Source organism: Mobula birostris, chromosome 4 (genome assembly GCF_030028105.1).
Source record: "Mobula birostris isolate sMobBir1 chromosome 4, sMobBir1.hap1, whole genome shotgun sequence".
Classification (NCBI taxonomy): Eukaryota; Metazoa; Chordata; class Chondrichthyes; order Myliobatiformes; family Myliobatidae; genus Mobula; species Mobula birostris.
Window position 1 is genome coordinate 25,112,615 of NC_092373.1, and position 1,124,296 is coordinate 26,236,910.

The 1,124,296-nt window shown below is 41.7% G+C and overlaps 5 protein-coding genes and 2 long non-coding RNA genes across 12 annotated transcripts; 2 read left to right on the forward strand and 5 right to left on the reverse strand.

The window, feature by feature from the left end:
• Positions 1 to 2,613: 2,613 nt before the first annotated feature.
• Positions 2,614 to 223,839, reverse strand: dipk2ab (divergent protein kinase domain 2Ab). 2 transcript variants are annotated; one of them, XM_072255016.1, is made up of 5 exons: positions 222,978 to 223,839; positions 181,308 to 181,434; positions 180,564 to 181,097; positions 123,645 to 123,948; positions 2,614 to 4,728 (listed from the first exon to the last, which is right to left on the reverse strand). In XM_072255016.1, the coding sequence occupies exons 3-5, from the start codon at positions 181,014 to 181,016 to the stop codon at positions 4,397 to 4,399; spliced, it is 1,089 nt and encodes a 362-aa protein (XP_072111117.1). In that variant the 5' UTR covers positions 181,017 to 181,097; positions 181,308 to 181,434; positions 222,978 to 223,839; the 3' UTR covers positions 2,614 to 4,396. The 2 variants fall into 2 exon arrangements, with proteins under 2 accessions (XP_072111117.1, XP_072111116.1); XM_072255015.1 differs by having other exon boundaries at positions 180,564 to 181,434.
• A 35,298-nt stretch (positions 223,840 to 259,137) lies between these two features.
• On the forward strand, positions 259,138 to 259,526 carry LOC140195867 (large ribosomal subunit protein P1-like). Its single transcript, XM_072254505.1, has one exon. The coding sequence runs from the start codon at positions 259,191 to 259,193 to the stop codon at positions 259,494 to 259,496; it is 306 nt and encodes a 101-aa protein (XP_072110606.1). The 5' UTR covers positions 259,138 to 259,190; the 3' UTR covers positions 259,497 to 259,526.
• A 48,484-nt stretch (positions 259,527 to 308,010) lies between these two features.
• On the forward strand, positions 308,011 to 882,116 carry LOC140196215 (sodium/hydrogen exchanger 9-like). The gene is made up of 16 exons (XM_072255022.1): positions 308,011 to 308,472; positions 314,602 to 314,804; positions 409,911 to 409,988; positions 416,737 to 416,813; positions 480,237 to 480,352; positions 484,215 to 484,320; positions 508,552 to 508,690; positions 522,225 to 522,330; positions 555,136 to 555,224; positions 631,002 to 631,115; positions 647,567 to 647,678; positions 661,233 to 661,386; positions 773,817 to 773,865; positions 813,445 to 813,527; positions 873,340 to 873,445; positions 881,387 to 882,116. The coding sequence occupies exons 1-16, from the start codon at positions 308,292 to 308,294 to the stop codon at positions 881,603 to 881,605; spliced, it is 1,932 nt and encodes a 643-aa protein (XP_072111123.1). The 5' UTR covers positions 308,011 to 308,291; the 3' UTR covers positions 881,606 to 882,116.
• Positions 747,334 to 796,271, reverse strand: LOC140196217 (uncharacterized). Of its 2 annotated transcripts, none has more exons than XR_011885652.1 (3): positions 796,074 to 796,271; positions 757,934 to 758,162; positions 747,334 to 747,705 (listed from the first exon to the last, which is right to left on the reverse strand). It is a non-coding gene; the product is annotated as an uncharacterized lncRNA (long non-coding RNA). The 2 variants fall into 2 exon arrangements; XR_011885651.1 differs by having other exon boundaries at positions 755,345 to 758,162.
• Positions 880,550 to 950,443, reverse strand: LOC140196216 (uncharacterized). 2 transcript variants are annotated; one of them, XR_011885649.1, is made up of 4 exons: positions 949,583 to 950,443; positions 935,454 to 935,607; positions 882,224 to 882,284; positions 880,550 to 880,797 (listed from the first exon to the last, which is right to left on the reverse strand). It is a non-coding gene; the product is annotated as an uncharacterized lncRNA (long non-coding RNA). The 2 variants fall into 2 exon arrangements; XR_011885650.1 differs by lacking the exons at positions 880,550 to 880,797; positions 882,224 to 882,284 and adding an exon at positions 929,536 to 932,585.
• Positions 945,663 to 949,583, reverse strand: chst2b (carbohydrate (N-acetylglucosamine-6-O) sulfotransferase 2b). The gene has a single exon (XM_072255021.1). It carries the CDS (start codon positions 949,530 to 949,532, stop codon positions 948,267 to 948,269), a length of 1,266 nt encoding a protein of 421 aa, XP_072111122.1. The 5' UTR covers positions 949,533 to 949,583; the 3' UTR covers positions 945,663 to 948,266.
• A 39,701-nt stretch (positions 950,444 to 990,144) lies between the features above and the next one.
• On the reverse strand, positions 990,145 to 1,099,964 carry u2surp (U2 snRNP-associated SURP domain containing). 3 transcript variants are annotated; one of them, XM_072255017.1, is made up of 28 exons: positions 1,099,869 to 1,099,964; positions 1,098,757 to 1,098,824; positions 1,081,952 to 1,082,050; positions 1,080,727 to 1,080,841; positions 1,077,614 to 1,077,732; positions 1,071,589 to 1,071,656; positions 1,070,974 to 1,071,089; positions 1,060,313 to 1,060,345; positions 1,060,144 to 1,060,226; positions 1,057,467 to 1,057,632; positions 1,056,213 to 1,056,421; positions 1,053,980 to 1,054,023; positions 1,030,497 to 1,030,601; positions 1,030,326 to 1,030,392; positions 1,030,079 to 1,030,236; positions 1,029,231 to 1,029,393; positions 1,026,392 to 1,026,471; positions 1,023,539 to 1,023,626; positions 1,022,286 to 1,022,420; positions 1,016,379 to 1,016,435; positions 1,011,544 to 1,011,703; positions 1,010,058 to 1,010,159; positions 1,009,718 to 1,009,784; positions 1,008,849 to 1,009,029; positions 1,008,630 to 1,008,740; positions 1,007,597 to 1,007,730; positions 995,339 to 995,503; positions 990,145 to 990,725 (listed from the first exon to the last, which is right to left on the reverse strand). In XM_072255017.1, the coding sequence occupies exons 3-28, from the start codon at positions 1,082,006 to 1,082,008 to the stop codon at positions 990,587 to 990,589; spliced, it is 2,922 nt and encodes a 973-aa protein (XP_072111118.1). In that variant the 5' UTR covers positions 1,082,009 to 1,082,050; positions 1,098,757 to 1,098,824; positions 1,099,869 to 1,099,964; the 3' UTR covers positions 990,145 to 990,586. The 3 variants fall into 3 exon arrangements, with proteins under 3 accessions (XP_072111118.1, XP_072111119.1, XP_072111120.1); XM_072255018.1 differs by lacking the exon at positions 1,099,869 to 1,099,964 and adding an exon at positions 1,098,913 to 1,098,987; XM_072255019.1 differs by lacking the exon at positions 1,016,379 to 1,016,435.
• Positions 1,099,965 to 1,124,296: the final 24,332 nt, after the last annotated feature.

Here is a 1,124,296-nt window from a genome sequence, read left to right on the forward strand (position 1 = left end):
TTAGTGTCATATACAGAGTATTAGGCAGTCATCCTCCTTTCTCAATTATTGTATAGAAAATTCCAGCTCTCAGTATTGATAAGAAACACTCTCAGGATATGATAGAACCATGCCTAGATTTGGAATAAATCTCTGCACCAACAATATATGGTTCAGCTCTGACAGTGCATAACCCTTGACTGTGCCTACATGATAACATTTCCATTTTCCAAATCATTACAGCAGACATCATCAGCCATCACTGATTGAGATCAACCATTTAATGCAGTTCTATGGAACTCAGTGGGTCAGGCAGCGTCTATGGAAGAAAATGATCAGACAACATTTTGGGTTGAGACCATCCATTTGGTCTTTCAGATCCTCCAGCATCAGTGTCTTGAATCTCCATAAATCAATCTTATGTTGTGTATTCCACTGCCTAGCATGAACTATACTGAAAGAATCTAAATTCATTTTGCCCCCGACAGTATTTCACCACACCAGATAGGAACCTAGATCTCAGGAGTAAAGGGGGAGTTTCAAACTGCAATTCCTGTACTGTAATGGAAAAGTTAATAATTCAAGAGATAAGTTACAATCAGAAGCACTGGAAATTCTCAGCAAGTCAAGCAGCATTCAGTGGAAAGATTACCAGCTATCTCTATCTCTCTCTTCATAGACACTGCCTGACTTGCTGAGGATTTCTAGAACTTTGTTTTTACTTGAAATTTTTGAGTATTTACAAGTTATTTTTTGATTGTCACTAAGTAGACTGAATTAGGCGATGTGATAAGTATCAACTGAATAAAAACTTATGCAATTATAATGTAGAACCATAAGCATCTCATGAAAGGCTTGTAACACTTAAGACATCAGCATATTTTATTAACAGAATTGGACCACTAGGTGGCACATTTCAATTTCAGGGAAATAATGAGCCAGCATCAAAATGTACCAAGTGCCAACATTTCAGCTGCCTCTAGACAGATTTTGCACAAATAGATCTTCAGCTGAGTGTCAACCGGATGTAATCGATTTCATTAAGAAATTAATTTCCTACATTTAGCAAACAACCCTTTATGTTATAAATGTGCTATAGTGTAAGTGACAGTTAACTGCACAGGGAGAACATTAATTCTTGTTTTACTTCTAGAAGTCATGTTACCCTAGTAGTTTTTTTTTTACCTACCCCACGGGCAAAATGTTAAGTAATGGTAATAAGACTAGCCTTAGGAGTTTCCCAAAATAAATGGACAATTGTTCAAAAGGCAAATGCATTTAATATTACAAAGCATGGGAACTTAGCTGACACCTTGCTTGCAATTCTTTGTTAATTCATAGGCTGCTCTGATCAGGATTTGAACCCAACCATAGAATTTATCAGATTTGAGTTGTTCTCTTTACTTCTTTGGCAGTTCTTCAGGGTCAAAGCTTCCATTCTTATGGTTGAAGTGCCTGATAAAGTCACCTTGGGATCCTGCTGCACAGGAGGGAGAACTGATTGACACATACAACAGGAGCGAGTGTGCTCCTTCTGCCATTTTTGGTTAGACAGCTGATTGCTTGGGGTGGCAGGGTGGAGGTATGTCTCTACCAAAGAAGGTGTAAGACGCTCCTTCCCTCTGCTAGCCTGCAGGTCACCCTTGGGCAAGGTGTAGCATCTGCTTAATCCACCCCCCCCCCCCACCGATCGGTGTTACATGAAGCAATGGGAGCAGGTGGATGGTCATATCACACAAGTCCTGGTTATGCATCCACTGATGCCAGGCAGACAACCTCTGAAGGGTATTGATAATGACTGGGGTCACCCATCTTGTAAAGACACTGCCCAGGAGAAGGCAATGATGAACAACTCCTATAGAAAAATTTGCCAAAAACAATCAGGGTCATTAGAAGACCATGATTGCCCAAGTCATATATCAGAGTACATGATGATAATGATGATGAAGAATGATTGCTCCCAAAAAAACTTGGCATTCTTGGTGTACTCTCACAAGTTCCTTCATCATTTCCATTAATGGGCTGGTATGAACAAGAGTTAATCCCCTTGGTGGAAACGATCAAACTTGCAAATTGCATTTATTAAATTAAAAAACACTTGATTTTAAAAGCTCTTTGTTTTAACAATGGAAGATAACATAATATTGGAAATAATAGGAAATTTAGAATAAGAGCAGAAAACACTGGAAACACTCACACTAAGCAAAATGATTCATCAGATTGGGAGGAGAGAAAATAAATTAGTATCAAGCTGCAGGGACAAAAGACATCCCTTTTATAGGATGAGATCAGGGTTGCTCTGGAGATAAGCTGTAAACCTCTGGTCACAAGCTTAAAGGAGGCAGTTAGGGAGAGAGAACATGGTCACCATGCAGTCATCTTGGCGAGAGCCAATCTATTGAATCAACATGAATCAATAATGATTTGGGTTGTCGGCTTTAGTATCTTATGTTTCCTGGCATCAACTGTTTAAAAACATTCCTGTTATGCACTTTGCTCATTATATTATAGGTATTCTGCAAATTGATGATTGAACACATTTACAGCCACTAGTCTCCACTTAAAATAAGACTGAAAGCTTTAAAAATACTGATTCCAAGGAGAGTAACCACAAATTGTTTTAATAAGTAACAGGTTTTATTATATGAATCCACTTTAAGTTATAAAGACAATTTTGAATGAAAGGCACAGTGAGTCAGACAATTTTGAAAAACCATGGAAACTAAATAAGAACATAGAAAAAATGCGAGGATAGCATTTGTCAGCATTTTACAACCTTCAAATCCCATTCATAACTTCACTGGTTAACTTCATCTTCACTAACAAGTTATGAGTACAGAATAAAAACTACTGTCCATGTGTACATGAAATGGATCATAATTTTATGACTTCAGTGTCTGAGAAGCTTTAAAAAACACTATTGCTTTCTACTGTACTTTGTGATGTTGCAGCATTCAATTCCTTAGAACAAAGCTAACTTATGCTAGTTTTAGACTGAAAAGGATCAGCATGATTTCAAATGGAGATTAAAGCCACAAAATTGCTTTATGGGGAACAGCTCAACATTTATCCAGATTGAACCACAAGCATGAAAGTAGCTGGCAATGGTGTTACTGCTGCACTTCAGCTAATTAGCAGCAAAAGCAGATTTTCCACACCATTTCCACATAAACATTTTTCTCTATAAAGTGGAAATGAATTAATATAGTTAGTTAAACAAAACAGAAAGTGTTCACCATAAACTTTCAAATTACAATACTGTACTAACATGTAATAAACAGCAGAAAGCAACTGTCATCTGTGTCAGCCCAGTAAATCAGTAAAAAATAGAACCAGTTAAGCACATGGCAAATGTAAACTTGTGACCAATAACAAGTCACTGGGAGACCAGTGATAAAAGATGCAATTTTAAAATACAAACGGCTATTGAAAGATGTCCTGTTTTGCTTCTGTTTTTGTTTCCTTCAATAAATAAGTTTCTTCTATCTAGATGAAGGTAATTTTGGAACAACTCTTATTCTTTGGTTTATGCACAAATACTATCTGTCTTCCTGCTTCCTGTAAAAAGAAGCTTGCTTTATTTTATTTACAGAAAAGTCAACTTGGTTCTGTTTTAAGTAACCCCTACAGGTTCTTAAATTATCTTACCTTTTATTTTAAATTTCATTTCTATAAATTAACCTCTGGTCACTATTTCATGCTGAAGGTTGTGTCATGTTATACTTGAAATTAATGTGATTTTTGATTCTCTCCCTATACTTTGTAGAACATTAAATTATTGCTTAATGGTGATGAAGGGATGGCTAAGGTTTGACAGAATACCACAATTCCATGTTTTTCCTCAGTGCTTCAGTTTACAGATGAAAAGTTACATATATGTTCATATACTTTCAAAGTAGTATGAGCAAGTGTATCAAAATCTTGCACATTTTAATGGCAGCACATGTAAGTTATTTTTAATAAACTTTTTTAATGTTTCCTTATTCAAAATATAGAAATGCAAGACAACATCAGTAGGTTTAAGCCTTGAAACAGGCTTTCAATTAAGCAAGGTTTCCTCAGTAAAGGCATCAACCTCCCAATTTTTGATAGCAATGTTATGCTATGTCAATTGCCCTTTGACACATGTGCAATCAATAAACCTTTCAGAGTCTATTATCTCCAGTGACCTGCTGATCTTCACCTACAGGCTGCCAGCAGGTCAATAAAAGCTCAATGCCCTAATCAGATAATCAACCCCACACTTGGGTTTGCAGATATCCATTCAGTTCCCAGCACAATTTATTACCTTGTGCTGCCATATCTGCATAGTTTCATTCAATGTAAATTTACATTCTACACAGGAACCACTCTCACATTTGACTAATTGCAGTCTCAAATCTAGAGTGATATTAAAAAACAATAGATCCCATTTGAGCTACCTTACATTGTTATTCAGCTTTGCAAGGTAATCTCGCAATTCCCTTGCTGCCTGGAATCGACCATATTCTTTCTTTGGGTTGGCACATTCTTCAAGCAAGGCTTCCAGTCTGCCAACTCTGACAATTTCTATAGGAGGATTATGCAAGAGCCCTCCGGAGGTACCACGCCAGATGGCATACCTGGAGAGCAGATTCTGGCAGATAGCATAGTAGTTATGGTCAACTGTAACACGAGAACATAAAATATCCTTTGAAAATGATAGGCAGGCTTCTTTTCCACAATCATCAAACTTGCTCTCGTACCAGACATCCCAATTCTGAGGCTTATCTGTAGGGAATAAAAGTGGATATGTTTGATCAATACTTCAAAAACCTTGCAAATTCATCTGCATCTGCAAATTCAGTTTAAACTTCAGTTAAAAAAGGGAAATAAAACACTATAAACACTACAAAACTAGTTCACACAATCAGAGAGCGAGAGAGTGAGCAAGACTTGGCCCAGTATGCTGACCATTTTTACACTAATCCTACTGTAAAACCATGTAATTCTCCCCACATTCCCATTCTCACATTTCTTGCTGCTAGTCTCTGGTAAATCAGTTAAAAGAGCCTAGTTATTACTTAAACTCTGCCCATATTTAAATTTTGATGGTAACTTTTTAACTGAAATGTTCACATGGATATCTGCCTCATTAAATCCCCAAAATGTGCAGGCAAGACCCATATTTTTTAAAAATGCAGCTTATCAGCATTTTAATGAAAAGTATCTGTTGGAAAGCTGATCCTTTTGGGTCTTTCACTTGAGACATCTCTCTACAGTATAGAGGATATGGACTCAAAATTATGATATTAAACATCTATAATAATAACTTCTTATCTTGGTGGGTCACGACCATAAAGTCAGTGAAGAATTAATAAGTATGCTCAACTGCCTTTAAGCAAAGCTAAATCCCAGCTTCTAAATAATCTGGACTTTGACAATAAAGTGTGGGCAAACATGGTTCGACTTTAATAAGTATCAGGTCTGTTAGAAGAAGAAAGATTATAAATCACAAAACCTGTTGTAGAAAGTATCTCAATTACAAGAGACAGAATCAATAGGATCATTAATTCAATTTGTCTTTATTAAATAAACAAGGGCATCACAAGAGGAAAAAAAATTACATTAGTTAACACCGCATGTAGCCTACAGCCACTTTAACTAATATACAGTCCTGTCCTGGTAGTCACCAGGATTTCAATAGTGACATGGCTCTCAAAAGTTTAAGCTAAATGTAACTTGGGATACTGAAGTGGAAGATGCCAAGAAAAATCCAGATACCACAGTTTTTAGTATTTCATCTACTGTATCTTCTGCATATATTCTACATCTGTTCAGGAATCTAAGGAGATTGGCTGAACAGAACACAGGTTTGATGAATCATCAAGTATTTGTAGTATTAATACCAGGTTTAAGCAAATGAGTGCATAGAATATTAGGAAAAGTACAAAAACAAACCAGATACAAAAAAATTTTAATTTGGTAGTTATAAGTGAAAATCAGTTCATCACCTAGAGAAGACTTCTATCGCTCTTGGATAGGCAGCACATCAGTTATGTATGAACTGTCCAGTTTGGCCGGTGTGCATGACCGGTGGAGTGGGTGGTATAAAAGCAAGATTTTTGGCAAATGCCCAGAATCAATGACTTAATTTTCCTGATGTTCCCAATCTCATAAAGATCCACATTGGTCTGATGAATATGGTAAAGTATAGATTTGATCATTATTAATTTACAAAAATCTTACTTTTATGCTTTCAGTGATATTACCTACTGAAAAGTTGCCAAAACAAATTTTGTGTCCTTTGGGAGACCCAGAGGGAACCACATGGACACAAAGTAGAATATCTATTCCATTGCATGTATGTGAATAAATTACTGAGTTAAGAAATGGCAAGGGTAAGAGGACCCTAATGGCAGTTGTACACAGGCCTCAAACAGCAGCCAGGATGTGGATTACAAATTACAGAAAGAGACAGAAAAGGCATGTCAGAAAGGCAATGCCATGATAATCGTTGGGGATTTTAACATGGAAGTGGATTGGGAAAACCAGGTCAGTATGGGACCTCAAGAGAGAGAACTTGTAGAATGTCTAAGGGATGGCTTGTTAGAACAGCTTGTTATTGGATTGGGTGTTATGCAATGATCCGGAGGTGATAAGAGAGCTTAGGATAAGGAACCCTAAGGAAACAGTGATCACAATATGTTCCAGTTCACTTGAAGGAGAAACTAAATTCCAATGTGTCGGTATTTCAGTGGAATAAAGGAAATTACAATGAATTACAATGGCATGAGAGGGGAACTGGCCAAGGCTCACTGGAAAGGGACACAGGCAGGAAGGACAGCAGAGCAGAAATGGCTGGAGTTTCTGCGAAAAATGAGGGAACTGCAAGATAGGTATATTCCAACTAAGAAGAAATTTTCGAATGGAAGAAGGACACGAGCGTGGCTGACAAGTGGAGTCAGAGCTGAAGTAAAAGCAAAAGCTAGTGGCAAAATAGAGGATTGGGAAGCTTTTAAAAACTTGCAGAAGGAAACTAAGAAGGTTGTTAGGAAGGAAAAGATGAATTATGAAAGGGAACTGGCAACTAATATCAAAGAAGATACTAAAAGTATATACAGGGTAAAAGAGAGTTGAGGGTAGTTATAGGACCAATAGAAAATGATGCTGGAGATATTGTAATGAAAAACACAGAGATGGCAGAGAAAATGAATGCGTATTTTGCATCAGTCTTCACAGTGGAAGACATCTGCAGAGTACCGGACATTCAAGAGTTTCAAGGAAGTGGAGTATGTGCAGTGAAATTTACTACTGAGCAGGTGCTCAGGAAGCTTAATGGTCTGAGGGTGGATAAGTCTCCTGGTCCTGATGGAATGCACCCTCGGGTTCTGAAGGAAGTAGCTGGAGAGCATTTGAATGGACAAAGAAGTGGCAAATGAAACACAATGTTGGAAAGTGTATGGTCATGCACTTTGGTGGAAGAAATAAACAGGTATTATTTTATATTATTTAGATGGAGAGAGAATTCAAAGCGCAGCGATGCAAAGGAACTTGGGAGTCCTTGTGCAGGGAAAAAGCCTCTGACTATCCACACGATCAATGCCTCTCATCATCTTATACACCTCTATCAGGTCACCTCTCACCTTCCGTAGCTCCAAGGAAAAAAGGCCGAGTTCCCTCAACCTATTCTCATAAGGCATGCTCCCCAATCCAGGCAACATCCTTGTAAATCTCCTCTGCACCCTTTCTATGGTTTCCACATCCTTCCTGTAGTGAGGCGACTAGAACTGAGCACAGTACTCCAAGTGGGGTCTGACCCAGGGTCCTATATAGCTGTAACATTACCTCTCGGCTCCTAAATTCAATTCCACAATTGATGAAGGCCAATACACCGTATGCCTTCTTAACCCCAGAGTCAACCTGCGCAGCTGCTTTGAGCATCCTATGGACATGGACCCCAAGATCCCTCTGTTCCTCCACACTGCCAAGAGCCTTACCATTAATACTATATTCTGCCATCATATTTGACCTACCAAAATGAACCACCTCACACTTATCTGGGTGGAACTCCATCTGCCACTTCTCAGCCCAGTTTTGCATCCTATCAATGTCCCGCTGTAACCTCTGACAGCCCTCCACACTATCCACAACACCTCCAACCTTTGTGTCATCAGCAAACTTACTAATCAATCCCTCCACTTCCTCATCCAGGTCATTTATAAAAATCACGAAGAGTAAGGGTCCCAGAACAGATCCCTGAGGCACTCCACTGGTGACCAACCTCCAAGCAGAATATGACCTGTCTACAACCACTCTTTGCCTTCTGTGGGTAAGCCAGTTCTGGATCTACAAAGCAATGTCCCCTTGGATCCCATGCCTCCTTACATTCTCAATAAGCCTCGCATGGGGTACCTTATCAAATGCCTTGCTGAAATCCATATACACTACATCTACTGCTCTTCCTTCATCAATGTGTTTAGTCACATCCTCAAAAAATTCAATCAGGCTCGTAAGGCACAACCTGCCGTTGATAAAGCCCTGCTGGCTATTCCTAATCATATTATACCTCTCCAAATGTTCATAAATTCTGCCTCTCAGGATCTTCTCCATCAACTTACCAACCACTGAGGTAAGACTCACTGGTCTATAATTTCCTGGGCTATCTCTACTCCCTTTCTTGAATAAAGGAACAACATTCGCAACCCTCCAAGCCTCCGGAACCTCTTCCGTCCCCATTGATGATGCAAGGATCATCGCCAGAGGCTCAGCAATCTCCTCCCTTGCCTCCCACAGTAGCCTGCGGTACATCTTATCCGGTCCCGGTGACTTATCCAACTTGATGCTTTCCAAAAGTTCCAGCACATTCTCTTATCTGCACATACTGAAGTAAGGTTTTCATTAAGTACCTCTGCTATTTCCTCCGGTTCCATACACACTTTCCCACTGTCACACTTGATAGGTCCTATTCTTTCATGTCTTATCCTCTTGCTCTTCACATACTTGTAGAATGCCTTGGGATTTTCCTTAATCCTGCCCACCAAGGCCTTCTCATGATCCCTTCTGGCTCTCCCGATTTCCTTCTTAAGCTCCTTCCTGTTAGCCTTCAGGAGAATGACGGGGGAATCTCATAGAAACATTCCGAATGTTAAAAGGCATGAACAGATTAGATATGGCAAAGTTATTTCCCATGGTAGGAGAGTCAAGGACAAGAGGACACGACTTCAAGATTGAAGGACGTCCAATTAAGACAGAGATGCAGAGAAATTACTTTAGTCAGAGGGTGGTAAATCTATGGAATTTGTTGCCATGGGCAGCTGTGGAGGCCAAGTCATTGGGTGCATTTAAGGCAGAGATAGATAGGTTCTTGATTAGCCAGGGCATCAAAGGGTGTGGGGAGAAGGCAGGGGAGTTGGGATTGATGGCCTACTTCTGCTCCTATATCATTATACAAGGATTGCTCAGCAGAGATAGACCACAAAGAAAAGATGGAGGATAGGGGCAGAACAATATTCAGTTGTACATTGTTTGTATTTAAAGATTCACTTTGATCAATGCAGCAATGGATCTTCGGGCATGCAGAATACTACTGAGAGAATTAGAAATGGAATATAAGCAATGATTACAGTACTGGAAGACATTGACATTCAGCTGTCTTAGAGAATACATAAAATGGATGAAACAATAAATGAAGAGTACAAAGGTTGAAAGATAAACTTGTGAGAAGATAGGCATGAGGATAATTTTGAAAAAAAGAGGGACAGTTGTAGAGCAAAAAGGTAATCAGCAATAATGGAGTATTATTAATAGGAAAGATATCTGAATGCTCAGGTATTAAGTGGGGAGAGATCGAGGCCATAGAAGCAGACAACATGAAAGGGTTTAAAGACTATATGGCAATAGATTAAAAAATGATTTATTGCTATATAATCTTAAAACTTTCACTTTAATATGAAATCACTTTCAGATAATTTTTCTATGCAATTGTAGATAGTGTGGAGTGGTTGCATAGCACTCAATTTACTTAAGTAGCACTGAGAGTCTTTCATGCTTAGTTTAATGAACAGAACAACATACCAGCATGGAATACCCCTCCATTTCCCCCCCAGTTAACAAAGATTCTAACAAACATCTTCAGTAATTTTCTGGAACAGTCCACTGTCCCCGCAGGCTTCAAGGCAGTCGCCATCATCCCAGTGCCCAAGACAGTAATCTGCCTCAACGACTACCATACAGTGTCATTAACTTCAACAATAATGAAGTGCTTCGAGTGGCTGGTTATGTATTACAGTAAATTCCATCTTCCTGCTACACTGAACCCTTTCCGGTTTGTTTATTGCTCATTCGGTCCACTGGCCAGTACTCTCCACTCTATTCTGTCCCACCTGGAAAGTGGTGTCCCATATGTCAGCCTGCATTGCCAGGAAGCTGTTTATCAACTTCAGCTCGGCATTTATAGCTGTCCCCCGCTTTTCGAAGGTTCACTTTACGAAACCTCACTGTTACGAAAGACCTAAATTAGTACCGTTTTCACTTTCAGAAGGTGCTTTCACTGTTACGAAAAAAAAGTCAGCGTGCAATAAAAAATCAGCGTGCGATAAAAGGCAGCGCGCGCCCCGAGCAGCCGCTCTCCCCAGATTCGGAACGGCATTGCTTTAACACGAGCCTGTGAGCAGTCGTTTGCAAGATGAGTTCTATGGTATCGGAAAAGCCTGAAAGAGCTTGGAAGGGTGTTACACAGCGTAAAACTAGACATAATTAAGCGTTTTGATCGCAGTGAACACAGTAAGGACAATGTGAGTTTGGCTTGTGGAAGCTGACGAACATGATGTTGAAGAGGTTTTGGCATCCCATGATCAAGAACTGACAGATGAAGAGCTGATGCAATTGGAAGAAAAAAGGATAACAATTGAAACCGAATGAGTAATGATAAAGTACGACTTTAATTTTGAAAGGGTACGTCGGTTTAGGGGATATTTGCAGGATGGTTTGAGTCCTTATTAAAGAACTGTGTGATAGAAAAATGCATGAGGCTCAGCAGTCAAGCAAGCCTTCGACATCAGCCACAGCAGATGACGAACCTCGACCTTCGACATCGAGGCGGGCAGAGATAGAAGACGAGCTGCCTGCTCTAATGGAAACAGACGATGACGAGATGACACCCCAGTGTCCCACCACCCCAACCCCCAGGCCACAGACAGATACCGATTCGCAGAGAATGCAACGGTAGCCGGGAGGCACACAGCACATCTTTAAGATAAAAGCCGAAATAAACATGCTAATTAATTAGGTGTCCGACACGTAAATGTCAGCCCAGATCAAAGGCGACGCAGTCGGCAATCGGCACTGATCTGGGCCAACAATTACGTGTCAGGCAGCACCTAATTAATTAGCATGTTTGTTTCCGCTTTTATCTTAAAGATGCGCTGTGTGCCCCCCGGCTACCGCTGGACCCCTGCGTGCTTCGTGGCAATGTATCGCTTGGCGGCCTGGAGGGTGGGGGCCACTGCACCACCCAAACTCCGACTCAGCCTAACATACCATCATCCCTGTGCTTGGCGCTGTCTTCCCGATTCCTGTAAGTGATAATTGGCAGAATTGCATGAAAAGAACACCTCTCCAACTGTTAAGTACGAGGGTGGATCGATCATGCTTTCGGCTTGTGTTGTAGCCAGTGGCACGGGGAACATTTCACTGGTAGAGGGAAGAATTAATTCAATTAAATACCAGCAAATTCTGGAAGCAAACATCACACTGTCTGTAAAAAAGCCGAAGATGAAAAGAGGATGGCTTCTACAACGGGATAATGATTCTAAACACACCTCAAAATCCACAATGGACTACCTCAAGAGGCGCAAGCTGAAGATTTTGCCATGGTCCCTCACAGTCCCCTGACCTAAACGTCATCGAAAATCTGTGGATAGACTTCAAAAGAGCAGTGCATGCAAGACGGCCCAAGAATCTCACAGCACGAGAAGCCTTTTGCAAGGAAGGATGGGCGAAAATCCACCAAACAAGAGTTGAAAGGCTCTTAGCTGGCTACAAAAAGCGTTTACAAGCTGTGATACTTGCCAAAGGTGGTGTTACTAAGTACTGACCATGCAGGGTGCCCAAACTTTTGCTTCAGGCCTTTTTCCCTTTTTGTTATTTTGAAACTGTAAAAGATGGAAATAAAAAAGTAATCTTGCTTAAAACATTAAAGAAATGTGTCATCTTTAAATTTATGCCTTTTGGAAATCAGGTCATCTTTTACTCGCTTAGCTATTCACAGTAACAGAAATTTTGACCAGGGGTGCCCAAACTTTTGCATGCTACTGTATTTTTTTTTAAATGATATAGCTTTAAAAGTTTAAATGAGAAATATAAGAAAGATTTACAATCATAAAAGTTAAAGTAAGTGAATATAAGGTGCTACAAATTTTTAAATCCATGAGAATAGCAGAAATAGAGATTTACTGAAGGGAGCTGAAAAATCTCTCCAATCACTAATACGTTAAAAGTGTAAATTTAGATCAGGGTCCTCAGGATGTCTGTTGCTCTACAGGCTAAATATCAGTCAAGAGTCTGATTATTCATTTTCAGTGATCTAAGTTCAGAATAAATTAAATATCACTTTATTGAAATATGTATTTTCTTTCTATTGCATAACTGAAATCGAGAAAAAAATTAGTGTTACATTAATGTAGGAACATTGATACAAAACCCAATTTAATTTCATAATCACTGACTGACAAAATAATTGAGTAAATTAGACCAGATGGTTTTTAGTTAAATTACTGTGCAGAATATTAAAGAGTTAGCTTTGCCAGTTGCTGTTGAAAGCATTCTTCAGGTTTTAGTGCACTGCACGCTAAGGGCGACTTCCTTACAGGCATATTAAAACTTAAAATTATGAAAATTCTTCAATGTTGATTAACTAGTCAGAAGACTTAGTGCCTAAATTACATGCAGTAAGGAAAAAAAATCATGATTTCACCCAGATACACATTAGTCTGATGTCTTACCTATTGCTAGGCTGATCCACTCTAAAGTTTAACAGGTATTGTTTAAAGGAAAATTCCAATTTGCTAACCCAGTCTAGAAATGTTTATAAATGTTGATAAATCAGACTTCTAAAACCTGTATGCCATTTCAAAATATTACTCGAGAAAACTTCTAACTTTAGAGATTTCTCAAATTTAGCTGATGTATTTTAGCTTCCTACTATAAATTTTTTAGAGCAACTTTAACATAAAACAGCAAGCAAATTCCTTACTTTCAATGTTCCCATAAAGTGAAAATGTTGACAGAATTAATAAAAACATCAAGTTTAGAAGCCTTGGTCACGATGTGAGGTATTGTATACATACCAAGGAATAGGCACTCCTATTCCAGGTACCTTATGCTAGGATCAAACACACTGCTTTGCTCTCTACTCTTGTCCTAAAAAGATGCAACAGCCTCACATCAGCTAGCCTCTATTTACTGCACTTGCCTTTATTTCTTTGGTTCCTTCCTTCCACTTACACTTTTTAGTTTCAAGGCAGAGATAGCCAATTGGTGGCAATTTTGTAGTTGCAATCACATGCACACAAGCAGTTGAGACTAGCCAAATACATTTCACAGACAATTGGTTATTTTTCAATTTATATTCGAGGCTAATTTCAGGCACTTTAGAATAGCTATTTGAAGGTTAATTGGGGATACAGCAGTGGGAGCCATTTAATATAGCAACATATAAATCAGGCAATAGATCTCTCAGCACAAAGGATCCTGTGTGGTATACGTTCCTCTCTAGGTTAGTTATAGAGTTGTATAGCATACAAACAGGCTTTTTGGCCCACCATATCTATACTAACCATCATGCTCATCTAAACTAAAACTACTTCCCTGTGTTAAATCCCTATCCTTTTATGCCTTGTTTATTCAATATCAATCCAGATGTTTCTTAAATGTTGTTACTGTTGCCACTTCCTTTCACATTTCATTCCAGATACTAACTACTGTGTGAAAAAATTCACTCCCAAGGTCCACAAATTCTCCCTCTTATCTTAAAACTATGCCCCCTAAGTTTTAGATAACAGACTTGCCATGGGAAACATACTCTGGCTATTGACCCTATGTATGTTTTTAGCATGTCATCTCATATCCTACTTTCCCCAGGAGAAACAGTAAAAACCTATCCAATCTCTCTTTACAACTCAAGGCCCCTCCCCCACCCAATCTGTGCAACGATCTTCAGAATCTTTTCTTTGCCCTCTTTAGACATCCTTTTCTGCAGTGTTGTGACTGAAATGTGACAGTTCTCCAAGCGCTGCCTAACCGATGTTTTGTACAACTAATACGATATACAAACTGTTCAGCATGGATGTCTTCTTCATCATCCTATCCCAAGTGTTGCCACTTTCAAGAAACTAGGTCCTTACACCTCAAAGTCTCTTTGCTCAACAACTCTCCCCAATTCTTAGATTCCTAGTAGAATAAAGCAATGTTAGTTTTTACTAAAATAAAATGCAGATCTGAGGGACATAAAAGCAATGCCAATGTTAGTCATTCAAAATCAATTAGGAATCTCGTAGAAATAGATCGTGAAAAGGTAGTTTTAGCGGAAAACAAAACTACCGTGACTAAACATGATTTGAAACTCAATTTTGTGTTTAAAAGGTATTTGGCTTACATATTACAATGATTATTTAATCCATCTGTACCATTTGTTCATATTTGTATAATCTTTCATTGTGTTCTCCACTATATCTGCACATCTTTATGTTTGTTTGATGAAATAATACGCAAGTGGCTAGCATTACAGTTTTTTTTAGCATGAATTATTTCTGAAAGCAATCATTACATGCGCACTTTGCTGGCTCCATTACTTTTCATGAATTGCACTTAACATCAATAGCTTGCTTGATAAGCAGAGTTTGTAAAATATTTGTAAGGTTGAAAATTACATTTACATTTCAAAATGAGGACATTGTATTTACTGGAAATGATACAAGATTATAAATTAATGAAATGTAAGACTATAGGATTTTAAGACATATGTACACAATTATGTCACTTAGCCCATTGAGTCTGTTCTGCCATACCATCATGGCTGATTTATTATCCCTCTTAACCCCATTCTCCAACCTACACCCCATGACCTTTGACACCCTGATTAACCAAGAATCTATCAACCTCTGCCTTAAATATACCCAATGTCTTGGCCTCCACAGCCATCTGTAGCAATGAATTCCAGATTCACCACCCTCCAGCAAAGGAAAATTTTCCTCATCTCTGTTCTAAATGGATATCCCTCTATTCTGAGGCTGTGCCCTTTGGTCCTAGGTCCCCCCTCTATAGGAAACATCCTCTCTACATCTCATGTGTTAACTCTTTTACTCCTGGGATCATTCACATGAACCTCCTCTGGATCCTCTCCAATGTCAGCACATTTTTTTTCAGATAAGTGCCCCAAAACAGCTTTCAATACTCCAAATGTGGTCTGACCAATGCCTTAAAAACCCTCAGCATTGCATCATTTCTTTTGTATTCTAGTCCTCTCAAAATGAATGCTAACACTGTATTTGCCTTCCTTAACACCAAGTCAACCTACAAGTTAAACCTTTAGGGAATGCTGCATGACGACTTCCGAGTTCCTTTGCACCTCTGATTTTTGAATTTTCTTCCCATTTAGAAAATACCCTTTATTCCTTCTACCAAAGTGCATGACCAGGCACTTTCCCTACATTATCCAATCTCCCAAACTGTCTAAATCCATCTGCAGACACCCTACTTCCTCTTTAGATTGTCCGCAAACCTGACCACAAAGCCGTCATTTCCTTCATCCAAAGCATTGACGTATAATGTGAAAAGCAGTCCCAAAATCAGCCCCTGCTGATCACCACCAGTTACCAGCAGTCAGCCAGGATAGGCCTGTTTTTTTCCCAACCTTTGCTTCCTGCAAAGGGTATGGGGAGAAGGTAGGGGAGTGGGGATGACTGGAGGAGTTGCATCAAAAAGCTGTGTTAAAAAGCCATTCTCTCTCTTGGGACTCAACGCTAACCTGATTTCCCCAATCTATCTGCATATTGAAATCTCCCATAACTATCACAACATTGCCCTCTTTACATGCCTTTTCTATTACCTATTGTAACTTGTAGTCCACATCCTGTAAATAACTCCCTTCAGGATCTTTTTTTACCCTTGCGGTTTCTTAACTCTATCCACAAGGATTCTACCTGTTTTGATCCTATGTCATCTCTTTCTACAGATTTCTGAATCAGAATAAGGGTTATTATCACCGGCATATGTCATGGAATTTGTTAACTTAGTAGCAGCAGTACAGTGTAATACATGATAATATAGAAAAAAAATCAAAGTATACATTGTATATTAAATAGTTAAATGAAAATAGTGCAAAAACAGAAGTAATATAAAAAAAAAGTGAGGTCGTGTTTATCGGTTCAATGTTCATTTAAAAATCTGACGGCAGAGGGGAAGAAGCTGCTCCTGAATCACTGAGTGTGCGCCTTCAGGCTTCTGTACCTCCTTCCTGATGGTAACAACGAGAAGAGGGCATGCCCTGGATGATGGGGGTCCTTAATAATGGACATTGCCTTTCTGAGGTACCGCTCCATGAAGATGTCTTAAATACTATGGAAGCTCGTACTCAAGATGGAGCTGACTAATTTTATAACCTTCTGTAGCTTCTTTCAGTCCTGTGCAGTAGCACCTCTGTATTAGACAGTGATGCAGCCTGTCAGAATGCTCTCCACTGTACATCTATAAAAATTTGAGTGTTTTAGGTGACAAATCAAATATCTTCAAACTCCTCATGACATATAGCCACTGTCTTGCCTTCTTTATAGCTCATTGATATGTTGGGACCAGGTTAGATCTTGACACCCAGGAACTTGAAATTGTTCACTCTCTCCACTTATGATCCTTCTATGAGGATTGGTTGCATTCCCTTTTCTTACTCTTTCTGATTTGACTAAATTTTTTATCAACAGAGCCACCCCACACCCTCTGCTTACCTCCTTATCCTTTCGAAACAATGTGTATCCTTGCATGTTAAGCTCCCAACTATGATCTTCTTTCAGCCACATCATACCTGCTAACCTCTAACTGTGCTACAAGATCATCTATCTTATTCCGTATACTATGTGCATTCAAATACTTCAGTCCTGTATTCATCACTCTTTTCGATTTTGGCTCCTTGATGCACTTTAACTCCCTGACTGCAATTTTGCCTCAAATCCATAAGATATAGGAGCAGAAGTAGGCCACTTGGCCCATTGAGTGTGCTCCGCCATTTTATCACGGCAGATCCATTTGCTATTCAGCCCCAATCTCCTGCTTTCCTCCCATATCCCTTCATGCCCTGACTAATCAAGAATCAACCTCTGCCTTAAACATATCTAATGACGTGGTCAATGACATACACTGTACATACTTCGGTGATAAATTTACTTTGACTTTGAGAAGAAGTAAGAGGACAGCCAGACTGGGAAAGGAGAGGAGGAAATGACGATGCCACATGTTAACAAATCCTGGATAGATAATTACATGATGATGTCTTGTACAGTGCTGGAGAAATGCTGCACTGTCCAAAGTGCCATTCTTTGTCCCAGCCCTCTCAACATAGCAACACCCGTAGTACTAACTGAAGAAGAGCAGTGGGAACCCTTCCCACTGACCCAGGGACAATATTTATCTGTCAAAGAACAAAATTAAAGCAGATAATCTGGTCAATGTCATGTTGGTGTCTGGGAGAGTTTGTTTTCCGTTTATAGTTACCCACATTGAGTCAAAGAGAAGTACAGCACAGAAACAGACCCTTCAGCCCATCAAGTCCATGCTGAAACCATTTAAACTCTCTTTCCTGATCTACTTCCACTGGGATCACAGCCCTCCATATTCTTACTATCTAAGTACCCATTCAAACTTCTCTTTAACACTGATATTTTCCACACTCTTGCAACTCTGAGTGAAGAAGTTTCCCTTCATGTTCCCCTTAAACTTGTACCTTTCACTCTTAAGCCATGATCTCTGGTTGCAGCCCCACGCAACCTCAGTGAAAAAGCCTGTTTGCATTTACTTTATTTATACGCTCACAATTGTGTATACCTCAATGAAACTTCCTTTCAATCTTCAAAGGTTCATTTTATTATCAAAGTATATATGCAGAACACAATTCTGAGATTTGTCCATAAAATACAGAACACCATAGAAGTAGTTGAAAGAAAGACATCAAGCTCACCACCCCCCAACCTCATAATTTTACCTCACCCTCAATCTTCTACATTCTAAAGAATACAGTCCTAACCTATGCAACACACATCAAAGTTGCTGGTGAACACAGCAGGCCAGGCAGCACCTCTACGAAGAGGTACAGTCGACGTTTCGGGCCGAGACCCTTCGTCAGGACTAACTCCTTCAGTTAGTCCTGACGAAGGGTCTTGGCCCGAAACGTCGACTGTACCTCTTCCTAGAGATGCTGCCTGGTCTGCTGCGTTCACCAGCAACTTTGATGTGTGTTGCTTGAATTTCCAGCATCTGCAGAATTCCTCGTGTTTACATAGTCCTAACCTATTCAATCTTTCTTTTTAACTGAGGTCCTCTAGATCTGGCAATATCCTTGTAAATTTTCTCTGTACTCCTCTGAACACTCTCCAATGCCAGCACATCTTTTCTAAGATGAGGGGCCCAAAACCGTTCACAATACTCAAGGTGAGGCCTCACCAGTGCCTTATAAAGCCTCAGCAATACATCCTTACTCTTGTATTCTAGACCTCTTGAAATGAATGCTAATCACCGACTCAACCTGCAAGTTAACCTTTAGGGTGTTCTGCACAAAGACTTTCAAGTGCCTCCGCATCTCAGATTTTTACATTTTCTCCCTGTTTAGAAAATAGTCTGCACATTTATTTCTACTACCAAGGTGCATGACCATGCATTTTCCAACATTATATTTCATTTGTCACTTTCTTGCCCATTCTTCTAATCTGTCTAAGTCCTCCTGCATCCTACCCGTTTCCTCAACACTGCCTACCCTTCCACCAGTCTTCGTATCATCTGCAAACTTGGCAACAAAGCCATCTGTTCCATCACCTAAATCATTTATATATAGCTTAAAAAGAAGTGGCCCCAACACCAACCCCTGTGGGACACCACTAGTCACTGGCAGCCAACCATAAAAGGATCCTTTTATTCCCACTCGTTGCCTCCTACCAATCACCCAATGCTCTAACCATGTTATTAACTTTCCTGTAGTACCATTGGTTCTTAACTTGGTAAACAGTCTCATGTGTGGCACCTTGTCAAAGGCCTTCTGAAAGTCCAAATGTACAACATCCATTGCATCCCTTTAACTATCCTACTTGTAATCTCCTCAAAGAATTCCAACAGCTTTGTCAGGCAGGAGTTTGCCTGAAGGAAACCATGCTGACTTTGTACTATCTTGTCCTGTGTCACCAAGTACTCTATCATCTCATCCTTAACAATTGACTCCAATATCTTCCCAACCACTGAGATCAGGCTAACTGGTCTATAATTTCCTTTCTGCTGCCTTCCTCCTTTCTTAAAGACTGGAGTGACATTTGCAATTTTCCAGTCCTCTGGCATCATGCCAAGTCCAATGATTTTTGAAAGATTATTTCTAATGCCACCATAATCTCTAATGCTACCTCTTTCAGAACCCTAGGGTACAGTTCATCTGGTCTGGGTGACTTGTGTACCTTTAGGTCTTCCAGCTTTTTGAGCACCTTCCCTCTTGTAATAGTAACTGCACCCACTTCTCTTCCTTCACACACACTACAACATCAAGCGTACTGCTCGTAAACATCCCTGACCCTGGCATCTGGGATGCAACATACCATCTGGGTGTCTCTTTCAAATCCAAAGAATCTGCTGTCTGCTCCTTGAATTATGGAATTGCATATTCCAAATTCACTCCTCGTCTCCCACCACCACCCCCCCATCTGAGCCAGAGACCGACTTGGTGCCAGACATCGGGTTACGACAGCTTCCCCTAACAGGTCATTCCCCACTCCCCAACAGTATCCAAAGTGGTATACTTATTATTCAAGGGAACAGACACAGGGGTACTCTGCACTGGCTGCCTATTCCCTGTCCCTCTTTTGTCAGGTACTTGCCTCCTGCAGCTTAGGGGTAACTACATCCCTGTACTTCCTATCTATCATCTCTTCACTTTCTAATATGAGCCAAAGGCCATCCAGCTGCAACTCCAGTTCTTTAACACAGTCTCTAAAGAGCTGTAGCTCAGTGCACTTCGTGCAGATGATTGGGGCGGGGCTGGAGGTCTCCCAAAGTTCCCACATCTCACACACTAACTCTGGACACGTTCTCAGAACATCAACAGAAAAACTAATATCTCTGCTGCAGGCAATGAAATCAAGGAAGAAGAATGTGACATGGCGAGGCATAGAGTTAAAAAGTTGCATGGCACAGAATCAGTCCGTGCGACCCATCATATCAATGCTAACTATCATGTCTATCTACACTATTCCCACTTGTTTGTATTACACTGTACACTGTCATAAGACCAATTTCATGACAATATCAGTGATAATAAACCTGCTTCTGATTAATTTGATAACCATATTTGCCTTCTCATTCAAGTAGCTGTCCAGACTTGATTGTTTTTGCCATCACCAGTATTTCTGGAGCCCATTCCAGATATTAACTATTCTTTGTGTGAAAAATTTGCCCTTTCGATTTCCTTTAGATTTCCCCCCTTTCACTGTAACCCATTACACACTAATTTTGGACAGCCAGATCATGGGAAACAGACTCGGACTACTTACTCTGTTTGTGCCTCTTGTAACTCAATCATGTTATCGCTCATCCTCCTTTGCTCCAAATTTAACCATCCAATCCCTCCAATCCACGCAGCATACTTGTGAATCTCTTCTTCACTCTCTCCAGCCTAGTCATATCCTTCCTGTAGTGTGGTGACCAGAACTGCACACAATGCTCCCAGTGCAACTATTAAAATGGCATCCCAATTGCTGAACTCAATGAAGACGAACGTCAATATCCAAGAAGAGGAAATCTAGTTATCAGCCCAATCCACTACTACAATATCTTGGGGGAAGTGGGGGAAGGGGTGCTTACCATTGATCAGAAACTGAACTAGAGTAACCATATATACTACGTGACCATAACAGCAAGTAAGAGCATAGAAATTCTACAGCAAGAAATTTGCCTCCTAACTCCAAATCTGCAAGGGTCAAGTCAGGATGAGTGCAGCTTCAACACACATGAACTCAACTCCATACAGGACATAGCAGCCTGCTTAATCAGCAAACCATTCATGACCATTCAAAATTCAAAGCTCAAAGTAAAAATTATTATCAGAGTGTAAGCATGTCACCACATACAACCCTGAGATTCTTCTTCTGTGGGCACACTTAGCATTCACTCACTCCACCACCATTGCACAATAGCAACAGTCTATACCATCTGGAGGATGCATTGCAGCAACTTGTCAAGACATCTTGGACAGCACCTTCCAATTCCACAACCTCCACCGGGCCAGGAGAGCAGCAAAAACAAAAGGACCTCCTTCATCTACAACCTGCCCACCAAGCCACACAACGTTCTGACTTGGTAATATATTGCTTTTCTTTCCCTGTTGCTCGGTCAGAGTCCTGCAAAACCATATTAATGGTTATATTCACACCTTAAGGAATGCATCAGTTTAAGAAGGCAAACATGCCATATACAGTGCAACTTGATGCAGTGGCAATTGGTAGAAACTCAGCCCATTCTAATCAAAGCCTATTCACGGTCAAATAACCATCAGGAAATGGTAGGAGAATGATACCACATAATAATGGTATAGCGCAACTGAATAGCACTCCAGCATAACTGGGGAATAAAATATGAACAAATACTTAAAATATTTCTTATTTTAAAAACACGTCAGTTTTTAAGCAAGAAGGAAATGTTTGCTTGACAAATTCATAAAGAATATGGCTAAAACTCCTCGTGTATAATTGATAGGGCAGTATGAAAGGAATAAGTTTACATTCATGATCCATTTCCCCTGCACCTACATTTACAATGGACAGGCAGTGATTGATGCAATTGAGCTGTGCTTGAGAAGCAACAATGTCCTTCCATTGCTGAAATATACTTCCTGTGCACAATTGTTTCCACAATATCCTTCACAGCCAGAATATTTTTCTACATAAACCATTTGAGAAAAGAAGTACTTTTTATTTGCTATAAATGTTTTAATCCTGCACATAATATTGTGAGGAACAAGATTAAGATCATGTCAAATGTTGATTACAAAACAGAACCGTTTTGTTATCAGACAATTACAAGATTTGCTTTGTTTTGGCTCTTTGAAGTTTAAATAAAGATGTCAAAAGCCCTTTCAGCCATATATAATCTCAAAACAAATCGCTTAGGAGTTCCGTAAAAAATATGTAACAGTTCTCATAAGGTTGCCTGCAGTAAAAAGGGCCTAAGGTGTAACCTGACAATAAATGCAAATTTATCACAAGGTTAAACCTGTATACTTATTGATGGAAAAAAATCCAGCAGGTATTGGAAATCTAAAATCAAAACAAAGTTTGAGAAGTACTTAGCAATTCAGGCAGCATTTGTGAGAAGAGAAAGAGTTAAGGCTTCAGGTTGCAGACCCTTTATCAACCACTGTCACTGATAACTGATAAACAAGTGTTCAATCAGCTTTTTATATCATGGACCTCTACCATTAACCAAGGGTTCCACAGACCTCAGCACAGATGATTTCAGATGAAATTCCTGATCAAGTCTAGATGAAGGATGTCAACCCAAAATGTTGGCTGTCCATTTCCCTTCACAGATGCTGTCTGACTTGCTGAGCTCAATATCCTTCAAAGATCAAAGCCCGAAGATTGATTGGAAGTCCGGAAGTCAAGGCCTGATGCCCGAATTCCTGAGTCTGAGAGTCCACTGAGGAAGTCAGAGGTAATGTGTATGAGTCCCTGAGTTAGGGTTTGCAACTTCCTCACTCCCAAATAAGAGACAAGAGTAGCAGTCAAAAACAGGACACTTGTGTTTACCCCGAGAAAGACTACCATGACCATGAAGCCTTGCGCGGGCACCTGTGTGCGCATGCGTGGTGTGTGCATACATGACGTGCGCATGCGTGTACATGCCGATTTTTTTCTACAAATCGTTTCTGGTGATTCTGTTCAGTGAAACTACACCATACATACATTATTTCTACTTTATATAGGCTGTGTATTTTTTTTAGATTATGAGGACACGCAGTCCTCTTTTATTGTCATTTAGTAATGCATGCATTAAGAAATGATACAATATTCCTCCGGTGTGATATCACAGAAACATAGGACAAACCAAGACTGAAAAACTGACAAAATCCACATAATTATAACATATAGTTACAACAGTGCAAACAATACCGTAACTTGATGAAGAACAGGCCGTAAGCACGGTAAAAAAGTTCAAAGTCTCTGGAAAGTCCCACATCTCACGCAGACGGGAGAAGGAAGAAAACTCTCCCTGCATACCCAACCACAGTCCGACTCTGAGTCGTCCAAAAACTTCGAGTTCCGACCAGCCCTCCGACACTGAGCACCGAGCACCATCTCTGCTGAACGCTTCGACCCCAGCCCCAGTCGCCAGCAGCAGGCAAAGCCGAGGATTTTGGGGCCTTCCCTCCGGAGATTCTCGATCGCACAGTAGCAGCGACAGCGAACTGGGCATTTCAGGAATTACTCCAGATGTTCCTCCGTGCTCTCACGGCTGTCTCCATCAAATCAGAATTGTGCACGGCTCCTATTTAACAAATATGATATCATTTCACTGGAGAGGCTGCTTTTACTACATGTTAGTGTTATTTTAGGTTTTATGTGTTATTTGGTATGACTTGGTAGGTTATTTTTTGGGTCTGAGAACGCTCAAAATTTTTTTCCATATAAATTAATGGTAATTGCTTCTCCACTTTATGCCATTTCAGCACGAAAGGTTTCATAGGAATGCTCTACCTTAGCGGAGGAAATATAGCACAAGGGCGGTCCTGTATGGGACAAACCAATTTAGCCCAATATACGGGATGTCCTGGCTAATACGGGACAGTTGGCAACCCTACCCTGAGTCCAATGGAGTTAGAGGACTCTGCTCTGTGGGTGCAAGTAGGCGGTGGATGGATGGGAGGGGTGAAAGGGGCTTGTTTTGCTGCTCTTATTCTGTTGAACATTGTGCGCATAACTACAGTGGTGCCGAAATGTGTGGCAACACTTGCAGGCTGCCCTCAACATATTCTGAAGTTGTGTTCGTTGTTAACACAAATAACTAAATTTTACGGTATGTTTCAATGTGTTTGTGATAAATTATGAATCTTTCTCCAGCAGTTTTTTTTGTACCATATTCTGGCACTAATAGTCTCTTATGTCTCCTGACAAAATTCTTCTGTGACAAAGTGCCTTCAGAAGTGCCAGAGGCATGCTTCAGAGCTATCAATTCCTCTAACTAAGCCTTTCCATTATGAAGACACAAGAGGCGACAAATGCTGGAAACCTGGAGCAACATAGTCAGCCTGACAAATTCAACGGGTCAAGCAGCAGCAATGGAAAGAAAGAAATTGGTGCATTTCTAATTGAAGCCCTACATCGGGATTCATGGTAATTAACAAACCAATAATTAATAAAGGGATCAATCACCTATCATCAACAGAAATACACCAATAATGCATTAAACAATGCTCAAATTGAATTCTGCTAGGACCATTCAGGTTTGGAAGCACTCTCAAGAACTGAATGCTTGCAGAAAACAGTCCCATTTTATAATCCCTTAGATAATGAAGTAATGGTCTAGTCAGTGTCCACACGTAGTATTTCAACAACATTCTCTGTTAGGTCCATCAATGTCAAACAACAGATGTTCTGCAATGGTGCCAGGCAATGACTATCTCCAGCTAGTAGGAGTCTAACCATCTGTCCTGTAGATTCAACAAATTTACCGTGATCAAATTTCCTTTCATCAACGTTCTGGTGGCAATTTAGCATTAATCAGAAGTTAAATGGATCAGCCTCATGAATGTTATGGTTGCATAGACATATCACAAGACAGAAACTCTGCAGCAAAGTACTGAATTGCTGCTAGAAGTGGCAGCCATGCAGTGATGTGGAATGGTCCTCATTTGCTTGGATGAGTGTAGTTCCAATACTATTTAAAATAAAGTGATAAAACAGTCCACTTGATTGTTATTTCCCCTACAACTCCAAAAACTAGGACCTCTATCATCTAGCCAAGACAAGCCTCCCCCGCACCCCCTCAACACACACACACAGGAATATCATTATGCTCCAAGTTACACACCAGTCTGACTGAAACTATGGCTTTTCTTTCATTGCTGTGATATTGATCAGTGCTGTGAAAGTGTCTTTGCCACACACACAGCTGTAGTTGAAAATGTTTCACCTTCCCAATGATATCTAAAGAGAGGAAATAAATATTAGCCGAGACAGCAACACTCACATCTTAAGAATAAATAAGAGAAAAGCACTAAATTCATTTCTTTGTACTTGCAGATGAGAAATGATATAGTTATCATTTTTTTCCACCTTGAAAATTATCACCTCAATACCTAATTGTAGGTTTGGTGATTTCCCAAAACAAAAGCTTCATCAGGCCTAGTTTGGACAGAGGCGGCAATTTCACTGATCATAACATTTCAGGTTATATAAGTTAGCAATACTGTACTAAATTTCTCAATTCATCTCATGCAACACACTTTCTCTAGTGAATATTTTAATCTGAGTTTTTCCCTATGTAGATTTCCAATTTTCACAATAATAATCTATTTTCCCCAAGCTACCAGACTTTTCATCCAATAGCAAATACATTCAAGATTTCAAATCACTGACAGAAATGACACTGAAATAACACCAATTATATTTTAGAAGGAATATCTGACTCCATAAAATAATTATTCTTATGCCTGCTGCCATGTACCCTTGTCAGAAAAGTACATTCAGTTTAAATTTCCGTTTACTCAGCCATCTCAAAATATTTTCTGAACAGTCACTGCACCAAATTGTGACATGTGTGAAAAGAAAATGCCATCCAATCACTGGAGACTTTGTTTTCTAAATGATCTATTGTTCCACATAATTTTCAAAGTGACACAATTTCTAAAAGAAAATGATGTCACTAAATATTCATGTGTATTGATTTTAGTTGGAAAGTGTTACCTAGTTCTATCCATCTCAGGCCAAATGAAGAGCATTCAGTGTAGAGATAGGACTGTAATTTATGGCACTCCTGACTTTTGAATGATTTTGACAACTATATTTCTCATTCCCACAGCAGTCCAATTTTAAAGGTGAGAGGTCAGACGCTTTGGTTCAGTAGTAATGTCTGTAGTTCTGGGTTAGAAGGTTGTGGACTCAAGTCCCACACTTGACATTCAGACGATCTACAGTGATTAAATGAAGTGCCTACACTCTGAAGGTGCCCTCTTTTGGACAAGTTATTAAATCAAGATCCCATTTGCTCTCTCAAGTGACTGCAGAAATCTCTACACTTATAAGAAAAAATCAAGTGATCAGATAATACTTCGCATATAAAACAGATTCTCACCTTGAGTTTCATTTACTGCTTTTTTTGTTTGGTACACAACTAAGCTACTGTTTACATCATTACAACATCGACATTTCAGAAATTCTGCCATGTAGCTTGACGTCATTGAGATGCCACATCAATGAAATCTTTTTCCTTTGTTTTAAGGTTCAGAAGTGATTTCTAATAATTCTTACATGGCTGGCCATAACAATGAAATGGTGATGCTGGGGAATAGAGGGATGATTTCAAACTAACTTTTCATCAATTCATCAGGGCAACATTTCATCTTATGAATCACAATTACTGCTTCAATAACTCTATCATTACATGTGCTACAAGTACAATGGAAAAGTCAGTTGAAGATTAAACTCCCATAGATGAAGGATCAGAAACCGAAGTAGTCAAAGCTTTAACAGGCAGTAGTGACTGGTCTTGTGCCTGCTCTGGATCTCTTTATCGCTAACTGCCAACGGGACATCAACCGTCTCGACTTCACCGCACCTTGTTCCCATTCCAACCTCACTCCTTCGGAACGCTCTGCTCTCCACTCCTTCCGCACTAATCCTAACCTTATTATTAAACCCGCCGATAAGGGGGGTGCTGTTGTAGTCTGGCGTACTGACCTCTACCTTGCCGAGGCACAGCAACAACTCGCGGATACCTCCTCTTATTTACCCCTCGATCGTGGCCCCACTAAGCACCAGGCCATTGTCTCCCACAGAATCACCAGCTTTATCCGCACAGGCGATCTCCCACCCACTGCTACCAACCTTATAGCTCCCACACCTTGCACTTCCCGTTTCTACCTCCTACCCAAGATCCACAAACCTGCCTGTCCTGGCAGACCTATTGTCTCAGCTTGCTCCTGCCCCACCGAACTCGTTTCTGCATACCTCGACACTGTTTTATCCCCCCTTGTTCAATCCCTTCCTCCCTATGTTCGTGACACTTCTCACGCTCTTAAACTTTTCGATGATTTTAAGTTCCCTGACCCCCACCGCTTTATTTTCACCATGGATGTCCAGTCCCTATATACTTCCATCCCCCATCAGGAAGGTTTCAAAGCTCTCCGCTTCCTCCTGGATTCTAGACCTAATCAGTTCCCCTCTACCACCACTCTGCTCCGTCTAGCGGAATTAGTCCTTATTCTTAATAATTTCTCTTTGGCTCCTCCCACTTCCTCCAAACTAAAGGTGTAGCTATGGGCACCCGTATGGGTCCCAGATATGCCTGCCTTTTTGTTGGCTTTGTGGAACAATCTATGTTCCGTACCTATCCTGGTATCTGTCCCCCACTTTTCCTTCGCTACATCGACGACTGCATTGGCGCTGCTTCCTGCATGCATGCTGAGCTCGTTGACTTTATTAACTTTGCCTCCAACTTTCACCCTGCCCTCAAGTTTACCTGGTCCATTTCCGACACCTCTCTCCCCTTTTCTAGATCTTTCTGTCTCTATCTCTGGAGACAGCTTGTCCACTGATGTCTACTATAAGCCTACTGACTCTCACAGCTAGCTGGACTATTCCTCTTCTCACCCTGTCTCTTGCAAAAATGCCATCCCCTTCTCACAATTCCTCCATCTCCACCGCATCTGCTCTCAAGATGAGGCTTTTCATTCCAGGACAAGGGAGATGTCTTCCTGTTTTGGGCTTCCCTTCCTCCACCATCAACTCTGCTCTCAAATGCATCTCCACCATTTCAAGCACATCTGCTCTCACTCCATCCTCCCGCCACCCCACTAGGAATAGGGTTCCCCTGGTCGTCACCTACCACCCCACCAGCCTCCGGGTCCAACATATTATTCTCCGTAACTTCCGCCACCTCCAACGGGATCCCACCACTAAGCACATCTTTCCCTCCCCCACCTCTGCTTTCCACAGGGATTGCTCCCTATGCGACTCCCTTGTCCATTCGTTCCCTCCCATCCCTCCCCACTGATCTCCCTCCTGGCACTTATCCTTGTAAGCGGAACAAGTACCACACATGCCCTTACACTTCCTCCCTTACCACCATTCAGGGTCCCAGACAGTCCTTCCAAGTGAGGCAACACTTCACCTGTGAGTCAGCTGGGGTGATATACTGCGTCCGGTGCTCCCGATGTGGTCTTCTATATATTGGCAAGACCCGACGCAGACTGGGAGACCGCTTTGCTGAACACCTACGCTCTGTCTGCCAGAGAAAGCAGAATCTCCCAGTGGCCACACATTTTAATTCCACATCCCATTCCCATTCTGACATGTCTATCCACGGCCTCCTCTACCGTAAAGATGAAGCCACACTCAGGTTGGAGGAACAACACCTTATATTCCATCTGGGTAGCCTCCAACCTGATGGCATGAACACTGACTTCTCTAACTTCCACTAATGCCCCACCTCTCCCTCGTACACCATCCGTTATTTATTTTTATACACATATTCTTTCTCTCACTCTCCTTTTTCTCCCTCTGTCCCTCTGACTATACCCCTTGCCCATCCTCTGGTTCCCCCCCCCCCCGACTTTGTCTTTCTCCCCGGACCTCCTGTTCCATGATCCTCTCATATCCCCTTTGCCAATCACCTGTCCAGCTCTTGGCTCCATCCCTCCCCCTCTTGTCTTCTCCTATCATTTTGGATCTCCCCCTCCCCCTCCCACTTTCAAATCTCTTACTAACTCTTCCTTCAGTTAGTCCTGATGAAGGGTCTCGGCCTGAAACGTCGACTGTACCTCTTCCTAGAGATGCTGCCTGGCCTGCTGCATTCACCAACAACTTTGATGTGTGTTGCTTTAACAGGCAGTGTCCAGCAGTTCCCAGCTATTTACGACCAGAAATCTCCCAGGTCAGATTCAAGATATAATTGATACACCACAGCCAGTACAACAATGGAGTACCAGAAATAGTCTACGCCTCACAGAATTAGGGAGTGGGAAAAAAAGTTGAATCACATCTCTAATATGACAGGTGGTAAATACATGAAGGTGGTGCGCAAGAACAAAATTGAGCTAAGGTATGATTTCCCTCATGTTGAATGGTCTGCCAGCAATGATCATTCAAGTTTACAAATAAGGATAAATCCTATAGTAGTTCAAGGAGACAGGTTATTAGGGATAGGACATTAAATGATAACGATGTCCATAATCCTGACTGAATTTTTTTGAGGATGTGACTAAACACATTGATGAAGGTAGAGCAGTAGATGTACTGTATATGGATTTCAGCAAGGCATTTGATAAGGTACCCCATGCGAGGCTTATTGAGAAAGTAAGGAAGCATGGGCTCCAAGGGGACCTTGCTTTCTGGATCCAGAATTAGTTGCCCACAGAAGGCAAAGAATGGTTGTAGGTGGGTCAAAATCTGTATGGAGGTCAGTGACCAGTGGTGTGCCTCAGGGATCTGTTCTGGGACCCCTTCTCTTCGTGATTTTTATAAATGACCTGGATGAGGAAGTGGAGGGATGGGTTAGTAAATCTGCTGATGGCACAAAGGTTGGGGGTGTTGTGGATAGTGTGGAGGGCTGTCAGAGACTACAGCAGGATATCAATAGGATGCAAAACTGGGTTGAGAAGTGGCAGATGGAGTTCAACCCAGATAAGTGTGAGGTGGTTCATTTTGGTAGGTCAAATATGACAGCAGAATACAATATTAATGGTAAGACACTTGGCAGTGTGGAGGATCAGAGGGACCTTGGAGTACAAGCCCATAGGACACTCAAAGCTGCAGCATAGATTGACTGTATAGTTAAGAAGGCACAAGGTGCATTGGCCTTCCATCAACTGTGGGATTGAGTTTAAGAGCAGAGAGGAAATGTTGCAGCTTTATAGGACTTGGAGTACTGGGCTCAGTTCTGGTCACCTCACTACAGGATGGATGTGCAAACTATAGAAAGGGTGCAGAGAAGATTCACAAGGAGATTGCCCGGATTGGGGAGCATGCCCTATGAGAATAGGTTGAGTGAACTTGGCCTTTTCTCCTTGGAGCAATGGAGGATGAGAGGTGACCTGATAGAGGTGTATAAGATGATGAGAGGCATTGATCGTGTGGATAGTCAGAGGCTTTTTCCCAGGGCTGAAATGGCTAACTTGAGAGGGCACAGTTTTAAAGTGCATGGAAGTACAAAGTTTGTAGGTACAGTGAAGATGACAGGGGTAGTTTCTTTCACACAGGGGGTGGTGAGTGTGTGGAACGGGCTGCTGGCAATGGTGGTGGAGGTGGATACAATAGGGTCTTCTAAGAGCCTCCTGGATAAGTACATGGAGGTTGGAAAAGTAGAGGGCTATGGGTAACCCTAGGCAATTTCTAAAGTAAGTACATGTTCGGCACAGCATCATGGGCCGAAGGGCCTGTATTGTGCTGTAGGTTTTCTATGTTTCTATATCTTAGAAGTAAAGAAAACAATTGAAGCCTGGCTACTGACAAAGGTTCAGTCAGAGATATTCTATAGCAGCGGTCCCCGACTACTGGACCGCAGACCGGTACCGGGCCGCAAAGCGTGTGCTACCGGGCCGCCAGGAAACGATACAAGTCAGCTGCACCTTTCCTCATTCCCTGTCACGCACTGTTGAACTTGAACATAGGGCTGCCAACTGTCCCGTATTTGCTGGGACATCCCGCATATTGGGCTAAATTGGTTTGTCCCATACGGGACTGCCCTTGTCCCGTATTTCCCCCGCTAAGGTAGAGCGTTCCTATGAAAACTTTTGTGCCGAAATGGCGTAAAGCGAAGAAGCAATTATCATTAATTTATATGGGAAAATTTTTTTAGTGTTCCCAGACCCAAAAAATAACCTACCAAATAACACATAAAACCTAAAATAACTCTAACATATAGTAAAAACAGGAATGATATGATAAATACACAGCCTATATAAAGTAGAAATAATGTATGTACAGAGTAGTCGGGAAGATTAAGCCAAAACCGATATGTGGGGGGGGGAAAAAATCGGCATGTACGCGCATGTCACATATGCGCACATCATGCATGCACACACAGGTGCCCGCGCAAGGCTTCATGGTCATGGTAGTCTTTCTCGGGGTAAACACAAGTGTCCCATCAACATACACAAAAAATGCTGGTGAACGCAGCAGGCCAGGCCAGGCAGCATCTTTAGGAAGAGGTGCAGTCGACGTTTCGGGCCGGGACCCTTCGTCAGGATTTAACTGCTACTTTTGTCCCTTATTTGGGAGTGAGAAAGTTGGCAACCCTAACTGTAAAAGACATGTTGAGGTGAGTTTAACCCTACTTGAACACCTCCCCCCCGCCCTCCCCGGGTCGGCCGGTCTGCAAGAATATTGTCAATATTAAACCGGTCCACGGTGCAAAAAAGGTTGGGGACCCCTGTTCTATAGACATTGCACAAGGCTAGATTTAAAATTTATTGCAACACTCCAAACTTAACTTCTTTTTACAAATGACATACAGCATGCCAGGGCACTTAACAAACATAAAATAATCACAAACAAGAGAAAATCTGAAGATGCTGGAAATCCAAGCAACACACAAAATGCTGGAGGAACTCAGCAGCATGCTGTATTTTACTTCTGAGATATTTGACTACAAAACTTTAAAAAATACTACGAACATTGTTCTAAATGATACACCAGGAAGGACAATGATGATTTTGGTGGTTTATTGAAACTACACAATGCTACCTCAACTTATGTTCACTTATCTCCTAATTCAATGAGTTGCACTTTCCCTTTGAAAATAACGTTCAAAGTAACTTTATGATCAAAGTACATATAATGACACCATATACAACCCTGAGATTTATTTTCTTGCTGGCATTCACAGTAAATACCAAGAATCACAATAAAATCAATGAAAAACCAGATACTACAAAGACAATGCACAAACGACAACAGAACTGTGCAAAAATAAAAAAAGAGAAATAATAGTAATAATTAAAAAAAGCAATATCAAACACATGAGATGAAGAGTCCTTGAAAGGTTGTGGAATCAGTTCAGTGTTGGGGTGAGTGAAGTTGAGCGAAGGCCCACTAGTTCAAGAGCCTGATAACTGTTCCTGAATCTGGTGGTGTGCGACCTGAAGCTCCTGTACCTACTCCTGCTAGCATCAGTGAGAAAAGAGCATGGCCTGGATGGCGGGGGTTCCTGATGATGGATTCTGCTTTCCGGTGACAGTACCCCTTTGAGATGTGCTCAAAGGTGGGAAGGTTTTACCTGTGATAGATTTGGTTGTATCCACTACTTTTTGTAGGCTTTTCTGTTCAAGGGCATTGGTGTTTCCCTATTAGCCATGATGCAACGAATCAGCATACTTTCCTATGTGCACATAGAAGTTTATCAAAGGTTTAGATGTCATGCCGAATCTTCGCAAACTTCTAAGTAAAGGTGCTGACATACCTTCTGCTGGACCCAGGACAAATTCTCTGAAATGACAATGCCAAGGTATTTAAAGTTGCTGACTCTCTCCACCTCTGATCACCTGATGAAGACTGGCTCATGGGCCTCTAGTTTCCACTCTGTAGTCAATAATCAGCTCTTTGGCTTTGCTGACACTGAGTGAGAGGTTGTTGTTGCCGCACCATTTAGATCCCTCCTATATGATGATTAGTCACCACCTCTGATTTGGCCAACGACAGTGGTGTTGTCAGCAAGTTTGCAGTAGATATGGCATTGGAGCTTATAACTCCCAGAGTTATAAGTATAAAGCATGTAGACCAGGTGGCTAAGCACACAGCCTAGTGATGCACCTGTGCTGATGGTGATTATGGAGGAGACGGTGTTGCAAATCCAAACTGACTGGGGTCTGCAAGTGAGTATTGGTACAAGGAACAACCAATCCAATTCAAATCAGTGGCAAGATTTCTTTTTAATGGTTATTAACTTTAGTCTTGATACCTTGATATTTTGATGGCATAATCAGCCAACTGCTGCCAACATGTCAAGGACTATTACCCCAACTTGCTTTTGGAAAGCAGCTCATTGGTCCATCACTTTTGCAGATAATTAAGACTATTCGGGTAGTAATCAGCCAAATGGATTCATCCTCCTTTGTGTTGTTTTTCTCTGTGCTGTCTGCAATGCAGGACTATAGCACAACCTTGTTAAAACATGCAAGGCTAGTTTTACTATACACAGTGCTTTGGGTCTTGTGGTCAATTAAATTTTGCAGGAAGCAACCCTGACACAAAAAAAATGTTTGCCTACAGCAAAGTATATAGGGCATAGGAGTCACTAAGTAAGTTGCAAATAGCTGGGTTTCAATAAAACCTTCATCTGAGTTTACAGTAACACTGCATAGCCCCTTCTTAAAATGTTCTAGCCTTGAATGTAGCAATCAGAATATCTCATATACCAGGAAGAAATGTAATTCTGAACATTAAATGTTAATGATCCTGCCTCTACTTAAGCAACAATACTTAATCCACTATGATTTGTTAGTGTATCACTTTGATCTGTATTTTTCCTCCCTATTCTCATTGACTTCGGATTATGACCCATCTGATGATCTTCTTCGAAACTTTTCCCTCCCCTGCAGAAATGGCTCAACCTAACCATATTTTTGTTCTGTCCGGATACACCTAATATTGCTTCACTTTAGAATAAATTCCTTAACCCGTTCTTTCCATGGGAAATCATTCTGAAGTAGATTAGGGTGATCAAACCTCTAAGTAGCAGGGTTATTGCAACTCCATTGTATATTAGACCAGTGAACTGATTCAAAAAGATAATGTAAATGGAGATCATTGCTTGTGTGTGGAATAAAGTACAAGCAAAAAATATCATTGTAATCAGAAATTAAATGGTATATTTTAATAAATGCAGCTGGCAAATATAACACTTCAAATGCAGAATATTGGTTTAAGTTGATACTTATATAATTTTCCAAAATTTATTATGATTCCAGCTGAACATAGAACAGCAGAACACAATACAGGCCCTTTGGCCCACATTGTTGTGCTAACCTAGCTGCCCTTTTATATGCTGCATTCAGCGGCCACCTTATTAGATATCCATGTACACCTGCTCATTAATGCAAATAACTAATCAGCCAATCATGTGGTAGCAACTCAATGCATAAAAGCATACAGACATGATCAAGTGGATCAGTTGTTGTTCAGACCAAACATCAGAATGCAGAATAAATACGTTCAATCTGATTTTGACTGTGGAATGATTGTTGGTGCCAGACAGGGTGCTTTCAGTATCTAAGAGACTGATGATTTCCTGGGATTTTCATGCACAGCAGTCTTTAAAGCAGGGGTTCCTGACCTGGAACCCATGGACCCCTTGTTTAATGGTATTGGTCCATGGCAGAAAGTTTGGGAACCCCTGCTTTAGATTTCACAGAGAATAGTGCGAAAAACAAACATCATCCAGTGAGTGGCAGTTCTGTGGGTGAAAGTGCCTTGTTAATGAGAGAGGTCATAGGAATATGGCCAGACTTCTTCAAGCTGACAGGAAAGCAACAGTAATAATCACATGTTGCAGCAGTGGTGTGCAGAAGAGCATCTCTGAATGCACAACACATGGAACTGTTACGTGGATGGGCTACAGCACAGAAGAAACATATATTCAGTGGCCACTTTATTATGTACCTTCTGTATATACCAATATCTTAGTATAAAATCATCTAAAAGTGAGCATGCGACTTCTTTAGGAATAAAGAAAACTTTCCATTTATGACAATAGTGATTGGTTACTCTAGGACAGATGTCATTGACTTAATAATAGAATAAAAGGATGAAAGCTATGCTTTACATTTTCCACATAACACAACACTATATAGCCCCAGTTTTGTCAAGCACATGCATGTGTTTGTCTTTTTTTGGCTTTTATATACAGTGCACAAAACTGACTACTTCACATGTAAGGCAGTTTTAACTTAAATGAGATAGTTTTAGTGGCACTTTTGGCATTAGATCTGAAGTTTTGCCATTTACTGACCCAAAATTTGTCACTTTTGTTCTTTGCCAACCATTTATACACCCCGTGATTCTTAATCCTTGTGCCAATGGGAACAGTTTCTCTGTATTCTAACTTGCGTTATTTTTTCTGGAGCAGTGCAGTGGAGGAGACATCTGATAGAAGCTTGTAAAATTATGAGAGACATGGACAGAATAGACAGCTGGTACATTTTTTCCAGGGCTGAAATGCCTGCTACCGGAGGGCATGCATTTAAGGTGAGAGGGGGTACATTCAACAGAAATCTGCAGAGCAAGTTTTTTTTTAGATAGAGAGTGGGAGATACCTGGAATAAGTTGCCTGGGGTGGTAGTGAGGCAAGTATGATAGGGGCATTCAAAAGGCTTGTAAATGAGCACATGATGCGCAGGAAATAAGATAGGCACACTGTGTAGCAGAAAGGGTTACTTTAATTGGATTATTAATTTATTTAGTATAGCACAACATTGTGGGCGGAAGGGCAGTACAGTCCTGTGGTGTACTGTTCTATGCTATACTTACTGAGTCTATGTTCTTCACTGTTTTAAGTACCTCAATCAGATTGCCAAAGTAAGCTTCTCTGTTCCAAGAAGAACCACTCCAGATTTTGGAATACATCCACATAACTCAAAAAACCCTTCCCTGGAATCATATTTGTAAATCCCTTCCTTATCTTAAAACATTCCCATCTTTCTTAAAGCACAGCATTCAGAACATTACTCATTTTTGTAGAACTAGCACTTTAAATCGTTTCATCATGACTTCCATGGTTCCATTTATAAAGTCTAGGATCCCATGATTTTTCCAACACTGTTTCAACCTACTATTAATTAACAAAGCTCCAGATATCTCTACTCATACATGACTTTTAAAATTTTGCCCTTCAGCTTACATCATATCGTCTTTTCTCATTCTTCCCAAAAAGGAATATCTCACATTCCTTAGGATTAAATCTCATTTGCCGTCACCCATCATTCCAATAGCTTAACTAAATTCCTTGAATTTTATTGCTATCCCTTCACAGTTCACTATGCCTCTGAGTTTTGTCATCTTCATTAATCAACAAAACACAAATGAAGTCAAGAAATACAAGGGCAAGGAGATTACAATCAGGCAGGTACTCTCACACCACTTAAGCAGCATCTGGATGAGCATTTGCATTGTCGAACCATAGTTGCCTACAGACTAAGTGCAGGTGAAGGGGATGGGTGTAGGTAGGCAGTCAATGATAAGCAGAGATGTGGTGTGCTGTACTATTGAATGATTCCATGGCAACTAACCCCTAATTCTGACCACCCCCCACCCATTTCCACAATTTTCCCAATCAATGGCTTAAATGTCCACTGACATATCATTCAGGGCTTGTAGGATCCTACTGAGAATCATAACGAAAATGATGCAACACATTTATAAACAAGAATGCACAACTCTCCAAAGGCAGTAATCTGAGCTAAAATGGCATTTTATATGCTTTACTGTTTTTGTTAGTTCACCTATTCTCTTCACACTGATATAAATGCTAAGTTTTTGGGTTTATTCTTTTAATACAGTCATTCCCTACAAACTGGTGCAGAAATTGAGCAACCTGGGCCTTGGCAGTTCACTGTGCTTATGGATACTGGATTTTCTGAGTAACAGACCCCAAAGTGTCAGGATGGGAGAACACACATCATCTACTCTCATCCTGAACACCGGTACACCACAGGGGTGTGTTCTCAGCCCCATCCTCTATTCCCTTTTCACCCATGACTGTTCTACCATCCACTCCACCAACACCATTGTCAAATTTGCTGACGATACCACCCTAATAGGTGTCATATCAGACTGTGATGAGACAGCCTATAGGGAGGAGGTACAGCATTTGACAGAATGGTGTTGTCATAATAACCTGGACTTGAACATCACAAAAACCAAGGAGCTGATAGTAGACTTCAGGAAATCAAAGCGCGTCGAGCACTCTGCTCTGCACATATGCGGGAAAGAGGTGGAGAGAGTAGAGAGTTTCAAGTTCCTCGGCGTCCACATCTCGGCTGACCTCACCTGGACTGCCCATATCTCTTATCAGGTGGGGAAGGCCCAAGAGAGGCTCTACTTCCTAAGGAAGCTAAAGCACGCTCTCCTCCCTCATCACCTGCTGATGAACTTCTATCGGACAACTATAGAGAGCCTCCTGACGTATTGCTGTGCAGAGTGGTTTGCCAGCTGAACAGAACAGGAGGGACTTGCAGCGGGTGGTGAGGGTAGCAGAGCGGGTTATTGGCACAACATTACCCTCCCTCAGAGACATTTATACTGGCAGACTTCAAAAGAAGGCTACTTGTATTTCAAAGGATCCCACTCATCCTGGACATCACCTGTTTTCCCCTCTACCTTCTGGGAAGAGATACAGAGCATTAAGGATGAAAACAAAGAGACTCCTTAACAGCTTCTACCCACAAGCAGTGAAAAGTATAACACCCCCTTCCCTTCTCCTGCCCCCCTCCTAAGACGGCAGCAGCTAAATGCATCACACTTCCAGGAATGGCAGGTGTGCAATAGTCCTACTCCCCCCCCCCCATCCATATATTATTAATTTTGGACTGCACTCCTGAGGTTTTAGAGTTTATTTTATGTATATATTCTTTGTCGTGCTGCAAAACGATGAGCTGCTAAACTGTGTTTCATTGCTCCACAACAATGACAATAAAGACATTCTTATTCTTATTTATTCCTGCCACTCCTTTAGGTTTATTTATTTAGTTTATTTTAATACTCTATTTAAATATTTTATATAAATATTTTCTTTATTTAGTGATAGAGCATGGTATCAAGACCCTTCTAGCCCAATGTTCCTGCTTTGCCCAAATTACACCTATGTGACCACTAACCTAACTCGTTTGTCTTTGGAATGTGGGAGGAAACTGGAGCACCCAGGAAGAAACCCATGCAGTCACAGGGAGAATGTACAAACTCCTTACTAGCAGTGGAGGAATCGAATCCAGGTCACTGCACTGTAATAATGTTACACTAACTACTATGTAATCATGCTGTCATTTTTATTTTACTGTTTTTGTTACTTTGACCATCTCTTCACACTGATAAAATTGCTTAGTTATTGGATTTATTCCTACCACTATGTCTCAAGAAAGGTGCAACATTTACAATTTTCAGGTCCTCACGTACATTTCTTGAATTCCTCTACAACTTAAGGTGCATCCCATTTGAACCAGGTAATTTTTTCCATTTTAAGTTCTACAAGCCTCTCTACTAATGTCTCTTTATCAAATGTTTAGCTTATCAAAATCTTTACTACATCATCTCTTTGCTGTGAATCTAACAACACATTCTTTCTCTGTGAACACTAATGGAAACTATTCATTTAATACCTCTACTATATCTGTGTAAAATTTAAGATAATATGGGGATTTTATTTTTGAAATTATTGTTCAAAGCTTTTAGTAAATTTATCAACTAAATGCCAAATTTTATGGAGATATAAACAATCTGAAGATAATTTACAGTTGGGAAAGGGTTAGTTCAAGTTGTGTAAACAGCAATGGCACTATCCCTCAGAATTAGGAGAACTCTAATAAATCTCAGAAGCATTGCTGGTGAAACATATTTACTCACACAGGAATCCAACTCTCCAAAGGAAATTATACTAGCTGAAATCACCTTTCATATGCATTAAGCTTGCTCGCTATTTTTAATTGATTTAAGTATTTTTATTAATACAGTCACTATCAATGTTTTTACTTCTGTAAGAACTTTTGTAAAGGAGAAAGAATCCTCTTGCTTCTCCCTAATTTCCCTGATGTTGAGAGGAACATAAAATTGTAGATGCTAGCTAGCCTGGAGTCAGACCCCCTACAGATGCAGCTCTGAACCAATAACAGGAAACATTTAGATATTAACACTCCCACTTACTTTCCCCTCTGTTAGTATATAGTTATGTCCAATTTTAATGATAATAAGATTTACGGTTTCTGAAGTGCTTGAACTTGCCGTTGAATTTAGCTTTAGGCTTTTGTCACATGTTATGAGGCAAAAAACATCATAGGTTTCCTGCAATTTGATGTCGGCAGTAGCATTTCATTTTTGGCATTTAGGCAGCATTGTTGTCATTTCTTTTACTACAAAAAGATACAAATATTAATTGGGACTATTAACATTATTGCTCTACTGAATTGCTATATACTGAATGATGCATCATCCTGCTATATTAAAGCCAAAATGAATTTCAAAATGTCGCAAACCCACTGAACTGAAATATTTTATTCATAATAGGCAGTAGCTTTTGTGCATGACTTTATTCCTTACATCCTTCACATACATACATGAGTTAAAATCTTTATGTTACATCTCCGTCTAAATGTGCAATGTGTAATCATGGTAATTTATAATCAGTCAGTCAGTGGGTGCCGTCCCGAATCTGGGGTTGGCGGCTATGCACCTCCATCTTCTTTGATCTTGCGACAGCACCGAGTACAGCCTCTCCTCCAGTTTGTTCTCGCTGGCTGCCTTGGCACCACCCGCCGCCAAACTTGAACCCAAGGCTGTGTCAGCTTCCAACCGCGGCCACTTCTTTGAGCTCGGTCCTTCCTTAGGCGGAGGCCTTGGGCAGGTCCAGGCACACGGTGCAGCGCCCAAGTTCATCATATCTCTTCTAAATAGGTGCATAGCATACGATTCATAACGTGGTGAGGCTTTAATCTCTTCCACAGAAGATGGCCGTTGGCTCACGTGGAGCTCATCCGCCCTTTGTCAGATCTTGTTTTTTTTCAGTCCTGCTGGGTGTCCTCTCACCCTCCTCACCAGACTATAAGTTCGGTGGGGGAGCCGGCCCAAGTCACCGACCACTCGACCACGGCCTAAATACAGCAGTCAATGTAAGATAGAAATACACTCAAATCAGCGTGAGTTAATCAGTCTGACAGTCTGGTGGAAGAAGCTGTCCCAGAGCCTATTGGTCCTGGCTTTTATACTGTGGTGCCATTTCCTGGATGGTAGCAGCTGGAATAGATTGTGGTTGGGGTGACTCAGGTCCCCAACGATCCTTTGGGCCCTTTTTTCACACCTATCTTTGTAAGTGTCCTGAATCATGGAAAGTTCACAACTACAGATCTGCTGGGCTGTCCACACCATTCCCTGCAGAATCTTGGGATTAAGGGAGGTACAGTTCCCATACCAGGCAGTGATGCAGCCAGTCAGGATGTTCTCAATTGTGCCCCTATAGAAAGTTCTTAGGATTTGGGGGCCCACACCAAACTTCCTCATCCATCTGAGGTGAAAGAGGTGCAGTTGGGCCTTTTTCACTACACAGCTGGTGTGTATAAACCACATAAGGTCCTCGGTGATGTGGATGCCAAGGAACTTAAAACTGCTTACCCTCTCAACCCCGGATCCATTGATGACAATAGGGGTTAGCCCATCTCCATTCCTCCAGTAATCCACAAACAGCTCCTTTGTTTTTGCGACATTGAGGGAGACACCACTGTGTCAAAGAGATGACTCCTTCCCTGTAGGCTACCTTGTTATTGTTTGTTATTAGAGCTGTGGGTGGCGACACTGTCATGGGTATACAGGGTGTAAAGGAGGGGACTTTAGTACACAGCCCTGAGGGCCTCCTGTGTTGAGAGTCAGAGGGGTGGAGGTGAGGGAGCCCAGTCATACCACCTGCCAGCGATCTGTTTGCAAGTAATGTCGATTTGACAAGCATTACAGTCTTCTGAAATGTACTATATTATAGATAAAAACAATGTAATAGTTTAAAATAACTTTTGTCCCCCAACTAAATGGATTACACAAGGGTTCCATTCCTGAGAACTATCTGCAAACTGACTTTTCCAGCAATTCATACTAGTGTGCAAAGTTCTCATAATTCTCTTTTCATCAAATATCTCCTATGTTCACCTAAATTGAAGTAACATATACTATATCTAATTGTTAATGAATACCACAAGACATTATTACCATCTTTAAAAAATTCTTTTCAAAAATTATGGGTGAATTAAAGTTGTTTTTCTGAAAGTTGGATTGAGTTTTCCATAAACCAGGAAGCTCCTGTATACAGTACCTGTACAATTTAGTGAGGTTCCATGAAATTATATTAATAGCTAAGTAGTTACTAGAAACATAAAATGGACGATCTTGAAATTCAGCTACAGATTGGCAAATATGACATTGTGACCATCTCTGACATTTGGCTAAAGGATGGCTGCCACTGGGAGCCGAACTTCCAAGGATATATGGTGTATCAGAAAGATAGGTTAGTAGGCAAAGGGGGTGGTGTGGCCCTGTGTATAAGAAATAATATTAAATCATTAAAAAGGGATGACATAGGATCAGAAGGTGTACAGTCTCTATGAGTTGATTTAAGAAATGGCAAAGGTAAAAGGGCCCTAATGGCAATTGTACACAGACCTCCAAACAGCAGCTGGGATGTGGATTACAAATTACAACAGGAGATAGAAAAGGCATGTCAGAAAGGCAACGTCATGATAATTGTTGGAGATTTTAACATCAAAGTGGATTGGGAAAACCAGGTCAGTACTGGACCTCAAGAGAGAGAATTTGTAGAATGACTAAGGGATGGCTTTTTAGAACAGCTTGTTATTGCGCCCACAAGGGATCGGCTGTGCTGGATTGGGTGTTGTGCAATGATCTGGAGGTGATAAGAGATCTTGAGGTTAAGGAACCCTTAGGGAACAGTGATCACAATATGATCGAGTTGAAATTTGAGAGGGAAAAAATAAAATCCAAGGACACCCTTTTAGAACTGAGATGCGGAGAAATTACTTTAGTCAGAGCGTGGTAAATCTGTGGAACTTGTTGCCGTGAGGGGCTGTGGAGGCCAAGTCATTGGGTGTATTTAAGGCAGAGATAAATAGGTTCTTGATTAGCCAGGACATCAAATGGTATGGGATAAAAGCAGGGGAGTGGGAATGACTAGAAGAATTGGATCAGCCCATAATTGAATGGCAGAGCAGACTTAATGGGCTGAATGGCCTACTTCTGCTCCTATATCTTATGGTCTTATAACCATGCTCTTGGACAGGATGTTATTTGAGAACACTGTGTAGTAGGTCTCAAAGCCAAATAAACAAATGAGCCAAAGCATTAGATATGGCCCTTGTGGCTAAATGGATCAGGGGGTATGGAGGGAAGGCAGGTACAGGGTTCTGAGTTGGATGATCAACCATGATCATACTGAATGGCGGTGCAGGCTCGAAGGGCTGAATGGCCTACTTCTGCACCTATTTTCTATGTTAACAATCTATGATTCTGCTGGAAGGTATACATGTAGGAACTCTCACAGGCTATAATTAGTATCTCTTAACATCATTCGAAGAAAAAAGGTGAGGTTTGAGTCCCTGGCCAATACTTCATCCTCAAAAAAATCTCTGAAATAAGATCAGTTGACTACAGCTTCACCCATGTCAGATTAGTCTGGGTGAAATACCACTCCAGAGGTTGACATTTTAATACAGCACTGAGGACTACACTGTCATATATGACATTGATTTTGAATGAGATATTTAACCAAAGCTTTCTCTGGTGGATATAACAGATACCATGAGTGTACAATGAACAGCAGGGGGACTATTCCCATAGTCCTTGCTTATAGTAATAATTCAAAGAAAGCTAATAAAGTATTCAAGTCATTACCATATTACCATATCCAATTTAATTTACTGTTATTGTCATATGTCAACAATGCCCACACTTCAAAAGTAGTCATCAACAAGACTCCCTGTGTCATGAATGGCATAAGGAAATGCAAAACAGTTAAAATATAGGTAAATCAATAAATCATCATATTGGCTGTACACCAGATGATTGTCAAACACACAAGCAAGCAAATTAAAGCAAGCCATTATTTTGAAGTACTTTCAATAAATTTCCAGTTGCAATAAAATCCATATGAAACAAACATTTAGGATGAGTCAGCACTTTCAGAATACATTTGGAAACAAATTACAAAATATCAGATATCAAAAAAATGGGTTTTTCTTTGAATTATTGTTTTAAAGAAACGAACTGCAGGCAACCCTGCCCCCCACCCCAGTATAGCCATTTGGGAAACAGAAATTTGCCCTTACAGAACTGATAAATCGCTACCCAAAGTTTTGAGGTATGAAATAAAGTTTGCTCTCTTGGAAATTAACTGAAAAAAATCAAATAAACAAACACAAATATTATTTCCAACTTCTTGACATGAAGATAATGAAGCATTTCATTATGGAAAATTATGATAAAGATCATTTCCCAGGAATACAACCAGACACTCTCCCAATCTCTCCCACCCCCACCACTTGAACGCAGGGGTTGCTTTCCATGCCAAATTTTAAGCCATCTATTTTATACAATATGAAGATAATTGAGAGATGTCTAATTCTCAGCTCAGCAGCTTAGCTAAGAACAGCACTATAGCAAGTGAAACAAAGACCAGCATTGATGTTTTTCCAGTAGGAACAATTTCGCACTTAGCTCATAGTTATATGGCAGCGGTCCCCAACCACCGGGCCACGAACCGGTACCAGGCCGCAAAGCACGTGCTACCGGGCTGCGAGGAAACGATACGAGTCAGTTGCAGCTTTCCTCATTCCCTGTCACGCACTGTTGAACTTGAACATAGGGTTGCCAACTGTCCCGTATTTGGCGGGACATCCCATATATTGGGCTAAATTGGTTTGTCCCGTATTTCCCCTAAGGTAGAGCGTTCCTATGAAACCTTACGTGCTGAAATGGCGTGAAGCGAAGAAGCAATTACCATTAATTTATATGGGCAAAATTTTTGAGTGTTCCCAGACCCAAAAAATAACCTAACAGATCATACCAAATAACACATAAAACCGAAAATAAATAACACTAACATATAGTAAAAGCAGGAATGATATGATAAATACACAGCATATATAAAGTAGAAATAATGTATGTATAGTTGGGAAAATGAAGGCAAAACCAATTTGTGAGAAAAAATTCGACACGTCACGCATGCGCACACAGGTACCCGCGCAAGGCTTCATGGTCATGTTAGTCCTTCCTGGGGTAAAGTGTCCCGGGATTTGACTGCTACTTCTGTCCCTTATTTGGGAGTGAGAAAGTTGGCAATCCTAACTGTAAAAGACATGTTGAGATGAGCTTAACCCTACTCGAACAACCCGCTCCCCCCCCCCCCCCACCCCCAGCCGGTCTGCAAGAATATTGTCAATATTAAACACCCGGTCCGTGGGCCAAGAAGGGTTGGGGACTCCTGTCATATGGGACTGCTTCAAGTTACCACTGTGACTGTGCATCTGCAAAAACCTGATTTACTCCTGACAGCAACAAGTACTCAACAAGAAACAATTCACAACAATATTAATAAGTTAGCTCCTACAGGGACAGTGAGAAGTCATCCTTCCTACTGTGTTTCAATTTGATTAGAAAATGGAAACATTGTCAAAAGTTTTGCTTTCGATCAATAGTATATTTGAATTTAATCAATATACATTCAAGGTCTCAGCAGCAAAATCTGTGATCTGTCAGCAAAAGCAGATCAATACTGTATAGATTTCAACCAAAGATATAAGAATGAATGAGAAATCAATAGCTTGATAATAGTTAGGGCCAATTGATACTCCCAGAATATGGCATTCAATTATTTTGTAATACTAGCTACAGATGATTGTGAACAACTAATAAAAAGATATTTTGAAATACAGTACAACCATACAAATCGTGTAGTCAATACACATGCAAACATTAATATAGGTATTCAAGCCTGAGATCAAATTCCAACAACCCACTTCTTAGGCTATCAATTTTAACTAATCTGTTAACTTATTTTCTTCAATTGGTTAACTTTTCCATTTAAACTTTTATCTCATACAAACATTATATGGCCTGATCAAAAGTATTCCTAAGTCATGATAAATTGTTATTTAGGATATAATTAAGGTGCCTCTGTTTATGGAATGGGGCAAAGGTAAAATGGAATAAATTTCCATTTTACTTAACTATATTACAGAATTTTTATTATAACAAGGTATTAAGGCCTTAACTGAGTTGAAATCTGTATCATTATTCACATTCATACCTGTGTAAGCATAATCCTAGCCATTATATACTTATTTTAGAGAATGCAGGCAATATTCCCCATCTCCTATCATTCTGACCGATGGAAATTTTGATCTATATACACTACACCAGACAACTAAATTACTGTCAACAATTTACCTACAAATAGAGTACAAATAAAATACATATATACTGTACAGCATATTACTTTAAAAAATATTACTTTAAAACTTGAAACACTTGATTAATAGTAAACACTTTTTCAGAAAGCTACCAACTTTAAAGTTTCTCAGTATGTAACAATTCCTATGGACAATCAAACAACTTCTATTTAAATTGTATAGACTCAAAATGTGCCTCACTAGATATTACACAAATTGCATCCTTGAATCTTCAATTTTGAATATAAACCCAGGTGTTTTATAGAATGAAACTAAGGTGGAATGGAAGGGAAAATAAATGTACAATACCATAAACGTCCAGCACCAGCAAACAATAACCAACATTTTTCTTAGAGACAAAACAAGGTACTGTATTAGCCAGTCTCCAAATCAGGCATTTCAATAATGCAGACATCCCACCCTGCAAAAACTCATTTCAGGGAGGTATCAGCACCATTTCAGGGAGGTAGCACCCCCCCCCCCCCGTCGACCTCCAAGGGTGTATGTAATACCTTGTCTAGTGATTTTGTCTAATCTATAAACCAAGTTGGGTATATGCAGCAAATGTGACATTAAAATATGTGCTTATATTATATTATATTATCATGTTTATTCTATTACAACTTTAAGCAAGTCCACAGGGAGTTTGGCCTCATCACGTAGGACATCAATAGCGTAGCTCCTTAGCAGCCAGCCAGCTAGTTTAAATAACGTTAGCTATACTGTAATGACACCTGTTAAAAACACCTCAACATGTCTTTTACATTTTAACCCACCATGGGCAATAGAAAAGTCACTGTTCCAAACAGTGCAGCGAGCAACACTGTCATTATTTTTGAGGTCGACTGTAAAGCCCGCCACAGAGAAAACTGTTAGGTCTACTTAGCAGGGGTCCCCAATGTTTTTTTGCACCGCAGACCAGTTTAATATTGACAATATTCTTGCGGACCGGCCGGGGGGGGGGCGGGGGGGGGGGTGTTAATCATGACCGTAATATAGGTGGTAAATCAATAGCATCATAACATTTGAGTAACGTTTGGATATTAAACACACAGCGCTTATTTTCCCCGTATGAACATATAAAATCATTGCAACACATCAATATCGCTGAATCAGTGCGAGCCCTGGGTTTGTTTTCCTGCAACAGGACGGTCCCATCGAGGGGTGAGGGGAGACAGCAATACTCGAAGGGGTTTCCTTATGTCCAGTCTATTCCGCAATTTAGTTTTCGTTGCATTCATTGCAGAAAACCCCGCTTCGCAGCGATATGATGTTGGAAATGGAAGCAACGTTTTCAGTGCTTTCATAGCTATCTCAGGATACTTAGCCTTGACTTTGATCCAGAATGCCGGCAGAGATGTTATGTCAAACAAACTTTTCAGCCCGCCGACACTTACAAGCTCGAGGAGTTGATCTCCTTCCCGCGCTGACACGGATGATGCGTGGGTAATGACCTCGCGTTCGTTCAAGTTCAACACTGCGTGACAGGGAATGAGGAAAGATGCAGCTGACTCATATCGTTTCGTATCGCCAAATCATATTGTTTCCTAATGGCCCAGTGGTTGGGGCCCACTCTTAGCACGAAGGGAGACCAATCAGGATGCTCGCTCTCCCTCTCCCTCTCAAAAAAATCTATTTCCGGGATATTGTATATAATTTCCGGGCATCAGGGAGCCACTATCGATATGCGGGAGACTCCCGGATCTTCCGGGAGAGGTGGGATGTCTGATAATGTAACACTACAATGCTGTTATCTGGTTTCAATTTTCCTTAGTTACCAACTATAATGTAATCAAAAAGGTCAACCTACAAGTAACACACACGAAATGCTGGAGGTAGTCAGCAGGCCTGGCAGCATCTACGGAAAAAAATACACTCAATGTTTTGGGCCGAGACCCTTCTTCAGTCCTGCTGGAGGGTCTAGGGCTGAAACATTGACCGTACGTTTTTCCATCCATGCTGCCTGGCCGGCTGAGTTCCTGCCGCAGTTTGTGTGTGTTGCTTGGACTTCCAGCACCTGCAGGTTTTCTCTTGTTTGTGATCAACCTACAAGTGACAGGATCTGCCAAATCTCCATTCATTAACATTCTGAAACATGCTGTCTGCCATCAAAGTGGGACTACCTGATTTCATCCTGTTTAACAGTGAATAGCAACTTCACTGTCTGCGTGAAGAAAATCTTTTGCCTTTTCACATCAGTGTGCAATCAGTACATGTAGCAGAAAAAGGCAGGTTAGAATAAACAATCATATGCCAACAGGCCATTTAAATTGGCGCAGGGCACAAAGATGGTATTATGTTTGTAGTCAAAGTGCTCATGTTCAGCAATCAGCCAATTTAAGCAAAAGAGCAAATGTCATAAAATGACACAAACTACTGTGCAGCAAGAAGTATGGAAGAATGGAAATAACTATATATTTTTAAAAAGACAGAATCAAAAGTAATAACACATTAAAAGGAAGGATTAGGATGATAGAACAAAGAACAAAGCAGGAAATGGTCCCTTGAAAAAGCAGAAAAATAAAAGTAGGATGTACTTAATAATGGGATCATGATATGGTTAAGTCTTAAAAATGAAGATAAGGGGAGGCATTTAAAAACTGAAGGATGTAAAAGGTAAAGTTAAAAATATAAGATTTTAACTGCATATTACAAAGATTTTCCAGAAACTCAGCTGCAAAATATTACAACTTTGCAGCAAATGCAGTGCAGATAGATTGCTGTCAATCCTTACAGTTGCATAGCAAAAGGGAAATTCAAGGGTCAGAGGATGAGTTTTGAATTAGGCTGACCAGTCAGCACACACAAACAGGCCACCTGTTCCCAAGGCAAAGAACTCCACAATTTAATAGACAGCAAGACATGATATGCATAGCAGCTTCGTTTTAAATAAGAAATACTGTAGAACCTTTTTGGGTTATTGCTCTATTGGCTTCCAGACCACACCGACCAGCACCCCTCTCCCTTTCTGGCCATTACATAAAAACTATAAAAGAATTTTGATTTATGATGCACGAGAGAAAATAGAAACTGCACAAAGCAGATATATATAACTGCAAAAAAAATCAAATCTATTAAAAATCTACAAATAAATTAATTAATTGCAGTAAAAACTATTTTCATCAATTTTATAGCGTACAGTAGTCCAACTATCACTACTTCAGTGCTTTTTCACCTTTCGATGAAATGGATGGGCTTGGTGCGATAATATCAGTTTCTCAACATTAGGCTGAATGTCACTCAGATCCCCACGTTCAGTAATTTGTAGCCTTGTTTCGTTGCTTTGAAAGAAGTTGGGCAATGGCATTGAAACCACGTTTTATCCACAGTGTAGGATAGCATTCAGAAACTTATTTCTGCAATGAAAAGCCTTGATATACTTTTTTGAACTTCAGCTTCAGCTCAAAGTCATTTTGTAGAGAGATCAGTTCTCCCTCTATCCTTCCTGTTATTTCCTCATTATAAGCGTTCAGGAATAGATTTATTACCAATCTGGAACTTGGATTGAGAGAAGATCCTGAAATCTTTTTGGCATGTATTTCTGCAGCTGACCCAGTTGGTCACAGAATACTTGAAGATCATTATCTTGTATTCTTTCTTTCTCTTTCAACTGAGTGAGACTCGAAAGTTGGAAAAGGTCACAATGGCCAGTGTTGCACTTAAATAGGGTTAACTTGGACAGAAATATGGAGATGACTGATTCAAGTCAAAGAATTTTATCACAGGTTCAAAAAGTGCACAAAATTGTCTCAGGCAGTTTTCTTTTGAGAGTCATCTGACTTCTGTGTACAACAGCAAGAGTTCAAATTATTCATTATTCTCAGTACAAAGCTCTTGAAATAGCCAAGAATTGAGAGCATAGGGCTTGATTTTATTTACCGCTGTGATTACAGACCAATGATTTGTGCAGCCAATCACTTGGGTATTTTGCAACAAGATGTTGTCTGTGAGTTACACTGTGAATGGTAGATAAGTTAGGTACAGCTTTTTTCAAAGAAATAAACTGTTGTGTCCTGTCATTGATGGTGCCATGTTGGTTAGAAGGATGTCGTTCTCTGAAAAATTGCTCAACTCCTCAAAATATTGATTCCCCTTTCATGCCTGTTCCTAGACCCCTTGCAAATATTAACTCTTGAACCATGCTTTCATCTTTTTATGAAGCAAATACAGTGGCATACAAAAGTTTGGGCACCCTGGTCAAAATTTCTGTTACTGTGAATAGCTAAGCGAGTAAAAGATGACCTGATTTCCAAAAGGCATGAAGTTAAAGATGACACATTTCTTGAATATTTTAGGCAAGAAAACTTTTTTATTTCCATTTTTTACAGTTTCAAAATTACAAAAAAGGAAAAAGGCCTGAAGCAAAAGTTTGGGCACCCTGCATGGTCAGTATTTAGTAATACCCCCTTTTGGCAAGTATCACAACTTGTAAACGCTTTCTGTAGCCAGCTAAGAGTCTTTTAATTCTTGCTTTGGGGGATTTTCACCCATTCTTCCTTGCAAAAGGCTTCTAGTTCTGTGAGATTCTTGGGCCGTCTTGTATGCACTGCTCTTTTGAGGTCTATCCTCAGAGATTTTCGATGATGTTTAGGTCGGGGGACTGTGAGGGTCGAGGCTAAACCTTCAGCATGCGCCTCTTGAGGTAGTCCATTGTGGAATTTGAGGTGTGTTTAGGATCATTATCCTGTTGTAGAACCCATCCTCTTTTCATCTTCAGCTTTTTTACAGATGGTGTAATGTTTGCTTCCAGAATTTGCTGGTATTTAATTGAATTCATTCTTCCCTCTACCAGTGATATGTTCCCCATGCCACTGGCTGCAACACGTCCAAAGCATGATCGATCCACCCTGCCCCCCCACCCCCCCGTGCTTAACAGTTGGACAGGTGTTCTTTTCATGAAATTCTGCACCCTTGTTTCTCCAAACATAGGGCTCATTACAGCCAAAAGGTTCTATTTTAACTTCATCAGTCCACAGGTTTTGTTTCCAAAATGCACCAGGCTTGTTTAGATGTTCCTTTGCAAACTTCTGGTGCTGAATTTCGTGGTGAGGACGCAGGAAAGGTTTTCTTCTGATGACTCTTCCATGAAGGTCATATTTGTGTAGGTGTCACTGCACTGTAGAACAGTGCACCACCACTCCAGAGTCTGTTATATCTTCCTGAAGGTCTTTTGCAGTCAAACAGGAGCTTTGATTTGCCTTTCTAGCGATCCTACGAGCAATTCTCTCGGAAAGTTTTCTTGGTCTTCCAGACCTCAACTTGAACCTCCACCAATCCTGTTAACTGCCATTTCTTAATTACATTACGAACTGAGGAAATGGCTACCATTTGCTATCTTCTCATAGCCTTCTCTTGCTTTGTGAGCATCATTTATTTTAATTTTCAGAGTGCTACGCAGCTGCTTGGAGGAGCCCATGGCTGCTGATTGTTGGGAGAAGGTTTGAGGAGTCAGGGTATTTATAAAGCTTTGAAATTAGCATCACCTGGCCTTTCCTAACGATGACTGTGAACAAGCCATAGCCCGAACAAGCTAATTAAGGTCTAAGACCTTGGTAAAAGTTATCTGATAGCTCGAATCTCTTGGGGTGCCCAAACTTTTGCCTAGCGCTCCTTTTCTTTTTTTTACTCTAAAATTGTACAAAACAAAAATAATATACTAATCTTGCTTAAAATGTTGAAAAGAATGTTTCATCTTTAACTTTATGACTTTTGGAGATCAGTTCATCCTCTACTCACTTAACTATTCAGTGACAGAAATTTTGACCGGGGGTGCCCAAACTTTCGCATGCCACTGTATACCAAGGAGCAAAGATTCATTGCCTGACAAAGTTGACTCATCCGACTGCAAGGCAAATTCTGTTGTCCTAAGTATGTTACAAAATGCTTCTTCCACATTCTCACATACTTCATCTATTCCTCTTTGAATAGAGTTGTTGCTGAGTAGAATTGCTTTAATTATTTGGTCTGGTGATTTATGCAAAACCTTATTCAAATCTCCCTTATTGCTGGCAGAATTAATTCTTCTCCAACTGTATAAGGCTTTCCAGCTTTAGCAATGAGCAATGAACTGTTGTATGAGGCATGTAAACTATCACTGTTGACTGTAAAGTGCTGGCAAACATGTTTTGAAGCGTTTGCTGTTTTAAAAAGTTTTCACAAAATGACTAAAGGTAAGACAAGTTTTTGTTTGCTTTATCAGAGTGGTTTCTCTTCAAATGCTCAAGGAGCCCAGATGGTTTCATTGTCTCATTTGAAAAAAACTTCACAGAGCAGACACCCTGGGTGCTGTTGGTTGATTGGTGCTGGTATAACTCCTTATTTCAGATACTCTTAACACTCCTTTTTCATTTAGTCTGCTTCTGACATTTTTGTTCTGGATTAATGGCCATGGTCAATCACTTACTGTTTAAGTCCAACCTCAAGTGCTGTGAATAATGAAGGGGAAAGTTATGACATCATCATAACTCAGGCAAAACCTGACTCTCTGCCTGAAGGTACATAAAGTGGGGCAGCAATATCTCGGTTGGATCATGGACTAGAGTAATGTGGTCGTAATTAGTTCTTTTACGTTTTCATTTTATTTGAAATACTTGGATATTTTTGTTGGCATCACTTTATGTATATTGTATATTAGTGCATTTCCAAATTTCTGGTTTAATGTTCCACCAACACATGGGGAAAGTGGTGAGGGGGTAGGAAATCATCGTCTGTATAGTATTCTAATTTTCAAAGACTCATTCTTAAGTAATTGAACTTGTCTATATAATTTTGGGGAGGTACATAAGAAATATTGGGAGTACTTGCAGATGTTTTCAAGGGTGGAGAAATAAGTATTTAATAGAAGGATGTGAAAATAAAATATGCTAGGCACACAATTTCCCAGGAGTGACAAGACACCCACTTCCCTAACTATTAGCTCTTTATTTACATGAAACAGATCGCCATGGTTCACAAACCTGGCACCGCTCTGGTCAATGGGGCTTCTAACTACAGTATAAGTGGCAAGTTATCCAAAAGGAGCCTGCATGTACGGCATAGGTACAATCCAAGAGCTTGAATGTTTGTAAATATCTGACATGCATAAAAATTCAACTTTTAACTTTTTTGTATCATAAAATTATTAATATGTTAAAAACATTTCAACATTAAAATAAATCTAAAATATCACAGAAAACACGATTTGTTTAAAGCAATTCACATTAATCTAAATTATCTGAACTCATCTTTCTTCCTTTCAGTCATCTGTACTCCTCGCCGTATTCCACAGAGGAAACGTGGCTGCAGGTCAGTGACATAAGTGCATTTAAGGAAACGGGTTTTAAACTATCAATACCGACTATCTTGTTGGGAAACGTGCAGTCTTGGGTGAATAAAATCGATGATCTCAGAGCTAGGGTACTGAATCAGAGGGACATTAGGACTGCGTGTGTCCTTTGTTTCACTGAATCCTGGTTAACCACTTCCATACCAGATGCAGCAATACAGATTGACGGGTTTACTATACACCGTCAGGACAGATCTATAGAGTCTCTCAAAAGCAGAGGTGGAGGAGTATACCTCATGATCAACTCTTCTTGGTACGCAAATATATCAGTGCTATCCCAATTCTGTTCACCAGACCTGGAATATATTGCAGTTAAGTGCCATCCATTTTATCTACCACAGGAGGTTTCCAGGATCACTTTCGTAGCGGTATACATTCCACTTCATGTCAATATCAATCAGGTTTCAGATGATCTGAGCAACGGGATCAACATGCACGAAACGGTGCACCCTAATGCCTTCACCATCATTTTGGGGGATCTTAACCAGGCCAGTGTGAAAAAATTACTAAGCAATTACCATCAACAGATCACTTGCAAGACCAGAGGAAACAACACACTGGACTATTGCTACACCACCATCAAGAATGCCTAGCGTGCTATTCCACGCCTTCACTTCGGGAACTCTAATCACCTGGCTGTACTTCTACCCCCTGAGCATAGGCAGAGACTAAAGGCTGCAGCACCAGTAGTGAGGGCCAGGGTATGGACAAGACGAGCACGGGAGCACTTACAGGACTGCTTTGAATCAGTGGACTGGACTATATTCAGGGATTCATCTTCAAATCTGGATGAGTATGCTGCAGTTGTTACCGACTTCATTAAAACCTGTGTGGATGAGTGTGTGCCTACGAAGACTTATTGTATATTCCCAAACCAAAAGCCGTGAATGAACCAGGAGGTACGTTGTCTACTGAAGGCTAGATCTGTGGCATTCAAGTCTGGCAACCCAAGTCTGTACCAGAAAACCAGGTATGATTTGTGGAGGGCTATTTCAAGGACGAAAAGACAATTTTGAATGAGGTTGGAGGTGACACAGGATGTACGACAACTCTGGCACGGTTTGCAAGATATTACTCCCTACAAAGCGAAATACAACAGCATGAATGGCAGCGATGTTACATTTCCAGATGAACTTAAGGCTTTCTATGCCTGCTTTGAAAGGGAGAATATAACTAGTACTGTGAAGATCCCTGCTGCACCTGGTGACTCTGTGATCTCTGTCTCAGAGGCCGATGTTAGGCTGTCTTTAAAGAGGGTGAACCCTCTCAAAGCACAAGGTCCCAATGGTGTACCTGGTAAGGCTCTGAAAACTTGTGCCAACCAACTGGCAGGAGTATTCAAGGACATTTTCAACTTCTCACTGCTACGGGTGGAAGTTCCCACTTACTTCCAAAAGGCAACAATTATACCAGTGCCTAAGAATGAGAGCTGCCTTAATGACTATAGCCCGGTAGCCCTCACATCTACAGTGATGAAATGCTTTGAGAGGTTGGTCATGACTAGACTGAACTCCCGCCTCAGCAAGGACCTGGACCAACTGCAATTTGCCTATCGCCACAATAGGACAACAGTAGATGTAATCTCAATGGCTCTTCACACAGCTTTAGATGACCTGGACAATACAAACAGCTATATCAGGATGCTGTTCATAGACTATAGCTCAGCATTTAACACCATCATTCCCACAATCCTGATTGAGAAGTTACAGAACCTGGGCCTCTGTACCTCCCTCTGCAATTGGATTCTCGACTTCCTAATCGAAAGAGCATAATCTGTGTGGATTGGTGATAATATCTCCTCCTTGCTGATGATCAATACTAGTGCACCTCAGAGGTGTGTGCTTAGCCCACTTGTCTACCCTCTCTCTACCCATGATTGTGTGGCTAGGCATAGCTCAAACACCATCTATAAATTTGCTGATGATACAACCATTGTTGGTAAAATCTCAGATGGTGACGAGAGGGCGTACAGGAGCAAGATATGCCAACTAGTGGAATGGTGTCGCAACAACAACCTGGCACGCTATGTCAGTAAGACAAAAGAGCTGATCATGGACTTCAGAAAGGGTAAGACGAAGGAACACCCATCAATCTACACAGAGGGATCAGAATTGGAGAGAGTGAGCAGTTTCAAGTTCCTCGGTGTCAAGATCTCTGAGGACCTAACCTAGTCCCAACATATTGATGCAGTTATAAAGAAGGCAAGACATTGACTATACTTCATTAGGAGTTTGAAGAGATTTGGTATGTCCTAACAAATACACACAAAAACATCTATAGATATACCATGGAGAGCATTCCAACAGGCTGCATCACAGTCTGGTAATGGGGGGGGCTACTGCAGAAGGTTGTAAATTTAGTTGGCTCCATCTTGGGTACTAGTCTACAGAGTACATAAGACATCTTCAAGGTGCATTGTCTCAGAAAGGCAACGTCCATTATTAAGGACCTCCGGCACCCAGGGCATGCCCCTTTCTCACTGTTACTATCAGGTATAGGAGGTACAGAAGCTTAAAGGCACACACTCAGCGATTCAGGAACAGCTCCTTCCCCCCTGCCATCCGATTCCTAAATGGACATTGAACTCGTGAACACTACCTTCCTTCTTATATTATTTCTGTTTATGCACAATTCTTAATCTATTCAATATACATATACTGCAATTTATTTATTTATTTATCTTTTTTTTCCCCTTCGTCTATATTATGCATCACATTAAACTGCTGCTGCTAATTTAACAAATTTCACAACACATTCCGGTGATAATAAGCCTGATTCTGATTTTCTACTGAAATTAATGCTGTCACTGAACATGCACCTGGTCTAATATGGCACTATCGTCAAAGCAGATTTCCAAAAGGTCAGTACTTTGCAACGTAAGAATGATAGGTACAGGAACTCCTAGAAATTCAGTGCTTCCATGTTTATGCACATTCATATTCATTCATGTCCTGAACTTTGTGACAGCTACATAGGAAAATGCCTGTAATTCCACAAAGAGTTCTATCAGAAGTCAGGCAATAGATCTAAAGGGTCTTTGATCTGAAACGTTAATTCTGTTTTCCTTTCCACACATGCTGCCCAAGCTGCTGTGTGTTCTCAACATGATTTTGTCTTTATTTCAGATTTTTGGCATCCTTTTTGATTTTCCATTATGTAATGCTTGTTTTCCCTGAAGAAAATCTGATCTATTCTCAAACACATGCAGTAAAAGATCCAAAAGATCTGGTGCTTCTTCCAAGAACAGAAAAGCATGGAGTTCACACTGCTACAGTTTTAGGAACAGAGTACTGTGCACTACAGAACCATGTAAAGCATTGGAAATAGCCCAGAAAGGATTTATAAAATTAACAGGATGATTGGAAAGATCAGACAATTAAGATGTCTTTCCACTTGTTTCACATGTTAACTCCTGCTTTGGACTATCTGCTGCTGAACTCTCATCGATGCATTTGTTACCAGCCAGGTCAACTATTTCAACACATTCCCAGACATCCTTCAAGTAATCAGCACTTCAACAATTCAGTATTCCCTAATATTGAATGTTTTTAAGCTGCCAAAGCTACAACTTGGTTGTGTTCAACTCAGGCAGAAGTGGTTTCAGGCAGACCACAGGATCTTTTTCACCCAAGCTGATGGTCTCCTATTGGGATCAACCCATGAAATTCTGAAATGAAGACAAAAATATTCAGACCAGGCAGTTGCTGAGGAAAAAGAAATACAATTAAGACTTCAAGTCAATGACCCTTCATCAGAACTCAATTACATCTTCGGATCCTTTTCGCTCAAATGCTTGGCTGCAACATAGAAGTCATAGCGTAGACACACACAAACACAAAATAACAAGGTAAGCCCAAATTGGAATTTCATTGTATATTTATCAAAGCAACATGGGGTCACAATCAAAAGAAAGTAACTCTTCATTACACTAGATCAGAATTAGGCCAGCCGTGATACTCCCATGGCCCTTATCTCAGACTGATATGTAGGATGCATCAAGTCCCTGATACTTCTCCAGATATTTTCTGCTGAATAGTCCAGGGCCAAAGAGAAACTATTTAGTCTACATTACCTTCACTGCAGAACCAAGGACCATAGTATTCAGTTTACAGATGTGATAGCATTGAGCACTTCTGGATACTGTTTAAAATTGACTCATTCACAAAAGCATATGGGAAAATGGGCTCAATGTTCATCACATAAGGTTCCTCTGCCAAGTTGGTCCCAGAGCACAATACTACTTTCTGACAGTAAAATGTTAATGGCACGTCGTAGGGCATGTCCAACAGCTGGGGTGTTATCTTTCAAAAAATAAGTACATCAATTTTGAAATTCATCAATTTTTTTCAGTACCAGTAAATGTAAGTCAATATCAAGACCCTAGCACAAAGCTCATTGCCTACCAGACATCCTACAGCAGGATCCTACCCCCGATAATGACATTCCTGAGATATCACGCATACTGCCACCATAAAATACTTCAAATCCACAAGCTGTATTAATCTACACTAATGAGGCCTCAGAATCAGAATCGATTTTAATATCACAGGCATAAGTCATCAAATGTGTTGTTTCTCAGCAGCAGTACATTGCAACATATAGTAATAAAAACTATAAATTACAGTAAGTATATATATAAAAAAATACTGAGGAAATGTTCATGTGTTGATTGTCCATTCAAATATCTGATGGTGGAGGGGAGAATCTGTTTCTAAAACGTCGAGAGTGCGTCTTCAGCCTCCTCTACCTCCTCCTTGATGGTAGTAATGAGAAGAGGGCATATCCTGGTTGAGTCCTTAATGATGGATGCTACCTTTTTGAAGCATCACCTTTTGAAGTTCCCTGGATGCTGGGAAGGCTAGTACCCTTTTGTCGCTATTTCTGATCCTGTGCAGTGGTCCCTACATACCAGACGGTGATGCAACCAGTTAGAGTGCTCTCTATCGTACATCTATAGAAACCTACAAGCGCATTTGGTGACATACGAGATCTCTTCAAACTCCTAATGAAACTTAGACGTAGTCGTGCCTTCTTTGTAACTGCTTCAATATGTTCGGCCCAGAATGCGTAGATTAACAGATGCTGACACCCAGGAACTTGAAACTGCTCACCTTTTCCATTTCTGATCCCTCAAAGAGGACCTGTGCGTGCTCCCTCGATTTGCCCTTTCTGAAGTCCACAATCAATTCCTTGGTCTTACTTACACAGAGTGTACGGTTGTTGCTGCAACACCACTCAACCAGCTGATCTATCTCACTCCTGTACTCCTCCTCGTCACCATCTAAAATTCTACCAACCATAGATGTATTGTCAGCAAATTTATAAGATGCCGGATGCCGTTTGAGCTGTGCCCAGCCATACAGTTGTGGCTGGGGAGAGTAGAGTAGGGGGTTAAGCACACATCCTAGAAGTGCACCAGAGTTGATGTCAGTGAGGAGATGTTATGTCCAAGCTGCACAGACTTTGGCCTCTCAGTGAAGAAGTCAAGGATCTAGTTGAAAAGGGAGGTACAGAGACCCAGGTATTAGAGCTGTCCTCATCAGTTACTTCAGAAACCATACTGATGAACCTGATAGCCTGGCCGAATAAAACAATTACCACTTAAGACAAGCTTTCGCATTATATTGAAAGTACTTGCCCAGGAACTCTTCTGATCTGAGCTAATAACCGTTTTTAAATATTTTGAACAAATTGAGGGAGGACAGTAAATTAATCCCTCAATTAGTTTAGCAATGCAAAAAGATTGAACATAGTTGAGCTTTGTTCACAGTGCTATTATGCATATTCTATATTCCATTCAGTTCTAGCTTATGAAACTAAAATAGTGATGCATACATTAAAGCAAATGATTTTACATGAACACAGAAAATGCAATGAGGCCCAAATAGATTGTACTTATTGACGTTATCTGTGCTGTTTCAATCTAGGATTCGGAGTCTAGACTGCAAACAGAAGATTGTTTGCTACTGTCACAATTTATACAGTGCAAACTGAAATTCAAATCAAATCTAATTATTATTGAGACGTTTCTCACACCATTTTCCCCTACCATTCAGCAATTCAGCATGCTGAAGCAGGAATCTAGTTGAGGTTTTTTCAGGTGTTCCGAAAACAATGATGAAACAACACTCTCTTTTTCATAGCATCTTCCCATACAACCCCATGAGTTACACAGCTACCCTTTCACCTCCTCACTCTATAGATGTTGAACAACCTGAATATATTTTCCAAGATGAGTAACAAATCACTTGTACCTTCCAACCTGTTTATTATACTATACTTGCTGTTGATCCTGCAGCCTCAGTGTAGATTAATTGAGTGATTTCTCCAGTTGGAGGACAACACTTCCATTTAACCTCTCAACATAACCTGAACTCTGGTCCACTGTCATTTTAATTTTCTTTGTCACTTCCAACCTGAGCTTAGTCCTCAACCTCCAACACAACTCAAATGAGTATAATGTGAAATAGATTTCAGTAATATTATTTCATCAGCAGTCTCAATGCTTTTGGAACTCTGAAACTCAAAATTTGGATTCAAGAATTTCATATGAGCATTTTTAACATTTTGTTTTTATTTCAGATTTCCAGTATTCATCTTCTGTAATATCAATTAATGATTCTGTTGCTCCTGTTTACATCATCCCTAGGGTATTCCTTCTGCTGTCATCAATGATGCCCATACCCGTATCTCCTCCATTTCCCACACTTCGGCTCTCACCCCATCCTCCCGCCACCACAACAGGGACAGAGTTCCCCTTGTCCTCCCTACCATCCCACTAGCCTCCGGATCCAACACATTATCCTACGCAACTTCTGCCACCTTCAACAGGACCCCACCACTAAGCACAGGACCCCACCACTAAGCACATCTTTCCCTCTCCACCCCCTCCGCAGGGATCGGTCCCTCCACAACTCCCTGGTCCACACGTCCCTCCCCACGGATCTCCCACCTGGCACTTATCCCTGTAAGCGCAAGTGCTACACCCGTCCCTACACCTCCTCTCTTGCCACCATTCAGGGCCCCAAACAGTACTTCCAAGTGAGGCAACACTTCACTTGTGAGTCTGTTGAGGTCATCTATTGCATCCGGTGCTCCCGGTGCGGCCTCCTCTACATTGGTGAAACCCGACACAGACTGGGGGACCGCTTCGTCAAGCACCTCCGCTCCGTCTGCCACAACAGACAGGATCTCCCAGTAGCCACCCACTTCAACTCTGCTTCCCACTCCCATTCAGATTATGTCCATACATGGCCTCCTCTACTGCCATGATGAGGCTAAACTCAGGTTGGAGGAGCAACACCTCATATACCATCTAGGTAGTCTCCAGCCCCTTGGTATGAACAGAGAATTCTCCAACTTCTGGTAATTCCCTCCCCCTCCCTTCCCCTATCCCTATGTCACTCTGCCCCCTCCCTCAGCTGCCTACCACCTCCCTCTTCGTTCTGCCTCCTTCTACCACCCATTGTGTTTTCCCCTATTCTTTCTTCACCTTTCCTGCCCATCACCTCCCTGCCTCCCTTCCCCTACCACTTTATCTTGCCCCTTACTGGTTTTTCACCTGGAACCTACCAGCCTTCTCCTTCCCACCCTCCCCCCACTTTCTTTATAGGGCCTCTGCCTCTTCCCCCTACAGTCCTGACGAAGGGTTCCGGCCCGAAACGTCGACCGATCTTTTCCACGGATGCTGCCCGACGCTGAGTTCCTCCAGCGTGTTGTGAGTGTTGCTTTGACCCCAGCACCTGCAGATTATTTTGTGTTTACGATCCCTAGGGTATCTTTACTTGTCCCATTATAACACTTTTGCCATACAAAATTAACCAATTTCTGATTCACTCTCTCCTGCTGGAATGCTATCACATCCTTTTGCTTTCAGTCTTTCCTCAGCACCTGTTTTCACAACCTTTTCTGCGTTTGATTATCAGCTAAAATGCGAATTGTTTCTCACTCCACTGATAGCCCTTGGAATGCTGAGTAGTTTTAGGATTTTGTCTTTTCACTCCTTAACTAATTACGTCCTTAAGTCAAGCCCCACAGGCACCAGAAACAAAAGCTACTGTCTCCAAATCTAGATAAGAACCTCAGATTATGTTACATATTTTGGAGTTTAGAAACTGATCATTATGTGACTGTATACATAGTGCTGCACCTCAAAGTAAACATCACATATCAAATGAAAAAGGTTATAAAGCAGCTGGCCTATTAGCCATGAAAACTGTATCCATAAAGGTTACGAAAGAGCTGACATACTATATATAGCAGGCTCTAGACTTGAGATACCTCAAGGTTTCACAATGCATTTTAAAGACAATTACTTTTGAAGTGTAGTGATTGCTGTTTTATACAACAATGACATTCAACTTCTGTGTGGCAAAATGCTATTAAATGAGATAAATGCAGATTTCCATTTGTAAATTATTGCCAAAGGATTTCAGCATGAGGTAAATATGAAATTGCATTTGTTGCTGGACAATGAAGAAATAGCTTAAAAATTTCGTTGCTGATAACGATAACCCATTTTGACGCGGAAATTTTAAAATTTGAATAGGAACAGTTAACTAATAAAAGCTACAATTCATTTAAAAACAAGAAAGTTGACACTGCATGTTAATTGAATTTGCAAATGTACAGTGATATGAGGAATACAGACAGACACTGTAAAGGACAAATTGGTAAATTTGTTTATTATTGTCACATGTACCCAGGAGTAGTGCAAAACTTGTCTTGTAATTAATTGATCTGTATGAATGGTGCCCGACAGTGCATGAGATAGTACAAGGAAAAACAATAATAGAATGCAGAATGAATCATTTGTATTACAGAGAAAACACAGGCAGACAATAAGGTGCAAGGTCATAACTAGGTAGATCAGAAATCAAGAGTCCATCTTAATATACTAGGGGTCCTTGATGGCTCTTGACTTCACAATCTTCCTTGTTATGACCTTGTGTCTACGCTGCACTTTCTTTGTAGCTGTATCACTTTATCCTGTATTCTGTAATTATTTTACCTTTTACTATCTGAATGCATTGTTGTAATGAATTGATTCAAATGTTATGTAAGACAAGTTTTTCCACTGTACTGAGAGACATGTGACAAAAATACACCAATTTATTGATTTGATCTTTAAAATGCCTGGCCATATTCCTCATATCTCTGTCTATTTGGAAATTCAACGTTCATTCAATGTCACATTTCCTGTTTTCACCTCACACAATCAAACACCGGAATGAAGTTACACCTTAACATATGGCTGAAGAGAAGTGAGGGAAAAAGGGCACCCAAAATCCATGGTAAAATACTCAAAAATACACTTGAAAGGTAGTCACAGGGAAAGACTGAGCTCACTCCTGAAAACTCTGTACTACTGATTCACCTTCTGTACTTTTCACCTCTGCTCACACAAGAATAAACATTTTAAAGCCAAGAAAAACTGGAAGGTACAAAGAAGAAAACAGAAATTGAATGGCGATAAAGAAATTTTAGACTGAAAAAAAATAGAATTGCATCTTTTTTTCATATTCGGTGATTAATCATGAAACACAAGAATTTACATGCAGCATTTATGCTTCTCTGCAATGAGGAAATTAGACAAGGCTCCCTCATCACAAACCATGTTAAGCTCTGAAACTTTTAATTGTATTTGCAATTCTTATGCAATTATCTTACCATGATTGAGATCTCAACAATGTGGAATTCCAGTTTGATTGCACATTTATTTTCTTCTATACAGGATTAACAACTAGAGGCAGCCACTCTCTAACTATAACACAATTTTGTCTGATTTATGTGCAGAATAAATTCAAAACTGCTCTAGAATATTACTCATTGGTTCTATGTTCATCCCTGGAGAGAAGGGTGCGAGTAGAGACCGGGGGTGGGGAGAGGAGGGAGAGATGGGGGGCGGGGGGGGAGATTGAAGTTAGGTTGCTGACAGCATTCCTTCAGCACTTGAATAGCCTAGTTATAGAAGGATATTGACCAAGTGGAGAAAGGTAGGATAAATACAGAAGGGTGCTCACTGATCACTGTGGATGAGTTGGATGGACAAAGTGGCCTGTTTCCATGCTGTACTATTCTCTATCAACGTTCAAAATAAATTTGTTACCAAAGTACATATACGTCACCACATACAACCCAAAGCTCAATTTACTTGCGGACATACTCAAAAAATCTATCATATATAACTATAACAGAATCAACTTGGGCACCAGTGTGCAAAAGGCAACAAACCGTGCAAAAAAAAATAGATAAGCACAAAGGAGGGCAAAGCAAATTCAAGATGGCACTGAACAGCGACTCCCTTGCTTGCAACTTTGGAAACAGCTCTATTTCTATCTTTGATGTGTCTTGTTTTTCCTTTTCAAGGTTCCTTTGAAGACCCTGACCTGGAGTTATACTCTGACTTCGATTCTTTGCAGGAATGGGACCGCCCTTAGGGTCTCACGACCAGCCACTTTTTGATATCCCAAGGACATGACCTGGAAGACTAGCGTGCCTTCAGGGTGTCATATTTTCGTGGCTCTGGAGATGGGCTGATTCAAGACTGGTGCTCCTGACTGAGTTGTCACAGGAGAACATGGAACATCCAGAGCAGTGGGTTAGCTGCCGGCTTTGTGTCCAGAGACCAGAGCCTTGGGGCTGATTCTTTGTGAGCAGAGCTCGGCAAAAGTGATGCAACAGACTTTTACCATCATAAATCAGCAAGTTGTTTGTTATGTCTCCCCTCTCACTGTGAACCAGGGACACCCCTTTTTCCTTTATTAGGGAGAGAGAGCGCCTGTGCTATGTAGAATTACCGGGTGTATGACTAGTCATCGGGGTGCTGCAAGCCTGTGTCTTTATTGATGCTTTGCTGCACACTTGAGTACAAGGTGGATGATGTTGATGCTTTTATTTGCTGGTGGGGGGGGGGTCGTTGCCTTGCTGCAGCTTGTGCATGGGAAGGGGGAGATGGGGAAATGGGAGGGGAGCTTTGAGGTTCTAATATTTAACTGTCATTCATTCTTTCAGGCACTCCTCTGTCTTCCTGGATGTTTGCAAAGAAAATGAATTTCAGGATGTATACTGTATGCATTTCCCGACATTAAATGTACCTATTGAACAATAAATATTGAGAACATTGAAAGTGAGTCCATTAGTTGTGGAAACAACAGGAATTCTGCAGATGCTGGAAATTCAAGCAACACACATCAAAGTTGCTGGTGAACGCAGCAGGCCAGGCAGCATCTCTAGGAAGAGGTACAGTCGATGTTTCAGGCCAAGACCCTTCGTCAGGACATTGGTTGTGGGAACATTTCAATGATGGAGCAGCTGAAGCTAAATTAAGTGATTCCCTTTGGTTAAAGAGCCTGATGGTTGAGGGGTAATAACTGTTGCTGAATCTGGTGGTGTGAGAAATGAGGTTCCTGAACCTTTTTTCTGATGACAGCAGCGAAAAGAGAGCATGTAATGGGAGATGGGGATCCCTGATAATGGATACCACTTTCCTGTGACAGTGCTGGCAATGATCTTTGCATCATCAATGGGGACGGAAGAGGTTCCGGAGGACTGGAGGGTTGCAGATGTAGTTTCTTTATTCAAGAAAGGGAGTAGAGATAGCCCAGGAAATTATAGACCAGTGAGTCTTACTTCAGTGGTTGGTAAGTTGATGGAAAAGATCCTGAGAGGGAGGATTTATGAACACTTGGAGAGGCATAATATGATTAGGAATAGTCAGCATGGCTTTGTCAAAGGCCTTACGAGCCTGATTGAATTTTTTGAGGATGTGACTAAACGCATTGATGAAGAGAGAGCAATAGATGTAGTGTATATGGATTTCAGCAAGGCGTTTGATAAGGTAACCCATGCAAGGTTTATTGAGAAAGTAAGGAAACATGGGATCCAGGGGGAACTTGCTTTGTGGATCCAGAACTGGCTTGCTCACAGAAGACAAAGAGAGGTTGCAGACAGGTCATATTCTGCATGGAGGTCAGTGACCAGTGGTGTGCCTCAGGGATCTGTTCTAGGACCCCTACTCTTCTTGATTTTTATAAATGACCTGGATGAGGAAATGGAGGGATGGGTTAGTAATCTGCTGATGACACAAAGGTGGGAGGTGTTGTGAATAGTGTGGAGGGCTGTCAGAGGTTACAACAGGACATCGATAAGATGCAAAACTGGGGTGAGAAGTGGCAGATGGGGTTCAACCCAGATAAGTGTGAGGTGGTTCATTTTGGTAGGTCAAATGTGATGGCAGAATATAGTATTAAACATAAGATTCTTGGCCGTGTGGAGGATCAGAGAGATCTTGGGGTCTGAGACCATAGGACACTCAAAGCTGCTGCGCAGGTTGACTCTGTGGTTAAGAAGGCATAGGGTGCATTGACCTTCATCAATCGTGGGATTGAGTTTAAGAGCCGAGAGGTAATGTTACAGCTATATAGGACCCTGGTCAGGCCCCACTTGAAGTACTGTACTCAGTTCTGGTCACCTCACTCTAGGAAGGACGTGGAAATTATAGAAAGGGTGCAGAGGAGATTTACAAGGATGTTGCCTGGATTGGGGAGCATGCCTTATGAGAATAGGTTGAGTGAACTCGACCTTTTCTCCTTGAAGCGACGGAGGATGAGAGGTGACTTGATAAGAGGCGTACAAGATAATGAGAGGCATTGATCACGTGGATAGTCAGAGGCTTTTCCCCAGGGCTGAAATGGCTCACATGAGAGGGCACAGTTTTAAGGTGCTTGGAAGTAGGTACAGAGGAGATGTCAGAGGCAAGTTTTTTTACGCAGAGAGGGGTGAGTACGTGGAATGGGCTGCCGGCGACGGTGATGGAGGCTGAAACGATAGGCTCTTTTAAGAGACTCCTGGATGGGTACATGGAGCTTGGAAAAATGGAGGGCTATGGGTAAAGCCTAGGTAGTTCTAAGGTAGGGACATGTTCGGCACAGCTGTGTGGGCTGAAGGGCCTGTATTGTGTTGTATATTTTCTATGTAAAAGTAGCACAGACTCCTCTTACAGAACTGCTAAAATGAAATACCTACAGCATAGTAGTAAAAATCTTAACCAGAGTGTTACACTTACGGTCTTTCTCAGGTCACAAGCCCAAGCCTCCGGATTTCTAGTTCATTAACACAGTCAGAACAATACCTTAACTCTAAACTGTATACTTTTAAAGCAAGAAATGTATCAGCTTTGATATGTGTTATTTTAATGTGAAATAAATTTCTATCTTTGCCCCATTTGCTGGTAACTTAATCTACCTTAGCATGGACTGAAGAAATATACCTGTGCAAACATCATGAGATTGTAGTCCAGGCAAAAGGGAAGCTAAGAACACAGCTTTGGGTTATACTGGGCAATGTGATTCAACAACAGTAAAAGAATTATTGGTCAACTTAAAGGGCAATTGGTAACAGAAGACCCAGTCGGAAACAACGGTGTATGTAATGACCATAGACCAGAGTAATCCAGACTCTGTGACCTCTTCCACCTATCATCTCCCAGCTTCTTAAACTGCAGCTTCTTGTAATTTCTCCTCCCCACCCTCCCTTTTCCCATTCCACATTCTGGTTACCCTCTCACCCTTCTCTTTTCTTCACCCTCCCCTTTGGTTCCATGGTCCATAAAGTAAGAATTTGGAAGGTGATAGATGGAATAGGCTGACAATGAAAGAATCTATCAGGAGACGACAGATTCTTCCCTTTTCAGCCTATTCCACCTAACGCCTTGAAGCTCTTTACTTAATTCACCCCCCCCCACCCCCACCTGGTCTCACCTACTACCTTTCAGGTACTTTACCTCTTCCCCCACCTACTTACTCTGGCTTCTGTCTCTTACCTTTCCATGTCCTAATGATCCAGCCTTATTCTAGCTTCAGCCCAAAACATGTACTGTTTATGCCCCTCCATAGATGCTGCCAGACCTGCTGAGTTCCTCTAGCATTTTGTGTGCGCTGCTCTGTGACAGACATTATTGACAGTCACGAAGGATATGATATAGGATCTGATATGCTGAATAGGATCTGCTCACACTGGCCACTCAAGTTCCCCATTGTCCTCCCACCTGGTTTGGAATAGCAAGTCAAGTTTATTTGCAACTTTGGCCTTCCATAGCAAAGTTCTTTGCAATGTAATCAGGGTACATACGTGGGCTTTAAGAAAATGTACCACAAAACTGCTAAAAGATAAGGGGTGGGAAGTTCAAGCGGGATATTAGGGGAAGGTTTTTTACTCAGAGAGTGGTTGGTGCGTGGAATGCACTGCCTGAGTCAGTGGTGGAGGCAGATACACTAGTGAAGTTTAAGAGACTACTAGACAGGAATATGGAGGAATTTAAGGTGGGGGCTTATATGGGAAGGAGGGTTTGAGGGTCGGCACAACATTGTGGGCCAAAGGGCCTGTACTGTGCTGTACCTTTCTATGTTCTATGTTCTAATCTTTGCTAAGCAAAAGAAAACTACAAATGCTGGATAATCAAAAAAAAAATCAGAAAATATAGTTAGAAAGATCTGTGGAAAAGAAATAGAATTAGTGCATTAGTGATTAAGGTTAAAAAAAAACTTCATCAGAAATTTTATAAAGAAAACCTGATGTTGAAAATTCTAAACTTTTTAAAAAATACTGTACAGAAAACATGGCTTAATCACCAGAGTCTTTTTAGTTATAATTATTTGATATCCTCAGCAGTATTGATAGCATGATTAAATAAGAGTTGCTTGTTTCTGCTTTTAATTTAGTTTAGCACAGTAATTTTTTTCATGTTGTGTTTAAGACAAATCAAAGGTAATAAAAGGACTGGTGTTGAGGTAGAGTTAACTGTGCTGAAGAAGTGGATGCACTTTCCTTACGTTGTCAATGGTGAAATATAAATGGATTGGTACTGCTGTGTATAAATAACCAAATGTTACTTTGTCTTTTTGGATCCAACCAAAGCATATTTAAAGATTTTCATGAAGGAACCTGTAAGGTTGCCTATGTACTTTTCCTTTCAGATAAATTGGTATCAGCAAATAATGCTATATTTCTGGTGACAGCCTAATTTGCTCCTACAAGATATAATTAATATCCACAGCAAGCATATCTAGTGCGAAAAAAAACTTGTGTTACATTGCTTGATGGTCAATATTAAATTAAATGAAAGACTGTACAGAATAATATTACGTTTTGATCTGGTCACACACTAGTTTTCAAATGGATCAATAAGAATTCTAGGAGCCTAACATGCAATCAATTGTATAATACAAATTTCTTTTTCATTCCATCAGTAACTGCATAACAATCAACTGTCAAGGTTGAGTTGAAGAAGCAACAACTTCTTTAATAGTGTTAAGACTTACAAGAATTTGAGAAACTAAGTAATTGACTTAAAAAATATCTGAACTATACAGCATCTGATAGATTTTCAAGTAATATTGTCCTTGAGACATAACATAGAATATTTTTAAAGAAAAATATTACTGCTTTACTGCCTTTATTATAGAACTGAGCTGCCAAATAGCATGAAAACAGCATACTACTATATCATATTAAAGTACCTTCCACTTCTTCATTCATCCATATGTTACAGAAGAAATTAGCTAAATTTACAGTGACAGCCAAGTACAGGAACGTAAAAAGTATCAGCACACTATGCAGGCACAAGTTTCTCAAGATTATCTACAATGAATTATAGTCTTTGCTTCTGATATGCAAAACTTCATCTGCTGTAAACCATGAAATTTCATTATCTCTAAAGTAGAAAGCTTTCCCAATAAATACTGGTTCAAATCACATTCAATATGGCCATCTCCTCTGCTTGTCATCAGGAAGATTCTATACCTGCACAAACTCTGCAATTCTGTGAAGTAAAATGTGCTCCAGGCCTCTGGCACCAAATTCTAACAGCTAATGGCTTCTATTGAGATTGCTCTATACAACTGTGGATGTTAATAAGTGTTTTCTAACAAATATGAATCCATTTCATGTTACATAATGACATTAAAGCATTCTGATATGCTAGTATCACAATCTGTGCTATCCCATAGAATACCTATTGCTTTTGTGGTGTTTCTGGTCCTCTGATCTTAACCAGAAATAGTATGTACCCCACCAAGCATATGCATTGAGGTGCAAAACCTCCTGTTTGTGTGGATGCTGTGTGATGGGTCACCCTGTTACAAATCAGTACCACGAACTAACAGCCAGTACACGATATGCAATTAAACGATTTAGCTTTATAATACTTAATTTGACCAAAGGGTTAGTAAAGTAAAACAAAAAGAAGAGGGCAACACACTAGAGAATCTCCTGTCTGTGCCCCTAACTATTGTGTCTCCTATCACTATCGCTTTGCCTGACTTTACCCTGCTGTGCCACTACCTGGCTGCCTCTGTTGTGCACTGACAGATCTAAAACTCACTCCCAACAAGATTATTTTCAAACAGTTCCTGTCCTCCAACAACATCACTCTCTCACTCGCTAATTCAAGGTTTCCTCTGGGTACTACGGTTTCCTTCCACATTCCAAAGACATACAAATTAGGGTTAGTAAATTGTGAGCATGCTATGTTGGTGCCAGAAGGATAGTGTATTTGCAGACTGCCCCCAGCACATTCTTTGAATGTGTTAGTCATTGATGCAAATGATGCATTTCACTCTGTTTCAAAATACATGTGACAAATAAAGCCAATCAGATTTTAATCAGATCTTAATCAAATCTTAATTAAATCTTAGTTGCCTGGATTGCATATGCAAACTCCAAAATGCAGCTAGATACAATCACTGACCCAAGGTAGGACCCAAAGGTTTTAATTACAAAGGTATTACAGAGATACAACTTAATTATTACAGAATGTTTGACTTCTGTAAGATTTGTGCAAAATACTGCCATGCAGAATTACTGTGCAAAGTACTAATCACAGTTACTCCTACATAGCCATTCAATTACATGAGTAGACAAATGTTCTGCAAATAATCTTAGTTTGGAATTAGAATCAGGTTTAATATCACCCACTTATGTCATGAATTTTTTTGTTTTGTGGCAGCAATACATAGTGATAAAAGCTATAAATAAGTAGTGCACAAAGAGAGGGAAAAAATAGGTATTGTTCATGGGTTCAATGTCCAATCTGAAATCTGATGATGGATAGGAAGAAGCTGTTCCGTAAATGTTGATGTGTGTTGTTAGGTTCCTATACCTTCTCCTTGATGGTAGCAACGGGAAGAGTGATGGGGCCCATGAAAAGGGCATGCTCTGAGTGATGGGGCCCACAACTTTCTGCAGTTCTTTCCAATCCTGTGCAGTGGCCCCTCTATACCAGACAGTGATGCAACCAGTTAGAATTCAACATTATTCCCTGCATACCAGCTGAAAGATTAACATATGGGTGAATTCAGCTGAGAAATAGTGCAGTTACAGAAAGCTGTTTAACGAACCAGATTTTTCTTCTGCGAGACTTTATCCAAAAAACCCAGTTGTGTCACTACTATCTAGCTGGCATCTTTTAATTTACTCATTTGTTTTCTATTTTGTCACTTTACTAAAGTTTAGTAAAATACTAATTTCAAGTTATAAACAAAATATCAATATACTTTTAATTAATATATATTAATATATAAATTAATTGTAAAAATATGGGATTAATGAATAATTTGTGTGCATTGATTGCTGATGTACTGTATGCCTATGAATCCATCAATTATTGAAAATGTATTCATTCAGTTCAAACTTTTATATATTGTTGCAATGGTCAACCATTTTATGTATTTATCTTATTTAGAGATACAGCACAGAATATGCTTTTCTGAAGATATACACCTTCAAGCCACATCACCGAGCAACCCCAGATTTAACCCTAGCCTAATCAGGGAAAAGTTTACAATGACCAATTAACCTACTAACTGCTGAAGAAACCAAAGGATTCAGAGAAAACCCACGCATTCCATAGGGAATGTAAACATTATGTAAACATTGCATCTCCATAACCATTTTGGCAAATTATATACATTTTTATAGTTCTTCAAACATGATGTATCAGGGCAGTTCTTAAAAAAAAATATATAGTATTCTTATCTAAAAATAAGAATACCATAACCCTGAATGCTAAATAATATTCTCTGTACAAGAACTTCAATTTCATTAAAACATATTGCTGAACCGGTATAAAAGTAATCCGTAGAATGTAAAGGTGGGTCAGCCTAATCCCTTGAGATTTTGCATGCTACTAAAGTCCTGTAATACTACATACCAAGTTAAATTATAGTGCTCCCTATGCAGCTTACTTTCTTAAGTACTGAATTGTTCTCAAGGCATTTAATTTACTCATTATTCAGTCATTCTATGATTAATTATTGAGCTGTGCAGATGTTCACAGTAAATAAAAGATAATTGTATTACCATCAGGCCACAAGAACTACAGTACAAGCTTGACAATTAATTCAAATCTTGCATTTCAGCAGATTTTCAAGTACCAGGACTGAAGTGCTTCACAGTCAATTGAAAATCAAATGCAATTTTTTTAAAGGAAGTCAAATTTCCAGAAAAATTCCAAATTTAGAAAACTGAGTGAGATTACATTGCAAATAAAACAGAAAATGCTGGAAGCACCCAGCAGGTGTATCATCTTTGAAAAGAGAAATCAAAAACGCTTCGCATTTCCATCATTAGGAAATTTCAACTTTTTAACCACCTTGCTACTGTCAGGAGACCCCTATGCACATGAACATGAAAGCCCCACATTTATCAGTGTTACTTCTAAGACCCAACTGGGCCCTGATACTGCATTCAATGTGCAAAGAAACTAGGCTGGATATTTTGCCCAACAGTAACATATCATGAAAATCTACACCTGGTGGAGAAAGTGATTCCTCCTTAATTTCAGTGGTGAGACTATGAAGGGCTTCCAATATGGATTCCATTCTTTAAATATTTGCAAATATAATTTTTTTAGCAAAGCTTTACGGTATTGGACTGTTGGTTAAGTCCTTGTTTTTTCTTTATTTTGACAGTTCTAAAACTCAGAGGCATGGATTTGCCAGTTCCTTTTTTTGCAGCTGGGACTTGTTTTGGACACATTAAGAGATGTAAAGTGCCTGCCATAAAATTTTGAGAAACATCAGGGAAGAGACAAAAGTCAGCTTTACCTTATAGCATGGTCTAACCAGAAGCATCATGAAAGAATGACTGGAGCATGAAAGACTCAACAAGATAAAAGATGCCAGTGAAATACACCACAAACTGATCCACAATTTGTATTTATCAAACTTGAAAGAAAAGCAATTCTCACAGGACAGGATAAACAACTAAATAACTTAGCAACAAAAGTACACAATCTTTATGGAGAATCAGCTTCCTACATCACCAAGGAGCCTAATTATTAACATTCTATAGGGAATCAAAACGTTTACTGAAGTTAATTTTGATGTGGAGACCCACTGTAGACTTGACCTTCATCCTAAGGTTGGTTTGAGTACAAAGGTTTTGGGGAAATGCTTGTCTGGTGACACAATAGTATCATAGGGAAAGAAAAGATCTCAAGAGGTTATCAAAGAGCACAGAACACTACAACACTGGACAGGCCATTCAGACCACAATGTTATGTCAAACCTGAAGCCAATTTATACTAAATGTTCTCCTATGTATCGTCCACATCCCTCTATTCCCTCCATATTCACACATCTATCTAAAAGCCTCAAACTCAACAGAATTCCCTGGTTATATTACTATCCAGGTACCTCCCACCCTATGTAAAAAAAAACGGCCCCACATATCACCTTTAAACTTCCCACAACAGCCCCTCCCACCTCAACCTTAAACATATGTCATCTAGTGTTTAACACTTCTACCCTGAAAAAGATTCTGAAAGTCTATGCTATGTATTCCTCAGATAATGTTAAAAACTTCTTTCAGGTCTCCCTTCAGCCTCCAACACTTTTAAGGAGAAAAACCAAGTTTATCTCAAACCCTCTAATCGAGGCAAACTTGCTATTCCACCCACCTACCTTTTCAGCCAAATTATTGATACATATCACAAGCAACAGAAGTCCCATTACCAATCCATGCACGTCATGGACTTCCAGCCAGAATAACAGCCTTCCACCCTAATCTGTTTTTATCTAGGCAAGCTACTTCCAATTCAACTTGCAATTCACCCAGGATCCCATGCGTTATCATCTTCTGAATCAAAGAGACCTTATCAAATGTAGCACTAAATGTCTCACTAAAGTCCAATTAAGAATAGCCACTGCCTTAACCTCATAAGCTGCTTTGTCTTGATCATATTTGTAAGGCATGACCTACTCCACATAAAACCATGCTGACCATCCAAAGCAGGCTAAGCCTTTCCAAATGTAGATAAGTCCTATTCCTTATTATCTTCTCCAGTCACTTCACTAATATGAAGCTCACTGGCCTATAATCGCCTGGATTATCCCTATTTCCTTCCTTAAACAAAGGCACATCACTTGCTACACTCCAGGCATCTAGGAACTCACCTATTTTCATTAAGGACACAAAGATCTTTGTCAAAGCCCCATTTGCTTCTTTCAATATTCTGGAATACATGCCATCAGACCTTAGGGATCATCATAATGCTTTTCAGAAGGAAATCCTACTTTCCAGCACTACCTCCTCAATCTCACAATGTCCCAGCAGATTAACACCTCCACTCTGCCTTCACTGTACTTGAAATCCTCCACCTTAGTAAATACCAACACAAAGTACTCATTTAGTACCCCAGCCACTTGCTCTGACTCCAAGCACAAATCCTCTCCTCTATCCTTGAATGGATCTATCCTTACATTGGTTATCCTCTCTTTCTCAATATACAAGTATAAAATGCTTTGGTATTCTTCTTGATCCTGCTCAGAGGATATTTCATGGGCCCTCCTGGCCTACCTATTTGTTTGCTAGAACACTTTCCTATTATCTTTATATTCCACAATGTCCCAGACTGATTTTAGCTCTCTAAACTCTGTGCATGCTTCCCTTTCTCTTCCCAAATTTAGGACCTCACAGGTCATCCAAGTTTCCCTAACCTTACCATCGTTGGCCTTACTCCTTACTGGAACAAGCAGATCCTTAACTCTGATCACCTGGTCTTTAAACAACTCCAGTATGTAAGACATGGACTTATCCAACAGCAGCTGCTCCTAATCAACACCCTTAGCTCCGGTCTTATCCTGTCATAATTTGTCCTTCCCCTATTTAGTACCTTTCCTACCTTCCCACAAGATCCAGTTTTGTCTTACTCAATTATTTTATAACATACTGCAATGGGTTGAGATCACTATTCCCAAGATGTTCACCCACAATCAGGACTGTCACCTAGCCTGGCTTATTTCCCCAAACCAAGTCTAGTATGTTTTCTCCTCTGGCTGGACTCTACATACTGTTTCAAGAATCCCTCTTGGATGCAATAAAGAAATCCCGCCCCATCTATGCCTCTTATATTAAGGAAATTCCAATCAATACTGGGGAAGTTAAAGTCCTCCACCATGACTACCCTGTTGTTTCTGCACCTTCCCATAATCTGTCTACCTGAAAGCACACACTCAGCGATTCAGGAACAGCTTCTTCACCTCTGCCATCTGATTCCTAAATGGACATTGAATCTTTGGACACTACCTCACTTTTTAAAAATATACAGTATTTCTGTTTTCGCACGTTTTTTAATCTATTCAATATACATAATCAATTTACTTGTTTATTTATTATTGTTATTTTTATTTTATTATTTTTTCTCTCTCTGCTAGATTATGTATTGCATTGAACTGCTGCTGCTAAGTTAACAAATTTCACATCACATGCCGGTGACAGTAAACCTGATTCTGATTCTGATATATGTTCCTCTACCTCTTAGTGCCTTTTATGGGGGTTGGGGGTAGGGGGACTATAGTATAATCCCATCAGAGTAATCGAACCTTTCAGTTTTTGGAGCTCAGGCCAAATTGCTCTATGAATAAGCCCTCCAGTGTGTCCTCTAAGTAATAGAACATAGAACAGTACAGCACAGTACAGGCCCTTTGGCCCACAATGTTGTGCCGACCCTCAAACCCTGCCTCCCATATAACCCCCCACCTTAAATTCCTCCATATACCTGTCTAGTAGTCTCTTAAACTTCACTAGTGTATCTGCCTCCACCACTGACTCAGGCAGTGCATTCCACGCACCAACCACTCTCTGAGTAAAAAACCTTCCTCTAATATCCCCCTTGAACTTCCCACCCCTTACCTTAAAGCCATGTCCTCTTGTATTGAGCAGTGGTGCCCTGGGGAAGAGGCGCTGGCTATCCACTCTATCTATTCCTCTTATTATCTTGTACACCTCTATCATGTCTCCTCTCATTCTCCTTCTCTCCAAAGAGTAAAGCCCTAGCTCCCTTAATCTCTGATCATAATGTATACTCTCTAAACCAGGCAGCATCCTGATAAATCTTCTCTGTACCCTTTCCAATGCTTCCACATCCAAATGCAGTGAAATTCTCTCTTATCATCTCCTCCACCTCTTCTACCTCTCCTCTGTCAATAATGAAATCCAGAAACAATGAGCTATTTGTCCTGTCATTCTCTGTAATGGCGGCAGCATCATTATTTCACATACTGATCCAGGCTCATCCTCCATACCTATAACACCCTTAGCACCGAAATAAACATTTCAGCCCATCAATCCCTCCACGTACTTCCTTTCAGTCTTACCATACTGTGCAAAAGTCTTAGGCACATATACGTATATAGCTAGGGTGCCTATGACTTTTGCACAACACTGTATATTGATTAAAATAGGAATGTGGTTGAGAAACAGAAATAAAGAGTACTTATCTTTGTATTAGCTCAGTAGTATTAAGTGTTATTTGCTAACTGGAAAGACATAATATATGGACACGAGGAAAGCTGCACATGCTGGAAATCCAAAGCAACACAAAATGCTGGAGGAACTCAGCAGGCCAAGCAGCATCTATGGAAAAGAGTGCACAGCTGACATTTCGGGCAGAGACCTTCCATCAGGACATAATATACAATACTTTGCAAAAGTCTTAGACACCGCAGCTATGTACTGTATAAGTGCCGAAGAGTTTTGCTCAGTACTGTGCTTGTCTACCAACTTTCTTGCCATCGACTTTACCACCTGTTGCCTGCTGCTGTGATTCCCATTCCTCTCCCACTCTAATTTAAAAGCTCCTGAATAGCATGAGTAACCTTCCCAGAAAATGTTGGTTTCACTCCAGTTCTGATGCAAAGTGTCTTGTTTCTGGAGGCCCTACCTTTCCTGAAAAAGATCCATAATTCTGAATCTCTCCATATTGCACCAGCTGCTTAGGCAAGTATTGAACTACATTACGTACCTACATATTTCTCACCTAACTAGCACACGCCGTGGGTTATAATCCACACAGTCTAGACATTACAATCCTAGAAACCTGCTTTTAATTTTCTCCATAAAATCCCTTTCAGGACCTCATCCTAGCTCCTGCCGATGTCATTATGCTCCTGCTGATGTCTTTATGCTTATGCTTTTGTAGCTGTGGACCATGACCTCCAGCTGCTCATCTTCCTCTCTCAGAATATCCTGCTATGAGACATCCTGATACTCCCACTAGAAAGGCAACGCACTAACCAGGAGCCTCGACTGCAGCCAAAGATACACCTATCTGAGCCCCTCTTCCCCTCTGTCATCTGATTTCTAAATGGACATTGAAGCTTTGGACACTACTTCACTTTCTTTAATATACAGTATTTATGTTTTTGCGCATTTTAAAAAAATCTATTCAATATACATAATTGATTTACTTGTTTATTTATTATGTTTTATTTTATTTATTTTCTTCCTCTTTTTGCTAGATTATGTATTGCATTGAACTGCTGCTCAGTAACAAATTTCACGTCACATGCCAGTGATAATAAACCTGATTCTGATTCTCTTACTACTGTCCCAAGTTATAAATAAAAAAAAGCAGAAACTCCAAAATTAAAGTAATATCCTACATGTTTTGTATCAAAGATAATCATAGTTAAAGAAGGCTTAGTGATTGATTCTGTGTTGAGTACAGAGAAATTTGCACAATAGAAATAAACCAATTAGCTCAAATTGTATATGCCAGTGTTGATACTCACACATCCTGGTAAAGCTTTACTCTTCCTCCCCAGCCTTCACATCTGCCTATTGTTATTCTGCTCATATATGTTTGTTAGTTCTGCTTAAATACATCAGTACTATCAGCCTGAGCACTTGAAGTTACAATAAGTTTCCTACATTCAATTCTGTCAAATTAAATTCCTTCTGGATAGTTCCTCCAATCTGTTATTGGCTCTCTACCACATTTTTTTTTACTATACTCCCTGAAATCAAGCTGAGATGGTAATGGTTGATCCACCTACTCTTCCATAGATTCATACATCTTGATCAAGCTTCCTTTTCACCTTTCTAGAGAAAAAAAAGATCTATTCATATTCAGTCTTCTCAGATTCTGGCTAGACTGTCATTCCAATACAAAATTTTGCAACTTCCATGCTCCATAAATTGTTTCTTGGTTCCTCCCCCTCCCTCACCACCCAATTTAATAGACATTCAATCATATAAAGCTGATTTTACTCAGGAATGAACCTGGCTTATGTGGTTATACATATTGATGCATTAAACCATGCTGGATTCTTGAAATGCTCCACTCATATTTCATGAATGGTTCTAATTGTCAAATCTTTATGCCATCTTTTATTCAATGCTACTTACGATCCAACTACAGTACATTAGGAGTAATACAAGTAAGATACAGTCCTATAAGCAAGAAAGCTTTCTTTTCCCATCAGCAATTTATTCTGTTTAATGTTGCAATTCTAATTCTACTGACTAATCTAATTCTACCTTTGAAGTCATTTGCAATAAAAGCTTAGATTGAATTTTTATTTTTGACCCAATTTCATGAAAATGGAAAAATCAATAGCTATAACAATCATGAAACTCTTCAACTAATGACCAGCACTTTATTGAAATCATGTTATGAATTTTACATGCAATTTCAGACGCATTCCTACTGGGACTAATTGCGCACATGAAAGAATGAAAGATGTACAAAAAAGGTAATTCTCCCTGAAACCCGATTTCTGATAAAGATATGAGCAACACTGGTATTGCAATATTAGTTGCCCATGCCATGTTACCATGAGGACAGTAAAGTAAATAAGCAGCATAGGATTTAGGCTAGAGTGAGGTTAGAAACTTCCCTTCTCAAAAGGCGTTTATGGCAAGAAAATTATTGCTACATTCTGTCTTTGAAGGTGTCCTCAATGGAAGGTTTGTGCCCGCAATGGAGCTGGCTGAGTTTACAATCCTCTGCAGGTATTTCCAATCCTGTGCAGTAGCACCTCTGTACTAGCCGGTGATGCAACCAGTTAGAATGTTCTCTATAAAATTGCAAAGTTTTCCAATAATAGACAATATTGATCTTATGCTCCATATTTAAAATATACAAACTTCAACTGCATTTTATATTTTGCGCAAGTGGTGCCAGTTTTCTTAATCTGTTTTAAATCCATTTGTAATCTCCAGAAGATCTGACAAGACCATGTTTACCACTAGTCTGTGGTAAAGACTGAGGGTTGCAGTGATTACAATCTTGTGATTCCAGAAATACATCAAGACTAGTGTTATAACTGTATAATAAAAAAAATCTAAATAATAGTTTTCTTTCATGAGAAAAATTATAGAACTATTATTTGTTCAGATATAAAATATTCAAATCTCTCATGCATAAATAGTTCTCTGCCCAACATTTGTCACACAAAGGAAGTATCTTTATTATTCTGATTTTTCACATATTCTTACTTCTTAGTTAATGCCTGGATGCAGTAAAACTATAATGCTTGTTACCCACAGTAGTGAAGCATACTTCGACTCTTTAGTCCAGAATTGAACACTGTCTCGCTTTCTACAGACGCTGACTGAGCTGTTAAATTCCTTCCAGCTATTTCTGTTTTTGTTCTACATTAGATTTCATTGGCCAATACAAGAGGAGCTATTCAGTTAAATAATTCAATGCAATAATATTTTAAATTACTTCAACATGTGAAAATACATGATTATTTAATTACTTGGAGAACCAAATGCCACACCAATTAATGTAGATGGATTCAGTTCATTGTAGATACAGTAGTAAAGGCAAAAATAATGTTCAATTATGATTACATTTTCTGACATGCAATCCTCTACAGTATTTTCTATCCTTGACCCAAATTCCCGAATTTTGTCACAAATTCCAAGAGCCAATTAACATTTAAGACGGTACTGTGTTCTACAGAAAGCAACCTGAAAGTCGTAACTCACTAAATTGATGCTTAAAGTACCATTACTTCCAAATTCTGAAGCCTAGTATCTGAACTTCTGCATTAGCACAAATGTCTCAACTAATTCACATAAAATTATTAGTTACAATTGAGAATTTAACGATCTATTTGAACACACTTAGAAGTTTAATATGTGTAACCCAACAATAAATGTATTTCAAAATTGAGCTAAAATGGGTGCAACCATGAAATGGTTGGGAGGAAACTGGAAAATGCTGATTGGCACAGAGATGGGACATCAGTGTTTAATGAATGAACTCTCAGCAAGTAGAAGATGAGACTGCAATGTTTTCATAGTGATCTGTATAAAACATTTTTTTTACTGAAATAATATACCAATAAAATTCCATACCATTTGAAAAAGATACCAAAAATTAGGCAATAAAGACACAATTTGCCAGAGCACCCCTGTTTACATTTCAAACTCCGTAGTTTAACTTTGCCTTTGAAATCAGTACAGAAAACCAGAAAACTCAGAACCACACAAAGTCTTGATGGAGGTGGCACAAAGGGCAAGAATTTTAAAAGAGTACCGTACAACAGTGATAACTGATTCCAATCTTACAGTACGGATAATTTGAATGTTATCGAACAATACAGCACAGGCCCTTTTGTCCATGCTTTTGTTCTGACTTTTAACCTACTCCAAGATCAATCTAACTCTTCCCTCCCAAATAGCCCTCCATTTTTTTTCATCCATGTGCCCACCTGAGTCACTCAAATGTCTCTAATATATCTGCCACTACAACCACTCTGTGTAAAAAAAAACCTACTCCCGACATCCACCTATACTTTATTCCAATCACTTTAAAATTATGCCTTCTCATGTTAGCCATTTTCTACCTAGGAAAAAAAGCATTGGCTGTTACTCTATCTATGCTTATCATTTTAATACACCATCAAGTCACCTCTCATCCTTCTTTGCTCCAAAGAAAAAAGCCCTCTAGCTAGTTTCATTACATAAAGATTAGCACCATGGTTTAAAAAACATAAATCTCTGCAATAAATCTAAATCTCATGATCTTAATTCTATAAAGCGGCATCCACAGTTTATTCAATACAATTATCTGACTGACTGTGGTAGCCTTTGGCCAAATCTAAACCATTATAGAACCCCTTAATAATGCTTACTTATACCTGCAAAAACAAACAAAAAATCTAATAATAATATAAAATTTTCCAGTTGGGGGAAAATTAACAAGACTGTAAAGAGCTACTGTGAAATGACATAAATTAACGCTAAAGCTGGACAGCATTCTCTGGAATATGCAGTTCAAGAATATTTTCTTCCAACAGTATCCATTTATAAAACCTTACTTGTTCTTCAACCTTCTGATGAACATTAACCTGCTTAAAAAGTTAAGTATATTTTGGAGTATTATACCCAATCGAGACCACTACTTCAAGCAAAATAAAATACGGTGGATACTTGAAACAAAATGGAAAAGACCAAAAATACACAGGCAACACCTTAATAGAAAGAAAAAAAGGTTAACATTTCAGGTCAATGACACATTATTTGGATCAAAAGCAATTTATTTTTAAAACTAGAAAAATAGACAACAGTGTGTTTTCATGGGGAAAAAATATTCATTGTTAAGACTCAATACAACATTGGATGAACTGAAACCCTGACATTTTCAATCCGGTCTGGTGCTTACATCTACCAAACCCTGGCTCGTTCAATGCTCTCGGGCCTGGGCCACGCTGCCTTGCCTCAGCTCACTTTGGATCTGCCGTTTCAAATCTGGTCCAACATTGGCTGAACACTTTGGCTCATTCTTCGCTTTTCGGCCAATATATGCCAAGCCACAATCATCCTGCACCTTCAAGACTTCAATTCAAACCACAGAAAATACCAGGTCGTAAAGACGGTTCAAAAGCTCCCTTCCAAAAGGGAGGTTACAGCCTATTGATTACAGTGATCGTTTTCCAGAAAAGGTGTGATTATTAAGGTAGTTAGTAGTTTTATTTGCTGCCTGCAAAGCATCGCTGTGTTTCACCAACATCATCTTAAACCACAGGGTAATTCTACTGCACAGAAAGTGTGGTGTGGGAATAGGGAGAATGCAGCGTGGAGAACGTTGCTAGAGGAAGGGAAGCCAGAATAGGGAGTTTAATGAGGTTAAATTAGGGATTCACCTTCATAATGGGCATTAAGTTCTCTATAATACATTTTATTTTGTCACTCATCTGTCCAATCAGCAATCAATGCCCTTTTATAAAATCTATTGTTATCTCCTCACAATTAACCACATCTCCAAGTTTGTTGCCATAAACACATTTCGAAATTTTATTCTGCACACATTTCAGAATCAGACGCAGGCTTATTATCACCGGCATGTGACGTGAAATTTGTTAACTTAGCAGCAGCAGTTCAATGCAATACATTATCTAGAAGAGGAAAAAAAACTAAAAATAATAATGATAATAAATAAACAAGTTAATCAATTACAGTATACGTATATTGAATAGATTTTAAAGAAGAGCAAAAAAAACCCCCAGTAATACTGTATATTATAAAAAAGTGAGGTAGTGTCCAAGGGTTCAATGTCCATTTAGGAATCGGACGGCAGAGGTGAAGAAGCTGTTCCTGAATCGCTGAGTATGTATCTTCAGGTTTCTGTACTTCCTACCTGATGGTAACAGTGAGAAAAGGGCATGCCCTGGGTGCTGGAGGTCCTTAATAATAGACACTGCCTTTCCGAGACACCGCTCCCTGAAGATGTCTTGGGTACTTTGTCGGCTAGTACCCAAGATGGAGCTGACTAGATTTACAACCCTCTGCAGCTTCTTCTAGTCCCTTCCCCATACCAGACAGTGATGCAGCCTGTCAGAATGCTCTCCACTGTACAACTATAGACGTTTTTGACTGTATTTGTTGATGTGCCAAATCTTTTCAAACTCCTAATAAAGTATAGCTGCTGTCTTGCCTTCTTTATAGCTACATTGATATGCTGGGACCAGGTTAGATCCTCAAGAGGTCTTGACACCCAGGAACTTGAAGCTGCTCACTCTCTCCACTTCTGATCCCTCTATGAGGACTGGTAGGTGTTCCTTCATCTTGCCCTTCTTGAAGTCCACAATCAACTCTTTCATCTTACTGACATTGAGTGCCAGGTTGTTGCTGCAGCACCACTTTACTAGTTGACATATCTCACTCTTGTACGCCCTCTTGTCAGCACCTGAGATTCTACCATGTACCATGACTTGTAGCATTCACCCAAGTACACCAAAAAAATATAACATCCCCATCACTGGTTTTCTGAGAACAGTACTGTCTACTATCTTCCAATCAAAACAGGCAGTTGTTACAAACTTTAGCAACTGTTTGCTGTTCCTGTATTCCAAGGATCCCAATTTTGCTCTCTACCTTTTCGTGAAAGACTTGAATATTTGCTGACAATGCCTATACACATTTACTTTTTTTCCTTCACTAGCCTTCTGTCAGGTCATCAAAGAAACTAAGCCAGGATTTTGAAATATGAATTATCTTTAACAAATTCACAATGGTGCTCTTATAAATTCAAGTGTCCAGGGTCTATTTAATTTTTCCCCTATTGTTTATGAAAGCATTGGAACATTAACCTTGTCCTATTCTTACCTCTACATCCTCCAGCAACCTAGGACGTATCATGTACAGTTCAAGTGATTTACTTTAAGCATAGATATCCTTTACATTTTCCTCCACTTTTTCTATATATCTCATCTATTACCTCCGTTTTCACTTGACAGAAATATTCAAGCATATTCAAATATTCCGGCCTTATCATCTACTTTACTGCTTCAATGAAATTTTACCTTCTTGGTCCCAAACTCTCTGTTTTATAACTCTTTTGTTAGTTAAATAGCAACAGAAAGTTCTTGGGCTCCCTTTGAAATGTTAACTACTGCCTCTCTTTACATCACTCTCTTTTGCCATTTATTTTTTCTTCATCCGGGTTCCCACTCAAACTGCTTGGTTGAAATGTTCAATACTTTTTGTGTTTCATCATATTCCTTACCTTTCTCATACATTCTTCGCTCTCGGGCCTGGCCCTGCTGCTGATGTAGCGAAAGAAAAGTGGGGGGCAGATACCAGGATAGGCTTGGAACATGGATTGTTCCACAAAGCCAACAAAAAGGCAGGCATAGCTGGGACCCATACGGGTGTCCATGGCTACACCTTTAGTTTGGAGGAAGTGGGAGGAGCCAAAGGAGAAATTATTAAGAATAAGGACTAATTCTGCTAGACAGAGCAGAGTGGTGGTAGAGGGGAACTTGTTAGGTCTAGAATCCAAAAAGAAGCGGAGAGCTTTGAGACCTTCCTGGTGGGGGATGGAAGTATATAGGGACTGGACATCTATGGTGAAAATAAAGCAGTGGGGGCCAGGGAACTTAAAATCATCGAAAAAATTCAGAGCGTGAGAAGTGTCACGAACATAGGTAGGAAGGGATTGAACAAGGGGGGATAAAACAGTGTTGAGGTATGCAGAAATGAGTTTGGGGGGCAGGAGCAAGTTGAGACAATAGGTCTGCCAAGACAGGCAGGTTTGTGGATCTTGGTTAGGAGGTAGAAATGGGAAGTGCGGGGCGTGGGAACTATAAGGTTGGTAGCACTGGATGGGAGATCCCCTGAGCGGGTAAAGTTGGTGATGGTGTGGGAGACAATGGCCTGGTGCTCCTTAGTGGGGTCATGATCGGGGGATAAATAAGAGGAGGTATCCGCGAGTTGTCGCTGCACCTCGGCAAGGTAGATGTCAGTACACCAGACTACAACAGGAAACCCACCTTATCGGCGGGTTTTATAGTAAGGTTAGGATTAGTGCGGAGGGTGTGGAGAGCAGAGCGTTCGGAAGGAGTGAGGTTGGAATGGGAACAAGGTGCAGTGAAGTCGAGACGGTTATTCTCGATTATTCTTGATGATGTGGTTGGCACTCTTCTAAATAGACGTGATATAGTCACCACTGTCCTTTGACTGCAGCAAAGGGTTTTATGGGTGTCTTGAAGTACGTCATTACAATAAGATGTAATTATCTGTTATTGATGGGTGGCAGTTAGATATGTCCAAATCCTGCACATGCTGATGGTGATTAGCAGAATGTGACCCCTTGAAATAGAGCTGCCCTGCCCTTTTGCTCCAGTAGGTGTCGCTGCTGACGCTGACCGTGCGCGTGCGTCGGGCCGTGGCGTCCCGATTTCCATGATGGCAGATCGGCTCTTGGGTTAAAAGGGAGCTTATTGATTTTGGCGAATGAGAAATTTTATATGAATATATAACCCTGAAGTTTGCCTGCATTCTGTAAGTTAGCACATTTTAATTTGATTTAGCCAAAATAAGTGCCACTGTAATGCACCGTTTGCGCTAATTGGAGGTCACAAATAGACAGACAGAGCATGAGAGTTTTAATAGTATATAGATCCACACTCCTGTTCCTTTTACCAAAATGTATTATCAAACATTTCCCAACACTGTATACCATCTGCCACTTTTTTGCCCATCCTTCCAATTGTCTAAGTCCTGCTACAATCACATTGCTTCCTCAGCACTACCTACCTCTCCACCTATCTATTATCCGCAAACTTTGCCACAAAGCCATCGATTCCATTACCTAAATCATTGACAAACAATGTGAAAAGCAGTGGTCCAAGTATTCACCCCTGAGGAACACCACTAGTCATTGGCAGCCAACCAGATAAAGGCTCCCTTTCTTCTCACTTGCTGCCTCGTGCCTATCAGCCATTCCTCTATCCATGCCAGTATCTTTCTTGTAACATCATAGGATTTTATCTTGTTACGCAGCCTCATGTGAGGCTACTTATAAAACGCGTTCTGAAGATTCAAGAAAATGACATTCACTGCCTCTCCTTTGTCCACCCTGCTGGTTACTTCCTCGAAGATTTAACTTTACAGCAACCATGCTGACTTTGACTTATTTTACCATTTGTCTCCAAGTACCCTGAAACCTCATCTTTAACAGAATTCAACGCTTTACACTTTCCCAATCACTGAGATTATGCTAACTGGCCTATAATTTCTTTTCCTTTGCCTTCGTCTCTTTTTAAAGAGTGGACTGACATTTGTAATTTTCCAGTCCTCTGGAATTATGCCAGAATCAAGTGATTCTTGAAGCGTCATGACAAATGCATCAGTAATCTCTTCAGCAACCTTTCTCAGGACTCTGGGATGTAGCCCATCTGGTCCAGGAGACTTATCCACCTTAAGCGCTTTCAGTTTGCCGAGCATTTTTTCCTTTGTAACAGCAATGTCACTCACTCCTGCTCCCTGACACTCACAGACCTCCACCACACTGCTGCTGTCTTCCACAGTGAAGATTGACACAAAGGACTCCTTAAGTTTGTTGGACAGAAGGAACTACAGTCTACAACTAGTGGATTTGATGAATCAAGGACAGGGGAAGCAGACAAACCAATTGTCTTTGTTTCCCCCCATTTTGTGCATTCTGAACCGATTCTTGCTCTGGGATAATTTAACCAGAGCAATTGAATGTGGACACAAGGAACTTCAGATAATGACCATTCTCAGATGAACAGCTACTTATTATGTAAAATGCCAGACCTACCAAATAAGTAATCTGTAATCTCATTAGACTATGACTAGGTCATCTCATTTAAGTGATTGGGACAGTCAGAGTTGAAAGACACAAACACACAAGCATGTGGTGGGCAGACTATAAAACAATGTTGGTTGTAGCCCTGGACTAAACCAGTAAGAAGGTGATCAAGGTAGGTCAGGTGACCTTGAGTCAATGGGATGGAGGTCCTACTGATGAGGAACACTAGAAGAGTCAGATCTCCAAATACGCAGGGGCAAAAACTCTCCAGCAACCAGAGAAAAACCACTGCAGACAAGGGGGACCGCATGGACATGTGGAGATCAGAACCATGAGGAATGTCCGGCCAGCACAGACTCCTTTCCCAGGTAATACTGTTCATGGAAGACCAGGGATTCTAATGGGATGCACACAGGTAGTTAGTTTGTGAACCCACGTGCTTTTTACTTGAGACAATAAAAGTTACCTGTTGGTAAATACAAATTCTCTATGCCTCACTGATCATTATTACAAGGGGTGATTCTTATAACAAGTTCATCTGATATTTCTTTGTCCCCCCAATGCTACCTCACCAGCATCATTTTCCAGCGGTCCAATATCAACTCTCACCTCCCGTTTACTATTTATATAACTGAAAAAAACCTTATATTACAGGCTAGTTTGCCCTCATATTTCATCTTTTCCCTTCTTATACCTTTACTAGTTGCCTATGTGTGGTCAGTGTGTTTTTGATGATGTGTGGTGTTTGGCTTCCACCAAATATAGCGTTCAGTCTGATGGCCATAAAGCTCAATTTTGGTTTCATCAGACCATAGAACCTTCTTCCAGCTAACTTCAGAGTCTTCTACATGCCTCCTGGCAAACTCCAGCTGAGGTTTCATGTGAGTTTCTTTTCAACAATGGCTTTCTCTCCCATAAAAGTGCTACTGCTGAAGCATTGGGGCAACAAGTTGTTGCATGTGCAGTCTCTCCTATCTCAGCCACTGAAGCTTTCAGTGGCCTCCCTCACTAGTGCCTTTCTTGCACAATCACTCAGTTTTTGAGGACGGCCTGTTCTCAGCAGATTTACAGCTGTGTCATATTATTTCCCTTCCTTGATGATTGACTTAACTATACTCCAAGGGATATTCAGAGTCTTGGAAATTTTCTCATATCCATCTCCTGACTTGTGCTTTTCAATAACCTCTTCATGGAGTGACTGAACAGCAGCTGGACCTTCTAGATACGGGTATATTTATACTACAATCAATTAAAACATCATGACTGCACATAGGTCTCCAAAAACAGATATTCAATTAACTAATTATGTGACTTCTAAAAACAAATGGCTGCACCAGTGATGATTTGGTGTATCATATTAAAGGGGGGGGGGGAGAGAAATACTTATGTAATCAATTACTTTGTGATTTATATTTGTAATTCATTTAGATCACTTTGTAGAGATCTGTTTTCACTTTGAAACGAAAGAGACTTTTTCTGTTGACTGTAAACACAAAATAACCTGCAGATGCTGGGGTCAAAGCAACACTCACAACACGCTGGAGGAACTCAGCAGGTCAGGCAGCATCCGTGGAAAAGATAGGTCGACGTTTCGGGCCGGAACTCTTCGTCAGGACTGTCAGTGTCAATAAAGTAGTACAATACATGATACAACATAATATAGTTGTATTATGTAGTATACTATGTATGTGTGTCTGCATGTGTGTGTGTATATGTATACATGTGTGCGCGTGAGTATATGCATAATACACTACATAATAAAACTACTATATAGACATCCACAGCACAGTAAATTTTAAAATATCCCATTCAGGCCAAAAGATTTAATCGTATTTATGATTTTCTACTCTTATGGGGGTTGCAAGGTTGTCAAGCCAAGGAGTGGTAGTGGAGACAAGCTCCCACTACCTAAAAGTGCTCTTCACGGCATGCACCTCAAATAGCCTCTGACAACCAAGTCCAACTCCTGGCCTTCTCGTGTGGCTTAGCCTCTAAGCCCAGCGGAACTGTTTCTACCAACAGAAGGGGTGAAGGTGGGTCCTGGCACCTTAAATCCAGTGCTTCGGATAGATGGAGCTCATCAGTCTAGGAAGGCAGTCCACCTAAGAGAGGGAAAACTCTGCTGCCTTGCGGCCATACCCAATCATGGGAAAGGCTTCAGGAGTAAACAGAGGATAAATCCGGAACTGGAGTCCCTAAGGCTATCCAACATTGCCTTCAACCTCGTTCTGGCAATTCCTTCAACAACACTGGTGCCAAGCTGTATCGGCCCTTGCCCTTCCCTTGGACAACATCGGTGTCGTGGAGAGGGGAGACTTGCTGCACGGGCAACTGCCAGTCTTCCATACAACCTTGCCCAGGCCTGCACCCTGGAGACCTTCCAGGTGCAGATCCATGGTCTCATGAGACTAACAAATGCCACCACCACTCTTGTGAGATAACATCTATCCTGATAGTGGCTGGAGGGGCGGTGGGGGTTGGTGGTGGTGGTGGTGAGTCACTTTGCCTAATAGGAGAGACTTGTGGCTATGAAACAATCTCACATTCTAGTGGATGAGTGGTTGTAGGAGTTGACTCTGGGACTACAGGGAGTTGTTCTGACAGGTCTGGAGACCTCCATCTCCAACAATTGACTCTTTTCTCCTCAACTGATCGATGTGTCATCTCCAGATAACATCAGATGTAATCTCAACTGTGAAGGAGTGTGATCGGCTTCTGTCCTTAATCTTTCCAAGTTTCCACATCTGATTACCTCTGTAGTCTCTATCCAGCGCTGCTTGTCCAGGAATGCCCTTGTTTGAGAAGCGTTCAATTTGTCTCAGCTGTATGTCTTACATACTCTTTCTGAGATTGGGTTTGAGCCCCTCCAAGTGTGAACACAAGGGACAACTCAGGAACAGCATAGTTGGTGAGTTGTTGGCTATTGAGTGCGCTGCATTGCGATATGCAATGAGGAAATTGGTGAGCTCCTGATTCAGTACCAGTGTAATGTTTTCTGCTGTCATTGTTTTTAGTGCATTCTTTAGACTCTGGACATAGCTCTCTACCAAGCCATATGTAGCTGGATGGCATAGTGCAGATGTGGGATCTTTTCTCATTTCCCTTTGGACCATATCTGCCGTAATAGGAGGCATTCCTTTTGTGCTAAGGAGAGTGCATCAAGAGGATAGTTCTTTTCTGTAAATTTTTCGGGTATTTCATTTTCTAAGGGTAAACAGGACAATCCATCAGCATTACTATGATTAGATGTCCTCTTGAATTTGACCTTGTAATTGTGTCCTCCAAGAAAGTGAGCCCATCTCTGTAATTGTGCTCCTGCTATTAGTAAAACACCCTTTAAAGGACTGAAAATTGACACTAGTGATTGATGATCAGTGAATTCTCTCCCATACAAATACTGGCCGAAATGCTTTTTACACCCCAAACCAAACCTGAGATCCTTTGTCAAATTGTGCATAATTTTTCTCTGCAGTGGTAAGGTAACGTGATGCAAAAGCTATGGGGTGTTCACTTCTATCACTCATAACATGTGACAGGACTGCACCTACACTATAAAGCACGGTGTCACAGGAAATCCTCACTGGACGATGAGGATTATTATGTGTGGGTTTAGCGTTTGACATCATCACTTCCTTTGCCTTGTGGAAAGCCACTTCACAATGCTTTGTCCATTGCCATTTCTTCCTAATCTGTAGTAATGAGTTCAAGGGGTGGTGCACAGTTGCCAGGTTTGGTAGGAACCTTTTATAGTAATTGACAAATCCTAAAAAACACAACTGTGACACATCCTTTGGCCTTATGCATCCACTATTGCTTGAATTTTCTCAGCACACTTGTATAATTCTTGTGCATCAATGTTGTGACCACAGTACATAATGCTTGGTTTAAAGAATTTCACACTTGCATTATGCTCTGAGCCCAAAATCTTCCAATGTTTTTAACACTGTCTTGAGATTTTGGAGGTGCTCTTTGTCATCGTTCCGGTAACAATGATGTCATGCAGGTTAGACTGAATGCCTGGGCAACCTTGTAACACCTGGTCCATAACTTTCTGCCAGAGTGCAGATGCAACTCCAAAAATATGCCTATTATAGCGATAAAGCCCTTATGCTGAGAAACACTTCGGACTCTTCTTCTATCTCCATCTGTAGGTAGGCCTCAGCTAGATCCACTTTGCTGAAGTGATTTCCTCCAGAAAAGTTTGCAAAGATATCCTCAATTCTGGGCAGAGGGTATTGGTCTACTTTCAGTACTGGATTGATGGTGACTTTAAAATCACCACAGATCCTAACAGACCCATTCATCTTTGCTACTGGAACCACTGGCATTGCTCATGGGCTCCACTCAGCCTTGGAAAGAATTCCTTCAGCCTCCATGTGTTCCAGCTCACTGGCTATTTTATCACATATGGTACAAGGAACTGAATGGGATTTGTTAAATTTGGGTGTGGCATTTTCACTTAACACTATTTTAACATTGATTTTTGAAGTTTTCCAGTACCATCCTTGAATGCTGCTGTGGCATCATCCTGTACCTTTCTTAATTCGCTTTCAGTTGACTCTATTGCAGAGGATGTGGCATGCAAATAGGGGAGTGATCTCAATGTTCAAGAAGTTCAAAGTAAATTTATTATCAGAGTACATACTTCTCACCATATACAATCCTGAGATTCATTTTCTTGTGAGCATCCTCAATAAATCTAGAACAGAATAACCATAATAGAATCAATGGAAGACCACACCAACATGGGGGCTCAACCAATGTGCAAAAAACAACAAACTGTGCAAATACAAAAAAAGTAGTAATAATAATTAATAACTTTTGATAAAATGAGATGAACTGTCCTTCAAAGTTAGTTCACAGGTTGTGGGAACCTTTCAATGATGGGCAAATAAAGTTGAGTGAAGTTATGCCCTTTAGTTCAAGAGTCTGATAGTTGAAGGATAATAACTTTTCTTGAACCTGGTGGTGAGAGTCCTGAGACTCCTGTACTATCTTCCTCATGGCAGCAGTAAGAAGGGAGCATGATCTGCGTGGTCAGGATCCCTGTAGATGGATGCTGCTTTCCTGCAACAATGCTTCATGAGCATTTACTTAATGGGTGGGGAGTGCGAGGGAGTACTTTACCCATGATGGACTGCATCCACTACTTTTTGTAGGATCTCTAATCATGTTGTAGTTATCCCAGCCACTCACTGTCTCACAATGCTGACCCATCTGTTTTTACCATATACATGTCCAATGTGGCTTGTTAGTTGTATTTCGCTGTTACGAATGTCATTCCTGCATGAAGTTATCTTTTCTCCTGTATAAGTTCTTTGTTGGATATCAGCAGCGTTTAGTTCAGCATCTTTGAAATGCCGTTCAAACTCATTTTGTAAAAGAATGAAACTGCGAGCCAATGTCCAATTCCATCTTAATTAATTTGCCACTCATTTCTGGTGTAAACCATATTGCTTGTGTCCTGTTAGTTTTCACATTGTAAATCTCAAGGCTACGTAGTCCTTTGTCACCCTCAACATTATCAGATTTTTCATCAAAAGTATGAAGGTCAGTGTTCTTTTTGAAACTACAACTTGACTTACCTTTCTTTCTTCCCTGTGCAGTCCACTTATTTATGTCTGCCCGACATGGTCTTGGTATGTGTCCTACGTTGTTGTATTTTCTGCAAGTTTCGCCATTAAACCTGCATTGGAGCCCGTGCCACAATGGTAACACAATTTATTCAGCCAGGTAGGCTTCTGATTATCATCAACCGGAACTCAGTGTTTATGAACCCATGAATTTCATCTGTTTTCTGCCTTTTTTTTAACTGGATGATCTCTATCCCTTGCTGAAGGAGAACATGCTGAATTTTTTTTAAAGCTCTAACGTTTCACTGCTCTTTTTTTAAAACTAACATCTCACTGCTCTTCTTTTTTAAAAAGCTCCCCATTTCACTTGCTACTCCTTTCACTTTAACTCTAACATCTCGCAGCGAGACGTTAGAGTTAAAGAGAAAAGGGCAGCGAGATGTAATGGAGTTACATGAGGAAGTTTTAAATGAACCCAAGACAACTACCTAACTCCAAAACATAAAACTAATCAAAAGAAAAATATGGGGAGTCCAGGGTAACTTGTGTACTTCCGTTTTTTACTTTTAACAAGGCATAAGGCAAGCATTTATGAAGTGGTAGCATGATGAAGTAAGCAATTCACGTACTTTTACATATAACCTGTAATGAATTATGTAAACAAAGAATGCTTAACCATACAATATATTTACAATATTACTCAAACGTTACTTAAATACTAAATACAGAACAGTAACAGGCCATTTTAATTTTTTTTTCCCACCATCTTACAATTGGAAACTCCCTTTTCACAATATGGCTCTAGCTTTTCCATGTCATATCCCTGCTTTATCCATTTATACTCTGCTGACATATAAGCAACTTAAACTTCCTCCCTGATGAACCTAAACTCATGACTGGAGGATCTCCCCTTGTCTTTGGTAGAGAAGTATACAACAACCTCTACTACGCTGTCCTTCATTTACAAGAGTACTCAGTACTCTGCAAAGTACACGTCACCAGGGTGGTACAGAACTGCCGGCAGCTTTCCAATTGAAGGTTTGCCAGAATAAGCAATGAATTCCTTTAATCCTAGGGAACTTTCACACCTATCTTTTTTTTATACTTCTAATAGAGGGATATGGCAATGGTAAAACCCTAATGGCAGTTGTATACAGGTCTCCAAACAGCAGCTGGGATGTAGATTACAAATTACAGCAGGAGATAGAAAAGGTGTGTCAGAAGGGCAATGTCATGATAATCGTTGGGGATTTTAACATCAAAATGGATTGGGAAAACTAGGCCAGTACTGGACCTCAAGAGAGAGAATTTGTAGAATGTCTAAGGGATGGCTTTTTACAACAGCTTGTTGTTGAGCCCACTAGGGGATTGGTTGTGCTGGATTGGGTGTTGTGCAATGATCCAGAAGTGATAAGAGAGCTAAAGGTTAAGGAATCCTTTGGGAACAGTGATCACAATATAATCGAGTTCACTTTGAAAGTTGAGAAGAAGAAACTAAATTCCAATGTGTCAGTATTTCCGTGGAACGAAGGAAATTACAATGACATGAAAGGGGAAACGGGCCAAAGTGATTGGAAAGGGACGCTAGCAGGAAGGACAGCAGAGCAGCAATGGCTGGGGTTTCAGTGAAAAATGAGGGAAGTGCAAGACAGATATATTCCAAATAAGAAGAAATTTTCGAATGGAAGAAGGACACTATCGTGGCTGACAAGTGAAGTCAGAGCCAAAGTAAAAGCAAAAGAGGGCATACAAGGAAGCTAAAGCTGGTGGGAAGATAGAGGATTGGGCAGCTTTTAAAAACTTGCAGAAGTAAACTAAGAAGGTCATTAGAAAGGAAAAGATGAATTATGAAAGGAAGCTGGCAACTAATATCAAAGAGAATACTAAAAGCTTTTTTAAGTATATAAAGGGTAAAAGAGAGTTGAGGGTAGATATAGGACCAATAGAAAATGATGCTGGAGATATTGTAATGAGAGATGCAGAGATAGTAGATGAACTGAATGCATATTTTGCATCAGTCCTCACAGTGGAAGACGTCTGTAGTATACTGGACATTCAAGAATGTCAGGAAAGTGGAGTATGTGCAGTGAAAATAACAACTGAGAAGGTGCTCAGGAAGGTTAATGGTCTAAGGGCGGAAAAACCCCTGGGCCTGATGGACTGCACCCTCAGGTTCTGAAGGAAGTAGCTACAGAGATTGCAGAGGTATTAACAATTATCTTTCACGAATCAATAGATTCTGGCATTGTACCGGATAACTGGAAAATTGCAAATGTTACTCCGCTATTTAAGAAGGGTGGGAGGCGTCAGAAAGGAAACTATAGACCTGCTAGCCTGACATCAGTGGCTGGGAAGTTGTTGGAATCTATTGTTAGCGATGAGATTATGGAGTACCTGGAGGCACATGACAAGATAGGCCAAAGCCAGCATGGTTTCCTGAAAGGAAAATCCTGACTGACTAACCTACTGCAATTTTTTGAGGAAATTACAAGCAGGGTAGACAAAGGAGATGCAGTAGACGTGGTGTACTTGGATTTTTAGAAGGCCTTTGACAAAGTGCCGCACATGAGGCTGCTTAGCAAGATAAGAGCCCATGGAATTACAGGGGCGTTACAAGCATGGGTGGAGCATTGGCTGATCAGCAGAAAACAGAGAGTGGGAATAAAGGGATCCTATTCTGGCTGGCTGCCAGTTACCAGAGGACTTCCATAGGGATCAGTGTTAGGACCGCTGCTTTTTACAACGTAGGTCAATGATGTGGACTAAGGGATTAATGGATTTGATACAAAGGTAGCTGGAGGAGTGGGTAGTGTTGAAGAAACAGAGCGCCTGCAGAGAGACTTAGATAGTTCAAGGGAATGGGCAAAGAAGTGGCAAATGAAATACAATGTTGGGAAGTGTATGGTCATGCACTTTGGTGGAAGAAATAAACAAGCAGACTATTATATAGATGGGGAGAGAATTCAAAGTGCAGAGATGCAAAGGGACTTCGGAGTCCTTGTGCATGATACCTTAAGGGTTAACCTTCAGGTTGAGTCAGTGATGCAGAAGGCAAATGCAATGTTGGCATTCATTTCTGGAGGTATAGAATGTAAGAGCAGGGATGTGATGTTGAGGCTCTATAAGGCACCCGTGAAACCACACTTGGGAGTATTGTGTGCAGTTTTGGGCTCCTTATTTTAGAAACGATATACTGATATTGGAGAGGGTTCAGAGAAGATTCATGAGAATGATTCCAGGAATGAAAGGGTTACCGGATGAGGAACATCTGACAGCTCCTGGGGTGTATTCTCTGAAGTTCAGGAGAATGACGGGGGATCTCATAGAAACATTCCAAATGTTAAAGGGCGTGAACAGATTAGATATGGCGAAGTTATTTCCCATGATAGGGGCGCCTAGGACAAGAGGGCATGACTTCAGGATTGAAGGACGTCCAATTAGAACAGAGATGCTGAGAAATTACTTTAGTCAGAGGATGGTAAATCTGTGGAATTTGACGCCATCAGCGGCTATGGAGGCCAAGTCACTGGGTGCATTTAAGACAGAGATAGATAGATTCTTTAATAGCTAGGGTATCAAAAGGTATGAGGAGAAGGCAGGGAGTTGAGGTGACTGGAAGAACTGGATCAGCCCATGATTGAATGGCAGAGCGGACTCAATGGGCCGAATGGCCTGTCTCTGCTTGTATATCTTACGGTCTTATAAAAATTGGCCAGATTACTAGAGATGTCAAACCTACTTTTTACCTTCCCAAATAAAAATCCAACAGGCTGTACTTCTGCAAAGCTTTAGCCAAGATTTTTGTGCCCAAGACTCTGGAATGGAACCGGAATCTTCAATGTTCTGACACTGGTGAGGACATTGTGCACAAAGCCACTGCTGAATTGCTCTAATAAGGCTTGAAACTAGGATATTGCCAAATGAGATAGCACAAGTTGAGAACTAAGTTCAATTCCACCGCCCCCCCACCCTCACCCCAATCTTTTCTTGAAACTCAGGTCGTATAAATAGGAACAGTATCTTCTGGACTTTCACTATATTTCCTTCATTGCATGCTTTATATTCATTTTAACATAGAAGACCATTCAGTCCAGAATCTATACTACGCTTCAGAAAACACATCCTTTCTATTCGCTGTAATTTATTCTTTCTTGCAAGTTCATCAACAATTATCTCCCCAATTCTCCTTCGACTCACTTACAGACAGTGTTACACCATAGCCAATTTACCTTTGGGATGTGGAAGGAAACCTGAGCAATCAGGGAAATCTAATGCGGCAACGAAACCAACATACACACTCCACATCGACAGCAAAAAGGTCAGATTAAACTCTGGTCACTAGAGTTAAGGTGGCAGTACTACCAGCTACAGCACTATGCTGCTCTTAGGGATCAAGAGACAAGTAAGTTTCCAGCATCTTGTTGAAATTTTGATACGCATCTTAATTGGCATGGATTAGTTGGGCCCTGTTCTCATGCTGCATGACTCTGTAGTCTGACCTGACAATTAAAGAGTCTAATCATAAGTCCAGTTGACTGTATTGTCTATTTTGTTCTACATTATATATGCTTTGCTGATGCATATTAAGCATATTAAGTCTGTTGTGAATCATGTTCAACTGTCAATACTAACAGAACACAGGCATCTACCATATTCATTTTTGCAACCCTTTGCACTTGCCCACTTTTAATAAGACACAGTATCTGTAAAAAGCAGTACACCCCCCCCCCCAGAAGTCTTCATGTTTTGCTGTTTTACAACACTGAATAACAGTGGATTTAATTTAGCTTTTTTGAAAAAAGATTCTTCTATGTCAAAGTGAAAACAAATCTCTACAAAGTGCTCTAAATCAATTACAAATATAAAACACAAAATAATTAATTCAATTAAGTATTCACTCCCCTTTAATCTGTCACACCAAATCATCACAGGTGCAGCCAATAGGTTTTAGAGGTCACACAATTAGTAAAAATGGAGATCTCCTGTATGCAGTCAAGGTATTTCAATTGATTGCAGGAAAAATACATTTGTATCAGGAAGTATCCTGGCACCAGCAGACTACACCATGAAGACAAAAAAACCCTCCATGGAACTCTGTGAAAAGGTTATAGAAAAGCACAAGTCAGGAGATAGATACAAGAAATTTCCAAGTCACTGAATACCCCTTGGAGTACAGTTAAGTCAATCATCACAAAATGTAAGGAATATGGCACAGCTGTAAATCTGCCTAGAGAAGACTGTCCTTAAAAACTGAGTGACTGTGTAGGAAGGGGACCAGTGAGGAAGGCCACCAAGAGACTTACAACAACTCTGGAGGGGTTATAAGCTTCAGTAGCTGAGATGGGAAAGATTGCATGTCCAACAATTGTTGCCTGGGTCCTTCACCAGTCACTGATTTCTGGGAGAGTGGCAAAGAAAAAGCCACTGTTGGAAAAAAAAACTCACATGAAATCTCAGCTGGAGTCTGCCAGAAGGCATGTGGGAGGCTCTGAAGTCAGTTGGAAGGTTCTATGGTCTGATGAAATAGAAATTAAGATTTTCAGCCATGAGGCTGAACGCAATGTTTGGCATTAGCCAAACACTGCACTTCAAAAGCACACCATCCCTACTGTGAAGCATGGTGGTGGCTGCATCATGTTGTGGGGTTGCTTCACTGCAACAGACTCAGGAAGACTTATAAAGGTAGAGAGTAAAATGAATGCAGCAAAATACAGGGATATCCTGGAGGAACACCTGATGCAGTCTGCAAAAGAACTGTGGCTTGGGAGAAGATTTGCGTCCACCAAGACAATGACACCAAGCATAAAGCCAAAGTTACACAGGAATGGCTTAAAAACAACAAAGCTAATGCCCTGGAGTGACCAAGTCAAGTCCAGACCTTAATCCAACTGAGAATTTTTGGCTGAACTTGAAAAGGGCTGTTCACTCACACTCCCCATGCAATCTGACATAGATTGAAGAGTTTTATAAAGAATGGGGAAAATTTACAGTGTCCAGATGTGCAAAGCTGATACCTATCCACACAGACTCAAGGCTTTAATTCCTCTCAAAGGTGCATCTACAAAATACTGACTTGAAGGGGGTGAGTAATTACACAATCGATTATTTTGTGTTTAATAATTCTAACAAATTTAGATCAATTTGTAGAAGTTTGTTTTCACTTTGACACGAAAGAATCTTTTCTACTGATCAGTGTCAAAAAAGCCAAATTAAATCCCTATGGTTCAATATTGTAAAACAATAAAACATGAAAACTTCCAAGAGAGGGTGAATACTTTTTATAGGCATGTACATTGTGGTCCCAAAATCTATTATCACCCCACTCGCACATTTCTCCTATTTTACAAAACTCCTCTAATGAGCATCAATTATCTTCTATCCTTCAGTCAAATTCTTATTGATTCTCAAGTTTCCGCTGAATACTCAGGAGTTTATGCTTAATTATAAGTATTTTAAGAGAAACTTTATCAAAAGTCAATTAAAAGTTTAAAGCTAACGTATGCGAGGCTTTCCAGAGCTGATTTTGATTGCTGTTTCCTCAACCATGACAGCTATTCGAGTAGAAGCTTCCTTTCCTGAAACTTATTGCCTTACTGGAGTCTACAAAAGTTATTAGCATTTGTGATGATTATGCGGAATTATCCTCACATTGAAAATTATAAGGGAAACTACCAGTTATTTGCTAGCATCAGCTATTTTGTAGTCATGCATGAACTTCATCAGTCCCAACTATTTCATTGCCAAGACAGTTTGCATGTTTAAGCATCACTATAAGAATTAAATATCTGATCAAAGCAAGCAGTCCTGAAAGTAGTGCTACCATCTTGTAAGTGAGGAATTAAACTGAGGATTGGTGTCCAGATAGATATGAAGATTTTATGTCACTACCTAAATAACTGTACAAAGCATTATAGAATGCATTTTGCTTAAATCATTCTCCACTAAAATATATTGGAACATTTTGACAAGTTTTTGGTAGATGGTAGAAGAATGTTGCAATCCCTGAATTAAAGTCTGGATTTACTTGTTTGTCATTTCATAAATTGTCATTTCATAAATAGTCATTTTAGAAGGCAAAAAAATACTTATATAAGAAATAATCCATGACAAAGAAACAGCTGGTAACAGCCTGCACAAAGAATTTAGAAGGATTAAAATACTTTGTATTTGATGGAGATTCATTCTTATCGCAAAAGTGAGAACATACAGTATGTGAAAGTTGTGCAATTAAAGACCATTCAGACAATTCAGACAAAAATAGTAGCTATTTTTACCACAGATTTCATAAAATGCAGGGCAAAACCTTTCAGCATATTTAACATGAGTAATAAAATTACTAAGCTACTTGTGGATTAATATAATGCAAATGAGGATTGTGTCATCAAACTATTGCTTTGTTATATTTCAGTGATTCTCTCAAGTTAAATGGCACTGATGAAACACAGGAACAGACTGCGGGTCTAACTCATTAAACACTGAATATATATATCTTTCAACTTTAGAGATTTCCTGATTATTTGTTAGCAATAAATACCACATCATATGGTATAATATTGACATAAATAATAAAGAAATAGTTATTGCCTATATTTAATTAGTTGACCTCAACTAGTCCACTTCATGCAAGCAACGAAGTGCAGGAAAAAGAGTTTACTTAAGTAAATGGCAAACGACATTCGCTCCTGATAGTCATTGCACATGTCCATATACAGGTGTCCCTCGCTTTTCGAACGTTCGCTTTACGAAACCTCGCTGTTACGAAAAAAGGCAGCATGCGTAAAAAGGCAGCATGTGAAAAAGGCAGCGCACGCCCCGAGCAGCCAAGCTCCTCCCCTGGAACTGTATTCTAGCCAGCATTGCTTAAACACGTGCCTGTGAGCAGCCGTTAGCAAGATGAGTTCTGAAGTATCAGAAAAGCCTAAGAGCCCGATTGCGTTGCCTCTGATCTGGGCCAACATTTACGTGCCCGGCGGCACCTAGTTAATTAGCTTGATTATTTCAGCTTTTTTTCTTAAAGATGTGCTGGGTGCGTCCTGGCTACTGCTGCATTCTTCGCGGATCGGTATCGGTTCGCTGCCCGGAGGTTGGGGACCACTGCACCACCCCAACCTCCGACGACTCAGCCTAACACACCATCATCAGTGTGCTCGCTGTCTTCCCGATTCCAGTAAGTGATAGTACACTGTACATACATTATTTCTACTTTATATAGGCTGTGTATTTTTATGTGTTATTTGGTATGATTTGGCAGCTTCATAGCTTAAAGGTTACTGGAGAGAGTGTTTCTGCCAGATTTTTGCTACGGAGAACAGTGCAGCAATAATTGTAGAAAAGTATTTCAACTTTATATAGGCTGTGTATTTATCGTATCATTCCTGCTTTTACTATATGTTACCGTTATTTTAGGTTTTATGTGTTATTTGGCATGATTTGGTAGGTTATTTTTTGGGTCTGCGAACGCTCACAAATTTTTCCCATATAAATAAATGGTAATTGCTTCTGCACTTTACGACATTCCGGCTTATGAACCGTTTCATAGGAATGCTCTACCTTCGGATGGTGGGGGAAACCTGTGCTAGTAACAATTGGGTTGAGGTGTAAGACAACTTTCAGCAATATTCTAACTACAGCTGTGTTATAAAGAAAATGAATGGTAATTCATTGTACCCCTATCTTCACCAATAACTATCTTTTTTAACCTTAATTAGTTTGCAGTTCTCACAAAATTTGAGAACAGCAAAGGGGCATTTGGCATTAATAAAATACCACATTAACCAACTTCAGGACTAAATAAAAATAGTGGAAAGGGATAATTTAATCAATTCATGTGCAGAAAAAGAACTAGAGAGGAAATAAAATGCAACACTGAGATGCAAGATAGAGAGGAAAAAACTGCAAATAAATATAAATCTAACAATTTTTACCCGAGTCTAATTGGCCTTACTTCCTGCTGATAGTTTATAGACACTGTAATCACAGCCAATCCACAAAACTTGGAGGCTGAGGAACACCTGGCAATTTCTTGAGGTTAATGCCAAAAAACTTATCCAACAAGTTACAGGTGATTTGCAATGTACGGGATGCCTTTCTTGCCATTAATTGTCAAATGAATTACACAATAATAGCAATGAAAGACAATAAACTGGAATCCATTTTGAACCACAAAGGCTCTGTAAATGTTGGCAATCTAAAGCAACACACAAAACACTGGAGTAACTCAGCAGGTCAGGGAGCATCGATGGAGAGGGAAAAAAAACAGTTGACTCTTTGGGCAACAGTCTTCACCAGGACACTGTATCACGCCATTTCTGGGCCAATATGAAGTATCTATACAACACAAGTTTGTTTTAATCATATTTGAGGACAAGCAGCATTTAGGGATTGTTTCCAGATATACTGTGCGGTTATTTTAAAGCAACAGGAATTGTTTACCAAGTAAATGCTAGTCTACCGCCTTTCATATTTTGATTCTCATAAATAACTCAGAACTTATCCATCATCTACCTTATTAAAGACAAATTTTCTAAACACAAAGCAAATTCAGAAATCAGAGTTCCAAAGGGACTTGCGAGTCCTTGTGCAGGATTCCTTAAAAACTTAACTGCAGGTTGAGTCTGTGGTGAGACAGGCAAATTCAATGTTAGGATTCATTTCGAGAGGACTAGAATATAAAAGCAAGGATGTAATGCTGAGGCTTTATAAGGCATTGGTCAGACTGCACGGAGTATTGTGAGCAGTTTAGGTGCCTTATAAGACCATAAGATATAGAAGCAGTAGTAGGCCATTCGGCTCAGCGAGTCTGCTCCGCCATTCAATCATGGGCTGATCCAATTCTTCCAGTCATTCCCCACTCCTCTGCTTTCACCCCATATCCTTTGATGCCCTGGCTAATCAAGAACTAAGAAAGGACGTGCTGGTTTGGAAAAAGTCCAGTGGAAATTCACAAGAACAATCTCAAGGATTAAAATGTTAATATATGAGGAGTGTTTATTAGCTCTGGGCCTGTACTCACTGGAGTTCAGAAAAAGAGAGGGGTTCTCATTGAAAATTATCCTACAGTGGATTATCTTGTAGAGGATTATCCTATATAGAGAAATGATCTTATACAGGATTTTTCCTACAGTGGGGCAGTCTAGGACCAGAGGGCACAGCTTCAGAATAGAAGGACGTCCCTTTAACAGAAGTGAGGAAGAATTTTTTTAGCCGGGGCAGTGAACCTGTGGAATTTATTTCCACCAAATGTTGTGGAGGCCAAGTTATTGGGTATATTTAAAGTGGAGGTTGATAGACTCATGATTTGTAAGGGTGTCAAAGGTTACAGGAAGAAGGAAGGAGAATGAGGTTGAGAGGAATAATACGTCAGCTATGATGGAATGGCTCAAATGGGTCAAGTTCTGCTATGTCTTATGGTCTTATCCTTAAGGTGTAGGTTAGAGAGAAGATGGAGCATTTAAGTAAGTAAGCAGGAAGTGCTGTTCAACTACGAAAGTAATGGAACCAGAACAAGCTATGTCAGTATTTGAAAAAGTACATTTGAGAGAGTAACCAGTAAAATTAATATTTGATGGAAGTTCTAAACAAGTTTAGATTTGCAAAGTGGAGTAACTGTAGCTAATTCTTGATATAGGTCAGTCTTGGCTGAACAGATTCTCCCAAATGAAAAGTTCTAGGATCAAGTGCCATTCCACAAACTGAGACATGAAGCAGCTTGGCAATGAAAACGCAGAGTAAATGCTAAGTGTTGAGCTGCTACCTTTCAGATGAGGCCTTAAAATTTCTGTTTGAGATACCTTGTGAAATTAGTATTTGCTGCAACAATTAACATACTTGAAAAGTATTTCATTGGCAGTAAAGAATTAATTCATCCATCTTCATGACAGATAAGATTCCATGTTTTCTATTCAAGTAAAATATATCAAACCGTCTCCAGAGTGCAAGATACAAAATACATCAAAATATACAATACCAAGACTAATCCAATGGTGCTAAAACTCAAAATATATCACATGCCTTTTAACAAACATAATCTGGAGATGCTGACCAACTAAGTACATAGCAAGTATCAAAACATCCAAAACAAATAACAGTGTGTAATATGTAGGACAGCAAATTGTAGAAAAGGCAATTAAGCTTGCAGAAAGATCTCAAAGGATTAATTGTTATGACAGCAACTGGCAAATGGTTCTAATACTGAAGTTACAAATGTCTACACAGGAAAACTCCTATTATGAAAGTACAAAATTTAATCTAGGCACCTGAACTAGTGAATTTAAAATAATTCAGATGTTCTGATTGCTTTGATAATGTAAAAAAATAACAGAATGGAATATGCTTTGAGAGAGGATTTTTTATCAATTTAGGAGTATGGGCGATTCAGTAATCTACTAACTATAAAACTTAATATCCCACAACATGTTCAAGGCTAATAATCTCTTCGCTGGCTTCCAGCTGGGTACAGGTCTCAATTATAACCACCGCTTCAATGATAAACTCTGCCATCTTCATCAGGATGATGCCTTGGCATGTCTAGTCTGGTGGTATTTATACTCTCATTGTCCGTCCCTCCTGATTGGTTTGTCCCTATCCAATCAGGTTTCTGCTCTCCCACCTTGTTTACAATTGAATTCCAGTCCTTACTTACAGTGAGATTTTAGTCTTTTCTAAAGTTCTTTTCCTCTAGCTTTACTTCAATGGCTTCCTTAACCAGGCAGTCCCAAAAGCCATTGGCAACCATTCTTCTCCATCACAATCATAAATTGAATGTTTGGATGTATACTGTTCAGATGATCATGGAACTGTTGGAGAGCCTGGAGTCCATGACACACTACGAAGATGTCATCGATGTATCTGAAGAAGCACTTGGGGCATAAGGGCGATGAATTCAGAGCTCTCTCCTCAAAGTCCCCCATTTAGAAATTAGCAACAGCTAGTGACAAGGGCAATCCCATGGCCATTCCATCCATTTGTTCATAATAGTTCCCCTTATAGAGGAAGTACATCAATGTAAAGGCATGTTCAAAAAGGTCATGGTACCCTTTATCAAACCTTGACCGGAGGAGGACCAAGCTGTCTTCAATGGAAACTCTCATGAACAGGGACACCATGTTGAAACTGACCATTATGTCCTCTGGGTTCAGTTGGATGTGGTTATCATTTGCCTCCCATTCCTGGACATTCTAATACGACGGAAACCAGGCAGTAGCCTCAGACATGGCATGTATTGGAAACCTACTCATTTGGACTTATACCTCAAAAATAACTGCCATCGTTATACCTCCCAATATACAGCAGTTATTTCTACCTTGACTAACCGTGTGAAAACTATTTCAGACCCAGAGAGACTCCTCGAGGAAATAAAATGATTACGCACAATATTCCTTCAGAATGGCGACAAGGTGAAGGAAATCAATCGGGCCCTTAAAAGGACCAACAGAAAAACTAGGAAACCTAACCACGAGGAGGAACTCATCGCTACCTCCTGTCTTCCCTATATTCCCCATGGTTTCTGGAAGGATCGCCAGGATCCTGTAGAAATACCAGATTAATACCATCCACAAACCCGTAAGGAAGCTCAAATCACAGCTTTTGCAGGGTCAAAGATGCCCTGGGATTCAGGTCAGCTGGTGTTTACAGAATTCCCTGTAAATTTGCAGCAGCGTATATATGCCAGACACTGGAAATCTGCATCAAGGAGCACAGAAGGTGTATCTGTTTGGATTACCCAGAGAAATTGGCGGTAGCAGAACATTGCATTTGCAATGGCCATAGGATTGACTTTGACGGCACAAAACTACTGTGCTGTACCAATGGATTTTGAGCCCGTCTGGTAAAGGAAGTCAATGAAATAAAACTAGAGGAAAAGAACTCTAACAAAGACAAAAGTCTCATTGTAAGAAAGAACAGGAATTTGATTGTAAGCAACGTGGGACAGCAGAAACCTGATTGGATGAGGACTAACCAAGCAGGGGGGACAAACTACACGCCCAGGCCTTATCCCTGATGGAGATGGCAAAGTTCAACATCAAAACGTCAGTTATAATCAAAACCTATACCCAGTTGGAAGCACGAAGAGTTTATTCATCATATAGGCCGGAAAGCACTAGATCCTCCTTTATGTTCAAGGCTTTCTAAACCAAACCCACTTTATGAAGAAAATATAGCTGTAAAAGAACTATGTTATCAAAGTTTTTAAGAAATTATCTATAGATTTAATATGCTTAAAGTAGCAAAACAAATTTCCATTTAAGCCTGAATGCTTCTTTACTGGTGCTCCTTAACACTGATTGCTGTTAAATCGGTTGACTGTTATTGGGTCTCCGCACTGATCACAGCACAGAAAATATTTTTATTTCAGATTTTCAACAAATTGTGCAAATACTCAATAAAATGGGCAGTATAGATAAAATAAGTTGTAAAATGCATAAAACAGGACAGGAATAAGAGTGTAGAATGCAGAGGTTACCAAAGTGATATTAGTGCACAGAAAAACTGAATGACAATGGTTACAAAGGAAAAATAACATCTAGAGGATGTATACATCAAAACTGTGCCATGAACACCAACAGCCATTGAATCTAAATAACGCAATGCTGCAGTCAAGACTGGGTTTGGAAGACTCAGAAATGTATACACTGAACTCAACTGCAACCAGTACCACTGAGAAGAGACAAAAACCTTTGCAAGAAGAGAGGAAAACTGAAATGATGAATCAAAAGGCCTCAGTAGTAGTTACAGACTGGACACAGGAGTTCTGCAATATGTTAGGATGCTTAGGGCTCTGGATAGTTGGAAAGAAGGAATTTAAAAAGGATATCTCCAGTATCTGTAAAGGAAAACTCAGCGGGAGGAGAAGGAATTATTGGGAGAAATTGTGAAGTTCACCAGGGTATAATTGAGAAAATAGATTAAGATGGCATAATTGACAGATCCTTCAAGAGGTGGTTGAACTAGTACTGAGCAAAAGGGGATGAATACTTTTGAACTACTGGCATTTCAGTTTTTGAATGTTTAGCTGTTTCATGCTTTACAATTTTGCCTGTTCGTTTTTGCGCTGTACTGTTGGAAAAAAAGAGCATCTGATTCCCAAATCAAAATTCTCAGTTAGATTGATCAAGATCCCTGGTTGTCATACTCATTTTTATGAAAAAAGGGTTGAAGGCTGAATACCTTTACAAGCACTGCAAAACAATAGTTAAACTGCATCTGGAATACCGTGTTGCATTCTGTTTGCTGCATTATCAGAATGCTTTGAACAGAGTACAAAAGAGGTATTCTGCTGCCTAGATTATAAGGCTGGACAAACTTGTGTTCTTGTGTTATATCCTCTAGAACAGTGAAGGCTGGGGGTGGGGGGGGGGGGTTGCAGAGACTTGACAGAGATTTATGAGACTGTGAGACAGAGTAGATAGCCAGCATCTTTTTGCTTTCCAGGGTCGAAATGTGTAACACCAGAGAGCAGGCATTTAAGGTGAGAGGGTCCAAGTTTAAAAACCATGTCCAGGGCAAGTATTTTTTATATAAATGGAGTGGTGGGTGCTTGGAATGCTTCACCAGGGGTCGTGATGCAGGCAAATATACCAGAGGCAGTTACAAAGCTCTTGGATTGGCACATTAAAATCAGGGATATGGACTTTCTGTTGCAGAAGGGATTAATTTAGATAGGTACTTAATTGCTAGGTTAATTAGATTAGCACTGCATTATGTGTTTTACATTTCCATCAATGACTTGGATAACGGAATTGATGACATTGTGGCAAATTTTGCAGATGATACAAAGATACAGTAGCATGCAAGAGTTTGGGCACCCCTGGTCAAAATTTCTGTTACTGTGAATAGCTAAGCAAGTAAAAGATGAAATGATTTCCAAAAGGCATAAAGTTAAAGATGACACATTTCTTTAATATTTTAAGCAAGAAAACTTTTTTATTTCCATCTTTCACAGTTTCAAAATAACAAAAAAGGAAAAGGGCCTGAAGCAAAAGTTTGGGCACCCTGCATGGTCAATACTTAGTAACACCCCCTTTGGCAAGTATCACAGCTTGTAAACGCTTTTTGTAGCCAGCTAAGAGTCTTTCAATTCTTGTTTGGGGGATTTTTGCCCATTCTTCCTTGCAAAAGACTTCTAGTTCTGTGAGATTCTTGGGTCGTCTTGCATGCACTGCTCTTTTGAGGTCTATCCATAGATTCTCGATGACGCTTAGGTCAGGGGACTGTGAGGGCCACGGCAAAACCTTCAGCCTGCGCCTCGAGGTAGTCCATTGTACAAACCCCATTTCCAGAAAAGTTGGGATATTTTCCAAAATGCAATAAAAACAAAAATCTGTGATATGTTAATTTATGTGAACCTTTATTTAACTGACAAAAGTACAAAGAGAAGATTTTCAATAGTTTAACTGACCAACTTAATTGTATTTTGCAAACATACACAAATTTAGAATTTGATAGCTGCAACACACTCAACAAAAGTTGGGACAGAGTTAAAATAAGATTGAAAAGTGCATAGAATATTCAAGTAACACCGGTTTGGAAGACTCCACATTAAGCAGGCTAATTGGTAGCAGGTGAGGTATCATGACTGGGTATAAAAGTAGCGTCCATCAAAGGCTCAGTCTTTGCAAGCAAGGATGGGTCGTGGCTCACCCCTTTGTGCCAAAATTTGTGAGAGAATTGTTAGTCAGTTCAAAAGGAACATTTCTCAACGCAAGATTGCAGAGAATTTAGGCTTTCAATATCTACCGCACATAATATTATGAAAAGATTCAGAGAATTCAGAGACATCTCAGTGCGTAAAGGGCAAGGTCAGAAACCACTGTTGAATGCGCGTGATCTTCAAGCCCTTAGGTGGCACTGCCTAAGAAACCATCATGCTACTGTGACAATTATAGCCACCTGGGCTCGGGAGTACTTCGGAAAACCATTGTCACTCAACACAGTCCGTCGCTGCATCCAGAAATGCAACTTGAAACTGTATTACGCAAGGAGGAAGCCATACATCAACTCTATGCAGAAACGCCGGCGAGTTCTCTGGGCCCGAGCTCATCTCAGATGGACCAAAAGACTCTGGAAGCGTGTGCTGTGGTCAGATGAGTCCACATTTCAGCTAGTTTTCGGAAAAAACGGGTGTCGAGTTCTCCGTGCCAAAGATGAAAACGACCATCCAGATTGTTATCAGCGAAAGGTGCAAAAGCCAGCATCTGTGATGGTATGGGGGTGCATCAGTGCCCACGGCATGGGTGAGTTGCATGTATGTGAAGGTACCATTGACTCTGAGGCGTATGTTAGGATTTTAGAGAGACATATGTTGCCATCAAGGCGACGTCTCTTCCCAGGACGTCCATGCTTATTTCAGCAGGACAATGCCAGACCACATTCTGCACGGGCTACAACAGCGTGGCTTTGTAGACACAGAGTGCGTGTGCTTGACTGGCCTGCTGTCAGTCCAGATCTATCTCCTATTGAAAATGTATGGCGCATCATGAAGAGGAGAATCAGCAACGGAGACCACGGACTGTTGATCAGCTGAAGTCTTATATCACGCAAGAATGGACAAAATTTCCAATTGCAAATCTACTACAATTAGTATCCTCAGTTCCAAAACAACTAAAAAGTGTTATTAAAAGGTGATGTTACACAATGGTAAACATGCCTCTGTCCCAACTTTTGTTGAGTGTGTTGCAGCCATCAAATTCTAAATTTGTGTATGTTTACAAAATACAATTAAGTTGGTCAGTAAAACTATCGAAAATCTTTTCTTTGTATTTTTGTCAGTTAAATAAAGGTTCATGTGAATTAACATATCACAGATTTTTGTTTTTATTCCATTTTGGAAAATATCCCAACTTTTTTGGAAATGGGGTTTGTAGATTTTGAGGTGTGCTTTGGATCATTATCCTGTTATAGAAGCCATCCTCTCTTTACCTTCGGCTTTTTTTTTACAGACAGTGTGATGTTTGCTTCCAGAATTTGCTGGTATTTAATTGAATTAATTCTTCCCTCCACCAGTAAATGTTCCCCATGCCACTGGCTGCAACACAAGCTCAAAGCATGATTGATCCACCCCCGTGCTTAACAGTTAGAGAGGGGTTCTTTTCATGAAATTCTTCACCCTTGTTTCTCCAAACATACCTCTGCTCATGGCGGCCAAAAAGTTCTATTCAAAAGGTTCGAAGGAACATCTTAAACAAGCCTGATGCATTTTGGAAACAAGTCCTGTGGACTGATGAAGTTAAAATATAACTTTTTGGCTGCAATGAACAAAGGTATGTTTGGAGAAAAAAGGGTGCAGAATTTCATGAAAAGAACCCCTCTCCAACTGTTAAGCACAGGGGTGGATCGATCTTGCTTTGGGCTTGTGTTGTAGCCAGTGGCACGGGGAACATTTCACTGGTAGAGGGAAGAATTAATTCAATTAAATACCAGCAAATTCAGGAAGCAAACATCACACTGTCTGTAAAAAAGCCAAAGATGAAAAGAGGATGGCTTCTACAACAGGATAATGATCCTAAGCACACCTCAAAATTCACAATGGACTACCTCAAGAGGCGCAAGCTGAAGGTTTTGCCATGGCCCTCACAGTCCCCTGACTTAAACATCATCGAGAATCTCTGGATAGACCTCAAAAGACCAGTGCATGCAAGACGACCCAAGAATCTCACAAAACTAGAAGCCTTTTGCAAGGAAGAATGAGCAAAAATCCCCCAAACAAGAATTGAAGGACTCTTAGCTGGCTACAAAAAGCGTTTGCAAGCTGTGATACTTGCCAAAGGGGGTATTACTAAGTACTGACCATGCAGGGTGCCCAAACTTTTGCTTCAGGCTCTTTTCCTTTTTTGTTATTTTGAAATTGTAAAAGATGGAAATAAAAAAGTTTTCTTGCTTAAAATATTAAAGAAATGTGTCATCTTTAACTTTATACCTTTTGGAAATCAGTTCATCTTTTACTCGCTTAGCTATTCACAGTAACAAAAATCTTGACCAGGGGTGCCCAAACTTCTGCACGCCACTGTAGGTGGAGAGGCAGGTAGCTTTGAGGAATTAGAGAGGCTACAGAAGGACTTAGACAGATTAGGAGAATGGGTAAAGAAGTGGCAAATGAAAAACAGCATCAAGAAGTGTATGGTCATACACTTTGATAAAATAAATAGAAGGGTAGACTATTTTGTAAATGCAGAAAAAAAATTCAAAAATCTGAGGTGTAAAGGGACTTGGGAATCCTTGTGCAGGTTTCTGTGAGGGTTAATTTGCAGGTTGAGTCTGTGGTGAGGAATAAAAATGCAATCTTAGCATTCATTTCAAGAGGACTGGAATAAAAAAGCAAGATGTAATATTAAGGCTTTGTAAAGCACTGCTGAGGCCTCCCTTGAAGTATTGTAAGCCATTTTGGGTCTGCTATCTAAGAAAGGATGTGCTGACATTGGAAACAGTTCAAAGAAAAATGATTTTTCATAAAAGACTTGTCATACATAGTGTTTGATGGTTCTGGGCTTGTACACACTGAAATTCAGAAGAATGACGGGTGACCTCATTGGAACTTATCGAATGTTGAAAGGTCTCGATAGAGTGAAAGTGGAGAGGGTATTTCCTATGGTGGGGCAGTCAAAGACCAGAAGACACAGCCTCAGAATAGAGGGGTGTGCTTTTAGAAGGGAGATGAGGAGGAATTTCTTTAGAATCAGAATCAGGTTTATTACTGTTACATACCTTGTGGTTATCTTGTGACTGTCTTATGGCCATGAGGCCATTGAGTATCTTGTGAGCATGATGTAATGGTCTTCTGATGGTGGGGTGATGTCATTTTCCCGTGTGAGGTCACATGATGACATGTTCTCAACAGGTATATAAAGGGAAACCCTGTTGTGACGCAGTTAGTTTTAGTTAATCCTTCAGTTACTCCGTTATGCTGCGTATTCGTCTCATGACGCAGTTTCATTTTAAAGTGGAGCTTTACTTTCTATTGTAAGTCTAGTATTGGAGTGCAAAGACCTTATTAAAGTATGGGAAGCTGAAGGATCGAGTAAAGTTGGGGTCGTTCGGCGGTTTAATACAAGATCGATCTTATTGAATCTTCATTCAGAAATAGTGACCTGCATCTGAGATAACCCCTGTAAGAACAGGAAGGGTTTATTTTTGCAGTGTTCATTCGCCAGGATAAGGTCAGTTCCTTTAAGCCATTTTACTGCCTTCGTCGTGAATCTTTCGGAGAATCAGCAGTAAAGTCACGTCTTCGAAGAAATCCATTTGCAGAGAAGTCTCTCCCTACTGACTATGTAAATCACTTGGACTTTCGAATTTACCATTTTAAGAACTGTGTTCGAATTAAGAACTGGCCCAGAGTTGCTGTATAGCAGTTAACTTCCGGTTAAGTTAGTCGTTTGAATTCTTTTCGCTATTGTTGAGCAGAGTTTAATAACTGTTTGTTTGGTTTTTTTTAACCTGACTCAATTCTATATTCATTGTTGCTGGTCAAGTGACATTACCACCAGCACGTGCTGTGAAATTTGTTGACTTAGTGCAGCAGTTCAATGCAATACATAATATAGAAGGAAAAAAACAAAATAAAATAATAAATAAATTACAGTGTACGTATATCGAATAGATTAAAAATCGTGCAAAAAAATCCAGACATAACATATATTAAAAAAGTAAGGGATTGCCCAAGGGTTCAATGTCCAACGTGTTAGCCAGAGATGGTGAATCTGTGGAATTTGTTGCTACAGACAGTTGTGGAGGCCAAATCATTGGGTATATTTAAGACAGAGGTTGATAGATTCTTGACTAGTCAGGCATGAAGGGATAGGGGGAGAAGGCAAGAGATTGGGGCTGAGGGGAAAAATGGATCAATCATCATGAAATGGCAGAACAAACTCAATGCCTCCTCTATCTTATGGTCTGAAGGGCCAGTTCTTGTGTTGTATTGTTCTGGAGTACAGAGAAATGATTGATTTAAAGAAAATGGTGATAAGACTGAATGCAGTAAGTTTGTTCAAGTTAGATCAGGTGTTGTAGTGTAGATCAATAATTAAGTCACTACAGTTTCTAGCATAATTCATCTATAGGGACATATGAAAATAAACAGAGTAAGTTTACTGCTCCACTTAGCTGACTGCAATGTCAAGTGCTTCACAACACGTTCTCCATTGGACTTGGAAGCCCTGGTCGCACCTTTAGATAAATTATAAAACTCAAGACAATTAGGTAAAATAGAATTTAAAATTCTCCTCTGAATCCTTTATCACTCTGGTCCTCATTAATATTGTAAGATATGATCTTTGATCTATCCAGAAACAAATCTTAATCTTGCTTTAGAGGAACTAAATACAGAAAATGTAAAGCAACAAAAATTATAGGTAATGATTTAAAAAGCAATATTTGATTGTGAGGGGATTGATCAGTAATTGGACAGAAAAATGATAGATGAAAATTAATATAGCAAATGAATTAGATAATTCAACACCAAAATTAATTCAAGTCAAAAGAAATCTAAGAGCTTTTGTTGTTCCATGTTCAATAGGCATTAACTGAACCAAGCAGAATGCTGATATATAACCACAATAATGAAATCTTGCTCAAATTGAAAAGCAACAAGTCAGTTCACATGTTATGTACTGGATGTGGCTCTAGGTGCCAAATAAAGGTATTGAACAGATTAAAGAAGAACCACAAAACTCATCTTGAAAATCAGTGATCAGAGTTCCAATGAAAACCCTGAAACATTAGACCACAGTTTTGAAAGAAGAATATATAACGTCATAGTAATGATGATATAGTACATAAAAGGCGAATATGAACTGTGACTACAAATGAAATTGCATCAGAATGACAGTGATCTTAAATGAAAGGCAAAAATACATGATGCAAAAAAATTATAAAGAGTAATCAACACACAGGAGACAAAAGTACATTAGCACAGGCAACAAAATGAAATAATTTAAGAAATGGTAAGACGTTGCAATGGGAAACATGTTATAGTAAATAAGCTACAATAGACAAACTGCTTTTTCCTATCACATTTTTGTGTCTGTTTTCAGATATAAAGATTATTTTCTCATTTCTAAAATTTGAAAGTTATCCCAAACCCCATAAGCAATATCTACTTTGACATCTAAAATTGCCATCATATTTCCCAAGCAGATTCTAGATTCTACAGTGATTCAAGTAACAGGCTTGGCAATGCCTGGGCCATCTAATTCTATGCAAAGCGTCCTTAACAGCACAGAAAATGTTTCAGGGCAAATAAAATAGTGGGAATGTTTCAGGGCTAATGAAATAGTGGGAAAGGGAAAGGATGAACTGATGAAAGAATACAATTGCTGAATTTGTTCATTTCCTAAAGCAGGGAATACTTATTTTCAGTTTCTTTATTCATCCAGGGCTAAAATAATCACATTCAACAGATAATTTTCTATGTCTATAGCATAAATCATGTACGAGATGGAATCTGACAGCAGCATAGTACTTCCTTTTTAAAATTATCAACATCAGTTACCATAAAAACAATGAGATGAGAAATACAACCAGGATCATTTAGCTCTTCAAGGTTAGTCTTCTATCAAGTAAGATCAAGGCTGATCTTCAGTTCAATGCTATATCCCACACCACATCCTTAAGACAGTTCATTGCCCAAAAATCTATCAGCTATTAAGTAAAACACATGAAAAGGAATAATCATCCATATCTCTTTTGGGTACAGAATTCCAATGATTCACAATCCTTTCTCTGTCACCTAATCCAATGGTGGTGAAACTGCAGAACTTACTTTCTAAGAGAGTTGTGAAGGTTCAATTGCTGAGTTTAACTTGACTCTAAACATAACAAAAAATTCAGGGAACACACATCAAAGTTGCTGGTGAACGCAGCAGGCCAGGCAGCATCTCTAGGAAGAGGTACAGTCGACGTTTCAGGCCGAGACCCTTCGTCAGGTTCACCAGCAACTTTGATGTGTGTTGCCTGAATTTCCAGTATCTGCAGAATTCCTGTTGTTTGCGTTTTAAAAAATTCAGGGAATAAGATTCATGAAAGTACTGCTGAAACAAAAGATATGCCATGATCTTACTGAATAGTCAGGGTACAGTGACCAAATGGTCCAATCTTGCTTCAACTTTGTGTTATTTTCCAACAACCACTGGGGTCATCAGCTTACCTCATACAAGCTGAACTTCTTGTCTGCACCACCAGTTCAAAATATAATAAACAGAGGCAATTAAGCCTCTTCTGCCCTGTTAATCCCTCTCCTCACTGTCTCCAAGTACTTCTGTCCTTCACCTTAGAGACCAAAAGTACACACAGCATCCAGACATGCAGCTACGTAAGTCACAGGGCATCTTCTTTACACTAATGCTGTTGTATACAAAGGTCATTGGATGCATTTTCCTTGCTATACCTGAATGTTTATTTTTCATATTTCATGCTTTAACACTCCCAAATTCTTTTGAACCAGTCTGTTCCATCCATTCAAAATACATGCTGTTTTCCTCTAACATTCTACCAAAATAACGAAAAGTGATTATACCATAAGACCATAAGACATAGGAGCAAAATTAGGCCATTTGGTCCATCGAATCTGCTCTGCCAATCATGGCTGATCTTTCTTTCACCTTCTCAGCCTCACTTCCCAGCCTTCTCCCCATAACCTTTGATGTCATGTCCAATCAAGAACCAATCAAGCTCTGTCTTAAATATACCCAACAACCTGGCCTCCATTGCTGCCTGGGGCAATAAATTCCACAAATTCACCACCCTCTGGCTAAAGAAATTTCTCCACACCTCTGTTTTAAATCGATGCCCCTCTATCCTGAGGCTGTGCCCTTGTGCTAGATACCCCCACTACAGGAAAAATCCTTTCCACACCTACTGTCTAGGTCTTTCAATATTCAAAAGGATTCCCTCCTCATCCTCTAAGTTCCAGTGAGTACAGGCCCATTCAAACATTCCTTGAATGATAACCCTTTAATTCCTGGAATCATCCTTGTGAACCTCATGAACCCTCTCCAATGCCAGCACATCTTTTCTTACATGAGCAGCCCAAAACTGTTCATAGTACCCAACACTCAAAGTGAGCCCTCACCAGTGCCTTATAAATCCTCAACATCATATTCCTGCTCTTGTATTCTAGACCTCTTAAGATGAATGCTAACATTGCATTTGCCTTCCTCACCACCGAAGTTAACTTTTAGGGTGCTCTGTACAGGGAGTCCCAAGTCTCTTTGCTTATCAGATTTTTGGATTTTCTCCCTGTTTAGAAACATTGTATTTAATTTGTCACTCTCTTGCCCATTTGCCTAATCTGTTTAAGAGCTTCTGCAGCCTATCAGTTTCTTCAACGCTACCTGCCCCTCCACCAATCTTCATATCAGCTGCAAACTTGGCAAATATGGAAAGTCCAAATATACAACATCCACTGTATCCTCTACATGTAATCTCCTCAAAGATTTCCAACGGGCTCGTCAGGCAAGATTTTCCCTTAAGGAAACAATGCTGACTTTGTCCTATCTTGTCCTGTGTCACCAAGTACTCCATAATTTCATCCTTAACAATTAAACCCAACATCTTCCATAATTTCCTTTCTGCTGTGTTCCTCCTTTCTTAAAGAGTGGGTTGACATTTGCAATTTTCCAGTCCTCTGGTATCATGCCAGAGTCCAATGATTGTTGAAAGATCGTTAGTTGTGGACTTCAGACATGCTAGGAGCCACACTCATGTCCCCATCTACATCAACAGAGCTGTAGTGGACCGTGTATCAAGCTTCAAATTCCTTAGTGTTCCCATTTCCAAGGATCTCACCTGGTCCCTGAACTCTTCTATCCTGATTAAAAAGGCGCAACAGCACCTTTATTTCCTGCAGAGCATCAAGAAAGCTCACCTCAGGCCGGCTGGTGGCGAAAAATGACTGTGTGAGGAGTGGCGCGCCAGTCGCGCTCTCTCTCTCTCTCTCTCTCGCTCCGCGCCTTGTAAAAGCCATGAAAAAGATATCATCACGGACGCACGCACGGACGCGCAGACGTGCATGCACGCAGACACAGACACACATGTACACGCAAAAAAAAAAGCTCACCTCTGTCCCAGGATACTGATGGACTTTTACCGCTGTACCGTTGAGAGCATACTCAGCAACTACATCTCAGTGTGGTATGGCAATTGTCCCGTATCCGATGGCAACACACTCCAGCATGTGATGAAAACTGCCCAGCGGATTACTGGCACCCAATTACCCACCATTGAGAACATCTCCCATAAACACTGCCTGGGCAGGGCAAAAAGCATTATCAAGGATGCATCTCACCCTAACCATGGACTTTTCACCCTCCTCCCATCTAGTAGGCGCTACAGGAGCCTTCGCTCCTGCACCAGCAGGCACAGGAAGAGCTTCTTCCCTGAGGCTGTGACCCTGCTGAACCTCACATCACAGCGCTAGGCAATATTGCATCCATATTGTACTGTCTCAGTACTTTTATATTTGTGTGCTGTAGCACTTACTTTTTATTCACAGTTATTTTGTAAATAACACTATTCTTCGCTTTTCTGGTCAGATGCTGACTGCATTTCATTGGCTTTGTATCTGTACTCGGCACAATGATAATAAAGTTGAATCTAACCTAATCTAATTTAATCTAATGCCTCATCAATCTTTTCCGCTACCTGTTTCAGAACACAAGGGTGCAGTTCATCTGGCCCAGGTGACTTATGTAACCTTATGTCTTTCAGCTTATTGAGCATCTTTCCCTTGTAATAGTAACTGCACTCAATTCTCTTCTCTCACACACTTCAACATATGGCACACTGCTAGTATCTTCCACAGCGAAGGCTGATGCAAATTACTCATTCAGTTCATCTGCCATCTCCGTGGCCCCCGTTATTGTTTCTCCAGCCTCATTTTCAGCAGTCCTATATCCACTCTCATCTCTCTTTTATTTTTTGTATACTTGAGAAAGCTTTTCACTATCCACTTTCATATTGTTTGCTAGCTTACTTTCATGTTCCACCAAACTCTCACACACATACCACTGTTCAACAGGTCTCAACCATAGGATGCAAAACTGGGCTGAGAAGTGGCAGATGGAATTCAACCCAGATATGTGTGAGGTGGCTCATTTTGGTAGGTTAAATATGATGGCAGAATATAGTATTAATGGTAAGACTCTTGTCAGTGTGGAGGATCAGAGGGATCTTGGGGTCTGAGTCCATAGGACACTCAAAACTGCTGCGCAGGTTGACTCTGTGGTTATGGAGGCATACGGTGTATTGGCCTTCATCAACTGTGGGATTGAGTTCAAGAGCCAAGAGGTAATGTTGCAGCTATATAGGACCCTGGTCAGACCCCACTTGGAGTATTGTGCTCAGTTCTGGTCTCCTCACTACAGGAAAGATGTGGAAACGAGAGAAAGGGTGCAAAGGAGACTTACAACAATGTTGCCTGGAATGAGGAGCATGCCTTATGAGAATAGGTTGAGTGAACTTGGCCTTTTCTTCTTGAAGCGAAGGAAGATGAGAGGTGACCTGATAGAGGTGTATAAGATGATGAGAGGCATTGATCGTGTGGATAGTCAGAGGCTTTTTCCCAGGGCTGAAATGACTAACATGAGAGTGCACAGTTTTAAGGTGCTTGGAAGTAGGTACAGAGGAGTTGTCAGGGTAAGTTTTGTTTTTACGCAGAGTGGTGAGTGCGTGGAATGGGCTGCTGGTGAAGGTGGTGGAGGCGGATAAAATGGGGTCTTTTAAGAGGTTCTTGGATAGGTACATGGAGCTTAGAAAAATAGAGGGCTACAGGTGACCCTAGGTAATTTCTGGCCTATATTGTGCTGTAGGTTTTCTATGTTTCTCTTCGTTTCTATGTTTCATATTAAAGACATTTCCAGCCATGGCAGATGTCAGCAAATGCAATACAGGCAAACACTCATTACAACCATTTGAAAAATAAAGATTCAAATTACAGAATTCACTTCCCAAGAATTGAAAACACAAAATAAAATTCAATCTCATGGAATTTTTTCAACTTATTTCTTGACGCAGCTCCACATTACAGAAAATTACAATATAGAATGCTTTCAAGATGTGCACCTTATAACGAGAGATTGGCCTGTATGCAACACTTAATAAAATTGTTCCCTCACTTACAGGATGATGAAAGTATGGATACAATAAAACCTTACTCTAAAACAATTCATGCGTATTTATTCTTATCTTCCTCAGCAGGATAATGGCTATAGTTTCATGAAATGAAGGACAGAAAAATTAATAGTTTGTAATAAAATAATACAACAAATTGACAACATGGCAAGGACATTTTGGCTGCCAGCCTTATTTTAAAAAAAAATGACAAACCATATAATTTGGTGATTTATACAGCAGCCCTTGAAGGTTTACCTGCAATTGTTGAATTTCACTTCAAAGTTCAAAGTATATTTATTATCAAGTACATATATATCACCATTTACAACCCTGAGATTCATTTTCAGTAAATCCAATAACCATAACAGAATCAATAAAAGACTGCACCCAACAGGGCAGGTAGCAGTGTCCAAAAGACAACAAACTGTGAAAATACAAAAGAAAAAAGAAATTGAAAATAAATAATAATTTTATTATTTATGTGCATCATTAATAATTTTAATATACATATTAATTATTATACAGGTTGACCACCACGAATCCAGTGCTAGATTAGTGATTTTGGCAAATCATGGGTGGTTAGGTTAAAGTAAACACTTCAAACCCACTTGATAATCACCACATCCTTGGATAATAAAGAAAAAAGAAACAACAAATGAAAAGCAATTTTTCACAAATTCCTGTACTGGTCTGCCAGAGTCAACTGCACTCAATAGCCACTTCAAAAGCGGGGAGTAATAGTTAGACTTCAAAGAGCATAATATGCCATTGTTCAAGGGTTGAATTAATGACATACAGTTAGGTGGCTAATCCGAAAGCATTATTCTTTACCAAGAGTTCTGCTTTTGGGTGCACAGAGCAGTTATCTAAAATCAGGATCCTCTGTAGTCAGTGTTCATCTTGGAGTACACTGCCAATATAAGGCGGTTTTGTCCGCATTGTAGACCTGCTCAAGACTTAAATTTTTGTTAGAAACTATCTTCGCAAACTCATCAACAAACTCAGCAGCTGCTTTCTTGCCTGTTGACCGTTTTTCACCACACACTGCACAAAACTTTATGTCATGTCACTGCTAGAAATGCTGTAGCCATCCTTCACTATAATCACCCCAGTCCTAATTTTCATGAAATAATTTTGCTTGTTCCTTCACCATCTCTGACAGTTCTACACCTACAACTCTGCTGGTGCAAAGTTTATCAGGTTGTGAAAATCTTCGATCTTTCATTGTTTTCTTTATGCACATCTGTTTTTTGATTCACTGTCAGCAAAGAACTGGAGCAACTTTTCTTTTTGTTTTTTTATATCATAAATTGTGGAAAAGCCAATGTTATACAAGTTGTGTATGCTTTTCAGACACACCACTGTCGAGTTTTTTCAGAACTTCCACCTTATCTTGTATAGATATCATACTGTGTTTGAGCTTTGCACCACAAGAAGCACTTCCTTTATTCAATGAAGACATGACTGGGGCTAGATAAAAATAAATGCAGAATAACATAGAGGAATGACTAGCTTCTTTTAAAGTCTGTGCCAGCAGCTGCTACTGCTAATGACGCCACCAAAACAGTGGCAATAGGTTGGCGGGTTGGCACAATGACATCGGGAATTTGAAAATAGGCTGGTGAAAATTGTGTCCAAATCAGTGGTGGAACCCGATTACTGACTGCCAGATTCAAGGTGGTCGAACTGCATTAAATGTATGACTCTCACCATACATTTAAAAGGTTTTGGCTGAAGCTGAGAAATTCTTGCATTATTCATTGTTGCAATAAATATTTAATCCTCTGGTAAAACCACATGACTCATCTGCAATTGATAACAAGCAAGGCACTTAAGGAAGACTCGAAACTACAATGAAGTAGACCCAAAAGTGAAGTGCAATTGTAAAATATTCAGGCATTTTTTACTACAGTACAAGCATTTTTAAACAACCATGTTTTTTTTAAAAAAAAAGGAAGAGAGTACACAGAATTACAAACCAGATAGCCAGGCATCAGTAGCAGTAGAGGGGAGTGGGAGGGCAGAGAAACCGGAATCCATATAAAGATGCAATGGTAGAGCATTTGGGATACAGTGACAGGATTGGACAAAAGAAGCAGGCACTTATGAAGGGAGGATCATGCGTGACAAATTTACTAGAATTTTTCTGAGCATGTAACTGGCAGGGTGGATGAAGAACAAACCAGTGGGTACAGCGTACTTCAAAAAGGATATTTTAGAAGATCTCACACTGCAAGCTTAGTGGACAAAATTAAAATAGCATTTGGGAATCTGATAGCTGTCATGGCTGATTAGCACACTAAAAACACAAAACCAATCAACAGGTTTTTTTTCCATTTGATAGCCAATGATTAGTAGGGTACCACAAAGTTCGATACTGAGCCAGTTAGTCACCACACATATTACATGAGAGGATGAAATGCAATAACTTCAAGTTTGCAGACAAAGGTGGGAGGAAATATAAACCGAGGAAGAGGATATAGAGAGGTAATAATATAATGTAGACAGATTGAGTGAGAGGGCAAATGGTGGGTACAGTACACTAGATAAGTGTGAGATTATCATTTGAAGGCAAAAAACAGGAAGGTTATCTGAACAGAGAGATTAAGATAGGGATAGATGCAGTGAGACTGGATGCCTTTATGCACTAGTCAATTAAAGCAAGCATGCAGGCACAGCAGATAGTTAAGAAGGCAATCTGAATGCTTGCCTTCAGAGCACAAGGGATGAAATATAGAAAGAAAAATGTATTTGTGCAATTGTGAAGGGCCACACTAACACTACATTAAGTAGTGTGCAGTTTTAATAGCAAAATCGCTATGGGGAGTGTGCAGTGAAGGTTCACCAGACAGACCCTGGGATGCAAAAGATATTCAGGTGATTGGGTTTATTCATTTAGTAGGTGATATGACACCTAATTAGTTTTTGCAAGGACTGAGATAGGGAGTCAGAAGTTCAATATGGGAGAAAGGCAAATCAATTCCATTATGCTCCAGACCATTGTGCCAAACCCACTGTAACAGCACATCCACCATATCAATTAACAGAAATACCTCAAAAATAAATGCAATCAATCTGCATTAGTTTCTAATGGCACATTTCACCAATATCTACTGTTAAGACTTATGGGAATTTTGAAATGGAATACAGTATATGAAACAAGCCAGGAATACAGGATCTGTTTTTTACTTCATAGCATTATTTTCTATTTTGTTGGTAATGTGCATGTTGAGTTGGTATGTAGATATTTGGGTTATATTATTCAAGGTAATTCTCAACAGTAATTTATCCCTTTTCACAGTTCTTAGGGCACGTGATAAGACCTGAAGTCACAAGTACAGAATTAGGCCATTGGGTCCATTGAGTTTGCTCCTACATTTTATGATGGCAGATTTCTTATCCCTCTCAACTTCATTCTCCTGCCTTTTCCCTGGAACCTTTGACAATTTTACTAATCAAAAATTACCAACCTTCACTTTATATATACCCACGGCCTCTACAGCAGTTTGTGGCAATGAATTCCACATATTCTCCACCTTCTGGCTAAAGAAGTCTTCATCTCTGTTCTAAAGGGACACCTCTCTCTTCTGAAGCTGTGCCCTCTAGTGCTAAAATCCCCCAGTCTAGGAAATATCCTTTCCACATTCATCTTATTTAAGCCGTTCAATATTTAATTGGATTCGATGAGATCCCTCTCATTCTTCTAACTCCATTGAGTACAGGGCCAAAACTATTAAATACTCCTCATACGTTAATCCTTTCATTCCCAGAATCAATTTTGTGAACATCCCCTAGACCCTCCACAATACCAACACATCGTTTCTCAGATAAGAGGCCCAAAACTGCTCACAACACTCCAAGTATGGTCTGACTAATGCCTTATAAAGCATCAGCATTACATCCTTGCTTTTATATTTGAGTCCTCTCAAGAAGAATGCTAACATTGTATTTGCCTTCCTTGCCACCAGCTCAACCTGCAAGTTAACCTTTAGGGAATCCTGCATGAGGACTCCCAAGTCTCTTTGCACCTCAGATTTCTGAATTCTCGCTCCCCTTAGAAAATTATTGTATAAAAAATCTTTCCTGTAATACCATGGGCTTTTATCTAGTTTAGCAACCTCATGTGAGGCACCTTGTCAAAGTCCTTCTGGAAATCCAAGTAAACAACATCCACTGACTCTCCTTTGTCTCTCCTGCCTGTTAGTTCCTCAAATAATTCCAACAGATTTGTCAGGCAAATTTCCCCTTAAGAAAACCATGTTTACTTTGGCCTATTTTATTGTGTGCCTCCAGGCAAACCAAAATCTCATTGTTAATAATGGACTCCAACATTTTCACAACCACTGAAGTCAGGCTAACTGGTCTATAATTTCCTTTCTTCTGCCATTTTCAATCTTCCAGTCTTCTGGAACCATTCCAGAATCAAGTGATTCTTGAAAGATCATTACTAATGCCACCACATTCTCTTTAGCTTTCTTTTTCAGAATCCTGGGGTGGAGTCCATCTGGTCCAGGTGACTTATCCACCGTTAGATCTTTCAGCTTCCAAGCATGCCTTCCTTAGTAATAGCAACTACACTCAATTCTGCTCCCTGACCCTCTCAAATTTGTGGCACACTGCAAGTTTTTTTTTCCCCACAGTGAAGACTGATGCAGAATACTCAAAGTTTGTCTGCCATTTTTTTAATCCATTACTACCTCTCCAGCGTCATTTTCCAGTGGTACGATATCCATTCTCTTTTACTCTTTATATATCTGAAAAGACTCCTCTTTTATATTACTGGCTACTTTACCTTCATACTCACCTTCTCTCCTTATTGTCTTTCAGTTTCCTTCAGTTGGTTTTTAAAAGCTTCCCAGCCCTCCAGCTTCCTGCTAATTTTTGCTTTTGCTTTTATGTTGTCTATTAACTTCCCTTGTCAGCCATAGTTGCCTCATTTTCCCTTTAGAATACTTCCTCTTTGGTATGTATCTACTCTTTGCCTTCTGAATTGTTCCCAAAAACACTATCCATTGCTGTTCTGCCATCATCCCTGCTAGTGTCCCCTTCTAATCAACTTTGGGAAGCTCCTCTCTTATGCCTCTGCAGATCTCTTTACTCCACTGTCATACTGATACATTTGATGTTAGCTTCTCCCACTCAAATGAAAGGTGAATTCATTGTTTATAGTCACTGCCTCCTAAGGGTTCCTTTACCTTAAGCTCCCTAATCAAATCTGTTTCATTACACAACACCCAATCTAGAATTGCTTTTTCCATAGTGAGCTCAACCACAAGCTGCTCTTAAAAGGCATTGCGTAGGCATTCTATGAATTCCTTTTCTTGCAATCCAGCAACAACCCACCCAATTTACCTGCATAGTGAAATCTTCCATGACTATCCTAGCATTGCTTTTTTGACAGGCCTTTTCCAACTCCTGTTGTAATTTTATCACACATCCTGGCTACGGTTCAGAGGCCTATATATAATTCCCATTAGGGTCTTCTTACCCTTGTAGTTTCGTAACGGTATCCACAAGGATTCAACATTTTCTGATCCTGTGTCACCTAAGGGTTTGATTTCATTTTTACCAACAGAGCCACCCACCACCTCTGCCTGCCTGCATATCCTTGCTTAAGCTCCCAACTATGAGCTTCTTTCAGCCATGACTAAGTGATGAACACTTCATACCCACCAATCTCAAACTGCGTTACAAGATCAGCTACCGTATGCATTTATATTTAACACCTTCAAGTCCTGTATTTATCACCCTTTTCAATTTTGCCTCATGTTACACTTCATCTCATCCCACTGACTACAATTTTGCCCTATCATTTGCAATGTCCTTCCTCTCAGTCTCACTACACATTGCTTCCACTTTTATACCAAATGCCCCATCCTCAGCCATAACACTCCATTTCCCATTCCCGTGTCAAAATTAGTTTAAACCCTCTCTAGATCTGGAACCCAGCTGCATGAACTATGGGAAAAAAACATTGCATCAAAAGCAAATGAAATCCACACAAACCTTTTACCAGTGGTGAATTAACACTGGAAAAAATGAATGCAAGTCAAAATGCTCCTAGTATACCTGGGGACATGGGTCTTTCTTTTAATTCAACATTAAACACTTGTACCTAATGATAAAAATCTTGTGAGTTATCTTTACTAGAAATCAAGAGGTGCTACCAAAGAACAGAGACAAGAACAAAATACTTACTTTGTTTGATTAACCTTTTGTCTGCCACAATAATGTTTTCAGCATCAATGATGATGACTTTTCCATCCCGAGATCCAACAGCAAAGTTATCAAAGCTGACATCCAGGAGGTAGAGTGCAAACTCAAAATCATTATTCGTGAGTTGCTCAGCAATTTCCAGCAACTGCCAGGCCAAGTCTACTCGTTTTTCCCAAGGTGCATGGTAGAAACTCCAAAGTTCATTGCCTACATAATTTACAGCCACCATTCTCCCACAGGCTCCAAGGTATTTTGCAAAAGGCCATCCTTCATCTGATGGAAAACTCTATGTGAAAAAAAAGGGGAAAAACATGTTCAAGAATCATCTACACAATGAAATTTAGTAATTCATAAAACAGTCGACAAGTCACATAGCTTTGAATACTTTACACTGCAGGGGTTACATATTCAGGGTCTCAGAGTAGATGTGTTTTATGTGAAAAACAAAATCCACGCATTCTTTCAGCTACAACTGGTTCTTAGCCAAAATGCTAAGCTTATTACTTCTGTTCTTTCTATTTACATTTTCCTTTCCAAATATTTCTCAGTTCACTTCAGAAGGAGAATGGTCCAATACATAATTTGGGGTAGGGGAGTTCTTTCAGTTATCTTAAATATTCTGCCCAGCAATAATCCTTGTTCAGAGTTACTAAAACAGATTGTATCATCATTATGCTGTTTACACAAGTTTTCATTTTCACAATTTGGCTCCTGTATTTGCAATACTGTAATACAAAATTCACTGCACCTCATTGGCTGTGAATGTTTCAGGATGCCCTGAAGAGGATATGAAAAGCACTACACAAATGGACATCATCTCTAACATTAATAAACTTAAATCAGTCCTCTTTCATTATCAACTTCCCAGATGGTAGAATCAATTGTACAATACTTATTCAAGGTCTTAAAGGAAGCAATCACTATATTATGAATGTTCTGAACATTCAAAATGGTGATTTAATTTCTGTACCTCAGGCTACTCTCAATCATCAGCAGACTGATAAAAGGCATTGTCAACAGTGTTAGCAAATGACAGCTACTCACCAAAACCTAATCACTGAAGATGCCTCATTAGGGATTAGTTTAGACAATTTGGCTCCAAAAATGCACCAAACAGCTGTATTCCAGAGGGGAGGTAAGAATGACTACCTTTGTTATGAAGAAGACAAGGGAAAATATTCCATTGACTAGAGTACAACTTAGTAGGAAAAAAAAATGGATGATTATAGCTGGAAGTCGCTCATCCCAACTTCAATACATTTAACACAGAAGACCCTAAAGCAATGTCGCAGGCTCAATTGAAGCAGTTTCATCACTAACCTCCTTTCCATCACATGGTTAGAAGTGAGGCTGATCATTCAACTGCATTTGCAACTCCTCAGCAAAGTAAAGCAATCCATGCCTGCTACAGCAAGATCTGGATGGTATTCAGACACGATTATTAAGTCGGAAGTGTACTGGACATTCAATGTCATATTAATTGAATGCCCCAACAACAAAATTCTAAGTGGGTCACATTGACCAAAAACTCAACCAAACTTGCCACATAAATAACATGGTTACATGAGCAATTCAGAAAAAGAATCAGAATCAGGTTTTTTATCATTAACATAAGTCTTAAAATTTGGTGTTTGAAGGCAGCAGTGAAACGCAATACATAAAAAATTACTATAATTTACAGTAAGAAATATAAACATAAATAAGTAGCACAAATAGAGAGCAAAAAGCAAGGTAATGTTTCTGAACCATTCAGAAATCTGATGGCAGAGCTGAAGAAGCTGTTCCGAAAATGTTGAGTGTGTATCTTCAGGCTCCTGTACCTCCTCCCTGAAGGTAATGAGAAGAGGGCATATCCTGGATGGCGAGGATCCTTCGTGATCGATGCCATCTTCTTCAGGCATCACCTATTGAAGGTATCCTTGATGATGGGAAGTATAGTGCCTATGTTGGAGCTGGCTGAGTTTAGAACACTCTTCAGCGATACACTGGCCCCCTCCATACCAGACAAAGATGCAACGAGTTAGAATGCTCTCCATGGTACTTAACAAATCTCCTCAAATTCCTAATGAAATAAACACCTATAAAAAGTATTCACCTTCTTCCCCCTTGGAAGTTTTCATGTTTTATTATTTTACAGGATTGAATCATGGTGGATTTAGTTTTGGCTTTTTTGGCATTGATTAACAGAAAAGACTCTTTTCTGTCAAAGTGAAAACAAATTTCTACAAATTGGTCACAATTTATTAGACTTATTAAACACAAAATAATTAATTGCATTCAAGTCAGTATTTATTTAGTCAGCACCTTTGGCAGCAAGTACAGCCTTGAGTCTATGTGGATAGGTCTCTATCAACTTTGTACATCTGGACACTGCAATTTTTCCCCATTCTTCTTTACAAAACTGCTCAAGCTCAGTCAGATTGCATGGCAATCGTGAGTCGACAACTCTTTTCAAGTTCAGCCACAAATTCTCAATTGGATTGAGGTCTGGACTGTGACTTGCCGACTCCAGGACATTAACTTTGGTGTTTTTAAGCCATTCCTGTGTAGCTTTGGCTTTATGCTTGGTGTCATTGTATTGCTGGAAAACAAATCTTCTCCCAAGTCACAGTTCTCTTGCAGATTGCATCAAGTTTTCCTCCAGGATTTACCCGTATTTTGTTGCATTCATTTTACCCCCTACCTTCACATTCCTTCCAGAGTTTGTTGCAGTGAAGCATCCCCACAACATGATGCAGCCACCACCATGCTTCATGGTAGGGATGGTGTGTTTTTGATGATGTGCAGTGTTTGGCTTGAACCAAACAAAACATTTAGTCTGATGGCCAAAAAGCTAAATTTTGGTTTAGAAACATAGGAAACATACAGCACAATACAGGCCCTTCGGCCCACCAAGCTGTGCCGAACATGTCCTTACCTTAGAATTATCTAGGCTTTACCCATAGCCCTCTATTTTTGTAAGCTCCATGTAGCCATCCAGGACGCTGTGCCCTAGCGGCCTCAATGACTACAGACCGGTGGCATTGACCTCCCACATCATGAAGACCCTGGAGAGACTTGTTCTGGAGCTGCTCCGGCCTATGGTCAGGCCACACTTACATCCCCTCCAGTTCGCCTACCAGCCCAGACTAGGAGTTCAGGATGCCATCGTCTACCTGCTGAACCGTGTCTACACCCACCTGGACAAGCCAGTGAGCACTGTGAGGGTCATGTTTTCTGAATTCTCCAGTGTGTTCAACACCATCCACCCTGCTTTGCTGGGGGAGAAGCTGACAGCGATGCAGGTGGATGCTTCCCTCTTGTCATGGATTCTTGATTACCTGACTGGCAGACCACAGTACATGTGCTTGCAACACTGTGTGTCCGACAAGAGTGATCAGCAGCACTGGGGCTCCACAGGGGACTGACCTGTCTCCCTTTCTCTTTACCATTTACACCTCAGACTTCAACTACTGCACAGAGTCTTGTCATCTTCAGAAGTTTTCGGATGACTCTGCCATAGTTGGATGCATCAGCAAGGGAGATGAGGCTGAGTATAGGGCTACGGTGGGAAACATTGTCACATGGTGTGAGCAGAATTATCTGCAGTTTAATGTGAAAAAGACTAAGGAGCTGGTGGTGGACCTGAGGAGAGCTGAGGTACCGGTGACCCCTGTTTCCATCCAGGGGGTCAGTGTCGACATGGTGGAGGTTTACAAATACCCGGGGATACGAATTGTCAATAAACTGGACTGGTCAAAGAACACTGAGGCTGTCTACAAGAAGGGTCAGAGCCGTCTGTATTTCCTGAGGAGACTGAGGTCCTTTAACATATGCCGGATGATGTTGAGGATGTTCTACGAGTCTGTGGTGGCCAGTGCTATCATATTTGCTGTTGTGTGCTGGAGCAGCAGGCTGAGGGTAGCAGACACCAACAGAATCAACAGACTCATTCGTAAGGCCAGTGATGTTGTGGGGATGGAACTGGACCCTCTCACGGTGGTGTCTGAAAAGAGGATGCTGTCTAAGTTGCATGCCATCTTGGTCAATGTCTCCCATCCACTACATAATGTACTGGGTGGGCACAGGAGTACATTCAGCCAGAGACTCATTCCACCGAGATGCAACACAGAGTGTCATAGGAAGTCATTCCTACCTGTGGCCATCAAACTTTACAATTCCTCCCTTGGAGGGTCAGACACCCTGAGCCAATAGGCTGGTCCTGGACTTATTTCATAATTTATTGGCATAATTTACATATTACTATTTAACTATTGATGGTTCTATTACTATTTATTATTTATGGTGCAACTGTAACGAAAACCAATTTCCCCCGGGTTCAATAAAGTATGACTATGACTATGAATCTCTTAAAAGATGAAGCAACACACATCAAAGTTGTTGGTGAACGCAGCAGGCCAAGCAGCATCTCTAGGAAGAGGTACAGTCGACGTTTCAGGCCAAGACCCTTCAGGACACAGAATTCCTCGTGTTTGCGCTCTTAAAAGACCATATCGTTTCCGCCTCCACCGCCGCCAGTCCATTCCACGTACTCACCACTCTCTTCGTAAAAAACTTACCCCCGACATCTCCTCTGTACCTACTTCCAAGCACCTTAAAACTATGCCCTCTCGTGCTAGTCATTTCAGCCCTGGGGAAAAGCCTCTGACTATCCACACGATCAATGCCTCTAATTATCTTGTGCACCTCTATCAAGTCACCTCTCATCCTCTGTCAAACCACAGAACCTCTTCCAGCTGACTTCAGCCTCCCACATATCTTCTGGCAAACTCTAGCCAAGATTTCATGTGAATTTTTTTTCAACAGTGGCTTTCTCTTTGCCACTCTTCCATAAAGCTGCAGCTGGTAAAGCACCCAGGCAACAGTGTTGTATGTGCAGTCTTTCCCACCTCAGCCACTGAAGCTTGCAACTCCTCCAGAGTTGTCATAGGTCTCTGGTGCCTCCCTCACTAGTCCCCTTCTTACACGGTCATTTTGTTTTTTATGACAGGCTGCTCTAGGCAAATTTAAAGCTATATCATATTCTTTCCATTTCTTAATGATTGACTTAACTGTATGCCAAGGGATATTCAGTGACTTGGAAATTTCTTGTAACCATCTCCTAACTTGTGCTTTGCAATAAACATGGAGTTGCTTGGAACGTTCTTTTGTCTTTGTGGTGTAGTTTTTGCCAGGATACTGACTCACCAGCAGTTGGACCTTCCAGATATAGGTGTATTTTTACTACAATCAATTGAAACACCTTTACTGCACACAGGTGACCTCCATTTAACTAATTACACTGGACAACAAATTCTTCCAACAGTGTCGCTTCCTCAGAATTTTTTTTTGTTTATGTTAGATTGCTTGAAGATGAACACAAATATAATTTCAGACTACTTGTATCACGTAGGAATTTGGAGGAGCAACAAATTAACTTTTATTGAATATAATGTGCTTAATTGCTTAATGGTGCTGATGCTTTGCAATAGTTCAACTAAATTAAAAATATTTTGTTAATGATTTTCATTTGTACTCAGTGTCTGAGGCTTCTCGCTTAAGTGTTAGGTATCCAACAGTAATTCACCAGTATTGATAGATTCCAGTTGCCCTGGTATCTTTTCTCCATGACCACAATGTCCTAGTGAAACCTTTCACCGTGCTTGTCACTAACAGCACCAAGATTTGCAGGGAAGTCATCTAAACAGGAAAGCAGAAAATGAATCTTTAGTGACATGTTGCATTTCATGGTTTTATATGCTTGAACTATGCTTTCAACCAGCTTCATGGAGTTTGGTGCTCTGTCGAAGCCAAGAAAAATTTCAACAACTCCCTTGAATGCCTTCCATGTGATTTTCTCCAGTCCTACTAGAAATTCTTCAAATTGCCTGTCACTGATGACCTGTTTGATGCTTCCCTTAATCTTGGCATCAGTTATTCTGGGAAGCATCTGTCTCAAATATCAAAATCCTTCATAGAAATTTTTGTGCCTGGTGATAGCAAATTCCATCCTTACAGTCCTGAACCCAGTAATTATTACTAAAACCTGTCCTGCCATGTAGCATCTGGCCTGCCTGGACAAGACAGGGAACTTTCCAGCTTACGTTGTGGCCAACATTGTAATTGACTTGAATTATAATTCGAAATGATAAATATAGGAGATTTCAAAATTTTTCGTGATAGGGAAATTTCATTGTGATTTTCATGATCAGCAGCCCCAAATCCATGTACACCCAAAAGTATTCAGGAAGCAAAATCTTTGTTGTCCAGTGTTATGTGACTTCTAAAACCAATTGGTTGCACCAGTGATGATTTAGTGTGCCATACTAAGGGCCGGGGGTGGGGGGGGGGGGGGGTGAATATTTATGCAACCAATTATTTTGTGTTTTATATTTGTAATTAATTTACATCACTTTGTAGAGATCTATTTGCACTGACATGAAAGAGTCTTTTTCTTTTGATCAGCGTCAAAAAAAGCTGAATTAAATCCACTGTGATTCAATATTGTAAAATAATAAAACATGAAATCTTCCAAGGGGAGGTGAATACTTTTTATAGGCACCATGTAACAGCTGGCATGCCTTCTTCATAAAAGCATCAACATGTTGAGCCCAGGATAGATCTTCAGGAACTTAAAGCTGCTCACCCGTTCCACCACAAACCCCTCAATGAGGACTGCTGCATCTTCTCTCAATTTCCCCTTGCTGAAGTCCACATCAATTTTTTGGTCTTTGTGACATTCAGTGCAAGGTTGTTGTTATGATACCATTCAATCTCCTGGTCTATATCACTCCTAGACACTTCCTTGTTGCCATGTCAGATTTTATCCAGAACAGTCATGTCATCTGTGAATATAGTATTTGAGGTATGCTTAGTCGTGTGTGCACAGAGAAATAAAGAACTGGACTAAGCATGCATCACTGACATGTGCCTGGGTTGATTGTCAGTGAGGAGATGTTATTCCTGATCCACACTGGCTGTGGTTTCCTGATAAGGAAGTCAACCATATAGTTGCAGAGGGAGATACAGAGAAACAGGTTTCAAAGCTTGGTGATTAATACAATATTACCAACCTTGAATATTACTCTCCAAACTATTCGCAGTAATGCTGGAAAAAGAGAGATTCTTTGCTTGAAAAATACCCCAAACCATTCAGTGATATGGCATTTCTACCTTATATGTAGTTTCCCAATCTCCTTTTCAGATGCATGCCTAAATAAAAGCTCAGGATAAAACTACTGTACTGAATAAACACTTTAAATTCCAAGCCAACAGCAAGTCTACCTTATTGTGGCATTCCATAGATAACATATAACATTCTTTATCAGATATGAACAATTTATATAGACATTTGATGCAGAACAGAAATGCACAAGAATTTCCATAGTATAACAATTACCATGATCCAACCAAGCACTATGTAACTTCACTCTCAAAATGCTGGAGGAACTCAGCAGGCCAAGGAGCTTCTATGGAAAAAATGTTTCAGGCATGCATGTCTGGTCTTACCCCATCCTCCTGCCACACTACCAGGGATAGGGTTCCTCTTGTCCTCACCTACCTCCCCACCAGCCTCCGTGTCCAACACATAATTCTCCGTAATTTCTGCAACCTCCCACCACCAAATACATATTTTCCTCCCCCCTCCCCACTTTCTACTTTCTGCGAGGATTGCATCCTACGTGACTCCCTTGTCCATTCGTCCTTCCCCACTGATCTGCCTCCTGGCACTTATCCTTGCAAATGGAACAAGTGCTACACCTGCCACTACACCTCCTCCCTCACTACCATTCCACTTCCCATTCCAATATGTCCCTTCATGGCCTCCTCCACTTAGGTTGGAACAACACCTTGTATTCCATTTCAGTAGCCTCCAATCTGATGGCATGAACATCGATTTCTCAAACTTCCAGTAATGCCTTGGCCCCCACCCCCCTTCACCATTTCCCATCCCCTTGTCCCTCCTTAATGTTATCTCATTGCCCGCCCATCGCCTCCTTCTGGTGCTCCTCCCACCTTTTTTTCCTCTCTTCCATGGCCTTCTGTCTCTTTCACCAATCAACTTCCTAGCTCTTTGCTTCATCTCCAAGTTTCATCTATCGCCTGGCGTTTCTCTCTCCCCACCTCCCCCCCACCTTTCAAATCTATTCCTCAATTTTTTTTCTCCAGTCCTGCTGAAAGGTTTTGGCCCAAAATGTCAACTGTACTTGTTTTTCCCCCCATAGATGCTGCCTGGCCTGCTGAGTTCCTCCAGCATTTTATGTATGTTGCTCAGATTTCCAGCATCTGCAGATTTTCTCTTGTGTAACTCCACTCTATCTTCTTTGCTTTTCAAGCTTGGATGTAGTTTAAGGATGCTGAATCATTTAGAAGAGGGAAAGATAAAGTAATTTTCAGATTATACAAAGATTGACCAACTGCGATTGATTCAGGATGATTGATTCACTATCTAAATACGGATTAGATAAATGGAATGCAATCGTTGAAGCAGAACACAATACGGGAATATGGGGGAAAAACAAGTACAGTCAATGTTTTGGGCCAAAACCTGGCACAGAATCTGGCCCTGTGGCTTAGAAAGGTAGGGAAAGGAAGAGGAAGGCAGTAGTGATAGGGAACTCTATAGTTAAGGGGTCAGACAGGTGATTCGGTGGACGCAGGAAAGAAATTCAGATGGTAGTTTGCCTCCCAGGTGCCAGGGTCCAGGATGTTTCAGATCGTGTCCAAGATATCCTGCAGTGGGAGGGAGAACAGCCAGAGGTCGTGGTACATATTGGTACCAATGACATAGGTAGGAAAAGGGAAGAGGTCCTGAAGAAAGAATACAGGGAGTTAGGAAGGAAGTTGAGAAGCAGGACCACAAAGGTAGTAATCTCGGGATTACTGCCTGTGCCACGTGACAGTGAGAATCGGAATAGGATGAGCTGAGGATAAAAGCGTGGCTGATGGATTGGAGCAGGGGGCAGGGATTCAGATTCCAGGATCATTGGGACTGTTTTTGGGGCAGATGTGACCTGTACGAAAAGGACAGGTTGCACTTGAATCCCAGAGGGACCAATATCCTGGCAGGGAGGTTTGCTAAGGCTACTGGGGAGCGTTTAAACTAGAATTGTTGGGGGGTGGGAACCAAACTGAAGAGACTGGGGAAGAGGAGGTTGGCTGACAAATAGAGAAAGCTTGTAAACAGTGTGAGAGGGAGGACAGGCAGGTGATAGAGAAGGGATGCACTCAGACCGAAGTTTCAGATGCGTCTATTTTAACGTAAGGAGTGTTGTGAACAAAGTGGATGAGCTTAGAGCGTGGATCAGTACTTGGAGATGTGATGTGGTGGCCATTACAGAGACCTGGATGGCTCAGGGACAGGAGTGGTTACTTCAAGTGCCAGGTTTTAGATGTTTCAGAAAGGACAGGGAGGGAGGGAAAAGAGGTGGGGCGTGGCACTGTTGATCAGAAATAGTGCTACGGCTGCAGAAAAGGTGGACGCCATGGAGGGATTGTCTACGGAGTCTATGTGGGTGGAGGTTAGGAACAGGAAGGGGTCAATAACTTTACTGAGTGTTTTTATAGGCCGCCCAATAGCAACAGGGATATCAAGGAGCAGATAGGGAAACAGATCCTGGAAAGGTGTAATAATAACAGAGTTGTCATGATGGGAGATTTTAATTTCCCAAATATCGATTGGCATCTCCCTAGAGCAAGAGGGTTAGATGGAGTGGAGTTTGTTAGGTGTGTTCAGGAAGATTTCTTGACACAATATGTAGATAAGTCTACAAGAGGAAAGGTTGTACTTGATTTGGTTTTGGGAAATGAACCTGGTCAGGTGTCAGATCTCTCAGTGGGAGAGCATTTTGGAGATAGTGATCATAATTCTATCTCCTTTACAATAGCATTGGAAAGAGATGGGAACAGACAAGTTAGAAAAGCGTTTAATTGGAGTACGAACATAGAACAGTACAGCACATTACAGGTCCTTCAGCCCACAATGTTGTGCCGACTCTCAAACCCTGCCTCCCATATAACCACCCACCTTAAATTCCTCCATATACCTGTCTAGTAGTCTCTTAAACTTCACTAGTGTATCTGCCTCCACCACTGACTCAGGCAGTGCATTCCACGCACCAACCACTCTCTGAGTAAAAAACCTTCCTCTAATATCCCCCTTGAATGTCCCACCCCTTACCTTAAAGCCATGTCCTCTTGCATTAAGCAGTAAGGGGAAATATGAGGCTATCAGACAGGAAGTTGGAAGCTTAAATTGGAAACAGATGTTCTGAGGGAAAAGTACAGTAGAAATGTGGCAGATGTTCAGGGGATATTTGTGTGGAGTTCTGCATAGGTACGTTCCAATGAGACAGGGAAGTTATGGTAGGGCACAGGAACCGTGGTGTACAAAGGCTGTAATAAATCTAGTCAATAAGAAAAGAAAAGCTTACAAAAGGTTCAGAGAGTTAGGTAATGTTAGAGATCTAGAAGAGTATAAGGCTATTAGGAAGGAGCTTAAGAAGGAAATTAGGAGAGCCAGAAGGGTCCATGAGAAGGCCTTGGTGGGCAGGATTAAGGAAAACCCCAAGGTATTCTACAGGTATGTGAAGAGCAAGAGGATAAGACGTGAAAGAATAGGACCTATCAAGTGTGACAGCAGGAAAGTGTGTATGGAACTGGAGGAAATAACAGAGGCACTTAATGAATACTTTACTTCAGTATTCACTATGGAAAAGGTTCTTGGTGATTGTAGTGATGACTTGCAGCAGACTGAAAAGCTTGAGCATGTATATATTAAGAAAGAGGATGTGCTGGAGCTTTTGGAAAGCATCAAGTTGGATAAGTCGCCGGGACCGGATGAGATGTACCCCAGGCTACTGTGGGAGGTGAGGGAGGAGATTGCTGAGCCTCTGGCAATGATCTTTGCATCATCAATGGGGATGGGAGAGGTTCTGGAGGATTGGAGGGTTGCAGGTGTTGTTCCTTTATTCAAGAAAGGGAGTAGAGATAGCCCAGGAAATTATAGACCAGTGAGTCTGACCTCAGTGGTTGGTAAGCTGATGGAAAAGATCCTGAGAGGCAGGATTTATGAATATTTGGAGAGGTATAATATGATTAGGAATAGTCAGCATGGCTTTGTCACAGGCAGGTCGTTGCTTACGAGCCTGATTGAATTTTTTGAGGATGTGACTAAACACATTAATGAAGGAAGAGCAGTAGATGTAGTGTATATGGATTTCAGCAGGGCATTTGATAAGGTACCCTATACAAGGCTTATTGACAAAGTAAGGAGGCATGGGATCCAAGGGAACATTGCTTTGTGGATCCAGAACTGGCTTGCCCACAGAAGGCAAAAAGTGGCTGTAGATGAGTCATATTCTGCATGGAGGTCGGTCACCAGTGGAGTGCCTCAGGGATCTGTTCTGGGACCCTTACTCTTCGTGATTTTTATAAATGACCTGTACGAGGAAGTGGAGGGATGGGTTAGTAAGCCTGCTGATGACACAAAGGTTGGAGGTGTTGTGGATAGTGTGGAGGGCTGTTAGAGGTTACAGTGGGACAATGATAGGATGGAAAACTGGGCTGAGAAGTGGCAGATGGATTTCAATCCAGATAAGTGTGAGGTGGTTCATTTTGGTAGGTCAAATATGATGGCAGAATATAGTATTAATGGTAAGGCTCTTGGCAGTCTGGAGGATCAGAGGGATCTTGGGGTCTGGGACCTTCATCAATTGTGGAATTGAATTTAGGAGCTGAGAGGTAATGTTGCAGCTATATAGGACCCTGGTCAGACCCCACTTGGAGTACTGTGCTCAGTTCTGGTCGTCTCACTACAGGAAGGATGTGGAAGTCATAGAAAGGGTGCAGAGGAGATTTATAAGGATCACACATAAAAATCTCTGGCGAACGCAGCAGGCCAGGCAGCATCTCTAGGAAGAGGTACTGTCGACATTTCGGGCCGAGACCCTTTGTCAGGACGAACTGAAAGAAAAGATAGTAAGAGATTTGAAAGTGGGAGAGGGAGGGGGAGATCTGAAAGGATGTTGCCTGGATTGGGAGCGTGCCTTATGAAAGCAGGTTGACTGAACTCGGCCTTTTCTCCTTGGAGCGACGGAGGATGAGAGGTGACCTGATGGAGGTGTATAAGATGATGAGAGGCACTGATCGTGTGGCTAGTCAGAGGCTTTTTCCCAGGGCTGAAATGGTTGCCTCAAGAGGACACAGGTTTAAGGTGCTGGGGAGTAGATACAGAGGAGATGTCAGGGGTAAGTTTTTTACTCAGAGAGTGGTGAGTGCGTGGAATGGGCTGCCAGCAACGGTGATGGAGGCGGATACAATAGCGTCTTTTAAGAGACTTTTGGATAGGTACATGGAGCTTAGAAAAATAGAGTGCTATGGGTAAGCCTAGTAATTTCTAAGGTAGGGACATGTTTGGCAGAACTTTGTGGGCCGAAGGGCCTGTATTGTGCTGTAGGTTTTCTATGTTTCTAAATAATGAATAGGTGGATAATCTGTGGTACTGAGAAACAAAGGGACCTTCAACATCAACACATTCCTCATTCTAGATTCAACCTCAATAGGCGATAGGGTGGCTCAACAGATAACTGTTACACAGCTTCAGGGACCCCTGTTCCATCCTGACCTCAGGAGTCGCATAGCATTTAAACATTCTCCATGTGATTATGTGTGTTTTCCTCCCACACAGCTCCCAAAGACATGATGGCAACTTTAAATTCAGTGGTGATAGGAAAAATGGACATGGAAAAGAGAGGAGACTGCAGGAAAATAAATGGGATTTCTCTCAAAATTGGCTTAGATTCAATGGACTTAACGGACCTTCCATATCCTAATAAAAAATAATCTTCTCCACATCCAAATTGACCTTGTGCATTTCAATCAAATCCCCTCTAACTTTCCTAATTTCAGCAAATACAAGCCTTGTCCAGCCTTAAGTGACAACCTGCCTGTTCCAGGTATTTAGTTCAGAAGTGGCCCATAGTTACCAATTTCTTTGCATACTTTCTTAAATTAAATCAATACTGTATATGCTATTCCATAAATGATACTGTAGAGACCATATAACAAGTGCAATTGTCTATTTTTATGTTCAGCTACCTTAGCAATAAACAACATTAACTTTTCTGATTACTCACTGTGTCTGCAAACTAACTGTGACCTACAAAGAGACCTGGATTCCTCTGCCTCTGAGCTCTGGATCTCTCACCATGTACATACTCTGCAACTTCTTATAGTGTTCTGAACAATTCAGTTTATATTTTCAAGTTCTGAAGCAATGCAACTAACTTGACGTCCAAATAACCGACTTTTTAAAATGTCTCCAGATGTCAGCTCAATGGCTCATTACCAACTTACACTATCATGGAAAAATGCCATCAAATTCGATTGTTTAGTCGCGACCACCTGTTCCAACGGTGACAAGTGTGCACAGTCTCCCTGTGACCATGGATGCCCAGTTTTCTCCCACATTACAAAAACATGCACGTTAGTGGTTAACTGGTCCTGTAAATTGACCCTATGCAGGCAAGAAGATAAATTTAGGAGGGGTTGAAGAGAGTAAAAATTACAAAATTTACATCGGATTAGCATAAGTGGGTGGTTGCTAGTTGGCATAACCTTGCTGAGCCGAGAGCTTGCTTCCCATTTCATATGAATCCATGATACGAACTCAATGAATTTTCAGTTTTGTTAATTCCGTTTTTTTTAATCTATATTTGACTTTGCAATTCAGTCAAGTTTTAATTGGTTCAGTCAAGCTTCTTTAATATTTGAAATTATAAGCAAGGAAGGAGCTTAATCTTTAACATGACTGACACAATAAACTTAATATGCATAACTTCTAGCTGGAGGTCAAACAGAAAATTAATAGTACGTTTAAGAACTACATATGAAACACATGCATGATTCACTAAATATTCAAAGGTACAAAATATCCCCATAGAGTAATAAGGCAGTACAACATGAAATCAATTGTGCCTCCCCAAGAAGGCATTTTGTTTTATTCTCAGACTCTCCATTGACAGCATTAAAAAAATTTACAACATTACCTATCATAATTAATATAATTCATCAAATTTATTCCTGGAAATTACCTTATTCATCAGAGTATTGATGACATACAGGATCTAGAGTACTAAACACATTTTAATCTCTTTACGCAAGAAGTGATAAATTCTTCTGGAGACAGTCCAGACGAAGTTCAGCCCTACGCACGTGCATCAAAACTGCTGAAATTGAGAGCTTCTAGTTCATGGGTCTAGACACCACCAATGGCCTAATATGATCCAACCATGTCAATGCCACATCTGATAGAACTCATTAGTGTCTCTGCTTCTCAGCAGGCTAAGTAAATTTCAAGTCCAGTGACCAAAGTTACAAGAGATCCACATACAATTTTTGGAAAGCCAACTCACTGGTGAAGTAGCAATTCTGGACTGAATTTGAATCAACAACGGGTGGAGGACTTTGTCAAATGGTGCAAACTGAATCATTTGCCCCATATCTCAGAAAGGATGCGTTGTCATTGGAGAGAGTCCAGAGGAGACTCATGAGGATGATTCTGGGAATGAAGGGGTTAACATATGAGAAGTGTTTGACAGTTTTGGGCCTGTACTCACTGGAATTGAGAAGAATGCAGGGGGATCTCTTTGAAACCTACCAAATGTTGGAAGGAATAGATAGGATGGATGTGGTGGATGTGGAGATGTTTCCTATAATGGGGGTAACCAGAACTACAGGGCACAGCCTCAAAATTGAGGAGCGACTCTTTAGAATAAAAGGAAGGAGGAACTTTTTTTTAGCCAGAGAGTAGTAAATCTGTGGAATGCTCTGTCACAGGTTGCGGTGAAGGCCAAGTCCATGGGCATATTCAAGGCGGGAACTGATAATTTCCTGATCAGTCGAGGGCATCAAGGGATATGACAAGAAGGTAGGTGTTTTATGGGATCTGGGATCAGCCATGAAGGAATGGTGGAGCAGACTCGATGGGCTGAATGGCCTAATTCTGCTCCCATGTCTTATGGTCTTATTAGTAAGACAAAAGAGATGGTGATGGACTTTAGGATGACTAAGCCTGTATTGTTCCCAGTTACTATTGATGGTGAGGATGTGGTGAGCAACTACAAGTATTTGGGGGTGCACCTGGATGATAGATTTGAATGGAGCACCTACACAGAGGCTGTGTACAAGGGGGGGTGCAGAGTCGCCTCTACTTCCTGAGGTGACTGAGGTCCTTTGTAGTGTTCAGGCCTCTCCTTCAGATGTTCTACCAGTACAATCTTCCATGCAGTGGTGTGCTGGGGCAATGGCATCAACACAGGTGATGCCAACAGTCTCAATAAACTGATTAGAAAGTCTGGCTCTGTTATAGGACTCAAACTGGACACACTGGAGACTGTGGTAGAACAAAGGACCCCAAGGATAATCCTGGAAATTCTAAACAATGTTTCTCACCCTCCCACGAACCAAGTTATGGTAGATTTTATCTCTGGAATTATCTTCTTACAACAGAAATCAGGCTCACCAGTCAGAAGTTCCTTGACCTGTCCTTGCTACTCTTCCTGATCAATGGACCAACATTGGCCACCGTCCAGTCTTCTGCAAATGCACCAGTAGCTAACAAAAAAGCAAATCTCTCTACAAGGGCCTTCACAATTTCTTCCCTGGCTTCCCAATAAGGCCTGGGGTGCACTTGGCCTGGCCCTAAGGATTTGCCCACATGAAAGCACTTCAAGGTTCTAACACCTCCTTCCTCATATTACATGATTCAAAGGATATAGACATTACTTTCATTTATAAGCCATCTACGATATCCTCCTTTGTAAACCTCAAAGAGAAATAGATATTACAAATCTCAGCCATATGCTGTGGTTCCAACATATAGGTACCTCTATATATGTATTGCATGAGGAAATTGTCTTGGACACACCACATATTTTATCATCCATAGGGCCTCTGCACTCTGGCTAGCCCAGTCAATACTGGGAAAATTGAAATCTCCCACAACACTACCATATTATTGTCGCAACTACTTGCAATCTCATGTTCCCATTGACTTCTTGGAGGGTCTATAACATAGCTTTACCAAGATGACCATCCCTTTCTTATTTCTAAATTCTACCCAAATGAGCTTGTTAGATGATTTCTCAAGAATATCCCTTCTGCTGTATTGTATTCCCTTATCAAAAAGGCTAGACCCCTCCACTCCTACCTTCTCCTATCATTGGAATCCTGGAACATTGAGCTGCCAGTTCTGCCCTTCTCTGAGCCATGTTGCTGCAAAGGCTACAACATCCCAGTCCCTACCAACAAGGCACACCCTTCATACATCCATTTTACCTATTAAACTATCTGTAGGTTATGGGAACAAGAAGCAAAAACTAAAAGCCTACACAGAGGCCGTGCACAGGGCCAGAGTTGCCGCTACTTTCTAAGGAGACTGAGGTCCTTCCGAGTATGCAGGCCTCTCCTTCACATATTCTACCAGTCTGTTGTCACCAGTACAATATCAACACGAGTGCTGCCAACAGGCTCAAAAAACTGATTAGAAAGGCTGGTTCTGTTATAGGAATCAAACTGGACACACTGCAGGCTATGGTAAAACAAAGGACTCTACAGAAAATCCTGTAATTCCGGACAAATGTTTCTCACCTTCTACGTACCACCTTGGCTGAACAGAGGAGCACTTTTAGTAATAGACTAAGACAACTGCACTACTCCAAAACGCACTATATGCGGTCATTCTTACCCTCGGCCAAATAGGTTCTATAATGAGTCAACCTATAGCCAGGGAAGTGATGACCCCCTCCTGTTAGACTGTTTGTGGTAACTTGTTTTTTTTTTATTCTTTCTACATCTCTTCTAATATTTACATTTGTGCACTTGAAATGCTACTATGACACTGCAATTTCCTTTGAGATGAATAAAGTATCTATCTATAGACACAGCTCCTCTGTGGAGATTATCGGGGTCTCTCTTCCATGGATTAGAATTATTTATCAGGAGTGCTGCATATGCAGGGCCCTTAGCATTGTCAGTGACCCGCTGACAACTGTCCTACAATCTCTTTGACCACCTACCATTAGGCAGAAACACCATAGCATTAGGTCAAGAATTGTTAGGATAGAAAACAACTTCTTCCCCTAGGCTGTGAGACTACTAAACTCCCTGCCACCACACAAGTCTCAAACACTTGAAGTGCCCAGTTGCACTGTACTGTTTAACTTGTATAATATGTACCTTTTTACTTATTTAAATGTTTGTGGTAACATTACTTTTGTGTTATGTGTGTGAGAGATATATGTACTGTGTTGTACACCTTGGTCTGGAAGAACACTGTCTCATTTGGTAGTATAAGTGTACGGTTGAATGACAATAAACTTGAACATTTAGCTGTTTTGGAAAAAACACAACTTGATTTCTGAATTAATGATTAAACTCTCTAATTTACAAATATCACTCTTTTAATAACATTTTAATCACTTGACTGAATAGTAGATTAGCCTGATAAAAGTACAAGGTCAATATATTCCAAAGTTCACTGAGTAAAAGTATGTATTGTATATGGCTTAAAATCTAACTGAGGAAATCTTTTCTTTAGCTTACCCAATCAAAATTGTAATTTTGATCCCAGATTTATTCACATTTTCTCATTCAGGTATCATAAAACTTTGAGAGAAATCTGTTACAAAAATTACATTAACACATTCGAGGGTGCCAAGAGGCTTATTCTCAAATGTCTTTATGGAAAGTGAAGCTACCTTCACAAAATCACTTCGTGCTGCTATCTATCCCTTTGAATTCTTACTAATACATTGGTAGATTGTATACTTCAACTTGTAAAACTTTTATCACTATTTTCAATCTATTGCTAGTCAGCATTTTAAAAATCACATTAAATCCTTGGATCAATAACAATCATGGCTAAAGTCAGCATAATATGATGTCAAATAACCCACCTTTATTTATCATAGTAAACCCACCACATAATTTTACAAAGGATTTTGAGTAGATCTCATAACAATTGCTAAATTTAAACATGGTACAGAAACAATGGAGATTATGTAGCTCTGATGTTTGTTAGCAATGGACTTCAAGAAAGAAGGAAACAGGCTGGTGGAATGGGCAAAAAGTGACAGTTGACAAAGCTAATAAATGTGAACATTTAGGTGGAAAAATTAAAAGACGATATGAATAGAAGGCAATATAACTTATTTTAATCAATTGACTGAACAGAGGCTTAGCTTGAAAAGACACTTAAAAAAAGTACAATGCCAATTTCATGCTTTTTTCTCATTCTGCCATCAGGAAGGATGTACAGATGCTTGAAGACACACACTCAATGATTCAGGAACAGCTTCTTCCTTCTGCCATCCGATTTCTGAATGGACATTGAACCCATGAACACTAGCTCACTACTTTTTAATTTCTATTTTTTGCACTACTTAATTATATACACTTACTGTAATTCATGTTTACTTTTTACTATTATGTATTACATCGTACTGCTACCTAAAGACAACAAATTCCACGACATATGCTGCTGATATTAAACCTGATTCTGAGTTTGATGTCCACAAAGAACAGTACAAAGATACATGTACTGGGGCGGATAGAGAAAGTGGTGAAAAACAAATCCATGATTGTTAACCAGAGGCAGACAGTATGATTCAGGATTGTTTAATGTCATTTCCAGTACATGAGTGTAAAGGAGAACATAACAACTGTTACTCCAGATCCAATGCAGCATATATAAAAAATACATTAAGATAAAGAACACATAATTAAAAAAATAAATAAGGTGGATTAGTGGGTGAAAGTGTTGATCAGCCTTATTGCTTGGAAAAAGTAATTTTTTTTTAGTCTGGTGGTCCAGGCAGGAATGCTTCGTAGCCTCCTCCCTGATGGGAGTGGGACAAACAATCTATGTGCAGGGTGGCTGGGATTTTTCATGATATTGCTGGCCTTTTTTTGGCACCTTTCTGTCTATATGCCCTTGATGGTGGTTAGGCTAGTGTCAGTGATGAATTGGGAAGTTTTGATACCCATCATAAAACCACCTTGTCTGCCACAGTGCAGTTTCCACACCAAGCAGTGATGCAGCATGTTAGGATGCTCTCTACTGTACATCTGTCAAAGGTTCTGAGTACTGATGTGCAAAGTCCAGCTCTCTTCAGCCTCCTCAGAAATCAGAGTCCTTGGTGAGCTTTCTTTTTCGTGTAGAATGTTTTGTGAGATGTGTATCTGAAGGAGTTTGAAACAGCTTATAGTTTCCACTGCTGTGCTGCTGCTGGAGAAACGGGTGCGAGTGCTGTGAGTTTTTCTTAAGTCAATAACAATTTCCTTTGTCTTGTTGACATCAAGGAAGAGGTCATCTGCCTGGCGCCAGGCCTTGCGGTCTTCCACCTTCTCTTTGTGGGCTGGCTCATTAATGCTGGTGATGAACACCACCATTAGAGTAGAGCATGACAAATGTTATGGCATCTGTTTTTTTAAACTCCTAATAGCAAACACGTTAGTGAGTGTCCACTGTGGCAGAAATGGAGTTTCTGTGTTATAGAATAATAGTCTGTCAGCCCAACTTGTCTATGATGACAAATATGCCCCATCTGTGTTAGTGCCACTTGCCTGCATTTGGCCCAAATCCCCCTAAACCTTTCCTATCCATGTGCCTGTCAAAATATCTTGCAAATGTTATTGCACCTGCATCAACCACTTCCTGTGGCAGCTTGCTCCATAAATCAGCCAAATCATTGTTTTATAAGGGTTTGAATATAGCTGCCATGCCCAGTTAGAAACACATTTTTAGAAAGTTACAAAGGTTTGAGGGTACATTAGCATTCAGGGATGATGAACTTCAGTTATGTGGATGAAATGGAAAAGCATAGGTTGTTCTCCTGCATATAGATGAGCTATAAGGCTGGAACCATTTAAAATCATGAGTACAGACATGACAGATAAAGAGGAAACACTTACTGGTAGAAAGGTCAAGGACTAGAGAATAAAGAATTTCTTAACAATGACTGCAAAACAGCCAATAGTAACCCAAGGAGCAAAGTCTTTTTTTTAAAAAAACATAATGAGTGGCTGTTGTCTATAAAGCATCACTAGGCTTGGTAGAAGAGGGAATTATAGTTCAGGGGAATAGGACTAGCTAGATTGTTCTTGCATGGAGAAGTTACAAACTTGATGGGCAGGATAGCCTTCTTCCATGTATAAAGATTATGAGATTTTGCTAATATTAAAACAACTAAGGAAATTGAATTTTGGTTCCTGATGAAGGGTCTTGGTCCAAAACATTGACTGTTTACTCTTTTCCACAGATGCTGCCTGGCTTGCTGAATTCATCCAGCTTTCTGTGTTGTGTTGCTTGGATTTCATAAACTAAGCTGAACTATCTGACAACAGATAGTCCTGACGAAGGGTCTCGGCCTGAAACGTCGATTGTACCTCTTCCTAGAGACGCTGCCTGGCCTGCTGTGTTCACCAGCAACTTTGAGTTGTGTCGCTTATCTGACAACAGATCTTTGCTGATACAAGGTTCAACATCCACTTATTCATGTGAAGTACTACAGCTTAAGATCTGAACCAGCCATAGAGGGGGAAAATTACTGAGTTTCACATTTGAAGGCATTCTGAATTCAACACATTATTTTGGTTGAAAAACAAACTGCTTGAACTAATACAAATATACACTCGGTGGACACTTTATTAGGTATATCTGAATAACCACTCCGTAATGGAAACATCTAACCAGCCAATCATGTGTCAGCAACTTAATGCATAAAAGTATACAGACCTAGTCAAGAGGTTCAGTTGCTCTTCAGACCAAACATCAGAATGGGGAAAGAAATCTGATCTACGTGACTTTGGCCATCTTTTTTTCTCCAGTCCTACCAAAGGGTCTCGGCTCGAAATGTCGACTATACTCCCCCACCGCCCCCCCACCCCCCATAGATGCTACCTGGCCTGCTGAGCTCCAGCATTTTGTATGTTGCTTGGTCAGGGAATGATTGTTTGTGCCAGATGGGGTGCTTTTAGTATCACAGAAACTGATGATCTCCTGGAATTTTCATGCACAACAGTCTTTAGAATTTGCAGAGAATGGTGTAAAAAAAACAAACAAGAATCATATAGTGAGCGGCAGCTCTGTGGACGAAAATGCCTTGATAATTAGAGAGGTCAGTGGAGAATGGCCAGACTGGTACAAGCTGACAGGAAGGCAACTGTAACTCAAATAACCACGCATTACAACAGTGGAGTGCAGAAGAGCATCTCTGAATACACATGTTGAACCTTGTACTGGATGGGCTACAGCAGAAGACCACACCGGGTTCCACTACTGTACCTAATAAAGTGGCCACTGAGTGTAGATTTTCTATAATACATTTTAGAAATCTAATAATTTATCAGAATATGTGATAGCCAAAATAAATGCCTAAAAAATTTTTAAATACCATAAGACAGTTCATGCATCTCCAAGAGGTACATTGTATTACAGACAAAAGTAATGAAATTAGCAAAAGAAGATGATTAAAATATAAGCCCTCTTATTTTCCTCCTTGGTAAAATGAACAATCGATCTACTCCCCGAACTTGCACTCAATTACAATAATGGGCAAATAAAATCAATGCTTTTGTTTTGAAAACTAGTTAATAAAGTGTTGACTTTAAAATGAAAACTTCTCTTCCAATCTCTGGAATACGTACTACAGTTATCTAAAGCAAAAATTATTCTAAAACTTTAATTAAGACACCCTTTGAAAAGCCTTGTAAATTTGTTTTAATTTTAAAGTTATGGAGGAATGGAAAAGAAATGTGATGTTCATTTAGTTTGAAAATTGTTTGGTCAATTGAGTACTGGTCAGATGTATTGCATGAATGTATAACCAGCCTAGTGACATGAAAAATAGTACTTAAGATTCCACCGCCCCCCCACCAAAAATAATTGCAAATTATTGCCAAGTACATATATCTTGGAATTTTAAACGATGATACTTACAATAAGCACAATATGGTATGCCTGTTTCATGTTACCACTCATTCAAAATGCACACACAACACAGCTGAAGCCAAAAAAGATTCTGATTTCGCTGCAGGAATGGAGCACAATAAGGTCATATCTAAAAATATCTGTTTAAGTTTTAAGAGCAAGGTTGTTTCAGTGTGCAAATGATTAGAGTCACTAAATATTTTAGTGTACAATGTTAGATTTCAAGGTTTAAAATCAGAACAAACAGAAATGAAGCCATTTGGTACTTTACGCCTGTGCTGACTCCATGAAAGAATAAGCCAATTAGTTGCACTCATCTGTTCATTCCCTTATGCCTCTACATTATACTCCTCCTAACATTTAAATTCCTTTCTGAAAACTTCTGCTGAATCTGCACTTCAGCTTAAAACAGCTTACTGCATCAAGAAAACTTTCTAACGCTACCACTGGTTATTTTGCCGCTTAATGCAGAATATGGTTTACACAATCCGCCGTTGCCTATAAGGAGTTTGTATGTTCTCCACATAACTGCATGCATTTCCTCTGGGTGCTTCAGTTTCCTCCCACAATCCAAAGTTGCTTACTTGGTCACAGTAAATTGTCCCGTGATTAGGCTGGGATTAAAGCGGGGGGATTGCTGGGTGGCATGGCTCAAAGGGCCAGAAGGGCCTTCCCACGCGGTATCTCAATAAAATACATAAAAATAAAAACCACAGCATTCCAAAGACCTTGTCCATTAGATATATCCAAAAGTACATTTCCAATGGCACAGTTTCTAATAGGCATTATGGTTGTTCTCTGTGAATATTGATGTTAAACCTGTGCTCTCCTGAAGCATTCAAATATAGAACCAAAAATATAGTGAGAGCAAAGTTACTGTATTTTAAGTGGAACAGGACATTTTAGTCAAGTGTATTATCATTTAACTATGTGTGTATGAAACATTGCTTTGTTTCTATATACATTATTTTGTAATGTACATTGTGGTGGCCCACACACGCGGGACTCGAACCACCATCGGGAGCCGCGGGCAGACACACTGTAGTGCGCTTGGAACTACCCTCTCGGGGCGGACCTGCCGGGGACAGTTTGACGTCACGTCCGCCCCGCGAGTCGCAGGGGCCAATGGGAGGGGAGACTTAAGCACACAATTTTGAATCAGAAAAGGTATTTTGAGTTCAGCTCTCTCTACCTCCATGTGTTTCTTTAGTAGCGCATTTGTGCGCGACTACAATGGTGGCCCTGACGTTCCAGACGGCACCTGGAGCCGGCGACTCAGCAACCAGTCATGAGTTCAAGCAACTCGCACAGCATGGTCTCTCTGAAGCTCCCGACTTTCTGGGCCACTCAGCCCCACGTTTGGTTCGAGCAGGCTGAGGCCCAGTTCAATATCAGAGACATTACAGCCAACGCCATGCGGTACGACTACGTGGACGAGCAGACGGCAGGCCGGATCATCAAATTCCTACACCAGCCACCAGAGGACAGGTACACTAAGCTTAAGGTGCTCCTAATCCGTACCTTCTGACTCTCCCGCTGCGAATGGGCAGCGCAGCTCTTATACACGGACGACCTGGGCGACCGCACGCCATCCGAGCTCATGAATAATATGCTGGCACTCATGGACGGCCATATGCCGTGCCTTGCATTTGAACGCTTGTTCCTCCAGCAAATGCCAGAGGACATTCACCTCCTCTTCGCGAGTGAGGATTTCAGCGACCCATGCAGAGTCGCGGCTAAAGCAGACGCCCTTTGGCAGAGCAAAGCAACGTGGAGCAGCCTCCATTGGCCTAGCCACGATCACCCACCCCAAAGCCCAGGCCCTGCAACCGAAGCCGTTGAGACCCACGGGGGAAAAAGACCGAAGTTCGGAACAATGGTGTTTTTATCACCCAAGATGGGGCTCATGCGCGCCGCTGCCGTCCACCATGTGCTTTTTCAGGAAACGCCGGGACCAGCCGTCACTAATGTCTGGGACCGACACTCTGGGCGGCACTTCCTGGTAGACACCGGGGCCAAAGTCAGCATACTCCCCCCCCGCTTGAACATGGACACTTGTAACGCAGTCCCAGGCCCCGAACTCACCGCTGCAAATGGCACCAGTATTCGGGTGTACGGCCCGTGAACTATCTCACTGCATTTCAGGTCCAGCCGTTTCACCTGGGTCTTTCACATTGGCAGCGGTGTCACAGCCACTACTAGGGGCAGATTTCCTACCAGCCAACTGCCTCCTGGTCGACCTAAAATGCCGGCGGTTGGTCCACGCTGAGACGTTCCAGACTTTCCAGTTCAGAGAAGCCAAGCTACCGGCCCTCCACCTGGATTCCGTGACCCTCTCGGGTAATGAATCTGCCAGGGTGTTGGCAGAATTCCCCTCCATAGTCACCCCACAGTCCTCCACGGCCGACCCCAAGCATGGTGTGCCACACCACATCCCCACGCAAGGACCACCGCAGCACGCCCGAGCTCACAGGCTCCCACCCGACAAGCTCCACCTCGCCAAGGAGCAGTTCCGTAAGATGGAAGAGATGGGAACTTTACGCCGCTCAGACAACCCCTTGGGCATCCCCACTGCACATGGTGCCCAAGTCCGCAGGAGGATAGAGGCCCTGCGGAGACTACAGAACGCTCAACGACGCCACAACCGCCGACAGATACCCGGTACCCCACATCCAGGACTTCACGGCGAACCTGCACGGAGCGACCATCTTCTCAAAAATCGACCTGGTCAGGGGATACCATCAGATCCCAGTGCACCCCAACGATATGCCCAAGACAGCCCTCATCACCCCGTTCGGCTTGTTCGAATTCCTGAGGATGCCCTTCGGTCTCAAAAATGCAACCCAAACTTTCCAAAGGCTCATGGACTCGGTGGGACGCGGCCTGGATTTTGTTTTCATTTACTTGGACGATATCCAGGTGGCCAGCAGTTCGCACCAAGAGCACGTGGCACATTTGCACCAGCTCTGCCAATGCCTGAGCGACCACGGACTGGCAATCAATCCGGCAAAGTACCAGTTTGAGCTGATAGAGATCGACTTCTTGGGCCACAGAGTCAACCGACATGGCGCAGTTCCCCTACCGAACAAGGTCCAGGCCATCCGCTAGTTCCCCAAGCCCAGCACGGTCAAGGGCCTGCAGGAGTTCGTAGGGATGGTTAACTTTTATCATCGGTTTGTGCCGGCGGCAGCACGCATCATGAGACCCTTGTTCAGCCTGATGGCCGACAAGGCCAAAGAAGTGGCATGGGACGAGGAGTCCACGGAGGCGTTCGAGCAGGCCAAGGAGGCGCTGGCAAAGGCCGCCCTCCTAGTGCACCTGAGAGTCGATGTACCCATGGCACTCACAGTCGATGCTTCCGACACAGCAGTCAGTGGAGTCCTGGAACAGCTCGTCGACGACCAGTGGTGACTACTCACTTTCTTCAGCCAGCACGTACGACCACCAGAGGTGAAGTTCAGCGCTTTCGACAGTGAGTTGCTAGCGTTCTACCTGGCTGCCCGGCATTTCTGGTACTTCCTCAAGGGAAGGGAGTTCATCGTATATATGGACCACAAGCCCCTCACCTTCACACTGGCCAAGGTATCAGACCCATGGTCGGCTCGGCAGCAGAGGCACCTGTCCTTTATTTCAGAATTCACCACAGACGTCCACTACATCACAGGGAAGAACAACGTCGTCACCGACACACTGTCTCACCCCTGCCTCCACTCAGTGGGCATATCGTGCTCAGGAATAGACTACGCAGCACTGGCGGAAGCACAACGGTCGGAAACTGAGATCCCGGCTTACCGCACCGTCGTTTCAGAGCTCCAGTTGGAGGACGTCTCCATCGGCACGGCAGCAGATCGACTCCTGTGTGACGTATCTACCAGCAAACCCCAACCGTGGTACCAGCAGCATGGAGGTGCTGGGTGTTCGACACGCTGCACGACCTGGTCCACCCGTCCATCAAGCTGGCAGCAGACAGATTCATCTGGCACGGTTTGCGCAAACAAGTCGGACACTGGGCCAGGACATGCATACACGGCCAGACTGCCAAAGTCCAGCGGCACGAAAAGGCTCCCCTCCAGCAGTTCCAGCCAATGCACAGGAGGTTCCAACACATCCACGTGGATATTGTCAGCCCCCTGCCAGTCTCCCTGGGCACCAGGTATATCTTTACCATGGTAGATAGGTTCATCAGATGGCCGGATGCCGTACTGCTCACAGACATGTCCACTGAGTCCTGCGCCAGGACGCTCACTGCAAACTGGATCGCCAGGTTCGGCCTCCCAACGGACATCACCTCTAACAGAGGGGTGCAGTTCATGTCTGGTTTGTGGACAGCACTGGCACAGCTCCTGGGCACCCAGCTGCATCACACCACAGTGTACCATCCCCAACCCAACAGTTTGGTAGCGCGATTCCACCGGCATCTCAAGTTGGCCCTGATGGCGCGCCTCAGGGGCCCCAACTGGACAGATGAGCTTCCCTGGGTCCTACTGGGCATCTGCACAGCCCACAAGGAGGACCTGGGCACCTCCTCGGCGGAACTGGTCTATGGCGCCCCCTGACGGTCCCAGGTGAGTTCGTACCAGAGGCCCGAGGTTTGGAAGATACGCCAGCAGCGGTGCTAACGAGGCTGCAGGACAAGGTAGGGACCCTGGAACCAGTCCCGACCTCCAGGCATGGTCCCACGCCATCCTTCACCCCTAAAGACCTCTGAGACTGTGAGTATGTTTTTATTCACAGAGGCATGCACAGGTCACCTCTACAGCGGCCGTACAAGGGACCCTTTAAGGTGATCCTGCACAACGGAACCACGTGTGTCGTGGAGGTGGGTGACCGGGAAGAGACTTTTACAGTGGACCGCCTCAAACTGGCACACTTGGACATCGAGCAACCAGTGAGGCCACCCAGACAAGCCACACAGACTGGGGGCTCCACTCCCCCAGTGGACATTCCTGCACCGTGCCGGTGAGGCCGGCCACCCAGACAAGCCATACAGACTGGGGGCTCCACTCCCCCAGTGGACATTCCTGCACCGTGCCGGTGAGGCCCACACGCCACACAGACTGGGGGCTCCACTCCCCCAGTGGACATTTCGGGGGGGGGGGTGGCAGCCCGCACCCACGGGACTTGAACCGCCATCGGGAGCCACGGGCAGACACGCTGTAGCGCGTTTGGAACTACCCACTCGGGGCAGACCTTCCGGGGGCAGTCTAACATCACGACTGCCCCGCGGGCCGCAGGGGCCCATGGGAGGGGAGATTTAAGCACGCGATTTCGAATCACTAAAGGCATTCTGAGTTCAGCTCTCTCTGCCTCCGTGTGTTTCTTTAGTAGCACGTTTGCACTCGACTACAACATAACAAAATAACGTACATAGAAACAACGTTTCACAGAGCCAGGGTGTAAAGCACTGTAGTACACGTAACATATGATAACTTATGAAGGCATAGATAAAATCTAGAAATGAATCCTGCATAAGTAACAAACTAAAGTGCATAAATTAAATATTGTAAGGTACGGAACAGATTAACCAGCAACACTCTGAATACAATGCGGCAGAGAGTTCAGAAGCCTAATGGACTGAAGGAAGAAACTTTTCTCCCCCATCCTAACTGTTCTTGTTTTTAATGCATTGGTGTCTTCTGCCTGATGGAAGAAAAAGTCAAAGGGGATGCTAATCAGATGGGTGGGTTCCATATGCAGCACTCCTAATAAATGTTCCCGATGGATGGTGGGGAGAGCCCAATGATCCTCTCAGCTGTTCTCACAGTCCTTTGTAGGGACTTCCAGTCCAATGCTTGACAGCTCCATTCCAGATGGAGATGCAACTTGCCTGGACACTCTCAATAGTGCTCTTGTAAAACACAGCTAAGATGGGATTGATGGGAAGACTGCCTCAATCTTCTTAGGAAGTGGAGGCATTGCTGTGCCTTCTGGTTCAGGGATTTCATCTTAAATAGCAAGGCGTATGTGATCAAGCACATATAATGAACTACATTTTATTTTCAGGCTAAGTAATTAAATCAGTTTCAGTATCTGGTGATGCACTGAGGTACCTAATACCTGCAGCAGATATTTAGTTTTTCTTAGGAAAGCAATAGGGAATTTTTCAGTTTTCTTTGCTCCAAGGCACAGAAGTACAAACTCCATTTCCAGAAAAGTTGCGATATTTCCAAAATGCAATAAAAACAAAAATCTGTGATACATTAATTCACGTGAACCTTTATTTAACTGACAAATGTACAAAGAAAAGATTTTCAATAGTTTTACTGACCAACTTAATTGTATTTTGTAAATATACACAAATTTAGAATTTGATGGCTGCAACACACTCAACAAAAGTTGGGACAGAGTTAAAATAAGATTAAAAAGTGCACAGAATATTCAAGTAACACCAGTTTGGAAGGCTCCACATTAAGCAGGCTAATTGGTAGCAGGTGAGGTATCATGACTGGGTATAAAAGTAGCGTCCATCAAAGGCTCAGTCTTTGCAAGCAAGGATGGGTTGTGGTTCACCCCTTTGTGCCAAAATTCGTGAGAGAATTGTTAGTCAGTTCAAAAGGAACATTTCTCAATGCAAGATTGCAGAGAATTTAGGTCTTTCAACATCTACAGTACATAATATTGTGAAAAGATTCAGAGAATTCAGAGACATCTCAGTGCGTAAAGGGCAAGGTCAGAAACCACTGTTGAATGTGCGTGATCTTCGAGACCTCAGGCGGCACTGCCTAAGAAACCATCATGCTACTGTGACAATTATAGCAACCTGGGCTCGGGAGTACTTCGGAAAACCATTGTCACTCAACACAGTCCTTCGCTGCATCCAGAAATGCAACTTGAAACTGTATTACGCAAGGAGGAAGCCATACATCTATGCAGAAACGCCGGCGAGTTCTCTGGGCCCGAGCTCATCTCAGATGGACTGAAACATGGACTGTGGAACCGTGTGCTGTGGTCAGATGAGTCCACATTTCAGCTAATTTTCAGAAAAAACAGGTGTCGAGTTCTCCGTGCCAAAGATGAAAACGACCATCCAGATTGTTATCAGCGAAAGGTGCAAAAGCCAGCATCTGTGATGGTATGGGGTGCATCAGTGCCCACGGCCTGGGTGAGTTACATGTATGTGAAGGTACCATTGATTCTGAGGCGTATATTAGGATTTTAGAGAGACATATGTTGCCATCAAGGCCACATCTCTTCCCGGGATGTCCATGCTTATTTCAGCAGGACAATGCCAGACCACATTCTGCACGGGCTACAACAGCGTGGCTTTGTAAACACAGAGTGCATGTGCTTGATTGGCCTGCTACCAGTCCAGATCTATCTCCTATTGAAAATGTATGGCGCATCATGAAGAGGAGAATCAGCAACGGAGACCACGGACTGTTGATCAGCTGAAGTCTTATATCAAGCAAGAATGGACAAAATTTCCAATTGCAAATCTACTACAATTAGTATCCTCAGTTCCAAAATGATTAAAAAGTGTTATTAAAAGGAAAGGTGATGTAACACAATGGTAAACATGCCTCTGTCCAACTTTTGTCTAAGTTTGTGTATGTTTACAAAATACAATTAAGTTGCTCAGTAAAACTATCGAAAATTTTTTCTTTGTACTTTTGTCAGTTAAATAATGGTTCACGTGAATTCACATATCACAGTTTTTTGTTTTTATTGCATTTTGGAAAATATCCCAACTTTTCTGGAAATGGGGTTTGTACTTGATAGTATCATCCATTGCCAGAGAAGCCTCTAGGTAGAATAGCTAAATTATAAACATTCCTTGCAAGTTGAGGTGACGATTCCTATAACTTTGTATGCATGTCAATCTTGCAAATAATTATGTTGAAATCTGTAAATCTGACACAATTAAATGAAATTCTCACATTTGGATAAAATGTACAATTGCCACTGATTGGAAAAAGTAATTTTGCACATTTCAAGCATTTTATAAACATAGTTCTTCCCCTAATTATCGAACAGTTCCCTAATAAATAAATCATCACAAAGGTTTTATCTCTTAACAAAAACTGTTTGCTACAATGAGGAATAGGGAATTCATTTAGAGATCACAGGTACATAAAAGCCAATAATATTTTAGTCTTTTTGATAAATCATTGGGAAAGTGTACCTTAAATAAAGAAGCAATTTAAAATTAGAAAACACTTGAGCATCTGCACTCATCCATTTGGAAATGAGGACTATTCAAAGAATGAATTTTAAGTTTCTATTTGCATATTTAAGCTTGTCAAAACAAGTAGTTTGCTTTTGATTGACCACATCTTACAGGGAGATGACTGATTAACTTGATTTACTTTATCATCCATGTTACTATGTCTATGATTTAAGAGTACCTCTTGCTACATGAATTTTTATGTAACAACTTTCTTTAGGAACTGTTCCTTTCACTCAGGATGAGCTGTTCATTAATGTAATGTGAAAGGTCAGTATCAATAATAAAAACTGAAAATTCAAGAAAAGCTGAAAAGTTAATGACTTAGGACTAAGGATTCAGAAATCAAACATTCTTCAACATGAGGAAAACATGCGTGTATGTGAGAGAATATAGAGAATACCATATGGTAGAAACCAAGAGAAATAAGTGGTGAAGATTTTTAATGCAAACAGTGGTGAAGATCAGAAGGTGCAAATAGAAAGAATGAAATCATAGAAAAAGTAAACAACCAATATTGAAACTGTGCCATGACTAGAAAAGTTATAATATCAAAACTGACGTTCAGCAGCATCTGCAGAGACAGAAAAATATAGTTAGCATTACAAGTTGGTGGTCTTCTACTCAAACTGGCTAATTCGAGTAAGCTTGAATGTTTTATTAAATTGTTCAGAACTTAATGTTCCATTTGGAGGTCTGCAATGAGCAAAATAAGACACATGCTATTCCTCCAGATAATGCTCGAATTTGTCATAGTAGAAGAGATCAAAGATAAGACCATAAGACAAAGGAGCAGAAGTAGCCCATTGAGTCTGCTCCGCCATTTTATCATGAACTGATCCATTTTATCCTATTTAGTCCCACTGCCCTGCCTTCTCACCATAACCTTTGATGCCCTGGCTACTCAGATACCTATCAATCTCTGCCTTAAATACACCCAATGACTTGCCCTCCACTGCTGCCTGTGGCAACAAATTCCATAGATTCACCACCCTCTGACTAAAAAATTTTTTTCGCATTTCTGTTCTGAAAGGGCGCCCTTCAATCCTGAAGTCATGCCCTCTCCTACTAGGCTCCCCCATCATGGGAACAACTTTGCCACATCCACTCTGTCCATGCCTTTTAACATTCGAAATGTTTCTATGAGGTCTCCCCTCATTCTTCTAAACTCCAAGGAATACAGTCACAGAGCGGACAAACGTTCCTCATATGTTAACCCTCTCATTCCCAGAATCATTCTAGTGAATCTTCTCTGTACCCTCTCCAACGTCAGCACATCCTTTCTTAAATAAGGAGACCAAAACTGCCCACAGTACTCCAAGTGAGGTCTCACCAGCGCCTTATAGAGCCTCAACATCACATCCCTGCTCCTATACGCTATTCCTCTAGAAATGAATGCCAACATTGCATTCGCCTTCTTCACTACCGACTCAACCTGGAGGTTAACTTTAAGGGAATCCTGTACGAGGACTCCCAAGTCCCGTTGCATCTCAGAACTTTGAATTCTTTCCCCATTTAAATAAGTCTGCCCGTTTATATTTTCTGCCAAAGTGCATAACCATACACTTTCCAACATCGTACTTCATTTGCCACTTCTCTGCCCATTCTTCCAATCTATCCAAGTCTCTCTGCAGACTCTCCGTTTCCTCAGCACTACCGGCCCCTCCACCTATCTTCGTATCATCAGTAAACTTAGCTACAAAGCCATCTATTCCATAATCCAAATCGTTGATGTACAATGTAAAAAGAAGCGGCCCCAACACTGATCCCTGTGGAACACCACTGATAACCGGCAGCCAACCAGAATAGGATCCCTTTATTCCCACTCTCTGTTTCCTGCCAATCAGCCAACGCTCTATCCACGTATGTAACTTTCCTGTAATTCCATGGGCTCTTATCTTGTTAAGCAGCCTCATGTGTGGCACCTTGTCAAAGGCCTTCTGAAAATCCAAATATACAACATCCACTGCATCTCCCTTGTCTAGCCTACTGGTAATTTCCTCAAAAAATTGTAATAGGTTTGTTAGGCAGGATTTTCCTTTAAGGAACCCATACTGAGTTCTGCCTATCTTGTCATATGCCTCCAGGTACTCTGTAACCTCATCCTTGACAATCGACTCCAACAACTTCCCAACCACCGACGTCAAGCTAACAGGTCTATAATTTCCTTTTTGCTTCCTTGCCCCCTTCTTAAATAGCAGAGTGACATTTGCAATCTTCTAGTCTTCCGGAACCATGCCAGAATCTATCGACTTTTGAAAGATCATCGCTAATGCCTCCGCAATCTCCACAGCTACTTCCTTCAGAGCATGAGGGTGCATTCCATCTGGTCCAGGAGATTTATCGACCTTTAGCCTATTCAGCTTCCTGAGTACTTTCTCTGTCGTAATTGTGACTGCGCACACTTCTCTTCCCTGCCACCCTTGAGTATCCGGTATCCTGTCTTCCTCAGTGAAGACTGATGCAAAATACTTGTTCAGTTCCTCTGCCATCTCCTCATCTCCCATTACAATTTCTCCAGTATCATTTTCTATCGGTCCTATATCTACTCTCACCTGTCTTTTACTCTTTATATACTTGAAAAAGCTTTTAGTATCCTCTTTGATATTATTTGCTAGTTTCCTTTCATAGTTAATCGTTTCTCTCTTAATGACCTTCTTGGTTTCCTTTTGTAAGGTTTTAAAGACTTCCCAATCCTCTGTCTTCCCACTAATTTTTGCTTCCTTGTATGCCCTCTCCTTAGCTTTGATTTCTCTTGTCAACCACAGTTGCATCCTTTTTCCACTCGAAAATTTCTTCTTTTTTGGAATATACCTGTTAGAGCGGAAATAAGTTAAAAATTCAAGTGACAATCAGCTCAGGTTTACCCTTACAAACAAAACAAATGTTTTGTAAAACAATCAAAAATTAACCCCCACCCACTCCCAAGCTGATGAAACTACAGGAATATCCTGATAAAAAGGTCACCCACATCTCACAGTGGCATCTTCCCTTTTGGATCTGCTGTGTCATTCAGATAGTTAAATTCAGATAGATAGATTAGAGCATGTTCAGTGACTGCATTAATTTCAGTAGAAAATCAGAATCAGTTTTATTATCAACAGCGTGTCATGAAATTTGTTAACTAAGCAGCAGCAGTTCAATGCTATATTCAATAATATGGAAAAAACAAAATAATAAAATAAATCAATTACAGTATACATATATTGAATAGATTAAAAATTGTGCAAAAAACAGAAATAATATATTTTTAAAAAGTGAGGTAGTGTTCACTGGTTCAATGTCCATTTAGGAATCGGATGACAGAGGTGAAGAAGCTGCTCCTAAATCGCTGAGTGTGTGCCTTCAGGCTTCTGTACCTGATAGTAATAGTGAGAAAAGGGCATACCCTCGGTACTGAAGGTCCTTAATAATGGATGCTGCCTTTCTGAGACACCACTCCTTGAAGATGTCCTGGGTACTTTGTAGGCTAGTACCCAAGAAGGAGCCAACTAAACTTACAACCCTCTGCAGCTTCTTTTGGTCCTGTGCAGTAGCTCCCACCCCATACCGGACGTGATGCAGCCTGTCAGAATGCTCTCCACAGTACATCTAAATCTCTTCAATCTCCTAATGAAGTATAGCCGGTGTCTTGCCTTCTTTATATTACTGCATCGATAGGTTGGGACCAGGTTAGGTCCTCAGAGATCATGACACCCAGGAACTTAAAACTGCTCACTCTCTCCACCTCTGATCCCTCTATGATGATTGCCATATGTTCCTTCGCCTTACCCTTCCTGAAGTCCACAATCAGCTCTTTCATCTTACTGATGTTGAGTGCCAGGTTGTTGCTGTGACACCACTCCACTAGTTGGCACATCTCACTCCTGTACGCCCTCTCGTCACCATCTGAGATTATACCAACTATGATTGTATCATCAGCAAATTTATAGATGATATTTGAGCTATGCCTAGCCACATAATCATAGGTTTAGAGAGAGTACAGCAGTGGGCTAAGCACACACCCCTGAGGTGCACCAGTGCCGATCATCAGCGAGGAGGAAATATTATCACCAATCTGCAGAGACTGTGGTCTTCCAGTTAGGAAGTCAAGAATCCAATTGAAGAGGGAGGTACAGAGGCAGGTTCTGTAACCTCTCAAACATGATTGTGAGAATGATGGCATTAAATGCTGAGCTATAGTCGATGAACAGCATCCTGACATAGGTGTTTGTATTGTCTAGGTGGTCTAAGTCCATGTGAAGAGTGTGAAGAGCCATTGAGATTGCGCCTGCCATTGTCCTATTGTGGCGATAGGCAAATTGCAATGGGTCCAGGTCCTTGCTGAGGCAGGAGTTCAGTCTAGTCATGACCAACCTCTCAAAGCATTTCATCACCGTAGATGTGAGTGCTACCAGGCAATAGTCATTAAGGCAACTCACATTATTCTTCTTAGGCACTGGTATAATTGTTGCCTTTTTGACGCAAGTGGGAACTTCTGCCCATATCAGTGAGAGATTGAAAATGTCCTTGAATACTCCCGGCAGTCGGTTGGCACAAGTTTTCAGAGCCTTACCAGGTACACCATTGGGACCTTCTGCTTTGCGAGGGTTCACCTTCTTTAAAGACAGCCTAACATCGGCCTCTAAGACAGAGATTACAGGTGCAGCAGGGATCTTCACAGCTGTTCTCTCTTTCAAAGCAGGCATAGGAGGCATTGAGTTCATCTAGTAGTGAAGCATTGCTGCCTTTCATGCTATTGGGTTTCACCTTGTAAGAAGTAATGTCTTGCAAACCCTGCCAGAGTTGTTGTACATCCGATGTCGCACATCCGAAGTCGCCTCCAGCTTCATCCGAAATTGTCTCTTCACCCCTAAAATAGCCCTCCACAAATCATACCTGGATTTCTGGTTCAGGCCTGGGTCGCGTTCATAGATTTAGCCTTCAGCAGACGGCTTTTGGTACACACAATACAAGGTAATATTATCATAAACAAATTTAGAAATAAGCCAGTCAAGTAAAGAAGATACAATAGGGTTTTTTTAAGAGACTCTTGGATAGGTACAAGGAGCTTAGAAAAATAGAGGGCTATGGGTAATCCTACGTAATTTCTAAATCAAGTACATGTTCGGCACAGCATTGTGGGCCAAAGGGCCTGTATTGTCCTGTAGATTTTCTATTTCACTTTTATGACCAAAGTTAAACAGTATACTCTACTGCACTTCATATGTGATGAGACCTGGTTGGTGGCAGAAAGTGGACTTCCATCCTGACAGTCCTAATGCTATAGTACCTTCTGTCTGGTGGTAGGGGTTGGACGGATCGGAGGATTCATTGACAATGCTGGGTGCCCTGTGTTTACAACATCCCTGATAAATATCTCAGATGGGTGGAAGAAAGACCCCCCAATGATCCTCTCAGCAGTCCTTGCCTTCCTTTGTAGGGTTATTCAGTCAGATGGCTTGCAGTTCCTATACCAGACCATGATGCAGCTGGTCAGAACACACACAGTGGTGCGCCTGTAAAATAATTGGTTACAATGAACGGGGGGGGGGGGGGGAGGGAGGGGGAGGGAGCCCCACTTGCCTCAATTTCCTCAGGAAGTGGAGACATTGTGGCTGTGCTTTCTTGCTTTTAGAGACAACAGCATAAAAACAAACACCTTGGTCCCACTAAATCTGCATCAGCCATCTATTTACACAAATCCTATCCTAACCCAAGCAACACACATCAAAGTTGCTGGTGAACACAGCAGGCCAGGCAGCATCTCTAGGAAGAGGTACAGTTGACGTTTCAGGCCGAGACCCTCCCTCTGCAATTGGATCCTCGACTGCTTTTCCCTCTCTATGCCCATGACTGTGTGGCTAGGCTTAGCTTAAATCTCATATACAAATTTGCTGATGATACAATTATTATTGGCAGAATCCCCGATGGAGATGAGAGGGCTTGAAGGGGCGAGACATACCTACTAGTTGAGTGGTGTCGCAGCAGCAACGTTACCCTCAACATCAGTAAGACCAAAGAACTGATTGCAGACTTCAGGAAGGGTAAGACGAAGGAACACAAACTAATCCTCAGAGGGATCAAAAGTGGAAAGAGTGAGCAATTTCAAGTTCAAGGGGGTCTGAGGATTTAACATGATCCCAACATTGATACAGCTGTAAAGTAGGCAAGACAGTGACTATACTTCACTAGAAATTTGAGGAGATTTGGCTTGTCACCTAAAACACTCAAAAACTTCTACAGATGTACTGTAGAAGCATTCTGACAGGCTGCATGTGTCTGGTATGGGGGACTACTGCACAGGATTGAAAGAAGTTGTAAAATTAGTCAGCTCCATCAAGGGCATTAGCCTCTATAGTATCCAAGACATCTTCAAGGAACGGCATCTCAGAAAGGCAGCATCCATTACCAAGGACCCTCAGTAGCCAGGACATGCCCTCGTCTTTGTTGCCATCAGGAAAGAGGTACAGAAGCCCGAAGGCACACACTCAGCAATTCAGGAACAACTTCTTCCCCTCTGCCATCCGATTTCTAAATGACACCCATGAACACTAGCTCACCTTTTTTATTTAATTATTTCTGTTTTTGCACTATTTTCAGTTAAATATTTAATAACTGATTTTTTCCATACTTATGTATTGCATTGTACTGCTGCCGCTAACAAACTTCACAACATATGCCAGCGATATTAAACCTGACTCTGATTGTTAATTTTCCAATGATTGTATCATTCAGAGAAGTTCAAGTTTAGTTCATTGTCATTCAATCATACACATGTATGTTGCCAAACTAAATAATATTCGTCTGGAGCAAAGTGCACAACACAATACACATGACACACACATACATATGAAGTATGTAATATTAGCACAAGTGAATTAACAAATGATAAGGTGCATTTAAAACACAAGTAGCAAATCTCAGAACTCTCAAGCCGCGGTGGCCCCTGGTGGGCATCAGGGCCGGTGTACTCCATCAGGGGTGCCATGGCGTGGCATCCAGGCTGAAGTCAGTCCTACCCTCCAGTGTTTACTCTGTATTATGGTCGACTGTGGATTGATGGCATGAATTTTGGGACTCTTATTGCATGATTGTGATACTATTTGTGCTTGCTATCTTGTATGCGCTTTGTGCTGTGTTTTGCACCTTGACTCCAGAGTAACACTGTCTCATTTGGCTGTATTCATGAATGGTTGAACGACAATTAAATTTGAATTGAATAAGGGCCCTGCGTCTGTAGCACTCCTGATAAATATTTCCAATGGTTGGAAGAGACACTTCAATGATCCACTCAGTAGTACTTGGAATCCTTTGTTCAAACTTGCAGTTAGATGCCTTGCTATTCCTGTAACAGACAGTGATGCAGCTAATCAAGACTCAGTGGTGCTCGTGTAAAATTTGCTTAAAATGGGGCGGGTGAGCAATGGGAACCTCACTCTCCGCAATCGTCACAGGAAGTGGAGACAATGCTGTGCTTTCTTGACCAAAGGGGTATTGGAGGCAGGTGAGTTCATCTGTTACGTGTACTCCCAACTGTATCTTCCAGAACTGCAGTGCTAAGGTCATGGAGGATGCTCATTTCATAGACATCACCTCCATGCAACTGCATCAGAAGTACAGTGAATTAGGATGCAATAAAACAGCTGCAGTGCCATAATACTTCAGTCAACCAGCTGCATTCTTAAGATTTACAATTTTATTCTGAAACATGGATGCTCATGAACAGCAACTCATCACCACCAAAACCCTTTTAGCGTCTGAATGAGCTGTCATTGCACACCATACACAAGCTTTTTTTTGCATTTAGAAAAAATATTGATTTAGACCTGTTGTTAAGGCAACCAAAACCACCAAGGCCAAAGTGAAATGAAATGGAGTTTTCAATCATTTCACAAATCAGAGGTTGGTAAAAGAATGAAGTGGCTGAAGTTCAACTCTAGTAACCATTAATCAAACACTCAACTAGTTATAGTACTCTAAATGAGTATTTTAAGACTAAATGCACAGATGAAAAAAGTGAGCATACCTGGCATACATATACATACAAACAACAAGCATGTTTATTCCAGTGCAAGGTAGAAAGGAAATTATTAATGTTATCATAATAGTTTACTTGCACAATATTGTAGTAAATTTATGTATTGCACTGTACTGCTGCCACAAAAAAAGATTTCATGTGGCTTGTAAATGATAAAACTGATATTAGTCATTGTCATACTTTATTGATCCCAAGGGAAATTGGTTTTCGTTACAGTTGCACCAACCAAGAATAGAGTATAAATATAGCAATATAAAACCATAAATAATTAAATAGCAATATATAAATTATGCCAGGAAATAAGTCCAGGACCAGCCTATTGGCTCAGGGTGTCTGACCCTCCAAGGGAGGAGACGTAAAGTCTGATGGCCACAGGCAGGAATGACTTCCTATGACGCTCTGTGTTGCATCTCGGTGGAATGAGTCTCTGGCTGAATGTACTCCTGTGCCCACCCAGTACATTATGAGGTGGATGGGAGACATTGACCATGATGGCATGCAACTTGGACAGCATCCTCTTTTCAGACACCACCGTCAGAGAGTCCAGTTCCATCCCCACATCACTGGCCTTACGAATGAGTTTGTTGATTCTGTTGGTGTCTGCTACACTCAGCCTGCTGCCCCAGCACACAACAGCAAACATGATAGCACTGGCCACCACAGATTCGTTGAACATCCTCAGCATCGTCCGACAGATGTTAAAGGACCTCAGTCCTTTATAGTCCGTTATAGGTGTACTTTGGACAGAGTGGGAAGGAGGCATGAAGAGAGGTAAATTGTGGTTGAGAAAAGGGAGAGGGGAGGGAGTAGGAAGCACCAGAGAGACATCCTGTAATGATCAATAAACCAATTGTTTGGAATCAAATGACATTGCCTGATGTTTCAAGGCTGGGTGTGTCTGTAACTACTCTACTCTACCCACACTCCCCACCAGCCCATGGCACTCCTTCTCTGCCGCCTGTCCCGCACCCCTCCCCTGGCATTACACCCTCGTTTTCAACATCCTTTGCTCTGACCAGATTTACAAACACTCTCTCTGGTCCACATCGACAAATAGAGTAACATGCAAAATTCTTAGGTTAGAAGCATAAATTTAAATGTAATATCTTGTGTGTTGGTTTATGTTCCTTGGGTATAAATGTTAGTTACAATAGTGAAATAAATGGTTTAAGAAAGGTCTATTACATTTTCCTCCCACTGCCTGGAGTAGACAAGTATGCACTGTGATCTAAATTTAATGATTTCCCTGTCCCTATATCACTTCTGAGAAGGAGCAAAGTATACTAATTCTAGACATATAAATATTTCCTCAAAATATTTAACTTTTTAAAAGTCAGTCGCTCCTTCATCACTTCGGGACTGTAATCTTGAACTATGCTGAAGGAATGCTGGCGATACTTGATCATCCCTTGCCGACGAGCAGTCTGGAGAAGCTGTTCTTTAACGTTAGCATAATGGAAACGAAGAATAATTGGTCACGGTTTGGATACAGCCGATGTCGACTTTGGCCACGATATACGGTGGGCACGGTCAAGTAATGGAGGCTCGTTGGGAAAAACTGAACTGAACATATCCTTTAAAAGTTGAGCAAAGAATATTGAAGGGTCTCCATCCTCCACATGCTCTGGTAGACCAATTATACGTAAGTTCTGTTTTCTCGATCGATTTTCAAGATCGATGGCTTTGGATTTAAAATGTTGCAGTTGTTTAATAGTCGAAGCTAAATTCTGCTCTAAGTTCTCAAATTTTGAATCCACCTTCTGAGATTTAATATCCAGTTCAGAGATCTTACTTCGATGATTTTGAACTTCACAATCCAGGGATTTCAGAGATTCTGTGATTGATTTTAAATCTTCATTAAGGCTTTGACGTTGTTGTTCAAATTTATCAGATAAACTTTCAGATAGATTTTGACGTTGTTCCTCGAACTCTTCCTCTAGAAACTTCATCATAACCTCATAAGATAGCTCCATTTGTTTAGAGTCACCTTTTCTTTTACCTCCGTTCCCGTCAGAATCTTTCCCATCTTTGGCTTTGGATCTTGTACTCATTTCTTTAAATTCCGGAGTTGCAATTTAAGAAAAAAATCAGTAAGATAGAATAAATCTTCTGGTGTGGATAAAAATTGATTAGATCAAGGAGATCATAGGTTAAAAAAGATAATGGGAATGGAGCGAAGCCAGAAGCGACTTCACTCCATGAGCGCTCCCTGCAGAATGTGTGTATATAAATAAAGAACAGATGGGGTATGAGGGGAAGGTGGGGCATTAGCAGAAGTTTGAGAAGTCAATGTTCATGCCATCAGGTTGGAGGCTACCCAGACGGAATATAAGGTGTTGTTCCTCCAACCTGAGTGTGGCTTCATCTTTACAGTAGTGGAGGCTGTGGATAGACATGTCAGAATGGGAATGGGATGTGGAATTAAAATGTGTGGCCACTGGGAGATCCCTCTTTCTCTGGCTGACAGAGCGTAGGCAATCCTTCCAGGTGAGGCGACACTTCACCTGAAAGTCGGCTGGGGTGATATACTGCGTCCAGTGCTCCCGATGTGGCCTTCTATATACTGGCGAGACCCAAAGGAGATTGGGAGATTGTTTCGCTGAACACCTATGCTCTGTCCGCCAGAGAAAGCAGGATCTCCCAGTGGCCACACATTTTAATTCCACATCCCATTCCCATTCTGACATGTCTATCCACAGCCTCCTCTACTGTAAAGATGAAGCAACCTTCATGTGTTGCTCAAAGTTTTCCACCTGCTTATGCCCCTCTAAGGAACTGAGCAGTTTCATTTCAGTATTCTTGCCAGAAGCTTCAAGACATTTGGCTCAGCCAAATATCTAACAAGCTTTTTTTGGGGAAAAAAAAGACTTCATCAACTTACTATTTTTTAATGGATAAAGAATAATAAATGATCCTAAAAAGATCACTGAAAGGTTTGCAAGTAGTAAGGGGGAAAAGTATAACCATTCACACGTGATTTATGTATTCTATACCCATGACATCCATAGTTCAGTAAAAGCTCTCTCCATTTATTAAGTACATGTTTGGAAAACTTTGATTTCAATAGATAATACATTACATTACCAAAGAACACAAGATGAAAGAAGAAATGCAAATAGATCAAACTTCTCAAATATTTTCTCCTGAATTAATCGTATGGTACAAGATGTGTTAGGAAGCAGAACAATAATTAACAAGACAATGTTCTTACAAAGCAAAAGCAATTACAGAATGAAAGCTTTAAAAAATGAATTTTCAAAATAGCAAAATTAACGACACCAAGCGTACACACACAGCACAAAAATAATCTTATCTGTGTCAGCATCATTTATGTGGGATGTCAGACAAAACTTCATTGGAAAATACCAATTCATCTGATTTCACAAGGTAAATATACATTTTGATGACAGTACAAACAAATACATCATTTGGCTGAAATAAGCTCGAGTTGCTGATGATATAATCCATCTTGACGTGACTCATCTAGTGCTCGCCCAACTTTCTGGCTGCTTGCCCACAAATTCAGCTTTATGAGCATTTAACTTCAATTTATTTCAAAGGGTTCAGATAGGTATGGAGCACGATTATTAGGAACCATAGATACAAGGCATTAAACAAAATTCCAAGTAATTTGACCAATTCAGAAATCCTATGAAAGAACATCCTTGAAGCTCTTGGCAGGACAAACATAACTGAAGCAAATTCATGCAGTCCTAATATCAAGTAATTTCATTCCCCCCCACCCCCCCAAGTACATATTCATGAAATTTCCATCCAACTTCTGCTACTTGTAATTCAAGATAAAATTTAATCTTACAAGTTAAAGGTCAACCTTCTTTCCAAGAGCATTCATCATCTGTTAAACTCAGCTTTTGAAATATATTATAGGTGACATAACCAGATACATACTGCTACTTGAGTGTTTCGAGCATTTTCTATTCTCATTTTAGGTTTCTAGCTTCTATACCATTTTGCTCTTATGTCACTTCAAGATCCACTAAGAAAGATTATGTACTAGAGAGATCTGGGTGTGAAGCTACATCATCTATAAAGATAAAAATAGGACTTTTATTCACAATAAAATGTTAAAAAGTTGATTAAAGATTTAGTGATATTATTCCTAGGTCTGATCTTCAAGTAAATATTGCATATTGGACTCTACATATAACTTAGAACTGAATATTTAAGGTCTTCTTTCATAACACTCATTACATTTTTAAAAATACTTCATCGGCTGTAAAGATGATGATAGTGTTATGTACCCCTAGGGTTCATATTTTCTGTGGACTGTCACTTTAAAATGCCAGGAGAACAAGACTGAGTTTTGGACACTGTTTGAGAGGGGCAGAGGGGCAGAGAGTTATTTGATGGACAATCGATGTTATGGTTTCTCTGCAGCTTGTTTTGAATATACAAGGACACGCAGACACACAGTTAGAGTCAAGATGGATTCGGTCAATGAAGACACCAGTGAGTCAGTCGCTGGTTTCAGTAGCCCAAAAGGGGTGAGTTGAGATCGATCCTGAGTATTGATAAATGGCTCTCTCAAGTTTTCTGCAACTAGAACAAGTTTGCAGGAAGAGAAGAGAGGAGAGGTGGGGTAGGTTTGAAACAGAAGAAACCTAGTGAGGAAGAGATCACTGAACTAAGTAGCCTGTGAGGGTGAGTTTGTTTCCATTCGACTACGAAAGTGTGGTTGTCACTTAGTTAATCCACAGGAGTGGGTTCTCTGGTGAGGGGAAAACCTTTGTGAATACCACATGTGTATTTACCCTTTGTCTGAGTGTGGTAGTTCACTGAAGAAAGGCACCCCTGTGGCAAATCACTGTTGGAGTTATTTCGTATGTCGTGGAATTGGATACGTGGCTATCACGTTGTGTGTTTGGGGTAACCTTGTGGAATCTACTGGTGTGTTGACCCTTGGCTGGGTGGTGGTTCCCTTGAAGAGGGTCCCCTTTGTGATAAACTACTGTTGGTGATAATCCATACTTGGACTCTGTTGGAGTATCCTATAGCCACCACTTTGAGTTGTCTTGTAGCTGAATTCGGGTGTGGTACCACTTGTGTTGAAAAGATATTCGTTGAAGATCACTGTCGGTGATACTTTGTGCGTGGAGTGGAACAACTTCGGAGAAAAAACCTACTACTATTGTCATCTTGTATTTCTGTCATGGAATCTGTGGAATATCGACGTAATTGCCTTCTCACAATATTCGCCTCTGGATTACAAACATCTCGCATTAATTAACCTGTGCATCTGAACTGAACTTATCAATTACCACCCAAGTTTGAAGTAGCTAGGGTTTTATATTTCCACACCTATATATGCATAAACTTTGCTAACTTGTTCAATTTATCTGGTTATATATTACTGTATTGCATAGTTACTAATAAAGTAGTGTTAATTAACAGCAAAACAGAGTCCAGGTGTGTTCCCTTTCTGCTGGTTCATTTAACCGGTTACGGGGTACGTAACAATAGGTAGAGTGCAATTGTAAGTTGGCTGCGCCAAGAAATTTGTTAGTTTTGGGCTTCCCCCACAATAGATTAATAAAAGTTATCAAGTAGAAAATGCATTATGTTAAGAATATCAAAGAAATGGAATAAATAAAAATAGTAAAAGTACATGTAATGCCCTGGTTCACATCTGTACTGTTATGAGCAGTCAATTCTACTTTCAGCCTACATGAGTTATTGTTGAAGATAACGGATGATGTGGAATGTGTGCTATCCAATTAGTGGGAGGTTTTCTTGGTGAGGGACATTAAGATTGGTCTTGGGGTTTTATTCGAGAGGAGATGAAGAGAGAAGATGCTGCGGAGAACCGGTCATAGCATATGATCTGGTGGGAGACCCGTTTGTTCGAGATGGATTGCAAGCGACATTTGGAAGGTGGTGTGGGCATTCACACTGCCCGAGGGCCCAGCGTGCGAGTTCAAGATGTGCTCCAACTTGTGCACATTTGACTGTTTAATTAGAATGGGCCCTTTTCTTTTTGCTATTCTTTACGCTATTCTTTACAAACCCTCTAGTTAAGATATTTCATGGCACTAATCCGTAACAGGGTAGCAAATTACACAGCATCCACACAAACCAGGATTTGGGGTGGGACAAGCCATCTCAATCTCACGATTTTGGCGGAACTTGAGCGTGTCTTCCCTAAGCTTACACAGCCAAGGAAACCAAAGTATTTCATACAGGTATGAGGAGGCTGGATATTTATAAGAAAGGAAAAAGAATACCTCAACTGTTCGATGTAGGGTGGGATGAGGCAGGTGTGGAGCATAAACTAAATGTATAGACTAATCAGACCATACTACTCCATTTTCTGTTGTAAATGTAATGGAACAAATACTACTGTAAAGTTTTTAAATACAATCTAGAGTACTGTCTGCCAAGATAACTGCTTTTCAAATACAAAGAACACCAGGTCACATTTCTCAGTTATAAATTAATTGTAAAAGCTGCCAGCTTTCTTTACTTAATTTGCAGTAACTCAACGTGTTAGATAAACACAAAATCAATCTTGTACAATTATTCCTAAAGGTCTCAACTTGCATTGTTAGCACATCACTTTCTCCCAAACTCAGAAAGATTTAAGGTTCAATTGCTCTTCGATCATTTTATAAACATAGCAGGGGAATTAAAACGCAATAATGTGTAAATTAGGATGCCAACATTAAATGCAATAACTGCAAATTATATTTTGCAATCCAAGGAGCAAAAGCTAGAAATTTCAGGTTCAATTTAATAAAAGGAACTTTGTTATAGAATAATTAGGCAGAAAAACTACTGGTCTCTGATAACCTTGGTTATGTCCATCAGATTAAACTATGATAGCGATATACAAAATGTTTACTTTATTGAACAATTTTTAAAGTAGAATTTAAAAATACAAAGTAAAGATAATTACAAAAATGCCAAAAGGTCAATAATTCCAATAGCATGGATCTAAATTACAAGTCAGACGAGTATACCCATCAAGCCAAATACAGTTCAATGGGATGCAAGAGAACAATATTACAAATCACAAAACTAGACAAATCTGATCAACCCTATCAATTAAATGGAGCTTTACTGCTCTTAATGTGGTTAATGCTAATTTGAGATTTAAAGACAGAAGAAATGTATTCTATCTGCTTTAATAGGATTTTTCCTGGTGGATTGGAGGAGGATACTGGTGGGGATGACAGCAGAAGAGAGGTGGCTGAAGTTTCTGGGAATAGTTCACAAAGCGCAGGATAGATGCGTCCCACAGAAGAAGTTGTTCTCAAATGGCAGGGGAAGGCAACCGTGGCTGACAAAGGAAGCTAAGGACTGTATAAAAGCCAAGGAAAGGGCATATAAGGTAGCAAAAGTGAGTGGGAAGTTGGATGATTGGGAAGCTTTGAAAATCTGACAAAAGACAACTAAAAAAAGCTAAAAGAAGGGAAAGGATGAAATATGAGGACAAACTAGCCAATAATATAAAGCAAGATATCAGAAGTTTTTTTTTAGTTATATTGAAGAGTAAGAGGGGGGTGAGAGTTAATATTGGGCCGCTGGAAAATGATGCTGGTAAGGTAGTAATGGGGGACAAACATGGCAGATGAACTTAGATACTTTGCATCAGTCTTCACTGTGGAAGACACTAGCAGCGTGCCAGAGGTACGTGAGTGTGAGGGAACAGGGGTGTGTGCCATTTCCATTACAAAGGAAAAAGTGCTAGGGAAACTCAATGGTCTTAAGGTGGATGAGTCACCTGGACCAGATGGAATACATCACAGAGTGTTGAGAGAGGTTGTTAAAGAGATTACGGATGCATTGGTCATGAAATTCCTTGATTTCTTGAACATTTGATTCGGCATGGTGTCGGAGACTGGAAAATTATAAATGTTACTTCACACTTTAAGAAGGGAGGAAGGTAAAAGAAAGGAAATTATAAGCCAGTTAGCATAACCTCAGTGGTTGGGAAAGTGTTGGAGTCTATTATTAAAGAAGAGGTTTTGGGTATTTGGTGAATAATGATAAATAAGTCAAAGTTGGCATGGTTTCTATACAGGGAAATCTTGCCTGACAAATCTGTTAGAGCTCTTTGAGGAAGTAACAAGCAGGGTGACAAAGGAGAGGTAGTGGATATTATTTACTTGGATTTTCAGAAGGCATTTCATAAGGTGCCACACATGAGGCTGCTTAACAAGATAAGATCTTATGGCATTACAGAAAAGATATTGGGATGGATTGAGGAATGGCTGACAGGCAAGAGGCAACAAGTGGGAATAAGCAACACACACAACATGCTGGGGAACTCAGCAGGTCAGGCAGCATCCGTGGAAACGAACAGTCAACATTTCGGGCCGAGACCCTTCGTCAGTGGGAATAAAGGGGGCCTTTTCTGGTTGGCTGCCAGTGACTAGTAGTGTTCCTCAGGGGTCAGTATTGGGATCGCTACTTTTCACATTGTTTGTCAATGATTTAGATAATGGAATTGATGACTTTGTGGCAAAGTTTGCAGATGATATGAAGATAAGTGGAGGGATAGGCAGTGCTTAGGAAGCAACCTAATTATAGCAGGACAGACAAATTGGAGAATGGGCAAAAAAGTGGCAGATGGAATACAGTGTTGGGAAATGTATGATAATTCATTATGGCAAAAGGAACAATAGTGCAGACTATTATCTAAATGGGGAGAAAGCTCAAACATCAGAGGTACAGAGGAACTTGGGAGTCCTTGTGCAAGACTCCCAGAAGGTTAATCAACAGGTTGAGTCTGTGGTAAAGGTGGCAAATGCAATGTTGGCATTTATTTCAAGGGGAACAGAATATAAAAGTAAGGAGATAATGCCGATTTATAAGACACAAGTCAGGCTGCACTTGGAATATTGTCAACAGTTTTGGGCCCCATATCTCAGACAAGATGCGTTGTCATTGGAAAGTCCAGAGGAGGTTCACAAGGATGATTCCAGGAATGAAGGGAATAACACGAGAGGCGTTTGACAGCTTTAGACCTGCACTCACTGGAATTTAGAAGAATGCGGGGGAATCTCCCTGAAAGGACTAGGTCGGGTGGATGTGAGGACCTTTCCTGTGGTGGGGGTAGCCAGAACTAGAGGACACAGCCTCAAAAATTAGGGGTAACCTTTTAAGAACAGAGGCAAGGAAGAATTTTTTTTAGGCAGAGATTGGTGAATCTGTGGAATGCTGTGACTCAGACTGCAGTAAACACTGGGTCTGTGGGTATATTAAAAGTGGAAGTTGATTGTTTTCTGATCGGTCAGGCCATCAAAGGATACAGGGAGAAGCCAGGTGTTTGGGTTGAGTGGGATCTGGGATCAGCCATGATGGAATAGTAGAGCAGACTTGATGGGCTGAATGGCCTAATTCTGCTTCCATCTCTTATGGACAAGAGGAACTCTATCCCTGGTGGGGTGGCAGAGGATGGAGGGGGGGGCAGACGTGTACAAAATGAAAGAAATGTGGTTGAGGGCAGCACTGATGGTGGAGGAAGGGAAGCCCCTTTCTTTGAAGAAGGATGACATCTTCTTCATTCTGGAATGAAAAGCCTCATCCTGAGAGCAGGTAGCGGAGAGAGAAAAGTATTCATTCTTTTTTATTCCCCAGTTATGCTGGGGTACCATTCAATCAGTACTATTCTGCAACCACCACTGCCTCAAATTTCACAGCATCCAACATGCTTGCATTCTTAAACTGCTGCAGTCCTTAAGGTGAGAGTATAACCATAATGTTGATAGGTTTTGCAGGACTCTGACCGAACAACAAGGGTGGAACAGGAATACATTTCCAAGTCAGAATGGTGTGTGGCTTGGCCATTTCTAGATGGAGGTCCTTTGTTTTTGCTGCTCTCCTCTCCTGGTGGTGGGGATGGAAGGTGGTGTCCAAGATATCTTGGCAAGTTGCTCCAGTGCATTTTGCAGATGGTACAAACTGCTGTCTACTGTGCATTGACATTGCAGTGAGTAAATGGTTGTGAATGGGATGCTGATTAAGCAGGCTGCTATGTCCTGTATGGAGTCGAGTTCATGTGTTGTTGCTGAAGTTGCTCTCATCCCGACTTGACCCTTGTAGATATGGAGTTGGGATGCAAATGTGTGGCTGCAAGATTCCTACTCTCTTACCCCTGCCATTATGGTCACAGCGTATATTATGGTTACTCTGGTTCGGTTTCTGATCAATGATAAGCACCCCCAACCCACCCCCTTCCACCAGGATATTGCTAGTGATGGATTGGGCTTGATAACTAGATTTCCTCTTCTTAGATATTGTCATTTGCCTGTTTCTGAGTTCAACAGTTGGGGTGCCAAGTTAAGAGTTGCACAAAATGCTGATTAGGCTCCAATTGGAGCACTGTGTGCAGTTCTGGTCACCACAGTACAGGAAGGATATGATTAAGCTGGAGAGAGTGCAGAAAAGATTCACAAGGATGCTGCCTGGATTGGAGGGATAGGATGGTTAAGTTTGGAGCAAAGGAAGATGTGTGATAACCTGACTGAGTTACAAGAGGCACAAATAGAGTAAATTGCCTGAGTCTGTTTCCCATGATCTGGCTGTCCAAAATTAGAGGGCATAGGGTTATAGTGACAGGGAGGAAGTTTAAAGGAAATCAATGGGGTAAATTTTTCATACAAAGAATAGTTACTATCTCGAATGAGCTGCCAGAAATACTGGTGATGGCAAAAACAATCAAGTCTGGCTACTTGAATGAGGTCAAAGATGGAATCAGATTTGCTATCACTGACATACGTCGTGAAATTGGTCTATGGCAGTGTACAGTGAAAGACAGACAAGTGGGAATAGTGTAGATAGGTATGGTGGTCAGCACTGGTGTGCTGGGTCGAATGCCCTGATTCTGTGTCATGCAACTTTATAACTCTACGCCTCACCATGTCACATTCCTTGCCGGTAGCAGAGAATAGGCTGCTGTTCCCACCCAAAGCCATATCACCCATACTGCTTCCTGCAGAATTCCATTCCATTCTCTATTTGTCAATCTCTATCATAAATATTTTAGCAAAATCAACTCCTCTGCCCCACCACACTCAAAAAAGATACCTTCAACTTAAATATAGATATCCCTCCCACTTGTTAGTACTAAATTATCTCCATTCACTCCCCCACATTTCTTAACTATTCATGTCAAAACCAGTATAGGATATTTCCTTGTCCTTCACTTCGATTCCACACTTAGATTGTCTACTGACTGTTTCAATCTTTTCGCATTTAGAAGGGACTGTCACTTCAACATTCTGTTCTCATCCATCTTCACCAAAAGTCAACCACCTTCTCACTGTATTTTCCACTGTAAATGCATGAGTTCAAATACCTTAAAGATTTAAAATTAATGATCAGTTTTTGTTGCCTGTCCATCAAAATATTAAAATATACAGTGAAATGCATTGCTTGAGTCAACACAGTCCAAATACATGCTGCAGGCAGCCCACAAGTGTCACCACACTTCTGGCACCAACATAGCATGCTTACAACTTAATATCATTACTAATCACACAATCTGGAATGTGGGAGGAAACCCACAAGGTCACAAGAAGAACATACAAACTCCTCACAGAGTGTGGCAGGAATTGAACCCCAATCACTGGCACTGTTAAGCCTACAAGCATAATACATGAGCTTCTAGACCAGGGGTCGGCAACCTTTTTGCCTCTGTGGGCTGGATCTCGTATTAATGAGCGGACAGTGGGCCAGATAAATGCCATAAAAAACTTGAAATATGGGAATTATCCATTTAAATACATCTAGTTAAGTTTTGCCTCAAATTAACGAATACGCATGCTAGAAAATCATTTGTGCTTAACCAAGGATGCCAATTAGTAATCAAAGAACTCAGTTTAGTTGCAATTTACTTCAATCAAGACATCTTTTGAATTTATTAAAAAGACACAAAGAATCTTTAAACATAAAACGTATGAACATGATGCGTTGAATGGTGGTAAATTAAGTATAATAAAAAAGAAAATTTTAATGCAAACAGTCAATAAATCAATGTGAACCTTGATGCTGTTTGTTACTTGAAAGCTTCTCAATATTGGGTGTCAGACTTGTTGATGCAAGAGCAAGGCATTATCCAGATTTGACGAACTCCCCATCTGTAAAAGGCTTCATCTTTTCTGCAATACGTTTTGAGACTTCGTAGCTGGCACGGGTATTTCCTTCATTTTCACTGCTTTTCTTGGCAAAAAATGATGTTTGTTTTCCAAAACTAGCCTTCATTCGCTCAACTTCATCTTTCCTTGCTTGCACAGTAAACTTGTTAAAATTTCCACTATGGCGGGTCTCGTAATGTCGCATGATATTTGCCACCTTCTTCACAGCAACATTTTCTAGGCAAATGAGACAAACTGGTTTCCCAGCTTGCTCGATGAAGTAGAAATCTAATGTTTAAGTGTCTCGGAAATTTTGGCACTCAGTGTCTACCTTACTGCATTTTGCATTCACTGCCATTGGAATTTTTTTCTTCGATTTTATTTCAAAACGCTAGTTAGTCAACAAGTATCGTAGCACTTGTAAATATCTGGATATTTAGCGTGGATTTCTTGTTAAAACATAGTGACGCTGTTTCTGTTTACAAATTTGAACGATCCCATCGGAAAATCTGCGCGTGCATGGAGAGTATCTAGTACATATTAACAAGGTAGTCCGCCTTCCCGTCATTCGTATCTACCAGTGTTTGGTTTGGAACAAAACGGAACCTGGGGCTAGTGTAACAAGACGCCATGCATGTCCATCAGTGTGGTCCTGTGAAACACTCAGAATAAGGCTCGCGGGCTGGATAAGCATAGTATCCCAATATTTGTTCACGGGCCAAATCTGGCCCACAGGCTGTAGGTTGCTTACCCCTGTTCTAGACATCACTTTAATACAACCTTAGCTACTACACTTTTCTAACAATGCAAAAGAAGAGCACTTTCTTAACTATATAGGGACCTCACGGCATTCTGGTCATCAAATTTAACTATTTCAGATAATCAACAGTTAGTTTAGAATCAAAATCAAGTTTATTACCACTGGCATATTGTATGTCGTAAAATATGTTCTTTTGTAGCAACAGTACAGTGCAAGACATAAAAAGTTATGACAAGCTATAAGATAAAATAATGTATAGAGGAATAGCAAGGTAGTGCTCACAGACCATTCAGAAATGTGATGGTAGAGGGGAAGAAGCTGTTCCTAAAACATTTAATGTGGGTCTTCAGGTTGCTGTACATCCTCCCTGTTGGCTGTAATGAGAAGAGGGCATGTTTTTCATTATAGATTTTGTCCTTCCCATTTATTTCAGATAATTATACTGCTTCTCCCAGGTACAACTCTTCCAGCTAGAGCTTCTGTTAACTTAATATGGGACAATTAACCTTTTTTGCCCTGCACTGTCATCCTTTTTATCAATAATCTCCGATCTCCACTCTATTTCAGACATTGTTCTTCATTCCCCTCACCTTCCTAACAAAAGGGGAGGAGATGATGGCGGCACAACGCAGCATGTGCGGTCGCTCCAAATTGATATTGTACTTGTTAAATAGGGGCGTGCACAATCCTGATTTGATGGAGATGGACGTGAGAAGCGCGGAGGAACATCTGGAGTAATTTCTGAAATGCCTGCTTCGCTGCCACTGCTACTGTGCAATCAAGAATCTCCGGCTCAGCTTTGCCTATTGCCAGGGCCGGGGTCGAAGCGCTCGGTAGAGATGGTGCTCGGTGTCGGAGGCTCGAAGTTTTTGGACGGACTCAAGAGTCGGACTGTGGTCAGGTGCTTCCAGGATGCTGCATTGGCAAGTTTGCGGCACTGGAAGCTCATGGCAGGGAGAGTTTCTCCCTTCAACTGTCTGCGTGAGATGATGGGACTTTCGAGAGACTTTGAGACTTTTTTTTACCGTACCCACGGTCTGCTCTTCATCAAATTACGGTATTGCTTTGCACTGTTGTAACTATATGTTATAATTATGTGGTTTTTGTCCGTTTCTTTTAGTCTTGGTTTGTCTTGTGTTTCTGTGATATCATTCTGGGAGGAACAAATTGTATCATTTCTTAATGCATGCATTACTAAATGACAATAAAAGAGGACTGCGTGTCCTCAATCTAATCTAATCTAAATATGGTCTTTAACATTTCCTGGTCCTGCTGAAAGGCTTTTCCTCTCGAGAAGCAGCAACTTGACCAGAAAGCTTTCAGCATTTTCTGTTTTTAATCCAGTTTTATAGCTGGATAAATACAAAAAATGCTGGATGGTCCTACGGTCATCTAGTATTTTCTGGAGAATATGCTGGAGGACCATTTTCTTCAAGAAATACTGTGGAGAGGTGAGTATTACTTCAACAATATTTTGTTTTTAGTTTCTGCAATGATACAATCACACCAAAATTCAATGCCACTGAACTGAAATCAGGAGAGGAAACTCTTAATAATTATTTCAGTATCACCTGCCACATCAACATATAGCAGTGCAGCACACCAATATTAACGGACAAGAAGCTCACTCATGGCTCATCTTTCTAATCTAGACAACTTATTCTTGACAAAAATTTTGCTTTATTACTATATACCAATTTTTTTTCCCTTTTGATTGAGTGATATCTGTTTAAATGATCTATTGAAAGGACAGTCACCATTTTCAGATTCAACCATCTTACTTAAGTTACCAAAATTAGAAAATAAATCCACATACGTAGTTGTATGTACAATCACAATTTTACAAATGAAAAGTGTTGAATGATTCAAAATGAGATAAGAGTACTAAGATCAGACAAAAAAAAACTCCAGCTGAAACAACTGCACAAAAAGGAAACTAAGTACCCCAGGCAATGGGCTGTCAATGTGGTAAAGCTGTTTCAAAATGACTGGCACAAATGGAGCAAAACTCAAAGCAAACTTCAGTTCTGTCTCCCATTCTACCATACAAAACTTTCCACTATATTTTTTGTCAATTAAAAAAACCTGAGGAACTTCATGACCTGGTATCAACTATACTGTGTCTCCTGGGAAGACTCAAATCAGTGCTTTAGGACCAGTTTCTACTTCCGGTCACACTAGCTAAACTGCCTTCATCTCAAATAGGGTCACCTAGACATAGTCTCTTCAACGTTTTTCAAATGTACACTCATTTCTCATGCAAAAATACTAGCAATAACAGAGATACAAACAAAATCTGTGGAAAGAGAAACAGAATTAAGGTTTCAGATTTTCAGGATATGCACTTTTTGTTTATCATTTCCAGCAACAATCTTCTTTGTGGATTGTCACCTTGTCATGGTGGAGAAGCTTGTGTGATCCTGTGATCCCGAGAGCAATGCTGTCTGGAGCTATGCCTCTGGTAGGGTCATCCATGGCAGTAACGTCAAGGGTGAGGTCCCTGACAAAGAACAATCCAACCAAGACCTCAACGGTGGAACAAGCGGACAAAGTTACTTCGAACTCAATGGCTGTGAAGGCAGATGAAGGGTGCCACAAATCCATCAGCTCCAATCGTCGTGGTTTCCATGCCATTGGAATCAGTTGGTTGATTTGTGAAGTATCGTGTGCTTCTTGGAGTGCAACATCAAGTACACGTTAAACAAATACACACACAGGCATCTTCACTCTGTGGGCCACTTCTTCAGAACGAAGACCATCATCCTCGACCTCGAGGGATAGCCACGATGACGACAGCAACAAAGCATTTTGCATAGGTAAAATTACCTATTGCATTCTTCATGTATCTCACTTTTGCTATACCAGGTTTTATTCCTATTGGTAATTTCTGTCAATCTGGTAATGAGATCTAACAACTGATTTGTTTTTGCTATCTTTTGCTTGGTTTAAAAGAATAATCCAAGCTACTATAAAGATGAAGCCACACTCAGGTTGGAGAAACAACACCTTATATTCCGTCTGGGTAGCCTCCAACCTGATGGCATGAACATCGACTTCTCAAACTTCCAATAATGCCTCACCTCCCCCTCGTACTCCATCCGTTATTTATTTATATACACACGTTCTTTCTCTCTCTCCTTTTTCTCCCTCTGTCCCTCTCACTATACCCCTTGCCCATCCTCTGGGGTCCCCCCCCCCGCCCTTTTCTTTCTCCCTAGGCCTCCTGTTCCATGATCCTCTCATATCCCTTTTGCCAATCAACTGTCCAGCTCTTGGCTCCATTTCTCCCCCTCCTGTCTTCTCCTATCATTTTGGATCTCCCCCTCCCCCTCTCAAATCTCTTCTTTCAGTTAGTCCTGACGAAGGGTCTCGGCCCAAAACGTCGACTGTACCTCTTCCTAGAGATGCTGCCTGGCCTGCTGCATTCACCAGCAACTTTTGTGTGTGTTGCTTGAAAATCCAAGCCTTGTTTTTGCTCTTTTTAAAATTCTGAACTGAACAAACTCACTAAACTGAACAGCTTAATTCCAGACAAAACCAGTGAGAGTGAAAGATGCTTCATCTTTTCATTTAAAATGAAAAGAAAATCATCTGATTACAGAAAAATTAATTCAACTAGATTTTGGTAAAACCAAGATAAAGACATATAAATTAATCAGTGAATATTAATCTGAAAGCTATGTTTAAGACACAACATGCAATAATCTCAGGACAACTCTAAACTATGCTCAAGCTGATTGATATCGGGGGACGTCATGTAATGACGTGGGATTGAGACGTATGGATCCAGCTCTCCCGTAAAAAATCAGCAAAGTACCATTTAAACGAAGTTAATAAATACTTTCCGAAAACTACTTATAAACTTCTCAAGATTATTTTACGATATGCCTCGTAAATCACAACAGTAGTAGTCTGTCGTTATGAAGTTGCCGCGAGACGGGAAAAAAAAAAGGCCTACTGCAGCGATGGATCCTCGGACTCAGGTTGGATCTCCTTCGGAGGAGACACGTTTTATCTCTGGCGTAGAAGAGCAGGGAGCAATGGTGGCGGTAGCTGTCCCTGGGAAGATGATGCCGGAATTGCGCATGCGCAAAGAAGTTGGCATGCGTAAATCGATACAACTCAAACTACAAGACGCCCACTGCAAGCGAAAGTGACTCAAGAGTCAGAATCGGATTCCGCAGAGAACACAGATGAAGAAGAGGAGGAAGAACTGGAAGAGACTAGAAGTAAACGATATGATGGAGACATAACAGAGGCTTTATTGCAAGTAATGACTGAATTAAAAGGAGTAAAAATAGAGATTAGAAACATGAAGCTGAGCTACGATAAAGCTTTAAGACAGGAGAAAATAGATAAGAAACTTCAAAAGTTGGAAAGAACAATGGAACATATCAAGGACAGAGTGGAAAAAACAGAAAATGATATGCTTGTCTGGAAAACAAAGAAATTGACTGTTGGAAAAAGTGGACGTGCTGGAAAATTTTAGCAGACGAAATAATATTAAGATTGTTGGTCTAAAAGAAGGTATAGAGGGAGACAATCCAATAGAATTTTTTCAAAGATGGATCCCAGAAACTTTGCAAATGAAAGACCGATCAATTGAAATTGAGCACATAGAGCTCTAAGACCAAAACCACAAGGTGACCAATATCCACGATCAATTTTAATAAAATGTTTAAGATTTCAAGACAAAGAAAAGATTCTACGAGCCGCTGCTCAAGCTGCCAAGAACAGAAAAGAGCCATTGATGATAGAAGGGACAGGTATATGGAGGAATTTAAGGTGGGGGTTATGTGGGAGGCAGGGTTTGAGGGTCAGCACAACATTGTGGGCCGAAGGGCCTGTACTGTGCTGTACTATTCTATGTTCTATTCACCATTCTTTTCAGCTCCAGGGACCATAGTTCATCTGTCCACAAGGAATCTGCACACCATCAATGGGATCACATATAGTGCTCTGGTCTTTTCCCACATCCTAAAGATATGTTGATAGGTTAATGTAGCTAAGTGGCAAATAAAGGATAAGTTGTAAAAGCAAGGTGTACAATAAGATACAAACAAGATAATATACACTGAGACTGATAAATTAGTTTTTAAAAGACAGCAAGTTCCAGAAATGAAGGAGTTGGCGGAGGCCTCTTACAGAATCAGCACCGAGTGAAAAGGCAGAATTGCTCCTTCCACACTTCAACCACTACTAAAACTTTAGCAAGTCTTTAAAAATGAAAATTTGCTTCTTTAATGTCTACTACATTTGTCAATGCAATGTTATGTTGAACAATAAACAAAAGATACAACATCAAACCACAAAATTTCTATTTGATAGATATAGTATCTTAATGAACTCAAAACTACTAATAGGATTTTAATCTCAAGATAATAAACATTAGTTTACAAATTTGAACTTCTAAGCATTTGATAGCTTCAAAATATCAATACTTTACAAAAAATTATTAAATACCATTACTGCCAACCCTTGGTTGATAGAATTTCATTACAGACTAAAATTAGATTAAAAACAAATCGCCTTGCTTTGGTACATTTTGTGTCCATATGTAAGAAAGATTTACCACACAAACCCAATTTCTTGAATAAATCAACAATGAGTGACTATAAGAGCACTTGTTTTCCTTAATTTATTTTTCTTAATTTTATTAAGATTATTCCATATTAAAAGCAATATTAAAGAGGCAAGAATCACTGCCAAAATTATATCATTGTTTGAACAGGGATTGAGTCACTGACATAATCAGAATCCCTCAACTTAGTTATTACTCCACTCACATACAGAAAAAAAAATTAAAATGACTTAGCAATGATTTTGGAATGATTAGCCAAGCAGTCTGAATCAAATTCTGTCGAAAATTTAAAAAGATACGCATCATACCTGAAGAACTAGGGGCTCTGGGTTAAAAGCCAATGTTAGAAGCAGCTGCATCCGCTCAGAGTCCTTCAAATTCTTCATCAAGAAGCTTCCAGAATCCTTCGTTTCAGCATACCTGCGTACGATTCTGTCTAGGAGTCTTTGCGATGGACAATGCACCAAGTCTGACCATCCTTCCACAATATCTGGAGTTAGTAACCGAACTTCTCCATTTAAACGAGAAAACTGAGTCTTGTATATAGCTTGTGTAACATCACAACGGGGTCGCCCAGTGGCCCGTTTGCAGATCTTTTGATCCATCTCTGTCAGTTCTTGATTAGAACCCAAGCGTTTGAGAACAACACGCCTTGCACCTTCCCTTGGCTCCCCATACTGAGCGAAGTAGACATTTTTCACGTTCAAGAAATCCAGAATTCGTAGGCGACCCCATGTTTCAAATGTGATTTGGCCATTCATAAATTTACGACACCAACTAGTACCAAAGCACGCTGGACATTTGTTGAGACTAATAAAACGACGATCCGCAAGTTCATTCTTCTGAAAGGAGTCAAATAATGTGTGAGTATTCATTAACATGAACACCAACAGGCTCACCACAAAAAGAAACTTAAAGCAGCAGTATAAGCGACCAAGCTTCAGTGTAAATAATCGCCACATGGTTCTGTCTGCATCAACTTTAATGACTCATTAACACTGATGATTCTTTATAAAAAGTCAATGTTGACAAACTATTTTCCCCTTACATACTCAGTTTTATTTTAAATTTGATCAGGTAAACGATCCTAAGAGACCTCTGCTTCCATGGATTCACGCATCTCACATCCTCAAATTCTCAGCATATCTGTCCAAGGAACTTCCTGTTCTGTTGATCAGTCTGAGAAAAAGAAAACAAAACATAATTGCTATAGTACAACTGTTTCAGCTAGAGAAAAAAAATGCAATCATATGTAAATAGCACACAACTTCAAACAAACCTTAAAACAGTTTTTTCATAATTCAGGCTAGAGTTGGCAGGGGGTTGAACGATAATGGTGTGTAAAGTTTGGATAAATATTTTCTAAAAACATGAGATAAATAATAATCCATGACTACAAAAAAAAGCAACAGTAATAAATATATTGTTGGTAGCTGATCAACATACAATATTGTTAATATCAGTTATGTTTTATTAAGGTCTTCTGCTTCAACTCCGCACAATTTTGGGCAATAATATTTAAGAGCTAACTTCTGATGTCTACATTAAAAGATGCCAGTCTATGCTCACTCACATCTCCATGAGAAGGTATATTCTCACACCCCAGAGTAAATGAGTGTATCAATGAGAGAAGGACAGTAGATGTGATTTACAAGAATTTTACCAAGACCTTTAACAAAGTCCCACATGGGACAATAGTTCAAAGGTGAAGACCCACACAACCCCCGGCAAGTTGGCAAATAGAATTCAAAACTGGATCGGTAAAAGGAGACAGAAGATAAGGGTAGTTTTTGAAATCTGATTCCTGTAACTAGTGATGTCCCACAAGGATCAGCACAAGGACCTTTGGTGTATGTAACATACATGAAAGACTTGGATGTGGATGTGGGAGGCACAATCAATAAGTTTATGGCTAACAGAAATATTGGCAGAGTGTAAATAGTTATGGGGGTGGGAGTAATATCAAACTGGAAAGTTATTTTCAACGTGTTAATCAAGTACTAATGAGACATGCACCATGACCAGTGGGGTCCTAGGGGACAGAGGACCTTGGAGTACAAGTTCATAGACCCTTGAAGGTAGCAACACCAAAAAAGTGATTAGGAAGGCTTACGGCATACAAAAAATTAAGTTCCAACTTCATAAAACATAGATTGCCACAGGAATACTGCATGGAGTTCTGGTCACCATGCTCAAGGAAGGAGGATATGACTGGGCAGAGTTCATTGAAGATTCATCAAGATATTGTTATGAGCAGAGACAAATTAAGAGGGTGCATGATTAAAATTAAGAGTAGTGTAGATACAGAAGACCGCCAGAAACTTTTCCTCTTCAAGAGAGATAAAGCTAGAGGACATAAATTTAAGGCAAGGGTGAAGAGATTGAGAAGGGATGTACAAGGATCCTTCACTTAAAGTGACAAGTACGTGGAATGCACAGTCTAAGAGAGTGGTTGAAGCTGGGTCCTTGACATCATTTAAAAAGTGCCAAACTGAGAACTTGAATTGCCTGAACACAGAAAGCGAAAGACCACGGGCTGGTAGATGGGACTAATCATACAAGGTTGAAGTTAGGCTGAATGGCAATTGCAATGTTGCATGATTCCATGACTTGTACTGTACTAACAAAGCTAGAATTTCTCCCTAAATCAGGGGTTCCCATCCTGGGATCCACAGACCCCTCAGTTAATGGTAGAAGTCCATGGCGTTAAAAAAAATTTGGGAACCCCTGTCCGAAACGGAGTGCTAAATTTTTACAGGTGCTATTTTCAGACAAGGAATTAAACCAACTCGGGCACTCCTGCAGGAAAGCGTGAAGAAATGCATATGACTATTTAGAGAAAAAAGTAAGTTTTATTGTCTTTTAGGGAAATTTGCTGTGCATGAAGTAGCTGACATTTGTCATATTGTATCTAAAAGTGCTTCAGCTAAGACATCTTAGTGTTATAATGGAAAGCAAATAAGTATAATTTACTAATTTCTGGTCTCATTTGAATGCTTCAAACATTTGCACAGCATGCAATAACCACAGTGCCTCGAGAATATGATCCTTAATGAAAACCAGAAGGAGAAATCAATGTTCATGCCATCAGGTTGGAGACTAACCAGATGGAGTGAGGTTTTGCTCCTCCACACTGAGGGTGGTCTCATTGTGGCACAAGAGGAGGCCACAGACCGACATGTTGGAATGGGAATAGGAATTAAAATTGTTGGTCAGCAGGGAATTCTGTTTTTGGCAGATGGAGGTGTTCGGCAAACCAGTTCCCCAATTTATGACAGCTCTCGTCAATATAGAGGAGGCCACATTGGGAGTGCCAGATACATATATGACCCCAACAGATTTGCAGGTGAATTGTTGCCTCACCTGGAAGGACTGTTTGGGTCCCTGAATGGAGGTGAAGGAAGTGAACAGGCGGAAGTACCACTTTGGCTGCTTACAGGGATAAGTGCGAGGAATAGATTAGTGGGGGGGGGGGAATGAATGAACAAGGTAGTCACGGAGTAATCCCTATCGAAAGAGTTGGGGGGGGGTAGAAGGGTAAAGATGTGTTTGGTGGTAGGATCAGATTATTTCTTTAAGAATAAGAATATCTTTATTGTCATTGATGTGGAGCAATGAAATACAGTTTAGCAGCTCAACGTTTTACAGCACGACAAGAATATATACATAAGATAAACTCTAAAACCTCAGGAATGCAGTCCAAAATTAATAATATACGGATGGGGGGGGTGGGGGGTAAGACTATTGCACACCTGCCCTTCCTGGAAGTGTGATGCATTTAGCTGCCGCCGTCTTGGGGGAGGGGCAGGAGAAGGGAAGGGGGTGTTATACATTTCACTGCTTGTGGGTAGAAGCTGTTAAGGAGTCTCTTTGTTTTCATCCTTAATGCTCTGTATCTCTTCCCAGAAGGTAGAGGGGAAAACAGGTGATGTCCAGGATGAGTGGGATCCTTTGAAATACAAGCAGCCTTCTTTTGAAGTCTGCCAGTATAAATGTCTCTGAGGGAGGGTAATGTTGTGCCAATAACCCGCTCTGCTACCCTCACCACCCGCTGCAAGTCCTTCCTGTTCTGTTCAGCTGGCAAACCCACACTGCACAGCAATATGTCAGGAGGCTCTCTATAGTTGTCCAACAGAAGTTGATCAGCAGGTGATGAGGGAGCAGAGCGTGCTTTAGCTTCCTGAGGAAGTAGAGTCTCTGTTGGGGATGGTGGAAGTTGCGTTGAATGATGTCTTGTACACAGAGGCTCATGGGGTGGTAGGTTAGGACAAGAGCAACTCTACCCCTGTAAAGATGGCTTGAAGATGGGGTGAGCTTGGATATCCGGGAAATGGAGGAGATGCAGGTAAGGAAACCTACAAGACCTATATTTTATGAGGCAGAGAGAGAAATGGATAAACCATGATGAAATGGCATAGCAGACTATGGGCCTAATAACCTAATTCTGTTCCTATATCTTATGGAAATGTTGACTGTTTATTCATTTCCGTAGATGCTGCCTGACATGCCGAGTTCCTCCAGCATTTTGTTTATATAACAATGCAGTAAAAAAGATTGAGAAAAAGAACTAGGTAACAACATAGCCCTGACTAATACTGGTTAGGATTGAGATTTGATAATGTGGAAGCTTGCATACTGTGATGGAGCAAATGCAAGAGACTATAGACAGTAGGCAACAAAACTGATAGTCCCACCCTAAAGGAGTCAAAGCTTTTAGTGAATTAAAATATGCATCTGCTATTCCACATTGATCTCCACGGTTCATCGCGAGATCTTGGTAAATGTGGACTACTTCTCTTATCTCCAAAACCTTCATTGCTGCTGTCACTATGCCAGCACAACCCTTGGTCCATTGAATGAAAAAGAATTTAAGATCAAGACCACATATCAGACTCAAAATGCATGATTTACTAAGCAGTAGTGATTCCCAACCCTCCTGCATGCTTCTCAAATCTGAATCTAACACAGCAAACTCCTCAAGGCATTAGAGAAAAAACACTAATTCTGGGCCAGCTGGTGGTGCAATGACATCGGCGCAGGACCCAGGAGCGGAGTTTCCTGGGTTCAAAACCAGTCAGGTCTGCTCCCGAGTACACGTTCCATCCGTGCCGGTTTGAGTGTCGAGATCGCAACTCGGAAGGGGAAAATACTGCAAAAATGTTTGTGTGAGGAGTGGCGCGCCATACAGTCTCTTTCTCTCTCTCTCTCCGCACCTTGTAAAAGGCCATGAAAAAGACATCATCACGGACGCACGCACATGCCAAAAAAAAACACACTAATTCTGTGTGTCTACAAACAACCAGATTCATTCAAGGTCAAAAGAAAACAACTTCACTGTCCTCTCCCAGCTCAGAATTCCAAGCACTGAGACCCTGATTATACTCAAGCAGTACATCAGTCAGGTTATACCATTTGCATACATACATGACACCCAATTGCTGAAACAGACAGCATCTCCAAGCTATATTGAGAAGACATTCCTAGACAAACAAGACTGAAGGAAAAGCTCTAAATCTTTTTGGAAACGAGTGCAATAACTCCACTGACTTTGGAATCTCTAGCTTCTAAGTTTAGCAGCAGTGTTCAAGGTGGTATCAAGAACCTTAAATAGGCACATCAGAAGTTCTCAAAAAAACAGGTTGAAAAATAAGTCCCTCCTAGCATGTCGCACCAGTCAAGCCATTCTTGTCTGGCGCCTAGTGTCAGGATTGGTCTCCTTTCGGATTAACCAGGTCACGATATGAACATGAAAAATAAGTTACTTTCTTGAACCAACTGGCAAAAGCTTAATCATTAGATTGGCAACACCAAGGTTACATTGCACTAAAATTAACTGCTTTCATTTGTCCTTTTTTTGTAAATTATGCAAAGTCTGCATAATTTAGGTTTACATTTTCCTTGTGAATATTGCTTCAAGTAGGTTTTTCCATTAGTTCCTTGAGGTTGTTATAGCAGGGGCTGGTGGTGGGGATAAGCTCCCAATACCTATTAAAAGCTCTCAATGGTGTGTGTCTCAAATAGCCTCTGACAACCAAGTGCTGCTCCTGGCCTTCACTTCTGGATTAGCTACTAAGAACTGAACTGTTTCTACTGACAGGAGAAGGGCAATGGTGGGTTACTGATGTCTTAAAACCATTGCTTCAGTAGGATGGGGCTTATCAGCCGTGGTTGGCAGCTCATCCAGAAGGAAAACACTGATCTCAAACCTTAGCTGCCTCGCGGCTACACATACTCATGAGGAAGGCTTGGGAGTAAATCCTGAGGAATCATCTGGAGCTGGAGTCCCTAAAATAGTCCTACATTAAATTCAATGCTTACTGGTATAAACCAGATTAATTAAACCCAAAGATGTAACGTTAGAAAGCTCTACCTGTGGAGGGATGAAAACAAGGTTTATCGATTTTTTTTAAAAAAAGAGAATTTTTTTTAAAATATGCTATGCAAGGAGAGGTATGGCTGATGCAGCACAGACAAGGGGAGAAACACAGCAATGATTAGAAGTATTAAGAGTGGAACTAGTAGTGAATATCTTTATCCTACTAATTTGAAAACCTCGGAGTGAAACCCCTGGAGGAGAGGCAGTAGCAATAAAAGATTTATTGAAGCTACAGCTGTAACACGCAGCAGCTACAGAGACAATATCAGCAGAGACAAATGTCCAAAATCCCTACCGTGTAGTCATGAATTAGTTCTGTAAAATCATCCCAATGGATTTGGTGGAGTTTTTGTACAAGTTTGTGAACTAACTTGCTATGGATGATAAACTATTTCATTCCAATGAACTAAGAAACAAGCTGGCGAGCCACCCAAGTTTCAAAGAATCAGCACGGGAGCGAAATGTGCAATGACGCAGAGGATTTAATACAGTTGGATATATAAGTTCATTTTCAGTGAAATCCAAATTTGATTTTCTGCAAGAACTGATTATTTTTACAAAGACTTTGACAAGTTACTAAACGAGATTTACTTTAAGAGTTGTGACGTTGGAGAATTATTGTGACAGGAGTTAAATTGTGTATATATAATTTTTGAATTTGAATTTAATCTTATAGATATACTGCCTGGAACTGAAACTGAAGTATAATACTTGAGAATAGGAATTATAGTTAGTTTTCTAACTAACTAGGGATAAGTAAAAAGAAAAGTTTAGGTTGTAAACGAGATTTCCTTGTGTTTGCATAACACTAGACCTAATTAGTTAGAGAGATTAGAGTAATAAAGGAATCTCACTGATTCTAATTAAAAAAGAATTTGTTTTGGTTTGACATCCAAGATTTGGAACCTAAACAGAACATTGGAATTTTGAATTGTTCCTGGTCATGTAAATATTTTGCACATACTGCTTTTTTCTTATAAACAAAACCCTTTTTTCCCCAGAAGTGTGGTTTCTGTTCACTGCCTCACTCTGATCTTCTGATAGTACTACACTAGATGCTAGTAGGCTATGTAATTTGATTTTCTCAATGAGTGTGGTGATTAATCACACACGATAAATTGATGCTACACAGGTATTACATGGCAACTCCTGCGACACTACTAGTGCTAAACTATCTGTCTCGTCCATTCCTTTGGATTCATCACCTATGTGGAGGTGGGGCCCTCTACATGGGCAACAGCTTGTTGTACTGGGTTGCATTTCACGTAGACAACTAAAACACAACATCCATGGTCAACATGGTATACATGTATTTCCACAGATGACAACAATCTCAATTGACTTGAAACCTGGTCGAAGTAACAGAAAGTACATAAAAACTCTTAAAATCTCATCATTGAGGAAGAGTATGCAGTTTCAACATTGATCCAATCAATCCCTCAGAACCCATAATACCAAAGAATAAGGTCTCCTCAATCCCAAGTGATAAAATAGGGAAAGAGAAAACTAGGGAAGGGAAAAATGTACTTGTTATGGTCCATGTGGAAATTAATGGTTTTCAATAGGAAGGAGGTGCAGTAATTCTATTCAAGGAGTAGAAGGATCTAAAGTACATAAATAAAAGTAGAGTCATAAAGACAATAATACCCAGATTATTTCCTATGTCCAAGAAAAAGCAGAGAATTGATCTTAAGGCTCCAAAAATTGGAGTGGAAGAAAATGAGTTTAAAGTTATGGATCACTAGCACAAGTACCAAGGAAAGAGGGAGATGCCCATTAGTAAAGGCTTTGCTTAAATTGAACAGGAACTAATGCCCCAGTAGACTGAATAACTAGGGTTGTAAATAAGACATTAAATAGTCTAGATGGGTGCAAAAAGGAAAGAGCTGTTTTAAACATGGATCAAAACTGGAAATTAAATAGGAAAAACAAGGTGATATTGCAGATACTCATAACAGGACATTAAGGAGGGACAGGGCATATAAAGACAAGAGTATACCTTCAATTAGAAAGGCAGCAGGGAAGAATGATTAAAATAAAATTGAAGAATCTTTACCTGGAGCATTCATATTGAGACAAACACTATGGCACAAATGAAAATAAATAGACATAATCTAACAGCCTTTACAAAGGCATAATTCAAAAGTGACTAAGGCAGGATGTGTAACTTATAGCCAGAAGAGAACAGATAAGGGCTTCCCTGTTAAAAGGATGAGAAATTAGCACTAGATAGAAATTGTCTTAGCTTAGTCAAAAATTAGAATCAATTTGAGTGGAGCTAAGAAAACTGAGGGAGTTGCTTGTGGAACCTCTAAGAGAGAGACATGTATTAAAAGTAATACAGCAATCATGAGAATTTATATACTGTATAGACTAGGAAAAACAAATCAGCAATAACTTTGCGGAAGGCAAGTTCATGGAATGTATACAAAATAGCTCTTTACATTTATAAACTGAACAACCAACTAGAGAACAGGCTATTTTAGAGATACAGTACAATGAGAAAAGATTAAATGTTTTAATGATAGAATTTTATTATAAGTATGTGACTTCAAATACAAAAGATGCCCAGTGCCAGTTAGCTATAGCATTGGGTCGACACATCACAAGCACTGGCTAACATTTAACTTAATTTATAACAAACATCTTCCTTTAAGGTAGAATCAGGTTTAATATCACCAGGATATGTTGTGAGATTTGTTGTTTTCACGACATATGTCAGTGATATTAAACCAGATTCTGATTAAGGCAAGAACCTCCAACAAGAAAACTTATCGAATCACAGCAAATGAAGTAACACTGGATCCAGGAAAAGGCTGGTAACTTTACCAAAAATTTCTGACGAGGACAAAGTTACAGGAATGGCTTAGCAAGAAACAAACATATATAGAGCAACACACATAAAAGTTGCTGGTGAACGCAGCAGGCCAGGCAGCATCTCTAGGAAGAGGTGCAGTCGACGTTTCAGGCCGAGACCCTTCGTCAGGATATAGAGAACGGATTACACTAAGTAAAAAGAAAACAGGTCAGAGAAGGTTAACACGGTTCTTTTCTTGGTTGAGACTGGTAAAACAGTGGAGGGAGGAAGAAATCAGGAAACACAAGAATCAGATTTAATATAACCGGCATGTGTCATGAAATTTGTTAACTTAACAGCAGTAAAATGCAATACATGATAAGTAAACAGAAAAAAAGTTACATTAAGTATATATGTGTCTATTAAATAGTTAAGTTAAGTAGTGCAAGATGACAGAAATAAGAAAAAGTAATGAAGTAGGGTTCAATGTCTATTTAGAAATCCGATGGCAGAGGGGAAGAAGCTGTTCCTGAATTGCTGAGAATGTCCCTTCAGGCTTCTGTTCCTCCTTCCTGATGGTAACAGTGTGAAGGCGGCAGGTCCTGAGTGGAGGGGGGTCCTTAATGATGGCCACCACCCTCTGAAGGCACCGCTCCTTTAAGATATCTTGGAAACCATGGTAGAGCTAATTTTATAAGTTTCTGCAACTTATTTCATCCTGTGCAGTAGTAAATCCTACCCGCCCCCCCACCATACTAGACGCTGATGCAGCCAGTCAGAATGCCCTCCATGGTATATTTGCATACGTTTTTGAGTGTTTTAGTGGACAAACCAAAATCTCCTCAAAATCATAATGGAATATAGCCATTGTCACCTTCTTTATAGCTGCATCAATATGTTGCATCTGGGTTAGGTCCTGAAATTGCTCACTTCCTTGATTGAGCAATCGACCAAATATTTTATACTTATCTTTATAGAAGACACTGAAAATCTCCAGGCAATATTCCAGAAGAGGAGGTCTGGAAAAGAATGAGGAGCTGAGAAAAATTAGCTGTAGATTACTTTCTTCTTTAGCAGTACAGCACAGAGTCAGCCTTTTGAGCCACACCACTGCAACAACTCCAACAAAGCCAATTAACTCCAACTGGAAAATTTACAATGACCAACCTCTTTAGACTGAGACTGTGTGAGGAAACCAGAGCAGCCTGGGAAAACCCATGTAATCCACAGGGAGGACGTACAGACCCCTTACAGTTGGCCCTGGAATTGAACACTGAAGTCCGAAACGCGAGCGGTAATAGCGTCATGCTAACCGCAACACTAACTTGGCACTATAAACCAACCAATCCACAAGATCCAAAACCAACATCCCGTGATTTTGGAAAAAAATGTGTTAACGGAAATAAGTGTGTAAGGGTCTCTCAAAATCCACTGTATTCCAGAATATTTGCTACAGATTAGATAACAAATATAGTCACATTATTTTGTGTGAAAATACACAGGTGATTTTCAAATTGAGTGCCGCAGAGATCAGAAGGACCCTGCCATTCAGTCAAGAGGATCATGTGTAATATACTCAAGCTTCCTGATAAAACAAACCTGGATGGAAATACAAGTTGTGAAGATGGGGATATAGACAGCAAGTGAATGAGACAATGACATGGCAGATGAAACACAAAGCTGGAAAATTAAATCTCTTTTTTAAAAAGGTGTCTTCTTATTCAAATGAAATTAAATTGAAAAGACACTTTTTCAGTGGCACCTGGAAAATTCACATGCAAATAAAGCAATTAGGAAGGCACAGAGTATATTATGTTTTATTCCAAGGGAGTTGAAGTACACAATTATATGGGACAGTGCATCTGATATCTGTACAGGTTATTCTCCTTATTCAAAGAGAATAAGATAGAGGAAGTACAGCAAAAGTTCACTGAGGGCAATGTTCTCTATAATTTTTTTTTAAAACATCTGTGCAGACCAACCACTGCTCTGAACAGGAAATATTTTGTTTTAAACAAGGCCTGAAAACTACACACTTTAATTTTTTGTAATATGCATATTATGAATACTTAGAATGAAAATTGAAGTCACATACTTTTGATCTGATTAATAGAAGGATATAATGAAATGCAGTACAAAAATTTTTCACATTTCTTAAACTTTTTCTCTTTATGTCTAATTACAAATCCATTGTATATCAACACAGTCCAGATTAATACAACTTAATCTTTATTAGATCATCCAAACATATCACTTCTAATCTGTTTCTAGATTTACATTTCATTGAATTCATAAAACTGAATCCACGTTTGCAGTCAGCATTAAAAATTTGAGATGTTCCAACGATATAAACAATAACTGAGTTCTTCAAATTCTTCATTTCTCAGCACACAGTTTAATATCAGTGAACTATACGATACAGGAGCAGAATTAGACCATTTGGCCCATTGACTGCTCTTCTATTTCATGATGACTGATCCATTTTAGCTTTCAGTTCCAATCTCCTGCCTTCTCCCTGTATCCCTTCATGCCCTGACCACAAGAATCTATCAACCTTTGCCTCAAATAAACATACCCTCTACAGCTACCAGTGGCAAAGAATTCCATGAATTCACCATTCTCTAGCTAAAGATATTCCTCATCTCCATTCTAAAAGGACACACCTCTACCCTGAGGCTGTATCTTCTGGTCTTAGACTCTCCCACCATGGGAAACATCCTCTCCATATCTACTCTATTGAGGTCTTTTATCAATCAGTTTCAATGAGGTCACCCCTCATTCTTCTGAATTCCAGTGAATGGACAAGATGGTGGCATGACACAGCACGCGCGGCCATTCCGAATGATATCGATTACGTGTAACTAGGGTACGTGCACATTCCAGATTTGATAGAGACAGCTGTGAGAAGCGCAGAGGAACATCTGCAGTAACTTCTGAAATGACTGCTTCGCTGCCGCTGCTACTGTGCGATCGAGAATCTCCGGAGACAAAGGCCCCAAATCCTCGGCTTTGCATATCGCCTGTTGCCAGGGCCGGGGTCGAAGCGCTCGCCAGAGATGGTGCTTGGTTCTCAGTGTCGAAGAGGTGATCCGGAGGCTCAGAGTTTTTCGGACGGACTCGGAGTCAGACGCATCCAGGATGCTGCACCGGCAAGTTGGCAGCGCTGGAGGTTCACCATCTGCATGAGATGATGGGACTTTCCAGAGACTTTGAGACCTTTACGTGCCATGGTCTGTTCTTCTCAAATTACGGTATTGCTTTGCACTGTTGTAACTATATGTCATAATTATGTGGTTTTTGTTAGTTTTTAAGCCGGTTTGTCATGTGTTAGAGAAGTTGATGTTCACGCCATCAGGTTGGAGGCTACCCAGACGGAATATAAGGTGTTGTTCTCTAACTTCCGCTAATGCCCCACCTCCCCCTCGTACCCCATCTGTTACTTATTTTTATACACACATTCTTTCTCTCACTCTCCTTTTTCTCCCTCTGTCCCTCTGAATATAACCCTTGCCCATCCTCTGGGTTCCCTCCCCCCCCGTCTTTCTTCCCGGACCTCCTGTCCCATGATCCTCTCGAATCCCTTTTGCCTATCACCTGTCCAGCTCTTGGCTCCATTCCTCCCCCTCCTGTGTTCTCCTATCATTTTGGATCTCCCCCTCCCCCTCCAACTTTCAAATCCCTTACTCACTCTTCCTTCAGTTAGTCCTGACGAAGGGTCTCGGCCTGAAACGTCGACTGCACCTCTTCCTAGAGATGCTGCCTGGCCTGCTGCGTTCACCAGCAACTTTTGTGTGTGTTGCTTGAATTTCCAGCATCTGCAGAATTCCTGTTGATTGGAAGAGGGGGATTTGACTAAGGTCCAATGCCCAAATAGAAAGGCCAGTAGCGGGTCACGAAAGCGACGAATCAATATTTGGGATTAGCAAGAGCAAATTAAAAGAAGGCAGGGGCAAGCGCAGCAGCCTTTGTCTGAGTGGACAAGAGTCACAGAGGTGAACTTGAGGCTTTAGCTCTTTCAATGAGGAGAGGCTTCAGTCGGAGAAAGCAAAGGAAAGAAAAGCTCAAGGTTAGCTCGTTCTCTTCTTTCTTTAGCTGCTCCACTAGGGCAGTACAGATGCCAGGCAGGAGAGTTGAATGTTCCTCTTGCAGGAAGTCAGGGAGACCTGACAACTGTGAGAAGTGCATCCTACCAGCTTCTAACAATCTGCATTAAGATGCTGGAGCAGGATCATTCAGGACACTGGGGGTGGGGGGGGGGGCAGGTGGAGATAGCTACGGCATACGGAGAGGTAGTTACACCCAAGGTGCAGGACACAGGAGACTAGATGACAGTCAGGAAGAGGAAAGGAGTTAAGGAGCCAGTGCAGAGTACCCCTGTGGTCACCCCTGTCAACAACAGATATATCAATTTGTTACTCTTTTTTGAAGGGGGCACGTTATTTCTTCAAAGAATTCCAACAGATTTATCAGACAAGGTTTTCCTTTGAAAAAACTATGCTGACTATGGCCTATTTTATCATGTGCCTCCAAATACCCTGAAACCACATTCTTAACAATCAACTCCAACATCTTCCCAACCACTGAGGTCAGACTAACTGGCTCTGCCTCTTTCTATTCTTAAAGAGTAGAATGATATTTGCAATTTTCAAGTCTTCTGGAACCATTTCAGAGTCTAGAGATTCTTGAAAGATCTTTACTAATGCCACCACAATCTCTTCAGCCACCTGTTTCAGAACCCTGGAGTGTACACCATCTGGCCCAGGTGAATTATTGACCTTCAGACCAATTTCCCCAAGAACCTTCTCCCTTGGAATGGTTACTTCACACACTTCAGGTGTCCTTACACAGTGAAGATTGATGCAAAATACTTATTCAGTTCGTCCACCACTACTACCTCTCCAGTATTGTTTCCCAGCAGTCCAATATCCACTCACGCCTCTTTTCACTGCAAAAGCATCTGAAGCAGCTTTTGGTATTGTCTTTAATACTATTGCATAGCTTACTTTCATATTCCATCTTTTCTCTCAATGACTTTTTTCAGTTGTCTTGTCTTTTTTTTTAAAAACTTCCCAATCATCTAACTTCCCATTATTTTTTGCTTTATTAAATGCCCTTTTTTTGGCCTTTAGATAGCTTTAACTTCTTGTTAGCCACAGTTGTATCATCTTGCCTTTAGAATACTTCCACTTTGGGGGGGGGATGTGTATGTGTGTGCGCGTGCATATATTATATATATGTACGCACGCGTATATATAAAATATATATCCTGTACCTTCTGAATTGCTTCCAGAATTCCCAGCCATTGCTGCTCTGCCATCAGTCCTCCCTGCCAGTGTTCTTTTCCAACCGATTTTGACCAACTCCTCTCTCATGCCTCTGTAATTCCCTTTATTCTATTGTAATACTGATACATCTGACTTCAGCTTCTCAAATTTCAAGATGAATTTGATCATATTATGATCACTTGCCCCTGAAGGTTCTTCTTCCTTAACCTCTTAATCAACTGCAGTTCACTGCAAAACACCCAATCCAGAATAGTTGAGCTGCTTCAAAATGCCATCTCAGACATTCTAGAAATTGCTCCCTTGGGATCCAGCACCAACTTGATTTTCCTTATCTGCATATTGAAACCCCCATGATGATTGTAACAATGCCCTTATAGCATGCATTTTCTATCTCCCGTTGCAAGTTGGAGGCAACATCCTTGCTACTGTTTACAAATCTGTATATGACTCCTATAGGAGTTTTTAACCATTGCAGTTCCTTAGCTCTATCCAGAATGATTCATCACCTTCCAACCCTCTGTTACCTCTTTCTCATGATTTGATTTCAGTTTTTAGATCTGTCCCTTTTGTACAGATCATATCTTCCCAGGAAAAGAACCCAATGATCCATAAATCTGAACCCAATCCAAGACATCACTAAACCTGGCTTGAGGGAGACAACATACCATTTGGATGTCTCCATCGCGTCCACAGAATCTCATCTCTGCTCCTCTGACCTATCAACATTGCAGGCCTCCTCACTTCTCTTCTGAGCCACAGCACCAGACTCAGTGCCAGGGACCTGGTCATGATGGCTCCCCATGGGTGGTCAACCCCCTCAATAGTATCTAAAATTTTATAGTTATTGAGAGAAACAGCCACAGGTGTACTTTGCACTGGCTGTGTATTTCCCTTCCTGCTGACAATCACCCAGTTACCTGTCTCCTGCAATCAAGGGGTGACTACCTCCCTGCATCTCCTGTCTATCACCTCCTCATTCTCCCATACGAGTCGAAGGTCATCGAGCTGCAGCTCCAATTCCTTTATGTGCTCTCTCAGGAGCTGCAGCCTGATGCACCTGGTGCAGATGTGTTTACCTGAGAGACTGGAGGTCTCCCAGAATTCCCACATCCTACACACAGTACAAATCACTGCTCCTGGAGCCATTCTCACTAAACTACTATGCCGTAACAGATGAAGAATGAATAAGAACAGAAACATACTAGATACTTTACCTCACCCAAGCCTGATGAGCCAAAGCCACTCTAAAACTGGCAGCACTCAAAAGAATTGCCACTCCACTTGCACTCGTTATTTTTATTAGCCCTTTCTAATGAATCCCTCTTGTTGACTGTCACTGCTCAACTCAGAAATTACAGCAAAGTTATGCCTTTTTAAATATTAAAAAGTCTTGTATATCTTCATTGATCCAGTCTTGATTTTCTCAGAAATGGCAAGTTTGAAATCATAGTATTGCTGCGATATTTTTGAGGCAAAGGTTTCATCGTAACTTATAATCATAGCTGAGTTTTTTAAATTAAAAAATTCATTCGTACAACATTCTCTTTTCCAAATTCAAAATAGGTTGCATTTGCAAAAGCAACAGGTTCAAACGCTTGCCATTTTCTTAACCCATATTCAGGGAATCCATTATCCAAGTGATTACACACATGTTGAATGAATTGAATAATAGGCAGTATCAACATCAGAACTTACAGATGCAAACATCATCATTCCAATAAACTGTATCGCTACGATACTATGACTGTACTTTGGTATTTTTTTTGATTTTGCATACTGCAGAGTTTCAGTTGTATTCAAACAACTTTACTGAAGGAACTTACAAAGAGATCCTCTGAACCTCGGTTGAGGATAGTTAACGCTGCTTGATGTTGTGGATAGGTCAAAATCTTCAAGTGTTGCTGACTGGATCATTTCATTAACTTACTCTTTGCAACAATGGACCAAAATTAATTACAGGGTTCTTCACAATTACGTTATGCTAATTTAATTTCAAAATTATATAAAAGAAAATTCCACTTGCACAGCAACACAGCCCACATGCACAGGAGCATTTCACTTACTGCACTGCCATGCATCCGCTCAGCTTAGAAATTACTCTACAGGTAGAAATTACTTTATTTTTCCCTTTCAGGGTTCTTTTGAAGACCCTGACCTGGAGTTAAACGCTGACTATGGTTCTTTGTGGGAATGGGACCCACTCTCAGGTTTCATAACTGGCCGTTGTTGTTTGTCATGGCAAGGGGTCGGCCTAAGAGTCCAGCTCAGATTTGGAAGCCTAGGGGCTCTGCAGACAAGCAGATCGACGGTCGGCGTCACGACAGGAGAGCCATGTGTTATCCGGGAAGTCTGAATATCTGCTGTTGTGTCCCCAGATTTTTGGATACAGAGCTCAAAAAAAGTGACGTGGCGGACTTTTAACATCATAAACCAGCGAGTTGTCTGCCAGGAAAATAGAAACACTTCTTTCTCCCTTATTAGGGTGAGACAGAGACCCTGTGGTATGTCGAATACCAGGTGAAACGCAGACTTTGGGGTAACTGCAAGTCTGTCTTTGCTGTTGCTTTGCTCACGCTTGAGTGCTCGGTGGTGAGTGCCGATGCTTTTTTTTTGCCTTTGAACTGCCCACACATCCTCTTGCAAGATAGATATCATTGGAACATACAAAATTCTCACAGGACTGAACAGGTGAGCTGCAGGAATGGTCTTTCCCCTGGCTGGAGTGCCAGGGACACAACCTCAAAAAGGGTGAAAGAAACAAAAAAAATCTTCACTGAGGGCAGTAAACCTTGGAATTCATACAATATGGCCAAGGAAATTCAGTTACTGAGTAGATTCAAGACCGATCAATAAATTACTAGAAAATGAGAATAGAAATATACATGGTTACTGGGACAAAGTGGCACAAAGGTAATGATCACCCAGATCTTATTGAATGACAGAATGGACAGAAGGGACCAAATGTCCCACTCCTATTTCCTATGCTATTGGGTTTGAAAAATACGCAATTATCCCACCCCTGTATTTTTTCTGGAAAATCTGCTTCTTAATGGGCTAAAATATAAAGTTTGCTTCTGTTGCTCTTTAAACAGCAAATTTCCTCAGTAAACTTCATTATTTACTACAAATTAGCCTTGTCTCACCTTCAATTCACTTTCTGATAAAGTTGAAAATACTCCAAAAGAAATACACATTTCAAATCAATTAAACAACCTCAAAAATGTAGTCATATTCTTCTGAGCAACACAATGAAATATGCATACTGAGAAATGCCATTGCATTTCACTCCCAGGTTCTCTAGTCCTAGTACATGGGCCAGACATTGTATGAAACATTTATGACTGGAACTTTACTTTGAAAAATATTCTCCAGCCAATTTACTGTGTGATTTCTCCACATCACTAGATAAAACACTTAACAAAGATGACATTACTCTGGCAATAGGAATTGCATCAAAAAATCTGTTATTTATTTTACAAAGAATATAGTCAGTTATACAGCACAGAAACAAGCCTTTCAGCCCCACTCATCCATGTGGACTTTGTTACATTCCCAAGCTAGTCCCATTTGCTCAGTTATATCCTTCCAAACCTCTTATCCATGTACTCATCCAGATCTCTTAAATATTCCTGCCTCTACCACCTCCTCTAGTAGCTCATTGCACCACTGTGTGGAAAAAGATTGCCCCTTTGTGCCCATTAAATCTTTCCCCTCACTTTAAATCTGTGCCCTCTGGTTTTAGATACCCCCTCCTCACCTGGGGAAAAAAAAAGGACTAACCATTCACCTCATTTATGTCCCTTGTGATTTCATATTCCACCACAAGATCAGGTTCCTTAAGGTTGTTATAGCTGGGGGAGGTAATGGGCATAAGCTCCCACTACTTATTAAATGGTCATTAGGGTCAGAATGGCAGGCAGTGACTAGTGGGATACCGCAAGGCTCAGTGCTGGGACCCCAGTTGCTTACAATATATATTAATGACTTGGATGAGGGAATTAAATGCAGCATCCCCAGGTTTGTGGATGACACGAAGCTGGGCAGCAGTGTTAGCTATGAGGAGGATGCTAAGAGGATGCAGGGTGACTTGGATAGGTTGGGTGAGTGGGCAAATTCATGGCAGATGCAATTTAATGTGGATAAATATGAAGTTATCCACTTTGGTGGCAAAAATAGGAAAACAGGTTATTATCTGAATGGTGGCCGATTAGGAAAAGGGGAGGTGCAACGAGACCTGGGTGTCATTATACACCAGTCATTGAAAGTGGGCATGCAGGTACAGCAGGCGGTGAAAAAGGCGAATGGTATGCTGGCATTTATAGCGAGAGGATTCGAGTACAGGAGCAGGAAGGTACTACTACAGTTGTACAAGGCTTTGGTGAGACCACACCTGGAGTATTGTGTGCAGTTTTGGTCCCCTAATCTGAGGAAAGACATCCTTGCCATAGAGGGAGTACAAAGAAGGTTCACCAGATTGATTCCTGGGATGGCAGGACTTTCATATGAAGAAAGACTGGATGAACTGGGCTTGTACTCGTTGGAATTTAGAAGATTGAGGGGGGATCTGATTGAAACGTATAAAATCCTAAAGGGATTGGACAGGCTAGATGCAGGAAGATTGTTCCCGATGTTGGGGAAGTCCAGAACGAGGGGTCATAGTTTGAGGATAAAGGGGAAGCCTTTTAGGACCGAGATTAGGAAAAACTTCTTCACACAGAGAGTGGTGAATCTGTGGAATTCTCTGCCACAGGAAACAGTTGAGGTCAGTTCATTGGCTATATTTAAGAGGGAGTTAGATATGGCCCTTGTGGCTACGGGGATCAGGGGGTATGGAGGGAAGGCTGGGGCAGGGTTCTGAGTTGGATGATCAGCCATGATCATAATAAATGGCGGTGCAGGCTCGAAGGGCCGAATGGCCTACTCCTGCACCTATTTTCTATGTTTCTATGGTCCCAATGGCATGTTTCTCAAATAACCACTGATAACTAAGTCCGGCTCCTGGCCTTCACGTACAGCTTAGTTATTAAGCTGGCAGAACTATTTCTACTGATAGGAGCAAAGGTGGGTTAATGGCACCTGAAAACCAGTCACCTTGGGCAGATGGGCCTCATCAGCCATGGTTACCAGTTCATCTAGAAGGAAAACTCTGATCTCAAAACTTCGCCTTACAGCTATACCCACACACACAGAGAAGGCTTCAGGAATAAATCCCAAAGAAAAATTTGGAACTGGAGACCTTAAGCCGGTCCTACATTGAGTTCAATGTTGACTGGCAACTCCTGTGACTCCGATGGTGCCAATCTGTATTGATCCCTGCCATTTTTTTTGGATTCATCAGCTACATGGAGAGGGGGAGCTGGCTACATAGGCAACAGCTTGCTCTCCAAATGGTACTGTCCTGGTCTGCATATTATGTAGACAGCTGGGATGCAGCATCAATGGTCGATCCCAACTAATGGAGGGCCTCAATAAGATCAATCCTCAGCCTCCTACACACCAGCAAATAAAGCCCTAGTCTATTCAGACCCAGTAACAACCTTGTACATCTTTTCTGTACCCTTTCTATCTTATTTGACAGAAAAATAGCCTTTTTGGCCTATTAAGTTTATGACAATATTTGATGCTCTATTCAAGTCTCCTCCCACCTCTCATAATCTAAAAAAAATCTCTCAACATTAAGTTCTACAAATGTCAGAAATCAAAAAGCAATTGCAAGTATATCATTAGTGTAGGACAAATGGTACAAAATACTTTCTATCAGAGGAAGCATTACCCTTATTAATATGCACCTACAGATAGCAACTAAAATAATCATTAGGACAGAAAAGATGAAATATGAAAGCAAGCTAGCAAGCAATATCAAAGTGGATAGTAAAAGCTTTTTCAAGTATGCAAAAAAAAAATAAAAGATGAGATTGGATATAGGACCGCTAAAAAGAGGCTGGAGAAACAATTACAGGGGAGTGGCAGATGAACTCAAGTATTTTGCATCAGTCTTCACTGGGGAAGACACCAGTGTGCCAGATGTTGAAGGGTTTAAGGGAAGAGAAGTGAGTGCTGTTACTAATACAAGGGAGAAGCTGATCAGAAAGCCGAAAGACCCAAGGGTACAGGAGTCACCTGGACCAGATAAACTGCACCCTAGGGTTCTGAAAGAGATAGCAGTAGAGATTGTGGAGGTATTAGTAATGATCTTTTAAAAATCATTGGACTCTGGCATGGTGCCAGAGGACTGGAAAATTGCAAATGTCACTCCACTCTTTATGCCACTTCAGCTTGTGCTGTATATCAGTGAGTTAGATGATGGAATAGATGGTTTTGTTGCCAAATTTTCAGATGATACAAAGATTGTTGGAGGGGCAGGTAGTGTTGAGGAAACAGGTAGGCTGCAGAAGGACTTGGACAGATTAGGAGAATGGGCAAGAAAGTGACAAATGAAATACAATGTTGAAAAATGCATGGTCACGCACTTTGGTAGTAGAAATAAAATGTGCAAACTATTTCGTAAATGAGGAGAATTGCAAAAATCTGAGATGCAAAGGGACTTGGGAGTCCTTGAGCAGAACACCCTAAACGTTAACTTGCAGGTAGAGTCAGTGGTGAGTAAGGCAAATGCAATATTAACATTCACTTTAAGAGGTCACTGGAATTTCGAAGGATGAGGTGGAATTTCATTGAAACCTTTCGAATGTTGGAAGGCCTAGACAGAGTAGATGTGGAAAGGATGTTTCCCATGGTGGGGGAGTCTAGGACAAGAGGGCACAGCCTCAGGATAGAGGGGTATCCATTTACAACAGAATGCAGAGAAATTTCTTCAGCTAGAGGGTGGTGAATTTATGGAATTTATTACCACAGGGAGCTGTGGAGGCCAGGTCATTGGGCGTATTTAAGGCTGAGCTTGATAGGTTTTGGAGTGGACACGGTATCAAAGGTTACGGGACAAGGCGGGGAGTGGGTCTGAGCAGGAAAAAAAGATCAGCAATGATTGAATGGCGGAGCAGACTCGATAGGCCAAATGGCCTAATTTTGCTCCTATATCTTATAGTCCATGGACTTATTTATAATCACTATTGATAATTTAAGTCAATTAACCAAAAGCAGTTAAAGAAACAACCTGCAATTCAAAGTGCTATTGCATTCCTAGAATACAAGGACACTGTTTACATATGCTATCCAGCTCAAGCAGAAATACGAATCCCAGCATTATATTTGATGAAGAGTTCAGTGGATAGATTTAATTTTCCCAACTCCATCTTCTCTTTGCACACCTACTATTTCTCATTAGTTTTCAGACAGGAGATGGTGTGATACAGAAAGAAAAACTGTTACAATGATTAAAGCTAGCTCAGTTTTCAGAAATGCATGGAAAATGTGCCCACCAGCAGCTTTTACAACCCACCTGTCTTTATCCTCAATTACCATTTCTTCTGTTCCCCCAATGACATTACTTTCATCTACTTGCCTATTACTTTTCCTTTTGTCTCTTCCTTAATAGGAATAGCTTCAACAAGAGTCCAAAATCCTTTCAGACACAATTATTTCCCTCTGGTCACTACTCAGCATCCCAAACAAGCTTAGTTCAGTTTGGAACCCACCCACTTCTCTAAAGAACAGTATTCAAGGACTTGGCAGCTAACCTTGATGAGTATGCCTCAGCTGTCACAGACTATATTTGGAAATACACAGAGGACTATGTGTTTCACAAGACGATCTGGGTATTCCCTAACCGGAAAGCTTGGATGAATTACGAGGTCAAGTCCCTTTTGAAGGCTAGGGCTGCGGCTTTTAGGTCCGGGGATACCAGTCACTACACGGAATCCAGGCGTGAACTCCAGAAAGTCATTAAGGGCGCCAAGAGGCAATATCGAGCCAAGTTGGAAGCCCAGGCTAACCAGAGGGATGCCGGTAGACTATGGCAGGGTCTAAATGAGATCACTGGGCGCAAAGAAAGGGCTGGGAATATCAATAACTGTGGCGCTTCTCTTCCTGATGAACTTAACATATTCTACACAAGATTCAAACAGCAGAGGAGCGTCCCACTCCCTCCAGGTGAACCGGACCTGGTGGCATCAAGATTCGTCATCACCGAGGACGTTAGAAGGGCCTTCCTGAAGATAAATCCAAGGAAGGCAACGGGCCCAGATGGTGTCCCGGGACGGGTTCTCCGGGCCTATGCAAGCGAGCTAGCTGGAGTTGCCTTTAAGAAGGCAACGATAATCCCAGTGCTGAAGAAGAGCAAGGTGACATGCCTGAATGACTATTGACCTGTGACCCTGACATCAATTGCTATGAAGTGCTTCGAGAGATTGGTTATGGCACATATCAACTACAGCCTACCGGTCAACCTCGACGCTTTGCAGTTCACCTACCAGAGCAACACGTCAACAGCAGATGTCATCTCTCTGGCCCTACATTTCTCCTTAGAACACCTGGAGAATAAAGACTCCTTTTCATTGACTACAGCTCTGCCTTTAATACCATCATTCCAAATAAACTGATTCCTAAGCTCCGGAACCTGGGCCTTAGCACTCAGATCTGCAGCTGGATCTTCAGCTTCCTCACAGACAGGACCCAGGCTGTAAAAATAGGGGACAAGCTCTCCTCTACAATCATTCTGAGCACTGCTGCCCCACAAGGCTGTGTACTCAGCCCCCTGCTGTACTCACTGTACACCCATGATTGTGCAGCCAAATTTCCATCAAACTCAATAGACAAGTTTGCTGATGACACAATTGTAGGCCATATCTCGGGTAACTATGAGTTTGAGTACAGAGAGGAAATTAAGAACTTGGTGGCATGGTGCGAAGACAATGACCTATCCCTCAATATCAGCAAGACGAAGGAATGTGCTGTTGACTTCAGAAGGAGTAGCGGACTGCACGACCCAATTTACATCAGTGGTGCGCAAGTGGAACAGGTCAAAAGCTTTAAGTCCCTCGGGGTCAATATCACAAATGACCTGACTTGGTCCAACCAAGCAGAGTCCACTACCAAGAAGGCCCACCAGTGCCTTTACTTCCTGAGAAAATTTGGCCTGTCCCCTAAAACCCTCACTAATTTTTATAGATGCACCATAGAAAGCATTCTTCTAGGGTGCATCACAACCTGGTATGGAAGCTGTCCTGTCAAAGACTGGAAGAAGCTGCAGAAGATCGTGAACACAGCCCAGCACATCACACAAACCAATCTTCCGTCCTTAGACTCACTTCACACCGCACGCTGTCAGAGCACTGCTGCCAGGATAATCAAGGACACAATCCACCCAACCAACACACTTTTCGTCCCTCTTCCCTCCGGGAGAAGGCTCAGATGCTTGAAGACACGTATGGCCAGATTTGGGAACAGCTTCTTTCCAACTGTGATAAGACTGCTGAACGGATCCTGACCGTACCCTCCAAATGTCCGGATCTGCCTCTCGGTTTTTTGCTCTACCTTACTTCCCATTTTCTATTTATGATTTATAATTTAAATTTTTAATATTTACTATCGACTTGTACTCCAGGGAGCGGGAAGCGCAGAATCAAATATCGCTGTGATGATTGTACGTTCTAGTATCAATTGTTTGGCGACAATAAAGTATAAAAATTTAAGAGTTTAGAATACACAAGGGGTGATTGATAAGTTTGTGGCCTAGGGTAGAAAGAGTTAATTTTAGAAAACCTAGCACATTTATTTTTCAACATAGTCCCCTCCCACACACTTAGTTCAGCGGTCATGGAGCATACGGATCCCCTCTTTGTAGAAGTCGGCGTCTTGGACTTCCAGGAAGTGGTCCACAGCAGGGGTGGTTGATAAGCTCGTGGCTCAAGGTAGAAGGAGATGAGTTATTAACTTCAACCTTTCTGCATAATCAGAGTTGAACTGCACGTAAATGTAACGAGAGCTGTATAACTCATCTAAAGTCCACTTGTGCGTTAAATTGACACCATAGGTACGGCGTAGCCGCGTACCCTACGCCGTAGCCTGACGTGCACCTCCCCAAAAATGTAACTACGCGTCACAGCCCGCAACAACTGCGATTGGTCCGCTTGGTAGCATCGCATTTCCTCCTATGCTGCAATAGTTTCCCATTGGGCGACTAAAGGGTAGGGGAGGAACCCTGGCTGCAATGCTTTCCATAAAGCTTTACAGACCTCCGAAATTATGGAGGACCCTGTGCTTGACGCCAGTTTGTAGCTAGCTGCTACAGCCTGTTGACTTCCACCTGAAGCTAAAACTCAAATGGTGATTGCCAGTCTCTGAGTATACTGTGCGTACACTGATGCGAAATAAATGGTTGGAGACGATGAACCAAATCATCAAATCTACCTGCCAACATTCGAAAATATTTGAAATGCATTTCCTCATCCATGTCTCTCAGCAGCTGGACAAGCACAGAAAATTCATCCTCCTTCAGTTTCAGTCACCATTGTTTGAAGTTGGAGTTCCTTCGTGTTGAGTTTCAACACAAAGAAACTCAACACAGTGGCATAGAAACCCCACCACCAACTAGCGTTTTGGCAGTGAATTGCAGAGCAATGCAGACACACCAACGCACAAGTATAAATGCTCACAACGGCATAGCCCACTTGCGTAGGCTACGGCGTAAGCTAGTACACACAAGTATAAATCAGCCTTAAGTGTGTAAATGTAGAAGGGGACTATGTTGAAAAACAAAGGTGCTAGGTTTTCTAAAATTGACTCCTTCTACCTTAGGCCACAAACTTATCAATCACCCCTCGTACATATACCACTCTCACTTTGTCTCCCTCTCTCTGAAGCATTAATAATTACAATCATTGTCTCACAGAAAAGAAATTAGAACTAATAATTAGAAATGCTCAAACTATTGATCTGGAGTGTTGAGTTTTAATGTTGGCTATCAGATTTAATTTCTAATATTTAAATAAAATGTGGAATGAAGTTCCAATGATTACATGATCAACAGCCTACTATAAAGACCCACATGGTTCTGAAAAGTTCGTTAAAGGAAAGAAAATCATCTCCATCGGTACTGATCTGTATCCAGCAAGGTTGACTCTCAACTACACTCTACTTCAGTATCACTAGGGATGACCAGTAAATGTCAACTTTGTCAGCAATTCCAAATTCAAATAGCAACAAAGCACAAGTGGGGGAAAAGAAAGCTTAGCAGCACTTGGCTATAAAATATTGCAGAAATCAGTTGACATTTTTCTCCCCCTTTCATTATCTACTTGTCAACTCATGCTTCTGTTGTTTATAATCATGATGTGCATTTTCTGTTCTCTGAACAGACTTCATTTTCAAAGCAAAAGGTAAAATGTTTACTCCATTCCATGCTTAGGTTTTCAAATTTATTCTCTAGATCAAATAATTTTGATAACTGTGCTGAAATTTTAAAAGAATTAAGCTAGAAAGTAAGTGCAGTATCTGCAGAGTATTTGGTACAATAGATAATCTAACTTCAGTTAACAGCATTTGGACATTACATGGATATCTTAAGGGCATAATAAATACAGGGACAAAAGATCATGAAGCCCCTCACAGCTGCTCAGTTGCTTGTCTTATGAAAATCCCAGCATGCCAATCTGATGAATTTTTGTTATACTCCTCCATTGCAAATATATTGTTCCTTGGGTAGGAAGACCAAGCATGTTCACATAACTTCCTTTGTGATCTCACGAGGACTCTCTCTATTTGGAACAAGACTTAGCTTGAACACATCTTTACCTTTCCTAAAGGTGTGCTGAATCAGTATATTAACTACATGAATGGAGTACAAGGATAAACGAGTCAACCAAACACTAACTCATTTTAATCTCTCAGCATTTTAAAAACTTTTCAGTCTTTGTCTTTTGTCCCAGAGAATGCCATGTTCATGTCCTAACCCGTTCTACTAGCCTGTCTCTTCCCTTGAAACCTTTTTGTATCTTCCTTATAGCCCACACTGCCACCTAGCTTTCTGTATTAGAAATATTACCTTGATTCTTTCATCCAAATGATTGATTTAGATTGAGAAGCTGCGACCCCGAACACTAACACGTGCAGTATGCTGCTGGTCCCAGCCCCCCAAAATCATTGAATGGTTAATAAATAGAAAATGATAGAAATCACTAATTCACAACTCATTTATTAACCCCAAATAACTAGTCCTGCTGAAGGGTTCGGCCCAAAACATCGACTGTACTCTTTTCCTAGATGCCGGCTGGCCTGCCAAGTTCCAACTGCAAAAAAAACAAATTTCATGACACGTCAGTGATAAATCTGATTCTTACCCGAATAGTCACTAGTTATACTGGCAGGAGAATTACCTAAACATTACTACTGCAGCTGGCTACAAGTAGATAGGATTGAACAACATCTAACATTAGACCAGGAAAAGTGCATCATTTATGTATGCCACTGCTGAAGAGATCACGGAGAATACCACAATGATACAAATACACAAAATCAACCCAAAGAAAGAGCAGAATTAGAACAAATGTGTGCTGGCAAACCAGCCCATCTGATCAAAGTTATGGGCACCATCCCATTAATCATGCACTTTCAGACAAAACCATAATAAGCTCAGGAAATAGCTATCCACCATAACAGCAACTCAATTTATGTATCAAACTACACATCTGTTTATTATATGCCCTACAAGAATATTTCACAAAATCATGTCACCTCAGTAATAAATCTCTTAAACCCATAAATATTCAGTGTTCAAAAATGCTTCGTTATTATCTACAACTTCCAGACAATTCTGTATGCAATCACTTAAATCCACAAATTCCTTAAGGACATTGAGCTAGAGTACTACAGCATAGAAGCAGACCCTTCAGCCCATCTAGCCCTTGTCAGACTATTAATCTTCAGAGTACAAGTGCAGGTTGATGGGAACATAGCCCCCCCCCCCCATACCCCTCCTACTCATGTACCTTAACAAATTTCTGTTAAATGTTGAATCCAAATCCACATCCACCACTTCTGCTAGCAGCTCGTTCCACACTCACTACCGAGTCAAATTCCCCCTCATGTACCCCTTAAACATTTGACCTTTCACCCTTAACCCATGACCTCCAGTTCTCATCTCACCCAAACCTCAATGGAAAAAGTCTGCATTTACCCATCTATACCCCTCATAATTTTGTATCTTCATTTTCTATCAGATCTCCCCACAATCCGCCAAGCTAATAAAGTCCTAACCTACTTAACCTTTCCTGACTCAGGTTCTCCAGTCCCGGCAAGTATTTGTACACTTCAAGTTCAAGTAGTCTTGATTGTAACTTTGGATTAATAATTGTTTATTGGTTTCAAGGTTTGCTATCCAAAAATACTTAATAATTTAATGAAGGATCAATTTATTCACCCAAAGTTGAACTTCCATGACAAAGGTAACACACAATATTGTCCACCTCGCATGCTACATTGCCACCAAATCAGATAGCCCAGTCCATGGAGGTCAGTATTTAGCTATCCAAGTACAGGAATTAAACACAAACAAGAGGAATTCTGCAGATGCTGGAAATTCAAGCAACACACAACTCTTCCTTCAGTTAGTCCTGACAAAGGGTCTTGGCCTGAAACGTCGATTGTACCTCTTCCTAGAGATGCTGCCTGGCCTGCTGCGTTCACCAGCAACTTTGATGTGTGTTACAGGAATCAAAAGCCAGTTAGCGTAGTTAAATAGCTAATCAAATATTGGCCCATACACCAAGGGAACAAGAATAAAGCTTTCTTCAATCACACTGGATTACCAAATTCAGTTCAGACCCATTCAAACACAACTCAGGGCTAAGACAGATAAATTATGATGCATTACATATCATAGATTGACAGTCCTTTGAATGAACAAAATTATGTAGTGATCCAAATGAAACTTTTAGATTATAACAAGATTTAAATCATAGTTAAATGGACACGAAGTTATCATGTGTGATGGGGGGGTAGTGGAAGGAGAAAAGGCTATACAGCTCCAGATAAATATCAGAAAGCCACTAAAAGTATCAGAAATATGTAATATTCTTTCCCAACAAACTATTGTGACTGCCATACTTAAAATTTAAAAAGCAATACTAATGGACATATTCAACACATACAGTATTTCTAATACCTCTCTCCCTTTTCTTGATACGTCCCCATCTCTGGAGACAAAATGTCAGCTGACATCTTTTATAAACCTACTGATGCCCATGGCTATCTTGACCATGCCTCCTCTCACCCCATCTTCTGTAAAAATGTTATTCCTTTCTCTCAGTTTCTTCACCTCTGCCACATCTGTTCCCAGGATGTGGTTTTTCTTTGCAGGCCATCAGTGATGTCCTCTTTCTTCAAAGGACGGGGTTTCCCTTCCTTTACCACTGACGCTGCCCTCACCCATATTTCCTCCATTTCCCAAACATCCACCCTCAAATGTTCCTGCCACCATAACAGTGACAGAGTTCCTCTTGTCCCTACCTACTACCCCATGAGCCTCTGCATCCAACACAGCACTGTCCGCAACCTTTGCTATCTCCAAAGCGATACTACTACAAAACATCTCTTTACCTCCTCTCCTCTCTCTGCTGCAATCACTCCCTCTGTAATTCCCTTGTCCATCCATTCCGCCCCATATTCCCAGAGGCGGGAGGAGAGAGAGCAGTGCACCGCGCGCGCGCAACCCTGCGGTGAAAATGATATCGTATCCGTTAAATAGGGGCCGTGGACAATTCTGACTTGATGGAGACGGACGTGAAAGCACAGAGGAACATCTGGAGAAATTTCTGAAACACAAGTTTGCTGCTGTTGTTACTGCGCGATATAGAATCTTCCGGAGGGAAGGGCTCAAGATCCCCGGCTTTGCCTGCTGTTGGCGACCAAGATTGAGGTCCAATCATTCGGATAGAGATGGTGCTCAGTACTCGGTATGGGACAGCTGATCGGAGGCTCGAAGTTTTCAGACGACTCAGAGTCAGACTGTGGTCAGGCAGGGAGAGTTTTTCTTCCTTCTCCCGTCTGTGAGAGATGTGGGACATTTGAGAGACTTTGAACTTTTTACTGTGCCATGGACTGTTCTTCATCGGGTTATGGTATTGTTGCACTGTTGTAACTATATGTTATAATTATGTGGTTTTGTTAGTTTTTCCAGTCTTGGTCTGTCCTGTGCTTTGTGATATGACACCGGAGTAAATATTCTATTATTTCTTAATGCATGCATTACTAAATGACAATAAAAGAGGACTGCGTGTCTTCATAATCTAATCTAATCTAATAATCTCCCTCCTGGCACCTATGCCTGCAAGCAGCCACAGTGCTACACCTGCTCATTCACCTCCTTTCTCATCTCCATTCAGGGCCCCAAACAGTCCTTCCAGGTGAGGCAACACTTCACCTGCAAACGTTTCGATCCGTCACCCTTCATCATGACTGGAGAGGCCTGAACATCGGCACAAACATCAATTTATCCGGAAATTTCTACCACCTCTCCCTTCTCTCTCTTACTATTCTGGTTACTCTCCCTCCCCTCACCTGCCCATCACCTCCTCTAGTGCCCTCCTTCCCTTTCTCATCAGATGCTTTCTTCAGTCCTTTAGTTTTTCCTTCCATCTTATTTCATCCACACCCCTCCCCTCACACTTTCCCCTCATTTGGCTTCATCTATCACCATTCTTCACCTGCTAGCTTCTACTTCTTGCCGTTCTCTATTTTCTTATACAGGCTTCGTTCCCCCTTCCTTTCCAGGCCTGATGAGGTGTCTCAGGCCCAAATGTTGACTGCTTATTCTGCTCTATTGATTCATGAGAGTTCTTCCTCATGGTGTTCAATTACAGCTTGCATTAAATATAGTTGACAATCTTGCACAGCTTTTCTTCCATTTGTTTCAAATCATCCATCATTGTCCCTGTACCTAAGAAAACCACAATAGCATGCCTGAACGATTGGCACCCTGTTGCACTCACCTCAATTACAAGGAAATGCTTTGAGAGGCTGGTTAAAGACTACACCTGCAGCATGCTACCACCTACATTATGCCACAGCCTCAGCACTATACACCATCCTCACTCACCTGGAGAAGAGGGATGCATACAGCAGAATGTTGATGGACTGCAGTTCAGCATTCAATGCCATAATTCCCTCCAGACTTAACAGGAAACTCAGAGACCACAGCCTGCACCCCACATTGTGCAGCTGGATCCTAGACTTCCTATCAGATTGCCGACAGGTGGCAAGGATGGGCTGCCTCACCTCAGCCCTTCTGACCCTCAACACAGGTGCTCCCCCAGGGATGTGTTCTGAGTCCCCCTTCTCTACTTCTTTACACCCATGACTGTACTGCATACACAGCTCCAATTTGCTGATCAAATTGCAGATGACACGGCTTTGATTGGCCTTATTTCTAGTGGTAATGAGATAGCCTACAGAGGAGAGGTTGACACACTGAAACAGTGGTGACAGGATAACAACCTCTCTCTCTCAATGTCTGAAAAATAAAAGAACTGATTGTGGACTACAGGAGGAATAGAGACAGGCTTGGCCCGATCAACATCAATGGGTCTGCAGTTGAAAGGGTGAGTAGTTTCAAGTTCCTTGGTACATATACACATCACCGATGATCTCACCTGGCTTTGTGGCAAAAAAAAAGCACAAGCGTCTCCTCCACCTCAGGAACCGGAAGTTTGGTATGGGGCCCCCCAAATACTTAAGACCTTCTACAGGGGCACAATTGAGAGTATACTGACTGGCTGTATCACCACCTGATATGGGAACTGCACCAACCTTGATCGCTGGGCACTGCAGTCAATGGCATGGACAGCCCAGCGTATCTGTGGATATGAACTTCCCCCCTTTGAGGACATTTATAGCAGCAGGTGCAGAAAGGCCTGGAAGTCATTGGGGACACCAGTCACCCCAACCATAAACTGTTTCAGCTGCTTCGGTCTGGCAAATGCTATCGCAGCATTACAGCCAGGACCAACAGACTCCAGGACAGCTTCTTCCACCAGGCCAGACTGATTAATTCACGCTGATACAATTGTATTTCTATGCTATATTGACTGTCTTGGTGTACATACTATTTATTACAAACTATAAATTGCACATTTAGACGGAGACATAGCGGAAAGATTTTTACTCATGTATGTGAGGGATGTAAGAAATAAAGTCAATTCTAAAAGTTAGCTCCACCACAAAATGCCCGACTTGTTCTTTGATCTGCCTGAATTATTACACACAGTTTTTTCCCCAACTGATACCGTGAATCTCCATTACATATTATAAACAGTGCAATTCACACTTTGAAATGGAGCTCAAATTTTTCCAGAGTTTGCATGTTGGAAAAATATCCTTGTTAACAAACAGGGTGTTTTGCTGTGACACCTTAGATAAAGTTTGATGAATATATAAAAAACATTCAATGAGTATAATGATTTACTTGCCTTCAAAATCCAACGGCAGTATTTTTCTCTGCAAAGTTGCTTTACCAATACAGTCACATTCTTGCAACAAGAATTCCCTTGAAACAACTTGCAATTCTGAACCACTTAGTAAAGTTCACTAACATATTAAAAATGCTTCAGTTAGCTGGATTACCATTTTCACAAATCATTAAATGACGTGGATGCAGCAGATCTCAATCCTGGAAAGAAATAGGTGAGTCATTTTCTTAACAGGTAAAAGTCTATTCCTCAACTTCTCGCTTGTGGCCTCCTACACTGTAGTAATGAATCAAACTAACTTATCGTGTCAGGGCATGCTGCAGTTTGATATCCAGTTTTACAACCTCAGGTAACTCTCTTGCTGTCTCTATCAGAACTGATCAATCCATCTGTAATATGTCTTTGTTTTCCTCTCCATGACCTACGGAGCACACCCTACAACTCTGCAATCTTCAAATTTTATATTCTTTTATGTTCATTCTTTCTCTTCCTAGACACTGTTTTCACCACCACATTCTCCCCCCACACAGCCTAATCATCCATTGAAAAGAAGAGCCTAATTTACAGCTTACCCTCTCTGCAACGTATATTAACTTCCTTTTTTAAAAAAAAAAATTCTGATAAAGGATCTTTAACGAGAAACATTGCTTAATCTGGTCAGTGCTGAGCCAGCGTCTGAAGTTCCAGCCTCTGCAGTTTTTTTATAAATTTACCAAACAACATCCTTCAATTTCTAAATGAATATGTTTGACATATGAAATCAACACAAATTCTAAGATAATACTGGCAGTACAATTTTCAATAGCTGGCTTCCAATATTACTCAAAAGAAAATAATCACAGACAAATCAGGACTACCCTAGAACAGTTCACAATTTTTCTGGGGCAATTTTACCACAGTAAAGCCCAAGTCCACAAGAACCATTTGATTTGCATTAATAGCAGTTGATATTCAAGTTCTTCAGCATAAAAAGCTTGGATGTCACCTGCTCAATTTTTCTAATGCAAATTACTTCACCCCTTATTCCTGTAACACATGCATCCTCAAAATACTGTTTTTCATGCAATACTGATGACATGAGCAAACAAAGCTCTATTCAACCATTTTATCTGCTGCATTGTAAAGTTCCGGATGCTTTTGAATTATTCATGCCAATGGCTAAGATCACTTGCAAGAAGTCTTATATTTTTGAACAATGATTATTTAAATTTAACAGACAGCTAATAAATGTTATAACCATTTTCTAACTGACATGCAGAGAAAACACAAAAATGATTAAAATATATCACCTTCAAATTCCAAAACATACTATATAGTATACATCATCTCACACTTCACTCTTTGCTGATGACACCATTGTTATGGGCCGAATCAAAGATGATGATGAATCAGCATATATACAGAAGAGGACTGAAAATCTGGCTGACTGGTGTCATAACAACTACGTCTCACTCAATGTCAACAAGACCAAGGAACAATTACAGACTTCAGTAAAGGGAAACCTGAGGTTCATGAGCCAGTCCCCATCAGAGAAACCGAGGTGGAGAGATTTGGCAACTTTAAATTCCAAGGTGTTACTATTTCAGAGGATCTGTCCTTGACCCATCACACAAGTGCAATTGCAAACAGCACTGCCCTTTACCTCCTTAGGAGACTACAGAGATTCGGCATGACATCTAAAACTTTGACAAACTTCTATAGATGTATGGTGGAAAGTATACTGACTGGCTGTATTACAGCCTGGTTTGGAAACACCAATGCCTCAATGTAAAATCCTACAAAAGGTATTAGCTTCAGCCCAGTACACACTGGGTAAAACCCTCCCAACCACTGAGCACATCTACACAAAATGCTGTCATATGAAAGCAGTACCCATCATCAGAGATCCCCACCACCCAGGTCTCGTTCTCTTCTCGCTGTTGCCATCAGGTAGAAGGTACAAGAGCCTCAAGATTTGCACCACCAAGTTCAAGAACAGTTACTACCATCAGGCTCTTGAATAAAAAGGGATAACTACACTCACTTGTCCCTTTATTGAAATGTTCCTACAACCAGGGATCTCCCTTTAAAGACTATGTCGTGTTATTTATTGCTATTTATTTATATTTGCATTTGCAGTTAGTTGTCTTCTGCTCTCTGATCTTATTTGATCCTTTTATAGTTACTATTCTATAGATTTGCTGAGTATGTCCACAGGAAAATAAATCTCAGAGTTGTATATGGTGACATATGTACTTTGAAAATAAAATTTCCTTTGAACCACCCTTCACTCTGACAGTGCTGAGTGTGGAATGAACTGCCAGCAGCAAAGTTCAGCACAGACTAGATGGGCCAAAGGGCCTGCTTCTGTGCTGCAGTGTTCTATGCCTCTACATAAGCAATTTTCATCCTTTCTTCTTACAACCATCCTTTCATTTACGAATCTTATGCTCAAGACAAATTTACGCATCCAATTCACCATGTTCTCTCAGCCAAAGACGTGCATGTCTTGAGTATCGACAGATCTTAAATGAGCACTCTTACATCGATAAAGATTTGGAGAGGTGCAGATAAAATGGGGATGCACATGACATCTCAAGCTGTTCAAACCTCTAGCTATTAGCAGGGCATGATGAACAAGTACAGCGGAGGAAAAATTTCAAACCAGGCAATTCCCCTTTGATGGAAGAAAAGCTCAAAAATTCTTATTTCATGAAAATTGTGATAAATTAATACATACTGTTCTTCAGTCACTGTCAATTTAAAATTGCCATAAAGAAACAGAGGACAGGGGTTAGAAGTTCCTTAATACGGAGATATGACCCTGTAAATAACAGTGCATACTTTCAAGAAAGCATAGTTAATCATTCAGATAGCTTTGGGAACTGTTCTTGGCAATGAGAGCAGAACTGGGTGTTTTTAAACAAAGTGATAGATTCAAGGTGGCAAGTTGATCTTGCACTATGTACACTGCAGAGAAAGGGGGGTGGGGGGAATTCATTTTACACAGAGAAAATGCAAAATGCTGGAGAACTCAGCAGGTCAGACAGCGTCCATGGAAGTGAACACAAATAGTTGATGTTCGGGCTGAGACCCTTCAAGACTGGCAAGGGGAAAGACAACAGAATAAACTGATTTTATATAGTTTTCCTCCAGAAAGGCCTCAAAATTTTAGATATAGGGACTCTGATAACCAAAAAAAAACAACATACTTAGCAAGTCAGACTACACCTACGGGAAGAGTAACAGTCAACCCTTATCTGTTATGATAACTCTTGCACAGGACCACTGATTAAAGAGTTAAACCAGGTCAGAGGGAGATAAAGACCTGGGCAGAAGGAGTGACCTCAGCATTGCAAGACTGTTTTGAAAACACAGACTGGAATACGTTCAGGGAGGTGACTACCTACAACCATCACATCAACAAATATGTGAGATCTGTGATTGGCTACACAGAGAAATGCAAGGAGGACGTCATTGTTATTAAACACACCTACTGAGGGAAAATCAGAAGCCACAGCTGACAGAAGTCCAGCCACAGCTGAGATCGGGATTCTGCCTTAAGACAGCTCTCAGTTCAGCAACAGCTGCTTTGCTGCGCCATCAGAAAAGCAAAACAGGATTATACACAGAAAATCTACAGCCATTTCTGTGATACCAGAGATATGAGATACATGTGGCAGAGCATTCAGACCATAGCAGATTACAAGTCCACCCTGCACATCAATGAAAACAACACTTCTCTTCCTCATTGGCTGCACGTCTTTACGCTGTATTTTGCTGCCTGGAATGATGTGCCAGACTCCTGACTGCCCATAGCTGATGTGAGGAAAATGCTAACCAAGGTCAACCAACGTAAAATTGCAGAACCTGATAATGTACCTGGTTGGGTGCTGAAGAGCACTTCAGCACAGTTAACAGAATCTTCTCTGGAACAGTCTACTGTCCCCTCGGGCTTCAAGGTGGCCACCATCATCCTGGTGCTCAAGACAGTGACAGTAGCCTGCCTTAATGACTACCATCCATGGCACTGACCTCAACAAAAATGTAGTGCTTTGAAATTACAGATCATACTAAATCCCACCTGCCTGCTACCATTTCCAAATCGACGATCACTCAAATGACGCCACTGAAGATGTCATAGTCTGTGCCCTTCACTCCATCCTGCCCCAGCTGGAAAATGTCAGGATGATGTTTACAGACTTCAGTTTGATATTTAATACAATCACCCTTCAGAAGCTAATGGATAAACTCTTCATGGGACCTCAACACCTCTCTCTGCAAGTGCATCCTGGACTTCTTGACAGAAAGGCCACAGTCAGTCCATGTTGGCAGAAACATTTCTAGCTCCATCACACTGAGCACCAGGGCTGCGTGCTCAGCCTGCTGCTGTTTACGCTGCTGATGCGCGATCCAGTTGAAACCAAATTATGAAGTTCAAAGGTGACACGAACAAAGGTTGGCCTCATCAACAATAATGAGATGGCATACAGAGAAGAGACTGAACCAAAAAGATGATTCTGGAACTTAGGAAGGTGCAGACTGGCCACTCCTCACTACACAAACACGGCTCACCCATGAAGAGATTTGGGAGCACACAAAGCAGGATCTCTTCTGGCCCCTCAACACCACCTCTTGGGTCAAGAAAGCACAGTAGCATCTCCACTTCCTGAGGAGGTTAAAGCAAGTGAGGCTCACCACATCCCTCCCACCCATACGAGCCAATTTTTGCAGGAGCACCATCAAGTGTCTAGAACAGCTGCATCACCTTCTGGTACAGGAATTTTAAGGCATCTGACCGCAAGTCCCTTTAAAAGGATTGCAAGCACTGCTTAGAGGATTATGGGCTCCCTCTTCCACAAGGCACTTAACATTGTCATTGATCCCTCCCATCCATCCAACAATCTCTTTGACACCCTACCATCAGAAAGGAGGTACCACAGCATTAGGACAAGAACTGCAAGGAGGAGAAACAGCTTCTTCCCCCAGGCCAAAACACTATCCAACTCCCTACCACCACCCAGGTCTCATCAAGCATGAAGCACCAGTACCGTTATCTTTTTAAGCTTGTATTGTAACTATGCCTTATTATTTGTTAATTGACTAGTGGTAATATTACTTAATGCGTTACACGCTTATTGTATTGTACATCTTGGTCCGAGGGAACATTGTTTCATTTGGAGGTCTCCATGCGTACAGTTGAATGTCTATAAACCTGAACTGGAAAACATTACAGCTAAGTTATCCACAATAGCACACAGAAAATGCAGGAGGGACTCAGCTGGTCTGATGACATCTATGGAAATGAATAAAGAGTTGCCATTTCAGGCAGCTGCCCTTCTTTAAGACTCGCCCACTGCAAGTTTCCAAAAACATAGCCAGACACCTGCTGCATTAAGTGAAGCCTGTTTAGGAATAAATATTGACCAGGATTCTTCACAACAATTTTATTGCTCTTTGCCAAAGTAGTGCCATAGATTCTCTAACATCAAAGTGGACAGCTGAGATATCGAATTAAACCTGTCATCTGAAAGACCACCTCAACAACCTCTCAGTACTTGGAATGTCATCTTAGATTAGCTTTACGTGGCACCTGAAGTAGCTATTAGTCAGTTACATCCTAACCTGCTTAATATGTATTCTAGTTTACTATCAATAAAAAATTCCAATGAGCAAGATGTCATTATGAAAATTTCAGTCCAGATAAACACTGACTGATTTTGGTAAAGCACCTCATATGGAAATCCCAGTAGATGTGGCACATCATCTTCATCTCCAATTGCACGATTAACATGCTACCTTCAGTTTCTCAGGAGTAATCAGAAAGTAGGCATTTAGGCCCTATATCTCAGAAAGGATGTGTTGTCATTGGAGAGAGCCTAGAGGAGGTTCACAAGGACAATGCTGGGAACACAGGGGTTAACATATGAGGAGCATTTGGCAGTTTTGGGCCTGCACACACTGGAATTTAGAAGAATATGAAACCTACTGAATACTGAAAGGACTAGATAAGATGGATATGGATGTTTCCTGTGATGGGAGTATCCAAAATTAGAGGGCACAGCCTCAAAACTGAAGGGTGACCTTTTAGAACAGAGGTAAGGAGGAATTTTCTTTTAAAACCAGAGAGTAGTGAAACTGTGGAATGCTCTGCCACAGGCTGCAGTGGAGGCCAAGTGTGTGGGTATTTTTAAGGCGGAAGTTGATTGTTTCCTGATCGTTCAGGGCAAAGGATATGGGGAGACCTGAAATGATAGGAGAAGACAGGAGGGGAAGGGATGGAGCAAAGAGCTGGAAAGTTGATAGGCAAAAGGGATACGAGGCTGGAGAAGGAAGAGGATCATGGGATGGGAGGCCTAGAGAGAAAGAAAGGGGGAGGGAAGCCCAGAGGATGGGCAAGGAGTATAGTGAGAGGGTCAGAGGTAGAAAAAGAGAAAAAAATAATAATAATAAATAAATAACGGATGGGGTACGAGGGGGAGGTGGGGCCTTAGCGGAAGTTAGAGAAATCAATGTTCATGCCAACCGGTTGGAGGCTACCCAGACAGAATACAAGGTGTTGTTCCTCCAACCTGAGAGTGGCTTCATCTTGACAGTAGAGGAGGCCGTGGATAGACATACCAGAATGGGAATGGGACATGGAATTAAAATGTGTGGCCACTGGGAGATCCAATATGTCAATCCATGGCCTCCTCTACTGTCAAGATGAAGCCACACTCCGGTTGGAGGAACAACACCTTGTATTCCGTCTGGGTAGCCTCCAACCAGATGGCATGAACACTGACTTCTCTAACTTCCATTAATGCCTCACCTCCCTTTCGTACCCTATCCGTTATTTATTTGTTATTCTTTCCGCTTTTTTCTCCCTCTGTCCCTCTCACTATACTCCTTGCCCATCCTTTGGGCTTCCCCTCCCCCTTTCTTTCTCCCTAGGCCTCGCGTCCCATGATCCTCTCCCTTCTCCAGCCTCGTATCCCTTTTGCCAATCAACTTCCAGCTCTTAGCTCCATCCCTTCCCCTCCTGTCTTCTCCTATCATTTCAGATCTCCCCCTCCCACTTTCAAATCTCTTACTATCTCTTCTTTCATTTAGTCCTGACGAAGGGTCTCAGCCCAAAACGTCGACTGTACCTCTTCCTAGAGCTGCTGCCTGGCCTTCTGCGTTCACCAGCATTTTTTGTGTGTTGCTTGAAATTTCAGCATCTGCAGATTTCCTCATGTTTGCATCCAAGGATATGGCGAGAAGGCAGGTGTATAGAGTTGAGTAGAATCCGGGATTAGCCAAGGTAGAATGGCAGAGCAGACTCAATGAGCTAAATGGTCTAACTCTGCTCCTGTGTCTTATGGTGTTATGTTACTGATGAGACTAACCAGACTGCTGGAATTTGCATGAGAAAAATCAGGCGTATGATGAATCTCAAAACGTACCCAGTTCTTACAGCAGTAAGCTAATGAATAAATGAAACGTTGCTCACGAGGAATGTAAATTGATAGTGAACCAAAAGGCCAAACTTATCAAAACAAGACAGCAGTTCTTATTAAATATGTATTTATCTGCCCTACCATGTAATATTTTCAGGCAAGATGTTTTTCACAATACATTATATCAATCTTTGTGTATACAAGGGCCAAATTAGCCCATCACTTGCCACTAGAACTACAGACACTGTCTACATCTGTAAAACTCATAGCAAAATAATAGGAGCGTCACTGTCTTTAGAAAGATAAAACAATCAACTATAAATTCATTAGCTGCAGACATTTTCAAATACCAAGCAATATATAAAATTCTGCATCTCCCCAGATGACATTATTTTAAAAATAAATCCAAGTGCCAAGCTGATTTTCACATGCACCAAAGCACCAGTAATGACAAAAAATAGGCTCTTGTATGTTCGAAAGCAAAGTGCATCAGTACAAACCCTTAGTCTAAATGCTGTAGAGACCAAACTTTTCTTCTGTTGCTGCTTCAAAGCTTTACAAAATTGTTCTCCACTGCATAAATGCAATAGTATCAAAGTTGAATTTTTAACACTACTTGTCCAGTTAGATATCAGATGATACAGATATGCCCAGGATGAAAGAATTCAAGAACTGTAAACATCAATGCATGAAGGTTAAGAACCTCAGCGATTCAGAAGCCACCAATTATTCTACTGAAGGCAAGAAACAGAATCACAAAGCATTCAAAAGGAAAATAAGAAACACTCATGAAATATTGGTAACATTCAAATAGTTCCAAATGTGTCCAAAAAGCAATTCAACCTCAAGATTAATCTTGCCAATTTATATCAGTCAAATGTAACTGTTACAAATAACCAAAGATAACCCATAATGCTAAACTATTGGAATTTAACAGACATGAGATAATAACCTCCATTACTCAATTTGTCAGTGAACCATATCTAATAATGTTGGACACAATTGGCAAGTCATGCACTAAAACTACAGTCTGAGAACTACTCATCTCCCCCTTCAATTTTGAAGTTTCGATTAAAAGTAATCTGTATAATTACAGGCAATATAACCCACTTTGAACTAGAGCAGTACAATCAGTCATTCCATAGAGATTTGTAATCATTATACAGAGGCAAAATTCTGGAAAGCTTGATTACATCAACAGGCATATATGGTCTCTAAGTATTATCAAAAGAAGATTTTAATTTAATTGTTCAACAATCAGTGGTTTTGCCTTCACATGGTTAGTCACAAGGACTGAAATTCCTTTCCTAAATTTCTCCAGCTCCCTGCCTGTCCTTAAAAATTGACTTCTTGTACAAGATAATGATTACCAATCCTAACATCTGGTTACACAAAAGACTGCATGTGGTCAAATCTGGATTATCAACCTGCTTAAGGAATTCAGTGGGGCTATGGCAGGAAAAGAATGCTCACCATTTTGGTCACAACATTGACCATTCCTTGCCACACCACCATTGCTGCTCAATCTGCTGACTTCCTCCAGAAAACTGTTCATTGCTCAGATAGCTGCTTCCTTACTTTGGTGTCAAACTTTGATTGCAAGTACACCTGTGATGTAGCATTGGACAGTTGACTATGGTTCAGGTACTACAAATATTATAGAAAGTGTAAATCAAATCACCAAACGTTTTAATCAAGAGCTAGAACAGTTCAGAACTCAATAATTAAGAGTAACACACACAAAATGCTGAAGGAACTCACACTTCTAAAGGGTCTCAGCCCAAAACATCTACTGTTCACACTTTTCTATAGATGTTGCCTTACCAGCTCAGTCCCTCCAGCATTGTGTGTGTGTTGCTTGGACTTACAGCATCTGCAATTTTTTGTGTTTGTCATTAATCACAAGCTAACTTTTAAAATAAATATAGAAGCCATTTTCCATCTACCTGATGCAAATAGTTTCTTAAAATTAAAAGATTGTATTGAAAAGCTTTTAAAGCATACTTGTTAAAGCCCTTACAACTCCAAAATATTGAGCTTTTGGAATGGTCACGATATGGGTGAAATTAACAGAAAAGGGCAGTCTTAAGCATTAGTCATATTTCATATTAAGTTTTCCAAACAAGCCAGGAAAAGTTATGACAAGCTATTTATGCTCAAAATCTTCTGACATTTTATGAATGGAAGATTTAAATAAATCACTAAACAAAACTCCAGTCCCCAGTGTCTGACATTAAGTGGCATTAACTACAATTCTGAAGTTTATGAATAAATGTAGAATTAGTTTACATTTTGGCACCCGGCTGGACGGCAAGTTGCTTGGAAAACATTAAGGGTTAATGATTCATTTGTAGTAACACTCAAGTGCTTATTAGGAACACATGCTACCGACAGATTGGGGTACCCACACAGGATATAACTGAAAGATTTTCGCAAAAAGCACTTAACCTACACTGAATGACATTCACCAAGTACCTTGGCGATAAATTTTATTTCAGTGCATTTGCAAATAAACCTCATGAAAATTATGATCTTTTACAATTAATATAAAACAAAAAGCTTAGAAAGCTACTAAATTTAGTCTCAAAACTAGAAGGTACACTCTAAGGGACTTACAATGAGTTAACAGCTTAAGTTGTAATAGGAGTCTGAAGGATTGAAAAAAATTATAACAATGACTTCAAAACTGAAGTAAAAAGCCGATACATACACTAGAAAATATTATGTATCAAAAGACCCAGTACTCTTTTTGGAGAATACTTTTTAAAAAAACTATATAGCTTCAACTAATCCCAAAGGTTAACAAATCGCAATGACCTGAGTGTTCATCAGCATAAAAACTATAAATTAACAAGGCGGTTTAGATTTCTACAAGTTTAACACTTCAATTATTATGTTTAGAAAACAAAATACAGAAAATTCGATCATTGCTGCAACAGCAAAATGTGAAGTCACAGTATGCTTAAATATGTAATTTGTTAATTTGTAGTTTTCCCCAACCAAAAGAATCTGCTTTCCGAACCGGAATGATAATTCAAACTTGTTTTGGTGCCATTGGCCATTGATAGCAATGTCTCCAGTATAGGTGACATCCTGTATGTTGTTTCTGTATGACCGAGTAACAAACATCGTGTACCATAAATGCTGATTTTGGCCAGGACAGAACAACTTGTTCAGCTGTAGTTTGGGACATCGAGACTTCTATCACCTTTTTACACTGCCCAGTAAGAAATAAAACAATGCAGTTGCGTTTTATTTCGATCCCAAAGCGAAGTGATCAAACACGCATTTAAATGTTTAATCAAATCAGTTGCAAAGACAAAAGAGCCAGATCCGAAAAGAAATTCGACGCATGTTCAGAATTAGTACTACACATTAGTATTACAACCCCTAAAAACCCAAATGTACAATCAGCAGCTTGCACTGAATCTGCGCGACTTACAAAACACAATAAATAACCCGAGTTTTCCTACAATTCCGTCACGCACATTGCAATTCACTCACCAAATTAAAATCAGCTCCTGGGATTAAAAAGTAGAACCAATTCCACCATCAAAATGAGGCAGGCATAGCAAGCGAAGAGCTTCTGTAAATGTTTAAAGTTTCAATTCTTGGTCCCAGGGCTTCATCTTAAGCAGAAGAAAGGCAGGAAAACCAGAGGGGGGGGGGAAGAGAGAGGAGAATGTGCGGCTCAGAGTTTGGATGGTGCGCCCTCTCTAGCATTGAGAGAGCACGGAAGCTCTCAGTCCCTCTCACTTCAGAACATCGATGGTGTTTAACTCGATGTGGCTTTGACGATCTCCAGCCACTCATGCGGGCAAGGAGCTGCGCTCGCCTCCCGACAGTGACATTTTTTTTGGAGGGAGAAGGGAGGAATTCACTGCTTTTGACGGGAATGCAAGGAAGAACCCCGCAGCAGCAAACTTTATCGCTCAACCATATTCCAGGCAAAATGGATTAAAACTCTTACTACTTTCTCTCCCTAATCAACTGCCCTAAAACAACCTAATTAATCAGGTTAACACTGGCCGTGCAAGCCACTTCGGGCTTAATATCTGATACACGAACTTTCTGCTTCAGCAGCGGTTGTCCCTTTTTTATTGTTTCGTTTCTTTAAAAACTCCCTTCGGTGTTCCCTTATTTTCTCACTCTTTCTTGGTCTTTCTTTCTCTTGCTGCTCCGGTAGGCAATCTCGTCTGGCCCGAACGAGGAGGGCAAGGGAGAGGGAACCTTAGCTCAAAACAAAATTCTTTAATATAAAAATAAACTTATTCTTCGTAGCTCTTCCCCGGCGCCTCAGCCACAAAGCCGCCGAGCAATAAAGCCGCCCGACGCGAACCCGAACAAGCAGGCACTCGACGCAACCGCTTCTCAACGGAAGCCCAACCTCCCCAGCCGCTCGGCTCCAGCAGCCGGTTGGCCAGGCGCGCATAGGTCACCGCCTCTTCTATTCGCCAGCCCCGCGTCAATCAACTCACTCGGCGACCTATCACCCCGCCTCCTTTTCCCCCCACTACTTCCGTTCCTGCGGAGCCGCAAACTAGTTTCCGGTGGTCTTTTCACAATGCTTAGTACACCTGTTATAATATCTAGTAAAGTTTTACATTTGCATTTTTCCAGGGACTCTGTTTGGAAAGAAAATAAAATGCTGATAAGTAATTAGTACAGAGATGAAGGGGGTGGTTAATTTATTGGCAGAATTTTACAACGTTCCTTGTATGTGGTATGAAACTCCAAGTTTTACTTCAGTTTTTGTTTATAAATTTTGCCTATGTGGTGGGGATTTTTATTAAAGCTCTTGCTGAGGTGGATTTATAATACTTTGTTCCGCGGAAATCCTAAATTGAGGGAATGGGAGGCGGCGCATAAACAGGAAGCGGCGCTCAAATGGGAAACAGCAAGGACTCCCAAGATTGAGGTATTTACCGACACTTATCCACGAAAGGAAAGGGTAGCTCGGCTGTGGGGATGCCTGGTGACCTCCTGGTTGGGGCAGCTGGGCGGCTTGAACCAAGCCAGAACCTTTTTTGTGTGTCTTTTTATCTGAATTAAGGCCTGTAGTTTGTAGTTAGTTGTTAGGACAAGAAAACCGAACACCCTTATTCCTTATTAACTGAGATTTACTGTCCAGTTAAAAGTTGAAATCTAACTGTTGACAGCGATGCCTGGCTGATATTTAAAAAACGTGCAGCAAGTGGGGCAGCATTTGTGGTAAAAAGAAATGGTCAACGTAAAAAGCAACGGGGGAAGCCGCGTTGGAATCAATTTGCAGAGACGGTGGGGGCAGGGTTGGATAGGACAAAGGGAATTCTTCGATAAACTGGGGCCAAGGTTGCCATGGAGATGAGCTGTTGCGGGAACTGTGTGATTATTAATGAGAACGCTAGGAAAGAAAAGGGCTTGTAAAAGCAACACACATAAAAGTTGCTGGTGAACGTAGCAGGCCAGGCAGCATCTCTAGGAAGAGGTGCAGTCGACGTTTCAGGCCGAGACCCTTCGTCAGGACTAACTGAAGGAAGAGTGAGTAAGGGATTTGAGAGGGGGAGATCCAAAATGATAGGAGAAGACAGGAGGGGGAGGGATGGAGCCAAGAGCTGGACAGGTGATTGGCAAAGGGGATATGAGAGCATAATGGGACTGGAGGTCTGGGGAGAAAGACAAGGGGGGGGGAACCCAGAGGATGGGCAAGGGGTATATTCAGAGGGACAGAGGGAGAAAAAGGAGAGTGAGAGAAAGAATGTGAGTATAAAAATAAATAACAGATGGGGTACGAGGGGGAGGTGGGGCATTAGCAGAAGTTAGAGAAGTCGATGTTCATGCCATCAGGTTGAGCTTGTAAAATATTGTGAAAATACAGGTCTGGGCTCTTGGGAACACCCAGCAGACGAAATAGTGTCAGTAAAAAGGGAAAAAACCTGTTTATTTTTAGCTGCCTATAACAGGACCAACCAGTTCCAATGCTAACCAAGTTGCCAGAAGTAAGTTTTCTGAAATAGTTGAATTTGATGTTGAATTCTGAAGGTCACTATGTGCCTAACTGCAAAATGAGATTCTGACACTCAAATTTATGTTAGGCTTTGCTGAAACTGAGGTGAAAGGAGGAGAAAAATTATCCTGAGAATGGAAGGTTGACATTTGATGACTCTGGGCCTGTACTCGCTGGAATTTAGACTGGTGGAAATCTTAATAAAACCTATTGTCTCTTGAAAGGCCTAGATAAAGTGGGTGTGAAGAAGATGTTTCCAAGAGTGGGGGAGTATACAGACTCAGAATTAATTGGGTCTGGAAGCCAAGTCTTTCAGTATACTTAAGCAGAGGTTGGTAGTTTCTTGATTAGTCAGAGTGTCAAAGGTTTTGGGGAGAAGGTAGGGTCAGAGTGTCAAAGGTTTTGGGGAGAAGGTAGGAGAATGGGGTTGAGAGGGGCAATAAATTAGCTAGACATGCACTGAATGGCCTAGTTCTGCTCCTGTGTTATTTGATCGTATGAGTTAAGGTGGGATTGGATGAAGAATTAAAGTGACAGGCAACTGGAAGCTGAGTGTTGCCCTTGCAAAATGAATGAAGACGCTAGGTAAAGTGGTTACCCCAGTCTGCAGTTTGGCTTTTCCGATGTAAAGGCAACTGCATCATGACCCCCAAGTGCAATACTCCAGAACAGGGGTTCCCAACTGTCTTTTATGTCATGAGCCTTGCCATTAACGGAAGGGTCTCATGCATGAGAAAGTGCCATCAAAAGAGGAAATAGAAAAACAGGCCTAGGAGTTGTGACAGGAGCAGTCTCCTGGGAACAGAGGAGAAGTTGTGTAGTTGACTTTTGTGTTTGATTTCACAGAGAAGCCAAATGCAGTTATTGCTTTGATGTGAATTTCCCCCTTTTTTGGTTTATTTCTTTGTCCAAAAAAAAAACACCATTGGAAATGAGATCCACACCTTAATACAACTGACTGACTACCTACCCAACTTCCATGTGGTTTGTGGATCTATGCAGGCATTATTCTGCACTGTATCTAATTAATTAATTGAGATACAGTGTGAAATAGGTCATTCCAGCCTTTCAAGCCCCACTGCCCAGCAATCCCACAATTTAATTTGGGACAATTTACAATGACCAACTAACCTACCAACTGGTACGTCTTTGGACTGAGGAAGGAAACGAGGAAACCCATGTGGTCACAGGGAGAGAATGTTTCGTTGGTATAAACCATCTCAACAAATAAATTTAACAACACACATCAAAGTTGCTGGTGAACGCAGCAGGCCAAGCAGCATCTGTAGGAAGAGGTGCAGTCAAAAAAAAAAGAGATATTTCAGCCCGAGACCCTTCGTCAGGACTAACTGAAGGAAGAGTGAGTAAGGGATTTGAAAGTTGGAGGGGGAGGGGGAGGGGGAGGGGGAGATCCAAAATGATAGGAGAAGACAGGAGGGGGAGGGATAGAGCCAAGAGCTGGGCAGGTGATGGGCAAAAGGGGATACGAGAGGATCATGGGACAGGAGGTCCGGGAAGAAAGACAAGTGGGGGGGACCCAGAGGATGGGCAAGAGGTATATTCAGAGGGACAGAGGGAGAAAAAGGAGAGTGAGAGAAAGAATGTGTGCATAAAAATGAGTAACAGATGGGGTACGAGGGGGAGGTGGGGCCTTAGCGGAAGTTAGAGAAGTCGATGTTCATGCCATCAGGTTGGAGGCTACCCAGACGGAATATAAGGTGTTGTTCCTCCAACCTGAGTGTGGCTTCATCTTTACAGTAGAGGAGGCTGTGGATAGACGTGTCAGAATGGGAATGGGATGTGGAATTAAAATGTGTGGCCACTGGGAGATCCTGCTTTCTCTGGCGGACAGAGCGTAGGTGTTCAGCAAAGTGGTCTCCCAGTCTGTGTCGGGTCTCGCCAATATATAAAAGGCCACATCGGGAGCACCGGATGCAGTATATCACCCCAGTCGACTCACAGGTGAAGTGTTGCCTCACCTGGAAGGACTGTTTGGGGCCCTGAATGGTGGTAAGGGAGGAAGTGTAAGGGCATGTGTAGCACTTGTTCCGGTTACACGGGTAAGTACCAGGAGGGAGATCAGTAGGGAGGGATAAATTTAATATTCCGTCCTCAAAGTACCATTGCCTACAGCTGCCTCTCCAGTGACCTTGGATGCATTGTCACCTCCCAACTGCATACTTATCTTTCTCAGAACCTTTTGTATCTCTCATTGCATTTCTGCTTCTGGCATAGTACTGAAATGCCTCCTTGTCAAAGCCACAGACTACACCCAACACAAGTTAGCAAACATTCAATATTTTTCCTTTCAACAAAAACGTCAACTGTTTATTCCTTTCCATAGATGCTGCCTGACCTGCTGAGTTTCTCCAGCATTTTGTGTGTGTTGGTTGATCTGTATTTCCAGTATCAGCAGAATCTTTTGTTTACTGTTTTTCCTTATGTTTGAGCTGCCTAGAACCTTTGATCAAATCATCTTTGTGTTCAGCGATAGTGAATCACTCACATTAAAATTTCAACCTAGTCCTGTACTGTGAACATGTTTCTTTTCGCCCCGCTTATTTCTTTACATTCTATTGCTCAACATTACATGGAACTGCAGTGCCTCAGTTCTTGTGTGTACACTGATGCAATCCAGCTATAACTCCAACACCATCTTTTTTAAATTGCCATGCTGCCTGTCTAACACTAAGTAAAGGATAAATAATAATATTCTCCAGGCAGCCATTGTCTTTGATCCTTGGACATTTTTTCTGATCTGTGGACTCTATTCCTGTCTCTGGAATGGATCATTTGTAATGCTGATGTTGTTTTTGACCCCCAACATGAGCTTCAAACAATATATCACTACAGATACAAATACCACCCATTTTCATGAAAGTAATACTATCAATTATGCCGGGCCTTTTCCTCAAAATCTTAATTGCATAGATCCTCCTTCATGTTCCCTCCAGACTGACTATTACAATACACACCTGGCAATTCCTCGTTTTACCCTCTGCAAACCTGAGGTTATCCAGAATTTATCATTTGGTCAACTAGCTGCTGGCCTTGTTCCCTTATCCTTGTGCTCATAGACCAATGATGGCATTTGATTATGAACTAGTTTAGCTTTTATGTCTTCATTATTTGCAAATCGTTCTTGGCCTTGTCCTTGTTACTCATGTAGTTAACTATAATCTTTAAGGATATCTGCCCTTAACCAGTTCTGACCTATTGACTATCTCTGAATTTAATCCCTTCACAAATGGAATTCTGCCTTTGGTTATTCTGTTCTGGAACCCCCCTGCCTGAATCTCTGTTTTTCTCTTTGTCCAAATTTTTAGCCGTCCAGCTCAGCTCAGTATTCATTTCATTGCCAATTTTTATTTGAAAATGCTTCTATGAAGCACTTGGTAAAGTTTTGCTTAATACATCAATTAAGTTATTTTGGTTCTGTCAAGGCCTTGTTGGAAGTTGTAGAATTGTATTTTCAACAATGAGCTGAATAAGCTGTTTGTCCTGGGGGAAAAAAAACTTTTTTATGTGTGAGTGATTTCAAAAGTGCATGGATAAAATAATGAGGAATTATTGATACTTCTTTGTAACAGCTTGTGGCATTTTAATTTCTAATCCAAGTTTTCTATCCTAACCTTAGTTCAAATAGTTAGAAAAAAAGTTGGGTTAAAAATGTTTTGGCATGACAAGTTACTCGGCTGGTTGTCATCAGTGTTACTGATCGTCACAGATTTGCGGATGGCACCTGAAAGCATCTAATTTTTGGAAAACGCTGAGCACTTGGAGCTTTTTGTGTAGCTATCTTAGAGGTCTCTGACCCTTTATTAGTGACTACAATGGCTCTTTTTATATATTTAATTTGGTGATCAATTACATTCTCGTCAATAGGGGCAAAAAGGGCAATATTGGGGGGAAAAAAACAAAAACAGGGAAATTGGGAGTGAAAAAGCAAGATAACCTTGAAAACCACGCTAACTAAAAGTAAGAGATTTGTTTCAAACTTGCATGCAGGCATTTAAGAACTTTGAATCTGTAAAATACAGATCCCATGAGCACAAAATCCAAAGTTACACTTTAGTTGTGAGGGAGCTGTTGACTCTTGAGGTGCAATTTTAGGTTGATAGAAAAGATTCCATGACACTCTTTTGAAGAGCTGGGTAATTCTGGGTCCTGAGCATGTGTATAGAGTCATGGTATCCATGCCAACTGAATCTTCTGCCTCGTCCCAACAACATGCACCAGGACTATCTCCTCAAACCCCTCTCATGCATGTACCTATCCATACTTCTCTTAAGTGTTACAACTGAACCCACATCTCCTGCTTCCACTGGCAGCTCTTCCACACTCACACAACTCAGAGTGAAGAAATTTCCCCTTAGATTCTGCTTGAATACAGTGGATTCCAGTTAAATGGGCCACCAGTTAATCGGGATAGCCGTTTATTTGGGACAACTCTTAAAGAACACAGACTAAGTGAGAAACCAGCCGGAATTCCCTTTGTTTTTTTTGGGACACTATGCTACTTAATTGGGGCAGGAGACTCTTGTAGAACAGTTTCTAACTAGCGTCAGATGCATGAACTTGTGTAGCAGTTAGACAATACACTGTGTTTAGAGTGAACAGTTTTTAAAATAGCGCCAGTTGTGTGCACCTGTTTTAAAAAGCATTGATATTTGTCATTGGTAATTGGTGAGAAATAAACAGTTAAACAATACACTGTGCTTAGAGTGAACAGTTTTTAAATAATGCCAGTTGCATGCACCTGTTTTAAAAAACATTGATATTTGTCATTAGTAATTGGCGAGAAATAAGCAGTAAAACAATTCAGAACTGTTTTGCTCACCACAGTTTCAAGCATTCAAGCTTGGAGATGCTAGAATGGTCAGGAGTGAAAATGAAACAATTTCACTACTTCAACTTAGGAACTATGGAGAAATTGAAGGTATCAACAATCATCTTCAAAGTTACAATGAAAATGAAGATTTGGAAGATGCAATTGTCGATAACCTTATATGAAGGTAGTTCATTACCTACACCAGGTGACTGAGCTGGTTTTGTTCATTTACAGTAAATCAAAAGAACACAGCAGCGTACCAGTATATTAGATGAATTCCTCCATCAATAACAATGAAGAACTAATACAGTTTTAGAGTACTGTAGTAGTATAGTGTTCTGATTTGTTCTGTATTTGATTTAACTACATAATTTGTTACTCATTTAAATGGTAGTTTTTCTTTTTAATACCTTTTTTCACTATTTCCATGAAACCGGCTATTTGGGGCAGCCGGTTAATTGGGCCAAAATGTACTGGCCCCAATGAGTCCCTATTAACCGGAATCCTCTGTATTTGACCTTTCACCCAATACCTGTAGCTTTCTGTTCTAGTCTCACCCAACGTGAGGGGGAAAGCCTGCAGGCACTCAGCCTATTTTATTACCCCATCATTGAATCATGTAGATGTACAGCATGGAAATGGGCATTTCGGCCACCAGCCATTTCACTAATCTGACGTTATTCACCTTGCCTGTTCGCAATAGCTTCCCTCCCCACCCCCAACTCTACCACCTCCTCCATACATTACAGACAATTACATGTGGCTAATTAGTGGCTAATTACATGTTTTTGAGATGAGTACCTGGAGGAAACCTGTACATTTTAAGGGAGAATATGGTTATTAGTTTATTATGTGTACAGAGATACAGTGAAAAAGGCTGTATGCATGCCTTCCAGATAGGTCATTCTGTACATGAAGTGCATCAAGGTGTACTTATGTATAGAGTTATAGTATTCTATATCATTTGAGGTAGTACAAAAGGAAAACCATTAACAATGCAGAACATAGTGTTAGTGCTACTGTTACTGAGAAAGTAGTTAAATGAGGTACAAGGGCCACAATGAAATTGACTTAAAGATCAGGAATTCTTTGTAATCCAAATGGTCCATTTAAGAATCTAATAACAGCAGGGTAGAAGTTGTCCCTGATCGTGGTGGTATACATCTTAAAGCTTCTGTATTTTCTGTCCAATGGAAGGGGGGGGGGTGGAGAGAAAAGAGGAGGGTTTTATGAATATGTTGGTTGCTTTTCCAAGGAAGTTGGAAGTGTAGACAGTCAGTGGAAGGGAGGCTGATCTTCATTTTAGACTGCATTCTCTTCACAACTTTCTGCAATTTTTTGAGATCTTAGGAAGAGCAGTTGCTACCAAGATGTTATCCATCCATATAGTCAGTCAGCACCCAAGGTCAGGATTGAATCTGGGTCTCTGGTACTATGAGGCAGGAGTTCTATTAGCTGCATCAATATGCTGCCAGTTAGCATCACTAACTTTAATTAATAATTATTACTTTCAAAGTGATATCTTTTGTCATATCTTCTTCACTGGAACAATAATGTATGTAATTGGACATGAAGGGCTTTGGGTCATACTGAAGTCAGGCTATGATATGAATTTAAGATTTACAAAAAGTGATAACAGTAAAACTACGTCAATAGTGGATTGACACTACGTCTACTCTTGTTGTGAAATCACTTTTGCTGTGGCATTACATTTTATCCAGAAAAACATGAAAGATTTTAAATTAACAATACCTTTTAACTGAAGTACTATCAACCAATCATAAGCCAGGAAAAGATTTTTCAGAATTGATGACAAAAGATTTGCTTGAGGAAATAGATTTTTAGGAGAGAGAGGCGAAGAAGCAGAATGTTTTTGGAAAGAATTGTACTCCTTAGATAGATGAACAGGTGGTTGCCATTAGTGGAGCAATTGGAATTGGATATACCATATTCAAGAACTGTAAAAGTCCAAGGATCTAGATCTAGATTTAGTTTTAGTCTGAGAGATGGTGGATGAATTGTGAGACAGTGGTGGGCATGTGAAAACTGGGCTGAGACATCATCTGAGCAAGAACCAATATTGATGAGATAAAATAGGGCAGTGGCAGGTGCTGTGTATTTAGATAAAATCAAGTGCTAAATTTCAGGCATGATCTAAGGAATGTAACTTGTACATCCTTGTACTTCAATATTATTTTCTGTACTTGTCTATTAATTTTCAACAAAGGTCTTAGAATGCGTGAACCTCATCAGAAGTTGCATGTAAGTCGAACTTGGTATATTATGAAATGATTTGCCTTTAAGGTTGCTGCAACATGCATGCACTGTGGAAGTTTATTTCTTCCTGCTTTTCTAGCTGACGCTGGTAGTTCCAAATTCTTCAAGAGTTCTTAATCCAATTTTGTATGTCTCGTATCAGTCATTGTTCAACAGTTTAATAATTTTGGTGGCAGTTGCAAAGGCTGCAAGATATGTTAGTGCCTCTAATTGCAGGTAATGAGTAGTGTATAACTGCAGGTGAATCGTGAACTAGTGATGACTTCCTCAGGGAATTGATGACTGCTGGAAGTTAATGAATGAAGATTCATGTGAAACCATACTGGATATTTTAAGTTTGCTTCCAAGTGAAAGTTGTATCTTAATAAGAAATTACTAAGGAATCATTGCCAGCAATTTAGAAAAATTATGCATAATTAGGAAGAAGTTTGGAATTGTCATTTATAAGTACTTGGAACCGCTGATACTGAACTGGCCATGGTGAAGCAGCCAATAAGTTATGCTAGTCAACATTACAATAGTGTTATTTAATGAAAGAAAACTGCAGAATTAACTTGACGGATGGTTGGAATTGACTCAGTGAGTTAAGGTCTTGTTTAATTTTCTCTGAAACAAAATACTTCAGGAAAATAAAATGCTTAAAATACCAAGTATATCAAACAACGTCTGTATGGAGAGACACGGTTGATGATTTCAATATGTGACTTATCTGAAATAAGAAAGGTTAATTGTACAGAAGTTAGTTGTTTTTAGGTTGTACAGAAAGTGGTTAGGTTCAGAGAGAACAGGAAGAGATGTTTGAAATCGGATGAAGGTCAGAAGACGTGAAAGACTCAAATGCCAACTGAACAAGATTGGTAAATTTATGCCTGGAGGAGAGGGAACAATGCTTAAATGCCAGAAGTAAAAATAAACCTAATATTTGAAATTTAAGGTGCAAGACTGGAATAGCTGATTATCAAAAATGTTGAATTCAGTGGTGAGTTATGATTGACTAATGTGTCATCTAGTAAGATGCAGTGCTGCTCCCTAAGTTGTGGTTTGTTGGAACAATACGTAACATCAGATCAGATTGAGCGGGTTGGACACTGGCAACTTCATGGTCACTTTTGGACTGAAGAACAAGACTATAGAAGTGCATGTATCATTCTGGTAAATCTGCTGAGTTCCCTGCAAGCCTATTCTATCCTTCCAAAGAAATAGCTTATGGGCTTCCATCCTGCATTGCAATCAGCTTCCAGGGCGGTAAATACTAATCCTTACTCAGTTGCCAGGCTACTATTCTCAAATAGTCTCCTGGTAATCTCTGGATTTGTGCAATTTAAAACTAATAAATACTTCCTACCCAAAAGCTACTTGGAGTGTTGTAAGAAATGTAGTCCTTGGATCTCTGTATCCTTGTATTTCAATTGTGGCCCAAGCAACAAAACTTCTGTCCCCCTTTACTCCAAAATTACATGATTTTCTACAACTGTTCATGAAATTTCAGTCAGCAGTGTATTTGGACCACAATGTTCAACATCAAACAAAAAAAAATCTTCAGTTTTTAGTGAATTACTTCTCTTTTTTCTCCAATGATATTAATTTGCAATTGTTTTATTCATACGCTCCATTCCTTACTGATTTTAAAATTTAATGTTATCATCCATGTTATTTACAATGTCGCCTTTCTTCATGTTAATATTATAGTTGCAGAGAAGGAAAAAAAAAGAGGCAGCAAGGGTCATAATGAATTATGTCAAACAAGCTAGATTGATGAGAACGGCCTCACACAAAATACATGGAGTAGCAAGTACAAAAAGCCAACAGAGTTTAGTTCAGTTGGTGGCGTAGATTCCCAAGCCAGAACACTTTGGGTTAAACTCATACTTTGGTCATTTTACGTGAAGGAATGCTTCTTTATTAAATATGTCATCTTTTGAATTAAATATGTCATCTTTTAAATTGATGCCTCTTTAGCCTTGTAATGGTGTCAAAAAACCCACCCTGTTACCAGCTTCCCCGATCCTATTCAAACCAGCACTTTTGGATTGACTTGGTACAATTAAAACAGAAAAATGAGGTACCATAAGGAAATCTTTCTCTCAGCATGGGTATCCTTGTTTTCTGTATATTCTGAATTCTGGTGGGGCCAGTGATCCAGATGGAGAAAACTTGGTTTCTGCAAGTCCCAAAGCTGCTGTGATGAGGATATTATGTCATGTTCTGCTTTGCTACCAGCTTGAGTCCAGTTTACAGTGGAGATGGCGAGACAGCCCAATACCTGAATATGGCACAGAGGAGGAACACAACATACATATTTTGTGTTAAATTTATGAAGGTAAATAGGGTAAAATCAGACTCTTCCTCTGTATATGGTAGAATGTCATGTGTAATACATGAAATAAAAAAAAAAACAAGATTTGAGCTGAATGATGACTTGATGATGTAGTAACATATAAGTACAGTATTGATAGCCGGAAGTATATTTTCAAGATTAATAGCTGAAATAATTTCTAGGTGGTTCGAGGAAAAACCTAGACTCTTTTCAACATGCTAATTGTGCCTGAGTTTCACTTTCAGGATTGCTGAATAGTATTCTTGATCCTTAATTATACCTGTGATCTCATGAAGGTTTTCAAGGTTATTAAGAAGATTGATAAAAGACAATGAAATGAAATCCATCGTTATGGTGAGGGGGTTAGTACCAAGGAACACAAATAATCAAATGGCGCAAATTAAAAAGTTACATGAAAGAAAGTAAGTCAAATGGCATCTTTCAAAGTCAGGGTAATAGAGTAGTAGAATAAATAACCAGGGAAGGTCATTGATGTGAATAATACAAATGGATATGAGCATCAAATATGTTTTTGTAGAGAAACAGCATTGGTGGTGGAAAGTCTGGAAGATACATATTCTGAGAAAATAGGAAAGCAAGATTGATCTATGTAAAGCAGATCCTCTAATGTCTCCTAGAAATGGGAAGGAATTGCAGACTCAATCACACAATAGCCCATAACTTATGAAAAGTGAGTGGCAGTCAACATGATAACTCAAGTCATTTATTCTGCTCCAGAAAACTTTCAGATTTAAGATGGAGCTCTATTTGTCATCACTCAAGGTGATCAGACTTTAACGTTTGATACCTTTCTTTTTTACGCAATTTTATAATTTTATTAGTGCAAGTCTCCATCACTCATGTTAGCCTGGACGGTTCGTATATGAAGGCTGATAGACTCTGACTCACCCTAACACATTTGGAGACCTTATGTTCAAGGGCTCTTTGAACATTGCTCCACAAATCTTAATGCATTCTGTTGATGTGTCCTGACCCATACTGTATAAATATTTTAAATACTTTTCATAGAAATTATTTTTGGATTTAACACTGTATTTTCAGGAATACATCAAAAAGGGGCAGATTACTCCCATTCTAAAGTGAGTTATTTATATCAAAGTAGCAATAAAAATTGGTCAAACCTTTTCACCTTTGGATTGACTCCCAAGAATCTGTGACATTATTCTATACATATTCCTTTTGTTATTTATTTAAAAATATCTGGACAATGTTGGTTATTTTCAGAGGCTGCTGGTAAGAGGTGGTCGATTTATTAAGCTTGGAATCCTTTCGGTTAAATGAAATTTTTCATTGTGAGCAAGCGATAAAATCCCCAATATATGGCACAATTACTGATCCTGACAACTATCCATTTACATGTTGGTTGAAAAAAAATTGGACCAAGTGACTTGAAATAGGATACACTTTGAATCTTAAAAGTTATGTTTTCAATAATTGGTTTGAAAGAATTGAAGTGATGAGAGAAAATCATTGCAATAATATTATAAAGGCAGAACAGATTTTTTTTTTGTCAGTATACCTATCATTCGGAGAGCCTTTAGCTCTTGTGGAGATGGAAAAAGAGGACTTATCATGTCAGTCTAGCTTACATTCAAATCTGAGTGACAGGATAATGTTGTAACCAGATGCGCTGGTGAATCAATTTATTTCTATTTATTCAGCAGCAGCTATTCTATAATTTATGGTTTTTGTTGTCAGAAGTGATATATAAAAAAAAATAAATCACCACTGCACAATTACGTAATATCAAGACTGGGTGGTTTTATTCAATTGAACAGTCTCGATTCAAATATTGTATATACTCATGTTTATGGTGATAAATTTAGCTTACTAGTTGTGTTGAAAGTAAGGATCATACTTGTTTTATATAATTCATATGTTTTCTGAGGATCCTCTCCTGGCTTAAGAATTTCAGTGGAAACGTTGTCAAGTTTCTCAAGTGTTGCTCTGAGTGGTGAGTAGTTTATCTCCTGATAGCCGTGTGGATGGATAGGCATTGAACAGTTACTAGTGAATATTAAACCCCAGTTCTCGTTGTCATCTCAGTTTAGGTTTGCTTCTTCTCAACAGTGGCACAGGTGATGTCACTGAAAGTCAAATAAGAAATTACTGGCTTTTCTCTTGATTAAGTTTTCTGCCACTTATGCAACACCACTATTAATACTTTCCTGTTATTGTCAGCACATCTTTTGTCCCAGATTATAAAATTGGCTTAAAAAATGTTGATGATGCAAAAGCCTAAATTTAACACCCATTCTGATTCTATTATTTTGTGTATAAATTCTAGGGTAATAAAAGGAATTCTGAACAAGGCTATCCTTCTAAGTGGGCTAGAGATGAGAGGATTGAAATATTCACTAAGTACCATTGATGGCTTTTCCATTGAACTGTTGTTATTGATTAAAAAAAAGGCAAAACATTTAGTGTTGTGCAGTTCCTCATATGAAAGTGGATAGAATTTAAAATTTTGGCAGCATTCAGCCATGACCTTCTGACTTTTCTCTGATTCATGATAAACAATATTGTTATGATATGGGTGTCTGATGAGCGATCTTCTTGTCTCTGTAATTTTTTCACTTAAGACTCCTTAAATGAAACATTTGTCATTGACTCAGATACTGTATCTCAGAAAAGTTGATGCTAGGATATGGATGCAAAACTAAATAAGTTTCAATCACAAGCCAAGTAGATGATGATAATGATATTTTTGTCTGTCCATCTCTGCAGTTACTGCTGACTTCTCTTTAGTTTTTTTTCATTTACTTGGGAATTTGAGATTTTTGTATATTCCTCTACTTGAAACAACTTCTATTACTTCCTTCAGTTCACTAATGTTCAACACCCACCGATCCCCTTCCTCACGATATGCAGTGACTAAAGCTCCCTAATATTGACCTCTGTGTTCTTTAACTTTAAATTCTTCAGATACATTTGTTTCAGTGATTCTCATCAATTCTAACAAGCATTTTTAATTTAATGCTTTCCTTCATGGCATGGGGTCTTCTCAATCACACTACTTTCATGCATATCAAATATTTTCCTATCAGCAATTCCTGTTTACTTTGCATGATACGAACAAGAGAAAATCTGCCGCTGCTGGAAATCAGAGCAACACACACAAAATGCTGGAGGAACTCAGCAGCCAGGCAGCATCTGTGGAAAAAAGTACAGTCGATGTATCGAGCCAAAACCCTTCGCCAGGAGGAATGCTGAGTTCCTCCAGCATTTTGTGCATGTTACCTTGCATGAATCTGCTTAAGACTGAGGTGGCATTCCATTCCATTACAAGCACCATACTTTCTCAAGTACATGCACGGATTGTAAGAAAGATTTTTTTGTTCTTCTCTCACCTCCATCTTCCACTATTGCAATGTTTCTTAGTTTTAGTAACATTGCTGTGTTCAACGTGATGGATTTTTCTTCCCATTAGGCTATCCTGTGCTATGTTTTCCTCCAATCCCATTGATAGATTGAAATCAAGGCATGTTATTAACAAAGACATGAGACATCATTATTAAACGCCTAAAGCTATGAGTTTCTTCAACATTTGATGTGACATGCAATCGTTAGACTTCTATACTCCAAGGTAATCATCACTTAAACAAAGCTTCGTGAACAGACAGCTTAGAATATTATAGCATAGTACAGGTCCTTTGGCCAACAGTGTTGTGCCAACATTTTAATCTACTCGAAAATCAATTGAACCCTTCCTCCCGACATAGCCCTCTATTTTTCTATCATCTATGTGCCTATCTAAGAGTTTCTTAAATGTCCCTTACTGTATCTGCCTCAACCACCACCCTTAGCAGGATGTTCCACATACCCAACACTCTGAGTAAAGAATTTAACCTCTGACGTCCTCCCACCCCCCTTTAATTTCCTCCTATAGCTGGCTGGTGTTGTAGTGGCATCCGCAATGGACTTCAAGGCGAGTAGTCCCAGGTTCGAATCTGGCCAGCTCCTTGCACGCTTTCCATCTATGCCAGGTTGAGCGTCGAGCTAGCAACTGGACCGCATAAAAACAGACCAAAGTGCTAAAGAAATGGTAAAGTTGCCTCCCCCCCCACCCCCGATGCACCACAAGGTGTGGAAAGGAAGAACAACAACCTTAAAAATATGCCTCCTCATATTAACAACTTAAGCCCTTGTTAAATCTTTCTGGCTTTCCACTGATCTTATGGTCTTGTACATCTCTATCAAGTCACCTTGAATTAACTTGAATTTTATTCTTTTCATTATCTTTGTGTTCTATTCTTGTAGATCACACTTAGCTCTCAGAATTGAAATAAAAAGTCTGTTGAAGTAGTTTAAGTTATGTTAGTGGGGTTAGTATTATTGATAAAACTTTGGAGAACAAAAAGTTCAGGATTGTGCTTATGCTCTCATTGTTATCTGCTTTGCACTTTATAATAAAATAATTTTTCATTTGGTGGTGATTGTAGCTGGAATCTGAATGGGATAATTAGATTGCTCGTTCATATGATATTTTTCTATAGTCTTGTCTGCTGCGAACTAAGATACATTATTAAGGGCTTCCTTTGTGTAACTGCTTGGATTAGATTGGGAACAGAAATCTACTCACTCTCAATCAGGTATTATTTCTGAATTTATTGCATAATGGTGGTTATTAATCTTGCCTTCTCAATAGTTATGGCTGAATGCCAATGTTTTACTCTGCTGTCACAAGAAATTCAGTCTACCTATGATGATCATCAATGGATTCGTGCAAAATCTTCATGCAGTAGTTTTGAAAATGTCCGAGCCCTGATGGAATGATTGTAGATTAGCATTCTACTTTTTAGTTGCTACGGGCAATTGGATACACAGAGACCAAAACCCCACATATGAAGTCTTGTAAAATGTATCAGCCAACTTCATTTTCAAGAATAATTAAGCAACAATTATAAGATCTTTTTTCCTAGAGTGATTAATTATTCCCCAATTTCATTACCCCAAGCTCTGTATGTTTTCTCAGACATCAAATACATCATTTTAAATTGCATCCCACTAGTTTTCATTATGCCACAGCTAAATATGTATATCATTTTGCTTCCATCCTGCAGTTATATCGCCTATATGGTTGCAGTGGAGAATAGAAGAGTAATGATTGACTTTGTTTTGGTCGCAAGTGTGGAATTGCTCAGAAACAATTAACGATCTCTGCTGCAATGGGATTGAGGGAAAAAAATCATATAGGATATTTGTGACAGGTTTGTGAAAAGCCCATACCTACCCACAGACACTGAATTAACAGACCCATCAACAAGCAGCCTGTGACTCAAGAACTGCTAGATGAAAGATCTAATTTGAAACAGAAATCGGTGGAGGCAATGGTCAAAGAGGCTTATCTCCAACATTTTGTTTTTGTCACAGAACTAACAGTTCCTGAGCTTTACTCAATTGTAGAAACTGATTGCCAACGATTGCATTTGGACAGTACACAGTGTTGGACATGTTAAGCACAAATGTGAAGAAGAAATCCAGACAACCCAATGTGAGATACTGCTTGAGTCCATGACACATAATCAGGAATAAAATGCTACCTAGAATGACTTTAGATTGTTAAATCCATTTCAAACTATTTACATCATACAACAAACCAGTGTGCTGCACAAGTTATGTACTTATAACTTATTGCCAGACGTATTCATGTTGAGACGGAATTATGGGTGGCTGAGATGCATATACTTGGTGAGTACTCCAAATGGTGTAAGATTCATACATGTGGCACACCTATGATATTTTTTAGTTAATTTATTATTGGCACCATGGTAGCGTATTGGTTAGCACAATGCAGACAAGCCAGAATATTTCCTGCTGCTGCCTGGAAGAAGTTTATACATTCTTCCTGTGACTTCCTGTGGGTGCTGCAATTTCCTCTCACAGTCCAAAGACATACTGGTTGGTACTGGCCTTACGAATGAGTTTGTTGATTCTGAGGGTAGCAGATACCAACAGGATCAACAAACTCATTCATAAAGCCAGTGATATTGTAGGGATGGAACTGGACTCTCTGACGGTGGTGTCTGAAAAGAGGATGCTGTCCAAGTTGCATGCCATCTTGGACAATGTCTCCCATCCACTACATAATGTACTGGGTGGGCACAGGAGTACATTCAGCCAGAGACTCATTCCACTGAGATGCAACACAGAGCGTCATAGGAAGTCATTCCTGCCTGTGGCCATCCAACTTTACAGCTCCTCCCTTGGAGGGTCAGACACCCTGAGCCAATAGGCTGGTCCTGGACTTATTTCCTGGCATAATTTACATATTACTATTTAATTATTTGTGGTTTTATTACTATTACATTATTTATGGTGCAACTGTAACAAAAACCAATTTCCCCCGGGATCAATAAAGTATGACTATGTAAGTTAATTGGTCATTGTAAATTGTCCCATGATTAGGCTAGCATTAAATCAGGGGGGTTACTGTGTAGTGTGGTTCGAAGGGCCGGAAGGGTTGATTCTGTGCTGTATCTCAATAAATAGATAAATAAATCTTCATTGTCCTTAGATGTCCTTCATCATATTAAACTAAAAACAATGCTATAAAAAACTATATCACTATCTGTTAGTGTTGGTTGTCTGTCAATTTCGATGATCATGATTTGTGTTGTGCTGCCCATCGTACGTACGGCTCCTATACTTTATGGTCTTATGGACATCTGGATATTGTGCTGGCTTAGCACACATGATCGCAGGTGGCCCAGGCTCTGACTAGCCTTGCAAATCCTAGCATAGATATCTTTATCCAAGGAGCCATCACTGGAGATGACACTGCCAAGGTATTTAAATTCCTTTACTACTCTCTGTGTTGTGCCTTCAGTGGTGATGGAAGGCAGCACAGCAGCGCATCTAGGAGCAGGTTGAAATAAGGCCTCTGTTTTGTCCAGGTTGATGGTGAGGCCAAACAGATGCAAGGCTTCTGCAAATCTGTCAATAACCAGTAGTAGACTAGACTCCGTTTGGCCCATTAGAGTGCGGTCGACCGCATAGAGTGTTTCGAGTATGACTCTTTTAACCGTCTTTGATTTGGATTTTAGGTGACACAGATCAAACAATGATCCACTGGAAATACACCATGTGTTCAAGGTTCCTGAGGCCGAGTACACATGTGCAAAAGAGGTTGAATAGCATGGGGGCTAACACCCCCCCCCCCATGTTTCACGAAGATCAGCGAACTTGTGTGGGCATCCCAACTTTGACAAGGTTGTCCAGAGCACTTCTCTGTTAACCATGTCAAAGGCCTTGGTTAAATCTTTGAAAACAATGTACGGATCTAGGTTCCGCTTGATACATTTTTCTTGAACCTGGCAGACAGCAAACATCATGTCAATGGTGCTTCTTCCAGGGCGGAACCCATACTGAGACACATTGCAGGTTCTGCCCTGGAAGAAGATCTGATACAAATACAAACAGTACTGCTGCTTTCACCCTTTCTCTGTTAACTTTTTGGATATGAATGTTTAATTGCAAGCATTGATGACCTTTCAAAATGAGGAATCAATAAAAGTATGAGAAAAACAGTCATTAAGCAGATGAGAGGGTAATATCCTGCCTTAGATTGCTTTACAACTCTGGATTCTAATTGAAGGTTTCAGATGCAATTAGTAGTGACCAGGTCATGCTTTTAATCTTGAGAGGGTGACACTTAATATTTAATACTACACTTCAGGTTCAAAGTTAAGTTATGGTTTTGCACTCATTGCTTGTTTTCTGCTTATGCAGTCGTTACTTGTGACATTATCAAAAGTGCAGTAATGACTTTTATTTTGTGTTGTTTCACTAGAAGTATAGGATCATCAGTATTTCAAAACAGAAGATTATCTTTAATTGTATCCATTAGCAAATGATTGTTTAGCTCTTGATTGCATTAATCTGTGCTTGTTTTGAAGCAATGACAGGAGCATTTTCTAGGTCAGTATTAGCTGGATGGGCAGCAGGTGCGTCAAGAGTGCATTGCTGCTTTGCTTTGATGAACAATGCTGTATTTTACTCTTTCACGTCAGCATCTGAATTGAAGCATTTTTCACAGTAAGCTGTCTCGGCTGTCTTTCCTTCCTAATCTATCACCAGTATCCAACAGCATTGGCGACTATGAGTGATTCCAATGTGAGACCCGCGTTCAATCACTGTCTGAGTAGAGTCACACGTTCTCGTTATGACCACTTAGCTTTTCCCCATGTGCTGCAGTTTCCTCCCACATCTCAGGGATATTGAGGTTAATTGGTCACTGTAAATTGCCCCAAATGTGTAGGTGAGTGATAGAATTTGGGAAAGTTTCAGATTTCTGAATGGCCCATGTACACTATTTTGTTATTCCTTTTTGTGTTCAAAGTAAATTTATTACTGAAGTACATATATGTCACTATATGTCACCCCGAGATTCATTTTCTTGCAAGCTTACTCAATAAATCCATAATAGAATAATAACCATAGTAAAATCAGCGAAGGACTGCACCAACTTGGGCATTCAACCAGTCTGCAAAGGGCACAAACTGTGCAAATACAAAATGAAAGAAATAATAATAGATAAATAAGCAACAAGTGGGCTTTTTTTTTGTAATTTGGTATATTGTAATTTTATGTCTTTGCACTTTGTTGATACCACAAAACAACAAATTTACTATCATTTAAGTCAGTGATAATAAATCTGATTCTAAGTTCTGAATGTAAGATGGTTGACGGTCAATGGAAACTGAGTAGGCCAAAAGGCCTACTTCAATGCTGTATCTGTAGATCTCTGATATGTCAATATTGATTTCACATAATAAGTGAGAAAAACTGCTTGTAATTGAGTGGTATTTCTCAAAGGATGTTCAACTCCAGCTATGACAATAAAATTACAATTTTTAGACCTAATAACTGAAATAACTCACTTAAAAGAACCAATACAAATTTTAAATTTGGGCTTCATGCCAACAAAGAGATTTTAAATGTTGGCTCTGGTGTAGAGGTGGGAAATAAATGGAAATTGTTATTTGTTATTATGACATCACGATTGTCTACATCTTTAGCAAGGGGGCATAATGTTAAGGTGATTGGAGGAAGTATGGGGGGGATGTCAGAGGTACATTTTTTTTTAGAAAGATGGTGGTGGGTCCGTGGAACTAGAGATGGTGGAGGCATGGGGGGCATTTAGGAAACTCTTAAATAGGCACATAGATGGTAGAAAAATGAAGGGGTATGTAGGAGGGAAGGACTAGAATTATCTTAGAGTAGATTAAAGGTCAGCACAACTTAGTGGGCCAAAAGGCCTGTACTGTGCTGTAATGTTCCATACTCAATGGTATTTTTTCATTTATCTACAAGATCCTACTGTTGAGTCACCTGGTGGTTTGTAAGAAACCTTGTGCACATCTCAATTTGCTTGTAACATTTTTTCTTTGAAGATCGTTCTTCACTGTTGCTGTCCTAGGCTGACATTTCCTACTGTACTTGTAGCACAATACATGTGCTCATTCAATATCTTGTGACACAGCTCAATAAATCCATTGCATTACCCTACCATGCAGTAACATTAGAATGTCATACATAAATGCAAGAAGTACTGGAACTGTGAAGGTATTTGCAGATCTGAAAGGCAGTCAAACTCATTCACCCAAAAACCTTGAGTAGCTCTCACTGCAGCATAATCCTTCTTAAATCCCAAGGTTCTCCAGGGCCCTGAGTCACCTCTTTATGAAAATATTTCTAAAGTCGGTCCAGTAATGGCCAACTATAAGTTCTCTGCCACGCTTTTTTCCAAAACACTCAGTTTAATGTACATTCCTAGGTCTATCTTTTCCATATGTTTAAAATTCTGTATACCTAGATGAGATCAGATCTCAGACATCTTGGAAGTTCTCAACTCTTTTCTCAGAAGAAGGTTTATTGGCATCTAAAAGGGAAGGGCGAGTTAATAGTTCAAACTCGCCATTTACTCTCAACATTTTGAGCCAAGATGCTTCATCAGGACCAGAAAGAAAGAGGGCAGAAACCAGAATCAAAGAGTAGAGAAGCTGGCAGGTGAGGGAGAAAAAGGGAATGATGTGAGAAGCTAGGAGGTGATAGATGAAAGGTGCAAAAAATTGAAGAAGAAGAAAACTGATAGAAGAGAAAGAGCTGAGGAACCATTGGGAAGTCCTGATGAAAGGTCTTGGCCTCAAACATCAATTATTAACTTCCCTCCATAGATGCTACCTGACCTGCTGAGTTCCTCCATCATTTTGTGTAATGGACTTTAATATTTTGCTTACTTTTCTCTGTCTTTTAAATAACTGAACATCAAATGATATAGTGCAGGAATAGGCCATTCAGCCCAATATGTGCCAACCCCAGTTGTCAGCCCCCACCTCATCTTTTCTATGGACGTCCACCATCCCCCATCTGGAAGGTCTTGAAGCTCTGCTTCTTTCTAAATAAAGATCCAACCGTCCTCTGCACCGACACCCTCTTCTGACCGGCTTCTCTTCTGCTGTGATAGATAGGCCCCTCTCGTATCTCTTCTGTTTCTCGTTCTTCTGTGCTCACGTGGCCTCTCTATGGACTGAACAGAGATAGAGTTCCCCTCAACCTCACCTATCACCCTATGAGCCTCCACATCCAATGTACCATCCTTCATCATTTCCATCCGTTCAGCAAGATTCCACCACTGGCCCTACTTCACCTCATCTCCCTACTTCTTTCTGCCTTTTGCAGGGACCACACTCATCATGACTCCCTAGTCTCTTCATTCCTCCCCACCAGTCCTTCTCTCACCCCGTGGCACTTACCCCTGCCCTCACAGGAGGTGTAATTCTCCTCCTTCACCTCCATCTGGGAACCTAAGCAGCCTTTCCAGCTTAGGCAAAGGGTCACATGCATCTCCTCCGATCTCATCTATTGCATTCACTGCTCGTGATGTTGGCTTCTGGACATCAGGGAGACCACAAATAGACTGGGCGACTACTTCATGGTGGCCATCCTGAACTCCAGTTGCATGCCATTCCAATTCTCCTTCCCATTCTTATGTCCATGTTTGGCCTTCTCTACTGCCAGATGAGGCCCAGTGCAAAATGGAGGAAGACCTCATATTCTGCCTGGTGCTGTACAGCCCAACAACATTAGTATTGAATTTTCCAGTTTTAGGTGACCCTCAAATCCGGTGGCAACACATATCAAAGTTGCTGGTGAACGCAGCAGGCCAGGCAGCATCTGTAGGAAGAGGTGCAGTCGACGTTTCAGGCCGAGACCCTTCGTCAGGACTGCACCTCTTCCTACAGATGCTGCCTGGCCTGCTGCGTTCACCAGCAACTTTGATGTGTGTTGCTTGAATTTCCAGCATCTGCAGAATTCCTGTTGTTTGCACTCAAATCCGGTGGGTTGTTTCTCCCTCCTCCTCTCCTTCCAATCCGATGCGGTAACTTTCTGTTCTAATCTGTTCCACAAAGACAATACCAATTATGTCTGGGTAAAAACAGAGGAAAGAATGATTGGAAGGTCATTCAGCTTACTATCAAGAACTGACAAGAAACCAACATTGTCTTCTCTAAAGGAGCAGCTGACACCATAAACATATATTTAAAATCCATTAAAAAGTGGGCATAGATTTTTGAATAAACTGAAAATCAAAAAATGTTTTTGTGCTGGAAATCTGAAAAGCTTGTATAACATTTTCTAATATAGCAAACACATTCTTCTGTGAAATACCAACTCTGTTCGATACTAAATCTCTGAAGCTTCCTAGTTGGCAAGCAAGAGTGAAACCAATGCCAAGCATTGCTTGATTGAATAAAGCTACTTGCATACTTGGATAACATGCAGTTGAATTTGTAACTCACTATTCACTACCTACCAGAAATCCTATAAAACTTTGATTTTCAGGAAACTGGGAAAGGATAATTAAACTTAATTTCTTCCTATTTAGTAAGAGAAACTCCCACATCCTGGAAATTACAAAGTATTGGAGGAAAGGGAAATTATCTTCAGAAGTCTATTTGTACGTTAATTACTAAAATAGGACTGCTTGACTCCTGACCAACGTTTCAGGATTAGAATTTTCAAGTTACCCGGTCATCTGTCAAATTTATTCGGCTTTGTTTTCTCATTGTGCAGGCTGTTGCTGTGTGGTTTTAAGATTCCTGGGGAATTTGCATTTGCACACTGTATTTTGCTTAATTGCTAATTTTCCCTGCCTGCGTGAAAGCTAACTTTGGAGTGTAGTGTCACACCCTCTTCAACAGCCTTGCACTCAAGATAACCAGAATGAAAGTACTTCATTGCTTCATACTATATGATGACCGAAGCAAACGGGTTTTTAGTGAGTTGTAAAATGCAAGAGGGGAGATTTTATTGCACAGTGAGTTGTAATGATCAGGTATGTATTGATAAAGTGGTGGAACAGGTTTAACGATAAATGTCAAAAGGGGAATAATCAGAATAGGGTTTAATACCACTGGCATATATCGTGAAGTTTGTTGACTTTGCAGTAGCAGTGCAATGCAATACATAATAATAGAAAAAATGTGAATTACAGTAAGTATGTATATTAAATAGTTAAATTAAATATGCAGTGCAAAAATAGAAATTTTAAAAAATAGTAAGGTCGTGTTCACGGGTTCAATGTCCATTCAGAAATCGGGTGGCAGAAGGGAAGAAGCTATTCCTGAATCATTGAGTGTGTGCCTTCAGGCTCCTGTACCACCTTCTTGATGGTAGCAGTAAGAAAAAGGCATAACCTGGGTGATAGGAGTCCTTAATGATGGGTGCCGTCTTTTTGAGGCATCGCTCCTTGAAGATTTCCTGGACACTATGGAACTGACTAAGTTTACAGCTCTCTGCAGTTTACTTCGATCTTGTGCAATAGCCTTCTGGTACCAGGTGGTGATGTATCCAGTTAGAACGCTCTCCACAGAACATCTGCAGAAATTTGTGAATGACTTTAGTGACATACCAAATCTCCTCAAACTCCTAAAGAAATATAGCCACTGTCATGCCTCCTTCATTGATATATTGGGTCCAGGACAGATCCTCAGAGATACTGACACGCAGGAACTTGAAATTGCTCACTTTCCACTCCTGAGCCCTGTACGAGGATTGGTGTGTGTTCTCTCATCTTACCCTTTCAGAATGGATCAAATCTTGACAAAACATGATCAAGCTATGCAGAAGGAATAGGAGTGTAGTGATACACGGCTCTTTTAGATGGCATACAAAAATAGAATAAGCTCACTGAATTTCTTATGGTAAGCTCTTAAAAAATGGACATACTGGAAATCTAAAATAAAATAACAATCACTGGGTGATCCCATGGTTTCAGTATAGAAGAATAGTAAATATTTCTTATTTATAGTCCCTCTCAAAACTGAACAATAGAAAGGAAAATAAACTAGATCAGAAGAATATTTGAAAGACTTTAGAGATTATATGGTCTGCAAACATTTTAGTAGAAAAGCAAAACCCTTCTAAGTACTTTAAGATTGTCTCACCAGAAGGACGTTAGAAGAGCAAAAAATGGCTAAGATAATGCAAATCGCAGAAAGAGCATCAAATGATATAAAAAATTGAAAGACTGAACAATAAGCATTGGCAGGTTTTTCAATTGCAGGCAATAAAATTTACAGCTGTTTTCACCTGATACTGCACTCACATGCAGGAGTATTCAAAGTATTAGGAACAGAAAGCCTCTATTTTTCCTCCTTGCTCAGGAACAGTAAGACAAATTCAGATGCCGCAATAACTGATCCAGCATGGGCTGGGACTTAAACTCCCCAGGGTTACAATACCTTATCAGATCTACTTCAGTCCATGAGAAAGAAAGTAATAGTTAAGAGATGCATATAAATGTACTCACATCAGAATACTGTTGGAAAGATACAACATAAAGAAGCAGCAGTAATTAATGCTTATTATAGTAATTTCTTCATAGTTTGAAGATCAAAAGATATGGGAATTGGATGGGAAAATGAACAGGAATGTGAATCTTTTTGAATGACAGAAAATGTCCAAGGGGTCATATGGACTACTTCTGCTTCAAAATCTTATTTTCTTATTCAAAGTCCAATGTGAATTTATTTTCAAAGTACATATACTACCCTGAGATTCATTTTCTTTTGCGCATTCATAGTAAATACAAAAGAACCACAATAGAACCAATGAAAAACAACACACAAACAGCAACATGCAAACAACCAATAATTAAATAACTACTTATTGCTCCATTGAAACTGAGATGTGAACTAAAGGTCCACGATAAATGGAAATCAACATCGCCCTTTGATTGAATAAGGAAATGTGGCCATTTTGTCATCTTCAAAGTGAGTTTTAGTTTGTGCACAGTCAGCTTTTTCTATGTTGTTCCATTACAGGTGACCTTCTGGGCATCTGGAAGAGTTTATGTACAGATTAAAGGAGGTGCGTTGGAAGCAATCCAAAGCAGTTACAACATGCATTGTGTGTATATGGGTTTTATCGAGCTTTACGGTTTCTTACACAAGGGGCAGGCTTTTGAATTGTGTCAGACAGTTCCATTCTGTGTATTTGCAATTTTTAGTACACCACTCTAAGGTTTTAAACGTTAAACTGCTTAGTTCCATTCCAGCTGACAATTTTTTTATTTTAAAGGTTCAATGACTTAATCTTCTTAAAATAAGCAGAAATTGGCAGTGAAAATTTTCACTGTAAGATGTACTTACATTTAACTGCATTCTCTAATGAACTTTGCAGTGTGTTCTGGTTAATTTTCTGCTAACTTTGATGAGAACTGTTGTCACAGATTTATTTAACCAGTGAAACATGGAACTACAAAGCTTCTAAAGCCAAAACCCAGATTGAAACAGCACTTTGATGATGAAATAAAATTAGGAGAAAAGGCATATTTTGTAAATGGTATGGAACTCAATGAATAAAGTATATTTTTTATTAAATGCTAGAGGTTGAGTTTATTGGATGACTTCACTGAATATTTTATTCCTTATACTCCTACTGTTCAGAGAACAGCAAAGAGGGGAATGGGGCTATCCTGATCTTTTACAGTGCGTCGACCTTGAATTGTGACAGCCCCTTGCCGGTTAATCATGAAGTGGCCTTGTCAGTGAGCATGGAAATCCCCAGAGAGATTTCTGATAGGCTCACCTTCAGGAGAGAAGAAAGAAATATGAGCATTGGTTTCTCATTTATTTGCAGGTCAAGTATGACAATAAAGACTTATTCCCAGTGTCAAAAACACAGCAATACCTGGTACCTTAGATTATCCACATAGTTTATTTACAAAATGCTTGTGAGCAAAAGTGTACTTTTGCACTGATTGGTTTTTGTTGTCCCTGTTTATGTGACAATGCTGTATTTCAATGGAATATGTTATGTGCAAGAATGTAGGGTGTATATAACTGAGAATAGGAGGCAAAATTGAAAGCAAAGTCTTTCAAGATGGATTGCATCTATTCCCTTGCATATAAACGTATGTGAAGGAGCGTAGAAATAGAATTTTTTGCAAAAGCGAATTCATTCTCTTTGTAACACATATCAAAGTTGCTGGTGAACGCAGCAGGCCAGGCAGCATCTGTAGGAAGAGGTGCAGTCGACGTTTCAGGCCGAGACCCTTCGTCAGGACTAACTGAAGGAAGAGTGAGTAAGGGATTTGAAAGTTGGAGGGGGAGGGGGAGATCCTAAATGATAGGAGAAGACAGGAGGGGGAGGGATGGAGCCAAGAGCTGGACAGGTGATAGGCAAAAGGGGATACGAGAGGATCATGGGACAGGAGGTCCGGGAAGAATGACGGGGGGGGGGGGGGGACCCAGAGGATGGGCAAGAGGTATATTCAGAGCGAGAAAAAGGAGAGTGAGAGAAAGAACGTGTGCATAAAAATGAGTAACAGATGGGGTACGAGGGTACCCAGTTGCCAGTTATAATCAGCACATGCCAAATTCACAAAGTGTCTTGTGTTGAGCTCTCTGCCAATATTACTGTGTTTGAGGGGGAAAATTGCTTTGGATTATGTCAGTTTTAATTTCTGTGTCTTTTTTTATGGATGACACTTAATGAACATTTGGCTTAGTAAGAGTTAAGCATTTATTCCCTGCTTGGCAAGAATATCATTCCCTTTGTACCATTTTGAACTCATTTCATTTCATCTCCAAGAAATTGCCGATGGATGCTATATTTTAGTCTTTTTTTTTTGTTCACAGCTCTTTGCCCAGCAGGATTAAAATTGAGGCTGTCAAAGTCATTTCACAGCTGTTAAAGGGAACTTCCAATCCATCAGCCTGGACTTGGTTCAAAGAAAGATCCCAGAGGAAAAGGACGTTGATGTGAGTTACTGTTCCACTCTGTTGCTACTTTAGCTTCCATTACTATTTAGCTGGGAGCTTTATGAAATACCATGAGGAAAATCACACATATTAATTGGTTTGAAGCATTATCCGCATTTAAAAATAATAAGCATTTCTTAGAACAAAAAGATTGTAAATTGAATCTCAATAGCTTGAATAATGTGAATGATACTTGCAACACTACACCTTTATGTTTCTGTATAGGCTTTTCTTGATTTGTAATCATTTGATTTACAAAAATTCCCGATAATGCCATTGAATCTTTCGTGCACATGACTTTAATTTACAAATCTACTTTTTGTTTGCAACAAGTTTCTCCCTACTTTCCACCCACAGAAATACCTTGGACTGAAATACCCATAATGCATTTTGCTGAGCCTTTTCAGTTTACAAAAGTTTGCGTAGCAAAGTGCTTTCCATAAATACATCCCTTTGATAAATTAAAGCAGGGGTAGGCAACCTACGGCCCGCAGGCCAGATCCGGCCTGCGAAGGTATTTTGACCGGCCAGCGAGCAAATATTGGGCTACTATGCTTATCCAGCCCGCGAGCGATTTTTTTTTTTTTTTCTTCTTCTTCCTTATTCTGAGTGTTTCACGCGACCACACTGATGGACATGCATGGCGTCTTGTTACACTGGCTCCAGTTTCCATTTTGTTCCAAACCAAACACTGGTATATACGAATGACGGGAAGGCAGACTACCTTATTAATATGTATTAGATACACTCCATGCACGCGCAGGTTTTCAGATGGAATCGTTCAAATTTGTAAACAGAAACAGCGTCACTGTGTTTTAACAAGAAATCCACGCTAAATATCCAGATTGTTACATGTGATGGCATCATTGTTTGGCAGCATTTATCTGTGTGAGCAATTATTTTCAAAAATGAAGCACACCAAGAACCATTTGAGAACAAGATTGATGCCCATCTGGATAATGTCTTGCTCTTGGCATCAACAAGTCTGACACCCAATATTGAGAAGCTTTCAAGCAACAAACAGCATCAAGGTTCACATTGATTTATCGACTGTTTGCACTAAAATTTTCTTTTTTATTATACTTAATTTGCCAACATTCAATGCATCATGTTCATAGGTGTTATGCTTAAAGATTCTTTGTGTCTTTTTAATAGATTCAAAAGATGCCTTGATTAAAATAAATTGCAACTAAACTGAGTTCTTTGATTACTAATTGGCATACTTGGTTAAGCACAAATGATTTTCTAGCATGCGTTATTCATTAATTTGAGGCAAAACATAACTAGATGTATTTAAATGGATAATTCCCATATTTCAAGTTTTTTATGGCATTTATCTGGCCCACAGAGGCAAAAAGGTTGCCGACCCCTGAATTAAACAATGGCAGTCACACTACTGTAACATTATTACATGTATACATGAGGGAATGATTTTAAATATCTATGTTTTGTTACCAGTTAAAATGATAGTGAATGCATTTTAAACTAATGGATTGCCTTGATTATTGGTCTGTACTTTAGCTCATCACGTATAATTTTTGACCCTGATAAACTTACTTTTAATCAATTAATAACTTATTAATCAGTTAAGTCAGCTAATAATTTATTATTCTGCAACTGATCAGAAATTGAAGGTTAGCGACAGAGCAGGCAAATTTTATAGGATTTTGAATGTGATAGTTATGTGCACCGTGCATGTTACATGTGTGATAAAGTGTGTCTTTGTAATTAGTGTCTTAATTTAAAGCAAATCATAAATTAGGTTCAAAAGCAGATAAGAAAGTTATGAATTCTTAACATTTTGTAACAATGTTGAAATATTTGAATTTCAATTTACACCAGTTAAAAATCAAAATGAATTTTTACATCACACTATTGCATTTCAACTTACTTGGCCTTTTGAGTCTCTGCCAATGACCGGTGAACCCAAAGGTCTTGAGTGGTGCTTAAGAAGAGCACCGTTCACAGGGGTTGTATTGGGAGAGAGCAGAGAACTGAGGGGAACCCACATCACAAGTTATCAAATGTTAGAGTACGTGCAGTGAAATTACAAACTAAACATGTGAAAGAGGTTAGCACCATAAGGCAACAGCAATCTCTGTACATTTAAGCTTAATGAAGTCATTGGCTTAAAGAATTATTCATGAAGTATGTTTAAATTCTGGAACTGTAAATCTGCTACCTCAATGACAAAATAATTAAACTACAGATGAGGAAAGTTGCTGCACTCAGCTCATCTTTCCACATAAACTCATCTATCTGCATGGGATCAGTCCTTCATTATGATACGTCCTTCAATTTTGTAACAGTCATTTTCCTTCTTCAAACAGTGCCTGTACATTTTCGACATGCCATATGTTTGGAGACATCTGTCTGAGCCTTTCTTTGTAAGTTTTTACCAAAGGGAGCACTTGACATCTATTTAGAGAGATAACAAATTAGTTTGCCTTGGAAGGTGATCAATTCTACACATTGATCCAATGTAGGTCCCTGTTTAAGTTTAACATTCTCCAATTAATAGGTAAATTGCGATGATATGGAGGTGAATTCTCATTTGCAGTGAAGATAAGCTACAGAATTGCAAAGTAGTCTGAAAGACATCTATTTGGAAAGTAAAACAAAACTCCACAAACACTTTGTTGAATTAGAAATCTGTCATCAAATTGAAATATTAATTAAAAGAATTACTTGGAGCAAAGACGAGATTCCCAAATTACGTTTTTCTGCTTTCCACTTCAGATTCAGTTTCTCTAGCCTTCCTTATTATCCACTCTCTGAAAGAAAGGACTGCATTCTTTCTTTTTTTAACATTCACTTACAAAAGACTCTTGCAGTGTGGAGGATCAGTGGGATCCTGGGGTCTGAGTCCATAGGACACTCAAAGCTGTTGCACAGGTTGACTCTGTGGTTAAGAAGGCATAGGGTGCATCGGCCTTCATCAACCATGGGATTCAGTTTAAGAGCTGAGAGGTAATGTTACAGCTATATAGGACCCTGGTCAGACCCCACTTGGAGTACTGTGCTCATTTCTGGTCGCCTCACTACAGCAAGGATATGGAAACTATAGAAAGGGTGCAGAGGAGATTTACAACAATGTTGCCTGGATTGGGGAGCATGCCTCATGAGAATAGGTTGAATGAATTCGGCCTTTTTTCCTTGGTGCGATGGAGGATGAGAGGTGACCTGATAGAGGTGTATAAGCTGATGAGAGGCATTGATCGTGTGGATAGTCAGAGGCTTTTTCCCAGGGCTGAAATGTCTAGCACGAGAGGGCACAGTTTTAAGGTGCTTGGAAGTAGGTATAGAGGAGATGTCAGGGATATGTTTTTTACGCAGAGAGTGGTGAATGCATGGAATGGGCTGCCGGCAATGGTGGTGGAGGCAGATACAATAGGGTCTTTTAAGAGACTCCTGGACAAGTACATGGAGCTCAGAAAATAGAGGGCTATGGGTAACCCTCGGTAATTTCCAAGATAAGGACATGTTTGGCACAGCATTGTGGGCTGAAGGGCCTGAATTGTGCTGTAGGTTTCCTATGTTTCTAAAAATAAACTGAGAGGACAATAATAAACTGCATAGAATTGAACTAATAATCTTTAATATCTTAATCACTCCACAGGAATCAATGCTTCTCTTAATTTTTTTTTGGACCTTTGAAACTTCAACTTCCTTCTCTAAAATAGCCTCCTCTTTTGTTTATTCTCTTCCCCGACCTCCAGAATTTTAAATGTGGTCCATCCAAGCTCCAACCTGGCTATTTTCACCATGGCTGTTACCAATAGCCAGCTTTACCTCGATAGAAGAACATCTAACCAGCTTCCTTTTCTCATGTTTGCCAGAATAATGATAGTACCACAGTCATACTGGTACGCAAGCACACAGGTCAGCACAATGGTGCAGCCGCTAACATTATGCTTTATAGTGCCAGCAACTGGGGGTTCAGGTCTGCCACTTTCTGTCAGGAGTTTGTATGCTCTCCCCGTGACTGCATAGGTTTCCTCCGGCTGCTTCAGTTTCTTCCCACGTTCTGAAGATGTACAGGTTTGCAAGGGTTAGTAAGTTGTGGTGACATTTGCGGCCTGCCCACAGCACTTTCTTGGACTGTGTTAGCCGCAAACGGAAATGACGCACTTCACTATGTGTTGCGATGTTTCAATCTACACGTGTCAAATAACACATCTTTAATATTTAATCTTTGTCCCACTGTACTATATATTCATAACTGTATTCCTATTAAGCATAGAATGACTGGGATCATAATATCAATCTTAAGGATTTTTTTTCCAGAACAGTAAATACCAGAAAGCTGGAACAGAATAAACTGCAACTGCAATACCAGAGATCCTGGCTGGAACACCGATAATGTCAAGGTGCACCAACCAGATTAAAACTGTGAAAAGAAATAAAAACAACCAAAAAAATACAAGAAACGCTTACCATATCCAAAGAGGATTGAATGCCTCTTTCAAAAAAGTTTCTCAATTGCTGCTGACAGATTTGGAGATGTGATTGTAATGATGGGATGGAAGTCGATAAGGTAATTTAGGCTAGTGTAAACGATAAGCTGCAGTGTCAGCATGGTTAAACTGCAAGGATCCTGTTCCAGTTGGGATAGAGTCCAAACTCAGGCTGCCAACTATCAGACCAGTAGAGAACAATGTCTTCTAGTCTCTGACCAAATTTGCTTCTCTTGTTTTGCTCAAAATGTACAATGCTTTTAATCAACATATAATAATGGAGGAGCTACTTCCTTTCATTTAAAGATACTAAAAAAATTACTAACACTGCAAATGAACAAAATTTACAGTTAATATGTACAGCATATTACTTTTTAAAGAGCAACATGGGTGGATTTGAAATACCAGTATGTGCAGGCTTGGGAATGATAAGAAACATATGCAGGAAATGTCGTGATTAATATATTGATTTTAAAGGAAATTTTGTTTTGAGTTTTCTAAACAAAATCCTTGTAGTTGATTTAAGTAAGAAAACAGATTTTATCTCCCGCTAATACTCCCTTTTTGTCAGACATATCACTGACTTGTTTTTTTTTCAAACTGAGAGTTATTATACTCACACACAAAATGCTCATGGAACTTAGCAGGTCAGGCAGCATCTATGGAGAATCCGAATGAAGGGTCTCAACCCAAGATGTTGACTGTTTATTCTTCTCCATAGAAGCTGCCTGACACTTTGAGTTCCTCCAGCATTTTGTGTGTGTTTCTCTAGATTTCCAGCATGAAGAAAAGGAAACAAGTGATCATTTAAGTAAAACATTTTAGCTTGCTTACTTATGTATGGAACGTGGGCTTTTATATGTGAGCACTTACAACCCAGAACGAGGTCAGCCACTTTCTTGAACCTTGCAATCAGTGGAATGAGTTTGGGGTGTTAGATTTTGGTGAAGGCAATGTTGTTGAGTAACAAAAATGATTAGTTAAATCCTGTTTTATTGTGGATGATTATGGTTTGGCATATGTATAGAACAAAGATTAAACCCTATTGTTAATCCTAAATCCCTAACCTTTAGCACCAATAAAGACAAAGACATCAGTGCATGGAAGGATCCCAGCTTGCTGGTTCATACACCACTCTGATTTAAGAATATATAGCCTGCCATATGTTTAGGACAAAGGTTAATACTACTAGTAATCCCATCCTGACACCTGCCTATGTGTTGAAGCACACAGATGTAGACTGCTTCATTTTTCTGAGGATATGAGAACAGAATTGAACATTGTTCATTTATCAGTGTACGTTCTCATGTCTGACCTTGTGGTGGAAGGAAGGTCATTGATGGTGGTGACGATGGCTGGACCTACAACACTGCCCTGAGGAATTTCTGCAATGGTGCCTGCGGCTGGGATGATTGACATTCAGCAACCACAGCCAAACACTGTGCAAGTTTTGACTCCACCTAGTGGACTGTTAATGCCAACTGACTTCTCTTTCTCCAAGATTCCTTGATGCCACAACGCAATGAAGTAGTGCCTTGACGTCAAGGGTGGTCACTGACACCTGATCGCTGGAATCCAACTCTTGTCCAATTTTGGATCAAAGCCTTATTGAGTTTTGGAGATGACTGGTCTTGGAATATTGGTCATTATCATTGCTTGAGTAACTTATAGTCTGACAAAATCTAAATGGAATTCTTTAAAATTTTGCTTGTTGTTCTAATTTTGCTGAAATAAGTTTCACTCAGGGATTATCTGTGACTGTGTTGATCGCTAACGGAAATAAAGCATTTCACTATATATTTTGATGTTTCAATATACATGTGACAAATAGCAAATCTTTAATCATTGTCCCACTGTACTATATTTTCATAACTACATTCCCCATAAAGCATAGAAAGACTGGGATCATAATATCAAGCTTGAAACATAAGGATTTTGTTTTCGCCAGAATAGTAAATACCAGAAAGCTGGAACAAAAGAAACTGCAATACCAGAGATCCTGGCCGGATCTACGATAATGTCAAGGTACCCCAACCAGAGTTAAACCGTGAAAAGAAATAAAAACAAAAAAAAGTACAAGAAGCACTTGCCAAATAAACAAAAAAAAGCAGGAAACACTTACCAGATCAGTAAAAAAGCTTCATAGTTGCTGATGACAGAGTTGGAGATGTGACTGTAATGATGGGATGGGAGTAGATAAGTTTCACTCATTTGTTCCCAAGAATTTTGTTTGAGGGAGGAACCAACCACTCAGTTCAAACGCAAACATTTCTTCAGATAGCTACCTAATGAAAGCAACACATACAAAATGCTGGAGGAATTCAGCAGGCCAGGCAGCATCTATTGAAAAGAGTATAGTCAATGTTTTGGGCAGACCCAACCTGAGTGTGGCAACAGCGCAACAGTAGAAGAGGCCATGGATAGAGTTATCGGAATGGGAGTGGGAAGTGGAATTAAAATGGGTGGCCACTGGGAGATTCCACTTTTTCTGCGGACAGACCCAATGTAGATTGGGCAACCGCTTCGCTGAGAACCTACGCTTCATCCGCCAGAAAAAATGGGATCTCCAAGTGGCCACCCATTTTAATTCCATTTCCCATTCCCATTCCCAAATGTCTATCTATAGCCAACTCAGGTTGGAGGAACAGCACCTTATATGCTGTTTGGGTGGCCTCCAACCTGATGGCATGAACATCCATTTCTCAAACTTCCAGTAATGCCCACCACTTCACCATTCCTCATCCCCTTTCCCCTCTCTTACCTTATCTCCTTGCCTGCCCATCGCCTCCCTCTGGTGCTCCTTCCCCCCCTTTTCTTTCTTCCATGGCCTTCTGTCCTCTCCTATTAGATTCCTCCTTCTCCAGCCCATGTATCTCTTTCACCAGTTAGCTTCCCAGCTCTTTACTTCACCCCCTTCCCCTCCCAGTTTCACCTGTCACCTTGTGTTTTTCCCTCCCCTCCCCCAACCTTTTAACTCTCTTGCTCATCTTTCTTTTCTCCAGTCCTGCTGAAGAGTCTTGGGCCAAAATGTCAACTGTCCTCTTTTCCATAAATGCTGCCTGGCCTGCTGAGTTCCTCCAGCATTTTGTGTGAGTTGCTTGGATTTCCAGCATCTGCAGATTTTCTATTGTTAGTGATTGGTCAACCTAATGAAAAATTTTTTTTTAACATAAAACACAATTATTTAATTGACAAAACAGTCACAGAAATGTTTATCAGCTTATTCTTTCTAAGTACGTGAGGGCAATCTGCTCATAATTTTAAAAGTTAACTACCTTGCTGTATGTAAATAACTACCCTTAGTTGATTCGGCAAATGGGGCAGTGAATCAACATGTAAAGCTCAGGCTCCTGTTTGCTTTAGAAGAAAATAACAATCTGAATGAAATGGACAGTGATTTCCTGCAACAGCACAGAATCTTCAAAGTTTCAAAGTAAATTTATTATCAAAGTACATGTATGTCAGCTCTTCCTACCTGACTCTGATCTGAGATGCTCGGTCCTTCGATTGAAGCTAAGGCCAAATCCCAGCTGTCGACTAGCACCATCCAACCCGCCATGGCATCCACATCCGAGCTGGCCTGCATCTACAGCGCTCTCACCCTTCACGACGATGAGGTCACCGTGACTGAGGACAAGCTCAATACCCTCATCGAGACAGCTGGAATTAATGTCGAGCCTTTCTGGCCCAGTCTGTTTGCTGAGGCTTTGGCAAACATTGACATTAATAGTCTGATCTGTAGTGTTGGTGCTGGTGGCGGAGGAGGTGGTGCTGCTCCTGCTGCGGAAGAGAAAAAGGAAGAGAAGAAACAGGAAGAATCTGAGGAGTCTGATGATGACATGGGCTTTGGTCTCTTTGATTAAGTGCCATGAAGTATTTGTTACAAACAAACAAACAAACAAATAAATAAATACCCAAAAAAAGTACATATATGTAAACTATAGGAATTCTGCAGATGCTGGAAATTCAAGCAATGCACATCAAAGTTGCTGGTGAACGCAGCAGGCCAGGCAGCATCTCTAGGAAGAGGTACAGTTGACGTTTCGGGCCAGGCAGGACCTGATGAAGCATCTCGGCCCGAAATGTCGACTGTACCTCTTCTTAGAGATGCTGCCTGGCCTGCTGCGTTCACCAGCAACTTTGATGTGTGTTGCGTGAGTACATATATGTCACCATTTACAACCCTGAGATTCATATTCTTGCAGGCATACTCAATAAATCCAATAATCATAATAGAATCAATGAAAGATTGCAGCAAAAGGTAAGAAATAGCCAGTGAGCAAAAGAAAACAAACTGTGCAAATACAAAAAGTAAGAAAACAATAATAATAAAGAAGCAATAAAGACTAAGAACAGGAGATGAAGAGTCCCAGAAATTGAGTCCATAAGTTGTGAAAACATTTCAGTGATGGGCATGTGAAGTTCAGTGGAGTTTTCCCCTCTGGTTGAAAAGCCTGATGGCCTGATAACTGTTCCTAAACTTGGTGGTGCAACTCCTGAGGCTCCTGTATCTTCTTCCTGATGGCAGCAGCAAGAAGAGAGCATGACCTGGGTAGTGGAGGGCCTGATAATGGATGCTGCTTTCTTCCATGGAGATGTGCTTAACGGTGGGGAGGGCTTTACCAGTGATGGACTGGGCCATATCCACTACTTCTTGCAGGATTGTCCATTTAAGGGTATTGGTGCTTCCATCCCAGGCTGTGATACAGCCAGTCAATATATTCTCCACCACACAACTACAGAACTTTGTCAAAGTTTTAACTGTCATACCAAATCTTCACCAACTCCTAAGGAAGTAGAGGCACTGCCGTGCTTTCTTTGTAGCTGCACTTGCGTGCTGGGTCCAGGACAGATCTTCTGAAATAACACTGAAGAATTTAAAGTTGCTGACTCTCTTCACCTCTGATCCCCAGTGAGGACTGGCACATGGACCTCTGGTTTCCTCCTCCTGAAGTCAATAATCAGCTCCTTGGCCTTGCCGACATTGAGTAAGAGGTTGTTGTTGTGGCACCACTCAGCCAGGTTTTCAATCTCCCTCGTAAAATGCTGATTCATCACTACCTTTGATTCAGCCTACGAAAGGGGTATTGTTTGCAAACTTGAATATGGCATTGGAGCTTTGCTTTGCCACATACTTATATGTAAAAGATTAAAATAAGAAAGAGAAAACGTGTGAAATTAGCCAAACAAGACACACGAAAATAATAGCAGGAGTAGGCCAGTTATTTTGTCAAGGCTACCCTACTATTCAAGATGGTTTTTCATTCACCTGCCCTAGACCTCCATTCTTATGACCATCACTATTTCCAGCGACTTGCCTCCTGAACCCTCTTGGGTAGTAAACCCCAGAGATTCACCACTCCCTGCAAGAAGAAATTTCTACACACATTGGGTATAAATAATTTTCACCTATCTTTTAAATATGTCTGTCCATTTAAGACTTTCACGCTAGTAGCAACATCTAAATATCTACCTTAGATCTTGCCTGTTTTAATAAGATAAACCCTCATTCTTCTGAACTTCTGACTTTTGCTTCAACCTTTTTTTTTGATTGGGAACACTCACCCGATAAATTAACTCAATGAATCTCTTCTGCAGTGCCTCCACTGCTAGTATATCCTTTCTTATAACAAGGGGACCAAACCTTTACAGTACTCCAGGTACAACTTCACCAACACCCCAAACAATTCTATGTTATCCATTTTCAAACTCCACTCCAATCCTGTGCCATTTGCCTTCTTATATACTAGCATAACCTGCACGCTAACATATTGTGCTTCATGCACAAGAAGACCTGTACGCCTCTGCACTGTATTTATTCACATCTTATCTAAACTGATTTGAAGATGTGGAGAAAGAATAACGAAAGAGCTGTAAGGAATTAAATAAAAGAATGAAAGTACAGTGTGAAAAAAACATACTAATAAGAAAATAAAGATGAATCTGCAGGAGGTGTAAATGACATTGCTGGAGGAATTTGAAGTGAATGTTGGAAATCTAAATTAATATGCCCAGAATGGTTATTATCTGAAATTTATCTACTCAATTTTAGGTCGAGGAGGCTGTAATATTTCTCATCAGAAAATGAAATAAGAACGTTGCTGTCTGAGCTGCCCTTCTCCTGCAGTATCTTCCCATTCTTCTTGGTAATCTAATCACAACATGCTTCAATGAAAGATCCTTCAGAAAATCTGTGAGCTAATATGTGTTATAAAATGGTAGCATTGCTGTTCGTTCACCACTGATCCAAAAACAATCCAGTGTATAGTAATTACACTGTTTGCGTGATGGTTGTAAATTATTATTTTTATTAACTGGGGTTTTGTTCTGCAAAATTTCTTGAAGAAAGGAAGAAACTTATGGAAATGTAAGAGAGAACTAGTAGGTGAACTAGGAACAGCAATCTGTTTATCATTTTGGATGTTGTAATATTTTATCTGGAAATTATAGCAACACCTTCAAGAATATAGATTAAAGATCTAAAGATTAGCTTTATTTGTCACATATACATCAAAACATACAGTGAAATGTGTCAAAACGCTTCTGGTGTCAACATAGCAAGCCAACAGCTTACTAACCCAAACTGTAGATCATGGAATGTGGGAGGAAATCAGAGTACCTGGAGGAAACACACATAGCCATGGGGAGAATGTACATACTCCTTACAGACAGTAATGGGATTTGAACTCTAATCAGTGATCGCCGGTGCTATTAAACTATTGCACTAACTGCTATGCTACCGTGCCATCCGGAGGACAGGAATATTCACTTAATTCGATTATATTTATTTATTGAGATACAGCTTGGAACTGGCTCTTCCAGCCCTTCAAACTGCACTGCTCAGCTATCCTCCAATTTAATCCTAGCCTAATCACGGGACAATTTACAATGACCAATTCACCTACCAACCGATACGTATTTGGACTGTGGGAGGAAGCCAGAGCAGCCGGAGGAAACCACGCGGTCATGGGGAGAACGTACAAACTCCTTACGGGCAGCGGTGGGAATTGAACCCGAGTCGCTGGTACTGTAAAGCGTTGTGCTAACCACTACACCCCTGTTGTCACGTGCTATCAAACAAGAGTGAAAAACCTTCGTTTGTGTGCCATCCAGACAGATCATGTCACATCTAAGTACATTGAGGTCGTAAAATGAAACAGAACTCAGTGTTCAAAGAAAGTCCAGTGAAGGTAAACAAATTAACTGCTTAGGCTTTGATAAGGTAGATGGAGAGATCAAATTTATTTTTAGCATGACTACAGAAGACCAAATATTCAATGCAGAATGTCTGACACTCACACACTCTCATAGTTTTGCTATCAGAACCTCTTTCCACTAAGTTATTTCGGTATCTGTACTATGAGTGCTAGAATTTCCAATGAAACTTGAACTTCTTGTTTTCTGGAAGAAAAACACTTGCATATACTGTCAGAAAAATTCACTTGGAAATGTACTTGCCTATTCTTGGATGCCTGCTCGTACAAGTGGATTTGATGTCATTAAATATGTCAATAATGTGTTACAAGCTAAACGGCATCTTAGCATTGAGATTGCTTAAAGCACAAAATTTTGAAATTATAAACCACTTCACAGTTCCCAAAAAGCACGTGTGGGAGGAATCAAAGGTCTAAGTTTAATAGAGAAATGTGAAATGTTTGTTGAGAAGTATTGAGAATACTGTCAGAAACAGGGAAAGCAAAGTGTAATTATAGCAGTTTGTCCCAGTGTTAAGGCTGTAAATGAGGAGGTTACAGTTTTGAGCCCTGTGCTTGGGTTTGAGTACGTAATCTGAATAAACATTGAAGCACATTAATTATGGAGCACTGCATTGGCACATCTTTAAACATAACGTGCATCTATCTATTCAGTTGATAACAAAATAACCAATGACTTGATTCTAACTAGAGTAGGAGAGTTTTAAAAGTGTCCTGACAATCAATTATCCCACAATAGAAACCTCTAAATCGGATTTACTTGCCATTTAACTCATTTGCTTTTTGTAGGGCTCTGTATACAAATTGACTGCAGTATTATATACAAAATAACAATAGCTTCACTTCATAACTGAATTACTTTGCTCTGAGGTACATTGGGGATGTGAAATGTACTACATAGATCTGTGTTCCTTCTGTTTTTCCTAAGCATGGTTCACTGTGTTAAGACAGTTCTCAATGTTCAAAAACCAATCAGCAGCCAGGCAAAATGAGATTGAAGGTGAAATCACTAGGGTTTTATAGGCAATGCTATGGGGACAGAGACAAACCTTAATACATATTGTAATCAACACACACAAAATGCTGGAGGAACCCAGCAGGCCAGGCAGCATCTATGGAAAAGAGTAAACAGTTGACGTTTCAGGCTGAAATCCTTCATCAGGACCTGGCCTGCTGAGTTCCACCAGCATTTTGTGTGTATCACATTAATCTGCTTTGGTTGTGGACTTCAATTGCCATTGAACATTTTAGGCTACTTGTTGGTCAGGCTGGACCAGATAGTATGGAGTCAAGAGAACTTGAGTCAATTTCAGTCCTCCTTACCTGGACTGTTGTTTTTTCTCTCTAACAGGTGACTTAGCTCACAGCCAAGCATTTGCAGTTAATTAGTACCTACAACCTCAATTCAATCTCAGCAACCCAACCTGTGATACTTCATAAATGCAAACTATGATGAAATTCAGAGCTCATACACTGGCAGCTCTTTTTTGTATTGTCAGCATGTCACTAGGCACTGTCTGTAAATAACTGTCCCATGGTATCCCAGAGACCTTCAGCACTGATTTTCGGGAAAAGAACAATTATGGTGTCACCACATGCAGAGGCTATGCTGATGGGGGGAATATTTGCCAGCTGTTATGGTGTGAGTGACATGGATCAAGAATCTTGCCGTGAAGTTTTTTGCTTGTCTCTCTCTCTGGCAAAACATCGTGTAATGATAAGACTGTTCCTCAAGCATTTTGCTAAGAGGGGGATCTGCTTGAAGTCAATTTGTCCACCTCCCTTCTTAATGGTGTCACCTTGCAGGAGTTTACTTCATTTCCAACTTTGGCATTGAAGTCACCCAGGAAGATTTGGTCAGCTCCTTCTGGGAGTTCTTACGAAGTTGAAGTACCTAATAATATATGCAAAAGCAGGAGGAAGGTATATGACCACTTGAACCTGCTGTGCTATTCACCAGATCAGGGCTGACCTACTTTATCACAAGTGTCACGCCCACAATCTATTTCCCTCGATTCCTTTATCATCCAGAAATCGATAAATCTCTCTTATAACTGTAGTCAATGACTTAGCCTCCACAGCCCTCAGGGATAGAGACTTCCAGTGATTCACTCTTTAAGCAAATAAATTTTTCCTTAGTTCAGCCTCAAATACCCACCTTAGTTTGCCTCTCATTCTAGATCCCTTAGCCGGGGGAATCGTCGTTTCCCCCCCCCCACACACACACACACACACACACACACACCTGCTTTGTCAAGCTCTCGGTATTTTGTATGATATTATTGTTCATTCTTCTGAACTAGAAATCTCTCTTCTTGTGACAGGCCCACCATCTCTTTCCTTCTTAAATGGTGGGTCGCGTTTGCCTCTTTCCAAATCCTCAGGAATCATTCCAGAACCTACAAAGTTTTTGAAGCTGATGATTACACCACATATGCTCTCAGTAGCCACCCATTTGAGAAATTGGGAATATTGATCACCAGGTCTTTGGGATTTATCTGTGTTCAGGTTCATTAACTTAATTACTACCATTTCTTTTCCAATACTTTTCATTTCCTTGCTTGCACTAGACCTTTAGGAGTTTTTTTGTGCCTTCTGACATGCAGACAGACATAAATTATTTGTTTAATTCCTTGTATCCCCATTATAAATTTTCCTACCTCTGTCAGTGAAGAACCCACATTTGCCAGTTTTAGTAAAAGCTCTTTCCATTTGTTTCTATGCTTCTTGCCAGTTTATAGTCTTACTTATTTTTCCTTTCAATTTCTTGGCCATCCTTTGCTGAATTTTGAAAACCCCAATCCTTGGCTCAGTGTAGCCTTTGGTAAATTTATAAACCTTTTTGTAGGTTTACTACAATACTTATTTTCTCCTAGGATCTATGTTTGGATTCCTCTGCCTCTAGTTTTTTTTTGTATCTCAAAGATGTACATGGGTTAGAAGTCTACCATAATATTTTAAAGGAAAATCTAGTCTCCTTTAACACTACTATACGCGCTGCAAAATTATTATAGAGAATAGCAGTGATTCAAGAATATAAATAGTTTATTAATCTGTTGAATAGAAGAATACTGTAATTGATTTACTTTAATTATTATTTTATTTTGATTTTTTCCACTATATTATGTATTGCATTGAACTTATGCTGCTAAGTTAACAAATTTCACGAAACATACCGATCTGATTCTGATTCAATTATAAACCAACTGTTGAACCCTGCCCCAACCTATAATGTCCTCAGTCAAGCATCTGCCACAAAATGTGAGGAATTCGCAATTTTTTTAACAACAAAATTACTTCTATTAGGGAGAGTATAGTCACAGATACTGATAACCTCTACAGCCTCATAAAAAGAAGGCAACCATGTCAAAATTTACAAGTATTTCTGATTCAGAACTCCCTAAGATTGTAACAAAGATTAAACCATCTACCTTCTGTATCGACCCTGTACCTACCACACTTTTTAAGGACTCTTTTAATAATGTTTTTAATTTGTTAGAAAAATTATTAATACATCCCTTGAAACTGGAGTTTTTCCAACTGCCTTCAAAATTGCAGCTATTAAACCCCTACTTAAAATGTCAAACATTGATAGTGAGGTGCTAGTTAACTACAGGCCTATGTCAAATCTTCCCTTCCTTGGCAAGGTTCTTGAGAAAGCCATTTTCAACCAACAACAACTTTCTAAATGTGAACAATATTCTACAAAATTTTCAGCCAGGTTTCAGAGCAATCCACAGCATGGAGAAGGCCCTAATCAAAGTTGTCAGCACTAATGTCAACAGGGTCTCAATTCTAATTCTGCTAGATCTAAGTGCTGCCTTTGACACAAATCATCACAACATTCTCCTTGATCACTGTGAGAACTGGGTTGGCTTCTCTGGTAGTGCCCTTAATTGCTTTCGCTCATATATCTTACAGAGAAATTTTTTTGTCTCTGTCTTGGAGACCATTTTCTAAGAGATACAATGTTCCTTTTGATGTTCTTCAGGGAGGCTGCCTTAATCCCCCACTCTGTCCCTTGTACATGTTCCCTTTAGGAGATGTCAATGGAGATCACAAACTTGATTTCCACAGTTAGACAGACAGCACACAATTGTAAACCTTGAATGAGCCTGTTGATGATATCACCCTATCTTCTCCAACTTCTGGTATGGCTGTAATAAAAGGATGAGCAATAATTTCCTAAAACTAAATAAAGGTAAAACTAAAATACAGCTTATTCCAGTTAATTAGGCTATCAATTAACCGGGGCAGCAACTTACGTGGGACAACTCTTAAAGAACAGAAACTAATTGAGAAAATTGCTGGGATTCCCTTCCTTTATTTGGGACACTGTGCTGATTAATTGGGGCAGGTGACCTTTGCTGAACAGGTTCTAACTCGTGTCAGTCACGTGCACTTGTGTGGTCGTTAGAAACTACATCGTGCTTAGAGCACAAGGTTTTTAATAGCATTAGTTAGTGTTTAAAAAGCAGCGATTTTTGTCACTGATAGTTTGCAAGAAATAAGCAGTAAGACAATTCAGAATTCAGTCCTGCTGAAGGGTCTCAGCCCAAAATGTTGACTGTACTTTTTTTCATAGATACTGCCTGGCCTGCTGAGTTCCTCCAGCATTTTGTGTGTGTTGCTTGGATTTCCAGGATCTGCATATTTTCTCTTGTTTGTGGTTGGAACTGTTTGGCTCACTGTGGTTTCAAGCACTCGGGCTTGGGTATGCCAGAAATGGCCAAGAGAGAAAATGGAACTATTTCACTACTGCAACAAGTTAGGAACTATGTAAAATTTGAAAGTATTGTGAATGTTACAATGAAAATGAAGATTTGGGGGGATGCAATCATTTAAAGTGTTGTACAGTACGACGGCAATCCCTTATTTGCTCAGCTGTCTGCTGATTTTGTTCATTTACAGTCAATTAAAAGAACACGGTCTCATGCACTAGATGGATTCCTCCGAAAATAACTATTAAGAATGAGTGCATAGTTTTGTTGTATTGGTAGTGTTCTAATTCGTTCTGTATTTCATTTGAATACATTATGTGTTGCTCTGTTTGTCTTTTTATACCTTTTTAACTATTTCCTTGAAACTTTGCTTAATTGGAGTAGCTGCTTAATTGGGTCAAAATGTACTTGTCCGATGTGTCCTAACTTTCAGTTGGTCCCAAAGCCTAAAGAGAGAAATTTTTTGATGAACTTGGGAACTTGGCTTCCCTTGTAAAATCAGAAGTAACTGGCCTGAGTGCAAATCGTGATTCAGATCTGAATTTTAAATCCCACATAAAGAAAGTGACTGAGCAGTATTTCTACACTTAGGGAATATTGCAGAAGTATATCCGTTTCTGTCACGTAATGATGCTGAAAAACTAATTCAAGCCTTTATATCGAATAGACTTGATTATACTTTATACTTTATTGTCGCCAAACAATTGATACTAGAATGTACAATCATCACAGCGATATTTGATTCTGCGCTTCCCGCTCCCTGGATTACAAATCGATAGTAAATATTGAAAATTTAAGTTATAAATCATAGCCTTACTTGATTGCCGCAAAGCACCTTTTATAGGCCTTCTGAAGCAATCTATTGACAAACTTCACCTTCTTCAGAATGCTGCTGCCTGACTTTTAACTAAAACCAGGATAAGGGTGGATATCACTCCCATACTAACTACTTTGCATTGGCTTCCTGTATCTTTTAGAACTTTAAAGTTCTCTTACTTGTTTTCAAAACTGCCAATGGTATAGAACCAGAGTACGTCACAGAATCGCTTTCATTTTATAATCCTGCTTGAACTCTTGGGTCTTCTTCCATCAGTCTTTTAAATTTAAACACTCTCCCTCAAAAGATAATTGGCAGGACAGCTTTTATGAACTACACTCCTAAACTATGGAACTCAATCCCTAAAACTATAAGGGATGCCGACTCAGTTGACACATTTAAATGATATCTCAAAACCAATTCACTTAACTTTGCTTTTACCTAACTTCTTCTTGTCTTTTCTGTTCATGGTTGCACTTTATCCCATTGTAAAGCACCTTGAACTACATTGTCTGTAAGAAAAGTGCTGTATAAATAAGTTATTATTATTTGTAGCATATCATTTAATATTTTATTAAATGTTAGTTATTGTCAGGCCATTGTCAGAGTTACACGGCACGGAAACAGGACCTTAAGCCCAGATGATCCAGGCTGACCAAGATGCCCCATCCAAGTGAGTCCCATTTAGCACTAACTTTCTAAATCTGTCCAATCCAAGTACTCGTCCAGCTGTCTTTTAAGAGCCATTATTGTACAGGTACCTGCCTCAACCACTCCCTCTCGCAGCTCATTCTAAATAGATACACCCTATCCTCGTTACATGCAAGGGATATGTTCCTCGAAGTTGACGCATAATGTGAATAATTATTTAAATGGAGAAAATAGGGATGTGTTCCGGAGGGCTTCCTAAATATGTTTTATCTGTAATTTATTCACATTTTTATACCAATACAACACAAAAGCAGTACTACAAGACAACGTTTGCATTATATTTAATCAATTTAAGGTAATATTCAATGTAACAAATCATAGAAAATTAACATTCTCTGGTGTACAGTACTCACCAACAGTGGCAGGTGTGTTCGCTCCGGGAGATGAGTGGTTGTTGTTGTGTTGGGCAGCTTTACATGGATAAGGTGGATGGTTGTGGTCGTCAGGATAATATCAAGCACAGCAAGGGGTGAAGGAAGGCTCACAGAACTCTTAGAACTACCGGCAGCAGAAGATTACAGCGATTTGCATAAAATGATGAAGGTTGTTTGCTTGGCAGCATTTTGTTTTAAATTTGCTTGTAGGGAAGAAGGTTGATGGCAGGGAGCGACTGAAATGCTGACTCCGTTCTAAATTCGGGTCCATGTCCATCGCCGTTTGTGCCAAGTGTTCCAACTTCCACCATTCCCTCACTGTTGGTAAACTCCCGGGATTTTCAAAATCGTCTGTTGCTTGCAGCATCTGAGAGATAGTTCACTGTAAAAAAAAATACGCACGCCTTGAATGTGGATCACACCAGTCGAGTGGTTGAATTAGTGATGTTGTGTTAGGCGGCGGGAAACGCACTGTTATGTTACGATGAATGCTGTCCAATTGTTTAGGATGGGCTGGCGCATTGTCAAGCAGCAAAAGGACTTTAAAGGCAAGATTCTGTTCCCATCAGTAGCGTCCCAGAGCTGTGTTACCGTCAGCTGATGCCATGCTGTTTATAATTTCTAACATTTTTCAAGTGTTAAAGTGGTTCTCTGCCTCTCGGCTGACGGCCCAAGACATGACATCGAACGCTTAGGAGGCATAATTAAATATTTCAAGCACAAAATCACTGCACTATAGGTAAAACCAACAAAAGTTTAAGATCGCGCACCCACACCTTGCCAAAACCAATGCGAGAGTGGCGGGAGTGAAATTGTGAGGCGCGCGCACCTGGTATTGGCGGGAAGGCAGTGCTCCTGGCATAACTGTGAATTCTGGAGGCATATAATGAGACGTTGGTAGAAATAGGCTCCTCGCATAACTGTGAATCCGCATAGTCTGAAGACGCATATAACGAGGATAGGGTGTACCACCCTTGATAAAAAAGTTGCCCCTCAAATTCCTATTAAATTTTTCACCTCTGTCCTGATGCCTATGTCCTCTAGTTCTTGATTCCCCAACCTTGGGGGGGGGGGGGGAAACAATTTATACAGTACCGTGCAAACATCTTAGGGACATATATATGGCTAGGGTGCCTAAGACAGTTGCACAGTACTGTATTTGTCAACATGGAGTGGAGGGCAAGCTTGTAAATCTGGCGGGAGCAAAGGATGTTGAGTATGGAGAGGAGTGTGTGACAAGTGGCAGAGAAGGAAGTGCCAGGGGTGCCAATGCTGTTAGGAAGGGAGTTCAAGGATCTTGACCCAGTGAAAATCAAAATAAAAAATCTGCAGATACTAGAAATTTAAAATAAAAAAGGAATTGCTGGAAATACTTAGCAAGTCAGACTGTTTCTGTGGGTAGAATCTGTCCTCTACATTTGTTAGTAATTGCCCAGTCTACATGTAGATTAAAAGCCCCCGTTACACAGTGTATTCCATGTACTATTTTGCAGGATTTGCTTGAAGGGCCGTATATCGCTACCAATTATTTTTGCCCACATTGCTGATAAGCTCCAGTTAATTGATTTTATTGCTAAACCTACCATCTGCTAAGTCACAGTCGTTTCTAATCACTGTACAGATGCCATCCCGTACCCGATTTTCTTTACTCTTTGATGTTCTACCCAAATCTTGAATACCCTGGAACATGCAGATCTGAATTTCAATCATCCACTTTTCATAATCCAAATAGGTTATACTCATTTATGCCTATTTATACTGTTAATTCATCCACTTATGGTAGACGTAGCATGTATTTAAATTTGGCTATTTAATCTTTTTACCATAATGTGACCATTTTTGCTACATGTGTGTTGTTTCCACTGTCTATTTACGTTGCTTACTACATTTCATTCAACTTTGTTTTCCTCTTCTGGCTCTCCTCCAAAGTTCCTAACCCCCTGTCAAACTGGTTTAAACCCTCCTCAAAATCGCAAGTAAACCCCTCTGGCAAGGATTTTGATACTGGTCCTGTTGGGGTGTGCAGATCTTGCCATCTCTAGAAACAATCTCAGAAATGGTAAATGAAGATGCCGGAGTCTGTATGAGGATCTCAGTGGAGGGAAATGGACAGCTGACATTTTGGATCAAGAATGTCTTGACTCAAAACCTTGACCATCCATCTTCCTTCACAGATGCTGCCTGTCTGCCTGAGTTCTTCCAGTAACTAGTCAGAAATGTAAAGTTTTGCACCATCTCTCTAATCAAGCATTCCTTTTCTCCCATCGTCTGTTTCTGTACTTAATAGTATGGGACACAGAGATTACTACCTGTCCTGCTTGGCAACATCCAGGAAGAGGAAGATGCTGTTCCTCTTCCAACTGTAGGAGCTGATCACCTCCTGTCTATTGTGTTGCACTCAGGATAACAAACTCCACACGGCCACTCAACATGTAGCCGTTGTGCACATGGATTATACAAGGTGAGGTCTTCATCCAGTGACAAAAGTATCTCAGATATGCCGTATGGCAAGGACATTGGCACGCATGTGGAGATGGACATGCATGTCGGTGCTTTTCAAATATATGGATACAAATATATACTCAGGTACCGATGCCTGTCCACTCTGTCTTCCTTGTTCCACCCAGTTTCTCTTTCCAGCCATTCTCTGCAAACTCAAGAGTAATTTCACTTTGTTTACCAAATTTAGTGCAACATCTGAAATGAAAATGGATGCTTCACTTCCATTCACTTCCTTGCCTTCATAGTATACCATGAGGAGAACTTACTGAAAACTACAATTGGCACTGCAACTACAATCAGCACTGCACGCAAAGGAAGTACCTGAGAACCGAACTGCTGTTTGTTGTTCGAGTGCAATGACATTGAAAGTGATATGATTTCTCTCTGTTTACCAGATCGCAAGATTGGATCACATCTACAGATTGAGGTCCCTGACCCTGGAGATTTTTTCAGTCTCAAGATTATTTGCATCTGTTTGACATTCCCCTTCCAGCAATGGGGTGTCTGCCTGCCGTGCATGGAGAAAAGCAACAAATGATGTCGGAAGCATAAGACAGCATGATATTCTTGGCATTCTTAAAGAATGCATTTGAAGTTCTTTTCCCTGTAATGTGGAAAAATCCTTATGTAGTACTTCGCTTGCAGAAACATATAGACATTAGCAATCCTGGGAGATAGGAATCCAATGGGTGGCTGTTGTAGTACAGCGTTGCCATGGTTAAAATGTCAAATGCTATGGGACAATATTGCATTGTTCTATTATTTGGCAGTGAATTTCTCTGAACTCTTTCAATCTTCATTATCTTTCCTATAGATAGGTGACCAAACTGCACACAGTACTCCAAATTTGGTCTGACCAACATCTTATACAACTTCAATATAAATCCCATCTCTTGTACTCATACTTTGATATCTGAAGGCCAACATGCCAAAAGTTCTCTTTACAACCCTATGAGGATGCAGATAAATGGCATAAAGCTTATCTCATGGTCAAGTACAACATCCTAGTGGCAAAGATTCTATTTTGGTTCACATCTGCACGGTTGAGGATTCAGCTGGTGGTGTGACAATGCAAAAAAAAAAGTACTGGAGAAATTAAACGAGATCAAAAACTGACAAATTCCTAGTATGTGGTGGGCTGTTACCTGATGTGGTCGTCTTAAAAGACTTGACTGTGGAGCAATATTTCCAGCATCTGCAGATTCTCTTGTGCACAGAGGTACAGTGTTTATGAATTTTCTAGAATTTCTTGGATTCTGCAACAGCTGCTCAGGATGGAGGGTAGCAAATGTGACCCTGTTTTTCAAGGAGGGAAGGAAAAAAAAGAAAGAAAACATTGGGTCAAGCAACGTAACATCTGTACCGAGAAAATGCTGTTAATAGGAACATGAAAACATTTGTTGGTTGAGTCTACTCACAGTGTGATTTAATGTGAAGTTACCCGATAATTAAGTCTGTTCAATGTGGCTTTATAAAATAAAAACCACATTTGGCAAATCTGAATTTTTGGTGGGGTAATCAGCAAGCTATACAGTGCATGCAGTATACTTTACAGGTAATATATTAGCATTGATTAAGATTGGCTAACAGGCTAATGGACAGAAAAGAGAATAATTTTCAGAGCAGTAGATTGTAACTCATGGAATGCTTCAAGGATCACTGCTTAGGTCTCATCCTCAGCAATCAATAACAATGACTTAGATGAAGGGACCAAGTAGAATGTATCTTGCTAAAATCCAGCATCTGCAATTTTTCTTGCTGTGTGGCCTGTGAGTGTTTCCAGCAGTTTTTGTTTTGTTCCAGATTTGCTGCATTGGCTTTTTTTGTGCTCCAAATATTGTAAGCAAGTTTGCTAATGATAGGTACAAAGGTGGAAAAAAATGCAGTGGATACAACAGAATATGCACAGAAAGTTGGCAGATGGAGTGTATTGTAGGGAAGTGTGAAATATGAGGAGGAAGGAAATGTGTGTGTTTCAGATGAGGGGGAGCAGAACAGATGCTGGGAAAGCAAGGAAGCATTTTTGAAGGGCCAACTGTGAAGCACATCAGCTCATAACTAAAAGAGACAAGCAGAGTCCCCTTTCTGCAGCAGCCGTTTTTGGGGTAAGCATTAAGTCCTGAGTCTGAGGCTTTAGCGACACAGTTAGAAAGAGAGATAAGGTCCTGTGTGGTGAATATAGGGATTTAGTTAAGAGATTAAAGAGCAGAACCTCTAGGACAGTAATCTCTGGATTATACCCACTACCACATGCTAGCGAGGATAGGAACAGAAAGGCAGAGCAGGTGAATGCATGGCTGAGGACCTGGTGCATGGGGCAGAGTTTTATATTTCTGGATCATTGCAAATTCATCTGGGGCAGGGGTGACCTGCACAAGAGGGATGGGTTACACGGAAACTGCAGGGGAACTAATAAATACCCTGGCAGGGAGGTTTGCTGCTGCTGCGATCCAGAAGGGTTGAAACTAGTTGACAGGGGGAGGTTGGAACCGGAGCAGCAGGTCTCAGAATGGTGAGACTGGCTGAAGACAAGCTAGATTTCATGAGCAGCAACAATGTAAAGACCAAAAATCAACTTCATTTGCCATATACATTTACTATAAGTGTTTGGAATTTGCTATGGTTGTTGGTGTGACATGCGGTAAAAACAGCTACACTCAACAATTATAAACAATAAAGAATTACATAAAAATATAGTTAGAAGTTAAAGTATGGATATGGAATAAAATTTGCATAAATACCAGCATGTATCTACAATGTAAGCAGCATTATAAACAGTGGTTTAAAATGTTTACAGTGCAGTGTATAACTGAGGTAATAGAGAGGGAGATGGGGAGGGCTAATTAGAATGGTTGATCAGATTAACTGCCTGGGGGAGGGAACTTTTAAGATGTTGTGAAGTATTTCTGTTTTAATAGCCCTGTAGTGCTTTTCCGAAACACAAGCACAGGGAAATCTGCTGATGCTGGGAAATCCAAGGCAAAACACACAAAATTGCTGGAGGAACTCAGCAGGTCAGGCAGCATCTGCATCAGCCTGACCTACTGAGTTCCTCCAGCATTTTGTGTGTTTTGCACTTTCCAGAAGGGAGGTTTTGGAAAGAAGGTAGTTTGCAGTGTGACAGTGTGCATAATGATTTTTTCCCTGCTCACATCTTCGTCCGGGATACACACAAGTCCTGCTGTGATGTTATCCTACAGCCAATGACCTTTCCTGCTGTCTTGACCATAGGCTGTAGTTTTTATGTTTTGTGAGAGGGTGCTGCACCAAACTAGACAGCAATGGCTGATGAGAGGACGCGCTCTATGTTGCACCAGTATGTTCTGGGAAGATGGAATTTTACCAACTGTAACAAGAAGTACATCCTGTGCTGAAGGAAGGATAGGCTGGAGCTAAGGGATATAAATAATGTGACAGATGGATTGGGGTGTGTATATTTCAAAGCAAGGAATATTAAGAGTAATGGTGAGAAATCAGAGCATGGGTAAGTTCTTGGAACTGAAGTTCTGGCAATTACAGAGGTCTGCTGAGAGAGGGACAGGACTTGCTGCTGAATGTTCCAGGGTTTTGATGATTTAGGAGAGATGGAGTTGGAGGTAAAAGAGGCAGAAGGGTTACTTTACTAGTCAGAGACATTATCAGAGCTGCAGTCAGAAGCACAAAAATTGAGGGCTCACTGCACAGGTTGTTTACACAAGCAAAGGATTTCACTGTAAGTTTCAATGTACCTGTGTAAATAAACAAATGTGAATATACAGACAGGTATGGAAAGGGACAAAACCAACATCCTGAGTGACATTAACTGCCCAACAATGGCAAGTTACAGGAAACTTGGATGATGAGAGGGGTATGTAATTTAGAAAAGTATAAATAAGAATATTAAGGTTTAGAAAGCTTGAAGATTGTAATGGAGCCAGAAGGGACAGAGCTAGAAGGGCCTATGATCTGGCAGATAACAGGGGGGAGGATAGGACTGCTGTAGGATAAAGCAGGCAGAGGATGTGGCAATTGCAGTCAGAATTTTGAAAAATATTAGTAAAATATCAGGTATACCTCATATTTTGAAGGCTCTGCCATTTTCAGGCATGTGTCCCTGGAACCACGTTTTTCCACCATTTCAAAATGGTGCCAGGCAGATTATAAACCTGCCAAAACAAACTAGAACCTGCTCAGAAGCATCCATTACACTGGGAAATATTCTGCTTTCAGAACGCGTGCACAGTCAAAAATTTATTAGGTTTCCAAATAGATCTAATTTGAAATTCATATTAATCACATCATCTATTTTATTAAAGGCTAAAAATCAGGAATCTTATGTTTCGCACACTTCTTCATCGGAAGTCAACTGTTGCATTTATTTCCAGGATAATTTGATGTCTGAACATGGATGTCAGCACTCAGGATATACTGGATGAAATCAAGGTTTCTCAGGAGCAAGGTGACAGTGACAACCTGTTTTACTTGTATGTGGCCACTCCCGGTGGAGCACCGAAAGACATTCATAAAAAAATAATAAAGCCTTTTCTGCAGGACCGTGGATGGCAGAAGGTCAGCTACCCTAACACTGGATTCAGGTACGTTTATCATTTGGAGTGATTGCTTGTAGTTATTTATCAAAGCACAGAGCCAAAACCATCATGTGTTCAACCTGACCATTGCTGACATCTCCTCCCTAACCCAAGCTGCAAAAATGATCTTGCATCCCTTTTGTCACTTCCACAAGTTCAATGTTCTGCTGCACTATTACTATTGGGAAGAAAAGCAGAAAATGCTGGGAATACTTGGCAGGCCAGGGAGGGAGACTTAGGGTGGACAGCTGGCTTCAGCCTTTATGGTTTGCTGCCCTGTTCTAGCCAGTACTTTATACTACTCCTCTGGGTGCTCCAGCCAGTTTATGGTGGAAATATAGAACATAGAACAGTACAGGTCCTTCAACCCATGATGTTGTGCTGACCTTTCAGCCTACTTTAGATTAATCAAACCTTTGCCTCCTACATAGCCCTCCATTTTCCTATCATCCATGAGACTATCTAGGATATGTTGGGTGATCAATCACATTTGTAGTGCTTTCGTGTTATGTGTTGAAACTCTGACTAAACACCAAGTTAAACCGGAGCCAATGAAGACAGAGTCGTAGTAAGGTTAGCCATTTACTGTTCACTCTTCCACATTAACATCGTTTGGTGAAGACTGTTGATAAAAAAAATACAAATATATACAGCATCCGTTTCATTCTGGAGACCACGCATGCTCTCTTTTAGCGAGTGTCTCCAGCCGCCCCGAGTAGCGAGCAAGGGGGTCGCGTCAAACCGCCACTGGGGTCGAGCCCACCCCGTGTTTGAAACTGAAAAGCCGGCACGCACGCCGCCCCAACCGCCGCTTCCTTAACAGAAGCCACGTTAATATTTTTACTTCAAATACATTCTTATGAATTTACGGCGTTGCTTCTATAATGTTTCTTTGTGGGTAGAAATGGAGCTCTTCACGATCATGCCGCACGCATGGGACCCACCTTCACACCTTCTCTGAACCGGAAGTTACACATAAGACGCAGCGAAACCGGAGGTGACATCATCACATGCCGCGATATACCATAGAAAATGAATTTACCTTTGTTAGACTGTAACATAATTATCAACCTTTAACTTTAGCTAGAAAGTAGTTACAAAGAAATCATTTAAAGCATAGACCCAACAAAGTCAAATAAATGCCTTAAGGGCAACACAACATTTGTCACAGTGACATGGAATATCAGTGGAGACAATGATCAGAGTTCTTACATTGCAGATGCAAGGGCAGGAGTTTGGTTGGGGAACTGATGCAGCATTTGACCCAAGCGTCAACAGTTTCTTTCCTCCCACACATGCTGCTTGACCGCTTGACCCACTGAGTTCCTCCAGCAGATCAATTGCTCCAGAATCTGTTGTCTCTGTGTCTCTCTAGTTACTCTCAGTCAGCTATGTTGGGTTAGCTGTGTTCTGAGCTGTTACCTGTTCAAAGCTTCCTGGCAACATTCCACTGACTCCTGGGAACCTCTGCCCACGAGGCAGAGGAGGAGCATTCGGGATAGTATTGAGAACCTTAAGGTAATGCATTGGGTGTGCACGGAAAGCCCTGTCTAAGTAGTGAATCTCCCCAGAACGACCCACCCGCCAACCTCTTCAGCAAACTCCTACCCACATTGGCCTCATTAGCTTTCTCAAAGGCCCTATAACTGGAGAGGGAGCAGGTCATCATCACTCTGGGGACACTCTAAGACAGAAACCAAGAATAGGAACAAGAAAAACAGGAGGTGTGATTTGATTAATAGATGTGTTAACAGGACAGAAGAGAAGGCAGGAAATAAGTAGAAAAAGTTCTTTTTGGGGTCTGAGCAGGAGGAAGAGCAAATATTTGGTTGAGTGGGTGAGAGAGGAAGAGGAACTACAGACCAACTGACCTTGATCAATAATCAAATAGTGCACAAGCTCCTTGAACATGTTACTGGAGGTAAGATGGAAGAGATAGGAGGGAGGGATTACTTTGGAAATCTAAGCATGTTTGTGCATGAAAAAATAAGGTTACACAAAATTGTTCCATTTATAATCATTTCCATTTTGTTAATTGCAGTAAGAACCATTGCTTTGTTTCACTTTGATTCCAAGCTTTTGAAGAAGCTAATTAGTGGAACCAATTTCAATCAATATATCAATTTTCTCTTTGTGTTTAATGTATATTCCATCAACTTCCATTGCGTACAATTTTATTGCATACCTCATTAATTCTACAGTGTTCAAAAAGGTTCTGATGGGAAGTAAAGAAGTATAAATCACATCCTGTGTTTCTCAGCACATATCTTTCACAACACAGAAATAGGCCCTTCAGCCCAGATGGTCCATGCTGACCCCAGCCAGTCCTGCATTCAGCCCATAACAATCAAAGCCACTCCACCCCATGTACCTATCCAAATGCACTTCAGTTCTTTGTAGATCTATACAAGTTTATTGCACTAATTTATAATAAAAACTCAAAGCTAATGCTTTGAGATAAGATGTATCTATTATTACTCTGTTCAGCTAGTTGCTTTGAATTAGATCTAAGTAGCAAGATTGTGCATTGAATACCAAAAGAAAGTCACTTCTTGAAACAGGGTCTAAGCATGACAGAATGTATTCCACAGTCTAAATTGTATAACAGCCTAAGCTTAGAGAGATGATGTACAAGATTCCAGCTACTCACTACAAATCAAACCCTATTGTTTCCTGCAGTACCTGGTGCCAGACTGTTTGGCACCAGCCATCTCCAGCTTCTGGCCGGATTTTCTATCTTTTGCTTGAGATGTTATCTGGCTAATATCTTTAAATATAGCCCTGCAATCGGTATGCCTTTCTCTCCTTTCCTGATTTTGTGAATTGGATTTAGAGCTTTTCCAAGATGAATGAATACAGGCTCCCAACGTCTGCATCCCTCACAAAGGTGATCATCCACCAAGTGTAAGGCTAGAAAGGGAACGTAGAAAGGACTCTTAACCACTCAGTGTATGCCAGTTAGCCCTCGCACCGTACCATCTCCAGAATATGCCCACATGATCTTCTTAGCGGGGATGACAGGAAAACATTCAGTGGTGAGAAAAGGGACAGATGCCAATGTCACATTTAATGGCAGCCAGACAACACATGGATCTCCGGCCTAGTGCTGTACAGGGGGTATACTGTCTTCCAAACCTGATTTCCCTGCAAATTGCACATTATCACCACCCTCAGTAACTGAAAATCCTTTTCTTACATCCAGTACCGAGCTGACGTCGAGATGTTTTTGGATTGCCAATCTCAAGGTAGTATATTGTGACATATACATACTTTGATAATAAATTTACTTTGAACCTCAGATTCTAGCGTTTTCACCTGAAACCTAAGTATGAAGAGGAAGTAGCTGCTACTGAAGTTAAAGCTAGAGGAATGAACGAAGCCCAGACGAGGCCTAAATGCCTATCTTGTCTTCCTGGTATCCGTGGAATTGGAGAAGTACTGCTGCCCTCCAGATCCCACACTATATGTTTAACGTTACCTGCCTTTGCATTGCCATCCCTGGTGATTAGGAGATGGACTGATGGACTGAGCCAACAGCCCATCAGGAAACAACCAGCCCGGAACGAGCAATTTGAATGAGGTTAAGTTAGCCTACACCTTATTTCTGTAAAAGACGCAAGTTCTGACCTCAGTCTCCTTTCCATTGTCCACACAGAGTTATAACAAATTTTCCATCTTCTCACTAAGCACTTATCTTATTCTCGTACTCTTGATTGGCCAGCTGAAAGAACGTCATTACATGGGGAACTGTGCAGCCGAAGCCAACAAACTGCAAAGAAGGTCTTCTACTGAGGCTTAAGTTACTGTCTGAAATTTCACCAAATCAACCTGAATCAGTTTTACATGATGCAGACGTAACAACTCGAAGAAGTGAGAGAGTGCCCCTCAAGCATTAAGATCGGTTAAGATTTGGTACCCCCATCCACATTTTTTGCCTGATCTGTAAATCTAAATAGATGGTTGATCCCCGTTTAATAGCCAGTCATTCAGCAGGGTAGAGAATTGCCAAAATTCACAAGGAAAATTCCTAAAGGTTTGATTCCTTTACCGGCGTGTCACTTTATCACAGCGCAGTGTCTTTCTAAGATCTAATGAGTACTTCCATCTAAACCTTTATTCATTCAGTCAGAGGATTGGCAAGCAAACATCATTGCCCTAGGCAATTGCCCCTGAGCTGCTGTGTCACTAGGCCCTTACAGAGGGTAGTCAAAAGTCAACTGCAATGCTGTAGCTTGGAGATAACGTTCAAGGCAGACTAGGGTGGTTGGATTTATCCATTATATGCTGCTGTTTTTCATCATGGCCCTTGGGCGTTACGTTGGAGCAATGAACTCTAATAGGTATTTAACGTTCTTTTAATTCAGTTATGAATTCTATGCTGTGTTAGACTGCTATACATATACTCATAATTTCCAGGATTAAACAACTGAATGACATAGAAATTAACGAGATTGTCAGCAGAAAGAAAAATTATCGTCCAATTCCATAAGAAAACAACATGGAGAGCATTTTTATACACAGCAGAGCACAAATTAACTGATGGAAGTGTAACAAATGTTTCCATTTTCTGCAGGGCTTTGTACTTTTGCCACAAGTCCGGGGGACAGGAGAGAGCTGACGCGGTGAGAGATCGATCAGAGCTGAAAGGCAAATTGGATGAATATAAGGAAATTAATCTTGTTGACTTCAAGGTGCACATGGTGTTGTCTGTGCCAGTAAATTACAATGAAGATTTTGTCGAACTGACCTCCCAACCTGGGTCAATTGAATGGTGAAAGCATAGGACCACTGACAGCTCAGATTGTCTGTTTGCAATGGATCCTGAGAAAGAATTAAAGCTTTATCTGTTTCTGGCAACTCTTTGCACAGCGAATGATGCAGCATTAATTACTTTCACGAACTGCTGCTGAAAAAATGGGAAAATATATATGTACAATACATAACTTTTAGATATTTTTTAAAGTAGCTTCAGTGTATCCAATATAAGGCATGACTGCTTATTTTAATGAAATGCATATTAGTAAGAAAGGGAAGTGTTGGTAAATTTGTTTGATTATTTGTGGGAGCCCTTTGAAAAATTCAGAGTTGGAAATATGTGAAAGAATTAGACTTTGTTAACTGCTACAAGCACCAGAATCAAATGCTTATCTATAATTAAATGTTGAACTATCTTCCAAAATGGCCAATAATTAATGATAATGCTTTATATTTGAACTTAAGGATATAAAGTACCATCCATAAGCATGTGGGAATGTCACTTTAAATATTTGCAGTAAGTTTAGGATTCCTGAGATAAAATTGTCTTCCTCTTAACGACTATGATATTGATCATCTTCTGTTAATGAACAGTTATAGGGAACTCAGTTTATTCTGTTTGACTCCCTTTCTCTACCCAAGTTCCATCAAGTGTAAGGATGGAAGAGCCTGGATTTATAGGTGATCCCTCTGAGCATTGTCCTGACTGAGCTGATAGCCAGCATGACCTGCAGACTGAAATTGATGGAAAGTTACCTACCTACCTGGCAGCCTTTTGGAGGGCGGTCATGTTCAGAGTTTTATGTGTGGGTATTTTCTAACTCATTCGATATTCATACAGTTGCAACCATAAGGGGTGTGCATTATATTAAATATGATAACCTGATAAAATCAATTTAAATTATCCTGAACAAATATTATTTTAAACACATAGAACAATAAATGAACAAACTCTTGAAATATGATTCCTTTTAAGGAATGTGTTCTTAAACTGATGGGATTTTCTGAATGTCACTGTTATATTCTTCATGTGCAATCCAATCTTCTAATTTGGTCAAACTGTGGATTCTGATAAAAATAGTATATATCAAAATGGTTTAAATATAACTTGCTATTGCTTAAAAGAAATAAAATTTAGATATTTAAATGATTTATGTGTCTGCCTTCCATATTTTGTAATACTGCTGGAGCTTAAATTGTTTCCTCCCTGTAACGGTAGTCATGGCCAAGTGGTTAAAGTGGTGGACTAGAAAACGATTGGGGGTTTCCCTGCACAAGTTCATGTCCTGCTGATGACAGAAGCAGCAGGTTCACCAGAGTAACTATTGAGTATCCCCATTATACCTCTTTGGGGTGGCATGGTAGTGTAACAGTTAGCATAATACTGTTGCCGTGCCTGCGATCTGAGTTCAATTCCTGTCACTGTCTGTCAGGAGTCTCTACGTTCTCCCCGTGGCCACGCGAGTTTCTTCCAGGTGCTCCAGTTTCCTCCTACATTCCAAAGATGTGTGGGTTAGTAAATTAATTGGTCACATGCTTGTAATCAGGCAGCACGAGTTTGTGAGTCACAAGGGCCTATTTACCATGCTGTATCTCCAAATAAAATAAATAAAAACTCTCCTAAATCCTGTTTGCCATTTTGTTTACTCAGCATGCCTGGAGTTACAACGCTAGATTGAGATAATTCATCTACCATTCATTTTAAGATATTCATTCTTGTTTTCATGAACCTACTTGCTTTCCAGTAGGTTCCTCTTGCTCTGAAATTCACGCACTCCTCCAAATCTGGTACCTTGTGGGTCCCCAGTTTGAATCACTGTATTGACCCTTAGCTCTAGCCACTGACTAACCGTCTCTGGCTCCCTTCTACTAACCACCTGTACTGTATTGCTTTAGAGCTGTGTGGCAAGCTGCATCCGATATCAATGACACTAATAGGTCCAGTAATGCACAGTCTCAGCTGACCATGTTTAATATGATTGACAGTCCTGGAGGGTTTTGCCCCAAAGCATCTGCTGTTTATTCATCTCCATAGATGCTGTCTGACCTGCTGAGTTCCTCCGCCATTTTGTGTAGTGTTGCTTAATATTTCCAACACTTGCAGAATCTCTTGTGGTTAGTCAATAATTATGGCCTGATGGGAAGAAGTCAATTAAATAAATGTTGCATTAAGAGAAACACAATACTGGTAACAAAGCGTTATCATTCTTACAGATATCTGTAAATCAATTTTGTCCATAATTCAGAAAAACCCACAAAAAAATCACCTGATATGATAACCAGACCTCCACGGTATTGTAATGAATGGCATCAACAGATCATGAGAGCAACAACAAAGAACAATGACTAAAAGTGGAGAGCTGGAGGAAACTACAGCAACATGCACAAAGTACTGGAGGAACTCCACATGTCAGGTAGCATCTATGGAGGGAAATAAATAGTTGAAATTTCAAGCCAAGAGCCTTCATCAGGAATGCAAAGGACAGAAGCCAGAATAAGAGGGGGGGTTCAGTTTCAGTTGCAAATTTATTTATTTATCACATGTACAGTGAAATAGCATTGGCATTAACAACCGACACAACAAAGGCTGTGCTGGGAGCAGTCTGCGAGTGTCGCTACATACCCTTGTACTGAGATTGTTGTTGTTGTTCGTCTCCGTGCCCTGTGGCGCGTCGGGCGATAACCTTACCGTTTCTTTAGGTCTTGTTATTTTACAAGGCCAAGTTGCTAGCTCAATGCTCAACCCAGCACGGACGTAAAGCATGTAAGGTGCCGGCAGGATTGAAATCTGGGAACATTCGCTTCAAAGTCAAGGTGCGGATGCTGCTACACCACCAGCGGGCTATGCACCAAAATAGCTTGCCCACAATGCTCGGTAGAACAACACAGAACACAAGCAACAAAACAACTTAAAACTCATTCCCACCCACCCGCCTACACACAAATAGTTCTCCAATCCAATGTTGGATAGGAGTACAAACCAGCAGGTGATAGGTGAGACCAGGTGAGGGGTAAGGTGTAAGGTAAAAGGGAGGAGATGATGTGTAAAGTTGAGAGTTAAAAGGTGGAAGTGATAAACTGTTGAAGAAGAAGGAAACTGATGGGAGAGGACAGTGGACCATGGAAGAAGAGGTGAGGAACTCCAGATTTGCAGCATCTGCAGAATCTCTTGTGACCAAGAGGCAACTAGTTCTGCCAATTCTAGGAATTAATGTATGTACATATGTTCATACTTTCAAAGCTAATAATATGGGAGCTCATTCACATGTCAGGGTGTCCATGCCATGTGTTTGTAACCCTGTGACAGCCTATACAGCAATTCATCAAGACCACAACTCATCTGCCACATCCTACCCAAACCCCACAGTCCTTCATTCCTTAGTATTCAGAAATCTTGATGAGTTTCCACTGCCCTCAGGGATAGAGTTCAAGAGTTCAGCACCCTCTGAATACATCAAAGTTATAACAATTTTAATGAGGATATTACAGCTGAAGAGAAACAAAGGCACAAATGAATATTGGACTTTATGAGTAGCTAGATTGCTCTGTTGTGCACAATATAGAGCAATTGCAACCTGAAATCTCATTTCATAAATGATGAACAATTCACTGAATATTATTTCCTTTCAATTTTCAAACTAATTTTCAGAAAATTAAAATTAATATAGATTACTAAGGCAGTTCATAAATTTATACCAGGTGTTTGATGACAGACTTATTCCAATATGAGATACAGGGTAAATTCAATAATTGTGTTTGTTTTTAGCTTACGACTGAATATGAACGCCCGTGAATGATCAGCAGTGATGATCATTTCAATCTCTGTAATACATGGAGCACATTTATTGGTGTGTCTACTAGCCCTTTCAAATGTTATCAGCCCAAATTCCTCAATCAACTGAAATTTGAACTTTGCCAAACATGGCAGGAGACTATTGTACTCATCTCTGAGGATGAACACCTGTTTCTGGGGTTGCCCTGTAAGGAATGATGAGACAGACTGAGGGTGCAGTCTCTGCAGTTCAAAAGAACAAGGGGTGATCTCACTTAAACTTAGAAAATTATTTGCTATTCACTTTGACCCTGCTGTCATATTCCTCTCCCTTTCCTGACTCCATTTCTGGAGACAAACTATAAACAGACATTTACTATAAAACCTCTGACTCGCACAGTTACCCAGATCAAACCTCTTCTCATTTTGTCTCCTTTAAGAACACCATCCTTTTTCTATGAAGGTTCTCAGTCATCCAGGTCATTGTTAATCCAGGCAACTGGACTTGATGTGTTGTCTAGAAGCCATTTTGCCACTCATCCAAGAGGCTTCTTCAGTTCTAATCCATGGTGGGTAGTTACAAACTCTGTGAGCTGTTTAAAGGTATAGCAAGCACATGAGGGCTGTTAAAGTTGTAGAAGTAATGAGAGGATCTTATCTTTGCATGAATGAAGGTGTGAATGGTTCTGGAGACGGCTGATAGACGTTGAGAACAATAGACTGGCCTTTTTAGACTGTGCAGTACTTATGAAAGAAAACAGACATCTCGATATTAAAGTTTACAGGAAACCAACCCACACAGATCAGTATCTACGGTTTGACTCTCATCACCTATTCGAACATAAATTGGGTGTTATCACTGTGCTAAGAATGTGCCCACCAACATTACAGCTGAAGACAAGGAGCACAAGTATTTGAGAGGAGCCTTGAAAGCTTGCAACCACCCTGACGGGTTCTTCAAGAAGAGCAACAAAAACCAGCAGAGACATCAGCCCAACAGACAGAGGTAAGGAGCAAAGCAGATGGAAAAACAGTCATCCCACATGTAGCTGGAGTTTCAGAGAAACTCAGAAGGATTTTCAACAAACACCAAATCGCTGTGTTTTTCAAACCTACAAACGTATTCAGACAGAAACTTGTCCACCCCAAGGATCCTACACCCAAACATAAACATAGCAATATTGTATATGTTATTCAGTGCAGTGAGAACTGCACAGATCTGTATATCAGTGAGAGAAAACAACCACTTCACAAACAGATGGCCCAACATAGGAGGGCTAACACCTCAGGTCAGGACTCGGCTGTATATCTACACCTAAAGGACAAGGAACACTCCTTTGATGATAACAATGTGGACATTTTGGACAGGGAGGACAGGTGGTTTAAAAGAGGGTTAAAGAAAACATCTTTGTCAAACTGGAAAACCCATCCCTGAACAGAGAGGGTGGGGCAAGACACCACCTATCAGCTACTTATAATGCCGTCCTAACATTCCTAGCCTGGTGTCTCCACAGCAGTTCTCACCTCTGTTCACACAAAGATTAAACTAATGACCCTCTCATTACCTCTACAACTCTTAATGACCCTCATGTGATTGCTATACTTTTAAACCTTTATACCTGCTATGGCAGATTATTATCTAAATGGAGTCAAGTTAGGAAAAGGGGAAGTACAACGAGATCCAGGTGTTCTTGTACATCAGTCACTGAAAGCAAGCATGCAAGTACAACAGGCAGTGAAGAAAGCTAATGGCATACTGGCCTTCATAACAAGGGGAATTGAGTATAAGAGCACAAAGGTCCTTCTGCAGCTGTACAGGGCCCTGGTGAGACCACACCTGGAGTACTGTGTGCAGTTTTGGTCTCCAAATTTGAGGAAGGACATTCTTGCTATTGAGGGAGTGCAGCGTAGGTTCACAAGGTTAATTCCCAGCATGGCAGGACTGTCATATGTCGAAAGATTGGAGCAACTGGGCTTGTACACTCTGGAATTTAGAAGGTTGAGAGGGGATCTTATTGAAACATATAAGATTATTAAGGGACACGTTGGAGGCAGGAAGCATGTTCCTGCTGATGGGCGAGTCCAGAACCAGAGGCCACAGTTTAAGAATAAGAGGTAGGCCATTTAGAACGGAGTTGAGGAAAAAATTTTTCACCCAGAGAGTGGTGGATATATGGAATGCTCTGCCCCAGAAGGCTGTGGAGGCCAAGTTTCTGGATGCTTTCAAGAAAGAGATGGATAGAGCTCTTAAAGATAGCGGAATCAAAGGTTATGGGGATAAGGCAGGAACTGGATACTGATTGTAGATGATCAGCCATGATCACAGTGAATGGCGGTGCTGGCTCGAAGGGTTGAATTGTCTATCAGACCACAATAGGTGAACTGGCAGACCACAATAGGTGAACTGCACCTATTGTCTATTGTCTATAAGCCAGAAAACAAACCATCATGGATCAGAACTGAAGAACCTTCTCAGACGAGTGGCAAAACATTGTCTAGACAATATAGCAAGTCATGTTGCCTTGAAAAACCATCCTTTACTTTCAATTTCTCTGCTCCCGATCAAGATGAAGTTTTCCTTTCTAGGGCTTCTGAAATAGCTTTCCTTTTTCATCAAGCATATCTTCCCTTTTACTGTAGTTGATGAGCATTCACACATATTTCCTCCGTTTCCTGGACATCTGCTCCCTCCCCAACCATCGACAACTCCCTTCCAGGCAGAACGTAGATAAATCCTCTTAGTCCTCAACCTTCACCCCAGCACCTTCACATCCAGCATATCATTTTTTGCCATATCCTTCGGCTGTACCAGGAACCCTCACCAGTTCTATCTTCCCCTCTCACTCACATTCCTGCAGGAATAAATCCATCTATAACTCAATCCTCACCATCCACTCATAGGTGAGACAATACTTGTCCCTACACCACCTCTCGCACAATCATCCATGGATCTATTGTGTCCTTCCAGGTGAGGCAAAGATGTGTGTCCACCTCATCCATCCTCATGTTTTGTATTCAGTGCTCCCGATGTAGCCTCAGTGAAACCAAGCATAGACTTGGAGGCAGTTTTCTGGAAGAAGGATGAATACTGACATGTCAACAATTCCTCACCCTTGCCCCTCCACACCTCTCCCCCAACAGATACTGCTTGATACCCCCACCCCGAGTTCCTTCAGCAGACTGTAGCACCTTTTTTCCCACTTGGTCAGCCAACAACATGAGAGAGATCTGGAGGGGGATGAGGACCATCACTGGGTTCCAGCAAACTAGCAACAGAGGAGCGGAAGGCAGTGTGGACAGGGCCAATGAACTTAATCTGTTCTTTAACAGATTTGACATTGTGGCCCCTGCCCATCCCCCACATGCACCATCTGTTGTCGCCCCCCCAACCAACACATATTCCACTCTCCCCTCCTACCCTCCTCACAGTCCCCCACCCTGCTCTCATGACTATACCCCTTCCCTACACGAAACCACCACGGTAGGCTTCACAGCTGAACAGGTGAGAAGACAGCTGAAACGTCTCAACCCAAGCAAGGCTGCAGGACCGGATGGTGTCAGTACCAGGGTGCTCAAAGCCCGTACCCCTCAGCTATGTGGAGTACTTCGCCATGTATTCAACCTGAGCCTGAGGCTCCGGAGGGTTCCTGTGCTGTGGAAGACGTCCTGCCTCGTCCCTGTGCCGAAGACGCCACGCCCCCGCGGTCTCAATGACTACAGACCGGTGGCATTGACCTCCCACATCATGAAGACCCTGGAGAGACTTGTTCTGGAGCTGCTCCAGCCTATGGTCAGGCCACACTTACATCCCCTCCAGTTCGCCTACCAGCCCCAACTAGGAGTTGAGGATGCCATCGTCTAACTGTGTCTACGCCCACCTGGACAAGCCAGCGAGCACTGTACGGGTCATGTTTTTTGACTTCTCCAGTGCGTTTAACACCATCCGCCCTGCTCTGCTGGGGGAGAAGCTGAAAGCGATGCAGTTGGATGCTTCCCTGGTGTCATGGATTCTTGATTACTTGACTGGCAGACCACAGTACGTGAGCTTGCAACATTGTGTGTCCGACACAGTGATCAGCAGCACTGGGGCTCCACAGGGGACTGTCTTGTCTCCCTTTCTCATCACCATTTACACCTCGGACTTCAGCTACTGCACAGAGTCTTGTCATCTTCAGAGGTCAGATGACTCTGCCATAGTTGGATGCATCAGCAAGGGAGATGAGGCTGAGTACAGGGCTATGGTAGGAAACCTTGTCACATGGTGTGAACAGAATTATCTGCAGCTTAATGTGAAAAAGACTACGGAGCTGTGGTAGACCTGAGGAGAGCTAAGGTACCGGTGACCCCTGTTTCCATCCAGGGGATCAGTGTGGACATGGTGGAGGATTACAAATACCTGGGGATACGAATTGACAATAAACTGGACTGGTCAAAGAACACTGAGGCTGTCTACAAGAAGGGACAGAGCCGTCTCTATTTCCTGAGGAAACTGAGGTCCTTTAACATCTGCTGGACGATGCTGAGGATGTTCTACGAGTCTGTAGTGGCCAGTGCTATCATGTTTGCTGTTGTGTGCTGGGGCAGCAGGCTGAGGGTAGCAGACACCAACAGAATCAACAAACTCATTCATAAGGCCAGTGATGTTGTGGGGATGGAACTGGACTCTCTGACGGCGGTGTCTGAAAAGAGGATGCTGTCCAAGTTGCATGCCATCTTGGTCAATGTCTCCCATCCACTACATAATGTACTGGGTGGGCACAGGAGTACATTCAGCCAGACACTCATTCCTCCGAGATGCAACACAAAGCGTCATAGGAAGTCATTCCTGCCTGTGGCCATCAAACTTTACAACTCCTCCCTTGGAGGGTCAGACACCCTGAGCCAATAGGCTGGTCCTGGACTTAATTCATAATTTACTGACATAATTTACATATTACTATTTAACTATTTATGGTTCTATTACTATTTATTATTTATGGTGCAACTGTAACAAAAAACAATTTCTCCCAGGATCAATAAAGTATGACTATGACTAACCTGATTGTATGAATGTTGCATTTTCTAATTCCAAGTAACCCACTCCCTCTGTGTTTCATTCCCACTCCTACTGATTCACCTGGTTCCTCTCTCCATTTGTTCACCTTCCCACACTGCCAACTTCCCATCAGCCACACAGCAATTGACCTTGGCTTCTTCTCCTATGACCTACTCTAACTATCCCTGCCCCCATCTTTATCTGCCCATCGTCCCTCCCTTATCTGATTCTACCAATCAATTGCCAGCCTCTGCATTTCCCTGTCCCCTCCCTCACCGGCTTCTATCTGCTCGTCATTCCTCATCCCATGGAGTTCAACCTGTCAACAACCAACTATCATCACATCCCTTCAACTCTTTATAGAAACATAGAAAATAAGTGCAGGAGTAGGCCATTCGGCCCTTCGAGCCTGCACCGTCATTCAGTATGATCATGGCTGCTCATCCAACTCAGAACCCTGTACCTGCCTTCTCTCCATACCCCCTGATCCCTTTAGCCACAAGGGCCATATCTAACTCCCTCTTAAATATAGCCAATGAACTGGCTTCAACTGTTTCCTGTGGCAGAGAATTCCACAGATCCACCACTCTCTGTGTGAAGAAGTTTTTCCTCATCTCGGTCCTAAAAGGCTTCCCCTATATCCTCAGACTGTGACCCCTCGTTTTGGACTTCCCCAACATCGGGAACAATCTTCCTGCATCTAGCCTGTCCAATCCCTTTAGAATTTTCTACATTTCAATAAAATCCCCCTCAATCTTCTAAATTCCAGAGAGTATAAGCCTAGTCGATCCAGTCTTTCATCATATGAAAGTCCTGCCATCCCAGGACTCAATCTGGTGAACCTTCTTTGTACTCCCTTTATGGCAAGAATGTCTTTCCTCAGATTAGGGGACCAAAACTGCACACAATACTCCAGGTATGGTCTCACCAAGGCCTTGTACAACTGCAGTAGTACCTCCCTGCTCCTGTACTCGAATCCTCTTGCTATGAATGCCAGCATACCATTCGCCTTTTTCACCGTCTGCTGTACTTGCATGCCCACTTTCAATGACTGGTGTACAATGACACCCAGGTCTCGTTGCACCTCCCCTTTTCCTAATCGGCCACCATTCGGATAATAATAACTGGCTATCTTCCCTCTACACTCTCAGTCCCAATATAGAGTCATAATCCAAAACATCGAATACCCTTTTGCCTCCACGCCTGTGCCTGGCCTGCTGGGTTTTTCGGGCACATTGTTGTTTTGCCTACAATATTCTTGTGGAGCTCAGTAGTTAGATGCAGACAGGATGTTTCCCCTGACCGAGAAGTTCTAAATAAGGGATCAGTCTCAGAATAAGACAATTTAGGACTGAGAAGAGGGAAAATAACTTCACTTAGAAGCTGGTGAACTCTTGGAATTCTCCATCCCAGAGGGCTGTGGTATTTCAGTCTAATCACAGACTTAAACAAACTGGTACTCCACAACTGCAAGATCAAGGAATTGATTGTGGAAAGGGAAGTTGGGAGAACACACAGCTGTCCTCATTGAGGTATCTTCAGTAGAAAGGGTGAGCAGTTTCAAGTTCCTGGGTGTTCGAAGAAGCATTCTGTATAGAAGAAGCTAAAGAAGCTCTGGATTCCACTTAACTGGGACACATCTGGACAAGTACATTTTGGCCCAGTTAAGCCACTGCCACAGTTAGCTGAAGTTTCATGGAAATAGTTAAAAAGGTATAAAAAAACGACAAACTGACAAATTATATATTTGAACACAATACAGAACAAATTAAAACACTAACAATGCTACTACAGTATTATAAAACTGTTTAGTAGTCTAATTGTTATTGACAGAGGAATTTATCCTGTGTACTCTGCTTTGCATGGGTGTACAGGGAGGGGGAGCACCAGGACAGGGCAGTTCACTTACCTTTGGTCCCCACCAAACACTCAGCTCTCACCTGTGGCCCCAAGTAGTTTGCATTCGACAGCAGCCACTCTCCAGGGCTCTGCTTGACACGCAGGCAAAACCAGGTGAGGGTAGCTGGCAGGCCTCATACGCCCTGTGAAATAGAGACATGCTTGTCCTAGCATGCGAAGTCAGCTCTGGATGAGGTCAACAGTGAGATCCAACAACTAGGAAGGCAGTTCTGTAACACTTTGTGGAGAGCAGAAGGCACAGAGAAGCCATGTTTATCCATTGCAAGCAAGGAAGACCCACCCCAGTTGTGACAACTATTTGTATTATTAGACCTGGACTTCCGAGGTCAAGAGAGTGGAACTGTCCCATGCAATGGCTTTTCCACTTTAAAAATTCCTGCACAGGTTTCACTGTCATTGTTGGATGCCATAGAACCATAGAACACTATAGCACAGAAAACAGGCCATTCGCCCCTTCTAGTCTGTGCTGAAACTTTATTCCAGTAGTCCCATTGACCTGCACCCAGTCCTCCAGACCGCTCCCATCCATGCATCTATCCAATTTATTCTTAAAACTTAAGAGTGAGCCCACATTTACCACATCAGATGGCAGCTCGTTCCACTCTCCCACCAATCTCTGAGTGAAGAAGTTCCCCCTAATTTTCCCCCTAAACCTTTCCCCTTTCACCCTAAAGCTATGTCCTCTCATATTTATCTCTCCTAATCTAAGTAGAAAGAGCCTACTCACATTTGCTCTGTCTATACACCTCATAATTTTGTGAACCTCTATCAAATCTCCCCTCATTCTTCTATGCTCCAAGGAATAAAGTCCTAACCTGTTCAATCTTTCCCTGTAACTCAACTCCTGAAGACCCAACAACATCCTAGTAAATCTTCTCTGTAATCTTTCAATCTTACTGATATCCTTCCTATAATTAGGTGATCAAAACTCCAAATTTGGCCTCACCAATGTCTTATACAACCTCACCATAACATCCTAACTCCTATACTCAATACTTTGATTTACGAATGCCAGGGTGCAAAAAGCCTTCTTTACAACCCTGTCTACCTGTGACGCCACTTTCAGGGAATTATGTATCTGAACTCCCAGATCCTTTTGTTCCTCCTCACTCCTCAGTGCCCTACCATTTACTGTGTATGTCCTACCTTGATTTGTCCTTCCAAAATGCAACACCTCACACTTGTCTGCATTAAATTCCATCTGCTATTTTCTGGCCCATTTTTCCAGTTGGTCCAGATCTCTCTGCAAGCTTTGAAAGCCTTCCTCGCTGTCCACAACACCTCCAATCTTAGTGTCATCAGCAAACTTGCTGATCCAATTTACCACATTATCATCTAGATTCTAGATCATTGATATAGACAACAACAATGGTCCCAGCACAGATCCCTGAGGCACACCACTAGTCACAGGCTAGTCACATAGTCACAGGCAGATGATTGCTTGAGAAGCAATCATCCACTACCACTCTCTGCCTTCTCCCACACAGCCAATTTTGAATCCAGTTTACAACCTTTGCATTGATACCTAGTGTCTGAACCTTCTGAACTAACCTCCCATGTGGGACCTTCCAAGTAGACAACATCCACAGCCTTTCCATCATCTATTTTCTTGATAACCTCCTCGAAAAACTCTAAAGATTCATTAAACATGATCTACCATGCACAAAGCCGTGCTGACTATCCTTAATCAGCCCTTGGCTGTCCAAATACTTGTATATCCGATCTCTCAGAACACTTTCCAATAATTTACCTACTACTGATGTCAGGCTCACTGGCCTGTAATTACCTGGTTTACTTTTGGAGCCTTTTTTAAACAACTGAAGAAAATGAGCTACCCTCCAATCCTCTGGGCACCGCACTCGTGGCTAAGGACATTTTAAATATTTCTGCCAGGGCCCCTGCAATTTCTACACTAGTCTCTCTCAAGGTCCGAGGAAATATCATGTCAGGCCCAGGGGATTTATCTACCTTTATTCACTGTAACGCAGCAAGCACCTCCTCCTCTTTAATCTCTATATGTTCCATGACACTACTGCTTGTTTCCCTTCCTTCCATATACGCTATGCCAGTTTCCTGAGTAAATACTGATGCAAAAAAACTGTTTAAGATCTCCCCATCTCGTGAGGCTCCACACATAGACGACCACTCTGATCTTCCAGGGGACCAGTTTTTTCCCTTACTATCCTTTTACTCTTAATATACTTGTGAAACCCTTCAGGTTCACCTTCACATTATCTGCCAAAGCAACCTCATGTCTTCTTTTTGGCTTCCTGATTTCCTTCTTTAGTATTTTCTGACATTTTCTATACTCTTCAAGTACCTCATTTGTTCTTTGTTGCCTATACCTGCTATACACCTCTCTCTTTTTCTTAACCAATATCCTTTGAAAACCAAGGTTCCCTATGCCTATTAACCTTGCCTTTAATCCAGGCAGGAACATGCAAACTCTCAAAATTTCGCCTTTGAAGGCCTTCCACTTACTGAACACATCCTTGCCAGAAAACAACTTATCCCAATCCACTCCTCCTAGATCCTTTCTCATTTCCACAAAATTGGCGCTTCTCCAATTTACAGCCTCAGCTCGAGGACCAGACCTATCCTTATCCATAATTAACTTGAAACTAATGACATTATGGTCACTGGACCCAAAATGTTCACCTAAACATACTTCTGTCACCTGACCTGTCTGGTTCCCTAATAGGAGATCAAGTATTGCATCCTCGCTCATAGGTACCTCTATATATTTATTTAGAGAACTTTCCTGAACACATTTGACAAACTCCAAGCCATCTAGCCCTTTCACAGTGTGGTAGTCTCAGTCAATATGTAGAAAGTTAAAATCCCCTGCTATTACAACATTCTGTTTCTTACATCGGTCTACTATCTGTCTACAGATTTGCTTCTCCAATTCTCTCTGACTATCGGGCGGTCTATAATACAACCTTATTAGTGTGGTCACACATTTCCCATTCCTCAGCTCCACCCATATGGCCTATGTAGACAAGCCCTCCGGGCTGTCCTGCCTAATCACAGCTGTGATATTTTCCCTGACTAGTAATGCCAGTCCTCCTCCTTTCATCCCTCCCCCACGCTCACGTCTGAAACAACGGAACCCTGGAACATTAAGCTGCCAGCCCTGCCCCTTCTGCAACCAAGTCTCACTAATAGCAATAATGTCGTAATCCCACGTGCCAATCCACACCTTAAGCTCATCTGCCTTACCTACAATACTCCTTGCACTGAAATAGATGCACCTGAGAACATTTCTATCACGTACAAACCTTTGATTTCTGTCTGTACATGCAGTCCTTGCATGACCTTTATCCTCCTTCACCCAACTATCTGCTCTAACACTCTGGTTCCCCTCCCCCTGCAAATCTAGTTTCAACCCCCCATGAGCAGAACAAGCAAACCTTCCCGCAAGGATGTTAGTCCCCCTCCAGTTCAGGTGCAAACCGTCCCGTCGGAACAGGTCCCACCTTCCCTGGAACAAAGCCCAATTGTCCAGAAATATGAAGCCCTCCCTCCTGCACCAACTCCTTAGCCACGTATTTAGCTGCATCATCTTCCTATTTCTAGCCTCACAAGCACGTGGCATGGGTAGCAATCCTGAGATTGCAACCCTGGAGGTCCTGTCCTTCAACTTTGCACCTAACTCCCTAAACTCTCTTAGCAGGACCTCCTCCTCCTTCCTATCCACGTTATTGGTCCCTACATGGACCATGATATCTGGCTGCTCACCCTCCCTCCTGAGAATACCAAGAACTCGATCCGAGATATCGTGGATCCTGGCACCAGGGAGGCAACAGATCATCCGGGATTCTCGATCTCTCCCACAGAACCTCTTATCTGTCCCCCTAACTGTCGAATCCCCTATCACTACTGCTCTCCTTTTTTCCCTCCTTCCCTTCTGAGCTGAGGGTCCAGTCTCGATGCCAGAGATGTGACCACTACAACTTATCCCCGGTTATCCCTGGTAGGTCGTCCCCACCAACTGTATCCAAAACGGTATACTTATTGTTGATGGGAATGGCCACAGTGTTGCTCTACTCTTTCTGTCTGTTCCCCTTCCCTCTCCTGACAGTCACCCAGCTACATGCCTCCTGACTTTTAGGGGTGACTGTCTCCCTGAAACTCCTGTCTATTTCTGCCTCTGCCTCACGAATAATCTGAAGTTCATCCAGCTCCAGCTCCAGTTCCCTAACTCGGTTTGTCAGGAGCTGCAGCTAGATGCACCTTTTACAGGTGTAGTCATCAGGGACAATTGTGCTGTCCCTGACTTCCCACATACTGCATACGGAGCACCCGACTGCCCTAACTGCTGTCTCGATTACCTACTCCTAAGTTAATTAAATTAATTAAAGGAACTTACCCGGCCTTACCTCACTGGGAGCAAGCTCGTCCTCAGCCTCTGCTCGCTGAAGCCTCTCGAGCCAAAGCCTCAAAGCTCCACTCCTACCCTGAGCCACTCACACACTGGCCACTCCTCTTCAGTTACCCCCCTGGATACATAGACAACTAACAGGCTGCTGTGTTCTTTTCATTGTGAATGAACAAAATTAGCACAGACACCTACAAGATAATAGACTGCCTTCAAACAATGCTTTTGATGATCACATCCCCCAAATCATCATTTTCATTGTAACATTCAAGATGATTGTTGATAGCTTTAAATTCTTCGTAGTTCATAACTTGTTGAAGTAGTGAATAGCTTCATTTTCACTACCTGCTATTTCTCTTATCTCCAAGCCTGAATGCTTGAAACCGTAGTGAGCAAAGCAATTCTAAGTTGTCTTACTGCTTATTTCTCACCAATATCAATGACAAATATCACTGTTTTTTTGAACACACATGCAAATGGTGCTATTTAAAAACTATTCACTCTGAGCACAATGTAGTGTCTAACAGCCACACAAGTTCATGCCACTGATGATCGTTAGGAACTATTCAGCAAGAGTCTCCTGTCCCAATTAGGTTGCATAGTGTCCCAAGTAAATGAAGGAAATCCTGGCTATTTTCTTGATTAGTTTTTGTTCTTTAAGACTTTTCCCAAATAAGTGGCTGTCCAGATTACTGATGTCCCAATTAACCGGAATCCACTGTACATATCTACAGTATATCTATCTATATGTACATCTTTCTATACGTGTGTGTGTGTGTGTGTAACTCATAGTATTTTTTTATGTATTGCACTGCCCTGTTGCCACATAGCAACAAATTTAATGATGTCTGTCAGTGATAATAAACCAGATTCTGATTCTGATGGTTTTCTGGATATTAAGAGAATAAAGGAAGATGGGATTTGGGCAGGCAAATGGAACTGAAATAGAAGATTAGTCATGACCTTGATGAATTACTTTATTAAGTTTTTATTATTCCAAATATATTTAATTAATTTGATTTAGAATTCAGAGCTGCTGGGATGGACTTAAGCATTCACATCATTCATCTGGGCATTTGGATTATTGTGTTGCAGTTCCCTTGGCTCCCAGCATAGATTCTTTGCTTCCAGTGTACCTCGCACTTCTCATTGCTTGAAATATGATGTTAGATTGAAAAGGATAGATATATTTTAATGATGAATCTCAAAATTACTGATTTTAAAGATACAAAAATTCTTGTATTATTTTTAAAATAATGAATTTATGAAGTTGTTCATGTTTTGTGTTGTTAGAACGATGACTATTTAGAATATTTTGAGAAATGAGCTTTATTTGTCACGTATGTATCAAAATATCAAAGCATACAGTGAAACACATCACTGTCTCAACAGCCAACACAGTCTGATGATTGTGCAGGGGGGAGGCCGCAAGTGTTACAATGCTTCCAGCATCAACATAGCAAGCCCACAACTCACTTTAGAATGTGGAATGAAGATGAAGCGCCTGGAGGTAGCCCACGTGGTCACAGGGAGAATGTAGAAACCCCTTACAGACAGCAGTGTGAATTGAAACCTGATCAATTATCACTGACACTGTAAAGTTCAAAGTAAATTTATTATCAAGGTACTTAAATGTCAACATATACAACCCTGAGATTCATTTTCTTGTGGGCATACTCAGAAAATCCAATTTACCATAATTAATTCAGTGAAAGACTGCACCATCAGGGTGGACAATCAATGTGCAAAAGACAACAAACTGTGCAAATACAAAAAGAAAAAAAGAGAATAAATAAATAAATAGACAAATCAATCAATCAATAAATTTCAAGATCATGAGATGAAGAGTTCTTGAAAGTGAGTCCAGAAGTTGTGGAAACAGTTCAGTGATGGGGCAAGTGATGTTGAGTGAAGTTATCCACTCTGTTCAAGAGCCTAATGGTTGAGGGGTTATAACTGTTCCTGAAGCTGGTAGTGTGAGTCCTGAGGCACTTGTACCTTCTTCCAAATGGTAGCAGTGAGAAAAGAACATGACCTGGGTGGTGGGGATCCAAATTGATGGTTACTGCTTTCTTGCAACAACGCTCCATGTACAAACGTAGATGTGCTCAATGGTGGGAGGGTTTCACCCATGGTGAACTGGACTGTAGCCAGTACATTTTGTAGAATTTTCCATGCAAGGCCATTGTTGTTTCCATACCAGGCTCTGATGCAGCCCGTCAATATACTCTACATCATGCATCTATTGAAGTTTGACAGAGTTTTAGATGTCATGGTGAATCTTCGCAAACTCCTAAGGAAGTAGAGATACTGCCGTGCTTTCTTCATAATTGCTCTTACATGCTGGGCCCAGGACAGGTCTTCTGAAGTGATAACACCAAGGAATCTTAAGTTGCTGCTCCTTTCCACCTCTGATCCCTGATAAGGACTGGCTCATCCTGAAGTCAATAAGCATCTCCTTGGTCTTGCTGACATTGGGTAACATTGCACGAACTGGTATGCATGGTCACCCTACTACCACTTACTGCAAAGAATACTCTCAATACATTTGTCAGCCTTCGGGCAACTGAGGAAATGGTATTTACATAAGAACATAAGAAATAGGAGCAGGAGTCGGCCATCTGGCTCATTGAGCCTGCTCCACCATTCAATAAGATTATGGCTGATCTGACCATGGACTCATCTCCACCTACTTGACTTTTCCCCATAACCCTTAATTCCCCTACTATCCAAAAATCTATCCAACTTTGTCTTAACTATATTTACTGAGGTAGCCTCCACTGCTTCATTGGACAGAGATTTCCACAGATTCACCACCCTCCGGGAAAAGCAGTTCCTCTTCATATTCATTCTAAATTTACTCCCTGAATCTTGAGGCTATGTCCCCTAGTTCTTGTCTCACCTACCAATGGAAAAGACTTTCCTGCCTCTATCTTATCTATCCCTTTCATAATTTTATGTTTCTATAAGATCTCCTCTTATCTTTCTGAATTCCAGTGAGTACAGACCCAGGTGACTCAATCTCTCCTCATAGTCTAACCCCCTCATCTCTGGAATCAAACTGGTGAACCTCCTCTGCACCGCCTCCAAAGCCATTATATCCTTCCTCAAGTTAGGAGACCAGAACTGCACGCAGTACTCTAGATGCGGCCTTACCAGTACCCCGTACAGCTGCAGCATAACCTCCCTGCTCTTAAATTCAATCCCTCCAGCAATGAAAGCCAACATCCAATTTGCCTCCTTGATAGCCTGCTGCATCTGCAAACCAACCTTTTGTGATTCATGCACAAGCACTCACAAGTTCCTCTGCACAGCAGCATGGTGCAATTTTTTTTACTTTTTTTGAAGATAAGGTCAAGATCCAGCAGAAAACACATGATTTACTGGGGAAGAGTGATCCCTGCACCTTCCAAAGGCTTCTTAGACCTGGATTACCTTCAGCTGACATTTCAGGGCAATGGAAAAATAACCCCAATGTTGTCTTCACAAACTTTTCCAAAGTCAGTGTCTTCTCCCACCCCAGCAGCATGGCCCGAGTTACTTTCAGCTGGTTGATTCCTGGAGCAGACACTTAGTTCTGTCACAGGAGATTTCCAGGCACATGGGAAAAAAAAATCACGTATGTGCTGAGAACTTCCTTGAAGAAATGCAACAGTCTCACTGATGCTGGGGTCCTCTGATACATGATTACACTCAGCATTCAGGATGAGATAGTAAATTAGATTAGGCATTGGCTTTGTGGGAGAAGCCAGAGAGTGGTAGAAGAGGGCTGCCTCTCTGACAGGAGGCCTGTGACTAATGGTATGCCACAGGGATCGGTGCTGGATCCTTTGATGTTTGTCAACTATATTGATGTTCTGGATGATAACGGGGTTAACTGGATTAGCAAATTTGTAGAAGACACCAAGATTGGGGGTGTGGTGGAAGTGAGGAAGGCTATCATGGCTTGCAGAGAGTGCTGCATCAGTTGGAAAAATGGGCTGAAAAATGGAAGAAACACACATCAAAGCCGCTGGTGAACACAGCAGGCCAGGCAGCATCCCTAGGAAGAGGCACAGTCCTGGCAAAGGGTCTCGGCCTGAGGCATCGACTGTGCCTCTTCCTAGGGATGCTGCCTGGCCTGCTGCGTTCACCAGCGGCTTTGCTGTGTGTTGCTTGAGTTTTCAGCATCTGCAGAATTCCTCTTGTTTGCGTTGAAAAATGGAAGATGGAGTTTAATGTAAACAAGTGCGAGGTTTTACACTTCCAATCAGGATAGGCCTTATACAGTGAATGGTAGGGAACTGAGAAGTGTTGTAGAACAAAGGAATCAGGGAACACAGGTCCATAATTTGATGAAAGTGGTGTTACAGGTAGATAAGGTTGCAAAGAAAGCTGTTGGCACATTGTCTTCATAAATCAATGTCTTGAGTACAGAAGATGGGATGTTCAGTTTAAATTACATAAGACATTGGTGAGGCCTAATTTGGAGTATTGTGTGCAGTTTTGGTCACCTACCTATGGGAAATATGTAAACAAGGTTGAAAGAGAACAGAGAAAATTTACAAGGATGTTGCTGTGTCCGGATGACCTGAGTTATATGGAAAGATTGAATAGGTTAGGACTTTATTCCTTGGAAAGTAGAAGATTGAGGAGTGATTTGATAAGAGTTATACAAACTTATAAGAGTTATAGTTAGAGTAAATACAAGCAGGCTTTTTCCAGTGAGGTTGAGTGGGACTACAATCAGAGGTCATGGGTAATGATGAAAGATGCAAAGTTTAAGGGGAACATGAGGAGAAACTTCTTCACTCAGAAGTTGGTGAGAGTGTGAATTGAGCTGCCAGCACAAGTGGTGCATGCAAGATTGCTTTCAACGTTTAAGAGAAGTTTAGATAGTTACATGGACGGGAGGGGTATGGAGCCCCATGGTCCCGGTGCAGGTCAACGGAAGTAGGCAGCTTAAATGGATTCAGCAGGGACTAGATGGGCCGAAGAGTTTGTTTCTGTGCTGTACTTCTCTATGACTCTATGAGCAGTCAAAGTGGAGAAAGCAGCATTTTGAATGGTACTGAGAACCTCAAGGGAGCACAAAGTCCTGGATGAGTGACAACAGTACAATACTGAGAGACAACCCTCTCAGCCACCTTCAGCTTCATACATGAGAAGAGACTGTGCTTGCCACCACAGCCTCACTAGCCACCACTGAACCTACAAAACGGGAGGAGAGGCAAGCATTCCTCCATTCTAAGGGACTTCCTCAGAAGAAGAAGTAAAAAGGAGTTACACAAGATTGATTTGACCACTGAATTTCCATTTGGTTCCTTCCTATGCTTAATGGAGAATTCAGATATCAGAGGAAGTGCTTTATTCTCTGAAGACACAAGATATCCTCCGTTATCTGATCCAAATGACAGTAGCTAGTTCATCAAACTGCACAGTAAGGACATGTGGCCTATTCTACATATGGAGGATCACAGATGATTGGGATCTACCGTAACTAAATGATCACTTGGGACTTCACCTAAAGACAAAGTTAAAACAGTATGTTATTGAAATTCTTAAATTCTTTAATCTCATGTTTATTATATGATAAGTACAATGACTTATGAAGGCCAACGTGCCAAAAGGTTTCTTTATGACCCTATCTACCTGGGACGCCACTTCCAAGGAATTAGGCATTTGTTTTATTATTATTATTATCAAAAGTATTAAGCTAAAAGAAGTGCTATTTCCCCAATTTAATGTAATATTTGTTGATGATTGTCAGGCATGTATGTGCATATAGGGCAGCATTAGGAACTGGTTTGTATTACCTGTCATCACTATTTATGTTGTACTGCAGTTTAGATGATGCTGTACTGCCATTGGGGAAGACTTCCCAATTACTAGCTCTACACTGATTGAGTAGCAGCACAAATATACTGGCATTCAATGTAGAAAATTGTGCCTTGGGCAAGTACCAGCACAGAGAGCAAAATGGAGGACATCAGAGATGACAATAGGAAGTTGACATGATGGATGTGTTGGGGAGCTTGAAAGGTGTGAGTGGATCCAATAATTTGCACTGCATATAGAATGCTTTTAGATTTAGATTATGAGAACACTCAGTCCTCTTTTATTGTCATTTAGAAATGCATACATGCATTAAGAAATGATACAAATGTTTCTCCAGAGTGATATCACAGAAAACAGGACAAACCAAAGACTAACACTGACAGAACCACATAATTATAACATACAGTTACAGCAATGTAAAGCTACAGCAATGCAAAGCAATACCATAATTTGATGAAGAACAAACCATGGGCATGGTAAAAAAAAGTCTCAAAGTCCCTGAGTCGATCGACTCCCGAGTCCCCTGATAGCAGGTGGCAAAAGGGAGAAACTCCCTGCCATAAACCTCCAGGCACCGTCAACTTGCCGATGCCTTGGAAGCAGCCGACCACAGCTGACACTGAGTCCATCCGTCCGAAAACTTCGAGCCTCCGACCAGCCCCTCAGATACAGCCTCCCGAGTGCCATCCTCTGCCAAGTGCCTTCGACCTAGCTCCGGCCGCTGAAGCAAGCAAAGCCGAGGATTCCAGGCCTTCTGCTCCGGAGATTCCGGTTACCACACAGTAGCAGTGGCAGCAAAGCGGGCATCTCAGAAGCTTTCCAGATGCTCCTCCGTACTCTCACGTCCGTCTCCATCAAATCAGAATTGTGCACGGTCCCCTACTTGACAGATTACAGATATCATTCACCAGAGAGGTTGCACGTGCTACCATTTTTTCCTCCTCCAATCGAATGTTTGGAAACGTTAAGAGAGTAAGCAATCTTTTCAGGATCACAAGGGAGGAAGTAGAACAGGAAAGTGTAACCATGCATGAGAATGCAAAGGAAGCACCATTGCTGATGAGAAGCCAGCGGAGGGACCTGCTGAAGAAGGGTGAGACGTGATCTTTCATTACCATACAATATAGAGGAAGATACAAGGCTTGATTTATAAGTGGGATATGCCCTTATAATGTTATACAGTGTGCTTCTATAGGTGGAGAGCCTGCAAAAATGATAATGATGGGTGTTCTTCCCTCCTATGTAGCCCTCAAGTTTTTCTATCATCCTTGTGCCAATCAAACGGTTTCTTAAAAGTCACTAATGTTTCTGTCTCTACCACCACACCTGACAGCGCATTCCCCTCACCCACCACTCCCTGTGTAAAAAAAAATTACTTTCTTCCAACCACTTTAAAATTACGCCCCCTCGTATGAGACATTTCCGCCCTAGAAACAGTCTCTGGCTGTCCACTTAATCTTGTACACCCCTATCATGTCACCTCTCATCCTCCTTTGCTCCAAGTATCAAAATAAATAATTTTGTGATTTCAACAGTCTTAGTAAGACTATAGTAAAGGTCTAGTAAAAGTTTATAATGGCCATCATGGGAGGAAGGTTGAGGCACAGTTCTGTTGGAAATTGGAAAAGGAAGTTAAGTCAAGGTGGTTGCAACTGAGATCATGGTATCCAGTCATGTACAAATATAATGTCTAATTGTAACTCTTGTGGTTATTGGTGAGTTCCTGGCAATTGTGTTAATTCCTTTGTTGACATTTTGTCCATTTGGGTGAGTTGACTAACATGATGATACAGAATGCATAATACATTGCAATCAGTCAAGAGGTTATGTGAAGGCAACAAGACCAGACGTGAGGCATCCCTACTAAAATAATCCACTAGAATTGGGAGTGCCCAGAATAGATATTTCAAAGCTACTATGTGCAATTTCCAGTTCGACTTAAGAGAATGAAGAAATCAAGAGATCAAGTGAATACATAATTGATTGAATTACAGTCATATATTAATGTAAATAGTACTTTCATTATTTTCAGCCTGCAGCAGTGACTGGGTGGCTGACAGTCAAGAACAGAAGCAGTTTGTCGGAAGTAAATAAGATTATGAAAGGCATAAGTTGGGTACAAACCAAAATAAGGCCATAAGACATGAAACATAGGAGTAGAATTAGACCATTCAGTCATGGCCGATCTGTTATCCCTCTCAACCCTCTTCTCCTACCTTCACCCTGTAACCTTTGACGCCCTTACTAATCAACCTGGGCTTTAAATATACCCAATGACTTGGCCTCCACAGCCAAGTATGGCAATAAATTTCACCAATTCATCACCCTCCAGCTAAAAAAAAATCCTCCTCATCTCTGTTCCAAAAGGATGTCCTTCTATTAAGAGGTTCTGCCCTCTTGCCATAGACTCCATCACCGTAGTAAACATTCTCTCCACACCACTCTGTCAAGGTCTTTCAATATTCAACAGGTTCAATGAATCTTTCTTTAAACTCCAGGTACTACAAGCCCAGAGCCATCAAATATTCCTCATATTCCCCTTTCATTCCTGGGATAATTTTTGTGTACCTCCTCTGGCACCTCTCCTTTGCCAGCACATCCTTTCTAGATAAAGGATCCAAAATTGCTCACAATTCTCCAAGTGCGGTCTGATCTGTGCCTTATAAAGCCTCAGCAAATCTTTTTCACACCAGAGAGACATCAAAAACAAGCAGGCATAAGAGATAGAAGTTTTAAGGGGAATTCAAATATGACTTGGACTATTTCAGAACAATACAACAAACCACAATCCCTGAGGGCGTAAACATTATGTAAATATTTACATAATGGTATGCAAATAAATTTAGGCTATGTAAGGGAACTATTGATTATGCCTGGACATAACACAATGCATAATGCAAACATCAACACAAATGAATCCACAGATATTACAGACAGATCTGAAAATCAAAACAAAATTGCTGTAAATCTGAAAACAAAAACATGGTGGGGATTCTCAGTAACCAGGAAATGTCTTTGGAGAAAGACAAAGCTAACATTTTGGGCCATTGACATTCATCAAAACTGTGACCGTGACATTAAGACATTGACATGAAACAGTATATTTGATTGGAAAGATGTAATGAGATATAATGAGTGGTGTGTCATTGGGATGGGACCTGACAGCCCACTTCCATGAGGCACCAACAGAATGGTTATGAAATGTTCCAATGGCACAAAGCTAGACGGGGTGGCATGGCAGTGTAGTGATAGTGTAACACTTCACAGTACCAGCGACCCAAGTACAATCAAGGAGTTTGCATGTTCTCCCTGTGACTGGGTGGCTTTCCTCTGGGTGCTCCGGTTTCCTCCCATAGTCCAAAGACATTCCGGTTGGTAGGTTATGTGGTAATTGTAAACTGTCCATTGATGAGGCTAGGGTTAAATCGGAGGATTGCTGGCTGATGCAACTCGAAGGCCTGGAAGGGCCTGTTCTGTGCTCTATCTTAATCAATCAATCAAGAGATAGATAGATAAGTCAGGCATCATCTATGCAGGAGAATAAACGATTGACATTTCAGGTCCTGTTTGCCTTCTTCAATCCTGACAAAACAAGCTCAGCTTGTCCAGTCTCTCCCCTTGTTAAAGTTCTGCAACCCAGGCTACATTCGGGTCAACTTCTTCACTTCATCCGCAGCAACCAGCACCATTCTATAGTGTGGTGCCCAGAACTGCACACACGTGCAGTCTAACCAGCACTTTACAACCTAACACCCCAAATACTATACTCTATGTCCCACCCTATTTGGGCTTATTCTGGAGGTAGGGTATATAGCAAATATTATTTTCAACAGCAACCAATCTTCAGATTTGAATGTGGATTGCAGATTGAATTTAAAATGCCACTCGGAACAATGGTCTCCCTGGAGCTGCAGACTGGGGCTGATCACCTGAGATATCTGCATTTGCATGAATGCAGCTGGAGAGACGAAGGGGATTAATACTCATTTTGGGTGGTGTGTTGGAAGTGTTGAAAACTATATGTAATTAAAAGAAAGCATTGATGATACACTGCACCTATAGGATTGTCCTACTGTTACCTTAGATCTCTAGCTTATAAACTTGTCATGTAGTATTGGGCCAGGCAAGCCTCTTCTTCCAAGAGTGCCTGGAGAATGAAGCTGCTGCTTGTTTTGATGAATAAAGACATCTAGAGTAGATACATCAGTTTCAGTGTCTCTCTGGTGATATCGTTCACAGCTCGCAACAAAAGGTAAGCATGCCAGATGGGTATCAGACTGTGTTGCTATTTTCAAGGAACAATAGATTTGCAGCCCTTTGCCTCTTTGTTTATCAACATCCTTTAGTGCCCTACCATTTACTGCATGAGGCTGAGGGTAGCAGACACCAACAGAATCAACAAACTCAGTCGTAAGGTCAGTGATGTTGTGGGGATGGAACTGGACTCTCTGACGGTGGTGTCTGAAAAGAGGATGCTGTCCAAGTTGCATGCCATCTTGGACAATGTCTCCCATCCACTACATAATGTATTGGTTGGGCACAGGAGTACATTCAGCCAGAGACTCATTCCACCAAGATGCAACACAGAGCATCATAGGAAGTCATTCCTGCTTGTGGCCATCAAACTTTACAACTCCTCCCTTGGAGGGTCAGACACCCTGAGCCAATAGGCTGGTCCTGGACTTATTTCCTGGCATAATTTACATATTACTATTTAACTATTTATGGTTTTATTACTATTTATTATTTATGGTGCAACTGTAATGAAAACCAATTTCCCCTGGGATCAATAAAGTATGACTACTATGTGTCCTACTCCTGTTTGACTTCAAAAATGATGATCTTGCACTCATTGGAACTTAGTTCCATCTATCAGCACTTCACCCACCTTCCCAACTGATTTCTATTCTGCTTTAGCCCTTTAGCAACCTTCCTCACAGTCCACCACACCACCCACTTTGCAGAGGTCTGCGTTACAGATCGATTAGAGTATTTGAATCATGATTCACAAAAGGTTAGTATCTGGATGCTGCAAGTATTGGAAAAGATAACATAAGTTACTAATTATTGCTAGGGGACGAGAATGCAAAATTAAGTTATAATTCTGTTACGTAAGACATTGGTGGATCCTATCAGAAGCACTCTTACGGTTTTGCGTCCTTACTTCAGATCAGATTTATTCTATGACAACATGGGAACTAAGAATCACTGTTTAAATAAGACGAGTCGCCAGTTTAGGACAAATATGAGGCGAAATTTTATTCCCTGGAGAGCAGAAGCAGAACTATTGAGTATTGTTTGGGCAACAGATATGTGTTCAACGACCTGGTTAAAAAATTACTGGGAATAGGTGATAGCGCAGAAATGACGTTACATTCTCTCAGAAATTACATTATTAAATCGCAGAGCAATAGTAAGCGGCCGAGTGACCCATTCCTGCGTGGGAGTATATCCACAGATGCTGTGTGACTTGCTGAGTATTTCCATCATTTTCTACCTTAAGGCAAATCTGACTCTTGAGTCGGACCCCATAGAATGGTGTTCGGTGAACAGTCATTCGGGGTTAACAATCAGGGACAGCCTGAATGAAAGAGTGAGGAAGGAGTAAATACCTCTTCATTGTTGCGCCTGGAGCCAAAAACTCAGCTGAATGACATTGGGTGGCGCGGCACAGAGCTCTCCGGGAGATGTAGTCCCTATTACTGCCACATTGGCTCGGCAGATGGATGGTGGAACTACAACTCCCATAGAGCAGCGCGGCGGCTGCCGGCTAGCAGAGGATCTAACGGAGTGGATCCCCGGTGAGTGGGTGCTGACACTCCGCCCAATTTCAACCTGCAGTCATTTCTGACAGTTCGCCCAACTCCGGCTGTCTGACCGGCGAACGTCAGCCCAGCATCCTCCCTCGTCGCCAACCGCAGGCCGGTATCAGCGCTGACAATTCGCCCAAAATTCAGCCTGGTCACATCCCTCCGAGTCTGAGCCCGCAATCGACGTAGTTGAATCGCCCAAGCCAAGCCCGGAGAGAACCCCTACCTCCCCCTTCAGCCCAGAGTCTACATCCGTCAAAAATGGTGCCCCGAGCTGGGACGAAGTCCATCTCGGGCCAGAGCGTTGCAGAAAGTCATCGCCAGGATACGGTGCAGCTGCTAATATTCAACTTTTTGCTGATTCTCACCATCTTAACTATTTTTCTATTCAAACATCGGAGAGTTCGCTTTCTGCACGAGACTGGAGGATCAATGTTTTATGGTGAGGGCAGAGTATAAGTTACAGTATCGTATCGGGGGAGGGGGGAGTGGTGTAGCAGAGTGAACCATCTCCATTCTGGGTATTGAGTGGAGATCGATGCTCCAGTTAGTGTGTTAGACAAGAGTTAATGTATTGGTGATCCCCCAGCATGAGGAGTCTTGCAGCCTTGGAATGGCTGGTGCAAACAAGTCCTCCACTAACCTAAATCGTCATGGCTGTCAGCCGTTGGATTACAACAGAGGAAATGACCAAATCAGCGAGATGAGTCCCTTCGTTTCCCTGTCGATGCTCAGGTGCCGTTGCGAACAAGCAGCTCGGGCGCTGCTCACTTACTCCTTCCCGACGCTGCTCTGCTCCGCCACCACGGAGCACATGAGAGACGTGGCGCGCACATGAGCACATACAGTTGCACACCATCGGGGTTCACAGACGAACTGTGTGGGTTTGAAACTAGTTTGTAAAAGTTTCGCTTGGGGTGGAGATCTGAGATTAAAAAAAAAGTTATAAAGCAACATGGGAGAACACAGGAAAAGGTGGTTGACGTTTGAGATTAAGTCAAGTTAGACTTTGTCCACAAGTGCATTAAAATTCTTTGCGGTGGATAGCAAAGAATATGGGTCATAGGCATTACCTGCCCTTGAGTAGGTATTCATTGCTGGATCTTTATTCTCAGATACTTATTTTCTCGTATTGTGACCACAATAAAGAGTCTCTATATGAAGCCGAAGTATAAGCCCTCTCTCCTCCCCTTAGTGCAATATTTGATTGTCTGATATGAGATCTAACCGTGTGTTACTGCATTATGACTTTCCCATTGCTTTGCCAATAGTCACTGATACTGGCGTCATGCCATTTCTCCATCATACCCCAACGTCCTAGATAGCGTGAGGAAGTTAATGAAAAACATTATCTTGCAATGCATGCTTGAAGTTTAAAACCAGTTTCTATGACAAATAATGCCCAAGATAAATATGAATTATTTAGTAATAAATAAGTAAAACAATTTGATTCTAAATTGGTGCAAGGGAGCCAAAGAGAAAAGTATCTATGTGTGTTTCTGCCAGGGGTGGTGATAGTAGAGGCAGATACATTAGGGGCTTGTGAGAATTCTTAAATAGGCACATTGATGATAGGAAAATGTAGGAAGGAAAGGTTAGATTGATGATAGAGTAGGTTATAAGGTGAGCACAACTTTGTGGGCCAAAAGGCTTGTATTGTGCTGTAGTATTCTACATTTTATGTTTCTTTATGAATTAGAGAAGATTCCAAGGCGAAGCCATTTCTGTCAATTAAGGGAGTCACAGAAGGAGAAACTAAATAAAAAGCTTGCATTGGAATTTATGGTTGAAGTATCATCAAACATTCTGTTAATATTAAATAATTCCAGGGTGAATTAAATACCATCACTGGAAAAAATAGTATTAACAAACCAACAAGCCAAAGGCTAATATGTACCCTAGCCCAGATGAAAATCAGCATTACAACATTGGGAATGTATGTAGAGACAGAAGCTTAAGCTTCACCGTGTCCCATTATTTCACTTTATGTGAGCAATTCCTTTAGTTCCGCTGTTGCCCTCTCCTTTGCATTTTCCACCTAGGCTACCTAGATTTCTCTCCCAATTCTGATGAAAATAGGAAAACAGATTATTATCTGAATGGTGGCCGATTAGAAAAAGGGGAGGTGCAACGAGACCTGGGTGTCATTATACACCAGTCATTGAAAGTGGGCATGCAGGTACAGCAGGCGGTGAAAAAGGCGAATGGTATGCTGGCATTTATAGCAACAGGATTCGAGTACAGGAGCAGGGAGGTACTACTGCAGTTGTACAAGGCCTTGGTGAGACCACACCTGGAGTATTGTGTGCAGTTTTGGTCCCCTAATCTGAGGAAAGACATCCTTGCCATAGAGGGAGTACAAAGAAGGTTCACCAGATTGATTCCTGGGATGGCAGGACTTTCATATGAGGAAAGACTGGATGAACTGGGCTTGTACTCGTTGGAATTTAGAAGATTGAGGGGGGATCTGATTGAAACGTATAAAATCCTAAAGGGATTGGACAGGCTAGATGCAGGAAGATTGTTCCCGATGTTGGGGAAGTCCAGAACAAGGGGTCACAGTTTGAGGATAAAGGGGAAGCCTTTTAGGACCGAGATTAGGAAAAAGTTCTTCACACAGAGACTGGTGAATCTGTGGAATTCTCTGCCACAGGAAACAGTTGAGACCAGTTCATTGGCTATATTTAAGAGGGAGTTAGATATGGCCCTTGTGGCTACGGGGATCAGGGGGTATGGAGGGAAGGCTGGGGCAGGGTACTGAGTTGGATGATCAGCCATGATCATAATAAATGGCGATGCAGGCTCAAAGGGCCGAATGGCCTACTCCTGCACCTATTTTCTATGTTTCTATGAAATAACTGTTTCTCTTTCAACTAATACTGTCTGACCTGTTGTTTTTCTTTCTTGTTTTTTCTTTCTTTGGAGGAAGGAAGCAAACACACAGTAACAAGTTTTCTGAAGGAAATAAGAATAGTTGGGAATGTAATCTGCAAAGAGGGTACAAGCTGTTTACAGCGAGGAATTGAAAGGTCAAGGGGGTGGAAAGTAAATTATACTGTGGGAAAATATGAAGTTGTTCATTTTGAAAGGATATTCCCTATGTATTAGCAATCTCCCTTAACAGTATTTAATTCAAAAGGCGAGCATATACACCCACATTCAATCTGGGCTAACCTGCCTTTGATTTTGTTGTAGTGCTTTACCTTGATTTCAAATTGTATTTTTCAGCTTATTAGGTATTTAAGCAATCAGGACTCTAAACTTCAGATATGAGACATCTTAAACAAAAGAAACACTCAGCAGGTCAGACAGTGTCATACAAGTTGAATACTTTTCATCAGAAGAAGCCAGATCTGCCAGAAACTAGAAAGGCTAGTTATCTGAAATTATTGAATTCGATTATTATCCTAAGGGCTTTGTCAGAAGAATAACTCCTGTTGCTTGAGTTTACCGTGGTCTTTTTGGGAACAGTTTAAGTGACCAAAGGTAGAGAGGTAGCACAGAGTCACTCTTGCAGACTGAACAGAGGTGATAAGCAAACCAGTCCCTTGAACTGCAGTTGGTTTCTCTCGTGCAAAAGGAATCTTCTGTTCAAGATGGCGCCAGTGAACGACGATTCCTTGGGCGACATCTTTCAGACAGCAAATCTCTCCAATTATTTCACTTTTTCTACGCCTTCTGCTTGTTCTTTTCGTCTTGTTTATGTTGCGGAAACTGTTGGAGCCTGTGACGTACAGTTTGGAACTCGGTTGAAGGACCTAGCGCAATTCTGCGTCCGGAGAGCTACCTCATAGAGATCAGAGAAGGGAGCCCGAAAAGGACTGAGAACACGAGCTGACTCCTTGAAACGACTGAAGATGGGACACGGGATCATGGTTGACTCCATCTCGGAACGGCGAGGAAGATCGAAGCATTGAAATGTATGTGGAGGCAGATAGCAATGGCTGTCAACGGAGGCCACCAGGGCGACTACAGTCAGCCTGGATTGGTGGTCACTCTTTACGGAATGACAAAGCTTGTGCAGCCGCTCTCCTCGTATGCTGATGAAAAGATGTTTTCGATATTTTGAGATTTATATGATTATTGGACAGTACTTTATATTGGTCTCCTTCAGCTCCTTGGTGTTTTCTTTTTTGTGGCCGATTGGTGGATGGGTGATCTGTTAATTTTTTGTGTATAAGGGGGGTAGTTAGAGGTTTTGATGCTACTGTTGCTATTTTCTTCTACAAGTGAGGGCGTAGGGATTGTTATTGTCGCTGTTCTTTTCTGCGAGTGAGGGGGTTGAAGATTGTTATTGTAACATTTTTTTCTGTGGATGAGGGGACTGGGGATTGTTACTGTTGCTGTTTTTTTCTTTGGGGGAGGGGTGGGGGATTTGATGCTATTGTTGCTGTTTTTTTCTGTGGGTGTGGGAGGTTTTGGGGTCTGCAAATTTTGCTTCTTCTCTTTTTCATCAGTTCCCAAGGTCTTTCTGTATTTCATGGCTATCTGGAGAAGTCAAATATCAGAGTTGTATTGTATATGCATATTTTGACAATAAAATGAACCTTTGATCACATTGTGAGGATTTCACTAAATTGGAAGAGGTACTGTCATTACCTCACTTGGATGGAGCATTTGGGTTCTTCATTTGGGTGATAAGGGAAGAATTACAAAAAAAAACAGGGCCAGTGTTACATGTCCTGTAGTTGTATGGGGAAATGCATGAAAGGGGAAGTGAGCATTAGTGGAGATAGAAGTGTGAATCAGGGAATTGTGGAGGAAATAATTCCTTCAGAATACTGAAAAGGAAGGTTGTATGTCTGGTGTTAGCCAAAACCAACAATTTTTATATATTTTGCTTTGTGTTGACTTCCACCCTGTCATAGGCATCCTGTTTCTCTGCTCTACATTTCACCTTTACCTGCCATTTAAGGCATGTTTGATTACTAATTGTTTCTGGGTCTGGTGAAAGGTCATTGACCTGAAATATTGATATGCTTCTTGCTCCACAGATGTTCCCTGATCCACTGAGTGTTTACTGTATTTTGCCTCTGTCTTAGAATTATAAGTGGTTGAGTGAACATTTGAAAATGTATATCATTTTTTTGCTGTTAAAGATTCTTGTAGACCAGCAATAAACATATCCCACAAATTCCCTCTGAGCCTCTACCTACTGTATTAAAAGTTTTATTTCTGTCCCAAGTTGGTGAACTCTCATCTGAGGGAGATGCTTTCTTTCTTTTGGACCTGACTGGACCTCTCATAATTTTATGCATCTCATTTAAATCTCCCCGCTATCCATGGTTCCAAAAAAATGCCCTGCTTTACATATCTGAGCATACAAATTTCAAAAAGTATAAGGAAGTATCACAACTATATATTCTCCATTAAAGTTATCCTCAAAAATATACTTTGTTCTTCTCTCCCACTTTTCATCTGTCCCACAGATTGTTCTAAAGCTGTGCTTTAATTTAAGTTACAGTATTTATTTCCAATTTCTTAGTTACAGTTTGGAACTGGATATTGTAAAGGAATTGGAGGTATTATAGGGTGAAGCTATAAATGGATTGTAGTAATGTAGCAATAAATGTTGAGTAACTGGGAAGTTTGTGGACACAACAGAAAGTATGAAAACGCCACCATCTAAAAGTTCCAAGTCACACATTTCAAAACTGGTGTTAACTCAGCATGTCAATGTCAAAATGTTGAAACGCGCTGCCCACATTTGGAGAACATTAATCAGACCAAATGCAAAAGTTCAACAAGGCAACTGGTCACCACTTTCTTTTTGGCCATTGCAGGCAGTAATTGCCAGCCATGGCTCATTCCCCCGAACAAGCAAAAGCGCTTGCTAACACAGTAGGTTACCGGCCTGAAGACAGAGTCACGAGAAATTTTACTGAGGCTGGAAATCTTGAGCGGCACACGCACACACAAAATGCTGGAAGAACTCAACAGGTCAGGCAGGATCTTTGGAGGGAAGTTAAGGTTTAAGGATGTTAAGAGATCAGTTTCATGCCATACAATGAAATGCACCACTTTTACATAAACAAGTAACACAGTCCTGGGATGTGCTGGAGGCAACCCTTCTGGCATCAACATTGCAAGCATGCAACTCACTAACTGTGTAACTACATGTCTTTGGAATGTTGGTGGGAACTGGAGCACCCCGAGGAAACCTGCAAGGTTCTTTATTTCCCTCCGACGACGGTGTTCTTCCAGCATTTTGTGTGTGCTGCCCGTAGTCCACCTGGCTCACTAAACTTGAGTAACTAAATGCTAAAAGGAAAGCAATTACTGGATTGGAAGAGGATTGCTTTGAGCTGACACAGACCTGATTGACCAAAATGTGCCCCTTCTATGTCGGAAGCAGAAATGGAAATGCCATGAATTTAACAAGTCATTGAATATTATGATGTAATAGAATTGGTGAACAATTAAATGATTAATGAAGTGCATATGCAGAAGGATTGCTGGTTCCAGCTTTTAATAATTGGGTCCCATTTGTTGCCAATTAGGTCATATACATTTTCCATAGGATAAAATGTGGAAGTATACAAATTAGTTTACTTCTTTTTGATCTACTTAGGCCTGATAATGGGACTGATCCTCCGCTATACCACATCATCCTCTGACCCTGCAAACAGCATTGTGCATAACTGTGTAGATATGACCAACAGTCCTGGCACTTTGCTACTCAACATTACAGACCAAGTGTATGAATACACATACAAGCGGGAGATTGCCAAGCACAATATGAACAGCCAGCAAGGAAGTGAGATTCTTCAGAAGGTAAGGTTTTAATGCAAGGTCCATCACTAAGTTGCAACTTTATGTTTACAGGAGGTATCTGAGAGTGTTTCCTGGTGTGGGTATCAGAGATTGAACTATTACTAAAAATTCAAATGTTGACTGAGCAGCAAAAATTGAACAAGTTTTAGTGATGCAAGTGAATTATACTATGTAAAGATAACAAGCTGTTGGAGGGGACATAAAACTGCAGATGCTGGAATCTGAAGCAAAAAGCAAAAGGCTTAAGGAGCTCAGTGAGTCAGGCAAGATCTGTGGAGGGAAGTGAACAGTAAATATTTTGGCTTGAGACTGTAAAATAGAGGGCAGGTAGCTGGTATATAAGAGGTGAGGAGAAGGTGTGGGGCAAGAAGGGTGATAGCAGATGAAGAAGGGAAATATAGAAAAAAGGACAAATGTTGAGAGGATATAACTGGAGGCAACAAAGTGCTGCAGATGATGGAAAATCTGATAGGAAAGGAAGGGGGCCTAATGCGTGGAACCCAAAAAGGGAGTAAGTATGGACAAGTAAAAATAGAAGGGGGAGCAGATCCTATGGGAGAGGTGATGGCCAGATGGAATGTAGGAAGGAAGGGAAAGAAATGTTGATTGGGGAGCTGGAGGGGTTTTAGGAGGAATGGGGCAGATCAGGAAAGCGGGTGCGGGGGGGATACAGGTTACTTTTATTTAGGGAATTCACCGTTTGTGTTGTTGGATTGTAGACTAATCAAGTGGATTCCTCTAGCTTGTGTTTAGAACATCACCTGGTAATGGAGGAGGCTGAGTGCAGAGATGTTGTCATGGGAATGGGGAGAGGAATGAAAGTGGCTGGCAACAGGGAGCTCCAGAAAGTCATGGAAGACGGGGTGCAGGTGCTTGACAAAGCACTTGGTCTCACCAGTGTAGAGGAGGCCACGTCACGAATACAGAATGTGACAAGCCTGTTTGGAGGAGGTGCTATGAATCTCTGGCAGAGATGCCTATACCCCACCACTTCCTTTATATGGTTCCACTTTTCTACCAAATTCTATCATCTGCAGTCCTTATTGCCACCACCTCTCAACCTTTATCACTTCTCCTGCTCTTCCTTCTGTCTGCTTATCTGCTCACTTGGATCCAATTATCACTTGCCAGCTCTTGCTCGATCCCTTCACCTCACCTCTTTCTGCTGGCTCTCTCTCCTCTTCCTATGAATCCAGATGAAGGGTCTCATCCAGAGATATTGACTGTCCATTTCCCCTCACTGACCCTTCCTGACATGCTGAGTCCCTTGCTGTTTACTCCAGGTTCCAATATTTGCAGTCTGCTGTGTCTCCAGTTATACTGTATCCTTTGTTAGCACATAATCTACTATGCATCGGTATGGGCATTAACGCTTTTTAATGAATACATTTTGTGAGCATGCATATGCCTCTTTGCATATCTTGATGTCCTTCTTTTGCACTTCTGTCAGATTTATGTAGGTTCAAGCTTTCCCCATTAGAATTGTATTACATTTATAATGAGTTTGTTCGTCACTCTGAACCATTTGTGCAGGGATTTCTTACAAATTGTTCAAGAGGATATCAGAACAATGTCCCTTATTAACTGAATTTTCTCTCAATTAAAACTGGGGTTAAAATAGAATTAATTGACACAACATTATTATTCATAACTATATTATCCATTGAATTGTATACTCTGATCTTTAATTGGTCTCTGATCTCTAATGTTTAATTGGAATTCTCACTTTCTCCTTGAAGATATTATTTGAACCTTCTAATTTTGCCTTGGACTGTGATTCAGTGAGTTGAACTTGGATCTGAGCATGTAATATCTGAGGACAAGTCAGAACTATTCAGTCAACAGCACGAATGGGATGTCTTCTGTAGTTCTAATTACGTGACCTCATGTCCTCTCAAACTACGCAAATTTAATACCTTATACATGCTGGTTGAACATAAATCTGGTGTTAGTTCAAAGGTTTAAAGGAGCATTCCTGGTTTTCTAGACACAGAACCTTAATCTTGCTTGGCTTATTTTCATAACTATGACCCTTTAAGTTATGTGTAAAATGCTGGCTAAACCTTCTGGACTTCATCCCATAGATCAAGGCAGAAAACTGACCACAGTATCATGTAAAACTTAACTAGTATCTTCTGCAAAGGCAGGATAGGAAGTTTCAAATTTAATATCTAAGTTGCTGCCGGGAATAGCAGTGGTTGTGAACCATCAAACAGTTAGAAAATTCTAGCAACCACACTGAACTTCTGAAATTGCAAGGGTAAAAGGACCCTGATGGGGGTCATATCCCTCTGAAGGATAGCCAGGATGTTGGCTGTGAATGACAACGGGAGATAGAAAAGGCTTGTAAAAAGAGCAATGTTATGATAGTCATGGGGGACTTCGCTATGCAGGTAGATTGGGAAAATCAGGTTGATGTTGAATCTCGAGAGAGAGAATTTGTAGAATGTCTACATTGTGGCTTTTTAGAGCAGCTTATGGCTGAGCCCAATGGGGATTGGGTATTCTGGATTGGGTGTTGTGTAATTAACCGGTTTTGATTAGGGAGCTCAAGGTAAAGATGCTCTTAGGAGGCAGGGATCAAAATATGATGGATTTTACCCAGCAATTTAAGAGGGAGAAGCTAAAGGTCAGATGTATCATTACAGTTGTACTATTCTATGTTCTATGTTCTATTACGGTGGAGTGAAGGCTGATTTATACTTGTGCGTCAAGCTTGCGCCGTGGCCTACGCAAGTGGGCAACGCCGTTGTGAGCATTTATACTTGTGCATTGGTTTGTCTGCGTTGCTTTGCAATTCGCGCACGTCACACATGTGCACACACCTGCCCGTGCAAGGCTTCATGGTCATGGTAGTCTTTCTCAGGGTAAACATGGTTAAAGCGAGCGTCTTTTTTTGTAAAGGCAAAGTGTGTCCTCCGTAATTTCAGAGGTCTGTAAAGCTTTATGGAAAGCACTGCCGCCAGAGTTCCTTCCCTGCCCTTCAGTTGCCCAATGGGAAGCTATTGCAGCATAGGAGGAAATGTGATGCTACCAAGTTGTTGCAATCTGCGTTGCCGCGACGCATTACATTTTGGGAGAGGTGCGCGTCAGGCTATGGCGTAGGGATCCCCGTAGGCTCTGCATAGGGTTCGCGGCTACGCTGTACCTACGGCGTCAATTTGACGCAGAAGTATAAATCAGCCTTAAGGGGAATTACAGATGCATGAGCGAGGAGCTGGCCAAAGCTGACTAAAAGGGGACACTACGAGGGATGACAGCAAAGTGGAATTTCTAAAAGCAATTCAGAAGGTACAGGATAGATGCATCCCAAATACGAAGTAGTATTCTATAGGCATGATGATGCAACTGTGGCTGACAGAGGAAGTCAAATCGGACATAAAAGCAAAGGAGAAGCCATATAATAGAGCAAAAAATAGTGGGAAGTTAGAGGATAGGGGAGGCTTTTAAAAATGAACAGAAGGCAACTAAAAAAGCCACAGGGGGTGGGGAGGGGAATGAAATAAGAAGATAAACTCGCCAACAATATCAAAGTGGCTACCAACAGTTTTTTTTTCAGATTAAAAAGAGTAAAAGGGAGGCGAAAGTAGATAATGGTCCACTGGAAAATGATGCTGGAGAGTTAGTAATTGAGGTTAAGGAAATAGTGGATGAACTGATTAAGTATTTTGCATCATCCTTCACTGTGGAAGTCGCTAGCAGTATGCTGGAAGTTTGAGGGCTAAAAGGTCTGAATGTAGACCAGACCAGATGGAATATACCTCAGGGTTCTGAAGAACGTAGCTGAAGAAATTGTGGAAACATTAGTAATGAATCTTTCAAGAAACACTTGATTATTGAATGGTTCTGGAAGACTGGAAAATCGCGAGTGTCACTCCACTCTTCAAGAAGCGAAGAAGGCAGAAGAAAGGAAATAATAGCATGAGAAGATCTGCAGATGCTGGAAATCCAAAGCAACGCACACAAAGTGCTGGAGGAACTCAGCAGATCAAGCAGCATCTATGGAGAAGAGTAAACAGTCACCATTTCAGGCCGGGACCCTTCACCAGTCCTGATGCTGCCTGTCCTGTTGAGTTCTTCCAGATTTTGTGTGTTGCAATGGAAATTTATAGGCCAATTAGTCTGACCACAGTGGTTGGGAAGATGTTGGAGTTAATTGTTAATGATGAGCTTTTGGGGTACTTGTTAAAATAGGCCACAATCATCAAGGGAAAATCTTACCTGACAAATAATATTTGAATCCTTTGAGGAAATAACAAGCAGGATAGACAAAAGGAAATCAGTGGACGTTGTGTACTTGGATTTTCAGAAGATCTTTGACAAGGTGCCACACATGAGGCTGCTTAACCGGATAAGAGCCCATGGTATTACATGAAGGATACTAGCATGGTTAGAGCATTGGCTGATTGACAGGTGTCAAAGAGTGGAAATAAATGGAGCCTTTTTAGATTGGCTGTCTGTGACGGGTGGTTTTCCGCCGTGTTGGGACTGTTTCCTTTTACATTGTATGTCAATGGTTTGGGTGACTGAGTTGATGCCTCCGTGGACAAGATTGCAGATGATGCAAAGATAAGTGGAGGAGCAGGTAGAGTTGAGAAAACCAGGTGGTTGCACAAGGACTTGTGCAAATTCAGAGAATGTGCAAAGAAGTGGCAAATGGAATACAGTGTCATGAAGTAGAAAGAATAAAAATATAGAATGTTTTCTAAACGGGGAGAGAATTCAAAAATCTGAGGTGCAAAGGAACTTGGCGTTCCTCATGCAGGATTCCCTAAAGGTTAACTTGCTGGTTGAGTCGGTGGTGAGGATGGTAAATGCAATTTTAGCATTCTTTTTGAGAGGACTAGAATATAAAAGCAAGAATGTAATGTTGAAGCTATATAAGGCACTGGCGAGGCCTCATCTGGAGTATTGTGAGCAGTTTTTTACCCCTTATTTAATATTAGAGAAAGTTCAACAGAAGGATTCTGGAAATGTAAAGCTTATCATATGAGGAGCCATTGATGGCTTTGGGCCTTTACTCACTGGAATTCAGAAGAATGATGGGGGGAGATCTCATTGAAACCTATCGATTGTTGAACGGCCTTGATAGAGTGGATGTGGAGAGGATATTTCTGATGGTGGGGGAGTTCAGGACCAAAGAACACAGCCTCAGAGTAGAGGGGCATTCAGTTATAGTGAAGGTGAGGAGAAGCTTCTTTAGCCATAGGATAGTAAATCAATGGAATTTACCATTGCGGATGACTGTGCAGGCCAGGTCGTTGGGTGTATTTTAGGTGGAAGTTAATAGGATCTTGAATAGTAAAGGAGTTAAAAGTTACGGCGAGTAGATAGGAGAATGGTATTGAGAGTGAAATGGATCAGTCTTGACTCTGTGGGCCAAATGGCTTCATTCGGCTCCTATGTCTTATGGTCTTTAACTGATTTAAGTTCACAACCTTCCATTTTATACATGGCTCCATTTTATTTGCAGCACTGGCATCCATAATACTGCAGATCTGCAGTTTAAGAGGATATCTACCAGTTCCACTATATCGAGATCACATCCAGTTTACTCTCCCCATCTTAGATCCGAACATAAAAGAAATTATATGTATTGCTATTATATGTAAGCTTGCGACTATTATTGAAGGTGATGAAGGACACAGTCCAAAGAAAGATGAGCTTCTCCCAAGTACCCATGTCGCAAGTTTGCATATCATACTAAAATGTTTGTACATTTTTGGACTGTGGGTCTGTACACCACAAGGTGAGGGGAAAAAGAATGAAAAGTCAAAACAACCTATGGCAATTCAGTAATTAAAAGTAACTTGTGGAAATTCCTTGAACTCCAGGAAACTACAGTAAAACAGAACTCCCTAAAAACCACCCATCATTTTTACTTAGCAATATCAGCTTCCTTCAGGAACTTCCAATTTCCTTTTTAAATGTTTGCAGTGAATCTGTAGCCACTGTAGAGTGAAGCTAAAGCTGCTGTAACATCTGAACAAGGAGCCTGTGCTAAAGGTCACAATCCTGGGAAACTGAAAAGCCTCTTGACAGTATCTTATTAGTGGTGTAAGATTCATAGTCTTCCTATCTCTGATTTGACTAATTGAAATAATCTGTACAAATTTTAAAGTTTAATCCTCTCATTATTTTAAATAGCGTTCTCTTGAGGGGATAATGTCTATTTCAGCCTGTAAGAGTAGCTAAGGGTTATTAATCTGTTTGTTTTTCAGAGCTTTTCTATCACCAAACAGATCCCACAGTGTAAGTGAGCCAGAACTGATCACCAAAGCCTTAAGAATGAACTTAATAGTGTTTTTAAAATTTATTTTATATTGCATAATCCAAACTAAACATCCTATTACTGCTTTTGCTTATTCTGTTGTATCTCTGTGCAGGTTGTAAGAATTTAGAAATTAGAATATAGCATTGAAATTTGTCATCTGAGGAAAGAAGTCAGATTCAAAAGTCATGGGAGAAAACAAAGGATCATGATCAGCAAGCATTATGGTGACTGTCACGAGTGAAGCTCAGTACAAGTTTGTAGGCACATGTAAGTGATCAAGGCTTAAATGTAGGGGTCATGAATAAACAGTTTGCAAATGTCAGAGTATTTGCTAGGAGGCCCACCAAAGGAGTGGCTGGGTGGGCATAAACGTGGGCTAAATGGAAGTCAACCTAGAAAAGTAAGGCACATGAACTGGTGGTGGGGTTGAGGTGCAGTGATGGGGAGGAGGGACGTGTGCAGTAAAGATAAGGAACAAGATAACAAATAGTAGGATACTGAGAAATGGCATTATGAAGCTAGCTAGATAAGATGTCTTAGGAAGACATATGGGATATTTGTCTTTATTGATTGAGGCACAGAACACAAGATCAGGGAGAATTGTTTAAAATACAGTTTGAGCAATTCATAGAATTGTGGCACAGCATGACAGAAAGGATCTGATAGCACCAGGCAAGAGAAAGAAGACAGAGGCAAGATTCTGTTAATAAAATTATGAAAAAGCCAGACAGGATGAACACATAAAACCTATCTCCTTTAGCAGAGATGTCATCAAATCCGGAGTGCATATACACTATATGTTTAGCAGACAAAGAGTTTGACGTATGTTGAGGAAATAGATTTCAGCCAATGATTAGTGGGTTTGAACTTTGTTGCCTGAAAGGCAGAAATCCTCATCTTATTTCAACAAGAGACGCTTAAGGAATTACAACTTTCAGGGTTGTGGACCAAGAATGGGAAACAAGATTAACTGCATTTGACCTTCCCTATATGAAATGTGCTAAAAAACCACCTTTCTGTGGTGTAGACTGCTATGATTTTGTTAATGAGGTTTCAATTCATAACCATCTGTTCCTTGATGTTTTACCATCGATTCTACCCATATGCATTTAACTACATCTTGTCACATTATATATCTTTTCAAAAGTTTGAGCCTGTTCACCAAGCACGTGCGGATTAGAGTATTTAGCTTTCTATTTCTCAACAGTTACTAAGCAGCACAGGTTCCCCTGTCTCCTATAAGCCTGTGGATGTCTGTCCTTTATGTCTGTGCCAGAGCTGAGTCCATCACTCCTACTGGGGCACAGGCTGCTGACAACAGGTCACCGGAGTCCTCTGTCCAGGGCCAGTCTTTTAAGTTATCCACAGATGTAGCCCATCTCATGATATCATACGTCTTCTAGGCTACGATCTTTCCTCTGCCAGGGATGAGGTCTTTGGAGCTTCTGTTGGTATTTCTGTAGTTTGAGGTTTTCACAGGATGGGATTGCTAGTCCCATGCAGTTCCCTCCTCTTTTCACAGCCAGCCTTGGGACCTTCCATGGTGGAGTTATGTTGTGCCAGATCATTGATACTCTGGATGGTAACTAACCAAACAAACATCCTTGCTTTTTTTCCATAGATGCTGCCTGGCCTGCTGAGTTCTTCCAGCATTTTGTGCGTGTTGCTTGAACTCTATTTGTAATCTTTTTTTTTCCAGAGGAATTGCAGCTGTTAATAACAATTCTGTATCTCTGAGAATAAAAACAATTTAATTTTCAGTGCAGGAGCGACATTGCAGTTTCCCAGGACCTATTATGTATTTTCACCTAATGAAACACTTAACCAAAAGCTTTCTCAACGTCCAAATGTACTGGGCTAGAATCTACCTGCTCAATACATCAAAAAAAAGTTTTGTGATGCTTAAAAAATGTGAGGAATTTAGCGCATTTTTCTGGGCATCTGGTGCTTATAGAAGACATAGTTTACTCATGAGTGCATTAATACAAGGGGGCTTCATTCTAAGATGATAGAAGAAAAATATAGGGGAGGATGTCAGAGGTAGATTTTTTACACCGAGTGGAGGGTGCATGGAATGTCCTGTAGGGGTGGTGATAGAGGAAGGTTCATTGGGGACTTATCAAGATTCATTAGAGGTTAATGTTAAAAAAAACCCCTTAGACAAGCATATGCTTGATAGGAAAATAGAGGGCTCTGTAGGAGGGAAGGGTTAGATTGACCATAGAATAGGTCAAAAAGTTGGCACAACATCATGGGCTGAAGGGCCTATACTATGCTGTAATGTCCTGTGTTCTGTGTTATGCTACTATTGGGCTAGATTTACATTTCTTTGGTGGTGCTTTTATGACAAGATGTTTGCCTAAATGATGTCAGTGTTAAGGGAACAACACCACCCCGCCCCATTGAGATTTGCAATAAGAGTGGTCTAAAACAACGGTTCTGTCTTCCAGAAGAGCCCTATTTCTGTGAACGTAGATCACAGGGTAAAAGGCTGCAAAGACTGGGATTATATTGTGCGCCAAGAGTTGTCAGAGTCATCCCAGCCTCAGGCCATCACTGCAGGAATGCCTCAGGGCAATGGCCAAAACCCAGCCACTTTCAGCTACTTTGTCAGTAGTGTTCCTGCATCATTAGCATGTATGTTAATAATTGCATGTTTTTTTTCCATTTGCACTCCTTCATCAAATGAAGCAGCCCATGTCTGCACATAACAAGTGCAGACAAAATTGTGTATTAGCTAATAATTAGCAAGCGCATTGTGGATATACTATGTTGGCGCAGGAATGTGTGGTGACACTTGCTGGCTGCCTCCAGCACGTCCTTGTGTAGTGCTGGCTTATTTAGAGATACAGTGCAAAATAGGCCCTTTCAGCCCTTCGCGCCACACAGCCCAGCAATCACCAACAACCTCGATTTAACCCTAGATAATCATGAACAACTTACAATGACCAATTAACCCCCCGGTAAGTTTTTGGAAAGTGTGAGGGAGGGAACTGGAGGACCTGGTGAAAATCCATGCATTCCATGGGGTGAACATACAGACACTCCTTACAGGGAATGCTGGGATTGAACTCCGACGCCCAGATTTGTAATAACGTCACACTAACTGTTACGTTACCATGGCTGTTAACAGAAATGATGCATTTCACTGCATGTTTAAACGGAGGTGTGATAAATAAATGAATCTGAATCTGAAGTAACACCAAACTTCAACACTCAATGGCAGTGGCACTGCCAAGTGACCCACCATCAATATGTAGAGATCATCGTTGACCAGAAGGTGAAGTGCAGCAGCCTCAAAAAAACACCATGACTAGAGGAACAGGTCAGAAGCAGGGGTGGGAGTGTCCTGTCGGAAGTGAGTGATTTTCTGATACTGCGAGGCCTTTTCACCATTGGGCGCAAGGCATGAGTGTGATAGAATGCTCCCCACTTGCCTAGATAGGAGCAGTGCCAGTAACTCCCAAGAAGCTGAACACCGTCCAGGATGAAGTGGGCAACATGATTAGTCCTCAGCCAACCACTCATTCCATCCACCACTGACTCAGAGGGGCAGTTGTGTGCACTATCTATAGAATACACTTCAGGTTACTCGCCGAGGTACCACGAACAGCACTTCCAGAGCCCATGACTCTTCAAGCATGTGCATGGGAATACCATCACCATCCTGACTTGGAAATATATTGTATGGTCAATGATTCTGAATCCAGGAATACTCTCTCACACAGGAGGGCACTTCCACTAGAATTTCTACAACAGTACAAAAAGGTGGCTTACCACCACCTGCCCGGGGCCATTCTGGGATGTGTAATAAATGCTGGTCTTGGTAATGCCACTTGTATTCCAAACATGAATACAGGGAAAAGTAAAGCTGCTCGTGTTTCTAACTCTTAGTTCCAATGACCAGCCGTGAGAACTTGTTGCCATTGCTGGCATTTCCAATGTACTTCTGCTCTCACATGCATTGCGACTTGTGGTGGTAACTGTTCTGCCCATGAAGATAGGAAACTGTAGAGAGTTGTGGACACAACTCATCATATCACAGAAAACAGCCTTGCTTCCCTGTTCTCTGTCTACACTTCTCATTGCCTCAGTACAGCAGCCAGCGTAATTGAAGCTCCCCTCCCATCAGGCAGAAGATGCAAAAGACTGAAAGCCAGGCCCAAGTACAGCTTCCATCCTGCTGGTATAAAACTGTTGAACAATTCTTGCGTATGGTAAGATGAACTCTTGACTTCACAATCTACTTTGTTATAACTTTGCACCTTATTGTCTACCTGCACTGCACTTTCTCCATAACACTAGCACTTTATTCTACATTCTGTTATTGCTTTATCTTGATCTACCTTTAATGTACTTTTGCAGTGAATGGATCTGCAGGTTGACTTGGATGTCTCTGTGGCTCCTTTGAAAAGAGAATGTTCCTCCTGCCAGTAATTTGAACCGCAAGCTAACATGAGGGACTTCCTCTACAGTATTTGAAAGGGAGCTTCTTTCCTGCCCCCTGAAATCTCTTGTAGGCACGTGGAAGTAAATACAACTTTCCAGTGGCTGGGAGAGTGCCTGTGATGCTGTGCATGTGTATGCTGGCTAAGGTGCTTTTTAATAACGTTTAAAGGAATTGATAGATTCTGGCATTGTACCAGGTGACTGAAAAATCGCAAATGTAGCTCTGCTACTTAAGAAGGGTGGGAGGCTGCAGAAGGGAAACTATAGACCTGCTAGCCTGACATCAGTGGTTGGGAAGTTGTTGGAATCGATTGTTAGGGATGAGATTACAGAGTACCTGGAGGCACATGACAAGATAGACCAAAGCCAGCATGGTTTCCTGAAAGGAAAATCCTGCCTTATTAACCTACTGCAAATTTTCTGAGGAAATTACAAGCAGGGTAGACAAAGAAGATGCAGTAGATGTGGTGTATTTAGATTTTCAGTAGGCCTTTGACAAGGTGCCACACATGAGGCTGCTTAGCAAGATAAGTGCCCGTGGAACTACAGAGGGGTTACGAGCATGGGTGGAGCATTGGCTGATCGGCAGAAAACAGAGAGTGGGAATAAAGGGATCCTATTCTGGATGGCTGCCGGTTACCAGTGGAGTTCCACAGGGGTTGGTGCTGTGACCTCTGCTTTTTACAATGTATGTAAATAATGTGGACTATGGGATTAATGGTTTTGTGGCTAAAGGCGGGAGGAGAGAGGCAGCGCACTGCGCGTGTGTGCAGCCCTCTGGTGAAAATGATATCGTATCTGTTAAATAGGGGCCGTGGACAATTCTGATTTGATGGAGAATGGACGTGAAAGCACAAAGGAACATCTGGAGAAATTTCTGTAACGCTTGTTTGCTGCTGTTGTTACTGCGTGGTCAGGAATCTTTCGGAGGGTAGGCCTCAAAATCCCCGACTTTGCCTGCTAGTGGCGACCGAGGTTGAGGTCGAATTGTTCGGACAGAGATGGCGCTCAGTACTCGGTGTCAGAGAGCTGATCGGAGCTCGAAGTTTTTGGATGACTCAGAGTCGGACTGTGGTCGGCATGGCAGGGAGAGTTTTTCTTCCTTCTCCCGTCTGCGTGAGATGTGGGACATTTCAGAGACTTTGAACTTTTACTGTGCTCATGGACTTCTTCATCAAGTTATGGTATTGTTGAACTGTTGTAACTATATGTTATAATTATGTGGTTTTGTCAGTTTTTTCAGTCTTGGTCTGTCCTGTGTTTTGTGACATCACACCGGAGGAAATATTATATCATTTCTTAATGCATGCATTACTAAATGACAATAAAAGAGGAATACGGGTCTTCATAATCTAAAATTTGCCAATGATACAAAGATCGGTGGAGGAACGGGTAGTGTTGAGGAAGCAGAGAGCCTACAGAGAGACTTAGGTAGTTTAGAGGAATGGACAAAGAAGTGGCAAATGAAATACAATGTTGGAAAGTGTATGGTCATGCATTTTGGTGGAAGAAATAAATGGGCAGACTATTATTTAGATGGGGGGACAATTCAAAATGCAGAGATGCAAAGGGACTTGGAAGTTCTTGTGCAGGATACCCTAAAGGTTAATCTCCAGGTTGAGTCGGTTGTGAAGAAGGCGAATGCAATGTTGGCATTCATTTCTGCGGTATAAAATATAGAGCAGGGATGTGATGTTGAGGCTCTATAAGGCACTCGGAGTATTGTGTGCAGTTTTGGGCTCCTTATTTTAGAAAGGATATACTGACTTTGGAGAGGGTTCAGAGAAGATTCACGCGAATAATTCCAGGAATGAAAGGGTTACCATATGAGGAACATCTGGTAGCTCTTGGGCTGTATTCCCTGGAATTCAGGAGAATGAGGGGTGATCTCATTGAAACATTCCAAATGTTGAAAGGCTTGAACAGATTAGATATGACAAAGTTATTTCCCATGGTAGGGGAGTCTAGGACAAGAGGGCATGACTTCAGGATTGAAGGACGTCCATTTAGAACAGTGATGCAGAGAAATTACTTTAATCAGAGGATGGTAAATCTGTGTAATTTGTTGCCATAAGTGGCTGTGGAGACCAAGTCATTAGGTGCAGTTAAGGCAGAGGTAGATAGGTTCTTGATTAACTAGGGCATCAAAGGGTATGGGGAGAAGGCAGGGGAGTGGGGATGAATGGAAGAATTGGATCAGCCCATGATTGAATGGTGGAGCAGACTCAATGGGCTGAATGACCTACTTCTGCTCCTATATCTTATGGTTTTATGGAATGTGATAATGCTGATTATGCAAAAGGATGATGCAAACAGTTGCAATCTAGTGCTCTACTATTGGTGAAATGTATTCAATTGCATCTACTTGCATTTGGTCTCTACTAGATATTCCTCAGATAATCCAGAGTCTCTATATTACTGCAGTCTGGGCAACATGGAAACTTGGGCTGATGTGGCAAACAGTTTTGTCCCATGTCGGTAGCATGAAGTGACCATCACTAATACCTGAGTACACTTTGATGTACCCAGGAAATTTGGTCCCATGAATCCTCCATTCCCAAAAAACTGGATGCCACCATGAACTGCTGAGCAGAAACTCGACTAATTAGCTGTGTAACTGCAAGTCTCATTGTTATACACATTAGGACTGGTGTATTATTGTCACAAGCACTGAGATGCAGTCAAAAGCTCTTGTTTTGCATGCCATCCAGCCAGATCATTCCATACATAAGTATATGAAGGTAGTCAAAAGAAGGCAATGCAGAATGCAGCGCTGCAGTTACAGAGGAACATGGGCAGTGTAGTAGCGTAGATGGGTGGCATGTAGCGGTTAGTGTAACACTTTACAGCACCAGATTTGGGGTTCAATTCACACCACTATCTGTGGGGAGCTTGTATATTCTCCCTGCGAGTACGTGGATTTCCTCTGGGTGCTCGGGTTTCCTCCCACACTCCAAAGTCATGCCGGTTCGTAAGTTGCGGGCGTGGTCCATTGGTGCCAGAAGCATGGTGGCACTTGCATGCTGCCCCCAGCGCATCCTCAGACGATATGGTGGTCATTGATGCAGATGACACACTTCACTGTAAGTTTCAATTAGTTTGATGTACATGTGACGCATAAAGCTAATCTTTAACCTTTAGAGAACGTGCAAATGTTGACAGATGAAATCCAAGGGCTACGATGGGCTAGATTGAGAAATCAAGAATTCATCTTTATTAAGCAGGCGGCAGATGCTTTTGGCTTTCCATGAAGCCTAATGTTTTCCTTGATCCAGTAGTGTACTTCAGCGTTCCTAATGCAGTTACTTACACCTGCAATGTGTAGTGCTTGAAAAATGAAAAACAGTGACTTGCCAAGTGCTCTTTGGCTGTTTTTCCCAAAATTGTGATCTCTTTCAGAGAAAATGATAAGGGAGTCAGGTGCATGGCAACGCAGGCACCTCCAATACCCTTCTCCTCTCTTAGACAGAATTGAAAACATCCTGCCATTTGACATTAGAACAATCACTGAGTGAAAATTGTGGAATTCTCTCCCTTGCAACAGAGTGAAATTACCCAGAATTCATGTTAAATTCCCCTCCCCACCCCCACCGCACCATTACCCTCTAAGGGGTGAAGTACAGATCAGCAATGAATGTCAGCTCTGTCAATGAGATTAATGGCTCAAAAATGAATATGTAAAATGATTACATTCAAAATTTTTTACACGATGGGTCTTTGGAGTAATTATATTAGCATATTCTTTGGTAAGATCTACCAGAGAATCAGCACTTTGTTACTGGCTGATTTCCTTTCCATAAGATGCTGACTTCCACTTGCTAATTTAAAATGTTGTTATTGCAAATCATGTAGGAAATGGTAGGTAAGTAATCCGTCAATTAGCATGGTGGTTTATTTTCACTGCAGACTCTTCCATCAAGCACAAAAGTTTTAGAATAGCTTCACATTATTATCCTAACATGTCTGAGCCTGTATTTTGATGTCTTGAATGTGCAGCGGTGAGTATCAGGTATTTTATTGCATGGATGCCGTGCTCCAATATAAAATGCTTGTAGTTGTGCAGGAAGTTGGCAACACAATATGCAGTGCGTTCATATGTTATGTCAGAGTTGGCAGGGCACACCCATCTTAGCTGTCAGAGCACCGTCTGCTTTAAAATGAATAACCATTTGTCCTTTACCACAGGAAAACTGATAGCTTGAAGTGAAACAAAACCGCACTGTATTATTGAAGTATTTGATAGGCTTCATTGGTAAACACATTACAGAACTGAAATGCTGAAGCTCATGATATTGTGAACGCAATATTCCTTGCAATGTTTTAAAAGAACTAGGTCTTTCCATATAACTGGCTAGAAATCCTTGAGAGATACAAATTTATATTACTTCGTCACTTTCAATACATCTTGATTCCTAAATCTATGTTTCTGTGAAAAGAACATGTGCCAGTTGCTTTTGTGAAAAGGCAGCAGAGGAAAACCAACCTGAAGTCTGGTTGTAATTTTATTTGTATTGCAAAGGGACCGAAGATTCTCCCAGCTGGTTGTCCTTTTGGGGCTTCCTACTCATTTAGGGATGCCATCCCTATGAAGTAACATAAAGAAATGAGTGAGGGCCAAATATCTTCATAGTCGTGATGGATGCCTCAAATCACACCCATACTAGAAAACTACTGTCCGACTGTACGGCAGTACTTTAACTGGAACAGGCAAGCTGGCTGGTGTCAGATGAGGTTGTTGTTGTCCATATGTTAGCATCATAGGGGTACAGTAGGAGACCAGGTCTTTGGCCCACCAAATCTGTGCTAACCATCAACCACCCATTTACTCTAATCCTACATTAATCCCATTTAAATTTTTCCCACATTCCCACAAACCTTTCCCAGATTCTACCAACGCAAGAGGTTCTGCAGATGCTGGAAATCCAGAGTGACATCCACAAAATGCGAATGGAACTCAGCAGATCTGGCAGCATCTATGGACAGGAATAAAGAGTTGACGTTTTGTGTTGAGACCTTTTCTCGGGACTCGAAAGGAAGGGGGCAGAAGCCAGAATAAGAATGTGGGGGGAGGGGAAGAGTACAAGCTGGAAGGTGATAAAGTGAAGCCAGGAGAGTGGAATGGGGCAGGGGGAGGCTGAAGTGAGAAGCTGGGTGCAGACAGGAGGAAAAGGGAAAGAGCTAAAGGAGGAATCTGATAGGAGAGCAGAGTGGACCATGGGAGAAGGGGAAGGAGGAGGAGCACCATGTGCAGGTGTTAGGCGGGTGAAGAGAAGGGATTCTACTGTGCACCTACACAGCAGAGACAACCTAGAGTGACCAGTTAATCTACCGATCCACAAGGCTCTGTAATGTGGGAGGAAACTGGAGCAGTTTATAGAAACCCGCATGGTCACAAGCTCCATGCTGACAACACTGGAGGTCAGGATTGAATCTGGGTACCTGGGAAGTAGCAGCTCCACTAGCTGCATCACTATGATACCTTCTCTCTCTCACCTCTTGTTGTTACTCATATTTCCAACATGGTTTCTCCCTTTTCCCAAGGATACTCAGTACAATTAAGGTTGTAAAATCTTTGTCAGCACCTTTCTTCAAGGGTACTCGTGAGCACTGATTTACCATCGTCTATTGCCAGTGGATTCCAGTTATTGGACTATCGGTTAATTGGGACAGCTGCTCTTAAAGAACAAAAACTAATCGAGAAAGTAGCTGGGATTCCCTTCATCTATTTGGGACTCTATACTGATTAATTGGACAGGAGATTGTTGCTGGTTAGTTTCTAACAAGCACCAGTTGAGTGCACTGATGTGGCATTTGACACGACACCATGCTTAGAATGAAGAGTTTTTAAATAGTGTCAGTTGCATGTAAAAAGCAAAGATTTTTGAGAAATCAGCAGTAAGATAATTCAGAACTGTTTTGCTCACTGTAGTTTCAAGTATTCAGGCTTAGAGATGCCAGAGAAGTTCAGGAGTGAAAATGAAATATTTCTCTACTTCAACAAGTTATGAATAATTTGAAAGTCTCGACAATCATCTTGAATGTTACAATGAAAATGAAGATTTGGAGGGTGCAATTGCCGAAAGTATTGTATGAAGGCAGTCCATTATCTGTAGTAGGTGTCCATGCTGATTTTGTTCATTTACAGATAATAGATGAAATTCCTCTGTTGATAACTATTAGGAACTAATACACAGTAGTAGTATCTAATTTGTTCTGTATGTCATTTAAATACATAATTTATTACTCAGTTAAGTGATAGTTTGTCTTTTTTATACTTTTTAACTACTTCCATGAAACCAGCTAATTAGGGCAGCCACTTAATTAGACCAAAATGTACTGATCCAGATTTGTTTGAATTATCCAGAATCTACTGTATTTAACTTTTATTTAAACTGTTTCCTTAATGTGAAAGTATAATAGATCACCTGTATCTAGGAATTCTAATACTCACCCTTTTCTTCTACTCATCACAGTTTTAATTAAATGGCTCTTGACTCCTAGTGAAGTTCTATTATTTAATATCTATCTATCCATCTGTCTTCTGGTTTCCAAAATCTCACAAGTGAAAACCCACACTCCCAGTGGCCACATTATTAGGAACACCTGTAGACCTGCTTGTTAATGCAAATATCTAATCAACCAATCATGTGGCAGCAACTCAATGCATAAAAGCATGCATACATAATGAAGAGGTGCAGTTGGGGTACAGGGGTTTTTTTTTATAGAATATGACGAATAAACGGGAATAGGATACTAGGATGGTCAAAGATGGGAGGGTGAAGTGTAGGTTTGTATATATGTGTGCGTGTGCGCGCGCACGCACACGATTGGGTGAAGGGATTTAGAATGTATGTCTAGTGCACATTCTGGAGCAGAGGGTGGCGGTAATGCACCATTAAGCTGGATGCCAACTGCCGTAAAACAAGATACAGACAGACAGACAGAAGAGGTGCAGTTGTTGTTCAGATCAAACGTCAAAATGGGGGAAGAAATGTCACTTTGATCATGGAATGATTGTTAGTGGCAGATGGGGTGTTTTGAATATTTCAAAAACTGCTGATCTCCTAGGATTTTTGACACACGACAGTCTCTCAAGTTTACAGAGAATGGGTATGAAAAACACAAAAAAGCATCCAGTGAGTGGCGGTCTGTGGAAGAACGTGCCTTGTAACTGAGAGAGGTCAGAGTAGAATGGCCAGACTGGTTCAAGCTGACAAGCAGGCGACAGTAAGACTAATAGCCATGTGTTACAACAGAGTTGTGAAGAAGAGCATCTCTGAACGCACAACATGTCGAACATAGAACATAGAAATTTACAGCACATTATAGGCCCTTCGGCCTACAATGTTGTGCCGACCATGAAACCTACTCGAGAGACTGCCTAGAGTTTTCCTAGTGCATAGCCCTCTCTTTTTCTAAGCTCCGTGCACCTTGAAGTGGATGGGCAACAGCAGCAGAAGACCATGAATGTACACTCAGTGGCCACTTTATTAGGTACAGGAGCTAACGGAGTATATGTTTCATTATAACATTCATAATTTCATAATGTTTACCGTATTAAACCTTCAATACTTAGCACAGGGAATGCAGACTTCCATCTGAAGTCATGCTCAACTGATGTTATAGTCTAGTAAGTGCCAATCCATAGACAGCAGGCATTGTCATGAAGTCTTTTAACGACTCCTCTGACAGAACAAGGTGTTTGTTGTGAAAAGCTGCAAACATTTTGTCATGATATGCATCTTATTGAAGTTGGCCTTTTACTCTTCCTTCCTTGCCAATCAGGTGTTGGAGTCCATCGGGAAATCAGTTTGTCTCCCTCTGGGATGCAGGCCTGTAACTTTTCAGGATTGGAATAAAAGTCCTCCATCGGCTTATCTGAAGTTTCTGGAAGATGTCACCATTCACAAAATTTGCACTGTCTCTGCAAATTTCTCCAAATTCACTGGAAGGATAAACAAACCAGTGCCCTCTCTGAAAACAGCATGCTCAGCACTTAAATCCTAACCACACATAGATTGCTGCTTAGTACAGGCCAAGTAGTTTACATCCCTGATGGCAGAGTCCTAATGCAGACTCACTTCCCTGAGCTCTGTCATAAGAATAAGTTATAATGCAGACAGTGGACAGAGCCTTCTGGGAAAAACAGACTCTTGGTAATCCCTGGCCCACAATAGCTGAAATTGGAGAAACAGCATTCAGAATGGTATTGAGAACAATCATCAGGAGCCCGCAGAAGTCTGGGTGAAAGGGGCATATCATATCACAAATCACTCACCCATCCTCCCCATTGGAGACCTCCTGAGTCTGTGGTTCCTACATTGGTCTTGTCAGCCATGCCAAAACACTCAAAACTGGAGTGGAAGCATGTCCTCCTTCATCCTGAGCACTCACCCAAGAAGAAGCAGAAGAAACCGCTGATGCCTCCTCCACTGTTTATTTCTATTTACTGTTCTCAACAATTAAATCCAGATAGTCTGGTATCATCCTTCTAATTCATTTTTGCACATTACCTATTCTGCTGTCTAATCTTTGTAAGCCAGGCGTATACAGAGTTCCTGGTGAAGTCTAACCAAACTCTTCGTCAGTTCTCAGTATTCTCAAGAGGGAGGGTAAGCAGCCAGATGTCATGGTTCATGTAGGGACCAATGACGTGGATAGGAAGGAGGAGGAGGTCCTGCAAAGAGAATTTAGGGAGTTAGGTGCAAAGTTGAAGGACATGACCTCCAGGGTTGCAATCTCAGGATTGCTACCCATGCCACGTACTAGTGAGGCTAGAAATAGGAAGATGATGCGGCTAAATACGTGGCTAAGGAGTTGGTGCAGGAGGGAGGGCTTGATGTTTCTGGACAATTGGGCTTTGTTCCAGGGAAGATGGGATCTGTTCTGACGGGACGGGTTGCACCTGAACTGGAGGGGGACAAACATCCTTGTGGGAAGGTTTGCTAGTGCTGCTCCGCGGGGGGCAGGGGGTTTAAACTAGATTTGCAGGGGAGGGGAACCAGAGTGTTAGAGCAGATTCTGAGGTGGAGGAGGATAAAGGTCATGTGAGAACTGCGAGTATAGTGCATGGAGTAAAGGCATATCTAACATATAAAGAGGCTTTGAGGAAACAGAAACAGAATAAAGGGTGTAAAGGTAGTAAGGTAGAAGGGCTAAAGTGCGTGTATTTCAATGCAACAAGCATTCGGAACAAAGGTGATGAACTGAGAGCTTGGATGCATACATGGAATTATGATGTAGTGGCCATTGCAGAGACTTGGCTGGCACCAGGACAGGAATGGATTCTCAATATTCCTGGATTTCAATGCTTTAAAAGGGATAGAGAGGGGGGAAAAGGGGAGGAGGGGTGGCATTACTGGTCAGGGATACCATTACAGCTACAGAAAGGGTGGGTAATGTAGCAGGATTTTCTTTTGAGTCAGTATGGATAGAAGTCAGGAACAGGAAGGGAGCAGTTACTCTACTGGGGGTATTCTATAGGCCCCCTGGTAGCAGCACAGATACTGAGGAGCAGATTGGGAGGCAGATTTTGGAAAGGTGCAAAAATAACAGGGTTGTTATCATGGGTGACTTTAACTTCCCTAATATTGATTGGCACCTGATTAGTTCCAATGGTTTAGACGGGGCAGAGTTTGTTAAGTGTGTCCAGGACGGATTCCTGTCACAGTATGTTGACAAGCCGATGAGGGGGAATGCCACACTAGATCTAGTACTAGGTAATGAACCGGGTCAGGTCACAGATCTCTCAGTGGGTGAGCATCTGGGGGACAGTGACCACCGCTCCCTGGCCTTTAACATTATCATGGAAAAGGATAGAATCAGAGAGGACAGGAAAATTTTTAATTGGGGAAAGGCAAATTATAAGGCTATAAGGCTAGAACTTGCGGGTGTGAATTGGGATGATTTTTTTCAGGGAAATGTACTGTGGACATGTGGTCGATGTTTAGAGATCTCTTGCAGGATGTGAGGGATAAATTTGTCCTCGTGAGGAAGATAAAGAATGGTAGGGTGAAGGAACCAGGGGTGACAAATGAGGTGGAGAATCTAGTCAGGTGGAAGAAGGCAGCATACGTGAGGTTTAGGAAGCAAGGATCAAATGGGTTTATTGAGGAATATAGGGAAGCAAGAAAGAAGTTTAAGAAGGGCTGAGGAGAGAAAGAAGGGGGCATGAGAAGGCCTTGGCGAGTAGGGTAAAGGAAAACCCCAAGACATTCTTCAATTATGTGAAGAACAAAAGGATGACAGGAGTGAAGATAGGACCGATTAGAGATAAAGGTGGGAAGATGTGCCTGGAGGCTGTGGAAGTGAGCGAGGTCCTCAATGAATACTTCTCTTTGGTATTCACCAATGAAAGGGAACTTGATGAGGGTGAGGACAATATGAGTGAGGTTGATGTTCTGAAGCATGTTGATATTAAGGGAGAGGAGGTGTTGGAGTTGTTAAAATACATTAGGACAGATAAGTCCCCGGGGCCTGACGGGATATTCCCCAGGCTGCTCCATGAGGCGAAGGAAGAGATTGCTGAGCCTTTGGCTGGGATCTTTATGTCCTCGTTGTCCACGGGAATGGTACCGGAAAATTGGAGGGAGGCGAATGTTGTCCCCTTGTTCAAAAAAGGTAATAGGGATAGTCTGGGTAATTATAGACCAGTGAGCCTTACGTCTGTGTTGGAAAAGATTCTTAGAGATGGGATCTATGGGCATTTAGAGAATTATGGTCTGATCAGGGACAGTCAGCATGGCTTTGTGAACGGCAGATCATGTCTAACAAGTCTGATAGAGTTCTTTGAGGAGGTGACCAGGCATGAGGGTAGTGCAGTGGATGTGATCTACATGGATTTTAGTAAGGCATTTGACAAGGTTCCACACAGTAGGCTTGTTCAGAAAGTTAGAAGGCATGGGATCCAGGAAAGTTTGGCCAGGTGGATTCAGAATTGGCTTGCCTGCAGAAAGCAGAGGGTCGTGGTGGAGGGATTACATTCGGATTGGAGGGTTGTGACTAGTGGTGTCCCACAAGGATCGGTTCTGGAACCTCAACTTCTTGTGATTTTTATTAATGACCTGGATGTGGGGGTAGAAGGGTGGGTTGGCAAGTTTGCAGACGACACAAAGGTTGGTGGTGTTGTGGATAGTGTAGAGGATTGTCAAAGATTGCAGTGAGACATTGATAGGATGCAGAAGAGGGCTGAGAAGTGGCAGATGGAGTTCAACCCAAAGAAGTGTGAGGTGGTACACTTTGGAAGGACAAACTCCAAGGCAGAGTACAAAGTAAATGGCAGGATACTTGGTAGTGTGGAGAAGCAGAGGGATCTGGGGTTACATGTCCATAGATCCCTGTAAGTTGCCTCACAGGTAGATAGGGTAGTTAAGAAAGCTTATGGGGTGTTAGCTTTCATAAGTCGAGGATAGAGTTCAAGAATCGCGAGGTCAGAGTCAGACTTCAACTATTGCACAGAGTCTTGTCATCTTCAGAAGTTTTCTGATGACTCTGCCATAGTTGGATGCATCAGCAAGGGAGATGAGGCTGAGTACAGGGCTACGGTAGGAAACTTTGTCACATGGTGTGAGCAGAATTATCTGCAGCTTAGTGTGAAAAAGACTAAGGAGCTGGTGGTAGACCTGAGGAGAGCTAAGGTACCAGTGACCCCTGTTTCCATCCAGGGGGTCAGTGTGGACATGGTGGAGGATTACAAGTACCTGGGGATACGAATTGACAATAAACTGGACTGGTCAAAGAACACTGAGGCTGTTTACAAGAAGGGTCAGAGCCGTCTCTATTTCTTGAGGAGACTGAGGTCCTTTAACATCTGCCGGACGATGCTGAGGATGTCCTACAAGTCTGTGGTGGCCAGTGCCATCATGTTTGCTGTTGTGTGCTGGAGCAGCAGGCTGAGGGTAGCAGACACCAACAGAATCAGCAAACTCATTCGTAAGGCTAGTGATGTTGTGGGGATGGAACTGGACTCTCTGACGGTGGTGTCTGAAAAGAGGATGCTGTCCAAGTTGCATGCCATCTTGGACAATGTCTCCCATCCACTACATAATGTACTGGTTGGGCACAGGAGTACATTCAGCCAGAGACTTATTCCACCGAGATGCAACACAGAGCGTCATAGGAAGTCATTCCTGCCTGTGGCCATCAAACTTTACAACTCCTCCCCTGGAGGGTCAGACACACTGAGCCAATAGTCTGGTCCTGGACTTATTTCCTGGCATAATTTACATATTACTATTTAATTATTTATGGTTTTATTACTATTTAATTATTTATGGTGCAACTAACAAAAACCAATTTCCCCTGGGATCAATAAAGTATGACTATGACTATGTAATGATGCAGCTCTATAAAACTCTGGTTAGGCTACACTTGGAGTACTGTGTCCAGTTCTGGTCACCTCACTATAGGAAGGATGTGGAAGGATTGGAAAGGGTACAGAGGAGATTTACCAGGGTGCTGCCTGGTTTAGAGAGTATGCATTATGATCAGAGATTAAGGGAGCTGAGGCTTTGCTCTTTGGAGAGAAGGACGATGAGAGGAGACATGATAGAGGTGTACAAGATATTAAGAGGAATAGATAGAGTGGATAGCCAGCGCCTCTTCCCCAGGGCACCTCTGCTTAATACAAGAGGACATGGCTTTAAGGTAAGGGGTGGGAAGTTCAAGGGGAATATTAGAGGAAGTTTTTTTTTACTCAGAGTGTTTGGTGCGTGGAATGCACTGCCTGAGTCAGTGGTGGAGACAGATACACTAGTGAAATTTAAGAGACTACTAGACAGGTATATGGAGGAATTTAAGGTGGGGGGTTATGTGGGAGGCAGGATTTAAGGGTTGGCTGAACATTGTGGGCTGAAGGGCCTGTACTGTTCTATGTTCTATTAAAATAATTTCTCTGTGATTTAACTCCAGTGGTTTATTGAATTGAATTGATTTTATTACTTACATTGCTCATATACATGAGGAGTAAAAATCTTTACATTACATCTCCGTCTAAATGTGCAATTTATAGTAATTTATAATAAATATTATGTACAACAGGATAGTCAATGTAACATAGAAACACAGTTGAGTCAGCATGATCTAAGCAGTCTGACGATCTGCTGGAGGAAATTGTGTCACAGAGTCTGTTGGTTCTGACTTTCATGCTGTGGTTCTGTATCCCGGATGGTACAGCTGGAACCGTTTGTGGTTGGGGAGACTCGGGTCCCTAATGATCCTTCAGGCCCTTTTTACACACCTGTCTTTGTAAATGTCCTGAATAACGGGAAGTTCACATCTACAGATGCGCTGGGCTGTCCGCACCACTCTCTGCAGAGTCCTACAGTTCCCATACCAGGCAGTGATGCAGCCAGTCAGGATGTCTCAATTGTGCCCCTATAGAAAGTTCTTATGATTTGCGGGCCCTCACCAAACTTCTTCAACTGTCTGAGGTGAAATAGGTGCTGTTGTGCCTTTTTCACCACACAGCTGGTGTGTATAGACCACGTGAGATTTATTTGCACTTTGAATGGCTTGTCCACCATTAAGGATGCCCACTGCCCAATTCTCATTGCTACCATTACAAAGGAGGTTCAGGAGCCTAAAGGCATACACTTAATGATTCAGGAACAGCTTTTTTCCCTCTGCCATCAGATTTCTGAATGGACATTGAACACATGAACACTACCTCACTACTTTTATTATTTATGTTTTTGCACTACTTGTTTAATTTAACTATTTGATATACATGTACTTACTGTAATTCCCAGTTTTTGCCTATATTATCATGTATTGCATTGTAATGCTATTAACAAATTTCATGCTATATGCTGGTGCTATATGGTTTGTGGCCTTGTAGCCTGCCACAACTTGTCAACAATGTAGGCCTTTGTTGTTGTTCATCTTTGTTTTTGTGGCCAAGATACAGAAGTAGATTGCCAGACCTTTCTTTTGCACTGATACTGCTGCTGTCCAGGTTGGGACCCAGCCGGATTCAAACTCGGGACCATTTGGTCCTGGAAGGACAGTGCTGGTGCTACCATACCACTGGCGGGCCCTTTGATTACCCTTTCCAAAATGCTCCCACACACACTAGCTTGCCCAGAGAATCATTTGTCCATTTTAATATCTTCTTGCACTTGCTGCAGCTGTTTGTCTGCTACTAATATTCATATCAATAAAGGGAAGATTGCTTGTTTCTGCCTAAGGTATTCTCTTTTGGAGTAGGTCATTGCTTCAGAAATGCTGACAACAAAAAGTAAATAATTAAATGAGGAGTGACACAGTGTTTTGTTCGTTGCCTTCTCACAGGCTATAAATTACCTTCACATTCACTGAACTGCGTGGCCCTGACTTTAATTTTGCCTTCAGTGCTTCCTATTGAAATAAGCGTCTGGGCCTTGTTCTACAGCCAAAACTGGGTAAGGCTTTCTCGTCACCCAGTTTTTGAGGATTAGTTAGACTGAATGAAACTGTTCCCTTGGTTGGAACTGAGAGCAGAAACACCACTTTTGATCCCCTGCAGTATTCATTCAAAGCATTGGTGAATGAATTACAGGTGTAATGTGATTCCACTCAATACCCTATGGAGGAAGTCATACTTTTAAAAGAAATAGACACTGTATGTCGTGCTGATACTATCAAATTTCTGGTCTTAGTAACAGACCAATATACCTAAATAAACTTGAAAATAGCAGATCCTCCAATACCCAACAAGGGGATGTGCATCCAATTTAGAAGTGGATGACATTGTTTCATTGTTGCTGGTTCTATGTCCTGGTCACCGAGCACCATGCTCCTCCAGCCTTTACCCAGCAGTGCTGGAGATGCTTTTCACCAGGAGGGCTTTCTTGAATCAAGATGACAGCCCACTGCCTCTTTCTTTAGGACCCTCATGGAGGGGTAATAAATACAGATAATATGCAGGTCTTGGAAGGTGAATACTTACGGGGAATGATTCCTTATCAGGACTACATCTTTTCACGTTTGAGTTGCACATTGCATTAGGTATTCTCCTTTCCTCAGTGGTAACTCTCTACTCCTTTTAATCCGAAGAAGAGAATCAAACTCTGGAGGGGAAAACCCATCACCATCATGAAGGATCACACCCACCCTGCTAATGGACTGTTTGTCCCACTCCCGTCAGGGAGGAGGCTACGTACGCAGCAGCTATGCCAGGACCATCACAGTGAAAGACAGTTACTTCACCCAAGCTCTCAATTCCACCCATTAACCCACCCCACTAACCCCGCACCACCACTGCGTACCACTAAATCACATAGCGTCACTTTATGTACAGATAGTCATTCGTGCGAGGCGATGAACTGCTGCCTGCTAGTTCTTGCAGAAACGTGGGTCCTGGACAACAGCCTGTGCACACTCAATCTTCAGGCCACTGCACTCAGGGACTTGGACCATATATTTTTTGTGACTGTCCGTTTTCCTGCAATCTTCGTTATATGAACTTTACACGATATGTGCTGTGTATGACTGTTGGTACTGTGTTATACACCTTGGCCCCAGAGGAACATTGCTTCATTTAGCCGTATTCATGAGTGTGGTTGAATGACAATTAAACCTGAACTTGACAATTGCTTGCACACTGCGTTTTGTAGGATTGCTCTTATATTTATATTTATTGTGTTTTTGGGTTTTTTTTTAATGCTTAATGTGTGTTTTTGTGCTGCATTGGATCCTAGTAACAATAATCTCCTTTTCAGTCGCGTACTGAAGAATGACAATAAACAACCTTGAATCTGGAAAGCACTGTGTTAAATAAAGAGCTTTGCTAAAACACAAATGCTGAAACAAAAACTATTTTATTGTTTTCAGAAGGGATTGTAGGAATAGAGTTCCAGAAGCTGTTAGCTTTCTATCAGAGAATATCGATTTTCCCTCTAATGTTGTAATGAGGGAATGATTCACACAGAGGTGTTTTTCTTTGGTATATTACTTTAGCTTTTTCCACCCACCATGTGAGAGAATTTGTATATTCGTTTTATTACAGTATTATCAAGTGTACAGAGGTGCAGTGAGAAACTTTGTCTTGCATGCCATCCACATGGATCATTTCATCACATCAGTGCACTGAGGTAGTGCAAAGGAAAGCAATAACAGAATGCAGGGTAACGTGTTAGTTACAGAGCAAGTGCAGCGCAGGCAGACTGTTAAGTAGATGGTGAGGTCAAGAGCGTATCTTGTACTAGGGAACCGTTCATTAGTCTTATAACAGTGGGATAGAAGCTCTCCTAAAGCCTGCTGGTGCGTGATTTCAGGAATGACAATGGGATGGAAGCTGTCCTTGAGCCTGGTAGTATGTGCTTTCAGCTTTTGTATCTTCGGTCTAATGCAAGGTTTCCAACATTTTTTATGCCATGGTGCCTTGCTATTAACTTAGGGATCCATGGACCTCAGTTTGGGAAGCCCTGGTCTAATGGGAGAAGGGAGAAGAGAGAAACACTCTGCAGCACATCAAGGATGTGCCAGTAACTTACATTTGATTGCTTACGAGGGGCCTGTTAAACACACAAGTCTTACATAAGTATGCATTCACTCTTGTTCTGAAGTGAATATTGACTATTGGGGAAGGAAATGGAGTGTGAGTCCCTACCTGAAATAGGGCAGGAAGTTCTCTCTAGGCCTTAGACAACACTTATGCATCAACCAGTTCAGCAAACCTGCTTATCTGCTGATTTATCTCATTTCCTAGATGTGATCTGCAAATTACAAAATAACTGGTTGGTGTTGAGATATCTTTGTAGGTGAAAGGTACCCAACAAAAAGTGGCATCTGCATCTTACTTCTTACAAAAAGCGTGCATCTTACATATAATAAAAGAGCAGAAAACTTGCCAGTAAAAGTTCCTGGGGTTGTGGAGTGATTGGCATTGACATTTTGAGTCATCTAGCCTGGAGCTCATGGAATACTGGAGCCTGTGAGCTGAACAGCAGCCGTGACTGTTAATTGTCTTGGTGATGGAGCAGTGCAGTTCCCTCAGGAACTGAAATGTAAGACTGCCTGTGGCCAGAAATGCAGGCTGGTACCCAGCATTGTGCAGCTGTAAATCAGTATTTTTTTGGAATTTGCTCTCTGGCATGAGATAAGATTGGCAGCAGTAGGTTAGATCTGGCGTCTTGGGGAGCTACCTTGTTGTACACTGGGACTTTTTTTTCAGTCGGGGTCTCAGTATTGGCTGACTCAAGACCATTGGGAATGCTTCAGTCACAGTTGGTTCTTGCTCATTAGTGAAACTGAGCTTATCAGCCTTGTACAGTAAAACTTTGATAACACTGGACAGCAAATTTTTTCAAAAGTGTTGTTTCCTCTGAATTTTTTTTTTGTTTATGATAGACTGCTTGAAGAGGAACACAAGTATAATTTCAGACCACTTGTATCACGCAGGAATTTGTAGAAATAACAAATTAACTTTTATTGAATACAATGTGTTTAATTGCATAATGTTGCTGATGCTTTGCAATGGTTCAACTAAGTTAAAAATATTTTGTTAATGATTTTCATTTGTACTCAGTGTCTGAGGCTTCTCGCTTAAGTGTCCAACAACAATTTGCCAGCATTGATGGATTCCAGTTGCCCTGGTATCTTTTCTCCATGACCACAATGTCCTAGTGAAACCTTTCACCTTGCTCGTCACTAATAACACTAAGATTTGCAGAGAAGAAGTCTAAATGGGAATGCAGAAAATGAACCTTTAGTGATATGTTTTATTTCATGGTTTTTTATGCTTGAAGCATGCTTTCAACCAGCTGCATATAGTTTGGTGCTCTGTAGATGCCGAGAAAAATTTCAACAACTTCCTTGAATGCCTTCCATGTGATTTTCTCCGGTCCCACTAGAAATTCTTCAAATTGCCTGTCATTGATGACCTGTTTGATGCTTTCCTTAATCATGGCATCATTTATTCTGGGAAGCATCTGTCTCAAATATCAAAATCCTTCATAGAAATTTTTGTGCCTGGTGATAGCAAATTCCATCCTCACAATCCTGAACCCAATAATTATTACTAAAACCTGTCCTGCCATGTAGCATCCGCCCTGCCTAAGCACACCCAGGCATGCCTGGACGAGATAGGGAACTTTCCAGCTTACATTGTGGCCAACATCTTAATTGACTTGAATTATAAATCGAAATGATAAATACAGGAGATTTCAAAAATTATGCGTGATAGGGAAATTTAATTGTGGTTTTCATGATCAGCAGCCCAAAATCCCTAAGATACACCCAAAAGTATTCAGGAAGCAAAATCTTTGTTGTCCAGTGTAATCCAGCAGGCCTGGACCATAAGAGTGTTGTTCAAGTAGGTTTTCCAGTCTATTTGATGTTACTCCTATTATATCCAAAACACAATGACATTTAATGGTTTTTTTTCCACATTATACAGCAATGTAATTTTTTTCGGAGAACTCTACTTTTAAACGGAGTGGGCATTTTGCTGGCAACTTGGACCCCAGCTGAAGCTGCCAACCTCCCCACATTCCTGATCTCTGGGATGAACCTTCAGGGCCAACTCCAGCTACACGCCCAGTGTATATGTACATACACACTGAGGCTTCAGGCACATTTTGGTCCCTGGCTCTGGTCACGTACTCTACTTGGACTCTGGAGTTCCAGCGCATATTCAAGATTAATGGGTGGACCCGATGACGAACAATCAGGATTTGTGATCAATCGGATGCTGGACTATTGGGTTTTAAATTATTCACTCCACTTAATGTTGTATTTGTCTAATCTTGCATCTTCTGCAACCAAGTTCAAATGATACTTTCTTAGATTGTGATTTAGTATTGGAATGAGAAGCACTACTAGAATCGATAGTTCACACGATGATATTTCTGTTGATTAGACTCTTAGGTACTAAAGGTAAACCACACTATAAAAACCTTTGTAAACCACTCTTGGAATACTGTGTTCAGTTCTGGTTAGTCATAGTCATAATCATAGTCATACTTTATTGATCCCGGGGGAAATAGGTTTTCGTTACAGTTGCGCCATAAATAATTAAATAGTAATATGTAAATTATACCGGGAAATAAGTCCAGGACCAGCCTATTGGCTCAGGGTATCTGACCCTCCAAGGGAGGATTTGTAAAGTTTGATGGCCACAGGCAGGAATGACTTCCTATGACGCTCCGTGTTGCATCTCAGTGGAATGAGTCTCTGGCTGAATGTACTCTTGTGCCCAACTAGTACATTATGTGGTGGATGGGAGACATTGTCCAAGATGGCACTATACTCATTATAGGAAGGATGGGGAAGCTTTAGAGAGGATGTGGAAGAGATTTACCAGGACGTTGCCTGGATCAGAGAGCAGGTCTTGTGAGGGTCGGTTGAGTAAGCTAGGACTTGTCGTTTTGGAGCCAAGGAGGATGGATTGTGACTTGATAGAGGTGTACAAGATAACAGGGGGTATAGATTGAGTGGATAGCAAGAGACTTTTACCCAGGGCAGGATTGGCTAATACGAGGGGGCTTCATTTTTAAGGTAATTGGAGAAAATTATAGCGGGGAGGGGAAATGTCAGAGGTAAGTTTTGTACATAGAAAGTGGTGAGTATGTGAAATGCCCTGCCTGGGGTGGTGGTAGAGTTAAACATATTAGAGATGTTTAAGAAGCTCTTGCATGGGCACCTGGATGAAAGAAAAATGGAGGGCTATATAGGAGGGAAAGGTTAGATTGATCTTAGAATAGATTGAAAGGTCAGCACATCATGGGCTAAAGAGCCTGCTGCATGCTAAGATGTTCTGTCTTCTATATACCTCACCACAGCCCCTGGGGTGTATTGAATGTTTGGTTTTAATCTTGGCGCTCCTTAGTTAGATGGGCCTTACTCATGGTTGCCCGTGATATTGGCAGGTTGGTCGGCCTGTGGAATTTTATAACTAAGCCAGCTCTTGTCTCAGTACTTGTTCTCCCAGCACAGATGTCTAGATAATTATTATTAGTGAGAATTGAGCCTGATGGTTTATTCCTTCTGCTTATGAACCATGGTTATTGGAGGCTAATTGGGGATGTCTTTTGGCTGAGATCAGCTTGCCAGGCATGTGTGCTTGCCGCCATTCTTCTGTGTAGTCCAGTATCTCACAGAGTTATCAGAGAGTCAATGGTTAGGAATACTCTTGGTTATGGTGACTGCCCTATCTGCTGGCAATACATTGTTGGATGTGTTTCACTCACATGGCACTGATCTCCTGAAACAGTTCCTCTCTTGGTATCTTTGCCAGACCACTTGTTCCTCCATATTGAGCATATGCTGCTCATTCTTGTTCTGCAGTAGCTGTAAGTACAACCTTTCCACTCATACCAAGAATCAAAATATCTGCAGATGATGCAAGATAGAAATAAAAACAGGAAATGCTGGAAAAAAATGAGCAGAGCAGGCAGCGTCCTTGCACTGTCAGTGTTTGAGTCTGCCACCCTTCGTCCGAACAAGAAATGCCTGGTCCTGACAAAGGTCATACATCTGAAACTGTTTTTCCTGCACAGATGCTGACTGCTGAGCTTTTCCCACACTTCCTGCTTGTGTTGGCACAATATTGAGACATGCTCATATAAGAGAAAGAGTGATAAAATCAGAATGGATGGGGGGAGAGTTATGGGGATGCTTATCTATGTGTAAGTCTATGGGGAAGCTTAACTGAGATGTGTAACATTATGATGGGATGGGCACAGGTAATAGGAATAATTAGCAGATAGGTAATTACTAGGAAAGTGTAGATATAAAATAAAAGGTATAAGAATTGAGAGCAGGGATTTCTTAAAAATTAAGATTGCTGAAGGGCTGGAAGGTTCTGCTTGTAAAGTTGAATGGCTGAGGTAGAACACTTAAAAGTAGAGTTTATTGTCTTACACACTAGTACATACATTAATTTATCCTTAACTCGCTTTTCGGGAGACATGGAAAAGACAGGCTGAATGACACATTAGGTGTTTATAAACTTATATGATTATGTTAACCCCTGGCATGGACTGTAATTCAAAGTCAATACAGTGCTCTTTGCAGGCATCTGGCTTGCTTCTGTTTATTAAGTCAACACTTCCCGTCTTTATCTTTGATCTGTATCTGTATACCTAGGCATGCACCTGATTTGCTATGGTTGCAGCTCTCAGCGATCTAATCATACACGTTATAACTGCAAATCTGGTAGCATTTAACAAGCAACTTCAGGGTCCTAAATAAAGAATTCTCAATTTGCTCCCCTTGTGATATTAAACAATCCCTTCCCAAATCCAGTAATCAAATGACTGAAAGACCATAAGATATTGGAGCAGAATTAAGCTATTCGGTCCCTTCAGTCTGCTCCGCCATTCAATCATGGCTGGTTTATTATCCCTCTTAAACCCATTCTTGTGCCTTCTCCCCATAATTCTCGACGCCATTGCTAACTAAGAAGCTATCAAACTCGGCTTTAAATATTTCCAATGAGTGTTTGAACTCCACAACTGTCTAGGGTAATGAATTCCACAAATTCATCACCCTCTGGATAATGAAATTCCTCCTCATCATCTCTGTTCTAAGGGACGCCCTTCTAAGGTGGCCTCTCCACCTTCCCCCAACACACAATAGGAAACATTTTCTTCATGTCCACTCTATCCTTGCTTTTTAATATCCGATAGGTTTCAGAAAGATGCCCCTCCCCCCAATCTTCTGTACTCCAGTGAGTACAGGCTCAGAGCCATCAAACACTCCTCTTACATTCACCCTTTCATTCCTGGAATCTCCTCTGGACCCTCTCCAATGCCACCACATCCTTTCTTAGATAAGGGGCCCAAAATTGCTCACAATACCCTAAATGTGGTCTGACCACTGCCTTATAAACCCTGAGCAATGCCTTATAAAGGCTTAATAAATAGACTATGAAATTTCAGTGGGAATATACTTAAGTAGATATTTTCACTGAATAATAATGGCAAAGTTCCTCCAACTTTTTCCACAGTTCGATTATGGTCTCTCATGTCAATTTTTGTCATCTCTTTAGCTGTTATAGCTGGCTTGTGATTTTGTTATCAAGTGACCAACTTACAGGTTAAGAGTTCCATTCCCTTCAAACTAAATTATGAAGCTGGGCAGAGCAAATCTGGTCATTTGTAAACTGGAAGGAGAAGGTAAATGAGTTACATAGTACAAAGATGAAATTGCCAATGCTGACTATGTTATGGTGAGCATTTGATTCAGGTCATTGACTCTATCAAGTCAAGTTTATTGTCATTTGACTATAGACATGCATATAACATAGAAACATAGAGAACCTGCAGCACGATACAGGCCCTTCGGCCCACAAAGCTGTGCCAAACATGTCCTTACCTGAGAAATTACCTAGGGTTATCCATAGCCCTTTATTTTTCTAAACTCCATATACCTGTCTAAGCTCCTGGCCTTCTCGTGTGGCTTAGCATCTAAGCCCGGTGGAACTGTTTCTACTGACAGGAGAAGGGGCAAAGGCGGGTCCTGGCGCCTTAAAACCAGTGCTTCGGGTAGATGGAGCTCGTCAGCCTGGGAAGGCAGTCCATCTTAGACAAGGAAACTCTGATTTCAAACCTCCGCTGCCTTGCGGCCATACCCACTCATGGGAAAGGCTACGGGAGTAAACCCTGAGGACAAATCCGGAGCTGGAGTCCCTAAGGCAGTCTGACGTTGCCTTCAGCCTCGTTCTGGCAACTCCTGCAATGACACTGGTGCCCAGCTGCATTGGCCCTTGCCCTTCCCTTGGACAACATCGGTGTCGTGGAGAGGGGAGACTTGCAGCACGGGCAACTGCCGGTCTTCCATACAACCTTGCCCAGGCCTGCGCCCTGGAGAGGACACTCCAGCGTTGCCTCACTGCGATGGCACAATACAGAAAGCAGCAGTCTACCAGTTATAAGCCTGCGCTCGAATGGCGTAGAGCAAGGCCCCAGGGGTTGCTTTCGATGGAGGCAGAGACCATCACGTCTCACTGGACAGCTACTGCCCGCCTCAAGCTGGGCAGCCCCCAGCCAGTTAGGGGCTGTCCCGCCACAGTCCGCCCGCTCCACTGGGTGCGTGGAGCTTAGGGATACAAGTAGCCCGAACTGCGGACTGTAAACACTGCACCAAGCACAACTAGAAGACAAAGAAAGAAGCCAGCACTCAGACTAGGATGCTGGAATATACAGACCACGACAACTGGTATATCAGATGACTTTCGGGAGATCAGCGACACACGCAAGACAGCAGAGATTAACAATGAACTGTTGAGACTCCAAGTGGACATCGCAACACTCCAAGGGATACGTCTCGCAGAATCGTGAACCCTACGTGAAAGAGACTGTATCTTCTTCTGGCAGGGGAAGGGCTCAGACGAGACCAGAGAGCATGGTGTCTGCTTTGCCGTGAAGAACTCGCTGCTGAAGATGGTAGAGCCTAGCGAGAAAGGGACAGAGCGGATTTTCGCACTTCGACTCCACACATCCAATGGGCCTGTCAACCTTGTCAGCGTCTATGCTCCAACCTTCTACTCTATACAAGACACAAAGGACAAGTTCTACGACCAGCTCTCAATGATGATGCAGGAGATCCCAAGTCAGGAACAGTTGCTGCCACTTGGTGACCTCAACACCAGAGTGGGCGCTGAGCACGACTCCTGGCCAAGCTGCCTGGGGCGGTATGGGATTGGTAGCATGAATGACAACAGGCAATGACTGCTCGAGCTTTGCATGCTCCATGAATTGTGTGTCACCAACACCTACCTCCAGACCAAAGCTCAGCACAAAGTGTCTTGGTGGCATCCCCACTCTAAACGCCGGCACTAGCTAGACCTGATAGTCACAAGATGCCGTCACCTGAGAAACGTGCTCATGTCTCACTCCTTTCAGAGTGCCGACTGCGACACGGATCACTCTCTGGTTTGCTGCAAGATCGGACTTCGGCCGAAGAAGATGCACTGCGCCAAGCAGCGCATTGATGCCAGTAAGACCCAGCACCCAGACAAAGCTGCAGAGTTCATCAGGTCACTGGAGGATGCTCTCCTTGCAGACCCACCGGAAGGAGATGCTCAGCAGAGATGGGACTCTCTCAGGGACACTATCCACAGCACTGCACTCAAGGCCTTTGGGAAGAAATGGGGCAAGACACAGGACTGGTCTGAAGCGAGCTCAAGTAGCTCACGGCTGTCATTGAGGTGAAGCGTGTTGCACTACTAGAGCACAAACGCCATCCCACTCAGGCAATACTGCAAGCGCTAAGGACGGCAAGAAGCAAGGCCCAGGAAACAGCCAGACGCTGTGCAAATGACTACTGGCTACAACTATACGAAAGCATTCAGTCATCATTTGACACAGGCACATCCGTGGAGTGTATGAGGGGATCAAGAAAGCCATCGGGCCAACCCAGAGCAAGACAGCACCATTGAAAACCATAACAGGCGAGACCATCAATGACAAAGGCAAGCAGATGGAGAGATGGGTGGAGCATTACTCTGAACTCTTCTCCAGAGTAAACAGCATCTTGGACAGCGTGCTAGATGCTGTGGAATGCCTGCCTGTCATGGAGGAACTTGATGCATTGCCGACTGTCGAGCTGAGTAAAGCCATCGACAGCCTGCCCGCTGGGAAGGCACCAGGATTGGATGGCATTCCACCAGAGGCCATCAAATGCGCAAAGGGTGTCCTGCTAAACCACCTGCACGAACTACTGTGCCAGTGCTGGACAGAGGGAGCAGTGCTGCAAGACATGAGAGACTGCAACATTGTCACCCTATATAAGAACAAAGGGGACAGAAGCGATTGTAACAACTTCAGGGGAATCTCCTTGCTGAGCATCGTTGGGAAGGTCTTTGCCCGCGTGGTCCTGAACAGATTGCAGAAAATAGCCGAAAGGGTATATCCCGAGTCTCAGTGCGGTTTCAGGTCAGAACGCTCTACAATCGACATGATCTTCTCCTTTCGACAGCTATAAGAGAAATGCAGAGAGCAAAGACAACCACTCTACATCGCTTTCATTGACCTTACGAAGGCCTTCGACCTTGTGAACAGAGACGGCCTGTTCGAAATCCTCGCCAGGATTGGTTGTCCCCCAAGGCTCTTCAGGATAGTTCAGTCATTCCACACAGACATGAAGGGTGTCGTTCAGTTCGACAGCTCTTCTTCGGAGGCCTTCAACATCCACAGTGGTGTGAAGCAGGGCTGTGTGCTTGCCCCCACCCTGTTCACCATCTTCTTCGCAGTCATGCTGAAACACGCCTTTGGAACATTAACTGATGGTGTCTACCTCCACATCAGATCGGATGGGAGGCTGTTCAGACTGTCCCTGCTGAGGGCAAAAACCAAGGTTCTTGAAGTACTCATCAGGGACATGTTGTTTGCAGACGATGCGGCACTGGCAACACACTCTGAAGAGCAACTGCAGCTCCTCATGGACAGCTTCTCAAGAGCCTGCCAGGACTTCAGCTTGACCATCAGCCTGAAGAAGACCAACGTGTTGGGCCAAGGCGTTGAGCACCCCCCTGCCATTACCATCGACAACTACGAGCTGGAGGTAGTTCACAAGTTTACATACCTTGGCTCCACCATCACGGACAGTCTCTCCCTAGACCCCAAGATCAACAGACAGATTGGATGAACAGCCTCAACATTCGCCAGGCTGACAAAGAGAGTCTCGGAGAACAGAAAGCTGACGACGCACACCAAGGTTGCAGTCTACAAGGCCTGCGTCCTCAGCACACTGCTTTACGGCAGCGAGACCTGGAGCCTCTACTCCAGACAAGATCGGCGTCTCAATGCCTTTCACCTTCGCAGCCTGAGATGCATCCTGGACATCACGTGGACTGACCCAGTCACCAACAATGAGGTCCTGGCCTGCGCCCAGATACCCAGCCTCTTCACCCTGCTCCAACAACGCCGTCTCCACTGGCTGGGCTACGTACACCGCATGTCAGACGGGAGGATCCCAAAAGACCTGCTGTACGGGGAACTGGCCTCCGGCAAGAGAGCACAAGGGCAGCCCCATCTTCGTTTCAAAGATGTCTGCAAGAGAGACATGAAGTCACTGAATATGAACGTCGAGAGGTGGGAGGACATCGCAAGCGATCGCTCTCACTGGAGGCTGGAATTACGCAGAGGTCTAAAAAGAGGAGAAGAGAAGCTGAGGCTTGCTGCTGAAGAAAAGCGCACTCATCGGAAAAACAGCACCAAGGCAACATTGGAGGACTGCGCTTTCAGCGCTGCACGAGACTGTCGCTCCTGTGTGGGCATCTACAGACACAACAGACGCTGCTCTACCAACACAGACTGAAGCAAGACTTTCCAGGCGCAGATCCATGGTCTCACGAGACTAACGGATGCCACAACAATATACCTGGCCAGGAGTCTCTTAAAAGACCCTATCGTATCCACCTCCACTACCGTCACTGGCGGCCCATTCCACGCACTCATCACTCTCTGCATAAAAAAACTTACCCCCCACATCTCTGTACCCACCTCCAAGCACCTTAAAACTGTGCCCTCTCGTGCTAGCCATTTCAGTCCTGGGAAAAAAGCCTCTGACTATCCACATGATCAATGCCTCTCATCATCTTATACACCTCTATCAGGTCACCTCTCATCCTCTGTCGCTCCAAGGAAAAAACGCTGAGTTCACTCAACCTATTCTCATAAGGCATGCTCCCCAATCCAGGCAACATCCTTGTAAATCTCCTCTGCACCCTTTCTATGATTTCCACACCCTTCGTGTAGCGAGGTGACCAGAACTGAGCACAGTACTCCAAGTGGGGTCTGACCAGGGTCCTATATAGCTGCAACATTACCTCTCGACTCCTAAACTCAGTCCCATGATTGATGAAGGCCAATGCACCGTATGCTTCCTTAACCACAAAATCAACCTGCGCAGCAGCTTTGAGTGTCCTATGGACTTGGACCCCAAGGTCCCTCTGATCCTCCACACTGCCAAGTGTCTTACCATTAATACTATATTTTGTCATCATATTTGACCTACCAAAATGAACCACCTCACACTTAGCTGGGTTGAACTCCATCTGCCACTTCTCAGCCCAGTTTTGCACCCTATCTATGTCCAGCTGTAACCTCTGACAGCCCTCCACACTATCTACAACAACTCGAAACTTTGTGTCACCAGCAAATTTACTAGCCCATCCCACCACTTCTTCATCCAGGTCATTTATCAAAATCACGAACAGTAGTGGTCCCAGAACAGATCCCTGAGGCACACCACTGGTGACTGACCTCCATGCAGAATATGACCCGTCTACAACCACTCTTTTGCCTTCTGTGGGCAAGACAGTTCTGGATCCACAAAGCAATGTCCCCTTGGATCCCATGCCTCCTTACTTTCTCAATAAGCCTTGCATGCGGTACCTTGTCAAATGCCTTGCTGAAATATTATATATAAACATATAATGCATATAGAAACAAAATAATCTTTCTCCAACCCAGGGTGTAAACACAAAAACTTATGAAGGCAAGGATAAAATCTATAGATGAATCACAGATAAATAACAGTCTAGGTTGCATAAATTAAACATTGTAAGGTACGGAACGGATTGACTGGTGACTCTTCAAATATGATGCAGTAGGGAGTTCAGGAGCCCAACGTCCTGGGAGAAGAAACTGTTTCCCATCCTGACTATTCCTGTTTTTGTGCATTGGTAGAAGGTCAAAGAGGATGCTGGATGGATGGGTGGGATCCTTAATAATATTATATGCCCTGCATACCCAGCGCTCCTGATAAATGTTTGTTATTTTTATGGTGCAAGTGAATGGAAACATGAACTGATATTCCCAGACGGAGTGCCCGGCCGGGTACTGAAAGCATGTGTCGACCAGCTTGCTGAGGTGTTTACAAGTGTATTTAACCTCTCACTGCGACAAGCTGTTGTTCCAAATTGCCTTAAAACCTCCACCATCATCCCAGTGCCCAACAAATCAGCTGTGAAGTGCCTGAGTGACTGTCGCCCTGTAGCGCTGACACCCATAGCCATGAAGAGCTTTGAGAGACTTGTGCTCTCACACATTAAGGCTATAATCCCACCTGATCTGGACAAACACCAGTTTGCCTACCGGGCAAACCGCTCCACAGAGGATACAATCACAACAGCCCTCCATATTGCTCTGACTCACTTAGAGGAACCGAACACTTATGTGAGGATGTTATTTGTGGACTTCAGTTCTGCATCTAACACAGTCATCCCTCATAAACTGGTCAGCAAACTGAACACTCTTGGCCTTGGTTCCTCCCTTTGCTCATGGGTCATGGACTTTCTCACAGACCGACCACAGCTCAGAATTGGTAAGCACCCTCATCTTAAAAATAGGCACCCCGCAGGGCTGTGTGCTGAGTCCTATGCTCTACACACTCTTCACACATGACTGCACCCCCATCTACACCTCCAACTCCATAATTAAATTTGCGGACGATACCACAGTGGTTGGCCTGATCTCGGATGAGGATGAAACAGCCTACAGGCTTGAGGTGGATCATCTGATGGAGTGGTGTAAGTTCAACGACCTGGTCCTTAACACTTCTAAAACAAAAGAGATGATCATTGACTTCAGGAGATCAAAGGACAGAGTACACACCCCCTCCATATACATGGAGAGGTAGTGGAAAGTGTGGAAAACCTGAAGTTCCTTGGAGTTATGTTGTCAAAACAGTTGACATGGACCACCAACACCTCGCTGCTTGTGAAAAAGGCACAATAAAGACTCTTCTTCCTCAGAAAGCTGAAACAGGCCGAACTCCCTCAAAAGCTGTTGCTTAACTTCTACAGAAGCACAACTGAAACCATCCTGACCAACAACACCACAGTGTGGTATGCCAGCTGCACAGCTGCTGAGCGACAAGACCTGCATCGCGTGGTGAAGGCGGCCCAGCGAATTGTCAGGATGGAGCTCCCAGGACTGGACACCATCTATTCCAGCAGACTCAGGAGGAAAGCAATCAGCATAACCAGAGACACCACACACCCCGGCCACTCCCTGTTTGACCCGCTGCCATCCAGCAAAAGCTTCAGGATGCTAAAAGCCAGAACAAACAGACTGAGGAACAGTTTCTATCCCAGAGCTGTGGCCTCCATCACACCACTCCCACAGAAACAATGACTGAAACTGTGAGCACACACATGCACACACAAGGACTCAAATACTTGCACTAATGGCCTTTGTGCATTTCTGTGATATTCTGGTGCTGCTGCAACTTATTTTCTGCCACTTATCTATTTAATACTGTTTTTCCATTACTGTCTTGTTTTATCTACCGCTTTATTTAATTGCCTGAGAGGAAGCCAAACAGAGTTTCATTGTACCTCTGTATAATGACAATAAAGATCATTCAATTCAATATTGGCAGCAGCACCACAGCATTCTGAATGGCATGTTATCCTTAAGGAAACAAAAATTCAGGTAAAACAATAAGATGAGCAAGGGAGAAAGAAAATTGGGGAAATTTGTAATTGAAAGAGAGCAAAATAGAAGATGCAGATTCAGATGAATTTTTTGTCATATACACCAGAGTCCATGAGATTCCCAGCTGTTGTTCCTCAGTATGCATACCAGAAATTCCAGCTGCTGTTGCCCAATTGACGATATCAGCTCTCTTCTTATTCCGACTTTTTGCAACACTTCCTTATTTGTTATTCTGTCCTTCCATATTTTCATCATTCTTCTCAGAAAACACATTTCTGCAGCTTCGAGTCTTCCCTCACTTTGCTTTGATATTGTCCAACATTCACTTCCATATGTTAGTGTGGAATGAGCGTAGCACTGCAACACTCTGAGTTTTGTACCCATAGAGACTATGTTATTCTACAGTATCTTGGTCAAGCTCTCGAACGTGCATTTAGCAATCCCAATCCTCCTTCTAGTTTCAATATCATCCCTACCATCAGAGGTTCCTGTGCTCTCTAATAATAAGCAGAATGCATGGTAATGATAAATACAACAGTGACGGGTGCTTAGGCAATGGAATGGTGCAAAGCCTAGGGGTGCAAACTACAGTGCAAAAAGAAATGCTAACGTAACAGATATAATTAAGAGTTCAAGAACATGGCAGCTGCACCAGGAAAGGGATCGGAAAGAGTTGATCGGTTCAGGAGACTGATAGCGGTGGGGAAGAAGCTGTTCTGGAGAATGGTTGTTTGGGTTTCAGGCTCCGATATCTTCTCCAAGAGGGTAAAGGAGAGAAAATGGAATGACTCGGATGACAGGCTTCCTTCGTGATACAGTTAGCCTTCCTGATGCAGTGCACTGTGAAGATGGACTGGACGGAAGGATATAATGAGCCTGTGATGGACTGGGCAGTGTTTGCTGTTCTCTGATGATCCAGATCAAATCAGTTGCTATTCCAGGCTGAAATGCAACCTGTCACCATACTTACAATAGTGCATCTGTCAAAGTTTGAGAAAGACCTTGTGGATGGCCTGATCTTCTCAGGCACTTAAGAAAGTGCATACACTGAAGTGCCTTCTTTCCTTCTGTGGAGATAAAAATGGAGTCTATTCCTTACATCATGGTCTCTTCATCAGGGGGAAATGTATGTGAGCTGAAAGAGCAAGAAACAGAGAAAAGTGAGAGAAAGATCATGAGTATTCGATATTGTACACAGCAATTTTCATTCCATTCTTCCTTACGTCTTCATCTATTTAAGTAGTTCCAATGCTATTCATCACCTTGAGGAAAAAATCATATCAGCAAATTTTGATATATCATCTAAATTTAGTACTAGTACTTTCCAACATGTAACACATTTGTAGATCTTAAATTTGCAAATCACATTAAATAGAAATTTCACTTTACAGGACTTGCTTTCCTTTCTCCCTCTATTATACACTGACATCTGTCCTGTGTGGTTAAAGCAGTAATTTTGATTTGCTGTGATGCTTTTTAGTCAGGTTGACTGCACTATAATTAATGTCAAACAGACTGTTAGAAAATAGCTAATTTCTAAGTGAACTAAAATCTCCCATATGTTATGTAATTGACGTTACAATTCATTTCACGCTTCCTGCTTGGCTGGAGATGCAATACATAATGCTCTGAACAGAATCAGCAGAAGCTATAATTCAATTCAGTAAAAAAAATCAATGATGAACTGGGAAACTGACCATAGGTATAAGTAGTTCCAGTCACCAAGAGGGGAAAGGATAAAAAAAACTCAGAAATTTATATGAACAGTTCAGTTGAAACATAAAGTGTACACTGTGATGCTGCTACTTACACAAAGCAGGTAAGGCAGCCTCTGGAGAGGGAGGAAAACAGAATTAATGTTTTGAGTTGGAAGCTGATACCAATATGCTTTTTTTTAAAATGGGGGTGCTGCTTGTATCGTTTTGCAAATGTTTGTTTGTTTCCTTGGTTAAAGATTTCCATGCCCAACTGAGTAACTGTTCTGCTGAATGGTTTACTGTTAATGGGCCATTTCACTTTTGTTTGCCAGATCTCCTCCTTCACCCTCTCCCATCTCTGACCTGCCCGTTACCCACTTCCTTTCCTGTGTGTAGAACCTTGCTTCAGTGCAGATGAAGTTTGTGTCGTTCCCTGTCTTTCTGAATCCAATCTTGTGAGGTGAGATCAGCCTAATCAGTACAACTAGAAATGAAATTTTGACCACATGAAGCTGTGTGTGTGTGTGTGAGTGTGTGTGTGTGTGTGTGTGTGAGTGTGTGTGTGTGTGTGTGTGTGTGTGTGTGTGTGTGTGTGTGTGTGTTTTGTCAGTGTTTCCAACAATCTCTTCTGAAAGTTCAAGATTAATTTTGCCTAGGTTAAGTCTTGTCCAGAGTATTGCTGCAGTGGTTTGCAAGGGCTCCTCAAATTGCACCCATTTTTTACCAAAAACAGATGACGTAAATGTTATGACATGTGGTGCAATTTACGAAGAAACTCACAGGAATTCTGTCTTAAATGAAAACAGAAAATACTGGAAATAATTAGTCAGCCAACAAAATTTGTTTTATTTTAGATTTCTGACATGGCATTTTTTTTGCTCATTTCTTAAATGTTAGAGTTGTTATAACTCGGGTTGCTTCGAAGCATGCTCATTTTGATCAAAAACACATCTCTAGCTGTATTTATGTGACTATCGCCAATTCCCACTTTTGCTAGATCAAAAAAGGCTTTTTTTTAAAGTGAAAGAGAAAAGGAAACTTGTGTTCTATTACATAGCTTCACTGAGCTGGTAAGGACCTGATATTCAGAATGGGCTCCTGTGTTATGGTAACCACTCGTGTGCCGTATGTTTCCTCTATGAAAGTTCTAATCCGAGTAGTTCCAGTATTTTACATTTCAATTAAATTTAAATTTCCAGTGATCGAATTTTTAATTGGGAATTTTCTTTCTTTATGAAGCAGTTCTGAAAATAGCTCAACATTATTAAGTGATATCTGCTGATGTTGTTTCTTTATCAGGACTGTAGACTCCATCCCTTTCATAGTGGTATGCTGCTGGAGACGTTTCTCTCTGCTGTTCTGCTACAAATAATCCTTAAAAGCATAGAGGTGATTACTTAAATGAGCAGTAAGTTTCAACTGTGAAATTTCCTTTGAAATATGGGTTAATTTTAAGAAGACAGATTCCAGTTCTATCATAACTAATATGTAAATGAACCTATTATCCTCCTATCCTTGAGAAAAATATATCCGTTCAGCACTATTTTTTGAACCTGCTGCTTGCACTTCAATCATTTGATTCTGCTTTCTTTGCATATGGAGAACCAGGTGAATGCAGCTTATCCAGGAGGACATTGTCATGTCTTCGCATTTAACATTGGTTGCTTAGCATCTGATTCGGTCTCCCCTCCAGCAGCGCTTAATCTCCTGCAGGGACTCAGAGCGTCGAGCAGCATCGGTGAGGAGAAAAGAGCGGTTCAACCCAAAATGTTGATCATCCTACCCCACCACCAGCAGATGCTGCTCGATCTGCAGCGTTCCTCCAGTAGATTGTGTGTTGCTCGAGGTTCCAGCATCTGCCCTCTCTTAGCTCTTTGTCTAATTACAAACTGGTGTTACAGCATGGAAGGAAGTGGAAAAATAATGGTTTCCAAAGGTTCACTTTATTATGCAGTACACAACTCTGAGATTCATCTTCTGCAGATAGCCATGAGACAGAGAAAACCATAGAAGTCATTCACAGAAAAACATCAAAACCCCCCGCACAGTAAAAAACTTACAAATCGTGCAGTAGTAGCAAGACTTCAATCCACCCTCCCCCCCCCACGCAGAGAAACAAATCAGGCGAACTGTGATAACATCAAACCCCAACCTCCACCCCCCACCCGCCCAAATTAGATCACCCAGGTGCTTCCTTGATGCTTTAATCGGTGATTAATGGACACCGAAATGGAGTTGATCATGGGCTTGTGCCCCGTCTCTAAGCTTTGCCAAGAGTCCCGCGCTCATCTCCTGGAATGTTCTCAGAGACAGCAGAGCACTAGATCACTCAGCTGATCTCCAAACTTTGAATCACAGGCTCTAACAGTTCCAGAAACCTATTTAAGATAAAGAGAAGATATGCAAGAGGTGAAATAGACAGTGTTGTGGGCCATCTGGAAGATGCCACCTGAGGAATCATTATTCACTGGTGCCATCTTGACCAGTTATGTAACTGCAGTGTCAATTCTGAGGTCAGCCCCAACAATTGGGAAACTCAGGTTCAAATGTTGTCAGGATAGCAGGTGAATTTAATTATAATTTTATATATAAATATAATTTTAAGGCATCTGTTAGTCTTGCGAGGCCATGGATCTGTGCCTGGAAAGTCTTCGCTCTCCAGGGCGCGGGCCTGGGCAAGGTTGTATGGAAGACCAGCATTGCCCACGCTGCAAGTCTCTCCTTCTCCACAACACTAATATTGTCCAAGGGAAGGGCACTAAGACCCATACAGCTTGGCACCAGTGTTGTCGCAGAGCAATGTGTGATTAAGTGCCTTGCTCAAGGACACAACATGTTACCTCGGCTGGGGCTCAAACTCACGACCTTCAGGTCGCTAGTCCAATGCCTTAACCACTTGGCCATGTGCCCTCAAGATATATAAAGTTCTAATTTATTACTAATGGATGTACAAGTACTGTACAAGCTGAAGTATTTTTGGAATTTATGTTCTTGCCCATTATGGACCATTGAATTCTAAACTGGCAGCAAATTTTTTGACCAATTGGCGCAGTAACGTTTGGGGATGGACAGTAGATGCCATCTTTGTCACTAAGTCTACGAACCAATATAAAACAAACAGCAGTCTGAAATATTATGTCTATTCAGGTGATTTTCTAGCTTTGAGATTTGACAGATTAAACAGTGCCAAGTTTATGATGAATTACTGTAAATGCTGGCATTGATTGGGAATATTAAACGAAGGGTGAGAATTGATTGGAATTTTTCCAAGTGATAACTTAGAAGCTAAGAGAATTGAAGAGGCTCCACTGAAATTATGTTGAATAACATTGGCTCAGATGTTTTAAGAGTGAATCATTTAGAAGAAGTATCAAGGTCCGGGGGTTAATTAATAAAAAATGATCCTTAAATTGGAAAACAATATCTTCTGTACTTCTAAGGTTAACACTAATTACCTGAGAGCTTTGGTTACTATAGAAACCAATCAACAGAGCAGAATGTGATAACTGAGGCTGCGACTGTTTTAAGTAGTGTGATAGTGAAAATATGCACCAATATCAGGCTTCCTTTATCAATCTTTGAATCAGATCTGTGTCTGAGCAGCATGGGGCTGTGACCCTGTGATCCATATGCAACTTCCCCCAACACTGTGCCAATAAATTATTAACATTAACCTTTAGACTCAACCTCTACACTTACCACTGCTTCTCAGTCTCAGTTTGGAACTGGATTCTAGTTTCATTTTGAAATCTGTTCCATGTTTGCCTCGTCTCTGTTAATTAGCAGTGATAATTCATTACTTTTCTTACATTTCTCTTTTTTCAGTGAGACCAAGCCTCAGACTAAATGACTATGTAGGTGGACATGTGGCAATCTGTTGTTGGTATGCCCAGTGGGTCGCTCAATTTAAAAAACGTAGAATATTGAGTAAATAAACCACTGATAATTATGATTCTGACAATTATAATGTACCAGGATTTTTAATTTGTGATGCTTATTTGTTTATTGAGATACAGTGTGGAATAGGCCTTTTGAGCTGCACTGCCCAACAACCCCCTATTTAATCCTCGCCTAATCACAGGATAATTTGCAATGACCGATGAACCTACCAGCCGGTCTGTCTTTAGACTGTGAGAGGAAACTGGAGCACCCAGAGGAAACCGGAGCACCCGGAGGAAACCCACACGGTCATGGGGAGAACGTACAAACTCCTTGCAGGCCGTGGCAAGAATTGAACCCGGGCAGCCTGTACTGTAAAGCATTGTGCTAACCACTACGCTACCGTGCCGTCCATATTACTAACTATTTATTCAGATCTAATTCTAATCTGTGTACCAATATTGTTTGAAAGTAAAAGGCTGATGCCTGATTCCACTCCTATATCAGTTCATCTGCTGCTAGGAGCATCATCTGTACCTGTTTCACCTCATATTACTCTCCTAGTCAGTCTACCGTGTTCGATTAACCAGCTACCTTTGAAGTTCAATGGTGCTATTGTCACTGAGCTCCATGGACCAGAAATGTATTTAGGTCAATCACTTATTGTGGCTCCGAGAGCAGGTCAGATGCTGGGGATCCTCTGACAAGTTCTCCCTTCCTGACACCCCTTCACATTACCAGGAGCATGATGTCACACTCTCCACTCTATTGGATGACAGTAGCTCCAGCAATTTTCAAGAAGCTATATCCAGAATAAAAACACTAAACCTGACATATCAGATTCTGATCTGATTGGCAGACCACTCACCACCCTAAGCATTCATTTCTTTTACCTCCAGCACCGGTGTGTTGCATCAATAAAATGCTTACTAGTCACTTAACTAACCTCCAAGTTCAAAGTAAATTTAAGTACAAATCAGTCTCCATAGACTACCCTTAGGTTCGTTTTCTTGTGGATATTCATAGTAAACAGGAAAAAAAACTGCAGTAGACTCAATGAGAACTGCAGATGACGGAGACAGCTATAACAACTAATGTGCAGGAGACAAAAAAAACTGTATAAATACAAAAAGAAAAGAAAAAATAAACAAGTAATATGTATTGAGAATACAAGTTGTTGAGTCTTTAGAAGTGATTCTATAGGTTACAGAATTAGTTCAGTGTTGGGGTGAGTGAACTTAAGCCTCTGGTTCAAGAGCCTGATGGCTGAGGGGTAGTGATTGTTCCTGAGCCTAGTTGTGTGGGGCTTGAGGCTCTTGTATCTCCTTTCTGATGACAGTAGCGAGGAGAGAGCATGGCCTGGATGGTGGGATTCCTTGATGATGGATGCCGCAGTGCTTCTTGTAAATATCCTCAACGGTGGGGAGGACTTCACCTGTGACGTACTGGAAATTTATATTGGGCAGGAAATGGTGTTGGATAGGCTGTTGGGTCTGAAGGTTGATAAGTCCCCGGGAACTGATGGTCTGCATCCCAGGGTACTTAAGGAGGTGGCTTTAGAAATCATGGACGTATTGGTAATCATTTTCCAATGTTCTATAGATTCAGGATCAGTTCCTGTGGATTGGAGGGTGGCGAATGTTGTCTCTTTCTTCAAGAAGGGAGGAAGAGAGAAAACAGGGAATTATAGACTGGTTAGCCTGACTTTGGTGGTGGGAAAGATGCTGAAGTCAATTATAAAAGATGAAATTATGACACATCTGGATAGCAGTAACAGGATTGGTCCGAGTCAGCATGGATTTACGAAGGGGAAATCGTACTTGACTAATCTTCTGGAATCTTTTGAGGATGTAACTATGAAAATGGACACAGGAGAGCCAGTGGATGTAGTGTACCTGGACTTTCAGAAAGCCTTTGATAAAGTCCCACATAGGAGATTAGTGGGCCAAATTAGGGCACATGGTATTGGGGGCAGAGTACTGACATGGACTGAAAATTGGCTGGCTGACAGAAAATAAAGAGTAGTGATTAATGGGTCCCTTTCGGAATGGCAGGCGATGACCAGTGGGGTACCGCAGGGTTCAGTGCTGGGACCGCAGCTGTTTACAATATATATTAATGATTTAGATGAGGGAATTAAAAGTAACATTAGCAAATTTGCCAATGACAAAAATCTGGGTGGCAGTGTGAAATGTGAGGAGGATGTTATGAGAATGCAGGGTGACTTGGACAGGCTGGATGAGTGGGCAGATGCATGGCAGATGCAGTTTAATGTGGATAAATGTGAGGTTATCTACTTTGTTGTAAGAACAGGAAGGCGGATTATTATCTAAATGGAGTCAAGTTAGGAAAAGGGGAAGCACAATGAGAACTAGGTGCTCTTGTACGTCAGTCACTGAAAGCAAGCATGCAAGTACAGCAGGAAGTGAAGAAAGCTAATGGCATGCTGGCCTTCATAACAAGTGGAATTGAGTATAAGAGCAAAGAGGTCCTTCTGCAGCTGTACAGGGCCCTGGTGAGACCACACCTGGAGTACTGTGTGCAGTTTTGGTCTCCAGATTTGAGGAAGGACATTCTTGCTATTGAGAGAGTGCAGTGTAGGTTCACAAGGTTAATTCCCAGGATGGTGGGACTGTCATATGTCAAAAGGTTGGAGCGACTGGGCCTGTATACTCTGGAATTTAGAAGGCTGAGAGGGGATCTCATTGAAACATATAAGATTATTAAGAGATTGGACACGCTGGAGGCAGGAAGCATGTTCCCGCTGATGGGTGAGTCCAGAAACAGAGGCCACAGTTTAAGAATAAGGGGTAGGCCATTTAGAACTGAGTTGAGGAAAAACTTTTTCACCCAGAGAGTGGTGGATATATGGAATGCTCTGCCCCAGAAGGCTGTGGAGGCCAAGTCTCTGGATGCTTTCAAGAAAGAGATGGATAAAGCTCTTAAAGATAGCGGAATCAAAGGTTATGGGGATAAGGCAGGAACTGGATACTGATTGTGGATGGTCAGCTATGATCACAGTGAATGGCGGTGCTGGCTCGAAGGGCTGAATGGCCTACTCCTGCACCTATTGTCTATTGCCTATATCCATTACATTTTGTAGGCATTTCTGTTCAAGGGCATTGGTGTTTCCTTTCAAGGTCATGATGCAACCAGTCAGTATACTCCCCACAGCACAGTTATAGAAATTTGTTAAAGATTTACATGACATGCCTAATCTGCAGAATCGTTTAAGAAAGTGCAGGTGCTGCTGTGCCTTCTTTGTAATGGAAATTACATGCAGCACCCACTACAGATTCTCTGAAATGATAATGTCAGAGAATTTAAAGTTGCTGACTCTCTCCACCTCTGATCCCCAATGAGGACTGGCTCATGAACCTCTGGTTTCCTTCTCTTGAAGTCAATAATCAGTCCCTTGGTGCTGTTGACATTGAGTAAGAGGTTGCTGTGGCACCACTCAGCTAGATTTTCAATCTCCTTCCGATATGCTGATTTGTCACCAACCTTGAACCCATGTCAGTCCATGGCCTCCTCTACTACCGTGATAAGGCCACACTCAGGTTTATATTCTGTCAGGGTAGCCTTCAACCTGATGGCACAAACATCGATTTCTCAAACTTAGGATAATTACTCCCCACTTAACCATTCCCATTTCCCTCTCTCACCTCATCTTCTTACCTGCCCATCACCTCCCTCGGTGCTCCTCCCCTTCCCTTTCTCTAATGGTCTTCTACCCTATCTTAACAGATTCCCCCTTCTCCAGCTCTTTATCTCTTTCGTCAATTAACTTCCCAGCTCTTTACTTCATCCATCCCCCTCTCCCGGTTTGACCTATCATCCACCACCTTGTTCTTCTTCTCCCTCCCTCACCTTCTTACACTGAGTTCTCATCTTTTTCTTCCAGTCCTGATGAAGGGTCTTGGCCCAAAACATTGACTGTTTAGTCTTTTCTATTGATGCTGCCTGGCCTGCTGATTTCCTCCAGCATTTTGTGTGTGTTGCTTAAATTTCCAGCATCTGCAGATTTTCTCGCCTTTTTGTATCCTCCTCAAAGTTCACATTTCCTTCCAGCTGTGTCTCTGCAAACTTGAATACATTCCATTTCGGTTTTTCATCCAAACAATTGATGTATATTGTGAGTATCTGGGGCCCAGCAAAAGACTGAGTTATTCCCCATCTCCTTTTCCTTTCTATCAACTGACTATCCATGACGTCAGTATGGTAATTACAATTCCATGTGCTTTGTTTTATTTTTGCACACTAACTTTTTATGTAGTTAGTTATTAGAAACATTTTGAATGTCCAAATACATAGTATTGACTGATCCTTCCATACATTTAATACTAGTTACACTGGTGTTTGAACGTTTTTCTGTCATTTATTCTTTGGACATTTTCTTCTGTTTCGTGGATGTCTGTGAAGAGTAAAAATTTCAGGTTGTATACCGTATACATTCTCTGATATTAAATGGAACCATTGAACCATTGAGATTGTTTGAGGATGAATTTCCCTTTATAAACCAGTGCTGAGTTTGTCTAATCCTCTTAATGCATTCCAAGTATTCTGTTTAATACCTTTGATAATAGATTATAGCATTTTCTTCACACTGAGGTTCGGCTAACTAGTCTCTAATTCATTTTTTCTCACTTTTCTTCTAAAAATAGGACTTGCATTATCACCCTCCAATCCGTAGGAACTGTTGCAGAGAATTTTGGAAGGTGACCTTCAATGCATTCACTTTTCCTGGACCACTATGAGAGTAGATGATCAGGTCCTGGGAATTCGTTGGCCTGTAGCCCTGGTGCCAGTGTACATTGAGCAGCAGAGTGCTGCGGCTGCTAGAGACTCTGTCTCACAGTGCTAGTGACCTAGGTTCAGTCCTAACCTTGGGTTATAGGGTGATATGGTAGTGTAGTGGTTAACACAACGCTTTACAGTACAGGCAACCTGAGTTCAATTCCCACCGCTGCCTGTAAGGAGCTTGTATGTTCTCCCTGTGACAATGTGTTTTTTTTTGGGTGCTGCAGTTTCCTCCCACAGTCCAAAGATGTAGCAGCTGGTCAGTTAATTGGTCCCATAATTAGACTAGGGATAAATCGGGGAATGCTGGGTGGTGTGGCTTGAAGGTCCAGAAAGGCCTCCTAAAAATAAAAGTAGTGTCTGCCTGGAGTTTGCATGTTCTTCTTGTAACTGTATGTGATTCTCCAGCTCCTCTGCTTTCCTCTGATCCCAAGGATATTCAGGACATTATATCAAATTGTCCCCCTCCCCCCTCCCTTTATTCGGTGGAGTCTGGGAGCAGTTGATGCAAATTCAGGGCGATTAATAAAAATAAGATAAGATTGGTGTAAGTGGCTGGTTTGATAGTCAGCAGGGTCAAAGGGCCGTTTCTCCATTACATTTCTCTGCAATTATGACTCTATTCTGATTTGCAACAAGCATCTTGGTTTGTATTGCGTAATTAATGCTGCTGTATAAATTGAAGCTTGTTGTCTAGTACATGCACTTTAGTTCTTCTCCACAGATGACAATATCAACTAATTCTGGGTCAGATTTTTCCACACTGAAATCTGGACGTTATTTTCAATTGTGCATTTTGAACTCAGTCCGATACAGAATTTTGCTGGTACATCATTAGCTCCTTTGTAATGAAAATAAAAACAAATTGCTGACTGGGGCTCTGCTAGCCAAGCAGTCCTGTTTGAAGAGCTCATCAGAGGTTGCCTAATTCATATTAAGGAGCACAGTATACTTGGATCGAATGCATAAATTCTGTATGAGGTCTAATTATAAATACACCTCAAGCGATTCACTTCAAATGTAAATTGATGCCAGAATTAGTACACTGCTCTTTGCAACACAAAGAGCTGAGACGTAAATCTTTCCAGGGAGTATACAAACCCCAGTGGTTTTGTAGGAATGGGAAGAAGAATGACTGGTATTTCCTTGGTTCCTTTCATAATCTCAGGACATCCAGAAGAACTTGACAACCAATAAAGCAGATTGGAAGTGTGGTCCTTGTTCTAATGTTATAAACATGTCGGCCAGGTTCTGTACGGTCAGGTCACACAAAGCAATGGAATACTGACCAGATAACCTCCTATTGACAATTATTGATTGAGGGATAAACATTAGACATGGCACTAGGGAGAATTCACTTGTTGTACAAAATAGCGCCATGGCATTTTATAATCTACAGAGAGGTCCTGGTTTCTTGTCAAGTTTGATAGGAGATTTCTCTGATGGTGCAGCATTCTGCAGTGTTGCCCTGTGGTATCGTTTGAATCTTCTCAGGAAAAGGACTTCAAAATAGCATCACACCAAAGCTAATGAGCTCAGTGGGTCAATGGAGTGGGAATTCAGTTCTCTGTCAGTTAGATGAACATTGTAGACACCTGATGTGGCTAGGCCCCCATTACAAATGAATAGGCAGCCCCCCTCCCCCCATGAAATGCTTTGAAATGTTCGTCAGTACATTTGAGCTGAATCTACTGCACTTTTCCTTGTGGGACTCCCGCTAAGGATGCAAGTAAGATTGTCCTGTTTCTTTGGAGCTCAGCAGGTCAGACAGCATCTATGTAGGCAAAGAGATATTCAACATTTCTGGTTTTGGGACCCTGCGTCAGGTCTAAGATTGTGGAGAAGCGATGGATGATTGTAAAGAAGCGATGGACAGTTGTAAAGAAGGTGAAGGGGTGGAAGCTGGGAAGTGATAGGTGGATCCAGGCGGGGAGGAGATAGCAATAGAGAGTGTGAAGTGATTAGTGGAGATATCAAAGGGCTGCAGATACTGAAAGAGAAGAGTAAAACTTGATAAAGGGGATTGCTTGGCAGTGAAGGGAAGGGATTGCTTTTCCCAATTATTGATTCACCAGAGTTGAAATATTTTGAAGAACTGTTCAGATATATTTTTAAAAAGTGATGAACAATATCATTTTTGTTCATATTTTTCATTTTAGTCTATGACATCCTAAGCCAAAATCAAAATTAAGTTCATTGTCATTTGTAAAAAAAATCCAACCTGCCCCAACATCGCAAGCACATATAAGCAGTGTTCACAAGAAAAGCATAAGCCAAGCATAAATAATGCAATATTTTTTACAAGGAGCTATCAGTGCAAGATAACTAAAGTGCTGCTGAACTGGGGTTAATGCTGAACTTAATGGTTGAAGGGAAAAATCTGTTCTTGAACCCAGTGAAGGACCTCAGACTTATCTCTTGCCTGATGATAACTATGAATATGTGGCATGCTGCAGATGCTGGGTGTTATGTGTTGTAACTCCAAAAACTAACTGAAAGAAAAACACATGAGACCGGGATAAATGTGTACTCTTGGTTTTTACTTTAGTGAGGCACACACATACGGCACTCAAATATGTAATGTATTGCTCTCTAGTCATCTTAAATAATATACACAATATGCTATATAATTCTCTTCGGTTGTCCATCAAAATCCAATGACGACGTCCACTCCTTTAATGGTGAGATCTTTGATGACTATACAGTCCTATCCTGGACCCACAAGTTCTATTGCAGGTGGGACATGTATATGTGGTAGGGGTGGCAACCATGACTGCATCTCTCCTGGCTCTCTTCTGCTGTCTTCTGGTTGTTCTTTCCATCTCCAGAATACGAACCCCATCCCTACACAGCTGTCGCCACGTGGTACAGTCAGCAGCAGCATCCTCCAGGTCCTCGGGTCTGATCTTGCACTTCCTTAAAGCATTCTTCATCTGTTCCTTATAGCGCTTCTTTGGCCTTCCAGCTGAGTGTCGACCATGATGTAGCTGGCCGTATAACACTCTGCTGGGTAGCCACATATAATACTATATTGACATCCCCGGCATAGTAACTTTAGAATTGTCTCGTTCAGCCCTAATGATTTAATCACAATGTAGGATTTCTTGCTATTGCGGGATAACATCTTTCCTGTCAGGGGCGGTGGGGGGGGGGGGTGTCGGTGGTTATTCTGCTTGGCAGGTGAGAGTCATAGCAGTGAAACAACCTTTGGTCCTCTGTGGTGGTTGTCGACATTGACTCTGGGATTACAGCAAGTGGTCTGACGGTGGTAACCACCATTGTCTCTAACAATTGACTTCTGCTCTCCTCAGTTGGTCAATGTGTCATCTCCAGATGACACCTGATGCCATCTCCACTGTGTAGGAGAGTGGTCCAGTTCTGTCCTTAAACATTCCAAGTACCCACTTCGGACCATCTGTGTAGTCACTCACCAGGACTGCTTGTCCATGAGTGAAACACCAAACTTCCTTGTTTGAGGAGCCCTCAATTTGTCTCAGCTTTCTGTCCTGCATACTCCTTCTGAGATTGGGTTTGAGGAGATCCAAGTGTGAGTGCAAAGGACAACCCAGGAACAGCAAAACTAGTGAGTTGTTGGTTGTGGAGTGTGCAGCATTGTGATATGCAAGGAGGAAATTGGCAAGCTTCTGATTCAGTGACAGTGTAGTGTGTTCTGTTGACATTGCTCACAGTGCATTCTTTAGACTCTGGACAAACCTTTCCACCAAGCCATTAGTAGCTGGCTGGTACAGTGGTGTAGATATAGTATATCTTATTCCATTCATTTTCAGGAATAACTGCAACTGTTTTGTAACAAACTGTGGTCCATTGTCACCGGCTAGGTGTTCTGGAACACCAGTCCTTGAGAAAAGGCTTCTCAACAAATCAACTGAGTGTGAGGCTCTAGTGGGGGCTATTGGGAATGCTTCTGGCCACTTTGTGATTGCACCCAATACTACCAAGGAATTAGTGCCCATGAATAATCTGGCAAAATACTCTGCCAGGCAATGCAGGTCATTCCCAGGGATGGGAGGTGCTGCTCTTGGCAGCTTCTGGATGTGTTGGCAAGCTGCTCGATCCGCTGATCTGTCCGGCCACCAGACAAAGCTTCAAGCCAACACTTTTATTTGGACCATATCTAGGTGACCAGCATGTAGCTCCTTCAGTACTTTAGCTCTCAGCTTAGACAGTGCAGGTGCAGATGCTACTCCAAAAATAAGACTATTATAGCGATAATGCCCTGAGTGAGTGTTTATGGTGAGAAGCACCTTGGACTGTTCTTCCATCTCCATCTGTAGGTAGGCCTCAGCTAAGTCCTCTTTGCTGAAGTGTTTCCATCCAGAAAGGTTTTCAAAGATATCCTCTATCCTGGGCAGAGGGTATTGATCTACATTTGATACCGGGTTAACAATGACCTTAAAGTCACCACAGATCCTGACAGAGCCTTCTTCTTGGCCACTGAGATCACTGGCATCGCCCTTGGGTTCCTCTCAGCCTTGGAAAGAGTTCCTTCAGCATCCATGTGTTCTAGCTCACTGGCTACTTTATCACGAATGATACAAGGAAACAGATGGGCTTTGTAAAACTTGGGTGTGGTATTTTCATTTAAACTATTTTATCCTTGATATGTTTGAGTTTTTCATTGCCATCCTTGAGCACTGCTGTGGCATCATTCTGTGTCTTTCTTAATTTGTTTACAGTTGACTCTATTGCAGCAGATGTTGGATGGATCACCAATCAAGTTGTATTCATCTCTGCCGAACAATGCTGGCCCTCCTGTTTTATGATATGCAAGCCCACTGTGTCTTGATAATTGTTGTGTTTCACTGTTACGAATGTCATTCCCACAGGAGTTATTAGTATAAGTTCTTAGTTGAATATCTGCAGGCTTCAGTTCAGGATCTTTGAAATGCAATTCAAACTCATTTTGTGGAATGACTGCAACCGCCAAGCCAGTGTCCAATTCCATTTTAATTAATTTGTCATTCACTTGTGCTTGTCAATTTTCAAATGGAACTCTCAAGGCTACTCAGTCCTGTGTCACTCTCATCATTATCAGATTCTTCATTATGCGGATAAACAGTCTGCAGATTTGTGCTTTTTTTGAAGCTGCAAATTGACTTTTTATCTTTTTCTCCTTCCTGTGCAGTCCATTTATTTTTGTCTGCCAGACATGCTGTTTGTATGAGTGCTACTTTGTTGCATCGTCTGCAAGTTTCACCTTTAAACCTGCATTGGTCTGGTGTATGTGAGCCCCTGCCACAATGGTAAAACAATTTGTTTAGCCAGTCAGGTTTCTGTTTAGATGTTACAATTTTGTTCAAATTAGTATTTATTCCTGACTCCATCTCTGACTGCTGTTTCCATTGATACAGAGATTTCAACTGCTGTTTTAAATGTGAGCCGTGCCTCAGCTAGGAGCCATTTTTGAATACCTTCTTGAAAGATTCTGCAAACTAAATAATCTCTCAGTGCATTATTAACCCCATCACTGAACTGACAATGCTTGGATAATTTCTTCAATTTATCTATTTATGATGAAATAGACTCCTTTTCCTTTTGATTCCACGTATGAAACCTAAAGTCTTCTGCAATCAGCAGTGGTTTCGGTTCTAAGTGCTCCTGCATTACGTTCATGCTATCGGCAAAGCTCATTTCGGTTCATTTGGTTAGATCAGTTAAACTTCTAAGAAAACTGTATGCTCTTCCAGCTATTGTACTCAGCTAAACTGGCACTCATTTCTTATCAGATATTCCATTTGCTTTAGAATACTGTTCAACTTACTTACTTTACGTAATCCCATTACCTCTGTTATAATCAAACCCACCTATCTTTCTGATATAGCCAGCCATTTCTGCTTTTTTATTATTACTATTATCATCCAGTACTCACTGTTTATAGTCCTATGAATTCCGTCCATTTTCTGCCATTTCATTTAACTCATCCATCTCTCTCCTCTTCCTGAAGAAAAAATGTGCTGCGCTTCAATAGGTAGGTAGTCATCTTGGGTTGGTTTTAAAACTTACTTGTTGCCACTGTTATGTCTTGTACCTCGATAAACTAACCAAAAGCAAAAGATGGGAGACTGGGATAAATGTGTACTCTTCCTTTTTACTTTAGTAAGGCACTCACATATATGTGGTGGTGTGATGTCGCGTGCCATTCTTGTTTTTCTACGTGTAACCTGTAATTAATTATGTATACAAGGAAAGAATGCTTAATCAAACAATATGTGTACAATATTACTGAAGTATTAACTACACAACACTGGGGAATCTTTGATGATAAATGCTTCCTTGAGGCAGTGCCTCCTGTAGATCCTACCGGTAGTGAGGAGGAACTACAGAGTCCACTATTGTCAGCAGCCTCTTACACTCCTGCACATTAAAATTGCCATACCAGACCATGATGCAACTAGTCAGAAGCACTAATAGAGTATAGGACAACTGTAAGATGTTGCAGTTAAATAGACCTTAAGAATCCTGAGATGTATTAATAGAATAGTAGTTAGAAATTCTAAGTAAAATTATGCTGTGAATGTAATAGCACAGCTGGTTTAGCTGCCACTTCACAGTTTAGCAACTTGGCTTTGATCTTGAATAGCAGTGCTGTATATTTGTACCTTGCATGTTTTCCCTGTGATCATGCTGGTTACCTTCAGGGACTGTGATTTCTTTCCACACCCCAAAGGCATGAAGTTTGGTTGGTTAACTGAATGATATAACTTACCCCTGTTGTGTAGGTGAATGGCAGATGTGGGGAGAGCTGATGGGAAAGTGGGAGAATTATATCGTGTGAATGACTGCTTGATTGCCACTGTGGTCTGAGTGGGCCTATGTTTGTGCTGCATGACACTATATTCAGCAGGCTGAAATCAGCACGAAAGGTCGCTTGTTGGTGAGGCAGCACAAGGTTTAAAAAGAGCTCAAGTGCTTTCGACTCTTTTTGGTGGGCTGAAATCAGTGTGGGGCCAATAACAAGAAGGGAGGTGTAAGCACGGCTGCATTATGGAAGCGGCCATTGTTTGAGTGGGCCAGTGTTTAGAGTGGCCAGGCTTTGGCTCAGCAAGCTTGGGCAAGCACAGACGGAGGTTCTAAGTAAGTATTATTTAGAACATAGAACATAGAATAGTACAGCAGAATACAGGCCCTTCGGCCCACAATGTTGTGCTGACCCTCAAACCCTGCCTCCCTTATAAGCCCCCACCTTAAATTCCTCCATATTCCTGACTAGTAGTCTTTTAAACTTCACTAGTGTATCTGCCTCCACCACTGACTCAGGCAGTGCATTCCACACACCAACCACTCTCTGAGTAAAAAACCTTCCTCTAATATCCCCCTTGAACTTCCCACCCCTTACCTTAAAGCCATGTCCTCTTGTATTGAGCAGTGGTGCCCTGGGGAAGAGGCATTGGCTATCCACTCTATCTATTCCTCTTAATATCTTGTACACCTCTAACATGTCTCCTCTCATCCTCCTCTCCAAAGAGTAAAGCTCTAGCTCCCTTAAACTCTGATCATATTGCATACTCTCTAAACCAGGCAGCATCCTGGTAAATCTCCTCTGTACCCTTTCCAATGCTTCCACATCCCTCCTATAGTGAGGTGACCAGAACTGGACACAGTACTCCAAGTGTGGCCTAACCAGAGTTTTATAGAGCTGCATCATTACATCGCAACACTTAAACTCTATAAATATATATAGACTCTATAAACTCTATATTTTCTGTTTATACATAGTTAGTGCACTGAGAATGGAGTCAGAGGTAGTGGTATATTCCTTGAGTGAGATGTCGGAACTCCAGTCTCCCTGATAACTACGTCTGTATGAGGAGCACTGAGCTGCAGCTCATTTGAGGCTATATTAACGAAATGGAGCTGCAACTTGATGATCTTTGGCTCATATTGGAAAATGAAGAGGTGATGAATAGGAGCTATTGGGAGGTAGTTACCACTAAGTTGCAGGAGGCAGGTGCCTGGGTGACTGTCAGGAGAGGGAAGGAGAATAGTCAGCCAGTGCAGAGTACCCCTGTGTCTGTTCGCCTCATTAATAAATATACTGCTTTGGATTACATTGGAGTGGGTTTGGGGGCGGGGGAACGGCCTACCAGAGGGAAGCCACGGGTTTCTGGCACCGAATCTGGCTTTGTGGCTCAGAAGAGAAGAGCCATGAGGTTGCTTAACAAGATAAGAGTCATGTATTACAAGAAAGGTCGTAGCTTGGATAGAAGATTGGTTGACTGGCAGGAGGCAAAGAGTGGGAATAAAGGGGGCCTTTTGTAGTTGGCTGCCAGTGACTAGTGGTGTGCCGCAGGGGTATGTGTTGGGATTGCCTCTTTTCACAGTATACAGTATATCAATGATTTGGATGAAGGAATTCATGGCTTTCTGGTCAAGTTTATGAACAATATGAAGATATTGCAGGTGGAAAGGCATGTAGTGTTGAAGAAGCAGGGTGTTTGCAGAAGAACTTAGGCAGATTGGGGGAATGAACGAAGTAGTGGCATAAGGAATATAGTGTCGGGAAATGCTTGGTCGTGCACTTTGGCAGACCATTTTGCGTGGACTATTTCCTAAATGGGGAGAAACTTCAAAAATCGGAAGCATAAAAGAACTTGGGAGGATTCATGTAGGTTTTCCAAAGGTTAGCTTGCATTTGTGTTGGTGGTAAGGAAGGCAAATGCAATGTTAGAATTCATTTCAAGAAGACTAGAATACAAAAGCAAGAATGTAATGCTGAGGTTTTATGGGACATTTATCAGACTGCTCTTGGAGTACTGTGAGCAGTTTTGGGCTCTTTATGAAAGGAAAGAGTCCAGGGGACGTTCACAAGACTGATCCTAGGAATGAAAGGATAGCAGGGGAGGGGTGTTTGATGGCTCTGGGCCTGTACTCACTGGAAATTAGAAGAATGAGGGGTGATCTCATTGAAACCTATCGAATATTGAAAGGCCTAGATAGAGTGGATGTGGAGAGGAGGTTTCCAATAGTGGGTGGAGAGGAGGTTTCCAATAGTGGGTGAGACTAGGACCGGAGGACACAGCCTCAGAATTGAAGCACATCCATTTAGAACAGAGATGAGGAGGAATTTATTTAGCCAGATGCTGGTGAATATGCAGAATTCATTGTCATGGATAGTTGTGCAGGCTAGTTCATTGGATATATTTAAGGTGAAGGTTGGTAGGTTCTTGATTAATCTGGGTGTCAAAGGTTATGGGGAGAAAGTAGGAGAATGGGGTTGAAAGGGATAATAATTCAGCCACTGAATTGCAGAACAGACTTGATGGACTGAATGGCCTAATTTGCAGTTATGTCTCATGGTCTTAAATCACTTTGCAATATATTCTGAATGACCAGCAAAAATTATGAGCTGCATAAATATTTAATTCAATAAAAATACAAGATATAAATCTGTATGATGAGTTACATTCATATAGTTGGGGAGGCTTACTGATCGTCAGTTTGAAAGGTTTGGGTGATATTTCTTTACATCTGCACAAAAGAGGTCAAGAAGTGCCAATTATTGCAAAAGCATTACAAAATACCACATCAGATACAGGAGAGAGCTAAGAGTTGGTGTTTTATTTGCCCTGCTATTTAAATAGGCATTTTACTTATCAGCTGTAGTTCTACAAGTTCACCAGCTGAATTTCTAGGTTGGTTACCATGTTTATAACATTTCAAGCTCCGTCCACGTCACACTCCACCCACACCCTGCCTCTTGTTCTCAGAGACGACCCAAGTTGCATGTGGAAACAATCAGTTTCATATTTGAAATGAGCAGTGCATAAAAATTGCCAATGTGTTTGAATTTCTGGAGATTCTTTTGAATTCTTTTGTATTGTCTCTTCCCTTTGTGTGCATTTTTATCATAATGTCGATTTATGAAATTAGGAAAAACAATCAAATTTCTGACTAAGTAGATGATAGATCAGCCATTGGATTTTTAGAGTAAATAAATCTTTAATTTCATTGATATAACCTCTGAATTGTGGTAATTACAGTATTCCAAGAGTAACATTCCAAAAATCTCCTGATTTTCCGTTTTTTTTAATTATTTCTCCAATCCTCAGTCCATTCTAATTCTGTATTTCAGACGAGTTCTACCTTGTATACTGCCTTATTAAATGCCCACAAAAAAATATGGTGCACAATATCTAATGTCTTTTTTTCTATCTATCCCAGAAGCCGCAATACTCATACACATCAGTTTCATTTTATCAAACCCCATTGACTCCGTCTAATCAGACTATGTTTGTTTCAGAATCCACCAGCATACTGCGAACATCTTTCACTGTTCCTTTAAAGCATTTACCTTTTTATTAAGCTCTCATTTCCGGGTAAATTGCCTTCCTATTATCCTTAATTGATGTAGTTCTCTTTAAGCAGTCCCCATGATGCTCATACTAGGAGAAATTGTTATCTGGTGCAAGGGAATTGACCTCTAAGTTGATACTTCCATCCATAACTCTGAATTTATAATGAGAAAATATTGAAAGTTCTGTGGGGTAGTGGAGGGGTGGTTGATCATTAGAGGATTGAAGGCTGAGGTCACACAGCAGAAGTGAATGGAAAGCCTATATCAGTCATTGATGGGATGTGAGATCACTGGCAAGGTCAGTTTTTATAGCCTGTCCATTATTGTCCTCAGGAAGGCGCTACTGAGCCACTTTTTGAACCAGTGTAGTTTTTGTTGTGAAGATATTTCCACCGTACCCTTTGGTAGAAAGTTCCATTGTTTAAACCCAATGAAGATGAATGAACAGCAATATATTTATTTATGTCAGTGCCATTCCCAAATCCCTGCTGCCATTTTCCTCTTATGCGGTAGAGCTTGTTGGTTTGAGTGGTGTTTTCAAAGAACGCTTACCTGTTTGCTGCCTTGCACATTGTGAATGGTTCACAATCTACAATATGTGAGGAGATAATGTTTTGGGTGGTGGTGGGTGGATAACCATCATTCATTTGCTTTGTCCTACACAATACCGAGTATCCTGATTACTGTTAGAACTGCACTCATCCATTGATTTGATTAGTTTCCTTTATGTTGTTATTGCAATCCATCTACAAGGTCCAGGATTTATTATGGTATCAGCTTTCCTTAGATGATAGGAGCAGGTTTTTCTCAAGAAATAGATTGCACATCACCCCTAGAAAGAGGGGATCACTGGGTCCAGTGACCAGTCATTTCATTTTCCATGTCCTTCCCTTTGTGCAGCCTGAACACCACAGGCAGGGTCAACCCAGAATGGTGCAACCTTTTCATTCTTTCTGTCGAGGGAAGTCTGCACCATCTGCTCAGCATCATATCCTTGACAGCAAGATTAGAATGGAATCTACTGCATTGGAGTTTGCAAATGCTGAATTATTACACTGAGCACTAGTGCACGGGTACACAGACCTAGGACCTCTTCTACCTGCTAAGTAACCTGTGTCATTTCTACTGACACGCTGTAGGTTATTCCACCCAAAAGACATGTTGTGGACATGTTATAGTGTTGCCAGAAGCAGGGCAATGCTTGCAGGTTGCCCCCAGTGCATCCATGTGTTGGTCGATGATGCAAACAATGCATTTCACTGCATGTTTTGACATACCTATGTTGTAAGACCATAAGATGTAGGAGCAGAAGTAGGCTAGTCGGCCCATCAAGTCTGCTCTGCCATTCAATCATGGGCTGATCCAATTCTTCCAGTCATCCCCAATCCCCTGCCTTCTCTCCATACACTTTGACGCCCTAGTTAATCAAGAACCTATCTATCTCTGCCTTAAATACACTCAATGACTTGGTCTCCACAGCCACTTATGGCAACAAATTCCACAGATTTTCCATCCTCTGACTAAAGTAATTTCTCGGCATCTCTGTTCTAAGTGGACGTCCTTAATCCTGAAGTCGTGCCCTCTTGTCCTAGACTCCCCTACCATGGGAAATAAATTAGCCGTATCTAATCTTTTCAGGCCTTTTAACATTTGGAATGTTTCTATGAGATCCCACCTCATTCTCCTGAACTCCAGGGAATACAGCCCAAGAGCTGCCAGACGTTCCTCATACAGTAACCCTTTCATTCCTGGAATCATTCTCGTGAATCTTTGAACCCTTTCCAATGTCAGTATATCTTTTCTAAAATAAGGAGCCCAAAACTGCACACAATACTCTAGGTGTGGTCTCACAAGTGCCTTATAGAGCCTCAACATCACATCCCTGCTCTTCTTTCGATACCTCCAGAAGTGAATGCCTACATTGCATTTGCCTTCTTCAGCATCGACTTAACCTGGAGGTTAACCTTTAGGGTATCCTGCACATTCCCTTTGCATTTTGAATTCTCTCCTCACCTAAATAATAGTCTGCCCATTTATTTCGTCCACCAAAGGGCATAACCATACACTTTCCAACATTGTATTTCATTTGCCACTTCTTTCCCCATTCCCCTAAACTATCTAAGTCTCTTTGCAGGCTCTCTGTTTCCTCAACACTACCCGCTCCTCCACCTGTCTTTGTATCATCGGCAAATTTAGCCACAAATCCATTAGTCCCATAGTCCAAATCATTGACATACATTGTAAAAAGCAGCCAGTCTCAACACCGACCCCTGTGGAACTCCATTGATAACCGGCAGCCAGCCAGAATAGGATCCCTTTATTCCTACTGGCTGTTTTCTGCCGATCAGCCAATGGTCCACCCATGCTAGTAACTTCCATGTAATTCCATGGGCTCTTATTTTGCTAAGCAGCCTTATGTGCGGCACCTTGTCAAAGGACTTCTGAACATTCAAGTACACCACATCTACTGCATCTCCTTTGTCTACTCTGCTTGTAGTTTCCTCAAAAAATTGCAATAGGTTCATCAGGCAGGATTTATCTTTCAGGAAACCACGCTGCCTTTGGCCTATCTTATCATATGCCTCCAGGTACTACATAACCTCATCCCTAACAATTCATTCCAGCAACTTCTCAACCACTGATGTCAGGCTAACAGGCTATAGTTCCCTTTCTGCTGCCTCCCACCCTTCTTCAATAGCGGAGTAACATTTGCAATTTTCCAGTCATTCAGTACAAGGCCAGAATCTATCGATTCTTGAAAGATCATTGTTACTGCCTCCACATTCTCTCCAGCTACTTTCTTCAGAACCCAAGGTTGCATTCCATCAGGACCAGGAGATTTATCCACCCTCAGACCATTAAGCTTCCTGAGCACTTTCTCAGTGGTAATTTTCACTGCATAAACTTCACTTCCTTGACACTCTTGAATGTCCGGTATACTGCAGATGTCTTCCACTGTGAAGACTGATGCAAAATACACATTCAGTTCCTCTGCCATCTCTGCGTCTCTTATTACAATATCTCCAGCGTCATTTTCTATTGGTCCCATATCTACTCTCAACTCTCTTTTACCCTTTATATACTTAAAAAAGCTTTCAGTATCTTCTTTGATATTAGTTGTCAGCTTCCTTTCATAATTCATCTTTTCCTTCCTAATGACCTTCTTAGTTTCCTTCTGCAAGTTTTTAAAAGCTTCCCGATCCTCTATCTTCCTACTAGCTTTGGCTTCCTTTGTATGCACTCTCTTTTGCTTTTACTTTAGCTCTGACTTCACTTGTCAGCCACGGTAGTCTCCTTCCATTCGAAAATGTCTCCTTATTTGTAATATATTTGTCTTACACTTCCCTCATTTTTTGCAGAAACGCCAGCCATTGCTGCTCTGCTGTCCTTCCTGCTAGTGTCCCTTTCCAGTCAACTTTGGTCAGTTCCCCCCTCATACCATTGTGCTTGTTCGTCTATCATTGACGTCGATGAGGACCTCCACACCATTATGATGGTGTCGAGACTAGCGCGTGATTTGGATTTAAGTGAGGGAGAGTTGCGCAGCGTCAGCCTCACTCTCTCTTCCCAATTCCCATCTGGATCCAGTGGCAAGACAGAGTCTAGACGGCTGGAGATGGGACTAGGCGCAGCGGATGACCAGGACGTCTTCTGTGTCTTGTCCTGCTCTACACGTTCCATGACGCTTGCAGAGACCACCTTCTTGACCGTTGGACCTTCCATTGGTCTCATTCGCTCAATCCGCCGGAGTCTGCCTTCACATGCTGGGATAGACAACTCCCTATCTCACTGAGGATTTGAGACCCGTCGGCTACCCTCACCTGGTTTAGCCGGCTTGTCGAAGCCGTTGTCCGGGGTGTGGCCGCCGTCACATGCAAACAGCTACGGGGAGCCACAGATGAGAGCTGAGTGCCAGGTGGGGACCAAAGGTGGACTAACCGCCCTGAAAAGGATGCGACATGTTCCCCCACCAGAGGTGCTACCCCTCCCTGACACCCCATACCATTGTAATTTCCTTTATTCCACTGAAATACTGACATATTTGAATTTAGTTTCTCCTTCTCAAATTTGAAGTGAACTTGTTCATATTGTGATCACTGTTTCCTAAGGGTTCCTTAATCTTAAACTCTCTTAATACCTCCGGATCATTGCACAACACCCAATCCAGCACAGCCGATCCCGAATGGGCTCAACAACAAGCTGTTCTAAAAAGCCATCCCTTAGACATTCTACAAGTTCTCTCTCTTGAGGTTCTGTACTGGCCTGGTTTTCCAATCCACTTTCATGTTAAAATGCGCAATGGTTATCATGACATTGCCCTTCTGACACACCTTTTCTATCTCTTGTAATTTGTAATCCAATCCTGGATGCTGTTTGGAGGCTGTATACAACTGCCATTAGGGTCCTTTTACCCTTGCCATTCCTTAACTCAACCCATAAAGACTACACCTTCTATCCTATGCCATCCCTTTCTAATGATTTAAAGTTATTTCTTATACACAGGGCCACACCAACCCCTCTGCCGACTAAACTATCTTTCCAATACACCATATATCCTTGAACGTTCAGCTCCCAATGGCAGCCATCCTTTAGCCAAGTGTCAGAGATGGCCACAACATCATTCTTGCCAATCTGTAGCTGAATTTCAAGATCGTCCATTTTATTTATTATGCTGCGTACATTCAAATATAACACTTCCAGTCAGTATTTGTTGCTTTCTGTTGTAAATCATCTCACTGACTGTGATTATGTCTCATCTGCCTATCCTTCCTTTCAACTCTGTTGCACACTATCTTTGATTTATTTCTGTTTTCCCCTTCCTCAGCCGTATCACTTCGGTTCCCATTCCCCTGCCAAATTAGTTTAAACCCTCCCTAACAGCTCTATTAAACCTGCATGCACAGATATTGGACCCCTTTGGGTTCAGGTGTAACCTGTACTCTTTGTACAGTTCATACCTCCCCAGAAGAGCCCCAATAATCCAGGTACCCGAAGCCCTGCCCCCTACACCAGTCTCTCAGCCACACATTAATATGCCTGATCATGCTATTCTTGCGCTTGTTAGCACGTGGCACAGGCAGCAATCCTGAGATTACTACCCTCGAGGTCCTGCTTTTCAATTCCTACCTAACTCCCTGAATTCTCTCTTCAGGACCTCCTTCCTTTATCTATCTATGTCATTGGTAACAAAGTATACCAAGACTTCTGGCTGTTCACCCTCTCCCTGCAGGATACTCTGCACCTGATCCGAGACATCCCGTACCCTAGCACCTGGGAGGCAACACACCATGCGGGTGTCTCTATCAGGCTGACAGGACCTCCTGTCTGTTCCTCTCACTATGGAATCTGCTATGACTAAGGCATTCCTCATCTTCTTCTCTCCTTTCTGCACCACGGAACCAGGCTGAGTGCCAGAGACCCAATTGCCGTGGTCGTCCTCTGTCAGGTCTCCCCCCCCCCCCCCCCTTAACAGCATCCAAACCGACATAACAATTACTGAAGGGGATGACCACAGCGGTGCTCTCTACTATCTGAGCTCTTCCCTTCCCTTCCCTAACAGTCACCCACTTGTCTAACTCCTGCAGCTTGGAGGTGACTAACTCCTTGTAGCTCCTATCTTTCTCCTGCTCATTTTCCTTTATAAGCTGTAAGTCATCAAGGCGCAGCTCTGGGTTCCTAACACGGTCTCTCAGGAGCTGCATTTCGGTTCACCTGGCGCAGATGTGCCATCTGGGAGACTGGAAGATTCCCAGAATTCCCACATCTGACACCCAGAGCAAAGTACTAACCCTACAGACGTGCTCTCTATTCCTCAAAAAAAAAATGCAAGGGAAGAACTAAGTCCACTTACCCACTTACCTCGCTGAAGCCCGAATGAGCCAAAGCCCTACCACCCTGACGCAGACCACTCCGTCAATGGCTGCTCCGCTAGGCAGTGTCTTCCTGTTATATCTGAACCGTCCCTGCTCTCCAACACACGATTGGTGGTCCGGTGATAGCCGAGTTCCAGCGAAGCTTTCCCCTTTTAAACTTCGCTCCCGGACCTGTGCGCTGCCTCCTCTCTCGTAGCTCTCCAACTCAAGATTGGTGCTCCAGTTATCAATGTGTCAAATAAAGCTAATTTTTTTTAAGTACCAAACAGACCGTGTATCATTAACAAATTTCTAAAATTCGATTGTCATCATTTTCTGCCTTTTGCGCTGTGTTTCACCTGAGATAACCTCTTCCAGGCTGGGAGCAAACAGCACGCCATGCAACTAACTGCCCCTCTTGGTTCGTGGGCTATTAAATTCTAAAGCTTATCATCTCCCAAAGGCCAGTGACAATGAATTACAGCTTAGCACACGAAGGGTTGTTTGAGAAACTAAATGATAGCTTGTCACTTGCAGTGGGACTTCTCTGCAATCCACAGCAACTATATCTCTTCCAGATACAGCACTCCTCTCTCCATTATATTTACCTGTGCTTTTGTGTGCCTGCTGACTTACTGACGAGAACAGGGTTGCTTTAAGATTTTTGGGCCCATATCCTTGTAATATTTAGCCTTTTGGTTATTTTGGCTGAATCAGCGCACAAAGCCATTTACAATTTGTAAAATTTCTGGAAGTGAGTCATGGTGAACAACTTCAAAGTTCAAAGATTCATTTTCCTGTGGGTATACTAAGCAAATCTGTAGAACAGTAACTTTACCGGGATCAATGAAAGATCATCCAGAGTGCAGAAGACTACAAACTGTGTAAATGCAAATATTAATAAATGGCCATTAATAAAAAGAACATGAGATAATGAAATAAAGAATCATTAAAGTGAGATCAACACACATCAAAGTTGCTGGTGAATGCAGCAGACCAGGCAGCATCTCTAGGAAGAGGTACAGTCGACGTTTCGGGCCGAGACCCTTTGTCAGGACTAGGGTCTTGGCCCGAAACGTCGACTGTACCACCTCCTATTAAATTGAGGTCATTGGTTGTAGGAACGTTTCAATGATAGGGCAAGTGAATGTAATTATCTCCTTTTATTCAAGAGTCTGGTGTTTGAGGGGTAGTAACTGCTCTTGAACCTGGTGGTGTAATTTGTTCTTACTTGTTTGTTAATGCGCTTTCATATTTTTGGCTAAATTTGTTCATGTGTGTCCAATATCAGATCTGCATTCTTCCAGCTGCGACTTGTGTTTTATTTGCAAAAAGGCACACACACTCACACTCACATGCGCACACACTCACTCTTGCACTGTCACACTCCCACTCTCTCTCTCACACTCACTCTCGCACACTCACCCTCTCTCTCACACACACTCACACTCACTCTCACACTCCCACACACACTCTCTCTCTCCTCTCTCTCTCTCTCTCTCTCTCTCTCTCTCTCACTCACACTCACACGACTGCACAATGCTGTAGCTCATAGATATGTTGTCTCACAGCTTCAGCAACCCAGGTTTTGGTGCATTCAATACCTTGTGTACTGTCTGTGCAGAGTTTGTACGTTCCTCTGATTTGATGATTGTTTTTCTCAGGGGTGCTTTGGATTCCTCCTGCTTCGCAAGGATGTATTTGTATTGGTAGGATAATTGGACACTGTAGATTGCCCCTAATGTGTGTAGTGAGTGATAGAAGCAGGGTGTGTGAACAGGAAAGGGCGGAGAATAAATTGCGAACAGTGTGGGATTGGTTGAGAGTGGGCTGAAAGGCTGATTTCCGTGCTCTTGTTCTAGCCTGCTCTGTCTCTCATCTCTCGCTTGCTCTATCTCACTCTCGCTCTCTTGCTGTCTCTCTCTCACTCTGTCTCTTGCTCCATCCCTCGCTCTCACTCTCACTCACACCATCTCTTGTTCCAGCTTTCTCACTTGCACCAACTCTTGCTCTTTCTCTTTGGCTTTTTCCATCTCTCACACTTTGGCTATCTCCATGTCTCGCTTGCTCTCTCACACCCACTTTGCATTGACACTGAACTCATATGCACATGTAACTACACAGTCCTTTCATTGCATTGAGTGGAAGATGTCATGTAAGGAGGATGTACTTGTTTCACCACTGAAGATGAAGGTGTGGAATGCTGGAAACACTCAGCAGGTCAGGCAGTATCTGGAGGAACAAGAAATAAGAGTTCACATTTCAGGTCAATGTCATTTGTCAGAACCAGGATGGAGGACTACTGGGTTTGAAGGATCACTCTTTATCCTTATCTTTTATTTTCTCATTTTCAGGATCTCAGCATTATTGAGAACCCCAGCATTTTGTTTCCATCCTTTTTGCTCTGAAGGAGGATGTGGTAAGGCGAGTTCTTCAATCACTGTAACTTTCCCTGTGAAGGTATTCCCAAGAAACTTAAAGTAGCTATAGATGTTGGAAATCTAAATGAAAACCACAAAATGTTGGAAGAATAAGTAGTCAGGCAGCATTGATAGAAAGAGAAACAGAGCAGATGATGTCCTTGAACCCTCTGATGAAAGGTCCTGAATCTGAGACGTTGACAAATTGTCTTTCCACAGCTGCTGCCTTATCCAGCGTTTTCCTTTCTTATTTTCCATTCTACTGAAAGGTATAGAATTCCAGGATCTCATCACAGCAATTTGATGACTCGTCCATGTCAGTTATTGTATCCGGTGCTCCCAGTAGGGCCTCCTCTGCATCGGTGAGACCTGATACGGATTAGGGGACTGCCTTTTGGAGTACTATTGGTCACTTGTCAAGGCAGGATCTTTTGATTGCCAGCCATTGTAATTCCACTTCCCATTCCCAGACCAACATGCCTGACCACAGCCTCCGCTCCTGCCAAGTTGAGGTTAGACACAGATTAGAGGAACAGCTCCTCATGGCATTGCCGGCACCAGCCTACGCACCACTGAGGACATGTACACGAAAAGGTGCTGGAAAATAGCAATCAATATCATGAATGATCCCACCCACCCTGCTCATGGACTGTTTGTCCCATTGCCATCAGGAAGGAGGCTATGTAGTATCCACACTAGGACCACCAAGCTCAAGAATAGTTACTTCCCCAAGTAGTAAGGCTGATCAACACCTTCACCCATTAACCCACCCTCCACATCCCCAACCACCACTACTTATCATTTCCTGTCAGTCACTTTATGTGCAGACACTCCTATACCTAGCATCACTTTATGGGCATACATTCAAACTATGTGCATATGCTATCTTATATATTTATATCTATTGTGTTTTATTTTTGTGTTCTTTTATCTTATTGTGAGCTTTTTCTGCTGCATCATATCTGGAGTAACAATTATTTTGTCCTCCTTTACACTTGTTTGCTGGAAATGACCTTAAACGATCTTGATCCTTGAATCTTGAATCTCATTTTCAGCCTTGGTAGTCTCCAACCATAGGAGGGAAATGGAGAAACCTGCTGAGCTCCTGCAGCATTTTCGCTCCTCCAGCAGTTTGAAGTCTGGCATTACGTTTGCAAGTCAGAGTGCGATGACACTTGTGGAATCTGTAAGTGGTACACATCTGTGCAGTCACATCAACAGTGTGGAACCAGGTTTCTGTTAAAGGTCATAAGTGTTCGTTTTTTTGGTCCTTTTGCTAAATTATTTGTTGAAAGCACAGTTGGTTTCAGAAGGAAGCAAAGGATTTTGAAACTAATTTGATACAAGTTACTGTCTCAGGAGTAAACATGTCTGGGGAAGAAAGCCAATAAGTAGATTTTGTGAAATAAAACCAGCAAATGCTGGAGATGGTGAGCAGGTTAGGTAGCATCTGTTAAATGAGAAATGTGACATTTAAGGTCAGGGATAGCCTCCCTCGTCACAGACTTAAGTAACCATTTTGTTTTACACATTTCTAGAATTAGTGGTAAATGCTTTGATGGATGCTAATCTCAAATTCTTCATTTAATTGAGCACTGCAATATTGTTTCTGTGATCCATCAAAATGTGGAATTGATGAAAAGCCTTTAATCTGAAATTGTAATTGCACATTCCTGTCTGCAACTGTTGCTTTGCTGTTGATTATTTTTCAGCATGTTTTTGTTTTTATTTAACATTTCCAACATTTGCAATTTTTAAATGTAGGAGGTCACAGCACAGTACAAGCCCTTTGGCCCACAATATTGTGCAGATCTTTTAATCTACTCTAAATTAATATAATGATATAACAATTACAGCACGGAAACAGGCCATCTTGGCCTTTCTAGTCCGTGCCGAACTCTTACCCTACCCTAGTCCCACCAACCTGCACTCAGCCCATAACCCTCCATTCCTTTCCTGTCCATATATCTATCCAATTTAACTTTAAACGACAGCATAGAACCTGCCTCAACCACTTCTGCTGGAAGCTCGTTCCACACAGCTACCACTCTCTGAGTAAAGCAGTTCCCCCTCATGTTACCCCAAAACTTTTGTCCTCTAATTCTCAACCCATGCCCTCTTGTTTGAATGTTCCCCACTCTCAATGGAAAAAGTCTAACCACGTCAACGCTATCAATCCCCCTCATAAATTTAAATACCTCTGTCAAGTCCCCCCTCAACCTTCTACGCTCCAAAGAATAAAGACCTAACTTGTTCAACCTTTCTCTGTAACTTAGTTAATTTAATTTAATTAACTTAACTAAATTCAATCTAAACCCTTCCCTCTTACATAGCCCTCCATTTTTCTATCATCTATGTGCCTCCCTAAGATTCTTTTAAATGCTCTTAATGTGTCTGCCTCTATTACCACCTCGGCAGGGTGTTCCACATACCCATCACTCTCTGTATAAAAGAACTTATCTCTGATATCCCCCCCCATACGCTCCTCCAATCACCTAAAAAATTATGCGCCCTCATTTAAGCCATTTCCACCACGGGAAAAAGATTCTGGCTGTCCACTTGATCTATGCCTCTTATCATCTCGTACACCTTTGTCACCCCTCATCTTCCTTCGCTCCAAAGAGAAAAGCCCTAGCTTGCTCAACCTTTGCTCATAAGATATGCAGCCTGGTAAATCTCCTCTGCATCCTCTCTGAAGCTTATAGAGCTGCAACTTTACCTCACTGCTCTTGAACACAGTTCCTCAACCAATGAAGGCCAAAACCCCATATGCCTTCTTAACAACCCTATCAACTTGCATGGCAACTTTGAGGGATCTATGCATGTGGACCCCAGGATCCCTCTGTTCCTCCACACTGCTAAGAATCCTGTTATTAACCCTGTATTCTGCTTTCAAAATTGACTTTCCGAAGTGAATCAGTTCACATTTTTCTGTATTGAACTCTATCTGCCACTTTTCAGCCCAGCTCTACATCCTATCAATGTCCCATTGTAAGCTTTGACAACCTTCTACACTATCTATAACACCATTAAACTTCATGTCATCTATAAACTCAGTAACCCACCTTTCCACTTCCCTATCCAAGTCATTTATAAAAATCACAAACAGCAGAGGTTCCAGAATGATTTATGAAAGAAAGAATGTGCCTTTTCTCTAGACTATCCCCTCAAATAAACTGCTGCAAAATTACTAACCAGACCATAAGACAGAGGAGCAGAATTAGGCTATTCAGCCCATCAAGTCTGCTGCACCATTCCATCATGGCTGATTTATTATCCCTCTTAACCCCATTTTCCTGCATTCTCCCATTGGGGCATCACCAACGCTTTATAAAGTTTGAACATTACATCCTTGTTTTTATATTCTAGCCCTATTGAAATGAATGCTAACATTGTATTTGCCTTCCTCACCTGCAAATTAACCTTTAAGGACTCCCAAGTCCCTTTGCACCCCTTTCATTTCTTCTACAAAAGTGCATAACCATACATTTCCTGACATTATTCCATCTACCATTCCTTTGCCCATTCTCCTAATCTGTCGAAGGCCTTCTGTAGCCTCTCTACTTCCTCAAAACTACCTGTTCCTCTACCTATCTTCATATCATCTGCAAACTTTGCAACAAAGTAATCAATTCCATCATCCAAATCATTTACATTTAACATTAAAAAAATCGGTCCCAACAGAGACTCTGTGGAACACAACTAGTCACCGCCAGCCAACCAGAAAAGGCTCTCTTTATTCCCACTCTTTGCCTCCTGCCAGTCAGCCACTGCTTTATGCATGCTAGCATCTTCCCTGTAATACCATGGGCTTGTCAAAGGCCTTCTGAAAACATCAACCAATTCTCCTTTGTCTCTCCTGCTTGCTATTTCTCAAAGAATTCCAACAGATTTGTCAGGCAAGATTTTCCCTTGAGGAAACCATACCAACTGCATGTTGTACCTAGGTCTCCTTTTTAAAAAAAAAATTCTGGCAAATCCATATAGTACACTATTGATTAAACTTGTGGATCAATACAAAATAGATTCTAGGGTCGAAAACGATGGCTGCTTGTTAAAGGAATAATGTCATTTGAAGAGGGCTGAAATTATTAATGTGCTGACTATAAAATTTAACTGTGTCTTATTTATATAAACAGTTTAGAATTGGGATGATGCAATCTAATCAGATTTGCAGATGATATTGAATTATATTGGGCAGGTGAATCTGATGCAGCAACCTGAAAACTACAGTATATGGATCAGAATCATGTTTAATATCACTATCATATGTCATGAAATTTGTTGCTGTGTGGCAGCAATGCAGTGTAATACATAAAAGTGTATCAATTACATTAAGGAATGTATATATTTTAAAAATTAAGTATGTAGTGCAGAAAGAGAGAAAAATAGTGTAGTAGTGTTTATCTTCTGTTCAAAAATCTGATGGCTGAGGGGAAGAATTTACTGCCCATTACGCCGCTGGCATTTAGGGAAGCAATGAAGGTCCTCCATCTCTGTCTGTCCTTTGTCATCTTCTCTGTTGTGCCCCAGGTATGGTTTAGGGTCCTTATTTCTGCCTCGATGGGATGGTGCCAAGTTGCCTTTGGTCTCCCGCTTCTCCTCCACCCTTCAGGGGTCCGATGAAATGGCTGTTCCTTAACCGTTACGTGTGTGTCTTCAGGCTCCTGTACCTCTTCTGTGATGGTAATAAAAAGAAGAGAGTGCGCTCTGGGTGATGGGGGTCCTTAATGGAGGATGCTGCCCCTTTGATGCATTGTCTCAAAGATGATGGAACAATGGCATGTGAATATAACACAATTGATAATAAATAGACACAAAATGAGACGTGTACAATAAACAGTTCATACTTCATGGTGAAAAACCATCGATGATGAAAATGCTTAAATGGTTGTATAGAATCCAATGGGAACACATTCAGTATTTGAAGAAATGATCAATAATTTGATTAAATACTGACTAGTCTGAGGTCTCATTATCTGTTGTCTTAGTGTCTACGAATCTGTGTGTTTGTGAGGTCAGTCATGCACACTGGGAGTGCTGGTAAACATTGAGTTCCCCGACAAGGCTTTATCATGTGAAATCTTCTTGCCACGACATGGATTGCATTTGATTCCGTGTGCTGGCAGATTATGAAAAATCAATGATTGGTGTATGACCAGAGACCAGAGCTGAGTTTGGGAATGTTGACCATTTATTCCCCTCAATAGATGCTGCTTGACCTGCTGAGTTCCTCCAGCATCTTGTGTGTGTGTGTGTTGTTGTTGTTCAAGATTCCCAGCATCTGCAGAATCACTTGTGTCTCCATGTGGTCAGAGTTATTGGCCAGGACTGTGAATGGAGCCAGAATATGGATAGCTCTCTTGTTTCAAGTACTATGTTTCAACCTTAGTGGCGTTAGTGGTATTCGAGTTATCTTTATTGTCCATCATGGGTATCTGGCTGGCAGGATTGTGTCTCCAACAACAATGTCCTGGAGAAGGCTCAGCTTCCAAGCATTGAAGCCACCTTGCTGCTCAGGCAGCTCCGCTGTCCAAGCCATGTGTCTCGCATGGACATCTCCGGGTTACCGAAAGCAGTACTCTACGAAGAACTATCTCAGGGCAAGAGAGATCGTGGTGCCCCGCGCAAAAGGTACAAAGACCAACTTAGGCAGCAGCCCTCTCAGGCAAATATCAAGATCAACAAGTGGCCACAGCGGGCTTGTGACAGAGACCATTGGAGAACGGAAATCCACAGAACAGCCAAGAATTTAGAATAATCCAAAGAGCAATTGCTGAGGAGAAGACGCAGGAAGAATCTTTATTTCCCAAGAACCCACATCCCAGCTGTTCCTGAGTCCCTACTGATCCAGAGTCTGTAGATCCAGAATTGGCCTCTACAGTCACCAACGATTATGCCAGCACTCTGGAGGACTCTTCTTCACTCCTGATCTTTGCAAGCGAAGAACCAGCCATCATCGTCATCATTATTGTCTGCCCATTAACTACAACAAAAACACTGAAGTTCATTTGTCAGGAAGGTATAATGTATATGTATTAAAGAGCCTGTCTTATGAGGAAAGGCTGAGCAAGCTTTGGAGTGAAAGGTGATGAGAGACTTCTTGATAAAGGCGTATAAGATGATAAAAGGCACAGACAGAACGGTCAGCAGCACACCAGCCCAGGTACCGAGGCACCCAATGCTCCCTCAGCACCTATGCCTCCCCTCCTTGTTCCTCCCCCTCCAGTTCTACACATGGATGAACAACACAGGCTACTACTGACTACACCCCCCTCCTTCCCCTGCGCCTACCATCCACACCTCCATATGCCAACTGCTGTTGTCACCTCCCCCAGCCTCTACTTTCCACCAACTCCCCAGTCATCATGGACTCATCTTCACTACTCAGCTGGTGAGAAGGGTTCTGGGGAAACTCAGCCACAGCAAAGCATTGTGAACGCCAAGGTCCTGAAGGAGAGTGCTGAGCAGCTGAGCGGAGTTCTCCAGCACATTTCCAATCTGAGTCTCAGCCTGGAAAGGGTTCTGACTGTGTGGAAAACATCATTGTAGTCCCAGTACCCAAGAAGGGCCAACGACTACCATGAATGACTACCGTCCAGTGCCCGTGACCTCACGCATCATGAAGACCCTAGAGAGATGGGTCCTGGCTCACCTCCAACCCTGTCCTTAATCAGTCCTCGATCCCCTGCAGTTTGCCTACCAGCAGCACATTGGAGTCAACAATATTGTCATCTACCTGCTGGACAGAGCCTACTCCCATTTGGATAAGACAGGCAGCACTGTGAGGATCATGTTTTTTGATTCCACAAGTGCTTTTACTACCATACAGCTCTCACTGCTGGAGTAAAAGCTCCGTTCAGTGTAGACTGGCACTTCCATTGTATCCTGGATAATGGACTACCTGACTGGCAGACCTCAGTCTGTGTGACCTTAGAGCTGTGTGTCACACAATGCTATAAGCAGCACTGGGGCCTCACAGGGGACTGTATTTGCTCCCTTCCTACTTACTCTGTATACCTTGGACTTTAGATACAACACTGAGTCATGTCATCTGCAGAAATCCTCTGATGACTCAGCAATAGTTGGGTGTATAAAGAGAGGATAGGAGGATGAATACAAGACTTTGTAGACTGGTACAAGCTGAATCATCTGCAGCTCAACATCAGAAGCCCAAGTCTGCACTGCTCCCTGTTACTATTGATGGTGAGCATGTGGATGTGTTGAGGACCTACAAGTACCTGGGGGTGCACGAGGATGACAGACTTGAGTGGAGCACCAAATTAGAGGCTGTATACAATAAGGGCCAGGGTCACCTCTACTTCCTGAGGAGACTGAGGTCCTTTGGAGTATGTAGGCTTCTCCTTCACATGTTCTGTGATTGTCTGTTGTTGCCAGTACAATCTTCTATGCTGGAGCATTGCCATCCACATGGGTGATGCCAACAGGCTCAATAAACTGATTAGAAAGGCTGGCTCTGTTGTAGTAGTCAAACTGGACATATTGGAGCCTGTGGTAGAACAAAGGACCCGCTGCAAAATCCTGGCAATTCTGGAAAATGTTTCTCACCCTCTGCATGCCACCTTGTCTGAACAGAGGTGCTGTTACAGTAATAGACTAAGACAATTCGGCGGGAGGAGAGAGAGCAGCGCGCCGCATGTGCGCAGCCCTCCGGTGAAAAATGATATTGTATCTTTTAAATAGGGGCCATGGACAATTCTGATTTGATGGAGACAGACGTGAAAACACAGAGGAACATCTGGAGAAATTTCTGAAACGCTCGTTCGCTGCTGTCGTTACTGCGTGGTCAGGAATCTTCCGGAGGGAAGGCCTCAAAATCCCCGGCTTTGCCTGCTGTTGGCAACAGAGATTGAGGTTGAATCGTTCGGACAGAGGTGGCGCTCAGTACTTGGTGTTGGAGAGCTGATTCGGAGGCTCGAAGTTTTCAGATGACTCAGAGTCAGATTGTGGTCAGCATGGCAGGAAGAGTTTTTCTTCCTTCTCCCGTCTGCGTGAGATGTGGGACATTTGAGAGACCTTGAACTTTTTACTGTGCTCATGCACTTCTTCATCAAGTTATGGTATTGTTGCATTGTTGTAACTGTATGTTATAATTATGTGGTTTTGTCAGTTTTTTCAGTCCTGGTCTGTCCTGTGTTTTGTGATATCACACCGGAGGAAATATTGTATCATTTCTTAATGCATGCATTACTAAATGACAATAAAAGAGGACTGCATGTCTTCATAATCTAATCTAATTCTGCTGCTTCAAGGAGTACTATATGAGGTCATTCTTATCCTCAGCCATTAGCTCTATAATGAGTCAATCTATAGCTGGGGAAGTGATGACCTTCTCCTATTAGACTGTTACTAACCTCTGTTTACCAGAGCTCTGTTTAAGCTCTGATACCACATCCTGCTATCGCAGACACCCTGTGCAATACTATCATCACTTCTTATTTGGTGTGAATGTGCACCCATTACTGTATACTATTATGGTAATCCTTGCACTACCATCTTATCAGTGTGAATCTGGAAATCATGTAAATCTTGTAATCTTTGACAAATATTGTACATCCTATTTTTAAGGTAACTTTAAAAATTTTTTTTCTTGCTTCTCTTCTAATATTTATATATCTGTGCACTTGTAATGCTACTGTGACACTGTAATTTCCTTTGGGGTCAATAAGGTATCTATCTATTTCTCAGGGCTGCAACAGCAATTTTCCAAGTACAAAAATGAGAACAGTTTTTCTGGAACATGAAAATTTCCGCTTCATTTTAAAGAGATCGTCAGTAATTTTAAAAGAAAATTACTGAGTTCATTGAGAAGGAGGAGTGTTAAAGGTCTGAGGTGTGAGATGGAAGATTGGACTAGACTTGGTGGCTCACAAACTTTGCCTTGGATGGTCCCAAGCCTGGCTGTGAGGGAGGAGGGTTGGACACGGAGCTAGCAACACCGTCCTATAAAAACCCAGAGCTACAGAAACGCCAACAGAAGCTCCTAAGGCCTCATCCCTGGGAGAGGAAGGATACTCCAAGAACATAGAACATGGAACATAGAATAGTACAGCACAGTACAGGCCCTTCAGCCCACAATGTTGTGCCAACCCTCAAACCCTGCTCCCCATATAAGCCCCCACCTTAAATTCCTCCATATACCTGTCTAGTAGTCTCTTAAACTTCACTAGTGTATCTGCCTCCACCACTGACTCAGGCAGTGCATTCCACGCACTAACCACTCTCTGAGTAAAAAACCTTCCTCTAATATCCTCCTTGAACTTCCCACCCCTTACCTTAAAGCCATGTCCTCTTGTTTTGAGCAGTGGTGCCCTGGGGAAGAGGCGCTGGCTATCCACTCTATCTATTCCTCTTATTATCTTGTACACCTCTATCATGTCTCCTGTCATCCTCCTTCTCTCCAAAGAGTAAAGCCCTAGCTCCCTTAATCTCTGATCATAATGCATACCCTCTAAACCAGGCAGCATCCTGGTAAATCTCCTCTGTACCCTTTCCAATGCTTCCACATCCTTCCTATAGTGAGGCGACCAGAACTGGACACAGTACTCCAAGTGTGGCCTAACCAGAGTTGTATAGAGCTGCATCATTACATCGCGACTCTTAAACTCTATCCCTCGACTTATGAAAGCTAACACCCCATATGCTTTCTTAACTACCCTATCCACCTGTGAGGCAACTTTCAGGGATCTGTGGACATGTACCCCCAGATCCCTCTGCTCCTCCACACTACCAAGTATCCTGCCATTTACTTTGTACTCTGCCTTGGAGATTGTCCTTCCGAAGTGTACCACCTCACACTTCTCCGGGTTGAACTCCATCTGCCACTTCTCAGCCCACTTCTGCATTCTATCAATGTCTCTCTGCAATCTTTGACAATCCTCTACACTATCCACAACACCATCAACCTTTGTGTCGTCAGCAAACTTGCCAACCCACCCTTCTACCCCCACATCCAGGTCGTTAATAAAAATCACGAAAAGTAGAGGTCCCAGAACAGATCCTAGTGGGACACCACTAGTCACAATCCTCCAATCTGAATGTACTCCCTCCACCACCACCCTCTGCCTTCTGCAGGCAAGCCAATTCTGAATCCACCTGGCCAAACTTCCCTGGATCCCATGCCTTCTGACTTTCTGAATAAGCCTACCGTGTGGAACCTTGTCAAATGCCTTACTAAAATCCATATAGATCACATTCACTGCCCTACCCTCATCTATATCCCTGGTCACCTCCTCAAAGAACTCTATCAGGCTTGTTAGACACGATCTGCCCTTCACAAAGCCATGCTGACTGTCCCTGATCAGACCATGATTCTCTAAATGCCCAGAGATCCTATCTCTAAGAATCTTTTCCAACAGCTTTCCCACCACAGACGTAAGGCTCACTGGTCTATAATTACCCAGACTATTCCTACTACCTTTTTTGAACAAAGGGACAACATTCGCCTCCCTCCAATCCTCCGGTATCATTCCCGTGGACAACGAGGACATAAAGATCCTAGCTAGAGGCTCAGCAATCTCTTCCCTCGCCTCGTGGAGCAGCCTGGGGAATATTCCGTCAGGCCCCGGGGACTTATCCGTCCTAATGTATTTTAACAAATCCAACACCTCCTCTCCCTTAATATCAACATGCTCCAGAACATTAACCTCACTCATATTGTCCTCACCATCATCAAGTTCCCTCTCACTGGTGAATACTGAAGAGAAGCATTCATTGAGGTCCTCGCTCACTTCCACAGCCTCCAGGCACGTCTTCCCACCTTTATCTCTAATCGGTCCTACCTTCACTCCTGTCATCCTTTTTTTCTTCACATATTTGAAGAATGCCTTGAGGGTTTCCTTTACCCTACTCGCCAAGGCCTTCTCATGCTCCCTTCTTGCTTTTCTCAGCCCCTTCTTAAGCTCCTTTCTTGCTTTCCTATATTCCTCAATAAACCCATCTGATCCCTGCTTCCTAAACCTCATGTATGCTGCCTTCTTCCACCTGACTAGATTTTGCACCTCACTTGTCACCCCTGGTTCCTTCACCCTACCATTCTTTATCTTCCTCACCGGGACAAATTTATCCCTAACATCCTGCAAGAGATCTCTAAACATCGACCACATGTCCATAGTACATTTCCCTGCAAAAACATCATCCCAATTCACAGCCGCAAGTTCTAGCCTTATAGCCTCATAATTTGCCCTTCCCCAATTAAAAATTTTCCTGTCCTCTCTGATTCTATCCTTTTCCATAATAATGCTAAGGCCAGGGAGCGGTGGTCACTGTCCCCCAGATGCTCACCTACTGAGAGATCTGTGACCTGACCCGGTTTATTACCTAGTACTAGATCTAGTATGGCATTCCCCCTAGTTGGCCTCTCCACATACTGTGACAGGAATCCATCCTGGACACACTTAACAAACTCTGCCCCATCTAAACCCTTGGAACTAATCAGGTGCCAATCAATATTAGGGAAGTTAAAGTCACCCATGATAACAACCCTGTTATTTTTGCACCTTTCCGAAATCTGCCTCCCAATCTGCTCCTCTGTATCTCTGATGCTACCAGGGGGCCTATAGAATACCCCCAGTAGAGTAACTGCTCCCTTCCTGTTCCTGACTTCTATCCATACTGACTCAAAAGAGGATCCTGCTACATTACCCACCCTTTCTGTTGCTGTAATAGTATCCCTGACCAGTAATGCCACTCCTCCTCCCCTTTTTCCGCCCTCTCTATCCCTTTTAAAGAACTGAAATCCAGGAATATTGAGGATCCATTCCTGCCCTGGTGCCAGCCAAGTCTCTGTAATGGCCACTACATCATAATTCCATGTATGTATCCAAGCTCTCAGTTCATCACCTTTGTTCCTGATGCTTCTTGCATTGAGGTACACACATTTCAGCCCTTCTACCTTATTGTCTTTACACCGTTTATTCTGCTTCTCTTTCCTCAAAGCCTCTCTATATGTTACATCTGGCTTTACTCCATGTACTTCTTTCACTGCTCTACCGCTCTGGGTCCCATCCTCCTCGTAAATTAGTTTAAACCCTCCCGATAGGCTACACCTCGGAACAACTGTTAGTTTATTTAATAATTGATTGAGATGCAGCGCAGAATAGGCCCTTTGAGCCTCGCCGTCCAACAATCCCCCGATTTATTCCTAGCCTAATCACGAGACAATTTACAATCACAAATTAACCTACTAACCGGTAGGGAGGAAACCGGATCACCCAGAGGAAATCCACATGGTCATGGGCAGAACATATAAACTCCTTACAGGCAGCAGTGGGAATTGAACCCGGGTTTCTGGTACTGTAAAGCGTTGTGCAAACCACCACGCTACTGTGCTGCCCTTTGACTGTGCAACTTGAAGAACTGGCCGAGGACAGGGGAATCTAGCGAGCTCCTGTCAGCGGCCTCTGCCCCAGTAGGGGTGATGGGCTGAGTAGTGATAAGCTGGCAGTTCACATGGAAGAAAACGTTGGCATGGACCTGAATGATCAGCTTCAGAATGCCATATACTTATCAAAACCAGTGACAATTTGGCCTTCATATTTTCTAATACCCTTATAGTTTATGTTTCTAATCTGGTTTGTGGCTTATTGCTATCAAGTTGATTTCCCTGGACTCACAGGGGGAGTCTAAAATGGAGCTTTGAAGTGGAATGTCCTTGAGTGCCTTGGTTAAAATATAAGCCATTTCTGAGCATTTGCTCAAAGAAGAGCACTCTCAGAAGCATGGGCAGTAGATGTGAACAGCATGCAGTTCAAAGCCAGGTTGCTCTTCAAAGAGGAAACATTATTAAAATTTGTGAGGAAACATTTCAAGATGTGCTCTGTGAATCTACAATGATGGTAATTGTGTGTTGTGACAAGAATCAGCAGTGTAGCTGGGCTGACTGTAAAGTAGGGCCTTGGGCCATTCAAAGCTGACCCACAAGCATTTGGGTTCAGCAACCGTCGGTCTTGTAGAAGCACTAACAGGCAGATCTACAGCGAGTCATCCAAAAGGAAAGCATCTGAACTAAAACGAATTCACAATATACCTTTATAAAAAGAAGAATCATAAGGTACTAAAATAAAACTAGTATATCACCAGGAGCAAAGTCATTTTGAATGACTATGACAGATGAGGACCATGCTTATCTGAACAAACGATTAAGTCTATACGATAATGCTTGGGAATACTGCTGTTTTTCTGTTGACTGGTTTATGGGACAATTTGATGAGGTGACACAAGAGAGCGTTTATCTTTATTGCCATGTCATTGAGTTTATTTTGCTTACCAAGGATAGTGAGCAGAAGCATTGTTAACAAGGTAGAAGCTACTTGCAATACCAATATGGCATTGACAATTTCAATGAAGAGGCGATTGTACTAAATTGTCGTACAGATATTGGTTGCATTTTCTCAAATCTTACTTCACAAAAATCATAATATATATTTCAGAACTGCATGTCATCTAGAGATATGCTGTCAAAATTATTGTTAAATCAGAATTACATGATCAAGTAACGTGTACCTGGATTGAGTATATGTAAGAATCCCGTGCATAATGTTCGGCATTCCCTTGAAGCCATATTCTCTTCTGCATCACAAGTCCTGGTGAAGGGTTTTGACCCAAAACACTGACATTGTCTTTTCTCTCTCAGTTGCTACTTTATCCAGAGTTTCTCCAGCAGGCTGTATTGTTGCTCCAGATTCCAGCAACTGCAATCTCTTGTATCTCCACATTCTGTGATCGTTTTAGTCTTTTGATGGGGAACCTTTTGAAAGCCTTTTTGAAACGTCAGATTCAGATTCATTTATTTATCACAGGTACATCAGGACATACAGTGAAATGCATCGTTTGTGTTCAGAACCAACACAGCCTGAGGATGGGGCAGTCTGCATGTGTCACCATGCTTTCTCATACCCCAAGATAGTACATCTTGGGGCCTCCAGCCCCAATGGACCTGCTGTCCCACATACCCAGAGTCTCGGCCACTGAGCCTTGACTTCAGGACTTCCAATCAATCTCCGGGATTTGATCTTCAATATCGACCCCAGGACTTGCTGATGATGGGACCCCAAACTCCAGACTTGGTTGGAGGAGCAACACCTCATATACCATCTAGGTATTCTCCAGCCCCTTGGTATGAATGTAGAATTCTCCAACTTCCGGTAATTCCCTCCCCCTCTATCCCTATGTCACTCTGCCCCCTCCCCCAGCTGCCTATCACCTTCCTCATGGTTCCGCCTCCTTCTACTACCCATTGTGTTTTCCCCTATTCTTTCTTCACCTTTCCTGCCCATCACCTCCCTGCTTCCCCTCCCCCACCCCTTTATCTTTCCCCTTACTGGTTTTTCACCTGGAACCTACCAGCCTTCTCCTTCCCACCGTCCCCCCACCTTCTTTATAGGGCCTCTGCCCCTTCCCTCTTCAGTCCTGACGAAGGGTTCCGGCCCGAAACGTTGACCAATCGTTTCCACGGATGCTGCCCGACCTGCTGAGTTCCTCCAGCATGTTGTGAGTGTTGCTTAAACTCCAGCCTTGAATTCCAGACTCACTGACTTGTGTATTTAAAGGGGTCTCTGACCTTCCTGCCTCCTCCTTCCTGCATGCACCTCTCATCCTGAGATCTGCTAACCTGGGGGAGGGGAGAAATTGCCTGAATTATTTTCTATTCTTCCTTTTACCTGCTTCAGAAATTTAGTGTTGGGCAACCATTTGAAATTTGGGCACAGACAGCTTGCCTCTTACCCTCAGCTGTTCCCATGTCAGTATTTCAGTATTCATCCACAGGGACTATGAGTGCTTTGTTTGTTCTTGCAGTGGGACACATATTCCCTGTATTCTGTTATCTGGTTTTAAATATTTCTCTCTGTTGTTGTACATTGTTGTTTGTTAATTTGTAGTCTGCTTTACCATTCTACTTTCTATGCTGAACCATTCAAAATTGGCTTTTCTTCAGTGTTAATCTGGTTGTCACCATAGTTATGTCCTATATTACCATATTAAAACCTTTTGCTATTACAGTCACTTGCCTATATATTCAAATAGTTGTACGTTCTGGTTCATTATCTGTTACCAAATCCAGTAACAAATCCTCCCATGTTGGCATTTTTATACATTTGGTAAGAATGGAGTCTGTTTCATGTAGTAGGAAATCTTTTCCCTTTACCTACCAGTTCAGCTCAATTAACCTTGTGCTACTTGATATCCCATCTGGTTATTAGTCGACAGTTTTTACTCATTTTCCAAATTGAACTGAGAATTTGTTCTTCTATTTCTCTTGCATTTGTCTGTTGGCGCAATTGACCCTTTATCTCTACTCATTATGATCTGCATAGCTTCTATTTTTCCCTTCCTGTAGCCATGTCCTTTTTGTCTGCTGTCCTAATGTGATTCTAATAAGTACAACACTCCACTCCATTTTATTCTCTCTCTTTTCTAAATAAGCAACATCCTGCAATTTTTTTTTTTGGGAGTCATGACCATTATCTAGAAAATGAAAACAGCAGATATTGGTAATCTGAAACAAAAGCAGAAGATACTGAAAACACTCAGCAAATCGGGCACCATCTGAAAGAAAAACAAATTTAATTGTGCTCCTCTTGGCCAGCGATAGTGGTGTTGTCATCAAAACAAAACACGGCATTGGAGCTGTGCTTAGTCTCATGCTCGTAAGTAGAAAGTGAGTATCATCTGACACCTTTACAACTTCGAATGCAATTCCCCCTTCCTTTAGAGCATTCCCAGGGAATGTTGACCATGTTGTTCTAGGAATGTCTGTCAGTGAATGTCCCTGGAACAACAATGTCTTACAAACCTAGCACTCGTCTGGGACACCAACAAGAAAGTTCAATCATTGCTCTCAGCCTTGTGCCATGTACACAACACAGATTGGTCCCATCCGCCTTAATTTCCCTACAGCCTAGCATCAACCCACTGAAAATCCTGAAGTCTGTAACATCCCTACTGCTCTTGGGATGCTCCCATTCTAAATCCCTTTACGTCAAACATCAGTCCCATCCTGAACCCGCTTCAGCAAACTGTTAGACGATCGCCATCCTTGCACCCTTCCCTGTCTGCAGCCTTAGCACCGATCCAGTCACGCCTGCACTCTGCATCCAGTAGGGTACCAGGCGGCACACTCTCAGTGTTGCAGATACACAAAGCACAGTCGGTTGTACCTGAGACCATTGGTAAGTTCAGCAGGAGTATAGTGAGCGAAGGGAATCATTTGCAGTTTTCCTCTAATGTGTCCTGTAGCTTGTAGCAAAGCTTCTAGACTGATCAATAAAGACTGAAGTGTTGCAATGAAGAAACAAATACTGCACAACATTAGCTCCATACAGTTGACACAGTGTTTTCAAATTGATCTCATAATTGATCCTCCACACAAAGCCTCCAAAGTATTTTTTGTCATTTCCTGAGTTTGCACTTGGACCTGGTATTCTCAGTGTTTGGATAAACCTTTCAGCTAACCCATTCATTGCTGGGTGTTGAGGAACTGACTTGAAATGGCTGATGCCATTTTTCTTCATGAGCATTTGGAATCCTTCTGACACATAATGTGGTCCATTGTCGCTCACAATTTGTTCTGCTAAACTGTTTCTGGCACAGGTTGTCCTCAGAGTGGAGACAGTATTTGCTGAGGTGGTTGACTCCATTGGTATAACCTCCGGCCACTCTGAATGAGCATCCACAGCACTCAGAAACACAGAGCGCATGAATGGCCCTGCAGGGTCAATATGTGCTCTTTGCCTTGGTGAAGACTGCCGCTCCTGGTGCGTAACACTGCCTGGGGGTGCGGGGTGGCATTTTGAACTTTTTGGCACTCCGAACGGCTTTTGGCCAAGTCTTCGATCTGTTTATCTTTTCCTTTCTCAAACACCTTCTGAATAACACTAAGCAGCTGTGACAGCTTCTGGTTAGTGCTACCATTTGGGCTGCAGTTGCCTGTTGATACGACACTGAGAACTTTGATTGAGTACTAGTCTAGTTGAATTTTTCTCAACTATTCACATCAGAAATGTGCTGGCCCTCCATTCTTCAATACGTAAAGCTCCAACTGCTGTATTTGGTCTCGATATGTGACATTTACCTTCAGTTTAACTTTGGGAGACACTTTTTCACCTGTGTAGGTCTTTAACATCACTTTACCATCTCTAATGGTATCTTAGAAAATGGTCTGTGGTAGTTAGTCTCCGGAGTTATGGACAAAGCTGACCCTATATCCAGCTCCATTTTCAGATTTGCACTGAGCATATCTATTGTGATCCATATAGTTTTGTGATCTGCTTCAGTTATACTATGCATGACAGTTCCTCTTTTTCAGACCCTATGTTGTCTGATTCTGTTTTATATTTGGTAACTTTATGCATTTGTTTAGCTTTGTGTTTGAGACTTTTCATTCAGTTGAGTTTTTTGTCTGCCTTGCCTATTATCTCTGTGTGACCTTGTCTGTGGCACTTTCTGCAGACTTTTTCTTTGAACCAACAGCTATTTGCATCATTGGAGGATTTGCAATCGATAACATCTTTGATTTTTTTAATACAATTCAGGGATGTTTTGTGCATTTCACACTCTGTCCTCTTTTTCTGTAGTTCTGCTGCATTCTTTGTTGCAGTCTCTAATGATATTGCAGTGGTCAATGCCCGTTCTAAGGTTGGGTCTCTTTCTGCCAGTAGCCTCTTTTGAGAGCTGTGACTATGCATGCCACATACAAGCCTGTCCCTTAATGCATCAGAAACTCCATCTCTAAGGTCACAGTACAGGGAAAGTTTGCACAGTTCTGCAAAGTATTCAGAAATACATCTTTTGACTGGATCCTTTTGTAAAAGCTACATCTCTCAGCTATTACCAGTGGTTTAGGGCTTAAGTGATTTTGTAAAATTGTAACAATTTTGTCGAACATCTTGCTTGCTGGCTTTGCAGGGGTTACTAAGTTGCGTAAGAGACTGTACGTTCTTGGGTCCATTAAGCTAAGAAGTGCAGGGGCTTTCTTTTGCTCCTCCATGTTGTTAAAGTAAAAGTGACAGATAATAAGAGAATTTAAATTTTAAAAAGACCTCCTGAATGTAAGTACCTGCCTGATGGGCTTTTGCATATTTCCTGGTAATGTAGTTTCTAATAATGGTAGACTCTTCAATTTATTAAGATATAGAAGGAGGCCATTTGGCCCATCTGGACCATGTCTGTTTTAGCAGAGCAATCCCATCAGTCAGTCCTATTCCTCTATTCCCTTGCAGCTTATTCTCTCTCACATGCTCATCAATTCCTCTTATGACATTCACCTACACCAAAGGGAACTTTATCATATCTAATCAAGCTCCTCACATGTCTTTAGGGGAGAGGAAACTGGATGTCGTGAGGAAACCACACAAGTCATGGAGAAGATGTTCAAACTCTATGTGAATAGCACTGGATCAAGCCCAGGTCTCTGTAGCTCTAAGGCTACACTAATCACCGTACCACCTGAAGGATTTCACTAAATGACTTCATGCTCATTAAATTGTCTTTCAGCTGAAAATCCAGGGTGAAAGGTTTGTAATGAGGTAATGGCAACATTTTGACTTGGATTTCCAATCAGAGATGCTCACATAAAATATATAGGTTAATGCCTATTTCCCAATAGTGCACAGTGGAATGCAATTTTAAATATTACCATCATTTACACTGAACGTTGCTGATCTGGTAGCTTCCCTGGGTAACAATGATCATGTTCCATATATTTAGAAGATGGATAGTCCGATAAATCTTAGGATGCTGTCTGTGGCTGATTAAAAGTAGTATTGAATTTTATTATTCTTTGATCATTAGATAAACAAATAATGAAACACACAAATGCTGGAGGAACTCAGCAGGCCAGGCAGCATCTAGGAAAGGACTACAGCTGACATTTTGGACCAAAGGGTCAAGTTTTGGGCCAAGTCCTGTCAAAGGGTTTCAGCCCGAAACGTCGACTGTACTCTTTTTCCTGGATGCTGCCTGGCCCGCTGAGTTCCTCCCACATTTTGTGTGTGTTGCTCGGATTTCCAGCATCTGCAGCTTTTCTCTTGTTTGTGACATACCTGTTTTAAACAACCAGTCCCCTAGGACATGCCCTTTTCCCATTGTTACCATCAGGAAGGAGATACAGAAGCCTGAAGGCACACACTCAACGATGCAGGAACAGCTTCTTCCCCTCTGTCGTCTAAATGGGCATTGAACCCCAGGAACACTACCTCACTACGTTTCTTTATTTCTGTTTTTGTGTACTACTTATTTTAATTTAACTATTTAATAGAAAAAAGAATATATACTTAATTATATATGTAACCCTCGCTTTACCTAGTGGCATGATCGCGGGGTGATATTCCCCTGCCCGGCCAAACCTTAGAACTCTCGTTTGGGCGAATGCTGTGCGATGTGTCCCCTGTTTCAAATCAGTACCCTGTAATGACAAGCCATACACAGATGCGGTTAAATAATTAAGATTTTATAATTCTTACTTGAACTATGGGGTTAGCAGAGAACCAAAATATAAAATAAAATAAAGATGCCAAGTCAGTAAATTTATCAGTTCTGTGCACAAATAAGCCGTTGGAGCTCACGCAATATCCACTTTCCACCATTGGATCTCCTCCGAACTCTGTCGGGTCCCGAGCCCCTGCTCAGGATTCGCTCCACTCACCAGGTCACTGCATCTCTTCGGGTGCGTCTACTCTCTTCTTCCCTGTGGCGCGTTCTCTCCCAAATCCTGCGCAGACAACAGCTTACAGACACACAAGAAAGAATAACATCTATCCAATTGGTTAGCAAATGAATACAACTCCCGTTATCAGTAATTATAACCCAAACATGCTGCTATAGAGATCCCCTTACCTCAGCACTGAACATTACAAAGAAGCCATTTTATTATAACACCACAGAGAAGCCATTTTATTAGCCTTAGCAAGTAATATGAAAGAAAAAAACCCTTACATATACTTAATGTAATTCTGTTTTTATTGTTCTCTTTATCTATCATGTATTTCATTGTACTGCTGCTGTAAAGTTAACGAATTTCACGACATATGCCGGTGATATTAAACCTGATTCTCATTCTCATTCTCCACAGAGAGGAATGAAGCCTTTGCATCTTCATCTTCTGTTACTGTATCTGTCAAGTGTCCTCATTTTTAAAAAATGGGGAGCTTTATGCTGTAGTCTCATTGGATAATAGGAGTTAACTTAATGGGACAAAGGTTTTCATGCTCTTCAGTTTATATGAGGCACCAGTGTAACTGGAGTAAAGAGCTGTACTTTGGCTTTATGCTGAGGAGTTTTCTTGGATCATTCTCATCTTCTGGCTTAGTACTGAGTTTACACTGACTCTGACGCTCTCTAACTTGGGACTTGGTTCATCTGTTTTGAAGAAAGGCTGCATTATGTAACAGGTGTGCTTTACTGCTGGGTGCATTCCCAAAAGATCGGCCTCCTCATTCAGCATCACCCTGTGATGAGAGTTTACTGTGAGGTTGGTGATTAAGGATCAGCTTTGTTTGTTTCGTGTCCTTTGAAACATCAAACCAGTGAAACGTGTTGTTTTGCCTCAAGGACCAACACAATCCAAAGACTGTGCTGGGGGCAGCCCTCAAGTGTTGCCATGCTTCCTGTGCCAGCATAGCATGCCCTCAGCTCGCCAACTCTAATCTGTACATCTTTGGAATGTCAGAGGAAACCGGAGCATCGGTCATGGGGATCATGTACAAACTCCTTACAGACGGCAGAAGGAATTGAACCCCAATTGTGGTCGCTGATGCTGTGAAGCGTTATGCCAACCACCATACTACATTACCAATTTGTTTTCAATCCTTTTTACTGCAAGTTGCACCCTGTCACCTTCAGGCTTCTTGTCGGAGTGGAGTTCATCTACAAGATGAAAGATACGAAGATTCAAAGTATATTTATTATCGAAGTATGTATGCAGTATACAACCCTGAGATTTGTCTTCCCACAGACAGCCACAAATCAAAGAAACCGTGGAACCGGTTCAAAGAAAAACATTGAACCCCCAGCATGCAAAAAAAAGAAGAAATCACACAAATGGCAAAAAAATGAGCGAGAAACACAATATAAATCCTTGAACACAAAAGTCATTGAAACAGTCCAGGAATGTTCAGTTCAATCCAGGGCTGTATCATTTGTTGAATGCAGGCTGCAGAGCAAGTCCACCTTGATCAAAATTGCGCGCAAGAGCAACAAAAAGAAGCAGCCAGAAACACACCAAAACATGAACCACAGTGTCCAATCCATAATCTGTGTCTATTAAATATTGCCAAAGAACACAAGGCTCTGACAATGTCGAGTGAGAAATCAATCGATCGTAAGCACCATCCTCCTGGAGCAGCAGATGAGAGAGAAAGACTAATTACTAGCAGACACCTTCCTCTGGCAACAGCAAACGAGAGGGTGAGAGACAGTCTGGTCAAAAGCAGGCAGACGGTGCTGGACACCTGCTCAACTTCTGCTCTCGCCCTCGTTGATTTCAACCTTCCTCAATGTTTTAATTGGTGAGAAATGGAGTCAGTCATGGGCTTGGGCCAAGTCTCAAGGCTTGTTGGCTTCCAGACTGCACATTTCACTCAAAACCTCACCAAACCTCCCCAGAGACAGCAAAGTGCCAGATCATTCAATTGGCCCATAAACACACCGTTACAATGTAGATTATGGGTTCCAATGGTAGCAGAACAGTCCTTGAAAGAAGAAGTAAAAGAAGTGATTAAAGTAGTTTTGTGAAATGTCTGATGGATGTTGCCTTTGTTGCATCCTCACTGGTACCAACTTCTTCCAGTCAATGGGAAAAGTCCTCAAGCTAAACCACGTTAATTCCAGAACTAGGGTCATACTAACTTCAGTGACTGAACTGAACTACTTGGGTAACAAACCCACAGAGCAGCCATCACTGCCTCTTTCACTGAAGCAAATAAGGATATGCAATTTACACTCACCATCTGTAAGACTAAGGTCCTCCACCAACTTTGCCTGAATTGTGCTTTGTACATCTTTATTGTGAGAGTTACAACGAAGCCCTAGACAATGTGGACTTCTTCCCATTAACTTGCGAGGCACCTCTCAGAGAAGTGGATGCCAATGATAAAATACACCATCACTTTCAGTGCTCTAGTGTAGCGGTTGGTCACTTAAGGGAGAGGATGTTTCGGTCTCAAGACCTCAAATTTGTTGCAGAATATGATCTACCAGCCAGCAGTGATACATGCCTTCCTATGTGCTTCTTCAACTTCAACTACCTCCTGCAGTCACCTCAAGGAATTGGAGAGTGAGCACCAAACCATCTCTGGAAAATGTTGTGAATTCACAGGAGGATAAGTGAACCAGTGTCAGTGACCTGATAGCCACTGAGGCTATAATTGTGTGCAGTTGTCTCCACGCAGCAGGCCATGACACTCACATGCACAACAGCAGACGCTGAAACAGCCACAATTTTCAAAGCTCTACAGAGACATGGGGTTATGTTTGCTGACATTTCGAACAAAAAATAAACTGCTGGTCGAACTCAGTGGGTTAAGCAGTAGACATAGAGGCAAAGGGATTATCGATATTTTAGGATGAGACCCTGTAACACTCTTCCATGCTCTGTCCTGGGAAGGGACAAATGTTATGCTTCAAGGATGTTCACAGAACCTCCTTCCCCTTCTCCTCCATGGAATTCCTGGTCCATGGTGACTCAACATAATGAAGGAACACTTGAACATTATCTCCAAGTGATGTGGGCACAGAACACTGTATAAATGATAGAAGGGGAACACAGCCTGGTGAACTACCAGCCTGTACATTCATCATATCCGCACCACCTGCTGTAAAAATTTGAGAGTCCCAGAATGTCTTCATCAGTATTGGAGACTGCGGAAATTGGCTATCTCCAGTTCTCCCCAAGGGTTTAGATTAAGGAGCTGATGGTCCCATGGCACATGGGGATGTTTTTTGTACTGAAGATCAAGACATCCTGAATCTGAAGAGACCAAAACTGCAAAAACTTGGGGACTTGCAGATAGTAGAGGGTCTGCTTTGGAATAACTTAGCTTTAGTCAGATGAGTAGTGGGATAGATTAGCATGAGAGGCAGGACTTACATATTGCTATCTAGGGAAAAGGGGCTTTAAGGCCATGAGTGCATGGCCAAGGATGAGACTTTAGTGAGCTGTAGAATGAAGATCTGTTGTCTGGGATGAAACATTTACGACTCAGGACATGTACACTGAGAGGCAAAAGTGTGTATGAACATAATAAATACTGTATTATATTGACATTAGTGGAATTACTATACTGGGATAATAGGTTGCAATTAGGTGCCTTTGGATACACTGAGGGGATTTTCGTGATGGCTTTTCAATGTGTATCATAAGTTAATTTGAAAGGAATGTTAAGAAAATAATTTCAGTCTTTGGATGCTTTCTAATCATCCAGAGGATCTTATGCAGCATAAGTGGTGTTATCTTCCCTTTATTATTCCCATTTCGTAATATCCTTTCCTCTCTCCTACTCTCAAAGCAATATCTTCTGGTCAAGATGGCTCTTGCATTCAATGCTCCCTCAGTTGACATCTTCTGTGTAGACCACAAAACAGATTATTTCACTTTTTTTATGTCTGTTTTTCATCCTAAATGTCTCTCTGGAACTGTTAGAGCCTGTGATCTACAGTTTGGAGATTGATTGAGTGATCCAGCACTTTGCTGTCTCCGAAAAGATCCTGGAAAGCGAACACGAGCCTTGAGGTGAAGAAACTCCAAGACAAGACGTGAGCCGATGTTTGACTCCATTTTGCCGATTAAAGCTTCTATTGATTAAAGGGACGAGGAAGGTTGAAACATTGAGGTGAATGCGGGAGGTGAGCGTGGGTTTAGCGGCGACCACCTGCCTTTTGATTGCTGATGGGATCGCTGTGCTGCTGGAGAAAGAGCCTGTGTAACCTATCACTGTGCTCGGTGGTTCAAGCAGTACCTCTCTCTTTCAATGATGTCGGAGGATGTTATCGAGGTTCTGCATTTATGGATTTGGACTCTGGGCTTTTTCAGTCTTATGGTGTGAGCAGAATTATCTGCAGCTTAATGTGAGAAAGACTACGGAGCTGTAGTAGACCTGAGGAGAGCTAAGGTACCGGTGACCCCCGTTTCCATCCAGGGGGTCAGTGTGGACCTGGTGGATGATTACAAATGCCTGGGGATACGAATTGACAATAAACTGGACTGGTCAAAGAACACTGAGGCTGTCTACAAGAAGGGTCAGAGCCGTCTCTATTTCCTGAGGAGACTGAGGTCCTTTAACATATGCCGGACGATGCTGAGGATGTTCTATGAGTCTGTGGTGGCCAGTGCTATCATGTTTGCTGTTGTGTGCTGGGGCAGCAGGCTGAGGGTGGCAGACACCAACAGAATCAACAAACTCATTCGTAAGGCCAGTGACGTTGTGGGGATGGAACTGGACTCTCTGACGGTGGTGTCTGAAAAGAGGATGCTGTCTAAGTTGCATGCCATCTTGGACAATGTCTCCCATCCACTACATAATGTACTGGGTGGGCACAGGAGTACCTTCAGCCAGAGACTCATTCCACCGAGATGCAGCACTGAGCGTCATAGGAAGTCATTCCTGCCTGTGGCCATCAAACTTTACAACTCCTCCCTTGGAGGGTCAGACATCTTGAGCCAATAGGCTGGTCCTGGACTTATTTCATAATTTACTGGCATAATTTACGTATTACTATTTAACTATTTATGGTTCTATTACTATTTATTATTCGTGGAGCAACTGTAATGAAAACCAATTTCCCCCGAGATTAATAAAGTATGACTATGACTATAACTATAACTATAGTTTTTATATTCTGTGTTATCACCCAATCTTTCTCATTGTTCTTTGTGTGGGGGGGAGAGGGAGGTTTGGGGTTTGATGTTCTTGTTACACCTGTATTAGTTTTTTTGTGTGGGGGAGGGGGATTTAGGGATCAATGTTTTTGTTAGTTTTTTGTGTGAAGGAGGGGATTTGGGGATGATCTTCTTGCATTCTATGCTGCGGGGGGGGGGTTAATTATTGTGTTATTGTCCTTTCTGTTGTGTATGGGTGGGTGGGTTTGCTGTTCCTCTTTGAACTGACTTCCATGGTTTTCTTTGTCTCGTGGCTATCTGGAGAAGAGGAATTTCAGAGTTGTATACTGCATGTATACTTTGCTCGTAAACGAACCTTTGAATCTTTGAACCTTTAATCATTGGAAACTCAATGCTGGCATATCTTCAAAAATGGTCTCTTTAGCCAGGCATGTATGAGCCAAGAGAGGGAATGATTCCAGTGCTAATCAATCTATTGCAGGAATACAATGGAAGAAAGTAACAACACAGTATGTGTCAGTGTAAGATAAAGAAGATAAACCTCAGTGGAGAGGTCCAATACTACAGCAGCCAGAACCTCCAAATATGAAGTGTGAAAAATATGTATCCCTCTAAGGTTTTGCAATTTCAGAATTTCCTGCAGATTCCAGAACAGCTCAGCAGTGTTAATGTAGAAGAAATTGGTTGACTTAATTAAGCAGCAGGGAAATGTTAAAGCTGTGCTTTTCTTGTACGTGCCTCTGATCATCACTTGAAAACTTCCTCTTTAATTAACTTCCAGGAGTACATTGTTAGAAAGATGTGAGGTTGAATCACGTTGTGCTATCGTAGGATTGACCAGAATTTAAAGTTTGAAGTATTAGCACTTACGCATGTATAAAGAAGGAGCTTGATGCAATAAATACTACTGGCAAATCTGCTGAGTGGATGTTCCTGCTCATGTAATATTATTTTTGTTGCATTTATATTTTAACGCAAATTATGAGCTTCCACTGCTACAGGATTCCCACTGGCTCAAAAGTCAATGAGGTGTATCTCCTATTAATTGGTTAATTGGATGCTTTCAACACTGTGTAAATCACTAGACATGCTATTCAAAATCTAATTTTCCACTTGGTTCATATGGCACAAGACTATGATTACTCCCCACTGACGATGGGAACCTGAACTGATACATCTTGACCTTGTCCTTTTTTTTCAGGTGACGTTTGATTCAGAAATTTTCTTCAATGTCCTCTTGCCTCCAATAATATTTTTCGCTGGATATAGTCTGAAGAAGGTGAGAATAGTGTCCTTTACTTTCTAAAGAACATTAATATTTATCATTAAAAAGGTTGTCTTAAGTTAATTTTACACATACTGTACATTTACTGCTCTTATAAATCAAAGCACATTTAAAACATCCATTTTGAACTGATGCAGCTGGTATGTAGTGGGTGAAGGGACCCACTGGAATTCCACTGTAATTCCATAAGCGGAACAAGTGCTATACCTGCCCTTACACTTCCTCCCTCACCGCTATTCAGGGCCCCAGACAGTCCTTCCGGGTGAGGCGACACTTCACCTGTGAGTCGGCTGGGGTGATATACTGAGTCCGGTGCTCCCGATGTGGCCTTTTATATATTGGTGAGACCCGACGCAGACTGGGAGACCGCTTTGCTGAACACCTACGCTCTGTCCGCCAGAAGAAGCAGGATCTCCCAGTGGCTGCACATTTTAATTCCACATCCCATTCCCATTCTGATATGTCAATCCATGGCCTCCTCTGCTGTCGAGATGAAGCCACACTCAGGTTAGAGGAACAACACCTTATATTCCGTCTGGGTAGCCTCCAACCTGATGGCATGAACATTGATTTCTCTAACTTCCACTAATGCCCCTCCTCCCCTTCTTACCCCATCCCCTATTTTATTTATTTATTCATTTTTTATTTCCCACCCCCCTTTTTCTCTCTCTCTCCTCCTCTCACAATCGCTCCTTGCCTGCTCTCCATCTTCCTCTGGTGCTCCCCTCCCCCTTTCTTTCTCCCATGTCTCCAGCTTTGTTTCCCTTTAGCCAATCTACTTCCCAGCTCCTAGCTTCATCCCTCCCCCTTCTGTCTTCCTCCTATCATTTCGGATCTCCTCATCCCCCTTTCAAATCTCTCACTATTTCTTCTTTCAGTTAGTCCTGATGAATTGTCGACTATACCGCTTCCTATAGATGCTGCCTGGCCTGCTGTGTTCTACCAGCATTCTGTGTATGTTGCTTGTAATTCCATTGTCTACTGGCTTGGCTGATCACAGCTCATGGCCTTATGTCCTATGCTATGACTGACTAAAACTGAACCACATGGAAGGTGTAATTGGGAAATGTAAGTCTTTATTTACACAGTGGAGGGGAGAGGGAGAGGAAGAATGAATCCAAAATAATCCCACTCTCCTGACGGGATGTTTTATGCTTCAACACAATGATAATAAACGATGACCATTGTTTCAAATGCTGTAATCACCTACTTAACTTTAACGTTTTGAATACAGAATTATAATAATAACACATTCCAACTAGCAGAACCACTTTGAATATTCAATAAACATAAAATAATCTGCAGATGCTGGGGTCAAAGCAACACTCACAACACGCTGGAGGAACTCAGCATGTTGGGCAGCATCCGTGGAAAAGATCAGTCGACGTTTCGGGCCGGAACCGGGTTCTGGCCCGAAACGTCAACCGATCTTTTCCATGGATGCTGCCCGACCTGCTGAGTTCCTCCAGCATGTTTTGAATATTCAATATAGTGTCTGTTCCTAAGGCCTCTGAGTACAAACTGCAGGCACTCAAAATATACCCCTTTTGTTACAGTATTGAAGGATGATGAACATAAAATAATCTGCAGATGCTGGGGTCAAAGCAACACTCATAACACGCTGGAGGGACTCAGCAGGTCGGGCAGCATCCGTGGAAAAGATCGGTCGACGTTTCGGGCCGGGTCCTGATGAAGGGTTCCGGCCCGAAACGTCGACCGATCTTTTCTACGGATGCTGCCTGACCTGCTGAGTTCCTCCATCGTGTAGTGAGTGTCAGTATTGAAGGATGAATGCCTCATGAATATACAACTAATCGGAAGGCTGATTGTCAAAACAAACCTGTCCTGAACTGTGGTTTAAGTGGCAAAGTCACACCTTTAACAATATTCCAACAACAGGATCGTTCAGCTATTGTCTTCCCCTTTGAAGTTTCAATGAGACTGGGAATGTCCCGCACCCAGTGATTGCTTTTACTATCCACAAAGTATCAACTGGAAGTTAAATTGTGTACAGATTTTATTTCCTGAGGACTGGTTCTCATTTTAATTCATCCATAATTATGCTATTCGGCACTGTTCACCCTCCGAATAATGATCGCTAATATCCTAGGCTGTGTAAGGGAGTAACTCAGTGACATTCCTGATTTTAACAAATATCTAGTTGCTCCTGTAGGATATCACTGGGTGCCCTTTATAGAAATGCATCCTGGTTGAAGGACAAGATGAAAGAGGTTATTGCTATCTTCTTAAGGCCCTATCTAATTTGTAATGTTAGTGGAAGTTGTGTTTAATGCAGTATGAGGTATTTTCTATAATGGGCTGTATCAGCCAAACTCCTTCCACTTCCAGGGTCTTTGCTTTCCATCTCAGCCAATCCTTAAGGTAGTCGTCTATCCTAGACTCCAGTATCATCAGGAATTGGAACAATGAATTACACTGGGCCAAGGAGTATTCTCCTACAATAGGTATGGGAGTAAAATATGTGATTTTGTGAAGAACTCTCTGCCCAGTTATCATCAGCATATAACGTGCAGCACCAAGGGCTCCAAAACGCTTGATCACTGCTATACTTCAATTAGGAATGCCTACTGTTCCATGCCTAGACCGCATTTCGGGAAATCTGATCTCTTCGCTATCCTTCCATCTGCATATGTGCAGAGGCAAAGAGGTAAGGACAACAAAGAGGTGATTACGGGAGGCAGAGAAACGATTGTTTAGAGTCGGTGGACTGGACCACGTTCAAGGACTGATCAGAGAGTCTGAATGAATACACCACAGTTGTCACGACTTTTACATATTATAAATAGTCGTAGATGAGTGTATCCCCACAAAATAATTCAGAGTCTTCTAAACTGGAAGCGCTGGATGAAGCATGAGATCTGCAGTCTGCTCTGGGCTTGATCAGTGGTAATCCGGTCTGGCAACCAAGTAAGATACAAGAGGTCCACGTACGATCTCTGGAAAGCCATCTCACATGCAAAGTGGTAATTCCAGACCGAACCTGAATCATTGAAGAATACTCAATAGGTGTGGCAGGGCGTGGATGCAAAGCAAAACCTAGTGACATAGGCTTTACTCCCAGATGAGTGCAATGCCTTCTAAGCTCCTTTTGACTGACAAAATGTGGAGGAACCTTCATGAACTACCAGAGATGCTGATGACCCTGTGATTTCAGTCTCTGAGGCTGATCTGAGAGCAACCTTCAGGAAGGGGAACCCATGAAAAGCTTCTGGCCCAGATGGGTTAGCTGGTCAAGTACTAAAGACCTGTGCTGATCAACTGGCTGGAGTGTTCGCCAATGTCTTTAACCTCTCGCTTCAGCAGTCTGAGGTACCTACCTGCTTCAAGCGGTTTCAATTATAAATGTGCCTAAGAAGAACGTGGTAAACTGTCTTAATGACTATCGTCTCATAGTAGTAACATCCACTGTGTTGAAATGCTTTAAGAGATTGGTGATGAAACATATCAACACCTGCCTGAGAAATGACTTGGATCCATTCCAATTTGCCTACCGTCACAACGGGTCCACAGCGGCTGCCATTTATTTGGCTCTTCACTTAATCCTGGAACAGCTAGTCAGCTCGGCAATCAATACCATCATTCCCTCAAAACTAATCAATAAGCTTCAAGATATTGGCCTCGATACCTCCTTGTGCAATTGGATTCTCAATCTCCACACTTGCATTTGCCAGTCAGTTCAGATTGGCAACAACATCTCCTCCACAACATCCATCAGCACAGATGCACCACAAGACTGTGTGCTTAGTCCTCTGCTCTACTCACCTTACACTTATGACTAATCACAGCTCCAATGCCATATTCAAGCTTGCTAACAATAGTACTGTCATAGGTTGAATCAAAGGTGGTGAAGTGCCAGCATATAGGAGGGAGGTTGAAAATCTGGCTGAGTGATGGTACATCAACAATCTCTTACTCAATGTCAGCAAGACCAAGGAGCCGACTATTGACTTCATTAGGAGGAAACTGGAGGTCCATGATATTGTCTTCATTGGGGAAGGAGGTGGAGAGGGTCAGCAACTTTATATTCCTTGGTGCTATCATTTCAGAGGATCTGTCTTGGGCCCAGCTCGCAAGTGCCATTACAAAGAAAGCATGGCAGTGCCTCTACTTCCTTAAAAGTTTGAAAAGATTCAGCATGACATCTAAAACTTAAATAGACCTCTATAGATGTGTGATGGAGAGTATATTGATGGGTTGAGTCACAGCCTGGTATGGACACATCAATGAATGGAAAATCCTACAAAAGGTAGTGGATACAACCCAGTCCGTCATGGTTAAAGCCCTCCCCATCATTTAGCACATTCACATAGAGCATTGTTGCAAGAAGGATCCCCACCACCCAGGTCATGCTCTCTTCTCACTGCTACCATTAGGAAGGATGTACAGGAGCCACAGGACCCACACCACCCACACCACCAGGTTCAGGAACAGTTATTACCCAACCACCAGGCTATTGAACCAGAGACGATAACCACTCAATTTCTGTCCCCCGTCACTGAGTTGATCCCACAACCTATGGACTCACTTTCAAGGACTCTTCATCTCATGTTCTCGATATTTATTGCTTATTTATTTATCATAATTTTTTTTGTATTTGTACAGTTTGTTGTCTTTTGCACACTGGTTGTGAAAACAAATCTGAGGATTGAATATGGTGACATGCATGTTCTTTGATAATAAATTCAATTTGAATGTTTAACTTGGAACCTTGTAGCAATAAAAAAGTTTGAGAAATGTTTGTGATTTAATCTGTTTTTCCAAAGAAACATGCTTGCTTATTATATTCATTCATCCTGCAATTGAGGTTGAATCTGGATATTCTCTTTTTAATCCCCTCTCCACCCTCCCCTTTGTTGATTTCTCTTTTTCAGTGCAATAGAAGGCTAGTTCCAAGGACAGCAGCAGTAATGTTCTGCCAGGAACATGAACGGATTAAGTTCGGGTTTCATTATCATTTAACCATACATGAATACCCATAAATACAGCCAAATGAAACAGCATTACTCCAGGGCCAAAGTGCAAAACAGACCATCAACAGTCATACACAGCACAAAGCACATGGAGCACACACGCAACCATGCACTCAGTCCAACTTGTCTTCCATGGAGCAAACACTGGAGGGCAGCAGAGCTCCCCCACCATCAGTCTCGTCAATAAGCCAGTGACCCAGGCTTAGGGTATTCTATATTACCAGTGTCCAATAGGGTCTTGTAATCCGAAGAAAGACACTCCAGACAATCTCTCTCTGATGTGCTGCACACTGCCTTTGCCACTGACTCCGAAACCATTCTGTAGCTAGCGACAACAGGCCTCTCCAAGTCCAGCGCCTCCAGCTCCTCCGCTAATGAGCGACTCACTGATGGGTTAAAGCTGCAGTTCTAGAAGTTCTTAATGTCCAGCAGTATCTTACAATCATAAGAAAGACGTTCAGAAACGACAAAAACACCTCAGGCTGGCCATGGAGCAGGCACTCTGTTGCAGCATGCTGCCATCTTACCAGAGGTCTAAGAATTGAGAACAGGAAGTGTGTCATTCGTCAGACCATAAGATGTAGGAACAGAATTAGGCCAGCAGCAAGACTGCTCCAACATTCTATCATGGCTGATTTACTTTTCCTCTCAACCCCATTTTCCTGCCTTCTCATAACCTTTGTGGCGCTTACTAATCAAGAACCTATCAATTTCTGCTTTGAATATACCCAATGACTTGACCACCACAGCTGCCTTTGGCAATGAATTCCACAGAGTCACAATTCTCTGGCTAAACAAATTCCTCCTCGTCTCTGTTTTAAATGGACATCACTCTATTTTGAGACTGTTCCCTCAGGTCCTAGATTCACCCACTATAAGAAACATCCTCTCCACCTCCACTCTATCCAGGCCTTTCAATTAGATCCCCCATCATTTTTTAAAAACTCCAGCAAGTACAGGCCCAGGGGCAAGAAACACTCCTCATATGTTAACTCTTTCATTCCCAGGCTCACTCATAAACCTGCCCTGGCCCCTCTCCAATGCCAATGCATCCATGCTTAGATATGGGGCCAAACACCACTCACAATTCATTTACCTCTGTCCTAACCAGTGTACTCCAGGGAGCGCGAAGCGCAGAATCAAATATCGCTGTGATGATTGTACGCTCTAGTATCAATTGTTTGGCAACAATAAAGTAAAGTATTTCCCATCAAAGGCTCCCCATTGCTGACCGAGACTAACTGGGAAAATATGAACTGGGGAGCCAAGGTAAATATCCGTGCTCTGACTTGTAAATCCTAGTATCATTGGTTGCTAGCATTGTCGATCTGCTAATGCTGCTGAGAATGACTTTGTCTTCTGACCTGATCTGGCTTACAGTTAGGGCAGCTAGCCACTGCGTCATAAAGTCAAATATATTCAGTCCTGATCTTGTGTGGAGTTCACTTGTTCTCTCACTGTAGGTTTCCTGCCACATCCAAAGACATGCAGGTTTGTATGTTAGTTGGCTGCTGCAGTACTCTCTCCAGCGTGTTTGTGCGTTGTAGAATCTGTGGAGAGTAGGTATGAATATGGGGAGGATATAAAATGGGGTTAATGTAAGATGAATGTGAATGGGTGGTTATTGGTCAGTGCAGATTCAGTGGATTGAGGGGCCTCTTTCCATACAATATCTTTTTATGACTGAGTCGATAATACTCCAAAAGAATTCAGAATTGTTACATGCCATCTTTTGATTTTTTTTCCAACAGAGACAATTCTTTCGCAACTTGGGCACAATTCTCACCTACGCATTTATAGGCACTGCAATCTCCTGTATTGTGATTGGGTGAGTAAACTTTGGAGTTTATAAACCTGAGCTTCTCTGAAATTTCAGTGTTGCTGAGGTCCATAATTATTGACTGAAGGATCATGACTAACGTCATTGTGGGTGATGATCTAGGAACAACGGAGCTTTATGTTTTATTTGTCAGTTTTGAGTTACAAAAAACACTGATTATTACAACATTCCAGTAATTGCACTGTTGTGTGGGAGCTATCATAGCATGGTTTAAAAGGACCAGCGGAGTTTAAGCTGGCACGCTCAACCCCCAATTATCAGATGTTTTACTTGTTTTTCACTTTGCATGAAATTGTCCTTGTTTACTCATTTTCTTTGCCTCCTTGCACCGAGATGCACCTGCCTCTGTTTATAATGACACTGTTCAGATCAAAGTTTACCACTGAAGAAATCATTGAGTAGACCACAGCCACTGTTACTTATCCCCACCACAAACTGTGTGTCTCTGATGATGCCCCGCTTCCCAGCAACTAATTGAGACTCCACTATGTTGTTTATCATATTGGACCCCACGTGGTAAGACTGAGATCACAGAACCAGCTCTGTAACCTGGCCTCTGCTCACCCACTGCTGAAACCCCCACCCACTGGTTTCCGGGTTCAAAGTTTCCAGTGCTCCTCTAGCCAGTTTCCCCAGTCCAAAGGGCTTGATCTCATCCAATACCCTGCACCCTGTACCCCAAAAAGCTCTGTAACTTGTTCAGTGATCAGAGTTCCTGATCTCTGAACTAAACTGGTATACAGTCTGGCAACACTTGATTTAAAAACTCTTCGTCCTGTTTACAAATCCTTATTGAACTTCATTCCATACTGTCTCTAAAACCTCCTCCAGACCTCAGATCTCCACCCTCCTCTGCTTTTGGCTTCTCGAACAACACCTGTTTTTATCGTCCTGCCAAAGGGTTTCGGCCCGAAACGTCAACTGTACTCTCTTCCATAGATGCTGTCTGGCCTGCTGAGTTCCTCCGGCTTTTTGTGTGTGTGACTTGTATTTCCAGCATCTGCAGATTTTCTCTTGTTTGTGACCTGTTTTTATTGGTCAATGTCAGCAACTTTCACACAGTTACTCCTTCAATGCCCCAGATGCTGTTTCTTGAATTCAACCTCTTTTAGTGAAGTTTTTTAATATGTTCCAGTATGTGGCTTGGTGCCAAATTTTGTGCGTTACACTCTTGTAATGTTTTTTGGGGGATATTTTATATCATAAAAGATACGTTATAAATGAAAACTGTTTGTATTTTAGGTGTAATCCATATTCTTCGACTGAATGTCTCCACAGTCCCATGTTCCAGTTTCATTTATATGTTTCTTATACGCTCTACTGGGTCCTCTAACTTTAAGGTTAATTTGCAGGTTGAATTGGTGGTGAGGAAGGCAAATGCAACGTTAACATTTATTTCGAGAGGACTGGAATATAAAAGCAAAGATGTAATGCTTAGGTTTATAAGGCATTGGTCAGATGGCACTGAGAGTAATGTGAGCCGTTTTGAGCCCCTTATCTAAGAAATGATCTGCTGGCAGAGGAGAGGGCTCAGGAGACATTCACAAGAATGATCCAGAGAACAAAAGGATTAACACAGGAGCATTTGATGGCTTTGGGCCTGTACTCGCTGGAGTTTAAAAGAATGTGGGGTGGGGAAGAGGAAGAGGGGGAATCTCATTGAAACTTAGCGAATTTTGAAAGGCCTAGATAGAGTAGATGTGGAAAGGATGTTTCCTGTAGTATGGGAGCCTAAGATCAGAGGGCACAGTCTCGGAATAGAAGGATGTCCCTTTCGAGCAGAGATGAGGAAGAATTTCTTTAGCCAGAAGGTGGTGAATCTGTGGAATTCACTACCACAGATGGCTATGGAGGCCAAGTCATTGAGTAAAGTTAAAGTGGAGGTTGATAGGTTTTTTGCTTATTAAGGGCATCATCCAAAGTTACAGGGAGAAGGCAGGGGAGTAAACCAGCTATGATGGAAAGCCCTGCTTCTGCTCCTTTGACTTATGGACATTTACAAGTGTAGCCTGATATGTTACTCCAATTTACTTCCTCACTTTCTGGCACATAAAGCTGTAGTGGTACTGGCTATATTCTGAGAAAAAAGCAACTCCCTGTCTGTTTGTTTGTCTCTGCTTGGCTTGTTTCTGGATGCGGACCTGCCTATATGCACACTGAGTTTATTCTCTTGCCTGTTTGCCCACTGTCTGGTTATCATAGAGCCCAGCTGAAACTGTCGCATTGGGGGATAAACTGCTTGTGGTACTGAGTAATAAATAAAGGGCCCACACATGATGGGACTTGTCCTTTTGTCTGTCTATGTTTAATGGAAGGCAGAATTCAGCTGTGAAAAGCATACTTTGCTTTGTTAACTTTTTGATACTTTTTTCCTCATAATTTCATGTGAGAAACCAGGAAGTAATATGAGGAAAAATTCTGTACATTCAGCTTTCTATAGGGGACGTTTCTGTTGATCGAAAATTTTATTTTTACATTTTGAAAACAGCATTGTTTGTGAATATTTCTGGGTTTACTTGCACTGTAATGCACCTGCCTCTGTTTATGACACAGCTCAGATTAGAGTTCACCATCAAAGGAAACATCAGGATATCATATTGCTACTGGTCCCCATCTCACTCTCTGTTCTGTAGTCTTGATAGAGACCTGTTTTCAAATTGACAACCTGACTTGGGAGGTATGTCACACAGTACTGGGTGGAGTGCACAGCAGAGGTCCAGGGTGTTTGATCCAAACAGACTATGCTCCACTAAGTCTGAATGGTCCATGAGCCACACCTCATTATCCTTCTTCTGCAGTTTTGTTTTGTAACTTGGAGTGATTTTTATGCCTTGCACTGCCCTGCTGCCATGAAACAACAAACTTCATGACATAAGCGAGTGATAATAAACCTGATTCTGCTACATCACAGCATTTGGGGATTTCTTTCCTAAAGAAAGGAATTGTTTACCTGTCTAGTTTTCTCTTTGAAAGAGGCTCAGCTGTCCTTTCCTAGTGTAGTATTGAATTTCATATTCTAATTACTCTCTGAGTGAGTTAATTTCTCTTTAATTCCTGTTTGGATTCAGACTTGCAACTCCTGTCTCTCCATGTGAAATGTATCCTCCACATTGGTTCCATCCAATGTATTCATACTTTTAAAGACAAATATAAGATCACCTTTCTTTTGTGCAGAAGAATGTTTAGAAATCTTTCTTTGTATGTCCTCTATTGTTTATAAGTCCTTTTTCTAAATGATCTCGGAACCAAATGTGTGCACATTTCAACGTCAGGGTGAGTTAGATTAGATTTTTTTTAGATTATGAGGACACGCAGTCCTCTTTTATTGTCATTTTGTAATGCATGCATTAAGAAATGAGTTTTTGGACATGTAAGGGTGAATTGGTTGCAGAGAAATAAGTGGGGGATTAAGAATGAAGAGATTACACTGAGAGGCATAGACTTATTAGGCCAAATGGCCAATGAGCATTAGGAGTCTTTAAAAAAACTCTCGCAGAATGCTGGAGGATCTCAGCAGGTCATGAAGCATCAATGGAAAAGTATAAACAGATGATGTTTTTGGTTGAGACCCTTTAGGACTGAGAAGGAAGGGGGAAGATGCCAGGATAAAAAGGTGGGGAGGGGGGAAAGAGGCTAGCTGGAAGGTGATGGGTGAAGCCAGGTGGATGGGAAAGGTTAAGGACTGCAAAAGAAAGAATCTGATAGACGAGGAGAGTGAACCATAGGAGGAGGGGACCCAGGGGGAGGTGAGAAGAAGTGAAAGGATAGAATGAGGAATGGGGGGGTGCTGTGGAGTTTGCTCACCGGAAGCAGAAATCGATATTCATGGCTTCAGGTTGGAGCGTACCCAGACGGAATATAAGGTGTTGCTGCTCCAGCCTGACATGTTGGTACGAGAATTGGAATTAATATGTTTGGCCACCAGGAAGTCCCACTTGTGTGTCTAAAAATAACTCAACCACCTGTGAATTCTATCAAAATCCTTTAGAAATATTTTGCTTGCTCTGCTGGCCAGTAATGATATTTTAATTATTTACTTTCCTTTATTCCCCAGAGCCATTACCTCACTGAAGCTGGAAGCCACATTTAATTTTATTTCTCCCAAAAGTGTTTCATCTCAAATTCATTTATATTAAACAAGATATAAAAAGTTCTAAATGCTGAAAATCCAAAATTCAAACAGAGAAAGCTGTTAAGTACTCAGCAAGTCAGGCAGCATTTGTGGAGAGAAATAGAACTGGCATTTTGAGTTGAAGACCTTTTCTAAGAATACATTTCTAATAGTTATGTCCAGCATTCTCTGTCAATGTTCATGTTAAGTTTTTTGGTTATTTATATGAGAAACCCACATGTCACATTGCATTTTTTCCTCGCTGTCCTGCTTTGGTTTATCTTCAAATTCTGATCATCACTATCATGCTCCTCCTTCCTCCAGTTTTGGTAATCCTAGTCCCAATCTCTGGTTTCTCTGCTCCTGGTAACTTACAACCCAATCAGACCATTATTCCCTAACCTTTGTTCTGAGTTTATTCTCACAGATATTTTGGCAAATATAAAACATCCACCACGTCGTTCTTTGCACCTTTTCCCACTTCCCCTTCAAAGAGTTCCATCTGTTGATCTAGCAGTGATTGAGCCTTTCAGAATAACTATTTTTTTATTTACAATTTCTGGATACTGCCTCAAGGTACCAATTCCAGTATCACTGCAATCACTGCCTAGCAGTGGGGGTGGGGGGGGGCACAGGGCAAGTAGAGGCAGAGAGTAGCAAAAACGAGAAAATCTGCAGATGCTGGAAATTCAAGCAACACACACAAAATGCTGGTGGAACGCAGCAGGCCAGGCAGCATCTATAGGAAGAAGTACAGTCAATGTTTCGGGTCGAGACCCTTCATCAGGACTAATGGAGAAAAGAGGTAGTCAGAGATTTGAAGGTGGGAGGGGGAGGGGAAGACCTGAAATGGTAGGAGAAGACAAGAAGGGGAGGGATGAAGCCAAGAGCTGGGAAGTTGATTGGCAAAAGGGATACAAGGCTGGAGAATGGGGAGTATCATGGGATGGAAGGCCTTGGAAGAAAGAAAGGGGGAGGGGAGCATCAGGGGAAGATGGAGAACAGGCGAGGAGTTATTGTGAGAAGGAAAGAGAGAAGAAGAAATAACTGGGTGTAAGTGCCACTGGGAGATAATCATTGAGGCAGGTCGCCATGCTTTTCTTGGGCACCTGAAGTGAGAGGTTAAAGATCTTAGTGAACGCACCAGCCAGTTGGTCAGCACAGGTATTCAATACGTGTCCAGCTACCCCATCTGGTCCAGATGCTTTCCATAGACTCACCCTACTGAAGGCAGCCTGCACGTTAGGTTTGAAGACCGAGATCATAGGATCATCGGGGCATGTGGGGGTTCACGATGGTTTCTCCACGGTCTGACAGTCAAAGCAAGCATAGAAGGCATTGAACTCATCTGGAAGTGAAGCCTGGACGTCTCCCATGTTACTTGATTTAATCTTGTCGGAGGATATGCCATTTAAGCCCTGCCACAGCTGTTGAGCATCTGTCATTGATGCAGGTTTTGTCTACAATTCTTACTTCACCTGTGAGATGGCTTTCCAGGGATTATACCTGCATTTCTTGGAGCTTTCTTGGTCTCCAGACTTGAATGCCTCTGATCTAGCCCTCAGAAATTTTCGGATCACATGGTTCAACCTTCTGAGTGGGGAAGACGCTGAATAATTTAGTGGGGACACGCTCATCTACCGTTGTTTTAATAAAGTGCATTACAACCCTAGCGTATTCATTCAGATAGAAACATAGACACATAGAAAACCTACAGCACAATACAGGCTCTTCGGTCCACAAAGCTGTGCCAAACATGTCTTTACCTGAGAAATTACCTAGAGTTACCCATAGCTCTCTATTTTTCTGAGCTCCATATACCTGTCCAGGAATCTCTTAAAAGGCCCTATCGTATCAGCCTCCACCACCGTCACCGGCAGCCCATTCCACACACTTACCACTCTCTGCGTTAAAAACTTATCCCTGACATCTCCTCTGTACCTACTCCCCAGCACCTTAAACCTGTGTCCTCTTGTGGCAGCCATTTCAGCCCTGGGAAAAAGCCTCTGATTATCCACATGATCAATGCCTCTCATCATCTTATACACCTCTATCAGGTCACCTCTCATCCTTTATCGCTCCAAGGAAAAAAGGCCGAGATCATTCACCTATTCTCATAAGGCATGCTTCCCAATCCAGGCAACATCCTTGTAAATCTCCTCTGCACCCTTTCTATGGTTTCCACATCCTTCGTGTAGCGAGGTGACCAGAACTGAGCACAGTACTCCAAGTGGGGTCTGACCAGGGTCCTATATAGCTGTAACATTACCTCTCAGCTCCTAAACTCAATCCCATGACCGATGAAGGCCAATACACCGTACGCCTTCTTAACCACAGAGTCAACCTGAGCAGCAGCTTTGAGTGTCCTATAGACTCTGTCCCCAAGATCCCTTGATCCTCCATACTGCCAAGACTCTTATCATTAATACTATATTCTGTCTTCATATTTGACCTACCAAAATGAACCACCTCACACTTATCTGGGTTGAACCCCATCTGCCACTTCTCAGCCCAGTTTTGCATCCTATCAATGTCCTGCTGTAACCTCTGACAGCCCTCCACACTATCCATAACACCCCCAATCTTTGTGTCATCAGCAAATTTGCTAACCCATCCCTCCACTTCTTCATCCAGGTCACTTATAAAAATCACAAAAAGTAGGGGTTTCAGAACAGATCCCTAAGGCATTCCACTGGTGACCGACCTCCATGCAGATATGGCCTGTCTACAACCACTCTTTGCCTTTGTGGGCAAGCCAGTTCTGGATCCACAAAGCATTGTCTCCTTGGATCCCATGCCTCCCTACTTTCCCGATAAGCCTTGCATGGGGTACCTTATCAAATGCTTTGCAGAAATCCATATATACTACATCTACTGCTCTACCTTCATCAATGTGTTTAGTCACATCCTCAAAAAATTCAATCAGGCTCATAAGGCATGACCTGCCCTAAGCCATGCTGACTATTGCTAATCATGTTATACCTCTCCAAATGTTCATAAATCCTGCCTCTCAGGATCTTCTCTATCAACTTACCAACCACTGAGGTAAGACTCACTGGTCTGTAATTTCCTGGGCTATCTCTACTCCCTTTCTTGAATTATGGAACAACATCTGCAACCCTTCAATCCTCCAGAACCTCTCCCATCCCCATTGATGATGCAAGGATCATCGCCAGAGGCTCAGCAATCTCCTCCCTCACCTCCCACAGTAGCCTGGGCTATATCTTGTCCGGTCCCGGTGACTTATCCAACTTGATGCTTTCCAAATGCTCCTGCACATCTTCTTTCTTAATATCTAGATCTCTAGATGAGTTTTGAATATGGCCTAGTCCACTGACTCAAAGCAATCCTGCCATAGTCTGCTGGCCCCTGTGACCACCTCTTAGTTCGCCTAATCTCTGGAGCCTTGATTTTAGTTTCTGTCTGTTTACAGGTAGGATAAGGAAGCCAAGTGATTGATTTATCAAAATCTTGGGAAAGCAACGGTAGGCACTCCTTATCCTAGTGTAGCAGTGGTGTGGTATGTTGGGACCTCAGGTGCTACAGGTTACAAGGTTATATGCTGGTGATAACTGGGCAGAGTTTTCTTCAAACACACCAAGTTGAAGTCACTGATGATAATTTGAAATGTGTCAGGATGGGCTATTTCTTTTTTTTTCAAGGTGACATCATGCAGTGTCGCAAGTGCTTGATTATAGTTGGCTGCTGGTAGTATATAGACTGTAGTCAGAATCGCAGATGAGAACTTTTAAGGTAAATGGAATGGTTGGCATTTGACCTTAAGGTGTTCCAATTTGGGGAGCATGAGTTCAACAGATCCGCCACGTTGGAGCACCAGCCATAAAACACACACCTCTACCCTTTGCTTTCCCCAAGTCCGCCGTTCAGTCTATTCTGTAAATCGTAAATCCTAGTTCAAAGTTCAAAGTACATTTATTATTGAAGTATGTATACTTTATACAACTTTGAGATTCGTCTCCTTACAGGCAGTCATGAAACAAAGAAACCCAAAAACAAATCTCATATATATAAAAAAGACTGGCTAACGTTTAATGTGCAGAGAATAAAAAACACATCAAATCCATAAGAAAATGAAAGAATAAAATAACCTATAAGCTGAGTAAAGGTGGTGGAGCAGTGATCTTAATAGGCCATACTTCACCTTGGGCCCTGACACCCCGAACTTTTGGACACCTTGGCCTTTTCAATCTGGCCTGGCGTGTAAATCTCCATCTGAACATGGGGTTCTGCAGCTTCGAGCAGTGATCTGAACCGGCCCGTATCTCGACACCCTGACCTTTTCAATCTGGCCCTGCACGTAACTCTCTGTACGTTGGGGCAGATGAGGGTTTATCCGCTGTGGTTGGCAGCTTATCTAACAGAAGGAAAACTCTGATCTCAAATCTCTGCTGCCTTGCAGCTATACTCAGTCGTGGGGAAGACGTCAGGAGTAGACCTCGAGGAAAGATCTGGAGCTGGAGTCCCTAAGGCAGTCCTGCATTGAGTTCAACACTGTCTGGCAACTCCTGCAATGCTGCTGGTGCCAAACTGCATCAGTCTTCGCCATTGCTTTGGACTCATCATCTGCGTGGTGAGGGGGAAATCTGCTTGATGGGCAATAGCTTGCATTCCATATTGCACTGCCCTAGCTTGCATATTATGTAGAGAATTGGGACACAACATCCATGGTTGATCTTGACCAACGGACGGCCTCAAACACAAAAGATTCTGCAGATGCTGAAAATCCAGAGTAAGGCACTTAAAATGCTGGAGGAACTCAGCAGGTCAGGCAGCATCTATGGAAAGGAATTAAGAGTTGACGTTGCAGACCGAGGGTCCTTCATTAAGGCAAGACTCTTTATTCTGAAAGGCTCAAACGCTTTCTGTAATTCATTCTTTGGGTTCTTTAAATTTCTGTTTTGTGGACGTCTGCGAAGAGTAAGAATTTCAAGTTGTTTTATGTAAACATGCTCTAACATTAAAACAAACCACCGAATCAAATTTATTGCTCTGTGACCCTATGACTATCAGGGAGCATCTGTGGAAAGAAAAAGCACTAATATTTCAGGTTGTAGGAACCGTTTTTTTTATATAGGCATCCGTTAGTCTCGTGAGACCATGGATTTGCACCTTGGAAGGTTTCCAGGGCACAAGCCTAGGCAAAGTTGTATGGAAGACTGGCAGTTGCCCATGCTGCAAGTCTCCCCTCTCCACGCCACTGATTTTGTCCAAGGGAAGGGCACTAGGGCCGATACAGCTTGGCACCGGAGTTGTCACAGAGCAATGTGTGGTTAAGCGCCTTGCTCAAGAACACAACACGCTGCCTCAGCTGAGGCTCGAACTAGCGACCTTCAGATCACTAGACTGACGCCCTAACCATCTGGCCATGTGCCAACACTTGTAGGAACCATATACCTGTTTATTGTCTGTGAGTATTGTATTTGTGCTGCACGTCCTCACTCTGGGTTAAGGTAATTTGTCACATGGGTTCAGGCAGCAGGCGATGCTAGATGGCCGTTAAGATAGTCACCTGTCCACCAGCTTGTGGTATAGAGAGGGGGTGAATAGGGAGTGATCGATGTTGACTGATTGCCCTTGTTTGAATTTGATCCAATTATTTTTACATGAAGTGGAGAAAAGTCGAATGATTTTATTGTCAGGTTGTAGTAAAGGATTAAATGTACCTTTTCGACTTGCAATTCAGTTAGTTGGAAACGCGTCACCCAGTGCGATACTTTCTCACTTTGCCTCTCGATGACTTTTACTTTGTTTTCAAGTAGTTGCTATACAGGACAAAGACAATAACTGAGTAAAATCAAGATAGTTGTATGTTGCAGAGATCAGGATGCTGCCTGGATTGGAGTATTGAGCTATAAGGGAAAACTGGACAACCTTGTGTTGGATCACGTAAGCATCACTGGAGGCGGAGGAGATACCTGATTGCAGTTTATATGACTGAGAGGCATTCATTGGGTGGACAGAATTGTTTTCCCAGTGTAGGTGTTTACTAGAGGACATGCACTTAAGGCGAGGTGGAGGGTGGGGTAGGGAAATAGAGTTTAAAGAGGATGTGTGGAGCAAGATTTTTCATGGAAAGTGGTAGATGTCTGGAACAGCCTGCCAGGGGCAGTGGTGACAGCGGATATGATAATGCCACTCAAGAGACTCTTGAATAAATACATGAAGGCATTGGAGGGATATGGATCATGTACTGAGAGTGATTTTAGTGCAACGCTACTACAGCTTAGGGAGTCGGAGCTCAGAGTTCAATTCCGGCGTTCTCAGTAAGCAAGCTTGTACGTCCCTTCCCATGTGTGCCTGCGAGTTTCCTCCGGTTGCTCCGATTTCCTCCCACAGTCCAAAGATGTCATTGCAAATTGTCCTGTGATAGGGCTAGGGTTAAATCGGTGAGTTGCAGGGTGACACCTCTTGAAGGACAGGAAGGGCCTGTTCTATGCTGCATTCCTAAATAAATAATAGAAAACAAAGTGGAGAGTTAATTTAATTCAGTATAATTTGCTGTTGACATTTTAAGTTGATGGGTCTGTCTCTATGCTGTACTATTCTATGCTCTATGAAGTAGTTGAAGGGGGTTTGGAAGGATGAAAATTTTAGATGAATACATTATAAGACTATAAGACATAGGAGCAGAATTGATCCATTCTGCCCAGCTAGTCTGCTCTGCCATTTCATCATGACTGATCCATTTCGATTTCAACCCCATTCTCTTGTCTTCTTCCTGTAAACGTTCAAGCCCTGACCTATCAAGAATTAGTCAACCTCTGCCTTAAATACACCCAGTGACCTGGCCTCCACAGCTGCCTGTGGCAATGAATTCCATTGATTCACCATGCTCTGGCTAAAGAAATTCCTCCTCATCTCCGTTCTAAATAGACGTCCCTCTACTCCGAGGATGTGTCCGCTGGTCCTAGACTCCTCCACTCTCAGAAACATTCACTCCACATCCACTCTATCTCGGCCTTTCAACATTCAATAGGTTCAAAGAGATTTCCTCTGATTCTTCTAAATTGCAGCAAGTACAGGCCCAGAGCCATCAAACGCACCTCATATTATAAATTTTTCATTCCTGGAATAATTTTTGTGATCCCCGTTGGACCCTTTCCAATGTCAGCACATCCCTTCTTAGAAAAGGGACCCAAAACTGCTCACAATATTCCGAGTGAGGCCTTACCAGTACCTGTAAATGCTCAGCATTGCATCCTTGTTTTTACATTCTAATCCTCTCAAAATGAATGCTAACATTGCATCTCCCTTCCTCACCACCAATTCAACCTGCAAGGTAACCTTTATGGAATTCTGCAAGAGGACTCCCAAGACCTTCTGCAACTTGGGTTTTTGGATTTTCTCCCCTTTTATAAAATAGTTTATGCTTTTATTCCTCCAACAAAAGTTCATGAATACTTCCCAACACTGTCCTATTCTGTCTTGTCCTTCTGCAGCCTCCCTGCTTCCTCCAAACTACCTTCTGCTCCACCTTCTGTATCTTCGTATTGTTCACAAACTTAGCTGCAAATCCATCAACTCTGTCATCCAAATCAGTGACGTACAATGTAAAAAGAAGCAGTTCCAAGACCAACCCCTGCGGAACACCACTAGTCACCTGCAGTCAATCAGAAAGAACTATCTATTCCTACTCTTTGCCTCCTGTCAGTCAATGTTCTATCCATGCTTGTAACTTTCCTGTAATACCATGGGCTCTTATCTTGCTGAGCAGCCTCATGTGCGGCACCTTGAGAAGGGCCTTCTAAAAATCCAAGTACATAACATCCACCGATTTTCCTTTGTCTATCCTGCTTGTTATTTCCTCAAAGAATTTCAAAAGTTTTGTCATACAAGATTTTTCCTTAAGGAAACCATGCTGACTTTGACCTTTTTTACCATGGGCCTCAAAATACTCTATAGCCTCAACCTTAACAATTGACTTCAACATCTTCCCAATTACTGAGGTCAGGCTAACTACCTCATCATCTCCTTTCTTCTACCTTCCTCCCATCTCAAAGAGTAGAGTGACATTTCAAATTTCCAGTCCTTTGAAACCATTGTAGAATCTAATATTTCTTGAAAGATTATTACTAATGCCTCTAAATCTCTTCAGCTACTTTTTCAGAACCCTCAGATGCAGTCCATCTGGTCCAGGTGACCTATCTACATTCAGCCTTTACAGCTTCCCGGGCACCTTCTCCCTAGTAACAGCAACTGCACTCACTTCTGTCCCCAGACACTCTTGAACTTCTAGCAAACTTCTAGTGTCTTCTTCTGTGAAGACAGATGCAAAATACTTATTCAGTTCATCTACCATTTCCTTGCTCCTCCCCCCCCCCCCCATTACAACCTCTCCAGCGTCATTTTCCAGTGGTCTGATATCTACTCTCACCTCTCTTTTCCTCTTTATATATCTGAAAAAAACCTTTGGTACCCTCTGATATTATTGGCTAGCTTACCTTCCTATTTCATCTACCACTACCCCCCCCCCCAACCCCGTGGCTTTTTAGTCACCTTCTGATTCTTTTTAAAAGCGTCCCAAACCTCAAACTTCCCACTATATTTTGCTCTATTATATGCGCTCCCTTTTGCTTTTATGTTGGATTTGAATTTCCTTGTTGCCTGTGGTTACGTATCATGCTTTTAGAATACCTCTTCTTCTTTGGGATGTATCTATCCTGTGCCTTCCAAACTGCTCCCATAAACTCCAGCTATTATTGTTCTGTCATCCCTGCTAGGGTCGCCTTCCAATCAACTTTAGCCAGCTTCTGTCTCATGCCCCTGTAATTCCCTATACTCCACTTTAATACTGATGATACATTTAACTTTAGCTTCTCCCTCTCAAATTACAGGATGAATTCTATCAAGTTGTGATCACTGTCCCCGAAGTGTTCCTTTACCTTAAGCTCTCTAATCAAATCCAGTTCATTACACAACATGCAATCCAGAATAGCTGATCCCTACTGGGCCCTACCACGAGCTGCTCTAAAAAGTCATCTTGTCGGCATTCTACAAATTCTGTCTCTTTGGAGACAAAATCAGCACCAACCTGATTTTCCCAATCTACCTGCATATTGAAACCACCCCGCCCCCCACCCCGTTTATCATAACATTGCCCTTTTGACATGAATTTTCTCTCTCCTGTTGTAATTTGTAGCCCACATCCTGGCTACTGTTTGGAAGCCTGTGTGTAATTCCCATCAGGGTAATTTTTGCCCTTGGATTTCCTTAACTCTACCCACAGTGATTCTACATTTACCGATGCTCTGTCATCAATTTTTAAAGATTTGATTTTATTTTTTACCAGCAGAGCCATGCCTCCCCTCTGCCGACCTGCCTGTTCTTTCGATACAATGTGTATCCTTGGATGTTATGTTCCCAACTAAAACCTTCTTTCAGCTACAACTCAGTGACGCCCACAACATCATACCTGCCAATCTCTAACTGCGCTACAAGATCATCTACCATATTCTGTACACTGTATGCATTCAAATATACCACCTTCAGTCCTGTATTTATCGCACTGTTCGATTTTTGTCCCTTGTTACGCTGCATCTCATCCCGCTGACTTGCAATTTTGCCTTGTCATCAGCCTGTCCTTCCTGACAGTCTCGCTACACACTGCCCCTGCTTATATACCAGCTGCCCCATCCTCAGCCCTATCACTCAGTTTCCCATCCCCCTGCCAAATTAGCTTAAATCCTCTCCAACAGCTCCAGCAAGCTTGCCCACAAGGATATTGGTTCCCCTCGGGTTCAGCTATAACTTGTCCCCTTTATTACAGGTCATACCTTCCCCAGAAGAGATTCCAATGATCCAGAAATCTAAAACTCTGACCCCTGCACTAGTTCCTCAGCCATGCATTCATCTACCAAGCCAACCTATTCTTTCCCTCAGTAGCGCGTGGCACAGGCAGTAATCCCAAAATCACTACCCTGGAGGTGCTGTTTTTCAGCTTTCTACCTAGCTCCCTAAATTCCCTCTTCAGGACCTCCTCCCTTTTCCTACCTACATCATTGGTGACCATATGTATCAAGATATCTGGCTGATGATCAAGACATTGCAGGGCACAAGCCTAGGACTGCCAAGTTTATAAAGTGCAGTTAATAACGGTTAGGGAGAGAAGTAATTGAAAAGGGGATATGTAAGACTGTGAAATGTAGGTCAGAGCTGTTGCTGAAACAGAAACCAAAAAGAGAAAGTTGGGAATGAGCAATAAATCAGGTAGTGTCTACAAATAGAAAAAAACAGAATTAATATTGCAGATGGATAGCCTTGTCGTCGGTGAGTCTTTTGCTTTGTAAATCTACGCTGACTGTCCCTGAGTAACTGTACTTTTTCTAAATGAAGGCTTTATACTGTCCTTTAAGATTGATGCCAATAATATGCCCATCACTGGTTTAACTGACTGGGCTGAAATTACTTAGTTTAGCTCTTCATCAATTTTTAAACAATGGTTCAACATGAGTAGCTCTGCAAACCATGACACCACATGTCTAGGCAGGAAGAATTGAACAGTGATGGCCAGAGCTGACAGTTTCTTCCCTTGTTTTTTCTTAAATCACTAGGGTATATTTCACTTGTCCTTTTCAATAATGAGACAGCTCCTTAATCCTTCCACTTTTACAATGTTTATCTCATCCTTTACTTCATATTTACCCTTCTTAATGCCAGGGACTGACATCATATTCCTCTTTTATGAAGATTATCATAAAATATTCTTTAACAGCCTTGGTCAGATCATCCTCTGCCACACGTCTCAGTCTCTATTAGGTCCCACATTTCTTTGTTCATTATGCACTGAAAAATATGTTGCGATATTAATTGATTTCACTTTCCAGGATTGTTTATACCCTCTTTCTGCTTTCCTAATTTTCCTCTTCCATTTATCTCTGTACTTTCCAAATTTGTCTAAGCTTTCTGCTGTACTAAGCTCCTTTTATAACATAAGTTTCCATTTTTTTGCCTTATTCTATTTACTGGTGATCCAGAGCACCCTTGAATTGGTAAACTCAATTTCTGCTCTGGGGGAACATGGTCATTTTGAAGACTTTGAATCTCCTTCCATTTCTCTGAAGCACAGAACTCAGTGTTGGCACTGTGCTTCAGGACTGTGGAGAAAGCTGTGCTGGCATGCACAACACTTTCTGAATGAGACTAAGCTGACTTCCTTGAAGTCTCGGGTGAATATAAAAGATTCCATGACTCTGACTTCATTTGAGAGCAGGGAGATACCCGGTTGATATTTTTTCCTTCATTTGACAAGACAAAAACAGATTATCAGCATATTGTATAATTTTTCTATTGTACTGAGCATTATTATATTCCTATATCTGGGAGATCGCTGTACAAAAGTTGGCTGGTATGTTGCATATGTAGAACAGAGACTGCACACTTCTCACTTTATACCCCTTCCCTCTCATCTAGTTTCACCTATCACCTTTCAGCTTCTACTCCTTTTCCTGCTCCCCACTTTGTTATTCTGGATTCTTCCCCCTTCCTTTCCAGTCCTGATGAAGGGTCTTTCCAGAAACCTCAACTGTTTATTCCTCTCCATAGATGCTGCTTGACTTGCTGAGTTCTTCACTCATTTTGCATGGGTTGCTCTGGGTTTCTAGCATCTGCAGAATCTTGTGCTTATGTACTTGTACTTCATTGCTTTTGGGTCTTCTAGGCTGATTTAAAGCTGTGAAAGTTGCTCTGAAAATGCAAATTTTTCTCAGCATGCACCGGAACAGGATGCTCAGCACTTAGACCAAGTAAAGTTAAAGAGGCGGCCACATACAGTTATTCAGTAAATGTGAGATTTCCTTCCCTGCACACATGAAGACAGAATCCAAAAAGTGAACTGCCACACCCACTTAACAAAGGAACCCCACCTATGCCCCTGATAATTTTATAAATCACCATAGATTTCCCCTGGATGGTAGGATGGAGATATGTCTCTATCAAAGGAGGTGTAAGGTGCTTGCTCCCTCTTCTGGTAGCTTGTAGAAAAGGTGCAGCACCTGCTTAGCCCCCTGATCAGAGTCATGCGAAGCCATGGGTGCAGATGGTGGGTGGTCGTATGAGCAGCTGGTGCGTATCACAAGTTCTTGGTTATGAGACTACCGGCACCAGACAGACAATCTCTCTGAGGAGTATTGATAATAGCTGGGGTCACCCATCTTGTAAAGACACTGCCCAGAAGAAGACAATGGCAAACCACTCTGTCTAAAAATTTACCAAGACCATGATCACCCACGTCATACAACACAGCACATAATGATGATGATGTTCCCTGGCCTTCTATGTATCAGTGAGAATAAATCCACTCTATAACCTCCCTCCTCACAACAACGACCCTCTTTTGCACTTTCTCTGTTGTTACGCATTCTGTAGCATGGTCACCAGATCCGTACATCTTTCTAACCTGCTCGTCTAACTGCTCCCCCTCGTTACTCGAGGTTCAAAATCTCATATCACCTTCCCACTTCAGAATCAGAATCAGTTTACCATCACAGACACGTCATGAGATTCACTGTTTTGCAGTAGCAGTAATGTGCAATAGGTAAAAAAAAATTACTGTAAGTCACCATAAGAAATTTTTAAAAATAGTGCCAAAAGAGAGCAAAAATTCAAAATTTGAACTGGTGATCCAGGATGGAGGCTTACATTTGCCTTCTTAACGGAAACTGGGGATTGTATCCACTGAGCACCACTGCATTAAAGTATACTTCTTGTCACAGCCTCTGATTATTCCATGGCTTTCATCCAGTAAGGAATACGCAGTTACTGTTGTAATGCCGGAGTGCGTGCGGACTTGCTGGAGAACAGCAGATATGTTATCTTTATAATCATATTTTTATTCACATGGACATGGCTTTTCACTGTCAGTGGACAATCAGCTGTCCGGCCTTTGTTCTTTCAACCGCTGGATACTTCTCATTAACATCAAGTAATGTGCACCTAGATTTTCTGATAAATGTCATCACGCTGAAGGGAGATCTGTCTGAAAGATTGTGGTGACAATCCAAGCAGGGTTTCGAGAGGCTTTGACCAAAAACACATGCAACAAACCATTCAGCAGAGGATGTAAAAAAAAAGTCTCATTATGATCAAAAGGCAATTAATATGAAATAACACTGAAAAACAAAGAAACAATGGCTGAAACTGGAAATGTGAAATACTGTCAAAAAATACTAGAAATACTGACAGCACATCATAAAGTCTGAGAGGTTCTGTTATTAGCATTAACTTTGTGCAGGTTTCTACTTCTGACCTATGTCGAACAATTTAAAGCGGGCATTTATCCAACCCATACACTTTTGCAATGTTTGAGGAATCCAGAGCACTATAGGAAACCCAGAGGGTCATGGCGAACTCCCTGAAGACAGCACCGTAGGTCATGATCAAGCCTAGGTCGTCAGAGATGTGAAGCAGAGGCTGTACCAGTTACACCACTGTGCTATTCTCTGTGGAGAAAAACAGACTTAACTTTTTGGTTTTAATGATTTTCATCAGAATTCATAGCTTTCTCTTGCATTGGAGACACAAGAGACTGGAATTGGGGGCAACGAGGGTCTGAGGTCGGGCAGCATCTCCGAGAGGAGAGGAATGGTCAAAGCTTAGGGTCAAAATTCTCCATCAGGACTAGGTCCTGATTCAGGTGCAGGCCGACAATTCCTTTCCTCTTACAGATGTTGCTCAACATGCTAAGGTCATTCAGCAGATTTTTTGCAGCCATCCCTTGCCTTGTCCATCTGCTTCTGCTGTTAACTGTTAATATTTTTGAAGCTCACAGCAGTGTCCTTGGATATGATAAGGTTTGGATCATTTTGGGCCTCTTGAGATGCGTCGGCCTTTACTTCAAGCACTCCGTTAAAAGTAAGGACAGAACTGCCCTTGTGTTTCACCACTGTTGAAGTTGAGTGCAAGAAATAGCTATAATTTTGATGGCTGGTGTGGCCAACTCCAATCAGCTCCTTGCCTCAATTGCCATCCACTGAAGTCATGTAGGAGATGGAGAGATAATGATAATGGATGACATCTGTGGGAAAAGTGGGGAAGCAGAAATTAGAGGAACACAATTGATGGAGAGAGAAGCATAGGTATTATTACAGCAGATGGCTCCAAAGATTTAAGAAATTCAGAAGATCTTGATGCTTCATTTAAAGTTGGGCTTTATTCCATTTATGTTGTAAGAATGTTGTTTTATTTCTGAAGTTGTATTATTAATGCAGATGACTGATATCTCTTTCTAATTGCTAAACTTAGACCAAATCCCAGTCTCTGTCTTTAAAAGTGTTCTTCATTTTAGTTAGACCTCATTCCTGCCGAAGAGTTTCAGCCTGAAACATTGACTGTACTCTTTAACCTAGATGCTGCCTGGCCTGCTGAGTTCCTCCAGCATTTTGTGCGTGTTGCTCAGGGTCAAGGGTGACTTGTTTGTCCTCTGGTATTGTGGGTTGTGAGGTGACGGATGAGGCCCAGGTGGGAATTGCAGATCCATCCACAGGTAGAGCAGGTAGGTGCCCAGGGGAATAGCTTGTGTGGGCTGCTTCTTCTGTTGCTTACACAGGGCTTCTGTTTGTTCCTGATGTGTAGTCAAGATTCTCAATGCCGATTCCAATGCTCCTCCTGCATTCTGAATAGTCATGAGCCAGGTTTGTAGGAGGGGACGCTGCGTTTCGTCAAGGAGGCTTTGAATCATTTCCTTACTCCACTTATGTAATCTCTTCCTGTGACAGAGCGTGAAATAGAGTATCTGTTTTGGAAAGAGTCAAGGATTTGGCATGCACAACATTAACTGTGTTGTCACAGGTGATGGATGAGGCTGTTTGAAGGCTTTCGTGGTAGAATGATGCTTTCTATTTGCTAACGAAAGGGCTGAAATTTTTATCAAAGCTAATACTGGATGTGGACCAGCATCACCGGGGAAGTTGATTGAAGGAAATTAGTGGACATGGCCAGTAGTTAATTAATTGATAAGTAGTTAGTGATTGATAATAGAGACTCGTGTCCTCACAATCTACTGTACCTCATTATGATCTTGCACTTTATCATTTACCTTTACTGCACATTTTTGGTAGCTTTCACGTTTTATTTAGTGCTTTGTTATTGTTTTGCCTTATTCTAGCTAAATGCACTGTGTAATGATCTGATTGGCATGAACAGTATGCAAGACAAGCTTTTAACACTTGTCACCGTACATGGACCAGTAGCAATCCTGATCTGTGTAGAGAAGGGGAATGACAGGTGTGATGAAAGAAGCTGGGGCAGGGTTTAAAATTAAGATCTTCAAGATTGTTTAATGTGATTTTCTGTAGACAAGTGTAAAGGAGAACAAAATAACTGTTACTCCTGGTCTGATGCAGCACAAAAGAACACAAAAGATAAAGCACTTAATAATAATAAAAATCACAAGAAATATAAATACATAAGATAGCTTGTAAATTGATTGTATGACCATAAAGTAACGCTAGACACGAGTGTCTGGACATAAGGTGACTGACAAGGAAATGATGAAATAGTAGTGGTTAGGGGCGTGCAGGGATGGGTTAATGGGTGAAGGTATTGATCAGCCTTACTAGCTGTTGCTCCAAGTGTTGTGTTAGTTTAAAGTAGCAGCCACTTTAGAGAGAAATAGCCCCTTAGACAGTAGCTGTAATGGTAGAGATTCACATTGGGTAGTCGTGCCAGTATCAACTTAAATTGTGCTTGTGTAAATAATGCCCGTCATTTATAACTGAGGTACATGAACTTCGTTTAGAAACTGGCCGCTCTCAGGAATTCTCTGCCCCTGTGGGACAAAAGCAACAGCAGATACATTTTTGAAAGATCAGGGAATTGAGGACAGTAGGGCAGAAGAGGAGGCGAGGCCTGGGCCAGATCAGGCAGGACCGTATTGGATTGTGGGGCACATTTGAAGAGCCAAGTTACCCAGTCCTGCTCCAATGATTTGTAAGAGGCTTGATGCGCAGTTCCGTTGACTTTGGCGCCTGCTACTGAGCTGGCTGTTTGTCAGTAATCCTGGCCAGCTAGAAGTTCCATTATATTCCAAGTCCTGTTATGCAGACCCACACTGGGATTCAGCACAAACCTTTTCTCCAGCAGGATAGCCAGAGAATGGCTTTGCAGCGCTCCCCGGATCCATGTGCCTGTGCAGTGGTTCGCAGGCTGCATGCATTACTGGATTGCCTGTAGCCTTCAGTCTGCGGCTGGGAATTGCACACCGGAGCCTGTGCTCCTGACATATTCCAGCTCCTCTCCTGAATTCAGTGCTCAAACAGAGTCAGCAGCTCAGTACTTGAGTGATGGGCTCAACTTAATAGAGAGCACAGGGTGGCATGTTTCTTGACTCTGCGGTGCTGAACATGACAATCTTTGTGCTTCATCCATGTCTGAAGAATTAATTAGTCTGAATTCCAGTCGGGTTTATTTTTCATGTCGTACTGCAGAATGAACAGAATGGCCCGGAATCTGAGGTTGCTGCTTTTATATCAAAAATGAAAACTGAACAAAATAAAAACACATTCTTCTGACAGTAATTGAAAACAGCTGCCAAAATTACCAACTCCGTGTTTGTGTATTTCAGTCGCAGGGGCAAGCAGCCCAGTCTAAACAAAATGCTATTAATATTTTATCCCAATTAGTTGATTTCTTGTGATTAAAATCAATAACGAAGCACATTAAGGCACTTGAGATACCACAAGGGGCTGGGGAAGAATTTGCTTTTATCCTTCAGTGACAGGGCCGCGTGGTAGTGTGATAAATGAGCCTCGTGCCATCCTCTTGCCTGCATGCTGCCGCACTGCCAGGAGAGCACTGCCACCATTTACCAAGTTCAGAGCCCGACAGGAGGAGGCCAGAGAAACAGCTTTGGGCTTTGAAGTCTGACAGTGGCGGTAACTGAGCATTTCATGTTAATCCTAACAGTGATGTGGCCTGCTATCAAAGAAAGACAGACCACAGTCGAAGGCAGGAACTTTGCCATTGGAAAAGTAGATTTTTTTCCCCAGTAAATTCAGATTGTTTTGCTGCCTTGTTTGCAGCTGATGCTTTGGGTGTCGCACGTTTTGCAGTCAATTTAAGTACTTCATTCACATTCCAGAAAGTGGGCATTTTTTGACCTTTCTTTATTGCCCTGATCTACTAGGCCATTTCAGAGGCCTTTAAGACTGACCCACACGTCAGCCAGTCTGGACAAGATTGTAGTCAACCCAGGCTCACAGACCAGTTGTTCCTGCTTATTTCATGTTTATTAACTGAATTCCAATTCTATAGCTGCTGAAATTTAACTTGAGTCTCGAGAGCAAGAAGTGGAAAGTGCAGCAAACACTCAGCACGTCAATAGACAATAGACAATAGGTGCAGGAGTAGGCCATTTGGCCCTTCGAGCCAGCACCGCCATTCATTGTGATCATGGCTGATCATCCACAATCAGTATCCAGTTCCTGCCTTATCCCCATAACCTTTGATTCCGCTATCTTTAAGAGCTCTATCCATCTCTTTCTTGAAAGCATCCAGAGACTTGGCCTCCACTGCCTTCTGGGGCAGAGCATTCCACATATCCACCACTCTCTGGGTGAAAAAGTTTTTCCTCAACTCCGTTCTAAATGGCCTACCCCTTATTCTTAAACTGTGGCCTCTGGTTCTGGACTCACCCATCAGCGGGAACATGCTTCCTGCCTCCAGCGTGTCCAATCCCTTAATAATCTTACATCCCCTCTCATCGGTTGTAACCCTGGAAAGAGAAACGGAATTAACATTTCATGTCAAAAATCCCCTGGCAGGGAGAGTTGGGGAGTGACAGACAATAGGAATATCTCTGATAGGGCGAGGCCTGGGTTGATATAGTGAGATGCTGTTTACAAAGGTGTCTGGCTGCTAGATTAATGGGAGTGGTGATATAGAGAGACAGGTCTAGGGATGTAAACATGGTGAAATGTAGGTCGGAGTGGGTGCAGCATGCTGAAGCCATCAGGAGGCTGCTGGGAATACCCGGTAAATCAGGCAGTGTTTGTGGAGGTTGAAAAACTAAATTAATATCACAGTGACTTACATATTAATAACTTTTTTCTGCCTTGTCCAAGACTGAAATAAATGGACGTAAACACGAGGAATTCTGCAGATGTTGGAAATTCAAGCTACACACATCAAAGTTGCTGGTGAACACAGCAGGCCAGGCAGCATCTCTAGGAAGAGGTACAGTCGACGTTTCGGGCCAAGACTCTTCATCAGGACTAACTGAAGGAAGAGCTAGTAAGAGATTTGAAAGTGGGAGGGGGAGGGGGAGATCCAAAATGATAGGAGAAGACCGGAGGGGGAGGGATGGAGCCAAGAGCTGGACAGGTGATTGGCAAAGGGGATATGAGAGGATCATGGGATAGGAGGCCCAGGGAGAAGGAAAAGGGGGAGGGGGAGAAAGCCCAGAGGATGGGCAAGGGGTATAGTGAGAGGGACAGAGGGAGAAAAAGGAGAGGGAGGGAAAGAATGTGTGTATATAAATAAATAACGGATGGGTACGGGGGTGGAGGTGGGGCATTAGCGGAAGTTTGAGAAGTCAAATGTTCATGCCATCAGGTTGGAGGCTACCCAGACGGAATATAAGATGTTGTTCCTCCAACACCCCCTTATATTCCGTCTGGGTAGCCTCCAACCTGATGACATGAACATTGACTTCTCTAACTTCCGCTAATGCCCCTCCTCCCCCTCGTACCCCATCCGTTATTTATTTACTTATATACACACATTCTTTTTCTCCCTCTGTCCCTCTGACTATACCCCTTGCCCATCCTCTGGGTTTTCCCCCTCTCCCCCTTTTCCTTCTCCCTGGGCCTCCTGTCCCATGATCCTCTCATATCCCTTTTGCCTATCACCTGTCCAGCTCTTGGCTCCATCCCTCCCCCTCCTGTCTTCTCCTATCATTTTGGATCTCCCCCTCCCCCTCCCACTTTCAAATCTCTTATTAGCTCTTCCTTCAGTTAGTCCTGAGAAGGGTCTCGGCCCGAAACGTCGACTGTACCTGAAATAAATGGAGTCGGTATTTCTGTGTTTGCATTCTCAAACAGCTGCATTCAATTACAATTGGAGGGGATTGAGGGATGGCCAGTGGCGAGGGCAAGATCGGAGACAGGTAGACAGCATCATTAATCTGCCTACCATCACAAGGGTTCTGCAGAGAACACAATCTCACAGGCTCTCCACTGGACTTTGGAGCACTTGGGCAAAAGCAATACCTTTGTCAGATTTATTGTCATTCCCATTCTCTAAGAACAGCACAGTCTGTTGTTGCCAGATACAATCGGAAGCCTGGTATGTATTTCGGGATGATTGTGATCAGAATTTTGTGTTCTTCAAGGTGGATATTCCTGGACATCAGGTGCTTGTTTAGAAACATGCTAAATTTGATGAAATTGTATTGCATCTGAAACAATCAAGATGAAAAGGATAATCCAGCCTGACCCTCAGGCCCATGCCAGTGCATTTTACCCCTTTGTTACAGTCAGACTAGAGAAAGGTATCAGGGGTGCATTTATTAGAGGCTTCTGTGTGCTAAAAGCAGCTGCACCAGTTCCTGCCTGACTGAGCAATTCAGTTATTTATGTCGGATTTTTCTTTAATGCAGATGGTTCTGGGCTGGAGTCCAGGTATTCCTGCGTGACATGGTAACCCGAGGAAACGTTGGCCCAGTTTGTCAGACGTTCTCCGGTTACACGTCTCAGTGTGGATTGCTGTTCTCATTTTCTTACAAAGCGCTGAAGGGAGGCTGCAGCTGACCCTTGCTCCTCCTTGCCCGAGGCGATGTGCAGGGCTGAGCCCTGCGGAGCTTCGCGCAGCCTGATCGCACAGCTGGAGCTCAGTCAGATAGGAGGGCTCGGGTGAAGGTTCTGCATTGGAAGCCTGGCCGCCCACACAGTGGGGCGGTTTAATTGCTTTCAGCTGCATACTGATTAAAGCTGTGAGTGATCACGGGGAGCCTTTCACCTGAGGCCGAAGGTAACGTTTCTGCCAGGCTGCTCAGTGGGTAAAGTTCTTCAATGGCCAAATGAAGGACAAGGGAAGGTAGTTCTGCTCATAGATTATCCGGTGATGTTCAATTAATAGACACAGAGTTATACAGCACAGAAACAGTTCCTTCCACCCACCTCAGCCATGTCGAACAAAGTGCTTACCTAAGTGAATTTCACTTGTCTACGTTTTAACCATACTCCTCTAAATCAGGAGTTCCCAACCATGGACCAATACTATTAAACAAGGGCTCTGTGGACCCCAAGTTGAGAATGCAATCTTTCCTAACCATGTACCTGTGGAAATTACTTATAAGACACCTGTACCGCCTTCTCATTCCATATACTCTGTGTAGAAAAACATGCCCCTCAGATCCTCTTCAAATCTTTCCCCTCTTACCTTAAAGCTATACCTGCTAGTTTTAGACACCCTACCTTGGCAAAAAGACTGTGACAAACTACCCTATCTGTGCCCACTGTAATTTAATAAACCTCTTTAAGGTCACTTCTCAGCTACCTTCGCTCCAGGGGAAAATGTCGTCCCAACCTATCTAATCTCTCTTTATAACTCAATCCCTTCAATGCAATCAACATTCCTGTGAATCTTTACTGCACCCTGTTTTGCTTAAACACATCCTCCCTATAGTGTGGAAAACAAAAACCACACACACAATTCTTCAGCTTCACAGCTCAGATTTACCCATGGCTCTGCACTAGAAGTAACGTGCAAGGCTGAAGACTGTATTGGTGCTACTTTTGGTTTGTTTCAGTCTTGTTTACACATTTTATCTTATGAGTAATGGAAAGTTTTACAAGAAAATGTTTCCAAGCCAATAGCTTATCCAATCCCACCCCCCCCCGCCTCAGTTATCTTGTAGGTCCACCTTCAGATGGCAGAAGCAGAGTGGAATGGAATGTGTATTTCAACAGGGAGAGGAGCAGACAGATTCACAATCTTCACGAACTTAAATTCAAGCAAACCTCATTCAGAGCCAGGTTTAAAACCTCTGACATGTTTTTGTGAAATGCGTTGCTTTGCAGCAGCATTACGGTGTGACACATGAAACATTGTAAATTACAATAAGAAAAATACGTACACCCATTAAAAGTCCTAAAGTTTGCGGATGACACTACTTTAATTGGTCTCAACTAGAATAATGATCTGGCCTGCTGTCAAAGAGCGATGACCGCCTTGCAGAATGGTGTGCTCCTAACAACTTGGAGTTTAATGCTCTCAGGATAGTGGAAATGAGGATTAATTTCTGCTGACGACCCCCTATTCCACCCCCTCCCACTCTGAACCCAGAAATTAATGGTCAGGCTGTGTCGTCAAGTCATGGGGTCTACCATTGCCAACACTTTGAAGTGGGGCAATCACCACTAGGTAACCCCAGCAGAGATTGTTCCTCCTGTGCCAACATAGGAAATTTAACACCTCTGGGTGACTCCTGATGCATCTTTAGCCACTGACATTAAAGGACCTGTTCATCAGCAGAGCGAAGAAAAGAGCTGAAGAAATTACTGCTGATTCCACCCACTCTAGCAGTCACCTGTACAGCAAATTGCTACCAGGGAGGCAGTACAAGTCCTTCGCCAACAGGACTACACGTCAGCTCTGAAACTTCTTTCTTGTAGCTATCTAGCTTCTCAATAAAACTCACTCAGGTGCAATACCCTAACTGTCCCTGTACAACATCTGTTAAATGGTCTTTCCTGTTCTGCTTGTTTTGTTGATAATTATTCAGTCTGTACATACAGTATGTTCACATTTATTTAAGTTTGATCATTGATGTTTGCGTATGTGGTTGTTATGCTAATTGTTGATTGCTCATGGCTGTTTTCACTATTGTTTTGTAAATTGTTGGTTCCTATTGTGTTGTCTGTTCTGGTATTGTCACGTGTTTTATGTTTGGCACTGAACCACAATCAATTCTGGTACATTTCACATACTTGCAATAAAATGATTCTGACTCTGATATTTGTATAAAATTAAATGTTGTGCAAAAATAAAGCAAAATTAGTGAGGTAGTGTTTACGGGTTGGTTCATTGACTGTACAGAAATATGAAGGCAGCTGGGTAGAAGCTCCTAAACTGAGTGGGTGTCTTCAGGTTCCTGTACCCCATCCATGATGGCAGTAATAAGAAGAGATCACATACTGGGTGATGGAGATCCTTAAAGATGGACGCTGCCTATTTGAGGCATCGCTTTTTGAAGATGTTCCCGATGCTGGGGAGGCTAGTGCACACGATGGAGCTGGTTGAGCTTGTAGCTCTCTCAGACATCCCACCTCTCCCGGAAGATCCGGGAGTCTCCCGCATATCGATAGTGGCTCCCTGACACCCGGAAATTATATACAATATCCCGGAAATAGATTTTTTTGAGAGGGAGAGAGAAAGCGAGCATCCTGATTGGTCTCTCTTCGTGCTAAGAGTGGGCCCCAACCACTGGGCCGTGAGGAAACAATATGGTTTGGCAATATGAAACGATATGAGTCAGCTGCATCTTTCCTCATTCCCTGTCACGCAGCGTTGAACTTGAACGAACGCGAGGTCATTACCCACGCATCGTCCGTGTCAGCGCGGGAAGAAGATCAACTCCTCGAGCTTGTAAATGACGGCGGGCTGAAAAGTTTGTTTGATATAACATCTCTGCCGGCATTCTGGATCAAAGTCAAGGCTAAGTATCCTGAGATAGCCACGAAAGCACTGAAAACGTTGCTTCCATTTCCAACATCATATCGCTGCGAAGCGGAGTTTTCTGCAATGAATGCAATGAAAACTAAATTGCAGAATAGACTGGACATAAGGAACCCCCTTCGGGTATCTCCCATCACCCCTCGATGGGACCGTCTTGTTGCAGGAAAACAAGCCCAGGGCTCCCACTGATTCAGCAATATTGGTGTGTTGCAATGATTTTATATGTTCATACGGGGAAAATATGTGCTGTGTGTTTAATATCCAAACGTTACTTAAAATGTTATGATGCTATTGACTTATCACCTATATTCCAGTCGTGATTAACACGCCCCACCCCATGCCCCCCGTCCCCACGGTCGGCCGGTCCGCAAGAATATTGTCAATATTAAACCGGTCTCCGGTGCAAAAAACATTGGGGACCCCTGCTAAGTAGACCTATCAGTTTTCTCTGTGGCGGGCTTTACAGTCGACCTCAAAAATAATGACAGTGTTGCTCGCTGCATTGTTTGCAACAGTGACTCTTCTATTGCCCATAGTGGGTTAAAATGTAAAAGACATGTTGAGGTGAGTTTAATAGGTGTCATTACAGCATAGCTAACGTTATTTAAACTAGCTGGCTGGCTGCTAAGGAGCTACGCTATTGATGTCCTACGTGATGAGGCCAAACTCCCTGTGGACTTGCTTAAAGTTGTAATAGAATAAACATGATAATATAATATAATATAATATAATACAAGTACATATTTTAATGTCGCATTTTCTGCATATACCCAACTTGGTTTACAGATTAGACAAAATCACTAAACAAAGTATTACATACACCCTCGGAGGTCGATGAGCGGGGGGGTGGGGATATGATGTTGCGTGGGGGTGGGGTGGGGTGGGGGTGCTACCTCCCTGAAATGGTGGTGATACCTCCCTGAAATGAGTTTTTGCAGGGTGGGATGTCTGCCCTCTGCGGCCTTTTCCAATCCTGTGCAGTGGCCCCTCCATACCAGACAGTGATGCAACCAGTCAGAGTGCTCTCCACCGTACATCTGTAGAAATTTGCTGCCAGTGTCTTTGGTGACATTGCCAATGTGATGACTGAATCTGCAAAAGGGAAGGGCAGGAGAAACTATTTCTTGTGGAGTGTAGCGATAATTTGGAACTGACTGTAGATGTGATAGAGACGGAGTTAAACCAAGGCTTTCAGCAAGGAATTAGAACAAGAACTTACAGGGCACTGGGAAAGAGCAGCAGAATGGGACTGAGCAGATTTCTCTGCCAGCAGCAACTGCAAAGTAGACAGGCTGAATAGCCAACTATCCCTTCACTCTGGGAAATGCGATGATGCTGACTGGACAATGCAGGTTCTGAGAAGCTGTAGCTCAAGCAGAGCCTGTTTTGGTCTGAATTAGCAACTGATCCAAGCAGAATTTGGGAGCCTCAAACCCACCTAGGATCATAGAGTTTTACAGCTCAGAAACAGGCCCTTCAGCCCATCACATCCCTGTCAACCTTTTTACCCCTGTACACTAATCCCATTTGCCAATATTAGGATCAGATTTTTCTATGCCTTGCCAATTTCAATGCCTGTCTGTGTATCTTTATGGTTAGTAATTGATTCCAGCACCACTTCTGGCGCAAGTTCCAGATATTAACCGGTCTCTGTGGAGGGATGGGGGAGAAAAACTCTCTCTCAGAAACATGAGACAGTCTGCAAATTCTGGAAATCCGAAGCAACATGCGCACACACAAAATGCTGGAGGAACTCCAGGCCAGGCAGCATCCATGAAAAAGAGTAACCAGTCAACATTTTGGACCAAGACCCTTCACCAGAACTGTCCTGGTGAAGGGTCTCGGCCCAAGATGTCGACTGGTTACTCCTTTCCATGGATGCTGCTGGGCCTGCTGAGTTCCTCCAGCATTTTTGTTATGTGATGGGCCTCTCAGGTCCCCTTTAAAGCACCTTCCTCTCACCTTAGATCCATGCATTCTTGTTTTTGAACCCCTACCATGAGAAAAAGATATTGACAAACCACCCAGTGTGTGTGTATATATATATTCATCTCCTCATCTGAGATCCTTCCATCAAGTAACTTCAATCTTGACTTTTCAGCTCTTTGAAGCTCATCTGTGCTTTGTTCAGACCCTCCTGTCTATTCATCTATTCCTGCAGAATCTTTCAACCTTCTTCTGAAATTTCATTTCTAGGACCATCTGACTCTACTGATTCAGGCTCTGAGTGAAGAGGTTTCTCCTACCCCACCCCCACCCTTCTAAATTGATTCCCACCCACCTAATTTGGTAGCATGGTTGGCAGTGTTGATGTCTCACACCTCCTTTGTCCCAGGCTTCTCCTTGGCCTCAGACATAGTCTGTGTGGAATTTGCATGTTCTCTGGTTGACCGCATGTGTGTTTCTCCCAGCTGCTCTAGCTTTCTCCCACCCCGTAAAGCTTAGCAGGTTAATTGGCTGCTGCAACGTGCCTTCATTGTGTAGGGTGATACAATCTGATGAGAATTGATGGGAATGTGGGGAATAGGGAGCAATTTAGTGTAGAATGGGATTGTTTAGTGATGTTTGATACTGACGCCTTTAGAGTCCAAGGGTGCTTCGGAAGTCTAGAATAAGGCACAAATATATTGCTTATAATTGTTTGATTAAGTACTCTAAGAGTGGAAAATAAATGAGAAAGAGTAGCTGAGAAACAAAGGAAAAAGGTAGCCGTGATTGTCTCATACTCAGATGAGATATAAACACAATTTCAGTGATAACAATTAATCTATAAAATCTCCAGATTAAAGTAGCTTGACACCTGCTAGTTGAAAACTAACAAATTTCTGGAAAAGTATGAAGTAACAGTACAGTAGTTGCTGGAAAATTCACTGAATAGTTACATGTATGTAGGTGATTATATAAGAATCCAAGCAAGCAGTGGAAACTTAAACTACAAGAAAAATAATAAATCTGCACCCCAATCCAACAGTGAGACTTCATGGACCGAATGGTCTCCCAAATCATAAGGAAATATGGAATGTCTTTTCTGAATCTGCTCCCTCTGATTATTGATCCACCAAACTTGGGGACTGGTTTCTTCTTCAGCTGCCCGGTTCAGCCATCGTTCAGGGTTCTTCTTTCCAGGAGCACAACCTCAGATTTTCCAGCTTCTGGTTGTCTCCAGTAAATCTCCTTTTTTGCTGGGGTCTGTTGCAAGGCAATCCACCTCCATTCTACACACACAAAAAATGCTGGTGGAACGCAGCAGGCCAGGCAGCATCTGCTTGGCCTGCTGCATTCCACCAGCATTTTTTGTGTGTGTTGCTTGAATTTCCAGCATCTACAGATTTCCTCGTGTCCATCTCCATCCTGCTTGCCCTGACATCAAGATCAATGAAAGTGCAACACTTCCTCCTTGATTTTATGCTCAGTGTGTGAGGATTGAAACAACTAATCTTCCCTTTTCATCATCTCTTCAGACTGCTGTTCCACTATTAAGGATTTGGACACCAAGGCCCGTACATTTCAGAAGGTCCATTCACAGTGAGCAGCCTTTCTAAACTGGTTCTCCTGACGTCCATCACGTTTCTCTGCATTGAGCCTTATCTGCCTAATGATGCCAGTCTGAAACCTGACGCTGCCTTGAACCTATCTATAATGTTTACAATTGTAGTGTCTGCCATAGACTTCATACAGCAGAATCATTCTCCACCTGAATCTAAATAGGGACACCAAAGATTCTGCAGATGCTGGACATTTTGAGAGCACAAACATAAGTCTGAAGCAACTCGGCAGGTCAGGCAGGATTCATAGTAAAATGTGTTCTGTTTTTAATGGATTGGCAATAGGACCAAGGGATGGGAAAAGGAATAAAGTGCTCCAGGATGATCCAAGCATGGCAGGTGACTGAGTTTGTCACTTTGCTGCCCTCATGAAGTATTTGTTTACCCTCTGTCTCCCTACTCACTTCCCAGACTTCAGTTGAGTGGCCAAGCGACCATGTGACTTGTTTTTAAAATGAAGAGCTTCTTTTGATCATTTTTCCAGGCAGGGTCAGTGACAAGGGGGCGTGCTTTTAAGCTGAGAGGGGGGTATATTCAAAGGAGATGTGTTGTGTAATTTTTTTTGCAGGGAGAGTGGTAGGTGCCTGAAATCCACTGCCAGGGTGTTTGTGGATGCGGCAGATATGATGGAGGTGTTTAGGAGGCTCCTGGATAGGCACGTGAATGTTCTAAGGAATGCAGGCACATGGACATTATGTAGGCAGACTAGATTATTTTAATTAAGCATTTAATTACAAGTTTAATTGGTTCGGCAAAGCATTATGTACTGAAGTGCCTTTTCCTGTCCTTTAGTATTCTGTGTTGTAACTGATAGAGTCTGATCATCATTCCCCTTCCCTCTCTGCCTTTGAAGAAGTTGCTGTTGTCTGTTCAGTGCTCATTCACAGGTAGGCTACGCAGGGAATACTAATCCACCAGTGCTGGCGTTTCATCAGACCAAGCTCACCTCCTCCAAGCACAGCATTGTGTGGAAATACAGCCCAGGTGCTGAAGTTTTATAAGACACTAGTCAGGTCATGCTTGGAGTTTTGGGCCCCTTATCTGTTAAAGGATGTATTGTCATTGGAGAGAGGCCAGAGGAGTTTCATGAGGATGATTCCAGGAATGAAGTGGTTAACATATGAGGGGCGCTTGGCAGCTTTGGGTCTGTACTCACTGGAATCTAGAAGAATGTGTGGGGATCTCATTGAAACCTACTGAATGTTTAAAGGACTAGATAAGGTGGATGTGGAGAGGATGTTCCCTCTGGAGAGGGTATCCAGAACTAGAAGGCACAGCCTCAGAATTGAGGGACAATCTTTCAGAACAGAAGTAAGGAGGAATTTTTTTAGCCGAGGAGTAGTGGATCTGTGAATAGCTCTGCCGCAGACTGCGGTGGAGGCCAAGTCCGTGGGTATATTTAAGGCAGAAGTTGATAGCTTCTTGATTGGTTGGACCACCAAGGGATATGGTGAGAGGGCAGGTGTATGGGGATGAATGGGATCAGGGATCAGCCACAATGAAATGGTGGCGCAGGCTTGATGGGCTGAATGGCCTAATTCTGCTGCTACGTCTAATGGTCTTTATGTGAGGTAGAGCAAAGGGATTTTTTACCTCTGTTGATCTGAGATCAATTGTAAACAACGGTTCACAACTTTGGGCTAAGTAACGTATCAAAGCACCATTCTATTTTCTTTAAATAAGTTTTTCCCAAATTCATTCCTGCTGATTTTAGATCTTATAGCAATTGAGGCTGGTAATTGAAAGCTCACTGTTGGCTTTGCCAATTCTTTTCAGAATAGTTTAACTGCTGAGAGCCCCAGTAGCCAGAATACCGTGTGTGTTGTTTCGTTTAAATTGCAGTTCTTTCCCCTCTAATAGAGGGACTCAAGAAGGTAAAATCCTCACTGGAACACATTTCTTTCAATTTCATTTTTTTACCTGTCCGCAGAGTGAATGCAAACCAGCAAGCTTTGCGCCATCAGCTGTGGGTTGGAGTCTCAGGTCAGAGCTGCCATCTTATGGTCAGTGAAGGTACTACAGGGATTCTGAAATACAGAATCAGGTTTATTATTACTGTATGACATATGTTGGGAAACTCATTGTTTTGTGGCAGCAGTACAGTCCAAGATATTTAAAAAATTACTGTACATTGCAATAAAAAATAAAATAAATAGAACAAAAGAGGAATGTAACCAAAAAGATGCTGGAACTTAGCGTGTCAAACAGCATCTAGCAAGGACCCATAACACCTCCTCATTAATTAAGAAGGCAACACAATGTATACATTTTCTTAGGAATTTGAGACATGTCGGGCCCCCACTCTAACACTTCCTCCAGGAACACCATCAACAGTGTCCTGCCTGGCTATACCACTGGGTGGTACAGAAACTGCAAGCTATCAACTCGCAAAAATCGACAGGGGATAATTAGAAACCGCCAAAAAGATCACCCGGGGTCTCCCTTCCACCTATTTGTGACATTTCCTCAGAGAATTGTTCTCAAAGGGCCTGAAACATCGTTAAAGGATCCCTACCACACATCCAACGATCTCTTTGACCCATGACCGTCATGAAGGAGGTACAGGAGCATCAGGACTAGGACCACCAGACTGGGTAACAGCTTCTTCCCTCAGGCTGTGAGGCTAATGAAAACCCTGCCACCACCAAGGTCTCGTCACCAGGACAGCGAGCAGTTCACTGTTTACCTGCGCTGTGCACTTCATGCATTTTGAATTATATTTCATTAACTTATTTGTAGTAATATTTTATTTTATGTTGCATGGGTGAGTGCACTGTGGTCTGGAAGATCGTTGTTTTGTTTGGTTGTATACGTGTGGGCAAGTGGCCAAGTGGTTAAGGCATTGGACTAGCAACCTGAAGGTCGTGAGTTCGAGCCCCAGCCGAGGCAACGTGTTGTGTCCTTGAGCAAGGCGCTTAATCACACATTGCTGTATGGGTCCTAATGCCCTTCCCTTGGACAACATTGGTGTCGTGAAGAGGGGAGACTTGCAGCATGGGCGACTGCCGGTCTTCCATCCAACCTTGCCCAGGCCTGCGCCCTGGAGAGTGAAGACTTTCCAGGCGCAGATCCATGGTCTCACAAGACTAACGGATGCCTTTTATACATGTACATTCAGATGACAGTAAACTAGAACTTGAACTCGAGCATCTCTGGAGGCAAAGGGACGTTCAGCATTTTGGGTTGAAACTGTCCTCAAGGAGCATTGTGAATCACAAGTGGCATGATTAGCAAGTTTGTGGATGATATCAAAATTTCTGGTGTTATGTTATGAAAGGACCTAGATTAACTGGAAACAGGGACAAAGGAATGGCAGATGATATTTAAGTCAGGTGTGGAAAGTGATAGACTTTGGGAAGTTAAACCAGGGCCGGACACGCACAAAGAATCACAGGGCGCTGGGGAGTGTTATGGAACAGAGAGACCCAGGGGTACAAGTACATAGTAGAGGTGCACATTCCTTTATCTGAAATTCTGAAATCCAAAAAGCTCCGAAAACCGAAGTTTTTTTCGCCAACAGCTGACGTCACCCAGGTGTGACGTGGCAGCACTAGCAGAGGCCACCAGACGTCAGTTGTGGCTCAGCACTCGTACTGGTTATACGTGTGTTTGCTGTTCACTGATATTTTGTGTTCACTGTTGACTTTGTGTTTAATTTCACTGTGAAAATGTCAAAAAGAGCTATGGGTAACAATGAGAAAAAGAGAAGGAATCTTCTCTATCAGTAACTCAGAAAGTGGAGTTATTTCAGAAGCTTGATCGTGGTGTGTCTGTGCAGCGTCTTACTGAAGAAAATAATGTTGGAACTACCACTGTATATGATTTAAATAAACAGAAAGACAAGTTACTGAAGTTTTATAGTGACAGTGACGTTCTACATTTATTCCGATAAATCATTTATCATGTGTTTGATTCGGTTCGTTTGAAGCTGTACATTTTTATGTTCTATTGAATGTTTTTGTTGGAAATAAAATTTCTTCTTGCCATTATTCCCTAAACAATACAGTATAACAATTATTTACATAGCATTTACATTGTATTAGGTCTTATAAGTAATCTAGAGATGATTTAAAGTATACAGGAGGATGTGCGTAGGTTTGGTGTGCTGCTGGGCCTTAAAGTCCACCGCACTGAGACAGGTTAAATAAGGGACTTGAGCATACTTTTTTTTGGTATCGGGGGAGGAGGGGATGAAATCCAAAAAATTCTGAATTCCGAAATGCAACTGGCCCAAGGATTTCGGATAAACGATTGTGGACCTGTAGTATTGGCTTCTTATTGTCACGTGTACCAAGATACAGTGAAAAGCTTGCACACTGTTCACACAGATTAAGTCATTACACAGTGCATCGAGGGAGAACCAGATAAAGCAATATCAATGCAGAATGGTGTGAAAGCTACAGAGAAAGTGCAGTGCAGGTAAACAGTAAAGTACAAGATCATAACATAGATAGATTGTGAGATCAAGAGTCCATCTTATTGTACAAGAGGAACTACAAGATTTTGACAACAGTGAGGTAGAAACTGTCCCTTGAGCCTCATGGTGTATGCTTTCAGGCTTTTTGTCTTCTGCCCAATGAGAGGAGGGAGAAGAGAGAATGTCCAGGGAGTTGGTGTCTGAGTATGTTGGCCGCATTACTGAGGCAGCAAAAAGTATAGACAGAGTCTATGGAGAGGAGGCTGTGCTGATCTGTGTCCACAACTCTCTGCGGTTTCTTGCAGTCACATGCTGAGCACTTGTCATATCAAGTTGTTATGCATCCCAGTGGAATGCTTTCTATGGGGAGTAGTGACACAGATAGACAGGGTGTTGAGGAAGGCATATGGTGTGCTTACCTTCGTCAGATAGGGCATTGAGTACGACAGCTGGGACGTAATGTTACGGACGTACAGGATGTTGGTGAGACCACACCTGGAATGTTGCCAGCCGGCCTAGTCACCATTCTGTAGGAAAGATGTGGTTAAGCTCTAGAAGATGCAGAAAAGATGCTCAGACTGCAGGCTTTGTGTCATAATTGGATAGGCTGCAACTGTTTCTCTGGTCTGAAGAAGACTGATTAATTTCATAGAGTTTATGAAATCACGACGAACATAGATAAGGTGGATGGTCACAGGGTTTTTTCCAGAAAGAGACAGTGTGTTAGAAAGATATAAGGCAGACATCCCACCTCTCCCGGATGTTCTGGGAGTCTCCCGCATATTAATAGTGGCTCCCTGATGCCTGCAAATTATATACAATGTCCCAGAAATCAATTTTTTTGAGAGTGAGCAAGCAAGAGAGAGCGAGAGCTAGAGAGAGAGAGCAAATGAGAGCGTGAGAGAGAGCGAGCACGAGAGCAACCACGAGAGAGTGAGCACGAGAGCGACCACAAGAGAGAGAGCGAGCGAGCAGGAGAGCGTGCTAAAAAGAGCAAGCGAGAGAGCGCGCAAGAGACCGAGTACGAGAGCGACCACGAGAGAGAGGGAGAGCGTGAGAAAGAGTGAGAGAGCGAGCATGAGAGAGACCATGAGAGAGAGCGAGAGAACGCACTAGAGAGAGCGAGCGCGCTAGAGAGCAAGAGAGCGCACTAGAGAAAGCGAGTGTGAGAGAGAGCGCTCTAGAGACAGCAAGCGTGAGAGCGACCACGAGAGAGAGAGAGACCGCGAGAGAGCGCGCGCGAGAGCAAGAGAGCGAACGCGACAGAGAGAGAGAGAGAGAGAGAGAGAGAGAGCATGCGCGCCATGGGAGAGTGTTCCAAAAAAAGAAAATATAAAATGTACGTCACCCCAGACTACCCTAAAGTGTACCCCTGCCTAGTAGGGGTCAAAAATAATGACAGTGTTGCTCGCTGCACTGTTTGCAACAGTGACTTTTCTATTGCCCATGGTGGGTTAAGACTGTAAAAGACATGTTGAGGTGAGCTTAACAGGTATCATTCGTTCATTAGCATAGCTAACGTTATTTAAACTAACTGGCTATCTGCTAAGGAGCTACTCTATTGCAGACATCCCAGCTCTCCCGGAAGTTCCGGGAGTCTCCCACAAATTGATGGTACTACCTCCCTGAAATCAGTTTTTGCAGGGTGGGATGTACTGATCGTACTGAATGGCAGTGCAGGCTCGAAGGGCTGAATGACCTACTCCTGCACCTATCTTCTATGTTTCTATGTCTGTATAAGGTGAAAGGGGAATATGTGGCTGAGAGACTGGTGTAGGGGTCAGGGATTCGGATCCCTGGATCACTGGGGCCTCCCCGGGGGAGGTATGACCTGTACAAAAATGACAGGTTACACCTGAACCCAAAGGGGTCCAATATCCTAGCAGGCACATTTAATAGAGCTGTTAGGGAGGGTTTAAATGAATTTGGCAAAGGGATGGGAACTGGAGTGATAGGGCTGAGGAAGGGGAAAATAGAAATAAATTAAAGATGGCGTGCAACAGAGATTATAGAGAGAACAGGCAGGAGATGAGGCTTAATCAAAGCCAGTGGGATGAGTTACAGGGCAATAGAGGCGTGGTGCAGTTAAAACAGAAAGCAACAAATACTGGACTGAGAGTGTTGTATTTGAATGCACGCAGCCTAAGGAATAAAATGGACAAACTTGAAATTTGGCTACAGATTGGCAAATATGACGTTGTGGCCATCTCTGAAACTTGGCTAAAAGATGGCTGCCATTGGGAGCTGAACGTCCAAGGAAAAATAGGTTAGTAGGCAGAGGGGGTGGTGTGGCTGTATGTATAAGAAATAATATTAAACCATTGGAAAGAGATGACATAGGATTGGAAGGTGTAGAGTCTCTATGGGTTGAGAGAAATGGCAAGGGTAAAAGGACCCTAATGGCAGTTGTACACAGCCTCCAAACAGCAGCCAGGATGTGGATTACAAATTACAACAGGAGATCGAAAAGGCGTGTTAGAAAGTCAATGTCATGACGATTGTCGGGGATTTTAACATGAAAGTGGATTGGAAGAACCAGGTCAGTATTGGACCTCAAGAGAGAGAATTTGTAGAATGTCTAAGGGATGGCTTTTTAGAACAGCTTATTGTTGAACTCACTAGGGGATCAGCTGTGCTGGATTGGGTCTTGTGTAATGATCCGGAGGTGATCAGAGAGCTTAACGTTAAGGAACCCTTAGGGAACAGTGATCACAATATGATTGAGTTCACTTTGAAATTTGAGAAGGAAAAATTAAAATCCAATGTGTTGGTATTTCAGTGGAAGAAAGGAAATTACAAGGCATGAGAGGGGAACTGGCTGAAGTTGACCGGAAAGGGACATTTGCAGAAAGGACAGCAGAGAAGCAATGGCTGGAGTTTCTGCGAAAAATATATTCCAAATAAGAAGGGAAGAAGGACACTACCTTGGCTGACAAGTGAAGTCAGAGCCAAAGTAAAAGAAAAAGAGAGTGCATACAAGGAAGCCAGAGCTAGTGGGAAGATAGAGGATTGGGGAACTTTTAAAAACTTGCAGAAGGAAACTAAGAAAGTCATTAGGAAGGAAAAGATGAATTATGAAAGGAAGCTGGCGACTAATATCAAAGAAGATACTAAAAAGATTTTTAAGTATATAAAGGGTAAAAGAGAGTCGGGGGTAGATATAGGACCAATACAAAATGACACTGGAAATATTGTAATGAGAGATGCAGAGATGGCAGAGGAACTGAATAGGTATTTTGCATCAGTTTTCACAGTGGAAGACCTCTGCAGTATACCACCTCTGCAGTATACCGGACATTCAAGAAAGTCAGGGAAGTGAAGTTTGTGCAGTGAAAATTACGACTGAGAAGGTGCTCAGGAAGCTTAATGGTCTGAGGGTGGATAAATCTCCTGGACCTGATGGAATGCACCCTCAGGTTCTGAAGGGAGTAGCTGGAGAGAATGCGGAGGCATTAACAATGATCTTACAAGAATCAATAGATCCTGGCATTGTACAGGATGACTGGAAAATTGCAAATTTTACTCCGCTATTTAAGAAGGCTGAGAGGTAGCAGAAAGGAAGCTTATAGACCTGTTAGCCTGGCATCAGTGGTTGGGAAGTTGTTGGAATCTATTGTTAGCAATGAGATTATGAAGTACCTGGAGGCACATGACAAGATAGGCCAAAGGCAACATGGTTTCCTGAAAGGAAAATCCTGCCTGACAAACCTACTGCAATTCTTTAAGGAAATTACAAGCAGGGTAGACAAAGGAGATGAAGTAGATGTGGTGTACTTGGATTTTCAGAAAGCCTTTGACAAGGTGCCGCACATGAGGCTGCTTAGCAAGATAAGAGCCTGTGGAATTACAGGAAAGTTACAAGAATGGTCGGAGCATTGGCTGGTCAGCAGAGAACAGAGAGTGGGAATAAAGGGATCCTATTCTGGCTGGCTGTCGGTTACCGGTGGAGTTCCACATGGGTCGGTGTTGGGACCGCTGCTTTTTATGATGTATGTCAATGATTTGGACTATGGTATTAATGGATTTGTGGCTAAATTTGCCAATCATACAAAGATAGGTGGAGGAACGGGTAGTGTTGAGGAAACAGAGAGCCTGCAGAGAGACTTAGATAGTTCAGGGAAATGGGCAATGAAATGGCAAATGAAATACAATGTTGGAAAGAGTATGGTCATGCACTTTGGTGGAAGAAATAAATGGGCAGACTATTATTTAGATGGGGAGATAATTCAAAATGCAGAGATGCAAAGGGACTTGGGAGTCCTTGTGCAGGATACCCTAAAGATTAACCTCCAGGCTGAGTCAGTTGTGAAGAAGGCAAATGCAATGCTGGCATTAATTTCTAGAGGTATAGAATTATAAGAGCAGGGATGTGATGTTGAGGCTGTATAAGGCACTCGTGAGACCACACTTGGAGTATTGTGTGCAGTATTGGGCTCCTTATTTTAGAAAGGGTATACTGACATTGGAGAGGGTTCAGAGAAGATTCACGAGAATGATTTCAGGAATGAAAGGGTTACCATATGAAGAATGTCTGGCAGCTCTTGGGCTGTATTCCCTGGAGTTCAGGAGAATGAGGGGGATCTCATAGAAACATTCCGAATGTTAAAAGGCCTGAACAGATTAGATATGACAAAGTTATTTCCCATGGTAGGGGATTCTAGGACAAGAGGGCATGAGTTAAGGATTGAAGGACATCCTTTTAGAACTGAGGTACAGAGAAATTACTTTAATCATTGGGTGGTAAATCTGTGGAATTTGTTGCCATGAGCAGCTGTGGAGGCCAAGTCATTGGGTGTATTTAAGGCAGAGATAGATAGATTCTTGATTAGCCAGGACATCAAAGGGTATGGGGTGAAAGCTGGGGAGTGGGGATGACTAGATCAGCCCATGATTGAATAGTGGAGCAGACTCGATGGGCTGAATGGCCTACTTCTGCTCCTATATCTTATGGTCTTATGGGAAAGACTTAAAGGGACCCGAGAAGCAAGATTTTTACATAGAGTGAAAGTTAATTGAAAAGTATTGCCAAAGGAAGTGGTAAAAGGATGGTAAAAACAACATTTAAAAGACATTTAGACAGGTATATGGATGAGAAATATTAAGAGGGATAAATGTCTGAAAGTGGGATGCATTCAGGCAGGTACCTTGGTAGGCATGGTTGAGTTGGGCCAAAGGGCTTGCTTTTGTATTGCTTAACTCTCGGACTCAGCTTTAATCTTCATATGGCTCACAGTGTTAACTACCAGTGAAACACTGTCAAAGTGTACTTTTGAAGTAAGTTTCCACTTTAACACATCTTAATATATAGAGGGCCCTGTTCAGGAGGGTGCAGTACTGGACATCCTCTAAGGAAATGAGACAGGACAAGTGACTGAAGTGGTAGTCAAGGAGCACTTTGACTCTAGTGACCATAATTCTATTAGTTTCAGAAAAGTGATGGAAAAAAAGATAGGGCAGGTCCAGAAGTTAGAGTCCTGAACTGGAGTAGGGCTAATTTTGAGAGAATTTGACAGGATCCAGCAGAAGGTGATTAGACAAGCCTGTTTGATGGGAAAGGAGCGAGTGGAAGGCTTTTAATAGTGTGAGAGTACAGGAGCAGCATATTGTTTTTGAGCGAAGGGGAAGCCTGGCAGGTTTAGGGAACCTGGGCTGACAAGAGACATTGAGGTTCTGGTCAAGGAAAAGTAGGAAAGGTTTAGGAGGTCACTGATCAAACAAATTCCTTGATAACTAAACTAAAAAGATAAGGGAAGTCTGCAGAAAAAAGAAGTGGGTATGAGATGGATCTGGGAAGTAAAGTTAAGGAAAATCCAAAGAGGTTCTATAGCTATATTTAAAGTAAAAGGTTGGCTAGGGAGAGAGCAAATTCCCTTGGAGATCAGCAGGGCTGCCTGTGTTTTGAGCCCAGGAAATGGGTGGGATTTTTTAATAAATATTTTTCAGTGTTTACTAAGGAGAAAGTTATGGTTACTGATGAAATAAAGGAAACAAGTGGAGATATCTTGGAGAATAATTGTTTAACCAGGAAGGAGGTACTTGTAGCCTTACAGCACTTTAAGGTGGATAACTCTCCAGGGCTTGACTCAGTGCCTCTTAGACTTTGTAGGAAGCTCAGGAGGAAATGGTGGAGGTCCTTATGGAGATATATGCTTCATTGTTAGCCACTAGTGAAATTCCTGAAGACTGGGAGGTCGTTAATGTTGTTCCATTGTTTAAAAACATGTAATAACTGTAAGCTGGTCAATCCAACATCAGTGTGTGGAATGGTACTGGAGGAAATTCTGAAGAACAGCATCTACCAGCATTGGGTTAGAGAGTCTGATTCAGCTTTGTACGTGGGAAGTCATATTTGACAAACTGTTTTTAAAGAAATAAGCTAAAATATAGATGAGAGGAGGGTAGTGGCTGTCATCTATGTGGACTCACTCTATTTCTTTTTCCATAGTTACAGCCTCACCGTCTGAAAAGCTTAAGCATGTTTTGTAAGAAGGCCTTACTTTATCAAAGATTTGATTAGCCTATTGTAGTTACTGGCCTTGCATTCCTCCTTAGAACACCTGGAGAATAAAGACGCATACGTAAGGCTCCTTTTCATTGACTACAGCTCTGCCTTTAATACCATCATTCCAAATAAACTGATTCCTAAGCTCTGGAACCTGGGCCTTAGCACTCAGATCTGCAGCTGGATCTTCAACTTCCTCACAGACAGGACCCAGTCTGTAAAAATAGGGGACAAGCTCTCCTTTACAATCACTCTGAGCACTGGTGCCCCACAAGGCTGTGTACTCAGCCCCCTGCTGTACTCACTGTACATCCATGATTGTGTAGCCAAATTTCCATCAAACTCAATATATAAGTTTGCTGATGACACAACAATTGTAGGCCATATCTTGGGTAATGAGGAGTATGAGTGCAGAGAGGAAATTAAGAACCTGGTGGCATGGTGCGAAGACAATAACCTATCCCTCAACGTCAGCAAGACGAAGGAATTGGTTGTTGAATTCAGAAGGAGTAGCGGACCGCACGACCCAATTTACATCGGTTGTACACAAGTGGAACAGGTCAAAAGCTTTAAGTTCCTCGGGGAAAATATCACAAGTGACCTGACTTGGTCCAACCAAGCAGAGTCCACTGCCAAGAAGGCCCACCAGTGCCTTTACTTCCTGAGAAAACTAAAGAAATTTGGCCTGTCCCCTAAAACCCTCACTAATTTTTATAGATGCACCATAGAGAGCATTCTTCTAGGGTGCATCACAACCTGGTATGGAAGTTGTCCTGTCCAAGACCGAAAGAAGCTGCAGAAGATCGTGAACACGGCGCAGCACATCACACAAACCAATCTTCCATCCATGGACTCACTTTACACCGCACGCTGTCGGAGCAGTGCTGCCAGGATAATCAAGGACACAACCCACCCAGCCAACACACTTTTCGTCCCTCTTCCCTCCGGGAGAAGGCTCAGGAGCTTGAAGACTCGTACAGCCAGATTTGGGAACAGCTTCTTTCCAAGTGTGATAAGACTGCTGAACGGATCCTGACCCAGATCTGGGCCGTACCCTCCAAATATCCAGACCTGCATCTCAGTTTTTTTGCACTACCTTACTTTCCATTTTTATATTTTCTATTTATGATTTATAATTTAAATTTTTAATATTTTTAATATTTACTATCCATTTGTAATCTAGAGAGCGGGAAGCGCAGAATCAAATATCACTATGACGATTGTACGTTCTAGTATCAATTGTTTGGCGACAATAAAGTACAAAGTATAAGTATTTGTACATAGAAAAAAATCAATGACATTTGATGGCTAACTACACTATGCAGAAATAATGATTCCCCATTCAATGCATACACTGATGTGTTGAGCAGATTAGACTGCTGTCAGCATTCATCTGTCTAATTAGTTTACAAAGTCTTGATAACATCAGTATGTTATACTTCACGCTGGCAGGTGTTCTGTTATTTTACCTTTGTATGTGCAGTGGCTGATGGCTGTACTTTCCCGCAGATCACTGTGCCTTTCCATTACATGTCATCTACACATTTGCCTAACTTGGCGTTGTGGTTCAGCATCCAAGATTGCAAAATATAGTAAGAATGAAGCTAACCCTGGTAGATAAAGATTTAGAATCAGAGTCACACGGTGTAAAATAGGTGCTTCTACCCATTGAATCTGTACTGACTACTAGTCTGGCACGAACCTCACAAACTCCCCAAATTCCCATGAGCTCCCTCAGATTCTGCCACTCATCTGCACACAAGGGTCAGTATACAGTGGCCACTCCGTCCGAAGCTGACCCTGGTGGCTAAATTTGTAATGATCAGGTGATAGGTTCCTATCCTCCAGACATTGAAAAGTGCTGCATCACTGTTCCCTCATCGTTGTGGCGTCTACAACCTGCAATTCCCATTGCAGCTGCCCTGCGGGAACCACCTTCTCCACAGGGTCGGCAGCCTCTGAGAGTTGCCACCATCGGCTTCTCGAGGGCAGTAAGTGGTGGCCCTCAAACCCCGGCCCAGATCCCGGTAATTAACCGAGAGAAGAAACCGTAGCTAGAGAAGTAATCCACCCAGGTTCAGCGGAGTTGTCTTGCAACCTCAGCAGGTTACAATGATCGTCACTCTTTATGAATTAGAAGGAAGCCAAGGCTCACTCATTTTACTGACCCATTTGTCATTCACCTTCAAATCTGACACAGTGTGGGAGGGTGTGGCTAACAAGGAAGAGACATGAGCCAATAAATAAAGTTGGGTTTCCGGCATTGTATTTCATTTTGGACAGACAGATAAGGCGGTCACTCAGTCCTTAAAAGAAGTGAAGGAGGAGTAGCAGAGGAAGGACTAGGAGCAGGAACACTAGCCGCTGAACAAAACAAAGTGTCGACCAGGGTTTTTAGAAATAAAACCAATGTCACCTGGTTTTAATTCCAAAAACCATCATGCAGAATAATGTTAATTTCCCCTGCTAATTAATCAGACAATTTGGCCAATGCCAGCTCCCAGCACAGCGTTTCTGGATGTCCCATTCTCTGTCTCCTTATTATCCCTGCACGTCTACAACTCAGTCTCCTTGAGAGACCTGTCAACTTTCCGGAGAGGCTGAAATGAGAGTGCTGCTTCAGAGATTCCAACCTGCCAGGAGTTAGTAGCCTTCCCTCTTACCTTGTGGCCCCCCTCCCCTGCTCCCAGGTGCGCTGGTTTCCTTTACGATCCAAAAGGACATTCTGCTTGTTTGGTTGGTTGGCTGCTGTAAGGTTCCCGTCATTCACGTGTTAGAACATAGAACTCAGTACAGTACAGAAACAGGCCTGTCAATCCGTGATGCCTATGCCAAACATGATGCAGAATTAAATCAAGTTTCTTCTGTCTGTACATAATCATATCCCTCCAATCCCTGAATATCGATGAGCTCCTGTGAGGGAATAGGTTACCAGGAAAGAAATGGGTGAAAGATTAATGGGATAGTTCTGATATAGATAGGCCAAATGGTCTCCTCCTATGCTCTAAGAACATGAGAAAAAGTATCAAGACTGTGCTTTTCTGTTGGACTTCACATGAGGTCCAGTGACGGAGCATGGCGAAAGATGCATCAGTTACCTGTAAACTTTTGACTTCTGCATTCATTAGTGTGTCATTACACATCCAAGACCGAGTGTAGTTTCTTTCAGTGGCTGAAAGGCATTGGCCTCTTAATCCTTGTTCTGGTGAAAGGTGTTGAACCTGAAACATTAACTCTGTTGCCACAGATTCAGCCCGACATGTTTGCAACGATTTCTGTTTTTAACCCTGTCGGCAAGGATATTTGGAGGTTTGAGTTCTTTTGTCCACCAGGTGGTGGTGCTGAGCTGTGACCAGGGCTCTGTCTCCTACAATTTATTTATTATTTATTTACTGAGATACAGTGTGGAATAGGCCATTCTGGCCCTTTGCGCCGCGTCGCGCAGCAGCCCCTGATTTAATCACAGGACAAGTTACAGTGACCAATTGACTTACCGACTGGCATGTCTTTGGACTGCGGGAGGAAATCCACACAGTCACTGGAGAGAAAGTATAAACTCCTTACAGATGGCGGTGGGAATTGAACCCAGTTTACTGGTACTAGAAAGCGTTGAGCTGATCACTACACTACCGTGCTGCCCTGGCATGGTAGCCTCCTTCAGGAGAGAGTGGACATGAGTTTCATGTAGCTCACTGGTAACTGCAGTTTTCTTCAAAATTTTGATCTATCCTGTCTCCTGGCACAAAATGGGGAGCTGAAAATTTTAAAGTAATATTTTAAATCCAAACATTTTGATTTGGATTTCCAGCGTTCCTGTGATATTTCTCAATCACTGAAACAGATCCATACATCAGAGAAGTAGGACCTTCAACCCTACTGAGTTCATGCTGGCAACCAGCTAATCATTTTTCATTACATTAATCCCATTCTCACCACAGTCTCAACAGCTACCACCAGTGTCAACCACTACCATACACACTAGGAGCAACTAATCTACCAACTTGCATGTCTTTCGATCTTCAACAGGAAGGTTTCCTCCTAGATTTTTGCACTCTCCTTTGGGAAAACTTTCATCTGTTCTTCCTGCTGGGACAAAATTAAGGAACTTGCTGATGGAATATCAAAAGGTTAGTCACCCAAGTACTCGGCCAGTGGTGTAGTGGCATCTGCACTGGACTTTGAGGCAACTGGTCTCAGGTTCGAATCCGGCCAGCCCCTTCCACACTTTCCATCCATGCTGGGTTGAGTGTCGAGCAAGCAACTCAGCCTCATAAAAAAAAACAAGTGTTTTTCTCTCCTTTTTGTTCCAATACCTGTTCCACCATGCCATTACTGGGAGCTCATCTTTTGACGTCACAATTGAGCCATTTGATGGGCTGATGATTATTGAGAATGAATTGCATTTATTAGATATCAAAGCTCTTCTTGGTCAAAGTAGAAAGGGGGAACACTGCAGCAAACTGGACTACTGCAAAGGTCTCATATCCCTGCCTCGAATGTAACGGGGCAAATCTTGCTGATAAGAATTGACCACTCAGATGAGAATGGATTCCTTTGATGTATTGAAGGAAGATTCATTAATCCTTGGATGTTGGATTACATGCTGCAGAACCTTGGAGTCCTCATCAGGAGATCGGAGGTGGAGAGGGTCAGCAACTTTGGATTCCTCTGTGTTATCATTTCAGAGGACCTATCCTGCGTCCAAAATGTAAGTGCCATTATGAAGAAAGCACAGCAGCACTTCTATTTTCTTAGAAGTTTGCATGTCATCTAAAGCTTTAATAAACTTCTATAGATGTGTAGTGGAGAGTATGCTGACTGGTTGCATCACAGCCTTTAATCCCACAATTTGCCTTCAGTCATCCTCAGCCTTGTAATGAATTCAGGAGATTTCCATTTGCTGGATATCTTCTATTGCAGGACAGAGCTGGAAACCATGGTTACACAAAATGGTTCTTTTTACATCTCCTCTTCCAAGCTTGTTCAACCTCTTCAACCATAACATGACAGTATTTTGGGGGTCAAAAGCTATATGTTCAAAGTTCAAGAGTTCGAAGTATATTTATTATCAAAGTATATTTCAGCAAACCAAGTACATTTATTATCAAAGAAGGTATAAATTATACAACCTTGAGATTTGCTTGCCAAAAGCAAACAAGAATCTTAAAAGAACCCAATTAAAGAAAAAAAGAATAAAAGTAAAAATAAAAGCCCAACACTTGATGTGTAAGAGAAAGAAAAAATCATGCAAACAATTGAACTGAACAACAGCATCCTGAGTCAAAATTGAGTCCTCAAATCTGAACCACGGAGCAACCCAGACTAGGCCCAAATCCTCACTTTATCAGTGCATCATATTAGCGGGCACGGAGCACAACAACGGACTGTCATGGAAAGCGAGCAAAATTGGCTCTCGCCTCAGACCTCAATACTCTGTTCTTTCAGTCTATTTGGGCCAGTGTTTAAACTGATCAAACAACCGAACAGCAAAAAGCTCTGGTGCCCTGGAGAGTGGAGTGAAAATCGCAGAGACGAAGCAAAATCGACTCTCACCTTTGATCTGGGCCAATGATAAATTATCTAAACAGGGGATCGTACCTCACATTTAGGCTCCACCTGCAGCGAGAGGCCCCAGGCCTAGACCACATCGCCCAGTGACTCACTCCAGGTCCAGAATTCGTCGCCCAGCCCAAAGCTGCTCTCAAGCTCTTCAAATCAACTCGGTGCCCAGAGCGATCTAACCTCACACCAGGTCCAGTCATACAGGCACCAGATCTCCTCTGCCTGACCCCGATTTCTTTCAGTGCCCAGAGTGATCCACTCGGACCCCGGCCAGTTGAACGAGCATCAGAAGTCGGGCCCCAACTTCTACTATGTGCAACCTTGAGGTTCATCTTCTTACAGATATCCACAAACCAAAGAGACAGAAGGCTTTGGATAATCTTGCATAAATCTTGGTTTAAAACATGGATAAATCGTGCTTTGCACCTTCTGTGATCCTATCTCCCAAGCAGCTATAAACAATTAAAACCATTGGTCCTGGCCAGCATCCAGGAATGTTTTTGTTGGGAAAGTGGCATCCGCCTGTCTGTCATGGAAGACAGGCTCATGATACCGTGGTTGTGGAGTGAGAGTTTACAGCCACTTTACCAGAGTGCTGTAGGTTATACTGACCAAAAGGTAATCTTTGTGATTCATTGTAGGAATTTGAATCAGGCTTATTGCTGACAGCTATCATGAAATCCTTTGTTTTTTGTCAAGTTATGAGAAGTTAGTACAAGTTACAGTAACTTACAGTTAATAAATTATAATGTGGCTGAATTCCCAGCCAGTGTGGTGCTAGATGAGAGTTGAGATGTTTGGGTCCCACTGACTGTTCTGAGCTGCATTATTCAAAATGTGTCAGCAAAGCATGTCACTGGAGACGAGCGATATCACAGTTCAGGCGCTATATTTTACAACACTTCCAGACAATTGGATTGCCCTGGAGGTAAGATAAAGATTAAAGATTAGCTTTATTTGTCACATGTAGATCGAAACATATGGTGAAATGGATCGATTGGGTCAATGACCAGCACCGTCCAGGGATGTACTGGGTGCAGCCCCGAGTGTTGCCATGCTTCTGGCTCTCAACATTGCATGCACACAACTTACTAGTCTGCGCGTCTTTGGTACATAGGAAGAATGTGGAGCACCTGGAGAAAACTCACATGGTCACAGGGAAACGTACAAAGTCTTTACAGACCATGGTGGGAATTGAACCTCAATCACTGGTGCTGGAATGCATTACGCTAGCTGCTATGCCACCATTATCATCTACTTCATCCTTGTCAGCCCAGTTCAGGGGTTCCCAGCCTTTTTTATGCTCTGGATCCCATGTTGGGACCCCTTGGCTGGCCCAAGTGGTTATTTCATTATTTATCACTGATAAAATTTGCCTTTTGTCTTTAACTTCAGGAGGTGTTGCCTTAGCAGCATGTTTAAGCGTAGCTATGCTAGTAGTAATTACTTTTAAACCACTAGTTGATATTTTACGTGGCAAGTCACTTACCCTGTCAGTCAAGTGGGGTACAACATAATGCTGAGTGGGAGGCTGGAGGTGAAAGGGAGCTGGGATTGGAGGATGAGGAGGGCTAGAAGGGGAGCTGGCATTGGAGGATGAGGCGGTCTAAAAGAGGATTTGCGATTCGACGATTAGTTGGGCAAGAAGGGCAGCTGGGATTGGAGCCTGAGGTGGGCTAGAAGGCCATACATGAAAGCCAGAAGGTGGACTAGACAGACATTCATTCTCAAGACCTGATAGCTTTTAAAGTTAAAGGATGTCCTGTCTGTGGCAATGTAAACAAAGCATGTCACTGGAGATGGGAGATATCATAGTTCAAGCACTATATTTTAAAATGTTTCCAGACAAATATCCAACAATTGAATTGCCCTGGAGGTAAGCTAAAACTTAAAGATTATTCGTCACATGTACGTCAAGGCATTGAAACTATCATTCAACAGATTGATCGCTTGTTTGGCATCTGAATTCAACACAACTCAGGTTGAGTGGCTGGGTTGTATTGCATTCAATTCGTTGGGACCTCTAATCACATTACATGCTTTCCAGGTCATGGAGTACCTGGACAGCATTTAATTCTTCCTGACCTCCATTCACAAACTCCAGCCTCATCTTTACTATCCCCATTCTGCATGAATTCCTTATACATGGTTCGTTTGCACTTCAATTTACCAGACTAGAGATCCGAATTGTGGACCACCTACCCCACCCCCCCACCCCAAGACAATGCGTTCCAAAACCACCCAGCTGAAGAATTTAAAATAACTCTGCAATGAAAAAGAATAGGTCTCTATGATGGTGTCCCATATCAGGTAATTGAAAACAGACCTAGCAAGAACTCAATGAACATGGTTGGGACTGCAGTAAAAATGTTATGTAGAAAACTATGCAGCAAGACCTCAGCAACAGATTTCTGGGGCGGAGTGTGAAGGTTTGAGGAAACATTAGACAAGGCAAGTTAATGAACATTGAGGAGGAGCTCATGAAGGAGAACGCACAAGAGCCCAATGAGGAAGGGATGGAGGAAGAAGAGTTGGTCAGAATTGGTGGGAGGGTGAAGGAGAGAGAAGAGTTATGATGGAACAAGATCTCAGAAGGAAAAGTACAGCTTGGAGGTGGTGGAATGTCGGTGTCGGGGATGCTGGTCTTTGGGCAATGTTTTGGAGACAGCAATGCCTGTTTCAGCAAGAAGAGCGAAGTTGTTCCTGGAGTGCCATAGAAAGAATAGTGATGTTGTGGCGGAGTGAATCCAGGCCAGGGCTTCACTGCAGGGCTGCCAAGTGTATCGAGTGGAAAAGGACATAGTGAGTCCCTGAGGTGACACTGCAATAGTTTTAGAAAACAGGTGGATGCGAATGTCGGGTGGGGGGGGGGGTGGCATTTGATACGGTAGGAATCATGGTGGGGGAGAAAGCTGTGGCCATGGTAGTGATTGGTCAGTGTAAGTATGTTGCCAGTAACCAGAGGCTCCTGTTATAGGAAAACATGCATGTGATCAAGAGTCCATGAGGAATAAGTAACGAAGAAGTGTTTTGAGAGGTTGGTGATGAAATATATAAAGTTCTGCCTGAGAAGTGATTTGGGTCCATTCCAGCTTGCCCACCGGAGCAACATGTCCACAGCAGATGCCATCTTATTGACTCTTTACTCACCCCTGGAACACCTGGACAGCAACAATGCATTATCCACTATGGCTCAATATTCAATCCCATCATCCCTTCAAAACTAATTAATAAGCTCCTAGACATAGTCCTTGTGCAATAGGATCCTCAATCTCCTCATTGCAGATCCTAGTCAGTTTGGATTGGGAACAATATTTCCTGCACAATCTCTGTCAGCACAGGTGCACCACAAGGCTGTGTGCTTAGCCCCTGCTCTACTCGGTTTACACTTGTGACTGTGTGAGTAAGCACAACTTCAATGCCATATTCAAGTTTGCTGCCGTAGGCCAAATCGAAGGAGGTGACAAATCAGCATATAGGAGGGAGTTTGAAAGTCTGGCTGAGTGGTTCCATAACAACAACTTCTTACTCAATGTCAGCAAGACCAAGGAGTTGACTATTGACTTCAGGAGAAGGAAACCAGAGGTTCATGAGCCAGCGCTCATCAGAGGATCAGAGGTGGAGATAATCAGCAACTTTAAATTCCTCAGTGTTATTATTTTGGAAGGCTTGTCCTGTGCCCAGTATGTAAGAACAATTACAAAGAAAGCACGGCAGTGCCTCTACTTCCTTAGAAGTTTGCAAAGATTTGGCATGACATCTAATACTTTGGCAAACTTCTATAGATGTGTAGTGGAATGTATATTGACTAATTGAATCGCAGCCAGGTATGGAAATTCCTTGAATGGAAAATCCTTTGAAAAGTATTGTATACAGCTCAGTCCATCACAGCTAAAGCTCTCTTCTCTATTGAGCACATCTACACTGTGCGTTGTCGCAGAAGGCAGCATTCATCATCAGGGACCCAACCATCCAGGACGTGCTCTCTTCTTGCTGTTGCCAACAGGAAGAAGATAGTCAGGACTCACACCACCAGGTTTAGACACAGTTAATACCCCTCTACCATCAGGCCCTTGAACCAGAGGGGATAACGTCACTAAACTTCACTTGCCCCATCATTGAAGTGTTCTCACAGCCAATAGACTCACTTTCAAGGGCTCTTCAACTCACGTTCTCAATATTTATTGTTTATTGATTTATTACTATTATTTCTTTCTTTTTGTGTTTTCACAGTTTGTTGTCTATTCCACACTGGTTGAATGCCCAACTTGGTACTATGTTTCATTATTCTGTTATGTCATTATTCTATTATGGAATTATTGAGTATCCCTGCAAGAAAATTAATTTCAGGGTTGTATATGGTGACATATATGTACTTTGATAATAAATTTACTTTGAACTTTTGATCTTTGAAGGGGAGAGCTGGTAAGCTGAGTGGAAGTGTTTTAAATTGTGAAATGGTAGAGGAGGTGGGGCTTGGGGAAAGAGAGGAAAAAAGGTTTTTTTTTAAGAGGGAATGTTACGGGAAGCTCCCATCAATGGTTGAGAGAGCTTGATGACATTCATGAAGGACCATAGTTTGGAGGTCTGCCTTGATTGACAGCTTTGGGTGTCAGCCAGGAATGATGAAGATCTTCCCAAAAAACCGTCCTACTAAAGATTGATGGTGTGTTACAGTGACGCAGAGTGTTACCTGGACAAGCGACGTGCCGATATCAAAAGGCAAAAAACAGCACTGTCACTTCTGGCAGTGAACCAAAAAAAACTTACGTGATTTAAGGTGAAGTGACTAATTCTCATAACAATGACCAAGTTCATAGTAACTTGCCTGCAAACGCTATGGGCACAGGATTTGTCTGCGACTGAACTATTGAGAGTGTAAAGCAAAGCTGCAGGTAAATTGAAAAGAAGTAAACATAGGAAAAAGGTGTGCCCCCTTCCCCATTCCTTAACACCATTGCAGTCTTACACTGCAGAACATTAGTACAGTCTCTGCATTCTGTGACAAACTCAATGACAGCTTTTGCCTACTTCTTTGGAAAATCCACCTTCCTTTGATTGTGTGATTCCAGCACATTGGTGCCATTGCCTCAAAGCTCCAGGGACCCAGGTTCCACCCCGACCTCTGGAGTTTAATCTGCGTGGAATTTGAATGTCCTACCTACCTCTGTCTGGGTGGGTACCCCCACCTCCCCCTCAGCTACTACAGTTTCCTCCCATGATTCAGAGATGTATTAGTTGCAGGATTAACTGTCCACAGTATTGCCGCTTGTGCAAGTGAGTGGTAGAACTTTGGTGTGGAGTGGGGGTGGGAGCTGTCAGGAATCACATACTTCATTAGGAGTTTGAAGCGATTTGTTGTGACCAAAGACTAGCGAATTTCTACAGATGTGCCATGGTGCGTGTTCTGACTGGTTGCACCACTGTCTGGTATGGAGCTCCAATGCACAGGGTCGAAAGAGGCTGCAGAGGACTCAGTCAGCTCCATCATGGACACGTGCCTCTGCACTATTAAGGGCATCTTCAAAAGCCGATGCCTCAAGGTGGTGGCACCCATCATTAAGAACCCTCATCACTTGGGCTTTTCTCATTAATACCAGCAGGGAGGAAGTACTGAATGCCCACACTCAGCATTTTAGGAATACCTTCTTCTCCTCTGCCATCAGATTTCTGAACAGTCCACAAACTCATCAGCACTGTCTTATGATTCCTCTTTCACACTATCTATCTATCTATTTATTTATTTAACTGACTTCCTGCAATTTGTCACATTATGCCTGCATGGTCCTACTGTCACAAAACAAAAAATATCGTGATTTATGACAGTGACATAAACCTAATTCTGATTCTGAATACAATAGGATTAGTGTCAGATTAATGTAAGTGGGTGCCTGATGCTTTACACAGACTTGGTGAGCTGAGGGGAATGTTTCAATGCTAAGTGACTCGGTGACTTGAACGTTTCCTGCTCGACACGATATTCAGCATAGCTCACCTGAGCAACATTGACCCATTTACTATACATTGATGTGAGATGACTACATCCTGAAACAGAAGGTTGTGACCCACTTTGCAACTGTGGTAAGTAACAAATAAAACTGATGGCATTGTGCCCCGAGGGTGTAAATATCAACAAGACGACATAGCTCATAAAGATAAAGTAACAAAGATGTTGGATGATCAGAATCAGAATCAGGTTTATTATCACCGGCATGTGTTGTGAAATTTGTTAACTTCGCAGCAGCAGTTCAATGCAACACATAATATAGAAGAAAAATAAATAAATCAATCAATTACAGTATATATATATTGAATAGATTAAAAGTCGTGCAAAAATAGAAATAATATATATTTAAAAAGTAAGGTAATGTTCATGGGTTCAGTGTCCATTTAGGAATCGGAGGGCAGAGGGGAAGGAGCTGTTCCTGAATCACTGAGTGTGTGCCTTCAGGCTTCTGTACCTCCTACCTGATCGTAACAGTGAGAAAAGGGCATGCCCTGGGTTCTGGGGGCCTTTACTAATGGATGCTACCTTTCTGAGACACCGCTCCTTGAAGTTGTCCTGGGTACTTTGTAGGCTAGTATCCATATAAAGCTGACTAAATATATGACCCTTTGACCCTCTGCAGCTTCTTTCAGTTCTGTGCAGTAGCCCCCCCCCACCCATGATGCAGACTGTCAGAATGCTCTCTGCAGTACATCTGTAGAAGTTTTTGAGTGTTTTTGTTGACATACCAAATCTCTTCAACCTCCTAATGAAGTATAGTCACTGTCTTGCCTTCATAATAGTGTTGGAGTGTTGGAATGAACATTGAACCCTTCAACACTTTTTTTAATATATATTATTTCTTTTTTTTGCACGGTTTTATTATAATTTTTTTTCTTCTATATTATGTGTTGCATTGAACTTCTGCTGCTCAGTTTACAAATTTCATGACACACGTTGGTGATAATAAACCTGATTCTGTTTCTGATGAGTTCAGGGGGTGAACTTCAGGGAAAAGAAACCCACTCCACAATCTCTTCCTGTAACCAAGGTCCTGTAATCCAGGACAATTCTTGTGATCCCCTTTACAGTCCCTCTAGTGCAGTTTCATCCTTTCTGCACTGTGGTGACCAGAACTGGAGGAAGGCCTGAACACTGCCAGAGATAGAGGATCTTTATTGCTGTGCTACAAGCCAGCAGCGTTACAGGCAGTAAGTAAGTAAGAACAGTGATATATTTCCAAGATAAGATATGTGTCTTGGAGGGCAACTTCACGATGGTGATGCTCCTATGCTTTTGCTGTCCTTGTCTTTCTAGATGTTAGAGGTTGTGGGTCTTGAGTATGTTATGGGAGGAGTTATGCTGGGCAGTGTTTATGGACCTATTACAGTGCATACAGCAGATGGTACAAACCCCTACTACAGTATATTGGTGGTGGAGTGAGTGAATTGGTTTATTATTGTCACATGTACCAAGAAAATGGCAGAAAGCTTTCCTTGAAAACTATAACAATGCAGAATAAAGTGTAAAAGCTGCACAGAAAGTGCAGTGCAGTGCAGGTGCAAGATCATAGTGAGGTAGATTATGAAGTCCAGCATCCACTGTATCGATCAAGAATTCCATTTGGATAGGATGCCTTTCAACTAGGCTGCTATGCTCTGTGTAGTGTCCAGCTCCTTGACTGACATTGAAGCTGCAGTCATTCAGGCCCTTAACTTGTGCCTTGTAGATGGTGGATCGACTTTAGAGAGTTGAGGGGGCTGAGTTACTCACTGCAGAATTCCAAGGGTCTGACCTGCTTTTGTGGGCGCATCCTGTGTATGGGTACTTGTGTTCAGTTTCTGGTCAATATGAATGCCCTCAGGATATTGATATTGGGGGTTCAGTGATGGTAATGTCACTGAATTTCAGGGGGAAAAAACTGGATGGTTTCTTCCAGTATTTTGTGTGTGTTGCTGGAATTTCCAGCATCTGCAGATTTTCTCTTGTTTGGATTTTCTCTTCTTGGATATCACCATTTCTTGGCATTTCTGTGGCACGACCATTTATTGCCACTTGTCAGCTCGGACCTAGAGACTGTCCAAGTCTTGCTACATTTGGATGTGGACCGTTTCATTATTTGAGGAATTGTAAATGGTGCTGAATATTATACAATTATCAGTGAGCATCCCTAAATCTAATCATACAAAAGAGGGGCCATGTTGAGGCAGCTGAAGATGGCTGGGCCTGGGACACTACCCTAAGGAATGTCTTGTGGTTGAGATGATTAATCTCCAACCACCTTCCTTTGTGCTGAGTGTGCTTCCAACCAGCAGAAGGTTTCCCCCACCAGTTCTAGTTTAGCTAGGGCTCCTTGAGCCACATTTGACCAAATACTGCCTGGCTGGTTGAGGGCAGTTACTCTTGTTTCACCACCAGAGGTCAGTTTTGCTGTTCATATTCAGACTAAAGGTAAAATATGATCAGAAGTTCAGTGACTTTGATAGAACTCAAAAGGAAGGGGTCAGCAGTTTCAAGTTACCTGTATGTCAACCTCTCTGAAGATCTGTCTTGCGCCTACCATAATGATCTAAATACAAAGAAGGGACGACAGCAGCTTTATTTCATTAGGAGTTTGAGGAGACTTGGTATGGCACCAAAGACTCTCAGAAATTTCTACAGATGATTGTAGAGAGCATACTATCTGCTTGCGTCACCATCTGGTATGGAGGGGCCACTGCATAGGATTGGAAAAAGCTGCGGACAGTTCTAAACTCAGCCAGCTCCATCATGGACACTAGCCTCCCCTGCATTGAGAGGTGCAGAAGGTGATGTCTCACAAAGGCAGCATTGATCATGAAGGACCCCGTCATAAAGTTTAAGGAATGGGGGATTCTCAGCTCCCTGTAAACAATGAATTAAGTACTGACTATGTTTGTGACTGCAGTGTGTTTGAATAATGTCTCACAGCTGCCTTCTTTGGAGCAAGATAAGGGTAAAGTTCGCCCAGATCCACATAAGATGTCTCTGGGCTTTTCGCACCTTTTGATTTTGACAAAGAGCAGTACCTGATGGAAATTAGACAGAACATTCCTTTCTTAATTAAAGCATAAATTTGACGGATGTTCTTATCTTTTTAATTAAGTTGTGGCTCCAGCAAACCAGGTAGGACATTTCTTTCTTTATTTAAGGTGGCTGGAGGGTCTAACAAATTGATTGTACTTTTGTATCAATAGTCCATTGGCTTGACCGGAATGGTTATCAAACTGATTGTTCTTTTGTATGAGTGGCCTTATAACTTCTGACAATTCTGACATCGGGCAGTGAACTTGTAGAACTGCCGGGGAGATGAGAAAGGTTCTCTCCCTGATGTCGGGTCCAAGTTCACTCGCCGGCTGAGCTCGAAGAAATAAACGGGTGAAGAGATAATGATCTTTTTGTGCTGTCGTTATTTGATCCAGTCACGTTTACACCCCGTCACTCAGGACATGCCCTCTTCTCATTGCTACCATTAAGGAAGAGGCGCCGGAGCCTGAAAACACACACTCAACGTTTCAGGAACAGCTTCTTCCCCTCAGCCATCTGATTTCTGAATGGGCATTGAACCCACGGACACCACCCCTCTATTTTTTGTCGTGCGCTTTTTGCGTTACTTATTTAATTTTTATATACACTTATTGCAATCTATGGTTTTAGATAGATAGATAGATAGATATGCTTTATTAATCCCGAGGGAAATTTGGTTTCGTTGCAGCTGCACCAAACAAGAATAGAGCGTAAATATAGCAATACAAAAAACCCCAACAATCAGACAACAAAATGCAAAACTATGCCGGATGGAAAATAAGTCCAGGACCAGTCTGTTGGCTCAGGGTGTCTGACCCTCCATGGGAGCTGCACATTCGAGGGCCACAGTCAGGAACGACCTCCCGTGCCGCCCAGTGTTGTATCACGGTGGAATGTGGCCGAAGTCCAACAGTAAAAAGTTCAATATCCAGTCTGCAAACACATTACTCAATCGTAATATACCCCGGATTGCACCATCCATTGTTAGCCAGAACAGTAAGCACCCCACTCCTTCATGCTTACCGCTCTCGGTGCACTTCCGGTCAGCCGGAACAGTATTACCCACCGAACTCCTCTCCTCCAAAAGTCTCTGTTGTCTCGACCCGGTCCTCTTTCCTCGGCTTTGTGATCCACCTCTGCACCCTCTGTGTGTTTTCCTCTGGATTTCAGCAGGGGTGTCTGCCACTCTGTTCGCTAAGCCGGCCGGTCTTTGCTGGTCCGTGGAATACACAATGCGATCTTGCTTCTGTCCCGCGTGTCGGGATGTAACCATTTCCAGCGCTAAAGAAAACCCAAATAAAACTCTCTCTACCAGCATATTAGAGAGGGTGCAGCTTCGACGTGTTACCGTGAGAAAAAAAATACAAAAAATAATGTAAATTAAAAAGTAAGAAGAAGAAAGTAAAAGAATAGATCGGAACGGCTGTACCAGGCTGCATGCACGACCGGCGCATGTATTGCGCATGTATTATGTATTGCAATGTACTGCAACAACAAATTTCCTGACATATGCCAGTGATATAGAACCTGATTCTGATTCTGAACTGAGCTTTGGTGAGCAGGCTGCTGTAAACAAACCTTTTGATAGCGCTGATGAATATCCCTTCCGTTACTTGCTGATATCTGAGAGTAGACTAATGTGGTTGTAATTGGCTGGGTTGGAATTGTTCTGCTTGTGTGGATAGGACCTAACTTTAGATTATATCACATTAGTTTTATTTGTCACATGTGCATTAAAATATACAGTGAAATAGGTTGTTTGTGTCAATGACCTACACAGTCCGAATATCTGTTGGGGGTAGCCTACAAGTGTTGCTATGCTCCGATGCAAGCATCGCATGGCCAGAATTTATTAACTCTAACCTATACATCTTTGGAATGTGAGATGAAACCAGAGCACCAGGAGGAAACCCAGAGAGGGTGTACAAACTTCTTACAGACAGCAGCAGGAATTGAACCCTGATCACTGATCCCTGGTGCTATAAAGCGTTACGCTAACCGCTACACTACCATGCCACCCTTTCCCACATTGTCAAATAGAGGCCAGTGTTGCCGCTGTATAGGAGCAGCTTGACAGCAAGTTTTCCAGAACTGGCTTGCCCACAGAAGGCAAAGAGTGGCTGTAGACGGGTCATATTCTGCATGGAGGCCGGTGACCAGTGGTGTGCCTCAGGGATCTGTTCTGGGACCCCTTCTCTTCGCGATTTTTACAAATGACCTGGATGAGGATGTGCAGCTATATAAGACCCTGGTTGAATGAACTCGGCCTTTTCTCTTTGGAGCAATATGGGATAAGAGGTGACCTGATAGAGGTGTACAAGATAATGAGAGGCATTAATCGTGTGGATAGTCAGAGGCTTTTTCCCAGGGCTGAAATGGCTAACATGAGAGGGCATAGTTTTAAGGTGCTTGGAAGTAGGTAGAGAGGAGATGTCAAGATTAAGTTTTTTACGCAGAGAGTGGTGAGTACGTGGAATGGACTGTCGGTGGCGGTGGTGGAGGCGGAAATGATCGTGTCTTTTAAGAGACTCCTGGATAGGTACATGGAGCTTAGAGAAATAGAGGGCTATGGGTAAAGCCTAGGTATTTCTAAGATAAGGACATGTTTGGCACGGCTTTGTGGGCCAAAGGGCCTGTATTGTGCTGTAGGTTTTCTATGTTTCTGTGTTTTCTGGAGAGCATGTCTTCATCTGAAGCTCCAACCAATTTACCATCTGATCTACACCCTGTGGTACACCTCCCATCACAGAAGTTCAATCAGAAAAATGTGCTTTCACTCTTGCCCATCATCTCCTATCACTGTCATTTTTAGATCCAGTTACCTGGCTGATCTTCCATCACATGTTCAGTAACGCTCTGGATGAGCCTAGCATATGAGACCTTGTCCAGTGTCTTGCTGATGTCCACAGAAACAACATCTACCACTCTGCTTTCATTAGCATTCTTTATTTTATCCTCAAATCCTAGGTTAAGACACAAAACTAAACTGAAACTAACTGCGTCACAACAGGGTTTCCCTTTATATACCTGTTGAGAACAGGTCATCATGTGACCTCACACTGGTGGGAAAATTACATCATGTGACCACCACAAGACCATTACATCATGCTCATAAGACAGTCACAAGATACCCACGAGGTATGTAACACCCGTATCCCTAAATAATAAATAAATAACACAGTATTAAAGTCCAGAGTTCATATTGGAGTTAAAGTATCGCAGAGTTACATGCATCCTTGGTTCAGTTCGGATATTTACCGGAGAGAAGGAAGGGTTTAGTTTAAGAAGTATCACTAACGCATCCCATCATCCAACTTCCTGTACACTGTTTTCAGCACTTTTCCAATTGAACTGTGTGATGTTGAGGTGCAATGACTGGTTTCAGTGATCTCGCTGACAATGTGAGAGGAATTGTGTATCTCATGGACTGATAATTGAGTGTAATAATATGCATGAGAATATTGCCTGTGGAATTGTAGAATTGCTCGACAAGGCACTGAGCTCATACACACTAAATCAGCTTCTGGAACTCACCTGACTTAACTGTAAGAGTTTCTCTAGATTGTTAGAGTCCCACTTAAGTCATACTTATGTCTCAATGTGTCTTGTTAGAAAGGTTTTTTAAAAAATGGGGTAAGGTTTCTGCCAAGTCATTAAAAACACATTCACCCTCTCAGAATGGATAGGAAGAATGTGTGCCAGTGCTAGGAGGAAACTAGTGAGCCTTTTCAAATTCAGTTATTTATCACATGTACAACAAAACATACAGTGAAATGAGTCATTTGTGATAACAGCCAACACAACCCAAGGATGTGGAGGCAGCCACACATTCCAGTGCCAGCATAGCATGCCCACAGTGTTCAGCAGAACAACACAAATAACAGCAACAAGAGGACAACTGCAACAAAACGACAGCAGCAAAACAAGCCCCTTTCCGCCCACCTACTCACACACCCAACCCCAGGACTGGCCTCCAGTGGGCTCACAAACTCCAACCACAGGATAGGTGGCCTGTGGTCCTCCACCCTCCAGTGGACTCATGAATTTGCAGACATCGGGGCTATGACTTCCTCAGTGGACTCGCAGATTTGCAGACCCAGGGCTTCAGGCTGCAGATCTCCAATCAAACTCTGGGCTTCAATCTTTGGTATTTTTAACATCTGTGTGAGCAACTTCAAATGCTCGCAGCTAGGGCGACAGGAATTCCTAGTGATTCCTCCTGCCTTTGCAATTTTATATTAGAATGTGAATATTATTACTGAAAACCAGAGGGTCTAAGAATTATTCCACCTCCATTATCGTCAGGTCATTCTAATGCTGCATATCAAAGTTGCGCAGAGCTAGAACTACATTTTCAGGTTTTACAGAACAGTGCCATTGGGTTGTCCAGTGCAACCTCGTGCTGACGAAGGGTCTCGGCCCGAACATCGACTGTACCTCTTCCTATAGATGCTGCCTGGCCTGTTGCATTCACCAGCATTTTCATTCGTAAGGCCTGAGATGTTGTGGGGATTCATTCATAAGGCCAGTGATGTTGTGGGGATGGAACTGGACTCTCTCATGGTGGTGTCTGAAAATAGGATGCTGTCTAAGTTGCATGACATCTTGGACAATGTCTCGCATCCACTACATAATGTACTGGGTGGGCACAGGAGTACATTCAGCCAGAGACTCATTCCACCGAGATGCAACACAGAGCATCATAGGAAGTCATTCCTGCCTGTGGCCATCAAACTTTACAAAGACACCCTGAGCCTCCAAGTCCTGGACTTATTTCATAATTTACTGGCATAATTTACATATTACCATTTAACCATTTATGGTTTTATTACTATTTATTATTTATGGTGCAACTGTAACAAAAACCAATTTCCCTCGGGACCAATAAAGTATGACTATGACTATGACTATCTTTTGCGTGTGTTGCTTGAATTTCCAGCATCTGCAGATTTCCTCGTGTTTGCTAGAAGGAACATGTCTTACCATAAAGTGAGGAGAGATATATTTTCCATAAGTCACTAAATCACCCAGAAATATGCACCAAATTGCCCTGTCTTGCATAAATTTGCATCTGCACCAACACTATTGTCTCCTGGATTCGTGTGAACACATTTCATGCTCTCCATTTAGGATATCCACTTCCAGTAACAGCACTTTGATGTGGGGTATAGGTCAATTAGATTTACAGCACTGTAAATTTAGGCACACACACAGGAACAGGCAGGGAATAGAGGGGTACAGAATATGTGCAGGCAGATGGGATTAGTTAGTTTGACATTATGATCAATGCAGAGGAGGTCCGAGTGGCCTGTTCCATGTCTAGTTCTGCAATGACCCTTGGACATTTACCAGCAACAGTCTAATTATCCAATAACCCCCTCAGGTGCCTCATATGATTGCCAATGCAGAGCAGTTTAATGCTGCCCATTACACTGAACTTTGAGGTTGACTTGAGAGGCTAAAGCACAAGATCAATATCCCACAAACCTGTATTGGATTTGAACCCAGCATTGTCCTACTACAACATTGTCCCACATGATTACCCAGCATCATTAAACCAAGCCTGTTCCATATCTTCTGTTAGCTACAGTTGTAAAGAAGTCCCTTATCTTGTTGATACTGGATTATTTCTGTGTTAACAAAAATGAAATTTATCCAAAATTCTGCACATGATCTAATGCTTCTGAAGTTCAATCTCTCCAATGACATTCTATTAAATTTGTTTATGTCCATTAAACATAAGGCAGGATTCAAGCTTGATTCTTTCCTGTTAGGCAGACACCCATAATTAATTACAAAAATTGCTGCTCATTTGTGCAAATCTTTCTGATTGAAGTGTATTCAGCGTATTTGTACTTTAGAGCTCTGTTCTCCAGTTAAAGGATTTTCTGATGGGTTTGGACTTAATCCAGTAGAAACTTATCAGTTTCTGTTTACTTAACCTTTTTTGGTAACTGCATTTAATCAGTTTTTGAGTGCTTTAGAGAGACACTGCAATGGGTTTGGCACTTTGTCATTGCATACTAGTGATTTTCTGCATTCAGCTGAAGGGTGATATAGGATAGATTGCCAGGTTAACTGGACCAGCAATTGGAATACCTGAGTCCAAGAGTTTAGGTCTGGGTATTCTGAGGTGAGTGAGGCTAACCATCTGAGTTGCCAAAGCTTTTACACCAGGCATGGTATGGGTGTTAGATGACCATTGAAAAGAGAGACTGAACAATCAGAAGACCCAACCACTAACCACACCCACCACTCACTATTGTCCACTCTACGGCAGAATATGTGGATCCCAGATCTGCCTCTACAGCCATCTGAGGACCCACCAATAGACAACCCCTTAGAGAACCTTATATTCACCTCAAGTGATCACACTACTACATTGAAATACTCTCCTTGTGATTGGATGGGTTCAGGCCCCACAAGAGGTTCGGCATTATCCTCAAGAGAGCAGCTCTTTTGAGTAATACCTCAACCACTGCTTAAACATTCATTTTCTTCTACTCACCGATGCTATTCTGATAGCACCTCCGAAGTCCCCCACTCAGTGAAAGTTGTCCACACCACCATTTGAACTCTGAATCCAAAATATGACACCGTTTGACCTGGGAGCACAGTTTAAAGGCAGCGTCACTGAGGAGACAGGGGCTGCTTTAATCTACTTACCTTGCTTACCTAGCTATAGGTACAAAGCCACAGGTGGGTGGGCAAGGTAAGTAGTTTCGAGTAGCCTGACCCTGCTCAGTCAGGTCTTCTTTATAGTGTTTATATATGTTAGGAGAATGAGAATCTCAATGAAACCAACCAAATATTGAAAGTTCAAGATAGTGGACAGGGAAAGAGTATATGCAATAGATTGAGAGTCTAGGACCAGAACCTTAGAATAGAAGGATGTCCCTTTAGAACAGATATGAGGAGGAATTTCCTTAACCAAAAGGTGATGAATCTGTGGAATTCATTACCACAGATGGCTGTAGAGGCTAAGTCATTGGATATATTTAAAGTTGAGGTTAATAGGTTCTTGATTAGTGAATGGTTCAAAGGTTATAGGGAGAATGCAGGAAAATGGGAAAAATAAATTAGCCATGATTGACTGATGGATCAGACTCCATGGCCGAATGGCATGATTCCACTCCTACTACTTATGGTCATTTAACCAAGGCCCATGGCCCTCAAGGCCCTTCAACCCTCTAAGCACAAATCCTCCCGTGTTATGTCATAGGCACTAGGTAATATGAACAAAGGATAAATAATACCTTAAAATATCTCTTACAGTGGAAGGTAGTGTACTGTATTCTTATTAGAATATTTTATAAAGCATAAGATTATAGGACATAGGCAAGAGAAAATCCACAGATGCTGGAAGTCCCAGCAACACACATAAAATGCTGGAGGAACTCAGCAGGCCAGGCAGCATCTGTGGAAAAGAGCACAGTTGATGTTTTAGGCTGAGACCCGTTACCAGGACTGCTTGGATTTCCGGTATCTGCAAGATTGTTCTTGTTTGAGAGGTCTCTCAGTATTTCATTGTGCCTTTGTTGTATTTTTCAGGGGCATTATGTATGGGTTTGTCCTGGGGATGATACAGCTGGGACAACTGGGCAAGCTGGACTTTTACTTCACCGACTGCCTATTCTTCGGAGCACTGATTTCAGCCACTGACCCAGGCAAGTAAAGAAGGACAAGACAGATCAGACAATCAGAGACAGTCTTCCCTGTGATAGTAAATTAGATTCAACATTGTCTTAGTGGAAGAAACCAGCGAGTGGCAGTAAATGGTTGCCTGTCAGTGGAGGCCTGTCACTAATGATGTGCTGCAGGGATCAGTACTGCATTCTTTTGTATTTAATTATTATCAAAGACCATAGACCATATTATTTCAGTAATATTTGAGTAAACTTGTAAATATATTGTTTGATTAAGCATTCTTTGTTGAGTATATAATTCATTATGGTTATGCTGTATCTAAAAATATGTGAATTGCATACGTCATGACATTACCACATGATAAGTGTGTGCACCTCGCTTAAAGTAAAAACGAAGTTAGACTCAAATTTCAGACCCTCATGTCTCCCTTTGAATTAGTTTAATGTTTTGAAGTTATAAAACATAACAGCTTTGTTGTTGTTTGTCCTCTATATCAATGATCTGGATGATAATGTAGTAAATGTATCAGCAAATTTGCAGGTGACACCAAGATTGGGGGCAAAATAGACAGCGAGGAACACTGTCAAAGCTTGTAATGGGATCTGAACCAACTTGAAAAAGGGCAAATTAAATTTAATGCCCACAAGTGTGAGTTATTGCACTTTGGGAAGGCAAATCAGGGTAGGACCTAAACAGGAACACAAGTAATTCTGCAGATGCTGGAAATCCAAAGCAACATACACAAAATCATGAAGGAACTCAGCAGGTCAGGCAGCAACAGTGGAAAATGAACAAACAGTTGGCATTTCGGGCCAAGACCCTTCTTCAGGACTGGAAAGGAAGGGGGATGATGCCAGAATGAAAAGGTGGGAGCAGGGGAAGGTGATAGATGAAACCAGGAGGGTGGGAAAGGTAAAGGGGTGGAGAAGAAGGAATCTGATGGGAGGGGAGAGTGAATCATAGGAGAAAGGGAAGGAAGAGAAGCACCAAGAGGAGTTAAACAGGGCAATGAGGAATGCTGTTGAACAAAGGGATTTGGGAATACAGGTCCATAATTCCTTGAAAGTAGCATCACAGGTAGATGCTGTGTGGTTGTAAAGAAAGCTTTTGGTACATTTGGTTTCATAAATCAAGGCAATGAGTGCAGGAGTTGGAATGTTATGTTGAAGTTGTATAAGATGTTGTTGAGGTTTAATTTAGGGTATTGTGTGCAGCTCTGGCTGCCTACCTACAGGAAAGATGTCAATTAGATTGATAGAGTACGGAGAAAATTTACAAGGATGTTGCTGGGACTTGAGGACCTGAGTTATAGGGGAGGTTTGAATGGGTTAGGACTGTATTCCCTGGAGTATAGGAGAATGAGGGGAGATCTGATAGGTGTATACAAAATTATGAGTGATACAGAAAGCACAAATGCTAGCAGGCTTTATCCACTGTGGTTGGATGAGACTAAACTAAATGTCATAGGTTAAGGGTGAAAGGTGACTTATTTAAGGGATGGAAGTTTTTCATTCGGAGGGTGGTGTGAGTGTGAAACAAGTTGCCAGTGGAAGTGGTGGAGATGGGTTAAATTGCAAAACTTAAGAGAGGCTTGGTTAAGTACATGGATAGGAGAGGAAGGGAAAGATATGGTCCAGGTACAGGTCAATGGGACTAGGCAGAATAATAGTTTGGCATGGACTAAATGGGCCGAAGGGCCTGTTTCTGTGCTGTAGTGCTTTGTGACTCTCTATCCATTTCTGTGCATGGATTGTTAACTCAAACAGTACATGCCTATCAGCATTCTGTGCCTGGTCCTCACTGGCTCATCGTGGGACGCTCACTCCCCATGGGAAGGACAGTGTTGTGGGAAGATTCAGAATCTGATATTGTTGTGTAGTTAATGACTTAATTGATTTAAAGCTGTAGAGCCTAGGACCAGAGGGCAGAGCCTCAGAATAGAAGGATATCCCTGTAAAATAGAGAGAAGGAGGAATTTCTTTAGCCAGAAAGTTGTGAATCTGTGGAATTTGTTGCTACACAGGGCCATAGAGGCCAAATCATTGGGAATATTTAAAACAAAGGTTGATAGGTCCTCGATTAGTAAAGGCATCAAAAGTTCGGGGGAGAAGGCAGGAGAAGAGGTTAGAGAGGGAATCAGCCATGATTGAATAGCAGGACAGACTCAGTGGGCTGAATGGCCTTTACCTGTTCCTGTGTTGCGTGGTCTTTCACATTCCATACTGTACCTCCTGAAAGAAATGCTTTCATTTTAGGTTGGCTTATATTTCAGAAATGCTTGAGGACACCCTTCAATGGGAACACTGTATGGATGCATATATTGCAGATGATAATTTGAGTGGGGTTGATTTTCTCGGGGCGGGGGGGGGAGTGCAAGTGATTGAGATTGCAAGTGAGCGATGTGAACTGACCACTGACAGGTCTCCATGTCAGTGAGACAGCAAGTAGAGTGAGGAAATGCAAGGAGGGCCACAAGGATCCACTAAAAATGAGTTGTATTAGTTGGACCGCACAACATACCCACAGCTAGAGCCCAGATTCTGCCAGGGGCAGCCACCCTCCTCGCTCCTCCTTTCCCTGTATAAAGTTCGAATGGTCTCATATCTGGCAACAGCTCTGTGACCATTTAGAGGACATGAGAGGGGAATTTTTAAAGGAGATGTGTGGGACCAGTTGTTTTTAATACACAGAATGGTGGGTGCCAGGGGTAGTGGTGGAAGCAGAATTACTAAATTCGAAAATTAATTTGTAAATTGGTTTATTATTGTCACACTTACCGAGGTACAGAGAAAAGCTTAGTTTTGCATGCCAAACATACGGGTTATTTTGGTACATCGAGGCAGTACAAGGGAACGCAATACCAGAATGCTGATGCGATAATGGTGTTTCAGATGCTGTTGAATGTGCAAGGGGAATGGTGGGATATGGATCATGTGCAGATAGAAGGAATCTAGTTTAATTCAGCATCATGTTCAGTGCAAACATCGGGGGCCAAAGGATCTGTACCTGTGCTCTTCTGCGTTCTGAGTGACTCCAGCATCGAGTCAAGACCATTGCATGGAAGGTAACATTAGAGTAATCTTGCATTGCTGTGTGAGGTCAGCACATTTGTGCACAGGCGCGTACTGCTATTGAGGGGAAGTAATCTTGTTGCACCTTCTCTGAAGCTGTGGTAACAGCCCCAGTTTTCTCAGCTGCCGTGCAGTCTTTGGTAAGGGGACAGAAGAGTGATAGAGATGAGCTGGTGGGATGAGTGACATTGGGGTTGACTATGAAGATTAAATTGAGATTAAGCAGGGATGTTCAACGTTATGTTGAGCTTTCATAAAATAAATAAGTAAATTCATGTTCCCTGGGCAGAAGGGGTAGTCTCCTCTGGATACGGACTTGGTGAAAGGATGGAGAGAAGGTGAGGAAAAATGACTTTAGACAGCAAAATGTTGGCTTTGAAGCATCTGCAGCATTCATTGGAATCTGCCCATAGCTGCAGACCCTCTCCGCTACTGGCTGAGGAGAGAATTAAGTTTTCACGTTAAAAGAATGAGTAAAAAGCAAATGGATTCTCTACTCTATCCCTCGTAGGCTGAATTGTAATGCATACCGAGCTTCTGTATTTACTGCCTGCAGGAATAGTTCTCCTGATGTATTATACTTAATAGTGCCTGTTGGATGCTGCTGCATGTCACCACAGGGTTGCCTAGCAACAGGAGCGGTGCAATGAAATAAAGCTTGCAAGGTTTGTGTTTAAATTACACCCAGGAAGCCTCCAATGTCAGTGATTACCCGGGGGCTAGTCTGGTTTTGGGGTTAATTTCACTAGTTCCACCCTCCCACTATAGTCTGAATAAACGTGGCTTCTCTTTGTTGTTCTTACACATACAGTGACTGTTCTGGCCATTTTCCACGAGCTGGATGTGGATCCACAGCTCTATACGCTGCTCTTTGGGGAGAGTGTTCTGAACGATGCTGTCGCCATAGTCCTGACATAGTAAGTGTTGATATTTCTGAGTGATGTGCTGGGGCGATAATGAGGTGGTGTCTTTCAGGTATTTATTCCTTATGGCCTCCTCCCTTCCCTCACTCCCAGGCCACCATTATTAAGGCTTAAAGCTGCATTTTGCCGATAAGAAAGCTTTGCTACTGAAATAGAAATTCTCCCTGCTAAAAGATTTTTTTTTTGCAGCCTTCCTGTTGAGTGTTGCTGTAACACACTCTCCAATATATCCACACATTACTGTACCTGCGCAAAGGGTTGGATTGCAGAGCCTGAATAATTAGCAGCCGCAGCAAGAAGCCCATGCTAGTGCCTGCTGTTTTCTCTTCCTTTTGATGTTTCTTGTTCTGTCTAATTTGCAAAGTCAGGAGCAATGAGGAAACTGAAGCCTGACGTGAAATCAGAGGATTGTTATAGCATTGAAGGAAGCCATTTAGTACATCCAGTCTATGGTAGAGGAACCCTGTTCCATTCCCTTGCAACAACCTGCTTCAGGAACCCAGCAGGTCAAACAGCATCTGTGGGGTGGGGGGTTAGGGTATGGTGATGATTTGGGTTGAAACTCGGCATCATGATTAATGTTGACAGCTCTTCTCCCCTCACAGATGCTGCTCGACCGCCTGGAGTTCCTCCAGCAGATGGTTTTATTGCTCCAGATTCCAGCTTCTGCAGCCTCTTGAGCCTCCCAGCCCCACCCTGCAGCCCATTAAATGCATGCCGCTCTTAGAGAATCCTATCAGGCCCACCTCCTGCTTGTTTCCCTTTAACCTATTCTCTCTTATATGCCCAACTCAAACCTGACATTCAGCTGCATTAGGGGCAAGTTACAATTGCCAACTAACTTGCTAAGCAGCATGTCTTTGGGATAGAGAAGGAACTTGTAGCAATCAAAGACAATCTGCGCAAAGAGAATGTGCAAGCCCCTCACAGAGACACCATGTGTTCAGGATTGAAACAAGGTCACTAGAGTTGCAGAGCAGCTGTTTTAGCTTTTTAGCTGTTCCAGCTCATATTACATGGTGATTTGTTCTATCTTGTCCCATTTTGAAGACATTCATTGACTCTGATTCCATTACCATCAAGTACGCTGGATTCCTGATCATAATTACAAGAGATTCTGCAGGCACTGGAAATCCAGAGTAACACATAGAAAAATGCTGGAGGGACTCAGCAGGTCAGGCAGCATTTATGGAGAGGAATAAAGAGTCAATGTTTTAGGCCAAGACCCTTCATCAGGACTGGAAGCCTGAATAACAAGGTGATGGAGCCCAAGCTAGAACATGGTAGGTGAAGCCAGGTGAGGGGGAAGGTAGGTGGGATGAAGTGAGAAGGTGAAGAGCTGAAGAAGATGGAACATGATAATAGAGGAGGGTGAACTTTAGGAGAAAGAGAAGGAGGAAGTGTATCAAAGGGAGGTGATAGGCTGGTGAGGAGAAGTTGAAGAGCTAAGAGGGGAGACAGACTGATGAATGGAAGAAAAGGAAAGTGGGAAGAGGAAAAAATTAGTGAAGTTAATTAGTGACATTAATACCATCAGGTTGGAGGTTACCCAAATGGAATATGAGGTGTTGCTCCTCCAACATGAGAGTGGCTTCATCGTGGCAGTAGAGAAGGGCCGTGGATGACATGTCAGAATGGAAATGAGGACTGGAATTAGGTGGTTAACCATGTGGAAATCCTGCTTGTTGTGGATGGAGTGAAGGTTATTGACAAAGTAGTCCCCCAATCTATGTCAGGTCTCACCGATGTAGAGGAGGTCACATCAGGAGCACTGGATACAGTAGATGACCTTAACAGACTTGTTACCGTATCTGGAAGGCCTGTTTAAGGCCATGAATGGTGGCGACAGAGGAGGTGAATGGGCAGGTATAGCATTTCTTCCATTAGTTATGAAAGTAATAGATATAGCTACGTAGTTATGAGAGGAACAGTACCCTAAGAGGAAAGTACAGTGCCTATAAAAAGTATTGACCCTGCCTTGGAAGTTTTAATGCTTTATTGTTTTATAACATTGAATCACAGTGGATTTAATTTGGCTTCTTTGACACTAATCAACAGAAAAAGGCTCTTTAGTGTCAAAGTGAAAACAGATCTCTATAAAGTGATCTAAATTAATCACAAATATAAAACACAAAATAATTGATTTCATAAGCATTCAACCCCCTTCAAGTCAGTATTCAGTAGTTGTACCTTTGGCAAAAATTACAGCCTAGAGTCTGAGTGGATAGGTCTCTATCAGCTTTGCACATCTGGACACTGCCATTTTTCCCCATTCTTCTTTATGTGGATTGTGAGTGAACAGCCCTTTTCAAGTTCAGCCACAAATTCTCAATTGGATTGAGGTCTGGACTCTGACTTGGCCACTCCAGGATATCAACTTTATTGTAGCTTTGGCTTTATGCTTGGGGCCATTGTCTTGCTGGAAAACAAATCTTCTCCCAAGTTGCATTTCTCTTGCAGACTGCGTCAGGTTTTCCTCCAGGATTTCCCTGTATTTTGCTACATTCATTTTACCCTCTACCTTCACAAGCCTTCCAGGGCCTGCTGCAGTGAAGCGTCCCCACAGCATGATGCAGCCACCACCATGTTTCATGGTAGGGATGGTGTGTTTTTGATGATGTGTGGTGTTTGGCTTATGCCAAAGCATTTAGTCTGACGGCCAAAAAGCTCAATTTTGGTTTCATCAGTCTGTAGAACCTTCTTCCAGCTGACTTCAGAGTCTCCCACGTGCCTTCTGGCAAACTCTGTGACTGGTGAAGCACCTGGGCAACAGTTGTTGTATGCGCAGTCTCTCCCATCTCAGCCACAGAAGCTTGTAGCTCCTCCAGAGTTGTCATAGGTCTCTTGGTGGCATCACCCACTAGTCTCCTTCTTGCACAGTCATTCCGTTTTTGAGGATGATCTGTTATAGACAGATTTACAGCTGTGCCGTATTCTGTCCATTTCTTGATGTTTACCTTAACTGTACTCTAAGAGATTCTCAGTGACTTGGAAATTTTCTTGAGTCCATCTCCGTACTTGTGCTTTTCAATAGCCCTTTCGTGGAGTTGTTTGGAGTGTTCCTTTGTCTTCATGGTGTAGATTTTGCCAGGATACTGACTCACCAGCAGTTGGACCTTCCAGGTATAGGTGTATTTTTAATATATGTATGCAATTGAAACATGTTGACTGCACACAAGTCTCCAAAAACAGATCTCCGTTTAAATAATTATGTGACTTCTAAAAACAATTGGCTGCTCCAGTGATGATTTGGTATGTCATATTAAAGGGGGTGAACACTTACGCAATCAATTATTTTGTGTTTTATGTTTATGATTAAGTTAGATCATTTTGTCGAGATATTGATTTGAATTGACTTTATTACTTACATCCTTCATATACATGAGGAGTAAAAGTCTTTACGTTAGGTCTTCGTTCAAATGTGCAATGTGCAATTATAGTAATTTATAATAAATATTATTTACAACAGGATAATCAATATAACATCGAAATACAGGTGTGTCAGCATAAATTTATCAGTCTGATGGCCTGCTGGAAGAAGCTGTTCTGGAGCCTGTTGGTCCTGGCTTTTATGCTGCAGTACCATCTACCGGATGGTAGCAGCTGGAACAGTTTGTGGTTGGGGGTGACTTGGGTCCCCAATGATCCTTCGGGCCCTTTTCACACACCTGTCTTTGTAAATGTCCTGAATAGTGGGAAGTTCACATCTACAGATGCGCTGGGCTGTCCGCACCACTCTGCAGAGTCCTGTGATTGAGGGAAGTACAGTTCCCATACCAGGCAGTGATGCAGCCAGTCAGGATGCTGTCAGTTGTGCCCCTATAAAAAGTTCTTAGAATCTGGGGGGCTATACCAAACTTCTTCAGCCGTCTGAGGTGAAAGAGACACTGTTGTGTTTTTTTTCACCACACAGCCAGTATGTACAGACCACGCGAGATCCTCGGTGATGCTTATGCTGAGGAATTTAAAGCTGTTCACTCCCTCAACCTCAGATCCATTGATATCTATAGGGGTTAGCCTGTCTCCATTCCTCCTGTAATCCACAACCAGCTCCTTTGTTTTTGCAACATTGAGGGAGAGGTTGTTTTCCTGACACCACTGTGTCAGGGTGATGACTTCCACTTTGTAGGCTGCCTCACTATTATTTGAGACTAGGCCGATCACTGCAGTGTCGTCAGCAAATTTAATTAGTAGATTGGAGCTGTGGGCGGCAACACAGTCATGGGTATACAGAGAGTAAAGGAGGGGGCTTAGTACACAGCTTTGAGGGGCATCTGTGTTGAGATTCAGAGGGGCAGAGGTGAGGGAGCCCACTCTTACCACCTGCCGGTGATCTGACAGGAAGTCCAGGATCCAGCTACACAAGGCAGGATGAAGGTCGAGGTCTCTGAGATACGTTTTCACTTTGACACAAAAGAGTCTTTTTCAGTTGATCAGAGTCAAAAAAGCCAAATTAAGTGCACTGTGATTTAATGTTGTAAAACTATTGTTTACATGAAAACCATGAAAAAAAAATTGTAAAACATGAAAACTTCCAAGGGGGGGGTGAATACTTTTTATAGGCACTGTACTTGTTATAGAGGGGTAATGTATCCTGAGCAGTATACTTGTTACTAAGAGGTTCAACAATGTCAAAGTTTCTCATATCTCTGGAAACATGGCAGCTGTCAGGAGCAAGAACAGTTTTTGCGAGGAGATAGCTGCTTGTATGGATTTGTTTATAGGGCACAAGAGGCAGAATTTCTTCCCCCCCCCCCCCAGTTCCTGAAGCTCTCTCATAATTTGACATCTCTATCCTGCTTTTTCCAAAAAGCATTGGGGAAATTTAACATCTTCCTTGGGGCTGAAGATTGGATTTTCAATATCCCAGCTGCTATCAAACCTTCCACTTACTGTCAGAGGTTCTCTATCCAACAGGCTTTCATCTAAGTATATACTCTGTAAAAGGAGGAAAATATCACCTCATGTGTTCCAATCTGAAGTGGTGTTCGTCAGTAAGTGAATGCTAGCACCTATGTTCAGTAATACCACAAGTTATTAGAGGTAAATTGTTACAAAGAGTGGTTTATCTGTTATTTTCCATTTGTGTCCATGATCCTCCTAGGTAAATGATGCCTCCCCTGGGAAATATAGTTTCTTCATTCTGGATGAGTCAGGCATGGGTTACAGCTCTGAAAAATGGAACTTACTGCACAGCTGTAAACACCAAAGGGATTATTAGTCATTTTTAATGTGTCTCTGTTTGTGAAAATGATTGCCTTAAGAAAAATAAGTGAAAGGGATGTGCCTCATATTAAAGAGTGACAGACTGTAGACTGGTACTTGGATCTTGGCACAAACTCAATAGGGGATTGGCATTGAGTTAGAAGCAGAATGACGGGTTCCAGCTCGTATTTGGTAACTACAGTGATTCTCCATGGAATTCAGTTTAACCTCAACCTGCCAATAGGCATGAGCCACAACATCATCCTTTGGAGAAATTTGTATTTAGAAAGCACCTTTCAAACCCAAATTGCCTTCCTTCTAATGGAGCAGTTGTGAAATGTAGTCATTTTTGTAATGTAGAAAATACAGCTCTATATATAGTGAAGAAGCTCTCACAACAATATGATAACGATAGGGTAATCTGCTTCTAAAGCACAGCCACAAGAGTTTCTGTGGATACTGGACATCTTTAGCAACAGCCACAAAATGCTGGAGGAGCTCAGCAGGTCAGGCAGCATCGATGGAAAGGAATAAACAGTCGATGTTTCAGGGTCGACTGTTCCTTTCCAGCCCTCACATCCATGTCCCTATATAAATGTCCCTTAAAATTCCCTAATTTATCTGCCTGTACCACCACCCCAGGAGGCGCATTTTTGGCTTCCCACCACTCTCTGTGTCCTTAACAGTGTCTTGTCTTTTTATATTTGTTCTACCAAGATGCATCACTTTACATTTGGCTGGGTTAAAATCCATCTGCCATTTATCCGCTCATATCTATAAATGATCTATATCCTACTGTCTTCTTTGCCAACCATCTAGACTGTCCACAACACCACCAACCTTCATATTATCTGCAAACTTACTAATGCACCCACCTACATTTTTACCCAGATCATTTATATACATCACAAACAGCCGGAGTTCCAGTACAGTTCCCTGCAGAGCACCGCTAATAACAGACCTCCAGCTAGAAAAAAGTCCCTGCAACCACTACTTCTGTCTTCGATGGGCAAGCCAGTTCTGAATCCAAAAGGCCAATTCACCATGGATCACATACACCTTAATCTTCGCGATGAGTCTCCCATGAGGGACCTTGCCAAATGCCTTACTAAAGTCCATGTAGACAGCATCCATGCTCCACCTTGACCAATCACCTGCTTCATCTTGTCAGTGACATTGAGATGTTTCTGCTGGTGGTAGAATCCCAAACAACAGGACATAGTAACAAGATTCAGCGTGGTCATTGAAACGGAGCTACACAGGAAGAGCTTCCTGCACAGTGTGGAGAATCTCTGGAATTCTGTCCCTTAGACCCCAAGTTTGTTCAGTAATTTCATTCTGCATTTCTGCAATGCCTTGGGGAGCAGGAGTGAAAGTTGGGAGAAGGTACGTTTTAAGGTTTTGATGTCCATTCTCTTCTACCTGTCACAAGATGGCGGCTCCGGTTTCTCCCCACATTCCCAAGATATACAGTTAGGGCTGGTGAGATGTGGGCGTGCTCTGCTGGTGCCAGAAGTGTGGGCTGCCCAGCAGAATCTTCGCTGATTTGAACAAACGGTTCATTTCACATTATGTTTTGATGTTTTAATGTACAGTGCATGTGACAAGTAATACTAATCTCTCTCATCTGTTGTGTATATTTTAGGAGTGGAACATAAAGCCAGCTTTAACCAGGAAGGAATGCATTGTGAGCAAGTTGTTATTGTGTCAGGGATCTCCTGTTTAATAGCTAAAGCCAGCCAATCAGTCAGCAAGTCAATGAAGGCCCCGTCCTGGGAAACATTGTTGGAAATCTTACTGACTCTCAGAAGCTGTTTACTCGCTGCTCTTATTTGCTTCCGCAGTTCGGGAATATTTAAGGGTGGGCAATAAATACATGCATTGTCAATGTGATTCATGTCCCAAGAACGAATGATTTATTTACAAATTTCTGACATTTAGGAATTTACCATCTTTATCAATAAGACATATACTTTGGACTCTGCTTCAAAGATCCAATACCATTGATTTCTAACTCTTAGGATATTTATTTTAGCAGTGTTCCACTCACTCGAAGTAAATAGGTTGTGTCCTCCATTATGGTGAGGCACAGTGTGACACAGGTTAACTCAATCATCTGCACACGTAGAGATTACTGTTGCTGTGGATAAAAATGAGGTCTGTGTTATTATGGCAAAAATTGCCATGGAAACTATCCAGTCCACTGATTTGTAAAGCACTGGTGAATGTAAAAGCATCTGTGAAATATGTGTAACTTTATGAATCATTTTGGGCTGCAGTTAAGAGTTTTTTAATGCTCTGGGACTTTAATCCTTCAAGGTTGCAGTGATTTCTGAGCTGATGGTTTCGATTTTTGTTTCCTTGACAAAGAAAGAGAACACATTTCGTGACAGCAGGGAGAGCACGAAGCCTGACGTAGAGGGTAGTCATGGCTCACTCAAAGCTGTGATTTAGGGACGTTATCTAAGAACTGAATTGAGGCATTTTCATTTTCACACTCGAAAAGCATCCATCTGCCACTCTTGTGTTTCCCTACAGTGTGCTGTAGGCAGTAAAAGCACAAGGATTGCTCCTTATACTGAAGCAATTCAATCTGACTGCTGATTCCTGATGGGTAAATCATAGATATGGACCACCAGGGAAAGAGGATTGTAGGTTTTCTCACTACTAAGTATGAGTTGAGTTGTTCGTCCATTATTGTTGATGAAGACCTCGACACCATTTGATGGTGTCGAGACTAGCGCGTGATTTGGATTTAAGTGAGGGAGAGTTGCGCAGTATCAGCCTCACTCTCTCTTCCCAATTCCCATCTGGATCCAGCGGCAAGACAAGAGTCGAGATGGCCGGAGATGGAACTAGGCACAGTGGATGACCAGGACGTTTTCTGTGTCTCGTCCTGCTCTACGCATTCCACGACGCTTGCAGAGACCACCTTCTTGACCGTTGGACCTTCCATTGGTCTCGTCCACTCAATCCGCCGGAGTCTGTCTTCACGTGCCCTATCTCACCGAGGGTTTGAGACCCGTCGGCTACCCTCACCTGGTTTAGCCGGCTTGTCGAAGCCGTTGCCCAGGGTGTGGCCGCCGTCGCATGCAAACAGCTACGGGGAGCCACAGGTGAGAGCTGAGTGTCAGGTGGGGACCTAAGGTGGACAAACCACCTGAAAAGGATGCGACATGTTCCCCCACCAGAGGTGCTACCTCTTCCTGACACCCCATACACCCCACTATTAATTATAACTACTGAGAGAACACTGGATACCTTACCATTGAAATCGTACCTAAATGAAAGGTCCTAAGCCTAGGCAAGTCATTTCAATGACACAAGGATTCTTCAGATGCTGGAATTCCTGAGCAACACACACAAAATGCAGGAGGAAATCAGCAAGTCAGGCAGCATCCGTGGAGAGGAATAAAATGTAGACGTTTCGGGCCAAGACCCTTCCTCAGACTGGAAAGGAGGGGGGTAGAATGCCAGAACAAGAAGGTGGAGGGAGGGGAAAGGGTACAAACTGGTAGTTGATAAGTGGGACCAAATGAGGGGCAAGGGGATGAATTAAGAAGCTGGAGGGGATAGGTGGACGAGGTAAAGGGCTGAAGCAGAAGGAATCTAATAGGGGAGGACAGTGGACCATGGAGAAAACAGAAGGAGGAGGGGAGGCGAGGAGAAGAGAGGGTTGAGAGGGTAACCGAAATGGGAATGGAAAAACGTGGTGGGGGGGGGGGGGAGAAATTACATCAAGTTAGAGAAATCAGTGTTCATGCCATCAGGTTGGAGGCTAGCCATTCAAAACAGGGGTTATTTCTCCTCCAACCAGAGCTTGGCCTCATCATGAAGTAGAAGAGACCTTGGACAGACATGCCATTTCAAACTAAAGGTTTCTTTAAATTCTCAGTAACTTTACAGTAGATTGGACAAGTGCATGAGAAGTATGATCATACCAATAAAAGTTTTCTTAAGAAACTCTCTGTCATCAAGTTCTATTTCCTGACCTGTACCAATGTCTGCTCACTCATCACCTATCTGTTTACCAATGCACATTAGGTCTCAATAACTCAGTGCCTTCTCTTTCAAATCCTCATTCTGGTTTTCAAATCCCCTTTTGTCTCTGTAATCTTTTATAAATCTGTAGCTTCTCACTCCACATTTCACAAACCTCTGGCTTTTCATGCAGTCTTCTACTTCTGAATCCTATCATTGTTGGCTTCAGCTGGAGTTTTCTCTCTATATGTCTCCACTGCTCCTTTTAGAACATAGAACAGTACAGCACAGTACAGTCCCTTCGGCCCACAATGTTGTACCGACCCTTAAACCCTACCTCCCATATAACCTCCCACCTTAAATTCCTTCATATACCTGTCTGGCAGTCTCTTAAATATAGAACATTCTTTAAGGTAGACCTTTCTTTTAAGGCCTACCTTAAAATCAGCCTCATTAAACAATGCCCCCTGGTATGGAAACACCTATGTCCGTGAATAGAAAAGCTTACAAAAATGTAGTGAATACGGCTGAGGCCATCACAGGAAAACCCCTCCTCCCCATTGTCCACATCTACAAGGAGCACTGCCACAAGAAAGCAACATCCATCAACAAGGACCCCCACCATCCAGGCCACACTCTGTTCTCTCTGCTGTCATCAGAAAGGACGTACAGGTGCCTTAGGTCCCACACCACCAGCTTCAGGAACAGTTATTATCCCTCAACTATCAGGCTCCTGAACCAGTGTAGATAACTTCACTCACCTCAATAATGAACTGTTTCACAACCTATGGACTCACTTTCAAGAACTCTACAATTCATGTTTTCAATATTTATTTATTAATATTATATTTGGTTTTTTTTTGTAAACCAACGTGCAGCCCAGTCTGCACATTGGTTGTTGACCCATCTTTCTGTGTATTTTTTTATTGATTCTATTGTGTTTCTTTGCATCTACTGTGAATGCCTTCAAGAAAATGAATCTCAGGGTAGTATATGGTGACATATTGAAGGTTCAAATGTTAATTTATTATCAAAGTATGCAACTTGAAATTCTTCTTCTCTGGGTAGCCATGAAACTAAGAAGGAAAAGAAAGACAGCATGATCATCAACCTCTAAAATTCCCTCTCCCCATACAAAAGAAACGAACAAAACGAAACAGGAACATCAACCCCCAAATCCCTCCTCCTGCACAAAAAAGCAAACAAAACGGATCAGGCACATTGGCCCCCAAATCTCCCTCCTCGCACAAAAAAAACCAAGAAAGGTTGGGCAAAAAACACAGAATATAAAAAAACTGTAAGTCTGAAAAAAGTCTACAGTCCAAGTCCACATTCAAAACGCAGAAAATCTGGACAATACTCTCCGGGCCCAGCGGCAGACCTTTCCTCCTCCGTAGCAGAGCCATCAAGATAGGCAGACAGCACTCACCCTCCACACTTGCCTCGATGCTTTAATCTCCCTCATCGCTTTAATCAGCGAAATGGAATCAAACAATGGCTTGCGCCCTGTCCTGTAGCCTTCTCACCACAAAGGTCACACACGCTGCCTCTGTCTCCCAGAATCTTCTCTGATACTGCAGAGCGTTGAAGCACCCAAATGATCTCCAAGCTTCCGCATTCACCTTGATGTTTCAATCTCCCTCATCACTTTAATCAGTGAAATGAAGTCGAACACTAGCTTGCAGCCTGCTCGCCATGAGGTTCCCGCACACTGCCTCTGCCTCCCAGAATCCTCTTGGAGACTGCCAAGTGCTGGAACACCTAAACGATCTCCAAACAGCAAATCACAGGCTCCAATGGTTCCAGAGTCACATTCAAGATGAAAAACAAATGTGAAAGATAAAAAAAAGTGAAATATATAGTTTCATGATTAAACAGAAGATGTCGACTGAAGGAGCATTGCACACTGGCACCATCTTGACCGGAAGATCCACATATGCATATTTTGATAATAAATTTACACTGTGCATATTCACACAAGTTGTCCTGCGTGAATATTAACATTTAGTTATTCTATATCTGCTCTATCCATGCAAATCGTTATTGTTTAACTTGAATTGGCTTGCTGTTCAATCAGTTTAAGAAGAATAGCACAGCAGTGAAAACATACAGTGTATAAAAACTCTGCACTCATCTGATGTGATTCGAGGCTACTGATTACATGTTTGAACAGAAAGTTGAAGAGCTGCCTGATGGAAATTGATGTCCTATTACGAAGGTCTGGCTGCCATATCATTATTGACTGCTATTGGCAATCAAATATAAATAGAAATGATCTGAAGGAGAAAGGGGTGGAAGATCTATGTGAAGATTAGATGCACCTTACTCAAACTTTAAGTGAAAATATGCTTCACAGTTTCTGAAAATTATTTGCACAAGCAAGCTCTTGAATATTGCATTAAGATGTAATCACACTGCATTAAGAGTAATGTCTGAGAATATTTTCAACCATACAACTGTGGAAAAATGCTACAACATGAAATAGCTGCTGGAGGCTAGCAAATTTCATACTCACCTCCTCCAATTCTGATTTATTTAGAATACTGGTGGGTTGATTATCACTGACCCCAAACATATTAAACACCTCAATCAACTCTGAGGGCAGTGTTTGTTTTACTTTCCTCCTGTGAATTTCTCTTTGTGACTCAGTCCTTAAAATTGGCTTCCTCCTGCTTAGTGTTTTCTGTATTCTTTTCATAACATCGTTGCTTTCCGAAGTCAAACTCCCAGAAACAATCTGACTGCTACCTTAAAATTGACCATCGAACCTGGAATCGAATTAGTGCAAGGCATTCTTGGGGAACAAACAAGAGAGATTCAAAAATGTATGGCTATATGTACAAATCCCTGTTGAGAAGAATATAGGAAATAGAACCATGAGTAGAATCTTGTAGGTCTTATTAGCCTGAAGGGCCATTTTCCATTGTGTCTCAGTAGGGAGAAGGGCCTGTTTCCATGGTGTGTCTCAGTCTGAAGGGCCTGTTTCCATGGTGTGTCTCAGTCTGAAGGGCCTGTTTCCATGGTGTGTCTCAGTCTGAAAGGCCTGTTTCCATGGTGTGTCTCAGTAGTCTGAAGGGCCTGTTTCCATGGTGTGTCTCAGTCTGAAGGGCCTGTTTCCATGGTGTGTCTCAGTCTGAAGGGCCTGTTTCCATGGTGTGTCTCAGTCTGAAAGGCCTGTTTCCATGGTGTGTCTCAGTAGGGAGAAGGGCCTGTTTCCATGGTTTGTCTCAGTCTGAAAGGCCTGTTTCCATGGTGTGTCTGAGTCTGAAGGGCCTGTTCCCATGGTGTGTCTCAGTCTGAAGGGCCTGTTTCCATGGTGTGTCTCGGTAAGGAGAAGGGCCTGTTTCCATGATGTGTCTCAGTAGGGAGAAGGGCCTGTTTCCATGGTGTCTGTCAGTAGGGAGAAGGGCCTGTTTCCATGGTGTGTCTCAGTCTGAAAGGCCTGTTTCCATGGTGTGTCTCAGTCTGAAGGGCCTGTTTCCATGGTGTGTCTCAGTAGGGAGAAGGGCCTGTTCCCATGGTGTGTCTCAGTCTGAAGGGCCTGTTTCCATGGTGTGTCTCAGTAGGGAGAAGGGCCTGTTCCCATGGTGTGCCTCAGTCTGAAGGGCCTGTTTCCATGGTGTGTCTCAGTAGGGAGAAGGGCCTCTTTCCATGGTGTGTCTCAGTCTGAAGGGCCTGTTTCCATGGTGTGTCTCGGTAAGGAGAATGGCCTGTTTCCATGGTGTGTCTCGGTAAGGAGAGGGGCCTGTTTCCATGGTGTGTCTCAGTAGGGAGAAGGGCCTGTTTCCATGGTGTGTCTCAGTAGGGAGAAGGGCCTGTTTCCATGGTGTGTCTCAGTCTGAAGGGCCTGTTTCCATGGTATCTGTCAGTAGGGAGAAGGGCCTGTTTCCATGGTGTCTCTCAGTAGGGAGAAGGGCCTGTTTCCATGGTGTGTCTCAGTAGAGAGAAGGGCCTGTTTCCATGGTGTGTCTCAGTCTGAAGGGCCTGTTTCCATGGTGTGTTTCTCGTAGACTCTGAGTCATTGAGTTGAAAAACACAGAAAAAAGGCCCTTCACCCCAACTCATCCACACCAACCAAGATGCCAACCTGAGTTAGTCCCATTTGCCTGTATTTGTTCCATATCCCTCTAAACCTTTCCTATTTACAGTACTGTGCAAAAGTCTAGCTAGGATGCCTAAGACTTTGCACATACTGGATTTGTCAACATGGAGCAGAGAGCAAGTTTGTAAACCTGGCAGGAGCAAGGGATGTTGGGAATAGTGGGGGTGGAGTATTGCGGGAGGGGTTGGGACAGGTGGCAGAAAAAGAGTGCCCGGGGTGGGGGGTGGTGCACGTGCAGACACACCCAGCCATGGCTCACCAGGCAATGTCATTTGACTCCAAACAATTGGTTTATTGATCATTACAGAATGTCTCTCCAGTGCTTTCCTCTCCCTCCCCTCTTCCTTCCCCTTTTCTCAACCATGATTCCTGTCTCCCTGCCCCCTTCCCACTCTTATATCAGTATGGGGTTTATCATCGCTCACATATGTCAGTGATTTTTTTTTGTGTGGCAGCAGTACATAAATTTACTACAGAACTGTACAGAACGGGGTTTTAGGCACCCTGTCTATATATATGTGCCTAAGATTTTTGCTCAGTACTGTATTTGTTTAACTTCTCCTCATACAACAAACATATTGTCAAAGGGAAGGAAAATTACTCATGTTTCCAGAACTTTCCACTGTTTCTATGTAATACCTGAGGAGAAATTGCTACTATATCTACATGCTTTGAGGTAATGACGTAGACACAATGTGGGACCTCTTAGGTGGATGAAGATAATATGCATCTTACTCCACCCAGTTTGTATATTAGACTGAAGATAATGCTCGCTCTTTTATTCTCACGACCTTTGTCCTGATGAAGGTCCATGAAACCTTTCAACAGCTGAATATGAACAGTGGATGGAAAGATCTTACTTCACTATCTTTTGATTTTCTAATATCATATGTCAATTGAGGTTTAGCATCTGGATATTTAGTTTTGTTTGCTAATCCTCGTTTTTCCCAGTCTTGTGATTCCTTGTTTAGAGTAACACAGATAAAATGGTCTCATCTGTAGAATCGCTCGTGTTTATGAATATCAAACCTATCCTTGACTAATACTTAGAAAGAATGAATCTCAATGTCTTGATCCAGTTTGCATTCTCTTTTAGCCCACTGTCGCTAGAATCCAGCTAAGTTGTAATCTCATATACAGCTTATCCCAATACAGGTCCTAATGAAGGGTCTTGGACCAAAACATTGACTGCTTATTCCTTTCCATTGGTGCTGCCAGACCCGCTGAGTTCCGCCAGCGTCTGCAGAACCTCCTGTGTTTATATTTACATGCCCGTCTGTGATTTTGATCAAGTGTTCTGCTTCTTCCAAATTTTGCTGTCATTTCCCATTTAAGAGTTAAATTAATGTTTTTAAAAAAATGAGGCAGGCTCTAGGGGAGTTGATGTTTGATGAACTTACGATAAAGGTTAAAGAATAGGATCTGAGAGACATCAGAGGCTTTATTAAAATCTAGGCTGCCAGTTCATTCTCATTAAGTCTGGTATAAATCTGCTCTTGTTGACTTCCTGACACATTTTGCTCATCTCCTCAAATTTTTTCGGATGAGTTAGCTTTGTTTGCATGAAATTAAAGAGTCTGTTAAATTGCCTGCAATGTTTATTGTTGGAAGGGGTGCATTCAGTGCTTCATTCTTTTTATGTCAATTTTGTGTGTTACTCTCACCTCTACCCCTCTGATCCTCAACACAGGAGCTCCCCAGGCCCGTGTCCTGAGCCCCCTCCTCTACTCCCTATATACCCATGACTTGTGTTGCCAGGCACAGCTCCAATCTGGTGATCAAATTTATAGATCACAGGCCTTATAGGCCTAGATAGGCCTAATTTCCAACAATGATGAGAGCACCTACAGAGGAGAGGTCAATACCCTGACACAGTGATGTCAAGAAAACAACCTCTCCCTCCATGTCAAAAAAACAAAGGAGTTGATTGTGGATTACAGGAGGAACAGAGACAGTCTAGCCCCATCAATGGAACTGTAGTTGGGAGGGTGAGTAGTATCAAGTTCCTTGGTGTTTACGTCACCAAGGATCTCACCTGGACTATATATACCGGCTGTGTGGTGAAAGATTCACATCAGTGCTTCTTCCACCTCAGATGGCTGAAGAAGTTTGGCATGGGTCCCCAAATCCTCAAGGCTTTCTACACAGGCACCATTGAGAGCATCCTGACTGGCTGTGTCACCGCCTGGTATGGGAACTGTACTTCCCTCTATCGCAGGGCACTGCAGAGAGCGGTGCGGACAGCTCAGCGCATCTGTGGATGTGAACTGTCCTCTGTTCAGGACATTTACAGCAGCAGGTGTGTAAAAAGGGCCCAGAGGATCAACAGGGACTCCAGTCACCCCAATCACAAACTGTTTTCAGCTGCTTCCATCTGGCAAACAGTACTGCTGGAACAGGACCAATGGACTCCGGGACAGCTTCTTTCACCGAGCCATCAGATTTATCAATACGCGTTGATCTGACTGTACATTGTATCTGACTGGACGCACCATGTATACAAAACAATTATGTATACAATCTTAGTGTTTGGCCAATATTCTCTCACATTTCCCTTTCTTATTGCTTGTACCTTGCCACAGAGATGCAGCATAAAGATTTTTACTCCCTCATGTTGTGAGATACATGTAAGAAATAAAAATTCTAATTCTAATTCTTTGTAAAGGTAGGAAGCAGAATAGCTGTTCAAACAGAGTAAGAACCATGGATGAAATGCTGAGATCACTTGGCATCAACAAAACAGGTGCATTTCCATTTTCAATTCAAGATCTGGACCAAGAACTTCAAAGTGAGAAATAAGCTAAAATTGATGAAGAGCTTTAGAGCAGCTGGCTGATTACCATTACTAAACCAAAATGCTGCCAGTACTAGAAACCTGAAATAAAAGCAGAAATTCCTAGCAAGTCAGGCACTTTTCATTGAGTGAAAGAAAGAGTTGATGTTTCATTACAAATTGTTCTAACAAACTTGAGGCCCTTCCTCAGCCAGGAAATGCTGCTCAACCAGAAACAGGGAGTGATTCTAAAGGGGAACCTATACCTTGGGCTGAAGAAAACTTTTTTTTTTCAGGAAGCCGTTGTTTTGCACAACTCATTTGTTTTGTGAATGAGATTTAAATATCTAAGAGTGTGCAAGTGTCCTTTACAGGTAGCCCAAATAATGGCCTTTGTAATAGGGTGGGCAAAGAACTTTGAAACCACCAGATTCCTCTTGCTTTGAAATTCACCTGGTTAATAATTTATTGAAAGGTACACCCTAACGTTGAAAAGAGATTCCTTGTATTAAATTAGGGTGACTTCTTCAGCTAAGATTTTGCCCAGGGTAATTTCCACTTCACTGTGTTTGAGAATGTACTTAGACTTAACCATCCACTTCATTTATCTTTTTCTCCCTTTTTCAAAGCTGAAGTCCAAGGGCCACACTTTCGTACATCGAATCAGGTCTTAGTTAATTTGCAACATTTTCTCACTGAATCTCCACTTCTTCCACTGCGGAGCTTTAAGTTCCAACCGAGACCTTTCTCTGTGTGTTTGATCCAAACAGTGTCCATGTCTATTATTGCTGAGAGCAGTCAGTTGCACAGTTTTCATTTTACAGGGTAGTAGTTTGTTTCAACGAAATCCACACTCTTTTCTACTGGCATGGATTGTTTCAACTGAGTTCACGTTTGCTGCATTTGAAGGAGGTTTATACTGCCCGAGACAGTCACTTCTGGATTCCGCCAAGCTATTGTGCGCTATTTGGCATTCATAGAACTATATATCAGTCTGTACCACAGCCACTGAATTGTACTGAAATACCTGTGAGTCTACTCAGAAAATTACGAATGAAATCTATTCCACCTAAGTTCACATTCCCAAAATTAGGTACCAGTTTATTCTCCTTGAATCCATATTCATTAAGCTAATATGTCCTCAGTTTCTCTGTGTAGTCACTGAGTTAGTTGGTAATCTGTTCCCCCAATATATACAGATATTGAATCAGTTGGTAGTCATAGAGTTAATTGATTGTTTGTTCCCTGGATGGAACATCGGAGATTTACAAAGATTTAGCACGACATCTAAAACTTTGACAAACTTCTGTATATTGTCTGGTTGCATCACAGCCTGGTATAGAAACATCAATGCCCTTGAATGTAGAATCCTACAAAAAAGTAGGGGAAATGGCCCAACCCTTCCCGACATGAAACACATCTACATGAAGTGTTGTTGCAGGAAAGCAACATCCATCATCAGAGACACCCACCACCCAGATTATGCTCTCTTCTCACTGCTGCCAACAGCAAGAAGGTACAGGGGCCTCAGGACTCACACCACGAGATTCAGGAACAGTTACAACTCCTTAACTATATAACCATATAACAATTACAGCACGGAAACAGGCCATCTCGGCCCTTCTAGTCCATGCCGAACTGTTAGGCTCTTTAGCCAACGGGAGTAACTTCATTTAACTTCACTTTGCACAACCTATGGACTCATTTTCCAGGACTCTTCATCCCATGTTCTCGATATTTATTGCTTATTTATTTATTATTATTATTATTGTTTTTATTTTGTATTTGCACAGTTGTCTTCTCCACATTGGTTGAACGACCAAGTTGGCGTGGTCTTTCATTTATTCTATTATGGTTACTATTCTATCATGAATTTAATGAGTTTGCCAGATTTGTATATGTACTTTGATAATAAAGTTACTTTGAATGTTGGAGCATAACAAGTAAAAGCGGGCATAGCCGTTCTAGTCCTTTCAACCTGTTCCTCTATTCATTAAGATCAAAGTTGATTTTCTACTTCAGCACTATCCCTGCAATGTATGATTCCCTTAATGTCCAAAAATCTATGAAAGTCTGTTTATAATGAACACAATGAATGAAACTTGAAGGCCACTTTAATGGAGAATTCCACCACCTTCTGAATGAAGTCATTTTTCTTCATCTCAGTCTGAAACAAAATACACCAACTCTGAAATTGTGCCTGTTGGCCCTGGACTCTTCAGCCACGAGAAACTTTCTCCCTGCATTCGTTCTTGCAAGTCTTTTCAGAATTCTGTATGTTTAGCTGAGATCTCCCTTGCTCCTAAGTTCTCAGAAATAGCCCTTGTATATTAAGTTTCTCTGCCTCCTTTTTTTAAAAAATATGATCACATTTGCTGCCCTCCAACTGCGGGAGTAGTTCCAGAATCTTTAGAATAGAGTACGCACTATCTCTGAAGCCAGCAGAGATGTATATCAGCATGTCCTTGGGATTTATCAACTTACAAGTTCACTAACATTGCTGGTACATTTTTTTTAACTAGTTCATAGTTCTTTCATTTCTTCATTCCCACTGGATCTTTGATTTTTGTGAAGACAGAAACAAATTGTTCATTCAGTGAGCTAGTGTATTCACAAAGCTGGTATGTTGTCTGTTCCTCCTGAATGTGTTTCTACTGAGCTAGTGGGTAGTTTATTCTCCTTGATCTTGTATTCATTCGGCTGGCTGATTGACCTTTCTATCTGGGTCCACGTTCTGTGAAATGTGCAAATCATTTGCTTGGATATCTTCTTGTTCTTCATCTTTTTCATCTTCTCTTCCTCAGCAGTCCCGTAGGATAACTCGTTTCCACTCCAGTTGTGAGGAATGGAAGATTCCTGTGCCTTGATTCTTTAACTATGGGAAAGCTATTGGACACAAACTATCACATGACCCTGTCAGAGTGAGTTCTTGATCCTGTGGCAAGGAGGAACAAAATGATCAGAGACTTGGGCTGTGCTGCACAGATTTAGCACATATGTAAGATGACATGTCTACACAAAGTGAAATTTGCATTCTGACCACATACAGACAGATGCACATGCTTTTACAACTCTTGCCTATCACCTAATGCTTTTCTTGGCATTAATAAATAGTGAAACTTCATAGCATGAAGATTAAAAGTTGCATTAATGAATTTTCAACTTAACTAATTAAATGCCTTGTTCCTTGAATCTCAGATGTGCAAGAAATAATGGGCTGGAATTTTAAGTAACGTAAAATTCATGCTGAAAGCAAAATGTTTCATTTGTCTACAAGATTTGATGTTTGATTGATGCAAATAGGAACATACATTTTCTCATCAGTGCTTATAAGTTCATAAGATCTGGCAGATTGTAAAGTGGGTATCCAGCCTGCCATCCTGTTCTGCTTTAGAAGTGATTCATTTATGAGGATTGTTTGATGGCTGTGGGCCTGCACTTGCTGGAGTATTTGTAAGTATATATTTACATAAGTATTTATGCTTACTATGGCTTTCACAAGAAAGCTAAGAAAAAGACATAGCTATGACTATATTGTACTTCATTTACAGAAAGACCTGAGATCATTGCACTTTGCCTTGACTGATAAGTGTCTTTTTTCCCAGAATTTATAACCTTGTATAATTTTTAGGGACTGATTAATTTTGTCCTCTTCCTATTTTGATGTCAGTAACTTACTTCCAGCTCCTTTCCTTTGCTGAACCACAGTCTTAGGTAGTTCATGTTTGCTTGACAAGCATTTAAGACCTTTGCCATTCTGTCCTTAAGGTCAGAACAATACATTTGGAGTATTGTGACAGGTTTCAATAGGTACACTTAATGTCAGAGAAATGTATACATTTACGTCTTGAAATCTTGGGCCCCGTATCTAAGAAAGGCTGTGCTGGCATTGCAAAGGTTCCAGAAGAGGTTCGTGAGAATGATCCCAGGAATGAAAGGGTTAATGTTTAAGGACCATTTTAATCGCTCTGGGTCTATACTTACCGGAACTTAGAGGAATGAGGGGGGATCTCATTTAAGCCTACCGAATATACCAGGGGGCGCAGTCTCAGAATAGAAGGACGTCCCTTTAGAACAGGCATGAGGAGCAATTTATTTAGCCAGTGGTGAATCTGTGGAATTCCGTGTCACAGGTGGATGTGGAGGCTGAGTCCTTAGGTTTGTTTAAAGTAGTAGCTAAGAGGTTCTTGGTTAGTAAAGGTGTTAAAGGTTATGTGGAGAAGGCAGGATCTGTCATGATTGAATGGCGGAGCAGACTTGATGGACCAAATGGCCAATCGCTGCTCCTATGTTTTACGGTCTTATTTAGAGTTTATTGCTGATGTGATATACAAATGCAATTCATTAAATATTACAAGTTGATCTCTCTCTTTGGAAAATTTTACTGCCTGCAAAGCTAATTTGTAAAACATGAACCCGTTGAGAACCATCTCATTTAATAAATGGGCTGTTGGCAAGTACTAAAATCTTCAATACAAGACATATGGATTCATAAATAATCCACTGTTTGTCTGTCTGTGCAACTAGTATTTCCAGATTGTATCTTTGATGGAGAAGCTTATGTGACCGTCTTACAAGTGAATCAGGAATGCTGGTGTCTGTCCCATTACTGGATTAGAGTAAGAGTGTTGTATGTTACTGCCCAGTGGTTGCTGGTTAGTCTTTGTGTAGTTTTCATTGGTTCGATTGTATTTCTTTGTTCTGCTGTGAATGCCTGCAAGAAAATGAATCTCGGGGGAGATTTAATAACTGAACTTTGAACTTCGCGTTGCGAACATTTTCAGTAAATATACTTTGCAGGTCTGAAAATTTCCTCTGACTATTGTAAACCAAAAGAGGAAAACATTTACCATGCCCTGACCACATGCGGTTTGTTTCCCCAAATTTAGTGTGATTTAAATAGTTTTTACAGCCGGTTTAGTATGAGTAGATATTGTAAATGAGCTGTGGTATTGATTTCTTTCTGAAGAAATGCAGAAATAAATCACTTTGGCAGAACGATATGTAGTGACATTGATGGCATACCTTTGTAACTTCAGTGTAAGACTTAACAAATTTAACCAGTCATTCCAGGATGAAGTGAATCTGACAGCTGTTCCAGTGGGACCATTTACATTGAAATGTTGAGCACTCAGAAAGCTATTGACAGAAACACAAATTACACATCTATGTGAAAAACAAGGTGCAGATATTTATCCAACCACCTTCTCAGGCATGCACAAAATAAAATATTTATTTTCTCTGGTGAGGAACTTACAACACAAGCTGATCCATGGATGGGATTTGGGAGTTAAGGGGTGGGAATGTTGGGGTGTGGGCTAAGGAAACTGGAAGGGGTCAGATCAGGAAAACAGGCAGCTTAAAAACGTTTTCATAAGGTCAGCTGGAAAATTCATGCTTCTTAAGGTAAAGCCACTCAGACCTGGGATAATGAGCAGAGCTTAGGGAAGGTATGGAAGGATACGGCCCTAGGACAGGCAAATGGGATGAATGTATGTATGTGGCCATAGATGGTTGACACGGATGTAATGGGATTTATGTGGCATCCACTCTTCCCAGTAGTGCACACATTTTAACAGTAACTAGTAACTAGTAACTGCAACTAGTGTTTGGCCCCAGATTTGTAAATAAAATGTCGGGCAAGTCTCCTGGAGACCAAATTATCACTGGCTGTTGGAACGAAGATTTGCATTTGCGCAGTTTGTTGTTCATTGCACCTGCTTATAGCTGCTGTTCCATAGATTTGCTAAGTATACCCACAGAAAAAGAATTTCAGGGTTGTATGTGGTGACATGTATGTACACCGATGCTAAATTTTACTTTGAACTTTGAACCCAGTCGTACTGAAGTCAGGTCATCTTGAGGCAGTCCTTTGACTAATGGCTCCTAATAATTATTTTTCTTCATTGCCAAGTTAACCAATTTTTGGTAGAGAGGATTTGAAAATCAACAACAGACTAAATATACAAATTAGACAGGATGATTGGGAAGAAAAATTATATGAAAATATATTTTTTGGAATAAGAAGGATACTTCAACCCAAATGAATCATATTCCCACTTTTTTGATTTACTCTTTTATTCCAGACTGACCAGTTGCCTTCTGTGGATTTTTACAGTGTATTGTTCCATTGTCCATTACCCTTTTCTAAAAATTATTTTGCCATGGCCTCAAATAATCATAAAGTGAAGCAGCACAGAATCAGGTCTTTCAACCCAGCAAGTCCAAACTGGCCAAAATATCCATCTAAGCTAGTCCCAGTTGTTTGCCTTTTGGTCCATATTCCTCTAAACCAAGGTTCCCAACCTAGGGTCTGTGACATTAAAAAGGTTGGGACCCCTTGCTCTAAACCTTTTTTTTCCTCCATATACCTGTCCAAAGGTCTTTTAAGCATTGCAGTTCTCCATCTTCCTCTGGCAGTCCGTTTCAGTTACCAACCTCGTCTTGCATGAAAAAGTTAACCCTTTAAAACTTCCCCACTTGCTTTAAGTCTGGGTCCTCTAACTTTAGCTTCCCTACCTCTGGAAAATGACTGTCACCATCTACCTTATCTATAGCCCTTATGATTTTATATATCTTGAATAGAATTCCTCAGCTTCTTATACTTGAGGGAAAAAAAATTCCAGCCTATCCAGCCTGTCCTTTTAACTCAGGTCCTCTAGTTTCAGTGACATGCCTCACATGGCGGGGTGACCAGACCACATGCAATACTCCCAATTGTGGTCTCACCACCAACTCGCACAGTTGCAACATGAATTTGTAACCACAGTAGTCAGTGCCCTGGCCAATGAAGGCAAGCATGCCAATGCCATCTTCACCACCCTATCTACCTGTGTCATCTCTTTCAGGGAATTATGCACCTGTACCCCGTGGTCTCTCTGTGGAAGACGGCCTTCACTGATTCTGTGCTTTTTGTTGGAGGCTAATATTTTCTGTGTGGAGATGACCTGATAGATAATTTAAAATTTTCAATAAGATATGTGCCCTTCAGAGGAAAAAATGTCAGGAGACAATTTATAGCTTTGTTCCAGACCTTTGTTCAGTTTATGTGTTATCATAGCTTAAATACAAAATGGAGATATGCAATGAGGAATATTCTTCTGAAGAACTGGCTATGGACATAAAAAGGATTAAGGTTACTGTATGTGTACTTAAACAAGCACCTTATACATATTCAACCTATGGTATGTGTAGGAACTGAGAAATGGAAGCAGAAGTAGGTCATTCCTGTTCTATCTATTCTCATTAGGTTTCAATAGGTACATTTAATGTCAGAGAAATGTATACAATATACATTCTGAAATTCTTTTTTTTTTGCAAACATCCATGAAAACAGAGGAGTGCCTCAAAGAGTGAATGACAGTTAAATGTTAGAACACCAAAGCCTCTTCCAGTTCCCCCCACGCATAAGCAGCAGCAAAGCAACAACCTCCCCTCCCCCACCAGCAAAAAAGCATCTGCACCCTTCACCGAGCACTGAAATGTGCAACAAAGCATCAATAAAAACATAGACTTGCAGCACCCTAAAGACTACTCGTTCACCTGGTGTTCGACATTCTACAGGCTCTCTCTCTCTCTCCCTAATAAGGGAAAAAGAAGTGTCCCTGTTTCACAGCGAAAGGGGAGACATAACAAAACAATTCACTGATTTACAGTGTTAAAAGTCTGTTGCATTGCTTTTTCCGAGCTCTGTGCCCAAAGAACTCGGGTCTCCGGGCACACAGCCAGCAGCCAGCTTGCTGCTCTCGATCTTCTGTGTATTCCCATGACACATCTGGCGGTGGCACCAATCTCAAATCCATCCGCCTCCAGAGCCACGAAAATCCGGCATCATGAAGGCGCGCTAGTCTTCTGGGCTGCGTCCTTGGCATATCCAATAGTGGCAGGTTGTGAGGCCCTGAGAGTGGATCCTATTTCTGCAAAGAACCAAAGTCAGCGTGCAGCTCCAGGTCAGGGTCTTCAAAAGAACCCTGAAAAGGGAAAAAAGAGATATTATAGTTAGAAATAGAGCTGTGTTCGAAGATGCAAGAAAAGGAGTCCCATTAGGCGCCATCATCCTAAGCTCCACCCTCTGTCTTGTAGTAATAATTTGCTTACATTGTGTGTTACTTTGCTCTGTTTCTCTACAGTGGAATACTAACAATTCTTCCTTTCTTTTTACCAGCTCCATATCCATCTACAGCCCAAAGGACAATCCCCACATGTTTGATACTGCTGCTTTTTTTACATCCGTTGGGAACTTTGCCTGGATCTTTGCTGGTTCGTTTGCCATGGGCTCAGCATTTGGCGTTGTCACGGCTCTGATATCCTTTCAGAAAGAGTGCAAAATTTGTATCTGTGTGCAACCGGTCATTCGTTTTCCATTGACACAGGAAATTCTGGAGATGGCGGAAATTCAGAGTAATACACACACAAAATGCTGGAGGAACTCAGCAGGTCAGGACAGGCAGCATCTATGGAGAGGAATGAGCAGTTGATGTTTCAGGCCAAGACCATTCATTAGGACTGGAAGAGAAGGGGGCAGAAGCAAGAATAAGAAGGTGGGGGAGGGGAGGGGAGGGGAAAGGGTACAAGCTGGAATGTGATAGGTGAAACCAGGTGAGGGATTGGGGGTGAAGTGAAAAGCCAGGAAATGATAATTGTAAAAGGCATAGGTCTGAAGAATAGGAAATCTGATAGAAGAGGAGAATGCACCATAGGAGAAAAACCAGGAGGAGGGGCAGCAAAGGAAGGAGAGGGGCTTGTGAGAAGGGAAGGGGTGAGATGGGAACCAGAGAAGGAAATGGAATAAAGGAGAATGGGGAAGGGGAAGAAAATAACCAGACAGAGTATGAGGTATTTCTCCTCCATCTTGAGGGTGCCCTTATCTTGGTAAGAAGGTCATGGACTGAAATGTCAGAATGGGAAAGGGGGGGTGGAATTAAAATGGTTGGCTGCTAAGAAATCCTTCTTGTTGTGGATGGAGCAAAGTATTTTCTCATGCCTTAATTTCAAACTAAAACTCATAGCCAAAGGTCTATTCTGAATGGAGCTCTGTAATTGGTCCCACTTGTACTGATGATCAGTTTGGTTTAAATGACTTTCCGATAAATCTCAGCGCAGTGTACTGTGTATTCAAGAGACTACAAGAATGGAGAAATGCTGCCAAAAATAATATTTTCTAAGTAAGTTTTCAGACACAGGACCATAACAGCAGCAGGACCTTATTGATCTTCTCTTGGTATCAGATTGGTGAGTCTTCTGCATATTTGCTCTGACGGCAAAATGAATCCCTTATATCTTCAAGTGCTGCCTGGTCTTCTAAATATAAACGTCTGTTGATCAATCTATTGAGATGTTCTTTATTTTCAGTCAGAACTTACTGTGGATCTTCTGATCATCTCCCGCATCATCAGAAGTCTTTGATGTAGTGGAGTGGAATGTGTGCTATCCTGTCAATTTAGTTAGAACCAGAAAGAAGTAGTAACCATTACATGGAAAAATCTAGAGAGAAATCAAGGTAAAGCCCATAAAAAAAATTCAGGAATCCAGCAAGGCAATGTGAATTAAAACTGAAAAACTGATGCCAACATTGGTGGTAAAATTTTAAAATATCTTAGAAATTTAAGGCATAAAGAAAGCCATTGCTCATCATGTCCACGGCAGCTGAAGATCAAGTCATTCTAATTCTATCCATGTCTCAGGTTTTGGTCCACAGATGACAGCATATCGAATGGTCACCCAAAAGCTTTTTAAATGTGATGATGTTTCTATCTGTTCCAGGTCAATGAGTTGCTGATACCCATAACTTTTTACTTTAAAATATTATTCATCAACTACCCTCTAATCTAGGGGTTCCCAACCATTTTTTATGCGATGGACCCCTGCCATTAACCAAGAGGTCCTTGGATCCTAGGTTGGGACCCCCTGCTTTAATCCTTTCAACAATCATCAATAATCTTTCTTTCTAGTTATTGGTTACTCTGCAAAAGAAAATAGAGATGCCTGTTGACTCTTTCCAGCTCCATCAATTTTGTATACCTTATATTAATGTCCTGTCTTCCAGAAAATAACTCCAATCTATGCAACCTCTCTTCATTCCTCCAGTTCTGGCAATGTCCTTGTATATCTCTTCAATCCCATCTTACTGACATCACATTTTTCCATAATATGGTAATCAAAATAATACTCTGAAGTCTAGCTGTTGTTCTAAAGATCTCATATGTCTTGATAACACTTAATCTAGTGTATGATTTCCTTCAAAAGCCTTCAGAGATAGGATATGTTCAATAATCCTTCTGTTCTTTTTTACTACTCACATTGATATTCCAAGGCCTTGTTTGATGCGAACAGCTAGTGGAAGGTAGAGATTTTCTCAATTTTAAAGTAATGGGAAAGAATGTATTTATACGGGCACTCTTTCAACACAGTAAGGAGGAAGTAATAGTTAAAGCAAAAACTTCAAAGGCATCCTGATTAAGGAATGTTTACTAGTACAGGGAGAGATGACGTTGATGAATAAAGATAAAATTGCCAGGGTAATTATGTTAAATTTTATAGAAGGCAAGGATCTTGTTGACAGTAGATAAGTACAAAGTGGAGATGCATTGAGATAAGCCAGATGTTTTTGAAATGCAGCATAATGTAAGATGACATAAGTCTGCAAGCTGGTTCTGGGAACATCTGAGGAGCTCATGTAGGCTGCAGCTCTGTGAATTTGTTTTCCAAATGTTTGTGATGTAGTGGATCGTAACCACTGCTGCTTTCTGTGGAAGGAGAGAACTGGCAGCTTCTGCCATGAGCTCCACACCACTTGGTATGAAGGAAGGTAGGCGCTAAGAACATCTGTCCCACTACAAGTTGCAAATGGTGTTACACCAACATTTTCATCTGCCGAGGGGCCAGCTTCTCAAGATGCTGCTGTTGAAGTCAGAACTCAGAGAGTTTACATGATGTGTGGCTTTGACTGTAGTTCTCCTCAGCAACTACACTCTTCATTACTCATTTCCCCCTTACTGGTGATGATGGACCTTAAAGACAGGAGCAGAATTAAGCCATTCAGCCCAGTGAGCCTGTTCCATTATTATATCATGGCTGATTTATTATTCATCTCAGCCCCATTCTTCTGTCTTCTCCACATTACCATTGACTCCCTCAATAATCAAAAACCTATCAACCTTTGCTTTAAATATACCCAAAGACTTGGCCTCCTCAGCCACTTGTGGCAATGAATGCCACAGATACAGATTCATCACCCTCTGGCCCAAGAAATTCCTCCTCATCTCAGTTCTAAATGGACATCCTTCAACTCTGAGACTGTGCTCTCTGGTCCTAGACTCTCTCACTATAGGAAACATCCTCTCCATGTCCACACCATTTTGGCTGTTCAATATTTGATAGGTTTCATTGTGATTCCCTCTTCTAAACTCCAGCAAGTGCAGGCCCAGAGCCATCAAATGTTCCTCACATGTTTACTCTTTTATTCCTGGGATCATTCCAGGGATGATGGAGCAGGAAAGGAAGGGCTGAGAAGCCAAAACGTGAGAAGAACAACAGATTTCAAGAGTCAAATAGATGGAGGTGCAATTTAATCTATTAAAAAAAAACTAGAGCATCCTAATAGGACTCGTACTCTGAGACATTTGAATGTTGGATGCAAAATAATTAAAACCTGTCAATCATTCTTTCATTGATACATCTGCTGATTTATCGTCTGACAGGAATATCCTCTTACATCTTCAGGAACGCTCTACAGTCTGGCTTTTGTTGTGAGGTTTCTTAAATCAATATGTGGACGGTCCAATGAGAGGAGGGGCTATACTGGACCTGGTGTTGAGTAATAAGCCTGGTCGGGTGACTGACCCTTTGGTTGGTGAACAGTTAGGGGACAGTGACCACAACTCCTTAACTTTCAGTATAGCTATACAAGGATAGGTATGGTCTCCAACCTGATGGCGTGCACACTGATTTCTCGAACTTCCAGTAAAGCCCCCCACCACCACCACCACCATCACCATTCCCCATTCCCATTTCCCTCTTTCACCTTATCTCCTCACATCATCTCCCTCTGGTGCTCCTTCCTCCTTTCTTCCATGGCCTTCTGTCCTCTCCTATCAGATCCCCCCTTGTCCAGCCCTGTATCGTTTTCTCCATTCAACTTCCCAGCTCTTCACTTCATCCCCACCTCCCAGTTTCAGCAATCACTTTGTGTTTCTTCTTCCCCTCCCCCCACTTTCTTACACTGACTCCTCATCTTTTTTTCCAGTCCTGATGAAGGGCCTCAGCCCAAAACGTCAACTGTACTCTTTTCCATAAACGTTGCCTGGTCTGCTGAAATCCTCCAGCATTTTGTGTGTGTTGTTTGAATTTCCAGCATCAGCAGATTTTCTCTAGTCTGTGATAGGTATGGTCCTTGCAGGAAAGTTTTATATTGGAGTAGGGCAAATAACAAGGGTATTAGGCAGGAATTAAGAAGAGTTAATTGGGAACACCTTTTCTCTGGCAAGTCCCCATCAGACATGAAGAGGTTGTTTAAAGATCAATTGAACAGGGTACAGGAAAGGTATGTTCCTGTTAGAAGGAAGGACAGGGATGGAAAGATAACAGAATCTTGGATATTCAGAGAGGTGATAAATTTAGTCAAGAAGAAAAAGGAATAGTATGTAAAGCATCAGAGGTTAGGATCAAATGAAGCACATGGACCAAAGAGCTAAATACCGGAGGTGAGGTGAGAGTGATAGTCTTCAAGTCAAGTCACGTCACTTTTTATTGTCATTTCGACCATAACTGCTGGTACAGTACACAGTAACTACGAGACAACATTTTTTCAGGACTGTGGTGCTACGTGAACAATACAAAAACTACACTGAACTACGTAAAACAACACAAAGCTACAGACCTACCCAGAACTGCATAAAGTGCACAAAACAGTGCAGGCACCACAATAGATAATAAACAAGACAATATGCACAATAGAGGGCAGTAGGTTGGTGTCAGTCCAGGCTCTGGGTGTTAAGGAATCTGATGGCTTGGGGGAAGAAACTGTTACATAATCATAATGAGAGCCCGAATGCTTCGGTGCCTTTTGCCAGATGGCAGGAGGGAGAAGAGTTTGTATGAGGGGTGCGTGGGGTCCTTCATAATGCTGTTTGCTTTATGGATGCAGCGTGTGGTGCAGATGTCTGTAATGGTGGGAAGAGAGACCCCAATGATCTTCTCAACTGACCTCACTATCCGCTGCAGGGTCTTGCGAGCCGAGATGGTGCAATTTCTGAACCAGGCAGTGATGCAGCTGCTCAGTATGCTCGCAATACAACTCTGTAGAATGTGGTCACTTTGCAGATTTGACCAAGTAATGCATCAAGGTGCCCAAGCTAAAATGGAGTCAAAGGGAATTAGGGGGAAAACCCTTCACTGGTTGGAATCATACTTGACACAAAGGAAGATGTTTGTGGTGGCTGGGGGTCAATCATTTCAACCTCAGGACATTACTGCAGGAGTTCCTCAGGGAAGTCTCCTAGGAACAACCATCTTCAGTTGCTTCATCAGTGAGCTTCCTTCTGTCATAAGGTCAGAAGTGGAGATGTTTACAGATGACTGTACAATGTTCTGCCCCATTCGTGACTCCTCAGATAGTGAAGCAGTTCATACCCAAGTGCAGCAGGACTTGGACAATATCTAGGCTCGGGCTGACAAGTGGCACGTAACGTTCAAGCCACACAAATGCCAGGCAATGACCATCTGCCACAAGAGAGGCTCTAACCATCATCCCTTGATATTCAGTGGCATCACCATCACCGAATCCCCCTACTATCAACATCCTGGGGTTACCATTGACAGGAAACTGAACTGGTTTAGCCATATAAACACTGTGGCTACCAGACCAGGTCAAAGGCGAGGAACCCAGTGGCATGTAACTTACCTCCTGACTCCCCAGAGCCTCTCCACCATCCACAAGGCTCAGGTCAGGAGTGTAACGGAATACTCTCCACTCCCCTGGATGAGTGCAGCTCCAGCAACACTCAGGAAGCTCGACACCATCCAGTACAAGGCAGCCCATTTGATTGGTACCCCTTCCACAAGCATCTAATCCCTCCACCATCGGCGAGCAGTTGTAGCAGTGAGTACTATCTACAAGATGCACTGCAACAAGACACCAAAGTTCCTAAGGCAGCACCTTCCAGACCCATGGCCAGTACCATCTAGAAGGACAAGAACAGCAGATACCTGGGAACCTCAGCACTTGGAACTCCTCTTCCAAGTCACTCACCATCCTGACTTGGAAACATATCGCCATTCCTTCATTGTCACTGGGTCAAAATCATCAAATTCTCTCTCTAACAGCACCTACACCTCAGGGACTGCAGCGTTTCAAGAATGCAGCTCATCACCACCTTCTGAAGGGCAACAAGGGATGGGCAATAAATGTTAGTTTGGTGGTGATGCCCACATCCCGTAATTGAATAAATAAAAACATGAGTATAAAGAAGCCAAAAATTAATTAGAGAAGGGAATTAGGAAAGTCAGGAGTGGCCATGAAAAGCCCTTGGCAAGTAGGATTAAGGTGAATCCCAAGGCATTCTATACATAATTACAGAGTAAGAGGATAACTCGGGAGAGGGTGGGACCACTGAAGGATAAAGGGGGGAACATTTGCTTGGATGCAGAGGATGTGAGTGAGCTACTTAATGAGTACTCTGCTTTAGTATTTACCAAGGAAGAGGATATGGAATAGCAGGAGATCATTGCTGAGTGTTTAAGTACATAGGGGCATTTAGAGGTCAAGAAGGGTGAAGTGTTGGGCTTCTAAAGAGTATTAAGTGGATAAGTCCCCAGGTCCTGATGAGATTTACCTCAGGTTATTGGAGGAACAAGGGACGAGATTGCTGGGGCCTTCGTCAGTTTCTTCATGACTTCTCTAGCCACAGGCAAGGTCCCAGAGGACTGGTAAGTGGCTAATGTTGTACCTTTATTTAAGAAGGGAACAGGGGAAAATCCTGGGATCTGTAGACTGTTGAGTTGTCAGTTGTAGGGAAATTGCTGGAGAAAACTCTTAGGGATAGCGTAGATGAGCATTTGGAAAGCCATGGCCTAATTAGGGAGAGCCAGCATGGCTTTGTGCTGGGCAGGTCGTGTCTTACCAACTTGATTGAGTTTTTTGACGAGTTGACGAGAGAGACTGATGAGGGTAGGGCAGTGGATGTTGTCTACATGGATTGTTAGTAAGGCATTTGACAAAGTCCCTCATGGGAGGCTCATCCAGAAGATTAAGATGCATGGGCTCCATGGCAAATTGGCTGTTTGGATTCAGAACTGGCTTGCACATAGAAGACAGACGGTAGTGTTTGAAGGGACTTATTTGAGCTGGAGGTCTGTAATTATTGGTATTCTACAGGGAGCTATACTGAGACCTCTGCTGTTTGTGATGTATATAAATGACCTGGATGAAAATGTAGATGGGTGGGTTAGTAAATTTGTGGATGACACAAAGATTGGTGGAGTTGCGGATAGTGTAGAAGACTGGCAAAGAATACAATGTGATATAGATCAGTTGCAGATACAGTATGGGCAGGGAAATGGCAGATGGAGTTTAACCCATGTGAGGGCAAATGCAAGGAGACAGTACACAGTTAAGGACAAGATCCTCAACAATGTTGTTGAGCAGAGAGATCTTGGGATCCAAATTCATAGCTCTTTAAAAGTGGCAATACAGGTTAATAATGTGGTTAAGAAGGCTTATGGAATGCTTGCTTATATTGGTCGAGGAATTGAGTTCGAAAGTGAAGAGGTTATGTTGTAACTTTATAAAACTGGTTAGGCCACATCTAGAGTTTTGTTCTGGTTGCACTATAGGAAGGATGTTGAGGCTTTGGAGAGGGTGCAGAAGAGGTTTACCAGGATGCTACCTAGTTTAGAGGGTATGTGCTATCAGAGAGGCTGGATAAACTTGTGCTGTTTATGCTGGAATGCCAGGGGCTGAGGGGAGATCCAATAGCGGTTTACAAGATTATGAGAGGCATAGATATAGGTCACAGGGAGTATCTGTTTCCCAGGGTTGAAATGTCTAATCCCAGAGGGCATGCATTGAAGGTGCGAGGGAAAAGGTTCAGGGGGGATGTGATGGGTTAAGTTTTTTACTCAGTGGTATATTGAATGCATTGCCTGATATGGTGATAGAGGCTTTTAAGAGACACTTGAGTAGGCGCATGGATATAAAGAAGATGAAGGGATATCAACATTGTGTAGGTAGGTGGGATTATTGTTTGGATGTTTTTGATTTGCTTTTTAACTGGTTAGCACAACATTGTGGGCTGAATGGCCTGTTTTTGTGCTGTACTGTTGTACATTCTATGTTCTGAAATCTATTTTTAAATTGTATTTTCGGCCAATGATGCATATCTTATAAAGAGTGAGTTGGTTCCTAGTAAACTGTAAAGTATTCTCCTGGATTTCTTTCCACTTTTAATGTCAGATGGGAAACACTTTTTACCCTTTTAGTTGGCTGAACTGTTGTTGGATGCCTGCATCTTTTCTTCTCAGCCAAGAGAGGGAGCTAATGACTGTAGCTCTCTAGTTGTGACCTGTGAACCAAAGGATTAAAAAATCCCACTAAATATTTTAATTAAAATGTTGATGTGTCTCAGTTATTACTCCTTTTTTGCATCCTTGTATTATCTCCCCATTTGCCTTTTCTTGTAGCTTGCCCTGTCTCTTTCAGGTCACATTCTCTCTCTCCCTCAATATTATCAACCCTGAATTTCTATTAATTTCTCTCTCCCTGGGTTTGCATTGTTCTTCTTACATTGTCCCATTGAACCCGTCATAATCTCAAGGAACAGTAGCTCATCTTCTGCCAAGGGACATTACGAGCATGGTACTGTACTTGGTCTGACTGTGTGGTGATGTCACCTACAAACAAAGACACAACACTTTTCAAATCCCTCTGCCTCTGTCAAAATGTTGTAAAGGTTGATAGTTCTTAGTGGAAACAAACCTTCAAACATCTGTCCTGATACAAGTTTCTGACCCAAGTGTTGACATTTCCTCTCCCCGCCCCCACCACACAGGTACTGCTTGACCCACTGACTTTCTCCAACAGTTTGTTTGTTGCTCTAGAATCCAGCATCTGACATCTCTTCTCTTCAAACATCTAACCTAGTTCTTTGTTGATTTAATTTATTTCTTGTCCTCTGGTTCCCTCTGAATACATTTTATTGAAATAGCCTGCCTACTTTCTGCACCCAAGGACAAGGTGTTTGTACCATTTTGAAGAGAAGCCTTCTTTAGGATGCAACATTAAGTCAAGGATTATGGGTCAAATGTGGGCAAATGAATAGGCATCTTAATCAGTATGGATGGTTGGACTGAAGGTTCAGAGTAATTCATTCAATGTTGTATTAGTCTGAGTCTTAGACTGTAAGACTGTTTTCTCAGTTGGGCATCAATTGGAAGTTTTCAAGGGGTAAAGGATGAACCCTCCCCCACCCCCATGCCCTGACTTGCATTTATCCCTCAAAAACAAATAGAAAAGGAAAGACAGAAGATGATACAAACAGACAGAGAGGAAGGCACCATTGAGACACGCACTAAAAATAGTGTTGCTTGTGAGAGCATGCACTCGTGACTTCTGTGGGTCTTTAGTGCTCCTTTAGAATAGAATCTCTAATACTCGGACACTGTAGTTTCTCTCTTATTTTAAGCACTTTCTAAAACAGCATTTTCTAAAACTCTGTGCACCGCTAGATTAAAAGAGAGTGCTCTCCAACCTAATTGTGGTAAGCTTTTAAAGCAGGTGATGTTCTAGTCATTATCCTTGGTTTCTCCTCTATGCTATTGTGTGAGAGGATCAAAAGGAGTTAGAGTCTTTTTGTTGAAGCTTACTAAAGGATGCTGTAGTGTTTCTCATTTTAAACAGTGGTTTTCCGACAAAATATCTTTGTACACAGACAACTTTTATTTTGTTCTGTAGTCTTGTGGCACTAGTCTTCAACCATCCTCTATTTATTTACAATCATACTTCGACTTTCCTTTCCAATCCACAGATTTTAAATCAAGGCCTGCATAAAGCCCATTCACCATATGACCATATTTATATACAGTACTGTGCAAAATTCTTAGGCTCATACATATCGCTAGGGTGTGTAAGATCTTTGCTCAGAACTGTACTTATCAATGTGGAGTGGAGAACGAGTTTTTAAGTCTGGCAGGAGCAAAGTGTTTTGGGAATGGCAAGGGTGAAGTGCCGCAAGAGGGGTGTGGGGCAGGTACAGAGGAGTGCCGGGACGGGGGTTGGCAGCACGGGCACAGATACACCCAGCCCTGAGACACCAGGCAAGGTCATTTGATTCCAAGCAATTGATTTATTGATCATTTCAGAATGTCTCTCCTGTGCTTTCTGCTCCCTCCCCTCCCCTTCCCCTTTTCTCAATCTTGATTATCCTCTCCTTGCCCCCTTCTAAGGCTTCTGCACACTTACCTTGCAGGTATTCCTTTCCAACTCAAGAATAAGGTACTCATGATCGCCCAGGCTTAGCAGTCAGCAGTAAAGAGCTGACTGACATAGAAGAAATCTAATGATCGCTGTGCTGTGGCATTACCTTTTTCCAAGTTCCAAGGAATTTCTGGTGTTTGCCAAGATTGACTTTAACTTCAACAGCTAACCACAACGAAGAGTTCTTTCACACAGTAAATCAGGAAGTAAAAAGCACTATTGTTAAAGATGTTACAGAGTGTGTAATCAAGGTTAGAGCATTAAGGTAGAAGCTGATTATCACAGTAAACTGTCTACATAATATAGGTAATTTTAAGTCATGCTGAAATTTTAATTACCTGAGGGAAATCAATTGATTTATGGCCTCCAGGTTTGCAAAGTAGGAGATCTAGAATAATATTAATTTATACCCCAGGCCATAACATTTTTAATTTTGCTTACATCAGATAAAATATATGAATATGTGACATTTATTTCAGATCACTGATTTCTGGAGATTATACTGGGGAAGTTACAGACAGTACAACCGGGGCAGGGTTGGGAAATTGGTTAAACTTACATCACCTTTCAACAGAAATTACTGTCGATTTCAAATCATACAGTAAGATTGAATAGGTTAGGTCTTTATTCGTTGGAACATAGAAGATTGAGAGGATTTGATAGAGATATACAAACTTATGAGGGGTATAGATAGGATAAATGCAACAGGCTTTTTCCACTGAAGTTGGGTGGGACTACAACCAGAGGTCATGGGTTAAGGGTGAAAGGTGAAAAGTTTAAGGGGAACATGAGGGGAAACTTCTTCACTCAGAGGGTCGTAGGAGTGTGGAATGAGTTGACAGCACAAGTGCTGCATGCAAGCTCGATTTCAATGTTTAAGACAAGTTTGGATAGGCACATGGCTGGTAGAAGTATGGAGGGCTATGTTCCCTCGATGGCGGTAGGCAGTTTAAATGATTCAGCACAGACTAGATGGACCAAAGGGCCTGTTCCTTTGCTGTACTTTTCTATAACTAATAATGGCAAACACTGACATTTTCACTATCACTATAAGTGCAGATCCAGGCCATTCTGTGACGATGAGGTGGTGGTGAACAGTTGCCCTATCACTTCCATTACAGTTGTTGATGTAGATCCTGAAAGGCAATAACCTAAGCTCTTAAGGCTTGTAGGATTGCAGAGCAGATTCGATGGTCATGCACCTATGTCTTATCATCTGTGGGATTCAATACAGAATAATTGTTTGGAAAACTCATTGTAACATGAAGAAGGAATCCAGAAATACTTATAAATAGTGGGGCAGATATTCATCCCCTGCCATATACACTAAATGTGCCTGATACTGCTGCATCTTCGCTGAACTACTCTGTGAAATTCAATTACATTGACTTCAATTGAATCAGATTTCACAAAGGAATAGAACATTGGTTGTTGTGTTTTCCATTTAGTGTGTGTGACTGAGGATGAATGTCTACCTTAAAAGTTCTTTAATACAGTTTGATTTTTGTTTTTGAAGAACGGGATTCTTTATACTAGTTTTAAACTCAGTGTACATATAGCTTATTTTCCCTTTGTTTCTTGAGGCTGCGAACTAAACATGTGGAATGTCAATTGAGAAAGAATTGAACAAAAAGATGAAGGGGCTGTGAGAATGGAAGAATTTTTTTCTGAATAACAATGTGACATTTGCTAAGAAAAGATAAAATTCCTGGAAATCAAATACAAAACATAAGTCGAAGGCCAGTCCATTTGGAAACAAGACGGGCATTTGGAGTGTTGTTTGAGAAGAAGTACTTTCTAATTAGAAAGGCTATTCTAATTATGAGAAAACAAGGAAATGAAACACTCAGGAACGTATGGATGTAACTAGTGAATGATATTCTATTCTAGAGCATCTGAGGAAGTTCCTGCAAAATTGTGGGGAACTGCACATAAACACAAGGGATCTTGCAGATGATAGAAATCCAGAGCAATACGCAACACACACACACACACACACACAGAGAAAATGCTGGCAGAATCAGCAGGTCGGGCAGCATCTATGGAAATGAACAGTCGATATTTTGGGCGGAGATCCTTTATCGGGACTGGAAAGGAGGGGGGACAAACCCAGAATAAGAAGATGGGCGGAGAAGGGGAGGACAAGCACTCCACTCCATGCATTGCAGTCTTGAATATGTAGTGGTGCTCAGAGCAGAGACGGTTAAGGAAGACTTGATATGAGGTATTTATCATAATGAAGAGTTTAGGTACAGGAAGTAAATAGGAAATTGGTTCCATTGGCTGAAAGGATAGCAGATAGAGTGCTGAAGTATCACACATGACATGAGAACTCTTTGTAATATATTGCTTGGTAGGCTGATGGTATCAGCTCCAGTTGGAGGCTTCAGAAGAGGAAGAGATTTTAAACTTGAAAGAAAACTGCAGTTATTTTTTTGGAAATGATCATGAAATTGAACAGACTAAATGCTTCTTTCAGAGCTAGCCCCAATGTCATTGGGCCGAACGTCTATCAGCAATAATTGATTCCAATGGCGAACATCAGTTTCTTTTGGAGTTGAGTGATGGGACAGTGGTTTGGTAAGAAGCGACTGGAAGTAGAAAGGTTAAAATTTGTATCTTGACTGTCAGGACTGCGGCAAACATGGTGTAAATGCTGTAGTCTTCACACGGCTGACAAGGAATAAGTTAGCTTGAGTTAGTGTTTTATATATTCTGGTCAATGCTTAATTTTTTCACTATTTTCCCAGCCTGCAGGTTGTTATGAAAGTCATAGGTAAAAAAAGCCTGTGATTCTAATACATGTGTTCTGGAAAGTTCAGCAATGTCTCCGTTTCATTATATGTCTTTAACCCAACCTTCCAAAACCCCTTCAATTTTCGGACCTTAAAACATAAGCCTAGCACCAGATCATCATTTTGAAAAGATTAGAAAACACAGATACTGGAAATCTGAGACAAAGCTTGGAAAGGAAATCTTACACTTGATGCCTGATTTTTTTTTTGGTGTGTGTTTGCGGCAAGGACAGTGGTAGAAGCGCCACAGCTTGTCGTGCTTCCGTCCCAGGACAAGGGTGGGTAAGTCTGACAGTGTTGCTGTTTGCTGCTCATGCATCCTGCTAAATGGGCAACTGGCCTGGTCCAAGTTACATTATCTTCACACTTGGATAGTCTACTGACGTGCAGTGAAGGATTAAGGTGTCTAATTCTACTTGTGTGCGATATTAGTGGATGGCTGCTGTCTGTGGGAATTACCTCAGTTGATGGAGACAATGCCTGGAAAAGGGAGGAAAAGAGAGATTTGGTGAAAAAAGGGAATGGTGCTTATTTTACTTTATCATTCCTTTCCTTAACCCACACTGTGATTACTTAACCAAATTCACCAAACTCTGCGAGTTCCCCATGCTGGAGACTGGGATTTTCTTCTTGCTATCCTGGAGTGCGTTTCTCTCAGCTGAGGCATGTGGACTGACAGGTGAGTGAAAATGTGAATGCATTCTTGTCCTGTCTTTGCAGAAATTCGATGGACCATGAGGGAGAGAAGATTTTTATCATGGCAAATGCTGAGGAAAGCTTGAATAAAAGTTTTACTCAGTGTTGACCATATGTCTATGTAAATTTCCTGCATCTTTTTGCTTAAGGCTCCTAATACAGCTCCAAGTTACCGTATGCTGAATTCCCTTCATCTTTCTTAGAAGTTATATTTGCATGAACTGCTTAATTGCTTTGCTGTTAAATCACATTGTGGTTGTTTGTGGCATTGAGTTAAGTTCAGTCCTTGCCTGCTCTTGCCCTTGCAAGCTTGTTCATTGAGTCCAAAGGTTCGGTAAGTTCCTAAATTAACCATTTGCTGACATTGGCACAGTTGGATGACGGTTTAAATGAGAGCTTTTTTTTTGAGTGGGACAACCATTAAGATGCTTTAATGAGACACGTCTCATTAGCGAGACAGAAGCATGGTAGCATTGTGTATTCCAGGGACCAGCTGATTGAGCTTATGCCGCCCGGTTTAGTGAACAGAGCGGTGGACACCCCTGCTGAAATCTGGAGGAAAACACACAGAGGATGCGAAGGGGGATCACAAGGTCGAGGAAAGAGGACCGGGTCGAGACAACAGAGACTTATGGAGAAGAGGAGTTCGGTGGGTAATAAAATGGACGAGTTCACGGCGCTAGCCAGGCGTCAGAGAACATTTCAGGAGTGCAGTGTTATGTGTTTCACTGGAACGGGGCTGCACGAGGACATACCCGATCAAAACTTCTCCATGGACGGCTTCCAGACCGTTCAGGCTGGCTGGAAGTGCACTGAGAGTGGTAAGCGTAAAGGGGTTGAGTGCTTACTGTTCTGGTTAACAACAGATGGTGGAATCCGGGTCATATTACGATCGAGGAACGTGTTTGTAGACCGAATATTGAACTTTTTGCTGTTGGACTTCGGCCATATTCCACCGAGATACAACACTGGGCGGCACGGGAGGTCATTCCAGCCTGTGGCCATCGAACTTGCAGCTCCTCCCGTGGAGGGTCAGAGACCCTGAGCCAATATGCTGGTCCTGGACTTATTTTCCATCTGGCATAGTTTGCATTTGGTTGTTTGATTGTTTGTAGTTTTTGTAGTGCTATATTTATGCTCTATTCTTGGTTGGTGTGGCTGTAACAAAACCCAATTTCCCTTGGGATCAATAAAGTATATCTATCTATCTATCTATTTATTCAGCAGAGGTATTTAATCAAGGTGCCTTCAGTTTTGAGTGTCCCTTTCCCAAAGAGCATTTCACACACGTGATAAGTGTGCCCCTGTTTCTCTTTGTGGCCAGAGAGAGGTTTCTGAATATCTAACCCCATTCACCAAACAGTGGAGATTTCCAAACAGCCTCTGCCATGATAACTCCTGGGAAGACGAAGCGGTGGGATTTTTGTCTAGGATCTCATTATTTCCATGAACGTACATGAAATGAATGAGAAATGACTGAATGTAGCAATGAACAGGGTGCATCCTTAATTCCTGCTTTTGGCATTGGAAATAGTAATCTTCTGATGATACTACCAACAGCTTCACAGTTTAATGGTGCCTGCAGGAACATTGGTGAAGGTGAATCACTGTGTAGATATGTATAATCAAAGTCCATCTGCCATAGTGTTGTTCACAGAAGTCTGAAAATATAATTGAATACATAAATAAAATATCTGTGACCCTGACCATCTTGGTTCTCCCGTTCTGTAATGCATTCCTTATAAATTGAATTCCAGGTTTTAAAGAGCCTGCCATTTCTATGTCAGCTTTTTGATAAATCAGATTCCAGCCACCCGATCAAAATTCTGGCTCTTGCTATTTAGTTTCTCTTAAATCAGGTTGCAAAGTTTTGCATATCAGAGCTTTGAATGTTGATTTACTTATAATTTGCAGTCACAGCCTCCCTGCATTGTTCCGTTGATAAATCATGTTCCAGATTTGCCGAGGCACCTTTTACCACTCTACCATTCCGGAGGCCCCAAATACAGCAGGCGTTCAGCATCTCTACCACAGTGAAAATGGTCTTCTGTTTCGTTGACTTCCTCTGTCTCAGAGCTTGTATGATTTCTATGGGGACAGATTACATTTCTTTGATCATTCAGATATGAAACTGGAAATAATCAGAATAAAGTCAAGTAACCAAGACTCCAATTATTTAGCCAATCATAGTTCAGGCTTCTGCACTGGCTACTGTGAACTGACTCTGTGACATACAGGCTCACTTTCAAAGACTCTTTGCAACTCATTTTCTCACTGTTATTTTTATTCTCACAGTTTGTCTTCTTTTGAATATTAGTCTTTGTCTGTAGTTTTTCATAAAATTCTATTGTATTTCTTTTTTAAGTTGTAAACACCTACAAGAAAACAGATCTTAAGATAGTATATGGTAAAACACAGCATATAAAACAAAATATCACCACAAGTAAGTTAACAAAATATAATTCAAAGTCTATATAGTGCACCGCACAGGTGCAGTAAACAGCTCACTGTCCAAGTGATGAGATCTTGGTAGTGGCAAAATTTAATTTTGACTTTGACGTTAAAAAATGTCAAATACTGGTCAATCGCCATTTCAAAGAAATACTTTACGCAGAATCCTTTGCAACTTCATAAAATCCCACAGCATTTTCCAATCTATTAGGTAAAGGTATTCAGCCCCCACAACCATTTTCACATTTTACTGTCTCATTTTCTAAAATTAAAATATATTGAAGTAGGTTTTTTTGAGCTAATATACAAATCATTATGTATCATGTCAACTCAAAAGAAAAATTCCAAAATCTGTCAACAATTTCCTAAAAAAGTATGAATCCCCTTTGTAGTTGCTATGCTAACCTTTTTCAGGTGCAATATACAGTATTAATTTACCAACTCACTTGCTGTAGGAAAGTAGAAGGTCACCTGTTTTCAATGAATTCATAAGAATACTGTAAATACCACCCCCCCGGCCCAGTAAGGTCCCACAGTATGATTTTCAACTGACAAAAACAAAATGAAGACAAAAGAGCATTCAAGACAAGACAAGGGAATAATAGAGAAGCACAAATCTGGAGAATGGTACAAGACTATCTCAAAGGCACTAAACTTATGTTGGAACTCTGTGCAGTCCATTGTGAAAAACTGGAAATAAACATGAAACCACAATCACACTGCCTAGGTCAGGCCACCCCTCTAAACCTTGTTCCCAGAGAAGAATGGCACTTGTAAGAGAGGCTATTGTGACGTCGACAGCCTTTCTGAATGAGTTGCAGAAGTCAATGGCTACAACAGGAGATGAAGTTCATGACTCTCTTGCACTAAAAGCATATTTATGAAGCAGTGGCAAGGAATAAACTCTGACTAAAAAAAACATATCCTTGCCCTTAAAGACTTTGTAAAGCATCACTTAGAAGATATTTTAAAGATGTGGAAGAAGGTCTTGTGGTCGGATGAGACTGAAGTGGAAATTTTGGCCTCAACACTAAATGGTACGTGCGGCATAATCAGCAAAGTGACACCATCACTACCGTAAAGAAGTACGGTGGAGGTAACATCTTACTCTGGGGATGTCTTTCAGCAGCAGAGACTGGAAATCTGGTCAGGATTGATGGAAAGATGAATGCTGCTGAATACAGAGAGATCTTGGATAAAAACCTGCTAGCCCCTGCCAGAAAGCTTAAACCGTGGAGGAAGTTCGTCTTTCAGCAGGACAACAACCCAAAGCACACTGCCAGAGCAACCATGGAGTGGTTTCAAACGAAGGGAATTGATGTCCCTGAGTGGCCCCGTCAGAGTCCTGACCTTAACCCAATCGTACATCTCTGGCAAGACTTCAAGATTGCTGTCCACCATGTCTCCCCGACTTTCCTGGCAGAGCTACGACAATTTTGCAAGAAGGAATGTGCAAACCTTGCTTAATCACATTGTGCAAAGCTAATAGAGTCTTACGCTAAAAGTCTATTGGCTGTAATAGCTGCAAGAGGTGATTCAACTCTATCTGAGAAAAGTGGAATGAATACTTTTGAACTGCTGACATTTCAATTTTTTTTCCCAAGTTTTTCACGCTTTACAATTTTCCCTGTTTTTGGGGCTCTACTGTGGAAAAGAGGAGCCTGTGATTCACAAATAGAAATTATCAGTTAAATTGCTCAAAATCCCTGAATGTAATATTCATTTATGTGAACAAAGGGTTGGAGGCTGAACACTTTTACATGTGTCTGTAGACACATATGGAAAAGTAGGCACCCAATTTACATGGTTCGAGCTATGACTGACAGGGAAGGAGTGATGACCTGTTTTAGGAATGTTGGTTGGGGGAAAAGCATTGAACAGAAAGCCCCCTCCCAGCTTCTTACTTCATCCCCCACCCCTTCCCCACCCACCCAGCTCCCCCTTCACCTGGTCTCACCTATCAACTGCCAGCTTGTACTCCTTCCCGACCCCCCACCTTCATATTCTGCCTTTCTCCCCCTTCCTTTCCAGTCCTAATGAATGGACTTGGCCTGAAAGTTCAGCTGTTTATTCCCTGCCATAGATCTGTGACTTGCTGAGTTCCCCGATTGTCTTTACCTGTTTGAAATCTCATTCCAGGGATGGCATCTCTGCCGGTGCAGCACTCCATCTGTGGCACCAGCAGAATGTCAGCATGAGACTCAGAGAGATCTCGTAAGGTGGCAGCGTGCTCAGTGGCAGTGGCCTCTCTGGGTCCAGTGTAATTGTTTGTCCTTTATGTCCTTTGTATGACTGTAAGACTCTGCTGGATATGAAGAACATCAAGTTCTTCAGGTCTACCCCACCAGTGAGTTGCTTGATAGCAGTGAAGCTGGACTTGTTGTGTCTCCTGATGCCTACTTCAGTGATCCAAGGAGAGAGGCGTCGGAGGCCATGCGTGGAGGCAGTGCGCTGTCCAGCAAATGACGCAAGTACTTGGGGCTTTTTTCTTTTGATCTCGAGATCTGTTGGGCATTGGTACAAAGTTACATTTATTATCGAAGTATGTATACATTTTACAAGCTTGAGATTCACCTCCTTACAGGCAGGCACAAAACAAAGAAACCTCACAAGAACCTATTTTAAGAAAAGGACTTTCAAACACCCAATGTGCAGAGGAAGGAAAAACCAAATCATGCAAACAATAAACACAAGCAAACAGTGTTCTGAACTGAAGTCTATAAAGAGAGTCCGTCCACAGACCCTGAGTTCAGGACAGAGCCGTGTAAACTTCATAGAACTGACTTGTCCCTCACCCCCATAGCATGATGCCTTGTCATCCAAACATCAGGCCCTGTTGCTTTGATACACTCTGGGGCCTGGATCCCGCTGCCTCGATTCGGCCTGTGCTCGACCTCTCTGATTTGGCCTGGCACTTAAATTTTTGTCCAAACATCGGGCTTCGTCTCTCTGATATGCTCTGGGGCCTGGTCCCTGCCGCCTCAATTTGGCCTGTACTCAACTTTTTCGATTTGGCCCGGCACCTAAATTGATCAAACCTCAGGTCTTCCTCACTCTTGACAATGGGCCCACTGCCTCGCCTTGCTTCAGTTCTGCTTCATTGAATTGCCTCCAAGTCCAAAGGGAAGTTGCAGGCTATTGTTTGCAATGATCGTTCACTGGCTAGAATGGCTGCTTAGTTCTGGTTGTTGCGTGGATCAGGCCCTCATGCCATGGGATTGCCTGCTGCAGGGGAGGAGATGCCAGAGGCAGAGTGGCTCGGCAGGTTTCTGGGCTGTATTGTGGTCAGACTCCCATCAGTGCTGCCCTCCAGTGTTCACTCCTGGGAAGACGAGCTGGATTACATTCATCTGCGGCTGCACTAATGCATGACGAGGAACTGTTGCATACTTGTTCTTGCAGAAATGTGGCTCTAGGATAATCATCCTATGCACCATCAATCTACAGGCCGTGACACCCAGGGACATGGGGTATTTTAATATCTACTTTGTGACTGTATGTTTTATTGTTATCATAATTATATGCGCTATATGTGTGTCGTGCTATGTGTGACTGTTAGCGCTCTGTTTTGCTTCTATGCCCCAAAGGAACACTTTTATTTGGCTGTACTCCTGAGTATGGTTGAATGACAATTAAATTTGAACTTGAAGCTTGAGAAGCAAACTCTTCAGTCCACTGAAACCACACTGACCATCAAGCACCCATTTACACTTATCTTACATTAATTTTTTTTATTCTTCCCATATACTCATCAACTCTCCCCAAATTTTATCACTCACCTAGAAACTGCGGGCAATTTACACTGACCAATCAACTGCCAAATTGCATGTACCACGAAGTGGGAGAAAACCAAAGTATCTGAAGGAAACCCATATGATCACAGAGTACATGCAGACTTGACACAGAGGACCCATAAGGTCGGGTCAGGTCTCTGATGCTGTGAGACATTGGTTCTCTTGTTCAGCACTGCTGCACTGCCTTCTTTTGATTGACAGTTAATGTGTAAATTGTCACATCAGGTTTTGAATCCGTGATTCTGACTACATTTAAAGAATAGATTCTCAGAACCAAGCCTCTAAAAGCCATAAATTAAGCTTATTTGCCTGTCATCTGAAAAGCTATATTTGTTTTACATTAAAATGTTTAGATAAGTAGCAACGTTTAGGAATCAATGTTGTCTTTGTTAGTTCCCCGCAGAGCAACTGACAAATACACAGTCCTGACCAGCTGCTCCAGTAGTCAGGGCAGTAAGTTTCACTGGAAGACATTTCCATTTAAGTTTGTAAAGAAGATTAAAGTATGCAGAAAATACACAAAAAAAAAGATTTTGTAGATGAATAGCAACACACATCGAAGTTGCTGGTGAACGCAGCAGGCCAGGCAGCATCTCTAGGAAGAGGCGCAGTCGACGTTTCAGGCCGAGACCCTTCGTCAGGACTAACTGAAGGAAGAGTGAGTAAGGGATTTGAAAGTTGGAGGGGGAGGGGGAGATCCAAAATGATAGGAGAAGACAGGAGGGGGAGGGATGGAGCCAAGAGCTGGACAGGTGATAGGCAAAAGGGGATATGAGAGGATCATGGGACAGGAGGTCCGGGAAGAAAGACAAGGGGGGGGGACCCAGAGGATGGGCAAAGAGTATATTCAGAGGGACAGAGGGAGAAAAAGGAGAGTGAGAGAAAGAATGTGTGCATAAAAATAAGTAACAGATGGGGTACGAGGGGAACTCATTTCTGCATACCTCGACACTGTTTTATCACCCCTTGTTCAATCCCTTCCGACCTATGTTCGTGACACTTCTCACGCTCTTAAACTTTTCGATGATTTTAAGTTCCCTGGCCCTCACCGCTTTATTTTCACCATGGATGTCCAGTCCTTATATACTTCCATCCCCCATCAGGAAGGTCTCAAAGCTCTACGCTTCTTTTTGGATTCCAGACCTAATCAGTTCCCCTCTACCACCACTCTGCTCCGTCTAGCGGAATTAGTCCTTACTCTTAATAATTTCTCCTTTGGCTCCTCCCACTTCCTCCAAACTAAAGGTGTAGCTATGGGCACCCGTATGGGTCCTAGCTATGCCTGCCTTTTTGTTGGGTTTGTGGAACAATCTATGTTCCGTGCCTATTCTGGTATCTGTCCCCCACTTTTCCTTCGCTACATCGACGACTGCATTGGCGCTGCTTCCTGCACGCATACAGAACTCGTTGACTTTATTAACTTTGCCTCCAACTTTCACCCTGCCCTCAAGTTTACCTGGTCCATTTCCGACACCTCCCTCCGCTTTCTAGATCTTTCTGATCCTGTCTCTGGAGACAGCTTATCCACTGATGTCTACTATAAGCCTACTGACTCTCACAGCTATCTGGACTATTCCTCTTCTCACCCTGTCTCTTGCAAAAACGCCATCCCCTTCTCGCAATTCCTCCGTCTCCGCTGCATCTGCTCTCAGGATGAGGCTTTTCATTCTAGGACGAGGGAGATGTCTTCATTTTTTAAAGAAAGGGGCTTCCCTTCCTCCACTATCAACTCTGCTCTTAAACGCATCTCCCCCATTTCACGTACATCTGCTCTCCGTCCATCCTCCCGCCACCCCACTAGGAATAGGGTTCCCCTGGTCCTCACCTACCACCCCACCAGCCTCCGGGTGCAACATATTATTCTCCGTAACTTCCGCCACCTCCAACGGGATCCCAACACTAAGCACATCTTTCCCTCCCCCCCTCTCTATGCATTCCGCAGGGATCGCTCCCTACACAACTCCCTTGTCCATTCGTCCCCCCCATCCCTCCCCACTGATCTCCCTCCTGGCACTTATCCGTGTAAGCAGAACAAGTGCTACACATGCCCTTACACTTCCTCCCTTACCACCATTCCGGGCCCCAAACAGTCCTTCCAGGTGAGACAACACCTCACCTGTGAGTCGACTGGGGTGATATACTGCGTCCGGTGCTCCCGATGTGGCCTTTTATATATTGGCGAGACCCGACGCAGACTGGGAGACCGCTTTGCTGAACATCTACGCTCTGTCTGCCAGAGAAAGCAGGATCTCCCAGTGGCCACACATTTTAATTCCACATCCCATTCCCATTCTGACATGTCTATCCACGGCCTCCTCTACTGTAAAGATGAAGCCACACTCAGGTTGGAGGAACAACACCTTATATTCTGTCTGGGTAGCCTCCAACCTGATGGCATGAACATCGACTTCTCCAACTTCCGCTAGGCCCCACCTCCCCCTCGTACCCCATCTGTTACTTATTTTTATGCACACATTCTTTCTCTCACTCTCCTTTTTCTCCCTCTGTCCCTCTGAATATACCTCTTGCCCATCCTCTGGGTCCCCCCCCTCCTTGTCTTTCTTCCCGGACCTCCTGTCCCATGATCCTCTCGTATCCCCTTTTGCCTATCACCTGTCCAGCTCTTGGCTCCATCCCTCCTCCTCCTGTCTTCTCCTATCATATTGGATCTCCCCCTCCCCCTCCAACTTTCAAATCCCTTACTCACTCTTCCTTCAGTTAGTCCTGACGAAGGTTCTCGGCCTGAAACGTCGACTGCACCTCTTCCTAGAGATGCTGCCTGGCCTGCTGCGTTCACCAGCAACTTTGATGTGTGTTGCTTGAATTTCCAGCATCTGCAGAATTCCTGTTGTTTTTGTAGATGAATGATGGATTCAGATGTTTAAATCCAAGGTTTTTGTGTAAGTCAGGAAAGAGGCGCAAAACTTGTTGCTTCACAACAGGTTTTATTAACAGTTGATAGAACAAAAAGAAATTAAAACATTCAGTGAAAGGGGGGAGCTAAGATTAGAGAAGATTAAGATGGTGCTGTTTTGAGTTTAGCTATTTTCTACCCACAGAGATAAGAAAAATTCCATTCAAATCTATAGATAATAATTAATTAATTAGAAAGTACTTATTTGGTACTGCAGTCCAAATTAACCAATAAAAAAAAACACTTAGTCACTTAATGCAGAACAAAGAAGCTTCCAGAATAATACTTTGCATAACCAGCAGATCATATTAAACCATCATGTGCATATTATAGTCAACAGTAATCATAGTAAGCAGTTAGTTGTGTGTGTGTGTGTGTGTTTTTTACACACATACACATATATATACTTCAGCAACCCCTGACAAATCCAATTAACCCTAACCTAATCACGGGACAATTTACCTACCCCATATGTCTTTAGTCTGTGGGGAACCTGGAGAAAATCCTTGCGGAGGACATACATACTCGTTAGAGATAGTGCCAGAATTGAACTCCAAACTCCGGAATGCCCTGAGTTGTAATAGCTTTGCGTTAAACTGCCACGCTACCATGGTGCCCAATTGATAAACTACATAGAAAATGAGAATTAACCAATTGGATTCAACATAGATGAGTATTGAGGCAGAAGATCTGTAAAGTAAATTTGGTGGACTATAGTGGAGTTTATCTTTTTATAGTTGGCATCAGGAGTGAACTTGAGGATTTTGTAGTCATGCAAGTTTGAAGCTTAGTAAAAGACATCAGCAAAGGAGTGAAAATGGAGGATTTGGCCATAGAGCTTAGTTGTGAAGCAAAATTTGATTATTTTATCACTGACACATGCTGTGAAATGTGTTGTTTTGTGGCAGCAGTACAGTGCAATACTTAAAAAGATACTCAAGGTTACAATAGGAAATATAAAAATAGGTAAGTATTGTGAAAATAGGGTGAAGTCGTGAAGTAGCGTTTAAGGATACATTGTCCATTCAGATGAAGAAGTTCTGAACCATATAGTGTGTGCCTTCAGGTCCATATACCTCCTCCTCGATGGTAGTGATATGAAGGCGGTATATTGTGGTAAGGGTCCTTAATGATAGATTCCACCTTCTTGAGGCATCACCTTTTGAAAATGTCCATGATAGTGAGGAAGCTAGTGCCCATGATAGAGCTTGCTGAGTTTATAACCCTCTGCAGCTATTTCCTATCCTGTGCGTTATACACAAGCAGGCCAGCCCCATAGATCCTTCATGCTATATAACAGCACTATGTTGTCAAGGAAAAGATCAAAGGTTTAACAGTACAAGGCTTAGAAATGAGGTTGTTGCCAGTAGATGGATATGTGCATTGCTTCAAATTCATTGATGTGTACAGTAAAGAAGCTTTCTTGGAAGATCATCTGTGTTAAAGGCACAATGACATTGAAAAAGAAATGGAAAACAAGAGAAAATCTGCAGATGCTGGAAATCCAAGCAACACACACAAAATTCTGGCCAGGCAGCATCTATGGAAAAGAGTAAACAGTCAATGTTTTGGGCCAAGACCTTTCATCAGGACTGAAGAAAATAGATGAGACATCAGAGAAAGAAGGTGGAGGGGAAGGGGAGGAAGAAATAAAGGTAGTAGGTGATAGGTGAAACCAGGAGAGGGGGAGGAGTGAAGTAAAGAGCTGGGAAGTTGACTGGTGAATGAGATAAAGGGCTGGAGAAGCGGGAACCTGATAAGAGAGGACAGAACACCATGGAAGAAAGGGAAGGGGGAGGAACACCAGAGGAAGATGATGGGCAGGTAAGGAGATGAGGTGAGAGAGGGAAATGGGAATGAGGAATGGTGTAGGGGGGGAATTACTGGAAGTTTGAGAAATCGACATTTGTGCCATCAGGTTGGAGGCTACCCAGAGGGAATATAAGGTGTTGCTCTTCCAACCTAAGTGTGGCCTCATCACAACAGTAGAGGAGGCCATGGATTGCCATGGGAATGGGAAGTGGAATTAAACTAGGTGGCCACAGGGAGATCATGGTTTTTCTGACGGACGGAGTGTAGGTGTTCAGCAAAGCGGTCTCCCAATCTATGTCAGGTCTCACTGATATACAGAGACTTATCCCTGCAAGCAGAACAAGTATACTGTTTACTCTTTTCCATAGATGCTGCCTGGCCTGCTGAGTTCCTCCAGCATTTTATGTGTGTTGAAAATGAAATGGATCCTGGGTCCCAGAGCAGAGAATGACCCAAGTTTTGGACAATTGAAAAGATCAGGGTATCGGGCTTGGAGGCGAGGGACCAGCTGGCTCAGCTCGCTGCTCTACGCGGTTTACTTGCCTCTGCGCTGAACTGAGGCTGTGGCCTGCTAGTGATGCCCTCCTAAAATGGCTGCAGTGATGACCGGCTTGGTGGCTGTGGACTCACTTTTGTGAACTTCAGTTTTGAATGTTATTTGCTTACTTCTGTTGTTTGCACAATTTGTTTTATTCTTTTGCACATTGGGTGTTTGACAATTTTTTGAAAATGGGTTCTATGGAGTTTCGTAGTTTTGTAGCTGCCTGTAAGGAGATGAGTCTCGAGGTTGTATATAGTATACATACTTCGTTAATCAATATGATTTGAACTTTGAAACCTAAGGGAGTTGATGTCTTTTCTTTCATCAGCGCCTGAATTTAATGGCTGTCTAGAGTAGGTCGATATCAGAGTTGTGTTGTACATGCATACTTTGACAATAAAATGAACCTTTGAATAAGCATAGTCAATACGAATGTTGTATGTATAATAGTGAGATTCAATAGTCCAACTTGAAATCTGAATGAAGAGATTCAACTAGGAAGTCACAAGTGAGGTGAGCTTAGATTTGAATGGTGAAAGTCTGTCAGGAAGAAGCAAGGGAGATTGGTGATGAGGTAGTGTTCAAGTTCGGAGGATTACACGATGGTTACAAGGACAACTGTTGTGATTGGTTGGGAAGGAAAAGAAAAACTGACTTTGTACTTTGTTTATTTTGCTCAGAAAGTAGAGAAGACTGTTTACAGTGTTGGTCACCTGTCAATTAAGTTTTCCAATCCTTTGTTGAAATCAGGTGTTATTTTCAGGGTTTCCTGTTTCCTTTCACAATTGGCCTTCCATGCTCGATAGACATCACATCACCCAGACTTTGAACACTTATATCCTCTCCTGCACCAAATTTATCACCAACACTGTTTGCTGGTCTATCACACCAAACCTGCCCCCACCCCATGTCCTATTTAAGGCGGTCTTGCAGATTAATTGTTGTGCAGGATGAGTTAATCGACTCCCAGTTTATCCACTGATTTATTGCCTACGTTACTGCGGTCACCAGATTTGACAGGCTAACTTGCTAGTTAGTCTTGCAAATGGCAACAACAGTGGAACACTTCCTTTTCATCTCCTGATTAGGACAAAGAAAATGATTTGCAATGATTCTGGCTTCTTCCTCCTTCCTTTCCAGTCCTCATGAAGGAGTTCGGATCAAAACGCCGACTCTTTATCACTTTTCTTGACCACTTTCAGCTGCTTGACCTGCTGAGTTCCTCCAGCATTTTGTGTGTTACTCTCGATTTCCAGAACCTCTTGTGTTTATGACTTGCAATTTGCCTTCTAAATGTTACTTGATTTGATGTCCTCCTTTAGTTAATCTCTGACACAGCCAGGTTGGAGTGCATGCTTCACTCCTCATATATGATGTACAGGTGTCCCCCGCTTTTCGAACGTTCGCTTTACGAAACCTCACTGTTACGAAAGACCTATATTACTACCCTGTTTTGGCTCTCAGAAGGTGTTTTCACTGTTACGAAAAAAAAAGCAGCGTGCTCTCCCCCAGATTCGGAACGGCATTCTCGCCGGCATTGCTTTAACACGAGCCTGTGAGCAGCTGTTTGCAAGATGAGTTCTAAGGTATCGGCAAAGCCTAAAAGAGCTTTTAAGGGTGTTACACTTAGCGTAAAACTAGACATAATTAAGCGTTTCAATCATGGTGAATAAAGTAAGGACAACGTGAGTTTGGCTTGTGGAAGCTGACGAACATGATGTTGAAGAGGTTTTGGCATCTCATGACCAAGAACTGACAGATGAAGAGCTGATGCAATTGGAAGAAAAAAGGATAACAATCAAAACCGAATGAGTAATGATAAAATACGACTTTAATTTTGAAAGGGTACGTTGGTTTAGGGGATATTTGCAGAATGGTTTGAGTCCTTATTAAAGAACTGTGTGATAGAAAAATGCGCGGGGCTCAGCAGTCAAGCAAGCCTTCGACATCAGCCACAGCAGACGACGAACCTCGACCTTCGACATCGAGGCGGGCAGTCATAGGAGAAGATGAGCTGCCTGCTCTAATAGAAGCAGACGACGAGATGACACCCCAGTGTCCCACCACCCCAACCCCCAGGCCACGGACAGATACCAATTCGCGGAGAATGCAACGGTAATCGGGAGGCACACTGCACATATTTAAGAAAAAGGCCGAAATAAACATGCTAATTAATTAGGTGCCGCTGACACGTAATTGTCGGCCCAAATCAGAGACGACACAGTCGGAAATCGGCACTGATCTGGGCCGACAATTACGTGCCGGGCGGCACCTAATTAATTAGCATGTTTGTTTCTGCTTTTTTCTTAAAGATGTGCTGTGTGCGTCCTGGCTACCGCTAGACCCCTGTGTGCTTCACGACAATGTATCGCTGGGCGGCCTGGAGGGTGGGGACCACTGCACCATCCAACCTGTGATGACTCAGTCTAACACACTATCATCAGTGTGCTCGGCGGTGTCTTCCCGATTCCAGTAAGTGATACTACACTGTACATACATTATTTCTACTTTATATAGGCTGTGTATTTGGCAGCTTCATAACTTAAAGGTTACTGGAGAGCGCTTGTGTCGTGTTCTTGCCAACAGCGCTTGCGTGAGATTTTCTGCCAATGGTGCTCGCGTGAGATTTTCGCTACAGAGAACAGTTCAGTAATGATTGTGGAGAAGTATTTCTACTTTATATAGGCTGTGTATTTATCATATCATTCCTGCTTTTACTATAGTTTACTGTTATTTTAGGTTTTATGTGTTATTTGGTATGATTTGGTAGGTTATTTTTGGGTCTGCGAACGCTCACAAAATTTTCCCATATAAATAAATGGTAATTCCTTCTTCACTTTAAGACATTTCAGCTTACGAACCATTTCATAGGAACGCTGTACCTTTGGATGGCGGGGGAAACCTGTATTCACACTCTTGTGGCAAAGTAACTATTATAAGAGTGGGTTTCACCTCAGCCATCTTTGCCTTGCCTGCTTATAACAACAGCTCAGATAAGCCTATGTCTATTTTGAAACTATTTTCCCTTTGCCAATTTAATTGCATGATGAATGTATTCTTGGTCATATGTTATACATTTGGTCTATTGGTTGATTCCTCTGAATTGAACGAAACTACATGTTGAGCAGCTGAAATAACGCGAGTCGTGTTGGCACTAACTGTACCATGCTGCGATTGTCCTTGATAAATGTTATACCATTGGAGACTAAGGTGAATAGACACTAGACTAAAACTTAAGCCTTTCTTCATCAGAATTATCGCAAATTCCACAGCTGAATTAACAAGAACTTCAAAGATTACACCCCAAGTAAGTAACTGCTGGAGTAGAATGAAATCATTACTGAAGTCTAAACATGAGTAGCTGCTAGGCTACATTTCCATTAACAAATTCACATGAATCACACATTTCAGAACTGCAGGCTTGATTTTCGGAAGAAATCTGCTTCCATCTCCTGCTAAATCAAATGAAAGAATTGCTTCAACAAAATGAAACTGCAATGTAGCATTGTTGTTAAATTAGTAAACAAAAACAATCTGCTTAAATCTATAAAAAATAAATGTTCATTCTAAAGCAAAGGAAATTACATCTCTTATTAACAAAGATTATATTTCTATTAAAATTTAACTTGGCAGTAATATAGTTGGTTGTTAGGTTTGAAAATTGGGAGTTCTGAAAGATGAAATAGACAATTTGAAACCTGTCACTATTTTGTAGCAATGCTATTAAATCTTCATTATTTTAGCAGCTACTTTGAAAAGACAATTTTCTGTTGTGTGAAACTCATTTCACCTTGATGAAGAATTTTACTCCTCATTTAATATAAACCTGGAGAGAATCTCTTTACTGTTCTTGCTGTGACTATTTTATTTCTGTGAAAGCTTTTCTGACAGAAAACACTTCCAAGAATTATGTGTAAATAACTAAAAAAAAAGGTGTTTCCTTATTTCTTTCATTCTTCTGCAGATCTGTGACCAGACGAGGTCACTCTGCTTCATAGCAAGCAGCTGCCTCTGCTCTACATTAAGTCACACACACTTAAAGAGAAATTCTGCGGCTTTTACGCTTAGGTATTTAGGGAATCTGCTGCATCGAATTTTAGAATAATCTGTTAAATAGATTGCCTAATGAGTGGTGTTTGCAGAGTAGACCTACATTTCAGAAATAATTAGTTATCTATCACTGAGTGAGCAGTAGTTTATTTTGACCCAATGGGCTTTGCAATTATTCCATCAAAGTAGCAGTCAAGGTTCTAGTCACATATCCTAATTAATGTTTTAAGTTCTTTTCCTTCAGCTTTAGTTTCACAGTTTTGTGAATTGCCAGTTGGAATATCAATAGTTTATATTGAAAGAATTGTTTTAATCCTCTGACCACACTTAACTGTTGTAATGAATGTGACTGAAGCTCTTTTTATCCTAGTTTGGATTTCAGACAAAGGGTTACAATATGACTGGCACTGTTAAAGTTAATTGTTTAGTTAAAGCTTAAATAGGCAACCAAGTTTCACATAACACATTTAAAATACAAAAATTACTGCTGAGGACTATTAGAAATTTTAAAACATGTAATCATTAATATGACATCAAGTCATTGAAGTCTGCATGTTTAATTTAAAATTGTTAGCCTTATTTCCCAATAAACATACATTGTATGTTTATATATACTGTACATTGATTTCAGTTCAGCGTTCAATACCATCATCCCGCAGAGACTAGTGGAGAAACTGTCGCTGCTTGGCCTTAGCACTGCCATGTGTTGCTGGATTCTGGATTTCCTGACAGAGACCACAGTCAATCGGTGTTGGCAGGAACATCTCTGACTCCATCACACTGAGCACTGGATCCCCACAAGGCTGTGTGCTTAGCCCATTGCTGCTTACACTGCTAACACATGACTGTGCAGCCAGATTCAAGGAGAACCTGATCATTAAATTTGCAGATGATACCACAGTGGTGGGGCTCATCAGCAAAAGTGATGAAACAATGTACAGGGAGGAGGTCAAACACCTTGAGAGCTCGTGCAGGGATAACAATAGACAATAGACAATAGGTGCAGGAGTAGGCCATTCGGCCCTTCGAGCCAGCACTGCCATTCACTGTGATCATGGCTGATCATCCACTATCAGTATCCAGTTCCTGTCTTATCCCCATAACCTTTGATTCCGCTATCTTTAAGAGCTCTATCCATCTCTTTCTTGAAAGCATCCAGAGACTTGGCCTCCACAGTCTTCTGGGGCAGAGCATTCCATATATCCACCACTCTCTGGGTGAAAAAGTTGATGCGTAATGTCACCAAAACCAAGGAGATGATCGTCGATTTCAGACGGTCTCAGCCTGAACACACACCCCTCAGCATCGGCGGTTCCACAGTGGAGAGAGTGGAAAACATCAAGTTCCTTGGGGTGCAGATCTCGGACAATCTTACCTGGTCCAGGAACACCACTGGGATTGTGAAACGGGCCCAGCAGAGATTGCACTTTCTGAGGAAGCTTAAACAAGCACCACTCCCCACTAACATCTTAACTACATTCTACAGAGGTGTGGTTGAGAGTGTGCTGACCTTTTGCATCACAACCTGGTACTCCAGCTGCAGTGTCAACAAAAAAGCCTTGCAGAGGGTGGTAAGGGGAGCAGAGAAGGTTATTGGGGTCTCCCTACCATCTGTCCAAGACCTCTTTCAGAGTCGATGCCTCCAGAAGACACGGTACATCATTAAAGACCCCTCACACCCTCTCCATGAACTGTTTGTTCTTCTGCCATCAGGCAAACGTTACAGGAGCATCAAACCTAAAACCACAAGGCTACTAACCAGCTTCCTCCCACAGGCAGTCAGACTGCTAAATAGCTGCTCTACCTGACTCTGCTTTGGACACTTTTAACTTGCACTGGACACTTACAACTGATTTTAACTGACATGTGGCTGTTGTGTTTTACTATTTATTGTTATGTTTATTATTTAGTGTTGCGTTTGTTATGTTATGATCGCACTGCTCCTGGGAAACGCTGTCTCATTCTGCCCTGCAGAGCTGATGTACGGTTAGAATGACAATAAAGTTTTTTGAATCTTGAAGCTTTGAATCGTTTATATAATGTTTGTAAAAATATGTTTGTCAAGTGTTATGTACACATCAGTTGCAAAGAAGAAATTTTGTAGGATGGGATCCTATAACTTATGAAGCTTTCATTATTTTCTACAGTGACCATAACTTTTCATTTCAAATCTGTGTTTCACCCTCACTCTAACCTTGACTTCTGTACCCTTCCAAAAAGTCCAATGTAAACTCAAGGGGCAGCAGCTCCTCTCCCGGATACCAAACTTCCAGGACAAAATCCAAATACAAATACAAAGTAAATTAATTATCAAAGTACATAGAAGATGGCGACGTGACGCAGCTCGCAGCAGCCACTCCGGTGGTGATGTCTGTTATTTGTCAAGTAGGGTGCCATGCACAATCCTGATTTGATGGAGACGGATGTGAGAGCACGGAGGAACATCTGGTGAAACTTCTGAAATGCCTGTTTCGCTGCTGCTACTACTGTGTGGTCCGAAATCTCCGGAGGGGAAGGCCCCGAGTCCTTGGCTTCGCTTGTCGCTCGGCGGCCGGGGCGGGCTCGAAGCGCTCGGCAGAGGATGGTGCTCGGTGCTCGGTGTCGAAGGGCTGGTTGGAGGTTCGAAGTTTTCAGATGGACTCAGAGTCCGCTGCGGTTGGGTGCTTCCAATGGTGCTACATTGGCAAGCTTGTGGTGCTTGGAGGTTCATGGCAGGGACAGTTTCTCCCTTCTACCGTCTGCATGAGATGATGAGGTTATTGGGACTTTGAGACTTTTTTTTTTACCATGTCCATGGTCTGCTCTTTATCAAATTACGGTATTGATTTGCACTGTTGTAACTATATGTTATAATTATGTGGTTTTATCAGTTTTAGTCTTGGTTTGTCCTGTGTTTCTTGTGATATCATTCTGGAGGAACATTGTATCATTTTTTAATGCATGCATTTCTAAATGACAATAAACGAGGACTGAGTGTCCTCATAATCTAATCTAATAATCTAATCTAATCTAATATGCAACTACAGTAACAACAAACCGTGCAAGTGCAAAAGAGAAAACAAAACAATAAATAAGTAACCAATAAATATCCAGAACATGAGATAAAGAGTCCTTCAAAACGAGTCCGTTGGTTGTGGGAACAGTTCAGTGATGAGGCGAGTGAAGTTATCCTTCTCTGATTCAAAAGCCTGATGGTTGAGAGATGATAACTGCTCTTGAACCTGGTGGTGCAAGTCCTAGGGCTCCTGTACCTTCTCCTTGATGGCAGCAGTGAGATGAGAGCATGGCCTGGGTGGTGAGGATCTTTGATGATGGATGCTGCTTTCCTGCGACAGCGCACCAGGGAGATGTGCTCAATGGTGGGGAGGGGTTTACCTACGATGGCCTGGGCTGTAACCACTACATTTTGTAGGCTCTTCCATTAAAGGACATTGGTATCTCCATGCCCGTCTGTCAGTATACCTACCAGCACACAACTATAGAAGTTTGTTAAAGTTTTAGATGCCATGCCAACTCTTAACAAACTTCAAAAGAAGTAGAGCCAGTGCCGTGCTTTCTTCGTAATTGTACTTGCATGGTCGGCCCAGGACAGATCCTCTGAAATGATAACACTGAGGAATTTAAAATTGATGACCCTCTCCAGCTCTGATGCCTTGAGGAGGACTGGCTCATGGATCTCCTCCTGAAGTCAATAATCTGTTCCTTGGTCTTGCAGAGTAAGAGCTTGTTGTTGTAGCACCATTTGGCAAGATTTTCAATCTCCCTCCTATATGCTGATTTGTCAAAACCCTCCATTCAGCCAATGGCAGTGGTGGTGTCAGCAAACTTAGAGTGCTGATAAAAAGTATTCACCCCCCCCCCTTGAATTCTTCCTATTTTATTGTTTTACAACATTGGATCAGACTGGATTTAATTTGGTTTTTATGACACTAATCATCAGAAAAAACTCTTTCATGTCAAAGTGAAACAAATTTTTACAAATTGGTCTAAATTTATTATAATTATTAAACACAAGATAACTGATTGCATAATTACACCCCCTTCAAGTCAGTATTTCATAGATGGACCTTTGGTGGCAATTACAGCTTTGTGCCTGTGTGGATAGGGCTCTATCAGCTTTGTGCATTTGAGCACTGCAATTTTTCCCCATTCTTCTTTACAAAACTGCTCAAGCTACGTCAGATTCCATGGGGATCATGAGTGAACAGCCCTTTTTCAAGTCCAGCCACAAATTCTCAATTGGATTGAGGTCTGGACTCTGACTTGGCCACTCCAGGACATCAACTTTATTGTAGCTTTGACTTTATACTTTGGGGTCATTGTCTTGCTGGAAAGCAAATCTTCTCCCAAGTCGCAGTTCTCTTGCAGACTGTATCAGGTTTTCCGCCTGGATTTCCCTGTCATTTTGCTGCATTCATTTTACCCTCTACCTTCACAAGCCTTCCAGGGCCTGCTGCAGTGAAGCATCCCCACAGCATGATGCAGCCACCACCATGCTTCACAGTAGGAATGGGATGATTTTGATGACCTGTGGAGTTTAGTTTATACCAAACCTAGTCTTTAGTCTGATGGCCAAAAAGCTCAACTTTGGTTTCATCAGACCACAGAACCTTCCAGCTAACTTCCAAGTCTCCCATAGGCCTTCTGGTAAACTCTAGCCAAGATTTCATGTGAGCTTTCTCTTTGCCACTCTCTCATAAAGCTGCGACTGCTGGAGCACAAGAGCAACAGTTGTTGTATGCGCAGTTTCTCCCGTCTCAACCACTGAAGCTTGTAGCTCCTTCAGAGTTGTCATAGGTCTCTTGTAGGTGTCCCTTACTAGTCCTCTTCTTATGCAGTCGCTCAGTTTTTGAGGACGGCCTGCTCTAGGTAGATTTACAGCTGAGTCATATTCTTTCAATTTCTTGATGATTGACTTAACTGTACTCCAAGGGATATTCAGTGACTTGGAAATTTTCTTGTATCTATCTCCTGACTTGTGCTTTTCAGTAACCTTTTTGTGGAGTTGCTTGGAGTGTTCTTTTATCTTCATGGTATAGTTTTTGCCAGAATACTGACTCACCAGCAGTCGGGACCTTCCGGATACAGGTGTATTTTTACTACAATCAATTGAAACAGGTTGACTTCACACAGGTGATTTCCATTTAGCTAATTATGTGACTTCTAAAACCAATTGGCTGCACCAGTGATAATTTTGTGTGTCATATTAAAGGGGATGGATACTTATGCAATCAATTATTTTGTGTTATATTTTTGTAATTCATTTAGATCACTTTACAGAGATCTGCTTTCACTTTGGCACAAAATAGTCTTTTTCTGTTGAACAGTGTCAAAAAAGCTGAATTAAATCCACTGAGATTCAATGTTATAAAACAGTAAAACATGAAATCTTCCGGGGGGGGGGGGTGGAATACTTCTTTTAGACACTGTAAATATAGCATTGAAGCTGTGCTTAGCCTCACACTCTTAAGTACAAAGCAAATAGAGCAGGTAGCTCAGCACAGATCTTTGTGGTGCCCCTGTGCTGATGGAGATTATAGAGGAGAGGTTTTGGCAATCTGAACTGACGGAGGTCTGCAAGTGAGGAAATCGAGGATCCAATTGCACAAGGAGGTATTCAGCCCAAAGTCTAGAAGCTTACTTAATTAGTTTGAGAGGACGATGGTATTGAATGCCAAGCTGTAGACAATAAAGAGCATCCTGATGTATGTATCTTTGCTGTCCAAATGTTCCAGGGTTGAGTGAAAAGAGCCGATGAAATGACATATGCTGTAGACCTGTTGTGCTGGTTGGAAAATTGCAGCGGATCCAAGTCACTTCTATGGCAAGAGTTGATACGCTTTATCACCAGCCGCTCAAAGTACTTCATCAGAGTGGATGTAAGTGCTACTGGACGATGGTCATTGAGGGAGGTGACCACATTCTTCTTAGGCATCAGAATCATATTTACTGTCACTGATTTATATCAAATGAAATTTTCTGTTTTACAGCAGCAGTACAGTCCCAAGACATAAAAATTATAAAAAAACTAAATAGGGCCAAAAAAAAAGAATAACAAGATGGTGTTTGTGGATTTGTGGACCATTCATAAATCTGAATGGCAGAGTGTAAGCTGTTTCTGAATCATTTAGTGTGGGTATTCAGGTCCTAATGGTAGTAAAAAGAAGGCAGTAGGTCCTGAATGGTGAAGGTCCTTACTGATTGATGCCACCTCTTGTAAATGTCCTTGATGGTACTGGCTGAGTATAAAACTCTCTACAGCATCTTGTGACCTTTTCTATTGGAGTCTTCACACAAGGCAACCTTTCAGAATGTTCTTCACCATACATCTGTAGAAATTTCTAAGAGTCTTTGGGGACAAATCTTCTCAAACTCCTAACTAATAGAGTTGCCGGCATTCCTCTTCATGATTATGTCAATGTGTTAAGCCCAGAACCATTTCTCCAAGATGTTGGTACCCAGGAACTTGAAGCTGCTTACCCATTGCACCACTGACCTCTCAGTGAGGACTGGTGTGCTCTCCTTCGTTCCCTTAGCTGACGTCCACAACCAGGTGTTGGGTACTCCTGACTGACTAAGCTAAGAGCAACACACACAAAATGCCGGAGGAACTCAGCAGGCCAGACAGCATCTATGGAAAAAAGTACAGTCAACATTCTGGGCTGACACCCTTCAGCAGGACTGGAGAAAAGAAGATGAGGAGTAGATTTAAAATTTTAGGAACTGGAGGGGGGGAGGAAGATACACAAGGTGAGATATGAAACTGAGAGGTAGAGGATGGATGAAATGAAGAGCTGGGAAGTCCATTGTTGAAAGGGATACAGGACTGGAGAAGGGGGCCTCTGATAGGAGAGGACAGAAGGCCATGGGAGAAAGAAGAGGGGGAGGAGTACCAGAGGGAGGTGATGGGCAGGTAAAGAGATAAGGTGAGAGAGGGAAAGGGGAATGAGGAATGGTGAACGGGTGGGGAGCATTACTGGAAGTTCGAGAAATCGATGTTCATGCTAACAGGTTGGAGGCTGCCCAGATAGAATATAACATTTGCTCCTCCAACCTAAGTGTGTCCTCATCGCAACAGTAGAGAAGGCCGTAGACTGGGAATGGGAAGTGGAATTAAGACCATAAAACCATAAGACATAGTAGCTAAATTAGGCCATTTGGCCTATCGAGTCTGCTTCGTGATTCAATCATGGCTGATCCTTTTTCTCCCCTCCCCGGCCTTCTTCCCGTAACCGTTGATGCCATGGCCAATCAAGAACCTATCAATCTCTGCCTTAAGTACACCCAACAACCTGGCCTCCACAGCTGCCTGTGGTAACAAATTCTACAAATTCACCGCCTCCTAGCTAAAGAAATGAATTCACTTCATTGTTTTAATTGGACGCCTCTGTGTCCTGAGGCAGTGCCCTCTTGTCCTAGACTCCCCCACCATGGGAAACATCCTTTCCACATCTACTCTGTCTAGGCCTTTCAATATTCAAAAGGTTTCAGTGAGATTCCCCCCTCATCCTTCTAAATTTCAGTGAGTACAGATCCATCAAATGTTCCTCGTTTGATAATCCTTTCATTCCCAGAATCATCTCTGTGAACCTCCGCTGTACCATCTCCAATGCTAGCACATCTTTTCCTAGTTGAGGAGCCCAAAATTGTTCAGAATACTCAAAGTGAGGCCTCACCAGTGCCTTATAAAGCCTCAGCATCACATCCCTGCTCTTGTATTCTAGACCTCTTGAAATGAATACTAACATGGCATTTGCCTTCCTCACCACCGACTCAACCTTCAAGTTAACCTTCAGGGTGTTCTGCACAAGGATGTCCAAGTCACTTAGCATTTCAGATTTCTGGATTTTCTCCCTGTTTAGAAAATAGTCTGCACATTTATTTCTACTACCAAAGTGCATGACCATGCATTTTCCAACATTGTATTTCATTTGCCACTTTCCTACCCATTCTCCTAATCTGTCTAAGTCTTTCTGCAGCCTACATGTTTCCTCAACACTACCTGTCCCTCCTCCTATCTTCATATCATCTGCAAACTTGGCAACAAGGCCATCCATTCCATCATCTAAATGATTGATATACAGCATAAAAAGAAGCGGTCCCAGCACTGACCCCTGTGGAACACCTCTAGCCACTGGTAGCCAACCAGAAAAAGATCTTCTTATTCCCACTTGCTGCCTCCTACCAATCAGCCAATGCTCTAACCATGTTTGTAACTTTCCTGTAATACCATGGGCCCTTAACTTGGTAAGCAGACTCATGTATGGCATCTTGTCAAAGGCCTTCTGAAATTCCAAATATACAACGTCCACTGCATCCCCTTTATCTATCCTACTTGACGTTTCCTCAAAGAATTCCAACAGGTTTTTCAGGCAAGATTTCCCCTAAAGGAAACCATGCTGACTTTGACCTATCTTGTCTCGTCTCACCAAGTATTCCATAACCTCATCCTTAATAATTGACACCAACATCTTCCCAACCACTGAGGTCAGGCTAACTGGTCTATAATTTTCTTTCTGCTGCCTTCCTCCTTTCTAAAAGAGTGGAGTGACATTTGCAATTTTCCAGTCCTCTGGCACCATGTCAGAGTCCAATTATTTTTAAAAGATCATTTCAAATCCAGCACAATTTCTAACGCTACCTCTTTCAGAACCCTAGGGCACAGTTCATCTGGTCTGGGTGACTTATGTACCCTTAGGTCTTTCAACTTTCTGAGCAGCTTCTCTCTGTAATAGTAACTGCACTTACTTCACTTCCTTCACATCCTTCATCTGGCACACTGCTAGTGTCTTCCACAGTGGGGACTGATTCAAAATACTCATCTGCCATCTCTTGTCCCCCATGGTTATTTCTCCGGCCTCATTTTCTAGCAGATTCTTATCTCTCTTTTATATTTTACATACTTGAAAAAAACTTTTACTCTCCACTCTGATATTCTTTGCTAGCTTGCTTTCATATTTCATCTTTTTCCTCCTTATGATTCTTTTATGATTCTTTGCAACACTGTGTATCAGACAGAGTGGTCCAGCACTGGGGCTCCACAGGGGACTGTCTTATCTCCCTTTCTCTTCACCATTTACACCTCGGACTTCAACTACTGCACAGAGTCTTGTCATCTTCAGAAGTTTTCTGGTGACTCTGCCATAGTTGGATGCATCAGCAAGGGAGATGAGGCTGAGTACAGGGCTACAGTGGGAAACTTTGTCACATGGTGTGAGCAGAATTATCTGCAGCTTAATGTGAAAAAGACTAAGGAGCTAGTGGTGGACCTGAGGAGGGCTAAGGCACCGGTGACCCCTGTTTCCATCCAGGGGGTCAGTGTGGACATGGTGGAGGATTACAAATACCTGGGGATACGAATTGACAATAAACTGGACTGGTCAAAGAACACTGAGGCTGTCTACAAGAAGGGTCAGAGCTGGCTCTATTTCCTGAGGAGACTGAGGTCCTTTAACATCTGTTGGATAATGCTGAGGATGTTCTATGAGTCTGTGGTGGCCAGTGCTATCATGTTTGCTGTTGTGTGCTGGGGCAACAGGCTGAGGGTAGCAGTCACCAACAGAATCAACAAACTCATTCATAAGGCCAGTGATGTTGTGGGGATGGAACTGGAGTCTCTGACAGTGGTGTCTGAAAAGAGGGTGCTGTCTAAGTTGCATGCCATCTTGGACAATGTCTCCCATCCACTACATAATGTACTGGGTGGGCACAGGAGTACATTCAGCCAGAGACTCATTCCACCGAGATGCAACACTGAGCGTCATAGGAAATCATTCCTGCCTGTGGCTATCAAACTTTACAACTCCTCCCTTGGAGGGTCAGACAGTCTGAGCCAATAGGCTGGCCCTGGACTTATTTCCATCTGGCATAATTTACATATTATTTAATTATTTATGGTTTTATATTTCTATATTTATACTCTATTCTTGGTTGGTGCAACTGTAACGAAACCTAATTTCCCTCAGGATCAATAAAGTATGTCTATCTATCTATCTATTTTAGTTGCTCTGTGTAGGTTTTAAACGCTTCCTAATTCTCTAACTTCCAGATAATTTTTGTTTTGTTGTTTGTCCTCTCTTTTGCCTGTACGATAGCTTTGACTTCCCTTGTCAGCCATGGTTGTACTATTTTGCCATTTGTGTATTTCTTTATTTTTGGAATACATGAGTCCTGCACCTTCCTCATCTTTTTCCCAGAAAGTCTGCTGACATCCCTGCCAGCAGCTCCTTCCAATTTACTTCGTCCAACTCCCTTCTCATACCACTGTAATTTCCTTTACTCCACTGAAATACTGCTACATCAGACTTTACTTTCACCCTATCAAATTTCAAGTTGAACTCAATCATATTGTGATCACTGCCTCCTAAGGGCTCTTTTACCTTAAGCTTCCTAATCACCTCCAGTTCGTTTCGTAACATCCAATCCAGTATAGCTGATCCCCAGTAGGCTGAATGACAAGCTGCTCTAAAAGGCCATCTCATAGGTATTCAACAAACTCACTCTCTTGAGATTCACTCTGAACCTGATTTTCCCAATCGACCTGCATGTTGAAATCTCTGACGACTATCATAATACTGCCTTTTTGGCATGCTTTTTCTATTTCTGTGGTCCACATCCCAGCCACTGTTGGATGGCCTGTATATAACTGCAATCAGGGTCCTTTTACCCTTGCAGTTTCTTAACTCAACCCTTAAGAATTCAATATCTTCCGATCCTATGTCACATCTTTCTACAGATTTGATACTATTCTTTACCAGCAGAGCCACATCACCCCTTCTGCCTACCTTCCTATTCCTCTGATACAACGTATAACCTTGGATATTCAGCACCCAAATACAACCACCTTTCAGCCACAATTCAGTGATGTGCACAACATCATACCTGACAATCTGTAATACTGCAACAAGATCATCCACCCTATTTCTTAAACTCTGTGCATTGAGATATAACACTTTGAGTTCTGTATTTGCTACCCTTTTTGATTCTGTATCCCTAATGCACTGATACTCACCCTGCTAGCTGCAATTTTGTCCTATCATCTGCCTGCCCTTCCTAACAGTCTGACTGCATGCTATCTTTGCTTTTATACCATCCCTCCTATCCTGAGTCCCTTCACTCTAGTTCCCACCCCCCTGCCAAACTAGTTTAAGCCCTCCCCAACAGCTCTAACAAATCAGTCCACAAGAATATTGGTCCCCCTTGGGTTCAGGTGCAACCCATCACTTTTGTACAGGTCATACCTCCCCCAGAAGAGATCCCAATGATCCAAGAACTGAAGCCCTGCCCCCTGCACGAGCTTCTCAGCCACACATTAATCTGCCAAATCATCCTGTTTCTACCCTCACTGAAGTGTGGCACAGGCAGCAATCCAGAAGTTACTACCTTAGAGGGCCTGCTTCTCAGCTTTCTACCTAGCTCCCTAATTTCTCTTTTCAGGGCCTCTTTGCTTTTCCTTCCTCTGTCATTGGTACCAATATGTACCAAGACATCTGGCTACTCTCCCTCCCCCTCCAAAATGCTGTGAATGCGATCTGAGATGTTCCTGACCCTGGCACCTGGGAGGCAACATACAATTCGGGTGTCCCATTCACACCCACAGAACCTCCTGTCTGTTCCCCTGACTATTGAGTCCCCATCACTACTACTGCCCCCTTCTCCCCCTTTCCCTTCTGCACCACGGACCTATGCTCAGTGCCAGTAACCTGGTCTCCATGGCATTTCCCTAGGGGGTCATCCCCCACAACAGTATCCGAAATGGTATACTTATTATTAAGGGGAGTGGCCACAGGGGCCATTCTAGTTTAAACTCTCCCCATTAGCCTTAGCAAACCTCCCTGCCAGGATATTGGCAACACACATCAAAGTTGCTGGTGAACGCAGCAGGCCAGGCAGCATCTCTAGGAAGAGGCACAGTCGACGTTTCAGGCCGAGACCATATTGGTCTCCCTTGGATTCAAGTGCAATCTGTCCTTTTTGTAGAGGTCACGCTCGCCCCAAAAGGGGTCCCAATGATCCAGAAATCTCAATCTCTGCCCCCTGCTCCAATTCCTCAGCCACGCATTTATCCTTCACGTCATTCTATTCCTATACTCACTGTTGCGTGGCACAGGCAGTAATCCAGAGATTACTACCTTGGAGGTCCTGCTTCTCAACTTTTTTCCTAACTCCCTGTAGTCTGTTTTCAGGACCTCCTCCCTTTTCCTACCTATGTTGTTGGTACCAATATGTACCAGGACCTCTGGCTGTTCTCCTTCCCACTTCAAGATATCATGGACGTGATCAGAAACATCCCGGACCCTGACACCTGGGAGGCAAACTACCATCCGTGTTTCTTTCCTGCATCCACAGAATCACCAGTCTGACCACCTAACTATAGAGTCTCCTATTACTGCTGCCTTCTTCCTTTCCCTGCCCTACTGAACCACAGGGCCAGACTCTGTGCCAGAGACAGGGCCACTGTTGCTTCCCCCAGATCGGCTGTCCCCTCAGCCCCAACAGTACTCAAACAAGAGTACTTATTGTTAAGGGGGACAGGCACAAGGGTACTCTCTAGTATCTGACTCTCGCCCTTCCCTCTCCTGATTGTTACCCACTTATTTGTCTCCCAAAAGTTTATTGATAGTTTTGAGAAGTTGGTGTTACCCTCATGGTTCCATTGGTTGTGTGTGCACAGATGAGTAAATAGAGTTAAGAGAATACTAATGGTACTTTACAGATTGTTATGGCAAATTAAGTTGCTTTTAGATTCTTGGAGGATAGCAGCTGGCGGTCTATTCAGAATTTCTGGAATCCCTGTTGAATTGATAAGGAGATGGTGGATATTACCGCCTTCGACACGATTCAGTTGGAAATTTGCTCAATGGAGCACACAGTGGAGTGCTTGCATTATGGATCCTTTCCCGCCATGCCTTCGCAGCCAGTTGCTGTCATAGACTCTGATGTTTTGCAGGGACAAAATCACAATTTATGTTGATAATTTACTATCAGTCAGGGTCAGTTCCAACTGCCTTCATGTCCTGTTTTCAAGCTTCTTTACAGGAATACTGGTGTTGTTTTAGTTCCCGCTGATAATTCTCCAATTGTAAGTCCTTATGTTTCCACCCACCTGTGAATGTGCTCAGAAGGTCCAGCCAGTGAATTATCTGTGTTTGAGCCTGTTGTTGCCCTTGGCAAATTTCCTGTTTGGTGGGGATCCCAAGTGGAGACTCTATTTTGCTATTTAATAATACAGTGGACAATGGAGTTGAAAACCATTTCACCTTTGCCCTAGTTCCTACTTCTCTGTCATGTATAAGAATATTTTGTCCACCAGCATTTTTGATTTTGATCATGAGCTTGGAGTTCGTTCATACTATTTTAATCAGTGTACTGAAGGTGGGAACTGCTCATTTGAGTGACAATTTAATACTCTACTGAAAGGCTGGGACAAGTTAAGCAGCTGAACAACTAACTGTCTCTCAGTAAGGGTGATTAATGGAGATTGTGAAACTTACTGTGTAGTTCCAATCTTTTCTTAATGCTCACAAAGAGAGCAATTGTCTGACCAGCACATTTTTGACTTTAGAATGATAGTCACTTTGCCTTCACATTGAGTAATAACAGATTGAAAGAGCTTCCCATCCAGTATGTAGGCCTACACTACTTACCAAGGCTTAATAACAGAATCCAAGAATATAGGAGGAAGATGTATCCTTGTTTTTCAACACTCTTCTCATCTTCAAAATAGACCCATCAAGCAGAGCAGTACTGTGGAAAATCATATAAGTCTTCATAGTGTTGTTGGCAATTTTTTCTTTCCAGCATTACAAATGACCCAGCACTGCTGATGGTGTCAAATGCTTTGGTGATATACAGTGCAATGGTCGATTTGGTTCTCTGCATTTGTTTTCAACTTGACACAGGGAAAATAGCATGGATATAATTGATCTTCCAGGTCTGACTTGATGTTAGACACAGCTTGCAAGATGCTGAAAGTGCATCAAGATGTTGCTTATATAAGCTTTTCCCACTGAATTGATAGCAAAATACCTCTGCAGTTGTCACCATCACCTTTATCTTTCTTATTTTTCTACTGCATGATGATGTCTGAATACTTTATGGTATCTGACCTTCTTTCCAGCATTTCAGTAACAGTTAATGGAAATGGTGGTAGATTTTCCCACGTTAAAGGGTATTCCTTGGAGTAACGAGGAGTTGTTCCTTTAAATAATCAACAAATAGCTTTGCTTAGCTCATCTACAATGAGCTCTACATCCAACTTCTTTTCAAATGATTAAGTCTATTTGTTACATGTATATCGAAACATAGGAACAGACTGAAATGCTTCCTTTTGCATCAACAACAACACGGTCCGAATATGCGCTGGGGGAAACCCACGATGCTGCCATGCACCTGCGCCAACATAGAATGCCCATAATGGAGAACCCTATTAAGTGTCATGGTGTGGCCACTGGTATTAACTGGACTTTGTCATAAAAGACCTATCTTCAGTATAGATGTCTTGCATATTTCATGATGCTGTCTGTGATACTGGCAAAGCCATTTCATATTGGATCAAGACAATATCTGATTAGTTTAAGATTTAAGATAAGTTAAGCTTTATTTGTCACATGTACATCGATTGAGCACTGTTGGTTGTGTGGAAACTCCACAATAGAAATTTCGGTAAGCTTTACAATCTTTTTGCTCACATTGAAGCTGACACCAAGCAGATGATACCTTGCTACAATATGTTATTTTTGGCTTTGTGGATTGAGCCTGTATCTGGGAGATCTTCAATATTAATACAGAATTCGTAAAGCTCCTGGCTGATCACAGCTGATTGCTGAATCTCTAGAGGCACAGGAGATTCTGCAGATGCTGGAAATTTTGTGCTGCACACATAAGTGCTGAAGGAACTCAGCAGGTCAGGCAGCTCCTTCCTCACCTGTTTTTGCCTAACACCTGCCAGCTTGTACCAGATTGACTAATTTCGCAAAGTCTTTGAAAGCATGCCATGGGTTGAGAGAGAAGTGTGTGATAATCTTCATAGCCCCTATAGATTGCATTTTACCGATGTATTTCTGCAATGATTGTTATTACTGACATCGTTAGTCTCTGTGCATTTGTTCTTGGATGCACTCTGAAGGGCACCCCCCGAACAAATAGTCTACATATTCCTCTGATAAGAGTTGAGAATGGGATGATGGAAAGAGTATGCCCCATGCTACATCTGCACTGAATTCCGTATCAAATTCAGGATATTCAATATTTATGGTTTGTTCTCTTTCTCTAGCAATAGAAAACCAGTACTGTAAAATACTGGCACAATCCAGCAGCCAGCATAATCTAGGCTGGGTAATGGCCATGAATTGTTAGTAATGCCAGCTTCAGAAAATAGCTCAGACTGCTCAGCATATTGACGCTCACTGTTCAATGGCCCGAGCATGTTAATCCATCTATGAGTGGAGAGATTGGTAAGACTGGGGGAAGCTGCAGAAAAGCAAATCAGTTTAAAGTTACAGCTGTACTTCTAAGGAGATTTTCACAATATTTTGATCTTTTAAAATTGTTTGCTTTTCTAAATTAACTTTGGTTGTTTGTTCCACTAATTATTGTTCCAGATAAATTATCTGACTGTAGCAATGGTAGATTTACATCGTCATAGTGCCATTTAATCTGAAAAGTTAACAATGCTTTTCATCTGGTGTAAAGTGATTACAATTTTCTGGCATATTCCTGGAGAATTTATGATAATCTTCTGTGACCGAGGACACTGCTTAGAGATGTTTGAAGTAGAGTTCTCTCTGTGCATTGCAGGTTTTTATTCTTGGTGAGACTCCTTAAAAGACAGTCAACTGAAGCTTTTCTTAACTCTGCCTTCCCCTCTTCCACAGCTGACCTGGCTGTTGACCATGATAATTCCATTCATTGCACTCCCACCCTTTTATTTATGCATACTTTTTCTTAAAATTCTATTGCATTTCTTTTTACTCTATAAATGCCTGCAAGAAAATGAATCTAGGGGCAGTTTGATCATACTTTGATAATAGATTTTCTTTGAACTTTGAACTTTATTCTCCCAACCAGAATATAAATAAGATTTCCCTTGTCCTCAGCTTTCAACTACACTAGCCTCAGCATTCAATGGGTGAACTTCTGCCTTTACTGCCATCTTCAGTATGATCCCTGCCCCCTTCCTTTCAGGATTCCAGAGGGGCTGTTCCCTCCATGGACCCCTGGTTCACTCTTCCGTCTTTAACACTGCTTCACTCTCCTTCTCACACTATTTCCCATACAATAACAGAAGACGCATTCTCTGGACTCCTATCTCTGTATCCAGTGGTGTGGGGAGGGGAAGATACGCCCAGCCCTGAAACACCAGTAAGGTCATTTGTTTCCAAACAATTGAATGTCTTTTTGGTGCTCCTGCACCCTCCCCTCTCCCTTCCCCTTTTCCCAACTGCCATTCCCCTCTCCCTGCCCCCTTCCCACCCTCAGTCCACAATAGATACCCATACCCGAATCAGGTTTGTTATCACTCACATATGTCATGAAATTTGTCTTTTTTGCAGCAACAGCAGCACAGTGCGATACATCAAATAACTGCAGTACTGTACAAGTGTCTTAGGCACCCTAGCTATGTACTGTATATGTACCGAGGGCAGTACTGTATATGTGCCTAGCTATGTACTGTATATGTACCCAGGACAGTACTGTATATGTGCCGAGGACAGTACTGTAATTACATCAAGGTAGTATATATTCTTGTTTCAGGATTGAGAGTTGGCTCACGGGTGTGTTTAGGATTTGAACCAGGCAACTGCTGCAACAACTCCATGTACTTCTGCGGTGGAGTAATGAGGATGCAAATTAAATTGACTCAGTCAAAGCTCCAGCAGTGGACACATTTATCTGTAACTGACACAGGCAACAACTGATCATCGTGTACAGGTCTAAAAACAAGTAATAATCACCGATCCTAGTCAATGTTACAGGCAGCTACCAGTGCATAGTTGACAGCATTATCAATGGTTGTAAACTTCTTTTAAGACTGCTTCAGGGATCCTGGAATAAAAAGACATCATGTTAATGTTCCTTATTTGGGCAGTGTACCAAACGCAATTTCTTTGTAAGAGGTCCTAATGGGAAACAACCTTCTCTTATGATTAACGTTTTAAGGCAAGCTTTTCAGAATCTTGAGACAAAACCTTCACTAAAAGCATGCATTGTTTTTTCTTATTGCAGGAATTGTTGCCGTTCTCTTCTGTGGAATCACTCAGGCTCATTACACCTACAATAATCTTTCTGATGAAGCAAAGATGAGGACAAAGCAGGTAGGAAGAGTGACAGTGCACCTCGGATTGTCGGAGAAGTCAAATCAGAAGATCCTTACAGTTAAAGGCATTTATTGCAACAAAATACTTAAGGCAACAATGAGTTACATTTGGATAATGGCCATCTTTCATGGTTTCAAAGTGCCAACTCCACTGCAACCCAACAGCAACACTTGGCCAACAAATTTATTCCTGACAACCAATTCCAGCTGTTAATTGGCCACCATTCAATAGAGTTGCTCAATCTCCGTTCCAATAACCTCTTCAGCCATATCTGGTGTCCTCTAATTTGACGCAATTCATTTTCTGCTTCAGCTGCAGCTTTTCACTGCTCCTGGCCGGGGCATAGGGAACTTTGGACAGAGGGCAGTCTCACTTCTGATTAACAAAAGAACAAAAGGGAGGACTGGAGCCGGGAGTGGGAGGGAAGGAACCTTCTGGAGAGATGTTTGGGAGCAGAGTGGAAGTGCCTGAGGTTCAGCTCAGTTGAATCTTACATGAGAATGTTAAAGTTGAACAACAATAGGACTGTTTGTCTCAAGACTTAAAAGAGTATGATTGTGTGTGGAATAGGTTCCCCTGTAGAGAGAGCTACCCACTCTTTGATTCTCCTCCTGTCCCCACTTGATCCACCGTCTCCCCTGCCCCATTTAATTTCCTCTCTCCCCCCTGCTCAATCCTCTTTCTTCCCATTCCACGCAATCCCTCCTCTCCCAAAGGACCATAGCACAGAGCAGCCCATCAGGTCTGTTCCGCTATTCTGTCATAGCTGATTTATAACATTCCCTCTCAACCCCATTCTCCAGCCTTCTCTCCATAACCATCGATGCCCTTACTAATCAAGAACCTATCAACCTCCACTTTCCACTTTAAATATACCCAGTGACTTGGCCATCACAGCCGTCTGTGGCAATGAATTCCACAGGTTGACCACCTCCTGGCTAAAGATAAAGCTGTATTTCTGGAGCCTCAGTTCCTATATTGTCATAATCAGCATTTGGCTTGTTATTGTCGCATGTGCAGAGATACAGTAGCACAGTGGCTAGCACAACGCTTTACAGTACCAGCGACGTGGGTTCATTTCCCACTGTAAGGAGTTTGTACGTTCTCCCCATGACTGTGTGGGTTTCCTCCGGGGGTTCTGGTTTCCTCCCACAGTCCAAAAACCGAACCAGTTGGTAGGTTAATTGGTCATTGTAAGTTGTCCTGTCTGATTAAATTGGGGGAATTGCTGGGCGGCGCAGCCTATTCTGATTGTATTTATCAATAAATAGATAAATACAATGACTCCCCCACGTGCCCCCCCTCCGCTCGATACCCTTTCTCCCTCCCCAGCTTGTACTTTTTCTTACTCCCCCTGTTGATCCTCTTTCTCACTGCATAAGATCCTGTTTCTCCTCTTCTTTTCCAAAGCAACACAACTGTCTTTCCCTTCTGCATTCCTGTCCGCCATTCCCCACGCTGCTGTTCACACAGTTCAGTGACAGTAGTCTATCTCACTTCCACCAATGTGCCTGGATAAGTTTTCTCACCCACCTTCCTTCCCCTTACCTGGCACCACCTATCGCCTGCCAGCTAGTGTTCCCCCCTCTCCCTCCACCTGTTTTCACCTGCCTCCTCGTTTCCATTCTTGAGGAGGGGACTTGGCCTTCATCAGGACTGGGAAGGAAGGAAGCAGAGCCAGATGCTCATTCCCCACCATAAGTGCTGCTTGACCTGCTGAGTTTCTCCAGCATTTCGAGTGTTGCCTGGATGCACGATGAAACATGAAACAAACCTCACAGGAGGATTAGAAGTGGAGAGAGTGAGCAGTTTCAAGTTCCTGTGTGTCAAGATCTCCGAGGATCTAACCCGGTCCCAGCATATTGATGCAGCTATAAAGAAGGCAAGTCAGTTGCTATATTTCATGAGGAGTTTGAAGAGGTTTGGTTTGTCACCTAAAACACTCAGAAACATCAATAGATGTACGATAAAGAGCATTCTGACAGGCTGCATCACTGTCTGGTATGGGGTGGCTACTGAACAGGGCCGAAAGAAGCTACAGAAAGTTGTAAAATTAGTTGGCTCCATCTTGGGTACTGTCCTCCGTAGTATCCAAGACATCTTCAAGGAGTTGTGCCTCAGAAAGGTGGCATCCATTATTAAGGACCCTCACGACCCAGGACATGCCCTCTTCTCATTGCTACCATCAGGAAGAAAGTATAGAAGCCAGAAGGCATAAACTCAGCGATTCAGGAACAGCTTCTTCCCCTCTGCCATAGGATTCTTAAATGGACATTGAACCCATAAACACTACATAACATCTTTTTATACATATTTCTGGTTTTGCATTATTTTAATCTAACTATTTAATGTACATATATACCTACATATATTTATTTTTTTCTTTCTGTATTATCGTGTGTTGCATTGTATTGCTACTGCAAAGTTAACAAATTTCAAGACATGTCCCAGTGATAATAAACCTGATGCTGACTCTGATGAGCCCGATACATTGTACTCACTGTAGCTGTGAGATTAATGGTAAGAGAAACACCAAGGGGGTACAGGTTCAGGGAATTTTAAAACAAATATGGTTGTGGGTCATTGGTTGGAAGACAGTCCGGGTGCCACTGGCCACTGTAGCCGTAAAACTGTAGCTAAGCATTAACATCTTTGTCTTACTGTGATCAATCCCACACATTACTGATGCTGCAGACTCCTGTCCCCATACACCAATAGCACAGATTTATTTTGCTGACTCCAGGTTGTAATTCAGCTTATGAATTCCTTTGGATCTGTTTCGGGCCAATAAATTGTGCATGGTTGCCATACCAACAGGCTAGATTTATATTGTTACTGAGAAAAAAAGTTAAATTGGATAAATTCAGGTAAATCCAAGCCATGGTGATATTTCCATTTTCCTCTAATGGCCTTTCAAATTAATGCTGAATTATGGCAAGGTTTATGTTGTTCACTTGCATCCACTTCAAAATAGTTGCACCAACTGCAAGTTTTTTAAACTTCTGACCTTGACAGAGGGGAGAGTTGAATCTGGTTCATCTTTGTAGTATCCCACCACAGCCTGAGAGAGCAGGCAACCTTACAAACACAGTGAATGACCCCTGTTGGGTTAAGATATTAAAACAGTATTTCATACCAATGACAATGCTTTAAAAAATTAATATAGATATTTCTGACAAGGGCAACATTTACTTTCCTTTACCATTCAGCTTTAAGATTGCAGTGGTGGTGGTGGTGAGCAAATTTCTTGGGCAGCAGCTGTCCAGAAGGAGACGAGATGGCACGATTAGCAAGTTGGAGTCACAAGAGACTAGATGCTGGAAACTGGAGGAAAAGTAAAAACATGCTGCTGGAGGAACTCAGCAGCATCTGTAGATTTAGAAGGATAATCAAAATTTCAGGTCAGGACCCTGCATCGGGACTGAGAGTATAAAGTGGGCGGGTTTGGTATCTGGTATAAACAGGTGAGGGGGAAGGGTGAGGCGAGGCAGGAGCTGGGGGAGCAGAGCTTGACGGGCAGATGGCCTGGGTGGGGGAGGGAGGAGTGGGAGGAGGGAGGGGCGAATGTTTCAGGTACTGGGAGAGTGTAGGACCAGAGGGCCTCAGAATAGGAGACTGTTGCTCTAGAACAGAGATGATGAGAAATTTCTTTATCTGGGGGGTGGTGAATCTGTAAGAATCAGTGCCACATTCAGCTGTGGAGGTCAAGTCATTGGGTATCTTTAAAGCACAAGCTGATACGTTCTTGATTAGTTAGGACAAAAGATGTTACGGGAAGAAGGCAAGAGAATGTGTTCAAGAGAAAAAATATATCAGCCATGAGGCAATGGGCCAAATGGCCTAATTCTGCTCATGTGTGTTATTGGTCTAAAGCAACAGGGGGTGAGAAGTGGAGACAATGGAATCTAATAAGGAAGGAAGGAGATGAGTGGAACCAGATACGTGAGGAATGGTGGGAAGATGGGAACAACAGGGGAAGGAAGAGTAGACCCGGTGGTGTGAACGTGTGGGTGGCTGATAGGCAGATAGAAACAGGTGGGGAAGAGGAAAGAAGAGGGGTGTTTGAGAATTCCTAGTTGCATTCATAAAGAAACAAAAGGAAACAGTGAGGGTGCAGGTTACCTGAAATTAGAGCACTATTAGTATTCATGCCATTTGGTTGCAGACTGTCCAGTCAGAAGATGAAATGCTTTCCCTCCGGTTTATATTGGGCCTCGCTCTGTAGCAGTGGAGGCCATGGCATAGGAAGGGGGAGGGAAGTTAAAATGGTGTGCAATTGCAAGATCAAGATGGCCATGTGGACAGAATGCAGGTGCCCAGCAAAGTTTTAAATTTGCAGGTGGCACTAAAATCGATATTATTAGATTATGAGAACACTCAGTCCTCTTTTATTGTCAGTTAGAAATGCATACATGCATTAAGAAATGATACAATGTTTCTCCAGAGTGATATCACAGAAAACAGGACAAACCAAAGACCAACACTGACAGAACCACATAATTATAACATATACTTACAGCAGTGCAATGCAATACCATAATTTGATGAAGAACAAACCATGGGCATGGAAAAAATAGTCTCAAAGTCCCCGAATCGATCGACTTCCGAGTCCCCAATAGCGGCGGCAAAAGGGAGAAACTCCCTGCCATAAACCTCCAGGCACCGTCAACTTGCTGATACCTTGGAAGCAGCCAACCACAGCCGACACTGAGTCCGTCCATCCGAAAACTTCGAGCCTCCGACCAGCCCCTCCGATACAGCCTCCCGAGTGCCATCCTCTGCTATTATAGTGGACAAGGAAGAAGTTGTCTAAGGTTACAACAGGATATATACTGGGAAAATAGGAAAGGAAATAGCTGATGAATTATAACTCAGACAACTACTAAGTGATACTTTTTGGGATATCAAACCAGGTCAGGACACGCACAGTGAGTGGCAGAGCCCTGCGGATTGTTACTGAAAAGTGAGACCTCGTAGTGCAAGTACATAAGTTTGCTGAAGATTTGCCTCTTCCACCTATCACCTCTTAGCTTTTCACAGAATTTCCTTTTGTTCCCTCCCCACCAGCCTTTCCCCTGGACTCACCATTTTACTGGCAGCTTCTGCTCCTCCTCCTGGCTTCTGTCCCCTTCCAGACCTGATGACGACTCTCAGCCTGAAACGTTGACTGTTCCTTTCCTTCCATAGTTGCTGCCAGAGCTGCTGAGTTGCATCAGAATTCTGTGTGTGTTGGGGAGTGACAAATATAGACAGAGTGGTGAACAAGGTGTCTGGTGTGCTTGCTGGTATTCGCTGAGGCTTTGAGTATAGGGGTTGGGCCATGAACAAATCATTGGTTGGGCTGCACTTGGAATGCTGTTTTGGTTACCAGTCTATATGAAAGATGTGTCTATGTTAGGGAAGGTGCAGAAAAAATCTACAGGAATGTTGCCGAGATTCTGAGGAGGCTGAGGGGTGTCCTTAAGAGATTTATAAAAGTACGAGGGGCATAAATAGTCACAGTGATTTTTCCTGAGGTAGGGAATTCTATGACTAAAGGGCATAGGTTTAAGTCAAGAGGGCAAATATATAAAGGGGATCTGCAAAGTGATGAGAGGCATGGATCATGTAGATAGCCAGAGGTTTTTTTCCCCCAGGGATGAAATGGCTAACACAAGGGGGCATTGTTTTAAGGTGCTTGGAAGTAGGTAAAAGCGGAATGTCAGGGTTAAGTTTTTCACACAGTGAGTGGCATGTGCATGGAATGCACTACCAGCAACGGTGGTAGAGGCAGATACAATAGGGTCTTTTAAGAGTCTCTAAGATAGGTACATGGAGCTTAGAAATATAGAGGGCTATGCGCTAGGGAAATTCTAGGCAGTTTCTAGAGTAGGTTGCATAGTCGGCGCAATGTTGTGGACTGAAAGGCCTGTAATGTGTTGTAGATTTCTATGTTCAAATCACAAACACGAGATTCTGCAGATGATCGAAATCAAGAATAACATACAGATTCCTTCTTCTTCATCCTTTTTCCTTTTCCACCGATCACCTCCCAGCTTCTCACTTCACCCCCCCCCCCCCCCCACCACCTGGCTTCACCTGTCACCTTCCAGCTTGTACATCTCCGTCCGACCCCCAGCTTCTTCCCCATTGCTTTCCAGTCTGGATTAAGCGTCTCAGTCTGAAACATCGATTGTTTATTCCTCTCCATAGGTACTGCCAGACCGCTGAGTTCCTCCAGCATTTTGTGTTTGTTACTCTAAAAAACAATTTTTTTTTGCATAGAAGGTGGTGGATATGTGGAATGAGCTGTCAGGGGGTGTGGTTGAGGTGAGGAAAATTGCGCCTTGACAGGAACATCAATTGGAAAGTCTTGAAAGGTTAGTGGCCAAGTGCCCGCAAGTGGGATTAGTGTAGTATCTTTGTTAACATGGATAAGTTTGGCTGAATGGCCCTTTTCAGTACTGTACATTGTTACGGATCTTTGAGGTATAAAGACACGTCGTTCAACACATTTTATGCTGTAAAGTGAAAGCATGATTCAGCTTCAAAAGTTCTTATGTTATTTCAACTTTTTATATTGACGTCTACAAGAATTTGAATGTCATCCATTCGGGTGAAATTCGGCACTGTGTTGTCTGGGTTTCAACGTGCGAGAGTCTTCTCACGTCTGTAGTCACTCAAGGGTCTCGGCCTGAAATGTCGACTGTACTTTTTTCCATAGATGCTGCCTGGCCTGCTGAGTTCCTCCAGCATTTTGTGTGTGTTGCTCAGATTTCCAGCATCTGCAGATTTTCTCTTGTTTGTCTATTGCTGTCAGTTTGTTTCTCCTGCAGAGGCACTGTAGTGCTGTTCTATTTGTAGAAAGTAGTTTTCTGCTATATTCAAAATCAGAATCCAGTTTATTGTCACTGACATAAGTTATGAAAAGCGCTGTTTTGTGGCAGCAGTACTGTGCAGGCAAAACAAGTTACTGTAAGTTACAGTTGTTACGTACCCCGTAACTGGGTTGCCAAACCAGCAGAAATGGATCAATCAGTTGGAGTCTGGATTACTAGATCTAAGAAAGTTTTATTAAAGAAACAAGCAACACAGTAATCGAAAGGATAATAAATGCAACAGTTCAGCAATGATAAACATACATGTGCACAGAATTAAGATAACAGGATCAATCAAGCTCTATCGTTGTCTAGGGGTAAATGACCAATTTCAAAGTGACACAAAGTCCAGTTCAATTTAGTTCAGTTCGCAGTAATCGTTGCCATGGCGATGGACAATGTAGGGGGAAGGAGAGAGAGAGAACAAGAACGAATAATCATTCAAAACGGCTTCCACTCACAGACCTGCGATATTGCTCACAAGCAGCTTTCGGGCGAGTCCTTTGTGATGTCACCTGAGGTCACCGACTGTGACCCCTCCTCCAGATGCGGTCGATCCTCTGCAGTGAACCGGGCACCCAAGCAAGGGTGGACACACACCGGGTTCCCGCTGATCGTACCTTTCCACCCGGTGCGTCTATGGCTTGGTTCTGCACCAGCCTTCCAAACGACTCCCACCGACTTGCGGGGGGGCACCGCTTCCAGGGTCTCGTTACCTCGTGGTGTCGTGTGTGTCCTGCCTCAGCAAACCTGTCCCTTTTATCCCCCTGCTGGGCTATCGCCTGTCCATCACTTCAAACAGTTCAGGGTTCAAAGGGGGAGCCGATCTTGACAATACCCAGACTGATGGCTCCTTCATTAACATCTCCAAATGCTGCTTCATTGTGTTCCTTATCTCTCCCTCCTCTGAGGACAGGTGGCAGACCAACTGCTGATGGTCACTCAGTCTGAGGAACTGACTTATTAACATAACCAGTGATGCATTTATTTATATGTGATAAAAGATTACTCCTATATCACCTCCTTGTCTTGGTGCTATGGAAACTGCATCATTTACTATGTGAGGCAGTTTTGCTGTAGCAGTTTCTGCAGCTTTTAAGGTCAGCACTCACAAAAACACATTTCCCATTAGCTGGGAGTCAGATTGCTTTTGTTACATTTACTTCTACATTTCATGCTGATGTGTCTTTAGACACTGCATATTCAGTAGTGTACACCTTTTCTTTCGAACAACAGCAAAGCAGCATTTCCTTTTCAGTCCTTAAATTGATACCATCAACCCAGAGTAGTACGCCACCCCACCATTTCTCCTAAATTGCTTCTGTTAGTCGTGTTTCTTTCAAATTGCCGGGTTCTGCATCTCTGGCTTCTCCATGAGGCTAAACAAGTCTTCAAACGCAAAGGCAAAGAAGAGTATTTAATCTGCTGAAAATTTCAGACTCAGAGCACCTCTAGTACTGGAGAAAAGAATGAACGATCTGAAAGATTTACAGCCCAGTCAATAGGAGAACTTGTTACTTCAACTGTATGTGTATTCATTCCACTCTCTCACTTTGTCATGGTCAGCAGATCGTGTTTCCCAAACTCTGTCATTAATTCTCCTGGCCAGTGTCCCATCTAGTGAATTGCACAGCGACAGCCAATTGCAGCAAAGTCCAGGAAATAATCAAATTTGACAGATACATCTCTGAGATAACAGTTAAATTACTAGCTCCTTTTATTCATTGGCCCACAATTTTCTGTTAATGTAACACTGAGCCTAATGGTGTTCACTCTTATTTAAGTGGAAATTATTCCAACTACTTCGGACAAGGGGCAGATGCATAGTTTAATGCAATACCCTGTCATTATATCTGCACCTCACTGTCTTCTTTACAACTGAACTCCATTGAACAGACAAAGATCCTGTACGTACATGTTAAAGAAAAGCAGAACATCTTGGAGAAAATTCAAATTAGTCCATTTCAATCCAATAAATGTTAAGTACTTCCAATAACCTCTCTGCCACTCAAAGTGGAGTCTCATTCCTTCATATTTTAATTCAGAATTGAGATATTGAAAATGTTAAATCATTTTGTGCTCTCTCTGCCTTTCAATCCAATCTTCTCTTTCTTGATTCCCTTTCCACACTTGATCTAGTTTGAAATGACCCACTTCATTCTCAATCTATCCGCTGTTAATTTCCCAGTTTTTGAACTGGATTGGTTGTGGAGATGCACAATTGTTTTCATTGTTCGTTCAGATGCTCAGGAGTCAGGTGCCCAGTAACTCTTTCATGGTGACACCACTTACTGCATCTTACAATGCAAAATGCTAATAAGCTTAGATGGGCAAGGGTAAGTATTGATCGCCGCTGTTCATTATCGTTGATAACTTCATTCACCACTGCTCTGAACTGAGTCTTCGACCGACAGACTCACTTTCAAGGACTCATTACAACTCTTGTTCTCAATATTATAGTCGATTTGCACAATTTGTCTTCTTTTGCACATTGGCTGTTTTGCAGTCTTTGTTTATGTATGGTTTTTCCATAAATTATATTCTTTTTTTCCTTGTAAATGCCTGCAGGTAAATTAATCTCAAGGTAGTATATGGTATCACATATGTACTTTGATAATGAATTTACTTGGAGCTTTGATCCTGCTATAGGAAATTATGGCTTGAATTTAAATTTGTTTATTACTGTTACATATTATTGTCATATTGCTTATCAGTACCAAATGCAGTGAAAATTTTACATATGAATGCCACCCCTAGAGATCGTTTCAAAGTGCAAGCACATCTTGGCAGAAACAAAGGGAAAAATGTTCATATAGTTTTACAGTGATGAGAAACTGCAAGTGCAGATAAACAGTGAGGCGCAGTGACAATGACAAGGTAGATTGTCAGTACGAGAGTTTATCTTTAATGTACAAGAGGTCCATTCAAGAGTTTGATAACAGCTCAGTGTGAATTATTTGTTTTTATCATGGCTGCATTCAAATCCTGGACCAAGTAATCCTCCAGTTGCTATATTTAAAAACATGGCCATATTACATTGGGGTTGCATTTATATAGCACTGAGTACGAACAGTCCAGCAGCAAGACTTGCACCTCAGAAATACTGTTGGCCCCTGTTCAATGTTCATCCAACAGCTGCTGATAACTTCTTCCAACCCTTCTGGAATTTCCAGACTGAGGTTATTTTTCTTGTCTGCTGAGATGCAGTCAGTGAGCCATCTGACCCATTTCCTATCTCACTGAGCTATTGTTTTCAGCTACTGCCAGCCACGGCTGTTTCCTTCCAGGGTATAAATATAAAATCCTTTCTCTTCAAAGCTTTTTCCTTCTTAATTCTGTATTTTCCTATTCCAACACACTCCGACCAAGTTTTTGGTTAACTATCCTAACATATCTCTCTGTGGCTTAGTGCCATGTTTTACATGAGAATGTACTTGGGACAATTTGTTAAGTTTCCAATGGTAAGTAAGATGCTCCTGGGGTTTTGTTTTTGCATTTCACTCCCTATGCACTCTTCTGGTTCATTCAGGTTCAGCAGAGTTGCAGATCAGACAGGATTGAAGCAGGTCCTTTGAGCCACGGGGCCTGCACTGGTAAGACCACAAGACATAGGGTCAGAATTAGGCCAATTGGCCCATAGAGTCTGCTCCACCATTCAAACATGGCTGATTTATTATCCCCCTCGTCCCCATTCCCTTGCCTTTGCCCAGTAACTTTTGACACCTTTACTAGTCAAGGACCTATCAACCTTCTAGTTAAGATGGCACTACTGAACTTGTGCAACAGCTCACTGGTAGTTAAAAAGTTAAAAAATCTGACTAAAAACACCTTTACTGAGGTAAACTGTGTTAAATTATCACTGCAGACAGTGAGGAAGCGAGCGATGGCGAGGCAAGTTCAGGGGATGAGCTGAGATGCTGCATTGTAGAATTGATGCAACTGGAAGGAGCCATTCAGAAAGGAGAGGTCGGGGAGGGGGAGTTCCAATGCCCATACAACTGGCCCGGGTGTGAAGTTGGATTGCTCTAGGCACCCATAGGAGAAGTTGGGGCAGAGGAAATTTGATGTTCGGATGCAAGGTTGGATCGTTTTTGGGTGAAAAGCTGATTTGAAGAGCTTGAGAGCGGTTTCGGGCTCGGCGGCAAAATCCGGACCAGGAGCAAGTCGCTGGACGGTGAGGTCCAGGCCCCGAGCCCTTCGCAGTAGCTGGGTCCTAGTGTGGGGTACAATCTGCTGTATGGGCAAATTAAACACCAGCCCAGATCGGAGGCAAGAGCTGATTTCACTTACTCTCCACAATCTTCACTCCTCTCTCCAGGGTGCTGGAGCCTTTTTCTGTCCCGTTGTTTGGTCAATTTTAATGCCAGCCCACATAAACTGACAAGACAGGGTGTCGGGATCCAAGGCGAGAGCTGATTTTGCTCTCTCACTACGATGATCGCTTCTGTTCCAAAGTGCTGAGGCTAAGAAGATTGCTTCGGCTGCTGTGCTCTGTGGCTGCTAAAATAATGAACTGATAAGTGAGGCTTTGGGCCTACTCTCTGCTGCTGCGGGATTCAGATCTGAGGATGCAATTTGGTTTGGAATGTTGTGGTTCGCTTAAATTGTTTGTATGATTTGTGTTTTTTTTCTTCCTTTTGTTGGCCTTTTATTTTTATTTTTTAATCTTTAATTAGTTTCCTTCAGGTTTCTTGCTTTGCGGCTACCTGTAAGCAAACAAATTTCAAGGTTGCATAATTTATACATTTTTTTTATTACTAATTTTTTATTGCAACACCAACAAATTACATTCAATACAGCCAGTTGCCAATTACATTTTGACTGTTTATCCCAACCACCCCCCAACCTTCATCACCATTCCCCCTCCACCCCTCTCTCCCCCATCCCTCTCCCCTCCACCAACCAACTGAATAGTAGTGCATACACAGACAAAGCATTCTTATTTTATACAATAGTAAGATTTTCTAATTTATCTGTGTTGCTCATCTTCCCCTGAATCTGTTGTTGTAAGTTGGTGGTGGAGCCCAGAGTTATCTCCTTCCCACCCCCCCTCCCATCACCCCTCACATTCAACCCTTTACTTTATAACATCTGTGAGTGTCACTTTGCAATGTCAGACACTGAACAATAACCGCCCCCCTCTAGCACCAACAAATTTAGAAAGGCAAAGCAGTTCTCATAGACAATCATATCAAAGAGACAGGAAAAAAAAACTGGACAAACCCGTTAACCTATATAATTAAAACCATTTCCGTCTCAAATATAATATACCACATAATCAAGACCCCAACAGCTCTCTTGCGAGAAACTGTTGCTTTAGTAGACCGTCGCTTAGCGATGGCTCCAGTGACGTCTTATCTGGTGCCCAGGAACGTAAACAAGTCTACAGGAGACATAACCCAAAATGCACATGTACAACTAAAGTCATTCAGAACCAGAACAAACTGCTGTTTTTCAGCTTCATTCTTGATGAAGTATGACATTTGGGTATATTGAATATCATCTTAGAAAGTAAAAGATAAGAAGTATAAATCTAGGCGGATTTATATCACCTTACCATTTTATCCTTGTACTAACAAGTTAATTGAGCCATTACCTTAAAAGTCTGACCTGCAATACTCAGAGTCAAATTGGCCCCTTAATTAACTAAATACAAAAGTGCATCGAATGACTTTCCAATAAAAGAATAACCAGAAAACTTCACATTGGTTGATAAGATTAAAGAAATTGTTAAAAAAATATTCTGCTGCTCCTAATTTGGAGCTTTACAAAAAGAGAGTTGAACTTCAGATTCAACACAGTTTGTTATTAACATCCCTAATTGAAAATCAATTACTTAAATCTAAGAGTCAATCTTATATACATGATGATAAATCGGGTAAGTTACTGGCCAACCAATTAAAAGCTGCTTCGGCTAAACATTAGATTATTAAAGTTCGTAAACGGAATGGTACTTTGACGGTTGATCATGATGAAATTAATAAATCTTTTCAAGAATTCTATACCTCTTTATACCAATCAGAATTTCCTGATGATTCTACCATAATACATGAATTTTTAAGAAAATTGAATATTTGAAAATTACTGCTTAATGAATGTTTAACATTAGATGCACCCATTACGGAAGAAGAAATAAAGAAAGCAATTTCTTCGATGAATTCTGGTAAAGCACCCGGCCTAGATAGGTATACAGTAGAATTCTTTAGATTTTTTCAAGTCTACTTTCTCCTTGGTTATGTAGAATTTTTAAGGATGCCTTATTTGTAGGTAAGTTACCACAATCTTTTTATGAAGCATCTATTTCCTTAATTCCTAAAAAAGATAAAGACCCCACTGAATGTGCATCATATAGACCTCTATCCTTGTTAAGTGTGGACTCCAAAATTGTTTCCAAAATATTAGCAATTAGATTGGAAAATGTATTGCCACAAATTGTTTCTGACGACCAGACAGGATTTATTAAAAATCGTTATTCGTATTTTAATGTTAGGAGGTTGATGAACATTGAATATACTTCTTCATCTAAAACTCCAGAATATGTTATTTCGCTTGATGCCGAGGAGACGTCAATCCTGATGCAAGGTTTTGACCCAAAATATTGATAAATACTTTGGGATTTATTTTTAGTTGAAGGTACTACATAAGTGTTAGGCACATGTATATAGCTAGGGTGCCTAAGACCTTTTGCACAGGACTGCGTTAGTCAATGTGGAGAGGAGAGCGTGTTTGTAAATCTGGCTGGATGTTGAGAATGGTGATGGTGGAGCGCCACGGGAGGGGTGTGGGACCGGTGGCAGACAAGAAGTGACAGGTGTGGGTGCAGACACACCCAGCCTTGAGACAACAGGCAAGGTTATTTCATTCCAAACAATTGGTTTATTGATCATTACACAATGTCTCTGTAGTGCTTCCTGGTCCCTCCCATTTTCCCAACCTTGATTCCACCCTCCCTACCCCCTACCCACAATAAAGACCATAGCAGAATCAGGTTTTTCATCACTCATGCATGTCATGAAATTTGTTCCTTTTTTGCGGCAGCAGTACAGTGCAATACATAAAATTACTGCAGTACTGTGCAAGGGTCTTAGTCACCCTAGCTTACAGAATGCAGGCAAAGTTCAGGGTTAGGTATTTGTATAAGATTGTTCATTCGCCAAAAATTGACAGGCTGGCTTTCACCCGAGACCCGATTGGCCATCATGGAAATCGGGACGCGACAGCCCGACGCATGCGCACGGCCAGCCTCAGCAGCGACACCTACCAGAGCAGAAGGGCAGGGCATCTCTATTTTGAGGGGTCACATTCTGCGAATCACATCAGCATGTGCAGGATTGGGACAGATCTAACTGCCACCCATCAATAACAGATAATTAAATCTTATTGTAATTATGTACTTCGAGACACCCATAAATCCTTTGCTGCAGTCAAAGGACAGCGGTGACTATATCACATCCATTTTGGAAAGCGCCAACCATATCAACAAGAATAATCAGCATCCTTTGGTGTTAGTGCTTCATATCTTCCATCCAGCATTAGGGTTAAAAAAAATGGTCTGCCTAATTATGTCACGTGAAAAGGGAAGGGGGACATTATGGTCAAGAGTTAACGCCAAACGTCATTGGGAAGCGACAAGGAGAGGGAGAAAACAAGAATCGGATGAGGCCAGGGACGCACGACTCCAGGATCAAAAAGTCAGGACAAAAAAAGATGAGAGAAGAAGAGACAGAGGAGGAGAGGCAAGCACTTCTCCAGGATCAGAGACAAAGAACAAACAGCAGAAGAGATGAAGAGACGGGGGATGAAAGGACTGCACATCTCCAGAATGACAACGAAGGCACGAGGGTGGCAGATAAACCAGAAATGATGCTATCAAAAGTGTCCTTCATTAAATGAGGAGGAGCTATATTTGCTTTGCTACGTGTCGTTCTTCTTTAATAAACTGAGGTTTTCTACTTCAGTTTCCAAAGCAAAGCGATACCAATAGCATTCAGGAGAATTTAATGTTCATTCTGGTCACATCAGACTGCACTACCCTTCTCTCAAAGGGTGCCCCAACGGGTCACCCCGTTGTCTAGTGTGTATATATATATATATATATATATATATATGTGTGTGTGTGTGTGTGTGTGTGTGTGTGTGTGTGTGTATATATATATATATGCCTAAGACTTTTGCACAATGCTGTATATTTTACATCAACCCCTGATGTTATTTAGGTTTATAATGGCTTTCACTTGACTCTACAAAGAAGACAGTGTTATCAAGTGCCAAGCTGTATTGTATGTTATTTACAGAGAGACCCGAGCTAGTTGTACATTGACTTGACTGATAATTTCAGCTTGTATAATTTTTAGGGACTGATTAATTTTGTTCTCTTCCTATTTTTATGTATGTAGCTTTCTTCCAGCTGCTTTCCTTTGCTGAACTACAAACTTAAGTCTTTCATCTTTTCCTAACAAACATTTGATGCCTTTGTCATTCTGTCCTTAAAAGTCAGATATTACATTTTGAGTTTGTGAGCAGTTTTATGCCCTATTTATCCAAGAAAGGATGTGCTGATATTGGAGAGAGTCCAGAGGAGATTTACGAAAATGATGCTGGAATGAAAGTGTTAACGTATGAGAAGCTTTTGATGACTCCTGGCCTGTACTTACTGTAGTTTAAAAAAAAATGGGCCGGTGGGGGGGGTCATGCAGAGGATGTTTCCAATAGTTGTGGAATCTAAGACCAGAGGGCACAGCCTCAGACTAGAAGGCCGTCTCTTTAGAACAGAGATGAGGACAAATTTCATTCGCCAAAGGGTGGTAAATCTATAGAATTCATTACCACAGACAGCTATGGAAGCCAAGTCATTGGATATATTTAAAGTGGAGATTGATAGGTTCTTGATTAGTAAGGGTGTCAAAGATTACAGGGAGAAGGCAGGAGAATGGGGTTGAAGTGGCAAATAGATCAGACATGATCAAAATTGCAGACGAGATTCGATGGGCCAAATAGCCTAACTATGCTTTTATGACTTATTGCCTACCACAGCACTCACAGCCAGCAGGTGGGACCAGCGATCGAGACACCAGCTGTGTCAGCACTGAACAGTGCTGTCGCGCTGGCCTCACTAGCTAAGAATGATTGGTGCTTGTTCATCAAACAGTATTGTGGTTAGGCTTTGCTCCTGTCCTACAGAATTGTCAGACTTTCTGTCAAGCAAACAAACAAGACCTATCACCTCCAGTGGTATATTTATTTTTAAAGCAGCTTAATCAATTCCCCTCTCCTATCACCTGTATAAACCTTTCCTTAAAGTACTGGTGCCAACTGGAGAAAAGGTTTATTCTTCCTTGCCGCCATCTGTTCTCTTGTCCTTTGAGTAATGATCAGCAAATGTTGCCAGATCATTGGAAAGCTGATATTGATTCCATTTCTCTTCAAGACTCACATAGTATACTTCCCAGCATGGATCACTGTTAAGCAGTTAAAAGTGCGAACACTTGTCTTATTTTTTCCACCCCTTTTGACCATGTTGAAAGCTTTTCCCAATGCTCATCTGGTTTCATGCAAGCTAACCTCCCAGAAGCAGATTGCATTGCAGATTTTCCTAGTCTGAGTGGCTCAGTCACCAGGAAATTATAGTTACTTTTTTAAATATGACTATTTACTAACTCTAGTATGTTGGATCAATAATTTGATATCACTTTCACATGGGATGGTAAGCTGCAAACTTCATATCATTGTGAAATACATCCTTCTGCAAAGAACGTGTGAAAAAGCATGTTAGAGATGAGAGAGTTCTCTGAGCTAGTTATTTGCAAGCCACAGTTATACGTTCAAGCATCTTGATGTACTGCTGTCAGGAATTGATACTCATCTTACGTGCACTAACAGCTACAGCAGTCAAAACAATAAGCTTCCTGTGCTCAGGGCCACTTTGCTTCACTGAAGAGTGGTGTGATGAACTCTGTCTTAATACTGAAAAAATAGTTTCAAGGCCGTAAGATAGCGGAGCAGAATTAGGCCACTCGGCCCATTGAGTCTGCTCCACCATTCCATCATCTATTATCCCTCTCAACCCCGTTCTCCAGCCTTCTCCTCATCACCCTTATTAATGAAGAAACTATCAACTTCCACTTTAAGTACACTCAATGACTTGGCCTCCCCAGCTGTCTGTGGCAATAAATTCTGCAGATTCACCACCTTTTAGCTAAAGAAATTCCTCAACAACTCTATTTTGTTCATAGCTGTGTTCTCGACACATCCCTGTTGAATATATGAATGTGTAATTCCTGGCATATTTGGCATAAAGGCCTTTATTTCCTGTGGAGCATGAAGAAAGCTCACCTCTGTCCCAGGATACTGACGGACTTTTACCGCTGTACCATTGAGAGCATACTCACCAACTGCATCTCAGTGTGGTGTGGCAATTGTCCTGTATTGGACTGCAAAGCACTCCAGCATGTGGTGAAAACTGCCCAGCGGATTATCGGCACCCAGTTGCCCACCATTGAGAACATCTACCATAAGCGCTGCCTGGGCAGAGTGAAAAGCATTATCAGGGATGCATCTCGCCCTAACCATGGACTTTTTACTCTCCTCCCATCTGGTAGGCGCTACAGGAGCCTCCGTTCCCGCACCAGCAGGCACAGGAAGAGCTTCTTCCCTGAGGCTGTGACACTGCTGAACCTCTCATCACAGCGCTAAGCAGAATTGCACCCATATTGTACTGTCTCAGTACTTTTATATTTGTGTGCTGTAGCACTTTTTTTATCCGCAGTTATTTTGTAAATAATACTATTCTTTGTATTTCTGGTCAGATGCTCAATGCATTTCACTGGTTTTGTATCTGTACTTGGCACAATGACAATAAAGTTGAATCTAATCTAATCGAATTGAGATTCCATTCCCTCTTCACTATTCATTATGCTGCCTCTAAAGCCTACATTCCTTCCAACAATCTCATACTGATTCACTTGAACTCAGAAGTTCCAAGTGATGCTATGTATTCCTTAGAGATTAGGTTTTAAAGAATCAAGGGGCAGCGCCGCATGCCGTAGAATCAGAATCAGGTTTATTATCACCAGCATGTGTCATGAAATTTGTTAACTTAGCAGCAGCAGTACAATGCAATATATGATAATATTGGGGAATAAATAAATCAATCAATTACAGTAAGTATATATATGTATATTAAATAGTTAAATTAAAAATAGTGTAAAAACAGAAATAACAAAAGTGAGGTAGTGTTCATGGGTTCAGTGTCCATTTAGGAATCGAATGGCAGAGGGAAACAAGCTATTCCGGAATTGCTGAGTGCGTGCCTTCAGGCTTCTGTACTTCCTTTCTGGTGATAACAATGAGAAGGGGGCATGTCCTGGGTGATGGGGGTCACCTTTCCGAGACACTGCTCCTTAAAGACATATTGGATACTGTGGGGGTTTGCTACTCCTGTAGGGACAAGTAGATTTTGCGATGTGTGGGAGAGTCACAAACAAGGGAACAGTTACAAAATAAGGGCCAGTCATTTAAAATTAAAATGTGTAAAGATGTGGCACTGTGCAAAAGTCTTAGGCACATATATGTATAGCTAGGGTGTCTCGGAACTTTTGCATAGGACTGTTTATTAGGTCTTTCCTGTTACCAAATAACACTTATACCACTGGGCTAATACAAAGCTAATTATTTCTGTTTACCAACCACCTTCCTATTTTAACCAATATACAGTACTGTGCAAAAGTCTTAGGCACCCTAGCTATATATATGAGCATAAGATTTTTGCACAGTACTGTATCTCCCTCCAAGTGTAGTGAATCTCTGGAATTGTCTGCCCTAGAGGGTGTTGAAGGTCAGATTATGAGGCAGAGATCCAAGGTAGAGATAATTATTTTAAAACTTGAGAACTTGAGAGTTTTTGGGAATCCACATGAGAGGAGCTGAGGCCAGCACTGAACAGACTTGCTTATATCAAGTTCAAGTTCAAGTTTAATTGTCATTCAATCATACACAGGAATATAGCCAAATAAAACAGCATTCCTCTCAGGCCAAGCTGCAAAACACATTACCAATAGTCACACATGGCGCGTATAGCATATAACATTATGATAGCAGAAAAGCATACAGTTTAAAAAATATATTAATATAGCCCAAGTCCCTGAGTGCATTGGCCTGTAGATTGATGGTGCATGGATGTTGTCCTGGAGCCATGCTTCTGCAAAAGCAAGTTGCAGCAGTTCCTCATTTCACGCAACTGCAGCCACAGATGAATGCAATCCAGCTTGACTTCCCAGGAGCAAACCCTGGAGAGCAGCACCAATGGGAGGAGCCAGCTCCCAACCAGCACGGCATCCAGTAGCACATAGCCAGCTCCGGTGTTCCCTTTGCCAGTAACCACAACAGGCGCCTCCGAAGCACGAGGGCCTTGTCCACACAACAACCGAGGCAATGCAGCTCCCCTGCCTTTGTTCTCACCAATGAATCTGCAAATTGGACTCTCGGTATTCTACATTACCTATGTTCAGCAGGATCTTGTAATTACAAGAAAAATATCCAAGCCAATCACTTACGCCGTTTGTTGGATTGTGTGCCACTTGGGTGGCTGAAGCAGACTGCAAAACATTGTGCAACAAGTCCAGCTCCAACGCTGTCCAGCACCTCGCTAGTGACTACATCTGCTGTACTTGATATTTTATATGTCCAGCAGCATATTACAATTGTGAAAAAACACATAAACACATACAGCACATTGTGCTGTACCATTGAGAGCATACTCACCAACTGCACCTCAGTGTGGTATGGCAATTGTCCTGTAGCGGACCGCAAAGCACTCCAGTGTGTGGTGAAAACGGCCCAGCGGATTATCGGCACCCAATTGCCCACCATTGAGAACATCTACCATAGACGCTGTCTGGGCAGGGCAAAAAGCATTATCAAGGATGCATCTCACCCTAACCATGGACTTTTTACTCTCCTCCCATCCGGTAGGCGCTACAGGAGCCTCTGCTCCCGCACCAGCAGGCACAGGAAGAGCTTCTTCCCTGAGGCCGTGACACTGCTGAACCTCTCATCACAGCACTAAGCAGTATTGCACCCATATTGTACTGTCTCAGTGCTTTTATATTTGTGTGCTGTAGTACCTTTTTTATTCGCAGTTATTTTGTAAATAACACTATCCTTAGCATTTCTGGTCAGATGCTAAATGCATTTCATTGGCTTTGTATCTGCACTCGGCACAATGACAATAAAGTTGAATCTAATCTCATCTAATCTAAAAAGACAAACAATTTAACCTTTGTTCGGACCCGAAGAGGCCGCTGCATCTGAGTGACCAGAGTTGGGGGTAGGGCAAGCCTGTGGGGCCTGGTTTCCTGTTTTCTTGTCATCTTGTGCAGTAGATTTCACAGAAGGAAGGTTGAGATGGATAGATTTGAAAGATCTGTGTTATTTCAGTTAGTTGGTTATACAGGAAGGATAAATAGGGCATAACTAGTGCAGTCTGGGAACAAGTGTCAGCAGTGAGGCAGAAGAAATTACACTGCCCAGAACATAATATATCTTCAGTGAGCCAGAGTCAGAATTGATGGGAGTGAAATCCAAGTGAGAGAGGAAATAATTTCAGGCTACAGGAAGATAATTTTGCTGTAAGATTACTTGTGCAGACAGGAGGCTGCACAATCAGACCCAGAGGGAGCAAGATTTCGGGTTCAGGTGAATTGTACTGGATTGGAGGAAGGAATGTTGTATCAGAGGCAGCATAATGCAAGGCAGAGAAGGATTGCTGGGAATTTAACACTGTTGCAGAGTGTAAGTTAAAGTGAACAGTGCAGAATCAAAGATGACAGCAGAGGAAGCCTTGGTTGTTTGTCATATTTTGTGCATTTCATGAATGGCAATGCTGTTCTGATTTTAGCTCTTAGATAAGATAAATGTAAGAACCATTTTTGTTCCCTACATTGGGAGATTGGTAGGTTGAATAACCAGCCAACTTGCTTATGACAGTTTAGTGTTGAGGAAGGAATGTTAGCATGTAGTAGAACTTCCTGCTGGCCTCGGCCCGAAACGTTGACTGTTTATTCATTTCCATAGATGCTGCCTGACCTGCTGAGTTCCTCCAGTATTTATGTGTGTAAATGTTTCCATTGTCTGTGTCTCTCAGAAGACTATATAATCTCTGCCAGTGCTGTAGTTGTTCTTGCACACTCATTGCGTGCCTGTCTGCCCAGACGCAGTTCCCCAGCCCAGAGCTTAAATACCTACTGCCACCACTGAGGTACTGAATGTCTGCTAATTTGTGTGGTTCCAACAGTCCATCAGTCCTCACTGAACCTCAGAATTATTTATTTTGTGACCTCCTCCTCCCACCTTCCTTCCGGTATATTGTCAATTGGGCCAAAATTCAGGGGCCATTGATGTAAGATCAGCTTAGGTTAGGGAGCTCTTCCACCAGTTCCTGTCAAACCACCTCAGCGAGTGTGTACGTACTGGAAAGATGTGGTAGCATTAAATACAATGCAGGAGATTCAGCAAAGCATTGCCTGGAATGGAGGGTTTTACTTCCAATAAGAGATTGGAAAATGGGAGGCAGAGGAGTGACTTCATTAAGGTTTATAAAATAATGAGAGTCATGGATGGGTAAGGGCAGTCTTTTTTCCTGGGGTGGGGGATTGTGAAATTAGAGGGCATATAGTTAAGGAGAGATGGGAGAAGTTTAAAGTAGTATCACAAACGTGAAAAAATCTGTAGATGCTGGAAATCCAAAGCAACGCACGCAAAATGCGGGAGGAATTCAGCAGGTCAGGCAGCATCAGGGCTCCTGATGAAGGGTCTCAGCCCGAAACGTCGACTATTTACGCTTTTCCATAGACGCTGGCTGGCCTGCTGAGTTCCGCCAGCATTCTGTGTCTGAAGTGTAAAGGAGACCTGGAGCGGTACATCTTCACGCAGTGAGTGGTGGTTATCTGGCAGAGGAAGAATCAGAATCACGTTTATTATCACTGGCATGTGTTGTGAAATTTGTTAACTTAGCAGCAGCAGTTCAATGCGATACATAATAAAGAAGGAAAAAAAATCAAAATAAAATAATAATAATAAATAAGTTAATCAATTACAGTATATGTATATTGAATAGATTAAAAATCGTGCAAAAAGCCCAGAAATAATATATATTAAAAAAGTGAGGTAGTGTCCAAGGGTTCAATGTCCATTTAGGAATCGGAGGGCAGAGGGGAAGAAGCTGTTCCTGAATCACTGAGTGTGTGTCTTCAGGCTTCTGTACCTCCTACCTGATGGTAACAGTGAGAAAAGGGCATGCCCTGGGTGCTGGAGGTCCTTAATAATGAATGCTGCCTTTCTGAGACACTGCTCCTTGAAGATGTCTTGGGTACTTTGTAGGCTAGTATCCAAGATGGAGCCAACTAAATTTACAGCCATCTGCAACTTCTTTCGGACCTGTGCAGTAGCCCCTTCCACCCCCCATACCAGACAGTGATGCAGCCTGTCAGAATGCTCTCCACAGTACATCTGTAGAAGTTTTTGAGTGTATTTGTTGACAAACCAAATTCCTTCAAACTCCTAATGAAATATAGCCGCTGTCTTGCCTTCTTTATAACTGCATTGATATATTGGGACCAGGTTAGATCCTCAGAGATCTTGACACCCAGGAACTTCAAACTGCTCACTCTCTCTACTTGTGATCCCTCTATGAGGATTGGTATGTGTTCCTTCATCTTACCCTTCCTGAAGTCCACAATCAGCTCTTTCGTCTTACTGACATTGAGTGCCAGGTTGTTGCTGTGACACCACTCCACTAGTTGGCTTATCTCACTCCTGTATGTCCTCTCGTCAGTACCTGAGATTCTACCAACAATGGGGGTATCATCAGCAAATTTATAGATGGTGTTTGAGCTATGTCTAGCCACATAATCATGGGTATATCGAGAGTAGAGCAGTGGGCTAAGCACACACCCCTGAGGTGCACCAGTATTGATTGTCAGCGAGGAAAAGATGTTATCACCAACCTGCATAGATCATGGTCTTCTGGTAGCAGAGGGAGATAAGCTACAGTGATTAAAAAGGATTCAGACAGCTATGTGCATAGGAAGGGAGTAGAGAGATGTGAGTGTGACAAGGGCAAAAGGAATTGGTGTAGAAAGGCTTTGTGGTCTGCATGGATGGAGTGGGCCGAAGGGTCCATATCTCTGATGTGCAACTCTATTGAAGACTCTCTGAGAATGAAAATGCACTCTTCTGTATTGTCCCATTCAGAATCAGATGTTTGTGGCTTATGGGCTCAACCTTGAAGACACGTCACACAGATGGGTGAAGTGAAGGGTTTGGCATTAGAAAGTGAAGCCTGCAGTGCCGTATATCCATAAGGAAAGCAAAACATGCTGGAGATAATCAGCAGTCAGGCATCACCTGTGGAGAAATAAAAAGCATTAGAGTTTCATAGAGCTGAAAAAGTGAGAAGACAAGCAAGTTTTAAAATGAAAGGAGAGGAGGAGTGGAGCGAAGAAAAGGAATGCCTGTGAAAAGATGGGGGGGCTGACTTGTCAAAGTTGCATAATTGCCTTCCGTGCCTTCCAAGAGAGAGAGCCGGTCGGTTTATTGGAGTGAAGGAGATGAACACAAAAGGAGTGTGGTAAAGAGAAAATGAGACTGTGAAGCACTGAGCATAGCGGTTGCTGAAAATCTGAAATAAAAGAGAGTATTGAAAATATATGAGGTCAAAGGATGAGAGGTCAGAGTAGAACAGGGATAAAGAATTGAAGTGACAGATGACTGGAAACTCAGGGTCATCCTTGTGGGCTGAATGGAGATTTTCAATGAGAGCGGAGTACATTGTGAGCACTGAAAGCAGTACATACTCTGTTCATTGTTGTTTTCATTTGCTCGCCTTTTTCCCTTTTAGCATTGCCTGACAGAGGGCAAAGTCCTCCATTACAGAAGGATCACTCACATATGCATTGCCGCCAGTGTGGTCTCATCACTGTTTGAACTTTGTGTTACCCTAGATTTGTTCAGAGTTGCTTTAAGTGCCTCATTCCAAAGTTTCTTTTAACTTTTCTGATATGTTTGGCATTGATTAAGTTGAAAACAGAGAACTTGTTTGGAGAAGCACTCATGAGCATATAGATATCTCAAATGGCCCATCGAAACTGGAGTTAGAATCAGAATCGTGTTTATCATCAGAATCAGAAACAGGTTTTCATCACTGACACGTCATGAAATTTGTTTTGCAGCAGCAGTATTGTGTAATACAGCAACAAGTTACTATAAGCTACTGTAAGAAATATTAAAAGTAAATCAATAGTATAAGAAAAGAGCAAAATGGTGAAGTAATGCTATTCGTGGGCCATTCAAAGATCAGGTGGCAGAGTGGAAGAAGCTGTCTCTAAGATGTTGAGTGTGTATCTTCAGACTCGTATACTGCCTCCCTGATGGTAGTAATGAGAAAAGGGCATGTCCTGGATGGTGAGAGTGCTTAACGACGGATGCTGCATCGCCTTTTGAATATGTTCTTGATGGTGGAGAAGCTAATGCCCATGATGAAGCTTGCTGAGCGTACAACCCTGGCAGCTTTTGCCAATCCTCTGCATCATTGGCACCTCCATACCAGACTTACTGACATACATCGTGATTTTAGTTATTTTTTGGCAGCAGTATTATGAGTTGAAGTCAACCAATAAATAAATTACGAAGGAGCAATATTGGGGTGGTGTTCATGGCATTAGAAGGGGCACCATTATTTGTGAGATAGTTTTCCCATTTGATTCTGATTGTTTGGTGAATGCAGTGTTCAGGTGTCGGTTTAAGGGTTTTTCTAAGGTTTGTGTTACCGAGTAGTTTCAGACATTGTGGAAGGATTTACTTATCAAGGGAACTGGAATTCTGAGAGTCTTGAGTAGCCTCCGGGGCAACTTTCCAGGATTAGTGATCGGTTTAATCTCTCACTCACCGAAGAGAGTTGCCAACACTTACTCTCATGCTCATGTTCCAAGTTCAAAGTCTTGAAGTAGGAACTCAACCTACAGCTGTTTGGAAATGAAACCGCTACCATCTGAGCAAAGATCTATCGACTTAACAAGAGCAGAATAAGAGCGAAAAGAGCTGAAATCAGAGTAAAATAGTGACTGAAAGAGAAAACTGTAAGGAAGAATGAAAGCCAGACACATTAAGTTTCATTTCCATTTTCCATTCTCCTGAGCCATGGTACATTGTCCGAAGCTGTTTTTTCAGTGAAGTGATGTAGGAGGAGAAAGAGATTTCAGAACACTTGTAAATGTCACTCTTTCTTCACAAAGAATTGCCTATCTCTTAATAATTTTAACCGTATTGACCTTTGCATAATTTGAAGAAGATTCAGGAACCAGAATTCCTTTTTCACATGTACTCTGTGCGAATTGGGCTTTTTAGGACCTACATAAATCATTAAGTTAACTGTGTTCCAAACAGGTTTAAAACAAGCTATCTGCCTGTGTTTCTGGGGCTGAATCTGATAGTGGATTTTCATTGGTACGCACATTCTGTATTCGTTCCCAACCTTTGTTCCAGTATTTTAACTCTGTGACTGGAGGATGGATTATTACCATGCCATGACTGCTGTCTCCTGGCAACTACTGTATCAAAGCATTGTTACTGGAACTGACACCTCTGCACAGCCAACCAGTGTTAATCATACTGAATGTTAGTAAGCAAAAGTGACCAGAAAATTGCCAACAGCCAGGGCCAGTGACTTTTATAAGAAGATTTATAACTTCATAAATATTCCCCATTCGCAGCAACTTCTTTCCCTCCAAGGTGCTCGAAAGCCTTATTACCACCCGTTTCTCTTTTGGGATGGGTTATTGATGGAAATGGTGAAACAGGCTGGTGGAGTGGGCAGATGAAATGAGAAGTGTCATAGTATGGTAGGGTTGGTAAATTGGTTTATTATTGTCAATGCAAGGTACAGTGAAAAACTTATCTTCCATACGGCTCACTTAGATCAATTAATTTCATCATTGCATTGAGGTAAAACAAGGTAAAACAAAGACAGAGACCATAACCCCAGAAGACACAGGAGCAGAATTAGACCACTGGGTCCATCGAGTTCGTTCTGGCATTCCATCATGGCTGATTTGTTAACCCTGTCAATCCCATTCTGCTACCTTCTTCCCATAACTTTTGACGCCCTGATTAATCAAGAACCTATCAACGTCTGCTTTAAATATACTCAATGAATTGGCCTCCACAGCCATCCATGGCAATGAGTTCTACAGATTCATCATCTCTGGCTGTAGAAATTCCTTCTCATCTGTGTTCTAAATGGATATTCCTCTATTCTGAGGCTGTGCTCTCTGGTCCTAGACCCATCCACAATAGGAAGCATCCTCTCCAAATCCACAGTATCTAGGCTTTACAAAATTAAATAGGTTTCAATGAGTTACCCTGTATACTTATAAACTGCAGTGAGTATAAGCCAAAGGTTATCAAATGCTCCTTTTACATTAATCCTTCCATTCGAGGAATCATTCTTGTGAACCTCCTCTGGACTCTCTCCAATGCCAGCTCATCTTTTCTTAGATAAAGGGGCCTAAAACTGCTCACAATACTCCAAGTGCGATCTGGCCAATGCCTTATAGAGCCTCAGTGTCACATACTTACTCTCATATTCTAGTCCTCTTAAAATTAATACTAACATTGCATTTGTCTTCTCTACCACCGACTCAACCTGCAGGTTAACATTTAGGGGATCCTGCAGAAGGACTCCCAAGTCCTTTTGCACCTCAGATTTTTGAATTTTCTGTCTTCTTCGCCTTTATTCCTTACACCAAAGCGCATGACCATACAATTTCCTACACCATATTCCATCTGTCACTTCTTTGCCCATTCTCCCAATCCGCCCAGGTTCTTCTGTGGACTTCCTGCGTCCTCAACACTACCTGACCCTCTACTTACCTTTGTATTGTCTGCAAAATTGGCCAGAAAGCCATCAATTCCATCATCCAAATCATTGACCTATAGCAAGAAAAGAAAGGGCCCAATACTGACTCCTTTGAAACACCACTTGTCACTGGCAACCAACCAGAACAGACCCCCTTTATTCCCACTCTTTGTTTGCCTCCTGCCAATCAGCCAATCTTCTGTCCATTCTAGTATCTTCATCTGCAATACCTTATCAAAGGCCTTCTGAAAATCCAAGTAAACAACATCCACTGACTCTTCTTTGTGTATGCTGTTTGTTATTTCCTCAAAGAATTGCAACAGATTTGTCAGGCAAGATTTCCTCTTAAGGAAACTATGCTGATTTTATCATACGCCTTCAAGTGCCTTGAAACCTCATCCTTAATAATGGGCTCCAATCACTGAAGACAGGCTAAATAGCCTATAATTGCCTTTTTTCTGTCTCCTTTCCTTCTTAAAGAGTGGAGTGACATTTGTAATTTTTTTAGCCCTCCAGAACCATCCAGAATCTAGTGATTCTTGAAAGATCATTACTAATGCCTCCACAATATCTTCATCTACCTCTTTCAGAACTGTGGCTTGTTGTCCTCTTCCATTTCCTGGACATCCGTGCTTGTCCTAACCTACCGCCCCATGAGCCTCCGCATCCAACACATTATTCCCCGCAACTTCCGCCACCTCCAAAGGGAAACTACCACTAAGCATATCTTTACCTCCCACACCCAACTCTTCGCTTTCCACAGGGATCGCTCCCTCCATGGTTTCCTTGTTCATTTGTCCCTCCCCACTGATCTCACTCTCAGCAGTTACCCCTGCAAGTGGCCAAGGTGTCTACACCTGCCCACTCACCTTCTCCCTCATTTCCATTCAGGCCCCCAAAGAATTCTTCAACACTTCACCTGCAAATTTGTTGGGATTGACCATTGTATCCGGTGCTCCTCTACGTTAGTGAGATATTGTATATTGGGGAATCACTTTGTTGAGCACCTCCACTTCATCCACCAAAATTTCCCAATGGCCAAACATTTTAATTCCCATTCCCATTCGCGCTCTAACATGTTGGTTGATGGCCTCCTCTTGTGCAACTGTCCGGATGGAGAAGCAACACTTCATATTCTGTCTAGGCAGCCTCCAACCTGATCTCATGAATATCGATTTCTCCTTCTGGCAAATAAAATTATCTCTCCCCCTTCCCTCTTCTTCTATTCCACACTCTGGCCTCTTACCTCTTCTCACTTGCCTATCACCTCCCCTGGTTCCTCTCCTTCTTCCCTCTCTCCCTTATTACTTTTCCCACGCACCTTTTCCCTTCACCTGTCACCTTCTAGCTATCTTCATTCTCTTCCCTCACCTTTTCCATTCTGGCCTCACCCCACCTTCATTTCCAGTTCTGAAGAGGGGTCTCAGCCTATAACATCGACTGTTTATTGATTTCCATACATGCTGCCTGACCTGCTGAGTTCCTCCAGCATTTTGTGTGTTTTACTTTCAATTTCGAGCATATGCAGAATTTCGTGTGTTTAAGTAGTCCATCTGGTCCAGGTGACTTCAGACCTTTTAGCTTCCCAAGCATCTTCTCCCTAATAATGGCAACTACTCTCATTTCTGCCACCTGACCAATTCGAATTTCTGACATACTAATAATGCCTTCCACAATGAAGAACAATGCAAAATACTTAATGAGTTCATCCACCATTTCCATTACTACCTCTCTATTTTCATTTTCCAGTGGTCCGATATCTATTCTCGTCTCTCTTTTGGTATCTTCTTTTATGCTATTGGCTAGCTTACCTTCATATTTCATTTTTTTCTCTCCTTATGAATTTTTTTAGTTGCCTTCTAATGATTTTTAAAAGCTTCCCAATTGGCTAATGTCCCACTAATTTTTGCTGTATTATCTATTCTCTCTTTTGCTTTTATGCTGCCTTTCACTTCCCTCGTCAGTCACAGTTGTGTCATCCTTCTGTTAGAATACTTCTTCATCTTTGCGATGTACCTAATCTGTAGCTTCGAATTGCCCCCAGAAACTCCAGCGACTGCAGCTCTGCCATGATCCCTGCTAGTGTCCCCTTCCAATCAACTTTGGCAAACTCCTCTCTCATGCCTTTGTAATTCCCTTTACCCACTGTAATACTGATACGTCTGACTTTAGCTTCTGCCTTTCAAACTGCAGAGTGAATTAGATTATATTATGATCACTGTCTCCCAAGGGTTTCTTTCCTCATGCTCCCTAATCAGATCTGGTTCATTGCACAATACCCAATCGAGAATTGTCTCAATAAAGTATTAAAATTACAGAGAAGTGCAGTGCAGGCAGACAATAAGGTGCAAGGTGATTCGAGGCAGATTGTAAGGCCAAGAGTCCATCTTATTGTACTAGGGAACCATTCAAATTCTTTCAACAGTAGGATGGAAATATCCTAGGGTCTGGTGGTATGGCTTTTGTATCTTCTGCCCAGTGAGAAGAAAGGATGTCCAGGGTGGGTGGAGTCTTTGATTAAACTGGCTCCTTTACAACAGGCATCCCACCCTACAAAAACTGATTTCAGGGAGGTAGCACCATCAATTTGCGGGAGACTTCCGGGAGAGGTGGGATGTCTGCAATAGAGTAGCTCCTTAGCAGCTGGCCAGCTAGTTTAAATAAAGTTAGCTATGCTAATGAACAAATGACACCTGTTAAACTCACCTCAACATGTCTTTTACAGTCTTAACCCGCCATGGGCAATAGAAAAGTCACTGTTGCAAACAGTGCAGCGAGCAACACTGTCATTATTTTTAACCCCTATTAGGCAGGGGTACACTTTAGTGTAGTCTGGGGTGACGTACGTTTTATATTTTCTTTTTTTTCTGGAACACTCTGCCATGGAGCACTCTCATGCTCTCTCTCTCTCTCGAAGTCACTCTCGCTTGCTTTCTCTCTCGCTCTCTCGCTTGCTTTCTCTCGCGCTCGCTCGCTTGCTGTCATGCTCTTGCTTTCTCTCTCGCGCTCTTGCTTGCTTTCTCTCTTGCTCTCTCGCTTGCTTGCTCTCGTGCTCTCTCTCTCTCGCTTGCTTGCTCTCGCACTCTCTCTCGCTTGCTCGCTCTCAAAAAAATTGATTTCCGTGATATTGTATATAATTTGCGGGCATCAGGGAGCCACTATTCATATGCGGGAGACTCCCGGAACTTCCGGGAGAGGTGGGATGTCTGTTACAAGAGCAGTTAAAAACGTAGACCAAGTCCATGGAGGAAGGGCTAGTTTTCATGATCTACTGAGAAGTGTCTACAACTCTGCAGTTTCTTGAGACATGGGCAGAGCAAAGATCAGACTGAAAGTTCCAGACTAAAGTATTTGCAAAAGCAGAAACATCTGTGGGTAATATAAACATATACCCACAGATATGAGTATATGCTTATACTTCAAGTCAAAATAGAGTGGCAGAATTAGTTTAAAAAAATCAGCAACTTTCCTCTTCTCCGTGGAGTAAAACACTAAGGCTTCAGAGAACAGAAAGTCAGAAATAAAACTTGCATGTGATTGTACTGCCTCAGGCCTTCAAAAACACAGGCAAAGGATATACACAAGTAGTCACAGAGTAATACACCACAAAGACCACCAAGCAGTAAGCACCGACTTATTTTAATCCTACACTAATCTCATTTTATTCCCTGCACAATAAATCAGCTTCCCTCAGATTCTGCTGTTCATCTACAAACAGAGGCAATTCTTAATGGCTGATTAAGCCACCGTTCTGCATGCTTTTGGGATATGGGATGAAACTGGAGCACTTAGAGCATGGTTTCCCAAACTATTTTTATGCCATGGACCAATACCATTAAGCAAGGGGTCCGTGGACCCCAGATTGGGAACCCCTGACCTAGAGGAAGCACTTGTTGTCCCAGAGAGACACCTAAACACTGCACAGAGCACCCGAGCTCGGGATAGAACCCAGGTCACTAGAGCTGTGAATATGTGTTGTACATGGTCATGAAGAGCTGTTCTAAATCATGGGACATCCAAGAACGGAGCATTATCTCTGGTTCTAGGCAACATACTGCAGGGAAGGTGAGAGAAGAGATTTACTAAAACATTTCCAGGGTTGAAGAACTACAGTTCTGTGGATAGCTTAGAGAAGCTCGAAATGATCTTGAAAAAGAAGGGGTGAAAATAAGATTTGATATTCAAAATCATGAAATGTATAGACATGCCAGATCACAATTGTTGCCTTTTTTGGAGAAATAAAGAACCAAGGGAAACACAATGAAGGTGATTGGTCGAAGTGCCAGAATTGGCATATGGAAATAATCTTTTCATACAGCAAGAAGAATGCTCTGCCAAAGGAATTAATAGAAGTGGATTCATTTGAAGTGAGCTGGATGGGCATCTGAAAGGAAATAATTTGTAGAACTGTGGGGAGAGGTCCTAGCTGATGTGGGCTGTTGTGATAACCTGCTGTCTTCAGTGCTGTTGCCCAACCAACCTCTTCCTTCTCTATGGTTCCCAGTCATTCCACTGCCTTCATCTTCTTTATTGCAGTCCACCTCCATATGCTGATCATTCAAAATTCAATTCCTTCTTATGCATTAGAGAGAACTATACGTGATAGTTTCTTTCACCCACCATTTGATTGTTACATTTTGAATGCTTCAAAACCTCTGGTCTGAGGCTGGTATAGGTCCATCTCCATCTAAACGTTGGTAAGTCTGCAACTATTCAATTTGGTTTGCAACAGATATTTTCTACCTTTCCTAGAGTTACATCCCAAACCCCATTTACTTTCTCAAACTGGGGCCAAAGGTTGTGAGTTTGAAAGGCGAGTTTTAGCCTGCCTGTACCTACCCAATTTTGTTCATAAATTTGACATTACAAACAATTATCCAGAGCAGAAGTCTAAACAGTGAATGGCCTGAATGGAAGGAGTTTTAGTATATTGAACCAGATCCTGTAGGTTAAGTGGGAAACATTGATTTATCTAACAATCTTATTGATTTTTTTGATTTCTGTTTCTTATCTAATTTGGCATTCAGTCCATGATCAGTATTTGCCAGGGCCTTAACTTCATCAGTCAGTCAGAGAGATCTCTCATTTCTCTTTCCACTGTGCATTGATGATAAACTGGGTTATTCTTTGCCCAAGGCAAGCTCCCTTCAGTTTGCTGTTACACGTTCTGTTTCAGCTGTAAGGGAGTACAGAATTGCCTGTGGATGTTGGCACAGAAAAGCCATCTGGAATCCACCCAGATCGTCACAATCACTTTGCCACTTTTTGTTTATCTTTTCCAAGCTTCACGCTGTACCAATTCCAAACACATAAAATACCTACATTTATATAGCACCCTTTGCAATCTCAGCAAATTAAGTACTTTTAAAATGCAGTCGTTACTATAATGTATACTCAGTGGCCACATTATTAGGTACCTTAGTAAAGTAGCTACTGAGTGTATGTTTGAGGTTTTCTGCTGTTGTAGCTTGCCCACTTTAAGGTTCATGTTAAGGGTTCAGAGAAGCTCTTCTGCACTCCATTGTTGAAATGCATGTTTATTTGAATTACTGTAGCTTTCCTGTCAGCTTGAAACAGTCTGGCCATTCTCTCTGACCTCTCTCATTAACAATGCACACAAACAAGCTGCTCACTGGGATTTTTTCACACCATTCTCTGTAAACTCTAGAGACTATTGTGTGTGAAAATCCCTGAAGATCAGCAGTTCCTGAGATACTCAAGCCACCCCGTCTGGCACCAACTATCATTCCATAGTCAAAATCTCTTAGATCATATTTCTTCTGAAGTTTGGTCTCACCAGCAACTGAACCTTTGGACCATGTCTGGATGCTTTTATGCTTTGAGTTGCTGCTACAAGATTGGCTGATTAGTTACGAGGGGTGATTGATAAGTTTGTGGCCTAAGGTAGAAGGAGTCAATTTTAGAAAACCTAGCACATTTATTTTTCAACATAGTCCCCTCCTATATTCACACACTTAGTCCAGTGGTCGTGGAGCATATGGATCTTGGACCTCCAGAAAGTGCCCGCAGCAGGGGTGATTGATAAGTCCAAGATCCATATGCTCCACGACTGCTGGACTAAGTGTGTAGATGTAGGAGGGGACTATGTTGAAAAATAAATGTGCTAGGTTTTCTAACATTGACTCCTTCTACATTAGGGCACAATCTTATCAATCACCCCTCGTATTTGCGTTAATGAGCAGATGTACAGGGTACCTAATAAAGTGCCACTGAGTGTTGGAAATACGACAGGTACTTTACACTTTAAATAATTGACTAGATGTTCTGTCCTTAGTGAGCTTAACATAGAACATAGAACATTACTGCATAGTATGGCCCTTCTTCCCACAATGAAGTGCCGACCTTTTAACCTACTTGAAGATTAATTAACCTTTCCCTTTTACATAGCTCTCCCTTTTTTCTATCATCCATGTGCTTATGTAAGAGTCGCTTAAATGTCCATAATTTATTTGTCCCTACCACCTTGGCTGTGTGTTCCACGCACCCACCATTCTCTGTGTAAAAAAAATACCTCTGATATCCCCCTATTTCGCCAAGATGCTTGGAGTACTCCCCGCTGGTTTTCTCTGAAATACTGCCGTGGAGTAACAAACAGGTTTTGCTATATGAATTAATTGATAATTAATAGAGAGCCTGTGTTTCACCTCTTACTCAGATTATGGTACCTCTGACAGTGCAGTATTCTCTCAGTTTTGCAGTGTATTACCACCTTTACCATCTACCCTTGAACAAATAAATTGTTGTTTGAAATGGTTCAACCATTCAGTGATTCATTCGATCACTCTAATCATTGTCGGTATATATATTTAGTAAAGCTTCCCTCTTTGCCACAGCATGTTGCCTTATTGGAAGAATCACCTTTGAGCTCACACATTTTATGATCTGGTTGACCATAATTCTAATTCACTGTCAGGGTTCAACAGGCTTCCAATATCAAAGCAATTCAAAGCATTAGTTAAGGCAAATGGCAGATTTAAAAGATCTACTGTGATCTTACTGAATGGTGGAGACAAACAGCATTCTCTTGTTTCTGCTCCTTACATTCACATATAAGAAATTAGACATGAAATACTACATTTTATAATTTCAAAATTAAATTTCTCCCAATGACCAGTTGAGTTAAGTAAGATCACAACTAGATTTTACATGAACATGCTAACCTGGACAATACTGCGTGGGGAGGGGGAGGTTTGTAAATTAAATTCCCTCGGATGTGACCTTTGAACTAATCTCTGATCCCAACACCCAAGGACCCAGGTGAACAGAGGATCTTATTGGATGTGCTCCTTCAGTGAATATCACAACCACCAGAAAAACACTTTTAAAGATTTGTGTTTTACATGAAGCTGATCATAAAAATTCCAAATTGAGTAGGAAGCTTTAAGTTGCAGAGTCACTTTGCTGCAGAGGTTTTATAGGGAAGTGTCTGATGATCAAACTGTTTATTGCATCTATAATCCAAACTGCTGTAGTCATGGTAACAATGTGAAGATGTGCTGCATGCAAGGCACTGAGTTACAGTGACAAGAGTCGTTGATACATCTGTTTAAACTACAGTAATCCCTTTCTCTTGGACATATAAAGGAAACAATATTGGACAATATTTCTTCCTGTGCCTTTGATCCAAGCTTACAGTGGAAGATAAGATACAAGATGCTGCAGATGCTTGCATCTGGAATGAAACTCATGAAGTGCTTTAGCAGAGGGGTCAGAGTACACATTAGCTGCAGCCTTACAGAAACCTTGACCCACTGCAATTCCCCTACCACCGAAACGGGTCTACGGCAGGCACCATCTCCTTGACCATACATTCATCACTGGAGAAACGGAAGGCAAAGATACCTACATCAGACCATTGTTTATTGACTGCAGTTCTGCCTTCAATAATATACTTCCAAGCAAACACATCAGCAAACTCTGGACTGTGGGAGTCACCACCTCCCAGGATCCGTGACTTTCTGATCGACAGTTCACAATCAATAAGGATATGCAGCAATACATCCGGCACAATTATTCCAAACACTGGTGCTCCACAGGGTTGCATCCTCAGCTCACTATTCTCCCCCTTTTGTACTCAAGACTGCATGGCCAGATTCTGCTCTGACTCCATCCTCAAGTTTGCAGGTGATATCATTGTAGTTGTCTGTATGTCAAGAAACAAAAAGCTGGAGTACAGGAAGGAGGCGGAGAGCATGGTGCCATGACAACAAAGTTTTCCTCAATATCAGCAAAACAAAAGGGCAGGTCATTGACTTCAGGACTTCAGGAAAGGGGGCAGTGCAGATGCTGCTGTCAACATCAGTGAGGACTAGAGGGTTCGCAGATTCAATTTCCTAGGAGTGAACATCACCAATTGTCTATCCTGCTTCAACCACATTGACACCCTGGCCAAGAAATTTCACCAATGCCTCTACTTCCTCAGGAGGCTAAAGAAATCTGGCATTTCCCCATCAACCCTTACCAATTTTAATCTACAGTACATATCATAGAAAGCACCATGTCTGCATGCATAATGGTTTAGTATGACAACTGTTCTGCACCCGGCCATAAGAAACTGCAAGGAGTTGTGGGCACAGCTCAGCGTGGAAACCAGCTTCTCCTCTATGAACTCTGTCTATACTCCTTGCTGCCTCAGAAGATCATCCAGCATAATCAAAGACTGCACCCGCCCCAGACATTCCCGCTTCTCCCCTCTGCCATGGAGCAGAATATACAAAAGCCGGAAAATATGTACCCTCAGGATCAATGGCATTTTAATCCCCTTGTTGTAAGACTGCTGAATTGTTCTGTAGTATGATAAGATTGATTCATGCCCTCACAATCTACATCATTAGGATCTTGCTCCTTATTGTCTACCTGCACTACATTTTCTCTGTGTATGTTACACTGTGTTCTGCATTCTGTTATTGTTTTACCTTGTTCTACCTCAATACTCTCTGAAATGGTTAGATCTGTATGAACCAATTGCAAAGCAGACTTTTCTCTGTATCTCAGTACATGTGGCAGTAATAAGCACATTCCAATTTTAAAAATAAACAAATTGCTTGAGGAACTCAATGGGTTAAGCTGTATCTTTGGAGGACAAAGAATGGTCAATAGTTTGCATCAAGATTATAATACAGAGTCTCACAGTTCAAGTTGTTGGATTATTTCCTTTGATTACTATCAAACTTTTCTTTAGAGAGTTTCTTGCAGTTGAGTCTGATTTCCTTCTATTCCAGCTCTGTGGTTCTGAGCTGATTGCAGAGTCCTATGTAGATCCCCACTTACTACCATAGATAGGTCAGATGTGGCTTGTTTCATTTGGAATGCCATGTGCTGCTTCCATTATTTGTTGACAGCCTCTGTGTAGTCTGGAAGTTGACACTAAAGTTGTTCTTATGTTGCTAAATCCTCCTCCTCCATTGAGTCACTGGCCAGAAATTCCCATAGGTGCTATCAAGGCAATTTAAGGAACATCCTTGTTGCATTTATCATGTCCTCCTTAAACCTTTTGCGGTGATAGAGCTCAGAGTTGTCTGTTTGTTTTAGAAGTCTGGTGTTAAACATGCAGAGAATATGGGCCACCCACCAGTGCTGGTGAACATGATCAGACCCTTTGTCCTGGGGCTGTTGATCTGAGAGCAGATGGCGATATTGGTGTGCCTCTCCTGTAATGAGTTCAGGTAACTCTGAAACAACTTCTTCCAGTCTTCGCATGTCCCCACATCCGAGAAGGGCTGTGATACACTGATTGACACGTCTCAAGCTGTTATCAGCCTGACTTTGTTCTCAAAGACACTTTCACATTTCTCTATAGTATGTGTGGACTCAAAGTTAGCAATGAAGGTCAAGTACAAGTGAGTGGAGGGGTTAGAATACAGAGCAGTTCATAAGGTGACATTGTGATGGGAGGTCATGTCGAGTACGAGAAAGCTGGCCATGCGTGGGTTGAGATATTTTGGCTTGAAACTTCTCAATGTCTTTTGGAGTTGGACGACTGTCTGTGTGTGTACACAGGGAGGAATGGGGTTTGTTTTGCTACTGCTCTTTTTCTATGTTTTTGTTGTTGCTTGTGTAGTTCTGTGAACATGGCGGGCATGCTGTGTTGGTGCTGGAGGGAATGGCGCCACTTGCAGCCTGTCCCCAGCACATCCTTAGGTTGTGTTGATTGTTGAGGCAAATGGCGCATTTCACCGTATGTTTTGATGTCCGTATGATAAATAAATGAAGCTGAATCTAAAGGCTGCCTACTCAGTCATTTCTGAGGCCCTAGGAGAGATGGGTGCGGTTGGATGGGGAATGGAAGGGCATCATAGTCAGGCCAATGTGAGCCAGAGCTCCTCCACAGCTTCTGTGCTGCCAGATTCTGCACAGTTGTGGAGTGAGACCATCATGACATTCTCATTTCTCACTCTGCAGAGTGAGGGGTGTCACGGTAGCATAGTGGTTAGCACAAAGCTTTACAGTGCCGGTGATCAAGGTTCAATTCCCACCACTGTCTGTGAGGACTTGGTACCTTCTTCCCGTCTGCCGCCTGGGTTTGCATCGGGTCCTCCAGTTTCCCCATGAGTTCCTAGAGGACGTATGGCTTAGGGTTAGTAAATGTTAGGCATGCTGTTGGCACTGGAAGTGTGGTGACACTTGAGGGCTGCCTCCAGCACATCCTCAGATTGTGTTGGTCACTGACGCAAACAACGCATTTCGCTGTCTGTTTTAAGGGACAAACAAAGCTAACCTTTAGTGACATCCTGATAAAGCTACAAAGGCAAATCAGTAGTCTCCCACAGAGCGGATAACTCCAATGCTCTGTTTCGGGCAAGGGGCTTGCAAGAGCAAGCTGGGAGTTTCGAGCCACTCGCTTCCATCGGTCGAGTGAGATCCCATGAAATCTGGGAACTTCAGCCTTTTCTTTCCGTAGGTTCTGTGCATTTCGAATATCTTACAAACAATCTATTTTTGTTATTCACTCATAAGACCATAAAGCATAGGAGCAGAATTAGGCCACTTAGCCCATCACATCTGCTCTACCATTCCATGATCGCTCATATGAGGGTATTATAGGCTATGCTGACCTTGGTGGTTTAAAATCAACCACATTGGTGGGTTTGTAGTCACAAGTGGGCAAGAATGGCCGATCTTCCTTGGATGTTAATGAACGAAATCATGTTTCATGTTCCTCAGATTAGCTCAGCATGCTCTTTGACCACAGGCTTGTTGGCCTGGAAAGTCAAGCTGTCAAAGACTAATCAAAGGTCATTGTGCACCACATCCCTATGTGTGGATCAGTGAAAGGAAATAACAAGTTTCACGGCTGCGCATAACTCCCACGCACTTTTATAATGAGTCCATTTCTACTTTTCAAGCATTGGAGATCTCCCACTGGGGGTTAGTCAGTGAAGTAGGCAGTAGGTACTTGATAGTGGAGATCCGTGATAATTGCAACAGGATAATATTGCATTCTTCTCTCCATATATGTGTAACTGGATGTATTTAGATCTCTATTTCACACGACAGCCCGAGATTCACCTCTTTCTGTATAGTTTACAGATACAGGGGGAGAATAAAGTTATGGACTAGCAGGCAGAACTTTAGACCACAGAATCAGAATCAGAGTCAGTTTTATTATTACTCACACATGTCGTGAAATTTGTTGTTTTGCAACAGCAGTGCAGAATGCATTGAAGATGATTATAGGTTATAATAAGAATTGTAAAAAAAAAGTAGTCCAAAAAGAGAGTAAAATAGTAAGGTAGTGTTCATGGGTTCATGGACCCTTCAGAAATCTGGTGGTGGAAGGGAAGAAGCTGTTCCTAAAACACTGAGTGTGGGTCTTCAGGCTCCTATACTTCCTCCCTGATGGTGGTGATGAGGGCACGTCCCAGGTAGTGATGACCCTTCATGATGGATTCTTCTGGGAGTCTTCTTGAGGCACCAATCATGATGGCTGGTCGGGTTGTGCCTGTGACGGAACTGCCCAAGTATATAATCTTCTGCAACTTCTTGCTATCCTGTGCATTAGAGCCTCATTATAGGTTGCGATGCAACCAGTCAGGATGCTCTCCATCACCCATCTATTAGAAATTTACAGGAATCTTTGGTGACACATCAAATCTCCTTAAACTCTTATCAAAGTAGAGCTGCTGGTACGCATTCTCTGTGATTGCATCTTGGTGTTGGGCCCAAGAAGAATTCTCAGATATGTTGCTGCCCGGGAACTTGAAACTGCTTACCCGTTCCACTGACCCCTCGATGAAGACTAGTGTGTGTTCTTCCAACTTTCTCTTCCTGAAGTCCACAATCAGTTCCTTGATCTTGCTGTCAGTGAGTACAAGATTGTTGTGACACTACTCAACAAGCTGATTTATCTCACTCCTGTATGCCTCCTCTTCACCATCAGAGATTTTACCAACAATGTCTGCAAACTGATAGATGGAGGTTGAACTGCACTTAACCATCCAGTTTTGAGTAGAATAGTGGGCTACGTATGTATTTTGAGGTGCAACTGTGTTGATCGTTAGCGAGGAGGCGATGCTATTACAGAGGAGGTACAGAGGCCTGGGGTTAGAAACTTAGTGCTGAATACTTGGAGGATGATGATATTGATCACTGAGTTGTAATCAATGAACAGCAGTCTGACCTATGTTTTACAGTTGTCTAGGTGCTAAATGCGCAGTGGAGAGCCAGTGAGATCGACCTTTTGTCAGTGGGACCAGGAAGCTGCTCAAGCAGTGGTTAATTCTAGAAATGACCAACCTCTCAAAGCAGTTACCATGGTCGTAACCAAGTTTAAATCCAGGTGATACAATAAATGTAGTATGTGAAAAGAAATAGTGGTATTGGAGACCATGAAATTACTGCATTGGTGTAGAAATCCTTTTGGAAGGGGTTGTCCTTACCTTTGGCTGCTGTGACTGCACGCTAAAATACCTCCTCTCAATGGGAGCAGATAGGGATAGACTGCAATTGTCAACATTACCAGTGGTGTCCATATCCAGTGAATAAATAAAAGAACATCACTTCCAGATTAATGAAACTTGGATACGAAGGCTACAGTTTTAATTCTGACTTATTTGATATGAATGAACTTGAGATTAATTTTACATGCTTAGTTGGAAACAGAGCATTTAATGCTCAGGTATCGTCTTAATCTGACTCCTTGATAAGTCTGGAGATGGCAGATTCTCCAGCTAGTCCATTCAGTAGCTTTTGAATCCAAAGCAATTGAAGCAAGATCTTTTCCAAAGTCCTGACAGTTTATCACAACAGTGGGACTCAGAGCCAAGATGGAAGTATACAGGCTTCTGAAGATATTGTCTTGTGCTGCAAACATAACTGTGACACACATCACCAGACACTGTATCTGAAAGGGAGCCATAGTGTGTTGAATAACATGTTAGCCCATTCTGTGCTAGAAAAAAATGAATTTCGATCAATGCCATTTCCTGTTCTCAGACAGAGTGGACAATGCTGCTTCCATTCCCCATCATACCTTTCCCTCCTCAAGGTCCATTCACAGCTCTTTCCCTCTTTTATGACATTCTATTTTTGAAACTGGGTTAAGCTGTTGATCTGTGTCCACTAATTCCTACCCTGCTTCCTGCACTTCCTTCCACCCTGCTTCTGAAGTCCATTCTCCAGTTTCAGAGGATTCTTCCCCAACAGGACCTTCACTTCTGTCCATGTATTCATGAACTTTTGCTCTCACCCTTGTTCCTCTTTCCCAGGAGCACATTGCATCAATCTCTGCTTATGTCATGCTCTCATTACCAAATACATCATTCCTCCTTCTTCCTCTTTAGCTCGACACTTCTATCCACAATGCCCATTTCAGATGTCCCTGCCTCTTTTGAACTTCCTGTCCAAGCACAGGAGAGGAAACACCTATTATCGCCTCCATTGTTACCTGTTAACAAGCCCTAAACTCACCATTCTAGATACGTAGAATGCAAATTACTTGCACCAGTTTCAATTTGGTACGTCACATTCATGATAAGATGAAGCAATTGCTCACTTGATCACCTCCAATTAATCAACAGGCATTACTGAGCTGCCACTAACCTATCATTTTAACTCAGTGCTTCACTCCCACTCTTTTAACAGCCCTTCTTTGTCCTCCTACGCTATCCTAATGGAGCTCAGCACTTCAGGTCATTGCTGTTGTAGCACAGAACAGTATGGCACAGTTATACAGAAACAATGTCAAGATGAACAGTTTAAATCATAACTACATGCCCAATATTTCTAGAATGCTGCTGTTGGGAAAGTCTATGCTATTTCCTCATTGGGAGCCAAATAGGAACTTTCACAACCCTGTAGAAAACAGGACAAATGTCGCAATGAGGAAACGGTGTTAGAGTAAAAGATAAAGAAGTAAAATCAATTCAAGTGAAGTTAAGAATAGATGTATTTCACTGGATGTTACACAAGACACATTTTTATTTACAATGAACATAAAATATTCTGCAGATGCCGGAAATCTAGAGCAACACGCAATATGCTGGAGGAACTCAGGCAGCATCTATGGAGAGGAATAAACAGTCAAAATTTCGATCTGAGGCTTTTCATCTTTCTCCCAAAACATTGACTGTCTATAGATGCTGCCTGACTCGCAGAGTTCTTCCAGTATTTTGTTTGTGTTGCATTTAACAAATGTTTGTTTAAAACGGATAGGCTCCACGATTCTGGAAATCCAGTGGCATATACTTCCTGCCTTCTGGCATTTGGTTCTGTAAATTTTATATTTCAGCTTTGATATCTTGGCATTGTACTCTAATGAATGTCAAATAGATTTCCCAGCAGAGCACAATGTGCGAAACACAGAGAATCTGTATGAGGAATAGGAAAAGGACTGCTGTCAGCTGGGTGAGTTATCTGCATGTTGTCATGTTACAAGGGATCTCAGTAGAGCCTGCTAGGTGTATTTGTCAACAGAATTCTTGCAGCCTTTGACTATATGTGTCAGCTCTGGCCCAGTCAATAACACTTTTGCCTTTGAGTCAGAAAGTTACAGACTCAAGTTCTAGTCTAGAATAATAAGTGCAGTATCAGCTGTTATCTAAGTGCAATGTTGCACCGTTGGGTATATTATCGTTGACAGACAAAGCCTCTGTCTTCAGATTGAAAAGGTCTCCAAACATCATCCTCAGCACCACAGCCAAAACTTCAGTCAATATCTTCCAATTGTCAGATGATCTGGTCATTGTCAAAGTGCCATTGGCAAGAAATCGTTGTACACAAATCGATTGCCATCCTCATTATTTGACAATAGTGACTGCATTTCAAAAATGTTTCATTAGCTGTAAAGCACTTTGGAACATCCTGAAATATGCTTGGCTTGCGTAGAGTAAAGAGCATGACCAAATTTAACATGGCCTTTCAGGTACTTTTGGGTACTTTTGGATCCTTTGCGCTTTGGAGGATGTATATGGGAAATAAAGTCAAAAAGGACAGAGAAAAGTAAGGAAGAGCCACACAAAAATAACTTAACTAATGAAAGACTGAAGCATTGAGATAGTTGTCTGAACATATTGTATCATAGGGTCATTATCTCCTTTTGAAATTCCTTCTTCTGTTTTCTGTTCAAGTCCCTCTCTTCAGGTAAGTGGACCGGACATTTCTCGGCATAACTCACTAATGTTGGCTTCATTTCCCCATCACATTTTCTGTCTTTGATGATGTAATCAATGTTGCAACGCATTTCAATCACTTAGCAGATGTGGTATCAAAAATTGCAATGTGCTATCATCATAAGTACCCCACAATAAAACAAGAACTACATGAAAAATGAAAGCAGGAAGCAATGCATGAGTTAAAGTAAATCCCAGAGACATTTTATACGCCAGTAAATGTCCCTTGCAATTGATATTAAAAGGAAGTTGGTGTAGATTTCAAGTTTAAGACCTGGATTTGAGCAAATCAGCCAACACAACACCTGTTATACAATAAATGGAGTGCTACTCCGTTGGGGAGACATTGATTGTAGGCCTTGTCTTAAGTCAACAGCCCTCCTGCTTAATTTGAATGCATGCTGGGAGTTGCAGCTGACTTTCCTGTCTGGACTCACGCCACTCAGGTTTCTGCTGATCACTTATTTGTCTGCAGGACCTTGTACCACTCTCGCTGTCTGAGATTCTTGCCGAGTGAGAGGCGTTGCGGAAACGCAGGTCATTTCTCTCGGCAGATTACTCATGAGTGGAGAGCTTGGTGGCAATAAGATGAATAGGATCTTTCGCACTATGAATAAATCCATTTGTGTAGCTTAATCAGAAGGAGCATAGTAAAGGGGCCACTGCTTATTTTCTCGAGAATTTTGTGGTATTTAATAGAGTTGTAGAGCATGAAAAAAAGGCCCTTCAGCCTGTTTTGTCCATTCAGCCAAATTGCCCATCTAAACTAGTCCCATTTGCCCACTTTTGGCCCATAGTACTCCAAACATTTTTTATACATATACTGTCCAGATATCTTTCTCTGTATATATACTTCACTGTAGTTTACCATAGATCTCTGCTTTTCAGAGGATTTGTAGTGTAAGATGAAAAGGAAGCTGAGCAAGTAGCTAACACTGATTTTCCTACAGTTAGGCACCATTTGCTATGTTGAAGAGTCCACGAACTAACAACTCCAACCCAGTCTGTGGACACAGTGATGGCCAGAGCTTGGGGAACACTGACAAAAATGAACTGACAAAAATGAACCACCATCTGTTATGCTCACATGTGCCCCTTACCCCCCCCCAGCTTTCTGTGACCCCTTTTTCCATGCCTCAGGCTGCTACAAAGAAGTGTCTTCCAATTCTCTGACCTACTTCCTGTGAGATGGAGCACAAATGGCATGGCTTCGCCCTGTCCTTGTCTAGCAAGTGCTGTTATCTGAAGATTAAAGCTAAAGGTTAGTCGGTGACCAGTGTTGTGCCTCAGGGATCTGTTCAAGGACCTTTACTCTTCGTGATTTTTATAAATGACCTGGATGAGGAAGTGGAGGGATGGGTTAGTAAGTTTGCTGATGACACAAACGTTGGGGTGTTGTGGATAGTGTGGAGGGCTGTCAGAGGTTACAGCAGGACATTGATAGGATGCAAAAGTGGGCAGATGGGGTTCAACCCAGATAAGTGTGAAGTGGTTCATTTTGGTAGGTCAAATATGATGGCAGAGTATAGCATTAATGATAAGACTCTTGGCAGTGTGGAGGATCAGAGGGATCTTGGGGTCTGAGTCCACAGGACGCTCAAAGCAGCTGTGCAGTTTGACTCTGTGGTTAAGAAGGCATACGGTGTATTGGCCTTCATTAATCATGGAATTGAATTTAGGAGCCGAGAAGTAATATTGCAGCTATATAGGACCCTGGTCACACCCCACTTGGAGTACTGTGCTCATTTCTGGTCGCCTCACTACAGGAAGGATGTGGAAGCCATAGAAAGGGTGCAGAGGAGATTTCCAAGGATGTTGCTGGATTGGGGAGCGTGCCTTATGAAAACAGGTTGAGTGAACTCGGCCTTTTCTCCTTGGAGCAACAGAGGATGAGAGGTGACCTGATAGAAGTTTTATAAGATGATGAGAGGCATTGATTGTGTGGATAGTCAGAGGCTTTTTCCCAGGGCTGAAATGGTTGTCACAAGAGGACATAGGTTTAAGGTGCTGGGGAGTAGATACAGAGGAGATGTCAGGGGTAAGTTTTTTACACAGAGGGTGGTGAGTGCTTGGAATGGGCTGCCGGCAACGGAGGTGGAGGCAGATACGATAGGGTCTTTTAAGAGACTTTTGGATAGGTACATGGAGCTTAGAAAAATAGAGGGCTCTGGGTAAGCCTAGTAATTTCTAAGGTAGAGACATGTTCGGCACAACTTTGAGATCTGAAGGGCTTGTATTTTGCTGTAGGTTTTCTATGTTTCTATTTGTTGCATGTACATCAAAACATACAGTGAAATATGCCATTTGCATCAATGACCAATACAATCCAAGGTTGTGTTGGGGGCAGACTACAAGTGTTGCCAATCACCCAGCCTCAACAAGCACTCTAACCCTAACCCATGGGTCTTTGGGATATGGGAGGAAACTGGAGCACACAGAAGAAACCCATGCATGGGGAAAGTGTACAACTTCTTATGGAAGGACAGTGGTGGGAACTGAACCCTTATCACTGGTGCTGTAAAGCATTGATCTAACCGTTACACTACCAGGTTGCCTGGGAAACATGTTAGGTTTATCACTCTTCCAGTTGAGTTAATTGGGCTAATGATTTCTTAAATGTTATATCTCATAATTTTTTTGTGACTTGAGATGTCGTCTTTGCAGTATGTGGAGAACTCATTAACTGAAGTCCATATTTTTCCTTTCGTTCTTACATAACTTTTTAGCAGCTTTAAAAAGTTATAGCATTGTCAGAACATCTACAGGCAGACTGAATATGTAACCATCCTCTTTTAGTGTAGAAATTCCAGTGTTAATCAGAATCAGGATCAGGTTTAATATCACTGGTATATGCTGTGAAATCAGTTGTTTTGTGACAGCAATACTTTGCAATACATAATAATAAAAAAACTGAAAATTACAGTAAGAAGTATATATAAAAAATTAAATTAAATAAGCCATGGAAAAAGAGAGGAAAAAAAGTGAGGTAGTGTTCATGGATTCATTGTCCATTCAGAAATCTGATGTGGAGTGGAAGAAGTTCTCCCCGAAACAGTGAGTGTGTGATTTCAGGCTCCTGTACCTCCTTCTTGATGGTAGTAATGAGAAGAGGGCATGCTGTGGGTGAGGGGGTCCTTAATGATGAATAATGCCTATTTGAGGCATCATTTTTTGAAAGTTTCTTTGATGTTGGGGAGGCTAATGCCCATGATGAGTTTAAAATTCCTGTAAGCTTTTCCCCATCCTGATGGGGTAGCCCCTCCATACCAGATGGTGATGCAACCAGTTAGAACATAGTATATCTGTAGAAATTTATGTGTATTTGGTGACATATCAAGTCTCTTCTAACTCCTAATGAAATATAGCCACTGTCGTACCTTCTTTGTAATTGCATCAGTATGTCAGGCCCAGTATTGATCTTCAGAGATGTTGACAGGCAGGAACTTGAAACTGCTCACCCCTTCCACTGCTGATCCCTCAATGAGGACAGATGTGTGTTCCCTCAACCTCCCCTTTCTAAAATTCACAACCAATGAGTGGTCTTACTGACAATGAGTGCAAGGTTGGTTGTGCGACACCACTCAACCAGCTGATCTGTCTCGCTACTGTACGCCTCTTTGTCACCTTCTGAAATACTGCCAGTTGTAGTTGTGTCATCGGCAGATTTAATGATGGTGTTTTAGGTGTGCCTGGCCACATAGTCGTGCATGTAGAGAGAGTAGAGCAGTAGGCTAAGCACACATCTTTGAGCTGCGCCAGTGTTGATTGTCAGCGAGGAGGAGATGTTAATTCTGATCTGTATAAACTGTGGTCTCCTGGTGAGGAAATCAAGCGTCCTGTTGCAGAGGGAGGTACAGAGACCCATGTTTGGGAGTTTGTTGATTAGAACTGAGGGTATAATTGTGTTGAACCCTGAGCTGTAATCAATTAACAGCAGCCTGACATAGGTATTACTATTGTCCAGGTGATCTAGGGTCTGGACATGACAGTACTAGGAACAATTTGGGAAAGGTCAGTTTCATAATTTAGTAGCTTCTCTGTAGGTGAGCTAAGTGACACCTGTAGTAAATTACTGCAAAAGTGCGGAAGATTTAATCTGAATAGAGGAAAAATACTGAATCATTCACAACCTATGACACGCATTGTGGTTACTCTTAGTCCAGCAGATCTGTCTTTCTTAACCGCCTCAATATGCCAGTGCTCTCTGAGAAACAATTATACTGAATCATATTCAAAGGTCATCTTGCTTGTCTTCAACAGTAAGAATTTCAATTTGCATCCATTACTTAAAGCGGAATTACACTTTTCTTTAATTCATGGTCAAAAATGACCAAATAAAGACCAGGTACTGACGTCACAAACCTAGTATCCCTTCAAGATTTGCATTATAAAAATCAATGTTGCTTAAAGCTATATGTCATAAAATCAATATTCCTTCAGGGCATTTTGTGCTGCATCTTCAGTTTTTGATGGTAATGGTATTTTAGCACTACAGTGTGAGGCAAATAATTGCAGAGGAAAATTCACTGCTCGATGTATGTTATCAGTTAGAACTGATATTTTTTGTAAAACTGTAATCCAGCTTTGATTTCATGTATGCATTTTCGCTGATTGACATAATCAGATTCCTTCAATAGGACTTATCAGCAGGTATGACCTGTTCTTATCTACAACGTGCCGACCCGTGTTTATTGTCCCACCCTAATTGTACGTGGCCAAGTGGTTAAGGCGTTCGTCGCTAGTTCGAGCCTCAGCTGTGGCAGCGTGTTTGTGTCCTTGAGCAAGGCACTTAACCACACATTGCTCTAATGTCTGTGGGAGGAGTGGCGCCCCACACAGACTTCCAATCTGCGCCTTGTAAGGCATGAAAATGCCCGATGCAGGCCTCTCATGGTCTGAGTCGACGTTCCCTCCCCCCTCCTCCCTCTCCCACCCAATTACCACTGAGCTGATGAGTAATATTCACATACAGTCCAGAATTGGCAAGAACTAAAGAGTTCCTTATCTGAAGGGCTTTACAGTATAGCAGGGTGGTGCAGCTAATAGAGTCACTTCCTCACAGTGTCTGAGATCCAGGATCAATCCTGACTTCAAGTGATGTCCGTGCAGAGTTTGTTTGGTTTTCTCGTGACTGTGTGGGCTTCAGTTTTAATTTAGTTTAGAGATGAAGCACAGGCCCTTCCAGCCCAAGGAGCCCGCACCATCCAATGACACCCTTGTGGTAATGAACCTACTGTCCCATACGTCTTTGGAATGTGGGAGGGAACTGCAGCACCTGGGGGAAACCCACGTGGTCACAGGGAGAACGTACAGACAGCAGCTTCTCCAAGTTCTCTCACATTGCAGAGACGCGTGGGTTGGAAGGTTAATTGGCCACTGTAAATTGCTCCGGGTCTGGAGAGGAGTTGATGGAAATGATAAGAAAGTTAATGTAGCATAGATGGCAGATGATCAGTGTGAATGGCCTAATTTGTTGCTGTATGACAATATGTGTTGGGTTGCTATGATAATTCAGTCATGTTGGTTACTATTAACCATTAGAAAATAAATTTACATAAATTTAAATTCAGCCGCAGCCATGGTGGGATTTGAATTCATGTCTCTCAATCAGTTGTCCAGAACAGTGGCTGATGGCCTGAGAATTTAACCATGATACTTTTATACCTTGCACAGGTTATGCCACATTTGACTTGAGCAATAGTACAATGTGAATTTGGAAACTTAATCTAACAATAATTAGTTTATAAAATAAATTATTCATGCAATACAAAATAAATTTTTCATTTTGTATCATTCTTTACTGCGGAAGACACAAGCAGTGTGTCAGCGAAGAGAAGTGAGTGCAGTTACTATTCCAAGGGGTAAAGTGCTCAAAAGCTGAAAGACCTAAAGGTGCATCAGTCACCCGGACCAGAAGAACTACACTCCAGAGTTCTGAATGAGGTAGCGGTAGAGATTATAGAGGCATTAATAATGATCTTTCAAAAATCATTGGACACTAGCGTGGTTTTGGAGGACTGAAAAATTGCAAATGTCACTCATTCTTTAAGAAAGGAGGGAGGCAGCAGAAAGGAGATTATAGACCGGTTAGCTTGACCTCAGTGGTTGGGAAGATGTCGGGAGTCAATTGTTAAGCATGAGGTCATGTACTGCTTGGTGACACAGGACAAGATAGGACAATGTCAGCATGGTTTCCTTCAGGGAAAATCCTGCCTGACGAAACTATTGGAATTCTTTGAGGAGATTACAAGTAAGATAGATGAAGGGAATTCAGTGGATGTTGTATATTTGGACTTTCAGAAGGCTTTTGCCAAATTGCCATACATAAGGTTGCTTACCAAGTTAAGGCCCATGATATTACGGGAAAGTTACTAGCATGGCTGATTGGTAGGAGGCAGCAAGTGGAAATAAAAGGATCCTTTTCTGGTTGGCTGCCAGTGATTAATGGTGTTCCACAGGGGTCGGTGTTGGGACCACATCTTTTTTTGGATGTATATCAAAGATTTAGATGATGGCTTTGTTGCCAAATTTGTAGATGATACAAAGATAGGTAGTGTTGAGGAAACAGGTAAGCTGCTGAAAGACTTAGACAGATTAGGAGAATGGGCAGGAAAGTGGCAAATGAAATACAATGTAGAAAAATGCATGGTCATGCACTTTGGTAGAAATAAGTGTGCGGACTACTTTCTAAACGGGGAGAAATCCAAAAATTCTGAGATAAAGGGACTTGGAAGTCCTTGTGCAGAACACCCTAAAGGTTAACTTAACAGTTAGAGTCAGTGGTGAGGAAGGCAAACACAATGTTAGCATTCATTTCAAGAGGTCTAGAATACAAGAGCAAGGATGTGATGCTAAGGCTTTTTAAGTCATTAATGAGGCCTCACCTTGAGTATTGTGAACAGTTTTGGGCTCCATATCTACAAAAATATGTGCTGGCATTGGAGAGGATTCAGAGGAGGTTCACAAGGATGATTCCAGGAATGAAAAGGTTATTATATGAGAAACGTTTGATCGCTCTGGGTCTTACTTACTGGAATTCAGAAGGATGAGGGGGAATCTCATTGAAATCTTTCGGATGTTGAAAGGCCCAGTCAGGGTAGATGTGGAAAGGATGTTTCCCATAGTGGGAGAGTCTAGGACAAGAAGGCACAGCCTTAGGACAGAGGGCCATCCATTTAAAACAGAGGTGTGGAGAAATTTCTTTAGCCAGAGGGTGGTGAATTTGTTTAATTTATTACACAGGTAGCTGTGGAGGACAGGTCGTTGGCTGTATTTAAGGCAGAGATTGATAGGTTCTTGATTGGACAAGGTGATGGGGAGAAGGCTGGGCAGTGGGACTGAGGAGGGTTAAAAAGCCTCAGCCATGGTCATGGTGGAGCAGACTCGATGGGCCAAATGGCCTAATTCTGCTCCTATATCTAATGGTCTATACAGTTGAGTTAACATTTTTATGCTTCAGCAGTGTCCACTAAGGACCGCCTCAGGGCATGAAAATACATGATTTCAACTCTTTGACTTTATAATTCTTCATTCAGTATAATACTATCGTTTCATGTTAGTGGCAAACAGAAATTGTGGTCTGCTTGGCACTGAAGAAAACAGTAGTATTAAATTGACAGAAGAGGCTAAATTCAAAGCCGAGTTTATTTTCATGTGCACATCATGCACAGATGCAAAATTACATATAAAAGAACACAATTCTTTTGGGCCAGGGATGTCAAGTCAGGCTGTCAGGCCGAGGATGTTGAATTGGATCACTGAGCCGGAAGATGTCAAGATGGACTTTCGGGCCAGGGATGTCGAGACGGTCATCGGGCCTGGGGATTTGAACCAGGCGGTCGCGCTGCAGGAGAAGCCAAATTGGGTTCAGAAGAACTGACCTGGGTGGAGACCGTGCTGCTCTCTGCGACTCAGAGGCACCGGAATTGGTGCCTTTGAGTTGGCACGAAGGCAGTGTACAGTGAAACTGTGAGGGATTGTCTTGGATGTTTCTTTCGCAATCACAAGACCCTTTTGGAGAGTGATTGCCACAGGCCAGCTTCCCTTGTTTGGTGGGGGTGGGGGCGCGGATAGGCAGTGAGGCAGCAGTGTTGCCTTGGTTGTAGCTAGGACTAGGCCTCAATCCTTTGGTTTGCATCGTAAGATGGCATCCGGGCTCGGTTGGAGCTGCCACCCTCCAGTAGTGGGTTGGGGAACTTACAGGCTGGACTGCCATGACTATCAATTAGTGGAACTTGTTGCTCAGGAGCTTGGTCTGAAAGTGTGTTTTCGTACATGGCTATGTTCTTTTTTTCCTTGTTATTTTGAATGCGCGTGTATGTTTTTGCACCTTGACCCCAGAGAAACATTGTCTCATTCAGCTGTATCCATGTTTGGTTTGAATGACAACCAAACTTGATCTGATTTGATAAGAAGAGAAAAGTTCCTTGCAGTGCAAAGTGCTCAGAGTACTGCTATACTGAAGTTGTGATTGGCGTTGTGCAGACCAGTTCAAGAACCAAATGGTTGAAGGGATGTAGCTGTTCTTGAACCTGGTGATGTGGGACTTCAGGCTTCTGTACCTCCTGTCTGATGGTAGCTGCACATGACCTAGATAATGAGTATCTTTGATGACAGATTTTGCCTTCTTAAGGCGGTGCCTCTTGTAGACACTGTTGTCGGTGGAGAGGGAAATGCCTGTGATTCCATTACTGTGTCCACTACTCTTTACAGCTCTTATGCACATTCAGTTTGCCATACCAGATCATGATGGAACCTGTCAGGCCAATTTCAACAGCACATTTCAGAGCAGACTCAATGGGGGAATGGCCTACTTCTGCTCCTGTATCTTATGGACTAAAGTTCAGTGACCTGCTGAATATTCTTAACCTTCTGAGGAAGTAAAACATTGCATTCCTTCCTTGTGGTTGTATCTAGGTATTGAGCTTATAAGGTTGTAAGGAAAAGCAGTAAGCCTGAGGATTGGGAGCATTTTAGAACTCACCAAAGGAACACCAAGAAACTGATAAAGGAAGGGAAGATGGAATATGACAGTGAACTGACAATCACATAAAAGACTACAAGAGTTTCTATAGGTATGTGAAAAGGAAAAGAGAATGAGAATAAATGAGGGGATCTTACAGACATAAACAAAAGAATTTATAATGGGTAAAAAGGGAATGGCAAAGATATTAAGCAAGTATTTTGATTTTGTTTTTATGGAAAGAGACCCAAAATAAATTCTCTCAGAAATACCAGAGAACCAAGGATCCGGAGAAAGTGAGGAGGAAATAAACATCACTAACAAAATACACTGGAGAAGTTGCTGAGACTGAAAGATGATAAATCCCAAGGATCTGAGAGAGGTGACTGTAGAGCTTATGGTGCATGGATTTCTTGTTTTTTCTTCTGAATAAGTGCTTGTAGTTTGGAGGGTAGAAAATGCAAGTTTAAAAAAGGAGGAAGGCAACTTTAGGAAATGATTGATATTCAAGTAAAATGTCAGTTGTAGGGAAAATGCAGGAATCTACAATGAAGATGTGATTGACCATATACCATACTTGGACCACATATTTGATAAGTTTGATCTCAATAATTATCAAATGTTCTGAAGCATAAGACCATAAGACATAGGAGCAGAATTAGGCCACCTGCCCCATCGAGTCTGCTCCGCCATTCAATCATGGCTGATCCTTTTTTATTCTCCTCCTCAACCCCAGTTCTCAGCCTTCTCCCTGTAACCTTTGGTGCCATGTCTAATCAAGAACCTATCAATCTCTGCCTTTAATACGCCCAGCGACCTGGCCTCCACAGCTGCATGTGGCAACAAATTCCACAAATTCACCACCCTTTGGCTAAAAAAAATTCTCTGCGTCTCGCCTTTGAAAGGGCACCCCTTTATCCTGAGGCTGTGCCTTCTTGTCCTAGACTGTCCCACCATGGGAAATATCCTTTCCACATCTACTCTGTCTCGGCCTTTCAACATTTGAAAGGTTTCAATGAGATCCCCCCTCATCCTTCTGAATTCCAGTGAGTACAGACCCACAGCCATCAGACATTCCTCATATGATAACCATTTTATTCCTGGAATCATCCTTGTGAACCTCCTCTGAACCTTCTCCAATGCCAGCACATCTTTTTGAAGATGAGAGGCCCAAAATTGTTCACAATACTCAAGGTGAAGCCTCACCAGTGCCTTATAAAGCCTCAGCATCACCTCCTTGTTGTTGTATTCTAGACCTCTTGAAATGAATGCTAACATGGCATTTGCCTTCCTCACCACCGACTCATCCTGCAAGTTATCCTTCAGGGTGTTCTGCACAAGGACTCCCAAGTCCCTCTGCATCTCAGATTCCTGGATTTTATCCCCTATGAGAAAATAGTCCGCACATTAATTTTTACTACCAAAGTGCTTGACATTGCTTCTCAGTGTCTCTTTTATGGAGATGCTAAAACATTTACCATTGTAACATTGCCTTCATGATGCAATGTATCTTTCTTGCAAATACATGGTGGGTGCTCAGTAGGGTTGCCAACTGTCCCGTATTAGCCGGGACATCCCGTATATTGGTTTGTCCCATACGGGACCACCCTTGTCCCGTATTTTCCCGCTAAGGTACAGCGTTCCTATGAAAGCTTTCGTGCCGAAATGGCGTAAAGCGAAGAAGCAATTACCAGTAATTTATATGGGAAAAATTTTTGAGCGTTCCCAGACCCAAAAAATAACCTACCAAATCATACCAAATAACACATAAAACCTCAAATAACACTAACATATAGTAAAAGCAGGAATGATATGATAAATACACAGCCTATATTAAGTAGAAATAATGTGTGTACAGTGTAGTTTCACTGAACAGAATCGCCAAAACCAATTTGGAGAAAAAAAATAGGCACGTACACGCATGTGCACACAGGTGCCCGCGCAAGGCGGTCATGGTAGCCTTTCTCAGGGTAAACACAGGTGTCCCATATTTGACTGCTACTTTTGTCCCTTATTTGGGAGTGAGAAAGTTGGCAACCCTAGTGCTCAGTGGAACTCTTTAAAATGATTTTCACTTTGGTTATCAAGGCTGAGAATTGAATTTGCAAGTATTAATCAGAATTAGGATTATTATCTCCGACATATGCCGTGCAATTTGTTGTTTTGCGGCAGCAGTACAGTGACATATGTTTAAAAAATTACTATACATTACAATAAGAAATATATGAAAAGTAAACAAATTGTGCGGCAAGAGAGCAACATAGTGTGGTAATCTGATGCGGAGGGGAAGAACCTGTTCCTAAAACGTTGAATGTGCATCTTCAGACTCCTGTATCTCTTCACTGATAGTTGTAATGAGAAGAGGGCATGTCCTGGATGATGAGGGTCCTTTATGATGGATGCCACCTTCTTGAGGTACTGCCTTTTGAAGATGTCCTTAATGGTGGGACAGTGGTGCCTGTGATGGATCTCACTGAGTCACCATCCCTCTGCAACTTTATTCAATCCTGGGTATTGGGACCTTTGTACCAGACTGTGATACAACCAGCCAGAATAGTACATCTGTAGGAATTTGCTATAGAATCTTTGGTGACATATCAAAACTCCAAATGAAGTAAAGTAGGTTTTTGGCAATAACATAAGCTCTCAGAATGTTCCTCCAAATAATTTGTGGATTGTGGAATTATCTATCAAAATAAGGTACTACAACGTAAAGATTAGTGGCTAAAATGTTACTGAGGTAACATACAATGTAAATGAGCTACTCCAGGTTGCAGCTTTTAATTCTTATTTTTAAACAAAGACCTAGAAATTGTATCAAGACACTGAAATGTGTGCTGAAATAGCAATACATGTGGGATCTGCCTTAGTTTCAGCTGGGGCTCAAGGGAGTGACATGGTGCCCATTCTGTCTTCAAAGTAGGATTCCGTGGCCTTAACTGTATATAATTTCAGAAGTTGCATTCTAATTGCAAATTTAAAGTTCAAACTTAAAATCAAATTTATTATCAAAGTACATATAGGTCACCATATACAACCCTGAGATTTGTTTACTTGTGGGCATACGCAGTAAATCCAAGAAACATAATAGAGTCAATGAAAGACTACACCCGGCAGGATGGGCACACAACCGATGTGCAAAAGACAAGAAACTGTGCAAACACAAAATTAAAAATAATATTCAATAAATATTGAGAACATGAGATGAAGACTCCTTGAAAGTGAGTTTATAGGTTATGGGAACTTTTCAATGATGGGGCAGGTGAAGTTGAGTGAAGCTATTCCCAATGTTTCAAAGGTGTGATGGTTGAGGGGAGTAGCTGTTCCTGAACCTGGTGGAGTGAGTCTTAAGGCTCCTGTACCACGTTCTGATGGCAACAGCAAGAATGACCTGGGCGGTGGGAATCCCTGATGATGGATGCTGCTTTCCTGCAACAGCGTTTTGTATAGGTGTCCTAGATGGTGGGGAGCGCTTTGCCGATGATGGACTGGGCCATATCCACTATTTTTACTTGGATTTTCCATTCAAAGGCATTGGTGTACCCTTACCAGGCTGTGATGCAGCCAGTCAATATATGAGTATTCCCCATGACACATCTATAGAAGTTTGTCGAAGTTTTAGATGTCATGCTGAATCTTCACAAACTCCTAAGGAAGTAGAGGCACTACCGTGCTTTCTTCATAATTGCACTTGCATGCTGGGCCCAGGACAGATCCTCCAAAATAATACCATTGAGGAATTTAAAGTTGTTCAGCATCTCCAATCATGATCCTCTGATGAGATTTGGCTCATGAACCTCTCGCTTCCTTCTCCTGAAGTCAATAATCAGCTCCTTGGTGTTGCTGGCGTTGAGTAGGAGATGGTTGTTATGGCATCACTCATCTATATTTTCAATCTCTCTCGTAAATGCTGATTCATCACCACCTTTGATTCAGCCTCTGACAGTGGTGTCATCTGCTAAGCTGAATATGGCATTGGAGCTGTGCGTACCCACATATTCATAAGTGTCCTAGTGTCCTAACCAGCTTAATAAATTGGAAGACACCATCCCATATTTTTCCTGGAAATCCTCCAAACTAATAGTAATGCTTTTTTTTTACATTTTCCATTTGTTACATACCCCGTAACTGGTTTGCCAAACCAGCAGAAATGGAACACGCATTGGAGTCTGTGATTACTAGGAACTAATAAAGTTTTATTAAAGAAATAAGTAATACAGTACACTAATCGTAAGGATATAATGTGACAGGTTAGCAATGATAATACACACATATACTCAGAACTAGGGTAATAGGAATCAACCAAGCTCTATTGCAGTCTAGGGGTAAAATGATCAGTCTTAACTGAAGCAGAGTTCAGTTCAGTTTAGTGCAGTTCGAAGTAATCGCTGTTGTTGTACCATTGGAGAGAGAGAGAGAGAGAGAGTGAGAGATGCAGTTGGTTTCGGGCAGACCTTTTGATGTCTTCTAATCCCGCTGTGGTCACCGACTGTGACCCCTCCGTTCCGGATACGATTGTTCTTCCGTGGTGAACCCGGTACCCAGGCAAGGACGGACAGACACCCCAACTTCCCACCGATGGTATCTTTACACCCTGTGAGCCTCTGATCGGTTCCCACAAACTGGTCCTCCAAACTCCCACCAACTTGTGCGGGTACACTGCTCTTTCCAGGGTCTCGTGGCATGTCCTGCCTTAGCAAACCTGCTCTTTTTATCCCCCTGCTGGGGTATCATCTGTCCATCAAACTTCAAACAGTTCAGGTTCAAAGCAACCGGTCTGTCAATATCTGAATTGTGTTTCTTTCTTGTTAATCTCTCTCTTCTCTCTTATTAGCATTTTGAATGTTTCTCCATTGTCTTCCGTTATCTCTCTCATTAGCATCATTCGTCCGGTAGCTCTGCTTGGCATCACACATGACACATTTTTGTCACCCTCTCATGGTCCACTGAACTCTCTTATTAGATTCTGCCTTCTACCTCAACCACCTATCCCTTCCCAGTTTCTTATTTCATCTCTGCACTCTCACCCAGCTACCTTCCCCCCACCTGGTCTCACCTATCACCTGCTAACTTGTACTTCTTCCCCAGCACCCCCCAACCCCCACACACCACCTATTCTGGTTTCTTCCCTTCATTCCAGTCCTGATGAAGACTCTTAGCCCGAAACATTGATTGTTTATTCCCCTTCATCAATGATGCCTGATGTGCCAAGTTCTTGCAACATTTTGGGTGTGTTGCCGAAGTTTTCCAGAATATTTTGTGTTCATAATAAAATGCCTTCAGCTTTATGGGTTTTAGCTTCTGCTTACGGTCTTTAAAGAGGGACAGTAGCAAATGTACTTTGGCAGTTCATAAAAATAACATCTGTAAGACCATTTCTCTCTGTGCTCCTTTTGTCATCTCTTCAGAAAATTCAGGAAAGTCAGTCAGGCATGATCAATGGTTTCTAAATCACCTTTAACTCTCTATTCAGCAGAAATGTTCAAGGTACTTGATTAATTTATCCTTAAATTACAGACTTCATTAATTTTCTGGCAGTATTAGACTAACTAATCTAACTAATCTGTAATAGCCTGTTTATCAAGTCTCACCTTTTTTAAATTAGAGATCTAGATCTCTCACTTAAAATCTTCCTGAGTCTGCTGGTTTTTAAACAGCACTGTGAAGAACCCAGTCACAATTTCATGTTCATCTTTATTTGCATATGTACACAGGGTATAAATGCCATGAAAATTAGCTTTTCACAGCAGCACAGTACGTTACAGACATAACAAACATAACTTAGCATAAACTTAAATTAGCATAAATTATACATGCACAACAAAATCAATATACAGTAGCATTTGTGCAAATTGAGAGAAAGAGAAGGAAATATAATCTGAGGTAGTGTTACTTTTTTCAGGTCTGTACAAGAACCTGATGGCAGTGGGGAAGGAGCACATTACTGACCCTTGAGGTGTTGGTCTCCAGGCTCCTTTGCCTCCTGCTTGATGGCAGCATCAAGAAGAGATCATGGCCCAGATGATCAACAAATTTCGTGACAAATACTGGTGATATTAAACTTGATTCCGATTCTAGTGGCCATCTCTGAATATGGATGTCACATTCCTGAGACTGTACCTTTTGTAGATGCCATTGATGGTGTGGAGAGCTGTAACAGGCAATTCCACCAGTCTCCATTCCAGTGCATTCGAGTTTCTGTACAAAGCCATGATACAATCAGTTAGAATGCACAAGCAACACACATAAAAGTTGCTGGTGAACGCAGCAGGACAGGCAGCATCTCTAGGAAGAGGTACAGTCGACGTTTCGGGCCGAGAGACCCTTCGTCAGGACTAACTGAAGGAAGAGTTAGTAAGAGATTTGAAGGTGGGAGGGGGAGGGGGAGATCCAAAATGATAGGAGAAGACAGGAGGGGGAGGGATGGAGCCAAGAGCTGGACAGTTGATTGGCAAAAGGGATATGAGAGGATCATGGAACGGGAGGCCTAGGGAGAAAGAAAGGTGGGGGGGGAAGGCCCAGAGGATGGGCAAGGAGTATAGTGAGAGGGACAGAGGGAGAAAAAGGAGAGAGAGAAAAAGAATGTGTGTATATAGATAAATAACGGATGGGGTACGAGGGGGAGGTGGAGCATTAGCGGAAGTTTGAGAAGTCAATGTTCATGCCATCAGGTTGGAGGCTACCCAGACGGAATATAAGGTGTTGTTCCTCCAACCTGAGTGTGGCTTCATCTTGACAGTAGAGGAGGCCGTGGATAGACATATCAGAATGGGAATGGGACATGGAATTAAAATGTGTGGCCACTGGGAGATCCTGCTTTCTCTGGCGGACAGAACGTAGGTGTTCAGCGAAACAATCTCGCAGTCTGCGTCGGGTCTCGCCAATATATAGAAGGCCACATCAGGAGCACCGGACACAGTATATCACCCCAGCCGACTCACAGGTGAAGTGTTGCCTCACCTGGAAGGACTGTCTGGGGCCCTGAATGGTGGTGAGGGAGGAAGTGTAAGCAGGATCTCCCAGTGGCCACACATTTTAATTCCACGTCCTATTTCCATTCTGATATATCTATCCACGGTCTTCTCTACTGTCAAGATGAAGCCACACTCAGGTTGGAGGAACAATTCCTTATATTCCGTCTGGGTAGCCTCCAACCTGATGGCATGACCATTGACCTCTCAAACTTCTGCTAATGCCCCACCTCCCCCTCATACCCCATCCGTTATTTATCTCTATACACACATTCTTTCTCTCTCTCTCCTTTTTCTCCCTCTGTCCCTCTCACTATACCCCTTGCCCATCCTCTGGGCTTCCCCCCTCCCCCTTTTCTTTCTCCCTAGGCCTCCTGTCCCATGATCCTCTCGTATCCCTTTTGCCAATCAACTGCCCAGCTCTTGGCTCCATCCCTCCCCCTCCTGTCTTCTCCTATCATTTCGGATCTCCCCCTCCCCCTCCAACTTTCAAATCTCTTACTAGCTCTTCTTTCAGTTAGTCCTGACGAAGGTTCTCGGCCCGAAACGTCGACTGTACCTCTTCCTATAGATGCTGCCTGGCCTGCTGTGTTCACCAGCAACTTTGATGTGTGTTGCTTGAAATACCAGCATCTGCAGATTTCCTCGTATTTGAGTTAGAATGCACAAGCAGTTTTCAGCTCCCGTTCAGTACTGGTTGTAGAATGCTTGCATTACTGAACCAGCAGACACCTTAAGTCCAATGGAAAAATTCAAAGTAAATTTATTATCAAAGTACTTATATGTCACCATATACAACCCTGAGATTCATTTTCTTGCAGACATGCTCAGTAAATACTTTATAGAATAATAACCATAGTAGAATCAATGAAAGACCGAGGAAAACTTCCTCAGATTTCCTCAGACTGTCAGATTTGAAAATGTGCTACTGAGTACAAGTACGGTGGCCCTATTGAAGTCAATGGGAGAAACAGTCTTTCCACAGTAAATGGAGCTTTGTATTCTATTTAATTCAGTTAACTTAAATGTTACAAGGCTTAACCAGCACTCAAAGACATTATGAAGGCAGAACCAGCCACAAATGGCTGCACTACTCTTTGGAGCCAGCCTCTCAACAGATCCTGGGGTCGCAATGGATAAAACATCACTGTTGAAGGACCGTGTTCATCAACAGAAGGACCACCATCTGGTACTTAACTTTCTATTCTGAATCTGTCTCCATCTCAAGGGACAAACCAGCCCCACGGGTATCTGCTATAAACTGACTGACCACACCTCCCAGCTGAGGGAGCCTTTGGACACATCTTCATTTCCCACATGTTTGCTCTCACCATCTCCTCACCTTTCACACACCAGCCTCTGTATCAGACATCCCACCCTGCAAAAACTCATTTCAGGGAGGTAGCACCATCAATTTGCGGGAGACTCCCGGAACTTCTGGGAGAGGTGGGATGTTTGCAATAGAGTAGCTCCTTAGCAGCTAGCCAGCTAGTTTAAATAATGTTAGCTATGCTAATGAATGAATGGCACCTGTTAAACTCACCTCAACACGTCTTTTACAGTCTTAACCCACCATGGGCAATAGAAAAGTCACTGTTGCAAACAGTGCAGCGAGCAACACTATCATTATTTTTGACCCCTATTAGGCAGGGGTACATTTTAGGGTAGTCTGGAGTGACGTACGTTTTATATTTTCTTTTTTTGGAACACTCTCCCATGGCACGCTCTCACTCGCTCTCTCTCTCGTGGTTGCTCTCGCACTCGCTCTCTCACGCTCTCGCTTGCTTTCTCTCTCTCACTCGCTCACTGTCAAAAAAATTGATTTCTGTGATATTGTATATAATTTGCGGGCTTCAGGGAGCCACTATTAATATGCGGGAGACTCACGGAACTTCCGGGGGAGGTGGGATGTCTGCTGTATCTTTTCCCATTTCTGCCATCTTCAATGGGATCATGTCATTAGCAGACAATTCTTTCCCTCTCCATCTGTCCCCTTCTGTTTTCTGCAGGGATAGCTTAAAGATTAAAGTTCAAAGTATGTGTACGTCACAGTATACTATCCTGAGACTAATTTTCTTGTAGGCACTCACAGTAGAACACAAAAAAAATAGAATCAATGAAAAACTAGACCAAACAAAGACTAACAAGCAACCAATGTGCAAAAGAAGATAAACTGCAAATGCAAGGGAAAAAAATTAATAAATAAACAAATAAATACTGAGAACATTAGTCACAGAGTCAGAATCAGGTTTAATATCACCGGCATATATCATGAAGTCTGTTGTTTTGTGGCAGCAGTACAGTGCCACACGTAATAAAAAAACTAAAGCTAAATTACAATAAGAAAATATGTATATAAAATAAATTTAAATTAGTTGTGCAAAAAGAAAGCAAAGGGAGAAAAAATAGTGAGGTAGTGTACATGGATTCATTGTCCATTTAGAAATCTGATGGCAGAGGGGAAGAAGCTGTTCCTAAAATGGTGAGTCTACATTTAGGTTCCTGTACATCTTCCTTGATGGTAGAAAAGAGGGCATGTCTTGGGTGATGTGCACCTTTAACACTAGATTGCGATTGAGTGACCTCTCTCCCCCTCGATGATGTCAGTGGATGGGGCTGGAGCAAGGTTTAATTGACGCGGATTGTAAACTTGGAGTCTAAGTCAGTATTTATGATGTGTTCTATTTCTAGTTCTGGTTCTGATCCTTTTTTTTACTACTTTTTGGGCGATTTTTGAAATAGGGTGGCCTGCGGATAATGAATGCTGTGCTGAACTATACTGAAATATGCTTTTTGTGTTTTATATTCTATGTGTTTGCTTGTTTCTTTTGTTGCCATTTGCGCAATGTTTTATTTTCACACTGTATGGCCAGAGGGGTTTGATGTTTGATGTTTTTCTTTGAATGGGTTAGTTCCTTGGTTCTTTGTTTTGTGTTTGTCTTTGGAGAAGATGAATTTCAGGGTTGTATACTACATTGATTATAAATGTTCTTTAAACCTTGAGCCTTTTTGAGGTATTGCCTTTTGAAGATGTCCTCGGTGCTAAGGAGGCTAGTACATGTCATGGAGCTGGTTGAGTTTGCAACTTTCTGCAGCTTTTTCCAATCCTGTGAAGTGGATCCTCAATACCAAACAGTGATGCAACCAGTTAGAATGCACTTGATGGTACATCTATAGAAATTTGCGAATGTCTTTGGTTTGGTTCGTCCATCGTCGTCGATGAAGACCTCGACACCATTAGTCACTTTGAGACTGGATGCGGTGTGTCCGAAGATGACTGATCAGGCAGGCCAATTTGGGCACGGAATGTCCTGGCACATGTTGGGCAGACATGTGTAGGCACTGCAGTTGCTGCGCTGGTGGCTCTGGACTTGCGCAGCTCGCGCTTATGTTGTGCTTCAGCAATGCGCCTTGCTTCGTAAGCTTGACAGCCCTTGTGGATGAGGCCGCGCCAGGTAGGGCGGTTTTGTGCCAGCGTTTCCCAGGAGGTCGTGTCTATGTCAAACGACTTCAGTCTTTGTAACATTTCTTCTGCCTTCCATGTGAGCATCTTCCAGCAGAGAGTTCCCCAAAAAGGAGCTGCTTGGGTATGAGCTCATCTGGCATGCGGATGACATGACCTGCCCACCGGGTCTGTGCTGTCATCAGCAGTGTGTGGACTGATGGTAGACTTGCTCTAGAGAGAGCTTCAGTGTCTGGTACTTTGTCTTGCCATCTGATGCCTCATATTCTGCGAAGACAGGTCATGTGGAAATGTTTGAGCTGCCTTGCATGCCTTCGATACACAGTCCACGCTTCACAGGCATACAGGAGGGTAATGATTACCACAGCTCTGTAGACCTTCAGTTTTGTTGCTGGACTGATTCCTCGATGTTCCCATACAGTGGAGCTCAGTCTACCAAAAGCAGAACTTGCGTTTGCTATTCTGCAGTTAACTTCTGTATCAATAGTCACGGCTCGGGAGACGGTGCTGCCAAGGTAAGTAAACTGATCCACTGCCTGTAGTTTCCGTCCTTTGATTGTGATTTTCAGTTCTGTGTACAGTGCATGAGGAGCTGGCTGGTGCATGACTTCGGTCTTTTTGATGTTGATGGTGAGTCCAAAGTTGTCACAAGCCCTGGAGAATTTGTCCATATTGATGTGCACCTCTGGCTCCGAGCCAGTATACAGGGCGCAGTCATCGGCAAAGAGGAAGTCTCTCAGAACAGTCTCCTTCACTTTGGTAATAGCTTGAAGTCTCCCCAGGTTGAAGAGCTTCCCATCCTCTCTGTACTTGAGGCTGATTCCAGCATCACTGTCCTGGAAGGCATCATTCAGCATGGCACAAAACATCATGCTGGACAGCGTGGGCACGAGCACACAGCCCTGTTTGACACCACTGGCGACTGGGAACAGCCTTAGAGTCTTTGGTAGCATACCCTAAACACCCAATCAAATATAGCTGCTGTCGTGCTTCTTTGTAATTGCATCAATATTTTGGGCCCAGGACAGTTGGCACCCAGGAACTTGAAACTGCTCTCCATATCCACTGCTGATCCCTTGATGAGAACAGGCATGTATTCCCTCGACTTCCACTTCCTGAGGTCCACAATCAATTCCTTGGTCTGGCTGATGTTGAGTGCAAGGTTGTTGTTGCGACATCTCTCAACCAGTTGATCTATCTCACTGCTGTCAACAGAAGAACCAGCTCATTACCTTTATAACTATTTGGCTTTTTTGAAATGTGGTTCCACCACAAGATGGCCAAACTCTGAGCCTTCCATTTCACTAAACTATGCATCTTCAGACCTCAACATCTCTCTGCTCTCCAATCTCACAGCCCCTGACGCTTGCCATTTGTTTGGTAAAACCATGTGTTTGCCTGTTAGAACCCTTTAAACTCAGTACATGAAGTCCACTGTAAATTGGATTGGTTGTGCCAATTGTTTGGGCTCAGTAGGTGGTGCAATGGGAGTCTTGCTGCATTCTAGGATATTGGCAAATGCTCGCTATAAACACACCAGATGTATGTACAGCAGCAAAGATGTATGTTAGTAATTGTGTAGATCTAATGCCAATATTGTTCTTTCGGAGCTCACTGCTGCTCCTGGGATGCCCCATGAGCTTGCTTCGTCTGAACCTCATTCATTGTTTTAGGATCTGGCTAGCCTCCCTCGATTTGCCTTGAGAAGGTAGTTGTGATCCTCCTTCTTGAACTATTGCAGACCTTGGAGTGAAGGAACCCCACAGGGAGGGGGAACTCCCCCTAGCGAAGGGAGTTCCAAAATTTAGACCCAACTACAAGGAAGTAACAGCAATATTTTTCTGAAGCAACACACACAAAATGCTGGAGAAACTTTTCAGTTCAGGCATCATCTATGGAAATAAATAAAGAGTTGAATCAAGTTGGTGCACAGGTAAGAGGAGAAGATGTGAGTAAGGTAGTCCCATCTACCCCAATCTTTATCCTTCTCTGTGGAAGAGATTCCAGGTTTGGGAGGTGATCTTGGAGTGATGCAATTTTGCAGGTGTTACACATTGCAGCTACTGTGCTGCAGTAGAGAAAATTAGTGCTTAAGGTGGTAGCTGTGGTGCCAGTTGTGACTTGTCCTAGATGAGATGGATTGCTCTGGGTTTGTTGTAACTGCGATCCTTAAGGCAAAAGTGGAGTATTGTCAGCAATTTGCCTGATTTTGAGGTTGTAGATGATAGAAAAGCTTTGAGATGACAGAAGTCAAGTTACCTGCAGTGGATTAATCAGCCCCCAAGTTATGTTTGTAGCCACAGAGTTTATGTGGCTGATCCAGCTGAGGATCTAATGCATGGGCGCCCAATGGATGTTGAAGTTGGAGGACTCAGTATGGTAACGACATTGAATGTTAAGCTGGCTGATTAAATTTGCTCCTTTTGAAAATGGATGTTGTTTATCACTTCAATGGCACAACATTTTCTTAGCACATCTCGACACAAACCTGAATGTTCTCTGGAACTTAGTATTCACGGGTATGGATGGGCTTCATTTGCGAAAGAGTTGTGAATGGACCTGAACATTGCTCAAATATCCCCTGTAGGTTTCGCTGTTAATGTTTTCCTTCTCATCAGTGTTTACCTGAAGCAACTTGGGGCAGAAAAGATTGTGAGTCGGAGTCTCAGTCTAGCTAACCTGAGAGCCTGTTATGATTCAAGATTCAAGTTTATTTATCACGTGTGTATCAAAACATACAGTGAGGTGGTCATTTGCATTTGCATATAGCCCGGTGAGAGTTCGGGGAGCTGGGTTATGCACAATTGGTAGCGATTTAAACAGAGAGAGGGGAAATGGATTAAAAATTCTATATGTGAATGCGCGAAGTATCAGAAATAAGGCGGATGAGCTTGAAGCTCAGGTGCGAACGGGTAACTATGATGTTGTTGGGGTAACAGAGACATGGCTGCAGGGGGATCAGACCTGGGAATTGAATGTACAAGGGTATACGTGCTATCGAAGGGACAGAAAGGTGGGCAGAGGGGGTGGGGTGGCCCTGTTGGTGAGGAATGAGATTCAGTCCCTTGCAAGGGGGGGACATAGGATCAGGAGAAGTAGAGTCAGTGTGGATAGAACTGAGGAACAGTAAGGGCAAAAAGACCCTAATAGGTTTATCTACAGGCACCCAAACAGTAGCATGGATATTGGGTGCAGGTTGAATAGGGAGTTAACAATGGCATGTGGCAAAGGAAATGTCGCAGTAGTTATGGGGGATTTCAACATGCAGGTGAACTGGGAAAATCAGGTTGGTACTGGACCCCAGGATAGGGAGTTTGTAGAGTGCCTACGGGATGCATTTTTGGAGCAGCTTGTATGAGAGCCGACCAGGGATAAGGCTATTCTGGATTTAGTGTTGTGCAATGAACAGGATTTGATAAGTGATCTTGAAGTAAAGGAGCCATTAGGAGGTAGTGACCATAATATGATAAGTTTTTATCTGCAAGTTGAGAGGGATAAGGGCAGATCAGAAGTGTCAGTATTGCTGTTGAACAAAGGAGACTATGGAGCCATGAGGGAGGAGCTGGCCAAAGTTGACTGGTCAGATATCCTAGCAGAAAAGGCAGTGGAACAGCAATGGCAGGTATTCTTGGGAATAATGCACAAGGTGCAAAATTAGTTCATCCCCCGGAGAAGGAAGGATTCAAAGGGGGGAAAGTGGCAACAGTGGTTGACAAAGGAAGTCAGAGATAGCATAGCATTAAAAAAGAAGTATAACAGAGCTAAGGTGAGTGGGAAGACAGATGATTGGGAAATTTTTAAGGAGCAACCGAACTAAACTAAAAAGGTTATACGGGGAGAAAAAATGAGGTATGAATGCAAGCTAGCTAGGAATATAAAGGAGGATAGCAAAAGTTTTTTTAGGTATGTGAAGAGAAGGAAGATAGTTAAGAACAATGTTGGGCCCTTGAAGAATGAATTGGGAGAAATTGTTATGGGAAACAGAGAAATGGCAGACGAATTTAATAAGTACTTTGGATCTGTCTTCACTAGGGAAGATGCAAGCAATCTCCCAGATGTATGGATGGGCCAAGGACATAGGGTAACAGAGGAACTGAAACAGATTGACATTAGGAAGGAAACGATGATTAGTAGACTGATGGGACTGAAGGCTAACAAATCCCCAGGTCCAGATGGTCTCCATCCTAGGGTACTAAAGGAGGTGGCTCTGGAAATTGGTGAGCATTTTCCAATGTTCCTTAGATTCAGGATCAGTTCCTGAGGATTGGCGAATGGCTAATGTTATCCCACTTTTTAAGAAAGGAGGGAGGGAGAAAACAGGGAACTATCGCCCTGTTAGCCTAACATCAGTAGTGGGGAAGATGCTAGAGTCCATTATTAAAGATGAAATAGCGGCATATCTTGATAGCAGTGATAGGATTGGGCCGAGCCAGCATGGATTTACCAAGGGCAAATCATGCTTGACTGATCTATTGGAGTTTTTCGAGGATGTAACGAGGAAGATCCAGTGGATGTGGTGTACCTTGACTTTCAGAAGGCATTTGATAAGGTACCACATAGGAGATTGGTGGGTAAAATCAGAGCTCATGGCATTGGGGGGAGGATATTGACATGGATAGAAAACTGGTTGGCAGATAGAAAGCAAAGGGTAGCAGTGAATGAGTGTTTCTCGAAATGGCAGGTGGTGACTAGTGGGGTGCCACAGGGCTCGGTATTGGGACCACAGCTGTTTACGATTTACGTCAATGATTTAGAGGACGGCATTGTGAATAACATCAGCAAGTTTGCTGATGATACTAAGCTGGGTGGCAGTGTGACATGTGATGAGGATGTTAGGAGAATTCAAGGTGACTTGGATAGGCTGGGTGAGTGGGCAGAAACTTGGCAGATGGCGTTTAATGTGAATAAATGTGAGGTTATTCATTTTGGGAGCAAGAACAGGAAGGCAGATTATTATCTGAACGGTGTGGAGTTAGGTAAAGGAGAAATACAAAGAGATCTAGGAGTACTTGTTCGTCAGTCTCTGAAGGTGAATGAGCAAGTGCAGCAGGCAGTGAAGAAGGCTAATGGAATGTTGGCCTTTATTACAAAGGGAATTGAGTACAAAAGCAAGGAAATCCTTTTGCATTTGTACAGGGCCCTAGTGAGACCACACCTGGAGTATTGTGTGCAGTTTTGGTCTCCAGGGTTAAGGAAGGACATCCTGGCTGTGGAGGAGGTGCAGCGTAGGTTCACTAGGTTAATTCCTGGGATGTCTGGACTGTCTTACGCAGAGAGGTTAAAGAGACTGGGCTTGTACACGTTGGAATTAAGGAGATTGAGGGGGGGATCTGATTGAGACATATAAGATTATTAAGGGATTGGACAAGATAGAGGCAGGAAATATGTTCCAGATGCTGGGAGAGTCCAGTACCAGAGAGCATGGTTTAAGAATAAGGGGTAGGTCATTTAGGACAGAGTTGAGGAGGAACTTCTTCTCCCAGAGAGTAGTGGAGGTGTAGAACGCGCTGCCTCAGAAGGCAGTGGAGGCCAATTCTCTGGATGCTTTCAAGAAGGGGCTAGATAGGTATCTTATGGATAGGGGAATCAAGGGTTATGGGGACAAGGCAGGAACCGGGTATTGATAGTAGATGATCAGCCATGATCTCAGAATGGCGGTGCAGCCTTGAAGGGCCGAATGGTCTACTTCTGCACCTATTGTCTATTGTCATTAACAGCCAACAGACCCAAGGGTGTGCTGCAGGCAGCCCACAAGTATTGTCACATATTCCACTGCCAACATGCTCTGAAATGGTGATGTTATAGTCCCCAATTTTTCTCCTTTTTCACTTATCTCCATCTCTGTTGTGGCATTGCCTGATGACTCCCTCAGAGCTTCCAATATCTCACTTCCACTGGCTTCATCCTGTAAAACATTTTCTTCTGCTAGCTGACAGCTTTGTCCAATAACTGAGACTGAAGTGTTAACAAAACAACATCTTATACTGACCTATGTAAGGAGACGTGACAGCAGATGATTAGCTGAAAGGAGCAAATAAAGATTTAGGGAAGGAAATCTGGAGCTTGGGGTTTTGGCAGCTAAAGACACAGTGACAGAGTTATTGAAAACAGTAACTTAAGGAGTGAATGATGAGATCACAGATTTCCTGCAAGTGTTTTAAGTCTGAAGGAGGCAGCAAAAATAGAGGGTATCAGCCAAGGAGGGATTTGGAAATGAGGGAGAAAATCTTAAAATCAAGACTTCACTTGAGTTATATCTATAGAGAATAGGGTGATGGGTGAACAGGAATTGAAATGGAATAGCATCTAACTTCTAGGTGAGTTTAAATTTATGGATATTAATATGGTGGCCATCACTATACAATACTCAAGTGTCTTATTCTTTTTAGTTTGACAGTGGAAGTGAAAATCTGGGGAGGAATGACTCTATGGCACAAGACCAATAACTATGCCTTTGTTGTCCTCCTTCTTTGACTTGTGATGCTGAGTCAGGAGCACTTGGAGGAGATTGCCATGTAACAAGAAAGAGACATGCAAATAAAAGAAATAAGACCAATCTGGAGACTTCCAGAGTGAGGAAGTAGAAGTTTATGACAACCAAGGAGATAAGTGAGAGAGGCCCATAAAATGAACAGCTTTCTGCGTCTGTAGAATCCAACAATTATTAAAGTAAATCCCTCCACTACGTGCAAAAAGACAGAAGTTTCCAAAACCAATGTCTTTAACTTAAATAAGGACAGTTACAAGGTATGAAGGAGGCATTGTCTGGAATGAACTGGAAAAATAGGTAAAGATAAGATCAGTTAATGAGCAGTGATAGTCAATTATATTGCTTCCTTCAGTTAGTCCTGACGAAGGGTCTCGGCCTGAAACGTCGACTGCACCTCTTCCTACAGATGCTGCCTGGCCTGCTGCGTTCACCAGCAACTCTGATGTGTGTTGTGTCAATTATATTTTATACTTTATTGTCGCCAAACAGTAGATACTAGAACGTACAATCATCACAGCGATATTTGATTCTGCCCTTCCCGCTCCCTGGATTACAAATCGATAGTAATTATTAAAAATTTAAATTATAAATCATAAATAGAAAATAGAAAAATGGAAAGTAAGGTAGTGCAAAAAAACCGAGAGGCACGTCCGGATATTTGGAGGGTACAGCCCAGATCGGGGTCAGGATCTATTAAGCAGCTGTTTCATAAAAGCAGAAACTTATACCAACCAAAAAGATGGATCCAATGGAAAAAAATAAATCAAAAATTGGAAAAACCTAGTGGTAGATCAGAGGACTGAGAATATTTCAGGAATCAGCATATGACTGTATGGCTGAGAACAACTCCAAAGCCATGTGCAAGTTTGCTGACCACACCACTGTCGTAGGTGGAATCAAGGGGGTGACGAATCAGCATATAGGAGGGAGATTGAAAATCTGGCTGAATGGTGCCACGACAACAACTTCTTACTCAAAAACACGCAAAAGTCTACAGATGCTAAAAATCCAAAGCAATACACACAAAATGCTGGGGGAACTCAGTAGGCCAGGCAGCATCTATGGAAATGAATAAACAGTCAATACTTGGAGCTGAGACCCTTCTTCAAGACTGAAAAGGAAGGGGCAAGAGGCCAGAGGGGGAGAGGAAGGGCGATAGCAAGAAGGTGATAGGTGAAGACAGGTGGATTGGAATGATAAAGGGCTGGAGAGGAAGGAATCTGATAGGAAAGGAGAGTGTACCATGGGAGAAAGAGAAGAAGAAGGGGCCCAGAGGGAGGTGAAATGTGGATAAGAAGAGGTAAGAGGCCAAAGAGGGAAAAGAAGAAGAGGGGAGGGTGAGGGAACATTTTTTTACTGGAAGGAGAAATTGATATTTATGCCATCAGGTTGGAGGCTATCTAGATGGAATATAAAGTGTTACTCCTCCACCCTGAGTGTGGCTTCATCTTGGCGGAACATGTCGGAATGGGAGTAGGAACCGCTTTTGTTGGATGGAGCGGAGGTGGTTGATGAAGTGGTCCTCCAATTTACGGCAGGTCTCACCAATGTAGAGGAGGACACATCAGGATCATCGGACACAATAGGCAGCCCCAGCAGGTTTGCAGGTGAAGTGTTGCCTCACCTAGAAGGACTGTTTGGGGCCCTCAATAGCAGTGAAAGAGGAGGTGAATGGGCAGATGTAGCACCTAGTCCATTTGCAGGGATAAGAGCCGGAAGGGAGATTAGTGGGGGATGACAAATGGACAAGGAATCAGGGAGGGAGCAATCCCTGTGGAAAGTGGAGACAGAGGGGGAGGTAAAGATATGTTTAGTTGTAGGATCCTTTTGGAAATGGCAGAAGTTGCAGAGGCTGTTAGGTAAGGATAAGAGGAACTCTATCACTGTTAAGGTGGCAGGAAGATAGGGTGAGCATGAATGTCCAGGAAATGGAGGAGATGTGGGTGTGGGCAGCATCAATGGTGGAGGAAGGGAAACCCATTCATTTAAGAAGGAGAGTGTCCTGGAAGGGAAAGCCGTGTCCTGGAAACAGATGTGGCGGAGATGAAGGAGCTGAGAAAAAGAATAACATTTTTACAGAAGATGGGGTGGGAAGAGGTATAGTCAAGATATCTGTGAGATTCGGTTGGTTTATAAAAGGTGTGCGTTAACAGTTTGTCTCCAGAGATAGAGCCAAAGAGATCGAGAAAGGGGAGGGAGGTGTCAGAAATGAACCAAGTGAATCTAAGGGCAAGGTGGAAGTTAACGGCAATGTTGATGAAATTGTTGAGCTCAGCATGGATGCACGAAGCAGTACCCGTGCAGTCATCAATGTAGTGAAAGAAGATTTGAGGGGCATTACCGGGGAAGGCTTGGATCGTGGACTGTTCTGCGTAGCTAATGAAGAGGCAAGCGTGGCTGGGGCCCATGGCTATCCCTAAAGGCTGGAGAAAGTGTGAGGAGCCAAAGGAAAAATTGTTGAGGGTGAGGACCAGTTCTGCCAGATGGTGGAAGGGAAATGGTTGATTCTTTTATTGAGAAAGAAGAAACCTCTGACTCAACATCAACAAGACCAAGAAGCTGATTATTGACTTCAGGAAAAGGAAACCAGAGCCAGTCCATGACCCATTCCTTATCAGGTGATCAGAGGTGGAGAGGGTCAGCAATTTTAAATTCCTTGGTGTTATTATTTCAGAGGACCTGACCTTGGCCCAGCACGCAAGTACAATTACAAAGAAAACACAGCTGCACCTCTGTTTCCTTAGGAGTTTGCAAAGATTTGGCATGACTTTTAAACTTCGACAAACTTCTATAGATATACAGCAGAGGGTATATTGACTGGCTACATCACAGCCTGGTATAGAAACACCATTATCCATCAATGGAAAATCTTACAAAAAGTAGTGGATATGGCCCAGTCCATCACAGGTAAAGACCTTCCCACTACTGAGCACATCTACAGAAAGCGTTGTTGCAGGAAAGCAGCATTCATCAGGGGCCCCCAGCACCCAGGACATGCTCTTTTCTTGCTACTGCCATCAGGAAGAAGGTACAAGAGCCTCAGGACCCGCACCACCAGGTTCAAGAGCAGCCTTCAATCATCAGGCTCTTGAGCCAGAACAGAAAACTCCGTCTAGCGGAATTAGTCCTTACTCTTAATAATTTCTCCTTTGGCTCCTCCCACTTCTTCCAAACTAAAGATGTAGCCGTGGGCACCCGTATGGGTCCCAGCTATACCTGCCTTTTTGTTGGCTTTGTGGAACAATCTATGTTCCAAACCTATTGTGGTATCTGTCCCCCACTTTTCCTTTGCTACATCGATGACTGCATTGGCGCTGCTTCCTGCACGCATGCTGAGCTCGTTGACATCATTAACTTTGCCTCCAACTTTCACCCTGCCCTCAAATTTACCTGGTCCATTTCCGACACCTCCCTCCCCTTTCTTGATCTTTCTGTCTCAATCTCTGGAGACAGCTTATCTACTGATGTCTACTATAAGCCTACTGACTCTCACAGCTATCTGGACTATTCCTCTTCTCACCCTGTCTCTTGCAAAAATGCCATCCCCTTCTCACAATTCCTCCGTCTCCGCCGCATCTGCTCTCAGGATGAGGCTTTTCATTCCAGGATGAGGGAGATATCCTCCTTTTTTAAAGAAAGGGGCTTCCCTTCCTCCATCATCAACTCTGCTCTCAAACGCATCTCCCCCATTTCACGCACATCTGCTCTCACTCCATCCTCCCGCCACCCCACTAGGAATAGGGTTCCCCTGGTTCTCACCTACCACCCCACCAGCCTCTGGGTCCAACATATAATTTTCCATAACTTCCGCCACCTCCAACGGGATCCCAACACTAAGCACATCTTTCCCTCCCCACTCTCTCTGCTTTCCGCAGGGATCGCTCCCTATGCGACTCCCTTGTCCATTCGTTCCCCCCATCACTCCCCACCGATCTCCCTCCTGGCACTTATCCTTGTAAGCTGAACAAGTGCTACATATGCCCTTACACTTCCTCCCTCGCTACCATTCAGAGCCTCAGACAGTCCTTCCAGGTGAGGCGACACTTCACCTGTGAGTCGGCTGGGGTGATATACTGCGTCCGGTGCTCCCGATGTGGCCTTTTATATATTGGCGAGACCCGACGCAGACTGGGAGACCGCTTTGCTGAATACCTACGCTCTGTCCGCCAGAGAAAGCAGGATCTCCCAGTGGCCACACATTTTAATTCCACATCCCATTCCCATTCTGACAATGTCTATCCACGGTCTCCTCTGCTGTAAAGATGAAGCCACACTCAGGTTGGAGGAACAACATCTTATATTCTGTCTGGGTAGTTTCCAACCTGATGGCATGAACATTGACTTCTCTAACTTCCGCTAATGCCCCACCTCCCCTCATACCCCATCCGTTATTTATTTATATACACACATTCTTTTTCCCTCTCTCCTTTTTCTTCCTCTGTCCCCCTCACTATACCCCTTGCCCATCCTCTGGTTTTTCCCCCCTCCCCCTTTTCCTTCTCCCTGGGCCTCCTGTCCCATGATCCTCTCATATCTTTTACTGTCCAACTCTTGGCTCCATCCCTCCCCCTCCTGTCTTCTCCTATCATTTTGGATCTCCCCCTCCCCCTCCCACTTTCAAATCTCTCACTAGCTCTTCCTTCAGTTAGTCCTGACGAAGGGTCTCGGCCCGAAACGTCGACTGGACCTCTTCCTAGAGATGCTGCCTGGCCTGCTGCGTTCACCAGCAACTTTTATGTGTGTTGCTTGAAATTCCAGCATCTGCAGATTTCCTCGTGTTTGCGACAGAAAACTTCTCTCAACTTTACTCACCCCGTCACTGAATTATTTCCACAACCTATGGACTCACTTTCAAGAACTTTTCATCTCATGTTCTCAATATTTGTTGTTTGTTTATTTATTATTATCATTCCTTTCTTTTTATATTTGCAGTTTGTTGTCCTGGTTGAACACCCAAGTTGGTGCGATCTTTCACTGATTCTGTTACGGTTATTATTTTATTATGGATTTATTATGCCTGCAAGAAAATGAATCTCAGGGTTGAATATGGTGACATATAGGTACTTTGATAATAAACTTACCTTGAATTTTGATATGAGAACATAAAAGGTAATTCAAAAGTAGAAAATTGATTATGGGAGTAAACTGTGAAGTGATATCAAAACAAGCAGCATGAGTTTCTGTGGTGTACAAAATGAGAGGGGGTAATTAAGGTAAGTGACGGAACCCTGGAAAGTGTGACTGCAGAATTAATAACAGGAGCCAAGTAAATATTTATTTAAGGCCACACACATAAAAGTTGCTGGTGAACGCAGCAGGCCAGGCAGCATCTCTAGGAAGAGGTGCAGTCGACGTTTCAGGCCGAGACCCTTCGTCAGGCCACTTGCTTTGCAGTGCAGAATACTATTAATACTGCAAGGTTATCAGACTGACTCTTTTCAAATAGAAATCCCTATCATGAGAGATATAATATTAGAGGAACAATGGAACTAAAAGTAGACAAGTCACTGGAATCTAAAGGTCTGTGTCCAAGGGCGTTAAGTAAATGGCTGCGGAAACGGTGTTGCCATTCGTTGAAGTTTTAACAAAACTCGTTGAGTTTCGGCTGAGTACCGAGTGTTTGGAAAAGTGAAGTCAATGCTCAAGAGAAGAAGAAGAAGTCAAGAAGCCAGTTAAATTTAACGTCTGTTGTTAGGAAGAGAATGGAGCCTGCAGTCAAGAAAGAAATAGTCACTTAGAAAAGCTATGTAGAATCAAATTATGTCAATGTTTAATGAAAGGAAAATCATGTTTGACAAATTTTCTAGAGTTGTTTGGGATATAAAAGCAGAATTGATAGAGGGGAAACTGTCAAGAAGACATTCATAAACAGCTAACGCACAAGACAAGGTCTCACAGTATTGGGGGAAGCATGCTAACATGGTTTGAAGACTGCTTATCACATAGATGTCAAAGAGTTAAAATAACTCTGGTCTTTTTAAGACTGGAGAAACAAATGTAGTTAGCTGTCCCAAGGATTATTCTTAGGCCCACACTGATACTGTATTAATTAATGAATAATACTATCTTAATGTAACAGAGTGTAAGATTTTTTAATTTGCTGGGGTTATGAAAATAGCTAGGAGAAACATGCTAGAATGAGTATATTTGAACCCTTGTGGGACGTAAATAGGTTGAATGACCAGGCAAAAACTTTGCAATTGGAGTTTACTTCAGGACAACATGAAGTCTTACATTTTGGTATGCCAAGTCCCAAGGCAAACAATTGTCTAAATGGATATGCTGTAAGTTACAAATGAGTGGAGAACAGAGAGATTTAGGTGTTCTTCTGCACGAGATACAGGAAGTACCGTCACCACCAGGTTCAGGTTCAGTTACCCTATAACTTCACTCACCTCAATTGTGAACTGATTCCACAGTCTACAGATCCACCAGACTCACTTTCAAGGACTTTACAACTCATGTTCTCAATATTATTTGATTTCTTTTTTACTTGTACAATTTAACTCCTTTTGCACATGTCTTTGTTTACATATAGATTTTTGTAAATTATGTTATTTCTTTGTTTTCCTATAAATGTCTGCAAGAAAATGAATTTCAAGGTGGGATATGATAACGCGCATACATACACACACACACGCACACACGGAGTCTATATACATATCTGTGTGACACACACACAAACATTTTGATAATAAATTTCCTTTGACTTTGAAACACACAAGGAGTAATTAACAAGGCCAATGGCACGTTAAACTTAATGGCTTTGGAGTTGGTACTTTAAAAATGGGAACTCATATTACAATTGTAAGTTGTTGATGGTGGGGTAACACTTGGAGTGTTATGTACAGTTCTGATTCTTTTACTTTAGAGAGTGTGTGTTAGAATCAGGAGGCAATTCAGAAGATTACTGGGCTAATTTCTGGAATGATGAAGATGCCATATCATAAAGGACTATGAAAGTCAGACCTGTGTTCTTCAGAGTTTCGAAGAATGAAGGATAATCTTATTTAAAAATACATGATCCTGAGGGGCAATAGGAGGAATGACAAGTTAAATGTTTTCAGAAAGGCAGAGGCTCCCAGCCTTTTATTCTGCCATGAACCACTACCATTAACCAAGGTTGCAAATTCCCGCACTAAGGACATGGAGTTATAAGGTATAGCAGCAATCACATAAACTAAGGTGCACAGGTATTTCTTTTCACAGAAGGTGTTACGTATGTGGTATTCTGTAGCTCAGGGCATTGTGGAGTTAGCACACAGTAGCTACCTCTGTTTAAAGGGGAAGTAAAAACATTTTTGAAAGAATCAGGAATTTTGTGTTATCAGGATCTGGCACAGTACAAGATGAGGCCCGGGGTAGATCACCTGCAAACATAATGAACAGGACAGGACTGAGGAGCCAGTGATCAAGTCCTGTTCCTATTTTCTTGTGTTCCTCCGTCGTTCCTTTTCGTAGATGTAACCAAAATTAATATTTTTATTTTGCAGCTTTTTGAATTCATGAATTTTATGGCTGAGAACTTCATCTTCTGTTACATGGGAGTTGCCCTGTTCACCTACCAGAACCACATCTTCAATGCCCTCTTCATATTTGGAGCCTTTGTATCCTTTGGCTAAACAACATTTTGTTATGGTCTCGTGGTTTTTTTTTAATATTTGGGAAAAATGGAAGTGATTGGTGATCAATTCAACTGCAGTGACATTTAGAACATAGAGTGGTACAGCACAGTAAAATCCTATGGCCCACAGTGTTCAGCTACCCAATCTAGTACTTCTCGCCAGCATAACCCTCCATTTTTCTTTTCATTCATCTGCCGGAATTTGTCTAAAGCTTTTAACAAAATAAGTATGGCTCATTTTGCTTCTTCAAGGTATAAAGCGAATAAGGATGACCATTAAACTTAGAAGTATTAGACTGGTCCAAGAGATAGAAACCATAGAAAAACTACAGCACAGAAACAGGCCTTTTGGCCCTTCTTGGCTGTGCTGAACCATTTTCTGCCTAGTCCCACTGACCTACACACAGACCATATCCCTCCATACACCTCCCATTCATGTATCTGTCCACTTATTCTTAAATGTTAAAAAAGAACCCGCATTTACCACCTCGTCTGGCAGCTCATTCCACACTCCCACCACTCTCTGTGTGAAAAAGCCCCCCCTAATGTTCCCTTTAAACTTTTCCCCCTTCACTGTTAACCCATGTCCTCTGTCTTTTTTTCTCCCCTTGCCTCAGTGGAAAAAGCCTGCTTGCATTCACTCTATCTATACCCATCATAATTTTATATACCTCTATCAAATCTCCCCTCATTCTTCTACGCTCCAGGGAATAAAGTCCTAACCTCTTCAATCTTTCTCTGTAACTGAGTTTCTCAGGTCCTGGCAACATCCTTGTAAACCTTTTCTGCACTCTCTCAACCTTATTAATATCCTTCTTGTAATTTGGTGACCAAAACTGAACACAATACTCCAGATTTGGCCTCACCAATCCCCCATCATGACATTCCAGTTCTTATACTCAATACTTCAATTAATAAAGGCCAATGTGCCAAAAGCTCTCTTTACGACCCTATCTACCTGTGACGCCACTTTTAGGGAATTTTGTATCTGTATTCCCAGATCCCTCTGTTCTACTGCACTCCTCAGTGCCTTACCATTTACCCTGTATGTTCTACGTTGGTTTGTCCTTCCAAAGTGCAATACCTCACACTTGTCTGTATTAAACTCCATCTGCCATTTTTCAGCCCATTTTTCCAGCTGGTCCAAATCCTTCTGCAAGCTTTGAAAATCTTCCTCACTGTCCACTACAACTCCAGTCTTTGTATCATCAGCAAATTTGCTGATCCAATTTACCACATTATCATCCAGATCATTGATATAGATGACAAATAACAATGGACCCAGCACTGATCCCTGTGGCACACCACTAGTCACAGGCCTCCACTCGGAGAAGCAGTCCTCTACTACTACTCTTTGGCTTCTTCCATTGAGCCAATGTCTAATCCAATTTACCACCTCTCCATGTATACCTAGCGACTGAATTTTCCTAACTAACCTCCCATGCGGGACCTTGTCAAAGGCCTTACTGAAGTCCATGTAGACAACGTCCACTGCCTTCCCTTCATCCACTTTCCTGGTAACCTCCTCAAAAAACTCCAATAGATTGGGCAAACGTGACCTACCAGGCACAAAGCCATGTTGACTGTCCCTAATAAGTCCCTGTCTATCCAAATGCTTGTAGATTCTGTCTTTTAGTACTCCCTCCAATAACTTACCCACTACCGACGTCAAACTTACCGGCCTGTAATTTCCCGGATTACTTTTCGATCCTTTTTTAAACAACGGAACAACATGAGCCATTCTCCAATCCTCCGGCACCTCACCCGTAGACACCGACATTTTAAATATATCTGCCAAGGCCCCTGCAATTTCAACACTAGTCTCCTTCAAGGTCCGAGGGAATACCCTGTCAGGTTCTGGGGATTTAACCACTTTAATTTGCCTCAAGATAGCAAGCACTTCCTCCTTTTCAATCTGTACAGTTTCCACGATCTCCCTACTTGTTTCCCTTAATTCCATAGACTTCATGCCAGTTTCTTTAGTAAATACAGACGCAAAAAACCCACTTAGGATCTCCCCCATTTCTTTTGGTTCTGCACATAGCCGACCACCCTGATCTTCTAGAGGACCAATTTTATCCCTTACAATCCTTTTACTCTTAATATACCTGTAAAAGCTCTTTGGATTATCCTTCATTTTGACTGCCAAGGCAATCTCATGTCTTCTTTTAGCCCTCCTGATTTCCTTCTTAAGTATTTTCTTGCACTTTTTATACTCCTCAAGCACCTTATTTACTCCGTTTCCTATACATGTCATACAACTCTCTCTTCTTCTTTATCAGAGTTGCAATATCCCTTGAGAACCAAGGTTCCTTATTCCTATTCACTTTGCCTTTAATCCTGACAGGAACATATAAGCTTTACACTCTCAAAATTTCTCCTTTGAAGGCTTCCCACTTACTGATCACATCCTTGCCAGAGAACAACCTGTCCCAATCCACGTTTTTCATGAAATTCAGAAGCAGTTAATGGAGAGATGGAAGAGACTGAGAAGGAAATGGTCTCCTCAGCTCAGGGAGGACTTGAACCAAGTGAAACCACAAAGACACTAGAATGGGAGCAAAACAACAATAAATTGTATTAATAAATCACATTTTACATGGTAGAACATTTCAATATGTTTCACGGGGGCTTTATCCATTTGACTCATTTGATGGAAAATAACACTGACAGGGAATGGCTGGAATTTCTGGAAGCAATTTGGAAGGCACGGGACATATACTGTACATCCGAAGAGGAAGAAGTATTCTAAAGGAAAGATGACACAACCACGGCTAACAAGAGAGGTCAAAGCAAACATAAAAGCCAAAGAGAGGCATATAATACAACAAAAATTAGTGGGGAGTTAGAGGATTGGGAAGCTTTTAAAAACCAACAGAAGGCAACAAAAAAGTCATTGAGAAGGTAAAGATGGAATATGAAAGTAAGCTGGCCAATAATATTAAAGGGGATACCAAAAGCTTCTTCAGATATATAAAGTGTAAAAGAGAGGCGAGAGTGGATATCGGACCACTGCAGACAATGCTGGAGAGGTAGTAATGGGGGACAATGAACTGAATGAGTATTTTGCATCAGTCCACTATGGAAGACACTATCAGTATGGTGGAAGTTCCAGGTGTCAGGGGTCATGAAGTATGTGAAGTTATCATAACTGGAGAGAAGATTCTTGGGAAACTGAAAGGTCTGAAGGTTGATAAGTCACCTGGACCAGATGGTGTACAACCCAGGGTTCTGAAAGAGGTGCTGAAGAGATTGTGGAGGCATTGGTAATGATCTTCAAGAATCACTAGCTTCTGGAAGACTGGAAAATTATAAGTATCACTCCACTCCTCAGGAAGGGAAAGAAGGCAGAAGAAAGGAAATTATAGGCCAGTTAATCTGACCTCTGGTTGGGAAGATGTTGGAGTCAATTATTAAGGGTGGGGTGTCGAGATACTTAGAAGCACATGATAAAATAGGCTGTAGTCAGCATGGTTTCCTCAAGGGAAAATCTTGCCTAAAAAATCTGTTGGAATTCTTTGAAAAAATATCAAGCAGGATAAACAAAGGAGAATCGGTTGATGTTCTGTACTTGGATTTTCAGAAGGCCTTTGACAAGTTGCCACACATGAAGCTGCTTATCAAGCTACAAGCCCATGGTATTACAGAAATCACTCTAGCATGGATAAGGCAATGGCTGACTGGCAGGAGGCAAAGAGTAGGAATAAAGGGAGACTTTTCTGGTTGGCTGCCGGTGACTAGTGCTGTCCCACACGGGTCTGTGTTGGGACCGATTCTTTTTACATTATATGTCAATGATTTGGATGATAGAATTGATTGTTATGTTGCTATGTTTGCAGACAATATGAAGATAGGTGGAGGGGCAAGCTGTTCTGAGGAAGCAGAGAGGCTACAGAAGGATAGGCAGATTAGAAAAGGCAAAGAAATGGCAAACGGAATACAGTGTCGGGAAGTGTATGGTCATGCACTTTGGTGGATGAAATGAAAGGGTTGACAATTTTCTAAGTGCAGAGAAAATACCAAAAGCTGAGGCACAAAGTGACTTAGAAGTGACTTGTGCAGGATTCCCTAAAGGTTAATTTATAGGTTGAGCCTGTGTGTGGAAGACAAATGCAATGTTAGCATTCATTTCAAGAAGACTGGAATATAAAAGCAAGAATGTAATGTTGAAACTTTATAAAGACCAGTGAGGCCTCGGAGTATTGTGAGCAGTATTGGCACCTTGTCTTAGAAAGGGTGTGCTGAAACTGGAGAGGGTTCAAAGGAGGTTCACAAAAATGATTCCAGGATTGAATGGCTTGTCATATGAAGAGAATTTGATGGCTCTGGGCCTGTATTCACTAGAATTCAGAAGAATGAGGAGTGACCTAATTGAAACCAATTGAATGGTGAAAGGTCTCGATAGAGTGGATGTGGAGAGGATGTTTCTTTTGGTGGGAGAGCCTAAGACCAGAGGACATGCCTCAGAATAGAGCGGCGTCTTTTTAGAATGGAGATGAGGAGGAATTTCTTTAGCCAGAGAGTGGTGAATCTCTGGAATTTTTTGCTACAAGCAGCTGCGGAGGCCACGTCTTTGAGTATATATAAGGCAGAGGTTGATAGATTCTTGAATGGTCAGGGCATGAAGGGATACAGGGGAAAGGCAAGCGATTGGGGCTGAGAGGAAAATTGGATCAGCCACGATGAAATGGCAGAGCAAACTCAAAGGGCCAAATAGCCTAATTCTACACCTATATCTTATGGTCTCTGAGACACACACAACAAAGGAATGAAAACACGCTATCAAATATTTGGTCAAAAAAGTTTACGGAGGACATTATAGCATAGACCAGTAGAGAGTCAGAGAGGTTATGGAGAGAACTTCACAGAAGGGTATCTGACTGTCATGAAAGGTGAAACAATTAAACCATTGTGCACCTGAGATCAGAATGTTGCAATCACTATGTTCATATGTGCTAAAATCCTGATCTCAGAATGACTTTGTAGAGGGGGTGAAAGAAAATTATAGGGAACATCATCAAAAAATATGTTCTTCACTTCATAGCTTAGTTACTGAGAGACATATAATGGATTTTTGACCTTAATTAGGTCAAGGTTTCTTTTTTAGAAAGTCAACATTTCTATTGGCATTACAGAAGCTTCCTATTTCTATGGTCTGTGACTTTGTAATTGCTATGGAGAGCAGAGTTCTAACCTGATTTATGAGGCTCCCTTCATTGTGACTCAAAGATTATTTCTAATTTGACTGCTTCGGTGTAGAGGCCAGGATAACTGGAAGATAATAGTATTTCTTTTTGTCAGTCTTCGTGTACAGTTGCCACAAAGTGAGCAATCCATTGTATCAAAAGCTGTGCAGTTGAACAGTAATTAGATCAGAATGGGGAAATAACAATGCCTGGCTCACTGGATGCATTGTTTAAATCAAATTCCCAGAGCAACATTTCAAAGAGTATATTTTTTAATTAAAACAAATCCACCAGGTCCCTCAATAATTTTGTTTCTTTGTTGGCTAAATTAAGAATTTTTACAGTATGTCCCTTTAGGCCAAGGCTACAGTTATTCCAGCCATTTATCAGGATTTGCATTTTTATATAGTGCTTTATTATATTGTTCCAAAGCATCATAAACTATTGCATATAAACTGATAGCTACATTAATTCAGTACCCTTTATATTGGAGGCACAGTGCAGAACACTTAACATTTGGCAGAGGCAAAGGTACACAAATGCAGAATGATTTTGCAATAGTCCAAATAAATATTTACAGAAAAAAAAATTGTCGGGATCTTTAAACATATTTTTCTTTACTTTTATTGCATAAGTGGAAAACTAAGCTTAAGATGTTCATCTAAAATAGCTAAAATTTGAGGTTGATAATTCTTTAAGATACTTAAATAATAGACTGCAGAATCAGTTAGTTATCCACCCATTATATAGTTCTGTCAAAATTGAGAAGATGGTATCCTCTTCTTTCTTGAGGGAACATAGATGTTCTGTGTCTGTCTTTGGGATTAGAATTGTCGCATTGCTCTGGCAAGCAGTTGGTCAATCAATGGAACAGCTCCCATGAAGTGAAGTGGCTAGTATTGATTAATTCAGATGTGAATAAAATAGATACTTTTCAGGAGTGAATATCTGGAGACTTGGGATGTGAATGATTTAAGACACAACATCTGCTGAGGATGATAAGCTTGTCAAGGCTGAGTGCCTTTGGATCTTTAGTTTCCAAAGCTCTCCATCACCCAGGATTCCCTGCATCATTCCTTAGCCCATTACTGACTAACTGAGAGACATCGATTGCTACAAATAAGTCATCAGTTCCAGCCAAGATGGAAAAAGGAGAACCTTTTGGTATTTCATATTTTTCCATAATGCAGAAACACGTTTTAGCTCATAAGCAAAATCAGCTTTCATGAGCTACATAGCTTTTACTTCAGTTAAGGTTCAGAACTGTTCTAAATTATCTAAATGACTGCATGAGGTACTCTTAAATAATTACATTTTAAATGAATAGGAGTCTTGAAAGAATGTTGATGTTCCAAAAAGTATTTAAAATAAGAAATCTCCTTGATGACATAAAATAAACCAGAGACTGCTTTTAATAAGTTCCATGTTCTTCACATCTCCCTTTAAATGTGAATCGCTTGCAACCGGGCTGTAAGCAACATGAATCTGCCCTTATCATCTTGAAGCAGCGCTGGAGGAATTAGCTTGCAGTCAACACCTATCAATATTCAGCTACTTTAAACATCCAGCTTTTCATCAACTCAAAATCTGTGTTCGGCGTGAATTTGTAGGTGCATCATCTAGTCATGACCACAAAGGATCCAACTGCACAGACGAAAAATTTAGCTTGTGAAGTCAAATGTAAGCACTGTAGCCTACTTTTGAACTTGGACCATTAAGACCAATCATTTTCTTTTGAGTTTGATCTGGGTTTTGAAGTAAGACAAATTGCTAAAACTATTTTCATCAAGTTCCTGCAGATTTCTTTTTGTGGGGAAGTAATGTTTCAGAATAGAGGTGTGGCGTCAAGGAAGAACTTCTTTTTCTCAGAGGATCGTAAATGTCTGGAATTCCATAATCCCGAGACCTTTGGGGGATTGACTTAAACTGAATTTATTTAAATCTTATATCCATCCCACAACGCAAGGGAGTAAAAATCTTTGCGTTATGACTCCGTCGCAATGCTCAGTCATGTGAATTTACAGTCTTGTAGAAAAAAGCTGTCCCGTAGACTGTTGGGCCTGGCTTTAAAGCTGCAGTGCCATTTGCCAGAAGGAAGCAGCTGAAGCAGTTTATGGTTGGGGTGACTGGTGCCCCCGATGATCTTCTGGGCCTTCTTTATGCACCTGCTGCTGTAAGTGTCCTCATTGGAGGGAAGTTCACATCCACAGATACGCTGGGCTGTCCGTACCACTCTCTGCAGTGCCCAGCGATCAAGGTTGGTGCAATTCCCGTACCAGCCAGTGATACAGCCAGTCAAGATTCTCTCTATGGTGAAGGTCTTGAGCACTTGGGGGCTCATGCTGAACTTCTTCAGTCGCCTGAGGTGGAAAAGATGCTGTTGTGCATCTTTTGCCAACACAGTCAGTGTGTACAGTCCAGGTGAGATCTTCGGTGATGTGTATGCCGAGAAACTTGAAACTATTCATGCTCTCAACTGCAGTCCCGTTGATGTTGATTGGGGTAAGCCTGTCTCTGTTCCTCCTGAAATCCACGATCAGCTCTTTTGTTTTCTGGACATTGAGGAAGAGGTTCTTATCTTGGCACCACTGTGTCAAGGTGTTAACCTCTTCTCTGTAGGCTGTCTCGTCACTACTAGAAATAAGGCCAATCAACGTTGATGAACCATTGATTATGTTCCTGGTCAGGGTAGACTGATATTTGTTCTTTCAGGCTGTTAGGGATCGTAGTAAAAAGCCAACAAAGTGGAGAAGCTAAGGTCAGATCAGCTGCAATGGCTCAAAGGTTGATATGGCCCATTCATGATCTAAAACATTATGTTCCAAGTTAATAACAATCCCTCCACTAATCTCCACAGATTTTGTACCCTGAGGTATTTATCCTTACAGTGGTACATTAGCATACTATTGGAAAGTAGTGGCACTGTGAACCCCCAACATTCACCCTAGACGCTGTGGCTCAGACTAAACGCTGGAATATACACTCAGAGGCTACTTTATTAGGTAAAGGATTTGAACCCAGTGTGATCTTCTGCTGCTGCAACCCATCCACTTTAAGGTTTGGAGCTTTCAAAGATGCTCTTCTGTACACCACTGTTGTACACATGTGGATCTTTGAGTTACTGTTGCCTTCCCGTCGACTTGAACAAGTCTCTCATTAACGAGGCGTTTTCAATCACAGAACTGCCACTTAACTGGATTTTATTTTTGTTTTTTGCTCCATTCTCTGTCAACTCTGGAGACTGTTGTGTGTGAAATTCCCAAGAGATCAGCTGGTTCTGAGATACACAAACTACCCCAGGCTACTGTGAGAAGTGAGGGAGGAGATTGCTGAGCCTCTAGCTATGATCTTTGCAACATCAATAGGGATGGGAGAAGTACCAGAGGATTGGAAGGTTGCAAACGTTGTTTCTTTGTTCAAGAAAGGGAGTAGAGAAAACCCAGGAAATTATAGACCATTGCATCTTACTTCAGTGGTGGGCAAGTTGTTAGAGAAGATCTTGAGAGGCAGGATTTATGAGCATTTGGAAGAGACATAATTTGATTAGGGATAGTCAGCATGGCTTTGTCAAGGGCAGGTAATGCCTTACAAACCTGATTGAATTCTTTGAGGATGTAACAAAACACATTGATAAAGGTAGAGCAGTGGATGTAGTGTATATGGATTTCTATAAAGCATTTGATAAGGCTCCCCATGCAAGGCTCATGCAGAAAGTAGTGAGGAATGGGATCCAAGGAGACCTTGCTTTGGGAATCCAGAATTGGCTTGCCCACAAATGGCAATGGTGGTTATGGATGGTTCGTATTCTGCATGAAGGACGGTGATTTTTAATAAATGACCTGGACAAGGAAGTAGAAGGGTGGGTTAGTAAGTTTGCTGATGACGCACAAGTTGGGGATGTTGTGGATAGTCTGGAGGGTTGTCAGAGGTTACAGCATGACATCAATAGAATACAGAACTGGACTGAGAAGTGACAGATGGAGTTCAGTCCAGGTAAGTATTAAGTGGTTCGTTTCGGTAGGTCAACTTTGAAGACGGAATACAATATTAATGGTAAGACTCTTGGCAGTGTGGAGGATCAGCGAGATCTTGGGATCCATATCCATAGGACACTCAAAGCTGCTGTGCAGGTTGACAGTTTTGTTAAGAAGGCATATGGTGTATTGGCATTCATCAACCATGGGATTAAATTCAAGAGCCGTAGTCATGTTACAGCTATATAAGACCTTGGTTAGACCCCACTTGGAGTACTGTATTTAGTTCTGGTCACCTCATTGCAGAAAGGATGTTGATTCTATATAGAGAGTGTAGAGAAGCTTTACAAAGATGTTGCCTGGATTGGAGAGCATGCCTTATGAGAATAGGTTGAGTGAACTTGGCCTTTTCTCCTTGGAGCGACGGAGGATGAGAAAGTGACCTGATAGAGGTGTATAAGATGATGAGAGGCATTGATCGTGTGGATAGCCAGAGGCTTTTTCCCAGGGCTGAAATGGCTAGCATGAGAGGGCACAGTTTTAAGGTGCTTGGAAGATGGTACAAGGGGATGTCAGAGGTAAGTTTTTCACCTAGAGAGTGGTGGGTGCATGGAATGCACTGCCGGCGATAGTGGTAGAGGCTAATACAATAGGGTCTTTTAAGAGTCTCTTAGATAGGTACATGGAGCTTAGAAAAATAGAGGCTTTGCAATAGGGAAATTCTAGGCAGTTTCTGGAGTAGATTACATGATCAGTACAACATTGTGGGCCGAAGGGCCTGTAATGTGCTGTATATTTCTATGTTTATCCCAAATGGCACCAACAATCATTCCATGGTCAAAGTCACTTGGATCTCATCTCATCCCCATTCAGATATTTGGTCTGAACAACAAAACCTCTTGACCATGTCGGCATACTTTTATGCATTCGGTTGCTGCAACATGAATGGCTGTTTAGATGTTTGCATTATTTACATTGGATTTGCAATTAGAATTTGTATTAGGTATTTGCAGGTGCACCCAATAAACTAGCCACTGAGTGTAAGCTCCTCTTATGTGTCTCCTGTCCTGCCTCAGTTGATATTTCTTCATATTGGAAAATATTTGCAAGGAGACTGTAAACAGCATAGAATGTGTCCTGGGTGAACTCTTCCGTCACCTTGATTGAAATGGTCAAGGCTGTACTGCAAATTCTGAGGTTACTGGTTAAATTGGTTGTTAGCAATCAATACTTTTTTATAATTTTCCACTTAAAGATTGGATTATGTGACTGCTCTGTGAGTTAATCAACTGTGTTTAACATGCAAAGTTCAAAGTCTGTCTGCTTCTATTAAGAAAAGCACGGCTAGAAATACTAACCTGACACTTTTAGCCTTTATTTTTGATTTAATGAAGTACCCTTGTTGTTCACTTAAATTACCTCACCATTTATCTCAGTGGGTGGTTCTGTGACTTCATGTCAGAAGCATTGATCGATGAAAGTGTGAAATTTTGACTCCGTGTCTGAATTTGAATATGAACATTGACTTGTTTACAGCAACCCACAGACGTGTGCCAAGAGACAGTGAACTCTACGATTCAACTGAGATAGTGAAAGCTGAAAAAGAAGCCACCAGATTTGCTGGATTTCCAGGCATAAGCCACAGTAGTAGGAAGCGTTTTCACTGTGGTTATCAATATCACAGGCGAACCAGAGGAGATGAAAATAAAAATGCTTTTGTATCCCATTAGTTGCATGGAGGAGAGAATGGTATCCACAAAGCCCTCAAACATATAGCAAGGCATTACAAACATATAGTAGTCTTCCTGGAACTGAAACAATTGACCATCACTGATTAATTATTCCAAAAATATTTAATTAAAAGTACAATAATCTGCCTCTATTTTATTTAAAACCATAAAATATTCAATCTGAAAGGACAGGAAACTTACATCAATATACCTTTTGAATTAAAGGTGACGACTCCTTTCAGATTAATGGGGCCAAGTTATAGAGCATAGAACAGTACAGGCCCTTCAGCCTGTGATGTTATGCCAGCCTTTTAGCCTATGCAAGATCAATCTAACCCTGCCCTCCACTTTCCGTCATCCATGTGGCTATTTAAGTGCCCCTAGTGTATCTGCCTCTACCACCCAGCGCTCTCCATGCCCTCACCATTCTCTGTATAAAAAACTTACTTCCCCCTTTACTCTCTTCAAATCAATTTAAAATTATGGTCCACCGCAGAGCAGCCGGATACAAAGTGTTTCTGGCCTCTTGGCCCAGTAACAGGTAAGTGTTGAATCCAGAAGTGGAGTGAGAAATTACGGGCCTGCATATGCAACCATCAGTGTTGCCTAGTCGTGGAACTCTGGAGAGAGCTGAGCAGTGCATTATATGTAGGCTCTGCTTTTCTATGGGACTGTGGGCTAGTTGCTAAGCACACCTGTATCATTGTTCAGAACCAACGTTTAGTGTAACAAGGGTCAGAAGCCATCTGCGCTTTGGAAGAAAGCCACAATAGGAGATAGTATAGTGACGGTGTTTTAGTTTTTTTAATAAGGTACGGTTAATGTTAGTTTAAATTACAGACTGCTTTCCAGTATCTTAATACGTGACAGGATCTGCAGCAGTCAAGATAAAGGATGAACCTACTTTATCTTTCCCTCACCAATTTGTATATTGGAGATGAGACACAAATTTCTCTCTTCACAACCTACATTGTGTTGTCTGAATGGCCTTCTTGCTAAATGGAATAGACTTGGAATAGGCCTCAGAGTTAAAAAACCGGGCCTCCAACAGATACTCTGGGCCACTGGCCACAGAATTGAATTCTACCAAGATCGGTAGCCACATGGCTGAGTATATCACTTATTCTACTAACGCAATCAGGTAAGGGGACTTACCCTCATTTGGTGAGGAGAACATATGCCAAGAGCAACACCCGACCTAGCCAAGTATTGTGCATGAAAGCCAATGCAAGCAGCGTGCACTAGACAGAGCAAAGCAATCCCCAGGCATAGGGAAGAGAAACAAAGTTCTGTTATTATGCCATCTTTAATATTGAATCATGATAAACAATTAAATAACTAACAAGATGAGGAGGCACCAACAAAATCCCCATCCTCAAAGGTAGTGGAACCCAGCATGCACATGCCAGAGGCAAGGCTGAAATATTTGCAACCATGTTCAGTCAGTTGTGCCAAGTGATTACTGAGGTCAGTTGTGAACCAGTGCAGTTCATTCACATTGTACTGAGAAATGACTAAATGTACAAAGTGAATTATAGAGTGGTAGAGCACTAAGGCAGAGAAACAGGCCCTTTGGCCCATCAGTCTGAGCTGGCCTAGTTTATGCCTAGTCCTGTCTACCTACACCTGATCCAAAGCTCTCCATACCTCTTTCATCCATGTACCAATCCAAACTCCTCTTAAATGTTGCACATCTACCAATTCTCCTGGCAGCTTTACCCACACTTGCACCATCCTCTGCGTGAAGATGCTCCCCTTCAGTATTTCACCTTCCTCCCTTAACTATGACCTCTAGTTGTAATCTCATCCAGTCAGAGGGGGAAAGCCTGCTCGCATTTACTCTATCTATTACCCCTCATAATTTTGTATATAAGATCTACCCTCATTCTCCTGTGTCCAGGAAACAAATTAGGCCAAAAGCCAAAGGAGCAGAAGTCAGCCATTCGGCCCATCGAGTCTGCTCTGCCATTTTATCATGAGCTGACCCATTCTTCCATTTAGTCCCACTCCCCCGCCTTCTCACCATAACCTTCGATCCCCTGGCTACTCAGATATCTATCAATCTCTGCCTTAAATACACCCAATGATTTGGCCTCCACTGCTGCCCGTAGCAACAAATTCCATAGATTCACCACCCTCTGACTAAAAAAATTTCTTCGCATTTCTGTTCTGAATGGGCACCCTTCAATCCTTAAGTCACGTCCTCTCGTACTAGGCTCCCCCATCATGGGAAACAACTTTGCCACATCCACTCTGTCCACGCCTTTCAAAATTCGAAATGTTTCTATGAGGTCTCCCCTCATTCCTAAAATCCTGCAAGATCGGACAACATCTCAACTATTCTATTGAAGATTGAGTCCCTGTACAAGCCTTTCATCCAGTCAGGCTCTTCTAGTAGTGGTACACCCCCATCCTCTGCAACAAAATAGATGTCTATTTTATTATCAATGAGATCCATCAAATAATTCCAATGAGTGGCTCAAAAGTCAACTCTCAAATGTTAGCAAAGAAACGGAAGGAGATCTCAGCAGTATAATCAGATGGTATTTTCTGCTGAATTATCCGCTCACTGATGCTCAGTCTGGGTTCCAGAAGTGAAGTCACATCAAGGCAGGATTTAACCAAGTTATGGCAACAGGGAAGATCCTGGTAAAACTGAAATTAATGGGCAGCAAGGGTATAAAACCTTGCAGGTCTTTTGGCATTTCAAGGGTAGGAAGTTGGATTTTTTTACATCATCCCTAGTTATCATTGCAAGAGTTCCACGAGCCTCCAGGTTAGAGGGGAATATTAGTGGATGGTGATGCCTGTAAATATGGACATTGGTGAGACATAGCCTGATTATAGTCATAGTCATAGTCATACTTTATTGATCCCGGGGGAAATTGGTTTTCGTTACAATTGCACCATAAATAATAAATAGTAATAAAACCATAAATAGTTAAATAGTAATATGTAAATTATGCCAGGAAATAAGTCCAGGACCAGCCTATTGGCTCAGGGTGTCTGACCCTCCAAGGGAGGAGTTGTAAAGTTTGATGGCCACAGGCAGGAATGACTTCCTATGACGCTCTGTGTTGCAACTCGGTGGAATGAGTCTCGGTGGAATAATCTCCATTAAATGGAGATTAATATTTGTGCCACATAAGTGCCAGTAATGATAAAGTGCTCGATAAATAAGTTATTGTTAGTGTCTTCAACAAAAAGAAGTCTATTTTTCCTTGATGTTCAACAAGGTTACCATTGCCAAATTGCTTACCATCAACTGTCTGGTCACCTTTGATTAAAAGCACCTTGGCCAGTTACGTGATTCTGCGGCAACGAGAACAAGTGCACACCATTTCACTCCCTTTGCCTTACTATTGTCAAGAATCTGATGGAATAGTCAGTGCCCACCTGAATTTTCAACGTACTTGTAACACTCAAAAGCTGCCAGGTCAGTGCTTAGTTTGAACATGGTTTTCTAGTCAGAGTATTCCTTCCTTTTATCGCCAACACACCACAGCTGCAGGGTGTATCATTTACAAAATTCACTACATAATCTTGCCAAAAGTTTTTCAGCAGAACCTCTCAGCCTCTTGAGCGCTACCAGCCAGAAAGATAAGGAAGCAGGAGCATTGAAACACCATTCCTTCTAATCTTCACACTATCCTTTCTTGCAAATCTGTTCTTCTTTGCTCATCGACGTAGCAGAATCAGGGGATTCCCTACTATTTAGTAGACAGACTCCAGTGGTTTAAAACAGCACCTCGCCAACTGCATTTAAAGATGGCCAGTGAAATTTAACCATGTTAACATCCAGTAAATAATTAAAGTGCAGAATAGTTCATCCGAGGATAAGCATCATCTGCAGTTTCTCCCAGTACAAGCAGCTTCTGATTTTCAGTCTTCAATTTTGTGAAATGTAACAAAATCTGAAGGCTGATATGGGATCAATTAAAGGGAAAAATGCCCAGATTGTTTTTAGCTTGGCTCATGTTATTAACAACCATGCTGAGATGTTGAGGCCCTCAGGGGCATCTTGGTTAGCTCTTCTTCACATGGAAGAGAAATGATATTTTCCCCTGTTTAACAGATTTGAACTAAGGCTGACTAAGAAAAAAATAAGGAAATAAACAACTCAGCAGAGGAGCCAATGGTATGAAGCTGCTATCCGTGGGATTAGTATTGAGTACTTCTAAATCAGAACTCTACCTAACTGTTTGATACAAGGACATGGACCTGAAGCATTATTATTTTTTTCTCACTCTCTACAACTGCTGCCTGATCTACAGAGAATTTCCAGCACTTATTCATTATAGTTTACTTGCTCTAATCTAAAACTAACTACAGTCATGCATACTGGGAAGAAATATGATGCTAATTATTTTTCACACAAATTAACGCACTTCAAAACTTCTTGGCCTAGAAATCTTCCTGTCCCATTTTCCAGCATTGAAATGATGCTAGCTATCTGTCCTATACTGCTTCAAAGAAAATATGGCTCAGTTTGTTAGCACCAGCTCCAAATAACATTCTATTCTTGAGCAGTAACAAGCTCTAGGAGTCAATATTCCCACGGTGATGGTACGTTCTTTCTCAAAATTCTTAATTTCAGAAAATTGCTTTTAAAGGAAAGTGACAATCTAAACATAAGTTCAGATCCTACTATTGGCAGGAATGGAATTTAAATTCAAGTAATTAAATAAATTTGGAATAAAAAGATAATGTCAGAAAAAGTAACCATGGAAGTTCTACGTTGTAGAAGCACATCTAGTTCACTAATGTCATACAAGGTAAAGAATTCGCTGTCCTTGTCTTCTCTGGCCTGTGAATGATTCCATTCTCACCAATATGTTTGACACTTAACAGTGGTTTTAATTCAATTTGAAACAGGCATCACCTCTGATATTGCCAACAGCATTTGCTTCCTTGATAAATAAAGAAAGTAAAGAATTTTTTAAAACCTACTCAAGCTAATCTTAAACAACAGGAATTCTGCAGATGCTGGAAATTCAAGCAACACACATCAAAGTTGCTGGTGAACGCAGCAGGCCAGGCAGCATCTGTAGGAAGGGATTACTCACTCTTCCTTCAGTTAGTCCTGACGAAGGGTCTCGGCCTGAAACGTCGACTGCACCTCTTCCTACAGATGCTGCCTGGCCTGCTGCGTTCACCAGCAACTTTTATGTGTGTTGCTCAAGCTAATCTTTGCAGGTTTTCCCATTTCCCGATTCCATTAGCTTCCATTTTCTATATCTGTTCCAGTCATTTCTCTTTCCCCAGTTTGTAGAAGAGAATTTAGTGGAATTTCTTTAACATGACTCTTTTTACTGACAATACTGACTCTGATTCCGATTCAGAAGGTAGTGTGGAAGCTTGTCTGAACAATTTCTTGCATTTAGAAAGTTTCTTTAATAAAATGGGGTTCACGGAAGTGTCTGGGCTCTGTGCAATGGGTAATATTTTACAGCATCATGCCATGTAACGTAAAGATCCAAATTCTAATCCAAGCATTCATCAGCTGATGCATTTGCTACTTTCCTTAAGATATTGTGTCAATAGATCGCTATCTTTGTGGCTCGTGCTTGTAATATATACCCTTTGACCTTGCTGCTCAACCTGCGGCGCAAGAGAAGGATTCCATGGAACTTCCAACACATGATGATGTTTTCAGGTAAGTTAGTTCCCTCTCATTGATGATGCCTTCTACTAAATATAAGTTGCAAAAACATGACATGATTAAATAGGAAAAAAGAGGTAAGTTTACCCCTGTAGTAGGTGGTTGAAAGACTAACGATAAAATCTCTGGCAAAAGATGCTCAGAGTATTTGGCTAGAAGTATTTTTACTCAGAGTTATTGTCATAGAGTCAGGGAGTTATGGAATGCCACAATACAGAAACAGGCCTTTTGGTTCATCTAGTCCATGCCCTGCTATTATTCTACCTAGACCCATTGACTTACAGCCAGATGACAGCCCTCCATGCTGTTCCATCCATGTACCTATCAAAATTTCTCTTACCTGTTGAAATTACACCGGCATCCACTACTTCCTCTGGCAGGTCATTCCACACTCTCACCGCCCTCTGAAGAAGTTTCCCCCTCGAGTTCCTCTTAAGCATTTCACCTTTCACTCTTAACCCATGACCTCTAGTTGTAGTCTCACCCAACCTCGGCTGCAAAAGCGTGCTTGCATTAACCCTATCAATTCCCCTCATTATTTTGTATACCTCTATCATATATCCATCCCTTCACTCTCCTGCGCTCCAGGATAAAATCCTAACCTATTCAACCTTTCCCCTTCACTCAGGTTCTCAACTAATGCATCGAAGGAAATAGGCAGTTGAATACCAATAATATTGGAGATTATGTCAGTCATTATGATTTGAAAATCACTTCTTTTAGAGGTGGCAGAAACAGAATAATTCAGTGCCTTCAGCTGGATATTGGATATGCTGTTTAGATAGAATAAATTGTGGGAAGGTGTGGGTTGGGAATGGGAGTAACAGTATTGTGACCATTGGTGGGTGCAGCCCAGTCTATCACAAACAAAGCCCTCCCCACCATTGAGTACTGCCACAAAAAAGCAGCGGCCATCATCAAGGACCCTTGCCGTCCGGGCCATGCCCACTTTTCACTACTATTATCAGGCAGGAGGTACAGAAGCCTTTGGTCCCACGGCAGTAGGTTCAGAAATGATTATTACCCTCAAGCCGTCAGGCTCCAGAGCTGGCATGGGTAATTTAATTCACCACAACTCTGAATTGAATCTCCAACCTACAGGTTCACTTTCTGAGACTCTTTAACAAATCAGTATTATTTTTGTTTGGATCGTTTGCCTTTCTGTGCAGTTTGGTTACTTGTCGGTCTTTGTCTGCTTATGTATAGTTTTTCACAGTGGCAGCTGTGTAGGGATGGGGTTCGTATTCTGGAGATGGAAAGGACAACCAGAAGACAGCAGAAGAGAACCAGGAGAAATGCAGCCATGGTTGCCACCACTACCACATATACATGTCCCACCTGCAATAGAGGTTGTGGGTCCAGGATAGGACTGTATAGTCATCAAAGATCTCATCATTAAAGGAGTGGACATCATTATCAGATTTCGATGGACAACCGAAGAAGAGATAGTTTTTCATAAAATTCTTTCTTGTTCCTGTAAATGCCTGCAAAATTTGAATTTCAGGGTAGTCTATGGTAACATCTATGTACTTCGCTTAAGAAAAAATTTTGAACCTTGAATGTTAAACGACTTGGACCTAGCATAGGCTCAATGGGCCAAATGGCCTTTTTGGGTATCATATTAATACTGGTACTGCTGATATTTTATCTGGTGGTGTCATTGTTCTTCATTAATGTAGGTTGCTATTTATAGAATGTTCTTGGCACCATTTCTTGAAATGAGCTTGATGAAAGAATCCAAAACTTCTTTCCAAAACTAAACTTTAATTTGTATTTATGTATTTGCTCCTGCATTATAGAATCATAGAATTGTACTGGTGAGTCCACTAATCAAAGGGCAAGGTAAAATTTTAATCGAAGTACATACTATCCTGAGATTCATTTTCTTGCAGGTATTCACAGTGGAACAAAGAAATACAATAGATTCAGTGAAAAACTACACAGAAGACTTGACAAACTATGTACCAAAGACACACTGTACAAATAGAACAAAAAACAAATAAGGATAATAAATAACTAGCAAATAAATAATGCCTAGAACATGAGGTGTAGAGTCCTTAAAAATTAGTCCATAGGTTGTGGAATCAGTTCAGTGATGGGGTGAGTGAAGTTATCCACACCGATTCAGCAGCCTGATAGTTGAAGGGTGATAACTGTTCCTGAACCTGTTGGTGTGGGACCTAGAGCTTCTTTACTTCGTCCCCAATGACAGCAATGAGAAGACAGCATGATCTGGGTGGTGGGGGTCCTTAATGATGGGTGCTGCTTTCTTTTGGCAGTGCTCCTTGTAGATGGGTGAGAAGGGCTTTTCCTGTGATATTCACTATTTTGCTAGGCACTACCTTTCGTCGGCCCTTATAATCAGTCTATGTCCACTACTGACACTCCTCTAACTTTGCTTCACCTTTACATGAAAAAGAATTCTTTTAGACTGGAGACACAGGATACTGGAAACTGGGGTGTGACTTTGGACACACTGCTTGACCGCTGAGTTCTTCTAGCAGTTTATTTTTGCTTCCTTTTAAATTATTCATTGTCCAGATCTCTGAAACCCATCACAAATACAGGAGGCTCTGCAGGTGCTGGAAATCCAACGCAGCACTCACAAAATGCTGGAGGATCTCGGCAGGTCAATCAGCCTCTGTGGGAATGAATAAACCATCGATATCTCGGGCCAAGACCTTTCTTCAGGACAGGAAAGGAAAGGAGTGGGGAAGGGGGATAGATAGAAGGTGGTAGGTGAAGCCAGGGGGATAGGAAAGGTATAGGGCTGGAGAGGAAGGAATCTGATAAGAAAGGAGAGTGAACCACGGGAGAAAGGAAAGAAGGAGGGGCATCAGGTGATAGACAGGTGAGAAGTGGTAAGAGGCCAGAGTGGGGAATAGAGGAAGAGGGAAATCATTTTTTACTAGAAGGAGAAGTTGATGTTCATGCCATCAGGTTGGAGCCTACCCAGGTGGAATATAAGGTGTTGTTCCTCCACCCTGAGGGTGGCCTCATCATGGAACAAGAGGAGGCCATGTCAGAACTGGAATAGAAATTGAAATTAAAATGTCTGGCCGTCGGAAAGTTCTACTTTTGCCAATGGAGCGAGGGTGCCCAGAGAGGTGATCCCCAATCTACACTGGGTCTCACCAACTTAGAGGAGGCTGCACTGAGAGCACTAAATACGATAGACAACCCCAGCAGGTTCACAGGTGAAGTGTTGCCTCACCTGGAAGGACTGTTTGGGACCCTGAATGGAGGTGAGGGGGGAGGTGCAGCACTTTGGCTGCTTGCGGGGATGAGGGACAGGTGGAAGATTAGTGGGGAGGGATGAATGGACAAGGGAATCATGGAGGGAGTGATCCCTGCAGAAAGCAGAGAGTCGGCGGGGGGGGGGGGAAGGGAAGTAAAGATGTGTTTGGTAGCAGGATCCCTTTGGAGATGACAGAAGTTGTGGAGAATGATTTGTTGGATGCAGAGGGTTGTGAGAAGGTAAGTAAGGACAAGAGGAACTCTATCCCTACTAAGGCAGTGGGAAGATGTGGTGATATTTAACAAATATCACTTTTATCCTCTACGTGCTCTGGTTAGGCCACATCTAGAGTATTGCTTTAATTGTTGGTTCCACACGTTTCCCACCCCCCCCCCCCCCATTCCAGGAAGCTTTGAATAGGATTTAGAAAAGATTTACCAGGATATTGCTTGAATTAGAGGGTGATTGCTATAAGGTTTGGCAAAGTTGGGTTGTTTTCTTTGGAGTAATAGAAGTTGAGGAGAGACCTGACAAAAATATATAAAATTATGAGGTGGACAGCCGATATCTTTTTCCCAGGATCAGAATACTTAAAATATTTTAAATGAGTGTATGTATTTAAAGTGAGAGGATGAAACTTCAAAGGAGAGTTTTGTACAGAGAATTGTGGGTGCCTGTGACGTGCTGCCAGCCATTGTGGTGGGGACAGATACAACAGAGGTGTTCAACAAGTTCTGAGATAGGCACACGGATACGCAGAGAACAGCAGGATACGGGCCACGTGCAGGCAGAAGGGATTTGTTCAATTAAGCATTATTAGCGTATTTAGTTCAGTACCAAATTGTGGGCTGGAGAGTCTGGTCCTGTGCGGTATTGTTCTGTGTTCTTTTGGGTGTCATAAGTAAAACACAGGAGTTCATATCCTAATTTTTTTGGTTTTCATAGCACACTGTTTGGAAGCAGAGAATTTTGATTCTGTGGATTAAAAACAGGCTCTGCTTTAAACAGCTAAATTAGCATAGACCTGGCACTTGGATCAAATTTAGACCAGATGTAGGTGTAAATCCTGGCAGATGGTACTGTATTCAGATGATTCCCCCAATGAATGGAATACAATCTGGTATTAATGGGGCCTGATTTTTCGTAAGGGTTAAAGTACCATGTAATTATGGCTGATGAACAGCAAAGAGGCTGTCATGTTCATGTTCGGTAATCTGACTGTAGCTAACAGCAAGGTGATTGGCGGAACTGTGAAATCCGGGCACAAAACAGCACACGGGAATTTGAGGGTAGCCGAATTTCTGCAAGTGGATTGCAAAAAAAAAAAAAGGATTCTTTAATGTCATTTCTGCAGTGGGATTGCCAAAGCTCCGGTTAGATTCCAGCCATTGCTTTGGCTCGTTGTCACTGCTCTCACCTCTGAGCCAGAGCTTATTCCGTCAATCCCAGTCCGGAAGTGCAAACACATTTTCCAGAATGACATCCCTGTGTGGTTCAGGGAATGCTGGATTGTTAGTAGTACCATCCTTTGGAAGAGATGCTAAAAGAAGTCTCCTCGGGTGTCTATCAGGTTCAGATTTATTTCTCATGTGTACATTGAAACATACAGGGGAATGCGTTGTTTACCTTAACAACCAACACAAGACCCTTTCTCACTCTCATACATATATAAATACACACACCTCCAGCCCCAGGGCAGTCTGCCACCGGGCCTCCAGTCCTTGGGCTCACAAACTATGGGGTGTGTATCTTTGGACTTTCCGAGCCCTGGACTTCAATCCTCACCTTTGCCCTCCGGACTTCACCAACCTCTGGGTATCAGCCGCTGGATTCGCCAGTCACGGGTTTGACTTCCCAGACCCTCATGGCACTATTTTGAAGATATTTCATCCCACTACCCTAGATAATGTTTATCCCTTCAGCAGTAGGATGAGGTGACTTTGGTCATCATTTTACGTTGCTGTTTGTGGAAGCTTGCAATGCATAAATTAACCACTTTCTGTCTGTGTGGTGAGAAAACCTTTGCGAGGCTCTGTGGAAGATGCCGGGTGGGTGGAGCCACTCAGTCGGTTCAGTAGAGAGCTGATTTGGGTGTGATCGTCCAGATTTCCTCCCCTTATGCTGTAACCTTTCTTCATCTCTATATTTACAAAAGGATGCAGGTCTAGATCTCATGGCTCAGAATGCTGGCATTTACATTCTGTGGTCTCCTCTTCCATGCAGCCAACCTGCCCATCAGAGTACAGCATGGGTTGAGGGTGAAGGTTAGATGAAAGGAAAAATTCAATGTCCTCTCCTGTCCAACTACAGGATATCAGTGGGCTTTGTTCACCTATCCATCCCCTCCAAAATGAGGATGTAACTGAGATTGCAAAGAAAGGGAAAAAAAGTAAACAGAAACATGCCACAAATATAATAAAGATAATCTACTATCGCTATTGTTCTTCTAGGTGGCAATATTAACCTTTACCTTGACAGAATGGGGTGATGCACCATGTATCCTGCCCCAATGTCACACCTCAGCCTCAGCCTCGAAACATGATAAAATTGAGTGACTTGTTTTTTCCTGTTTCCTATGCTAGTCACCCTGTGATGTTGCTGAGTAAGATGAATATTTGCTCATTTTTCTTATTAAGGACAGATTTATACTGCAGGCCAGTGTCCACATGATCTGGGTTTAGACAGCTCAAAATCCTTCCGAATTGGAAAGGTCATTGCAAATGACAAATGAAATGTAGTTTCTGCGGTAAATCGCAATGACTTTGTTACTTATTTTTAAAGGGAAGGGTTGAGGGCAAAGTATGCCACTCACTTGGCGATTATTGGCATGTTCACTACAATCACACATTGTCTTTGAAGGATCTGGAATGAGCTCAGCAGAGGCACATGAGAAGTCCCAAGGAGAAATTCACAGCCTGATTCCCGTCACTGAAATCAATGCTGAATAGCTTGAAGAGAATTGCACTAAAACAGCTATTTGGAAGTTCATTGATTTTTCTTTTACCTCAAGCTATAGATGTTAGCAAACACTATTAATCCCCTGATATGAACTCCTTTGGACAATTACAACTGCCAGTCCCAATAACTGTCAGGCCAGCTTCTTCTGGGCTTTCAGGCTGTTGTCTTCTGGCCCGGTTTCCAACCTGTATTTGGGCTTCCATACTGAAATGATGCCTCTGTTTCCTGGACAGTGTGTACAGATTGCTTGTGAATAGTGGTTACCTTTAATATTCATTAACCCTATAGGGAAAGCCGATCTACATTACTGAAAAACTGGCTAAAGGTTCAGACTTATATAAAAAACCTAATAATGTTATATTTTTATCATACTTAAAAGTTTACAGAACAGAAAGAAGCAGTGCCAAAGAGCTAGTCATCCTAATTTCATGTGTGTTGTTTGAATTTCCAGCACCTGCAGAATTCCTGTTGTTTGCATCCTAATTTCATTCCCACTCTTGGTCCATTTCCTTGTCACCATCGTCATCGTTATGTGCCCTGTTGTATGACGTGGGTGATCGTGCTGTTCCATCTGTCTTTAATCTGAGAAGTTCTAATAAGCTCTTTACAACTTTTGCTTCTCCATCCCTTGATGTAACTCATGAATGTCATGCACTGTCAACCCCAACTTTTTCTTCCATCAGTTTTTCCTGTTGCTGCAAGATGTTCGAGCTTCTCTTTCCTCAGTACGTCTCAGAAATCCAGCTGCCATCTCCTGATTGATGTTACCAGCTCTCTTCTTGTTCCGACATCGCAATACTTCTTCATTTGTTAATATGTCCTGCCACAATATTTTCATCATTCTTCTCAAAAACCATATTGCCTTATATACTCTTTTAAAATGCACTAAGGGTTTCTGCCTTCGCTCTCTTTGGGCACTAAATTCTGGGCTTCCACAACCAAATGAAGAAGATATCTCCTCCTATTCCTTCCAATCTTTCTAACAATTTCTTTAAATCCAAATGCTTGGGTACAGATCGTTCTCTTCAGAGAAATAAGGAAACACACAGTCTCCCCCTCCCCAACCCTCTTATTCTGGCAGTTGCCCGCTTCCTTTCCAGTTCTGATGAAGGATCTCAACCCTAAATCTCCACTGCTTACTCCCCTCCATAGGTGCTGCCTTACTCACTGAGTTCCTCCAGCATTTTGTGTGTGTGTTGCTCCAGCAGTGACAATATCTCTTGTGTTTATAAGAAACAGTCTCAACCTCTTTCACTAAAATTCTCCAGACACAGCATTTTCCTTATAAATCCCTTCTGTGCCTTCCTGTATGTCTTGACTAGAACTATATGGTGTATTCCAAAAGTAATCCAACATTTTAAGCAATTCCAAAATGACTCTTTTGATCTTAAATGTGATATTAGATTAGATTATGAGAACACTCAGTCCTCTTTTTATTGTCATTTAGAAATGCATACATGCATTAAGAAATGAGACAATGTTTCTCCGGAGTGATATCACAGAAAACAGGACAAACCAAAGACTAACACTGACAGAACCACATAATTATAACATATAGTTACAGCAGTGCAAAGCAATACCATAACTTGATGAAGAACAGACCATGGGCACAGTAAAAAACAGTCTCAAGGTCCCGAGTCCCTGATAGCAGGCAGCAAAAGGGAGAAACTCCCTGCCATAAACCTCCAGGCACCGTCAACTTGCCGATGCCTTGGAAGCAGCCATCACTGAGTCCATCTGTCCGAAAACTTCGAGCTTCCGACCAGCATCTCCGATACAGCCTCCCGAGCGCCATCCTCTGCTGAGCGCCTTCGACCTAGCCCTGGCCGCTGAAACAAGCAAAGCCGAGGATTTCGGGGCCTTCTGCTCCGGAGATCCCGGTTACCACACAGTAGCAGCGGCAGCGAAGCGGGCGTTTCAGAAGTTTTCCAGATGTTCCTCCGTGCTCTCACGTCCGTCTCCATCAAATCAGAATTGTTCACGGTCCCCTACTTGACAGATAACAGGTATCATTACCGGAGAGGCCGTGTGCGCTGCCGTCGCACCACCATCTTCTCCCCATTCCCGGGAGATATAGAGGAAACTAACCTATTTGTCCTCTTATCCTCCTTGGAATAGTTTGGGGACATGTGCTGTAAAGTCCCTCTGTTACTCTTTACTACTTCAGCACCCTGTATGTTCCTTGATATTTTTTTTGACCACTCTAAATGCATTAACTCATACTTCAGGATTGATTTCTGTATATGACTTTACCGCTCATCCAATGAGTTCGCCTATTGATGCTTTCTTACTCAACATCATTGACATGACTTATTTTTTAATCACTACAAGTTCTTTAATCACTGGGGACTATTTTTCCCAAATAATTAATAGAATTTCAAAACAAGCACCCAGTCCAGAGCCATGCACTGTTGTTGCAAACAGCTTTGGTAACAAAAATTTGTGCCAATAAGTTAATTTTGTCTTTTACCCTGAACGGCGCTGGTTTCAACTTGGTAGTTGCCTTTGTATTCCATGGGATGTTACTTTAAGTCATAGCTACAGCACAGGCTCTTTGACCACCCATTTGTAGTAACCCTACATTAATCACTGAATAGTCTGTCATGTGGATCCTTTTCAAAGGCCTTTCTAAAAATACATGAAAACTGCATCAGATGCACAGCTGTCATCAATTAAGTCACTTCATCTGCAAAATAAAAGGAATCAAGTTAGTCAGGCCAGTCTACTCTGACATAATTTCTGCTGACTGACATTTTTTCTTCATATTTTAATATATCCATTTCCCTTATGATTCATTGTTCCCCTTTCCTTTCCGGTTGATTGTTTCCCAGACAAAGATGTAATCCAATAAGTTGCACCAGATGAGAAGCTGACACATGAGTGGTTGACCCCCAATAGATTTCTGGTTTCACACTGGAGTTGCATTGTCTGGCTTTTAGATTTTATGCTTGTGGGAAATTGTGTCCCCAAACCAACATGGAAGCTAGTCTGGGATTTCCTGTTTAGTGAAACAAGTGCCTGAAAGTGTGGAAAACCCCAAAACAAAAGAGATAGCTTTAGTGGAGAGAATAGATTAACATTTCATTGGTAAGGAACTGTGTGCTAAAGTGAGAAGGCTGCTCACAACTTTGACATCCTGTTATTACTGATAAGTAATTTGCAGTCCATTCTATTTTTAGAATAAGCTGCTAAGAAGTTCTTTGTATTTTATTCTTACTGTTGATTGGAGAAGGCAAAGGGCCATCTAGCAACTGGGTGTTTTAAATATCAGGTCAAGTGTTCCTGTTAGAATGAAGGACAAGGCTAATAGGAATAGGGAAACCTGATTGATGTGGGATATTGAGGCTGTGGTCAGGAGAGAAAGGGGCATGGGTCAGGTGCAGGCAGCCAGGCTTAAGCAAACCTTGGAAGGTGTATAGGGGTTGCAGGAGTATACTCAAGAAGGAAATCTGAAAAGCAAATAGTGGCATGAGCTAGCTTTGGCAGAGAATATTAAGGAAAACCCAAAAAGATTTTGTAAGCATGTTAAAGTAAAAAGAGAAAATACTAAAGTGAATATATTTGTGTGGAGCAGCAGGAGGTGGGCCAGGTCCATGATGAATATCTCTGCTCTGTTTTTACCATGAAGAAAAACACAAAGACTTTGGACTTGGAGAACTTAATTGAGAGGTCAATCATATGTCTTATGGACTTAAAATGTATGGAAGTAGATAAGTCTCCAGGGCCTGGTCAGGTATATTCATGAACGTTAGATCCCTAATCGAGATACATACATCATGATTAGGGGTGGGTGTGCCTCTGTTTAAGAAGTGCTGCAAAGGGAAAAATAGGTACTATAGTCTAAGGTTCATCCATCATCATCGATGAAGACCTCGGCACCATTAGTAGTTTTTACGAGGTCAAGTTGCTAGCTCGACACTCAATCCAGCACAGATGGAGAGCATGCACAGGAGCCGGCCGGATTCGAACTCGGGACCTTTCACCCTGAAGTCCAGCGCTGATGCCACTACGCCACCAGCCAGCTTGATGATGGTGTCAAGACCAGCACTTGATTTGGATTTATGTGAGGGAGAGTTGCGCAGCATCAGCCTCACTCTGTCTTTCCAATTCCCATCTGGACCCAGTGGCAAGACAAGAGTCGAGATGGCTGGAGATGGGACTAGGTGCAGTGGATGACCAGGACGTCTTCTGTGTCTTGTCGTGCCCTATGGGTTCCACGATGCTTGCAGAGACCACTTCTTGACCGTTGGACGTCTATTGGTCTTGTCCGCTCAATCCGCCGGAGTCTGTCTTCACATGCTGGGATAGACAACTCCCTATCTCACCGAGGACTTGAGATCCATCGGCTACCCTCACCTGGTTTAGCCGGCTTGTCGTGGCCGTTGCCCGGGGTGTGGCTGCTGTCACATGCAAACAGCTACGGGGAGCCACAGGTGAGAGCTGAGTGCCAGGTGGGGACCAAAGGTGGACAAACCCCCTGAAAAGAACGCGACATGTTCCCCCACCAGAGGTGCTACCCCTCCCTGACACCCTGTACATCCCAAAACTTGGAGGAAGGAACTCAGGAACTCAGATTATCTGTCATCAACTTGATGCCTCTGATACATACAGGAGTGTTTACTCCACCCAGCATTCTGAAGTCAATGACAAGCTCCATTCTGCTGACATTGAGGAAGAGGTTGTTCTCTTAACAGCATGCCACGAGACTCTCGATATCTCCTTCCTGTACTCTGTATCAACATTGTTGGAGATCTGACCAACTACAGAGGTGTCAACTTAAATGGACTTAGAGCAGAATTTGGCCACACAGTAAGGAGTTCATAGGGAGTATAATAAGGGGCTGAGAACACAGCTTTGCAGGGCACTGGTGTTGAGGATAATCGTGGCGGAGGTGTTGCTGCCTATCCTTACTGATTGTGGTCAAATTAGATTCAACTTTATTGTCATTGTACCGAGTACAGATACAAAGCCAATGAAATCCATTTAGCATCTGACCAGAAATGCAAAGAATAGTGTTACTTACAAAATAACTGCAAATAAAAAAAGTGCTACAGCACACAAATATAAAAGTACTGAGACAGTACAATACGGATGCAATACTGCTTAGCGCTGTGGTGAGAGGTTCAGCAGTGTCAAATGGTCAAACGCCAAGGATCCATTGCAGAGGGAGATGCTGAGACCTAGATCTAGGAGACTGAGGCTGGGTTTGTTTGGAATTGTGTTGTTGAAAGCAGAACTGTAATTAATAAGTAGGAGTCTGACATAGGTGTCTTTGTTATCCAGATGTTCCAGAGATGAATGAAAGGCAAGGGAGATAGCATCTGCCATGGACTTGTTTCCAGAATAGGGCAATTATAGTTGGTTGAGGTTGTCTTCAGTCAAGTAGTGACCCAAAATCTGCTTCACTGATGCTAGCTGAAGGACAGTTATTGACCAGGATTCTGGGGACAAGTCCCGCTCTTTCTCCAAATAGTGTTATGACATCTTTTACATCAAGTCAAGAGTAGAAAAGAGGACACCGTTTTTGTCTCATCTGAAAAGCAGAACCTCTATCAACATGGGGCAAATAAAATAAGGGTAGTGTAGGATCAGCATAAATGGATAATTAGAGATTGGTGTTGTCTCAGTGGGCTGATTCCATGCCACTTCACTCTTTATCCCATAATCATAGAGTATTTATCACAGAAACAGGCCTCTTGACCCAACCTGTCCATGCGACTGTATGAACTGCACCTTCCAGCACTATTGGTCTGTCAGTCATGGCTGTTGTGGATGAGTTGCTGGATTGAGACTTGAACCAGGAATGTTCTGCCTCAAGACAAGAGCACGCTGCACAGACCGAACACTGAGTGCTGACTCATCAGACTTTATTTATTTTTTAAAATTTAATTTATCAAGAAACAGCGTGGAATAGGCCCTTCGAGCCACATCACCCGGCAACACCCAATTTAATCCTGGCCTAATCACGGGATAATTTACAATGACCAGTTAACGTGCTAACCAGTTTGTCTTTAGACTGTGGGAGGAAACCTGAGCACCCGGAGGCAACCCTCACCATCACAGGAAGAATGTACAAACTCCTTCCAGGCAGTGGCAGGAGGTGAATCTGCGTTGCTGGTACTACAAAGTGTTCTGCTAACCCCTGCGCTACCATAGTCTAAGCCTTTCAGTTGACAAGTACTAATGCCTAATTCATACTAAAGGACAGTGAGTACTTGTCCCTTTTGAAGCTAAGTGTCCTTTTGTTCAAATAAGATTTAGTTTCTCTTGCGAAACGCAGAGTAACACTGACCACTTAAAACAGGGCATGTTCCCATCAGCAACAAGGTTCCCTTAAGTGCACCTTTCAATAATAAGCAATCTGCCAGCAAGTGTTCTGCAAACCCAATATTGTGTTTAAGTGACAATTTTTCCACTCAGAGAAGTACCCAGATCACTAACGGATGAAATTTCTCCCATTTTCAATTTGACATACTCTTCCCTACCCCAGACATCTCTCCATAGCCCTCCCCCCCGCAACCCTTTGATAACTAAATTAATGCACAACAGCGATCAACACCAAAATTTGTTTCTGAGATTTCAAGAATGCATTATAATCTGCTAAATACCTGGTCAAATTCTTAAAATGCTCCAAGTGATGCTGTTCCATCTAGTGACGTGTGATTAATTTGAAAGGAAATTGAGGTCATTTGTCAGGAAATGTTCTGAATTGATGCAAACCTGGGTCTATTTCTGGTGTTCAGTTCAGCTCACTATGTTTTGTTTGAGGAACCAGGAGGTCAGGTGGCAAGACAACACATCCGCTGCTGCTTGAGCAGATAAAACGAAAGAATGAGTTACAGTTTGAATATGTATTCTGCCTAACAAGAGCTCCATAAGACATAGGAGCAGAATTAGGTCAGGCCATTTAGCCCACTGAGTCTGCTCCACAAATCCATCATGGCTGACATACTATCCCTCTCAACCCCATTCGCCTGCCTTCCTCCCATAGCCTTTGATATCCTTACTAATCAAGAAACTTGAACCTTCCCTTTAAATATACCAAATGATATAGCCTCCACAGCTGTCTGTGGTGATTAATTCCTCAGATTCACCACCTTCTAGCTGAAGGAATTCCTCCTCATCTCTGTTCTAAAGGGATGTCCTTGTTTTCTGAGGCTGTGCCCTCTGATCCTTGACTCCCCCAATAGGAAGCATCTTCTCCACATCTACTATGCCCAGGCCTTTCAATATTCGATGGGTGTTATATTTTATTAGATTAGATTCATTGTGTATTTCTGCTGGTAACAAACCTTGCTGCTTATTTGTAATTGCTCTGTGCACCAACATCACAATTGCACCCTTTTGCTCAGGCCTGCGTGGTGCCATTGCGTTTGCCCTGGCTATCCGAGACACCGGCTCCAAACCCAAGCAGATGATGTTCACCACCACCCTGATGATTGTGTTCTTCACCGTCTGGGTGTTTGGAGGGGGAACCACTCAAATGCTGACGTGGCTTCGCATCAGGTGAGTAACCAAGTCCGCCTTTATCAGATGGGGGGAATCGTGTATGAATGAATCAGATTAGCAGCATCCAGAATGAATCTGATTTGGGAAATCATGAATAAGTCAGCCTAGGAAAATCCTGAATGAATCAGTCCATCAGTTCTGAAAACCTGTAGGAACCAGTCAGTATAACTTTCTGAGGTTTCAGGGAGCAGACTTTATAAATGTTACTTTGCCATTAACTTTCTGCAGAATGTGGCTGTGGGTTACATTGCAACACTATCCTGATCACAAACTCGATAGTGATATGGCTGAGATGGATTCTCTTTCCTCAAAAGCATCAGACTAGGCGCTGACCATGAATTGTACTTGTGGTTTCTCCAAGTTAGCAATACACGAGAAGGCTAATGTTACACAGGCGACCAAACGGATATTTCTGCCAGCCAGCCAGGGATTGGCCATATTGAACACGTGCGGTTAGAACAATCATTTAAAGCAGGGAGAAACCCACCATCCGCGTGAGCTCCTCCGTGGGTCAACTACTCATCTTGGGAATCTGCTTAGGTCACAGACCTTACACAGGACAGCCAAGAGTAACTCTGTTGACAACTTCAAGTGGCCTGAAATTTCCACTGATGCTGGACAACGCCAAACATAACAGCGCTGCCTCCATTCTCCAAATAACATGTAAATTAAGCAGATTTGCTACTGGAAAGTGTTACATTGTTATTGAACTTCCTGATAAGACTTGCCCTAGTCTCTGATAATCACGCTGTAAGGCTGTCCAGAGGCATATTTGTAATCTGTGCCAATTTAGCAGTGCGTTATGAAAACTGAAGGAAACAAAGTATAATCGTTCCTAATAATGTTAGAATAGTATTTGGAAAAAGTGATAAATGGGAGAAATGACTATAACCAAATAATAATCTCATTACTGTATATCTTATGTGACACAATGGCCAGTGAGAACAAAACTTGAAGATATTATTTAACCTGCTGTTTGGAGGGAGATAGTTCTTTTTTTCTGTTGTCACTACCATTCACCTTGGATGCTTTGCAATAAAGGTTTATATGGGGCCGATCGATGCAGCATTGTTAGTGCAGTATTACCAAATGTCAATGCAAAGATATTGGAGAATATGAAATGTAAAGGTGTTTAGAGTGCTCATAGATTGTTACACCACAGGAATAGGCCAGTTAGATCATTATGCTAGCACTGAAACCTCTTACTCTCATACCTCTCACCTCCTTGTTTCCTTGGAATGATTGTTTTTCATTGTTGAAAGCAAATGAAGTGCTGCCTTTCAAAATAATTATTTATGACAGACCTCTCCGAGATTTAATAATCTTCTGTGCAAATAAATTTAATCTAACTTCCACTTCAAATTCTATTTGTGATTAAAAATATGATGTTACCCCTTATTGGTTTCGCTACAAAATTCAAAGTAAAGTTATTATCAAAGTACATACACATATGTCACCATATACAACCCTGAGATTAGTTTTCTGTAAGTACTGTGAGCTACCGCCCAGTGAGAAGACAGACAAAACTAACTGTTCTGTGCTGCCAGTTGAACTCCATATAAGGGGGTGATCACTTGTTTCCGTTGTCATAGTTTTTAAAAAGAAACGTCCTCTTTCTTTCAAGCTGGCTCTGGAGTCATATAGCATAGAAAGAAGCCCTTTGGCCCATCCAGTCCTTGTCAATATATTTCTCTGCCTCATCCCATCTAGCTGCACCCGGACCATAGCACTCCATACCCCAAATTTCAACCATTAACTGCAATAATTGATTCCACTGCCTCACAAGCCAATCGATAAACAAATCATCTTGTGCTTCAAATTTCATTCCTATTACTTCCTCCTTGTGCCAACTCATATGTTCTTTATAGAAATTGGGTCCAAACTTGATCAGACAAATCACTGTCAGCAGAAGTTTCTCAGGAATATCCTTAATATATGAATCAGAATGCTGAAGCTTAAAATGCGCATAAGACCAGAGATCCATAATATATAGGAGCAGGATTAGGCCATTTGGCCTATTGAGTTTGCTCCCCCATTCATCATGGCTGATCCAATATTCCTCTCAGCCCCAATCTCCTGCCTTCTCCCCGTATCACTTCATGTCCTGACCAATCAAGGATCTGTCGGCCTCTGCCTTAAATATGCATAAAGACTTGGCCTCCACAGCTGCCTATGGTGAAGAACTCCACAGATTCACCACTCTCTGGCCAAAGAAATTCCTCCTCATCTCTGTTCCAAAGGATGCCCCTCTATTCTGAGGCTGTGTCCTCTGGTCTTAGACTTTCCCACCATAGGAAACATCCTCTCCACATCCACTCTATCAAGGCCTTTCACCATTCGATTGGTTTCAGTTAGGTCACCTTCATTCTTCTGAATTGTAAGCCCATAGCCATCAAACGCTCTTCATATGATAAGCCATTCCGTCCTGGAATCATTTTCGTGAACCTCCTTTGAACGCTCTCCAGTTTCAGCACATCCTTTCTAAGATAAACGGCCCAAACCTGCTCACAATACTCCAAGTGAGGCCTCACCAGTGCTTTATGAAGTTTCAACATTACATCCTCACTCTCATGTTCTGGTCCTCTTAAAATGAATGCTAATATTGCATTTGGCTTCCTCACCACAGACTCAACCTGCAAATTAACCTTTAGGGAATCCTGCACATGGACTCCCAAGTCCCTTATGCCTCAGTTATTTTGTATTTTCTCTCCATTTAGAAAATTGTCAACCCTTTCATCAGCTTCCCACTATTTTTTGTTCTATTACATGCCCTCCCTTTGGCTTTTATGTTGGCTTTGACCTCTCTTGTTATTTCTTTGGGATGTATATATCCTGTGCCTTCCAAATTACTTCCAGAAATTCCAGATACTGTTGCTCTGCCATTATCCCTGCCAGTGTTCTTTTCCAATCAATTCTGACCAACACCTCTCTCATGCCTCTGTAATTCCCATTACCCCACTGTAATACTGATACATCTGACTTCAGCTTCTCCTTCTCAAATTTCTGGGTGAATTCGGTCATATTATGATCACTTCCCCCGAAGGGTTCTTTTATCTTAAGCTCTCTAATCACTCCTGGTTCATTACACAGAACTAAATCCAGAATAGCTGATCCCCTAGTGGGTTCAACCATGGGCTGCTCTAACAAGCCATCGCTTAGGCACTCTAGAAATTCCCCCTCCTGGAATCCAGCACCAACCTGATTTTCCCAATCTACCTGCATATTGAAGTCCCCCATGACTATTGTAACATTGCCCTATTGGCATGCATTTTCTATCTCCCATTGTAATTTGTAGGCCACATCCTTACTACTGTTTGGGTGCTGTATACAGCTCCTATCAGGTTCTTTTTACCCTTGCAGTTCCTTACCTCTATCCACAATGAATCAACACCTTCTGGCCCTGTGTCAGCTCTTTCTAATGATTGATTTCATTTTTTATCAACAGAGCAATGTTGCCCCTTCTGCCTACCGGCTTTCAATGTGTATCCTTGGATATTAAGGTCCCAGCCATAATCTTCTTTCAGCCATGATTCAGTGATGCCTACAACATTATACCTGCTAATCTGCAACTGTGCTGCAAGTTCATCTACCTTATTCCGTATATTGCACACATTCAGCCCTGTATTCACCCTTTTCTATTTTTGTCTGCCCCTTACATTGGAGCTCATCCTGTTGACTACAATTTTGCCCTATCAAAAGCTTCTCCTCTCTACACATTGCATCTGTTTGTAAACCAACTACCTCATCTTCAGCTCTGTTAGCAGCCTTTCCTATGATACTTCTTGCATTGAAATACAGGCAGCTCAGGGGACTAGTTGCACCATGCCCAACCTATTGATTCCTGACTTTGTCTGAGGTCTTACCAATATCCGCCTCCACAACCTCTCCTCCAAGTGTTCTGGCACTCTGGTTCCCATCCCCCTGCAGCTCCAGTTTAAACCCCACCGTGCAGCATTAACAAACCTTCCCGCTAAGATATTAGACACCCTCCAGTTCATTTGCAAGCCGTCCCTTCTGTACAGGTCCCACCTTCCCTGGAAGAGAACCCAATAATCCAAAATTCTTATGCCCTCCCTCCTACACGAACTCGTTAGCCACAGATTAAACTCTATAATCTTGCTAGTTCTGGCCTCACAGGCACATGCCATGGGTAGTAATCCTGAGATCACAACCCTGGAGGTCCTGCCCTTTAACTTAGCACCCATCTCCCTGAACTCCCCACGTAGAACCTTGTCACTCACCCTACCTATGTCATTGGTACCTACATGGACCACAACCTCTAGCAGTTCACCCTCCCACTTAAGAAAGCTGAGAACTCGTTCCGAGAGATCCTGGACCCTGGCACCTGGGAGGCAACGTACCATCTTGTTCTCGCCCACAGAAACTCCAGTCTGTTCCCCTAATTAAAGAATCTCTTATCACCACAGCGTCACTTTTCTCCCTCCTTCCCTTCTGCGTCACAGAGTCAGGCACAGCACCAGAAACCCAACCACTATGACTTTCCTCTGTTAGGTCAAACCCCCGTGCCCCTGCCCCTGCACCCCCCCAACAGTATCCAAAGTGATATACCAGTTGTTGAGGGGGATGGCCACAGGAGTACACTGCACTGGCTCCTTAACTACTTTCCCCTTCCTGACTGTCATCTGGTCTTCTGTGTCCTGCACCTTGGGTGTAACTACCTCTCTACATGTCCTATCTATAACCCCTCAGCCTCCCGAATGATCCGGAGTCCATCCAGTTCTGGCTCCAACTCTGTAACGGGGATTGTTAGAAGCTGCAGCTGGATGCACTTCTCACAGCTGAATCTTCCGGGACACTGGAGGTCTCCCTGCCTTCCCACATCCCGCAAGAGGAGCATTTCACTATCCTGCCTGGTATCTCTACTATCCTAGCTGAGCAGATATAAAGAAGGGAAAACAGGAAAAAAACTTAACTTAGAGCTTTTCTTTTCTTTACCTTCTCTGGATGAAGCCTCTCTTCAAGAGCTAAAGCCTCAAGATCATCACTCTGACTCTGTCCACTCAGATGATGGCTGCTCTTGCTAATCAATGGCAAACGCCGACTGACGGCTGGTCAAAACTCTTTTTCACTGTACCAACCTGGCCAGCTGGTGGCATAGTGCCATCAGCGCCGGACTTTGGAGTGAAGGCTCCCGAGTTCGAATCCAGCCGACTTCCTTGTACGCTTTCCATCCGTGCTGGGTTGAACGTCGAGCTAGCAACTTGGCCTCGTAAAGACAAGAAAGCCTGCTTAAAAAGACGCCGTCATGACGACGTCCGGATGACTCTACTCGGAGTTAAGGGCTTTCTATTTCTATCTATATTCTACTGTACTGACCTGCTGCTACCTTTTGTATTCGGGCAGTGTACTTGATTGAAATCCCAAATACATTTTAATGATGTGACATTAATAATGTTGAACCTTCCAAAGTCTATGGGCATTGGTTTAATAGGCTGAGAAAAAGTAAAATTGTAGAAGGCTATGTGTTTTCATACCATTGCTGCTTTGGAAACAAGGAGGGAATTCCCAGTCAGTCTATTCCTGGCGAGCTGCAACAAACAATCTGCTTGTGGAACTCAGCATGTCGGGCAGCAACTGTGGTGAAAACGTGATATCCTGATGCAAGGTTTTAACAAAACATCGACACTTTCCTCTCCCAGTGTTGCTCGGCTAGGCAATTGCTATTTCACTTGTAATTTAAATGTTTTTTTAAAATACAAACTTAATGTGCCAGCATAGTACAGGAATTGTATTAATGTAACCCTAATGTAACTTCAGATGGGAACATTTTTCATTATCTATAAATCAATTCGGGGTTTTGAAAGATTCTGTATTAAAAATGCCTTTCTTTTCCATGTTAGAAGGTAGGTGACTGCTGGTGTGCTGGCATATGAGTTCAATAAGAAGATTCAGTAAGAATCTAATGAGAGGTATGCTTGAAGACAGTGAAATATGTCAGAAATGGAATTATGTGAAGAATTTTTTACAACAGCGGAGACAGTTATGAGATATGAAGTTGAGGGAGGAATTGACATAACTCATACTAAGACTGTTCATGCAGTGAAGTTCCTTAATCTTCCTTAGTGCCTCCACCAATGAAATTTATGTGTTGTGGATTTTGATTGTCCGTAGTTTCCTGCATCAAGTAGCTACACTTCTGAGGCTATGAGCACATTGATTACATGTAGTGCCTAACTTTGTTAAAATTAATAATCATCTTTAATTTGATAAAAGCATGAACAGAATAAGAACCACAACTACAAACAGTTACTGTACAACATTTGCACAGTTCCGCCAATGCATTTGGCGTTTAGCTCTGGGGATGGCTGTTATGTTAACTGCAAATTTAGCTTGTTCTTTTAAGATTGCTGTATAGCCATGCTGCACAGAACCTCTCTAAATAAGTGCAAGTAAAGATCACTTACAACCTAATAACCTTTGGAGGAAGTTTCTCCAGATTGTTGGTTCCTTACTCGGGAAGATGCCAGGTTTTTTTTCAATGTCAGAATTACAAGGCAAAAATGAATAACTTTATTTCCCTTTGTGTTTATGTTTATGAATCATGTTCAATTATAATTCATTGTTGTTTTATATAATATATTGACGTTTGAAATCTAATCGTATCCTCAAGAGATTGTTTTTAATGCTGGTCTACAAAATGGTGTATTATTTGTCTGAAAACAGCCAACCTTCTTACAGTAAATGAATCCCATTTTAGTACATTAAGGTTTAGCCCCATTATATTAAACATATTCTGCCTATCAGGTGACACAGAGTTACATTGTTAAAAGTCCTGACACTCATTAGCACAATAACCAACTTTTGGATGAGTCATTATTCCCACCCACCGTCCCAGAAAGCCAAAGATATTCCACAGTACTCTATGAAGAATGGCAATGGACTTCTGCCCAGTAACCCAGCCAGTAGTTATCTTTGGCCAGTGGTAATTATCTTGCTTGTACTTTTGTTCACACTGATAAAATTGAGGAATCTCATCAGATCTTTGAGGTTGTAGTGAGTGTAAGAGGTAAGGGGGCAACCAGTGGATGCGATGTATTTGGACTTACAGTCTTTTGAGAAAGTGCCACACAAAAGAGTGTGAAACAAATGGGATTGGGGATCACGTACTACGCTGACAGAGAATTGGGTAGATGGATCAGCCATGATGAAATGTCGAAGCTGCCTTAATGTGCCAAATGGCCTAATTCTGCTTGTATATCCTATGATTTGAGTACCTTCAATACAGATATTATTTGTTTCTTGGGTGTTTGGGGTAAGAAGGATTATGGGGTTACCATAGGAAAAAAAAAGAAATGAAGAGAAGGGTCTTGAATTGCAGAGCAGGCCAGAGAGGCTGAAAGGCGTACTCCTGTATCAGTTTTCTCTGTTCTTGCAAGCGAGTCTACCCTCCACTGAAGTGTGACTTTTTTTTTCATTGTTTGTAGGGTATATTCATTCCACCTATTGGCCCTCCAGTAAGGAGCCATAAAACCTGAAGCACAGAATGTCATCTGTCTGAATATTAGCAATGTGGTTAAGTAACTGGACTAACAGCCAGAGTTCTGGGCTATTGATCCAGAAACCTGAGTTCATTTTAATTTCCACCATTGAAGCTGGGGATCTTAAATTCAAGCAATTAAATAAAATTTGTAATGCCTGAAGCAAGATTGTCTTGGTAACAACGATAAGCACAAACCAGCCACTTTGCAGCAAAGACCTATTTGCTTCACTTACTTCCCTGAGGGGAAGAAATCTGTTATTCTTCTACAATCAGGTCTATTTTCTCTTCTTCTTAGTCTGTTCTCAAGATCCATTCAAGCTCTATAGATTCTGACATGCTTGATGAAGCCAGTACAGACAGGACCAGAGGTGCTTGATAGAAGAACTTGATATATAGAAGATTCCTTCCTCTCTAACCGTTTACCTTTCCTACCCACCTTGCTTCACCTATCACCCTCCAGCGTCCACCTTCCCCTGCCCCTACCTTTTTATTCTGGCATCTTCCCCCTTCCTTTCCAGTCCTGAAGAAGAGTCTCGGCCTGAAACATCGACTGTTTGTTTATTTCCGTGGATGCTGCCTGACCTACTGAGTTCCTCCAGAATTTTGTGCATGTCAGTTGTTTTCTCCACTACGAAGATTAACAAAGCAACAGCACCAAAGTCCTGATGAAGTCTCTCAGCCCAAAACTTCGACTGTTTACTCTCTCCATAGATGGTCTGACCTGCTGAGTTCCTCCAGCAATGTGTGTATTGCTCTGTATTTCCAGCATCTATAGAATCCCTTCTGTTTAATAAATCTTCTCTCTGCACTGTGTTATTCTCAGCCTGTGTATTTTAATTTGTTATAGAACTGATGAGCTAAGTTGGAAATTTCCAGATATGGAGTTCCAGAGCTTATTGATGGCAATCAGCTTTAGCTGAAGGAAACAATGACAGTAAAAGTCGTCCCATTTTAATTTTAAATGGTCATTTACCACTATACAGAATTTGTGTTAGATTGCAATGGAAACAATGGATTAATGAAAAAAAACTGAAGTGTGATGAAACAGATTTTGAATATCCAAATTATAATATTAGCTTGGAGCTAGAGGTAATATTACTATTCAAGAATGCTTCCTGATTAGAGGACATGTGTTACAAGAAGAGACCCTTTTCTTAGACTGCTGGATGCTAAGGGGAGACAAGCTAGAAGTTTATAAGATTATGAGAGGCATACGTAGAGTAGACAGACAGTATCTTTTTCTCAGAGTCATACTGACTGGTACTAGAGGACCTTACATTTCAGGTTGGGGTGGGGTTCTACACTGTTAGGTGCCTGGACTGCACTGACAGGGTAGTATTGGAGACACTTAGGAGGTTCTTAGGCATATGAATGTGCAAAGAATAGAGGCATATGGGCCTTACAAAGGCAGAAGAGTTAGTTTAGCTAAGCATTCAATTACCAGTTTAATTAGTTCAGCATCATGAGCGCAAGAGCCTGTTCATGTGCTGTGCAATTCCATGTTCTATTCATAGAGATACTTTCAAGCTGAAAATACTACTGCATAAAAAAGACAAAGTGCATTTTTAATAAAACACACAGCAATCCCTTTTCCCCTTTAGGCAGCATGCTCATTATTTATAGGCAGCAGTCAACGACCATTTTGTGCAGCAATCCCCTCTCCTTAATGCCAGATCCCTTTCACTCCTAAAGACTGTTCCAGCCTCTGTCTTAATTAACTTTTACTTCACTCTCATGCAGTGTTCTCTTCTACTTTTATTGCACCATTCCCTTTTGCATTCACGTAATATTTCCATATTGTGCACGCAGAATTCTCGACTCCTTTGAAGCAACATTTCTCTGTCCTACTTACACGGCATTCCATTCTCTTTTTATGAAACATTGCACTCTGTTTATGCGACATCACCCATCACATATATCTTAGGCAGCATTCCTAAATCTCCTAGTTCCTTTTTATGAAACATTCCATTCTCTCATACAACATTCCCATCGGTTTCATGTGGATTCCCTTCCCCCTTTTATGTAGTCATTGTCCTTTAATGCAGCATTTTGATTATTTTTACAGCAGTTCGTTCCCCTGTACACAGCATTCCCCACTTCCTATACAGTAATCCCCATTCCTTTCACACTGCATTTTCCTTGATTTCTCCACACCATTACCCTCTTATCTAAATTTCCTCTCTTTTTAGGCAACACTTTAGTTCTCTTTCATATAGCATGCTCTTTCCTATCCCCCTTAAGAAGTATTCTCTTCTCCACTTATAAAGCATCCCAATCCCATTCCCTCTTGCTTTATGCACCATTTCCCTCTCTCATTATGCACCAATCCACTCCTTCTTTATGCACCATTTCCTCTCCTTCAGTCCTCTGTCTCCTTTTTGGAACATTTCCTCTGTTCCTTATGCTGTGGCCTGGACGACTACACCTGCAAGAAGTGCATCCAGCTGCAGCTTCTTTCAGACCGTGTTGAGGAATTGGAGTTGGAACTGGATGAACTCTGGGAGGCTGAGGGGTTGAATGACAGGACATGCAGGGAGGTAGTTACAGTACCCCTGTGGCTATTCTCCACAATAACAGGTATACTGTTGGGCGGGGGGGGAGTTAAGAAATGAACTAGCACATTAGTCAGGTCTCTGGCACTGAGTCTGATATTGTGCCTCAGGAATGAGGAAGAAGTGCGCGGTAATGATAGGGGATTCCATAGTCACAGAAGCAGACAGGAGATTCTGTGGATGTGAAAGCGACAACCGGATGGTATGTTGCCTCCAGGTGCCCCGGTCAGGGATGTTTCGGATCAGGTGCACAGCATTATGAAGGAGGAGAGTGAACAGCTGGAATTTGTGGCACGTATTGGTAGCAATGACATAGGAAAAGGGAGAAGGCACTGAAGACAGAATATAGAGAATGAGGTAGAAAGCTGAAAAGCAGGACCTTCAGGGTAGTAATCTCTGGATTGCTGCCTGTCCCTCACTCCAGTAAAGATAAGAATAGGATGATTTGGCAGATGAATGTATGGCTGAGGAATTGGTGTAGGGGGGCATGGTTTCAGATTTCTGGATCATTGGGATCTCTTCTGGAGAAGGTATGATTAGTACAAAAAGGAAGGGTTACACCTGAACCTGGGGGGCGGGGGGGGGGGTCCAGTATCATTAGGGATAAGTGTGCTAGAGCTAGAGCTGTTGGGGAGGTTTTAAACTAATTTGGCAGAGGAGGAACTGGAGTGAAAGAGCTGAGGATGGGACATAGGAGATACAGTGTGTAGTGAGATTGTGAGGGAGGACAAGCAGAGGATAGGGCAAAATTGCAGTCAGTGGGATGAGTTGAAATGCAACATGGGAGAAAAATTGAAAAGGAGAAGCTAAGATCAGATGTATCAGTATTACAGTGCAGTAAAGGGAGTTACAGAGGCATGAGAGACGAGCTGGCCAAAGTTGATTGAAAGGAAACACTAGCAGGGATAATGGCAGAAAAGCAATGGCTGGAGTTTCTGGGAGCCATGCAGAAGGTGCAGGATAGAAACATCACAAAGAACAAGAAGTACTCTGAATGGAGAATGATGCAACCGTGGCTGATAAGAGAAGTCAAAGCCAATGTAAAAGCCAAAGAGAAGGCTCATATGTAATATAGTAAAAATTAGTGTGAAGTTAGAGTATTGAGAAGCTTTTAAAAACCAACAGAAGGCAATTAAAAAGCCATAACGAAGGAAAACATGAAATATTTAGGTATGCAAGCAAATAATATCAGAAAGGATACCAAAAATTGTTTCAGATGTATCAAGAGTAAAAGAGAGTGGAGAGTGGATATCGGGCTGCTGAAAAATGTTGCTGGAAAGGTAGTAATGGGGAACAAAGGTATGGCGGGCATCGGTCTTCACTGTTGAATACAGAATCAGAATGCCAGAAATTTGAGAGTGTCAGAAGTGAGTGGATTTGCTATTACTAAGGAGAAGGTGCTTGGGAAGCTGAAAGGCTTGAAGTTAGATAAGTCCCCTGGACCAGATGGATAACACCTCAGAGTTCTGAAAGGTAACCGAAGAGATTGTGGAGGCATTGCTAATGATCTCTCAAGAATCACTCGATTCTGGATTGCAAATATCTCTCCACTCTTTAAGAAGAGAAGGAGGCTGAAGAAAGGAAATTATAGGCCAGTTATCCTGACTTCAGTGGTTGGGAGATGATGTTGAAGTCTGTTCAAGATTTTGGGGTACTTGGAGGCACATGGTAAAATATGCCAAAGTCAGCATGGTTTTCCTTCAGGAGAAATCTTGCCTGACAAATCTGTTGGAGTTCTTTGAGGAAATAACAAGCAGGAAAGACAAATGAGAGTCAGTGATTGTTGTATTCTTGGATTTTCAGAAGGCCTTTGACAAGGTGCTCCACATAGGCTGCTTAGCAAGATAAGAGCCCATGGTATTACAGGAAAGACACCAACGTGGATAGAAGATTGGTTGACTGGCAGGAGGCAAAGAGTCATTATAAGGGGGCCTTTCCTGGTTGGCTGCATTCTGCAGAGATCAATGTTAGGACTGCTTCTTTTCAAGATGTATGTCAATGATTTGGATGATGGAATTGATGGCTTTGTGGCCATCTTTGCAGGTGATACAAAGATAGGTGGAGGGGCAGGTAGTGTTGAATAAGCAGGAGTCTGCAGAAGGACAGATGAATTAGGAGATTGGGCAAACAAGTGGCTCATGGAATGTACAGAAGTGTAGGGATGTGTACGGTCATGCACTTTGTAGAAGGAATAAAACATAGACTATTTTCCAAACGGGGAGAAAATTCAAAAAATCAGAGGTGCAAAGGAACTTGGAAGTCCTCGTGCAGGATTCTCTAAAAATTAAATTGCTCGTTGAGTTAGTGGTAAAGAAGGCAAATACAATGTTAGCATTCATTCCGAGAGGACTAGAATATAAAAGCAAGGATGTGATGCTAAGGCTTTATTAGGCATTGGTCAGTCAGAACCTGGAGTATTGTGAACAGTTTTGGGCCCCTTATCTGAGAATGGGGGAAGGGGGAGAGATCACATTGAAACCTATCAAATATTGGGAGGTCTGGATAGAGTGTATGTGGAGAGATTGATTCCTTTATTGGGGGGGGTATAGGAGCAGAGGGCACAGCATCAAAGTGAGGGACATCCATTTAGAACCGCGATGAGAAGGAATGCCTTTAGCCAAAGGTCAGTAAATCTGTGGAATTCATTGGTAATATTTAAAATGGAGGTTGATAGGTTCCTGATTAGTCAGGGAATGAAAGGTTATGGGGAGAAGGCAGGAGAATGGAGTAAAGAGGGATAATGATGGAATGGCAGAGCAGACTTGATAGGCTGAAAGGCCTAATTCTGCTCCAATGTCTTATTTTCCTCTCCTTTTGTGGACCATTCACTCTTTTCCTTGTACAGTATTCCCCTCTCCCTTCATACAGCCTTCATCTTCTTCTTTAATCAGCATTGCCCTAACTGCATCTATTGTCCTGTTATGCAGTTTTCCTTCACTCTGCTGTGCAGCATTCTCCTTTACCTTATGCAGCAAAACCCTTCTCGTATTTATATTCTCTCCCTTTAATGTGCAGTCTCCCCTTCACATTTACTGCTGTTATCACTGTCTGTGAGCAGTTGGATTTTCTAATCCTGAATATATTGGCTCTTTTTTTTAACAATCCTCACACGTTCTGAAATATTTTCTGAGTTTATGAAGATCTTTGATTGTAATAATATTAATTGCACCTTAATGGGACATACAATGAAACTGGTGCTGATTTGTACATGATTAATTCAGCACTGACCAGATTTGGTTACATTAAACACCAGTTAAAGTGTTTCTCCAGTGCTGAGAGGCACCTTATAAGTGATGGAGAGAGTGAGTGGGTTAGTGGGGGTGGATTGGGCCTGCGGTGACCTGACATTTATTACAGTTTCTTAGTAATTTTCATAGCTCTCTGTAATGTTTCTTGTGTTAATCATGCCAGCTTCTTCCCCCTCTCTAATTCATACTCTTGTCCACTCCACACTTGATGTTTTTTTTCCTCAGCTTCCCTTTCTCCATTCATTATCCTTCATTTTGTCAAGGTGTCCAAGTCCTGCTCAACTATTACCTCCCCTGCCAGTTCTTCATTGTTCCCTTTCCCCTGAATGCTTGCCTTTATACTCAACTCCATTTTTACCAATGTGCATCAAATGAAAACATTGTCACCTGTGCCCAAATTGCACTCCGACCACTGCAGCACCCACCCACCCCGGAAGGCCTGCAGAGAGCTCGTGAACTCTGTGTGTTATCTCTCTGGGGATGTGCAGGCACTTACACATCCTCTGAAGAAGAGGGGCATGTCACGAACATGAGAAATTCTGCAGATGCTGAAAATCCAATGTAATACACACAAACTGCTGGAGGAACTCAGCAGGTCAGGCAGCATCTATGAAAATGAATAAAAGCAGTCGACCTATCGGGCCAAGACCTTTCTTCAGTTCTGGAAAGGAATGGGGAAGATACCTGTACCAGAATAAAAAGGTGGGGAGGGGGGAAGGGGGGTAGATGGAAGGTGACAGGTGAAGCCAGGTGGGTAGGAAATGTAAGGGGCTGGAGAGGAAGGTATCTGATTGGAGAGGAGAGTGGACCATAGGAGAAAGGGAAAGAGGAAGACTTTCATGGGGGAGGTGATAGGCAGGGTAGAGCCCAGGGTATGGAATGGAATAAGGGGGGGGGGGGGCGAAAAATAATGTTGTCAGAAGGAGAAATCAATTTTCATGCCATCAGGTTTGAGGCTATCCGGACAGAATATGTGTTGCTCTTTCATCCAGAGGGTGACCTCAATGACAGGAGGCCATATACTGACATGTCTGAACGGGAATGGGTATCAGAATTTAAATATTTAGCCACTGGGCAGTTGCACTTTGGCCGATGGAGTGGAGGTGCTCAATGAAGTGGTCCCACAGTTCACAATGGGTCTCACCAATGTGGAGGAGGCTGCGTCGGGGGCACGAACCACAATAGACAACCCCAGCAGATTTGCAGGTGAAGCGTTGCCTCACCTGAAAGGACAGTTTGGGGCCTGAATGGTGGTGAGGGAGGAGGTGAAAGGGCAGGTGTAGCACTTTGGCAGCTTTCAGGGATAAGTGCAGGGAGGGAGATTAGTGGGGGGGGGAACAAATGGAGAAGGGGATCATGGGGGGGGGGTCACCCCCTGCTGGGTGGAGAGGGGAGGGGAGGTAAAGATATGTTTGGTGATAGGATCCCTTTTGAGATGGCAGAAGTTGCAGAGGATGCTGTGTTGGATTCATGGGCTGGTGGGGTGGTAGGTGACGGCAAGAGGAACTATCACTGTTAAGGCAGCAGGAAGATGGGATGAACGCAGATGTGTAGGGAATGGAGATGCGGGTGAGGGCAGCATCAATGGTGGAAAAAGGGAAACCCCGTTCTTTGGAAAAGGAGGACATTTCTGATGTCTTGGAAAGGAACGCTGCATCCTGGGACCAACATGTCAGAATGGGAATGGGAATCAGAGACAAAGGAACTGAGAAAAGGGATTAGCATTTTTACAGGAGATAGGGTGGGAAGATGCATAGTCAAGATAACCATGGGATTCTGTAGGTACAGTATATAAAAGTTGTCGGTTGACAGTTTGTCTCCAAAGACGGAGACAGAGAGATTGAGAAAGGGGACAGAGGTGTCAGAAATAGACCAAATGAATTTAAGGGCAGGTTGGAAATTGGAGGAAAAGGCAAAGAGAGGCATCTATTTGGTTTGGACTGAACCCTCAATGGCCTGCAACATCAACCTTGGCCAGGTCCAAGCATATCGACAAGGAGGACCCTGACCAACTGACCACTCTGCAATCACTGTCCCTTGCTGCAGCTGACTCTTGAAAGCTGATCCAGTGTAATTTCCCTCCCATATTGTTTTAGCGTAATGCCCAATCCCCACTTCCATTCAACATCAGTGATTGCAGCTTCAGTTGCTTTGCCTCTGCACATTGAAACTCTGCCCAAACCATACACCCTCCTACTATTTTGAAAAAGTTCACCAGACACACCTTTTTCTCCAAGCTACCTTTTAACTCTGTCCATGGAAGGAGGAATTGTTCATTAGTAGTTTCGTCATTGAAGTATCAGGCACAAACTGTGGTGCATTTGGAGCTGCATGATTGGCGCTCCAATGAGCTGGAGAGGACTATACTTTGCACCCTGCAGTGAGCTGAATTTCCCCTGAAAATATTTTCTTTTAATTTCTAAGTAATTGGTTTTGTTAAAAAATATATTCAGCAAATACAAAAGCCGTGTATGGACATCTTTGCATTTATAGTCATTAAGTCTGTGCCTTCATAGTGTTATTGGTTCTATACATTTAGAGTGTCAGAACAATCTGCTCCATTGTCACCTTTGCCACACAGCATTTCAGGGTGAACCTTGACAAATACATTCAGGGTAATCAATAACTTGCTAATTAAAAAAAACATAGCTGAAGTCACAAACACGAGGAAATCTGCAGATACTGGAAATTCAAGCAACACACACAAAAAACGCTGGTGGAAGCAGCCGGCCAGGCAGCATCTGTAGGAAGAGGTACGCTATAGCTGAAGTCTCCCGGTTAAAAAGCAACTCTGGTTCAAAATTCCACCTTGCCGTTAGTAATCTTCACTCCTTAAGCAATATTCCACACCCCTTTCCAGAAGTATCCCTTCTCTTTTTATGGAGTTTTAACTTCCCATTTATGAAAATGTTCTTTGCTCCAATGCTGTTTTAAACCTTTTTAGAAGCCCTTTGCTCCCATTTTCATTCTGTATTCTTGCCTTTATCATGATTTTGTTTTATATGCAATGTCCTTTTTTCTTGTAGTGTGAGGAGTATCATTTTCTCTAAAGGTCACAGCAATATCTATGTGCTTTTGCCAAATGCCCCATTATGTCAGATTAGATCACATAAAGTATTTCACAGTTATCAAGTTTCTTTTGTTAACTTTTATCCTTTAAAAACACATTGTATTCTCAGTTGACTTTCTAAATGGGCGTCAATCCAGCATACCAACAACCCAGTTCAATTAGCAATGAGAAAACATTGGCTGGTAAATAAAATTCAAAAGGAGTGCAGATGCTGAAATTCTGAAATAAAAACAAATACTGGAAGCACTCAGCAGGTCAGCCGGTATCTGTAGAAAAAGAAACAAAGTTTTACGATGAACATCCTTAATCAGAAGTGTAGAAGAGAGGAAAAAACAAGCTTGTAGTTGAGGGAAGGTTAGGAAGAGATGGATGAGACTAATTGTCCTCTGCTATGTTGATATCACAATTACTATTGAAAGCAAATTTCATGACATTTGTCAGTGATAATAAAACTTACTCTGATTCTGTTGTGGTTACCTGTTAATGGGACTGTCTTCCATTCGCCCTGAAATGTTAACTCATTTTCACTTTCCACAGGTGTTGACTGAACTGCTGAGTGCTTCTAGCATTTTCTGTCTTTGTAACTCACATTAACTTTAAAATACTTCACTATTAATTCCACTGAAGACACAGTCTCTCCCTTTGTTGCCACTTTATGTCATTGGCTCTGTTTCTGGGAGGATTTAATTGTTTTTAAAGCCTTTAATGACATGCTGACAAGGGCTTCTATCGTTCAAGATTTGAGATCGTTTATTGTTGTTCATCAGTACACAAGTGTAAAGGAGAACAAAATGAGATACTCCAGATCCAATGCAGCATAAAATAATACATGATAAACATAAAGATCACAATAAATATACATAAGGTTAGCTGATAACATCTATTGATTGTGTGTACATAAAGTGACGCTGGGTACAGGAATACCTGGCAGCAGGCGACTCTTAACAGGAAGTGGTAAAGTAGTGGTGATGGGATAGCTTAATGGGTGCAGATCAGCCTGACGACTTGGGGAAAGTAACTGTTTTTTAGTCTGGTGGTCCTGGTGTGGATGCCATGTAGGTAGCCTGTTCCCTAATGGGAGTGGAATAAGTAGTTCTTCCTCTCTCCTCTCTCTGTCCCCCCCCTCTCTCTCCCCTCTCTCTCTCTCCCTCTCCCCCCTCTCTCTCTCCCCTTTCTCTCTCTGTCCCTTCTCTCTCTGCCCCTCACCCCCTCTCCCCTCTCCCCTCTCCTCTCTCTCTCTCTCCCCCCTCTCTCTGCCTTCTCTCTCTCTCCCCTCCCCTCTTCCCTCCTCTCTCTTCTCTCTCTCTTTTTTTTTGAAATTGCTGAGCACGTCCACTGTGTCTGGTATGCACCTCATTGCACATTCTCCCATAGTGCTGCCAACCTCTCCTGTGCTGGCAGTTAAGTGGCAGACTGATACACGAAATGGTTCTCAGCATTATTGAGTTTGACTGTAGAGAACGTCATGCAGTTTCCATCCACTCTTATATTTGACCTTATCACTTTCTCCACGGTCTCCTATTCGCAAACATTAGAGAACCTTGTGGGTTCCCCAGTAATGATAACCCTGAGCGGGGGGAATTACATGATTCACCAGTTTTATTTGTAATTCTTCGCTATGCTGACATTTGCCCTTCCAGAAATATTACTTATCAGGCGGTTGTGTGGACAGACCTAGAGTTATGAGCAGGTCTTCAATTACCTGCACTGCGTTTATTTGAACCTTTTCCTGCTCTGTGTTTGACTGGAAGCTTTTTGTTTTCCAACTTCTATTAGTGCTAACATGTAGTATTTACATTGGTCAAAGTCAGTTATGCTGTAACAGGACAACTTTGTGGCAGGAGCAAATCACAAGTCATTTAATGGTGGTCTTCAGGCACACAATTCATTATCTGAAAATAATGTTCTCATTCTTTTCCACCTTAACCTGAGAGCTGTGAGAGCTGTTGCAATTAATCTCAGTGGTCAATTACGGTGCATCGCAAAGAGGAAGACAAGCCAGGGTTATTTGTTCCAGAAGGAAGGCTTGATTCCTGGATCACTGCATAGCTTTGACAGTTTGCCGAAAGAAATGCCACATTTCTGATACAGGAGACTCCAGGTGCTGAAAAGTTTACAATAGTTTAAGAGAGAAAGTGATGGAAACTCAGCAAATCCAATTGCATGAAAGATTAGGTTAGATTAGCTTTATTTGTCCACTGTACTTCAAACCATATAGTGAAATGCATTGTTTGCATCAACATCCAACAATATCCAAGATGTGCTGGGTGCAGCCCGCAAGTGTCACTATATATGCAGGGGCCAACATAGCATGCCCCAGGACAAGAATCATGCAGTGAAGCCTATTCCCACTCAGTTTTTTTCTAATCCAATAAGGTGGCAATATAATAGAACTGGGCAGTAGTCACATCATAAAGAAGCACTGGCTTTATGCAGAAATCTTTAGCTGCTGGTCATCTGTTCTTCATCTCAAATGAATGTCAGGCATAGAGACAAAATTTAAACAAATCTGGGAAATTTGGGGATAAATCAGACTCTGCCACTAATCAGCAAGTCATTTGTCTTAATGGTTTCGTAATGATTTTTAATCACATCTGATCATTTTTTTAATGTTCATTTGGTAAAAATTCAATTCATTCTATTGTTTAGCAATTTCCAGCTTCTCATGTAAATCCATCTTCATGCAGCTCTTTCTCCTATCGTGTTGCTCAGCAGTTATTTCTTAAGGATAGCAGTAAGTATTCATTGCATGAATGCCCCCACCATTCACAAGCAGAATATTATCCATGACTGGTTTAATGTGGCATGAAGATTGTTTCTAATTTCTTTCAACCTAGATAGAGCTTTTCATTAAAAGATCCAGTCCTGAAATGAACTACAAAAGTGCCATTACGTGCACAAATGACTGCATCTGTTTATTTGTGAAATAGCCTGGTTCTAACAGTGTGATATAAGGACAGATAGATAACTTGACATTGTCATTTTGATTCGGAAAATCCATCTCATACAGTTCAGTGCATTCAAGATGGGTTACTGAATTGCTTCTTTTGGTTTTGATGATGTGGCCATTGCCAAGATTATTCAGTATATTGTGTCTGCTAGACATAGCAAGTCACTTTTTAAAAAATTAAGTGGCTATTATAATGAGAGATAGCTAACCTGTTCTTGTTTTGTCTTTTATTAGTGTTCTTTTGACGCAGTTTGATACCGATCAGATTTATGTTGGGCTTGATTTAACCTTGATGTGACTTCCTTTCACTGTCTGCCTTTAATCTTCCCTCCTCCTTGTGACAGCTGTGGCACATTTTCCTTCATTTACATTTACTGGGCTGGGACTAGCTGACCGTTGCATGGGATTCTGTGAGCGTTTTGCTTTGTTTAGCTGGCTTGCTTAACAAGCATAGCCCCGTTATGAATAACAAGCAATTCAAAAAGCCACAACTGAACCAGAGATTTCCTCCCATTCTATGCTTGCTAACCTAAATGCTTTGAAATATGTTAACTGTTTACAGATAATAGAGTTTACATCTGTATGTACGGCAAGAATTAACACTAAACCAAACATTGGAGATTAATTTTAAGTAGCATTTTTCTTTTGCACATGGAAGTTTAAAATGACAGCACAATATTACATTTGGTTATGTATACAGCCTTGCAAAATTTTGTGAAGAACAGGTAAATTTTGCACAAATGCTTCTTTTAAATTAGCAGCAACACAAAATACTGAACACTTAAGGGTATTAATTAATTTATTTATTTTGTGCATTGGTTGTTTGCTGTCTTTTATGTATTTAAAGTGATTAAAGTCTGTCCATCAGGCCGGTGCTTATGCCGGTTTCCATAGCGTGAAGCGACTGAGAGTATGAGACTACCCCCCCCCCCCCACCCGCCGGGTAGGACACCAGTCTATCATGCAGTTAACACCCAGCATTTTTGCTGGTACCCATTCTCAGCTGGGTAGACTGGAGCATCGTGTAGTTAAGTGCCTTGCTCAAGGACACACATGCTACCCCGGCCGAGGCTCGAACCCACGACCTTCAGATCGCTAGTCCAACGCCCTAACCACTTGGCCACGCAACACACTTTGCTTATGTATAGTTTTCATAAATTCTATTGTATTTCTTTATTTTCCTGCAAATGCATGCAGTTAGCTATGTTCATTTGTCTGTTCATTTTTTTAAATCAATAACGATTGTAGATAATTTGAATTAAGTAAGTCTGGAAGAAAAACCTAATATCAGTAATAGTCAATGTAAAATTTTGGGAAAAATTGCAATCACGTATAATTAAGCTCAATTGGAGGGAAACCTGTCTTGTTAGTCAGTCTGGTCTTTATGTGATCCTGGATCCACCGACAAGGTTTACTCTTACCTGCTATCTGAAATGGTAGGAAGACTCTGGGTTGTAGATGCAGTTAGGGATGGCAACAAACATCCTTGCTGCTGACAATTGCATGTGAACAAATAAGCTGAGAGGAAAGAAGTAGGGGAAGTGATCATTGATATGAAACATTAACCTTATTTAACAGATACTGCTGAATATTGTTTTCAAATATACAACTTTGAGAGTTTTCATTATTTTGTGGTCAACAATTGTTTTTTGTGGGACACCATGGCAGCGTAGTGGTTAGTGCGATGATATTACAGCTCGGGGCAGCAGAGTTCAATTCCGGCATCCTCTGTAAGCAAATTTTTTGTTCTTTCCCATGTGCGCGTGTTTCCTCCAGATTCTTCGGTTTCCCTCCACAGTCCAAAGACGTACAGTTTAGTAGGTTAATTGGTCATTGTAAATCCTGTGATTAGGCTAGTGTTGGATAGGTGGTCGCTGGGCAGCACAGCTCGAAGGGCTGAAGGGCCTGTTCCACATTGTACCTCTAAATAAATAAATAATTTTATGTTGATTTTTTTTTAAAAATAGTTACTTCACAGCTGTAAGATTGGGGTTTGATTCCCATTGCTGCCTGCAAGGAGTTTGTCCATCCACCCTGTGAACGCAGAGGTTTCCTCTGTATACTTTGGTTTCCGCCCACTTTCCAAAGTAGTACAGGTTAGAGTTAGTTAGTTGGGGGCATGCTATATTGGTGCTGGAAGTGTAGCAATACTAGTGGGCTGCCCTCAGCATATCCTCGCTGATTTGATTTGATGCAAAGTGATGCATTTCACAGTATGTTTCAATGTTCTGATGTACACGTGACAAATAAAGCTAATCTTTCATATCTAACTTTAATACAAGGGACAAACTGCGGTTGGAACTGAACAAGTCAGTCCACATCCATTGAGGGAAATGAATAATTGAAATTTTGGGTTGAGACCCTTCATTTGGACTCAGATAACACCCATCATGTGTTGTGGTGGAGGGATGAGTATTTAGGATGGTGAATGGGCCACTGATCACATCGGCCACTGTCCTGAAAGCTGTTGAGCTTCTTAACTGTTAGAGCTGCCCTTACACTGGAAGTAGAACAATTTCATCACACTCCTAACTTGTGCTTTGTAAATATTGAAAAGGGTTTGGAATGTCCAGGGTGGGTAAATCACTCATTATAGGATGCCTCAGCTTTGACTTGTTCTTATAGCCAGAGTACTTATGTAGATCATAAACTTAGGCTGTGGATAGGGTGACCCCCCCCCACACAGGATGTTGATGGGGCGACACAGATGTTTAGAGGTTTAAGTGGTTTGACTCTGTTCTTATTGGAGATAGTTTTCATCTGGTGCTTTTGTGGCATGCCTCAGTGTTATTTAAGTCTTGCTGACTGCAGTAACGGACATTTTCATTCACTGTGGAGTTGTAAATGGAATGCCACCTGCATATTATGTGCACAGTTCTCACATAGTTATAATATTTTTGTTATATATCGTAAAACAAACCACAAGCTCTCTTCCCTGCACCTTAGCTTTTCCTCAGACTACTGAATGTGTTGGAGGGCACTTTCCCCTACTTTGCCTCTGCCTTGTATTGTGATTCCCTTTCCAGTGGCTCCAGCTTATTTCACGAGCCTGGAGAGCTCCTTTAGATGAAACATAATGGCTTCTCCAAGTAGTTAAGAAAGAAAGTCCTCACTTGTCAACTGAAACAGAAAGTGCTGGAAATGTTCAGCATGCCAAGCGGAATCTGTGGAGAAAGAGAAATGTCACAGCATTTTAGGTTGATGGTATCTCACGATGACTGGGAAAACTTGGGAGATAAGAAAGCGGGTCCAGATACATCAACACTCACACCCTCCTACAAATGTGCATCTTATATCATCCTAACATGCTGCATTATTGTGTGGTAGGGAAACTGCACTGCAGCGGACTGGAAGGTTCTACGATGGGTAGTTAAAACTGCCCAACATATTCCCTGCACCGCACCAGCTTACCCACCATGAAAGAGATATGTACAGGAAAGTGCTGGAGAAAGGCCAGTAATATTTTGAAGGATCCCATCCACACTGCTTATTGACTGGGAGGAGAGGATGTGGCATTCACACCAGCAACACTAGACTCAATAACAATTACTTCTCCCAAGCCATCAGGCTGATCAACACCTCCACCCATTAACCCAGTCCACACCACCACCACCACTACTACATACACATCACCGAGTGTCATTTTATGTATATGCAATCAGGCTAAGTGTATAACATTGTGTTTTATAGGATTTCTTTTATATTTATTGTGATCCTTTTCGTTTTGTTTTATTGTGTTCTTCAAAGTTCGAAGTAAATTTATTATCAAAGTCACCATTTAGGGCCCTGAGATTCATTTTCTTGCAAGCATACTCAATAAATCCATAGAATAATAACCAATATAAAATCAATGAAAGATTGCTCCAACTTGGCAGTTCAACCAATGTGCAAAAGACAACAAACTGTGCAAATACAAAAATTTAAAAAAATAATAATAATAAATAGGCAATAAATATTGAGAACGTGAGATGAAGAGTCCTTGAAGGTGGGAACATTTCAATGATTGGGCAAGTGAAGTTGGGTAAAGTTATCCCCTTAGGTTCAAGAGTCTGGTGGTTGAGGGGTATTAACTGTTCCTGAATCTGGTGGTGTGAGTCCGGACGCTCTTGTACCTTCTTCCTGATTGTAACAGCAAGAAAAGAGTGTGTCCCGGGCTATGGGCATCCCTGATGATGGATGCTGCTTTCCTGCAACAGGGTTTCACGTGGGTGCGCTCAGTGGTAGGGAGGGCTTTACCTGCGATGGACTGGGCCATGATGGATGCTTATTGTGCTTTCAGTTTTATGTCTTTATATTCTGTGTTTCTGCCCATTCTTTCTCGTTGCCATTTACGCAGTTTTTGTTTTTTTTTTGCGTGGGTGGGGTTTGGGGTATGACGTTCTTGTTGCCATTTGTGCAGTTTTTTTTGTGCATGGGGATTGATGCTTTTCTTTGAACAACCACCATGGTGTTCTTTGTTTCAAGGTTGTCTGGAGAAGACGAATCTCAGAGTTGTATACTGCATACATACTTTGATATAAATGTACCTCGAACATTTTTATGCTTCATCGGATCCGGAGTAGCGATCATCTTGACCTCCTCTACACTCATGTACTGAAGAATGACAATAAAGAATCTTGAATCCTGAAAATATCAGAAATGTTATATGAGGAGAGGAGATGCAAAAGAAAATAATGATGTAATGGGACAAGTTCAGTAGAGAATGATGTGTAGGTGGTATCAATGTGAGTAGTGGGACTATTACCTGAAACTGTTGAACTCCGTGTTGATATTTCAACTTGGATGATGAGGTGTTGAGCCTCAAAGTCCACTGGAACAGTGTAGGAAGGTGAAGCAGTAAGGTCAGAGGCCATTGGAACAGTGTAGGAAGTTGAAACAGGAAGGTCCGATCTGGAGAGGGAATTAAGTCTCTCCCTCTTTGTGCCAAGGGTTAAAAAATAATTGCTCAGAGGAGAGCAATTAATGGTCATCAAAGTTGAATTACTGTATTAATTTAATGTAGTCTCACAATTTATGTTAATAGTATTCCTACTTTGCAGTAGGTGAGTGGGGCTCTTTGAGGAATGTTCGATAGGGTGGATCATGCAGGTAGCAGAATTATAATCACCACTGAACTTCATTTATAAATTTGGCTGGGTTCCACGTTCACAGTTTCAAGATATATATGTCAGCTTGCACCCTGTAGCAGGCCTAAAACAAAAAGGTTCAAGACAATCATTCACTAACCATGCAGCTGTTGGTTTTTCATGACCAAGCTGCCAAGCTTCAAAACAAAATGCAATTAAAATTCAGTTTCATAATGAACTCTTTGAAACATAACAGCTTAGGTCCAACTCCCTGCTAACCTTCTTTCTCACGTGGTCTTAAACAGCCATAAAATTGTGGTAACACTACTGCATCTCAGATAATTGAAAAAAAAAGTCTTTCATTTCTTTATCAATTTTCACATCCCAAAGCTTGATTCAAGCAAGGAATATTTTTAAAGTTTTGCCTCAGTTGTAATGTTTGAGTGTTGAATGTATGAATTGAATCCTGCTCCCAATATTTTAACACCATTAAACAAGCAAACTGAACAGATTATAAGGAGTACAGTAGGCACACAAAACAGTACTGACTATTGGTGTGCTCACCCAGATGAATTTCTGTCTCGGGTATTTTATGACATAGAATGATGCAGTACAGGTATAGGTCCTCCCGTTGAAAAGGTAATTATTTTAGTGACCTTTGTTGCCAGTGGACAAGGCTCCACATCATCGGCCCAGGCATCAGAATTCACCCTTCATTTTATTGTGCGGGATGGATTTTATGTGGTAGCGTAGCAGTCAGCAGTAGCTGTAAGATCAAGCTTTGATTCTGAAAGGAGTTCGTATGTTCTCTCCTTGGGTTTCCTCTGGGTGTTCCAGTTTTCTCCCATATTCAAAGACCTATGGTTAGGGTTAGTGAGTTCTGAGCTTGCCGTGTGGGCACCGGAAATGTGGCAACCATTGCAGGCTGTCTAGCACAACTTTTGATGATTTGTTTTGATGCAGCATTTCACTGTATGTTTCTATGTATGTGTGACAAATAAAGCTAATCTTTATCTTTTGCCTTAAGGTCTCTGACACACCCATTCCCTGTCATGTGAGTGGGCTTATCTCTATCACATTCTCAGCATGCCTACGTCTCAGCGTAATAACATAATGTTTATCTGCAACCCTCATCCCCTTGGGGGAACAAAGGCTGCTCGCACGGTGGAATGCCAGTTTCAAGTTCCCCTGCATCCTGCACTTGGAAATCGTGCTGAAACTTCATTATCACTGGGTCACAATCCTGGAGGCTCTGACCCACCAGCACAGTACAGGCACCTTCTCATGGACCGCACTGGTTCAAGAGGGGGCTCACCACCTCTTTTCTGTGGGATAAATAGATAATAGGATTAGGTACTAAAATTTGACTTTGCCAGCAAGGTCTCTATCCTATCAATGAAGATAGCTTGGGTGGAATTAATTCAAATTACACTTAAGCAGGCAGTGGGGAAGGAGGAATTGAGGTGACAAGGCAGCAACAAAAGTTCACAGTGAAGGAGAAGGTGCCTCAGGAACAAGGAGACAGAACACAATGTAAAAAAAGGACACAGACCACTCTACTTCATGACTAGGACGAGTGTTGGAAGGGGACATGGGCTATCCATGCAGACTGCCCAGAGAATGCCTGAATAGCTTAAGATCCTACCAGTAAGGTTCCTACCAATAAGGTGTGACCATAGCCATAACTAATAACTATGTTCCTGCCTTTCCTGTCCAACTTGATGCTGAGTTTCTAGGAGAGCATCAAATTTGACAGAAAAGGGAGGAATATAATTGAAGCAGGATAGTTCCAAAGCATACAAGAAGGAAGCAGGAGCCCATTCAGCTCACTGCAGCTACCCTGTTATTTAATGTAATATTTTACCTCAGTACCATGATGCTGCAGAACCCCATAATCTTTGATTCTCTTAATATGGAAGATCTATTGATCTCTGTCCTAGATGTGCAAAGTGACTACTCCTCCCTCCACAGCATAATTGGTAGAGTTCTAAAGATTCACTACCAGTGGACTGAAGAAATTTTTTTCCTGGTGTAACTGATTGCTGACTCTTTACTTTGAGGCAACTATCCTTGGTTATTGACACAACAGCAGGACAATCTTCAGGCCTGCCCTTGGCTGAGGGGAACAAATGTCACATTTTTGTTTCAAATTTAATTTTATTGTTGTCGTAGGCATAGATACACAAAGGATAAGTGTCAAGAAAATTAGCTTTTTCCAACATTTAAGATGAAGACAAACATGGGTTAACATAAATATTCATAAATTATACATCACTTAAACATATGCAAAATAAACAACAAAGTAAGCATAATGAGAGAGTGATTCAAAGTTCAAAGTAAAGTTTATTATCAGAGTATATATTGTCACTACATACAATCGGGAGATTATTTTTTACTGCAGGCATTCTCAGCAAATTTATAGAATGGTAGCTGTAAACAAGATCAATGAAAGAGCAAGAGTATAGCAGACAACAAACTATACAAATGTAAGTAAATAGCAATAAATAATGAGAGCGTGCTATAACAAGATAGAGGTCCTTAAAGTGAGATTATAGGTCATCTCTCTCAATAAATGAATGTAGTTCTCCTCTTTTGTTCAAAAGCCTGATGGTTGAGGGGTAGTAATTGTTCTTGAACCTGGTTGTGTGAGTCCTGAGGCACCTGTACCTTCTACCTGATGGCAGCAGTGAGAAAAGAGCATGGCCTGGTTGGTGAGGATCTTTGAGGATGGATGCTGCTTTCCTTCGACCGCATTTCATGTAGATGTGCTCTATTGTTGGGAGGCCTTTACCCGTGATGTACTGGGCTGAATTCACTACCTTTTGTAGGATTTTCCCCTCGAAGGCATTTTGAACACCAATGCCTTTGAGCAGAAAATTCTACATAAGGCAGTGGATAATTGGGTTATTAAAGATATAGTCCAATATATTAAAGATATAGTCCAATTTGTCAGTCTTTATATATAGTTTCTCATAAATTCTATTGTATTTTTTATTTCTTTGTTAATGCCTGGAAGAAAATGAATCACAAACTAGTATATGGTCACATATACATACTTTGATAATAAATTTTATTTTGACTTCGACTTTAATATACTTTACTGATGATGTTAAACAATGTGGATGTATGAGTACCAAGGGGAATGTAAAGAGGCTTCAGGGAGAAGCTCAGTGAATGGGCGAGAAAGTGGCAAATGGAATGTAATGTGAAAAAATGTAAGGTCATCCTCATTGATACCCGAAACAGAAAAGCAAATCATTTAGAAAATGGTGAGAGATTCAATGATATTGATGTGCAAAAGGACCCAGGATTATAAACTAAAAACCAACTTGCCAGTGCACCAGCAATTAAGCATAATTTGAAAACGGCCGTTTTTATTATGATTACAGAAAAAGAAGAAATCATGACTGCATTTCTATAGGGTCTTGATGATAGCTCTTCATACTATGAAAATATGTACTTGTAATGGATAGAATACAACAAAGAATCACTGGACTGGTTCAAGGTTCTGGGTTTCCCACATGATGAGGGTTTGCGTAGGCTAAGCCACTATTTGTTAGAATTTAGAAGAATGAGAGGGTATCTCATTGAAACTCACAACATTCTCAAAGGGCTGATTGCAGGGAAGACGTTTCCCTGCCTGAGAAGCCAAGGTCCAGGAGCCATAGTCTCAGGATAACAGAGAAGCCGCACATAGGACTAAGATAAAGAAAAACTTTCTTTACTCGATTGGTGACAAATATTTGAAATTCCCTACTCAGGAGGCTCAGTGATTGAAGACATTCAAAGCTGAGTTTGATATATTTCTGGATATTAAGCGGCTCGAAAGATGTGGATGTAGTCAGCTGACAGGTGCCTTCTTTGTCCGTTTCTCATATTCCCTGTCTAACTCCTCAGGCATAGTGTAATTTTTGATGGGATCACCTTTCCTTCTTCTAAACTCAGGAACCATTGTGGCCTGCTTAATCTCTCCTGCACCAGCAGCCAGGAATCAATTAGAGTTCCTACAGCATTACAACACAGAGGCAGACCCTTCGGCCCATCTAGTCCATACTGATCTTGGTGCCCACCCAGGTAGTCCCAATTTCCTACATTCAGTTCATACCCCTTCAGCTCCTCCACTCCATGTTCCTATCCAAGTGCTTCTTAAAGGAGTCTATCTGCCTCACCACTCATTCCGTATACTCACTGCTTTGCACAAGAATTGGTTGAACCTTTGCTGCACTCTCTCAATTATGGATATAATTGAGTCAATGCCGCCCTAGGTTCAGATACTTCTGCACCTAGAGTCTCCTTCTGTACATACAATCAGCCTTTGTATATTAGTGAATCTTATGTATGTACAGCCGCACTCAATAGTTACTTGTTCATTGTACTCTACAGGATTCTTTTATATTCAAGTTTATTGTGTTTTTATGCTTATTGAATTTTTTATGCCGCACTGGATCCAGATTAACAATCACTTTGTTTTCCTTTACTTGTGTACTGAAGAACGACAGTAAACAATCTTAAAGTCCAAAGTGCATTTATTATCAAAGTATGTAAACTATATACAACCTTGGGATTCATCTCCTTACAGGCAGCCACAAAACAAAGAAACCTAACAGAACCAATTAAAAAAGAAGAACATGAAACACCCGGTGTGGGAAAAAAAGGACAAATCATGTTAACAATCAGAAGTAAGCAAATAACATTCAGAACTGAAGTTCACAAAGCCAGTCATTACTGCATCCGGTCCAGGAACCTTTTAGTTGCAGGCCACAGTCTCAGTTCAGTGCACAGACGAGTAAACCCCGCCGAGCAGCAAGCTGAATGCCACCTGCCCCTCGCCTCTGGCCCAGCCCTGAAATCGGCCAAGCCTCGGCTCGTTCCTCACACTCTTCTGCTTCTATAAGCACTTGGGCTTGGGCCCTGCCACCTTGATTCAGCACATCCCAACCTTTCCAATCTGGCCCAGCACTTAAATTGGTCAAACAACAGGTGGCTCTCAGGCCCAAGCCTCGCCACCTCGACTCTGCCTTATCTCACATCTGCCACTTTGAATAGGCACCAAATCTACTCCAGCAATGGCCATACATTGTCTCGTTCTTCGCTCTCGGGCTGGGGCCACACCACCTCAATTCAGCCCGAACACGCCACATCACAACTGTTCTGCACCTTTGAGACTTCAGTTCATACCAAAAAAATGATAAGTTGTGCAGGTGGTTCAAAAGCTCAGCTCCAAAACTTAAGTTACAGGGTATTCATTGCACTGATCGTTTTCCAGAAAAAAAGTGTGATTAGTAAAGTAGTTAGTAGTTTTGTTTGCTGCCAGTAAGTCATCACTGTGTTTCACAAGTGCCATCTTAAACCTACAGCAATCTTGAATATACTTCCTTTCATAGGGAGACCAGAATTGTACACGATACTTTAGGTGCATTGTCATCTCCACCCTGTGTATAAGTCATAATGACAACAACAACTTGCATTTACAATGCACATTTAACACTGGGGCTCCTCAGAGGAACATAATCAGTTAAAAATCCCCAGCCTGCAAGAAATACAGACCAGAGCCCCTCCTCCACAAATAGTGCTAAAGCTGTGGTCTGAGTTATCAGGCCTCTTTGATGCTGTCAAATGTGAAATTATATGCTGAGGTAGTGTCCTGTGTTGTCAGACTGACGTCTTTTGAAGTTCTCCCTTTGCTTTGAATTGCAGCCGCTTGTTCATCAAGACTTTGAAACTAAAAGCTGACTGACTTGAGCTGTTACTCTCAGCTGAGAACTTTTTAACATTGGTTCTTTGTAGAGAACAATAAATACTTGCTCTTTAATGAAGTTTAGTCCTGCCAGTTGGGCAGATATCAGGGAAATGTCAACTGAGAGACAGGGAAGATTTATTCTAAGGGTTCAACCTTCTGCAGGCAAATATAAAACCAGTCTTTTACTACCTGTTGAACTACTTTCTACGTTTATGCTTTCTCCAAATATAAAGCACAGTTTCAATGCAAAGAATAAGCCCCACAGTGCAAGTTGTCAGCGCTCCAGTAGAGGGAAGCGAGGAATTACATGTCAACCTTCACTAATCCGACTACCTGTAATCCGGTTCCTTCGATAATCCGCCACTCATTATGCTTAATGTGATCCTTCTGTAATTCGGCATTTTCGCTAATCCAGCGCTCCTCAGGTCCCAATGGTGCCGGATTAGTAAAGGCCAACCTGTAATTTGATGTTTTACCAAAGTGACAGCGATTTGTCTGCTAACCAGAATTTCCCATTCCAAGGACAATGGGCTTTTGTCATTACCAAGTCTATTAATACAAACTTCTTTATGATGAGGAACCTCAGCGTACAGAAACTCCCACGTTGTTTGTGAGGGAATTGAAAATACAACATGTTGATCTGTGATAATTCTGCTTTTGCCAAGCTCACTGCCACTCACGTCTTATGTCTGAGTCTGACGGCCAATAGGTTGAACTTTCCCTTTATTACTGGGAGATATCCCATTCCTTTTGGTAACTGTGACAGTTCTGTCAGGGTAAATCATACAGTGAACCTTCACACATTGGTGTACTGTCTTTGTTGAAGCTCTTTAGTTCACTACACTCCAATCATAGAGTCATACAGCTGATTGGCCCACTGAGTCTGTGCTGAACATCACTCACCCATTTTTACTTTAAACCTTTTGAATCCTTTGCTCTCCTCACATTCCCATCAAGGAAGCAGCATCGATCATCAAGAGCACCCACCATCTAGGCGTTGTTATCTTCCCGCTACCACCGCCAGACATGAGGCATGGGAGCCTTAGGTCCCACACCACCAGGTTCAGGAACAGATATTACCCTTCAGTCTTCAAGTTCATGAACCAGTGTGGGTAACTTCACTCACCTCAACTCTGAGCTGATTCTACAACCTACAACCTAACACTATAACTCATGTTCTCTGTGGGGTTTTTTTGCATGGTTTGACTTCTTTAGCACATTTGTTGCTTGTCTGTCTTTGCTTATCTCCGGGTGCCCCCCCCCCCCCACCATCTTTCTTCCCGGACCTCCTGTCCCATGATCCTCTCGTATCCCCTTTTGCCAATCACCTGTCCAGCTCTTGGCTCCATCCCTCCCCCTCCTGTCTTCTCCTATCATTTTGGATCTCCCCCTCCCCCTCCAACTTTCAAATCTCTTACTAACTCTTCCTTCAGTTAGTCCTGACGAAGGGTCTCGGCCTGAAACGTCGACTGTACCTCTTCCTAGAGATGCTGCCTGGCCTGCTGCGTTCACCAGCAACTTTGATGTGTGTTACTTGAATTTCCAGCATCTGCAGAATTCCTGTTGTTCACCAGGTTCAACAACAGTTATCACCTGACAACCATCAGGCTCCTGAACCACTGTGGATAACTACACTCATCTCAACACTGAACTGATTCCACAAACTAGGGACTCACTTTAAAGGACCCTGCAACTCCTGTTCTCAATATTTTAATTTTATTTTTATTTTTATTTGGAGGGGGTTTTTGTATGGCGCAGTTTATCTTCTGCACGTTGATTGTTTGTCACTGTTTGGTTGTGTGTAGTTATCTTCATTGATTCCATTGTATTTCTGTGTATCTAATGAGAAACCCCCCAAGAAAATGAATCTCAGGGTAGCATATGGTGATGTATATGTAAAAGCAGAAAGGGTTAGGAGAGGATTAGTGTAAAAGATGATGCATGGAATTGATGGGCCGAAGGACTAGTTTAGGAGATGGATCTCCATAAACTTATTTACTGAATCACATCCTGTCGTCACACACGTTCATGAAATATTTCCGGAGTTTAATTGTGGTTTCAAAGTGTTAAAATGATAGCTGAAGTGTAATCTTACAGAAGAGGGTGAACTAGGAGGATCTGGATGCTCGGACTAGTTGCAAACTCTTTACAGGTCTGGTGTATAGTTGAAATAAACTCAAAGTAGGTTGGCATTAAGGTAGCAGCTCTTATTCTGTTCAAAGCTTATGTTCACGGTTGTTTGAGTCACCAAGCGATTTTTTGAAGCTGTTGTTGAGGTTAGTGTGTTTGTGTGTGTGATGAATAGTCAAAAAAGGGACATAATGACATGTTTAGTGAAGTGGCAATGCCAACATTCTGTAAATCTGGCACTGCAAGCCTTCCCATTTTATTCTCTATTTTTCTAACACTAATGAATATTTCAAAACATCACACTAAATTAGTTTTCCCTGCAACACATGGTGGCGTACCACATCATGATGTGGGGGCAGCGATGTGCTTTCTCAGAGGGCTGAAACTTTACTGACAGCAAACTCATCTCTAATTGATAGCAGCTCTAAACGAGATATGGGCAATGCAAAAAGTTACGATAATTCAGCTTAAATGAAGGAAGTCTCCACATTGAAGAAACCCTCCACCACGTTGTGTGGCTCTACCACCATTCTGAACGGGATAGACTTCAATCAGATCTAGCAGCCCAAGACCGGGATCTATGAGGTGCTGTGGGCTATCAGCAGCAGCAGAATTGTACTCAAGTACAATCTGTAACCTCATGGCCCACATCCTGTCCCATTCTGACATTACCGCCAGACCAAGGGATCAACCCTGGTTCAATGAAGCATGCAGGAGGGCATGCCGAGAATAACACCAGGCATACCTCAGTGTGAGACGTCACCTTGGTGAAGCCACAAGAAAGGACTACTTGGATGCCAAAAACCAGAAGCAGCAAGTAACAGACAGAGCTGAGTGGTCCCACGACCAACGGATCAGATCTAAACTCTGTAGTCCTGTCACATCCAGCCACGAATTCTGATGGACATCTCGCTGGAGCAGGCAGCTCCACAAATATCTCCATCCTCAATGATAGGGGAGCCCAGCACACTTGTGAAGAAGATTAGACTTAGGCATCTGCAACCACCTTCAGTCAGAAGTGCCGAGTAGGTGATCCAGCTTGGCCTCCTCCAGAAGTCCCTAGCATCTCAGATGTCAGTATGCAGCCAATCCGATTCACTCCACGTGATATCAAGAAACAGCTGAAAGCACTGGATACTGCGAAGGCTATGTGCCGAGACAAAATCCCGGCAATATTCTTGAAGGCTTATGCTCCAGAACTTGCCATGCCACTAGCCAAGCTGTTCCAGTACGGCTACAACACCAGCACCTACCCGGCAATGTGGAAAATTGCCCAGGTATGTCCTGGACACAAGAAACAGGGCAAGTCCAACCCAGCCAATTGGCTCTCTATTAGCCTATTCTCAATCATCAGCAAGTAATGGAAGGGGTCACCAACAGTGCTATCATGCAGCACCTACTTGGTAATATAACCTGCCTGTGGATACCCAGTTTGGGTTCCATCAAGGCCACTCAACATCTGACATCATCACCTCCTTGGTCCAAGCATGGACCAAAGAGTTAAATACCAGAGGTGAGGTGAGAGTGATAGCCCTCGACATCAAGGCAGCATTGACTGAGTATGGCATCAAGGTACCCTAGCTAAATTGGAGTCAATGGGAATTAAGGAGAAAACCCTTCGTTGGTTGGAATCATACCTGACACAAAGGAGATGGTTGTGGTGGTTGGAGGTCAATCATCTTATCCTCAGGACATCACGACAGGAGTTCTTCAAGGAAGTGTCCTAGGACCAACCATCTTCAGCTGCTTCATCAATGACCTTCCTTCCATCATAAGGTCAGAAGCGGGGATGTTCGCAGATGACTACACAATGTTCTGTACCATTTGTGACTCCTCAGATAGTGAAGCAGTTCATACCTAAATGCAGGAGGACCTGGACAATATCCAGGTTTGGGCTGACATGTGGCAAGTAACATTCAAGCCACGCAAGTGCCAGGCAATGACCATCTCCAACGAGAGGGGCTCTAACCATCGTCCCTTGACATTCAGTGGCATCACCATCACTGAATCCCCTACTATCAACATCTGGGGGGTTACCATTGACAGGAGACTGAACTGGTCTAGCCGTATAAACACCGTGACTACCAGAGCAGGTCAAAAGCTAGGAATTCTGTGGCGTGTAACTCATGTCTGGACTACTCAAAGTCTGTCCACCTTCTACAAGGCTCAGATCAGGAATGTAACGGAATACTCACCACAGCTCCATTAACACTCAAGGAGCTTGACACCATCCAGTACAAGCCAGCCCACTTGATTGGTACCCCTTCCACAAGCATCCCATCCCTCCACCATCAATGAACAGTTGCAGCAGTGTGTACTACAAGATGCACTTCAACAACACACCAAATTTCCTATGGCAGCACCTTCCAGACCCACAACCACTACTACCTAGAAAGACGAGAACAGCAGATACATGGGAACAGCACCACTTGGAAATCCTCCTCCAAGTCATAAACCATCCTGACTTGGAAACATATCGCCATTCCTTCATTGTTGTTGAGTCAAAATCATGGAATTCTCTCCCTAACAGCACCGTATGTGTACCTACACCTCAAGGACTGCAGCGTTTCAAGAATGCAGCCCATCACCACCTTCTCAAGAGCAACTAAGGATGGGCAATAAATGCTGTCTTCGCTGGTGACGCCCACATCCCGTGAATGAATAAATATTAAAAAAAAGTTTTTTTTTCATAGGAGAAGTGGACATCATGTTCGATCGTGAATTCATTTTCCTTGTGAATGCGACAGTGTGCTCCCTTCGTAAACTGCCAGTCAGTTTGGTTGTGCTCTTCCAGAGTTCATGGATCTTAACTCATAACCAATGAATGAATGTTCAGTGTGACTCAGGGAGGCTTGCAAATGGTATTCCAATGCATCAGCTGTCCTGAGAGACACACAAGACTGCTGATGATGGGATCTGGAGCAGCAAACAAGATCAGTTAGATCTGTGAGGCTGCCTGACCTGCTGAGTTCCTCCAGTATCTGGTTTGTTGCTTTGGATTCCAGCATCTGTTGTTTTTTGTGTCGCCATGTTGCTATTCTACTATGAAGTCTCTTCAAGTTATGCCCACGTTGAAGAGGATTTACTCCCACTGGTGCTTCCTGAGTTCCTTCAGCATCTAGTTTGTTGCACCAGATGTCCTTGTCCTTCATGGTCAAGGACTTCATTGCACATAGAATCAGGTTTATTTTCACTGATGTATGTTGTGAAATATGTAATGAGCAGTGTTGTAATCTCAACAAATTCACCTGAAAGAGACTGATGTTCATGGATACAGAAATGGTTAATTCAACAAAAATGAGTGACAGGCATCATATTGAGGCCCTTGCAGAGGAAGAGGCCTGTTCAACTCAAAATTACATGACATTGGTTAACCTCCAGGTTGAGTCAGTTGTGAAGAAGGCGAATGCAATGTTGGCATTCATTTCTAGAGGTATACAGTAGAATATAAGAGCAGGGATGTGATGTTGAGGCTCTATAAGGCACTTGTGAGACCACTCTTGGAGTATTGTGTGAAGTTTTGGGCTCCTTATTTTAGAGAAGAAATACTGACATTGGAGAGGGTTCAGAGAAGGTTCACGAGAATGATTCCACGAATGAAAGGGTTACTGTATGAGAAACGTTTGGCAGCCCTTGGGCTGTATTCCCTGGAGTTCAGGAGAATGAGGGGAGATCTCATAGAAATATTCCAAATGTTAAAAGGCCTGAACAGATTAGATATGGCAAAGTTATTTCCCATGGTAGGGGATTCTAGGACAAGAGGGCATAACTTCAGGATTAAACAACATCTTTTTAGAACTGAGATGCGGAGAAATTACTTTAGTCAGAGGGTGGTAAATCTATGGAATTTGTTGCCGTGAGCGGCTGTGGATGCCAAGTCATTGGATGCATTTAAGGCAGAGATAGATAGGTTCTTGATTAGCCAGGGCATCAAAGGGTATGGAGAATGGGGATGACTGGAAGAATTGGATCAGCTCATGATTGAATGGCGGAGCAGTCTCAATGGGCTGACTGGTCTACTTCTGCTCCCATATCTTATGGTCTTATGGACATTTTATATGCTAAAGATCAAAGGACAATTCTATATTTACAATGTATCTACAATGCTTCCTTTGAATTACATATATTGTTTACACTTCCTTCTTCACACCCACACTCTAGACACCCAAAATGAATGTTAATCAGCATTATCTGCTTCTGTACTAGACGGTGATGCAACCAATTAGAATGGTCTCCACCGTATTTCTGTAGAAATTTGCAAGATTCTTTGGTGAGTTATCAATTCTCTTCAAACTCCTAATGAAGTAGAGTCTTCTAACTCCTGCTGAAATGAGGCATGCCTTCTTTGTGATTACATCAATATGTTGGGCCCAGAAAAGATTCTCTCAGATGTTGATGCCCAGGAATTTGAAGCTGCTCAGTCTTCCCATCACTGACCTCTCTCAATGAAGTCCTCCCAGCTTCCGCATCCTGAAATCCACAATCAATTCTTTGGTCTGCCTAATACTGATTGTGAGGTTGTCATAGCCACACCACTTGTCCAGTCGATCTGTCTCACTTCTGTATGCCTATTTGTTGCCATCTAAGTTTATGCCAGCAACGGCAGTGTCATGGACAATTTGTAAATGCCATTTGAGCTCTGCCTAGCCATACAGTCATGAATATAGACAGAGTAGAGTAATGGGCTCAACACGCATCCTCTAGATGCATCCGTGTTGATAGTCAGTGAGGTGAAGATGATATTACCAATTCGCAACTTACTGTGCTCTCATAATAAGGAAGTAAGGGAACTTGTTGCAGAGGGAGGTTTCGAGGTCTCACATCCATTGCTGTCCGGTTGTTTCTCCTGTAATTGCTGCTCTACTTCTAAAGTTTATTTTTCTGCTAATATCAGAATCAGGCTTATTGTCATTGATAAAAGTTATGAAATTTGTTGTTTTGTGGCAAGTACAGTGCAGGCATAACAAATTACTGTAAGTTGGAATAATTAATTAAATAAGGTGGTGCCAAAGAGAGACAGTGAGGTAGTGTTCATGGTCTGTTCAGAAATGTGATGGCAAAGGGGAAGAAGCTACTCCTGAAACATTGAATGTGGGTCTTCAGGCTCCTCTACCTCCTCCATGATGGTAATAAGAAGAAGAGCGCATGTTCCTGATGGTAAAGGTCCTTAATCATGGATGCCACCTTTGTGAGGCACCAGTTCTTGCCGATGTCCTTTATGGCAGGGAGGGTTGTGTCCATGACGAAGCTGGCCAAGTCTACAAGCCTCTGCTACCTCTGTGCATTGGAGGCTCCATACCAGGCGGTGAAACAACAAGTCAGAATGCTCTCCACCATAAATCTATAGAAATTTGCAACAGTCTTTGGTGACATACCAAATCTCCTCAAGCTCCTAACAATGTAGAGCTGCAGGTGTGTCTTCTTAGTGATTGCATCAATATATTGGGCCCAGGACATATTCTCTGTGATGATTACCCCCAGGAATGGTAGGTTTCCTTTTCTCAAGGACATCAGTAATCATGAGGACAATTCACCATTATTCATGCCAGCTTCCGGGTGATATAATTAACTGAGTTTTAATTGTGCAACTGTTCTACTGGATTTGAGCTCATGTTACGTCCCTGGATCACTAGTCGAGTCATTTGCTGCCATTTTAGTTGAATTTGATAGATATCAATGGGTCAAACAGACCCCACCCCCATGCTTAATTACAGCATATTTTTGATGCATTTTCTGTCCTGAATTTATGTTCCATAAAGTTAATTATTAATGTCTGTTTATGTTCTGTTTATGTTGCCCAGTGTATTTAGCAGAGAAACTGAATTAAAGGGATTAGAACATGCTGAGATTCCAGGGTATTGAACTGTAATTGTACTTATAATAAAAGTAGACTTGTAATTTGGGTAAGACTCTGAATCCAGAGCATTCCCTTGGTGTTTAGTGACACCATAGTATAGAAGTTCATTTTTTCCTTTCGTAGTCTTTTTAGGATTCATGATAGAAAGAGCCGTTAGATCAGAATCTCTCTATCTCTTAATTCCATTTGTCCATCTTGATTCCATATTTCCTACATTTTTAACAAAAGCCAAATTAAATAAAATCTTTTTGTTCACATCCCTCATGTTTACCTGTTCAGCAAGAAGTTGACATACAATAATATATCACTTTTGTCTGGTAGGTATTGAAGTGCACTGGGAGTTGGCACACTTTTGTCAGCAATACCACATCAATCGTGTGTAAGTAATAGGGAAGGACTCTTACAGACTGACACCTTCTCCTTCATTAATGCTATATTCTCTCACATTTTCTGGAATTTATGTTGCGTGCCATTTAATTTCTGTCTAGACTTTTTTTTCCATCTAGTGTTTCTAGTGTGCATTGCGTTGAACAGCACAGTGAACAAATTTGGACAACTGCGCAATTTCCAGTGCATTGAAACACAGCACACTATTGTTGCTGGGGGTCACAATGAGAGCTCTGTAGATTTCAATCCAACCTGTTTTGTTCCAAATAAAGTTTAGCAGACAGATATTGCAAGTGGATATATCAAATAATAATCAAGAACATCAGTTCTTCTGATTCAGATCTGATAGAAGAGCTTTCTGCTGTGTGCCTTGCACTCCAAGCCACCAGAGCTTATTGGTTCCTCAGTTCATTTTTGTAGATGAGCACTCTTACAAACCTCCCCACCCTCACCAAACAGCCCAATTACTCTCTCACTTAACTATGCTTCGTAGATTTTTGGCTCTTATTCCCAGCCAATTTATATCTTACATTCATCACTCAGACACTGATTAAGCTAAAGATAACTCAGAAGAGGACTTAACATCCAGTCTGACAGAGGATGGGAAAATATTCATTCTATTTCATAGGAATTTCATAGTTTGTTTATAGAAAATGGTTTTGAAAAATAAACACATTTCTGCATATCCACACATTTCGGACTAACAAATTCCTTCAGCTGCGATGATGAGCGATATCATAAAAGGGCCCCACGTGCCCTCTCGAGTAGCAGGATCTGTTGCACAATTTGAAGAAGTTCACTCGTGTCTTGGACAGTAGTCAACCAATCGTCAAAACAGTAATTGTTCACTGTCATGTTCTTGTAACCAGTAAGAGGTTCCCTTGCCCACTTGAACTAAATTCTGACGGCCCAATCAGCGGCAGGAGCAGGCCACAGCAATGAGGTTTCTTGCAGGTCAGTGATGCTTGTTTAAAAGGAGAGTTTCATGGGTGTTCAGGCTCATTCCGACAGCCCAATCAGCTGCAGGAGCAGGCCACAGCAATGAGGTTTCTTGCAGGACGGCGACTTCTGTTTAAAAGTGCAGATAAGTTATAGACCAGTGAGTCTTCCTTCAGTGGTTGGTAAGTTGATGGAGAAGATCCTGAGAAGCAGGATTTATGAACATTTGGAGAGGCATAATACGATTAGAAATAGTCAGCATAGCTTTGTCAACGGCAGGTAGTGTCTTACGAGCCTGATTGAATTTTTTGAGGATGTGACTAAACACATTGATGAAGGTAGAGCAGTAGATGTAGTGTATATGGATTTCAGCAAGGCATTTGATAAGGTACCCCATGTAAGGCTTATTGAGAAAGGAAGGAGGCATGGGATCCAAGGGGACCTTGCTTAGTGGATCCAGAATTGGCTTGCCCACAGAAGGCAAAGTGTGGTTGTAGAAGGGTCATATTCTACATGGAAGTTGGTGACCAATGGTGTGCCTCAGGGATCTGTTCTGGGACCCCTTCTCTTTGTGATTTTTATAAATGACCTGGATGAGGAAGTGGAGGGAACTACATCTGCATGAAGTGCATCTAGCTGCAGCTCCTTGAAGACAGTGTTAGGGATCTGGAGCAGCAGCTGGATGACCTTCGGCTTGTACGGGAGAGTGAGGAGATAATCGATCAGAGTTACAGCAGCTGGGTGACTGTCAGGAGAAATGTAAATATGAATAGGCAGCCCTGTGGCCATTCCTCCATTTCCCTCAATAACAGTTGTGGGGGATGACCTCCCAGGGGAATGCCACAGAGAATGGGTTACTGGCACTGAGCATTGGTCCGTGATGCAGAAGGGAAGGGGGGGAGAAGAGGGGAGTGGTAGTGATAGAAGACCCAATAGTCAGGGGAACAGACTGAAGATTCTGTGGATGTGAACAGGATACCCAAATGGTATGTCGCTTCCCAGGTGCCAGGGTCAGGGACATCTCGGATCACATCCACAACATTTTGGAGAAGAAAGGAGAGCAGCCTGATGTCTTGGTACATATTGGTATCAATGACATAGGAAGGAAAAGCAAAGAGATCCTGTAAAGAGAATTTAGAGAGCTAGGTAGAAAGCTAAGAAGCAGGACCTCCAGGGTAATAATTTCTGGATTACTGCCTGTGCCACACACCAGTGAGGGTAGGAACAGGATGATTCGGCAGATTAATGCGTGGCTGGGAAGCTGGTGCAGGGGGCAGGGCTTCGGATCCTTGAATCAATGGGATCTCTTCTGAGGGAGGTATGACCTGTTCAAAAGTGTCGGGTTGAACCTGAACCCGAGGGGGACCAATATTCTCGCGGGCAGGTTTGTTAGAGCTGTTGGGAAGGGTTTAAATTAATTTGGGGAGGGATGGGAACTGGTCTAAAGAGACTCAGGATAGGATAGATGGTAAAAAAGCAAACATAGCATGCAGTCACACTGTCAGGAACGGCAGGCAGATGATAGGACATAATTGCAGCCAGTAATAATTGAGTATCAGTGCATTAGGGATGCAGAATCAAAAAGGGTAGCAAATACAGTACTCAAGGTGTTATACCCCAATGCACAGTGTATAAGAAATAAGGTGGATGATCTTGTTGCACAATTACAGATTGCCAGGTATGATGTTGTGGCCATCACTGAATCATGGCTGAAGGATGGTTGTAGTTGGGAGCTAAGTGTCAAAGGTAACACGTTGTATCGGAGGGATAGGAAGGTAGCAGAGAGGGTGGTGTGGCTCTGCTGGTAAAGAATGGCATCAAATCAGTAAAAAGATGTGACATAGGATCGGAAGATGTTATATCCTTGTTGGTTGAGGTAAGAAACTGCAAGGGTAAAAGGACCCTGTTGGTAGTTTCAATGGAATAAAGGAAATCACAGTGGTATAAGAGAGGAGTTGGCCAAGGTAAATTGGAAGGAGATGCTGGCAGGGATGATGGCAGAGCAGCAATGGTGTGAGTTTCTGGAAAAAATAAGTAAGGTGCAGGATAGCTAGATTCCAAAACTGAACAAATACTCAAGTGGCAAAATAATACAACCTTGGCTGTCAGGGAAATCAAAGCTAATGTAAAAGCAAAAGAGACCACATACAACAAAGCAAAAGTTAGCAGGGAGACAGAGGATTGGGACCTTTTAAGACCCTACAGAGAGCAACTAAAAGAATTATTAGGAGGGAAAAAGTGAAATATGAAAGCAAATTAGCAAACAATATCAAAGTGGATAGTAAAAGCATTTTTAAGTATGTAAAAAATAAAAGAGAGATGAGAGTGAATATAGGACCGCTAGAAAATGAGGCTGGAGAAACAATAACAGGGAGACAAGGAAATAGAGAACTGGAAAATTGCAAATGTCACTTCACTCTTTAAGAAAGGAGGAAGACAACAGAAAGGAAATTATAGACCAATTAGCCTGACCTCAGTGGTTAGGAAGATGTTGGAATCAATTGTTAAGGATGAGGATATGGAGTACTTGGTGACACAGGACAAGATAGTACAAAAGCAGCATAGTTTCCTTCAGGGAAAATCTTGCCTGACGAACCTGTTGGAATTCTTTGAGGAGATTATAAGTAGGGTAGATAAAGGGGATGCAGTAGATGTTGTACATTTGGACTTTCAGAAGGCCTTTGACAAGGTGACACACATGAGGCTGCTTACCAAGTTAAGAGCCCATGGTATTACAAGAAAATTACTGGCATGGTTAAAGCACTGGCTGATTGGTAGGAGGCAGCGAGTGGGAATAAAAGGATACTTTTCTGGTTAACTGCCAGTGACTAGTGGTGTTCCACAGGACTTTTTATGCTGTGCATCAGTGTTTTTAATGATGGAATAGATGGCTTTGTTGCCAAGTTTGCAGATGATACAAAGATTGGTGGAGGGGCAGGTGGTTTTGAGGAAACAGGTAGGCTGCAGAAGGATTTAGACAGATTAGGAGAATGAGCAAGAGAGTAGCAAATGAAATACAATGTTGGAAAATGCATGGTCATGCACTTTGGTAGCAGAAATAAATGTGCAGACTATTTTCTAAACCGGGAGAACATCGAAAAATCTGAGAAGCAAAGGGACTTGGGAGTCCTTGTGCAGGATTCCCAAAACTTGTAGGTAGAGTCAGAGGTGAGGAAGGCAAATGCAGTGTTAGCATTCATTTCAAGCGGTCTGGAATACAAGAGCAGGGATGTGATGCTGAGGCTTTATAAGGCACTGGTGAGGCCTCACCTTGAGTATTGTGAACAGTTTTGAACTCCTCATCTAGGAAAAGATGTGCTGGCATTGGAGAGGGTTCAGAGGAGGTTCGCAAGAACGATTCTGGGAATTAAAGGTTTATCATACAAGGAATATTTGATAACGCTGCGTCTGTACTCACTGGAATTTAGACGGATGAGGGGGGATCTCATTGAAACCTTTCAAATGTTGAAAGGCCTGGACAGAGTAGATGTTGAAAGGATGTTTCCCATGGTGGAGTATCCTAGAACAAGAGGGCACAGACTCAGGGTCAAGGGGCATTCATTTAAAACAGAGATGCGGAGAAATTAGCCAGAGGATGGCGAATTTGTGGAATTTTTTTAGCACAAGCAGCTGTGGAGGCCAGGTCATGCGCTGTATTTAAGGCAGAGATTGATTCAACACGGCATCAAAGGCTATGGGGAGAATGCCAGGGGCTTGGGCTTATGAAACGGAGAACATTATCACCCATGATTGAATGGCGGAGCAGACTCGATGGACCAAATGGTCTAATTCTGCTCCTATGTCTTACAGTTTTATGGTTTTAATGAACTTAATGAATTTTGGTGTTAATATTAAAAGCTCCAGAATCAGTCTGTGCGAGTGTCATGTTGTGTTTTTATTATCCTTTGATTTAATGATTTTATTTAACTCACTGGGTAGGGTGTATCAGAAGTTATTTAATACTCAGCCACATTGCTGAAAGACTGAAGTTAGATATGAACTTGCAGTTCACTAATGGACATGCTTGCTCCACTGTGACAGTAACTACACACATTTTGAAAGGCCTTTTGTTGATTGTATAGTGCTTTGGGATGTCCTGAGGTTCTGCAAGTTCCTTGGTATTTGTAATGTGAAATTCTCTGATTTTTGAATCCTTCTGAAACACTTGAATCAGAGTTTATGCTGCAGATTCCGGCACACAACTGGATACCGTGGGTTTGAATGTGTTAATAAGACCATAAAACTATAAGATATAGGAGCAGAAATCAGCCATTCGGCCCATTGAGTCTGCTCCGCCATTCACTCATGGACAGATCCAATTCTTCCAGTCATCCCCACTCCCCTGCCTTCTCCCCATACCCTTTGATGCCCTGGCTAATCAAGAACCTATCTATCTCTGCCTTAAATACACCCAATGTCTTGGCCTCCATAGCCACTCGTGGCAAAAAATTCCACAGATTTACCACCCTCTGACTAAATTAATTTCTCCACACTTTGTTCTAAATTGACGTCCTTCAATCCTGAAGTCATGCCCTCTTATACTAGACTCCCCTACCATGGGAAATAACTTTGCCATATCTAATCTGTTCAGGCCTTTTAACATTATGAGATCACCCCTCATTCTCCTAACCTCCAGGGAATACAGCCCAAGAGTTGCCAGACATTCTTCATATGGTAACCCTTTCATTCCTGAAATCATTCTCGTGTATCTTCTCTGAACCCTCTCCAATGTTAGTGTATCCTTTCTAAAATAAGGAGCCCAAAACTGCACACAATACTCCAAGCGTGGTCTCATGAGTGCCTTATAGAGTCTTAACATCACATCCCTGCTCTTATATTTGATTCTTCTAGAAATGAATGCCAACATTGCATTTGCCTTCTTCACCACTGACTCAGCCTGGAGGTTAATCTTTAGGGTTTCCTGCACAAGGACTCCCAAGTCCCTTTGCATCTCTGCATTTTGAATTCTCTCCCCATCTAAATAATAATCTGCCCATTTATTTCTTCCCCCAAAGTGCATGACCATACACTTTCCAACATTGTATTTCATTTGCCACTTCTTTGCCCATTCCCCGAACCTATCTGAATCTTTCTGTTTCCTCAACACTACCCGCTCCTCCACCTAACTTTGTATCATCGGCAAATTTAGCCACAAATCTATTAATCCCAAAGTCCAAATCATTGACATACATCATAGAAAACACCAGTCCCAGCACCAACCCCTGTGGAACTCCACTAGCAACTGGCAGCCAGCCAGAATAGGATCCCTTTATTCTCATTCCCTGTTTTTTGCTGATCAGCCAATGCTCCACCCATGCTAGTAACTCCCCTGTAACTCCATGGGCTTTTATCTTGCTAAGCAGCCTCATGTGTAGCACTTTGTCAAAGGCCTTCTAAAAATCCAAGTACGCCACATCTACTACATCTCCTTTGTCTACCCTGCTTGTAATTTTCTCAAAAAATTGCAGTAGGTTAGTCAGGCAGGATTTTCCTCTCAGGAAACCATGCTGGCTTTGGCCTACCTTGTCATGTGCCTCCAGGTATTCTGTAATCTCATCCTTAACAATTGATTCCAACAACTTCCCAACCACTGATGTCAGGCTAACAGAGCTATAGTTTCCTTTCTGCAGAGTAACATTTGCAATTTTCCATTCATCTGGTAGAATGCCAGAACCTATCGACTCTTGAAAGATCATCATTAATCCCTCCGCAATCTCTCCAGCTACTTCCTTCAGAACCCGAGGGTGCATTCCATAAGGACCAGCCTCCGACCATTAAGCTTCCTGAGCACCTTCTCAGTCATAATTTTCACTGCACATACTTCACTTCCCTGACACTCTTGGATGCCCAGTATACTGCAGATGTCTTCCACTGTGAAGACTGAATGCAAAATACACATTCAGCTCCTCTGCCATCTCTGCATCTCTCATTACAATATCTCCAGCATCATTTTTATTAGTCCTATATCTACCCTCGACTTTCTTTTACCCTCTTTTAATAAGATGAATGTAAGAGCACTAAGTAGTAAAGGAATAGAAGTGAAGATTAGATAACCAAAATTAGTTTTAAACAATCCATTGTGTAAGTATATAGGTTCACCAGACAAGAAAACTGAAGTAAGAAAAGTAAAAAGATAGCTCTGATATGTCTGCTAATTTTGATTAACACTGCTTCATCTCGACAGTGTGTTCCCTGCAGCTCCATTTAAAAGTAGTTTTTTTACCATACCCAACTGACAACTTTTGATTGCTTTGCTTAACCTTAGCTAAGCAAAAATATATATACTTTGAATTCAATGTGATTTTTTTTTTAAAAGCCTTCTAACTTCTTTATTGTAATCAGTGCAGTACATTTCAATTGTATTCACTTTGGTAATGCAGCCAATTTGTTACAGTGCGGTTAATTGAGGGTATGACAGAATGATGATTAAGTTACTAATATTCAGTTTTCTGGACTGTGCATCCACATTGGGAGTTCATATCCCACTGTGGTGAAAAGGAATTTCAATTCAAATAATTAAATAAGATCTAGATTTTAAAATGAGAGCTTGTCAGATAAATGGCAAGATGGTAAAGTGCTGGCTGCTTGTAAAAGTCGGCTTGGTTCACTCATCTCCTTGCCTGGTCAGGCCCATTGTGAGTCCGGACACAGCATTGTGATTTCCGGTGACATCCATGTTGCACGAATACTGTTTTCAATTATCATTAAGCTGCACTGGTCTGTCTTCATGGGCATTCACTTGAAGTGGTCGCCAGGAAGTCAGGAGACAGTAAGTTTAACAGGTGTGCAGCAGTCCAGCTGTGTACTGGAATGTCAGCCCAAACTTACTTTCAGAATCAGAATCAGGTTTCATATCACTGGCAAATGTCGTGAAACTTGTTAACTTTACCACTTATTTAATTTGAATATTTTATATATGTATATATATAGTTAAATTAAATAAATAGTGCAAAAAATAGAAATTAGGGAAAAGTAGTGAGGTATTGTTCATGGGTTCAATATCCATTCAGAGACCTGATGGCAGATAGCAAGAAGCTATTCTTTTTCCTGAATCGTTGAGTTTAAACTTCCAACATTCTGCCTTTGCAGTGAGAACTTGAGTCTTGTATGTTAAATTAAAAAAAACAAATCAGGGAACAGCTGCAGGAGATTAAGGCAGAAGAGTGCAGATGTTGAAATAAAAACAGAAAATTCTGGAATGTGTCAGATATTGGATGATTATCCCGAAACATTAACATCATGATCATCATCATGTGCCATGTTGTATGATGTGTGCGATCATGGTGACCATGATTGTTCTTGGCAAATTTTTCTGCAGAAGTGCTTTGCCATTGCCTTCTTCTGTGCAGTGTCCATACAAGACCAGTCACCGCAGCCATTAATACTCTTCAGAGATTGTCTGCCTGGTATCTGTGGTCGCATAACCAGGATTTGTGATATGCACCAGCTGCTCATACAACCATTCACCGCCTGCTCCCATGGCTCCCGTGACCCCGATCAGGGTGCTAAGCAGGTGCTACACCTTGCTCGAGGGTGACCTGCAGGCTAGCGGAGGGAAGCAGTGCCTTATACCTCCTTTGGTAGAGACCGTATCTCTACCCCACCACCCTTGAAACATTAACACAACTTGTTTTAATCTCACCACAGATGTTGAAAATTTCTGTCATTTTCTGGCTTAATTACTGGACAAAAACAACTCAGGGAGGCTTTAAGAACACAGTAGATTTCCAATGAGAGGTTTTGTTTTTGTGAATGAGATTGCTGATCTTTCTGGGTATAACAGTACCCTGGATAGCAGAGGGATGAGCAAAAGTTTTGGATCTGATGGGAGATTCGTGTGCAAATCCTTAAATGAATAGTAATGATCTAGAAGTCCTGTGAAAGGAAGAAAGAGAAGATATAATAGTAGCTTTCAAAAAGGATTAACACATAAAATTAAAACAAAAGAATCAAGGTTGTGGGATCACGAAACTGCTCCAAGTGGCTTGTTAACAAGTGTCACGACAATGCCGGTGATGTTAAACCTGATTTTGATTCTGATTTTGTTGCTATCAGAACTCAGCATGAACATCCTCCTCTTGTACTAGAACAGTCCTTAGGTTCGGTTTTGTGATTCCATTTCCCCTTCAGAGTGGTAAATGAAGCTCTGTTTACAGACTCAGAAAACGCAGCTGGGTAGTGTTTATAAACCACGTTATAGAGCCGCAGGGTCAGAAGAAATCCATGGCCAAAAATTAAAAGAGAAAGCCAAAGCTGATAAAAATTCTTCGTTTTCATTTATGTGTGAATTTTTAAGAATAGGAACATTTTTAAAACCACTAAAGGGGGATGATCAATTGAGTGTAAGCCAGCAAAAAATATAATGACCAGTACAGTGAAATCCAGTCAATTAGGGCAGCCACTTATTTGAGACAATTCTTAAAAATAATCAAGAAAATTGCCAGGATTCTCTTTGTTTATTTGGGTCACAATGCCACTTAATACGGCGAAGAAACTGTTGCCAAATAGTTTCTTGCTTGTGTCAGTCATGCCCATTTGTTTTGCCATTGACGCTGAAGCGTACTTAGAGACAGCAGTTTTTAAGTAGCGTCAGTTGCATGTGGTTGTGTTCAAAAAACAGCAATTTTTGTCACTGATATTTGGCAAAAAAAATAAGCAGTAAGACAATTCAGAACCAGTTTGTTCACTGAGGTTTCAAGCATTCAGGCTTGGAAATACCAGAAATGGCTGGGAGTGAAAATTAAGAAATGATTTCACTACTTCAACAAGTTAGGAACTGCAAAGAACTTGAAGGCATATTCAATCATCTTGAATGTCACAATGAAAATGAAGATTTTTGAAGATTTGTTAGCATTGTATGAAGGTAGTCCATTTTGATTTTGTTTCTTGCGTACTCAGGATGAATTCCTCCATCGATAAGTATTATGAACGAATACACAGTTTTATAGTACTGTAGTGCTATTGGTAATGTTCTAATTTGTTCTGTATTTCACTTAAGTACATAATTTGTTACAAATTTTATCTTTTTCATATATTTTAAACGATCTCCAGGAAACTTTGGCTTATTCAGACAGCCGCTTAATTGGGTCAAAATACACCAGTACTGATGTGTCCCAATTAACCAGAATCCACCATATATAAAAGGGAGGAAAATGTCTAAATTAAACAGTACTCCCTTAGGAAATGAATTAATAATGAGAGATTAGAAAATGGCAAAAGCATTCAACAAAAATGTTATATCTGCCTTCAGGTGGGAGACAATGAGAGCAGCCTGATATAATTGATGATCAGAGCAAAAAGAATACAGTATACGTAAAGCAATCATTATCACCCAAAAACAAATACTGAGCAACTAAACAGGACTAAAGGCTTAAAGCTACCCTGGACCAAGTTGCCTCATCCTTGATTCTTAAAAGAGCTGGAGGTTTCACTAAGGAAATTTGGCCTGTCCCCTAAAACCCTCACTAATTTTTATAGATGCACCGTAGAAAGCATTCTTCTAGGGTGCATCACAACCTGGTATGGAAGTTGTCCCGTCCAAGACCAGAAGAAGCTGCAGAAGATCGTGAACATGGCGCAGCACATCACACAAACCAATCTTTCAACCTTGGACTCACTTTACACCACATACTGTCGGAGCAGTGCTGCCAGGATAATCAAGGACACGTCCCACCCAGCCAACACACTTTTCATCCCTCTTCCCTCCAGGAGAAGGCTCAGGAGCTTGAAGACTCGTACGGCCAGATTTGGGAACAGCTTCTTTCCAACTGTGATAAGACTGCTGAACGGATCCTGACCTGGATCTGGGCCGTACCTTCCAAATATCCAGACCTGCCTCTCAGTTTTTTTTTTGCACTACCTTACTTTCCCTTTTCTGTTTTCTATTTATGATTTATAATTTAAGTTTTTAATATTTATTATCAATTTGTACTCCAGGGAGCATGAAGAGCAGAATCAAATATCGCTGTGATGATTGTACGGTCTAGTATCAATTATTTGGCGACAATAAAGTATAAGGTATAATGATCCTCCTAGATTTTGGAAAGGTTCCAGCAAATTGGAAAACAGCAGCTCTAAAGCCTCTTTTCAAGAAAGAATGGAGAAAGAAAGCAGAAGACTAATAGCCAGTTGGATAACTATCTGACTTCAGGAAAACACTGAAATCCACTGCAAAAGAACAAGTAACAGGATACGTAGAAGTCAAACCACAGACGAGAAAATCTGCAGATGCTGGAACTCCAAGCAACACACACAAAATGCTGGAGGAACTCAGCAGCCCAGACAGCATCTATGGAAGTAAGTACAGTCGACGTTTCGGGCCAAAACCCTGCGGCAAAACTTTTGGATTATGTACAAGAATCTGATATGCTCAAGCAGAGTCAACACAGCTTTGTACATATGTGTGTTCCTTGAAGGTGTAAAAAGCAGGGTGCATAAAAGGGAAACCTGTAAATGTACATGAATTTCTGGGATGAAAATGTCTTATGAGAGAAGGTTGAGTTACCTGGTAAACTGCCTTCAATTTTTTGTCAAAAGCAAAGAAATAGCAGATGCAGCTTAATTGGGACAGATGTTGTATTTTGGGAGGTCAAGTGCAAGACGTAAGTACAGTGCCCATTAAAAAGTATTCCCCCGCACCCCACCCCCGGGAAGTTTTCATGTTTTACTATTTTACAACATTGAATCACAGTGGATTTAATCAGCAAGGAATTGATAGGGTAGATAGTCTATTTTCCTGGTGGAAATGGCAAATACAAGAGGTTTAGGATGGGAGGGGGAAGTTCAAAGAGGAGGAAAGGCAAATATTTTGTGCAGGGGAGGTGGTGTTGATGTGTTGATGAGTGTCAGGAGGAATGGTGGAAGCAGGTATGTCAGCAGCATTGAAGAGACATCTAGACAGGCTGTGAAGCAGGTAGGAAATAGAGGTACATGGTTTGTGCATGCAGTTCAGTTTACTGTGGAGTTACATCATGGTTAATGCAGACATGGTGGGTCTTCCTAGCACTTACACTGTTTTATGCTCTGTATTTATTTTCAGCCCATATGCCATTTGCTTTCTTAATTACCTGCTGCATTTACACACTTATATTTTATGTTCAATGCACTAGAATGCCTTGGTCCATCTGCTACGACGTCCACCCATTTGCAGTCTCTCTAGAAAAGAGGCCCAAGTTTATTCCAGCTAATGAATCAGAAAACTGCAAATGCCGTAAATCTGAAGTGAAAGCAGATTCAGCAGATCAGGCATCTTCATAAAGATAACATTTCATGTCTGAGACCCTGCTTCAGCACCGGGGAAATGGGAAAACAAATTCATCTTGAGTTGAAGAGAAGGTGACAGAAGGGATGGCCATTAAAAAGGAATAGCTGTGATAAGGTGTGACCAGGGTCTAGACCTAAATTATTGACCATCCCTTTGCCCCCACAGATGCTGCCTGCCCCACAGAGTTCTGCCAGCAGTTTATTTTTGGCTGAGTTTACATAATCCGTATATTTGCTGAATAATTCATCATAGGCCCCTTGCTCAGCCTTTTCTTGCAATCATGTGTGTCCTGCCTGCAGTGATAATAACTTGTTGTTGAGCCCACACTTCACAGTGGCTTGGTATTGACTGGAAGCACTGCATTCCCACTAACTTGTGTTTTTCCTAACATTCACGGTAGGTTTTCCTACCTATTCAGAGCTGTAATGTCACTATCCTGCCTGCCAGATGTCCCAGACTTGTGTCCAAACGTCCTTACCCTGGTGAATCTTTGGTTTTGAGGAAACTAGGCATGAGCTGCAAATGCAGTACATCTTTAAGACATCAGAATGGGTGAACTCAGCAGGTCGGGCAGCATCCGTGGAAACGATGAGTCGACGTTTTGGGCCGGAACCCTTCGTCAGGACTGCAGAGGGAAGGGGCAGAGGCCCTGTCCCACCCTCCCCCCACCTTCTTTATAGGGCCTCTGCCTCTTCCCTCTCCAGTCCTGATGAAGGGTTCCGGCCCGAAACGTCGACTCATCGTTTCCACGGATGCTGCCCGACCTGCTGAGTTCCTCCAGCGTGTTCTGAGTGTTGCTTTGACCCCAGCATCTGCAGATTATTTTGTGATCAGAATGGGTGAGTAGTAACCATTAGGAATCTATCTCCTCATTTAAAATTGGAGAAGGTTCGCTAGGTTGATTTCCGGGGTGAAAAGTTTCCCTTACAGGAGAAGATTAAGCACCTGGAAATCTGTGTGTAGTTTTGTATCTAACTAAGGTTTTGCCTCTATTTATTTGAAATGATCTTATTGAGAAAGAAATTTGTAAGGAGGCTTGATAACATGGATGTGGGGAAATCTCAGGGCATAGTTTCCGAACATAAAAGCTGGAGATCAGAGAAAAAAAAATCTTGTTTCAGAGGATTTGGAATTCTCTCTCTGAGAGAGTCATTGAATATTTTCAAGGCTGAGGGGGACAGACTTAGGTGATGGGGAAGTTTAGATTTATAGGAATAGACAGGAAAGTGGTGCTAAGCGAGGATCTGGAGTGTCAGAGTCGGCTATGAGAGCTTAACACCCACTCCTGCTCCTAATAAATTCTTATGTTCCTTATTTGATGCCAGCACTAGATTAAAAGTTGATGGAAAACAAAGAGTTTTCTATTGTGGTTTATTCAGTGATATCAAGGGATTACTTAAAAACAAATGCAGGTATTAATGCATTTGTTTGCCTTGCATTACAGAGCAGGGATAGGGATAGGATTATATTGGATCTTATGTTCTCTGGAGAGCCATTTATTATAGACACAGAGATTCTGTACTCCCGAAATATATTGCTTTTCTGTTACCTCATTAGTAGACCAAACACATTTCTAGTTAAAAGCATGCAGAGTCCTTTCCTCACTGTCTAAAATCTATCTTCCCTGGAGTTTAATTCCCTGAGTGCAACTTTAGCAAGATGACAGAGGGACATATTTATACTGCTTTCAGTAAGTGTCGAGACAATCAATTCTCTGTCACCTTTTGCAGGCACATGCACACAAAGAAGATGGAGCAGTGAAGACACTGCGTTACGGTGCCCACTCTTGAGTATACAGCAAATGAAAAGGAGCAATACATTGCTGTCTATAGCAGCATGACTCATGTGTCTCTCCGTTATCACCTCCTGCACACATACAGTATTCTCCAAGGAAAATGATATCATTCATTTCCATCTGGTACCGTGTGACTTGTGTCTCTCTCAATTCACCTCCATCTGGTACTCTGTCTCAGTTACCCTCCTATATGAGACTGTCAAAGTCTGCTTAAAAATCAGTGTGTTATGTTGTAATAGGATTATTTGCTTCAACAAATATGTGGAGTTAAAAATGTTGCTGTGACATTCATGCATGTTACAACATTTTTCTATCCCTTATCGCACTAACGCATAGGAGAGTACCAGATTAGATTCTGCTGCTTTCTGTGACCTTGCCAGTAGACTGTGATGTGTAAATAGCAGCACAGTGTATATTGTAATTACCCCTGACTTTGATCCCCTGTAAACTGGCATCTGGAGTACACATGTTAACAATGCTTTTAAGATTGCTGTACCAGTTCCCTTTGAGAAAGAGGCCTCAAAATTTATACCATGAAGTTAGAGGCTGGATACTCCGGGAAGATTCTTCAGAACTGCTCAGGGACCAAAAATCATAGAAAAACAGAAAAAAAAATTGCTCTTATTTTGTATTTTTTTAGTCAGTGGTAAGGAAGGTAAATGCAATATTAGGATTTATTTTGTGCAGGCTAGAATATCAAAGGTTCATTTATTATCAAAGTATGCATGCAGTATACAACTCTGAGATTCTTCTTCTCCAGATAGCCATGGAAGTCAGTTCAGAGAGAAACAGCAAACCCACACCCCCACCGCTCAAAAACAGGGGAATGGCAACACGATCATCAACCTCACCAAACCCTCCTCCCCTGCGTGAAATGCAACAGGATTGACAGCCCCAAAATCCCCTTCTCACCACACCAAAAACTAACAAAAACGCCACAAGAACACCGATTTCCAATCCCACTCCACCACACAAAACAACAAGTGAGAATGGACAAAAACACACAGTATAGAAACTATAAGACTGAAAAGGTCCAAATCCATAATGGAGAAAATCTCTGTAATATCCTGAACAGCATTGAAAGAACTCGAACAGAAATGCTTACCCTCCAGCCAGAGCAATAGGCCACATGGACTCCTTCTCTGACAGCAGAGTGATCCCATTAGCCATCAGAAGGGAGGTAGCTCGCATTTGCCTCTTGTATCACCTCAATGTTTTAACCTTACTCATTGCTTTAGTCGACAAATAATGGAAGCTTTAATTGTTGAAATGGAGTCGAACATCAGCAAGGATATAATGCTAAGACTTTATAAGACATTGGTCTGACTGCATTTAGAGTATTGTAAGCAGTTTTGGGCCCCTTACATAAAAGGATGTGCTGGCATTGGAGAGGGTCTAGAGGAGGTTCACGAGAATTATTCTGGGAATGAAACCGTTAATACATGAGGAAAATTCGATGGCACTGAGCCTGTACACACTGGAGTTTAGAACAATGAGGTAGAATCTCATTGAAACCTATCAAATGCTGAATGACCTAAATACAGTGGATGTGGACAGGATGTTTCATATAGTGGGGGAGTCTAGGACCAGAGGCCACAGCCTCAGAGTAGAAAGACATCCCTTTGTAATAGAGATGAGAAGGAATTTCTTTAGCCAAAAGGGTTGAATCTGTGGAATTCATTGCCACAGAAGGCTGTAGAGCCCAAATCATTGGGTATATTTAAAGCGGAAGTTGATAGATTCTTGCTTAGTAAGGGCATCAAAGGTTATGGGAAGAAGGCAAGAGAATTGGGTTTAGAGGGATAATAAATCAGCCATGCTGGAATGGTGGAGTTGACTCAATGGGCCAAATGGCCTAATTCTGCTCCCATGTCTTATGGCAGGGGTCCCCAACCTTTTTTGTCGCGGACTGGTTTAATATTAACAATATTCTTGCGGACCGGTCGACCCAGAGGGGGAGGGGGCAGGGCGGGGTGGGTGTTAATCACGACTAGAATATAGGTGATAAGTCACCTATTACACTCAATTTCGTTTCTAAAGGGGTTTATCCAACGAATTTAATATTAAACACGCAGCACATATTTTCCTCGCATGAATATAGTGATAAGTCAATTATAACAGTGGTTCCCAACCTCCAGGCCGCGGACTGATCATTGCCATGAAGAATGCAGTGGTGCAGCGGTAATCCAAACGCACCCAGCACATCTTTAAGAAAAAAGCCAAAATAAACAAGCTAATTGATTAGGTTCCGCCTGGCACCTAATCAATTAGCTTGTTTATTTAGGCTTTTTTCTTAAAGATGTGTTGGGTGCGTTCCAGCCACCCCTGTACCGCTGCATTCTTCGCGGCCCAGAGGTTTGGGACCACTGAATTATAAGTCACTTATAAGTCAATCGCATCATAACGTTATAAGTAACGTTTGGATATTAAACACACAGTGCATATTTTCCCCGTATGAACATATAAAATCATTGCAACACACCAATATCGCTGAATCAGTGCGAGCCCTGGGCTTGTCTTCCTGCAACAAGACAGTGCCATCGAGGGGTGATGGGAGACAGCGATACTCGAAGGAGGTTCCTTATGCAGAGATACGTTGGAAATGGAAGCAATGTTTTCAGTGCTTTTGTGGCTATCTCAGGATATTTAGCCTTGACTTTGATCCAGAATGCCGGCAGAGATGTTATGTCAAACATACTTTTCAGCCCACCATCATTTGCAAGCTCGAGGAGTTGATCTTCTTCCCGCGCTGACATGGAAGATTCACCGGAAACATTCACAAATGGGTCACGATCCCATTCCTTTGCATGTATTGGGTCACTGATGACCTCACATGCATTAAAGTTCAACAGTGGGTGTGACAGGGAATGAGGAAAGGTGCAGCTGACTCATATCGTTTCATATCGCCAAATCATATCGTTTCCTCGCGGCCCGGTAGCACATGCTTTGTGGCCCGGTGGTTGGGGACCATTGTCTTATGGTCTTTTACAATACCTGGCACTTTGAAGTGTTAAATCTAAATTTAAATCTACAGTTGCTTCGTTGTTAGCACAACACTATTACAGCTCAGGGCGTTGGAGTTCAGAGTTCAATTCCAATGTCATCCGTAAGGAGTCTGTATGACTTCCCCATGGAATGCTTGGGTTTTCCCCAGCTGCTCCAAGAGATACCAGTTAGTAGTTTAACTGGCCATTGTAAATTGTCCCGTGTTTAGTCTAGGGTTAAAACAGGAGTTGCTGGACAGCACAGCTTGAAGGGACGGAAGTGCCTATTCCACACTGTATCTTAATAAATAAATAACAATAAATACATAAATGTGTTAAAAAAATGAAGACCATTTTGCTTATCATGCACAACAGAAGTGATTTCTATCATGACTTTGCTTGCAATAATTCAAGGGATATGATATTGATGCAGTTGTTGGGGAGGAAGATGTCTGATATTTATTATAAAGGTAGAATGATATCTGTTGTTTTCATGACACTGCAGAAGAATTATAAGGCTTTGCAGCCTTGTGGGGCAACATCCTGGCGAAAGAGTTTAAGGGGTTCAACAGCACCCGTGATTAGTAATTCAGATCTATAAATGATGGGATCTGATGGTGTGAATTAGGCTTCAGCTGACTCTAAACTTAGCAGTTTTGATTGGGCCTTTCAAGGAAACATTTGAACTCAGCAGATGCAGCAGCATCTGTGGAGGTTACAGTAGACATTTCAAGTCAAGGCTCTGCATCAGGACTGAGAAGGAATAGGAAAAATAAATATATTGGGTTATTAGCTACCTTGGTTTTATGAAGAATATCGGTTATATGAGAAGCAGTCTCTTTTGTATTCACTCTGAATTCTATGCCTCTTATAATTTTATAGATCTCTATCAGATCACCCCCACCCTCCAGCCTTCTTTACTTCAGTGAAATAACCCCAATTTACATCATCTCTCTCCATAATTAAAATTCTCCGAATAAGCCAACATCCTGGTGAATATTTTCTGCTTTTTCTGCATCATAACCACGTCCTGACAACCAGAATGGCACATGATGCTCTTAGTGCATCCAAACCAATGCTTTGTAAGGTTGCTATATATTAATGTGTTCAACAAGTTCATGGGTAAGGTACTCGCACAAAATTTAAGAGGTAATTTGGAAAATAACAGTGAGGAAACTGTTTGGAGCTTGCTGTTGTATTTATTATTACCATGTTTACTCGTGAACAAGGAATTTCATTGCATCCTGATGTATGCGGTAAATTAAGCTAATCTAATCAATAAAAATAAACCACAGGATGAAGTATTTGAATGACCTTTCAGTTCATTCACCCAGAGACAGGTGGGCACATTGGTTGTTGGAGAAGCCTCAGCTACCCTCCTTATCCTCACCAGCCATCATTCCTCCAGTATGTTAGAAAAGAGTGCAATGATTAAAAGCATTTATTTCATACTGATACCTAGAAGTATGAAATATATTTTTTAATCTTTAACTTCCTTCGGTAACATTAGCACATTATTCTCATAGTTGATACATTTACGCAGTCAATTGCTTCATGGAAGAGCAAACTATTTTATTTACAAAAAATACCTTTTGGAGTTCAATTCCTCTTTACCCTAGAAAATCTGACAGAGCTGTGGAAAGCTGGAGTCATTCAATGTTCAAAGTAAATTTATTATCAAAGTTCATATATGTCACTGTATACAACTCCGAGATTTGTTCATTTGTGGGCCATAGACAGTAAATCCAAGAAACAATAGACTCAATGAAAAACTACAGACAACAGGATGGACAAACAACCAATTTGCAAATATCAAGAGGAATAATTAAATAAATAAGCAATAAATATTGAGAACGTGAGATGAAGAGTTGTTGAAAATGAGTCCATAGGTTGTAGGAACAGTTCAGCGGTGGGGTGAATGAAGTTGAGTCAACTTATCCCCCCGGTTCAAGAACCTGATGGTTGAGGGGTAGTAACTGTTCCTGAACCTGGAGGTATGGGTCCTGAGAGTCCTGTACCTTCTACCCGATGGCAGCAGCAAGAAGAGAGCGTGTCCTGGGTGGTGGGAGTCTTCCATGATGGATGCTGCTTTCCTGCGACTGTGCTTCATGTAGATTCGTGAGTCCCTCAATGTAAATGTTAAATCGGATAATTGGGCATTTCAGATATGTGTACATTAATGCAATAGAATTTCACCGGCAGGACAGGGGAGAATTGTCAATAATGATTTTTATTTATTTAGAGATAAAGCACTGAATAGACTCTTTGTAGCCCTTCAGCCACACCGCCCAACAACCCCCGATTTAACCCCAGCCTAATCACAGGACAATTTTACAATGACCAATTAACCTACTAATCGGTACGGTTTTGGTCTGTGGGAGGAAACCGGAGAACCTGGTGAAAACCCACGCATTCCACGAAGAGGATGTGCAGATGATGTCAGAATTGAACTCTGACCTCCGAGGCCCCGAGCTGTGATAGCATCACACTAACTGCGTTGCTACCATGGCACCCAAGTTACTGCTGAAATAACGCTCCTTGAACATCACTCACACAGCCAGTGACAGAAGCCTCCTTAATGCAGTCTCGGAGTATATAAATGTGGAGGAAATTGCCTTGTGAAAATCAATGAAGCCCAAATTTACTAACCATTTCCATAATGTGTAAATATTTATAGCTGCCTTTCAATCAAGAATATAATTCTGGTCAGCATTAAAGGAATGCAGTATGTGGAATTACTTGATCTGAACTGTGTCTGAGGTTACCGGAGTAAATAAAATCATGTAATTAAATAAAGGTCTGAAACATGTCTGGTGACTACTTCCAAAATCCTTTTAGCTTATTTCAATCCTCCTAGGATGCAAATTTGCATCCTAAATCTGTCTGGCCAATCCTCTTAAGCAGCATGTCAGGGTCAAGGATAACTTAGAACATAGAACAGTATATGCCCTTCGTCCCATGACATTACACCAACCTAATTAAGCTAATGGCACTTAATTCCTTCTGCCTGTTCATCTTCCAAATCCCTCCATTCCCCACATAGTCATGTGCATATCCAAGAGCCTCTTAAATGTCAGTAGCATATCTGCGTCCCCCGCCGGCCCTGGCAGTGCATTCCAGGAACTCATCACTCTCTCTATAAAATAACTTGCCTTGTTCATCTCCTTCGAACTTGCTCCCTCACAGCTTAAGCGCATGCCCTCTGGTATTAGACGTTTCGACTATGGGGAAAAGATGCAGTGGCCTACTCTGTCTATACCTCTCATAATTCTGTAAACTTGTATCAAGTCTCCTCTCAGCCTATGCTGCTCCAGAGGAAACAAACAAAGAAGGACTTCCCAAGAAGCAGTGCGATTCTGTAGACGAGGCCAATGTGGGACTTGAGGTTGCTTGATGGCTTGAGCTGGAGCTGCCTGTTGGGGGTCTGGTCTCAGTCTGGGAGGTGCTGAGCTCCTCCTGTAGTTTCACTTGGCTTCCTGAGGAAGAAGCTCAAGGTTCTCAACACTTCCTCCCTGCTGAATGCATTTTGATCAGTGATTTGCTGGGGATTCTCATGAGCCAACAAGAAAGCTACAATGTTGTGAAGGCACATATGAGGAGCGTTTGTCAGCTCTTGGACTGTATTCACTAGAGTATAGAAGAATGAGAGGGGATCTCATAGAAACATTTCGAATGTTGAAAGGGTTGGACAGAGTAGATGTGGAAAGGTTGTTTCCCTTGGTGGGTGAGTCCAGGACAAGAGGCCATAGTCTTAGAATTAGAGGGTACCCAGTTAAAACAGAGATGAGGAGAAATTTTTTTAGCCAGAGGGTCGTGGATTTGTGGAATTCGTTGCCACATACAGCTATGGAGGCCCGATCATTGAGGGTGTTTAAGGAGGAGATTGACAGGTATCTAATTAGTTAGGGTATCAAGGGATATGGGGAAAAAGCCGGAAATTGGAACTAGATGGGTGAATAGTTTAGTTCATGGGGGAGATGCGGAGCAGACTCGATGGGCCGAATGGCCTACTTCTGCTCCTTTGTCTTGTCTTGTGATTTAAGAGGAGCCTGAGGGGGAACTTTTTCAGTCAGAGGGTGGTGAAGGTGTGGAATGAGCTGACAGCGGAAGTGGTGGATGCAGGTTTGATTGCGACATTTAAGCAAAGTTTGGATAAGTATATGAATGGGAGGGGTACGGAGGGCTACGGTCCAGTTATGGATCGAAGGGACCAGGATGAACTAGATGGGCTGAAAGGCCTGCTTCTGTCTTCTGTGTCGTAGTGTTCCATGATTCTATGACTTCTTCTATCCACGCACAAATCTCTTGTGTTGTCGGATCAGACTTTTGGATGTAGGGATCATGCTTTTATCAATGAGCACGTCAGCAAGGACCCGTGGCCTATGAATGTACACGTACTGAAGCTTGATGACTGAGGTTCACATCAGGAAGCAACAGACCATGAAATAGAATATCTCCAGGAAGGTTGTGGGAGCCAAGACACAAAAACACATCGCGGTGCGACTAATAGAGCCGTGACAACCCAGCTTTATAATCTGTGTTCAATTCCAACCAGAGGTGCTCTGCACGTGGAGTTTGTACGCTCCACCTCGGACTGCACAGCTTTCCTCCAGGTACTTCAGTTTTCTCCCACAGCAGAAAATGAGTTATGCTGCTAGATTGATTTGAGTCACAAGACACTGAAGGTGCTGTAATCTGGAGCCATAAAAATCTGCTGGCGGAGCAGTAGGTCAGGCATCAAGAGTGGAGGCTGACGTTTGGACAGGTTCATTATACTTCAGCAGTTCACTTAACACCTTCCTTCCCACTCCTCTGCACTTCATGCCTGAGGCAGGGTCTTGATGCAAAATCCCTCTGCCTTCATGGCTGCTGCTTGAACCGCTGAGTTCCTCCAGCGGTTTGCATTTTGCGAATACATTACTTGGCCAGTATAAATTGCCCCTAGTATGGAGATGGAGCTGGAGACTGATGATGGGAATGTGGAGAGAGTAAAATGGGATCGGTGAAGGATTAGTGTAAATGGGTGATGGATGGCGAGTACAAACCCGGGGGGCTGAGAGGCTTGTCACTGTGTTGCATGAATATTGCAATGAGAAAGATTGAGAATTCTGTTGAAATGATGACTGAGCTCTGTTTGATTCCAGTCTGCACTTGGATTGGATTTGGGCTGGACCAAGTACAATTGCTATTGTGCAGTTATTAGAATATTAAATAGTTCCCTGGTGTGATAAGTTGGAATGCTGACCCTGCAAACTACCTTTTTATGATCTTGCACTTTATTGTTTACTGCACTTTCTCTGTAGCTATTACACGTTATTTTGCATGGATATTGTTTTACCTGTTCTGCTTCAATGCACTGTGTAATAATCTGATCTCTATGAACAATATGCAAGACAAGCTTTTTCAGTGTATTTCAGTACATGTGACAATAATAAACCAATTCCAATTCCACTGAATAGAATCATAATTTACATCCCTTCATGCCGGGAAAATAGGAAGGAGAGACATTCCAGAAGAATTCATTACACCCTCTCCCCGATGACAGATTCAAGGGCTTTCGTTAGGACAAGAACTCCTGATACTTCTCCCAGCATTCCTCTAAATGGGTTGCATTTCCATTGGATTTCTTGATGAATGAAATCCTCATTGTAATTCCGATAACATGCACTCAGTCATTAGGAGGAGGAGAAGGAGGACCTTGGTGATGATTTTCCATATGGTAGATCTCTGCATTCTCCACTGGTGATGGTGCTCCCACATTTGCAACGTTGTGCATTTGCAAGTCAGAACGGTGTTTGACTAGGAGGGGAGATCTGCATGAGTTGGTGTTCCAATGGGCTTGCTGCTCTTGTCCTTCCTAGTGGTGTAGCTGGTGGGTTTTGGAGATGCTATCAGAGCAGTCTGGGTAGGTCATTGAAGTGTATTTTATCGGGGGTGCACATTGCAGCCAAGATGCTCTGTTACACGGGTGGCGTTGTTGGCAGACCCAAGTGCAAGACGCAGACACCAAAGTACTAGGAACAGGACTAGGTTTATCGAGATATCAAGGTGAGTAAGGAAGAAACGACGCTGGACATTGACATAGGCCCTGGACGATACTAGGATTCAGGGCCTGGGCTGGGACTTGGACTACAGACACGGGACCCAGATGGGGAACTAGGAACGAGGAGCCTGGACTAGGAACACAGAACTCTGGAACCAGAGCCTGGACAAGGACCCGGAACCTGGGTCTTGATTGGGACTCGGAACCGGAACCCAGGAATCTAGGCTAGGTCTCGGGACTAGGATCTTGGCAAAGACAGGACGTGGCTACAGGACAGGACGAGGTACCCCAGCACAGGACGAGGGATCTCCAGCACCGGGCTGGGTGAGGAACTCCTGGGATGGGCGAGGCACCGGAACGAGATGAGGACACAAATCTCAGATTTGGCCAGGGCTGGAATAAGGTGCCTGGACTTGGTCTTGGAACACAGGAACACAGAGCCTTGGACGTGGACTGGATGCTCAGAGCCTTGAACGTGGACTGGACGAGGTATTCCAGGGCAGGACGTGGCTCTTGGACTAGGTTTGGCTCGACTTTTGGACACGGCTTGGTTAGGCTCTTGGGTACGGAGCGGGGACTCCTTCTTGGAGCACAGGGCCAGGACCCTTTCTAGGATGCAGGGCCGGGACCCTTTCTAGGACACAGGGCCGGGATGACTGCCGAGGACACTTGCTGAGGTAAACTACCGAGGGACTCCTGGACTGGACGAGAACACAAAGCCTTGACTTGGACAGGTCTGGAACACGGCACCTGGAACTTGGAACACAGGAACACAGAACACAGAACCGGGATTCCTCCTCGGGAACAGGACCTAGAGCCGGGACTCTTGTTTGACACGGACGCTAAACGCGGGGACACAAAGAGATAGTTCCAAACTCAACAATAGATAGTTCCTTATCTTGGTGTGGCAAGGCTCTGGTCTGACTCCGACGTTGAACTTGATGGGGACGCAGGCACGGCTTCAGAAGGAAGGGGAAGGGAACAGTCCAGCAGGGAATCCTTGGTTTGAGAGGTATTTATGTGCCAGCCCAAAATGAGAATCAAGTGCCTCAATTAAGGCACACAATGGAACAAGGGAAAACAGGAAAACCCACAATAAGGGATCGACGGACCGGTCCGTGAACCGGAATGCGTAGTTCACAGACCGGACCACGACATGCGTCAGTGATAAATGGAGTGAATAGTTCAGGTGCTGGATTGGTGCCAATCAAGAGGGCTAATTTGTTCTGAATGGTCGTTGGAGCTGCATTGGTCCAAGTAAGTGCAGAGTATTCCATCACACTCCTGACTTGCACCATGTAACAGTGCAAAGGCTCTGGGGTGTCAAAAGATGAGTCACTTGGTGCAGATTTATGTCAAAGCCCTGATTAAGGGTCTTTGACTTAAGATGTTAGCCCTGTTTCTCTTTCCTGATCTACTGATAATTCCAGCGTTTACTTTGATTGTTATTACGATATATTAAGTGGCCGGTCCCATTGAGTTTCTCTCAGTGGTGATGCCCAGGATGAAGACGAGAGGGACTCAGTGATGGTAGTGTCATTGAATATCTAGAGCAGGTACTTACATTCTCTCCTGTTCAAGATGGTCATTGTCTGGCAGAATTGCGGTACAAGTAATGCATCCCAGTTATCAGCCGTAAGTAAACATTGCCTTGATCTTTCTACTTTTCTACAATGAGCAGCTTCATTTGCTGAGACATTGTGAATTGTATTGAACATTGTGTAACTGTCAGTGAAGATCCATTCTTCTGACTTTCTCATTGAAGGAGCATCATTGATGAAGCAGGTGAGGACACTGCCCTGAGGAATTCCTGTGCTGATATTCTAGGGCTGATGTTCAGAACTAGTCATCTTGCATCTTGAGATGTATCGCACTGTTCTTCATTCTGATGTTCATTGACTTCATTTCTGCTATGGATCTTCTATGCCAGACTTGGTCAAATATTGTGTCTCAGCTCTGGATTTCAGTTCTTCAGTAGTTCTTTGGCCCTTAGCGTGGAGAATCTCTCGAATTCTCTAACCCAGAAGGTTATAGGTGCTAGATCATGGAAAGCACTGAAAATGGAGGTCAATAATTTTCTTACCCCAATGAAGAGTCTCAGCCCAAAATGTCGGCTGTCTACTTTTTTCCATAGATGCTGCCTGGCCCACTGAGTTCCTCCAGCATTTTGTGTGTGTTACAATAATTTTCTCGAGTGGAGACTGGAAGGCTGTGGAGAACTGGCACAGAAGAGCAATTGAGGCAGATCAGTCTTATTCATATTAAATGACGGGGTAAGCTTGTGAGGCCAGATCATACTTTAGAGTAAATTTATCATCAAAATATGTAAGTATCACCACATACAACCCTGAGGTTTGTTTTTTGTGGGTATTCAAAGTAAATAGAGAGAAACACGATAGAACCAGACAAACAACCAATGTGCAACAAACTGACAAGACAACAAACTGTGAAAATACAAAAAGAATAGAAAATAAGAATAAAAATAAATAAATAAGCAATAAATAAAGAGAACGTAAGATGAGGAGCCCTTGAAAGTGAGTCTATGGGTTATGGGAGCAGTTTGCTGTTGGGGTGAGTGAAGCTATCCCCTCTTGTTCAAGAGCAAGGTTGAGGGGTAATAACTGTTCTTGAACCAGATGGTGTGGGTTCTGAGGCTCCGGTACCTCCTCCTTTATGGTAGAAACAAGAAGAGAGAATGGCCTGAGTGGTGGGCCGTGATGATGGAAACTGCTTTCCTGCAAAAGCGCTCCTCATAGGAATGCTTAATGGAGGGGAGGGCTTTACCTGTGATGTGGTGGGTTGTATCCATTAACTTTTCTAAGCTTTTCTGTTCAAGGGCATTATCAAATCAAATCAAATCAAATTCAAAACTTTATTGTCATTCTAACCGTACATCAGCTCCGCAGGGCAGAATGAGACAGCGTTTCCCAGGAGCAGTGCAATCATAACATAACAAACGCAACACTAAATAATAAACATAACAATAAATAGTAAAACACAACAGCCACATGTTTATTTAGCAGTCTGACTGCCTGTGGGAGGAAGCTGTTTAGTAGCCTTGTGGTTTTAATTTTGATGCTCCTGTAACATTTGCCTGATGGCAGAAGAACAAACAGTTCATGGAGAGGGTGTGAGGGGCCTTTAATGATCTACCGCGTCTTCTGGAGGCATCGACTCTGAAGGAGGTCTTGGACAGAAGGTAGGGAGACCCCAATAACCTTCTCTGCTCCCCTAACCACCCTCTGCAAGGCTTTTTTGTGTACAGCACTGCAGCTGGAGTACCAGGTTGTGATGCAAAAGGTCAGCACACTCTCAACCACGCCTCTGTAGAATGTTTCCATATCAGGCCATAACGCAACCGGTCAGTGTACTCTCCAACACATATCGACAGAGGTTTGTCAAAGTTTTAGATGTCATGCTGAATCTTCAGAAACTTATTAGAAAGTAGAGACACTCTCATTCTTTCTTGTAATGACACTTAAGTGCTGGACCCAGGACAGATCCCCTGATGTGATAATGTCAAGGAATTTAAATTTGCTGACACTCTACACTTCTGATTCCCCAATGAGGACTGGCTCGTGGATCTCCAGCTGTCTCCTCCAATAGTCAATAAACAGCTTCTTGGTCATGCTGACATTGAGTGGGAGGTTGTTGTTGTTGTTGCACCATTCAGCTGGATTTTCAATCTCCCTCCTTTATTCGTCACCACTTTTGACTGAGCCAACGACAGCGATGTTGTCAGCAAGCTTAAAATATGGCGTTGGAGCTGTCCTTAACCTCACAGTCATAAGTGCAAAGGAAGCAGATAAGAGGGCTAAGCATACAGCCTTGTGGAACACCTGTGCTGACGGTGATGGCGGAGATGTTGTTGCCAATCCAAACTGAGTAGGGTCTGCAAGTGAGGAAATCGTTGCACAAGGCCTGGGTCTTGGAGCTTATTGATTAGTATTGAGGGGGATGATTTCATCGAATGCTGAGCTGTAGTCAATGAAGAGCATCCTGATGTATGCACCTTCACTGTGCAGATGTTCCAGAGTTGAGTGAAGAGTCACAGAAATGGCATCTGCTGTTGACCTGTTGTGAGAGTAGGCAAACTGGAGAGGATCCAAGTTGCTTCTCAGGCAGGAGTAGATATGTTTCATCACCAGCCACTTCATCACAGTGGATGTATGTGCCACGGGATGATAGCCATTGAGGCAGGTTACCATTTTCTTCTAGGGCACCAGTGTAATTGAAGGCTGTTTGAAGTGGGTGGGATACCTCAGACTGTTGAAGCGAGGAGTTAAGGGTATCAGTTGATCAGCCAGGTACCCCATCTGGGCCAGGTGCTTTCCATGGGTTCACCCTCCTGTAGGATGCTCTCCTGCCAGCCTCACAGGCTGCAAGGATTCACGAGGGCTGTGGGAGTTCACGAAGGTAGCTCCATTTTTGTCCATCAAAGTGAGCATTAAAGGCGTTGAGTTCACCTGGGAACGAAACCTTGTTGTCACATATATCGCTTGGTTATACTTTGTAGGAGGTGATAGCATCCAAGCCCTGCCACAGCTGTCGAGCATCCTTCTGTGATCAAGTTTGGTCTGGAATTGCCACTTTGCACGTGAGTTGGCTTTCCGGATGTCATACCTGGACCTTTTGTATTTTAATTGGTTGCCAGACTTGAATGCCACTGATTCAGCCCTCAGCTGATTACATATCTCTTGGTTCATGGAGGGCTTTTGGTTGGGGAAGACTCATTGATTTTGTAGGGAAACACTCGTCTACAACTAACTTTATAAAGTCTGTGACAGCCGTGGGACGTATTCGTTCAGATCCTCTGATGAATCCTTGAACATGGTCCAGTCCCTGACTCGAATCGATCCCATAACTGCTTCTCTGCCTCCTGCGACACCTCTTTGTTGTCCTTACTTCTGGAGCCTTGCGCTTTAGTCTCTGCCTATATGCAGGTAGGAGGAAGATAGCCAGATAATCAGATTTCCCAAAATGTGGTCTAGCGATAGAACAGTAGGTATTCCTAATGATTGCATAGCAGTGGTTGGGTATGTTGGGAAACTTGGTGCTGCAGATGATATGTTCATGAAAATTAGGCAAAGATTTCTTCAAGCATGCTTGATTGGAGTCCTCGGCAATGATTTGAAAGATGTGGGGATTTACTGTTCATTGTTTGCTAATTGTGGTACTCAATACATCAAGTGCTTGCTTAACATCAGCCTTTGGCAATATGTAAACTGCAGCCAGCATCATGGAGGAGTACTCTTGATAAGTAGAACTTAATCATTACATGTTCCAGGTTAGGAGAACAAGACTGTAACAAGGCTGCTACATCTGAGCACAACAACGCATTTTTCGTGAAACAAAGACGCTCCCTTTTGCCATCTTTGAATCAGCAGTCTGGTCCATCCAGTGGTTCAAGAATTTTTTGAGTCTGACCACTGTGTCCAGAGTGAACCTTGACCATGAAACAGAGTATCCCTCATTTTCCCTCCAATACAGTAATCTTGCCCTTAGGTCCTCAGTCTTGTTCTCTAGAGACTGTACATTTACTAACAAGATACTGAGTAGTGGGAGTTTTACACCCTGCCATTTCAATCTGGCTTGGAGTCCTCCCCTCCTGCCTCTCTTCCAGCCATGGCAATGTACCATCGTCTGCTTAAAGGTGCTGTAACTACATTCCTGAGATTATGTCCACCAAGTCCTTCAGAAGATTGTAAAATAACTAGTTTGTTTAGACATTTCTAAGGTATATTACTTAAAGGGAAATTACAGGCTGCAGATTACAGTGAGAGTAGTTCAGAAGATTTATATTTATAAGTTTTATAAGCTGCCTGCAAAATGCCACCATGTTTCACCAGCGCTATCGTGGTCTACTTCTGCCGCTTGTGTGTATTTATCACCATGCTATACAAACATCTGCTTGTATTTATGAATGTCTTTAAACATAATAATACAGTAATAATATTCACTAGTTTTGTAAACATGTCTTGGCCCAAAACATCGACTGTTTATTTCCCTCATAGATGTTGACTGGCCTGCCGAGTTGTTCCAGCATTTTGTGTGCATTGTTTTTGGTAGACAGTGGAGAGGGGGAATATACTGGAGGTGAAAAATGGATATTACAGTTTGCAGCTTTATACTCATTCATTTTAGAAGTACTTATTTGGCTGTGTAAGATTCTGACTACTTACCTAACTATCTTTTGACTGCAAGTAGATGTGAGAAAGAATACCCATTATGTTTAAATAATGTGCCAGGTACTGTCTTGGCACTGTGAGAATGATGACCCAATTTTTTAACTCTGTTTAAATCCTTCCATATGTCTCAATGTACCCTCTGCCTTTTTGTTTTTTTTTAATGTTTCCCCCATGGCATTTTGAATCTGTCTTCTTTTCATTAGTATTATAATTAGATCAGTCTGAATGTTTATCCTGTAAAACTTCAAAGGAGCCTGAAATCTCATTCTGTTTTTCTTTTGTCCATCGTGAATCTACTGTGAACTTGAATCATTTGTAATGACAGACTCCGAGAAACTGTGTATGTTTTGAACACCAACGATTTTTAAAACCCAGAGGATCATGTAGGCGCTTGTTCCTGATATATCTTCCTAGAAGCATGAAGCATAGGAAGAAGACACTAAGACCACTTTGCGTGTGGTAATAAAAGCAAACAAAAATAGTTAGAATAACACACAAAATGCTGGAGGAACTCAGCAAGTCAGGCAACATCTGTGTGGGGGAATGAACAGTCGACGTTTCACGCTGAGACCCTTCATCAGTACTGGAAGAGGACAGAAATCAGAACAGGGAGGCTGGGGGGTAGGTGGGTAAGGAATACAAGCTGGCAGGTAATAGGTGATACCAGGTGAGGTGGAAAATGGGTGGGTGGAGGAGGGGTGGATGGAGTAAGAAGCTGGGAGGAGATAGAAGGCTGTAGAAGAAGGAATCTAATAGGAGAGGAGAGTGGACCATGGAAGAAAGGGAAGGAGGAGAGGAAGCAGAGGGAACTTAGGATCAGTGAAGGGATGACTGGAATGAGGTTTGGAAAATTTGAGAGAAGGAAGAAATGGGAAGTAATTACCAGAAATTAGAGAAATAGTTGTTCATGCTATTAGGTTGGAAGCTACCCAGACAGATTATGAGATGTTGCTCCTCTGACATGAGCTTGGTTTCATTGTCCCCCCCACCCTTCCCCACCCACCCACCTTTCCGCTCGCCTGGTCTCACCTATTGCCAGTTTCCTCTCCCCCAACCTTCTGGCTTCTGCACCCTTCCTTTCCAGTCCTGATGAAGGGCCTCGGCCCAAAATGTTGACTGGTTATTTCCCTCTATTGGTGCTGATGACTTGCTGAGTTTGAACTTTTAATTGTGACCTGACTCCATCGCTGTTCTAGACAGTTAGAAAGATATTTTATTGATCCCAAAGGAAATTACAGTGTCACAGTAACATTACAAGTGAACAGATATACAAATATATAAATATTAGAAGAAAAGTAAGAAAGAATTAAAAAATAAGTTACCTTGAACAGTCTAACAGGAAGGGGGTCACCACTTCCCTGACTATAGGTTGACTCAGTATAGAGCCTAATGGCTGAGGGTAAGAATGTAAGAATGACCTCGTATGGTGCTCTTAGGAGCAGTGCAGTTGTCTTAGTCTGTTACTAAAAGTGCTTCTCCATTCAGCCAAGGTGACAGGCAGAGGGTGAGATACAATGTCTGGAATTGCCAGGATTTTCTGTAGGGTCCTTTGTTCTACCAAAGCCTCCTATAGCAGAGCTAGCCTTTCTAATCAGTTTATTGAGCCCGTTGGCATCGCACCACCATACCGCCCCATAGAAGATTATATTGGTGACAACAAACTGGTAGAACATGTGAAGGAGAGGCCTGCATACTCCAAAGACCTCAGGAAGTAGAGGTGACTCTGGCCCTTCTTGTACACAGCCTCTGTGTTGGTGCTCCATTCAAGTCTGTCATTCAGGTGCACCCCCAGGTACTTGAGGGTCCTCACCACATTCATGTCCTCGCCATCAATAGCAACACGGAGCAGTGCAGGCTTAGTCTTAGATTCAGCTTGCACCATTTAGCAAAGTCCTTTAACTGGGCCCTGTATTCATCCTCCTGTCCTCCCTTTATACACCCAACTACTGCTGAGTCATCAGAGGATTTCTGCAGATGACATGACTCAGTGTTGTATCTAAAGTCCAAGGTACACTATACAGGGTAAACAGGAAGGAACCCAATACAGTCCCCTGACGGGCCCCAGTGCTGCTTGCAGCCATGTCTGACACACAGCTCTGAAGACTCACAAAATATGGTCTGCCAGTCAGGTAGTCCATCATCCAGGATTGAGTGGAAGTGCCAATCTACATTGAACGGAGCTTTTCCCCCAGCAATGAGGGCTGTATGGTAGTAAAGGCATTTGAGGAATCAAAAAACATGATCCTCACAGTGCTGCCTGGCTTATCCAAATGGAAATAAGCTCTGTTCAGCAGGTACATGACAGCATCATCGACTCCAATGTGCTCCTGGTAGGCAAACTGCAGGGAATCAAGGGCTGATCTGGCCAGCAGTCAGAGGTGAGCCAGGATCAGCCTCTCTAGGGTCTTCATGATGTGTGAGATCAGGGCCAATGGACGGTAGTCATTCAAGACCTCCAGTTGGCCGTTCTTGGGTACTGGGAACACAGATTACCTTTTAGAGACTGAGACTCAGATTAGTTCTATACCCTGTTAATGAACATATGATTTTATCCCTCCCGCCTTTTCAATTGCTTTTAATCTATGTCTCCCTTTTATTCTATTCTCTGCTAAAAGAAACAGCGCCTTCAAGCTGATGCTAAGTTGTTGAGTGTCAGTCTTCCGGCTCTGTACCTCCTCTCTGATGGTAGCAATGAGAAGGCAGCATGTCCCAGAGGGTGAGAGTCATTAAGAATGGGTGCCGCCTTGCTGAGGCACCGCCCCTTGAATAGAACTCAATAAAGGGTGTGGTTGTGCCCGCGATGGAGCTGGCTGAATCTATCACCCTCTGCCTCTCACGATCCTGTGCACTGGAGCCTGCCTCCGTACCAGGCAGTGTTGCAACCTGTCATTATGTTCTCCATTCAATTCAATTCACTTTATTTTCCATGAGGAATTTCGTTTGTGCAGTGGTAAGGACAACATCACAGAGCTTAAGATGCACAACACCACACTACATATAGTTAAACACAGTATAAAATTCTCACAATAGATAATAAATACTAAGGATTAATGCATGTGATTTAAAATACAAATTCACAGAATAGAGCTGATTGTTTTTACTGTCAAAGGTGCAATGCATACTATATATTCAAAATCGGAGTTGGTAGTGCCAATGATGACTGTGTCATTTAAGTACTTGATGTACTGCATACCCGGGCGTGAGCTTCTGCAGCCATCTGTGTACGGTGTGAACAAGACTGGTGAGATAACCGAGCCCTATGGTGCTCCAGTTGATATTTGCCTGTTGGTGCTCATATAACTATTATATCTCACTTATTGATGTCCGTCTATTAGGAAGGAGAGGATGAGGAGTATGAGGTGGGGGATTACATTCATTTGCTGGAGTTTGTGTCCTATGAGATGGGGTTGCATGGTGTTAAATGCACTGGAGAAGTCCCCAAACAACATTCTAACAAATGATCTGGACCTCTCCATCATATATCTACAGAATTTTGTAAGAGGCTTTAGTGACATATCAAATCTCCTCAGGCTCCTAACAAAGTGGAGCTGTTTAAATTCCTTCTTTGTGATTGCATCAATGTGTTGGGCCCCGGAGAGATTACCCGAGAAGTTGATGTACAAGAGCTTGAAGGAGCTCACCCTTTCCACTGGTGTGTATACTCCTGACTTCCCCTCCTGAACGAGCAAAATAAAACCTGCAGATGCTGGAAATCCAAGCAACACATACAAAATGCTGGAGGAATTCAGCAGACCAGGCAGCATCTATGGAAAAGAGTACAGTTGACGTTTCAGGCCAAGACCCTTCATCAGGACTGGAGAAGAGAAAAGTTGAGAAGTCAGAGTTAGAAGGTAGGGGGAGGGGAGGAAAGAACACAAGGTGCTAGATGAAACCGGGATGGAGGAGGTGTGAAGTAAAGAGCTGGGAAGTTGAATGGCGAAAGAGATATGGGAAGTGTCGCCACCCTTTTTAATTCCACTTTGCATTCCCATTCCAACATGTCAGTCCACGGCCTTCTCTACTGTCGCAAAGAGGCCACACTCAGGTTGGAGGAACGACACCTTATATTCCGTCTAGATAGCTTCCAATCTGAACTGCCGGTAGTGCCCCGCCCCCTTCACCATTCCTTTTACCCTCTCTCACCTTATCCCCTTACTTGCCCATCACCTCCTTCTGGTGTTCCTCCCCCTTTTCTTTCTTCCATGGCCTTCTGTCCTCTGTTATCAGATTCCCCCTTCTCCAGCTCTGTATCTCTTTCACCAATCAACTTCACAGCTCTCTACTTCACCCCCCCCCGTTTCACCTATCACCTTGTGTATCTTCCTCCCCTCCCCCCCACCTTACAACTCTGACTCCTCGTCATTTTTTCCCCAGTCCTGATGAATGGTCTCAGCCCAAAACTCTTTTCCATTGATGCTGCCTGGCCTACTGAGTTCCTCCAGCATTTTGAGTGTGTTCCCCTTCCTGAAGTCCACAATCAATGCTTTGGTCTTGCTGACATTGAGTGTGAGGTTGTTGTGACAACTTCTCTCCCAGTGTCCGCTTGACCAAAGAGTTGATTTTGGCCTTCAGGAAGGGGAAGTCAGCAGAACAACCTCACACTTAATCTCAGCAAGACCAACCAGCCAACCTATCTCACTCCTGTGACTTCATCATTGCGGTCTGATATTCTGAAGACAACAGTGTGTCATTGGCTAATTTATAGATGGCATTTGAGCTGTGCTTTGCCACACAGTCGTTGAGTGTAAAGAAAGTAGAGCAGTAGCTAAGGATGTATCCTTGAGGTGCATCTGTTTATAATGTTATCACATCCATCTTGTAATATTGTGTCTTGACATATACACAATAGAGTAACTCATCTAACCTAATTCATGCCTTTGTTGTTATGCTGTCACATAAACCTGTCCTGTTAGCTCCTGTGAAAGGTTCTGTCTTTGATAAATCTATGAGGCCTCAGTTTATCACTCTGTACTGTCCTTCAGAGGCTGTGAACGAATTCTTAGTGTTACACAATTCAAGGCTCTTGCTTGTTAGGCTTTCATGCCTGCACTTCTCTGTACTTTGAAAGTTTTATTTCTCCATTTAACTACTTTTATCCAGGAGGTTAATTTACAGTTCCTCCTCAAATCCTTTTGATAATATTTTGAAACATTTCAAGCTTAGTCTCAAGGACAGGGGTTCAGTTAACGGTAGGCACAAGAATGGATGGGAACCCCTGCTCTACGAAATCTACTGCGCACAGCCTCTCTCGGCTTCAACTAGATTAATCAATAATTAAAGGTTACAGCAGAGTACCTTTGCTGATCACAAACAGTAATCATTTTTCATCAGAGTTATAAGTTCAGGAGTTCCTACACCTCTAGAGGATTTATATCTTAAACAGAGAGGGGAATGGCTTCTGCAGATTCTTGCATGATAATGATCACCCTCAAAGCTGTGGTTTTGTGGGCCAACATAGCAAGTGATGTGAGGGTTCCTAGTATGCTCATTTTAATATAACCATATAATAACGATATAACAATTACAGCACAGAAATAGGCCATCTCAGCCCTTCTAGTCCGTGCCGAACTCTTACTAATACCCTAAGGCAGGAAATGATATTATAGTAGTGATACCCCTTGTTACATTATTGAGCATTAGTAGAAACAGAGTACAGTAAAACTCAAATTTAGCACCATCAAGACTTTGGTTGTGCCCAACTAGCAGATATGACAAGGACATTACTGCTTACAGCGAGGAGGTACAGGAGCCTCAACATTTTAACAACAACTTCCACCCTTCTGCCATCAGTTTTCTGAATGGTTCATTCCGCTTTTGCATCATTAATTAATTTATTTTTAAAATTGTGACGTATTGTAAATCTTTTTATATCTTGGACTGTACAGCTACAGCAAAACAACATCAGGATAATCAGAATCAGGTTTATTATCACTAATTTAAGTTGTGAAATTGGTTTTTTTTGGCAGCATTACAGTGCAAAACATAATAAAAATACTAAGAGTTACAAAACATAAATAAACAAATAGTGCAAAAGAGAAGTAGTGAGGTTCATGGATTCATGGACCGTTCAGAAGTCTGATGGCGAAGGGGACCTAAAAAATTGGGTGTGGTTCTTCAGTCTCCTGTACCTCAGTTGGTTGAGCAGTGTTGCACTCCACATCAGTAAGACCAAGGAATTAATTGTGAGCTTCAGGAAGGGGAGATCAGGAGAACACACAGGTGTTATCAATTAACCTCTCACTGCAAGGGCAGAAGTTCCCACTTGTTTCAAAAAGGCAACAATTATACCAGTGCCTAAGAAGAATAATGTGAGTTGCATTAATGACTATCACCCAGTAGCACTCACATCTACAGTGATGAAATGCTTTGAGAGGTTGGTCACGACAAGACTGAACTCCTGCCTCAGCAAGAACCTGGACCACTGCAAATTGCCTATCGCCACAATAGATCAATGGCTCTCCACATGGCTTTAGACGACCTGGACAACACAAACACCTATGTCATGATGTTGTTCATAGACTATAGTTCAGTATTTATTACCATCATTCCCACAATCCTGATTGAGAAGTTGCAGGACCTGGGCCTCTGTACCTCCCTCTGCAATTGGATCCTCAACTTCCTAACCGGAAGACCACAATCTGTGCGGGTTGGTGATAATATCTCCTCCTCGCTGACGATCAACACTGGTGCACCTCAGGAGTGTGTGCTTAGCCCACTGTTCTACTCTCTATATACCCATGATTGTGTGGCTAGGTATAGCTCAAATACCATCTATAAGTTTGCTGATGATACTACCATTCTTAGGTGGTAGAATCTTAGATGGTGACGAGAGGGCGTACAGGAGTGAGTTATGCCAACTAGTAGAGTAGTGCCGCAGCAACAACCTGGCACTCAATGTCAGTAAGACGAAAGATCTGATTGTGGACTTCTGGAAGGGTAAGATGAAGGAACACATACCAATCCTCATAGAGGGATCAGAAGTGGAGAGAGTGAGCAGCTTCAAGTTCCTGGATGTCAAAATTTCTGAGGATCTAACTTGGTCCCAACATATCGATGCAGTTATAAAGAAGGCAAGACAGCGGCTATACTTCATTAGGAGTTTGAAGAGATTTGGTATGTCAACAAATACACTCCCAAAACTTCTATAGATGTACCATGGAGAGCATTCTTACAGGCTGCATCACTGTCTGGTTTCAGGGGGTGGGGGTGGCTACTGCACAGGACCAAAAGAAGCTGCAGAGGGTTGTAAGTTTTGTCAGTTCCATCTCGGTTACTTGCCTACAAATTATCCAGGACATCTTCAGGGAACAATGTCTGAGAAAGGCAGCATCCATTATTAAGGACCTCCAGCACCCAGGGCATGCCCTTTTCTCACTGTTACCATCAGGCAGGAGGTATGGAAGCCTGAAGGCACACACTCAGCGATTCAGGAACAGCTTCTTCCCCTCTGCTATCTGATCCCTTAATGGACATTGAACCCTTGGACACTGCCTCACTGTTTTTTAATGTATAGTATTTCTGGTTTTTTGCATGATTTTAATCTATTCAATATATGTATACTGTATAAAGTATACTGAATAAAATTTACTTATTTACTTATTATATTTTTCTTCTATATTATGTATTGCATTAAACTGCTGCTGCTAAGTTAACAAATTTCACGTCACATGCCGGTGATAATAAACCTGATTCTGATTCTGCTTCATCAGTGGGGTCAGCAGCAGAATGAGAGAGCAGCTTCAAACTCCCAGGTGTCAAGATCTTTCCTGGGCCCAAGATATTGATGCAATTACAAAACAGGGACACCCAACGGTACACATACTAGGAGTTTGAGGACATTTAGTACGTCACCAAAGACTACAGATGTACCGTGGAGAACATTCCACTGGTTGCATCACAGCCTGGTATGAATCATAAGAGGCTGCAAAGGGATATAGACTGAACCTGTTCCATCATGGACAGTAGCCTTTATGCTTTTGGGGATCTCTTCAAAAGGTGACCCTCAAGAAACTGGCATCTGTCATCAAGGACACCCACCACTCAGAAAACACCCTCTTCCCATTACAGCCATCGAGGAGGCACTAAGGCACACACTCAACATGTTAGGACCACCTTCTTCCCCCCCACCAGCCAATTTCTGAATGGTCCATGAACACTACTTGACTATTCTGCTCTCCTTTTGCTCTATTTATTTATTCATATACTTCTTATTGTAATTTAGTGATTTTTATGCATTTACACTGTACTGCTGCCACAAAACATCAAATTTCATGACCTGTGTCTGTGATAATAAACTTGATTCTGGTTCGTAATCCCATTGGGATAGTAACGAAGGTATGTTGTTGTTCAGTTGCTAAGTCAAGTCCGACTCTTCATGACCGTAGGGTCCCGAGTGTTTTCATGGCAGGATACAGAGGGAGATTGCCAGGCCTTTCTTCCACATGGGTACTTTGCTGCCCAGGTTGGGACCCGGCTGGGTTTGAACTCAGGACCATCTGCCTTGAAGACCAGTGCTGATGCCACTACACCACCAGCTGGTCCAATGAAGGTATACCTTTCCCATTGTTGGACCAGCAGTCAGTGGTTTGGATGAGGAGGGAAGGTGAAGCTTCATATTCAGTGCAGATATCCTTATACCGTAACCCTTGAAGTTAAATTTTACCTTAAAGACAGCTCATATTTTCTTGGGGTATAGGTGAAGTACCTATATTGTTACATCATTATTACCTTTGCAATTCAATTCTGTTTTATTGGGGATGGTAACCCATGTTGGCTGCCCTGTTTTGTTACAGTCTGCTAACCACCTTGCTATCATTCAACAAGGATGGGATTCAATTCTTCTGTCCTTAATTAAAGCAACTATCTGTCTGCTCAAGCCCTACAGTAAAACTCCAATAAATGGCATATACAGTAGCTTTAGGTATCTCCCTTCTATTTAATGACATTAAGCATTACTCACTCTTTCTGTTTGAATAGCTGTGCTTTATCCTTGACAGTATGAAGATTTGTTTGTAATTCTTGAATTGTGTCTATCCCAGCAATGTAAAATCCAGATAATATCTCCTTTAGCAGATTTCTTTTAAACTCCTTGCATTCCCACATACTGAATGGATACTTGCCACATCCATTCACTTCCTAGTATCTGTGCCCATCTAAACTCCATCTCCACTTTTACTCACAGTTCTGACTGAACTCAACAATACGCATTTGCTTTGAATCTAACTTGATTATTTTAAATCATTTTCTAACTGGACTGTTTGTTAATGCCCTGATGATTTAATCAGTCTGTGTTTCTCTTGGGAACCACATGGTTGTGAAGTAACTGTGCAGGTCTGGGATTTGTTCTTTATTACAAATATCACTGTGGTTTGCAGCCTCATTGGCAACCAATCACGGGAATATCCCAGTATCCATTACCTATACAGGCCAACAATCCTTTTAGTTTCAGTTGATCCTATGTACGGTGAACGACTGGCTTGATCCTTCCTGTCTCAGGTAGCTGTTCTCATAAATGTTCCAAATTAAAGTTATGGACTTCTCAAGAGAAGTTGCATCTTTCTTGGTTTAAACTTAATTTGCAACTGATCATTCAGATTCATTCATTTTCTTACATGTACATAGAGTCAAAAGACAGAGTGAATTGTGTCATTGGCATTAACAACCAACACAGCCTAATAGGGTGCAGGGGGAGCCAGCAAATGTTGCCATACATTCCTGTACCAACACAGCATGCCCACAATGCTTGGTAGAACAACACCGAACAAAACAACTAGAGATAAACAAGCCCCGTTCCTCTCTGCACCTCCTAAAACACATGCAATCCTCTTACACCAGGACAGCCCATCTCTGGATTCCGCCCCAGTGGACTTGTAGATTCACAAAGATTGGGTTTCAGCTTCCCCGTTGGACTCAGGATTCCAGCCATCAGGCCTTGACTTCAGATCGAACTTCAGTTTCGACCTTTGGTAGTGACCCCAAGACTTACCGAAGATTGACAAATAAGGATCCCAAACACTTGGCCTCGGACGCCGGACTCTCTGGTGACCTGGACCCTAAACATTAGGCCTCGAGTGCTTGGAAGAGGTAACTAAGAAGTGGATGGCAGGGTGGAGATGCGTCTCTACCAAAGGAGGTGTAAGGTGCTCCTTCGTTACTTGGGCAAGGTGTAGCACCTGCTTAGCCTCCCCCTCCCCACAGCGATCATGGTCACATGAAGCCATGGGAGCAGGTTGCGGATGGTTGTATGAGCAGCTGGTGCATATCACTAGTCCTGGTTATGCAACCACTGTCGCCAGGCAGACAATCTCTGAAGAGCACTGATAATGGCTGGGGTCATCTGTCTTGTAAAGACACTGCGGAGAAGAAGGCAATTCTGTCGAAAAATTTCCCAAGAACAATCATGGTCGTGGAAAGACCATAATGGTCTACGCCATACGACACAGCACATAAGGAAGGAATGAACTAAGAAGTTTGATTAAGGCAGCACAGTAAATAGTCTCTGCATGGACTTTAGGGAGACATTTGACAAGGTCTCACATGATAGACTGGTCTTGGAGGCTAAGACACATGGGATCCAGTATGAGCTGGTTAATTAGATATAAAACTGACTTAGTGATAGGACGCAGAGGGTAACGGTGGAAGGATTAGAAGTCTGTGACGAGTGGGATCAGCACTGGGACCCTTGTGGTATATCTTAATCACTTGAATGAGAATATATGAGATAGGATTAGTAATTTGCGGATAACAGGAAGACTGGTAATGTGTATAATGAGAGTGGTCAAAGGCTACAGCAGGATATTGATCAGATGAAAGTTGAACAGTTGAAACTTAATTCTGACAAGCACAAAGTAATGCCTTTTGGGAAATGGGAACAAAGCATAGACAGCAAAAGGTAAGGTGCTAAAGAATGTTGTAACACAGGGCAACCTGTTACAGTTCACTGAAAGTGATAGACAGAAAGGGCAGTGAAGAATGCATCTGCCATGGTTTCCTTCAGAGGTCGGGGCATAGATATAGAAGTTGGAATGTTATGTTGCAAATTTACAAAACTATGGTTAGATAGTACTTGGAATCTTGTGTGCATTATAGGAAGCATGTGACTGCTATGGAGAGATTGCAAAGGAGATCTGCCAGGAAGTTGCTTTACTTGAGGTACTTCAGTTTTGGAGAGAGATGGGATAAGCTGAACTTGGCTTCCAATAGCCAATGGGTGCCTGATTGAGGCATATACAATTATAGGAGACATAAAGAGATGAATAGTCAGAACCTTTTTCTCATTGGATGAGGTCTCAGAAACAAGGGAGCATTGGTTTAAGGGGAGAGGAAAGAGTTTTAAAGGGGATTTGATATATGTAGCTGGGGTTCCTTAGGCTTTTACACAGTACTGTAGTAATTTTATGTATTGCCACAATAAAAAAAAACAAATTTCATGATATATGTAAGTGAAGATAATCCTGATTTTGATATGGGTCTCTATTGTGGACTGAGAGTGGGAAGGGGGCAGGGAGAGGGGAATCATGTTTGGGAAAAGAGGAGGGGAGAGTGGAGGGAATGGGAAGCATCAGAGGGACATTCTGGAATGATCAATAAACCAATTGTTTAGAATCAAATCACTTTGTCACGTGTCTCAGAGCTGGGTGTGGCTGCACCCACATCACACCCTGCCTCTGGCACTCCTTCTGTGCCACTGGCCCCACACCCTCCTGTGGTGCTCCACCCTTGTGACTCCCAGCATCCTTTGCTGCCGTCAGATTTACAAACCCACTCTCCGCTCCATGTTGAGTTTTGCACAGTACTGTACATGTGGAAAATAAATGAATCTGAATCAATAGATGGATGACAAAAATATGTGAAATCTTGCACTGCTATGAAAGAGTGGAAACCTTTTACAGTGAGTTACCTTAAAATATAAAAGCAATTCTTTAGCTATTTTATTTGAATAGTAGCAGAATCTCTTCCTTTCTATTTTTGAATCTGTCACATCAGTTAGTATATTTTTCCTTCCAATGAAGATTATTGTTTCTTCGCAATTGATAAAGCTGCTATGTGTGGGTGTGGATGGAGTTGGTCCTCAAAATAAACTCTTAGATCTACAGCATACTAATTAAATTAATTAATGCTACTTGCATGCCGTATGGCCTGTTCCTGTGCTGTACTGTTCTATGTTCTTCAGTCTGTCGCCACAGGCAGCTGTGGAGGCCAAGTCTTTATGTATATTTAAGGCAGAGGTTGAAAGATTCTTGAGTAGTCAAAGCATGAAGGGATACGGGGTGAAGGCAGGAGAATGGGGCTGAGAGGAAAACTGGCTCAGCCATGATGAAATGGTGGAGTCGACTCAATGGGCCAAAATGGCCTAATTTTGCTCCAATATCTTATGGTCTTGTGTTCTGTTGGACGTTGTGTAGGTAGGAGGGATAAGTGTTTGGGTGTTTCTTATTTGCTTTTTAGCTGGTTTGGCACAACATTATGGGCCGACCAGCCGGTTCCTGTGCTGTACCGTTCTATGTTCTACAATCAATTGAAAGGAACAAAAGTTACTGTAACCAAATTAAAGCACATTAAGTCTAATTTATATTCAGACACTTCACTGTCTTCATTATCCTCTCTCAAATTCTTTCCATGACTGGGTACAAACATTAAAAAAAATCTTAAAAGCAACACATCTTCATGCAACCTAGAAGTATTAATTTGAGTGATAAGTTGGTAGGCTAAGTGTTTGGAAAACATTAAAGAAATTTTGAGATCATGAGCTTAGAGAACAGGCAGTACTAAATGAAAAATTCAAGAGTTTCTGCTGATGCCAACAATCCAGAGCTCCACACGAAATGCTGGAGGAATGTAGCAGGTCAGGCACCTCCATCAGGGTCTCGGCCTGAAACGTCGACTGTTTATTCCTTTCCATAGATGCTGCCTGACCTGCTGAGTTCCTCCAGCATTGTGTGTGTTACACTTAAATGAAATTGGAAAGAAAAAGCAAATAAATGTACGTAAAGAGAAATAAACACATCTAACAACAAAGAATAGTGATCAAGGGCAAACACAAACCTGCATGCACCTTCTAAAGACATACACTGAAACAAACAAAAACAGCCAGTCAAAGATTCAGTCACTTCCACATAAACTGCTTCCCTTTTACCCCCTCATTTTCAGATTAAATCTTCCATTGTAATAATAGTTCCAGTGCTGGTCAGGATTTGTTCCTAACCCCGTTTCCAGTAGGAGAAACTGAGAAATTAGCGTTCTAAGCCATTAGTATCAGGGCATCGCCTGCAAACTACTTGTCATCATTTCTCCTCTCAATGCTTGATTTCTCTATATACTAACATTTTTGGATCTTTTAAACCTTTAAGGCAGTTTTTATGTTCGTCTTTGATTTTCTATCTTACTCTCTCCTATTGCTATCAACCCACAATGAGTAGTGGTTTAACCCTTTTTTGTCTCTGTTCACTTCAGAATACTTCAGAATAAAATACTGGAGCAAAATTAGGCCCATCGACCCATCGAATCTGATCCATCGTTCAATCACAGAAGATTTTTTTAACCCATTCTCCTGCCTTCTCCCCCTAACCCTTGACCCCTTAGAAATCAAGAGCCTATCAGTCTCGGCCTTAACTATGCCCAATGATTTGGCCTTTACAGAACTCCACAGGGAATTGATACAATGCTAACGAGATGGCTTTTTAGAGCAGCTTGTGGTTGAGCCCAGTAGAGAAAAGGCGGTGCTCATAATATGTTAGAATTCACTTTGCAATTTGGAGGGAGAAGATAAAGTCAGATGTAAGAATATGACAGTCTAATAAAAGGAATTGCAGATGCATGACAGAGCAAATGGCCAAAGTTGATTGGAAGGGGAGTAGTAGGGATGACAGCAGACAACAATGGCTGGAATTTCTGGGAGCAGTTTGAAAGGCGCAGGATAAAGATGAATAAATATTCTAAAGGGAGGATGAGGCAACTATGACTGACACGGGAAGTCAAAGACAGCATAAAAGCAAAAGAGTGGCCATATAATGCAACAACTAGTGGAAAGTAACATGTTTGCAAACTTTTAAAAACCAACAGAATGCAACTAAAAAAACATAAGGAGAGAAAAGACGAAATATGAAGGTAAGCTAGCTAATAACATAAAAGGATACCAAATGTTGTTTTCAGCTATATAAAGAGTAAAAGAGAGGCGAGAATGGATAACAGACCACTGGAAAATGATGTTGGAGAACTAGTAATGAGGGGCAAACAAATGGTGGACAAACTTAATAAGTATTTTGCATCAGTCTTCACTGTGGAAGACACAAGCAGTATGCAAGAAATTTAAGAGTGTCGGGCAGAAGTGAGTGTAGTTGTTATTACTAAGGAGAAACTGCTTGAGAAGTCACCTGGACCAGATGGTCTACGCCCCAGGGTTCTGAAAGAGGGAGCTGAAGATGTTTGTGGAGAAATTAGTAATGATCTTTCAAGAATCCATAGACTCTGGAATGGTTCCGGAGGACTGGAAATTTACAAAATGTCATTCCACTCTTTAAGAAGGAAAGGAGACAGAAGAAAGGAAATTATAGGTCAGTTACCCCGACTTCAGTGGTTGATATGATGCTGGAGTCTTAAGGATTAAAGATGATGTTTCAGGGTACTTGGAGGCACATGATAAAGTAGTCTAAAGTCGGCATTGTTTCACGGAACATAGAACATAGAAATTTATAGCACTATGTTGTGCTGACCATGTAGGCTACTCCAGAGAATGCTTAGAATTTCCCTGGTGCATAGTTCTTTTTTTTTAAAGCTCCATGTACTATTCTAAGAGATTCTTAAAAAACCCTGTTGTATCTGCTTCCACCACCACCGCCAGCAGTGCATTCCACACACCCACCACTCTCTGTGAGAAAAACTTAACCCTGACATCCCCTTGGTACCTGCTTCCAAACACCTTAAAACTATGCCCCCTTGTGTTAGCCATTTCAGCTTTGGGAAAAAGCCTCTGACTATCCACACAATCAATGCTTCTCATCAGCTTATACACCTCTCTCAGGTCACTTCTCATCCTCTGCCGCTCCAAGATGAAAAGGCCAAGTTCACTATTCTCATAAGGTATGCTCTCCAATTCAGGCAACATCCTTGTAAGTCTCCTCTGCACTCTCTCTATAGTATCTACATCCTTCCTGTAGTGAGGTGACTAGAACTGAACACAGTACTCCAAGTCGGGTCTGACCAAGGTCTTTTATAGCTGTAACATTATCTCACGGCTCTTGAGCTCAATCCCATGGTTGATGAATGCCAACACACCATAGTCCTTCTTAACAACGCTGTTAACCTATGCAGCAGCTTTGGGTGTCCTATTGACACGGACCCCAAGATCTTTTAGATCCCCCTCACTGCCAAGACTCTTACCGTTTATATTATATTCTGTCTTCAGATTGGACCTACCAAAATGAACCACTTCATACTATCTGGGTTGAAGTCCATCTGCCACTTCTCAGCACAGTTCTGCATCCTATCAATATCCTGCTGTGACCTCTGACAACCCTCCAGACTATCCATAACACCCCCAACCTTTGTGTCATCAGCAAACTTACTAACCCACCCTTCTACTTCTTCATCCAGGTCATTTATAAAAATTACAAAGAGGAGGGGTCCCAGAACAGATCCCTGAGGAACACCACTGGTCACCGACCTCCATGCAGAATACGAACCATCTACAACCACCCTTTGCCTTCTGTGGGCAAGCCAATTCTGGATCCACAAAGCAAGGTCTCCTTGGATCCCATGCCTCCTTACTTTCTGAAGGAGCCTTGCATGGGGAACCTTATCCAATGCCTTACTGAGATCCATATGCACTACGTCGACTGTTCTACCTTCAGAGGAAGTCTTGCCAGACAAATCTGTTGGAATTCTTTGAGGAAATAAGTTCAAGTTTAATTATCATTCAACTATACATGAATACCCATGAATCAGCCAAATGAAACAGCTTTACTCCAGGAGCAAGGTGCAAACCCAACAATCATAGACAGCTCAAGGCATATATAGCACTTATAAGATAGTAGTAAGCATACAGTAACACAAAAATATATATCGCTAAGTCCCTGAGTAACATATCCTGTAAATTGATAGTACATAGGTGTTGTCAGCAAGATCAGGCCCACAGCAGTCCACAACTGAATGCACACAAACAATCCAGTTTATCTTCCACCAAGTGAACACTGGAAGGCAGCGTGAAAGGAAGAGCCCAGCCCCCAATCCAGCATGGACTTCCATGCCACACCGCCTCTGATGTCTCCCCTCCTGGATGGCTGCAACGGAAAATACTGTGGCACAAGGTCTAGTCCCCACAGTGACAGTGGCCGAGGCCATGCAGCTCCCCCACCATCAGTCTCACCAATAAACCAGTGAAATAGACGTGCAGTATTGCACAGGCAAGATAGAAAAAGGAGTGCCCGTGGATGTTGTTCTTTTTGGATTTTCAGAAGACCTTTGACAAGATGCCATACATGAGGCTGTTTAACAAGATAAGAGCCCATAGTATTACAGGAAAGACACTAGCATGGATAAAGCAGTGGCTGATTGGTAGGAGGCAAACACTGGGAATAAAGGGAGCCTTTTTGGTTGGCTGCCAGTGACTAGTAGTGTTCCATAGGTGTCTGTGTTGGGACTGATTCTTTTTACATTTTATGTCAATGACAGAATTGAGAGGTTTGTTGCAAAGTCTGCGGACAATATGTGGAGGGGCAGGTAGTTTTGAGTAAGTAGGAAGACTACAGAGGACTTAAACAGATTGGGGATTGGGCAAAGAAGTGGCAGATAGAATATACTGTGGGAAAGTGTATGATTATGCACGTTGGTAGATGGAAGATAAGTGTAGACTATTTTCTAAATGGGGAACAATTCAAATATCAGAGATGTACAGGGACTTGGAAGTCCTTGCACAGGATTCCCTAAAAGTTAACTTGCAGGTTGAGTCAGCGACAAGGAAGGCAAATATAATGTTAGTATCCATTCAAGAGAACTACAACATAAGAGTAAGGATGTGATGCTGAGGCTTTATAAGGCTTTGATCAGATCAAACCTGGAGTATTTTCAGCAGTTTTGGGTCCCTTATCTAAGAAAAAATATGCTGGCTTTGGAGAGGATCCAGAGGAGATTCATGAGAAAGGTCCTGGAAATGAAAGCGTTACCGTATGAGGGGCATTTGATGACTCTGGGCTTGTACTGACTGGAAGTTAGAAGAATGAGGTTCTCATTGAACCTTTTGAATATTGAAAGGCCATGATAGAATGTCGGAGCAGATTGAGTGGGCCAAATGGCCTAATTCAGATTCTATATTTTTGATGGTCTTATTATCTCTTTTATTATTATCACTTTCTATTCATTATTTGCTGCATACTTTTCCTCTTCCTCTCCTCACAAACTTTAATCCATTTCTCATGAACTTCTGATTTTTAATGCAATTTCAAAGGCCAGTTCCCATACACAATCCTCTGTCCATCCTGCTTCCATATCCCTTATGGCCATTTTAAGCTTCTGTTCCATAAGATCTAAGCTTTTCCCTACTCTCTTTTTTGTAATAGGAATCTGAGTTTGAAGTGTATAACAAGACAGCCAACTAGGATGCCTTAACAAAAGACAATCTTATTACAGTTGTATGTTACCGCTTCTACACATACTATCAATATTCTCACCATAGCTTCAGTGTTTTGTAACAATTTTAATATCACAAACCCATGTGTTACTTTCAGATCACTGAAACTCTTATTCATTCACTGATATCCATGTTAACTGCTAGTTGCCCTGTGACCATTCCTCATATAGTCAGTTGGGGTTGAATATATACTTTCCTCAGTTGACTGACTAGACTGCTTCCTCCCCTCAAATGCTGCCTCCTTCCTCCAATTGTTACTGTCCACAGAAGTCCCAATCTTCAACCCTCCTGCTTTTTATCCTAACCGCCCACTGCGCACGTGTGTGAACCGCTACCTCTTGGTCACTGTTACTTAAGTTACAAGAAACACTACGCATTTCTGTAGTCTCCATTTTTTATCACTATGCTCTGTCCTCCAACAGAGGGGAGCTGATTCTTGACATAATACAGTTATACAATTCTATTTTGTTAAATTTTCACAGCTGTAGTTTCTCTCATTTCTATCCAAAAGGATAATTTTACAAAACATAGATTTTCTTATGGGTGCAAAATCAGAATCATGTTTATTATCACTGATATATGCCATGAAATTTATTGTTTTGTGGCAGCAGTAAAATGCAAAGACTTAAAGTTATTATAAATTAGAGAAATAAATAATAGTACAAAAATAGAATAACAACGTGGACCATTCAGAAATCTGATGGCAGGAGGGTAGAAGCAGTTCTTAAAACTTTGAGCATGTATCTTCAGGCTTCTGCACTTCCTCCCCAGTGATCACAACAAGAAGAGGGCATGTCCTGGATAGTGAGGGTCTTTAATGATGGATGCCACCTTCTTGAGGCACTGCCTTTTGAAAATGTCCTTGATGGTGGGGAAGCTTGCACCCGCGATGGAATTGGTTGAGTCTACAGTCTCTGCAGCCTCTTGTGATCCCCTGGATTAGAACCTCCTCCATACCAAGCGGTGATGCAACCAGTCACCTGTAGAGATTAGCAAGAGTACTTGGTGACATAACAAATCTCTGCAAGCTCACAATGAGGAAGCACTGCTGGAGTGCTGCCTTCTTGGCCACCTCAATGTGCTGGGCCCAGGAAATTGAAACTGCAGCATATTATGTGATCTAATTTCATCAAAGATTGACTTCTGCAGGGAGTAGATTTGGGGAAACTAACAGGCTGAATAATAATTTCCTAAAGATGAACCTTGCATTTCCCTTCCCTGAGTGAATTGGAACCCTGAATCGAGTTTCCCCACTCTTCAAGTTTTCAACTGGGACTGAGAACCTTACATACACCAATTCTGCATAATCTAAAAGCATAGAACTGTGATATTAGCCAATAGTTAGGTACTAAATAGATAGCCAGTTATAAACACAAGAGATTCTGCACAAAATGTGGGAGGAACTCAGCAGGTCAGGCAGCATCTATGGAGAGGAATAAAGAGTCAGTGTTTCAGGCCAAGCTCCTTCATCAGGAACAAGATAGTCAGTGTGTGTTTTTAAGCTCTCCATAGCAACAAAATACAAGTTTCAGCAAACCTGTATGATGGAATGGAAATATTCCACAAAACTGTCACCAAAAGTGCATACAGCCTTCACTTCAGCCCATGCGTACCTTTCCTGGTGAAGTATTTGAAGACAGCACTGGTATCTGCTGTGCAGGGGAATTTGAAGGAGCTCTTTGACAATTAAATTGTTGATAGTTGTAGTAAAGAGCCAACAGGAACAAAGGAATGTGCTGCTCTATCTTAATCAACTGCTGGCAGGGGTCAGAAATACAAAGTGGGTATGTATGAGTGGTAACACTTGACAGGTCAGACAGCATCCATAAAGTAACAGATCAAATTCCTGCCTAAAGTTAGAACTTAACATGCAGGGAAAGAATGTTGAAAAGCGAGAGAGGGAGAGGGAGAGGGAGATGGGATGGTGGGGATAGAGAATGGAAAGGAGATATTCTCATGGTGACACGTCTGTCCATGGTCCTGTCTACTGCTACAATGAGGCCAAACTCAGGTTTGAAATGCAACACCTCATTGCAAACAACAGGAATTCTGCAGATGCTGGAAATTCAAGCAACACACATCAAAGTTGCTGGTGAACGCAGCAGGCCAGGCAGCATCTCTAGGAAGAGGTGCAGTCGATGTTTCAGGCCGAGACCCTTCGTCAGGACTCCCATTGCATATGGGCAGCCTCCAAACATTGATTTCAATAACTTCTGGTGATTTCTCACCCCCCCCCACCCCGTTTTCCTCTCCCCACTTCCCTTTTTCTATTCCCCATTCTAGTTACCCTGTCACCCCTTCTTTACTCCACCCCACCCCCATGAACTGCCCATCACCTCTTTCTGGTTCCCCTCCTTTCCTTTATTCCTTGGTCCGCTGTTCTCTCCTATTAGATTCCTTTGGCTTCAGCCATTTACCTCTTCCACCCATCACCTCCCAGCTCTTATATCATTCCCCCACCAACCCACCTTATCCTCCACCTTGTGCCATCTATCACCAGACATCTTGTACTCCCTCCGTCTCTTCATTTTCTCGTTAGGGCTTCTGCCCCATTCCTTTCCAGTCCTGACGAAGGGTCTTGGCCTGAAACATTGACTGTTCATTCCCCTCTGCAGATGCTGCCCGACCTGCTTCGTTCCTCGAATATTTTGTATGTGTTGCTCAGGTTTTCCAGCGACTGTGCAATCTCTTGCGCCTGCAGAATCCCCTGTGTCTGTGGAAAGGAGATTGATGCTTATGGACAACCACGGGACTCAAAACTATCTCCGGAGTGCATTTTGTCTTCTTGATTTAGAGAAATGCACACCGTGAACAGAGAATATACCTCACTATACTGAAAACATTGTGATTAGGACATTGGGGAGAATACCGAGGGCAGAAGATAAAAATGACAGGTATTATGACTTCTGCCCGTGCACTGGGAGGCCATGAAGGTGTCAGTTTGTCAGGGGTTTCACGGAGAAGTGAACCCAGATGCCACAATCCTACTTGGTCAATGAAAGACTGATGCCTTTATTGTTTGATTCAGTTTTAAGGCACTAGTCGGTAATTGGTTTATTATTGTCACATCTACCAACATACAGTAGAGAAACTGTTCTGCATGGCATCCATAGATATTATTTCAAAACCTAAGAAGATCAAAGGTAGTACAAGGAAAAGGCAATAGCAGAATGCAGACTCTAGTGTTATAATTGTAGAGAAAGTGCTATGCAGACAAACAAGAATATGCTATGGGCATGACAAGGTAGACTGTGAGGTCGAGAGTTTACCTGCCCTTAATGGTGATGTGGCCTTAGTCAATGATGTTTGGGGTCCTAGTGAAACAGAAGACATGCTGATGGTATTTTGGTAGCACACTGTTGATATTGGCCTGGTTGAAGTCACTGCTTATGATGACCCTAGTTTCAATTCCTATATAAAATTCTAGCACAATAGGAGCACTGTTCACCAGATAACCTTCTGTTACCAGATCGTCAGTTTGTGCAGCTTCAGAGCTGTGTGTCACACGCGGCAATAAGCAGCACTTGGGCCCCACAAGGGACTGTATTGGCTCCCTTCCTGTTTACCCTGTATATTGTACCTCGGACTTCAGATACAACACTGAATCATGTCACGTGCAGAAATTGGCGGGTGTATAAAGGGAGGATGAGAGGATGAATGCAGGGCCCTGGTGGAGGACTTTGTCAAATAGTGCGAGCTGAATCATCTGCAGCTCAACATAAGTAAGACAAAGGAGATGGTGATGGACTCTGGGAAGACTAGGCCTGCACTGCTCCCCGTTACTATTGATGGTGAGGACTTGGATGTGGTGAGGACCTACAAGTACCTGGAGGTGCACCTGGATGCCAGACTTGAGTGGAGCACCAACACAGAGGCTGTGTACAAGAAGGGCTAGAGTCGCCTCTACTTCCCGAGAAGACTGAGGTAATTTGGAGAATGTAGGCCTTTCCTTCACATGTTCTATCAGACTGCTGTCACCAGTACAATCTTCTATGCAGTGGTGTGCTGGGACAACAGCGTCAACATGGATGATGGCAGCAGGCTCGATAAACTGATTAGAAAGTCTGTCTCTGTTATAGGAGTCAAACTGGACATACTGGAGGCAGTAGTAGAACAAAGGACCTTCCTGAAAATCCTGTCAATTCTGGACAGTATTTCTCACCCTATGCATGCCACCTTGGCTGAACGGAGGAGTACTCTTAGTAATAAACTAAGACAATTCCACTGCTCCAAAGAGCGCTACATGAGGTCATTCTTACCCTTGGCCATTAGGCACTATAATGAGTCAACCTATAGCCGGGGAAATGATGACCCTCTCCTGTTCGACTGTTTGATGTAACTTTTTTTTAATTCATTCTTACTTCTCTTCTAATATTTGTATATCTGTGCACTTGTAATGCTACTATGACACTGTAATTTCCTTTGGGATCAATAAAAATCCTATCTATCTATCTATCTATCAATAACCTTCCTCATTATGCAATTCTAGTTCTAAAATGCTGTGTATCCTCAATATAGTGATCCAAAATAAATCATCTGTGTACACTTTGTGAATTCATCTTCCACATTATTACTGCTAATTTGATTTACCCACAGTATAGACTATGAAGATTGAAGTCCTTAGTGATTTTTGTATTAGATTTGCTACATGCATCTCTAATTTCCTGAATGATGATATACTTTGCTTTACAACTGCTATATACATACAATTCCTAACAATGTTTACTGCCCCTGCTGTTTCAGCTCGACCCAAACTGATTTCACTAATTGATTTTCCAAACAGAAATCCTTTCTCTTTATCATAGCAATCTCATTCCCTGCCTCTTAATTTTTCCCCATGTTGGTTGTCTCTTCTAAAAGTTAGATATTGTGGAATATTTACTTCCTGACCTTGGTCACTTTGCAACTACTGTTCTGTAATGCCGGTTAGACCTCTAATTTACTTATCAAGTATCATGAATGCTGCCTGTATTCAGCCAAAGAGCCTTCTGTTTTTGTACTGTTTTCCTGTGCTCTGACAGTAATTAGAGGTTTGTATGCACCATTTCCTAACAGACTGGCTGCAATTTCTCATTTTGCTATCCTCCCCTATTGTTCACTTTCCTCTTAAAAACTTTATAAATTTCCTCTCAGCAGAACCTCAGCCCCATTCCCTGAGGAGCTCTGTGACCTTTATACAAAATGGCCAGCAGTAGAGGTCAGGGTACTTTCTACTGCATCCATCAAGTAAGCCTGTAATACAGCGGGACAAAAGGAACAGCAGATTTGTGATATTACTTTAAGCTCTAGTTTCACGTAACATAAATTTCCTTCTGAATATTAAGTTCCAGTGCTGAAGGGAGAGAAATTTCCTCTGAAGAATTGAAAATTTAATTGAGCATTAAGAAACAATTGTGCAGCTCGATGAGTAATGTAGAACCATGTTAGACAAAGTGTCTTCATTCAGTTAATCATGAGATATTCAATAAAAATATCCACCTTGCTAATGTTTTAGTGTTTCGTAATGACCCACGCTGTCCAAATCCAATTAATCAATTTACAAAAGCAAAACACAATACATTGAATCAAGATTAAAATTCAGCAAAACACTGCAAGCATTAATCATTTTGAGCCAGTAACCACATAGCAACTTGAAATTCATTGTGAAATTAGAATATATATTTGTGTTTGTGCTTCAGAACGCAGATACATATGCTAGGAGACAATTTCTCAATTATTACTGTTTATATTTGCATCCCTCCCATTGTGAGGGCCTCAGTTGTGAGAGTGTGTGTGTGCGCTTTATTTGAAGAATACTGGAGATGTTTAATAAATTAGGTGAGACACCAGCTGATTACTACATTTCTTCCCGCTTTGATACTGCTATAAAGGCCGGCAGTATGTACTATCGTACATACCACAGCAGTTGTCTGGGAATATGACATGACTAGAACTAGAGGGCATGGGTTAAACGTGAAAGGTGAAATATTTAAGGGGACCTTAAGGGAGAGCTTCTTTGCTCGGAGGGTGGTGAGAGTGTGGAATGAGCTGCCAACAGATGTGGTGGATGCAGGTTTGATTTCAACTTTTAAGAGAAATTTGGATCGGTCCATGGATGGGAGGGGTATGGAGGGCGATTGCTCATGTGCAGGTTGATGGGACTAGGCAGATTAATAATTCAGTACAGACAAGGTCTTTTCTGTGCTGTAGTACTCTGTAACAAGATTATATTAGTTAACAGCATACACAGTCTTTGAATACTTTTTACTTGATTTTATATAAATAAACTATTTAAATATATTAAAAAACATTAGCATCTGCTTCATTCTCTACAGAATTTTATTCTTTCAAATTTACTTCTATTGCTGTGAAATTATAGAAACAAACAATAGTATTTTGAAAAAAATATTATTTCACCACAAGAGATACTATCTGCTAAAAAGGCTTCATTTTGATACCCTTAACAGACAAGTAGTTCATCTGTTATATGGACACACATTTACCAAAAGTTACAGTGGTAAGTGCATATTAGATCACACTTGCTGGAAGCATGCAAATTAGATGGATGGGGACATCAGTCAGTATCAAAAGCTAGCTTGATAATGGCACAGCCATCTTCAAGAACAAATCTGTAAATCTCACAATCTCACATGTTCAGAAACAATGAACAAATTGTAAAGGGATACAGGAAGTACCAGGAAGAATTGTATCACACAGAAGATCTTAGTCATGGTGATCTCAACAGCCACCAACACTGTACTCTACACTCTGATCTTGAATTACAGTACTGGTTGAGCGATAGATTTCAGGAGTAATGCTCTTACTTAAGCAAGATGTCACACACCCTGAGATTCCAGTTGGAAAATTGTTCAATGGACAATCCACTAGTCATCGCTTACCTTGCGGCAATCCAAGCAGCATCTCAGCATTATTGTTCAGTCTCTACACCAGCACATATGCAGTTACTTACGTTCAAATTGCAATATGGTAACTGCGAAATTTGGTACATTTAGAATATATTTCAACAGCTTGTAAGCGTAAAAGATTGGCATAATAAAAATCTTCCAAGGTTCACTAATACCTTTCAGGAAAGGAAATCCATCAACCTTAATTATATGTGACTCCAAGCCTACCAATGGAGTGAATTAGAGTCACAGCACTGAAACAGGCCCTTTGGCCCATCTAGTCCATGCCAAAAACCTTTTAAACTGCCTATTTACAATTTACATCGGTGGTGCGCAAGTGGAACAGGTCAAAAGCTTTAAGTGCCTCGGGGTCAATATCACAACTGACCTGACTTGGACCAACCAAGCAGAGCCCACTGCCAAGAACACCCACCAGCGCCTTTACTTCCTGAGAAAACTAAAGAAATTTGGCCTGTCCCCTAAAACCCTCACTAATTTTTATAGATGCACTATAGAAAACATTCTTCTAGAGTGCATCACAACCTGGTATGGAAGTTGTCCTGTCCAAGACCGGAAGAAGCTGCAGAAGATCGTGAACATGGCGCAGCACATCACACAAACCAATCTTCCATCCGTGGACTCACTTTACACCTGTGATAAGACTGCTGAATGGATCCTGACCCGGATCTGAGCCATACTCTCCAAAGATCCAGACCTGCCTCTCGGTTTTTTTGCACTACCTTACTTTCCATTTTCTATTTTCTATTTATGATTTATAATTTAAATTTTTAATATTTACTATCGATTTGTACTCCAAGGAGCGGGAAGCACAGAATCAAATATCGCTGTGATGATTGTACACTCTAGTATCAATTGTTTGGCGACAATAAAGTATGAAGTATCAAGTATTCCCAAAGACCTGCATTGGAACCATAGCCACCCCTATCACTACTATCCAAACTTCTCTTAAATGTTGAAATTGAGCTTGCATGGACTACTTGTGCTGGCAGCTTATTCCACACTCTCACAACCCTCTGAATGAAGAAGTCTCCCCTCATGTTCCCCTTAAAATTTTCAGCTTTCACCCTTAACCCATGATTTCTGGTTGTAGTACCACCCAGCCTCAGTGGAAAATTCCTATTACCCTAATAATTTTGTATATCACTATATAATCTCCTCTCAGCCTTCTATGTTCTAAAGTATACAGTCCCAACCTATTCAATCTTTCTTGATAACTCAGGTCCTCCAGACCCAGCAACATCCTTGTAAATTTTCTTTGCAACCTTGCAATGTTGTTTACATCTTTCCTGTAGACAGATGACCAAAACTACACACAGTGCTCCAAAATAAGCCTCACCAATGTCGTACATCTTGAACATAACATCCCATCTTCTGTACTTTGATTTATAAGGCCAATGCGCCGAAAGCATTCTTTATTCAACCTGTGATGCCACTTCTAATGAATTATGGACCTGCATTTCCAGATCCGTTTGTTCTACCACACTCCTCAGTGCCCTGCTGTTCACTGTGTAAGACCTATCCTGGTTGGTCCTAAACCTCGTACTTATCTGCATTAAATCCCAAACACAGATTGGTCACTGGTCACAATTCTATTGTTGACTATTTTCTTAACAGTTCAGGGGCATTGTGGAATACAGTTATAAACCAGCAGTGCTGGTGCTCCCACAACCTCTGAATGGATAAATAAAGTTTTGTTATCTTAAAAGAATATTACTTTTCCAAACATAATGGAGATGTTCTTCGTCATTAGGTCGCATCTGGAATTTTCAGTTGGCAGACGATTTCCCTACACGCCACTCTGTCCCGACACTTGTCTGCAATATCCATAGTCTTGTCCAGCTTGGTCCAATCCTTGATGTTATCCAGCCACTTTGTTCTTTGCCTTCCTCTTCCTTTCTTTCCCTCCACCTTTCCATGTAGCAAGTCCGACAAGATGTTATCTGTCCGCGTAACGTGTCCACAGTAAGCAACTTTTAACTTCATAATCTTCTCCAGCAGTATCCGTGGTCTATCAGCTTTGGACAAAACCCTCTCATTTGAAACTTTCTCTACCCAGCTGATCTTTAACATTCGTCAATAGCACCACCTTTCAAAAGCATTAATTCATTTCATGTCATCCTTCTTCAGGGTCCATGTTTCTGATCCATACCTCAGTACTGACCATACATAACACTCGAGGAAGCAGATTCTACTTTGGATGTCTACCTTCCGATTGCATAGTAGATCTTTTAGCTTCATGAACTGGCTCTTAGCCGTATCTATTCTCCTTCTGATCTCAACTTCACATCTCCCGTCATCTGTCAGACAACTGCCAAGATATTCAAACTTTTGCACCTGTTCAATGTCTTGTCCATTCACTTGTAACAATACCATCATGAATGAGTCTTTAGTGATTGTTTCGCTTACCACTATTGCTTTTGTTTTCTTAGGGTTGATTTTTAGTCCATAGTCAAGGCTTTTCTCATTCACTTTATCCAGCATAATTTGCAGTTCGCATTCGCTGTCAGCTAACAACGCGGTGTCGTCCGCATACCTGATATTATCCACCTTCCGGCCTCGAATTCAAATACCTGTCTCCTGATGGTCACATTCCCGAAAAATCCATTCTCTGTAGAGGTTGAACAAATCCGGCGAGCCAACACAGCCTTGCCTTATGCTTCGTTTAATACACGCCCATGGTGATAGCTCATTTTCTACCCTGATGGCCGCTTTCTGTTTCCAGTACAAGTTCCTTATTACAGTATCTGCATATTCTCCATCCCAGATCATACTTGTTCAGCACCTCTATTACTTTCCCGTATCTTACTTTATCAAACACCTTTTCATAGTCAATAAAACATAAGTAGATGGTCTTTTGTGCCTCAATGCAACTCTCCATGATGTTTGTCATCGCAAATATTCCTCCCTTGTTCCTGAGCCTTTACAAAAACCAAACTGTGTTTCTTCAGTTTCATCACTGATTGTAACTTTCATTCTGCCAAACACTATTTTCAACAGTAGCTTGATGCAGTGAGACATTATGCTTATCGTCCTGTGTTCGTTACATTTTATCGTCCTTGGCTTTTTTGGTAAGTTGATAAATACCGATTTGAGAAAGTTCTCCGGAAGATTTCCTGTCATATAACCATTGTTTAATATCGCTAAAAGGTTCATCTTTCCCTTCAGATCAAATGGTTTCAGAATTTCAGTAGAAATATTATCTTCATCGGCCACCTTTCTGAATTTTAGACTCCGAATCGCACTTTCCATCTCTGACATCAATATTTTAGGTTGCTTAGTCATTGATTTAATTCTGGTAAATCCTCAATTCTGCCATCTTCAAATAATTCCAAGATGTACTCAACCCATCTCTCCATGATCTCTTCTTTTTCATAGCATGGATTACTACTACCGTCTTTGATACACACAGTCCTCTTTAATTTCGTCATATCCTTTACCTTTTGGTGAAGGCCTCTATAATCATGACTTCATTCATACTGCTCAATTTCATCGCACTGTTCATTCATCCAATTCTCTTTCGCTTCCTTGCATTTTCTTTGAATCAAGCGGTGTAGGGCTTTGTAGCGTTCATTATCCTGATGTTTTACCTTTCCTCTTTCTTCAGTTAACTTTCTCAACTCATCGGTGAACTAAGGGTTATGTCTTTTGCTCTTTTTACGATAACCCAATGTCTTTTCCACAACTTCTGTCACTGTTGTTTTAAACTCCTCCCAGATGTTCTCCACTGCCATGTTGCTACCCTCATCATCTAAGACTGAAAATCTATTCTCCATTTCGACCAAATATTCGATCTTTTTTGCTTCATCCGTAATGAGTAAATCAAAGTCTATCTTATTTGATGGTTTGGCCTTTCTCATCTTCTTCAAACGCACAGTCATGTCCAATACCACTGGGTTGTGATCTGTATAACCATCAGCACCAGGGTACGTTTTCACCTGCTTCACTCCATTCCTGAACCGATTGGGTACTAAAATACAGTCAATTTGGTTTTTAACTGAACCATCAGGACTGGTCCACGTGTACAGTCTCTGTTTTGGCAGACTGTAACCGGTGTTCGCTTTTGCAAATTCAACCAGTCTTTCTCTGCGGTCGTTTCTTTCCCCAAGCCCGAAGGGTCCTACAGTCAAAACTTCCCTTGCGCTGCCAACTTTGGCATTAAAATCACCAAGAATCACAGTTACTTCATTGTTTTTAGTCTTTTTCATTAACTTCTTAACTTCTCCGTAGACCATATCAACTTCACCATCGTCATAGTCCATGGTTGGTATATAGACGTGTATGACGTTAATGTCAAATGGTTTACCTGAGATTTTAATCATCATCACTCTTTTTTTGATGGATACACTGCCTTTGATAGTTCTTGCTGTTTCCTTGTCTACCAAAACTCCAACTCCGTGCTTACGTTCACTTCCTCCTGAATAGATCAGTTGGTATTCGTCCTCCCTCTGTCCATCTCATTTCACATAGTCTGAGTACGTTTATCTTCAGATGTTAATTGCTAAATTTGGACTCTTAATGGCACCTTTTGGCATCTACAGCAGAAAAATAGAACATCTGTTAGGTGGACGCATTGCTTGTGGGACAATTTATGCTAAAAGTCATAGTGGTCAGTGAATGTGTGTGTGTGTATATATACACATGTGTGTCTGTCGCCAACCACTTGATCAGCTTTCTGTGTTCTCTCTCCTAGTTCTGCTCTTTTCATGTGTGGCTGCCTACTAAAGCAGGGCTCCCCAAGCTTTTTTGCACCGCAGACCGGTTTAATATTGACAATATTCTTGCGGCCCGGCTGACCGGGTGGGTGGGGGGTGTTCAAATTGGGTGAAACTCACCTCAACATGTCTTTTACAGTTAGGGTTGCCAACTTTCTCACTCCCAAATAAGGGACAAAAGTAGCAGTCAAATCCCGGAACTCTTGTGTTTACCCCATGAAAGACTACATGACCATGAAGCCTTGCACAGGCACCTGTGTGCGCATGTGCATACATGCCGATTTTTTTCCACAAATCGGTTTTGGCTTAATCTTCCCAACTATACTGTACATACATTATTTCTTCTTTATATAGGCTGTGTATTAATGATATCATTCCTGCTTTTACTATATGTTAGTGTTATTTTTGGTTTTATGTGTTATTTGGTATGATTTGGTAGGTTATTTTTTGTGTCTGGGAACATGCAAAAATTTTTCGCATATAAATTAATGGTAATTGCTTCTTCGCTTTACGCCATTTCGGCACGAACGGTTTCATAGGAATGCTCTACTTTAGCAGGGGAAATACAGGACAAGGGCGGTCCCATATGAGACAAACCAATTTAGCCCAATATATGGAATGTCCCGGCAAATACGGGACAGTTGGCAACCCTATGTTCAAGTTCAACAGTGCATGACAAGGAATGAGGAAAAGTGCAGCTGACTCGTATCGTTTCCTCGCAGCCCGGTAGCACATGCCTTGCAGCCTGGTACTGGTCCACGGCCCGGTGGTTGGGGACCGCTGTACTAAAGTACCTTACAAAGGACAGTTGGTTTGGAGGTAAACAACACTTAAATTTCAAAGAGAGCTGGCCTCCTTCCATACTGCCTTGCCGGAGAGAAGCAGGTGGAACACACATGAAGAATGGCAGTTGTGCCTGAGGTTCAGGAGTTCAGTAATTACAATGCACATTACTTTGTGGTTGATGCCTCCCGTACTTAACTGAAAGAGGTTGCACTCCTTGCCATGCCCATAATACGTCATGGAGATCCATACCTGCTACCTGAATAGAGTATGTCTACTGTATACATTCCAACTACTAGAAGAACGCAAAGTACAGTTAGTCAGCAACCTGTTGATAGTGTCAGTGTGTCACCCACTCGCACAATGTGTATGTGAGGTATGCAGACTCCCACGCAAATTATAATATTGTCGCGATGTTGATCTATCATTATGTTGATCATGTGCTTCTCTGCACTGCGTCCCTGTGGCTATGGATTCCCTGGGGAGTTCTGCTGCAGTTCAGTAGAGCAGGTTGTAGTTTGGTTTAGTAGACTGGCCTTGGGGTTCTGGTTTCAGACTGCATCATCTCAGCGGGAGTGGCAGCAATCTGGGGCAAGGTGCAGTCAGAGTGGTTACCTGGAATGATTTTCCCCTCTCCTGATGTTTCAGCCCAGAGATTAGAGTGATCTTTTGGTGGACCCTTTGCTATGGTGGTGGGAATCTCTCAATGCCCTTTGAAAATGGACATACGAAGCCACAATGGCAGGAGTATCAGCTTATTTTGGACCACATGGACCATCTCTCAGTATCGGTAGTTCCTGCTTGAGGTGCAAGGGAAGCTAAGACAGAGACTGGCAGATGCTGCTTGATGCTTGGTTCTAAGGTTACATTGATGGATTTGGGCTCCACTTCCTTGCTGGAAAGATTGCTACCCAAGCTCTGCAAAGTCCAGAGCAAGGTCATGCTGCTTGGCCTTGCCCAATCACCAGTCATGTCATGAGTTCAGCCTGTTCCTTTGAATTCCTGCCTGAGTCTTCTGTGGCGGAATTCACGTCCTTTTCTTCTTTGCCAATTCAACCAAGTTTTGTGTTATCCACAAAATTTAGAAATTCAGATCAGATTTATTGTCACTGACATGAATCGGGGAATTTGTTATTTTGTGGAAGCAGTTACAGTGCAAGCATTGCAAATTATTATACCTTACAGTGATGGATTGATAGATTTAGTTCATGGGCCATTCAGTTATTTGATGGCGAAGGGCCAGAAGCCATTCCTAAGACATCGACAGTGGGTCTTCAGGCTCCTGTCCCTTCTCCCTGACGGTATTAATGAGAAGAGGGCATGCCCCAGATGGTGATGGTCCTTAATGATGGATGCACCCCCCACATCAATTACGCAATTATGAGTTGCACCCCATGAATAGGAAATTAATTAAAATGCAACAAAGTAGTGGCCTCAACTCCACTACATTACCCCAGTGCAGGAAGCAACCATTCTCCACAACTCTGTTGTCCGCGATAAAGGCATCTTTGTTTCCGTGAGCCTGTGTCCCTTTTATGCCTTGATACATGTTCCACATGTCCTAGATTGTACATAGATTCTCAAACAGAGGGAACAAATATTTCAGGTTGGGAAATGATGCCAAATTCCTATGATGATTTATAGGCAATTGAGTTTTTGCTTAGAATTTATGTGAAACTATAGTCTCTTGGCGGATACCTTTATTGACATAGCAAGTGCACAGATATACAATTAAATTGTCAAAAATGTCATTGTATGGTGCCTGATCACATTGTGGTATTCAAGCCTGAATCTGAACTCGGTGTAGAGAACTAAATCAATTTATTGTAATAGTTTATGATGCTGAGAATTATTTCATTCTGAAAGTGGCAAACTTTCTGTGAAATGCTTGAATCAAGCTGCAGCTAGGTGTGAAGCATCCAAGGCTGAAATAAAATAACCCTCTGTGGGTAATTTACCTTTTCAAAGTATAAAGTACTTTATAAAGTATGCATATGTCAACATACCATACTCAACCCTGAGATTCATTTTCTTGCAGGCATTTACAGTAAAACAATGATATACAGTAGAATCAATGAAAAACAGCACGAAACAAAGACCAACAAACGACCATGTGCAAAAGAAGGCAAACTGTGAAAATACAAAGAAAAAATCTAACAAAAATAAATGCTGAGAACATAAGTTGTAACAACAGAGAAAGTCAGTTCATAGGTTATGGAATCAGTTCAGTGTTGAGGTGAGTGAAGTTATTCACACAATACAAGAGCCTTGTGGTTGTAGAGCAGCACTGTTCCTGAACCTGGCGACGTGGGATTTCCTGCTCAATGACATAGCAAGAAGAGAGCATAGCCTGAATGATGGGAGTCTTTAACAATAGACACAGTTCTCTTGAGCCAGCACTGCATGCAACTGTGCTCAGTGATGGGGAAGGCTTTGCCTGTGATAGACTGGGCTGTATCACCACTTTCTCTAGACCTTCCTGAACCTAAGTGTTGCTGCTTCCAGACCAGGCTACGATGCCACCAGTTAGGATACTCTCCACTGTGCATCAATAGATGTATGCCAAAGATTTTAGTAACACGTCGAACCTACAAAACTTCTATGAAGGCAGAGACGCAAACACGAGGAAATCAGTCTCGGCCCGAAACGTCGACTGTACCACTTCCTAGAGATGTTGCCTGGCCTACTGTGTTCACCAGCAACTTTGATGTGTGTTGCAAGAAGGTAGAGACACTATTATGCCTTCTTTGTGATGGCACGTACATGCTGGTCCCAGCAAAGGTCATCTGGCATGATAACCCCAAGGAATCTAAAGTTAATGACCCTCTCCACTCCAATCTCCTACCGAGGACTGGCTCATGGGCCTCTTTCTTCTTCCTCCTGTAGTTGATAATCAGCTTTTTGGTTTTGCTGACATTGAGTGAGAGATTGTTGTTGTACCGTCATTCAGCCAGATTTTCAATCTCTCTCCGATATGCAAACACGTCGCCACTCTTGATTTGGCGTCAACAGTGGTGTCATTAGCAGACGTAAATCCAGCTAAACTGTACTTCGCCGCATAATCTTAGGTATAAAGCATGAAGAGCAGGGTTCGAAGCACGTAGAAAAGTACCGAGGCCCAGGTCTTGAACTTTAGTGATGAGTTTCATGAGAATGATAGTGTTGAATGCTGAGCTGTTGTCAATGAAGAGCATCCTGATGTATCCAGATGTTCCTGAGCTAAGTGAAGGGCCAATGAAGTGGCATCTGTTGTTCGACCTGTTGTCCATAATCTTATTCAACAGCGGAGCCACTTGACGGCTCTGTGCTTTCCTCCTGCTCCTAAATGGTCAATCTACAAGGATCAATTAATCTACAAGGGAATTATCAAAGTTGTTCTATTTAATATAATGGGATTGAATGGGCTCAATTATTCACTTGGCAGGGATTATCAAGGATGTTATTCAGTCTGGGAGGATTATGATGGTTGTGTATTTAATGGGAGCGCATTCTCGGGATTGTGTTGCTAGTCTGTGAGTGGGTTGCAGATCAATTTTATCTTGCATGAGTGAGGAATTTTTCCAGCCATGGTGCTTATAGTGTGAGTGAGTGATTATCTAGACTGGTCAGTGCTTTGTCTGTTAAAGAATTGCATAGTTATGTTTATTCAGTGCATGTAAATTATCTGTACTAATTTATTCAGGATGAATGAAAGATTAGTTTGAATGTTTTATTCATCGTACACAAGAGATTATCTGGTTATGTTTAAATAAGGAGAAATAATCAAAGGTATTTTAATCAGTCTGACCAAGGAAGCGAGAAGCTATTTCTAGGATTTAAGTTTGCTTGTGAATATTATGAGGTATGATTTATACAGGCTGTGGTTAATAAATATCAGGATGCTGTATGAAATTCAGTGACACGATTACTAAGGAAGGATATTGAGTGCTTAATCTAAATTATACAGTTCTTTGGGTGATTGTGACTCGTCTAACGTTGTAATCAAGATTATTCTTAATGACACTGTTCAATCTGGCAGATAATTAAATCTAATCTCCCTCAGGCTTCTTTCAGTCCAAAATCCCCATTGGACTGTTCACCATCCCCAGTGTTAACAAGAGACCCCATATCACCAGCAAAACTCTCAGCAGGACTCAGAAACTTCATTGAGGGGACCCAGTAGCATGGTGGTTAGCACAAAGCTTTACAGTACAGGCAACCTGGGTTCAATTCCCGGTGCTGCCTGAAAGGAGTTTGTACGTTCTCCCAGTGACCACATGGGTTTCCTCCAGGTGCTCCAGTTTCCTCCCATGATCCAAAGACTAACCGGTTGGTAGGTTAATTGGTCATTGTAAATTGTCCCGTGATTAGGCGAGGATTAAATCAGGGGGTTGCTGGGTGGCGTGGCTCGAAGTGCACTGTCTCAATCAATCAATCAATCAATCAATAAATAGAGTTCCACAGTTAATGGTAGGTTCCTGGATATACTGTAGAACGGAGGGACCTAGGAGTACAAATGCATATTTCCTTGTTAAGTGGTGTCATAGTTAGAAGGAGACTTTTGGCATGCTGGCCTTTATTGCTCGGTGCGGAGGAGATTGAGAGGTGACTTTATAGAAGTGTATAAAGTGATGATTGGCACAGATAGAATGAAGGCACAGAGTTCTACCCTCACCACCACCACCCTACCCCCCGGAAAGAGAATCATAAACTAGAGGGATTGGGTTGAAGGTGAGAGGGGCAAGATTTACAAGGGGCAGCTTCTCCATGCAGAGGGTGGAGGCTATTAGGAGCATGTTGCCAGAGGAAGTAATTGAGGCAGATACAATGACAATACTTAAAAGACATCTGGACGTGTATGTAGATGGAAGGGTTCAGAGGCATACGGGGCCAAATACACGCATAGAGACCAGCTTAGACAGTCATCTTGTTTGGCATGGACAAGTTGGGCTGAAGGCTCTATTCCATGCTGTATTACTATAAACTATTAATCATCACATAACTTTCTGGAAGACTAGTAGCCCATTTACTATGCCTCTTCTGATAAAACTCACTGAGGTACACAAATGGATTTGTCTGTGGTGGGAAAACACTTACTCATTTTATAGCTGCCAAGATCTCCATGCACAAAAAAATCTGCCTTCAGAAATTACCTGCGTTTTCACAACACCTCGCACTCAGCGAGGATTCCAGATAGTGTGCAAGGTCCCTCAAGCAATTAACGATCAGCAAGAGTTCTGTTTTCAGGAATGTCAGTCAGGACTTGTGTCAGCCACAGCTCCCTGCATACATTCAAATTTTGTAGGATGGTTGTTGTTTTAAGAATGTTTCTTCAACAGATTAGCACACAGATCCAAGTTCATTTATCTCCCTATTGTAGAATGACGTGTCATCTTAAATGATTTGTTCAAGTGCAGGTCTTAAAATTGAAATTAGCAGTTTTATAATAGAAGTTATAGGAAATACTTGCTTACATATAAACCATCGCTAGAAGTTGTTTAATTCCTGCATATTTTGCTACTTCTGTTTTGATGTTCTTGTGTTATTGTGAGTTATTTGTGAGAGTTCTACATTGCAATATTTCTGGTCCAATTTCTACAGTATAAAAATCCAAAAGTTCAAAGTAAATTTATTATCTATGTACATAGATGTCTCCATATAAAACCCTGAGATTCAATTTCTTGCAGGCATACTCAATAAATCCATAATAGAACAATAACCATAATAGACTCAATGAAAGACCATACTAACTTGGGCATTCAACCAGTGTGCAAAAGACAGCAAACTGTGCAAATACAAAAAGAAAGAAAGAAATAATAAATATCGAGCACAGGAGAGAAGAGTCCTTGAAAGTGAGTACATATTTTGTGGGAACATTTTAAAGATGGGCAAGTGAAGTTGAGTGAAGTCATTCCCTTTGGATCAAGAGCCCGATGGTTGACCATAAGGCGTAGGAGCGGAATTGGAACATTTGGCCTCTGGAGTCCACGACACCATTTTATCATGGCTGATCCAATCTTCCTCTCAGCTCCAATCTCTTGTCTTCCCCGAGCCCCGCCCCCCATAATCCCTTCATGCCCTGACCAGTCAAGAAACTATCAACCTTTGCCTTAAATATACATGAAGACTTAGTGCCACAGTGTCTGTGACAATGAATTCCACAGGTTCACTACTCTCTAGCGAAAGAAATTCCTCCTCATCTTCATTCTAAAAGGACACCCCTCTACTTAGAGGATGCTGTGTCTTCTGGTCTTAGACTCTCCCACCATAGGAAACATCCTCTCCATATCCACTCTTATCAAGGCCTTTAACCATTCGATAGGTTTCAATTAGGCCACCCTTCATTTTTACGAATTCTAGTGAATACAGGCCCAGAGGCATCAAGTACTCTTCATATGACAAGCCATTCAAACTTCTTTGAACCCTCTCCAGTTTTAGCACATCCTTTCTAAGACAAGGGGCCCAATACTGTTCACAATACTCCAAGTGAGGCCTCACTGGGGTTTTATAAAGATTCAACATTACATCCTTGCTTTTATATTCTAGTCCTCTTGAAATGAATGCTAACACTGCATTTGCCTTCCTCACTACAGGCTCAACCTGCAAATTAACTTTTATAGGGAATCCCACAAAAGGACTCCCAAGTCCATTTGCATCTCAGTTTTTTTCTATTTTCTCTACATTTAGAAAATAGTCAACCCTTTCATTACTTCTATCAAAGTGCATGACCATGCACTTCCCAACACTGTATTCCACCTGCCACTTCTTTGCTCATTCTCCTAGTCTAAGTCCTTCTGCCTCCTCTCTACTTCCACAAAACTACATGCCCCTCCACCTATCTTCATATTGTCTGCAAAGTTTGCAACAAACTCATCAATTCCTTCATCCAAATCATTGACATATAACGTAAAAAGAATCGATCCCAACACAAACCCCTGTGGAAGACCACTAGTCACCTGCAGCCAACCAGAAAAGTCTCCCTTTATTCCCACTCTTTGCTTCCTGCCATTCAGCCACTGCTTTATCCATGCTAGAATCTTTCCTGTAATACCATGGGCTCGTAGCTTTTTCAGCAGCCTCATGTGTGGCACCTTGTCAAAGCCCTTCTGAAAATCCAAATACACAACATCAACTGATTCTCCTGCTTGTTATTTCTTCAAAGAATTCCAACAGATTTGTCAGGCAAGATATTCCCTTGCTGACAACGTCTATTTTATTATGTGCCTCCAAGGACCCGGAGACATCATCCTTAATATTCAACTCCAACATCTTTCCAACCAGTGATATCAGACTAACTGGCCTATAATTTATTTTCTTCTGTATCCCTCCCTTCTTGAAAATTGGAGTCACATTTGCAATTTTCCAGTCTCCCAGAACCATTCTGGAATCCAGTGATTTTCGAAAGATCATTACTAATGCCTCCACAATCTCTTCAGCCACCTCTTTCAGAACCCTGGGGTGTACACCATCTAGGTGATTTACCTGCCGTCAGAACTTTCAGTTTCCCGAGAGCCTGCTCTCTAGTAGGTGTGAGTCCTGGGGCTCCTGTACCACATTCCTGATGGCAGCAGCGAGAAGAGAGCATGACCTGGGTGGTGAGGGTCACTGATAATGGATGTTGCTTTCCAGCAACAACATTTCATGTAGATGTGCTCAATGGTGGGGAGGGCTTTACCTGAGATGAACTGGGCTGTATCGACTATTTATTGTTGGATTTCCTTTTCAAGGGCATTGGTGCTTCCATCCCAGGCTGTGACGCAGCCAGTCAATATACTCTCTACCAAACACCTATAGAAATTGCACACATTACAATAGCAGGTTCAGGAAATGTGATCAGGAACTGTTTCCATGTTTGTCTGACTCTGCGGTTGATTAAACTTTAAGAAGGAGCATGTCGCAGAGCCATGTTGAAGCCCAATGTAAGGACCTGAAGGATTATATCAACTCACAAGCTATATCCACCCACCAGCCCCATCAGTCTGGCCCATCTGTGATCTACAATTCCCACATTGGCTTCATTAGGAATCTGAAAGCTCACAAAGAAGAAGTGAAAAATCAATACTCTTCAAGTATTTTGACTCCCTGTTTAAAACTAAACTTGTATTTTTTTCTATCAGTTCTCAAGAATTTTCCCACACCTGAAGTAAAATAGAAGCTACGATATGAAATTTAATTCTCTGAAATATCCTTTGAATTTTAAAGTCACAGCAGAATATTACTTAAATTGTGCAGACTCACAGGCACAGTGTTGCGCTTCGATGAAGTTTATTGATAAGAGGAGAGGGCTTGTGACAGCTAAATATTTTGATGTAAAATGGAAAACCAATTGAAGAAATACGTTATTCGCTTTCAGAAAATGGATGGCATCTGGACGAAGATTCAGGTTCAGATTTATTCATCACATCGAAACATACAGTGAAATGCATTGTTTGTATTAACAATCAACACACCAACAATATACCATGTCCACAGTGTTCAGCAGAACAACACAAGCAGAGACAGCGACAACAACATAAGACAAGCCCTTTTCCTATCTTTCCACTCATATACCCACAGACAGCAATAGTCCAGTCCTTGGCCCTGGACTCTGATTCTTGCAGACATCAGGCCTCCAATCTCCAGTCCCTGGCCCAGACTCACAGACATCAGCCCTCTGACATCTGGACTTGCCAACCCTGGGGCTTTGACCTTCGGATCTTTCACCTTCAGATTCCCCAAGCTCTGGAATTCACCCTTCACCTTTGCCCTCAGGACTTCACAAACCGCTGGCCTCACTGAAAATGGGTGTGATCTGTGGGCCACAACTTCCAGATTTACACGGACCTCCAACAGCAGAGATGAGAAGACACTGGTTTATTAGATGGTATAGATGAGCTGAGAATTTACTGCTGTTTCGAGGCATTCACCGAGGGTGTACAATACCTAGAGTTTAGAGCAGAGACATCACAAATGAAACCTAATGTTAAGGATGAACAGTTTCTTCACTTAAGTACAATGTTCAGCAGGTCAGGATGCATCTGTGGCAATAGAAATGGACTTAGCATTAAAGTTAAGGATATCCATTTCAAGAGCGAGAATTCCGGAGTCTGAGATCATCATTATGGACAAAAGGAGGACAAATGTGTAACAATTGTGGAGAGGATATTTCCTGTAGTGGGAGAGTCTTAAGACCAGAGGACACAGCTCAGAATAGAGGGACATACCTTTAGAACTGAAATGAGGTGGAATTTCTTTAGCCAAAAGGAAGTGAATCTGTGGAATTTATTACCACAGGTGGCTGTGGAGGCCAAGTCATTGGGTATATTGAAAACAGAGGCTGATAGTTTCCTGATTAGTGAGGGTGGCAAAGGTCATGAGGCAAAGGCAGGAGAATGGGATAGAGTGGGATAATAAATCATCCTGCTGTCTGTAATGAGTTTTATACATTCTCCCTGTGACTGTGTGGGTTCCCTCTCACATTCCAAAGCTGTACGGGTTCGTAGGTTAATTGGTCACATGGGTATAATTGGGCACCATAGTTTCGTTGGGCCAAAAGGCCCAATATATCTCTAAATAAAATAAATAAAATCAGCCATGATGGAATGGCGGAGCGGACTCGTTGGACCGAATAGCCATAGTCTTATATATAATTCTGAACGGTACAGGAAGGCTCTGCTTTCTGATGTTGAACTAACTCGACTTTGCTTCATGTTGAACTTTCAAGTGGCGAAGAAACTGTAAAATAGCTGCTTTTGCGGCAGAGTTTTAAGAAACCTGCTGCAGAGATTTGTTGACCTGTCTTCCAAATCTGAATTGCACAACTGAGGCTGGGTAGAAATGTCATTGTGCCCTGAACCAGTAACATACTCATCCCAAGTTGTAAGTGGGCCACTGTTGACATTAGCCATTCATGCCACCCATTAACCTGCGCTCCACCGTGTTTCACAAACCTATTGAACGTTATTCATCTGGACAATTCTTCCATCCTCTCCTGTTTTCTTTCCTGCATCCTACCTGTTCTTTGCTGGGAAAGGCAAGCCTCTCCATAGGAGAATCACTTGTTGTAGTATTAGCAGCTTAAATGTAGAACTGAGGATTTGTTTGAAGCTGATTTATAGACATCTTCTTTTGTAAATGTAGAAGGCTGCAGCTAACGCAAACATTGTTCTCTTGACAAAAGTCACCTACGAACATAAAAATCTTCACTCTGCTGAACAGAGCATCTAAAATGACTTAATATCTTGCTTTTACAATTCCGAGACAGGGACTCATTGAGTCTTAAAGCACAGACTCTCCACTGTGAGTATATTAAACAGCTGAAGTGGTTTTACATGTATTCCCTTTGCTCAGTAATGAGAATTTCTAAGCAGAAGACCAAGAAACACCAACACCTTCAAAACGCAAAGGCAACCAAGATCAAAGAAGTGATGCAGAGAGCACTAGACAAATCTTCAGAATGACAGATCACCCACTGAAAGTTAGTAGCTGAAGAATGAAGGGCTGCCCTTACAAGAAATTCAGAGACGACCAAAAGAGTGTCTCCAGTGGGCTCACACCAAACCCAAGGACCTCCATGTAACTTAGGAGAGGGCTCATTGATAGTCCTCAGCAAGTTCAGATCGTGACAGGTTTGGCAAGATCAATAAAATCTGTTGGCTTTATGCATAAGGCACCTCAGAGCAACAACTTCAAACATTACGTCTATCAATTTCCCATGACTACTGTGCAACAGCCATTGTCCATCAAGGATCGAACTTCAGAGTGATATATGTATCCATAGGTGATACTTATGACATGATCATCATTGTGAATGATAAACTACCAAGAACACAGCCTAAAGAGAAGAGAAAGGACAGAGTATTAATTTTGGCCTTTGGCTCGTACTTAGCAGTGTTAATGCAGTGTCCTACTGTCAACCTACAGTGGAGAAAGCTGAATCTTTTCTTCTTTTCAGATTTTCCTTGGAGCTACTACATCAGCGGCTTTTTAATCTGTAAACAGCCAGTGGGGTTTAATAAAATTCTTCAACAACTTGCAAATTTGTCTTATCAAAGTAAAAATGTTCACGTCTTCCACACTAATTTTCTAACTACTTCAGATTTATTATTTAGAATCCCAAAAAAATTCTCTGAACTCCCAATGGCAGAGGAAGAGGAATTGCCTTTGTGGTTGTAGATATTCTCAGGAGTGTTCTCAGTCCATTCTAATTCAGAAGAAAAGAAACCCACATGCATACCCACAGCAAGATAAAGCTTACATTAGTGTAGTTTCTTTCAGGAACTCAGGATGTCTCAAAGCATTTTGTTGCTTGTGTTTTTGTTTCTGTGTATTGTAATTACAGCATTCAATATTTAGTTCAGCTACAGTTCCCGTGGATGTTTAATTGTATTGCTGCAGACTTCTAATCTGCCGGCATCTGTTTGAGTTCATTGTTCTATAATGGGAATCTATAGTGTCAGAGAACAGGGTAAGCATAAGGAAACTCCAAACAATCACACTGAAGAATCTGCATGGATAGGAAATGAGAAACAAAAAATATAACTTCCCTTCAGATGACACTAAAGGAAGCAAAATAAAGGTTTGTGAAACTGTGGAATTCATTGCTACAGACAGCTGTGGAGGCCAGGTAATTGGCTATATTTAAAGTGGAGGTTGATAGGTTTTCAATTAGTCAGGTCATCGAAGGTTATGGGGAGAAGGCAGGAGAATGGGGTTAAGAGGGATAATAAATCAGTCATGATGAAATGGTGGAGCAGAGTTGATGGACTGAAAGACCAAATTCTGTTCCCATGTCTTGTGTTCTAAAGATTGGGGAATACACATGGATGTGCGAAAATCATAAATGGGAAAATAATTACAATGACAATACAAATAATATTTTTAAAAATATGTAACATTAACAAACCTTCACATGTTAAAATTAATTTTTCAGGATCAGAGTAGTTGTAGTTATGACTTTCTGGGCCACTAAAAACGCCTAGATAAAGTTGACAGAAGTTTCTATCAGTCTTCAGTGCAAGACCAGTCAGTCATTGCCCCAGGTTCATAGCATGCTGGTGATCTCATGGGAGTTCCATTTGCCAAGACTGCAGAGGAGCAAGATTACACTGACAGCATTTTCTAAACTTCTGCTTTTAATTGCACATTTGTAGATGACAGAAGTTGTAAATAACAACAGCACGTATTTGTACCCTTACCAAATGATTGTAGCAAAGTCTGGGCCAAGTGTGCTTCCTTCATGAAATAATACTACATTTTGGCAAAAGAAGACCTGTAATTTAAAGAAAATGAACATCTGCTGTGTTGCATTTTAAGTTGTGACCTCATCTGTTATCCCATTACAGTCATGATCTCTTTCTTTTATATTGCAAATGTATTTTTATTTGAAAAGGTGAATACAGCATTATTGCAATGGTATTCAAACAGATCACATTCTTGGGCAGATTTTTTAAAACTTGTTTAGAGATTTCATCCGTTACCAATACCAATGTCTCTCACATCCTCTGCTGTGGTATAAACACAAGAGATTCAGCAGATGCTGGAAATCCAGGGTGACAGCTGGAGGAACGCAGCAGGTCAGGCAAAATCTATGGAAATAAACACACTGTCTACGATTCAGGCCAAGGCCCTTTATCAGGACTGGAAAGGAAGGGAATAAGCCAGAGTAAGAAGGTGAGGGAGGGGAAGGAGTACAAGCTAGAAGGTGAAGCCAGGTTGGTAAGAGAGAAGGAATGAAGTAAGAAGCAGGGAGGTGATAGGTGGAAACGGTAAAGGGCTGCAGAAGAAGCAATATGATTGGAGAGGAGAGTGGACCATGGGAGAAAGGAAAGGAGGAGGGGCACCAGCAAGAGGTGATAGGTGGGTGAGGTGAAGAGGTAAGAGAGGAGCCAGTGTAGGGGATTGAAGAAGAGAGAAGGGGAAAGGGAAAAATCACTAGAAGTTGGAACAATCAAAGTTCATGCCATTAGGTTGGAGTCTCCTCAGGTGGAAAAAGAGGTGCTGCTCCTCCAACCCGAGGATGGCTTCATCGTGGCAATAAAGGAAGCCATGAACCGACATGTCAGAATGGGAATGGGGATAGGAATTAAAATGGTTAGCCACCAGGAAATCCTGCTTCTTGTCTATGGGGCGAAGATACTCAACAGACCATTTTCCCAATCTACATCAGGTTTCACCAATGAAGAGGAGTTGGCATCAGGACGCTAAATACAGTAGATGACCTCAACAGATTCACTGGTGAAGTTTTGCCTCACCTGGAAGTATTGTTTGGGGCCCCTGAATGGAGTTGAGGGAGAAGGTGAATAGGCAGGTGTTTATAACATAATAAACCTTTCAAATGTGCTTCACAAGATTATTAGATAAACTTTTTTTAATTCCAGTTACAGAGGCCAGTGTTAGGCCAGATTACAAAATGGATTTTAATGTGCCTTAAAGAGAAAATAAAGATGAAGAGGTAAGGAGATGGGCGAAGGAAAATTGCCAAGATCATGACCTTGTCAGCTGAAAATGTGGCTGCCAGTGATGGAGCAATAATGAAAAGGGGCAAGCAAAGGGCTAAATTAGAGAAGTGAAGAGATCATAGAGTGTTCACAAGAGACTGCAGATGCTGAATTCTAAAGCAACAATTGGCTGGAGGAATTCTGTAGATTGGGCAGCACCTGTGGGGCGGGGGAGGAATTGTCAAAGTTTTGGGTTGAAACCTGCGTCAGGATCCAACATTTTTTTTTTTTGTTGAGCAAGGAAGGTTGTAGGGCTCAGATGACTGACTCTTTTTCTTGGATATTGAGAAAGATATTCAACATATCACCTAAATCGGCATGTCACATAAAATCTGGTCAATCTTATATAAATGTTCAGTGGAGAGTATTCTAACTGTTGCATCATGGTGTGGTATGGAAACACCAATGCACAGGAATGAAAATTCTAAAGGAAGTCTATCCCCACCTTTGAGCATATTTACATGGAGCACTGCTGCAAGAAAGCGGCATCCATCATCAAAGACCCTCACCATCCAATCCATACTCTCTTCTCACTACTGCCATAGGGCAAGAGGTGCAGGAGCCTTGGGTCTCACACTTTCAGGTTTTGGAACAGTTATTAACCTACAACCATCTGGATCCTCAACCAGCGTGGATAACTTCACTCACCTCAACGCTGAACTGATTCCACAACCGACAGACTCATTTTCAAGGACTCTACAACTAATGTTTTCTGTATTATTCCGTGAATTCTATTGCATCCTGTAAATGCCTGCAAGAAAATGAATCTCAGGCTAGTGTATGGTAACATATCTGTACTGTGATAATAAACTTACTTTGACTTTGAAAAGATTGTATTGAAGTGTGACTGCATAAGTGTGGAATAAAGTACCCAGTTGCCTCTAGCAGTGTTTCATGCAGTTAGAAGTTTTCCTGGCAGAATGAAACAAAGTCAAACCAGTGCACCTCAAAGTCCACTAGTTTATGAAGCTTTAAGGAATATTCCCATTTCAGTGCAACCTTTGACTGAGCAACTTTAATGTTAAATATTTAAAGTTAATGATGACAAGTTCATTAAGGTTCCAATTTTTGGAAACTGAAGACAAGTGTGAAGTCATTCAGGAATTGGGAAGTGTTACTAGCTGGTCTCAGGATTAAGGGATACTATATCGAAAGTGTAGGTAGGTTGTCACAGAAGAACATAGTTCACTGTGCAACACCATCACTGATTCCCTTCATTTGCTTTGTACCACAGGGTGGGTGTGAATCCGGATGATGACCTCAACCAAGAAGGTGTACGTGTGGTAAGTACAAAAATGAAACCTGTTTTCACTGTAAATAAAAGAGTGTGGCAATTGTGTAGCCCAAAGACATACAGTATTTTACAAAACCTGTTGTTTCTTTGTTGAGATCGCCTTGCTTTTATTCAGAATGTCTCGCTCTCCCATGTCATTGATCAGCCATTTGCCTTGCCCTTGACTGCTGCATGGTTTCTTTCTTCTACTCTACTTTGCTGTTGTTTCATTTTGTACCAATCAACACGACGTGAGAAACAGGAAGTTGCAGAAGAAATCGCAATCACAAGTGTTCTTATTACATGTATGTGATAAAGTGGCATCTTTATGTTATATTTCACTGACAGAATTTGGTGATGATGAAACTCATGCTTAATTTACTGTATTATGGAGATGGCGCACTCAAATGAGGAAGAATTTCTGTCCTGCAGTTTTTTTCAATACAATGGTCTGTATTCTGAAGTGAAACTGCATGCAGGATTTTTAAAAGTCATAATACATAATATTTTAAAGGCCTGAATCATACATTCAATCAATCCCTCTCCAATGTACTTACTACCTGGTGATACAAGTCATGGACTCCTGGTGGTTGCTTGTTTTATATTCAGTGGCTAAGTATGCACAACAATGAGTCATGTAGGTACTTAACATTGATCCAAATATTTAATAATATTTGTAATATCTACCAGCTGTAAAACCTTCTGAAATGTTTCTGCTTCTCTAATTCCGAGTCTGTGGGTTTTCCTTTCATCGATTGCTTTAACATCGGCAGCTGGACTTCTTGTTATCCAAGCCCTAAACTCCAAAACTCCCTTCATAAGCATTGGTCCTCATCTCTTAATACGCAGCTGAAAAACTACAGTCTGGAAGCACATGTGCACCGTTACTTTACTGCCAATTGAATTTGTTGTCACAAAGTCCAATATTTAATGCAGAGACTGAGTGTTTCATGGTTTCATAGATCAGCAGTGATTGAATGGCAGGGCAGACTTAATAGACAAAATGGCCTGCTTTTGCCCAATATATCTTATGGGCTTATGGTTGCCGGCATTTGTTTGGTGAGCCAGTGTCCACCTCGATTATGAACCTGCCCTGCAAAGTATAGCAGTGCCTAAGGCCCATGGTTAATTGCTTGCGGAACAATACTTGACATGCATGTGATGCCAAAATCATGTCAGATATACAAATGCAACTCAAGTTGGAAATGAAGGGAAATGAGCTGGAAGTGGCTGCATCCAAACATATTCTTAAATTACAAAGCACTGAATTATCCAGCACCATGCAGTCAAATTTCTAGGCCAGCCCGGTAGAGCTTTTGCCTACCTCTGGTAATATCAGCATCATTTTTAGTTGATAATATTCCTGTGGAGCATATTGAGATGTTGTATGATGTTGTGGACGCTATTTAAATGGAAGGCATCAATGATCCTAACTAGTTAGGTAATGATCAATGGCCATATCCAAATCTTTTCCCATTATAAGCTTGACTGTACTGAAAATACTTGCTTTACATTTCTTCTTCCTTTCCACTTTAATTTTTATGTGATAGAGTCATGGAGAAGTACAGCAGAGAAACAGGCCCCTTGGCCCATCTAGTCCATTCTGAAACCATTTGAACTATCTACTCCCATCGACCTGCACCAGGGCCATACCCCTCCATACCCCTACTATCCATGTACCAATCCAAACTTCTCTTAATTATTGAAATTGAGCTGGCATGGACCACTTGTGTTGGCAGCTAATTCCACATTCTCATGACTGTCTGGGTGAAGGACTTTCCCCTCATGTTTGCCTTCAGCTTCTCACCTTTCACCTTTAACCCATGATCTCTGATTGTAGTCCCACCCAACCTCAGTGGAAAAATCGAAAATCACACATGAAGGCATCTTTACTTGTGTACTCAGATATGTATAAAACAAAGGGCTGTGTTTGGCTTTAGAGACTGTACTGTGAAAGGAAATATTCTACCCTATTTTATCCATAATAACTAATACATACGGCAACACTGATAGCAAACAACAGGTTGAACTTTAATTCCTGGGAATGAGTGAATTGGTAGTGAACCAAAGGTTAAAAACTAAAATATTTGAAACAGTAGTCAAATTTATTCACTTAACAAAACTGTGGTGAGTATCAGGTCATCATGGCTTTAGAAGCTTCCCACTTAAATCATTCTACTCCTCCGCACTCACCTATGTAAAGAGCCAGCTCCCAACATCACTGGAACCATTTCCCCCACACAGCCTCCAACTACATATTGGACCCACATTTCTTGACTGCTATTACACCAGGAACGCGAGTGGACTGCCTCCAACCCCCGATCACCGTTCAACGTAGATACAGGCACCATTGGATCCAGCTGCCTTATCCTCAACTGCCATCTTCCTTCCCTGACCATCACTCAACATCTTCTTCCAGCAGGATCACCAGTGTTTAAAATCAAAATGATTTCCTGACATTAAAACACAGCTTCTGTCTGAATCTAACTGTTGCACAGAAATATTGAACACCCTAAACTGGAAGACTCTAGATTGAATCAAAATGTTTCAGATGCACAAAATGATTTCAACAAAATAAATCTCGATTTCAACATTTAAGAGAAGTTTGTATAGGTACATGGATAGAAGGGGTATGGAGGGCCCTGGTCCAGATGCGGTCAATGGGAGTAGGCAGTTTAAATGGTTTTGGCTTGGACTAGATGGGCTGAAGGGCCTGTTTCTGTGCTGTTCTTCTCTATGACTCTGTGGCATTCTGTGAACTTTCTAAGATTTGACAGAAAATTTAACCAACGTCTTCCCACAAATGATGTTTGTCTCTGATGCTCTGAGGTACTTCTTTCTTGGGAAGGGTTAACTATTCTTACACTGAATTTATAATTATTGCTGCAAATGAGCCGAATTAGAGAGCATGTCTCCATGGTAAACTACAGGCCAGTTACTGTCTTCAGTCTCATTAGCAAAGAACATCCTTAGGATTAAAGCTTCCCTGAATTAAACAAAGATTTTTTTCCCAGATAAGACATTCTCTTTAGCATAAGGTCAGTGATGGTCTGTACAATTTCAGAGTGATCTTCAGGAAGTTGAATATGCAGTATTTTGTGATGTTGACACAGCTGAATTTCAGGCAAAATAGATTACTCTTGCACTTAGAGATTGGTACATCTGGTCAAAATAGACATCACCTCATATGCTATATCTCCATGGACATTTTTGGCTGTGCTTACAATTACCAAGCAACACTGTGACTGTCTTTCTTAGGCAGTCCCTCTGGATTGAGGTTTCTTAAATTGGGAGCTTAACATCAAACGGTATACTTTGTGCTGAAAGAACAAGAAGGAAAGCAATGGCAGTGGTGTGGCTCTGTTGATAAGAGATGGAATTACTTCTTTCAAAAGAGGTGACATAGGGTCAGAGAATGTTGAATCTTTGTGGGTGGAGTTAAGAAACTGCAAGGGTAAAAAAAAACCATTATGGGAATCATATACAGTATAGGCCTCCAAGTAGTAGCCAAGATGTGGGGTTGACACTGGGGAGCTGGAAAAGGCATGTAATAAGGGTTATGACACAATTGTAATGGAGCACTTCAATATGCAAGGGGATTGGGAAAATTAGGTTGGCATCGGATCGTAAGAGAGGGAATTTGTTAAATGTCTGTGAGATGACTTTTTAAAGCAAGCTTGTGCTTGAGCCTACTCAGGGAAAAGCTATCTTAGATAGGGTGTTGTGTAATAACCCAGATTTTATTATTCAGCTGAATGTAACGGAACTTTAAGAGGCAGTGATCATAATATGATTGAATTCATACTGAAATTTGAATTCAATCAGTATTGCATTGGAATAAAGGGAATTACAGAGGAATGAGAGATGAGCTTGCCCAGGTGGATAGGAGGAGGATACTGGTGGGGATGACGGTAGAGCAGAGAGGGCTGAAGTTTCTGGGAATGGTTCACAAGGCTTAGGATACATATGTCCCACAGAGGAAGGAGTTCTTAAATGACAGGGGAAGGCAACTGTGGCTGACAAAGGAAGCTAAGGACTGCATAAAAGCCAAGGAAAGGGCATATAAGGTAGCAAAAGCGAGTGAGAAATTGGATGATTAGGAAGCTTTTAAAATCCAACAAAGGGCAACTAAGACAGTTTGAGACAGGAAAGGATGAAATATGAGGGCAGACTAGCCAATGCTATAAAGCAGGATGCCAAAAGTTTTTTCAGTTATATAAAGAGTAAAAAGGAGGTGAGAGTTGATATTGGACCACTGGAAAATTATGCTGATGAGGTAGTAATGGGGGACAAAGAAATGGCAGATGAACTTAATGGGTACTTTGCATCAGTCTTCACTGTGGAAGACACAAGCAGTGTGCTAGATCTCTGTAAGTGTCAGGGAGCAGGAATGAGTGCCATTGCTATTACAAAGGAAAATGTGTGAGGCAGACTCAAAGGTCTTAAGGTGGATAAGTCACCTGGACCAGATGGACTACATCCCAGAGTTGTGAGAGAGGTTGCTGAAAAGATAATGGATGCATTGGTCATGATCTTTCAGGGATCACTTGATTCTGGCATGGTCCCAGAGGACTGGGAGATTGCAAATGTCACTCCAATCTTTAAGAAAGGAGGGAGGCAAAAGAAAGGAAATTATAGTCCAGTTAGCCTAACCTCCGTGGTTGGAAAAGTGTTGGATTCTATCATTAAGGATGAGGTTTCGGGGTACTTGGAGACTGATGACAAAATAAGTCAAAGTCAATATGGTTTCTGTAAAGGGAAGATTTGCCTGACAAATCTGTGAGAGTTCTTTGAGGAAGTAACAAGCAGGGTGGAAAAAGGAGAGGCAGTGGATGTCATTTACTTGGATTTTCAGAAGCGATTTGATAAGATGTCACACATGAGGCTGCTTAATGAGATAAACTCCTATGGCATAGGAACAATATTGGCATGGATAGAGGAATGGCCAACAGTCAGGAGGCAGCGAGTGGGAATAAAAGCTTGGTTGCCAGTGACTAGTGCTGTTCCTCAGGGGTCAATACTGGGACTGCTACTCTTCACATTGCTTCACATCCACTGTGTCTAGATCTTTCCAAAGAACATTCTTTCTCAGATAAGAGGTCCAGAACTGTTCACAATACTCCAAATGTGGTCTGATCAATGCCTTGTAAATCCTCAGCATTGCATGCTGGTCCTCTCAAAATTACATTGCATTTGCCTTCTTTACAACAGACTCAACCAGTTAGATAACCTTTAGGAAAACCTGCATGGGGGCTCCAAAGTCCGCTTGCCCCTTGATTTTTGAATTTTCTTCCCACTTAGAAAATTGTCTATGGCTTTTTACCTTTCTTTAAAGTGCATGACCATCCACTTCCCTATACTATATTCACCTGCCACTTTTTGCCCATTCTAAGTCCTTCTGCAGATTCTTTGTTTACTCAACACTACCTGACCTTTCACCTATTTTTGTATCATCTGAAAACTTGGCCACTTCAATTCCATCATACAAATCATTGAAATACAACATGAAAAGAAGCCTCCTGTTAGTCAGCCAATCTTCTATCCATGCTAGTATATTTCATGCGATCCCATGAGCTCTTATCTCTTTAGCTACCTCATGTGCAGCAACTGGTCAAAGGCCTTCTGAAAATCCAGGTTTACAACATTAGCTGATGCTCCTTTGTCTATGCTGTTTGTTATTTCCTTAAAAAATTCCAGCAGATGTGTCAGGCAAGATTTTCCTTTAAGGAAACTGTGCTGACTTGACCTATTTTATCATGTACTTCCAAGTACCTCAAACCTCATCTTTAAAAATGGACTCCAACATCTTTCCAACAATTAAAGTCAGTCTAACTGACCTATAATTTCCTCTCTTCTCCCTCCCTCCCTCCCTTCTTCAAGTGTGAAGTGACATTTGCAATTTTCCAGTCCTCTGGAAACATTCCAGAATCTAGTGGCTCATGAACAATCATTATTAACAACTCCACAATCTCTTCAGCTACCTTTTTCTGAATCCTGGGGTGTAGTCTATCTGGTCCAGGTGACTTATCGACCTCCAGATCTTTCTCAAGCACCTTCTCCTTAGTAACTGCAACTGCACTAACTTCTGCTCGCTGATGCTCTCAAATTTCTGGCCTCTTCCACAGTGAAGATGGATGCAAAATACTTATTAAGTTTTTCTGCTATTTCCTTGGCCCTCATTACTCCCTCTCCAGTGTCATTTTCCAATGGTCCAATCTCCACTCTCAGCTCTCTTTTACTCTTGATATATTTGAAAAAAAACTTTGGTATCTTCTTTTATATTTTTGTTTAGCATAGCTTCATATTTCATCTTTTTTCTCCTGGGTGAGCTGTGATTCTTCTCTCACTTACTGTGCACTACTGCAGAAGATCTTCAATTCCATTTAACTCAACACAACCCTGTACATCTAAACAAATGAAACAGAACCAAGTGTAAGCCAGTCAGCCACTTGTCCCCATTCTGCCATTCAGTAAAATTATGGCTGATCCATTCTAACTCGCCTTACTACACTCTCTCTATAGCCCATGACTCCAATCAGCCATTCTCTTATCAGTATATTCAATGACTGTGTCCTCACAGCCCTCTAGTCCAAATAATTCCATACAGTAGTTCAGCAGTCAGTGTAATTGCTTTACACTTCCAATGATCACTGATCAGGGTTCGAATCCCGCTGCTGACTATAGTTCTGTTCTCCCCGTGACCATGTGGGTTTCCTCTTGGTGTCCTAGTTTCCTCCCACATTCCAGTCATACGAGTTAGGATTATTAAGTTACAAACATACAAAGAAATGCATTGCTCGCTTCGGGGTTGTGCTGGGGCTGACCACAAATGTTGGCACGCTTCTGGCCTGGTATGCTGCCGCCGGAAGTACAGCAACACTTGCAGGCTGCCCCAGCACTTCCCTGACACAAGGAACACATTTCATTGTGTGTTTCGATGTTTTGATGCATATGTGCCAAATAAAGCTGATCTTGAGATCTTTTGGCTTGATTCATAACCCTCTATAGAGAAAAATTATCATCTCCATCTGAAATAGGTGACTTTTTATTCTAAAATTATTTAAGATATTACTACCCATGGAAACATACTTGCAGATACCCCTACTAAGATGAACATCCACGGAGAAAACAGCCTGTTAGTCCCCTACAGAATCTGAAAAGCTTCAATGTGTACAGACCCAATTTGTTCAACCTGGTGAACCTTCTCAGCACTGCTACCAAAGCAAATAGGGAGAGGTACGAAATCTGTACACAAAGAGTGGTCCCACAAGCACCCTGTGAAGTTGTATCGCAACCATTATGGGAGCGGCCATAGTGTGAGTGGGCCAGCGTTAGAGTGATCAGGCTTTGGCCCAGCAGGCTTCAGTGAGAACAGATGAAGGTTGAGGGTGTTGAGCCATTTGTTTTGATTGTAGAACTTGGGTTTGAGAAGTTGGAGCCAAAGGCAATACCAGCGTAGGCGGTGGAAGGATCCTCCTGTGAGATGTGGGATTTCTTCCTGATTACATCTGCAGGAAGTGCACCCAACTTCAGTTTCTGACTGACAAGGTCAAGGAACTAGAGCTGGATGTGCTCAGGACCACCTGGGAGGTTGAAAAACTCACAGGTGAGACTTCTGTTGAGATGGTCACATCCAGAGTGCAGGCTTCAGATAGTAGATGTGTGACCACCAGAAGTCAGGAGATTGAGCCGTTAGTGCAGGGTTCCCCTGTGGCCATTCCCTTCGATAACAAGTATACTCCCTCGGATACTGCTGGACGTATGACCTATCAGGGTACAGCAGCACAGCCAGGCCAGGGGTATTGTGGCCAGCTCTTGAGGCTCAACAAGGAAGGGTAAGGTCATGCGGAGTGATAGTGATAGGAAATTTGATAATTGGCATGGATAGGAGATTCCTTGGCCATGAAAGAGACTCTCAGATGGTGTGTTGCCCCTTCCAGGTGCTAGGGTCCAGGATGTCTCAGCAAGGCTGCAGAATATTCTGAAGGTGGGGGAGTGGTTGAGCAGGCAAAGGTTGAGGTGCAAGTTGGCACCAGTGACTTAGGCAGTAAGGGAGAAGAAGTCAGACACGCTCAGTATAACAAATTAGGAAAGAGACTGAAGAGCAGGACCACCAATGTGGCAATCTCTGGATTATTCTTGGTGCCACATGCTGGTCAGGGCAGGAATAGAATAGGACAGATGAGTAAGTGGCTGAGGAACTGGTGCAGGGAGCAGGGTTTCAGGTTTTTGAATAATTGGTACCTTTTCTAAGCAAGGAGTGACCAGTACAAGAGGGACAGGTTGCATTTAAACTGGCAGAGAACCAAAATTCTGATCAGGGGTTCACTGTTTGGGAGGGCTTAACCTAGTTTGGCAGGAAGATTGGAACCAGAGCACCAGGTCAGAAAGAGGAGGGATGGAGAGGATGGTAGATGTCAGGGCCAGTTTAAAAAAAAGACAGGAGTAAATTAATAGATACAGTAGGATGGAAAGTTTGAAGTGTGTGTTTTTTAATGCTAAGAGTATTATGATGAACTTAGAGCTTGGATCAGTATGTAGAACTCTGATTTTGTGGCCATTTCAAAGGTTTGGTTGAGAGAGAGACAGAAATGGGTGCTTAATTTTCCGGGGTTTAATTTTAGAAAAGATAGACAAGGGGAAGTTGCACTACTAATCAGGGACAATATCACAGTTGCACTCAGAGGGGACATAACGGAGGGCTCATTGACTGAGTCTAAATGTGTAGAACTCAAAAACAGGAAGCATGCAATCACTCTGATAGGATTGTACTGCAGACCCCCAATAGGCACTGAGACATTGAGGAAGAGATATGCAGGCAGATTAAGGAAAGGTGTAAAAACAGTAGGATGGTTGTTATGGAGGACTTCAACTTCCCTAACATAAACTGGGGCCTTCTTAGTACAAGTGGCTTAGATGGGGCAGAATTTGTTAAATGCATCCGGGAGGGTTTCTCAAATCAAGATGTAGATACTCTTACAAGAGTACTGGAATAGGTGATGGGTAATAAATCTGGCGGGTTGACCAACCTTTCAGTGGGTGAGCAGGTTAGGGAACAGCAACCACAAATCGTTAAGATAGCTGCAGAGAGGATAAGCATGGAACTTGTGGGAGAGTATTAAACTGGAGCAGGCAAACTATGAGAGCAGTAAGAAGGAACAAGGGAGAGTTACAGCTATTTTTTGGGCAAGACCACGTCCAAAATCCAGCCATGCAGAGTACAGGACAGGTATGTTCCAGTCAGATTGAAGGACAAGGATGGCAGGGTAAGAATCTGAGGGAAGTGATGAATTTAGTCAACAAGAAAAAGGAAAAGTATATAAAGTTTAGGATGATAGAATCAAACAGATATATGGAAGATTATAAAGAAGCCAGGAAAAGAACTCAAGAAAGGAGTTAGGAAACCCAGGAAAAGTCCTTGGCAAGTAGGACTAAAGAGAATCCCGAGGTATTGGGATTACATCAGGAGCAAAGGGATAACTAGGGTGAGAGTGGGACCACTCAAGGATAAAGGGGTAACATTTTCTTGGATGCAAATTACGTGGGTGAGGTCCTTAATGAGAACTTTACATCAGTATTTACCAAGGAGAAGGATGTGGAGAATAGGGTGATCAGTGCTGAGAGTATTACTATGCCAGGGCATTTTGAGGTAAAGGAGGAGGTAGCATGGGGTCTCTTAAAGAACATTAAGGTGTTAAGTCCCCAGGGCCTGACGGGACACATCACAGGTTATTGAGAGAGGCAAGGGAAGATGTTGCTGGGGCCTTAACCAATATCCTTGTGTCCAGCCTAGCCACAAACGAGGTTTCTGAGTACTGGGAAGTACCTAACGTTCCATGCTTCAAGAATGGAACTGGGGATAAACCTGGAAGCTGTAGGCTGGAAACACAGACAAAATGCTGGAGGAACTCAGCAGGCCAGGCAGCGTCTACGGAAAAAGGTAGTGTTGGCATTCTGGGCCAAGGCCCTCCGGCAGGACTGGAGAAAAAAGATGAGGAGTAGATTTAAAAAGGTGGGGGGAGGGGAGAGAAAAAACACATGGTGATAGATGAAACCAGGAGGGGAAGGGGGTGAAGTAAAGAGCTGGGAAATTGATTGGTGAAAGAGATACAAGGCTGGAGAAGGAGGAATCTAATAGGAGAGGACAGAAGGCCGTGGAAGAAAGAAAAGAGGGGAGGAGCGCCAGAGGGAGGCAGTGGGCAGGCAAGGAGATAAGGTGAGAGAGGGGAAAGGGGATGGGAATGGTGGGGAAGGGGCATTTCCGGAAGTTTGAGAAATGGATGTTCACGCCAGAGGGTTGGAGGCTACCCAGTTGGAATATAAGGTATTGTTCTTCCAACCTGAGGGTGGCTTCATCTTGACAGTAGAGGAGGCCGTGCAGTGACATATCGGAATGGGAAGTAGATTTAAAATGGATGGCCACTGGGAGATCCCACTTCTGGCGGACAGTGTTGATGGTGGAGGAAGGGAAGCCCCTTTCTTTGGAAAAAAAAGGACATCTCCTTCAATTTGTTTCAAACTATAGACTGGTGAGTTTCACGAGGGTGGTAGGGAAATTACCGGAGACAATTCTTAGGGATAGAATTTATGAATATTTTGAAAACCATGGCCTAACTAGGGAGAGACTGCATGGCCTTGTGCAGAGCAAGTCTTGCCTTAATAACCTGATTGAGTTTTTTGATGAGGTAGTGAAGATGATTAGAAAATAGAACATAGAGCAGTATAGCACAGGAACAGGCCCTTCAGCTCACAATATTGTGCTGGGCCAATTAAATTAACTGATTGATGAAGATAGAGCTGTGAATGCTGTCTTCTTGGATTTTGGTTAGGCAAAGTCCCTCATGGGAGGCTCATCCAGAAGATTAAGATGCATGGGATCAATGGTAAATTGGTCGTTTGGATTTAGAAGACAGAGGCCGGTGGTTGAGGGGACTTATTGCAGGTGCAGGTCTGTGATTATTGGCACTCTGCAGAGATCTGTACTTCCATTTTGTGATGCACAGTATATAAATAACCTGAATGAAAATGTAGATGAGTGTGTTAGTAAGTTTACAGATGATATGTAGATTGGTGGTGTTGACAGTATAGATGACTGGCAAAGAATATAGTGGGATTATAGATCAGTTGAAGATATGGACAGAGGAATGGCAGATGGTGCTTAACCCAGCCAAATATAAAGTGTTGTACCTTAGTAAGTCAAATGTAAAGAGACAGTTCACCATTATGGACAAGACCCTTTATAGCATTGATGAGCAGAGGGATCTTGGGGTCCAAGTTCATAGCTCCCTGAAAGTGGCAAGGCAGGTCAATGGGGTAGTTAAGAAGACTTATAGAATGCTTGCAATTATTAGTCGAGCCATTGAGTTCAAAAGTCAGGAAGTTATGTTGCAGCTTTATTAAACTGTAGTTAGGTTGCATCAGGAGTATTGCATACAGTTAACAATAAGTACTCCTGTCTGAGTACTGCTGGGGGGAACAGCCCACCTGGGGGAAGCAACAGTGGCCACACCTCTGGCACAGGGTCTGACCCGGTGGCTCAGAAGTGTAGGGAAAGGAGGAAGGCAGCAGTGATAGGGGACCTTATAGTTAGGGACTCAGACAGGCGATTCTATGGACACAGGAAAGAAACACAGATGGTAGTTTGCCTCCCAGGTGCCAGGGTCCGAGATGTTTCTAATCGCGTCCATGATATCCTGAAGTGGGAAGGTGAACAGCCAGAGGTCGTGGTACAGAAATACTGCCTGTGCCATGTGACAGTGAGTATAGGAATAGAATGAGGTGGAGGATAAATGCGTGGCTGAAGGATTAGAGCAAGGGGCAGGGACTCAGATTTCTGGATCATTGGGACCTCTTTTGGGGCATGCGTGACCTGTACAAAAAGGACGGGTTGCACTTGAATCCGAGGGGGACCAATATCCTGGCAGGGAGGTTTGCTAAGGCTATTGGGGAGAGTTTAAACTAGAATCGCTGAGGGGTGAGAATCGAACTGAGGAGACGGAGGAAGGGGCAGTGGGCTCACAAATAGAGAAAGCTTGGAGCCAGTGCAAGAGGGAGGATAGGCAGGTGACAGAGAAGTGATGCGCTCAGACCAGTGGTTTGAGATGTGTCTATTTTAACGCAAGGAGTATCATGAACAAAACGGATGAGCTTAGAGCGTAGATCAATACTTGGAACTATGATGTTGTGGCCATTACAGAGACTTAGATGGCTCAGGGCAGCAATAGCTACTTAGAGTGCCAGGCTTTAGATGTTTCAGAAAGCATAGGGAGGGAGGCAAAAGAGTTGAGGGCGTAGCATTGCTGATCAGAGATAGTGTCACGTCTGTAGAAAAGGAGGAAGTCATGGAGGGATTGTCTACTGAGTCTTTGTGGGTGGAAGTTAGGAACAGGTAGGGATCAATAACTCTAGTGGGTGTTTTTTATTGACCACCCAATAAGGGACATTGAGGAGCAAATAGAGAGAAAGATTCTGGACAGGAATAATAATTACTGGATTGTTGTGGTGGGAGATTTTATTTCCCAAATATTGATTGACATCTCCCTAGAGCAAGGGGTTTAGATGGGGTAGAGTTTGTTAGGTGTGTTCAGGTTTCCTGACACAATATGTAGATAAGCCTACAAGAGGAGAGGCTGTACTTGATCTGGTACTGAGAAATGAACCTGGTCAGATGTCAGGTCTCTCAGTGGGAGAGCATTTTGGAGATAGTGGTCACAATTCCATCTCCTTTACCATACCATTGGAGAGGGATTGGAACGGACAAGTTAGGAAAGCGTTTAATTGGAGTAAGGAGAAATATGAAGCTATCTGGCAGGAACTTGGAAGCATAAATTGGGAACAGATGTTCTCAGGGAAATGTATGGCAGAAATCTGGCAAATGTTCAGAGGATATTTGCATGGCATTCTGCATAGGTACATTCCAATGAGACAGGGAAAGGATGGTAGGGTACAGGAACTGTGGTGTACAAAGGCTGTCGAAAATCTAAGTCAAGAAAAGAAAAGCTTATGAAGGGTTCAAAAAACTAGGTAATGATAGACATCTAGAAGATTATTATGCCAGAGGAAGGAGCTTAAGAATGAAATTAGGAGAGCCAGAGGGGGCCATGAGAAAGCCTTGCCGAGCAAGATTAAGGAAAACCCCAAGGCATTCTACAAGTATGTGAAGAGCAAGAGGATAAGACATGACAGAATAGGACCAATCAAGTGTGACAGTGGAAAAGCGTGTATGGAACCAGAGGGGATAGCAGAAGTACTTAATGAATACTTTGCTTCAGTATTCTCTACAGAAAAGAATCTTGACAATTGTAGGGATGACTTACAGCAGACTGGAAAGCTTGAGAATATAGACATTAAGAAAGAGGATGTGCTGGAGCTTTTGGAAAGCATCAAGTTGGATAAGTCACCAGGATCGGATAAAATGTACCCCAGGCTACCGTGGGAGGCAAGGGAGGAGATTGCTGAGCCTCTGGCAATGATCTTTGCATCATCAATGAGGACGGGAGAGGTTCTGGAGGATTGGAGGTTTGTGGATGATGTTCCCTTAATCAAGAAAGGGAGTAGAGATAGCCCAGGAAATTACAAACCAGTGAATCTTACTTCAGTGGTTGGTAAGTTAATTGAAAACATCCTGAGAGTCGTCATATGATGAAGGCAGGTCCTGCCTTACAAGCCTGATTGAATTTTTTGAGTATGTGATAAACGCATTGATGAAGGTAGAGCAGTAGTCATAGTCATAGTCATACTTCATTGATCCCGGGGGAAATTGGTTTTTGTTACAGTTGCACCATAAATAACAAATAGTAATAAAACCATAAATAGTTAAATAGTAATATGTAAATTATGCCAGTAAGTTATGAAATAAGTCCAGGACCAGCCTATTGGCTCAGGGTGTCTGACCCTCCAAGAGAGGAGTTGTGAAGTTTGATGGCCACAGGCAGGAATGACTTCCTATGACGCTCTGTGTTGCATCTTGGTGGAATGAGTCTCTGGCTGAATGTACTCCTGTGCCCACCCAGTACATTATGTAGTGGATGGGAGACATTGTCCAAGATGGCATGAAACTTAGACAGCACCCTCTTTTCAGACACCACCGTCAGAGAGTCCAGTTCCATCCCCACAACATCACTGGCCTTACGAATGAGTTTATTGATTCTGTTGGTGTCTGCTATCCTCAGCCCGCTGCCCCAGCACACAACCGCAAACGTGATAGCACTGGCCACCACAGACTCATAGAACATCCTCAGCATTGTCCGGCAGATGTTAAAGGACCTCAGTCTCCTCAGGAAATAGAGACGGCTCTGACCCTGTAGACAGCCTCAGTGTTCTTTGACCAGTCCAGTTTATTGTCAATTCATATCCCCGGGTATTTGTAATCCTCCACCACATCCACACTGACCCCCTGGATGGAAACAGGGGTCACCGGTACCTTAGCTGTCCTCAGGTTTACCACCAGCTCCGTAGTCTTTTTCACATTAAGCTGCAGATAATCCTGCTCAGCCCATGTGACAAAGTTTCCTACCGTAGCCCTGTACTCAGCCTCATCTCCCTTGCTGATGCATCCAACTATGGCAGAGTCATCCGAAAACTTCTGAAGATGACAAGACTCTGTGCAGTAGTTGAAGTTGCAGTAGATGTAGTGTATATGGTTTTCAGCAAGGCACTTGATCAGGTAACCCCATGCAAGGCTTATTGAAAAATTAAGGAGGCATCGGGTCCAAGGGGACCTTGCTTTGTTGATCCATTACTGGCTTGCCCACAGAAAGTAAGGAATGGTTGTGGACGGGTCATATTCTGCATGGAGGTCAGTAACCAATGGTATGCCTCAGGGATCTGTTCTGGAACCCTTTCTCTTCGTGATTTTTATAAATGACCTGGATGAGGAAGTGTAGGGATGGGTTAGTAAATTTGCTGATGACACAAACGTTGGGGTGTTGTGAATAGTGTGGAGGGCTGTCAGAGGTTACAGTGGGACATCAATAGGACGCAAAACTGGGCTGAGGCAGATGGAGTTCAACCCAGGGTGTGAGGTGGTTCATTTTGGTAGGTCAGATATGATGGCAGAATATAGTATTAATGGTAAGATTCTTGGCAGTGTAGAGGGTCTGAGGAATCTTGGGGTCCGAGTCCATACTCAACACTGAAAGCTACTGCGCAGGTTGACTCTGTGGTTAAGAAGGCATACGTTGCATTGGCCTTCATCAACCGTGGAACTGAGTTTACAAGCCAAGAGGTAATGTTACAACTTTATAGGACCTTGGTCAGACCCCACTTGGAGTACTGTGCTCAGTTCTGGCCACCTCACTACAGGATGGATGTGGAAACCATAGAAAGGGTGCAGAGGAGATTTATAAGGATGTCACCTGGATTGGGGAGCATACCTTATGGGAATAGGTTGAGTGAACTCGGCCTTTTCTCCTTGGAGTGATGGAGGATAAGAGGTGATCTGATGGAGGTGTACAAGATGACGAGAGGCATTGATCGTATGGATATAAGTGCAGAATCAAATATCGCTGTGATGATTGTACGCTCTAGTATCAATTGTTTGGCAACTATAAAGTATAAAGGATAGTCAGAGGGTTTTTCCCAGGGCTGAAATGACTAGCATGAGAGGACATATTTTTAAGGTGCTTGGAAGTAGGTACAGAGGAGATGTCAGGGTAAGTTTATTTTCACATAGAGTTGTGAATGGGTGGAATGGGCTGTCGACGGTTCATCCAAGAGCATGTACAGTAGATTACGGTTAATTGGGTTATCTGTTACAATGCATCTGCTTATTTGGGACAACTCTTAAAGAACAAAAACCAATCGAGAAAATTGCCAGAATTTTCCTCATTTATTTGGGACAGTGTGTCGCTTAACTGGGGCCAGAGACTTGCTGAATAGTTCTAACTCAGGGGTTCCCAATCTTTGGTCCATGGACCCCTTGGTTAATGGTAGGGGTCCATGGCATAAAAAAAGTTGGGAACCCTTGTTCTATCTAATGTCAGTCATGTGCACTTGTGTGGCCGGAAGACATTACACCGTGCTTAGAGTGAAACATTTTTTAATAGCATGAGTTGCGTGAGTTTGTGTTCAAAAAGCAGTGATCTTTGTCACTAATAGTTGATGAGACATAAGCAGTAAGACAACTCAGGACACTTTAGCTCACTGCGGTTTCAAGTATTCAGACTTGGAGATGGTAGAAATGGCCCAGAGTGAAAATGAAACTATTTCACTACTTCAAACAAGTTAGGTACTACAAAGAATTTGAAGATATCGACACTCATCTTGAATGTTATAAGGAAAATGAAGGGTTGGAGGATGCAATCATATATAGCATGTATGAAGGCAGACTATTATCTTCAGTAGGTGTCTGCGCTGATCTTGTTCATTTATAGTCAAGCAAAAAGAACAGAGTAGCGGGTTGAATTCCTCCATCAATAACTATGAGGAACTAATACCTGGTTTTATAGTACTGTAGTACTATTGGTAGTGTTCTAATTTGTTCTGTACTTCATTTAAATATATAATTTGTTACTCAGTTTGTCCTTTTTAATATTTTTTTAATTACTTCCATGGAACTTCAACTTATTGATGCAGCCACTTAATTGGGTCAAAATGTACTGGACTCGATGTGTCCCAATTAACTGGAATCCACTATATTTGGAATAAACACCAACTTCCCAAATAATTTTTTAGAAGTTTCATCTCCTGTAATTATTCTGTCTACATCCATCCATGAACTTTATACAGCTGATAATACCTCATCAAAATCTCCCCTGCTTCCTCATGCTTACAGTTCTCAGTTTTTGGAACTCTTTCTTTACCTTCCTTTGTCAGGAAATTCTCTAAGTACTAACGTTAAATTCTTTAACTGCCTTTTTATTGTGAGGATGATTAAACACCCCCACTCATCTCAGATGTGATGTGATAAGCTTGTGACCTTACTAATGAAGGATTCTGGAGAACAACAGCCTTCTCTTTTCCACTGCGTTATTTCTCTCCTTTTTCCGTGAAGCTATTTTCTCCGACCTTGCAAAACAACAGTGGAACAACAGACATATTCATGTTGACAACCTGCTGAGCAGAGCAAGAAATATTGGAAGTTAAAAACAATGACTGTTTTCATCTCTTTGCAAATGGATGTAATTCATGTTGAAACTTTCTGTATGTTCTCCAGTGATGGCCATTCAGCCCCTCAGGTGTATGCTGATCCTTTTACTCATTTACACCTTTCCCATTTGCCCACACTAGTTCTGTATCTGTCTATGCTTTGCCTATCTAAAAGCCTGCCCAAATGTCTCTTAAATGCAGTCATTGCATCTGATTCCACCACTCTTCTAGCAGAAAGTTCCAGTTATCAACCACTCACTGTGTAAAAAAAAAGTTCTTCTCAGATTGCCTTTAAAACTCCTTCCTTTTGCCTTGAACCTGTATATTACTTACCATGGGAAAATATTTACTTTATCCTAAATTTATACCCTATCAAGGCTTCTTCTAATTTTATATTCCACTCTCAGGTCATCCTTCACCCCCCTTCACTCCAGAGAAACAAACCCAGTCCATCCGCTCTCTTCCCATAACCAAAACCTTCCAAATCGAGGCAATGTTCTGGTGGATCTCCTCTACACCCTCTCCCATGCAGTCACATCCTTCCTTTCTTATGGAAACCAGAACAGCACCTAATACTCAAAGTGCTTTCTAACCAGTGGTATGTAAAGTTGGAATGTAACCTCCACAATTTCTATATTCTATGCCCCAGTCCATGTATTCAGAGGTGCAATTTTTACAAAAAAAAACCTAAAAATCGCATAATACCCACCTCTTCTGAGTAAATTCAAAATAGATCATATGTTTATTATAAAAGTAAAATAATTTTGAATAAAGAAATAGGTCGCTTTTCCCAATGGTTTCATACCATATGTGTAATTGTCAATTTGAAGGTTGTGAATTAACTTCAAGTGAATAGGATACTCTAATCCTAATCCCTAAAGTAGACAATCTTTTTGCATGCAGCCCTTTTTCACTTGAGTTGATATGCAAATTAATGGTTAATTAACATTGGTAATGATTTCACATTCATTAAATGCTTTCCAAGATGCGTGAATAATCACACCCAAACCCTGTTGCTCACAGATTAGTTATAGGGCAAGGCAGCATAGTTCTTCTTTCAATGTGCTTTTGTAAATACGACCTTCTTACGTTGATACACATAGAAATTCTGACCTGATCCATGGCCCTTTGATTATTATCAATCGTCAGTGTAAATATTATCTGGTCTTCTTCAAATGGGGGATTTGTTAATATTATCCAAAATAAGACCATAAAACACAGAAGCAGAATTGGCCATTGGGTCTGCTCCACCATTCCATTGTGGCTGAATATTATCCCTCTCAACTCCAACCTCCTGCCTTCTCCCTGTATCCTTTGACACCATAACTGATTAAGAACCTATCAACTTCCTGATAAGTTCTTAATTAGTTAGGGTGTCAAGTGTTATGGGAAGAAGGCAGGAGAAGGATAATAATGCAGCCACAATGGAATGGTGGAGCAAACTCGATGGGCTGAATGGCCTAATTCCGCTCCTATGTCTATGGTCTAACCTCTGCTTTAAATTAAACCAATAACTTGGCCTCCACAGCTATCTGTGGCAATGAGTTCCACAGATTCACCACCCTCTGGCACAAGAAATTTCTCCTCATCTCTGTTTTAAAGGGATTTTCTTATATTCTGAGTCTGTGCCCTCTGGTCCTAGACTCCCCTACCGTAGGGAACGAACTCTGCACATCCATTCTATATAGGCTTTTCAGTATTTGAAAGGTTTCAATGAGATACCCACCCATTTTTTCTAAGCTCCAGCAAGTACAGGCCCAGAGCTATCAAACTCTCCTCATATGTTAACCCTGTCATTCCCAGAATCATTCTCGTGAACCTCGTCCAGACACTCCCCAATGCCAACACATTCTTACTTTGATAAGGAGACCAAGACTGCTCACAAGTCTGGTCTGACCAATGCCTTATAAGGCCTCAGCATACATCCTTGTTTTTATATTCTAATCCTCTCAAAATGAATGCTAACATTACATTTGCCTTCCTCACCACTAACTCAAACGGCAAATTAACTTGTGGGGAATGCTGAATGAAAACTTCAAGTACCTTTGCACCACTGATTTTTAAATTTGCTTCCTGCTTTGAAAATAATCTAATATCCCCCTTTACCAAAATTGCATAAACATATATTTCCCTGTGCAGTATTCCATCTGCCACTTCTTTGCTCATTCTCCTAATCTATCTTCATCCCTCTTCTGACTCCCAACCCCTTGCCCTCCACCTATCTTTGCATCGTTCGCAAACTTTGCCACAAAGCACATCAATTCTCTCACCCAAATCATGGACAAATAACATTAAAAAAGCAACAAACACCTACTCCTGTAGAACGCCACTCGTCACCGGCAGCCAATCAGAAAATGCCCCCTTTATTCCTCGTTGTGACAGTAGAGGAGGCCCTGGACCGACATGTCGGAATGGGAATGGGAAGTGGAATTAAAATGGGTGGCCACTGAGAGATCCCACTTTTTCTAGCGGACGGAGCATAGGTACTTGGTGAAACGGTCTCCCAATCTACGTCGGGTCTGACTAATATACAGAAGCCCACAGCAAGAGCACTGGATACAGTACATGACCCCAAAAGAGTCAAAGGTGAAGTGTCACCTTACCTGGGAGGACTGTTTAAGGCCCTGAATGGTAGTGAGGGGGGTGGTGTAGTGGCAGGTGCAACACTTGTTCCACTTGCAAGGATTCTTTTACACCTCCTCTCCGGCTGCAATGAGGCCACACTCAGACTGGAGGAGCAACACCTTATATTCCGTCTGGGTAGCTTCCAACATCGATTTCTTGAACTTCCAGTAATGCCCCCCCCCAAACACCATTGCCCATTCCCATTTCCCTCTCTCCCCTTATCTCCTTACCTGCCCATCACCTTCCCCTGGTGCTCCTCCCCTTTTTCTTTCTTCCATGGCCTTCTGTCCACCCCTGTTATATTCTCCCCTTCTCCAGCCCTGTATCTCTTTCACCAATCAACTTTCCGGCTCTTTTCTTCACCCTGCCCACCCCCCCGCCCGGTTTCAACTATCATCTTACGTTGGTGCCTCCCCTCTCCCACCTTCTAACTCCTACTCCTCATCCTTTTTTTTTTCCAGTCCTGATGAAGGGTCTCAGCCCAAAATGTTGACTATACTCTTTTCCATCAATGCTGCCTGGCCAGTGTATTGTGAACACTGCTTCACTATTTTACTCTCTTTTTGCACTGTTTTTAAATATATATTTACTATTGTAACCTTTAGTAATTATTTTATGCGTTGCACTGTACTGCTGCTGCAAAACAACAAATGTCATGACATCTGTCAACGTTAATATCCCTGAATCTGGTTCTGATATCTAAGAGCCTCTTAAGTGCCTCTATCATATGTCTCCACCACCATTCCTGGCAGCACATTCCAGACATCCACCACACTGTGTGTAAGAAAAGAGAAAGAAATGACCTTGCACATCTCCTTGCAACTCAGTTCCTCTCAATGCACACTCTCTAACATGAGACGTTTCAATCCTGGGGAAAATATACTGGCTATCATCTATCTCTCTGCCTCTCATAATCTTCTAAACTTCTGGCAGTTCCTGCCTCGGCCTTTGCCACTCTGGAGAAAGCAACCTAAGATTGTCCAACCTCTCTTTATAACACATGCCCTCAAATCCGGAGAGCTTCATGATGGAGGAGTAACACCTGGGTTAGCCTCCAACCTGATGGCATGAACATCGGTATCTCAAACTTCCGACAATTGTCCCCCTCCTCTCCTTCACTATTCCCCATTCTTCTTTCCCTCTCACACCTTCTCTTCTCACCTGCCCATCACCTCCCTCTGGTGCTCCTCCCTCTTCCCTTTCTTCCATGGTCTTCTGTCCTCTCCTATCAGATTCCCCCTTCTCCAACCCTTTCTCTCTTTCTCCACTCAACTTCCCAGCTCTTTACTTCACTCCCACCCCCTTCCTGGTTTCACCTATCACCTGTCATCTTATACTTGTTCCTCCCTCCCCCCATCTTCTGAGTCTAACTCTTTTCTCCTTCTTTTCCAGTCCTGATGAAGGGTCTCGGCCTGAAACATAGAAACATAGAAAACCTACAGCACAATACAGGCCCTTCGGCCCACAAGGTTGTGCCGAACGTGTCCCTACCTTAGAAATTACTAGACTTCCCCAGAGCCCTCTATTTTTCTAAGCTCCACATACCTATCCAAAAGTCTCTTAAAAGGCCCTATCGTATCCGCCTCCACCACCGTTGCCAGCAGCCAATTCCACGCACTCTGACATCTCCTCTGTACCTACTCCCCAGCACCTTAAACCTGTGTCCTCTTGTGGCAACCATTCCAGCCCTGGGAAAAAGCCTCTGACTATCCACACAATCAATGCCTTTCATCATCTTATACACTGTCAACTGTTTGCTCTTTTCCATAGATGCTACCTGGCCTGCTGAGTTCCTCCAGTATTTTGTGCGTGTTGCTGAAAAAAACATACATTGGAGAAATGTCATAAGGTTGTTCCAAATATTAATTAATAACAGTGATGGGATAAAGAAAGCTTTGTTTTCAGATACACGGTATGGGTCCAAAAATAAGATCAAATTGTTAGATTTATAAAAAGCAGCATTGTAGATTAAAACAAGGGAGAAGTAGGTAAGCCAAGAAAGATTCAAAGTACATTTATTATGCAGTATTCAACCAAGATTCATCTTCCCACTGATAGCCATGGAACAAAGAAACACCATGAAACTACTTCAAAGAAAACATCAAACACCCAACATACAAAAAAAGAGCAAATCGCACAGGTGGCAAAAAAATGCGTGAATAACACACAGAATATTAAACGTCAAGCCGCAGAGTCCTTGAAAAAGTCTAGGTCTGTTCAGTTCAACTTAGCGCTGTGTCGTTCCTTGACTGCAGGCCCCGATCAAAATCGCACAAAATAGCAACATAAGAAGAGGACTAACCAGAAACCAGAAACATATATAACATGAACTGCAGAGTCCTCCAAAAACAATCCCAATCCACAAAACGCACTGGTCAAACCCCAAGACCCAAGACTCCCTCCTACACCTTGCACTGGCAGCGGCAAGCCAAAAGGAAGGGGCAACCGGTCAAACGCAGACAAACAGAGATTCAAATATTCAGGTGGCGCTGAACACCCACTCACCTTCTGCTCTTGTCCTTGTTGACCTCAATCTTGCTTGATCCTCTAATTGGCGAGTTGGTGGAGAATTGGAGCCGATCATGGGTTCACGTTCCACCATTGGGCTACACACCCCACTCTCAAACATGTCAAGTTCCCTCAGAGACAGCAAGAGTGCCACATCACTCCCAAAAGCACATTACAGGCTCTAATCGCACACAGATTAGTAGGAGAAGCATATTTAAAAGAAGGAGAAGCAGTAGTTTCACAAACTTCCTGCAAGACGTTGCCATTAGTCATATTCATTGCTTGTGCCATCCTGCCCATTCCTTTTCTTTATGAGCCAACAAATTTCCAACAATAATATAGAAGAACAAAGCAAAAAATCAATACATCTTTCTTACACAAGGCAGAATTAGATGATGAAAGTGCTTTTCTGTGACAGATGTGAGGTAAAATTTGTTACATGCTTAATGTGAAGTAATAAATAATTGAAAGGGAAGAACAATAAAGAATAGAGGAGAAGAAAAGGAACATAAGATTGTAGTTGAGAAGCTGGTTGAACCTGTGGGTCAGGTGATCATTTTTACTGATTCCTTTGTGAAGCTTCAAAATCCCCTGCTGTACTGCATTTTCCGGGTGAATTTGGATATATTTCATGAGTTGAGGTTGCACACTTCCTTTTTTGAAATTCATAGCATTCCATTTTATCACAGACAGATGATGGAATTTCTAAAAAATGTCTTCAGTAATGGAATGATAGAAGTTTACAGCAGGGAATTTGGTTTATCACATAGGTAAGGTCCTCTGCTCTCCAATAACTTCATATGGGAGCACAATGGAGATTGATCTAATGCAGTCAAGTTAAATCCTGTCATAATGAAAAAATGAACGTAGTCATAATATTGAAAGAATAGTATGAAGAATTCATTCAGCGTATGCTGTTCTCCATATTACTGTCCAACTTAATTATCCAACAGTTTTTTTTCGGACTGGAAGACCGCTTTGCTGAACACCTACGCTCTGTCCACCAGAGAAAGCAGGATCTCCCAGTGGCCACACATTTTAATTCCACATCCCATTCCCATTCTGACCTGCGTCCGGTGCTCCCGATGTGGCCTTTTATATATTGGCGAGACCCGACGCAGACTGGGAGACCGCTTTGCTGAACATCTACGCTCTGTCCGCCAGAGAAAGCAGGATCTCCCAGTGGCCACACATTTTAATTCCACATCCCATTCCCATTCTGACCTGCGTCCGGTTCTCCCGATGTGGCCTTTTATATATTGGCGAGACCTGACGCAGACTGGGAGACCGCTTTGCTGAACACCTACGCTCTGTCCACCAGAGAAAGCAGGATCCCCCAGTGGCCACACATTTTAATTCCACATGTCATTCCCATTCTGACATGTCTATCCACAGCCTCCTCTACTGTAAAGATGAAGCCACACTCAGGTTGGAGGAACAACACCTTATATTCCGTCTGGGTAGCCTCCAACATGATGGCATGAACATCGACTTCTCTAACTTCCGCTAATGCCCCACCTCCCCCTCGTACCCCATCTGTTACTTATTTTTATTCACACATTCTTTCTCTCACTCTCCTTTTTTTCCCTCTGTCCCTCTGAATATACCCCTTGCCCATCCTCTGGGTTCCCCCCCCACTTGTCTTTCTTCCTGGACCTCCTGTCCCATGATCCTCTCGTATCCCTTTTGCCTATCACCTGTCCAGCTCTTGGCTCCATCCCTCCCCTCCTGTCTTCTCCTATCATTTTGGATCTCCCCCTCCCCCTCCAACTTTCAAATCCCTTACTCACTCTTCCTTCAGTTAGTCCTGACAAAGGGTCTCGGCCTGAAACGTCGACTGCACCTCTTCCTAGAGATGCTGCCTGGCCTGCTGCGTTCACCAGCGACTTTGATGTGTGTTGCTTGAATTTCCAGCACCTGCAGAATTCCTGTTGTTTGAGTTTTTTTTCACATTTGTTTTCTGGTCATGCTGTCTTTTGTTTATCTTTCTATGCCATTATCATAATGCTCAGTTAAGTGTTGTCTGATTCCTGTATTTCACTGTGTGGTTCCTCGAGCATATCTTTGAAGTCCTTATCCTGTTATTGGAAAATATGAAGAAACCTTGGAGGTTCAATTTAATACTTCAAGCATGAATTTCCAAAGTTCACTCTCCCTATTCCTTTCACTGATCATTCTGACACATCTATCTGATTCCAGACTCAAGCTTCCTCCTATTTTTTGTTGGTAAGGTAACAGATAAAATAAAATTAAAATACCCCCATTTGCTGAAGAGAAATACTTAGAAAGCCCAGAAGAGTATACTGGATATACTTAGCAGGTCAGGCAGTATCTGTGGAGAATTAAGCAGTGTTAATGTTTCAAAGATGAGCTTTCATCAATACTGGAAAGTGAAGTTTCAAGTTGCAGAGGGAGCAAGGGAATTTTTTTTTGTTTCTTGACCTCTTAACATTTTTCCCCCCACTTCTCCTAGAAATTGAATGCAAAAGTCATCCTTTCTCAGTTGTATGAAAAACAGAAAACGCTGGAAATGTTCATCAGATTGGGCAGTGCTTGTCCAGAGAAAAACGGATTTAGGGTTTAAAACTGTTCATCCAGACAGTTGAAAAAGGACATCTTCGGTGGAAGAAGTGGATGTATAAAGGGAATATCTATGATAGGATAAGGCTAGCCTGAGGAATGAATTGGACAGTTTGTGTGGTCAAGTGGGGGTTAATGAGGGAAGTTGAACAATGATAACACGTATAAAAAACATAATGCATTGCTGATAGCAGTGCCAAGAGACATGGCCAACAGGTCTGACTTCAGCTAATAGAAAGTCAAAATCACAGATGGACTTGCTCATCTCTTTAAAACAGAACCAGAACAACTGCCACTGGAAATGATTTCGAATCTGCAAAGGCTGAATTATGGAATGACAGATGTCTCAGTTGCAGTATCCCACTGGTTCTCCTCCCCCACAGTCCTCATCTGCCCTCCACACCCCCTCACTTGCTTGCATGCTGCTACACCTTACTCTCCTATCAGATTCCCCCATCTTCAGCAATTTGTCACCTCCTCCCTTCATCCTCCAGCTTCTGTTACTATTTCCACTTCCCCCTCCTCCTTGTACCAATCATCCCCCCCCCCAATCTAGATCCACCTATCACTTTTCATCTCTTGCTTGACCTTCCCTCCACATTTTGTATTGGCAATCTCCACTCGGTATCTCAGAGCAGGTGAAGGTCCTCGACCTGAAATGTCGAGTGTCCATTTCGCTCCATTGACGCTGCCTGACCTGCTGCATTCTTCCAGCATGTTGTGTGTTGCTGCGGTGTTCACCTTTCCATTTGCCTTCTGGAAATGCAGGCTTGAGAATGCACCGAAGCCTAATGCAACATAAAATGGTTGTGAAGTATATTAAAGTTAAAAGCAGGTTCTGATCAAAAGTAATCACCAGATTGTGGAGCCTGGTGGGATGGAAAGCAAAGACAAAAGAAAGTCTTAAGCCTAAAATGTCTGAAAATTAGGAAAGGCTACAGCAAAAGTGGTTAGAACTAAAGCAATCCTTTCCAAGTACCAGCCAACCCCAGTTACTGATGCCCATCTTATGAATACCTGTAAAGACAAACTTCCACAATATTAAATCCAAAGACCCAATATAAGTGTGCACATTCATTCCTACAAATGGCAGAACTAGTTTCCTCAGTCTCCACTCTTAGTACTTGGTCTTTCCTATCAGTCTTAGTGTTTTCGATGACATCTATTACAATACAGAGGAGATATGGTTACTACTTTGGGTGATTTTGTGTAGTTTCTGACAAATGGACTTAGAGAGGTGAGTAAAAATTGGGATGACCTATTCATTACTAAGGGTCAGGCTATAGACTAGACTAGTTGAGGACAATATACGAGAATGCACCTGACAGAAAGAAGATGTGATGAGAATGAAATGTACCTGAGAACATAATTGTCCTTTGTTTTTGGTATCACAATCTCCTAAAACAAGTCAGCTTGTCAGACCTCAATTACAATGCATATTCTGTTAACTTATTGTATTTGTATATCTTTTTGGTCATTGATAAAACTTGAAGATATTTTGGATTAAATTATGTAGGGAGGTACATAAATGGAGCAATAGATGAAGATCTACAGATTGAAAGGAATGCTTCTCATGTTCTCTTTTTCTGTAACCATTTTTGCCAACCCATTTGAAAAAAAACCTACCTTTGTCATGATACATAGCATTATAATGCTGATAAACCACCTATGGGTGAGTAAGAGATCTTTAAAGTATTGTAATCAATAAAGCAATTGAAAAAGAGCCGGAAATTAAGGAGAGGGATAATAATAATGTAATAGAAAAAAAGGGAGCCCACTTGCCCTTCAGGCCTGCTCTATCATTCATCTTGAACCTTAGTGCTTTTTTCCAACATTAGCACCATAGCCCCTGATTCCTTTAATACCCAAGATCCGTCATTCCCTGTTTTGAATGAACTCATCCCTCCTGGGTAGAAGATTTCTGGATACCATCTCTGACACCTCCCTCCTGCCTCCAGCTTTGGAGGCAAGTGGACAGGGAAGTGTTAATACTTGAGTGTTTTAGTGGAAAGTTTAATACCTGGTGATACTTTTCCAGATGAACGGGACAATGTCCTATTGGGATTAATGTAATTCTGAAAGTCATTCATAAAAAAGGCAGAAGAAATCAGCATTAGGAACAACTGAAGAAATTAGACTTATGTTCTTTAGAGTTTGGAAGAATGAGGTGTGGTGCCTTAAAACAGAAAGTCCTCAAGGAACACAATGAAATGTTGGTGGGAGGTTTGTGCATTGATGCTTTGAAGTTCTAATGTTTTTCTGTGTTTCATTCTATTGGGGTTCTTCTGTTTTTCGTGGATGACTGCGAAGACAAGTATTTCAGGCTGGCAAAAAACGGAAACATGTGAACCATCTGAAATGACAGGATTTTTTTCCTATAAGTAGTTGAAAGGAGGAACATGGTTGCAGGATTCAAGGATGGTCACTTAAAACGGAGATGCGTAGTAACTTCTTGCAGAGGGTAATGAGTCTCTGGAATTATGTACCTCAGATGGTTGCAGAAGCTGGAACAATCGGGGTATTTAGAGGGAAGGCAGATAAATGTTATGAGAGGTCATCAAATTGAAAGCAGGAGGGGAACTAGCACAAAAGAGGAGTTCAGGCTAGGTCTTGGTTCATATGTACAGAGATAGGGTGAAAACGTTAGCTTTGCGAGCTATGCAAACAGATCATGTTAGAAACAGTCAATATTTCATTCAAGACCCTTCTTCACCGCTGAGAAGGAAGGAGGAAGATGCCAGAAAGAAAGGTGTGGGGAGGGGAAAGAGGCTAGAAGGTGAAGCCAGGCATAGGTGGGAAAGGTCAAGGGCTGGAGAAGAAGGAAATCTGATAGGGGAGGAGAGTGGACAATTGGTGAAAGGGAAGGAGAAGGGGACCCGGGGGAAGTAATAGTCAGGTGAGAAGAAATGAACAGTCAGAATGGGAAATAGAGGAAGCAGGTGGAGGGAATTGTTCACCAGAAGGAGAAATCGATATTCATGCTATCAGATTGGAGGGTACCCAGATGAAATATAAGGTGTTGTTCCTCCACCCTGAGGGTGCAACTGTATCACATTATAGTTGCAGTGAAAGTGCAATGCAGGTAGGCAATAAGGTACAAGGGGCATGCCGAGGTGGGTTGTAAGGTCAAGGGTTCACTAACATACTAGAGTTCAAGTGTTTAATGACAGCAGGATAGATGCTGTGCTTTGAGCCTGGTGGTGTATCTTTTCAAGCTTCTGTATCTTCCCAGTGGTGGGTGGGGGAAGAGAGAGAGTTCAGGGTGGAAGAGTCCAGGGCAGTGAGAAGGGGCCAGATCAACTATGATCGTATTGAATAGTGAGGTAATTTTGAGTGACATATTCCTGCTCCTATTTCCTTATGTTCTTATACGGAATGTTCCTGGGAGTTGTCTACCTGGCAGATGTGTCGTCTTTAGATTTGATTCCTCACCACTAACTTCTAAGCAATATGTCCGCAGAGGTTCTGAAATGATACGGCATTAGTAGCCAACAGTGTGTCATTTAGTTAATACCAAGGGGTGGGTGATGATTCATACATTTTAATTGCATCAGTGCATGAGCAAAGTGTTCCCAGATGTGCCACATGAGAAATGTAATGTCATTTAGAAATTTTTCTTTTTGTAAAGTAGTGAAGTAGGAGAATGCCTGGATAACGAAGCTGGGCATCGCAGGCTTCCAGCAGGTTTGTTGGATGAATTGAAAGATAAATATACAGTCCAATAGTTAGCATGTACTTGGCAAATGTACGGAGAGCCGCAGCTGGGTTTTGTTTTACTTTGGTCTGATTCACAGAAGGAGATGATAAATGAGTTTTGGCACAGCAGGTTTACTCAAGTGCATTCTGCAACAGTGAGCTCTTGCTGGCAGCTTCCCACTTGTCAAGTTCCCAGATTCACTAGGTAGGGCAAGGCCAAACTGGGTCTCAGAGCCAAGCACTTACCCAGCCATGGGGAGAGAAAACTCCTGTTTCCCCTCCTAATTAATTCTTGCACTTTTCTTTAATTTTATGAAGACTTCCATTTATACAGAGCCTTTCTTGACCTCAGGACATCCCAAAGCATTGTGTGTCCAACGAAGTACTCTTAGCAGTCACCTTTCTAATTTCTGCATGGCAAACTTCCATTAATAGTGTCACCACATGGGAGAATGGGTGGTGTTGGGGCCGTACAAGGAACAGAGGCTTGGCCCACATAATCATCATTAAATACTTGCTGTATCTACTCTTTCCTTCCAAAACAATTCTCTGCACACCTTGGGACCAGATAGTTTATTATTTTGTGACATTAATAATGCAAAAATGCTGTCCACAAATATAGACACAGCTTTCCTTCTTCCAAGTCATCCTACATCATCCTTTCCATTCACCTGAGAGGAAATTTAGGTCATTCAACAGAGCAGCGTTCCCTCAGTCCTACTGTAGAGACCTACCAAAGCGACCAAGTGGGATTTGAAACACAACTTTCAAACCATTGTACTGCAATGGCAAAGGGCCAACGTCAGAACGTCTTTCGAAAGGGTGATCTCTTTGACAAGGCGTCAGGCCCTGATGGTGTATCTGTGCCAACCAACTGGCGGGAGTGTTCAAGGGCATCTTCAATCTCGCACTGCTGCAGCTGGAGGTTCCAACCTGCTTCAAAAGGCGACAATCATATCAGTGCCCAGGAAGATCAGGGTGAGCTGCCTCCATGACAATCACCCAGCGGCACTCACATCTGCTGTGATGAAGTGCTTTGAGAGGTTGGTCGTGGCCAGAATCAACTCCTGCCTCTGCAAGGACTTGGACCCACTGCAATTTGCCTATCATCACAGTAGGTCTTCAGTGGATGCAATCTTACTGGCTTTCCATTTGACCTTGCATCACCCAGACAATAGCAATACCTATGTCAGGCTGCTGTTTATTGATTACAACTCAGCATTCAACACCACCATACCCTCAGGTCTAATCAACAAGTTCCAAACCCTGGGCCTCTGTATCTCCCTCTGCAACTGGATCCTTGACTTCCTCACTGGGAAACAACAGTCTGTGTGGTTTGGAAATAACATCCCCTCCTCACTGACAATCAACATATGCGCACCTCAAGTTCGTGTGCCTAATCTACTACTCTACTCTCACTACACCCATGACTGTGTGGCTAGGCACACATCTGTAAATTTGCCAACTAAACAATTATTGCTGGCAGAATTTCAGATGGTGTTGAGTGAGAGTGAGACAGATCAGTTGGTTAAGTGCTGTTGAAACAACAACCTTGCATTTAACATCATTAAAATCAAAGAACTGATGGTATGCTTCAGGCAGGGGGAGTCAAGGGAACATACTACCGTCCTCATTGAGGGATCAGAAGAGGAAAGGGTAATCAGTTTCAAGTGCTTGGGTGTCAACATCTGTGAGGATCTAACCTAAGCGCAACATTTTGATGCAATTACAAAGAAGGCGCAACAGCAGCTATATTTCATTAAGAGTTTGAGGGGAATTGGTATGTCACAAAAGACACTCGCAAGTTTCTACAGATGTGCCATAGAGAGCATTCTAACTGGTTGCAGCACCGTCTGAAATGGAGGACCACTGGACAGGATGCAGAAGGTTACACACTCAGCCGGCTCCATCACGGGCACTAACCTAAATGTCCAGAACACCTTCAAAAAGCAATGCCTCAAAAAGTCAAAATCCATCATTAAGGACCCCCATTACCCAGGACATGCCCTCTTCTCATTGCTACCATTAAAGAGGAGGTATAGGAGCCTGAAGACACACACTCAGTGTTTCAGAAACGGCTTATTCCCCTCTGCCGTCAGATTTATGAAAGTGGAGGGTAAACCCATGAAGTCAACCTCGGTATTTTCCTCTCTCTTTTTGCACTACTTAATCAATTTAATTTTTATATATAATAACTAATAGTCTTTATTATTATGTTTTGCAATTTACTGCTGCTGCTAAGCAATGAATTTTGTGACATATGCCAGTGATGTTAAACCTGATTCTGATGCTACACAGTAGGAGTGTTCCACCTCCAGGAAATTAGTACTGACTGTCTGGATGTGCCAATAAACTAATAACCTCGCAAAAGAGATGGGGGCACTAATTCAAATTTGTCTTTTTTCCAAGGAGAGACCTTTAGGTACATATATATATATATATATATATATATATATATATATATATACACACAGTTCTTTACAGATAGCTAACATGTTTAGTGATTATCGAAGTGGCAAATTTTTAGGGCCGCGCAGTAATGTAGCTATTAGCATAATGCTATTACAGCACCAGTGACCCGAGTTCAATTTGCCATATCTGTAAGGAGTTTGTACATTTTCTCCCTGTAACTGAATGGGATTCACCCTGGTGTTCCGGTTTCCTTCCATATCCCAAAGACATACAGGTTAGTAAGTTAATTGGTCACGTGGGTGCAGTTGGGCTGTGAGGGTTTGTTGGGTGGAAGGCCTGTTCCCGTGCTACTTCTCAGATAAGTAAAAGCAGTATTTAAGAATCCTGCATCACCTAAGTCTCAAACAAACCAGGTTATCCCAGACATGGTACCATCGGTGGACTTGTTCCCAAGGAGAATGAGCCAAGGGCACGTCGAGTGGGACATGCTGCTCAAAGAGGAGGAAGCGGAGTGAGGAAACAGATCATGGCCACCCAAGGTCTTCAGAGAGCAATCCTCTATAAGGCAGTAAGATATAGGAGCAGAATTAGGCCATTCAGCCCGTCAAGTCTGCTGTGCCAGTCCATCATGGCTGATTTATTATCCCTCTCAACCCCATTCTTCTGCCTTCTCCCCATAACCTTTGACACACTTATTAATCAAGAACCTATCAAACTCCACTTTAAATGACTTAAATACCCAATGACTTGGCCTCCACCGCTGTCTGTGACAACAAATTCCACAAACTCACCACCCTTTGGTGAAAGAAATTCCTGCTCATCTCTGTTATAAAGGGTTGTCCTTCTATCCTGAGGCTGGGTTTTCTCTGGTCCAAGACTCCTCCACTATAGGAAAAATCCTCTCACATCCACTCAATCTAGGCCTTTCAATATTTGATAGGTTTCAATGAGACCACTATTCTTCTAAACTCCAGCAAATGCAGGCCCAGAACCATCTAACTCTCTTCACTTGTTAACCTTTTCATTTCCAGAATCATTCTCAGGAACCTCCTTTCCAATAGCAGCACATCCTTCTCTTTGGTGAGGAGCAATGTAAAATGTTGTGAGATAGAATCTATATGCGGGTGGCGGGGTTGAGATACATCTCTACCAAAGGAAGAGTAAGACGCTTCTTCTCTCCACTAGACTGCAGGTTACCCTTGGGCAAGGTGTTGCTCCTGCCTAGGCCCCACAATGTGGGTCAGCTGAAGCCGTGGGAGCAGGTGATGGATGGTTGTATGAGCAGCTGGTGCAGGTAGACAATCTCTGAAATGTATTGATAATGGCTGGGGTCATCCGTCTTGTAAAAACACTGCCCAGAAAAAGGCAATGGCCAACCACCTCTGTAGAATAATTTGCAAGAACAATCATGGTCATGGAATTACCATGGTCGGCCATGTCATATGACATGGCACAAAATGAGCAAACGATAGTCTGTATATTTATTGTTTAAATGAATCAAGAATCTTGCTCATTACTGCAACAAACACCTATACTTACTGTTATAAATACTATAGAATTGTCAAACAACTTCCATTTAGTACAAGAAGCAATACTGAAGTTCAATGATCTGACTGTCCCTCAAAACTTCAGAGCAAATGCAGTACAATCAGTTCACTTCTGTCTCTATGTTAATGCCAATCATACTACAATATCACACCACCTGGTTCAAAAAAAGCTATTTGTCTTGCATGGAACACACTGCCAAGGCTGGTGATAGAGGCAGATACACTGGGGAGATTTAACAGACTCTGTGATAGGCAGGCACATGGATGAAAGAATAATGGAGGGCTCTGTGGGAGGGAAGGGTTAGATCGATCTTGCAGTAGGATCAGCCATGATGGAATAGCGCAGCACACTCAATGGGCTGAGTGGCCTAATTCTGCTCCTGTGTCTTACGGTCATTTGGTCTAAAAGGTCGGCACATCGGGGGCAGAAGGACCTGTGCTGTGCTGCAACGCTGTATGTTCTGTATTCGCTCAGCACAACTATAGTCAGAGCCTCAGTATGGCAACATAGTCACTACTTTGTATTACAATGATCTTGTTCTAATCATGTCCTTTCTTGTAAAAATTGTGTATTATTCATCTTTATGTGATTCTTGTACACACTGCACATCTGATGCCATGTGCCTGGGATACTGCTGCGAGCAAGTTTTCATCGCACTTGTGCATGCTTGTACTTGCTCACATGACAATAAACTCAAGCTTGACTTTGTCCAAGGATACACGTTATATCAAAAAGACAGGCAGGAAGGCAGAGGGGGCGGCGTTGCTCTGCTGGTAAAAGTGAAATCAAATTGTTAGAAAGAGGTGGCATGTGGTGGAAAGGTGTTTAATCATTGTGGATAGAGCTAAGGAACTGCAAGGGTAAAAAGACCCTGATGGGAGTTGTATATAAACCCCCCAAACAGTAGTAAGGATGTGGTCTACAGATAACAATGGGAGATAGAAAATGCATGCCAAAAGGACAATGTTACAATAGCCATGGGAGACTTCAATATGCAGGTAGATTGGGAAAATCAGGTTGGTGCTGAATTCCAAGAGGGGGAGTTTCTAGAGTGCCTAAGAGATGGCTTGTTAGAACAGCTTGTGGTTGAGCCCACTAGCGGATCAGCTGTTCAGTACTGGGTGTTGTGCAACGAACCAGAGTTGACTAGAGAGTTTAAGGTTAAAGAACCCTTAGGGCATATGATCGAATTCACCAAAAATTTGAGAAGGAGCAGCTAAAGTCAGATGTATCAGTATTACAGTGAAGGAAAAGGAATTACAGAGGCATGAGAGAGGAGTTGGCCAAAGTTGATTGGAAGGGACCCTGCCAGGGATTATGGCAGAGTATTTCTGGAAGCAATTCAGAAGGCAGTGCATATATACATCCCAAAGAGGAAGAAGTATTCAAAAGGAAAGATGGCTAACAAGAGAAGTCAAAACCAACATAAAACTCAAAAGAGAGGAATATAATGGAACAAAAATTTCTGGGAAGTTAGAGTATTGGGAAGCTTTTAAAAACCAACAGAAGGCAACTAAAAAAGTTACGAAAGTAAGCTAGCCAATAATATTAAAGAGGATAGCAAAATTTTCTTCAGATATATAAAGTGTAAAAGAGAGGTGAGAGTGGATATTGGACCCCTGAAAAACGATGCTGGAGAAGTAGTAATGGGGGACAGTGAAATGGCAGATGAACTGAATAAGTATTTTGTGTCAGTCTTCACCGTGGAAGACACTGGCAGTATGGTGAAAGTTCCAGGTGTCAGGGGTCGTGAAGTGTATGAAGTTACCATTACTAGAGAGAAGGTTCTTGGGAAACTGAAAGGTCTGAAGATAGATAAGTCACTGGACCAGATGCTGTACACCCCAGAGTTCTGAAAGAGGTGGCTGAAGAGATTGTGGTGGCATTAGTAATGATCTTTCATGAACCACTAGATCCTGGATTAGTTCCAGAAGACTGGAAGATTGCAGATGTCACTCCACTCTTCAAGAAGGGAGAGAGGCAGAAGAAAGGAAATTATAGGCCAGTTAGTCTGATCTCAGTGGTTGAGAAGATGTTGGAGTCGATTATCAAGGATGGGATCTCGGGGTATTTTGAGGCACACGATAAAATAGGCCATTGTCAGCATGGTTTCCTCAAGGGAAAACCTTGCTTGAAAAATCTGTTGGAATTCTTCGAAGAAGTAACAACAGGATAGACGAAGAAGAATTGGTTGATGTTGTGTACTTGGCTTTTCCGAAGGCCTTTGACAAGGTGCCACACATGAGGTTGCTTAACAAGCTACTAGCCCATGGTATTACAGGAAAGATTATAACATGGATAAAGCAGTGGCTGATTGGCAGGAGGCAAAGAGTGGGAATAAAGGGAGCCTTTTCTGGTTGGCTGCAGGTGACTAGTGAGGTTCCACATGGGGTCTGCGTTGGGATCGATTCTTTTTACATTATATGTCAAAGATTTGGATGATGGAATTGATGGCTTTGTTGCAAAGTTTGCGGACGATATGAAGATAGGTAGAGGGACAGGTGTTGAGGAAGTAGGGAGGCTACAGAAGGACAGACAGATTAGGAGAATGGGCAAAGAAGTGGCAGATGGGAAGTGTATGGTCATACACTTTGGTAGAAGAAATGAAAAGGTTGACTATTTCCTAAATAAAGAGAAAATAGAAAAAAAAACTGAGGTACAAAGGGACTTGGGAGTCTTTGTGCAGGATTCCTCAAAAGTTATCTTGCAAGTTGAGTCAATGGTGAGGAAGGCAAATGTAATGTTAGCATTCATTTCAAGGGGACTAGAATATAAAAACAAGAATGTTATGTTGAGACTTTATAAAGAACTGGTGTGGCCTCACTTGGAGTATTTTGAGCAGTTTTGTGCCCCTTATCTTAGAAAGGATGTGCTGAAACTGGAGAGGGTTCAAAGGAGGCTCACGAAAATGAATTCCAGGATTGAATGGCTTGTCATGTGAAAAGCATTTGATGGCTCTGGGCCTATATTCGCTGGAATTCAGAATGGGGGTGACCTCATTGAAATCGATCGAATGGTGAAAGACCTTGATAGAGCAGATTTCCTATTCACCATTTCCTATGGTGGGAGAGTCTAAGACCAGAAGACACAGCCTCAGAATAGAGAGGAGTGCTTTTAGAACCAAGATGAGGAGGAATTTCTTAAGCCAGTGAGTGGTGAATCTGTGGAATTCTTTGCCACAGACAGCTGTGGAGGCCAAGTCTTTATGTATATTTAAGGCAGAGCTTGATAGGTTCTTGATTGGTCAGGGCATGAAGATTTATGGGGAGAAGGCAGGAGATTGGGGCTGAGGGGAATATTAGATCAACCATGATGAAATGGCAGAGCAGACTCAATGGGCCAAATGGCCTAATTCTGCTCCTGTATCTTATAGTTTTATAATATATCAATGCCAGCATTTATTTTTATGTAACACAGCCATGAACCATTTGAAAGACTATTAGGCAGGGCCCAGCCCCTCAGTTTCCACTAGTGATAGCACCGAAGATTATGATTCTTCCCCCATATTGCCTTTGCAGTGGCTGCCCTGAATTTCAGTGCAGTCCTCTGCACATCCTGGAGTGCACCAGCTGTATCCTGTTGATTGCATCATCTCTTCCTTCTGGGCACACTTGCTTTCTCTCCCAACCTCCTTCTCTCTGACCCTATACTCTCGTCTATATGCATCCTTCCTTTGATCTTGTGCGCGAACTCCTGAGTTACTTTACCCTTAGTTGTTTCAAAGATGTACTTAATGTTTTATTCATTACTAGTCCTGCTTCTTCTTCTGCAAAATGGGTTTTCTTTCTCTGCTTTAGGAGTTTGATGAAAAGGACATCGTACTCTAATTGACTAGTATTGTCACAAATCTTGTTTGATTCAGTGACAAGACTTTGAATCCTTCAACCCTTCCTTTGTTCTCTCTCTCTCTAAATCAGCGTTCTGCCCCTAATTTACTTGCTTCCAAGTGTTTTTTCCTTGTTTTCACCTTCTTGGTATGTACTTGTTCTTTACCAAGTTATCAGGCTCAGATATATTTATCTCTCCTACAGAACTGTGCAAAATTCTCAGCCACATACTTACTTACAGCTAAGGTGCCTAAGGCTTTTGCACAGTACTCTTTTTGTCAACGTGGAGCAGACGGCAAGTTGGTAAATCTGGCTGGTGCAAAGGATGTTGGGAAAGGCAAGGGTGGAGTTCAGCAGGAAGGGTGTGGGACAGGTGGCAGAGAAGGAGTGCCAGGGGCAATGGGTGCAGACATACCCAGCCCGGAGACACCTGGCAAGGTCACTTGATTCTGAACAATTGGTTTAGTGATCATTACAGAATGTCTCTCTGTTGTTTCCCACTCCCTCCCCTCTCCCTTCCCCTTTTCCCATCATGATTCCACTCTCCCTGCTTCCTTCCCACTTCCGGTCCACAATGGAGACCCAAATCAGAATCAGGTTTATCATCATGATTTTTTTTGCAGCAGTAGTGTAGTGCAATACATAAAATCACTGCAGTACTGTGCAAAATTCTTAGGCACTCTAGCTATATGTCTGTGCTTAAGGCTTTTGCACAGTACTGTACACAGAAACATATAATGAAATGCGTTGTTTCTGTTAACAACCAACACACTTAAGCATGTGCTGGGCAGTCTGCAAGTGATGCCACACATGCCAGCGCCAACATAGCATGCCCACAAAGCTCGACACAACAACAGAGAACACAACCAAACAGAATTCAACGAGCAACGAAACAACAACAGCAAAACAAGCCCTTTCTTTCCTCCCACCTTCCCTTCCACCCATACACACAGACAGTCCTCCAACTCCAAGACAAGGCTCTGTGCCTCCAGTCTCCAGACTTCGGCCAGCTCTGTTCTTTCAACATAACGACATAGTCTAAATTGGTGCCCCAATCTTCTGCAGGTATTTAACTTGATTCATATTCAGGTTCAAGTTTAATTGTCACTCTAACCTCCACATAAATACAGCCAAGTGAAACAGAGTTCTTCCAGGGCCAAGGTACAAAACATAGTACCAACAGTCACACACAGCACACAGTTCATATAGTAACGATAGTAGAAAAACATACTGTCACAAGAAACTAATATTGCTTGTTCTTGAGTGGCATAGCCTGTAGATTGATCGTGCATGGGATGTTGTCTTGGAGCCATGTCTCTGCAAGAACAAGTACACAGCAGTTCCTCATCATATGCTAGTGCATCCACATATGAACACAATACAGCTTGTCTTCCCGGTAGTGAACATTGGACAGCAGAACCAGGAGGAGGGTCCAGCACCCAACCAAGCACAGACTCCAGCTCACCCATCATGCCTCTGCTCTCTCCCACACCGCCTCCGGTGTCTCCTCCCTGGTGGCTGCAACAGATGATGTCGCTGCATGAGGTTGATCCGCACAACCAAGGCCATGCAGCTCGCCCACTGTCGGTCTCACCAATGAACAGGACTTGCAGTATTTTACATTACTAATGTCCAACAGCGATCACAAGACAGTCCAAGACAGTCTTTGCACCACTGGACCGTGCACCGCTTCCTCACACCACCCCTAACTCCTTCTTCCCTGGGAGACTGTAGTACAGAACAAGCTCAGCTTCATCGCTTTCCAGCAACTCACTGGTGGGGCAAACCCACAATACTTGATGTTCTGCAATGCACTCTTTGCACCTAGCATGGTTTTTGACTTGTCTGACCGTTATGCTTTGATTTTCTTTATGCCACATTAGTACTTGTATTTGCTTTAACAATCTACATTGTGACAGCAATGATATTATAAGATAGGGCATAAAAGAAACACTTCCACTTTCTCAGGCATGATATCATACACTTCGATGTTTGCCGTGTTACAATGTAGAGTCAGTTCTACATTGAAAGACAAGTCTCATTAACTTCACTCTCCAACGTTATCCTTTGTGCCCCTTTAAATACATATCCATTTCCCAATGCTGATGCTATCAGATCTAATTCCGTCACCCTGTCAGCAGCAGATTCAAGTGAAATCAAGTTGCTGTGTTCAAAATAAATGAACTGTCTCAACTTCTCAAAGGGTTGCATCACCATCTGGAATGGAGGTGGGGCGACTGCACAGGATCAAAATAAGCTGCAGAGTTGTAAGCTTAGTCAACTCCGTCATCAACACTAGCCTCTGTAGTATCCAAGACATCTTCAAGGAGCAGTACCTTAGGAAGCCAGTGTCCATTATTAAGGACCCCCATCACCCAGGACTGCCTTGTTCCCATTGCCACCGTCAGGAAGGAGGTACAGGAGACTGAAGATACGGACTTTATGATTCAGAAACTGCTTCTTCCCCTCTGCCATCCAGTTTCTGAATGGACATTGAACCCATGAACTTACAAATATACTTACTGTAATTCACGGGCTATTTTTCTCTATTATTATGTATTGCACTTTACTGCTGCTGCAAAGACAACAAATTTCACGACATATGCCAGTGATATTAGGTGTACAAGATAATAAGAGGAATAGATAGAGTGGATAGCCAGCGCCTCTTCCCCAGGGCACGACTGCTCAATACAAGAAGACATGGCTTTAAGGTAAGGGGTGGGAAGTTCAAGGGGGATATTAGAGTAAGGTTTTTTACTCAGAGAGTGGTTGGTGCATGGAATGCACTGCCTGAGTCAGTGGTGGAGGCAGATACACTAGTGAAGTTTAAGAGACTACTAGACAGGTATACGGAGGAATTTAAGGTGGGGGCTTGTATGGGAGGCAGGGTTTGAGGGTCGGCACAACATTGTGGGCCGAAGGGCCTGTATTGTGCTGTACTATTCTATGTTCTATACTAAACCTGATTCTGATTCTAATTCTTTAAATCTGTGTCCTCAGCAATGGGCATAAATTTTAGATTCCATTTGTGCCACAGTATTTTATATTGTGTTGAAATGAACTCTTCCTATTGTATTTCTTATTTTTTTGTCCTTTTGTGGCATTTGTTGATTTGCTGTGGGATTCATCTCAGTGGTTTCACAGCACTGTTTAGATGTTCCAATTTACATACTAATGCAAAAGTCTCGTCACTCCAAGACTGTGCAGTCATACAGTACACTCTCTTGTTTGAGTTAACAGTATTTACAAACAGACCAGAAATAACCTTTTCTGAGAAAAGAATGCTTTTTTTTTTATTTCCCCAGAGTGCCGAAGGCAGGCAAGAGGTGAATACCACAGAGATGGAAAGTGCCTGGATGTTCCGGATATGGTACAACTTTGATCACAAGTATCTTTTATTCGGATGAACTGTAAATCATGATTCAGCGGGGTTTATGTTTGGATAATCTTTTGCATGGGGTTGCCCATGTCAGTTAATTCAAGAAACAAGAAGCCTCGCAGTACATTGGGTAAAGAATAATTTTATACTTAAATGTATTGCAATGATCCAGGTCTCTGCCCTTCCAATTTTTGACGGTGCTCACATATTTCTAAGAAAATATCCTCCTTCTTCAGCTCTTTACCTCTTCCACCTATCACCTCCCAGCATCTGACTTTATACCCCCTCACCCATGCACCTACCTCTCCCTTCAGCTGGTTTTGCCTATCACCTGTCAGCCTGTACTCCTTCCCCTTCCCCCTTCCTTTCTAGAACTAGTGAAGAGTCTCAGCTGGAAACGTTGACTGTTTAGTCCTCACTGTATACGCTGCCTTGACCTGCTGAGTTCCTCCAGCATTTTGTGTTTGTTTGAAAGGTAGGTCAGGGTCCTTAATCTCCCTAATTAATGATCTTTCTCCAAGTGATCGCCACAGTTAAACCAGTGCACAACCCACAGGATGCAAGCCAGCTTAAACCACTTATGCTTATGGAGAAGAAATGTAAGTGTATAATTTTTCATGTGCATGCTGTTTGACTTTTGTACACATGGTGCATACTGACAGTGGAGAGTCTGGAGCAGTTTCTTCCTTAGTTTGCCTGTAAAGCATCTTGTATTAACTTATAAATAGTTTGTGCTTTATCAGAAAGTACCACATCTGCTTTTATGGAATATGGATGTGGACATGTGGGAACGAACAAGAAAGTACCGAGGGAAAGGTACTAAAGCAGGTTCAAAGGTCGATTTGTTATCAAAGTATGCAGTATACAACTCTGAGATTCATCTTTTCCAGATAGCCACAAAACCCAAAAAAACTGTTCAAAGAGAAACATGAAACCCATGAAACATGAAACTGTTTTAAGTAGCATTTTGGATCTGGAAGGTGAACTCTAACACCAAGTCAATGTCTATTTAAGTTTACTCCACTCCCTGGTATCTGTTACTATTCCTCATTGGATACATCAGGTAATACAATAAAGCAACCCCAGTACTAGCCACATTCCATTCTACCCACTTATACAAAGGGCTCTTCAAACTAATATTGGGCACTTCATTTAAAGCCACTTCAGTATTTGACTAACCTGGAAAAAGAATAGTGTTAGATGTCTTCCTCTTCCTGTTAGTTATTACTGGATAACAGATAGACCAGATTTTCCCCAGTGTCTTAGTGTCTACGCTTTTACACAGGTTTTCACAAGAGTTTCACCAAATTGTAATGTTCGAAGTTACTAAACATGTTAATGTCCATATAGAAACCACAGGGTGAGCAATCCATCCCCAAAAGGTTTGCACTAAAAGTGCAATACAGTAAAGGCAGTGCTTTATATACTCTGTATGAAATTTAGTTAGATTGTCTTTAGTGACAAAAGATGACATTTTACTCCTAAGCATTTGCCAAATTATCTTCATTCATTGGCAGAATTGTGCAATAGCTGCCATTTTATACTTTGATATTAAAACAGATAAAGGATGGCAGAGCATATTAGTACAATGACCCCTTCCTGTTTATGGCTTGGCCAAACAGTCATTATGTACTTTTTCTCTTCCAAATGCCATGCATGAGAAAAGTTTTCATTTTCCATTTATGCTTCAGTTTGTCACATCTCATATGGTCTGTGTGGTCGCAAATCAGCGGTGCCTGTAACATACTGACCTGCAAGGTCAGACCAAGGGACTTCTATGCTTGTACAGGATTCCCTAAAGATTAACTTGCAGGTTGAGTCAGTGGTAAGGAAGGAAGGCAAATGCAATGTTAGCATTGTATTGTTGAGGCTTTATAATTCTGCTCCTGTGTCTTGTGGTTTTATGCCAGATTGTTACTCTATGTTTAATTAAAACTTCCTTTGATTTTCCAAACTTTATCAGGGTGGAAGTAGCCTTGCTGGAGGTTGGATCCATGAGTTCTAAACCACATACTTAAGACTAATGTATAGGCTATATTATAATGGGTAGTTATAATGGCTATATTTATTTTCCCCAGTTTGCTGGATTCAGTGTGAATGCAGCCTGAATACAGTTTCACAAAAAATTATCATTACAAAAAAGTTTCAACTTGTTATATATAAATAATGCAGATTCAGAGCAGCCATTCCATTAAAGCTGTTCAGTATTCTTTCATAACAGATGACAATATGATCCAATTAAGCAAACTAGAGAAACAGATGGACATACAGAAGTGCAATTAAAATGCACCTAAATTAATTTAAATATTCTATGGCTCATATATTTCTCTTGCCAATCACTGCTTCCAGTGAATCCACTCTTTTTGTTTCTGTCACTGCTGTTTCCCTATGCAATATTCCCTTTCATTAGTTCCATTCTCTCTCTGTTGTATTGTTCTGCTTTTATACACATTTCCACTTGCTCACAGGCATTAAATCATACACAGCAATGTTTGCCATATTACAGTGCAGATTCAGCTCTCACTGAATCCCACAGCCATTTAGCTGATTGTGCCAATCCTTTGTGCCTACTCCAATCTTTTCCTTCAAATACATATCCACTTCCTTAGATGCTATTGGATTTAATTCCACCATACAGTCAGCAGTGGGTTCGAAGTGAAATCAAGTTGAATAAATTGTCTTGTCTGACCAGTAGATCTTTTTTCATTTCTTTACATCTGTGTCCTCCAGTGAATGAAAAGAGCTCTTCCTCACTGGACAGCAATGGTTTTCCTCAATATTGTACAATTTTGCTGTATACATACATCTACTGATGCTTCTGGACACATCCTCAGTGATGTTCCTGGAATCATCGGGTGTTTCAGGTCTTTCAACATCATACAACCTCCTCCAGGTGACACAGCCGGGGCTGATCAGACCACAGCTTGTGTCCAGATGGCTAGCTACTTATGACTCCATGGCTCCCCTCTTTTGAGCCACAGCCATCTTGAGGCCCTCTCTGCCGCATCAGTGGTACTGCGGATGGCTCTCCTCTTCCTCTCTCCCTCGAGAAGGATCTAGCTAAGGAACGGGCTGCAAATTCCCTACAACCAACCTCCACTGGGAGACACCTCGCTCTCCATCCAGCCTGCTGACAGTTGCTGACCAGTCCTGCGTACTTGGAGAGCTTCCTTTCAAAGGCCTCTTCCAAGCTATCCTCCCATGGGACTGTCAGCTCCAGCAGCACCACTTGCTTAGTAGACTCAGACACAAGGACAATGTCTGGTCGCAGGGTGGTGTTTGCGATATGGTTGGGGAACTTCAGCTGCCGTTCAAGGTCCACCAACAGCTGCCAGTCCCTTGCTGAGGTCAGGATGCCTGCAGATGTTCTTTTGGCAGGTATTGGGGGCTCCCCAGCTCTGACAAAGGCAATGGTCTGCATGGAGGGTCGGGACCGCCTCGCCCACTCAACTCCTGCGCTGACGGCTTCAGCGATGGTCTTCAGGACCTGACCATGCCTCCACCTGTATGGTCCCTCACTATCTAAAGGTCGCTAACATTGTCATTGATACCATCAAGGAGGAGCCACAGGAATCAGAAGGCAGACACTAAACGTTTTAGGAACAGCTATATATACACACACGAGGAAGTCTGCAGATGCTCAAAATCCAAAGCAACTCACAAAGAATGCTAGAGGAACTCAGCAACTTAGGCAGCATCCAGAGAAATGGACAAACAGTTTGGCGTTTCAGGCCAAGACCCTTGCCCAGGACAGGAACTGAAGGGGGAAGATGCCAGAATAAAAAGGTGTGGTGGCGGGGGGATGAAGAATAGTCAGAAGGTGATAAGTGAAGCCAGGTGTGTAGAAAAGATAAAGAGCTGGAGAGGAAGGGTTCTGCAGTCTTCCTCCTTCCTTTCTAGTCCTGAAGAAGGGTGTTGACCGGAAACATTGATTGTTTATTCATTTCTATAAATACTGCCTGACCTGCTGAGTTCCTCCAGCATTTTGTGTATGTTGCTCTAGATTTCCAGCATTTGCAGTCTTTACCATGTTTCTGATTTGCTGCTCCACCGTGAAGCCTCTTCAAGGGATGCCTACCCTGAAGGAGAATCCTCTGCCATCAGATTCCCATTCCTGTTCTAAGATGTCGGTCCATGGCCACTTTTGTGCCAAGATGAAGCCACCCTCAGTGTGGAGAAGCAACGCCTTATATTCTGTCTGGGCAGCCTCCAACCTGATGGCATGAATATTGATTTCTTCTTCTGGTAAACCAAAATTTTCCCTCCCCCTCCCATCTTCTTCTATTCCCCACTCTGGCCTCTTACCTCTTCTCACCTACCTATCACTTCCCCAGATGAAAGAAGCCTTTTATCTTTCCTACTCACCTGGATTCACCTACCTCCTTCCCCTCCCATCACCTTTTTTATTCTGCCATCCTCCCCCTTCCTTTTCAGTCCTGAAGAAGTGTCTCGACCCAGAATGTCAACTGTTTGTTCATTTCATAGATGCAGCTTGACCCTGCTCCTCCAGCATTTTATGTGTTGCTACAGTATATATTTTTTCTCTCACCCCTTATGAGTGGTGTGTATGTGTATTTTTCCCTCAATCTTGGGTCCTCTACCAGAGGCCCGCGAGTTTGAGCGTTCAGCTCAGTATCCTTGCTGTTCCTAGTACTGTGCTCTTCTGCACCGAGATCTCAGATGTTGTTCCCAGGATTTGTTGGAGCCACTCTAACACCACAGAGATTACTCCGGTTTTAACCTTCCTCATCTTTTCTATCCGCTCTTGCAAGACCTGATATTTCTCCAGCTTCTCATATTCTTTCTTCCTGATGTTACTGTCATTCCGGGTTTCCACATCTATTACTATTGCTTTCTTCTGTTTCTTGTCCAGTATTGCTATGTTTGTTTTGTTGGCCAGTGCTTGCCTTTCAGTCTGTATTTGGAATTCCCTCAGGATCTTAGCTTTGTCATTCTCCACTCCCTCCTCGGGTGTTTCCCATTTGGACTTGGGAACGTCCAAGCCGTATTCAGCGCTGATGTTCCTGTACACAATTCCTGCAACTTGGTTGCGCCGCTTAGTGTATGCTGTCGCTGTCTGCATCTTGCACCCTGCTACTATGTGCTGGATGGTTTCAGTGGGTTCCTTGCACAGTCTACATCTTGGGTCTTGTATGGTATGATAGACCAGTGCTTCGTGTGTGTGTGTGTGTGTGTGTGTGTGTGTGTGTGTAATTTACAGTATTTTTTGTGTCTTGCAAAACATATGCCAGTGATATTAAACCTGATTCTGTTTCTGACTTTAAACAAACTTCATTCATTACATTATGGGCTTATCCGTGTCTGTTACAACTTATTGCTGGAAAATGATTGATAGGTTTTTAGTCATCCTTCAAACTAACTCCAGAATGTTTTTAAGTATTAGATTGAGGCACATGTGACTGTAGGTGCTGGAATCTGAAGAAACAAACTGTTGTCTGAAAGAAATGTGAAATTTCAACAATTCCTTCCCTCACTCCACAGATGCCACTCGACCCACTGAGTTCCTCTAGCAGATTGTTCGTTGCTTTTAAGTGATGTTTTAGTTTATCACTTGAAAGAATTGCCTCTGTATTAAGCAATAAAATTTACATTTATTCCCTCAAAATTAATTAAGTGCTCTTGTGTGATGAGCAGACAGAGGGTCTTCAGGAGTTATATTCTATGTCGATAATTTAGAACTGGGATATGGAAAGGGACACTTGGATTTCAAATATTTTAATTAGAGCTCTTGTCAGAAAGCTTCTGACAACATGAAACTGTGGAGAATTGGAAGTGTTTCTTTGAACATATTTGGTAAAAGTCCAATACAGACCAGCTGTTTGAAAAGGTTACTGAGTGAACACCCTCCTATAACAAACTGCTGAGTGCATGGGATTTTTGTTTTATCTTTGAAGCTGTTTTTTGTGATCTGTATGATTTCTAATCATAGTTCAGTGTTCTAGAATGAATTAAGTATTCATCTAAAATCTGGAATCATTCTCTGTGACCCTTTCAAAGTTAAGTGCCTCATCAACTAGAACTCATTGTACACCAACAGCTCTAAATTTCCAATATTGAATAGTAATATTTCCAGAAATCTTTACAGTTATAAAATAAATTCTGAGCTAAGCACTATGAATAGTTGGAATGTTTCAGTATGCTTATCCAAGAGAAAACAGCCACTGAGCCATATTTGGAGACAGCTTTGATTGAGGAAGGATTGTTGGAATATTTTCAGCTTCCTTTTCAAGCTGAGATGAATAGTAACAATTTGAAAAGCAAAGAACAAGGCTTCTGACAATTTTGGCAAAAGCAGCTGAGGGTCTCTCCATTGTTTTTTGCTCCAGTATACACCAGAAACTGAGGACACCTAGACAGTTGACCTGGAGACACAAGTTCAAATCCCATCAGAGCAGCATAAAATTTCAATTCAGTAAGTTGAATATATCTCAAAACAAAAAGCTGGGGTGAGTCATAGGACCATGAAATTATGAGATTATCTACAAATCCAAATGGGTTACTCTGTCCTTGAGGGTGGAAATCTATCCTGGCCTATGTGTGATGCCAACTGTACCAGAATGGTTGTCTCTTAGCTGTCTTTTGCAATGGTCTGGCTTCAGGGGTCAGTAAATGTTGGACCTACCAATAAATTCCACAACTAGTCAATGAATTATTTTTTTTAAAGCTTTTTTTAATATCTTACCCTTGGTGAGTAAATATATTGCATGTTGTAAGGATCAATTCCGACCCTATATTACTTATATATTAGCACAGCCACCAGCTTATAAAATAGTGTTCGTAGTTACATCACCACGTTATTAAGTGTCTGTAATAACATCTATCTATCCTGTTGTACATTTCGTATCCAGTGCTAACTACCACAATTAAGCTTCCCCTCCCTGCCGAGCTCAATTTTTGAATGATACAAGGTCATTGATATTAGCTCAGGAAGTCTTGGGAAGTTGCTAATTTCCTTTGCGTTAACTGTAAATCTTGCAGCTGTTAAGTAGAACTTGTCTGCTTAATCTGACGAACTCATACACACCTCTTCCTCTTAACTCATTCTGCAGTTAAAGGATATTTTAAATTTCTTTTTTGGGATCTGGATGTTACTGTTATTTCTTTGCACCTTCCAAGTAACCCCTATAATGGCCTAACAAGTCAACTACCTGGCAACAAGCAAGCATACAGGCCCAGGAGAGATCAGGTGGTTCAGTCATGTCACAAAAACAACCACACTCTCAAGGTCAGCAAGACCAAATAATTGATTGTGGTCTTCAGGAAGGCGAAGTCGGGAGAATACTCACCTGTCCAGATCAAGGGGTCAGTGATTGAAAGAGTGAGCAGCTTCATCTTCCTGGCTGTCAGCATTTCAGAGTATCTCTCTCGGGCCTAACACTTTGGTGCAATCATTAAGAAGGCAGTGCTACTTTGTTACAAGTTTGGCGAGATTTGATATGTCACCGAAAAACTTTTGCAAATTTCTATGCATATACACAAGAGGCTACAGGGGTTGTAGATTCAGTTAGCTCCATCACAGGCACAATGGATGTCCACCATCAAGGCCCTCTTAAAAACGTGGTTCCTCAAAATGGTGACGTTCATCATTCAAGAACTTCACCATCCAGTACATGTCCTCTTCGTGTCGCCACCATCAGAGAGGAGGTACAGAAGCCTGAAGACCCACACCCAACATTTTAAGAAAGCTTCTTCTCCTCTGCCATCAGGTTCCTGAATAGTCTATGAACACTACCTCAATATTCAACTTTGGAACTACTTATTTATTTTGTAAATTATAATACTGTAATTTTTATATCTTGCTGCCACAAAACAACAAATCTCTCAACGTGTTATCAGTGATGATAAATCTAATTTCGACCTTCTGCAATGGAATGGCTCCTGGGGCCATTTTAATCTAAATTAAGAATAGCATAGTTCTGGAATTACTGATAGATCAGCCAGCATGACCATGTCAAATTTCCTCCGCATTAATGAACCAGATGAGTTTGTGATCATCATCACTAGACGTTGTTTGAAGTTCGGTCCAGAGCGGAGCAGATGTCATAACAGGCTGAAATACACCCCATCACGGGCTGTAGCTCATCTGTGGAAGTTCAAGGGAATCCTCAGACAAGCCAAATCTTCACAGTTGTACAGGGCCCTGGTGAGACCACACCTGGAGTATTGTGTGCAGTTTTGGTCTCCAAATTTGAGGAAGGACATTCTTGCTATTGAGGGAGTGCAGTGTAGGTTCACGAGGTTAATTCCCGGGATGGCGGGACTGTCATATGTTGAAAGATTAGAGCGACTAGGCTTGTATACACTGGAATTTAGAAGGATGAGAGGGGATCTGATTGAAACATATAAGATTATTAAGGGATTGGACACTCTAGAGGCAAGAAACGTTCCCGATGTTGGGGGAGTCCAGAACCAGAGGCCACAGTTTAAGAATAAGGGGTAGGCCATTTAGAACGAAGATGAGGAAGAACTTTTTCACACAGAGAGTTGTGGATCTGTGGAATGCTCTGCCTGAGAGGGCAGTGCAGGCCAATTCTCTGGATCTTTTCAAGAAAGAGTTAGATAGAGCTCTTAAAGATAGCAGAGTCAAGGAATATGGGGAGAAGGCAGGAACAGGGTACTGATTGTGGATGATCAGCCATGATCACAGTGAATGACGGTGCTGGCTTGAAGGGCCGAATGGCCTACTCCTGCACCTATTGTCTATTGTTCTTGGACACCTAAGAAAATATGTTGGCTGATGTGTTGGAAGTATATGGACTCATTGCCGTATCTGGGGGATCCAGGAGTGGTTGCTGATGATGTGGACACCTGGGAACTTGAAGTTGTCAACCACCTCTTCCAGAAGTTCTACTGATGACCTCAGGGTTGTGTCCACCACCCCCTCTCTCCCCAACTTCCTTAAGTCACTTACCAGCTCTTTTGTCTTGCTGATGTTAAGGCTTTGTTGTTGCTCTGATACCATGACACAAGGTTGGCAACCTCTTTTCGATATTCCATCTCATCGTAGTTGATCTGGCCTGTAACAATGGTGTCAGCAGTGAACTTAAAGTTGGCCCTGTATTTAGCCATATATTTGTGGGTATGCAGAGAGAAGAGCAGGAGACTGAGCATGCAACACTGGGAACACGAGCGTTGAGGATTGGGGTGGATGAAATGCTATGACCAATTCTTTCAATACAACCAAGACACTAAATTCCATAAACCTGAACAAGTTGTATTTACATAGCACCTTTAACACAGTACAGGGATCTTCACTGAAGTGTTATTTAATGGTATTCGTTACCAGCCCACATCTTAGGATAAAAATAAATAAAGTCTTACTTAGGTCTAAATGTCATGTACCCTGACAGCAGTGAGTGGGTGGCCACATACAGTGTGTAGATAATGGTATCAAGAGACATGATAACTTTCAGAAGAAGGAGTGAATCACTGAATTGATTCTTGGGGCTGCACTAAATATCTGGGTCTTGTTAACTGTGTCAAACTCTTGCAGAGATATCAAGATTTCTCATTACCATATAGAAGGTAGTTATTTTGGCCCATTGAATCTAAGCTGGCTCTCAGACCAATTCCATCAATCCCATTCCCCCACTCATTTCACTGTACTCAATGTCAGCAAGATCAAGGAGCTGATTATTGACTTAAGGGGGAAGAAACCAAAGATCCATCGGGAGAATCAGAGGTGGAGAGGGACAACGACTTTAAATTCCTTGGTGTTATCATTTCAGAGGATCTGTCCTTGGTACAACACGCAAGTGCCATTATGAAGAAAGCACAGCAGTGTCTCTACTTTCCGAGAAGCTTGTGAAGATTCAGCATATCATCTAAAACTTCGACAAGGAGGAGAGTGCACTGATTGTTTGCATTATAGCCTGGTATGGAAACACCAATGCCCTTGAATGGAAAAGCCAACAAAAAGTAATGAATAAAGCCAGTCCATCACAGGTAAAGCCCTCTCCACCATTGACACATGTAAATGGAGCACTATCACAGGAATGCACCATTCATCATTAAGGACTCCCAACATCTAGATCATGCTCTCTTCTTGCTGCTGCCATCAAAAAGAAAGTACAAGAGCCTCAGGACCTACACCACCAGGTTCAGAAACAGTCCCCAGCCATTAGGCTCTTGAACCAGAGGGGGTAACTTCACATGCCCCATCACTGAACAGTTCCCACAAACTATGGACTCACTTTCAAGGATCCTTCATCTCTTTTTCTCAATATTTATTGGATATTTATTTCTTCTTTTTTTGTTGTTCTTTTGCACATTGGTTGTTGTCCATCCTATTGCGGGCAGTCTTTCATTGATCCTGTTGTGTTTCTTGTATTTCTTGAATGTGTTTCTTGAATCTCAGGGTTGTATATGATGACATAAATGTACTTTGATAACAAATTACTTTGAACTATGAATTGTAACCTATTCTTGCACTCTGACCCATCAGGGTACCCATTCAGGGTATTTCACAGTCGTCAATTAATCTAACAGTCATCATGACTTCTGGACGTGGGAGGAAACCGGAACAACACATGCATGTTCACAGGGAGACCACATGGGTTTTCACTGGATCCTCTGATTTCCTCCCAAGCTCCACAGAGCCAGCAGCTGGGTCAGGATCAAACCCAGGCCACTGGAACAGTGAGGCAGCGGCACAATCTGCTGCACCACTATGCCATCCCAGGAAACATGAATGATGAACGAAAACAGAAATCAAGATCACAGGCTGAAACAATTCCACTGGTGACTTTGATTCAGGCCTCTTGATTACAAATAGTCACTATTCACAAAGGGGTTAGGTTTAGCTGTTGAGATTTCTAGATCCCACATGACATCATTCCATTCATGCATTTCATCGTCCTTAGGAACTCAAGGATGCAAACTTAAAAGATATTTTCCAACCTTCTGGAAATGCCTTTCTGAAGCTGCACATGAAAGTTCTGAGTGAATCCTTTTATTCCTGGAGGGGTAATGTGATCCTGTACAGATGCAAGTTGATCTTGTTGGCATCTGTCACATTGTGACTGGTTCTATTCTGAAGAACCACGCCATGGCCATGAAAAATCGGCCCTCACCTAATGAAACACCCATCGGTAACCCTGGAAGAAATTGAAAATTTGTTGACTGGGTTATTTCCTTTGTTCTTTGTGCCCACATAAATGAAAAATATGTTTGTAATCTACCACTCCACCTCCTACAACAAAAGCATGTCTTGCATCAACCTTTTGTCACTTTTAAGTTAGAGAAAAGTTCAGCATCTTAATTGTCCAGGCCAAATTTGTAGGCAGTGTTATTTTCTTGAAAGAACCCTTGAGCAAATTATGCCCGAGTTTGATTTAAAAGTGGCAAATATATATAAATTAAGTACATTAATTCGATGTAATACAACAAAATGGAGGAACTCATCAGGTCAGGCAGCATCTATGGAAAGTAATAAAGACTCGAAGTTTCGGGCTGAGATCTGTTTTGGCTAAGTTTGTGTCATAAAGTCTTCATAAAAACAAAGGACAAGTTTAAGCAATCCTGAATGATGGAATGGAAATATTCCACAAGCCTGTCACCCAATGTGCATACAGTCTTCAATTCAGCCTATGAGTATCCCTCCTGGTGAAGTATTTGAAGACAGCACTGGTATCCGCTGTGAAGGGGAATGAAAAGGAGCCAGAATAAGAAGGTTGAGGGAGGGGAAGGAGTACAAGCTAGAAGGGGGAAGGCAGATGGGTGGAGGAGGGGGATGAAGTGAAAAGGTGAGAGGTGATAGGTGGAAGAGATAAAGGGCTGAAGAAGAAGGAATCTGATAGGAAAGGAGAGTGTATCATGGGAGGAAGGGAAGGAGGATTAATTCAATAATACCGTCACTTGCAACACTGAAAAAACCTTAAGTTTGCTTTGACCATCTTAGAACTGTTTGCATTTTGCCCTGAGTCTTCTACCCTGTACATTAATGAAATATAATCATACTCTTATTATCCAAAGCAATGAAATTAGCTGCAATTTTGTTTTTATCTGGTAAGGTATGCATTAATGAAATGGACATTTTTATGTAAGAGCGCAGGGAGTAAGTGTGTAATCTTGTGAAGTCTAAGAAGATTTTCACTACAATATATGAAGGAAAGTTAACAGCTCAGAGCAGCCATGCATATGCTCAAATTGTACCTGATAGATGGCTGCAGCACAGGCCGACCTCTGCCCTGGTGGCACCAGTCACTAGGCTCAACAGGCATTCAGCTACAAAGCAAAATGCAGCCATTGTCAGAAATCTGAAGCAAAAACAGATGAAAGCTGGAAAAACAACGGAGCAGGTCAGTAAACATTCATGACAGGAGAACAGTTGCTCTTTCAGGCACTATCCTTCATCGGAACAGAAAAATCCTGAGATAACCAACAAATAGAGTCAGAAATTGTCTGTGGCAGGAGTGGCAGTAACAAACTCCTACTTACGAATAAGCTTCTCAACTGAACAAGGAATAGAAATATTAAATAAAGGTCCATAAAGAAGTAAGGAAGGTCTGAATAGAGGAGGCAGCACGAAAAGACAAAGGAATAGGAAAGATGAAAAGATGTTACTGATTCAGCAGTCAGGTTCAGACCTGAAGTACATGCAATTTTTGGAAAGGAGTATTTCAGGTGGCCACAGTAAGTTACCCCACTGTCACACAAGAGCTGCTCTGAGATGTCTCCAGCAATCTCCATAATCCATCTGACTGGTCCAGAGAAAGCTGATTTAATTTGGATGTCATTGTGGTCACGTGACCTGCGATGAGTTATTTATGTACACAGGAAGTGTGTTGAACATCACCCTGCTGGAATTATAACGACTGAAGGCACAGCAGCTGAAGTTGTCGAACCCAATTAGCTCAGTTAAAGTGGGCATTTGGGTTTTAAACTTTTATGCCATTGAGAAACGGAATCAATGCCAATAATTCTGATGACTGTATATGGAGCCTTAATGAAGAGTCCTATCAACAGCATGTTCATCGGTTTAAAGCATTTCTTTTTCTTTTCAAATCTTTTTACTGTTGTATTATACAAAAGAAATAACACCAGTACATCGAAGTAACAACACTTACAATGTCTCAAAGAAAAAATAACATTATCTTAAGATTGAAAAAAAATTTTGCAATAATAAAAGAACACCCTACTAAGCAGAAAAAGTGGGGGGGGGGAATCCCCATTAGGTGTACAACCCCGGAGCCATGCCTCATACAAAAAGCTTCTAAAAATAAACATCAAACCGCCAGCGGTTTAAAGCATCTCTTCATTAGGAGTGTTTTAATGGAGTCATGGATAATGGAGTACAACAGCAGGAGGCAATGGATATTAGTATAATACTTGCTGCAGCAGAACTTGAATGTTGGTCCAGTTTGCATTTGAAATATATGTGTGCATTTAGTTTTTCTAATCTCATCCCCTCTTTATGAACTGCCAATGCCATCCAGCTGTCCAGGTCTTCCAGCATCAGAGCTTCTCTGCTCGTTTTGGTGATCATGGTGTGAGTAACTTACTCTCTGGCCTGCTCCATTTCATGTATATCAGTAGCTAGGCAGGATGATCTTCTCCTTGAAGACTGTACGGATAGCAAATATATAGTAGCAGCATCAAAGTGCCATCAATGGCAGCAACTTGTGCTAAAACTATGTATTTAGAAAATGGAACTGGAACTTCTTTTTCTCCCTCTGACTATACCCCTTGCCCATCCTCTGGGCTTCCCCCCCTCCCCCTTTTCCTTCTCCCTGGGCCTCCTGTCCCATGATCCTCTCATATCCCTTTTGCCAATCACCTGTCCAGCTCTTGGTTCCATCCCTCCCCCTCCTGTCTTCTCCTATCATTTCGGATCTTCCCCTCCCCCTCCCACTTTCAAATCTCTTACTAAGTCTTCCCTCAGTTAGTCCTGACAAAGGGTCTCGGCTGGAAACGTCGACTGTACCTCTTCCTAGAGATGCTGCCTGGTCTGCTGCGTTCACCAGCAACTTTGATGTGTGTTATTTAGAAAATGTACATTGTTTGTACTCCACTTCCTGAATTCAGTTGCATTGTTGAAGTCAGGATAGGGGAGAGAGAGGCTGCGGGAGGAAATTGCGAATTTGTAAGCTGAAGGCCAATAATGCAATGTTAAACTTGTGACGTCTGGAAATGGTGAACTATAGCAGTCTCAGAGAGGAAGGAAGCTGGTCCATGCTACAGAGATTATGAGCTGTGATTTAAGAAGAGGGATGTGAAATTGGCTAACCAGTGAGCATTGAGTATTTTGGTGTGCGAATTAAGACAAGCGTGGATGCATTTTCAATTATCTCAGCTTTACAGAGTATGATTAGAATCCACTTGTTGTTTGAAGGAAACAAAATGGCAGCAATTGTGGTGTCTGCCATCATTCAGTAGAATCGGGGAGCATCAGTTCTTTAAATCCAGGAATGAGAGCTTAGCCATTGTCTCACCTCAACAACAAGTATTGGTACAGATCAAACGTTCCCAGTAGCCTTGCCCTGACCTGAGATATTCCCTGATTTTGTTCAATGCTGGGAAATAATTCTGATTGTCGAATTACGAGTGGTATATTTATTTCTGGAATTGTATTGGTGGAAATTGTCAGTGTGACTTTATTGTCCCGGGCTGATGGTCTGGTGGAGATTTGTAGGTGGTGCTGTCAGCAACAATCAGGGGTGACCAGAGACCAGTGCTTTGTCCCTAAAGGAAACTACATTAACTGCTTTGCAGGAACTCACACTTCGAAGTGTGCATACTTAAATTTCCAGAATGACATTAAACCGCCTGGAAATGCTCATTAACACATTTCATTTTGTGTTGGGTGTATTTTCAGTTGTGCAGAATAGAAATAAATAGTGGCATGTGATGGGTGGTGAAAGGGAATTTGTATTACAGGTACCTACTGGTTTGTGTTACTACCATTCAGGTAAGAAATGTACACAATTATACCAGTAAGAAGTTTAAGTTCCTTTAACCCTTGTACATGATGGTTGTCCATCATATCTGACAATGACAGGAAACCTGTGTAAGAGAGTTTATAAAGTGAAAAAGACATTACACTGGGACAGTTCCACTCTGGACTTCAGAAGTCTGGGTCCATTGTTGAGAACAAGCGTCACAAACTGGGGTCTTCCTTGGTTGCAGTGGATGACCACGACGTCTTCTGTCCTTGTCACACCCTTTTCTCTCCACTTAGTGTTGCAGTACCACCTTCCTACCCATTGGATCTCACTGTAGATCTCCTCCGCCCAGTCCGCCGGAGCCTACGTCGCATGCTGGAATAGGCATGCCCCTCCCTCCCCGGGGTATGAGACCACCAGCTGCCCTCACCTGGCTTAGCCCACCTGTTGAAGTGGTGTACCGGGTGGTGGCTGCTGTTGAATGCAAACAGCGACTTGAAGCCACACGTGAGAGCTGAGTGTCCAGTGGGGATCAAAGGTATGTGAGCTGCCCTGGAATGGACGCGATAAGCTCCTTCACCAGAGGTGTATAGTATAGTATAGTCATACTTCATTGATCCCAGGGGAAATTGGTTTTTGTTACAGTTGCACCATAAATAATAAATAGTAATAGAACCATAAATAGTTAAATAGTAATATGTAAATTATGCCAGTAAATTATGAAATAAGTCCAGGACCAGCCTACTGGCTCAGAGTGTCTGACCCTCCAAGGGAGGAGTTGTAAAGTTTGATGGCCACAGGCAGGAATGACTTCCTATGACGCTCTGTGCTGCATCTCGGAGGAATGAGTCTCTGGCTGAATGTACTCCTGTGCCCACCCAGTACATTATGTAGTGGATGGGAAACATTGACCAAGATGGCATGCAACTTAGACAGCATCCTCTTTTCAGACATCGCCGTGAGAGAGTCCAGTTCCATCCCCACACCATCACTAGCCTTACAAATGAATGAATGTGCTATCCCTCCTTGTATGTATCCTAATTTCCAGGTAGTGTTGTACAAGAAGTCTTTCAGCCCGCCACATCTATACCAACAGTCATGCCAATCTATACTAAACTCGTTTGTCTTCGTTAGTTCCATATCCCTGTATGCCTTGTTCATTCAAGTACCTCTCCAGATACCTCCTAATGTTGTTATTGTTCCTGTCTCCACCACCTCCTGTGGCAGCTCATTCAAATTCAGATTCATTCTTTTATCACATGTACATCGGAACATACAGTGGAGTGTGTCAGTTGTGCTAACATGCAACACAACCTAAGGATGTGCGGGGACAGCCCTCAACTGTGGCCACACAGTCCAACACCAACTACTCTGTGTGGAAAGCCTACCCTTCAGACCTCCTCCCTCTTACCTCAAACCCTATAGTTTTAGACACCCCTAGCATTGGAAACGGAAGCAAAAAAGGCAATCTGCTTGTGGATCTCAGCAAGTCAGGCAGCCTCTGCAGGAGGAAAGGATTCTGGTTACCTACCCTTTCCAAGCCTCTCGTAAGTTTATCGTGTCACCCCTCATCCTCCTTTGCTCCAGCAAAAATAGTCCCAGTTTATTTAACCTGTCCTTGTAACTCAAGCCCACTAATCCAGGCAATATCTCTGTTAACCTTTTCTGAACCCTCTCTAGCTTTCCCATAGTGTGGCGAACAGAAATAAACACAATATTCTAATTGTAGCCTAAATGATCATACGTTGCTCATTTATTAATTAAGCGTTGAAAGAAAATGACAGCATATCCCAATGTTTAAAGAGGACTTCAATCTGGCTGTTACCACAGCTGCATATACATTAAATTCATAATAAAGAAATGAGTTGTAAAATGTCACATATGATTCCTTTACCAACAGAAGTGTATGTTACTGCGGTGTCCCTAAATTGTCAGAGCTTTTGCCAATGAACAGAAATAACCTCCATCAAAATACTGGAACGACCAAATACAGTGTGTTCACTCTCTGTCACAGTCTCTTCACCTAGTCACCAATTTCATCCGTCTCTCTGAGGTGAACAAGAGTTTTTGCAGCCTGTTATCATAATGAAATTCCAGCCACATATCTCCTCACTGAGCAGACTGATTTGACAGTAAAGGTCTTCACTTCAGCTGACCTGCTGCTGAAACTTTTACCAAAGTCTTTGATACATTGGACTTGAATATTCCAGTGCAGTCTCAGCTGCTATCCCATGCACTAATAGATCCATCTCAAACCCTGCTCAGTCATATTGTATTCCATCATCTATCCGCTCCCATGCTGAACTGTCAACATGGCTGTCAATTAGAAATAGTGAATAACTGCTGGCCTTGCCAGTGACAGACAGATCTGAAAAATTAATCAATTAATTTTAAACCACACCTCCCAATTCTCAACCTTGTCTTACAATACCTTCTCACCTACACTCCATTTCTGTCAACATCTTCAGCAGTGACAGCTCCCAGGGTATCTGCCCTTTTCCAGTTCTGGCTTCATGAACGTCCTCCGGTTTAGTGGTTCCCGGACTGGGATGGTGACTGCCTCAGTATTGGTGGCTGTCAGACAAAGGATTACAGGTGATTCAAGAGACGATAATACATAGGAGCAGAATTAGTCTATTCAGCCCATCGAGTCTGATTCGGCATTTGATCATGACTGATTTATTTTCCCTCTAACCTTATTCCCCTGTCCTCGTCACATAACCTTTGACATCATTATTAATTATGAAACTAATAACCCAATAACTTGGCATCCATAGCTGGCTGATAATGAATTCCACAGATTCACAATCTCTAGCTAAAGAAATTCCTTCTCACCTCTGTTCTAAAGGGACCTCCCTTGTCCTCTGGTCTTAGACTCTTCCACAATTGAAATCATCATCCCCCATGTCTATTCCATCCAGGCCTTTCAATATTTGGTATGTTGCGATGAGATCCCCACTCGTTTTTCTAAACTCCAATAAGCACAGGTTCAGAGCCATTAAAATGATCCTCCCATGTTAACCCTTTCATTCCCAGGATCATTCTCATAAACCTCCTTCGGCCCCTCACCAACACCAACATATCCTTCCTTAGATAAGGGGATCAAAACTGCTCACAATACGCTGTATGTGGTCTGACCAATGCCTTAAAGGCCTCGGCATTATATCCTTGTTTTCATATTCTAGTCCTGTCAAAATAAATGCTAACATTATGTTTGCTTACCTTATTACTGACTCAACCTGCCAGTTAGCCTTTCAGACAGGGGTTCCCAACCTGGGGTCCTCAGACCCCTTGGTTAATGGTAAGGGTCCATGGCATTAAAAACGTTGGGAACCTCTGCTTTAAGGAATCCTGCACTAGGACTCTAAAGTATATTTGCACCTCTGATTTTCTGAATTCATTCCCTTTTAGAAAGTAATCCATGCCCTTATTCCTTCTACCAAAGTGTGTGACTATACACTTTCCTCAGCTGTATTCCATCTGCCACCTTTTGCCCATCCTAATCAGTCCAGGCTCCTGGCTTCCTCGCACTACCTGCCCCTCCACCTATCTTTGTATCATCCGCAAGCCTGGCCACGAAGACCTCAATTTGTCATCCAAATCATTGACTTGTATTGTGAAAAGATGCAGTCCCAACACCAACCACTGGTCACCGGCAGCCAACCAGAAAGCACTCCTTTTATTCCCAATCTTTGCCTCCTGGCAGCCAGCCAATCTTCTATCCATGCTAGTATCTTTCCTATAATAGCATGTGACTATCTTGTTTAGCAGCCTCATATGCGGCACCTTGTCAAAGGTCTTCTGAAAATTCAAGTAAGCATCATCTATGGACTTTCCTTTGTCTGTCCTGCCTAGAACTTCCTCAAACAATTCCAAGAGATTTGTCAGGCAAGATTTTCCCTTAATTTCAGCTAATTTTATCGTGTGTATCCAAGTATCCCAAAAACTCTCAGTAAATTTGAGATAATTAGTAAATTTACAGAGATTAAAATAAATAAGAATTAATATTCAGTATGGCAGGTCCCTCAGCTGTGAGCAGAATCCAGAAATATCTGGCATGTCCTCAACTCCTAAAACAAACAGTCCTCCATCTCATCAGCTCTCTATTGGGAGGTGAAGGGAGAACATAATTGTGAAAGTGTGGGATTCTCTTTGAGAAATTTTGGGATCAGCTGTTCTAGCCTTCAGTCCTCCTTTACAGCACATTTTAAATCCTACAATTTTCACCAAGGTTATCTGTTTTTAAAAAAAACTGTTTATTGGTTTGTTTGATAATACACCTATGAGGTGCCTTGGGACATTTTATTGCTTTAAGAGTATGTGTTATTCTGTCTGGAGTGTGGAACACTGAGCAATGAATGTACAACATGATTGCATGTTATTAATTAAAAAATGGAGACAGAGGGAAAATAGGAAATTACAAACCAGTTGGACTGACATTATTTGCCTGCGTAGTTCTCAAATCCATTATTAATAACATGGTAACAGGACGTTTAGAAAATCATAGCATGATTAAGTACTAGCAATGAAATTTTAAAAAAAGAATGTCAAGCTTGATAAGTCTACTGGAGTAGTGAACCATGCATAAACCAACTAAAGATGTTTCCCAAGTCTCCAAATCATACTCTGCTGCATCCCGGCTTATTTTGAAATGGATCATTGCAACTTATCACTAGACCTTTAGCCGATGGTAGCAAATTATCATTACTGGTATCAGGGATTGCAGTCAGAGCTGGTTGGGGCAAAAAAAAGTACTGTTGGAGTAACTGATGCAGGGTCGATATTGACCATCTCTTTGCCTTCACAGAACCTACATGACCCACTTACTTCATCCAGCAGTTTGTATTTTTCTCTGAATTTCAGCATCTGCAGCCTCTTGTGTCCCCATTTGGCTGATAGGTTGTGCCATGGCTAAATGATTCAACTGCTCACCGTTGATGTCTTTTTTCCCCGAAAAATACTTCAATCTCCACTAATTTGTAATATTCAAATCTCAAATACTTGATTGAACCTATTCTTTCTTTCAATTCTAGTTATTTCTTGCATTTCAAACAGAGTTACCTGTGGAGCCTCATGACATCATTAATATGTATTGAACACATTGCGTTTGAACAGGTGCATGGATAGGAAATGTTTAGAGGGAACTGGGCCAAAGGTGGGCAAATGGGATCAGATTAACTAGGCATATTGGTAAGCCTGGATCAGTTGAGCTGAGGGCCTCTTTCCCTGCTGTATAACTCTGTCAATCTATGCCCCACAGTACTACAACATATCAGACCGTGAAACACATAAAAGGTGCTGAAGGAACTCAGCAGGTCAGGCTGCATTTATGGAGGGAAAATGTACACCTCTGGACCAAGGAGCACAACACAGTACATATAACTGGCACAGCACAAAATTAATATTACCACAAATAAACTAACAAATGATAAGACGTATTTAAGAGACAAGATAAAAAGTATAACACTACTGGCGCTTCATATGTGACGAGACCTGGGTGGTGACAGGAAGTTCAGTAGTCTCACAGGCAGGAGAACATCCTAACAATCCTTGACCTAATGCTACGGTACCTCCTGCCTGATGGTAGGGGGTCAAGGAGATTGTTAGACAAATGGGAGGGATCATTGTCAATGCTAAGAGCTCCTGATAAATATATCTAATGGTTGGAAGAGAGACCCTGGTGATTCTCTTAGCAGTCCCTCGCAATCCTTTGTAGGGACTTGTGGTCAGGTGCCTTGCAGTTCCCAAAAAACAGTGAAGCAGCTGGTCAAGACACTCTCAGTGGTGCTCCTATAAAAGTTGGGGGGGAGGGAGCCTTGTTGGCCTCAATCTCCTCAGGAAGTGGAGGAGGGAGCCTCGCTGGCCTCAATCTCCTCAGGAAGTGGAGACACGGCTGTGCTTTCTTGACCAAAGAAGTGGTTTTAGAGGGACCAGGTGAGATTGTCTGTTATGTAAACTCCCAGAAATATGGCGTTCCTAATTTTCTCTACGATGGAGCCATTTGTGTGCAGTGAGGAGTGGTCAGTCTGCACCTTCCTAAAGCCCACAATCATCTCTGTGGTCTCGTTCATGTGGAGACTCAAGTTGTTGTGCTCACACCATTCTACCAGCTGCTGTACCTCCTGCCTGTATGCCATCTCATCGTCGTCATTGATGGGGCCAACCGCTGTTGTGTCATCATCGAACACTTGATGATTCTGCTTGAATTGGATCTAGCAATGTATTTATGAGTCAGCAGTGGGCTAAGCGCACAGCCCTGGGGTGTGGGGGGAGGGTGCCAGTACTCAGCGTGATGGAGCTAGAGGCGAGAGATGTTGCTGCCAACACAGACTGACTCTGGTTTTTCTTTCAAGAAATCCAAATCCAGTTACAGAGAGAGTTGCTGAACCCCAACAAGAACGAAAACAACAGGAATTCTGCAGATGCTGGAAATTCAAGCAACACACATAGAAGTTGCTGGTGAACGCAGCAGGCCAGGCAGCATCTCTAGGAAGAGGTGCAGTCGACGTTTCAGGCCGAGACCCTTCGTCAGGACTGACCTGAAACGTCGACTGCACCTCTTCCTAGAGATGCTGCCTGGCCTGCTGCGTTCACCAGCAACTTTTATGTGTGTTGCTTGAACCCCAACAAGGATAGCTTACCCACCAGCTTCTGAGGGATGATCTGTGAAACATTAAGCTGTAGTTGATTAATAGCATCCTAGCGTATGAGGCAACATTTTTCAAGTGGGACAGGGCAGGGTGGAGTGCAGAGGCTATGGGCTTTGAGCCGAGACCCTTCATCATGACTGGAAAGGAAGGGGGCAGAAACCAGAATACGAAGAGGGGGAGGTGTACAAGCTGCCAGGTGATAGGTGGGAGTTGGGTGGATGGAGAGCAGGGGGTGTGATGTGAGAAGCTGGGAGGTGATAAGTGGAAGAGGTAAAGGGCTGAAGAAGGATGATTCTCGTTGCTAAGGGTTTCCATCACCTCTGTGATACTGGTAAAGAAACTTGATTTGATCTTTCTTTCTTTTTCCAATATTCTTATTAAATTTAAATTTCATATACATAAATACAGAATTCATAAGGATACTTATTATAAATCAAAATGAAGTGGCACATAATGCACTATATATAAATCACACAGATACAATCACGGTATCCCATATTCATGATCAATCAAATAAAATAAATTGAATTATGAAATACAATAATATGGTTAATTATATTATTAAAAAAATCTACACCGACTACCAAGACAAAGCTGGTTGGTAAAAAAACAGGGAAAAAAAGAGTACTTTACCATATAGTGTTTTATAATAATAGCCTAGATCAATATTTTAATAACAATAACAATTCAAAGATTTTCAAAATAGTTCAGAAAGGGTTCCCATAACGTTTGAAAATCTTGTTTAGAATCAGAATCAAACAACAAATCTTATCTAAATTTCAACATGACATAACATCGCATAACCATTGAGCATGTGTGGGGGGGGGCAACCTCCTTCCATTTAAGCAAGATCGTCCTCCTATTTATAAGAGAAATAAAAGCCAGTACCAGCAAATGAGAAGGCTCCAAAATTATAGCTCTTTCCTCAACAATACCAAATAAGGCAGTCAAAGGATTGGGCTTAAAATTAACTGTAAAAAGTACGGAAAAAGTTTGGAATACATCTTTCCAATATTTTTCAAGGCTCGAACATGACCAAAACATATCTCCATTATTACATCTGTCACAATAAGATATATTTGCAAAAAAACGAGAGAGCTTGTCTTTAGACATATGAGCCCTATGTACCACTTTAAATTGTAGGAGAGAATGACAAGCACATAATGATGAAGAATTAACCAATTTGAAAATAGCCCTCCAGGTCTCATCAGATAATGAAGTCTGTAAATCCTTTTCCCAATCTTTTTTAATTTTGTCTAAAGGAGCCATTCTCAGTCCCAACAACAGACCATAAATATAAGATATTGAGCCATTGTTAAAAGGTTTCAAATTAAAAGTTACATCTATTATGTTCTTTTCCAGGCAGGTAGGATATATATGTAGTTTAGATCTTTAAAAATCTCTAATCTGTAGATATCGAAAAAGTGGGTATTTGTTAAGTTATATTTCACTGACAGCTGCTCAAAAGAAGAAAAATTCCCTCCAACAAACAGATCCTGAAATCGTTTAATGCCTAATCTATCCCATTCTCTAAAAAACAGATCAGTCGTAGATGGTGATTTGATTTTAGCTGCATGCTCCACTCTCCTCTCCTGTTAGATTCCTTCTTCTCCAACCCTTGACCTTTCCCACCCACCTGGCTTCACCTATCACCTATCACCTAGCCTCCTTCCCCTCCCCCCACCTTTATATTCTGGCATCTTCCCCCCTCCTTCTCAGTCCTGAGGAGGGGTCTCAGCCCCAATCGTCAACAATCTAGTCATTTCCATTATTGCTGCCTGGCCTGCAGAGTTCCTCCAAAATTTTGTGTGCATTGCTTTGGATTTCCAATATCTACAGACTTTCTCATGTTTAAAAACATTAGATTAGATTAGTTTAGGTTAGATTCAACTTTATTGCCATTGTGCCAAGTACATATACAAAGCCAATGAAATGTAGTTAACATCTGACCAGAAATGCAAAGAATAGTGTTATTTACAAAATAACTGCGAATAAAAAGTAAGTGCTACAGCACACAAATATAAAAGTACTGAGACAGTACAATATGGATGCAATACTGCTTAGTGCTGTGATGTGAGGTTCTGCAGGGTCACAGCCTCTGGGAAGAAGCTCTTCCTGTGCCTGCTGGTGCGAGAGCGGAGGGTCCTGTAGCGCTTACCGTATAGGAGGAGAGTAAAAAGTCCATGGTTACAGTGAGATGCATCCCTGATAATGCTTTTCGCCCTGCCCAGGCAGCGTTTATGGTAGATGTTCTCAATGGTGGGCAATTGGGTGCCGATAATCTGCTGGGCAGTTTTCACCACACACTGGAGCGCATTGCGGTCCCATATGGGACAATTGCCATACCACACTGAGATGCAGTTGGTGAGCGTGCTCTCAATGGTACAGTGGTAAAAGTCAGTCTGTATCTTGGGACAGAGGTGAGCTTTCTTGATGCTTCGCAGGAAATAAAGGCACGGTTGCACCTTTCTGATCAGGATGGAGGAGTTCATGGACCAGGTGACATCCTCAGAAATGTGGATACCAAGGAATTTGAAGCTTGATACACGCTCCACTACAGCTCCGTTGATGTAGATGGGGACGTGAGTGTGGCTCCTAGCATGTGTCTCACCCTCTCACTCATTGTCCTACCTGTCACACCTCCACCATCTCTGCACCCGGAAGCTTATCCTGCATTTTCTCCTTCCTAGTTCTGATAAAGGTCTTTGACCTGATGCATTAGCTCCACTTCTTTTCCTTCAGATGCCACGCTTAATTCCGCATGTGGCGTTTCTCCAATGGGCACTGAGCAACTCACAGCTTTGTCGAGCCCTGGCTGCATTTCATTATAGGCTGGCTGTTTCAGCTTCCCATGAATTATGGTTTGTCATGCAGAAGTTGAAATTTGAATCAATTTGGATTGGTTCAGGCATGAAATTACAAAGTCTAAATTTATTCTCTGTAGTTATACTTCTATCAGAGATAGTCAGTACACATGAAAATTGCTGGACTCATCATCCTGCCTCAGCCTAAGATAGAAGCTACTGAAACTTCAAAATAAAAGGCAAAGGTCTTATTTTAGTTGTGAAGAGACATTGTGATTAGGTTAATGGCTTCTCTGAACTGCATTAAAAAAAAGGGGCCCAGAAAATCTCTATAGGTTGGTAGGAATCTTGTTCTTTTGCTTCTTTTTATGCAATCTATTGAGACTAAACATGACTTGCTTCCAGATCTGCTTTTATGGGTTCTTTGGTGGTTATTGAGGCAGGTTTGGGAACTGCACATTAGTTTTTTCTACAGATGGGGTAGGAGGAGTGGTTGTGTGAGTAGTTGATATTGCTATTAAGCTGGAAATAGTCCAGAAAAGATTCATGAAGATGCTGCCACTGAGCCATGAAGAGTGGTTGAGCAGGCTAGAACTTCATTCCTTGCGGTGTAGGAAAAGGAGGAGTGATCCCAGAGAGGTGTTTAGAGTCATGAGAGGCATATACTCAGTGGCCACTTTATTAGGTACACCTGCTCGTTAATGCAAATACATAATCAGCCAATCATGTGGCAGCAACTCAATGCATAAATGCCGGCTGGCATGGTTGAGGGGTTCAGTTGTTTTACAGACTAAGCATCAGAAAGGGAAAGAAATGTGATCTAAGTGACTTTGACAGTGGAATGATTGCTGGTACCAGAAGGGGTGGTTTGAGTATCTCGGAAACTGCTGATCTCCTGGGATTTTCACACACAAGTCTCTAGAGTTTACAGAGAATGGTGAGAGAACCAACATGCATCTGGTGAGCAGCAGTTCTGTGGATGACAATGCCTTGTTAATGAGAGAGGTCAGAGAGGATGGCCAGGCTGCTTCAGGAGATACCTAATGAAGTGGAAACTAAGTGTAGATAGGATTTTAAAAAGAGCAGAGCTTTTTTTTCCCAAGGTTCTGGAATTAAGAACTACAGGGCATGGGCTTAAGATGAGAGGGGAGTGATAATAAGAAGCAGAAGGACAACTTTTACACCCAGAACACGATTTGTTTATGGAGTGAACTGCCAGAAGAAGTGATTGAGTCAGGTATATTAAAAGGCACTTTAACAAGTTGATGATAGGAAAAGTTTAGAAGGACATGGGTTGATTACAGGCAAATAACTTAGATGGGCATTGTGGTCGGCATGTAACGTTTGGAACAAAGGAGTCTGTTTCTACATTGCACAATTTTATGACTCTACGCCTGTATGTGGTGCACCCCTTACACAGAGTGGCTGAGTACTATAGCTCGTTGATCTGTTTCATCATGATCACTGCTCCATTTTGAATGGTCACTGAGCTTCTTCAAGAAGTTATGAGCACCGCCTTGAATCATCTGTCTACTCAGTAACCTCATCACATTTTGGACCTTGGGACAGAGTATCTGTTTCAGCAGTCTGGTCAGAGAAGTGAGAACTAGCAGTGCTAAAAGGCAGGAGCCAAATGCATATGCTTCTTAGTCACAGCATCAAAGAGGCTTTGGCCATGCAGGCTTTTCCATTCCTTTGGCCAATATTTTGTTTCATTTTGTAACAAGTGATGTAAGCAGTTGGCATTTTCTTGCTTCAGGATCCCAGTGCTGTTATCAATCTCCCTTTTGTATTCTAACATGACTTACCCTCAAAAATATCTCTGTGCGCCCATTGAATAGTTCCATTTTCTAACTAATTATTAGCTCTGAACAATATTCCGTTTTTGTTTTTGTGGTGAATGTAAGCAGCTGGAAGTCGAGACTACATCAAAGCCACTTTGCACTGTCAATTGCTCCTAACAGGAAGATACCCATGCATAGAATATAAGTCAAAGGTGACTTCTGATCACATGAACTATCAAGTGTCTACAGAGGGAAGTGATGTACAATTTAGTTTGGGTAGAGAGATACAGCTGCAGAGAGAAATGACTAATGTTCTGACCCACAGTACCAGATAACCCCATATCCCTTTCTCTAGTTGCATGACAATTTGTGGAAAAGGGACGGACAGGGAGACTGGTTTGAAGGATGATAAAGTATACAGAATGAGTCTAACTCCCAGTTGCTGTAATTTGTTTACTTCTCCACTTCCAGCATTTCTTTTTTTCCTATCTCATTGTTTCAAAAACCTTACAGAGCTGGTGGGAGATTGATTTTCTGCAGCTGAACTTCCACAGGTTTCCACAGTTTTTTCTTAAATGGCCAAAAACATTTTTACAATACATTTCTTCCCAAGACAGTGCCTATGTGATGCATGTGAAGTAGAAAGGCACACTGTTCAAAGTGTTTGGGACAGAATCCTATTCTGCAGCCTGAATGACAATTTAAAAAATGAATTGTGTATTGGTTTCATTTTTCACCACCAACTCTAAATGTCCAGTACTTTCCCTGCAGGAAATCTGAATGAACATTGTACTATCTTCCATACAGCATCCTTGAGTTTGTTGTCAGTCATGGATCACACTGCAAGAATTGTTGGGCCGGCTGGCGGCGCAATGGCATCAGCGCCGGACCCCAGAGCGGAGGTTCCCGGGTTCGAATCCAGTCGGGTCCGCTCCCGAGTACACTTTCCATCCATGCCCGGTTGAGTGTCGAGATCGCAACTCGACCTCGTAAAATAAAGGGAAAAATGCTGCAAAAATATCTGTGTGAGGAATGGCGTGCCACACAGTCTCTCTCTTGCTCTGCGCCTTGTAAAGGCATGAAAATGACATCATCGCGCACAGGCAGAGAGGCACCCATGGACGCACGCACGCACGCACACGCCAAAAAAAAAGAGAAAGAATAGTAAAGCTCACCAGCATGAGTTTAGGGACATGGAGCACTTTATACTGACCTCTTGCAGAAGGTACTTGAGCTGTTACTTGCATTCTCTTAGGTAAGAGAATTTCTTTACATCTCAGTAGACAAGACAAAACAAGCATTTGGTACATTTTAATGTAGTATTTAGACTTTCATTTATTTCTTCCAGTTCATTTTCATTCCATCCTAGGGTGGGGGGCTGGTACTGGGAAATGAGGAAACTGGGTAGTCAAGTTTTTATGGCTTCTCTTTGAGTTGATCATCAGCTTCTCCCCAAACAAACTGTCGAAGATTGGCAACAATTCACACTGATTGCATCACCAGCCTGGCATTATCATGTGGTTCCTCAATCTGCCAGATAAACTGGAACAAAGGATGCTGATTTAGAGTGGGGAGCTTCTGGGAGTTTATTTATGTAAGTGAAAGTCTTTGGTTACAGAGATGTGCTAAGAATTCCAGCCTATTAAATAGAGTCACATAGCACAGATACAGGACCTTTGGCCCAATTTGTCCTTGCTACCCAACAGGCCTAGTCCCATGCGCCTGTGTCTGATCCATCAATGGGACTGCCTTTGAGAGGGTGAGTGGTTTCAAGTTCCTCAATTTACACATCACCGAAGATCTCACCTGGATTGTAGGTATTGGCTGTGTGGCCAAAAAAGCGCAACAGCATCTCTTCCACCTCAGACGACTGGAGAAGTTCGGCATGAACTGTATCACGGCCTGGTACAGGAACTGCATCAGCCTTGATCGCTGGGCACTGCAGAGAGTGGTACGGATAGCCCAGCGCATCTGTGGATGTGAACTTCCCTCCACTGAGGACATTTACAGCAGCAGGTGTGTAAAGAAGGCCTGGAAAATCATCGGGGAGACCAGTCACCCCAACCATAAACTGTTTCAGCTGCTTCGTTCTGGCAAACGGTACCGCAGCATTAAAGCCAAGCCCAATAGTCTACGGGACAGCTTCTTTCTACAGGCCATTAGACTAATAAACTCACATGTCTGTGCATTGCGATGGAGTCATAACGCAAAGATTTTTACTCCATCATGTTGTGGGATGGATGTAAGATTTAAATAAATACAAATTCAAATTCATTTCCCTGTAAACCTTGCCTATCTATGTACGTTGTAATAATGATGATAATTTTGACTTCATGCAGTAATGTAGAGAAACACAGCCACTGTACACTGTCAGTTATTCTTTTAGGCAGGGGTCAGGATTGCAAAAATAAAGAGAAAGATATAGAGAGAGAATGAGGGAGAAAGCTTAAATTGTGATTGGGAATCAGTGCTGTCAAAAGTGTACAATTTGCTATACAGGTTAAGCACCTCTGATCCAAAACGCTTGGGGCTGTAAGTGTTTAGGATTTTTTTCAGATTTTGGAATATTTGCATCTATATAATGAGATAGTTTGGGGACGGGACCAAAGTCTAAACACAAAATCCATTTACAATACATCTATTGCTTATACATTTACCATGAAAGTAGTTTTATGTAATATACTTAGTGATTTTGTGCATGAAACAGTAATGTGAACATTGAACCATCAGAAAGGTAAGCTATCAGTGCCCCGGCCATCCAGATGGACAGTCAGTGGCTGTTTGGCATCACCATCATTCCCCACTCTGAGCTTTACACTTGTTCATCTCATGTGTGTACTGATGCAACCGTTCTGCATATTAGATTTTCATCAGAAACGATCTTGGCAAAGTCACCAATGAATTTCTCTGCTGCTTCGTGATCTGCAGACATTTTATCACCACAAATCTTTAAAAATTTAATGCCATGCCTTTTCTTAAATTTCTGCAACCAGCCTGCTGAATATTCATAATTCAGTTTTTAGTTCATCATGATTAGCATACCATTAAGCAAGGTACATTCAGTCCAACGCTGACAAATCCACTCTTTCAATACATATCAAGATATTCATTTGTTTGCTTTACGCAGTGTTTTTCAATTTTTCATTATCTTCTGTTCATTACATATGTGAGGTCATTTCTCAGAATCATCTATGGTATGCAGAAACCTGTGCATTGCTTGGGAACCATCCCAGCACTTTGAGAAATTTTCCATTTATGACATCATGTCAGTGCTCTGGATTTCGGAGGATTCAGAATTTGGAATTTCAGATGAGGGGTGCTCAACCTGTATTAGAATTATTGCTGAATTTATCTTGTAGAAGTTCCAAGCTATTAACTTTGTTTTTGTATTTACCTACACTTAAAAGAAATATTTGTTTAATTTAAGTAATACAGTTAAATTCCCTTAAACCTGTACTTTTAAAATGACTGTTATAAAAAGTAGTAAACAAGTCATCTCCCAGTTAATTAGGTAACCAGCTAGAACTGGTTAATTAAGTCAGCTGACTCAAATGTACTGCTACTTGGAAAATAAATCCTTTGCCCACAACAACCTTTAAGTGCAGCAACTGAGAAGTCTGGTGTTTGATGAGTCATTGATTGTGTAGTAGTCAAGGTGAGAAAATTGATTAAAATAAAAAATACATTTTATGATGGGCACAGTAGGTGGATTCATGGAAGGAAAATTGCATTTACAAATTTGGTAATGTTTTAAAAAATTAGCTAGCAGAATAAATAAAGGGTAACTAGGTGTTTTATGTTTGGACATTCAGAACGTCTTTGATGAAATGCTACACATAAGATTATTAAACAAAAATCAGTGTGTCTGGTATCAGAGATAAAACACTAGTGTGGATTAAGGATTGGTTACTGGGCAGAAGGCAGAAATTAGGAATAATTGGATCACTTTTAGGTTTTGAATGTTGTGAGTAGTTGGCTGTTGCAGTGATTGGTGCTGGGGCCCCCAGCTTTTCACCTTGTCTTTCACTGGTTTGCATAGGAGAATCAAATCCATCTGAGCTATCTTTGCTGAAAATATAAATCTGGATGGTAGTGTGGGAAAGAAGTTTCAAGGGGACAGACAAGTGAATGAGTACAAATGAGATACTTCAAATATAATATGGAGAAGCTTAAGGCCATTACTTTTCATCTAAAAACAAAGGTAGAGCATTGAATAATGCTGAGATGTTGAAAGGTACTAATACTCTTCATACAATAATTTCCAGGAGTCCAAGGTATTTTAGGATAGAGTTGTTGTTGAATATAAAGACAGTCAGTCTCATTAATGCTACTTAAGTAATGTCTACCCCCAAGAGCCATTGGTCATCCATCTCTTTTTAGCCACATGCCTACAAAACTCTACAAGCTCTAAAAAGATTGTATGAGAATCAGCCCATGCACCTTTTTTGCAAGTCCTTCTGCAGTTCAATTCCAAATGAATTATGACATTTTCCTATTTCTAGTTTGAATATTTCAGTCAAAGAATTTTTAGGAAATTGTAAGCTTTCTCTTTGCTTCGGTGGCAACCTCTGGGGCTTTATAGAGTACAAAATCTAGGACTCCACACTGAATCTTTATCTAACGTGGCTGCATCTGATCTATTGTGTCCAATGTTTTAAGAAAAGTTTTGTCAATGTGATTAACTATGATGGTTCCAGGACTGAGTGTTTACAATTACAGAGCAAGACTGAAGAGACTGTTGTTCTGCATTAGATTAGGAAAGGCTAAGAGATTTTTTAAGGGCTAATCATGAAAAGTTTAGATTAAGTAAGCAGCTGGAAGCAGTTTCTCCTTGTGGTTGATTAGCAGAGACCACAAATTTAAGATAATTTGTAAAAGGCCAAAGGTGATTAAAAGCTTTTTTCTACATCTATGAGTGGTTAGAATTTGGAATGTACTGTAGATCTGGAAGTGGAAAATAGTTTTAATCGAAGCCTTCAAAAGGCAATCGGATAATTATTTAAAAGAGTTGAAGGGAGAGAGCTGCGCTGACTGGATTGTTCCTGAACTAACTTTGGTATAGGCTCAATTCCTGTCCGGATAATCCGGATTTTCTTCCTGTACAATGAACATCGTACCTTATCAACTGAAATCAAAAACCAGTGGTAATACTGAACAGCCTAAATTCATACAAACCTAGCCCAATTCATTAGAAGTTGGCTAATGGTTGCAGAGTTCCAGCTTGAAAGTTCAAAGTAAATTTATTGTCGAAACAAGGGGAGGGGGGAGATTTTTAAGAAAAGCTAAGCAAAGACAACGTGCTAAAGATGATAAATTGTGAAAGTAAAAATAATATTGAGTGCATGAGTTGTAAAGGATCTTTGAAAGGAGTCCGTTCAGTGAATCAGTTCAGTGTAGTGGTGAATGACGTTTTCCATGCCATTTCGAGAAGCTGATTGTTGTAGGGCAATGAATGTTCCTGAACCTGCAGGTGTGGGACTTAAAGCTTCTGTGCCTCTTGTAGCTGGACGGCTGGGTCTTTGATGTCTCTGAAATGGAAGAAGGAATAGCCATTAGGCTATTAAAATTTGGTGGTGATGCAAGAGATGGCAAATGTTGAAATCTAGAGCCACAAACAATCTGCTGTGAGAACTCAAGTGTGTTTTGAACTAAAACAGTTCTCCTCCCACACATGTTGCTCTGTTCACTGAGAGCTTCCAGCAAATAGTTTGTTATTCCAGATTTAGTGATGATTTAACTGAGTGGTAGAACAATGTGATCATTGGCCTCACTGTCCTCTCCGATTTCCCCATAACCCACACTTCCAGAATCTAAACTGGATTTTCACACTTACCTGCATGTTACTGAGAAATTCTGGCACTGAACAATTGAATTAAAATTTGGTCTATTCTTTCCTTTGGATTTTGTCACAATACAGTCCTCAGTGTATCAAGTCCCCTACAATTTTCTACACTTTGCCGCTCTGAAAATAGATAGACTGAATCTTCCTCTGGGGATATAATTTGTCCACCTGTGCTGATCACCCCATCCTTGACTAAGCTGCCGCACCGTGAACACGATCTGTTATGAGTCAACATGATGTTTTCAGATCAGGTCTTGCATAGCATATACCTCCGCCGAACCACTCAGGTGTGTTTCTGGGGTACAGGGACTCGTGACCCTTGTGCCTGTTTTTGTGTTCTATCGTTGAGCAGCAGTGAACCATCTGATTGGCCTATCAGAGTTCTCTTTGGGAACTAGTTGACTTGATCAGCATTTCTGATCTGGCTGTTGTTCACGATTGCACTTAATAAAAAAAAAACATGTTTAAAAGAACAATTTTTTTTAACAAACTGCTGGAGGAACTAAGTAGGTTAGGCAGCATCTGAGGAGGGAAGTGGGACTGTCCATTACCCTCCACAGACGCTACCCAACCTGGTTAAGACATACCAGTTGGTAGGTTAATAAATTGCAAATTGCCCCGTGATTAGGCTAGTGTTAAATCATGGGTTGCTGGGGCAGTGTTCCTCGAAGGGCTGGAAGAGCCTATTCTGTGCTGTATCTCAATAAATAAATAACCCGATGAGTTCCTCCAGCAGTTTTTTTTTCCTTCTGGTCCAGATTCCAGCATCTACACCTGTGTCTCCTTTGGTTAACTCCTTTGTTTTGGGGAGAAAATAGTTAAACAGGCCTAGAAAAGGTAATAAATTCTGCTCAAAAAGCAATGACATTTTGAAGTGTCAAAGATGGGAATCACTGCTGTTCCCAACCAAAGCATCTAGCTATTATTTCCAGGGTTTCCTGGTGCAATGGTGCCTGAATAAAATGAACCTGATTAAATATTAATGAGATCCACGGGTATTGAAAGTGAGGTAGTGAAGGAGGAAAACAAAATACTAAGCTTTTTATTTTCTAGCACAGCTTTTGCCGTGAAACCAGCTGTAGATGAGAATTAAACCTTAGATTTTGGAGCATTTTCTCACAAAGGGGCTGTTTGTAGAAACCTGCGTATAAAAATATTCATAAGGTAGCAGAATTGTACGAAATGGATCCAAAAATGCTAAGGAACTGAGAATGAGAGTGGGGGGAATTGTATCGAAGGAATATTTTGCAGTTCATTAAATACAGAATGAAACTGGCTTTCACAAGGAAATGAGATCTAGCCCATTATTCAGAGCAAAGTCTCAATGTTCCAACTATTGCAGGAAACAAATTGAATTCTATTGTGATGGAAGTAATCCAAACAAGTTAGAACAAAGCTAAGGACGTGAATATTGACAACCTGTGCAGATTTATGGAAGACCAGTATTGAAAATAAATGCTAATTTTTTAATTTAGGAGTTCAGGAAAGTGCTCAGTGATAGGAATGCACAGCGAGTTTCATAGTTTTGACTTTTATGTGGTCTATTGCAGTATATAGTGGACAACGGCGGTGAAGCCAGCAGAGTCACAATGCTGGAGGCCCGAGTTCATTCCTGATCTTAGGTGCTTGCTATGTGGAATTTACATGCTCTCCGTGTGACCGTGGAAATTTCCTCTGGGTACTCATATTTCCTCCCACATCCCAAAGACGTGTGGGTTGTCTGGCATTTGGGCACTGAGAGTTGTCCGTAATGTGTAGATGAGTGCTTAGAGTCTGGGAGATGTTGAAGAGAATGTGGAGAGAATAAAAATTAGGTATTAATGCAAGATTAGTGCAAATGGGCAGTTGATGGTTGGTGTGGAGTGAGGGATGGAGGTTAAGGGCCTGTGTCTGTGCTGATAGACTCTGAAATTGAAACATTAATGAGACAAATGTGTAAATAACATACTAAGTTATGTTTCAATTTAACAAAGCAAGGTAATATTAAATTAGTTTGATCTCTGGATTAAGAGGAAGAGGCCCAGGGACCGCAGCTGTTGCTAGTGTACACAACCTCTACGAGTAGATCAGTTGTGGTATTCCAGGTGGATCCTGATCAGCTCTGCGGTTCATTTGTGTTAACTGCAGCCCTGAGCAACCAGAATATGAGCAACACACAAAATGCATGAGGAACTTAGCAGAAACACAAGAAAATCTGCAGATGCTGGAAATCCAAGCAATACACAAAATGCTGGAGGAACCCAGCAGGCCAGGCAGCCTCTATGGAAAAGAGTAAACAGTCAACATTTCAGGCCAACACCCTACTTTAGGACTGGAAATGAAGCGGACAAGTCAGAGTAAGAAGGTGAGGGGAGGGCAGGAAGAAATACAAGGTGGCAGGTGATAGATGAAACTTGGGGGGGGGGACTGTGGGAGGTGAAGTATGAACTGGGAAGTTGACTGGTGAAAGAGGCGTGTGATTCTACCTACACTGTAAATCAGCTGAACTATATATTACGTAACTGATGAAGTAAAAATGCTGCCTACCGTTCTGATGTTGAAAGGTGCACAACACTTTGCGGTAAAATACACCTCCCTTTCTAAATTTTGATACAAGTGCATTTGTAAACAATTGACCACTGTTTAGAAATGTTCATACAATATGGTTGGACTATTCAAGTGATTTGAAGAATTGTTTTACCTTTCTTCCTTTCCCCCAAAAACCTTTCAACTTCTTTTCATTTACACTTCCAACGTTGTGGAATCTCAGTAGTTTCTGTATAGAAGGAGGCTGTTCAGCCCATAGTGTGTGCTGGCTCTATGCAAGACCAATCAAGCTAGTCCTCCTTCCTCCCTGCTACTCAGGAATTCTTGCAGAAGCAGTAATGGCATCGGTTACAGTGGTATTCCCCAGCCTCCCATCGTGGTTTCTGTGGCTTTTCGTTCTCCTCTGGCTCAACTGGATAACAGGAACCCATATATCAGCAACCACATCAGGACAATCATGCCATCAAGCTTCAAGATCTGGACCTCTATACCTCCCCCTGTAGCTGGATCCTTGACTTCTTCATTGGCAGATCTTAATCAGTGAAGATTAGTCACAACTCCTCCTTGCTGATCAACGTGGGTATACCTGTAAGCTATGTGTTTTGCCCGCACTCTACCTTCTATATGCATATGACTGTGTGGGGCTAAGCACAAATCCAAAGCCACCTTCAAATTTATTGATGCCATGACTGTTATTGACCGGACCACAGTCAGCTTATTGGAGCGAGGTGGGACATCAAGTTGCGTGGTACCCCACAAGGACCTCTTGCACAACATCGGTAAAAGTAAAGAGCTGAATGTTGATTTCAGGAAGGGAAAGAAGGGAGAACTTGTACTAGTCTACACTGGAGGATTGTCAGGGGTGTGAGTCATCAGCTTTAAATTCCTAGGCGTTGGCATTCCAGGTGACCAGTCCTAGGCCCAGATGGTGTACGGGTTAGGGCTCTGAAAATCTATGCCAACCAACAGGCAGGACTGTTCAAGGATATCTTCAATCTCTCACTGCTGCAGAAGGAGATTCCCACCTGCTTCAAAAGGGCAACAATCATACCAGTGCCCAAGAGGAGCACAGTAAGATATTTATTGATTACAGCTCAGCATTCAGCAGCATCACACCCTCAGGACTAATTAACAAATTCCAAAACCTGGGCCTGTGTGCCTCCCTATACAACTGGATCACCTGGACAATATAAACACCTATGGCAGGATGCTGTTCATTAACTATAGCTCAGCAGTAAACATCATCATTCCCAAAATCCTGATTGAGAAATTACAGAACCTGGGTCTCTGTACCTCCCTCTGCAATTGGATCCTCGACTTCCTAACCGAAAGACCACAATCTGTGCGGATTGGTGATAATACCTCCTCAACACTGTGTACTTCAGGGGAGTGTGCTTAGCCCGCTGCTCTACTCACTCGATACCCATGACTGTGTGGCTAGGCATAGCTCAAGTACCATCTATAAATTTGCTGTTGATACAACCATTGTTGATAGGATCTCAGATGGAGATGAGAAGGCATACAGGAGCGAGATATACCAGCTAGTTGAGTAGTGTCGTATCAACAACCTTTCACCCAACATCAGTAAGACCAAAGAGCTAATTGTGGATTTCAGGAAGGGTAAGACAGGGGAAAATGAAACAATCCTCATAGAGAGATCAGAAGTGGAGAGAGTGAGCAATTTCAAGTTCCTTGGTGTCGAGATCTCTGAGGATCTAACCTGGTCCCAACATAACGATGCAGCTATATTTTATTGGGAGATTGAAGAGATTTGGTTTGTCAACCTGTGCCCCTCAGCTATGTGGAGTACTTCACCATGTCTTCAACCTGAGCCTGAGTCTTCAGAGGGTTTCTGTGCTGTGGAAGACGTCCTGCCTCATCCCTGTGCCGAAGACACCTCACCCCAGCGGCCTCAATGACTACAAACCGGTGGCTTTGACCTCCCACATCATGAAGACCCTGGAAAGACTTGTTCTGGCGCTGCTCCGGCCTATGGTTAGGCCACACTTGGATCCCCTCCAGTTTGCCTACCAGCCCCGACTAGGAGTTGAGGATGCCATCGTCTACCTGCTGAACCGTGTCTACACCCACCTGGACAAGCCAGCGAGCACTGTGAGGGTCATGTTTTTTGACTTCTCCAGTGCATTCAACACCATCCGCCCTGCTCTGCTGGGGGAGAAGCTGACAGCGATGCAGGTGGATGCTTTCCTGGTGTCATGGATTCTTGATTACCTGACTGGCAGACCACAGTACGTGTGCTTGCAACACTGTGTGTCCGACAGAGTGATCAGCAGCACTAGGGCTCCACAGGGGACTGTCTTGTCTCCCTTTCTCTTCACCATTTACACCTCGGACTTCAACTACTGTACAGAGTCTTGTCATCTTCAGAAGTTTTTGGATGACTCTGCCATAGTTGGATGCATCAGCAAGGGAGATGAGGTTGAGTGCGGGGCTACGGTAGGAGACTTTGTCTCATGGTGTGAGCAGAATTATCTGCAGTTTAATATGAAAAAGACCACAGAGCTGGTGGTGGACCTGAGGAGGGCTAAGGCGCTGGTAACCCCTGTTTCCATCCAGGGGGTCAGCGTGGACATGGTGGAGGATTACAAATACCTGGGGATACGAATTGACAATAAACTGGACTGGTCAAAGAACACTGAGGCTGTCTACAAGAAGGGTCAGAGCCGTCTCTATTTCCTAAGGAGACTGAGGTCCTTTAACATCTGTTGGACGATGCTGAGGATGTTCTGCAAGTCTGTGGTGGCCAGTGCGATCATGTTTGCTGTTGTGTGCTGGGGCAGCAGGCTGAGGGTAGCAGACACCAACAGAATCAACAAACTCATTGGTAAGGCCAGTGATGTTGTGGGGATGGAACTGGACTCTCTGACGGTGGTGTCTGAAAAGAGGATGCTGTCCAAGTTGCATGCCATCTTGGACAATGTCTCCCATCCACTACATAATGTACTGGTTAGGCACAGGAGTACATTCAGCCAGAGACTCATTCCACCGAGATGCAACACTGAGCGTCATACATTCCTGCCTGTGACCATCAAACTTTACAACTCCTCCCTTGGAGGGTCAGACACCCTGAGCCAATAGGCTGGTCCTGGACTTATTTCCTGGCATAATGTACATATTACTATTTAATTATTTATGGTTTTATATTGCTATATTTATACTCTACTCTTGGTTGGGGCAACTGTAATGAAAATCAATTTCCCTCGGGATCAATAAAGTATGACTATGACTACTATGACTAACTAAAATACTTGAAAACTTCTATAGATATTCTGTGGAGAGCATTCTGACAGGTTGCATCACTGTCTGGTATGGAGGGAGTTGTAGGCAAGCTATTGCACAGGACCAAAAGCTACAGAAAGTTATAAAATTAGTCAGCTCCATCTTGGGTACTAGCCTCCATAGTACCCAAGACACCTTCAAGAATCAGAATCAGAATCAGAATCAGGTTTATTATCACCGGCACATGTGTGAAATTTGTTAACAGCAGCAGCAGTTCAATGCAATACATAATCTAGCAGAGAGACAAAATAATAATAAATTAAATAAGACATAATAATAAATAAACAAGTAAATCGATTAAGTATATTGAATAGATTATTTAAAAATATGCAAAAACAGAAATACTGTATATTAAATAAAGCGAGGTAGTGTCCAAAGCTTCAAAGTCCATTTAGGAATCGGATGGCAGAGGAGAAGAAGCTGTTCCTGAATCACTGAGTGTGTGTCTTCAAGCTTCTATATCTCCTACCTGATGGTGACAGTGAGAAAAGGGCTCTGAAAGGAGTAATCTATTATTGAGTATCGCGGTCACCCAGGCCTTACCTTCTTCTCATTGTTACTGTCAGGTAGGAGATACAGAAGCCTGAAGGCACATACTCAGTGATTCAGGAACAGCTTCTTCCCCTCTGCCATCCGATTCCTAAATGAACGTTGAATCCATGAACACTACCTCACTTTTTTATATTTTATTTCTGTTTTTGTGCTATTTTTAATCTATTCAATATACATACTGTAATTGATTTACTTAATTCTTTTTTCTTTTTAATATTATCATGTATTGCATTGAAATGCTGCTGCTAAGTTAACAAATTTCACAACACATGAGTGATAATAAACCTGGTTCTGATTCTGAACCTTGACTTCCTCATTGGGAGACCACAGGAAGTGTAGATAGGAAATAACAGCTCCTCACTGACAATTAACACTGGTGCACCACAAGGAAGTGTGCTTAGCCCACTGCTGTACCCTCTCTGTGTGGCCAGGCACACCTCAAACGCTATCTATAAATTTGTCAATGACATAACTATTGGCAAAATTTCGGATAGTGACAAGGAGGTGTACAGGAGTGAGATAAATCAGCTGTTTGATTGGTGCTGCAATGGCAACCTTGCACTCAAATGCCATTACCAGCAAGGAATTGATTGTGGACTTCAGGAACGGGAAGTCACGGGAACACACTCCAGTCCTCAAGGGATTAGCAGTGGAAAGGGTGAGCAGTTTCAAGTTCCTGGATGTCAACATCTCTGAGGATCTAGCCTGGGACACAAGGGTGGCTATACTTCATTAGGCATTTGAGGAGAATTCGTATGTTACTAAGGACACTCAAACTTCAACAGATGTACCATGGAGGGCATTCTAACTAGTTACATCACTGTCCAGTGTGGAGGGACCACTGCACAGGATTGGAAAAAGCTGCAGAAAGTTGTACACTCAGCCAGCTCCATCATGGGCACCAGCATTGAGGACACCTTCAAAGGATGAGGCCTCAAAAAGGTGAGATCCTGTCATTAAGGACCTCTTTCACCCAGGATTTCTGAATGGACAATGAACACATAAACATTACCCCACTATTTTATTGGCACACTTTTCGCACTTCTTGCAAAAATTTAATTTTTGAATACAGATACTAATTTTAATTTAAGGCTTTTGATATTATGTATTGCAATGTACCACTGCCACTAAACAACAAATTTCACAAAATATTGCAGTGATTTTAAACCAGATGTGGATTCAATCACAAGGAAGTTTACCAGTGCTTTTACTTTAAAAGGTGAAGAAGTTTGACTTGTCACTGAATACTAGCAAATTTCTTTAGTTGTACTGTTGAAATTATCCTGTCTGATTGTATCACGGTCTGGTATGCCAATTCAAAAGTGCAGGAGTGTAAGAAGACACAGAGAGCAGTGGACGCTGTCCAAAACGTCACATGCACACCACTCCCCATCATGAGTCATATCTTCAAAAGACACTGCCATTGGAGTAATGTCCATCACCACAGATCCCCACCATCTGATATATACCATCTTTGCACAGTTACATATGATAATGAACTCAACTTTGACTCTGAACCTGCCATCTTGAGCTATCGTAAACTGCACTCAAAATGTCTGGATTTATCATTATATTCTGCATGAAAATTCTCTTCCAAAATTGGTGCAGACTTTAAATCAGTGATAAAGAATCTAGTGCTTTCCCGGCGCAAATGACGAATAAACTCTTCTCGTGCTACTGGCCGGGTACAGGTATCGATTATAACCCTTTAATGGGTGATAATCGATACCTGTACCTGGCTGGAAGCCTGAGAAGAGTTTATTCATTAAAAGCAGTGTTGTTATAGAAGAAATCATTAGTTTATAATTATATTGATGGCCCAAACACCAAAACAGGTTAATCATTTTTTGTTTATGTTATATGTCGGTTGCTATAGGTTCACATGTAATACAGATTGTCCATAGACTGTGATTTGAAAATCATCAGTTATAGGTAAAAAAGTTCTTATTTTTTTGCTTTCATGTTGTAAATTATGGCACGTTACCCGAAATGCAGATTCAATAACAACTTTCTAAGAGTAACAGACCATGTGTTCACAAAGGCAAGGTACAAATGGGATTGGAGTTTCTAAGTGTGGGCTTCCTGTTTGCTTCCTGTCCTATTTTTGCAAGAAATATCAAAGCTGAGGGGTTCTTAAGGTTTTTACAGCCGGGGGTGGTAGTGAGGATAAGCTCCCACTACATCTTAAATGCTCCCAATGGCGTGTGTCTCAAATAGCCTCTAACAACCAAGTCCAGCTCCTGGCCTTCACATTGCTCTTAGCTAGTATCCCAATGGAACTGTTTCTACTGACAGGAGAGGGGGCAAAGGCAGGTTACTGGCACCTTAAAGCCAGTTGTTCTGGGCAGAAGGGGCTTATGAGCCATAGTTGGCAGCTCATCTAAGAGAGGGAAATCTCTGCCCTCAGATGTCCGCTGCCTTGTGGCTACACCCCTTCAGGAGTAAATCCCAAGGTAAAGTCGCAGCTGGAGTCCCTAAGGTGGCTGTACATTGGGTTCAAAGCTGACTGGGAACTCCCGTGACACCACTGGTGCCAAACTGTGTCGGTCTCTACCATTCCTTTGGATTCATCGGCTGTGTGGGAGAGGAAGCCTGCCACACGGGCAGCCGCTTGCTCTCCGTGACATACTGCCTGACTTGCATACCGGCTTGCGTATCACGTAGACCACTGGAGGCAACATCCATGGTCAACCCTGAACAGCGGAGGGCCTCAACAACAAGGCTGATACGATGAGGCTTGTGCATTTTTGTAAGAGAAAAGTCAAGAATAATGTTCAGTATTGTAAATGCTTAAAAAGGAGGAATAGCAAGCATGTTGAATACATAGTATGAAAGTGGGGTGCAATTTCAGAGTGTTCTCTGTCCTGGAGTCTAAACACATATAGGTGCGTATCCCCAAATCTATCTGTACAATCCTTTGGCTGAACAGTCACGTGGTTACAAATACTGATTAAATGTTTTCAACAGTAAATCTGACCATCAAACGTTAGTAAAATGATCAATCCCCTAAGAGACCCCTCCTTATATACCCTCTCAAGTGAGCAGGGCATGGCTGGAACATAGTGCTGGATCCTGATTGGCTGGATCTGAATTGCCTATTCCAGATTGGTCAATTTTTTTAAGCCATATCCTCATTAGGAATGTGTGGTCCCAGACTGGACCTATCTCTACACTCTCAGAATCTGCATTTAGGCTCCCCACATGGTCTTTCTCGAGTGATTTCCCGATCTTTCTCTTGTAGGCATTCTCTTCCTTGCCAAAGGTGATGGGCTCATCAAACCTTGGTCTACGTGAGCATGATAGGGAGCTTTCAGTAATCCTACTTCATTCTGCTCTCAAGATTTTTAAGTCAACTTTATGTCCTGCTATCCTGGTCTTCAAAAATCAACCTATCAGAACAAGGCCAATCCAAACTAACCATCAGTTAGGTTTACCGATGAAACAGTGCAATTGGTACCTGGAAGTATGTGACTGTTAAGGCCAAAGGTTAGTATGGATGGATTTGAAAACCAATCTCAGCTCTTCCGTAGTCAATTGCATATCCCCAAGTCCACTTTAAAAGAGACATGCCGAATAGGAACCTGGTGTACACCCCTGCCCCATGGTGACACTGTGATGACAATGAAATGAAGATTTCATTGCTGTATGACTCAAGCTTCTTATGGGAATGAAGTTTCAAGTGCACTAGAATATACAAGCAATGATGTAGTGCTGAGGCCTTAAAAGGCATTGGTTAGAGCACATTTGGAGTATTGTGAGCAGTTTTGGACCCCTTATCTAAGAGTGGATGTGCTAGCATTGGAGAGGGTCCAGAGGAGGTTCATGAGAATGATTCCTAATTGAAAGAGTCAATGTATGAGGAGCGTTTGATAGCTCTGGGCCTGTATTCCTGAGTTTAGAAAAGTGGGGAGGAGGGGATCTCATTGAAACCTATAGAATAATGAAAGGCCTAGAGTGGACATGGAGAGGATGTTCTTACAGTGGGGGAGTCTGAAGACTAGAGGGGACACAGCCTCAGAATAGAAGGACGTCCCTTTAGAATAGAGAGGAGAAGAATTTTCTTTAGCCAGAGGGTGGTGCCTCTGGAGATCATTGCCACAGACAGCTGTGGAAGCCAAAACATCGGGTATATTTAAAGAGGAAGTTGTTAGGTTCTTGATTAATAAGGATGTAAAAGGTTACAGGGAGCAAGCAGAAGAATGGGGGTTGAATGGGCTGTGATGGGCCAGATGGCTTAATTCTGCTCCTATGTCTTGTGGTGTAAATGAGGAACAGTGTAGATATTTGTATGTTCTGATATTTCACAAAGAAAATTGTGGAGAGTAGGGCAGGGGTATTGGGAATATATATCCGGGAGTGATCATTGTTAATATTTGTTACATTGTCATTCTTAACCACACAAGAAGGAAAATTAATTTGAGCATTTGATCCAAACGTTTGGTGGTTATGTTCCTGCAGTTTCCTTGTGTATTATTTTTTTCCTGATACATATTTAGCCAGCTCAATGATAGCCTAAACTGATCAGTAATATCTTTAGTGATGTATATCTAACTACAACTGGAAAATTTAACTTGATGCAAGATTCTTAATAATACTGCAGATGATACTCAGTTATAGGAAGGATCCGAATGTTTAGATAAAAGATGTATACAGGATTAAGGGAATTTGTAGAGAGTAGTGTCAATGATAAAATGACAAATGTATTTCCAAAATAAAGGGCATACCATATAAAATGTTGTTTGAGGGTGGAGGAAAATCATGTTCAATGGTTAAACAATTTTTCTGTGCATGAATCCAATACCATAAAAAATTGTTAGAGCACACGGTGAAACAAATTGCTGAAAGGATAGTGTTGTTCTGCACAATCATTCTAACCTCTCAAGTGGGAAATAACCAAGATAGATTGGAAGGATTTTTCTGTTGCAGGCTACACTGCAACAGCTTAATTCATTAACCGTAGGCGTGTAAAGGATCTATAGGAACTGTGCAGTGTCAGATCAGTGTATTGTACTGAGATGAGTTTGAAGGGACGGATCTTGCATTCAACATCTGTATAATATTGGCCCTCTATCAATAATAGATGTCCACAGTGTAACTCTGAAACAAGTGGATCACTCCCACGTCACATAAGCCATGCGTCGATGAAGTAACAGATGCAATGAGATTTTTCATTGCGGTCAGCTTATCAAGACCTAAAATTAAAACCTGTAATCTACAATGCAGTGAGATAGGTTTTCCAGTATGTTATCAAGATATGAATGACACAAAGTATCTCAAGGCATGGAAGGGATGATTTTGGAGACTGCAGAATCCTCCACATCCGCAAGTAGTATAAAGAAACCAACATCAGTGTCCTGTTCTGGGCAAGCATACCCCTGTATCTGAAGCTCTATTTGACATTTGATTAGACCATAAGACTATAAGATATAGGAGCAGAAGTAGGCCATTTGGGCCATTAAGTCTGCCCTGCTATTCAATCATGGGCTGATCCAATTCTTCCAGTCATCCCCACTCCCCTGTCTTCTCCCCATACGCTTTGATGCCCTGGCTAATCAAGAACCTATCTATCTCTGCCTTAAATACATCCAGTGACTTGGCCTCCACAGCTGCTTGTGGCAACAAATTCCCAGATTTAGCACCCTCTGACCAAAGTAATTTCTCCGCATCTCTGTTCTAAATGGACGTCCTTCAATCCTGAAGTCGTGCCCTCTTGTCCTAGATTCCCCTATTATGGGAAATAACTTTGCCATATTTAATCTGTTCAGGTCTTTTAACATTTGGAATGCTTCTATGAGATCCCACCTCATTCTCCTGAACTCCAGGGAATACAGCCCAAGAGCTGCCAGACGTTCCTCATACAGTAACCCTCTCATTTTTGGAATCATTCTCGAGATTGACTCTGTTAAGTGGGCATTTTGCAATCATAGATACACAATTCTAAGCTCCCTTATGAAGAGAAGTTATTAAGTGGGCAGCAAAAAAGAAAGTTACTTATTTCAAGATACAGCACAGAAAAGGCCCACCTGGCCCTTCAAGCCACACTGCCAGCAACCCCTAATTTAACCCTAAAGTGATCACAGGACAATTTACAATGACCAATTAACCAGTACATCATTGAATACTGGGAGGAAACACACACATTCCAGAAGAAAGACATACTAACCCATTACAGAGGACTCCAGAAGCACTGAACTCTGATGTCCCGAGCTGTAATATTGTCATTCTAACAGTTACACAAGCATGGCGCTCAAAAGCATGTACAGCAATGTTCCAATTGGTGGTATAAATATAGGATCCATCTCCTACAGCTTCACTGTTTGTAATATACTTAGAGTATATTATTCTTCACAAGTTTCATAGAACATAGAACATAGAATAGTACAGCACAGTACAGGCCCTTCGGCCCACAATGTTGTGCCTTTCCTTTGTCATATTTTTATCTTCAGGTGAGAGAATGAAACACAAAGTCGACAAATAGTGATGAACGAAAGCTAGAGAAGGTTGATGCTGATTGTAAACAAGCACAGGCTTGTTGAACTCAGTCTGTTGTAAATTCTTTGATTTAATCCAACTTTTGAGCTTTCAGAAGGAAGGTTGAATAATCTTTTGTGTTGCGCATTTAGTGATTTCATTATTACAATATGTATTCTGAATTTCAGGGAGTTGATTGATATAGTGTTGATATGTTTGAAAGGTAGCTGAATGGACACTATTGGTATTTGAACCTTTGCATCATGCATATCTCTTCCACTCAGCTTCTAATGTTTATATGCCATTCCATAACATTTAATAAAAATATTATACCCTTGTGATCAAAACTTTATTATTCAATATTTTAGATTGCAGCATTATTGGAAAGGCCATTGATTATTGCCCATTCCCATTTGCTCTTGAGAGGGTAAACCCTTAAACCCTTCTTGGCCCAAAACGTTGATTGTTTACTCTTTTCCATAGATACTGCCTGGCCTGCTGAGTTCCTCCAGCATTTTGTGTGTGTTGCTTTACACCCTCCTGTTGATTTGATTGTTTCTGACTACGAGATGGAAGTTGAGAGTGACTGGTCTCTAATCATTCATTTAGTGAAGGTTTCCCATAATTTTGACCACCTCCTCCTGTACAAGGAAATGAACTAGGACTGGTGCGAGCTGGTTTCTTTGTATTGATATTTGAAGCACTTCTGCTGCAGTTTGACGAGGCTCAGCCCATTGCCTGAAATTTTTTGACTGCGGGTGACCATTTGGTACATTTTGTATACATCCCAAGTGATGATTATACAGGGAAGAAAGCACAGTTCCAAAAATTAAATTGGTACCATGGATTATTCGGTTAATTGGGCTATCAGTTAATCAGGGTAGCGTCTTATTCGGGAGATTCTTAAAGAACAAACACTCATTGTATTTTATAAAAATAGTTGAACAGTTAAACAATTATCTGACTGAGAAAAGGCAAGGATTAGCCATTTTCCATTCAATCGGAGTAGGAATGCAATATGCCTTTAAACTTTTATTGCTGCCCTTGAGTCATAGTGACTAAATGAGAAACTTGCCGGGGAATATGCCAACTTCAATGATGAGGTCATACAGATATACTTATGCCCTTTTGCTATTTCATTACAAATAAACCAATTTCCTACTTTCAAAATTGTTTCTATTTAACAGTGACTCTTTACTACAGATCAAGTTTTCTGGTGATCTCTTTGGTCTTTGCCATTTAAATGATGGACAGTGAGTGCAGCTCTGGGAGTTAAAAGCGATGCATGCAGGGTGCCTGTCTCTTTTATCCTACCAGACTAATCAGCCTTGTATTTCATCTAATGTCTTTGAATATATGGGATTACACCACAGGCTTTGCTCTCTTCAGTTCTTTTTAGTGGAAAAAAAAGTTTAAAAGTTTTTAAAGAAGATGAAATAGTAAGGTGACATTCGATGAGGAGTAGGTTGATTACTACACTGGGATCTGCATGACGCTGAGCAGGTAGTGACGACCTGCTCTGCTCTGTTCCAGGTACTCATCACCCCTCTGCACCATAAGACCATAAGATATAGCAGCAGAATTGGGCCATTTGGCCCCTCGAGCCTGTTCCCAAATTTCATCATGGTTGATCCAATTCCTTCTCAGCCCTACTCTCCTGTCTTTTCCCACACCACACCCCCCATAATCCTTCATATCCTGGCTCATCAAGAATCTATCAACATCTAGATCTCCATTTTTGTCAGTGTGAACACACTATTGACACAACAGTCTTTTGTGGTTGGAGTTAAATTTAAGTTCAATTACAAACTTGCAAAAGCGACTTCAGTGTTAACTGAGTATTATTTCAGTAATAACAGTGGCAAAATGTGTTTCCTCAGTTTGTCTTACCTGGTTTGCACGAAATTTACAACACAGGAATGGCCACTCGGCCCGGTGGGACCACGCTGATGTTTGTGTTTCAGTTATTTCCTGCTGTACCCCTCCATTCAACCCCTGTCAGTGTTACAGCAATAACTTGTATTCATATAGCATCTTTTAAGAATTGCTGAACACCCTCCAGTGCTTCAGGGCTTTGCTGGATTGAATTTGCAACGAAGCCATTTATGATGATGGTAGGATGAATGACCAAGAGCTTAGTCAAAGATAGACAGAGGTGGAGATCTGCATTTGAATATGTATAATACAAAATCCACTGAAATTAGTGAGAGTTCCCAGAATTACTGAATTATCTCTAAAGTTTAAAGTAAATTTATTATCGAAGTATGTAGCATATATGCTACATAAATAAGATTTATTTTCTTGCAGATATTTACAAGAAAACACAAATACAATAGAATTTAATAAAAACTATACATAAATAGACAAATACTGACAAACAACCAATGTGCAAAAGAAGAAAAACTGTACAAATAAAAGATAATACTGAGGGTATGTAAACAGTCCCTGAAAGTGAATAAGTAGGTCATAGAATCATTTCAGAGCAGAGGTAGTTGAAGTCATGTTGTATAATAATTTAAGTATTTTGCTTACATGAGGCAATTTCTACATAGAAATTATATAAGCTGTATAAAGAACCCCACTTAAAGATTGACAAGGATCAGTAACTATAACCCAAAGTATTTTTGCTTTGAGTAAGAATGCTGCTTAATGTCAAAGAATTCCAAATTGAAATCGGGTTTGTTGTCACTGCCTTGTAGAACATGAAAATTGTTGTCTTGCAGCAACCGTACACTGCAAAGACATAATATTGCTATAAACTGCAAAATACTGTTTATTTAAAAAGAGTGATGACACTGTACACTGGTTTGTGGAAGGGCAGAAACTTAAATATCATTGAATATAGGTCTTCAGGCTCTTTGTCTCCTCCCCGATGATAGTAATGCAGGCACATCCCAGGTGGTGAGAGTCTTCAATGTGGGTACTACCTGCTTGAGACACTATGTCTTGAAGATATCCAGTGGGAAGGGTTGTACCATGATGAAGCTGGCTGAGTTGATAAACCTCTGCAGCCTCTCGCATTTGAAGGAGCAACTTCACTTGCCCCATTGCTGATATGTTCCCACAACCTCGGGACTCACTTTCAAGCCCTCTTCATCTCATGTAGTCAATATTTATTGCTCATTTATTTATTATTATTATTTGCTTCTTTTTTTTTTGCTCAGCTTCTCGTCTTTTGCACACTGGTTGAACGTTGGTGTGGTCCTTCATTGATTCTGTTATGGTTATTACTGGTTGTTATTCTGTTATGGATTTATTGAGTATCACATCAACCAGCAGGGCTGTAGCTGAGGCAGCAGAGAAAGGATCAGCATGGGTGTGGACCAAGTGTGTCCAGAGGGGCAGATAGTCAGACAGTGTATACACATCTTGCAAACCCTTCAGTAGTTGCAGAGACAACTGAAGAGCAGACTATCTGTTGGATGGAAGTGACTGATAGAGGCAGATGCCAAGTTTTTAAGCTCACCAGTGGGAGGTGGTGCTTTAGCACTGCTGGCCCACTACCTCAAGAGAGTCTTGATCATAAGTGGGCCAAAACTCCTGAAGACAGGTGGCAGATCAACTGATGATCCCACTGGTGATAGCAGAGGACAGTTAACCTCTTAGTCCAAGTGTATTTTTAACTAACTCTGGATTTATTGAGTATCCCCACAAGAAAGTGAATCTCAGGGTTGTATATGTACTTTGATAATCAATTTATTTTGAACTTTGAACCTCCATGCCAGTCTGTGATGCAGCCAGTCAGAATGCTCTCCACCGCACATCTCTAAAAATATGAAAATCATACCAAATTTCCACAAATTCCTAATGAAGTAGAGCTGTGGCTGTGCCTTTGTGTTGGGCCTGGGAAAGATCCTCTGAGATGTTGACAGCTAGGAACTTGAACCTACTCACTCTTTCCTCCACTGACCCTTCTCTTCATGATAGTTCCCCTGATATCTCCTTCTTGAAGTTCACGGTCAATTCCTTGGTCTTGTTGATGCTGAGTACAAGACTGCTGTTGCAATATCACTCAATCAGCCAATGTGCCTCACTCCTGTATTCCTCCTCATCACCACGAGATTTTACCAGTGACAATGATGTCATCTGTGAATTTATAGTAAGGAGATGTTTTCCATACTGACTAGTGTCCCGATGAGGATGTCAAGGATCCAGGTGCAGAGGGAGAAGTTTATAAGGATTACCCCTCAATAATAATGATTAATTAGGCAGAGAGGATTTGTATTTACTGACAAGTAGCTTTAGTAGCTCAGTTCCAAAGCATGTAAATTTACACAACCTGTAAATTAGTAAGAACATCAAAGGTTAAGGAGAGAAAGCTGGAGAATGGTGTTGAGAGAGATAATAAATCAGCTATGATTTAATGGTAGAGCAGACGTGATGGGCTGAATGGCCTAGTTCTGCTCTTATGATCATTGAATGGTAAGCCATAATTGATAAAACAGTAACCCAGTATATGTTTTGATGTTATCGGAGCAGAGTTCTGGCACTGTATTAAGAAGAAATGCAAATGTGGAAAGAAGGGGAATTAGGGAGTGAATTCCAGTTCTGAGTTCATCTGCCAAAGACCAATCAGCGATGAAATGAAAGATCTTGTTTACTGAAAGGGTGAGAATCTCTGATAGCTGCAGGCTGGGAGATGACAGGAATAAGCAATGTTGACAGGGTTTGAAAGCAGAAGTGATACTTTTAAAACTGAGATGGCCTGTAATGGAGAGCATTACATCAGTGGGTTTTTGGGTGATGAGGGCTTGTTGTGGGTTATGACATTGGCAGCACTGTTTAGGGTGGGGGAGAGCTGCGAAGTCAGTCGTAAGTGCTGGAATTCTAGACTCTGGATGTGCTACACAGCTCATATTGGAGAGTAACTTTGTTTCACTGTTGCTCTAAGTAAGATGGCTGTGTTGTGACTGTGTTCTAACTGTGTTAATCATTTTGTCTTGATGGGCAGTGACTTTAACTTTAGCGCCGATTAATCAGATTGAAAGCAGGATATTCTAGTTAGCAGTGTAATGTTTTCAGGGGGGAGGTTTTTAGGGTATATTCCTACAAGTGGGTGGCAGAGTGGAGATGTGCCCCTACCGATGGAGGTGTAAAGCGATCCTTCCCTCTGCTAGACTGCGATCACCCTTGGGCAAGGTGTAGCTCCTAATTAGCGCCCCCCCCCCCCCCGGATAGGGCGCATGAAGCCATGGGAGCAAGTGGTGGATGGTCGTACGAGCAGCTGGTGCACATCACAAGTCCTGGTTATGCCACCACTGATGCCAGGCAGACAATCTCTGAAAAGACCATGATCATCTGCATCATATGACACAGCACATAATGAACAAACGATTCTTATAAGGTTTGCTCCTGTGAACTGCACTGGAACTATAACCATAAAAAAAACTGCTGATATTTTTTCCTGTATCTTCTTTACTAACGTTATTTAATTTTCATTGAGATGCTGCTTCTAAGAACAGAACACTGCTTACCAGATTTTGGGGAGATAAAATACTATTAGTTTATATCTGCCAACTCAGTACCTCCACGAAACCTTGGATGAACTCCATTTCCTTTGATGTTCCATTTTGTCTGGTATTCCACAAAATGATGTGTTGTTACGGTCAAGCCATCTTAATGTCCTATGAAGGGTTTCAGCCTGAAACGTCAACTATTTAGTCTTTTCCATAGATGCTGCTTGGCCTGCTGAGTTCCTCCAGCATCTTGTGGGGGGGGTGTTGCCTCCATTGTAATGTCTGTCCAGCAAAGACTGAGGTCTTGTTCAATTTTAAATCCCTTGTGCACTTCTGCCTATTTGGAACAGCTAAATCTTGCAGGTTTTAGAACCTGAGTCAGCAAGACACAATGAGTTGAATGAAAACCCCCTTGAGATCACAGAGCTAAATTTAACTCCATTGGTGGGAACAGCCCAGTGTCTGCAGTGCTGCCTGATCCCACTTGCCACTTCCTTGGGTCAGTTAAATAGTACTGCATGTACCTGCCTGCAGTGAGAGGAAACCTGGTTAAATTATGCACATTACACTGTCACCTTCATCTCCGTGCAGATCAAACACTCAGTCCCCACTCTTTCCTCAACCCCCAATTGCTGGCCATTCGTATTTCAGACAAGAAATTGCGGACTCTTTTGAATCTTGGAAACTGTCGCACCATTGTCAAAATTTGGTGCTTCCTCTGCAAGTACATTGGGTGAGTGAAACAGTACTAAAGAAGATCTTTCCGAGAGTTGTTTGCTTCATAGAAAGGGCTAAATGAGATTTCGTTTTTTGTTTGTGCTTTGTTCTGCCTTTACTAAAATACCTCTCCAGAGACTATTTCTCTTGCATGTACTGGGCAATATTTTGTTGAGCTGAATCAAGAAAAGCTTTAATTGCAAACAACATTGATCCTTATTGTACTCTGCTTCCGTAATGCTTTCAATAGTGCCTTGGATAATCTCGAGTCGGTTAAGTTTAAGCTTGAGTGGCTGAACCACTGCTCCACACCCCCTTCCCCACCCTGGTGGTCCCACAGGACCTGACCACATGATCAATTCCATGTTGAGGAGAAGGCAGGGGAGTGGGAATGACTGGAAGAATTGGATCAGTCCATGATTGAATTGGAGCAGACTCAATGGGCCGAATGGCCTACTTCCACTCCTATATCTTATGTTCCACCAGCAAATCAATTTGGGCCAGGCCATGCCAGCCTGCATGGGATCTAATCCTGGCTCGGTGATAGCAATGTTAGATGCTTGGCTAGAGGATTGGACAGGGTTTTTAACTCAGACTGAGGGGATTGTCTGTGTCAGTTTTCGAGTTTGCTTGGTATCGGCATCAATGTGTCCTCAGCAGAGGAGTAGATGTAAGCTGTTGTCCCAGACTACATCCTGGGGTCAACTTCATGACTTCTTCATCCGCAGTCAGACAGTGATACCGTCACATGCTGAGATGAATGCAGGAGTTCACTAAACTTGGAGTGCACTTTCTGAACATGCGTGTCCTTTGCCTCTGTCAGGAACTAGGCATAATATTTTGAAAACGCCCTTGGATTGAGTCAGGTCGAGGAAGTTTTGGCTCAGCCATGGGAGGGTTGGGTTGAGATTGTGCTTTAATATTATATGCAAACGTCCAGGCAGGATTCCACTTTATAATATTATAACTTGTTCATTCATGTCCTGGAGTAATTCATATTCAGAATCCATATATCCACCCTGCCTAGGCCTATCAATATTCAATACATTTCAATTATATTCCCCCAACCCCCATTCTTCTAAACCTCAGCGAGTACAGAGACATTAAATGCTTATCATACATTAACCCTTTCATTCCCAGGATTATTCTCTTGAATCTCCTCTGGAACCTCTCCAATGTTAGCACATCCTTTCTTAGATAAGGGGCCCAAAACTGCTCACAATATTCCAAGTCTGCTCTGACCAATGCCTTATAAAGCCCCAGCATTACATCCTTGCTTTTGTATTCTAGTCTTCTTCAAATGAATGCTAACATTGCATTTACCTGCATTACCACTGACTCAGCCTGCAAGTTAACCTTATAAACCCATACTTTCTGTATAATATTTGTAATCCCTAGACTGCATCATCTCGGGTAGGTAAAATGGGTCAGAGACAGAAGTTGAATGCAATGTTCTTTTAGTAGTTTATTGTATCACAATTATGAGCATGTTGCCCATTTTAAACAGCGTGCCCTTTGGAGTTAAATACCACTTGCGTGCACATTTTTTCTTAAAGTCTCTCAGATTTTAAAGATCACTTTATTCTCACCTGGTCCCTCAACACCTGCTCCATAGCCAAGAAAGCACAGCAGCGTCTCTACTTTCTGCAAAGGCTGAGAAAAGTCCATCTCCCACCCCCCATCCTCCCCACATTCCACAGAGGATGTATTAAGAGCATCCTGAGCAGCTGCATCACTGCCTGGTTCAGGAATTGCACCTTCTCGGATCACAAGACCCTGCAGCAGACAGTGAGGTCAGCTGAGAAGATCACCGGGGTCTCTCTTCCTGCCATTACAGACATTTACACTACACACTGCACCTGTAAAGCCAACAGCATTGTGAAGGACCCCATGCACCCCTCATACAAACTCTTCTCCCTCCTGCCATCTGGCAGAAAGTACTGAGCATTCGGGCTCTCACGACCAGACTGTGCAACAGTTTCTTCCCCCAAGCCATCAGACTCCTTAATACCCAGAGTCTAGACTGACATCTACATCATTTATTATTATATTGTAATTTGTCCTCTACTGTGCCTATTGTCTTCTTTATTAATTATTGTACTGCCCTGCACTGTTTTGTGCACTTTATGTAGTCCTGTGTAGGTCTGTAGTCTAGTGTAGTTTTTGTGTTGTCCTACATAGTCTAGTGTAGCCTTGTGTTGTCTCACTTAGTCTAGTGTAGTTTTGTGTTGTTTCATGTAGCACCATGGTCCTGGAGGAACGTTGTTTTGTTTTTACTGTGTACCGTACCAGCAGTTTATGGTCGAAATGACAATAGACAATAGGTGCAGAAGTAGACCATTCGGCCCTTTGAGCCTGCACCGCCATTCTGAGATCATGGCTGATCATCTACTATCAATACCCGGTTCCTGCCTTGTCCCCATAACCCTTGATTCCCCTATCCGTAAGATACCTATCTAGCTCCTTCTTGAAAGCATCCAGAGAATTGGCCTCCACTGCCTTCTGAGGCAGTGCATTCCACACCTCCACAACTCTCTGGGAGAAGTTCCTCCTCAACTCTGTCCTAAATGACCTACCCCTTATTCTTAAACCATGCCCTTTGGTACTGGACTCTCCCAGCATCTGGAACATATTTCCTGCCTCTATCTTGTCCAATCCCTTAATAATCTTATATGTCTCAATCAGATCCCCCCTCAATCTCCTTAATTCCAGCGTGTACAAGCCCAGTCTCTCTAACCTCTCTGCGTAAGACAGTCCAGACATCCCAAGAATTAACCTAGTGAACCTACGCTGCACCTCCTCCACAGCCAGGATGTCCTTCCTTAACCCTGGAGACCAAAACTGCACACAATACTCCAGGTGTGGTCTCACCAGGGCCCTGTACAAATGCAAAAGGATTTCCTTGCTCTTGTACTCAATTCCCTTTGTAATAAAGGCCAACATTCCATTAGCCTTCTTCACTGCCTGCTGCACTTGCTCATTCACCTTCAGAGACTGATGAACAAGTACTCCTAGATCTCTTTGTATTTCTCCCTTACCTAACTCCATACCGTTCAGATAATAATCTGCCTTCCTGTTCTTGCTCCCAAAGTGAATAACCTCAAACTTATTCACATTAAACGCCATCTGCCAAGTGTCTGCCCACTCACCCAGCCTATCCAAGTCACCTTGAGTTCTCCTAACATCCTCATCACATGTCACACTGCCACCCAGCTTAGTATCATCAGCAAACTTGCTGATGTTATTCACAATGCCTTCCTCTAAATCATTGACATAAATCGTGAACAGCTGTGGTCCCAATACCGAGCCCTGTGGCACCCCACTAGTCACCACCTGCCATTCTGAGAAACACCCATTCACTGCTACCCTTTGCTTTCTATCTGCCAACCAGTTTTCTATCCATGTCAATATCCTCCCCCCAATGCCATGAGCTCTGATTTTACCCACCAATCTCCTATGTGGTACCTTATCAAATGCCTTCTGAAAGTCAAGGTACACCACATCCACTGGATCTCCCGCGTCTATCTTCCTGGTTACATCCTTGAAAAACTCCAATAGATTAGTCAAGCATGATTTGCCCTTGGTAAATCCATGCTGGCTCGGCCCAATCTTATCACTGCTATCAAGATATGCCGCTATTTCATCTTTAATAATGGACTCTAGCATCTTCCCCACTACTGATGTTAGGCTAACAGGGCGATAGTTCTCTGTTTTCTCCCTCCCTCCTTTCTTAAAAAATGGGATAACATTAGCCATTCGCCAATCCTCAGGAACTGATCCTGAATCTAAGGAACATTGGAAAATGATCACCAATGCAACCGCAATTTCCAGAGCCACCTCCTTTAGTACCCTAGGATGGAGACCATCTGGACCTGGGGATTTGTTAGCCTTCAGTCCCATCAGTCTACTCATCACCGTTTCCTTCCTAATGTCAATCTGTTTCAGTTCCTCTGTTACCCTATGTCCTTGGCCCATCCATACATCTGGGAGATTGCTTGCGTCTTCCCTAGTGAAGACAGATCCAAAGTTCTTATTAAATTCGTCTGCCATTTCTCTGTTTCCCATAACAATTTCTCCCAATTCATTCTTCAAGGGCCCAACATTGTTCTTAACTATCTTCCTTCTCTTCACATACCTAAAAAAACTTTTGCTATCCTCCTTTATATTCCTAGCTAGCTTGCGTTCAAACCTCATTTTTTCTCCCCGTATTGCCTTTTTAGTTAATTTCTGTTGCTCCTTAAAAATTTCCTAATCATCCGTCTTCCCACTCACCTTAGCTCTGTTATACTTCTTTTTTAATGCTATGCTATCTCTCACCTCCTTTGTCAACCACTGTGGCCACTTTCCCCCCTTTGAATCCTTCCTTCTCCGGGGGATGAACTGATTTTGCACCTTGTGCATTATTCCCAAGAATACCTGCCATTGCTGTTCCACTGTCTTTTCTGCTAGGATATCCGACCAGTCAACTTTGGCCAGCTCCTTCCTCATGGCTCCATAGTCTCCTTTGTTCAACTGCAATACTGACACTTCTGATCTGCCCTTCTCCCTCTCAACTTGCAGATAAAAACTTATCATATTATGGTCACTACCTCCTAATGGCTCCTTTACTTCTAGATCACTTATCAAATCCTGTTCATTGCACAACACTAAATCCAGAATAGCCTTATCCCTGGTCGGCTCTCGTACAAGCTGCTCCAAAAATGCATCCCGTAGGCACTCTACAAACTTCCTATCCTGGGGTCCAGTACCAACCTGATTTTCCCAGTTCACCTGCATGTTGAAGTCCCCCATAACTACTGCGACATTTCCTTTGCCACATGCCATTGTTAACTCCCTATTCAACTTGCACCCAATATCCATGCTACTGTTTGGGTGCCTGTAGATAAACCTATTAGGGTCTTTTTGTCCTTACTGTTCCTCAGTTCTATCCACACTGACTCTACTTCTCCTGATTCTATGTCCCCCCTTGCAAGGGACTGAATCTCATTCCTCACCAACAGGGCCACCCCACCCCCTCTGCCCACCTTTCTGTCCCTTCGATAGCACGTATACCCTTGTACATTCAATTCTCAGGTCTGATCCCCCTGCAGCCATGTCTCCGTTATCCCAACAACATCATAGTTACCCATTCGCACCTGAGCTTCAAGCTCATCCGCCTTATTTCTGACACTTCGTGCATTCAGATATTAAATTTTTAACCCATTTCTCCTCTCTCTGTTTAAATCGCTGCCTATTGTGCATAACCCAGCTCCCCGAACTCTCACCGGGCTATACGCCCCTTGAATTTTGTTGTCCTTCTTGAACTTACTTACTCTTTCTGCACATTTAACTCCATGCTCCGTCAGACCATCCCTCTGCACTTGTATCCTCCTTATCACTCGTTCTGCCTCACCTTTCTCTACTTCACACTTAATATTCCGGAACCGTGTAATCCCCACCTGTCCTTTATACTTCATCTCGCTATCCTGTCTCACGTTCTGGATCCCTGCCCCCTGCAAATTTAGTTTAAACCCCCCCAAGCAGCACTAGCAAACTTTCCTGCAAGAATGTTAGTACTCCTCCAGTTCAGGTGTAAACCGTCCCGTTGGAACAGATCCCACCTTCCCTGGAACAAAGCCCAATTATCTAAAAACCTGAAGCCCTCCCTCCTGCACCATCCTCTCAGCCACGTATTGATCTGTATAATCCTTCTGTTCCTTGCCTCACTCGCACGTGGCACAGGTAGCAATCCTGAGATTATTACCCTGGAGGTCCTGCCCTTCAGCTTCGCACCTAACTCCCTGAACTCACTACACAGGACCCCCTCACTCTTCCTACCCACGTCGTTGGTCCCTACATGGACCACAACATCTGGATTCTTGCCCTCTCTCTCGAGAATAACCTGCACCCGATCTGAGATGTCCTGGACCCCGGCACCAGGGAAGCAACATACCATCCGAGACTCCCAATCTCTCCCACAAAATCTCCTATCTGCCCCCCGACTATAGAATCCCCTATCACTACCGCTGTCCTCTCTTCCCTCTTCCCCTTCTGTGTCGAGGGTCCAACCTCAGTGCCAGAGACAGGACCACTGCAACTTGTTCCTGGTAGGTCATCCCCACCAACAGTATCCAAAACGGTATACTTATTGTTGATGGGAATGGCCACAGGGGTGCTCTGCTCTCTCTGCCTGCTCCCCCTCCATCTCCTGACAGTCACCCAATTGCCTACCTCCTGTCTTTTCGGTGTGACTACCTCCCAATAACTCTTATCTATATCCGTAGTTCATCCAGCTCCAGCTCCAATTCCCTAACTCGCTCTGATAGGAGCTGCAGCTGGATGCACCTTCTGCAGGTGTGGTCATCAGGGACAACTGCGTTGACCCTGACCTCCCACATACTGCATACGGAGCACACAACTGCTCTAACTATCTCCCCCATTACCTGATCCCAGATTAATCAGAATAAATGAAAAAGTACCTACTGACCTTACCTTTTTTCCTCAGCAAGCACGTACTCAGGCTCACTGATTACCTCTCACCGAAGACCCCCTTACGCCGAAGCCCACTGAGCCAAAGCCCAGCACTCTGCTCCCGCGCACTCCGCTGCCCGCACCTGAAAGTGGGCCTCTTTTTAAACTCCGCGCTCGCCGCTGACATCACCCGCATCTGCGCAGTTTTACTTTCCTCAGGTAATGCCTAGGTAGTCCCGATCTTCCTCGGCCTACCTACAACGGCTGATCCTCCGATCCTCCGATCTCCAGTCGTCCGTCAACCTCGAGCACTCCTTGCTCCCGCACCAACGCTGCCCGCACCAGGAAAAAGCGACTTGACTTGACTATCTATGATCAAATCCATCTGCAGTTCCCCTAGCAAGTTGCTAATATTTCACTTTTAAAGCACCTTTTTAGAATTTGAAACTCATACATACTCCAGTCGCTTGATGCAATCCAGTTTATGGCAACTGTTGAGTTCTTAAATTAGCTGATTAATGGGTTAATCCATTCATCTCAAGAAAATCATTCCATTTGACCTTTGACTGCTGTCATTAAAAAAAAGATGATTGATGGGGGAGAAAAGTTAGTGAATGGGTTATACCCTTGTAAATTTTGAAAAGTTAGTGAATGGGTTTTCCCCTTGTAAATTTTGTAAAGTTAGTGAATGGGTTATACCCTTGTAAATTTTGAAAAGTTAGTGAATGGGTTATACCCTTGCAAATTTTCCAAAGGCAGTGGGGACAAAGCCAGGTTTGCTGGGTTGGTGTTTGCTACCCATTTTGTTGATAGGCATCTCATATTAACCTCTTGGCCACAGGAGCTGTATGAACAGGACAGAGTTTAATGTGGACAAATTCATGCAGTGGTGTGCTGATTACTTCACCCAGGATCATCACCTTGTCGTAGTGGGAAGGCTTATGAGTTTGAGATCCCGAGAGCGGCGCTGTAAGGGGCTTAGCTCCTGGTAAGGTCACCCATTGCAGTAAGGGCAAGGGGGAGGTACAAGACAAAGAGAGATCCAACCAACTTCAGCAGTGGACCTGACAGAAGATGATGATCACAACGGTGGTGAAGACAGAAGAAGGCTGCTGCAGTGACATGTCCCCCAGCTGTCTTGCATTCCATGTCACTGCACCGTGACCACAATCTGTCTAGAATTGTCACACACAGGCATTCTCCTTTCAGGGAATAACCCCGCAGGAGAACATCACACTTGACTCAAGTAATCACTGTACGGCTTCTGTTTTACCCAATTCCTTGATTCAGATTTTCAGAAACCAAAGGTATGATGGACTGTTATTAAGAAGGACTCCACTCATCTTGCAACTTATTTTTAAAAGTTCATCCTTGTTAAACTGTAATAGGAAGCTTGGTCAGGTTTTGTACATGAAAATCACAATTCCACTATTAGTAACACACGTCAAAGTTGCTGGTGAATGCAGCAGGCCAGGCAGCATCTCTAGGAAGAGGTACAGCCAATGTTTCGGGCCAAGACCCTTCGTCAGGACTAACTGAAGGAAGAGCTAGTAAGAGATTTGAAAGTGGGAGGGAGAGGGGGAGATCCAAAATGATAGGAGAAGACAGGAGGGGGAGGGATGGAGCCAAGAGCTGGACAGGTGATTGGCAAAAGGGGATATGAGAGGATCATGGGACAGGAGGCCCAGGGAGAAAGAACAGGGGGAGGGGGGAAAAACCCAGAGGATGGGCAAGGGGTATAGTGAGAGGGACAGATGGAGAAAAAGGAGAGAGAGAGAAAAATATGTGTATATAAATAAATAGTGGATGGGGTACAAGGGGGAGGTGGGGCATTAGTGGAAGTTTGAGAAGTCACATGTTCATGCCATCAGGTTGGAGGCTACCCAGGCGGAATATAAGGTGTTAATCTCCAACCTGATGGCATAAAAACACCTTATATTCCGTCTGGGTAGCCTCCCCCTCCCACTTTCAAATCTCTTACTAGCTCTTCCTTCAGTTAGTCCTGACAAAGGGTCTCAGCCCGAAACGTCGACTGTACCTCTTCCCATAGATGCTGCCTGGCCTGCTGCGTTCACCAGCTACCTTGATGTGTGTTGCTTCATTAAAAGTCGCATGTTTTCATGCTCCAAGTGGATTTTTTTCTTGTTTGACTTGTTTGTTTCATAAGATTTCACTTTTGTCTAATGATGCTGGTTATTTATCACTCCCACCTACTTTCAGTTTACCATGCCTTAAGAATTTCAGCTCTCCGTACGAAGACCTATGCTGTGTAGTTGTCATTGTCATCTGTGATAGACTGGTGACGTTTATTATGCAGAGTTTGAGTTTAGTGCCAAAATCGATGTTTCCTCAACCAAACTGTACAGATACCTGAAGCCGGTTCTGACCCATGCTGGACCACCACTCACGACAACGCTTCCTACTTGGTGTGGTCCTATTGCTAAGCTGCTAACCAGTCCCAAAGCACATCAGGTAAGGCTGACAATTTCCTCATTCTGGACGTGATGGGAGAGAACTATAAAACCATTGATTTGCTAGACTTGAAATGAACAACTGCATTATTACTTTGAGTTTGCTTCTACACAAGACTGATGATTGGCAGGATGTAAATGTTCTTCTCGTCAGTCGGTGTGCCTACAGCTGCTGCAGGCTATGCCACCCTTTGCCAGCCCACGGTGCGGTTCCGTCTGACTTGGTTCATTTCACTGTCAGTCTCGGTCTGGTGTCAGCATGCGATTCATTGTAACTAAACTGGGCCCCAGGGATCAGCCACAGCGTGAACCAATACACCGTTAAGCCATGCGTAACACTCTGCAAAAGCAAGCTTGCCTGCAGCAAGTGTAAAGTATACCATGAAAGAAGTGAATTAGAAGCTAAATCACATTGTAGAGGGTTAATAACATTGGTATGTAAATGATACCCTCTGTTGGGCTTAATCTTTGAGGAATGTTAAAGCCGAGCTGACATGGGCCTGAAAAAATTCCCTACAAACATGTAGTGCATTGCTTTAGTTTTTGGTATTGGTTTACTATTGTTACATGTACCAAGATACAGTAAAAAGCCTGTCTCGTATACTGTTTATACAAGCCAATTCACTGCACTGTGCATTGAGCTGGAATAAGGTAAACCAGTTACAATACAGAATAATGTGTTAAAGCTACTGGAAAAAGAGCAATGCAAGTAAATAATTAAACACAAGATCATAACAAGGTGGATCGTGAGGTCAAGAGTTCCTCTTATCAGAATCAGATTTAATATCAAGAGCATAAGTCGTGGAAATTGCTACCTTTGTGGCAGCAGTACAATGCAATACCTAATTTACAGAAAAAATACTGTGAATTACTGTAAGTATATATTTATATGAAATAGTTAAAAAAGGAAATTAAAAAGTAGTGAGGTAGTGTTCAATGTCCATTCAGAAATTGGATGGCAAAGGGGAAGAAGCTGTTCCTGAATCATACAAGGGATCCATTCAAGAGTCTAATAACAGTAGGTTAGCAGCTGTCCTTGAGCCTGGTGGTACCTGATTTCAGGTTTTTAGGTTTTTGTATCTTCTGCCTGGGAGAGGGGAGAAGAGAGAATGTCTTTAATTATGCTGGCTGCTCCGTTGACCAGCAAGAAGTATAGACAGAGTCCATAGAGGGGAGGCTGGCTCATGTGATGTGCTGGGCTGTGTCCACCACTCTCCACAGTTGCCATACCAAGCTGTTTCGTGTCCAGTTTGTGGTGCAGCGATTTAAAAACTAGTAGGAGTCAAATTTCTTTGGCCACCTGAGGAAGTAGAGGTGATGGTGAGCTTTTATTGGGCATGGACGTCAAGGTGGTTGGGCCAGGATAAGCTACTGGTGATGTTCACACCCTGGAACTTGAAGCTCTCAACCATCTCCACCTCAGCACCATTGATGTAGACAGGAGGATGTGCACTGCCCACTTTCTGGACCTTTTAATTTTATTGACATTAAAGGAAAGAATGTCACAACACCTTGTCATGAAGCTCTCTATCTCCTTCCTGTGCCCTGACTCCTTACTTAGATATGACCTGCTACAGTGATATCATCTGTAAACTTGTCGATGAGTTAGAGCAACATAACAGTTTGCAGGAGCTGAACTGAAAACGCTTCCTTCGTAGTTCACAGTAACGCAGGTTCTGTCGATAGGCAAAGAGACAGCGATGGGTAAAGGAACGAATTCAGCCTGAAAATATGTGGTGCTTTATTTTCTGAACAGTTGTATGCAATGGCAGCCAGTGCAGTGAAGGAACAGGAAGCCATGCTCATTATGTAAATCTGTTGTTGCTGCTGTAAAGAAGGCGAACAGAGACACAACAAAGAATTGTTCCCCACCTCCTAAAGTTAAGGAAGGCTGGAAATATTGGAAGTCTTCTGCAGATGAAGCACCAAGTGTTCTTGTACCTCCAGTGGGTTGAAACTAATTTGCAGCAAAAGCATTTCCTTGATGCCCACACAGTTTCTTGGTTGGTGTAAGGTTATATGACATTTTACCACTTAGTTCACAGCTTCAGACGTGAAAAATCAGCAAAATTCGATTCCGCTGGCGGTGGTTAGAAAATGCCTAATCTTTGCATCTCTGAAGTGCAGCTGATTCATGTCTGTTTGGTGCCTTTGACACCCTTACTAATCAAAAATTTATCAATCTATGCTTTAAATATACTCAATCATATGGCCTCCACAGACCTCTGTAGCACTGAATTCCACAGAATGGCTAAAAATATTTTGCCTCAGCTCTCTTCTAAGGGGATGTCCCTCTACTCTGAGACTGTGCCCTCTGGTGCTAGATTTTCCCAGTATTGGAAAATACTCTCTACTTTCACTCAATCCAGGAATACTTCAGTATTCCATAGGCTTCAATGAGATCTCTCCCCCGCACCCCCCCCCCCCGGCCATCCTTCTAAACTCCAGCAAGTACAGGCATACAGGCTAGGAGCTATTACACACTTGTCATATTAACCTTCTCATTCCTGGGATCATTCTCATAAATCTTTTCAAGATTCTCTCCAATGTCAGCACACCCTTTCTTAAAAGTTTCTTTTTGGGGGAGGGGCCTAAATCTGTTCACAATCCTCCAGATGTGGTCTGCCCAATGCCCGACGGAGTCTTTAGCAGATCTTTCGGCCTGATGAAGGGTCTCGGCCTAAAACATCAACTGTACTCTTTACGTAGATGCTGCCTGACCTTCTGAGTTCCTCCAGCACTTTGTGTGCATTGCTCAGATTTCCAGCAGCTGCAGATGTTCTCTCATTTGCCTTTAGCATTACATCCTTGCTTCTGTATTCTAACCTTCTGGTAATGAATGATATAATTGCACTTGCCTTCCTTACCACCGACTCGACCTTCAAGTTAACCTTTAGGGAATCCTGCAATAGGACTTCCAATTCCCTTTGCCCAGTTTATTTCTTAATTTTCACCTATTTTGAAAATAGTGTCTGTCTTTATTCATTCTACTAAGGTGCATGACCATACATTTCCTTGTGCTGTATTCCATATGCCGCTTCTTTGCTTGGTCTCCTAACCTGTTCAGGTCCTTCTGCAGGCTCACTATTTTCGCAACACTACCTGCTCCTCCAATTATCCCTGTACCATTTGCAAACTTGGCCACAATGCCATCACTTCCGTCATCCAGTCACTGGCATATAATGTGAGAAGTCGTGAACTGAACACCAGTAGTCTCGAGCAGCCAACCAGAAAAGCCCCTCTTTATTCCCACTTTTTGCCTTATGCCAATCAACCAATCTTCTAACCACGTTAATACCTTTCCTGAAATATCATGAGCTCCTATCTTCATACTTTCATGTGTGGCATCTTATTGAAGGCCTTATGAAAATCCAAGTAAGCAACATCTATCAACTCTCCTTTGTCTATGTTGCTTTGTTACTTTCTTAATGAATTCCAACAGATCTGCCAAGCAACTACTCCAAAATCTCGTATTTAGATCTTACCAACCACTTAAGTCAGGCTAACTGGCCTATAATTTCCTGTCTTTTGCCTATCTCCCTTCTTAAAGAGTAGAGTGACATTTGCAATTTTTCCCCAATGCTTCAGTAATTCTAGAAAGATCAATTCTAATGCCTCCATGATCTCCTCAGCTACCTGCTTCTGAACCCTGGGGTGCAGTCCATCCAGTCTAGGTGACTTATCCACCATCAGACTTTACACTTACCCAAGCACCTTCTCCTTAGTAATAGCAACTACACTCACTTCTGCCCCTGACTCTCAAACCTCTGGCATAGTGCTGGTGACTTCCATAGTGAAGACTGACACAAAATACTTATTCAGTTTATCAGCTGTTTTCCTTCTCCACTATGAATTCTCCAACATCATTTTTCTGCAGTACAATCTCCATGCTTGCCTCTTAGATTAGATTAGATTATGAGGCCATGCAGTCCTCTTTTATTGTCATTTAGTAATGCATGTATTAAGAAATGATAATTTGTTCCTCCAGAATGATATCACAGAAACACAAGACAAACCAAGACTAAAAAAACTGACAAAAGCCACATAATTATAGCATATAGTTACAACAGTGCAAAGCAATACCGTAATTTGATTAAGAACAGACCATGGGCACGTTGAAAAAAAGTCTCAAAGTCTTTTGAAAGTCCCATCATCTCACGCAGACGGTTGAAGGGAGAAACTCTCCCTGCCATGAGCTTCCAATGCCGCAAACTTGCCAATGCAGCATCCTGGAAGCACCCGACCGCAGTCCAACTCTGAGTCCGTCCAAAAACTTCGAGCCTCCGACCAGCCTTCCAACACTGGGAACCGAGCACCATCCCTGCCGAACGCTTCAGCTCCGACCCTGACAACAGGCAATAGGCAAAGCCGAGGATTTGGGGCCTTCCCCTCCGGAGATTCTCGATCGCACAGTAGCAGCAGTAACGAAGCAGGCATTTCAGAAGTTTCTCCAGATGTTCCTCCGTGCTTCTCACGTCCGTCTCCATCAAATCAGGATTGTGCACGGCCCCTATTTAACAAATACAGTATCAACTTGGAGCAGCCGCGCGCGCTGCGTCACGCCGCCATCTTCTCCTCCTCTCCCTCTCTTTCTTATTCTTTATACAGTTTATGCAGAAAAACATCTTCTGGTATTCTTTTATATTATTGGCTAGGTTATCTTCATATTTCAAGTTTTCCCCTTTGTTTTTGTTGCCTTCTTTAAAAGCTTTGCAATCTTTGGCTTCCTGCTAATTTTTGCAAAAATTGATGCCCTTTCTTTTGCTTTTGTGCTGTCTTAAACTTCCCTTGTTAGCCACAGTTGCTTCTTCTCCCCTTTTAGAATGGAATAATCTTCTCTGGGATGTCATGATCCTGTGTCTTCCACATTACTTCCAGAACCTCCTGCCATCGCTCCTCTACTGTCATCTTTGCTAGGTTCCTTTCCAGTCAGCTTTGGCTAGCTCCCCTCTCATGCCTCTGCAGCGCAATTCTCTACTGCCATCATAGCGAGCGTTCTCACGTAAACTATTACTGTCTGGTTTGGTGTACCATCCTCAACTACAGCGAATTACAGCACTAGAACTTATTGGCTGCAGTTTACCATCACTGCGGAACTTGCATGCATCCAGGACAAGGAAGTGGGCAGAAAAAAAATCATTGTGAGCATTACCCACCTTGCAAACTGAATTGCCTTTTCCAAAAGCTCTCTTCTGGAAAGTGCGACAGAGCTATTAAAACAAGAACTCCACGCCGTCTTAAAAGTTCCTTCCCCCAGCAGTGAATCTGATCAATCATTCTAGTTAGTTCCCCCACCCCCCGCAGTAACCCCTGTTACTGCACTGTAAGCACTATAAACCACTTGTTATAATGCTGTTTAAATTGTAAGTACATGCTGGGTCTCATGTGTTTATGCAGATTTTATTCTTTATCTGCTCTTTAAACTCTAACTTTATATTTTGTATCATTTTTTTATTCTTTATAATTGTTGACTGTTGCTTTTTTGTTACATGACCAACACACCACAGCACAGCGGTGAATAAAATTGTTCAAGAACGCACTTTACTGCAGTCCATATTTTTGTTTGCTGTCGTACTTGCTTATTTCTTCCATTTAACTTTTGTGTTTGATACAAAGTCGTCAGAAGATTGCAGGTTCATGTCCTATCATGGCTATTTTGGGCAACACAGTGGCATAGGGGTTAGTGTAACACTTTTACCTTACCAGCACCCCGGGTTCAATTCCCACCGCTGTCTATAAAGAGGTTGTACATTCTTCCCGTGACTGTGTGGGTTTCATATAGGTCAGGGGTTCCAAATTCAGGGTCCACGGGCCCCTTGGTTAATGGTAGGGGTCCATGATAGTGGGCACGTGGCCAAGTGGTTAAGGCATTCGACTAGCGATCTGAAGGTCATGAGTTTGAGCCCCAGCCGAGGCAGCGTGTTGTGTCCTTGAGCAAGGCACTTAATCACACATTGCTCTGCGACAACATTGGTGCCAAGCTGTATCGGCCCTTGCAATTCCCTTGGACAACACTGGTGTCGTGGAGAGGGGAGACTTGCAGCATGGGCAACTGCTGGTCTTCCATACAACCTTGCCCAGACCTACGCCCTGGAGAGTGAAGATTTTCCAGGCACAGATCCGTGGTCTCGCAAAACTAACGGATGCCTAATGGCATAATAAAGGTTGGGAACCCCTGCTGTAGGTGTTCTGGTTTCCTCCTACATTGCAAAGATGTATGGGTTAGTAGGTTAATTGGTCAAATGGGTGGAATTGGGTAGCTCGGGCTCATTAGGCCAGAAGGGTGTAATCGTGCTCCATCTCTAAATAAAAATAAATGACATCAGATCAGTGTTACTATCCTATCCCACTGTTAACAGACCTCTTGTATGATAATATGGACTCTAGACCTTCCAATCTACATTGTTACAATCTTGCACTTTATCATTTACCTGCACCACACGTGTTTTACTCTGCATTGTTTTTATTTTACCTTGTTCTAGCTCAATGTACTTTGTAATGACTTGATCTGTATAAACAGTATGCAAGACAAAGCTTTTCACTGTATCTTGGTACATCTGACAATCTACCAATACCATTCTATGAACTAGGCCTAAGCTTTGCTCAGATTCACTGAATATTACTAAATTATGGTCCATTTAGCCGTGTGTGTTACTTAGTTTAATCCTACCTCCTAACCCTGGGTTATCGCTCTTCAAGTGTTCACCCAAATGTAATGTTATTGTGATGAAGGAAGTAGAAACCATCATTTTTCCTGAAGCAGTGACACCTGGAAACTGGCATTTACCCAAAATTGAAAACCACCCAAATGAAAATCACGGAGTTAGGATGTTATTGCATGAAGAAATTATTTCCATGGTTTACTCTCATTAAGTATTAAAAGCCGCCCTGTGCATTTCAATGACAAACATTGATGCTTGTGGGGCTCAAAACTCAATGTGTTGACCATGGAGGCAGAGTAGCACTCGTGAAGCAGAGTCTCAGGATAAACGGAACAGAGGGCTGGGCAGATGTGGAATCAAGACAACGGGTAGGAAGAGAGAATGCAGGCTGAAGAGGAACAATGGCCCAAGAATATTGCAAGGAAGACCTCTTCCACCAATTTTTCCAGCATGAATCTGTAGCAACACAAAGCGATAGAGACCTTGACAACAGAAGTCTGCTAGTAATTAATTTTTGTATGAAAATTAAGAGGTTATTTTTAATGCATTAGAATAATAGCCCTGGGCTACTTTAGATTGTGCAATATTCACAACTTCACTTTGATGTACTCTTCTGTTAACCGTGAAGGTTGTAAGACGTCCAATTTCCATCAGGCATTAATGCGTACTGCACATTTTGACATCATCATGCCTGCAAAATACAACAGGAAAACGACAACAAGAAATCTCAGTTTTACAGTGGACAGGATTTCAGCAGGAAGTGGTGAAAGCATTTAAAAATTTATCAAAGCACATCATGAGCTATTTCTGCATTTTTTAAAGTGGGATCAGATAATTTCAGACTTGAGTTCTAGACATCTATGGCACTGAGTGGGAAAATATTTTTAAACATCCTATTACACTACATCTTTGTTCCTACTTATTGTCCTTGCTGCAAAGGGAAGTTTTCACCACATCTTGGCCATTCATTATTTGATTCATCTCAATTAAATTGCCCTTTTGTACCAAAGAGATTAACTTCAGTCTACTAGGGTTCATCAAAACTAGTTCTCCAGCTCTGGCAACATCTTCTTAAATCTCCTCTTTAAATACACTTGTGAACAGGAATACACATAATACTCAGCTGTAGCTCAATTAGTGTTTTAAACCAACCTACCATGATCTCTGTGTTCTTGTATTTTGTGACTCAGCCAAGCTTCCAACAAACGATATTGTCATCTGAATCTCAATGTGGGATTTTGTCAGTACCTGTAACAGCTGGTTTTATTTCTAAAACACAGGACCATCAAAATGTGGACGACTCCGATTACATCATTAATAACGATGAGCTGTCGATGTACTATGAGGACAAAGCAGCATCTGCCTCGTGCTATGGAGAGGCACAGGGAAAGAGCATTCCTGAACAGCAAGCAGCAGACAAGGTTGACTTCCTGGAAGGAGCGAATCAGCCATCACTGGATCTCACTTCAAGTCAAACTCTGAGTGTCCCTCCCTCTTAAACCGAGCACTTTTTTTTTATTGACACTTTTGGGTGCATAAATTGGAAAAGACGATGAATTTGCTCTGATCTGCTTGTAACAATTGAACTAATCATGGTTACTGACTCCTGATTGCTGAATTTCCCATGTGGCAGGTACTAGTCTATATTAAAGTCAGGGCAAACACCATTATTAACTTGACCAATACTTGGACAGTGGCTTTATGACTTATGACAGTGAATTATGACTGAGAGGTCAGTGGCATTATTCCAAGTGATGACATTTATTTCAAGGATCCTGCATTTGCATTCCAGACTAGTTAAAGTAATGACATAGGCTTGTGAATTTTTTTTTCCAGCGCTGGATGTCATTTTATGCTCAATACTATCTCTTGTGTAAGACGGCCCTTGCTTGGGCCCCAGTGTATTCATGCAAAAATAATGCTGATGCCGACTGCACTGTTAATGCTGAAGGAAAATCTTTACATTATTATGGAAACATTTGAAATTCAATAATTATAAATGTAATAATACTTTTCTGTATTTCTTTCTATATATTACTCCGACTGGTGTTAGAACTTGAAGGTTTCAAATTCTACCTAATACAGGTTTTTCCAATGTTATCATTACTTTTACTTACTTCTTAAGGTGTTCTGGATTGAAGTTTGGTCATCTTAGTCTCCGTGTAAACACTGGGCAAGCTTAACAAAAAAAAAAATCACACATTCAGTTATTCTACCCTGAAGTCTCAGTGAATGAGGGTACAGAAGGGATGCAGTATTAAACGATTCCAAAGCAGCATAGTGGGCAACAATTAAGTTCAATGCACATGGGCCAGGAAGGAGCCCTTCTGAATGCCCAGTGCAATAAGGGAAATAATGGACAGCTTTTATTTGCAGTTGGAAAGCTGTGCTCCAGAGTATTTTTTTTAAGTCTTCTACAACATTGTGCCTTGCATTATCAGATTCTGGGAGTTGAAACCTGTTGAGTCTGCAGATCCCTGCAAGTTCCCTGGGGAATTCGAAGCCCAATGTCTGCAGGCCCAGGTCTGTGTTGGCTGGGGGCCTGTCCTGAGGTTAAAGGACTGTTTATGTGCTTGGGTGAGAGGGAGGATTGTAGTTTGTGCTTGCTGTTGCTGTTCATCGCTTGTAGTGTCCTGTGTTGTTCTGCTGAACATTATTGGCCTACTGTGTTGGCACTGCAACGTGTGGCTTCCAGGCTGTCCCCACCACATCCTCGGGTGTGTTGGCTGTTAACACAAACTACACATTTCACTGTACGTTGTAGAACCATAGAACACTACAGCACAGAGAAAGGCCCTTCAGCCCATCTAGTTTACAGTGAACTGTTAATCTGCCTAGTCCCTTTGAGCTGCACCTGGCCTATAGCCCCCCCATATCCCGCTCATTAATGCACTTATGCAAATTTCTCTTAAATGTTGCAAGTGACCCTGCGTCCAACATTTGTGCTGGCAGGTCGTCCCACACTTTCACCACACTCTGAGTGAAGAAGTTCCCCCTCATGTTCCTCTTAAGCATTTCCCCTTTCACCCTTAACCCATGACCTCTAGTTGTAGTTTCAAACAACCTCAATGGAAAAAGCCTGCTTGTATTTATGCTATTTATATCCCTTATACTTTTCTACACATCTAGCAAATCTCAGTTCCCTTGAAGTTGTCGTAGCTGAGGGTGGTAGTGGGGAAAATCTCCCACTACTTATTAAATGCACTAAATAGCATTCATCTCAAATAGCCTCTGACAACCAAGTGCAGCTCCTGGCCTTCACGTATGCGTTAGCTACAAAGCCCAGCCAGAATCATTTCTATTGGCAAGAGAAGAGGCAAAGGTGTGTTGCTGGTGCCTTAAAACTAGTCACTTTGGGCAGATGAATCTAATGCAGACAAGTGCAAGGTTTTGCACTTTGGTAGGACCAACCAGCGTAGGTCTTACACAGTGAACAGTAGGGCATTGAGGAGTGCGGTAGAACAAAGGGATCTGGGAATAAATGTACATAATTCATTGAAAGTGGTATCACGGGTAGATTGGATTGCAGAGAAAGCTTTTCACACACTGGCCTTCATAAATCAACGTATTGAGTATGGAAGATTGGATGTGATGTTGGTGAGACATAATTTGGAGTATCGTGTGCAATTTTGGTCACTTACCTCTTCTCTTCTTCAATTGTCCATTGAAATCCAATGACGATGTCCACTCCTTTAACGGTGAGATCTTTGATGACTATACAGTCCTTTCCCGGACCCACAAGCTCTATTGCAGGTGGGACATGTATATGTGGTAGTGGTGGTAACCATGGCTGCATTTTTCCTGGCTCTCTTCTGTCTTCTGGTTGTTCTTTCCATCTCCAGAATAGGAACCCCATCCCTACACAGCTGTCGCCAAATGGTATGGTCATCAGCAACATCCTCCAGGTCCTCGGGTCTGATCTTGCACTTCCTTAAAGCATTCTTCATCTGATCCTTATAGCGCTTCTTCAGCCTTCCAGCTGAGCATCAACCATGATGTAGCTAGCCGTATAACACTCTGCGGGGTAGCCAACATGGGGGCATCCTTATCACGTGCCCCAGCCACTGCAGCTGACGCTGGGTGATCATGGCCTCAATACTCCTGCAGTTGGTCTTTACAAGTATTTCAGTGTGAGGCACCCACTCACGCCAGGTAATTCCCAGGATACGCTGTTGGCAGATTATGTGGAAGTGCTCCAAGGACGTGATGTGATGGCTGTAGGTTACCCAAGCTTCACAGCTATAAAGGAGGGTGGTGACACAGACCGCTTGGTATACGGCGACCTATGTGGAAGGACGAAGTCTCCCAAAGGCAGCTGATGCCTGTTTAATGCGGCTCTGGATGTTATTGTCAATGCCGCTATCCTCAGAGAGAATGCTCCCCAGATATTTGAAAGATGGCATTACTGACAGCTTTTCATCACCAACAGTGAAGGCAGGTAGAGTGGGTGGGACACTGGTACTCCATTGGCAAACCACTTCTGTCTTGGTGGTATTGACAGTCAACCTCATCCTGCTGTATGCTCTCACCACCACAGCAAGGACAGTCTGAGATCCTCCAGAATATGGGCCACAAGAGCACAGTCATCTGCATACTGCAGCTCCAGGACCGCTCTCTACGGAGTTTGGTGGTTGCGTGGAGCCTCCTGATGTCAAAGAGGTTGCCATCTAATCTGACATCCACTGCCACACTGCTGCTGTCTTCAATCTCGTTGTGGAGAGGCTTGGTAACACACAAGAGGAAGATGTTAAAGAGCACTGGTGCTAGTACACACCCCTGCCTCACCCCTGTGTGTACAAGGAACGGCCCGGACTCTTGTCCTCCTACGGTCACCCGAGCAGTCATCCCATCGTGGAACTGGCGGAGGATGTTAACAAATTTATTGGGACAGCCAAACCTAAGAAGGACATCCCATAAGAGCTCTCTTTGCACAGTGTTGAATACTTTGGAGAGGTCGACAAAGGCCATAAGCAGGTCCTGATGTTGCTCCCGGCACTCTTCCTGAAGCTGCCGGGCCGTGAAGATCATGTCAATCATGCTCCTGTTCTTCCTAAATCCACACTGCGATTCAGGCAGCTTTGACTCAGTGATGTTGCTGATGAGACTCTGAAGCATCACCTTAGCCAGGACCTTTCCAGCAACAGAAAGGAGTGATATGTCCCTACTATTGCTGCAGATGGCCTTGTCACCCTTGTTCTCATAAATGATAACGATGCAGCTCAGAACATTAGTCACTTTCAAATCTCTTACTAGCTCCTCTTTCAGTTAGTCCTGACGAAGGGTCTCGGCCCAAAACGACGACTGTACCTCTTCCTAGAGATGCTGCCTGGCCTGCTGCGTTCACCAGCAACTTTTTTGTGTGTTGCTTGAAATTCCAGCATCTGCAGCTTTCCTCGTATTAGTCCCACATACTGATTCCCATCCTTTTAAGTAGGCTTAACAACATCTTTCTCCACAACTGCTCCACTATCTGTTCTGGTGCTCTGGTTCCCACCCCTCCCCCACGCAACTCTAATTTGACACCCACCCGTGCAGCAGCAATAAACCCTCCTGTTCAGATGTCCAGCTCCCTTCAGTACGGGTGCAATGTTTTGAAATACATGTGATTAAATCTAGAATCTTCAATGCATCTGAAGGAAGTGAACACCATTTATTATGCTCCAGTTCTTGGTATATCAGAACATCACCATGGCAACTGAACGTTCGCCATTTCTTGCCATTCTGCTGAGTTTGTAAGTAAGTGCTTACTTTTATACAGGCCACTACATTAGTGTAAATCTCTTACAGATCTGATGATTTTCAAGAAGGCAGTGTTTTAAGCTTAAGAACAGAGAAGGGTAATGAGCGTAGTGACTGTCTTTGATCTATAGATAAGCCAAACAAAATAACCATTTTCTTTTTGCTCAATGTGTGTGAAATATGAACATAAAGCATGCCCTTATTATCTGTACTTCATCAAACACACCTGAAGAAAAAAACTCAAAGCCGCCAATAATTGGGCAAATTGATTTTACTGAGTTCTAGACTGGTTTGTGGGATGGACTTCAATGTAATTGCCGAGGACTTCAAGATAGAGATAACTTTGAAATAAGCAGAATAATGTCCATGTATTTCCAAGAACAGAATAGATTGAAGTAGGAGGTGTTTACTTGCAGAGCCATGTGTAATTTTGTTTTAATCTGATTTTGAAAAAGATAGGATGTATCAAGTGAGAAATAGTCTAGAGAATTTTGTAAAAAAATTTCATTCTATATGTTTGACTTCAAAGGAAGTAATTTCATTTCCTGTGTGTTGGCTCATTTTTATTGACAGCGTTATTACAGGAAATACAATTGTAATATCAGAACTGCCAAAATGTGCAGGGGAGGTGTTGGCACAAATGTGAAGTGCACCTTGTTGATCTTGACCCTCATTAACACCTCCTACATCCCTAATGAATATGTCGACCAGGAGAAAATGGCACAGAAAAAAACTAAATTTTGGAATTGCATGAGGGATAAGTGTAGAAATCACATTATGCAGCACAGTGCTTCAAGTGATGGAACTTTACCAGAAGCCTGATCACTGCATAGTTGGTTCACTACACTGGCAGGTGTTTAAGACCAGGATCTCAAATCTAGCACAGAATGGAATAATTTTACGGCTAAACCACTCCGTGATTCCTTTGTGCATATTGACAAGCTTAGACTTGCACAATAAAGCATGTGGGACTTAACTGCAGTTATATTATTTTTTATTTTTTTATTTAGTGATACAGAGCAGAGCCCTTCAAGCCACACCACCCCAGAAACCCCACAAACTGCAAATAACCCTAACCTAATCACAGAACAATTTACAATAACCAATTACCCTTCAGTCTGTGGGAGGAAATCAGAGTACTGGGAGAAAACCTCACAAATTCCACAGGGATCACGTACAGAAACTCCTTACAGAATGGCATCAGGAGTGAAGTCTCAACTCCAGAATGCTCCGAGCCGTAATACTGTCGTGCTCACCGCTACACTACCACGGCGCCCGCAAATAGAGGCAAACTTGGACTGCTGCCAAAACTCTAGGGCATTTCATTTTTCAAACTCTCAAAGTTGAGTTTTGTCATCTTATGCACAAGTACGTATACGCACAGGTGCAATGAAAAACTCACTTGCAGCAGCAGGATCACAGACATATGTCAGAGTCCAAGTTGCTGCCCTGTTAAATGTTCATCAGAGTCATGGGTAGGAAAGGCTTAGAGGGATAAGGGCCAAATGCAGGCAACTTGGGACTAACTGGGATGGGCATTTTGGATGGCATTGACCAGTGGTCAAAAGAACCAGTTAGGGGGCAAACAGTAGAAGAAGTCTACATCATTATTAATCAAATCAGTTCAGTCACTTACCTTTTTTATTGTCCGTCTACCCTGAGGGGCCTGTTTCTGTAGTGTATGATCATGTGACTTGTGTCTCTAATGTCCTCAGGCTCCCTAATCTCTTACATGTTGAGAGGAAGAACAAGAGATACTCGTTACCTGTCATTTCTTTGACTCCCAGGATTATCTGATGTTGAGGATCAAATGAGGAGGGGAATCTGCCCCTGGCTTGCTCCTAGCAGTGGACTTTAATTTTTTTTTTAACCAACGTATCATTGTTTATCAACCAGAGAAAATAAGCAAAACAAAGGTTAAAGTTAGCAGACTATTAACTTCCTGAAAAGCTTCTCCATATGCTGACTTTAAATAATATTGTCAGCCATGTATTTTGTAGTCTGAGCTTTTGCTATGAACATCAGGAATGTAAAACAACAGTTGTAATAAATGGCAAACTTTAATGTGCAGACTTTTTACTACCAACACCGATAGTCCTCCTTGTTGCAAGAACCGAACTATTAACATGGTCATCGATGACTTGGCTGGGCCCAGTTATTTCATCAATGGATGAGACAACAGCTCTTGCAATAAATATACCTTTCTAGATACAGCACTAATCTATTATAGTCTATCGTTTTGGTCATTAAAAAAAATTCCAGTGCAATGGGAAACCATTGATTGAACTGGAACTGAAAATTCTGCTTTGTCTATTAATATGCCCAAGACCGTGCTGGCCCCACTGTTTGTCATTTATATTAACAATTTGCATGACTGTTGTTAATGCAGTTAGAAGTTTACAGAAGACACCAAAATTGGTGATGTTGTGATAGTGAATCAGAATCAGGTTTATTATCACCGACATACAGGTATGTTGTGAAATCTGTCGCTTTGCAACAGCAATATAGTGCAACACATAAACAATACGATAAGTTAAAAAATGAATAAATAAAGCAAAAGGTGAAAGTTATAATATAAAAGTTACAATGAGATTACCACAGGAATCTAGATGACCTAGGGAAATGGACTAAGGAATGGCTGATGAGGTTTAACTCGTGAAGTGTTGCATTTTGGTCATTTAAACCAGGGCACGACTCGTACAGTAAGTAGAAAGACCATAAGGAATAAGAGCAGAATTAGGCCACTCAGCCTATTGAGTCTGCTCTGCCATACCATCATGGCTAATTTATTATACATCTCCAGCCCTCTCCCTGTAAACTTTGATGCCCTGACTAACCAAGAACCTATCAACCTCTACTTTAAATGTACCCAATGACTTGGTGTCCACCACAGTTTGCGGCAATGAATTCCACAAATTCACCACGCGCAGGCTAAATCAATTACTCCTCATCTCTGTTCTAAATGGATGTCCCTCTATTCTGAGGCTATTCCCTCTGGTCCTAGACTCACCCACCACAGGAAACGTCCTCCCCACATCATGAGGACTTTTAACATTCAATAGGTTTCGATGAGACCCTGCACCCCCCATTCTTCTAAACTCTAGTGAGTATGAGCCTAGAGCTATCAAACATTCCTCATATGTTAACCCCTTTTTCCCCAGAATCCTTCCCATTAACCTCCCTCTGGACTATCTCCAATGCCATTGTAACTATGCTCACTTCTACCCTTTGACACTCTTGAACTTTTGGCATACTGCCAGTGTCTTCCACAATGAAGACTGATAAAAATACTTTATGAATTCATCCAGCATTTCTTTGGCTACCCCTCCGATGACATTTTCCAGCAGTTCAATATCCACTCTTACCTCACTTTTACATTTTATACATTTGAAAAAAAGCATTTGATATAATTGGCTAGCTTGCCTTCATATTTCATCGTTTCCCTCCTTGTTTTTTTTTAAGTTGCCTTCTGTTGATTTTTTAAAAGCTTCCCAATCATGTAACTTCCGATTCATTTTTGCTATATTATTGACTTCCCTTGTCACCCACTGTTGCCTTGTCCTCCCTTTAGAGTACTTCTTCATCTTTGGGATGTATCTATCCTGCACCTTCTGAATTGCCCCCCTCCCCAAGAAACTCCAGCCACTGCTATTCTGCCATTATCCCTGCAGTGTCCCCTTCTAATCAACTTTGGCCAGCAACTCTTGCATGTCTCTCTAATTCACTTTTCTCCACTACAATACAGACACAGCTGACTTTAGTTTCTCCTTCTCCATCTCAAACTACCTCCCAAGGATTCCTTTAAACTCCCTAATCAAATCCGGTTCACTACACAACACCCAGTCCAGATTTGCCTTTCTTTAGTGGGCTCAACCATGAGCTACTCAAAAAAGCCATCTCATAAGCATTCTACAAATTCCCTCTCTTGGGATCCAGCATCAACCTGATTTTCTCAATCTACCTACATATTGAAATTGCCCCTTTACTATTATAACATTGCCCGTATTACATGCCTTTTCTATCTCTTGTTAAAGTTTATATCCCACAATCTGGCTACTGTTTGGGGCCTGTATCTAAGTCCCATAAGGGTCCTTTTACCCTTGCAGTTTCTTAAATCTCCCCACAAGGATTCTACATCTTCCATTGCTACGTCACCTCTTTCTATGGATGTGATTTCATTTTTTTTACCAACAGAGCCACCCCACCCCTACTGCCTGTCCTTTCAATACAAGGTGTATCCTTGGATGTTAAGCTCCCAACTATGATCTTCTTCCAGCCACGTCTCAGGGATGCCCACAAAGTCATTCTTGCCCATCTCTAATTGTGCTACAGATCAGCTACCTTATTCTGTATTCTGCCTGCATTCAAATATAATACCCAGTCAAGTATTCTTCACCCTTTTTGATTTTGCCCCCATGTTACAACTGATGCATCTGACTGCAACTTTGTCCTACCATCTGCCTGTCCATCCTCACTGTAGTGACTTGTATACCAACAACTCTATCCTTAGCCCCATCACTCCAGTTCCTGCCCCCTGCTAAGTTAGTTTAAACCCTCCCCAACAGATCTAGAAAACCTGCCCACAAGAATATTGGTACCCCTTGGGTTTAGGTGTAACCCATCCTTTTTGTATAGACCATACCTTCCCCAGAAGAGATCCCAATGATCGAGAAATCTGAAACCCTGCCCCCTATATCACTCCATTCATTCATCTGTATCATTATCCTATTCCTGCCCTGACTAGCATGTGGCACTGGGAGTAATCCAGAGATTTTTATCTTGGAGGTCTTGTCCTTAACTCCCCATACTCATTGCGCAGGACCTCTTACCCCTTTCTACCGACGTAATTGGTGCCAATGTGTACCACGGCCTCTAACTGCTCACCCTCCCTCTTGAGAATCTTCTGCAGCTACTGTGAGACATCATGGACCCTAGCACCTGGGAGGCAACACGCCATCCTGGCTTCTCTTCGTGCCCACAGAATCTCTTGTTCATCCCCCTAACTATCGACACTCCTATCACTACTCCTGCCTGACTTCACCCTTCCCTGCTGAACCTCAGAGCCGGCCACAGTGCCACTGGATTGGCTGCTTCTGCTGTGCCCTGATAGGTCACCCCCCCCCCACTCCAAGCAGTATATAAAGGGGTGTACTTGTTGCTGGGGAGAAAGGCCACGGGGAAACCTGTACTGACTGATTACTCCCCTTTCTTCTCCTGGTGGTCACCCATTACTATCTGAAGCCTGCATTCTCCTCAGTAAAAGACTGGTATATTAAATTTTCAGTCTCCCAATTTGGTCCTGAGTGCATCCAGCTCCAGTTTCTTGACCTTGTCAATCAGGAGCTGAAGCTGGGTGCAATTCATGCAGACAGTAGGGTTCTGGAGGGTTTTTAGAATGGAGCGACCAAAGGGTACATGTAAGTAGTTCCCTGAAAGTGACGACACAGACAGGGTGGTGAAGATAGCATTTGGTATTCTTGCCTTCATTACTCAAGGCACTGAGTACAGGAGTTGGAACATCAAGGTACAAATGTACATTTAATAATATGGAATACCTGTATGAGTATTGATTAAACCTGTAGAACGTATTCCAACCTTGATAAAGCTCTTTAATGGAGGAACCCTAGTCACCTGTCTTATAAATCATAAAATTAAAATCCTGTAAAGGATGTAGTTTGGAAAGGCTTTGTTCCTATAGATTTTGGTGACTTCAAAGGGATTCGGTGTTACAAGACCATGGAGAGTAGAAATGTTCCTAAGTCAGGAAAACTAAATACTGATGAGGATAACAGAATTCCATGGTGTTAAAATATAGAAGTGAGATGTGTGCATGGTATTTGGGATGGAAAGTCTGCCCAAAGAGTTCTTGTGGAAGAATGTAGTAATTAATCTATTACTAAATAAGTTTGAGAAGCAAATACTGAAGACCAGGGCCGTGGGCGGAAGAGTGAAAATATTGTTTATATTGCTGAAAGTGAAGAGGTATGAAGATTACAAAAAGGTAACAGGAGTGCCCATGAGAGATGTGACAGATGGACAGGCAAAGCAAACAGTACAGAGGAAGACAGAGGTAATGAAAGGGCCACCTTTAAGTTTATACAGAATCAAAAGCATAAATGGGGAGCAATTATGCAGATCACAAAAGATGATTGCAAATGCAGCCATAGGAACCCTGTGATTGAATGACAGAGAATCATTCACTGATGAAAGGGATTCAATCTTCTCCTTCTTCAGCCCTCCACCTATCGCCACCCAGATTCTCACTTCAAGCCCCTCTCCCACCCTCCCCCTCACCTACCACCAGCTTGTATTCCTTCCCCTCCCCTCACTTTCATCTTCTGACTCTGCCCCTCTCCTTTCCAACCCTGATGAAAGGCCTCGACCCGAACTGTCTATACCCTTTTATTCCATAGATGCTGCCCGAGTTCCTCCATTGACCTTGTGTGTGTTGATAACAGGGAATCCCCAGTAATTGAGCAAGTAGATGAATGAACAGAATCTGGACATATGTACCTTCCACCCACAGGCTCTATCGAGCATGCTAAATATGCACCGGGAGTCAACTGAGTCAGGAGAGAATTCTACAAAGCAAGGATGTGTTGCCTTATCATCAATTCAGGCCTGCTGGAAGTAAAACTAACTTAAAATTTCTAGCTGGTACAGTCACATTGCAGACATTATGCCAGCCACTTTCTTACTGATGTACCACGGCAGCCTGTATTTAGCTTATCTTTACCTCTGAATCCTATTTATTTAATGTTTACCAGTTTGCCCACAGCTGTGGCAAGAGCAGCAAGGTCCCACCAGAGTAGAATGAATCAGGTCCTGAAAGCAGTAGAAACGAATGCTGACAGTCTTTTTGTGGAACTGTCTCAAACTTGGCAGGAGGAAAGAGACAGTCCGTGGGCATTTGCTGATTGCCTGTGGGATTCATATGAGTGAACTCATGGAAAAGTAGTGTTAAGAAAGGGAATGACTGCAAATAACTTTCTATTGGCTTAGATCGCTAATTGGCCTGTATGTGTGGTATTGCTAGCAGGGAGTTTTAACACAAAGGTGTGCGAAAATATGTCTGAATGTTGCTTGAGCAGCCACGCATGAAAATGTGTCTTTAAAAAGAGCAACCTCCCATATTTAGAGTCAATTGCTGTTCTGGTTGGAGTTGAAATATGTTTACCCTTGGTATTCTCACAATTCAAAGGAAATTTATTTTCAGACTACATACATAACATCATATAGTATCCACATATTCATTGTCTTGTAGACATTCTCAGTAGGACAAAGGAATACAACAGAATCAATTAAAATCTACACGCAAAGACTGACATGCAATCAATGTGCAAAAGGCAAACTGTTCAAATACAAAATAAATTTAAGTCAAAAGCTTTAAGTTCCTCGGGGTCAATATCACAAATGACCTGACTTGGTCCAACCAAGCAGAGTCCACCGCCAAGAAGGCCCACCAGCGCCTTTACTTCCTGAGAAAACTAAAGAAATTTGGCCTGTCCCCTAAAACCCTCACTAATTTTTATAGATGCACCGTAGAAAGCATTCTTCTAGGGTGCATCACAACCTGGTATGGAAGTTGTCCTGTCCAAGACTGGAAGAAGCTGCAGATGATAGTGAACACAGCCTAGCACATCACACAAACCAATCTTCCGTCCTTGGACTCACTGCACCGCACGCTGTCGGAGCAGTGCTGCCAGGATAATCAGGGACACGACCCACCCAGCCAACACACTTTTTGTCCCTCTTCCCTCCAGGAGAAGACTCAGGAGCTTGAAGACTCATACAGCCAGATTTGGGGATAGCTTCTTTCCAACTGTGATAAGACTGCTGAACGGATCCTGACCCGAATCTGGGCCGTACCCTCCAAATATCCGGACCTGCGTCTCGGTTTTTTTGCACTACCTTACTTTCCCTTTCCTATTTTCTATTTATGATTTATAATTTAAATTTTTAATATTTACTATTGATTTGTACTCCAGGGAGCGCGAAGCGCAGAATCAAATATCACTGTGATGATTGTACGCTCTAGTATCAATTTTTTGGTGACAATAAAGTAAAATTAATAACTAAATAATAGAGAAATATATTAAAATACTGAGAACATGAATTGTAGGGTTCTTGAAAGTGAGTCCATAGGTTGTTTAATCATTTCAGTGTTGAGGTGAGTAAGGTTATCCACAGGACCCTGATAGTCGATGAGTAATAACTGTTCCTGAACCTGATGCTGTGGAACCTAAGGCTTCTGTCCCTCTTTCCTGATGGCAGCAGTGAGAAGAGAGCATGGCCTAGATAGTGCTAGGTGGGTAAGGCAGTCCTTGATAATGGTTGCTGCTTTCTTGTGGCAGCACTCCTTATAAATGTGCTCAATGGTAGGTTAAATGGTTCTATACTGGAGAAAGTACATCTTTCAAAGATTCTTTTTAAGTCCTTCAGCATCATTTTGGTTTGGAATTGAATTGAATTGTGACAATGTTATTCAAGCATAAGTGATAGTTTTGCAAAGGATTGTTGTTAAAATAAATGGGCTATAACTAGAATCTGATTTTGTTACATGAAGTTTAAACTAAAATATTGGAGTGACAAATAGATTTTTCCTGATGCTTTGGAATTTTTCAGTTACGTGATAAACTCAGATGAATTTTCTTTAAAACCTGAGTTACTAGTTTGCTTACATGCTCATTTTTTGTCATTTTGTATTTGTCATTATTTTCTCATCTTAGTTTATCAGCTGCTGACTATTGCTCAGAAATAATATCAGAGCCCATAAGAATCTGAGTTCTACCATGGTCATAGGTGAATTTAGCTAGCTATGCCAGAGTCTCTAATTATGAATGTATGATTCCTGTATATTAAAAACTGACAATGGTAAAGTTCATAAAGACCAGCAGCTTTAATTTGACTTCCCACTTCCAAGCATTGTATGTACCATACTGATGACTTTGTCCATCAGAGACCGGGATCAGCAGCCATTTACCCAGCTACTGAGGGAATGATCAAATCCCAACTGCAAGTGAAAAAGATTATGCATTCCAGGGTTTTACTGCACACCAACAAATAGAAAAGGGACAGCACAGTGTCATAGCGGTTAGCATAACGCTATTACAGCGCCAGTAAAATGGGTTCAATTCTGCTACTGTGTGAAAGGGGTTTGTATGTTCTCCCTGTGACTGCGTGGGTCCATTCCACATTCCAACAACGTACAGATGTTAATTGGTCACATGGGCATAATTAGGTGGTGCAGACTCGTTGGACTGGAAGGATCTGTTACCATGCTGTATCTCCCGGTAATAAAAAAAATAAAGAGTTTAAATTGTGGAAATTAAATTTTGACTGTTATTTAATAAATAGCTGGTTGGTGATATAGTGGCATCAGCACCAGACTTTGAGGCGAATAGTCCCAGGTTCAGATCCTGCCGGCTCCTTGCACGCTTTCCACCCAAGCTGGGTTGAGTGTCAAGCTAGCAACACAGCCTCGTTAAAAAAAAGTCAAATGCTACAGAAACAGGACAAAATGCTGCCAGATGTGTCACAAGCATGAAAAGGAACAACATTTAATAAAGGTATCAATCCAAGAATATTCTGACACGGAATCATTTTAAAAAGCAGTGCTTCCTCTTTCTTACCTTGTTGGTGTAATACTGAAACTGAAACTTAAGCATTTGTATCAAGTTATTAAATTTTGTCTTTAAAATAGCATTGAACTTCCCCCAGTGATGAATGTGATTAAAATTGTATTGAAAATGTAAAAGTATATGAAGGGAAGCAGAGGATGCAGATCTAACTTCACCCTATGGTCATAATATTATAAGATTATGGGTGTATTTGTAATTGACGATCTCTTTATTAAAGTTGGAAAATTTATTATTGGTGTTATCTAAGATAAATCAGAACTGCAAGTAACTTTAGACTGACTATTGAAGGCTGAGAGATTTGTTAGAAATGTCTAACAGTTCAGGAAGGGTCACATATTTGCATTGAGGTGTGTTATGGGTCTGGTGATGAATGGGCCAGTGATTATTTATTTGAGAAATCAGAGAAATGAATGTGATCAATTAAACTGATTGAACTACACTGCACTCCTGTTTTCGTTCTGCTGATACCCCTATGTTATTCACACCTCTCGACACTTGAATTTCCAAACCTTTTGGAAAAACAATCAATTTAATTTTACTTTGAACAATACAGCTTGTTTAAAATTGAGTAAGGCAGTGAGTATCTTTACAAATAAAGCAATGTGTTCAGACACAATCTGGACCATAATTTTGATTGTCTAGTAACAGTTGTCAATATTCAAGTGTATGGTCCCTACCCCAATAGGGTAGACACAAAGTGCAGGAAGCACTGAAGAAAATCATTACTCACTGCATAAAAAGGTTTTGTATATTGCCTGCAGCCCTCAATGAATTATGCAGCTAGATTGTTTTCTGTAGTAAATTTGGCTAATCAGAAAATGCTTCATCCTGGAAACATAATTAAGTTCCATGTTAACATCTTTCCAGACTGTAAACTTAGAAAGAAGTTTAGTCTGTTGCCTGGACGGCAAAGGTCTTTGGACCATTATACCGTACATTCATCTGGAACGAACACCACATCCGGATAATACAAAGCTTTGCCCCACAGTGAGTGGAAAACGAAACTGGGCAGGAAGCTACAAGATTTTCTCATCCCAGGACTGGAATGTGACCAGCAGCAGCACTGAGGAATGCAAATTTAAATTTAGAAAGGGAAACGTCTAATATTATTTTAATGAGTAAGGAAAATCCATTTTGTTGAATTAAGGTTCACTTTGAATATCCTATTCACTTTATTATATTCACTTTCAATATACACAAAGTTCTAAATTTAAAATTAACTATATAACCCATCACTTCCATAGTGTGAGGTCCAAAATCATCTATCTGTATTCGGTTTGGATTTATGTGATCTGATCCGTACAAATAGTAATATCTCTGATGATTTCCAAGTGAGGATATGATACATCAACTTGTTATATGGAAGAAGGTAGATTTAGACATGCAAAGTTTTACTTAAGGTCCCAGTGCCACATGTTGGTCAGGCCAGGAATGAAAAGATAGAACAGATGAATAAATGGACTCAGGAACCAGTGCAGGGAGCAAGGTTTAACGTTCTTAGATCATTAGAACCTCCTCTGGGGTAGGAGTGGCCTGTACAGGAGGGACAGAATGCAACTTAACAGCAGCAGAACTGACATCTCGGCCAGGAGGTTTGCTGTTGCTATCACGAGGGTTTAAACTAGTTTGGTGGGGGATGGGAACCAGAGCACTTGGTCTGGAGGGATTGAGGGGAAGGGAGATGTCATGATTAGTAAGACCAGGGCAGGAACAAGGTAATAGACACAAAGGGGCAGACAACTTGAGATGTGTGTACTTTAATGCTAGAAGTATTATGGGTAAAGGTGATGAATTTTGAGCGTGGATCAGTACGATGTTGTGGCTTTAACAAAGACTCGGTTAAGAGAAGGAAAGGAATGTTCCAGGTGTTTGATGTTTTATAAAAGATAGAAAAGGAAATAAAGGTAGTCGTGCTATTAATCAGGGATAATATCACAGATGCGGGCTCGTCCATTGAGTCCATATGGGTAGAGTTCAAAAATAAGAAGGTATAATAGGATTATACTCCAGCCACCTTGTGCAGGGCAAGCCATGTTTTACCAATTTAGTTTGAATTTTTTGAGGAGTGACAAAAGTGCTTGACGAATTCCTCGTTGGAGGTTCATCCAAAAGTTTAAGATGCATGGGATCCATGGTGTATTGGACATCAGGCTCCTGAATTAAATTGCCCATAGAAGACAGAGGGTAGTGGTTGATAAGATATATTCTGACTGGAAGTTTTATAACTATTGAAGTTTCACAGAAATCTTAACTGAGGCCTCTGCTGTTTGTGATGTAAGTAACATAGATGGGTAGGTTAGTAAGTTTGCAGATAATACAAGGATTGATGGTGTTCTGACAGCATAAAAGACTGGCAAAGGATACAAACCAGCTGCAGACATGGGCAGAGAAATAGCAAATGGAGTTTAACCCTGCCAAACATGAACTGCTGCAGTTTGGGAGTTCAAATGTAAAGGGACAATACAGTGTCAATGCCAAGACCCTCAATGTGCAGTGAGATCTTAATGGTCTAAGCAGTAGCTCCTCGTAAGTGGCTACACTGGTTAATAGATATGGCATGCTTGCATTAATTAATTGAACTGAGTTCTAGAGTCAGCAAGATAAGTTGCTGCTTTACAAAACTCTAATTACGCCACATTTGGAGAATATGCCAGTTCCAGTCACTCCACTATAAGGATATGCAGGCTTTGAAGAAAAGGCAAAAGAGGTTTACCAGGAAGCTGCCTGGATTAGAGAACATAAGCAGAAGTTGGGCAAACCCGAAAACGCAGAAGCTGAAGGAAGATTAAAGATTATGCGAGGCATTGAGAAAATAGGCAGTGAGTATCTTTTTCCCGGGGTAGGAAAGTCTAATACCAGAGGGCATGCATTTTAAAGTGAGAAGGGGCAAGTTCAGAGGAGATCTGTGGGGAAGCATATTGTTTATTAACACAGAGAATGAGGGGTGCCTGCCAAGGATGATGGTGAAGGCAAATACTACAGAGCATTTAAGAGGCTCGTAGATAAGCACATGAATGTACACGAGATAGAAGGATAGGGCATTGTGTAGGCTTAGGAAAAAGGAGGAGAATTAGGCTCTTTTGCCCATTGAAACTGTTCTGCCACTCCACCATGGCTGACATATTATCCCTTTCAATCCCATTATCCTGCCTTCTCCCCATTACTTTTGACGCCATTACTAATCAAGAATCTATCAACCTCCACTTTAAATATAGCCAATGACTTGGCCTCCACAGCCAAATGTTTCAATGAATTCCCCAGATTCACCACCCTCTGGCTAAAGAAATTCCTCCACATTTCTGTTCTGAGAGAATATCCTTCTATTTGAGGCTATGCCCTCTGAGCCTAGACTCCTCCACTACAGAAAACATCCTCTCCATATCCACTCTATCTAGGCCTTTCAATAAGATGTCCGTCCCCCCCACCTTCTTCTAAGCTCCAGTGAGTACATGCCCAGAGCCATCAAATGCTCCTCCTTTCATTCTCATAAACCTCCTCTGGACTCTCTCCAATGCCAGTACACCTTTTCTTAGATAAGGGGCCCAAAATTCTCACAATACTACAAGTGAGGATCGACCAGTGCCTTATAAAGCCTCAGCATTATATCCTTGATTTTATATTCCAGTCCTCTGGAAATGAATGCGAACTTTGCATTTGCCTTCCAAACTGCCAACGCAATTTTCAAGTTATACTTTAGAGAATCCTGCACGAGGACTCCCAAATCTGGCGGGAGGAGAAGATGGCGGCACGATGCAGCTCACAGCGGCCACTCCGGTGGTGATGTCTGTTATTTGTCAAGTAGGGTGCCGTGCACAATCCTGATTTGATGGAGACGGACGTGAGAGCACGGAGGAACATCTGGTGAAACTTCTGAAATGCCTGCTTTGCTGCTGCTGCTACTGTGTGGTCCGGAATCTCCGGAGGAGAAGGCCCCGAGTCCTCGGCTTTGCTTGTTGCTCGGCGGCCGGGGCGGGGTCGAAGCGCTCGGCAGAGGACGGTGCTCAGAGAGGCTGTGTCGGAGGGGCTGGTCGGAGGCTCAAAGTTTTCAGACGGACTCAGAGTCCACTGCGGTCGGGTGCTTCCAATGGTGCTGCATCGGCAAGTTGGCAGCACTTAGAGGTTTATGGCAGGGAGAGTTCCTCCCTTCTGCTGCCTACGTAAGATGGTAAGTCTATCGGGACTTTGAGACTTTTTTTTTACCGTGCCCATGGTCTGCTCTTTATCAAATTATGGTACTGCTTTGCACTGTTGTAACTATATGTTATAATTATGTGGTTTTGTCAGTTTTAGCCTTGGTTTGTCCTGTTTTCTTGTGATATCATTCTTGAGGAACGTTGTATCATTTTTTAATGCATGTATTTCTAAATGACAATAAACGAAGACTGAGTATCCTCATAATCTGATCTAAAAAAAAAATCACTTTGCACCCGATTTCAGAATTTGCACCGATTAGAAAATAGACTACGCCTTCATTCCTTCTATCAAAGTGTATGATCATACATTTTGCCCACTGCCTGGCTAAGTCATTTTGCAGGCTCTCTGCATTCTCAACAGTACCTGCTCTTCCACCTAATTTGGTACCATCTGCAAACTTGGCCACAGATGTATCAATTCTATTATCCAACTATAGACATATAACATGAAAAGAAGAGGTCCCAAAACCAACCCCTGCAACTCACCACTAATCACCAATAGCTAACAAGAAAATCCTTCATTCCCATGCTTTGTCTTCTGCCTGTCAGCCAATCTTCTATCCATGGTGGTATCCTTCCTGTAATACCATCAGCTCTTATATTGTTTGAGCAGCCTCATGTGTGATACCTTGATAAAGCCCTTCTGGAAATCCAAGTTAAATAACACTCATTCTTGAGAATTTGGATAAAACAGGTTTTAATTTTGAAAAGAAAAAAATTTAAATGTTAAGAAATCTAAACTTATATGTTTATAGAACAAGGTCTCAGCAATCAAGCAATATTTCGGTGCAACCTCCTGATTTTGTAATTTTTTCATAAAATATGTGTTTTTCCTGTCATTACTTAGTTTTTGTCAACAGTCAGACACAATAAAAAGCTAATTATTCCTATTTATTTAGTCTTATATAGATTTAGAGCTTTTAAATCATTGTGTCTACACCATAGGTACACAGATATGCTGTTAAATGTTGAATATTCACTTTTGTTTATATTTTATACTATTTCACATGTACTCCTTTAAAAACTCTTACATTATGCAACTGTTATCATTAGCATTAAATATACAAAATAACAATTTTGGACATAAAAACACATTTTTAGTTTTAAAGAGAGAATTACTTTAACGAATCAACTGTTTTGGAGGAACAGATTGTAAGCATATTAATTTAAAACAAAGAAAGCTCCATCTGATGGTGATGGCAGTGGCCTAATTACAATAATTCCAATCTTTTCACCATTCAAGTCCATGCTTCCTTGCTTAACGACTTTATTAAACAATTTGGTACAACAAATAACAATTTGTCATGTACATTTTATCCTTCTGTAAATATTAACAATGGTAAACAGCAAAATAAGAACTACAGTACAACTGCAGTGTTTAAGCATAAACATCAGAAAACACACCAGGAACTAAAAAAAAATTCCATCCATTTCTGGGCTTGAAAATCTTCGAAAACGTTCAGTCATCTTTATCAGGAAGTAGACGATTAATATGCTCCTCCTCTATGAAGTCCATGACTTCAGCAGACAGGTTGTAGATCTCCCTCATCCTGCTTGCACGACCCGGTGATGATGGCTCCATCAGTCTGACCAGAATATCTTCAACTGGTACGAAGCACATATCCTTTCCACCTGGTTTTGGATGGAAGCGCGTGTTGGGCTCATGAGCGTGGAAGAACTCCACTTGAATATCTTGATGATCAGCATCCACAGCGACAGCCTTTGCTAACCACCAATTTTGGTCATAAATGACTGCAAGCCAATCTCTACTATTAATGACACCAACAGATATATCTGTCATAGTCCTGTCAGGACCACTCTGGGACTCCTGCTCCATTTTCTCCACCAACCAAAGGCCCTCTGTTCTTTCCCATTGTGGTAGGGCCATCATTCTCCTCAGCCTGTACCCTGGCATGTGTTTTTTCAGTCAACTGAAATGTTGTTGGGCTGAAACATTGGCACATCTGTAGCTCACTGCAGAAACATGACAATGATCTGCAATGGATGCTGTTTCCGTAAGGTATGACCTGATGGATTTTCCTCGTCGCTGGTACAGGTTTTAACGGTTGAGAAAGGAGTGTATCGTATGTCTGCATGTCACCTTCAGCAACATGATAGAGCTTAGTACTGCAAAGGCTTCTCCCAACCATCTCAAGGAAGATCTTGCCATCCACAATGTCATTCCCCCATAGTACAAGGCTGTCTGCAGTCCTTTTCACAGTTCCCCCAATGCCATCTGGAGCTCCCTTCCCATGTGAAGTGACAAAGAAGTTCCAGGTTGTTCTCTGGAAACCCAGCGTTGGAGGGACATTGCAGAGGAGAGAATTCTTCTTGTTTTTGTACAGCTTGTTGGGGCCATCTGACCAAAATTGAATGGTATCAACTTCTGGAAATTTTAAACGAATTATCTCTGAGGACTGGTTCCATGTGAGTCCAAATGGCAGAAGCATCCTGTCGCTTGGATTCTGATATTGTACAAAATTTTTCTCTTCTTTTGTGTAGTACATCCCAGTGTGCAGATTGAGCCGTGGGAGGTTCTGACCAAAATGGCGTAACTGTACCTCCGAACTATATTTGCATTTCCATGCCTCAGAAAAGTCCACATGCACAATTACAGTGCTTTATTGCAGATCTGTATCAAGCTCCTGTATTCCCTGGACTGGTTCTGAACCAAGCACACGTGTTGTTGTTTCACTCTTTAGTTTGTCTTCATACAGTTTGATGAGCTCTGCCAGTGTGCCATTGTGCTTCACAAGTCTTGTATTGTAGTGAATTCCATCTGCTTTTCGGTCCTGAACTCGTTCCCATCGCTGCCACTCAACATCGGTCAACTCTTGCTGTGGGATGGGAAGTGTGTGCTTGCAGAGACACCGGGTGCAGGAGCGCAATAAGACATGCCTCACTTGTCTGAGAACAACACACAAGTTCAAAACTATCCTCCAATTTTCTAGACTTGACAATACCATATGCTCTTAGGACCTCAAACACCAGCTTTGCATTTTCATGCTATTGGCACTGGCATGTCTTTCGATCTGATGGTTGTGGTGCTGTGACATAGAATGGACGTAAAGCACAGAAGGATGAATAACTGAATTGGTTCCTTTTTGATGAACTCCCTGTGGAGGCTGAATATTGTGTCAGTCAGAATCATTCTCTGATGCTTTATCTTCTTCTGTGTTATCGTGTCCTGTTTGTCAGTTGTCATTCGTGCAGCATTATGGTAGAAATCCTGAGCCATCTGGGTTATTGTTTGAATGTAAGTGGGTTTTTTGTCAGTAGTCCTGCTCTTTCGCAGTGTGTTGTATGTCAGCCCGAACTGCTTTGTGTGATGTATTAGGCGATATTTCTTTAGAACCCTGCCTGACAGAGTCAAGTTCTTTGATGTTTGAGCATACCTGCCGGGCGACTGTAAATTATTTTTGTTTTGATTAATTCTTGAATGAGATAGTTGTGGAAGAGCAGGGTTTTCCTGATGGAGCGGTTTTTGAGTTTGCTTCCCTGTAGCATCTTCTCTGCTTTTTTCTTGGTGATTCGTGGGGTTTTTTTATTTCTAGTTTGCTCTCGTTGCCAACGCTTTTTCAGTTTGTTCCTATCTTTTATTATCTCTTGGAAGTTTATTTTTCAAAGCTTTCATCTCTCTCAAGTATCTTGCTCTTGTTTTCTTTCTTTCCCTTTCCCCCGCTATAGACTGCCTACTGCGAGCTGACTCCTGTATGGTCTGATCCAATGGACTATCTGGGGGAGTTTCTGGGCATTCTGGGCCCTTTCTCTTATGCTCTCTTGACTCTTGCTGTCTACGTTTCCACACCTTTCTCTTACTCCTCTTTTTCCTTTTGTTCAAATCACTGATAGTTTTTATCTTCCCATCCTCTACTCTTTTCTTCCATCTTTGCTTTTCCTTTCTTAGTTAATCCTCCTTTAACCCTGGCTCACTATATATTTTCTCTCTCTGCTTTTTGTTTGGTATTCCCTGTTTCTTCTCCTTCGCTCCTCCACTGATAGCTGCTGCCTAGCCATAACTTCCTAAAATACATAAAAGGAAGGTCAGAATTTAATGAAACTACTATGAAATTGTGCAAAATTACTATGAATTTAATTACACAAACAGGAGGAAATCTGCAGATGCTGGAAATTCAAGCAACACACACAAAATGCTGGGGAACGCAGCAGGGCAGGTAGCATTTATAAGAAGAAGTACAGTCGACGTTTCAGGCCGAGACCTTTCCTCAGGACTAACAGAAAAAAGAGGTAGTAATTGAAAGTGCGAGGAGGAGGGGGAGATCTGAAATGATAGGAGAAGACAGGAGGGGGAGGGATGGAGCTAAGAGCTGGAAAGTTGATTGGCAAAAGGGGATACAAGGCTGGAGAAGGGAGAGGATCATGGGACGGGAGGCCTAGGGGGAAAGAAAAGGGGGAGGGGAGCACCAGAGGAAGATGGAGAGCAGGCAAGGAGTTATTGTGAGAGGGACAGAGAAAAAAAAGGAGAGAGAAGCAAAAAAAAGGGTAGGTAAATAAATGAATGATGAGGTAAGAAGTGGAGGAGGGGCATTAACAGAAGTTAGAGAAATCACCTATGCTCTGTCCACCAGAGAAAGCAGAATCTCCCAGTGGCCACACATTTTAATTCCATGTCCCATTCCCATTCTGACATGTCTATCCACGGCCTCCTCTACTGTAAAGATGAAGCCACACTCAGGTTGGAGGAACAACACCTTATATTCCGTCTGGGTAGCCTCCAATCTGATGGCATGAACATTGACCTTTCAAACTTCCGCTAATTCCCCACCTCCCCTTCGTACCCCATCCGTTATTTATTTATATACACACATTCTTTCTCTCTCTCTCCTTTTTCTCCCTCTGTCCCTCTGACTATACCCCTTGCCCATCCTCTGGGCCTTCCCCCCCCTCCCCCTTTTCCTTCTCCCTGGGCCTCCTGTCCCATGATCCTCTCATATCCCCTTTGCCCATCACCTGTCCAGCTCTTGGCTCCATCCCTCCCCCTCCTGTCTTCTCCTATCATTTTGGATCTCCCCCTCCCCATCCCACCTTCAAATCTCTTACTAGCTCTTCCTTCAGTTAGTCCTGACGAAGAGTCTCAGCCTGAAACGTCGACTGTACCTTTTCCTATAGATCCTGCTCGGCCTGCTGTGTTAAGCCAGCATTTTGTGTGTGTGTTGCTTGAATTTAATTATGTTTAATTTGGTCAAATTTTATAAAATGATTATGAAATGGTGCAACTAAATTCATTTATGGTTTTAGTCATTAGGGACACATATAGTAAGGAAATATTGTAGGCCTGTGTGTGGAAGAAATAAAGGAGAAATTATGTATATTATAAATAAAGAGGTTAATGAAACATTACAAGCCATATTACTATTTATTGTGATCATAAATTATATTCAAGCCTCCACAGAGGATGATTTGGATGTTTTTGTCAACACCGTCAAACTATGAGTCACCACCGTCAGACAGAAAACCTGAGGGTGTTGACATCTGACAGTGGTGACAAAAACACACTTTTTTACATGACATGCATGAGTTGTATACAGGAACCACCTTGTTTTCCCTCTGCTAGCTGCCTCTGGCCTCTACTTAAAATGCATACATTTATGTCATAATTTAAAATAATTCTTTCAATACAAAAGAGACAGTGTTGACACATCATGGTTGTGACAGTAGCAACATCAATAAATATGTAAAAATTATTGAAAAAATAGCAAACTTACAGGAGCTTGTTCGACCTTGTTGCACTTAGCAGATGTGGAGGATGGAAAGGGGGTCCTCAGGAATATAGTTGACCATGTGGTTGCCTGATTTTATTGCTTTTTTTTATATAAATATCTGCCGGTGTTGACAAAAATTTGGGACACATTTTGAGCAACCACAAAATAAGAGTAAATATTGTTGAAAATTCACTGCTTTTAGTTCTGAACAGGTTTTTCACTCTACTCTTTCATCTGGCATATATATCATACATTTTAAATGATTTTTTCACACTTTTTTGTCAAATTGAAATGATAATCTCTTGTCTGAGGACAACTGATTTTGCGGGTACTGGGCTATCATATAATTTATAAAATTAAAAGCAAACATATGAAAAAATGTTGCGTTTGTGCAAAAGACTCTCAGATGATCAACCCTGATTATTTTAAATAAGAAAATGTTATTCATTTTCAACGGAAATAGCATTTTTCTTAGTGGGACATGTTTTCGCTGAAGTCTCAAGAATCAGTGATAACATACACAGACTCTATCCTGCCCATTATTTCTTCAAAGAATTCCAACAGACTTTACAGGCAAGATTTCCCCTTAAGGAAACCATACTGACTTCAGCCTATTTTATCGTGTACCTGCAGGTACCCCAAAACCTCATCCAGACCACATTACTTTGGTTGGCCATTGATTACTTATTTAATTAGTTTGGCAAAAAATTGTGGGCTAAAGGTCTGTTTCTGTGTTGTACTTTTCTATGTTCTATTTTGTGTCACACACTGACACTGAGAAGAATTACAGTGTCAGATTTTTCCGTTCATTCTGCTAAATAATGGCCAGACTGAAAAGTGGAACAGTGGCCTGGTCTGATTTTAGGGGATGGTATTTAGCACATGGAGAATTAAAGGGTTAAAACATATGTTGAAAGTGTTTGATGATTTAAAAGAAGATTTGAACACTAAAATATACTCAGCACATATAAAGAATTTTTCTTATTGGGTTGAACCATACCTAGATTTTCCAGAGTTAATTTTCTGCTATACAAGTCTTTGATTCCGATTTCTTCCATAGAACCATAGAAACTACAGCACAAAAACAGGCCTTTTGGCCCTTCTTGGCTGTGCCGAACCATTTTCTGCCTAGTCCCACTGACCTGCACACGGACCATATCCCTCCATACACCTCCCATCCATGTATCTGTCCAATTTATTCTTAAATGTTAAAAAAGAACCCACATTTACCACCTCATCTGGCAGCTCATTCCATACTCCCACCACTCTCTGTGTGAAGAAGCCCCCCCTAATGTTCCCTTTAAACCTTTCCACCCTCACCCTAAACCCATGTCCTCTGGTTTTTTTCTCCCCTTGCCTCAGTGGAAAAAGCCTGCTTGCATTCACTCTGTCTATACCCATCATAATTTTATATACCTCTATCAAATCACCCCTCATTCTTCTACGCTCCAGGGAATAAAGTCCTAACCTATTCAACCTTTCTCTGTAACTGAGTTTCTCAAGTCCCGGCAACATCCTTGTAAACCTTCTCTGCACTCTTTCAACCTTATTTATATCCTTCCTGTAATTTGGTGACCAAAACTGAACACAATACTCCAGATTCAGCCTCACCAATGCCTTATACAACCTCATCATAACATTCCGGCTCTTATACTCAATACTTTGATTAATAAAGACCAATGTACCAAAAGCTCTCTTTACCACCCTATCTACTTGTGACGCCACTTTTAGGGAATTTTGTATCTGTATTCCCAGATCCCTCTGTTCTACTGCACTCCTCAGTGCCTTACCATTAACCCTGTATGTTCTACCTTGGTTTGTCCTTCCAACGTGCAATACCTCACACTTGTCTGTATTAAACTCCATTTGCCATTTTTCAGCCCATTTTTCCAGCTGGTCCAAGTCCCTCTGCAGGCTCTGAAAACCTTCCTCACTGTCTACTACACCTCCAATCTTTGTATCATCAGCAAATTTGCTGATCCAATTTACCACATTATCATCCAGATCATTGATATAGATGACAAGTAACAATGGACCCAGCACTGAAACCTGTGGCACACCACTAGTCACAGGCCTCCACTCAGAGAAGCAATTCTCTACCACCACTCTTTGGCTTCTTCCATCGAGCCAATGTCTAATCCAATTTACCACCTCTCCATGTATACCTAGCGACTGAATTTTCCTAACTAACCTCCCATGCGGGACCTTGTCAAAGGCCTTACTGAAATCCATGTAGACAATATCCACTGCCTTCCCTTCATCCACTTTCCTGGTAACCTCCTCAAAAAACTCCAATAGATTGGTCAAACATGACCTACCACGCACAAAGCCATGTTGACTCTCCCTAATAAGTCCCTGTCTATCCAAATGCTTGTAGATTCTGTCTCTTAGTACTCCCTCCAATAACTTACCTGCTACCGACGTTAAACTCACCGGCCTATAATTTCCCGGATTACTTTTCGATCCTTTTTTAAACAACGGAACAACATGAGCCTCTCCAATCCTCCGGCACCTCACCTGTAGGCAGCGACATTTTAAATATTTCTGCCAGGGCCCCCGCAACTTCAACACTAGTCTCCTTCAAGGTCCGAGGGAACACTCTGTCAGGTCCCGGGGATTTATCCACTTTAATTTTCCTCAAGACAGCAAGCACTTCCTCCTTTTCAATCTGTACAGTTTCCATGATCTCACTACTTGATTCCCTCAATTTCATAGACTTCATGCCAGTTTCCTTAGTAAACACAGGCACAAAAAACCTATTTAAGATCTCCCCCATTTCCTTTGGTTCCGCACAAAGCCGACCACTCTGATCTTCAAGAGGCCCAATTTTATCCCTTACAATCCTTTTGCTCTTAATATACTTGTAAAAGCTCTTTGGATTATCCTTCACTTTGACTGCCAAGGCAACCTCATGTCTTCTTTTAGTCCTCCTGATTTCTTTCTTAAGTATTTTCTTGCACTTCTTATACTCCTCAAGCACCTTATTTACTCCCTGTTTCCTATACATTTCATACAACTCCCTCTCCTTTATCAGAGTTGCAATATCCCTTGAGAACCAAGGTTCCTTATTCCTATTCAATTTGCCTTTAATCCTGACAGGAACATACAAACTCTGCACTCTCAAAATTTCCCCTTTGAAGGCTTCCCACCTACCAATCACATCTTTGCCAGAGAACAACCTGTCCCAATCCACGCTTTTTAGATCCTTTCTCATTTCTTCAAATTTGGCCTTCTTCCAGTTCAGAACCTCAACCCTAGGACCAGATCTATCTTGTCCATGATCAAATTGAAACTAATGGTGTTATGATCACTGGAACCAAAGTGCTCCCCTACACAGACTTCTGTCACTTGTCCTAACTCGTTTCCTAACAGGAGATCCAATATTGCATCCCCTCTAGTTGGTCCCTCTATATATTGATTTAGAAAACTTTCCTGAACACATTTTACAAACTCTAAACCATCTAGACCCCTAACAGTATGGGAGTCCCAATCAATGTATGGAAAATTAAAATCCCCTACCACCACAACTTTATGTTTCCTGCAGTTGCCTGCTATCTCTCTGCAGATTTGCTCTTCCAAGTCTCGTTGACTATTGGGTGGTCTGTAATACAATCCCACTAATGTGGCCATACCTTTCCTGTTTCTCAGCTCCACCCATAAGGACTCAGTAGACAAGCCCTCTAATCTGTCCTGCCTGAGCACTGCTGTAATATTTTCCCTAACAAGCAAAGCTACTCCCCCACCTTTCATTCCTCTGCCTCGATCACATCTGAAACATCGGAACCCTGGAACATTAAGCTGCCAGTCCTGCCCCTCCTGTAGCCAAGTTTCACTAATTGCTATAACATCATAATTCCACATGTCAATCCACGCCCTCAACTCATCCAACTTCCCCGCAATACTCCAAGCATTGAAATATATACACCTCAGAAGATTTTTACCACCACTTACAACCTTTCTATCAGCGGATTTGCCCTTTTCTGTTGTGGTAGCCATGGAGGTTTCTTCATGAAGTTCCCTCAGAACAGACATTGATAGATTTCTGAGCGATGCACATTAAAGGCTGGAGGAACTCATCAGGTCAGGCAGCATCTATGGACCAAAATCAACATTCAATGTTTCAGGTCGAGACCCTTCCCTTGGGACTGAAAAGGAAGGTGTGGGGAGGGAAGGGAGTACAAGCAGGAAGGTGATAGGTGAAGCTAGGTGAGGGGGAAGGTGGGTACGTGGGGGAGTTGGGGGGGGGGGAATGAACTAAGAAGCTTGATAGTGATAGCTAGAAGATGTTAATGGCTGAAGTTGGAATTTAGTAGGGCAGTAGTACATGGAATAGTAGGAACATAGAATAAAGGGAAGGCAGAGGGGAACCAGAGGGAGCTGATGAGCAGGTCAAGAGGGTGGGAGAGAAGAGAAGAGATGAGAGCTACAAGAATTGGGAACGGAGACAGTGGGGGGGTGGGAGGTGGAGTGATTACTGGAAGTTGGAGAAATCAATGTTCGTGCCATCAGGTAGGACGCTGACCTGACAGAATATGAATTGTTGCTCCTCCAACAAGAGTTTGGCCTCATGATGGCAGCCTCCTTCTTTTCCAGTTCTGAACTATCCCAGCTTTAAAATACCAAGGTTTATTGCCCTTGACTGATCCTGCCTAACCTGCTGATTTCTTCCAGCATTCTATTTTTTCTTCTGCTCAATATTTCTAGCACTTGCAGAATCTCTTGTCTCTTTGATAGATTCTAGGTATCACAGGATTTGAAGATAGTTCAGCAAACTTGTATTGAGGTAGAAGATGAATGGCAGAGGCTCCAATTTCTTATACTATTGGAAGTATGTGTTTCTGAATACATGGTGTGCACGCATATAAATGTGCGGGTTTGAAAGTAGTTATGCACCATTCTGAGTATGCAAAGATACAGTTCTGTGTGGGATGGCAGGGAGGTGATGTTGAACTGCAAGTGGGTAAGGTAGAGAATTCAATTTGTGAGACATTGAGAGGCATTGATCATGTGGCTAGTCGGAGGCTTTTTCCCAGGGCTGAAATGGCTAGCACGAGAGGGCATAGTTTTAAGGTGCTTGGAAGCAGATACAGAGGAGATGCCAGGGGTAAGTTTTTTTTACACAGAGAGTGGTGAATGCATGGAATGGGCTGCCGGTGGTGGAGGCAGAAATGATAGGATCTTTTGAGAGACTCCTGGACGGATACATGAAGCATAGAAAAATAGAGGGCTATGGGTAAGCCTAGGTAGTTCTAAGGTAAGGACAAGTTCGACACAGCTTTGTGGGCCGAAGGGCCTGTATTGAGCTGTAGGTTTTCTTTTTTTCTTGCCGTGTGCGTGCGTGTGCGTCTGCGTGCATCCGTATGTGTGCGATGTTGGCAGGACGATGTCTTTTTCATGCCTTTACAAGAGAGAGAGAGACTGTGTGGCGCACCACTCTTCACACAGGCATTTCGCAGTATTTTTCCCTTTTATTTTACGAGGTCGAGTTGCGATCTCAACACTCAACCCGGCACGGATGGAAAGCGTACACGAGAGTGGCCCGGACTGGATTCGAACCCGGGAACCTCCGTTCCAGAGTCTGGCGCTGATCTCATTGCGCCACCAGCCAGCCCATGCTGCTGTAGGTTTTCTATGTTTCTATATCTGATGTGCATGGAAGTGATCCAGCATGTGTGAGAGGTAGGTCTCCATGTGTAAGTGTATGTGTATACCAGGAAAATGTAATTGCAAGAGAACATAATGATATGTAATGCCTTATTCAATATTTAATGCATGCCTCCCACTTCCACTATAACCAACAGAACAGATACATTTGCTATTCGTACACTTAACCAGTGCCTTGTGAATATATTCAAGTAAAAATTCTACACCCAAGACATTGCTTAATGAAGTAATTTAGCTCTCTTCTGTAAAGCAAAATAATCCAGTCTAATTCTACCCCTAGTGTTTGTATTATTTATTCAGGTTGATTTTCATGTTGTACTGCGGATAGAATTCTAATGAATGATCATCCGCACTCTGGGCTGGTTCTGCTGAAGCATTAGGGTGCTGGTAAACCAGTACTCAGTGGTAGCATCATCAGTAGTCAGTGATAGCAACTCGACTGCATAAATATAAATATATATAGCTAAGGTGCCTAAGGGGTGAGTGGGTGGGTGTGTACGTGCGTGTGCATGTGTGCGAGTTTTTGTTCAGTGCCTATAAAAAGTATTCACCCTGCCCCCGTAAGTTTTCATGTTTTATTGTTTAACAACGTTGAATCATAGTGGATTTAATTTTTTGTCACTGATCAGCCGAAAGACTCTTTCGCGTCAGAGTGAAAACACATCTCTCCAATGTGATCTAAATTAATTACAAATATAAAAAACAAAATAATTGATTGTATAAGTATTCACCCCCTTTAATATGACATACTAAATCATCACTGGTGCAGCCAACTGGTTTTAATTCGTCAAATGGAGATCTGTTTTTGGAGATCTGCGTGCAGACATGGTGTTTCAACTGATTGTAGTAAACATACACCTGTATCTGGGAAGTCCAACTGCTGGTAAGTCCGTATCCTGGAAAAAACTACACCACAAAGACAAACGAACATTCAAAGCAAATCTGCAAAAAGTTTATTGAAGAGCACAAGTCAGGAGATGGACACAACAAAATTTCCAAGTCATTGAATATTCCTTGGAGTACAGTTTAACCAATCAACAAGAAATGGACCAAATACAGCACAGCTGGAAATCTACCTAGAGCAGGCCAACCTCAAAAACTGAGTGACCGTGCAAGGAGGGGACTAGTGAGGGTGGCCACCAAGAGACCTATGACAACTCTAGACATCTTATGGCAAGCTTCAGTGGCTGAGATGGGAGAGACTGCACATACAACAACTGTTGCCCAGGTGCTTCACCTGTCACAGCTTTATGGGAGAGTGGCAAAGAGAAAGCCACTGTTGAAAAAAACTCACATGAAATCTCGGCTAGAGTTTACCAGAAGGCATGTGGGAGACTCTGAAGTCAGCTGGAAGGTCTGATGAAACCAAAATTGAGCTTTTTGGCCATCAGACTAAATGCTTTGTTTGGCATAAGCCAAACACCGCACATCATCAAAAACACACCATCTCTATCGTAAAGCATAGTGGTGGCTGCATCATGCTGTGGGGATGCTTCACTGCAGCAGGCTGGAAGGCTTGTGAAGGTAGAGGGTAAAATGAATGCAGCAAAATACAGGGGAATGCTGGACGAAAGCCCTGATGTAGTCCGCAAGAGAACTGCAACTAGGGAGAAGATTTGTCTTCTAGCAAGACAATGACCCCAAGCAGAAAACCAATCTACATAGGAATGACTTAAAAACAACAAAATTAATGTCCTGGAGTGGCCAAGTCAAGAATCCAGACCTCAATCCAATTGAGAATTCGTGGCTGGATTTGAAAAGGGCTGTCCACTCATGATTGCCATGCAATCTGACAGAGCTTGAGCAGTTTTGTAAAGAAGAATGGGGCAAAATTGCAGTGTCCAGATGTGCAAAGCTGATACAGACCTATCCACACAGACTCAATTGCTGCCAAAGGTGCATCTACTAAACACTGACTTGAAGAAGGTGAATATTTATGCAATCAATTATTTTGTGTTTTATATTTGTAATTAATTTACATCACTTTGCAGAGATTTGTTTTCACTTTGACACGAAAGAGTCTTTTTCTGTTGATCAGTGTCAAAATAAAACAAATTAAATCCACTGTGATTCAATGTTGTAAAACAATAAAATATGAAAACGCAAGGGGGAGGTGAATATTTTTATAGGGTGTGTGTGTGTATGTACACACACACATGCACGCCTAAGACTTTTGCAGTTACACAGTACTGTACTTATACTGTATTACTTAGCAGAAATTAATGGCCAATGTCAGTAAATTACCATCTGGTGGTTATAATCCTTTGTCTTTTTCTCTTTTTAAGCTTCAGCTTTTACATCCTCTTACATCCTTGAAACTTATACATTCTCTTTAGTTTCCCCAAGTCCTTCACAAGAACTATGGCCATTAATGTCAGTTTATCACCCAGGGAAAATGAAGTTTTAATTATGATTCCCATAGCCCAGAATTTATAGCAACCCCACAAGTTCTAACAGTCCCTGTGGCATGGCTCCAAAATCCCCAAGCTGTCTGAGCCAGTTTTAAATTAGTAAGTTAAGGACTGTATCCACTAAACAGGACATATACTTTGTGTTGCAATATAAACTGAAATATATTAGAAGGAATTTCTTTCAATAATAATTTTTAAATTCCCTTAACTATACATTGAAAGATTCACAAGGAAATTAAATATAACTTTATAATTTTCTTCTGGGCCACTTACTTTGCTCTAATCATGGCTTACTATGCTATTAAAAAGTCACTTGTCTCATTTAATCATGGCTTAAATTAGCAGGGCATTTTACTGTGGCACTAACATATTAACAGTCTAAATTCAAAGGACTTTAGCTTGATTGAAGTGGAAAAGAATGCTAAGTATCTCAACTTGTGAAGGCAGAAGGGGTTGCTAGCAGTATCCTTGATAAGATAAGATCTTATTCTAGGATAAGATGAACTTGCATACGCATCATAAGATTTCTGTCTGTCCCATAGAGTAAGCATAATTTTGATATCATTGCCACCAGAAAATTCATGTCAAATGCAGTAATAGATAAACTCACTGGGGCTGAGGAAGCAGCCATGAAGTGCCACTGGTTACAGACCACCAGCCAGAACAAGTCCCATGAATCATGACCTACAGTACTGTGCAACAATCTTAGGCACCCAAGACTTTTTATGTGGTTTCAGATATGGTTGTGACCTCCACAAACCCCTGATCTCAACATCATCAAGGCTGTGTGAGATTACCCAGAAGCAAGTGAGACAGCCAAAGTCTGCAGAAGAACTGTGGGAAGTTATCCAAGATGCTTAAAACAACCTACCAGCCTATTTCTTATAAAACTCCATGACAGTATACCTAAGATGCAGTTTTAAAGGCAAATGGTGGTCACACCAAATATTGATTTGATTTAGTTTTCCAGTGTTTACTGCCTTTTACTGTAAATTCTTCTGATATTTTGAAATTCATTATTTTTGAAAGCATCTTCGCTTTACAGATTTATTTTATAAATGTGACTAAAACTTTTGCACGGTACTGCAGAATCAGCCCAAAACATTTTGAAATGCTGTGAGGTAGGAAACGAGAATTAACCAGCTTGAATACGGTGAGCTCCCACACACAGTAATGAAATAAAGCATCAGATCGTGTTTTCAAGAGTAATTCTTGACCAAATTAAGGAAGTTGGAAATGTGGTTGCTCCTTTTGAATATTGCCATGTGATCAGTTACGTCTGAGATAACCAGAATTAAGCTGAGGATATGAAGTTCAGAGAAGGATATGAAAATGGAAGTGAGCGAGCATGAGTGCATATTGACAGTTAACAAAAAAACCCAACCGTCCAACGTATAACTATTAAACAGCTAATAAAAGGTGATGTAGGCTGGTTAGACTGTGCTAAAAGAGATCCTTCCTGAGAAGTACTCTGCACTTGGCTGTACTTAGAAAGAGATTACTGCCAAAACGTAATAAAACTTCCAGGAACTGCAGAGGATGCCACTGACGAGTGACGTGGGAAAGTCTGTTCATAGAAGATATGGATCGGGTGCATCCTAGGTCATTGAGGATGGAACTAAGAGCACTAGCCACAGTTTTCTGATCTAGCTTGGGGAAAAGACTGATACCAGAATTGCAAATAGATCCTTGTTCAAAATATAGTGCTCGCAAAGGCCCAGTAGTAAATAAAGCAGGACAGCATATTTGCTTCTGTGCAAGGCTACTCTGCTCATCCTTCCTTTGCATTCTTCGTAAGGCCATAAGGTATAGGAGCAGAAGTAGGCCATCTGGCCCATCCAGTTTGCTCCGCCGTTCAGTCATGGGCTGATCCAATTCTTCCAGTCATCCCCACTCCCCTGCCTTCTCCCCATACCCTTTGATGCCCTGGCTAATCAAGAACCTATCTATCTTTGCCTTAAATGTCTTTACCACCCTCTGACTAAAGTAATTTCTCCGCATCTCTGTTCTAAATGGACGTCCTTCAATCCTGCAATGTGTTCTTAAAAGTGATTACGTTCCCAAATACACATCAGGAATTACTAGAAAGTATGAATGAACTGAATGCAACTATGTGTACAAAGCACATGAAATGCTGGAGGAACTCAACAGTCCAAGCAGCATCTATGAAAAAGAGTAAACAGTCAACGTTTCGGGCTGAGACCCTTCATCAGGACTGGGAAAAAAGATGATAAGTTAAGCACGAAGGTAGAGGGAGGGGGAGGAAGAAGTACAGGGTGAAGGCCTGATGAAGGGTCTCGACCTGAAGCGTCAACTGTTCACTCTTTTCCATAGGTGCTGCCTGGCCTGCTGTGTTCCTCCAGCGATTTGTGTGTGTTGCAAGGTGGTAGGTGATAAGTGAAACCAGGAGAGGGGGAGGGGTGAAGTGAAGAGGTGAGAAGTTGCTTGGTAAAAGAGACAAAGGGCTGGAGAAGGGGGAATCTGGAATGGGAAACGGTGAACTGGGGGGGTGGTGGCATTTCCGCAAGTTAGAGAAATCAATGTTCATGCCATCAGGTTGGACGTTACCCAGACGGAATATAAGGTGTTTCTCCTCCAACCTGAGTGTGGCCTCATCGCGGCGGTAGAGGAGACCATGTACTGACATGTCAGAATGGGAACAGGAAGTAGAATTGAAATGGGTGTCCACCACGAGATCCCACTTTTTCTGGTGGACAGAGCGTAGGTGTTCGCTGAATCTGTCTCCCAATCTACGTCGGGTATCACTGATATACAGGAGGCTATACCTGTAGGTGACCCCAACAGACTCATCTTGAGAGCAGATGCAGCAGAGGTGAAGGAACTGAGAGAAGGGAATGGCATTTTTACAAGTGACAGAGTGGGAATAGGTACAAGAAAATATTCCCTTCTCTCAGTTCCTCTGTCTCTGCCGCATCTGCTCTCAGGATGAGGCTTTTCATTCTGGAACTAGTGAGATAGCCTCCTTCTTCAAAAATGGGGGCTTTCCTTCCTCCACCAACAACGCTGGCCTCAACCGCATCTCTCCCATTTCGCGCGCGTCTGCCCTCACCCCATCCTCCCACTGCCTCACCAGGGATAGAGTTCTTCTTGTCCTCACCTACCGCCACACTAGCCTCCACACGTAATTCTCCGTAACTTCCACCATCTTCAACGGGATCCTACCGCCAAGCACATCCTTCCCTCCCGGTACCCACCCTTCCACCTTCTGCAGGGATCACTCCCTTCTCCACTTGTCCCTTCCCACTGATCTCCTAGCCGACACTTACCTTTGCAAGTGGAACAAATGCTACACCTGCCCCTCCCTCACTACCATTCAGGGCCCCAAACAGTCCCTCTAGTGAGACGACGTTTCACCTGTGAGTCTATTGGGATCATCTGCAGTATCTGGTGCTCCTGGTGTGGCCTCCTGTATATTGGTGAGATCCAGCGTAGATTGGAAGACTGCTTCACCGAGCCAGAAAAAGCAGGAATTCCTGGTAGCTACCTTTCAATTCTACTTCTCAGCCTCCAACCTGATGGCATGAACGTCGTTTTCAAAGTTCAAAGTAAAATTTATGATCAGAGTACATACATGTCACCACATACAACACTGAGATTCTTTTTCTGTGGGCATACTTAGCAAATCTATAGAACAGTAACTGTAAGCGGGATCTATAAACTGAAAACATCAGGAACTGTAAACAAACTTTGCAAATGCAGATGAATGAATAAATAAATAAATAAATAAATAAATAAATAGCAATGAATAACGAACATAAAATAACAAGATAAAAGAGTCCTTAAATGATTGTTGTTTTCCTCTTTTGCTAAACAGCCTGATAGCTGAGGGGTAGTAACTGGTCTTGAACCTGTTGCTGCGAGTCCTGAGGCTCCTTGTCCCTTCTACCTGATGGCAGCAGCAAGTAAAGAGCATGGCCTGGGTGGTGAGAATCTTTGATGACGGATGCTGCTTTCCTACAGCAGCAATTCAAGTAGATGTATTCAATGGTTGGGAAGGTTTTACCCGTGATGTACCGGGCCTAATCTTTCTTTCGTAGGATTTTCCATTTAAAGGTATTGGTGTTCCCCTCTGAGGTTGAAATGCAGCCAGTCAGCACACTTTCCACCACACATGTTCAGAAGTTTGCCCAGGTTTTTGATGACATGCTGAATCTCCAGAGACTCCTGAGGAAGTAGAGGTGCTGTTGTGCTTTCTGCACAAGTATATTTATATGATGGGTCCAGGACAGGTCCTCTGAGATGGTGACACCCAGGAATTTAAGGTTACTGACCCTCTCCACCTCTGATCCTCCAGTGATTACTGGACCTCCAGCCTCCCTCTCCTGAAGTCTAATATCAGGTCCTTGATCTTATTGACATTGAGTGCGAGGTTGTTCATACACCATTTAGCCAAATTTTCAATCTCCTCCTGTATGCTGATTCATCACCACCATTGATACAGCCCACAACACCAGCAAACTTGTATATTGTGATGCAGCTATACTTAGCCACACAATTATAGGTGTAAATCAAGTAGAGCAGGGAACTAAGTAAACACCCTTGCAGTTTCTTGAGCTTCTGGTAATTTCCCCCCCCCCCACCCCTTCACCATTCCCCCATTCCTGTTTCCCTCTCTCACATTATCTCCTTACCTGCCCATCACCTCCCTCTGGTGCTCCTCCCCCTTCCCTTTCTTCCGTCATTTTCTACCCTCTCCTATCAGATTCCCCTTCTCCAGCCCTTTATCCCTTTCACCAATCAACTTTCCAGCTCTTCACCCCTCCCCTCTCCCGGTTTCACCTATCACCTTACCACCTGGTACTTCTTCCTCCCCTCCACCCATCTTCTAGATCGAACTGCTCATCTTTTTTCCCAGTCCTGTTGAAGGGTCTCAGTGTGAAACGTTGACTGTTTACTCTTTTCCATAGATGCTGCCTGGCCTGCTGAGATCCCCCAGCATTTTGTGTGTGTTGCTTGGATTTCCAGCATCTGCAGATTTTCTTGTCTTTGTGCAACTGTGAGCGAGCTGCTACAATGGCTAATCAACCAGTAGCACTCACATCGTCTCTGATGAAATGCTTTGAGAGGGTGGCTGTGGCTAGATTTAACTCCTGCCTGAGCAAGGACCATAAGACATAGAAGCAGAATTAGGCCATTCAGCCTGTCGAGTCTGCTCCACCATTTTACCATGGGTGATCCCAGATCCCATTCAACCCCATACACCTCCCTGAACTCATTGCAATTTGCCTACCACCACAACAGGCCTACAGTGGATGCAATCTCACTGCCTTCCGCGTACTGTATCTTGCTCCGCAACTGTTTCCACGATTTCCTATCAAGAAACCACAGCCACTGCAGATCTATAACAACATCTCCTAATCTACAATCAACACAAGCACACCTCAAGAACGTATGCTTAGCTCACTGCTCCACTTTCACTATGCTCTTACCGTAACTTGTAGCCAGGCATAGCCCAAATGGCATCGATGGCCACATTAGTGGGATTGTATTACAGACTACCCAATAGTATAAGAGCTGGAATGTGAATTGATTATGGGGAGCAAGGACATGGCAGACCAATTGAATAATTACTTTGGTTCTGTCTTCACTAAGGAGGACATAAATAATCTTCCAGAAATAGTAGGGACAGAGGGTCCAGTGAGATGGAGGAACTGAGCGAAATACATGTTAGTAGGGAAGTGGTGTTAGGTAAATTGAAGGGATTGAAGGCAGATAAATCCCCAGGGCCAGATGGTCTGCATCCTAGAGTGCTTAAGGAAGTAGCCCAAGAAATAGTGGATGCATTAGTGATAATTTTTCAAAACTCGTTAGATTCTGGACTAGTTCCTGAGGATTGGAGGGTGGCTAATGTAACTCCACTTTTTAAAAAAGGAGGGAGAGAGAAACCGGGGAATTATAGAGCGGTTAGCCTAACGTCGGTGGTGGGGAACTGCTGGAGTCAGTTATCAAGGATGTGATAACAGCACACATTTGGAAAGCGGTGAAATGATCGGACAAAGTCAGCATGGATTTGTGAAAGGAAAATCATGTCTGACAACTGACATAGAATTTTTTGAGGATGTAACTAGTAGAGTGGATAGGGGAGAACCAGTGGATGTGGTATATTTGGATTTTCAAAAGGCTTTTGACAAGGTCCCACACAGGAGATTAGTGTGCAAATTTGAAGCACACGGTATTGGGGGTAAGGTATTGGTGTGGGTGGAGAATTGGTTAGCAGACAGGAAGCAAAGAGTGGGAATAAACGGGACCTTTTCAGAATGGCAGGCGGTGACTAGTGGGGTACCGCAAGGCTCAGTGCTGGGACCCCAGTTGTTTACAATATATATTAATGACTTGGATGAGGGAATTAAATGCAGCATCCCCAAGTTTGCGGATGACACGAAGCTGGGTAGCAGTGTTAGCTGTGAGGAGGATGCTAAGAGGATGCAGAGTGACTTGGATAGGTTGGGTGAGTGGGCAAATTCATGGCAGATGCAATTTAATGTGGATAAATGTGAAGTTATCCACTTTGGTGGCAAAAATAGGAAAACAGATTATTATCTGAATGGTGGCCGATTAGGAAAAGGGGAGGTGCAACGAGACCTGGGTGTCATTATACACCAGTCATTGAAAGTGGGCATGCAGGTACAGCAGGCGGTGAAAAAGGCGAATGGTATGCTGGCATTTATAGCAAGAGGATTCGAGTACAGGAGCAGGGAGGTACTACTGCAGTTGTACAAGGCCTTGGTGAGACCACACCTGGAGTATTGTGTGCAGTTTTGGTCCCCTAATCTGATGAAAGACATCCTTGCCATAGAGGGAGTACAAAGAAGGTTCACCAGATTGATTCCTGGGATGGCAGGACTTTCATATGAAGAAAGACTGGATGAAGTGGGCTTGTACTCGTTGGAATTTAGAAGATTGAGGGGGGATCTGATTGAAACGTATAAGATCCTAAAAGGATTGGACAGGCTAGATGCAGGAAGGTTGTTCCCGATGTTGGGGAAGTCCAGAACGAGGGGCCACAGTTTGAGGATAGAGGGGAAGCCTTTTAGGACCGAGATTAGGAAAAACTTCTTCACACAGAGAGTGGTGAATCTGTGGAATTCTCTGCCACAGGAAACAGTTGAGGCCAGTTCATTGGCTATATTTAAGAGGGAGTTAGATATGGCCCTTGTGGCTACGGGGGTCAGGGGGTATGGAGGGAAGGCTGGGGCGGGGTTCTGAGTTGGATGATCAGCCATGATCATAATAAATGGCGGTGCAGGCTCAAAGGGCCAAATGGCCTACTCCTGCACCTATTTTCTATGTTTCTATGTTTCTAATATATACTATATCTATATATAATCTATATATCACCGCCTGCTGTACCTGCATGCCCACTTTCAATGACTGGTGTATAATGACACCCAGGTCTCGTTGCACCTCCCCTTTTCCTAATAGGCCACCATTCAGATAATAATCTGTTTTCCTATTTTTGCCACCAAAGTGGATAACTTCACATTTATCCACATTAAATTGCATCTGCCATGAATTTGCCCACTCACCCAACCTATCCAAGTCACCCTGCATCCTCTTAGCATCCTCCTCACAGCTAACACTGCCACCCAGCTTCGTGTCATCCGCAAACTTGGAGATGCTGCATTTAATTCCCTCATCCAAGTCATTAATATATATTGTAAACAACTGGGGTCCCAGCACTGAGCCTTGCGGTACCCCACTAGTCACCGCCTGCCATTCTGAAAAGGTCCCGTTTATTCCCACTCTTTGCTTCCTGTCTGCTAACCAACTCTCCACCCACACCAATACCTTACCCCCAATACCGTGTGCTTTAAGTTTGCACACTAATCTCCTGTGTGGGACCTTGTCAAAAGCCTTCTGAAAATCCAAATATACCACATCCACTGGTTCTCCCCATCCACTCTACTAGTTACATCCTCAAAAAATTCTATGAGATTCGTCAGACATGATTTTCCTTTCACAAATCCATGCTGTATCCATCCATATTGTATGAATCCTCGTAGCTCAGTGATTATAATTCATTCATTCAGAATCTGGCAGAGTGTAGACAAATGGACAGCTAGATTTCCCTTGGTCTCTATGATTACTGGATACTTACTTTAAAAAAAAATTAGTGCCAAATATCTTTGTTAGGATGAAGACCTTATTTAAAGTATATTCCCATTGAAAAATCCCACAGACTGCACAAGGCAGAATGGATCAACACTTAAATCAATGCAGTATCCTCTTTGGGACTTCTAATTGCTTATTTCTATGCTGCTGTCATTTTGATGTAATTTCTGTGAGAAGCAATATCCCAAGAATAGCTGAGTTTATGCAGCAATTTCTTATAAGAACTCATTATCAAATCAAGAGTTTGTTTTTTTTTTCACTCCCAAATCTCACATTTGCTGTTCTGAATAATAACTGATTCATTCACTTCGTGCCTGCCATTTGCACTTCTTTATCATCTCAGCTCATGGGAAATCACTTGTCAAGTTCCCTTACATGCACATTGATGCTAATTTTTTTTCAAACCATGAACAGTTTAAGGGAAATGTTTGCTTGATATTTTAGCACACTGCAAATACCCGTATGTTTTTACTTGTCCATCTGCCAGTCTCCGGTGGTCACAACTATTTGAAAACATTTGATACCTAAGAGTAAATGTGTAAATAGTTTCAAGAATGGGCATAAGATAATATCATCTTCATATTGATTCCAACGTCTCTTGTTATCATTGAACTATTTCTTGATACATTCAATTTCCTTTACCTGTTACTTATTTGGCATTCATTGCTCACTGCATGACATGAGTTCTCCCTTTACTCCTTACTTTTAAAAACTTAGTTTGAGGTGTCTTTAAATATTTCACCATTCAAACCATTTGGCCAGATAAATTTTAGTATTATTGATGTTGTTTAATTTTGGAAAATGTAATTTATTTTGTTGTTTGTTAAGAAGGTACTCCTTTGTTCATGAAATCCCGTCAGCCCATTTGAGCTAAACCTTCCAGGATATCAAGCCAGCTATTGTGATTGTTATAAAGTCAACGGGGAGACACTGAAGCTAGTGGATATATAAGTGTTTATTCAGTAAAAACGAGCCACAGGCATCATATTTCAGATACTCTTGGAAGAAGAGATCTTCCTAGCCTATTACATGACAATTTTATATGCTAAAGATCAAAGGTAACAGCAGGACAAGTCTATAGTTAAAATGTATCTACATTGCTTCATTTGTATTGCATATCATTTTCAGACGCCTCCATCTTCACACCCACACTCCAGACACCCAAATTGAATGTTAATTCCCACTGGCTCTGGGGTGCATTCGTGCATATGCAGGCTTCTTTGGTCAAATGGCATGCTTCTTTGTTTGCAATTGGCTCCAGCCTGCAGCTCCGTGAAGACCATCGTTCTGAGCCGTGTTTTAAATTCAATCTGCAATTCACATTCAAATCTGAAGAATGGCTGCCGTTAAAATTAGTATTTGCTATATGCCCTAACACCAACTATGTGGCTGCACATTCTGGCTATATAGATTCAGACAGCATAAAGTCATTTACCGTGACACAAAAATGCAGCGGGTAGAAATGCAGCTCACAACTGTAGTGACCCTGGTTCAATCGCAATCTCTGAATTAACGTAGGATTATTGCAAATGTGGTTAATGGTCTGTATGAAGGCTGGGTGAGTGAAAGGACTAATTTCTAAACTGTATCTCTGTATGATTCTATGAGAATAGAAACACATCCTTTGATGCTAACCATCAAATACACTTCTATACTAACACAGTCAACAAAGAATCAAAATCACTTTCATACCCTTTTCAAAGTTCAAAGTAAATTTATCGAAGTACATCTATGTCACCATATACCACCATAAGATTCATTTTCTTGCAGGCATTCACAGTAGATACAAAGAAATACAATAGAATCATGAAAAAAACTACACACAGTGAAGAGTGACATTGATGTGCAAATGACAAACTGTGCAAATAAATAAAAACAAAATAAACAGTAAATAAATCATACTGAGGAAACAAGCTGTAGAGTCCTAAAAAGTGATTTTAACTCAGTTAGTCATCAAGTGCCATGCCAAGATTTTCACTTGACCTTTGCAGCTCTAAACCCAGATGCTTTGGGCATATATGGAAGTTTTCCCACAAGTTTACTGTATTTCATTAACTGTACACACTCTGCCAGCTCCCCAACAATCCAATAGTTGTCGAATCTAGCTTGTCAGATCACTCTTCAGAGCCTTTGCACATGGCACCAGGCCCTTTTTTCAGTTAGGATTTAGATTGCTCCATTTAAGATCCCAGCAGCCAGAGCTGGATGACTTACTTCATGATAAAGCACGTTGTCTGTCTACACTTCTCCTGGCCTTGGAAAAGTAGAAAGCAGCCAGCATAATCAAAGACCACACCCATCTCAGACATTCTCTCTTTTACACCTCCCATCAGGCAGAAGATGCAAAGACCCAAAAGCACTTCCCACCAGAATCAAAGATAGCTCCTATCCTGCTTTCATAAGACAATTGAACGGACTTCTTGTAAACCACAAAAACAAGAAAATCTGCAAATGCTGGAAATCCAAAGCAACACATGCAAAACAGCAGGTCAGGCAGCATCCATGGAAAAGAGTACAGGGTGGGCATTTTGGACTGAGAGGGAAGGGGGGAGATCCCTGAATTAGAAGGTGGGGGGGGAAGGGAAAGAGACTAGCTGGGAGTTGATAGGTGAAGCCAAGCGGGTGGGAACGGTCAAAGGCTGGAGAAGACAGAAACTGATAGGAAGGAGAGTGGACAATAAGAGGGAAAGGGGAGGGGACCCAGGAGGAAGTAATATGCTGGTGAGAAGAAGAAAAAGGTCAGAGTGGGGAATAGAGGGGGAGGGTGATTTTTGTTCACTGTAAGGAGAAATTGATATTCATGCCATTGGGTTGAGGGTACCCAGACAGAATATAAGGTGTTGCTCCTCCACCCAGAAGGAGAAATTGATATTCATGCCATCAGGTTGGAGGGTACCCAGGCGGAATATAAGGTGTTGCTCCTCCACCCTGAGGGTGGCTTCATCTTGGCACGAGAGGAGCCCATGGATTGACCTGTCGGAAAGGTTTCAGGAATCGGAATTGAAATGTTTGGCCACCGGGAAGTCCCACTTCCCACTTGCGGCAGCTGGTGCGGAGCTGCTCAACGAAGCGGTCCCCCAATTTACAACCGGTCTTTTGTACAATAAGATGGACTCTTGTCTTCTCAATCTATTTTATTGTGGTCTTGCACCATATCTGCATGCACTTTCTCTGTAACCATAACACTTTACATTCTGCCCCGTCATTGTTCTGCCCTCATACTACCTTGATATACTGATGTGTTTAACAAAATCCATGTAGGTGGCATGCAAAACAAAGTGTTTCACTGTGTCTCAACTCATGAAATTAATAATCCAATCACTAATTCACACGCAGCATTTTTATAGGAGCTTTGTACTTTCCAAGACTTGGACCCTAGCTAAGTTTTTATTTTGTTTATTGTTGCCTCAAATTATTTAGATTTAATGAGAAACAAGTCAAAATATGCAGATCTTTAATTTCTAGTGGTTCAATGAGCTGAATGGTTCAGGTGTGGGTTAACAAGGTACAAGAATAGAATTTCTTGATTTCCATCCTATACCCTTGCTAATGCAATGCATTTTTTGACTTCCTATTTTGACTTTTGATATTACTGTACTTACTTCACCTAGGGTATTCTCATTTAGTTATTTGATTCATCTAGGATATTCTCACTTCCATTTTTTTCCTGTAAAAATGGTATGATTTTTCATATGGATAATGAAAGTATTATTACCTGTTCATTGGTCTTTGACAAATGGCACAATAAGCTTGGTAAAGAAATAACAAGAAATACAACATAAATAACAAACAAAATAAGATACTCTGCTGATATCAAACAAGATTTTGTCAAGAAGCAAATGTTGGCAGGTAATCTGGGCCAGAGATAAATGGATTGCAGATGTTAAGCATTACACTGCTCTGACTCAAACTTTCATTCAGTTTCAGTTTCATCCTGGATGAAACTCTGGGCTTCCTCTCCTTTTGGGAAGAATAGCAGACATGGAATCTTAAAATCATGGAATCTTTCTGGAGCAGGAGGCCACAAAAGATCCACAGTTTTCAATTCCCTTTTTCCTGGGCAACTTCCAGGACCATCTTGGGTCCCTTGCTTTTCCTCCTTGTGATGAGGACATTGCCTAACATAACTTATACCACATATCTCAGACCTACAATTTAAAATAATATTGCAGAACTTTTTAATGGTATCTCATGTAGCTCCAAGGAGCAGATTGAGTTAATAAGCCAGCACTAGTCCTCGATCCATCGTGATAATGACATCACAGAATCTCCAGTCTCCTTTTGATATTACAAGCAACCATCAGCAGTTGAAATCGCCAAGAAACGCCTACACCGACACACAAAATAATCTGCACAGATGCTGCCTGACCTGCTGAACACCTACACTGACTACTGATTAGAATGATAGCAGAGTGATGTTTGCATAGATTCTAGTCACTGAACATAATTGGCTCCCAGAACTAATCACACAGATCCTGACTGGTTATAGCAGCAGAGATCCCGAGCTTCTAGATGCACGTCTGCCTTTGTCAATAACTGCCTAACATTTGGAAGGGTTCACATCTTCCTAGGTCTTGCCATGAACCTTCATTGTCAGACAACAGCAGGGGCAAGTTACGTTTGGATCCATTCAATCAACAGCTTCAGCAAAACCTTTCACTCAGCATGCTCAAGCGAAAACATCATCTGCACACTCAGGTGTTCATAGCCTTGGTTCTGTATTCACCATAGACTGAACAACTTCCATCGGTTTAGAAGATTAGATCCATTAGCGAAACAATTTGATTTGAGGTGAAATGCATCATTATAACAAGAAAGGTGGAGACAAGTACTGGGACAATGTACTCTCTCATTACCCATTCATTAATATCTTGGCTAATATGCTGTCGTGGTGTAAGGCAGAGACAAATATTAGTGGGCAACAAGTGGAAATCAATGATAAACACAAGAGATTCCACAGATGCTGGTAATCTCGAGCAACACACACAAACTGCTGGAGAAACTCAAGCAAGTCAGACAGGGTCATGAGGATGGGTGACATTAGTGCCTAGTTTTAATAATATTGTACTTGTGCTGAATGCATTTCATATCATACCTTCTGGAATGATGGTGAAGGGCTGCAGTGCACTCCCAGTGTCTAGAGTTGTTTTCTGTGCCCGTGAGGCACAATCCCTTGAGACAGGTTACAGCATTTACCATTACAAATAATCTTGTGACCAATTTAGTCATCAAGACTCCCCCACCCCATGAATCTTTCTGCTTCCGTTGTGGCACTTATGGAATACCTCATACATCACTGTAATCAAATCTTGTTTTACCTTTGTCTCATTCCCTCTGACTGCCCCCTGGGACATTGGTTCAGATTTTAGTTACAACACTTACAAACTGCATGAGTATTATATCTACTGGATGCTAATTGCAATCTTAATTACTTTGTTTTAACCCCTACATCAATCTTAAATGGAAACTTTAAAACAATACTTATGATACTTCAATTTCTCATTTTCTAATTTATTCTCCATCATATACTGACATCAAATCAGGAATGTGACAAGCTGGAATTCTACAGCAGTGTAACAATCAACAGAAGACTTCAGGGATTTTTTTTCTATTCTACTGGGATCCATGGTTCAAAATTTCTTCCAACTCTCAAAGGAAATATTGTTATTTCTGTTATACAATTAAAAAAAACATAATGCAATTTTTGAAGTTTAGAATTTTGCTAGCAGATCAGCAAATAAAATTCTCTAGTTACCACAATGGGAAGGAAACTCGCTTCTCTTGATGAATTCCTGATAACAGTCCACAGTGATACTCCACATTATTTCAAAGAGGAAAAAGAGTTGTGCCTCATGTCCTAGTCAACCAGCACCACCAACTACGACCTGGGCAATGCCTGCACAGTGGCCAAGACGGCAAGTGTGAAAAATCAAGATGTACTTTTCAGAGCAAGGAGGTTAGGGAAGGGTGGCAGTTCTGTGTATAACACTGATAATCGACCATGCACACAAGCTGGTAGGTTGATAGAACAAGCATATGAATAACTGCTGTGCAGAGTATTGGGAGAGGAGTTGAAGGAGACACTGATGCATTTATGCTCAACCAGAAAGTACTGACTTTGAAGTAGGAAAGTTCACATTTTGTTTCATGCAGATCCCAGTGAATAACGGCTAGACATGAACAACAGGAATTCTGCAGATGCTGGAAATTCAAGCAACACACATAAAAGTTGCTGGTGAACGCAGCAGGCCAGGCAGCATCTCTAGGAAGAGGTGCAGTCGACATTACAGGCCGAGACCCTTCGTCAGGACTTCGTCAGGGCTAGACATGATTCATTATGGACCAATTTTCATTAAATTTGTAGTAAGGCCTTATCAGAACTTATCCATCCTTCCTTTCCTTATTTGATACTGTAGCAATTCGGCTGAAATCATCATTCCATAAGTACTGCCTTCATTAGAACCTACTCCTCCCCCAGCTCCAATTCTAGACTGCATCTCTGTAACAATGGCCGAGCGATTACACAATGCAACTGCAGTAGTGATGCAGCTTCAACTTTATCCTCCTCACCCTCACTATCAAGGACACCGTCAAGAGCATGTGCCTCACCTCTTTGCACACTGTGGGTTCGCAAAGAAGGTGTGGAGGAAAATGGAAGGGACAGTGCAAAGATTCATGCCCAGCAGCTGCGTTACCGAGGACTCCATGATCTACGGGCTGTTCCCAGGGACGCACACGGAGACAAACATCCGGTGCTGCTGGCAGATCATCAATTCGGTGAAAGACGCGCTTTGGTCTGCCCGAAACTTGATGGTCTGCCAGCACATGGAGATGTCCATGACTGAATGCTGCCGACTGGCTCACTCTCGCCTGCAGGAGTAGGTGCTGAGGGATGCACTCAAGCTTGGTGCAGTCACCGCGAAGGCCCGGTGGGGAAGGACCACAGTTTAAGGTCCATCACCCGTGGGAGTGGGAGGGGTTGGGTGGGGAGGAGACCTACCCTCATCAGCGGCGTGGACAGATGAATCAACATGGTGCCCCAGGAGTGGGTGGAATTGTTAATTTGGAAAAGGAATTAGAGCCAACGCCTGCCTTTATTGTTGATAATTTTATTGTAAATAAGCCTTAACTCTTGACCAAGGGTTGAGAGTAAATGAATGATTTATTGTAAACATCTTTCATTTGTATACGAACAGAGAGTCAACACATAATTTTATTGTAAATAACTTTATTTATTGAATAAGGACTCAGGATCAACGAATGTTTTTTTTATATGTATATAACTTTATTTTGTAATACTTCTGAATAAAGTATTTTTGGAGAAAAAAAAGAATGCAGTATCACCAAGGTCCCTCACCGTCCAGTACATTTCCCCTTCTTGGTACTAACATCGAGTGGTGGGGGAGCGGGGGGAAGTATAGGAGCCTGAAGTTCAAAGCTCAAAGTAAATTTAATATCAAAGTACATATACGCCACCATATACAACCCCAAGGTTAATTTTCTTGCAGGCATACCCAGTAAATCCAAGAAACACAATCGAATCAATGAAAGACCGTGCCCCAAAGGGCGGACAATCAGCCAATGTGGAAAAGACAAGAAATAGTGCAAATACAAAAAAAAATAAAATAAAACTAAATAAATAAGCAAATAAAAAAAGTTAAAGTCTGTCCCGAGCCTTGTGACCCATCAGGCCGGTGCTTATGCCGATTTCTGTGGCGTGAAACGACTGAGAGTACGAGACTCCCCCCCGGATAGGACACCAGTCTATCACGAGGTTAACCCCCAGCATTTGCCGGTACCCATTTTCAGCTGGGTGGACTGGAGCAGTGTATGGTTAAGTGCCTTGCTCAAAGACACAACACGCTGCCTTGGCCGAGACTCGGACCCACGATCTTCAGCTTGTGAGCCCAACACCCTAACCACCTGGCTACGCACCACAAATAAGTAAATAAGCAATAAATATTGAGAACATGAAATGAAGAGCCCTTGAAAGTGAGTCCATAGGTTGTGGAAACAGTTCAGTGATGGAGCCAATAAAGTTGAGCGAAGTTATTCGGGAAGAGTTTAGATCATAAGACATAGGAGCAGAATTAGGCCATTTGGCCCACCAAGTCTGCTCTACCATTTAATCATGGCTGATCCTTTTCTCCCCTCCTCAGCCTCACTCCCCAGCCTTCTCCCCATAACCTTTGATGCCATGTCCAATCAAGAAGCTATCAAGCTCTGTCTTAAATATCCCAAATGACCTGGCCTCCACAGCTGCCTGTGATAATAAATTCCACAAATCACCCTTGTGAACCTCCTCTGAACCTTCTCCAATGCCAGCACATCTTTTCTAAGATGACGAGCCCAAAACTGTTCACAATACTCAAAGTGAGGCCTCACCAGTGCCTTATAAAGCCTCAGCATCACATCCCTGCTCTTGTAATCAAGACCTTGCATTTGCATTCCTCACCACCAACTCTACCTGCAAGTTAACCTTTAGGGTGTTCTGTAAAAGGACTTCCAAGTTCCTTTGCATCTCAGATTTTTGGATTTTCTCCCCACTTTAAAAATAGTCTGCACATCTATTTCTACTACCAAAGTGCATGACCATGCATTTTCCAACATTAAATTTCTTTTGCCACTCTCTTGCCCATTCTCCTAATCTGTTTAAGTCCTTCTGCATCCTACCTGCTTCCTCAATAATACCTGCTCCTCCACTAATCTTTGTATCATCTGCAAACTTGACAACAAAGCCATCTGTTCCATCATCATTGTTATACAGCGTAAAAAGAAGTGGTCCCAACAACAACCCCTGTGGAACACCGCTAGTCACTGACAGCCAACCAGAAAAGGATCCTTTTATTCCCACTCGCTGCCTCCTACCAATCAGCCAATGCTCTAACCATGCCAGTAACTTTCCTGTAATACCATGAGCTCTTAACTTGGTAAGCAGCCTCATGTGTGGCACCTTGTCAAAGGCCTTCTGAAAGTCCAAATATACAACATTTACTGCATCCCCTTTATCTATCCCAAGTGTGATCTCCTGACAGAATTCCAACAGGTTCGTCAGGCAAGATTTTCCCTGATGGAAATCATGCTGACTTTGTACTAGCTCATCCTGTGTCACCAAGTACTCCATAACCACACCTTTAACAATTGACTCCAACATCTTTCCAACCACTGAGGTCAGGCTACCTAGTCTATAATTTCCTTTCTGTGGTCTCCTTCCTTTCTTAAAGAGTGGAAAGTTTCTTCCTTTCGCCCATTAGGTTTATAAATAGTCAACATTACCTTGTTTTTCCTATTTTTGCACACTTTATCATAATTTTATGACTTTGCTCTGTATTGCTGCTGCAAAAGAAGATATTTCACATCATTTAAGTCATCTAAACCAGCATCAGCAGGTTTTCTCATGCTTGTTTTTCTGTTGTAGATTTTGTTTACATTGTTTTGCTGAACGTGTGGGCAAGTGGCCAAGCGGTTAAGGCATTGGACTAGCAACCTGAAGGTCGTGAGTTCGAGCCCCAGCCGAGGGAACATCTTGCGTCCTTGAGCAAGGCACTTAATCACACATTGCTCTGTGACGACACTGGTGCCAAGCTGTATGGATCCTAATGCCCTTCCCTTGGCCTAATGCCCTTCCCTTGGACAACATCGGTGGCGTGGAGAGGGGAGACTTGCAGCATGGGCAACTGCTGGTCTTCCATACAACCTTGCCGAGGCCTGCGCCCTGGAGAGTGAAGACTTTCCAGGCAAGATCCATGGTCTCGCAAGACTAACGGATGCCTTTATTTATTTATTTGCTGAACATTGTGGGCATATTATGTTGGCACTGAATGTGTGGCTATACTTGCTCCAGCACATTCCTTAGGTCGTGTTGGTTGTTAATGTAAGTGACGCATTTGACTGTATGCTTTGATATACAGTATGTGGTAATCTGATCTAATATAGCATAGAAACAAGCCAATCTTCCCACTGATTAAATATCCATTTTCACTAGCTACATACCTATTCCCATTTAATCCTCCCCCATGCTCACCTATCCACTTGGGGGCAATTTACAATGGGAAGTTAACCTACCAAAACACACAGCCTTGGATTACAAGAAGAAGCTGCAGCATCCAAGAAAAGCCCATGTAATTAGTCAGAATATGCAAACACCAGACACACACACACAGCATTGCAAGCTATAAATAAACTTTCAGTATATTCTGGTCACTCTAAGTAAACAGAAACCAAATGGACCAAATGTGAAGAACTGAGTCAAAGGGCATCAGGGACATCTTGATGACGTATTGTTTTAAAGACCTAACATTCAAGCAATCCTAGTGATCAGTTTAATTGAATTGTCACAGCTGCTTGTAAATCAGTGCCATGTGAAAGTTGCTGCAAAGCAGTTATGTTTCTGGAACAATGTTAACTATATTAGCAGTCTAAATGAAGGGTCTCGACTTGAAATGTTGAGTGCCTTTTCCCTCTGCAGATGCCACCTGACCTGTTGAGTTCCTCCAGTACCTTGTTTTTGGCTCCAGGTTCAAAGTTCAAAGTAAAGTATGTATACTACATTCAACCTTGAGATGTGTTTACTTACAGACAGATACAAAACAAATAAACCCAATAGACACCATTTTTAAAAAGACCGTCAAGTACCGAGTGTGCAGGAAAAAAAGAAAATTGTGTAAACAATAAAAGTAAGTGATTCAGAACCGAAGTTCACAACAGTGAAACTACAGCCATGAAATTAGTCACCACTGCAGCCAATTCAGGAGCCAATCAGTTGCAGACCACAGCTTCAGTTCAGTGCAGACATGAGTAAATCTCATAGAGTAGCAAGCTGAACTGGCCCATCCCTCACCTCCAGCCCCAACACCTAGAACCTTTTCAATCTGATCCAGCGCTTAGGTTGTCCAAACCTTGGGTCGTTTCTCATTCTTGGATCTGAGCCCTACCACTTCAATACATTCTCGGATCTTTGAGCCTTCAGTTCACACTGCAAAAAAATAACAGGTTGTACGGGTGGTTCAAAAGCTCAACTCTGAAAGGGACATTACAGACTATTGATTGCAGTGATCATATCCAAGAAAAAGTGTGATTAATACAATAATTTATAATTTTGTTTGCTACCAGCAAGTTATCGCTATGCTTCACCAGCATCTGAGGTCTCTTGTACCTCAATATGAAGCGATAGTACATTTTTTTCCCTGGAAATTATTTTTAAGACAGACATGCTAACTTATTTAGATCTCCATTACTCTTTCTGTCAGTGAATCCAGATGTTACAAAAAAGGATAAAATTTTTAAAAATGAAGTAGTAAAGCCAAAGCAAGTTCATGTGTTTACAAGATTTTGATAGTAACTCAGAGATATCAATAATTCAATTCCATCCACAAACTCAAAGAGTAATGTGCTAAGTTTCCTTTTCCAATCTAAAACATGGATTTATTTTACAGAGATGTCAGCTGAAAGTGCACTGCAAAATAAAAATGATCTTACAAATTAATTCTGAGGCTCTATAATAACCTCTAAATTCTGTTCCAAGTGTCATCTTTAACTACTGAATTTTCCTTTGTGTCTTCAGGTTGCCTGATGCTCTAAGAACATTCCATCACCTTCAAGGTACAAACCAGGACTGTGACAGGATGGTTGCCACTTGCGTGGAAGAGGTGAGCTTCAACAATGCTCCTGATACCTGACACCAATCAGGATAAAGTAGCCTGCTTGATTGGCAGCCCATTCCCCACCTCCTTAATTATTCAGTCTTCCCACCACCTGCACACTACTGTCACAGTTACTCACCTATGTTATTTCCAGCAGTACTTCCCCAACCTTCACCACTCCCAAGGATAAGGTTAGCAGATGCATGGGAATACCACTACCTGCAGGTTCCCCAACATATCCTGACTTGGAAGCACATTGCTGTTCCTTCAGGTCTAGAGCCTGGTGCTCTTCTATCAATAGCAAACGGACTGCAATGTTCCAAAAAGTGAATTCAATTATCCCAGACCTGCTGGTAATGCACAAAGCTTAAGTTCTGGGTGGCAGCGTGCCAGGATACAAAAGGAAGGGCATTCTCACACTAATCTACAAGGAAAAAAAAGAGGAAGAAGGCAAATGTCAGGAATTCAATAGACAATAGACAATAGGTGCAGGAGTAGGCCATTCAGCCCTTCGAGCCAGCACTGCCATTCACTGTGATCATCGCTGATCATCCATAATCAGTACCTTTTTCCTGCCTTCTCCCCATATCCCCTGACTCCACTATCTTTAAGAGCCCTATCTAACTCTTTCTTGAAAGAATCCAGAGAATTGGCCTCCACTGCCTTCTGAGGTAGAGCATTCCACAGAACCACAACCCTCTGTGTGAAAAAGTTTTTCTTCAACTCGTTCTAAATGGTCTACCCCTTATTCTTAAACTGTGGCCTCTGGTTCTGGACTCCCCAAATATCGGGAACATGCTTCCTGCCTCTAGCGTGTCCAATCCCTTAATAATCTTATACGTTTCAGTCAGATCCCTTCTCATCCTGCTAAATTCCAGTGTATACAAGCCCAGTCGCTCCAATCTTTCAACATATGACAGTCCTGCCATCCCGGGAATTAACCTCGTGAACCTACGCTGCACTCCCTCAATAGCAAGAACGTCCTTCCTCAAATTTGGCGACCAAAACTGTACACAATACTCCACTTGTGGTCTCACCAGGGCCCTGTACAACTGCAGAAAGACCTCTTTGCTCCTATACTCAGCTCCCCTTGTTATGAAGATCAACTTGCCATTAGCTTTCTTCACTGCCTGCTGTACCTGCATGCTTACTTTCAGTGACTGATGAACAAGGACACCGAGATCTCGTTGTACTTCCCTTTTCCTAACTTGACACCATTCAGATAGTAATCTGCCTTCCTGTTCTTGCCACCAAAGTGGATAACCTCACATTTATCCACATTAAACTGAATCTGCCATGCATCTGCCCACTCACCCAACCTGTCCAAGTCACCCTGCATTCTCATAACATCCACCTCACATTTCACACTGCCACCCAGCTCTGTGTCATCTGCAAATTTGCTAATGTTACTTTTAATCCCTTCACCTAAATCATTAATGTATATTGTAAATAGCTGCGGTCCCAGCACCGAGCCTTGCGGTACCCCACTAGTCACTGCCTGCCATTCTGAAAAGGACCCATTAATCCCTACTCTTTGTTTCCTGTCTGCCAACCAATTTTCTATCCATGTCAGTACCCTACCCTACCCTATCAGTACCCTACCCCCAATACCAATTCAAGAAAGCAGACATCAAGAATTTAGGATTCAGCCTCTGGTCCAGAGTGATCACTGATCGAGTCTATGCTGGGACAGCTGACCCACCCATATCTGTCAGAGAAATGAGAGCTATGCATTGCTCAAGGATACCATTGCTTTCATGATCAGTGTGGGCCAGAGAAGGCCTTTAACTGAAACACACACAAACTGGGCATGCTTGCCAGAATAGGGTTTGGAAAATGAATCAGGAAGTGGATTCAACTTCTCTATACAACTATCAGTTGAGCAATCCAAATCCATATGGATGATATCACTGTCTTCTACTCTGATCCACGGTTGGTCCACAGATTGACCAGGATGCAGAACCACTCTGAGCTTGGTCTAAGAGAGGGAAGTGTGTGGGTGGCCAGAGTCAACCACAGGAAGAGTGAGGCTATGCTCTTTGGCAAATTCCTTTACTTTCAAGTCTCATTATTTGAAGGTGCAGAGGATCTAGTTCAGAGTGGCCAAGAAGTTTAACAAAAATTGGCTAGAGCTGTTAAACAAGGTGCAACAAAAATTGGGAATGTGGCAGTGATGCTCCATTTCAATAGCAAGCAATTACCTTGTCATTTGGTGTGAAATGCTCTCAGTGTTGCTGATGAGGTCCAGATGTGGGCCATACCCTGATGTTCTGTCACAGCAGTCACCCAACTCATTTGCTGTTTCATTTGGTGATCCAAGACAAAATGTGTCTGATGGGCGTGATGCGCAAGTTTCTGGGGATTAAGAGAAAAAGCTTACCCAACATTGTCCTTTTCCTAATGTCGACCACTGCTCCAAGCTGTGTGTAAAATCCAAGTACATAGACACATGTATTGAGGTTTTACACAACCCCAGTGTTGGGAAAGATGGGCCTGGTCTCTTGCCACTCAACATTCCATTCAGCTGGACTGCCACACTACCTATCCTTCATTGAGAAGCTCTTTCGGAAAAGAAAATATTCTGGCCCCAAGTCCTTTGGACAGCAGTCAGCACAGAATTACAGACCTTGTGAAAGAAAGACACAATGGATACTATGGGATAGTTTCTGAGATGGCAGCCATAGCTGTTTGTCAAAATCCTTTGTTGCTGAACTTGTCAATAAGCACCAAGACTTCACTTATCTGGCAGTGAAAGGAGCATAGGAGTCAGGCTCTTTGTCCCATTGCACCTATACCAACCATCATGCATATTTATATTAATGCCACATGCCTGTATTTCTACCAAACCCCTCCATGCTTTGCTTACTCAAGTACCTCATAAGAGTTGCTACTATTCCCACCTCAATCACCCCGGCTAGCAGCTCGTTCTCGATCTTAAGACAGAGGAGCCGAATTAGGCCATTCAGTACATCAAGTCTGTTCCGCTATTCAATCACAGCTGATTTGCTTTTCCTCCCATCACATTCTTCTGCCTTCTCCCTTTTACCTTTGATGCCCTGACTGATCAAGAACCCATCAACCTCCACTTTAAATATACCCAATGACTCGGCCTCCACAGCTATCTATGGCAGTGAATTCTGCAAATTCACTACCCTCTGGCTGAAGGAATTCCACCTCATCTCTGTTTTAAAGGGACACCCTTCTATTTTGAAGCTGTGCTCTCTGATGCTAGACTCCCACAGCTACTGAAAACATCCTCTGCTGCATGTCCACCCTGTCTAGGCCTTTCAATATTTGGTGAGCTTCAATGAGATCCCCCTTCATTCTGGATACCAACTATTCTTGTGTGAATGATCTACCCTGAGATCCCCTTTAAGCCTCATCTTTCTCACTTTAAACCTTTGTCCTTTAGCTTTACAGACGTCTAACATGGGAAACATGCTCTGGCTCTCTACCATACCCATACCTTTCATAATTTTATATGCCTCTTGCCCACCTTTGTTCCAAAGAACTCAAGCCCTCCAAACCAGACGGCATCCTTGTCGAGTTTTTCTGCACCCTTACTAGCTTAGTCACATCATTTCAGTAGTGTGGTGCCTAGAACTACACACAATAGTATGACATTTACCAAAACATTCAATTTTTTCTTCTCGTCTGCAATTAGCAAACTCTCAGTTGCAGGCGTTGTGGAGGAGAATCTAAGTACTATGAGGTACCTTGTCTTTTCTTTGTTGAAATGTTAAATACAGATTCATTATCCACTGAAGAATGAAAGATCAGTCACTCTGGAGGATGCTGTTAATAGCAATTTTCAAGCATGCCTTGAGCCAGCAGAAAATGTCTAACTCGGGGGGTTATTTTAAAATGACAAAGCGAAGTTTGCGTTCCAACAATTTCTCAGTACTTAGAGTACAGACAGCCAAGGTACAGCATTTGATGGCTCTGGGTCTGTACTCACAGAAATTTAGAAGAATGTTGGGGAGAGAGGGTTTAATACAGAATAGTGAAAGGCTTAGATAGAGTGGACATGCAAAGGATGTGTCCAATAGTGGGAAAGTCTAGGACCAGAGAGCACAACTTCAGATACAAGGATGTGCCTTTTGAGCAGAGATCAGGAGGAATTTCGTTAGGCAGAAGGTGGCGAATCTGTGGAATTCATTGTCACAGACAGCTGGGGAGGCCAAATCATTGGGTATATTTAAAACGGAGGTTGATAGGTTCTTGATTAGTAACAGTGTTAAAGGTTACAGGGAGAAGGCAGAAGAACGGGGTTGAGAGGAATAATAAATCAGCCATGATGGAATGGTCTAATTTTGTTCATATGTCTTATAATAACTATTTGGTTGGATTGAAGAGTGTTTGAGGGACCAGAGTTTCAGCTGGTTTGAGAACTGTATTGATTTGAATAACTGGAACATTATTCGGTTGCATCAGGGTGGAGATCTCCTAATCCAGATTCCAATTGTAGCCCGAGAAAACTGAATATTGAAATGTCTTTTACTGGGGTGTAATTAATCTTGAGTACAGCATCCTACTAATTTTAATTGTACCTCTTTCATTCCTCTCCCATCCACGCTACCACAGACATAAACAATTAAATTTAATTTAATTCATAAAATTTTAATCACCCATGCAACTGCACAAGTACCAAGTTGCTTCTTCCTGTACTCTACTAGTGGCACAGTTGTACCTCATAAATCCAGCTACCTGGGTTCCACCCTGAACTTCAATGCAATCTGTACCCTGCTTGCGTGTTCTCCCTGTGACTGCATTGGTGAACTTTGGCTTCCCCTCACATCCCAAAGATATAAGAGTGAGAAGATAACTGGCCACCATATTACCCCTGTATGGGTGGATGGCAGAATTAGTGAGAGTATGAAGCAAGGTACATTAGTGAGGGAATGATAATGCCCTATGAACTAGCATGGACAGTGAGTTGAATGGTCTCCTGTGGCAAAGGGAAATACAGTACCTTGTTCAAGAAAATGTTTGGTGGCTGCATTGTGGACTGATTTCATAAGACCATAGGACATGGGAGCAGAATTTGGCCACTTGTCCCATTAAATCAAGACTTTGCAGAAGGTGCTGAAGAGGTTTATCAGGATGCCACCTCAGATAGAGGGCATGTGCTATAAAGAGAGATCTGACAAACTTGTGTTGTTTTCCCTGGAATGATGGAGGCTGAGCAGGGATCCAACAGAGGTTTATGAGATTGTGAGAGGCAAAGATAGAGTAGACAGACAGTATCTTTTATTGCAAAGTTGAAATGTCTCATACCAGAGGGCACGCATTTAAGCTGGGGGGGGGGGCGGATAAGTTCAAAAAGAGATGTGTTGAATAATTGATTTCCTCACTCTAACAAGATCAGATGTTAACAACTGCAAATGATCCCAACGTCCCATCTAAAGCAAAATGTGTTCAATTTATAGCTATAAATAACATTTATCTTTAACAACCATGAACATGCAAATAAATATCTTTTATTCTCATTGTATATTAAATATTAGAAATGAATTGCCTTTATTCTTGTCATTATCATAATATTTCCACCTAGTTATTGTCAAGCATCTAAGTACAGGTTTTCACTGAATTCTCCTTTCAATGGATTATTGTTGAACTCTTCGGATTATTCTCAGCCAACAAACACATCTGTTATCAGATGCTGGGCTTTAAACTAACATCACCTTGTTCTTTCAAAATCTCAACAACCTGTTGCGTACTAACGTAATATTTTTACACTTCATTTCAGGAACATGATAGAGAGTATTTTCAGCAGATCCTTTTCATAGCTGAAAGATACCAGTATAATTCAGCCAATAGTGGGGTTGTCACTGTAAAGGAAGATGGTTGTTTCACAGCTCAAAGAAAGGCCATTAAAGAAGATTAAGGAATGGATGTTTTGTGAATCTTGTCAGCCAAAGTTCTCATCATACTTTAATGTACCATGACATTTACGGCATGTCATGACAACAGCAACTACTCCTCCATTGCCAGATAGTCTCCACAAATTCCTACAGAAGATTTCTCACATTGCTTTAACAAGAACACTAAAAAGGATTTCACTGACTGTAATGCTCCTCAGGAAATTCCAGGATTCTGAACAACACCACACTAGAGCAAATTCTTTTTAAAAAATTCAACCCCAAGGCATTTCCAGGCATGTAATAAAAGCTGAATCTTTCTGTTTAAAACTGTGGCTACCTGGCTTCCTGACAAAAGTTGTACAGAGGGCTGAAAATATTTGTGACATTAAACATTTATTCCACCAAGGATGTTTGTAAGAAAAGTCAAAGTGCTTTATCAAAGTCTGTATATGTTGCCATATACTACTTTGAGATTTGTTTTCTTGCAGGCGTTTACAGGAAAATAAAGATATATAATCAAATTTATGAAAATCTATACATAATGTACAAATGATAACAAACTGAAAATTTTAAAGATAAAATAAGTAATACTGAGAACATGAGTTGTAGAGACTTTGAAGGTGACTCTGAATGTTCTGGAATCAGTTCAGAGTTGAGATGAGAGCAACACATAAAGATAACTTGTTTTATGATGACCAATTTGAAAACTGTAAAACAAAATTAAAGATCAAAATTTATTGTTTAAACTATTTTCATTTTTGCTTTAGAGAAATTTGATGCAAGTGCATTTCAAAAACCAAACCAACATTTCACATCATTTTCAGGATATCCCAAAGAGTCAAAGGAGTCATTGTGAAGGAAGATACTATTGGAAGGAAGTGCATCAATCACAGGAGGTGAGAGAGCAGAGGTATAGTAACAAGATAGTTCCACAAGGAAATTGGAATCTTACCATTTTCTATCGTGAATCCCCCCTCACAGGAAAAATGTACCACTTATCAACAGTAACTAAGAATCCCACAACATCACAACCCATAAAAATCTTACATATATAAGGTAACAATTCAAAATTAGATTCTATCAGATATAATGGTACTTTAAAAATATTTTACCGAAACTTCAAGGCAGCACAGTGCTGCAGCTTGTAGAGCTGCTGTCTCACAGCTCATTGACCCAGGTTTGACTCAGACCACTAGTGCTGTTTATAAGGAGATCACACTTTATCTTGTGTGCTCATGGATTTCCTCCCACAGCCCAGAAATGTGTGGGTTGACAGGGTATTTGGCTACTGTAAATTGCTCATAACATGAGAGTTGAACCTCTCTGGCCTGGCATTCTGTAGTCTATCAAGTCCTGTGGCTCAGCATGTGTAGTAATTAGCTAATTCCAACCAAGATCGAACTAAGAACTAAAGGTAACTAAGATCTCCATTAATCTGTAGCTAATTATCCAACCTGTGCAACTTCTGCAATCTCAGCTGACAGAGATTCTGACTTACAGAAACTCCTGGTTACAGACCATGCTCAGAGCCCTCCAGCTTTCACTGCTGATACTTAGTATGTAAGGAAACCTCTTGCTAGCAGTTAGTAACTGCATGTATATGGTGCCAATAACAGATTGCAAAGTACGTCAAACAGAACAACTTCACGTAAAACTTAAGGACCTCTTGTTAAAGTGTTGCTATAATGTAAATCCATACAATTTGCTATAAAGTAGAACAGAATTTCAAGAACATCCAGTTCCTAGATGTTTATTCCTGCTAGTTTACAAATCTTTGCACCATGACTTTGAGAAAGAGCCCTGTGGAATGTAAAGTTAAAAATAAAACAAATCTTGAGGATCAGTTAAGTAAGCTGGGGCTTTTCTCTTTGAAGTGAAGGAGGATGAGGGGTAACTTGATAGAGGTGCATAAAATTATAAGTGGCATAGATAGAGCGGACAGCCAGAGACTTCTTCCAGGATGAAAATTACTAATATCAGGGGGTATAATTTTAAAATGTTTGGAGAAAAGTATAAGGTAAGGATATCAGGGGAATTTTTTTAACAGAGCGATAGGTGCATAGAACATGCTGCCAGCGGTGCTGGGACAGACAGACACATTACGAACATTTAAGAGACTCTTAAATGGTCACGTGAGTGAAAGAAAATAATGGAATTCTATGTGGATGTGAAAGGTTAGATTGGTATGAGTAGATTAAAAGATCAGTGCAACATTGTGGGCCAAAGAGGCCGCACTGTTCTACATCAGTTGAACTCTCATCAATAACTCTGTACCAACGACTGAGGAAAGTATCAGATCTGAAACTATATGGGTTCAGTGACTTCAAAGGTTGGCATGAGACTCGTGCCAAAGGAGTTCAGTTAAATATTAGCCAGAATTACCACCTTTAATCAGTGTCTAAACAGGGATTTTAAGACCTCAGTAACACATAAAAAATGCTAGAGGAGCTCAGCAGGTCAGGCAGCATCTATGGAAAAGAGTAAACAGTTGACGTTCCAGGCAAGACCCATCATCAGGACCGGAAAGGAAGTGGGGAGCTGCTTGACCTCCACTGTTCCTCCAGCATTTTGTAGGTTACTCTTGCTTTCTAGAACCTCTTGTGTTCGAGATCAAGACCTGGTTGTTGCCAACTATCTATGCACATTCACTGCCAAGTCTCTATTTTGACGATACTTAAGTGAATGAAAAGCCACAGCTACCCACAGACCTGCACAAGGAGAGCACTGGAAATGAAGGCCAGTAAGATCCTCAAGCCTGTTCTGCCCTTCATTATGACCAAGGCTCAACTATATTGGTCTCAACCCTTTTTCTTGTAATAATCCCCCATAACTCTCAATTCCTCAGTCTTTCAAACATGTATCTATCCCCCAATAAAATACATCTCATAATCTGGCCTCCACCACCCTCAGAGATACACTGCCCTCTGAGGAATGAAATTTCTATGCACTTCGGAGTTAAATGACCAGCCCTTATTTTGTAGCTATGTCCCTTCATTGAATTCACATAGTAGTGAACACAGCCAAACTTCTATACCGTCAAGTTCCTTTAGATCATATGTCTGAATCAGTTCACCCCTCATTCTTTCTGAACTCCAAGGAATACAAGCCCAAATTGTTTATCCTCTGATAGGGCAACTCTATCATCCTAAAAACTAGCCTAGCGGCTCTCCTTTGGACTACCTCCAATGTTTCCATTTTCTTTTACAGATACAGATAAGAGGACCAAAACTGCACACAGCATTCCAAGTGTGACATCACCAACATCCTGCAAAACTGTTACAAGGCATCTCTATTCTCAATATTATAACATCATACACTTAATTATGAAGGCCGACATACCATTTGGCTTCTTAACTACTTGTTGGACCTGTCTGTTAACTTTTTATGGTTCATGAACTAGCACAACTAGAGCCCTCTGAGGTTCACTCATTTGAAGATGATGATTTGCCTTTTGATTTCTCTTATCAAAGAGCATAACTTCATACTTCCCCCACATTAAACTCCATTTGCCAGGTTTTGCTGAATCACTCTGATGGCTATCCACTACCTAGGCTCAGGAGGCTTACTGCTAACCTCAGTTTATTAGCAAAAAGAAGAAACAGATACCAAGAATTAGTATAACTACCATCGGAAGAAAACAGTTCAATGATTAAGGTGGTTGTTGTAAAATAATTCAAATCCATAAACAATATTTTTGTTCATCCTGTTTATCCAATCAGGAGAAACAACATCACTTGCAGATTACAAAGACAAGAAATGGAATGGTTATTTCCTTTTGATTATTGACTAGCACCTTGCTAACAATAGATATTAAACTAACTGGCCTCAAAGGAGCTGCAGTGGCAATTCTCAATTTTCTGGTTCCTCATCCAAGGAAATCCCCACAAAGCAAGCCAACAACTTAAAAATGTTTCAAAATCCAAATAAATAAAAGTAATTAAGTTATCCAACTGCTGAATAACTCTCAGCTGGTTGAAAACTATAAGAGATCAGGTGTTGATTTAAAATCAAAATATTAAAACTTGCAAAGACGTTAAACAGCAAATATTTTTTAAAATGTGCTCATGACCAAAGTATACAATAGATTGTAACATGTTAATTCAATATTATTACATAGATCTGATGACAAGCATACATATTGCCCACCTTTGATTAGAGAGTACAGAAAACAAAAGGTATTTATTATATAATCTTGCATTTGTACTCAGAAATAATAAGAAAAATAAACACATATTCTCAAGACCTGCTTGGATTAATGTGTGCTTGATATTTTCAGTAAGTAGCCATCTAATGTCCCAAGTTGTTTTAGTATACATGGTCCATCAGGGAAGCACCATTTTATATATATAGTCTTCAGTTTTCAGGAAGAACCTGTCATGACTTGGGCAATCAGGATCTTCCCATGATTGTTGGTAATTTTTTCTACAGAAGTGGATAGCACTGGTACCAGTAGATAGATTATTTTGTGTTAAAGTTAACTTCTGAAATCAGGGTGAATGTATCTTGTTTGGGGTGGGGCGGGGGGAGACATATTATCTATGGGTTCTATCTAAAATGACAGTTCAAATTCTTGCCCTTACAAACATGTGAGTAATCCTATCCCACAATAATTTTTCTGCAAGACAGCAACACTTAAAATATTTGCACTACAATGTAAGTTTTCCTGGTTGTTTCATTTACAGTCATAATGGCTGAACCTGTAAATATAGGAAGAATAAGACATTTAATTGCCACTTTAAATTAATTTATTTTATTAAACCATTTACATTCTTTACATGAGTGTGTCAAATTCCTGCTTTGTTACATAAAGAAGATTGCATGGGCAGAAAGAGGAGAGACATTGTTACAAAAAAGACAACATTTTATGGAGATGCAAAATTTAAAGGATTCATCATTTAATTCTCAAACACAGTTGGCAGCATTCATGGTTACAAATTATGGTCAACAAATACGTCTTTAAACAAGTAGTTTGTCTTATTACATCAAATATCACTTGTAATAAGTCCCAATATTACTTATTTTCAAAGTGAACTCACAAATTCACTGCATACCTAAAAGCTTTACACATTCACTAAAGTCTGCCAACCATTACTTTTTTTTCCCCCATAGGACCATTTCCCAACAATAATGTAAAATGGAAAGAGCTCAAATTTGCAGTACGTCCAACAATCTCTTTGACCCCTGTGCCCCCCCCATCAGGTAGGAGGTGCTGTTACATTAGGACAAGGACTGTTAGGATGGGAAACAGCTTCTTCCCCCAGGCTGTAAGACTACTGAACTCCCAGCCAGCACCCAGGTCTCATCACATATGAAGATTATATTGTATTTGCACTTTATTATTTGTTAATTTGTTTGTGGTAATATTACTTTATGTGTTATGTCTGTGTTGTACACCCTGGTCTGGAGGAACATTGTCTCGTTTGGCAGTATACTGTACATGTAGATGGTTGAATGACAATAAACTAGAACATCCACTTGCGGTCTGGTGCCTATGACCACAGCTGAAATGCCCTGAACTTCACTGACAATACTGTTCCCTCTAAGCTGCACAGATGCGTGGCCCAGCAGTACCTGAAATGCTCCCCTGCACATAGCTTTTGTAGCTGTGCAGCTGGAATTTTCTTTTATATAATGTTATTATAAAGTGCCGTGCAGTTTTCAGGCTGTGTTAAAACTTCCTACTCAGAGCGACGGTTGGTCCGCGCAGCTGTAAAAAAAAATTAGAGGGAACATTGACTGACAACCTGTTTGATCCTGCAGTATTACAAGCACTGCTACTTCGACTTCTTGCCTCTAAATTTCTGGTGTTCCAGCAATTGAAACTTTAGAGACAGACGAGGTCCTGCTAAGGAATCACTGACTTTACAGACTTTTCCCCACTCTTAAAAAAAAGCCCAAATTTACAACTTCTTGCACTGGTAGGATTTGGAATGAGCAGCTTGGTTCATGGACCAGATGCGGCAATTTAGTTCTGTATCATGCTAACAAAAATTAATAACGCAAACAACCCCGGTGCTCCCGATGTGGCCTTCTATATATTGGCGAGACCTGACGCAGACTGGGAGACCGCTTTGCTGAACACCTACGCTCTGTCCGCCAGAGAAAGCAGGATCTCCCAGTGGCCACACATTTTAATTCCACATCCCATTCCCATTCTGACATGTCTATCCACGGCCTCCTCTACTGTAAAGATGAAGCCACACTCAGGTTGGAGGAACAACACCTTATATTCCGTCTGGGTAGCCTCCAACCTGATGGCATGAACATCGGCTTCTCTAACTTCCGCTAATGCCCCTCCTCCCCCTCGTACCCCATCCGTTATTTATTTTTATACACGCATTCTTTCTCTCTCTCCTTTTTCTCCCTCTGTCCCTCTGACTATACCCCTTGCCCATCCTCTGGGTTCCCCCCCACCTTGTCTTTCTTCCCGGACCTCCAGTCCCATGATCCTCTCGTATCCCCTTTTGCCAATCACCTGTCCAGCTCTTGGCTCCATCCCTCCCCCTCCTGTCTTCTCCTATCATTTTGGATCTCCCCCTCCCCCTCCAACTTTCAAATCTCTTACTAACTCTTCCTTCAGTTAGTCCTGACGAAGGGTCTCGGCCCGAAACGTTGACTGTACCTCTTCCTACAGATGCTGCCTGGCCTGCTGCGTTCACCAGCAACTTTGATGTGTGTAATAAAAATTAATGATGAGCACCCCGCTCTGCAGCCTGGCCTGGAACGCATTGCAAGATGATAACAACTCGGAATGATGATGTTGTTACCTTGTCTTGTTTGGCAGCTGCTGAATTGTTTTATTCAGTTTTCTAGATACAGGTTTTAAACCAAATCCATTGCCTTCATCCAAAGGGTAGAGAGTGAGAACCCGCTGCTATACTGCCCAACTCATTTCATCATGGAAGAGAAGATACACATGATTTCTCAAATACATGCAGCAAGCTGTGCTTACTGATCCATCTGCTGGTGTGTGTGCATTTCTAAGCTGGTGAATGAAATCATTTCTCATAGTTGGTTTAGTTAGTATTAAGTAGGATGAGTGTAGAGGTCAGTTTGTTTTTATTGACCTTTAGTAAATCATTGAAGTTTTATGACAGCTATCCCCTTAAACCTTCCCACTACCATACACAGATCCCCTCCCCTCTTCACACTAAGGGCAGGGTAATTTTGCCTGACAGCAGTATGAGAGAGACAAGCCCAATCTGAGCGTTGTCAACCAAGCCCCAGTTGGCTGACCTGGCAGAAGCAGTCAGCCAGTAGTATAGTTTACAGAGGAAGCAGCATTCATAGCCAGTACTAAGGGTCAGGTCCCATTTCAATAGTTGTAATTTACCTCACAGGGCTGGTGAGGAAGGATACATCATGCAGCTTGCTTCTATGGGACAACAGTGGCAAGAAACCTTCCAACATCTAATAAGTAGTTATTCATTTACTTTTCAGGAGTGAGAGCATGTTCAGTACAATGTAATACTACTATTCCAAGACCAAAGCAACATAAAGGCACTTTTACCTTGAGAAGTCAACACTAGGTGCACTGTTCTCCTGCTATATGGAGCCCAATAAATTCAGAATAACCAAAATTTTCTTCACCTGCATCCTGACTATCTGAATGCATTCATCTAATACTTAGGTCCAAACCTCAAGACTATCTTATAAATGCATCTTGGTTTTGCCAAATAGTAATCATCTAGAATATATAATGAAATGCAGCAACCAAAGTATGTCTTTAGTGTTTTCTCCCGAGACCTCAATTTTCAAATTGTAGCTGTTTCTCCAAAACTATTTTCAAGATGTGGTATATATCTTGTACATATTCCAGTAAACAGACACTGTGCCTTCTGAAACAGTCCACCAAAATTCTGCTGCCACCCGTGACTTGAGGGCATTTAAAAATAACATTATTGAAATAACTTCTATACAGAATCAATGCCTTTAATTCTATACCTTTGGTATTGGTGACAGAGGTGTAACAGAAAACTCCTTGTGTGACGTTTTGAGTTGGCCATTAATGGGGAAAAAAATCTTTCTGGGCACGCATTGCTCAATATATCCCTTAGCCCCTTAAAATACTGTGTATTGTAAATGTCGCAAAGACCCTCAATAAAATACAAAAACCCCATCAGCGTGGTTTCTTGTAATTATAAGAACACGTTCTGCTGAATTTTATCATGTCAAATTTCAATTATCATCAAACCAAATGCTATTTTTAAAGTTTTTTTTGGTATTTTGGGGTTGATTTCTTGCGATGACACAATAAGAATAAAATTAAGGGTCAAAGAAGATTTATTTTGCAACAGCTTCTTTGATTTGCACATTGTAGGGGAAAGAACAAACGTACTTGTGTGGGAAGAACATTCGAGCAAAAAAAAAGAACAGAAAGGATCCTGATTTGTCGCACTTTGGCAGTAAAGCACTGTACTCACAATTCTACAGTCACATGCCATCATATAATAGAATACTTTCTTTAAAAAATGATAAATTATCAATTTATTCATTTAACCAGACAACAAAACCTATATATACATATATGTATTCATAGAGCAACATATATAACAATTTTAAACCCAAAGATCAAGTATTTCCGGTGAACAAATGAATGCTTTGTACCTTTGTCAACACCTGATGATGAAAAACTTCCCTTAAAAATCATCAGATGATTCACATCTCAACAGCTTTTTTGCCGTTAGTAGTAAAGTGAATGAGTTATACCGAGCAATGCCAGTGTCAGTACATTAATGTTTTGTCAGTTGAAATGAAAGTGTGTTTGGCTAATTCTGCATGGGAAATGTCAAGAATGTTGAGAGTGGGAGAAATTGTAATGTGTGTTTCTGAATGTAAAGTTGTGCCTGGATGAGTGTTTTTATGGGAGTGTATATTGATGCTAAGGTGGTAACTCTGAGCATCTGTGGGTGTACAGATGAAGGCAATTGTGCAAATAGGTCGGTGGGTGTACAAGAATGCCAATGTGTATGTGTGTGCCAGAGAAAGAAGGTACCACACAACCCTCCACCTCATCTTCCCCTGACAAAGCCCCACTCTCAGATTTAGATCTGAGCATGTTTAGAAACCAAACATGTTGGGGTTTGCCCTCCGCCTCTCATGGGTGTGGAATGGATGGGTTGGCTTACTGCATCACCTCTGTCCTACTGTTCACAGCCGGAGTTTCGTCACAAATGACTTGCTGAAATCCTTGACTTCTTCGGGCGTTTGTACCTTCTGGTAGCCCAGCCAGTCCATGGCCTGTTGGCAGTATTCCTCCACCTGTTTGATCTGGGAGTAGGTCAGCTGGGTCCGCCACGCATTGGCAGCCTGCGTGGCGTTCCGTGAGGACACACTGAAGGGCTTCTTGTTGCTGTAGCTGGAACCCATGGTCATGTTGAGGACGAACCTCTCCAGGTCCTGACTGAGAGACAGGTTGACAAAGTGGTACATGTCCTTCAGGTATCTGATGGGCTCCTCCACCAGGTCCTCGTAGCGCACCACCCGATAGTTGTCTTTGAGCCAGCGTGGCGGCTCCCTGGCCATTTGCACCGTCCGCACCATGCTGCTGCAGATCACCTCCAGCGCGTTAAGGGCGTGGTAATCCACCGCGTCCCGCCGACTCCGCTGGTAGCCATCGTACACCTTGAGGCGTCGGCCTTTGGGATCCTTGCTCCTCATGACCTGGAGGCTCTCCCGGATCAGCCCATTCCTGGATCTGATACGGGAGCTGGCCACAGCCCTAGGGTCCCGCACCAGGTGAATCACCTTCAAGTCGATTGTAGGGTCCCTCATCAGAGGCGCCAGCACGCTAAGATCGAAGATACGGACGCCCTTGATCACGATGGTGCTGTACTTCTGGCACTCGGCCGCCAGGGAGTCCAGATGTTGGGGTGGGCACTCGTTCTTACAGACGTGCTCGTCAATGAGGCCCACCCGCTCCTTCCTATAGGCTTGGCAGAGCGGGTAGGAGCAGACCACCTTGTTGCGGGGCGCACCGAAGATGCCCATGCTGGTGACATTGTTCCCCCCGTTGTAGAGCTGGTAGATGGAGAGGTCGCAGCGGTAGAGGTGGCCCAGCATGTCCCGAGCCGCTCCCTGCAACGTGAGCGCGTCGCCCGGGTACAGCTTCTGCCAGATATGCCACATGGGCTCATAGAGGAAGAAGACGTCTGGGTTCTGATTAAAGAGCTCGCCAACGAAGGACGAGCCGGATCGCCATGTTGTGAACACGTAGACATGCTGCCGCTTGGCGGACGCGTTGAGCGGCGCCGGGGCTCGCTGTTGCTCCACCGTGTAGCGCAGCGGGTAGGGCACATACTTCACCTGGCTGCACTCCTTGGCCCCCTTGTAGTCTGTGAAATGTAGCATTGTCAGCACCACCAGCAAGACGTAGCCTAGCACCAAGAAAACCGCCTTCCTGCGCAGAACCTTCATTGTCCTTATTTCTTTTCGATGGGGGGGAAAAAATAAAAACAATAACTCACTGTAGCATCATGGGCGCCTCTTTTCAACCTCCTCCGATGCCTGGAACCAGAAGCTCTAACAGGATCAGAACCCCGGCCATGTAAGGGTGTTTGGGGAGACGGCTGCTCCGGCTGCCTGGCGGGGCTGTCCCTCTCCTGGTCTCACATCACAAGCCGTCAACTTTTCTCCCCCTTAATTCGGCTACTCCTTCTTCGTCGTTGCACTCCCGTTCCGTTCCGAAAGGCAGCGAGAGGTTAGTCCCTCCGCATTGCACACAGTCCCCTCGCCTCCGTGCGAGCTAAGCACAGGCGGGCTTCTTCCTGTTTTTGTCACGCATCTGTGTGTCTGAATTGTGTGCGTACCCCCTGCGTCCGATTTCCTCGCCAACTCTTACCTCGGATTTTTTCTCTCTTCTTGGGGATCCTCGCGAGTCCTGTTCCCAACTTCGACCCGTCCCCCCTCAGTCACTTAACAAGATAGTCTCCGGTGGCAGCCTCTGTCTTAGTCCTTTGAGCCTTTCAGTGCGTCGAGACCGGCGAGGCGGTGCTCTCATGCTCTCGATCTCATGGTGAATCGGGTCAGAATTCTCTCTCCCCTCTTTATGATCTTTTCACTACACAGGTAATGTTTATTTTTAAATGGATGGAAGGTGCTGAGAGAAGATTTCTCCTTCTACCCAGCCCTCTCTGCACAAATTTCTTCACTCTGACGCTCTCTTATCCCCGCGGTTTGCAAAAGAGCGGAGTCCCGCCCCGAGCTGGGATAACGCGGATTGGGTCCGAGGCGGGTAGGTTCTGGGGCCCGTTAACTGGCCGGCGGTGGCACTCTGCACCCCGCACACCGGGCGCAGGAAAGAGCGCGGCGGGAGCGAGCTGGACTGGTGGGGGTTAAGGGTTGCGGAAGAGGCGGGGAGGTGATAGGGCGAGTGAGGCGGGGAGGAAAGGGGGTTGACAGTTGGGGAGATTGATGATTGGCAAGAGGGTGGCTGAGGTTTTCAGAACATGGACATATAAAGGAGGAGACGGTGGGAAACGGAGAGGGTTGATAGTTGAGGAAGCGGGGTTCCTTGGAACTAGGTGCATGAGCACGAATGGTAAGAGTTGGGGGAATTGCTGTGCAGTTGAACCCGTCGCGGAGCGCGATATGTGACAGAAGGTCGTGAGTGACGGTGTTTCAGGGTAGGATGGGTTAGTGGGTTGTGGTGGGAAAGGAGAGCCTGGGCTTGTGCAGCACCGAGCCAGGTGCGAGTTCGGGAGGCGTTATTTGAAACCTGCCTGGGTAAACTGTTAACAGGGAGTGAAATGCAAGTACACGCAGATGCCGTTACGATAAGTAAGTCGGGCTTCTCCGTTAATCGGCGAGTCCAACCCGCGCTCTGTCATTTACAATGCCTTCTATATTACAAGCTCATATTTAATTTACTGAGGGGAAAAATTACGCGGATAAAACAGGTTTCAGAACGTATTCTTTCTCTATCGCAAGACGCTTTTACCTTCTCGGTTTACAGGGGAAATTCCCCCGGCAGATATGAGCAGTTTGAACCAAGCGCTGACTTCTCCTCCCCCGTCCCCCAAAACGTCTTTAAAAGCGTTCGCCGATATTTTTCGCTCTTCATAAATATTCTAACAACGGTGATGTAATTCTGGAATAGGAAAGTTAGTAGTGAAAATACGTGACCGGCGGCGACATTTAAGGAAATTCGATCATCAACTTCCAAATGCGGATTTCACTTAAATTCCATGCGGTGTGTATTTCAGATTTTCAGCATTTCGTTTTAGTACCCTTCAACTTCTTATTGCCCCAATATGCGGGTATTTTATAACCACCCTTATAGAAAATTAAATGGCAGATTGAGGTATCCGTGTCACGTGTCTATACTGATGTTAAATGTAATGGTAGCTGGCCTGTTAACAAGACATGGAAGATGTGCCATCCCTTATGTGATAGCTCAGTCCATTCAGAAATGAGGTTCTTGTTAACATTTTGCATGCCCACGGTGAATACATCAATTCTTTCACTAGAATGTACATGACATACATTTAATAAGTATTATGAGGAAATCATGTCTCTTACCAAGCAGTCCATGCTCTATGACAGCTCCCAATAATAAACAAAAATGCCAATCACTGGGAATTATTTCCAAAATCTTAAGGACCAACCCAGCATCAAGACCAGACTACTCCACTGACAAGCAAGAGAAAATCTGCAGATGCTGGAAATCCAAGCAACACACACAAAATGCTGGAGGAACTCAGCAGCTCAGGCACCATCCATGGAAAAGAGTAAACAGTCGACGTTTCAGGCCGTGAACCACACCACTGTCTAGAGTGCACCAGCAAAGTATTTGGGTGGCTGAGAAAGAATCTTAAAACCCAAGCCTCAAACAAACCACCAGGGTTTCCTCAAGTGCCAGTGAGTAAAAGCAAGATCAGTTGCTGACATCACTGAGCAGATTTACAAGGAGTGCTGCCACAAGTAAACAGCATTCATCATCAAGGACCCCCCCCCCCCCCCACACCACCATCATCCAGGACATGCTATCTTCTTGGTACTACTATTGGGCAGGGGGTTCCACATCACCAGGTTCAGGAGCTGTTATTACTCTACAAGCATCAGGCTCCTGAACCAGTGTGGACAGCTTCACTTGCTTCAACACGGAACTGACTCCACAGCCAATACTCACTTTCAAGGACTCTCCAACTCATTCTCACTATTATATATTTACAATTTTTATGATTATTTGCATGATTTTGTCTTCTTTTGCACATTGGTTGATTATTAGTCTTTGCCATTTATAGTTTCTCATAAATTCTTTATTTTCCTGTAGATGTCTGTAAGAAAATGCCTGACATATTCATACTTGCAAAAATTTGCTTTGGTGCTTTCAATAACATGCTTTATCACTGTACTTTTTGTTGCCAGGAATATTTGCTTTAATCATTTATCCAAACAGCAACATCTCAAATGCAGCAAAACTGACAAAAATAGCAGAAAATACTCAATAGATCCAGCAGCACATTTGGGTGGAGAAACAGTTAACATTTCAGGTCAGTGGCTTTTCATTTAAACTGATGAACAAGCAATGAAACTGCTGATGTCTGGCAGACTTCAGATAAAATTGCTGCTGAACTGTTTGGCTCGAGTTATTTCATTAGAATCCAACCATTAAAAAGAAAAAAAGAGAATTTTGGAAAAACATCAGAAGCATGACCTTTACCTCTTACCAGCCTATGTGGGAAGACAAATGGACGGTTGTGTGCCATATTCCTCCTAAAACCTGTTAGCTTCATCCTCAATGCCCAATTAATTAATGGATGTGAGAAGGTTTTATTTTCCCCTACAGTTGTCCTCCTTAAGTGCATTTTCTTTACAAGCCCACTACACCTTGTGCAACGTGATGCGTTCTGCTGACGTAGATTAAAACAAAGTATCTGGTCTATGTAATCAATAAATACTGAGGTGGGTAAAGTGCAAGTTTACTGTGAAAAACTTGTGTTCAGCTTTACAGGCAGTTAAGCAAACAACCTGATAACTGAAGTCCATTCTATCCAGTCCACGAAGAAGCAGCGTGTTCTTTACTTCTTGTTAATCAACTAATTATTTATAGCAAGCATTAGGCAGAGGGGATTGTTTTATTAAATTATCTATCAGATTATAGTAGTACTTTCTCAAACCGGCTGTCTCCAACTCTCATCCTGCTTTCTGTGGATCAGACAGAATGACAAATGCAACACCAGATTTATCTTGCTAAAATTGAGGGATAAAATCAGACTGTAGGTAGGCAATTATACTTCCCTCGGGCCACATGCAACATAGTTCTTTAACTTCTATATTAAGAAGCTGCCTCCTTCTTCTCTTTCCCCAAAGCTGCTCAATTTTTTTTTGTGCTTTAAGACTCATTCAACCACGACTGTTGGAATCCAGAATGTACTGTCTGGGTGGGTGGTGGTGCAAGTAGCAAGCACTTGAATCACAAAGGCTACAAGACCAAGTGCTGGTAAATGAGATTTTCAGAGATAGATACTTGATATACAACATGAATGTGGCGGCTGAGTAACTACAATTCTTTAACTTCCTGGCCTGACTGTGTCTTCATTTCTGATTAATCTGAACACCACCTTTTATCAAAACTACCGTCCTCTTCAATCCCTCCCAGGTAACATATTTCTATTAGTTCATGTTGTATGATAACTGTTTGGCTTTCTGACATCACCCAGTATTTAAATCTTGAAGAGCCAGCTGCTTTCACTTTGTCAATCATCTTTACAGTTTTGAAATTGAATTGGGTCACCTTAAAGGTCCAGACCTGACAAATATTATTAATAGATCTTAACTGTAGCATTGATCCAATAATTCAGTTATAAAATGGACAATAAATTTTAATAGCGGTGAAAATAACAAGTGGATTTCGCCATCTGGATGGCCTTTCATTGATCTTTATTTGTATTATTTAGGGTCTTTAAATTCTTTTGCCTTCTGCTATTTGTTAAAATACCCATCTTTACCACTGAACCAAAATTCCATTGATAATGCAACCTATAGGTTCCTGTTAAGAGGTATCAATGGCCAACTTCTAACATTGGTTGACACTGGCATCTTGCTGAAAATTACACAGGTACGTTCTGTCTGCACAAAAGCAGGACAAGTCCAGTCTGACGAACTCACAGCCAGTTTTTTCTCAATCACAATGGAAGTCATAAACACATTGTGGGCTGTCCATTAAAGTGGGAATACTGACCAGTTGTCTGCTCACTGATGCCAAGTTTGTATTTTGCCAGGACTGTTGGGCTCCAAATATTTCAACACAACAAGGATCTGACTGCTGAATCCAAGGCAAAAATGATTGCCCTTGATAGCATGGCAGTGTTTGACAATTTGTCATTGTAAAAAATGCACGAAGCAGAGTCAGACATCAAACCAAATGGCGTTGGTTAATAGAGGTCAATCATCCCAGTCTCCTGAAGACTGTTGTAGGAGTGTCTCAGGCCAATGCCCTTGAACCAACCATCTCTAGCTGCACCAATGACCTCATTCCACCACAACGTTACAAGCAGGGACACATTCTGATGGTGGCATAATGTTCATTTCCATGTTCTCCTCTAGCAACATACAAGAACCAGACAAGGCAAAGCACAGATTGGTTAGCGCTAATTAATATTCCTGACAACAAAATGCCAGGAAATGAGCATCTCCAACAAAGAATCTAAAGATTTAGGACCTTCACCACCAGTACACTACTGCAGCACCCCAGATACTCACCTAGGTTACTCCAGTAGCTTCGCCCAAACCCTGAACCACTGCCACCTAGATAGCAAGTATATCAGAACCTGGGGTGACACAGTAGCATAGCAGTTAGCTCAACACTTTACAGTACCAACAACCCAGGTTCAATTCCCACTGCCACCTGTAATGAGTTTGCTTGTTCTCCCATGCAGGTTTCCTCCGGGTGCTCCGGTTTTCAAAGATGTACCGATTAGCAGCTTAATTGGTTATTGCAAATTGTCCAGTGATCAGATCAGGCTAGGATTAAATTGGGGGATTGCTGGGCAGCACGGCTTGCAGGGCCAGAAGGGCCTACTCCATGCTGTACACCAATTAATCAATCAGTAAATAAATAGATAAACAAACAAACAAACCTGCAGGCTCTCAAGGAAGTTCTTGAAACACAAAGGATTCTGCAGATACTGGAAATCTAGAGCAACACACACACACAATGCTGGAGGAACTCAGCAGGTCAGCATTTATGGAAGTGAATCAACAGGTGACGTTTCAGACCGAGGCTCTTGATCAGGACTGGAAAGGAAGGGTGGAAGATGGCAGAATAAAAATGTGGGGGGAGGGGAAGGAGGACTAGTTAGAAGGTGATTGGTGAAGCCAGGTGGGAGGGAAGGGTAAAGGGCTGGAGAAGAAGAGTCCTGAAAGGAGAGGAGAATGGACTATGGGAGAAAGGGAAGAAGGAGGGGCAGCAGGGGGCAGGTGAGGAGAAAAGGTAAGAGGCCAGAGTGGGGAATAGAAGAAGAGGGAATGGGAAAAATTACCAGAAGGAGAAATTTATGTTCATGCCATCAGTTCCATGGCTACCTAGACAGAATAAGAGGTGTTGTGGCTCTTCCACCCTGAGAGCGTCCTTATTGTGGCAAAAGAGGAAGTCATGCACTGACATATGGGAATAATAACTAAAATGCTGAGGGTCTCCCTATTTATGTCAAGTCTCACCAACATAGAGGAGGCTGCATCAGGAACACCGGATATAATAGGTAACCCCAATGCATTTGCTGGTGGTGTGTTGCCTCACCTGGAAGGACCGTTCGGCAACCTGAATGGAGGTGTAGCATTTCTGACTCTTGCAGGGATATGTGCCAGGAGGGAGATTGTCGAGATGTAGGCAAAGATATGTTTGGTGGGAGGATCCCGTTGAAGATGGCGGAAGTTGCGGAGAATGATGTGTTGGATTGGGAGGCTGATGGGGTGGTAGACAAGGACAAGAGGAACTCTTCCTTTTAAGGCAACTGGAAGATGGGGAGAGCATGGATGTCGTGGAATGGAGCCGATACAGGTGAGGACATCATCAACGGTGGCTGTGTACATACATCTATACTGCTGGTTCTATATTTTCTACTCCCAATCAAAAAGGTGGCTTAACAGTACCTTCTCAAGATCAATTAAGGATGGTGTTGAAAATAGCAATCCTCTGTCACATGAACAATTACAATTGCTTTAATTAAGCTTGTTAGCAATAACTAATGGCATGCCTATGATTTAGCAATATTGCACATTTCACAAAGGAGTAATAAACTAAGCAGAATGTAAAAGATCCCTGTTCAAAACCATTTCTACGTAACAATTCAGATGGGTAATGAATACTGACTTTGTCAACAATATCTGGATTCCAATAAAAAAAATAAAAAACCTGAGTCTTTTTATGCATTCTGCAGAAGGAAAAAAATATATAATTTCTTTATCCAGTACAGAGCATTCAAAACTTTCAGAGCACTGTGTAAAAACAGGGATCTCAATCAGTAGCCTCAAATTTCAGTCTCTCAACAAACTTTGATACAATGACAAGCAAAGACTATTTAAATATACAATACAAAGCACCACATTGAAATCTAATGCTTACATTGTTGTAGAATGTTATATGCTTAAAGATACTTACATATCCAATATTGTACAGATTTATTCAATGACATTTTAGTAATTTAAATAACATCTGCCTCAACTTGCACCTTTTTGATATTTCCCTTGTAAGGGCAAAATTCATGCTTTACATATAGTTGATTCAACATCTGCATCAATCAATTTTTAAGTTTTTGTATCTTTTTGCAGTTGCCTTAGCCTTTTGCAGTCCCTTAAAATCCAATCACAGTAAATAAGGATTTTTTTTTAAGTGTCATTTAGATATCGGTATTATGATTATTTTAATACAATTTAGTAAATTACTTCAGCCGGAGATTTGAGAGAGATCTAACTTGATCAACTATATGTATTTCATGATGTCTTTTTTAAGCAGTTCCTTCCTGAAACAAAAAAAATGGAAAGTTCTAAAAACAACCTGAAAGCTCATTTAAAATTTAAGTTGTGGACCTCCTGACAGAACTGTTTCTTTTTGAATTTGTGCATTTGCACAATTCAGAAGGAGCATATGTCATAACTGCAAATGCAGTGGAAAGATAATTGCTTTCACTGGTACTGCAGTGCATTAATAACATTCACTCAGTGACATTTATCACAATGAATCTTAGGTTTGACATAGCAATACCTGAAATGAGAATCTTCTCGTTTCATTAGAAATATCATGAATTTGTATAAGAACTTTTCCCTATTTTTCATCGTAGGCAGTCCAGTTTTGAAATTCTACAATTCATGGTCCAAAATTTAATATTTTTAAATAAAGCCCAGTACAGTGGACAATTTCTCCATTTCCCTCATTGATGGATCTCTGATTTATATCATTGAGGAATTTAATCACTGCACATAGAACAGTACGGCACAGGAACAGACTCTTTGGCCCACAATGTGGTTTCCAAACCAATTAAATTAGTAATCAAATGGCTATCTAAGCTAATCTCTTTTGCCTACACAATGTACATATTCCTCCATTTTCCTCACATTCATGTTCCTATCTAAACATCTCATAAAATCCTCTAATATATCTGTCTCTACCACCACCCCAGGCAGCACATTCCAGGTACCCACCAATCTTCATATCATCTGCAAACTTACTAACCCACCCATCTACACTTCCATCCAAACACTTATATACATGGCAGACTGCAGAAGCCCCAGTACAGATCCCTGTGAAACACCACTAATCAGTCTTCCAGCTAGAATAAGTGTCTCTGGACCCCATCCTCTGTCTTCTGTGGGTATGCTATTTCTGAATCCAAATGCCAATTCATCATGGGCCCCATGCATCTTAATCTTCTGAAGCAACAGTTTCTTTTCCAGCCCTTTGCCTTTCTCACCCATTACCTCCATCCAGTCTCTTTCCTCATCCCCCCTCCCCTACCCATCTGCCACCACCTATCACCCTCTGGCTTGTCCTTCCCTTCTCCCCACCTTCTTATCCTGGCATTTTCCCCCTTCCTTTCCAGTCCTAATGAAGTCCAAAACATTGACTGTTTATTCATTTCCTGACTGCTGAGTTCCTCCTGTACTTTGTATGCGGTGCTCTGGATCTCCAACATCTGCAGAATCTCTTGTGTCTAATCTTCTCGATGAGTCTTCCATGTGGGGCCTTGTCAAACACCTTATTAAAATCCATGTAAACAACATCCAGAGCTCTACCTTAATCAACCACCCTCATCATCTCATCAAAAACTCATCAAGTTAGTGAAACACAGCTTACACCACACAACACAATGCTTGCTCTCCCTAGTTAGGCTGTGGTTTTCCAAATGCTCATAAATCCTTTTCCTAAGAATTCTCTCCAGTAATTTCCCTACCACTGACGTGAGTATCATATGGTCTATAGTTTCCAGGATTATCCCTGGTTCTCCTCTTGAATAGTGGAATTACATTAGCTACTCACCAGTCCTCTGGGTACTTGCCTGTGCTAGAGAGGAAACAAAGATATTGGTCAAGGCCCCAACAATCTCTTCTCTTGCTTCTCTCAATAACCTTTGGAATACCCCATCAGGCCCTGGCGACTTATCCACTTTAATGTTCTTTAAGACACTCAACACTATCTCCTACTTTACCTTGAAAAGCCCTAGCAAATCAATATGCTCAGCACTGATCACCCAATCCTCCATATCCTTCTCTTTAGTAAATACTGATGTAAAGTACTCATTAAGACTTTACCAAAATCCTCTGCATCCAACCAAATGTTTCTCCTTTATCCTTGAGTGATCCCACCCTCTCCCTAGTTATCCTCTTGCTCTTGATGTATGTCTAGAATGCCTTGGAATTCTCTTTAATCCTACTTGCCAAGGACTTTTCAAGGCCCCTCCCGGCTTTCCTATTTCAGTTTTTTTTGGCTTTTTTATAATCCTTAAGGGCTCTGTTTGATTGCAGCCTACAAAGCTTTACTTACTTTTCATTTTTCTTCTTGGCTAAATTCATCACCTCTCTTACCTTGCCATCCTTGTCCTTCCTTCAAACAGGAACATAGCTCTCCTGAGCTCTGTGCAGTTGGTCTTTAAACACCCTCTGCATGTCAGATGTGAATGCCCAAAAACAGCAGTTCCCAATTAACTCTCCCGAGTTCTTGCCTACTGCACTCGTAATTTGCCCTGCCCCACTTTAATACTCTCCCACAAGGTCCATACTTATCCTTATCCATAGCTGTCTTAAAATCTAAGGAGTTGTGGTCACTATTCCCTAACTGTTCATTCCCTGAAAGGTTTGTCAGCTGGCCAGGTTCAGTCCAGTCCCTCCTCTTGTCAGAATATCTACATATTGACTTAAGAACCCCACTTGGATGCCCCGTCTAGACCTCTTGCACTCAGAAGGTCTCAGTTTATATTATGGAAGTTGAAGACCCCCACCCCCGCCCCATGACAACAACCCTAATCTTTTTACAACTTTCCTTAATCTGCCTGCATATCTGTTCCTCAAAATCTGAGTGGCTATTGGGGGATCTGTAGTACAATCCCATCAGAGTGTGTGCACCTTAGCTATTTTTGAGTTCGGCTGATATGTACTCAGTGGACAAGCCCTCAATTATATCCCCTCTAAGTGCAGCTATGATATTGTCCCTGATTGGTAGTGCAACTTCCTGTACTCCGTTATCGCCCTATCTTTTCTAAAACATCAAAACCCTGAGACATTAAGCACTCATTCCTGTCGCTCTCTCAACCAGATCTCTGTACTGGCCGAAACAGCATAGCTCCATATACAATCCCATGCTCAAAGTTCATCACCTTTACCCATAATACTCTTAGCATTAAAATACACACTATCCCTACTATAGTATCTATTACTTTGCTCCTGCTTCTTTTTACTGGTCCTGACATCTACCTTCATCTCCGTCCCTCTGCTTTCTGACCAGGTGCTCAGCGTTCCCAACCCCAGCCAAACTAGTTTAAATCCTCCCAATCAGCACCAGTTAATCTTCCAGCCAGGAAATTGATTCCCCGCCAGTTGAGGTGCAACCTGCCCTTCTTGTAGAGTTTGCCCCTGCCTCAGAAAAAGTTCCAATTATCCAAAAACCTGAAACCCTGTCCCCTGCACCAGCCACTCATTCATCTATACTATCATCCTAGTCCTGCCTTGACTAGCATGTGGCACCAGAAATAATCCAGGGATTACTCCATTGGAGGTGCATCTCTTCAGCCTCTCCTAATTCCCTATACTGATAGTGTAGGACCTCATGGCTCCTTTCTGCCAATGTCACTGGTGCCCATCTGCACTATGGCCTCTAGCTGCTCACTCTTTCCCTTGAGAATATTCTGCAGCTGTTCCGAGACATCCTGGACCCTACCACCTGGGAGGCAACACACCCTCCTGGTGTCTCTTTCATGGCCACAGAATCTCCTGTCTCTCCCCCTTAATATCCAAATCTCCAATCACTTTGCCTAACCTTACCCCACCTTGGCTCTGGCCTGGCTGCTGCTGCTGTGCCCTGACAGGTCCTCCCCTCAGCTGTACACATATTGCTGAAGGGAATGGCTGCAAGAGAACCCTGCGCTAACTGCTCATGCCCTTTACTTCTCCTGACGGTCACCTGTCTACTATCAGAAGCCTGCACTCTGGGCGTGACCACCTCAGTAAAAGTCTCGTCTATGAGGTTTTCAGCCTCGCAGATGGTTCTGGGTCCATCCACCTCCAGTTGCTTGTCTGCGTCAGTCAGGAGCTGAAGTTGGGTGCACTTCCTGCAGATGTAGTCACTAGGGAAACCACACCATATTTCTTCTCCATTGACACAAAAGTAGCCGTGGACTGAATAGTTTCCAATGGGCAGTTTAATGTACAGTTCCTGGGAGTCTGACATAACCAGCCCGTTCAAAACCCAATCTCAAGAAAAAAAACTTCCATATTGTGAATGACTAGCTTATGGCTTCACTCTAGATCAGGGGTTCCCAACCTTTTTTATGTTACGTACCCCCGCCATTAACCAAGGGGTCTATGGACCCTGTGTTGGCAACCTCTGCTCAAGAGGATGGGATCGCAATGTTGGATTGCTTTAGATTCTCTGTTTCTCACCCACACCTCTCACATGTAACACTGTGTTCTGTTTACATGCACAATGACGTTTGCAGACTGGCCAGTAACAGGAACTAACAACATCGTGGAATACTGGTTGATAGAATTTTGATCAAATAATTTGCACTCTCCTTTCAGGTAATGTGTTGAGAAATTAATCATTAGCTACTGAATTTATTGCATGAAGTCTCATTTAGCTCATGTAAAATGTATAAGGTTAGGCCATCACTGACACCTACTGTACATAATAGATCAATATTTCACAATACTTCATATGAGGAATGTTTGGTGGCTCTGGGTCTGTACTTGCTGGAATTTAGAAGGATGAGGGAGGATCTCATTGAAACCTTTCGAATATTGAAAGGCCTAGACAGAGTAGATGTGGAAAGGATGTTTCCCATGATGGGAGAGTCAAGGACAAGAGGACACAGCCTCAGGATAGAGGGGTACCCTTTCAAAACAGAGATGCGGAGAAATTTCTTTTGGCAATGGGTGGCAAATTTGTGGAATTTGTTGCCACGTGTAGCTGTGGAGGCCAGATCGTTAGGTGTATTTAAGGCAGAGATTGAGAGGTTCTTGATTGGACATGGCATCAAAGGCTACAGGGAGAAGGCAGAGAACTGGGGTTGAGGAGGATGGCCTAATTCTGCTCCTATGTCTTATGGTCTTAAAAGTGCAACATGCTAGCCTGAATATTTTAGTCATGTAGTCTTTCAGTTGAGTGGGTACATTGAATACATTGAAGAATGGAATAACACCTTTGGAAAAAGTTAAATACTTATGAAAACTTCTGTTACAAAGAAAATAAATTGAAATTTAATTAATACAGCTTAAAAAACTAAATATTTTGCATAGCAAAGGAACTACTGATCAAAACTAATAGAGGGATCCAAGCCTCCATGGTTGCCCGAGAGATACATTTAGAGGCACCCATTCCTTTGGTGAAGAGACCATATTTATAAAATACAAGGGCAGAATGAATTAATAGAAGATGCTGTTTCTCAGGCTGATGTGATTGTTCCCAAAGCAATAGCAGAACTGTGGTATTTTAATTTAGGAATGGCAAAGCGTGCCTAATTGTAATCATTATTACACACTATTCTGGAATGTTTCCTGTAGCATCCTACATGGAACAGTCTAAAGCAGTGATTACTTACATACAGAAAATAAAGAATAACCTTCCACTAAAGTTCCCCATAATTATCCATTAAAGACTAAGGGGACATCATTATACACATTAATTAGATGATTATGCTGCATATGTTCTTCTCCATTTTTTACCATTTTTTAGATAGAAATTTTCATGGAAAACAAATTATGCAACTTCAGATTTTGCATTTTTATTTGTCCAACTATAGGAATTTATTTTGAAAGGCTGCAGTTATGTTAACATTACCAACCACGAGTTGCCTTTATCCATTTTACCCTTATTTGTCCCTCCTACACACTTCAGTCCACCATTGCTCCCAAATGATTCTGCTCAATCGTCCTTGTACTTGTGTTCTTTTCTCTCTCTGAGATTTTCCATTATCTTTTCTCCTTTCGTATTGTTAATATTTCGGCAGTAGAAAACTACTCTAGCCCCTTCAGTATCTTCTATTTTCCATTCTGATGACCAGCCTGAAGGATATGAATGACTGCTTTCTACAAATTCAAACAAGCTGCCATTCGCACAGTCAGACAGTAGCACAATATTGTCATGGATGTGATTGGACAGATCCCAGCAACTGATTCTACATAAGCTGTTAAATGCAGAATAATTTGTTGCCCATCAAAACCTGATTTTATCTGGAAAGCAGTTCTGTAATCAGTCAAGAAACAGGTCACGTTTATGTGTAATGAGTAACTGATGTCCTTGAAAAATTTCTCCCTTGTGGATTTTGTATTATTTTTTAAATTGCTTTTGAAACCTACAGCAGATATTTTATGGATTATGCCAAAAAAAAAAACAGGATTTTCTGATAATTAAATAGTGAGGTATTGATGTGTTCCTAATGGCTATTCTTTAGAAGTGGATTACAGGACAATCGACATCGACAATGGACTATTAATCTGGAGACGTCCCATGTAACTGTGGAATTTAAATTCTGATAATTAAATAAATTCGCAATAAAAAGCTACTGTCCATGATAGTGACCATGAAGTTTCAGACATGAATATCTGGTCTGACTATATCTTCCAAAGTGCACTATGTCTTTACTGGAATGTTGCCTGGAATTTAGGAGCCTGAGCTGCAAGGGGAGGTTACATGGACTAGGATTTTATTTCCAAAAAAATAGGAGATTAAGGAATGTAAAATCATGGGTGGAGGCATATACAGGGTGAAAGCACAGTCTTTTCCAAAGGCTGGGATCCTAAATACAAGAGTGCATAGGCTTAACATCAGAGGTGAGAGGATTTGAAAAGGGACATCAGGGGAAAGAACAGTACATACTTAGAATAAACTGCCTGACATATTGGCTGAAGTGGGCACGTTAGCAACATTTAAATGCCATCTGGATAAGAACATGGGTACAAGAGGTTTCAAGGTCAAATGCAGATAGATGGAGCTTGCCAGATGGGTAACACAGTCAGCATGGACCATTTGGGCAAAAGAACCTACGTCCAATCTGAATTACTCTATATCTCCATGAGAAAAATTAACATACTTACTCACTGTAATTCCAGACCTATCACTGCAGTTCAGAAAACAAACTGCAAGACAAGTTCAACTGGCCAAACAGCATCTGTAGAATCAAAGAGATAGTCAATGTATCAGGTCAACAACCTGCACCAGTCAATAAGATCATAGCTCAAGTTCACTTTCTCACCTAATTCCCATGTCAATTTTTTCAATGTCCAAAATTCTATCAATTGCCATCATGAATGCAAATTGTATCCACAACCGACTGAAGCAGACGATTCTTAAGTTTTACAATTCCCTGAACAAAGCAGTTTCACCTCCTCTGCAGCTCATGGAAATAATCCCTCAGCATCGAACCCATTAATTATTTTCAAGACTGCTTGTCTCTCAATGAAATCACCACAAGTCCCATGAGTAAACGTCAATCTAACTTAGTCTCTCTTAATAGGGCAACCACTTCATCCCTGGAATCAATCTATTGAATTGCCTCAGCACTGATTTTAGGGACAGTCTTCCCACATTACAGTACAGAAATCAAAATTACAAAGGAGACCCGAGCTTTCTCAGAAGACTTCCAAACATTTGTACTCTCCCCCTCCAACTTTCAAATCCCTTACTCACTCTTCCTTCAGTTAGTCCCGACGAAGGGTCTCGGCCTGAAACGTCGATTGCACCTCTTCCTAGAGATGCTGCCTGGCCTGCTGCGTTCACCAGCAACTTTTATGTGTGTTGCTTGAATTTCCAGCATCTGCAGAATTCCTGTTGTTTCCCAGTAATAAAGCCAACTCTTAGATACCTCGCTTACTCATTAATCCTTTTTTTGTATCCTTTACTAACTCGTTGTTATGCACACTTATTCAACTGTTAGCATCAAGGATGATGCATCCATGCTTCCTTCCAAAAGGAATCAAAGTCAAATAGCAGTCTGCTGTCGCTGCAGGACTTGGTATAGTGTCCAGGACAAAGAAGCAACCGGGAAAAATCATTGCAGACACTACCCACCCTGCAGACTGCTTCTTCCAAAAGATCCCTTGTAGAAAGTGCTATAGGGCTATTAAAACAATAATTTTATGCCACTTTAAAAGTTCCTTTCCCAGGCAGTTACTCTGATCAAACATTCTAGATAGCCTCCCCCACAACACTCTTATCTATCACCTCCACCACTGCACTGTAAACACTTCAACCACTTTTGATAATAATAATAATGCTGGTTATATTGTAAATACATGCCAGCATTTATATATTTATGCACACTTTCTTCCATATCTGTACTTTAACCTCTAATTTTATTTTTTATATAAATTATTTATTCTTTATAATTATTGAATGTTGTTTTTCTTCCACGTTGCACCAACACTCCATGGCAAACAAAGCTGATCTTTGATTTGAAGTCCTATGCACACCCACATACAACAGCACATGAAAGGATTTCTTTCATACAGGTGCTGTCAACAATCCTGCTACCATACAGTTCCAGCCATCCAGGCTCATTCCCAGCCTCTGGAGTTTTTGTGTGGGATTCACATAGTCTTCCTACATATGATCATCTGGGCTTCACCCCCACCCCCACCCCCATCCAAGGACATGCTGGTCCTAGATTAACTGCTCACTGTAAATGTTGCCTTGTGTATGCCTTTTGCTGTGTCTCACAGAATACTCAAGTATCTCCTTCAACAGGAAGGTTAGCTGAAAGGTAAAATATTAGAAGCAAAGACCCAGATGTTTAGTCCTGTTTTAATGAAACAAAAATTGCTGGAAATATTCTACAGATTCTAAGGAAAGAACAGAGATAATGTGTTAACACTTTTTCTCTACTTGATGCTACTTGATCTATTGAGCAGTTGGTTGTTGATTTATAGAAGTATTCAGGCACAATGAAAATCTTCATTTTTCATGCCATGCCATACAGATCATTTCACCACATCAATGCATCAACATAGCACACAAGAAAAGCAATGACAGCTGGTTTGTTGGGAACTGTACCATCAATTTGCGGAACATGTCGCTCAGGGCTTGGACTATATATGTGGGGCTTTTTTTTGCATAACTATGTTTTTTTTTTGCTTGCTATTTTGAATGTGCTGTGGATGTTTTGCACCTTGGCCCCAGAGGAACACCTTTTCATTCAGCTGGTTGAATGATGATTAAATTTGATTGGATTTGATTTTGAGAATATAGTGTTATGGCTACAGAGAAAGTGCAGTGCAGGCAGACAATAACGTGCCAGGCCATGACAAGGTAGATTGTGAGGTCAAATTCTATCTTATTGTGCAAGAAGCTAAGAACCTTTAAATAGTCTTGTAATAGCAGAGTAGGTCCTGTCCTACAGTGGTATGTGCTTTAAGGATTTTGAACCTTCTATCCAGTCAGAGGTAGGAGAAGAAATTCCAAAGTGAGAGGGGTCTTTGTTATTTCCTACCCTCAGCATTTTTACCAAATTTTCAGCCTGCAATACAGTCTGATTTTGAATACCAAGTAGTTGTTGTCCCAACCTTTTTGAAGACACAGAATGATTGTCTCCTAGCAAGAGCACAGACCTGGCAGAGATGCCTGTGATCTGAGATGTCGATGATGAACAGAACTGTGAGTACTGCAAGTTATAGAGGCTGGATCCATAAGATATAGGAGCTGAAGAGGCTATTTGGCCCATCGCGTCTGCTCTGCCATTCTGTCATGGCTGATTTACTTTAACTGTGCCTTAAAATCCCTCGGCTTTAAGTATACCCAATGACTTAGCCTCCGCAGCCATCTGTGACCATGGATTCCACGAATTCACCACCCTCTGGCTGAAGAAATTCCTCTTCACCTCTGTTCTAAAGGGACGCCCTAGTATTCTGAGGCTGTGCCCTCTGGTTCTAGATTCCCCTGATTTTGGAAACATCCTCTCAACATCCACTCCATCACGGCCTTTCAACATTTGATAGGCTTCAATTAGATCCTTTTCCTCTACACTATCGGGCTTCCAGAATCTGTAACCAACCAAGGTTCCTAAATTACCAAAGTGACTGCCACAGAGTGTCCAAGTATTTCAAAGCTGTGCTTGAGGTACAACACTATTGTTTCCCCCCCCCCACACACACACACACACACACACAGCCATTGGCTGAGAACCACAAACCATAGTGAAGGAGATGCAGTGCACAATTTTTTCCAGGCATAAATTATTTATATAGTGGTTAATGGTTGATTACAGTTACATGCCTGACAGATACAAATTCCAAATTCCTCTGTACTGTACCTTCTCAAAGGCAAGCAGTGTGCTTATTGGTATATACGCTCACTGTGGTAGGTCTCTGATCCATTAACCAAAAATGTTGCATTATGGGAAACCTGACTGGCTTCATGTTGTGCAGTGTTCCTCTTTGGCCATTCAAACACTTGATAACCAAATTATCTGAGAACTACAAATCATTAGTTACTGGACAATTTTCACACGCTTGCTAGTCAGTAATCGCATAGTGCAGTAGACACATCATGTTACAGCTGTACAAGTCTTGGACACAGCTACCATGCACACCGCCATGCGACACACACAAAATGCTGGAGGAACTCAGAAAAGAGCATCTATGGACGCTGCCTGGCCTGCTGAGTTCCTCCAGCATTTTGTGTGTTTTGCTTGGATTTCCAGCATCTGCAGATTTTCTCATTTTGTGATACACAAAGCCATGTTGTCTATCCCCAGTCAATCTCTGTTTATACAAATATTTACAGTATCTGGTCCCTTAGAGTACCTTCCCATAGCTTACCCACTACTGATTTCAGGCTCATTTCTTGGCTTATTTTCTAGAGCCTTTCTTAAACAACAGAACAACATTAGCTATCCTCCAATCCTCCAGCAGCTCACCCATTGCTAAGGATGTTTTAGATATCTCTGCTAGGGCCCCTGCAATTTCTGCATTATCCTCCCACAAGGTCTGAAGGAACACATTGTCAGGCCCTGGGGATTTATCCACCCTAATTTGCCTCAGGTGAGCAAACACCTCCTCTTCTGCAGTCTGAATACAGGTCATGACCCCACTGCTGTTTTGCCTCACCATCTATAGACTCCATGTCTATCTCAGTAAATATATATGCAAAATAATACATTTGATATTTCCACCCCACCACCACCATCTCTTTCAGCTCCATGCGCAGATGGCCACTCTGACCTTCACAAGGACCAATGTTTTCCCTTGCTATCCTTTTGCTCTTAATATATCTGTAGAAGCCCCCGGGATTCTCCTTCACCTTGTCTGCTCGGAGCAGGGTTTCCATGAACACCTTGATTAGTGGTAGGTCCATGGCATAACAAAGATTGAGAGCAACCGTGTACCTTCTCTTAACCCTCCTGGTTTTCTTCTTAATTGTCCTCTTGCATTTTTCTGTGCATTTGACCCTTATCCCTTTAAGCCTTTCCAATTCATGTACTTGTCTAAGTGTCTTATAAACGATGTAATCGTACCTGCATCTAACACTTCCTCTGATAGCCCACCACCCCCTCTATATGGAAAAAATGCGCTTTTGATCCCCTTTAAATCTTTCCCTTCTCACCTAAAATCCATGCCCTATAGTTTTAGATTCCCCTACCCTTGGAAAGAGACTGAGTAATCATTTTATTGATACCACTCATGATTTTATAAGCCTCCGAAGGGTCACCCCTTAGCTTCCAATGTAATATGGGAAAATATGTCCCAGCCTATCCATTCTCCTTATGTCACTGATCCTCCAGTGTGGATAACATCCTCGTTATTCTTTTCTGAACCCTTTAACATCCTCACTATACCCAGGTGACCGGAAGCGTAGGAGAATGAGGAGAGATTTGATAGTGGTATATAAAATTATGAGGGGTATAGATAGGGTAAATGTAAACAGGCCTTTTCCTCTAAGGTTTGCTGCGTTGGAGCTTGACATTTTTGTGATTGAAGGTTCTTCAGAAATCGAAAGTGCTTACGGACATTTTCATTAAGCTTTTCAAGAATATTGAAATGAGCAAAGTAAGAGAAGCATAAGGGTGACAGGGAGATAGAGAAAAACAGAAACAAAGAGTCGAAAGGACAGAGACCAAACCAGGGCGTCCATCAACTACCACCCTCTGGCTTCTCCCACAAAGCCAACGTCTAATCCAATTTACTCCCTCACCCTGAATGCTAAGCGACTGAACATTCTCAACTGACCTCCCACATGGGACCTTGTCAAAGGCCTTACTAAATTCCATGTAGACAACATCCACTACTTTGCTTTCATCAACTCTCCTGGTAACTTCCTTGAAAAACTCCAAGATTGGTTGGACATGAACTATAATGTACAAAGCCATATTGACTGTCCCTAATCAGTTCCTGTCTATCCAAATACAGCCAGAGGCTAAAGGGCAAGGGTCCAGAATTAAGTACACAAAGAGGTGATTGTGAAAGGTAGAGGATCAGCCATGAACTGCTTCGAGTCAGTGGACTGGGCCAAGTTCAAGGACTCATTGGAGGATCTGAATGAATATGCCATGTCAAGTCAGTCATGAGTGAGCGTGTCTCCACAAAATCATTTCAAGTCTTCCCCAACCAGCAGCTCTGAATGAACCAAGAGATCATCAATCTGCTGAAAGCCAAACCCCAAGTAAAATACAAAAGTTCCAGGTACAACCTCTGGAAACCCATTTCCTATGCAGGGCTTGAATGCTATCACCTCCTACAAAGTGACATACGGTAAGTGACAAAGTTATGCTCCCAGATTAGCTCATTGTCTTTAATGCTCGCTTTGACTGATGAACGTAACCTTCATGAACTTCCACTTCCTGACGAACCTGTGATTTCAATCTCTGAGGCCGACATGAGAGCATCTTGGCTGGAGTGTTCACTGAGATCTTCCATCTCTTGTTTTGGCAGTTTGAAGTACTCACCTGCTTCAAGCAGGCTTCAGTTGTACCGGTGCCTAAAGAGGACACAGTAACCTGCCTCAAAGACTTTCATCCAGCAGCACTTGCATCCACTGTGATGAAGTGTTGTGAGATGTTGGTGATGAAGCATATCAATTCCAGCCTGAGGAGCAATTTGGATATGCACCAATTTGCCTACCAGCATGGCAGGCCAACAGTGTGAGGCTAAGTACAGCTCCAATGTCGCTGGCCGCATCAAAGGTACGATTCCTTCCTGCAAAAGCTAAAACCCCTATTTTGATTAGTTTTCCCTCAGTTGGGTTAAGGAAAAGCAGTGGATAAGTTTTTCTCCAGATGCTTATTATATGTTCAGCAATAACAGAATGTGTCCATAAGACACAGGAGCAGAATTAGCCAATTCAGCCCGTCACGTTTACTCTGACTTCCATCAAGGCTGATTTATTACCCCTCTCAACACCATTCTTCTGCCTTCTCCCTGTAATCTTTGATGTCCTGATTAATCAAGAACCAATCATCTGAAATACATCTTTTGGAAATGTTTGTTTGATGATGAAATTCAATAAAAAATAAATTACAAAAAAAAAATCAAGAACCAATCAAACCTTGCTTTAAATATACTCAAGTGTCTTGGCCTCCACAGCCTTCTATGGCAATGAATCCCATAGACTGACTAGCATCTGGCTAAAGAAATTCCACCTCATCTGCGTTCTGAATGGACGTCTCTCTATTCTGAGTCTGTGTCCTCTGGTCCAGGACTCACCCACTTTCAGAAAAACCCTCTCCACATCACAGACCTTCTACAGCGGCAACATTGAGAGCATACTGACTGGCTGTATCACCGCCTGGTACGGGAACTGCACCAACTTTGATCGCTGGGCACTGCAGAGAGCGGTATGGACAGCCCAGCACATCTGTGGATGTGAACTTCTCTCCATTGAGGATATTTATAGCAGCAGGTGTGTAAAGAAGTCCCGGAAGATCATATGTTTCAGCTGCTTCCATCTGGCAAACATGTCCGCAGCATTAAAGCCAGGGACAACAGTCTATGGGGTGGCTTCTTTCTACAAGCCAATAGACTTTTAAATTCACATGTCTGTACATTGCAACAGAGTTAAAAGACAAAGATTTTTATTCCCTCACGTTGTGGGATGAATACAAGATTTAAATAAATTCTAAAGTCTGAATGAAATTAGCAGTAATCTTGAAGTATGACAAGTATATTCTGTTCAAAACAGCACTTGGAAATAGATACAACAGTGGTAGGATAAAATGTTTGGAGTACTCTATATATTTTAAAAATCACAACATGAAATTGAATTGATCCATTGCTATTAGTTTGGGAAGAGCTCATCAAGGAAGGAATTCAGGAGTTAGTTTAAAAAAAATACAATTATATATCTGTGATAAGTTTACTAATTATTATTAATAGGCTAATACAGGTAAGTGTATCATAGCTGGTCTATTTGATACTGGATGATGCCATTAATCAGAGTTAGGTCTTAAAAGTACAAAGGTTGGGATAATAGCTTCAGTGTTCGTTAACAATTGTTTCTGAAATGAACAAAAGTAATTATTCTTGAAGGATTCATCTATATTACTCGGGTGACTTAAATTCTTTGATCCACTTTGTAAGGCTATCCCTGTGCATGGCATCATTGGGATTAGTTTTGCATCTATTTTCAATATTTACAAATCAATTCATTTATGGTAAGAGGACATTAGTTACATTAAAAATGTATGCACGTTGCACTCCAATTCTCTATAATAAACTGAATTAAGAGAACCAAATCCAGTAGGACAGCATTATTCCTTCAATCACTTGTAGATAACAAACCGTCATGGTTTCCTCAAACATCTAAAGTTATTTAATTCTCCATACAACCTATTTATTTAGTTATTTAGAGATAGAGCATCGAATAAACCTTTCTGTGCTGCTCTGCAACACTGCCCCCCCATCCCGACTTAATCCTCGTCTCAATCACAGGACAATTTACAATGCAACACACACAAAATGCTGGAGGAGCTCAGCAGGCCAACTGAATTTCTCCATCAATTTGTGTGTGTTGCTTTGGATTTCCAGCATCTGCACATTTTTTGTGGTTGGAGCAATTTACAATGACCATTTACCTATTAACACGTATATCTTTGGACTGTGGGAGGCACCTAGAGCAGCTAGAGAAAATCCACACATTCACGTGGAGGATATATAAACTGCTTAGAGATGCTGTCAAAATTGCACTCTGAACTCCGACGCCCCGAGTTGTTATAGTGTTGCATGAACCACTAAGCTACCCTGACACGTGCAGCCCCTTCTTAATGCTTTTGCATATTAGTAACAAATTCACTAAGTGTTGTACTGTAGGGTAGAACAATAATTGGACCAGTTTTCAATGATCTCCGCAAGTAGCCTCTCACTTCATCACCCTGTTGAATGCAAGCTCGGGTATTTGAGGTGCAGATATGTATTCTGTCACCCAGACCCTTTTAATGTTCTTCAAGTCTCAGGAATCTTATTGAATTGTCTTAATGAGTTAATATACAGTAAAGCCCACGTCAATGTGCGTGCATGACATTTCTTATCTTTGCCAGTTGCTATTCAATATATTATTTTGTTTTCAGTATTGCAGACATCTTGTAGCATTCTACCTCTGATCAGTTATTTTTGTGTAGTATGGAATATGAGTTGTGTGTTTTCGGTAGTTGATATTCTTAAACCAAGTTGAATGAATTAAATGATTTTTGGAAGGATGGTTTAAATCTTAACTAGACTTTTTGTGGCATTCCTTTTTTTCTTGCTGGGAATTAAACATTTTTATTTTAATTTTTGTCCTATTATCTATAACAGAGACTTCTATTTTAATTATCAGTACATGATGAGGTTTCAGCTCGTCAATCTGCTTTAATAAAGCGTACACAAAGTGCATTGATATGAGATTTTTATTTCTCAAACCAGTCATTCTTATGGCCCATCTGAACAATATAATTAATTAAGAGAAGGATTGCACCTATTAGTAGAACTGTATGAAAGAATTTATCGTCCCAAAAGCTCAGTAATAACATTTTTAACTAGTTGACTAAAATTGATTAATTGCTCATGGAGAAAACAAGCCCGTAAGTGGTATCTGGTTACTGTAATTGCAACCACACCCTCCCAATTACATTGCTAGGAATATGAGGGGCAATGTGACTCTGAATTAGCCTATGCCTATTTCCATGAATTAATGAACTAGGATTGTTTATAAAGTTGTTCGGGGAACTTTGATAAAGAAGGAATTTGAAGGTAGTGATGAAAAATCAGAAGATCTGTTTGAACCCCAACGCATAAAGGAATGGTAATAAATCCAGTCATAAAGGAATGGTAATGAATTTTCTGCTCATTTTGTAATTTATTGCCTATGTACCATAATATATTAACTTTTACATCTCTGAAATAGTATCCAGTTGGAGTGAAGTGAATTCCATGCATTTCCAATAGAATTCGAAGGTTTACACCTTAGTTAGAGCAGAGCTCAGTACAACCCTGGAAAAGCCCTTTGGCCCATGATGTTGTGTGAAAATAATTAAACCAATGACTCCAAATTAATCTTAATCTCTCTTCCCTAGATATTGACACATCACTCCCCTCTCTGTATGTTCATGTGCTTATCTAGGAGTCACTTCAATCCTCCCATGCAATCTGCCACTGCCACCACCCCAGCAGAGCATCACAGTCACCCGTCACTGTCATTTATTTAAAAGAACTTGCCTCACACATCTGCTTTGTACTTTCCAGCATCTGCGATCCCTCATGTCTCCTTGTACTTTTCCCCCTTCTCACCATTAGTTAGGTAGGTAAGGTCGAGTTAGATGGTGATGGGATGATACTTTATTGATCCCAGTGGAGGTTGGTTGTAGGGAATTCGCAGCCTGTTCCTTAGTTAGAGCCTTCAGCATTTTGGGCATCGAGGGAGAGAGGAAGAGGAGAGCCATCCACAGTACCACCGATGCGGCAGAGAGGGCCTCAAGATGGCTGTGGCTCAAAAGAGGGGAACCATGGAGTCATAAGTAGCTAGCCATCTGGACACAAGCTGGGGTCTGATCAGTCCCGGCTGGGTCACCTGGAGGAGGTTGTATGATGTTGAAAGACCCGAAACACACGATGATTCCAGGAACATCACTGAAGATGTGTCCAGAAGCATCAGTAGATGTATGTACACAGATCCCAAAGGAAATTACAGTGTCAGAGCAGCATTACAAGTACACAGATATACAAATTAGGACATGCCGATATAAGGCCTATCTATGTGTATGAATAAAGTTAACTTCAACTATCAAGACAGCGTTTGCGTACAACACTCCTTCGGTTGATATCTTCTGGATAGATCATGAAACCATATACGAGGGATAATTGATAAGTTCGTGGCCTAAGGTAGAAATCAATTTTAGAAAACCTAGCACATTTATTTTTCAACATAGTCCCCTCCTACATTTACACACTTAGTCCAGTGGTCATGGAGCATATGGATCTTGGACTTCCAGTAAGTGTCCACAGCAGGGGTGATTGATAAGTTTGTGGCCTAAAGGTAGGAGGTGAGTTATACAGCTCTCGTTACATGCACATGCAGTTCAACTCTTTGAGTGATTATGTAGAAAGTTTGAAGTTAATAACTCATCTCCTTCTACCTCAGGCCACGAACTTATCAATCACCCCTGATGAGTTAATTTTCTATATTATCAAGTATTGTATTGTGGTGTTGCTGCTAAGTTAAGAAATTTCATGTCATATGCTGCTGATATCAAACCTGATTCTGATTATTTAATATCACTTGATCCAGAGATGTCAAGATTTCTTCCCTCCCCAGTTCAGTATCCAGAACATTTTGTCCAAAAGTGTGATGAAAGCACAGTTCCCAAACAATCTGGAACAAAATGAGAAACCTGCAGGATCACAGAAAGGACAAATCCAGATCTAAGCATGACAACTTATTCAAATAATCAGCACATGAAAGCAAGTTGAATTTCTGCCTCCTAATCTACAAGTCTATTAACACAATTGCCTGAAATTCTAACATATTTCATTAATTCGTGTTCAGAGTCTTTAATACTAATTCAAAGGCATGAGCTTAAGGTAGACTGAATTTATTACATGAAAGACTATCAGAAATTTTGACTATTAAACAGCCACTGTGAGACTAAGCACCAATACCATATTTAAGTTTGTTAACGACACCATTATTGTTGGCCAAATCAAAGGTGGTGAAGATTCAGCATATAAGGAGAAGATTGAAAGTGGTGCCACGACAACATCCTCTTACTCAATGTCAGGAAAGCCAACGAGCTGATTATTGACTTCAGGAGGAGGAAACTGGAGATCCCTGGCCCATTTCCCATCGGGGTATCAGAGGAGGAAGGGTCAGCAACTTTGAATTCCAGAGGACCTGTCTGGGGCCCAGCATGCAAGTGCAGTTATGAAGTACAGCAGCACCTCCACTTCTTTAGAAGTCTGCAAGGATTCAGCATGACATCTAAAACTTCGACAAACTTCTATAGATGTAGCTCGACTATATATACCTCGACTATACTCTTCCCACCCTGCCACATGCAAAAATGCCATTCCCTATTCCCAGTTCCTCCGTCTCTGCCGCATCTGCTCCGAGGATGAGGCTTTCCGTTCCAGGACATCTCAAATGTCGTCTTTAAAGATTGTGGTTTCCCTTCTGCCGTCATCAATGATGCCCTCACCCACATCTCCTCCATTTCCTGCACTTCGGCCCTCACCCCATCCTCCCACAACCACAACAGGAACAGAGTTCCCCTTGTCCTCACCTACCACCCCACCAGCCTCCGGATCCAGCACATTATCCTCCGCAACTTCCGCCACCTTCAACAGGACCCCACCACTAAGCACATCTTCCCCTCTCCGCTTTCCACAGGGATCGGTCCCTCCGCGACTCCCTTATCCGCACGTCCATCCCCACTGATCTCCAAACCGGCACTTATCCCTGTAAGCGTAAGTGCTACACCTGTCCCTACACCTCACCATTCAGGGCCCCAAACAGTCCTTCCAGGTGAGGCAACACTTCACTTGTGAGTCTGCTGGGGTCATCTATTGCATCCAGTGCTCCCGGTGCAGCCTCCTCTACATCGGTGAAACCCGATGCAGATTGGGGGACCGCTTCGTCGAGCACCTCCACTCCCTCTGCCACAACAGACAGGATCTCCCAGTAGCCACCCACTTCAACCCTGCTTCCCATTCAGATATGTCCATACATGGCCTCCTCTACTGCCATGATGAGGCTATACTCAGGTTGGAGGAGCAACACCTCATATACTGTCTAGGTAATCTCCAGCCCCTTGGTATGAACATAGAATTCTCCAACTTCCCGTAATTCCCTCCCCCTCCCTTCTTCTATCCCTATTTCACTCTACCCCCTCCCCCAGCTCCCTCATGGTTCCCCCTCCTTCTTCTACTACCCATTGTTTTCAGGGCTATGACATCAATGCTTCCCCTCCCCCACCCCTTTGTCTTTCAAATTACTGGTCTTTCAACTGACGCTACAAGCATTCTTCAAATCCTTCCCCATCTTTCATTCTTCAGTCCTGACGAAGGGTTCCAGCCTGGAACGTCAACTCATCGTTTCTGACTGATACTGCCCGACCTGCTGAGTTCATCCAGCGTACTGAAAGTGTTGTTTTGATTACAGCATCTGCAGATTATTTTGTGTTTACTTCTATAGATGTGTTGTGGATGATACTGTACATTACCTGGGTGCATCACACCTGGGATGGAAACACCAATACCCTTTAATGGAAAATCCAACAAAAATTAGTGGGGTAAAGCCCTTCCCACTACTGAGCACATCTACATGGAGTGTCATTGCAGGAAAGCAGTATCCATTATCAGAGCCCCCCCACTCCCCCATCACCCAGGTAATGCTCTCTTCTCACTGCTCCCATCAGGAAAGTGGTACAGGAGCCTCAGGACCCCCACCACTAGGTTCAGGAACAGTTATTACCCCTTCAACCATCAGGCTCTTGAACCGGAGGGGATAACTTCAGTCAACTTCATTTGCCCCATCACTGAACTGATCCCACAACCTATGGACTCACTTTTTAGGACTCATCTCATGTTCTTGATTATTATTATTACTTTTACTTTTGTATTTGCACATTGGTTGACCATCCTATTTGGTGTGGGTCTTTCACTGATTCTATTGTAGTTATTCAATTTATCGAGTATGCTTGCAAGTAAACAAATCTTAGAGTTATACATGGGGACACACATGTACTTTGATACCAAGTTTACTTTGAACTTTCTTGCCATAATGAAGTAATTGTAATTTGATTGAGTGGGAGAACAACCAGAGGTCATGGGTTAAGGGTGAAAGGTGAGAAGTTTAAGAGGAAAATGAGGGGAAACTTCTTCACTCAGAGGGTTGTGAGACTGTGGAATGAACTGCCAGCACAAGTGGTGTGTATGAGCTCAATTTCAACATTGAAGGTAAGTTTGGATAGGTACATGGATAGTAGGGAACTGGAGAACTATAGTCCTGGTGCAGGTCGATGGGAAAAGGCAGTTTAAATGGATCTGGCATGGACTAGATGAGCTGCAGGGCCTGTTTCTGTACTGTACTTCTCTATGACTCTATAAACACTCATCAGAACACAGACACCATTTAGCTTGGCAGATAGTATTGCATTTAGCAGAGCTTGTTGGTTAGGAATAGACAGTAAACACCAGCCTAGTTAGCAATGTCCTCATCTTATCAAAAACTTTTATTTTACAAGATTTTAAAACAATTGCTTTTATTCCTTATTAATTTATAGCTTTGTTACAAGAAGGGCAATGAGAACGTATATTTATTTGCTGAGGTTGGGCATTATATTATTGCTATGACTCCTCAGTCAAACCCAAAACTTATGAGATTTTCTGTGGACAGTCATAGTTAAGACCTGGAGGGCTACGCTTTCCACAACACTCAATAATTCACTTTCTGAAGGTTTCCATTTAGGGATTTTTTTTCTCTCCTGATTTATTGCATGATAGTCTTTCTTTTGCTATATGTTGTGCCATATGCTAACATAGCCTTCACTCCCAAACAACCTAATTTTATTTTTTTAAATGTATATTGTTCTGGCATTTGTCATGAAAGAAGCATTCATGAAAGTAGTTACTGCCTTACAGATAAAATTATTACTTAATCAATCACTTTTAAAAATTCCACTTTGGCTCATTTGCCTCTTCTGCTGGGTCACAGTTTAGTAGACATTGGCCAACTTCAATCAGGTACAAATCCAGTTGATAAGGTTGGCATACCAATAACAGACTCATTCATGGAGTTATTTTCTAGATAGGATTAGATGGCAATTAAAGACAGGACAAGTCTCTCCACCCCCTCTCCTTCTACCACCCAGTGAGGTTACACCAATGTCAACTGCATTTCCCCCATCACCGTGGCGGCAAAGATCAGTTAATGCAGCACAGAAGTGAACTTGACATCTTTGATTTATGTGGTTCACTCCACGTGCAAGACAAGCCCATTCAGGTGTGATTATGAAGTGGGAGAGACCCAGCTGAATTCAACATCAAATCTGACCACATTCATTTCTCACTCATTGGTGGCATTTTTGATGTCCACTCATCACCTAACAAGTGCTCTATGCTTTCCATTAATCCCAAGAAAGCTGAACCTCCTTTACAAATATGATACACATTTTCAAAGACCTTACTTCCGGAGAAATATTTTTAACCAACTCCTGAGAATCATATATTGCTTTGCATCCTACCCAAAAAGCAAGATCAGAGTAAAGAAAAAGCCAATTTTATGGGGCTTCGTGGTAGCTTAGCAGTTAACACGATGCTATTACAACTTGGGAAGTCAGAGTTCAGAGTTTAATTCCAACACCGTCTGAAATATATTTGTATGTTATTCCCGTGAGCGCTTGTGTTTCCTCTCATATTTCAAATACTGGTTAGGTTAATTAGTCATTGTAACTTGTCCTAAGATTATGCTAGGGTTAAAGAGATGGATTGTTGGACAGTGCATCTTGTCGTGCCAGAAAGGCTTGTTTGACACTGTATCTCAAACAATTTTACAAATCTGAGGATTTCCTGCTCCCGTCTGATACTCCTAAAAATATTTTGCAACCCACAATATTCAAGTCTATTCTGCATGCCCAATCACTCCAAAGTTCATCTAGCTATTCAGGAAGGATTCTGAAACAGGAAGCAAAGATATTTAAAGGCTAGAGAATTGACACATGAGTAATGTGGAACAGTTAAGGTTCCTCTGAAGCTCATAATTTCATATTAATAAATCATGGGATAAAATCTTGCAAAGCAATCTGTCATACTGAAAACTGCAACATCCTATACACGGGTGGTGAATCTATAGCACACCTACCCAAGATGGGACGCGCAAAAATTTTGTTGGCATGTGGCATGCCCATTGATTCTTTAAACCCTGCCCATCATAAAAAGATACACAATGATTATACCTCCTGGTAAATGAAGGAATAAATTATTTTTTTTCAACCCGAGAGCAGTGACATGCTTTCTCAGGAAACATCTCATGCTGGCTTGGTTCGCGATAAATAGTTGCAAGAACACAATGTTAGATGATACATTTTGAAATCCTCGCAGACATGGTGTACACATTACTATTTAGATAGTAAACAGTGATTTCAACAAAACTATTTAGATCTAATAGTATTTTTCAATTATTTTAAAAGATTATTAATAATTTTAACAGGTTTTCAAAAATTTTATTTCAACATCTGTCATGCCTTTAATAAAACAATGCACATAAATAAGCAACAGGACTTATCCCTTTTCCTTTAAAAAACCCATTTTATTAATAATTCATTCAAAGATAATCTCTGATCAAAATTACCATGAGATGCAAGTTTTTTAGATTATTGCCAATTTGAATACACTCTCAAAAAGATTCATCACCTCAGTCCTATACATTTCTAATGTTACATTTATAAAAATGCATCTGTTAACCCTTAAACTAATTCTCACCACTGCAAAAGATGTAACAGCCCAAGGCAGTATTAGCAATGACAAGAGTCCTCAGGGTAGCCAACTCCCATCTATATCTACAGACATCATCACCATGCCGAGACAGATTTACAATTCTAAATGCACAAAACCAATATTAAAGTACAACAGACTATTAACATCAGAGCTGTGTTCCAGCATGATCCATAACCTCTTAGTCCAGAATATCCTCATACAAGGAAACAAAATATACATTGAGGATGGCACTCGCTTCATTTATTGACCTGATATTCCTTTATCATTGCCTTTGACTAATACAACATTAATAATGAAAACCCACTTTCAAAACCATGTAAAATATTTACATGGAGAGAAGAGATTCCGTGGATGATGGAAATCTTGACCAACATACACAAAATACTGGATGAATTTAGTAACTCATTTGCTGATAACTGATAAAAGCATTTCGGCCCAAAGCATTGACTGTTTATTCCACTCTACAGATGCTGCTAAAATATTTACATGATTTTTCATTCTATCACACTTGACTCTCTCAAAGTTGATATTAGCAAAATAGGAGAGAGTGAACAATTTACTAATCCCACAAAGAGACAAAGCTAGTGTATAAAAGTTAGATACAATAATTGCATTGTGATTTTTTATATCACCTTAACTTTTGCTTAAAAACTCTGAGAACAAGTCCAATTTATCACATTAAAACATTTGTTTTAAACCCAACTTGTTAGGGAGGATAAAAATCAAAGCACCATATTTTAATTTTCCATGTGAATAAGTACTCTCAATCCAGTGCATTCAGGCGCATATTCTTCCCACATCACTGAGGAAAAAGTGAATGACCAAACTGTAGGGCCAAACCTAACTGTTTAAATAGAAAAATACTAGATTTTTGAACTTAAAACTTACTATTTCTTAATGGTCTTGAGTTAAAAGGTTATTGGATTAAAAATATAAAGCACTATATTTATTTTATAATACATCTACTTTCATTTGCATGTCACCTAACATTTTTTATCAAGTTTCAAGGTAGATGGCAAAGGCTTAATCAGGGAAAAAACCATCATGTCTATGAAATAGCTCATCTCAAAGTAACTTATAAGCTTGGACAGAGGTGATTTTTGAGGATTTACATTGGGGAGCACAGAAGGTAGTCCTGCTCTCTCTGTTTCAGCAACCTAGAATCATTCCTGACCTCTGATGATGCCTGTAATTTGAGCATTCTCTATTATTGTGTGTTTCCTCTAGGTGTAGTAGTTTCTTCCCTCAGCCGATATCTTAAATTGGTTGCTGAAATTACTTCTGACATAGGTGAGTAGCAGGAAAATCAGGTGTGAGAGGGGGGGAATTACTGAAATAATATTGGTCTGACAGCTGGCATAGAATACCATTCAGCCCATCAAGTCCATGACACAGAAAATTGTGATTTTTTTTTGTGGTGGCAAACTCTAGAGCTTATGTCCTGAGAGACTGAAGTGAGACGAAAAGGAAGTGGAAACTAAATAAGCAGCAAGAAGCAGAGGCTAGGAACTGAAGGTTACAGAAGTTGGACAGAAAACGCACAAACAAAAACACAATGTAAATAAAAAGTACTTATGTTTTCAATTACACACTGGAAAACTGACCCAATCTAGGGTCTGCAGATGGTTGATAGATAGGGAAGATGGAACAGTGAATGAAAGGTTTAGAGAAGAATGGGATAAGCCAAAGGACTACTATAATTAGTTTCATTTTAATCATCTTTACAATGTTACAATATTTGATGAATAACTATGGGATCAGACATTAGCAGTTAATAGAAAATTGAAATAGTTATTTGCAACATTGAATTTGACTTTGTTATTATGGAGCAGATGTTATAGTCTAGCATGTGTAACTATAAAATCAATTCAGCGTAAAACTAGGTGGCAATCTGGAATCAATCAAGGCACGAGATGTGACAATAGTGCACTCAGCAAAATTCAAGTCTCCAAACCATCACTAACATCTGAAGGCATATGCCAAAATTGGGGTGTTGTTCAATAGGTTGGTCAAGTGAGAGCCTGATAATCATACCTTTCAGCCAACATTATACATTGTTCAACACCCTCAGTCAGTGGCAGATGCCACGCAATTGACAGAACGGTATAATGGGAAGGGAGCAAATCCGAAGATCCTCATCAGAGGCTCCTGTGGACAAAACTGCAAGAAAAACACCAACTGTCATCCCTCAAATGAAAGATCATTATTATGTATTGACCCAATTAAGGTAGCACGGTACTCTAGATGAGGGTCAAGATCCACAACCAAAAATGGCTCAGTAATATCTTACTGACCAGGTTGGGTGCATTGCAATGTACATAACTGCTGGACTTGGCACATAACAGGTGATGAGAATAAAGTGAAAAACTAACTGACCACATTCCCAGTCATCTACCAATCACAGATAAATCCAATAGAACAGTATTGGTGATCACCATCGTGCTTTCAGGAAATGCATTATTGATGCTGGACCATGACAACATTCTAGCCTTAATGCTAGAGCCCTGTGCTCCAGCACTATTGAGTTTCAAGCCAAGCTGTCTGGTGTACTACTATATACTGTAGTCATTTTGCCACCTATGAAAATCTGCCCAAGTTATCCTGTCCATAAAAAGGACAAATCCAAATCAAGCACTGCCCCATCATTACCCAAAATCAGAGTGATGTAATTAATGAGATGGCAACATTTTCTAATAACCTGCTTACCAATTCCTCCAAGTGGCTCAGCTCCAGACTTAATTATATCCTAAGCCAAAACATGGACAAACAACTCCCTCTGATGAAATCTAGGAAGACGAGGCGATAAAAATATAATTTGACATGGTGTCCTGAGAAAATTAAAACTTATGGGCATTAGCTTTGAGAGGTTTACAAGATGCTGGAGATGGAAAAGAATCTAGTAGCCAAAGCCACACAAATGAAAATAATTTTCATGATTTAAAAGTCAATAATCTTAGCCCCAGGTCATGGCTGCATGAGTTCATCCAGGCAGTGACGTGATTCCAGTGATCTTGCTTCCATCTGGTCAGAAGTGCAGATGTTCAAGTAATGATTGCAGAACTATTCCATTCTCAGTTTCATGCAGTTGATCCAGTCCAAGGCTCACTAATGAATCCAGCAATAACACCCCAAGGGCCACCATAAACAGAACAGGATTAAGTCTCTTCCTCAGAAACACAACGGAAAAAACACTGTAGTCTCACATCTGCCTTCAAGCATCTTCTACCTCATCTGCGACAGTGTTTGCCAATCCCTTGGGAGCCTCACCTGACACTCAAAATCCCAGAACTAGAGTGGACACAAGTGACAGTCAAACTCTACAGACTGCCTCAGAGAGCTTGTCAAACAAAGTTAGGGGAATCAAACATTAGCAATTTCCCCAACTTAAGAAAAAAAATTAACAAGGATGCGGGTGGGGGGGGGGGGTGAGATAAAAAAAATCAGACATTTAAGCAGGCACAAGTGCCGAGTAAAACCAGGCAAATGTTTCCACAGAAGGACTTAATGGTTTATATTTAAAAACATGAGTAAAATGGGATAGTGGTGCAGGTTTTACTGGAGATAATAGTGAACATTACAAACTTCATCACATTTTATCAAATTCCAAAACCAGTCACCAGCGACATCAAAACTGGAACCAGGATGACCAAGCACAGAATATGTATGTGGATAGGAATATTGGGAGTCTTCATTCCTGCACAACTCTCAAGGTTACCAAAATCACATGGGTAAAAAGTAAAACCAGCCGTCATTCCCAAACTACTGCACCAAAAAAAACACATCATTATGCTTTAATGTCATAAACAAATGCATTTTCTGACCTTAATCTAATTCAGAGACTTAGAACACCACAGCACAGAAAAAGGCCCATCAAGTCCATTCCAAACCATTGATCTGTCTAATCCCATTGACCTGCACCTGGACCGCAGCCCTCAAACCTCTCCCATCCACGTGTCTTAACAAATTTCTCTTAAAACGTTGAAATCAACCCCCTGCATCCACCACTTGCGCTGGCAGCTCATTCCACTCTAACCACCCTCTGAGTGAAAAAGCTCCCCCTCGTATTGCACTGAGACACTTCACCTTTCACCCTTAATCCATGACCTCTAGTTGTAGTCTCACCCAAACTCAGTGGAAAAAGCCTACTTGCATTTACCCCATCAATACCTCTCAATTTGGTATACCTCTATCAAATCTCCCCTCAATCTTCTATACTCCAGGGAATGAAGTCCTCACCTATTCATCGTTTCCCTAAACTCAGGTCCTCAAGACCCAGCAACACCTTGTAAATCTTCTCAGCACTCTTTCAATCTTATTTACATCTTTCCTGTAGGGGTGGGGGTGTGACCAAAACTGGACCACTGTGCCAAATTAGGCATCATCAAAATCTTCTACAATTACAACATAACATCCCAACTCCTATACACAATACATTGATTTATGAGGAACAATGTGCCAAAAACTTTCTTTACAACCCTACCTACTTGTGATGCCACTTTCAAGGAATTATGAATCTGTATTCCCAGATCCCTCTGCTCTTCCGCACTCCTCAGTGCTCTACTGCTCACCGTGCAAGGTCTACCCTGGTTGGTCCTTCCAAAGTTCAACACTTCACACTTGCCTGCATTAAATTCCTTCTGCCATTTTGCAGCCCACTTCACCAGCTGATCCAGATCTGCCACAAGCCTCCACAGCTTTTCTCGCTGTCCATGGCACCCCCAATCTTGGTGTCATCTGTAAATTTATTGATTCAGCTCACATTATCATCCAGATCATTTATATAGACAACAAACAAAAAACCTAGCACCAGTCCCTGTGGCACACCACTAGTTGTGAGCCTCCAGTCAGAGAGGCAATCATCTACTAGCACTCTCTGGCTTCTCCCACTTAGCCAATGACCAACCCAATTTACTACCTCATTTTGCATGCCGAGCAACTGAACCTTCTTGACCAACTTCCCATGTGGGCCCTTGTCAAAGTCCCATGTGGAGAAATCTACTGTTCTGTCTTCAACTTTCCTGGTAACTTCCTTGAAAAAAAACTATAAAATTGGTTAGATACAACTTGACATGCATGAAGACATGTTGACTATCCTTAAAAGTCCCTCGCTATCCAAATACTTGCATATCTGGTCCCTCAGGATAACTTCCAATAACTTTCCCACTATCAATGTCAGACTCCCTGGCCTATAATTTCCTGGCTTATTCTTAGAGCCTTACTTAACAACAGAGCTAACCTCAAATCCTCCAGCACCTCACCTATGGCTAAGGTTCAAAATATCCCTACTACGGTCCCTACAATTTCAAAACTAGCCTGCAAAATGGTCCAAGGGAACACACTGTCAGGGCCTAGGAATTTATCCACCCTAATTTGCCTCAAGACATTAAGCACGTTATCCTCTGTAATCTATAAAGGGCCCATGACTTCACTGCTGCGTTGCTTCACATCTATAGACTGTGTCTTTCTCCAAAGTAAAAATAGAGACAAAAAATCCATTTAAGACCTCCTCCATCTCGACACACAGATGACCTCCTTGGTCTCCCACTAAAGGGCCAATTTTTCCTTTGCTATCCTTTTGCTCGTAATATACAGTATCTGTAAAAGTCCTTAGAGTTCTCCTTCACCTTGTCTGCTAGAGCAACCTCATGCCTTCTTTTACCCTTCCTGATTTCTTTATGTTCTCTTGCAGTTCTTAAACTCAAGTACCTAATTTGCTCTTGGCTGCCTAAACCTACTATGCACCTCCTTTTGCTTAACCTGGGCCCCCATGCTTCTCAAAAACCATGGTTCCACAAACCTGTTATCCTTGCCTTATATTCTGATAGGAACATGCAGACTATGTACTCTCAAAATTTAACTTTTGAAGGCCTCCCACTTACATACACCCTGCCCCAATCCACACTTGCCAGACCTTTTCTGATACCATCAAAATTGGCCTTTCTCTAATTTTGAATCTCAACTCAATGACCAGTTGTACCTTTTTGCATAATTACATTGATAAGATGTAGATGTGGGCTGAGAAGTGGGAGATGAAGTTCAACCCAAAGTGTGAGGTGGTACACTTTGGAAGGACAAACTCCAAGGCAGAGTACAAAGTAAATGGCAGGATATTTGGAAGTGTGGAGGAGCAGAGAGATTGGGGGTTCATGTCCACAGATCCCTGAAAGTTGCCTCACAGGTAGATAGGGTAGTTAAGCTTATGGAGTGTTAGCTTTCAAGTCGAGGGATAGAGTTTGAGAGTCGCAGGGTAATGATGCAGCTCTATAAAACTCTGGTTAGGCCACACATGGAGTACTGTGTCCAGTTCTGGTCGCCTCACTATAGGAAGGATATGGAAGCATTGGAAAGGGTACAGAGGAGATTTACCAGGATGCTGCCTGGTTTAGAGAGTATGCGTTATGATCAGAGATTAAGGGAGCTAGGGCTTCACTCTCTGGAGAGAAGGATGAGAAGAGACATGATAGAGGTGTACAAGATAATAAGAGGAATAGAGTGGACAGCCAGTGCCTCTTCCCCAGGGCACCACTGCTCAATACAAGAGGACATGGCATTAAGGTAAGGGGTGGGAAGTTCAAGGGGGATATTAGAGGAAGGTTTTTTTTTTACTCAAAGAGAGTGGCTGGTGCCTGGAATGCACAGCCTGAGTCAGTGGTGGAGGCAGATACACTAGTGAAATTTAATAGACTACTAGACAGGTATATGGAGGAATTTAAGGTGGGGGGGGGTATATGGGAGGCAGGGTTTAAGGGTCAGAACAACATTGTGGGCCGAAGGGCCTGTACTGCGCTGTTCTATGAAACCAATGGCATTACAATCACAAGATGTTAAGCGTTCCCCTACACAAACTCCTGTCACCTGCCCTATCACATTCCCTAATAGAAGATCTAGCATCACACTCTTCTCTAGTTGGAACTTCTATGTACTGATTAAGGTATCTTTCTTGAACTCATTTGACAAACTCTTTCCCATCCAGCCCTTTTACAGTATGGGAGTCTCAGTCAAAATGTAGAAAATTAAAATCACCTATCACAACCTTATGTTTCTTGCAACAGTTTATGATGTTTTTACAAATTTGCTCCTCTAATTCCCACTGACTGTTGGGCAGTCTATAACATAACCCCACTAATATGGTCATCCCTTTCTTACCCGTTTTACTCATAAAGCCTCAGTAGACGAGTTGTCTCAACATTTTGCCACTAGTAATGCTACCCTTTAATCTCTCCCATTCTCTCACATCTGAAACCAAACTCCAGAACAGCGAATGCCAGTCCTGCCACCAAGTATCACTAATGGCTATAATGTACTGATCTATGCCCTAATTTCATAAACCTATCCTACAATACTCTCTGCATTGAAATACACGCAGCTCAGAATATTAGTTCCACCATGTTCAACATTTCAATTCCTGACTTTGCATGACCTTCCTATTTCTGTCCTCACTAGCATGTGGCACAGGCAGAAAACGTGATATCAGAACCCTGGAGGTGCTGTCCTTTAACTTAGCACCTAACTCCCTGAATGCTTCAGGCAGATGGGGCTCATTAACCACAGTTAGCAGCTCATCTCAGAGAAAGAAAACTCTCTTCTCAAACCTCCAGTGCCTTGCAGCTATACCCACTCCTGGGGAAGGCTTCAGGAGTAAACATAGAGAGGAAAATCCGGAGCTGGAGTCCCTGAAGGGGTCCTACATTAAATTCAACACTGACTAGCTTCTCCTGCAACACAGCTGGTGCCAAACTGTATCAGTTTCCGCCATTCCTTTGGACTCATCAGCTGCGTGGGGATGTGAGAGGGGGAGCCTGTGGCACGGGCAACAACTTGCTCTCCATATCATACCGCCCTGGCTTGTGTAGACAGCTAGGACGCAATATCCATGGTCGATCCAATTAATGGAGGGCTTAACTTCCTGAACTCACTTTGAATGACCTCATTGCCCTTCCTACCCATGTCATTAGTACTGACGTGGACCACTACCTCAGGCTGCTCTCCCTCCACTTAAGAATGCTGTCGATTTGATCTGAGATGTCCCTAACTCTGGCACTCAGGAAGCTACAAACCATCCTGGAATTTCATTCTCATCCACAGAACCTCCTTTCCATTCTCCTAGCCAATGAAATCCCTGTCACCACAGTTTGTCTCTTCTCCCCCCTTCCCTTCTGAGTTACAGAGCCAAATTAGTGCCAGAGACTTGATTGCCGTGGCTTTCCTCTGCTAGGTCATCTCCCCTCCAACAGTATCCAAAGTAATATACCTTTTGTTGATGGGAATGGCCACAGGAGTACTCTGCACTGGCTGCCTATCCCTTTTCCCCTTCCTGACGGTCTTCCAGTTACGTGTCCTGCACCTTGGATGTATTCATCTCCCCCTTTATCAGCCTTCTGAATGATCTGGAGTTCATCCTGTTCCAGCTCCAACTCCGTAACAGTCTGCCAGAAGCTATAGCTGGACGGACCTCTCGCAGTGTAGACATCAGGGATGTTGTAGGTCTCCCTACCTTCCCAGATGAGGAGCATTCCAGTATCCCATCTGGCATCCCCTTTGATCTAAATGTGCAATAAGAAATAGATAATAAAGAATGAAAAAAAAATCTACCTATGCCTTATTCTCTCCTTGCCAAAGCTTCAATTCCCCACTCCAACACTGGCCGACTCACACAATGACTGCTCCACTTCTTTTTATTGGCCCTTGCCAAGTCCTAATTATGCACAATCCAATGTCTCTCCGGTACTGTGGCATACAAAATGTGCCAACAGTCCCTGCTTGCTTCTTTTAAGGTCTCTGTCTCTCCAAACAAGAAGCAAACCGGCGTTTCCTCAGGTGCCCATATGCCGACTGTCCCCACTCTCTTCTCTTAAATTCTCTCAACCTCCAAGCAACCAGCGTCTCCTCGGGACTCAGGATCATGGTGCTACTATGAACAGACTTTCATATTTAATATACCTAAAGAATTGAAGTTCTATGCAACTACTGTATGTTAGCAAACTTCCTGAGTTAGCCAATATTGTGTGCAGTCAAAATATTGCAATTCAAATGCATAATTCGTTCAATAGAAAAATGCAACAGTCAATATAATTAACTGCAAACGTTCAGTTAACTGATCACGGTTGTTGTAGGGCTGCCAACTAGACTTGGGCTATAGATTTACTTGCTACATTTGTGCACCTCCTGGTGGCAAATTGAAAGAAACACATTGAAAAGTCAGGTAACCAAAAACCTAGTATGAACAGATTTTCAAATTTAATATATCTAAAGAATTGCAGTTCGATGTAGTTACTATTTGTCAGCATTGTGTTAGCCAATATTGTGTGCAGTTAGAATTCTGTAATTGAGATGCATAATTGGTTTTCTAAAGCCACTAAACAAATTCAAAAGGTTCAGCAACATTTAGATTCTGAGGTCAAGTTTCTCTTATTTACAGAAAGCTAAATTGTCAAGGACTTTGAAACAATACAATTGACTAAATGGCAGCACAATTAAAATCTATTTTATTGCCTGCTTTAAGGTATCGTGGGTTTTATATTTGTAATTCACCAGGATTCTCCTTATCAGTGATGTGGAAACGGTAAGGGTTCTCCAAAAGAAGTTGACAATGATGAAGATCTAAACTCAGAGTAAACAAGATAAAAGTTAGAATGTAGATACAATGGATTCATTTCATAAATATCAGGTAGATTTTTGCTGGTTTCACTTAGAACATGAATTCAGCAAGTGTAATCTGCTCAGTCACCTCAATTATAAAAAAACCACTGTGCAAAATATTTTGACAAAAGTTATTGAGCATTTTCATCTGGTCTCTGATGTGCAAAGAAACATTGAATTCAAGGAGCAATTACAAATGTTTACACAGTTCTAATTTATAGAATATAGCAATTTTTGACACATTGTTTAAAAAGTGATTAAAATGTCTAAGAACTTATAAAGTAAAAATAAAAAAATAAATACCCAGCAGTTCTCTCGGCAAGTTAAAAGAAAAACAGTTGAGGTTTTGCATCTGACAGAGTTGTGTATCATCTCTGGTCATGCTGCTTTTCTGGTTCAGATGCCCAGCATTTAGTCTTCAACCTTGACTTTTTGCTTCTTGCCGTTCAGCTCAAATAAACCTTCTGAAACAATGCTAGTGACTGCCTCTGCACAAGATGCTCATCACACTTGACTTTTGTAACCAGAAGTGATCAATGCAAAATGATAATGAGCACATTAACAACCACAGTATTTTAATATACTGGATCTCAAGTTCAGAATTTGGAAAGATTGGATTGCTCTACACCATTCCTGTTCCTCAAGCCACTCAAGACTGCTTGAGGTGCTATTTTAAAATGCAGCTTAGAAGAAACAAGGAAAATTTGCCTCAGGCAAAATGCCTCACTTCTGTGCCAACAATGTTTTATGATGTAATGCCCAAAAAAGCTGCATGTTAAGATATCAAAAGTTGAATTGCTCAAACATTATTGCATTTACTTTATTATAAAACAAGAAATATTGTAACTTTCTATACTGATTTTTATTCAACTCTCATTGAAAGTTAAAAATTACAAAAGGATAACACTTCTGCTTCAGGCATCCTCATACACCTCTGCAAATACAATACTGCTACTGCTGGTGGAAGAGACATACAAGGATCCTCATGAGAAATCTAACATAAAGGGGTCCGTCTTTACACAATCTACAAACAGGGAGTTTCGGGACTAATGAAGCCAAAGCACTATAGAAGTCAAGTTCTTTAATATACAAAAAAGCACACAGATTGACGGGAGTTGAATATTCATAATGAATGTATGTGCATTCAAAAGAAAGCCAGGAATGATATTCCTCAGTTTGTTTCAGGCACAGGACAAAACTAAAATTACAGAAAAATGATGATAGACAGTTCACTAGTGTTTGCTCTTCTTGGATTTCTTGTGTGATCGATGCGGAGATCTGGACTGAGATCGAGATTTTTTTGAAGATTTTCTGGGAGTCCTAGAACGAGACCTTTTGGACCTTTTCGGAGTCCTCGAGCCAGATCGTGATCTGTGCAAAATTGTAAAGAAAATCACTTAAGACACATGCAACCAAAAAGTTTAACTGAAGTGGTGAGAAGACCTTAAAAGTACACAGCATCAGTCAGTTGCACAATACAGAAACAAGCATTTGGCCCATTATGTCCACGTCTACTCTTTTGCCCACCTGTACTAATCCTTTTTGTCTGTACTAGGTTTCTAACTTTCTGCCTATTTAAGTACCTGTCGGAGTGTCTCTTAAACAAAGATTGCATCAGACTTCATCACCTCTTCTACTAGTGACTTTCATATATCAAGCACTGAAGCTTTTCCTTCAAAATTTCTTGCATTCTGTTTATCCCCCATGTCTTCAATTTTTGATATTCTTATTATAGGACACACATTCTGATTTTCTACCTTATAATGCTCCTATTATGTGTTATATAATTTTGCATACTACTATCAGGTCACAAATAGGCCTCCTGTGCTCCAGGGCAGGCTGTCCAATCTCTCAGTCAAGCTCTACAGCACTGAAAGAGACCCTTTGGCCCATCCAGTCAGTGCGAACCATTAATTTCCCTTGTCCCATTGACCTGCACACACACCATAAACCCTCCATGCCCCTCTCATCCACATATTTATCAAAACTTCTTTTAAATGTTGAAATTGATGCCACATCCACTTCTACTGGCAGCTCATTCCACTCTCACCACCCCTCATGTTCCCCTTACACATTTCACCTCTCCACATTATAAAGTCCTTCAGTCACCCACTCCAGTGCAACACTCTTTCCTATAGTGTGGTGACCTGAATAGCACATTATACTTCAATGTTTTAAGAAGTTTCAACCTACACCCCAACTTTTATATTCTATGCCCTAATCTATGGAGCAAGTCAATCATACTGTGTTGCCACTTTCAGTAAACTATGGACACAAGCTCTGTTCTTCAGCATTTCTTGGTATCCTGCTTTGCCCTACCCCTATTTGACTTCACAAACTGCGTTGAGATTAAATGGATGCTGAAATGCTACAAACGAGATAAATTACATTAAAACAATTAGTGGCACAAAATGACATACATCAGCTTAAAACTTTACATTTGCAGAGATCTTTAATGCAAATCAATATATCTAGAAAAATCGAGGAAGGTGTTCACAAGAAAAAAAGTGGTTATGTGATTACATAGCTGAAGAGTGATTCAAAAAAATTCAATGCATTAAGTGCAATAATAGTTGAAAGTTATTATTTAAGTGAAAATTAAATCTGTGTTCATTAAACTTAATAAGTGAACCACACACCACAAAGAATACACTTTAAAAAAACAAGTTTTTTCACACTCTTATTTCACACCTTATGCACAGGCATAGCAAATTATCCAATGCAGTAAATACAAAGGCCATTAAAAAAATCATATGTTCAATGCATGCTCTGTATTACAGTGGACATGTCATGCAATGGCATTAAATTGGAATTGCAAAATCGCCACCAACTCTGCTGATAGCATGCACATAAACAGAGTCAGATGGATGATGGGAGAATCAATTCACACCCATCTCAAAAGTTCACAGGATATCAGAATGGAATAAACAGTTTTGGGCAGGAAAAGAGAACGAAGAGAGAAAAGGGCATAGGAATAGTACTAACTGTGCACTGGCAAAAGAAACTGCTTGAATCTTATGGAACTATCTTAACTACAGGAAATGAGTTTGAGGGGTATTGAGAGGATTTTTGAGGATGTAAAACTGAGGATCTTTTTAATAATAATTATTATTATTCTACACAAAAAAAAACAAGTTGGTGACTGATGATTTTATGAATTTAAAGTCACATGACCCTGCAAATTAGAAACTTCCTTGAACACAAAGTAGCAGAAAGCATTCACTTGGTGGGATACCAGATTCATCACTATTTGGATAATAAAATGGAGTTTGAAAAACCAAGTTGTAATAATGTTAACTATCAAAACTAGATGGTCAACATGCATCTCACTGAAACTATTGAATATTGAAAGGCCTAGAGTGGGCATGGAGAGAATGTTTCCAAAAGTTAGGGGAGTCTAGGGCCGGAGGACACAGCTTCAGAATTGAAGGATGTCCCTTTAGAAAAGAGATGGAGAGATTTCTTTAGCCAAAGGGCCGTGAATCTGTGGAATTCATTGCCACAAGATGACTGTGTGGAGGCCAAGTCATTGGATACATTTAAAGTGGAGGTTGATAGGTTCCTGGCTAGTAAGAGTGCAAAAGGTTATGGGGAAAAGGTTAGAGAATGGTGTTGAAAGGGATAATGAATCAGCTATGATGGAATGGCCGAGCAGATTCAATGGCCAAATTCTGCTCCTGTGGCTTGTGGTCAAATGACCTGGTAAGCAACTCAGATGCTTAGCGATATGTGAAAACAGAACTAAACAGAGAACTAAACTACTTATCCTTGTAAGTGGAACAAGTGCTACACGTGCCCTTACACTTCCTCCCTTACCACCATTCAGGGCCCCAGACAGTCCTTCCAGGTGAGGCGACACTTCACCTGTGAGTCAGCTGGGGTGAGTCCGGTGCTCCCGATGTGGCCTTCTATATATTGGCAAGACCCGACGCAGGCTGGGGGATCGTTTTGCTGAACAGCTACGCTCTGTCCACCAGAGAAAGCAGGATCTCCCAGTGGCCACACGTTTCAATTCCACATCCCATTCTGACATGTCTATCCAAAGCCTCCTCTACTGTAAAGATGAAGCCACACTCAGGTTGGAGGAACAACACCTTATATTCCGTCTGGGTAGCCTCCAACCTGATGGCATGAACATTGACTTCTCTAACTACCGCTAATGCCCCACCTCCCCCTCGTATCCCATACATTATATACACACATTCTTTCTCTCACTCTCCTTTTTCTCCCTCTGTCCCTCTGACTATACCCCTTGCCCATCCTCTGGGCCTTCCCCCCTCCCCCTTTTTCTTCTCCCTGGGCCTCCTGTCCCATGATCCTCTCATATCCCTTTTGTCAATCACCTGTCCAGCTCTTGGCTCCATCCCTCCCCCTCCTGTCTTCTCCTATCATTTTGGATCTCCCCCTCCCACTCCCACTTTTAAATCTCTCACTAGCTCTTCCTTCAGTTAGTCCTGACAAAGGGTCTCTGCCTGAAACGTCGACTGTACCTCTTCCTATAGATGCTGCCTGGCCTGCTGCATTCACCAGCAACTTAGATGTGTGTTGCTTAACTAAACAACCTGGCTTTGAGCCAAGCATCAAATTCAGAAACAGCCAATTTGCTTCCTGCCCAGTCACTCTGCAAAGCCTTCCTCACAACACACACAAAATGCTGGAGGAACTCAGCAGGCCAGGCAGCATCTATGGATAAAAATACATAAGGATTTTAGTCTGAAACATCAACTGTACTTTTTTCCATAGATGCTGCCTAGCCTGCTGAGTTCCTCCAGCATTTTGTATGTGTTGCTCACAAGTACGAGGACTGGTTTCAAACTAGTCCAGCAACAGCCCAAAAAATAATGCTCACAGAATTGGACCTTGCCCTTCATCATAACCCCTGGGTATTTACTGACCACTGACAGAAGAGACACAGAGGTGGCAGCACAGTGGCATTCAGCAGGACAGAGTAGCACATATTCAGGAATGGAATGACAAGCACCAAGTAACATTCACACTTCAAAAGTACCAGTTAATGACCATCTCCAATGAGAGAGAATCTCATCAGCTACTCTCGACTTTCAATTGTCCCAATATCAATTACCTGGGGGAGTTTGGGGGGGGGGGGGTGAAGAAGGGGGGCAGTGCCATCGCTGACCAGAAACTCAAGTGTCCAAACATAAATACCATGGCTTTTAGAGAAGGTCAGAGGCTGGGAGCGTTGCAGCAAGTAACCCACCTCCTGTCATCCAAAAAGCTTTTCATGGCCAACAAATCGCACCAGGAGCCTGATGGAATACTCTCTGCTTGAGTTCAAAATAAATTTATCAAAATACAGTCCACAAACTTGACTGGATGAGTTCAGCATTAACACCATCCAGGACAGAGCAGTCTACTTGACTGCACCTCATCCAGTCACTCATTTCTTCCAGTACCAATGCACAGTGGCTGTAATGGGTACCATTTACCAATACACAATTATTGGACCAAAATATTTCAAAAGAAATTCTCAAACCTTCAATCTCTAACACCAAGGGCAGTAGGCACACAATGTGAACATACATCAGTGGCCTTTTATCATCACTAGACCAAAATTCCAAACTCTACCAAACGAAGCTGAAGTACCAGCTTCACCACCAAACTTTACAGTTCAGTATCTCATCATGATCTTAATGGCTTCAACTCATGGTTAATAAATACTGGCCCTGAAAGCAACACCCAGATATAGTAAAAGGATTAATCAAAAGAGGAATAAACGGAGTGACAGAGAGAGAGAAAGAAGGAACTTGTGTGGATTGTAAGGAAGGAAGTGACGTGCATGACAGAATGTTTTTCTCTTGATTTATTTTCACTTGTCAATTTAATGTACAACTGCAGTTCAGAATTTTAAGGGGCTCCTTATACTTGACGTACTAGAGTATCAAAACCAAAATAAGAATTAATTTCTAATTTCCAATGCTCAGCACACAAATGAAAACAAAAATACAATGCAAACTCAGACATACCTTTTGGACTTCTTATTTGTATCTCTAGATGTGTCTTTATGCACCGATCGAGTGTGTGGACTGTCTTTGGTACGCGACCTATCCGACCGTTCTGAACGTGGTGACGGTGATTTCACACGCCTCGCCACACGAGTTGGACTGACAGACGCACTGTGTTTCCTTTTCCTGAAACATATTGAGCAATTTTAACTCTTTGTGTTATTATAATTTTTCAAACAGCAAGTAATAGTGCACAGATAGTAGGAATGAGGAAAAAGTAAAGTGTGCCACTTCAGATAACCTTTCGAGCCACAGGATGGTCTAATGTAGAAATAGAACTCAAAATGCAATTAATGCAAGCAACCCACATTTCCACTGGTAAATGTTTTGAATATCTATCATACACATCCTTGTACATGGCTATTCAACACAAGACTCTTATTTTATCATTTAGAACAGGAGAAAACTTCAGCTCCCATACCTGCTCCACTACAATACAGAATTATTACTAACCTTTTAACTGAACATTATCCAACAACTCCAATAGAAAACTTCCTCCTCACCTCCATAGCCTTCAAAGATTCTTTACTCAATGGGTGAAGAAATTTCTTTTCATTTGTTTTAAATGGCCGAATTATTTTGAGATTGACTCCTGGTTCTAAATACTCCATTATCAACTCTCGCTGAAGATGTCAAGCCTCATACAAAGTTAGGAATTAAAAGGTTGAGCATGGTGTGACAAAATCAGAAAAGGGTGAATACAGGACTGAAGATGGTGTATCTAAATGTGTGAAATGAATGGAATGAGATAGATAAACTTGCAACAGTTGCAGATTGGCTGGTATGATGATGTAGGCATCACAGAATCATGGCTGAAAGAAGATTATAGCTGGGAGCTTAATATCCAAGGATACACATTGTATTGAAAGGACAGGCACAAAAGCAGAGGGGATAACATTGCTCTGTTGTTAAGAAATGAAATCAAATCATTAGAAAGAGGTGACAAAGGAAGGTGTTGAATCATTGTGGATAGAGATAAGGAACTGCAAAGATAAAAATACCCTGATGGGAGTTGTATACAGACCTCCAGACAATAGTAAGGATGTTGCCTACAAATTACAACAGGAAATAGAAAATGCATGCCGAAAAGGCAATGTTACAATAGCCATAGGGGACTTCAATATGCAGGTAGACTGGGAGAATCAGGTTGGTGCTGGATTCCAGGAGGGGAATTTCTAGAGTGCCTATGAGATGGCCTTTTAGAGCAGCTCATGGTTGAGCCTAGTGGCAGATCAGCTATTCTGAATTAGGTGTTGTGCAATGACCCAGAATTGGTGAGCGAGTTTAATGTAAAAGAACCCTTAGGAGTAGGTGATCATAATATGACTGAATTCACCATAAAATTTGAGAAGCTGAAGCCAGATGTATCAGTATTACAGTGGAGTAAAGGGAATTAGAGGCACGAGAAAGGAGTTGGCCAGAATTGATTGGAAAAGAACACTGACAGAGATAATAGCAGAGCAGCAATGGCTGGAATTTCTGGAAGCAATTCAAAAGGCACAGGATATATATATCTCAAAGAGGAAGAGGTATTCTAAAGGAAAGATGACACAACCATGGCTAACAAGAAGTCAAAGCCAACAGAAAAGCCAAAGAATGGCTATATAATACAGCAAAGTTTGCTGTGAAGTTAGAGGATTGGGAAGGTTTTAAAAACCAACAAAACACAAGTAAAAAAGTCATTAAGGTAAAGATGGAATACAAAAGTAAGCTAGCCAATTATATTAAAGAGGATGCCAAAAGTTTCTTCGGATACACAAAAATGTAAGAGAGAGGCAAGAGTGGATTTTGGACCGCTGGAAAATGATGCTGGAGAAGTAGTAATGGGAGACAATGAAATAGTGGATAAATAAGTAGACAATGAATAAGTATTTTGCATCAGTCCTCACTGTGGAAGACACGAGCACTATGGTGGAAGTTCCAGGTGTCAGGGGGCATGAAGTGTGTGAAGTTGCCATAACTAGAAAGAAGGTTGCTGGAAGATCTGAAGGTAGATAAGTCACCTGGACCAGATAGTGTACAACCCAGAGTTCTCAAAGAGGTAGCTGAAGAGATCGTGAAGACATTAGCAATGATCTTTCAAGAATCACTAGATTATGGAATGTTTCCAGAAGACAAGAAAATTGCGATTGTCACTCCACTCTTCAAGAAGGGAAAGAGGCAAAAGAAACGAAAGGCCAGTTTGTCTGACCTGTGATTGGAAATGTGTTGGGAGTCGATTATTAAGGATGAAGTGTCAGGCTACCTGGTGGCACTTGAGAAAATAGGCTGTAGTCAGCATGGTTTCCTCAGGGGAAAATCTTGCCTGACAAATCTGTTGGAATTCTTTGAATATATAACAAGATGCCACACACAAGGCTGCTTAACAACCCATGGTATTACAGGAAAAATTCTAATATGGAAAGCAGTAGCTGATTGGCAGGAGGCAGAGTGGGAATAAAGAGTGCCTTTTCTGACTGGTTGCTGGTGACTATTGGTGTTCCAAACAGGGGTCTGTGGTGGGACAGATTCTTCTTACATTATACGTCAATGATTTGAATGATGGAATTGATGGCTTTGTTGCAAAATCTGCATACGATATGAAGACAGGTGGAGGGGCAGGTAGTTTTTTGGAAGTAGAAGCTACAGAAGGATTTAGACAGATTAAGAGAATGGACAAAGAAATGGTAGATGGAATACAGTGTTGGGAAGTGTATGGTTATGCACTTTGAGAGAAGAAATGAAAGGGTTGACTATTTTCTAAACGGAGAGAAAATACAAAAAAACTGAGACACAGAGGGACCTGAGAGTCCTTGTGTAGATTCGCTAAAGGTTAATTTGTAGGTTGAGCCTGTGGCGAGGAAGGCAATTGCAATGTTAGCATTCATTTCAAGAGGACTAGAATATAAAAGCAGGGATGTAATGCTGAAATTTTATAAAGCACTGGTGAGGCCTCAGAGTATAGTGCTCAGGTTTAGGCATCTTATCTTAGAAATGGTGTGCTGAAACCGCAGAGGGTTCAAAGGAGGTGCACAAAAATGATTCTAGGATTGAATCGCTTCACATGAAGAGCATTTGATGGCACTGGGTCTTTATTCACGAGAATTCAGAAGAATGAGGGGTGACCTCATTGAAACCAATTGAATGGTGAAAGGTCTTGAGAGAAAAGAGAGGTGTCCTTTTAGAATGGAGATGAGGAGCATTTTCTTTAGCCAGAGGATGGTGAATCTGTGGAATTCTTTACCACAGGCAGCGGCAAAGGCCAAATCTTTATATATATTTAAGGCACAGGATGATAGATTTTTGATTGGTCAGGGCATGAAGGGATATGGGGAGAAGACAAGAGATTGGGGCTGAGAGGAAAATTGGATCAACCAGGATAAAATGGCAAAGCAGATTCAATGGGCCAAAAGGCCTAAGTCTGCTCCTATACCTTATGGTCTTATACAAATTTTCTATATCTCAATGCAAACACAACTCCGTTTTTATAAGTCCAGTAGCAACAGGCCCTGTGAGCTTAAACTCGGAAAAACATGCCCCTTCAGCCTTGGAATCAACCTTGTGAACCTTTGCTGTTCTCCCTCTACTGGAGGTACATCTTAGTTAAGGAGAGCACATCATAGACAATATTACATTCTTCTTGAGACTATTCTTGTACTCCACTAGTTTAGCAATAAAGGCCAATGTACTTGTAGCTACTTTATTTCCTTTTCTATCTGCTTATTATCTTCTGTTGATTGATGTACAAGGATACCCAGGTTCCTGAACACCAACATCTTTCATTACCTTACAATTATAGTCTACTTTTTAAAACCACCAATGTAGCTGTTTCATTTTTTTTAAACATAATTTTCAACTGCCATCATCTATTTACAAAGTTCATATCCTGCTGATGCCTCTCTGCACTTTGACAGCTCACTCTACAATTCTTTCCCCTGTCTTAACCCATATGAGACCCACATTAACATTACTGGGATCTTTTCCTTTGTTTACGCATCAATGGAAGGTTTTGTAGTGTTTTTATTTCTCACTAATTTACTCTGGGTTTTCTGTTTTCTCCTTCCTTTCTTGGTCCTCTTCTGTTTAATTCTGAAACTTTGCTAATTCCTAGATATATTGTTTTTTTATGGCAACATTATAAGGATTTCCCACTGATTTTCAATCACTTATAATTTCTCTTAATGGATAGGACTGGATTGTCTTGATCGGTCTTTTTGCCTTAAAAGAGGAAGACACACATATTACATGTTAAACTTGTAAATTGAATCAAGCAATCTATTTTTTTTAAAACTGCCCCTTTAAGAGCTTTCCTATGGTCACCCTCACTGCACTATACAATTCCAATGCAGTTCAAATCATCTTCTAGGTATGGCTAACCTCAGCAGGCAACATGACCTTCACACACTTAATGAACTACACAGCAAAGTACATTTTAAAACCTATTAGTTCTATTCCTAGGTTAAACAGATTGCAATTCAGTGTACAAGTACATGAAGATATTCGATATATATCCAGTTAGCACCTAAGAAGAGGAATTAATAAATACAAGGCTTCTGAATTTTCTACAATTGTTGATTTTTTATTGCTAGGATAGTGAGACATCACTTCTGTGACAGTGGCATTTCTTCTACAACTGGGCACTCTTAGCTCTTCTGGGCATATCAGTATCTATTATATATGTACAGTACATTTCACATTCTATAAAAATATTTGGAGAGATGTACTCATTTGTTTGTCTTCACATAGAAAGAGCAGTGCCGAATTTCCAGTTACCCCAATAAAATCAGATGGTTGCAGTTTGAAAATAAGAAAATTTAACAATCACTCTCCTCCAGCAGCTACATATTTTAACTGTATCACTCTTTTCAGAATCAAGGTTCAATATCACTGGCATGCAGCTTGAAATCTGCTGTTCTCGGAGGACTTCCAGGTCATCAGGGAATGGCGGCATAAGGAAAAGGTCTCTCGACAAAAAAGAAGGTAAACTGCCCCATAATCGAATTTAGACAAATACTTAATATTGCATAACTATATTAATAAAAGGGGCAAGGATGATGTCTAAGAACAAGATTAAAAAGTCTGCTCCGAAAGCTGATAAACATAAAGAGACGCAGCAAGGCGACGGGCCTAGCTCCCCCACGGCAAGCCAGGACGGAGATAATGAGGGGGAATCGGTGACTCTGTCCTTGATTCTCGGAGAGATTCGCGAGTTCCAACAAGATAACAGCAAACAGCTGGAAGATATTAAAGGAGAAATAGTAAAAACTAACTCGCGGATAGATGAAGCCGAAGTGAGGATTGTTGGAATTGAAGAGAAGCCACAAAACGCAGAGGAGGTGATAGCAGAAATACTGGAGCTGCAAGACCAGCTCCAGTGGAAACTAATAGATCAAGAAGGCCGCTCGAGAAGGGAAAATGTGAGGAATTACGGAGTTCCCGAAGGAACTGAAGGTAAACCCGGATTGATGATTCCCTTCGTGGAGAAGCTACTTAGAGAGAACCTTGATATACCGGCCGCAAAAGACCTACAGATAGAAAGAGCTCACCGCACGTTGGCACCACAGCCTCCAGCAGGCGCCCAGCCCAGATCGATTCTGGTCAGATTTCTCAGTTACAGAACGAAGGAAGAGGTGCTTAAAAGGGCATGGCAACCGAAAGGTTTCGTGTGGAACAACTGTAAAATCAGTTTAGACCACGACTACGCACCGGGGATTCTTGCCAGACGGAAGGAATATACGGAAACACGGAGAGTCCTGAAGGAAAACAACATTAAAGTCCAGACCCTGTATCCAGCTCGGCTGAGAGTCTTTTACGACGAAGGGACAAAAACTTACGCTACGGTGGAGGAGGCAACATTGGACCTGGCGGACCGGGGACTACCTATTAAAGTTATCACCCAACCGGAGTCGCTACTGGAGAGGATTCGGCAGAAATCATGGCAGTTAGTGGGGCGAGGACGCTCCACTCGAACCAGAGCGTCAAACTACAAGGAAAAGCTGCAAATATTCAGCCGCGAATGTACAGAGAACACAGATTAATTAAGAGAAATGACTGAAAAGAGTAAATCGGACTTAAAGGTAAAATGAAAACTGTTAACTGAAAATAAACTAGACGGAATAACTTGAATGATAGCAATATGGTCGAGGCATAAATAGGAGAAAATTCTCTATGATTATTCAAACTGCTGAGCGCCCTCTAACACAGGGTGAAGGTAGAGGTTATCCCTCTGAACTGAGGCGGGTCGGTGCTCAGGCCTCACTGTGGGAAGTCGGGAAAAATTTTCCAAATGTTGCACATTCAAAAATGTATAGGGTGTGGATATATATGTCTTGGTTTACTGTTGAGAAGGGATTGCTTACTGTTTGGTTAGAAGAGAGTGTTTTTTTTTCTACTAGAGAAAAATGCAAACTGAATTGGTAAAAATAATTTCCTATAATGTTAATGGGGTTTTGAATCCAATTAAAAGAAACAAGCTTATGTCTAAATTGAAAAAAGAGAGGGCACAAATAGCTTTCCTCCAGGAAACACATATGAGCCAATCTGAACATGGAAAATTAAAAAGAATGGGCTTTTAAAAAGAATGTATTTTATTCATCATATAAATTGAGTCACAAAAGAGGGGTAGCTACTTTAATATCAAGTACTCTTAATTATGAACATATTTCAGACACTAGAGACAAAGAAGGACAGTGCGTAAAAATCACAGGAAGAATAGAAGGTACAGAAATAACATTGCTGAATGTTTATGCTCCTCCAGGTTGTGAATGGTCATTTTATAGACACATTTTTGACCTAATGGTCAGTTCTCAAGGGGTAGTAATTTGTGGAGGGGATTTTAATATTAGATTAAATCCTATATTAGATTCTTCAAGAATAGTTACTCAGAATAAACCTCTGACTCGGAAAGTGAATTCATTGATGGAGGAGTTGGGAATTATAGATGTCTGGAGGGAATTACACCCTATTAGTAAAGATTATACATATTACTCTTTCCCTCATTCAGCCTATTCAAGGATAGACTATTTCTTTATCTTTAATACAGATAGACTCAGGATAAAAAACTGTAATATTGCAACAATTGATCTGTCGGATCATAGCCCAGTCTCTATGTCTCTAATCCTGGAAAGGAAAATGAGGAAAACACTATGGAGGCTAAACTCACATATACTCAATAACCCGAAAGTAATGGAGAGATTAAGGGGAGAAATCAAAGAATATCTAGACCTTAATGACATGGGAGAAACATCACCAGTGATCTTATGGGATACATTGAAAGCTGTACTGAGGGGGAAAATTATTTCCATTACCACTCACATGAAAAAAATCAATGCACAAAAATTAGCAGACCTTCAAGGAAAATTAAAACAACTTCAAGTTGTAGATAGCAACAAAAGTAATTCAAATCGAAAACAGGAAATTAGGAAATTGCAAAGTGAAATTGACGATATTTATACGTTGGAAACTCAAAAGAAATTTTCTTTACCTGAGACAAAAGAATTATGAAGTAGGAGGTAAATCAGCTAGATTATTAGCATATAAATTACAAAAACAACAAGCAGACAATACAATTCATAAAATAAAGAATCCAAAGACAAAGCTTGTGGAGAGTACAATAGGGAAAATTCAAGAGAGTTTTGAAACATATTATCGAGAGCTGTACTCCCAACCCCGGGCCCCCAATGAGCCCTATATAGACAGTGTATTGAATTTTTTAGATCTATCTAAACTTACAGATTTACAAAATGAAAGTTTATTAGAACCAGTAACTGTCAAAGAACTGAACGTGGCCATCTCTAGGTCAAAGGCTGGAAAGTCCCCGGGTTCTGATGGGTTTACCTCAGAGTGGTACAAGTCCCTGAAGACGCAGTTAGCCCCATTACTACTTAACACCTTTAATTGGATCTTGCAGAGAGGAGAAACTCCACCTTCCTGGAGAGAAGCGATTATTTCAGTTATTCCTAAAGAGGGTAAAGCTAAACTAGAATGTGGCAATTATCAGCCAATTAGTGTTCTTAATTTAGATTACAAACTATTTACATCTATATTAGCGCGCAGATTGGAAAAGCTTTTACCTGGCCTAATCCACTTAGACCAGACTGGATTTATTCAACAAAGACAAACATAGGACAACATAAGGAGAACTCTGCACATATTAGAACAGGTTAATAAGAACGAGACAGAGACAATGGTAGTAGGATTGGACGCTGAGAAAGCTTTTGATTCGGTTAGTTGGGCATTCCTATACAGAGTGTTAGGAAGATTCGGCTTTCAAGGAAAGTTTATTAAAGTAATTCAGACTCTATATGACAGCCCTACAGCCCGAATTAAGATAAATGGGGACCTCTCTGACTCCTTCATCTTAGAGAGAGGCACTAGACAGGGATGCCCAATTTCTCCTCTTCTTTTTGCGCTATATATTGAACCGCTTGCCCACTAATAAGACAGAGCGAAATCGTAAAAGGTATCAAGGTGGCAGGGATTAAACAGAAAGTGGCGTTATTCGCAGATGATGTTTTGGTCTATCTGAGTGAACCAGAAAAATCATTTATAGGATTGTTTACACTGTTGGATGACTTTGGGAAAATATCAGGTTATAAAATAAATGTAAAGAAAACACTGGTTATGTCCCTAAATTATACACCATCCAAAAAATTGCAGGATACATATGATCTTAAGTGGGAAGCTAAGTCATTAAAATATTTAGGAATAACCCTGCCAAAGGATCTTTCAACACTGTCACAGGTAAATTATGGGCCATTAATCTCAGAGATAAAAGCAGATACGCATAGATGGAATCTTATCCCCTTTTTAAGTTTAAATTCAAGGATAAATACTATAAAAATGAATATTCTTACTCGGTTATTGTATCTTTTCCGTACTTTACCGGTGAAGGTGGATGATAATCAATTCAGAGAATGGGACAAATGGATTTCCCGCTTCATTTGGCAAGGAAGGAAACCTAGAATTCGATTTAACACCTTACAGTTAGGGAAGGAAGGAGGAGGTATGGTTCTTCCTTGCCTGAGAAATTATTTTTATGCCTCACAGATAACCCCTCTGTTATATTGGTGTAATAGGGAATATAAGGCTAGATGGAAGGAAATAGAATTTGGATTAGTTGACAGTTTTCCTCTTCAGGCCTCAATAGCTGACAAAGGATTGATGGCCCAGTTGGAAAAATTTAAAAACGCTTGGATAAATCTTACATTAAAAGTATGGCAGAAGGTGGTTAATTCATGTGGAATTAATAACATGTTAAAACTCTTTAGATGGTGTGCATATAATACCGAATTCCTTCCCAACAGAGGAGATAAAAGATTTGAGCTATGGATAAAGGAAGGTCTTACAACCTACCTCTCATTTATAGATAAAAGAGTATTACAAAGTTTCCAAATCCTGCAGGACAAACATGGCCTAGAACATAATGACTTTTTTAGGTACCTTCAAGTACGAAACTATGTTAACCAGAGTTGTAGATATACAGACCTATCAACAGTAGAATTAGAATTTTTCAAGATTCTGAATTCGGCTTGCAGTTCAATACCTAGTAAATCAGTTTCTCGATTATATAATGCACTCTCCCATGCTAAAAATGTAAATACACTGTATATTAAAGAGAAGTGGGAGAAAGAAGCGGGGTTGGTACTTTCAGAGGAGGCTTGGGAGAAAATCTGCAGCTTTCAATGGTCCTCGACTAATTCTTTGACTTGGAGAGAACATTGTAGGAAAAACATTATAAGATACTTCAAGATCCCATATCAGGAAAAATATAAAGATACAAATGTGATGTGTTGGAGAAGGTGCAGCTCCAAGGAGGCAAATCATTTTCATATTTTTTGGGATTGCCCTAAATTAAGTCTATTTTGGGAAGGTATTCATAGAACATTAGTTAAGGTACTTAGGTCCCAGATACCTCTGAACTTTGAGACGCTCTATTTGGGGCATGTATTGTTTCTTAAACAGAAAGAAGATATAAAGTTGCTGCAGGCCCTCTTAGCGGCAAGTAAGAAATCAATCACTAGAAAATGGCTAAATCCAATACCACCTACATTAGAAGATTGGTACGAAATTATCTTGGAAATATTTAAAATGGAAAAGTTGACTTACTCCCTGAGAACTCAAAAAGAAAAATTTTATCAAATCTGGAATAAATGGATTGAATATATAACCCCAATGCGAGCAGACTTTAGATGACTCTCCTAATGATTTATACTGCTCTTCTCATCAACACAGTAATATTGCTAATGTAAGCACCCCTAGTCTAAATGTTTGTTTTTTTTTTGTTTTCTTTTGGAAAATAGAGAATTAACACAAGTAAAGGGAAAGATTTGGGAAAGGGATAAAAAAATGAAAAAATTAAGTAAATAAGTACATAGGGATTGGATAATTATGTCTGCGGGCAGGAGCAAGCATGAACAAATTAGGATATAAACACCTACAATGGTTGATACATAGGCTTATATACAACATTTTGGACCAGTGGAAATGGTCCAGAAGGGTTATATGGAAACTATTATTACCATTTTTCTTAACAACTAATTCCATTACTTAGCCTAATAGGTTAGATTTACCACAGTACATAATTATCTATTTAAGTGTTTATTTTCCTTTTATATCATCTCAATGTGTACTTAAGAATGTATAAATAATTGTAGTTTTATACATATAAAAAAATGGAAAAGGTTATATGTGTGAAAAAAGTACATGATATTTGTGAATTCCTTATCCAAATAAAAATAAAATTAAAAAAAAAGAAATCTGCTGTTCTGAGGCAGCAGTACATTAAATATAAAAAATCAATTAAATAAGTTGTGCAAAAAGTGAGCAAGAAAAAAAAATGATGTATTGTATATGGGTTCAATATCCATTCAGAAATGGCAGAGGGAAAGAAGCTGTTTTGCAAAATGTTGAGTGTGTGTCTTCAGGCTCCTGTACCACCACTTTGATGGAAGCAATGAGAAGAGGGCATTTCAGATGGTGATGAAACTTCCTCTTCCTGAAGTTCACAATCAATTCCTTGGTCTTACTGATGTTGAATGCAAGGTAGCTGTGGAGACACCACACAACCAGCTGATCTATTTCACCATCTGAAATTCTGCCAGCAGTAGTTGTGTCATCAGCAAATTTATAGATGGTGCTTGAGCATACCTGGCCACACAGTTGTGGGTGTAGAAAGAGTGGAGTAGTGTGCTAAGCACGCATCCTTGAGTTTTGATTGTCAGCGAGGAGCTATCATCTCCTATCTGCACTGACTGTGGTGTCCCGGTAAGGAAGTCAAGGATCCCGTTGCAGAGTGAGGTACAAAGGCCCAGGTTTTCAAGTTTATTAATTAGTAATGAGGGCATGATGGTGTTGAATGCTGAGCTCTAATCAATAAACAGCAGCCTGACATAGGTATTACTATTGCCAATGTGATCCAAGTCCAAGTTGAGAGCCAATCAGATTGCATCCATTGTAGACATATAGTGGCAATAGGCAAATTGCAGCAGGGTGAGATCACTGCTGAGGCAAGAGTTGATTCTGGCATGACCAACCTCTCAAAGCACTTTGTCACAGTGGATGCGAGTACAACTGGGGGATTGTTGTTGGGCAGCTCACCCTGCTCTTCTTGGGTACTGGTGCGATTGCTGCTCTTTTGAAGCAGGTGGGAACCTCACGACTGCTGCAGCCAGATTCCTTGAACACTCCTGCCAGTTAGTTTGTACAGTTTGTCAGTGCCCTACCAGGAACATTTATCAGGGCCTAACATCTTGGACGGTTCACCCTCATGAAAGATGTTATGACAGCAGCCTCTAAATCAGAGATCACAAGGTCATTCACCCTTTCAAAGCGTGTATAAAAGGCATTAAGGTCATCTGTGAGTGAAGCATTACAGCCATTCATGAATTCAAGTGGAATAATTAAGTGTCATTTCACAGATATGAAATTTAAGCCTACTGCCATTAAATTGTTAATTAGACTTCTTTGTTTGAATATACCATGAAGCTATAATAACACAGGCAGTAACTAACCAGATTTAAACACAAAGCTTAGTATTTTGTAGCTTTCTTCAATAGCAGCATGAATATTTTAGCATTCCAACACCATAATCAAAGTCTTATAAATACAAAAAGCCCTGAAAAGGTTAAAAAGTTAGTGACCCAATACGGTTCATGTTCCAAAAAGAAAATGAAAAGCAAATTTAAAAGGTTTGATTTCAAGACGAGCATATGTATTGAAAGTACCAGTTAGGAAAAATACCTCTCTTTGCCTGAAGGTGAGGAGGAACTCTCTTTTTCTTTCCTATCTTTTACGCGAAACTCTGATTTAATCACATCTTTCTCCTTGTCCTTTTTGTCACGCTCTCTTTCTCTTTCCAGTTCTTTCTCCTTCTCCTAAATGCAACACAAAATATTGAAGTTCAGGTCACACTATTAGACGACGTACCATGGCACCAATTAAAATAAAACTCAAACACCACTAAACCAAGGGTTAAAGTAATCAGCTGACACAAAGCATTTATTGCTGAAGCATAGAACACAAGGGAAATAAATACCTTTACAATGTAGCACAGTCAATTGTATTTTAAATAATTTGTACAGTACTGTGCAAAGGTCTTAGGCACCCTATGTGCCCAAGACTTTTGCACAATACTGTTAATTGTCAACATAGAGCAGAGAACGAGTTTGTAAATAGGGTTGGGGCAAAGGATTTGGGAATGGCAAAGGTGGAGTGCTGCAGGAGGGGTGTGGGACAGGTGGCAGAGAAGGATGCCATGAGCGGGGGGGGGGGCGGTGAGGAGGCATAGGTACAGACACACCTAGCCCTGAGACACCAGGCAAGGTCATATGTTGCCAAACAATTGATTTACTGATTACGTATGTTTTCAATGGTGCTCCCTCTCCCTTCCCCTTTTCCTCCCAAACATGGTTCCCCCTCTCCCTGCCCCCTTCTCACTCTTAGTCCACAAGAGACCCATATCAGAATCAGGTTCATAATCACTCTCAAAAAATCATGAAATTTGTTCTTTTTTGCAGTAGTACAGTGGAATCTATAAAATTACTTCAGTACTATGCAAAAGTCTCATGCACCCTAACTATATAAATGTACCTAAGACTTTTGAACAGTACTGTATATGCTAAAAGCAAAATCCATTATAAAATTCAAGAGCACCAGCAAACTGGTAACCCCACCTTAATTTAAAATCACACTCTGTATCTTGAAAGGTTCTGAGCTGAACAAATGAAACTCAATCAGCTTACTTTTAAAAATAATTAGAATATGTTGCACCTACCCGCTGAAGGAGTTTGTCTCGATAATGTTCCACTTGCTCCTGCATGGTCTGACCTGCCTTTTTAGGCCTTTTCCCAGATTCTAGTTCATCCTGGAATTTCATTACCTTAAGCTGAAAAAGTCAATGTTTATTTTCAATATCACTTATTTTTTTATATAAAATCAACATTCAAAAATTATTTTGCCAAAAAGGTCATCGCAGCACAAGAAACGTCTGTACCTCTATTTCTCGAAGCTTTGCTCGCTTCTCTTCAGACATTTCTGAATATTTAAGAATAGGTTTGGGTTCTGAAGTTTCTTCTTTTGCTGGGTTAGTATAGTAAAGCAACTCTTCTGATCTAGAGATTTGATCATCAACATCATCATCGTCTTCATCATCACTTTCCTTTAATGTACTGTCCCTGTTAATAAGAAAACAATTTCCCAATGCAGGAAAAGTAAAAAGTCAATAATGTGGTCTAAACTGCAAGAGCATCAGGAATCAATCATTTACAAATTACTGCTCCTTACACAATTTAATTAGAAGTTAATTTTGTATTTAAACAAGTTTTCACTTTGACGCTCAGTATAAACCTGGACTTTCATCAGTCACTGCCTGACAAAGGAGGAAAATCCACTACCAGATCCAGGATAATTTTCATATCCTTATTGTAGATGCTCATTGTCACTCGCAATGTGAACTCAACAGCCACCTTCGAATGCACAGCAGAAGTGCACTATCTAGCCAGATTGTTGGACACGACAACCAATCACACTTTATATTGAGATGACAAGCTAAAGAAGTCTCGTGTTGCAGGTTTAGATTACCACACAAATTCACCTTATTATCATCAAACTAGAAAAGCATCCAACTCAAAATAAGATAAGCATTAAAGCACTTTGTGCACAATTTTCCTTAGATTTAATTGAGTGGTCTTGGGAAAATTATTAATATCTGCTGCATAGCTACAACACATGCAGCACAATACCCAATTTGTTCCACTAATGAGGAGCTCAATGAATCATTCAGGACTTGTATCCTAATTTTTGAAATTAAATGCCATTCTTCTTGTGAATCCTTGATTACATTAAGTCAAAACTGCAACATACACTGGTTGTTCATCTTCCTCTGATTCAGTTGGTTGGTCAAAGAGTTCCCACTTTGAAGTTGTAACAGCTGTAAAAAAACAAAGTATGTTTTATTATTAAATATAAACTACCAATACATTTATTTTTCAGTGTTGGAATTTAACACCAGCACATCTGCCCAATCTATTTGACAAGCAGCAGAAAATTCAGTTACCATCAAAAGCTAGTTTATTATTCTTAATAAACTATGTCCATAATAAAATCAAAACCAACAGAAACTCAAAATTATAAACCATTAAATTTAAGAATGTTTTTGTGTAAAATAAAAAAAAAAGCAAGTTAAAATTCATTTGAAACTTACCCTGAGATTCTAATTCTGCCTCATCAACTGCTTCCCACTTTGATGGAGCAACTTTAAAAACTGACTGAAACTTCTTGGTGTTGGTGTCTTCAATGCCATCGACTGACAAAAGAAAATTCATTAAGCATCAAATCATTGTCCGATGCAACTTTCTACATCAATGATTTCTGACGTAAAGCAAATGGACCTTTCAGTTCTTGGAGAGACATTAGCATGTAACAAGTTAATTCTACGACAGGTTAATGGTAAACAGAGACTGGATCCAAGCATTTCCCAACCTCTTCCAATTCAGTCAATGCAAGCAGAGTTCTTTGCTGACTTACCTTGGAGAACTAGATGATAATCTCTCAATTCAGAAATGAGATGAAAATTAAGAAAAGTCAGCATTGCCAAGCCTTTAAAGTACACTGCATAATTATGTAAACAGATTTGTTCTTAAATGAGTAACTCTTGCACCCATAGGCTCTAAGAGTTGAGGACAACAGCAGACATATAGTTACACCAACGCCTCCAAGTCTCACAGCATTCTGACATGCACTTTCTTTATTGATGTAAACACTGGAATTCCCTACTAAGCAATGTTGTGAGGATACTTAAGTCAAAAGTAGACAGAGCAAATTAAGGATACCCAATAAAAGTCTGGTAATTACAAATCTATGAACCTAATATCAGTGGTAGCAACTTTATAAACAGTAGTCAAATCTCAGCTGGAGTACTGTGTACAGTTCTGGCCACCACACTATTGGGGGGGATATGATAGTATAGAAAAGATTCATCAGAATGTTACTGGGGATGGAGTGTTTTAGTTATTAGGAGAGACATGAGAGGTTAAGGTCTGTTTTCTCTCCAATGGAGGAGCTAAAGAGGAAACATGATTTATGTATGCAAAATTATGAGTGATATAGATAGAGGAGAGACTGTAGGAAACTTTTCCCCACATAAGAGGTAGCTAAAAATAGAGGAACACACATCAAAGTTGCTGGTGAACGCAGCAGGTCAGGCAGCATCTCTAGGAAGAGGTACAGTCGACGTTTCAGGCTGGGACCCTTCGTCAGGACCTGACCTGAAACGTCGACTGTACCTCTTCCTAGAGATGCTGCCAGACCTGCTGCGTTCACCAGCAACTTTGATGTGTGTTGCTTGAACTTCCAGCATCTGCAGAATTCCTCGTGTTTGCGTTTTTAAAAATAGAGGATATGGATTTAGGGCAAGGAGAAGCAAAGAAGAAAATTAGAGGGAGATCTTCTTCCACCCTGAAGATTGGCAAGTACCTGGAATACACTGCCTGAGAGAATGGTGAAGTAGAATCACAAACAGTGTTTAATAAACACTTGAATTTCCGAGGCATAAAAAGCCATAAAGTGCTGAAAGATGGGATCAGCACAGATGGGTACCTATTGGCGGGTAGGGTATTTTGAGTGGCCAATTCCATACTTCATGACAAATCAGATACAGGCAAACAACACGAAAAATTAGAAGGACTTACTGGGAACCCCATCAAGGTCATCATCTAGCACCTTCATAGGGACACCATCTAGGTCATCCATTCCAGTGTTCAAATCAATTGGAACTCCATCTACGTCCTCCAATGGGGCACCATCAATTTCATCCTCAACCGGTGTTCCATCAAGATCTTCAGGGTCTGGCTACAAAACATAAGCACATAACCGTAACTACTCTGGCGTTTACACATCAGAACTGCTCACTGTACATGATAGAAATAATTTTTCTCCTTGCTTTTGTTACTGTGCAGAGACTCTTCCTTTGTAGGCAAGATTCAAGAAGCTGATTTACCACCTGGAGTCTGGAAGAGAATATATAGCTGCAATCTAATTTAAAGCTTTGGATATCATAAAAAAAATTCAAGGTCTGAAGATCACATGCTTACAAACTTATTGACACAGGTGTTGGCATTTCTGCCCAAGTCCATGCTGGCTCCCAGCAGAACAATCCCATCAGTCCCAGTCTCCTGTTCTTTATTTCCCTGTAGTACTATTCTCTTCCTTGCCCTTCAACTACATTTACAAGTTTGCAGATGATACCACCGTAGTGGGCTGCATCACAAATAACAATGAGTTAAGAGCATAAGATGGAGATAAAGAACCAAATTCAAAATTTAATATCACTGGCATATGCTGTGAAATTTGTCATTTTGTGGCAGCAGCGCGTTACAATACATAATAAAAACTATAAATTATAAGAAATATAGCTTCAAAATTAAATAAATGCAGAAAGAGAGTGAAGAAAAAAAAGTGAGGTTGTGTACATGGGTTCATTGTCCATTCAGAAATCTGATAGTGGGGGGAAGAAGCTGTTTCTAAAGTGCTAAATGTGTCTTTAGGTTCCTATACCTTCTCCTTGATGGTAGCAATAAGGAGAGGACATGTCCTGGGTGATGGGAGTCCTTAACGATGGATGCAGCCTTTTTGAGGCATTGCCTTTTGAAAATGTACTTGATGCTAGCAAAGCTAGTGCCCATGGAATTGCCAGAGTTCACATCTGTAGAAATTTGTGAGCACCTTTGGTGACATACCAAGGCTCCCCACTCAAACTCTGAATGAAATATAGCCGCTGTAGCATCTTCTTTGTAATTCAATCAATATGCTATTTTTTGATGGTAAAGATGGCGCCAGTAACTGGCGACTTGGTGCGTGCTCTCCCGAGCAAACTGCCCTCTCCACTATCCTGTACCCAAGAAACCTTTCTAAACCTCCAATCTAGCAAGATCAAGATCAACAACACCCTGGCGAAGCTACTGACCCAGCTGGAGACCACCGCGCCAGAACTGCTTCTTAAACTCCGGACCGCACCTGGACCGGACCAGCGAGGCCCACCACGTTCCCGGAGACCCATGGTCTGCTACTGTGCCGGAGCACTTGGAGACACGGTCCATTGTCGACCAGCACCTCTCTGGAGCAGATGACCACATAGAAGTGACGGCGGAGACCTCAAGATGCCCCAGATGCTTCCCCAGAGTGACCACCATAAAGCCCCGTTGGCGGCCATCCACAGCTGCCAGAAGTGAGGCCTCCCCGCCGACCTTGGAAATCGAGCCCGAAGCTCAGCTGGAGCGGAGGCCTCCGCAACCGTGACTCGGTTTACAGACTTGTTTCAGCCAGGAGCCTGGCCCTCCGGGATTAAGTGTCAGCTTCGGGGCCCGACCCAATCAACAGCCTGGACCCCTGGCAGCTGGAAGTGGCAGCAGAGCCTCCCCTGTTACTCGGCCCGACCCGGAGTGTCCAACGATGTGACCCGCCGATCGATTCCCGCAGGACACGTCCACCAACCTCAAACAGCTGACAACAACACACTGCATCGACGGAAACCTGGAAAGATGCACTATTTACAGAGGAAACGTGGGAAAAGAGCTGGGCTGCTGGTCAGATTGAAGCTGAGGGGCTTCAGGGTCCCAATGCCCACCATCCTACTAGCTAATGTGCAAGCCAGAGAGAACAAGGTGGATGATTTTAAAGGGAGACTCAACTACTGCAGGGAGATGCAGAACTGCTGTGTATTCTGATTCACCAAGACCTGGCTCTCCCCTGCCACCCCCGACTGTACCATCCGCCCGGAGGAATTTTCAATCCATTGGATGGACCGCACGGCATCTTCGGGCTGGACGAGGGGAGGTGGTGTCTGCCTACAGATAACACTGCATGGTGCTCGGATACAGTGGCACTGACAAGCTCCTGCAGCCCGGACCTGGAACACCTGTTGGTGAAGTGTCGTCCCTACTATCTGCCACGGGAATTCACCTCGGTCATACTGACAGCGGTCTACATTCCCCCCACAGGCGGACGTGGAGTGTGCTCTGAACATACTGTATGCCAACATCAGTGAACTTGAGACCAGGTATCCGGAGGCTTTGCTCATTACAGCCGGGGACTTTAACCAGGCCAACCTCAGAAGGGCGCTGCCAAAGTTATACTAACATGTCTCCTGCCCCATTAGAGGCCCGAATATACTTGACCACTGCTACAAAGCAGTCAAGGATGCCTACCGTTCCATCCCACGACCTCACTTCGGAAAATCGGACCATCAGGCCGTACTCCTCCTCCCGGCTTACAAACAGAAACTGAAGCGAGAGGTCACGGTGTCAAAAGCAGCGTCGCGTTGGACGGAGGAAACAGATGAGGTCCTCCATGACTGCTTTGAATCGGTGGACTGGTTAGCATTCAAGGACTCGGCAGTTAACCTCGATGAGTATGCCTCATCTGTCACGGACTCTATTTGGAAATGCACGGAGGACTGTGTGTCTCGCAAGACGATCCAGGTATTCCCTAACCGGAAACCTTGGATGAATTACAAGGTCAAATCCCTTTTAAAGGCTAGAGCTGCAGCTTTTAGGTCCGGGGATACCAGTTGCTACACAGAATCCAGGCGTGAACTCCGGAAAGCCATTAAGGGCGCCAAGAGGCAATATCGAGCCAAGTTGGAAGCCCAGGCTAACCAGAAGGATGCCAGTAGACTACGGCAGGGTCTAAATGAGATCACTGGTCACAAAGAAAAGGCTGGGAATATCAATAACTGTGGCACTTCTCTTCCTGACGAACTTAACGTATTCTACGCAAGATTCGAACAGAAGAAGAGCGTCCCGCTCCCTCCGGATGAACCGGACCTGGTGGCATCGAGATTCATTGTCACCGAGGAGGCCATTAGAAGGGCCTTCCTGAAGGTAAATCCAAGAAAGGCGACGTGCCCAGATGGCGCCCCGGGACGGGTTCTCCGGGCCTGTGCAAGCGAGCTAGCTGGAGTGTTTGCTGACATCTTCAATTGCTCCTTGCTTCAGTCTAAGATCCCCTCATGTTTTAAGAAGGCAATGATAATCCCAGTGCCGAAGAAGAGCAAGGTGGCATGCCTGAATGACTATCGACCTGTGGCTCTGACATCAATTGCTATGAGGTGCTTCAAGAGATTGGTTATGGCACACATCAACCACAGCCTACTGGTCAACCTCGACATTTTGCAATTCGCCTACAGGAGCAACAAGTCAACGGCAGATGCCATCTCTCTGGCCCTACATTCCTCCTTAGAACACCTGGAGAATAAAGACGCATACGTAAGGCTCCTTTTCATTGACTACAACTCTGCCTTTAATACCATTACTCCAAATAAACTGATTCCTAAGCTCCGGAACCTGGGCCTTAGCACTCAGATCTGCAGCTGGATCTTCAACTTCCTCACAGACAGGACCCAGGCTGTAAAAATAGGGGACAAGCTCTCCTCTACAATCACTCTGAGCACCAGTGCCTCACAAGGCTGTGTACTCAGCCCCCTGCTGTACTCACTGTACATCCATGATTGTGTAGCCAAGTTTCCATCAAACTCATTATATAAGTTTGCTGATGACACAACAATTGTAGGCTGTATCTCGGGTAATGATGAGTTTGAATACAGAGAGGAAATTAAGAACCTGGTGGCATGGTGCGAAGACAATAACCTATCCCTCAATGTCAGCAAGGTGAAGGAATTGGTTGTTGACTTCAGGAGGAGTAGCGGACCGCATGACCCAATTTACATTGGTGGTGCACAAGTGGAACAGGTCAAAAGCTTTAAGTTCCTCGGGGTCAATATCACAAATGACCTGATTTGGTCCAACCAAGCAGGGTTCACTGCCAAGAAGGCCCACCAGCACCTTTACTTCCCGAGAAAACTAAAGAAATTTGGCCTGTCCCCTAAAACCCTCACTAATTTTTATAGATGCACCGTAGAAAGCATTCTTCTAGGGTGCATCACAAGCTGGTATGGAAGTTGTCCTGTCCAAGACCGAAAGAAGCTGCAGAAGATCGTGAACACGGCGCAGCACATCACACAAATCAATCTTCCGTCCTTGGACTCACTTTACACCGCACACTATCGGAGCAGTGCTGCCAGGATAATCAAGGACACGACCCACCCAGCCAACACACTTTTCGTCCCCCTTCCCTTCGGGAGAAGGCTCAGGAGCTTGAAGACCTATACGGCCAGATTTGGGAACAGCTTCTTTCCAACTGTGATAAGACTGCTGAACGGATCCTGACCCGGATCTGGGATGTACCCTCCAAATATCCGGACCTGCCTCTCAGTTTTTTTGCACTACCTTACTTTCCATTTTTCTATTTTCTATTTATGATTTACAATTTAAATTTTTATATTTACTAATTTTTACTATTTTTAATATTTAATATTTGTAATCCAGGGAGCGGGAAGCACAGAATCAAACATCGCTGTGATGATTGTACATTCTAGTATCAATTGTTTGGCGACAATAAAGTATAAAGTATGCTGGGACCAGAAAAGATCTTCAGAGATGCTGACATCCATGAACTTGAAATAACTCACCCTTTCACTGCTGACCCATCGATGATAACTGTTGTGCGTTCCCCCAGCTTCTCCTTCCTGAAATACATAATCAATTCCTTGGTCTCACTAACCATTGAATGCAAGGTTGGTTGTTGTTGTGTCACCACTCAATCAGCTGATACATCGTGCCCCTTTATGCCTCCTTGTCATCACTTAAAATTCTGCCAACAATAGATGTGCCATCAGCAGCAATTTTATAAATGGTGTTTAAGCTACCCCTGGCCACGCAGTTGTGGGTGTAGAGAGAGTAAAGCAGTGGACTGAGCATGCATCCTTGAGGTGCGTCAGTGTTTTTTGTGAGCAAAGAGGTAATGTTACTTCCAATCCACATATGACGGATCCAGAGGGAGATTCAGAGGCCTAGGTTTTGAGCTTGTTGATTAGTACAGAGGGGATGATGGTATTGAATGCTTGAGCTAGAAAAATGAAAAGCAGACTGACGTAGGCATTGCTATTTTGGATGTGATCCAAATAGAGGGCCAATGAGATTGCATACACCATAGACTTATTGTGACAATTGGCAAATTGCAGTGGGTCCAGATCCTTATTTAGGCAGGAGCTGATTCTGGCATGACCAGCATCTCAAAGCACTTCATCACAGTGGAACTGGGCAATAGTCGTTGAGGCAGCTCACCCTGCTCTTCTTGGGCACTGGTATGATTGTCACCCCTCTTGAAGCAGGTGGGAACCTCTAACTGCTGCAGTGAGAATTTGAGGGTGTCCTTGAACACTCCCACCAGTGGGTTGGCACAGGTTTTCTCTGCCCGACCAGGTACTCCATCAGTTTGTTGCCTTGTGAGGGCTCACCCTTTCAAAATATTTTCTGACGTCAGCCTTTGAGACAGAGATCACAGGGTCACCAATTGCTGCAAGGATTTGCACAGGTGTAGTTTTATTCTCCCTTTCAAAGCATGCATAAAAGGCGTTGAGCTTATCTGCAACATTGTCTCTTGACAACAACCTTTCTCTCAATGTCAACAAAAGAGCGGTCATGCCTGTCTTGAGATCGAGGGCTCAATATTCAAGTGTGAATATCACCACTAGCCTATCCTGGCCCCATCACACTGATGTCAAGGCTAAGCTCATCAGTACCTCAACTTCCTCAGGAGGCTGACCCAGTCGACTCTTACAAATGTAAGGGGTTTCTTCTTTTGTGTTACTGCGAAGGCTAACAAAATGGCTTCTTTGTTATGTTATAATTAAAATGGCTTTTCTGTAATAATAACTGCGATGTAAGGAGATCTCTCTCTCTCTCTCTCTCTCTGCTTGTTTGGGTTATATTATTGATAAGAGAGGGAACGAACCAATTGGGATAGATGTTATTCTTTCTTGTGTGTCTGTAAGCTATTGTGTTTCGCGGGCTTTGGCGCAGAAGACGCGATGGGGACAGGGAGAGAAGACGCGATGCTGTAAGCTGGGTGGCAGAACGGACCCCGAGCAGGAGTCTGAGGCCCAGGGTCTTCGGCGAGGAGAGGAGATGAAGACAAACTCGTGTGGAGCCTCTGGTCAACCACTGTGGTTGGTCCCAGACGGCAGATCGAGGTGGTCGGAGGGGATCAAATGGTGGAAAGAAGACTCCGTTACTTGAGCTCCAACTGTTGTGCACGAAGTGGTTGAATTTTGATAAGTTTGTCGCCTTTTACTTCCTTTTATATTTTATCTCTATTAATTACATAGTTCCAGTAAGATCTATAAAGTGTAATCATTTAATTGCATACAGTGTATTGTCTGTTATTTGGCGGGGTGGGGTACATCACACAGCATCCAAACAAACTTGATTGCCCAGTTTGGCAGGGCCAAAGGCCGCTCACCCTAGACGAAAGCGATCTGAGCGAGCCTGAGGCTTACCAGGGGGCTACACAAATTTTTATTGATGCACTACAAAAAGCATTCTGCTTGGATGCATAATGGCTTTGTATGGCAACTGCACTGTACGTGAATGCAAGAAAATGCAGAGAGCTGTGGACATAGCCCAGCCTCCCCTCCATGGACTCTCTCTGTACTTCTCAATGCCTCAGTAAATCAGCCAGCATAATCAAGGACCCCATTCAACCTGGACATACTCTCTTCTCCCCTCTCCCATCAGGCAGAAGACAAAAACGTCTGAAAGCCTGAAGGCTTCTATTCCACTGTTATCAAACTATTGAATGGACTTTTGTACGGTGAGATAGGACTCTTGCCTTCATAATCTACCTTATGATCTCGCACTACATAGTTTACCTTCATTTGATAGCTTTTACATTTTATTCTTAATTTTTTTTTAACCTTATTCTACCTCAATGTACTGTGTAATGATTTGATCTGTATGAATAGTGTGCAAGTTTTTTTTACTGTACACGTGACAATAATAAACCAATACCAACTCCTTTTGATCCTCAAATTAACTAGAGGAAATTTACAGTAACCAATTAACTTATCAACACATCTATTGGGCCTTGGAGGAAACTGGAGCACAGAAAAACCAAGGCAGTCTCAGGAAGAAAAGGCAAATTGCACAGATTGAATCAAGGTCTTTGAAACTATGAAACAGCAGCACATTGTGATAGGCTGCCAGGCAAAAATTTAGGAAAAAATGTAAAACACAGATTGCAATAGGCAAGGAGAAGAAATTTAAGTTACGTTTTTTAAATTGCTTCTCAGGATAGCTCAAAGTATCAAATCTAATGAATTTTCTTTGAAGTGATACTGCTGTGCAAGAGTGGAAACCAATATTCTCAAGATTTGGCCAGGAGGGACAAAACTTAAGATGTACATTCTCTCAGTGGATCTATAAAATAGGCAAATTTTTTAAAATCACCACTTGAAAAAAATAAAATATATTTGCTATCAAAATAGACCAGAAATAATTGTGCTATTTTACCCTAAAGTCGCATGCATATTTCGATTTTCCATTGCAATATCCAACATTGTAATCACATTTTCAGATGCTGAGTTGATTCATAAAGCAGGGTTTCAAAAAATGTGCTCAATTCAGCACAAAAATCCTTTAAACTTAGTGCAATACAGGTATACAAAACCAAAAAAAATGACTGTGAGGCCAGATTCTGCTCTAACTTCATCTACAAGTTTGCACATGATAGCAGTATAGTGGGTTGTATCTCAAATAATGATGAGTTGGAGTACAGAAAGGAGATAGAGACCCTAGTAACATGGTGAACTGACAACAATCTTTCTCTTAATGTCAGCAAAAGAACTGATCATTGACCTCACAAAGGGAGGCAGCACTCACGCTCCTATCTGCATTAAAGGTAAGATGGGTTGAAAACTTCAAGCTCCTGGGAGGAAATATTATCAGTCATCTGTCCAGATCCAACCACTTAGATGCAACAACTCTACTTCAAGAAGTTAAAGAAGGTTGGCATGCTCCCAATTGTCCTTTACCACTTCTTAATTAATGCATTCTAGATGCATGGTGACTGCGAACCTCCATGGATTCTATCTATACTTCTCGCTGCCTCAACACAGCTGCCAGCATAATCTAAGACCTCACCCAGCCTGGACATTCTCTCTTCTCCCCTCTGATTGAGCAAAACAAGCTTGAAAGCTCACCAGGCCCAAGGACAACTTCTACCCCTCTGTCATAGGTTACCGAATGGTTCCTTAGCATAATAAGACAGACTCGACCTCACAATCTAACATATGATCTTGAACTTTATTGTCTCTACCTGTCCTATACTTTCTCTGTAGCTGTTACACCTCCGGTAATGCTTTACCTTATTCTTCCTCGATGTATTGTGTAAAGAATTGATCTGCATGAATAGTATTCCAGAAAAGTTTCCCCAAATTTAAATAAACTGAACAATAACAAAACAATTCCATTATTGATGATGATGATGATGGTGGCATCATTCTATCTCAAAGGACAGTAGGTGAAGAGACCTCTCCAGGGCACAAGCCCGGGCAGAAGGTATGGAGATCCGGGGATGGTCAGTTGTCAAACCACCAACTTTCAGTCTCACCAGTGTAGTCCAAAGGATAGTGAAACAATAGTTTGACACCAGCTAGGCTGCAGGAGTTGCTGGAAGGATGTTCAGTGTTGTCCAGCTGCCTTAGGGGCTCCATTTCGGATTTTCTGTCTGGGTTTACTTCCATAGCCTTTGTCTCTCCTAAGACTGCCCACAAAGCAGTGGGGCTATTTACCCATAGCTGGAATCTGGTTCACAAGCACCAGAGTGTGTCCACATGCTGATGCGCCTGTGTGTTGTGTGCGCAGGGGCCAGACCGCCGCATTCTCTGTAGTTCAGCCCGAGCCTGAAAGGAGCTCAGTTTTCATCTCTCCAACAGCAAGCCTCATGTAGGAGGCACTACACGAGGCTTGCTGTTGCAGAGGCAATGTACTGGCAGGGAAAGACTTGCACATTCTGTTCTTTTTATGAGAATGCAAGCCACTGGTGGAAGCTGAAAGTGAGAACAAGCACTAGCCACTACACTACCACACTAGAAGCATCACAACAACCATTTGACAGCATTCCAATATTTCTGCCTAATAAAAACCAAGTTACTATTGAATGTTTTGCAAGACATCTATTCCAATTTTACTCCTAGTAAATGTCTTGTAAAACATTCCATAGTAATTTGGTTTAGAGAAATATCAATTTCTATTTACTATCACCTAAAATAAGATAAATATTCTTACAAGCAATTAATGCCCTAAAAACGTATGAGAAGTCATGCAGAGGGTGGAGAAGGATCCACAATGAAAGAGATCAAAATTCAGCACTTCTGTTAAGTGTTAAATCATTTCCACTGGGTTGCTTATTGGGAAGATGTTTGTTCAATTGCTTTCAACCACTAGATATAAAACAATGCAACAATCACTGCACATTTTTTGCCAAATTCTTCAGGCTAACCATTTCAAATATATAAAACATCTGCACTGCAATGAGCAATAATTTTAAATTGAACAGTCAAATTTCTCAACTGAATTGGCAGCTCAAATACAAATTTTAATCTCAATCATTGTCAGTGCACAAGATTTTACTGTTTCTGTTTAAGACAAGCAACTGGAGAGACAAATGATATCAGAACGAAAAGGTCAGAATTATAAGCAATGAATTAAGCTGAGCTCTGTTCTCAGATGAGTCACATCCAAGAGATATGCTGATGAAATGCTTTTGACCTGAAAACGTTAACTGTTTCTCTCCACAGATGCTGCCTGGCCTGCTGAGTTTTACCTTTCATGTTTCAGGATTCCAAATTTCAGAATTTCAAAGACAGAGGGAACCATCAAAATGTCAAGGGCATTACTGAGTTGAAAAATAATTGCTTCCATTTGAGGACCAGACAAAACCTAGGGGTTATGGACAGTCATTAAGAAAATCTTAACACAGAATTCAGAAGAAAGTTTTTTTTTTTAAATAGAACACATCACCCCAGGTAGAAGTTGAGACCAAACGCTTATACACAATGAAGATGGAATAGGACAGCTATAAAGATGCTTCCCTAGGGGTCAAACAAGTATGGACCAGTGGGGTAACTGATTTGTTCCTAAATTGCAAATACTTGCTTAATGCCTTTTAAATGTGTAATACTTCATGCAGGCCCAAAACAAAACAGAAAAAAAGGAAATTAATTGAACTTTGGCAATGAAGATACCATAATACTGGGGAATAATAATCAAATATAAACCCTTGTTATAGAAAGACAAGTCACAGATAAAATATATAGTTCGTTCAAACACTTCATGAATTGTTTCAACATCTACATGTACAAGGGAGATATTCTAGACATAAGAAACGGTGTTAACAGAAATGAAAAAACTCAGTGTATTTATCATGAGTTGCACTCAGCCATGAAACAAACTGTGCAATTTTTCTTCAAAAGAAAAATTCTGTTGCTTGTTACATTTAAGCAGAGGAAGAAAAATATCTAACCATTCCTAAATACCTGAGGTTTGCAGAGTTCTTTACTTTCATCCTCGAGATCTACAAGTCCAAGAAAGATATTTTGTAGTTTAATGAGGAATGGGTCAGGATAAACTGTCCAATCTTCCCATGCTCTAAAGCAGCCCATTACTCTTTGCTGTAAAACAAATTAGAATATTTCAACATATTACTAACAATTTTGATTACCAAACTAGCTGACAGTGGTTAAAGAAATGTATACAATACACAATTTAGTTTTGTTTTTAAGGCTGTGCCTTGCTGTAGGAACATAAACCTCATTTTCCCTTCAATATATCAAATGCATCTCTTAACATCACGTGTTTACGTTATTATATTATCAATAGCTCAGATTGAAAGTATTTTCTTTTGATTTTCTTATTGCTGGATTGGGACATTCCCTGCATCTTAACTTGCTACATCTTTTCATTTAGCTTTTTAAATGTCAGCTTGTTTCCCTGATCTTCAGGTTAAATGACTCAGTACTGGACACTATTAAAATATGCAAAGCACCTTTGGCAGATTCCCAAAACCTTTATCAAGACTTTATGATTGCTTATTCTGTAATTACTCTTCAACGTATCTTCCTTGATTTATGCTGAAGGCTTGACAGGAACAGCTAGAAACAGGAGCAATATACATGAATTATAATTGGACATTCTTGTTGTCATCCATTAATAACTAGCTTTCTCAAGAGTTCTGATCAGCGAACTGCATCAGGAACCATGCCTATTTTTTTTCTTGGTCACCCACGGGTACCAAGACATAAAACAGAAACCATGCTGAGGTTGCCTAATTTATCTAAACCAGGAATTTCCAGATTTGTGGTGTACGTCTTGAATGGATAAACTTGCTTGGCCATCAATCTACACCTTGTAACTACTTAGATTGTTTGGGACAGCTCTTTGGTTTAATTCTTAAGATATAGCACAAAATGTCAAATATTAAAAGAAATCATGTCTATCCTTATAATTTTAATACCTTTTGATAGATTCTCAAGAATTGACCAAAATTTGTGCAAACATTAAATGAAGGGGTTAATAAGCAATTTAAATTTTACATAGAAGTTTGATACCAAATTGTTTTAACCATATTATACAGTACCACTAACGGTTGAACCTCATTTACTTAAGAATTGTTAACAAATCAAAAAAAAAAGAAAAAATGTGCTATTTAACTATATTATGTAATTGATTAGTTGTGATATTTCAAAATTATTATGACCAATAACAGCAAATAGCACATGGTAGCTATTACCTTGAAATTCTCAGACTGTAAGTGACCTTGAATTGACTTGTAAGTTGCATTAAGGTTTGCAAATATCTGGCACAGCTTAGATTCAAAACTGCGAGAGAAGCAAAAATTTTACTTTCTGGAATAGATTAAACTTTGGTAAAATACAAGAAACATATCTACTAGTTTACGCTAGGCCTAAAATTATAAAGTGTTTTGCGTTATTTGCACTGCAACGAATGATGAAAAATACCATGAGATTTAGTTAAATTCAACAGCTAGGGTGGACTCCTGACCATAAATCTAAAACCCAATGACAACATGAATTCCCATTTGAAGCCACTGCATTGCTATCATAAACCTGTAATTTGGAAAATTAAAATATTCTGACTTCTTTTGGCTAATTCAACATTTTTTTCTAGCTATTTTCTTTTCAGTGTAAAATTATGTACTTTACAATAATTCTTTATAGGGAACATTCATAGAACATAGAACAGTACAGTCCCTCTAGCCTTCAACGTTGTGTTAACCATTAAAACTACTCGAAGATCAATCTAACGTTTCCCTCCCAACAGCCCTCTCATTTTTCTTTCATCCACGTGTCTATCTAACAGTCCCTTAAATGTTGCTGATGTATCTCCCTCTACCATTACCCCCAGCAGTACTTGCTATTCTCTGTGTGAAAATCCTACTTCTGACAACCTACCTATAATTTCCTTCAATCATCTAAAATTATGCCATTTCTGCCTTGGGGAAAAAGGCTCTGTCTGCCCACTTTATTCTTTTATCATCTTATACACTTCTTTCAAATCACCTCTCATCCTCCTTCACTTCAAAGAGAAAAACCCCAGCTTGCTCATCCTCGCCTCATAAGACATGCTCTCTAATCCATGCAGCATCCTCTGCACCCTCTCCAAAGCTTCCACACCCTTCCTATAATGAGGCGACCAGAAATGAACACATTCTCTTGAAGAGTATACAAAGAGCGTGACTGTTTGCTTATGCACATTATTGTTTAACTTAAACCCCAAGGCCAAAAAATATTAGTTTTAAAAAAATATTCACAAAGTCCCAAGTAAATTTATTATCAAAGTATGTATACGTCACTGTATACACAGGCAGGCATTCACAGTAAAACAAAGAATAGAATTAATGGAAAAACAATACAATCAATGAAAAACTGCAGATAAACAAAGACTAACAACCAATGTGCAGAAGACAAATTATGCAAATACAACAAATAAACAAACAAACAGATAAATACTGAGAAAGTAAGTGGCAGAGTCCTTGAAAGTAAGTTCATTGGTTGTGGAACCTGCTCGTGATTGAGGTGAGTGAAGTTATCCATGCTGATTCAGGTGCCTGATGTTTTAAAGGTAATAACCATTTCTGAACATGGTGCTGGGAAATACTGCCAGACACAAAACTTGCTGCCACCTATGGCAATTAGGAATGGGCATCAACTCTCATAAATGCTCCAAAAGGTGGAAGCAATTTATCCCTTGAGCCACTGCAGTCTTTGAGTCACCAGGTAGTGAATTCCAGTTAATAATACTAGTGTTTTCTTTATACAAGTGGCCAAAATATTGCATACTTATGCTGGGGAGTGTTTACAGTAGCTGATACATACTGCTTGACTCAACTTTTCAGAGGAATAAAAAAAACTATTATTGCTGAAGGTGAAATTGCTCATCATAAACCAGAAGACATCACAGCATCTTCAAAGACCCTTAGGGTCAAAAATGTCAAATTTGACAAATGCAGCTCAGAGCTGAGTCCTAAAAAATACTTTTAAGGCTGTGAAGACCTGCTCTCTTAACACTCAGATATCAGAACATACATAGAAGTTGCATTAAATCTTCTGCAAGAAAAATACAAGATCCAAAGTATCTATTTACTGAATGAACCTATCAAAACACGAATATCAGAAGAAACAATATTTGCATACATATATGAACTTTGGAAAATACGCAAAAGCATTTCTGAAGGTAACACAAGGGCAGAAGAAGAAGAATGCAATCTAATGAGGAAGTCTGCAACTGATATAAAAAAATTATTTATGAGCAGAATGTACTCTCATCTAAAATTCATTCGCTAAATATTCCCACCAACCCTCCATTCTGAAATCTTCTTAAAACATCATCATCAACTTAAAACATCTTTATTGACTATTTTTGCACTGCTTAACCTATGTCGGTGCTCAACATTCCACAAAACTCTGAAACATATAAGCACCCGAACAAACTGTTAGGAATATAAATGGAGTTGCACAATCCTGACACAGGTAAGCCGAATCATGTTCATTGCTAACCTGAAGTTCCAAAGGGAAATACAAGCAGTCAACCAGTCATGCTTCAGAAACTCCCCCAGCCTTTTACATATGCAGCCAAACACAGCAGACATCCATGTTGAAGATCAAATGCAAGAGCATCTAGCTGTCCACTTCACTCTGGACTCTGAATCCAACTTACTGAAGAGGGGTAAGATGCACTTTGCATCTGGCCCCAGGCTTTAAGCCAGCAACAGTGGCATATTAAATCATAACTTCATTCATTTGGAGCCCACTGATGCCAAAGGAGGAGGTATATATAGATAGATGTATTACTTATTTCACTTTGTTTTATTTAATTCAGGTTTTAATTAAATTTTGATCAGTTTGGATTTTTCATTTTTATGGATTTCAATCATTTGACTAGATTAATAACTATCAGAATTCATTTAAAAGCCCTAAGAGACAGTATGTTGTCAAAATTTGCACATCTATGAAAATGCTAATGGACTCGGTGAAGTGTGATTCTAGATAGTTAGCTGGATCCAGGCTAATCCAGATCTACAGTTAATATGGTGAAAATTAAACCGAATAAACATATTACTTACTATTTTCTGTAATATGAGGCATTTGCAACTTTAGCTGATGAATTGTATAACACATCTGACACCAAATAAAGCCTGGCAATCTGTAATAGGAAAAAAATTAAATTTTTATGCAAAACACATCCTTTATGTTAAATATATAGTTATGACACATAAGGGTGTAATAAAAATACTGACAATAATGCCCTTCAGTTTTCAAGATTTTCAAATCAGCATTAGATATGAACATTCATTTCCTTACCTATCTGGATCAGTTGAAATTGTAGTTCTGCTGTGGATTCTATTCTTTTATTGCTTTAGATCAGGAGTTCCTAACCTGGGAATGTTAGGGGTCCATGGCATAAAAATGGTTGGGAGTCCCTGCTAAATGAAGTTAGTGATACAGACTCACCTTGCAACAAAGCAAGAGTCCAAATAATATTTAGGTAGTTAAGTCACTGAATCTTACGAATTGTAAAAATCAGGGATCTCTTGCAGTATGTTAGGGATAAATTTGTCCCGGTGAGGAAGATAAAGAATGGTAGGGTGAAGGAACCATGGGTGACAAGTGAGGTGGAAATAGTCAGGTGGAAGAAGGCAGCATACATGAGGTTTAGGAAGCAAGGATCAGATGGGTCTATTGAGGAATATAGGGTAGCAAGAAAGGAGCTTAAGGAGGGGACATGAGAACGCCTTGGCGAGTAGAGTAAAGGAAAACAAGGCATTCTTCAATTATGTAAAGGATGACAGGAGTGAAGGTAGGGCTGATTAGAGATAAAGGTGGGAAGATATGCCTGGAGGCTGTGGAAGTGAGTGAAGTCCTCAATGAATACTCCCTCATCGGTATTCACCAATGAGAGGGAACTTGATGACGGTGAGGACAATATGAGTGAGCATGTTCTGGAGCATGTTGATATTAAGGGAGAGGAAGTGTTGGAGTTATTAAAATACATTAGGATGGATAAGTCCCCGGAGCCTGATGGAATATTCCCCAGGCTGCTCCATGAGGCGAGGGAAGAGATTACTGAGCCTCTGGCTAGGATCTTTATGTCCTCGTTGTCCACGGGAATGGGACCGGAGGATTGGAGGGAGGCAAATGTTGTCCCCTTGTTCAAAAAAGGTAATAGGGATAGTCCGGGTAATTATAGACCAGTGAGCCTTACGTCTGTGGTGGGAAAACTCCTGGAAAAGATTCTTAGAGATAGGATCTATGGGCATTTGGAGAATCATGGTCTGATCAGGGACAGTCAGCATGGCTTTGTGAGGGCAGATCGTGTCTAACAAGCCTGATAGAGTTCTTTGAGGAGGTGACCAGGCATATAGATGAGGGTAGTGCAGTGGATGTGATCTACATGGATCTTAGTAAGGCATTTGACAAGGTTCCACACGGTAGGCTTATTCAGAAAGTCAGAAGGCATGGGATCGAGGGAAGTATGGCCAGGTGGCTTGCCTGCAGAAGGCAGAGGGTCATGATGGAGGGAGTACAATCGGAATGGAGGGTTGTGACTAGTGGTGTCCCACAAGGATCGGTTCTGGGACCTCTACTTTTCGTGATTTTTATTAACGACCTGGATTTGGGGTAGAAGGGTGGGTTGGCAAGTTTGCAGACAACACAAAGGTTGGTGGTGTTGTGGATAGTGTAGAGGATTGTCAAAGGTTGCAGAGAGACATTGCTAGGATGCAGAAGTGGGCTGAGAAGTGGCAGATGGAGTTCAACCCGGAGAAATGTGAGGTGGTACACTTTGGAAGGACAAACTCCAAGGCAGAGTACAAAGTAAACGGCAGGATACTTGGTAGTGTGGCGGTGCAGCGGGATCCGGGGGTACATGTCCACAGATCCCTGAAAATTGCCTCACAGGTAGATAGAGTAGTTAAGAAAGCTTATGGGGTGTTAGCTTTCAGAAGTCCAGGGATAGAATTTAAGAGTTGCGAGATAATGATGCAGCTTTATAAAACTCTGGTTAGGCCACACTTGGAGTACTGTGTCCAGTTCTGGTCTCACTATAGGAAGGATGTGGAAGCACTGGAAAGGGTACAGCGGAGATTTACAAGGATGCTGCCTGGTTTAGAGAGTATGCATTATGATCAGAGATTAAGGGAGCTAGGGCTTCACTCTTTGGAGAGGAAGAGGATGAGAGGAGACATGATAGAGGTATACAAGATATTAAGAGGAATAGATAGAGTGGACAGCCAGCGCCTCTTCCCCAGGGCAGCACTGCTCAATATAAGAGGACATGGCTTTTAGGTGAGGGGTGGGAAGTTCAAGGGGGATATTAGAGGAAGGTTTTTTTTTTTTTTTTTACTCAGAGTGGTTGGTGTGTGGAATGCACTGCCTGAGTCAGTGGTGGAGGCAGATACACTAATGAAATTTAAGAGACTACTAGACAGATATATGGAGGAATTTATTGTGAGGGTTTATATGGGAGGCAGGGATTAAGGGTCAGCACAACATTGTGGGCAGAAGGGCCTGTACTGTGCTGTACTATTCTATGTTCTATATGTTTTATGTTCTATATGTTTTATGTTCTATAAGTCTACGGGTGTACTGTGAATTGGGAGTTTGTTTTCTCATAAATCTAGCAGACAGGTATATTAGTCCCAAGCTAAGACTCACTCTTCAATCACTTACCCACATTATACCACCCAATGTCCCTTTTCTAGCCAGATCACCTTGCTGAGCACAACACAAGACCAAGACATCTGACGTCAAACTAAGTATACCCACGTAAAGTGTTTCAAAGTATATTGTCAGTGGAGTAGCCAAAGAATTTGACAATTTATCACACAAAAACTCAAAAGCTGATGACTAAACCAGATTAAAAGCACTTCAGGGTTATGAAATATCTTCCAATTAGATACAAACCTTTTTAGGCAATGGAGTTTTCAAAATGGACAATGATTCTGCAATACATTCCACTATTTCTTCAGCAGCCTCAGCATGATTCAGACAGAACACCATAGCATCGCCAACATCATTTTTTCGAGGTGTTAATCCACGCAAGAGCTCCTCCAATTTATCTCTTTGACTTCAACAAAGGGTATAAATTTTAGTATATTATAAATTTACTGTACTACAACAGTACAATATTTTGCAAAACAAATACAAGCATTTTAATAATCTCTCATTTCCAAAAGTTAATGGGCAATTTTTGGTTCTTTGGAAATAATGAATTAACAATTACATGATACCATAGTGTTGTTATTGAGGAAATATCCAGAGTCTGATGAACTCTTACAAGTTTCTATAGATGCAGTGGAGAGTATCCTAAATGGTTGCAACATGGCCTGGTATGGAAACACCAATCTACAGAAGCTGGTAAATCACAGGTGAAACCCTCTCATCATTGAGTACATTTACATGAGAGTTGCCACAAGAAAGCAGCACCCATCGTCAAGTTGCCACAATATCCAGACCATGCCCTCTTCTTGCTAACACCAATGAGCAGGAAGTGCAGAAGCCTTGGGTCCCACATAACCAGATTCAGGAACAGATATTTACTTACAACCATCACACTGCTTGACCCACATGCAGCACAGGTGATAAAGTGTACATTGAAATACAGCATGGAAGGAATTTTAAAATATTGCTATTCCAGTGAGTTGTCCAATACTAAAGGACATTATATTGATTCAATTACTCAATTTTCTCAATATTTTACATCATAGAGTTCCTTATAACACTTAAATAATGGAGAGATGCATTTAACTTACTCTTCTTTTAACTGTCCTTTCTTCACATTCTCTTCAGCTCGAGTCTCTGTTTCTTCTAATATTTCTTGCAGGTATGGATTTAGAGGCGGCGGCCGCCAAAATGATCCATTCTTAAACATGCGGAAATCCATTGTTCTCCACCGAGTTGGAGAATCACCCTGGCAAACAAGTACCAATATTATGAATTTGAACAGCAGAACCATCATTTAAAAATATTTACATTTTTACAAGTATTAATTTAGTATACCTGGAGTATGGAATACAACTTCCATCTATAATAAACATGGGCAGGGCTTTGATTCTCAAAAAGGAACCTGGAAAACATTATGTATTTAGTAACACTGTATAGTTTAAATTGATCAATTTCAATATAAAATGCTTGCAAACAGATTCCAAATAATTCTTTGGGAGTTAAAACCTGAACATGGGGTTGTTTATTTCTCTGTTCATGATCATTGCTTCGAACATAGGTCCTTCACGCACAACAAATTCGATCATCCGATGAATTACACACAACAAGTTTCTGTACAAGACAAAAAACAATCAATTCATAAATAAGGACACAATTTTAATGAGTTGAAGAACAAATTTATAAACGCTTTTCTAAAATGCATCAACCCATTTTTAAAAATCAGGCAGCATAGTAGCTTGTATAGCACTAATTGCTTTTAGTCAATGAATGAGAAGCAAAACGGCTAGACTTCAGAGCAAAAACCCAGTGCTTTCATTTCTGTAAATCAAAATGCTTCTGGGTTCCTTTTGAGTCTGATTCTCAAAGTATGATATACTTCGGCCAAATAACATCTGCAGTTTACAATACAATGACACTCCTACTAATGGATCCAAGTATACTTAATCAAGCATCCTTTTCATCAATAGATGGTAAATTTACTTCGTGTTACAAAAAAAAACATGGTTTAATATTAATGCTTTCAATTATGTGTTTAACTGATCAGTAAGCATTCAATTTTTCTCAGACCAAATTGAAATGGAGTTCACGAATTAACACATACTAATTTAGTTTTAAGAAACATGCACCTTCATGTGCATTACAATGATAATGCTACTTTAAAGTTTAAATTAAAATGAAGCTTGGAAGCCTTGATTCCGAATTATTTACAGCTGAACTAACATAACATTTGAAAAACGAAAGCTTGAAAACTAACAGCATATGCAAGACATCAAAGTCTTCTGATGGTACTATTCAATTTAACATTTGGGGTTTACATTAACCTGCACTATTTATTGCAACTACTATTATTTCTTTGCACTGTTTAGTATAATTAACACCAACTTGTTTGCTTGTTTGATTATCTATCTTATTACTGCCATTTCAGCAAACCAACTGATCAGCATGAATCTGACAATATCAGGTACTGAGCCAATTACAGACAGGCAATTATTGATCATACTTCCAAAACAGTTAAAAATCAACAATGGTAATGTATACATTTGAATAAATGGGCTTTTAAATATTGTAAGTGTCTTGGAACTTTAATTTCTTTGTGCTTCACTGAGGAGATTTCAATTTAAATTTACATTTGATCAATGTTAATGATGATCTACCCTTAAAAAAATCAAGTTCACTATTATAGAAGCAAATTCTTGGGAGAGCATTTATTTAAAATCAAACAGAAATCAGAACAAAGGGGAAGGCCATTCAACCCATCATAACTAGGTTCAGTTCTAAACTTTCCACAATTAACCATGACGTGTCTTTCAACTGTTGCTTTTTATAAATAACCTACTCAAACTATTAAGATCAATTGACGTTCACTGTGTCACTACCGAACAGTCATGTTTTTAATGTCTCTGTGAAGCTATTTGTTTTCTCTCCCAATTATGACTCTCTGTTACAGGAAAAACTCGTTTTTAGTACAAGACGTAATTTTAAAGTTATAATTTCTTTAGCCAGAGGGTGTTTACTCTGCGGAATTCTTTGCCATGGAAGGTTGTGGAGGCCAAGCCATTGGGTATAGTTAAAGAGGTTGAAAAGTTCTGGGTTAGTAAGGGTGTCAAAGGTTATGGGGAGAACACAGGAGAATGGGGCTGAGAGGGAAAATAAAATCAGCCATGATCAAACGTAGTGAGATTCAATGGGCCAAATGGCCTAATCCTGCTTTTATATCTAATGGTCTTATAATTAGTTTTCAGATTAAATGCATACTTGAAACAAACAGCCTATCAATACTGAACTGAAATACAATACTGCATGCATTCCAAAGACAAACACCAACATTTGATTCATTTAAAAAGACTACATATTTCCAAGTTGAATAAACCCAAGTTCATTTTTGCAGGAAAAATGTCCAAATTCTTTTTATTAAATTATTCATGACATCTAGGTGCTAAGAAGGTCAACATTTTTGTTCACTTCTAACTACCCTTGATCAGATCATCTGACTTAAGATAATTCTGGATCCAAGATTGGATAGACAACATAGAATGTTTTCAGTCACATTACTGATGCAGCCTTTTATTGAAGATTTTGGTTATTTGTCAATATTCTGAATAAAGTTTTGAATTCTTCTGCTGATTAAGGGCATTTTAACTAATACTCTAGAAACATAGTTACTATGCTATCACACCCAGTTAGACTGATCTGAATAGTGACTACTGAATTGCAAGAAAGGAATCACTGACTTAGCATGTGCCATCAATCCAGAGACAAGATTTAAAGATTACAATAAACAGTTGCAAGAAAGTTTGTGAACCCTTTGCAATTACTTGGCTTTCTACATTAATTACTCATAAAATGTGGTCTGATCTTCATCCAAGTCACAAAACGAGACAAACATTATCTGCCTAAGCTAATAACACATGAACAATTGTACTTCTTCTCTTCAGTACTGAATACACCATTTAAATAATCACAGTCCAAGTTCAAAAAACTACGTGAATCTCTGGGGTAATGCCTTCTTCAAAAGCTATTTGGAGTCAGCTGTTCCCATCAATGAGATGAGATTGGAGGTGTGAGTTGTAGAGGTACCTTGCCCTAAATAAAAAAAAAAGGCACACAAAATCAGGTTACTGACAAAGCCTGCTCTTCTCAAGAAAGATCTGTTTATGTGCACAATGCCCCAATCAAAACGACTTCTAGAGGACCTTAGAAGAATTGTAGTGATGCATGAAGCTGGAAAAGACTTCCAAGGCATTTCTAAAGACCTCAGTGTTCATCAGTCCACAGTAAGAGAAATTGTCTACAAATGGAGGATATTCAGTACTGTTGCTACTCTCCCTAGGAGTGAACATCCTGCACAGATCACACCAAGAACACAATGTGCAATGCTGAAAGAGGTGAAAAAACTCATAACAGCAAGAGACCTGCAGGAACTTGCTAACACCCCTGTCCATGTGTGCTCTATAAGAAAAACACTGAACAAGAAAAAAAAAACATTGCTGCAAATCTCAAGTTTGCAAAAAGGCCAGTATACTTATGGGACAATGTTTGGATGAAAAAGGGCACTGCACACCAACACTAACACTAAAGCCTCATCCCGACTGTGGAGCATCATGGTTTGGCGCTGCTTTGCTGCCTCAGGGCCTGGACAACTTGTAATCGTTGAGGGAACAATGAATTCAAAATTGCATCAAGGCATTTTACAGGAGAATGTCAGGGTAGTGGTCTGTCACCTGAAGCTCAATAGAAGTTGGATGATGCAACAAGACAATGATCTGAAACACAAGAGTAAATCAACAACAGAATGGTTTAAAAAGAAAATTCATGTTTTGCAAATGGCCAAGTCAGAGACCAGACTTTACCCCAATTGAGATGCTGTGGCATGACCTGAAGATATTCAGAAGGCTGTTCATGCAAGGTATCCCAGAAATATTGATGATCTGAAACAGTTTTGTGTGGAGGAATGGTCCAAAATTCCTCCTCACCATAGTGCAATTCTGATCAGCAGCTACAGGCAATGTTTGGTGGATATTCTTGCTGCTAAAGGTGGTTATTAAATATAAGGGCTCACATACTTTTTCCAGCCTAGACTGTGAATAATTAAACAATGTGTTCAATAAAGACATGAAAAGTACAATTGCTTGTGTTATTAGTTTGAGTAGATTGTGTTTATCTATTATTGTGATTTAGATGATCAGACCACATTTTATGAACAATTAAAATGCAGAAAACCAGGTAATTGCAAAGTGTTCACAAACTTTTTCTTGCAACCGTATATATATTATAAACACACATTTTCTAAATTGACTTTACAGTGCTCATTTACTGCTGTATGTTAAAATTCTTATCTCCAGTGAACAAGCATTGGTGAAGCAGAAGCTGACAAGAAGTCTGACCTTGGAGAAATAAATAAAATAGAAATTCATGCTTATTCAAATGTCTGTTAAAAGTTGGGAACACAAAACTGTACAAGACTTGGGCAATAAAACATAAGGAAGGGGGGGTGGGGGACGGGAATCATGAGAGACTGTGACTGCTTCCCCCACCCCCCCAAACCACTGGGATCAAAGGCCTGCACAAGCTGAGGGCTAAGGCACTCCTCAAAGGTCAATGATCTCAGAAGTCAGGTCAGTGGAGTCCTTTAGGTCAAACCTATGATTGCCATGCACTGGGGTTGGAGCCCTGTGTGTGAGAAGGGGTGGGAATAGACTTGTTTTGCTGTTGCCTTGTTTTATTCTGTAGTTGTAGTTGCTGCTGCTCGTGTTGTTCTGCATTGTAATGCTGTTGTGTTGAGTATGTTGCTATGCCAGAATGTGTGACAACACTTGCTGACTGCCCCACACAACATCCTTAGAGGTGTGTTAGTTGTTAATGCAAACAATGCAGTTCACTGTATGTTTTGATATACGTAAATAATTTTGAATATGAATATAATTGATCACAAATAACTGGCAACAATTTCAAAGCATTGTTTAGATAAATAATTAGCTTCTTATACAACACCACCTGGTTCACTCACCTTGCATCTTTCCACTGTGGAACAAGGAATTGAAGGGAATAAATTTCCCTTTTGGTTGCCTACAACACTATTTCATGACCACACAACTGCTTAAATGTACCTCAGCTTTTCTCTCTAATGTAGAATCCAAGTGTATTCAACCTATCTGATAACCAAAAAGGTACTTGAGAAAAAAAAAATCAACAAATCTGGGTATGATGTCTTGTTATCTATCCATTTTTATGTATACAAGTGGTTACAGAAATTGCACGTGTATTTCTGACAAACTTTCAGAGTTTCTGAATATTTAAAAAAGGCCTAACAGACTGGAAAGTTACATATGCAAGAAAATAAAAATAAAAGTCAAAATTATCAAATAGCTTGATATTTGCCAGCAAAACAGTGGAATCCATTATGAAAGATTAATGCCAGATCACTTGGAAATTCAACATTTTATAAACAAAAGGGGGGGAGGGGAGGTAGATTACAAATCGTTTGAGACTGTAATTAGTAAAGCAGATGAGGGGAAATAAAACCAGTACATACAGTCTTGCACAAAATGAAAATCACTGTCAAAATCACAGATGGAAACAGGATGAAATTTAACTTCACCAATGTTAACTGGGGTTGCTCTAGAGTGAAAGGGATAGAGGGGAGTACTTTCAAACAAGTTAAAGCTGGCTGGTGGCTTAGTGGCATCAGCACTGGACTTCGGGTCAAGAGGTCCCAAGTTCGATTCCAGTCGGCACCCTTGCACGCTCTCCATTTGTGCTGGGTTGAGAGCTGGTGATCTCTTAAAAAAACTCACCAAGCAGAAGGCAATGGCAAACCACTGCTTTAACTTGCCTCGTACACGATTTCCCAATACGTCAGTGCAGCATGGAAGGAAATCGCCTGCTAACCGGAAAATTCTGGATGCAACATACCTTTCTTTCTTCATAGTCCTACCAGAAAAAGGGAACTGCTGACCTCATCTCAGCCAAGTAATCCGTTGAAGTGTGGTAGAGACTATTTAAAGATCCTGACTATTACACTTTAAGATTCTAGACATGAAAAAGGACGAGGATAATTCAGAAATTAAGACTTTAAATTGAGGAAGGTGAATTTTATTTCATAAGACAACATTTGCACCAGCGACCAACTGTGACGTATTGCAGACAGCAAACAAAGCTGCTAATATACATAAAATGCTGGAGGAACTCAGCAGCCAGGCAGCATCTATGGAAAAGATTTCATTGTTAACATCAGCTGTTAACTTTTTCACATAGTTGCTACCTGGCCTGCTGAGTTTCTCCAGCATTTTGCATAGATTACTTTAATTTCCAGTATCTGCAGATTTTTTTTTGTTTGTGAAACAAAACTGCCAGATACTCTTCTTCTAAATGTACTTCTTCCGAATGTCAATTGATTGCAGCCTGTAATTTCCTGTTTAAAGGCATATTTTTGAGCCAACCTAATGATCTGCCAACACACACAAAATGCTGGAGGAACTGAACAGGCCAGGCAGCATCTATGGAAAGAAGTACAGTTGATGTTTTTGGGCTGAAATCCTTCGACAGGACTGGAGAAAAAATGCTGAGGAGTAGGTTTGAAAGGTGGGGGGAGGGGAGACAGAAACACCAGGCAATAGGAGAAACTTGGAGGGGGAGGGATGAAGCAAAGAGCAAAGTTGATTGGTGAAAAGAGACAGAAGGCCATTGAGGAAGGAAGTGGGGGGGGGGCGGTAGGGTGGGGTGGGAGCACCAGAGAGATGCGATGGGCAGGCAAGAAACAAGGCCTACAGGACAAAGCTGTGCTGAACATGTCCTTACTATAGGAATTACCTAGAGTTACCCATGGCCCTCTGTTTTTCTAAGCTCCATGTACCTATCCAGGAGTCTCTTAAAAGACCCTATCATATCTGCCTCCACCACCATTGCTGGCAGCCCATTCCACACACTCACTGCTCTCTGCGTAAAAAGCTTACCCCTGACATCTCTTCTGTATCTACTTCGAAGCACCTTAAAACTGTGCCCTCTCATGCTAGCCATTTCAGCCCTGGGAAAAAGCCTCTGACTATCCACATGATCTATGCCTCTCATCATCTTATACACCTCTATCAGGTCACCTCTCACCCTCCGTCGCTCCAAGGAGAAAAGGTCAAGTTCACTCAACCTATTCTCATAAGGCATGCTCCCCAATCCAGGCAACATCCTTGTAAATATCCTCTGCACCCTTTCTGTGGTTTCCACATCCTTCCTGTACAGAGTCGACCAGAACTGAGCACAGTACTCCAAGTGGGGTCTGACCAGGGTCCTATATAGCTACAACATTACCTCTCGGCTCCTAAACTCAATCCCACGACTGATGAAGACCAATACACCTTCTTAACAACAGAGTCAACTGCGTAGCAGCTTTGAGTGCCTATGGACTCGGACCCAAAGATCCTTCTGATCCTCCCCACTGCCAAGAGTCTTACCACTATATAATACTATATTCTGCCATCATATTTGACCTACCAAAATGAACCACCTCACACTTACCTGGGATAAGTCCATCTGCCACTTCTCAGCCCAGTTTTGAAGATAAATGAGAGCGGGACAAGCAGATGGGAAATGGTGAAGGTGGAGGCATTACTGGACGTTTGAGAAATCGATATTCATATCATCAGTTTGGAGGCTACCCAAACAGAATATAACCTGATGTCATGTCTCATATTCCATTTGGGTAGCCACCAACCTGATGACATGAACATCGATTCCTCAAACTCCCAGTAATATCTCCACTCCCTTCACCAGTTCCCATCTCCTTGCCCCTTTCTCATGTTATCTCCTTGCCCTCCCATCAGCTCCCTGTGGTGCTCCTCCCACCCCCTCTTTTTCACTTCCATGGCCTTCTGTCTCTTTCACCAATCAACTTAAGAGCTAGTCACTTCACCCCCCACTTCCAAGTTTCACCTGTTGCCTGGAATTCCTCTCCCCTCCCCCCACCTTTCAAATCTACTCCTCAGCTTTTCCCCCTCCAGTCCTGCTAAATGGTTTCGGGCCAAAACATCGAATGTACTTCTTTCCCATAGATGCTGCCTGGCCCGCTGGGTTCCTCCAGCATTTTGTGTGTCGCTCGGATTCCCAGCATCTGCAGATTTTCTTTTGTTTGTGGTTTACTGATCTGGCACTTTTGTGATCTCCTGGGGGATTCGGCAAGGATGAGAGTGGAGAGTGCAGTTACGGAGAGCAAGGCAGTCATCGCTGGGGGCTGGCTGTGTTGACTCGTGATGACAGAATACATTTGCAGCCAGCTCCATTACTCTGCACTGATTAAATCATCGAGCAAGATTAAAATCAGAGGATGAAAGTGGAACAAGAACAGATATTCAGTACATCTGCCTGCATTTAACCGGCTTCACTCTCTCCTTGCTGCCGCAGTTGGGTGGATGGTGCTGGAGTCATGAGTCCCACGCCGTTAAGTTGGGGACAGGGAGCAGTTGTTGTCCTGCAACCATCAGGCTCCCAGACCAGCTTCACTCACCTCTGCAGCTGCAGTCACTTCGGGGACTCTGCAGTTAATGCTGTGTTATTTGTTTGCCATTTTATTGTTTGTTCGATTTGTTCCTTTTTTTCACTTATTAGGTGTTAATGATCTTTGATGTGTTTTTTTTAAATTGGGTTCTATCATGTTTCTTTGTTGTGCAAGAAAGACGACAAATTTCAAAGTTGTGTACAGTACACATACTTTGATAATAAATGTATTTTGAACTTCAAATAATTGTAGTGGTCTACATCTGCAAATAAGATTAATTCAAACTTAATGAGTATTCAGGACCAAAATTTTTTCTATACAGGGAAAAGGGATAGACAGCAAATCCAAGAAACCCTAAAAAGGAATTTCCAGGGCTAAGTAAAGTATTTACAAGGTGTTGAAAACAGAGTGGCCAAAATGTAGACAGTACTTTGAAATTAGGATGGCAAAAGAAATGGCAAGAAATATCACTGATGGATAAAACAACAATAGGTCATACAAGTATGTCATTAAGCCATCTAGGAAATAAAATAGCATCTGTGTGGAACCAGGTAACACAAGCAAGCTCTTAAATTAATATTTCTCTTCTGTATTCACTTTGGAGAGAGTGGAAAATTCAGGGGTAAAGGTCAGTGAAATTCTCAAACGTTATCACAAGAAAGGGTGTTAGCCATCTTAATGGAATGAAAGGTGGATAAATCCCCAGTCTGATAAAATGTATCATAGGCTGCTATGAGATCACTGGGTCTTTAAATCTTTGCTAGCTGTAGATGAGCTGCCAGATGACTGGAGGAGTGTAAATGTGGTACCCTTTATTTAAGGACAACCAGGATAATCCAGGTAATTACAGCCTACGAGTCTAACATCATTGGGAAATAGGGAATTTATTGGAAAAGAATTCTGAAGGATAGGATTAATCTGTATTTAAAAAGGCAGGGATTAAGTAAAACATAGCATGGTTTTAAGAGGGAAATACCCTGGATAGCCAGAGTTGATTGAATTTTCCAAAGGGATAACAAAGTAGATAAACAAGGAGAATGGAATTCAGCTTCCACATGGGAGACTGGTCCAAGAATTTAAAGCTAGTAAGAAGCAAGGCAAGAAGGCAAATTTGGAAATAAGATGATACTAGTGGAAAGTTGTTTTGTGATTGGAAACCTGTAACCAGTGGTATACCAATTTGGTCCCTTACTAATTATTACAAATGTAGAACAAACCACTATGTGGTTGATAATGAGGATAGCTGTAGATGACAGAATATTGATCAGTTCATAAGAACAACAAAGCTTGGCAGAAGGAACTTAGGTCCTCATAAAGAGATACACACTGGGGGGACTAAGACATCTACAATGAAGATTAGAGCCTGAGCGAGTATTGACATATAGAGGAACCTCAAACTACAAACCCATGAATACCTGAAGGTAAAAGATAAGCTGATGAATGCAACAAAAGGGATGGAAGAAGAAAAAAAGAAGAGAACGCATTAAGGGCTCAGTGGGTCAAACAGTACCTGTGGATACAAAAGTTGTAAGTCAATGTTTCAGATCATCAACACAGCTGGAATGAAGGAACAATCTGAAATGTAAACTTACAGCGTTTGCCTCTATAGATGCTGCTTGATTTCTTATTGTTTGTGTATTTATTTACTTATCAAGATATAGTGTGCAATAGGCACTTCAAGGCACACTGCCTAGCAACCCCCAATTTAATCCTGGCGTTAATCACAGGATAATTTAAAATGACCAGTTAAGACCATAAGTCATACGAGCAGGATTAGGCCATTTGGCCCATCGAGTCTGCTCTGCCATTCAATCATGGCTGATCCTTTTCTCCTGCTCTCCTCAGCCCCACTTCCCAGCCTTCTCCCCCTAACCTCAGATGCCATGGCCAATCAAGAACCTATCAAGCTCTGCCTTAAATACACTCGACCTGGCCTCTGCAGTCACCATGGCAATAAAACTCACAAGTTCACCCATTCAATGGCTAAAGAAATTTCTCTGCATCTGTTTTAAGTGAACGCCTCCCTATCCTGAGGCTGTACCCTTGTCCACGACTCCTCCCACCATGGGAAAACACCCTTTCCACATCTAGGGTTTTCAACGTTCATAAGGTTGCAATTAGATCCCCCCCCATCCTTCTAAGTTCCAGTAAGTACAGACCGAGAGCCATCAAATGTTCCTCATATGATAACCCTTTCATTCCCGGAATCATCCTTGTGAACTTCCTCTGAACCGTCTCCAATGCCAGCACATCTTTTCGAAGATGAGAGGCCCAAAACTGTTCACAATACTTATGGTGAGGCCTCACCAGTGCCTTATAAACCCTCAGCATCGCCTCCTTGTTGTTGTATTCTGGACCTCTTGAAATGAATGCTAACATGGCATTTGCCTTCCTCACCACCGACTAAACCTGCAAGTTATCCTTCAGGGTGTTCTGCACAAGGACTCCCAAGTCCTTTTGCATCTCAGATTTTTGGATTATTCCCCCCATTTAGAAAATATTCTGCATATTTATTTCATCTACCAAAGTGCATGACCATGCATTTTCTAACATTACAGTTCGTGTGTCACTTTCTTGCCCATTCTCATTTGCCTGTCTTCCTGCAGCCTAGCCATTTCCTCATCACTACCTGCCCCTCCACCGATCTTCGTACCGTCTGCAAACTTGGCAACAGAGCCATCTATTCCATCATCTAAATCACTGATACACAGTATAAAAAAAAGCAATCCACACCGAACCCTGCAAGACAACACTACTTACTGGCAGCCAACCAGAAAAGGATCCTTTTATTCCAACTTGATGCCTCCTACCAATCAGCCAATGCTCTAACCATGCCAATAACTTTCCTGTAATATCATGGGCTCTTAACTTGATAAGCAGCTTCATGTGTGGTACCTTGACAAAAGCCTTCTGAAAGTCCAAATATACAACATCCACTACATCCCCTTTATCTATCCCACTTGTAATCTCCTCAAAGAGTTCCAACAGGTTCGTCAGGCATGATTTTTCCTTAAGGAATCCATGCTGACTTTGTCCTATCTTGGCCTGTGTACTCCATAACCTCATCCTTTACAATTGACTCAAAAGAATTTCCCAACCACTGAGGTCAGGCTAACTGCTCTATAATTTCCTTTCTGCTGCCTTCCTCCTTTCTTAAAGAGTAGAGTGACATTTGCAGTTTTCTAGTCCTCTGGCACCATGCCAGAGTCCAAAGATTTTTGAAAGATCATTGCTAGTGTCTCTGCAATCTCACCCGCTACTTCTTTCAGAACCCTAGAGCGTAGTTCATCTGGTCCGGGTGACTATGTACCCTTAGGTTTTCCAGCTTTTTGAGCACCTTCTCTCTTGTAATGGTAACTGCACTCACTTCTCTTCCTTCACACACTACAACATCAGGCACACTGCTAGTCTCTTCCACAGTGAAGACATGCAAAATACTCATTTAGTTCATCTACCATTATTATTTCTCCGGCTTCATTTTCTAGTGGCCCTACATCCACTCACCTCTTTTTTTTTTTTTTACATACTTGAAAAAGCATTTACTATCCATTTGATATTGTTTACTAGCTTGCTTTCATATTTTATCTCTTCCCTCCTAATGATTCTTTTGGTTGCTCTCTGTAGGTTTTTAAAAGCTTCCCAATCCTCTGTTTTCCAGTTAATTTTTGCTTTATGTCCTCTCTTTTGCTTTTACATTAGCTTTGACTTCCCTTGTCAGCCACGGTTATACAATTTTGCCATTTGAGTATTTCTTTGTTTTTGGAATACATCTACCCTGCACCTTCCTCATTTCCCCCAGAAATCATCAACATTGTTGCTCTGCTGTCATCCCTGTCACTAATTTCCTTTACCCCAATGAAGTACTGCTATGCCAGACTTTACTTTCTCCTTATCAAATTTCAAGTTGAACTCAATCATATTGTGATCTCTGTCTCCTAAGGGCTCTTTTATCTTAAGCTCCCTAATCACCTCCGGTTCATCACATAACAACCAATCCAGTATAGCTCAATAACAAACTGCTCTAAAAAGCTATCTCATAGGCATTCAACAAACTCACTCTCTTGAGATCTATTACCAACCTGCTTTTCCCAATTGATGTGCATGTGAAAATCTCCCATGACTATCATTGCCCTTTTGACACACTTTTTCTATTTCCCATTGTAATCTGTGCTCCACATCCCAGCTACTGTTGGGAGGCCTGTATATAACTGCCATCAGGGTCCTTTTACCCTTGCAGTTTCTTAACTCAACTGACAAAGATTCAACATCTTCGGATCCTATGTGAGATCTTTCCACTGATTTGATGCCATTTTTCACCAGCAGAGCCACGCTGCCCCCTCTGCCTACTTTCCTATCCCTATGATACAACGTGTAACCTTGGCCATTCAGCTCCAAACTACAACCATCCTTCAGCCACAATTCAGTGATGGCCACAACATCATACCTGACAATCTGTAATAGTGCAACAAGATCATCCACCTCATTTCTTATACTTCATGCATTGAGATATAACACTGAGTGCTGTATTTAACATACTAACATAACATGTTAACATATTTAACACAATTTTAACATACTAACTGGTAGGTCTTTGGACTGTGGGAGGGAACTGGAGCACCCAGGGAAAACTAATACATTCCATGGGAGGACGTAGAGGCTCCTTACAGATGACAACGGAATTGAACTCTAAACTCTGACCGCCCTGAGCTGTAATAGCATTGTACTATACACAAGGCTACAATGGGGCCCATAAATAATCTGAATTTTTCTGAGGAATGCATTAACTGCAGTAAAAGTGCTTTACACGAACTTCGGTAGGGTTTTCAATAAGGTTCCATATGGGAAACTGCGACAAAATGTTAGGGCTATGGTTCAAAGGTGTAAAGTTCAAAGTTAATTTATTATCAAAGTACATATATGACACCATATACAACACTGTGATTCATTTTCTTGCAGGCGTACACAGTTAATCCAAGAAATACAATAGAATCAATGAAAACCACACCCAACAGGATGGATAAACAACCAACGTGCAAAAGACAACAAACTGCAAATCTGCTCTGTACCTCGACAGAAATAAAGGTAAAATGAAATAATTATAAATAAAAAAGCAATAAATATTGGGAACCTGAGATGAAGAGTCCTTGAAAGCGAGTCCATAGGCTGTTGGAACAGTTTGTTAATGGGCAGAGTGAAGTTATCCCCTCTGGTTCAAGACCCTGATGGTTGGAGGGTAAAAACTGTACCTGAACCTGGTGGTGTGGTTCCTGAGGCTCTTGTACCTTATCCTGGATGGCAGTAGCAAGAAGAGTGCATGCCTTGATGGTGGGGGTTGTTTATGATGGATGCTACTTCTCTGTGACAGCACTCCATGTAGATGTGCTCAATGGTAGGGAGAACTTTACCCATGATACTAGACGCCTGTCAAAGTTTTAGATGACATGCCAACTCTTCATAAACTCCAAAGTAGAGGAGTTGCCGTGCATTCTTTGTAATTTCACTTACTTGCTGTGCCCAAGACAGGTCTTCCCTCTCCACCTCCAATGCCCCAGTAAGGGGTGGCTCATGGACCCGTGGTTTCCTACCCCTGAAGTCAATAATCAGCCCCTTGGTCTTGCTGACATTGAGTGACAGGTTGTTATTGTGGTACTACTCAGCCAGATTTTCAATCTCCCTCGGGATCAATAAAGTATGACTATGACTATATAGTGATTCATCACTATCGTATATTCAGCCAACGACAATGGTATAGTCAAGAAAGATTGCCCTGGTCAAACGGCATCTATATGTTTGCCAATGAGTCAACTATTGTTGGCAGTATTTCAGATGATGACGAGGAGGCACGGAGCATAGAGTCATGAGACAGATCATCTGGTAGAGTGGTTTTCCAACAATAACCTTGCAATCAACATCAGTAAGACCAAAGATTTGAAAATGGACTTCAGGAAGGGAAGTTGAGGGAACACGTACCAATCTTTATTGGGATCAACAATGGAAAAAGTGAGCAGTTTCAAGTTACTGGGTGTCAGCATCTCTGAAGATCTATCCTGGGCCCAACATATTGATGCAATTTCAAAGAATGCACTACAGTAGCTATATTTCATTAGGAGTTTGAGGGGATTTAGTATGTCACCCAGGACTCACGCAAAATTCTCCATGTATCACGGAGAGCATTCTAACTGGTTGCATCCAGTATGAAGGGGGTCACCACACAGGATTGGAAAAAGCTGCAGAAAGTTGCTAACTCAGCCAACTCCATCATGGGCTTCACAGCATCAAGGATGTTCAAAAGATGATGCGTCAAAAAGGCAGCATCTATCATTAAGGATCCCCATTACCCAGGACATACCCTCTTCGCACTGCTACCATCAAGGTGGTGGGTACAGAAGCCTGAAGATTTCTTTCCCTCCACTATTGCACTTATGAATGGACAATGAACCCATGTACACAACTTCATTTTTTTTTCTTATTTTGCTCTTTCTGTTAAGACTTATTTAATTTAAATATACATACACACACACAATCATACAGTGGATTCCAGTTAATTGGGACACATTAGGACCAGTATATTTTGGCCCAATTAAACAGCTGCCCTAATTAGTTTCATGGAAATAGTTTAAAAGCCCAAAAAAGTCAAACAAATTGAGAAACAAATTATGTATTACAATGAAATACAGAACAAATTAGAAGATTACCAATACAATAAAGCTATGTGCTAGTTGCCAGTAGTTCTCAGCGGAGGAGTTCATCCAGTGTATGCTGCCGTGCTCGTTTGACCAACTGCTTTCATACAATTTCCAATGTTTGCCTCCTCTAAATCTGCACTTTCATTGTAATATTCAAAACAACTGTCGATACCTTCAAACTCTTTGGAGATCCTAACTTCTGAAGTAGTGAAATCATTTAGTTTTCACTCCTGACAGTTTCTGGCATCTCCAAGCCTGATTGCTTGAAACCACAGGGAGCGAAACAGTTCTGAATTATCTTACTGCTTATTTGTCACCAACTAGCAATGACGAAAATCACTGTTTTTTGAACATAAATATACTAAATTGACCCCATTTAAAAATCATTCGCTCTTAGCACAGTGTAGAGTCCAACAGCCATACATGCAGGCAACTGACTCTAGTTAAAAACTGTTCAGCAACACTCTCCTGTGTCCCAATTAAGTGGCACACTGCCCCAAATAAACAAAGGAAATCCTAGACATTTTCTCAATTAGTTCCCCCCCCCAATAAAGAACCCACTGTAATTCTTACTGCAACTTATTTTATTATGTATTGCAATGTACTGCTGCCACAAAATAAATTTTACAACATACACCAGTGATATTAAACATGAATCTGCTTCTGTTTCTGATAAACCAGTGAGGTTATGACACATCTTGGGAACACTGAGGAACAGTAGGATCTCAGTATGAAAGTCATTGAAGGTGTTAGTGTATGCTGATAATGTAGTTTAGGTAGGACTACTGAATACAAGAGAAGGGATATTATGCTCCAATTTTATAACTCTGGCTGAAGTGCTGTATACAGTCACCACAGGAGGTATTTGATACCCCTGGAGAGGGTGCAGATGAGATTCATGAGGATGTTCCTTCAATGAAGCATTTTTGTTCTGGGAGATTGGACAGACATTTTCCATCCAGAGGTAGTAATTAAGAGGGATGTAACTGACGAACATGAAATTATGAAGGATATGGAGCAGACTGCAGGAAGCTCTTCTCCTTACCAGAACTGAATAAGACCAGATTACTACGACTGAGTAGGGTCAGTTAGAATTTTAGAATCAGTAGCAGGTTCTCACCAGCACATGTCATGAAATTTGTCGTCTTTGTTGCACAAAGCAATACATAATAATAGAGAAAAAGTGAAATACAGTAAAAAAATATAAAAGTCATACAGTGGCGTTCATGGGTTCCATGTCTATTCAGAAATTGGATGGCAGAAGGAAAGAGCTGTTCCTGAATAGTTGAATGTGTGCCTTCAGGCTCCTGTACTTCCCCCCAATGGTAGCAATGAGAAGAGGTTTTGAGGGGAACATTTTTAAATCCAAAAAGTAGCAAGTGACTGAAATCCATAGTTTACACCAATCATGAAATGCTAGAAGATGGAATTAATATGGGCGTGTGGTCACTAGCTGGTGTAGTGAGATGAATAACACATTTCTGTGTTGTATGACTCTTTGACTATCATTACAAATTAGTAATAGTTTTCTTTATTATCCAAGTCAGCTAACAGCTTTATTTTAGGTCTCAGTCCCATGTTAATTTTACATTAGGCAGAAGGATTTGATAATAAATGTTTAAAGTTAAGCCCAGAAGATGTAAGCACACACCTAGATTAACTGTAATTTTCACTAGCAATAGCTAAATTAACATTGTCATTGAGTCTGTTAATTTCAAAAGCATTCCACACATTTTACTTTCAAAAGCAATCTATTCTTGTTTGCAAGAATAAAAAAAGTTTTCTGCTGTATTCCCATCAAAACTTAGTACTGTATGAATTAAAATAATTCTCATTAAATAAAAGGTGTCACCAGGCCATCTACTTTTAACAGGAATTACTTAGGTCTCACCAACATCATTTACAACTACAATGAGACCGTATACCTACAGATAAGATGTTTTGGATTTTATTTTCTCTCTTCAGCACATACCCAACAAAGAAGGCCCAACATTCAAGACTTAGAACTTACTAGCATTTAATGAGTGGACCATGGATTAGATCTAATTTATTTAAGCCTTGCTGATCTTGATAAAATCATCTTTTTCTGATTCTTTTTCTTTCCCAGCACTTGCAATTAATTCCCATATCTTGGAATGCAGTAGAAATCCCAGAGTCACAGAATGTGGGTTTGTATTTGGACAGTCACAAGGCACACAAACAGCCCTTCAGCCCATTATGTCCATGGCAAAGATTAAGTACCCATCCATACTCATAATACTACATACTTAATTTCAAATCTTCTCAATGACAGTTTTTAAAATGAAATTGGAAGAATGCCACGATGTTCTTGATGCTTGCTAGAGGTTTTCTTGCCAAAGGAGAGGTTGTTCATATTTCTGGCGGATAACCTTTCAGTTGATGAAAGATTATTGGCTTGAAACATGAAGCCCTCTCCACAAATGGTGCTTGAATCACTGAGTTTTGTTGGTATTTCCCTTTCCTTTGCAGATTCCCACCATGCAGTATTTTGCTTCTAAAGTAGAGGACTGTGTTGCTTAATAAGGTTTGTAACTTGAATACAGTTAATTTTTTTAAAACTATTTAAGCATGTAACTTCTGGAGTACATTCACCTTCCATAGTTAATTTTCCCCGTAAAGCTCATGTGGCAAATGACTATACATCACTGCCCCAATGCCACAGGGCCAGGCTCTTCTCACGTTGTCAAATGACTGCGGTTGCCACCTTTGAATTGATAGACATGCTTTGAACTGTTAAGTCATGTTTACTTTGGTGTTTGAATTTGAAATATTCCTCAAACTTGTGAACCTACTAAATAAAGCACTTTATTTAAAAAAAGCACTGATTAATAACCTCAGTGATTATACAACAAGCCTTTAATAATTAATTAGCAACCTTTCAGAAATTATGGTAATTTTGCATCTGGCTCACCATGTGATATCTGAATTTCCACTCATCAGGATTCCTGCTGCCATGCTCTCCTGCCACTAACAGCTTGACTGAAAGAAACATCAAATCCTGATGAAAGGTCTCAGTCCAAAACATCTACTGCTTATTCCTCTCCCTTGATGCTGCATGACCTGCTGAGTTCCTCCAGCATTTTGTGTGTTGCTCTGGATTTCCAGTATGTGCAGGATCACTTGTGTTATATATATCACTCACACACACATATACACACACGCGCCCCCTTCTTTCTCGGTTGTCCACTGAAATCCAATGACGACGTCCACTCCTTTAACGGTGAGATTTTAATGACTATACAGTCCTATCCTGGACCCACAAGATCTATTGCAGGTGAGACATGTATATGTGGCAGTGGTGGCAACCATGACTGCATCTCTCCTGGCTCTCTTCTGCTGTCTTTTGGTTGTTCCTCTCCTGGCTCTCTTCTGCTGTCTTTTGGTTGTTCTTTCCATCTCCAGAATACGAGCCCCATCCCTACACAGCTGTCGCCAGGTGGTATGGTCAGCAGCAACATCCTCCAGGTCCTTGGGTCTGATCTTGCACTTCCTTAAAGCATTCTTCATCTGATCCTTATAGCGCTTCTTCAGCCCTCCAGCTGATTGCCAACTGGCTGTATAACACTCTGCGGGGTAGCCGACATGGGGGCACCCTTATCACGAGCCCCAGCCACTGCACCCATCACCGCTGGGTGATCATGGCCTCAATACTCCTGCAGTTGGTCTTTACAAGTATTTCAGTGTGAGGCACCCGCTCACGCCAGGTGATTCCCAGCATGTGCTGGAGGCAGCTTATGTGGAAGCGCTCCAAGGACTTGATGTGATGGCTGTAGGTTACCCAAGCTTCACAGCTATAAAGGAGGGTGGTGACACAGACCGCTTGGTATACGGCGACCTTTGTGGAGGGACGAAGGCTCCTGTTCTGAAAGACTCTACACCGAAGTCTCTCAAAGGCAGCTGATGCCTGTTTAATGCAGCTCTGGATGTTGTTGTCAATGCCACTATCCTCAGACAATGCCGCTATCCTTGCTGTGGCGGTGAGAGCGTACAGCAGGATGCAGTTGACTGTCAATGCCACCAAGACAGAAGTGGTTTGCCAGTGGAGTACCAGTGCCCCACCCACTCTACCTGTCTTCACTGTTGATGATGAAAAGCTGTCAGTAATGCCATTTTTCAAATATCTGAGGAGCATTCTCTCTGAGGATAGCGGCACTGAGGATACACACATAAACATAAATTTTATATATAGACACACACACATCCAAAAATAATATATAGGAAAGCAAGTGGTGCCACTCAGTTTTTGGAAATAAGCACTACTTATTTCCTCCTTTGCTTTCACACTGAGTCTCCCAACATAGATTACAAAATTGACTGAGGTCTCCAGGTCAGTAATATATTAGTGCAATCAAGAAATATTCAGCATTCTCAAATTTCTTAAGTTAACTTTTAGTTAAGTAATCACTATTGGGGAACAAGTGCTTGAACCAAACTTATTGGCTTCCATTTTGAGAGCTTTGAACTGGAGGTAAACCTTGAAATGTCTCACCCACCTGAGCTTAAAACAGATCTGACAGTTCCACTTTGCCAAGTTTAAAACTGCCACCAAGTCAATATGCAAAATTATCAAAAAGAACACTTAAAGGGCTTCTACAGAATCTATGCAATAAATAGGCTTCTTCATTTAAAGGATTAAACATGGAATGAGTTTTAATCTCAACAATTTTAAGTATAATTACTAATATCCCAGGTGGTAGGTGTACCTTTTAAAATATTGCAGAAACTGATTCTTGAACATCCTTTGAGTGTTTATCCCTTTTGAGATCTTGCAGCAAATTACATAAAAATAGAAGTCTATACAAGCTAAATAGTCCCTTGAGCCTGTGCAGTCCTTTGTTAACACTGTTGGTGATTCAGTACTCAAATCTATTTTCCCCATCTAATTCCTACATCTTGATTCACTTTGATTCATAATACTTTGCTGTGAGTATACAGAACAGCTGAACATTCATGTGGAACACATACAAAATGCTGGTGGATCTCAGGTCGTCCAAAGGGTCTCAGCCCAAAACGTTTACTGTTTACTCTTTTCCATAGATGCTGCCTGGCCTGCTGAGTTCATCCAGCATTTTGTGTGCTTTGCTTGGATTTCCAGCATCAACAGATTTTCTCTTGTGACTGAACATTCAGAAGTGTGAGATATTCATAAAATTTAAATCTGAGTAAAGACATTTCTTCCCATCTCTATTCCTAAATAGCACACTCCTGATCAAGTCCCTTCAGCCCTTTATGTCATTACCAACCATGAAATATTCATCTATACTAAATCTACCTACCAACTATAAATGTCCATATTTTTCTGTGCCTTGGTGCCTTAGGTGCAAGTCTAGATCTTGTTACTGGTAGAGTACATGCCTCCATTACTCACTCAGTACATTCCAGATGCTAACCGCTTTCTGAATGAAAAGGTTTTTCCTCAGATTTTATCTAAACCGCTTTCTCTTACTCCAAAACTGTGCTATCCATTTTTTGAAACGCACTATGGTGAAAAGTTCCCTACTTCATTTTATTTACGCCCCACAATTTTCCATTCAGACTTCAATCCTCAAGTGAAGTCTTCCATCCCAAGCAAGATGCTGAACACTCTACTCTGTACTCAATGCTCACTCAGCAGGTGAGGCAGCATGTGTGGAAAGAACTTGCTGAGCCTTTCCAGCATTTTCTGTTTTTGTTTCGTGGTCTTAATGTGGCAACCAGAACTGTATTCCAGATTCCAGCATCTGCAGTCAACTTGTCACCGGCCTTCATTGGAATACAAGAGTAAGGAGGTTACGGTACAATGTTGTTTTACAAAGTGTAAAACCAGTGACAAAAGTGACTGCAAAAGCTGGAATCCAGATGAAAAAGCAAAATACTGAAAGAACTCAGTGGACCAATTGGCATCGGTAGAGGCAAAAGGCCTCCTCTACATTGATGACACCTGACACAGACTGCGAGACTAGTCCAATGCACAAGGTAGGATCTCTTAGTGGCTCCCCATTTCAATTTCAGTTAGGTTGAAAGGTCTTTAATCGCCAGTCTTTTTCCTTGCTGTTCTTAAAAAGAGGCATTTGCTGCCCTTAAATCATTTGGTAACTTGCTTGTGGGCAGTGAAAATTTCAAAATATCAGCCAAAGCCCCTGCAACGTTTTCTTTTGTCTTCCAAAACTACCAAGAATAAATCTAATCTCATCCCAGGATTTGCCTACCTTTAAGCTTGCTAAGGCATCAAGTACCTTCTATTTATGGAGATGTAAACTGGAATTTTACCTTTCCCTTTGCTGAAACTTCCAACTATAAAATCTATTTCATTGGTGAATACTGATAAGTATTCATTTAGGACCTCACCTGTACCTTCTGGCCCTATGCAGATAACCAATTTCCCTAAAGCGCCCTGCTTGTTGCCTGGATCTTTAATCCTCAACGTACATAAAACACCTTTGAATATACCTTAATCCTGCCTGGCAGTGATATTTCATGGCCAGCCCTCTTTGCTTTCCCAATTTCTTATTTAAGCGTCTTTCCGCTTTTTTTAAAATACATAGCAGGCCTCCCATTTTAGTTCTCAGATCTGCTACGTTTTCTTTTCCCTCTTTACCTTTGGATAATGATGATTTTGAACACTTTTCATTTGTCCTTCGAATACTTCACACCGTGTAGATGCAGACCGACTTGCAAATGGATGCTCCCAGTCTACCTTGGCCAGGTGTTCCCCAATATTAATGCAAGTTGCCTTCCCTAAATTTAAGTCATTTTTTCTTGATCTGTCTCCCACCCCCAACAAAATACTGAAACAACAAGTTTCTCAACTAGCAAATAAAAACACAAGTAATTTTATTGTATTATTTTATACCGAGAATGTGCAAATCTTTTGATGAAAAGGTGAGAAAGAATCTGAGTAATCTAAATATGTTCAAATTCCAACCAACTAAAGTTTCCTTGGTGAAAGATGAAACTACAGCTACACATTACTCTGAAAAGTATGGGTCAAAATATACAATTTTTCCCATTGATGTTGCTTACAAAACAATATCCATTGTTTGTTGGCCAAGATTATTTCAAATCTTAATATGGGATTTTGATTCTTGGAAGAAAAATAGCAACAATTTGAAATAAAACAAACGTGTTAATTTGTTAAAAAACTTACAGCATCTTCAAAATGCTTCTCATCAGTAATTTTTAAGCAATCATAAGGAATCAAGTTATGGATAGAGATTTTAGAATCTTCAGTCTGATTCAATTTTTTTTAAAATTGTGATAGACTGAAGCAGGTTCATAAAATTTCATAAAGATTAGGATCAATAACAAATGAAGATTTCCTGATATAACCAACATCCTTCATCAAATCCTTTGAAAGATAACATGATTTTAAAGAAATAAAGCCTAACCACGAGAGCCAACAGCTAAACAAAAGCAGTTCAACAAGAGTCAATGAATCTGATATTAACCAGATTCAAAATCTGAATACTTCCCACAATTCATCCATGATGCTTTGTTCAGGTTCCTCGCAGCAAAATCTGTTCGGCCTGTGTTGCTTACCATGGCCAGGTCAAAAGCCATAGAGCTTATTTAAAACACTGGTGGCCAACTTGGTCAAATTCTGGTCTTTCAGAATTTTGAATGTGCATTGTAAGACAAGGTTCTGGTTTAGTTGAGCAAGGGAAACCTATTGACATATCAGCAATATCATTCTACAGCCAACCACTCTAAAACAGTCAAATGTCATACAGATATATTTATTAGTTTTCCTGAAACCTAAAGACAATGAGATTACTTTATAAAAACCTGAATTTTTTCTATATTTAAATATATATAGATTACAGTTTCAGTTCTTAAAAATTTTCTCCTCCAAGAATAGGCAAACAAGCCCCAGGTACCAAATTTCAGGAAATGACTTCAGATATAGATTTAATCTCTCATTTACCTAAGTAGTACAAGTTGCTTGAGCAGTTATGTTTAAAAGTTTCTTTCCAGAAGCATCTACTAGACCATAAGTAGCTAAAATTAAATAAATGCATCGATTAAGCTAAAGAACACCAATACAGCCATCAACTAATCAATGCAGCCATTGGGGAATTGTGATGTAGTAATGTAACCAAATCTGATTTCATGCTGACTTTAGACAGCTAGTCAACATTTTTAAGCCCTTGCAAAAATACCATCAATCTGATCACCTCAAAAGAACGTTTAAGAAAAAAAATCCAGCCATCTCACATAAGTTACAATTCATAAGATATAAGTTACAATTTATAAGATATTATAAGCAATGTTCATGCATTGTGAAGCAGAAACAGAACAAAGATTTTAGGTTTAAATATTCAAAGTGTCATATTAAAACACAGCTTTTACTTGCAAAAGTTTCACAAATTGCATCAAATCTAGGTCTAGTTATCACTAGCATCAACTACTCGTACATTAGAGTCAAATCTACACTGCTCCATCCAACCACACATAACTTGCTCAATTTTGAAATTTCACCCTAACATTATAACAAGTAATAAAACAAACTAGTACTCCTCTGAACAATCTTGCAATTAAGCATATGAAAGACTAAAAGAATGCATTGAAAAGCAATACACATATTCCATACATCTGATAAAGCATTGCACACAACTTAACACTGCTACACCAGTAAATGAGCAAAGTAATCTCATTTACCAAACTACACAGGCAGTAACCCCAAGCATACAAAGGAACCATTGCTCAGCTACCCAAAATCTTAGCCATAAGCACATGATTGACAAATAACCTGATGTCATTTATGTCAGGGACACTTTCTACTATCAGCAGCAATGAAAAATTAAAGAAGAAACGTGTACCTTTCTGTTGGGATAACCACTTTGACTATGGCGTGCGACAGAGTCTGTATATGAAGTCACATCAGACAATAAAGATAGGATAATATGAGTATTGGCAACTTAAGCAGCAAGTATACAAAAATATAAATACAAATGCATTTTAAAAACCTTCAAGGTAACATGCTATTATAAATCAACACTTAATAAACTAAGTACAAGTATTTAAGATAACTAAAATAAACAGAAAACCAGAGATAGAAATAACTGGATATTTGTCTTTACATTGCAATGAAATTAGAACCAGGACAAAGTCCCAATGGTAGAAATGATTATGACAAATCTCTGATCATAGATCAGTTAATGTAGGAATATTTTCTGATGCTCAAGAGTAATTGATATTTTGCACAGCATAATAACAGAGTATTAGACAATACTTTAATAGGCAGGAGACACATAACACAATTGTAATCCGTTATTATGTCAATGTACGAATTTTGTTTTGAAGGTAGTGGGATATTTAATTTGTGACATCAAGAACACGCAATCAACTCATCCCTTAAGTTTAACGGTCACATTGAGGGATGAGTCACTTCTCATAACCATCACCTCAATCATTATGATAGAATTTAGCACTGACATTAAACGATGAAACTCTACTGAAACACACTCAAAATCCTTAAGTGTAGAAAAACTGCAAGTGCCTAAGTAGTATCTTAAACTTTGTCCTAGACCTAACGTGCAGAATAAAGACAAATATATGAACAGCTATTCAAAATACTAAGATTACCATGACATGACTTTATTAATGTACATTGTTTCTAATGTTTTTTTAAATATTAGATATCAAATTCTTTGGGGGAAATGAAACATCTCAATTTTCAAGTGATCAAATTTAAATTAAAATACATCTTTCTATCAAAAGTCTAGTAACCTGTGCAGCATTAAATTTGAAAGTAAAGATTATCCCACAGATTAGAGACCATCTATTTTGTAGACAAATAAATCCAAGAAAAATCTAAATACACAAAACAAGGAAACTGATGTCTTTCTCCACATCCTCACCTATTCCCAACTTTTCAGAATAGCAGAAGTGTATCTAGTGGTGAGTTCACTGAGTTTTGCTTAGTGGCCTAGCAACCACCACAAGCTATAGACATGCATTACTCTTCAAATTAATCTCTTACATCAGGGAATGGACGTCTACAAACAGCTACTGAATTGGTAAAATACTTTGGATGTCTGCACTTGGGTCACAAGAATGTGCACCTGCAGTGTAATATTCAACTGGAAAAATAATTTATGGGGGAAATAAGCCTGAAAATCACTTTGTACCACAAAAAGTGTGCATTGCTTACAGAATAGCACTAATTTAGTTCAGGGTCATCCACAGCTTTTTAATGAAAATTGCTGGCAGAAGGATGACAGTTCATGAAATCTATTTAAAAGGCAGAGGAAGAATCCAGTGAGGTTAATAAGTAACAATTCTGGATTTCTAAAAGGTCACAAAACTACAAGCCTTCTGCCTCATGGAAGCATATAGCCTACAGGTTAGTCATATACAGTTTAGAGGATTTGGAATAACAAAGCCTACCTTGGAAAGATTTCAGCTGTAAACACTTTTTAAACACAGTATTTTCCTGCTGGGATAATAGAGGCCTCAAAGCCAACAAATCGTAAGTCAAGACAGTGGGTGAACGTGCAAGAGTTGACTACTTTCCTTTTACTGGGTGAAGAGAAACTTTATAGATCTTCCTCAGGGATATAGGCAGAACCCACAACAGACTAAATTTTGCATGTTATGTAGAAGGAATGGACTTGATGGGTTGAATGGTCTTTTTCATTCCCCATGTTTAAACTGTTACAGTCTTTTAATTTGCAGTTTAGACAATATTTATTGTAGAGTTGGTGATATATAAATGCAAGTTCTGCTTTTATTCCTTGTGAAAAAAAATGGGGAAGTTTAAATATAAATTTGAAGTCATGAAATAAAATATTCCAAAGCCGGACTACAGATTTCACAGGTTAGTTCCAATAACCATTCTACCTTAAAGCACTGAGTTAAGAATCAGAAACTAAAAGTTAAGTTCTAGCAAAATGTACACTAACCAGAGAAGACAGAGCTAATAAAAACTCTGATCAAAGATGTCCATGAAAACTTTTATTTAATAAAATGTGTAAAAATCTAAATACCAGCACACATTAATTGCAGTGAAATATATTCCATCAAATTCCTCACCTAGATTTTTAAAATTACCTTTTCAAAGTCATCTTGATTTTTCGGTGGCATCACTGGTGTTGTGGGGTTCTTTAGTCTCTCCCGTGGCTGAGCGTTGAAAGGTAACCCAGATGGAGGTGGTGGTAGAGTCAACTCCATCATAGCAGGTGGAATATAAATAGGGTGAGGTGGAATGGGCACAGCTTTCCCCCAGCCCAACTTCATTTCAAAATCCATAATAATTTTCCCTGAAAGGAAGTAAAACTTTGTGAATTGATGCAAAGGTGAAATATTACTGTTCCTTTATTTCAAACTTGATTTGAAAGCGTCTCTACCTTCTTAAAAAACAATTAGCCTCCCTGCTCTTGCAGGAAATAGTTTGAGAAAGTTTACCAAATCAAGACAAGTTTTTAAATGGAGTTTCCTTTTTGTGAAGTAACCAGCTCCTATTCACTGGGATTTTCCTACTACTTTTATTCCACAACAGAAAAACTGCTTCATTTTAGGCTTTTAGTATTTGGAACCACTATGGCAAAATTAAAAGGATTTTTGATGGTGGGTAAATCCATACACTATCGGCAATTACTTGTCAGAATTATGATTAAATATCATAGATTTCCAAAAGATAACTTTTTTGGAATAGCCATTTTACCTCCCTCCCTCTTTCTGCCACTTTTGTCTCTTCTCTGTTTCTGCATCCCTCACCCTTTACCTTTCTGTAGTATCTTTTCCCTTTCTGTTCGTTCTTAGTTCCCCATGTTATTTATCTTACCAAGGCAGGGAAGCTTGCTTAAAGCTACAGTATGCTCTACTGTGAATATTCTGAGGAAAATTTAGATGTGCAGATCTCCATAATCTATTGGATGGGGAAAGGATACGAATGAGCCAGATGTTGAGGTTTATATTGAAATCCCATGAGAGATATAGCTGCTGACAAGCTGTAAAACTACTTGCTGTTAAAGCTGATCTTTCATACATAAATTAGCTTATCCGCTGGGGTGAAATTTCAGCCACATAGCAAATCACAACTCTAACCAATCTATAAAGAATCAGAATAAAGACAGTACAACAGAAGAACGGCAAAAGCAAACAAACTTACCTGAGTGGCTCAAGTCAAGGTACAACCACAAAGGTGGAGAAAATAAAGATCAGCAGAAAGATGAACGAACAATTTGTTCAAAAAGATACAGAAAAGTTTAACATACAGTATTTCACTCTGATACCACAAACAAGCCGATACCTCCCCTGCAATGTTGCCTATACATTCCAGTAAATTTGTTTCCAATTACTCACCATTTAGATTTTTCAAAGCTCTTTCAGCATCCCTTCTGTTCATATAGGCTACAAATCCACAATTTCTTTCTCTGGCTCTTTCTTCTTCTGTTCTGGGCCACATAATTTTAACACTAGCCAAGGGGCCAAAGCGTCCAAATTCTTGGCATAGCATTTCTTCATTCATCTGTACATCAGAATGAAACATTTCATGCAAGTCAGCTATATTTAGATGATTAGATATCATTTGTCAAAACAACAATATTTCACCAATATATTTAAATGGGTTTAATTTCTAAGGTATGGCACCTAAATAAATGGAATACTGAACCTTACCTTACAAATTAAGTCAATTTAAATAGGAAAAAAAACAGCTGGTTATATTAGATTATATGGCAATTTTGCATGGGTATTGTATTATCAGGAGAATGTACAAAATGTTGCTGTACAGATACTTTAGGTTTTCTTACCTAATAAAATTTTAAGGTTTATTCTAAGATTAAAAGAAACTTGATATCTGTTGAATTTAACACCATGTGATATGACATCTTGGAGAACCAATCAGCTGGGTTGGACTGATGCAGTTCTGAATGCTCTCAGAATAGTGAACAGCATCAGAAAACTCACCAAATTTACTGTCAAGCTTTCTTGTTCAAGCTCAATTTATTGTCATTCAACAGTACACATGTACGCGGCCAAAGGAAACAACATTCTTCTGGACCACAGAGTACAACAAATAAATATAACTCACTCACACAACACGACGTAATATTACTACAAATAAATGAACAAATAATAAGGTGCATATATGATACAAGTTAATAAGTAAACAGCATAAACACTACTGGATCTTCACAAGTGATGAGTCCTGGATGGTGGCAGGGAATTTAGTCCTCTTAGTCTGGGGGAAGAAGCTGTTTGTCATTTTAACAGTTTTTGTTCTAATGATATGGTACCACCTACCTGATGGTAGGGGATAAAAGACTGACGGTTGGAAGAATTGACAAAGCTAAGGGCCGTGCATATTCTGCACTTCTGATACATATCTCTGATGGGTGGAAGTAAGGCCCCAACGACCTTCTCAGCAGTCCTCCTAATTCTTTGTAGGGGCTTGTGGTCAGATGTCTTGCAATTCCCGTACCAAATGGTGATACAGCTGGTCAGGACACTCTCAATGGCGCTCCTGTAAAAACTGGCTAGAATGGGGGAGGAGAGCCTCACTCTCCTCAGAAAGTGGAGTTGCTGTGTTTTCTTGACCAAAGAGGTGATGTTGAGGAACAAGGTGAGATCGTCCCTTATGCGCACGCCCAGAAACTTGGTGCTCTTAATTCTCTGTAGAGGAGCAGTGTATGTGCTGGTGGAGTAGTCAGCCTGCACACTCAAGTCCAGAGGGGTTTTTTGTTTTACTTAAATTCCTGTGCTCACACCATTCTACGACCCACTCTACTCCCTCTCTATACACAGTCTCATCATCATTGTTGATGAGGCCACCCACTATTGTGTCATCAGCAAACTTGATGATTCTATTTAAATTGGATCTAGCAGTGCAGTCAAGCCTCAGCAGTGGGATGAGCACACAGCCCCAGTTACTTTGCCAAATACCTTGTTGGTTAACAATGAATTATGTCCCAAGTTACCCTCATCCTTAGTTTCTGGGGACTCCACATGCACTCAAGATCAGCCTGGTGACCTGGAGACTGCCTGTCCTGGGGTTAGAGGGCCGTCTCTATGTGTGCATGGGAGGTAAGGGGCTTGTTTTACCAACACACACAAAAAATGCTGGTGAACGCAGCAGGCCAGGCAGCATCTATAGGAAGAGGTACGGTCGACGTTTCTGGCCGGGACCCTTCGTCAGGACTAACTGAAAGAAGAGATAGTAAGAGATTTGAAAGTAGGAGGGGGAGATCTGAAATGATAGGAGAAGACAGGAGGGGAGGGGTAGATCTAAGAGCTGGAGAAGGGAGAGATCATGGGAAGCCTGGGGAGAAAGAGAAGGGGGGAGGGGAGCCTGGAGGGTGGAGAGCAGGCAAGGAGTATAGTGAGAGGGACAGAGGGAGAAAAAAAGAGAAAAAAGGGGGAAAAAATTAAAAAAAAATAAAAAAATAAGGGATGGGGTGTGAAGGGGAGGAGGGGCATTAACAGAAGTTAGAGAAGTCAATATTCATGCCTGTTTTACTGTTGTTTTAGTGCTGTTGCTTGTGTGCTCTGCGAACATTGTGGGCTTGCAATTTTAACACCAAAATGTGTGGAGACACTTGAAGCTGCCCCAGCACATCCTTAGGTTGCGTTGGTTAATGCATTTCACTGTATTTTGATGAACATGTGATAAATAAATGAATCTAAACCCAAATCTATCCACACCTGCTCAATTCCACTTCTGCTTTAAATGCCATCAAAACAAGACCGAGGGAAATGGCATCATACCGAACGGCATAAAAGTACATTGTCGAACATGGAAGGGAGATAGCCAAAAAAAGAAAGAAAACTTAACCAGTACCAGTTTGAACTGATGAGCCAGTTGCTGGTCTAACTGGACCAATGTTTATCACACTTCACTCAATTGCAGAGAGCAAGAGATTCTTTCAATATAGATCCATCAGATTATAATTTTTGCCTCAACCAATACATTCAGAATTTGCATTAGAAATCTGAATAAATACCAACAATTCCAATTGATCAGAATTTTAAAAATCTGTACCTTCGGATTAATGTTGCCAATATATAAATTAGTTGTAGTTGGATCTCCAGAATCATGAGAGCCAGGAGTAAATTCTTCAAGTGCTAAAAAGACAAAAAATATTTCTTAGTAAAGGTTTCAAAAACAAGCAGAGGTTTAATGTTTTGAAAATATGAATTAGAGGTACTACCATTTGTTTGTCTGTTTCGCCTTGAAGATTCAGCTGAAAAGAAAAAAAAATTCAGTGTCATACTTTAAAATAGAAGTGTTTACTCTATAAAAATTGGCCAAAGTTTTGATGACAATGTGGCATTGGTGACTGTAAATTCAGAACGAACTACATGCCAACAAATTAAACTCTTCTTTGACAAATCAAACAACATGAGGTGGTTAAAACTCCTGACAACTGAAAAAAAATTTCCAATTTGTGTTTACCACATCAAATATCAATCCACTGCCAAATTCACCAGACAATTAGCACTTGCAACACTATCATCTGCGCAAGTACAAGAAAAAATACAAGCAAGATATTTTCCGGATAGCATCAGTAAGGTTAGCAAGTTGTGGGCGTGCTATGTTGGCATTGGAAGTATGGCAACACTTGTGCCCCCCCCAACACGTATTCACACTGTGTTGGTCATTGAAACAAACAATGCATTTTACTGCAAGTTTCAATGTACATATGACAAATAAAGCTAAACTTTATCTTTCTTAAATTTTTATTTTTATGAAGCAGTTACAGAAAGGAAGCTCAGGAATAAATTGGGACACTTAAGAATGAAATAGTAAATGATAAAATTAAGAAGGCTACTACTACTACTACATCGACTCAGGCCTAGGGGGTCGGGCACGATGACGGACTCTCCACTTCTCCCTCTCCCTCATCAGTGTATTCAGTTCATCTACATTAGGAGCGTGTTGATCATCGTCTTGGGAGGACGCCCAGGGTTCATCCTCCCGTGCTTGGGCTCCCATATGACGACTAGGCTGGCAGGTTGCTCGGGGTGGCGTAGACAGTCCCCCGCTAGTTGCAGTCTTCTCCCCTCGATTTTAGTGGTGAGCATCAGTAGGTCGTCATAGAGCTCGACGTTCGTCATGTGCTGTTGCCAACTCCAGTCAAGAGCCATCCGGAGCATTCGTGTATAGCAACCATCTAGAGACTTTCACATAGTCTTGGTGAGTGTATACGCCTCACATCCGTACATGAGAATAGATTCTATGACTGCTATGAAGATCCTCTTTTTAAGTCCTCTGGTCAGGTTCGACTTCCAAATTTCAAGATTCAAAGATTCAAAAAACTTTATTGTCATTCTAACCATACATCAGCTCTGCAGGGCAGAATGAGACAGCGTTTCTCAGGGGCAGTGCAATCATAACATAACAAACGCAACACTAAATAATAAACATAACAATAAATAGTAAAACACAACAGCCACATGTCAGTTAAAATCAGTTGTAAGTGTCCAGTGCAAGTTAAAAGTGTCCAAAGCAGAGTCAGGTGGAGCAGCTATTTACCAGTCTGACTGCTTGTGGGAGGAAGCTGTTTAGTAGCCTTGTGGTTTTAGTTTTGATGCTCCTGTAACATTTGCCTGATGGCAGAAGAACAGTTCATGGAGAGGGTATGAGGGGTCTTTAATGATGTACCGTGTCTTCCGGAGGAATCGACTCTGAAAGAGGTCTTGGACAGAAGGTAGGCAGACCCCAATAACCTTCTCTGCTCCCCTAACCACCCTCTGCAAGGCTTTTTTGTTGTTCATAGCCCTCCAAGCCAGTGCCTTCCATATCATTATGTCCTTCTCCGAACTCATCATACTTGACCCAAGGTACATGAAGTCAAAGACTTTCTCAATGGTATCATTCTTTACGGTCTTGAGAGTACCTTCGTCGCAGTTAAACACCATGTACTCTCTTTTTAGCGCCTAGGAGAAGTCCAACTTTATTGCACTCAATTTCCACTTTTGTCAGCAGCTGCAGTGCTTCCTCCATCTGATCAGAGAGCAGGACGTTGTCATCTGCAAAAATCGAGATCTGTGAGCATAACTGGTCTGACCCTTTTGGTTCATCCTGGTTTTATGGTGAAACAAAGCTTGTCATAATCTTTGGTAGTTTGACGTAGAGCGTAATCAAGGACTATTATAAAGATGTAGATGTAAAGATAAGAAGGTTAATATGCCAATTTATTAGTTTGCATTTATACCTGGTAAGTAACACCACAGACAATGCGAGAAAACAATATTAAATCCAACCTTAGTTTATTTAAATTGATAAAAAGGAATTAGTTTCATAAACCTAAATGCTTGGTTAGAACATATCTGAAATGTGGTGAACAGTTTGAGCACCATTTCTTAGGCAACTTTATCGATTGACCTCAGAGGGAGAGCAAAGATTTACTAGAATGATGAAGTCAGGAGACCACGCCTGTCTGCAAATGGAGTAGCAGCAATCTTGTGCTGCTCTTAGTTTTGTTTCTCTCCCCCTAGTTTAAACTTCAAATTTAAAATTTTTATTTGCTGATTTTTGAGGGGGAACAGTATGTCTATGTCTATAAGGAGTGGGAAGAACTTGTCTGAACCTAGTGACAAAGATAATGGGAAAGGAAAGATTCAAAAGGAAAGATCTGATGAAATGCCACCCTGGGCTAAAGATATCGTTCGGACACCAAATGCAATTAAAGATCAGAAAGGATCAATTAAAGACCAACTGGAAAAGAATAGTAATGAAATAAAGTCATTTCTGGGAAAACTTAAAGATTTGGAAACTCAAGTCATTACACACAAAGAGGAATTGAAGATAACTAAGCAAAAATTGTTTGAAGCTACAATCCGTTTGGAAAGATATCAAAATAAGATTATAGACCTGGAAACTAGGTCTCGCCGAAGGAATATACGAATAGTTGGGCTGCAAGAAGGAGCTGAAGATGGAGAATTAACTGCTTACTTTGCTAAGCCTTTTCATACTTTATTTCCTACCACAGTATCACAGCCGCCTGCTATAAAAAGAGCACACAGAGCTTTTACTTCGAAATTTAAAGACCCAAATAAGCCAAGATCTGTTTTGGTTTGTTTTCATCACCTTAAAATTAAAGATCAAATAATGCGACAGGAAAGAAAACAGAGAGTTTTTAGATTTAAGGAATCCGAGCTCCATTTTTATGAAGATTATCCGAAGGAGGTAATGGAACAAAGATCAAGATTTGCTCTGGTAATGAAACAGGCATAAGATAAGAAATTGTTTCCTTCTTTGTGTTACCTGACAAGAGTTAAAGATTTTCCTCTAATTCTCCTCCTCGTACATTTTTTGATCCAAAAGTCGCACTGGACTTCGTTCAAACTATACCTGTCGCCGCTACCGAATGAACTATCTGAAAGGTTGTTTGGTTATCTATATATTATTCACATTTTGGAAAGGTTTATGAAGGTTACTTGGATATTCCATTGAGAGACTAATAAAAAAAAGATTTGTTTATTATTGCATATTATTGGTTTTCTTTTGGAAAGAAGATTTATGGATCAAGTATGACTGTTTAAATGGTTACTTGGACATTCGACTGAGAAAAGAAATAAAGGGATTTGTTTCTTTAACCTAGTATCTGGTTTAATGTTCTTTTTTGCTGCTTTATTATAGCGTCTTATAACCGATTTAATCTTCGGGGATTTAATGTTAAACTTTAAAATGGCGCTGGTTTTTCTTTTTAAGAGATAACATTATTTTGGTTCTTTCTTGTTTAATAAATGCTGGAATGTAAACACTTTTCTTGGTTGAGATTTTATTTTTTTTCTTACAAGGTCACTCGGCTTTTTTTTTAACTAACTGGGGGAGGGAAAGAAAATCCTTTTTAAAAAACTTTTCTGTACAGACAGAGGCTTTGTATTCTATCACAGGTTGCTTGCCTTTCCTTTGGGCTTTTGGGAGGGGGGCGTGGGGTTAGAGTTAGGAGTTGTTTTCCCCATTGGGTGATTCCGGAGCATGCGTATTTTCTATGTGGTTATATTCTTCATCGCCGCCATTTTTGATCATCCCGTATTGGTATGTGTTCTGCGCATGTATTTAGTAGTAGAATAAAATTATAGCATGGTACTTAAACAGATTAATGTAATAAGTTGGAATGTACGTGGTTGGAATCATCCCACCAAAGGAAAAAAAAGACTAAAATTATTAATCGATTCCAACCTGATATAATTTTTGCTCAAGAGACACATATCAGGGCAGAAGATCAAAATAGATTTTTTTGGATGGTGGAGAGGTTTGCAGTTCCACCCTACTTCTCACAGTAAAACTAAAAGCGTGTCCATCTTTATTAAATCCGATATATTTATTCAAGAGGATATTGAGTCAGATTCTAATGGCAGATTTTTAATTGTTAAAGGAGTGATCTGTAACAGAAAAGTTGTTTTGGTCAATCTGTATGGTCCTAACTTAGATGATCCTTCTTTGTTTAAAAAGGTATTTGCTTTACTGCCTGATTTAAATGAGTATATGTTGATAATGGGTGGGGATTTTAACTGTTGTTTAAATCCTATGATTGACAACAGCTCAACCAATCAGCGACTTCCAAATCGCTCCGCGATACTTAGTAACTCCCTTTTTGATCGATTTTGGATTAATCGAATTATGGAGGTATCTGCACCCTGGTAACAGAGAATATTCTTTCTTTTCACAGGTTTATAAAAAATATACGAGGATTGATTATATTATAATCAATCCCCGCTTCTTGCCTAGTATTAAAAATTGTGAATATGACGCTATTGCTATATCTGATCATGCGCCTTTGAGTTTGTCTTTTGAATTTGATGATGTTATTCTTGCCCGTCCACCATGGCTCAGACATTATTGCAAAATTCTGACTTTGTCAGTTTCATTGAAACCCAGATAAAAGATTTTTTTCTTTTTAATGATATAGGGGGCACGTCCAAATTAATTATATAGGATACATTTAAAGCATTTTTACGTGGTCAGATCATATCTTATTCAGCTAAGTTTAAAAAAGACTAAAGCAGAATTAGATAAGATTTCAAAACAAATTAAAGACTTAGGTAATATTTATGCAATTTTCCCTAATATTGATTTACTCAAACAAAGGGTGGAACTTCAATCACAATATATCCTATTACTAACTTATCCCATTGAGGGCTATTTGCTTAAGTTAAAGAGCCAATTTTATATGTTTGGAGATAAAAATAACAAACTGTTCGCATCTCAATTAAAAACAGCTAGCCAAAAGGCAAATTTTGAAATTCGTAGGAAAGATGGTACCTTGGCTTGGGAATACGAAGAAATTAATAAGATTTTTCAAGATTTTTATACTGAACTTTATAAATTTCAATGTCCAGTAAATTCTTCTGAAATGAATGTTTTCTTACAAAAGATTGCTTTTCCTAAAATTTCTGTTGAGGATCAAAAAACACCTGATGCCCAAATTACTGAAGCCAAAATTCATAGAGCTATTTTTTCAATGCAGTCTGGTAAGGCCCCTGGACTTGATGGCTATCCTGTACAATTTTATAAAAAATTTGGAAAATTGCTTTCTCCGTATATGTTGGAAATGTTTAAGGATTCTTTTGTGAAAGGTGATTTACCCTCTACTTTCTAAGAGGCTTCTCTTCATCAGTAGGATCTTTAAAGGATAAAGATCCTACTGACTGTGCCTCATATAGACCTATTTCATTATTGAATGTTGATGCTAAGATTCTGTCAAAGATAATGGCCAATCGGTTGGAGAATATTTTGGGTAAAATTATTTTTAAAGATCAAACAGGCTTTATAAGGGTCGTTATTCTTTTTCAAATGTTTTGAGACTATTTAACATTATATATTCGTCCTCTTTTAAAACTCCACAATGTGTTGTTTCTTTGGATGCTGAAAAAGCGTTCCACCGAGTTGAATGGAAATATTTATTTAATGATTTACAGAAATTTGGCTTTGGTGTTAATTTTAATAATTGGATTAGAATGATATATAAAGCTCCTGTTGCTACTGTTATTACTAACAACTGCAGGTCTCCTTTTCTTCAGCTTTCTCGAGAGACAAGACAATGTTGTCCATTAAGTCCTTTGTTATTTAATTTAATATTAGAACCCCTTGCTATTGCTTTTTGTGAAGCTAAAAATATTCATGGGATTTTTGTGAATGAGACCATTCATAAGATTTCTCTTTACACTGACAATGTATTGGTTTATATATCTAATCTTGGGGTCCCCAACCTTTTTTGCAGCGCAGACCGGTTTAATATTGACAATATTCTTGTGGACCGGCCAACCGGGGGGGGGGGGGGGGTGTTCAAGTAGGGTTAAACTCACCTCAACATGTCTTTTACAGTTAGGATTGCCATCTTTCTCACTCCCAAATAAGGGACAAAAGTAGCAGTTAAATCCTGGGACACTTGTGTTTACCCCAGGGAAGACTACCATGACCATGAAGCCTTGCGCGGGCACCTGTGTGCGTACACGTGAGTGACGTGCACATATGTGACGTGCGCATGCGCTTACATGCCAATTTTTTCCCACAAATCAGTTTTGGCTTAATCTTCCCCACTACACTGTACATACATTACTTCTACATTATATAGGCTGTGTATTTATCATATCATTCCTGCTTTTACTATATGTTAGTGTTATTTTAGGTTTTGTGTGTTATTTGGTATGATTTGGTAGGTTATTTTTTGGGTCTGGGAACACGCAAAAATTTTTCCCATATAAATTAATGGTAATTGCTTCTTCGCTTTACGCCATTTCAGCACAAAAGGTTTCTTAGGAACGCTCTACCTTAGCAGGGGAGATATGGACCAAGAGCAGTCCCCTATGGGACAAACCAATTTAGCTCAATATACAGGATATCCCGGCAAATACGGGACAGTTGGCAACCCTATGTTCAAGTTCAACAGTGCGTGACAGGGAATGAGGTAAGGTGCAGCTGACTCATGTCGTTTCCTCGCGGCCCTTTAGCACATGCTTTACGGCCCGGTATTTGGGGACCGCTGATCTAATCCTGAAGAATCTATTCCTGCCTTGCTAAAATTATTCAATGAATTTGGAGATTTTTCAGGATATAAATTTTAGTAAAAGTGAACTGTTTCCTTTAAATGAATCTGTCTCCATATATGATAATACTCCTTTTAGAGTCACGGATTCTTTTAGATATTTAGGTGTTATAATTACTAAAAAAAAATAAGGATCTTTCTAAAGCCAATTTCGTTCCCTCGGTAGACCCTATGAAGTACTTATTTAGTAGATGGAGTCCACTTACGTTTTCACTTGTCGGTCGTATCCATATAGTTAAAATGATGATTTTACCAACATGTTTATATTTACTTCAGAATATCCCTGTTTTTTTGACTAAGAAGTTTTTTGATCGGATTGATTCTATTATTTTATCTTTTATTTGGAATAATAAAAGACCAAGAATTAGTAAATGTCACTTACAAAAGTTGAACAAGGATAGAGGTCTTGCTTATAAGTAATTTTCCTTATATATTGGAGGCTGACCTGTTAGATATTATTACAAGTATGAATCCTTTGATGAAGGGTTCTATTGGAAGAATTTATAATTATTACAATGGGATAAGCGTCCTTTATTTAAGATTAAACAAGATTGGGAAAAGGAACTCAATTTGACTTTTATGACGGAGGATTGGACACGGATTCTGAACCTGGTTAACTCTTCTTCGGTCTGTGCTAGTCATTCACTGATTCAATTTAAAATTGTACATCGTTACCATCTGACAAAAGAGAGACTAAGATATTTCCTATTACTGATAGTTATTGTGATAGATGTAAAACTGAGACAGCTACACTGACACACATGTTTTGGTCTTGTTCTATACTGGAACAGTTCTGAAAGTCAGTTTTTTCAACAATTTCTAAAGCACTTAAAATTAATTTACAACCTAACAAATTAACTGTGCTTTTTGGAATAATTCCTCAACATATCTATGGTATTTCTGCATCTGACCAACACGTTATTGCATTTGTGACATTGATAGCCAGGAGGGCCATTTTGTTGAAGTGGAAGGATACATCAGCTCCCACTTTGTCACAATGGTTCTCTCAAGTGATGCTATGTCTTAGTTTGGAGAAAATTAGAAGTCGAATCTTTGAACCTTCATTTGATTTTAGAAAAGATGGGGTTCATTTACTCGTTACTATCATTTGAGTTAATTGATAGATTTTCTCCACGATCTAATTGTAAATTTCTGGTATTTTTTTTCCTTGCTGGCGGTTTGATGTTTATCTTTAGAAGCTTTTTGTATGATGCATGGCTCCGGGGTTGTACACCTAATGGGGTTTCCCCCCCACTTTTCTGCTTAGTATGGTTTTTTTTTATTCATCACAAAAATTTTTCAATCTTTAAAATAATGCTTTTTTTCCCTTGAGATATTTTAAGTGTTGCTTACTTCGATGTACTCGTGTTATTTTTTTGAATAATAATAAAAAGATTTGAAAAGAAAGAAAGAATGAATGAATGATGAAGTCAGTACCCCAACAGCAGTATCCTCATAGCAATTGACCCTAGTGAGCATTTCCAGGCTTTTTTGTTTACTTTTTGCTTTTAGTCTTGGTCTACTAGAATAAAATCCAGTCTTCACGGGTTAAATCATAAGTAGAGTTTACACTACCTGGTGTTGCATTCCAAAGAGGTTAGTAGTTAGTCAATAATTTGACTTAATTGCTAAAGATATTAAAAAAGAAATCTCCAGGTACACAAACTGGTTGAGAAATACTTCCTCAGAATGCCAGTATTTCAGGGCCTTGAGGTACTTGTCAAAAAGTTAGACAAGAGCCTTTCCTAACGGAAGTCAGGAAACATGGTTACATTGTGGGTGGTAGAAATTTCTAAGTCTTCTAAAAACCAAAAAATATCGTTAGCCAATTTTGAATTTTACACGAGAGATTGAGAGCAAGATAAAAACTGTATAAACAGATGAAAGGTTATAAATTAGTTACAAATCAGATATGATTTAAATACTGCAACAAGGGCCCATACACCTTCTATGCTTCAAATGAAGATAACCAGTGAATAAGCAGGATACTGAGAACAATTGAATGCTCAAGTGGACAAACAGGTAGGTGAGGTTTTAATTCCAATGGCCTTACGCCAATCCAAAAACTATCCCATAAGAGAATATGTCAGCTGTTTAATGGTACAGAGGTGGGAGAGCAGGCAAGCTAAACGTAAGCAGAAATATTAAAAGTCTTCTGATAGTGGAACTTGAATAGTGGGACTGCTTGAAGACTTGCTGCAAAATCTGATACGAATATTTGCTCTTCTTGACTAACCCTTGCCAGCAGCTGCTGAATTTTAGTGCATTTAAAATTAATATTTCAATTGGGAATGACATAATATTCAGCTATAATACACATATGTGTTATGAGCATCAGACTGCATTGCTCATTATTCTTTCAGCCAAAATCTCATACATTGGGCCAAGCTATGCAACAGTTCAGGAAGGGACAGGAACAAATTTTTCAACACTAAAACTTGGAAAATTTGACCCTTAGGTGCAAGATTATTTCAGACTGCATTCATGCACCCCCTAGTGTTCAGTTGTATGATGGCATTCTATGTGACAATACTATTTCTATGTAACACATGTCATCACGCAGAGTCCAAGTGTTCCAACTATAAATACCATACAACTCTGACATCTGTTATCCAAGCATTCAGAAATCCTGTTGGCTCATCACCAGGAAACAGCTCCCATGTTCTGTCGATTTAGTGGGGTCCTGGTTCCCACATCACATTTAAACTCACCCAGCTATATTGGCCTTGCTCTGTAGAAACATATCTGTTTCTGTTTCCCACACTTCCCTTAAACTAACTTTCTTTGCAACATCTTTAAAAATGAACAAAGTGTGTTGGAGTTTTAATAAAATAAAATTTAACTGAAGTCCCAAGTGTGCTACTTTACAAATTCAGCCATGAACTGAAAAAACTACAAATTTTCTAAAATTTAGCATTTGTCACATATTTACTCACTCTTTTGAACATAAAATGCACATCTACACAATTACTGCTTTGAAATGATAGAATTTTAAATGCAACTCCACATCCAATACCCAAACACTACATTTCATTTACCATGCTAAAATCTTAACACTTAGAGTTTAGTATTTCTGAAGAATCCTGCTTTCAAAATAAATATACTTCGTCAAGATTAACTATGATAAAAATCCACATGCTATGCAATGTACAAATTTTAAAAGAGGCAACAACAGAATATTATTGATCTGGTACACTCAAGAACAAGACCCATTTACCTGGTATGGAAACACAAATGCTCAAGTGGAAAAGCCATCACGGGTAAAGCCCTCCATATCACTGAGCACATCTATATGCAGCGCTGCTGCAGGAATGCAGCATCCATCATTAAGGAACCTCAGCATCCAGGTCACGCTCTCTTTTCGCTGCTGTCATCAGGAAGGTGATACAGAAGCCTCAGGGCCCACACCACCAGGTTCAGAAACAGTTTACCCATCAACCATCAGACTCAAACAAGAGTGGATAATTTCATCCAACTTCACTGTTACCGCATTCTATGGACTTAACTTTCAAGAACTCAATCTTATATTCTTGATATTTATTGCTTAGTTATTATTTATTTCTGTATTTGTATTTGCAGTTTGTTGTCTTTTATACATTGGTTGTTTGTCCGTCTGTTGGGGGCAGCCATTCATTGATTTTATTGTTTCTTTTAGTTAGTATGAATACCCACAAGAAAATAAATCGAAGTGTTGTACACATACTTAGACAATAAATTTACTTTGAAATATCTGGCTTCCAACAACTAAATTCTTATGAGAATCAAATTAAACTCAAAGGGGTTTGAATTCTGGTGTAACAATAGATTTTACTCACAAGAGCGGCGACTTTGCGAAGAATCTTCTGACGGCAGAGGTTCAAAACGACTAGGCCTGAAAGAAGTATCCTTACTCCCTTTTGTTTTCTGCCGTTCATCACGTTCTTCCTGGATTCTGAAACCAATATTAAACTCTTTTTATATCACGTAAATGTTTTCATCTACTGAAAAATGCTGTTGTTAGTGGAATTATTGTATACCAAGTCCTGATTGTTTGAGAGATAGAGGCACAGAGTCTATGTAGGTACTTAAAAACAGCTATTAAAACATTTTCCTCAGTACCCATATACTCCTCAAATAAACAGTGTTGTAGAAACACAAATTAACCATTAAAAATGTTTTCATGGCTAAAAAATTTCTACTAAAAACTACATCCTTTGAAACTTATAAGAGTGACAGATTTTTTTTAAATCACAAGGTCCAGCTATGTAAATAAGGATGATTGTCACCATTACTGAGACTCTTGACGAACTTTGTCTGGAAACATTCACTATATACAAACAATGGTTCTTCAGTGTGTATCTAGATGGGGCCAACTTCACTATAACACAGTAAATCAGTGGGTAACGAGGACCAGGTATATATTTTTTTTTGAATGATGAACATTTACTTACTGTTTTAATTCCTCTTTAAAAAGCTCCAAATTACTTTTCTTCTTCTCCTTTTCACCCTTCTTTAGGGGCTGAAAATAATCCAGTTAGTTAACTTGAAACAATGTATTCATCAGTATTATGAAATTTAAATTGCAAAGTTAACAATGAAAACAAAAATAATTCAAGCTATTCCACAAGAGCCTAGTTGTCATGTCTATAAGTACAGCACCAAATTTATCCCCACCACACTTAATTCAACAATTAAACACAACCTACCGAGAATGGGTAAAAAGGTCGTGCTTAAATAAGTCAAGAATAAAATATTGCAACTGCTGGAAACTTGAGATTTAAAAAATGCTGGTTGATACTCCACTGATTAAGCAATATACTAGGATAAAGTAAGTTAACATTTTCTGACCTTTTGTCAGTTTCAAAACTGGTGAAAGTATGGTTCTTTCTTTCTTGTGAGATAAGTACTGTTAACAATTTTAATTTAGAAAGTCTTAAAGGGACCAAATTTGCCAGAAAAGAACATAAAATGTGTAGCTGAAGCACGCTACAGATCAACTCATGATATTGATTGTGTACATTGTTGACTAACAGATTGCGTTTTGAATAACAAATAGAATCTTTTAGCCTATAATAGGCAATAGCTATATGGCCTCAAGAATCCAGGCTAGCTTCCACGTTTAAATACCAGAGTGAGGTTGAAAGTGACACATTAGCTTTGCATAGAGATGTCAGGCTGCATTAGCATAGAGCTAACTGTACATGTCAAACATGGAATTAGGAAATACTTCAACTGATTGTGCACCAGAAGATTTTCCTATTTGTTTTTAAGTTACTAATTTATCCTTCTCAGTGTCCGAAAGGCAATGAATTTGTCGAGGCTAATATTCCACAGTAGCTTCAACTGTGATCTTAAAAAACAAAAAAAAAGCAATGGTCTGCAGTCCAAGTTGATGAGAAGCAAGCAGGATGCCCAAAGTTTCCGAAAGTAACCCACTAACAGAGACTGAAAAGGAATCAAATCTAAATGCTCACTGATATGTTCATCATATTACACGCAGTGACAAACACATTCTAATTCAAGATCTGCTTTTTCTTTCATTGGCCAAGTTACTCTTCCACAACTTCTAGGCACAGCAACACCTTCGAAGAAGTCAGCCCTCACATCCAAGACTGAACACCAAGTTGAGCCTCAAGTCAACCACAGTAAACACCATACCTTTGATCTTGATCAACAATTCATGCAACTGATGATCAAGATGGAGTACTTATTACTCCTAATTATTTCTACACACTAACCAAGTGCAAGTGACTGGATAAATTACTGATCTGAAAATAGACACATATTCTTTAATGTCTTTCACCTATTAAGGAAACAAAATAAAAATGTATTTCCAATTCTCACATAATTCTTTCCTGTAAAGTGAGCTAGTAAGTGGAAGGCAAAAGCCAATATTCATCAAGTCACCATTGTTCTCCAACCCAAATTTGGACAAATTTACAAGAGTTTGAGGGCTGTACAAACCAAGTTTATCAAGTGTACTCAACATATGTAGGTATCACAGAATACATTATTACTGAGAGTTAAGAGTGCTGGGAGTTAGGGGACAAATATTGACATTAATAGGAATCTGGTAACTAACAGCAAAAAAGATGGGATAAATGGGTCATTTTCAGTTTATCAATTAGTGGATTACCCTGGGAATCAGTGAAATCCCAATAATTTATAAATTATAGCAACAAGTTCAATGAAGGTATTGTAAGGTCCTATAGCCAAATTTGCTGATGGTACAGAGATGTGTAGATCACCAAGTTGTGAAGAGGCCTCAAAGAAATAGCAAACTATAGATGAATGGTGAAGTAGTCAACAAATGAAGTATAATGTAGAAAAACATGAGGTTAGCTGTTTTGGGAAGAACATAGAAAATCTACAGCACCTTACAGGCCCTTTGGCTCACAATGTTGTGCCGACCATGTAATCTACTCTAGAAGCTGCCTAGAGAAAGAAAACTATTTAAACAAGACTATAAAAACCGAAATATATGAAGGAGTTCTTGTACAAGAAAAGCAAAAGGTTACCACACAGGTAATGCAATTAATAAGATGGTAAATGAAATGTTATCTTTCAATACAAGTGTTATGGAGTCCAAAATTAGGTAGGTTTTACATAGGTCAGGATGCTGTTTACCCTGACATATCAGGATAAACTGTTTATCAGGATAATGCTGTTCCTCTCCACACCTTGTGACGCATCAGGTGACAACTGTGCTGTTTCTTGAGCAATTTTGTCTGTTTTTTTAAAAATGAAACCAAGTTGCTAGCTTGACGCTCAACCCAGCACGGATGGAAAGCTTGCAAAGAGCCGGCTGGACCCAAACCTGGAACCACTCGCCTCAAGTTCCAGTGCGGATGCCACTATACCATCTGCCAGCTTACTGACTATAGCTCAGTGCTCAACACCAGCATTCCCACATTCCTGACTGAAACCCCTTAGAACCTGACCTCTGTACCTCCCTTTGCAACTGAAACCATGACTTCCTAACCAGAAGACCACAATCTGTGTGGGTTGATAATAACATCTCCATCTTGCTGACAATCAACACTAGCGCACCTCATGGATGTTGACTTAGACTACTGCTCTACTCTCTCTACACCCATGAGTGTCTGGCTAGGCATAGCTCAAATGCCATCTATAAATTTGCTGATGATACAACCATTGTTGGCAGAATCTCAGATGGAGATGGGAGGGTATATAGGAACAAGATATACCAGCTAGTTGAGTGATGTCAAGGCAACAACCTTATACACAATGACAATAAAACCAAAGAACTGATTGTGGACTTCAGAAAGGATAGGATGAAAGAACACAAACCAATTCTCAGAGGAATCAGAAGTGGAGAGAGTGAGTAATTTCAAGTTCCTGGATCTCAATATCTCTGAGGGCCTAACCTGGTCCCAACATATCAAAGCAGCTATAACGAAGGCAAGACAGCAACTATATTTCATTAGGAGTTTGAGGACATTTGGTTTGTCACCTAAAATATTCGAAGATTTCTACAGATGTACCGTGGAAGAGTTTTCTAAATGGCTGCATCACCATCTGGTATCGGGTGTGGGGTGCAACTGCACAGGATCAGTGGGCTGCAGAAAATCGTAAAATTAGTCAGCTCCATCATGGGTACTAGCCTCCTTAGTATCCAAGACAGCTTCAAGGAGTGGTGCCTCTGAAAGGAGGAGTCCATCATAAGGACCCCCACCAACTAGGACATGCCCTCTTCTCATTGTTACCATCAAGAAGGAGGTTCCGAAGCCTGGAGGCACACACTCAGCGATTCAGCAGCTTCTTCCCTTCTGCTATTGATTCCTAAACAGACACTGAGCCCATGAACACTACCTCATTACTTCATTTTATTTCTGTTTTTGCACCAATATTTAATTTAACTATTTAATATACATATACAGTTGCAAGAAAAAGTTTGTGAACCCTTTGCAGTTACCTGGTTTTCTGCATTAATTACTCAACAAGTTGAGATTGGAGGTATGGGTTGTGGAGGTGCTCTGCCCTATTAAAATAAGACATACAAAGCTAGGTGCCCACCTGTCAGAGCCTGCTCTTCTCAAGAAATATCTGTTCATGTGCACCATGCCTCAATCAAAACAACTTTCAGATGACCTTAGAAGAATTGTACAGATGAATGAAGCTGAAATAGGCTACAAACACATTTCTAAAGACCTGAATGTTCATCAGACCACAGTAAGAGAAACTGTCTACAAATGGAGGATATTCAACACTTTTGCTACTTTCCCTAGGAGTGGGCACCCTGCAAAGATCGCACCAAGTGCACAATGTGCAACATTAAAGGAAGTGAAAAAGAAACCAAGGGTAACAGCAAAAGACCCACATAAACATCTAGAACTTGCTAAAGTCTCTGTTCATCTGTGTACTGTAAGAAAAACACTGAACAAGAATGTTTGTGGAAGGACACCACAAAGGAAACCACTGTTCTCCAAAAAAAACACTGCTGTACATCTCATTTGCACAAGACCACCCGTGTGTTCCACAACACTTCACACCAAAACCTCATCCCAACTGTGGAGCACGGTGGAAGAAGCATCATGGGTGGACAGCTTGCAATCGTTGAGGGAATAATAAATTCAAAACTGGATCAAGACATTTTACAGAAGAATGCCAGATTCACGGTCCGTCACCTGAAGTTGAATAGAAGTTGGATGATGCAACAACACAATCCGAACCACAAGAGTAAATCAACAGAGTGATTTAAAAAGAAGAAAATTCATGTTTTGGAATGGCCAAGTCAGTGCAGACCTTAACCCAACTGAGGTGCAGTGGCATGACCTGAAGAGGGCTGTTCATGTGAGGTACCACAGAAGTATTGAAGAACTGAAGCAGTTTTGTGTGGAGGAATAGTCTAAAATTTCTCCTTGCCAATGTGCAAGTCTGATCATCAGCTACAGGAAACATTCAGTGGAGGTTATTCCTGCTAAAGAAGGTTCTACCAGTTATTAAATACAAGGGTTCACATACTTTTTCCATTCTGGACTGCAAATGAATAATCAATGTGTTCAATAAAGACATGAAAAATATAATTTTGTGTCATTAGTTTAGGCAGATTGTGTTTGTCTATTATTGTGACTTAGATGAAGATCAGACCACATTTTATGAGTAATGCAGCAAACCAGTTAATTGCAAAAGGTTCACTTTTTCTTGCAACTGTATATACTTACTGTAATTGTTTTTTCTCTCTCTAAATATATTTATCGTGTATTGTACTGTTGCTGCAAGGTTAACAAATTTCACAACATATGCTGGCGATATTATAAGAACGTGAGGGGAAGGGAGGGAGGACAAGCTAAAAGGTGATAGGTGAAGCCAGGTGGGTGGGGGAGGGGAAGTGCAGTTGAGAGGTGATAGGTGGAAAAGACAAAGGGCTGGAGAAGGAGGAACCTGATAGGAGAGAAGAGTAGACCATGGAAGAAGGAGGTACAAGGGGAAGATGATAGGCAGGTGATAAGGGGCAAGAGGCCAGAGTGGGGAATTGAAGCAGAGAGAAGCAGGTGAAAAAAAATTCTAGGAAGTCAGAGGAATCGACGTTCATGCCATCAGGTTGGAGACTACCTAGATGGAATATGAAGTGTTGCTTCTCCACCTGAGAGTGGTCTCATCGTGGCAGAAGAGAAGGCCATGGACCAACATGTTGGAACAAGAATGGGGATAGGAATTAAAATGGTTGGCCAGTGTAATTCCATGTTTTGCAGATAAAGCAGAGATTCATGACAAAATTGTCCCCCAATCTATGTAAATAGTTGGCTTGTGCAGATCTCTCTTTTTGGAAGGAGACAGTGTAGTGTACATAGCAAGGACACCTTAAAAACTGAAGTATTGTGTTCTGATCTCAAGATATTGCTAAATCAGTTACTGTTACTTAGCTATACATTTTTGCCATTAATAAATGATGCTCTACTAATCGTTTTACCTCATATTTGCTCAAACAAGCAGCTAAACAAGAGCAGCTATAGACATGATAATCAGGAGAGAAAATTTCTTTCCATTTAGAAAGATTAGGATATTTTCAAAACTGGAGAAATTCCAGACACCAGATTGGATGGGATGACATTTTCTTCTTTGGAATGGAAGGCAGCAGGCTGAGGGGGAACGGGGAAAGATTGAATTGATTGGAAGAACCCATTTCCTTTAAGAAATTGGTCGATTTCAAGAGGACACAAATTGAAGGCAGTCTGTACATGTATTGGGTGAAATTATTCAATTGCCTAAAAGGCAATGGAGGCAGAATTTCTCATATGCACGATAAAAAGTTCTAAAATGAGTACTTGAAATGCCATAGACTAAGACTACAGACAAAGAATTTCAAAATTGGATTAAGCAGTATATCTCTTCTATAACTATCAGGCAAACCAGCTGATAGTTTTCCACTATACTCACTAAATGCAGGACACTTGACTTTGTGCGGTGCAAATTTGTATTTATGCATTAGACTAATTAAAATATGACACTTACAGGCTTCTTGGGATCAGATACGAAAGATGGTGGAGAAGATTTATCTGGCATTACGTTCTTTATTTCAGGAACCCGTGTAGAAGGCTTGTATAGCTTTCCTTTCTGTTCCTCGAATCGTTCTAATAATGCAAGAATAAATTTTATGTTATTAAGTATTTTTCTCACGAACAGTGGATTCAAGCTGTGGTAACAAGTGCATTTATGACCAACTAGTGCTAACACCTGGAAGCTTCTATACAATCCTAAGCAGCCTGATGACAGATGTTCTGCTCATAACCATTTTCATTAAAAGTTGAAAGAAGAACTGCTTACTTTAGTCACTGCCTCCAACTCTGTGTTCTTTCATACTACGTTCATCTTAATAATTAACATTGCATATTATCTGCCTAGGCCAACTTATCAATTCAGAAACTGATGGACAAGTTATTCCAAATTAGCAATCCATTCAAAATGCTATTCATAAATGATAATCAGATAACTCCAAAATACTGAAAAATTAGTTTTTGGTCCATTTATAAGATAATTAGCACCAGACCTAATTTTTTTCCTCATTAATCTATATGTAAAACTTCAACAAAAATCTATAAAGTATGTAGGAAATTCTCTTTTAAGTACAATCTACCACATAATCAGTGCCTTCCTCCCCAAAACCTATTTAATATGTTCAGTTCAGACACACATCACACAAAATTTCCAACTTGTGCAAACATACTTCTACCAACTGCTTCTCTCCTATTATCAGATTTATCTACCAAAATCTACTGTGCTACTCCAAGATGTAAGAGAAGATGTAAGTGTCTAATCCAAGATGTAAGAGAAGAAGTCAGAGGAACGCACAAAGAGAGACCAGAATCACTGGATTGGTGGTTGAAAAATTAATTATTTTCAATTAGACTGGATGCAAATTGTTGGATGGAAAAGCCACTTTAAGCGCCCACAGCGTCAAAGTTAAACCAAATGGGCCACGTTGTTTAAGCATCTTACAAGTCCTATTCGAACTTCTTCTAAAATAATGCCATCATATTGTTAAAGATTTCTTTCTCATTTGACAACCTCTTGCTCTCCTAAATGACACAATTTTCATTGAATGCAGATTAGAAACATGCACTGTACCCCTCGTTACTAAGGTTTACTGTATAAAAAAATTCCTTGTTGGCTTTAGTTTAAATGCACTCTTATAAGGGTCTCGGCCCAAAACATCGACTGTACCTCTTCCTAGAGATGCTGCCTGGCCTGCTGCATTCACCAGCAACTTTTGTGTGTGTTGCTTATAATAATTATGTAGGGATAGTTTAAATCTTTTTGCTCAATTCCTTTTCCATCTTCCAAATGCACTTCATTCCGGTGTGAACTACTACTACGTCGATTCAGGCCTCAGAGGCCGGCGTCGGGCACGATGATGGACTCTCCACTTCTCCCTCATCAGTGTGTTCAGTTCATCTACATTAGCTGCGCCGCTGTCTTCTAGGAGCGTGTTGACCATAGTCTTGGGAGGGCGCCCAGGATTCATCCTCCTGTGCTTGGGCTCCCATATGATGATTAGGCTGGCAGGTAGCTCGGGGTGAAGTTCACGTACAATTCCCAACCACACCCTAGCCACACACAGAAGATCACAATGCATTTTGCCTCAAGACTTCCAACAATTTTATGTTTAATTCTGGTCATAAACTTCTTGTTTTGGAAAGTGTACTCAGATTTACCAGGATATTGCCCAGATTAGAGGGCATAAACTACAAACGTTTGTACAAGGAGAGGCTAGACAAACTTGGGATATTTACTCTGGAGCAGAGGTTGAAAGTAGTTTAAGGTTATGGGAGTCATTGATAGGTTAAATAGTCAGAGTCTTTATCTCAAGGTAGTAATGCCATGTATATACATTTAAGGTGACAGGAGGAGGTTCAAAGGAGATGACCTGTGCTTTTATTTCCTGCTGTAGGCGCTGGGAATAAGCTGCTAGGGAGAGTGGTGGAAGCAGATTATGGTAGTGGCATTTAAGAGGCCTTTAGGTAGACACATAAATATGCAGGGAATGGAGGGATATGGTTCACGGACATGCGGAAGAGAAGAGAATTAGATTAATCCAGCATTGTGGGCTGAAGGGCCCATTCCTCTGTTCATCTCAAGTAAACTTTATTGGGCAATATGCTATTGCATATGACTAATGGATGCCTTAGTTTTACCTGAATAGATGATTATAGCATACAACGTACGTGTAAGCTCTGGCAGCCAATATCAAATACCTGTGCATAGCTCATGGATACACCTGAACTCTTGGATGGGTAAGTAATTCCTGGCCAACTGAATTCCAAAGGAAACTTCAGTAATAACATTCCATGACTTAAAAATGTCCAAAGAGGAAATCACAGCATGATCATTATCTGCATTACTATCTTTCAGACTTTTTGATAGGATGCAACGATCCTTCCAACTGTTATCCAAGCAAATCTTAATTTGTCTCCAATATATTCAAATGAAAAGTTTCAAAAACTGCTGCTTGTATTACTACACCAAATAAGTGTAATTTAAAAAATCAATACTACAATTCAAACTACCTATTAACTATCCCCCTAGCTTCTGGAAATTCATCATCTGCCATGAGTGACAGAATTGCACCTTCAACAAAATCAAAGGAATTCATGTAGAATCTGCAATATTCTTAGCTACTTTATATGTTTGAAACAGGTGTTTAATATAACCTGTTCATTTTAGATATCTACTAATAACAGTTTTGCTATAGAAATGCAAGTGTCAATAATGCTAACACTTCCCCAAGAAAACAGGTTGGAACACTGATGAAACTTACTGGGCTCAATATGCTAAAGTAGTTTGGGATACTCGAGTTATAGAAAGTTTATAATAGATCTCACAAATGCAAGGGCAAGCATATCCGGAAAACACAAACTGTAAATCGTTGAGAATATTACAATACCTCCTGGCCAAACAGAAGTCTACTTTGCACCATTTTTGCTGAGATTAAATCCTACTGACATGGAATAGTTCACATATGAACTGAAATATGGACGTTATAAGCTTTATGAAAAGGAATTATAACATGACTTGAGTCACTTTCCTTTTACATTAAAAGTATGATAGACATAGCATTTTAAATTTACCTTTTGTTGCATTTACAATGCCTCCTCTTACAAAAGCTTTTACTTTGCTGGAGTCAGCCCCCTCAAAAGAGGCCAAAAACTCTTCATATATCTCCGCTGCTGCCTTCTCATCTTCCTGGGGGATACAAATAGCTTATTGTTAGTTACTTCCATGTGTAATAAAAATTAATATATTTAAAATCAATTAACTACCGAATGCACTTTACATATTAAATTGCTTTAAATAGTGGCATCCATAATAAACTGCAAAATTCATTATGCATGCATTAAATATGCACATTAATTCAGCACAGAACTGATAATCACCAAGAGTCCAAACATCATGGTTTAGAAACTAATGTGCTTTTTTATTCATAACACTGCACTGTTCACTTTTACCCAAGGCTTATTATCAGCAGACAGCTGGCAAAGGCAATACTGCAGCCAGACAGATCAAAGTATTCTGTTCCATGCCCAATTAAGTCATCTCAGATTAGTGGTAGTTTGCCTCTGTTTTTCATTTCTAGAGTTTTTAAAGCAGTTGACAGAAAGAAATGGAATAAAAGTACAGGGGTCTTGTCACTGTGTTCTACCCAGTAAACCAATACATTTATGTCCACAACTTCAATCATAGGATTACGAGAGGATTGAGGTGTGCTGTAATAGTCTGTTCTCCAATCCCAACTTTTACTGAAGGTAAAAGTGGACATGGTCATTCAAAAGAAACTGCCTACGACATTCCCAATATCCTTGCAGGCAAAAAGCTTAAACAAGTCAGTTTCAAAATTAATGGATTTTTAAAATTTAGAGATTCAAAAAATTGATTTTATGTCCAAAATTTAAAGAATTAAAAGTGATAAATAGTTCTAATGAATTGTTATGATTTGATACAATTCCTGCATCCACAAATGGTGCCTGACTAGGTGTATATTTTAGCAACCTTTCCAAAACAGAGACCAAAAATGAACACCTCACAGGAAAGAGATAATAAGAATGAAAAAAGCTACATTTGGGGAAATCATTTACTGTAACTATACTGCAAATAATAATCACTGATCCATTTTGTTCAAAAAAAGTAACTGACAAAATTCCTACTTTTTCCCCAAGGGGAGGGGCTTGATACACTTTACGGAAGCACAAATAGATCTGTACATTTCCAAGACTGATCATTTAAATCTGGCAATTCTTCCCATGTTTCTATTGAGTTTTCCATACATATATCCTGCAAGTCCTAAAGATTCCATACCTTCTTTTTAATTTCCTCCTGTTCCTTTTTACTGAGGGTCCTTTTTGAGGAAGTCATTTTGCCGGGGCTCTGGGTTTTTTGTTGTTGATAAAGCACTCACTGGATAAAAGAACAATTATCACAATTTATCAGAACCAACACACAAAAGAGCAATGTTCACCAGAATGTGATTTTGTTTTAGAAAGGTGAATCATACAAAACAAGTAGAAACACCTGGATGATATTAACATTTTCGACTGTATACCCTCCACATAATAGAAAACCTAACAACAGCTTTAGCATCTGTGAATAGACTTGACTCAGTCTGTCTGTATACCAAGCAAATCAAAGCTTTTCGCTACAGTACGTGACAAAAACAAAACTAATTACCAACTTTAGTATTTTTTCTATGGACACTGATATTTGTACCCTATTTATCTTATACAAAAGCTATGTGATAGAAGCAGATTTTGAAATCAACTTGGTTCAAATAAAAAGCTACAGCAATGCAAGCCAAAGTATATTAAAATACTATAGGTGTATATTTTTGTGTTAAAATTCAAATTGTGAGTTGAAAAATTGTGACAAGACCAAAAACTTCTATGTCAATTGCAAAGAGCAGATGCAACTGTGCCCACAGTTCAAATGTAGAACATTGTGAACACAAAACAACCAAGATTAATGGCTCTGCTCCAACACTGTAACCATTTGTTACTTTCTGAAGTACTTTGTTGAGTATTCATGATTAGAAATTAAGAGCACTTGTACCCCTTAGACTAACAAAATGACACTTCCAGATAAAGAAGTGGCATTAAACTACCTCCCTATTATATGTAATGTAATATCATCAGCAATATTTAGAAGCAGAACTGAGAAATAACAAAGTATGACCACGTTAATGAAGCTATCTTACAGACCAGCTGACAGTCCCATGGATTTAGAGGAACAAATCTGTAGAGAGATCACAGACTGTTGCAGGAAACATAAGGCTGTTAAAGTAGGTGATTTTAACTTTCCACATATTGACTGGGAATCCCTACTGTAAAAGGACTCAGTGGGACACAGTTTGTCAAATGTGTTCAGGAAAGTTTCCTTCATCAGTACATAGAAGTCCCAGAGAGACTGTGCAATACTGGATCTGCTATTAGGGAATGAGACACATAGGTGACAGAAGTTTGCGTAGGGGAACACTTTGCATCCAGCGACCACAAAGTAAATATGCAACGAGATCGGTTTGGTCTGCAGATTGACATTATAAATTGCAGAAAAGCCAATTCTGATGGTATCAGAAATTATCTGGCAAATGTGGATTGGGACAGGCTATTTTCTGGCAAAGGTGTACAAAGCTTGTATGTGGCTGTCAGAATAAAAGGTAAAGGTAAAAAGTATATGGAACCTTGGTTTTCAAGAGATATTGAGGCCCTGGTCGAGAGAAGAAAGGAGGTCCATAGCAGGTATAGTCAAGTAGGAACAAATGAGGTGCTTATGGGGTACAAGAAATGCAAGACAACTCTTAAGAAATCAGGAAGGTTAAAAGGAAGCATGAAGTTGCTCAAGCAGACAAGGTGAAGAAGAATCCTAAGGAGGGATTCTACAGATATGATCAGAGCAAAAGGACTGCTAGAGGCAAAATGTGGTCCTCTAGAAGACCAGAATGGTAATCTATGTGTGGAACTGAAATGGATGGGGGAGATCTTATATGTATTCTTTGTATCTGTATTCACTTGGGAGATAGATACAGAGTCTATGGAAGTGAGGCAAAGTGAAGAATCAACTTCATGGACCCTGTAGAGATTACATAGGAGGAGGTGCTTGCTACCCAGAGGCAAATCAGGGTGGACGATTCCACAGGGCCTGACAAGATGTTCCCTCTGACCCTAAGGGAGCCAAATGCAGAAATTGCCGGGGCCCTACCAGAGATATTTAAAACATCCTTAGTGACAGAAGTACCAGAGGATTAGAGGCTAGCTAATGTAAAAAAGATTCTAAACAGAAACAAGGAAATTATAGGCCAGTGAGTCTGACATTAGTTGTGGTAAAGTTATTAGAAGGTATCCTAAGAGACCAGGTACAAGCATTTAGATGTACATAGACTGATTAAGGATAGTCAGCATGGCTTCATGTGTTGTAGGTCATATCTAACCAAGCTTATTTAGTTTGCAAGGTTACCAGGAAGGTGGATGAAGGCAAGGCAGTGGATGTTGTCTGCATGGAACGCATTGACAAGTTCTCCATGGGATGCTAGTCAAAATGGTTCAGTTGCTTGGCATTCAGGATGAGGTAGTTAATTGGATTAGACATTGGCTTCGTGGGAGAAGCCAGAGTGGTCATAGAGTGCAGCCTCTCTGACTGGGGGCCTGTGACTAATGATGTGCCGCAGGGATTGGTACTGAGTCTTTTGTTGTTTGGCATCTATATCAATGATCTGGATAATATGGTTAACTGGATCAACAAAACTATGGATGACACCAAGACTGGGGGTGTAGTGGACAGTGAGGAAGGCTATCGTGGCTTGAGAGGGATCTGCATCAGCTGGAAAAATGGGCTGAGAAACTAGCAGATGGAATTTATTGCAGACAAGTGCGAGGTTTTGCACTTTGGTATGACCGACCAGGGTAGGTCTTACACAGTGAACAATGGCAGGGCACCATGGAGTGTGGGAGAACAAAGGAATCTTGGAATACAGGTACATAATTCATTGAAAGTGGAGTCACAGGTAGATAGGGTTGTAAAGAATACTTTTCACACAGTGGCCTTCATAAATCAATGTACCGAGTACAAAAGATGGATGTTATGTTTTTTTTTGTAATATAATTTTTATTGAATTTTCAAAAGGAATACATGAAAAAATAGAATCTACCCTCCCCCCTCCCCTTAACCCTCCCCCCCCCATAAAAAGTCCTACCTAAAAAGAAAGAAAGAAAGAAAAGAGCCGCCTGGGTATTGGAAGGTTTCCACATGCTCCATGGGATTCAAAATAAATTTGGTATAATTATTCGTTACTTTCCCCAAGTGACCAAAGTCTTTATCGGAGCACTTAAATATGCCATCCTATCTTTTGTAAATAAGGGCGCCAAATATTCAAAAATGTTACATATTTGTCTCTTAAATTATAAGTAATTTTTTTGAGTGGAATAGAACTAGCCATTTCATTATTCCAACGATCCATACTTAAATACGAATCAGATTTCCAAGTAACTGCTATAGTCTTCTTAGCTACTGCCAATGCAATTTTTATAAATTCTTTCTGGTATTTATTCAATTTAAGTTTCGGTTTTATCCCTTCAATATCACCTAATAGAACTAATACAGGGTTATGTGGAAGTTGAGTTCCAGTAATTTGTTCCAATAAGATTCTTAAATTTATCCAAAAGGGTTGAATTTTAAAACAAGACCAAGTAGAATGTAAAAAAGTACCAATTTCTTGATTACACCGAAAACATTTATCAGATAGATTTGAATTTAATCTATTTATTTTTTGCGGTGTAATATATAATGGGTGTAAAAAATTATATTGTACTAAGTCGAACATTTATTGTATTTGTCATACTGTCAAGACAAAGTCTTGACCAATTTGTTTCATCAATATTAATATTCAGATCTGTTTCCCATTTTTGCTTTGACTTATGGGTTCCTTGTTTAATTGTCTGTTCTTGAATCAAATTATACATACAAGAAATAAATTTTTTAATTTTCCCTTTTTGTATTAAAATTTCAATTTCATTAGGTTTTGGCAAAAACATTGTTTGACCCAGCTTACCTTTTAAGTAAGCCCTTAATTGAAAGTAACAAAAGAAAGTATTACTAGATATTTTATATTTATCCTTTAATTGTTCAAATGACATCAATATACCTCGTTCAAAACAATCTCCTATAAATTTAATCCCTTTTTGGTACCAATTATATAAAAGTTGATTGTCCGTTGTAAAAGGAATAAGTCTGTTTTGGAACAAAGGCCTCCTTGCTAATAGAGATTTCTGTGTTTCATTATCAACATTTATCTTATTCCATAGATCAATCAAATGCGTTAATATAGGAGATTCTTTCTTTTCCCGTATCAATTTAGATTCCCATTTATATATAAAATCTCCAGGTCTATTTTCTCCTATCTTGTCTAGTTCTATTTTAATCCATGCTGGTTTTCGATCATCGAAGAAAGATGCAATAAATCTAAGTTGATTTGCTTTATAATAGTTTTTAAAGTTTGGAAGTTGTAACCCTCCTAACCCAAATTTACATGTCAATTTTTCCAATGATATTCTTGACATTTTACCTTTCCAAAGAAATTTTCTCACACATTTATTTAACCTTGAAAAAATTTCTGTGGCAATTGTATTGGCAATGTTTGAAACAAATACTGTAATCTAGGAAATATATTCATTTTTATAACATTGACTCTACCTACTAGTGTTATTGGTAATATCATCCATTTGTCAAGATCTTCTTGAATTTTTTTCAATAGTGGTAAATAATTAAATTTATATAAATTCTTTACATCATTATCAAGTCTTATACCTAAATACTTTATACCACTTACCGGCCATCTAAATTGGGTTACTAATCGACATTGACTATAGTCTCCTTTAGTAAGAAGTAAAATTTCACTTTTATCCCAATTTATTTTGTAACCTGATACCTTCCCATATTCATCCAATCTGGAAGATAATTTATGTAACGAATGTTGTGGGTTTGTTAAATAGATCAAAACATCATCGGCAAAAAGATTAATTTTATATTCCTCCTGATTAACTCTAAAACCCATAGTATCTGGATCAATTCTAATTAGTTCTGCTAATGGCTCTATCGCCAATACAAATAAAGCAGGTGATAGTGGACAACCTTGTCTAGTTGACCTTTTTAACTGGAATGGTGTTGAAATTTGAGAGTTTGTCACTACTTTAGCTTTAGGGTTAGAATTTAAAGTTTTAATCCAATTTATAAAAGATGTTCCTAACCCATATTTTTCTAGTACTTTAAATAAAAAATCCCATTCTAATCTATCAAATGCTTATTCTGCATCCAAAGCTACTACTATACTCTTCTCATCCCTTTTTTGTGCCAAATGAATTATACTGAGTAGCCGGGTTACATTATCTGCCAATTGTCTATTTTTAATAAATCCTGTTTGATCCATATGTATTAATTTTGGTAAATATTTAGATAATCTATTCGATAAAATTTTTGCTATTATTTTATAATCCGTATTCAATAAAGAAATAGGCCTGTATGATGTTGGTTTCATAGGATCTCTGTCTTTTTTGGGCAATACTATTACAATTGCTGTTGAAAAAGATTCTGGAAGTTTATGTATTTTTTCTGCTTGATGTATTAGTTCCATAAAAAGAGGAAATAATAAATCTTTAAATTTTTTATAAAATTCAGGTGGAAAACCATCTTCTCCTGGAGATTTATTACTTTGGAGTGATGCTAAAGCTTCTTCAACTTCTTTTAATGTAAAAGGCATATCTAATCCCTTCTGTTCTTCCAAATTCAATTTTGGAAGAGAAACTTGTGATAAAAACCTTTCTATCTCGTTAACATCATTTTGGGATTCTGACTGATATAATTCAGAACAGAAATTTTTTAAAGGTTTCATTTATTTCAAGAGGTTTATAAGATATTTTATTTGCCCTTGTTCTAATTGCATTTATTGCTTTGGAAGCTTGTTCTGTTTTCAACTGCCAGGCAAGAATTTTATGTGCTCTCTCACCTAACTCATAATACCTTTGTTTAGTTCTTATAATTGCTTTTTCCGTTCTATATGTCTGAAGCATATTATATTGTAACTTCTTATTGACAAGTTGTTTTCGTACATATATCTTTGAGATTCTTTTTCTAATTTTGTAATCTCTTTTTCCAATTGATCTAGTTCTGCCATATATTCTTTCTTAATTTTAGACGTATAACTTATTATCTGGCCCCTAAGATATGCTTTCATCGCATCCCATAATATAAATTTATCATCCACTGAATGAAAATTTGTATCCAAAAAAAATTGAATCTGTTTTTTCATAAAATCACAAAAATCTTGACGTTTTAATAATGTTGAATTAAATCTCCATCTATAAGCCACTTCTTCCTTATCAGCCATTATTGTTGTCATTAATAAAGGGGAATGATCTGATAATATTCTTGCTTTATATTCCATATTTTTCACTGTGTTGAATATGCATTGATAATAGAAACAAATCTATCCTTGAAAAAGTTTTATGTCTATGGGAGTAGAACGAATAGTCTCTTTCTTTAGGATTGATTCTTCTCCATATATCAATCAGATTTAAATCCTTCATCAATGATAAAGTTAAATTTACTACCTTCGATTTTATAACAGCCTTGGTTGATCTATCTAAGACTGGGTCTAAGCAAAAATTAAAATCTCCTCCAATTAATATTTTTTCATGCGCATCTGCCAAATTCAGAAAAGCTTCTTGTATGAATTTTGCATCATTTTCGTTTGGAGCATAAATATTCATAAAAGTCCATAGTTCAGAAAAAAGTTGACAATGTATAATCACATATCTCCCCGCAGAATCAGTTATTACATTTTGTATACTAATTGGTAACGTTTCATTGATCAAAATTGCTACTCCCCTCGCTTTTGAATTAAATGAAGCCGCAACAACACTACCCACCCAATCTCTCTTAAATTTCTGATGTTCTGTTTCCATTAGGTGCGTTTCCTGTAAAAAAGCTAAATCTATCTTCATTTTTTTAATATGTGTTAAGATTCTTTTTCTTTTCACTGGTCCATTAAGCCTGTTAACATTAAAACTGAAAAAATTCAATAAATTAGTCATTATTCTTAACAAAGTTACTCCAATCTAAAACATTATTTATCTTCTCAACTCTCATAGTTCCTTGGGGAATCTCTTTAAACTTCACCATGTTGCTATGTGTCTCCCTCCCAACCTTCCAGGCAGAAAGAAAAAAGAAGATAGAAAAAAAACAAAAAAAGAAAAAACAAAATACCCCCCCACTAATGTTGTGAATGAAAGGATACACAACACTACCCCCCTCCATTTTACGGGTTGTGGCAAAAGCCACGCTTGCACACATGACTAGCGTAGCAATCGATCAGTGCTTCTTCCAACTCCCCCGCAACAAAAAAGACATTATATATACATAGACAAAATTAGTATTACTATTCCCAACTAATATTCCTCCAGTTTTAACCTTTCTTAGCCCCCTCGTATAATTAATAATATATTTATACATTCATCCAGCTTCAAAAATCCAACAAGTCCATTCTTTAACCCAATCTTCATCTTCAACCTATCTCGCTCTCCTGGGTTTGTTCTTGTATCTGGTGAAGCTGGTAGTCATCAAAAAATCTTTTTTCTCCACCAGGCAAAAAAATCTTCAAGGTTGCAGGATAACGCAATGTAAATTGATAACCATGATCCCACAGGGTTTTTTTCACTGGGTTAAATTTCTTCCTTCTCTTCAAAAGTTCGTAACTTATATCAGGGTAGAAAAAAACTTTGTTCCCTGCCATTTTCAATGGCCCTTTTCTAACTTTGGCAGCTCGAGCAGCTGCCTGTAGAATCCTTTCCTTGTCTTGAAATCTTAAGAATTTTATTAAAATCGATCGTGGATATTGGTCATCTTTTGGTTTTGGTCTTAAAGCTCTATGTGCCCGCTCAATTTCAATTGGTTGAACCTCCTCTTCCATTTGCAAAACATCCGGGATCCATCTTCGAAAAAATTCTATTGGTTTATCTCCCTCCGTACCTTCTTTAAGACCAACAATTTTAATATTATTACGTCTACTAAAATTTTCCAACATGTCCACTTTCTCCAAGAGTCAGTTTCTTTCCAAATTCCAGACAAGCAGATCATTTTCTGTTTTTTCCACTCTATCATTCATATGCCCCATTGCTCTTTCCATCTTCTGAAGCTTCTTATCCATTTTGTCCTGTCATGCCATAACTTTATCATAGCACATCTTCGTATCTCTAAGCTCTTCTCTTACTTTTCTTAATTCAGCTGTTAACTGCAATATAGCCTCTCTCATATCTCTATCATCTCCTTTACTTCCAATCGCTTCCAATTCTTCCTCCTCTTCTTCATCTGTGTTCTCTGAAGAATCCAATTCTGACTCTGAGTCATTTTCAATTGCAGTGGCTGTCGGTTCTTGTAGTTTGCGTTGTGTCGATTTGCGCATGCGCATTTCCGGAGTCTTCTTCGAAGAAGCCGTTACCACCGCCATTGCTCCCTGTTCTACCGAAGGAGATCCAACCTGAGTCCAAGGCTCCATCGTTGCAGTAGGCCCTTTTTTCTTCCCGTCTCGCGGCTGCTTCGCAACAGCAGACTTCTTTTGTTGCGGTTTAGGAAGCATATCGTAAAGTAGTCTTACAAAGTTTATAAATAGTTTTCAGAAAATATTTACTAACTTTGTTTTGTTTAAACGGTACTTTACTGATTTGTTGCGGGAGAGCTGGATTTACACGTCTCAATCCCACGTCATCACGTGACCCCCCCCCCCCCCCCCCCCCAGATGGATGTTATGTTGAAGTTGTATTAAGACTTTGGTCTGGAGGACCCTAGTTACATAAAGATTGAATAGATTAGGACTGTATCTTTTAGAACGTAGAAGATTGAGAGGAGATTTGACAGAAGTATACCAAATAATAAGGGGCATAGATAGGGTAAATGCAAGCAGGCTTTTTTCACTGAGTTTGGGTGGGTCTACAACCATAAGTCTTGGCTTAAGGGTGAAAGGCGAGAAGCTTAAGGGGAACATGAGGGGGAACTTCTACACTCAGAGGGTTATGAGAGCGTGCATTGAGCTGCCAGCATAAATGGCCCACGCGAGCTCAATTTCAAGCTCAAGTTTGGTCAGCCACATGTATACTAGGCTTACGGAGGACTAGGTCCCTATGTAGGGAATAGGCAGTTTAAAAGATTTTTGGCATGGTCTAGATGGGCCGAAGGGGTCTTTCTGTGCTGTACTTCTCTATGACTCCATGTGACAGTTTTAAAATTTCTAATAGTTTAAGAGCCTCAGCTTCCCTACTAACCAGATCATCTGAAAAACAATAATCTTCCCATTTTCCAGGAATCCAACCATACAGAAAAATAATCCAGACATCCAAACAACAAACTTGAATGAACCGACAAAACTACTACAACGTATGTACAAATAACTGCCTATTGTTGCTTAAAGCTGCCTCTACTGCTTCAGTTTCTGGGGAATCTTTAAACAGGATTTTTACAAACTCTTACTTTCGAAAATTAACAATAATAATTGGTGGATAGTCTGGTCTTATGGTCAAAGATTGCATGCTGATAGGATCATGTCCTATCATTTAACCACAAGAATAAACCACCTCACAGCATCAGCCCTGTCAAGTCACGTCATCAGTGCCACTGACTCTGATACAGACCCATATCGTCTCACTTCATCAAGTCACACATCTGCATCCACCAGTCCAGAAAGAGGACAGAGAAGTAACATGCAGACACTGGTAACAATGAGGAGGGATACGCAGATGGCTTTGCATGCACAACCAGGTCAGATATAACTATGAGAGAACAGGAAAAATGTTTGCTGTATCCTGTCTACAGAGATTTGGGGAGTGTTTATAAAGTATTTGAAGCTTAATCTTCTGTAAGGAGTCTCTGTACGTCCTCCCTGTGGAATGCTTGAGTTTTTTTCCAGGTCCTCCAGTTTCATCTGACAGTTCAAAGACGTACCTGGCAGGTTCATTGGTCATTGTAAATTGTCCCACGATTAGGTTTGGTTAGATTTGATTAGATTAGGTTTCTCAATTTAAGAGCCAGTCCACTTGACTGAAAAACTGTCGTATGTTAATCATAAACATGAGAGATTCTGCAGATGCTGGAAATCCAGAACAATACACACAAAACGCTGCAGGAACTCAGCAAGTCAGGCAGTATCCATGTAAAGTAATAAATAGTCAACATTTTGGGCAAAGGTCCTTTATCAGGACTGGAAAGGAAAGGGATATATGATAGAATGAGGTGGTTGGGGGGGGAGGGGAGAAGAAGAACAAGCGAGGTGATAGGTGAAGCCAGGTGGGGAGAGATTAAATAAGAAGCTAAGCGGTGATCGGTGGGAAAGACGAAGGGCTGGAGAAAAAGGAATCTGATAGAAGAGAATAGACCATGGGAGAAAGGGAAGGAGGGGCACCAGAGGAGGTGATAGACGGAGGAGAAAAGAAAATCTACTATAAGTTCAAGAAGTTGATGTTCACGCCATCCAGTTGATGGCTGTCTAGATATAATGAGGTGCAGCGCCTCCAACCTGAGAGTGCCCTCATCATGGCAGAAGAGGTGATAGGAATTAAAATGGCTGGCCACTGGGAATTCTATTATATTTTCTTGTGGATGGTGCCGAAGTATTCGATAATGCCATCCCCTAATCTACATCGGGTTCTCACCTATGTAGATAAGGCTGCATTGGGAGCATCGGATACAATTGACAATCCCAACAGATTTGCAAGTGAAGCGTTGCCTCACCTGGAAGGTCTGTTTCGGGCCCTCATTAGAGGTGAATGGGCAGTGTAGCACTTCTGCCACTTGTACGTTAATCTACTACTTTAGAAAATGGGAAGAGGAAATCAGGGAACCAAATTATTAGGCTCAAAATAAATCAAGTACTGGACAAATAAAAAGGTAAACAAGGGTACTCAAGGAGATTCAAAAGGTTTAGGGCAAATGTATACTGACGAGAAAGGGTCTGTCAGAAAGAAATTTGGTCAGGTTGACAAATTTAGTACCACAATTAGAAATAGGCAAGCTTATGTTACTAAGAACCTGACCACAAAAGCTGAGAACATGAAAAAGGTTGTGGTGAAATTAAAAATGAGAATGAAAAAGCATGGTGACATGGATGATATACTAGCAGGTAATGTAAACACAAATACATTTTGTTGTATTTCACAAAGAAAACATCCATTAGGGACCAAAAAGGCTACTTGCGTGTCAAAGTGGTGGCAACAGGGTTCTTAATAACTACTTGGCAGCCCTTTTTTAATTTTAAAAGGGAAATGCACACAAATATCTGAATATACAAGCATAGCAAGAGAAATTACTAGGTTTTAAAGTTAATAAAATCCTTAGACCAGTACAAAACCCTGACTGGTTGCATCATCGCCTGGTATAGCAAATTCAACACACAGGAATGCAAGAGGCTGGAGAAAGTAATGGACAAAGCCTGGCTCATCACAAACACAAATCTCCCCCCTCTTTAGGAAGCTCGACCTCAAAGAGGTAAATTGGTTTATTTTTGTCACATGTACCAAGATCAATTCAGTACAACAGAGCATTGAAATAAAACCAAGTAAAACAAAAAAGGATGGAGAACAACTTCAGCAATGAAACACTTTTGACCCCTCACGTGTGTCTTTATGTCAGTTTAATATAGATTGCACAACTTACGACAATTCTTAAAGAACAAAAACTAAAAATATAGCCAGGATTCCATTCCTTTATTTGGGACATTACACAGGTTAATTTGGTCAGAAGACTGTTGTCTAAGTTGCTAACTAGCGCCAGTCACATGCACTTGGGTGGCCACTATACACTACAATGTACTTGGAGCGAACAGCTTTAAATAGAGTCAGTTGCGTGTGCGTGTGTGAAAAAAAGCAGTGACTTTTGTCTCTGAAAATTGGCAAGAAATAAGCAGTTAAAACAATTCAGAACCATTTTGCTCAGAGGTTCCAAGCATTCAGTCTTGTAGATGCCAGAAATGTTTGGAAATGAAAATGTAATGATTTCACTACTTTTAACAAGTTCGGAACTACAAATAATTTGAAGGTTTCAACAATCACCTTGAATGTGACAATGAAAATGAAGATAGAAGATGCAATCGTCAAACACATTATATGAAGGCAAGTCATTATCTGCACTAGGTGCCTGTGCTGATATATTCACTCCATCAAAAGAACACAACAGCATACACTGTGGACAAATTCCTCCGTCAATAAGTACAGTATAAGGAATTACAGTTTTCTTGTACTGTGGAAGTATTGCTGGTGTTCTAATTTGTTGTATTTTGTTACTCAGTTAAATGGTACACCTTTTTAACTATTTCCATGAAACTTCAGCTAAATGAGGCAAAATGTACTAGTTCCAATGTGTCACAATTAATTGGAACCCACTGTAATTAATATTGTGTTGTTTGCACCCATGTGCCTACGATATTGCTTCAAACAATATATTTATACCCTCTCTTTACTTATGCACATGACAACAACTGACTTGACCTGACATATTCCAAGCTTTTACAAACAATAACAGAAAAATGGCACAGGCTGTGATAAATTTTCAACCATCCCTGCAGGAGTAACTACTCGGGGTGTACCAATGTTTCAAAAAGATAAACTGAAGTACAGTTCAAGTTCAATAATGGGCATATTATTGGAATTAATTGAGGAACAGAATAAATCAATATTTATCTGATTAAATCAATTTTTTTTCCTTTTTTTATATATAGGAGCAGAATTAGGTCATTTGGCCCATCGAGTCTGTTCCACCATTCAATCATGGCTGATCCTTTCCCCCCTCCTCAGCCCCATTCCCCAGTCTTCTCCCTGTAACCTTTGATTCCATGTCCAATCAAGAACCTATCAACCTGCCTTAAAAACACCCAACGATCTGGCCTCAACAGCTGCCTGTGGTAATAAATTCCACAAATTCACCATCCTCTGCCTAAAGAAATTTCTCTGCATCTGTTTTAAATGGACAGATCCTATCCTGAGGCTGTGCCCTCTTGCTCTGGACTCTTCCACCATGTGAAACATCCTTGGCACACCTACTCTGTCAAGGCCTTTCAACTTTCAAAAGGCTTCAATGCTATCCTCCCTCAGCCTTTGAAATCCTAGCAAGTACAGGCTCAGAGCTATCAAATGTTCCTTGTATGATAACCCTCTCATTCCCACAATCATCCTTGTGAACATCCTCTGAAACTTTTCCAATGCCTGCACATCTTTTCATCGTTGAGGAGAGCCCAAAACTATTCACAATACTCAAGGTGAGGCCTCACCAGTGCCTTATAAAGCCTCAGCATCACATCACATCCTTGCTTGTATTCTAGACCTCTTGAAATGAATGCTAACATTGCATTTGCCTTCCTCACCACCGACTCTACCTGCAAGTTAACCTTTTAAGGTTTTCTGCACAAGGGTTCCCAAGTCCCTATGCATCTCAGATTTTTGGATATTCTCTCAATTTAGAAAATAGTCTGCACATTTATTTCTACAACTAAAAGTGCATTACCATTCACTTTCCAACATTGTATTTCATTTGCTGCTTTCTTACCATTCTCCTAATCTGCCTAAGTCCTTCTGCAACCCACCTGTTTCCTCAACACTACCAACCCTTCCACTAATATTCATATCATCTGCAAACTTGGCAACAAAGCCATCTATTCCATCATCTAAATTATTGATAATGGCATAAAAAGAAGCCGTCCCAACACCGACCCGTGGTTCACCATTAGTCACTGTCTCCTAACAATAAGCTAAGGTTCTAACCATATTAGTAACATTCCTGTAACACCATGGGCTCTTAACTTGGTAAGCAGCCTCATGTGTGGTACCTTGTCAAAGGCCTTCTGAAAGACCAAATATACAACATCCACTGCATCCCCTTTTTCTATCCTACTTGTAATCTCCTCAAAGAATCCCAAGAGGTTCGTCAGGCAGGATTTTCCCTGAAGGAAAACATGCTGACTTTGTCCTATCTTGTCCTGTGTCACCAAGTACTCCATAGCCTCATCCTTACCAGTTGACTCCAACATCTTCCTAACCACTGAGGCTAGGCTAACTGGTCTATAATTTTCTTTCTGCTGCCTCCAGCCTTCCTTAAAGAGCGGAGTGACATTTCCATTTTTCCGGTCCTCCGGAACCATGCCAGAGTCCAATGATATTGAAAGATCATTACTGTGCGTGTGGCCTCTGTCGGTCGTGGTCGACCATGGGTACTGCGCCTCTGGTAGTCACTGGTTTGTTGAGCAGCAGCGACTGTGGCTATTGAGGCTGATCCTGGAACGGTAGGCTCTGCCACAGTCGCTGCATGGGTAGGGCATCGTGGAATTGTTGTCTGTTGTGCCCTCTATTTAGCTCTCCGCTCCTCAAACTGACTCAGGATCACTCTTTTGCCTTGCTCTAGGTGTTTCTGAAGAGTACCTCGCCATTACTAATGCCTCCATAATCTCTACTGTTACCTCTTTCACAACCCTAAGGTACAGTTCATCTGGTCCAGGTGACAGATGCACCTTTAGGTCTTTCAGCTTTTTGAGCACCTTTTGCCTTGAAATAGCAACTGCACTCATTTCTCTTCCCTCACACCCTTCAAAATCTGGCACACTGTTAGTGTCTTCCACAGTTATAAATGTCACCTCTCATATCGCTCCCTTTGGATTCCAAAATAAAGGGAATTATTAGGTTAGAGCCAAAGGAACTATTCCACCCATATCCAGCCTTTTTGGGAAGGGAGGAGGAAAACATGAGGGCAGAGTTACAAATTAAGAGCTTAGCCTCTTTGTTCTACAAACAATAGCTGATTAGAATTTGGAAAGCTCTTTTACAGTTGTTCATATTATTATGTGGATTGATAGATTCGGCTCTTTAAAGTTACAAGGGGAGCGGGGAAAAATGGTGGGTACATTATGTTAGATCATGATTAGACCATAATCCAATTCACTTACTGAATAGACTAAAGAACGTGAACATTGTACTCCTACATTTCTAGTGAAGTTGAAGTGTACTTTGCATGACTAACAAGCCTGCAGATGAGACAAGTAAATATTTCAAATACAATTTAGTAAATGTCTGAATAAGAGGAAGTCTTTGCAAGTGTGCTAACCAACAACAGCACAGTGAGACATCGAGAAATCTTGACAAAGATCCACAAAGTGAGCATGACAGGTGGAAATGGCTATTAAAAAATATTAGGATAGATAACATCGCTGGGTCCAGACGCAATATACTCCAAATTACTACAGGGCAATCGCTGGGGCTTTGACGATGATCTTTGCATTCCCCCAGCCACAGAATGAGTATCAAAACATTAGATGGCAACTGTTGTTCCATTGTTCAAGAAAGATAATAGGAACAATCCTGATTCTTACATCAGATAGTTTGGCGGAAAACTAATGGAGAGCATTATTAGGGGCAGGATTTATGAGTATTTGGGATAATCAGCATGCCTTTGTGTGGGGCAGGTCATGTCTCACGAGCCTGATTACATTTTGAGGAGATAACAAAACAAATTAATAAAGGTAGAGCAGTGGATCTTGTGAATATGAATTTTAGTAAGGTGTTTAACAAGGTTCCCCATAGTAGGTTCATCTACTTTCTAGTCATTAGGTATGGGACCCATGGAAGCGTGGCTGTGTGTATTTGGATTTGGCTTGCCCATAGAAGGCAGAGGGTGATAACAGAGTGTATTCTGACTGGAGGTTGGTTACTGGTAGTGTCCCGCAGGTATCTGTTCTCGGAATCTACTCTGTGATTTTACTCAGAGAAAGCAGGATCTCCCAGTGGCCACACATTTTAATTCCACGTCCCATTCTGATATGCCTATCCATGGCCTCCTCTGTGTCAAGATGAAGCCACACTCAGTTTGGAGGAACAACACCTTATATTTCATCTAGGTAGCCTCCAACCTGATGGCATGAACATTGACTTCTCTAACTTCCTTAATGCCCCACCTCCCCCTCGTACCCCATCCCTTATTTACTTTTTTTTTTCTCTTTTTTTTCCCCTCTTTCTGTCCCTCTCACTATAACTCCTTGCCTGCTCGCCATCTTCCCCTGGGCTCCCCCGGCTTTTCTTTCTCCCTAGGCTTCCTGTCCCATGATCCTCTCCCTCCTCCGGCCTTATATCCCTTTTGCCAATCAACTTTCCAGCTCTTGGCTCCATCCCTCCCCCTCCTGTCTTCTCCTATCATTTTGGATCTCCCCCTCCCCCTCTAAAATCCCTTACTATCTCTTCTTTCAGTTAGTCCTGACAAAGGGTCTTGACCCGAAACGTCGACTGTACCTCTTCCAATAGATGCTGCCTGGCCTGCTGCATTCCACCAGCATTTTGTGTGTGTTGCTGTGAGTTTCATAAATGACTTGAATGAAGAAGTGGAAGGGTGTGTTAGTAAGTTTGCAGATGGCATGAAGATTGATGGTGTTATGGATAGTGTAACCTAAATCAATCTTCTACAACAAGAAATAGAAAGGATGCAAAACTGGACAAAGAAATGGTAGATGGAAGTTCAATCCAATAAAGTGTGAAGTGATTCACTTTGGAAGATCAAATATTAAGGCAGAGTACAAGGTTAATGCAGTATTCTTAGCCGTGTAGAGTAACAGAGGGGCCCAAGTCCACAGATCCCTCAAAGATACTGCACAAGTTGACAGTGTAGTTAAAACATATGGTGCACTAGCCTTTATTAGTTGAGGAATTGAGTTCAAGAGCCACAGGCCTAAATAGACCATAGTCAATTAAATGTGAGATTTTCATGGTACTTTAGCATATGCAATATAAAACAATCAGGTGGCTAACTTATTATTTGCTGAAATATCAATGAACAATTGTACCCAATAGCTCATAATTCAAGTACTTCTCCACCAAAACCTAATTATTAATTATTCAAATATTACTACTGCAAGTAAAGGCAACGCTATATATATGATCAAGGTCCTCAAAGGAAAACTGCTTATGAAAACAACTATAGTACTAAATAATCAAATAAATACATTAATTTACTCATTAAGTTGAAACTTACAAAAAATAACATTTAAAATTTACTTGCATTTATCTTGTAACAGTTTAAGACTTTGTTTGAAAAAAAATACTACATACCTGATTGTATCTCTTGACAGATTTCTTATTGATGCAGACAAAAAAACTCAGCAACACATTACTTGCACCTGTAGAAATAAATATAGAATATTTTACAGTAATAGATTGGAAATCTATTTAATCAATATCACATCTTTAATAACAGCAATCACTTACATGCAAGTTTGTGGAATGAGAGATTCTTTCCAATGATTATCCTACTCACATCTTCCAAAATATTAACATCTTAGAATCTCATGTACAAGAAATTGAAGAATCTCATGTCTAAGAAATGGAAGACAGTAAAACTCTCAAAGACAGTCATATCATTAATTTAGCCACTGCTTAAATCTATATTATGAAGCTCAGAAAAAGGACATAACTATAAAATTGAGTTTTTGGAAAACCTTCACAAATTTTATGTAAGTATAATATGGCATCAAAGACTGGAGGTCAGCTGATTTGACAATGAGCAGAAACCATTTGTTGCATTTAAAAATAGGAACACCTGCAAATTGTTTACCTATCTACTTACAAATCAAAACTGTTCTATTAAAATCAGGGGAAAGGGACAATAGAATAAAACTGCTCCCAATGCCATCTCTGCATAGAAAGGTCCTGAATAAATCGCAGTTATAACTAAGGGCGTGAGTTAACGAGGAAAGTCAAATATTAAAACATACGAACATATAATGCACTCCAAAAGCCCTTTAAATTGCTGCTCGCGCCTTGCCCAGAGAAAAGAGCGTGCAATAATCCCAGAAGCAAGTGAAGCGCTGCAGTAGGCCTGAGTCAGCCGAGTCTCTGCATCCTGGGCTGGTCAAGACAGCAAGGTGCAGATACCTGCTTCAGTGAACTTCCACACAACAAAAGGAGTCCTGGCACGTCGATCGTTCGGGCCAGCAACCACCAACGGCGGCGGGGTGCAGGAGTGACTCCAGGGGCAAGGAGCTGCCGCCCTCACCTCCTTTTCCCCCCCAAGGCCCGCGCCTTCCTCGCGTGGTGCCTCCCGTACCCAGGCTGAGTACGAGCAGCGCCGATCACCTCCCCCTCCACCCACAGTGTGGAGACGGGTGCAGTCGACCTCGGCAGTACCCTAAGTCCCCTTTCCCGGCCCCACCTGTAACCCGTACCTGGCAAGAACCGCACACACTGCCGTTCCCTAAGCACGCCGCTGTTTTGTCCGCCATCTTCTCCCCCCACGGGTTAATCGAGCACAGAGCGAGGACAGGCATCGATGGAGGGGGAGGGGCGCCGCGACGGCCTGCTCACGTGACGTCGCCCCAGATTCCGGACTGTGGCTCGGTGAAAGCGGCGCCGGCGGGGCCGAGGTTGGGAATCTAAAATGAAAACGGTAAATCTGAGCAGCTCCACTAGCAACCATGGAACTCCGTGACCCTGGATTTTTACTAAAACACCGTGGATGGGGTTTGACTTAAGTTCTGGGTTCCAGTGTTATTCTGGTATCCAGGCTTGCAGTGTGGAGAGGATGGTTTTCTGTCAGAAGTGTTACCCTTTTGATAATAAACAGACCAATTCCTCAAATGAGCATTAAAAAAATAATCTCCTGCGCTAATTTGAGGAAGAACAGGATAATTGTTCCCCTGTGTCCTCAATGTTTATTCCTTAATTAACATTACAAATGGAGATTTAAATACCAATTGTGCTGTAAAACAAATTGTTCGTTATCAAATGGTGTTGTTTGTAGGAGCTTGCAGTGTGAAAATCGCCTTCATTACAGACGTAAACACAGTCCAAAGTAGTATTTTTCTCCAGCACTCATTGCAATATCCCGTTAGGGCTATATAAATTTAACAACGTGGAATTGTCATTTTTCAAAATAAGGACATCTGCTGTAACTTTGAACTGAAAACGATCTTGAACGTTTGTCTAATGTAATTTCAAAATCAAAGTTGAATTTATTGTCATATGCAGAAGTGTGCACAGATGCAATGAAAATTTATTTGCAGCAGCATCACAGGCAGCATCATGTAAGCAGAATTGACAAGAAAAATATAAATTTTACACATTTTAAAAGAGAGAACACAAAACAAAAAAAAATCCATTGTAGTGCAAAGTGAAAAAAAATGGTCATAGCTTTGCCAAACTGTAGTGATTAGGGTTTTACCATTTGGTTCAAGAACTAAATGGTTGAAGTAGCTATTCTTGAATTTGGTGGTGTGGAACTTTAGGATTCTGTTCCTTGAAAACAACATTGAACACTGTGGGAGAAATAAAGAAGAAAATTCAGCTGATTTTATCTTCCTTCTCTTTCTGACAATGAAATATTTCAAGTCTCGTTCAGCATCTTCACATATAATAGTTCAAAATTTCATTAGGGGTAAGTGTGGGACACTAAATCCATAATATTTCATACCATTTTATCTTAAAATATCAACATTTTATCTTGTATCTGGTTACTGGAACATGCTATATCAGAAAATGCTCAGTTTTTATCTATTTCTATATTTTAAATCTCTGAGGCATCCCTTTGTTAATTCCTGTTGCTTCTTACCTATCTTTTTCAGCTGGTGTAATCATTCAATCTCTCCTGACCTCCATCCCATCACTATCCATACCTTTTGTTCTTTCCTCCATTCTTCTCTTTCTCCATCACTTAAAACTTGTTTTTATCTGATTGTTGCACCTGACATTTAGAAACATAGAAATATATTTAAACTCCATTAGAAATAACACAATTACAAAAGTCCTCAGATCAGTGGAAAATAAATCTGACAGCTACACCCCACAGGTTTCATATATGTCCCAAACTGATCATAGAGAACTATAGATTCATACAGCAATGAAGCATGATCTTCAGCCAACGACTTCCATGCCAACCTTTTCACCCATCTACAGTAATCCCATTTACCCAAGGGTGGATGATATCCTTCCTTACTTTGCCTATTTAAATATCTGGCTAAATAAGTTGAGGTTGCATCAAATTCCACCACCTACTTTGGCAGAGCATTCCAGATATCAGCCATTTTTTGTGTAAAAGAAACATTTCACCCTCAGATCTTCATTAAAACCCATTCTCTGACCTTAAACCTGTACACACTTCATTTTAATACCCTTACCCTGGGAAAAGGATTTTGACATTCTACGTTCAGAGACATCCAATAATATTCAAAATCTATTAAAATGAAACATTAATTAATATTGAAAGTTATTAAATATTCAAAGGAAAATATACAAAAGGTACACCACAAAATTGAAGCATGGAATTAAGTCCAAATAATTCAAAATTACATAAATTGCTTAACTTGCTCTGTCATAGGATCTGTGGACCACTTCCCAAGATGATGTGCTGGGAAATTGGCACAGCTTAGCATTCTATCACTGGACTCAGAACTCATCCTGAAGAAAACCACAAGTTCAGAGCTTCTATGCCCAAAGCTCGGCAGCATTTATCAGCACAATTCAACCTTGGTGTTTCTCAGTCAAAGGAGCTCTACTAATCGTCTTTTGGGATCAAGGAATTGCTGAGGGCTGGATTTATTGCACGTCCCTACTCGCACTCCTGCTTCTCGTCAAGGTGCTCACACCTTGCTCTTGGCTAAGGAGTTCTGTGATTTAGACCCTCCGAAGATGAGTTGGCATACAAGTCAATACGTTGTGTAGTGAGACCGTGAGGAAGGAACAGCAATATATTTTCAAAACAGGACTGTGTGTGATTTAGAGGGAAGTGTAAAGGTAGTGGAATGTTTCTATGTGCCTGTTGCTCTTATTTAGCTGGATGCTGGTGCTAATTGGGAGGTGCTATTGGGGCAGCCCAAATAAATTACTGTGGTTCATTTTGTAGGTGGTTCACGCCATAGTCATAGTGTTGGAGGGAATAATATTTAAGATGATGAACCATCCCCTCGTATGATCGTATGATCCCCTCTGATGTTTGTTGCCATTCCCCTCAGCAATAACTATATCCCTTTGGATATTGCTGGGATGTGATGACCTATCTGGGCACAGCAGCAACAGCCAGGTCAGTGGCATTCAGCAAGGAAGGGTAAAGTCAGGCAGAGCAGTAGTGATGGAAACTCAGTAGTTAGGGGGAGAGACAGGAGATTCTGTGGCCACAAAAGAGTCATTGCCTCCCAGGTGCTAAGGTCTAGGAAGTCTCAGAGCGGCTACACAAGATTCTCAAGTGGGAGAGTAAGCAGCCCGAGGTCATGGTGCACATTGACACTGATAAAATAGGTAGAAAGGGGGAAAAAGTCGTGTGCAGTGAGTATAGGGAGTTGGGGAAGAGGCTGAAGAGCAGGGCCTCCAAGGTGGCAACCTCTGGATTACTTCCAATGGGTAAGATGATAGTATAGATGAATGAGTGACTGAGGAAATGGTATGGGGGACAGGCTTTCAGATTTCTGGATCATTGGGATCTTTTCAGGGGAAGGTATGACCTTTTCAAAAAGGACATGTTATACCTGAACCCAAAGGCGACCAATATCCAGCTTTGCTAGTGCTGTTGGAGAGGGTTTAAGCTAATTTGGCAAGGGAATGGGAATTGGAGTAATAGGGCCATGGATGAGGCAGTTAGTAGACAAGTCAATGCTTTGTGTAGTGAGATTGTGAGGAAAAACATGCAGATGATAAAATTCCAGTCAGTGGGATGAGTTGAAGTGGAACATGGCGGCAAAATCGAAAAGGGTGAAGAATATTTGACTGGGTGTTGTATTTAAATGCATGCAGAAAACAGAGTAAGGTAGATGATCTAGTTGCATAGTTAGATAGTGGCAAGTATGACATTGTGGGCATCACTGAGTCATGGCTGAAAGAAGATAATAGTTGTGAGCTTAACATAGAAGGATAAACATTGATTTGAAAGGACAGACAGGTAGGCAGAGGGTTTGGGGTGGCTCCATTGGTTAAAAGCAAGAAATTAAATCTATAGAAAGAGGTGACATATGTAGAATTGTTATGGATAGAGCTGAGAAACTGCAAGAGTGAAAAGACCTTGATGGGAGTATATATACAGGCTTCTGAATGATAGCCAAGATGTGTGATACTGTGGGAGATTAAAAAAAGGCATGCAGGAAGGGCAATGTTATGATAGTCATGGGGGAATTTCAATATGCAGGTAGATTGGAAAAATCAAGTTGGTGCTGGATCCCAAGAGAGGAAATTTGTAGAGTGCCTACAAAATGGCTTTTTAGAGTAGCTTGTGGTTGAGCCTACGAGGGGTAAGGCAATTCTGAAATGGGTGTTGTTCAGTGAATCAGATTTGACTAGGGAGCTCAAACTAAAGGAACCCTTAGGAGGATGCGATCATAAATTGATGTAATTTACCCTGCAGTTTGAGAGGGATAAAGTGAGATGTATCAGTATTACATTGGAGTAGGGGAAGTTACAGAGGCATAGTAGAGGAGCTGGCTAACGTTGATTGGTAAGTGACACTATCAGGGACGATGGCAGAACAGCTATGTCCGGAGTTTCTGGGGGCAACTCAAAAAGTGCAGGATAGATACATCCCAAAGATGAAGAAGTATTCTGAAGGGAGGATGGGGCAACTGTGTTTGACAAGGAAAAGGCAAAGGCAACATAAAAGCAGAAGAGAGAATATAATAGAGCAATAATTAGCGGGAAGTTAGCGGATTGGGAAGCTTTTAAAAACCAACAGAAAGCAACTAAAAAAAGCCATGAGGAGGGAAAAAAGAAATAGGAGGGTAAGCTATTTAGTAATATAAACAAGGATACCTGAAGTTTCTTTTAGATATATAAAGAGTAAGAGAGACGAGAATAGATATCAGACGCTGGAGAGGTAGTAATGAGGGACAAAGAAATGGCAGAAAAACTTAAGTATTTTGCTTTAGTCTTCACTGTACACGACATGAACAGTATGCCAGAAATTTGAAAATGTTACTTTCTTTCTTTCTTTTTAAATCTTTTTATTGAATAAGTATACAAAAGGGTAAGCCATATAGGCACTAATACACTGTTAGAATATAATAAAATTACAGGAAATATTAATACAGAAAAAAAAGTGATACAAACAATGTAATTTAAACATAACATACTAAGGTAACATAATAGTATACTAATTTATATATATATATATATATATATATATATATCAATAGAGAAAAGGAAAAAAAAGACCCAAAAAAACCCACCGTGCAACTAAACTAAAGCAAAGCAAAGCAATGGGCTAACTTGGAACCAAATAGAGTTAAAGAACTTAAAATCACGTCCTCAAACCTGACCTCCATTAAAAACAGTAAAAAAAAAACAAGAAGGGTATATAAATATGGAGCAAAAAAGAGAAGAAAAAAAAATTACATTAAATGAAAATATTGAATAAAAGATCTCCAGGTCTGTTCAAATTTAAGTGAGGAATCATAAAGATTGCTTCTAATTTTCTCCAAATTCAAGCATAGTATCGTCTGAGAAAACCAAAAAAAGGTGGTTGGAGCGTTAAGCTCTTTCCAATGTTGTAAGATACATCTTTTTGCCATTAAAGTAAGAAATGCAATCATTCTACAGGCTGAAGGAGAAAGATTACTGGAAATTTTAGGTAGTCTAAAGATAGCAGTAATAGGGTGATATCTATATTCAGTAATAGGGAGATATCTATATTCAATACCTTTGAGATAATATTAAAAATGTCTCTCCAAAAAGTTTCCAGAGTAGGGCAAGACCAAAACATGAGTTAAAGAGGCTATCTGCCCCGGACATCTATCACAAAAAGGATTAATATGAGAATAAAAGCGAGCTAATTTATCTTTGGACATATGTGCTCTATGAACAACTTTAAATTGAATTAGGGAATGTTTAGCACAGATAGAGGAAGTATTGACTAATTGTAAAATCTGCCCCCAGTCATCCACGGAAATGATAGACCCCAATTCCTGTTCCCAATCTACCCTAATCTTATCAAATGGAGCTTTCCTAAGTTTCATAATAATATTATATATCATAGCCGATGCACCTTTCTGACATGGATTAAGGTTAATTATAGTATCTAAAATGTATGTAGGAGGAAGCATTGGAAAAGAAAAAAGTATAGTACTTAGGAAATTTCTAACTTGTAGATATCTAAAAAAATGTATTCTTGATAAATTATATTTATTAGATAATTGTTCAAAAGACATAAGGGAACCATCTAAAAATAAATCCAAAAACCGTGAAATACCCTTAGTCTTCCAAATTTGAAAAGCACGATCCATAAAAGAGGGAGGAAAAAATATGTCACCTAAAATGGGAATGGCTAGCCCAAATTGGTTAAGATCGAAAAATTTTCTAAATTGGAACCAAATATGTAAGGTATATTTAACTATCGGGTTAGATACCTGTTTAAGGCGTTTCAAATCAAAAGGAGAAAATGTTGCTAAGGAGAATGTGCTTGGGAAGCTGAAAGTTCTGAAGGTAGATGGATGACACCTCAGGGTTCTGAAGGAGGTAGCTGAAGAGATTGTGGAGGCATTAGTGATGATCTTTCAAGAATCACTAGATTCTAGAATGGTTAATGAGGACTCGAAAATTGCAAATGTCACTCCACTCCTTAAGATGGGAGGAAGGCAGAAGAAAGGAAATTATAGGCAAGTTAGCCTGATTTCAGTGATTGGGAAAATTTTAGAGTCCATTATTAAGGATGAGATTTTGGGGTACTTGCAGGTACATGATAAAGTGGGCTGAAGTCAGCATGGTTTCTGTAAGGGGAAATCTCACCTGACAAATTAGTTGGAATACTTTAAGGAAATGACAGGCAGGGTAAACAAATGAGAGTCAGTGGATGTTGCTTACATGGATTTTCAGAAGGCATTTGGCAAGGTGCCGCACCTGAGGCTGCTTAACAAGTTAAGAGTGCATGGCATGACAGGAAAGATACTAGCACAGATAGAGCTTTGGCTGATTTACAGGAGGCAAAGAGTGGGAATAAAGGGTGCGTCTTCTGACTGGCTGCAGTGATTAGTGGTGCTCCGCGGGGGTTGGTATTGGGACCACTTCTTTTCACTTTATATGTCAACGATTTGAATGATGGATTTCATGGCTTTGTGTCCAAACTTGCAGATGATACAAAGATGGGTGGAGAGTCAGGTAAAGTTGAGGAATCAGGGAGTCTACAGGATTTGTACATGGCCTATCAACGGCATCAGCAGAGCTCTATCAGGAGGGATTTCTCACAGGTCAGCAGTGGTTATTTAAAAAGGGAGCTTTGAGAGTGTTTATCCATTGTACGTGGCCTGTCAGCAGCGTCAACAGAGCTCTGCAAACTAAGTAAGTACAGAACAGATAAGCAGATCGGCCATTGTACGGGAGTAGGCCAGTGGCGACAGTAGAAGCAACAGGCTTTGGCTCAAACCAGGTTTCGGCTCGGAGGAGGCATTGGCTCTGTGTAAAGCATCTGTTAAAGTTTTCTTATTGTTTTTCCCCCCTCTTACTGTACTATTTAAATGGTTGTGGTGTGCTTTTCAGGCTGGACTTTGGAGTCTCCCGGGGAACTACATCTGCATGAAGTGCATCTGGCTGCAGCTCCTTGAAGACCATGTTAGGGATCTGGAAGAGCAACTGGATGACCTTCGGCTTGTATGGGAGAGTGAGGATATAATTGATCAGAGTTACGGGGAGGTAGCCACCCTGAAGTTGCAGGAGGCGAGTAGCTGGGTAACCATCAGGAGAAGTGGAAATAGGCAGTTAGAGCAGAGCACCCCTGTGGCCATTCCCCTCAAAAACAAGTATACCACTTTGGATACTTTTGTGGGGGATGACCTCCTGGGAGAATGCCACACCGATTCGGTTACAGGCACCAAGCATGGGTCTGTGGTGCAGAAGGGTAAGAGAGGGAATAAGGGAGCGGTCGTGATAGGGGACTCGATAGGGGAACAGACAGGAGATTCCGTGGACGTGAACAGGACACCCGGATGGTATGTTCCCTCCCGGATGCCAGGATTAGGGATGTCTCATACCCAGTTCACAACATTTTGGCGAGGGAGGGGGAGCAGCCAGATGTCTTGGTACATATTGGTACCAATGACATAGGGAGAAAAAGCAATGAGGTCTTGAAAAGAGAATTTAGAGAGCTAGGTAGAAAGCTGAGAAGCAGGACCTCCCAGGTAGTAATTTCTGGATTGCTACCTGTGCCACGCGCCAGTGAGGGTAGAAACAGGATGATTTGGCAGATAAATGCGTGGCTGAGAAGCTGGTGCAGGGGGCTGAGTTCAGGTTCTTGGATAATTGGGATCTCTTCTGGGAGAGGTATGACCTGTACAAAAGTGACGGGTTGCACCTGAACCCAAGGGGCCCAATATTCTCGCGGGCAGATTTGTTAGAGCTGTTGGGGAGGGTTTAAACTAATTTGGCAGGGGTGTGGGAACCGGAGTGAAGGGACTCAGGAAAGGACGGATGGTAAAAAAGATAACGTGCAGTCAGATTGTCAGGAAGGGCAGGCAAGTGATGGGACTTAGTTGCAGCCAACAGGCTGAGTATCAAATCATTAGGGATGCAGAGTTAGAAAGGATAGCAAATACGATACTCAAGGTGTTGTATCTAAATGCACGTAGTATAAGAAATAAGGTGGATGATCTTGTTGCACTATTACAGAATGCCGGGTATGATGTTGTGGCCATCACTGAATCATGGCTGAAGGATGGTTGTAGTTGGGAGCTGAATGTTCAAGGGTTACAAGTTATATTGGAGGGATAGGAAGGTAAGCAGAGGGTGTGGTGTGGCTATACTGGTAAAGAATGGCATCAAATCAGTAGAAAGATATGACATAGGATCGGAAGATGTTGAATCATGGGTTGAGTTAAGAAACTGCAAGGGTAAAAGGACGTTGATGGCAGTTATATACAGGTCTCCCAACAGTGGCTGGGAGGTGGACCACAAATTACAACAGGAAATAGAAAAGGCGAGTCAAAAGGCTAGTGTTATGATAGTCATGGGAGATTTTAACATGCAGGTCGATTGGGAAAATCAGGTTAGTAATGGATCTCAAAAGAGTGAGTTTGCTGAATGCCTAAGAGATAGCTTTTTAGAGCAGTTTGTTGTTGAGCCTACTGGGGATCAGCTATACTGGATTGGATGTTATGAAATAATTGGGGCAACTTCTTTTTATACTGTATATAGATGATTTAGATGATGAAATAGATGGCTTTGTTGCCAAATTTGCGGATGATACAAAGATTGGTGGAGGGGCAGGTAGTGTTGAGGAAACAGGTAGGATGCAGAAGGAATTAGACAGATTAGGAGAATGGCAAGAAAGTGACAAATAAAATACAATGTTGAAAAATGCATGGTCATGCACTTTGGTAGTAGAAATAAATGTGCAGACTATTTTCTAAATGGTGAAAAATCCAGGAATCTGAGATGCACATGACTTGGGAGTCCTTGTGCAGAACACCCTAAAGGTTAACTTGCAGGTTGAGTCAGTGGTGAGGAAGACAAATACCATGCTTACATTCATTTTAAGTGGTCTAGAATACAAGAGCAAGGATGTGGTGCTGAGGCTTTATAAGGCACTGGTGAGGCCTCACCTTGAGTATTGTGAACAGTTTTGAGCCCCTCATCTTAGAAAAGATGTGCTGGCATTGGTGAGGGTCCAGAGGAGGTTCACAAGGATGATTCCAGGAATTAAAGGGTTATCATATGAGAAACATGTGATTACTCTGGGTCTGTACTCGCTGGAATTCAGAAGGATGTGGGGGATCTCATTGAAACTTTTCGAATGTTGAAAGGCCTAGACAGAATAGATGTGGAAAGGATGTTTCCCATGGTGAGGGAGTCGAGGATAAGAGGGCACAGCTTGAGGATAGAATGGCACCCTTTCAAAACAGAGATGCAGAGAAATTTCTTTAGGCAGATGGTGGGTGAACTCGGGGTTTTATTGCCATAGGTGGTGGTGGAGGCCAGGTCGTTGGGTGCATTTAAGGCAGAGATTGATAGGTTCTCGATTGGACATGGTATCAAAGGTTATGGGGAGAAGGCCGGGAACTGGGGTTGAGGAGGAGATAGAAAAAAAGATCAGTGGTGAAGCAGACTTGAATGGTGGAGCAGACTTGAAGGCCAGATGGCCTAATTCTGCTCCTATGTCTTATGGTCTTATGTGAACATAGTCATAGTCATACTTTATTGATCCCGGGGGAAATTGGTTTTCGTTACAGTTGCACCATAAATAATAAATAGTAATAGAACCATAAATAGTAATATGTAAATTATGCCAGTAAATTATGAAATAAGTCCAGGACCAGCCTATTGGCTCAGGGTGTCTGACCCTCCAAGGGAGGAGTTGTAAAGTTTGATGCCCACAGGCAGGAATGACTTCTTATGACACTCTATGCTGCATCTCGGTGGAATGAGTCTCTGGCTGAATGTACTCCTGTGCCCACCCAGTACATTATGTAGTGGATGGGAGACATTGACCAAGATGGCATGCAACTTAGACAGCATCCTCTTTTCAGACACCACCGTGAGAGAGTCCAGTTCCATCCCCACAACATCACTGGCCTTACGGATGAGTTTGTTGATTCCGTTGGTGTCTGCTACCCACAGCCTGCTGCCCCAGCACACAACAGCAAACATGATAGCACTGGCCACCACAGACTCGTAGAACATCCTCAGCATCGTCCTCAGATTGGGAGCATGGACAAAGAACCGGCAGGTGGAATACAATTTGGTAAGTGTATTGCCATGCACTTTGGTAAAAGGAATAAAGGCATACATTATTTTATAAATGTGGAGAAAATTCAAAAATCAGAGGTGCAAAGAAACTTGGGAGTCCTTCTGCAGAGTTCCCTAAAGGGTAACTTGCAGGTTGACTTGGTGGTAAGGAAGGCAAATGCAATGTTAGCAATCATTTGGAGAGGACTAGATTATAAGAGCAAGGATGTAATGCTGAGGCTTTATAAGGCATTGGTCAGACCGCGCTTGGAGTATTGTGAGCACTTTTGGACCCTTATCTAAGAAAAGACATGCTGGCATTGGAAAGTGTTAATGTATGAGGAGTGTTTGAGGAGGGCCTGTAGTTTTTGCTGGAGTTTAGAACAATGAACAATGAAGGGCGATGTCATTGAAACTATGGAATATTCAAAGGTCTAGAAAGAGTGGATGTGGGGCAGATGTTTCCTTTAGTGTGTGGTATAGGACCAGAGGGCACAGCCTCAGATTAGAGGGATGTCCATTTAGAACAGAGATCAGGAGGAATTTCTTTAGCCAGAGGGTGGTGAATCTGTGGAATTTATTGCCAAAGATGGCTGTGGAGACCAGATCATTGGGTGTTTTAAAAGCAAAGGTTGATTGGTTCTTGATTAGTTAGGCTGTCAAAGTTATGGGGAAAAGGCAGGAGAATGGTGTTGAGATGGATAATAAATCGGCCATGATGGAATGGCAGAGCAGACTCAAAGGGTAGAATGGCCTAATTCTGCTCCTACAGTATGTCTTATGATCTGAGTGTAATGTCAATCAAACAGCCTGGAGAGTGTGGAGTTTCCTAAGTTGTTGGGGCTGCACCCATCCAGGGAATATGGAGAGTCTCATGACATAATTTTACGGGGATTGGAGGAAAGTATTGGGGGGGGGTTGTCAACGTTTGTTTTTTTTTACACGGGGTTGGTGGGTTCATGGAACACACTTTGATGGAAACACTTTGATAGAAACAGTTAGGGCTATGTCAGAGGAAAGGGTTAGATGGATCTGAGGGTCGATTAAAAGGTCGGCACAATATGGTGGGCTAAGGGGCCTTTTTGTGATGTAATATTCTATATTCTATGTAAATGCCTGGCTTGTACTGATAGAGAAGCACTGGGGTTTTAGAAGGCGAATCTTTCACCATAAGGTATTCAGCCTTTGACCTGCTCTTACAGTATTTATGTGGCTACTTTTGTGAAATATCTGATTGGTGGTGATCCTATTGTGGTTGATGGTGGGAGATCCAGTCATACTTGTGAAATGATCAGATATGTGGCTGCCAGGTAAAGTTTGGTCAAACGTGAGATCCATCAACTTTAAAACATTGCAGGTACGTTGTCACGGGGTCATTCAAAAACACCACAGGTACTGCTACTAACGTGTACTGTGTGGGGATGAAATAATCTTATCTCATACTGTAGTCAATTAAGGTGAATACCCTGCTGCAGCTCCAGCCACATTATCATGTTAACAAGATTAGAGGCAGTGGGGAAGAGCTGGAATTTCCTGCAGTCAAGCAAATGTTGGTATCTTCATGGTCAACTCCAGCAGAACATTCCATTGTGAATGGAAAGAGTACAGGGAAGAGATGGCACAGAGGAAGGTGTGATGAACAACTTGCAAACATGGGGGTGACCAACTAAAGATCTTGTTTAATAAAAGTGTCTTATTCTTAGCTCCAGTTCCAAAGCACAGGCTCAGTATTCCAATCACATTCCAACACCCCCCCCCCCACAACTTGCTCATATACTTCCACCAACACTCACATTGTCTCACACACACTAATGCATTACATGTACCTAGGGTATCAAGCCTCCTTTCTAAATAATTTCAGAAGCAATTGACCAGCAACATCACTTTACCTTACCTTTTACATTCAGATGTAGACAATGGTAGAAAAAGACCATGAAAAACAAATCTGAAGATCTGATGCATTTACTATTTGAGTGCCAAAGAAGGTCAGTGAGCTCAGTGATAAAATAAGAATGCACATAGTGAGTTATGATATGGATAGCAGGATTTTGGATGATTTTAAGTTTAAAGAGAGTAGAATATGGATGATCAGCCAGCTGTACATTGGAGTAGAAAAATTTAGACATAGATCACAGTAGTGCGGTGCTAGTACAGCTTGGAACGTTTCGGAGTTCAATTCCAGTGCCAGCTGTAAAGAGCTTGTACATTCTCCCCGTGAGCACGTGGATTTCCTCTGGGTGCTCCAGTTTCCCCCCACTTTCCAAAGTTCAAAGTAAATTTATTAATGAAGTACATATATATCTCCATATACAACCCTGAGATTCTTTATTGAGATATAATTCCACAATAGAATAATAACTGGAATAGAATCAATGAAAGAACTGTGCAAATACAAAAAGAAAGAAAGAATAGTAATCGGTAAATAAGCAATAAATATCGAGTGCATAAGATGACAAGTCCTTGAATGTGAGTCCATTAGTTGTGGAACAGTTCAGTGATGGGGCACGTGAAGTTTTCCCCTCCGGTTCAAGAGCCTGATAGTTGAGGGGTAATAGCTGTTTCTGAACTTGGTGGTGTGGATCCTAAGATTCCTGTACATTCTTTCTGATGGCAGCAGCAAGAAGAGAGTATGGACTGGTTGGTGGGAGTCTTGATAGTGGATGCCACTTTCCTACAACAACGCTCCGTGTAGATGTTCTCAATGGTGAGCAGAGCTTTACCCATAATGGACTGGGCCACATCCATTACTTTTTGTAGGATTTTCCATTCAATGGCATTGGCGTTTCCAAACCAGGTCGTTTATAAAAGTTTGCCGAAGTTTTAGATGTCATGCCAAACCTTCGCGATCTTCTAAGAAGTAGAGGCACTGCCGTGGTTTCTTTGTAATTGCATTCCTCCAAACTAATAACACCAAGGAATAACAGGTCCTCCAAACTAATAACACCAAGGAATAACAGGTCCTCCAAACTAATAACACCAAGGAATTTAAAGTTGCTGACCCTGATCCTCCTTTGAGGACTGGGTCATGGACCTCTGGTTTCCTCCTCCTGAAGTCAATGAACAGCTCCTTGGTCTTGCTGACAATGAGTAAGAGGTTGATTTTCTGGCACCACTCGGCCAGATTTTCAATCACACTTCTATATGCTGATTCGGTCTACGACAGTGGTGTCATCAGCAAACCTGAATATGACATTGCAGCTGTGCTTAGCCACACAGACATGTGTAAAGCGAGTATAGCCGACGGCTAAGCACAAAGCCTTGTGGTGCACCTCTGCTGATGTAGACTGTGGAGGAGATGTTGTTGTCAATCCAAACTGACTGGGGTTTGGAAGTGAAGAAATCAAAGATCCAATTGCACAAGGAGGTATTGAGGCCGAGGTCTTGAAGCTTATTGATTGGTTTTGAGCTGTAGTCAGTAAAAAGCATCCTGATAGATGCACCTTTGCTGTCTAGATGTTCCAGGGTTGAATGAAGAGCCAGTGAGGTGGCATCTGCTGTGGACCTGTTGCTCCAGTAGGCAAATTGGAGTGGATCCAACTCACTTATCAGGCAGGAGCTGATATGATTCATCACCAACCTGTCAAAACATTTCATTAAGAGGGAGTTAGATATGGCCCTCGTGGCTAAAGGGATCGGGGGTATGGAGAGAAGGCAGGTACAGGGTTCTGAGTTGGATGATCAGCCATGATCATACTGAATGGCGGTGCAGGCTTGAAGGGCCGAATGGCCTACTCCTGCACCTATCATCTATGTTTCTATGTTTCTATCACTGTGAATGTAACTGCTACTGGATGATAATCATTGAGGCAGGTGACTACGTTTGGTTAGTAGGACATACCTATTAATTGGTCATTGTTGTCCAGTGATTAGGCTAGTGTTAATTAGATGAGTTGCTGGGTGGCACGGCTAGAAGGCCCGGAAGGGCCTGTTCTGTGCTGTGTCTCCAAATAAGTAAATACTTTTTTGCAAATAGGTAGTGAAATGGTATTTTATGGGTGACACAGTGAGGCTGAAAACCTACTAGTCATGCAGCTCTAGCAACCTAGGCACGATTCTGCTCTCTGGATTAGTCAATGTGGAGTTTGCACATTCTTGCTGACACTTCATGGTTTTCCCCTCTGTGCTCTAGTTTACTCTCACATCGCCAAGTCATGCTGGTTACTGTTACTCCCATTACGTGTATGTGGGCAGTGGGAAAATCTTGGGGTGGTGGGGAAAGAGGGCCAGAATTCATAGATAAGTGTAAAACGATGTGTCGCAGGGAAATTGGTGAGACAATGGAATTGCTGGGATAATAGAATTGTTCCGAGAGCCTCTAAAGCCAAACAACGTTCTTGTCTGTTATTAGGAAATGTAAAAGTACAACTATTAAATAATAAAATGAAACTTGACAGTAAAGTTTCAAACAATTTAGTTCATGACCATAAGACCACGGACATAGGAGTAGAATTTGTCTATTTGGCCCATTGAGTCTGCTCCGTCATTCAATCCTTTTTTTTCCCCTCCTTAGCCCCACTCCCCGGCCTTCTCCCCGTAACCTTTGATGCCGTATCCAATCAAGAACCCATCAAGCTCTGCCTTAAATGCACCCAAAAACCTGGTCTCCACAGTTGCCTGTGGTAATAAATTCCACAGATTCACCACCCTCTAGCTAAGGAATTTCTTCACATCTCTGTTTTAAATGGACACCCCTCTATCCTGAGGCTGCATCCTCTTGCCCTAGACTCCCCCACCATGGGAAACTCTGTCTAGGCCTTTCAATATTTGAAAGATTTCAATGAGATCTCACCTCATCCTCCTAACTTCCAGTAAGTACAGACCCAGAGCTATCAAACGTTCCAAGTATAATAACCCTTTCATTTCCGGAATCATCTTTGTGAACCTCTTCAGAACACAAGCACCTCTTTTCTAAGATGAGTAGCCCAAAACTGTTCACAATACTCAGGTGAGGCCTCACCAGTGCCTTATAAAGCCTCAGCATCACATCCCTGCTCCTGTATTCTAGACCTCTTGAAATGAATGCTAACATTGCATTTGCATCCCTCACCACCGACTCAACCTGCAAGTTAACCTTTAGGGTGTTCTGCACAAGGACTCCCAAGTTCCTTTGTATCTCAGATTTCTGGATTTTCTCCCCTTTTAGGAAATAGTCTGCACATTTATTTCTTCTACCAAAGTGCATGACCGTACATTTTCCAACATTTCCCATTTCCTTGCCAATGCTCCTAATCTGTCTTAAGTCCTTCTGCAGCCCCTCTGTTTCCTCAACACTACCTGCCCCTCGAACAATCTTTGTATCATCTGCAAACTTGGCAACAAAGGTATTTATTCCACCATCTCAATCATTGATATACAGCTTAAGAAGAAGCGGTCCCAACACCAACCTCTGCAGAACACCACTGGTCACTGGCAGCAAACCACACAAGGATCCTTTTATTCCCTCTCGCTGCCTCCTACCAATCAACCAATGCTCCAACCATGTTAGTAACTTTCCTGTAATACCATGGGCTCTTGATTTGGTAAGCAGCCTCATGTGTGGCACCTTGTCAAAGGCCTTCTGAAAGTCCAGATATACAACATCCACCACATCCCCTTTTTCTATCCTACTTGAAATCTCTTCAAAAAATTCCAACATGTTATCAGGCAAAATTTTCCCTTAAGAAAACCATGCTGACTTTGTCCTATTTTGTCCTGTGTCACCAAGTACTTCATAACCTCATCCTTAACAATTGACTCCAACATCTTCCCAACCACTGAGGTCAGGCTAACTGGTCTATAATTTCCTTTTTGCTGCCTTCTCCCTTGTAATACTCACTTCCCTTCCCTGACACCCTTCAACATCTAGCATACTGCTAGTGTCTTCCACAGTGAACACCGATGAAAAATACTCCCTTAGTCCATCGGCCATCTCCTGGACCCCTGTTATTATTTCTCTGGCTTCATTTTCTGGTAGTCCATCCACTCTCATCTTTTATTTTTACATACTGAAAAGGCTTTGTAATTATTTTGTAATTATTTGCTTTGTAATTATTTGCTAGCTTGCTTTCATATTTCATCTTTTCCCTCCTAATGATTCTTTTAGATTAGATTATGAGGACACGCAGTCCTCTTTTATTGTCATTTAGTAATGCATGCATTAAGAAATGATACAATGTTTCTCCAGAATGATATCACAGAAACACATGACAAACCGACTGAAAAACTGACAAAAACCACATAATTATAACATATAGTTACAACAGTGCAAAGCAATACCGTAATTTGATAAAGAACAGACCATGGCACGGTAAAAAGTCTCAAAGTCTCTCGAAAGTCCCATTATCTCACGCAGACGGTGAACCTCCAGCACCGCAAACTTGCAGATGCAGCATCCTGGAAGCATCCGACCACAGTCCGACTCCAAGTCCGTCCGAAAACTCCGAGCCTCCGACCAGCTCTCCGACACCAAGCACCAAGCACCATCTCTGCCGAGCGCTTCGACCTCGGCCCTGGCAACAAGCAATAGGCAAAGCTGAGGATTTGGGGCCTTCCCCTCAGGAGATTCTCGATTGCACAGTAGCAGCGGCAGCGAAATGGGCATTTCAGAAGTTTCTCCAGGTGTTCCTCCGTGCAGGATTGCGCACGGCCCCTAGTTAACACATATCGCTATCATTCGGAATGGCCACGCGCGCTGCCATCTTCTCCCCCTCCCCTGAGATCCTGAGAGAGCAGAGACCTGTGCCCCTTTTCTAGTTGCTCTCTGTGGGTTTTTAAAAACTTCCCAATCCTCTACCTTCCCACTAATTTTTGCTTTGTTATATGTACTCCCTTTTGCATTTGCATTAGCTTTGACTTCCCTTGTCAGCCACAGTTGTAGTATTTTCCCATTTGAGTGTTTCTTTGTTTTTGGAGTACATCTATCCTGCAGCTTCCTCATTTTCCCCAGAAACTTTCACCATTGCTGCTCTGCTGTCATCTCTGCCAGCGGCTCCATCCTATTTACTTTGGCCAACTCCTCTCTCATACCGCTGTAATTTCATTTACTCCACTGAAACACTGCAATGTCAGGCTTTACTTTCTCCCTATCAAATTTCAAGTTGAACTGAACCATATTGTGATCACTGCCTCGTAAGTGTTTTTTTACCTTAAGCTCCCTAATCACCTCTAATTCATTACATAACACCCAATCCAGTATAACTGATACCGTAGTAGGCTCAACGACAAACTGCTCTGAAAAGCCATCTCATAGGCATTCAACAAACTCACTCTCTTGAGATCCATTACCAACCTGATTTTCCCAATTGATCTGAATGTTGAAATCTCCCATGACTATCATAACATTGCCCTTTTGATGCACCTTTTCTATTTTCCATTATAATCAGTGGTCCACATCCCAGCTACTGCTGGGAGGTCTGCCATCAGTTTCTTCACTCAGCCATAGAAACCATAGAAAAACTGCAGCACAGAAACAGGCCTTTTGGCCCTTCTTGGCTATGCCGAACTATTTTCTGCCTAGTCCCACTGACCTGCACACAGACCATATCCCTCCATACACCACCCATCCATGTATCTGTCCAATTTATTCTTTCATATTAAAAAAAAACCCGCATTTACCACCTCGTCTGGCAGCTCATTCCATACATCCACCACTCTCTGTGTGAAGAAGCCCCCCCAATGTTCCCTTTAAACTTTTCCCCCCTCACCCTTAACCCATGTCCTCTAGCTTTTTTCTCCCCTTGCCTCAGTGGAAAAAGTCTGCTTGCATGCACTCTATCTATACCCAGCCAACATTTCGACACAAGAGGAATGACATGGTCTCAAAAATAAAGTGTTGAATTTATCGCAGCTGTCAGCACTTTGCTGTCTAAATCATATAAGGGCTCCAGCCCTTAAGGTCTCTGTACAAAATGCAACTCTGCTGCAAGGGCTGAAGGTTTTGGACTGAAATGGCAGTGTGAGGAGCATGTGGCTCATATACCAGGGTGCTGCTTATTGACTTCAGCTTGGTGTTCAATACGATTGTACCTCAGAAGCTGGTGGGTAAACTTTCCACTGTATCCTGAACTTCTTGACAGAAAGGCTATAGTCAGTCCACGTTGGCAGAAACGTGCTAGCTCCATCATGCTGAGCACCGGTGCTCCGCAGGGCTGCAAACTCAGCTTGCTGCTGTTCAAGCTGCTGACGCTTGACTGCACTACTAGATCCAGTTCAAATCAATCACCAAGTTCGCTGATGTCACAACAGTGTTTGGCTTCATCAACAATGATGATGAGCTGCTGTACAGAGAGGAGGTAAGGCAGCTGGTAGAACGGTGTGAGCACAACAATTTGAGACTCAATGTGGACAAGACCAAACAGATGATTGTGAACTTCAGGAATGTGCGGGCTGACCTCGTTGCACATACACGGTTCCTCTGTGGAAAGGGATAGCAGCACCAAGTTTCTGGGAGTGTACTTAACGGACAAAATCACCTGGTCCCTCAACGCCACCTCTTTGCTGAAAAAAGTACAGCCATGTCTCCAGTTCCAGAAGAGATTGAGGTGAGAAAGGGTTCCCCCTCCCCACAACCCTATTTTAACTAATTTTTTACAGGAGTGCGATTGGGAGTGTCCTGACCAGCAGCATCATTGTTTGGTATGGGAATTGGCAGACATCTGATCACAAGTCCCCACAAAGGATTGTGAGGACTGCTGATTGAATTATCAGGGTCTCTCTTCGACCCTTTAGAGATAGTTATCAGGAGTGCTGAGTACACAGGGCTTTTAGCATTGTTAGCGACCCTTCCCATCCATCCAACAATATCTCTGACCCCACCTCTACCATCAGGCAGGAGGTACTGTAGCATTAGGACAAGAACTGTTTGGATGGGAAACAGTTTCTTGCCCCAGGCTGTAAGACTACTGCACTCTCTGCCGTCACCCAAGTCTCATCATGCTTGATATACCAGAACCGGTATACTGTTTATTTTTTTAAATTTGTATCATATATGCACCTTATGATTTGTTAATTTACTTGTGGTAAGTATACTCTATGTACAGTATGTGTGTGAGTTATATATGCTGTGTTGTGCACCTTGGTCCGGAGGAATCTTGTCTTATTTGGTGGTATACACGTGTATGGTTGAATGACAATAAACTGAACTTGAACTTGAGAGAAAGAGGCAACAGGAGAGCACACCTGTCACTTCTATCAAGGACAATATCCTTGGGGAGAAGGTGAAAAATGGAAGAAAAGTACTTTGTGCTTGGGACCTAGAAGATAATCCAAAGCCAAAGTGGAGAGTTGCCACTGATATGTCCACTCACAGTGATACACTCTACCACATGGAGTAACAGTGAAAGAGATATCGCGATTCTATAGGACATGTGGATATGTCACAGTAAAGAAGGGAAGGCAAGTATTCTGCATGAGCTTAACTGTCGGATTCCACAGTCAGCAACTCATGCACACCCACATTCACAGACAGGCAGAGCAACACACACACACACACACACACACTCCTTTCGTAGAGGTCTCCTGAACGTTGCTGTGAAAAGCAAGTTGTCAGAAGCGCAACAGCTTGGAATAATTGTGAGGCCAAAAAAGCTGTTGTCGACAAGGAAGGGATAGTGACATTGATTCAGCCCTTGGATTTGAATAACTTTTCATGGAGGCAGTATTGATGGTACTTTTAGCATGTTTTGACGTACCTGTGTAGGTTGTTCGTCTCTGGAGGGCACACAGAAGCACGAGGATCATGAGCCTGGTACCAGATTTGTGGTCTTCCCCTTCTGAAGGTTGTGCTTGTTCATTGGAAGCAGTGTTAAGTTTCAACATTGCTGTTTGATTTTCTCTGAGGAACCTTCTGTTGAAAATTTACCAGTTATTGATTGATGAGATTGGAGACAGGAATGGAAGTTGTGTAGCAGGTGCAGGTTGGTAGACAACCTTTGTCTTCCCAATTTTCAGTGTAAGGTACTTAAGTGATGGAGTCAACAATGACTTGGAGCTCAGTCTCTAAATGTAAGCATTGTCTGCATATTGTGTATCAATCACTGAGGCTGGGTGATTTTGGTTGTGGAATAAAATTTTTGAAGGTTGGAGAGTTTCCCATTTATTCTGTTCTTCAGCTCTACTTCAGTAGGAAGTTTGATAGAGCTGAGGTGCAGTATTATGGTGAGGAAGACTGAGAAGAAAATTGTGCTTACATAGTCTTGGACATCATGGTCACTTAAATTTATTTAATTAGGTGGACCATCAGCTCGTTCAATGCCAAATAATTCATTAGAATATAATTCTTGATTAATTTCAGCTTTTAGTTTGAGTTTACTATGTAATATATTTTAAATAAGTTACTTTGTACATTTTTTGCAAACGTTTGTGGCCGCAACATAGATTTTGCTAAAGCATATTCTACATAATAGTTCATCAGAAACCAACTGCATGTACACTGGAAGATGTGAGAAATTACATGTAAAGGATATCTACAGACTTGAGTTTGTGTGATAAAATGAATTGTAACAAGGGTGATTAGTTGTATATTTAACTTTAAAAATGATGGCCAAAATACTTCACAAGGCTTAAAAGACAAATAAAAATTCTGGCATCTGCTGATTTTCTCATGTTAAAAATTCTAAGTATAAGGTTTGCTCCAGTAAAATTTTAAAGGAGATGTGTTATTGAAAGGGCAGAAAAAGAGACAGAAAATGGTGGAAATATTGTGGTTTGATCGTGATCGATAACATCCACAGTGGGCTTTAACCATATAGTCTACACTGTAGAATGGCCACTAGATGGCATATCTGCACTTTGCTCTTGCTTCTACTGTCTCACCTATTGCCCATAGAAAAATGCTGATGCATCAATAAAACAGAGTACAAAAGAATTGTTGTAACTATTTGAAATATGATTCACATACGTAAGACTGATGTTTGATTTTTAATCACAGACTAGATCTGTGGATTTACTTAAGTTTACATCACCGGACAAGAAAAACCTGTGGACGTTGAAATCTAGGAACGTAAGCAGTGCCTGAAGAACTCAGCAGGTCAAGCAGTTTCTGTGGAGGCAAACATTTTAAGCTGATGTTTCAGGTCGAGACCCTATATCAGGCCTACAGAGCAAGAAAGATGAGCAATGCATAGCAGTACATGGGCAGGGGAGGTGGGTAGAGGCTGGTAGATGGTGAGGGGTGACAAGCACTTGGAAACAGATGGAAGAGGGATGGGGACAAAGGTGGGTCGAGATGGGGAGGGGATGATAGACAGATGGAACCTAGTGGTGGGAGCAAGGAGCATAGAAGAAATCGACAAGAAAACCCAGTGAGCAAAGGGGGTGGGAGGGAGGAGAGTTGAGAGTTACCTGAAATTGGAAAATGCAACAGTCATACCATTGGTCTGTAAGCTATCCAAGCAGAATATGAGATATTGTTCCTCCAATTCGCTTTTGGTCCCTCCACAGCAATGAAGAATCAGAGAATCAGAAGGCCCGAGGAGAGACGAGGCCAATGTGAGAGTGGGAAGGAGAGTTAAATGATATGCAACCAGAACCTCGAGATGCTCATGGTGGAACTGAATGCAGACACGTTGTGAAATGATCAACTTTTCTACCCTTTGACTCACCAGTGCAGATCAGGCCGTGTCATGAGCACCAAGTGTAGTGGACCAGTTTGGACCTCTCCTTCACCTCAGAGGCTGCTCAGGTCTCTGGACAGTGGTGAGGGGGGCAGGTGATTGCAGGGAAACATCAATTAATATTATAGTTTGAAAACCTGTCAAAGAGCAATCTTCAGTTTCCTAATATCTTGCAACACATTTTCTTTCAGCTCGTAAGATATCATGTAGGTATGCAAGATTTCATTTATGAACAAAATAGAAATATTTTGCTTGCATTTCAGATAAAGCCTCTTTGTTGTGCTTCTTAATCAGTCTGCAAGAACACAAAGGTGAGAGGAATTGGTACTTTGCTGGCTGGATTTACAGGGGCCTCTTGAGGAAGACATATGGCCAAGTCACTCCTGTAACCCAATTGGAAACCAAACAACAGCAGGAGATCGCCTTCAGTATACACTTCCACTACACTCTTAAATAGAAAACATAACTAGATAAAACTGAACAAGCTGAGCGCACAACTCATACAGAAATTTTCTCTGTATCAAAAAGCTGACAGATATATTGGATACCTATTTAAGTTATATAATTAATAACCACATTCCACAAAAATACTGCAGCTTTGCCAACATACTTGTGCTTGATTTTTTGGGGGGAAATTATTAGCAGCATTGAATATCTTGGCAGCTGTGTGAAAAATAACAAAACACTGAAGAATGTAAAAAATGAAAAAAAAAGAGCAGTTGCCTTTCTATGTTTTGTCCGTGGAAACTGGGATTTCAACTTCTGGGGGAAAAAGAATCCTCTATAGTGATTTAAAAACCTGAAGGCATTTCTTTGGGTTTGGTAGGAAACCTGATCATTCTTAGTGCATGGTGGTATCATTGTAAAACTGGTCATAGAGTCATAGAAAAGTATAGGACAGATACAGGCCCTTTGGCCCATTTAGTCCATGCTGAATTCAATAAAAATTATATTAAAAAAAAATTTTTCACTTTTCATCTTTCACTCTTAACTCATGATCTCTCGTTATAGTCCTACCCAACCTTAGTGGAACAAGCAACAGTCGACTGTACCTCTTCCTAGAGATGCTGCCTGGCCTGCTGCGTTCACCAGCAACTTTGATGTGTGTTGCTTTAATTTCCAGCATCTGCAGAATTCCTGTTCTTAGTGGAACAGGCCTGCTTGCGTTTACCCTATCTATACCCCTCATAATTTTGTATACTTCTATCAAATCTCTCCTCAATCTTCTGCACTCTAAGCAATAAAGTCCTAACCTATTCAACCTTTTCTTGTAACTCAGATCCTCCTGACCCATCAACATCCTTGTAAATTTTCTTTGTACTCTTTCAACTTACTTATATCTTTCCTGTAGGTAAGTAACCAAAACTGCACACAATACTCCAAATTAGGCCTCACCAACTTCATACAACTTCAACTTAACATCCCGTCTCCTATACTCAACACTCTGATCTATGAAGGCCAATGTGCCAAAAGCTTTCTTTACAACCCTATCTACCTGTGACACTACTTTCAACAAATTATGGAGCAGTATTCCCAGGTCCTTTTATTCTATCACACTCCTTAGTGCCCTGCCATTCACTGTGTAAAACCTTCCCTGGTTGGTCCTACTGAAATGCAACATTGCGCACTTGTCCGCATTAAATTCCATCTGCCATTTTTTCAGCCCATTTTTCCAGCTGATGCAGATCCCTCTGCAAGCCAGTGATGGCCTTCCTCACTGTCCACTACACCCCCAATCTTGGTGTCATCCGCAGATTTGCTGATCCAGTTAACCACATTGTCATCTATATCAATGATCTGGATGATAAACGACAAGGGACCCAGCATTGATGCTTGCAGCACTCCACTAGTCACAGGCCTCCAGTCGGAGAGGCAGCCACCTACCCACAAAGCCAATGTCTAATCCAATTTACTACCTCATCCTCAATGCTGAGCAACTGAATCTTCTTGACCAACCGCCCATGCGTGACCTTGTCAAATGCCTTGCTAAAGTCCATGCAGACAATATACACTGCCTTGCTTTCATCTACTGAAATGCAGACTAAAACTGGCTGAGCAACGTGTTGAGAATTAATCTGATTTAGGCAAAAAGAAAAAAAACTGTATAAATGGATTTGTCTTTACTTTGTCGACTATTCCTCGGGATCAAGGTTAACTTACTTCCTCTCAATGTGTGGTTCTGGGGTGATTGATAGGCTAATAATGTGACGCATAAGACACATTCGCTATCGGTAGGCCCGGAAGTGATTGATGGGATAGGAGATGGGTGGGTAGTTTGAGAGGTGCTATGTTCCTTATATTATACACAGCGAGTTTTCCTGTGACCCTGTGAATGGATTTCTCAGTACCATCTGTAGTGCTTCTTATTCACTTCAAGC

Bases quoted from the DNA above. Each gene is read 5' to 3' on its own strand.
- dipk2ab (XM_072255015.1), bottom strand. From the start codon at position 181,217: ATGTGGCGATTATTTACACTGAAGCTTGGTCGCTTATACTGCTGCTTT. The intron at 123,949-180,563 runs GTATGATGCGTA...TTTTTCACATAG, and splicing joins CAGAGCCCCTAGTTCTTCAG to AGTTTTCCATCAGATGAAGG. The intron at 4,729-123,644 runs GTAAGTATTTTG...TATTCCCTACAG, and splicing joins CAAAAGGTTAATCAAACAAA to ATAAGCCTCAGAATTGGGAT.
- LOC140195867 (XM_072254505.1), top strand. From the start codon at position 259,191: ATGGCATCCACATCCGAGCTGGCCTGCATCTACAGCGCTCTCACCCTT.
- LOC140196215 (XM_072255022.1), top strand. From the start codon at position 308,292: ATGGTGCCCCGAGCTGGGACGAAGTCCATCTCGGGCCAGAGCGTTGCA. The intron at 522,331-555,135 runs GTGAGTGAAAAT...TTCTTATTGCAG, and splicing joins TGAGGCATGTGGACTGACAG to GAATTGTTGCCGTTCTCTTC. The intron at 647,679-661,232 runs GTAAGTTAGTTC...CCTTTTGCTCAG, and splicing joins ACACATGATGATGTTTTCAG to GCCTGCGTGGTGCCATTGCG.
- chst2b (XM_072255021.1), bottom strand. From the start codon at position 949,532: ATGAAGGTTCTGCGCAGGAAGGCGGTTTTCTTGGTGCTAGGCTACGTC.
- u2surp (XM_072255017.1), bottom strand. From the start codon at position 1,082,008: ATGACTTCCTCAAAAAGGACCCTCAGTAAAAAGGAACAGGAGGAAATT. The intron at 1,011,704-1,016,378 runs GTGAGTTATTTC...TATGTTTTGTAG, and splicing joins GATGGGTCAGCAGTGAAAGG to CCAGACCCTGAAGATCTTGA. The intron at 1,009,785-1,010,057 runs GTAAGTTTCAAA...GTTTTTTTACAG, and splicing joins GGCAGAATTAGAATCTCAGG to CTGTTACAACTTCAAAGTGG.